The 989717-nt window shown below is 37.9% G+C and overlaps 2 protein-coding genes, 1 non-coding gene and 1 pseudogene across 10 annotated transcripts; 2 read left to right on the forward strand and 2 right to left on the reverse strand.

Annotated features, from left to right (window-relative positions):
• Window positions 1–6091: 6091 nt before the first annotated feature.
• On the reverse strand, window positions 6092–152714 carry YIPF6 (Yip1 domain family member 6). 5 transcript variants are annotated; one of them, XR_015550489.1, is made up of 8 exons: window positions 152608–152711; window positions 142025–142153; window positions 140913–140991; window positions 137568–137610; window positions 135142–135267; window positions 134349–134506; window positions 83212–83283; window positions 80059–82329 (listed from the first exon to the last, which is right to left on the reverse strand). XR_015550489.1 is itself a non-coding variant. In XM_087426889.1 (7 exons), exons 1-7 carry the CDS (start codon window positions 152662–152664, stop codon window positions 6155–6157), a joined length of 597 nt encoding a protein of 198 aa, XP_087283015.1. In that variant the 5' UTR covers window positions 152665–152711; the 3' UTR covers window positions 6092–6154. The 5 variants fall into 5 exon arrangements, 4 of the variants coding, with proteins under 4 accessions (XP_087283015.1, XP_087283014.1, XP_004439950.1 ...); XM_087426889.1 differs by lacking the exons at window positions 80059–82329; window positions 83212–83283 and adding an exon at window positions 6092–6159; XM_087426888.1 differs by lacking the exons at window positions 80059–82329; window positions 83212–83283 and adding an exon at window positions 129118–129833 and having other exon boundaries at window positions 152608–152714.
• LOC101391115 (signal peptidase complex subunit 2 pseudogene) lies at window positions 51578–52280 on the forward strand (annotated as a pseudogene).
• Window positions 152715–180646: 27932 nt separating the features above from the next.
• Window positions 180647–762403, forward strand: OPHN1 (oligophrenin 1). Of its 4 annotated transcripts, none has more exons than XM_004439895.3 (25): window positions 180647–181350; window positions 181492–181649; window positions 356669–356764; window positions 393184–393245; window positions 399967–400038; window positions 414454–414555; window positions 442372–442482; window positions 445157–445261; window positions 446946–447075; window positions 449642–449742; window positions 453724–453815; window positions 457380–457458; window positions 460067–460100; window positions 460618–460680; window positions 461648–461722; window positions 591889–591973; window positions 596806–596864; window positions 598011–598116; window positions 626158–626317; window positions 667685–667832; window positions 675420–675743; window positions 693434–693599; window positions 694889–694939; window positions 698315–698356; window positions 699599–701264. In XM_004439895.3, exons 2-24 carry the CDS (start codon window positions 181496–181498, stop codon window positions 698346–698348), a joined length of 2409 nt encoding a protein of 802 aa, XP_004439952.1. In that variant the 5' UTR covers window positions 180647–181350; window positions 181492–181495; the 3' UTR covers window positions 698349–698356; window positions 699599–701264. The 4 variants fall into 4 exon arrangements, with proteins under 4 accessions (XP_004439952.1, XP_087283246.1, XP_087283247.1 ...); XM_087427120.1 differs by having other exon boundaries at window positions 699800–701264; XM_087427121.1 differs by lacking the exons at window positions 698315–698356; window positions 699599–701264 and adding an exon at window positions 762198–762403.
• Window positions 588055–588161, reverse strand: LOC147911896 (U6 spliceosomal RNA). The gene has a single exon (XR_015550791.1). It is a non-coding gene; the product is annotated as a U6 spliceosomal RNA (small nuclear RNA).
• Window positions 762404–989717: the final 227314 nt, after the last annotated feature.

Below are 989717 nucleotides of genomic sequence, written 5' to 3' on the forward strand. Positions count from 1 at the left end.
AAGTGGTCCTCTTCTTCTTCACTGGATGTTGTTGTACCTGCATGTGATGCAATAACCATCTTGCAATCCAGAAGAGAGATGTTGTTGACAAACCAAGGATGATACAGCAGATGCATAAGAAAACTTCTGGGTCCTTGTTGACAACATCAAACCACTGACCCTACCTGGGAACCACCTTCCTTTGGACTTCTTGTCGCGTGACATAATAAACCAGTTATTGTTCATGTGTTCGTGATACTTTTAGTTGGATATCCACTTACTCGCAATTGAAAACATCTTAACTAATACACCATATTCAACAACTTATTTTTGCCTGAACACACTAGTATATGCCTTTGTGCAACCTGGTTCTTCTGTCTGGAATGCATTCTCCACCGTATCTGCATGACAAACACTTATACGCCAAGTCCTTTCTTAACCGTCACCTTCTTCCCTATGAAGCCTTTTTAACCATCAGCTTATACCCAGAAATGGCAAACATCCCTCCTTCATGAATCTATTTCATCTTGCTCGTATTTTATCATAAAATGTATCACACTGAATTGCAATTTATTTATGTGTCTATCTCTCCCATTAGACTGTGAGCCCCTTGAGGAATGAGGCTATATCCGATTTATTTATGAATAAATGTGCTCATCACAAGGCTTGGCACAGAGCAGGGACTTAGTTTACTGAGTGAATGGGTGCTTAGATGGATTAGTGAATGAATGAGGAAACGAATGAACTAACCAAGCCAGCTGGTGGGTGAGATGGTAAATTATTCATTTCTCTGAATGCCCTGCTTTAGCCCATGCTCATTGAGACCCTCAAAAATCAGGAAAGGGGAGGGTTCTATGGATAGGAGAGGTCATTACAGGACTTCAGTCCACTCATGCTGTACCTCTGCCACCAATTCCTTGGCCAGAGTAGGTCCCTCTCCCTTTTCTCCTCATCACCATGTTCTGACTTGGAATCAAAGTAGAGAAACAAAGTATAGCAGTCAGCCCCTTGTTCCAGAGAGAACTAATCATCTTAGGGCACATGATCCCAATGAGGTCATCTAGCCAATTGTTCCTTGAATAGTCTAGGGGCTTGTTAGAAATGCAGAGTCTCAGGCTCCATCACAGACCTTTGAATCAGAACCTGCATTTTAACATGATCCCCAGGTGATTCCTATGCACAGTTAAGTTTGAGGAGCATGGCAGTCCCTCTCTCCATGGAAGGAACATGGCATTTGCTCAAGTACAAGTAAGTGGGACTTCTATTCACCAAGACTTCTATGGAAAACCATTCCATAATTTGTCTTCATCACACTCTTAGATGTCTTTTCAACTTGTCTGTTCAGGATGTTCATCATAGCTCACCTATGACCATGGTTTGCCATGCTCCAACCTAGCTCTGTTAGGAACCGCCTGATAACTGCAGAACTCAAAGGAGCACACATGCCCCACAATTGCTCTTCACTTATATCTGAACAAGCCACCTAGAAAGGAACAAGGACTAGCTGAGGTGTGACTCTCCAGGGCCTGGGGAGGAGAGTCTTCCAGATTTTTCTAAGAGGACTGGCCTTCTAGAAACCCTGGGTAATAATAATAATAATAACCACCAAGGAGTAATACTCAAAATACTTCACAACTGCTGTGGCATAAGCTCCGGCCAATCAGAATGGACCCTATACCAGTGTGAACTCGCTGACTATCAGGCTGGACCATAAGTGATATTTGTAGAGCAATATAACACTGTTTTAAGCCCTTTCACATATCTTCTTTCACTTGATCTTTACAACATCCCACAAGGTAGAAGATATTATCCACGTTTTGACAGTAAGTAAAGTAAGGCTCAAAAAGGTTATGTAACTTGCTTAAAATCACAACAGTTGGGAAGTGGTAGAGCTGAAATTTGAACCCATCTCTCTTCCTCTCGATTCTGCATTTCCCCTACCCTGCCATAATTCCTCCTCCCTTCTTTGCCTGGACACTCACACACACCATTCTTCTGGGATACTCCCTCAGCTTTAAGGACAGAGTATCCAGTGTGGGGCCTAATGTGGGGAGCTAGAGAAGGGGACAGGTGAGCCAGGAGTGTCTTCTCATCTCAGATACCAAATGGGAGAACTGGAAGAGCCCTTCCAGGTAATGTAGCCCTATGCTCCCATTTTGTAACAAGGAGACTACACTCCTGAGAGGAGAGAGACAAGACTGAGCATGGTCCACAGAACCAGGAAGGAGTTTAACATCGTCCCCTGTCACTCCCATTTTATAAATAAGAAAATGATGGCCCAGAGAGAACTGACCTGGCTGAAAAAGCAGGTTAATGGAGGAGCTGGGGCTCAAATCCAGGTCTTATGGATTCAAGACATGGCTCATTCTATAATTCTATTCTGGTCTCCTAGACATTCCTTTTGCATAACAAAACAGGCAACACCTTTTAAAGTAGTCTTTCTCATTGCTCAGTGTTAACTAGAAGAGAAGATTGCTGGAAAGCTCCTGGTAGGGGGAGAAAAAGAAAGAGAAACATGCTTCACAGAGTCTTCCACTTTCTAACCTTTTGGAATTTTGAATCCATTTGAGACTGTCTTGTTTTTATTCCTCATCTGGAATTTTTCAAAATGGCATTTCACATTGCGGTCAATTATTTTACACTTAATGCCATCTTGTGTAACCATCAGACCATTCCATTTTGTTTACCCATAAAGGAATGCTGACTTTTGGACAGTTTTTAGCTTTTTTCCATGATTTGTTTCCCATTCCAAGTTTTCTACCCTGCTTTCAATTTCAGAGTGTAAGAGCCAGACCCAGAGCTGATCAACAGGAAAGAGAGGAAAGGAGGAGGGATACAGACCCACAGCCCCAGCCTGGAGCCATCTCCACAGACCCAAGCTCCCTAATTTACACCATAGGATGAGAATTCTCATATGGAGGGAGTGGCAGTGGCTCACAGACAGCTCCAGCAAACCATATAGTAAGAATCTCTCTCTGTCCTTGGAACCTGGAATCAAGTTCGTGTGGCCTTGGGCGTATTATCCCAGCTCTGCCGCTCACCTCTCTGAGCTTCAGTTTCCTCATGTATAAAATAAGGGTAAAAATACACACCATGTTGCCATGTTGAGACATAGTGATAATGTATGTGAAAAGTATGTGGTGAATAGTATAAAGGAGTCACTTTTGTGAGATGTGGCACATCTTTTGGTATATACGTGTGTCTACTCGCAGGGAGGTGGGACAGAACTGGGGCAAGGTCCAATGAATCTCTTAGCCCTGCTCCTGGCTGACATACAAAAGGAGAAGTACCCTGAAGACTCACCTTACTGGGCCCTGCTGCTGCCCCCAGGGGCCCACTCTTAGTCTCCTGAACCAGCCCTCCAGGGGGTGCATTTATATTTGGAGGGATGAAGGAGGAAGGGAGAGTCTGGTCATGAATCCCAGGACCCATTCTGAAACAAACATGCTGAGGAAATGGAGAGGGTCTTTCCCTTGGCTAAGCTGAAAGACCAAGTGACTTGCCTGAGCTTTTTCAAATCTTTTTGCAGGCTTCTTGTTCCAGGAATTCTGTACCACCATTCTCCCTTCCCCAAGTTAAGCAGGAAGGAAACAGCACAGGAGACAAGTGTACATTTAGAACAAAGTAGAAATGGTATAAATATTATCAATATAAAAATTATCAATGTAGGGGCCGGCCCTGTGGCTTAGCGGTTAAGTGCACGCGCTCCGCTGCTGGCGGCCGGGTTGGGATCCCGGGCGCCCACCGACACACCACTTGTCCCGCCATGTTGAGGCCGCGTCCCACATGCAGCAACTAGAAGGATGTGCAACTATGACATACAACTGTCTACTGGGGCTTTGGGGGAAAAACAAAAAAATAAAATTATAAAAAAAAATTATCAATGTAAAAATTAAAGTACAGATGGCAAAAGTTGGGAGTAAATCTGAAGGAAAGGGTAAGGGAGGATCATTTTTGACACCTCTCGCCCTTATTTAAAAATTTTTCACTAAAAATTATGATAATAATGGCCAGAAAGGAAATGCAGAGTGGAAATTTTCTTTGGCCGAAGCTTTATTAATAATCACAGCATGGATGGACATTGAGGGTATTATGCAAAGTGAAATAAGTCAGAGGGAGAATGTCAAATACAGTATGATCTCACTCATTAAGTAGTAGATAATAACAACAACAAACAAACACATAGAGACAGATTGGATTGGTGGTTACCAGAGGGGAAGAGGGGAGGGAGGAGGGCGAAAGGGATAATTAGGCACATGTGTGTGGTTATGGGTTGTAATTAATATTTGGGTGGTGAACATGATGTAATCTATGCAGAAATAGAAGTAGAATGATGTACACCTGAAATTTATACAATGTTATAAACCAATGTTACTGCAATAAACAAAAAATTAAAAAAAAAAAAAAAACCTAAAACAACATGGTCATTAAAAGGAATGAATGAATGGATGAATAAATAAACAGACTAGAAAGGAAAAAAAATAATCACAGTGATATTGTTGTTTATTTCAAACATACAGTATGAATTTAGGAATAAACTGCAGGAGTTAGAAACACAAACTTCACCTGAAGTGAGCTCAAAGAATTCTGAATGATTCTGAACCATTACAAATTTACTCTAAAAAAAGAATGCGTCTTGCTGAAGCTGCATGTTGTTGAGGGCTGTCTATATAAGTGGGAATTCTCAAACTTAACTTTCATGTACAACACAATGTTTACTAAAGGATAGGTAACAAAATCATGCTAATTTGAAAAGTTGAAAAGCAATAAACTTAACATCATTGTTTCTTTATAAATATTGTTCACTGAAGAGCCAAGTAGTATACTATAATTACATTTTCTTTCTTGTATAAATTTTTGTTTTATCCTGGTGTTTGTAATTGACTTTATCTTCCTTTCATTTTTTAACTTATTTTCATCATATTCTCAATAATTTTCTTCAAACTCTGCATCATATTAGGTATTCTAACCAGTTACTTTTTTTTCAGAGTTCTTCCTCCTGGAATCAGAGGTCATCTTCCTGCTTCTATGTGGATTGGTTGGTCAGTAGGCCAGATACACAGTTTTCATCATCCTGGAACTTCAAGGTTTTCCTAGGTATGTTCTACTGTTTACACTTTCTTGGGGTAGTCCCACATTTGGTGGAGCACATCCTCAAGGAATTTCCCAATAAAAAAGTGTGTGGGAGCTTAATTTTATGAGTCCTTGACAGTCTGAATATGTCTTTTTTTTTTTCTACTATCATACTTGTAGTTTTGTTGGTATAGAATTATTGGTTGAAAACATTGTCTCATGATTATTTCACGGTATTGCTTCATTGTCTTCTAAAATGCAAAGCTTTTTGATAAGAAGTCTAAGGTTAATCTGATTCTTATTCCTTTGTATGTGACCTGATTTTTACTCTGAAAGCTTTTAGGATCTCCTCTTTCTCTTTAATGTTTTAAGATTTTATCATACTGTGATTAGGCATGGGGCTCCTTTTCAGTCCTTGGGAGAACATTTATTGTACTCTTTCAATTTAGAGACTCATCAGACAGAGAAAGACAAGTAACATATGATTTCACTCATATGTGGAAGATAAATAAACAAATACATAGATAAGGAGACCAGATTGGTGGTTACTAGAGGGGAAGGGAGTAGGGGAGGGCTAAAGGGGTAAAAGGGTACATTTGTATGGTGACGGATGGAAACTAGACTTTTGATGGTGAAGACGATGCAGTCTATACAGAAGCCAAAATTTAATGATGTACACCTGAAATTTACACAATGTTATAAACCAATGTGACCTCAATAAAATTAAAAAATAAATAAAAATTAAAAAACAAAAAAACAATTTAGAGACTCATGTCCTTTGGCTCTGGGAAAAATCTTTTGAATTATTTCTCTGATAATTTTCTGCCTCTACACTTTCTCTCCTCTTATGTTATCCTTATTATTTGGACGATGTGTCTCTTGGATTGATTCTTTTATGCCTCTTATTTTTTTTCTCCTATGTTTTCTTTACCTTTGTCTTTTCATTCTCCTGTCTGGGAGATTTTCTTGACTTGTCCACCAATTCCTCCATTGATTTTTTTTTTTAATTTGAGAATATATTTTTAAATTCCAGGAGCTCTCTCATTCTCTGATTTTTTTCCTTATTAATCTGCTTTTATTTTCTAAATCCATTCTTCTTGAATCACTCTGAAAAGACAAATCAGAGTTTAAGTTCACTTCCAATTCCCTGAATTTTTACTGTTTCTTCCAAAATGATCTTTTTTTTTTCCTGTTTATCTGTTCTCTATATTTAGTGTTGGAAACATTCATCATGTGTCTGGGGTTCCTTGATTTTCCATTCATATTTTATTATAGGGCATTAAGAATCTGGTTAAGAATAAATAAAATCAACAAGGATGAAGGAAAGCCAAAAATGAAATACAAACAGAAACAAATAAACTATATTTCAAATGAATAACATAACTTCACTGAAGAGGAAAATAAAGAACCAACCTAAGTAACTTTTAAACACAGCATTTTGACTTGTATACCCTCAAGCTAAAGACAAAAAGGAAATATAAGCAAATTTCAAACTCTAGTTAGCTGGTTTGATTTTGCAGTGGTATGATTTATCATCTCCAAAACTACTTTACGTGGGTTCTAGGATTGAGTACATAAGTAAATATATTGTGGAAAATGGGAGCCAAGATTTTCACTGTTAAAGAAGGGAGTTACAAATATGAAAAGAAAGATGGTTAGAATGAACCACGTGGTGCTGGATTGGAATTGGAGGTATCAGTATGGTTTTTAATGTACCTCTATATGTCTATATCTGCATTTAGTCTAGCTCCATCCTCTGAGAGCTATGTGTGTATTGGTTTTGTACCATCGTCCATTAAAAATGAAGAAACGGCCAGTTTCCGGGCTGGAGCAAAGAGAATACAAGATGAGCCTGGAACATCTTGGTATGCCAAAAAGTAAGGACATGCTCAAAGAATGTTGGGGACATGTCCAAAAGACACAGGAGCCACTTTGAAGGGGCTCCTACTGGTCAAATCCGGGACAATTTGAGTATCAAAATAAATAATGCAAGTAACAGAATATAACCCACAAAATAAATAAGAATTCAAGTGTCTATGCTGATATAAATAAATTAATGCATAAATGGAGACAGAAAAGCTCTTCCTTATAGTAGAACACCAACTAATAAATGTAGAAGAAATGTTGGAATTAGAAAATTGCTGTTGGGCAACCACCATAGTAATGATTGTTTCAGGCAAGAATCATCAATGAATGCTAAAACTAGTGGGTAAAAGTTTGATGAGAAACAGGATATTTACATAGTCTCAAAGTATCTCCTCACAAGACAGTTATTAATACAAAGGGAAATGTAGCAACTTTACAGTGGACAGACTTGGCAAACGCCACTTTACCCAGGTGATTAAAGTGAACATTATCAGTAATGGGACAAATAGACATCACACACCTGATGATATGAGGCAGTGAGAAGGATAAAACATCACCTCTGTAGTATGTTTGATAAGAATGCATAACTCAAATCTAATCCTGAGGAAACATCAGGCAAATTAAAAGTAAGGAGTATTCATTCTACAAAATAAATGGTCTGTCCTCTCCAAAAATGTCAAGGCCATGTCAAGAAAGAGAAAGAAAGATGAGGGAACTGACCCAGATTAAAGGAGATTGGATTGGATCCTGGACCCGCAAATAATTTATTTTGCTATAAATATATTAGTGAGTCAATTGGTGAATTCTGAATCAGGCTTATAGATTTGACAATAGCATTATACCAATGTTAATTTCATGATTTTGATGAGTATACTGTGGTTATGTAAGGGAATGTCTTTGTTCTTAAGAAATTGACACTTAAGTATTTAAGAGAAGAGCTGGCCCCATGGCTTAGCCGTTAACAGCGTGTGCTCTGCTACTGGCAGCCCGGATTTGGATCGCAGGGGCACACCAACGCACCGCTTGTCCGGCCATGCTGAGGCTGCGTCCCACATACAGCAACTAGAAGGATGTGCAACTATGACATACAACTATCTACTGGGGCTTTGGGGAGAAAAAGGGAAAAAAAGGAGGAGGATTGGCAATAGATGTTACCTCAGGGCAGTCTTCCTCAGCGAAAAAAAAAAAGAGGAGGATTGGCATGGATATTAGCTCAGGGTTGATCTTCCTCACAAAAAAAAAAAGTATTTAAGAGAAAAGGGGCATCATGCCTGCAACTTCTTCTCAAATCGTTTAAAAATTATGTATAGATAGATAGATAGATAGATAGATAGATAGATAGATAGACAGAGACAGATAAGTAGATATAGACAGGTAGATAAGATGAGACAAAGCAAATATGATAAAATGTTAACACTTTTGGGAATGTGAGTGAAGGGTATACAGGAATTCTTTTAGTATTTCTGCAACTTTTCTGTAAATCTGAAGTAATTCAAAAATAAAAATTTTAAAAATCTGGTTGGGAGCTGGTGAAAGGGGATTGTTGGCTGGCAGGCTTCAGTTTAGGATGACTGAGTGATAAGCTGGACAATATACTAGGAAACCCCAAAATGTCAGAATATGAAGGTATTTTTTTCTGGAGTTTATCAATTTCTTTAGAGAAAAATGCTCCAATTTTTTGGTCAAAGGGTAGACTGACTGCCGAGAATGAGAGTGAAGAAGTTGTTGGAGGGTGACAGGGTAGTAGAGCTCAAATACTGGTACATGTCTTCCCTGCCTAAGTTCTAAACCAACTGATAAATGAGACAAAGGAGAAAGGCATATGGACAGCAAAATATCATCTTTATACCCACAAAGCTGAAATTAGAACATGGCATACATTAAGGCCAAATTTGTTTCCTAATACTGAAGCCCAGAATTAGAGACGTTTACCTACTCAGTTGTCTGCAGTGCTGGACCATCCCAGGCCTCACCATAAGGGCAGGGCCTGTTCTTCTAAGGTGGCTGCATGGTGGAGACCCATTGAGAGTATACCTCCTCTGTGGGCAGGCCCCTCCCAAGAAAAGGAGGAGAGGAAGGGGCTAGACTTACTTGCCTGGTTTCTCCTTCCAAAATCACCAATTAGAGTTGTGAGAAGAGGACAGTAGTGGTTAGGAAATTCCTTCTCCTAGAAACCAGGAGTGGAGAGTTACTTCCTACAGAGAGGGGTTAGCTCTTCTGTATACAAACTTTCAACACCCCTGTCTTCAGCCTCACTTTCCACATCTACCCAGCATCAAAACTGACATATTTTAACAACAATATTGAGGGACAGCAAGAGAAGATCCCAAAGAGTACAGAGAAGGCATAAGCAAAGAAGTGGGAGGAAAACTCAGTCACATGAAGCTGTATCATATAGCTCACAGAGTAATCAAGTGTCAAGAAAGAAGGGATTGTCAGCAATGTGAGAGGCTGCTGGAAGATGAATGTTGGAAAAAAGCCTTTGGATTGTGAGTCTAAACTGGGGTATCAGGATTACTGGGAAGATGGTGGCATAGGAAGGCTCTGAACTCACCTCTTCCCATGGACACAAAAATTTACAACTACACTTGGAACAATTACCCCAGAGAGAGAACCGGAAACTGGATAAAAAGAACCCCCATAACAAGGGACAGTGCTGACTGAGGTGGAAGAGGCAGAAATACCTTTTTGGAGAGGAAAAAACCACATTCCAGCCACAGTGCTTCATGGCTGGGAGCAATCTTAAGGTACAAAGCTTTTCCTGGAGGAGCAGGGGGTCTGATGGGAGAGATTTGCCACAATAAGCAGCTTTTGAACTCAGCATGACTGAGACAACTGCCATAATATCTGGCTTTGCTGGCTGTTAAAAACAACAGGGAATACCCGCAGAAAAGCTATCGAACATAAGAGAAAGAAAAGCCTGCTCTTAAAGGGCCCATGCACAAATCCACCCATTTCAGACAGCAACACAAACTCACCAGAAAGAAAGGTGCACAGTCCTTTGGTGAAAGAGACTCACTCGATAGGCTCTTGGCACATCTCAGTGAGGCAGGAGGTGGCTGGGCCCACCTCCCCAGGCAGTGAAACATTGGCAGCAGCCATTATTGTGACCTAGTACAGGTATGTTGACACTGACACTGGCAGCTGCCATGGGAGTTCCTCCTCTGGCATGTTAGCACAGGGGTTTGCCCTGCCTGCTAGAGCACTGATTTAATCCAGCTCAGCCAAGACAGCCAGTCTGCACTAGGGACTGGCCACGCCCACCAGCAAGCCTTCAGGCAACTTGTGGACCCACATATGTGGGGTGTGTGGGACATCTGCAGTGGGGCAACTGGGTCCCACGTCGCTGGGGTGGAGTGTGCACACAGGGCAGGATTGCATTGAAGGGGTGTGTAGGCCGACAAATGGCGGAGCTTGTCAACTGCAGCAGACTTGTGCTTCTCAAACAGCCACATAGGGGATCTGCCACACCTTCCAACACCTGAAACAATTGTGTGCTGCCATGCCTGTGGCTGGCCCCACCCAGCTGCACTCCTAAGAGAGCTGACAACTGCAGAAGTTGTGTGGCCCTGAGGCCAGCAACCAGACATACTGGGGGCCTACTCACTTAACAGCAAAACAGCAGCAGGTATGCGCTATTAGACCTTGCAGCCAACTGTGATGGGGCTCCCCCCTGCCCAATACAGTGACTAAAGGGACTGTAGCAGCCACACACAGCTGAAGCTTACAACCAGCCAGCCAAGGGGACAGCTTAGCCTTCCCATGCACCTGCAGCAAAAGCAACCCTGCCACAACAGAAGGACACACATAGCCCACACAGGGGACACTCCTGGAACATTTGGAACTGGTGACGAGAGGGAAGCACATTGCTGGGCCTCATAAGGCATCTCCAAGATCAGGAGATGTAGCTGACCTACATAATACATAGATATAAGCACAGAAAAAGAGGAAAAATGAGGAGACAAAGGAATATGTTCCAAATAAGGGAACAGAACAAATCTTCAGAAAAAGAACTAAATGAAACAGAGGTAAACAATCTACCTGATAAAGAGTACAAACTAATAGGCATAAGGATGCTACTGATCTTGGGAGAAGAATAGATAAACACAGTGAGAACTTCAGCAAAGAATTGGAAAATAAAAAGGCCAATCAGAAATGAAGAATACAATAAAGGAAATGAAAAATTCACTAGAGGGAGTCAATAGCAGAGTAGATGATACAGAAGAGTGGATCAGTGAGCAGGATGAAAGACTAAAAGAAATCACCCAAGCTGAACAGAAAAAAGAATTAAAAAGAACAAGGACAGTCTAAGGGACCTCTGGGATAACAACAAGCACATTAACATCCATATTATATTATGTATCATATATTATATAATATATATTATCTAGTGTCCCAGAAGGAGAAGAGAGACACAACGAGCAGAGAATCTATCTGAAGAATAATAGCTGAAAACTTCCTAACCTAAGGAAGCAAACAGACATCCAGGTACAGGAAGCACAGAGAGCACCAAACAAGATAAACCCAAAGATGCCCACACCAAGACACGTTATGATTAAAATGTCAAGAATTAAAGATAAAGAGAGAATCCAAAAAGCTGCAAGAGAAAGGCCACAAGTTACATACAGAGGAAACCCCATAAGGCTATCAGTTGACTTCTCAGCAGAAACCTTACAGGCTAGAAGGGAGTGGCATGATATATTTGAAGTGCTGAAAGGAAAAAAACCTAAAGCCAAGAATACTCTACTCGGCAGGTTATCATTCAGAATGGAAGGAGAGATAAAGAATCTTCCAGACAAGTAAAAATTTAAGCAGTTCACCACCACTAAACTGGCCTTATAAGAAATGCTAAAGGGACTTTTTTAAGTGGAAAAGAAAGGACCACAAATAGGAATAAGACAATTATCAAAGAAAAAAAAATCACTGGTAAAGGCAAACATACAGTAAAGGTAGCAGATCAGCCAGCTATGAAGCTAATATGAAGTTCAAAGTACAAAAGTACTAAAATTATCTATTTCCATGATGAGAAGTTAAGGGATACACAGACACAAAAATGAGGTTACATATGATATCAAAAACATAACATGTGGGTGGAGGGGTGTAAAAGAGTAGGGCTTTCAGTAAGGGGTCAAACGTGAGAGACCATCAACTTAATATAGATTGCTATTTATATAGATTTCTATATATGAACCTCATGATAACCACAAAGCAGAAGCCTATAATAAATACATAAAAAATTAACAGAAAGGAACCCAAACATAATACTAAAGAAAGTCATCAAACTACAAGGTAAGAGAGCAAGAGAGGAAGAAAGGAACAGAGAACTATTAAAACACCCAGAAAAAACATAACAAAATGGCAATAAGTACATTCTTATCAATAGCTACTTAAAATGTCAGTGGACTAAATGCCCCAATCAAAAGACGTATGGTGGCTGAATGGATAAAAAACAAGACTCATATGTATGCTGCATACAAGAGACACACTTCAGACCTAAAGACACTCACAAGCTGAAAGTGAAAGGATGGAAATAGATACTCCATGCAAATGGCAATGAAAAGAAAGCTGGGGTAGCAATACTCATATCAGACAAAATAGACTTTAAAACAAAAACTGTAACAAGAGACAAAGAAGGGCACTACATAATGATAAAGGGATCAATCCAATAAGAGGACATAACACTTGTAAATATATGTACACCCAACATAGGAGCACCTAAATATATAAAGCAATTATTAACAGGCATGAAAGGAGAAATTGACAGTAACATAATAATAGTAGAGGACTTTAAGACTCCACTTACATTGATGGATAGATCATCCAAAGACAAGATCAATAAGGAATCATTGGCTGTAAATGATACATTAGACCAGATGGACTTAGCAGATATATACAGAACATTCCATCCAAAAACTGCAGAATACATATTCTTTTTGAATGGACATGGAACATTCTCCAGGATAGATCACATATTAGGCCACAAAACAAGTCTCAATAAATTTAAGAATATTGAAATAATACCAAGCATCTTTTCTGACCACAATGGCGTAAAACTAGAAATCAACTACAAGAAGAAAACTGGAAAAGCCACAAACATGTGGAGATTACACAAAATGCTACTGAACAACTATCGGGTAAATGAAGAAATCAAAGGAGAAATCAAAAAATACCTGGAGACAAATGAAAATACGACATGGCAGAATTTATGGAATACAGCAAAAGCGGTCCTAAGAGGGAAGTTTATATTAATACAGGCCTACCTCAATAAACAAGAAAAACAAGAAAAACGTCAACTAACAATCTAATAGTGCACCTAAAGGAACTAGGAAAAAAAGAACAAAAAAGACCAAAATCAGTAGAAGGAAGGAAATGATAAAAATGAAATGAATGAAATAGAGACCAAAAAAAAAAAAAAAAGAAAAAAATCAATGAAACTAAGAGCTGATTCTTTGAAAGATAAACAAAATTGACAAACCTTTAGCTAGACTCACTAAGAAAAAAGAGAGAAGGCTCAAATAAATAAAATCAGAAGGAAAGAGGAGAAATTACAACAGACACCTCAAAAATACAAAAGATTATACGAGAATACTATGAAAAGCTGTGTGTCAATAAATTGGATAACCTAGAAGAAATGGATAAATTCATAGAATCATACAACCTTCCAAAACTGAATCAAGAAGAAATAGAGATTTTGAATAGAACAATCATCAGTAAGGAGATCTAAACAGTAATCAAAAGCCTCCCAAAAAATAAATGTCCAGGACTAGACAGCTTCCCTGGTGAATTCTACCAAAGACTCTAAGACTTAATACCTATCCATCTCAAACTCTTTCAAAAAGTTGAGAAGGAGGGGAAGCCTCCTATTTCATTCTAGGAGGCCAACATTACCCTGATACCAAAACCAGACAAGGACAACATAAAAGGAGAAAATTACAGGCCAATATGATTGATCAATATTGATGCAAAATTCCTCAACAAAATACTAGCAAATCAAATACAACAGTACATTAAAAAGATCATACAACATGATCAAGTGGGATTTATCCCAGGGATACAGGGATGGTTCAACATCCACAAATCAATCAACGTGATACACTACATTAACAAAGTGAAGAATAAAAATCACATGATCATCTCATTAGAAGCAGAGAAAACATTTGACAAGATACAGCATCCATTTATGACAAAAACTCTGAATAAAATGGGTCTAGAAGGAAAGTACCTCAACATAATAAAGCCCATATATGACAAACCCACTGCTAATATCATACTCATGGAAAAAAACTGAAAGCTATCCCTCTAAGAACAGGAACCTGGGAAGGATGCCCACTTTCACCACTCTTAATTAACATAGTATTGGAAGTCCTGGCCAGAGCAATCAGGCAAGAAAAAGAAATAAAAGGGATCCAAATTGGAAAGGAAGAAGTGAAACTCTCACTGTTTGCAGATGACATGATTTTATATATAGAAAACCCTAAAGAATCTACAAAAAATGATTAGATATAATCAACGAATACATAAAGTTGCAGGATAAAAATCAACATACAAAAATCAGTTGTGTTTCTACACACAACAAAGTAGCAGAAAAAGAAATTAAGAATACAATCCCATTTACAATGGCAACAAAAAGAATAACATACCTAGGAATAGATTTAACCAAAGAGGTGAAAGACCTGTACCCTGAAACCTATAAACCATTGTTGAGGGGCCTACCCATTGGTGTAGTGGTTAAGTTAGTGGGCTCCACTTCAGCAGCTCAGTGTTCACAAGTTTGAATCCCAAGCAAGGACCTAAACTTATCAAGACAGGCTGTGGCAGCATCCCATATACAAAATAGAGGAAGATGGGCACAGATGTTAGCTCAGGGCTAATCTTCCTCAGCAAAAAAGAGGGAGATTGGCAACAGATGTTAGCTCAGGGCGGATCTTCCTCACCAAGGGAAAAAGAAAACATTGTTGAAAGAAATTGAAGAAGACACAAAGAAATGGAAAGATAATCCGTGCTCATGGATTAGGGATACTCCCTAAAGCAATCTACAGATTCAATGCAATTTCTATCAAATTTCCAATGACATTTTTCACACAAATAGAACAAGGAATCCTAAAGTTTATATAGAACAACGAAAGACCTCAAATAGTCAAAGGAATTCTGAGAAAAAAGAATAAAGCTGGAAGTATCACAGTTCCTGGTTTCAAAATCTACTACAAAGCTATAGTTATCAAAACAGCATGGTACTGGCACAAAAACAGACACACAGATCAATGGAACAGAATCAAGAGCCCAGAAATAAAACCAGACATCTATGGACAGCTAATTTTCAACAAGGGAGCCAAGAACATACAATGGAGAAAGGAAAGTTTCTTCAACAAATGGTTTTGGGAAAACTGGTCAGCCGCATGCAAAAAAATGAAAGTAGACCATTGTCTTACACCATATGCAAAAGTTAACTCAAAATGGATTAAAGACTTGAATGTAAGACCTGAAACCATAAAACTTCTAGAAGAAAACACAGGAAGTACGCTCTTCGACGTCGGTCTTAGCAGCATGTTTTCAAATACCATGTCTGACCAGGCAAGGGAAACAATAGAAAAAATAAACAAATGGGACTACATCAAACTAAAAAGCTTCTGCACAGCAAAGGAAACCATCAACAAAATGAAAAGACAACTTAACAATTGGGAGAAAGTATTTCCAAACCATATATCTGATAAGGGATTAGTGTCCCAAAAATATAAAGAACTCATACATTTCAAGAACAAAAAAACTAACAACCCAATTAAAAAATTGACAGGGGCTGGCCCCGTGGCTTAGTGGTTAAGTGCGCACGCTCCGCTACTGGGGGCCCGGGTTCAGATCCCGGGCGCGCACTGACGCACTGCTTGTCCGGCCATGCTGAGGCTGCGTCCCACATACAGCAACTAGAAGGATGTGCAACTATTACATTTGGGGAGAAAAAGGAGAGGATTGGCAATAGATGTTAGCTCATGGCTGGTCATCCTCAGCAAAAAGAGGAGGATTGGCATGCATGTTAGCTCAGGGCTGATCCTCCTCACACACATACAAAAAAGGACAAAAAATCTGAATGGAAATTTCTCCAAAGAAGATATACAGATGACCAACAGGCACATGAAAAGATGTTCAATATCACTAATTATTCGGGAAATACAAATCAAAACTACAATGAGATATCACCTCACGCCCATCAGAATGGCTATAATTAACATGACAGGAAATAACCAGTGTTGGAGAGGATGTGGTGAAAAGGGAACTATCATACGCTGCTGGTGGGAATGCAAACTGGTGCAGCCACTATGGAAAATAGTATGGAGATTTCTCAAAGAATTAAGAATAGAACTACCATATGATCCAGCTATTCCATTACTGAATATTTATCCAAAGAACATGAAAACATGAATGTGTAAAGATATATGCACCCCTATGCTAATTGCAGCATTATTCACAATAGCCAAGACTTGGAAACAACCTAGGTGTCCATCAAAAGACGAATGGATAAAGAAGATGTGGTATATATACACAATGGAATACCACTCAGCTATAAAAAAAGATGAAATCCTGCCATTTGTGACAACATGGATGGGCCTTGAGGATATTATGCTAAACAAAATAAGTCAGAGGGGGAAAGCCAAATACCATATGATCTCACTTATAAATAGAAGATAAAAACAACAACAAACAAACACATAGAGACAGAGATTGGATTGTTGGTTCCCAGAGGGGAAGGGGGAGGGATAAGGGCAAAAAAGGGTGATTCTCACACGTGGTATGGTGATGGACCGTAATTAGTCTTTGGGTCGTGAACATGATGTAATCTATACAGAAATTGAAATATAATGATGTATACCTGAAATTTATATAATGTTATAGACCAATGTTACCACAATAAAAAAAAGAAAAAAGAAAGTAAAAGAAAAAATAATAAACTAGGGCATCAGTCTTATATGTGGAGAGAGGTGATGGCAGAAGCCCCACTGAAGGGGTCAAAGGGGATTGATTTCCCTCCTTGTGTCTTCCTCCTTTACCCTCAAAAGCATCCTACACATGCCCTGCCTCCTCCCACTAAAGGTACAGGCTTCCTTATCCTCGCCACCACGCACTTTTTAGCTCTTCTCTCAGTTCTAGCTCTGGATCTGTTCAGCATTGTGATGATGCAAAGGAAGGATGTAGTAAGGGTCTCTTGTGCTAGCAGGCCAGCTCTCACCTCAGCACTGGTCACATGCCAGCTTTGCCCAGGCAGAACTTTTCCCATGCTGGGTACTGAGAAAAACTGAGAACTGCTTTACCTAGGCCAGAATAGGGTTGTCCCCACTCCCAAAGAGTTGGGTTTGAGTTCATATGGACCTTCAGTACACCCACCTGGCAGAGGCTGTGTAGAAGCAGCATGGCAGAGAGGAAAGAGCATTGGCTCTGAAATCATATGTGGGTTCAAACATACCTCTGCTATTTACCACATGAATGACATTGGGCAAGTTACTTAACTTTAACTTTTAAATTTTCTGAGCTTTAGTTTCCCCAACTATATAGTGGGAATAGCATCTATTCATTCACTAACATTTACTGAGTATCTACTAAATGACTAGAACTGTAAACAACACAGGCATGTCCTCCCAGAGCTTATAGTCTAATAGGAAAGCAGACATTGCCAAAACAATCACAACATATGTTAAATGCTAAGGGAATGCACAGAAGGAGGACTTAACCTTGTACAGATGGAATGGACTTATTAAGCTCTTTGGAGTTAACCAGTTAAAAATGAGAGTAAAGGAAGAGTATCCCAGTAGGCGCGGAGTGGGGGTGGGGGGAGTCAATGTACAGAAGCTCAGAAATGAGAGAGAATATGATTCTTTAAAGAAGGTGAAATAACTTAAGCATCATTTGAGAATAGAGTGTAAAGGGGAGAGAGATAAAGGTGGAGAGATAGGAAGGGGCTAGATCTTAGTGGGCCTTGAGGTAAAGTTAAAGATTTTGAACTTTTTTCACAGTGCAGAGAGCAAGGTAAGAATTTTTTTTAAGCAGAGGTACTGAAAGTAATGTCATCAAAAAAAGACAGAGTAAGGAATACCAGAAATTCTTTCCTCCATAAAATCAACAAGAACACTAGCAGAAATTATCAGAATTAACTTTTTTAGAACTTCAGAAATTAACTGAAACTTTTTAGCAATTAAAAGATTGTTTATTCAAGAAAAAGGCTTAATCTCAGTAACGACAGCATACTTTGTGGCATTTTAAATTGCTGCATTACCATACTCTCTTCCCAGCTCATCAGTAGCTTCAAAAACTGATAGGCCACAATCACAGTGAAACCAGAAGTCTGGCAGGTATTGGAAAGATCAGAACAGAGTTGGAGCTCTATTCTCTAAAATATAACATTTTTCTATACTATTGAAATTAAGTAGATATTAATCTGAAGTAGATTGTTTTATATTAACTTGTGAATTATAATCCCCAGGGCAAAAAGTAAGACAATAACCCAAAACTATAGTAAAAGAGATGATGAGGGAATTAAAATCGTACACTGAAAATATCTGTTTAATATAAAAGAAGGCAGTAATGGAGGACTAGATGAACACAAATGACATAAGATGCATGTGGAACAAATAGCAAAATGGCAGGTATAAATCCTACCTTATTAGTACATACATTGAATGCAAATGGTTTAAACACTTCAAAGACAGAGATTTGCAGAACGGATAAAAAGAAACAGGATGCGACTATGCTCTGTTTATAAGAGACACACTTTACATTCAAAAACACAAATAAGTTGAAAGTAAATTGATGGAAAAAGATATACCATGCAAAGAGTAAACAAAAGAGATCTGGAGTGGCTATGTCAATATCACACACAATAGATAAGACAAAAATTGTTACTAACGACAAAGAGGGATATTTTATAATGATAAAAGAGTCAATCCATCAAGAAGATAGAACCATTATAAACATACACACCTAAAAATAAAGCCCCAAAATACATGAGCAAAAACTGACAGAACTGAAGAAACAGACAATTCAACAATACTAGCTGGAGACTTCAATACCCCACTTTCAATTATGTATAGAACAACTATATAGAAGATGAAAAAGGAAATAGAAGACTTGAACAATACTATGCACCAACTACAGCTTATAGAACATTCCACACAACAAGAAGAGCAGAATACACATTTATCTCAAGTGAACACAGAATATTCACCAGGATAGACCATAATGTTATAATGTAAAAAAATCTCAATAAATTTAAAAGTATAGAAATAATACATTATATGTTCTACAACCACAAAAGAATGAAGTTAGTAATTAATAACAGAAAGAACTTTGGTAAATTCACAAATATGTGCAAATTAAATAACACAGTTCTAAATAACCAATGGGCCAAAGAATAAGTCATAAGAGAAATGAAAAAAACTTTGAGATGCCTGAAAACAAAAACACAAAACACAAAACTTATGATATGTCCTCTCTGGGGTCTCTTTTTTAAGGGCACAATCCCTTTCATGAGGGCTCCACTTAATTACTTAATCACCTCCCAAAGGCCTTACATCCTAATACTAATACATTGGGGGTTAGACTTCAACATATGCATTTTGTGGAACACAAATATTGAGTCCATAGCATGGAAGGAAGCTAAAGCAATGCTTAGAGGGAAACTTATAGCTATACAAGTCTATATTTAAAAAATAAACAACTCAAATCAATAATCTAAATTTCCACCTTAGGAAACTGTAAAAAGAACAGCAAACTAACTCCTAGCAAGCAGAGGGAAGGAAATAATAAAGATTAGATTGAAAATAAATGAAATAGAGAATAGTAAAACAATAGAGAAAATAAATGAAACCAAAAGTTGGTTTATTGAAAACACCAAAAATATTGACAGACATTTAACTAGACAGATGAGAGAGAGAGACACACACAGAGAGGGAACTGAAATTACTAGAATCAGAAATAAAAGAGGGTACTCTACTACCAATCTTACAGAAATAAAAAGGATTATAAGGGAATACTTATGAACAACTGTATGCCAAAAAAATAGATAACTTAGATGAAATTGAAAAATTCCTAAAAAGACACAAAGTGCCAAAAAAACACTGAAGAAGAAAGACCTACAACAAGCAAATTGACTGAATTAGTAATCAGAAACTTCCTATGAAGAAAATCCCAGGACCGAAATGGTTTCACTGATTAATTCTATCAAATACTTAATAAGGAATTAACACCAATTCTTAAAAAAATATTCCCAGTAAATCAAAGAAGGAATGCTTCTCAACTTATTCTATGAGGCCAGCATTACCCTGAAACCCAAACCAGAAAAAAGACATTACAAGAAATAAATTACAAACCAATATTCCTTCTGAATATACACACAAAAATCTTTAACACATTATTATCGTAAAAAAAGAAGAAAATTATTTGACAAAATCCAGGACCCTCAACAAATTAGGATTAGAGAGGAAACTTCCTCCACCTGATAAAGGATATCTATGAAAATTCCATAGCTAACATCATGATTAAAGAGGAAAGACTGAAAATTTTTTACCAAAGAGCAGGATGAAAACAAGGTGTCTGCTCTTGTCACTTCCATTTAACATTGTAATTGTGGTATTAGCCAAGGAAATTAAGCAGGAAAAATATATTAAAATGCATTCAGTTCAGACGGAAAGAGTAAAACAATCTCTATTTGCAGAGGACATGATCTTGTATATATAAAACCATAAGGAATCTACAAAAAGCTATTTGAGCTAATAAATGAGTTCAGCAAGTTTGCATAAGATCAATATACGAAATCAATTGTATTTCTACATAATAGCAATTAACAATCTCAAAGTGAAATTAAGAAAACAGTTCCACTTACATTACCTTCAAAAACAATAAAATATTTAGGAATACATTTTAAAAAGAAGTACAAGATTTATACACTGAAAACTGCAAAATATTGTTTAAAGAAATTAAATATCTAATAAATAAAAAAGACAACCTGTGTTTATGGATTGGAAGATATAATATTTTTAAGATGGCAATATTCTGTATTGATCTATGGCTTCAATGTAATCCCTATCAAAGTCCTGGCCTCCTTTTTGCAGAAATTGACAAGCTGATTCTAAAATTCATATGAAAATTGGAAGAGACTCAGAAGAGCCAAAACAATCTTGAAAAAGAAAAAGCAAGTTGCAGAAATCAGATTTACTGATTTCAAAACTTACTACAAAGCTACAGTAATCAAGACAGTATAATACTGGAATATATACAACAACGGAACAGAATTGAGATAGTAGGAATGAAGCCTTACATTTATGGTCGGTTGATTTTTATTTTTTTATTTAAAAAATCTTTATTGTTCTGAGAATCTTTTTGTTTTATTATTGCAGTAACTTTGGCTTATAACTAACATAAATTTCAGGTATACATCATTATATTTCAATTTCTGTATCGATTATGTCATGTTCACCACCCAAATGCTAATTAAAATCCATCACCACACACATGTGCCTAATTGTCCCTTTTGCCTTCCTCCCTCCCCCCTTTCCCTCTGGTAACCACCAATCCAGTCTCTGTCTCTATGTGATTGTTTGTTGTTGTTTTTATCTTCTACTTATGAGTGAGATCATACAGTATTTGACTTTATCCCTCTGACTTATTTCGTTTAGCATAATACCCTCAAGGTCCATCCATGTTGTCACAAATGGCAAGATTTCGTCCTTTTTTATGGCTGAGTGGTATTTCATTGTGTATATATATGACATCTTCTTTATCCTTTCTTCCCTTGATGGGCACCTAGGTTGCTTCCAAGTCTTGGCTATTGTGAATAATGCTGCAATGAAAGTAGGGGTGCGTGTATCTTGATGCATTCATATTTTCATGTTCTTTGGATAAACACTCAGCAGTGGAATAGCTGGATTTTATGGTAGTTCTATTCTTAAGTTTTTGAGGTATCTCCATACTGTTTTCCATAGTGCCTGCATCAGTTTGCACTCCCACCGGCAGTGTATGAGAGTTCCCTTCTCTCAAAATGCTCTCCAACACTTGTTATTTCCTGTCTTGGTAATTATAGCCATTCTGACGGGCATGAGGTGATATCGTTAAAGTTTTTATTTGCATTTCCCAGATAGTGAATGATGTTGAACATTTTTTCATATGCCTGTTGGTCATCTGTATATCTTCCTTAGAGGAAAGTCTGTTCAGGTCTTTTGCTCATTTTTTAATTGGGTTGTTCATTTTTTTGTTGTTGAGATGTATGAGTTCTTCATATATTTTGGATATATGAAACCCCTTATCAGGTATATGGTTTGCAAATATCTTCTCCCAGTTGTTACATTGTCTTTTCATTTTGTTGATGGTTTCCTTTGCTGTGCAGAAGGTTTTTAGTTTGATGTGGTCCCATTTGTTTACTTTTTCTATTGTTTCCCTTGCCCGGTCAGACTTGGGACTTGAAAATATGCCGCTAAGACGAACGTCAAAGAGCATACTGCTTATGTTTTCTTCCAGAAGTTTCATGGTTTCAGGTCTTACATTCAAGTCTTTAATCCATTTTGAGTTCATTTTTGTGTGTGGTGTAAGATAATGGTCTACTTTCATTTTTTTTGCATGCTGCTGATCAGTTTTCCAAACACCGTTTATTGAAGAGACTTTCCTTTCTCCATTGTATGTTCTTGGCTCCCTTGTTGAAAATTAGCTGTTGATAGATGTCTGGTTTTATTTCTGGGCTCTTGATTCTGTTCCATTGATCTGTGTGTCTGTTTTTATGCCAGTACCATGCTGTTTTGGTTACTATAGCTTTGTAGTATATTTTGAAACCAGGAAGTGTGATAACTCCAGCTTTATTCTTTTTTCTCAGGATTCCTTTGACTATTCGTGGTCTTCCATTGTTCTATATAAACTTTAGGATTCTTTGTTCTATTTCTGTGCAAAATGTCATTAGAATTTTGGTAGAGATTGCATCGAATCTGTAGATTGCTTTAGGAAGCATGGGCAGCTTAACTATGTTAATTCTTCCAATCCAAGGGCACAGTATATCTTTCCATATCTTTGTGTCTTCAATTTCATTCAACAATGTTTTATAGTTTTCAGTGTACAGGTCTTTTACCTCTTTGGTTAAGTTTATTCCTAGGTATTTTATTCTTTTTGTTGCAATTTTAAATGGGATTATATTATTAATTTCTCTTTCTGCTACTTCATTGTTAGTGTATAGAAACGCAAGTGATTTTTGCACGTTGATTTTGTATCTTGCAGCTTTATCGTATTTGTTTATTATTTCTAAAAGTTTTTTGGTGGATTCTTTAGGGTTTTCTATATATAAAATCATGTCATCTGCAAATAGTGACAGTTTCACTTCTTCCTTTCCAATTTGGATCCCTTTTATTTATTTCACTTGCCTGATTGCTCTTGCTAGGACTTCCAATGCCACGTTAAATAGGAGTGGTGAAATTGGGCATCCTTGTCTGGCTCCTGTTCTTAGAGGGACAGCTTTCAGTTTTTCTGCATTGAGAAAGATATTAGCTGTGGCTTTGTCATAGATGGCCTTTATTATGTTGAGGTACTTTCCTTCTAGACCTATTTTGTTCAGTATTTTTATCATAAATGGATGTTGAATCTCATCAAATGCTTTCTCTGCATCTATTGAAATGATCATGTGATTTTTATTCTTCATTGTGTTAATGTGGTGTATCATGTTGATTGTTTTGTGGATGTTGAACCATCCCTGCATCCCTGGAATAAATACCACTTGATCATGATGTATGATCTTTTTAATGTATTGTATTCTATTTGCTAGTATTTTGTTGAGGATTTTTGCATCGATGTTCATCCATCATATTGGCCTGTAATTTTCTTTTTTTGTATTTTCCTTGTGTGCTTTTGATATCAGGGTAATGTTGACTTCAACAAAATTTTTGGAAGAGTTTGAGAAGGGTAGCTATTAAGACTTCTTTGAATGTTTGGTAGAATTCACCAGGGAAACTGTCTGGTCCTGGACATTTATTTCTGGGGAGGTATTTGATTACTGTTTCAATCTCCTTACTGTCGATTGGTCTATTCATATTGTCTGTTTCTTCTTGATTCAGTTTTGGAAGGTTGTATGATTCTATGAATTTATCCATTTCTTCTAGATTATCCAATTTGTTGGCATATAGCTTTTTTTTTTTTTTTTTTGAGGATATCAGCCCTGTGCTAACATCTGCCAATCCTCCTCTTTTTTTGCTGAGGAAGACAGCCCTGGGCTAACATCCATGCCCATCTTCCTCCACTTTATATGGGATGCCGCCACCAGCATGGCTTGCCAAGTAGTGCGTCGGTGCGCGCCCGGGATCCGAACCGGTGAACCCGGGGCCACTGCGGTGGAGCGCGCACATTTAACCGCTTGCACCAGAGGGCCCGCCCCAGCATATAGCTTTTCATGGTATTCTCTTATAATCTTTTGTATTTCTGAGGTGTCTGTTGTAATTTTTCCTCTTTCCTTTCTGATTTTATTTATTTGAACCTTCTCTCTTTTTTTCTAGGTGAGTCTAGCCAAAGGTTTGTCAAGTTTGTTTACCTTTTCAGAAAAGCAGCTCTTGGTTTCATTGATTTTTTTCTTTTTTTTTAGTCGCTACTTGATTTAGTTCTGCTCTGATTTTTATTATTTCCCTCCTTCTACTGATTTGGGGCTTTGTTTGTTCTTCATTTTCCAGTTCCTTTAGCTGCACTGTTAGATTGTTTATTTGAGATTTTTCTTGTTTGTTGAGGTAGGCGTGTATTGCTACAAAGTTCCCTCTTAGAACCACTTTTACTGTATCCTATAAATTCTGGCATGTCGTTTTTCATTTTCATTTGTCTTCAAGTTTTTTTTGATTTCTCCTTTGATTTCTTCATTGACCCAATCATTGTTCAGTAGTGTTTTGTTTAATCTCCACATATTTGTGGCTTTTATGATTTTCTTCCTGTAATTGATTTCTAGTTTCATACTAGAAATGTGGTCAGAAAAGATGCTTGGTGTTATTTCAATCTTCTTAAATTTATTGAGCCTTTTTTGTGACCTAAAACGTGATCAATCCTGGAGAATGTTCCGTGTGCATTTGAAAACAATGTGTTTTCTTTCATTTTTGGATGGAATGTTCTGTATATATCTACTAAGTCCATCTGGTCTGATGTGTCGGTTAAGGCCAACGTTTCCTCACTGATCTTCTGTTTCGATAATCTATCCATTGGTGTAAAAGGAGCATTAAAGTCCCCTACTGTTATTGTGTTACTGTCCATTTCTCCTTTTATGTCTGTTTTTTTTTTTTTTTTTTTTTGTGAGGAGGACCAGCCCTGAGCTAACATCTGATGCCAATCCTCCCCTTTTTTCCTTGAGGAAGATGGGCCCTGAGCTAAAAACCGTGGCCATCTTCCTCTACTTTATATGGGACGCCGCCACAGCATGGCTTAACAAGCGATGCGTCTGTGCGTGCCCGGGATCCGAACCTGCGAACCACGGGCTGCCACAGCTGAGCACGTGCACTTAACCGCTTGCGCCACCGGGCTGGCCCCTCTCCTTTTACGTCTGTTACTAACTGCTTTATATATTTAGGTGCTCCTTCATTGGGTACATAGATATTTACAACTGTTATGTCCTCTTGTTGGATTGTTCCCTTGATCATTATGTAGTACCCCTCTGTCTCTTTTTACAGTTTTTGTTTTAGAGTCTATTTTGTCTGATATGAGTATTGTTACCCAAGCTTTCTTTTCATTGCCATTTGCATGGAGTATCTTTTTCCATCCCTTCACTTTCAGTTTGTGAGTGTCTTTAGGTCTGAAGTGTGTCTCTTGTATGCTGTATATATATATGGATCTTGGTTTTTTATCCAATCCGCCACCCTGTGCCTTTTGATTGGAGCATTTATTCCATTGACATTTAAAGTAACTGTTGATAAATACGAACTTATTGCCATTTTTTAACCTTTTCTCTGGGTGTTTTAGTAGTTCTTCTCTCTTCCTTTCTTCTTCTCTTGCTCTCCTCCCTTGTGGTTTGATGGCTTTCTTTAGTATTACGTTTGGGTTCATTTCTCTTGGTTTTTTGTTTATTTATCACAGATTTCTGGTTTCTGATTACCATGAAGTTCATATATAATAACCTACATATATAGCAATCTGTATTAAGTTGATGGCCTCTTTAGTTTGACATCTATCTGAAAGCTCTACTCTTTAACTCCCCTCCTCCCACATTTTATGTTTTTGACATCATATCTAACCTCTTTTTTGTGCGTTTGTATTCATTACCCTCTTATCATGGAAATAGATAACTTTTCCCTATTTGTGGTCTTCTCTTTCCCACTTCAATACATCCCTTAAGCATTTCTCATAAGGCTGATTTCTTGGTGATAAACTCCTTTAGGTTTTGCTTGTCTGGGAAATTCTTTATCTCTCCTTCCATTCTGAATGATAACCTTGTCAGGAAGAGTATTCTTGGCTGTTGGTTTTTTCCTTTCATCACTTTAAATATATCATGCCACTATCTTCTAGCCTGTAAGGTTTCTGCTGAGAAGTCAGCTGATAGCCTTATAGGGTTTCCTTTGTATATGACTTGTTGCCTTTCTCTTGTGGCTTTTAGGATTCTCTGTCTCTAATTCTGGGCATTTTAATTATGATGTGCCTTGGTGCAGGCCTCTTTGGGTTTATCTTGTTTGGTGCTCTCTGTGCTTCCTGTACCTGGATGTCTGTTTCCTTCCTTAGGTTAGGGAAGTTTTCATCTATTATTTCTTGAAATAGACTCTCTGCCCCTTTGTCTCGCTCTTCTCCTTCTGGGACACCTATAACATGAATGTTACTCCACTTGATGTTGTCCCAGAGGTCCCTTAGACTGTCCTCACTCTTTTTAATTCTTTTTTCTTTCTTCTGTTCAGCTTGGGTGATTTCCTCTTGTTTTTCATCCCACTCGCTGATCCATTCTTCTGTATCCTCTACTCTGCTTTTGAGTCCCTCTAGTGAATTTTTCATTTCCAGTATGGTATTCTTCATTTCTGATTGGTTCTTTTTTATATTTTCCATTTCTTTGTTGACGTTCTCACTGAGTTCATCCATTCTTCTCCCAAGATCAGTGAGCATCCTTATGACTCTTTGAATTCTTTGTCAGATAGATTGCTCATTTCTGTTTCACTTAGTTCTTTTCTGGGGTTTTTTCCTGTTCCCTTACTTGGAACATATTCTTTTGTCTCCTTTTTTTCCCCTTTCTCTGTGCTTGTATCTATGTATTTGGTAGGTCAGCTTACTCTCCTGATCTTGGATAGGTGACCTTATGTAAGAGATGCCTTATGAGGCCCAGCAGTGTGCTTCCCTCTCATCACCAGTTCCAAATGTTCCAGCAGTGACCCTTGTGTGGGCTACATGTGTCCTTCTGTTGTGGCAGGGTTGCTCTTGCTGTAGATTCCCAGGGAGGCTGACTGTTCCCCTGGCTGGCTGATTGTAATGCTCAGCTCTGTGTGGCTGTTATGGACCCTTCAGTCTCTTTATATGGTGTGGGGAGCCCCAGCAAAATTGGCTGCATGGTCTAATAGCACATTCCTGTTGAAGTTTTTCTGTTACATGGGTAGGCTCCCAGTGCGGCTGGATGTTAGGCTCAGGGGCTTATAATTGCTTTAGGCCTCTGGCCTATAAGCCTCTTGTCAGCTCTTTCAGGATTGCAGCTAGGTGGGGCTGGCCCCAGGCAGGGGAGAACTCAATTGTTTCAGGCTTTGGAAGGTGGGGCTGAGCCCCTATGTAGCTGTTTGAGAAGCACAAGTCTTCTGCAGCTGACAAGCCCCACACACTGTGAACATGGTCCTGCCTCATGCATGCACCCTGACCCCCTGAAGTGGATCCAGTTGCCCTATGGCTGTGGCCCCGTACACTCCCCCAATTCCCTGGACACTCCACCTGGTCCTTATGCACACCCTGCCCCACAGAGGTGGACCCACTTGCCTGGCTGCAGAGAATGCAGGCACCTAGCCTATGCAGGCCTGCAAGTTGCCTGAAGGCTTGTTGTTGGGTGGGGCCAGTCTCTAGGGTGGGCCACTTGCCCTGGCGGAGCTGGATTAAACCAGTGCTCTAGTGGGTGGGGAAGACCCTGGGCAGAGAGGCCAGGGGGCAAACTCCAATGTCGTCTGCCAGCATCTATGTCAGCATGCCTGCACCAGGTCACAACAATGGCTTCCACCAATGTTTCAGTCCCTAGAGAGGTCTCACTTCTCACCAAGATGGACCCAGGGCTTATCAGATGAGTCTCTTTTCACCAAAGGACTGTGCACTTTTCTTTCTGGTGATTTTAGGTTGTTTTCCAAAATGGGTGAATTTGTGTGTGGGCCCTTTAAGAGCTGGCTTGTTTTTCTTTCTCATGTCCAATAGCTTGTTTGGGGGTATACACTGTTGTTGTTAGTAGCCAGCAAAACCAGATATTATGACACTCATCTCCGTTGTGCTGGGTCCAAAAAATGCTTATAGTGGCAACAGTCCCTGCTCAGGTCCCCCACTCCTCCAGGGAAGGCTGCGTACCTTTGGATTGCTCCCAGGTAGCCATGAGGCACTGCAACTTGCGCAGGTGAATATTTTTCTCTCCAGAAGGGAATTTCTGTCTCTTCCACCTCAGTCAGGACTGTCGCATGTTGCAGGGGTTCCTCTTATCCAGTTTTCAGTTCTCTCTCAGGGGTAATTGTTCCAAGATTAGTTGTAAGTCTGTTGTGTCCATGGGAGGAGGTGAGTTCAGAGTTTGCCTATGTTTCCATCTTGACACTAATGGTCAGTTGATTTTAGATAAGTGTGCTAAGACCACTTGGTGGGGAAAGAATAGTCTTTTCAATAAATGGTGCTATTACAAATGGATATCCACATGCAAAAGAATGAAGTCAGACCTTTACTTCACACCATATACAAAAATTAGCTAAAAATGGATCAAAAATCTTAATGTGAGAGCCAAAACTATAAAACTCTTAGAATAAAAGTTGTAAATATGTGTGCCCTTGAGTTAGGCAATGGTAGATATGATATTAAAAGCACAAGCAATCAAAGGAAAAAAATAGACAAATTGGACTTCATCAAAGTTAAAAACTTTTGTGCATCAAAAGACACTATTAAGACAGTGACAAGACAACATATGGAATGGGAGAAAATATTTCCAAAGCATATATCTGACAAGGGTCTAGTATCCAGAATATGTCAGGAACTCTTACAACTCGACAACAAAAAGACAAATAATCCAATATAACAATGGACAAAAGACTTGAATAGACATTTCTCAAAAAAAGATACACAACTGGCAATAAGCACATAGAAAGATGCTCAACTTCATTAGTCTTTAGGGAAATGCAAATCAAAATCATTATGAGCTATCACTTCACACCCACTAGGGTGACTAGAATAAAAGAGATAGACAATAGCAGGTTTTGGGAAGGATGTGGAAAAATTGGAACTCTCATACATTGCTGATGGGAATGTAAAATGATGTAGCTGCTTTGGAAAACAAGTTGACAGTTCCTCAAAAAGTTAAACATAGAGTTAACATATGATCCAGTAATTCCCTTTCTAGGTATATACCCAAGCGAATTGAAACATATGTCCACCCAAAAACTTGTACATAAATGTTGACAGCAGCATTATTCACAAGGGCCAAAAAGTGGAAACAACCCAAAAGTCCATCAACTTATGAGTGGATAAACAAAAAGTGGTATATTGATAGAATAGAATATTATTCAGCAATTTAAAAAATGAAGCATTGACTGATACATGCTACAACATGGATGAAACTTGAAAACATTATGCCAAGTGAAAGAAATCAGACACAAAAGGCCACATATTATATGATTCTGTTTATGTGCAATATCCAGAATAGGCAAATCCTTAGTGACAGAAAGCAGATTAGTGGTTGCCAGGGCGTGTGGCGAGGGAGTAATGGGTAGCAATTACTGAAGGGCATGAGGTGTCTTTTAGGGATGATGAAGCTATTTTGGAATTAGATTGTAGTGCTGGTTGCACAACTTTGTGTATACACTAAAACCCACTGAACTGTACACTTAAAAGGGTGAATTTTATGGTATGTGAATTATATCTCAATTAACAAAAGTGTTTTAAGCATAAGTGACATGATCATCTTTGTTTAGAAAGATAACTCTGCAGTCATTACAGAGAATGGATTAGAAAGGTGGCAAGATTGGCAGCAAGAAGACCAGTTAGAAAGCTGTTGTAGTAGTCAAGGTGAAAGATAATGTGGCCTAAATGGGGATCACAAGATATGGATGGATTCCAGAGCTATTTAAGCAGTAGAACGGGCAAGATTTGATGACATATGAGATACAGAGGGCTGTTGTAAGAACAAAGGCTGTAAGTGCATCTGGCACCACCATACATTGCTCACATTGGGTGTATTCAACAAATGCTTGTTTACCAGTCTCCTACCCTCCTCCCTCCCTTTCTTCCAGTAACCAGTTCTTCTACCTTGCTCCCTTAACATAGGATCAAGTGTGTCAGACTGTGCCCAAATTGTAGCTTTTAAAGGTATCCTACTGGCTATCACATATTGGGAGATGGAATACGAGAGGGTAGGAGCTGGCTGTTGCCAGCCAATGTTACACAAAATGATATAATTCCATTTCTTTTTAAAGTTCAATTTGTTAGGCTTCCGGTTCCAGACAAGATGGATTAGATGCATTTATTCCTATTTCTCCACTAAGTATAGCCAAAACCCTTGCCATTATATATAAAACAAACATGAAAAAAAAGAGACAAATATGTGAGGTAATGGATGCGTTAATTAACCAGATGGGGGAGATATTTTCACAATGTATAATTGTAACAAATCACCACAATGTACAAGCAAGACTGACAAAGGAAAAAAACAAGACACAAATTACCAATATCAGGAATAAAACAGAGGATATCACTACAAACCCTGTGGACAATGAAAGGATGATAAGGGAATACTACAAACAACTCTGCACACATCAATTTGACACCTTAGGTGAAACTGATCAATTCCTTGGAAAAGAAATTACCCCAACTCACCTAATATGAAACAGATCATTCGAATCACTCTATAGCTATTAAAGTAACTGAATTCATAATTATGAAATTCCCCAAAATGAAATCTCCAAGCCCAGATTGTTTCACTTGAGAATCTACCAAACATTTAAAGAATTGACACAAATTCTACACAATCTCTTCCAGTAAATAATAGAAAACAGTTTCCAATTCATTTTATTAGGCCAGTATTATCCTGAATACAAAACCAGACAAAGATGGTACAAAAAAAAGAAAACTATAGACCAATGTTTCTCATGAATATAGACACAAAAATCCTTAATAACATATTAGCAAATAGAATTCAGTGACATATAAAAGAAATTATATACCATGGCTATGTGGGGTTTAGTTATGCACCACAGGGATATAAGGCTGGTTCAATATTTGAAAATCCAATAATTTAATTCACTTCTTTAACACGCTAATGAAGAAAATCACATGATCATAACAATTCATGCATAAAAATCATTAGACAAAATTCAACACCCATTCATGACAAAAACTTTCAGAAAGCAGGAATCTATGGGAACTTCCACATTTTCATACAGATCATCTATTTAAAAAAAACCCTATAGCTAACATTGTACTTAATAGTGAGAGACTGAATGTTTTCCCCCTAAGATCAAGAACAATTCTTACCACTGATTCAACATAGTACTGGAAGTCCCATCGATAAGGCAAGAAGGGAAGTAAAAGACATATGGATTACAAAGGAGAAATGAATGTGTCTCTACTTTTAGATGACATGATTGTCTACATAGAAAATCTTGTTGAATCAAAAAATTCCTAGAACTAATGAGTGAGTTCAGCATGGTCATAGGATATAAGATAAACATAAAAATAAAAATAAGTTGTATTTCTATATACTAACAATGAATATGTGGAAACCAAAATTGAAAATACAATACCATTTACAATCACTCAAGAAATGAAATACCTAAGTGTAAATCCAACAATACATGTATAGGATTTGTATGCTGAAAACTACAAAACTCTGATGAAAGAAATCAAAGAAAATATAAATAAATGGAGAGAAATACTGTGTTCATGGATCTGAATAAACAACATAGTAAAGATATCAATTCTTCCTAAATAGATCAATAGAATTAAAATAATTCCTATCATATCCCAGTGAAGTTTTTTGTAGACATAGACAAGCTTATGCCAAAATTTATGCAGAAAGGTACAAGCCCTAGAAGAGCTAAAACAATCTTGACAAAGAAGAAGAAAGTGGGATGAATTACTCTACCCAATATTAAGGCTTACAATATAGCTAGAGGAATCAAGAAAATATGGTATTCGTGGAGGGATAGACACATAGATCAATGGAACAGCACAGAGAAAGTATAAGAAGATCCATAAAAATACGCCCAAGAGATTTTTGACAAAGGTGCAAAAATGAATTTAATGGAGGAAGGAGAGCATTTTCAATAAATGGTGCTGGAGCAGTTGCATATCAATAGGCAAAAAAATAAATCAATAAACCTCTACCTAAACCTCACACTTAATAAAAACTAGATCAAAATAGATCATAGATTTAAATGTAAAATGTAAAACTATAAATAGTTTAGAATGAAACATAGAAGAAAATCTTGGAGACCTAGGGATTGGTACTATCAATTATAAAAATTAAAAACTTTTGCTCTGTGAGAGACCCTGTTAAGAGATTGAAAAGACAAGTTACAGATTGGGAGAAAATATCTGCAAGCCATATATCTCACAAAGGACTCACATCTAGAATATATAAAGAACTCTCAAATCTGAACAGTAAAAACCAAATATCTAATTAGAAAATGGGCAAAAGACATGAACAGATACTTTACTGAAGAGGCAAACAGATGGCAAAAAATCACATGAAAATATATTTAACCTCACTAGCCATTAGGAAAATGCAAATTAAGACCATTACAAGACATCACTACATACCCTATTGGAATGGACAAAATAAAAAAATAGTGACAGTAACAAATTTTGGAGAGGATGCAGAGAAATTAGATCACTCAAACACTGTTGGTGGGAATCTAATATGGTACAGCTACTCTGGAAAATAGTTTGGCAGTTTTTCAAAAACCTTAGCATGCAATTACCATATGACCCAGCTATTGCACTCCTGGAGATCTATCCTAGAGAAATGAAAATTTACATCCACGTAAAAACCTGTACATGCATTTTCATAGCAGCTTTATTTGTAATAGCCAAAAACTGGAAAAAAAACAAAATTTCCTTTTAATAGGAGAAAGGTTAAACAAGTATATCTATACATGGAATAATATTCAGCAGTAAAAAGGGATGAACTATTGATACACATAAAAACTTGGATAGATCTCATGGGCATTATGCTGAATATAAAAAGCCCATTTCAAAAGGTCACATACTGTATGATTCCACTCATATAACATTCTCAAAATAACAAAATTATTGAGATGGAGAAAAGTTCACTGGTGGCCAGAGTTTAGGAATGTACAAGAGAGAGGGTGGATGTAACTCTAAAGGGCAGTATGACAGAGAATTTGTGGTGATGAAATAGTTTTCTCCCTCTTTTTTTTTAACTTCATACTGCTAATTTATGTAGAAATATGTTGCAATATTATAAAGCATGCAAATAAATAATATGTATTATATACTTTCATTTTTCTCAACTATTTTTTGAAATATAGCTATGTTTATATATGCAGTTGTAATTCACTTATTTTAACCATTTTATTTTCATCATATGACTATACCCCAATTTATTCATCCAGTTTTTTCATTGACTATTCAGATTGTTTCCAGTTGTTTATTTTAATCAGCATACAAATTAATTTATTTTTTATTTATTTTATTGAGGTCACATTGGTTTATAAGATTATATAAATTTTAGGTGTGCATCATTATATTTCAACTTCTGTATAGACTCCATCGTGTTCACCACCAAAAGTCTAGGTTTCATCCCTCACAATACACATGTGCCCCTTTACCCTTTTTGTCCTCCCTCCACCCCGTCGCCTCTGGTAACCACTAATCTGTTTTCCGTATCTATGTGTTTGTTTGTTTGTTTGTTTGTTTATCTTCCACATATGAGTGAAATTATATGGTAATTGTCTTTATGTATCTGACTTATTTCACTTAGCATAATACCCTCAAGGTCCATCCATGTTGTTGCAAATGGTATGATTCCATCTATTTTTATGGCTGAGTAGTATTCCATTGTATATATATACCATGTCTTCTTTATCCATTCATCCATTGATGGGCACTTAGGTCACTTCCAAGTCTTGGCTATTGTGAATATTGCTGCAATGAACATAGGGGTACATAAATCTTTTCCAGTCAGTGTCTTCATGTTCTTTGGGTAAATACCCAAAGCAGAATAGCGGCATCCTATGGTATTTCTCGTTTTAATTTTTTGGGAAATCTCCATTCTGTTTTTCATAGTGGCTGCACCATTTTCCATTCCCACAAACAGTATATGAGGGTTCCCTTTTCTCCACATCCTCTCCAACACTTGTTATCTCTTGTCTTATTAATATTAGCCATTCTGATGGGTGTGAGGTAATCTCATTGCAGTTTTGATTTGAATTTCCCTAATAATTAGTGATGTTGAACATCGTTTCATGTGCCTGTTGGTCATCTGTATATCTTCTTATGAAAAATGTCTGTTCATAGCCTCTGCCCACTTTTTGATCAAGTTGTTCATTTTTTTGTTGTTGGGTTGCATGAGTTCTTTATATACTTTGGAAATTAACCCCTTGTTGGATATAGGATTTGCAAATATTTTCTCCCATTTGGTCTGTTGCCTTTTCATTTTGTTGATGGTTGCCTTTGCCTTGCAGAAGCTTTTTACTTTGATATAGTCTCATTTCTTTATTTTTTCTTTTGTTTCCCTTGCTTGTGGAGACATAGTATTAAAAAAGATACTGCTAAGACCAATATCAAGGAGTATTCTGCCTATGTTTACTTCTAGGAGTTTTATGGTTTCAGGTCTTACATTCAAGTCTTTAATCCATCTTGAGTTAATTGTTGTGTATGGTGTTGCAGAAGCTTTTTACTTTGATATAGTCTCATTTATTTATTTTTTTCTTTTGCTTCCCTTGCTTGTGGAGACATGGTATTCAGAAGATATTGCTAAGATCAATATCAAGGAGTATTCTGCCTATGTTTTCCTCCAGGAGTTTTATGGTTTTAGGTCTTACATTCAAGTTTTGAATCCATCTTGAGTTAATTGTTGTGTATGGTGTAAGATAATAATCTACTTTCATTCTTTTCTGCGTGGCTGTCCAGTTTTCCAAACACCACTTATTGAAGAGCCTTTACTTTCTCCATTGTATGTTCTTGGCTCATTTTAAAAAATTAACTGTCGATAGATGTGTGGTTTTATTTCTGGGCTCTCAATTCTGTTCCATTGATCTGTGTGTCTGTGGTTTTTCTGCCAGTACCATGCTGTTTTGATTACTATAGCTTTGTAGTATATTTTGAAATCAGGGAGTGTGATACCTCCAGCTTTGTTCTTTTCTCTGGATTGCTTTGGCTATTGTGGGGCATTTTGTTGTTCCATATAAATTTTAGGACTCTGTTCCACTTTTTTTTTTTTTTTTGTGAGGAGACCAGCCCTCTGCTAACATCTGCCAATCCTCCTCTTTTTCTGCTGAGGAAGACTGGCCCTGGGCTAACGTCCATGCCCATCTTCTTCCACTTTATATGGGATGCCGCCACAGCATGGCTTGCCAAGCAGTGCATCAGTGTGCGCCCAGGATCCGAACCGGCGAACCCCAGGCCGCTGCAGCAGAGTGCGCACACTTAACCGCTTGTGCCACTGGGCTGGCCCCAGGACTCTGTTCTATTCTGTGAAAAATGTCATTCGGATTCTATTTGGACCTGCAGTGAATCTATAAATGGCTTTAGGTAATATGGATATTTTAACTATGTATATTCATCCAGTTCATGAGCACAGAATATCTTTCCATTTCTTTATGTCTTCTTCTTCAATGTCTTTCAAAAATGTCTTACAGTTTTCAGTGTATAAGTCTTTCACCTCCTTGATTAAATTTATTCCTAGGACTTTTATTCTTTGTGTTGCTATTGCAAGTGGGATTGTATTCTTGATTTCTTTTTCTGCTAGTTTGTTGTTAGTGTATAGAAATGCAACTAATTTTTGTATGTTAATTTTTTACCTTGCAACTTGACTGTTTTCACGAATTATTGCCAATAGTTTTTTTGGCAGATTCTTTAGGGTTTTCTATATATGGAATCACCCACAAATAGTCACAGTTTCCCTTCTTCCTTTCCAATTTGGATCCCTTTTATTTCTTTTTTTTTTTTGCCTAATTTCTTTGGCTAGGACTTCCAATTCTATGTTGAATAAGAGTGGTTAGAGTGGGCATCCTTGTCTTGTTCCTGTTGTTAGAGAGATAGTTTTGAGTTTTTTGAGTATGATGTTGACTGTGGGTTTGCCATATATGACCTTTATTATGTTGAGATACTTTCCTTCTATACCCATTTTATTGAGAGTTTTTTTCATAAATGAATGCTGGATCTTGTAAAATGTTTTTTCTGCATCTAATGAGATGATCATGTGATTTTTATTTTTCATTTTGTTAATGTGGTGTGTCACGTTGATTGATTTGCAGATGTTGAATATCCCTGCATCCCTGGAGTAAATCCCACTTGATCATAGTGGATGGTCCTTTTAATGTATTACTGTATTTGATTTGCTAATATTTTATTGAAGATTTTTGCATCTGTGTTCATCAGTGATATTGGTCTGTAATTTTCTTTTTCTGTGTTGTCCTTGTCTGGTTTTGGTATTAGGATAATCTTGGCCTCATAAAATCAGTTAGGAAGCGTCCTGTTTTCTTCAATTTTTTGGAAGATTTTGAGAAGGATAGGTATTAAGTCTTCGTTGGATGTTTGGTAGAATTCATCAGAGAAGTCATCTGGTCCTGGACTTTTGCTTTTTTGGAAGTTTTTGATTACTGTTTCAATCTCTTTACTTGTGATTGGTTTATTCAGATTCTCTATTTCTTCTTGAGTTAATTTTGGGAGGTTTTATGATTCTAAGAATTTATCTGTTTCTTCCCGGTTATCCAATTTGTTGGCATATAGCTTTTCATAGTATTCTCTTACAATTCTTTGTATTTCTGTGGTATCTGTTGCAATTTCTCCTCTTTCATTTCTGATATTATTTATTTGAAGCATTTCCCTTTCTTTTTTTTTATTGACTCTGGCTAGGGGTTTGTCAGTTTTGTTTATCTTCTCAAAGAAGCAGCTCTTAGTTTCATTGATCCTTTAAATTGTCTTCTTAGTCTCTATTTCATTTATTTCTGCTCTGATCTTTATTATTTCCATCCTTCTACTGACTTTGGGCTTTGTTTTTCTTTTTCTAGTTTGTTTAGGTATAGTGTTAGATTGTTTATTTTAGATTTTTCATTTGTTTGTTTCTAAAGGTAGGCCTGTGTTGCTATACACTTCCCTCTTAGTACCACTTTTGCTGCATCCTGTTAGTTTTGGTATGTTGTGTTTTCATTTTCATTTGTCTCCAGGTGTTTTTTGGTTTCTTCTTTGATTTTTTCATTGATCCAATAGTTGTTCAGTAGCACGTTGTTTAGTCTCCACATATTTGTGACTTTTCCAGCTTTCTTCTTGTAGTTGATTTCTAGTTTTCTTCATTTTGGTCAGAAAAGATGCTTGATATGATTTAAATCTTCTTAAATTTATTGAGGCTTTATTTTTGCCAACATATGGTCTATCTTTGAGAATGTCCCATTTGCTCAGAATGTTCCATGTGTACTTGAGAAAAATTTGTTTTCATCTGCTTTTGGATGGAATGTTCTATATAGATCTATTAAGTCTATGTGATCTAGTGTTTCATTTAAGGCCAATGTTCCCTTGTTGGCTTTCTGTCTGGATGACCTATCCATTGATGTAAGTGGGGTGTTAAAGTCCCCTACTATTATTGTGTTGCTGTCAGTTTCTATCTTTATGGTCTGTTAATAGTTGCTTTATATACTTTGGTGATCCTATGTTAGGAGCATATATATTAATGCATTATATCTTCTTGGTAGACTGTCCCTCTTTCCACCATATAATGTCCATCTTTGTCTCTTGTTATCTTTTTTGGCTTGAAGTCTATTTTGTCTGACATAAGTAGGACTACACCTGCTTTCTTTTGGTTGTCATTTGCTTGGAGTATCATCTTCCATCTCTTCCCTATGAGCCTATGTTTGTCCTTAGAGCTGATACTGGTCTCCTGGAAGCAGTACAGTCGGGTCTTCTTTTTTTTTTTTTTAATTATTTTACTGTGGTCATATTGGTATAACATTGTGTAAATTTCAGGTGAACATTATTATATTTCAGCTTCTGCATAGACTGCATTGTGTTCACCACCAATAGTCTACTTTTTATCAGTCACCATACATATGTGTCCCTTTCCCCCTTTCCCCCTTCCTCCACCCACCTTCCCTCTGGTAACCACCAATCTGTTCTCCTTACCTATGTGTTTGTTTATTTGTTTATCTTCCACATATGAGTGAAATCATACAGTATTTGTCTTGCTCTGTCTCACTTTTTTTGCTTAGCATAATATCCTCAAGCTCCATCCATGTTGTCTCAAATGGCACAATTTTGTCTTTTTTATGGCTGAGTAGTATTCCATTGTGTATACATACCGCATCTTCTTTATCCATTCATCTTTTGATCATCACTTGTGTTTCTTCCAAGTCTTGGCTACTGTGAATAATGCTGCAATGAACATAAGGGTGCACATATCTTTTTGAATTAAGGTTGTGTTTTTTAATCCATCCAGTCACTCGGTGTATTTTGATTGGTGAATTCAATCCATTTACATTTGGAGTGATTATTGTTATATGAAATCTTAATACTGCCATTTTATCTTTTGTCTTCTGGTTGTTCTATAGTACCATTGTTTCTTTTTCCTTGTGTTACTGTCTGCCATTTCAGTTTGGTGGTTTTCTGTGATGGTTTTCTCAGTCTCCTCTTTTTTTATGTTCTGTGACTCTGCTCTGATTTTTTGTTTTGTGGTTACCATGAGGTTTGTATAAAAGATCTCATAGATGAGATAGTCCTTTTTCTGCTGATAGCGTCTTATCTCCATTAGCCTTGGCAGGATCTGTCTTTTTCCTCTTCCCCTTCTATGTTTTTGTTGTCACAAATTATCTTTTTTTGTGTTGTGATTTTGTTACCAAATTGAAGTGTTTATAGTTATTTTTCTTTCTTTCCCTTTAGCCTTTATGTTATAATTAAGAGTTTACTAACCTATTCTGATACAGTTGCAATTTTATGATTCTGCCTATTTATCACCTTGCTCAAAGCATTGTAAACCTTTGCCTTTTTGTTTCAGGTTGGAGGGACCTTTTCAACATTTCTTGTAAAGCACTTCTAGTGGTGATGAACTCTCAGTTTTTTTTTTTTTTGTGAGGAAGATCAATGCTGAGCTAACATCCGATGCCAATCCTTCTCTCCTTCTCTGTCTTTTTTTTTTTTTGCTGAGGAAGATTGGCCCTGGGCTAACATCCGTGCCCATCTTCCTCTACTTTATACGGGACACTGCCACAGCATGGCTTGACAAGTGGTGAGTCAGTGCGCACCCAGGATCAGACTCTGTGAACCCTGGGGCTGCCGAAGCAGAGCGCATGCACCTAACCACTGTGCCACCGAGCTGACCCTGAACTCTCTCAGTTTTTTATGTCTGGGCAAGTTTTATTTCTCTTTCATATCTGAAGGATAACTTTACTGATAGAGTATTCTTGGCTTATAGTTTTTGTCTTTCAACATTTTGAATATATCACTCCACTCTCTCCTAGCATGTAGAGTTTCTGCTGAGAAATCCACTGATAGCATCATGAGCGTTCCTTTGTAAGTTATTTTCTTTCTGGCTGCCCTTCATATTCTTTATTTGTCATTGGACTTTTGAAGTTTTAATATAATGTGTCTTGGAGAAGGTCTTTTTGCGTTGCGATAAGTAGGAGTTCTATTAGTTTCATGTACTTGTATACCCAATTCCTTCCTCAGGTTTGGGAAGTTCTCAGCAATTGTTTCTTTGAATAGGCTCTCTGTTCCTTTCTCCCTCTCCCCTCCATCTGGGATATCTATTATCCTTATGTTGCTTTTCCTAATTGAGTTGGATATTTCTCATAGCATTTCTTCATTTTCTGAAAATCTTAGTTCTCTCTCCTCTTCCACCTTACCACTTCTTGATTTCTATTTTCCAGTCACTAATTCTTTCTTCCATATGGTCTGCTGTATTTCCAATGCTTTCTTACTTTATTTTTCATCTCCTTGTGTTCATCATCTCCAGAATTTCTGTTTGTTTCATTTTAAAGTTTCAATCTCTTTGGTGAAATACCCCTTCCGTTCATTAATTTTATTCCTGAGCTCATTGAACTGTCTTTCTGAGTTTTTTTTTTTGTGACTCACTGAGTTTCTTCATGACAGATATTTTGAATTCTCTGTCAGCTAGATTGTAATCTTCTATGACTTAAAGTTTGTTTTCTGGAGAGTTATTTTCTTTCTGTTCTACCATGTTATTGTAATTCTTCATTGTGCTTGATGAGTTGATCATATACAGGACATTTCTGGTAGTAGCCACCTTTCTTATTTAGATAAGGCTTTTGTTACTTTTATTCTGAGCTGCTTCTGGTTGTATTTGAGAGCCTGCGCTTTTCACCCTCTACTGCCTCTGCCAGAGGCATTATGAATGCCTTCCTTGTGCTGCTTGCACCTCCAAGGTTGCAGTTGCCTTGCTGCTTACAATGTCACTACAGTTGCAGGTGTCACCACTGGGGTCACCAGGCTGCAAGCACCTCTGCTGCTTCTGGGGTCACTTGGGTCTTGTGTTCCCCCACTGGCTCTCTGCAGGCTCTCCACAGGGTCAGGTGCTGCTGTCCCACTTGCACTGCTGCTCCCAGGTTATCTGGTGGGGGGGTGGCAGTGGCAGCACTGCTGCCAGGGTCACTGGGTTCATGGGCATTGCTGCCACTGCCAGGGGCCTGTGGTCTTGTATGTTGTCCCCACTACTGTCAGAACTGGTGTTGGGGTGTTGCCACTAGGGCTGTGTCATAGGTTCTGCTGTGGCTCCTGAAGCCTCAATCACAGGTGCCACCTGCCACTGTTGGGAGAGGGGTAGGGGCTGAGCTGTGAGTCCTGCTGTTGCTCCTGAAGCCTCTGGTCTCCTGCTCCAGTGTGCTTTTTGAAACCTCAGGTCAGGGCACCCCCACCCCTGCTGGAGGTATCTGTGTTTCAGTTGCTGTTCCCTTTACTGGAAAGACCAGTGCTGCTGCTGTGGGAGAGGGAGGGGACTGGGTTACCAGCATCACTGTTTTTCCTGAAGCCTCAGGTCATGGGCACCACCCGCCACTGCTCGGGGGGGGCAGGGGCTGAGCTGCTAGTGCTGTTGTTGCTTATGCAGTCTGTGGTTTCCAGTACCGATGTGATTTTGAAACCTCAGGTCAGGCCCACTGCCACTGTCAGGGGTATCTGTGTTTTGAATCACTGCTACCAGGGGAGGGTGAAGGGGCTGCTCCCCTAGTTCCACTGCCTCCCAGAGGTTTAGCCCACCACCCTTCAGATGTGTAGTGGTATGGATCTCGCAGGTGTTCTGGTGTGTCATGAAGCTAGCCTTTTATTGGTCAATGGATGTTGTACTGGTTGTAACTTAGAGGGGAGAGACAAAGGCAACAACTCACTCTGCCACGGTGCTGACATCCTTGACCTCTAGTTTTATCTCTTGATTGCTATGGCAGTTACACATATCTACAAATGAGATAAAATGACATAGAACTACACACACACATTGAACAAATGTCAATTTCCTGGTCTTGACATTGTTCTATAGTTATGTAAAATGAAACCAGGGTATGTGGAGACTTCTCTGTACTATCTTTGCATCTAAATCCATATTTATTTCAAAATAAAATGTTTTAAAAAATGGAAAAAATTCAATTCAGTACCCACTGCCTAACAGGAGAGTCAGATTCTTGGACAGCAGCTATTTTATTAGATTAGATTTTTTGATTAATAATACATGTACGTGGTGAAAACTTTAAAAACAGAACAGAGGACATGAAATTAAAAGTAAAATCTTCTGCTTTTCTTCTAGCTCACATCCCAGTATTAGCTACTTTTAACCAATTTTAGATTTAATTCTTCAGGTGGTTTACTCTGTAACCCTAAATAATATGCTTATTTATCTATTTCTTTGATTTAATAACTTATACCCATTGACTCCCCACAATATAACCAGTGAGAAATTAGCTCATTTATGCTACTTTCATCTCCCATATTTTTCGAGTTAATATTATTATTTTAAATTCTCCTATTGATTACTTTTATAATACTTAAACCATTGTTTCTGGATAGGTAGCAGCAATAATGTCTATATTTATCGAACACTTACTACATGAAAATACTCTCTTAAGCCTTTTCCACATAAAGTCACGCACCACAATACCAATGTTTTGGTCAATGAGGGACTGCATATACAACGGTGGTCACATAAGATTAGTACCGGATAGCCTAGGTGCATAGTAGGCTATACCATTTCAGTTTGTGCAAGTACACTCTATGATGTTCACACAATGACAAAATCACCTAATGACATGTTTCTCAGAATGTATCTCTGTTGCTAAGCTGTGCATGACTGTATTGATTTACTTAATCCTAACAGCAATATTATGATGTAGATACTACTATTTTCCTTATTTTATAGATAAGGAAACTGAGGTACAGAAAAGTTTAAGTAGTTTGCCCCAGGTCATAAAGCAAATAAGTGGTAGAACCAGTATCAGGACCCAGGCAGTCCTCACCTTAGATGTTATCTTTTGACTCCCTTTACATAAGGTAATTTGAATCCCTCAGTTTCCCTCAGGCCCAATCCCTCTCCACCTTCAGAATCTATGTCAGATAAAATTTTATAACTCTCCAGATTTATAGCACTTACATTTTTTCTATAAATATATTTATGTTGTCAAAGCTTTGTTTATATGTTTATTATAAAATACTAAAAACAATTAACAGAATTTACACTATTACAATTATATAATTATTATTTACTGCAGAATCAAGTAGTATAATTGAGCCCATAGAGAAGGAAATCTAATTGTATGTCTCTAAAGCTATGTCATTTGAAGAAGGTTCTAATCATTAAGACCAAATAGATTCTCTTTTCTTACCGCCCATCAATTGCTCCAAATCATGCCACATTATAATTTGCTTCATGTTTAGCTCATGACTTTGTTGTACACCTTTTTTTTTTATTTCCTGAAGTTACTCGTTTACTTTCTTTCTTTTTTTCCAGGGAAAGATTCACCTTGAGCTAATGTCTGTTGCCAATCTTCCTCATTTTTTTTCCTCCCCAAAGCCCCAGTGCATGGGTGTGTACCCTAGTTGTAAATCCTTGTAGTTCTTTATATGAACCACCTCCACAGCATGGCAACTGACAGACAGGTGATGTGGTTCCGTGACTGGGAAATGAACCCGGGCCCCTGAAGCAGTGAGAGCACCAAACTTTAACCGCTAGGCCATAAGGGTTGGCTCTCATTTACTTTCTTTTTGACAAAGTAATGTATGTTTTCTGCATCAGATAGGATGCTTTGGGCTCCAAGCAACAAAGAGCTTAACTCAAGTTGATTTAAACAACGAGGAAGTATATTAGCTTGCATAAGAGGAAGTAAGAGGAAATCCATAGGGAAGGCTGGCTTAAAGATTGGTTCATCCTGTGATTCCGTGATGTCATCAAAGTCTTGGGTTCTTTCTGTTTTCTCATAAGTATCAACTTCATCCCAAGGCTGTGTTCTCCCATGGTGATGGGATGGCTGGCCTCTCAGGGCTACATGCTTCCTTTGTTGTCAAAAAGTTGGAGACAGGGGCTTAGAAATTTTTCTAAAAATCCCTCATCAAACCTCTCTTCATGTCTCATTGGCCCCAATTGGCTTAGGCTTGCCTATCTTTGAATTTATCACTGACAAGAGCTATAGAATTACTTACCACAATGGATTAAAATAATCAGCTAAGGAGCAAAATGCTACCACATCTGCTTCATCATACCACTATGGTGATTCAGTTTCTATATCATCTATTTGTTAAAGCAAATTCACTTTCTTCTTGAAGACATTTTGCTGCATACTCTCTGACTTCTTGTTCTATTTTCCACTAATGAGTTACTAAGCCTGCTGTACAGCTATCTGTTTTTTAGGCCCTGTGTTTTTCTTTCTATAGTGTATAAGCTTTTGTGTAAGGCCTTTTTCCCTTCATTATATTTCATACATTAATCCATGTTGTTGCATGTATAATTTTATTCTTTTTTATTGCTGAGTAGTACGCTATTGTATATCACAGTTTGTAAATCAATTTTCATGTTATGGACATACAAATTATTCCCAGATTGGGGCTACTATGGATAGAGCTTCTGTGAGTATTCAAGCACAAGTCTTTGTGTGGACACATGTTTAAATTCTTCTTGAATACATACTTAAGCATGAAATTGCTGGGTCATGTAGACCCAGAATATGTTTAACTGTATAAGAACTGCCAAACTTTTTAAAATAGTTGTACCATTTTACACTCCTACCAGTTTATGAGACTTCCAGTTGCTCCACATCCTTCATAAGATTTGACGTTGTAGTGTTTTTAATATTAACCATTCTGATGGTTGTGTAAAGGTATCTCACTGTGTTTTCTAAACGGAGATATAATTGACATAACATAAAATTCACAATTTTAAAGTTTTTACTTCAGTGATTTTTAGTATATTTATTATGTGCAACCACCATCACCACCATATTATCCCAGAACATTTCTATCACCCTAAAAAGAATCCCCATACCTACTGTCAGCTAGTTCCAATTCCTCCTCCCTCATCCCCTGGAAACCACTAATCTACTTTCTGTCTCTATGGATTTGCCCATTCTAGATATTTCATATGAATGAAATCATACAATATGTGGCCTTTTGCCTGGCTTCTTTCACTTAGCATAATGTTTTCAAGATTCATTTATGTTGTAACATATACAATACTTCATTTCTTTTTATGGCTGAATAATATTACATTATGTGTATATAATACATTTTGTTTCTCCATTCATCAGTTTACAGACATTTGGATTGTTTCTACCTTTTTTTTAAACTATAGCCACCATGCTGTATATTACATCCTCAGGACTTATTTTATAACTGCAAGTTTGTACCTTTTGACCACCTTCACCCATTTCTCCCACCTGCCTCCACAACCACCAATCTGTTCTCTGTTTCTATGAGTTCAGTTTTTTTGTTTGTTTGTTTAGACTCCACATATGTGAGATCATACAGTACTTGTCTTTCCATCTGACTTATTTCACTTGGCATATTGCCCTCAAGATCCATCCATGTTGTTGCAAATGGCAAGATTTCATTCTTATGGGTGAATAATATTCTAATAGATAGATAGATGATAGATAGATAATTAGATAGATAGATAGATAGATAGATAGATAGATAGATAGATAGATAGATATGTATTTCACATCTTCTTTATCCACTCATCCATCAATGGATACTTACATTGCTTCCATGTCTTGGCTATTGTGAATAATGCTGCAATGAACATGGGGGTGCTTATATCTTTCTGAGTTAGTGTTGTCATTTCCTTTGAATAAATACCCAGAAATGGAATTGCTGGATCATATTGTAGTTCTATTTTTAATTTTCTGAAGAATCTCCATACTGTTTTCCATAGTGGCTCCATAAATTTACATTCCCACCAACAGTGCACAAGGGTTCTGTTTTCTCCACATCTTCCCCAAAACTTATCTCTTGTCTTTTTGATAATAGCCATTCTAACAGATGTGAAGTAATATCTCATTGTGGTTTTGATTTGCATTTTCTTGATGATTAGTAATGTTGAGCACCTTTTCAAGAACCTGTTGACCATTTGTATGTCTTCTTTGGAAAACTGTGTATTCAGTTTCTATGCCATTTTTTAATCGGGTTATTAGCTTTGCTATTGAGTTGTACGAGTTCTTTATATATGTTGGATATTAACCCCTTGTCAGATGAATGGTTTGTAAATATTTTCTCCCATTTGATAGGTTGGCTTTTTATTTTCTTGATGGTTTCCTTTGCTCTGCAGAAGCTTTTTAGTTTGGTGTAGTCCCACTTGTTTATTTTTGCTTCTGTTGCCTTTGCTTTGGGTGTCATATCCAAAAAATCATTGCCAAGATCAATGTTGAGGAGCTTACCACCTATATTTTCTTCTAAGAGTTTTATGGATTCAGGTCTTATGTTCAAATCTAATCCATTTTGAGTTTTGACTTTTGTGTATGGTGTAAGACAGTGGTCCAGTTTCATTCTTTTGCATGTGGCTGTCCAGTTTTTCCAACACCATTTATTTAAGAGACTATCCTTTCTCCATTGTATATTCTTGACTGCTTTGTTGTAAATTAATTGACCACATACGTGTGGATTTATTTCTGGAGTGTCTATTCCATTCCATTGATTTGTGTGTCTGTTTTTATGCCAATACCATACTGTTTTGATTACTATAGCTTTATAATATAGTTTGAAATCAGGAAGTGTGATGCCTCCAGCTCTGTTCTTCTTTCTCAGGATTGCTTTGGCTATTGAGGGTCCTTCATGGTTCCATACAAATTTTAGGTTTTTTTTTTTCTATTTCTGTGAAAAATGCCATTGGAATTTTGATAGGGATTGCATTGAATCTGTAGATTGCTTTGGATAGTATGGACATTTTAACAATATTAATTCTTCCACTCCATGAGCACAGAATATCTTTCCATTTATTGTGTCTTCAATCTCTTTCCTCGATGTCTTATAGTTTTCAGTGTACAGGACTTCCACCTCCTTGGTTAAATTTATTCCTAGATATTTTATTCTTTTTGGTGCAATTGTATAATTTTACTTTTTGCTGTTATAAATATTTCTGCTATGAACATTTGTGTAATTATTTTGCTTGAACATATGTTTTAAATTCTCTTCATATATGCCTAGAAGTGGAGTTGTCAGGTCATAGGGTAATTCTATGTTTAATTTTTGAGGAACTGCCAAATTGTTTTACATAGCAACTGCATTATTTTACATTCCCATCAGCAATGTATGAGGGCTCCAATTTCTCAACATCCTCAATAACACTTGTTATTGTCTATCTTTTAGATTATAGCTATCCTAATGGATGTGAAGTGGTATCTCAATGTGGTTTTTATCTGCATTTGTCTAATGATTAATGATATTGAGCCTTTTTCATGTGCTTATTGGCCACTTGTGTATCATCTTTGGAGAAATGTCTATTCAAATCCTTTACCCATTTTTATGTTTGGTTCTTTGTCTTTTTGTTGTAGAATTGTAAGTGTTCTTTATATATTCTGGTCACTTGATCTTTACCAGATATATCATTTGTAAATATTTTCTCCCATTCTGTTGACTGTCTTTTTACTTTCTTAATAGTGTGCTTTGACACACAAAAGGTTTTAATTTTTATGAAGTCTAATTTCTCTATTTTTTCTTGGATTACTTTTACTTTTGGTGGCATATCTAAGAAACTGTTGCCTAACCCAAAGTCACTCAGATTTGCACCTATGTTTTAAGAGCTTTATAGTTTTAGCTCTTACACTTATGTCTTTGATCCATTATGAGTTAAATTTTGCATATGGTGTGAAGTAGGGGTACAAATTCCTTCTATTACATGTGAATGGTCCATTTGTGTCAGCATCGTTTGTTGAAAATACCATTCTTTCCCATTGAATGATCTTGGCACTCATAAAAAATCAAAATTCATACATTAAAGTCCTAACCCCCAGTACCTCAGAATGTGACTGTATTTGGAGATAGGGTCTTTAAAGAGGTAATTAAGTTAAAATGAGGTCTTAAGGTGGGCCTTAATCCAATATGACCAGTGTCTTTATGAGAAGATATTTGGATACAGACATACACAAAGGGTAGACCACGTGAAGACACAGGGAGATGTCCATCTACAAGCCAAGAAGAGCAGCCTCAGAAGAAATCAACCCTGCCAACACCTTGATCTCAGACTTCTAGCATCCACAATCATGAGAAAATAAAGTTTGGTTGTTTATGCCATCCAGTCTGTGGTACTTTGTCATGGCACTTTTGACATGGCAAACTAATACAACTATAAATAAATGTATAGCTTATTTCTGGACTCTCAGTTCAGTTCCATTGGTCTATATATCTTTCCTTCTTCCAGTACCACACTGTTTTGATTACTGTAACTGTGTATTAAGTGTTGAGACTGGCAAGTCTGAGTCCCCCAACTTTGTTCTCCTATTTCAAGAATGTCTATTTGAGATCCTTTGCTATTCCACACAAATTTTAGCTTTTACAATATTCTATTGCATTTATATACCACATTTTGTTTCCCCATTCATCTGTAAATGAACATTTAGACTGTTTCCATCTCTCAGCTATTGTGAATAATGCTGCAATGAACATGGGAGAACAATATCTCTATGAGATCTTGTTTTCATTTCTTTTGGATGTATACCCAGAAGTTGGATTGCTAAATCATACGGTAGTTCTATTTTTAATTTTTTTGAGGAACTGCATATTTTTTTCCATAGCAGTGGCACCATTTTCATTCCCACCAACCAACTTCTCCACCTCTTCACCCACACTCATTATTTTTTGTTTTTTGATAATGCCCATCCTAATAGGTGTGAGATGATAGCTCATTGTGGTTTTAATTTGCATTTCCCTGATGATTAGTGATAGTGAACATTTTTTCATATACTTATTGGCCATTTTTATGTTTTCTTTGGAGAAATGTCTACTCAAGTCCCTTGCCCATTTTTTAATTGGCTTATTTGGTTTTTGTTGCTATTTAATTGTAGGAGTTCTTTATATATCTTAGGTACTAACCCCTTATCAGATATACGGTTTGCAAATATTTCCTCCCACTCCATAGGTTACCACTCTGTTGATTGTTTCCTTTGCTGTGCAGAAGCTTTTTAGTTCGACGTAGTAACACGTCTATTTTTACTTTTGTTGCCTGTGCTTTTGCTGTCATATCCAAGAAATCATTGCTAAGATCAATACTATGAAGGTTTTCCCCTTTGTTTCAGGATTTTACAGTTTTAGGACTTACGTTTCAGTCTTTAATCCATTTTGAGTTGCATCTTAGTCCATTTGGGCTGCTATAACAAAACACCATAGGATGGGTGGCTTATAAACAATAAAAACTTATTTCTCACAGTTCTGGAGACTGGAAGTCCAAGAGCAGGGTGCCAACATGGTGGGGTGAGAGCTTTTTCTGGGTCATAGACTTCTTGTATACTCACATGGTGGAAGGGGGCAAGGGAGCTCTCTCAGGCCTCTTTTATAATGGCAATAATCCTATTCCTGAGGGTTCCACCCTCACAACCTAAGCACTTCCCAAGACCCAACCTCTTAATACCATCATATTGGCTATTAGAATTTCAACATACGGATTTTGGGGAGACACTTTCAGTCCATGGCATTCTGCCCCTGGCTCCCTCACCCCCAAATTCATGTCCCTCTCACATGTCATCAACTCAAAAGTCTAAATCCAAAGATTCATCTAATGAGATATGGGTGAGACTCAAGGTAAAATTCATTCTGAGGGAAATTCCTCTCCATCTGTGAAGGTGTCAAATCAAACGAGTTATGTGCTTTCAAAATATAATGGTGAGATGGGCATAGGATAGACATTTCTATTCTAAGAGGGAGACACAGGAAAGAAGAAAGGGGAAACAGGTCCAAAGCAATTCCAAAACCTTAAGGCCCATTGGGGCAGAGGTGCCTTCTGGATACGTTGAGGTAGTGGTCCCGCCCCCACAGTTTTGGGCAGTGCTGCACCCACAGCTTTGCTGGTCACAGCTCACTCCACAAATCTCATGGTTTGGAGTCACATGCCTGCCACTCTCCCAAGCTGGAATCACACACACAGGTGGCCCCACCAGTCTGCAGTTGCAGGTATGGCCTGGCCCCATAGCTCCATTAGGCATTGCCTTAGTGGGGGCTGTCTGCAACAACCCTCTGATTGGGTCATGCACCCGTGGCTCCAGGTCACTCCATCCTTCAAAATCTAGGTGGAGGTAGCCACACTCCTATGGCTCATGCACTCTGTGCACTGGCAGAGATGGTGCTGCACCTAAGCAGCCAAGGTATGCTACCTATACCTTCCAAATGGGCAGCAGATCTCAGCACAGGAATGTGGGGTGGAGAGTCTTGAAATTATTCTGCCTCCCAGGCCCTTTCACTATGGGCCTATGATGGTAAGGACAGCCTGAATGACCTCTGAAATGCCTTTGGGGGTCATTTTACTATTGTCTTGGGCAATAGGTCCTGACTTTTGTTTATATGGCTGATTAATCATATGGTGATTGATGAATAGCACCTGGCTTCCACTGAGATGGTGGTGCATACTAATCTTATCAAATTTGGCCACAACCTTTGTGTTACCTCCTGAACAAGCTTTCTAAGTTCTTTAACATGGATAGGGAGATCAGTTTGGGGAGAACCAGTATCTTAACAATATTGAGTCTTCCAATCCATAAACATGGTATATGTCTCCATTTATTTAGGTCTTCTTTAAGTTTTCTTAGCCATATTTTGTAGTTTTAGGTGTAGAGGTCTTGTATGTCTCTTGTTAAATTTATTCCCAAGGATTTTATGTTTTTGATACTATTGTAAATTAAATGGTTTTGTATTTAATTTTCAAATTTTATACAACTAGTATATAAAAGTACATTTGATGTTTGTACCTTGTATCCTCCAAACTTGCTAAATTCATTTAATAGTGCTAGTAGTTCTTTTGTAGATTCCTTAGGATTTTCTATGGAAATAATTACATAATCTGCAAATAGAAACAGTTTAACTTCTCTCTTTCTAATCTTCATTCTCTTTATTTTTTCTGCCCCATTTCACTATCTAGGATCTCTAGTAAAATGTTTAAAGGTAGCGGAAGAGTGGGCATTGTTGCTTTGTTCCCAATACTGGGGGGAATCATTCACTGATTTTGTTTTTGCTATTAAGTGTTTTGTTTTCACTACTGTCAGGTTCACCGTAGATTTCTCATAGATGCCCTTTATCAGCTTGAGGAAGTTCCCTTCTACTGATAGTTTGCCAGAGATTTTTATCATATATGGATGATGAATTTTGTAAAATTCTTTTCTGCATTTATTGAAATGAGCATGTGCTTTTTCTGCTTTATTCTGCTAATATGGTGAATAAAATTTGTTGATATTCTAACATTCAGCCAATGTGGTATTCCTGTGATAAACTCTACTTGGTCACAATGTAAATCCTTTTGATATATTGCTGTATTTGATTTGCTAATACTTAAAGTATTTTTGCATTTATGATCATGAGTGAGATTGACATCTAATTTTCTTGCAATACTTTTGCCTGGTTTTGATACTAGGGTCATGCAGGCCTCCTAAGACGACTTGAGAAGTGTTCCCACCTTCCCTATTTTCTGAAAGAGTTTGTGTAAGATTGATGTTTTTTCTGAAATATTTGATAGAATTCAAAAACATCTAGGCTTGTAGTTTTTTTTTTTCTGGGATAAGCGTTGATCTTTTATTCATTCAACTTATTCTAAATTGGCAATATCTTTCTATTTAAATATTCATATCTTTCTTCATTTCTGATAAATTCTTTTCTTTTTAGAAGTTATTGCAGAGATGCAGAGGCAGTCAAGATGGCGGCAGTGGCTGCACAGGGTGGGAGAACTGAGGTGGCGAAGGCAGTAGTGGGGCTGGTGGTGGCTCCAGCTGCGGGATAAGTAGTAGCCACAGCAGGTTGTTGGATAAGTGGAAGATTGATTATAAGACTGTGAAAATTGACAAATGGGATGGATCAGCTGTGAAAACTTCTTTGGATGATTCTGCCAAAAAGGTACTTCTGGAAAAGTACAAGTATGTGGAGAATTTTGGTCTCATTGACGGTCACCTCACCATCTGTATCATCTCCTGTTTCTTTGCCATAGTGGCTTTGATTTGGGATAACATGCACTCCTTTCCAGAGTCCAAGCCTGCTTTAGCTTTGTGCATCATATCCTATTTTGTGATGATGGGTATTCTGATCATTTATACCTCATATAAGGAGAAGAGCATCTTTCTCGTGGCCCACAGGAAAGATCCTACAGGAATGGATCCTGATGATATTTGGCAGCTGTCCTCCAGTTTGAAAAGGTTGGATGACAAATACACTCTGAAGCTGACCTTCATCAGTGGGAGAACAAAACAGCAGCGGGAAGCCGAGTTCACCAATCAATTGCTACGTTTTTTGACCACAGCGGGACACTGGTCATGGATGCATACGAGCCTGAAATATGCAGGCCCCATGACAGTCTCGCCACAGAAAGAAAAATAAAATAGACAATTTTAAAAGCAGCCATCTTTCTGCAGGATCATGCAGAATTACTGCGTGAGGGGAAAAGAAACAGAGAACTTAAGATGGATAAAGAAAGAAATGTTCAAATTGTCCCTGTTTTGTCTTGAAATTTTAGTCCAATCTGGATAAATAGGATATTCTAGCTCAGATATGAGAAGTTGTAGCTCTGATATCTAGCTGTAGCCTCCTTGGTCTGTTGATTGCATTGTTTTGATTTGCTTTTCTGTAAAAACATTTCTGCTAAAAGCAGTACAGACTTCCTCCTTCATACCTAGCAGTACTTTATATAGTATAGCTTCATGCCAGGCAGCATTTGAAGACTCAGTTTTTAAAATTGTTAACCTGTTGCTGACTTGTTTGTGTTAATTCCTGTTTCAACAGCTGTTTCTCTTTATTCGGGATACAACTTCTTATGTACAACAGCTTTCCACACAATTTTTGTGGGTGTGTATAAATCTGACTTGGCGAGAACTGGAAAAAAACACAGCTTTTTAATTTGTTTAAAACAGACCTTCTGCCTGTTACATTTTGTGCTATTAACCAATTAAAGAAGCCAATGACATTTTTAATTTTATGTTGTCTATGTTTTCCACTAGTATATCCCTGTTGATTTTTTTGTGCCCTTGATTAATTGCCATTTTCTAAATTTTTTTTCAATAAAAGGAAAGAAAATGTGAAAAAAAAAGAAATTATTGCATCACCTCCATTTTATCTGTCTTCCTTTTTAGGAACCACTATTAAAGTTGAACCTACTGGATTGATTCTCCATGTCTCAATTTTTTCTCTTATTTTTCAACTTTTTGTGTTTTTACTCTATGCTTCTTGACTTTTACTATAAATTTATAATAAAAAATTATAAATGTTTGTTTATGTAATTATCTTTTTAATTTCCAAGAAGTTTTTCCCATCCATGATTGCTCTTTGGTTGTGGAAACTTGTTCTTGCTTCGTCAATTTAACATATTCCTGAATCTCTGAGTCTACAAATTAGAAGTTTATAAAGGTTATGTTCCTTGAATTCTCATTCTCATTCTCTCTCTCTCCTTCCATTTGTTCTGTTTTCTCATTTGTGAACTTCTATTTTGTGCTGTTTGTTTCTGTTAAATATCAGGTAATCCTTGGTATCCATTCATATTTCTGACTGAAGGTCTAAGGTAATTAATATAAGGAGCAGAGATTGGCAGGTATATAATCCCCAACAGGCCTCTGACTTGAATGGGAGGGAAATCTAAGACCTATGTATATGTGTGAGGTGTGTTGCCTAGCAGGTTTCACCTTTTGCAGGTAAGGAGCAAGCAAGCACACCAAGGTCCTCCCAGCTGCCATCATAAGGAAGTCTTTGGGCCACCCCGTGGCTTAGCGGTTAAGAGCACATGCTCCACTACTGGTTGCCAGGGTTCGGATCCTGGGCGCACACCAACGCACCGCTTCTCCGGCCATGCTGAGGCCACGTCCCACATACAGCAACTAGAAGGATGTACAACTATGACATACAACTATCTACTGGGACTTTGGGGAAAAAAAGGAGGAGGATTGGCAATAGATATTAGCTCAGAGCTGGTCTTCCTCAGCAAAAAGAGGAGGATTAGCATGGATGTTAGCTCAGGGCTGATCTTCCTCACAAAAAAAAAAAAAAAGAGTTTAAGTTCTAAAAAAAAAAGGAAGTCTTTATTCTCATGTTCCAGTTGCCACAATAGAAACCCTGGCTCTATTTAGAAAGTTCAATATCTTTAGAAAACAAGCCTCTGGTTTTAGCCCAGGCACTGGCTCTGCAGCTACCAGTATGTCTGTATGGATGGGGGCAGTTGGTGGTGGTGGGGTAGCCCAGCTGGCCCATATATACTTATTTAATTAATTAATTTAATGATTGGCTTATAAAATACTCCTGTTCTCTGTTATGACTGAATGTTTGTGCCCACCCCCAAATTCATATGTTGAAGCCCTAAGTCCCAATGTGATATTATTTGGAGGTGGGGTCTTTGGGAAGTAATTAGGTTTAGATGAGGTCATGAGGGTGGGGTCCTCATGATTGAATTAGTGCCCTTATAAGAAGACACCAGGGAGCTTGCTCTCTCTCTTTCCCCCATGTGAGAACACAGGGAGAAGATGGCCCTCTGGAAACCAGGAAGAGGGTTCTCACTAGGAACCAAATCTGCCAACACCTTGATCTTTGAGTTTCCAGCATCCAGAACTGTGAGAAACAAATGTCTGTTGTTTAAGCCACCCAGTCTCTGGTATTTTGTTATAGCAGTATGAGCAGACTTAATACATTATCCATACATGCTGAATAAATTACAATAGGCTAGGTTATTCTGCTATAAAAAACTCCAAGATCTCAGTAGTTTAATACAACAAAGGTTCACTTCTCACTGACACTACATATCCATCATAGATTGATGGGGAGTGGGCAGCTCTACTCCTCTTAGCCACTCAGAGATCCAGTCTGAGGAAGTAGTCATCATCTCAAATGATGCTAGTTGCCATGCAAGAACGAAAGAGAGCTTTGCAGGTTCTCAATCCTTGGGCTTCAAAGTAATACATGTCACTTCCATTCACAAATCATTTGCCAAAAATAATCCTATGGTCCCATCTAATCACATAGAAGCAAAGAAGTTCAATTCTACCATATGTTTGGAATGTGGAGAGATGAAAATATTTGATGAACAATACTCATGACTACCATGTCTTCCAATTCAGAGATTGGGACTTGAAAAGAACTGCTCCCACCTATATTAAGATTTTTCCTGGCTATCTTTTGGGCCATGGCTCTTCTACTCAGCGCCATGATGGATTACTTCCTTTTTATATCTTTATTGCTATTTCAGTGGGATTTGGGGAGAGAATGTACCTGTGTGTCTGATCAGTCTGCCATGTCAAACCAGAAACCCTGAATCTGCTTTATAATAGGAGCAAGAGAATCTTCAAATGGGTGGTAACCACTTGAGATTTCAGAAATAGGGGTCTGACCAAGATATATTTAATGTATCTCATCTTGGGGTTGCTGAGTCAAGGACCAGGGTCATATAGGAATTAGTAAATCCATTCCACTTTCCTCATTCAGTAGTGGCCTCTGAGTGCTAACCAAGGCAACTTTTGATGTTAGGGAGAGCTCTCATCCCCCAAAATAAACTTTCCTAACTCTTACACAATTTTCTACTACGAAAAATTTTAAACATATACAAACATAGTATAGTGTAATGAACCTCCATGTAACCACTATCCAGCTTTAACAATTATCAACTTATGCCCAATTTTGTTTACTCTATAACCCCACTCCCCACATGGATTATTTTGAAGCAAATCACAAACATCACAGAATTTCACTCATACTTAATTTAGGATTTTAAAATCACAACACCATTATTACATCTTAAAAATGAACTATAATTTTAATATCATCAAATATCTTGCCAGTATTCAAATAAAATTCAAAATATATATTTTTAAGTTTGTTTGAAATAAGATTGAAATTAAATCCACACATTGCAATTCATTAACATGTATCTTGAAACTCTTTTAATCAATAGATTTCCCCTCTCCTCCCATCTCTCTCTTCCCTTTCTTTGAAGTTTATTTGTTGAAGAACCTGAGTTAGTTGCCCTGTAGAATTTCCACAGCCTGGAGTTTGCTCATTGCCTCCCTGTCATTTAAAATATTTCTTTGATCCTGTATTTCTCATAAATTGATAGCTGATCTAAGGTCTTGATAAGATTCAGGTTCAAATTTCTGTCAAGAATACTTCACTGGTAATGTTGAAGTCTTCAACAGAAGGCACATAATGTCTAGTGTATTGTTTGTGATGTAATCAACTAGTGATGCTCACTGCCTAAATCCATTGATTTATTAGGGTTTACATTAGAATGGTTATATCTAATTCTATCATTACTTTTTCATGTACTAGCTGGAATACAAAGAAACTTCAAATATTTTCTATTGGGTCACCCTTTCCATATTAAGAAAAGCAGGACAAATGCTTGAATCTTTCCCTTTAGTTTCCAGTTTTCAAAAAATGAGTTGCTTTCATTGGCATTCTCTAGTGTTGACTAACTATTTTCAGTGTCATTACATAATCTCATGTATTTAAACATATTTTTATGCCCTTACTCTTTTATGTTCCTTTTTGTTTTATACTGCTTCTGCCACACCTGTGTATGCTCTCCTCTTCTCTACTCCAGGTAAGATGCTGGCTTATTCCTGCATTGTGATTGGTCTGGCCTGTTACCTATGAGGTTGTCTGACTCAGCTAGCAGATGATCTCTTCCTGTTTTCTCTCTCTTTCTCCCTTTGCCTCTGACCTTTGCCTTCTGTCTCTCCTATGAACAGGACTCACAAGCAATCAGCACTTAAAAACCATGACAGTGCAAGATTTAGACAGAAGCTTATGCTTTTCTTCAATCAGAAGGGACCAAAACTTTTACGAGTCACTGCCATCAACCCCTGTCCCTGTTGTTTATTGTCAAAGGACACAGTAACATCGAGCTTCCTTTGAGTTTGAGAATTGTGTGTAAGCCTCTGGTACCTATGGAAAGAGGTTGAAACAGAGGAGTTGAAAGCATGGCTGTAGGCCAACTAGAATACATGGGAGAAACTTTATTGAGCTACGATTTTCCAAGCAATTTCTCAGTACTTTACATTTACGCCTCACAATAACTCTCAGAAGTAGAGATTGTAATTCCCATTTTGTACATAAGAAAGCCAAAATTCAAAGTTCCCCACAACTATGTAAGAGCAAACACCAGAATAGGAGAGCAACCATCATTGAAACAAAAAACAAAGAGGGAGAAAATGAGACAATCAACAGTGTTTGACCACATTCTCCTGACAAGTGGAGTTTTGGAGCCATTGAAATGCAGCTTGCAGTGTGAAGTAGGAGAACTCTGGGGTATCTTGACAGCCTGAGGGCTCAAATTCCTAATCTAGAAGTTGGAACAAACAGCCATCATTTGCTCCCATCCAATCCTATTTTGGCAGTTAACAGTGAACACTCAAGTGTCTGTGATCTGTTTTCCCTGCAGCCAATAAGAGAGGAGTGGCTCCATACATTCAGGACTCCCTTCCTCGGGGAGAGAAGTCAAGATGGCAGCATAGGCAGACTCTGAACTCACCTCCTCCCATGGACACAGCCAATTTACAACTACTCATGGAAAAATTACCCCTGAGGCCAGCCCCACACAGCTGCAATCCTCAGAGAGCTGACAAGAGACCTAAAAGCTGGAGGTTTATAGCAATTGTAAGCCCCTGAACCTAACAACCTGCCACACTGGGGGCCAACTCACTTAGTAGAAATACTGTAACATGAATGAGCTAAGAACTTGCAGCCAACTGTGCTGGGGCTCCCCACACCCGATAAAGAGACTGAAGGGCCCACAACAACTACAAGCAGCTGAGCATTACAACAGCTGGCCAGGGGCATAGCTCAGCCTCCCTGGGCACCTACGGGAAGAGCAACCATGCCACGACAGAAAGACACACGTAGCCCACATAGGGGTCACTACTGGAATATTTGGAACTGGTGACGAGAGGGAAGCACACTGCTGGGCCTCATAAGCATCACTTATATAAGGTCACCTCTCTAAGAACAGGAGATGTAGCTGACCTACCTAATACATAGACACAAGCACAGGGAAAGAGGCAAAATGAGGAGGCAAAGGAATATGTTCCAAGTAATGGAACAGGACAAAACCCCAGAAAAGGAACTAAGTGAAACAGAAATGAGCAACCTACCCAACAGAGAGTTCAAACAAAGAGTGTTAGGATGCTCACTGATCTTGGGAGAAGAATGGATGAACTCAGTGAGAACATCAATAAAGAAATGGAAGATATAAAGAAGAACCAATCAGAAATGAAGAATACAATACTGGAAATGAAAAATTCACTAGAGGGACTCAAAAGCAGAGTAGAATATACAGAGGAACGGATCCACGAGCTGGATGAAAGACTAGAAGAAATCACCCAAGCTGAACAGGTAAAAGTAAAAAGAATTAAAAAACGTGAGGACAGTCTAAGGGACCTCTGGGACAACATAAAGTGGACTAACATTCATGTTATGTGTCCCAGAAGGAGAAGAGTGAGACAAAGGGGCAGAGAATCTATTTCAAGAAATAATAGATGAAAACTTCCCTAACCGAAGGAAGGAAGCAGACATCCAGGTACAGGAAGCACAGAGAGCACCAAACAAGATAAACCCAAAGAGGCCCACACCAAGACACATGATAATTAAAATGTCCAGAATTAAAGATAAAGAGAGAATCCTAAAAGCCACAAGAGAAAGACAAGTTACATACAAAGGAAACCCCATAAGGCTATCAGCTGACTTCTCAGCAGAAACCTTACAGGCTAGAAGAGAGTGGCACGATATATTTAAAGTGCTAAAAGGAAAAAACCTACAGCCAAGACTACTCTACCCAGGAAGGTTATCATTCAAAATGGAAGGAGAGATAAAAAGTTTCCCACACAAAAAAAAATTAAAGGAGTTTTTCACCAAGAAACTGGTACTACAAGAATGCTAAAGAGAATTATTTAAGGGGAAAAGAGAAGACCACAAATAGGAAAGATTATCTATTTCCATGATAAGAGCGTAATGGATACAAATGCACAAAAAAGAGGTTAGATATGATATCAAAAATGTAAAATGTGGGAGGAGGGGAATTAAAGAGTAGAGCTTCCAGAGGTCAAACTAAAGAGACCATCAATATAGATTGCTATATACTTAGGTTACTGTATATGAACCCCATGGTAATCACAAACCAGAAACCTATAACAAATACACAAAATACTAAGAGAAAGCAGTCCAAACATAATACTAAAGAAAGCCATCCAACCACAAGGGAAGAGAGCAAGAGAAGAAAAAAGAAACAGAGAGGAACTCCTAAAACAACAAGAAAAAAAAGTTAAAAAATGGCAGTAAGTACATACTTAAAAATAGCTATTTTAAAGGTCAATGGAGGGGGCGGAGTCAAGATGGCGGCGTAGGCAGACTCTGAACTCACCTCCTCCCGTGGACACAGCCAATTTACAACTACTCGTGGAAAAATTACCCCTGAGACAGAACTGAAAACTGGATAAGAGGAACTCCTGCAACAACGGACAATCCTAACTGGGGTAGAAGAGGCAGAGACTCCCTTCTGGAGAGGAAAAACGCCGCCTTCACAAGCCGCCAGCTTCACAGCCGCCGGGAGCAGCTCACAGGTACGCAGCCTCCCTGGAGGCGCGGGGCCCTGAGCCGGGGAGCGCCCCCGCTGTGGGCATTTTGTGGACCCAGCACAATTGAGACCAGCAGCATAATATCTGACTTTGCCTGCTACTAAAGCATTGGGTAGCACCCCCAGAAAACCCGGTTCACAAAGAAACTAAACCTGGCTCTTAAAGGGCCCACGCACAAACTCACCCGTTCCAGAAAGCATCCTAAAATCACCAGAAAGAAAGGTGCACAGTGCTTCGGTGACAAGAGACTCACCTAATAGGCCCTGAGTCGATCTTGGTGAGGGGGGAGAGCTCTGCAGGGACTGGGACATTGGCGGCGGCCATTGTTGTGGCCTGGTGTGAGCGTGCTGACACAGACGCCATTGGAGTTCTCCCTGAGACCTGCTAGCCCAGGGTCTGCTCCACCCGCTAGAGCACCGATTTAATCCAGCTCAGCCAGGGCAGGCAGCCCACCCTACAGACTAGCCCCACCCAACAACAAGCCCTCAGGCAACGTGTGGGCCTGCATAGATTGGTGACTGGATTCTCTGCAGTCTGGCAACTGAGCTGACTTGAGCGGGGCAGGGTGTGCACAAGGAGCGGGTGGAGAGTGTGGGGCGGTGGCAGAGTGTGTGGGGCTCCCGCCGTGGAGAGACTGGGTCCACTTGGGGAGGTCGGGGCACTCACACGGGGCAGGACTGTGTTGACTGTGTGTGTGGACCTGTGGGCGGCAGGGCTTCTCAGCCACAGAAGACTTGTACTTCTCAAAGACCCACATAGGAGGTTTGCTCCACCTTCCAAAACCTGAAACAATTGGGTGCTCCTGTGCCTGAGGCCAGCCCCAACCAGCTGCAATCCTCAGAGAGCTGACAAGAGACCTAATAGGCTAGAGGCTTACAGCAATTGTAAGGCCCTGAGCCTAACAACCTGCCACCCTGGGGGCCTACTCACTTAAAAGAAATACTGCAACACAAATGTGGTATTAGAACTTGCAGCCAACTGTGCTGGGACTCCCCACACCTGATAAAGAGACTGAAGGGCCCACAACAACTACAAGCAGCTGAGCATTACAACAGCTGGCCAGGAGCATAACTCAGCCTCCCTGGGCGCCTACAGGGAGAGCAAACAGACCACAGCAGAAGGATACACGTAGCCCACATAGGGGTCACCCCTGGAACATTGAGAACTGAGGGAAGCACACTGGAAGCCTCCTAAGGCATCACTTACATAAGGTCACCTATCCAAGAGCAGGAGACGTAGCTGACCTACCTAATACGTAGACACAAGCACAGGAAAAGAGGCAAAATGAGGAGGCAAAAGAATACATTCCAAGTAAGGGAACAGGACAAAACCCCAGAAAAGGAACTTAGTGAAACAGAAATGAGCAACCTACCCGACAGAGAGTTCAAACTAAGAGTGTTAAGGATGCTCACTGATCTGGGGAGAAGAATAGATGGACTCAGTGAGAATGTCAACAAAGAAATGGAAGATATAAAAAAAGAACCAATCAGAAATGAAGAATACAATACTGGAAATGAAAAACTCATTAGAAGGACTCAAAAGCAGAGTAGAGGATACAGAAGAACGGATCTGTGAGCTGGAAGAAAGACTAGAAGAAATTACCCAAGGTGAACAGGTAAAAGAGAAAAGAATTAAAAAGAGTGAGGACAGTCTAAGGGACCTCTGGGACAACATCAAGCACACTAACATCCGTGTTATAGGTGTCCCGGAAGGAGAAGAGCGAGACAAGGGGGCAGAGAATCTATTTCAAGAAATAATAGATGAAAACTTCCCTAACCTAAGGAAGGAAACAGACATCCAGGTACAGGAGCCACAGAGAGCCCCAAACAAGATAAACCCAAAGAGGCCCACACCAAGACACATCATAATCAAAATGTCCAGAATTAAAGATAAAGAGAGAATCCTAAAAGCCGCAAGAGAATGTCAAGTTACATACAAAGGAAACCCCATAAGGCTATCAGCTGACTTCTCAGCAGAAACCTTACAGGCTAGAAGAGAATGGCATGATATATTTAAAGTGCTAAAAGGAAAAAACTTACAGCCAAGAATACTCTACCCGGCAAGGTTATCGTTCAAAACGGAAGGAGAGATCAAAATTTTCCCAGATAAGCAAAAATTAAAGGAGTTTGTCACCAAGAAACCAGTGTTACAAGAAATGTTAAAGGGACTGATTTAAGGGGAAAAGAGAAGACCACAAATAGGAAAAATTATCTATTTCCACGATTAGAACGTAATGGATACAAATGCACAAAAAAGAGGTTGGATATGATATCAAAAACATAAAAGGAGGGAGGAGGGTAGTTAAAGAGTACAGCTTTCATACAGAGGTCAAACTAAAGTGACCATCAATTCTGTATAGAAGAAGTAAGGAACAGAGAAGGACTACTAAAACACTGAGGGAAAAAAAAAAAAGTTAAAAAATGGCAGTAAGTACATACTTATCAATAGCTACTTTAAATGTCAATGGACTAAATGCTTCAATTAAAAGGCATAGAGTGGCTGACTGGATAAAAAAACAAGACCCATATATATGCTGCATACAAGAGACACACTTCAGACCTAAAGACACTCACAAACTGAAAGTGAAGGGATGGAAAAAGATACTCCACGCAAATGGCAATGAAAAGAAAGCTGGGGTAGCAGTACTCATATCAGACAAAATAGACTTTAAAACAAAAACTGTAAAACGAGACAAAGAAGGGCATTACATAATGATCAAGGGAACAATCCAACAAGAGGATATAACACTTGTAAATATCTACGCACCCAATGTAGGTGCACCTAAATATATAAAGCAATTATTAACAGACATAAAAACAGAAATAGACAGTAACACAATAATAGTAGGGGACTTTAACACTCCACTTACACCAACGGATAGATCATCCAAACAGAAGATCAATAAGGAAACATTGGCCTTAAACGACACACTAGAACAGATGGACCTAGTAGATATATACAGAGCATTCCATCCAAAAACCGAAGAATACGAGTTCTTTTCAAATGCACATGGAACATTCTCCAGGATTGATCACATATTAGGCCACAAAACAAGTCTCCATAAATTTAAGAAGATTGAAATAATACCAAGCATCTTTTCTGACCACAAAGGTATGAAACTAGAAATCAACTATAGGAAGAAAATCAGAAAAGCCACAAATACATGGAGATCAAACAAAATGCTACTGAACAACGACTGGGTTAATGAAGAAATCAAAGAAGAAATCAAAAAATACCTGGAGACAAATGAAAATGAAAACACGACATGCCAGAATTTATGGGATACAGCAAAAGCGGTTCTAAGAGGGAAGTTTATAGCAATACAGGCCTATCTCAACAAACAAGAAAAATCTCAAATAAACAATCTAACAATGCACCTAAAGTAACTGGAAAAAGAAGAACAAACAAAGCCCAAAATCGGTAGAAGAAGGGAAATAATAAAAATCAGAGCAGAAATAAATGAAATAGAGACCAAAAACAATAGGAAAATTAATAAAACCAAGAGCTGGTTCTTTGAAAAGATCAACAAAATAGACAAACCTTTAGCTAGACTCACCAAGAAAAAAAGAGAGAAGGCACAAATAAGTAAAATCAGAAATGAAAGAGGAGAGGTTACAACAGACACCTCAGAAATACAAAAGATTATAAGAGAATACTATGAAAAGCTATATGCCAACCAATTCGACAATCTGGAAGAAATGGATAAATTCTTAGAATCATACAACCTTCCAAAACTGGATCAAGAAGAAGTAGAGAATTTGAATAGACCAATCACCAGTAAGGAGATCGAAACAGTAATCACAAACCTCCCCAAAATAAAAGTCCAGGACCAGACGGCTTCCCTGGTGAATTCTACCAAACATTCAAAGAAGACTTAATACCTATCCTTCTCAAACTCTTCCAAAAAATTGAGGAGGGGGGTAAGCTCCCTAACTCATTCTACGAAGCTGACATTACCCTGATACCAAAACCAGAAAAGGACAACACAAAAAAAGAAAATTACAGGCCAATATCACTGATGAACATCGATGCGAAAATCCTCAACAAAATACTAGCAAATCGCATACAACAATACATTAAAAAGATTATACACCATGATCAAGTGGGATTTATTCCAGGTATGCAGGGATGGTTTAACATTCGCAAATCAATCAACGTAATACACCACATTAATAAAATGAAGAATAAAAATCACATGATCATCTCAATAGACGCAGAGAAAGCATTTGACAAGATCCAGCATCCATTTATGATAAAAACTCTGAATAAAATGGGTATAGAAGGAAAGTACCTCAACATAATAAAGACCATATATGAGAAACCCACAGCTAATATCATCCTCAATGGTGAAAAACTGAAAGCTATCCCTCTAAGAACAGGAACCAGACAAGGATGCCCACTGTCACCACTCCTATTTAACATAGTATTGGAAGTCCTAGCCAGAGCAATCAGGCAAGAGAAAGAAATAAAAGGGATCCAAATTGGAAAGGAAGAAGTGAAACTGTCACTATTTGCAGATGACATGATTTTATATATAGAAAACCCTAAAGAATCCACCAGAAAACTTTTAGAAGTAATAAACGAATATGGTAAAGTTGCAGGATACAAAATCAACATACAAAAATCAGTTGCATTTCTGTACACTAACAACGAAGTAGCAGAAAGAGAAATTAAGAATACCATCCCATTTACAATTGCAACAAAAAGAATAAAATACCTAGGAATAAACTTAACCAAAGAGGTGAAAGATCTGTACACCGAAAACTATAAAACATTTCTGAAAGAAATTGAAGAAGACACAAAGAAATGGAAAGATATTCCGTGCTCTTGGATTGGAAGAATTAACATAGTTAAGATGTCCATACTTCCTAAAGCCATCTATAGATTCAATGCAATCCCTCTCAAAGTTCCAACAACATTTTTCACAGAAATAGAACAAAGAATCCTAAAATTTATATGGAACAACAAAAGACCCCGAATAGCTAAAGGAATCCTGAGAAAAAAGAACAAAGCTGGAGGTATCACACTCCCTGATTTCAAAATATACTACAAAGCTATAGTAACCAAAACAGCATGGTACTGGCACAAAAACAGACACACAGATCAATGGAATAGAATCGAAAGCCTAGAAATAAACCCACACATCTATGGACAGCTAATCTTTGACAAAGGAGCCAAGAACATACAATGGGGAAAAGAAGGTCTCTTCAACAAATGGTGTTGGGAAAACTGGATAGCCATATGCAAAAAAATGAAAGTAGACTCTTACCTTACACCATACACAAAAATTAACTCCAAATGGATTAAAGACTTGAATGTAAGACCTGAAACTGTGAAAGTTCTAGAAGAAAACATAGGCAGTACGCTCTTCGACATCAGTCTTAGCAACATCTTTTCAAACACCACATCTGACCGGGCAAGAGAAACAATAGAAAAAATAAACAAATGGGACTACATCAAACTAAAAGCTTCTGCACAGCAAAGGAAACCATCAACAAAACGAAAAGACAACCTAACAATTGGGAGAAGATATTTGCAAACCATACATCTGATAAGGGCTTAATCTCCAAAATATATAAAGAACTCATGCAACTCAACAAAAAAACTACCAACCCAATTAAAAAATGGGCAAAAGACCTGAACAGACATTTCTCCAAAGAAGATATACAGATGGCCAAAAGACACATGAAAAGATGTTCAAAATCACTAACTATCAGGGAAATGCAAATCAAAACTACAATGAGATATCACCTCACGCCCATCAGAATGGCTATAATTAACAAGACAGGAAACAACATGTGTTGGAGAGGTTGTGGAGAGAAGGGAACTCTCATACACTGCTGGTGGGAGTGCAAACTGGTGCAGCCACTATGGAAAACAGTATGGAGATTCCTCAAAAAATCAACGATAGAACTACCATATGATCCAGCTATTCCACTGTTGGGTATTTATCCAAAGAACTTGAAAACACCAATTTGCAAAGGTACATGCACCCCTGTGTTCATTGCAGCCTTATTCACGATAGCCAAGACTTGGAAGCAACCTAAGTGCCCATCAAGAGACAAACGGATAAAGAAGTTGTGGTATATATACACAATGGAATACTACTCAGCCATAAGAAACGATGAAATCCAGCCATTTGTGACAACATGGATGGACATTGAGGGCATGATGCAAAGTGAAATAAGTCAGAGGGAGAAGGTCTAATACCGTATGATTTCCTTCATTAAGTAGTAGATAATAACAACAATAAACAAACACATAGGGACAGAGATTGGATTGGTGGTTACCAGAGGGGAAGGGGGGAGGGAGGTGGGTGAAAGGGATAATTCGGTACATGTGTGTGGTGATGGGTTGTAATTAGTATTTTGGTGGTGAACATGATGTAATCTATGCAGAAATAGAAGTACAATGATGTACACCTGAAATTTTTACAATGTTAGAGACCAATGTTACTGCAATAAACAAAAATTTAAAAAAAAAAAAAGGAAAAAAATCAGAGCAGAAAGAAATGAAATAGAGACTAAAAAAACAATAGAAAAAAACTAATAAAACCAAGAGCTGGTTCTTTGAAAGGATCCACAAAACTGACAAACCTTTAGCTAGACTCACCAAGAAAAAAGAGAGAAGGCTCAAATAAGTAAAATCAGAAATGAAAGAGGAGAAATTACAACGGACATCTCAGAAATAGAAAAGATTATAAGAGAATACTATGAAAAGCTATGTGCCAACAAATTGGACAATCTAGAAGAAATGGATAAATTCTTAGAATCATATAACCTTCCAAAACTGAATCAAGAAGAAATAGAGAATTTGAATAGACCAATCACCAGTAAGGAGATCGAAACAATAATTAAAAACCTCCCCAAAAATAAAAGTCCAGGACCAGATGGCTTCCCCAACGAATTCTACGAAACATTCAAAGAAGGCTTAATACCTATCCTTCTCAAACTCTTCCAAAACATTGAAGAGGAGGGGAAGCTCCCTAACTCATTCTATGAAGCCAACAGTACCCTGATATCAAAACCAGACAAGGATAACACAAAAAAACAAAATTACAGGCCAATATCACTGATGAACATCAATGCAAAAATCCTTATCACAATACTAGCAAATCGTGTACAACAATACATTAAAAAGATTATACACCATGATCAAGTGGGATTTATTACAGGGATGCAGGGATGGTTCAACATTTGCAAATCAATCAACGTGATACACCACATTAGTATAATGAAGAATAAAAATCACATGATCATCTCAATAGATGCAAAGAAAGCATTTGACAAGATACAGCATCCATTTATGATAAAAACTCTGAATAAAATGGGTATAGAAGGAAAGTACCTCAACATAATAAAGGCCGTATATGACAAACCCACAGCTAATATCATCCTCAATGGTGAAAAACTGAAAGCTATCCCTCTAAGAACAAGAACCAGACAAGGATGCCCACTCTCACCACTCCTATTTAACATAGTACTGGAAGTCCTAGCCAGAGCAATCAGGCAAGAAAAAGATATAAAAGAGATCCAAATTGGAAAGGAAGAAGTGAAACTGTCACTATTTGCAGATGACATGATTTTATATATAGAATACCCTAAAGAATCCACCAGAAAAATTTATAAGTAATAAATGAATATGCTAAAGTTGCAGGATACAAAATCAACATACAAAAATCAGTTGCGTTTCTATACACTAACAATGAAGTATCAGAAAGAGAAATTAAGAATACAATCCCATTTACAATTGCAACAAAAAGAATAAAATACCTAGGAATAAACTTAACCAAAGAGGTGAAAGATCTGTATGCTGAAAACTATAAAACATTGCTGAAAGATATTGAAGAAGACACAAAGAAATAGAAAGATATTCTGTTCTCTTGGATTAGAAGAATTAAGATAGTTAAGATGTCCATACTTCCTAAAGCAATCTATAGATTCACTGCAATCCCTATCAAAGTTCCAACAACATTTTTCACAGAAATAAAACAAAGAATCCTAAAATTTATATGGAACAACAAAAGACCCTGAATAGCCAAAAGAATCCTGAGAAAAAAGAACAAAGCTGGAGGTATCACACTCCCTGATTTCAAAATATACTGCAAAGCTATAGTAACCAAAACAGCATGGCACTGGCACAAAAACAGACACACAGATTAATGGAATAGAATCAAGAGCCCAGAAATAAACCCACACATATTGGACAGCTAATTTTTGACAAAGGAGCCAAGAACATACAATGGAGAAAGGAAAGTCTCTTCAATAAATGGTGTTGTGGGGCCGGCCCAGTGGTGCAAGTGGTTGGGTGCGCGTGCTCTGCTGCGGCGGCCTGGGGTTCACCCGTTCAGATCCCGGGCATGGACTGACGCACTTCTTGTCAAGCCATGCTGTGGCGGCGTCCCATATAAAGTGGAGGAAGATGGGCATGGATGTTGGCCCAAGGCTAGTCTTCTGCAGCAAAAAGAGGAGGATTGGCAGATGTTAGCTCAGGGCCAAACTTCCTCACAAAAAAATAAATAAATAAAAATAAATGGTGTTGGGAAAACTGGATAACCACAGGCAAAAAAACCAAAGTAGACCGTTATCTTACACCATACACAAAAATTAACTCAAAATGGATTAAAGACTTGAATGTAAGACCTGAAACTTCTAGAAGAAAACATAGGCAGTACACTCTTCGACATCAGTCTTAGCAACATATTCTCAAGCACCATATCTAACCAGGCAAGAGAAACAATAGAAAAAATAAACAAATGGGACTACATCAAACTAAAAAGCTTCTGCACAACAAAGGAAACCATCAACAAAACAAAAAGACAACCTAACAATTGGGAGAAGATATTTGCAAACCAATATCTGATAAGGGCTTAATCTCCAAAATATATAAAGAACTCATACATCTCAACAATAAAAAATACTAACAACTCACTTAAAAAATTGACAAAAGACCTGAACAGACATTTCTCCAAAGAAGATATACAGATGGCCAAGAGGGACATGAAAAGATGCTCAACATCACTAACTATCAGGGAAATGCAAATCAAAACTACAATGAGATATCACCTCACACCCGTCAGAATGGCTATAATTCACGAGACAAGAAACAAGTGTTGGAGAGGATGTGGAGAGAAGGGAACTCTCATACACTGCTGGTGGGAATGCAAACTGATGCAGCCACTATGGAAAACAGTATGGAGATTCCTCAAAATATTAAGGATAGAACTACCATACAGGGCCGGCCCCGTGGCTTAACGGTTGAGTGCGTGCGCTCCGCTGCTGGTGGCCCGGGTTCAGATCCCGGGCGCACACCAACGCGTCGCTTCTCTGGCCATGCTAAGGCCGCGTCCCACATACAGCAACTAGAAGGATGTGCAGCTATGACATACAACTATCTACTGGGGCTTTGGAGGGAAAAAATAAAAAAAAAAAAAAGAACTACCATACAATCCAGCCATTCCACTGCTGGGTATTTATCCAAAGAACATAAAACGCCAATTCATAAAGATACATGCACCCCTGTGTTCATTGCAGCGTTATTCACAATAGCCAAGACTTGGAAGCAACCTAAATGCCCATCAAGGGATGAATGGATGAAGAAGATGTGGTATATATACACAACGGAATACTACTCAGCCATAAGAAACAATGAAATCCAGCCATTTGTGACAACATGGATGGACATTGAGAGTATTATGCCAAGTGAAATAAGTCAGAGGGAGAAGGTCAAATACTGTATAATCTCACTCATAAGTAGTAGATAAAAACAACAACAAACAAACATGTAGAGACAGAGATTGGATTGGTGGTTACCAGAGGGGAAGAGCAGAGGGAAGAGAGCGAAAAGGATGATTAGGCACATGTGTGTGGTGATGGATTGTAATTAGTATTTGGGTGGTGAACATGAGAACATGATGTAATCTATGCAGAAATAGAAGTATAATGATGTACACCTGAAATTTATACAATGTTGTAAACCAATGTTACCATAATGAAAAAAAATTGATATCTTAAAAAAAATAAATAAATAAAGGTCAATGGACTAAATGCTCCAATTAAAAGGCATAGGGTGGCTGATTGGATGAAAAAACAAGACCTATACATATGCTGCACACAAGAGACACACTGCAGACCTAAAGACACTCACAAACTGAAACTGAAGGGATGGAAAAAGATACTCCACGCAAATGGCAAAGAAAAGAAAGTGGGGGTAGCAATACTCATATCAGACAAAATAGACTTTAAAACAAAAACTGTAACAAGAGACAAAGAAGGGCACTAAATAATGATCAAGGGAACAATCCAAGAAGAGGATATAACACTTGCAAATATCTGTGTACCCAATGTAGGAGCACCTAAATATATAAAGCACTTATTAACAGACATATAAAGACAAATATACAGTAACAAATAATAGTAGGGGACTTTAACACTCCACTTATACCAACGGATAGATCATCCAAACATAAGATAAATAAGGAAACATTGGCCTTAAAGGACACACTAGAACAGATGGACCCTGTAGATATATACAGAACCTTCCATCCAAAAACTGAAGAATACACATTCTTTTCAAATGCACATGCAACATTCTCCAGGATTGATCACATATTAGGCCACAAAACAAGTCTCCGTAAATTTAAGAAGATTGAAATAATACCAAGCATCTTTTCTGACCACAACGATATGAAACTAGAAATCAACTATAGGAAGAAAATCAGAAAAGTCACAAATATGTGGAGCTTGAACAAAATGCTACTGAACAACGATTGGGTCAATGAAGAAATCAAAGGAGAAATCAAAAAATACCTGGAGACAAATGAAAATGAAAATGCATGTCAGAATTTATGGGATACAGCAAAAGAGGTCCTAAGAGGAAAGTTTATAGCAATACAGGCCTATCTCAACAAACCAGAAAAATCTCAAATAAACAAACAATGCACCTAAAGGAACTGGAAAAATATGAACAGACAAAGCCTAAAATCAGTAGAAGAAGGGAAATTATAAAAATCAGAGCAGAAATAAATGAAATAGAGACTAAAAAAAATAGAAAAATTAATGAAACAAAGAGCTGGTTCTTGAAAGATAAACAAGACTGACAAACCTTTAACTAGACTCACGAAGAAAAAAAGAGAGAAGGCTCAAATAAGCAAAGTTCAGAAATGAAAGACAAGAAATTACAACAGACACCTCTGAAATACAAAAAATTATAAGAGAATACTATGAAAAGCTATATGCCAACAAATTGGACCATCTGGAAGAAATGGATACATTCGTAGAATCATACAACCTTCCAAAACTGGATCAAGAAAAAATAGAGAATTTGAATAGACCAATCACCAGTAAGGAGATCGAAAGAGTAATCACAAACCTCCCCCAAAATAAAAGTCCAGGACCAGACGCCTTCCCTGGTGAATTCTACCAAACATTCAAAGAAGACTTAATACCTATCCTTCTCAAGCTCTTCCAAAAAATTGAGCAGTGGGGGGAGGAAGGTCCCTAACTCATTCTATGGAGCCGACATTACCCTGAAACCAAAACCAGACAAAGAAAACACAAAAAAAAAGAAAATTACAGGACAATATCACTGAGAACATTCACGCCAAAATCCTCAACAAAATGCTAGCAAAATGAATACAACAATATATTAGAAAGATTATATACCATGATCAGGTGGGATTTATTCCAGGTATGCAGGGATGGTTCAACATTCCCAAATCAATCAACGTGATACACCACATTAATAAAATGAAGACTAAAAATCACATGATCATCTCAATAGACACAGAGAAAGCATTTGACAAGATACAGCATCCATTTATGATAAAAACTCTGAAAATGGTTGGGTATAGAAGGAAAGTACCTCAACATAATAAAGCCCATATAGGACACACCCACAGCTAATATCATCCTCTATGGTGAAAAACTGAAAGCTATCCCTCTAAGAACAGGAATCAGACAAGGATGCCCACTCTCACCACTCCTATTTAACATAGTATTGGAAGTCCTAGCCAGAGCAATCAGTCAAGAAAAAGAAATAAAAGGGATCCAAATCAGAAAGGAAGACGTGAAACTGTCACTATTTGCAGATGACATGATTTTATATATAGAAAACCCTAAAGAATCCACCAAAAAAATTTTAGAAGTAATAAACAAATATGTTAAAGTTGCAGGATACCAACTCAACATACAAAAATCAGTTGCATTTCTATACACTAACAATGAACTAGCAGAAAGAGAAATTAATAATACAATCCCATTTACAATTGCAACAAAAAGAATAAAATACCTAGGAATAAACTTAACCAAACAGGTGAAAGATGTGTACACTGAAAACTATGAAACATTGCTGAAAGAAATTGAAGAAGACACAAAGAAATGGAAAGATATTCCGTGCTCTCGGATTGGAAGAATTAACATACTTAAGATGTCCATGCTTCCTAAAGCAATCTAAAGATTCAACGCAACCCCTATCAAATTTCCAACAACACTTTTCACAGAAATACAACAAAGAGGCCTAAAATTTATATGAAACAACAAAAGACCCTGAATAGCTAAAGGAATCCTGAGAAAAAAGAACAAAGCTGGAGCTATCACACTCCCTGATTTCAAAATATACTACAAACCTATAGTAACCAAAACAGCATGGTACTGGCACAAAAACAGACACACAGATCAATGGAACAGAATCGAAAGCCCGGAAATAAACCCAAACATCTATGGACAACTAATCTTTGACAAAGGAGCCAAGAACATACAATGGAGAAAGGAAAGTCTCTTCAACAAATGGTTTTGGGAAAACTGGACAGCCACATGCAAAAAAATGAAAGTAGACCCTTACCTTACACCATATACACAAATGAACTCAAAATGGATTAAAGACTTTAATGTAAGACCTGAAACCATGAACTTATAGAAGAAAACATAGGCAGTACACACTTTGACATCGGTCTTAGATGCATATTTTCAAGCACCATCAGGCAAGAGAAACAATAGAAAAAATAAACAAATGGGACTACATCAAACTAAAAAGCTTCTGCACAGCAAAGGAAACCATCAATAAAAAGAAAAGACAATCTAACAATTGGGAGAAGATATTTGCAAACCATACATCTGATAAGGGGTTAATCTCCAAAATATATAAAGAACACATGCATCTCAACAACAAAAAATCTAACAACCCGATTAAAAAATGGGCAAAAGACCTGAACAGACATTTCTCCAAAGAAGATATACAGATGGCCAACAGGCTTATGAAAAGTTGTTCAACGTCATTAGCCATCAGGGAAATGCAAATCAAAACTTCAATGAGATATCACCTCACGCCTGTCAGAATGGCTATAATTAACAAGACAGGAAACAACAAGTGTTGGAGAGGATGTGGAGAGAAGGGAACTCTCATACACTGCTGGTGGGAGTGCAAACTGGTGCAGTCACTATGGAAAACAGTATGGAGAGTCCCCCCAAAATTAAGAATAGCACTACCATATGATCCAGCTATTCCACTGCTGGGTATTTATCCAAAGAACTTGAAAACACCAATGCATAAAGAAACATGCACCCCTGTGTTCGTTGCAGCATTGTCACAATAGCCAAGACTTGGAAGCAGCCTAAGTGCCCATCCAGAGACAAACGGATAAAGAAGTTGTGGTATATATACACAATGGAATACTACTCAGCCATAAGAAACGATAAAATCCAGCCATTTGTGACAACATGGATGGACATGGAGGGTATTAGACAAAGTGAAATAAGTCAGAGGGAGAAGGTCAAATACCACATGATCTCACTCATTAAGTAGTAGATAAAAACAACAACAAACACATGGAGACAGAGATTGGATTGGTGGTTACCAGAGTGGAAGAGGGGAGGGAGGACGGCAAAAGGGATGATTAGGCACATGTGTGTGGTGATGGATTGTAATTTGTATTTGGGTGGTGAACATGAGAACATGATGTAATCCATGCAGAAATAGAAGTATAATGATGTACACCTGAAATTTATGCAATGTTATAAACCAATGTTACCACAATAAACAAAAAAATTAAAAAATAAAAAAAAGACTCCCTTCCTTACATATCCCTGGATTTGAAAGGGGTGGAGCTTTCTTCTATTCAAGAGCAGAGGTGCCCTAGGCTTCCTCAAGGCTATAGGTTGACCATAAATTACCTGCTCATGAGGTCAGAGTCAGCCCAGTGGAGTCATTTTCCAAAGGGTCCAGAGGCAATACAGCTATAGCAGATAACCACAAATATAGTCTCGAACAATCAGTGCCATTACTAGGAAAAACAAGTTTGAAGTATGAGATAAGGACAAAAATGAAAGTATTGAAAAGTCAGAAGTGTCCAGAATGAGATATGAAGTATGAGCAAGGTGAGGAAAGTGGTCCAGAACTAACTCTGTCAATGGTATGTGCTGATGTTCCCCTTTCATATGGTGCATAGGATATGTTGCAAAGATAGATATGAGAGCTCAAGAGAACCACCAAGCTCAAATCCCTTTTGGAGTGAGATGGAGTCTAGAAAATAAGTAGAGCCTACTTAAACACATTCGTTACTTCACTCTCAGGCTTTTGCTTGGCTAGCTGGGGCTGGAGCTGGTTTGGTTCCTTGGAAGTTTGCAAGGCATTGTGAGGGGTGCTTAAGAGGAGATCTGGGCTCTTATGACCATCCCTCTGTCCCATATACCTCCACTGGAGTCTATTCAATAAACGTGGAAGTCCAGAGTCCCCGGTAACCATATACTTTGGCTCTCAATTCCTGAGGGTTTGGAGTGTACAGGGGTCTAAGTGGACTGGGCCTAGTAAAGACTAGTGAAAGACTGGATGGATGTACACAGAATGAGGGCTGAAGGCAGAAAACAATGGGATTTATTCAGTCACTCAACAAATATTGAGTATCCTCTGTGTGCCAAGCACTGTTGAGGTGTTAGGGATATTGAGAAAGAAGGACAGTAAACAAATAGACAAATAAACAGATATATAAAGTTATGTATGTAACATAACTAAATAAAAATAGAATAGGGCAACGTAACTGAGATCGATGGCAGGGAAACTATTTCAGATTGGGTCATTCCTAGAGGAAGTGGTATTTGATCAGAGGCCTAAATTAAGTGAGGGAGGAAGCCATGTGAACATCTTGGGGAAGTTTGTTCCAGTCCAAGTAAACAGCAATTGCAAAGGCACTGAGGCAGAAAAATGAGCTTGATCCTTTCAAGGAAAGTAAGACAAAGCTGACTGAGCAAGAGAGAGAGAGAGAGAGGATTGGAGAATTAGGCAGGGTCCAGATCGCAAAGGGCCCTGTGGGCCATGGGAGAACTTGAGTTTTATTTTAAATGTAATTTTAAGAAGCCATAACATGCAGGGTATTAACTAAGAAAGTGACATAATAAGGTTAAAAAATTTTAAAAGAGCATTCTGGCTGCTGTGGGAGAAAGTATTATAGGGGGCCAAGAGTAAAAGAAGGGAGCTCAGTTAAGAGACTACTACTGGTGAGAGATAATGGTGGCCTGTACTAGGGTGGTAGCAGTGGAGATGGTGAGAAGTGGTCAGATTCAGGACATATTCTGAAGTAAAGCTGATAGGTGTTGCTGTTGGATTGGATTAGGAGCTTGAGGGAAAGAGAGAATTCAAAGATGTCTCTGGTCTGAGAAACTGAGTGAATAGTGGCATCACTTATCATTGGGATAGGCTGGGGGAGAAACATGTTTAAGGTTGGAGAAATAGGAGCTGTTTTTTTTAACACAGTTGTGATGCCTACTAGATATCCAAATGGAGCTATCAAGTGTACAGTTAGATATCCAACTCTGGAGCTTAGTGGAGAGGGTCAGAGCTAGAGACATAAATCTGGGAGTCATCAGTGCATAGATATTGAAAGACATGAAACTAGATGAGATCAGCCAGGGAGTGAATGTAGAAAAAAGAAGTCTGAAAACTGAATCCTGAGTCACTCTAACATTTTGAGATCAGAAAGAGAATTTGGAGCAATCAAAGGGGACTGAGAAAAGGTGGGCAGTGAGAAGGGAAGAAAACCAAGAGAGTGTGATTTCTCATAAGCCAAGCAAAGCAAGTGTTTCAAGGGAGACAAAGTACTGAACTGTGTCAAATGTTTCTAAATCCATTGGATTTAGCAAGATGGTCTTGTGGACCTTAACAAAAGCCTGAGAAAAGGGTTAAAGAAAGAATTAGAGATGAGAAAGTGGAGCCAGAAATTACAGACAGTTCTTTGTTGTGCTTCACCACAGAGGATAGCAGCGAATTGGGGAGCAGTTGGCAGTGGACATGGAGTACAGAGAAGCATATTGATAAGCTGATGGGACTGATCCAGAAGACAGGAAAATATTGATGAATTCAAGAGAAAGAGAGGGTCTATTTACAGAAGCAAGGTCCTTGAATAGGCAGGAGGGACTGAGGTCCAGTTCACAGTGGAGGGATAGACTTGTGAGAGTGGCATAGTGAGTACATCCTTTGTATTCAAAGGAAAGGCAGAGAGTATGAGCACAGATGTCAGGAAAGTGATTGATCTGGTTGTTGGAAGGTGAGCTACTTCTCTTCTGATTGCTTCTCTTTAGCCAAAAAATAAGAAGTGAGGTTATCGCTAAGAGTAGGGAGAGGGAAAGGCGTTGGAGTTTTGAGGAGAGAGGAAAAGGTGTGAAATGGTGATCTAGAAGAATCAGAGAGTGAATGGCTAGGAACATGTTGTTTGATTGTCAGGAAACTTAAGGGGCTCAAGTATTGTGGTCATGAATTTAAAGTGAGACCATTCAACATAGCTTTATTTTCCCTCCAGCCATGTTTAGCTATTTGAGTGCAAGCATGGAGAAAGGGGAGAGTTTGGTTGAATTAGGGCACAGTGGAGGTTTTGGGGGGTCAGAGAGGTGTGGGAGCTGGAGTTGTGTTAGAGAATGTACAAAGCCAAGCAAATAGTGACAGTTTCACTTCTTCCTTTCCAATTTGGATCCCTTTTATTTCTTTCTCTTGCCTGATTGGAAGGGGCGGGGGAGGAGGGTGAAAGGGATAATTCGGTACATGTGTGTGGTGATGGGTTGTAATTACTATTTTGGTGGTGAACATGATGTAGTCCATGCAGAAATAGAAGTACAATGATGTACACCTGAAAAAAATAAATAAATAAAAGACGAGTAAAAAAAAAAAAAAAAAGCCAAGCAAAGAGAATGGTCCAGGTGATAATGGCCGGCTTGAATTTCCTTCTTGTGGTAACTCAGATAAGCAGAAAAGTAAGGCATGAGGGGTAGCTAATTCTGATGGTCTTTTAAAGAGTAGGTGGTCTCTCTGGCCTTCTTCCTATTCCTCAACCACAGCACACTTATTCAGATCTCAGGTTGTTTGGCACTTGCTGTCCTCTCTCCTGGAAGACTCTTCTCCCATGGCTTGCCACGTCGCTGCATTCAGGACGTCATTCAAATGTCAGCATCTCAGAGAAGCCTTCTCTGACCACTGTTTCCAAAATAGCACCCCCCTTCAAGTCATAATCTATCTCTTTACTCTGCTTTATTTTTCTTCCCAGCACTTATGCCCATCTGACACATCTTTACTTAATTATTCATTTATTGTGTCTCTCCCATTACCAGAGTGTCCTGCTACATGAGAAATGAGAGAGGGACTTTGTTTTGTTTACTGTTGTATCCCCAGTGCCTAGCACAGCATCTGCCACATATTTAGTGCTCAATTAACATTTGTGGAATAAATAAATGAATGATCAGTTCTTATTATAGCCTCCTTCTTTGGATTGGTCTCTTGAGGTGGGTGGTATTGTGACAGCCTGAAGCCAGGTATCTACAAGGAGCTGAAGGAACCCTGTGGACCCCCTTATACACTGCTGTGAGTAGAGCTGAGGCAGCAGTGAGAGTGGCTAATGATTTCAGAGATCTGGAATGGTGCCAGAAACAGGTCCTCCTAGTTTGCATGAGGGTTGCTTTTGGAAAGGTGAGGTAGAATGTGGGGCAGGAGGAAAAAAATATCAGCTTCCCAGCATACCCACCTCCCCATTCCACTAAGCAGTATTCAATGGTAGATGAGCATCTTGCATGGTGTCATGGGCAACCTGGAGTTCTCACAGGCTATTGACCTGGCAGTACTGAGTGTGCAGGCAAATAGCAGAGATAGCATCTTTCCTCACTGAAATGGTTAGGGGTTCTAGGTAGAGGTGTTTAAGATGTCAAACTTGGTCATCAGGGAGGTCAGAGGGCTCAAGAGTCCTGTGTGTGGCAGGTAGAATGCCAGGGCATTTGAGGGCCTGGTTCAACATACTTCATCTGACGATTTATCTGAAGGAGATAAGCAGTGGACAGTAGAATGGTAGTTGGAGACCCTGGAAAAGGTACTAGATGGATGGGTTATTGATTTAACACAGTGCGGCAGTGCTAGTCAAGGAGTTGGAGTGTCTCCTGCAGGCACCAGACAGTGGGGCAGCAGATAATGGAACTGAAGTGGCAGGGCAGGAAGTAGACTATTTTAGTCAGGTCATCTGCCCCACAGCAAATGTGGCATTGTAGCCCTGGGAAAGGAGGGATAAAAGTATAAGACAAAGTCTCATGTTACTGTTTCCAAGGGATTTTCCCCAGTCTATCCTTGTTCCTGCATGTTTTTTGTGTCCCTCAGAACACTGGGCCAGATGCACCCCTTCCAGAAACCTCAACAAGCAGTTTGATTGTCAAGCTGTCAGGGTGGCAGTGAGGCCTGGGCAGAACACCCTTGCTGGGATCTCGAATGCTGTGCTGGTGTAGGAGTGTGCCATGAAATCTGCCAAAGCAGAGTAATCCTGAGGCTCTGCCAGACCCTGATCATCCTGGGTGTTGAGTTGTTGCTGCCTCCTAACAGGGCCTGTCAGTTCGATATGAGGCAGGGGATTCAAAATATCACCAAATGAAGAATTTCCTAAGGTGGGAGGGACAGTATCTGATTTCTCTCAGTTTTTGGTTGGTACCAGGATTACTCAGACCAGGGGCTCATTCGAGCCAGGTTCTGAGTGAAACAGAGTACCTTAGAAATAGACAATCACTCCTCGGTCCAGAGGGCCACAAAGGATAATAGTCACAAGGCCCTAGAATTTGACTGGAGTACTGCATAGGTTAGAGGACATGTATTAATCAGAGTAACACTAGCTACTGTAACAAACAACTCCTACATCCCAGGGGCTTAGTACAATAGAAGTTTATTTGTCCCTCAAGTCAGTCTGTTGAAGAGTCTGCGACTCTTCTCCAAGTGGTGACTCAAGAACCCAGCTGTTTCCATCTTGTGGCTCTACCACCTTATGCTTTTAAGGCCACTCTAGTGTTCCAGCAGCAGATGGAGACCTGAGAGTGTGAAGAATCACATACACATTACTCAAACATGTTGGCCCTGAAATGATACACATCACATCCAGTCATACTGGCAAGAACTAGTCAAATGACCTTGCCTAGATGTGGGTAGGGCTGGGAAATGGCTGGGAAGCCCCTTCTCAAAAACAACTCTACGCTATGGAAGAAAAGCCTGAACCTGTGGTCGCCAGCTAGCGCTCTCTGCAACAAGATAGCCCAAGGTATATGAACTGTCCCAGTCCAACTTGAAATGCTGCCTTTCACTAGCTCTTCTCTTGCATACAAAGATAAATGGCCCACTGAGTTCAAATTTTGCAAATTCCTGGATCTACTGGAACTGTACAGTAGGATGCAATTGAGCAGAAGCAGGTAGTGATCCCACTCTGCCACTGAATCAAAGTGCTTCTTGTCTTCTTTTTCATAAATAATAAGAATGTCAACAGGAGGATCTGAGTGCCAGATAACCTCACACACAAGTTTTGCTTGAGATACTCCCTGAATCTCAAGATTCTGATTTTGAAATGGTACCTCTTTTGCAAGAGCTCAAGACCCTCAGGTGAGATTAATGGGGTAGTTGTAGTTACTTTGTAGAGCAGCTAGTCTCCTTCCCTCTCAGATAATTCTTTTCTAAGATGCCTATTTGCCTAGTGAGGAAGACTGGACAGCCACTGATGTTACCCACAGGTTGCCCTAGGTGAAGGACACTGCAGGAATCTTCTGAGTCGTGGATGCTTGAATTATTGACAGCACCCACGGCTCTGTATGGTTCCTATCTTGACATTCAAGGGTAAGCATGGTTTCATGGGCTCCTTCCAGCAGGAGATGTCTGTTTATCTTATCCGTTCAGATTTGCTGTAGTTTCAGGAAGGTTGCCTAGCTAAGTCTCTTGAAACGGTTTGGTTTAAAAAGTGAAATGTGGAATGCCAGAGTTCACCCTGGCCTGTATCTACAGGTGGGGCCCAGACAGTGGGGTGCTAGTAAATGCAGAACAGATGGCTCTCCTGAAAAATAGACTTGATGATTTCCATAGTGCAAATACTCCCACTATGGCTGACTCCAAGCTATCAATGTTATGCCACTGAACGCAGAGTTGAGGAGAGATGCACAGTAATACACAATTATATACGTTTAGTATTTCCAACATACAGAGTATGGGGACAAAATAACTTCAAGAGTGTAGATATGAGTAAAAGGTAGTAAAATAATTAGGAAGTGTGTAGTTTTGAGCATTTATTACCTATATTTTAACATAATGTATTTAATAGTAAGTTTATATAATTTAATTTTTAATAATGACCGTAATTAATAACCAGCAAGCAAAATTATTGAAAATTTAGCAGTCAGATCTTGTGAGCTGCTACAAGCTGGCTCTAACACACCACTGCTCTCAGCCCTCTCACCCCTGTACCATGGTTAGCCAATCGGGGTAGAGAGAGGAAAAGAAGAGTGAGCCTGGAAATGAACCATTTCCTTTTCCCAGTGGACTAAGAAATTTCCCAGCAGGGATAACAGCGTTCCCAGGACAAAGCACAAAACCTGTCCCAGGGATAAGCACAATTGTGCATGCTGGTGGCATGTATGCCCAAAAGCAGACTTTAGGGGGACACAGCCTAAATAGCGTTGTGAACTCATTCTCAGCCTCGAGAGTGATTCATGTAAGAGCCTGAGTCATGAGTTGTACTGGATGGCCCACACACACACACTGAGTCCCCAGTTTAGCCAGGCTTTCATACTAATGGTGGAGTGGCTTGGAAACTCCTAGAATTGTCCTCCCTTGGTATCATCATTCTAAGACAGGACCTATCCTATCTTAGAATCCTATGCTGGTTAATCCATTCCATTGGAAAAGGTAGAAAACAGATGTGTTGATGTCTCCTGCCCAAGGCAGCAGAAGTTTGGACATCACCTCTCTGTTCCCTACCACCCTCACACACAAAGAGCTGCCAGAAACCACACAGAATATTTTAAGAAAATGGTTGTCAGCCTGCCTAGACAGAAGTCTAATATATCAAATATGTCACTTGTTCATCCTCTCTGAGAACTGTGAGACCTAGTTGTCCATGAAGCTTTTCAATTGCACGAGGAAGCATATTTCACCTAAAACCACTTGGGCAGAAGCAGTAAGAGCACAGTGATAGTGCGGGAGTGGGGACGCAAGGAGGGAGGAGGGAACCTTCCCTCAATACCATCTTAACCAGGTGTAAGAACTCTCTCATACTGCAAGTTCTTCTATGGTTATATAGAAGGTACCCCTGGGGTCAAGGGCTCATGGCCTGGCACTTACTTCCTGCTTCTCTACATTCTTGATAGTCTCCCACTATACCCCACCTCCTCAACTCAGTCCCTGTATCAGTTATCTATTACTGGGTAATAAATTACCACCAAAACTTAGTAGCTTAAAACAACAAATATATTATCTCATAGTTTCTGTGGGTCAGAAATTAAGGAGCAGCTTACCTGGGAGGTTCTGACTCAGGGTCTCTAATGTGACTGCAGTCAGGATATTGGCAGGGGCTGCTGTCACCTGAAATGCTTGCGTGGGGTTGGAGGATCCACTTTCAGGATGGCTCAGTCACGTGGCTGTTGGCAGGAGTCCTCAGTTCCTCACTACATGGGCCTCTCCATAGGCTACTTGAGTGCCATCATGACATGGCAACTGACTTACCCCAGAGTGAGTGATCCAATACAGAGGAAAGTGTACTGATTTTTTATGACCTAGTCTCTGAAATCACAGAGTCACCTCTGCTTTATTCTATGCATTAGAAGCAAGTCATAAATGAATATCTCTACCTTATTCATTAGAAGAAAGACATTACAAGCATCTCACCCTCAAGGGGAGGCGAATTAGGCTCTTTAAAGAAATGAGTGGCAAAGAATTTGTAGACATATTTCAAAACTACCACAGCTCTCCCACTGCCCACAAATTATTGATATTCCTCTCAGATGCAAATTACACTCACCCCTCCCAAGGCACCCAAAAGTCTTATCCAATTATAGCCCCAACTTGAAGTCCCAAATCTCATCATCTAAATCAGGTCCAGGCATACTTGAGGCTCCCCGATTGTAGTTCATTAGCTATAGCTACTTAAGTACATTTCCTCTCAACTTGATTATCTGTGAAATAAAGAGACAAGTTATCTGTCCCACACACACCTAACATACAATGGTGAGAAAGCACAGGATAACCTCTACAGATGTTACTCTACAAAAAAAGGGGGAAATAGGAGGCACAAAGGAGTCACTGCTTCATAAACAATTCTGAAATCTACCTGGGAAAATTATGGAAGTTCCTTGATTAGGACTCAGTGCTACTCCTGTCGGGGAATAATTCTCCATAGCTCTTGGCTCTGCCCCCTTGGGCTCTTGGTTCCACCTTCTGGGTCATCTTTCTTTTTCCATGAAACATAGTTTGTGTTTGCAGCTGAAGAGTTTTCACAGATTTCATGCTGACATTAGAGTTTTGGGGCTCCAAAAGTCTCTTCATTTTGCAGTGACTGTGTCCCTTTCAGTCCAAGCTGAAAGTGTTTCTGTAAATATAATTATCTTTAAAACTTTGTGAGGCTTGCATGAATCTTATTAATGTTTACTCTATTACACCAAAGACTCACCCCAAAATATCTTTAAGCCTTTCCTAAAATTGGGCTTCTGCTGAGACTACTAAGGGAGGGTACCCTTAAGCTTCTTAGAAGTCCTATTGCCTGACTGAACATCTCTCTAAGACATGATCTTGGATCTTTCTGAGGTGTTAATAAAGGATTTTACAGTCACATCTTCGGCTTTACCTTTAGCCCATGCTTTCCTGAGAGTACCCTGGATGTGATCTTTGCTCCAAAGCCACTTCTTAATTTTAGCGTTAGCAACCATTTGGAGGATATAAGAATCTTCAAAACCAGCACATCCAGACTCCTTTTTGTTTAACCGTCCTTCTTTTAGCTTATATCTCTCCTTTCACATTATACTATAAGCAGCAAGAAGAAATCAGGCAGTACCTTCAACATTTTAGCTGGACATTATCTTAGCTAGATCATCCAGTTCATTGGATACATTTTTCTACTTTCCAAATAATTTAAGGTGACAGTGTTGCTAGACTTTCTGCCACTACATAACAAAGATCTCCCTTCCTTCATTTTCCAATAACATATTTCTTACTTCTATTTAAACCCTCACTGGCAGCATCCTCAAAGTTCAGACTTCTACTAACAATCTGTTCAAGAAATATTAGCCTTTCATGAACACTCTCCTCAAATTCCCTCCAGTTTTTGCCTGATTCTCAAGCTGCTTCCACATTTTTGGATAATTATTATGATAGCATCCCACTTCCAGGTACAAAAATCTGTATTAGTTATCTATTGCTGCATAACAAATTATCCCCCCAAACTCAATGGCTTAAAACAAAAAACATTTATTACCTCAAAATTTCTGCAGGTCAGGAATTTGGGAGTGGCTCTTCTGGGAACATTGACTCAGGGTCTCTCACATGGCTGTAGACAGGATATAAGCAAGGCTGCAGTCATCTGAAGGCTTGAATAGTGATAAAGGATCTACTACTAAAATGGCTCGCTCACATGGCTGTTGGCAGAGCCGTCAGTTACTCACATGGGCCTCTCCTTAGGCTGTTTGAGTGTCCTGATGACATGGCAACTAACTTCTCCCAGAATAACTGATCCATAAGAGAAAGCTCAGAAGAAGCCATAGTGCCTTTTATGATTTAGTTTCTGAAACTGCACACTGTTACTATTGATTTATGCTATTCATTAGAAGCAAGTCCTACAGGGGAGGGGATTTAGGTTCCACCTTTTGGAGGGAAGAGTATCAAAGAATTTGTGGACATATTTTTAAATTATCATACTCCTCCTTTGCTCCCAGCATGTCATGGTTGGGGCAGGTGGGCAGAGTACTCTAACTTAAGCAAGAAAAAAGGAAGGCTCAGAGAAATTAAGTGGCTTGACTGATACTCCAAAATAGTTCTCATGAATTAGCAGGGCCTTCAACCTAGGAATGGCCAGAGATGGCCAAAATAGAGGTGAAGACAAAGGAGTCAGACAATTCTATGTCTTTGGAAAATGATGCTGTACAACACCTTCTATCTTCTCACCCAGAAAATAACTCATCTTTACTATATGCCAGCTTTTACTACATGCCAGTCACCACGATAAGTGCTTTACATGCATTAGCTAAAGTAAGATTCACAAAACCCTATGAAGTAAACACTTTATCATATCCAGTTTACAGGTATGGAATCTGTGGCTCAGAATAAGGAAGAAGGAAGTAATATGATCACAGAGCTACTGGCAGAAAAGCCAAGATTCAAACCAAGGTTTGTCTAACAACTAGACTGCTTTAAACAACACACAAGGTGAAAAGTTTCCATCTTATAGATCCAAGAGAAGTTTGAGTAAAGATGTAGGATATCTGTGCTTAGCCTAACCAGCAGTAATATTATCTATGTATTTTAAGAAAATATTGCTTTAAAAGAGCAAAAACTATCATTTATTGAGCACCTGTTATTTTCTAGATGCCTAACTCATGAAAGTTCATTTCATCTTCACAACAGATATGTGAGGTAAGTATAATTAGCCCATTTTACAGATGTAGAAACACATTTTACAGATGAGGTAGCACAGAGAGAGGAAATGACTTGTTCAAAATGGCACAAATAACATAGTCATGTGTGTTTCCCAAGCCTGGGTACATGTCAGTGATTTTTACGAGCTCCATATAGCCCTACGGCTTACTGAGGCATTGGAAGGTGCTTAACCTCACCTCAGACAGAGGTGATCCTCACGTTTTTCTCCAGTTGACATAGTGAGCTTCTACACAACATTTCATTTGAATCAAGGGCATCTTGGTTTAAAAAGAGGAAAAAACATAATGCTATTGTCAAGTACAACATAAGGCTTTCTTTGAGTCTTCAGGCTTATGAAAACTTTGCATTTACAGTTCATTCATTCTCTTCTTTTCATTTCTAACATCATCTTTAGGTAGAAATGTGACAAATATTCTAAAGTAAAGACATTAAACATGAGATTAAGGAAGCCCAGGTCTTCAGTGAGTAATCCAGATGGTATTTTATCAGTAATATAAGAATTTTTAGTCTGTGCTTATGACACTGGAATAACATCATTGTGTCTCTTTCAAAAATATAATAATCATTTGAAGTAATAATTTTAAAAATAATAATTAGGAATTCTGGTTCTGGGTAAGTAAGCACACTTTACACTGTCTCTCCTATTAAATGCAGCTATAAAACATGGTGGAATGAATGGAGCAGATAACTGAGGGCTCTGAAAAGTAAATAGCAGCAGAAGGCTTGAGAAAGAAAATTGGAACTTGAAGTACCACTACCAGTGGCAATGAGTTTACTATTTTCTTCCCTCCAATATCCCCTAGTCTGAATTCAATACAGCACAAAACCCAGAAATAAGCATTAGTGTAGATAGAATTCCAGGAAAAGCCCTCTAGTTCTGGTGCAAGGAGGTGAAAAGGGGTCCCCTAATGCTCAGAAACAGTGCAGGATTGCTGGGAAGATGGTGGCATAGGAAGACTCTGAACTCACCTCCTCCTATGGACACAAGAAATTTACACCTACCCTTGGAACAATTACCCTTGAGAACCGAAAATTGGATAAAAAGAACCCCCAGAACAAGGGACAGTGCTGATTGAGGTAGAAGAGGTAGAAATTCCTTCCAGGAGAGGAAAAAGCCACATTCTAGCTGTGGTGCTTCACAGACAGGAGCAATCTTAAGGTACAAAGCATTCCCTGGAGGAGTGGGGGATCTGAGCAGGAGAGGTTTGTCACAATAAGCAGCTTTTGGACTCTGAACTACTGAGATGAGTGTCATAATATCTGGCTTTCCTGGCTATTAAAAACAGGGAATACCCCCAGAAAAGCTATGGCACATAAGGGGGAAAAAAGCCTGATCTTAAAGGGCCCACACACAAAATCACTGGTTTTTGAAAGCAACCTAAAATCACCAAAAGAAAGATACACAGTTCTTTGGTGAAAAGATACATGTGATAGGCTCTGGGCACATCTCAGTGAGAGGATAGATCTCCCCAGGATGGGACCACCTCCCCAAGGACTGAGACACTGGTGGCAGCCATTACAGTGACCTAGTACAGGCATACTGACACAGAAGCTGGCAGACATCACTGGGGTTCTTTCCCTGGCCTTTTAGCACAGGGATCTGCCCCACCCACTAGAGCACTAATTTAATCCAGCTCAGCCAGGGCTGGCAGCCTGCCTAGAGACTGGACCCACCCAACAGCAAGTCCTCAGGCAGCTTGTGGGCCTACATAGGTGGGGCCTGTGGATCCTTGCAGTAGGGTAAGGGTGGCCACTTCAGTGGGTTGGGGGCATACACAAGGGGGAGGACTGCACTGACAGGGTGTGTGGGCCTGCAGGCAGTGGGGCTTGTCAGCTGCAGCAGACTTGTGCTATCAAACAGCCACATAGGGGATTGACTCCATCTTCTAATGCCCAAAAGAATTGTGTGCTGCCATGTGCGGGGCTGGACCCACCCAGATGCATTACTGAGAGAGCAGACAACAGCCTTGCAGCCCAGAGGCCTACAGCAATTGTAAGCCCCTGAGCCTAGCAACCAGCCACGCTAGGGGCCTACTCACTTGACAGAAAAACTGCAGCAGGAATGTCCTATTAGACCTTGAAGCCAACTGTGCTGGGGCTCCACACGCCCAATAAAGTGACGGAAGGAACCACAGCAGCCGCATGCAGCTAAGAATTACAAATCAGTTGGCCAGGGGGACAGCCTAGCCTACCCATGCACCTGCAGCAAGAGCAACCCTACCACAACACAAGGACACATGTAGCCCACACAGGGGACACTCCTGGAACAGTTGGAACTGGTGACAAGAGGGAAGCACACTGCTGGGCATCATAAGGCATCTCTTACATAACACCACCTCTCCAAGATCAGGAGATATAGCTGATCTACCTAATACAAAGATATAAGCACAGATAAAGAGGAAAAATGAGGAGACAAAGGAATATGTTTCAAAAAGGGGAACAGGACAAATTGTCACAAAAAGAACAAAATGAAACAGAGATAAACAATTGAACTGATAAAAAGTTCAAACTAACAGTCATATGGATGCTCATTGATCTTGGGAGAAGAATCAATGCATTCAGTGAGAACTTCAACAAACAACTGGAAAATATAAAAAAAAATCAGAAATGAAGAATAAAATAATGGTAATGAAAAATTCACTAGAGGGAATCAATAGCAAATTAGATGATACAGAAGAATGGATCACGGAGCTAGATGAAAGACTAGAAGAAATCACCCAAGCTGAAAAAATGAAAGAAAAAGAATTGAAAAGAATGAGGGCAGTCTAAGGAACCTCTGGGACAACATCAAGTGCACTAACATCCATATTATAGGTGTCCCAGAAGGAGAAAAGAGAGACAAAGGGGCAGAGAATCTATCTGAAGAAATAATAGCTGAAAACTTTCCTAACCTAAGGAAGGAAACAGACATCCAGGTACAGGAAGCACAGAGACCACTAAACAAGATAAACCCAAAGAGGACCACATCAAGGCACATTATAATTAAAATGTCCAGAATTAAAGATAAAGAGAGAATCCAAAAAGCTACAAGAGAAAGGCAACAAGTTACATACAAAAGAAACCCCATAAGGCTATCAGCTGACTTCTCAGCAGAAACATTACAGGATAGAAGGGAGTGGCATAATATATTTGAAGTGCTAAAATGAAAAAACCTACAGCCAAGAATACTCTACCCAGTAAGATTATCTATCAGAATGGATGGAGAGATAAAGAGTTTCCCAGACAAGCAAAAACCAAAGGAGTTTTCCACCAATAAATAAGTCTTACAAGAAATGCTAAAGGGACTTATTTGAGTGGAAAAGAAAAGGCCACAAATAGGAATAAGAAAATTCCCCCAAAAAACACAAGAACAACAATGAAATCACTGGTAAAGGCAAATATACAGTAAAGGTAGCAGATCAACAACCTATGAAACTAATAGGAAGGTCAAAAGACAAAAGTACTAAAGCTACCTATTTCCATGATAAGAGGGTAACAGATACATATTCACAAAAAAGAGGTTAAATATGATCTCAAAAACATAAAATGTGGGAGGAGAGGAGTAAAACAGTAGAGCATTTAGAAAGACGTCAAACTTAAGAGACCATCAACTTAATATAGATTGCTATATTTATAGGTTATTATATACGAACATCATGGTAATCACAAACCAGAAACCTATAATAAATACACAAAAAATTATGAGAAAGGAACCCAAGCATAATACTAAAGAAAGCATTCAAACCACAAGGGAAGAGAGCAAGAGAAGAAGAAAGAAACAGAGAAGTACTACTAAAACACCCAGAAAAAAAGAAACAAAATCACAATAAGTACATACTTATCAATAGCTACTTTACACATCAATGAACTAAATGCTCCAATCAAAAGGAATAGGGTAGCTGACTGGATTAAAAAAAAAAAACAAGACTTACATATGTGCTGCATACAAGAGACACACTTAAACCTAAAGACACTCACAAACTGAAAGTGAAGAGGTGGAAAATGATACTCCATGCAAATGGCAATGAAAAGAAAGTTGGAGTAGCAATATTTATATCAGAAAAAATAGACTTTAAAACAATAACTGTAACAAGAGACAAAGAAGGGCACTACATAATGATAAAGGGATCAATCCAACAAGAGGATAAAACCCTTGTAAATATCTATGCACCCAACATAGGATCACCTAAATATATAAAGCAACCATTAACAGGCATGAAAGAAGAAATAGACAGTAACACAATAATAGTAGGTGACAGTACGTTCCCCTTACACCAACGGTTAGATCATCCAAAGAGAAGAACCTTGAAGGAAACGTTGGCCTTAAATGACACATTAGACCAGATAGACTTAGTAGATATTTAGAGAACATTCCATCCGAAAACTGCAGAATACACATTCTTTTCAAATGCACATGGAACGTTGTCCAGGATAGATCACATGTTAGGCCACAAAACAAGTCTCCATAAATTTAAGAAGATTGAAATACTACCAAACACCTTTTCTGACCACAGCAGTATGAAACTAGAAATTAACTACAGGAATAAAATCAGAAAAGTCACAAATATGTGGAGATTAAACAAAATGCCACTGAACGACGATTGGGTCAATGAAGAAATCAAAAGTGAAATCAAAAAATTTTCTGGAAGCAAATGAAAATGAAAACATGACATACCAAAATTTATGGGATACAGCAAAAGCAGTATTAAGAGAGACGTTAATAGCAATACAGGCATACCTCAACAAACAAGAAAAATCTCAAATAAACAATCTAACAGTGTACCTAAAGGATCTGGAAAAAGAAGAACAAACAAAGCCCCAAATCAGCAGAAGGAAAGAAATGATAAAAATCAGAGCATAAATAAATGAAATAGAGATTTCAAAAAAAGAAAGAAAAAGAAAAAAAATCAATGAAACTAAGAGCTGGTTCTTTGAAAAGATAAACAAAATTGAAAAACCTTTAGCTAGACTCATCAGGAAAAAAAGAGAAAATGTTCAAATAAATACAGTCAGAAAATAAAAGAGAAGAAATTACAATGGTTACCTCAGAAATACAAAAGATTATAAGAGAATACTATGAAAAGCTATACTCCAAAAAATTGGATAATCTAGAAGAAATGGATAAATTCTTAGAATCATACAACCTTCCAAAACAGAATCAAGAAGAAATAGAGAATCTGAATAGATCAATCACCAGTAAAGATATCAAAACAGTAATCAAACCCCCAGAAATAAAACTACAGGACCAGACAGCTTCCCTGGTGAATTCTTCCAAACAATCAAAGACTTAATACCTATCCTTCTCAAACTATTCCGAAAAATTGAGGAGGGAGGGAAGCTTCCTAACTCATTGTACAAGGCCAATATCACCCTGATACCAAAACCACAGAAGGAAAACACAAAAAAAGAAAATTATAGGCCAATATCACTGATGAATGTTGATGCAAAAACCCTCAACAAAATACTAGCAAATCAAATACAATACATTAAAAAGATCATACACCATGTTGAAGTGGGGTTTATTCCAGGGATGCAGGGATGGTTCAACATTCACAAATCAATCAACACGATACACCCTATTAACAAAATGAAGAATAAAAATCACATGATCATCTCAATAGATGCAGACAAAGCATTTGACAAGATACAGCATCCATTTACAATAAAACTCTGAATAAAATGGGTATAGAGGGAAAGTACCTCAACATAATAAAGGTCATATATGACAAACCCATAGCTAATATCATACTCAATGGAGAAAAGCTGAAAGCTATCCCTATAAGAACAGGAACAAGACAAGGATGCCACTTTTGCCACTCTTAACTAACATAGTATTGGAAGTCTTAGCCAGAGCGATCAGGCAAGAAAAAGAAATAAAAGGGATCCAAATTGGAAAGGAAGAAGTGAAACTGTCATAGTTGCAGGTGACTTGATTTTATATATAGACAACCCTAAGGAATCCAAGCTTTTAGAAATAATGAATACAGTAAAGTTGCAGGATAGAAAATCAACATACAAAAGTAAATTGCATTTCTATACACTAACAACGAAGTAGCAGAAAAACAAATTAAGAATCCAATACCATTTACATCTGCAACAAAAAATAAAATACCTAGGAATAAATGTAACCAAAGACGTGAAAGACCAGTACACTGAAAACTATAAAACATTGTTGAAAGAAATTGATGAGCATACAAAGAAATGGAAAGATATTCTGTGCTCTTGGATTGGAAGAATTAACATAGTTAAAATGTCCATACTTCCTAAAGCAATCTACAGATTCAATGTAATCCCTATCAAAGTTCCAACATTTTTCAAATAAATAGAACAAAGGATCCTAAAATTTATATAGAACAACAAAAGATGCCAAATAGCCAAAGGAATCCTGAGAAAAAGAACAAAGCTGGAGGTATCACACTGCCTGGCTTCAAAATATATGACAGAGCTATTGTAATCAAAACAGCATGGTACTGGCAGAAAAACATTCACACAGATGAATGGAACAGAATTGAGAGCCCATAAATAAAACCAGACATCCTTCAACAGCTAATTTTTCACAACTGAGCCAAGAGCATACAATGGAGAAAGGAAAGTCTCTTCAATAAACGGTTTTGGGAAAACTGGACAGCCACATGCAAAAGAATGAAAGTAGACCATTATCTTACACCATATGCAAAAATTAACTCAAAATGGATTAGATTTGAATGTAAGACCTGAAGCCATGAAACTTCTAGAAGAAAACATAGGCAGTATGCTGTTCAAAAACATCGGTCTTAGCAGCATATTTTGAAATACAATATCTGACCAGGCAAGGGAAACAATAGAAAAAATAAACAAATGGGACTACATCAGACTAGAAAGCTTCTGCACAGCAAAGGAAACCATTAACAAAATGAAAAGATAATGTAACAATTTGGAGAGGATATTTGCAAATTATATATCTGATAAGGGGTTAATATCCAAAATATATAGAGAACTCATACATCTCAATGACAAAAAAATGAACAACCCAATTAAAAAATGGACAAAAGATCTGAACAGACACTTTTCCAAAGAATATATACAGGTTACCAACAGGCACATGAAAAGATGTTCAACATCACTAATTATTAGGGAAATGCAAATCAAAACTACAATGAGATATCACCTCACGCCTGTCAGAATGGCTATAATTGACAGGAAATAACAAATGTTGGAGAGGATGTGGAGAAAAGGGAAATCCCATACACTGCTGGTGGGAATGCAAACTGGTGCAGTCACAATGGAAAACACTATGGAGATTTCTCAAAGAATTAAGAATAGAGGTACCATGTGATCCAGCTATTCCACTGCTGGGTATTTATCCAAAGAATATGAAAACATGAATGTGTAAAGATATACGCACCCTTACGTTCATTGCAGCATTATTTGCAATAGTCAAGTCTTGGAAACAACTTAGGTGCCCATCAAGGGATGAATGGATAAAAAAGATGTGGTATATATACACAATAGAATACTACTCAGCTATAAAAAAGATTAAATCTTGCCATTTGCAACAACATGGATGGAACTTGAGGGTATTATGCTAAGCAAAATAAGTCAGAGGGAGAAAGTCAAATACCATATGATCTTACTCATAAATAGAAGATAAAAACAACAACAACAAACACATAGAGACAGAGATTAGATTGGTGGTTACCAAAGGGGAAGGGAGAAGGAAGGAGAGCAAAAGGGGTGACTGGGCATATGTGTATGATGATGGACGGGAATTAGTCTTCGGGTGATGAACATGATGCAATCTAATAGAAATCAAAATATAATGATGTACACCTGAAATTTATATGTTATAAACCAATGTTACCTCAATAAAAAAAAAAAAAAAATATATATATATATATATATATATATATATATATATAAAAGAGACAGTACAAAAATCCCCCATTTCCTTTTTCTTCCTTCATTCTCATGTGCCCTAACCTCCTGTGCAGCTGTGGCAGTGGTGGCCACTGAAGCCAATAGGAGGCAAAATACCGAGGGAGGGAAATATTCCTCTCTAATCAGATGTATGGCAGTCCCAAACATATGAGGTGAACCCCTTTTGCATTTTTTCTCTCTGTCCTCCTGCCACTTGGCCTCAAATGTGGGCACAGTTACAGGAAGTGCCTGGCAGAGTAAAGTACCTAAAGTCTCAGCTTTCCAGCTGAAGGACCAAAAAGTAGAGCTACATAAAAGCAGAAAGTACCAGGGAGGATCATGGAGAGGAAGTAATTCAGAAAAGTGATCTTTAAAGCTGTTTATGAACTCCTGGGCTTTCACTTCATGTTGTATATGCATGGATCTGATCCAAAATAGCACACATAGATTTTGAGAACTGAAATAAGAGAGAGAACACTACCAATGTCCCAGATTGGCCACTAGGTGGAGCACACTTGGGCAGATCTGAATAGGATTGCAAAGCCTTTGAAAACTGAATGGACACTGAAACTGCAACCCATAGAAGGCTGGCCAGAATCCAACCAGTCAATTGTGTGCTAAAGCAAAAACTGTCAACATTTTCCTTAGGGTTTAAACAGAACGTAGAGTCTCATGAAATAATATTTAAAATGTCCAGGATACAATCCAAAATTACTTGGCATATGAAGAACTAGGAAAATCTCAACTTTCAAGGGAAAAGAATTAACAGACATCAACACTGAGATGACATAGATATTGGAAGTATCTGACAAATCATTTAAAGCAGCTATTATAAAACTCCTTTATAATAAGTCAATGCTAATACTCTGGAAACTAATTGAAAGCTAGAAATTTCAGCAAAGAAATAGAAGATATAAGTAAAACCAAATGGAAATTATTAGAACTGAAAAATAAAATAACTAAAATTTGAAACTTTTGGAATAGGCTCAATAGCAGAATAAAGATAACAGAGGAAAGCCTAAGTAAACTTGAAGACAGCATAGATTGATATAAATTATCCAATAGGACCAGGACACAAGTGAGGCAATCACTTCAGGCACAAAATTTAAAGGTGTACCAAAACACTCAGTAATAAAGATAAATAATATTTTGATGTAATAATTTTTAAAAATCAAATTTAAAGCAAAAACTCCATGATGAAAAAAATATCAAAGTTTTAAGCAAAGACGGGATTAGCAGAGTGCTATGCTGAGCCATATTGGAGCCTGAGGTGAAAGGCAAAACAGACAAAACTGATCCAATCTAAACCACACAGAAAAAAAATTGGAAAAAAATGAACAGAGTCTGAGGAAACTGTGGGATAATACCAAAAGGCCTAACGTTCCTGTCATCAGAATCTCAGAAGGAAAGAAGAAAGAGTAAAATGCAGAAAAATTTTTGAAAAAAATAATTGCTGCTCCAGTTCCACATGTAAGGAGCTTGGAAGTTGCCATTCCATCTTAACAACAAGTAAAAAGTTGAACAGATTGAAAAATTAACAAATCTTCTTGGACCCATAAGGGAGAGAAGGACACAGGGCAAACTGCTACCTCCAAGATTGGCGAGACAGACAAGCAAATACTGGGAGGCGTGGCTTACCAGAGCAGAGACTCAAGCAAAACTGCAGAGGGAACCAGTGCCATGGTATGAAAACCTGAACTGTTATTGATGGATTGCTGGAGGCTTAGTGCAGGCCACTCAGAGAGTTAAAAACTCCAGGGGGACCCAGTCATATGGAGGCCCCCACAATATTCTAAGATTTACCTCCAGGTGATCCACCAGATTACCACAGTAAATATTGCAGAAAAAATCCCCTCAGGCTTCCATCAGGGGGAAGGGGTAAGGAATCATTTTGAAATAGCCAGAATACTCTATTCTTAACAAGGCCTGCCCTCAGGGGAAACTAGTTAACCAGAGCCTAGCCTGCTAATGTATTACCAGGGCCCAACTGTCAGGGGAAGGGAAATACCTAAATCCAGCCCACTCTAACCATCCCATCCCACCTAAGGGGGTAGAAAAAACTGAGAAACACTTGTGGAGTTCATAGTCCAGAGGCATAGGCTCATTAAAAGACTGACACCTAATCATAGGACTATAGAATTCTTCCCCTCTCCTCATACCTCACCATACTACTAAAAGCCTATTTACAGTAATTTCTTTTACCAGGCACATCATGTCTGGCTATCAAGAAAAAATTACAAGGCATACCAAAAGGCAAAAAACACAATTTGAAGAGACAAAGCAAGCATCAGAACCATACATGGCAAGAATGTTGGAATTATCAGACCAGGAATGTAAAACAACTATGATTAATATGCTAAGGGCTCTAATGCATAAAATAGATAGCACGAAAGAACATATTGGCAATGTGAGGAGAGAGATGGAAATCCTAAAAAAGAGCCAAAAAGAAATCCTACAGATAAAAAACACTAACAGAAATGAAGAATGCCTTTAATGGGTTTATTATTACACTGGGCATGGCTGAGGAAAGAATTTCTGAGCTAAAGAATATATCAATAGAATCCTCAAATACAGAAAAGCAAAGAGAACAAAGACTAAAAAAAAAACAGAAAAGAATATCCAAGGACTATGGGATAGCTACATATGTGTAACATATGTGTAATAGGAATACCAGAGGGAGATAAAAGAGAAAGGAACAGAATAAATATTTGAAACAATAATGACAGAATTTCTACAAATTAATGTCAGCTACCAAACCACCAATCTAAGAAGCTCAGAGTACACCAAGCATGAGAAATGCTAAAGAAAACTTACACCTAGGCATGTCATTTTCAAATTACAGAAAATCAAAGACAAAGAAAAAATCCCCAGAGGAAAATAACACCCTGCCTATAGAAGAACAAAGGTAAGAATTACATCCAACTTTTCCTCAGAGACCATGCAAGCAAGAAGAGAGTGGAATGAAATATTTAAAGTGTTGAGAGAAAAGAACCACCAACCTAGAATTCTGTACCCTGGAAAATTATCTTTCAGAAGTGAAAGTGAAATAAAGACATTCTCAGACAAAAAAAAAATTGAGGGAAATTGTTGCCATTAGAGTTGACTTGAAAGAAATGTTAAAAGAAGATCTTTAGAGAAAAAGAAAATAATATAGGTCAAAAATTCAGATCCACCTAAGGAAAGGAAGTATCAAAGAAGAAATAAGTGAAAGTTAAATAAAAAGTTTTATTTTTCTTATTTTTAACTGATCTAACAGATAACATCAATATAATAATAGTAACAATGTATTCAATTATATATACTGAAATATGTCATATATGTGTGTGTATATACATATATACGCTTTTGTATGTTTCTAGACAACTGAAATGAATGACAGCAATGATATAAGGGTTGGGGGAAAAATACAATTATTTTGTTATTATAAGGTACTCACACTACATATGAAGTGGTATAGTGTTTTATTTGAAAGTGGTCTTGGAAGTGGTCTTGGATTACTTGTAAATGTATATTGCAAACTCTAAGGAAACCACTAAACAAGTTAAAAAAATAAGTATAACTGATATGTTAAGAAAGGATAGGAAATAGAATCATATAAATCACACAATTCAATTAAACCAACAAACCAAATGAATCAATTAAAACAACACACACAAAAAAAAACAGAAAAAGAGTGGAAGATAAAAATAGGAACAAAGAATAAGGGCAACAAATAGAAAAGAGTAATGAATATGGTAGATATTAATCCAACTATATAAATAATCACTTTGAATATTAATTGTCTAAATGCACCAATTAAAAGACAGAGATTATCAGAATGGATCAAAAAATACAACTCAACTATACATTGTCTACAGGAAACCTGATTTAAATATAAAGACACATATACATTAAAAGTAAATGGATGGGGCCGGCCTCGTGGCTTAGCGGTTAAGTGTGCGTACTCCACTGCTGGCGGCCCGGGTTCGGATCCCCGGCGCGCACCGAGGAACTGCTTCTCTGGCCATGCTGAGGCCGTGTCCCACATACAGCAACTAGAAGGATGTGCAACCACGACATACAACTATCTACTGGGGCTTTGGGGGAAAAATAAATTAAAAAAAATTTTTTTTAAAAGTAAATGGATGGAGAGAAATATGCCATACTAACACTAATCAAATGAAAGCAGGAATAGCTCTATTAATTTCAGACAGAGTGGATTTTGAAGTAAGGAAAGTTATCAGAGATAAAGAGGGGCATTACATAAAGATAAAGTGGTCAATTCTCCAAGAACACATAACAATTCTTAACATGTATTCACCTAACATCAGAGTGTCAAACTATTGAGGCAAAAACTGATAGAACTGTAAGGAGAAATAGATCCACTCTCATAGTTGGAGACTCCAACACGCTTCTCTCAGAAATAGACAGATTCAACGGGCAAAAATCAGTTAGCAGGTAGTTGAACTCAACAAAACCATCAATCAACTGGATATAATTGACACTTCATCCAGTAATAGAAGAATACACATAATTCTCAAGCTCACATGGAATGTTCATCAAGATAGGCCACATTCGGGGCCATAAAACACACCTTAAAAATTTAAAAGAATTGAAATCATACAATGCCTGCTCTCTGACTACAATGGAATTAAACTAGAAATTAATAACAGAAAGATAACTATAAAATCTCAAAGTAGAGATTAAACAACACATTTCTAAATAACACATGAGTCAAAAAAGAAATCTCAAGAGAAATTTAAAAATATTTTAACAAAATGAAAATACAACTTAAAATTTGACAGATGTAGTAAAAGCAGTGCTTAAAAGGAAATTTATAGTATTGAATGCATATATTAGAAAAGAAGAAAGATCTAAAATCAATAATCTAAGTTTTCATCTCAGAAAACTAGAAAAAGAGAAAATTAAATCCAAGGTATGCAGAAGAAAATAAATTAATAAGAATTAGAGCAGAAATCAATGAAATTGAAAACAGGAAATTAATAGAGAAACAAACCCAAAAGCTGGTTCTTTGAAAAAATCAATAAAATTTATAAGCCTGTAGCCAGGCTAATAAAAAAGAGAGAGGACACAAATAACTAATACCAGAAATGAAAGAGAGGACATCACTACAGATTCCATGGAAATTAAAAGGATAATAAAGGAATACTATGAACAACTCTATGACCACAAATTTGATAACCTAGATGAAATGGACCAATTTCTTCAAAGATACAATCTTCCAAAACTCACACAAGAAGAAATAGATGATCTGAACAGGACTATATCTATTAAATAAATTGAATCAATAATTAATAACCTTCCAAAACAGGAAGTGCCAGGCCCAGATGGGTTCACTGGTGAATTCTATCAAACATTTAAGGAACAAATTATACCAATTCTCTACAATGTCTTTCAGAGGGTAGAAGGAGAGGAAATGCTTCCTAACTCATTCTATGAGGCCAGCATTACACTAATACCAAAACCAGACAAAGATATTATAGGGAAAAAAACCTACAGACTATATCTATCATGAACATAGATATAAAAATCCTCAACAAAATATTAGCAAATCAAATCCAAAAAAGTATAAAAAGAATCATACACCATGACCAAGTGGAATTTATCCCAGTTTGCAAGGCAAGTTCAACATTTGAAAATCAATTAATGTAATCCATCACATCAACAGACAAAACAAAAAAATCACATGATCATATCAATAGATGCAGAAAAAGCATTTGTCAAAATCCAACACCCGTTCATGATTTAAAAAAAAACCTCTCAGTAAACTAGGAATAGAGGGGAACTTTCTCAACTTTATAAAAACTATCCACAAAAAACCTACAGCTCATATTATACATAATGGTGAGTAGCAAAGCTTTCCCACTAAGATCAGGCACAAGGCAAGGATATTCCCTCTCACCACACCTTTTCAGCATCATACTGAAAGTCCTTGCTAATGTAATAAGGTAACAAAAGGAAATAAAAGGTATACAGATTGGGAAGAAAGATATAAATTTTTTTGTTTTTTTGTTTTTTGTTTTTGTTTGCAGATGACATGATCATCTATGTAGAAAATTCAAAAGAATTAACAGAAAAACTACTGGAACTAATAAGCAATTTTAGCATGGATGCAGGATACAAGGTTATACATGAGTCACTTGCTTTCCTATACACCAATAATGAACAAGTGCAATTTGAAATTAAAAACACAATACCATTTACATTAGCACCAACAAAAATGAAATACTTAGGTATAAAGCTAACAAAATATGTACAAGATCTACATGAGGAAAACTATAAAATTCTGATAAATGAAATCAAAGAAGAACTAAGTAAATGGAAAGATATACCATGTTCATAGATAGGAAGACTGAGTATGGTCAAGATATCAGTTCTTCTCAATTTGATCTATAGATTTAATTCAATCCCAATCAAAATCCCAGTAAGTTATTTTATGGATATCAACAAACTGATTCTAAAGTTTGTACATAGAAGCAAAAGACCCAGAATAGCAAACACAATATACAAGAACAAAGTTGGAGGACTGATGCTTGAATTCTTGACTGACTTGAAGACTTACCATAAAGAAATTGTGATCAAGAAAGTGTGCTATTGGCAAAGAAACAGACAAATAGATGAATGGAACAAAATAAAGAGCCCCAAAATAGACCTCCATAAATATAGTCACCAATCTTTGACAAAGAAGCAAAGGCAATAACATGGAGCAAAGGTTGTCTATTCAACAATTGGTGCTGGCATAACTGGACATCCACATGCAGAAAAACGAATCTAGAAAAAGACTTTATACACTTTACAAAAATTAACTCAAATTGGATCACAGACCTAAAGGTAAAATGCAAGACTATAAAACTCCTAGAAGCTAACAGGAGAAAACCCAGATGACCTTGGGTTTGGTGATGCCTTTTTAGATACAACACCAAAGACACAATTGATCAAAGAAATAATTTTAAGCTGGACTTCATTAAAATTAAAAACTTCTGCTCTGTGAAAGACAATATCAAGAGAATTAGAATATAAGCCACAGACTTGGAGAAAATATTTGCAAAAGACACCTCTAATCAAGGACTGTTATCAAAAACATACAAAGAACTCTTAAAACTCAACAATAAGAAAACAAACAACCAGATTTAAAAATGTGACAAAGATATTAACAGACACCTCACCAAAGAAGATATACAGATGACATATAAGCATATGAAAAGATGCTCCACATCATATGTCATCAGGGAAATGCAAATTAAAACAACAACCAGATACCACTATACATCTATTAGAATGGCCAAAAATCTGGAACACTGACAACACCAAATACTGACGTAGATGCAGAGCAACAGACACTCTCATGTATTGCTGGTGGGAATGCAAAATGGCACAGCCACTTTGGAAGATAGTTTCACAGTATCTTCGAAAACTAAACATACCCTTACCATACACTCCAGTGATCGTGCTCCTAGGTATTTACCCAAAGGAGTCGAAAATTAATGTCCACACACAAACCTGCACACAGATGTTTATAGCAGCTTTGTTCATAATTGCCAAAACCTGGAAGCAACCAAGATGTTCTTCAGTAGGTGAATGGATACATAAACTGTGATACATCCAGACAATGCAATACTATTTTTCAGCACTAAAAAGGAATGATCTATCAAGCTATGAAAATGCATGGAGGAAACTTAAATGCATATTACTGAGTGAAAGAAGCCCATCTGAAAAAGCTGCATACGGTATGATTCCAACTATATGACTTTAATTACATTAACTTTAAAACGATCAGTGGTTACCAGGGGTTGGTGGTTGGGGGATAGATGAATAGGTGAAGCACAGAGGATTTTTAGGGCACTGAAAATACTCTATAGGATACCATAATGATGGATACAGGTCATTATAGATTTGTCCAAACCTACAGAATGTACAACATCAAGAGTGAACCGTTATGCAAACTGTGGACTTTGAGTGATTATGATGTGTCAATGTAGGTTCATCAATGGTAACAAATGTACCATTCTGTTGAGTGATGTTGATAATGTGGGAAGCTATGCATGTGAGGGGGCAGGGGGTACATGGAAAATCTCTATACCTTCCTCTCAATTTTGTTGTAAACCTAAAACTGCTCTAAAAAGTAAAATCTTTTTAAAAATGTAAAAAAAAGTAGCTGAAAGTTTCCCAAATTTTGTGAAATACATCAATCTACAAATTCAAGAGTTCATCAAACCCAAAATAAGATAAGCACAAAGAAATATATGCCCAGACACATAATAATCAAACTTCTGAAAACTAACAACAAAGAAAAAATCTTGAAAGCAACCAGAGAAAAGTGATGTGTTACATATAGGGGTGTAATGATCAGAATGACTGAATTTCTTATTGGAAACCAGGGAGGCCAGAAGGAAGTGGAACACCATTTTTAAAGTGATGAAAGAAAATAACTGTCATTCAAAATTGCTATACTCAGTGGAAATATCCTTCAGGAATAAAAGTGAAATAAGAATATTATCAGATTAAAAAAAAAAACTAAGAGAATTCACTACCAGCAGATGTGCTCTCGACCTAAAGAAATTTCTTCACACAGAAGTGAAATTATACCAGAAAGAAACTTAGAACACCAATAATGAAGGAAGAGAAACAGTTGTAAATATCTGGGTAAAGATAATAGATCATTCTCTTATTGCGTTCTTTAAAATACATTTGACACTTGAAAGAAAAATTAGAACATTATCTAATGGAGTTTTCAATTTATGTAGACATTAATAAGGCAACTACAATATAAATGAGGGAAGGTAAAGGGACCTATAAGATTATAAGGTTTCTAAATTCCACTTAATGTGGTAAATATTACTTAAAAAAAACTTAAAAGTTGGGTATGTATATTGTAATCACTAGAGCAATCTCTGAAAAATGCAAAGAAATAGTCAAAAACATCATAAATAAGTTAAAATGTAATACTAAAAATATTAAAAGAAGGCAGGAAAGGAAAAGCAGAGAAATAGAAAAATAGTAAATAAATAATTAAATAGTACCACTAAACACAAACAAGTCAATAATTACACCAAAATAAGCACACCAATTAAAAGATGGAGATTGTCAGATGGATAAAATTGATAATAACATGACCCAATTACATGGTTAGTAGGAGAAACTCAGTTTAAATATAATAATATAGTAGACTTAAAAGTAAAAAGATACACCATGAAAACAATAATCATAATAAAATTGGAGTGGTTATATTATTATCAAAGTACACTTCAGAGCAAAGAAAATTACCAAGGTAAAAGAGAGGCATTACATAATGATAAAAGGGTCAATTCACCCAGAAAGCATAACAATTCTAAATATGTATGGACCTAAAATCACGGTTTCAAAGTACATGAAACAAAAACTGACAGATCTAAAATGAAAAATAGACAAATCCACAATTAGAGTTGGAGACTTCAACACTTTTCCCTCAGTAAAAGATAAGACTAGTAAGCAGAAAATCCTCAAGGATATAAAGGAACTGAACAACATCATCAATCTGAAATTGTTTATTAGCTCAAATAGATTTTTGCTGATTCTTTATAGTTTTAGCTCTTTGATTTCAATCTGGATTCCTTTTATTTCTTTTTTTTGCCTAGATTTCCTGGATAGAACCTCCAGTACAACGTTGAGTAGAAGTGGCAAGAGCAGATATCTTTGCCTTGTTCCTGATCTCTGGGCAGAGTGGAGGGTGAGGAGGCACTCAGCCTTTAATCATCAAGTCAGACGTTAGCTGTGGATTTTTTGTAGATGATCTTTATCAGTTTGGGACATTCCCTTCTATTCCTTATCTGTTGGGTTTTCTTTTTATCACAGAGTATTGGGTATTTTCCCCCTTTTATGCATCTATTTTGGTGATCATTTACCCTTTATTCTATTAATATGGCATATTATGTTGATTTTTGTATGTTGGACTAACTTCACTGGATAAATCCCACTTGGTCGTGGTCACTCAAAATTTCAGGGTTACAGTCATAAGGATTGTGTTGTATCAGCAAAAGGATAGACACATAAATCAATGAACTGAACTGACTCTAAAAATAGATGACATAAATATGGCTGATTAATTTTCGATAAAATTATAACAGCAATTCAACAGAGAAAGGGTAGTCCTTGTAACAAATATATTGGAACAATTGGACATTCATATGCAAAAAATAAAATTTGACCTAAAACTGACACCTTAAACAAAATTAATTTATCATTTATATCTCAATAAATCTGGGGGAAAAAACAGAACTAATTCAAAGTCTATCATAGATCTAAATCAGAGTTTTGGGGGGGGGGTTTTGTTGTTGTTGTTGTTTTTTTTGGTGAGGAAGATTATCCCTGAGCTAACATCTGTTGCCAAACCTCCTCTTTTTGCTGAGGAAGATTGGCCCTGGGCTAACATCTGTGCCCATCTTCCTCTACTTTATATGTGGGACACCTGCCACAGATTGGCTTGATAAGAGGCATGTAGGTCCGTGCCCAGGATCTGAACCCGCGAACTCTGGGCCACCAAAGTAGAGCATGTAAACTTAACCACTATGCCAGCAGGCTGGCCCTAAATCAGAGTTTCTTGACCCAGGCAAAATTGCCCCTGGTTAAGAACCACTGATCTAAATATAAAATGTAAAACTATACAACTTTTAGCAGAAAATGTAAGGGTAAATATTCATGATGTGGGGTTAGGCAAATCGTTCTTAGACGTGTCACCAAAAGCACAATCCAATCCATAAAAGTAAAAATTGATAATTTGGACTTCATAAAAATTAAAAACCTTCGTTCTGTGAAAGATACTGTTAATAGGATAAAAAACAGGCTAGAGACTAGGAGATAATATTTACAAATCACACATCGGACAATTGACTTTTGTCCAGAACATATAAAGAAGTCTCAAAACTGAACAGAAAAAAATATAAGCAATCCTGTTAGAAAATAGTCTAAGGACATAGACATTTCACAGAAGATATATGGATGGCAAATAACCACATGAAAAGATGTTAAACATCATTAGGTATAATGAAGTACAAAGTCATCATGAGATGCCACTACAAACCTATTAGAATGGCTGAAATAAAAAAAAATACTGACAATACAGAGTGCTGGTAAGCATGCAAAGTGACTAGAATTCTCCTATATTGCTGGACAAAATGCAAAATTTTATAGCCATTTTGGAAAATAGGTTGGCAGTTTCTTATAAAGTAAATCATACATTTACCACATGACTCAGCAATCCCACTCCTAGATAATTACGCTAGAGAGATTAAAACTTACGTTCACACAGGGACTTGTACAGGGCTATTCATAGAAGCTCTATTTGTAATAGCACAAAACCGGAAACAACACAAATGTCCTTCAACTGGTGGATGGATAAACTGTGGTACATCCATACAATGGGGTGGTACTCAGCAATAAAAAGGAAAGAACTACACATTCACACAACAATTTGGATGAATCTAAAATGTATTATGTTAAGTGATAGAAGCCAGTTTCAAAAGGTGATGGACTATATGATCCCATTTATACCATTCCTTGAAATACAAACTATAGTGGTGGAGAACAGATAAGTGGTTGCCAGTGTATCGAGGGGCGTGGGGAGAGGGTATGACTATAAATGGATAGCAGTATGGATATTTTTTTGGTTGATGGAACTATTCTGCATTCTGATTATACAAATTTATTCCTATGTTAAAACTCATAGAACTATATGCCCTCTCCAAAAAAAGTCAATTTTACTGTATGTGAATTTAAAAAATAAAACTGACAACTATAAAATATCTGTCCCCATTGTCAAACACGCTGGAAAAATAATACATTCTCCTTTTGGGTGTGTAATCTGGGGCAAGTCACTTCACCTTTCTGAGCCTCAGTGTCTTAATTTGTAAAATGGGGATGACAATGCTACCTGACAAAGATGTAGTGATATCTGTTATGTTTTTGATGCCTCATGTCTCTTCCTATCGGGACCTGTCCCTCCTCCACTGTGTGATTCCTGCCAGTTATCAGTCAGCAGGAGTCTACTTCCACCACCACAGAGGAAGGCACTTGACTCAAAACAATCAATCAGATTGCTCCATTCCCCTGGACACAGTTAGTGATCCAAGGGAGTACAAATTACCCAGGTAGGGTTCATCAGAGACCATAGGAGAGGACTGTTCTTGTAAGAGAGAAGGTCCCTGTTTTTTCTTTTTATTGATGTTTTAATAGTTTATAACATTGTGAAATTTTTGGTTGTACATTTTTGTTTGTCCATCACCATATACATGTCTCCTTTCACCCCTTGGGCCCACCCCCTACCCCCATTGCCGCTGGTAACCACACTACAGTTTTCTCTGTCCATGTGTTGGTTTATATTCCACATATGAGTGAGATCATACAGTGTTTGTCTTTCTCTTTCTGGTTTATTTTGCTTAATATAATACCCTCCAGGTCCACCCATGTTGTTGCAAATAAAGGTCCCTGTTTTTAAAAGAGATTTATTTGAACTCCAAGGACCATGTACACTTTGAATAGCTGGAGACCATATTTACAACTATAGGAAGAGAGTCTATCTGAGAATGAAGCCAAACCCCAGAGCTGATAGAAGGAGAGAAGACACACAAAGTCTTAAAGACATTGTTTGAGCATGTGAATTCAGTTGTGTCTGAAGTTAGCCCAGTCCTTCAGACTTCCAGTTAAGTGAATAATATATATACATATTGCTTAAGCTTGTTGATTTTCTGTTACTTACACTCAAAAGCTTGCAGACGTAAAATTAAAGAGATTATATATGTAAAATGTCTAGTCCAGTGTCTGCAACATAGCTGACACTAGATAAATATTAGTTATTTTTGGCCTCCACCCATCCCAACTACCTTCCCTAAATATACTAAATTAACAAATATAGATCAACACTATAGAATTTTTTTCTATTGCTATTTACCTCATCTGCAGACCATATGTAGCTTCTTTCAACAGCATTTCTGCATAGATTCAGATGCAAGCTTCAACATAAAGGGACAAAGCAGAGCAGGGTAGGTCTCCATATTCTGGTCCTATCAGGAATCCATTTCCTATAAAAAGTTATCAGCTGTTCACTTCTTAGATAGCCGGGGATTTATATATTCTGGATATTTCATGTAAATGAAATTACAATATATTACCTTTTGCGTCTGGCTCCCTTCATTTAGCACAACGTTTTAATGTTCATCCACATTGCAGCATGTATCAGTACTTCATTCCTTTTTGTGGCTGAGTAATGTTCCTGTTTATTTTTACTTTGAGAGCTTTATCTTAGTTATACATTTGTTCATTTATATCCCCACTTAGCATTCATTCATACACAAGCCTATTCCTCACAGTGTTAATTCCATCCATTTTTCTACCTAATGCCTTAATATCATTCCTCACCTCTCCCATTCTTAGGCTAGGGGTCTCAGTGAAAAGAGCACAGGTTTTGTACTCAGACAAGCCTAGGGTCAAATTCTGGCTTTGTAAGGGTTAAGAATTATGGCAAACACTGGGCCCCTGGCAGCAACAACAACACCAATGAATTCAACGCCCCTGGCAGCAGTAGTACCAGCAGCCCCAGGTAACCTAGGAGCAGGACTGCAGGTGGTGCACAGGGCAGCAGCACCTGAGTCCATAGAGAGCCTGCAGAGAGCCAGTGGGGGAACAAGAGACCCAGGCAACCTCTGAAGCAGCAGAAGTTCTCACAGCCTGGTGACACTGGTGGTGACACCTGAGACTACAGCAACATTATAAGCAGCAAGGCACCAGCAACCTCAGAGACACAAGGATCACAAGGAAGGCACTGACAATGCCTCTAGCAGAGGCAGTGGAAGGTAGAGAGGGCAGGCTCTCAAATACAACCAGAAGCAGACCAGAACCAAAGTAACTAAAGTTTTACCCAAATAAGAAAGGTGTTTACTACCACAAATGCACTGGAAGAGGATCAACTCATCAAGTACCATGAAGAACTAGAGCAGCATGGCAGAGCAGAAAGAGAAAGACAACTCTCCAGAAACCAAACTTGAAGTCACAGAAGATTACAATCTAACTGACAGAGAATTCAAAATAGCTGTCATGAAGAAACTCAACAAGCTACAATAAGACTCAGAAAGACAGTTCAATGAACTCAGGAATAAAATTAATGAACAGAAGAAGTACTTCTTGAAAGAAATTGAAACTCTAAAAAGAAAAAATGAATAGAAATTCTAGAAATGAAGAACACAATTAATGAGATAAATAATAAAGTAGAAAGCACTGGAAATAGAGCAGACCATATGGAAGAGAGAATTAATGAGCTTAAAGAGAGAAATCTAGAAATGATTCAATTGGAGGAGAAGAGAGAACTAAGATGTTTTCAAAATGAAGAAAATCTATAAGAAATACCCAGCTCAATTAGAAAAAGCAACATAGGGATAATGGGTATTCCAGAAGGAGAAGAGAGGGAGAAAGGAGCAGAGAGCTTATTCAAAGGAATAATAGCTGTGACTTTCTCAAACCTGGGGAAGGAAGCAGATATAAAAGTACATGAAGCTAATAGAACTCCTAATTATCTCAACAAAAAAGACCTCATCCAAGGCATATTATATTAAAAATGTCAAAAGTAAATGACAAAGAAAGAATATTAAGGGTGGAGAGAAAAGAAAATAACTTACAAAGGAACTACATCAAGATATCAGCATATTTCTCAGCAGAAACTCTACAGGCTGGGAAAGAGTGGAATGATATATTCAAAATATTGAAAGACAAAAGCAAAAACTGTCAACCAAGAATACACTATCAAACAAAGTTATCTTTCAGATACGGAGAAATAAAAGCTTTCCCAGACAAACAAAGCAGAGGGAGTTCATCACCACAGGGCGTGCCTTACGAGAAATATAGAAATGAGCCCTTCTACCTGAAACAAAAAGGCAAAGGTTTACAAAGCTTTAAGAAAGGTAAGAAATAGACAGACAGAATCAGAAAATTGCAACTCTATATCAGAATATGTTAGTAAACACTTAATCATAACATAAAGGCTAAAAGGAAAGAAAGCATCAAAAATAACAATAACCCCTTCAATATGGTAACAAACTCACAACAGAAAAGGATAATTTGTGACAATAAAATCATAGAAGGGGAAGAGGAAAAGGACAGACCCTGCGTAGGCTAATGGAGATAAGATGCTATCAATAGAAAAAGGACTATCTCATCTATGAGATCTCTTATACAAACCTCATGGTAACCACCAAACAAAAAATTAGAGCAGAGTCACAAAACATCAAAAAAGAGGAAACTGAGAAACACCTCACAGAAAACCACCAAACTGAAATGGCAGACAGAAACACAAGGGAAAAGAAACAATGGAAATAAAGACCAACCAGAAAAAAAAAGATAAAATGGCAGTATCAAGCCCTCATATATCAATAATCACTCTAAATGTAACTGGATTGAATTCACCAATCAAAAGACACAGAGTGGCTGGATAGATGAAAAAACAAGACCAAACAATATGCTGCCTCCAGGAAAATAATTTCAGCTCTAAAGACAAACCTATGCTCAGAGTGAAGGGATGGAAGATGATACTCTAAGTAAGTGGCAAGCAAAAGAAAGTGGGTGTAGCCATACTTATATCAGACAAAACAGACTTCAAGCCAAAAAAGATAACAAGAGACAAAGATGGACATTATATAATGATAAAAGAAACATTCCACCAAGAAGACATAACACTTATTAATACATATGCACATAATGTAGGAGCACCAAAGTACATAAAGCAACTACTAACAGACCTAAAGGGAGAAACTGACAGTAACACAATAATAGTAGGGGACCTTAACACCCCACTTACATCAATGGATATATCCTCCAGATAGAAAGTCAACAAAGAAACAATGGCCTTAAACAAAACACTAGCCGAGATGGACTTATTAGATGTACATAGAACATTCCATCCAAAGCAGGAGAATACAAATTTTTCTCAAGTACACACGGAACATTCTCAAAGATAGACTATATGTTGGGAAACAAGGCAAGCCTCAACTAATTTAAGAAGATTGAAATCATATCAAGCATCTTTTCCAACCACAATGGTATGAAACTAGAAATCAACTACAGAAAGAAAGCTGTAAAGTCACAAACATGTGGAGACTAAAAACATTCTACTGAACAACTATTGGATCAATGAAAAACTCAAAGGACAAATCAAAAAGTACCTGGAGACAAATGAAAATGAAAACACAACATGCCAAAACTTATAGGATGTAGCAAAAGTGATACTAAGAGTGAAATTTATAGCAATACAGGCCTACCTGAAAAAACAAGAAAATTCTCAAATAACTAACCAATATTATAGCTAAAACAAGTACAAAAAGAAGAACAAACAAAAGCCCAAAGTCAGTAGAAGGAAGGAAATAATAAAAATCAGAGTAGAAATAAATGAAAGAGACTAAAAAAACAGTACAGAGCATCAATGAAACTAAGAGCTGGTTCTCTGAAAAGATACAATTGACAAGCCCTTAGCTAGACTCACTAAGAAAAAAGAGAGAAGGCTCAAATAAATAAAATCAGAAAAGAAAGAGGAGAAATTACAACAGATATCACAGAAATACAAAGGATTATAAGAGAATACTACGAAAAACTATACACCAACAAATTGGATAACCTAGAAAAAATGGATAAATTCTTAGAATCATACAACCTCCAAAAACTGGCTCAAGAAGAAATAGAGAATCTGAATAGACAAATCACAAGTAAAGAGATTGAAATAGTAATCAAAACTCTCCCAAAGAACAAGTCCAGAACCAGACAGCTTCTCTGGTGAATTCTACCAAACATTCAAAGATGACTTAATACCTATCCTTCTCAAACTCTTCCAAAAATTTGAAGATGTCAGGATGCTTCCTAATTCATTTTACAGAGCCAACTATACTCCAATACCAAAACCAGACAAGGACAACACAGAAAAGGAAAATTACAGGCCAATATCACTGATGTACACAGATGGAAAAATCCTCAACAAAATATTGGCAAATCAAATACAACAATACATTAAAAGGACCATCCACCACAATCAAGTGGGATTAAATCCAGGAATGCAGGGATGGTTCAACATCTGAAAATCAACCAATGTGATACACCACGTTAACAAAATGAATAATAAAAATCACATGATCATCTCAATAGATGCAGAGAAAACTGTTGACAATATCCAACATCCATTTATGATAAAAACTCTCAATAAAATGGTTATAGACAACACACGGACAGATAGAATTGTTTGGTGGTTACCAGGGGCAAGGAGGGTTGGAGCTGGGCAGAAAGGGTGGAGGGATGCATTTATATAGTGACTGACAAACAATAATTTACAACCAAAATTTCACAGTAAAAAATGGGTACAGAAGAAAAGTACCTCAACATAATAAAGGCCATATATGACAAACCCACAGTCAACACCATACTGAATGGTAAAAAACTGAAAGCTATTCCTCTGAGAACAGGAACAAGACAAGGATGCCCAATCTCACCACTCTTATTCAACATAGTATTGGAAGTCCTAGACAGAGAAACTAGGCAACCAAAAGAAATAAAAGGGATCCAAATTGGAAAGGAAGATGTGAAACTGTCACTGTTTGCAGATGACATGATTCTACACATAGAAAACCCTAAAGAATCTGCCAAAAAGCTACTAGACATAATTAACGAATACGGTAAAGTTGCAGGGTATGAAATCAACATACAAAAATCAGTTGCATTTCTATACACTAACAACAAACTAGCAGAGGTATCAATAATACAATCCCATTGACAAACGCAACTAAAGAACAAATACCTAGAAAAAAATTTAACCAAGGAGGTGAAAGACGTATAAAGTGAAAACTATAAGACACTGTTGAAAGAAATTGAAGAAGACATAAAGAAATGGAAAGATATCTCATGCTCAAGGATTGGAAGAATTAACATAGTTAAAATGTCCATATTATGTAAAGCAATATACAGATTCAATGCAGTCCCAATCAGAATCTCAATGACATTTTTCCCAGAAATAGAATGAGTAATCCTAAAATTTATATGGAACAACAGTAGATCCTGAAGAGCCAAAGCAATTCTGAGAAAATAGAACAGAGCTGGAGTTATTATACTCCCTGATTCCAAAATAGACTACAAAGTTATAGTAATCAAAACAGCATGGTACTGGCAGAAAGACAGACAGATCAATGGAACAGATCTGAGGGTCCAGAAATAAAACCGCACATCTATGGACAGCTAATCTTCAACATCAGAGCCAAAAACATATAATGGAGAAAGGAAAGTCTCTTCAGTAAACGATGTTGGGAAAACTGGACAGCCACATGCAAAAGAATGAATGTAGACCATTATCTTACACCACACACAAAAACTTACTCAAAATGAATTAAACACTTGAAAGTAAGATCTGAAACCATAAAACTCCTAGAAGAAAGCATAGGCAGTATACTCTTTGACATCGGTCTTAGCAGTATCTTCTTGAATACCATATCTGCTCAGGCAAGGGAAACAAAAGAAATAATAAACATATGGAACTACATCAAACTAAAAACCTTCTGCACAGCAAAGGAAATCATCAACAAAATGAAATGACAGCCCACCAACTGGGAGAAAATATTTGCAAATCATATATACAATAAGGGTTTAATTTCCAAAATATATAAAGAACTCATACAACTTAACAACAAAAAATTGAGCAACTCAATCAAAAAATGGGCAGAGGATATGAACAGATATCTTTCAAAGGAAGATATACAGATGGCCAACAGGCACATGAAAAGATGTTCAACATCACTAATTATCAGGGAAATGCAAATCGAAACTACAATGAGATATCACCTCACACCCGCCAGAATGGGTATCATTAAAAAGACAAGAAGGGGCTGGCCTCATGGTGTAATGGTTAAGTTCACATGCTCTGCTTCCATGGCCCAGAGTTCACAGGTTTGGATCCCGGGTGTGGACCATTGCACTGCTTGTCAAGCCATGCTGTGGCGGCGTCCCATATAAAGTACAGGAAAATGGCCATGGATGTTAGCCCAGGGCCAATGTTCCTCAGCAAAAAGAGGAGGACTGGCAACGGATGTTAGCTCAGGGCTAGTCTTCCTCATAAAAAAATTTAAAAAATAAAAATTAGTAAATAAATAAAAAGACAAGAAATAACAAGTGTTGGAGAGGATGTGGAGAAAAGGGAACCCTCATATACTCTTGGTGGGAATGGAAACTGGCGCAGCCACTATGGAAAACAGTATGGAGATTTCTCAAAAAATTAAAAATTGAAATACCATATGACCTAGTTATTTCACTTCTGGGTATTTGTCCAAAGAACAGGAAAACACTAATTTGAAAAGATATGTGCACCTCTATGTTCAATGCAGCATTATTCACAATAGCCAAGACTTGGAAGAAATACAAGTGCCCATCAATGGATGAACGGATAAAGAAGATGTGGTGTGTATACACACACACACACACACACACAATGGAATACTACTCAGCCATAAAAAAGAAGAAATCGTGCCATTTGCAACAACATGGATGGATCTTGAGAGTATTATGCTAAGCAAAATAAGTCAGACAGAGAAAGACAAATACTGTATGATTTCACTTTCACACAAACACACACATAGATACAGAGAACAGATTAGTGGTTACCAGAGGGGAAGGGGGTGGAGGGAAAGAGGTAAAGGGGCACATGTGTATGGTGACAGATGGAAACTAGACTTTTGGTGGTGAACACAATGCAGTCTATTCAGAAGCTGAAATATAATGACGTACACCTGAAATTTACAGTGTTATAAACCAATGTGACCTAAATAAAATAATTTTTAAAAAAGAATTATGATAATCAATGAGATACCACTACACATGTCCTAGAATGGCTAAAATTATAAACATCAAGTTTGTAAAATTAGAAATACCGATTATTGGGGAGGATGTGGAACAATGGATCTCTCCAACACTGGTGGTGGAGTGTAAGTTGGTAGAACCACTTGGAAAAACTATTTGGCAATTTTTAATAAAGTGAAACATACACTTACCGTGTAACTTAACAATCCCCTTCCTAGGTATTTGCCCAAGAGAAATAAATCCAAAGCCCATAAAAAGATTTGAATAAAAATGTTCATAGTTGCTTTATTCAAAATAGCCAAATGCTGGAAATAATCTGTGTGAGTCTGAGTCCTCTGAGAAGCAGATGTCAAAACTGGATTAAATGTGCATGAAATATATTAGGGAAAATCTTGTGAGAGAAAATCAGGAGTGAGCTAAGAGAGACTGGGAGAGCCATCAGACCATCATGCAGGTCTGATCCCCACTGAAGAAAAGAGGGAAGAAGGAATGTTGGGTGGAAGCATATTTGACTGCAGTGCAGTTCTAAGAAAAGTTCATCAAGGCTGTCTGGGAGTCCTTAAATCAAAATCACCCATCAGAAAAGTCCCCTGTCTTTCAGGAATGGGCCTACTTTAGTATCCCTATCACACTCTCATTGCAGGAATCAGCCTATGGGAAGGGTGGCTTTGGTGAAGAATTTTAGAGCACACACAAAACGTCCATTAATGGGTGAATGGATAAATAAAACTGTGGGATATTTATCCAATGCAATACTACTCAGCAATAAAAAGGAACAGACTACAGATACATACAAGATCAACCTAACAAACATGCAGAGTGAAAGAAATCAGACACAAAAGACCACATGAAATTGTAGAACAGGAAAAACTAATCTGAAGTGACAGAAATCAGATCAGTGATTGTCTGGTACCAGGGATTGGAAGAGGTTGAAAAAGGGACACAAAGGAACTTTTATAGATGATGAAAATATTCAATATCTTGATTGTGGTGGTGATTACATGACTGTTTACATTTGTCAAAACTCATCAGCCTGCACATTTAAAATGAGTACTTTATTATATGTAAATTATCCTTAAAAATTATTTAAACAAATATCTATGACAGAGATTGCTTACTGCACTCAATATCCAGTCCTTCTTCTTCTCTAATAACAATACTCCAACTTTATTTGGGGCAGCAATCACTTAGCTGAAAGAGTACATTTCTCAGCCTCTCCTGCAGCTAGATATGCCCATGTGACTAAGCTCCCTAGCAAGGAGATGTAAGCAGAAGTGCTGTGTTTAACTTCTAAGAAGGTAGCTTAAAGTGAGCTGACTTGCCTGGGAAAAACTTCTCTTTTGTCTTCCCCTATTTCTAACTTGCTGCCTGGTATGCAGATATAATGGATTGGGCTCCAGCGACCATCTTGGACCATGAGGTAACTTTCTGGAAGGAAACTAATACTAAGGATGGTGGCATCAAGAATTTGAAGCTTAGGTCCCAGGTGATGCCAGAGAACCACCATACCAGCCCTGGACCTCTCACCTTTAGACTTTTTAATATGAGAGAGAAATAAGCCTCTATCTTATTTGAATCCTTCTTGTTTTAGATTTTTCTGTTATATGCAATTGAACCTTATTCTAACTGAATATATTCTTTAGAATCAGACCTGGCTCAAGTACCAGCTCTGTCACTTACTAGCTGTGTGGCCTTGGGTAAATAATTTCACCTCAGAGTCTCTGCTTTCTCATTTGTAAAATGGTGCTAGTGATACATAGCTTGCAGGGCTAATATGAGGGAAGACTCAGTGAAAGCATATACTAAATGTCTAGCACATAGTCTCTCCCTTACAGCAAAGGAGCAGGCTTCCTCCGTCCCAGAGAAGACTGCTAACATACAGAGTGAATGGCCTCATGGGCCACCATCTTCACCTCAACACATTAGACAAAAATACCCCATCCTAGGACTCCTATAGCCTTTGTTCAGACATCTATTAATGTGCTTTCCACATTGTAGTTAAATTTATCTCTTTACCTAGCTCTCTTTCCCTCCTCCTCAGGGATCAGATCTAGCCCTACTCCTGACTCCCTCCTAACCTGGTATTCTGGAATTACCCTCCTGAGTCTAATTAATTCAACAAATATTGAGTGCCTACTATGTACCAGGTTCCAGGCTAGATTCTGAGAATAAAAAGGTAAATTAGTCATGGTTTATGTCCTTTTATATCTCATGGTCTAGCAGGATAGACAGACAAACAGGTGAGTATAATTCAACTTAATTCAATGTAATATGCAGTTACAGATGTGAACTTAACCACAAGAGGCCAGAAAATGACAGTTCCATGAAGGCAGAGACTCTGTCTCATTCACTTTAATAGGCACTCAATAAATATTTATTGAAGGAATGAATGGTAATATGGTAGCACAGAAAAGAATACCTAAACCAGGTGGAATAGGGCAGGGGTTAGGAATTAGGGAGGGCAGTTGGCTTCCTGGATGAGGTGAGGCCTGGCTGATTTTTTTTTTCTTTATTGTGAAATTTTTGTTGCACGTTATTGTTTGTCAGTCACCATATAAATGCACCCCATCATCCTTTGTGCCCACCTCTCTCCCTCCTTGCCCCTGGTAACCACCAAACAGTTCTATCTGTCCATGTGTTGGTTTACCTTCCACATATGAGTGAAATCATGAAGTGTTTATCTTTCTCATTCTGGCTTATTTTGCTTAACAGAACACCATCCAGGTCCATCCATGTTGTTGCAAATGGGACGATTTTGTCTTTTTTTATGGCTGAGTAGTATTTCATTGTATATATATATATATATATATATATATATATATATATATACCACATCTTCTTTATCCACTCATCAGCCGAGGGACACTTGGGTTGCTTCCACATCTTGGCTATAGTGAATATAGTGAATAAAGCTGCAATGAACATAGGGGTGCATAAGCCTCTTTGGATTGTTGATTTCAGGTTCATCGGGTAGATACCCAGTAGTGGGATAGCTGGGTCAAAAGGTATTTCTATTTTTAATTTTTTGAAGAATCTCCATACTATTTTCCAGAGTGGCTGAGCCAGTTTGCATTCCCACCAGCAGTGAATTAGGGTTCTTGTTTCTCCACAGCCTCTCCAGCACTTGTTGTTTTTTGTCTTGGTGATTATAGACATTCTAACTGGTGTAAGATGATATCTTAGTGTGGTTTTGATTTGCATTTCCCTGATGATTAGTGATGTTGAACATCTTTTCATGTGCCTATCGGCCATCTGTATATCTTCTTTGGAGAAGTGTCTGTTCATTTCCTCTGCCCATTTTTTGATTGGTTTATTTGATTTTTGTTGTTCAGTTGTGTGAGTTCTTTATATATTATGGAGATTAATCCCTTGTCAGATATATGGCTTGCAAATATTTTTTACCAGGTGGTGGGTTGCCTATTCATTTTCATCCTGGTTTCATTTGCCTTGTAGAAGCTCTTTAATGTGATGAAGTCCCACTTTAATTTTTCTTTGGTTTCCCTTGTCTGAGTAGACATGGAATTCAAAAATATCCCTTTATGGCCAATGACAAATAGTGTACTGCCTATATTTTCCTCCAGGAGTTTTATAGTTTCAGATCTCACTTTCAGGTCTTTGACCTATTTTGAGTTACTTTTTGTGTTTGGTGAAAGAAGACGGTCTACTTGCCTTCTTTTGCATGTGGCTGTCCAGTTTTCCCAGCACCATTTATTGAAAAGATTTTCCTTTCTCAATTCTATGTTCTTAGCTCCTTTGTGGAGGATTAGCTATCCGTAGATGTGAGGTTTTATTTCTGGGCTTTCAATTCTGTTCCATTGATCTGTGTGTCTGTTTTTGTACCAGTACTATGCTGTTTTGATTACTATCGCTTTGTAGTATGTTTTGAAGTCAGGGATTGTGAGGCCTCCAAGCTTTGTTCTTTTTTCTCAGGATTGCTTTAGCAATCGGGGCCTTTTGTTGTCCCATATGAATTTTAGGATTCTTTGTTCTATTTCCATGAAGAATGTAATTGGGATTCTGATTCGGATTGCACTGAATCTGTAAATTGCTTTAGGTAGTATGGACATTTTAACTATGTTTATTCTTCCAATCCAAGTGCATGGAATATTTTTCCATTTCTTTATGTCTTCATTGATTTCACTCAATAATGTCTTATAGTTTTCATTGTATATGTCTTTCACTTCCTTGGTTAAATTTACTCCTAGATATTTTATTCTTTTTGTTGCAATTGTAAATGGGATTGTCTTCTTGAGCTCTCTTTCTGTTAGTTTGTTGTTGGTATATAGAAATGCAACTGATTTCTGTAAGTTGATTTTGTATCCTGCAACTTTGCTGTAGTTGTTGATTATTTCTAATAGTTTTCCAATGGATTCTTTAGGGTTTTCTATATATAAGATCATGTCATCTGCCAACAGCGAGAGTTTCGCTTCTTCGTTGCCTATTTGGATTTCTTTTATTCCTTTTTCTTGCCTAATTGCTCTGGCCAGAACCTCTAGTACTGTGTTGAATAAGAGTGGTGAGAGTGGGCACCCTTGTCTTGTTCCTGTTTTCAGAGGGATGGCTTTCAGTTTTTCCCCATCGAATATGATGTTGGCTGCGGGTTTGTCATATAAGGCCTTTATTATGTTAAGGTACTTTCCTTCTATACCCATTTTTCAATAGTTTTTATCATAAATGAATGTTGGATCTTGTCAAATGCCTTCTCTGCATCTATTGAGATCATCATATGGTTTTTATTCCTCGTTTTGTTAATGTGGTGTATCGCATTGATTGACTTGCGGATGTTGAACCTTCCCTGCATCCCTGGTATAAATCCCACTTGATCATGGTATATCATCTTTTTAATGTATTGCTGTATTTGGTTCGCCAATATTTTGTTGAGGATTTTTGCATCTATGTTAATCAGGGATATTGGTCTGTAGTTTTCCTTCTTAGTATTGTCTTTGTCTGGCTTTGGTATCAGGGTGATGTTGGCCTTGTAGAATGTGTTGGGATGTGTTCCATCTTCCTCTAATTTTTGGAACAGTTTGAGAAGGATAGGTAGTAAATCTTCTTTGAATGTTTGGTAAAATTCTCCAGAGAAGCCATCTTGTCCTTGACTTTTATTTTTTGGAAGGTTATTGATTACTATTTCAATCTCTTTACTTGTGATTGGTCTATTCAGGTTCTCTATTTCTTCTTGATTTAGTTTTTGGAGGTTGTATGAGTCTAGGAATTTAGCCATTTCTTCTAGATTGTCCAATTTGTTGGCATATAGTTTTTCATAGTAGTCTCTTATAATCTTTTGTATTTCTGTGGCATCCATTGTAATTTCTCCTTTTTAATTTCTAATTTTATTTATTTGAGCCTTCCCTCTTTTTGTCTTGGTGAGTCTGGCTAAGGGTTTGTCAATTTTTTTTATCTTCTCAAAGATCCACATCTTTGTTTCATTGATCCTTTCTACTGTTTTTTATTTCAATTTCATTTATTTCTGCTCTGATTTTTATTGTTTCCCTCCTTCTTCTGACTTTAGGCTTTGTTTTTTCTTCTTTTTCTAATTGGGTTAGGCATAGTTTGAGGTTGCTTATTTGGGTTTTTTCTTGTTTGTTAAGGTTGACCTGTATTGCTATGAGTTTCCCTCTTAGGATCGCTTTTGCTGCATCCCATATGAGTTGGTACAGTGTATTTTCATTTTCCTTTGTCTCCAAATATGATTCTATCTCTCCTTTAATTTCATCAATGATCCATTGGTTGTTTAGTAGCATGTTTTTGAGTCTCCACATCTTTGTCACTTTTCCAGTTTTTTTCTTGTAGTTGATTTCTAGCTTCATGGCATTATGGTCGGAAAAGACGCTTGTTATGATTTCAATCTTCTTAAATTTATAGAAGCATGTCTTGTTTCCCAACATGTGGCCTATTCTTGGGAATGTTCCATGTGCACTTGAGAAGAATGTGTAATTTGCTGTGTTTGGATGGAGTGCTCTCAATATATCTATTAAGTCCATTTCATCAAGTTTTTCATTTTAGTCCATTATTTACTAATTGACTTTCTGTCTGGATGATCTATCCATTGATGAACGTGAGGTGTTAGGATCCCATACTATTATTATGTTGTTGATAATTTCTCCTTTTAGGTTTGTTAGTAGTTGCTTTATGTACCTTGGTGCTCCAGTATTGGGTGCATATATATTTAAAAGTGATATGTCTTCTTGGTGGTGTGTCCTTTTTATCATTATATATTGCCCCTTTTTGTCTCTCATTACCTGTTTTATCTTGAAGTCAACTTTGTCTAATATAAGTATGGAAACACCTGCTTTCTTTTGTTTGCCATTAGCTTGGAGTATTGTCTTCCATCCTTTCACTCTGAGCCTATGTTTGTCTTTAGAGCTGAGATGTGTTTCCTGGAGGCAGCAGATTGTTAGGTCTTGTTTTTTAATCCACACCACCAGTCTGTGTCTTTTGATTTGAGAGTTCAGTCCATTTACATTTAGGGTAATTATTGATATATGGGGGCTTGTTGTTGTTATTTTATCGCTCTTTTTCCAGTTCTTTTGCATTTCTTTTGTTTCTCATCCTGTGTGTTTTGGACTACCAATTTAGTTTGGTAGTTCTGTATGGGAGTTTTCTCTTTATCGTGTGTGATTCTGTTCTGATTATTTGGTTAGCGGTTACCATGAAGTTTGTATAAAAAATCTCATGGATGTGATAGTCCATTTTTTGATGGACTCTTATTCCCTTAGACTAAGTCGATTCGATCCCTTTCCTCTTCCCCTTCTAAGTTATTGTTGTCACATCTTATTCCATCTTGTGTTGTGAGTTCACGTTTAACATGATGAAGTTATATTTATGCTTGTTGCTTACCTTCCCTTGATCTTTGGTTTAATAATTAAGTATTTGCTAATCTATTTTGATAGATTACTGCAATTTTTCTAGTTTTGTCGACATATTTTCCTCCTTGTTCAAAACTTTGTATCCCCTTTCTCTTGTCCTCAGGGATGATGGCCTTCTTGAGCACTACTTGTAGTGGGGGTCTTGTGGCAATGAACTCCCTTAGCTTTTGTTTATCTGGGATCGTTATTATTTCTCCATCATATCTGAAGGATATTTTTGCTGGATAGAGTATTCTTAGCTGAAAGTTTTTGTCCTTCAGAATTTTGAATATATCATTCCGCTCTCTCCTAGCCTGTAAAGTTTCTGCTGAGAAATCAGCTGAGAGCCTGATAGGAATTCCTTTGTATGTTATTATTTTTTTGTCTAGCTGTCCTTAATTTTTTTTTTTTTTTTTTTGGCATTGACTTTTGCCAGCTTTACTACTATATGCCTTGGAGAGGGTCCTTTCGTGTTGATATATTTAGGAGATCTATTGATTTCATTCACTGGTATTTCCAGCTCCTTCCCCAGGTTTGGGAAGTTCTCAGATATCATTTCTTTGAACAAGTTCTCTGCTCCTTTTTCCCTCTCTTTTCCCTCTGGAATACCTATAATCCTTATATTGGATTTCCTAATTGAGTCGGATATTTCTCAGAGAGTTTCTTCATTTCTTTTTAGTCTTAGTTCTCTTTCCTCCTCCATCTGGAGCATTTCTGCATTGCTGTCTTCAATATTGTTAATTCTTTGCCCCATATTGTCAGCCCTGATGCTTAAAGCTTCCAGATTTGCCTTTATCTTCTCTATTGTGTTTTTCATCTCTAAAATTTCTGATTGGTTTTTCTTTATAGTTTCAGTCTCTTTTGTGAAGAAATTCCTGATTTCATTGAATTGTCTATCTGTGTTTTCTTGTATTTCATTGAGTTTTTTTATGATGGCTATTTTGAATTCTCTGTCATTAAGGTTATACATTTCTGTGCTTTCAGGGTTGATTTCTGGGTGCTTGTCATTTTCCTTTTGGTCTGGAGATTTAATATATTTTTGCATGGTGCCTGTCAGTGTTGGCTTATTTTCCCTCATAGTGAAAATTTCTGGTCACAATTTCCTCTTGCCGCCGCTGGGTGGGGGTCAAGGTCTGTGTGTTCTGTGCCTGCCTCAATCCGTGGGTGATCTGGTCGGCCCCCAGCTGAGCTGAGGCATGGAGGATCTGAAGCATGGCTGATCTGAAGCATGGCTGAGCAGAGGCTGCTTGTGTTGGAGCGTGGGAACAGCTGGAGCTGAAGCATGGGAACAGCTGGGACTGGAATGCAGCTAGGCTGAAGCAGGGGGTTCTTGGGTGCAGGTGGGTTGAAGCAGCTGCAGCTGAAGTGGGGCTGGGCTGAAGAAGCAGGAGCTGGAGTTGCAGCACTGCTGGGCCAAAGAAGGTGGAACTGGAGTGCTGCTGGGCTGAAGTTGCTGGTGCCAAGTCAGCTGGAGCCTGAGTGCAACCAAGCTAAAGCAGCTGGAACCGGGGGGCGTTCGAGCCAAGGGAGCTGCAGCCATGGTGCAGTCGAGCTGGAGCAGCTGGGGCCGTGGTGCAGTCAAGCCAGAGAATCTGGGGCTGTGGTATGGTCAGGCCTGAGCTGCTGGTGCCAAGGCTCCAAGGAGCTGCTGCCTCTGGTGTGGGGGCGCAGGCACAGCCCGTCGCTGGTGGGGCCGGGGCACTGGGGGGTCACTGCCACCGGTGCCCGGGCACCGGGGGGTTGCTGCTTCTAGCGCCTGGGCATGGGTGCACTGCCACCACTGGTGGGGCCCAGGTGCTTGGGGATCACTGCCACTGGTGCCTAGGTGCCAGGGGGCCACTGCCTCTGGTGTCAGGGTGCTGGGAGGTCACCGCGGCTGGTGCTCAGGTGCCTGGGGGCTGCTGCCTCTGGGGCCAGGACTTGGACAGGCTGCTGCCGCCGCTGGTGCCCAGGTGCGTGGGGGTCGCTGCCTCTGGGGGCAGGGTGTGGGCACACTGCTGCTGCTGGTGGGGCCTGTGCACTGGGGGGTCACTCTCTGGGGCCTGGGCACCTTGGGGCCACTACCTCTGGGGGCAGGGCATGGGCACTCCACCGCTGCTGGTGGGGCCAGGGCACTGGGAGGTCACTGCTGCTGAGGCCTGGGTGCCTGGGGACGCCTGGCTAATTTTTAAAGGAAAAGGGGGGTATGGAGGGCATTGCAAAGGAGAGAGCTTGAGCAAGGGCATGGAAGTGAGAAATAGTGTGCTTGGGAACAAGTAATTCATTGTTGCTAGAGCACAGAATTCAAGGCCCCGTGGTCATGTGAGATGAGGTGAGAGAGGAAAGCTTGAGTCAGGTCACAGAAGGCCTTGTATTCCATGTTATAGAGAGCTTCAGCCCTGTCCTAGAGGAGATGGGGAAGCAGTGGAGAGATTTAAACTGAGGAGAGATGTGGTCAAATCTATACTTAAAGTAGGTTACTCTGGCAACAGTGTGACAAATAGATTTGAACAGGGCAATATGGAAGCAGGAGATTACTTAGGTGATTTGTTGCTTAAGTCCAACCAAGAGAAGATGAGGATCTGAACCAAACTGTGGCAGTGAGGATAGAGAAGAAGAGATGGAGTTGAGATATGCTTAGTGAGTAAAATTAGCAGGAGTGGTGACAGAATAAATATACGGAAGTGAGGGGGGAGTTTAGGGCAATTCTTAGATTTCTAACTTGGGTAACTGGGTATAATGGTGATGCTGTTTTCTAAAATAAGGAACATAGGGGGAGGAGCAGGCTTTGGGTGACCTGTCAAGTCCAGTTGAGACATGACAAGTTTGAAGAGCATATGGGACTTTCAAGTGACTGTCTAGCAGGCAATTCTTTCTATATCATGCTAGAAATAATATGTCAAAGTTCTAGACAGGAGATTTCAGAGTTATCAGAATTCCTCAAACTAATTTATTGTCCCATCCATCTAGGAAGAGTGGAGCTTGCTGCCTTCAGGCACAGCTGGATTCAGGGCTCAAAGCTCCTGAAGTTTCCCTCAGCTGTTAGCTTCTCTTTCTGTGAGAGACTTATTCTCTTCTGCCGTCTTCCTCCAGGTGGTGGAAAAGTTGGCCACTGACCACCCCAGGTCTGCATCTTTACAACTCATGATCCAAAAGGAAGACAGTCTTCCTTACTAGCTCTAGCAGCAAAGGCCTAGTAAGGCCTCAGATTGGCCCAACTTGGCTCAGGTACTCATCCCTTAATCAATCGCTGTGTTCAAAAAAAGAAGATAACATGATTGGTTGAGTCTAGGCCACATGTCTACTCCTGTGGCAGGGAGGGTGTAGAGCACCATGAATGACATTTTCACCAGGACCATATGGAGTAAGGGAGAAATTCTCCAAAGGAACCAGAAAAAGGATGAGAATGCATGCTGGACAGGCAAAAACAATAGTTTGAATAGCCTACTGTTGTAGCTGAAATTATGAGAGTGGATTTCACTATCTAGGGAGGGTTTGTAGATTGAGAAGTGCAGCAGACAGAGAGAACACCCACTTTTGAGGGGCAGGTGGAGGATCCCAGTAAGAAAAAATAGACTATTATGAGAACCAGGAGAGTTTGATGTCATGGATGACAAGAAAGGAAAATGTTTCCTGGAGGAATGGGAATGATCAAGTGTCAGTGCAGTCGAGTAAGATAAGGACTTAAAATTAGGAGTAAGAACAGTGTCACGGAAGTGGGCATAGAAGCAAGACTGCAGTTGGTTGAGGAGTGAACGTGAGTGTAGACAAGTTTTTTTGAGAAGTTTGGATGAGAACAGGGTAGCATTTGGATGATAGCTAGAGAGTAACACATTCCCACTCTTGGTTCTGAAGCTATAGCTACTATCCTGGATCAGATTTCTTAATGGAGTCTAAGGTGCTTGCCAAGACTAGATTAGCTGAGCTCTTGATCGTGATTTTCAGTCCCTCTTCCACTCCTGCCTACTGCAACCACTCAACATATTACCCATGCCTGTGGCTACCATTGCTGCCCATTAACTTCCTATTATTTCCTTGGCCCAATTTCTCCTTCATTCTCAGCATGCCATGTGATTGGTACTATAAAAACTGTATTCCATTGGGAGCTAGTACTGATAGCAAGGGCCAGTGTCAGCTATTTTTGAATCCTCAATATCTAGCATAATGTAATGATCAACCAGCTTTTTGAATGTGTGAACATTTAATCATCCATGCATCTAACCACTCATTCTCCCCTTCTACCTCACAAGAGGTTTCTCTACTTTCTCTAAAGCTAAATCTACCAACTATATTCTGAATCACAGTCCTTTCCACCTCCTTTGGGGAGTTTTGCTCCCTCAATAAACTGCTTTCCTTGGAGCCTATCACTCTTTCTCATGAGCTCCTTCTTTTTTCACTGTTAAATATGGACATATCCACTGACAAAAAAACTGTTGGTTTTTTTGTTTTGTTTTGCTTTTTGCATTAGGTTTTAGCTAAACTACTTTCTCATGTTATAGAAAGACCAGTGGACTGGAAAATAAGAAAACTAGGTTTTATTCTGGCTGCTTCAAATAACATTGAGTAAGTAGCTTTTCCTCTCTGGGCCTCAGCTTTTCATTGGTAAAATGAGCAAACTGAGTCAATTATCTCTAAAATTCCTTTCATCTCTAATGTTCTGTGCCTGATATGACTCTACAAATAAGGAACCAATACTCAGTGCCTCCATCTCCTACCTTTGGAAACTTCTTTAAAAATGAAAAAACAAAAAAAAAGGTCTTTGTATCCAGTTATCTATTGCCACTATAATGCTGCATATCAAACCACTCAAAATTCAGTAAGTTAAAATAATAAGCATTTATTTAGTTCTTGAGTCTGTGGGTTAGCAGCTTAGGTTGGGTACAGCTGAGCAGTTCTTCTAGTCTCAGAGGGCTCACTCATTTGTCTGGCAGTCAGTTGGCAGTAGGCTAATCTAGGACGGCTATGGCTGGGATGACTGGGCTCTGTGCGATATGTCCAGTAGGCTAACTCAGGCATGTTCTCACAGAGATGGCAGAGAAACAAGAGAGACAAATGGAAACACACAAAGCCTAAAGTTTCAGAGTCAGAACTGGCACACCATTACTTTTGACAAATTTTATTATGCAAAGCAAGCCACAGGTCCACCTAGAAACAAGGGGTGGGGGAACAGGTTCTGCCTTTTACTAAGAAGAACTCCAAAGTCACATGGCAAAGGGCAGGGCTTCAGAGAGGGGTAAAATATTGGGACCACTAATGCAATCAGTGTAATTGATTGCAGCCTTCTAGCCAAATACATTTTTCTCAATTTGTATTTCTCATCATGCCCCCACACTCAGCATGCAATACTTATTTACCACCCACTTTTCTTTTAACTAACTCAACACATTTCCTGAACACCTACTTTATGCAAGGCACTTGTCCCCAGGCTTTCAGAGTATAAAACTTTCTGTAAGGGTAGCACAGCATAGCAGGAAGTACATAGGCTTTGGAGTTAAGACAGAGCTATGTTCACATTCCAGCTGCCACTTACTGAATCCAAACTGCTTCCTCTTCTGTAAAAATTAGGGTAACTACAGTAGTCCCCCCTTATCTGTGAGGGATACATTCGAAGACCCCCAGTGTATGCCTGAAACCATGGATAGTACCAAACCCTATATATACTATGTTTTTTCCTATGCATACATACCTATGATAAAGTTTAATTTATAAATTAGGCACAGTAAGAGATTAACAACAACTAATAATAAAATAGAACAATTGTAACAATATACTATAATAAAAGTTACTGTAGATCTTAGCAACCTCAGCATACGATTTTTTTCTTTCTTTATTAAGTCGAGAACTTTCACCTTTTCATTTATTTATTTATTTTTTTGTGTGTGGTAAGTCTTTTATTTATTTATTTTTTTTTAATTTTTTGTTTATTGCAGTAACATTGGTTTATAACATTGTAAAAATTTCAGGTGTACATCATTGTACTTCTATTTCTGCACGGACTACATCATGTTCACCACCAAAATACTAATTACAACCCATCACCACACACATGTCCCGAATTATCCCTTTCACCCACCTCCCTCCCCCCTTCCCCTCTGGTAACCACCAATCCAATCTCTGTCCCTATGTATTTGTTTATTGTTGTTATTATCTACTACTTAATGAAGGAAATCATACGGTATTTGACCTTCTCCCTCTGACTTATTTCACTTTGCATTATACCCTCAATGTCCATCCATGTTGTCACAAATGGCTGGATTTCGTCGTTTCTTATGGCTGAGTAGTATTCCATTGTGTATATATACCACAGCTTCTTTATCCATTCGTCCCTTGATGGGCACTTAGGTTGCTTCCAAGTCTTGGCTATCGTGAATAAGGCTGCAATGAACACAGGGGTGCATGTACCTTTGGAAATTGGTGTTTTCAAGTTCTTTGGATAAATACCCAACAGTGGAATAGCTGGATCATATGGTAGTTCTATCGTTGATTTTTTGAGGAATCTCCATACTGTTTTCCATAGTGGCTGCACCAGTTTGCACTCCCACCAGCAGTGTATGAGAGTTCCTTTTTCTCCACATCCTCTCCAACACATGTTGTTTCCTGTCTTGTTAATTATAGCCATTCTGACGGGCGTGAGGTGATATCTTATTGTAATTTTGATTTGCATTTCCCTGATAATTAGTGATTTTTTCACCTTTTCATTTAAAGGAAGCACTTTACAGCTTCTCTTTGGCATATCTGAATTGCCAGCATCACTACTCTTGCACTTTGGGGCTATTATTAAGTAAAATATGGGTTACTTAAACACAAGCACTGTGATACTCCACAGTAGGTCTGATAACCAAGAGGGCTACTAAATGACTAGTGGGTGGGTAGCATATACAGCTTGGATATGTTGGACAAATGGATGATTCACACCCCAGGCAGGACAGGCTACACAGCATGAGATTTCATCATTTACTCAGAACGGTGCACAATTTAAAACTCATGAATTTTTTTATTTCTGGAATTTTCCATTTAATATTTTCAGACCACAGTTGGCTGCATGTAACTGAAATCGCAGATAAAGGGGGCTAGTACCTCATAGTGTTAGTATAAGATTAAGGTAGCATGTGGAAATCCATGACATGTTTTAGCTTCATTCCTTGCTTCTCATGCTTCTGGTTCCTTTTCATAGTCCTATCACCTACCAACTACAGTTGTCATCAAGACTGTCTGAAACAACACATTCTCTCAACATGCATCACATTTGTAAGCTCAAATTTACATTTTTTTTATAATTTTTATTTCTTTTCCCCCAAAGTCCCAGTAGATAGTTGTATGTCATAGTTGCACATTCTTCTAGTTGCTGTATGTGGGACGTGGCCTCAGCATGGCTGGAGAAGCGGTGCGTCAGTGCGCGCCCAGAATCCGAACCCGGGCCGCCAGCATCGGAGCACACGCACTTAACCGCTAAGCCACGGGGCCAGCCCTCAAATTTACATTTTTAGCTATGACTTTACTACTTTCCAGACTCATTGTCTGTAGGATATGACCATGTTGATAGCCAAACTCAGCACCTCCACAACTGTTCTCAGAAACACACCATTCTTCCAGGCCTACAGGTTAGAAATATATTGGCACTCCTTTCTTCCCTCTACCCCCCTCCCAATCCAATTTCTCAACATGCCCTCATTTATTCTTTTGATGTCACTTGATATTCCTCTGCTCCAGAACTTTTGAAGATGCCCTATTTCCTACCACAGTAGGACCTTAATTCACCATTTCCTAGTTTTCAATACCTACCCTCAATAATTTGGTCTCATCTTATCCAACTAACTTTATTTTCCCAATTCAGTTGAATTCACTTTAATATTGAGTTACCATTAGAAAAGGATCGTACTAACACGAAGAACAACTTTCCAATTGTGTTCTTGAGACTGGCTTTGTAACCCAAGTCATATTACTTCACATCTCTGAGCCTATTTCCTTAGCTATAAAATAAGCTTAGAGGCTTTACCACCTGGCAGAGTGAAATAAAATATATAAAGGTAGCTAGAAAAATAAGTATCACAAAGCATTGTGACTATGTACAGGACAATGTGCCACACTCTCACATATGCACACAGATGGCTTTACTGACTTGCTTGTTCCCTCTAACCTTTGCTCATAAGTATTCTCTCCCATCTAGAATGCTCTTCCTCCTCCTCTCTTGGATGATATAAATTCTCCCAATACTTCAAAGATTTTCTCCTGTTCTTATTGATTTCTCTGGTATCTTATGTGGTACCAAAAATAAGAACCATGACATATTTCAACTATTATGTGCATAGGGGGCTGGGGAATTTGGTTTCTCCAAATAGACTGTAAACCGAGAGCAGGAACAGGCAGTCTCCAGCAGAAGGCTGAAAACCCAGTTTCTCATCACGCTCTAAGCTGCCTGATTGACCTGATTTAGTTTCATGTAAGTGGGTAGGTATGATTTTAGTTTGGCAAGGAACTGATATAGAAAAGAGACTATGGAGTCATAAAACCTGAGTTTGAATCCTGGTTGCACCACTATGTGACTTTGGGCAATTTACTTAACCTCCCTGAGTTCCCAGGTTCCTCAACTTTGAGATTAGGATAATACCACCAACCTCAAAAGGCTGCTGTGATTAGAGGAGATACTGTTTATAAAGCAGCTAATATAGTGACTGGTATATGTTATTTACTCAGTAAATGTGACTTCCCTTTCTAACTTGCCACCTGTGCAATTCTACACAGAATTCAATATTGTCTGATGACAAAATATTATATCTGAAAACAGTATGCAGCAAATATTTCCATGCCTTTCAGCTCAGGAATAGGCACACACAAATTCTCCTTTTCCAGTGTTTTTTATTTTCACATTTAATATTCACAAATCATTTGACAGATTTATTCTTTTCACAGGTTCATTATTTATAGGAAAGATCAGAATTAAAATGAACTATCGAAGAGGACCAAGAATGGCACAGAGCACAAAGGCTCTGAAAAAGACAAGAGAGTGAACAAGAGCAGCGTGTGGCCACTTCCTACCAAGGAACACTGACTTCATTAAGGCAAAGCCTTTACTCTGTTTTTTCTCCCCCCCACTTAGTTTAACCCAAATAAAAAGGTATTCTATTCTCACACTACTGCTCTCTGAGGTCTTAGGAATGTAGTTGGTACTATAAGCGACCAGATACATCCCTTGAATATAAACACCTAAATAGACAAGTTAGATTTTGATGCATTAACCATCCCTCCGGGAGAATTAAAACGAAAGAGGCAGAAGTTGTTTGATTCTTAAGACTGAGAAAAAGTGAGAGGGGTATACGTGTGTGGTGGTGGGGAGAGGGGAGGGGAGAAAAGAGGCTCAAGAAGGGATGAGGGCAGCAAACCTAACCCTTCCCAATGTACAACTGCTCTTGTGTTTTTCTCAGATGCTAATAATATTGTTCTATTACTCAGAAGAAAAGAACAAGAGTTATCTACCTCCAGTCAGTTGTAGGATGTAACAGTTAATAAGAGGGAACATGCCCTGGGTATAGGGTGTATTCATTTCATATACATAACAATGCAATTCAAAACTTCAAAACTGTGTCCTACTATGCTCTCATCTAATGTGTTTTCCTTTTTTAAATCAATTTACTGTGTGACCTTGGGCAATTTGCTTAACCTTTCTTTGCCTCTATTGTCTACCTGTAAAATAAGAACTGTAGCACTTTAGGTTGAGGATTAGAGGAGATGCATGAAAAGCATTTAAGAATAGTGCCTGGCCAAATCAACAGAAACAGAAAGCAGACTGGTGATTGCCAGGGGCTGGGGAGAACAGGGAAAAAAGAAAGTGATTGCTAATGGCTATGGGGTTTCTTTGTGGAGTCATGAAAATATTCTAAAATGAGATAGTGGTGATAGTTGCACAACTATGTGAATATACTGGAAAAAAATCACTGAATTGTACATCACTTTAAAAGGGTGAATTTTATGGTAAAGTGTATCTCAATAAAGCTGTTATAAAAATTTTTTTTAAAAATAGAATAGTTCCTGGCACACAGTAAGTGCCCAATAAATGTTAGCTATTATTAGTAGTAATGTTATTGTCATTATTATTATTTGACCATCCTATGGCCTAAGTAAATTCCTAGAAATTCTTTATTTTTAATAAAAGCCCACAGAATCTATAAAAGTATTTCTAATTTACATACAGGGATTAACATTCACACATTTATTTCTATCCAAATTGTCTCAGAAATTAACAGTCTAGTTAAGAATCACAATTTTAGTATTTCACTCTGGAATAAAACAGCTGCATTCAATGGACATCTGATCATATCATGATAGGCTTTAGATCAATTCCAACGACTTGATGTTACTCAAGAATTTGAAATGACAGGAGATTTTTATTTTCATCTCCAGGAATAAACAGGAAGTCCAAATACAGGAAGTAGTTACATATATAAAGTACACAATTAAATCTTCAAATACAGGCTTGCTAGCCTTCTAACCACATTTTGGAGGATACTTTATAAAAAGACAAATATAGTAGACAGTAAAATGCTTACCAGTCTGATGCCCTGTGACCCCACCTTGCCCAACAACAGAAAAACCCCACCACAATGAAAAGATCTAATTCAACTTATGTAATAAGACTCTTAAGAGGCAAAAGACTTGATGATTAATGATTGACTTTTAAGATTACACTGCACATTCAAATATGTTCGCATCAATTGAGTTTTTATAATCTGGACAGTGATTAATTCCAGTCTTCACCTTTCCTATTGCTAACGAATATGACAACGAAGTCTCAGTCTCAGAAGTAGGAGCAGCAAGTGATAAGCTATGATGGCAGCGATTTACCACATTCGGGAACGATGCTCACACGCTTGAATTTCATCTGAAGCATGAAACTTCCCAATTCCTGCAACAGGGTTTCCTTTGTTAGAGGTCCCCCCCTTCTAGTCCTCTTTTCTATAATTAGCCATGTGCCTTTGCAGCAAATCAGGGAAAGCTGTGTTGAGGGTTACAACTTTCAGATACTCAGGTCTTCTGTCACAGAAAGCAATGTACTTTTTTGCATATATTAAGAAAATATTTATTTATACCTTCAAACTAACCACTCATTTTCAGAAAGATAATTAAATCTCCATTTTACCCACCTTCATTTAAATCAAATAAAACCATTCTCTAAGTCACCCAAGAGCAACAGATTAATACACAGAACAAGCTGCCTTAACACCCAATATGTATATCAGGCTCCCATACACACACACACACCCTCCATCCCCACCCCAAAGTTGTGGCCTTAGGAATTTCTGACCAAATATTTAGCCTGAGTAAAATTCGGTGAAGACTTAATTCCCTTTTGAGAAGCATAATTATTTCTTTAATTTTAAATTATAATCATTGGGACAGATTATGAAACAACTTTGGAACAGAGATATTTCTAGTGGGAAGTTAGAAAATTTCAGACAATGGAAATGGATGATAATTTAGGACCAATTTCAAAATTAGAACCAGTTTCAAAATATTTTCTTTACCAATTCAAGACTGAAACATTGGCTTTGACTTCATAGGGTTTATTTTAAAATCTTAAAGGGAAATTGAAATAAATACAAAAATATAACCAAAAACTTTGGACAAGGTTGGGACAGAGAGGACCAACTTTGTAATGATTTGTAATCGAGCATCATTCCAAGAACCAATTTGTCCTGGTATTGTTCACTTAGTTAATCTGGATATGAAGAAAATAGGTTTTTAAAATTATATATCTATGTGTAGGTAGTCTTTAAATACAGAAATGAATAAATATTTAAATTTTACGATAAAGAAAAAATGTGGAATAAGAAATTCCTATCTTGGGCCAGCCCAGTGGCGTAGCAGTTAAGTTCATGCGCTCCGCTTCGGCAGCCCGGGGTTCTCAGGTTCGGATCCCGGGCACGGACTGACGCACTGCTTGTCAAGCCATGCTGTGGCAGCGTCCCATATAAAGCAGAGGAAGATGGGCACAGATGTTAGCCCAGGGCCAATCTTCCTCAGCAAAAAGAGGAGGATTGGCAATGGATGTTAGCTCAGGGCTAATCTTCCTCACACACACACAAAAAAGAAATTCCTATCTTTATAGGTAACTGTATATTTACAATGAATGTTTTCTGCCTGACTCCTAATCTTTGTCTATTAAGAGTTCTTCCAATGTGTAATTTATAGAAGGCAGCAGCTCATATTACCTTAAAGGAGCCCTGTTTAGCTCAGAATCAGCCTGTCTCAGATACTCTGCTCCCTGAAAAGTCTTCACACTTGTGTGCATAAATAGGTGAGAATACAAGTAGGTTGCACATGTGCAAAAAAAGTACTTGTCTAAAGGAAAGCTAATTAGCTTTACAAATAAAGTCTAAAATCAAGAAAATAAATTGCTATTCCCCAACCCAAAAACACATCTCATGGAAAAAACCGCTAAGCCCACTATGAAAAGGCAGCAGCTGTAAACCCAACTTATCTTACGTCATGTGTCTAGTTGTTCTGTGAATCAGCCATCAGAACATTAAATCCCTCCATGTTCACATGAAGGCTAAATGCAGGCTTCTGATTTAGCTTTACTCTCTAATTAAAAGCCAGGCTACAACACAGAATAACGAAGAATTCCTTATAGCTATGCTGTATCTAAATTGCCTCGTTCTACCCTTAAGAGAAGGTGCCCACATGATAATATGAATTAGGGACCTACCGATCTAAATTTCTGAGGTCTTCTACTTGGATAAGCTCAAGCGTTGGCCCACTGAGAGCTTCAGTCAAAGGAAAACGACATATTGACTACTAACACCTTAGCCTGCATATTCAGAGCTAGGGAGTAAGATTAAAAACTAAAGTGTCACTGAGGTGCTGTTAGGCATGGCAGAAAGGTGACTACACAGAAAGACTCAAGAAGCTGATTCTTTAGATGTCCTTTGCTTCTTTTTAAAGCAACAAGTGCAGAACTTTCTCTGATCAAAATCTGAATATTGGTTAATGCATGTTTTCTCCTCTCACATCTATGAATCCCCCTCCCAACCTCTGTCATTGCCTTTTTAAGCTGAAGAGAGTAATAAAAGAAAATGGATACAGATTATCCATTCTTATTCATAAGAGAGGCATATTCTAACAGTCATAAGGCAATGTGTTTAAGAGCTGCACCTGAACTGGTATTCTCAAAACTGAAAATATAGCTACCAACTCTATTCAACTTATAGGATGCATCCATGTGCTTTCGAGTCATTGGTTGTCACCCAAATGGACCATGGTGACTCCATCATGCCTTAAGAAGACATTATACTGTGTGTACTATGCACATGTATCTTAAAGAAATAACATTAAGAGGAAAAGAACAACCTTTCAAACATCAGTTCCTTACATAAGTGGCAACGGTGCTTCATGGCTCCCTTTTAATCTCCTCAGATACCCAGTTACCAAATACTTCCAAAACTAGACAAAAGAGGGCCAGAGGCAAAGCTCCATTGCATTTTTCAGATGAGCCTTCAATTCACTGGTTTTTAATTTCCACTCTCTGATTTACTAAGGAGTGAAGGTGAGAATCATCCAACTGATAACAAAATAGAACAAGAAAACAGGATAAACGGCAAGGGCTTTGCGATTTGGAGGCTGGCTGTCAGCAAGAAAAGCTGTAGAGGCTAAACAAAACAGAACAGAACAAGAAGGAATATTTAATACAATAAGATTGTCACAACCACTAACATTTACTAAACTTAAATGTGCTTGGCATAGTTTGGAACACAGAATTATACTAAAAGTTCAGTTATATTTGTGATCTTCAGAGAAAAAGGCATTCTACAGCATAGTTTTCCAGACAGCTAAGGGCTGCTCGTTTCAAGTACTAAAGCTTTGCAAGTTTTCAACCATTTTAGATGGAAATATTTCTAAAAGACGTTTCTTACTCTTTTCTGAGAAGTTATTGAACTGTGCTGAATAGGCTTACAAAGATCTTTGTGTAAGGTTATTTGATCCTATGGCAAATGGCCTCATACTGCTGTGCTTTGTGAGTAATTGTTCTTATTAAGTTATCAGCTCTTTTAGATGCCATTCCTCTTGTCCACCCAGGAAGTACCTACTCATCTTTTTACTCATCAGTGATCACCCTTCAGGGAAATCTTTCCTTAACAACCATCTGGTATCCTGCCACCACAGGCAGAACAGCCCACTTATCTCCTCTGTGTCCCCACTATAACCTGCAGAGATTTCCATCTCACCCCTGCAACATTTTATTGCCCTTAAGTGTTTACATGCCTGGCTGCTCCGCTAGATTGTGAACTCTGAGGATAGAGACCATGCTTAGCACAATGCCTGACACATAGTTTGCACTTAATAAATATTTGCTGAATTAAAGAAAGAATGCTTAAGGAGCCTCTCTCTCTTCTTCTAAGATTCTACTTTCTGAACTGCTATGGGCCTGGACACTGGATAACTAAGCTATTTAGAACCACATGTATGGTAAATTATTAGACTCTAAGTGAGGGAATGAGGGGCTTACCCATGGGAAAATCGTCCAAGCTTAATATACAATCTTTGGAATATCAATTCTGGCACTCTCAGACCTTATTTTTGGATTACGTTTTGGCTTTTAACATGTTCCAGAGCAAAGTGATGTTACTGCACTTAAAAATATTAGGCAGTCTGTCTATCCCATTAAATAAGAAGCTAGTGAACACTTCCAGTTCAAGGTGGAATTTTAAGAGAATTTTAGGAATGTAAAAACAATGAGCACATAGCATTCATTGCCAATGCTATAGGTTCTCCCTAATCTTTAGAATTTTCTACTGAAACAGAACAGTACTATATAATAATACTTAACAACCTGGGATACCTTAACTTACTGGTAGCAGAGTATGATCAGGTGAATGATCTGCTTGGGTTTGAAACTTGATTACCCTATTCACTAGTTATGTGTCCTAGGGCAATTTCCTCAACTTCTCTGTGTCTCTTCCTCATCTATAATAACAATAGTTTTTATTTATTAAAGTTGTTGTAAGGGTTAAATGAGATAATACACATAAAGCACTTATAACAGTGCTTGGCCTATAATAAGCAATCTGTACATGCTAGTTATTATTTCTATTATGATTAATTTGTCAGCAAAAGGCCCAAATCATTTCTCAAGTCACCTATGCCTCCTATATGCCAGGACTGAGCTAGGTCTAGTGTAATCTCCTTTCCCAACCCTATCCATTATTGAAGGATTAAATCTTAGAAGTCCAGATATCTAACTCAGATAAGATGGACATCATCCCTATCAATGCCTACTTAGAGCAGTGGGTTCTACAGATGACACTGGCAAGAATCACATCACTCACATGTGACTTAGGAGTTACACTGCTCCTCATCTGGTCTTCATCTCTAACTCATGTTTTTGTGTGTTCTGTCATTGTAGAGATAAGTACATTCTTACCTACGATAGACCAGGCAAACATCACGATCACCACAAAAAGCCGGACCATGAAGTTTATTGGTCCTGGCTCGGCCAAAAGTACCAGCCGGCAAACCAGCATTGCCACTGTCAAGGGAAGTATACAGTAACCCAGCACACAGAGGCTCTGAAAAAAAGATCTAAAAAACACACATCCATAAAGAACATAAATATAGCTGATCTGTATCATGATACAGTTTATTACACAGATTTTTATGTATCACAGATTGTTACCTTCCTCCAGATACATAATACCTATACCCTAACACTTATTTTATGAGGATAGGCCTCTGTATTAAGCACATGTTGTAATTTTTCTCTCTCCATACTATTCCTCCTCTCCTCTTAAACCCCTTAAGAGTCAACCATCTAGGACACCAGAAGATACTCTAATTCCTAGAGACCTCCTTCTCCCACTGAACCTCTGAGACAGTGGTTCTTAATCTTTTCCAGTCTATAGAACTATTTGAGAATTTGTTGAAAGCTATAGACCATCTGTTCCCAAAAATGGACATAATCTTCTAATCCAAAAAATTCTGCCTATGATTTTAGGGGCTGGAGGGAGCATCTGAAGCTTATCAAAGGAGCCCAGATAATTTAAGATAATTTAATTCAACTAGGTTATCTCCGTTCAGTAGTTTTAAGAGAACTGTCTCTTTGGCCCTCATTTATCTTCAGTTTTCCTTTTAAAAAATATCTAACTAGCCAGACTTCCTTAAAAAGCTAAGATATGCTACACAGCAAGAGAAAAATGATGCATTTTAATAATACTCACATGTTTCCTCCAAGAAGTTTTGAGTTGAGGGTGATGGTAACTGCACCAAACCAGACAATGACAAACACTTCTGCAAACTGGGGCCCTCCATCTTTTTCGCTATCTACAGAGCCTCTTTGAAGCATTCTGTGACAAGGAAACGACATGAGAATTGCCTAATCTTCTATTTAGAGCAACAAAGTTAAGGCATGGGTTCTCGAACTTGGAATCAAGAGCTACCCTATACCTCACCTGCAGATCTGTAATATGTAGGTTGTACGAAAGGAAAATGCCACAAGTATTTGGCAAGCCTCCCTTACTTCAAATTCCCAATGCCTCAGGACTATATGGAGTGCTCCATCTGGCCTTGGTGGAATGTTTAAATGGATTACTGGAGACCTTTTTTGGTTAAGCAGAGGTTATAAATTGAAGGGCCAAATGAGGCTCACAGACATGAGGTTGTTGGTCCATACAATCCTTAGAATGGTTTTAAATTCAGGTTGACATTATTTTAAAATTGGGAGGTTTCACATAAAAATATGTATTTCTGGATTTTCTTGAAAAATCAGAAGAGTTTCTAATACTGGGCCTGCATTCCTACACGGCAACAATCAGCGGCATTTGACATAGTAGCAGGTTCCTTTACAAGAGACTTCTCGTCACCAGTTTAACCTAATACATGCATTTAGGTTACCTCTCTAGCCCTTAGATACATTTGAATTTGTAATCCTTGGATTAAGGTTTTTGGTTCTGACATTTAAAAATGGACACAGTCTATAAACCTATTTAGTTGTTGATTTTAAAAAATCAAAACATACAGATTATTACTAAAAGACTGCTTTGAAACTGAGTGGTTGAACAGTCATTTAAACATCCTCTCTTTGTCTAAGAACTTTACAGACGTAAACTGTTTAGAATTTTAGCCTTAGAACACTTGGACTTGGTGTTATTTTTTCAGACAAATAATAAGTAACATCAAGCTCACAATCTCTTCTTATTACATAGTATAGAGAAGTCACACAGTAAGTCTTGCCCTGCTATGCTGTTTGCCAGTACAGGCTTTTGTATTCTATGGTTGTGCATACTCCATCCCAAGTCCTGACAATCCAATGCAAAGAATGCCAACACTCATCATTTGTTGTATGGAATCTGTATTGCTTCAGCATGGTATGATGGAAAGAACATTAACTGGCCTAGAAGGCAGAAGACCCAGATACTGATCGTAGTTCTGTCACTAGATATGTAAACTAGAGCAAATCACTTGATGTCTTGGGACTTCAGTTTTCTTCTTGGCAAGTAAGTGGGGTTAAACTACATAATCTCTAAGGTTAATCCTTCAAAACAAAAAGCATATGCTCAGAGCTTCTAATATAAACCCTTCCATCAAGGCACTGGATTATTTCCCTTGATATCGTCATTAAAGGCATAAAAAATAGCACTCTACGTTATCACCTAAATTAGCATATGCTCGACTTAACGTTAAAAAATGGGTAGAGAAGCCAGCAAGAAACTTACTGAATTTAGAATCATAAAAGCTTAGACCTGGAAAGGACCCTGAACCAACTCCTTTTGTAGATATGGAAGAGGAGACCCAGAGAGGTTACGTAGGAAGAGATGTGTAATTATCACAGAAGTAGAGAATGGGCAGTCAAGGAAACCTGAGGTTGAATGCCAGCTCTACCACTGACTATGTGATCTTGGTTCAGTCCTCAATCTCTTTGAACCTGAGCTGGTTTGTCAAAAAAGGAAAATAATATTCACTTCTTGCTATGAGAATAAAATAAGAGAAGGTATTTAAAAGTTTTCTCTAAACTGGGAAAAATCATTACACAAACTTTGTATAATGCCCAAAGTCACTCTGCTGATAGCAGAGTCAGGATGAGAACCCAGAACTGAATCCTAGTGTAGTATTTTTTTCCACTCTACCAGTGGTTATATTCCCCTTCCAATGGAACTTTGCTTTCCTTCTTCTGTCTTCTCCCTTTACATATAATGCATATGGAAAGCATAATACTTTGAAATATAATCTTGCTTTAAACTCTACCACTTGTATTCTCTCTAATTTACTCATTCTCATTCATATTTTTAATAAGACTTAAAAAGAATTATGTTTTCAAATAAACAGAGCTCAAACCTACAGATATTTAACTCAGTTTAATGATGGGGAAGTGCATGAGACTAAACAAATGTCTGTTGAACAGAAATGGCTAAAAAAGGCTAAGAAGTCATTGGTAAACAGAGGTGGGTATAATTTTCACATCTTTAATTCTATCACTCTTTGAATTGATCTGGAAAGATGATTGAATTTTTAGATTTAAATACATAAGGAGTACAATATGTCATAGAAGTCCTAAATGAAATATTCAGTCAAAATTCCCCTCAATTTTGAAACTCCACAAAAAAATATAGTCTCTCAAATAACAAAGAAAAGAAATATAAGTACTTACAATGCAAGTGTCACACAAAGGATCAAAGGGCCCCATAAATCCCCTACAAGGCAAGAAAAGGCAGAAGATTATTAAGAAACAACAATGTAGTATTTTCTATCTTTATTCCAATATCTCCCTCTCCTACTCTTGGAATTCAGACATCAAGGCTCTCTGTCTGCCCAAGCCTTCCCACCTCTACTACCCCTCTACTTTCCCTCCCTGCTCCCCAATTCTGAATGCCCTTCTTCACATATCCTTTAAATTTTGCTCACTTATATCCCACAAATCACCCCTCTCCCCACCTGAGCCACATTCCAGCATGCTATAGACCAATGGGCAAGGAGTCAAAAGACTCAGGTACTTCACCCAGCACCCTCAGAAAGACTACAGCCAAGTCACTTCACCAATCTGAGACTACATTAGACAAGGGAAGTATAATCAGGCTCATCTCGCAAATATGAAAAATTAAGCTGAGAAGAAAGTGACTTGCCCAAGTTTATATAAGCAGTTAGGTGTGGAGGTGGGACCAGAACCTAGGTCTTCTGATTCCTACTCCAAAGTTCTTTCCACTCTGCCACACTGCTTCACTTTTATAATTATTACATTTAACTAGTATGTAATTGCTGTTCTTATAGGTGAGAAAACAGCCCAATATTGGTAATTTCATAAGGTTAAACTTTAACAAATAACATGAAAGCTTTCTGAAAACTGTAAAAGCCTCTGCCAACATCAGGTCTAAGCATAGTGGTTCTCAATCAATAGCTGTTGGGTGATTAATATGCCAACACTTCAGTAACATACAGCTTAGAGCACAACTACCTTCCTCAGCTAATACAAAAGAAAGGTACTTATACCACTTCTAACTTTAACTTTACAAGAACATAACTTTACCTATAAGAGGTATGCATATGTACATACTTACATTGTTTTTTTAAAAATTATATAAGTAACTGACATTACTGTGGAAAGTTTGGAAAAGATGTAAAAAAATCAGTCCTACCATTCTAATAAAATTATTGATGTTCTTGTTAAATTTTTTAACTTATCAACTGAAAAACTGATTCCAAGTACAACTGACATTAACACACTTGCTTTTTTTAATGCACTGAAGATTTTTTTTAATTTGTAAAAAATTTGTAATAGTATTTTAAAACTATTTTCTTATTGTTGTAAAATATATAACACAAAATTTACCATTTTAGACACTTTTAAGTGTACAGGTATTGAGTATATTCATTGTTGTGCAAGCATCACACCATCCATCTCCAGAACTTTTTCATTTTCCCAAACTGAAACTCCAACCCATTAAACAATAACTCCCTATTACCCCCTCAGCTCCTGGCAACTACCATTTTAGTTTCTATCAATTTGACTACTCTAGGTACGTAATACAAGTGGAATCATATAATATACGTCCTTTTGTGTCTGGTTTATTTTACTTAGCATAATGTCTTCAAGATTCATCCACATTGTAGCATGTGTCAGAATTTCACTCCTTTTTAAGGCTGACTAATATTCCATACATATATGGTGTATATACCACATATTGTTTATCCATCCATCTGTCGATGGACATTCGAGTTGTTTCTACCTTTTGGCTGTTGTGAATAATGCTGCTATGAACATGGGTGCACAAATATCTATTCGAGTCCCTGCTTTCAATTCTTTTGGGCATATACAAGTGGAAATGCTGGATTATATAGTAATTCTATGCTTAATTTTTTGAGGAACCACCACATTGTTTTCCACACTGGCTACACCATTTTACATTCCCACCAGCAATGCACAAGGGTTCCAATTTCTCCACATCCTCACCAACACTTGTTATTTTCTGTTTCTTTGATAAAAGCCATCCTAATGGGTGCGAAGTGGTACCTCATGGGTTTTTTTTTTAATTATTTTTAAGTCATGAATTTTTTCCTTGCCACTTTGCCAAGGGCTATGATAATAGGGCAGAGCAGAAGTGCAAATTTTGGCCATGACTTGCTCATCCTTTGTGCCAGTCTATCTACTTATCCCCACAAGGTTTGGGAATGGACCTTAATATATGACATAGCTAATATTCATCATTAATCAGCAAATTAACACACTGGTTCTGTGTTGTGACTGAAGCAACCTTGCAGCAGTTGAAAGGATATCTTCACATTTGGGGTAGCAGTGGTAGAGTGGAAAAGGGCATTGAACTTGAAAATTAGGTTCTATTCCCGCCTTTGTGATCCTGAGAAGACACTCAGCTTCTCTGAGACTCATTTTCTTCATCTGTAAAACAGGCACAATAACGCCTACTTTACAAGGTTGTTTTAATGATTAAACAAGATAATGTGTGGGGGGTGGAGAGAAGGCACTAGAATAATAGCTACCATTTATGGTGTGCCTACTAAATGCCAGATGCTGTGCAAGGTGGTTGATATTCAGTGTTATCTCTAATCCTCACCAACAAGTACATGTTATTATCTCCACTTTAACAGAGGAAGAAACTTTAGCATCAGAAAAGTTAACCTGTCTTATCCAAGATCACACAGCTAGTGATGGAACCACTATTCAAACTCAGATTTGCCCATGCTCTTTCCACTCTATACCAGTGGTAGCAAATCATGTGTCAGCTCCAACCCACAGTGTACTATATTGAAAAAGATTCTGATGCTGCATCTAGTATCCACACAGAGTAATGGCACATTTGCCACATATCTGACATCTTTATCTTACAGCTGAAATGCTGCCAAAATAGAAGGTATGTTCATGTACCACATCATTGTTACTATTCTCAAACAACTGATTCAATTTTTCTGATAAAGAGTATTAAGATAACCAAGAATGCTTGAAAATAAAAGGTCTCACAATTTTTAAGAATAAATTCTAAATAAGAGCATAATTTATTGCAAACAGTTTTGATAGAACTCTTGAACAAAGAAAGAAGTCATCAGACTAAATGACAGTTCTGAAAACAGAAATGTCAATAAAGGTACTATTAATTTGTTAATCCTTAATGGGTATTAGCTATTATTCTAATTTAACATTTAAACATTTTGCCTTTCCCTTGGAGATTGTTAGCTCTTTGGCTGAACAAAGTCGCTATGTGTTTGCAGCTTCCAGAAACATTTTTTACAGTGTCTATTATAGCAGGTGAGGATATCCAGTCTATATTTATTGATAAAGACAATACATTATGCAAAATCTTCCACTCTCTGAAATTCCCTTCTAAATTTTTAACTTCTTCCAAAATTTTCATTTACATATTCATTTACATATTTTTTCATCCTGCAAATGATGTCAGTTTTATTACCACAGAGCCTTTGCCTTATAAAGTACTTATGATAAGGTACAGTGAGAAGCAGCAAATCCTCAAAAACCTCATATACTTACAATCTCTCAAAAGAGTATTACTTTTCCTTGGGTATAAAACATGCATGAATTTTTTCCCAACAGCTTTTAGATCACGCATCTGAAAGACATAAACAACTTGTACTGTGATTACCAAGGTTGCCAGGCAGCCCCCTCACTTAATTTGCTAAAATTTCTTTTATTTCAATCTCCTGGGAACCTTTCATTGAATTTTAGAGCTATAATTACAGTTTAACTCCTTCACTATACAAACAAACCAGAGAGGTAAGGTTTTTCTATTAACTTTTTTTTTTACTAACTTCCTAAGCCAACACATAACTCTTCACCACATCCACCAGCTCTGTTTTGATTTTTAAAACTCTGTAAAAGAGAAATATGGCCCTCCTAATATGTTATTTAAAGAAACTAAAATAGTAACGCTACTAAAATCTGCTCTGCAAAACACAGCATCTGACTTTCAGTTCATACATGATGAGGTCCCAAGGACCAATTAGCCTGCTCCCTAGCTACCACATTCTTCCCAAAATAAAAAAAATTAATTTCCAACATTCCCAATTTAACTGGTAAGTAAATCCTAGAAGCCAGACTAAAAAAATCAAGACATTTGAGAAAGGGTATGGTAATACAAATATAACCTCTCAAAATATAGTTGAGATAATTCTGTCCTAATCTTTTCACCTAGAAATTTCTTCATGTCTTTAATAGCTCTTTGTAAACACGACTTTTAATGGTTGTTTAGCATTCCACCACATAGATGTAACATAATTTAACGATTATCCCTTCGTTGTTCAACTTTCCCATTATAAAGAATGCTGTAATGAACGTCTTTTTACATTTACATTTTTCTGTATTTTTAAAAATAATTTTTTACTTGAAATTTTTCCTTATACTATATCTGGAGAAGCAGAATTATCAGCTTAAAAAAATTTGAACATTTTAAGGTTCTTAATACGCATTATAACCAAACTGCTTTCCAAAAAGGCTGTACCAAATTATTATCTAGGGGAGAATCTGAAATTTCAATAAATAAAATATATTGAAAATCAGTGAACCAAACAAAAATTAACAAAGTGCTATTAGCTAATTTAGTCCCATGACACTGAACAGAAGTTCTCTCAACTAGTCTAACTTACCACGGTATTCTGAACAGATTCATTTAATGTGGAGCTGTCAAATTCCCGAATGCGAGATCTCATAGGAATGGTGATTTCTCCTTCCACGGGGATGTCTTGTGAGATGGATATATCTGAAAGGCCTGCAAACTGAGAAGAGTTAGAAAAAAATTTAAAGCCTTTAATCAACTGCAGCATTCCTCAAAAACATCATCATTTCCTAGAGAGTAGGAACTATGTTTTTTTGTAGAGTTTATACAGTTTATAAAGTAAGGTGTGAGCTCACCAGACATTAAACAATGCAGTTAACTAAAATTCTCAAATGCTTATTTCTTTTCATTTAAGGAAAGAGATGGCATATGATGGAAAAAATGATAAAGTAAATGGCATAGACACATTCTTGCCCTCAAATATTTGGTTTCATTCAAGCATGAAATCTTCACGTGACACAAACTAGCAAGATTGCAGAGCTATTAAAAAGTGACCTTTCAGCAATCCTATCATAGCACAGCCACAATTCTGTTGCACTTCTGGTCCTTAGTTGGCTCTAGTGGCCTCTGCTGGCTAAAAAGGAACATTAGGTGAAGCCTAAAGGGAAAGGGAAGAACAGGGAAATAGCAAAATACATCCTGAACTACAATCTTTTTACCAGGTTACCTGGCAACCACAGATCAATAACATTTCCAAAGTGAAGTGCAAACTTTTAAACTCATGTTCACCTGCAAATTTGATTATTACAACTGAAACTCTGGAATCTTCAAATCCCTAAGAAAACAGAAGCAATCTCTTTTCATATGGTTTTTGGCCCAATGGGCACAATATTTAGTGGGCAACAGTTGCAGGGAAATGAAACACAAGACAGTACACTGAAATTTTAGGAATAAGGTTGTTCAAAGAACTTGCAAAAAATAACTTCTCAATCACACTCTTAATAAGAGAAATGCAAATTAAAACTACTTGAAATAAAAATTTTCAGCTATTAGACTGGCAAGAATCTAAAAGTTTGACAACATACTCTGCTGGTGAAGCTGAGGGGACAGAGCCCTCACACACTGCTGGTGGGGATGCAAAATGGTACTACACGATTGAAGGTGAATCTGGCAATATCTAGCAAATTTATATGTGGATCGCCCATTGATTCAGCAAAGCCACTTTTAGGAGTCTAAAGTGGCAAAAATACAAAAACACATATACACAAGGCTCTTCATTACAACACTATTTGTAAAAGCAAAAACCTGAGAATAACCCAAATGCACATCAACAGAGGACTAGTCGAATAAAGTATGATATGTCCACACAATGGAGTACTATGCAGCTGTAAGAAGGAATGGGAATATCCCTAAGAACTATTACAGAGTATTAAAAAAGCAATGTGGAGAAAAGTTTGTATATATACTAACATTTATCTAGAAAAAAAGGGAATACAAATATATATACATGTCTGAATGTTATCTTTTAAATGTAAGAAATGTATAAGAAATAGGTCATATAATGTGACTTCAGTCATATGTAATGTAAGAAACAAGTCGTATGATTTTTTTTTTAAAAAAAGAGGCTTCCTATTGAGGAAAGGAGGGAATAAAGTAGAGGAGACAGGCAGAGAAGCTAGGCTTCTTTGAATACACATTGTTCTGTATATATGACTTGAAATCACATAAATAGTTCACATAATTATGAAACAAAGTTAAAATTTAAAAGCAGTCCCTAAAACTGAAAGAAAAATGAAACAAATGAACCTACTGTATGTTGAATTAAATACACAACCACACAGAGAGCAACTATGTCAAGGTGATTTTACAACACGGTAATTTGACTTCCAATTAGGATGCAGAAAGCTAGAAAGAACATCTCTCCCACCAGAACGAGAAAAAGCTAGATAAACTACAAAATCTAACTTTCCTTGAACCCATCAGAGAGCTGAGGCTGTAGCACAACCAAGCAGCCTGCATGAAATCGAAGGCAAGACAGATGCTTCCAAAAAGAGACGGGACATGAGCACTGGCTCATTTGTAGCAAAAGCACAAGATAACCATGACACTAAGCACCACATAGATGGTTAAGAATTCAGCTAAAATTTGAAATGAATTGCTAAAGGCCAATTGTGGACTAGTATGAGAGTGCAGAGCCCCTGGAACCATCAGACACCAGGGAGTTCACACCCACTTGCAGGCTCTTCACTACAGACTTCCATTAGGTCCAGGTGTGGGGGAAGGGAGCAGCTGCCACTTCTGAGAAAAGCACAGAGGCCCGCTGAGACTTTTCTCCCCTACAGAAAAAGGGCTTTAAAGCTGCTGGGGGGGGGCCAGCCCCGTGGCTTGGTGGTTGAGTGAGCGCGCTCCACTGCTGGCGACCCGGGTTCGGATCCCGGGCTCGCACCGACGCGCTGCTTCTCCGGCCATGCTGAGGCCGCGTCCCACATACAGCAACTAGAAGGATGTGCAGCTATGACACACAACTATCTACTGGGGCTTTGGGGGGAAAAAATAAATAAATAAAATCTTTAAAAAAAAAAAAAAAAAAAAAAAAGCTGCTGGGGGAAGACCAGCAGACTCTGTTGTCTCCAGGGCACAGGTGAAGAACCATTGTAGCTGGGGAAAAAGAAAAGACAAATCTCTCTACTCCTGGGGGAGGTGTAGGAAACCATCCTGAGGACCATTAGTCTCCTTCAGCTGGGGAAGAGACAGGATCACTGAGAAAGTCACGCCCAGGAGACCCAGGGACCCACGGCCTACCTAAGGCCGAGGCTGGATCAAGACAACAAAGAATCCCCCCCACCCGGGGTCCCCACCACCAGGCTAGCAAATATGTAGTAACAAGCAATAGCAGTCTACTGCTAAGGGAGGGGCTAGAGCTTGGAGAGAGATCCACTATTTTATGCAAAGGCAAAGGGAAGGCAAAAGGCTGAGTGTGGAACAGGAACATTAAGAAAAACATTGGGACAACCTAGCATACACCCCAAGTACAAGGTAATAGGAGAAGAATTTGAAGCTGGTGAAAAAGAAAAAATATATGTATCACATCATTATTTATATACCTTGAACTTATAAAATGTTATATCTCAATTATATCTCAATAAAACTGGAAAAAAACAAAAAAATCCACAAAACAGAATAGAGTGTCCAAGAGCTGTGGATCAATACTAAATGGTCTAATATGTACATAACTGGAATCCCAAAGAAGAGAGAGATAATGGATCTGAAGAGATATTTGAAAAGATAATGGCTGAAAATTTTCCCAAAATAATGGAAGACATCAAATGACAGATTCAAGCCCAGAGGACCCCAATCAAGATAAATACCTAAAGACAAAACAAAATCCGAAATCCACAAACCTAGACACATTCAAACTACCGAAAACCAAAGATAAAGAGGAAAATCTTGAAGGCAGCCAGAGAAAAAAGACATTGCATTCAGAGGAACAGAGATAAGTAAGAGACATCTCACCCAAAACTAGATAAGCCAGAAGAAAAGGGAGACACCTTTAGAGTGCTGAAAGAATAAAACTGTCAACCCAGAATTCTAAATTCAGCAAAAATAGCCATCAAAAATGAAGGCAAAATAAAGACTTTTTTTTGAGACAAGCAAAAGCTGAGAAACGCACTACAAGAAATGTTAAAGGAAGATCTTCAGGAGGGAATATGATATTATAAGAAAAGTTGGATTTACACAAGGAAATGTTAAGATCTCTAGAAGGGGTTAAAATGAAGGTAAATAAAAAAAACATTTTTTCTTATTTTTCATTATTCTAAAAGATGACTGCCTAAATCAGGGGTCACTAAATTTTTTTCTACAAAGGACCCACATAGTAAATACTTTACGCTTTGAGAGCTATACAGTTTCTGTTGCAACTACCCAACTCTGCTGCTATAGCATGAAAGCAAAGACAATACATAATCAATTAAGTGTGACTGTGTCCCAATAAAACCTTATTTATAAAAATAGGTAGTAAGCCAAATTTTAAATCATAAAAGTATAACATTTAGGAGATAATTGGAAATTTGAACACTGACAAGATATTTGATATTAGGGAATTATTAATTTTTCAGATGTACTAATGATATTGTGGTTATGTTCTTTAAAAACAGAATCCTTATCTTTTAGAGACAGTTATTAAATATTTACTAAATCATTACTAATGATGCCTGGGATTTCCTTCAAATTAGTATAGAAGGGAAGTGGGTAGGGCTATAGAAGAAAGAAGACTGGCCGTAAATTGATAATTATTGAAGGCTGGGTACATGAGGGTCCATTTTACCAAACTACTTTTGAATATGTTTGAATTTTTTTTAATAAAAAGTTAAAAAACAAACACTCCTAATTTTAGGGGCCACCTAAGTTCTTTTCTATTCCTGCCCTCCCCAGCTAAAATGAACCAGAATATAGTCAAATCTCTAGATCTTAGAGTTTACAGAAAATATGTGGCTAGAGGAACATACTAAAAATACCACAAGGATATAATCAGCCAAATACAGAAAGTGGAGAATTCTGCAAAACAAATGACTGAATTTAAACAAATAAATTACATTAAAAAGAGGAGACCAGATATATAAAAAGAGACTTAAGAGACTTATTAACCAAATACAATTTGTTGACCTTGTTTGGATCCTGATTTGGACAACTGTAAAAACACTTTTTCTTTTAGAAAATTGTGAGAAGGTGAAGAGAGACTAGATGATATTAAGGAATTATTAACAAAGAAAACAAAGAAAAAGTCCTTACTTGTTAAGGAAACATACTGAAGTATTTACAGGTAAAGTGATATGTATGCGATTTGCTTTAAAACACTCAGAAAAAATCATGAAAGACAAGGAAAGACTGAAGAACCATTACAGATGGAAGGAAGCTAAGGAAAAATAACAACTAAATGCAATGTGAGATCCTGGGTAAGATCCTGGAAGAAAAAAGGACATTAGTGGAAAACCTGATAAAATTCAAATAAGGAAAGTAGTTTAGTCAACAGTGTTGTACCAATGTTAATTTCCTGGTTCTGATCACTGTACTATAGTTATGCACCATGGTAACATTAGAGGAAGCTGGGTGAGGGATATACAGAAACTGTACCATTTTTGCAACTTTTCTGTATGTCTAAAATTAGTTCAAAATAAAAAGGTCAAAATAATACTCCAGAAAAAAATGCAGTGGGGAGATAGATAAAATAAGAATAGCAGAATGTTGATAGGTATATGGAGTTCATTATACTACTCTTATTTTATTTATATATTTGAAAGCTTCCATAACAAAATTTAAAAATATATCTCTTCCTTATTTCTGCCATTCTCTCAAACTACTCTCCTTCCTCTTCTCTTCCATAGTCAAATCACTCTTCACTCCTCCATTCAATCCTTCGTACCCTGGCACTGGCCTCCTCACTTTACTGACACTCATCTCTAATAGGGACCTCATAATTAAGAAATACAAGGATCCTTTCTCAGTTTTACCCTCTGAATATCCTTCAGCACTTAACGTGTAAACCACCCCTTTCGGAAGCCGTATTCTCTCTTCACTACTATGACACTGTCCTTTCAAACTCCAGGATTGCTTGTTTCAAGTTTGCTATTGCTAGGGGAGGCAGGGCAGTGCAGAAGGAATGGGCTTTGAAGCCAAACGGAGCTCTGCCCTCACTTAAAAACAGCACTGCTAGGCACCAGCCCGGTGGCGCAAGCAGTTAAGTGCGCGCACTCTGCTTCGGCGGCCCGGGATTTGCAGCTTCGGATCCCGGGCGTGCACGGACGCACCGCCTGTCAAGCCATGCTGTGGCGGCATCCCATATAAAGTGGAAGAAGATGGGCACAGATGTTAGCCCAGGACCGATCTTCCTCAGCAAAAAGAGGAGGATTGGCAACGGATGTTAGCTCAGGGCTGATCTTCCTCACACACAAAAAAAAACAAAAACAAAAATCGCACTGCTATAAGAATTAGATAACACCTGCATAACACTAGCACATAGTCAATGCTCAACATACAGTATTTGGAGAGTACTGATCAAGAGTACAGGCTCCTGGGGCCAGAGAGCCAGAGTTCAAATCCCAACTCCATCATTTACTATGTGATATTGAGCAGGTTCCTTAACCTCTCTGTGCCTCAATTTCCTCATCTGTAAAATTGAGACAATGGTACCATCATCACAGGGTTGTTGTGAGGAAGAAATGTATTAATACACGTAAAGCACTTAGTAGCAGGCTCACAGCAGGGGCTAGATAAATGTTAGCTCAGGTTCAAGAGTCCCAGGGAGTCAATTCCAGTTCTGTCACTGTTGTATAATAAAGAATTTGGCTGGCCTTTGTCTCCTGTTCCTGGCAGGTAGCCTCTAAACCTTTGGAATTTCCCAAATGATAGTAGTATTTTTGTTATTCACAGTGGGCCCTGTAGTTTAGCTAACAGGTGAGTCATCATAGGTCCCTAGATAGTTTACGCTAATGAGATGACTCAGCATGGGGGCTAACCACCCCAGAAAGACCCAACACAAGATTGGAAGGTTGGGGCTTTGAGTCATGTGACATAAACCCAGCCTCTGGGGAGGGAAGGAGCCAATAATCCAGTCAATCATGCCTATATAATGATACTCCAATAAAAACTCTAGATACATGAGTGAGCTTCCCTGGTTGGCAATATTCTGCATATTGTCGCACACTGACGTATCAGGAGAGTAACAGGGTCCTGACTCCACTGGGAGAAGACAAGGAAGCTTTGTGTTAGGAACCCTCCTAGACCTCACCCTATGCATCTCCCCCTTTTGCAGGTTTGGATTATATCCTTTTGCTATAATAAAACTTTAAGTATAGTGCTGTCCTGAGTTCTGTGAGTCATTCTAATAAATTATGGAGCCTAAAGGGATCATGGGAACCCTTGAATTTATAGTCAGCAGGTCAGAAGTGAAGGTGGTCCTGGGAACCTCTAAATCTGTGGCTGGTGTGTGAAGTGGGGGCAATCTTGTGGCAGACTGTGCCCGTAACCTGTGAAGTTTGGCCTAACTGTAGCTAACTGGTTTTAGAAGTCATTGCAGTCACTAGCGTGCCATGTGACTCCCACCCTATCCTCCATCCCAATCCCTCCTCAATATCTCTTGTCAAGAGAGTTAGTGACATTGTTTAGTGAGCTGAGGCAGGATCTGTGGTCCTCCAGCCCCACATATGACAGGCAGGGCTTCCAGGCCCTCAGCTAGTAGATTCTGCTTTCGGACTAGCCCCTCAGTGGGGATGAAAGGTGACTTGGATCCCATGTCCCTCCCCTTCTCCCTGTGCAGGCAGGTTCGTGCACATATATGTACATGTGCCCACAGAAACACACATGCACACTTTGCTGCCTGACTTGGGCCAATGAGGGGAGCAGGTAGAGGCAGGGCCAAAAACATACAGCAAAAGCAAGGAGCCTTTAGAAGGTGGTTGGGATCAGATGGGTTATATATTAACCAAACTCCAGAAGAGAGAAAGGAGTCAACAAGGGCAAGGGCAAGGGCGGGGGTGGGGGTGGGGGTGGGGGGGCATCCATCAGGAACCAGCTCAGTCCAAGAGGCCTGTCTCCAAAAAGTGGGGAGGGGGTGGCTAGTGGCATGGTTTCTAACCAGCCCCTTCACCTGGGACCAGCTTCCTTCCAGATCCCAGGCTATAGCCATTACTATAGCTTTTTCCTGCTCCCTAAATAGATAGGCAATAGACAGGCATTACCCAAGATTCTGTCTTTTCAACTCTATGCAGATGACTCCTGAGTCAACATCTCTAGTCCTGACCTCTTCTGAGCCCTGAAGTCCAGGTTTTAGAGTCCAACTGCCTGCTGGGTATCTATTGGATGGCCTGCCAATATCTCAAACTAAGTATGTCCAAAAGTGAATTAATCAACTTTTAGGGCCCTCATCCTCCTCTTATGTATTTATGTCCAGGGTATCATTATCCCTCCATTTGTGTATATCCTTGTTTTTCAAAATGTGGTGTTGGGAGCAGGAGCAGCAAGACCTGGGAGCTTGTTAGAAATGCAGAATCTCAGGCTTCATCCTAGACCTACCAAATCAGAATCTGCAATTTAACAAGATTCCCCAGATGATTGCTATGCACGTTAAAGTTTGAAAAGCACTGATCTAAGACACATTCTCCCTAGCACTGCAAACCCTCAAGGATTCTGCCTTTCTCAAATCCTCCCATCTCTCACCACTGCTGTAGTCCAGGTAGCCATCACTTCTTCCTGGAACCTATAACAGTTTCACTGGTCTCCTAGATTCCAGACATTTCCCATGGTAACTCTTCCCCTATTAAGTTGTCAAATTCATGATTTTAAACCCGTTCCTCTTCAAAAATTTCCACTGACTCCTCATCGCCTATTAAACCTCCCAGCTTAGTAGTCAATATGAAGAAATAACACTTACTGCATGACTATTACGTGCCAGGCACTCTACCAAGTGTTTTACATGTGTTAACTCATTTAATGCACCTAACAACCCTATGAGCTAAGTATTACTGTACCTCCATTTTACAGATGGTGAAACTGAGGCATTGTGGGGTTTGGTAATTTCCCCAATAACCCACAGCTTGTTAAATGACAGAGCTTAGAATCAAAGCTAAGCTATTTGACCCCAGAGCACACATTCATAACCACTGTTCCACGCTGCCTCCGTAATTCAGTAGCCTTATCTTTTAAGGCTTAACTCCTAATACTTTCCTGTGCTTCAGCTAAAGTGATCTATCTCTTGTTCTATAAATACATTAGCACCTCCCAACCTCTGTACCTTCGCCAATGAGAGGCTGTGTAACATTAAGGGAAATAGTCTGGGTTTCAGAAGCAGACCTAGGTTCAAATTTCAGGCCTGGCCACCAACAGGTTGTGAGACTCTAGGGAAATCATCAAACCTTTCCAAGTCTCATCTCCTTATCTGAAAGTAAAACAGAGTTTAAAAACCACCTAACTGAAATGGTTGCTATGAAGTTTAGAAAATATGCAGAGGATGTCCAGCAAAATCCTGGCACATAGCAGGTGCCCAATCATTGATAGCTCTTATGCTCACCTAGAATTTCAAATCCTATCTACCCTTTGAGGACCTCTCGAATATAACTTCTACTTCGTAGCTTGCTTCGTTACCCCAACTACACACGATAGCATCTTCTAAATTTCATTAATATTTTATGTGTAACTTTCTATTATATACTCCCTTATCTCGGCATTGTACATTTGTCTTATCCCTACAAATCAGACCGTAAGCACCACAAGGGCAGGTCATTTGTACTCCCTAAAGCAACTGGCATAGTGCATTACACACTGTGGGAGTTCAATAAACATTGCTGAATACAAGTGGATTGGATACTGAGTAATGAATGACCAGAACCACTAAAATTAATTGGGGAAAGCTTCATAAAAGACGGATGGGGCAGTTGAGAGGAAAGCCAGTAACTAAAAACAGCTAAGCACCAGTAACTATGTCACACCAGGCTCCTTTAGTACTCTCACTAATTCTGTGATGAGTTACTACCCCATTTTCCAAATGAGGAAACTGGGGTTCAAAGTGTTTTCCTCAAGGTCACAACTGCTCCATGAGAAATTGGACCTACTCTCTCTCATTGCTGTATCTCCTAAAAGAGTGCCTGGAACACAACGAATGCTCAATAAAATTTGTTGAATGAATGAAGAGATGAATAGAGCTAGTAAACAGAACCAGGACTAGAATCAATTTCACCTGACTCCCAGTTCAGTCCTCTACTAAGTCAGCAATTTAAAACAGAAGAAAGAGATGTACCATTTTTTTGAGCAACTGCTATATAACTAAAGACTGTTTGGGAGATAACTAAACACTGTTCAGGAGGAGGGACTTGGGGGCAAAATGTTAATTATACTCCTCAGTTCACAGCACTGATTGTATTATACACTTTACATAAATTATGTCATTTCATCTTCCTAAAAACTCTTTGAGGCAGGTATTTTTCTCTCCATTTTACAGATGAAGAAACACTCTCCATGAAATGAGTTGCCTCAATTCACACAAGTGGCAGAGTGGGTGATTCCAGCCCAGATAAGTGTAACTCCAAAACCTGGACAAGTATTCCTAAATACTTGTCCAGGCTTTGGGCTTGTACTTGCAGTAGAAATTCTATCCCCCGTAAAGACAGGAGCAAGAGAGCCTCAAGAAGAGGTCTGCAAGGCGCTGAGACAGGAAGGGCAAGGATTAAACCAAGACTACTGTGGTCACTGAACGAATCAATAATCAAGTTCTAACGTCCAATGGGAAACAATCTCTCATTAATCCTAGAATGCTGCTACTCCAACAAACGCTAGTGACAGGTCTTGATAAGATGAGGGGACAGCAGGAGCAAAGATACTTAAAAAATAACCTAAAGCTTGGCACTTAACCCAATGTAGGGGACGAGGACAAGCCCAGACAGTAGGGGAAAGGAAAGTGAATGGCAGTTTCACAAGAACGTGTGGAAGGAATGAGGAGGGCAGGGGGGAAAGCTGTTAGCCCAAAGAACAAGTGCAGTGTTGGGATTGGTTCTGGCATCGGGTACAGGAAGGGCCTGCCGGGAGGAAGGGGATCCGGCTCTCTCACGCCACAAGCCCGTCACCCAACTTCCTTAAGGGGCACTCTGCCTCACCCTCGGTCCCTTTTGTCGCAGATCCCAAGCTCACCAGGGGCCTGGACGATGCTGTCACCGGGTCTCCTGGAGACTCCGCCGCTTCCGCCATCTTGGCCCTCCTTCTCCCCGGTCGCTCCCACAGGCCTTTGCGGAACCTGAGACGTGGAGGCCGCGGCCGGTCAGCGCGTCATCGCGTGGCGGCTGCGTCACCGAAAGGCGCCTAGCAACGGCTGGCGGCCCCGGCCCTTCCTTGTCCCTTGTCCTCCGGGTTTTAGGGAGAGATCCGTGTCGCCTCGCCTCGCTTCTTCGGGGCCACGGGTCCCACTAGACACGCTCCCCCTTTAACCCTCAACCCCGATTCTCAGATCGCTCCGTCGGTCTACGGACCACGGCTGCCTTCTCTACTCCACCGCCCCCACGCACCGGTTTCCCGCTCTCGGGAGTAGGCTCGGAGTGCCGGTCCCACGAGCACGGCACCTCATGGAAAAAGCCTGCTCCTCCCCCGGCCGCAGAGAAACTTCAAGTTTCCGTGCTCCTCAATAAAGAGATCGAGCCTTTCCTAATCAACTGCTCCCTTTGCCGTTGCCCCTGCCAGGCTGATTCCCTGCGCTTCTCATCCAGCTACCTAGCCCCTTCCCACTTCCTTGACCTTTATAAACTAATATACTGTCTCCACACCGACCTCCAAGATTACTTTTCTCCTTCACCCCCTTTGAGGAGGAGGGGAAGCTTCTCTATACACATTGGCCAAAATTTTAATCTCACTACAACTTTCAAAGTTGCTAAGCGATTTCGGGCAAGTACTGAAAATGTTCAAGGTCTAAAAATGGGTGATTATTTTAAGAATAACTTTAAAAAAAAAAAAAAAAACGCTGCTTGTCCCAACCTCTTTTCACTACCTCATCCCGGGACTTTTTCAGTGTTTCTGACTCCAGTTTACCTCTGCCCCACGCTAAAATGAGGTCAAGCAATACATCCATTGTTGATGCATGCAGTATTCAGGATACCGGAGTGCCCTTGGGGGATGTGAATACCAGTTTTCCCCTTTTAACAAACAGGGTAGGGGATGGATGTGAAATAAATTGCTTTATATGTGTGGATAGGCAATCCAGGAAAGCACCCAAGTAGTGAAGTTAAGGAGAGAGAATGTGGAATGTGGTGGGACAAAATTCCCAAACTCATGGAGTGTGCGTGTGGTTGTTGTCTTGTTTTGTTTCAATATTCGTATAATTCTCCTTCAGACCAAGCACATTTTCAGTACTTACACAAATACTGATGAAAGTGATAATAAAATTTAAGCCAGTGGATATGAAAACTTTTTTTTTTTTATTTCAAGAGAATATTATATACAATTCCCCAGCCCAGGCCTCAGCCTCCCACACCCACTCCACCCCTCCTCCTCCAAACCCTGTTCTGATTTCCAGCACTTATTATTGGATTACCAAATCCCTTCTGGCTTCCCTGAGGTCGTTGAAAACCTCTTCTATTTCCTTGCCACTCTCCAAAATTAGTTTCTCTCTCCCTAACTGCAAGCCCCAACTTTTCCACCACCTAACCTCATCTCTTGGCCTGTTTGCCACCCGTTTCAAGATAGCCTCGATGCTGGGTTAAGAGGACGACAGGCCATAAAATTGTTGAGGCAGTCCATGTTCAGGTTACTTAGGCATTATTTCAGACTAAAAATGCCAGTTTTCCTCATTTAACTAATAGGGTATGGGTTGGGTGTGAGATAATATGCTATGAAGAAACTCAAGAAGGAATGTTGTGGAGGAAGGGGGTGTCATAGGGACAAGCTCCTAAAGTAGAAATTATTTTATGTTTTTAGTTGCAAATATATGTCACAAAATTGCCAAACTAATTCAGTATTCTTTAATACACTTAGAGTCATTACCCTCTTGAGCAGGATTTACATGACTTGCCCAAAATTGCTTAGAAACTTTGTAAATTATGGAATTGCGATTAACAGTTGGGCCAATAGGTATGGAGAACTTTTGTTAGTTGTTCTAAATTACAGGACAATATAACGTACAACTCTAGGAAAACAACTGAAAATTTTAAGGAATCAGGCAGTTTCCTAGAAAAATGGTAACAATTAACTCAAAAAGGAAGTAGGGAATTTCATTAGGACAAAATTTTGGAAGAAAAAATTTTAAATATATGAAAAGCAAGGTGCAGAACAGTTTGTATGGTGTGCTACCATCTGGGTAAAAAAAAGTAAGAGTAAAGGAATATATATCCATATGTTTGAATATTCACAGACTATGTACTAATGGCTACACAGAAACTGGTAATGGTGGTTGCCTCTGAGGAGAGAACCTGAGGGACTGGCAATAAGAGGTGGGAGGGACTATTAACTGACTTTCAAGGGAGGACTGTTCAGTGTATGACCTTTCATGCAGCGTGAAATTTTTACCATATCCATGTGTTACTTAAAAAAAGTTGCCAAAGATCTATCCTCTCCTCCCACCCCCTAAGTGCTGGATGGTTTTGGCTTCAAGGAGCAGATAATTCCTACGCTACATAAATTTTTCCAGAGAGAGGAAAAAGGAAAATTTACAAATTTAATCTAGGGACTTAGTGTAAACATGGTATCAAACCTGACAAAGATAGTACTAAAAAAGAAAACTGTCAGTCTCACTTATTAATATAGGTACAAACATCTTAAACTGTTAGTAAATCAAATCTGGCAAAATAATAATAATACCATGATCGAGTACAGTTTTTCTCAGAAATATAAAGTTCTTTCAGAAGCAGGAAATGCAGTTATGATAATTGATCATTTGGACAGATCAAAGAAAAACCATCATCTTGATGCTGAAAATTCAACTTCATTCCTGAGAATAAATACATTAATAAAGTAGGAATAGGAGGATACTGACTTAATGTGTTAAAGAAATCTGTCTCAAATCCAAAGCCAACATCTTTCTATACATGGCATTCCCATTAAGCCCAGGAACAAGAGAAGAATGCTTATTATCACCACTATTATTTGACTCTGTTCTGGAAGTGCTGGACAGTGCAAGTAGACTCTTCCTCCTCTTGGGGCCAGGGCCATCGCGTTGCTCATTCTCTCTGAGGCCATTGGTCCCCCTGGGTATTCTCACCCATTAACCCCAGCTTAACCCTCTCTAATACGCAAGCAGCCTTCCAGCGCTATAAACTCCAGGCACGTTTCCCACTTTCTTTTATTTTTTTATTTATTTTATTTTATTTTATTTTATTTTTTTGTGTGTGTGTGAGGAGATCAGCCCTGTGCTAACATCCGCCAATCCTCCTCTTTTTTTGCTGAGGAAGACGGCCCTGGGCTAACATCTGTGCCCATCTTCCTCCACTTTATTTTTTTTATTTTTTTTTTTTAAAGATTTTATTTTTTCCCCCCAAAGCCCCAGTGGATAGTTGTATGTCGTAGCTGCACATCCTTCTAGTTGCTGTATGCGGGACCCGGCCCCAGGATGAACGGAGAAGTGGTGCCTCGATGCGCACCCGGGATCCGAACCCGGGCCACCAGCACCGCAGCGCGCGCACTTAACCACCAAGCCACAGGGCCGGCCCAATCTTCCTCCACTTTATATGGGACGCCGCCACAGCATGGCTTGCCAAGCAGTGCGTCGGTCTTGGCGCTCGGGATCGAACCAGCGAACCCGGGCGCCGCCAGCGGAGCAAGCGCACTTAACCACTTGCGCCACCGGGCCGGCCCCTCGTTTCCCACTTTCAGTACTGTATTTCCCGTTCTTGGCATTTGCCTCTCCCAAAGTATAGCACTTCTCTGTATAAACACTCCACCCATCTTTGTGTAAACATAGTTTCTCTTCCCTCTTGTTGTAAAGAATTAGTGATAAACACCCTCCTAACCTCTCTATTTGCCTCCACCTCTCTATTTGCTGCCCTGGCCCAGCCCTAGCCTTACCCTATTCTCCAATCCTTTCCCACTTCCCTGAGGGTTTTATAACTTTTATTTCCACACCAATTTCCAAACTAAGTTATCTGTCTGACTCCTCTACCATGTACCTCATCCCTGGGCTTTCTCAGCACTTCTGACTCAAGATTGCCTTGTCACTGGGCTAGTAGGAAGTCAGGTTATAAAGCAATTGTGGATTCAGTCAGTATTCAGGTTATCTGGGTGCCCTTTCAGGCTACACATACCTGTTCCCTGGATAAGGGATTAGTATAAGATGAAGTAGAGTGTTCTGTATCCTTTGGATAGGCAATCCACAAAAACTCCAAAGTCGCTCTAAAAGTAAAAAAATGTGAAGGACGTGAACAAATTCACAGAATAGGAATTGTCATGATTTTTTTTTCAGTTACAAGTATACCCAGCAACATTTCTAATCATATACACCTACATTAATTATTCTCTTTCAAACCATGGATATTTTCAGTAGAGCAGTTGACATTTGCTTTTTTAATCCGTAAAATTACATTCACACACTTAGCCTGTGTCCTAATTGTAATTTTATAGCAAAAGAGACCATTTTCCAATTTATTTTTTCATACTTACACATTTGTATGTATTATTCAATTTGATTAATACTTTCCCTAACATTTTACTATGAAAACGTTCAAATAGATAGAAAAGTTGAAAGGGTAGTAGAATAAAATGTGAAAGAACAGTACAATGAGCACCCATATATGTACCACCTGGATTCTACAATTCACATTTTGCTTTTTCTGCTTTATCACATTTCTATCCATCTGTCCATTCATCAATCCACTGATGTGTCGATTTGTCTCATTTTTTATACATTTCAAAGTAAGTTGCAGACATTAGTATACTTCATATGAGCCTAAACATTTCTGCGTGCATTGTTTTGAATGGATAAGGTAGATCTTTGTGTATTAACATATAAAGATGTCCACGATATATTAAATGAAAAAGGCAGCTTATAAAAAACACTATTTGTGTTAAATATAAGGATTAATGTAGACATAAGAATTTAATTGGCCAAACAATATCCATTTCCCCTTATTCCTTCTTAACAGAACCCCACTTTTGTTCAGTGTAGCAATGTGTCCAGGCCCAAGTATTGAATCATGATTGATTCAAGTCAATCATGGCAATCTTGCTCTCCACTTTCCCAGCTTCCTTTGCCAACAGGGATGGCCGTATGATCCAGTTCTGGCTAATGAGAACAAAACAGAAGTCATCCAGGGAGGCTTCTGGGAAAGCGTTTGCTTTGTTAGATAGAAGAGACAGATTCAGCTTATATGGCTTGCCCCTTCCCCCAGTCTTCTTGCCTTGAATGCAGACATGATGTCTGGAGATGCAACAACCATTTTGCAACCAAGAGAAGACTAAGATGAGGACAAAAGCCCTTGTGCTAAGGATGGTCTTTTCATGTTCTGTGTAATATTTTTTTAACAGTCATCACATATATTATTGTAATATATGAATAATAATGTCTTCATTAAAAATGAGGATATAATATCAACACTAACAATTCAAAGTAAAATTGGAGGCTTAAATGAGAAAGTAAGCAAAGTGTGAAAAATAAAGTTAAATATATCTTAGTGTAGTAGTTCTGTCTTAGCCTGGATTTCCTCCAGAAAGCAGAGCCTGAGGCGAGGACTTTCATACACATATTGATGTTGGGAAGTGATCCCAAGCAACAGGAATAGGGAACTGAGAAGAGTGAAGCATAAATGAAAGGAAAGTCGTTAGAAGGGTATGTTTTCAAGCTGCGAGACTGAGGGTAGATCCCACTAAGGAACGGTGTAGAGTGCACTTCAGAATTGTCTGCTGGAGGAGCAGAAGAGGGGAACGTTTTTCTACAGCTTCCATATCCTATTGGTCAAAGGTTGCTACATGGAGTGTTAAATCCCTTGCACCTCCAAACTTGTGCATACTTAGGAATGGCAGAACAGATTCCCACAGGCCTACAACAGAAAGTAACATACAGCACAGCGTAGACAAGTACTGCCACGTTCAACCTGCTTACAGAATGGTGGGCTGAGAGGATGTGAGGCAGAGCATGAGAGGTGTATGATGCTTAGTCTAAACACAAGATGATAGACATCTGAAAAATAATGGTGGCAGTAGAAGTGCCAAAGAAGCAATTTTCCTTTCATTTTTTCTTTACTTTTTATATTTATGTTTATAAAAAGAGAGGCAACTTAGTGAAGTGAATAAGCACACAAACTCTGAAACCAAATACCTGGATATGAAACTCAACTCCACCATTTACTTTTTACTCAAGTTTTGTCAAGTTACTAAACCTCTCTGTGCCTCAGTTTTATCATCTGTAAAATAGCTACCTTACAGAGTTGAGAGGACTACAAAAGTTAAATGTTAGCTATTAATGGCTACTATAGAAATACAACTTTATTATAAAGAATCAGAATACATAAGTATATAAAATACAAAGTTAAGTGTCCTGTATCTGCCGGAATGCTTTTATTTTCAAGTAAAAGAAAATCAACCCATGTTCCCAGTGAGGGGTTGGAGAGAGCAAGGGCCATGAATGGGTTATTGAGATAAGCCTTGGGATCAGGCAGTTGGAAGGTGACGTAAAGCTATTCTGTCAGCAAAGTCAGGTTGAGGGGTTGAGGGAAGCTGAGGACTGGAACGGAACTTGGATAACTTGGGAATGTTATCTAGCTAGCCAAGGGGAGGTGTTTCTTCTCTTATCTCCTTCAGTTATTCCGTCTGCCTCTTTTTCTGGTCCTTCACTATCTTGCTTCTTAACAGCAGTGCCCACCCCTTCTGCAACTAGGAAAAAGAAGGACATGGGGCTACTGTGGAAGAATTTTTTGGCTCAGTTGGCAAAAGAATTAAAAAATAGAATGTCTAGGGGCCAGCCCAGTGGCGTAGTGGTTAAGTTCGTGTGCTCCACTTCAGCAGTCCAGGGCTCACAGGTTCGGATCCCGGGCGTGGACCTATGCACCACTCATCAAGCCATGCTGTGGTGGCATCCCATATACAAAGTGGAGGAGGATGGTCACAGATGTTAGCTCAGGTCTAATCTTCCTCAACAAAAAGAGGAAGATTGGCAACAGGTGTTAGCTCAGGGCCAATCTTCCTCACAAAAAAAAAAAAAGTAGAATGTCTAGTCAATGTTCTGAACAAGTTCATCTGAAAAATGCACTTTTGAAAAGCAAACAAAACCTATGCTATTCGATTGTCATTAAAATTACATACAGAGCAAAGAGAAATGTGTCTTTTAGACTACACATTTCTTCTTCCCACTCTTCCCCAGCATCTTTTTCAAAAAGGAAGATTGTGAATAAGGAAAGAAGGAGGAAGGATAGAAAAGGAGAGGACACCCTGAGGAGTATGGAACAGCATCTCTTCCCATACTTTGTTTTAAGTAAACTGCAATATGAAAAACACCATATAGGAATCATTTTAAAGTAGATTTCCTCTATAATAAGGTTGGGAGAGGAGAATGGTGTGAGTGGACATGACAAAGGGGGGCAGAGGCCACTGATTGTCCTAGATCTTGCAGTACCTTAGGATGAGTACATGATTCACTAATATCTGAGCTACTTGTATGCAAATTATTTTAATAGTTAATTCTTCAGTCCAGCCCTCCAAATTATTTCCTACATCTGTTTATGTATGAATTCTTAGAAAAGCCCACTGCTTTAATGCATGTGAGACAAGCAAGAAATTAAAGCTCAGGGAGAAATAAGACCACTTCACTCCTTCTATCCTTTGATCTCGTTGGGACCTACAATTCATTGACCTACCAATATTTTACTGTCCCTCATCTCAATGATGTCCTCTCTTCCCTCCTTATTCACCTTAAACTCCATTGATAATCACTACAATTATTCCTTTGCAACAGTCTCAACTCCCTTGCCTCTCTTTTGCTTTATCATACTTGGCAAAAATCCAACCCTAGTTAAACTAAACACCTTATCTACATGGTGCCTGCACAGTCAGCTAAATGTGATTGGAGTGAAGCACACAACTATGCTGAGTGATCTCACTTTAAATGACCACAAAGCTTCATGGACCCTTTTTTTTTTTGTGGGGAAGATCAGCCCTGAGCTAACATCTGATGCCGATCCTCCTCTTTTTTTTGCCGAGGAGGATTGGCCCTAAGCTAACATCTGTGCCCATCTTCCTCTACTTTATATGGGACACCGCCTCAGCATGGCGTGACAAGCAGTGCGTCGCTGCACGCCCGGGATCTGAACTCGAGAACCCCAGGCCGCCGAAGCAGAGCGCGTGCACTTAACTGCTTGAGCCACTGGGCCGGCCCTCATGGACCCTTAATGTTGCCTGGTGATCACATATATTTATTAAGTCCATACACTCACTCATTCACCTAGAAGATTATTTCATACTTTCTTTCTCCTCAAAACTTCAACATTTCCTCTCCAGTCCTGAATTTCAGATGACGACTTTGCCTTCTACTTCACTGAGAACATAAAAGCAATCAAAAGAGAACTTCTACAGACTTCCACCACCACGTCTACCCACTTGTGAGCATCTGTAACTACATTCTCTGCCTTTGTTCCTTAGAACTGTTTTACTATGTAAGGCTAGCTCCTTCGCTTGTGTGCTAGATCCCATCCCCTATCTTCCCACTCAAGGATATATGTCAATGTTAAAAGGAAAAGTCCACATAAATGAGATGACTTGATTAAAATAACCTAGCAGGTTAAAAATAACAACTAACATCTGCATAGGCTCTACTATTTCACATATATTATTGCATCTGATCCTCACAAAAATTCTATGTAATAGGTTTTATTATTATTCCCATTTTATAAGAAAATGAGACTCAAATGAGATAAGCAATTTGCTCCAAATTGCTCAGAAATTTTGTTAGTGGTAAAGGTGAGATTAAAATTTAAGCTAAGAGTAATAATGAAGTTTTTAAAAATTTACATGAGCATACCATGTACAAATATATGTAAACAAGTTTGAAAACATAAAGGAGATGATCAGATTCTTAGGAAAATATAAATGATCAAAATTGACCAAGAAGGATTTAGAAAACCTCATCAGAACAATAATGATGTAAAAACATATTTTAAACTGTCAGAGAATCAGTCCTCTAAATCAGAGATTTAGAAATGTTTTCTGTAAAAAGCCAGCTAGTAAATGTTTTAGGCTTTGCAGGCCACCTCTTGTCCCTATTGCATATTCTTTTTGTTTTGTTTTGATTTTTTACGGCCCTTTAAAATGTAGTGTCTTAGTTCTGTTCAGGCTGCTATAACAAAATACCACAGCTTATAAAAAGCAGAAGACTATTTCTCACAATTCTGGAGGCCAGAACTCCAAGATCTAGGTGCCAGCCTGGTTGCATTCTCTGGTGAGGATCCTCTTTCTGGTTCATAGCTGGCGCCTTCTTGCTGTATCCTCAACAGTGGAAGGAGATAGAGAGTTCTGTGGGATCTCTTTTATAAGAGCACTAATCCCATTATGAAGGCTCTACCCTCGTGACCTAATCACCTCCCAAAGGCCCCACCTACTAATACCATCACGTTTGGGGTTAGGATTTCAACATATGAATTTGGCGGGGGACACAAACATTCAGACCACGGCATGTAAAAACCATTCTTAATGTGGGGGCAGTACGAAAACAGGCTGCAGGCTGGGTTTTGCTTGCAGGCTGTAGTTTGCCATTCCCTGCTGTAGATTTGGCTACCAGTGTACAAGAAATACAGGAGGCAGAGGAACATGTTCAACGACACCACAGGGATGCAATCACCAAATTCCAAACTGAGGGAAACTCTAATCTACAAACAACCCTCTTTGTGGTTTCCACTTGTTAGATACCAGTATATATATTGACCTTTTATACTGCAATCCTGCTAAACTCACTTAGGATTTCTGGGTGAACAATCATGTCATCTGTGAATAAAAACAATTTTACTTCTTCCTTTCCAATCTCAATGCTTCATTTCTTTTTCTTGTCTTTTTGCACATGGTAGAACTTCCAGTAAGATGTCAAACAGGAGTGGCGAGAGAGGACATCCTTGTTTTGTGCTTAATCAAATTAAGTACTATGTTAGTCGTAGATTTTTCACTGATGCTCTTTATTAGGTTAAGAATGTTCCTTTCTATTTCTAGTTTGCTGAGAGTTTTTACCAGGAATGGATGTTGAATTTTGTTGAATATAATTTTTGCATCAATTGACATGATCATGTGGTTTTTCTTATTTAGTCTGTTAAAATGGTGAATTACATTGATTGAGTTTCAAATGTTGAACCAGTCTTGCTACCCTAGGATGAACCCCACCTGATGGTATTGTATTATCCTTTTTATATATTGCCAGATTTGATTTGCTAATATGTTGTTGAGGATTTTTATGTGTATGTTCAGAAAGGATTTTGGTCTGTAGTTTTCTTTTAATATCTTTGTTTTGTTTTGGTATTAGAGGAATGCTGGCCTCATAGAATGAGATAAGCATGCAGTCTTCTATTTTATGGAAGGAAGTGCATAGAATTGGTATTATTTTTGCTTAAATCTTGGGTAGAATTCACCAGTGAAACAATTTGGGCCTGCATTTTTCTTTTTTGGAAGGTTTTCTTAAACTGCAAATTCAATTTCTTTAATAGATATAGACTATTCAGGTTATTTATTTCTTCTTCAGTGATTTTTGATAGTTGATCTCTTCTAAGGAATTGGTCCATTTCATCTAAATTGTTTAACTATGGGCATAGAGTTGTTTGTAGTAATTCTTTATTATTCTTTTAATATCTGTGCAGTCAGTAGAGATTTCTTTCATTTCTGATGTCGGTAATCTGTGTCTTCTATTTTTTTTCTTGGTCAGACTTGCTTGAGGTTTATTGATTGCATTGATCTTTTCAAAGAACCATCTTTGGCTTCATTTATTTTTCTCTATTATTTTTCTGTTATCAATTTCATTCATTTCTCCTCTAATCTATGTATTTTCTTCCTTCTGCTTGCTTTAGGTTCAGTTTTCTGCTCTTTTTTCCTCCAGCCTCTTAATTTGGAAGCTTAAGTTACCAATTTAAGATCTTTCATTTTTTCTTTTTTTTTTCTTTCCCCCCAAAGCCCCAGTAGATAGTTGTATGTCATAGCTGCATATCCTTCTAGTTGCTGTATGTGGGACACGGCCTCAGCATGGCCAGAGAAGCGGTGCGTCGGCGCGCACCCGGGATCCGAACCCGGGCCGCCAGTAGCGGAGCACGCGCACTTAACCGCTAAGCCACAGGGCCGGCCCATGATCTTTCATTTTTTCTAACGTAAGAATTTAATCCTATAATTTTCCAAGCACTGTTATAGCTGCATCCTACAAAATTTGATATGTTTTATTTTCATGTTCATTTAGTTCGAAATAATTTTAAATTTCTCTTGATACTTCCTCTTTGATGCATGGGCTATTTAGAAATGTGCTGTTTAATTTCCACATATTTGGGAATTTTTCAAGATATTATTTTGTTAATAATTTCTTATTTAATTCCACTATGGTTTGAGAACATATTTTATATGATTTGTATTCTTTTAAATTTGTTAAAGTTTGTTTTATGACTTATAATACAGTCTAAGTCAGTGAATGTTTCAAGTGCACTTGGAAAGCATGTCTATTCTGCTGTTGTTGAGTGGAGTGTTCTATAAATATCAGTTAGGTCAAGTTGATTGATTGTGTTGTTCATGTCATCTATATTCTTTGTAGATTTTATGCCTACTTGTTCTATCAATTACTAAGAAAGGAGTGTCGAAGTCTCCAACTATACCCATGGATTTATCTATTGTTTCTTTCAGATCTATCAGTTTTTGCCTTATATATTTTGAAGGTACATGCACATTTAGGACTTTTATGCCTTCTTGGAAAACTCACCCTTTTATCATTATGTAATATCTGTCTTTATTCCTGATAATATTCCTTGTTGTGTAGTCTACTTTTTCTGAAGTTAATACAGGTACTCTAGCTTTCTTTTGGTTAACAGTTGAATGATATTTCTTTTGCTATCTTTTTTTTTCCCCCCAAAGCCCCAGTAGATAGTTATATGTCATAGTTGCACATCCTTCTAGTTGCTGTATGTGGGACACGGCCTCAGCATGGCCAGAGAAGCGGTGCCGTGGTGCGCGCCCAGGATCCAAACCCCGGGCCGCCAGCAGAGGAGCGCGTGCATTCAACCGCTAAGCCACGGGGCCGGCCCTCTTTTGCTATCTTTTTACTTTTAACATAAAAAAATTTTTGTATTTAAAGTAAGTTTCTTGTAGACAGCATGTAGTTGGATCTTACTATTTCATCCAATCAATCTTTGTATTTTAATGGATGTACTTAGACCATTCACATATAAAGTGATTATTATATGGTTGGGTTTATATATATCATCTTGCAATTTGTTTTATATTTCTTCCACCTGATTATTGTTTCCCTTTTCCTCTTTTTCTGACTTCTTTCTGATTGAATTATTTTTATCATTCCATTTTTTATCCTTTTTTGACTTACTAGCTATAACTCTTTGTTGTGTTATCTTAGTGGTTGGTTTAGGGTTTATATTAAATATCTTTAATATATCGTGGTCTACCTTCAAGCAATTTATACTGCTTCATATACAGTATGAAAACCTTATAACAGCATGCTTCCATTTCTCCCTTCCTGGCCTTTGTGCCCTTGTTTTCATATTTTTACTTCTACATATGTATTCAATTCTGTCATACATTGTTATTGTTTTTCTGTAAACAGCTAATTATCTTTTAAAGATATTTAAATAATAAGAAAGAAAAGTCTTTATATTTACACATGCAGTTACCCTTTCTGGTGCTCTTCATTCATTTGGGTAGACCCGGGTTTCCAATTGGCATCATTTGTCTACCATTTGAAGGAATTCCTTTAATATTTCTTGTAGTGTAGTCTACTGGTGATGAATTAATTCAGTTGTTTTATGTCTGAAAATATTTTTATTAAAACTTCAGGGTTTTTTTGTAACAGCTTTATTGAAATATAATTCATATATCATATAATTCAGTCATTTGAAGTATATAATTCAATGGCTTTTAGTATATTAACAGAGTTATGCGTCCACCACCACAGATGATTTTATAACATTTTCATCACCCCAAACAGAAACCTTGCACCTCTTAGCCATCACCAGTTAATCTCTCATTGCCCACTCCCAGCTCTTGGCAACCACTAATCTATTTTCTGTCTCTATAGATTCTCCTATTCTGCACATTTCATATAAACAGAATCATACAATATGTGGGCTTCTTTCACTTAGCATAATGTTTTCAAGATTCATCCATGTTGAAGCAAGTATCAGTATTTCATTCCTATTTATCGCTGAATAATATTCCATTGTACAGACATACTACATTTTGTTTATCCACTCATTAGTTCATGGACATTGGGGTTGTTTCCATTTTTTGACTATTATGACTAATGCTGCTGTGAACTTTTGCATGCAAGTCTGTATGTATACATAAGTTTTCATTTCTCTTGGATATATACCTAAGAGTGGAATTGCTGGGTCATACGGTAACTCTATGTTTAATCTTTTGAGGAACTACCAGGCTGTTTACCAAAATGGCTGCACCATTTTACATTCCCACCAGCCACTTAAGAGGGTTTGAATTTTTCCACATCCTTACAGACACTTTATGATTTTTTAAATTTTAATATGGTTTACAAATCAACATTTATATGTTTCCAAATTTAATGTATATATAAAAGGTGTATACATATATATACATAAAACTTTATATTAAAAAGATATGTATATAAAATTTATTTTTTTTAATAATTTTATTTATTTTTTTTTTCCCCCAAAGCCCCAGTAGATAGTTGTATGTCATAGCTGCACATCCCTCTAGTTGCTGTATGTGGGATGTGGCCCCAGCATGGCCGGAGAAGCGGTGTGTCGGTGTGCGCCCGGGATCCGAACCTGGGCTGCCAGCAACGGAGCGCGTGCACTTAACCGCTAAGCCACGAGGCTGGCCCTAAAATTTATGTTTTATGTTTAATAATAACCATGTATATATTATATACTTATTTGTATAGGTATATATTTTTATATTTATATATACAAATATATAGAGATGTATATAATAAATATATGTTGATCACCATATTGAATATTTCTGCAACAAAAATATGTTCATAAGTAGAAATTGTGACCATAAGACTCCAAGTATATATATAGAAACACATACATATATCTTTTTAACTTTGTATGTATAAGAATATATATACCTTATAAATATAAGCTTTATATATATAAGAATAAATACATCTTTCTAATATAAACTTTATATACATATATATATACACATATATATTTATTTATTTACCCCATTTTGGAGTAGTAGTAGTACTTTTTTTTTTTTTTTTTGGTGAGGAATATTGGCCCTAAGCTAACATCCAGTGCCACTCTTCCTCTTTTTGGTGAGGAAGATTAGCCCTGAGCTAACATCTGTGCCCATCTTCCTCTGTTTTGTATGTGGCCACTGCCACAGCATGGCTTGATGAGCTGTGCAAACGTCTGCTCCCGGGATCCGAACCTGCAAACCCGGGGCCACCAAAGTGGAGTGTATGAAATTAACCACTACTCCAGTAGTACTTTCTTTAAGGTGGTTTTGAAGAATAGAAGTTCTTGTTTTTAATGTAAATTAATTTTTCTACATTTTCTTAATCATTATGCTTTTTTGGACTTGTGTAAGAAATCCTTCCCTGACCCGGAATCAGAAAAATGTTGACCTGTTATTTCTTCTAAAAGAGTTAAAGTTCTGCTTTTGGTATTTGAATTTTTAATCAATTTGGAGTTGAGTTTTGTGTATGGGATGAGGTGGAAATCCATTTTCATTTTTTGCAATTCAGATAGCCATTTTTTTCAGCCCTGTTGGTTGAACAGTCCTTCTAATCAGCTATGTTTAACAGTGATCTACACGACTTCTGTGAATTATCAAAGTTCACTATATGAATGGGTCTGTTTCAGGCTCTATGATCTGCTGCATTGATCAACTTATCTATCCTTGTGCTTTCTTATACACATTGTTCTGATAGCTGTAGTTTTACTAATAGTCTTTATATCCAGTAGGGCAAGTCTTCTTGCTCTTCTTCAGAAGTGTCTTGGCTATTCTTGGCTCTGTATTCTTGTCTTCTTTCTTTTTTTTTTTTTTTTTTTAAAGATTTTATTTATTTATTTTTCCCCCCAAAGCCCCAGTAGATAGTTGTATGTCATAGCTGCACATCCTTCTAGTTGCTGTATGTGGGACTCGGCCTCAGGATGGACGGAGAAGTGGTGCCTCGGTGCGCGCCCGGGATCCGAACCCGGGCCACCAGCATCGGAGCGCGCGCACTTAACCACCAAGCCACAGGGCCGGCCCCTCTTGTCTTCTTTCATATAATTTTAGAATCAATTTGTCAAGTTCCACAAAAATTCTGTTGGGATTATTACTGCTATTGCATTAAATTATCTGGTTACCAGAGGGGAAGTGTGGGGGGGAGGAGGGCAAAAGGGATATTTGGGCACGTGTGTGTGGTGATGGATTGTAATTAGTATTTGGGTGGTGGACATGAGAACATGATGTAATCCATGCAGAAATAGAAGTACAATGATGTACACCTGAAATTTATACAATGTTATAAACCAATAAAAATAAATAAAAAATTATCTGATCAATTGAGATCTTCGTCACCAGTTTCCTTGAATATGACATTTTCTCCATTTATTTAGGTCTCCTTCAGTGTTTTTCAGTAAAGTTTAGATTATGCACATTGTTTTCTAATTGCAAACATAGCCTTTTAAAAATCAGGTTTTCTAATTATCTTTTACCAATTTGTGAAAATTTATTTGATTTGAGTTTATATTCTGATATCTTACAAAATTCTCCTAGTAAATTTTCAAACTTATCTGTAGTTAATCTTCTTTCTCATCCATGTTATTTCTTCATGTCTTCTTTTATTTTCTTTATTTTTCTAGAAGTTTATATTTTTTGTTAGTTTGTTTAAAAAACAAACTTTGGCTTTGTGTTTTTCTCTTCTCCTCCTTGTCTGCTGACAGTTATTTAAATCAAAATTACTGTAGAAATTTATCAAATGTATTGTTAGCATCATATGAGTTAACTCATTTAGACTATTAATATGTTAAATTACATAGGTAGTTTTCATGATATTGAATCATCCCTCTATTCTTGGGAAAACCCATACTTGATCATAATATAAGGTTTAAAAAAATATACTCGGGTTGGTTAGGTAATAATTTATTTAGGAATTTTGTGTCTACACTCAGTGAATTAGGCCTACACTTTTCCTTTCTTCTGTTATTCTTTATAGTTTTGGAATCAAGACTGCTAGTGCCTTATAAAATGAACTGGACAGATTTTGCTCCTTTTAGTGGAACAACTTATATCTGATAGGAATTTAGAGATCTACAAAGCTTGGTAGAACTCACTTGTAAAACAATGTGGACCTGGAGATTTATGAGGGGGAAAGTCTTTGACTACTACTTCAGCTTTGTCTTTTTAAGTTCTTTTTCTTTTTGTGCCAATTTGGGGATTTTGTGTATTTCTATGAACTTATCTATTTCATCTGTGTTTTCAAATTTATTAGCATATACTTGTTCATAGTACATTTTTATTATTTTTAATCTTTTTTGTGTCTTAGGTAATCTTCATTTTGTTTACCTGCATCTTAATTCTTTCAAAAATTAATTAGTTTTGCTAAAGTTCTATCTCATCAATCTTTCAAGAACCGATTATATTTTTGTAAATGTTCTCTGTTGTTTTTTCTCTTCTCTATTTAATTAGTTTCTCTTATCCTTATTATTCCTTTTTTATATTTTATCTATGAACTTTTTTCCAATTTAGGAGTTGGACGTTCAACTTTCTTTTGTTTTTTTGCTTGTTTGTTTGTTTGAGGAAGATTGGCCCTGAGCTTATATCTGTTGCCAATCTTCCTCTTTTCCTTTTTTCTTCCCAAAGCCCCAGTACATAGTTGTGTATCATAGTTGTAGCTCTTCTATATGAGACGCTGCCTCAGCATGGCCTGATGAGTGGTGAGTAGGTCCGTGCCCAGGATCCGAACCAGCGAACCCCTGGCAGCCCAAGCTGAATGCGAGAACTTAACAGCTACACCACCGGGTCAGACCTGGCTTTTTTTTGTTTTTAGCCTTTGTTATTTCCTGATCAAGTTATTTAATGCCATAAATTTTGCCCTGTTTTCCTGTATAGCGCCCATATTTTGACATGTAGAGTTTTATTATCATTCTATTCTAGCATTTCTTACTTTTCTTTATGCTTTCTTTTGTTAGCTAAGGGGTTGTTTATTAATATGTAATTTCATTTCCAAGTATATGTGATTTTGTTACCTATCCTTTGTTACCATTTCTAATTTTATTGCATGAATTTTCATAGCAGCATTATTCATAATAGCTCCAAAGTGGAAACAATCCAATGACCATCAACTGATTAATGGAGAAAGAAAATGTGATACATCTATACAACGGATTTTTATTTGGCAATAAAAGGGAATGAAGTACTGATTCCATACTATAAAATGGGTGAACCTTGAAAACATTATGCTAAGTGAAATAAGGCAGACACAAAGGTCACATGTTATATGATTCCATTTATATGAAATGTCCAGGATAGGCAAATCTAGAGATACAGAAAGTAGATTAATGATTGCCAGAGGCTGGGAGGTGGTGGGTTTGGGGGGAAATGGGGAGTGACTGCTAATGAGTACAGGGTATTTTTCTTGCGGTGATGAAAATACTCTAAACTTTATTGTGGTGATGGTCACTCAGTTTTGTGAATATACTAAAAATCATTGAATTGTACATTTTATTTATTTATTTTTAATTTTTAAAAATTTATCTTTCCCCCCAAAGCCCCAGTAGATAGTTGTATGTCATAGTTGCACAGCCTTCTAGTTGCTGTATGTGGGACACAGCCTCAGCATGGCCGGAGAAGCAGTGCGTCGGTGCGCGCCCGGGATCCGAACCCAGGCCACCAGCAGCGGAGCGTTAGCACTTAACCGCTACCCACGGGGCCGGCCCGAATTGTACATTTTAAATGGGTGAATTTTATGGTATGTGAACTATGTATCAATAAAGTTGCTACATTAAAAAAGCCTAGGATTGTTGCAGCAAAGTATTGGTTAAACATGAGTGACATGATAGAAGTTTTCAGTTCTCCCAAAACGGTTATTTAAAGAGCTGTAGAATGCGCTGTTTCATATTTGTTTAAAGTTACATAGTTCCAATTTACTATTTATTGATAAAAGCAGGATAAAAATGTAAAATATTTTTTATTTTCTCCTCAACGTTCTATTGATTTTTCTTTGTTTTACTAAGGCAGTTTTACAAAAGCTCACATCAACAACAAAAAATAAGAAATTTTCTTAACCACATGATGTAAAATTTTAAATTTTATTCCACCTCGAATAGTCTAATGCTTCTTCCTAAATTTCCTGTTCAATCAAACTCTCCCCACATCTTTGGGTTCAGTGGGTTTTTTTTTTAATGTTATTGCTGGCTACAAGGAAGCTTAGCTTTGCTTTGCAAAATTTCAAAATAAGTAAATCAGGGATATGAAAACCTTTATATGAATGGGGCAAATAAGAATTTGATTATGTGGATCGTTAGTACATCGGGAAAAAAATGGAAAAGTTGTGTTAAAACAAATGAGCAACAGAACCAACTTTTTTTTCAGTTCCCTAGTGAATGACTAGATCAGTGTTTATCAAACTACAGGTTGCAAGTCATTAGTGGGTTGTTAAATTAAAAAATAAAGAGCAACAATTGAGTACGGAGTGAAAAAGTTTTACTGCCAAGCAGGGAGCCCAATTCAGTATGGAGTCTAGGTAGGTAATGTGATATGAGCCTGAGAATAGGAGGAATGGGATAAGTCTTTTAAAGTCAAAGGATCTTAGACTGTGTCTGTCCTATTTTAGGAACGCAGTCTCTGAGTGGTGTTGATTGGCTAGGAATATCTGGGTTTGTGGGTTAGGTAAACACTGGGCTGCCTGGAGACGGTCTGTTGTGTAAGTTAGGGCCCCCTCTGGATTATGGTGTCTAGTCAGGGCTGCACTCATATCAGCAGGACAGATCAAGATTTACTCTGGGATATAAAATCATTTTAGTGGGTAGTGACCAAAGTTTTAAAAAATGAAATAGAGTAGAGTAGAATAGAATAGGAAATAGTAGAGCACATTCTATGTAATATGTTGTGAAACTTGTTTTAGTTATATATATGTATGTTCTGGTCTTTGATGTAAAATGTATTTCTTACTATGTTCACGGTCAAAAAAGTTCAAATGGTACTGAAATAAATGATGCTCCTTGAGTTTTTGTTTTTGTCTTAATTTTGTTATTGTTTTTTAATTTTTTTTTTGAGGAAGGTTGACCCTGAGCTAACATCTGTTGCCAATCTTCCTTTATTTTCCTTTTTTTCTCCCCAAAGCCCCAGTAGATAGTTGTATGTCATAGTTGTACATTGTTCTAGTTGCTCTCTGTAGGACGCTGCCACAGCATGGCTTGATGAGTGGTACGTAGGTCGGCGCCCAGGACCCCTAACCAGCAAACCCCGGGTCACTGAAGCAGAGCGTGCAAACTTAACTGCTACACCACCGGGCCAGCCGGTGTTCTTAATAAGATATGCTCATAGTAAAACTTCAAACTGTTCAGGAGGGTGAAAATGAAAAGTCCCCCTTCTCTCTATTCCATTTCCACTCCCCCAAATCAAGACTATTAAAATTATTTGTGAATAAATACATACACACAAGTAAACAGTCCCATTTTTATTGAGATACAATTTACATGTATTTTATAAATTATATAATATAAAACACAAAATGTGATCATACTCTAGATACTAATGTGAAACTAGTTTTCAGCTAGTTTTGTTCACTTACATACCTTGGACGTATTTTCATACTAAATCATTCTCTTTATGTGTGCATAATCTCTCATTGCATGGATGTACATCATTTATATATGCAGTCTCTAATAGCCATTTCAAGAGGTTCCAGTTTGGCTACTGCAGAAAAATGCTGTAGTGAATATACTTGTCCATATCTTTGCAAGCTCCTGTGGTGAAATCTATAGCACAAATTCCTAAAAGTAGAACTATTGGGTCAAGGGGAATATGCATTTAAAATTTTGTTAGATATTAGCAAACTGCCTTCCAAAATATTCATTCCAGTTTACATACCCACAGTCTATCTATGAGGGTTCTTGTTTCTCCTTGTCAACATCAGTTTTTAGCATGCTTTTAAAGCCTGTCCAATATGATGAAAATATCTCCGTGCACAGGCAGGCTAACACAGTAGTTAAGAGTGAGTACCTGGGATCCTAGCAGCTAGATTTGATTCCCAGCTCAACCACTCCTAAGCTGAATGACTTTGGACAAATTACTTCATTTTTCTAAGCTTCAGTTTCCTCATCTGGGGAATTGGAATGACGTTCCTACCTCAGAGGGTGCTTGTTGTAAAGATGAAGTACACGCCTTGAATGTAGTCAATGTTGATGTTAGCGTTTTGTTTACCTTTCAGTATTTAACATTATTAACTTAAAATTCAAAGTTGTTCTTAAGAATAGTAAGTAGAGTAACTTAGTGGTCTAATATAGTGTTTTGAAGGTTGAAATGTGAATTCACCCACAATTCATTCTTAGTAAGTTTCTGAAACCAGTTTCCTTCCTGTGGTAATGTTGGTTTAACAAGGAGAAAGAGAAAGCATGATTGGCATGTACTGGGTCCTTGCCACAGCATTGCCACTATACCGTTGCCTTCTCTAGACAACTGTCTCAGTGTTCATTTTGTGATATGTCTATTTATAAAATTACTAGCATGAAATTATTGCAATTTTGTGAAAAACGAACCAATTTATATTGTTCTAGAATACTTTATTAAAATGCTTTACTTTATATCTTAATATTTTACTGTACTCTAAGTATAAACGCATATCCATTTGCAGTCAGTGGCATGTTATTCTGAACATTTGTCTACTGCTTGTTTTATTGATGGAAAAAAGGCAGGGATTTAAAAATTGGAAAGAATTGCATGTTTTATCTCATGTCATTTTACTTTAAGAGAAACTAAAAGAATTTGCTAGGCTCAGTTGTCTGAAGGCTTCTTTACGTCTTATCAAACCCAGGGCCAGAAAGCTGTTGGAAAATATTTCAGTAGTTTTATTTTTCTCTAGTTATTATTCTAGTAATTCTTTTAAAAAGTATGTAATGCAGGGCCAGCCCGGTGGCGTGTAGTGGTTATGTGCGCATGCTGTGTTTCGAACCAGGGTTCACAGGTTCGGATCCCAGGTGCGCACCGATGCACAGCTTGTCAAGCCATGCTGTGGCGGCGTCTCATATAAAGTAGAGGAAGATGGGCACGGATGTTAACCCAGGGCCAATCTTCCTCAGCAAAAACAAAAAAATATGTAATGCGCTGTGATATGAGTAAAAATGACCACATATAAAATGGTACACAAATACCCAGTTATTTAATCACATTTATTTAATTATTGGCTTAGAATCAGATGTAAGATGAACTAGTATGGAAGCCAGAAAGCCTAACTGTTGCCAAGTGAGGAGTGGAAACTTCCACTCATTATTAATCATAACCATTGTTGTACGAGGACTGTCGTGTCTCAACCAGTTTTTAATAGGTAAAACCCCATACCAATGGGTAAGACTCGTTAACTAGATTGTGGACCCCCTTCATCAGAATCATGTGTGGTACTTGTTTAAAATTAGATTTCCCAAGGACTCACCTAGGTACCCCCTCCCCTCATTTTCTGATTCCTTGTTATTTCCAGGCCACAGTCCATATTATCTTGGCTCAGCCCAGACCTGAATCCATATCATACTATCAGACTCTGGGGGAGGGGTCCAGGAAAATTTACATTTTAACAAGCACCCTAGGTGATTCTTATACAAACCAAAGTTCAAGATTCATTAGTAAAAACATTATGATTTAGGTTCCACTATTCAGTAGGAGCCCCTAGGAACTCTTGGAAAGTTTCTGGCCCCTCAATAAATCATACTACCTTTTAAGATCCTAGAAAATGAGGTAGGCCAGCAGGATGTACTGGGATGGTGGGCATTGATACATTTCTGGAAGTTTAAAAGTAAACAGCCATGCCTTCATCACCCTGACAAAGTCTCTCAGAATTGAAGTAGGTTCTGTTTGGACATTTTTTTTTTTTTTTGAGACTGTGGCTAATAGTTAGGAATCAAAATGGACACAGAAAATGGCCACAAGGAGAAAATCCCTAGGATCTTACCAATAAACAGATTTGATATGGTCCTGCTGATATGAAAGTGTAATGAAAACGGTGAATCCTGTGTATAATGAATTTTGGTGGATAGTTAATCACATAGATTAAAATAGATGACATTTTAAAGGCTATAAATTGATGGCTTTTTTCACCAAGAAACATCGTAAGGGGTAACTCACAGAGGGAGGGCAAGTGGAGAGTTGAATGTAGAGAGAACTAGGGAGAAGGACTTTCCCTTCCTTCAACTATTCGCCACTTATACGTCTTAAAATCTTGGCTTAGGCTAAGGAAAGAAACTATGCCAAATCCAGTCAAAGCAAGGAACGGGCCAGTGCCAAGACTGGGGCTGGGAATGGTGCCAACAGTAGTACAGGATTTAGGCGAGGCTAGAGACAGGGTCAAGGGTAGCCAGGTGGTGGGGCTGGGAAGCTGTTATGTACTTTTTCTTATGTTCCATGCAGTGCAAGGCTGGAAATTTTAGAGGGTTGGACATATGTAGCATGAGAGCCAGATCTGTCAGCTAGCTCTTCAGAGAAGTTCAACATAAAGCCTTTGTTAATACTAAACCTGGGATAATTTCAAATCATTTGCTACAATTACCAACGAATGACCCTAAACTATTTTTTCCATATTACGGTACTAAGTACATCCAGTCATGTAAGCAGGATGGAATGGAGATTCGATATTGATGTATTAGACTGGATGGCATTGTAACGCAATGGCAAAAAAAAGGCTTTCAGATTCAGACCTGGATTTAAATCTCTGTTACATCATTTACTTTCTTGGTGACCTTGGCCAAGTAGCTTAACTTTCTCTGAGTTTCAGTTGCCTTATCTGTAAAATGAAAGTGACAGTAGAACCTTCCTCACAGAGTTGTCATACAAAGTAAATGAGATCATTTATGTAAAGTGCCTGGCATAAGAGAAGTCATTAACCTATGCTGCCCCCTCTCCCTCCACTTCTTCACCCCTACTTCTCCTCCAATTTCTCTTTTTGTTACTGATATAGGCCAGTTCACTTCTATATCTTCTCTACCCTCTTGTGAAAGAAGGATTGTCACATTTTAGGACAAACCTTTAGGATTCTCTATAAGAAGCACAGGGGTTATAAAATATTACTTTATATGTTTAGGATAAAACTCTTTTTAAACACATCTCATAAATGACTGAAGCCTAAAAAATGTCATTTGGAAAATTACTTTTCTTTCCAGGCTCCCAGACCATTTTTAAGAGAACTCTCTCTCTATTTTTTTTCGTATGTAGAGAAGAGCAAATGATTAACAGGCACTGTAAAGAAATATTTTAATGAAGCTAACTGTGGTCCCAGATGGGAGAGATGAAGCAGACGCTGGCATATTAAGTTAATGTTGGATATTTATTGGGTTTTCTTTTCTTCTTACATTGCCTTTCCTAAAAATCTATAACATTTTTCTGGTTTCTTTGCTTTCCATCTCTTTATATCTTTCAAGTTGTGAAAGCAATTTGAAATTTATAGGGGGCTGATCTGCTTCTTTAGATTAAAGGGTTATGGTTCTGATTCCAGCGTGAAGGACAGACAGACACATCAAGCTGATAAGCTCCTATCCTGGATAACCTGAGCTGAATAGTGTTGAGACTTACAGCTGTCCTGCAACTCCACCTTGGAATAATCCAATAAAATGATTAACTCCAGGATTTCAGCTTCTGGTTCTTAAACCCCAAAAAAGAGTCTTGGCTGTGTTGCTATGCCGCAGACCCTGTGAGTGTCCTGAAAGTTGAGATAGCATATTAACCAGACCACAAATCAGGCTAGCATTTCTATGTAAGTTGAAATGTAAATTACTCAGAGTATGGTTTTTTATTTTCATATGATGATGAAGAACAGGAATCAAGTTGTATTGTTATATAAATAGTAATGTTTTTCTAGGAATATCATTGTGAGTGATCTGACTCCTCTCTGCCTCTGATTCTGTCCATCAGACCAAGAACAATGACAAAGCATTGGATTCAACCAACATTTATTGAGGAGTTATTATGTGCCAGGCACTCCACATACATTATCTACAGTTAAGCCTTAGAAAAATTTGTGAATAAGACATTATTCCAAGGAGATATTATTCCAAGGTGAGTTTACATGTGACTTGCTTAAGGTCATAGAGCTTCTAAGGGGTGGAGCTAGACTCGACTTCAGGTCTGTATTACCTGTATTGCTCCAATCTTAGTGTTCATTCCACAACATCACAGCTGAAATGGAGTGATTGCCTAGGAAAGAGATAGTGTCTGTATTAAGACTGTGGAGGTGATGTTACTTTGACATACAAGAAACAGGGGAAAATGGGGTTTATCTCCCCCAATATTTTTTAAAAACTTTATTTTTTAGAGCAGTTTTAGGGTCACAGCAAAATTGAGAGGGAGATACAGGATTTCCCATATACTTCTGCCCCTACACAGGCATAGCTTCTCTTATTATCAACATCCCCCACCAGAGTGGCACATTTATTACAGTTGATGAACCTACATTGACACATCCTCATCACCCAAAGTCCATAGTTTACATTAGGATTCACTCTTGGTGTGTACATTCTGTGGGTTTGGACAAAATGTTGTATGATGACATGTATCCACCATTATAGTATCATACAGAGCATTTCCACTGCCCTAAAAATCCTCTTGTACTCCACCTATTCATCTCTCTCCCTCCACCCCCCACCCCCTGGCAACCACTGATCTTTTTGCCATCTCCATAATTTTGCCTTTTCCAGAATGTCATATGGTTGGAATCATACAGTATGTAGTCTTTTCAAATTGGCTTCTTTCACTTAGCAATATGTGTATTTAAGGTTCCCTCATGTCTTTTCACGGCTTGATATCTCATTTCTTTTTTAGCACTGAATGATATTCCATTGTCTGGATGTACCACTGTTTATTTTTCCATTTCCCTACTGAAGGACATCTTGGTTCCTTATAAGTTTTGGTAATTCTGAGTAAAACTGAAAGGGAACCAATTTCCAAATCCTCAACTTCCTTTTGTACTATTTCCTAAAGGCTATTTGCCTGAGAATTCACCTCCTGTTTGCCTTTCCCATCTCCCTTCCCCAGTATCTCAAAAGGAAAGCATTCATTTTAAAGGTCACAAATCTTACTATGGTACTTTGACTCAGGATGTAAAAACCCTTGGGACTAAACAAAGCAACAGTTTCAAATATTGATGTCTAGGAATCTTCTTTAACTCAAGGCTCTACAACTTACTCCTTCTCCACCCATCTCTCTAAATGATGCATTTCTGATAAAATTTTATGTTTTACAATAATAATCACAATGTATAATATCTTCATGCTATTTTTATCATTTGTTTATGCACAATAATTGCAGTTATAACTCAATCCAGAAGCCTTTTTATACTTGGAGCCTTATGGTCACAAGGAAATAAAAATAATTTAATTTCTACTTATGGACATAATTTTGTTGCAAATAAATTTAACATGGTGATCAATAGAGGACTTTCAAGTACCAAAATATATTATGATAGAATACAATTCTGTGGGGAGAATGCAATGGATATTTTATTTCAAGGAGAAAAAAGGAACAATGTACATTTTCTGAAGGTTAAAGAAAAGTTTACACTTTTGTTTTGTTTTGTGTTAATGTTTGATGGTGAGCATCAAATTGCCCTGGTATTTAGAATCCAATGAAAATCTTTAAAAGAGTAGTATAACAGCTTTATTTTAAATTTTCAACATGTATAGTATGCTAGAAATTATGCCTTTTGCAACTATTTAAACATGATGAAAAAATTTAGCTGTCAACCTAAAGATGTGTGAGGGAGTACATAGCCTCTCAAAATTCTTTTAGGGGTTATGTGAATAAAAATTTGAAGACCCCAATCCTATTGAGTTTTTTTGAGGGTTAGGTATGATGCGTGCAAAGCATCTAGGATAATGCTCAATTAATGCAGCTATTATCTGAAAGACTGAGTTATAATTTCCACCATCTTTCTTCTTCGGTATTTGGTCCAAGGCCTTTGCATTTTAGTTTCATTGCCTAGACAAAGGATAACACAGATGACTGTAAAACACTTGAGTATAGGAAGTTAGATGAACATACTTGGACTTAACATAAATAGTGTCAATGGTAATATTCATAGTGATGAAAATATGGGTGTAGGCTCTATAAGTCAAGGCATATAGCAGGTGTTGAACAAATGCTTGTCAAATGAATGAATGAATGCTATAGGGAACCTTGCTAGAATGAAAGACCATACATTCATTCATTCATACCTGCCCTTAGTGCTTGCTTTGGTGCTTTTAAAGCCCATTTTGGACATTTTCTCATAAAGATAAAAAGAGTAGGAAATGAAGATAAAATAAGGTAAAATAAAAATAAAAAGATAAAGGTAAAAAGAGTAGGAAATAAAATCTTTCTCTGGGATGTGGCTGCTTATTAATTTTCAGAGGGTGTTTCCTCAGTGGACTCTTTACCATACTGTGATATAGTGTAGGGGTTAAGAGCAGTGCCTCTAGAACCAGCCAGGCTAGGCTCAAGTTTAAGCACTAGCTGTGTGTCCTTGGGCAAGTCACTTAACCTCTCTTCAACTCACCTATCTAATCTTTAAATGGGTATAATAATAATACCAATCTTGTATGATTGTTTTGAGGATTAGTGAGGTGGTTTATAGGATAATAGGTTGTGTGGAAGGTAGAAGAATGTTCCTCCCCTGGAAACTGAATATGTTACCTTACATGGTAAAAGGGACTTTGTAGATGTGATTAAGTTAAGGATCTTGAGATGGGGAGATTATCCTGGGTATTCGGTGGGTCCTTAAACGTGAAAGAGGGAGGCAGGAGAGTCAGTGTCAGAGTGATGCAGTGGCAGAGAGACTTAATCAGCCATTGTTGGCTTTGAAGATGCAGGAAGGGGGCTATGAGCCAAAGGATGTGGATAGCTTCTAGAAGCTGGAAAAGGCAAGAAAATGGATTCTCCCCTAGAGCTTCCAGAAAGGAACACAGCCCTTCTGACAACTTGATTTTGGCCTAGTGAGGTCCATTTCTCACTTCCAGAACTGTAAGATAATACATTTGTGTTGTTTTAAGTCATCAAGTTTGTGGTAATTTATTACAACAGCAATAGGACACTAGTACAGGTGGGTTAGCCATTGTTACTCTATTTATAACTCCCTTCAGTTCTGGCTTTTCTTGGCTTTCTTCACAGGGCAATGTAATCTAAACACTTCTCTAAAATCAGCATGGATCCTTTTGCTCATGTACACAGTATTCTCCTGCCCCTAGCTACTCTTAATCTCAAAGCAGCTGCTTGTAAGAGTAACCCCAGTTCTCCTACAATGGACAATGGACAAGAGGCCTCTTAGATAAGCTGCAAGACAATTTATAACATCCTCTTCTTAGGTTTTCCACTTACACATGGAAAATCATGTGCTTAATCAATGGCCTCTTCAATGAGCTGGGTCACAAAAACCATGAGGTATGATAGTCTGAGGTCCTATTCAGGAAAAAGTGAACTCCTAATTACAGCCTCCCTTTCTTTGGCTGGGGGCTCTGAGCTTAACATAGAGACCCTAGAGTAGGAATCAACCCTTCAGGTCGAAGGCCCATGGGAATTAGAGCGCTAGGATCAGGAGAAATGGGAAAGGGAAGAGGAAAACAAGTTGGTCGGTCAAAGGGAGGCTGGAAAGAGAAAAAGGAAAAAGAATAAACAATCCAGCCGAATAGTAATGCGAAGTGAGAGATGGCCTCTCACAATCGATCACTCTTGGGTTCTTGCTCCAGTTTCAGAAACTTTCCACGTCAACTTCAGTGTGGCGCACCTACCCCTCGAGGCTGGGCCAGCTGGCGAGCCTGGGGCAGGCTGGGAAGGCCTTTCTGGGAGAGTAGCCGCCCTTGCTGGGTGGTGGGGAGATCGCAGGGAGGAGTCATGGGGCGTGAAACGGAAAGACTACATCTCCCAGGCCGCCACGCTTTCCAGCTGGAGTCCTAGGGCGCTGACTGCTCCCCAGTTTCCGTAGGAAAGCGCCGGGCTACCGCAGCTATTGTGCGTCGCGCTGTCGCCCTCCTCTTCCCGCTCGGGTGATTATGGAGGAAGGCTACGTTTCATTGCTGCCACTGCTTAACTCCTCCAGCGCCTAACAGAACGGCAGGCCGGCTCTCTTGGACCAGGAAGAACTCGTGGGAGCCGGAAGACTCTGGTAACAAAACCCTGGAGTGCAAGGAAGACAGTTGAAGGAGCCCGAGCGCTCCGGCTCGGCACAAGGGCTTCGCTGGGGCGGGGCAGAGGCGCTGGCTTTAAGCCGGGGGAGGGGACAGTGCAATCAGCGTTGCCCGTGGATTTCGGCAAAAGGAAACCTTCAGCTAGCTCGCCAGCGAGGAGTGAGGAGAGGCGGCTCCCACCCCCAGCGCTCACCCCCGCCTACACCCTGGGCGGGCCGAAGTGTCACGTTTGCAATTGCTCAGGAAGGATCTGGCCGGTCTCCGGAGGCGAGCCCGGCTGCGGTTTCTGCTGCCTGTCAGGGGAGGCGATGCCTAGGGGGCATGCTGCTTGCTAGGCAGCACCCCGCCGGGATCCGACTGCGTTAGCTCTCCTTGTCACCTGAAGCAATCGCCGGGCCTCCCGTTTCCGGTACAGACCAGCCAGCTCTCCCCAGGAGTCTCATCGGAACAGGTACCTGTCCTCCAAAGGGAGGGAGGCTAGGAGTTTCCTAAGCGGGTCCTGCACGCAATCTATGCCATCTACGCCCCCTAATTTGCCACTGATGCTCTTGGTCTTTGTGTCTTTCTCTCTCCTTCCACTCTCCGCCGTCAGAACCATGGGACATCCCCCGCTGGAGTTCAGCGACTGCTACCTGGACAGCCCCGATTTCCGTGAGAGGCTCAAGTGTTATGAACAGGAGCTGGAGAGGACCAATAAATTCATCAAAGATGTGATCAAAGATGGCAACGCGCTTATCAGCGCAATGAGAAGTAAGTGGAAGGCTTCGATGAACTGTTTCCCTGAGCCAGTGGCTCTGGCCTTTAAACTTTTCCATACTGCAGGGGGAAGGAAGGATTCAGGGTGATTCCCAGCCCAGGTCTCTGAGGTGAATGGGTTTCCGGACACTTCGGAAGTGGGGTCAGTAGAAGTGGAAGGTGGTGGCTACAACTAGAACTTTGGGCCTTTCCCTTTAGTGGCCTTGATCTTTTTTTTGAGGAAGATCAGCCCTGAGCTAACATCCGTTGCCAATCCTCCTCTTTTTGCTGAGGAAGATTGGCCCTGGGCTAACATCCGTGCCCATCCTCCTCTACTTTATATGTGGAACGCCTGCCACAGCATGACTTGATAAGTGCTGTGTAGGTCCGCGCCCAGGATCCAAACCTACAAATCCCTGGCCACTGAAGCAGAGTGCAGAAACTTTAACCACTGCAGGCAGGCCCCATAGCCTTGATCTTTTTTTTCTTTTTTTCTTTTGTTTTTGTGAGGAGATCAGCCGTGTGCTAACATCTGCCAATCCTCCTCTTTTTTTGCTGAGGAAGACTGGCCCTGGGCTAACATCCATGCCCATCTTCCTCCACTTTACATGGGACTCCACCACAGCATGGCTTGCCAAGCTGTGCGTTGGTGCGCTCCCGGGATGCCGGCAGGCGAACCCTGGGCGGCCGCAGCGGAGCGTGCGCACTTAACTGCTTGCGCCACCGGGCGGGCCCCCAGCCTTGATCCTTTAATACAGGATGTGTATCTGTGCCAGGGACCCTCTTGCTCTGCAACTGTCTTTACTCGGCAGATTGTTGTTCTGAAGGGACAATCTGCCTGTGCCGTTGGACATGCTTAGCACCCATGTCTTGGGCAAGGGGATATCTAAGCTGACCAAGGAACTGCTGCAGCACCTCCTAAATAATTGACAATTAAGGCCAGCAGTTATGGTTTTGTCCTGGCCTCTGGTTGCTACAGATAAGTGTGGGGGCAGTAAAAAATTCTCCATGGCAAGTTATTTTCTAAGGAAAGCACCTTTGCCTCACTGATTTTTTCCTTTAAGTTACTGAGCTATGGTTGTGGTCAAGGTTAGTCTAAGCTCAGTGTTATTGGATGGCCTCACATGCCACTGAATTCTGCTTAAGGGTGGAACAAAGACCTGCCTAGTCCCTGGCACAAGGAGCTCAGCCCCCAGGGGGCGAATTATAGGGCTAGGATTGGGAGCCACCGGGCTGAAGGAACCTCATCTAGCTTGGCATTCCCAGGGGTCACAGCTGACAGCTGTACGACCCTCCCCCTGCTTCCCTACTGTGTGTGGAGTTTTTATTTCTGCTAGTTGGCAGAAGGCTTGGAGTAAGAGAAAGAATAATAAACATCTTCAACAAGAGTGCAGGCAAGCCAACCCTTTGTGCCAAATATATACTTAGAAAAATGGAGGATAGTGATTGGGTGGAGTGATAATTTTTTCTCTTCTTGACTGAAAGATAATTGTGAAAAATAAAGTAAAATTCACTGGCAAATATGTCCTGTATACTTATAACTTTGTTCAGAATGGATTTATCCCAAAAATACTGTGGGTAGGTCCAGTGTGGGGACCTTCTTAAGGCAGATGCAGCCAGTCAAGAGCAGGGAGAAATGCTTGGGAGTGGCAGTGCAACGGTAACTGCTATCAGCTGGTGTTTGTTCTGCAGCTCTTCTGATTTGCCCCTTGGAGCCTGTGCTTTCCCTGCACATGTTGTCTGTCCACTTTGAGCAGAATATATAGATTGTCCAAGTTCCTGCTGGTCATTTGATTGAGTTTGATCATTTAATGGTTTGTCTTATTGTGGCCTGAACAAGAATAAACTCTTGGCAGCACCTTAAAGATGGGGTATTTGAATTGCTGATCCTTAGAGACTTATAGGCCAGGATTTGGAGTGTGTTGCCACTTAATAGAGTTCATTGAGAGGTTAAAGATATGCAGGTTGTGCCACAAAAGTAGTTAGAAGGGTGAAGGTTCACTCAAAGGAAAAGGGGGAATGTTTGGATTTTCTTTTTATTTACTTATTACAGTAAATCGCTTGGTGCAGTATCTACAGTCAAATGAAGCTCATCATAAGCCCTGGGAAGGGAGTGGCTTTGTGAAGTGTATTATGTGTTTGTGCTAAAAAATGACCAGCTAAGGCACATCAGAGAGGTTAAGATTCTTTTTTGTTTTTCTTAAGCGTTTTGGAGTGAAGGTAACCTGCTGAGAGACCAGTGCATTTGTTTTTTAATTTTTTTTTGCTGGGAAAGATTTCTAACATCTGTTACCAATCTTCCTCTCTTTTCTTCCCCTCTCCCCTCCCCAAAGCCCCAGTACATAGTTGTATATTCTAGTTGTAAGTCCTTCTAGTTCTTCTATGTGAGCTGCCGCCACAGCATGGCTACTGACAGACGAGTGGTGTGGCTCCGCGCCTGGGAACTGAACCCGGGCTGCTGAAGTGGAGCATGAACTTTAGCTGCTATGCCATCAGGGTTGGCTCTAAGATTCTTAAGAAAAATAAACAGTTAAATAAAAAATTTGAGGAAGGGCAAAAGTTTTGTAAGCTAGGGGCAAGTAGTGGTTTTTATTCTTTCCTTTTCTGAGACTGAAAGTGGTAAGAATCAACAATTATGCAGGCCTCAACCTTTGCATATGGGCAAAAGATCCGAGAGATACTTTGGCCCGGAAGGGCTTCTTTATATTTATGGTGGTTTTTCTGTTTCTAAGTATACATAGAAAGTCAAAAATATGAGAGGTAGGAAATAAAACCCAGCAGCTAACCGACACTTCATTTTTTTCCTTAATGTTGCATGATTCTAAAAACATGATTAGCTAGAGGCAAAGGTGAGATGTTTCCCACTGTCTTGACCATAGTAATGTTTATACTCCCACTCTGCTTCCTCACACTATGCTAGCTGGGTGACTTTTTGAGAGTAAGTGGGGTGGAAGCAAAACAGAGGTATGTTCTTGCTTTGTGTGTATGAAAAAGGAAACGGGAATGCTGGAATTGGACTTAGAAGACCTGGGTTACAATCTTGGCTTTACCATCTGGGGATAAGATGGCACAAATCACTTAATTCATCTGTAAAATGGGGGTAATTATACCCACCTCACAGGGTTGTTGTGAGGATCAAAGAAGTTAATGTATTATGAAAGCGCTTTGTAAATGGAAATGGCTAAACATTTTAAGTTGTTGATAATACATCTTCAAGTTAATATATCTGCTGGTGAATGTGTACTTTTCAGTAGGTTTCTGAAGAGAAATGCATAAGCAGAAGTAGTTGGAAACAGATATTTTTTGCTGTCATCTTGTTGGAAAATGTCACTCCTTACATTGGCATTTCTCGGCAATTAATTTTATATTCATGTATGTGGATTCATTTTGGCATTTGGAGTCTGGCATTGAAATTCAGGAAGAATGATTGATATCTTTTTATTTAACTTATTAAATTGACCATCAAATCAAAAGGCTAGTGTTTCTAGGAACCAATGAAACTTGGTGCATCATGCTACAAAAACCAGCTGCAGTTTTTGTTAAAGATGTTAACCTAGGTGGAACTTGATTTCTAAATTTACCCTGCTTGTGTCTGATTTTGTACAGAGCTCTAGATAAGGTTTTAGTCACAACTGTGTGTGATGATTGGTTCATTAAATGTAGGACTTATTTCAATATTTCAATTTACTTAGATCTGTGCTCAGAGGTAACTGATGTTATGAATGATATTCAACATGTCTCCCTTGGGGAAGAAGTTGATTCCCTCCTTTTAAATGTGATCTATTTATAATTGTTAGAGTAAAAGATGAGGATTATAACTTAAACTAATGGAAAATAAAAACACCATCACTCTGAAAGTTGAATATATTGCCCACTTTTCTGTTTGTCCTTTGTTTTTATGTTGGCAGTTTTGGTCTCTGATGTTTTTTGAATATTTTCTAAGCGCTCAGGCTAGGTATTATTCAGAACAAGTGATGTGGCCCTTACTTATATCCCAACGCAACATGATACACCTAATAAGTGTTATATGTAGTTCAGTGAACACATACCATTCATTCAGTAAATACTTGTGCACAAACTGTATTCAAGCCATTGTTCTCAGGGCTGTCACAGATGTAAGAGTGAGTCACAGATGGATCCTGCCCCCAAGGAGTTCCCAGACTAGTATGGGAGACAAGACGTTGATCACTATCATTAAGGTAGTAGGTATGGATCAGAGCCTGAAGAGTGGACAGGTGGATACTATGATACATGACATTAGAGGAAGAGCTCATTGCCTGGTGGGAGGATAAGGAAAAGCAAAGGAGGAAGTAGCATTGGAATTGGACAGAATTAATAACACTAATCGCTTGTTTAGCTGTTTCCATGTGCCAGGCATTAAAATATTGTAACAGCCTTATGAGGTAAGGATTATTATTCTGATTTTATAGATGAGAAAATTGAAGTTCATAGGTGCTAAGTAACTTTCTCAGCTAATAAGGGCAAGGGTCTGAATTAGAACCCAGACCTGACTCTAAAGGCCCTGCTTATTTTACTGCATTGCACTGTATTCAGGACAGGGCATTTCATATAGTGGGAATACACAGAGAATGTGAAGGGACAGCAAATAAGTCATCTGGAATATAGGGTACAGGAAGGGAGGTTTGAGAGATGAGGTTGGAATGGAAGGTAGAGGCCTTGACTGTGCGGGACCTAAGTATTTCAGTCTTTTCTTTATAGGCAGAGTATTCAAAATGTTTTTGGTAGGAGAGAGGCATGATTTGAGTTGTGTTTTAGGAAGATTCATCTGAGAGTGATGTGTAACATGTTAACAATTCCACACAAATATTTGTGACTTTTCAGCAGTTAGTTGGAAGCTTTAAATTTTCTTTGATATAGCTCAGGGTCAGCAAACCTTTTCTGTCAAGGGCCATATTTTAGGCTTTGAGATCCATGCAGTTTCTGTGGCAATTACTTAACTGCCGTTGTTGCGAGAAAGCAGCCATACATAATATGTACATGAAATGAGAGTGGCTGTGTTATAATAAAACTTTATTTATTGACATTGAAATGTGAATTTCACGTAATTTTCACATGTCATGAAATATTATTCTTTCGTTGAATTTTTTCAACAGTTTATAAAAACCATTCTCAGCTCAGCCAGGAGAGAGGGGGCATACAGAAATAGGTGGTGGGCTGGATTTGTCTCACTGGTTGTAGTTAGCAGTTAACCTAAAACTAGTTAACCTGAAAAACCTAAATGAATTTTTATTGGTAAGGTGGTGAATATAGCTATTGGTAAAACATAATGCCACATGTCACATTTTCCGTCAACTAGTTTTACTTTGGTGTGTGGTTAATTATGCCTGCTCTAGATTCGGGGATCGTAACCTCAAATGCTGTCAGAGGCCAAGGAGAAAACAGAAAAGTAGAAGCTGTTGGAAGTGGGTTAATAGGGCTGGAGTGATTGGGGTAAAATACAGCACCCTTACCTTATTCAAAAGGCCTTTACTTTTTTTTTCGCTTGAGGAACATTAGCCCTGAGCTAACATCTGTGCCAGTATTTCTCTATTTTGTATGTGGGTTGCTGCCACAGCATGGCTGACGAGTGGTGTAGGCCTGCACCCAGGATCCAAACCCATGAACCTGGGCTGCTAAAGTGGAGTGCGCCAAACTCAACCACCAGGCCACGGGGTCAGCCCTTCTTCCTTTTTTTTTTGTTTTTTTAAATGTGCCAGCTAAATAACATATATTCACAGCCTAGATTCAGTCAGGCTGCAACTCCTGAGCTAGATGATCTAGCTTTATTGGTCTATGAGTCTTGGACTCTAATGGGCTAGAAAAATGGAAGGCGACTGTCTCCAGATAGAGATTTCTCTGGGGAAGCTCCACTGGACACTTTTTGCGAATGAACAGAGGTGGAATGATGGTATAATGGGAAAAAACCCTAGACATGATGTTTAGATACCTGGGTATGGTGCTGGTTCTGCTACTGATGCGATCTGTGACCTTGGTAAGTCATTTCACTGGGGCCCCAGGTCCTCAGCTTTACAAAGGTGGAGGGGGGTAGGGGATCTACAAGCTCACTTTTTTTTTTGCATTGCATATTGTACTTTAATCTTTTGCGAAAGGAATGAGTAACTTAATGATAGGATCTTATTTTATGCCTACATAAATTTTCACATGATTTTAGTGTACATGACAGTATTTAATTAAACACAAGAATTTAAACAAAAATTTTAAATAGCCTTTCAAAAACCAAGGATAACATACTTTACATATGTTTGTATATATAAAACAGATGTCAGAAAAAAGAATTATATCATGAACCCCACACATATACCTGCACAACCACACATACATAGGTTGTCTTGAACTAATGAAAATTTATGTTTTAAATGAATACAAAAGATGCATTCTGTACTAAAAAAGTACGTAAAGTTGATAAAGTAGAAATAATATAATTTGTATAGCTTTTATAACCTAGTCTTAAATTTTTAAAAAATGTCACTTTCTTGCATTCTATACTTTTAAAGACAAGAGTTTTAGAAGTTTATATTAAGGTATCTTTTTGGGGTACCTGTTCAGCTCCTGCTTTGGCAACTGGAGCAGCTATCTGATAAGTAATTGCTTTCCTGGAAAGATGGATGGATTCCATCTTTGAGGAAAATTTGATATTGAATATACTTAGTGGAGCCATCTCTAGCTTGGCACACAGAGAACATGGATGCTATTTCCAACTCTGCCACTAGCTAGCTCTATGACGTCGAGTAAGTCTTTAGTTTCGTGAGCCTGAGTTTTCCCATTTGTAAAATTAGAGGTTTGGTCATTGAGTTTTAGGGTTCTTCCTGGCTTTGTCACTCTGTTTTCTGGGCTGCCACTGTCTTACTCAAGTAGTCAAGCAACCTGAATTGATTCTGTCATTAACTTTATAGCCAATTCATCCTCACTCTGGGAGAGTGGGCAAAGGGAAATTCCAACTGATATGTCCGGCATGAGTAGATGACTTGAATCATGCTAGCCTATCTGATTATCCTTTTGATGAATGCTTCTTAAAAGGTGTCAGCCTGATGCCCTTCACTTCTGTCCTGAATAGTTCTAGAGTGAGGGAGACCAAAGCTTTTAATCCCTCTGGGATGGATGTAGTACCATGGTTTGTAGGGAGGAGTTGGTAATGTAATATATATTCTTAGTCAGCAGATATCCTGTCATAATCCCAGTGATATTTAATCAGTGCCTTGGAGCACATGGAGTTATTTTAGATATTCTCCAAAGTAACTCAGATCAATGAAATGAGTGTGTCATATGGCACTGCTGTAAGTAGACGTGAAGCAGTGTCGAATGAAAATTTGGTGGAGGTGATATTGCCGTATTCGTTGAAGGTCCTCAGAAGACCAGATTCCTAAGTAGCTGGACTGGGAGTGCTGTGGAAACTAGGGTGGAAAAGTGAACCAAGACAGCATTTCAGTGTGACCATTTGTAAGAAGATTTTTTTTTAAGGATGAGGGATGGTGTTGGGATGGGGTAGGGAAGATTATGGCTTGACCTGCTTGTTAAGAAAAGTTTTTCAATCCGAGTTAAGAGTGATAAAGGAAAATTACTTTTCAGCTTCATTTTTGTAGCCTCATTTTTAAAAGCATAGCCAAATACTTTTGTTTAATCTGACATCTGTTTCTCTAATCAGTTACTATAGAAATTTCCTAAAAGCCCATGAGTATCTGGAAAGATACATGCTTTTCCAGGGGAGTACCCTGGAAATCTTGAGCTGATTTTTTTTCTAGTGGGGTGAAGGGCACTCATGATGCTTTATTGGGCTTGCATCAAGTGCTAAAGCCTTGCACAATGTAAAGGGAATTCAGCTTAATTCAACAAGGATTTACTAAGCACCTACTATGTGTCAGGCACTATCCTGGAAATTGGGGATATAATGTTGAATAAGGCTGCTACGGGCTCTGCCTTCTTGGAGCATGAATTAAATATCTGATTACCCACTTAAATAACTTAATTACAATTGTGAGAAGAGCTATAAAGAAGAAGTTCAGGATATGATATATATTCTATCATGTGTTACAAAGTGGAGCTTTGTGGGGGAAAAAAGGAACTAGACCATGGGAATGCAACTGTCTGTAGGAAAAAACAATAAACTGAGGAGGAAGAGTTCCTAAGTCAAAGCTACCTGTTTTACCACCTTGGTAGTTAATGGCCCTGGTAATGAACAAGACACTTCAAGTGAATGGAGAGTTTCTCAGAAACAGACAGGGTGTAGTATGTGTCATGGGGTCTTCAGGGAAGACCTAAAGTACTTACTGCCTCCTTCTTCTTTTATAAGTATATTAACATGTTTTTTGGATAGGTAACACATGAACATGCTACAAAATTCAAAAGGTACAGAAGGGCAAAGGTTTTCCCTCCTCCAATGTTCTAGTTCCCCAGTTCTCCACCCTAGAGGCAACAACTGGCAACTGTTTATCCTTTAAAAAGACTTTACCCCAGTGCTTCTATCAACTTCTGCTCCCTCAGGAGTGTGTTGCATTGTAGGCAAATTCCCAGCCTGGGCAAGATTTCTTTAAGATTGTACTTGGAGGGGCCAACCTGATGGCATAGTGGTTAAGTTTGCGTGTTCTGCTTCAGTGGCCTGGGGTTCACTGGTTTGGATCCTGGGCGTGGACCTACTCACCGCTCATCAAGTCATGCTGAGGTGGTGTCCCATACAGAAGAGCTACAACTCCACAACTATGATACACAACTATGTACTGGGGCTTTGGGGAGAAGAAAGAAATAAGAGGAAGATTGGCAACAGATGTTAGCACAGGGCCAATCTTCCTCAAAAAAAAATTGATTGTACTTGGAAAGAATGGTAGATTAAAGACCTCAGAAAATAAACTCCTCCATAAAAGTAAAAAGGGAACTGGCAAAAATGGTCAAAATCAACTTTTTCAGAACTCTGGATATTAACCAAAAGACTTGCAATAATCTGAAGAGTATTTATTGATGAAAACATGTTGAACCTCTGTAGCAGCAGGGTTTGTGGCATTTTAACTTACCCTGCTTCCCATTCCCTTCTTCAGAGCTGTGGGGTAGCCTTGAAAACCAACAGCCTTGTAACCACAGTAGCTGTGGAAACCAGTAGCCTTCCAGCACCTGAGAGGGAAGACAGGGTTTGTAGACCCTCAAAAAATTGCATACCCAGTGTCTTGTCACTATTTAACCTGTCTCAAAGCTACCTAGAAAAGCCCCATTCACAGGGCTTCTTATAATTTCACCGGACTTAGAGCTAGCTCAATGGGAAAAGTTCTATTCCCAGGGTGTTTAAAATCACAGCTGCCTGAGGCTGCAATACCAGTCAGGGCAAGCAAGAGTCTGGTCAAAAACAGAAAAGAAAGAAATGGGGAATGAGATATCCAAAGGGGGCTTTGAAAAGCTCAAACATATTCCTGGGGATCTAGAAGGACATGTGCATGCCTAGGGCTGTGCATGTGCCTGGAAAAGACCTGAGAGGGCTCCAATTTCTCTCCTATGGCTGAACTTGAGGCAGAGTTGTAAACTGCCTGGCTGAGTGTTGAAGGAATGCCCCAACATGCACACAGAGCCCCTCAGCAAGAGGTGGAAGACTTAATAGTTCAAGACATTCAAAGAGATCTCTGAACAATCACTAGCTGGCCACTAAGCTAACCAAGCAGAGACTTCAGTGGCCACACCCTACAAGGAATACAGGCATTACAGAATTAGTCCAAGAAATATACTAAACAAACAAACAGCAACAATAACAAAAACAACAATAGAAACAAAACCTGGGGGTCAGGATCTGATTTCCAGAAGTATCATATTATATTGTCTAAAATGTCCAATTTTTGACAAAAAATGATCAGACATGCTAAGAAACAGGAAAGTATACATAAGACACAGGTCCATACACAAGAAAAAGTAGTCAGTAGAAACCGTCCCTGATGGGGCCTAAATGTTGGAATTTAGACAAAAAAATTTAAAACAGACAATACAAATATATTCAAAGAACTAAGGGAAACCATGTCTAAAGATTTAAAGGAAAGGACATGAGGACAATGTCTCATCAAAGAGACAATATAAAGAGATAAAAATTATAAAAAAGAACCAGATAGGAATTCTGAAGTTGAAAAGTAAAATAACTGAAATGAGAAACTCACTAGAGAGGCTTACCAGCAGATTTGAGCTAGCAGAAGAAAGAATCATAGAACTTGAAGATAAATTAATTGAGATTATCCAGTCTGAGCAAAAGAAAGAAAAAAATGAATAAAAATGAACTGAGCCCCAGAAACTGTGGGATACCATCAAATGTATCAACATATGCATAATGGGAGTCCCAGAAGGAGAAGAAAGATATAAAGGAGCAGAAAGAATATTTGAAGAACTAATGGCCAAAAACTTCCCAAATTTAAGGAACAACATTAATCCCCAAATCCAAGAAGCTCAACAAACTCCAAGTAGGACAAACTCAATGCCATCCATACCTAGATACATTATTGTCAAACTGATGAAAGAGAAATAGAGAATCTCGAAAGAAGCAAGAGAAAAACAACTCATCAGGTGAATGGGATCCTCAATAAGATGAAGAGCTGACTTCTCATCAGAAATCATGGAGACCAGAAGGCAGTAGGCTGACATAGTCAAAGTGCTGAAAAAAAGAATATCAACCAAGAATTCTATATTCATCAAAACCATTCTTAAAAACAAGAGAGAAATTAAGACATTCTCAGATAAACAAAAACAAAAACTGAGAATTTGTCACTAGCAGACCTGCCCTGCAAGAAATAATAAAGGGAGTCCTTCAGGATGAAATGAAAGAATGATGGATGGTAACTCAAATCTGCACAAAATATGAAGAGCACCAGTAAATGTAACTAGATAGGTGGATATAAAAGACAGTATAATTGTCTTTTTTAAGTAACTCTTTTCTTTCCTATCTGATTTAAATGACAACTGCATAATGCAATAGTTATAAAACTATGTTGATGAGCTTATGATATATAAAGATGCAATATGTATGACAATATAGCACAAAGGAGGGGAAGGAAACAATTATATTGGAGCAACGTTTCTGTTTGCTTTCTAAGGTAAAATTAATCTGAACTGGATTGTTTTAAGTTAAGATGGTAATTAATCCTGAGGTCAGTGACTAAGAAAATAACTAAAAATATAAAATAAAAGAAACAACCAGGGAATTAAAATAGTTCATTAGAAACAATATCTATTTAACACAAAAGAATGTAATAATGGAGGAATAGAGGAAAAAAGATAAGACATATACAAAATAAAGTAAATGGCAGACATAAATCCTACCTTATCAGTAATTATATTAAATGTGGATGAATACACACTGCAGTAGAAAGGCAGACATTGGCAAAATAGATAAATTGGTCAAAAATGGATAAATTGATTGAAATATTTGCTGTCTTTAAAAGACACATTTTGGATTCAAAGGCACAAATAGGTTGAAAGTGAAAGGACAAAATAATATACCAAGCAAACAGTAACCAAAGGCAGTTGGGGTGGCTATACTAATATCAGACAAAATATATTCTAAGATAAAATTTTTAAGACATACAAAGAAAAACATTTTATAATGCTTAGACAGTCAATATATCAAGAAGATATAAAATTATAACCATATGCTCCTAACAACAGAGCTCCCAAAATACATGAATCAAAAGTGGACAGAGCTGAAGGGAGAAATAGATAGTCAAAGATTTTAATACTCCACATTCAATAATGGATAGAACAACTAGATAGGGATCAACAAGGAAATAGGAGACTTGAACAACACTATAAACCAAATAGACCTTTTACAGACATGTGTAGAACACTCTGTACAGTAATAGCAGAATACACATTCTTCTCAATGCACATGGAACATTTTCCAGGACAGACCCTTTTCTAGGCCACAAAACATTTCTGAATATATTTATTCATGCAAAGTATGTTTTCCAGCCACAGTGGAATGAAATTACAAATCAATAGCAGAAGGATATTTAGGCAGTTCACAAATATGTGGAAATTAAATATCACACTCCTAAGTAACCAGTGGGTGAAAGAAGAAATCACAAGGGAAATTAGAAAATACTTTGGAATGAATAAAAATTAAAACACAACATGCCAAAACTTTTGGGATGCAGCAAAAGCAGTGCTTAGGGGAAAATTTATAGCTTTAAAATACCTACATTAGAGAAAAAAGAAAGGTCACAATTCAGTAACCTAACTTTCCACATTAAGAAATTAGAAAAAGAAGAACAAACTAATCCCAAAGCAAGTAGATGGAAAGAAATGACAAAGACTAGAGTGGAATTAAATGAAATAGAGAATAGGAAAACCATAGAGAAAATTTTTTAAAAATCAAATCAAATTTTGATTTTTAAAAAGGTCAACAATATTGAGAAACTATTAGCTAGACTGACAATGACAAAACAGTAGACTCAAATTATTAAAAGCAAGAATGAAGGAGGGGACACTACTACCAACCTTAGCAAAATAAAAAAATAATAAAAGGGAATACTGTGAATAACTGTATGCCAATAAATTATATAATTTAGATGAAATGGACAAATTTCTAGGAAGACATAAACTACTGAAATTGACTCCACAATAAATGGAAAATCTGTATAGACCTATAAAAAGTAAAAGCATTGAATTGGTAATCAAAAACTACCCACAAAGAAAAGCCCAGGCCTAGATAGCCTCACTGGTGAATTCTTCCAAATATTTAAAGAAAAATTAATACCCATCCTTTGCAAACTCTTCCAAAAATTAGAAGAGAACACTTTTTAACACATTCTCTGAGACCAGTAGCAGTCTGATACCAAAACTAGGGACATCACAAGAAAAGAAAACTATAGACCAAGTTCCCTTGAGAATATAAATGCAAAAATCCTCAATAAAATACCAGCAAACCAAATCGAGCAACATATAAAAAGGATGATACACCATAACGAAGTGGAATTTATTCCAGAAATGCAAGGTTAGTTTAACATCTGAAAGTCAATCATGTAATAATGTAATACACCAAATAATTAGAATAAGGAAAAAAACATATTATTATCTCAAAAGATGCAGATTGTTTAAAAAGTCCACTACATTATTATGCTAAAATCACTATGCAAACTAGGTATATCAGGTTAGTGGTTGTCTAGGACTAGGGGAGAGGGTTGGGATGTGTATGACTGCTAATGGGTAAAGGATTTCTTTTTGGGATTGTGAAAATTTTCTAAAATTAGATTGTGATGATTGTTGCACAACTCTGTGAGTATAATAAAACCCACTTAATTGTACACTTTAATGAGTGAATTTTATGGTATCCGAGTTACATCTCAAAGCCATTTTAAAGATTGTTCTTGGAGAAACAGAGGTGCTTGGCTTATTTACCTACATCTTCTTTATAGAACATCAGACCTGGAAGCTTGTTTAGAAAGCTTCACATCCACTCTGTTGGGTTTATATCTAGGGAAAAGGAAGCCAAGAGAGAGAACTGACTCCTCTAGGGACCTAGAGCTAGAGTTTGAATTGGGACCAGAATCAGATTTCGTGATTTCCCATTACAAGGATCTTTCTGCACTGTACTCTAAAGCAGGTATGTTTCATTAAAACTGTCTGGATGTTCTTTATTAGGGCTGGAGGTGCTTTTGTTTGAAATGACCCAGGTGACAGTGAATAACTGTGCTAGTGGAAAGTTTCCCATTCTCCCCTACCCCTACTATCATGGCTGGCATCAGGTCGTTTCCCTGCTGAGCAATCTAGCCCCAATTCAATTAGGGTCTGGTTGTGTTTTCTTACCTTTATCATAGAAAAGAAGCAATACGTCTTGGTGGTGTGACACCTGTCCTCTTTGTTTCCTGCCCCAAGAGCCTACACTAGCTGGTTGGGTAGTTCCAGAGGCCTCCTCTCTTCTCTATTCATCTGTTGACTTCTTATGGCAAATGCAGCTGCTTTTCATGTAGCAGATAGTGTATATTGGGAAATGTGTGGCATTACTAAAGGGTGACAAAGTCCTCTCCCCATATTATTTTTATCCTAAAGCAGCATGGAATATCTCACAAGTCGCAAGCAATAGGCCCAGCATTCTAGTACCATATTAGGAATTTCAAGGCAGTTCTTTGCAAAAGGTTTTCATTAAGGACTTCCCAGAAGCAGGAGGGCCACATTTCGGCTTTCAACTCTATTTCCAGAGCCAGGCTGTCGTGGAAAAGCCTTTCCCGGTGATTGGCAAAGTATGTATTATGTATGTGGCAACCGACAGCTGGAGACTAATCCTGAATTCATTAGGTGGGGGGAGGAGGGTGGGGCAATATGCCGTCAAGGTGTTTTATAGGTGCCCCTTACAACTTTTGTTTAGAGCAGGAAAATAAACTGAAAGCAAGTTGTAAAGATGTCCCTGACACCATCATCGCCATGCTGAATTTCTCTTGCTCTTTTTTTTTTTTTTTTTTTTTTTTGTGAGGGGGACTAGTCCTGAGCTAACATCGGATGCCAATCCTCCCTTTTTTCTTGAGGAAGATAGGCCCTGGGCTGACATCCGTGCCCATCTTCCTCTACTTTATATGGGACGCCACCACAGCATGGCTTGACAAGCGGTGCATCCGTGCGCGCCTGGGATCCGAACCGGCAAACCCCGGGCCGCCGAAGCAGAGTGCGCTCGCTTAACCACTTGCGCCACCGGGCCAGCCCCTCTCTTTCTCTTAACATGGGAAATATTGATGTCTCTCCCTATTTGGTTTATCTGGAGAGATTTGTCTTCTAGAATCCATGGCCAGTGTTTCAGGGTTTATGGAAATGATTATTCTGTTATTCTACTAAATGGGAAAGCAAGGGGTACTAGTGTGCTAATTGGGTAACAGCTCAGCGAGGGATTGTATGGCTGCACTAGCAGCATGGAAGGGAAAGGAAAGCTGGGGCTTCTTGGCATTTTGTTTGCTTTTCCTTTGTGAAAAGCAGATGCTGTTTATTCCCTTTTCTTTTGACTAATGGGCAGTATCTTGCTGGAAATGGACTCAGAGAGTTCTAAGAGCCCTTAAGAGAACAATTTCATTTAACTCTTTCGTATTTCAGATGAGGAAACAAACCTAAGAGGGGATGTTCCTTGTCCAAGGTCACAGAGCCAGTTAATTACAGAGTCAGTACCGGAACCCAATAATCAGCCCCACTCCTGGTCTCTGTGGAGTGTCATCATGCCTCAGGAAAACAGTCTCTACCTTTCACTAACCTCTTTTTGCTGAGCCTGTGATTTTTTTCAGAATCACTTTCAGCTTGTGAAAGAAAAGAATTGTTTTCTCTTCACTGCCCCTTGCCAATTATGTACCTCCAGTGTTGGCCTGAAGGCAGTCAGACGTTTCACAGACCTGCAAGAATGGAGTAGGGGAAGGTTCAGGGAGTCTGAAGTTACTGCTGTACTTTTTCTGATTGGCCCTTGCCTAGTAGGAGCTTGATGAAATAGAAGATCAAGAGACAGACCTTCTATAATAGAAACCCCTCTCCTCTAGAGGAGGAGGTTCTAAATGAGGGGTTCTAAACGTGAAATTTAGAGAATCCAATTATGAATGAGAATGAAGCAACTCTAATACAAAATTGGGTTGGGTTTTAGGTATGGTAATGTTTGTGCTGGGCATCAGCATAGCTGGGATCTGTGAATGTGATCTCACTCAGGCTGACTGATTACCTGCATGTGGATATAGATATAGATATGGATATAAACCAACATTTGCAAAGCACTTTATAGTATACAAGGCACTTTCACATACATTATATAACTTAATCTGGGAAGGAAAGTGTTATTATCTCCATTTTATAGTTGAGGAAACAAAGGCTTAGAGAGCTTAAGTACTTTCGCACTGCTTGTCAGTAGTAGAGCTAAGACTTAGATTCTCTGAGTATTCTTTCCACTGTTCCACATTGTTTTTATTCCCTTTAATGATCAAAGAGAATATAAGTGCTGTTCAGAGGAACAGGTAGTTCAGAAAGTAGAAGTATCAAGAAGAGATATGGGGCCTTCTGTAGAGAAATGGAAGCAGCCACCAGTACACATGTCCACAGGAAGTGGCCATTAGGAAAGGTTTGAAAGCTGGAGAACAGCAGTAGAGAAGTGAGTAGCTGACAGGGCTGATAGACCAGAGCTTGTGGTAGAGTTTCTGGCATCATCCACCAACTGTGTGCTATTCTGTGAAGGCTGCTGCAGAGAAGGCAGTCCAGACAAAGGTAGAGGTCTTTAAAGGAGAATTCTCTGAAGCCAATGGAGGTGGTTAAAAAAAATTGGGGAAGCTTCATATTAGTGATGGGGGAGAAGGTGACCCTGGGCCTTTTTCATTGCATCTTTAGGATGGAAAATAAGCCTAAAAATTGTCTATTCATTAATAATGAAGAAAAATAGGGACATATTTTAATAGGCCACTTGTTTTTCTATTTTAGAAGTTTCATAGGTGGTGCAGACGTTATTTAGCCCAAGTTATCTGTGAACGCTGAGTTTTGAGGCTAATACACATGTTGTTTGAAACCAGTTTCATCCTTAGATAGAGTTGTGTGTTTGCACTGATACCATAAATAATAACGCTTCATAAAAATAATGAAAGTATAACATCTTTCTTAGTGCTTTTCAGTTCACCAAACAGTTTGGCATATGATCTCAACTTGATCTTTACAACAACCCTATGAGCTAATCAGGGTATTATTAGTGTTCCTCTTATACAAGTGAAGTAACCAAGGGCAGATGATGGTCTCCCAGTTTTACAGATGAAGAAATTGAAATTCAGAGAAGTTAAGTGATTTGCTCGGTTACTAAGCTAGTGAGTGGCAAATTGTGGTCCAAACCCAGATCTTCTGGCTCTGAAAGGCTGCAAATTTTCTACTGTATTCTGATGTATTCTCTGTAGAATGGGTCAGTGCTCGTACCTTACAGGGTGGGTTTGGGAAGTCTGTGTCTCTGAGCGTTCCTGTATGGTCCCTTCCCATGGTAGTTACCTGATTCTCCCTGATGTCTGTCCCAGCTCTGGCCTGGCTTTGCATTCAGCCCTCTTCTGCTCCTTGAGCCTGTCCTCCTAACACCATCTCCTTATGCAGCTCACTCTGTAAAGCCCTATCATTTACTCTCCTCAATGTTTCCCATTACCAGCTGCCACCTCCTCCTCCCTCCAGGATCCTAGGAAGCCCTCTCAGAGACTTCGTCTTACTCTCTTGTTTTTATGCCTAGCCACTTGTCCCTGCTCTGGTGACTCACCTGCCACCCTCCAAATTTGTGATTTAAAGTCTTTTGGACCCCCTCATGCCACATGTTAGGCAGCCCCCATTCAAAGGAACTGATAAATATAGGTGTGCCATGGTGATATTTAGGTCCAATCCTTTTGCCTCTCTCTTGCTCCTGTGCCTTTAATCAGCTTCTGCTCCCCTGGCAATATGAGGATAATTGGCATGTTTCTTGGGGAGAGCCCTTTATATAGATTTCCTTGCAGCAAGCAATTTTGCCCTGACCCATGTCTGGCATTATTATCAAAGCTGTTGCTGTTGTTTTGACAGGTCTAACAAGTCCAGCAGGATCTGGCTGATTGAAGCATTGAACCGGCCACTAGGAAAGGAGACACTTGCTTGGCAAGTCTTCTCTCCAGGGAGAATTCTTTTCTTTTGGTATCAGTCTCACCCTCAAGGAGTTAGTAGCCCCTTTTAGGACTGGCTTCCCCCAAATGTGGCCCTACAGGAGCTTCTGGGTGTTCTGAAAGCTACTGGCCAATTGTGGCTTTGATCTTTCTTATGGGATACTGTCTGAGTTTCTGCACCAGGCAGGAGTTAATAACATGATGTTTAATAAAAAACATATGTCATATGTCATCCCATTGCCACACCAGAGAAGGTAGCTCTGGTCTCTCCATTGGACCAGCAAAGATTTTTATTTTCTAATGTTGACAAATAGAAGTAAGTTGAATAGATACTCACAGGCATCGTTTACTTTGAAGGGTTTTGTAGCCTTTAACTTTGAGAATAACTGATTGAGGGAAACTTTCTAGCCTTGCACCTTTGCTCTTTGCTATTTCTCAGGAGTCCTGGGCAGAAGGGAGAGGGCATAAGGAGTAGTAATGATTTCTCCTTGCTCTATTTGCACTAAAGCAGGAGTCAGCATACTATGGCCCATGGGCCAAATCCTGCCCACCACCTATTTACGTAAATAATGTCTGTTTTTGTAAATAACATTCTATGGGCAGATAGCCATGCCCACTTGTTTACATATCGTCTATGGCTGCTTTTGCGCTAAAAGAGCAGGGTTGAGTAGTTTTGAAAGAGACAGTGTGGTCCTCAAAGACCATAGGCTGTGCAACATTAATTGGCTATTGTTGGGTAGGACAGGGCATTGAGTTTCTTGTGCATTCCTTGGACCTTCTTGTTTTTTTCCAGCTTCAGCTGGGTTTGTGTAGAGAGATATGCAAGGAAGTGGTTTTGGAAATAGCCTGCTTCCTCATGCATAATGAAGACTCAGAATCTATATGGTGCTACTAGGTGTTTTCCTGTATGAATGGGTAAAGTCCCCATCATCAGTGATGCATTCCTAGGGCCTAGCCCAGGGCCTGACACAATCTCAGTTCTGTTCTCAAGAGGCTCTCATCCAGGGGTTCTGCTTTCTTCAATGACCAATCAGAAACACATTGCTTCTCCAGGGCAGAAACAATTCGCCCTTTTTGATTGTCTTTTGGTATTTGGTCATAAACTCCTGTTTCCTCTTTCCCATTATAGTCAGTCATTGGGGTCTTTTACAAAGCCCCTGAGTAGTTTGTATGCATTTGTTGATTTTTGAATTTTGAACTGGTATATTAAGCCCTAAGGTGTATGATACAACTAAGTAATGCATAAGTAATCCATGGCTCTGCTGGAAGGGAAACCCATGATTTCTGATATATTATTTGTCATAAGATAACAGGAGTCTTTTTTCTCCTTAACAGATTTGGGAACTTCTCATTCATTAAAGGGATCAGACAGCAGTTCCCTTTATAGTTAACAATGATGTAATATACCAAGTAGTGAAGGCAACAGGACAGGAACCACAAAAGTCACAACAGGGCATGTTTCCCAGTCAGGCTCTCTCCATCTTGTCAGATAATATTTCACTGAGGTCTAAAGAAATGAAATGTTATGAATAGGAGTACCTCTCAGCTTCCCTGGTTCTTATTTATTCCTTGTGATTGATTGGTATGATTTTGGTATTTTTCTATGATTATTTTGGTATGATTTAATAGGAATTTTAAAAGTGTGACAGTTGCTAGATGCAATTTCATGTTATTTGTGGTACCTTTACTAAAATGGAGCAATCTGGCCTCTAAAACATAGTTTTAGAGAGTAACCACAGGTTCTCCTATGTAAGTAGGACAAAGAGAATCAGAATTATAGTGTTAGAAGGGATCTGGGAGGTCATGGAGTCAACTCTGTTTTCCAGCCACCTATTTAGCCTGATTTCGGCAGAGATAGATGAGAGCTAGAGAAGGAATGGAATTAGATTGTTGCCTTGGGGATGTTTTCCATCATTAACTTCTGTCCTTTTGGGAACACTAGAAACTAGTTTGTTAGGAAAAGTATAACTTTTGGACCCCAGGGCTTTAAGTCGTCTATTTTTTTTTCAATCTTACCTAAAGGACAGTTGGGGCTCAAGTAGTTAAAGATATAGTCTTTGTTGAAGTTATGTTACTGAGCTTAGGTTTCAGCATATTCTCTATCTAGGAAATAGAGCTCATCAGCAAGGAATGGCATGGCGTGGCTTAGTACAGTGGCATGATGTTATGGGAACGAGCACTGGCATTGGAGGCACACACACCTGGGTTTGAATTCCATATCTGGCATCGACTAGTTGGATGGCATTTGGCAAGCTATGAGCCTCTTAAAGTCTCAGTTTCCTTAACCATAAATGGAGACAGTAATACCAACCTTGGTCATTGAGTGTATTAATGAAATAATATATTTAAAAGTAACATGCTCTTAATAAATGTTAGTCTCTGCTGTCTAAGTATATTTTTTATTTATTTTATTTTATTTTTTTGTGAGGAAGATCAGCCCTGAGCTAACATCCATGCTAATCCTCCTCTTTTTGCTGAGGAAGACCAGCTCTGAGCTAACATCCATTGCCAATCCTCCTCCTTTTTTTCCCCCAAAGCCCCAGTACATAGTTGTATGTCATAGTTGCACATCCTTCTAGTTGCTGTATGTGGGACGCTGCCTCAGCATGGCCAGAGAGGTGGTGCATCGGTGCGCCCCGGGGGATCCGAACCCGGGCTGCCAGTATCGGAGTGGGCGCACTTAACCGCTAAGCCACAGGGCCGGCCCATAAGTATATTTTTTAAAAACATATTTGTGGCAATACTTGTGCCATAAATAAACTTAAATTGTAGTAATCAATAACTTGGTTGGAGTTTGGATGTGGGTCATTCCTTGAGAATTCAAGAATACATTTTACAAAAAGAAGAGCAAAGCAATGTGGGTCATGTTGCTTTCTGCCGTATAGCCTGCAGACACTCCAATGAGAGTAAAGCAGATACTGATCAGAAAGCCTCTGGGATAGCATGTAAAAGCAACTTCACTCACAAAGAAGGTGTCGATGTGCTTGGTCTTGGTCTCCTTTTCTATAATAACCATTTGAGAAAGATTAGCATTGTTATTTGTAGTGCCCTTGGGTGTGATGTTATATCTTTGGTGTGGTTTTACTGGCACTGAGAAAGGGAACACTTTTTAAGTCTGGTCAAATTGCCTGACATAGTGCCTGGACCTCAGTGTTCTCTAAGCATTTTATTTGAATGAATTATGAGACCCTAATTTATAGCAGATAAATTGAGACACAAAACAGTTAAGTGGCTTACCCAAGGATTAACACAGAGAGACTGTGGCCTTGTCCGTAATGGGACCTGGTCTCCTGCCTTGGTTTCCTAACACAAATGCTTCCCTTCCCAGCATGTCTTTCCTCTTGCCCCATGCATATTGTGCAGTGTAATGTAATGAGACTTCCTTCCCCCTTTACCAGCTGGTGATTTGCTTCTAGCTAAATTAGGAGAGTGAGTTAAAAATGCAATGAGAGTGCCATATGGCAATTTGATGTACAATGTTTCATTTAGGATTTCATAGTTGTCGAAATTGGAACAAATAGGGAGGACCCTTTTTTTTTTTCTGTTTCATCAGAGCTGAGGTTGAACAAAAGGGCCTGGGTGGGGATGTGGGGAAGGATGGGTGGTCATGGCATGGATTTTATAGGCAAATGGTGTTGGCGTGGAAGAAAAACACAGCAACAGTGATGTGTGGGTGTGGGTGTAGGCAGTGTGTCTACTTCTATAGCACCGAGTCCTTGAATCTGCCTACATTCCTGAGAGACTTGACATTGATTAACTTAAAATTGGTTATTCTGATAGACAAACCCACAAGGCGGGGCTAATGTACATTAATAGAGCTGTGTGTAGAAATCCTCTACCTGAATATGCAGACATCCTCTGTCTCTAGAAAGCTGGCCCTTTTTTTGAACTTCTCACTATGCCCCAGTTGTTGCAGAAGTAATTTGGAAACCCCAGAAGAAATACGTAAACCGAGTCTATTACTCACTGGGCCTAAACAAGTTGGAGAGGGATAATTTCACATTTGATGGCAGGCTATTTGGCTTATTTGTCTTTCCTCTCTCTTTGCTTCCTGTCTGGCTTTGAGTCACTGCAGCAGCTCTTTATGATTGTAGGGATCACTGGCCAAGGTGGCAATCGGACCCAGGAATTCTGATTCCTCATCTAACATCTGGACTACCTTCAGAATGCTTCTGGAACTTGTATAAATAAATAAATGCTTTAAAAGATTAATACTGGACAATAAAAGAAACACTTTCACATGAAAAGCCAGCCTAGTTTCTTTCTTCCCCTTTTTCAGGTCCCAAGTGCTCTGCTGAGATGTGCCTAGTATCTTTCTTTCTCTGTACTGTTTTAGACAAGTTCTTCTCGGTTTATAAAATTGCCTTCTCATTGTCAGCCCTCCTTATGGAGTCGGGAAAGATGTATGTTTAATAGGGTCTGATAAATAATTTTAAAATGATTTTCAATTGTGGTAAAATATACATAACATAAAATTTACCATAATAACCATTTTTAAATGTACAGCTCAATGGTATTAAATATATTCATATTGTTGGGCAACCATCCATCCATCTCCAGAACTCTTTTCATCTTGCATAACTAAAACTCTGTACCTATTAAACAATAACTCCCATTCCCCTCTCCTCTCAGCCCCTGGCAATCACCATTCTACTTTCTGTCTCTATAAATTCGATTATTCTAGATATCTCATATAATGGAATAATATCATATTTGTCTTTTTGTGACTGACTTATTTCACTTACTATACCGTCCTCAAAGTTTATGCATATTGTCACATGTGTCAGAATTTCCTTTCCTTTTAAGACTGAATAATACTCCACTATGTGCATATGCCACATTTTGTTTATCCACTTCTCTGTCTATGGGCATTCGTGTTGCTTCCACCTTAAAAAAAATCAATTAATTAATTTTTCATTGAGGTATATTTGACATATAACATTATATTAGTTTCAGGTGTACAAGATAATGATTCAATACATTGCAAAATATATACATTGCAAATTGATATATACATTGTATATATTGCAAAATGATCACCGAAAAAGTCTAGTTACCATCTGTCACCATACATAGTTACAAAAAATTTTTTTCTTGTGATGAGGACTTTCAAGATTTACTCTGTTAGTGACATTCAAATATGCAATATACTGTTATTAACTATAGGTACCATGCTGTATGTTACATCCCCCTGGATGTATTTATTTATTTTATAACTGGAAGTTTGTGCCTTTTGACCTCCTGAACCCATTTTGCCTGGCCACCTCCCCACATACTCTCTGGCAACTACCAATCTGTTCTTTGTGTCTATGAGCTTGTTTTTTTGTTTTGTTTCTCAGATTCTACATATAAGCGGGATCTTATGGTATTTGTATTTCTCTGTCTAACTTATTTCACTTTACATAATGCCCTCAAGATCCATCCATATTGTCACAAATAGCAAGATTTCATTCTTTTTTATGGCTGAATAATATTCCATTGTATATATATACAGTACATCGTTTTTATCCATTCATCCACCGATGGATACTTAGGTTGTTTCCATATCTTGGCTATTGTAAATAATGCTGCAATGAACATGGTGGTGCAGATATCTTTTTGAATTAGTGTTTTTGTTTTCTTTGAATAAATACCAAGAAGTGGAATTGCTGAATCATATGGTAGTTCTATTTTTAATTTTTTGAGGAGCCTCCATAATGTTTTCCATACTGGCTGCACCAGTTTATATTCCCATGAACAGTGTATGAGGGTTCTCTTTTCCATATCCTCACCAACACTTGTTATTTCTTATCTTTTAGATAGTAGCCATTGTAACAGGTTGAGGTGATATCTCATTGTGGTTTTGATTTGCATTTCCCTGATGATTAGTGATGTTGAGTATCTTTTCATGTACCTCTTGGCCATCTGTATGTCTCTTTTGAAAAACATGTCTATTTAGATCCTCTGCCCAATTTTTAATCAGATGGTTTATTTTTTTTGCTATTGAGTTGTATGAGTTCTTTGTATATTTTGGATATTAAACCCTTATCAGATATATGATTTGCAACTATTTTCTCCCATTCAATAGGTTTCCTTTTCATTCTGTTGATGATTCCCTTTGCTGTGCAGAAGCTTTTTAGTTTGATATAGTCCCATTTGTTTATTTTTACTTTTGTTACCATTGCATTTAGAGTCAGATCCAAAAAATCATTGCTAAGACTGAGGTCAAGGAGCTTAACTGCTTATGTTTTCTTCTAGGAGTTTTATTGTTTCAGGTCTTACATTCAAGTCTTTAATCCATTTTGAGTTAGTTTTTGTGTATGGTGTAAGATAGTGGTCCATTTTCATTCTTTTGCACGTGGCTGTCCAGTTTTCCCAACAGCATTTATTGAAGAGGCTGTCCTTTCCCCATTGTATATTCTTGTTTCCTTTGTTGTAAATTAATTACCATATGTGCATGGGTTTTTTTCTGGGCTCTCTATTCTGTTCCATTGATCTATGTGTCTGTTTTTATGCCAATACCATCCTGTTTTGATTACTATAGCTTTGTAATATAGTTTGAAATCAGAGAGCATGATGCCTCCAGCTTTGTTCTTCTTTCTCAAGATTGCTTTGGCTATTTGGAGTCATTTGTGTTTCCATACAAGTTTTTGGATTGTTTGTTCTATTTCTGTGAAAAATGCCATTGGAATTTTGATAGAGATCGCTTTGAATCTGTAGACTGCTTTGGGTAGTATGGACATTTTAACAATATTAATTCTTCCAATCCATGAACACAGAATATCTTTCCATTTATTTGTGTCTTTAATTTTTTTCATCAATGTCTTATAGTTTTCAGTGTACAAGTCTTTTACCTCCTTGGTTAAGTTTGTCCCTAGGTATTTTATTCTTTTTGATGCACTTATAAATGTGATTGTTTTCTTACTTTCTCTCTCTGATGGTTCTTTGTTAGTCTATAGAAGTGCAACAGACTTTTGTATATTGATTTTGTATCCTGTAACTTTACTGAATTCGTTGATTACTTCTAATAGTTTTTTGGTGGAGTCTTTAGGGTTTTCAATATATAAAATTATGTCATCTGCAAGTAGTGACAGTTTTACTTCTTCCTTTCTAATTTGGATGCCTTTTATTTCTTTTTCTTGCCTAATTGCTCTGGCTAGGACTTCCAACACTATGTCGAATAAAAGTGGCAAGGGTGAGCATCCTTGTCTTGTTCCTGATCTTAGAGGAAAAGCTTTCAGCTTTTCATCCTTGAGTATGGTGTTAGCTGTGGGCTTATCATATATGATCTTTATTATGTTTAGGTATGTTCCATCCATACCTACCTTGTTGAGAGTTTTTATCATAAATGGATGTTGAATTTTGTTAAATGCTTTTTCTGCGTCTATTGAAATTATATGATTTTTATCTTTCATTTTGTTAATGTGGTGTATCACATTGATTGATTTGCAGATATTAAACCATCCTTGCATTCCTGGAATAAATCCTACTTGATCATGGTATATGATCCTTTTAATGTATTGTTGAATTCGGGTTGTTATTATTTTTTTTGAGTATTTTTGCATCTATGTTCATCAGGGATATTGACCTGTAATTTTCTTTTCTTTTGGTGTCCTTGTCTGGTTTTGGTGTTAGGTTAATACTGGCCTTGTAAAATGAGTTTGGAAGTGTTCCTTCCTCCTCAATTTTTGCAAGAGCTTGAGAAGGATTGGTATTAATTCTTTTTTGAATGTTTGGTAGAATTCGCCAGTGAAGGTGTCTGGTCCTGGACTTTCGTTTATTGGGAGGTTTTTGATTACTGATTCAATCTCCTTACTAGTAATCAGTCTACTCAGATTTTCTATTTCTTTATGATTCAGTCTTGGAAGGTTATATGTTTCTAGGAATTTATCCATTTCTTCTAGGTTATGCTACTTGTTGGTGTATAATTATTCATAGTAGTCTCTTATGTTCCTTTGTATTTCTGTGGTATCAGTTGTAATGTCTCCTCTTTCATTTCTGATTTTATTTGAGCCCTCTCTCTTTTTTTCTTTGTGACTCTAGCTAAAGATTTCTCAATTATTTTTATCTTTTCAAAGAACCAGATCATAGTTTCATTGATCTTTTATATTGTGTTTTTAGTCTCTATTTCGTTTATTTCTGCTCTGATCTTTGTTATTTCCTTCCTTCTACTAACTTTGGGCTTTGTTTGTTCTTCTTTTTCTAGTTCCTTGAGGTGTAAAGTTAAGTTGTTTATTTGAGAGTTTTCTTGTTTTTTAAGGTAGGCCTGTATTGCTATGAACTTCCCTCTTAGAACTGCTTTTGCTGCATCCCATAAATATTGATATGTTTTATTTTCATTTTCTTTTGTCTCAAGGTATTTTTTGATTTTTCCGTTGACCCATTGATTGTTCAGTAGCATGTTGTTTAGTGTCCACATATTTTTTGAATTTTTCAGTTTTATTCTTGTAATTGATTTCTAGTTTCATACCATTGTGGTCAGAAAAGATACTTGGTATGACTTCAGTCATCTAAAATTTATTAAGACTTGTTTTGTAGCCTAACATATGATCTATCCTGGAAAATGCATGTGCACTTGAGAAGAATGTGTATTCTGCTGCTTTTGAATGGAATTTCTGTATATATCTATTAAGTCCATCTGGCCTAATGTGGTATTTAAGGCCAATGTTTTCTTATTGATTTTCTGTCTTGATGATCTATCCATTGACGTAAGTAGAATATTAAAGTCCCCTACTATTATTATATTGCTGTCTTTTTCTCCCTTTAGGTTTGTTAATATTTGCTTTATATATTTAGGTACTGCTATGTTGGGTGCATAAGTATTTACAAATGTTGTATCCTCTTATTGGATTCACCCCTTTTTCATTATGTGATGCCTGTCTTTGTCTTTTATTACAATCTTTGTTTTAAAGCCTATCTTGTCTGATATAAGCATAGCTACCTCAGCTTTCTTTTGGTTTCCATTTGCATGGAATATCTTTTTTTGTCCCTTCATTTTCAGTCTGTGTATCTCCTTACATCTGAAGTCAGTCTCTTATAGGCAGTACATGGATGGGTCTTGTTTTTTCCTCCATTCAGACAGTCTATGTATTTTGATTGGAGAATTTAGTCCATTTACATTTAAAGTAATTATTGGTAGGTGTGTACTTATTGCCATTTTAATTGTTTTCTGGCTGTTTTCTAGTTCCTCTCTGTTCCTTTCTTCATCTCTTGCTCTCTTCCTTTGTGGTTTGATGACTTTCTTTAGTGGTATGCTTAGATTCCTTTCTCATTATCTTTTGCGTAGCTACTATAGGTTTTTGCTTTGTGTTTACAGATAACATATACAAAAAACATTACATATTTACATATGCAAAGGCTTATATATAGCAACCTACATTTATAACAGTCTATTTTAAGTTGATAACAACTTAACTTTGAAACCATTCTAAAACTCTGCATTTTTACTTCCCCCCATGTTTTGTTTTTGATGTCAAATTTTACATCTTTTTATCTTGTGTATCCTTTAACTAATTATTGTAGTTATAGTTATTTTTACCACTTTTGTCTTTTAACCTTCATAATAACTTTATAAGTGATTAATCCCCTATCTTTATTGTATATTTACCTTTATCAGTGAGATTTGTACTTTCGTATGTTTTCTTGTTACTAATTAGTGTCCCTTCTTTTCAGTTTAAAGAAGTCCCTTTAACATTTCTTATAAGGCTGGTTTAGTGGTGATGAACTCTTTTAGCTTGCTTCCATGTTTTAGCTATTGTGAATAATGCTGCTATGAACATAGTTGTACAAATATCTCTTTGAAATCCTGCTTTCAATTCTTTTGGATATATACACAGTAGTGGTATTGCAGAATCATAGGGTAATTTTATTTTTAATTTTTTGAGGAACCTGATAAATAATTTTAAAGTTTTATTCAGGATCCATAATATTTACATGCACTGACTATGACTCATAAAAGCATTAGATATACCACTTTGATTCAGACCCATGATCCATTCAGCCAGGGATTTTGTTTTGGACAGTGGCATTAAGAGACGGTTTATGGGAGGAATGACATCACCTCACAGAGTGTTTAGACACTAAAAAAATCCTAATTTCTCTATATCTTGATATCATATTAATTTTTCTAAATCCTTCTTAAAGCTAGTTATAATTCCAACCCATATAACTTGGAGTGAAGAGTTCCCTAAGACTACCACATGAAAATATGACATTCTTTAATTTGTCCTTAAACTGATTCTTTGAAACTTCAGGAGGATACCTCTTTAAGTTTTGGTTTTTTAGACTTGCTAAGAAAACCATGTATTAACATCTCCTTACCTTGTGTGACTCTAAAGCTGTTTTCAGCTATCAGCCCTTATCTTTTCAGACAAATAATTGTAATTTTTCTATTAGCACCTTATTTTAAAACACATCAGTTGCTTGGCAAGTTTTTTGTCCTCTTTCTAGATCGTCTCCAGCTCTCATAGGGCATTCTGAACATTGTCATCAGCATTTCAGGGCATTGCTGAAACCTAGGGAAGAGATTTTGGTCTCCAAAGTTTATAATCCCCCACCTGGTGATGATCACTATTTTGTTGGGCTTGTATTCTTTGGAAACAGTCCACATCTCCTTCCCTCCAGGATTGTAGCTGATAAAATGGTCTTCAGAGATACTGTACTTACAGAGATTCCCCAGTGTGTTCATGAAATTTAGTGTGGCCCAGCAGCTCGAGCATTGGCCTGGGATATCTGGAACCAGGATTCACGTCCCAAATCTTTGCTAACCAGATCTTAGGTACAATTCATCTTTTAGAGCCTCAGTTTCTTTATATATGAAATGGGATCAAGAGCACCTATCCTGTTCACCCCACAAGATTATTCAGAGACTCAAGTGAGATCATAGAAGTTAAAGTACTTTCTTATTGAGTGTTGTATGCCTGTAGGAAGTTGATTAATTGAGACTTAAAGACTATAGAATATATCAAGTAATTTTCCTTCCCTGGCTTAATTTATCACTAATTATAAGCTTAATTTATTGTTATTTAGACCCAGTTGCTATTTAAAATGACTAATTTAACATGTATAACACTGCTCTCATTGCCTTATTACAGTAATAGCACTATACATTTGAAGGTCAGTTTTGTAATCTCAACATCTAGGATAAAACTGGAAGTCTATTTTATTTTATTTTATTTTAATTTTTGTGAGGAAGACCAGCTCTGAGCTAACATCCATTGCCAATCCTCCTCCTTTTTTTCCCCCAAAGCCCCAGTAGATAGTTGTATGTCATAGTTGCACATCCTTCTAGTTGCTGTATGTGGGAGGCGGCCTCATCATGGCCGGAGAAGTGGTGCTTCGGTGCGCGCCCGGGATCCGAACCCGGGCTGCCAATAGCAGAGCATGGGCTCTTAACTGCTAAGCCACGAGGCTGGCCCAAAGCTGGGAGTCTAGAGGTTGGCCAAAATGGTCTCACATAGCTAAAGTGGTTTTCACTGGGCACTCTACTCCGTGGGAGAGGATGTGGTTTCCTACCCTTCAGAAATTTAGAAGCAGAAACTAGGGATATGGAGATGAAATGGGAAGGAGTCTAGAAACAGATCCTTAATATGAAAAATAAGTGACAATTGAATTGAATTTAAGTTAGGGCAGAGACTGAAAATGTCTGAAAAACAGATATAAAGTCTATAAGTCATTGTGCTTTTGGCCCCTTTTGTGTAGGATTCAATAATTGTACATCCTAGAACGTTCATCAAATATATGACAACCTCAGATTAATTGATGGTGTCATGATAATGAAATTGAGTTCCAAAATCATTTAAGAAGACAGGAAAGTATTAAATGTTAGCTTTCCATTAAAATGGTTAAAATAAAAAATTCTCAGTGCTTAAAGGGATAAATTTTATTTAAATTGAAAATTAACTTTCTTTAATGGTTTATTATCTGATAATGCTGAATAAATAGGACATTACTGTATTAATACCTTATTGATTATTATATTATAAAACTATTTTTGTTTCTCCCAGTTGGATAGTTTTGTATCCTTATACCTAATTTATAGGTAGAGGACACTGGCAAGGTACTGTTATGCCAAATTTGTGGCATCATTTGGAGAAGAACACATGGTTCTTATCTCTTCTGGTATGTTACCAAGCTCTATAAATTATATAGGGCTTTCCTATAGGCATTGTGTCATTTTACCTCCACAGTAATCCATTAAGGTACATATTGTTACTCCCATTTTACAGGTAGGAATACTGACGCTTAAGATAGGATCCATGCAATCTATTCATATAAGTGGTAGAGCACTGGATTTAAACCTTGTCTTTTGACTCTAAAGCTTTTGTTTTTTCCAAGTCTTCCACATTGGTATCATCATTATGCTTTACATTTTAGAACAGTTCTGGAAAGGAGGTAGGGCATATAGGCATCATTATGCCCATTTTACCGTCTGAGGAAATTGAACTGAAAGATGCCAAGTGACTTGTCCAAGGGTCACATGATGTCTGGAACCCAGGTCTATTGATTTCTGAGCCACTAACTATTTTTTAAAATAGTTTATTTTGAGGTACTTTCAAACCTACAGGGAAGCTTCAAAAATAGTACAAAGAACTTCAGTTTATCCTTCACTCACATTCACTGATTGTTAACATTTGCTATATTTGCCTTATTCTCTCTGAATATTTAAATATTATTATTTTTTCTCAACTTATGAGAGTAAGTTGCATACATCAAGTCTTTCCCTTAAATCATTCAGTGTGTGTTTCCCAATAACAAGGATATTTATTTCATACCAGTAATACACCTATTAAAATCAGGACATTTAACACTGATATAATACTGTTATCTAATCTAAAATCCATATTCAAATTTCTCTAATTGTGCTAATCATATCCTTTACAGCTATTTTTTTTTCTTGTCCAGAAACAGTTCAGGGTTATGAATAGCATTTAGTTGTCATTGGATCATTACTCTTTATATAATACCTTGTTGCTTCCCTCAGCCTACTATGTCCTAAGTTTAGGAAAAATCTCTTGGATGAAAGATGTACATAAAATGAATTAAAGAATAGAAATGGGAATGTGGACACTCTCTTTCCTTTGCATTCACCTCGGTTTGCTTGCACCCTCTGTGAAACCTCACTTACCACCCAGACCTGATGAAGATAGCAGCAGGCTATCTTCTGCAGCAGCTTCTGTCTCCAACAAGGTAGGGATTTGGGCTCCTCCCAGCTCTTCTGCTGACGTCTAGGAAATCCCAGGCATGCACAGGTCTGATCTCAGCTGTAATACAGGAGTGTGGCTGTACCAAGATAGAAAAGAAAGAAAGTAATCTCAGTGACTGTAATGAGTAGAATAGGCGGATAGATGATGGACGAGCAACTGTTGTACATTTATGTAGGACTTTATTATTTCAAAGTAAATAATATGCATCACTTTTATGATTGTGTTTCCAGCTAATACCAGTTCTTTGAAATAGGTGGGATTGTTGTCATTAACCCTGTTGTACAGATAAAGAAGCAAAATGACTTAAATATGCAGTTACCAGTGGGAAAGCTGAAACTTGAATCCAGGTCTTTTGACTTTACATTCAGTATCTCATTTCCTCCTTTATTACTCCCTTGCTTGTGCCATCCCTCCAGATCTCCTTAGACGTGATTGTGGCACTTCTATTTTAGAATTTTCCCTGAGCCTGTGTGGTATAGCTATCCCCTTTGCTCAAAAATTACCCTACCCATCAAGCGGTGTGTTGGGTATAGTACCTGAATTCTTCAGAAGGCAGCCTGAGTTGAGATTCCTCACTGCCCCTTTGCCTTGTTCTTTTGAGCCTAGGATCACACACAGGGCATATATAAGGAAGCAGCCAACTGGCACAGCTCTGTGAGTCTCTACAGCACTAGGTCATGATAGGAAATTTTCCTTTTCAGAGTTGAAAGGCACATTTGGTCTTTGATTTTGCTGAGCACTGGGGCCCCCTTAGATTTCTGGAGATTTAAAGCAGATATCATTTCAACATCAACACCTCCAAAAACAACACACCCCTGCACACATGTGAAAAGATTGCTGATCTGTAGGAAAGAATAGCAGTTCCAAAAAGAAAAGGCATATGATTTTTTATATATCAGTTGTAATAAACACTACCCTTCTCTCTAGGAATGCTTCCTCCCAGGAATTGTAGCGCCCTGATTTGAGTTTTTTAGATTTAGTTTTCAATTTATTTGGTGTCTTTTTGGTCCTTCCATAAGGATCATCTCAGTATTCTTTTCCGCTAAAGTTAAAGGCATTTGACACTGGTTCTGTATCTGGGCTTGGAGCTAGTGGTATGAAAGCTTCTAAGCCAAGCTCCCAAAGCCATAGAGTTCTGAATAAACAGTGTCCTATTGGAGTCTGCAGACTTGAAACACTTGGTGACTGGGCTCCTTTTCCTATTCAGCACACAGGAACAGTTGGCAGCTGGGATTGTATCTTAATTCTATGTCTTTAGCTTTGTTTTCTTCATCATCTTCCCACCTCACCCACTTGTGATTTAGTGCTTACTCGTTCAAGTTCCAGTCTTCTAGGACTCTGTCATTCTTTCTAAGCAGGCTAACACAATGTTGAATCTTTACTTCAAATACTCCTGTATAATTATAACTCTCTATTAGGAGTTTTGTGGAAACACCCTCTCCCACAAAGTTTATATTTTAATGTGTGAGTATGTGCTAATGTATGTTTTTCTCAGGGAGTGAGTCCATAGAGTGCAATCAATTTCTGAAGTTTAAATACTGCTGGCCATATGTGGAACCTATCTTGGCCCTTTTTATTATGAAAATGTGTGGAATAATTTGCAAACCTGATCTTATAAGCACTCCTCTGAATATCTTACCAGGGCTTATTTCTTTGGTTTTTAGTTCTTGGTGTAGCACTATCTATAACTCTTACTGGGCTGTATGAAGAGAACAGATGATGAGGCCTGTCAACATAAGGTATGCACCAGGATTTATTTACACCTGGGGTTTAGTAATTTGATTTATACTGACATTTAGTCATCATTTACTTTGTCTTTGTTTTGAGTCAAAATCTAGCTGAGCATTTTCCTCACATCCTGCTAACTTCCTTATTTTGGTTCATGGCATCCCCAACCTGCCAGTTGGCCAGACTTGAAACTTTAAAAAGAGCTTTTCATTCTTTCTTTCTCCCATGACCCTCACATCTAATAAATGGCCAAGTCTGTTAGGTTTACCTCCAGCAGTGTCTTTTGCATTTATCTGCACCTTTCTCTTGCCCTTGCCCCTGCTGCATTTCAAACCCTTGTTAACTTTTTGCCTGAGAAAAACTTGTCCTCAACTGTTTATCTCTTTTCCCTTTAGTTCATCCTATACTGATTCCAGATGAACTGTTCCAAACCAAAGCAGCCGTCATGCCACTTCCTGTTCAGAAACATTAAGTGGCTTCTTATATTTTGAATTTCTTATAAAAAAAGAAAGAATATTCAGTCAGACCCTCAATGTTTTCTCAATTATGTGCCAAAGTGTCTTTTCCAGCCTCATCTCCTGCTACCTCCATTTGTATTCTTTGCTTTCAAGCTAAATTGGACTCTTCACTGTTCTCCAAACCTAAGCTAAACTCTGTTTCACCTCAGTCCTTTTTGCTCCTGCCATCCTTTTTTCCTAGAATACTCTTGCCTCTATCCATCTCTGTTTGTTGTAATCCTTCCATCTTGCAAGACCCATCTCAAATCTCACCTTCTTCTTGCGTTCTTCACAGATCCTCCCACTTGAATGTGATTTCTTCCTCATTTGAACTCTCATGCGACTATCTATGTCTCATGATGCTTGTATGACCCTTGATATTTGTGTACTCATCTTCACTGCTACATTGAATGCTGTCTTTGGAAGACAACAGTGGTTTCTTAATAATCTTTATATTACTGAACAATATGAGGCCTAGAGCCTTGACTATATCTGGCTTTTAGAAAGTATTTGTGAAATTGAGTAGAGTTTTCTTTATTGTTCTAGTAGTCTATCTGGAATCTTTCTAGGCCAAGCCCAAATGCCACCTTATCAGAGTTACCGCTCCTCACCTTGATGGTCACTTATATGTTGTTTATATGGTACTTACAGCCACCTATCTTGTTATTAAGTTAGCCATATTTGTGAATATCTTCCTTCCCTTTCTGGAAGAGGGATTGGTTCTGATTCATCTTTGCATATCTCTTCCCATTTAGCACAGTGCCTGGCTCATAGTAAACGTTCAGTGACTATTAGTTGAACTGAGTAACTCTCTCAGTATAATTATCCTAAAGTTTCTATTTTTTTCTCACCTTTCCAAGAAAGGTATTCTGTGACCAATCAGCCACATTCATAGGGTAATTAGTATATAAAACAACTTTTCTCCAAAATATTTTAGACCCATTCTGAGAACCTTTCTTTGTCATAGTCATGAATGGTGACATTCCACTATTCACTGGAAAGTAGGGGCTGTATAAACACATTTGGGGAGGAGGTTGTGTGCAAGAGTGGAAAGTTATGGCATTAAAAAATCTGTTTATGAATCTAGTACTAACAGTCAATGATAATATATATCAGTGAGGATGGTCTACGTTATACTGCAGAACCAAACAACCTTCAAAATATCAATGGCTTATAACAAGAAAGATTTATTTCTTTATCATGATGCATGTCAATGGAGGTTTGTCTGGGTGCTCTGCTTATCATAGATACTCAGGGACTGAGGCTGATGGAGCTCCATTTTCATACATGCTTTCATGATCACTAGGTCAGAAGAAAAAGAACATGAAGGTTTGCTCCATGGCTCTTAAAGCTTCTACTAGAAATGACACACATAACTTCTGCTCATATTACATTGGCCAAATTAAGTAACATGGCCATAGCTGCCTTCAGAGGAGGTGGAGAAGTGCAACCCTACCAGGTACCTTGAAGGAAGAATCAGCAATATTTAGTGAACAGTGGTAATACCTACCACACATGGTAAAGAATTTATGAAAAGAATATCACAGAAACCTAATTCACAATGCTTGGGAAGGGCAGGGGAGAGGGAAAAAGAAGTGTTCAGCTCAATCAGAACTTAAGTCCTTAAGAGGTACTTATTGAGCACCTTTTATGTCCTAGGCATAGGGATACTGTGGTGAAGAAGACCAACATGGTCTCTGCTTTCAGGGAACTTATATTTCAGAGGCAGGCAAAAAACAAGTAAGCAGACAAGTAAAATAATGATAAGTTGTGATAAAAATTGTGACAGGACTAAACAAAGGGTGAACGAATGACAGTAGGGGACTTTCTTTTGGTAGTGTGGTCAGGGAAGGCTTCTTAGAAAAGGTGACATTTAATTTGTTTTTTAATTTGATGATACTGCTTGAATCAGTGACACAGTATTATGTAATCTGATCCATATGTGGAAGAGGAAACTTTTAGTAAGATTGTCCATATCTTGCTCACATTTCCAAGGTCTGGAAGTCTATAAGGCCTGGAGCTGAGATTTCTGTGTGATTAAAGCCTCTAGAAATCTCTGTAGCAAAAATATAAATTAGTAAGAGTAGATGTGTGCCAAGGGAAGTTTCTCTATTTGTCCTTCAACAAATCAGTTTGAAATCCTAGGAGAAGGGAATAAAATTCATTCTGTTGTGGGCTCCAGGATAGTCTGAAGAGCAGGAGTTTGATCAGAATACAATATTTCACATTGCTGGCAAAGCTGAAGCTGCCTTGAGAGATCATAGAAATCATAGGATCTCAGCACTGGGTACCACCTGGATGTTCTCACCTGATGCAGGCTTCCTTACAGAGCATCCGTGCAGGCCTGGTGATGAATGGAGAGCTCAGATCTTTGGGAAAAGTCATTCTTTGTTGGTTCTAATTTTAAAATAGGTCTTCCTTAATTTGAGCCTATATCTGTATCACTCTGACTTCTACACATTTATCTTAGTTCTTACCTCTAAAGCAATAGATATAAGATAATCCTTCTTCTGGCCATTTCATATCCTTTATAGAAGTAAATAGAGTTAATTTGTAAGTTTAAAAATGAAAGACTCTGGGGCCGGCCCTGTGGCTTAGCGGTTAAGTGTGCGCGCTCCACTGCTGGCGGCCCGGGTTCGGATCCCGGGCGCGCACAGACACACCGCTTCTCCGGCCATGCTGAGGCCGCGTCCCACATACAGCAACTAGAAGGATGTGCAGCCATGGCGTACAACTATCTACTGGGGCTTTGGGGGAAACATAAATGAATAAATAAAATTAAAAAAAAAATGAAAGACTCCTTCCAAACAATAATCTTTTGGAAAATTAACAAAGATTTTAAGACCTGTCTTACTTAATGTTCTCTTCTACATTTGGAATGTAAATGATTGTTTTCTTCAATTATTTTATTGAGGTCATATTGGCTTATAACATTGTATAAATTTCAGGTGTACATTATTATATTTCACTTTCTGAATAGACTACATTGTGTTCACAGCCAACAGTCTAGTTTTTATCCATCACTATACATACATATGTACCTTTTTATGCCTTTTGTCCTCCCCCCCTTTCCCTCTGGTAACCACTAATCTGTTCTCCTTATATATGTGTTTATCTTCCACATATGAGTGAAATCATACGATATTTGTCTTTCTATGTCTGAATTATTTTGCTTAGCATAATACCCCCAAGGTCCATCCATGTTGTCACAAATGGCACGATTTTGTCTTTTTTATGGCTGAGTTGTATTCCATTGTATATATATATACCACGTCTTCTTTATCTATTCATCCATTAATGGACACTTGGGTTGCTTCCATGTCTTGGCTATTGTGAATAATGCTGTGATGAACATAGGGGTGCATAAATATTTTTGAATTATTAATTTCATGTTGTTTGTATAAATACCCAGTAATGGAATAGCTGGATCATATGGTATTTCAATTTTTAATGTTTTGAGAAATCTCCATACTGTTTTTCATGGTGGCTGCACCAGTTTCCATTTCCACCAGCAGTATACCAGTGTTCCATTTTCTCCACATCCTCTCCAACACTTCTTGTTTCCTGTCTTGTTAATTATAGCCATTCTGACAGGTGTGAGGTGATATCTCATTGTAGTTTTGATTTGCATTTCTCTAATAGTTAGTGATGTTGAACATCTTTTCATGTGCCTGTTGGCCATCTGTAAATCTTCTTTGGAAAAGTGTCTGTTCATATCCTCTGCCCATTTTTTGGTCAGGTTGTTTGTTTTTTGTTGTTGACTTGTATCAGTTGTTTATATACTTTGGAAGTTAACCCCTTGTTGGATATATGATTTGCAGTTATTTTCCCCCAGTTGATGTTTTGTTGATGTTTTTCTTTGCTGTGCAGAAGGTTCTTAGTCTGATATAGTCCCATTTGTTTATTTTTTCTTTTGTTTTCCTTGCTTGAGTAGACATAGTATTTGAAAAGATACTGCTAAGATCGATGTAAAAGAGTGTACTGTGTATATTTTCTTCTAAGTGTTTTTATGGTTTCAGGTCTTGCAGTCAAATCTTTGATCAGTTTTGAGTAAATTTTTGTGTATGACTTAACATAATGGTCTACTTTCATTCTTTTGCATGTGGCTGTCTAGTTTTTCCAACACCACTTATTGAAGAGACTTTCCTTTCTCCATTGTGTGTTCTTGGCTCCTTTGTTGAAGATTACCTGTCCATAGATGTGTGGTTTTATTTCTGGGCTTTTGGTTCTGTTCCACTGATCTGTGAGTCTGTTTTTCTGCCAGTACCAGGCTGTTTTGATTACTATAACTTTGCAGTACAATTTGAATTCAAGGAGTGTGATACCTGCAATTTTGTCCTTTTTTCTCAGGATTGTTTTACCTATTTGGGATCTTTTGTTGTTCCATATAAATTTTGAGATTATTTGTTCTATTTCTGTGAAGAATTTCATCGGTATTCTGATTGGGATTGCATTGACTCTGCAGATTGCTTTAGGTGATATGGACATTTTAACTATGTTGATTCTTGCAATCCATGAGCATGGAATATCTTTCCATTTCTTTATGTTTTCTTCAATTTCCTTCAATAATATCTTATAATTTTCAGTGTATAGGTGTTTCACCTCCTTGCTTAAATTTGTATTTAGGGGGGCCGGCCCTGTGGCTTAGCGGTTAAGTGCGCGCACTCTGCTACTGGCGGTCCGGGTTCGGGTCCCGGGCGTGCACCGATAGACTGCTTGTCCAGCCATGCTGAGGCCGCGTCCCACATACAGCAACTAGAAGGATGTGCATTTATGACATACAACTATCTACTGGGGCTTTGGGGAAAAAAAAGGAGGAGGATTGGCAATAGATGTTAGCTCAGAGCTGGTCTTCCTCTGCAAAAAGAGGAGGATTAGCATGGATGTTAGCTCAGGGCTGATCTTCCTCACACACACAAAAAATTCATATTTATGTATTTTATTCTTTTTGTTGAAATTGTAAATGGATTGTATTCTTGATTTCTCTTTCCACTAGTTTGTTGTTAGTGTATAGAAATGCAACTGATTTTTGTATGTTGATTTTGTACCCTACAACTATACTGTATTCATTGATTATTTCTAATATTTTTTGTGGATTCTTTAGGGTTTTCTATGTATAGAATCATGTCATCCACAAATAGTGATAGTGTCACTTCTTCCTTTCCAATTTGGATCCCTTTTATTTCTTTTTCCTGTGTTATAGCACTGGCTATAATTTCCAGTACTATGTTGAATAAGAGTGGCAAGAGTGGGCATCCTTGTCTTGTTCTTGTTCTCAGAGAAATGGCTTTCAGTTTTTCTCCATTGAGTATGATGTTGACTGTGGGTTTGTCATCTATGGCCTTTATTATATTGAGGTGCTTTCCTTCTATACCCACTTTATTGAGAGTTTTCATCATAAATGGATGTTGAATCTTGTCAAATGCTTTCTCTGCATCTATTGAGATGATCATGTGATTTTTCTTCTTCATTTTGTTAATGTGGTGTATCACATTGATTGATTTGCAAATATTGAACCATCCTTGCATCCCTGGAATAAATCCCACTTGGTCATGTTGTATGATCCTTTTAATGTATTGTTGTATTCGACTTGCTAATATTTTGTTGAAGATTTTTGCATCTATTTTCATCAGCAATATTGGCCTGTAATTTTCTTTTTCTTTGTTGCCCTTGTCTAGTTTTGGTATCAGGGTGATGTTGGCCTCATAAAATGAGTTAGGAGGCATCCTGTCCTCTTCAATTTTTTGGAAGAGTTTGAAAAGAATAGTTATTAAGTCTTCTTTGAATGTTTCTTAAAATTCACTGGGGAAGCTGCCTGGTCCTGCATTTTGTTTTTTGGGAAGTTTTTTTCATTACTGTTTCAATCTCTTTACTTATGGTTGGTCTATTCAGATTCTCTATTTCTTCTTGATTCTGTCTTGGGAAGTTGTGTGATTCTAAGAATTTATCCATTTTTTCTAGGTTATCCAATTTGATGGTGTATAGCTTTTCATAGTATTCTCTTGTAATCCTTTGTATTTCTGTGGTGTCCATTGTAATTTTTCCTCTTTCCTTTCTGATTTTATTTGAGTCTTCTCTCTATTTTTCTTAGTGAGTCTCACTAAGAGTGTGTCAATTTTGTTTATCGTTTCAAAGAACCAGCTCTTAGTTTCACTGATCCTTTCTGTTGTTTCTTTAGTCTCTATTTCTTTAATTATTGCTTTGATTTTTATTATTTCCTTCCTTCTATTGTCTTTGGGCTTGTTCTTCATTTTCTAGCTCTTTTAGGTACAATGTAATCTTATTTATTTTAGATTTTTCTCTTTAATTGAGGTAGGCCTGTAGTGCTATAAACTTCCATCTTAGTGCCACTTTTGCTGCCTCTGATACGTTTTGGTACATTTTGTTTTCATTTTTATTTTTCCAGGTATTTTTTTATTTCTCTTTTGATTTCTTCATTGACCCAATGGTTGTTCAGTAGCATGTTGTTTAGTCTCCACATATTTGTGACTTTCCCAGCTTTTTTCTTGTAATTGATCTGTTTTCATACCATTGTGCTTGAAAAAGATGCTTTATATGATTTAAATCTTCTTAAATTTATTGAGGCTTGTTTCCCAAGATGTGGTCCATCTTTGAGAATGTTTCATGTGCAGTTAGAAGAACGTGTATTCTGCTGTTTTTGGATGGATTGTTCTATATATATATATATTATGTCCATCTGGTCTCGTGTTTCCTTTAAGGTCAACATTTCCTGGTTGACTTTCTGTCTGGACGATATATCCATTGATGTAAGTGGAGTGTTCAAGTCCCCTACTATTATTGTGTTGCTGTCAGTTTCTCTCTTTAGGTCTGTTAATAGTTGCTTTATATACTTTGGTGCTCCTACATTAGGTGCATATATATTAATAAGTTATGTCTTCTTGGTGGAATGTCCCTTTTATCATTATATAGTGCCCATCTTTGTCTCTTGTTATCTTTTTTTGGCTTGAAGTCTGTTTTGTCTGACTTAATTATGACCATCCCCTCTTTCTTTTGCTTGTCGTTTGCTTGGAATATCATCTTTCATCCCTTCACCCTGAACCTATGTTTGTCTTTAGAGCTGAGATTTGTTTCCTGGAGGCAGCATATTGTTGGGTCTTGCTTTTTCACCTATCCAGCCACTCTGTGTCTTTTGATTTGTGAATTCAATCCATTTATATTACAATCAAATTTAGAGTGATTACTGGTATAAGAGGGCTTGATACTGCCATTTTATCTTTAGTTTTCTGGTAGTTGTATATTTCTGTTGTTTCTTTTTCCTTGTATTTCTGTCTGCCATTTCAGTTTGGTGTTTTCTGTGATGTTTTTCTCAGTTTTCTCTTTATTTATGATTTGTGACTCTGCTCTGATTTTTTGTTTAGTGGTTACCATGAGGTTTATATAAAAAATCTCACAGATGACATAGTCCTTTTTCTGATAGCCTCTTATCTCCATTAGCCTGTGCAGGTTCCATCCCGTTCCTCTTCCCCTTCTGTGTTTTTGTTGTCACAAATTATTCTTTTTTGTGTTGTGAGTTTGTGACCAAATTGAAATATTTATAGTTATTTTTGATATTTTCTTTCCCTTTATCCTTTATGTTATAATTAAGTGTTTGCTAACCTATTCTGATATAGAGCTACAACATTCTCAATTTGTCTGTTTATTCATCTCTTTGCTCAAAGCTTTGTAAACCTTTCCCTTTATGTTTCAGGTAGGATGGCTCCGTTCAACATTTCTTCCAAGGCAAGTCTAGTTCCAATGAACATCCTCAGCTTCTGTTTGTCTGGGAAAGCTTTAATTTCGCCATTATATCTGCAGTATCATTTGCTGGATAGAGTGTTCTTGGCTAATAGTGTTTGTCTTTCATTATTTTGAATCTGTCATTCCACTCTCTCCTAGCCTGTAGGTTTTCTGCTGAGAAATCCACTGAAATTGGGGGTTGGGATTTCTTTGTTGTAGGTTATTCTCTTTTCTCTTGCTGCCCGTAATATTTTTTCACTGTCATTGACTTTTGACAGTTTTAATATTATATGCCTTGGAGAAGGTCTTTTTGCATTGAGGTAATTAAGAGTTCTATTAGCTTCATGTACTTGCATGTCCAGTTTCTTCCCCTCGTTTGGGAAGTTTTATTTCATTTGGGAAGTATTATTTTGTTGAATAATCTCTCTGCTCCTTTCTCCTTCTCCTCTCCTCCTGGGCTATTTTTAATCCTTATGTTACTTTTCCTAATTGAGTCAGATATTTCTTGAAGAATTTCTTCATTTTCTAAAAGTCTAGTTCTCTCTCCTCTTCCACCTGAATCATTTCTTGGTTTCTATCTTTGAGCTCACTAATTCTCTCCTCTATAGATTCTGCTCTGTTTTTAATGGTTTCTGTATTATTTTTTATCTCATTAATTGTGTTCTTCATCTCCATAATTTCTATTTGTTTTTTTTTTTTTTAGAGTTTCAGTGTCTTTTGTGAAGTACTCCTTCTGTTCATTAATTTTATTCCTGAGCTCATTGTACTGTCATTCTGAGTTTTCTTGTAACTTGTTGAGTTTCTTTATGATGGCTATTTTGAATTCTCTGTCCATTAGATTGTAGTCTTCTGTGAATTCAAGTTTGTTTTCTGGAGAATTGTCATTCTCTTTATCTTCCGTGTTACTGTAGTTTTCTCCATGGTGTTTGATGAATTTATCCTCTGCTAGCGCATTTCTGGTAGTAACCCCCTTTCTTATTTGGGTACGGCTTTGGCTACTTTGGTTCTGGTCTGCTTCTGGTTGTATTTGAGAGTCTGTGCTAGCCACCCTCCACTGCCTCTGCCAGAGGTGTCATTGGTTCCCTCCTTGTGCTTCTTGTGCCTCTGAGGTTGCTGGTGCTGCGCTGCTTACAATGTCACTGCAGTCTCCGGTGTTGCTACTGGGGTCACCTGGTTGCGGTCACTTCTGCTGCTTCCAGGGTCACCTGGGTCTCATCTTCCTCCACTGGCTCTCCGTTGGCTCAGATGTTGCCACCTCGTGCACCAGCTGTACTTCTGCTCCCATGTTGTCTGTGGGTGCTGGCAGCACCGCTGCCAGTGCAGCCTCTCCTGCTGATGGAGCTGGTGTTGAGGGTGCCAGCACTGGGGGCTGAGTCACTGGTTCTGCTGTGGTTACTGAAGCCTCTGGTCACAGGTTCCCCTTGCCACCACTTGGGGGAGGCAGGGTCTAAGCAGGCAGAGGTTGTTGTTGCTGCCCACTCTGCAGCCTCTGGTCTCTGGCACTAGCCAGTGTGTTTTTAAAACTCAGTTCAGGGTGCCCTGCCCCTGCCGGGTAAATCCAAGTTTTGTATAGTGTGTCTGCTGTTGGAAAGACCTGACCAACACCAGGGGAGGGGAAGGTGGTGCACACACTGGATCTGCTAGGAGATGGGCAGGGAGCAAGTTCCACCTGTTTTTTGTGTCCTGCTGCATCTCCTCACAGTTGTGTGAGCCGTGGCACCTACTTGTTCTGCTCTGCTTGCAGCCGTGCAAGTTGCAGTGCCTGCTGTTTCTGTTCCTGCAGTGACTGCTCGCAGGCATGTGCACTGGCGTGAGGATTGGTGTCGTGAGTCATTGCTGCTGGGTGAGTAGGAGGAGGATGCTCCCCTAGTTCCACTGCCTCTTGGGGCTCCAGTCCACCCACCTTTATGTGTATAGATGCTTGGATCTCTTATGAATACTGTTGTGCTGTGTAGGGAATCCTCTGTTGGTCAGCGGATGTCTGATTGCTTGTAACTCAGAGGAGAGAGGAGAGACAAAGGGAACAACTCACTCCACCATGATGCTTACATTACTCTGTGACATTTAACTTGAGAACCGAATGAAAAGAAGGCACCAATCACACTAAGATCTGGACAGGGGATTAGGAAGAACATTCCAGGCAGAGGAAACAGTGTATACAAAGACTCTGAAGTTGCAAAGAGCTTGTTTTTTTTCCCCTTCTAGACACTAAATAAAGAGCAATGTGGTTGGAAGGTATTGAATAGTTGCCTGATCACTCAGGACCTGTAGTCCATGTAGGGAGATAGAGTGTCAACCCATCAGACTGTTTAAAGAAGCAAGATTCAAGTGATGTGATTTATATTCCGAGCTTATCTGGCTGCACTGTGGAGAATGAATTCAAGATGGGCAAGAATGGACAAGGGGAGACTGGTTAGGTGGTAATTGCAATAGTACATGCAAGATGATAGCTTACATTAGGGTGGAGATGGAGAAAAGTGTATTAGAGAGATATTTAGGAGTTTAAATTAATGGGATTTGGTGATGGATTGGATGTGGAAGGTGAGGGAGAGGGAGATATCATGGATGACTAACTGGTTTCTAGATGGTTGGTGGGGCCATTCTCTGAGATGGGGAATCCTCGTGAGGACTAGTTTTGTGGGGAAGATTGGGCGTTAGATTTTATATATTTTGAGGAGCCTTCCTGACTCACAGTCTGAGACAGTATGCTGCCTCTAGGTTAAGGCTTTATCTCTGATACTGTGTACATGTGATCTTTATTCAAGGCAGGGGTCCAGAGCAAGTGACTTCTTTACAAGCCTGACGGCCCTTTGTTCCTATGTGGTTTCTTTTGCACCATCAAATGCATTGTCACAACAGGAATGGAACACATTGATGGGGTTGGAGAACATTTTTGTGGGTTTGAAAATTTCAAGTGAAAAATGTGTTGGCTTGAAATCTTTGGAAACAATTCCTTAGGGTTATTATGGCTGCAGCTGAAATCAATTAATGGAGCAGCAGATGAAAATCCAAAACATCCCAAGATCATTGAAGCACTGGGGCACCGTGGAAGAGAATGATCTTTAGGTGGACTTTTCTCCCATTGGATAGAGCCTAAGTTGAGGAAAATGCACACACATGCAATCATGAGTAACTATAAAAATGTCCCCTAAAAATATTAGCAAATAAAAGCTAGTAAATAGAGGTTGAGGGAAAAGGCAGGAGGCAACATAACATCAAAATCAGCTCCAGTTTCTTTGCAGTACTTTGGGCTCCAATCTGGTAGTTTTCCTGCAAATGCTCTGGTCTGGAAACAACTGGCCTCTCAGTCTTTCTTTGAAACCCCTCACCTCTGCAACCTCAAGCAATATCATTAAATTATCTTTTTGTTAATGTTGAGGATAGAAAGAGCCTGATCTGAGAAGAAGAAAAAGTAGCAAGGAACAGCAATATTTAGATATGCTAGTGCTAAAAGGAAGGTGGTGGTGATAAAGAAAAAAAAAAGCCCAGAGCATTAAGAAAATGTTAACTAGTTAACCTAACAGAGGAAAAACCAGCCAAAGGAAACAGGCGCTCAGTCTGTGTTGAGGCCACAGTGTGGAAATGAATTCAGCTACCTGGAAAATTGCAGGCTTGCAGTGAATTGTAATTGGCTTCACTGATAAGAGGCCTGGGGCACAGGGGGAGGCGTGTTTTGTAAACTTGCTGAGCATCCTTTAGCAAATGCCTGTGGTCCCTAGTTTACAGCCAATGAGAAGTTAGAAGCAAAAAACCAAAAAAGGAAAAGGTTGTTAACCTTGCTATGATTTTATCTAAATAGAACTTACAGTACAGGCTGAGAGAAGATTAAAGAAATCTGGATGGGGGAGGGTGAAAGGGGTGAAAGGGCACGTGTATATGGTGACTGATGGCAATTAGACTGGGTGGTGAACATGATGTAGTCTACACAGAAATCAAAATATAATGATGTACACCTGAAATTTATATAATGTTATAAACCAGTGTTACCTCAATAATAAATAAATAAATAAACAAACAAATAAATAATAAATAAAAAAGATTAAAGAAATCTGGGTGAACTGTTCTGGAGGCTGTTCCAACACAGCTCTTTCTAAGCAGTCCTGGTATTTCTCCCAAGGCAAGAGCTGCTCACAGTGGGGTGGTAGTTTTTGCTAGCCACTGAGAAGATTAACCACAGGATCCAGTTATTTGCAGTTTCCATGAGCTCCTCAGTCCAAAGAGAGTCACATGCCTCTGGGGGCAAATTCCCCTGGGAAAGCGGGGAATGATGGGTAACCTTCTAGCCAGTTACTACTGACCAGGGGCTCAACCTGCGAGACAAGGGTACTCATTAGTATTCAGAGTCGGGAACTCCCTGTTTGTCCCTCACACAAGTCCTCAAGCCCTAGACATGGGTAGAAGCATGTGGATTCACCTAGCCTCCACAGCCTTGATGCTTACTGGCCATACAGGGAAGTCCTGCCTTGTTCTGTCTCAGAGAGGAATGGTTGAGGGTCTTGCCAGCCAGCCTTCACCCTCAGTAATCTATTGGTCTGAATCCTTGATATACCTTCAAAGAAGGATCCTAGACTCCTCAAGTATCCTGAAATCACTTTCATATAATAGTAGTAACAATGAGAATATACACTAGTAGGAAAGAGCCCATTTAAATAGCAACAGAAAAGAGAAAATACATAAGAATAAACTTAATATGTAAGTCTACATGAAGGAAAAAATAAATATTACTGAGGAACACAAAAGAAGACTTAGACTAATATGAAGGCATGCCATACTCTTAAATGTAAAGATAATATAAAAAGTATCAATTCACTTAAGTAGATAGTAGGATAAATTAAACTCAGTTCAAATAAAGATACTTTTTTTTAAGCTGGTTGTAAAATTCATATGTAAAAACAAGCAAGCATGAAAACCCAGAGAAATTTGGAAAAGAGGAGTAGTTAGTGGCAATTAGTTTTAACAGACTAAAAATAACATATTATTAAGCTATAGTAGTTAAAACATTGTGGTACTGGTACATGATTTTAAGGACAAGTCAATGAAACCCACCAGAAAGTCTAGGACTAGATTGAAATCAGATAGAAATTTCATATCCGATAAACATGGCATTGAGATTAGTGGGAAAGAGATGAATTATTTAACAAAGGTTGTTGGGTCACCTTGGTAGCCATTTGAGAAAAAAGAATTGCATCCATACCTCATACTTAACACTCAAGTAAATTACAGATAGATCAAATATTTAAATGTAAAAAATAGGGCCATGAAACTTCTAGGAAAAATGGGAGTGTTTAAAAATTAATTTTAGAGTGGGGAAGGATTTTTAAAATATGATACAAATTTAGGAAGCAATAAAAGGAAAAGATGATATCTTTGAGAGCATGAAATTCAAACTTCCCTATGGAAAAAGAGCATCATGAATAAAGTCAAAAGTCAAATAACTGAGTGCCACTCATACAGTGCCACAGTAGAAATTGGCACAACCTCTGTGGAGGGAGTTTGGCAATTTAAATCAAGATTAAAAATGCACATGCTTTAACCCAGGAATTCTACTTCTTTGAGTTTATTCTATAGATATACCCAATATATCCATCATGTGCAAAAAGATGTATGTACAAAGATGAACTACATGGCCAATGTAATGAATCACTACAAATTTAGTGGCTTAAAACAACTCAGATTTATTCGCTTATACTTCTGGAGGTCATAAGTCCAAAATCAGTTTCACTGGGGGTAAAGTCAAAGCATGAGCAGGTCTGGTTCCTTCTGGAGGCTGTGAGGGGGGAATCTGTTTCCTTGCCTTATTCAGTTTTTAATGACTGCCTGTATTGCTTGGCTTGTGGGCTCTTCTTCCATCTTTAAAGTGCATCACTCCAATCTCTGCTTCTGTTGTCACATCACTGCCATTTTCCCCATTAACCCTCCTGCCTCCATCTTATAGGACTGTTTTGATTATATTGGACCCATCTAGATAATTGGTGATAATTGCCCCATCTCAAGATCCTTAATCCCATCTGCAAAGTCCCTTTTGATAAGTAAGGTAATATATTAACAGCTTCTGGGGATTAGGAAATGAACATTTTTGAGGGACTACTATTCAGCCTACCATAGACATGTTCTTGTATATCCTGTCTCTGGAAGAAGAAGAAACTGCTACTGGTAATTTGCCTCTGGAGAGAGGAACCTGGGGGCTGAGGGATAAGGGTGAGACAAAGATACTTTACTGTATGCCCCTTTGTACCTTTTGTGTTTGTATTCTCTATTTTCAAAAAAGTGGCCTATACTCATTGTAGAGATTTTAGATATGGCAAAGAAGAGAAGAGCATAAAAATGTGACTCATAATCCAACCATCTAGACTCAACCACTGTTAATATTTTTGGTTTATTTCCTTCTATTTTTTTTCTATTCAGAATTAGATCAGTGGTAGACACAATAATGGCTTCCCAAAGATGTCCAAACCCTAATTCCAAGAAGCTGTGAATCTGCTACTACACATGGCAAAAGGAACTTTGTAGATGTGATTAAGGATTGTAAAATAAGGAGATAATCCTGGATTATCTGGATGGGTTCAAAGTAATCACAAAGATCCTTATAAGAGGGAGGCAGAAGTGAAACTGTCACTATTTGCAGATGACATGATTTTATATTTAGAAAATCCTAAAGAATCCACCAAAAAACTTTTAGAAATAATAAATGAATATGGTAAAGTTGCAGGATACAAAATCAACATACAAAAATCAGTTGCATTTCTATGCACTAACAATGAAGTAGCAGAAAGAGAAATGAAGAATACAATCCCATTTACAATTGCAACAAAAAGAATAAAATACCTAGGAATAAACTTAACCAAACAGGTGAAAGATCTGTACGCTGAAAAGTATAAAACATTGTTGAAAGAAATTGAAGAAGACACAGAGAAATAGAAAGATATTCCATGCTCTTGATTGGAAGAATTAACACAGTTAAAATGTCCATACTTCCTAAAGCAATCTACAGATTCAGTGCAATCCCTATCAAAGTTCCAACAACATTCTTCACAGAAATAAAACAAAGAATCCTAAAATTTGTATGGAACAACAAAAGACCCCGAATAACCAAAGGAATCGTGAGAAAAAAGAACAAAGCTGGAGGCATCACACTCCCTGATTTCAAAATATACTACAAAGCTGTAGTAACCAAAACAGCACAGTACTAGCACAAAAACAGACACACAGATCAATGGAATAAAATCGAGAGCCCAGAAATAAACCCCCACATCTATGGACAGCTAATTTTCGACAAGGGAGCCAAGAAAATACAATGGAGGAAGCAAAGTCTCTTCAATAAGTGGTGTTTGGAAAACTGGACAGCCACATGCAGGAGAATGAAAGTAGACCAGTATCTTATACCATACACAAAAACTAACTCAAAATGGGTTAAAGATTTGAATGTAAGACCTGAAACCATGAAACATCTAGAAGAAAACATAGAAAGTACAATCTATGACATCAGTTTTAGCAGCATATTTTCAAGTACCATGTCTGACCGGGCAAGGGGAATAATTGAAAAAAATGAACAAATGGGACTACATCAAACTAAAAAGCTTCTGCACAGCAAAGGAAACCATCAACAAAATGAAAAGACAATGTAACAATTGGGAGAAGCTATTTGCAAACCATATACCTGATAAGGGGTTAATATCCAAAATATATAAAGAACACATACATCTCAACAGCAAAAAACCTAACAACCCAATTAAAAAATGGGCAAAAGACCTGAACAGACATTTCTCCAAAGAAGATACACAGATGGCCAACAGGCACATGAAAAAATGTTCAACATCATTAACTATCAGGGAAATGCAAATCAAAACTACAGTGAGATATCACCTCACACCTGTGAGAATGGCTATAATTAACAAGACAGGAAACAACAAGTGTTGGAGAGGGTGTAGAGGAAGGGAACTCTCATACAGTGCTGGTGGGAGTGCAAACTGGCGCAGCCACTATGGAAAACAGTAAGGAAATGCCTCAAAAAATTAAGAATAGAACTACTATATGATCCAGCTATTCCTCTGCTGGGTTTTTATCCGAAGAACACGAAAACATGAGTGCATAAAGATACACGCACCCCTATGTTCATTGCAGCGTTATTCACAATAGCCAAGACTTGGAAGCAACCTAGGTGCCCATCAAGGGATGAATGGATAAAGAAGATATGGTACATATACACAATGGAATACTACTTAGCCATAAAAAATGATGAAATCTGGACATTTGTGACAACATAGGTGAACCTTGAGGGTATTATGCTAAGTGAAATAAGTCACAGGGAGAAAGTCAAATACTGTATGATCTCACTCATAAGTATAAGATAAAAACAACAAACAGTCACATAGAGACAGAGATTGGATTGGTGGTTACCAGAGGGGAAGGGAGGAGGGAGGAGGGCAAAAGGGGTGATTAGGCACATGTGTGTGGTGATGGATTGTAATTAGTATTTGGGTGGTGAACATGATGTAATCTACACAGAAATCGAAATATAATGATGTACAACTGAAATTTATATAATGTTATAAAGCAATGTTACCACAATAAATAAAAAAGAGCGAGGCAGGAGGGTCTAAGAGAGAGAAGGTGATGTGAAAACGAAAACAGTGGTTGTGTAATGCATCCTGGAGCCAAAGAATGTACACAAACTTTAGTTGTTGGAAAAGAGAAGCTGAAAAACTGAATTCTTGGACTTCTGACCTCTAGAACTGTAAGAGAATAAATATGTATTGTGTTAAAATACTGAATTGTGGTGATTTGTTAGAGTGGCATTAGGAAACTAATACAGTGTCTTTCTCTCTCTCTCTCTCTCCCTCTCTCTCTCTCTCTCTCTTTCTTTCTTTGAGGAAGATCAGCCCTGAGCTAACATCCGTGCTAATCCTCCTCTTTTTGCTGAGGAAGATCAGCTCTGAGCTAACATCTATTGCCAATCCTCCTATTTTTTTCCCCCAAAGCCCCAGTAGATAGTTGTATGTCATAGTTGCACATCCTTCTAGTTGCTGTATGTGGGACACGGCCTCAGCATGGCTGGAGAAGCAGTGCCTCGGTGCTCGCCCAGGATCCGAACCCCGGGCCGCCAGTAGCGGAGCGCGCGCACTTAACCGCTAAGCCACGGGGCTGGCCACAACAGTGTCTTTAAATGATAAAGCATCTCCCCACATGCTTTAACATTTTTTGTGAACACTGTAATGACTCTTTACTGTAATACTATTGCTCGTTTATTTATTTGCCTTATTTTCTAGACTATAAATTATACAAAGGCAGGGACCATTTATGTCTTTTTCCCCCCAACTTTTTTGAGATATTATTGACATCTATGTACGTTTAAAGTGTACCACTTGATGATTTGATACATGTATCTATTGTGATATGATTACCACAATAATGTTAGTTAGCACCTCCATCTTCTAACATAATTATCTTTTTTTGGTGTGTGGTTATAACATTTAAGATCTACTCTCTTAACAACTTTCAAGTATATACTCCAGTACTGTTATTTATAGTCACCATGCTGTACATTGGATCCCCAGAACTTATTCATCTTATAGCTGGAAGTTTGTAGCCTTTGAACAACATTTCCTCATTTCCCCCAACCTCTGACCTCTGGCAACCACCAATCTACTCTCTATTTCTTAGTTCAGCTTTTTTAGATTCCACGTATAAGTGAGAGCATACAGTATTTGTCTTTCTGTGTCTGACTTATTTCACTTAGCATAATTCCATAAAGGTCCATCCATATTGTTGCAAAAAGCAGGATTTCTTCTTTTTATGGCTGAAAAATATTCTCTTGTGTGTGTGTGGTGGTGTGTATGTGTGTTATATTTTCTTTGTTCATGGAACACTTAGTTTGTTTCCATGTCTTGCTGTTGTGAATGCAGTGAACTTGAGGGTGCAGATATGTCTTCAAGATAGTTATTTTATTTCCTTTGGATATATACCCAGATGTAGGATTGCTGGACCATATGGTAGTTCTATTTTTCATTTTTTGAAGAACCTCCATACTGTTTTACATAGTGGCTGAGCCAATTTACATTTCTACCAAAAGTGCACAAGGGTTCCCTTTTTTCCACATCCTCACCAACACTTGTTATCTCTTATCTTTTTGGTAACAGCCATCTTAAGAGGTGTGAGGTGATATCTTATTGTGGTTTTGATTTGCATTTTCCTGATGATAAATGATACTGAGCATTTTTTTTCATGAACATGTTGGCATTTGTATGTCTTTCTTTGGAAAAAATGTCTATTCGGGGTCCTTTGCCTATTTTTTATTCAGGTTACTTATTTTTTTGCTATTGAGTTATTTGCATTCCTTATATATTTTGGATATTAGCTTATCAGGTGTATGGTTTGCAAATATTTTCTCCCATTCTGTAGGTTGTCTCTTCACTCTGTTGATTGTTTCCATTGCTGTGCAGAAGCTTTTGAGTTTGATGCAATCACATTTGTCTATTTTGCATTTGTTGCTTGCACTTTTGGTGTGATATCCAAAATATCATTACCAAGATCAATGTCAAGAAGCTTTTTCCCTATGTTTTCTTCTAGTAGTTTTACAGTTTAGAGTCTTACATTTAAGTCTTTAATCCATTTTGAGTTAATTTTTGTGAGTGGTGTAAGATAAGGGTCCAGTTTCATTCTTTTGCATGTATATATTCAGTTTTTCTGAGACCGTTTATTGAGGAGACTATCCTTTACCCATTGAGTATTCTTGGCTCTATTGTCAAATATCAGTTGATCATATATATGCGTGGGTTTATTTCTGGGCTCTCAACTCTGTTCCCTTCGTCTATATGTCTGTTTTTATATCAGTACTATACTGTTTTGATTACTGTAGCTTTCTAATAAAGTTTGAAATTGGGTATTGTGATGCCTCCAGCATTGTTCTTCTATCTCAGGATTGCTTTGGCTATTTGGGGTCTTTTGTTGTTCCATATGAATTTTAGGATTGTTTTTTCTATTTCTGTAAAAATGTCATTGGAATTTTGATAGGGATTGCATTGACTCTATAAACGGCTTTGGGTAGTATGGACATTTTATTTTAACAATGTTAATTCTTCCAGTCCATGAACATGGGATATCTTTCCATTTGTTTGTGTGTTCGTCAACTTTTTTCATAAATTTCTATACTTTTCAGTGTATAGGTCTTTCATCCTCTTGGTTAAATTTATTCCTAAATATTTTATTATTTTTGATGCTATCATAAATGGTATTGTTTTATTTCTTTTTCACATAGTTCATTGTTAGTGTATAGAACTGAAACTGATTTTTGTATAGTGGTGAGCATAGCTGCCTTCTGTGTATGTCTTCATTACCATTATCTTTCCAATGTCTTTTCCACAGTGGGGCCTTAATAACTATTCATTTAATAAATCAATGAATATACCATAATTTATCTTACCATTATTTTATTTTAGATATTAATATTTTTTACAGTGTTTTGCTTTTTAAGTAGCTCTTGTCATATATAGCTGATGATAATAGTAATCTGTTAAGTGCTTTACATACATAATCTCAATTTAATCCTTCCAAAAAGCTCATGAGGGGTAGATGCTATTATTATCTCCCGTGCCCTAGGTCACACAGTTAGTAAGTGGCAGAAACCTACATCTGTCAGACTCCAGATCTAACACTCTTAACTGCTACATTCTACAGCTTGCTTAAAACTTGGCTCATACTGTATATGCTGATTTTGACAACTTGCTTTTTAAATAAATCACACATCCATCATAAACATCTACCCATATCATTGCAATTTTTTTACTCTCATTTAATATGTTGCTTAAAATTCTATTGTATATATCTATTATAATGTATAGGACCAAGATCTTGTTACTAAATATTTTAGATTATTTCCATTGTAAACTTAATTAAATTTGTTTCCAGTTTTAATATGGAAAATTTCAAATTTACATAAAAGTAAAGAGGATACTATAAGGAACACCTATGTACCCATCACATAGCTTCAACAATTATTAACATATGGCCTATCTGTTTTATCTATAACCCTCACCCAATACCTTCGCCCCTGGGACTGGATTACTTGGAAGCAAATTCACAGATGTATCGTTTCATCTGTAAATATTTTTGCATTAAACAGTTTTTATACTATACAATTGTATAGTATAGTATCCTAGTATCCTAATTATTGTATCCTAGTAGTGTACTAATTCAAGTTACTGCAGAAATGAGTATTCAGAGACAACCTGGAAAAATGAGTAGAGGTAATGACCTTGCTTGGGCTGGGAAAAAGCACAGTTGAGTGTCCATCATCAGTGATCTGCAACTGATAATTGAGTGTACTCCAAAAGGGGAAAAATGTTCAGAGGTAGAACCATACCTCTTGGCTGAACATTGGAATTACCTGAGGTACTTTAAAAATACTGACGCCTGGACCACTCCCAGATATTCTGATTTAGTTAGTCTGGGATGGGAACCTGGCACTGAGATATTTTTCTTTATTGTGGTAAAATATACATAACAAAATTTATCATTTTGACCATACTTAAGTGTACAGTTCAGTGGCATTTAGTATATTCACAATGTCATGCAACCATTGCCACTATACATTTCCAGAACTTTTTCATTCTGTCAAACAGAAACTCTATACCTATTAAATAATAACTCCTGTTTCCCTATCCCCTCAGCCCCTGGCAATCACCGTTCTACTTTTTGTCTCTATGAATTTGTCTATTCTAGTGGAATCATACATTATTTGGCCTTTTGTGTCAGGCTTATTTCACTTAGCATAATATTTTCAATGTTCATCCACATTGTAGCATGTATCAGAATTTCATTCCTTTTTAAGGTTGAATAATATTCCATTGTATGTATTACCACATTTTGTATATATCTGTTCATCTGTTGATGAACATTTGGGTTGTTTCTGCCTTTTGGCTATTGTGAATAATGCTGCAGTGAACATTGGTGTAGAATTATCTGCTTGAGTCCCTGCTTTCAATTCTTTTGGGTATAAACCTAGAGGTAGAATTGCTGGATCATACAGTAATTCTATGTTTAATTTTTTGAGGAACTGCCATACTGTTTTCAACAGTGGCTGTGCCATTTTATTTTCCCACCCGCAATGCACAAGGGTTCTAATTTCTCTACATCCCACCAACACTTGTCATTTTCTGTTTTTTTGATGGTAGCCATCTTAATGGGTGTGAGGTGGTATCTCATTGTGGTTTTGATTTGCATTTCCCTAAATGGCTAGTGATTTGAGAATCTTTTCATGTGGTTATTGGCTATTTCTATATCATTTTTGGAGACATATCTATTCAAGCCCTGTGTCCATTTTTGAATTGGATTTTTTTTTGTTAAGTTGTAGGAGTTCTTTATATATTCTGGATATTAATCACTTATTAGATGTATGATTTGCAAATAGTTTCATTCTGTGGGTTGCCTTTTCAAACTAAAGGCAAATTAAAATTGCCTTTTCTTGATAATGTCTTTTAATGTACAAAAGTTTTAAATTTTGATGAAGTCTATTTTATCTATTTTTTCTTTTGTTGCCTGTACTTTGGTGTCACATCCAAGAAATCATTGCCAAATCCAATATCATAAAGATTTCCCCCTATGTTTTCTTCTAAAAGTTTTACAGTTTATGCTCTTACATTTAGATCTTTGATCCATTTTGAGTTAATTTTTGTATACTGTGTAAGGTAAGGGTTCATCTTTATTCTTTTGTATGTGGATATGCAGTTTACCCAGCACCATATGTTAAAAAGACTGTTCTTTCCCCATTGAATGATCTTGGCATCCCTATTAAAAATAAATTGACCAGGGCCGGCCCTGTGGCTTAGCGGTTAAGTGCGCGCGCTCCGCTACTGGTGGCCCGGGTTCGGATCCCGGGCGCTCACTGACGCACGGCTACTCCGGCCATGCTGAGGCCGCGTCCCACATACAGCAACTAGAAGGATGTACAACTATGACATACAACTATCTATTGGGGCTTTGGGGAGAAAAAGGAGGAGGGTGGGCAATAGATATTAGCTCAGAGCCAGTCTTCCTCAGCAAAAGGAGGAGAATTGGTATGGATGTTAGCTCAGGGCTGATCTTCCTCACACACAAAAAAAATCAATTGACCATATATGCAAGGGTTTATTTCTGGGACCTCTGTTCTATTTCATTGGTCTATATGTTTGTCCTTATGCCAGTACCACACGGTTTTGACTGTACCTTTGTAGTAAGTTTTGAAATCAGAAAGTATGAGTCCTCCAATTTTGTTCTTCTTTTTCAAGAATTGCTTTGGCCATTCAGGGTCCCTTGAGATTCCATATGAATTTTAGGATGGGTTTTTCTATTTCTGCAAAAAAAGCTTTTGGGATTATGATAGGGCTTGCATTGAATCTGTAGATTGCTTTGGGTAGTATTGTCATCTTAGCAATATTAAGTCTCCCAATCCATGAACACAGGATGTCTTTCCATTTTTTGGTGTCGTCTTTAATTTCTTTCAGCAATGTTTTATATTCAGTGTAGAAGTCTTTTACCTTCTTGGTTAGGTTTATTCCTAAGTATTTTATTCTTTTTGATGCTATTGTAAATGGAATTGTTTTCTTAATTTCATTGTTGTATGGTTCATCACTGGTTTTTAGAAATGCAACTGATTTTTGTGTATAGATTTTGTATCCTGCCACCTTGATTAATCTGTTTATTAACTGTAACATTTTCTTGTGGAATCTTTAGGATTTTCTAGATATGAGATCATGTCATCTGTGAACAGAGATAATTTTACTTCTTCTTTTCCAACTTGAATGCTTTTTATTTCTTTTTATTTTCTAATTGCTCTGGCTAGAACATTCAGTATTATGTTGAAAGGAAGTGGTGAAAGCAGACATCGTGGTCTTGTTCCTGATCTTAGAGGAAACGCTATCAGTGTTTCACCAATGAGTATGATGTTAGCTGTGAGTTTATATATATATGGCCTTTATCATGTTGAAAGTGTTTCCTTCTATTACTAGTTCATTGAGTATTTTTTCATGAAAGGGTGTTGAATTTTGTCCCATGCTTTTTCTGCATTGATTGAGATGATCATGTGTTTATTTCTTCAATCTGTTAATGTGGTGCATTGCATTGATTGATTTTTGTATGTTGAGACATCCTTGCATTCCAGGAATAAAACCTATTTGGTCATGGTGTATAATCCTTTTAATATGCTGTTGAATTCAGTTTGCCAGTATTTTGTTGAGGATTTTTGCACCAATATTCATAAAGGCTATTGGCCTATAGTTTTCTTGTAGTGTTTTTATCTGGTTTTGGTATCAGGATAATGTTGGCCTCATAAAATCAGTTAGAAAGTGTTATCTCTTTTCCTGTTTTTTGGAAGAGTTTGAAAAAAGATTGGTCACTGAGAGTTTTAAAAGCTCCCCAGGTAATTCTAATAGGCAGTCAGGGTTGAGAGCCTGGCTCAGCAAAATGTGATCCCTGTGCAAGCTGCATTGGCAACACATGGGAACTTGTTAGAACTCTAGACTATTGAGACCCACCCCACACCTTCTGAATCAGAATTAGCATTTTTAACAAGATCTCCAGGTGACTCCTGTGCATATTAATGTGTGGGATATACTGGTATATATTAGGATTCTGACAGATGTCACAATTGCCTGATAAGATGCATCTAGGGCCAGCTGAGTTTCATTGAATCAGAATCTGGAGGGGAGGAGCCTGGTAAGCTCTCTTTAAAAAAACAAAGTACCTCAGGCAATTCTTATTATCAGTGAAATTTTGGAATAACTGCCTAAGGTGATAGAGCTGGTAGTGCAGTGATTCTCAACCTTGGGCACTCCGGAGCAATGGGACCTAGCTGAGGGCAGGTTGGTGGGGGGTAGTGGGAAGAATGGTTGTAGTTGTTGATGTAGTAAGTGGGAAGGGAGATGTGTTTTCAACTCATACCCTTCTGTACAGGTTGAGTATTTTTTTCCATGAACATGTATTGCTTTCAAAAAAAATTAAAAGATGTAGTATTGATTTCCATCCTGAGAGATTGAGAGTCAGTGGTGCTCAGGTGGGGCTAGAAATCTATGGCGTGTAAAAAAATCGCCCAGCTGAATTGGTAGCAGCTTTCTAATCGTTCTGCCTCACTCCAGTTTCTTCCCCGCTTTGGTGCACTCTTACTCCTGTTGCCTGGATTATTTTCCTAAAAAACAAATCTGATCAGACACTCAGTAAATATTTGTTGAATGGATGAATCTCTTTTACTCTTTGCTTGCAGTTGACTGCCCACTGTCTACAAGAATTAATACTACCTAACAAGACCTGTAAGACCGTTTATAATCTGACTGTACCCCACCTCTTCAAGCTTCCTTTCCTATCATTTTTTCCCATGTATATCCTCCACTCCACCCACCAAACTACTTGTTGTTTCCTTAACATAGTAGGCATTCTTGTGCCCCATATCCTTGCTTAAGACTCCATTCTTTGCCTGTGCTGTTCCCTTTGCCTGCCATGCCCATCACACATTTTCTCAGTATGGAAAATGTACTCATTCTTCATGTTGTAGCTCAAATTTATTCTCTTCTGTGAAGCTTTCTGCATGTCACTCAAACACAGTTAGTTCACCCCTCTTCTATTCTTCAGTGCCTTTGATTTAGACTTTTGTTATTGCATTCACAACACTGTATTGTAATTATTTAATGTCTATGTCCCTTCTTTGAGCTCCTCCAGGTCAAGGACCATGTCTTCTTTGTCTTCATCACCCATAGAACGTAGCACAGTTTTGTCAGATAAGTGTTCACTAAAAGTTTGTCAAATAATTATTCATTCATTCTGCAAATATTTATTGAACATCTCCCATATGCCAGGCACTGTTCTAGGTGTTGCAGATACAGTGGTGAAAGAGACATACCGAGTCCTTTCTCGTATGGAGCTTGAATTTTAACAGGGAGAGGCATAAAATACACTAATACACAATTAAATAAGATATTTGCTGATAGTTATTAGTTCTATGAAGAAAATATAACAGGATAATGGGATAGAGAGTATCATATGTTTGATATTTTAAAAAGATACTTCTGGCTTATGTGAGTTGAATGGATTTTAGGAGTAAGAGTGGAAGCAGGGAAATCAGTTAGGAGGCTATTGCAATAATCTAGGCAAAGGATGATGGTGACCGGACTAAAGTGGTGGTGGAGATGGTGAGAAGTGCATAGCGATTCATGTTATACTTAGAAAGTGGAACCATCATTACTTATTACTTGTCAATGGATTGGATGAGAGAGAGAAAATGGGGAAGGGAGTGGGAGAGGAAGAGGAGGAGAGAAAGGGAAGAAGAGGGAGGGAAAATGAGGGAGGGAGAGGGATGGAGAGATCAAAGATTAGTCACAAGTTTTTTTGGCTCGAGCACCTGGATGAGATGCCTGTTTGAAATGAATAAAACAAGGGTAGCTTTTGTCAGTCTAAAATTTTTATCAGCTGCATAGCATGAGCAAAACTTCATTCCCCTTTGTTTATTGTTCTCTGATTTGTGAGAGCAGAGGTGAGAGAAGGAAGCATTTCGGCAGTTAAAAATCAGTTCGCTGGGGGCCAGCCTGGTGGCATAGTGGTTACGTGCGCTCCGCTGCGGTGGCCCAGGGTTCGGATCCTGGGCACGCACCGACGCACCGCTTGTCAAGCCATGCTGTGGCGGTGTCCCATATAAAGTGGAGGAAGATGGGCACGGATGTTAGCCCAGGGCCAGTCTTCCTCAGCAAAAAGAGGAGGATTGGCGACAGATGTTAGCTCAGGGCTGATCTTCCTCACACACACACACACAAAATCAGTTTGCTTAGGCATTAGAGTTGCTAGAGTTTACCTAGGTTTTTCTTATATTCCACCCTTTGCAAATGTGAGATGGAGACAAGCTGTTGTTTGCCCCTCCCCTTCCTTATTCAGTTTACAAAATGAACTGACCCACACAACTGGCCCTTAACAAGGGCTGTGTAGGTCTGTGAAGGTTAATGACTGTTGTGGATGGATTGGCTAGAAGTCAACTGGTGGGTGGCAGGGAAAATAATTGATTTGTCAGAGCCAAATATGGATATTAGTTCCCCCAGTATAGATGAGAATTTGTTGGTAACAAAATATTCTTAGAAGTAACACACTGCTAAACAGTATAGATGATTGTTCAGTATTGGGTTTGGCCTTATTTTGAAGCATTAGACCCTAGAGTTTGTATATCAGCCCAGTGAGGCTACTGGCAAAAACTACTAGCGCAGATTCAGGATTTTTAAATTTCTGGAACTCTAGGCTATATTCTAGGAGACTGCTGCCAAGGTGGGGCTGGCCACAGAGTTCTGCCTTTGCTGCCACAGAAAATAACTGCTTTTTGAAATACATCTTTGAAAGGAAAAGGTTTATTCACTGTAATCTCTTGGCTGGTTTCGGGAAGAGGTTAAATTTGGCTTTGATAAGCAATGGGTTCAGATGGAGTTACTATAATTTGTGTTTAGAAAAATCAGAAAAGCTATAAAGCCATCTTCTCAGAAGATTCTATTTAACTGTTGGCCCTTCTGTTGGGATGCTGGAGGCTTTGATATTCTCTCTCTGGCTTCTGGTATTGTTTCAGTGAGTTAATTGACAGCTTGCAACAGTTTGTGGCTAAGACCCTAGAATTAGAATTTTTCTTCCAATCGATTTACCTTCAGATTGATAAATAGCAAACACAAAGAGTTCGTTGTTTCCGATCCATAAGGCAGAGTACACCACGCAGATTTGTGGGAAGAATTTCTGAGCAAGCATTAAAAATAGTAAATTATATTAATAAGCAAAGCCTCTTCAACTCCACCCTCTTGACTTTTAGGATGCAGCTGATAAACAACCACCCATTTTTTTTTTTTATTGGCCCGAAACACATGGATCCAGCAGAGTGAGTATTTTGCTGTTCTGCGAACACTTTCCCAACCTTTTCTAACTTGCCCCTAACTCAGACTCAATTGGATTTCAAATGTGAACAACAGAGTCTAATGGAATTTACTGTTTGTGGTTTTTTTAAACAAATGGTTGTTAAGGAACATCTGGCCGCAGTTAATCAAGTTCCTCCTCTGTGTGTGTGTGTGTGTGTGTGTGTGCACGCGCGTGCAATATGTCTTCAGTTGTAAGGTTCATTGCCAGATTCAGATCTTCTTATTGCACTGGGTTCTAAAAGAGGTTTTGTTAATTACACATTTTAGAGCATGAAACGGAGAGCAATTTCTTTTCTCCTCATTTACCAAGCAAAAGGTGACTGATGTTTCCCCACTGTTCAGACTTAATAGGACAGTCACAGTGTAGCAGTATTCTTTGTTACATTGGCCTATGGCAAAGGATTTTAGGGGTTGACAAGATCTTAATTATTTTGTCCAGTTATTTCTAGGAGGTGGCAAGTAATATACTCCTGGCATTTTGGACAGGATAGTTCTTCATTGTGTTTGTCTGTTCTGGGCATTGCTAGCTATGTACTGTTCTAGCTGTCCCACCCTGCAATAAATGCCAGTAGTGCTCCCGAGTCATTGTGCCAACCAAAATCACCTCCACACCTTTCCAAATGCACCCTGGGAGTGGTACTGCCTTGAGATTGAGAACTACTGATCTAGTTTAAACCCGTCATATTTCAGAGGAGGAAACTGAGGACCAGAGAGACTTGCTCAAGGTTACACAACTATTGACAAAACTGAACTGAAACCCAGTTCTTCTGAATCCTTGACTAGTGTTTTTTCTTGCAATATATTTTGGAGGGCTCATTTAAATACTTTTATGCTGATGTCTTTTGTACTTTTAGGGATTTTTGACTGGTGGGAAGGTATTCCTAGGCACACATATGGTCAAAAGGTAGTAGAATCTGGAATTTAATTAAAGAAGAGTATGCTCCAATTTTTATTCATCCAAGAAATTTAGTGCATGTCTGCTGTGTGACAGTTTGGAAAAATGGTACCTCTCATGAGCCTCTACTTTTCAAATAATATAAATGGGAAGGGGTGGTGATATGAAGAAAATTACTTAAGGATCTAGAGAGTGATCTTTTATTTGAGTTGAAATGCAATAAAATGCTTATAATCCATTCTCTCCATAACTCCTTCCTTCATTGCTAGTATTCACTAGCAATCAACTATAATCACTGGCTTCTTTGTTTTTTATTCAATCACTCCTCCCCCATAAGTTGTAAGATGATGTATATTTCTCCTCATTTTCTAATTATTTAGCCCAGGTCAGAGTGTGGACTGATCAGGTACTTGGCAGAAGTTCCTGCTTGGGGAAATGATTCTGAACTCATTCCCAGATCAAGTGGTGGCTTCTAGGTCTTGGCTTTGTCACCAGTAACATGAAGGCAAAGAAGTAAACACAGAACAGTTTTTTTTGCCATGGGGTTTCTGACTGAGATTATCAAATGTGATTAGATCTCTCATGGATGAAAGATAGAATTGAAAGAACAAGTTGGTGCTCTCTGAGCATCCCTGGGGGATTGTCCTCTTCTGGACAGTATGTTGTTTTCCATGTGTTTTTTTCCTTGTTTTCCATGTTGAGCTTCCCTTTGGAGGATTTTCCTCCATCACTGCCTGTGTCATTCCTTTTTGATCATGCCAGAACGTTTTCTGAGTGGACTTAGGCAGTCTGCATTTGGTCTGAGATGAGAGGTGATCTATTTTTCTCCCCCTTAATCTCTGATCCTATTCAGTAGCATTTTCAATGTAAGCTCCATGCTTATCATGATGACCCTCACCCCTCTTCCTAGGTGGACCAAACACTACAAAGATGTTGCCTGTCACCAGAAAGGAAAGTGAACCCCATGGATTCTACAGGCTTTGGGCAAATAGTATTAATAACTTGCTTTTGTGGAGAGACTCTTTTATGTTCTACCTTCTCTTCCAACTCATCAATAGATCCAAAGGCCTATTCTCTTTTGGGGATTATTATTATTTTGTTTTGTGAGGAAGATCAGCCCTGAGCTAACATCCATGCTAATCCTCCTCTTTTTGCTGAGGAAGACCAGCTCTGAGCTAACATCTATTGCCAATCCTCCTCCTTTTTTTTCTCCCCAAAGCCCCAGTAGATAGTTGTATGTCATAGTTGCACATCCTTCTAGTTGCTGTATGTGGGACGCGGCCTCAGCATGGCTGGAGAAGTAGTGCATCGGTGTGCGCCCGGGATCCGAACCCCGGCCGCCAGTAGCGGAGCGTGCACACTTAACCGCTAAGCCATGGGGCTGGCCCAGGGGATTATTTTTAATATAGCTTTATTGATATATAATTCACATACCACACAACTCACTCATTTATAGTGTACCATTCAATGGTTTTTAGTGTATTCATAGAGTTGTGCAACCATCACCACAGTCAATGTTAGAATATTTTCATACCTCCAAAAAGAAACCCTGTACCCCTTACGAAGGCCTACTCTTTTTTTTTTATTGAGGTCATATTGGCTTATAAGACTGTGTAAATTTCAGGTGTACATTATTATATTTCAGTTTCTGTATAGACTGCATCATGTTCACCACTAATAGTCTAGTTTTTATCTGTCACCATACATGTGTGCCCCTTTAAACCTTTTGCCCTCTCTCCCACCCTCTTGTCCTCTGGTAACCACAAATCTATTCTTCTTATCTATGTATATGTTTATTTTCCACATATGAGTGAAATCATATGGTATTTGTCTCTTTCTTTCTGACTTATTTTGCTTAACATAAGGCCCTCAGGGTCCATCCATGTTGTCGCAAATGGCATGATTTTGTCTTTTTTTTGGCTGAGTAGTATTCTATTGTGTGTGTGTGTGTGTATATATATATACACATACATACATACATATACCACATCATCTGTATCCATTCATCCATTGATGGGCACTTGGGTTGCTTCCATGTCTTGACTATCGTGAATAATGCTGTGACAGACATAGGAGTGCATAAATCTCTTTGAATTGTTGATTTCATGTTCTTTGGATAAATACCCAGAAGTAGGATAGCTGGATCATATGGTATTTCAATTTTTAACTTTTTGAGAAATCTTCTTACTGTTTTTCATAGTGGCTGCACTAGTTTGCATTCCCACCAGCAGTGTATGAGAGTTTCTTTTCCTCCACATCCTGTCCAACACTTATTTCTTGTCTTGTTAATTATAGTCATTCTGACAGGTGTAAGTTTGATTTGCATTTCCCTAATAATTAGTGATGTTGAACATCTTTTCATGTACCTGTTGATCATCTGTATATCTTATTTGGAAAAATGTCTGTTCATATCCTCTGCCCATTTTTTGATTAGGTTGTTCATTCTTTTGTCATTGAGTTGTATGAGTTCTTTATATATTTTGGAAATTAACCCCTTGTCAGATATGTGATTTACAAATATTTTCTCCCAGTTAGTGGGTTGTCTATAGTTTCACTTGAGTTAAAGACTCAAGTCTTTAATCCATTTTGTATTAATTTTTGTGTATGGTGTAAGATAATGGTCTACTTTAATTCTTTTGTACATGGCTGCCAATTGTCCCAGCACTACTTACTGAAGAGACTTTCCTTTCTCCTTTGTATATTCTTGGCTCATTTGTTGAAGATTAACTGTCCATAGATATGTGGTTTTATTTCTGGGCTCTCAATTCTGTTCCATTGTTTGGAAGAGAATTCTGTCCAATTCTGTTTTTCCGCCAGTACCATGCTGTTTTTATTACTATACCTTTGTAGCATAATTTGAATTCAGGGAATGTGATACCTCCAAATTTGTTATTTTTTCTCAGGAATTTTTGGCTATTCAGGGTCTTTTGTTGTTCCATGTAAATTTTAGGATTCTTTGTTCTATTTCCATGAAGAATGTCTTTGGTATTCTGATTCAGATTGCATTGAATCTGTAGATTGCTTTAGGTAATATGGACATTTGAAGTATGTTTATTCTTCCAATCCATGAGCATGGAATATCTTTCCATTTCTTTATGTCTTCTTCAATTTCTTTCAATAATATCTTATAGTTTTCATTGTATAGATCTTTCACCTCCTTGGTTAAATTTATTCCTAGATATTTTCTTTTTCTTTTTCTTGTGATTGTAAATGGGATTGTATTCTTGACTTCACTTTCTGCTAGTTTGATGTTAGTGTATAGAAATGCAACTGATCGTATGTTGGTTTTTATATCCTGCAACTTTACTGTATTATTTCTAGTAGTTTTTTGGTGGATTCTTTAAGGTTTTCTATATATAGAATCATGTCATCCACAAATAGTGAGAGTTTCACTTCTTCCTTTCCAATTTGGATCCCTTTTTCTTGCCTAATTGGTCCAGGCTAAAACTCCCAGTACTATGTTCAATAAGAGTGGCGAGAGTCGGCAACCTTGTCTTGTTCTCAGAGGAATGGCTATCAGTTTTTCTCCATTGTGTACGATGTTGGCTGTGGGCTTTTCATATGTGGCTTTTATTATGTTGAGGTACTTTCCATCTATACGCATTTTATTAAGCATTTTTATCATAAATGGATGGTGGATCTTGTCAGATGCTTTCTCTGTATATGTTGAGATGATCATGTGATTTTTATTTTTCATTTTGTTAATGGATGTATCTCATTGATTTGTGGATGCTGAACCATTGCTACATCCCTGGAGTAAATCCCACTTGATCGTGGTGTATGATCCTTTTAATGTGTTGTTGTATTTAATTTGCTAATATTTTGTTCATGATTTTTGCATCTATGTTCATCAGTGATATTGGCCTGTAATTTTCTTTTTTGTTGTTGTTGTCCTTGTCTGGTTTTGGCATCAGGGTAACGTTGGCCTCGTAGAATGAGTTAGGAAACTTCCCCTCATCTTATTTTTTTGGAAGAGTTTGAGAAGGATACATATTAAGTCTTCTTTGCATGTTTGGTAGAATTCACTGGGGAAGCTTTCTGGTCCTGGACTTTTGTTTTTTGGAAGGTTTTTGATTAGTCTTTCAATCTCTTTACTTGTGATCAGTCTATTCAGATTCTCTATTTCCTCTTGATTCAGTTTTGTGAGTCTAATAATTTATCCATCTCTTCTAGATTGCCCAGTTTTTTGGCATATAGTTTTTCATAGTATTCTCTAATAATCCTTTGTATTTCTGTGGTGTCCATTGTAATTTCTCCTCTTTCATTTCTAATTTTATTTATTTGAGCCTTCTGTCTTTTTTTCTTAGTGAGTCTGGCTACTGGTTTGTCAATTTTGTTTATCTTCTCAGAGAACCAGCTCTTAGACTCATTTATCCTCTCTACTGTTTTTTTAGTCTCTTTTTTTGTTATTTCTGTTGTGATTTTTATCATTTCTTTCCTTCTACTGACTTTGGGCTTTCTTTGTTTTTCTTTTTCTAGTCCTTTTAGGTATAGGGTAAGCTTGTTTATTTGAGATTCTTTTCTCTTTGTTGATGTAGGCTTGTATTGTTATAAATTTCCATCTTAGTACTGCTTTTGCTGCGTCCCATAAGAGTTGGTATGTTGTGTTTTTATTTTCATTTGTCTCTAGGTACTTTTTTTAAACATTTATTTTGGCTGGGAAAGATTCACCCTGAGCTATCATGTTGTCAATCTTCCTCTCTCTCTCTTTTTTGTTCCTCCCCAAAGCCACAGTACATAGTTGTAGAATCTAGTTATAAGTCCTAGTTCTTCTATGTGAGCCACCACCATAGTGTGGCTACTGACAGATGAGTGGTATGGTTCTGTGCCTGGGAACTGATCCCAGGCCACCAATGCAGAGTGCGCCAAACTTTATTTATTTACTTATTTTTATTTATTTATTTTTGCTGAGGAAGATTCACCCTGAGCTAACATCTCTTGCCAATCTTCTTCTTCTTTGCTTGGGGAAGATTTGCCCTGAGCTAACATCTGTGCCAGTCTTCCTCTATTATGTGGGTCGCTACCACAGCATGGCTGCCAATGAGTCATGTAGGTCTGTGCCTAGGAACTGAACCTGGGCCACTGAAGCCCAGTACGCTGAACTTAACCACTAGGTCATGGGGCCAGCCCCTGAACTTTAACCACCAGACCATCAGAGCTGGTTCGGTATTTTTTTTTTCTCTTTTAATTTCTTCATTGATCCAATAGTTGTTCAGTAGCATGTTGTTTAGTCTCCACATATTTGTGACTTTCCCAGCTTTTTTCTTGTAGTTGATTTCAAGTTTCATAGCATTGTGGTCAGAAAAGTTGCCTGATACATTTCAATCTTCTTAAATTTATTGAGGCTTGCTTTGTTTCCCAACATATGATCTATCTTCAAGAATGTTCCGTGTGCACTTGAGAAGAATGTGTGTTCTGCTGTTTTTGGATGAAATGTTCTAAATATCTATTAAGTCCATCTGATCTAGTGTTTCATTTAAGGCCATTGTTTCCTTGTTGACTTTCTGTCTGGATGACCTATCCATAGATGTAAGTGGGGTGTTGAGGTCCCCTACTATGATTGTGTTCCTGTCAATTTCTCCCTTTAGGTCTGTTAATAGTTGCTTTATATACTCAGGTGCTCCTGTGTTAGATGCATATATATATTAATGAATGCTACATCTTCTTGGTGGAATGTCCCTTTTATCATTATATAATGCTCATGTTTGTCTCTTGTTGTCTTTTTTATCTTGAAATCTGCTTTGTCTGATATAAATAAGACTACACCTTCTTTCTTTTGCTTGCCATTTGCTTGGGGTATCATCTTCCATCCCTTTACTCTGAGGCTATATTTGTCTTTAGACATGAGATGTGTTTCCTGGAGACAGCATATTGTTGGGTCTTGTTTTTTCATCCATCCAGCCACTTGGTGCCTTTTGATTGGTGAATTCAATCTATTTACAATTTAGAGTGATTATTGATATATGAAGGCTTAATACTGCCATTTTATCTTTTATTTTCCAGTTCTATATTTCCATTGTTTCTTTTCCCTTGTATGTCTGTCTGCCATTTCAGTTTGGTGTTTTCTATGATGGTTCTCTATTTATGATTTGTGACTCTGCTCTGATTTTTTGTTTAGTGGTTGCCATGAAGTTTGTATAAAAGATCTCATAGATGAGACAGCCCTTTTTCTGATAGCCTCTTATGTCCATTAGCCTATGCACGTTCCATCCCTTTCCTCTTGCCCTTCTAGGTTTTTGTGGTCACAATTATTCTTTTATGTGTTGTGAGTTTGTCACTAAGTTGCAGTGTTTATAGTTATTTGATACTCTCTTCCCCTTTATCTTTTATGTTATAAGTAAGTGTTTGCTAACCTATTCTGATATAGAGCTGCAATTTTCTGATTTTGTCTGTCTATTTGTCTCCTTGCTCAAAGCTTTGTAAACCTTTGCTTTTTTGTTTCTGGTAGGAGGGCCTTCATCATTTATTGTAAGACAGGTCTAGTGGCAATGAACTCCCTTAGCCTTTGCTTGTCTGGGAAAGCTTTATTTCTCTGTCATATCTAAAGGATCATTTCGCTGGATAGAGTATTCTTGGCTAATTTTTTTTTTTGTCTATCAGTACTTTGAATATATCATTTCATACTCTCTTAGCCTGTAAGGTTTCTGCTGAGAAATCCACTGAAAGCCTGATGGGAGTTCCTTTGTAAGTTATTTTCTTCTGCCTTGCTGCCCTTAATATTTTTTCTTTGTCATTGACTTTTGCCAGTTTGAATATTATATGCCTTGGAGAAGGTCTTTTTGCATTGATGTTATTAGGAGTTCTATTGGCTTCATGTACTTGTAAGTCCAGTTCATTCCCCAGGTTTGGGAAGTTCTCAGCTATTGTTTCTTTGAACAAGCTCTCCATTCTTTTCCCCCTCACTTCTCCCTCTGGGATGCCTATAGTCTTTATGTTACTTTTCGTAAGTGAGTCAGATATTCTTGATGAATGTCTTCATTTTTTAAAAAAATCTTAGTTCTCTCTCCTCCTCCACCTGAATCATTTTTATGTTTCTTGAGCTCACAAATTCTCTCCTCCATAAGGTGTGCTCTATTTTTTATGCTTTCTTCATTATTTTTTATCTCATTAATTGTGTCCTTCCTATCCAGAATTTCTGTTTGGCTTTTTCTTAGAGCTTTGATCTCTTTGGTGAAGTGTTCCTTCTTTTCATTAATTTTATTCCTGAGCTCATTGAACTGTCTTTCTGAGTTTTCTTGTAACTCGTTGAGTTTCTTTGTGACAGCTATTTTGAATTCATTGGCATTTAGATTGTAATCTTCTTTGACTTCAAGTTTGGTTTCTGGAGAGTGGTCATTTTCTCCCTGTTTTGCCACGTTACTGTCGTTCTTCATGGTGTTTGATGAATTCATTCTTTGCCGGTGCATTTGTGGTAGGAATCACCTTTTCTTATTTGGGTATGGCTTTGGTTACTTTGGTTCTGGTCACCTGGGTCTTCTGTTCCTCCATTGGCTCTCCGCAGGCTCAAACATGCTATCCTGTGCACCACCTGCACTGCTGTTCCTGGGTTGTCTTGAAGTGCTGGTTGCACTGCTGCCAGGGGTGCTGGTTTCACTGGTATCACCGTCACTGGTGGTTGTCTGGGGACCCAAGGACTTGCAGTCCCCACTGCTGGTCAAGCTGGTATCGAGGTTGCTGCCAATAGGTGCAGTGTCACCTATTCTGCTGTGGTTTCTGTTGCTTCTGGTTGCAGATTCCACTTGCCACTGCCAGGGGGTGGCGCAGGGACTATTTTTTTCTATTTTCGCCCCATCTGCTTGTAATTGTGCCAGTCGGGCTGCTCTGCACTTGCTTTGATGGGCTGTAGGCTCTCGGCAGGGTGATGAAGGCCCACTCTTAATCCTAGTTAGATGTCAATAATAATAGCTAATATTTGGTGAGAGCTTATTCTGTGCACTGGGCTGAGTACTTGCACATGTTATCTCATTTAATATGTGTTACAACCCTGTGAGGTAGGGACTGATATTATCCTCATTTTACGGATGAGTAAACTGAGGCATAAAGACATTTAAACTTGTTCAGAATCAAACAGGTTATAAGTGGTGAAACCTGGATTCAAACCCTGTCCATCTGACTCCATTGCTTTTAACAAATCATCACATTGTCACATTTTGTTCATGTAATAGGACCAAGCACACTTTTTCCTCCATATTATCAATATGAACTATGATTTAACATGTTCTATCATAAACAGGTGAGTGAATCAGTATTTATTGATCACTTGTTACATCTAGGCACTGGAACAGAAGCGTTGTGGCATGCAGAAAGGACCAAGACAGAAATCATATCCTCAAGAAGCTTCCAATCTAGTTGGTGGCTGGTTTATAATGTAGGGCCACACTTGAGAGATGCCATACACATGTCACAGATGGTTTATAATCTTAAGTTCGGTAGAAGAAAAGATTAATGTGGGCTGGGGTGATTAAAGAAGGCATCCAGAAGGAAGTAGCTTCTAGGTGAGCCTAGATGGGAATAAGATCAAAGGCATAGGGATGGGAATGCCAGGAAGCATGTTGGGAGGACCTTGAAATAGGTTGGAGATGGGTTCAGGGAGACCATTGTGCAAGTCGGACTGCAAAGGGCCTTGCATGTCAGACAAAAGAGTTCATTCATTAATTTAACAGATATTTATTGAGCACTTACTCTTTGCCAAGTAACTGGGGGTAGAGCAGTGGGCAAAAGACAAAAATACCTGTCCTCAAAGAACTTGAATTCTATTTAGGGGAGTAGTTGAAAAACAAGTGAGTATATGATCAGATGGTGTGATCAATCAAAGAAGAGGGGATAGGGAGTGTCAGGTATAGGAGTTAGTGCTGCAAATTTAGAGAGTTTGAACTTTTTCCCTTAGATAGCAGACAGCCATTGCCAAATGTCTCATATTATGTTTTGGCATAGCGTTTATCCTTGGGATTGCCTAAGAGAAGAAGTGCTTTAGAAGTGAGAAGTAAGGTGTGGAGAGGCCTAGAGGCAGGTAAGAAGATCAAGGGCAAGTGGGAGCTGAGCCTGGCTTCTCTGAGTCTAGCAGCTGTGGTATAGTGGAAAAAGCACTAGATTTGGATCCATACAGTTTGGACTCTGCCAATAACCTTAGGTCACTTCACTTCTCTAATCTTTGTTTCCTCTTCTGTATAGTATGAATAGAAATACCTAACTAACAAGAGTATTATCAGGATTACTTGAGATAATATGAATGAAAATGTTTTTAGTTGTGTAATACTGTACAAATGTGGAGTTACTATTATGGACAGTGCCTGTGAAAATTGCATTTCTGTTCTTTTCAGTCTTTCCAGGATTCTGATAGTAGCAATTTAATTTTTTGTGTCAACTAAGTCATAAATTAGAATTTTAAATTGCAAAGTACAATTGGTGCAATGCACTCTATAAGAGGTACTATGCTAGACACTGGGAGTGCAATAGTGACCAAGGCTGCTTTTACCCCAGGAAGTTTTCTTTCTGCCTTGTTCAAGGCTGCCAGCATGAAAGAAGGGAAACCTCATTGTGGAGTAGGTACTACATACAGTGCTGGCCACACTCCTTCTGCAGCCTTACCCTGTATAGCAACTAGCCCTCCTACCACACTGAACCACATATCACTGAACCCTGATATCTCTCTCTGTCTCTGTCAGTCAATGTCTCTCTCCATCTGTCTCATTCATTCATTGCACCTACAGTTCCTTCTGCCTGAAGCACCCTTCCCTGCCATATTTTCCTGACAAACTCTAATTCCACATCCTCAACTCATGTCCCCTTTCCTCTAGGAAGCCTTCGCTGATATCTTTCTCACTGTCAGTTATTGCACTGAATTACAGTTGTTCCTTGTGAGTCTCTATCACCACAATGAGCTCCTTGAGGACAGGATTGTGCTTTGTCTGGTTACCTTGTGCTTAGTGCCAGGATTGGCATAAAGGAAATGCTTGCTGACTGAATGAATCAGAACTATACAGATACCTAAGTCATATCTAGGAAATTCTTCAAGAGTTCTATATTATACGTCTTTAATGAACTTAGACGTAAACCACAGCCCAGTGACTGAAGATTGTATCAGAAAGAGGCTGTAGAATGTAGTAATAAGGCTATATAAAGTGGTGAGAACATCATTCTAGAGCCAGACTATGTTGTAGCTCCTTCACTTCCTAGAGGTGGGACCTGGAAGCAAGTCCTTTAATATCTGTGCCTCAGTTTTCTCATCTGTAAAATGAAGATCATAATAGTCCCTACCTCATAGGTTTGTTCTGAGGATTACATGAATTAATATATATAAAATACTTAAGATAGTTCCTGGCACATGTTAAGCACTCTGTAAATGTTAGCTCTTCTTGCCTAGTCAAAATAGAGTAACCGGGCATATTCATGGATGAGACAGTTTGGGAGAAGTCTAGTGATCTCTTTAAATTTCAATGTTACTGAAAACACACGTTTCCTGAGTGCCTGCTATGAGCTAGGTACTGAGACAGAATTGGATAAAACTTGGTGTCTGCTGCCTTCAGGGGCCTTTCCTTCTTGTTTTAAAAGATTTTCCTGGTGAAAGTCCTTGGCATTTTAAGATTTTAGTCATACATCATATTAGCATCTCTCCTAAGAGTTCCTTGTAAAAATATCAGTAGTTGCCCATGTGATTACTCAGTAAAGAATTCCTGTTATCTCTGCACATATAGCTGCTGGCATATTTCTTGAAGACTTCTGCAGGCTTTCCTTAGATAAGTCTCAATTTCAAGCTCTTTCACCTCAGGCAACCACTGATTTTTTCTCTATCTCTATAATTTTGTCATTTCCAGAATGTTATGTAAATGGAATCATATACAGTAGTCTCCCATTATTCATGGGAGATACGTTCCAAGACCTCCATTGGATGCCTGAAACCATTGATACCACCAAACCCTATATATACTGTTTTTTCCTATACATATCTATGATAGAGTTCAATTTATAAATTAGGCACAGTAAGAGATTAACAACAATAACTACTAATAAAATAGAAAAATTATAACAGTATACTGTGTAATAAAAGTTAGTGGAGATCTTAGCAACCTCAGCATACTATTTTTTTCTTTCCTTTTTAAGTGGAGAACTGTCACCTTTTCACTTAAAGGAAGCATTTTATGGCTTCTCTTTGGCATATCCGAATTGGCAGCATCACTAGTCTTGTGCTTTGGGGCCATTGTTAGGTAAAATAAGGGTTACTTGAACACAAGGACTGTGATACCATGACAGTAGATCTGATAACCAAGACGGCTGCTAAGTGACTAATGGGTGGGTAGCATATACAGCATGGATAAGCTGGACAAAGGGATGATTCATGTCCTGGGCAGGAGAGAGCAGGACAGCAGGAGATTTCATCATGCTACTCAGAGTGGTGTGTAATTTAAAACCTATGAATTGTTTATTTCTGGAATTTTCCATTTACTATTTCTTGAGTGCAGTTGATCGTGGGTGACTGAAACCACAGAAAGCAAAATGTGAATAAGGAGGGACTACTGTAGTATGTGATGTTTTGAGACTGGCTTTTTTCACTCCCATAATGCCCTTGTCATCCATCCAAGTGTATTAATAGTTTATTTCTTTTAATTGCTGAGTGGTGTTCCATTGTATGAATGTACCAGTTTGTTTATTCATTCTCCAGCTGAGGGGCATTTGGATTGTTTCTAGTTTTTAATGATTACAAATACAGCTGCTATAAGTATTGTCATACAGGTTTTTGTGTGAATGTAAGTTTTCATTTCTCAAGGTAAATGCCCAGGAATGGGATTGTGGGCTCATATATGTATGTGTTTAATTTTATAGGAAACTGCCTAGCCATTTTCCAGAGTGGCTATACCAATTTATATTCTCATGAGCAATGTATGATAATTCCAGTTTCTCTGTATCCTTGTCAGCACTTGGTATTGTCACTATATTTTATTGTAGCCATGCTAATAGGTGTGTAGTAGTATCTCACCTGGGCCTTAATTTTCTTTTCCTTAATGGCTAATGATGTTGTCCATCTTTTCATGTGCTTATTTGCCATCTGTATATTTTCTTTGGTCAAGTATCTGGTCAAGTATTTTTTCCAATTATCTAATTGGGTTGTTTGATTTCTTACTTTTGGGTTTAGTGAGTCCTTTGTGTATTCTGGATATGAGTCCTTTGTCAGATATGTAATTTGCAAATATTTTTCTTCCAGACTGTGGCTTATCTTTTTGAAAATCCGCTTATTATAGTCTTTCATGGAGCAAAAGGTTTTACTTTTGATGAAATCCAATTTATTTACTTTTTCTTTATGGGTTATGCTTATGGAGTCATGTCTAAGAACATGTCACATAACCCTAGTTCACTAAGACTTTATCTTATGTTTTCTTGTAGAGGTTTTATAGTTTTGGGTTTTACATTTAGATCTACGGTCTACTTTGAGTTTATTTTCATATAAAGTGTGAGGTTTAGGTTGAGGTGTGTTTTTGCCTATGGACGTCCAATTTCTCCGCACCATTTGTTGAAAAACCTCTGCCACTTCTTAACTGTGAGAAATTACTTAAACTCTCATGGTCTTGCTTTTCTTTTCTCAAAAATGAGGATAATAACAGGACCTACCTCCTAAGGTTGAAGTGAGGATTCCAGACTATATGTCTAAATGTCTGCACATAGTAGATAGTAGTAGCCATTATTATTACTTATTTTATAGAGTTTCAAATTTTGAGATTTTACTTTATGATTTATAAGAGTTGGTCACATATAGTATGTTGTGCTTTTTAATCCCTTCTAAGGTTGTTGGGGCACATGGGTCAGTGCTCAGGTAGGGTTTTGGCAGATGGGTTCTATTGAGATGATGACTGAAATCACTTATAGTCAAGAAGTGATAGTTTCTAGTTGGGAGGAGAGCAGAGGCCAAGGCCAGTTCAATACAGGGCAAGAGTGTGTAGCCAAAAATAGGAAATAAAAAATGAAGTCAGATGTTATGGAAGTCAGGAGGAATTCAATAAATTCTTCCTGATTAAATGGGTAAGGGCAAAGGGGTCCTGGACCCTGAGTGTGAATAAAGCAGAGTATTGAGGTACCCTCTTACTAAGTGCTGGAGTCATAGCCCTGTTTAAGGGTGTTGGCCTTGGTTTTTCACTTCAGGATGCCCTTTACTAGCTGTGTGGGGAGCCTTTTGCCCTCTGTTCTCCAAACGAATCGAGTCCAAGACCATGTTTTCTTGTGAGCACTGCTGCTTCAGTGCCAATAGCCAATAGCCTGGTGATGTGCCAGGTCCCCTTTGGGGAGTCTTTCTGAAATATACTGCTTAGCAGAGCTGACAAGGCTGAATAACCTTCTCAGGAAGCTCATTGTGTCTGTGGTGGGTCTTTGTCTGGGAGCCATTTCAGTTGTGTTTTTTTTTTTTTTTGTGAGGAAGATTAGCCCTGAGCTAACATCCGTTGCCAATCCTCCTCTTTTTGCTGAGGAAGACTGGCCCTGAGCTAACATCCGTACCCATCTTCCTCTGCTTTATATGGGACGCCGCCACAGCACGGCTTGATAAGCGGTTCGTAGGTCCACACCTGGGATCTGAACCGGTGAACCCCGGGACACCGAAGTGGAGTGTGCAAACTTAACCGCTACGCCACCAGGCCAGCCCCTGGAAGCCATTTCAAAAGCTAGATCCCACTGCCACTTTGTCAATCTTCACGATGCTCTCTGGCATTTCATGCCATGTTGGCTTGCCAGGAACTCTCCTTAGTCTCTCTGAGAAAGAGCTGGCAGCTTCCATGTTTGTTTGTTTTGTTTGTTTTTTACTTCCCCTTTGATCAGTGTTCTGAGATCCTAGGTAAAGTAATCTTTTGTGACAAGCACGTGCACGATACCCTGAAAAGAAGTATGCTATTAAATGGAAAAGTTGTATCACAACCAGTCTGACTAGAGATCGCTATGTCTGGTCAAGTGTAAAGTTTTACCTGCTTGCAGTAGTCATTTGAAACTGACAGTGCAATTGAAATTGCCTCTGAGCTGCCGCATATGGCAAAACAAATATATTTTATTGCACAGTATTGAAGACCAACTTAATGTGGTGGTTTATATGTAAATCTCCAAGATAATAATGGCACCTGACTTCGCCCTTTGCTGTTTAGAAAGCCCTGTGCTATTCCCTGTTTAATTTGATTCTTACAGCAAGGATGAGAGAGGTAGGGCAGGGATTATTATTCATATTTTACAGATAGTGAAGCTGTCAGGGAGTTGGAGCTGGAGGGGATTGGGATATCATCCACAGTGGTCAAGAGCATAGGCTCTGAGGCAGATTGCTTACTTTGTTTGAATTTTTAAAAAATATATATAACATAAAATTTGTGACTTTAAAGATTTGTACGTGTACAATTCAGTGGCATTAGTTACATTCATAATGTTGTATAACCATCACCACTGTCTGTTTCCAAAATTTTTTCATCACTCCAAACACAAACTCTGTAACCATTAAACAACTCCTCATTACCCCCTCCCCTTAGCCGCTAGTAACGTCTAATCTATTTACTGTCTGAATGAATTTACCTATTCTAGATATTTAATATAAGTGAAATATAAGTGGAATCATATAATATTTGTCCTTTTATATCTGGCTTATTTCACTTAGCATAATGTTTTCAAGGTTCATCCATGTTATAGCACGTATCAGTATATCATTTCTTCTTACTCATAAATAATAAATATTATATATTATTATGCATATATATGTGTATATATATATACCCACCACATATTGTTTATCTGTTCATCCATTGATAGGCATTTGTGTTGTTTCCACATATTAACTATTGTGAATAGTGCTGCTATGAAATTCGTGTACAAGTTTTTGTTTGAATACCCTTTTGCAATTCTTTGGGGTATATACCTAAGAGCAAATTTTCTGGGTCATATAGTAATTCTATGTTTAGCTTTTTGAGGAACTTTCAAACTGTTTTCTACAGTAGCTGCACCATTTTACATTCCCACCAGCAATGTACAAGGGTTCTAACTTCTCCATATCCTCACCAACACTTGGTATTTATTTTTTATCATAACCATCCTAGTAGGTGTGAAGGGGATATGTGGTTATAGTTTTTATTGTCATTTCCCTAATGACTAAGGATGAGCATCTTTTCATGTGCTTATTGGCCATTTGTATATCTTCTTTGGAGAGCTGTCTATTCAAGTCCTTTGCCCATTTTGAAATTGGGTGATCTTTTTGTTGTTGAGTTGTAGGAGTTTTTTTACATATTCTGAATATTAACCCTTACCAGATATATGATTTCCAAATATTTTCTCCCATTCTAAGTTGTCTTTTCACTTTCTTGATGATGTCTTTTGATGCACAGGAGTTTAAAATTTTGATGAAGTCCAGTTTATCTATTTTTATTTTTTGCTCAAGATTTTGTTATCATATCTAAGAATTCATTGCCAAGTCCAAGGTCATGAAGATTTACCCCTATATTTCTTTTAGAAGTTTTATGCTTTTAGCTCTTAATTTAGGTTTTATCATATACAGTAAATTTTTTGTATATGATGTGAGGTAGGGATCCAAATTCATTCTTTTGCATTTGGAAATACAGTTGTTCCAGCTCCATTTGTTGAGCAGACTGTTCTTTCTTCATTGAGTGGATTTGGTCATTGAGTGGATCCTTGTTGGTTTCTGACGTAAAGTCTGTTTTGTCTGATATTAGTATATCCACCTCAACTCTCTTTTGGTTATTATTTGCATGGAATAGCTGTTTCTATCCTGTACTTCTTTGGATCTATTTCTGTGTTTGGATCTAAATGAGTTTGTTGTAGATAGCATATAGTTGGATCCTGTTTTTTCTTTATTGAGGTATAATTGACATATAACATTATATTAGTTTAAAGTGTACAACATAATGATTTGATAATAGTATGTATTGCAAAATGGTTACCACAACACGTCTAGTTAACATCCATCACCACACATAGTTACAAAAACATTTTTTTGTGTGTGATGGTGACTTTTAAGGTCTACTTTCTTAGCAACTTTCAAATATGCAATACAGTATTATTAACTATAGTCGCCATGCTGCACATTACATTCCCGTGACTTAATTATTTTATAACTGGAAGTTTGTACTTTTTGACCCCCTTCACGAACCATTTCTCCCACCCTCCACCCCCCACCTCTGGCAACCACCAATCTGTTCTCGGTATCTATGAGCTTGGTTTGTTGTTGTTGTTTAAATTCCAAATGTAAGTGAGATCATATGGTATTTGCCTTTTTCTGTCTGACTGACTTCTCTTAGCATAATGCCTTCGAAGTCCATCTATGTTGTTGCAAATGGCAAGATTTCATTCATTTTTATGGCTGCATAGTATTCCATTGTGTGTGTATATATATGAAACATCTTTATCCATTCATCCATAAATGGATACTTAGGTTATTTTCATATCTTGGCTATTGTAAATAATGCTGCAATGAACATGGGGTTGCAGATATCTGTTCAAATCAGTGTTTTCATTATCTTTGGATAAATACCCTGAAGTGGAATTGCTGAATCATACTGTAGTTCTATTTTTAATTTTTTGAGAAGCCTCCATACTGTTTTCCATAGTGTCTGCACCAATTGACATTCCTGCCAACAAGGTATGAGCGTTCCCTTTTCTCCGCATCCTTGGAACACTTGTTATTTCTTGTCTTTTTGATAATAGGCATTCTAACAGGTGTGAGGTGCTATCACATTATGGTTTTGATTTGCGTTTCCCTGGTGATTAGTGATCATGATGTTGAGCACTTTTTCATGTATCTGTTGGCCATCTGTATGTCTTCTTTGAAAAAATATTTATTCAGATCCTCTGCCCAATTTTTAATTGGATGGTTTATTTTTTTGCTATAGAGTTGTATGAGTTGTTTGTGTATTTTGGATATTAAATCCTTATCAGATATATGATTTGAAACTATTTTCTCTCATTAAGTTGCCTTTTCATTCTGTTGATGATTTCCTCTGCTGTGCAGAGGCTTTTTCGTTTGATGTAGTCCTGCTTGTTTATTTTTGCTTTTGTTGCCTTTGCTTTTGGAGTCAGATCCAAAAAATCATTGCTAAGACCAATGTCAAGGAGCTTACTGGCTATGTTTTCTTCTAGGAGTTTTATGCTTTCAGTTCTTACATTCAAGTCTTCAATTCATTTTGAGTTAATTTTTGTGTATGGTGTATGATAGTAGTGTAGTTTCATTCTTTTGCATGTGGCTGTCCAGTCTTCCCAACACCATTTACTGAAGAGACTGTCCTTTTCCCATTGTATATTCTTGCCTCCTTGGTTGTAAATTAATTGACCATAGATGCATGGGTTTATTTCTGGGCTCTCTATTCTGTTCCATTGATCTATGTGTCTGTTTTTATGCCAATAACATACTGTTTTGATTACTAGTTACATAGAATAGCTTTTTCCATCCTTTACTTCTTTGGATCTATTTCTGTTTTTGGATCTAAAATGAGTTTGTTGTAGATAGCATACAGTTGGATCCTGTTTTTTAATACATTTTATGAGGCTCTCCATTTACATTTAAAGTAATTATTGATAGGTAAGGACTTAATTCTGCCATTTTGCTATTTGTTTTCTGAATGTCTTATACTGTTTTGTCTCTCATTTCCTCCACTAATGCCTTCTTTTGCATTTATTTGATTTTTCATAGTGAACCATTTTGATCCCCTTCTCGTTTCCTTTTATGTATATTTTTTAGGTATTTTATTTGTGGATACAATAGGGATTACATTTAACATCTTTAATTTGTAACAAATGAGTTTGAATTGATACCAACTTAATTCTTTTAGCACACAAATCTCTACTTCTTTAAAGCTCTCTTCTGTGTATTGTTGTCACAAATTATATCTGTATAGACCATGTGTTTGATAACATAGATTTATAATTTTTTTTATGTATTTGTCTTTTAGATCATATAGGAAGTAAAAAAGTGGAGTTACAAACCAAAAATACAGTAATGCTAGCTTTTATATTTGCATATATACTTACATTTATGGGAGGTCTTTACATCCTCATATGGTTTTGAGTTGTTGTATAATGTCCTTTTATTTCAACCTAAAGGACTCCCTTTAGCATTTCTTATAGCAGAGGTATACTAGTAATGAACTCCCTCAGCTTTTGTTTATCTGGGAATGCCTTAATTTCTCCCTCAATTTTGAAGGATAATTTTGCCAAATATAGAATTCTTTGTTGGCAGTTTTCTTTTTATTTTAACATTTTATGCCATCCCACTGTCTTCTGGCCTCCATGGTTTCTGATGGGAAATTGGCTGTTAGTTGTAATGAGGATTCCTTCTACATGACAAGTCACTTTTCTCTTGCTGCTTTCAAGATTCTCTTTTTATCTTTGGCTTTTGGCAATTTGATTATAATCTGTCTCAGTTAGTCTCTTTATCTTCCTTGAAATTTGTTGAACTTCCTGGATGTATACAGTTATGTCTTTCATCAAATTTGGCATGTTTTTGGCTATTACTTCTTCAAATGTTCTTTCTGACCCTTTCTATTGTCACTTTCTAGCAGTTGCATAATGTGTATTGTTGTCTGCTTGATAGTCTCCCACAGGTCTTGACTCTGTTCACTCTTTAATTTATGTATCTTTAATGATATTCTCATTTTGTTCATTCATTACATTCCTGATTTTCCTCAGTTCTGTATGTTTTCCTTTAGCTCTTTTAGCATATTTAAGATAGTTGTTTTTTAAAGTCATTGTCTGGTAAATCTGATACGTGGACATCCTCAGGGACAGTTACTGTCAATTTATTTTGTTCCTTTGAATGTGCAATACTTTCCTGTTTCTTTGTATGCCTTGTGTTTTTTTTTGAAAACTGAACATTTTAATATTATAAGGTGATAACTCTGGAAATCAGATTCTCTCCCTTCCATGGGATTTTTTTTCACTATTTTGGCAAAGACTATATCCTTTGTCTTTGTCATGTGTGGTCACTGAAGTCTCTGTTCCTTAGCTCGTGTTCAACTAACATTTTGACACAGATTTTCTTGAATGCCTGGAGCTAAAAACAAATACAGAAGTACCTCTACCAGTCTTTCCAGATTGGCTGTGTGCCCTGAATATCCTTCAACAATTATCCAGGCTAGCACTGAGACTAAGGATTAGCCCAAGGTGGAAGCTTAGGGTATTCTCAGGTCTTTTCTGAGTATATGTTTTGCCCTGGGCACGCATATGTTTTTGTAAATTCCGCATATACACAGTTGCTTTTGAATATACCTAATTTTCCAAGGAAACTCTCCCTTAGCATTTGCTCCCATGCCTTAGGCAGTATATTGTATATTTCAACTGTAATCTTTTGCCTCAGGCATCTGAGGGTTGTTAGTTCAGGTTACAGTATTTTTGACCCTTGCCCACCACTTTTCCAGACTGAGTTCTGAGTTAGGCTAAAGAAACAGAAATACTTGACCTCAGTCTTTCAGGTGACCCTCAGACATGTTAGAACAGAAATACACAATGATTTTTGAATAAGATCTTCTCTGCTTCTTCTGGGGCCAGGGACCAGGGTCCCACACTGGGAACACAGGCTGACACCACTGTAAGACCCAAAATGCCATCGTGCCAGAGAATAGTGGGTAAAAGGCCAGCAAGAATGCCGCAAAACTTTCCTACTATTTCGAGGTCACCTTGATCTTAATTCGGCATTTGCTTGGTTGCTGTAAACTTTTGGTTGTTTTCCAGAGTTCTGATAAAGTTGGTTCTGACCTTTTCTGCTTGTTTTTGATGTTTCTGGGTGGGGGAGTAGGGAGAGAGTTTAGAGCTGCCATTTTGTTCATGTCACTCTCTGACTACACTTTTAAATCCAGACTGCCTAATTTTGAATCCTGGCTCCACTACTTACTAACTCTATAATCTTGGGCTATTTACTTAACTTCTCTGTTTTCTCTAGAGCAAAACTGGGTATAATAATAGTACCTATCTCAGAGGGTGGTTGTAAGAATTAAATAAAAATATCCGTGGAAAGCCCTTAGAACATTGTGTGGCACATGTTAAATGCTCAATAATTGTTACCTGTCTTTTAAAATTGCATCATAATTTTATGTACCACTAAGAAAGAAAAATACGTTGTTGATTAAAATATGATGAGCCATTGTTAGTAAGGTGTACCTTGATTTTAGAGATATCAAAATATAAAAATATGTCTTAGAACTGATGAAGTATGGTGTCATCATCATCATCATCATTGTGATCACCAGTCATCATCTGGTTCAGTCTTCACATTTGGTAGCCAGAGCAACTGAGGCCCAGAGAGTGTAAGTGACTTGCTCATGCATATGTAGGAAGTTATGTCTTAACCAAATCTAAAATCCAGGTCCCCTGATTCCTATTCCAGTTGCCATGTTGTCAGGGGCCCAGCTGTCTCTTGCAGCTAGCAGTTTGCCTTTTGAATAACGACCTGCTAATCTCGCTGTGTAATAGGTGTGTTAGATGTTGTCAGCAATGTGCTCCAAGTAGAAAGAAAAGAAGGAAGTAGGATATTGTGAACATTTTCTTTATTTAGAAAAATTTGCTAAAAGCTAGCAGCATGATTTGGGGTCTCTTCTAACAGCATAAGTTGTGGGACTCAAAATCAGCTGTCATTTTCTAGTCATGAGGTCTTAGGTGGCCATTTAACCTCTTTGAGCCTAATAGTTTTAGAAATATCAAAAATGGGGAAAATTACTACTCCATAGAGTTGTTTAGAGGGTGAAATGATATCACTTCTAAGTATAGTGATTGGTACATGGTAAATAACCACTAAATGCTAGTTCTCTTTTCTACTTCTTGGAGAGAACTTGATTCACTGACTTTCTCCCTTCTCAGCTCAAACCTTATTTGTGATTATGATTGTGTGGAATTAGATCAGCATTATTCTCTTTGGTGAATTTGTTTGTGGCTGAGAGAAAAGGTAGCAGCTGTAAGCTGTAATTGTCTAGAGAGACATTCCTAATGCTGAGTGAGGAGGTGAGCAGAGCTGTTTATGGAAAATGAACAGAATGAAAATTGCTTCATGTCAGCTGGCACACTGTGAGATTTTTGCTTCCTGTTGATGTTTTCTTCAGAGGCTGTGTTACATTCAACATGCCCCCTACCCTTTTGGTACACTGATCTTTTCCTGGCTTCCCCAACATGCTAGATCCTTTTGTGCTTTGCTCACATTTTTTCTTTCTGCCTGGAATGCTTTCTCATTTTCTGTACCTGGAAAACTCCTTCATATTCTTTAAGCCTCTGATCAAGTGTCACCTTTTTTGTAAAGCCTTGTTAGATGACCCTTTCAGAGGAATAGCATTATTCCTATACCTGAAATAGCATATTATGATTTATTTGTGCATTTCTCCTCTATTAGAGAGTATGCTCATTTGAGGGCAGTGACCATGACTATTTCTTCTTTGTGTTATAAGAGCCCAGGACATGGAGCAGTGATGCTAGCTAAAGTTTATTGTTATATATATATATATATATATATATATATGTACACTCACTAATCCTTACACTCACCCTGTGAAGTAGGTACTGTTGCCATTCCCATTTCACAGATCAGGAGGAGTGAGGATTTAGGTAAATCACTCAAAATTACAAAACTGGGTGGTTGAGGAACATGTAGTGGAATTTTGTTCGGACTCCAAAGCTCGTGCTGTTAACCACTATGCTCTAGCATGGGATAGTCCAACAGAATTTTCTGTGATAATGGAAATGTTCTCTGTGATTTCCAATACAGTAGCCACTAGCCACGCGTGGCTGTTGAGTACTTGAAATGTGGCTAGTATGACCAAGGAACTGCATTTTTAATTTAATTTAATTTTAATGAATGTAAATTTAAATAGCCACATACAGAAATCTGAACTCAGATCCCTTAATGGCTGCCTGGGATTTTTTCTTGGGTTCTTTCAACTGTTCTTATTTGACCAATTATTCTATTAAAGAATCTGAATTCCATCCTGATAGAAACAGAGAACTCACCTTTTCTTAAGACAGTTATATATTTTTTAGCACTCTATCATTATTAGTTAGACTTGGTGTTAAGGCTGTATAAATTGGAAAAATTGTTATTGGGAATAAATGTTCTTTGCCATCACTTTAAAATCCAGTTTTCCACTATATTCACTATAAAGGACGAAGATGAAACAGATTGCAGTAGATTGTTGGGGGAAAAATGTTATTGCTGTGGCTAAAACACAAACGTATAGAAGTAATTATTCCAATGAAGTTTAAAATTATGGAGATACTATAGCCTAGAAGCATCCCATCAAAGACACTTGCTGTTGTGCTGAAGGAACAGGAGATTATGAAAAGCACCCAGTGACCAAAGTCACTGCTGACATCTCAAGAGGTCCCAGAAAAGAATCCACGATAGGCTCTTCTTGTGAGTGGATATTAGAGATTGAAGAAGAATGCGTTTTTATTAATTATTTTGAAAACCCCGCTTCCCACACAGCACATGCATTGAGTAAGGGTGAGAATATTCCAGGATATAGAATCAAAGAAACTTAGGGCTAGAAGGAAACTTTAAGCTCTTTTCATATTTCAATCCATACATATTTAAAGAAATTTTTATTATGGAAAATTTCAAATATACACAAAACCAGAGTGTGGTATAAGGAACCTTATGTATCCATCACTCAAGCTTTTTTTCCAGTCTGATATCATTTATCTCCCCCTCACCCCGCCAACACAAATGCACGCGTGCATGCGCACACACCCACACAATTTTGTTCTGGAGTATTTTAATGCAAATTCCAAGTATGTCATTTACACCCATAAATATTTCAGTATGCATCTATGATAAGGACTTTTTAAGAATACATAACCACTGCAAATCATCACACTCAATACAAATTGCCAGTAATTTCTTAATATCACTCACTACCCAGTCTATATTTACATTCTCCTCAAACTATCTCTTTTTTTAAAGTAATGGATTTTATTTTTTAGAGCAGTTTTAATTTTACAGAAAAATTGAGTGGAAAGTACAGAGAGTTCTCACATGCTCCCTCTCTAACTACCCCTTCACCACTATTTCCCCTATTATTAACATCTTGCATAGTTTATATAAGGGTTCACTCTATATTCTACATGCTATGGGTTTTAAACAAATGTATAATGACATATATCTCCCATTACAGCAGCATACAGAATAGTTTTACTACCCTAAAAATCTCTTCTGCACCACTTATTCATCTCTCCTTCCCTCCCTCAAGTCCCTGGCAACCACTGATCTTCTTACTATCTCCATAGTTTTGCCTTTTCTAGAATGTCATATAGTTAGAATCACATAGTAGTAACCTTTTCAGATTTTCCACTTTCACTTGGCAATATGCATTTAGGGTTCCTCAAAGTCTTTTTGTGGCTTGACAGCTCATTTTTTATCACTGAATAATATTTCATTGTGTGGATATACCATAGTTTATTTATGCATCACCTACTGAAGGACATTGCTTCTAAGTTTTGGCAATCGTAAATAAAGCTGCTATAAACATCTGCATGCAGGTTTTTGTGTGGCCATAAGTTTTCAACTCATTTGGGTAAATACCAAGGAGGGCAATTGCCAGATCATATGATAAAAGTATGTTTAGTTTTATAAGAAACTGTCAAATTGTATTCCAAAGTGGCTGTCCTGTTTTGCATTCCTATTAGCAATAAATAAGAGTTCCTGTTGTTATAGATCTTCACCAGCATTTGAGGTTGTCAGTGTTTGGATTTTAGCCTTTTTAATAGGTGTGTAGTGGTATCACATAGTTGTTTTAATTTGCAATTCCCTAATGATATATGATGTTGAACATCTTTTCATATGCTTATTTCCCATCTGTTGATCTTCTTTGGTAAGGTATCTGTTCAAATCTTTTGCCCACTTTTTAGTTGGCTTGTTTGTTTTCTTATTACTGAATTTTAAGAGTTCTTTGGATATTTTGTATATCCATTATCAGATATATGTTTTGTAAAGATTTTCTCCCAGTCTGTGGCTTGCCTTTTCATTCTGCTATCAGCGTCTTTCACAGAGCAGAAGTTGTTAATTTTAATAAAGTCCAGCTTATCAATTTTTTCTTTCATGGATTGTGCTTTTGCTGTTATATCTAAAAAGTTGTTGCCAAATCCAAGGCCACCTAGATTTTCTTCTACATTATCTTCTAAGAGTTTTATAGTTTTGTATCTTACATTTATGTCTGCAATCCATTTTGAGTTAATTTTTGTGAAAGGTGCAAGGTGTTGGTCTAGATTTCTTTTTTCTTTGCAAATGGATGTCCAGTTGTTCCAGCACCATTGTTTGAAAAGACTATCCTTTCTCTATTGAATTTCCTTTGATCCTTTGTCAGAGATTAGTTGACCATGTTTATGTGGGTCTAATTGTGGGATCTTTATTCTGTTTCATTGATCTATTTTTTCTATTCTTCCATCAATACCACACTGTCTTGATACTGTAGCTCTGTAGTCAGTCTTTTTAAGTCAGGTAGTGTCAGTCCTCTGACTTCGTTGTTCTCCTTCAACACTGTGTTTGCTATTGTGGATTTTTTGCCTTTTCATATAAACTTTAGAATCACTTTGTGTTGAATGTATAGATCAAGTTGGGAAGAACTGGCATATTGACAATATTGAGGTTTCCTATGAATGTACCTGTAATATCTCTTTATTTATTCAGATCTTCTTTAATTTCTTTCATTAGAATGTTATAATTTTACTCATATAGATCTTGTACATATTTTGTTATATTTATACCTAAATATTTCATTTTTTGGGGTGCTAATGGAAATGTTTTAAATTTCAAATTCCAGTTGTTCATTGCTGGTATATAAAAAAGCAGTTGACTTTTGTATATTAACCTGTATCTGTCAATTTTCCTATAATTGCTTATTAGTTCCAGAAGGTTTTTGTTGATTCTTTGGGATTTTCTATATAGATACATACAATATATACAATAATATCATCTGCGTACAAAGGCGGTTTTATTTCTTCCTTCCCCATCTGCATGCCTTTTATTTCCTTTTCTTGTCTCATTGTGTTATATAGGACATCTAGATGAAAATGAGTGGTGAGAGGGGACATCCTTAACTTGTTCCTGTTCTTAGTGGGAAAGGTTCTAGCTTCTTACTGTTAAGTCTGATGTTAACTGTATGGTCTTATTTTTTTTGTGAGGAAGATCAGCCCTGAGCTAACATCCATGCTAATCCTCCTCTTTTTGCTGAGGAAGACCGGCCCTGAGCTAACATCTATTGCCAATCCTCCTCCTTTTTTTTTTTTTTCCCTTTTTCTCCCCAAAGCCCCAGTAGATAGTTGTATGTCATAGTTGTACATCCTGCTAGTTGCTGTATGTGGGACGCCGCCTCAGCATGGCCGGACAAGTGGTGCGTCGGTGCGCACACGGATCCAAACCCGGGCTGCCAGCAGTGGAGTGCGCACACTTAACTGCTAAGCTAAGAGTTGATAACGTCCCCCTCTATTCCTAGTTTGTTGAGAATTTTTGTCACGAATAGGAGTTGGATTTTGTCAAATGCTTTTTCGGCATCTATTGACATGATCATATCGTTTTTCTTCTTTAGTCTATTGATGTGATGGATTACATTAATTGATTTTCAAATGTTGACTCAGCCTTGCATACCTAGAATATATACTACTTGGTCGTTGTATATAATTATTTTTATACATTGCTGGATTAAATTTGCAAATATTTTGCTGAGGATTTTTGCATATATGTTTGTGAGAGATATTGGTCTGTATTTTTTAATTTCTTGTAATGTCTTTTTCTGATTTTAATATTAGGGTAATATCAGCCTCATAGAATGAGTTAAGAAGTATTCCCTATGCTTCTATTTTCTGGAAGAGATTATAGAGAATTTGTATAATTTCGTCCTTAAATGACTGGTAGAATTTACCAGTGTATCCATCTCAGCCTGGTACTTTTAGAAGTTTATTAATTATTAATTCAATTTCTTTGAATTTGCATTTGTCTATTTCTCCTTACAGTTCTATCATTTTTTCGCTCCCGTATTTTGACACTCTTGTTAGGTGCTACACATTAAGGATTGTTAATGTCTTCTTGGAGAATTGACCTCTTTGTTATTATGTAGTGCCCCTCTTTATCCCAGATAATTTTCCTTGTTTTTGAAGTCTGCTTTGTCTGAAATTAATATAGCTAACCCAGCTGTCTGTTCATTATTGTTAGCATGGCATATCTTTCTCGACACTTTTACTTTTAATCTATCTGTATCTTTATATTTAAAGTGTATTTCTTATAGACAACACGTGTTTGGGTCTTGGTTTTTGTTTATCCACTCTGACAGTCTCTGTCTTTTAGTTGGGGTATTTAGACCATTGATGTTCAGTGTGATTATTGATATAGTTTGACTAATATCTACCATATTTCTTGCTGTTTTCTATTCATTGCCCTTGTTCTTTGTTTCTTTTTTTGTATTGCTCTTTTTCTGCCTTCTCTGGTTATAATTGAGCATTTTGTATGATTCCATTTTCTCTCCTCTCTTAGCACATCAATTATAGTTCTTTTAAAACTTTATTTTAGTGGTTTCCTTAGAGTTTGCAATATGTATTTATAAATAATCCAAGTCCACTTTCAAATAACACTATAGTTTCACATATAGTACTTTGTACCAGAGTGTTCCTAATTCCTTCCTTTAGTCCCTTATAACATTGCTGTCATTCATTTCACTCACCCAAACACTATAATCACTGAATACGTTGTCCTGATTATTATTTTGAGCAAACAGTTATGTTGCATCAACTGAGGATAAGAAAAATAAAAGGCTTTATTTTAACATCATGTATTTGTTCTCTAGTGCTTTTACTTTCTTTTTATAGATCCATATTTCTGACCTATGTCATTTTCTTTCTCCAAAGAACTTCTTTTAACGTTTCTTGGAAGGCAGATCTACTGGCAACAAATTTCCTCAATTTTTGTTTTTATGAGAAATTATTTCTTCTTCACTTTGGAAGTAAAATTTTGCAGGGTACAGAATTCTAGGTTGGTGGGTTTTTTACCCCCTCAACTCATTAAATATTTCACTCTACTCTCTTCTTGCTTGCATGGTTTCTGAGGAGAATTTGAATATAATTCTTATTTTTGCTCCTCCATTAGTAAGATGTTTTTTTTCCTCTGGCTTCTTTCTTGCTTTTTTTCCCTTTATTTTGATTTTCTGCAATTTGAATATGATATGCCTAGGTGTAGTGTTTTTTGCCATTTATCCTTCTTGGTGTTCATTGAGCTTTTTGGATCTGTGGTTTGGTGTCTGACAATAATTTGGGGGAATTCTCAGTCATTATAGCTTCAAATATTTCTTCTGTTCCTTTCTCTCATTCTTCTTCTGGTACTCTCATTATGCATATGTCATATGCATATGCATATTTTTTCTCTTTGCATTTCAGTTTTAAAAGTTTCTGTTGACATATCTTGAAGCTCACTGATATTTCCTTGTTCTATTGCAGTCTACTGATGAACCCATCAAAGGCATTCTTTATTTTTGTATTTGATTTCTAGCATTCTCTTTTGATTCTTTCTGTAGTTTACATCTCTCTGTTTACATTACTCATCTGTTCTTGCATGTGTTCCTCTTTTTCCATTAGAGCCCTTAGCATATTAATCATACTTGTTTTAAATTCCTGGTCTAATAATTCCAACATCTCTGCCATATGTGAGTCTGGTTCTGATGCTTGCTGTGTCTCTTCAGTTTTTTGTCTTTCAGTATGTCTTGTAATTTTTTGTTGAAAGCCAGGCATGATGTACTGGATAAAAGGAACTAAGGTAAATATACCTTTAGTGTAAGGCTTTATGTTTATATGGCTAAGAGTTAGGTTGTATTACTATTTGCTGTTTCTATAGGTGTCAGAGGCTAAAATTTTTTCTGGTGTCCTTGTTTTTGTCTCCTTTTTTGTCTTTGGGTTTCCCTAGATACTTCTTAAATAAGGTTTGAAAGGTGCAGTACTTTCAGTTGTATTTTCCTGGTATTATGCGTGAGTGCTTTTGATGTGGTGCTAAGTTTTGGGGGGAGAGGAAGCTGAGAAACATTTAATAGTCATATGATTAAGTCTTCATGTTTTTGTGAGCCTGTGCCCCTGGACTGTGACCTTTGCAAGTGCTTCTCAGTTACCCTACATTAGGTTGGACAGGAAAGCTAGTAGGGGATGGAATTGGGTATTTACCTTACCCCATGTGGAAAGCTAGAGGTGGCTGGAGTTGAGGACTTTCATTCCCCCAAGTAGAAAGCTAAAGGGGGCTGGAGTTGGCAATTTAACTTTCTCCATATTAGTTGGGCTTTGATAAAACTCTAGTAAGTTAGGCTCTGATAAAATAGTTTTCCTTAAGTGCAGGTCTTGTTAAGAAGAACAGAATACTCTGTGTGTGTGTATTTCAAAATGGCTATTTTCCCCCTTTCCCTACTGGAAACATGAGGGGGTTTTACTCTGATCTTCACTGTGAGAACTTGGTAGGGCTCCTGGTAGTAAAACTCACAGAAGTGTTGGGGGGCTCCCTAAGACTGCCCCCCTCCCAGAGCTTTTAAATCTAAAACTTATCCACACTCATCCTCCAGAAATTCATGAATTATAAGTTTTCTTACCCTGGTACTGGTTCCAATGAGAATTTATGATCCTGGGCTTTTGCTCTACTAAGTTGTGATTCTTTGTGTTTGCCTGTCTGTCTCTCCAAGTTTACCCTGTGACCTCAATTTTCTGATGGATCTAAGAAGAGTTGTTGGTTTTCAGTTTGCTCAGATTTTTTCTTGTTGTGAGAATTGTAGTGATGACTTCCATGCTCCTTACATGCCTGACTGGAAACTAGGAAGTCCTCTCAGTCTCTTTATAGCTTGAGCCATTCTTTTTAAAAGAATTGAGATGATTTACCTCGTATCACCCAAGTAGTTTGTATATTACAAGCAATTATTATATGCTGGGCACTGTTTTAAGTACTTTACACATATTAACTCATTTAGTCCTCATAAGAAAACCTATAAGGTTAGTGCTAATATGATTCTCATTTTACAGAAGAAAAAGCTAAGGAATGGAGAAGTTAAATAACTTGCCGAAGGCCACGCAGCTATTACCTTTCAGAGGAGGATTTGAATTTAGGCAGTCTGGCTCTTCTTTTCTTCTAGATGATTCCTAGCCAGTGGTAAAATATTACTACTGAATGTGGGATGGGGGTAGATGTGCCGTTTCTTAGACCTGTCTGTTAACTATTCCAGGAGACTCACGACTCAGGGGAATTTCCTTTCCAGTCATCTCTTATATTTCCCTTGTATGATCTCTTGTGCTTCCTCAAAAAAACAGAAAACTACTCATTTCCCCTTCCAGCCACCCTGTTTCATAAAAGCCATAGGACCTATGGGTATGAGACCCCTGGAGGCTTGCATTTATTGTGAAGAATCTACATATCCATATGTACCCCAGACCTTATCTGCAGAATAATAGTATGAGTGCTGTTTTTACAGTTTGTGTAAATAATAAAATAACAATGTACTCGTGTTCCTTACTTGGTGGATATTATAAATTATGACTGCAATCACGTGAAAAGGTCCAAAATTTGGGGGGGGAGTATCAAAAATGGTTTCTCATACTTAAAGGGGGGTAACTGTTGCTGAAGAGAGAGGGTGAGTATGATTGAAATAATAAAGCAGAGATAAGTAGAAAATAAAACTTTATGTTAAAAAGGGAAACCCTAGCCTCATTGTCTCTTCCAGATGAGAAAATGCCTTCTAAACTGTAGACCAAGGGTGCCATTTTGGGGGAATAGAAAAAGAAGACAGATGTGAGGTGGTAATCAGAGCATTATTCCTGGGGGTTTTGCGAGTTGGTATTCTTGGTTTTGAATCATACTTCCATTACTTAATAGTTGTATAATTTGGAACAAGTTACTCAATCTCTCTGCGTCTCAGCTTCCTTATCTGAAAAATATGATTCTTAACCTACAAAGTAAATCACAGAATAGATAAGGCAGCAATAAGGTGGCTAAAAGCACATATTTTGATAGCATGAAGTCAAATGGACTGGAATTCAAATCCTGGTTCTGCCACTTCCCATTTGTTTGACCTTGAGGAAGTTACTTAAACTCTATGAGCTCCAGTTTCCTCAAATGGAACTAACAATGGCTTCTACCACAAGGTGGTTGTGAGGATTAATTTAGAGAATCCCTGTAAGCTGCTTATTTCAGTGCTTGATACATAATAAGTGCTCAGGAAAATGATGGCTCTAGTCTTGATGATAATTATTATATTATTAACATGGATGAAACCTGCCTAACATGTATTTGTAATTCAGTAAATATTTATATAAAGTTGGGAAGAGATGGTTGTTTGTGGTTTCTTTATACTAAACTTATATACCTCAATCATGACCTCCTTTGACTCTGGGCTACCTCCAGCATGGGTTTTGGACTTCTCTTTGCTTTTACCTCCAGCCTAGGATTTGATGGTGGAGAGCACCACTTGTCTTCACTAAACTCTGTCTATAGCAGACTTTTTGTTTAGGGTCATACCCTGGAAGAGATATATCTTTTTCCCTTCAACTGGTCTCCCTGCCAAGGGAGAGATGGCTGTTTGAGTAAGCTTCCTGAAAGCAGTAGTTCTTAACCTTGGCTGTACCTTGCAAACATCAAGGAAATTAAACAAATACTGATGCCTGGGCTCCACAACTAGAAAGTCTAATTTAATTGGTCAGGGGTGCAGCCTAGGCATTGGAAATTTTAAAGTTCCCCAAGTGATTCTAATGTGCAGCCAGGGTTCAGAACCATTGCCCTAAAGCATCCTTCCCCTCTGTCAAAACCTTCAGTAGCTCCATTACCTACTCAATAAATGTGGACACCTGAGCCTGGTGTTCAAGCACCTCCATGAACTGGCCTGTCCTGGTCAGCTTTGCTGAGCATTATCTTCCGTTACTTTCCAACGTGAGCCTGCTGTCGTTAATCTAGAAGACACACTGCTCTTTGAAAGTTGGACTTTCCCACATCCTTTCTTTAGCAACTATATTTCCATCTGCTGGGGAAACCCTCCCCATTCTTTAGCTGTTGAAATTCTACAGATTTTTGAAGCCCAACTTAAAAGCCACGTCTTCCAAGAAGCCTCTTGTGATTACCCCAGTGGAAACTCCCTCTTTTCTCTGCCTGCACTTTGGCAGCATGCATATTGCATTTACCCTAACTGCCTGGTATTTTGGACTATATTTAATAGAATTTTGCAATAAAATTATACAGTATAATAAAATGCAATCTAGTTTATTTTATAAGGCTTAGAGAGTATAGAATAGTAATAATAATTAATATTATTATAATTATAATATTAAAAACTCAATAAGTGTTAGGTGCTATTATTGCATTGTAGGTCTTATATTAAGTATTTTCCATAATATTTAATGACTTAATCCTCAAAACAATTGTATGAGGCCTAGTAGGTGTAATTATCCCCATTTTCTGCATGAGGAAACTGAGGCAAAGAGAAGTTAAGGAGCTTGGTTTGAAGTCAAAAAGCCTGTAATGGGTAAAGCTGGAACCTAGGCAGGCTGTTTCCAGAGTCTATGCTCTTAAGCACTACAATCTACTACCTTTCTAAAGAAAGCCTAAAGATTGTTTAAGGGTAGTCCACTAAGTGACGATTCAGTCTTTGGCATAAGTGGTAGACTGGGATTTGTACCCAAGCAGTCCTACAAAGTATTGTTTGTCTAGATCTGCCCTGTGTACTGTGATAGTCACTGGCCACATGTGGCTATTGAGCAGTTGAAATGTGGCTAGTTGGAATGGAAATGTGCTGTATGTGTAAAATATACAGTAGATTTCAAAGACTTAGTATGATAAAATTAAAAGAGAATATCTCATTTTTATATCTATAGATATAGAATATCACCTTTTTATATTGATTACATGTTGAAATAATAATATTTTGGATAAATTGGGTTAAATAGAGTGTACTAAAATCAATTTACCTGTTTTTACTTTTTTAATGTGGCTACTAGAAAATTTAAAATTACATAGTGGCTCGCATTTGTAGCACACATCATATTCTTAATGGACAGCACTGATCTAGAAAATGTTTTCATGGAAGAGCTCATTTTAATCCTTATGACAGAATCATAAAGCAACAAGGCAGATGCTTCTATCCCCATTTTAAATTTTTTATAGATGAGGAAACTGAGTCTTATAAGGGTTAATGATTTGCCTAAGGTCACACATCTGGAAGGTGTTGGTGATGGGGCTTGAATGAACGTCGTCTTTCCAATCCTGAGTACACTAAATGATGTTTGAATTCCACTTTTTTGTTATATTTATTTATTTATGCAACTATTTAGTGTATTATGGGATGTATACATTTGGAACTTGTGAACTTGGTTACTGATCACAATTTTAAATGGCTTTCAAAAGCCTAACAAATTACTGTTGTATTTGGTAGGTAGAGATGTTTTAACCTGAAGTTTTAGTCTTTCTTGTATCTCCACCATCTTATCAAACCAGAGTATGATTAAGAATGAGTTTTCCAGATCTATTTTTCAGTTGTGTCCAGCAAAGCAATAAGCTTCTACTAAAAACTTGAATCCGGATCTTTGGTGTGTGTAAACTTTATTCCAGTGATGAGAACTCATGTCTGAGCCTCAGTTTCCTCATTTGTAAAATAAGATGATATCAAATTTCACACAGCATTGTTAGGGTGATATGAATTGATGATAAAAAGTACCCAGGACAGTACCTATTATATAATAGGAAATCAGTTAACAGTAGTTTCTTTCCTCCTTTCAGATGGGCCACCTCCAACAGGAAACCTTTTATGAGCTCCCCAGGCCAAGTTCCTTATTCCTTCCTAGTTGCTACCACAAAACAACTCTTTTATAGCCCTGATTTCATTGAGAATTATGGTGGTCTCTGCTCTACTTTCTCCCACTCTCTATATTGTAAACTTCCAAATGGCCAGAATCACATTTTATTCATCTTGTATCACTACAGCCCCTGGCACTGTGCTATGCCTAGAGTAGGTACTCATGACCAACCTAGAAGTTAGGAATGGAGCTTATGACCTGTGGTTAGAATGGGGGCCTGGGTTGACTCTTAGTCTGTGAGGATTATTATAATAGGTGCCTGCTTGAAAATAAAAATGTTAAAATATTTACCATATATAAAGTCTTGAAAAGATTATGAAGCACTTAAAATGCAAATATTAACAATATATATATTGTAGGACACTTCCCCTTCTGGAAAGATGGAATAGATATAATTTTCCCTATTCCTCTTTCTGAGTACAACTAAGAACCCTGGACATTATATATAAAAAAAATATAAGACTATAAAAGGAAAGACAAGTAGACAGACTGGTTAGAAACCTTGACCTGAGGAACTACTTGATGGTGAGTTCCCTTCGTGTTCTTTTGGCCTCATATATCCCAGTCTGGGAGCTGTAGAAGCTCACAACCTGATAATGCCAATGGGCACAGACAAAAATCCCCAAGAAAAGTCTGCTCTCTTTAGGGGCAGCCTAGCCAGACAGAAAACTTTTGGAAAATAACTGTTCTACTCAAGTCAAACATCACAGAAAAAGCTATGGCGCCACATCCATCACTGCCAGCAAAGGCAAAGTAAGAGAATCTAGACCACCCTTGCCAGAATGTAATGACCACCTCTTCCAGCTAGGGTGGTGTCAGTAGAGGCCTAGTGAGGTGCTGAGGAACCTGAACTTCCACCTCTATGTAGCAGTAAGGAGGAACCTTTCCTCTACTGGGTGTCAATCATTGCCAAGTAGGGATCCTCAGTTTCTCCCTGCACCTGGCAGTAATAGCACTTCCCTTCACCCATCAGACAGGTCTCAGAGGAGGCCTGGTAAAACACAAGATTTGAATGAGATCAAGGGTCTCATAACAGAATAGCCAAAATGTCCAGGATATAATAGAAAATCATGTTATATCAAGAATCATTAAAATCTTGCTTTAGTTTGCTAGGACTGCCATAACAAAATACCAGAGAATGGCTGGCTTAAACAATAGAAATTAATTTTCTCACTATTCTGTAGGCTAGAAGTCTAAGATCAAAGTGTCAACAGATTTGGTTTCTCCTGAGGCCTCTCTCATTGGCTTGCAGATAGCCACCTTCTTGCTTTGTCCTCATATGGCCTTTTCCTCTGTGTACAGGCATACGTCATGTCTCTCTGTATGTTCTAATCTCCTCTTCTTATAAGGACATGAGTCTGATTGGAATAGGGCCCATGCTAATAGCCTCATTTTAACTTAAATACTTCTTGAAAGGCCCTATCTCCAAATACAGGCACATTATGAGGTACTGGGAATTAGGGCTTCAACATATGAATTTTGGGGGGACACAATTCAGTTCATAACAAATCTCAATTTATTAAATGAGAAAACATTTAATAAACAATTTATTAAATGAGAAACAACAAATGTTACCACCCAAATAAGATATTAGATTATCTGAGGACTTTAAAGCAGCCATGATAAAAGTGTTTTAACAAACAATTATGAAGAGTCTCTTTAAAATTTATTTATTTATTTATTTAATTTATTTATTTATTTATTTATTCATTTATTTATTTTATTGTGGTAACATTGGTTTATAACAGTGTATAAATTTCAGGTGTACATCATTATACTTCTATTTCTGCATAGATTAAATCATTGTCTCATGTTCACCACCCACAGACTAATTACAATCCATCACCAAACACATGTGCCTAATTATCCCTTTCACCCTCCTTCCTCCCCCAGTCCCCTCTGGTAACCACCAGTCCGATCTCTGTCTCTATGTGTTTGTTGTTGTTTTTATCTACTACTTAATGAGTGAGATCATATGGTATTTGACCTTCTCCCTCTGACTTATTTCTCTTAGCATAATACCGTCAATGTCCTTCCAAGTTGTCACAAATGGCTGGATTTCATCACGTCTTATGGCTGGGTAGTATTCCATTGTGTATATATACCACTTCTTCTTCATCCATTCATCCCTGGATGGTCACTTAGATTGCTTCCAAGTCTTGGCTATTATGAACAATGCTGCAACGAACAGAGGGATGCATGTATCTTTACGCATTGGTGTTTTCATGTTCTTTGGAAAACACCTAGCAGTAGAATAGCTGGATCATATGGTAGTTCTATCCTCACCTTTTTGAGGAATCTCCATACTGTTTTCCATAGTGGCTGCACCAGTTTGCACTCCCACCAGCAGTGTATGAGAGTCACCTTCTCTCCACATACTCTCCAACACTTGTTGTTTCCCGTCTTGTTAATTATAGCCATTCTGACGGGCTGGAGGTGATATCTCATTGTAGTTTTGATTTGCATTTCCCTGATTGTTAATGATGTTGAACAACTTTTCATGTGCCTCTTGGCGATCTGTATATCTTCTTTGGAGAAATGTCTGCTCAGGTCTTTTGCCCGTTTTTTAATCGAGTTGTTAGTTTTTTTGTTGTTCAGATGTATAAGTTCTTTATATATTTTGGAGATTAACCCCTTATCAGATATATGGTTTGCAAATATCTTCTTCCAATTGTTAGGTTGTCTTTTTGTTTTGTTGATGGCTTCCTTTGCTGTGCAGAAGCTTTTTAATTTGATGTAGTCCCATTTGTTTATTCTTTCTATTGTTTCTCTTGCCTGGTCAGACATGGTGCTTGAAAATATGTTGCTAAGACGAATGTCGAAGAGCATACTACCTATGTTTTCTTCCAGAAGTTTCATGGTTTCAGGTCTTACATTCAAGTCTTTAATCCATTTTGAGTTAATTTTTGTGTATGGTGTAAGGTAAGGGTCTACTTTCATTTTTTTGCATGTGGATCTCCAGTTTTCCCAGCATCATTTGTTGAAGAGACTTTCTTTTCTCCATTGTATGTTCTTGGCTCCTTTGTCGAAGATAAGTTGTCCATAGATGTGTGGGTTTATTTCTGGGCTTTCGATTCTGTTCCATTGATCTGTGTGTCTGTTTTTGTGCCAGTACCATGCTGTTTTGGTTACTATAGCTTTGTAGTATATTTTGAAATCAGGGAGTGTGATACCTCCAGCTTTGTTCTTTTTTCTCAGGATTCCTTTAGCTATTTGGTGTCCAGGGAGGCTGAGCTGTCCCCTTGGACAGTTGTTGTAATGCTCAGCTGCTTGTAGTTGTTGTGGGACCTTCAGTCTCTTTATTGGGTTTGGGGAGCCCCAGCACAGTTGGCTGCAAGGTCTAATAGCACATTCCCATTGCAATATTTCTGTAAGTGAATAGGTCCCCAGTGCTGAAGGTTGTTAGGCTCAGGGGGCTTACAACTGCTATACACCTCCAACCTTTAAGTCTCTTGTCAGCTCCCTGAGGATTGCAGCTGTGTGGGGCTGGCCTCAGGTACAGGAGCACCCAATTGTTTCAGGCTGTGGAAGGTGATCCCAATCCCATATGTGGCTCTTTGAGAAGCACAAGTCTTCTGCAGCTGACAAGCCCCACCACCCGCAGCTCCACACACACTATCAACCATGTCCTGCCCCGCGTGTGCGCCTTGACCTCCTGAAGTGGACCCAGTCTCTCCAAGGCGGGAGCCCCACATACGCCACCACACTGTCCACTAGCTCCTTGTGCATGCCTTGCCCCAGAGAGGTGGAGCCACTCACCAGGCTGCAGAGTATTCAGGCAGTTCACTTAGCAGGTCCACAAGTGCCCAAGGTCTTGTTGTTGGTTGCTACCATTCCCTGGGGTGGGCTGCCCACCCTGGCTGAGCTGGATTAAATCAGTGCTCTAGTGGGTGGGGCAGACCCTGGCCTAGTAGGCTGGGGGAAGAATTCCAAAGGTGCCTGCCCCCGTCTGTGTCAGCACGCCCACACCAGGTCACAACAGTGGCCACTGCCAATGTCCCAGTCCCTGGAGAGGTCTCACCTCTCACCGAGATGCACTCAGAGCCTATCAGGTGAGTCTCCTTTCACCAAAGGACTGTGCACCTTTCTTTCTGGTGATTTTAGGTTGCTTTCTGAAATGGGTGAGTCTTTTCATGGGCCCTTTAAGAGCCGGCTTTAATTTCTTTGTGACCCAGCTTTTCTGGGGGTATTCCCCAATGTTCTTAGTAGCAAAGTCAGATATTATTCCCCTCATCTCGCTTGTGCTGGGTCCAAAAAATGCCAGGCATGCTCCCTGGCTTACCTCCCCCACTCCTCCAGGGAGGGCTGCGTACCTTTGGGTTGCTCCCGGGAGGCTGTGAAGTATTGTGTCTTGTTAAGGTGGCATTTTTTTCTCTCCAGAAGGGTGTTTCTGCCTCTTCCACCTCAATTAGGATTGTCGTTTGTTGCAGGGGTTCCTCTGATCCACTTTTCAGTTCTCTCTCAGGGGTAAATTTTCCCCTAGTAGTTGTAAATAGGCTGTGTCCATGGGAGGAGGTGAGTTCAGAGTGCCTACGCTGCCATCTTGACTTCTCTGTCTGAACATTCTTGAATCAAATGAAGAAATAGAAATTCTCTGCAGAAAATAGATAATATAATAAAATATCAAATGGAAATTTTAAAATTAAAAATAAAATGACTGAAATTAAAAACTCAATGGATAGAGCCAACAACAGAATGGAAAGGATAGAGGAAAGAATTAGTGAATTTGAAGATAGAACAATAGAAATTAGACAATCTGAACAACATACAGAAAAAATAGACTGAAAAAAAATCAACTGAGCCTAGGGGACCTTTGTAATTACAACAAAATGTCTAATATTTGTGTTATTAGAGTAGAGAGGGAAAAAAGGAAAAGGAGGATGGAGCTGAAAAGTGGAATATAGACCAATAAAATCTGAACATGGTCCTGACATTTGAATATTTGAGTTTCCAGCTGATAAATGTGGCTTAATGCTTCCCTTCCCCTGCATCCTGCCTTCCCCCGCATCCTCCCTTCCCCCTCATCCTCCCTTCCACCCTCCCTTGCTTCCTTCCTTCCTTCTTCCCTCCCTTCCTTTTCACTTAGCATAAATAGAAAGAGATTTTTTTTAAGGAATTGGCTGACATAATTGTGGGAGTTTGGCAAGTCTATAATCTGATGGGGGAAGCCAGCAGGCTGGAGACTCAGGAATGAATTGCAGTTTGAGTACAAAGGTAATCTGCAATAGAACAAGTGTCGTAGTCCATTCAGGCTGCTATAACAAAAATACCATAAACTGGGTATCTTATAAACAGCAGAAATTTATTTCTCCCAGTTTTGGAGGCTGGGTAGACCAAAATCATGGTGCCAGCAGGTTCAGTGACTGGTGAGGGCTGATTTCTGGTTCGTAGATGGTGTCTTCTTTCTTTAACCTCATATAGCAGAAGAGGGCAAGGGAGCTCTGTAGGACTTCTTTTATAAAGGCACTAATCCCATTCATGATGGCTCTGCGCTCTGACCTAAGCTACTCCCAAATGCCCCGTCTCCTAACACCATTAAACTGGGCTTTAGGTTTCAACATATGAATTTTGGAGGGACACAAATATCCAATCTATACAACCAGGAAGAGACAATGTTGAAAATAAAATCTGAAGGTTGTCTCCTGGAGAATTCCCTCTTGCTGGAGGGAGGGTCAGCCTTTTGTTCTATCCAGACTTTCAGCTGATTGGATGAGACTCACTCACATTATGGAGGGCAATCTGCTTTACTCAGAGTCTATTGATGTAAATGTAAATATCATCCAAAAACACCCTCACAGAAACATCTAGAAAAATGTTTGACCAAATATCTGGGCCCAGCCAAGTTGATATATAAATTTAACTATTCACTTGGTCTATTTTTATTTGGTAAATAAGGTAAACAAATGTAACATCAAGGCTTGTCTTCATTTAAAGCATATACAATTTAAACTTAGCACCAGAAATTGCTGTATTTTGAATCTCTTTCTGTAACCAAATTCTCTGAGCTAAAACATGATTTTTGAAATGACCCGGAAAGGAGAATATTGATCTTGCACAGCAACCTCAAACCTTAGCTAAGAAAGGACTTTTTTTTCCATCTTTTTGAAACAGGAAAATATTTCATCTTGAAAGCATCTGGTCCTTTCTTCCTGCCATGGATAGCCTACATCCAAATAAAACTGGAGTGGGAGAGATTAAGCCACATTTATCAGCTGGAAACTCAAATTATCAAATGTCAGGACCATGTTTGGGTTTTGGTCTAGATTCCACAGAAGACGTTAATCCTCTCCATTGGACAAATGTAATGTTATATGTACTTCCGTGTTTTATCCATGCCTCTGTCTTATGCAATTTCCTTTATTGATTTCTTAAAATGAATCCATTTTCTTGCAGATTCTAGATGCAGTTACCAAGTTTTCTGACACAGCTAGAAAGATTTTCCTTTGTCTCTGCATTTCAAGGGGAATCTTCTCTGGTCACGGTCATGTTTAAATATAAAACTCTTCAGAGTCTATAAGTAAAGGAGTTTTGTGGAGTTTTAATAAATATAGGCTGAATAATATGTAGGGAAATTAGTCAACTCCCTCAAATTCTCCAGTCTGATGCTGCCGATTTATGAGTGCACTCCTGGGACCAACAGTTGTGCGTGTGGAGAAAGGGTCTGGTTGTCCATGCCAGCCCCCCAAAATGTGCCTAGGATATGTGTGCCCATGACATTTGAGGGAGTGCTTGGCCTAGAAATAGGAAATATTAGGGATGAGGACAGCCTTGAGGTCACACAGACAGTAAGAGATATGGCCAAAATTTGAACAACAAAGCCAGTGTTCTTTTTGCCTCATCATGGCTTTTCAGACAATGCTCAATAATGCCTTGTGCAGAGACTTTATTTTTTTATTATTTTTATTTTTTTTTTTTTGTGAGGAAGAATAGCCCTGAGCTAACATCCGATGCCAATCCTCCTCTTTTTGCTGAGGAAGATTGGCCCTGGGCTAACATCCGCGCCCATCTTCCTCTACTTTATATGGGACACTGCCACAGCATGGCTTGAAAAGCGGCACGTCGGTATGCGCCGGGATCCAAACCCATGAACCCTGGGCCGCCAAAGCAGAGCATGCACACTTAACCAGGCTGGCCCCCAGAGACATTATTAATGGCTAAGATCAATATTGTTTCATCAAAATAGATGTACTGAGTTTGTATAAATAATTATGGATTCAACATGTATATCTATGAATCAGAAGCCTCATTCTTTGAAATGTACTTTCTCTAACTTTTTGGATTTGAACATCCATTTTGCTGAGTCTTCAGCACTATGATCTGGGATGTTGCATTGATAGCATTGAAAGATATGGCTGCCTATTTTGCTTCAGTGCTAACTTTTTTTATTTTTTTTGTGAAGAAGATTAACATCCATGCCAATCCTCCTCTTTTTGCTGAGGAAGACCGGCCCTGAGCTAACATCTATTGCCAATCCTCCTCCTTTTTTCTTTTCCCTTTTTCTCCCCAAAGCCCCAGTAGATAGTTGTATGTCATAGTTGCACATCCTTCTAGTTGCTGTATGTGGGACACCACCTCAGCATGGCTGGACAAGCAGTGCATCGGTGCGCGCCTGGGATCCGAACCTGGGCCGCCAGTAGTGGAGCACGTGCACTTAACCGCTAAGCCACGGGGCCGGCCCCCAGTGCTAACTCTTTAAAAGATGATATCTTAGGAAGAAGAAAAGCATTGCTGCATGCCTTGTGGTATAGATAAGTTGAGTGTATGTTAAAACAATTATGGATATTGCAATGAAGAAGTTGTACAATGAAAATTATTAGAGTAGAATGGAATTTTACAAATAATTTAGTTTGAGGGGGAATTAGGAAGGATTATCATTTTTTGACATTATTCGATGATGTCATGCTGCAATGTTTTAAAAAAGAGTGTAATTTGGGGCCCAGTCCAGTGGCGTGGTGGTTGGGTCCGTGTGCTCCACTTTGGTGGCCTAGGGTTCGCAGTTTCAGATCCCAAGCATGGACCTACACACTGCTCATCAAGCCATGCTGTGGCGGCGTCCCATATATAAAATAGAGGAGGATGGGCACAGATGTTAGCTCAGGGCCAATCTTCCTCAGCAAAAAGAGGAAGATTGGCAACGGATGTTAGCTCATGGCCAATCTCCCTCACCAAAAAAAAAAAAGAATGTAATTTGTTTTTAAGTAGGAAACAAAAACAACATAGATTTACTTTTTATGCTTTAAATGGGTGAATTTTATGGTATATAAAGTGTATCTCAATAAAGATCTTTACAAAATCTTACACTTAATCTCCCTGTTATTCTGATTTTTCTTTATGTCCCTTTCTCATGCATAAACTTTTCTTTCCCTCTATCAACAACCTTCTCCCTCCTTATCCCAAAGCATTGAGAAGCTCCTCCTTCTCTTGGATGATGCTCTTCTCTATAACTAGTTTTAAAATATACTCTCTCTCTCTAATTTGTATTAAAACCCCGTCTAATTCTGACATGGAAAGGACTTTATGAAGGATTTTGTGCTTTAGTGTCATCAAAGTTCCCCAATGAAACCTAAGTTGTTTTCCATTCTGGGCCTTGTGTTTATTTTAATACATGACTGTTTTCACATAGCTGGGAGAAATGTCTAGGCCTCATCCTCATCCTTCTGCCAGTAAATATGTTGTAATGGTAGCCCTGGTGATATTTTTTCTTTACATAGAGGTTAAAGCTTATGACAAATGTGTGCATAGCAAGTCAGTGGGCTCTGGGAACAAAGCACTGTTGGGCTGATAATCTAGTTTCTATCATATGGTGATGTGGTTTGGAGAGGGCTTGATTTTATTTCCATTTCTTTTGTTAATTAATATGAAATAAAAACTTCTAAAAGTGTTTTTCCAGGGACAAACTACTAAAGCTTCTTAACAGGGAAACTTTTAGGAATGAAATAAATACTCTTTGGGAAATTTTACAAAGTTTAAGCCTCTTAAGAGGGTTTTACCCACTGGGTACCATGAAGCTACCATGAGGTCCTGTGCTAGGCCCAAGGGATAGAGAGATGAAGTGGACACATTTCTAGCCTACAGGTAGCACCTGGCCTAATGGGAGAGAGAGGCACATTCACAACCAACCGTGCTATGGTGACTATGCTTAGTGAACCAAAATTTGGAATGTATGCTCTTTATTAATAGGAACGTACTTGTGTGCTTATGGTAACAACAGGATGGAATATTTTAAATTGGTGCTGTTCCATATTTTCTGGGACATATAGTACTATATACAGATAAGTTGGAGTTTTATAATTCTTTTTTGAGAGCACCCCTGAACTTATAGTCAGTGGTAAGAAGAGAAGAAATAATGCTATTGACTTCCTTGTTTCTTTCTTCCCCTTCCCCTTACATTTTCATGTAGTTGAAATCTGCTTGAGGGAACACCATAAGAACCTCTGCTAAATAAAGAAGTCACTAAAAGCTAATACTCTGTGGGCTAAGGGATATGAAATTATGGTAGAGGTAGTCTTACACCTCGGTAACACTTGGCATATTAAACGCTCTTCCTACCATGAAAATATGATTTGGTTATTCTTTGGTTCATAACAGCTTTCATAGGTTGAAATTTAAACTTCTTTGTGTGGCATTCAAGGCTCTTCACGGTTTGTCTTCTACTTATAATACTTCTCCAGTTTTGTCTCCTACTACTCCTCCCCACATCCCGCACTTGACAACTGCTTGAGGTTCTCAGAATATTTCTAATTTTTTTTCCAGATTCATTGTCTCTTTATCTGCTGTTTCCTCTGCCTGGAATAAGTCACAGCCAAATATATATCACTCTTTTGTAAAGTCTTTCCTATGCCAAAACAGCTGCTCTCTTGATTGTCTTTTTAGCCCTTGTGCCTATTACAGTTCCTGACACAAAGTAGATGCTGAGTAAACATTTTCCGTGAGGTTTATTCTTTTACCCTCTATAATAGTAATATTAGTATATGCTCACTAAGAAAATTTGGAAAATACAGAAGAGTATAAATAAGAAAGTAAAAATTGCACGCAGTACCAATAACAACCACTCTTTTGACATATTTTCTTCCAGTCTTTTTCTCTAAGCATATCATATATTTTGTAGATAGTTGTGATTATTTTGGTAAATGTTTAATAAACTGCTCCCTTTATTATTTCTTTTCAATTTAATGTTTCATTATTTCCCTAATGGGTTTCTTGCTCTGGTCATGTTCATATAGCTACTACCTTCTCGCTCTTCTCCATCTTCCACTTCCACACTTGCTAGTTCCTTCCTTAAAACTTAATTAGATGCTCTTCTCTCTGCCAGCTATGCCCTCTACCCTCACTAACCTTGTTTTTCTTTAAAACCTGTTATAAAACCAACATTAAGAATAAGTTTTGCATGATTGAATCCATCTGCCTCTCTACCTTGTTCTTTAAACACTGATGGAGATTAAACTTGGATGTTTTAGCTGGGAGAGATCTTGGGGAAGATAGTCCTCACCTATCGTTTTCAGATAACTCGTGTTCCTGGCACATAGTAGGTGCTCAGTGAATGTTAGTGCCCTCCCTGCTTCCAGCCTCTTGTTACTACTAAGGTCACACAGCTGGTAACTGGCAGCATCAGGACTAGATTCCAGGTGTACCGATTCCCAGGCCAACATGTATTTCTTGACAGATTACTTTGTTAAAGTGTTGTTTGATTGTTGAAGATACCTTTTATCTCCAAAATCCATGTGTCTTTTCTCTCTCACAAAAATTCCTTGCAAAATTAGTGTTCCTCACATGTTAGCCTGACTGGCTGACTGACCCACAGTAGAATGGTTCCTTGCTTTGGAACTTCTCCCATATTCACCCAGAGAATTTCTTAGCAGAGCTAGGAATAGAATTCATAAGTTTAGACTCCTAGATTTTGAATTTAGGCCATGAATGGTTTCTCTGAGGAGGGTTCCTAATTTTCTCATAAGGGAATATACATTAGAATATGGAAGTGTTGAAAGTTTGATTATAGCAGTGTTAATTTAGGGTTCACGGAATAGGATGTTATAAGTGGGAGAGACCTTTGAAGTCATCTAGTGCGGCCCCCTCTTTTACTGATGAAGGAAATGGGGCCCAAGGTCACTTAGCTGTAAAAGGTAGAGACAGTACAAGGAGTTCAGGCGTCCTGCCATTTGTACTAAAAGACACTGGAGAATAAGGCTAGGCAGGAGCCAGAGGGTAGGTGAAGGAGACGGGCTTCGGATATTTGTCCTTTCTCTGACATATAGCAGCTGTTGTATTTACATATGTGAAGCAATCCACAAAAATGCATTTGCTTCTTACACCCTAGTCCTGTGTTGTATATACACAGAAGATATTATCGCAAGGTAGTTAAAGAAATTGGATTGTTTTCCCAGAAGAATTCTCTGGAGAGAAATTGAGATTACTTTGCCAACTTTTTACCGTGAACACCATTTGGAGTATAATGGTTTGGGGGCTTTGGATTCCCCTTGTAAAAATAGTAACAGTCTCAGAATCCAGCACTTTGGAGAAAGCAGCTGGTGTTGAGCGAAAGAGTTCTGGCCTGAGATTAAGTCCTAGCACTGCCAGAACTTATTGTGGACTTTTCATAAGGCCCCAGCCCCTGTCTGAGCCTCGGTTTCCCCTTACGTAAAATTGGAGGTTACATTGGTTCTTCTCGCAGGTCTCCCTGTGCTGATATCCTAGGTTCTAAGGGCACTTTTAGCATTCTGCTGAAGCAGCCATTCTTCCCAGCCATCTGCTGCATTCCAGGAGAGATTCTCTCATTGCCTAATTAGATTGTTTTATCCTGCAGACTAATGGACATGCTGTGCTTGTCATTTCTCCACATCCCTTTGTTTTCTCTTGAATTTCACAGTTGTTTCTTTGCTTGTTCATTTCTCATCAGACTCTATTGTTTTCCTATTAATAGAGGTTTGTCTTCTTGGTCCTCTCTCTCCTCAGCTCATCAGTTTTGATAACTATGCCTTTCATTCAGTGCTCAGAGGACTCCACTCCTATTTTATTACAGCTGGGATACCTCCAAATATGACAGTGTGTGTATTTCAAGGCCATGTAGTTTGCACCTCTGCTGATAATGGTCTCTGTGGCTTCTTTAAAGATGATATTTATTTACTATTAAAATATTATTGTAATAACATTGAAAATATTTTTACCCATAAGCTTAGCTTTTTAATTTTTTTATTTTCTTGTCCAATTTCATCCATATGTGTTTTATATGTTTGCTTTATTTTTCTAGGTTTTTTTTTGAGCTAACATTGGTTTATAAAGTTATATAAATTTCAGGTGTGCATTGTTACATTTAGACTTCTATATAGACTACATTGTGTTCACCACCAAAAGTCTAATTCCCATCCGTCACTGTACAATTGTGCCCCTTTGCCACTTTTGCCCTCCTCCCACCTCTCTTCCCCTCTGGTAACCATCAGTCTGTACTCTGTAGCTATGTTTGTCTCTTGTTTTATCTTCCACGTATGAATGAAATCATACAGTCTTTGTGTCTCTCTGTCTGACTTATTTTGCTTACCCTAATGCCCTCAAGGTCCATCTATGTTGTTGCAAATGGCAAGATTTCATCTTTTTTATGGCTGAGTAGCATTCCATTGACATATATATATAATATATATATATAATATATACGTATATATCTCACATCTTCTTTATCCATTCATGCTTTTATGGGCACTTAGTTTGCTTCCAAGTCTTGGCTATTGTGAATAATGATGCAGTGAACATAAAGGGGCATATAACTTTTCAAATTAGTGTTTTCCTGTTCTTTGGATAAATACCCAAATGTGGAATAGCTGGATCATATGGTATTTCTATTTTTAATTTTTTGCGAAATCTCCATACTGTTTTCCATAGCGGCTGCACCAGTTAGCATTCCCACCAGCAGTATACCAGGGTTCACTTTTCTCCACATCCTCTCTAACACTTATTTCTTGTCTTTTTAATACTACCCATTCTGAAAGATATGAGGTGATATATCTTGTAGATTTGATTTGCGTTTCCCTACTAATTAGTGATATTGAACATCTTTTCATGTGCCTGTTGGCCATCTGTATATCTTCTTTGGAAAAAATATCTGTTTAGATCCTCTGCCCATTTTTTGATCAGGTTCTTCGTTTTTTTTTGTTGTTGAGTTGTATGAATTCTTTGTATATTTTGGATATTAACACTTTATCAGATATATGATTTGCAAATATTTTCTCCCATTTGGTGAGTTTCTTTTCATTTTATTGATGGTTTCCTTTGCTGTGCAGAAGCTTTTTAGTTTTTTTTTTTGTGAGGAAGATCGGCCTTGAGCTAACATCTGCCAATCCTCCTCTTTTTTTTTTTTTTTTTTGCCGAGAAAGACTGGCCCTGAGCTAACATCCATGCCCATCTTCCTCCACTTTATATGGGACGCCGCCACAGCATGGCTTGACAAGTGGTGCGTGGGTGCGCGCCCGGGATCTGAACCGGCGAACCCAGGGCCACTGCAGCGGAGTGCGCGCACTTAACCGATTGCGCCACTGGGCCGGCCCCAAGCTTTTTAGTTTGATGTAGTCCCATTTATTTTTTCTTTTGTTTCCCTTGCTTGAGGAGACATGATATTGAAAAAGATATTGCTGAGACCGATGTAAAGAGTGTATTGTCTATGTTTTCTGCTAGGAGTTTTATGGTTCCAGGTCTTACATTCAAGCCTTTAATCCATTTTGAGTTAACTTTTGTGTATGGTATAAGATAATAGTCTACTTACATTCTTTTGCTTGTGGCTGTCCAGTTTTCCCAGCACCATTTATTGAAGAGACTTTCCTTTCTCCATTGTATGTTCTTGGCTCCTTTGTCGAAAATTAGCTGTCCGTACATGTGTGGGTTTATTTCCGGCCTCTCAATTTTGTTCCATGGATCTGTGTGTCTGTTTTTATGCCAGTACCATGCTGTTTTGGTTACTATAGCTTTGTAGTATATTTTGAAATCAGGAAGTGTGATACCTCCAGCTTTTTTCTTTTTTTTCAGGATTGCTTTGGCTATTCAGGGTCTTTAGTTGTTCCATGTAAATTTTAGGATTCTTTGTTCTATTTCTGTGAAAAATATCATTGGGATTGCATTGAATCTGTAGATTGCTTTAGGTAATATGGACATTCTTTTTTAACTGTTAATTCTTCCAATCCATGAGTACAGAATATCCTTTGATTTCTTTATGTCTTCTTCATTTTCTTTCAATAATATCTTATAGTTTTCAATGTATGGGTCTTTCATCTCCTTGGTTAAATTTATATCTAGGTGTTTTATTCTTTTGGTTGTGATTATAAATGGGGATGTATTCTTGATTTCTCTTTCTGCTAGTTCATTGTTAGTATATAGAAATGCAACTGATTTTTGTTTGTTGATTTTGTACCCTGCAACTTTACTGTATTTGGTAATTATTGTTAATAGTTTTTTGGTGGATTTAGCGTTTTCTATATATAGAATCATGTCATCCACAAATAGCGAGAGTTTCACTTCTTCCTTTCCAATTTGGATCCCTTTTATTTCTTTTTCTTGCCTGATTGCTCTGGCTAGGACTTGCAATACTGTGTTGAATAAGAGTGATGACAGTAGGCATCCTTGTCTTTTTCCTGTTCTTAGAGGGATAGCTTTCAGTTTTTTACCATTGAGTATGATGTTATCTGTGGGTTTGTCATATATGGCCTTTATTATGTTGAGGTACTTTCCTTCTATACTCATTTTATTGAGGATTTTTATCGTAAATGGATGTTGGATCTTGTCAAATGCTTTTTTTGCATCTATTGAGATGATGATGTGACTTTTATTCTTCATTTTGTTAATGTGGTGTATCACGTTGATTGATTTGCTGATGTTGAACCATCACTGCATCCCTGGAATAAATCCCGCTTGATCATACTGTATGATCCTTTTAATGTATTGTCGTATTTGATTTGCTAGTATTTTGTTCAGGATTTTTGCATCTATGTTCATCAGCAATATTGGTCTTTAAATTTCTTTTTTTGTGTCATCCTTGTTTGGTTTTGGTATAAGGGTGATGTTGGCCTTGTAAAATGAGTTAGGTCCTTTTCAATCTTTTTGGAAGAGTTTGAGAAAGATAGGTATTAAATCTTCTATGAATTTTTGGTAGATGGGTTCACTAGAGAAGCCTTCTGGTCCTGGACTTTTGTTTTTTGGGTGATTTTTGATTACTGTTTTAATTTCTTTACTTGTTTTTTTTTTTTTTTGCTTTGCATCAGTCTTACTCTTTATTTTTATTTTTTTTTAATTTTTTGTTTATTGCAGTAACATTGGTTTATAACATTGTATAAATTTCAGGTGTACATCATTATACTTCTATTTCTGCATAGATTACATCATGTTCACCACCCAAATATTAATTACAACCCATCACCACACACATGTGCTGAATTATCCCTTTCGCCCTCCACCCTCCCCCCTTCCCCTCTGGTAACCACCAATCCAATCTCTGTCTCTATGTGTTTGTTTATTGTTGTTGTTATCTACTACTTAATGAAGGAAATCATACAGTATTTGACCTTCTCCCTCTGATTTATTTCACTTTGCATAATATCCTCAATGTCCATCCATATTGTCACAAATGGCTGATTTCATCGTTTCTTATGGCTGAGTAGTATTCCATTGTGTATATATACCACATCTTCTTTATCCATTCGTCCCTTGATGGGCACTTAGGTTGCTTCCAAGACTTGGCTATTGTGAATAAGGCTGCAATGAACACAGTGGTGCATGTATCTTTATGCATTCATGTTTTCAAGTTCTTTGGATAAATACCCAGCAGTGGAATAGCTGGATCATATGGTAGTTCTATCCTTGATAATTTAAGGAATCTCCATACTGTTTTCCATAGTGGCTGTACCAGTTTGCACTCCCACCAGCAGTGTATGCGAGTTCCCTTCTCTCCACATCCTCTCCAACACTTCTTGTTTCCTGTCTTGTTAATTATAGCCATTCTGACGGGCGTGAGGTGATATCTCATTGTAGTTTTGATTTGCAATTCCCTGATAGTTAATGATTTTGAACATCTTTTCATGTGCCTGTTGGCCATCTGTATATCTTCTTTGGAGAAATGTCTGTTCAGGTCTTTTGCCCATTTTTTAATTGGGTTGTTAGTTTTTTTGTTGTTGAGATGCATCAGTTCTTTATATATTTTGGAGATTAAGCCCTTATCAGATGTATGGTTTGCAAATATCTTCTCCCAATTGTTAGGTTGTCTTTTCGTTTTGTTGATGGTTTCCTTTGCTGTGCAGAAGCTTTTTAGTTTGATGTAGTCCCATTTGTTTATTTTTTCTATTGTTTCTCTTGCCCGGTCAGACATGGTGTTTGAAAAGATGTTGCTAAGACCAATGTTGAAGAGCGTACTGCCTATGTTTTCTTCTAGAAGTTTCATAGTTTCAGGTCTTACATTCAAGTCTTTAATCCATTTTTAATTAATTTTTGTGTATGGTGTAAGGTAAGGGTTTACTTTCATTTTTTTGCATGTGGCTGTCCAGTTTTCCCAACCATTTGTTGAAGAGACTTTCTTTTCTCCATTGTATGTTCTTGGCTCCTTTGTCAAAGATTAGCTGTCCATAGATGTGTGGGTTTATTTCTGGGCTTTCGATTCTATTCCATTGACCTGTGTGTCTGTTTTTGTGCCAGTACCATGCTGTTTTGGTTACTATAGCTTTGTAGTATAGTGTGATACCTCCAGCTTTGTTCTCAGGATTCCTTTACTTATTCGGGGTCTTTTGTTGTTCCAAATAAATTTTAGGATTCTTTGTTCTATTTCTGTGAAAAATGTTGTTGGAACTTTGATAGGGATTGCATTGAATCTATAGATGGCTTTAGGAAGTATGGACATCTTCACTATATTAGTTCTTCCAATCCAAGAGCACAGAATATCTTTCCATTTCTTTGTGTCTTCTTCAATTTCTTTCAGCAATAATTTATAGTTTTCCGTGTACAGCTCTTTCACCTCTTTGGTTCAGTTTATTACTAGGTATTTTATTCTTTTTGTTGCAATTGTAAATGGGGTGGTATTCTTAATTTCTCTTTCTGCTACTTCGTTGTTAGTGTAAAGAAATGCAACTGATTTTTGTATGTTGATTTTGTATCCTGCAACTTTACCATATTCGTTTATTACTTCTAAAAGTTTTCTGGTGGATTCTTTAGGGTTTTCTATATATAAAATCATGTCATTTGCAAATAGTGACAGTTTCACTTCTTCCTTTCCAATTTGGATCCCTTTTATTTCTTTCTCTTGCCTGATTGCTCTGGCTAGGACTTCCAGTACTATGTTAAATAGGAGTGGTGACAGTGGGCATCCTTGTCTGGTTCCTGTTCTTATCCGGATAGCTTTCAGTTTTTCACCATTGAGGATGATATTAGCTGTGGGTTTCTCATATATGGCCTTTATTATGTTGAGGTACTTTCCTTCTATACCCATTTTATTCAGAGTTTTTATCATAAACGCATGCTGTATCTTGTCAGATGCTTTCTCTGCATCTATTGAGACGATCATGTGATTTTTATTCTTCATTTTATTAACGTGGTTTATCACGTTGATTGATTTGCGAATGTTAAACCATCCCTGCATACCTAGAATAAACCCCACTTGATCATGGTGTATAATCTTTTTAACGTATTGTTGTATGCGATTTGCTAGTATTTTGTTGAGGATTTTTGCATCAATGTTCATCAGTGATATTGGCCTCTAGTTTTCTTTTTATGTGTTGTCCTTGTCTGGTTTTGGTATTAGGGTAATGTGGGCTTCATAGAATGAGTTCGGGAGCTTGCCCCCCTCCTCAATTTTTTGGAAGAATTTGAGAAGGATAGGTATTTAGTCTTCTTTGAATGTTTGGTAGAATTCACCAGGGAAGCCGTCTGGTCCTGGACTTTTCTTTTTGGGGAGGTTTTTGATTACTGTTTTGATCTCCTTACTGGCGATTGGTCTTTTCAAATTCTCTACTTCTTCTTGATCCAGTTTTGGAAGGTTGTATGATTCTAAGAATTTATCCATTTCTTCCAGATTGTCAAATTGGTTGGCATATAGCTTTTCATAGTATTCTCTTATAATCTTTTGTATTTCTGAGGTGTCATAATTTCTCCTCTTTCCTTTCTGATTTTACTTATGTGCACCTTCTCTCTTTTTTTCTTGTGAGTCTAGCTAAAAGTTTGTCAATTTTGGTTATCTTTTCAATAAAACTTGTTTTTATTAATTTTTTCTATTGTTTTTTGGTCTCTATTTCATATATTTCTGCTCTGATTTTTATTATTTCCCTTCTTCTACTGATTTTGGGCTTGGTTTGTTCTTCTTTTTCCAGTTCCTTTAGGTGCATTGTTAGATAGTTTATTTGAGATTTTTCCAGTATTGTATTCTTCATTTGTGATTGGTTCTTTTTTATATCTTCCATTTCTTTGTTGACATTCTCACTGAGTTCATGTATTCTTCTCCCCACATTAGTGAGCATCCTTAACACTCTTTGTTTGAACTCTCTGTCAGGTATGTTGCTCATTTCTGTTTCACTTAGTTCCTTTTCTGGGGTTTTGTCCTGTTCACTTACTTGGAATGTATTCCTTTGCCTCCTCATTTGCCTCTTTCCCTGTGCTTGTGTCTACGTATTAGGTAGCTCAGCTACGTCTCCTGCTCTTGGATAGGTGACCTTATGTAAGTGATGGCTTAGGAGGCCTGCCGTGCTTCCCTCAGTTCTCAGTGTTCCAGGGGTGACCCCTATGTGGGCTACGTGTGTCCTTCTGTTGTGGCCTGTTTGCTCTCCCTGTAGGCGCCCAGGGAGGCTGAGTTATGCTCCTGGCCAGCTGTTGTAATGCTCAGCTGCTTGTAGTTGTTGTGGGCCCTTCAGTCTCTTTATCAGGTGTGGGGAGCCCCAGCACAGTTGGCTACAAGTTCTAATACCACATTTGTGTTGCAGTATTTCTTTTAAGTGAGTAGGCCCCCAGCGTGGCAGGTTGTTAGGCTCAGGGCCTTACAATTGCTATAAGCCTCCAGCGTTTAGGTCTCTTTTCTGTTCTCTGAGGATTGCAGCTGGGTGGGCCTAGCCTCAGGCATGGAGCACCCAATTGTTTCAGGCCTTGGACGGTGGGGCAAACCCTCTATGTGGGTCTTTGAGAAGCACAAGTCTCCTGCAGCTGACAAGCCCTGCCCCCCCACAGGTCCACACACACAGTCAACACAGTCCTGCCAGGTGTGTGTGAGTGTGCCCCGACCTCCTGAAGCTGACCCAGTCTCTCCATGGTGGGAGCCCCACACACTCCACCAATGCCCCACATTCTCCACCCGCTCCTTGTGCACACAGGGCATATTAGGTGAGTCTCTTTTCACCAAAGCACTGTGCACCTTTCTTTCTGGTGATTTTAGGTTGCTTTCTGAAATGGGTGAGTTTGCGTGTGGGCCCTTGAAGATCCGGTTTTAGTGTCTTTGTGAACCAACTTTTCTGGGGGTATTCCCCAATGTTTTAGTAGCAGGCAAAGTCAGATATTATGCCACTCGTCTCAGTTGTGCTGGGTCCACAAAATGCCCACAGCGGGGGCGCTCCCCGGCTCAGGGCCCCGCTCCTCCAGGGAGTGCTGCGTACCTGTGGGCTGCTCCCCGGCGGCCGTGAGGCGCTGCGGCTTGTGAAGGCGGCGTTTTTCCTCTCCAGAAGGGAGTTTCTGCCTCTTCTACCTCAGTTAGGATTGTCCATTGTTGCAAAAGTTCCTCTTATCCAGTTTTCAGTTCTGTCTCAGGGGTAATTTTTCCACGAGTAGTTGTAAATTGGCTGTGTCCACGGGAGGAGGTGAGTTCAGAGTCTGCCTACACCGCCATCTTGACTTCTCTAAGAGAGTATTCTGATTACTTGTGATTGGTGTATTCAGATTCTCTATCTCTTCTCGATTCAGTTTGGGGAGGTTGTATGCTTCTAAGAATTTGTCCATTTCTTCTAGATTATCCAATTTTTTGACGTATAGTTTTTCATAGTATTATAATCCTTTGTATTTCTGTGATATCTGTTGTAATTTCTGCTCTTTCATTTCTGAATTTATTTATTTGACCCTTCTCTCTTTTTTTCTTAGTGAATGTACCTAAAGGTTTGTCAATTTTGTTTCTCTTTTCAAAGAACCAGCTTTTGGTTTCATTGGTCCTCTCTATTATTTTAGTGTCTATTTAATTTATTTTTGTTCCGATTTTTATTGTTGCCTTCCTTCTACTAGCTTCGGGCTTTGGTTGTTCTTTTTGTTATAGTGTTAGATTATTTATTTGAGATTTTTCTTGTTTCTTAAGGTAGGCCTGTATCAGTATAAACTTCCTTTTTAGTACTTTTGCTGCATCCCATAGATTTTGGTATGTTATGTTTTCATTTTCATTTGTCTCCAGGTATTTTCTGATTTCTCCTGTCATTTCTTCCTTCATCCAATAGTTTTTCAGCAGCACGTTCTTTTTTTTTTACTTTTTCAAATTTTTTATTTTTTTGTTTATTGTGGTAACATTGGTTTGTAATATTGTATAAATTTCAGGTGTACATCATTATGCTTCTATTTCTGCATGGATTACATCATGTTCTCATGTTCACCACCCACCGACTAATTACAATCCATCACCACACACATGTGCCTAATTATCCCTTTTGCCCTCCTCCCCCCCTTCCCCTCTGGTAACCACAAATCCAATCTCTGTCTCTATGTGTTTGTTTGTTATTGCTATTATCTACTACTTAATAAGTGAGATCATACGGTATTTGACCTTCTCCCGCTGACTTATTTCACTTTGCATAATACCCTCGATGTCCATCCATGTTGTCACAAATGGCTGGATTTCATCGTGTCTTATGGCTGAGTAGTATTCCATTGTGTATATATATCACATCTTCTTTATCCATTCATCCCTTGATGGGCACTTAGGTTGCTTCCAAGTCTTGGCTATTGTGAACAATGCTGCAATGAACACAGGGGTGCATGTAGCCTTACACATTGGTGTTTTGATGTTCTTTGGATAAATACCCAACAGTGGAATAGCTGGATTGTATGATAGTTCTATCCTTAATTTTTTGAGGAATCTCCATACTGTTTTCCATAGTGGCTGCACCAGTTTACACTCCCACCAGCAGTGTATGAGAGTCTCCTTCTCTCCACATCCTCTCCAACACTTGTTGTTTCCTGTCTTGTTAATTATAGCCATTCTGATGGGCGTGAGGTGATATGCCACGGGGCCGACCCTCTTCCTTTGTGGTTTGATGGCTTTCTTTAGTAGTATTATGTTTGGGATACTTTTATTAATGTTTTGTGTATTTATTATAGGTTTCTGGTTTATGATTACCATGACGTTCATATAATAACCTACATATATAGCAATCTGTATTAAGTTGATTGTCTCAGAAGTTTGACCTCTTTGTAAAAGCTCTACTCTTTTACTCTCCTCCTCCTGCATTTTATGTTTTTGATATCATATCTAACCTCTTTTTTGTGCGTTCACATCCGTTACTATCTTATCATGGAAATAGATGTTTTTTCCTACTTGTGGTATTCTGTCCCCCCCTCCTTTTTTTTTTGGTGAGGAAGATCGGCCCTGCGCTAACATCTGCCAATCCTCCTCATTTTGCTGAGGAAGACTGGCCCTGGGCTAACATCCATGCCCATCTTCCTCCACTTTATATGGGACGCTGCCACAGCGTGGCTTAGCTAAGTGGTGCGTCAGTGCGTGCCCAGCATCCGAACCGGCGAACCCTGGGCCGCTGCAGCAGAGCGTGCACACTTAACTGCTTGTGCCACCGGGCTGCCCCCACTTTGCCCCTTAAATAAGTCCCTTTAGCATTTCTTGGAGGACTGGTTTATTGCTGTTAATCTCCTTTAATTTTTGCTTGTCTGGGAAACTCTTTATCTCTCCTTCCATTCTGAATGATAACCTTGCCAGGTAGAGTATTATCGGGTATAGTTTTTTTCCTTTTAGCACTTTAAATATATCATGCCACTCTCTTCTAGCCTGTAAGGTTTCTGCTGAGGAGTCAGCTGATAGTCTTATGGGATTTCCTTTGTATGTAACTTGCTGCCTTTATCTTGCAGCATTTAGCATTCTCTCTTTATCTTTAATTCTGGACATTTTAATTATGATGTGTCTTGGTTTGAGCCTCTTTGGGTTTATCTTTTTTGGTGTTCTCTGTGCTTCCTCTACTAGGATGTCTCTTTCTTTCCTTAGGTTAGGAAAGTTTTCAGCTGTTATTTCTTCAAACAGATTCTCTATCCCTTTGTCTTGCTCTTCTCATTCTGGGACATCTGTGACACGGATGTTAGTGCAGTTGATGTTGTCCCAGAGGTCCCTTAGACTGTCCTCGTTCTTTTTAATTTATTTTCCTTTACCTGTTCAGCTTGGGTGATTTCCTCTAATCTTTTGGCCAGCCCGCTGATCCATTCTTCTGTAACATCTTCTCTGGTTTTGAGTCCCTCTAGTGAGTTTTTTATTTCCAGTTTTGTATTCTTCATTCCTGATTGGTTCTTTTTTATATTTTCCAATTCTTTGTTGACTCTCTCCCTGAGTTCATCCATTCTTCTCCCAAGATCAGTGAGCATCCTTTTGACAGTCTGTTTGAATTATTTGTCAGTTAGCTTGCTCATTTCTGTTCCATTAATTCTTTTTCTGGGTTTTTGCCCTGTTTCTTTACTTGGAATGTATTCCTTTGCCTCCTCATTTTTCCTCTTTCTCTGTGTGTATATCTATGCATTAGGTATGTCAGCTATGTCTCCTGATCTTGGTGAAGTGGCCTTATGTAAGAGGTGCCTTATGAGGCCCAGCAGTGTGCTTCCCACTTGTCACCAGTTCCAAATATTCCAGGCGTGACCCCTGTGCATGCTATGTGTGTCCTTCTGTTGTATCAGGGTTGTTCTTGCTGTAGGTACCCAGGGAGTCTGGGATGTCCCTCTGGCTGGCTGTTTGTAACGCTCACTGGTGTGTGGCTGCTATGGACCCTTCAGTCTCTTTATCAGGTGTGGGGCCTGCACAGTTGGCTGCAAGGTCTAATAGCACATTCCTATTGCAGTTTTTCTGTTAAGCGAGTAGGCCTCCAGCATGGCTGGTCGTTAGGCTCAAGGGCTGGTCGTTAGGCTCAAGGGCTTACAATTGCTGTAGGCCTCTGGCCTACAAGGCTGTTGTCAGCTCTCTCGGGATTGCAGCTGGGTGAGGCTGGTGCTGGACAAGGGAGCACCCCATTGTTTCAGGCTTTGGAAGGTGGGGCCAATCCCTTATGTGGCTGTTTGTGAAGCGTAAGTCATCTTCAGCTGACAAGCCCCACCGTTCACAGGGTCACACACACTGTTAACACAGTCCTGGTGCATGCATGTGCCCTGACCCCCTGAAGTGGACCCAGTCATCCCACTGTAAAGGCCCTGCACACCCCACCCGTTACTTGTGCACGTCTTGCCCTGCTGAGGTGGACCCACTTGCCTGGCTGCAGTGAATCCAGTAACCTAGCCTATGCAGGCCCACAAGTTGCTGGAGGGCCTCCTGTTGGGTTTCGCCCAGTCTCTAGGGGGGCTGCCTTCCCTGACTGAGCCGGATTAAATCAGTGCTATAGTGGGTGGGGTAGACCCTGAGAGGCCAGGGGAAGAACTCCAATGGCATCTGCCAGCGTCTGTGTCAGCACACCTACAGCAGGTCACAGCAGTCACTGCCACCAACATCTCAGTCCCTGGGAAGGTCTCACCTCTCACTGAGATGCACCCAGAGTCTATCAGGTGAGTCTCTTTTCACCAAAGGACTGTACACCTTTCTTTCTGGTGATTTTAGCTTGCTTTCCAAAATGGGTGAATTTGTGCATGGGCGCTTTAAGAGCTGTTTTTTTTCCCCTTATGTCTGCTAGCTTTTCTGGGGGTATTCCATGTTGTTGTTAGTAGCGAGCAAGGTCGGATATTATGATACTCATCTCGATTGTGCTGGGTCCAAAAAATGCTTATAGCAGTAACGCTCCACTGCTCAGGTCCCTCACTCCTCCAGGGAAGGCTCCATACCTTTGGATTGCTCCTGGATGGCCGTGAAGCACTGCAGCTTGCTAAGGTGGCTTTTTCCTCTCCAGAAGGGAATTTCTGCCTCTTCCACTTCAGTCAGGAGTGTGGCTTGTTGCAGGGGTTCCTCTTAGCCAGTTTTCCATTCTCTCTCAGGGTAGTTGTTCCAAGAGTAGTTGTAGATCTGTTGTGTCTGTGGGAGGAGACGAGTTCAAAATCTGCCTGTGCCAACATCTTTACACCAACCTCTGTATGTTTTTTTATAGATGCCTTTTATCAGGTTGAGGAAGTTTCCTCTATTCCTAGTTTGTTGAGTGTTTTAATAAGGAAAATTGTTGAATTTTGTCAAATATTTTATCTGTATCAACTGAGGTGATCATGTGATTTATCTCCTTTATTCTGTTGGTGTGATGTATTACGTTGATTTTCATATGTTGAACCAACCTTGCATTTTTAGGGTAAATCCCACTTGGTCATGATATATAATCCATTTTATGTGTTGCTGGAATCAGTTTGCTGTTTGTTGTTGTTGTTGTTGTTATTGAGGGTTTAGCTTTTATATTTATAAGGGTTTCTTTTCTGGTGCCTTTATATTTATAAGAGTTTCTTTTCTGTTGATGACTTTCTTTTTATATCAGGGTAATATTGGCCTTATAGAATGAGTTGGGAAGTGTTCTTTTTTCTTCAATATTTTTAGACTAGTTTTACTTAAGAAGTTTTATTAATTCTTATTAAATGTTTGGTAGAATTCACCAGTGAAGCTATCTGGGCCTGAGCTTTTCTTTACGGGATGTTTTAAAATTACAAATTTCATCTCATAAGAATTATAAATTTAATCTCCAAATATACCTGTTATAGGTAAAATTAGATTTTCTGTTTTTTCTTGAGTTAATTTTGGCAGTTTGTATTTTTCGAAGAGTTTGTGCATTCCATGTAAGTTATCTAATTTTTGGCATACATAGTACTCTCTAATAATTACTTTTATTTCTATAAGATTGTAGTAATATTCTTTCTTTTGGTCCTGATTTTGGTTATTTGAGCTTTCTATCTTTTTTCTTGGTTTGTCTAGCTAAAGATTTGTCAATCTTGTTAATTTCTTTAAAAAAGTAACTTTTTTTTCTGTATTTCATTTATACCCTCTCTAATCTTTACTATTTCCTTGCTAATACTTGCTTTAGGTTTATTTTGTTCTTCTCTTTCCAGTGTCTTAAGAGAGAATATTAGGTTAATAATTTGAGATCTTTCTTTTTTTTCATATAAGCATTTGTATCTATAAATGTCACTGTAAGCACTGCTTATGTACATGCCCCAAGTTTTTGTGTGTTGTGTCTTCATTTTCATTCATCTCAAGATATTTTCTAATTTCCTGTTTTACCCATTTACTACTTAGTAGTGTGTTTATTTTCCATGTATTTGTAAATTTCTCAACTTTATTTCCATAATTAATTTCTAATATCACTCCATGTGTACATAGAACACACTTTCTATGGTATCAATTCTTTCAAACCTATTGAGGCTTTTTTTATGGACTAGCATATAGTCTATCTTGGAGAATATTGTAAGTGCACTTGAGAAGAATGTGTATTCTGCTGTTGTTGGATGCACTGTTCTCTAGATATATGTTAGGTCTAATTAGTTTATGCTGTTCTCCAAGTCTATTTTTTTTTTTTTTGGTGAGGAAGATCAGCCCTGAGCTAACATCCCTGCTAATCCTCCTTTATTTGCTGAGAAAGACCGGCTCTGACCTAACATCTATTGCCAATCCTCCTTTTTTCCCCCCAAAGCCCCAGTAGATAGTTGTATGTCATAGTTGCACATCCTTCTAGTTACTGTATGTGGGACGTGGCCTCAGCATGGCTGGAGAAGCAATGTGTCGGTGCGCGCCCGGGATCCGAACCCGGGCTGCCAGTAGCGGAGCACACGCACTTAACCGCTAAGCCACAGGGCCGGCCCTGTTGTCCAAGTCTTATATTTCTTTATTGATTCATATATTTTGGGGGTTTCATTTTTGTTAGGTGCATATATGTTTATAATTGTTAAACCTTCCTGATGGATTGGCCCTTTTATCATTATAAAATGTCCTTTATTTCCAGTATCACTTTTTGCTTTGGAATCTGTTTTGTCTGATGCTTATACAGCCACTAAAGCTTTCTCATATCTTTTTCATCTTTTTACTTTCGACTTATTTGTATCTTTGAATGTAATATTATTTCCTGTAGACAGTATACAGTTGGATTTTTAAAAAAAAGTCTATTTTGTCACTCACTGTCTTTTGATTGGGTAATTTAATCAATTAATATTTAATGTTATTATTGATATAGTTGGATTTATGACTGCCGTCTTAGTTTTTTTATGTCTCATGTCTTTTTGTTCATATATTCATTTACTGATTTCTTTTGTTTTAAATATTATTATTTTTATTATTGTTATACATATTACATCTATATATGTAGGAATCCCAGAATACATTGTTCTATTAATTACTTTAGAAGATTTTATGTCCTTTAGAGAAGTTGAGAGAGGAATGAAGAATAGGTGTAGATTTATAGAGTTTGTTATATTAACCGTCTTGGGTGCAATTTCTGGTTCCCTTCATTTCATTTTGTGGATTTAGTTACCATTTTGTGTCATTTTCTTACTCCATTATAGCTTTGCTTTCACCAACGTCCTTTGTGATTTTATTGTAAAATATATTATGTTTCTGGGGCCAGCCTGGTGGCCTAGCGGTTAAGTTTGCACGCTCCACTTCAGTGGCCCGGGGTTCCCAGGTTTGGATCCTGGGCATGGACCTACACACCGCTCATCAAGCCATGCTGTGGCGGCATCCCACATACAAAATGAAGGAAGATGGGCACCGATGTTAGCTCAGGGCTAATCTTCGTCAGCAACAAGAGGAAGATTGGCAACAGTTGTTAACTCAGGGCCAATCTTTATCACCAAAAAATATATATATAATGTTTCTTTATGTTACAGACCTCAAAATACAACTATGTACATATGGTTTTACACAATTGCTTTCTATGTCAGTTAAGAGAAGAAAGGAGAAGTATGCATTTATACTCTCTTTTATAGTTACATAATTACTTTTGTAAGAGATCTCAGTTTTTCATGTGAATTTGAATTACTGTCTATCACCATTGCTTTTAGCCTGAAGAAGTCCTTTAATATTTCTTGTAAAATGAGTCTGCTGGCAAAGGCTTCTCTCAGTAGAACTGGATCTCATCCTATGCAATTAAAACCAGCATCTCTGAGGGTGGAGCCCGGCAAAGGTATGGCATAGACCGGTAGTTCTCAAACTGTGGTCCCTAGACCAGCAGCATTAACATCAACTGGCAAAATATTAGAAATGCAAGTTCTTAGACACCTCCCCACAACTACTGAATCAGAAACTGTGTGGATCCGGGCACAGTAGATTGTGTTTTAAGAAGCTCCATCTCTCCATTGATTCTGATGCACTTTGAAGTTTGAGAACCACTGGCATAGGGAAAGAGCACTGTTGACTTTGGGATCTGAGGACTTCCTGTGAATCTTGGAGCTATCACTGGCTAGCTCTGGGGTGATGCTGAGTAACTTTCTTATCTCTTCTGAGCACCCTTTACCTTTTTTTTTAAAGGAGAAGAAGTATATTAGTTCTAACTCACACTAATCAGAGAGTTTATGTCAAAGCCCCTTTGTAAACTATTATGCCTGTATGCACATGTAAGGCATCATCATGAGCAGGGGAAACTACAATTGATTGAGCATCTGTTCTGGGCCAGGAACTCTGTATACAGTCATGCATCCTTTAATGATGGGGATATATTCTTAGAAATGTATCATTAGGTGATTTTGTCGTGTAAACATCATAAGTATACATATACAAACCTAGATGGCATAGCCTACTACACATCTAGGCTCTATGGTACTAATCTTATGGGACCACCATCGTATATACAGTCCATCACTGAGTAAAACTTTGTCATTATGCAGTGAATGACTGTATGTTATCTCATTTAGTCCTTAACCACTTTATAAGTAGTGGTAGAATTATTTAGCAGTCCCATCTATTTTCCAACTATATTGGAATCCAAACATTGAAATTCAGTTACATAAAAGCTAACTACCTCAAATCCATCTATATCAAAATCTAACTATATAAATATCCATTTATATCAAAATCCGACAGGAAAGCTAGACAGGAATGGTGTCTATTAAAATACTAAGAGCATTTTGTTGCACTCTCTCACCTCCTCACCAAGAAAAGCACACAATCAGGTCTTGTCCTATCAGTGGCTAGAGCCTGTTAACACTTATCTCTGACACTACACTAGTTACTACTGTGATGTAGGGGAAATCATGCTTGCTCCCTGGACTTCAATCTTTTCATTTTAAAATAGACAGTACTGCCAAAAAATCTTTAAAATATCCTTTCCACTTTAATGTGTTAGTTTAAGATGTGCTGGTAGCTGAAATTTAGTGATTGTTCAAAGCTATAAGAACTGCTTTCCTAGTGAACTTTAAGAAGTAGAGAAGCAGCTCTCTTTCTGGATTGGATTAACTATTAGCATCAATATCAGATTAGGACTGATTGGATTGTATTGGACTGGATTAGAAAATGCTGGTTGAATTAGAGAAAATTTCCGTGTCAATATTGGTCCTTAGGAGTGTGATTAGAGGCTCTTAAAAGTCAGGCCAGGGTGTTATTCTCAAATTAATGGCGTTTATGGTAATTTCCCCTTATCCTCAGTTTTGCTTTCCATGGTTTCAGTTGCCCGGAAGCGGATGCTCCTCCTTCTGACATATCGTCAGGTCAATAGTACCCTAACACTAGGTCACAATACCTACCTCATTCACTCCACTTCATCTCAAAATGTAGGCATTTTATTTTCTCACATCATCACAGGAAGAAGGAGGGTGAGTAGAGTACAATAAGATATTTTGAGAGAGAGACCACATTCACATAACTTTTATTACAGTATATTGTTACAATTGTTCTATTTTTTATTAGTTATTTTTATTAATCTCTTACTGTGCTTAATTTATGAATTAAACTTTATCATGCATATCTATGTATAAGAAAAAACATAGTATATATAGAGTTTGGTACTATCCGCAGTTTCAGACATCCACTTGGGGTCTTGGAATGTATCCCTGTGGATATGGGGGGACTAATGTATTTGTTTTCTGAGAGAGAGGTACTCTGTGAATGTGAACATTATACGTATTTTTTTATAGCACTTTCATATGTGGGGGGGTGAGTGTGTGTATGTGTGTGTGTACACGTGTATATGCTTTAAAGTACCAATTTTATTGGCTGCATATTATTACATTATACCACACTTACATGCATTTATTGGCCACCATTATATGTAATGTAATTGTGATTTAACAGGGGCTAGAATGTGAACTTGAAGTTGCAGCATTTTCATTCCTTTCTCTGTAAGTTTGAATGGACCTAGAAGCTAGCCAGTGATGGAGTAGTCAGTCTCTGAAGAATATTGCCTTCCTGTGCTAAAGAAACAAATTTGCTCCCAAGGGACATTTGCTATTATTCCTGTATCCAGGCAGCAGAATCTGTTTGCTTCACCTCCTATAGGTCTGTGTACAGGCATAGCAGCAGCCTAAGTTCTTAATGCTTTGAGGACTTTAAGCTCTCTGCTTTTTAAAAAAAGAAATTTTCACAAATGACCAATTAGAGTAGGAGAAATGGTGGGGAGGTTATAAAGATTCCCTCTGTCCTTTTTGGCTCAGAAATCTCCTGCCTTGTTCTCTCAAAGGCTGTCTTTTACCGAGGCTCTGCCAAGGAGAACTGGAGTTTTTCCTTGGGAATCAGAGAAAGGCTCAGTACTCAGTAAATCTGAAAAAGACAAGCTTTTCAGATGTTAATAAGGCTACCCAGGACCCAGGAAACTCTGCAGTCTGGGGGGCAGATTACATACCCAAGCAGTATAACCTTTCACTGGGCTGTAGCCAGATTCTTACTAATGGTGACAATTTTAAGAAAGGATCACAAAGGTAGAATTCCCCCAGAGGGCATCATTCTGAACTTGGAATTCAATACAACTTCCAAAAGTCACAGCAAGCAAAAAAACACTGGCAACATCAGGCGCCTATTTGGGTGCCAAGTTTTCCCATTTTCTTTGGGTTTCTCTATGTCTCTAACCTCAGCAGCTAGTAAGTGCTGAGCTGCTAATTGCTGCCACAAACGTCGTGTAGCAAACTTGGGGAAAAAGAAGTTCTCTGCTTTGAAAAGAGCACAGGAGCCACAGGGAAAAGCCAATTACTTATTTTCATTATTATTATTACTGCTACTATTAATGCAAATTTTAAAAGTACAGAGAGTCATATAATAAACATCATTGTACCTACCCCCAAAGATGAAGATTTTGTCATGTTTGCTTCATTGCTTTCTTTCTCTACAAAATCATTATAGAGGTAGTGAAGTTGGCTTTTACCCCTCTCTCTAATCCTCAACAGAGGCTACTATAATCCTGAATTGGGTGTGTATCCTTGGCCATATTCTAGGAGATCTATATCTATATCTATATCTAAATCTAAATCTATAGATATAGATACAGATACCAATATATACGTATACATATATATCTATATATATATGAGAGATATAGAATTGTTTTATATATTTAAAATTTTTCCACAAGTGGAATCATGCCATGTGTACCATTGAACTTAATTTTTTTCACTCGGTATTATTTCTTTTAGATGTTTCCATGTTGATATACATGGATGTAATTTATTCACTTTTAATACTGAATAGTATTTCTGTTATGAATATTGTTGGGGAAAATTAAAAGTAAAATCTCCTGCTAACTTAGGAAATCCTTTTCATAAATGTAGAAGAGAAAGAAAACCGTTTATTGAATAAGCATTAAACCAAACTGGGATGTAAATGACAGACAATCCACTACTGAGATTGCAAAGACAGAAATCTCACACTTTTATATAGCCAAGTAGATGCAATTCCTTGTGTACATGTTCCAAGATATCTTATCCTCAAGTAAAATGACTTGAGAGCGCTACTTGCTACACATAGTTCACCCAAAATGCACCTGGTAATTGAGGTGGCCATGCGATAGTAATTGCCTTTACCCAAAGGAAAAAATAAAACTTTTCTTATCTCTATGACAAGCAGGCAATTAAGACTTGAAATAAGGCACCTAGGCTAAACTAAGCAGGGCAACAGGGAGGTAGGACCTATCTTTCTTGATGTTAATATTTCAAAGAGGTGGCTCCCAGACCCTTAAGAAAAATATTCCTGGGTAGTAATACTGGCAAGAGGCTGATTTAGCTTTTACAAAGATTTGCATACATATCAAAGGGACAGAAGGCAGCTTTACAATTACAAATTTTCTCAAGGAAATAACTAAGAAAAGGGAGAGGTGAAAAGGTCTTTCCCTTGTAGCAACCAGGAACATTCAATCCTTCAATATATCACATATTTATCTATTCATTTCCTTATTAATGGGCATGTAGGCTGCTTCTGATTTTTCATTATTGCCAAAAATATGCCAATGAACGTCTTCATATATGCTTTCCTGGGAAATGTGCAAGAGTTTCTTAGGTAATGAGCATTTTTAACATTACCAGAAATTTCTAAATTGCATTCCTAAATGGCTATGCCCATTTATACTTTCACCAACAAATATGAGATTCTCCATTTATCCACATCATCATTAACATTTGATACTGTCATACCTTAAAAGTTTTACCAATCTGTTGGGTATGAAATGGAATCTTATTATTGCTTAATTTTTGTTTTCCTGTTTTTTTTTTTTTTTCATGAGGAAGATCAGCCCTGTGCTAACATCTGCCAATCCTCCTCTTTTTTTGCTGAGGAACACTGGCCCTGGGCTAACATCTGTGCCCATCTTCGTCCATTTTACATGGGACGCCACCACAGCATGGCTTGCCAAGCGGTGCGTCGGTGCGTGCCGGGGATCCGAACCGGCGAACCCCAGGCCACTGCACCGGAGCACGTGCACTTAACGGCTTGCGCCACCCGGCCGGCCCCAATTTTCCTAACTGTTAAGTGAGCATTTTACAATATGTTTATTGGCCATTCGTATTTCCCCTTTTTTGAATTGTCTTTTTTTGTGTGTATTTGCCCATTTTTCTTTTGAGTTGTTGCCCTTTATTATTGATTTATAAGTGTTATTTGTATATTCCAGAAATTAATCCTTTATCTGTTAAATATGTTACAAATAATTTCCCCCTATTCTTTGACTCCTTCATTGCACAACCACTTTGTTGACTTTCTCTCCTTTTTCATTTTGTTTATCATATCTTCTGTCATAGATGTTTTTAACTGTTAAATATATCATATTTTCCTTTATTATTTGTGCTTTTTGCATATTATTTAAAAATTATTTCCTACACTGAAATTAGAAAGATATTTTCTTGTTTCTTCTACATATTTCAAAGGTTTGCTTTTCACGTTTAGGTCATAATCCATCTAGTTTTCTTTTTTGTGTATGGTGTGAGGTAGGTATCTAAATTTTTATATGGGTAGCCAATTGTCAAAACTTTTTTTTTTAATTGAGGTAACATTGGTTTTTAACATTGTGTAAGTTCCAGGTGTACAACTTTATAGTTAGACATCTGTATATACTACAACACGATCACCCCCAAAATTCTAGTTTCCATCCATCACCACATAATTGACCCCCTTTACACATTTCGCCCACCCCCCACCCCCCTTCCCTTCTGGTAACCACCAGTTTGTTCTCTCTGTCTATGAGTTTGTTTTTGTTTTGTTTGTTTGTTTGTTTTTGTATTCCACATATGAATGAAATCATACGGTATTTGTCTTTTCGTGTTGTCATAAATGGTAAGATTTCATTCTTTTTATGGCTGGGTAGTATTTCATTGTATATATATATACCACATCATCTTTATCCATTCATCCGTTGATGGACTTTTAGGTTGTTTCCATATCTTAGCTATTGTCCAACATCTTTTATGTAATAAAATATATCCTTGTTGTGCTGGATTTTTGATGTCTCCTCTGTCATATACTAATTTTGTATATGTATATGGATCTGTTTCTGGGCTTTCTGTTTCTCTTCCATCTGACTATTTGTCTCTCCCTGCACCTATACTGTCTTAATTATTATAGCTCATGACAAGTCTAGCCTATTGATAGGGAGGGTCTGATCAAATTGTTTTTCAATACTTTCCTAACTATTGTTGGACTGGTACTTCTGTATGGAATGACTGAGTTTATCAAGTTCCATAAAAAATCCTACTGATTAGAATTGCATTGAATTTATAGATTGAGAGAATTGACCCCTTATGATACTGAGTTTTTTCATGTCTGGAAATAGGTGATTGTTTCATTAATCAGGGGCTATTTGTGTCTTTCAGTATTGTTTAAAAAATTTTTATATAAAATACATGCACTTTTTTCTTAATTTCAAGGTAGCTTATTCTTTTAGTTGCTTTAATTAATTCCTTTAAACTATATTTTATAATTGTTTATTTTTGACATATAGGAATTCTATTGATTTTTATATGTTGATCTTGTATCCAGTAACTTTGATGAACTTAATAGTTCCAATGGTTTGCCTATAGATTTGCTTGGATTTTCAAAGTAGTAAACCATGTCACCTGTAAACATTCACAATTTTAAGACTTTTTTCCCCAACCTTTATACTTAATATTCCTTTTTGTCTAACTGCAGTGGGTAGGATCACCATACAATGTTTATTAGTAAGAGGGGCACCCTGGACTTGATCCATACTTTAATGGGAATGCTTCCAAAATTACACCATTAAGTCTGATGTTTGATGCTTTTGGTAGATAGTAGTTGTCAGGTTAAGAAAGTTCCTTTCTAGTATGAGGCTGCCTTTTTTTTTCTTTTTGGTAATAATGATCATGAATGAGTGTTGCATGTTTGTCAAATGCTTTTGTGTATCCTCAGTCTGTAAATATGGTAAATTACACTAATAGATTTTATAATGTAGAATTATCCTTGAAGTCTTAGAATAAACCTTATTTGAACATGATGTATAGTGACCTTTGTTTTTTTCTTTCAGTTTTATTGAAACATAATTGACATATGGCAGTGTATAAGTTTAAAGTGTACAGCATAATAACTTGACTTACATATATTGAAAAATGAATACCACAAGAAGTTTAGTTAACATCCATCCCTATATATATAGTGATGTATATATATACACCCACAAAAAAAAGAGAGAAAAAATATTTTTTTCTCTGTGATAAGAACTTTTAGGATCTATTCTCTTAGCAACTTACAACTTTCAAATAGACCATACAGCAGTGTTAATTATAGACATCATGTTGTACATTACATCCCTAGTACTTATTTATCTTATAACTGGAAGTTCGTACCTTTTGACCACCTTCATCCAATTCCCCCTCCCTCAACCCCCTGCCTTTGGTAACCACAAATCTGATCTCTTATTCTATGAGTTTGGGTTTGTTTGTTTGTTTATTTGTTTTTAGATTTCACATATGGGAACATACAGTATTTGTCTTTCTCTGTCTAACTTATTTCACTTAGCATAATGCCCTCAAGGTCTATCCATGTTGTTGCAAGTAGCAGGATATCCTTCTTATAGTGACTTTCTTACGCATTGCTTATTCGCCAATATTTCGTTTAGGATTTTTGTATCTATCTTCATGAATGAGATTAGTCAAAAATTTTCTTTCCTTGTATGTTTTATCACTCATTCATTCAACAAGTATTTATTGAGTCCATACTGTGTTCCATGTACTGTTCTAGTAAATGGGGATATAGTAGTGAATAAAATAGATAAAAATCTTTGCTCTCATGAAGCTTATATTCTACTAGGGAGAAGATAGACCATAAACAAGATAATTAATTAAATATATAGTTTGTTAGATGTGCTGTGCTAACGTGTGCTGTGTTTTGATGTGCAATGTGTTTATGCTAATGATAAAAAATAAGCAGGAATGGGGATAGGGTGTGTATATGTGTGTATCTAGGGGATATGAAATCTTAGATAAGGATTTATAAAGAAGGCTCTCTGAAAAGGTGACATTTCAGTAAAGACATCCAGAGGAAGGGAAGTTATAATGGCCCCGAAGTGGGCATGTTTCTGGTGGATTTAAGGAACAAAAGGAAGCCATTGTGGCTAGAACTGGTTTTGCTATTAGGCCAATAAATAATTGGATAGCTTTCCATTTTTTTGTCTGTTTAGTTTTTTTTTTTTTAAATAGACGTCATAATAGTTTATAACATTGTGAAATTTTAGTTTTACATTATTGTTTGTCACACACCATATAAATGCATCCCATCACCCCTTGTGCCCACCCCTCACCCTCTTCCCCCTGGTAACCACCAAACTGTTTTCTCTCTCTGTGTGTGGGTTTATCTTCCACATATGAGTGAAATCGTGAGGTGTTTATCTTTCTCTGTCTGGCTTATTTCACTTAACATAATACCCTCCAGGTCCATCCACGTTGTTGCAAATGGGACAATTTTGTCTTTTTTATGGCTGAGTAGTATTCCATTGTGTGTGTATGTGTGTGTGTGTGTGTGTGTGTGTGTGTATATACACACACACAATGGAATATATATAGATAGATAGATAGATAGATAGATATAGATATATATATATACACACACACCATGTCTTCTTTATCCATTCATCAGTCGAGGGACACTAGGGTTGCTTGCACTTCTTGGCTATTGTGAATAATGCTGCAATGAACGTAGGGGTGCATAAGCCTCTTTGGATTGTTGATTTCAGGTTCTTTGGATAAATACCCAGCAGTGGGATAGCTGGATCATAAGGTATTTCTATTTTTAATTTTTTGCAGTATCTCCATACCATTTTCCACAGTGGCTGCACCAGTTTGCATTCCCACCAGCAGTGATTTAGGGTTCCCATTTCTCCACAACCTCTCCAACATTTGTTTTTTTTTGTCTTGGTGATTATAGCCATTCTAACGGGTATAAGGTGATATCTTGGTTTAGTTTTGATTTGCATTTCCATGATGAGTACTGATGTTGAACATCTTTTCATATGTCTATTCGCCATCTGTATATCTTCCTTGGAAAAATGTCTGTTCATATCCTCTGCCCATATTTTGATCAGGTTGTTTGTTTTTCCGTTGTTCAGTTGTGTGAGTTCTTTATATATTATAGAGATTAACTCCTTGTTGGATATATGATTTGCAAATGCTTTCTCCCAGCTGGTGGGTTGTCTTTTCGTTTTGATCCTGGTTTCATTTGCCTTGCAGAAGCTCTTTAGTCTGATGAAGTCCCACTTGTTTATTTTTTCTTTTCTTTCCCTTGTCCGAGTAGACATGGAATTGGAAATGATCCCTCTATGACTGATGCCAAAGAGTGTACTGCCTGTATTTTCTTCCAGGAGTTTTATAGTTTCAGTTCAAGTCTTTGATCCATTTTGAGTTAATTTTTGTGTATGGTGAAAGAAAATGGTCTACTGTCATTCTTTTGCATGTGGCTGTCCAGTTTTCCCAGCACCATTTATTGAAGAGACTTCCTTTCTCCATTTTATGTTCTTAGCTCCTTTGTCAAAGATTAGCTATCCATAGATGTGTGGTTTTGTTTCTGGGCTTTCCATTCTGTTCCATTGATCTGTGTGTCTATTTTTGTACCAATACCATGCTGTTTTAATTATTATAGCTTTGTAGTGTGTTTTGAAGTCAGAGATTGTGATGCCTCCAGCTTTGTTCCTTTTTCTCAGGATTCATTTATCTTCAAGATCTTTTTTTGACCCATATGAATTTTAGTATTCTTTGTTCTATTTCCGTGAAGAATGTCATTGGGATTCTGATTCAGATTGCATTGAATCTGTAGATTGCTATAGGTAGAATGGACATTTTAACTATGTGTATGCTTCCAATCCATGTGCATGGGATGTCTTTCCATTTCTTTATAACATCATCAATTTCTTTCAATAATGTCTTATAGTTTTCATTGTATAGGTCCTTCACCTTCTTGGTTAAATTCATTCCTAGATATTTTATTCTTTTTGTTGTGATTGTAAATGGGATTGTATTCTTGAGTTCTCTTTCTGTTAGTTTGTTATTAGAGTATAGAAATACAACTGAGTTTTGCAAGTTGAGTTTGTACCCTGAAACTTTGCTGTAGTTGTTGATTATTTCTAATAGTTTTCCAGTGGATTCTTTAGGGTTTTCTATATATAAAATCATGTCATCTGCAAACAGCAAGAGTTTCACTTCTTCACTGCCTACTTGGATTCCTTTTTCTTGCCTAATTGTTCTGGCTAAAACCTCCAGTACTATGCTGCATAAGAGTGGTGAGAGTGGGCACCTTTGTCTTGTTCCTTTTCTCAGAAGAATGGTTTTCAGTTTTTCCCTCTTGAGTATGATGTTGGTTGTGGGTATGTCATATATGGCCTTTATTATGTTGAGGTACTTTCCTTCTATACCCATTTTTTTTTTTTTTTGGTTAGGAAGATCGGCCCTGAGCTAACATCTGTTGCCAATCTTCTTCTTTTTGATGAGGAATATTGGCTCTGAGCTCACGTGTGCCCATTTTCCTCTATTCTGTATGTGGGATGCCGCCACAGCATGGCTTGATGAGTGGTGCATCTGTCCATGCCTGGGATTCAAACCTGTGAATCCCGGGCTGCCTAAGCGGAGCATGCAAACTTAACCACTATGCCACCAGGTGAGACCCTCTTCTATACCCATTTTGTTGAGATTCTTTTTATCATAAATGGATGTTGGAACTTGTCAAATGCTTTCTCTGCATCTATTGAGATGATCATCTGGTTTTTATTCTTTGTTTTGTTGATGTGGTGTATCACATTGATTGATTTGTGGATGTGGAACCATCCCTGTGTCCCTGGTATAAATCCCACTTGATCATGGTATAGGATCTTTTTAATGTATTGCTGTACTTGATTTGCCAATATTTTGTTGAGGATTTTTGCATCTATGTTCATCAATGATATTTGGCTTGTAATTTTCCTTCTTTGTATTGTCTTCGCCTGGCTTTGGTATCAGGGTGATGTTGGCCTTGTAGAATGTGTTAGGAAGTGTTCCATCTTCCTCTGTTTTTTGGAATAGTTTGAGAAAGATAGGTATTAATTCTTCTTTGAATGTTCGATAAAATTCTCCAGAGAAGCCATCTGGTCCTGGACTTTTATTTTTTGGGAGGTTTTTGATTACTGTTTCAATCTCTTTATTTGTGATTGGTCTATTCAGGTTCTCTATTTCTTCTTGATTCAGTTTTAGGAGGTTGTATGAGTCTAAGACTTTATCCATTTCTTTTAGATTGTCCAATTTGTTCGCATATAGCTTTTCATAGTATTCTCTTATAATCCTTTGTATTTCTGTGATATCCATTGTAATTTCTCCTCTTTCATTTCTAATTTTATTTATTTGAGCCTTCTGTCTTTTTGTCTTAAGTAGTCTGGCTAAGGATTTCTCAATTTTGTTTATCTTCTTATAGAACAATCTCTTTGTTTCATTGATCCTTTCTATTGTTTTTTTTTGGTTTCAATTTCATTTATTTCTGCTTTAGTTTTTATTATTTCCCTCCTTCTGCTGACTTTGGATTTTGTTTGTTCTTCTTTTTCTAATTCTGTTAGGTATAGTTTAAGGTTGCTTATTTGTGATTTTTCTTGTTTGTTAAGGTGGGCCTGTATTGCTAGTTTCCCTCTTAGGACCACATTTGCTGCATTCCATATGATTTGGTATGGTGTATTTTCATTTTCAATGTCTCCAGATATTTTTTGATTCCTCCTTTAATTTCTTCAGTGATCCAGTGGTTGTTCAGTAGCATGTTGTTTAGTCTCCAGATGTTTAGCACTTTTCCAGTGGTTTTCTTGTAGTTGATTTCCAGTTTCATAGCATTATGGTTGGAAAAGATGCTTGTTATGATTTCAATCTTCTTAAATTTATAGAGGCTTGCCTTGTTTCCCAACATATGGTCTATCCTTGAGAATGTTCCATGTGCACTTGAGAAGAATGTGTAATCTGCTGTGTTTGGATGGAGTGCTCTATATATAACTATTAAGTCCATTTCGTCTAGTTTTTCATTTAAGTCCACTGTTTCCTTAATGACTTTCTGTCTGGATGATCTATCCATTGATGTAAGTGGGGTGTGAAGATCCCCTACTATCATTGTCTTGTTAATATCTTCTTTTACGTTTGTTAATAGTTGCTTTATGTACTAGCTTTCCATTTTTTAAAAAAACTTATTAATTTGAAATAATTATAGATTAACAGGAAATTGCAAAGATAGTACAGAAATGTCCATTGTACCTTTCATTCATTTTATCCCAATGTTTATATCTTACATAATTATAATAGCAAAACCAGGAAACTGGCATTGGTACAATGTGCATGTATAGTTCTATGTATTTTATCACATGTGTAGATTTGTGTGACTATAACCTCAATCAAATTATATAACTAGTCCATTGCCACAAAGATCTCTTTACTCCTTTATATTCACACCCACCCACCTCCCTGCCACCATCCTTATCCCCTGGCAACCAAGAATATGTTCTCCATCTTTATATTTATGTCATTTTGCGAATGCTATATGAATGGAATTGTACAATATATGACCTTTGGAGATTGACTTTTTTTTTTTTTACTCAGCATAATTCTTTGGATATTCTTTGAAGTTGTTCCATGTATCAATAGTTCATCCGTTTTCATTTCTGAGCATTATTCTGTAGTATGGATGTACCACAGTTTGTTTAACCAATCACCTGATGAAAGATATCTGGGTGGTTTTCAAGTTTTGACTCCTAATAAAGCTGCTATGAATTCACGTACAGAATTTTGGGCAGGCGTATGTTTTCATTTCTCTGGGGTAATTGCCCAGGAATACAATTGCTAGGTTGTATGGTAAGTGTTTTTTAAGAAACCATCAAACTATTTTCCAGAGTAGTTTTACAATTTTACATTTGCAACAAAAATGTATGAGAGATTTCGTTTTTCTGCATCCTCACCAACATTTGGTATTGTCACTATTTTTTATTTTAGCCTTTCTGATAGGTATGTAGTGATATCTCATTGAGGTCTTAATTTGCATTTCTCAAATAGCTAATGATGTTGAGAATCCTTTCTTGTGCTGATTTGCCATCCATATATCCTCCTCAGTGAAATATCTCTTCATATCTGTTGCCATTTTCTTATTGGATTGTTTGTATTTAATTTTCAATTTGGGGTATTCTTTATATATTCTAGATGTGAGTCCTTTGTGAGCTATGTGGTTTGTAAATATTTTTTCCCAGTCTATAGCTTGTCTTTTTATTCTCTCAAAAGGGTCTTTTTTTTTTTTTGTGAGGAAGATCAGCCCTGAGCTAACATCCGTGCCAATCCTCCTCTTTGTGCTGAGGAAGACTGGCCCTGGGCTGACATCCGTGCCCATCTTCCTCCACTTTATATGGGACGCCGCCACAGCATGGCTTGACAAGTGGTGCATTGGTGTGCACCCAGGATCCAAACCCCGGGCTGCCGCAGTGGAGCGTGCACACTTAACTGCTACACCACTGGGCTGGCCCTCAACAGGGTCTTTTGAAGAGAAAAATTTACAATTTTGATGAAGTTCAGTTTATAGAGTTTTTTTTATATCATGCTTTTGGTATCACATCTAAGAACTCTTCAGCAAGGACTAGGACCTAACGATTTTCTCCTAAAAAACTTATTGTTTTAGGTTTAAGTCTGTGATCCATTTTGAGTTAATTTTTGTATAAGATGTGAGGTTTTGGTTGAGGTTAATTTTTATGCTTCATGTTCCATGGCACTATTTGTTGAAAAAGCTATCCTTTCATTCAATTGCTTTTACACTTTTGATAAAAAGTAGTTGCAATAATTTATGTAGATACTCTAGCCTTAATGAGGTGGAGCATAACTGTCCTCTTCTTAAATTTGGGTGGCACATAGGGATTTCCTTCAAAAGATACAGTATGGAATGGAGGAAAGGAAGAGTAATTTTAGAGTGGAGAATTCTGACAAACACTGTCTCTTCCAGGTGATCAATGTCAACATCAATGTCAATGTTAACGATAAGTCATGTTGATAGTATGTACCTGTGATATGACATGATGAGAATGACACTTTACTTTTGTATTTTCCTCCCGAAAACATATAACCCTAGTCTAATCATGAGAAAAACATCAGAAAAGTACTCCTTAAAACTTCATGGTCATAAAAAACAAGGAAATAATGGGAAACTGTCATAGCTAAGAGGGACCTAAGGAAACATAATTACTAAAGGTAATGTGATATCATGTCTGGGACCTTGGAAAATAAAAAGGACATTAGGTAAAAAACTAAGGAAATCTGAATAAAGTATGGACTTTAATAATAATCTGTCAATGTAGATTCATTAATTGTAACTCATGTACCATATTAATGTACAATGTTAATAATAGGGGAATTAAGTATGAGGTATATGGGAAATCTGTGCTATCTTTGCAATTTTTCTGTAAATCTAAAACTGTTCTAAAGAAGTTTATTTAAAAAAATCAGTTCAGCATATTCGTTAGGATCTGTTTCTGGGTTTTCTTTTATGTGCTATTGATCTATGAACACCACCACTCCTTCTTGGTTACTGTTGCTATATAATATGTTCTGAAATCAGGCAAAGTGATTCCTCCCACTTTATTCTTTCCAAAATTGTTTTAGCTATTTTAGTCCCTTTGTCCTTCCATATAAATTTTAGAATTATTTTGTCTATCTCTCCAAGAAGTCTTGATGGGATTTTAATAGGAATTGCCTTAAACCTGTATATCAATTTGGGAAAAATTGACATCTTTACACTGTTGTGTCTTCCAATTCATGAACGTGATAAGTTTCTGAATTTAATATAACTTTGATTTATTTTGTCAGCATTTTGTTGTTTTCAGCATACAAATCCTGTATATGTTTTGTTAAATTTATGCCTAGGTGTTTCTTTTTTTATTTTTTTGAGTGATTGTAAATAAAATTAGTATTTTTCCACATATTCATTGCTTAGTATATGGAAATGCAACTGATGTTTGTATGTTGATCTTGTATTGGCCAACCTTGCTGAACTTGCTTAATTAGTTCTAGGGGTTTTATTTTAGAGTACTTGGTGTTTTCTACATAGACCATCAGTCATCTGCAAATAGGAACAGTTTTGATATGGTGTAATTTCACTTTCATTCAGTTTAATGTATTTTTAATTTCCCATGAGATTTCCTTTTTGACCCATAAATTATTTAAGAGTTTGTTGTTTACTTTCTAAGTGTTTGGGAAATTTACTGGTATCTTTCTCTTATTAATTTCTAGTTTGATTCTTTTGTGACCAGAGAACACTCTTTGTCAAATTGCAATTTGATTAAATTTTCTGAAGTTGGTTTTATGACCCAGAATATGGTTGTTGTCAGTAGAATAATAGCCCTCCAAAGATGTCCACATCCTAATCCCTGAAATTTGTCAATATGTTATATTACATGGAAAAGGGGAATTATGTTGTAAATGGAGGTAAGTTTGCCCATGGGTTGACCTTGAGATGGGAGAGTATCCTGGATTATTCAGGTGTGTCCAATGTTTTCACAAGTATCCTTATAAATTAAAGAAGAGACGGAAAAAAGAGAAGCAGAGATATGGCAGTGTCAGAAAGTCTTGACCTGACATTGCTGACTTTGAAGTTGGAGAAATTTGGCCACAAGTGAAGGAATGTTGGTAGGTGGAAGAGGCAAGGAAAGGGATTTTCCCCTAGAGCCTCCACTGGGAGAGCAGCCCTGCCAACACTTTGATTCTAGCCCAGTGAGACCCATTTTGAACTTTTGGATTCCAAAAATGTAAGATGATACATCTGTGTTGTTTTAAGCTGCTAAATTTGCGGTAATTTGTTATGGTAGTGAAGAGAAAATGAATACAGTGGTCTATATCAGTATATGTTTCATGGATGCTAGAAAAGAAATTGTATTCTGCTGGTGTTAGGTGGAGTGTTCTCTAACTGTTGATCAGATATTGTTGATTGATGGTATTATTCAATTCTTCTATACCCTTGCTGATTTTCTGTCCAGTTCTATCAATTGTTGAGAGAGGAGTGATTTGTCTCTTTCTTCTTGAGGTTCTATCAGTTTTTGCTTCATGTATGTTGGACGACTTGTGCATACACATTTAGGAATGCTATGTCTTTTTGGTGGATTCTTTTATCATTATGTAATGTCCTTCTCTGTCCTTGGTTATTTTATTTGCTCTGATGTCTACTTTATCTGATATTAATGTATCCACTCCTGCTTTTTTAAAGTTAATGTTTGCCTAGTATATCTTTTTGCACCCCTTACTTTCAACCTACTTATATGTTTCAAGTGAATTTTTTGTAGATATCATATAGTTGCATTGTGTTTTTTTCTTATTCTACTCTGCCAGTCTCTGTCTTTTCATTGGTGTATCTAGATCATTTAAATTTAATATAATTACTTATATATTAGCAGTTAAGTCTGTCATTTTGTTGTTTTCTATTTGTTCTCTCTGTTTCTGTTTCTTTCTTTCTTTTGTATTTTTGTGAGGAAGATCAGCTCTGAGCTAACATCCGTGCTAATCCTCCTCTTTTTTTGCTGAGTAAGACCGGCTCTGAGCTAACATCTATTGCCAATCCTCCCCTTTTTTTTCCCCCCAAAGCCCCAGTAGATAGTTGTATGTCATAGTTGCACATCCTTCTAATTGCTGTATGTGGGATGGGGCCTCAGCATGGCCGGAGAAGCGGTGCGTCGCTGCGTGCCTGGGATCCGAACCCGGGCCACCAGTAGCAGAGCGCGCGCACTTAACCGCTAAGCCGTGGGACCGGCCCTCTCTGTTTCTGTTTCTATGTTTTCTTTTGCCTGCAATTCTCTGGGTTACTTGAATTTATTTTAGAATTCCATTTTGATTTATCTGTAATGTTTTTGAGTGTATCTCTTTTTTAAAAAATTTAATTGCGATAAAATACACATAATATAAAATTTACCTCCTTAACAATTTTTAAGTGTACAATTCAGTTATGTTAAGTATATTCACATTGTTGTGTAACCAATCTTGATAACTTTCATCTTGCAAAAGTGAAACTTTATGCCCATTACACAACAAATCACCATTTCCCCCTTCCCACAGCCCCTGGAAGCTACTATTCTACTTTCTGTTTCTATGAGTTTGACTACTCTTGATAGCTGATATAAGTGAAATCAAACATTGTCTTTTTTGTGACTGGCTTATTTCACTTAACACAATATCCTCAAAGTTCATTCATGTTGTAACGTGTCAGAATTTCCTTCCTTTTTAAGGCTGAATAATATTCCATTGCATGTATATACCACATTTTCTTTATACATTAATCTGTTGATGGACATTGGGCTGCTTCCACCTTTTGGCTATTGTGAATAATGCTTCTATGAACATGGGTCTACAGATATCTCTTTGAGACCCTGCTTGAGTGTATCTCTGCATAGATTTTTTTTAAAGATTCTCCCTGAGCTAACATCTGTTGCCAATCTTCCTTCTTTTTTTTTCCTCCCTAAAGGCCCAGTGTATGGTTGTATATCCTAGTTGAAAGTCCTTCTAGTTCTTCTATGTGAGCCACTGCCCCAGCATGGCAACTGACAGACGAGTGGTAGGGTTCCACAACTGGGAAATGAACCCAGACCGCCAGAGCGATGAGAGTGCCGAACTTTAACTACTAGGCCATCAGTCAGGGCTGGCTCTAGATTTTTTAGTGGTAGCTCTAGGTTTTATATTTGTAAATATATTTATATATTATATTTGCATGTATGCATATATGTTTGTATAAATATAGTGTACATATAGTATATTTGTATATGTATGCACATACTTTCTCACACTCCACTGGTGTCACCATTTTACCATTCCTAGTGAAGTATAGAAACATTACCTCTTTTACATCCCTTCTACCTTCCCCATTTATAATATAATATTTACTAAATGTTTCCTCTACATACATTGAGAACTATACCAGATGATGTTATAATTTTTGCTTCAACAGTCAAAATAATTTAGAAAACATAAGAGAAGTAAATCTATTGTATTTACCCATATTTTTGCTATTACCACTATTCTTTCTTTCTTCATGTTCAAAAATTTCTTCCTTTAGCGTTTCCTTTCTGTTTATAGAACTCCTTTTACCCATTCTTTTAGTTTAGGTCTGGTGACAAAATCTCTTAGTTTTATTTCATCTGCAAATGTCTTGATTTTGTTTTCATTCTTGAGGGATATTTTCAGTTGATATAGAATTCTGATTTTACAGATCTTTTCTTTCAGTGCTCCCAAAATGTTGTGCCACTGTCTTCTGGCCTTCATTTTTGTGATGAGAAATCTGTCATTAGAATTTTTTCTCTTATAGGTTAGGGATCATTACTCTTTCCCTGCTTTCAAGATTTTTTCATAGTCTTTTGTTTTTATTAATTTGACTGTGATATGTCTTGGGATGTATTTTTTCAGGTTTATCTGGTTTGGGGTTCACTTAATTTCTTGAATCTGTAGGGTTTTGTCTGTTGCCAAATTTGTGAATTTTTCAGCTATTATTTCTTTGAGTACTTTTTCATTGCTGTCCTCTTTCTCTTCTCTTTCCAGGACTCTGGAAATCATGAAAGTAAGATCTTTTGTTACAATCCCACAGGTCTCTGAGGCTTTGTCTCTCTGTTTTTGTTCCCAGTCTATATTCTGTTTTTCAAATTGAGTAATGTTTAGCATTCTGTTTTCAAGTTCACTGATTCTTTTCTTTATCCTCTCTATTTTGCTGTTGAGCTCATCCATTGTGGTTTTTATTTCAGTTGTTGTATTTTTCCACTTTTTAAAAATATTTTTTATTTCTTTATTGGTACTTTCTGTTCTTTGCGGAGACTTTCTATTTTTTTATTTGTTTCAAGCACATTTGTAATTGTTTATTTTTATGATTGCTGCTTTACAATCATTGTCACATAATTCTAGCATCTGTATGATCTCCGTGTGTCTCTTGATTGTCTTTTCTCATGAATCTTGAGATCTTCCCAGTTTTTGATATTACTTTCAGGTGGAGGCAGAAGTCCAGGTTTCCTACTCTTCCTCTTTTGTGGCCCAGGGGTACCCTCCTTTCTGCTGAGGCAGGGATAGGTATTCAGGTGCCCATGAAGCCTCCACTAGTGCCGTTATTTCTGGGAGGGGTAGGAGTGCCTCAGGACCGCTTCCTATGGGCTTCCATTTATATTGTGGGATGGAATGGCTTAGTTATCATTGGGTGAGTGTGAAAGTGCAGTCTTGGCTCTCCATTGGGCCTCCTATCACACCGCCCTAGCGAGGAGGGTGATGGACACATTACTGCTAGGTGATAGTGCAAGTATAGGCACCCTCTGTGGTCTACAATGGCACCTTGGGGAGTAGGTGGCTTGTTACTGCCCTACAGTGATGAGAGTCCCACTAGGCATTCTCTGACAGCACCATGGTTATGTGATGGGGGCTGGGGCACCATGTTACAGGCTCCCAATTCAGCCTTTGTTGGCAGGGGTGGGTGTGAGTATTTTTCTGTAATGCTTCCTGGTATAGAGCGGTTATTGTCTAAATGTTTTCTGTGTTACTAGACTGGTTCTTTTCTGGTCTTTGGGCTAGAGAGAGTGGGCTTTTCATGGCCCATTTTTTGTATATGTCCTTTACCTTTTCCAGATTGTGGGCTTCTTCAGCACCCAGTCTGGGATATATGAAGCTAAAATGTAACCCAGGGGATTCACCACAGTGTCCTTTGTTGGAGCTGATACAGTTTCCTAATAGGCTTTCTATCCGGGTTTCTTGTTCTATCCTTGTCTCTCTCTTTTTTTTAAGTATATATTTTCTAGCTGTTTTTCTCTCTGTTGTACTCTGGGTGATTTCCTCAGGTCTGTTTTCCAATTTGCTGCTGGTAGGTTTATAGCTTTTTTGTCTCAGCACTTTCAAGTTAATATTACTTTTTCTCTCTACTTTTCAGAGTCTTATGTTTGTTTCATATGTAATGTCTATGGTTGTTAGTTTTACTTAGTGGGAGGAATAGGGAAAAGTATTACTACTTTATCTTTCTGGAAACAGAAATATTTTCCTCTTTTTTTTTTTTAATTCTCTGAAACACCTTGTAAAACATTTGGATTATTTGATTCTTAAAGTTCTGTTAACATTCACCTGTAAAACTGCCTGAACTTACTGCCTTTGTTATGGATAAAATGGTGTAGGTGTCAATGGGTGGATTGTAGTTTTACCATTTTAACCATTTCTAAGGGTACAACTGAGTCATGTTAAGTACATTCACAATGCTGTGCAATTATCACCATTATTCATTTACAGAACATCTTCATCATACCAATTGGAAACTCTGTATCCATTAAGTAATAACTCCTCACTGCCCTCTCTCCTCAACGCTTGGTAACCTATATTCAATTTTCTGTCTCTATGAATTTGCCTCTTCTAGATACTTCATATAAGTGGAATCATACAATATTTGTCCTTTTGTGTCTGGCTTATTTCACTTAACATTATGTTTTCAAGGTTTATCCATTTTGTAGCATGTATCAGAATTTAATTCTGGGTTGTCAGGAATAATTATGTTACTTAAAATGGATTTTTTTTTTATATCTGTCAGGTGCACACCATGAGCAGTTGTATGAAAGTGCGAGATTTATTATACTCACAGGTCCTAAAATAGGGAGGCAGTGCCCTCCATTCAGGGGCCGTATAGGAGGAGCACCAAGGGAGTGGGCTCAACCAAGTATATGGGGAACTGAGAGAGAGACAGAGAGAAAGAGAGAAAGAGAGAAGGGAAGAGATAGAAGAGATAAAGAAGAGTAAAAGAGAGAACCCATGGGAAGTGCCTTTATTAGGGTCAATGTGGAGTACTCAAGCAAAAGGCATGAGGGGACTTCATTGGTGTGTTTGAATGGTACTAGGTCACAGTTAGGGGAGAGAAAAAAGGGGAACTTGTGGCAGGGACCAGCTTTATCACATTGGGGCACCTAGTCACCTGGGGAGGGGGCTCACAGCCTGTTTGTGGGGATATTGAGACAGCAAGAAAATGTGAAGTTTTAAAATTTACAATATACATGCCTTTTCATTTAATTTAATTTTTATTTATTGCTTATTATTTTTTAAGGTTGAATAAGATTTCACTGTATGTATACAATACATTTTGTTTATCTGTTCATCTGTTGATGGATATTTGGGTTGTTTTCACCTTTTGGCTTGTGTGAATAATGCTGCTATAAATGTTGGTGTATGTATCTGTTTGAGTCTTGCTTTAAATTTGTTTGGATATATACCTAAAAATGGAATTGCTGGATCATATGGTCATTTTATGTTTAACTTTTTAAGGAACTGCCAAACTGTTTCCCACAGTGGCTGCACCTTTTACATCCCCACCAACAATGCACAACAGTGGCAATTTCTTCACATCCTCATCAACACTTGTTATTTTCCGTTTTTATGATAATAGTTATCTTAATGGGTGTTAAGTAATATCTCATTGTGGTTTTCATTTACATTTCAGCTTTTCACGTGCTTATTGACTATTTGTATATCTTCTTTGGAGAAAGGTCTATTCAAATACTTTGCCCATTTTTGAATTGGGTTTTTTGATTTTTGTCTTTGAGTTGTAGGAATGCCTTATCTATTCTTGTTGTTAATCCCGTATCACATATATGATTAGCAGATATTTTCTCCCATTCTGTGGGTTGTCTTTTCAGTCTCTTGATAGTGCCCTTTGATGCACAAAATTTTTTTAATTTTGATAAAGTCCAGTTTATCTGTTTTTTCCTTTGTAACCTATGCTTTTGGTGGTATATTTAACAAATCATTGTCAAATCCAATGTCATGAAGATATCCCCTATGTTTTCTTCCAAGAGTTTCATAGTTTTAGCTCTTGACATTTAGGGCTTTAATCTCTTTTGAGTTAATGTTTCTATATGGCAAATGTAAGGTTCCAACTTCATTCTTCTGCATGTGGATATCCAGTTTACTCAGGCTCATTTGTTGAAAAGACCTTTCCACACTCTATAGCCTTAGCTCCATTGTTGAAAATCATTTGATCACCTGTGCTAGGGTTTATTTCTGGGCCCTCTATTATATTTCATTTGTCTAAATGTCTGTCCCTGTTCCAGTACCACAGTCTTTTGATTACTGTACCTTTGTAGCAAGTTTGGAAATCAGGAAGTGTGAGTCCTACAGCTTTTTTCTACTTTTTCAGGATTGTGTTGGCTATTTGGGTTCCCTTGAGATTTATCCATATATTTTTCAGGATGGATTTTGCTTTCTGTAAACAACGCCATGTGATTTTGATAGGGATTGCATTGAATCTGTAGATCATTTTGGATATTATTGTCATCTTAACAATATTAAGTCTTCCAATCCATCAACATGGATGTCTTTCCATTTGTTTATGTCTTTTTTTTTCCCTGAGGAAGATTCGCCCTGAGCTAGCATCTGTTGCCAATCTTCCTTTTTTTTGTCTTTTTTACTTGAAGAAGATTTGTCCTGAGCTAACATCTGTGCCAATCTCCCACTATTTTGTATGTGGGTTGCCACCACAGCATGGCTGACGAGTGGTATAGGTCCATGCCCGGGATCTGAACCCCTGAACCTGGGCCGCCGAAGCAGAGCACACCAAACTTAACCACTAGACCATGGGGCTGGCCCCTGTTTATGTCTTCTTTAATTTCTATCATCAATGTTTTGTAGTTTTCAGTGTAACATCTTTTGGCTCCTTGGTTAAATTTATTCAGAAATATTTTATTCTTTTTAATGTTATTATAAATGGAATTATTTTTATAATTTAGTTTTCAAATTATTCACTATTAGTATATAGAAATACAGCTGTTTTTTGTATGTTGATTTTGCATCCTGTGACTTTGCTGAATTTATTAGCTCTAATAGTGTTTTTTTGTGTGGAATCTTAGGATTTTCTACATATAAGATCGTGTCATCAAAGAATAGAGATAATTTGACTTGTTCCTTTCCAATTTGAATGTCTTTTATTTCTTTTTCTTGCCTAATTGCTCTGGCTAGAACTTCCAATACTATGTTAAATAGAAGTGGAGAAGGCAAGCATCCTTGTTTAATTCTTGACTTTAAGGGAAAAGATTTCAGATTTTCGTCATTGAGTGTGATGTTACCTGTGGATTTTTCAGATATGGCCTTTATCACATTCAGGAAACTGTCTTCTATTCCAAGTTTATTGAGTGTTTTTATCATGAAAAGGTGTTGAATTTTGTTGAATGCTTTTTTTTTGCATCGATTGAGATTATCATGTAATTTTTCCCCTTAATTCTCTTAATATGATGTATTACATTGATTTTCATATATTAAACCATTTTTCCATTCTAGGGACAAATACCACTTATTCATGACATATAATCCTTTTAATATGTTGCTGGATTCTGTTTGCTATTATTTTGTTGAGATTTTTTGTATCAGTATTCATAAGGGATATTTGTCTATAGTTTTCCTTCCTTATAGTGCTTTTATATAGCTTTGGCATCTGAGGAATTCTGGCTTCATAGAATGAGTTAGGACGTGTTCCCTTCTCTTTAGTATTTTGGAAGAGTTTGAGAAGGATTGGTGTGAATTCTTTCAATGTTTGGTAAAATTAACTAGTGAAACCATGTCATCCAGGTTTTTTCTTGTTGGGATGTATTTGATTACTGATTCAATCTCCTTACTAGTATTCATCCATTCAGATTTTCTGTTTCTTCCTGGGTCAGATTAAATAGATAATGTGTTTCTAGGAATTTCTCCATTTCATCTAGGTGATCCAAGTTGTTGGTATACAATTGTTCATAGTATTTTCAACTTAGAACAAAGAGACAACTTCAAAACAAAAGGAGAGCTTTTATTTGGAGTCTTAGAATTGCAACTTGGGGTACAGAGGTTCCTACAGCAGCCAGGAAAGTGTCCCCCTGAGGAGTAAAAGTCAGGCGTTTTTATTAGTAACAAGGAGAGCCTAGAATAATTACCTCTGTTTGTTAGGGAGGGTCAATTTATCGTAGAGTTCATTAGCTTACTTTAGGACATCTTACTGTTACTAGAAAGGGTATATTTTTGTATAGTCATTCAGAAAGTCCTTTCTCAGCAAACAACTCCCTTTTGGCAAGTCAGCAAGGCCAGCAGTTTCATATTTTTAACAAGATGGAGTCCAGCGTACAAAATGGAGTCACTGCTGTCAACTCATTTTACATTTCCCTGTTTTGCTCATGATTTTTCCAGAAGAAAACATCGACAGAGCAGCATTAGTTCCTAGAGGCCATAGACTCTTGATTACCTGCTCCAGTTCCTTCCAGTCCCTCTGTGCATATGTGTGTGGGGCGTCTTGTGAAAGAGTCAACAGCAATTTCCTCCAAACCTTCTGATCCATAAAATCCATCTCGATGAAGAGCGTCTAACGTGGTCATCTGGGCAAACATAAGCTACATAGTTGAGTGATTTACAGTGGAGGTTGCAATTTTTAGTAAGCACTTGATTAACATAATGATGCATATTACTAAGATTAACAACAATATTCTGGTTTATAATAACGTTCTTAATCATGATGCATTTCTGCTGGTAACCAGATAAAGAGATTAAAATAATTCCCAAGTCCTCGTGTGTGTCCTATTTTAACCAATAAATTGATATTATCCTTCATTGTTTTTAGTTCTTGTATTATCTTGCCAGATTGGGTAACATAAAAACAACATTCTTCTCCTAGTAGAGAACAGGTGCTTCCCTGTTGGGCCGTTAAGATATCTAGTGCCCTTCTATTTTGTAGGAAAAACTCTACCAGGCCATCAATTTGGGTTTGTGGATTTTCAAATGCTTGAACAGAAGTATTGAAAGTAGTAGTCATGACAAGAGAAAGGTTGTGGATTGCTTTCAGTACATAGAAGAATAGACAAAAGACTTCTCCCAATAGGATGATTAAGAGAAAAGTATGAAGGGAATAAAAGAAATGTTCAGTGAGAAAGGACATAAAAATAGACAAGCCTGGTCCAGAATCTTGGGAAAGCTGTCTGCACAGGTGTTGTCTGCTTCAGTTCCTGGAAATTTTACTTTCAGGCCACCAGTGGGTGTGCAGGTCCAGTCAGGGTTTGGTGCCTTCTTTAGATATGACACATGAATCCTAGAGTCTATTCCTTGGATTTTGGCTATGCAAGGGTGGGTAAACGGTACTTGATAAGATCGCTTCCAGTGAGGTTGGAGGGAGGCTTCCTAAAGTGTTTTTTCCAGTAGACAAAAGCTCTGGGCTGCAGATTATGATATCTGGTGTTTTTGTCTTCCAGGAGTGCGCTGTGGAAAGATTATTCTACCAAAGTATGATTATTCTCTATAAATTTGCTTAGGCCTTTTCAAAACTGAAGTATATCCCCTTTTATCAGCTGTGGATCAAAGGAAGCAGGGACTAGGTGCATTGGGCATCCTGTTATAAGGAGAACAGATTCTTATTGAACTTATGCAAATACATATATTGTCATGAAAATAAGAATATTTAAGGGTTTTAGAATTCTGGAGGGATCAAGTAGGGAGAAAAAGATAAGTACTTGAACCTTTGTTGTAAAGATACACTTTACCAAATTGCTGTAAGTTATAGATAGCTTAGAGAGAAGAAAAAGCGGCCCTTTAAATCTGGAAAACAAAATATCAAAGCAATCAGTTTCCCATTAGGATTTTAGAAATTCCCGCCCAGTACAGTGTTATGATCCTAAAGTTATCAAAAACCCATATTCTAGAGTACTTATCAAGTCTTTTCTGTGAATCTCCTTGAAGGTGAAGCACTTTTGCAAGCACAATTTTTGTCAAAGCATCAGAGTAAAACAATAACTGTCTATAAATGCCAAAAGACTTAAAGATGTCCATTATTAAAGATCTGAGGAGAGTTCATTATAATGCAATTGACAAGAGAATTTGGTTATTTTTGTGACATAGAACATTTTAGGATAATAAGTGGAGTTATGATTGATAATATTATATTAGGCCATATCAGATTTCCAGGAATTTTACATAATTTTTGAACACTTATAACATATACCTATATAGACATAATGTAAAGAAGGCTTAGTATTCTTATTTGACAATGCTTCTCATGTAATTTAATATATCAAATAATCCTAAGTAGTTTAATATCTCTCAAGTCAAAAAGACTTTATTTAGAATCTGATTTTTGGGAAGTTTGTCAAACAATATCAGAAAAGTTTTAAGACATTTGATCAAAAAAGATCATAGGTTTTTTTGAAACAATAATTAATTATCCATTTAACAAAAGTGACAAAGAGATTTTTAAAGGCAAAAACAGGAAGTTACATAGTTCTGAGCAAAACCCAGCTTTTCTAAGTAATCCAAGATTTGATGAAGACGAAACACAGAATCTTTGTTTTGTAGGCAGATTACATTAAAGGTAAAGAAAGTTTGTTGATAATTTCTTATTAAGAGCAGACCAATAATCTGGGAAGACTTTGTCCTTTAATAGAGAGAAAAACCAAATTTTAATTTTGCACCAGTGTACTTTTGATATTAAAATTCATTTTTTAATAAATTCATTTTAATCTTAGCCAGCTTGACCACACATTATAATTTCTTTTTAAAGATTCCTTTTTCACAAACCTTCTGCAACTTTCTATGTCTATTTAGGTTTTTTCCTTTTTCTTTCTTATTTTGGAACTATCATTTTATTTTAGGACAAAATTACTTTCTTGTTTTCCTTTAATGAACATGCATCTTCGTTCTTCATACCTTCTCTTACTGAAAACACGTATCCCACTTTCCTTGTCTACTTTTCATATACAGTCATTTTCTCAATTTCAAAAACTTACGAAGTTTATATAGAAAAGAAATAATGCAAGGCAATTGTTACAGAATAATTATAGATTTTACCTTAGAGGATAGCGTAATTGCCTATGCATTACATTAAATGAATATAAACTCCTTCTACATAGTATAGTTAAAATAAACCATATGCTTTTTGGAAGTTACAGTATGAGATTCACTTGTGTCTATAGGTTCATCCTGACATTGCTCTGCTAAAATGAGAATGATAGAACAGGCAGAGGCAACAGGATCCCCACATTATTGCTGAAGATGATTGCTCTAGGTTGAGTAGGTAGATAAAGATGTGAAAGATGGAACAACAACTTCTAGACTGGTAGCAGAGCTATAAATATCTGGGAAGCCACCACCAGAATTCTCAGCCTTGTGAGTAGTTATAATGGGAGAAGTTCTTTTAAACAAAGACTGTTTCCTGGCTGTAAATCTGAAAAGACAAGGCAACAAAGTATGAGCCTATCAGAAAGTGATTACAGCCTGGCTTTGAGGAGTTATCATTGTGTGTGCATAGGCCAGAAAGGATAGTTATCCTTGTATTGACCTCTCCATCTAGCCACATAGACCTTCTGTTGCTCAATTTACTGTGGTATAAGAGCAGTGGCTTTCAAACCACTGCTGGATTGGATTGTTCCACAGTAAGAAATATAGTGTACATTATGGTCCAGCCTATACATAACATATATAAAACCAAAATGTAACTAAAATAAAAATTTAATAAACTGACATGTATTTCCTATTTTTAGTATATGCCATACATGCATTAGATTTTGCATTTTATGAAATTTCTAAATTTTATATATAATTTTATAATAAATTTTGTCTATGTTAAACTTTTGTTCAATTTATAGATAAAATTGAACATATTCATTTATCTATATTGGTAAATGTAGATACCATGTATATTTTTTATTTAAATAAATGTTAATCATAATTTATCAATGGTCTGTGACCATAGTTTGAAAAATAAGAAGTTACAGTAAATCCTTCCATAGTTAGAGAAAGCTCTACATGAGAGTTCCTTGCTTCCAGTCTTTCAAAGGGGCACCTGCTGCTTTGCATGCATTCTCTCAGCATCAGTGCACACAGTTTGCATAGAGTTAATTTACGTTTATTACTCTAAGTGTTCTGACATTTTCTCTTTGGTTCATTTTTTTTTTTTTTTGTGAGGAAGATCAGCCCTGAGCTAACATCCATGCTAATCCTCTTCATTTTGCTGAGGAAGACCGGCTCTGAGCTAACATCTATTGCCAATCCTCCTCCTTTTTTTTTTCCCCAAAGCCCCAGTAGATAGTTGTATGTCATAGTTGCACATCCTTCTAGTTGCTGTATGTGGGACACAGCCTCAGCATGGCCGGAGAAGCAGTGTGTTGGTGCGCGCCCGGGATCCGAACCCGCGCCGCCAGTAGCGGAGTGCGTGCACTTAACCGCTAAGCCACAGGGCCGGCCCTGGTTCATTTTTTATTCTCAGCTCTTCTTCCAATTTTTTTTTAACTATCTATAATCTTTGCTTTCCAGTGAAAATTAGGAAGCAGGCAGTTGTGAACTATCATATATTAGCATCCTGTAGTATATTAGCAAGCCCATAAACACATTTTATAATTTCTAGAAGCATATTTCTCTTTACAGCATACTTTTCAATGTGGCACAAAACATGTCTATTGATAGATCCAAATATTATTTGTCTCTCTGTAAAAAATTAGAAAGCCAAAACTAGACAAACTTATGTTTAGCAATCAATGTCTCTCAGTATACCATCCTATCTGGAAATGATTTAGATATTTAATGAATATCCAGTATTTAGTTTAACTTAGTATACATTTTTATCTTATTTACATTTATTTAAACACTTGTTTTTAACAATTACGTTTGGATTTGACATTAAATAGTTAACCATCATCCCAAGTCATTCTCCCTGAAGACAAATTCTGCAACAGAAACAGCCCGAGCCCATCCAACCAGTAAGCTTAGGTAGAAAAAGTTGTATGTTTGCAATACATTCAATATTGATAAATCTGAAGACATACCTGTTTTTATTAAACAAACTTAAACTATCTTTTATTTATCGAAGATTATCTCAGATCACATGAGCTTGAAAAACATTTGGGTTAGTTTCTATATTTCTGAGAGTTTTAGGAATACTTCATTTATATAAATGTTTAATTTTGGCAATACCATCCGGAGGTAGAAAAATATCATATATATATGTATAGTTTATATATGTATACTTACGTAGACATACAGACAGATACAGAGATCTTTAAAAATTTTAGCCACGTCTCAGGTACAAAACTCAAAAGAATAGTTGGATCCAAATTGTGTTTCTGGCAGATAGACTCAGTTAAGGTTACCTGCTCAGATGGCCAAAGATTTTTACTAAAGATTTTTTTTTTATTTGCATGCTATAAGAATCCTTTTTAGAGCTGTTTTTGAAGTCATTTTGTCTTTTAGAAGCTTCTGCATACCAAGCAAAGAATGCGTTCCATTGTTTCTGAGAAGTTTGGAATCCTCTCTTTTAAGAGTGCCCATTAAGGTGGACTTATCTGAAACAAAGGTTCCCCAGAATGGGCATTACAATTGCAAATTGTTTCAAAACTTCACCCATTTTTACTTGCTTAGTTTTAGATCTCTTATTTTCTAACTGTGCATGCAAATAAACTAATTTAGGTATTTCAAATGAGCATCATTGGGGTCAACCAAGTTTTAAATCATCCTTGGTATACCAGTGCCATTTCTCTAAAAATTTACACACAGCAGGTCCATAATTCTTACACGTAAAACCAGTGGAAGCCCCAAATGGGGGTTGAGTCCCCATTTTAATTTTAGTGGAAACCTCAAAAGGGGGTTTGTCCCCATAGCAACCCTAGACTGCATACTTCCCACTGCAAGTACATATTCCCCAAAAGAGAAAGTTAATTTTCTTAAACCAATTTCGACAAATACCCAGAATAAAAGCCAGAACTTCAACCAAATCAAGAGGTTTGAGACTGAGAAACTCACCACCTCGGCCCAGGGCAGTTGGGGAGACTACAGAGTACAAAGGGCTCATGCACTTAGCTTGCTCAAAACAAACATCGCCAGAAACAGGTGGAAAATCGCTTCAGAACCCACATTTCTGGCACCAAATACGTCAACGTAGAAAAAAGAGGCAACTGCAACACAAAAGGAGAGCTTTTATTTGAGGTTTTAGAATTGCAATTTGGGGAACACAGTTTCTGGCAGTAGCCAGAAAAGCGTCCCTCTGAGGAGTAAGTCAGGAGGCTTTTTTTTTGTGAGGAAGATCGGCCCTGAGCTAACATCTGCCAATCCTCCTCTTTTTTCTGCTGAGGAAGACTGGCCCTGGGCTAACATCTGTGCCCATCTTCCTCCACTTTATATGGGATGCCGCCACAGCATGGCCCGCCAAGCAGTGTGCTGGTGCGCGCCCAGGATCTGTACTGGCGAACCCCGGGGTTTGCGCGCCCAGGATCCGAACTGGGCAGAACCCCGGGCCGCCGCAGCGGAGCGCGCGTGCTTAACCGCTTGTGCCACTGGGCAGGCCCCAAAAGTCAGCAGTTTTTATTAGCAACAATGAGAGCCCAGAACAATCATGTCAATTGTTTGTTAGGGAGGATAAATTTATGTTACAGTTCATTAGCTTACTTAAGGATGTCTTGTTACCAGAAAAAGTATATTTTTGCACAGACCTTCTGAAAGTACTTTCTCAGTAAGTCCCTTTTGCCAAGTCAGCAAGGTCAACAGTTTTGTATTTTTAACAAGATGGAGTCCAGGGTACAAAATGGAGTCACTGTTGTCAACTTATTTCACAGTATTCTCTTATAATCCTTTTTGTTTCTGTAAAATTGCGAGTAATGTTCTCACTTTCATTTCTGAGTTTTTTAACTTGAATCTTCTCTATTTTTTCTCATTCATTCTGGCTTAAGGCTTGTCAATTTTGTTGATCTTTTTGAAAAATAAACTTCTGGTGTCATTTATTTTTTATTTTGTTTTTCTATTCTTTATTCAGTTATATTTAGGTTTCGTTTTCTCTTCTTTTTCTGGTTCCTTAAGGTGTAAAGTTAGGTTATTGATTTGAGATATTTCTTCTTTTTTAATGTATGCACTTACAGTTATAAATTTCCCTCTTAGCACTGCTTTCACTGCATGCCGTGAGTTTTGGTATGTTGTGTTTTTGTTTTCATTTCTCTCAAAGTATTTTCTGATTTCTTTTTTGATTCATTGATTGTTTGAGAGTACGTTTTTTAATTTCCACCTATTAGTGAGTTTTCCAGTTTTCCTCCTATTATTAATTTCTAGTTTCATTCCATTTTGATCAGCAAAGATACTTTGTATGATGTCAACCTTTTAAAATTTATTAAGATTTGTTTTGTGGCCTAACACATTGTCTATCCTGTAGAATGTTCAATGTGCACTTCAAAACATATGTATTCTGTTGTTGTGTGGAGTGTTCTTTATATATCATGTATGTCCAATTGGTTTATAGTGTTTTTGAAGTACTCTGTTTCCTTACTAATCTTGTGTCTGGTTGTTCTATCCACTATTGAAAATATTATTGCAGAACTATCTATTCGTCCCTTTAATCTTGTCAATTGTTGTTCACATATTTTAGGACTCTTATATTTGCTCCATATATGTTTATAATTTTTATATCTTCTTGGTGAATTGACCCTTTTATTAATATATAATGTCTTCTTTTGTTTCCATTTTATAATTTCTAATTCTTTGTTGATATTCTCATTTTATTCATATATTGTTTTCCTGATTCCATTTAGTTCTTTTTCCATGTTTTCCCTTAAGTTTTTGAACATACTTAAGATAGGTTTAAAGTCTTTGTCTACTAAGTCCAATGTCTGTTGGATGGTTTCTGCCAATTATCTTATTCCTTTGAATGAACTTTGATTTCCTTTTTCTTTGTATCCCTTATGATTTTTTTGTTGTTTTTGAAAATTGGGCATTTGACTCTTATAATGTGGCAACTCAGGAAATCAGATCAGATTCTCTCACTTCACTAGGGTTTGCTGCTTTTTTTTTTTTTGACTGTCAAATATTGTGTAGTCCATTTGTTTTGAGACTTACAAACTATTTTTGCAGTGACTATTCCTTGTCATGTCTGATCACTGAAGACTGTTCCTTTAGCTCTTGTTCAGCTCATGTTTGGACAGAGATTTCCTTGAGTGCCAGGAGCTCAAACAAACAAAGAAAAAAGAATATAAGGAAAAAAAAAAGACAGAACAGCTTTCTTTCCTAGTCTTTGCAGATTGGCTGTGTGCTAGGTCACTCTACCATTTAGTTCGGTTTTCTCAGAGCCTAGGGAACAGCCTGAAGTAAAAGCTTAAGGTCTTCTCAGGTCTTTTTTGAGCATACATCTTGCTTTGGCATGTGTGGGGCTTTCTAAAGTTACCATATACGTGGCAACTCTTGAATGTCATAATTTGCAAAAAGTCTCACCCTAGCTTCTCCTGTGGGCCTTAAGTGGTCTGTTGTATGTCTTACCCATTATCTCTTGCCCCAGTAATCTCTGGGTTTTATGGGCTGAATTGTGTCCCTCAAAATTCATATGTTGAAGTCCTAACCCCCAGCACTTCATGATGTAACTGTATTTGGAGATAGGGCCTTTAAAGTGGTAATTAAGGTAAAATGAGGTCATATAGATGTGCCCAAATCTAACATGACTGGTGTCCTATAAGAACAATTGATTAGGACACAGACATTCACAGATGGAAGACCATGTGAAGACACAGGAGGTAGACGGCTGCCTACAAGCCAAGGAGAGAGGCCGTAGAAGAAACCAACCCTGCTAACACCTTAATCTTGGATTTTTGGTGTCCAGAATTGTGAGCAAATATATTTCTGTTGTAAGCCACCCAATCTATGCTACTTTGTTATGACAGTCCTTAGCAAACCTATATAGTAGGTTTGTAGTCACTTTGTATCTTTTATGAACAGTGCCTGCTGCATTTCCTGCCTGCCTTCTGAGTTATGTGAAACTGAGATGACCACCTTGTATCAGCCCTTTAGATATCTTCCAGACATAATAATTTGAAAATGAGGTCTGCTCTGCTTCCTATGGTTTGAGGTGGGGAATTGGGAACCCGGCTGCCACTTGCTTACGACCAAGACCACTACCCTACTGGGGAGGCAAGGGCTGGTGAAAACACCACAAAACTTTCCTGCCATTTTGAAGATGGGTTTTTCTTGATTGAGCCTTTGGTTGGTTGCAGTAAACCTTTGACTGTTTTCCAGGGCTCCTACAAAGTTGGTTTAGACAGCTTCTGTTTTTTTTTTTTTTAATATATATTTTGGTGGGGAATTAGAGCTTGGAGCTTCCTAGCCTGCCATTTTGCTGACTTCTGCCCCCATGCCTTTTGTTCCCATCTGTTAGTATTCCTATTAGGGCTTCTTGTCCTATCTCTATCTCTTTATTTTTCTTTTATATTTTCCAGCTGTTTATTTCTCTGTGCTGTGCTCTGGGTTATATCCTCAGATCTGTTTTCCAATTCACTACTAGTAGGTTGATCATTATTTTCTCTCAGCGTGTTAAAACTAATTCTCTGTTTCTTGTGGCATTAGTTATTGCTGATGAGAAAATGGCCATCAGTCTCATTATTGTCCCTTTTGAGATGATCCTTTATTGGCATATGAATTCTGTTTTTTCCTTTTTATCTCTTTGAATATTTTAAATATACTTATTTTAAAAATACCTTTTTTATTGCACTGTAATCCTAGTTCTCATAGAAGGGAGTTTACTCATTTACCTTGGCTCTCATGTTAGTTTCCTAACATGGTTTGTAATTTTGGACTATGATGTTCTCCTGGGTGGGAGTTGTTTCTTTGGATTCCCTCATGTGCCCTGGGTTGTGAAGGCATCCTCATGGGGCAGTTTTTCTTTTACTTCTTTTTGGAGCTTGCTGGTGCTGGTTTAGGATCAGTTTTAAAGTGAATTTCTTATAACCCGTGTGGGCAATACAAATTTGATCTCCAATCAGCAAAAGCTTGTGGTTCTGGGTAACTGTTTATTTTACCTCAACGTAAGACTGTCTGTTATGTTTCCTGCAACATCCTAGGCCAGTGGGCTTCATGCAGGAACCTCATTCCAGCTCCCAGCTCTTACAGAATATTCCCCTGCCTGTCGATAAAATCCCAGCTTCCACATATAGTCACTTCTTTTTATTCATGGTAGTTATGGTATATAAAGTCTTTAGAAACTTTGAATTAGTGAATATTGAGCCATTGTTCCTCAAGGAAATACAGAGGTTCCTTTACGCCTCTCGTCACAACATTTTCATCAGCTGATTACTATATAACCTTGCTTTTTGTGTGTTTCTTTTTAAAGACATTTTATATATATTGTTGATTCATTAACGTTGAACTCATGACCAACAGCACTATAACTTGTGACTGATCGAAGCTTATCTAACATACGAATTTCCTCTGTAAGGCGCATCACAACTCGCTTAGTCTTAGGAATGTGAGACAGCACTTCAGCGCTGTGCTTAGGGGCAATATTAAATAGCTAAATCCCCAACAAAAAGCAGAAAAAGTGAAAAGCATGGTACTAAATAGACCACAAAAAGGACACTTGTTTATGGTATGAGAGCTGAAATAAGAAAGCAGCATTGCTTTTTTTAACATCTGTTGGGAAAGTGTATGTCAGTGACTCAAATTTTTCATGGCTCTTTGTATGTCCACAAGTGACCACAAAAGGACCAGGAGTATTGATTTTGGAGTTACAAATAAGTTCTAGTTAGTAGGCGAATTCACAGATACAGAATCTGCAGATAATGAGGATCAACTGGATCTAGTTTTCATACCACTCCACTGGCTATTTGCCCTTAGCCACTGCTCCCTGCTCTAGTTTTGAATTTCCTCTTCATTTCTGGTACTTGGGAGCTTCTTTTTCTTGTTTTCCAGGTTTGCTGTGTGTTTTAAAAAGACACACACACATACACACACTTGTTGCATTTTACCCAACATTTCTATGTGTTTGGATTAGGAGGAAGATGTTTTTGTCGAGTCAATCTGACTTATTGAGTGGGTACTTTATTATTTAAAAGGGACAAAAACATACACTCAAGGCTGTGAGAGCTAGAAGAGACTTTAATGATTATCTTGATGAAGAGTTCTTAAGTTGGACTTCAGAGTATCTGGGAACAGGAGATTGTACAGAAGTTTGTATATATACATTTTCCTGGGAAGTAAGTCCATATCTTTAATCATACCCTCAAAGGGTCCATAATCCTTCCTAATGCAAGAGCCACTGTTCTAGTCTAGTTCCATTTTAATTTTATAGGACAATTGCAGATATTCTCATTAGATCTTCATAGCATTCTGGTTAATAATAACATTAGCCCAATTTTAAAATAAAAATAACTAATTACATTTATACAGTGATCTCTAGTTTTTAAATTATGTCATCTTATTTTAGTCCCCCCAGCAACCCTCTGAGGTAGATGATGTTATCATCATTTTACAATTATAGAAACTGGAGGCAAATCACAGTAGCTAGTAAGTAGTAAGGATTTTTTTCTAAATTGAGGCCCAGAGAGATAAGGTTACTTGCCCAAACCCACAAAGCTGATTAGTTCCAGAATCAAGACTAGAACTCCAGTCTCAGTGATCTTTCCACTACCTCATTCTGCCATGGAAAAACACACAGCCCTACCAGGTAGCAACATGAGGATTCATTTAAGCTAACAAATTTCTAAGTGTAAAGGGTGCATGTATTTAGATAACAACTTTTTTTTTTAACTGAGAGCAGCCAAAACCACCAAGCCTAGCAATGCCTTGGACATTCCATTGTGTAATATGCTTTAGAAGTAGGATTGCATTCATCAAGTTTTGAGTCATAATGAAGCTCAGCTACTTAAATTTCATCCCAATTAAAAACTAGCAAATGAAGATGCTATACACAATGTAGGTAAAATATATACCTATACCTGTAGTTAATATTCTATACATGTTTTCCTGTTAGTTGTCTTCTTTGTAATTGGAGGCTAATTAGGACTTGGGTTCCATTATTTCTTTTGCCTTACACACCCCTCTTCCACCTGCTAGGTTGAATCTGTCCCTTTGGCACTAATATCTCAGAACAATTTTCTATAGGTTCTCCTTATGCGGCTTTTAGGATGAAATATATTCTCAGCAGAATTCACATGGAGTTTCCTATATCTTCTCTCTGTAAATTCCTAATGGGGTACCAGCAGAGCACCGCAACTTTTAGCACTGCTGAATTTTTGCAATATTGAGTTAGTATTATTGGGACCACTGAAATGGGAGTAACTTGCCTATACAGTCATGCAACGCATAGCGAAGTTTTGGACAACAATGGACCACATGTATGACAATGGTCTTATAAGATTGGTACCACACACCCTAGGTGTCTAGTAGGCTATACCATCTAGGTTTGTGTAAGTATACTCTACGATGTTCACACAACAACAAAATTGCCTAATGACGCATTTTTTAGAACGTATTCCCATCGTTAAGAGATGCGTGAATGTATTTAAAAATGCATTTAGGGGAAAAAGTAGATTTAACTTTTCAGATAACTTGAATCTGATTAAGTAAATGAGACATTTGAAAAAATAGATTTAGAGTTTCAAAGCCACGCATTCATTCAACTAACTGAGGGCCTACTTTGTACCAGATATTGTACTATTTGATATATGGATAAGAAAAGATTCTCATCTAGAGAAGCTCGCATTTTTTACTCTTCCCTCATGTTTGCTCCCCTTCTTTAATCTTCCCACTTCCCTTTCCAGTCTGGGAAATCTGACTTCTACCAAATGTTTTGGTAAAGTTTCTTATAACCTGATACCTGAATCTTTTTTCCAACATTTCCAAGTATAGTCAAGCACCATGAATGGGGAGATAACTATCTTAACCTAGGTTCCCTCTAAAAGGAGAACCTGAGACAGAGGCTTGTGAGCAGGTACTTTATGTGAGAGCAGGAGTGAGGGACAAAGCTGTGAAATGGGAAAGGAGAGAAGGCATTGTTAGGATGCATTATCAAGTTGGCCAATACTGGAGCATCTAGTTTAATCATGCTGAAACCTTCTGAGGAGCATAATGAAATATGACTCAGAACTATTGTTCTGGGCACTGAAAGAGGGAAAAAATTGTCCATTGGCTCCAGTACCACCTATAGGTGGCCACAGGGTGTTATGTCCTCTGCACTTCCAAGCTGTATTTGTGTGAGCGTCAAGTGGGGTGACACCACAGCATCAGTGAAACCACAGGGTGGGAAGTGAGAAGTATATGGTATGGGTTTAGATGAGATTTGGTCCATTAGGCTGCTCAAAGTCTGTCCAGAACTTGTCACTGCAGCAAATGCAAGAGGAGGAGCCAAGAGGATTGCTCTGGTGTAAAAGAGGAGTACAGTGCACTCAATAATTTATTATATAGTCAATTCAAATTTTGGAACAATTCTAATTTTTACCTCCCATTGGACTGTTCTGTCTCTCAGAGTGAGAAATCAGGATTATTTATGGTTCAAATTTATGTTTAGGTTTTTAGGACTGAACTTCTCACTTACCTTGAGTTCAATGACACCACTCTTTCCTGGTTTTCCACCTACCTTTTGGCCTCCTATGCCAGGCTCCTTCATAGACTTATCTTTTATCTAAGCCTGAAATGTTGTTCCTGAGTTCTATCCTCAGTCTTCTCACTGTAAGTCTTGGATGACCAGATCTACTCCCGTAGCTTCAACTAACATCTTTACACTAATGACTCCAGAGTCTCTGATTCCTCCAGCTCAGGTCCCTTTTCTGAACTCCAGACCCCTAAATCTATCATTGTACTGAACATCATCTGGGTGGTCCATTGTACATCAAATTTAGTAATTACTAGACCTGTTCTTCTTCCTGTTTTCTCTGTCTTGGTTAATAGCTAGATCATCCATCTATTTGCTGAAAGTTATCCTTCTTCTTCCCCTCTTCCTCATCCACTCTGCAAGTTAGTCACTGTCCTCTTTCTTTTACCTAAATATCTCTCCTTGCCATTGAAATAGCAAAGGTATAAATATGTTTGAATATATACTGTAATGTTATTGCAGTAACTTCCTGAGAACTGTCAGAGTGATTTTCTACTCCATACATCATGTTTTTTCATCCTTTTCTTTAAAAGCTTTTGATGTCTCATTACCTATATGATAATGTTCTAATATCTTACTATTTATTCAAGGCCTCTTACAGCCTGGCCCAGATTTAGCTTTCCAGCTTCATCCTCTACGATACCCACCCTGGTTCAGCTACAGTGAACTTGCAGTTTCCTAAATGTACAGTGCTCTTGTGTGTGTGCGTGCGTGTGTGTGTGCGTTTGTGCTGTTTTGTGTAATTTGCTCCCTCTCCAAACTGCGGAACTCCTGCTTAGTCCTTCAGAGCCCAGCTTAAATGTCAATGAGGCTTTCTCTGAAATCCCTCCCCTATTCCCAGAGTTAATCATTCATTCTACTGTGCTCTCCTGAGACTTGACTCTTCCCTCTGTTATATATCACACTGGATTGCAATGATTTGTGTCATGTATGTCTTTTCTTCTATACCCTAATATCTCTGAGGGCATGATGTGTGTCTTACCTATTTTGCCTTCCTAGCACCCAAGCACAGTAACTGACACAGAGTCTGCATTTTTAGTGAATTTGTTCATTCATACATTTAATCAGTATTTGATGATATCTACTCTGTGCCAGGCATTATTTTAGGCCCTTGAGATACAGGGTCCTGGCTGTCATTAAACATATAGTCTAGTTTTGGAGTAGGTCAAGGTGGCTCATTCACGTGGTGGGCAAGTTGTTGTTGATTAGTGCAGTCAAACCAATTCCCTCTTGAATTGAAATGAATCTCTCACTTCAAGGAAAATAACTAACAGTATTTGTTGTCAATAATAAAATTCAAGTTTTCAAGCAAAAATTAGAATTGTGGAAAACATGTATCCACCACTGTGTGCTTCACAGCTTTCTAGTATCTAGACTTTTTAAATAAGATTTGTGGTGATTTTGACAACGTCATTTTTTTTTTTTTGCTAGTTGCATTCCTAGGTAGCTAATATTTTTGTGGAAATTACAAACGTTTTCTGTTTTTTTTTTTTAATTTTTTGTTTATTGCAGTAACATTGGTTTGTTACAATGTGATTTTTTAATTGATTTTTTATATTGGATAATGAAATGTATCAACGTTTGGAAGATTTGCATAACTCAGTGAACCAGTATTTTCCAAATGACCAGTGCATGATGTTACAAAGTCACACATAGGTAAAATATCCATGCATGGGTAAAGATCTATTCAAAGTACAAGATGGACCAATGGATATTACTGGATAACTTGGTATGATTTCTGAATTTGCACTGCAACTAACCATTAAGAAACTACTACAATTATCTGATGGGCTTTGCTCCTTTCTTTTCCAACTACATGTCTGTATGAGGACAAAATTTCGTTATATCCTTCAACGAAAGAACAACAATTTGAATGAAGAAGCAGATATGATGATACAGCTATTTTCTATTAAGTCAGACATGATAAAGATTTGCAAAATGTAAAATAGTGCCAATACATATTTTTAGGAAATACAGTTGTTTTCCATAACATATATTATTTACTTATGTTAACATGTAATTGTTTTATTGTGGTTATTTTAAATAAATTAATAAATATTTAAAACAAGTCTCAGTTTTAATTTCTAATATAGCAAATATTGATAGATATAATACACGTTAAACAATAGCTGTTTGTAGTCTTCAATAATTATTAAGATGATAAAAGGGGTCCCAAGACCAAAACATTTGAGAACTGCTGCCTTATAAAATACCAGTTTCTCTCAGATGCCCTCCTCTCATCTTCCACCAAAAGTATCCTATCTAGTTTATTACAATAGCTTTGTTTGCTGAAAACAAATCCTCTCAAACTTTAGAAGGTTTGAGTCTCCTAGAAGTAACTTCAGATCATCTTATACTAGGCCACCTACATCTTGGTTGGCATAAGGATTTACAGTCATACCCAAGTGGAACAGTTTGATTTCTAACAGACTAGAAAAGAGGTGAATTTCTTTCTGATGTCCAGGTTTGGCAATGGCAATGTTTGAATATACTAAATTTGCAGTTTTTATTAAGAAAGGAAAGAATGAGGACTAGGCATTTTTCATATGTTGTATAATTTAATCCTTACAACAAGTCTATGGGCTAAGTATTATTACTAATCTATTTTTCATCGGAGGAAGCTAAAGGCCAGTACAAAGATTAAGATGATGCCAGTCTTTATTTTTAGAAAGCTTAGTACACACTTTGACAAATGAGATATCCAAATGACATTTTATAAATTTTTAATTTTGGAATAATTATAGGTTCACAAAAATTTGCAAAAATAGATAGAGAGTCCTGTGTACTCGTCGCTCAATTTCTCCCAAATGTTACATCTTATATAAGTATAGAATAATATTAAAAGCAGGAAATTAATATTTGTACAATGGGTATGTATAGTTCTGTGCCATTTTATTACACGTGTAGATTTGCATAATCACCATTGCAATCAGGATACCGAATTTCTCTAATCTTGAGCCCCTGTAGTAAATTCTTCATTTTAGTTAATGTGCTTTTTTTTGTGTGAGGAAGATTAGCCCTGAGCTAACATCCATTGCCAATCTTCCTCTTTTTGCTGAGGAAGATTGGCCCTGGGCTAACATCCACGCCCATCTTCCTCTACTTTATATGGGACGCCGCCACAGCATGGCTCAACAAGCGGTGCATCAGTCCATGCCCAGGATCTGAACCTGTGAACCCCAGGCCACCAAAGCAGAGTGTGTGAACTTAACTGCTATGTCACCAGGGTGGCCCTTAGTTAATATGCTCTTTAACTACACAAATTTTAGTTGATTGTTTTAAAATTATCTCCACCTCTTTATTGATGTTCTCTATTTAGTGAGACATTGTTCTCATTCTTTCTTTTAGTTCTTTAGTCATGATTTCCTTGAATTCTTTTAACATGTTTAAAATAACTGGTTTAAAATATTTATTCAGTAAGTCCAATGTTTGGGTTTCCTCATGGGCAGTTTCTATTGACTACATTTTTTCTTGAGTATGGGCCAATATTTCCTGTGTCTTTGTGTGTCTCATAATTTCTTGTTGAAAGGTGTACATTTAAAATAATATGATGTGACAACTCTGGAGGGCCGGCCCCGTGGCTTAGCGGTTAAGTGCACGCGCTCCGCTGCTGGCAGCCCGGGTTCGGAACCCCGGGCGCGCACCAACGCGCCACTTCTACGGCCATGCTGAGGCCGTGTCCCACATGCAGCAACTAGAAGGATGTGCAGCTATGGCATACAACTATCTACTGGGGCTTTGGGTGAAAAAATAAATAAAATTATTAAAAAAAAATATGATGTGACATCTCTGGAAATTAGATCTTCCCTCTTTCGCTAGGGTTTGTTTTAAGTGTCTGTTATTGTTGTTTGCTTGTTTTTTTGACCTCTTGCACTAACTGTATTAAAGTCTGTATTTTTTGTTGTGTGAAGCCACTGAATTATTTGGTAGGTTAGCTTAGTGTTCAGGTAACGATTGGACGGGGGGATTTCATAAGATATTTTGAAGCAGTAACTCTCCCAGCCTTTGCTGAAGGATGTTGTGTGAGTGTTATGGCATGCCTTCAACAGTCATTTATAACTCTGCCTTGTCATTCTCTCCCTACTTGTGCAGGGCCTCCAGGTCAGCCAGAAGTGAGAGATAAGGGCCTTCTCAAATATTTCATGGGCGTACACGTTGCCTGGGTGTGTACACATTCCTTTGCATGTATGTGTCTTTCTAGATGTCTAGAAATAGGGTGCAGCTTTGCAAAGCCACCTATGGGTATGTCATTGTCCAATTTGTCATTCTCTAATTTTTTGTGTGTGTGAGGAAGATCAGCCCTGAGCTAACATCCATGCTAATCCTCCTCTTTTTGCTGAGGAAGACTGGCTCTGAGCTAACATCTATTGCCAATCCTCCTCCTGTTTTTCTCCCTAAAGCCCCAGTAGATAGTTGCATGTCATAGTTGCACATCCTTCTAGTTGCTGTACGTGGGACGTGGCCTCAGCATGGCTGGAGAAGCGGTACGTCGGTGCGCGCCCGGGATCCGAACCCGGGCCACCAGTAGCGGAGTGCATGCACCCAACCGCTAAGCCACGGGGCCGGCCCCTCTAATTTTTTTTTACCAAGTGTTTTGGTCAACCTCTTGGAAACTCCAACTTGTACATTGCCTCAGGCCAACACATTTTTAAGCAGTTTCAGATGATTGTTTTTGACAAATGCCCCAATGGCAGCACTGTTTACACAGAATGAGCTTTGGGTCAGGACAAACATGTCAAACTGGGCAAATAGTGATAATTTTCTAAGAGTGGGGCCTTGTGAAACTACAACCCCATCCTGTCCCCCCAGGTGGCTGATAAACTGTTGGTTTTCACAGGTAATATAGTTGTAAGGCAGTTGGTTTTCAGTGCCCCTGCAGAGCTGGGGAGAAGGTGATTTCATGAGCGTAACTTAATGCACCACAAAGTTCATTGTTCTTATCAAGATTCAGTCTTTTGTCTTGAATAGACACCCCTCAGATTGTTAAGCTTTACTTAATTTAGAGAATATTTGCAATACACATATATGACAGAAGACTTGTATCCAGAATACATAAAAACATCTTACAGCTCAATAATAAGAAGACAGACAACTCAATTATAAAACAGGCAAGAATTTGAACAGACCCTTCATGAAAGAAAAATATTACAAATGTCCAATAAGTACATGATAAGATACTCAGCACCGTTAGCCATCAGGAAACTGCAAACTAAGAGATACTACTACACATCCATTAGAATGGCTAAAATTAAAATAAAAAAGTAAATAACCAGATGTTGGAAGGTATGTAGATCAAGTGAAATTCTTGTACATTATTGATTACAAAATAGTACTATTGAATTGCACTATTGAATATAAAATAGTACAATCACTTGGGAAAATAGTTTGACCTTTTTGATTTTTTCAAGATTATTGCTTTATTCCATTTATTAATGTATCCTATTGTTCATGTTGTTATATTTTAAGCTGTACAGATATGTTAAGTATTGTCCTGTGCATATGATCTATTTCTCTAAAATAAAATAAAAAGAGACTATCTGAAAACATGTACTCTGTACTTTAACAGTACTTTCCATGAGTATCACCTATAGTTCTTAATAAAACTAGCTCAGATTTCAATACAAAAAATAAAAATAAAAAATAAAATTACAAGGAAAAAATTTACCCTCTGTAAAACACCCAACATATTTAAAGAATTATTATGATTATTTTAGTGCTTTGTCCAATAGCTTGCATTAGGCACTGTTTGCCACTAGGGTAATAGAAGAAAGGTGGAGTTCTTTCACTGCAGATACCCTCCACACAGCATGTGGCAAAAAATTAACACTCCCATGTATGGAAAAGATACCATGATATTTGACAAATCATGAATGGTAATCTAATCTCCTTGTGACAAACTAAAAGCTGTGACCTTGCTGAGCCTTTATTTATTTAGTTAGTTTACTTTTTTTTCAGGTGTACATCATTATATTTCAGTTTTTGTATAGATTACATCATGTTCAACACCCTGAGACTAATTACAATCCATCACCACACACATGTGCCTAATCACCCCTTTTGCCCTCCTCTCTCTCCTCTTCCCGTGTGGTAACCACTAATACAATCTCTGTGTCCATGTGATTGTTGTTGTTTTTTATCTTCTACTTATGAGTGAGATCATACGGTATTTGACTTTCTCCTTCTGACTTATTTTGCTTAGCATAATACTCTCAAGGTCTATCCGTGTTGTCACAAATAGCTGGATTTCATCGTTTCTCACGGGTGAGTAGTATTCCATTGTGTATATATACCACATCTTCTTTAATCCATTCGTCCCTTGATGGGCACTTAGTTTGCTTCCAAGTCTTGGCTATTGTGAATAATGCTGCAATGAACATGGGGTGCATGTATCTTTACGCATTTGTGTTGTCATGTTCTTTGGATAAGTGCCCAGCAGTGGAATAGCAGGATCGTATGGTAGTTCTATTCTTAATTTTTTGAGTAATCTCGGTACTATTTTCCATAGTGGCTGCACCAGTTTGCACTCCCCCCAGCAGTATATGAGGGTTCCCTTCTCTCCACATCCTCTGCAGCACTTGTTGTTTCCTGTCTTGTTAATTATAGCCATTCTGACGGGCTATGTGACTGTTGCCCATCTGTATATCTTCCTTGGAAAAATGTCTGTTCAGATCTTTTGCCCATTTTTTAATTGGGTTGTTAGTTTTTTTGTTGTTGAGATGTATGAGTTCTTTATATATTTTGGAGATTAACCCCTTATCAGATATATGGTTCACAAATATCTTCTCCAAATTGTTAGGTTGTCTTTTCATTGTGTTGATGGTTTCCTTTGCTGTGCAGAAGCTTCTTAGTTTGATGTAGTCCCATTTGTTTATTTTTTCTATTGTTTCCCTTGCCCAGTCAGACATGGTACTTGAAAATATGTTGCAAAGACTGATGTCGAAGAGTGTACTGCCTATGTTTCCTTCTTGAAGTTTCATGGCTTCAGGTTTTACATTCAAGTGTTTAATCCATTTTGAGTTAGTTTTTGTGTATGGTGTAAGATAATAGTCTACTTTCATTCTTTTGCATGTGGCTATCCAGTTTTCCCAGCACCATTTATTGAAGAGACTCCCCTTTCTCACTGTATGTTCTTAGCTCCCTTGTCGAAAATTAGCTGTCTATAGGTGTGTGGTTTTATTTCTGGGCTCTCGATTCTTTTCCATTGATCTGTGTGTCTGTTTTTCTGCCAGTACCCTGCTGTTTTGGTTACTATAGCTTTGTAGTATATTTTGAAATCAGGGAGTGTGTTGGGGCCGGCCCGGTGGCACAGGCAATTAAGTGCCTACACTCTGCTGCAGCATCCCAGGGTTCGCTGGTTTGGATCCCGGGCATGCAGGGACACACCACTTGTCAAGCCATGCTGTGGTGGCGTCCCATATAAAGTAGAGGAAGATGGGCATGGATGTTAGCCCAGGGCCAGTCTTCCTCAGCCAAAAAAGGGGAAGATTGGTAGATGTTAGCTCAGGGCCAATCTTCCTCACACATACACACAAAAAATCAGGGAGTGTGATACCTCCAGCTTTGTCCTATTTTCTCAGGATTCCTTTGGCTACTCTGGGTCTTTTGTTGTTCCATTTAATTTTAGGATTCTTTCTTCTATTTTTGTGAAAAATGTCGTTGGGTCTTTGATAGAGATTGCATTTAATCTATAGATTGCTTTAGGATGTATGGACATTTTAACTATGTTAATTCTTCTAATCCAAGAGCACAAAATATCTTTCCATTTATTTGTGTCTTCTTCTATTTCTTTCAACAATGTGTTATAGTTTCCAGTGTACAGATCTTGGACCTCTTTGGTTAAGTTTATTCCTTGGTGTTTTGTTCTTTTTGTTGCAATTGTAAATGGGATTGTATTCTTAATTTCTCTTTCTGCTACTTTGTGGTTAGTTTATTGAAACACAACTGATTTTGTATGTTGATTTTGTGTCCTGGCATTTTGCCATATTCATTTATTATTTCTCAAAGTTTTTGGTGGATTCTTTAGAGTTTTCTATATATAAAATCATGGCATCTGCAAATAGTGACACTTTCACTTCTTCCTTCCCAATTTGGATCTCTTTTATTTATTTTCTTGCCTGATTGCTCTGGCTAGGACTTCCAATACTATGTTAAATGAGAGTGGTGAAACTGGGTATCCTTGGCTGATTCCTGTTCTTAGAGGGATAGCTTTCTGTTTTTCACCATTGTGAATTATATTAGCTGTGGATTTGTCATATGGCCTTTATTATGTTGAGGTGCTTTCCTTCTATACCCATTTTCTTCAGGGTTCTTACCAGAAATAGATGTTGGATCTTGTCAAATGCTTTCCCTGCATCTATTGACATGAGCATGTGATTTTTATTTTTCATTTTGTTAATGTGGTATATAAGGTTGATTGATTTGTGAATGTTGGGCCATCCTTCCATCCCTGGAATAAATCCCACTTCATCATGATGTATGCTCTTTTTAATGTATTGTTGTATTTGATTTGCTAGTATTTTGTTTAGGATTTTTGCATCAATATTCATCAGTGATCTTGGCCTGTAATTTTCTTTTTTCGTGTTATTCTTGTCTGCTTTTGGTATCAGGGTGATGTTGTCTTCATAGAATGAGTTAGGAATCTTCCCCTCCTCTTCAAATTTTTGGAAGAGTTTGAGAAGTATAGGTATGAAGTCTTCTTTGAATGTTTGGTAGAATTCACCAGTGAAGCCATCTGGTCCTGGACTTTTATTTTGGGGGAGGTTTTTGATTACTGTTTTGATCTCCTTACTGATGATTGGTCTATTCAACTTCTCTATTTCTTCTTGATTCAGTTTTGAAAGGTTGTATGATTCTAAGATGTATCCATTTCTTCTAGATTATCCAATTTGTTGGCATGTAGCTTTTCATAGTATTCTCTTATATTCTTTTGTATTTCTGAGGTGTCCATTGAAATTTCTCCTCTTTCATTTCTGATTTTATTTGAGCCTTCTTTATTTTTTTATTGGTGAGTCTAGCTAAAGGTTTGTCAATTTTGTTTATGTTTTCAAAGAACTAGCTCTTAGTTTCATTGATTTTTTTCTATTGTTCTTTTAGTCTCTATTTCATTTATTTTTACTCTGATTTTTCTTATTTCGTTCCTTCTACTGATTTTGGGCTTTGTTTGTTCTTCTTTTTCCAGTTCCTCTAGGTACATTGTTAGATTATATTGCTTAACACACACTTACCAACTAACCATATCTTCCATTCATTGGACTCCTAGGTATTTACTTGGGAGAAGTGAAAACTTATATCCAAGAAAGGATTAAGCCTTAATGTTTATAGCAGCTTTATTCACAATAGTGAAAAACTAGAAACATCACAGATGTCCATGAATAGGTAAATGAATGAATTATGGCATATTTACACAATGGAATACTACTCATCAACCAAAAGAATTAATTGCTGAATAGATGAATTTGCAAGGCATTTTGCAGACCTACATATTTTAGACATAAAAGAGTATATTCTATATGATTCCATTGAAGAGTATAGTGATAAAGAACAAATTTGTGTGTATATGACATTAATTAATTAACTAAATAACCAAGTTATCCTATTTATATTCTACCTCATTTCCAGAAAGCCTCAATTGCCTAAAAAGCACTATCTAGCTCCATTCTAGAATGAGTAAGGAAAATGTGAGAAAAAAAGTCATAGAAAACACATGAATAAATAAGAAGGTGATGGAGAGTGAACCCTCAAAGTTAGTTTGAAATATGAGATAGTGGCTTGATGGGCAGAGATGAGGAAATATTGGGGAAGATAAAATGATGAGTTTACATGGTTTGCAGTGATGCAGTGAATTTTAGCATGATAAGGAAATAAATGTCCCATACATGACAAGCATTTCTAAGTTATCTGTTGATTCTTTGGAGTCCAGAAGTCACCAACTCATTTATCTCAAACATTTGTGTATTTCCTGGCACTTTCTTCAGTACAGAGGCCACATAAATAAGACCTTCTCTCCATGAAGTGCTGTTAATTTATGCCTCTTCATATTTGTGAATGCGATTTGTCTGCGTTGTCTCATTGTTTTGTTTGTTTATAAGGTGAGGCTAGTAACACCTACCTGTGGATAGTTGGGAAGAGTAAATGAAAGTGTTTGTGGAAAGTTCTTCATAAACTTTTTCAATCTCTGTGCAGATGTAAGGTAAAAGTTTTGAAGCCAAGAAGTCTGGAGAAGAGAAGTTGGTGCAAATAATGAAAAAGGGAACGAATGCAATTCCTTTTTTGCTCCATGCATACAAAATAATATAAACGTTGAAAATCATAATATTTGTGGTTTCTGAAATTTTCAGATAATTCTAAAAGAGGAGTGATTAATATCTATCTTACTTGACTCAAGTAAAATTTAAGAAATCCTGGTATGTGTGAAAGGGCAATATAATGAATATTTTTATTTAATGTCACTGAGTGAAACAGAGAGCACATAGGGAATTCTAGGCTTACCTTTTTCTGCTGCTTGCCAAGGAGGCCAGAGAAAAGTGACCGTTTTGCAGACATGGAGCCAGTTTTGTGTTCTCTTTGCTGATGAAATGTGGAAAGCAGGGAATGCATGCTCCTCTCACATTTATGTGGCCCAGATTTGAAGTGGCAAGTGTGATTCTAAAGTGTGGAAATTTGGCAAGGCATGGTAACCTGGTCTGCAGTCCCCAATCTCTGTTAAATCTTGATTATCATTTTTATTATTATCACCAATGATATGTTCAAAGGATCAAGGCTCTACATGCCGAAAATAAGTACTTCTGAAAATGAGACATAGACAAGCTGGTAATAAAATTCTTGGTTGGTTAATCTGTTCCAGCCAAATGCCTGAACATGTTTTATTGTGTTTACACATGATAGCTTATTGTTTCCCTTTCTGTTAGCCTGAGGGCAAAACTCTCAGTAAGTCTGTGTGTCTGATAGATGTGAAGGTGGAGGATGATGAAACTAGGAAGTGAAAGAAGAAATAGGAAAAGGGAACCAAAAATAACCAACAAGCTTGAGCTTCTTAGAAGATGGTCTAATGGGTTCTTTAGTTTGTGAAAGCAGTGCACCTCAAACTTTAAAGAGCATACTAATCCCCTAAGGATCATATAAAAATGGAGTTTCTAATTCAGCAGGTCTGGGGTGTGACCTGGGAATGTGTATTTCCATCAAGCTCCCAGGTGATGATGATGCTACTGGCCTGAGAACAACTCTTGGGTTAGCAAGGATGGAGAGTTTGACTGGACCTCTTGGTGAAGGTCATAATTTAAAAATTTCCATAAAGATAACTGTCAAAATAGTAGCTACTTGTGATATTTTTTTTATTTGATTGAGGTCAGATTGGCTTATAACATTGTGTAAATTTCAGGTCAACATTATTATATTTCAGTTTCTGTATAGACTGCATCGTGCTCACCACCAATAGTCTAGATTTTATCCATCACCATACATGTGTGCCCTTTTTCCCCTTTTACACTCCCCCAACCCCCTTCCCCTCTGGTAATCACTAATCTGTTCTCCTTATCTATGTATGAGTGAAATCATACGGTATTTGTCTTTCTCTGTCTGACTTATTTCACTTCACTAATACCCTCAAGGTCCATCTATGTTGTCACAAATGATGTGATTTTGTCATTTTTATGGCTGAGTAGTATTCTATTGAATATATATATCACATCTTCTTTATGCATTCATACATTGATGGGAACTTGGGTTCCTTCCACATATTGGCTATCGTGAATAATGCTGCGATGAACATAGTGATGCATAAATCTTTTTGAATTCAAAAAGGTTTCATGTTCTTTGGATAAATACCCAGTAGTGGAATACCTGGATGATATGGTATTTCAATTTTTAATTTTTTGAGAAATCTCCATACTGTTTCCCATAGTGGCCACACCAGTTTGCACCAGCAGTGTTTGAGAGTTTCCTTTTCTCCACATTCTCTCCAACACTTGTTGTTTCTTGATTTGTTAACTATAGCCATTTTTGTTTGTTTTTGTTTTTTGGTGAGGAAGATTGGCCTGGAGCTAACATCCATTGCCAATCTTCTTCTTTCTTTTTGCTGAGGAAGATTAGCCCTGAGCTACCATCTGTGCCAATCTTCCTCTATTTTTCATGTGGGATGCCACCACAGCATGGTGGTGCATGGGTCTGCACCCGGGATCCAAACCCATGAACCCCAGGCCACCAAAGCAGAGCACATGAACTTAACCACTACACCACCAGACTGGCCCCAATTATAGCCATTTCGATGGGTATGAGGTGATATCTCATTGTAGTTTTGATTTGCAATTCCCTAATTCATGATGTTGAACATCTTTTCATGAGCCTGTTGCCCATCTGTATATCTTCTTTGGAAAAATGTCTGTTCAGATCCTCTGTGCATTTTTTAACTGGGTTGTTCAGTTTTTTCTTGTGAGTTGTATGAGTTCTTGATATGTTTTTGAAATCAACCCCTTGTCGCATATATGATTTGTAATTATTTTCTCCCGGTTGGTGGGTTTTCTTTTCCTTTTGTTGATGGTTTCCTTTGCTGTGCAGAAGCTTTTTAGTTTGATGTAGTCCCATTTGTTTATTTTTTTCTTTTGTTTTCTTTTCTTGAGTAGACATGGTATTCAGAAAGATACTGCTAAGACTGATGTGAAAGAGCGTACTGCCTCTATTTTCTTCTAAGAGTTTTATTGTTTCAGGTCTTACAGTCAAGTCTTTAATCCATTTTGAGTTAACTTTTGTGTATGGTGTATGGTAATGGTCTACTTTCATTCTTTTGCACTTGGCTGTCTAGTTTTCCCAGCACCATTTAGTGAAGAGACTTTCCTTTGTCCATTGTATGTTCTTGGCTCCTTTATCAAGGATTAGCTGTCTACAGATGTGTGGTTTTATTTCTGGGCTCTTAATTCTGTTCCATTGATCTGTGTTTCTATTTTTCTGCCAGTACCATACTGTTTTGATTATTATAGCTTTGTACTATAATTTGAATTCAGAAAATATGATACCTTCATCTTTGTTCTTGCTTTTCCAGGATTGTTTTGGTTATTCAGGTTCTTTTCTTGTTCCATATAAATTTTAGGATTTTTTGTTCCATTTCCATGAAGATTGTCATTGGGATTCTGATTTGGATTGCATTGAACCTGTAGATTGCTTTAGGTAATATGGACATTTTAATTATGTCAATTCTTCCAATCCATGAGCCTGGAATATCTTTCCATTTCTTTATGTCTTTGATTTCTTTCAATAATTTCTTATAGTTTTTGGTGTATAGGTCTTGCACCTCCTTGGTTAAATTTATACTTAAGTATTTTACTCTTTTTGTTGTGATTATAAATGGGATTGTATTCTTGATTTCTGTTTCTACTAGTTCATTATTATTGTATAGAAATGCAACTGACTTTTGTATGTTGATTTTGGGCCCTGCAAATTCACTGTATTCATTAATTATTTCTAATAGTTTTTTGGTGGATTCTTTAGAGTTTTCTATATATAGAATCATGTCATCCACACATAATGAGAGTTTTACTTCTTCCTTTCCAATTTGGATCCCTTTTATTTCTTTTTCTTGCCTAATTTCTCTGGCTAAAACTTTCAGTAGTATGTCGTATAAGAGTGGTGAGAGTGGACATTCTTGTTTTGTTCCTATTCTCAGAGGGATGACTTTCAGTTTTTCACTGTTGAGTATGATGTTGACTGTGGGTATGTCATATATGGCCTTTATTATGTTGAAGTACTTTCCTTCCATATCCATTTTATTCAGAGTTTTTATTGTAAGTGGATGTGGGATCTTGTCAAATGTTTTCTCTGCATCTATTGAGATGATCACATGATTTTTATTCATTATTTTGTTAATGTGGTGTATCGCTTTCACTGATTTGCTGATGTTGAACCATCCCCAATCCCTGGAATAAGTCCCAGTTGATCGTGGTGTATGATCCTTTTAACGTATTGTTGTATTTGATTTGCTAATATTTTGTTAAGAATATTTGCATCTATATTCATTAGTGATATTGGCCTGTAAGTTTCCTTTTTTGTTTTGTCCTTTTCTGGTTTTAGTATCAGGGTAATGTTGGCCTCATAAAATGAGTTAGGAAGTGTCTCATCCTCTTCAATTTTCTGGAAAAGTTTGAGAAGGATAGGAATTGAGTCTTCTTTGAATGTTTGGTAGAATTCACCTGAGAGCCTTCTGGTCCTGGACTTTTGTTTTTTGGGAGATTTTTGATTACTGTTTCAATCTCTTTGCTTGTGATTGGTCTATTTGGATTCTATGTTTCTTCTTGAAACATAGAGGTTTGGGAGGTTGTATGATTCTATGAATTTATGCATTTTTTTCTAGATTATCCAGTTTGTTTGCATATAGCTTTTCATAGTATTCTCTTATAATCCTTTGTATTTCTGTGGTGTCTGTTGTAATTTTTCCGCTTTCATTTCTGATTTTATTTATTTGATTCTTCTCTCTTTTTTTCTTAGTGAGTCTGGCTAAGGGTTTGTCCATTTTGTTTATCATCTCAGAGAACCAGCCCTCAATCTTTTCTATTTTTTTGTCTCTATTGTGTTTATTTCTGCTGTGATTTTTATTATTTCTTGCCTTCTACTGACTTTGGGCTTTACTTGTTATCCTTTTTCTAGTCCTTTTATTTATATAGTAAGCTTGTTTATTTGAGATTCTTCTTCTTTGTTGAGGTAGGCTTGTATTGCTATAAATTTTCCTCTTAGTATCACATTTGCTACATCCCATATGAGTTGGTATTTTATCTTTTCATTTTAATTGGTCTCTAGGTATTTTTTTGATTTCTCCATTGACCCAATATTTGTTCAGTAGGATGTTGTTTCGTCTCCACACATTTGTGGCTTTCCCAGCTATTTTCTTGGAGTTGATTTCTAGTTTCATAGCATTATGGTAGGAAAAGCTGCCTGATATATTTCAATCTTCTTAAATGTATTGAGGCTTGCTTTGTTTCCCAACATAAGTTCTATCTTTGTGAGTGTTACACATGCATTTGAGAAGAATGTGTGTTCTGCTGTTTTTGGATGGAGTGTTCTATATATATCTATTAAGTCCATCTGGTCTAATTTTTTGTTTAATTCCACTATTTCCTTGTTGGCTTTCTGTCTGGATGATCTATCCATTGATGTAAGTGGGGTGTTGAGGTCCCCTACTATTTTGTGTTGCTGTTAATTTCTCCCTTTAGGTCTGTTATTAGTTGCTTTATATACTCTGGTGCTCCTATGTTAGATGCATATATATTAATGAATAGTATGTCTTCTTGGTGGAATGTCCCTTTTATCATTATGTAATGCTCTTCTTTGTCTCTTGTGTCCACTCTTTCTTAGCCTGTAGATTTTCTGCTGAGAAATCTGCTTAAAGCTTGATCAGGATTCCTTTGTAGGTAATTTTCTTCTCTCTTGCTACTCTTAATATTTTTTCTTTGTCATTTTCTTTTGACAGTTTTAATATTATATGCATTCGAGGAAGTATTTTTGCATTGAGATAATTAGGAGTTCTTTAGCTTCATTTGCTTGCATGTCCAGTTCCTTCCTGGTTTGGGCGGTTCTCAGCTATTATTTCTTTGAATAAGCTCTCGTCTCCTTTCCCCCTCTTTTCTCCCTCTGGGATTTGTTTAATCCTTATGTCACTTTTTGTAATTGAGTGATATTTCTTGAAGAATTTCTTCATTTTTTTAAAAATCTTTGTTCTCTCTCCTCCTCCACCTGAATCATTTGTAGGTTTCTATCTTCAAGCTCACTAATTCTCTCTTTCATAAGATCTGCTCTATTTTTAATGATTTGTTTGTTATTTTTTATCTCATTGTGTTTTTCATTTCCAGAATTTCTGGTTTTTTTTTTTTTTTTTTTTTTTTTTTTTAGAGTTTCAGTCTCTTTGGTGAAGTACTCCTTCTGTTCATTAATTTTTTTTCTGGAGCTCATTGAACTGCTTTCTGAGTTTTCTTGTAACTCGTTGAGTTTCTTCATGATAGCTATTTTGAATTCTCTGTCAGTTAGATTGTAATCTTCTGTAACTTCAAGTTAGTTTTCTGGAGAGTTTTCATCCTCTTTCTGTTCTTCTGTGTCATTGTAGTTCTTCATGGTTCTTGATGAGTTGATCCTCTGCCAGCACATTTGTTATAGTAACCACCTTTCTTATTTGGATAAGGCTTTGGTTACTTTGGTTCTGAACTGCTTCTGGTTGTATTTGAGAGCTTGCACTTTCCACCCTCCACTGCCTCTTCTAGAGGCATCATCAGTACCCTCCTTGTGCTGCCTGTGCCTTGCTGCTTACAATGTCACTGTACTCAGTTGACACAACTGAGGTCACCAGGCTGTGAGCACTTCTGCTGCTTCTGAGTTCGCCTGGATATTATGTTCCTCCACTGGCTCCGTGGACTCAGATGCTGCTGCCCCATGCACCAGCTCTCCTGGTGCGCCCAGTTTGTCTGGGGCTGCTTGTTGCACCATGCCAAGTTTTCTGGGTTCGTGGATGTTGCTGTTGCTGCTGGGGGCCCAGAGACCCAGGGACTTGTATTCATTCCCCTATTACGTAAAGTTGGTGTGGGGGTGCCACCACTGGGGGCTGGGTCACCAGTTCTGCAGCTGTTCCCAATGCCTTTGGTCACTGGTTCAACCTGCCTCTGTCCACCATGATGCTGATGTAACTCAATTGTCATATAATTTTATAACATCATTGAAACTTTGTATAATAAATTTAAAAATCATTGACCAAAATTAAATACATTTTTCTGGCCATAGCACCATCAGTTTTTTCATTCATTTTCTCCTTAGTTTAGGTTCCTAGGTGAATACTCTGTGAGCAAGTTAAATTTGTTTCTTTGTCAGATAGTATCCTAACCCAGGCTGCCATCTGGTTAATGCGTAAAATGTTCAGGTGTTGCCTATGTTGTCATGGAAAGGGCCCTCCAGAGGCAGACAGACCACCTGCCTTCTAATTTCAGCTCTTCCAGGTAGCTCTGGGACATGGAGCTAAATTTTTCTTTGTAGAATGATTGTAAATATTTGTTTGATGAGAGGTGAGAAAGCATCTCGTTCATTGCCCATAGTAGCGCTCATTGCTTAAGGAGACTCTCTTAGGTGTACAACTAAGTAACTTTAAGTCTTACAGGCCTTGGGTAGAACAGGTCAGAGTGTTCAGGGATTGAAGATAAAACATATCCCATGTCTTAAAGTAAGATTGCACTAAGGTTCACTCCTTCCTCTTTAATATGTGGTTTTACTTGCTCAAATCTTCTACTGAAGGTCTGATCTTTTGTTTGGCTTCATTAAGTGCAAGTTGTTACCTGCCAGAAGCACTTCCCTATGCTTTTCTTCAATCTGCCCTAACAGAGACGAAGAAATCAATCAAAGGGCAGCAGTGTTGACCATTTCTCCTGTTTCCCTTCCGTTGCAGATTATTCCTCAGCTGTTCAGAAATTTTCCCAGACGCTTCAGTCCTTTCAGTTTGATTTCATTGGAGACACTCTGACTGATGACGAGATTAACATTGGTAAGTCTTCAGCTACGTATGAGCATGTGCCTCTCATTGCAGGTCTGAGATGATGTAGCCTCCTTGGTTGTGGATACAGAGAACTTGGGCATCTTTATCCCCTGTAGTCCAGTGCCAAGCTCCTGGGAGACTGCTTAAGCAGGATAAAGAAACATTCCCTTACAGTCCCAATTCCTCCTCACACAAAAGCAATCCAAAGATATCCCTTAAACTTCTGTTGAGGCCTTTGACTCAGTCAATCTGCAAGGCAATTTTTCTCTAAATAATCTAATACATGAACATTTTTTGCAAAGTATAAATTAAAGAGTGATTTTGTTTAGTTTCCAGAATGATTCAGAGTAATATTTTTCTAAGGAACAAATTCCCCCAGAAAGTTTAAAATTGGATTTATGTATGTACAGTTTTTCAGGCAACAGGAGATTTGGCATTTCCCTTGGGAACTGAATTTAACAACTCACTCTATGGGCTGTGTGATCTTGAACAAGATATTTCCTCTCTCTGAGCCTTAGTCTTGTTTCTGTAAAATGTGGTTAGTATCTATCTCTCAAGGATGTTACAAAGAGGAGATTGAACAGCATACTTAAGTAAAAAGAACTTTGTGTTAGTTGTTACAAAGTTGATGTGGTGTCAGCAAACTATGACCCTTTGGCCAAATCTTGCCCATACCATTTTTGTAAATAAAATTTTGTTGGAATATAGCCACACTTATTTAATAAAGCACACTTAGGTGCTTTAGTGGTACAACAGTAGCATTGAGTAGTGGCGGAGACTGGATAGCTTGCATAGCCTAAAGTATTTGCCTTCTGGCCATTTAAGAAAAAAGCTTGGTGATCACTGAGTTAAAGAGTTAGTGCAAAGCATTTGCTAGATGAGAACACTGAACCACAGAACTATTGTGAATGATCTAATTTCACTGAAACAAGTTAGTGACAGAATCATATTTATGAACTCAAGAACTAAAATATAAAAATGTATTATTATATATTCATTGTAGTAAATATAAATAATATATAAAAGAATAAAATTACCTATGATAATAAGATATCCTGGCACAGAAGCAATATATTGGAAGTATTGGCATATTATCTTTTAATCTCTTTTTAACATGTATCTGTTTCATGTGTGTGCAATTTAGTTCAGACTAAATACATAATTTTATCTTTTTAACCTAACATTTTACTGTAAGGATTTTCTCATGCCATTTAAAATTCTTTGTAAATTTCATGAGGGGCAAGGACATTGTTTTGTTCACTGCTGTTTCCCTAGCAGATAGAGGAGTGCCTAGCATGTAGTTGATGCTCAATACATGTTTGCTGAATGGATGAATAATGGAAGCATTCGAATTTCATTATTATGGGAGCCATACTTTATATAATATTCAACTCTTGTTGGAAATTTAGCTTATTTCCAATTTTTTATTATTATAAATAATACTGCAATGAAAACTTTTTTGGAATTAAGATTGGTAACTATTTATTTTGGTTAAATGTGGTGGTATAACTAGTGAGGCAGACATTTGCATTTGGATTATTTCTTTATTCACTCCATTCTACTTCTGCAAATCTATTTTAGTCTAAGGGCATGACTTATTTGAAAGTTAATATTATGGGTTCTGAAGTCAGACAGCCCAAGTTTGGACACTAGCTTTGCAACTTATTGGCTGTATAATCTAAGCAAGTGACTTCACCTCTCTGAGTGTTCATTTTTCTAATCTGTAAAATGGAGATGAGGTGATCAATGCCAAGTGTGCTCAGTGCCTGAATAAATGTTAGCTATTTAATAATTATTGTTTCTTTTGTAGACCAGAGCCTGCTGTTTATTTTCAATGAGTGTATTCATTTTCCTTATTCCCTTCTCAGTTGACATTTTGTTTCCTTTTTAGTACATGCTGGTGCTATTTCCACCTGTCTTTTAGTGTCCTCTCTCTTCCTTTTGTTTTTCTAGCACTAATTTTTTTTTTTTTGAGGAAGACTAGCCCTGAGCTAACATCCGTTGCCAGTCTTCCTCTTTTTGCTGAGGAAGATTGGCTCTGGGCTAGCATCCGTGCCCATCTTCTTCTACTTTATGTGTGGGACCCCTGCCACAGGATGACTTGATAAGTGGTGCCAGGTCCATGCCTGGGATCCAAACCCGCGAACCCCAGGCCACCAAAGTGGAGTGTGCAAACTTAAGCACTATGCCAGTGGGCCGGCCCCTATCTTCCTTTTTTTTAAGATTTTTTTTATTGTGGTCACATTGGTTTATAACATTATATAAATTTCAGTTATACATGATTATATTTCCATTTCTGTGTAGATGACATTATGTTCACTACCCAAAGACTAATTACAATCTGTCACCACACACATATGCCTAATCATCCCTTTTGCCCTCCTACCCCCTCCCTTCCCCTCTGGTAACTACCAATCCAATCTCTGTCTCTCTGTGATTGTTTGTTGCTGGTTTTATCTTGTACTTATGAGTGAGATCATATGGTATTTGACTTTCTCCCTCTGACTTATTTCATTTAGCATAATACTCTCAAGGTCCATCCATGTTGTCACAAGTGGCTGGATTTCATAGTTTCTTATGGCTAAGTAGTATTCCATTGTGTATATATACCACATCTTCTTCATCCATTCGTCTCTTGATGAGCACCTAGGTTGCTTCCAAGTCTTGGCTATTGTGAAGAATGCTGCAATGAACATAAGGGTGCATGTATCTTTACGCATTGGTGTTTTCATGTTCTTTGGATAAATACCCAGCAGTGGAATAGCGGGATCATATGGTAGTTCTATTCTTAATTTTTTGAGGGATCTCCATACTATTTTGCATAGTGGCTGCACCAGTCTGCACTCCCATCAGCAGTGTATGAGAGTTATCTTCTCTCTACATCCTCTCCAACACTTGTTTCCTGTCTTATTTATTATAGCCATTCTGATGGGCATGAAGTGATATCTCATTGTAGTTTGGATTTGCCTTTTCCAGGTAGTTAATGATGTTGAACAACTTTTCGTGTGCCTGTTGGCCATCTGTATATCTTCTTTGGAGAAATGTCTGTTCAGATGTTTTGCCCATTTTTTAATTGGGTTATTAGTTTTTTTGTTGTTGAGATGTATGAGTTCTTTATATATTTTGGAGATTAACCCCTTATCAGATATATGGTTTGCAAATATCTTCTCCCAACGTTAGGTGTTTTCATTTTCTTGATAGTTTCTTTTGCTGTGCAGAAACATTTTAGTTGATGTAGTCTCATTTGATTATTTCTTCTTTTGTTTGCTTTGCCTGAGGAGACATTCAAAAAGATACTGCTATGACCAGTGTCCAAGAGCATACTGCCTAAGTTTTCTTTTAGGACTTTTATGGTTTCAGGTGTTACATTCAAATCTTTAATCCATTTTCAGTTAATATTTGTGTATGGTGTAAGATAATGGTCCACTTTCGTCCTTTTGCACATGGCTGTCCAGTTTTCCCAGCACCACATATTGAAGAGAATTTCTTTTCTCCATTGTATGTTCTTGGCTTCCTTGTCGAAAATTAGCTGTCCATAGATGTGGGGGTTTATTTTTGGGCTCTTGATTCTGTTCCATTGATCTGTGTGTCTGTTTTTGTGCCAGTACCATGCTGTTTTGGTTACTATAGCTTTGTAGTATATTTTGAAGTCAGGGAGTGTGATACCTCCACCTGTGTTCTTCTTTCTCATGATCTTTGGCTATTTGGGTCTTTTGTTGTTCCATATAAATTTTAGGATTCTTTGTTCGATTTCAGTGAAAAATCTCATTGTAACTTTTATAGTGATTGCATTGAATCTGTAGATTGATTTAGGAGGTATGGATATTTTAACTATGTTAATTCTTCCAGTCCAAGAGCATGCAATATCTTTCCCTTTGATTGTGTCTTCCTCTATTTCTTTCAACAATGTTTTATATTTTCTAGGTTACAGGTCTTTCACCTCTGTGATTAGATTTATTTCTAGGTATTTTATTCTTTTTGTTACAATTGTTAATGGGATTGTATTCTTAACTTCTCTTTCTGCTACTTCATTGTTAGTGTATAGAAACACACCTGATTTGTATCTGATTTGTATATTGATTTTTTTATCCTGGAAATTTGTCATATACATTTATTATTTCTAAAAGTTTTTTGGTGGATTCTTTAGGGTTTTCTATATGTAAAATAATGTCATCTGCAAATAGTGACAGTTTCACTTCTTCCTTTCCAATTTGGATCCCTTTTATTTCTTTTTCTTGCCTGATTGCTCTGGCTAGGACTTCCAATACTATGTTAAATAGGAGGGATGAGAGTGGACAGCCTTGTCTGGTTCCTGTTCTTAGAGGGATAACTTTCAGTTATTCTCCATTGAGAATGATGTGAGCTGTGGGTTTGCCATATATGGCCTTCGTTGTGTTGAGGTACTTTCCTTCTATACCCATTTTATTCAGAGCTTTTATCATAATTGGATGCTGTATCTTGTCAAATGCTTTCTCTGCATCTATTGAGATGAGCATGTGATTTTTACCCTTCATTTTGTTAATGTGGTGCATCACGTTGAATGATTTGTGGATGTTGAACCATCCGTGCATCCCTGGAATAAATCCCACTTGATCGTGGTATATGATCTTTTTAATGTATTGTTGCATTTGATTGCTAGTATTTTGTTGAGGATTTTTGCATTGATGTTCATGAGTGATATTGGCATGTAATTTTCTTTTTTTGTATTGTCCTTGTCTGGTTTTTGTATCAGGGTAAGATTGAGTTCGCAGAATGAGTTTGGAAGCTTCCCCTCCTCTTCGACTTTTTGGAAGAGTTTGAGAAGGATAGTTATTAAGTTTTCTTTGAATGTTTGGTAGAATTTACCAGGGAAGCCCTCTAGTCCTGGACTTTTTTTGGGGGGAGGGTTTTGATTACTGTTTCCGTCTTCTTACTTGTTATTGGTCTATCAACTTCTCTATTTCTTCTTGATTCTGTTTTGGAAGGTTGTATGATTCTAAGAATTTTTCCATTTCTCTAGATTATCCCATTTGTCGGCCTATACCTTTCCATGGTGTTTGCTCATTGTCTTTGTATTTCTGATGTGTCCGTTGTAATTGCTCCTCTTTCATTTCTGATTTTATTTATTTGAGCCTTCTTTTTTTCTTGGTGAATCTAGCTAAGGGTTTGTCAATTTTGTTTATCTTTTCAAAGAACCAGCTCTTAGTTTCATTGATTTTTTTCTATTGTTATTTAGTCTCTATATCATTTATTCCTGCACTGATTTTTTATTATTTACTTCCTTCTTCTGATTTGGGGCTTTGTTTGTTCCTTTTTTTTCCTCTTCCTTAACGTGTACTGTTGGATTGTTTATTTGAGGTTTTTCTTGTGATTTGTGGTAGGTTTGTATTACTGTAAACTTCTCTCTTAGAACTGCTTTTGCTGGATCCCATAAATTTTGCCATATCATATTTTCATTTTCATTTGTCTCCAGGTATTTTTTTTATTTCTCCTTTGATTCCTTCATTGAGCCAATCGTTGTTCAGTAGCATTTTGTTCAATTGCCTCGTATTTGTGACTTTTCTGATTTTCTTCCTGTAGTTGATTTCTAGTTTTATACCGTTGTGGTCAGAAAAGATGCTTGGTATTATTTCACTCTTCTTAAATTTATTGAGACTTGTTTTGTGACCTAATATGTGATCAATCCTAGAGAATGTTCCATGTTCATTTGAAAAGAATGTGTATTCTGCGGTTTGGGATGGAATGTTCTGTATATATCAACTAAGTTCATCTCCTCTAGTATGTTGTTTAAGGCCAATGTTTCTTTATTGATCTTCTGTTTGGATGATGTATCCATTGCTTTCAGTGGAGTGTTCAAGTTCCCTACTGTTGTGTTACTGTCTATTTCTCCTTTTATCTCTGTTAATAATTGCTTTATATATTTAGCTGCTCCTTTGTTGGGTGCACAGAGATTTACGAGTGTTATATCCTCTTGTTGGATTGTTCCTTTTATCATTATGTAATGCCCTTCTTTGTCTCTTGTTACAGTTTCTGTTTTAAAGTCTATTTTGTCTGAGATAAGTATTACTACCTCAGCTTTCTTTTCATTGCAATTTGCATGGTGTATCTTTTTCCATCCCCTCAACTTCAAATTGAGAGTGTCTTTGGATCTGAAGCATGTCTCTTGTACACAGGATGTATATGGGTCTTCTTTTTTATCCAGTCAGCCACCCAGTGTCTTTTGATTGGAGCATTTAGTCCATTGACATTTAAAGTAGTTATTGATAAGAATGTACTTACTGCCATGTTGTTGCTTTTTTTCAGGGTGTTTTAGTAGTTGTTCTCTGTTCCTTTCTTCTTCTCTTGTGGTTTGATGACTTTCTTTACTCTCATGTTTAGGTCCCTTTCTCTCTGTTTTTTGTGTATTTATTCTAGGTTTGTGGTTTGTGATTATCATGAGCTTCATATATATTAACTTACATATATAGCAATCTATATTATGCTGATGGTCTCTTTAGTTTGACCTCTTTCTAAAAGTTCTGCTCTTTTACTCCCCTCACCCCACATTTTATGTTTTTGATATCATATCTAACCTCTTTTTTGTGCATTTGGATCCATTACTATCTTATCATGGAAATAGATATTTTTTTCCTATTTGTGGTTTTCTCTTCCCCCTCAAATATGTCCCTTTAGCATTTCTTGGAGGACTGGTTTTTGGTGATCAACTCCTTTAATTTTTGCTTGTCTGGGAAAATTGTAATCTCTGTTCCATTCTGAATGATACCTTTGCCAGGTATAGTATTCTTGGTTGTAGGTTTTTTCCTTTTAGGACTTTAAATATATCTCCTCACTCTCTTCTAGCCTGTAAGGTTTCTGCTTAGAAGTCAGCTGATAGCCTTAGAGGGTTTCCTTTGTTTGTAACTTGCTGTCTTTCTCTTGTGTATTTTAGGATTCTCCCTTTATTTTTAATTCTTGACATTTTAATTATTATGCGTCTTGGTGTGGCCCTCTTTGGGTTTATCTTTTTTGGTGCTCTCTGTGTTTCCTGTACCTGGATGTCTGTTAACTTAGGTTAGGAAAGTTTTCAGCTATTGTTTCTTCAAATAGTTTCTCTGCCATTTTGTCTCACTCTTCTCCTTCTGGGACACCTATAATACGAATGTTAGTGCACTTGATGTTGTTTGAGAGTTCCCTTACACTCTTTTTATTCTTTTCATTTTTTTTTTCTTTTATCTGTTCAGCTTGGGTGATTTCCTCTAGTCTTTTGTCCAGCTCGCTGATCCATTCTTCTGTATCATCTACTGTGCTATTGATTCCCCCAGTGAGTTTTTCATTTCCAGTATTATATTCTTCAATTCTGATTGGTTCGCTTTTATATTTTCCAGTTCTTTGTTGAAGTTCTCACTGTGTTCATCTGTTCTGCTCCCAAGATCAGTAAGCCTCCCTATGACTTTTTGTTTGAATTCTTTTTCAGGCAGATTGTTTATTTCTCTTTTGTATAGTTCTTTTTCTTGTGTTTTGTCCTCTCCCCTTACTCGGTACGTATTCTTTTGTCTCCCCGTTTTGCCTCTTTCTCTGTGCTTATTTTTGTATATTAGTTAGGTCAGCTACACTCCCGATCTTGGAGAGGTGGCCTTTTGTAAGAAATGCCTTATGAGGGCCCACTGTGTGCTTACCTCTCATCTCCAGTTCCAAATATTTCAGGCATGACCCCTATGTGGGCTACGTGTGTTGTCCTTCTGTTGTGGCAGGGTTGCTCTTGCTGCAAGTGCCTGGAGAGGCTAGTCTGTCCCCTTGGCTGAGTGGTCGTGATTCTCAGCTGCATGTGGCTGCTGCAGGTGCCCGGAGAGGCTAGTCTGTCCCGTTGGCTGAGTGGTCGTGATTCTCAGCTGCATGTGGCTGCTGTAGTTCCTTCAGTCACTTTATCAGGTGTGGGGAACCCAAGCGTAGTTGGCTGCAAGGCCTAATAGCTCCTTCCTATTGCAGTTTTTCTGTTAAGTGAGTAGGCCCCCAGCATGGCTGGTTGCTACGCTCAAGGGCTTACAATTGCTGTATGCCTCCGGCCTGCAAGGCTGTTGTCAGCTCTCTCAGAATTGCAGCTTTATGGGGCTGGCCTTTGGCATGGGAGTACCCAGTTTTTTCAGGCTTTGGAAGGTGGGGCCAATCCCCTGTGTGGCACCTTGTGAGAAGCACGAGTCTTCTGCAGCTGACAAGCCCCACCACCCACAGGGCCACACACACAGTCCTGCCCCATGCGTGTGCCCCAACCCCCTGAGGCAGACCAAGTCACCCCACTGCTGAGGCCCCCCACACTCCACCATTGCTGTCATACTCCAACCTCTCCTCACACATGCTCTGCCCCACAGAGGTGGACCCATTCACCTGGCTGCAGAGGATCCAGGCATCCCGCCTATGCAGGTCCACAAGTTGCCCGAGGGCTTGCTGTTGGGTGGGGCCAGTCCCTAAGGTGGGGTACCTGCCCTGGCTGAGCTGTATTAAATCAATGCTCTGGTGCATGGGGCAGCCCCTGGGCTAACGGGGCAGCCCCTGGGGTAACAGGCCAGGGGAAAATCTCCATTGGCGTCTGACAGCATCTGTGTCATCACGCCTGTACTAGGTTACGATAATGACTGCCACCAATGTCTCAGTCCCTGGAGAGGTCTCACCTCTCACCAAGATGCTTCCAGAGCCTATCAAGTGAGTCTCTTTTCACCAAAGGACTGTGTAAATTTCTTTCTGCTGATTTTATGTTTCTTTCTGAAATGGGTAAATTTGTGCTTGGACCCTTTAAGAGCAGGCTTTTTTTTTTTCCCTTTAAGTCTGATAGCTTTTCTGGGGGTATTCCGCATTGAAGTTAATAGACAGCAAATCCAGGTATTATGACTCTTGTCTCAGTGTGCTGAGTCCAAAAGCTGCTTATAGCAGTAATGCTCCCCCTGTCAGATCCGCCACTCCTCCAGGGAAGGCTGCATACCTTAGGATTGCTCCTGGCCAGCCATGAAGTGCTACGGCTTGTTAAGGTGGCTCTTTTTCTCTACAGAAATGAATTTCTGCCTCTTCCACCTCAGTCGGCACTGTCTCTTGTTGCAGCGGTTCTTTTTATCCAGTTTTCAGTTCTCTCTCAGGGGTAATTTTTCTAAGAGTAGTTGTAAATTTGTGGTGTCCATGGGAGGAGGTGAGTTCAGAGTCCACCTACACCACCATCTTGACACCAAACTCTAATCATTATTGTTAAGATAAGATTTGATTTATTTGTACTTTGTAATGGACTGAATGTTTTTTCCCCCCTAAAATTCATATGTTGAAATTCTAGCCCATGATGTGATGGTATTATGAGGTGGGGCTTTGGGAGGTGATTAGGTCGTGAAAGTGGAGCCATCGTGAGTGGAATTAGTGCCCTTATAAAAGAGACTCCAGAGAGCTCTTTCACCTTCTTTCCATCATGTGAGAATACAATGAAAAGTCAGCAGTATGCAACCTGGAAGAGGGCTCTCACCAGAACCTGACCATGCTGATGCCCTGATCTCAGACTTCCAGCCTTTGGAACTGTGAGAAATAAATTTCTGTTGTTTATAAGCCACCCAGTGTATGGTATTTTGTTATAGCAGGCCAAACTCAGTAAGACAGAAATTGGTACTGAGAAGTGGGGGTGCTGCTGTAACAAATGCGTAAAAATGTAGAAGTGGCTTTGGACCTTAGTAATGGGCAGAGGCTCAGAGAGTTTCGAGGTGCATATCAGAAAAAGCCTAGATTGTTATGAATGGAATTTTAAAGGCAATTCTGGTAATAGCTCAGAAGGAAAAGAGAACAGTAGAAAAAGCTTCAGTCTTCTTGGAGAATACTTAAGCAGTCATGGACAGAATATTGGTAGAAATATAGATGGTAGGGGCCATTCTGAGATGAGATCTCAGACAGAAATGAGGAACATGTTATTGGACAATGGAGAATAGGTGATCCTTGTTATAAAGAGGCAAAGAACTTGGCTGAACTGTATTCATGTTCTAGTGTTTTGTGGAAGGTAAAACTTGCAAGAAATAAAGTTGGATATTTGGCTGAGGAAATATCTAAGCAAAGTGTTAAAAGAGTGGCTTAGTTCCTCCTGACTGCTTATAGTAAAATATAAAGGAGACAAATGAATTGAAGACAGAATTGTTAAGCAAACAGGAACCAGAACTTAAAGATTTGGACAATCCTCTGCCTGTCCATATTACAAAAATGAGGAAGTGTGTTTGGAAGAGAACACTAAGTGTGAGGTGGATCTACTGTTTGATAAGGAGATTAGTGTGAGTGTGAACCAGGGATTTAATCAATCATCTCAAGAAAAGCCAGGAATAGAGATGGGATTCTACCAGCAGAAATACTGCCAGCTAGGTCTAAAGGAAACAGAGAAATTGGGATTAAATGAAGAAAGACCGTTCAACTTCTTAGACTCTACAGGACCAGACCATAGAGTAATTTTGCTGTGAACACGCACTATTCTTCAAGACAAGGGGAAAAGGACCCTGAAGGTGATTCAGAGATCATCAAGGCTGCTATTCCCACCATAGGCCTAGAGTGCATAGGCCCTGGGAAGCAGGGCTGCCTCCACCTAAGATTTCAAAAGGCAAGACCAATACCTAGGAAGCCATAGTGGTGGGGCCACCCTGCAGAGCCCTGAGGGTGCAACCCCCCACTCCAGAGAACCAAGACATGAGTGCGTCCACTGCAGAAAGACACCATGGTGGATGGTAGGCAGCCCTCCACCAAACTGTGGGGGTGATGTTGCCACCTTAGTGGGCCCAGAAGGCAGGACTGCTGCCTCAGTGGGTCTGGAAGGCAGAACATCAAGCTAAAGAGCATTATTCTCAAGTCTTAAGATCACATGGAACTTGCCTTGCTAGATTTTGGATTTGCTTGGGACCCATCATCCCTTCCTTCTTTCCTTTCTCCCTTTTGGAATGGGAACGTCTAGTATATTCCTCTCCCACCATTGTATTTTGGAAGCACATAACTTGTTTGTTTTCACAGGTTCACAGCTAGAGAGGAATTTTGCCTCAAGATAATTCATACTTTGAGTCTCACCCATATTTGATTTAGATATTTAGATAAGACTTTGTACTTTAGACTTAAGAGTTGATGTTGGAATGAGGTAAGAGTTTTGGGGCTGTTGAGATGGGAATTAATGTATTTTGCATGTGAGAAGAACATAAATGTTGTGGGGCAAGGGGCAGAATGCAATGGACTGAATGTTTGTATCTCTCCAAAATTCGTGTTGAAAGCCTAACCCCTAATGTGATGGTACCAGGAGGTGGAGGCTTTGGGAGGTAATTAGATTGTGAGGGTGGAGCCCTCATGAATGGGATTAGTGCCTTCATAAAAGGGACTTCAGAGAGCTCTCTAGCCCTCTTTCCATCATGTGAGGATACAATGAGATGTCAGCAGTCTACAACCCAGAAGAAGGCTCTCACCAGAACCTGACCATGCTGGCACCCTGATCTTGGACTTCCAGCCTCCAGAACTATAAGAAATATCTGTTGTTTATATGCCACCCAGTCTATGGTATTTTGTTATAGCAGCTCAAACTGACTAAAACATACTTCTTTGTTAAAATAACTACTACTTGCCTATCAATTGGTAACCTTGGAGATTGGAGATATGTGGTATGTGTATTTCCCTAATTGTCTCTTTTTTATGCTAGAAGAGTCTGACTTTGAACAGGTGCCCATTATCCCCAAAGCCAATCAATAGATCTGAGATGTGTTCTCTATCATCTTTTATGCTGAACTTTTTGTTTTAACTCTCTCACCTCCCTGAACTATACCGTAAATGTCAACTAATGCCATGCAGGAAAAAAAGGTGTGTTGAGCTTGAGCATAATGGCTTATAAACAAAAGTAAAAATGACCCCCTGGTGCTGCCAGGTTCTTGTGGGTATCTGTGGGCTCCATGTGAGTTGCTTCCTGTGACACATTTGCTTCTTAATGTATGCTTTACACTTACACTTTAACTTGGTTACCATTTGCCTGCCAGTTCCAGAAACAAGGAGTTATCATCTTACCATGCTTTTAGGGGTGTTGACTCATGAACTGACCTTTATTGATGGAGACTGAAAAGAGATTTTGAGAATTTCATTGGTCTTCATAGTCATTGTCCCTGTTGAGTTTGCCATTTTGAAAGCTGGGATTTGTGGTGGTAGTGAGAACAACAACTAATGCTCCCACAGCAAAGGCTGAGGATCTTTGGAGGCTTTGAGAAGAAATCTTAGAGACCCTACTGGGAGACTGTTGTTGGGAAAAAACAGTTGCTTTGGAAGGTGAAACAGCAGAGTGTGCTATGCCGGCTAATTGCCAACACTACTGGCCCTGAGTCAGTACATTTTCTGTTTCACTGGAAATATTCATACAAGTACAGTTAGGATGGAATTTTGAGTTGAGCTTTTAGATTTCACATTACATGTGAAGAAAGTCTTGTGGTTCTTCCTATAATGGGTTTTTCTTGATGGCTGCAAGAGATAACTCAGTAGCATTAAAGCCATTGTAGATAGCAGTTGTCTAACAGAGATGGTAGTGATTTCTAGAGAATGTGAGGGAAAGCCTGAGGCCTCTCTGAAGAGATCCTTCCCGTGATGATCAGCTCTAGGACCTAACCTGAGCAGTCTGTTTAGAACAGGGACAAGTGGGAGGAAGTGTCTCACTGCCCTAACCATGACATTTGTCACTGCTCTAGAGCAAGACATCTATGCCTTTAATTGACATTGCCTTGCCTTTTCTTTACCTTTATGGCTAGGTAACCAAAGCAAATCCCAAGTGTTTAGGTAGTCTTGTGTCTGCTTCAGATTTGAGTTTTATTTATTAGCTATAGGATCTTGGCAACATTACTTGAGCTTCTTGGGCCTCTGTTTTCCTCATCTGTAAAGTAGGGGGTATAGTCTACTTCACAAAATTGTGAGGAGTCAATCAGAGAAATACATATATCAGAGAGTATATGTAAATCCTTTGGATTAGTGTCTCGCATATGGTTGGTGCTGAATAACTCATAGTTGTTACTGATCCTACTAGGAAGGTGGTAGAACCTAACTTTTGCAAAAAGATGTCAGTTTGAAATTATACTTCCTGAGTTAACTACAAAAGGAAAATGTAAAATCAAATGTTAGTGTTCACAGGGACCTTAGAGAATATCTAGTTCAGTTATTCCTAATATAGCATCATATCAGAATCACCTGGAGATCTTTTTGATCCAGAGTCTCAGGACCCATCTTAGATCAAATGAATCAGAATATCTATAGTGGAGCTTAGGGCCCTGATTTCTACACAGTCATCATAACATCAGTGAGCATTTTAGAATTCCAGGTCAGGTCTCAGGGTTTTTCTAACTGTGTTCTTTGGATCCTCAGTGTCTTCCATCTACCCGAGCTCAAATGAAGCATGTAAGAATTTGCTTAAAGAATTGAATTTGCAGATTAAAAGAAAAAAGAAGCCATACTTTCAGAGTGGTTACCAAGCACCAGATTTTTATTATTCTAAGCACTTTACATAAACTAATGAGAGAGAGATAATATTAACCTAGTTCACCAACCCTCTCCCCCAACCACCAATTCTATAGATAGGGAAAGCGAGATCCATAGATAAATTAGTGATTATTGAAGGTCTCACACAGCTAGGTAGTGCCAGATTTACTATTAGAACTGAAGACTCCTAAAGCCCAATTGATTTATTCAACAAATTTTTGTTTAGCACCTGCTATGAACCCTGTCCTCATGGAGCTTCCATTCAGGTAAGTTTAAGGAGGTATAGGCAGATGACTTCCTATCTCATCATAGTACCAGGAGGTAAAAAGAAGATTGTTTCCCACATAGGCTTGAGAGTACCTCCTTGCTCTTTTCGGAGGATCCTTGATATATATTTGTTCATTAGTAAATAAGTAGAGCGTGTCCACTAAGTGCCATAGACTCGGGATTCAGAGACACAGAACACATATCCCTGCCCTCAAGGATGTCATAGTCTGTTAAAGGAAGCATATGAGTAAACCGACAACTGCGATACAATATAAGTACTATAGTAGAGGTAAGCACATGGAAGCCCCTATTCCAGACTGGTGTGTGTTTTTGTGTGTGTGTGCACACGTGTATGTATGTGGAAGGGTAATGGGGAGAATAAATAAGGAAGAGTTTTCAGAGAAGTGATATCTAAGTTATATCCAGAGCTAGGGTGAGGCAAGTGAGGCTACTAGAGCTCAAATTTAAGGAGGCACTTATTCTGAGGTTCATACAAAGTGCAGATGGGCACCACAGTGTGAGTGCCTCCTTAAATTTTGCACCCTAAGTGCCTCACTTGCCTCACCCCTGTCCTAGTCCTGATCTGAGTTGAATTTTTGAAGAATTAGTAATATTTAGGAAAAGATAGGCAGAGAAAACAAATAAACGCAGGCACAGTTGAGGAGACTGAGATTATCTTTCTTGAAACTGGAAGTCATTAAATATGACTGGTAAGAGTGGGGAGGAGTCAGAAATAAGACCAGAGAGGTGTGTAGGGATGAATTTAGAATCTTGACAGGGGATGAAAATGAGCCAAACAGGCTGGATATAGGAAGGAAATTGATATTCTGTCTCTGTGACTTGGTAATAGGGGGTGGGGCTTGTGGCAAACCATCTAACAGCAGCATCCTTGAATGGGCTCCAGTAATTGTTGCCATCTAAAGATGATGGCCCTATGTTGCCAGAATATCTGATTTTTTACCAGAAAGCGATATCCGGATATTTTATGCATAATATCCCTATTTTTTAAGTGTCAGCAATTAAGTTAAATTTAAAACACTGTGCAAACCAAACAAAACATATCTGTTAGCCAAATACAGCCCACAGCTTTGTGATGCCAATGCCTGGGTAAGATAGTGAAGGGCCTGCGTTACCTCATATAAGAGTTTGGGTTGTATCCTGAAGCTTATGGGGAAAAATACACAGATGGGAAAGGATCAGGAAGGAGGACCTGGGCAGATTCCCAAAAGTTTTGCCTTAACCTTAAAAACTCTGAGAATTATCTGGTAGATTGCACTGAAGAACCTCATTTTTTTTTTTAAATTTTTTGTTAATTGCAGTAACATTGGTTTATAGCATTGTATAAATTTCAGGTGTACATCATTATACTTCTATTTCTGCATAGATTACATCATGTTCACCACTCACAGACTAATTACAACCCATCATCACACACATGTGCCAAATTATCCCTTTCGGCCTCCTCCCTCCCCCCTTCCCCTCTGGTAACCACCAATCCAATCTCTGTCTCTATGTGATTGTTTGTTGTTGTTATTATCTACTACTTTATGAGGGAAATCATACGGTATTCGACATCCTCCCTCTGACTTATTTCACTTTGCATATTACCCTCAAGGTCCATTCATGTTGTCACAAATGGCTGGATTTCATCATTTCTTATGGCTGAGCAGTATTCCATTGTGTATATATACCACATCTTCTTTATCCATTCGTCCCTGGATGGGCACTTAGGTTGCTTCCAAGTCTTGGCTATTGTGAATAACGCTGCAGTGAACACAGGGGTGCATGTGTCTTTACACATGGGTGTTTTCAAGTTCTTTGGATAAATACCCAGCAGTGGAATATCTGGATCATAGGGTAGTTCTATCCTTAATTTTTTGAGGAATCTCCATACTGTTTTCCATAGTCGCTGCACCAGTTTGCACTCCCACCAGCAGTGTATGAGAGTTCCCTTCTCTCCACGTCCTCTGCAACACATGTTGTTTCCTGTCTTGTTAATTATAGCCATTCTGACGGGCGTGAGGTGATATCCTATTGTAGTTTTGATTTGCATTTCCCTGATAGTTAATGATTTTGAACATCTTTTCATGTGTCTGTTGGCCATCTGTGTATCTTCTTTGGAGAAATGTCTGTTCAGGTCTTTTGCCCATTTTTTAATTGGGTTGATAGTTTTTTTGTTGTTGAGATGCAGGAGTTCTTTGTATATTTTGGAGATTAACCCCTTATCCGATGTATGGTTTGGAAATAACTTCTCCCAATTGTTAGGTTGTCGTTTCATTTTGTTGATGGTTTCCTTTGCTGTGCAAAAGGTTTTTAGTTTGATGTAGTCCCATTTGTTTATTTTTTCTATTGTTTCTCTTGCGCGGTCAGACATGGTGCTTGAAAATATGTTGCTAAGGCCAATGTCAAAGAGCGTACTGCCTATGTTTTCTTCTAGAAGTTTCATAGTTTCAGGTCTTACATTCAAGTCTTTAATCTATTTGGAGTTAATTTTTGTGTATGGTGTAAGGTAAGGGCCTACTTTCATTTGTTTGCATGTGGCTATCCAGTTTTCCCAACACCATTCGTTGAAGAGACTTGCTTTTCTCCACTGTATGTTCTTGGCTCCTTTGTCAAAGATTAGCTGTCCATAGATGTGTGGGATTATTTCTGGGATTTCGATTCTATTCCATTGACCAGTGTGTCTGTTTTTGTGTCAGTACCATGCTGTTTTGGTTACTATAACTTTGTAGTGTATTTTGAAACCAGGGAGTGTGATACGTCCAGCTATGTTCTTTTTTCTCAGGATTCCTTTAGCTATTCGGGGTCTTTTGTTGTTCCATATAAATTTTAGGATTCTTTATTCTATTCCTGTGAAACATGTTGTTGGAACTTTGATAGGGATTGCATTGAATCTATAGATGGCTTTAGGAATTATGGACATCTTAACTATGTTAATTCTTCCAATCCAAGAGCACAGAATATCTTTCCATTTCTTTGTGTCTACTTCAATTTCTTTCACCAATGTTTTACAGTTTTCGGTGTAAAGATCTTTCACCTCTTTGGTTAAGTTTATTCCTAGGTATTTTATCCTTTTTGTTGCAGTTGTAAATGGGATGGTATTCTTAATTTCTCTTTCTGCTACTTCTTTGTTAGTGTATAGAAGTGCAACTGATTTTTGTATGTTGATTTTGTATCCTGCAACTTTACCATATTGGTTTATTACTTCTAAAAGTTTTCTGGTGGATTCTTTAGGGTTTTCTATATATAAAATCATGTCATCTGCAAATAGTGACAGTTTCACTTCTTCCTTTCCAATTTGTATCCCTTTTATTTCTTTTACTTGCCTGATTGCTCTGGCTAGGACTTCCAGTACTATGTTAAATAGGAGTGGTGAGAGTGGGCATCCTTGTATGGTTCCTGTTCTTAGAGGGATAACTTTCAGTCTTTCACCATTGAGGATGACATTAGCTGTGGGTTTGTCATATATGGCCTTTATTATGTTGAGGTATTTTCCTTCTACACCCATTTTATTCAGAGTTTTTATAATAAATGGATGCTGTATCTTATCAAATGCTTTCTCTGCGTCTATTGAGATGATCATGTGATTTTTATTCTTCATTTTATTAATGTGGTGTATTACATTGATTTACTTGCGAATGTTGAACCATCCCTGCATACCTGGAATAAATCCCACTTGATCAAGGTGTATAATCTTTTTAACGTATTGTTGTATACGATTTGTTATTTTGTTGAGGATTTTTGCATCGATGTTCATCAGTGATATTGGCCTGTAATTTTCTTTTTTTGTGTTGTCCTTCTCTGGTTTTGGCATCAAGGTAATGTGGGCTTTGTAGAATGAGGTAGGCAGCTTCCCCCCCTCCTCAATTTTTTGGAAGAGGTTGAGAAGCATAGGTTTTAAGTCTTCTTTGAATGTTTGGTAGAATTCACCAGGGAAGGCGTCTGGCCCTCGACTTTTATTTTGTGGGAGGTTTTTGATTACTGTTTGGATCTCCTTACTGGTGATTGGTCTATTCAACTTCTCTATTTCTTCTTGATCCAGTTTTGGAAGGTTGTATGATTCTAAGAATTTATCCATTTCTTCCAGACTGTCAAATTTGTTGGCATATAGGTTTTCTTAGTATTCTCTTATAATCTTTTGTATTTCTGAGGTGTCTGTTCTAATTTCTCCTCTTTCATTTCTGATTTTACTTATTTGTGCCTTCTCTCTTTTTTTCTTGGTGAGTCTAACTAAAGGTTTGTCAATTTTGTTTATCTTTTCAAAGAACCAGCTCTTGGTTTTATTATTTTTTTCTACTGTTTTTTTAGTCTCTATTTCATTTATTTCTGCTCTGATTTTTATTATTTCCCTTCTTCTACTGATTTAGGGCTTGGTTTGTTCTTCTTTTTCCCGTTCTGTTTGGTGCATTGTTAATTGTTTATTTGAGATTTTTCTTGTTTGTTGAGATAGGCCTGAATAACTGCCCTTTTAGAACCGCTTTTGCTGTATCCCATAAATTCTGGCATGTCGTATTTTCATTTTCATTTGTCTCCAGGCATTTTTTGATTTCTCCTTTGATTTCTTCATTGACCCAATCGTTGTTCAGTAGCATTTTGTTTAATCTCCACGTATTTGTGGCTTTTCTGATTTTATTCCTATAGTTGATTTCTAGTATCATACCGTTGTGGTCAGAAAAGATGCTTGATATTATTTCAATCTACTTAAATTTATTGAGACTTGTTTTGTGGCCTAATATGTGATCAGTCCTGGAGAACGTTCCATGTGCATTTGAAAAGAACATGTATTCTTTGGTTTTTGGATAGAATGCTCTGTATATATCTACTAGGTCCATCTGTTCTAGTGTGTCATTTAAGGCCAATGTTTCCTTATTGATCTTCCGTTTGGATGATCTATCCATTGGTGTAAGTGGAGTGTTAAAGACCCCTACTATTATTGTGTTACTGTCTATTTCTCTTTTTATGTCTTTTAATAATTGCTTTACATATTTAGGTGCACCTACATTGGGTGTGTAGATATTTACAAGTCTTGTATCCTCTTGTTGGATTGTTCCCTTGATCATTATGTAACGCCCTTCTTTGTCTCTTTTTACAGGTTTTGTTTTAAAGTCTATTTTGTCTGATATGAGTACTGCTACCCCAGATTTCTTTTCATTGCCATTTGCGTGGAGTATCTTTTTCCATCCCTTCACTTTCAGTTTGTGAGTGTCTTTAGGTCTGAAGTGTGTCTCTTCTATGCAGCATATATATGGGTCTTGTTGTTTTATCCAGTCAGGCATCCAATGCCTTTTGATTGGAGCATTTAGTCCATTGACGTTTAAAGTAGCTATTGATAAGTATGTACTTACTGCCATGTTTTAACTTTTTTTTCTCAGTGTTTTAGTAGTCCTTCTCTGTTCCTTTCTCCTTCTATACAGAATTGATGGTCTCTTTATTTTGACCTCTGTGTGAAAGCTCTACTCTTGAACTCCCCTCCTCCCTCATTTTTGGTTTTGTTATCATATCTAACCTCTTTTTTGTGCATTTGTATCCATTTCCCTCTTATCATGGAAATAGATAATTTTTCCTATTTGCGGTCTTCTTTTTTCCCTTAAATCAGTCCCTTTGACATTTCTTCTAGCACCGGTTTCTTGTTGACAATCTCCTTTAATTTTTCTTTTCTGGGAAATTTTTGAACTCTCCTTCCATTTTAAATGATAACCTTGCTGGATAGAGTATTCTTGGTTGTAAGTGTTTTCCTTTTAGCACTTTAAATATATCGTACCACTCTCTTCTAGCCTGTAAGGTTTTCTCTGAGAAGTCAGCTGATAGCCTTATGGTGTTTCCCTTGTACGTAACTTGTCTTTCTCTTGCGGCTTTTAGGGTTCTCTCTTTATCTTTAATTCTGGACATTTTGATTATGATGTGTCTTGGTGTGGGCCTCTTTGTGTTTATCTTGTTTGGGGCTCTCTGTGCCTCCTGTACCTGGATGTCCGTTTCCTTCCTTAGGTTAGGGAAGTTTTCATCTATTATTTCTTGAAATAGATTTTCTGCCCCTTTGTCTCGCTCTTCTCCTTCTGGGACACCTATAACACGGATGTTAGTGTGCTTGATGGTGTCCCAGTGGTCCCTTAGACTGTCCTCACTCTTTTAATTCTTTTTTCTTTTACCTGTTCAGCTTGGGTAATTTCTTCTAGTCTTTCGTCCAGCTTGCAGATCTGTTCTTCTGTATCCTCTACTCTGCTTTTGAGTCCCTCTGGTGAATTTTTCCGTTCCAGTGTTATATTCTTCATTTTTGATTGGTTCTTTTTTATATCTTCCATTTCTTTGTTGACATTCTCCCTGAGTTCATATATTCTTCTCCCCGGATCAGTCAGCATCCTTAAAACTCTCTGTTTGAACTCTGTGTCAGGTAGGTTGCTCATTTCTTTTTCACTTAGTTCCTTTTCTGGGGTTTTGTCCTGTTCCCTTACTTGGAATGTATTCCTTTGCCTCCTCATTTTACCTCTTTCCCTGTGCTTGTGTCTACGTTTTGTGGAGGTCAGCTACGTCTCCTGCTCTTGGATAGGTGACCTTATATAAGTGAAGCAGTGTGCTTCCCTGAGTTCTCAATGTTCCAGGAGTGACCCCCATGTGGGCTGTGTCCTTCTGTTGTGGCGTGTTTGCTCTTCCTGTACGTGCCCAGGGAGGCTTAGTTATGCTCCTGGCCAGCTGTTGTAATGCTCAGCTGCTTGTAGTTTTCGTGGGCCCTTCAGTTTCTTTATCAGGTTTCGGGCACCCCAGCACATTTGGCTGCAAGTTCTAATACCACATTTGTGTTGCAGTATTTCTTTTAAGTGAGTAGCCTCCCAGCGTGGCAGGTTGTTAGGCTCAGGGCCTTACAATTGCTATAAGCCTCCAGCCTTTAGGTCTCTTGTCAGCTCTCTGAGGATTGCAGCTGTGTGGGGCTTGGCTCAGACATGGGAGCACCCAATTGTTTCAGTCTTTGGAAGGTGGGGTGAACCCCCATGTGGGTCTTTGAGAAGCACAATTCTTCTGCAGCTGACAAGCCCTGCCACCCACAGGTCCACACACACAGTCAACACAGTCGTGACCCGTGTGCACGCCCCAATCTCCTGAAGTGGACCCAGTCTCTCCACGTCAGGAGCCCCACACACTCCACCACTGCCCCACGCTCTCCACCCACTCCTTGTGCACACCCTGACCCAATGAAGTGGGTTGTTGCCAGGCTGCAGAGAATCCAGTCACCAATCTATGCAGGCCCACAAATTGCCTGAGGGCTTGTTGTTGGTTGTGGCCTGTCTCTAGGGTGGGCTGCATGCCCTGGCTGAGCTGAATTAAATCAGTGCTCTAGTGGGTGGGGCAGACCTGGGCTAGCAGGCCTCAGGGCAAACTCCAATGGAGTCTGTATCAGCACGCCCACACCACAGGCCACAACAATGGCCGCCGCCAATGTCCCAGTCCCTGGAGAGGTCTCACCTCTCACTGCAATGCACTTAGAGCCTATCATGTGAGTCTCTTTTCACCGAAGCACTGTGCACCTTTCTTTCTGGTGATTTTTGGTTGCTTACCGAAATGGGTGAGTTTGTGCGTGGGCCCTTGAAGAGCCGGTTTTGATGTCTTTGTGAACCAGCTTTTCTGGGGGAGCTCCCCAATATTTTAGTAGCAGGCAAAGTCAGATGTTATGCCACTCGTCTCGATTGTGCTGGGTCCACAAAATGACCCCAGTGGGGCTGTTCCCCGACTCAGGGCCCCGCTCCTCCAGGGAGTGCTGTGTGCCTTTGGGCTGCTCCCGGGTGGCCGTTAAGCTGGCGGCTTGTGAAGGCGGGGTTTTTTCTCTCCAGAAGGGAGTTTCTGCCTCTTCCACCTCAATTACGATCGTCCTTTGTTGCAGGAGTTCCTCTTATCCAGTTTTCAGTTCTGTCTCAGGGGTAATTTTTCCACGAGTTGTTGTAAATTGGCTGTGTCCACGGGAGGAGGTGAGTTCAGATTCTGCTGATGCCGCCATCTTGACTTCTCTCCTCAGAACCTCATATTTTAACCCTGAATTTCAGTCTTGTTATCACTAAGCATGGTGTCCATTGGGTGAACCCTGGTAGCGTAGTCCTTCTCCTCTGTGCATCTAGCTTGCTACATCTTCCCTAGAAGGTGGCACCCATTGGGTTTTAGCAGGTTGTTTGCTTATACCTGGAGAAAGAAAAAGAAATGTTTTTAAATCTCAGACTGCAAATCACATGTCCACTCCAGTCATCCTAACGTATTTCAAGAAACTCATTTATGGACCAAGCAGATTGATTTAAGGTTAAACTTACAGGTCGAAACTTCCATCACCCACCCATTACTGCTTCCTGGGAGCAGAGGGCTTAGATAAAGTTCAATATTGTCAGCTCCCCGCAACCCCCACAATTTTGTTCAACATGAATATTATTTGTTTTTGAAAACTCATAGCAGATCATAAACCTATTGATTGTGATGAAATGGGACTTAAGAAATTGTCTCTCGAGTACTTTTCTTGGTGTGTTTTCTGTAAAACCAGTTGGACCATCCTTTGAGAGGTGGTGGCAAAGCTATATTGTTTTAGGGTCCTGGAGATCAGGCATCTTAAAAGAAGAGGGATACCTAAAATGAAAACGAGAAATATCAGTATAAAAGTTTCTAGTAAAGTAAAAAGGCAGGAGTTGAACCCTGAGGGTCCAGTGATTTCGAAGAGGTCAGTGGGGGAAAATCTTTTGATTATGTAGTGCCACTCATGGAGTTTCTTGAAACTTTCAAGATGGGATGTCAGTGCAGTTGGTGACATTGTCCACAGTCTTGGCTATCTTTCACATAGGGCCATACATGAGCTCAGCATTTCACCAGACTTCCTTAGTCCAGACAATGACTTGTCTAGGGAGAATTCTAGCCCAATGCATGGTCTGCTGTGGTGACGAGCCCCTAGATGTTTATATCAAGTTATCGGGCTTCAGCTCACAGGTCTTCTTCAGATACTGGGGAAGGGGCCAGTTACAATGCAACCTGGAATCCCTATAGGGATCTGGGCTATCAGATTTTAGTTCTCCATGACCCCAAGTCAGATGAGAGGGGGAAAGTTGGAATTGTTAGTTTGGAGGATTATAACTAGATATTGAAGGAAATGGGAAGCATTGAATATTTGGTAAGTATTTACAAATTAGGCAAGGTAGCAGGATCCAGTTTGATTTACAGATAGGTACCAAAACTGTTTTTTTGATAGAGAAGGAGAGAAAGTCAATTAAATCTCAACTAGACAAGACAGTTTGCATGCTTCTAAGTTACTCACAATTAACAACAGCTGTAAAAGCTCAACTAGCTCAGAGACAAAGAACAGGGCAAAACTCTGATAATCCAGATGGGTGTGCTATAGACAGTGCATCATTTTCCATGGAAACACAACATTTCTCTGGTTTGATCAAAGTTAATCTCAAAGAAAAATTATTCTTGATCAAAATATAAGGCTGTTATCATTAGATAAAAAGAGGAGGATTGGCATGGATGTTAGCTCTGGGCTGATCTTCCTTACAAAAAAATTTAAAAAAAAATTAGGTCTCACTGACTCTTGTAATTGCATACTCTGAGCTCTCCTCTCTATCCTGTCTCTGCCACTATCTTATGCCTGTAGTAATGACCCTTCTAATACCTTGGCTCACTGGTTATTTATGGAGATGGTAGGAGTTAGGCACACGGTTTTGTAGTTGGCTGGATCTGGTTTCCAATTCTGGCCTATCCATTTATTAGCTATATGATCTGAAGCAGTTTTCTTTTTGAGTTTATTGGTATTTTTGCATTGTAATGTAAACATACTTTATTATAAAAATATGGAAATAGAGAAAACAGAATATAAATAGCTGTCATTTGCTGAGCACCTGCTATATGCAAAATGCTTTGCATGCATTATTTAGTTTTCAGAGCAATTCTACGGAGGTAGACTGAGACTAAGGGAGGTTAAGAAACCTGCCCAGGATAATGTAGCTAGTGAATAGCTTAAGTGAGATTTTAAGTCAGTTCTTCTTTACTCTAATGTTTGTACATATATGGTTTCCCGTCAAAGAACCACAATTATTTTGGTGTATTTCCTTCCAGTCTTTTTTTTGTCTGAGCATAATTTTCTATACGTAGTTGTAATCATATTTTATGGACACCTTTTATGTACAATTTTTTGTATTCTTCTTTTTTCATATAATATTTTACTGTAGGCGTTTTGCTGTGTTTATAAAATTTTGTGTACTGATTCTTTTTAATGGCTGTAATAATAATCCATTAAGTGGACGTATTTAATCATTTCCCAATCACTGGACATTTTATTTGTTTTCAATTATTCATTATCATTAATAATATTGAATACCTACATTTGGGCATGAATTTTTCTCCTCCTGTGTTCAGGATTCTTTTTTAGGCATGGTTTCCCAGAAGTGAATTTACTGGCTAAAAGAGTATAAATAATTTTAAGCTTTTTGATTCATATTGTCAGTCTTCATTGGAAATTTATGACTTTTAGAAGACAGTGTATAATAGTGTTAGGAAATTTACTTGACTTTGCTGAACCTCAGTTTTCTCATTAATAAAATGATAATGACAAATAATATAAGACTTGAGTAGCATCTAGCATAGTGTCTTTTCCTTCCTCTCCCTTTTCTTAACTTTTTGATCTTTCTCACTTGACATATTCTAGGAATAGTTAATTCTTGCTGAACTCTCCTTCTAATGCTCTGGAACTGCTAGACATTATTGAAGAGTAGTGCAGTCAGTTTTCTAAGCCATACTTTATAGTGGTGGTGGGGCAGGGAATGTTGTTGTTGTTGATGGTGGTGGTGGTGAACAGTGGTAGTTATGCAGCCCTGTTTTATTCCTTTTCTAGCCAGTTTTCTTAATACCAGTTCTCTTATCTGAAGAGAGGGCAAGAGTTCAACTCTTCCCTGCTCTTTAGGGACTATTATCTCCCATAGTACTCTAATGGATAGTCTGATATTACTAAAGCTTTTGTTTTCTTTCCATTAACTATAGAGAGTCATTTGCAGCATTAGCTCTCAGAAGGTGCTATAATGATCCATAACATTTGTTTAAAAATATACCAGTAATAGGCCTTACAGGACTTCATGACTCTAAGCCAGAAATAACCATGGTCCAAACCTCCTGCTCTAACCCTTGAAGCATTTGTCAACTCACTATATACAAGAGCAAAGAAGAGTGAATATGAGACCTTTTGGGGAACCAAAACATCGTTTGGGGGGCAATTAGATAGGCAGAGAAAAGGATATGACATAGGTACTTTGGCTGTGACTGGAGACACATTGTTGTCTTAACATGGTTAGGTAGAGCATTGAATTGGGGTTTCCTTTTGACTGTTCAGCTAGCTGTGTGACCTTGAAAAAGTCAGTTCCCATCTCTGGACCCCAGTCTCCTTATCAATAAAATGAAGTAGTTGGGCTAAGACAGAAGATCTGTAAAAGTCTGAGCCTTTTAGACAGTAAGTGACCAAAATGCAGAAACTCTCTTGACTTTACTAATACTTCTTGCCTGTTGCCATATACCTCAATAGGCTTTTAAAGTCTTCTTATCACCAAATAAATAAACTTATAAGGCCTTCCAGAGAACAGACCTTGAACAATGAGGTTTTCCTTGACTCAGTAACTTAAGTTTAAATTGATTTTGCAATTACTGAAGCTCTTGTTAATTGAAAGGAAGGATCAAAAAAGCTCTGACCAAGTAAGTTACCTCTGCGGGAAGGGTCAAGAAATGACCTCTGAAAAGCTTCTCTCCCATAAAAGCAATGAAAACAATGGCAAAAATTGCCAAAATCAACTTTTTAAGAACTCTGGAAATTAACCAAAATTTTCAACAATATAAGGTATATTTATTCAAGAAAAATAGCTGAATAATTGAAAGAACAATGAGCTCTGTGCTATTTTGACTTGCCCTATTCATACCCTTCTCTGTCCAGCTCCACAGTACCCTTGAAAACTAATAGCTGCACACTCAGGGAAGGTGTGAAAACCACCATTCTAGAGCCATTGGAGAGGGCAGAATGGGTTTGAAGCTAAAAAGTATTACTTATAGGGCTTATCTTATTTGAATGGACTCAGAGTTGACTTACTGCAAATAGATATTTTCTCAGGAATTTGTCAAAAACAATTAGTGGTAATTGTGTAGCACTGCAGCTGCCTCAGGCAGCAAAAAGAGTAGTAGTAAACAAGAAGCTGAACAATAAACCTGACAGGAAAAACTAGAGAATGAGATGTACATAGAGAGCTTTGAACAGTTGCAACATCTTCCTGGAAATCTATAAGGTCATGCGCATATGTAAGGCTTTGCTCATGTCCAAGGTTTGTGCCTGTCCAGAAAAGACTTGAGAAGGCTCTAATCTCTTCCTTCCGATTGACCTTGAAGATCTATGCCAGCATGAAGTTAAGACTAAGGCAGAGTTATAAACCGCCTGGGTGCGTGTTGAAGGCATACACCAATGCACACACAGAGCCCTTCAACAAAGGCTGGGAGATTTATTGGTTCAAAGCATTTAAATAAATCTCTATCCAATCATTAGCTGACCACTAAGCTAACTCACCAGAGACTTCAGTGGCTTCAGATGACAAAGAATAGAGACTGTACAGAATTAGTCCACAAAGTCTCTAAACAGCAACAAGAACAACAAACCCTGAGAAAGGAGGGTTCTAATTTCCAAAGTTGTGACATTGCATTATTTAAAATGTTCTCTTTTCAACAAAAAATTACGAGACGTGCAAAAAAATAAGAAAATAATGGCTCATGAACAAGTGAAAAAAAAATCAATGGAAACTGTCCCTGAGGAAGCCCTCAGGGATTTCATTTATGTAAAAATAAAGTTGTAATTTATTTAATTAATAAAAAAGAACCCCTTAAAAATGTGCACTTGGAAAGTACAATAACTGAGATAAAAAATTCACTGTAGGGGCTTAACATCAGATTTGTACTTGGAGAAGATAGAATCAGCAACCTTAAAGACAGATGAATTGAGATTATTCAATCTGAGGAAAAGGAAGAAAAAAATAATTAAGGAAAAGAGCAGAACCTCAGAGACCATGGGATACCATTAAGCATAATAGTACATGCATAGTGGGAGTCCCAGAAGAAGAGAAGAGAGAAGAAAGGACAGAAATAATGTATGAAGAAATGATGGCCAAAAACTTGCCAAATTTGGTGAAGAACATTAATCTGCTCATCCAACAAGTTCGACAAACTCAAAGAGATACGTGCTTAAACACACCACAGTCAAACCGTTGTAAGACAGCAACAGAGAGAGACTCTTGTAAAAAAAAATTAGGGAAAAATTACTTACATTGTACAAGAGATTCTCAAAAAAATTAACAGTTGACTTCTTGTGAGAAACCATGAAGGCCAGAGGCAGGCAGTGGAGTGACATATTCAAAGCACTGAAAAAAAAAAAAAAGAAGACTATCAAATATTCTATATGAAACAAAACTATCTATTTAAAAAACAAGGAGAAATTAAGACAAACTGAGGTAAACAAAAATTTAAAGAATTAATTACTAACAGATCTGCCCTGGAAGAAATAGTAAAGGAAGTCCTTCAGGGTGAAGTGAAAGGACATTAGAGAATAACTAGAATCCACATGAGGAAATAAAGATCACCAATAAAAGCAACTACATGGTTAATATAAGAGACAGTACATATGTATCTTTGTTTTTAACTCCTTTATTCTCTGATTAGATTTTAAAAGCTACTGCATAAAGCAATAATTATAAAACTATGCTGATGGACTTGTATAGAGATATAATTTATGTAACGGTAATAGCACAAAAGAGGAGGAGGGAATGGAGCTATATAAGGCAAAAGTTATTTTATACTATTGAAATTAAATTGATATTAGTCTGAACTGGATCACTCTAAGTTGTTAATTGTAGTCCCCAGGACGACAACTAAGAAAATAACTATAAATATATATCATAAAAGAAACGACAAGGGAATTAAAGTTGAAAGTAAAAAGATGAGATAAGATATATCATGCAAACAGTATAAAATAGAGCTGGAGCAGTTGTATTAATATCAGACAAGATACTTTAAGACAAAAAATGTTAATAGAGATAAGAAGGACGTTTTATTGTGATAGTAGAGTCAACCGATCAAGAAGACATAACAATTACAAATATATAGCCATCTAAAATTAGAACTCCAAAATACATGAAGCAAAACTTAAAGTATCGAATTAGAGAACTCAACAATAGTAGTTGGAGACTTCAACACTCTATTTTCAATGAGGGTAATGCTGGCCTCACAGAATGAATTGGGAAGTATTCCCTCCTCTTTAATTTTTTGGAAGAGTTTGTGATGGGGTAGTGTTAATTCTTTAAATATTTGGTAGAATATTTAGGAAATAGAAGAAACAAGGAAACAGAAGACTTGAACAAGACCATAAATCAACTATATCTAACAGACATTTTCAGAAAACTCTACCCAAGAACAGTAGAGTATATTCTTTTCATGGGCACATGCAATAGTCTCCAGGGGAGGCCATACATTAGACCCCCAAACAAGCCTCAATAAATTTCAAAGAATTGAAATCATACAGAATATGTTTGCTGAACACAATGGAATGAAGTTAGAAATCAATAAGAGAAAGCTGAATAATACATAAATATGTAAAACTTAAACAGCATACTCCCAAATAATCAATGGATTAAAGAGGGAGGGAATCGTAAGGGAAATGAGAAAATACTTTGCGATGAATGAAAACAAAAACACAGTATACCATACCTTATGGAAGGCAGCTAAAATGGTAGGGAAATTAATAGCTTCAAATTCCTATATTAAGAAACAGCAAAGATCTCAAATCCATAACCTAATGTTCAACCTTAAGACTTTGGAAAAAGAAGAGCAAACTAAATCCAACACAAACAGAACAAGAAAATAAGATTACAGAGGAAATAATTGAAATAGAGAATAGAAAAATAATAAAGATAATCAATAAAATAAAAAATTTGTTTGCTGAATAAACAAAATTGACAAACCATTAGCTAGACTGACCAGGAGCATACTTAAATTACTAAAATCAGGAATGAAATAGGGGTCATGAGTACCGACATTACAGAAATAAAACTGATTAGAAGAAAACAGTATAAACAATTCTATGCCAACAAATTAGATAACCTTGATGAAATCGACAAATTCAAATAGAAAAATACCAACTACTGAAACTGACTCATGAAATAGGGAATGCAAATGGACCTGTAACAAATAAAGAGGTTGAATTTGTAACTTAAAAAATATCCCACAAAAAAAATGACCAGGTATGGTTGACTTCACTGGTGAATTCTACCAAATATTTAAAGAATTAACACTATTCCATCACAAACTCTTCTAAAAAATTAAAGAGGAAGGAATACTTTCCAACTCATTCTGTGAGGCCAGCGTTACCCTGATAGAAAAATGAAGGCATCCCATGTTGATGTGTCACAAAACTTAATATTAAGTTGGCAATAATCCCCAAATTGATCTACACGTTCAATTCAATAACGATCAAAATCTCAGCTGCCATTTTTTTCAGAAATTGTCAAGTTGATACTAAAATTCATATGGAAATTCAAGGGACCTAGAATAGCCAGATGGTCTTGAAAAAGAACAATGTTGGAGGACTCACACTTTCCCATTTCAAAACTCATTACAAGGGTATTGTTATCATAACTGTGTGGTACTGGTGTAAAGACAGACATAGAGATCAATGGAATAGAATTAAGAGTCTAGAAATAATCTCTTATTTTATGGTCAAGTTTGTTTTGATAAGAGTGCCAAGACAATGCAATGGAGAAAGAATAGTCTTTTCCATAAATGATGCTGGAATAACTGGATAGACACATGGGAAAGAATGAAGTTGGACCTTTACCTCACAGCATATACAAAAATTTACTCAAAATGGATCAAGGAGCTAAATGTAGGAGCTAAAACTATAAATCTCTCAGAAGAAAAAATAAAGGTATAAACTTCATAACCTTGACTAAGCAGTGGTTTCTTAGATATGACAACAAAAGTACAAACAACAAAAGAAAAGGTAGATAAATTGGATTTCAACAAAATTTTAAACCTTTGTTCTTCAAAGGACACTATAATGGAGGTGAAAAGACAACCCACAGAACGCAAGACAATTTTGCAAATCATCTATCTGATAAGGGACTTTTGTCCAGAGTATATAAAGTACTCTTACAACTCAGCGATAAAGCCAACCCTATTATAAAATGGGCAAAATAATTGAATAGACACTTATCCAAAGAAGATCTATAAATGGCCAATAAGCACAGGTAAAGATTCTAAATATCCTTAGTAATTATGGTAAAACAAAACCACAATGAGATACCACTTCAAACCCACTAGGATTGTGAGTGGTAGCAAGACAGACAATAGGAAATATTGGCGAGGAGGTGGAGAAATTGGAACACTCCTACATTGCTTTTGGTAATATAAAATTGCATAGATGATTTGGAAAACAGTTTTGGCAGTTCCTCAAAAAGTTAAACATAGAGTTCATCCAGCAATTCCATGCCTAGGTATATACCCAAAAGAACTGAAAACAGGTATCCACGCAAAAACTTGTACACAAGTGTTCCTGATTGCATTATTCATGATAGCAAATAAATAGAAACAGTACAGATGCACGGTTAAAATCAATTTGATGAATGGTTAAAAAAATGTGAAATGGCTATACAATGGAACATTATGTGGCAATAAAAAGAAGGATTGATACTCAGTACAACATGGACTAACCTTGAAAACATTATGCTAAGTGAAAGAAGTAAGTCACTGAAGACCACATATTGTGTGATCTTATTTGTATGAAATGTCTAGAGTAGGTAAACCCGTAGAGACAGGAAGTAGATTAGTGGTTGCTTGAATGTAGATAATGGGGAGTGATGCTAATGGGTTTGTGATTTCTTTTGGGGGTGATGAAAATGATCTGGAATTATATAGTGGTGATGATTGCACAACTTTGTGAATATACTAAAAACCACTGAGTTGTACACTTTAAAATGGTGCATTTTATAATATGTAAATAATATTTCAGTTTTAAACATGATGTAATCTTTTAGCCAAAGCTTACTTTGAGGCATCCTTAATACTGTCAAATTTTGAATTTCTTTCTTCATGGATGATGAAGCCTGACTCATTTTAAAAGCCTAGCTGCTGGTAGTAGTAGCTTCCCCCATCTCTGTTTGATAATCTATTCAGATGGTAGTTACTAACCTAATATTTGGTTACCTCTACCTGGAGAAGTGTGAGCAGTGTGACAGTGGCAAGAACTTAGCTGTGGCAGCAAGACAGGTCTGAAGTTGAAACCTAGCTCAGCCATTTACTTCCTGTGTGACCTTGAACAAGTTGCTTAACCTCTGTGAGCATTAGTTTTCTCTCGTTCAAATTAGGGATAATTACATGCACCTAATAAAGTTATTGTGAGGATTAAGCTGTCAGCTAAAGGGCTTGGCACATTTACGTTTCGGGAAATTAATTTTTTCCTTTAAATGTTCCAATATGATAGTTGTCATATTTCCTTTAGAGGCAAACTGATCTTGCCTGGAAAAATTGCCAGAATAATAAAAAATCTCTCTGATTCTTTTTGTAGCAAAAAGTATTTGGGGACAGGAGGTCAGTGAACATATCCATTTTTTCTTATTTATTCTTTTTGATTAGGATATTTTTATTCTCTATGCTGATGTTGAGCTTTTAATTTGCAGTGTTTGCAAAAGTGACTTCCTTAGGCGTGTGCAGTAACTTAATCCTCAGAGGAAAGAAATGCTGTTGTCTGGTGTCCTGTATTGACCCTGAATTTAGTGTCTTTGGTACCAGAAATGCTGGATTAGTTATCCAGTTCTCTTAGGAAGGGGAATGTATTTTTAACTAAAAAATATTAATATGGGTGCATTTGTTTTTCCAGGCTTTCAATATGTTCTCTTTAATTCAGATATCATTTGAGGATATTCTTCCAGTTTCTGGTGAGAAGTTGGGAACTTTAAAATAGTAGTTATTAGAATTTGAAGGAACAGTAAAGGCTATTTAGCTTAATTTACCTTTCTTTGGTATATGAAGAAATTGAAATCCAGGGAGGAGAAGTGACTTGCCCAGTCACCTCCCCAGTAAGTGGCAGAACTGGCACTAGAACAGTAGAAAGTTGGGATGGGGAAGAAGGGGTAATGTTTATTATCTACTGTGTGTTGGCACTCTACATTTACTTTGTAATTTAGTCCTTACAATAACACTCTCGGGTATATCATCATGCCTATTTGACAAGTTAGGCAACTGAAGCTCAAAGGGGTCAAGTCACTTATCAAAAGTCACATAGCAAGAAGATGATAGAATGAAGCTGCAAATCCAGGTCTCTCTCTCTCTAAAGATCATGCTCCTTCTATTTTTCTTTCTTGTCCCCTAAACTAGAATCCTCCTTATCTATTACTCCATCTAATGTTCTTTTAAACATATCACATGCCGTTCTTATCTACAGTCCCACAAAAGCTCTTCAGGTACCTGAGGAAAAACAAAACTAGAATGCAGAGAGATAGATTTAGGCTTAGTATTAGGGACAGAGTTTTTAATAGAGACATTCTGAAAGTGAGGTATGGCCTGCTCCAGGAGAGAGTGAGCCCCTGTCATTTAAGGTGACTACCATTTCTGAGCATATGGGGACTGAGGGGTTTCCTGGAATGTGGGCTTTCAGTTTTATAACTGTGATAGTCCTTGGCACACCAAGACAAGTTGGTTACTACTACTATCACTAGAGATGTGTGAGCTGGAGCTGGATGGCTGCTAATGGTGGATGTCGCCCAGGGTTTGAAGCATCGCGTGAAGATTTGGATAAGACCATCTGAGTCTCTTCTGTTACTGTGGAACAAGGTGTTTATCTTGTTGTTTTTGTTTTTGGACTTAACGTGTAAATTCTGATAAAATTGGGTCAGAGAGCTGGTGGTTAAATATAATAAGAATAAAACAAAAAGGAACAAGAGAGTAGCTGGGTCTTACTGCTTTCTGTGCTACTAGAACATAGTTTTATTGTTATTGTCATTTTGTTTTGTTCATTTATTTTTATTTTATTTCAATATAAGAACATACTTTCAGGGAATTAAGCTATATTTCCTAATTCAACCTCTGGGTATTCACCCCTGCAATTGTATTGTGTTACACCAACCAAGTTTTCTGACACTTAGCAGGTTAATTGGGTTTAATTGGTCTGGGAAGGGATGTAGCATTGATATTTAAGCTCCTCAGATGATTCTAATGTGTAGCCAGTGTTGAGTATCACTGCCTTAGACCCAAAAAGGAGCAGAACTAACATTTATTGAATGGCTACCATGTGTACTGGGAGCTGTGCATGTATTATCTTATTTAATCATCAAACAACCCTGTGAGATAGGAATTATTATTTGTAGGTAGGCAAAGTGGGTCTCAGTGAGTTTGAGTAACTTGCCAAAGGTAGAGAGTTAGTAAGTCAAATGTGCTTTTTACTCAACCACAGTGCTTCTAAAACCAAGAAAAATGACACTTAACATTTTACAAAACCTATGGGTAACCTATTATTTCATTCTATCTCCATAACCACTCTGAAGTAACAATTAGTAATATCCTTATTTTACAGATGAGGAAATTGAGGCATGGAAGGGCTAAATTGAGAGAAATTTGTGTAGGTTGTTGAATTGTGTGGAGCAGGGATCGAAACTTAGGTCTTAGGATTCTAGTGCTGCTTTTCTTTACACAGCAAAGCCATTGCCCTTCCCATAATCTTTTTGCTTGTCTATGAAATGAGAGAAATCCCAGATACTCCTAAGGGTGACTGTGATGACTAAATGAAATATTAGCTATGAAAGAACTCTTACACAACTACAGGACAACTCCCCTGATGAATATAGATGCATAAATTCTCAAAAAAATACTAGCAAACAGAATTAAGCAGCATATTAAATGGATCATCCACAGTGATCAAGTGGGATTCATCCCTGGGATGCCAGGATAGTTCAACATATGCAAATCAATAAATGTGAAACATTACATTAATAGAATAAAAGATAAAAATCATATGATTCTCTCAATAGATACAGAAAAAGCATTTGACAAAATTTAACATCTATTCATGATAAAAACTCTCAGCAAATTAGTTATAGAAGGAATGTACCTCAACATGATCAAGGCCATATATGAGAAGCCCACAGCTAGTATCATACTCAATGGTGAGCGGTTGAAAACTTTTCCTCTAAGATCAGGAAGAAGACATGGGTGCCTACTCTCACCACTCCTATTCAACAAAGTACTGAAAGTCCTAGACAGAACAATCAGGCAAGAAAAAGAAATAAAAGGCATCAGAATTGGAAAGGCAGAAGTAAAATTGTTTCTATTTGCAGATGACATGATTTTATATGTAAAAAAATTCTAAAGACTCCACCAAAAACTGTTAGATTTAATCAATGAATTCAGTAAAGTTACAGGGTACAAAATCAACATACAAAAATCAGCGTTTCTAGTGTTTCTATACACTAACAATGAATTATCTGAAAAAAATAAAGAAAATTATCCCATTTACAATAACATCAAATACGACAGAATGCTTAGGAATAAATTTAACAAGGAGATGAAAGAGCTCTACAGTGAAAATTACAAGGCATTATGAAATAAATTGAAGAAGACACAAATAAATGGAAAGATATCCCGTGTTCACGGATTGGAAGAATTAATATTGTTAAAATGTCCATACCACGTAAAGCCCCCTATAGATTAAATGCAATCCCTATCAAGACAATATAAGAACATACTTTTGGGTAATTAAGCTCTATTTCCTGATATGTCATTTTTACAGAAGTAGAAAAAACAATCCAAAAGTTCATAGAAGCACAAAAGACCCCAAACAGCCAAAGCAATCCTGAGAAAAAAGAACAAAGCTGAAGGCATCACACTTCCTGATTTCAAACTATATTATAAGGCTACAGTAATCAAAAGAGTATGATCCTGGCATAAAAGCAGACACATAGACCAGTGGAACCAAATGGAGAGCCCAGAAATAAACCCATGCATATACAGTCAACTAATATTTGACAAGGGAGCCAAGAATACTCAATGGAGAAAAGATAGTCTCTTCAATAAATGGTGCTGAGAAAATTGGATATTCACATGTGAAAGAATGAAACTCGATTCCTATCTTACACCACTTACAAAAAGTAAATCAACGTGGATTAAAGACTTAAATGTAAGACCTGAAACCATAAGACTCCTCGAAGAAAACAACGGGAAAAAGCTTCTTGACATGGGTCTTGCAGTGATAGTTTGGATGTGACACCCAAACACAAGCAACAAAGTAAAAAATCCACAAGTGGGTCTACATCAAACTAAAAAGCTTCTGCACAGTGAAATAAATGATCAATAAAATGAAAAGACAACCTATAGAACAGGAGAAAATATTTGCAAATAATATATGTGATTAGGGTTAATATCCAAAATTTATAAAGAGCTCATACGAGTCAATAGCAAAAAAACAAATAATCCAATTAAAAAATGGACAAAAGGCCTGAATAAACATTTTTTCAAAAAAGATATTGAGTTAGCCAACAGGTACATGACAAGGTACTCAGCATCACTAATCGTCAGGGAAATGCAAATAAAAACCATGATGAGACATCACCTCACGCCTGTTAGAATGGCTATCATCAAAAGGACAGGATATAAATGTTGGTGAGGATGTGGAGAAAAGGGAACCCTTGTGCACTGTTAATAGGAATGTAAATTGGTACAGTTACTGTGGAAAACAGTATGGAGGTTCCTCAAAAAATTAAAACTAGAAAACTACCTTAAGATCCATTTCCTGGTATATATCTGAAGGAAACAAAATCACTGTGTTGAAGAGATATCCACACCCCCATATTCATGGAAGCATTGTCTATACTATTCAACACATGGAAACAGCCTAAGTGTTCATTGACAGATGAATGGATAAAGAGAATGTGGTGTGTGTGTGTGTGTGTGTGTGTATGCAATGGAATACTATTCAGGCATAAAAAGAAGGAAATCCTGCCATTTGTGACAAAGTGGATGGACCTTGAGGGCATTATGCTAAGTGAAATAAGTCAGAGAAGGACAAATACTGTATAATCTCACTCTATGTGGAATCAAAAAAACAAACTCATAGAAAAATAAATCAGATTTGTGATTGCCAGAGGCAGGAGTAGGGGGTGGGGCAATTGGGTGAAGGTAGTCAGAAGATACAAGCTTCCAGTTAGAAGATAAATAAGTACTGGGGATGTAATGTACAACATGATGACTATCGTTAACACTGCTGTATGGTATATTTGAAAGTTGCTAAGAGAGGAGATCCTAAAAGTTCTCATCACAAAGGAAACAAAAATTGGTAACTATATGAGGTGATGGATGATAACTAAACTTATGGTGGTATTCATTTTGCAATATATATAAGTCAAGTCATTATGCTGTACACCTTAAACTTATACAGTGCTGTATGTCATTTATATCTGAATAAAACTGGAGGGGGAAAAAAAACCTCTTGGGTAGACGGATTGGCCAAAAAAAAAAAAAAAGAAAAGGAAACATTCAACAGGCACTGAACACATTATCTTGTTGGCCTTAGATTTGATGCTTTCCTCTAGTGGCCATGCGGGCTTGGGGCACTGGTCCCTACCTCCTGTCGCATAGACATCTGCCCTCTTGCCTTTCAAGTATATGATTAATTTGGTTTATCTTTTATTCTATTTTTCCAGCTGAATCCTTCAAGGAATTTGCCGAATTGCTCAATGAAGTAGAAAATGAGAGGATGATGATGGTAGGTCACTGACACTGGGCCTGGAGCCGAGATCAAGGCTGATATTGGGGATTTTTCCTGTCCTCATTGGTTGGATTGATGCTCTGCTGTTTTGGTTTCTGTTTCATTGCTGCCTGGTACTGTAAAGACAGGAAATAGATCTGGTTATTGTATCTGAAGCTCCCACCCTGAGAATTTAGCATTAAATGGAGAGAAATTAGTGTGAAATCCTATCCCTGTTCATTTCAGTGAGAAAGGATTTCACAGGACGTTAAACTGGGCTGTAACATGTTGACAAAAATTGTGGTCTTTTAGTGTTCTTAAACTAATTATCTATTTATTTATGTGTTTCTCTGCTTCCAGAAATAATAATATGGGCTTTATTTTTATTTATATTTGACATATGATTGTTTTATTTAAAATCTATATGAAGACTTTTTTCCTTACATTTAAAGTCTAATTTAAAAATTAATAGACTTTAATATTTAGAACAGTTTTAGTTTTACAGAAAAATTGAGTGGAAAGGACAGAGAGATTTCATATACTCCCTCTCTTCCTCGCCCCTCTCCATACACAGTTTCTCCTGTTATTAACATCTTGCAAATGTGATACATTTGTTCCAATTAATGAGCATTGGCACAATATTGACACAATATTAATTAAAGTCCATAATTTACATTAGGGTTTACTCTTTATGTTGAACATTCTATGGATTTTGACAAACATATAATGACATGTCTGCACCGTTATAGTATCATCACACAGAGTATTTTCACAGCCCTAAGCAGCCTCTGTTCTCAATTTATTCATCCCTCCCTCCCTCCCCTACATCTGAACCCCTGGCAAGCACCGATCTTTCTTTTTACTGTGTTTTGCCTCTTCTAGAATGTCATATAGTTGGAGCCATACAGTATGTAGCCTTTTTTGATTGGCTTCTTTGTGTTAGCAATATGCATTTAAAGTTCCTTCATGTCTTTTCATGGCTTGATAGCTCATTTCTTTTTATCATTGAATAATATACATATTTGTTATATATATCATATATAATATGTATTATAATACATATATTCCATTATATGGATGTATCATGGTTTGTTTGTCCATTCACTTATTGAAGGACACCTTGGTTGCTCCCACATTTTGGCAATTATGAATAAAACTGCTATAAACATTAGTGTGCAGATTTTTGTGTAGATGTAAGTTTTCAACTCTTTTGAGTAAATTCCAAGGAGTACAATTACTGGGCTGTATGATAAGAGTATGTCTAGTTTTGTAAGAAACTGCCAAACTGTCTTCCAAAGTGACTGTACCATTTTGCGTTCCTACCAGCAGTGAATGAGAGTTCTTGTTGCTCCACATCCTCACCAGCATTTGTAGTTGTCTGCGTTTTGGATTTTACTAATTTTAACAGGTGTGTAGTGGTATCTTATTGCTGTTGTTATTTGCATTTTCCTGATGACATATGATGTGGAACATCTTCTCATATGCTTATTTGCCATCTGTAGATCATTTTCGGTGAGGTGTCAGCTCAGATCTTTTGCCCACTTTTTAATTGGGTGGTTTGTTTTCTTATTGTTGAGCTTTAAGAGTTCTTTGTATATTTTGGATGCAAAGTCCTTTATTGGAAATGTATTTTGCAAAGATTTTCTCCCAGTCCGTGGTTTGTCTTTTCATTTTTTAACAGTGTCTTTTGCAGAGCAGAAGTTTTTAATTTTAATGAAGTCCAGTTTATCAATTATTTCTTTCATGAATCATGGATTTGTTGCTGTATCTAAAAAGTCATCACCAAACCCAAGGTCACCTAGACTTTCTCCTATGTTATCTTCTAGGAGTTTTATAATTTTGTGTTATATATTTAGGTCTATGACCTCTTTTGAGCTAATTCTTGAGAAAAGTGTAAAGTCTGTGTCTAGTCTCATTTTTTGCATGTGGATGTCCATTTGTTGAAAAGACTGTCCTTTCTCCATTGAATTACCTTTGCTCCTTTGTCAGAGATCAATTGGCTATATTTGTGTGGATCTATTATCTGGACTCTCTATTCTGTTCCATTGATCTATTTGTCTCTTCTTTCACTAATACTACACTGTCTTGATTACAGTAGCTTTGTAGTAAGTCTTGAAGTTAGGTATGAACTTTAGAATCAGTTTGTCAATATTCGCAAAATAAATTGTGGGGATTTTGATTGGGATTGCATTGAATCTATTGAGCAAGTTGGGACAAACTGACTTAAAAATATTGAGTCTTCTTATTTGTGAACATGGGTTATCTCTCTATTTATTTAAATCTTCTTTGATTTCTTTCATCAGAGTTTTATAGTTTCCTCATATAGATCTTATACATATTTTATTAGATTTATTCCTAAGTATTTCACTTTTTTGTGAACTTTATTTTAACAGTTCAAGAAATAATCTTTTTGTGTGGTCCCTAGACCTGCAGCACCAGTGTCACCTGGGAAATTGTTAGAAATACAGGTCCTTGGCCCCACCCCAGACATATTTGGGACTTAAATGTGAAAGTACATATGTTGGTCAATATTTATTTTTATTAGGAGCGTGAGGGTAAAGTGGGAACTTTGTAGAGGACAACAAAGAGGTCTATCTTCACTTTCTCTTATAGGATGACTTCCTATTGGCAGCTCAGTTTTGTTAAGCTCATTTCTTCCAATAGTAAGAGTTCTTTAATCTGTAATCACTCTTCCTTTTCAACAATGTGGTACTGGCTTCTCAGAATACTGCTACCATTTCATCTAGGGCCCTAGAAAAGCAGGATTGAAGGCAGGGCTTAGAGGTCAGGAAATTAGAGATTTAGGCTTTAGTAATTGCTGTGCCACTAACTTACTTGGCTTCAGACTAATCACTTTATTTTGCTGTCTCTCTTTCTTTATATGTAAAATGAGGAAAGTAATCCCCATCTCCCAAGGTGGTTGTAACTACTCCAAATGATATAATGATCATGGAAGTGTTTTATAAATAACAAAACCACTGATTATATGTGTTGTTTCTAGTTATCTTTTGTTGCCCCCAAGATTCTGCTTGTGGAAATTTGACTTGAGAATTTCCTTAGTTTAAGAGATTTGCTTCTAAGGATTCTAAGGAGAGACCAGTATGGGTAGTTTCCCTGGAGCCTGGTAGATGGCCCACTAGCTAATCCACACTCTACTAAATGTTTTCTTCTGCCCAAAGAGTTTGTGGACGGACTGCTGCCAATGTTGATCTCAAAGGCATTTGCCCCCATTTCGTTCACATACCATTAGAAAGCTCAGCTGTACTTCTCTTCAGCCTTAGTTGTTTCTTGATCTCCTTTACTTACCCAATTACAAGCTCTAAAATATTGAAGTAGGATTCATCTTTTGAGATGTTGTTTTTCTCATCCTTCTCGCTGGCAGTTTTCCATGGGACTGACTCATTTTCTTCTGTCTTTAATTATGTTATGCCCTTTTGTCCCCACAACTCTTCAAACAAGTATTGAATGTTGGCTCCCCATTTACTATTTAATTACAGGAATGCTGTGAAGGTTAGGATCAATGAGGGCCTTTCACAACATGCCAGGAATTCATTGCTTGACTGCACTTCTCCCATTTCCTGGAACTGTGGTAAAAGGACTCCTGTACCCCAATATGGGTAATCTGGGAGGTGTTAAACAGCTTTTTATCCTTTCTATAAGAAGCCAAAAGAAGCTTTAGAAGAACGGGAAAGAAGTTCACAGCCCTAGCATTGTGGCATGTGCAAATGTCTAGTCATTCTCATAAATGAATTTAAATTGTGGAAGAAACTATGGAGGGAAGAAATTAAGAGTAGCATCCCAGCTGTGATTTCTTAAACAGTACCCTGGGGGAGGTTGTAGTACCTCGGAAGGTCGCCTTTAAAAGTCTGGGTAACAGGCTTCCTGTATAGTTAAGGATAAGAGGCTTGCCTAGATACCTTTCTGACTCTGAAGGGGACCTATACTGGCAATGTTCAAGGTCTGTCTTTGAGGACTGTCAAGGATGACCTAAAGAGGCCCATAACATTTCGAACAGTACATCCTCAATGCCTGCTTTTGGTAATTGATTAACCATCAAAGATTCCTGAGCAATCCTGTACTACTGGATTGAATACCATCTCTATTCTGCTAAATGCCCTATCTAGTATTATTATGGGTTTCATTCAAAAGGAACCTGAATAGATAAACTCACTAATGTCTTTAGAATGTCACTTATCATGCTGGGGATTGTACCCTGAGATAGCAGGTAGGAGCTTTTCTCCTAGAAAGCTCACAATATGGATGCAGTGATCAGAAAGGTGAATAAAGGCCAAATTTTAGTGAAGTCTAGTTACTAGACTTCTAAGGGGTTTAAGGATAAAACAGCATGAAAAAGAAAAAAAAATGCCAAGCTTCGGTGTGACCTTTTCTTACATCTCTAGCTCTATGTTCTCTCAGAAAGTAGTATAATAATCAATGAGTGTTAAAGAGAGGAAAAGGTTCAGAGTATCTATTTGTGTTGTAGGCGATTAGGAGCAGTATTGCCAATACAATTAAGGGAAAACTATGGATTCCAATTTCAATGAATCATATACTACTTTCCTAGACTGAGACAGGGCCAAACATATAAAAAGCAGTGGTCTTATGGACCCTGTGTGAGAAGTTGCTGGCACACCTGCTTGTGCAATAAATCTCCCTTGGAACATGAAAAACTGTCAACTCTGCCATCCTTGGGGTGCCTGCATATTCAAGGGCTCAGCTGAATATTCATACAGAGGCTTGACACATACTACTATCTTTAGAAGGATGTGACATGTTCACTTCTTATTCAAAGGCAAAGTTCCTCAACGTTTCCAGGTAGTCACTTTTTATGTGTTACCTTTGTGAAACTGAAATAGTTTTTCTAATTATCTATTGCTGCCTGACAACGTATTCTGTTACTTAGTGGCTTAAACTAAAACAACTTAATTTTATGTCGTTATTTTGTGGGTCAGGAATTTAAGCAGGGGTCAACTGAGTGATTCTTCTGCTCCATTTGGTGGTATTCACCTGGGAGGTGGGTTGATATGGAGGGTCCAAAACGGCTTTACTTACATACCTGGCACCTTGGTGGGATGGCTGGAAGGCTGGGCTCAGCTGGACCTTTGACCAGAATATCTACATTTGGCCTCTCCAGCTTGGTAGTCTCAGGTAGTCCAACTTCTTATAGTGGCTCAGGGCTCCCAGGGGGAGTATTCCAAGAGCACCAGGTGGAAGTTGCTGGCCTTTTATGACCTAGTCTGAGAAGTCACATAATGTCACTTCTACTATGCTCTATTGGTTCAAAGCAGTAAAAAACCCACTCATTTTCAAGGTAGAGGGGGCAGAGACCTTACCTCTCAATGGGAAGAGTGTCACAGAATTTGTGGCCATGTTTTAAAACTTCCACGATAGTAAAGAAGAAAAATGACTCCCTGTACTGAATCTTTGACACTGATGACTTAATTTGTTTCCAGGTAGGTACACAAAGTTGATATCACATAATTTTCAATCCATGGAAATGTAGTGTTTTGGGCAAGAGAGATGGGCTGGTACTTTTAGTAGAAAAATTCTTGTTTGCAGTTAAGGAGAGTCCCTGGTGTCTTTATTTTTAATACCAGGGCTGCTAGTGGAGCTTTGATTGGATGAGAGTTTGCCCATTTAGTTGAACCTTGAATCGTACCTGAACACAAAACAGGAAGCCCAAAGTGCCTGCAGGATTTGGATAAAATATGTACTAATGCTCCAACTTGCCATGCTTTTTGGTGGAAGTTCAAAAATTGATTCTTAGTCTGGAAAATACAGGACTGGTCAAAACTGGCTTTCTACTCTGTCTTCTATTTTTGTTATGAAGATATATCATGTATTACTGACATTTTATGTCTCATCTGACAAGGAAGCCAGTCCCTCATTTCCCTGTCTTGTAATAGATCAAAATTAATGGAATGGGTCCTAAAATCCAGTCCTTCAGATGTGTTCTCTAAGGTCCTCCATTAAAGTACAGCTAATTCACATGGCTGAAGAAACAAACCCCACTTGTTGCCTTGGACAGATGCAGTCCCCCAAAAGGTGGTGGGAGACAAAGCTTTGTATATTTCTACCTGCCCACTGAGCAAGGGGTCTGGTTTGGATATGATGTTTTTATATCTCCAGAACCATATCAATGTCGATATTTTTAGTACCTAGACAAGCTGTTCATATCAGCTTCTGAGCAGCTATAGTTAGGTAATTTGAAGACCTGGTCCAGTGTTCTCTGTGATGCTGTAATGCACTCCAAGTTCTGAAGGAACTGTTTTGGTTTTATGACACACCAGGGCAGGACTGGAAATGATTTATCCTGGGATTTATCCTGATCCTCTTACTTCTAATTCATTTGCCTCCCATGAAATGGTTTGCACTTGGTGCAATTGGCCTTTTCATGTATTTTCCATTTCCTTTCTCTTCTCTTTTCCACATATACTTCAGGGCACCTGTGTCTGTTTCTGGACATAACTCTGGATATTTTTCGATTAAAACTCAGATCCAACTACCAGTAAAGTTATGGAGAAATGCTCCTAATGTTCCTTCTCTCATTTCTTCTTAAAGCATTTGATTCTAAGAGACCAATATGGGAAGAAAGACAGTAAGAAAACCCAACAAACCAGCAAACTAGTTTACATTTTGTAGGATGGCGTATTACAAGGAAATGCCCTAGTAACAATGAACCTTGAATCTGAACCTTGCTAATCTAAAAGTTGTTTTTTGTTTTTTTCTTTTTTTCTAGGTACATAATGCTAGTGATTTGCTGATCAAACCCCTGGAAAATTTCCGGAAGGAGCAAATAGGCTTCACCAAGGTACATTTTCTCTACGTGTATAAGATATTTTTTATAGCAGTTGAGTAGGCTAACACTCTTCACTCTTCAGGGACAAGGAGGGTTCATCTTTATAAGAAAACTCATCATCAAAAAAGGTGAGATAATTTGGAATTGGCTCCTGGCTGTGCTTCCGACTAGCTCTGTAACTGTGGACAATATACTCCTTTTGGAGCTTCAGTTTCTCTATCTGGAAAATGAGGAGCTTGATAATAATAGCTATTATTTAAAGACTACTTACTATGTGCTGAGCACTAGGCTGGATGCTTTACATTCATTCTCTAATTACAACAACCCTGTGAGGGTCTGGTATGATCCCTATTTCACAAATGAGGCAGCTGAGGTTTGGACAAGATAAAGGGCATGACCAAAGTTATATAGTTAGTAAGTGACAGAAGCCAGGATTTAGACCTGAGGATCTTTTTAGCTTCAAATCCCATGTTCTTTCCATTAAGCCATACTATTTAGATCTGTACTGTCCAATATGGTAGCTAATAGCTATACAAATAAAGTAAAATTAACAACTCAGTTTCTCAGGCATGCTAGTCACATTTTAAGTGCTCAGTAACCACATGTGGCTAGTAGCTACTCTATTGGACAGTACAGATATAGAACATTTCCGTCACTATAAAAATTTCTCTTGGACAGCACTGTGCCAGATATTCTCAGATTCCTTCCAGCTTGAGCACCCATGGATCTCTCTGATATTTCAGTGTCTCATAAATGGGTACGAATAATTGTCAAATTTATTCTTTTCAGCTAGGTGTGGGCCTATTTTGTGACTTCTAATATGTATGCAGCCTGCGACCAAGATAGTCTACCAGAACTAAATGTAGCATCTTGACCAAGCATCTGGCCCTTTTAGGACTTAGAACACACCATCCAGTGGTTATCATCTGGAATATCATGACAAGTATCAATATCATCCTTGATCCAAACTGATAAGAGAGAGCAGAATAGTGGATGTGCTCTCAATGCCTGATATCATCAGTCAGGTTGACATAGGTGTTATTTGAGTGACTGGCATTCAAGGAAAGTGAGTTTTCTGGAAAGCTCAGTAGTGCTGGATTTCACTTGTTTCATCTGGAGTCTCATTAACATAAATACTTAATTGGGAAAGTATATAGTTGGAGGAGAGAAGAACCTTTAAAATCGCGAGGGTGCTATGAAAATAATTAACTACTTAAGTGACATGACAGTTGTTACATAACACTGAATAAAAAGGATGAAGAAGGACAGATAATGTGAAAACTCTCACACCTGGTTTTCTTTCATTCATGGATGAGACTAGGAAAAAGGAAAGTAAGAATATGCTGCAGTGGTTGACGTTATCTGAGGGAAACGAAACAAATTTCTATTGTATATTTCCTATGTCTCAGGCCTGGGCTGAGGATTTTACATATGCTGTCTTCTTTAATTCTTACAGCAAACTTGTGAGGTATCCATTATCCCAACAAAGAAACTGAGACTCAGAAAGGTGAAATTCCTATCAGTCTTTTTTTTTCCTTCTTCTTTACCAGTGGGGCCAGCCTGCACACCTACAAGGAACGTAACCAACTCTCAGTGTGAGAGTCATTTTCAAGAAACTATCTAGGGCCGGCCCCGTGGCTTAGCGGTTAAGTGCGCGCTCAGCTGCTGGCGGCCTGGGTTCGGATCCCGGGCGCGCACCAACGCACTGCTTCTCCAGCCATGCTGAGGCCGTGTCCCACATACAGCAACTAGAAGGATATGCAGCTATGACATACAACTATCTACTGGTGCTTTGGGGGAAAAAATAAATAAATAAAAAAATTAAAAAAAAAAGAAACTATCTAGAATTATGCTAGTAGTAAAATTTAGGGTAGTTCAAAGAGAACTGAACTATGGACTAGAAAATGTAGCTTCCAGTCTACCCCTGTGTTTTATCAATTTATTGCTTCTCAGTTCCAACACTCCTCAATACCCATTGTATGAAAATGGACAAAATTCCCTTAAGCATCTCTCCTTTTACAGCGAGCAAGATGTTAAGCTTTCTCAGTAGAGGGTGCTGGAGGGATATTGCAGGAAGAAGGGGCTCTCCTGAAGTTTCTGGCTGCTGCTGCACAGTGGGTCAGTAGAATGGGACTGAGATATCCGATGGAGCTCTGACCCAGCAACATACCCAGACTACGTGGTCCCTCAATGACCTTGAAGCCTCTGCCTGGCTTGGTGATAACCTTCCTTCAGGTCTCTTGGTATAGGTCTCTTCCTGAAGGCCTCCCTGCCCGTGTTGTCCCCTAGCTTCCCTCTGTTGGCCCCCCCATGCAGCCCGCCTGCTGACTGAAGGTTTATAACAGAGCTGCTGCTCCCTCCTTCCTCTACCAGCCCCCATACAGCCTGCTTGTGCCATAGGAGGTTCCCACTGAGGAAGGCTGGGCCTGTGAAGCTCACCTGCAACCTAGTGTTCCCGTCCTCTCTCTATACCTCCTGCACTAGTTGCTGATTATTTGCTCCCCATCTGCGCTCTGGAGAGTTGCTTCCTGCTTACTTAGTGACTGCAGACCACCAGGCCAAACCAGTAAACTTATCTGCTCTTCGTGCCTTAAATTATACCTTTTCCAATGAGATCTGAACTTCTTCCAAATTTGTCCTTCCTTGGGGTACCTTCCCTTACCCTTAGAGTACCATATAGAATTTCCTTATATCTTATAGTTACTTTTTTTTAGTTTAATAAGTTTATAGTTTAATAATTCTTTTTTTATTGTGGTAGCATTGGTTTATAACATTATATAAGTTTCTGATGTACATCATTATATTTCAATTTCAGTGTAGATTACATCACGTTCACCACCCAAAGACTAATTACAATCCACCTCCACACACATGTGCCTAATCACCCCTTTCACCCTCCTCCCTCCCCCCTTCCCCTCTGGTAACCACCAATCTAATCTCTGTCTCTATGTGTTTGTTTGTTGTTATCTTTATCTTCTATTAATGAGTGAGATCACATTGTATTTGACTTTCCCCCTCTTACTTATTTCACTTAGAATAATGCCCTCAAGGTCCATCTATGTTATCACAAATGGCTGGATTTTATCCTTTTTTTATGGCTGAGTAGTATTGCATTGTGTATATATACCACATCTTCTTTATCCATTCACCCCTTGATGGGCACCTAGGTTGCTTCCAAGTCTTGGCTATTGTGAATAATGCTGCAATAAACATAAGGGTGCATATATCTTTACACATTGGTGTTTTCACGTTCTTTGGGTAAATACCCCCCAGCACTGGAATAGCAGGATCATATGGTATAGTTCTATTCTTAATTTTTTGAAGGAATCTCCATACTGTTTTCCAATAGTGGCTGCACCAGTTTGCACTCCCACCAGCAGTGTATGAGAGTTCCCTTCTCTCTACATCCTCTCCAACACTTGTTGTTTCCTCTCTTGTTAATTATAGCCATTCTGACGGGCGTGAGGTGATATCTCATTGTAGTTTTGATTTGCATTTCCCTGATAATTACTGATGTTGAACATCATTTCATGTGCCTGTTGGCCATCTGTATATCTTCTTTGGAGAAATGTCTCTTCAGACCTTTTGCCCACTTTTTTAAAAACTGAATTTATTTATTTATTTATTTATTATTATTATTACTATTATTATCTATCTGTCTATCTGTCTATCTATCTATCTATCTATCTATCTATCTATCTATCTATCTATCTATCTATCTATCTATCTATTTATTGAGGAAGACCAGCCCTGAGCTAACATCCGATGCCAATCCTTCTCTTTTTGCTGAGGAACATTGGCCCTGGGCTGACATCCATGCCAATCTTCCTCTACTTTATATGAGACGCCACCACAACGTTGCTTGATGAGCGGTGCCTTGGTGCACGCCTGGGATCCTAACCTGCAAACCCCAGGCTGCCGAAGCAGAGCGTGCACACTTAACCGCTGCTCCACCAGGCTGACCCCCCATTTTTTAATTGGGTTGTTAGCTTTTTTTTTGTTGTTGAGATGTATGAGTTCTTTATATATTTTGGAGATTAACCCCTTATCAGGTATATGGTTTGCAAATATCTCCTCCCAATTGTTAGGGTGTCTTTTCATTTTTTTGATGGGTTCCTTTGCTGTGAAGAAGGTTTTACTGTGATGTAGTCCCATTAGTTTATTTTTTCTGTTGTTTCCCTTGTCCAGTCAGACATGGTTTTTGAAAATGTGCTGCTAAGACTGATGTCGAACAGTGTACTGCCTATGTTTTCTTCTAGAAGTTTCATGGTTTCAGGTCTTACATTCAAGCCTTAATCCATTATGAGTTAATTTTTGTGTATGGTGTAAGATAATGGTCTACTTTCATTCTTTTGCAAGTAGCTGTCCAGTTTACGCAACACCATTTGTTGAAGAAGCTCTCCTTTCTCCATTGTATGTTCTTGGCTCACTTGTTGAAAATTAGCTGTTCATAGATGTGTGGGTTTATTTCTGGGCTCTTGATTCTGTTCCATTGATCTTTGTGTCTGTTTTTATGCCAATACCATGCTGTTTTGATTACTATAGCTTTGTAGTATATTTTGACGTCAGGGAGTGTGATACCTCCAGCTCTGTCCTTTTTCTCAGGATTCCTTTGGCTATTTGGGATATTTTGTGGTTCCATAAAAATTTTAGGATTCTTTCTTCTCTTTCTGTAGAAAATGTCATTGGAACTTTGATAGGGATTACATTGAATTGGTAGATTGCTTTAGGAAGTATTGACATTTTCACTATGTTAGTTCTTCCAATCCAAGAGCATGGAATATCTTTCCATGTCTTTGAGTCTTCATCTATTTCAACAATGTTTTATAGTTTTCAGTGCACAGGTCTTTCAACTGTTTGGTTAAGTTTATTAATAGGTATTTTATTCTTTTTCTTGCAATTGTAAATGGGATTGTATTTTTAATTTCTCTTTCTGCTCCTTCATTGTTAATGTATAGAAACGCAACTGATTTTGTATGTTGATTTTGTATCCTGGAAATTTGCCATTTTCATTTATTATTTCTAAAAGCTTTTGGTGGTTTCTTTAGGGTTTTCTATATCTAAAATCATGTCATCTGCAAATAGTGACAGTTTCACTACTTCCTTTCCAATTTGAATCCCTTTTATTTCTTTTTCTTGCCTGATTGCTCTGGCTAGGACTTCCAATACAATGTTAAATGAAAGTGGTGAAACTGGGCATCCTTGTCTGGTTCCTGTTCTTAGGTGGATAGCTTTCAGTTTTTCTCCATTGAGAATGATGTGAGCTGTGGGTTTGTCATATGTGGCCTTTATTATGTTGAGGTACTTTCCTTCTATGCCCATTTTCTTTAGGGTTTTTATCATAAATGGATACTGTATCTTGTCAAATGCTTTCTCTGTGTCTATTGAGATGTTCATGAGATTTTTATTCTGCATTTTGTTAATGTGGTGTATCACATTGATTGATTTGTGGATGTTGAACCATCCCTGCATCCCTGGAATAAATCCCACTTGATCATGGTATATGATCTTTTTTATGTATTGTTGCATTCAATTTGCTAGTATTTTGTTGAGGATTTTTGCATCATTGTTCATCAGTGATAGTGGCATCGTTTTGATATCAGGGTTATGTTGGCTTCATAGAATGAGATAGAAAGCTTCCTCTCCTCTTCACTTTTTGGAAAAGTTTGAGAACGATAGGTATTAAGTCTTCTTTGAATGTTTGGTAGAATTCACCAGGGAAGCCATCTGGTCCTGGACATTTATTTTTTGGGATGTTTTTAATTACTGTTTTGATCTGATTGCTGGTGATTGGTCTATTCAAATTCTTTATTTCTTCTTGATTCAGTTTTAGAAGGTTGTATGATTCTATGAATTTATCCATTTCTTCTAGATTATCTAGTTTGTTGGTGTATAGCTTTTCATAGTATTCTCGAATAATCTTTTGTATTTCTGAGGTGCTGGTGTAATTTCTCCTCTTTCATTTCTGATTTTATTTATTCAAGCTGTCTCTCTTTTTTTCTTGGTGTGTCTAGCTAAAGTTTTGTCAATTTTGTTTATTTTTTCAAACAACTAGCTCTTAGTTTCATTGATCTTTTTCTGTTGTTGTTTTATTCTCTATTTCATTTATTTCTGCTTTGATTTTTGTTATTTCCTTCCTTCTTCTGATTTTGGGCTTTGTTTGTTCTTCATTTTCCAGTTCCTTTAGGTGTACTGTTAGATTGTTTATTTGAAGTTTTTCTTGTTTGTTGAGGTAGGCCTGTATTGCTATAAACTTCCCTCTTAGAACTGCTTTTGCCATATCCCATAAATGTCGGCATGTCGTATTTTCATTTTCATTTTTCTTCAGGCATTTTTTTATTTCCCCTTTTATTTCTTCATTGACTCAATCGTTGCTCAGTAGCATTTTGTTTAATCTCCACATGTTGGGGGCTTTTCTGATTTTCTTCCTGTAGTTGATTTCTAGTTTCATACCATTGTGATCAGAAGGCATGCTTGGTATTATTTCAGTCTTCTTAAATTTATGGAGACTTGTTTTGTGGCCTAATATGTGATCTATCCTGGAGAATGTTCCATGTGCATTTGAGAAGAATGTGTATTCTTCGTGTTTTGAATGGAAGGTTCTGTACATCTCTACTAAGTCCAACTGGTCTAATGTGTCAGTTAAGGCCAATGTTTCCTTATTGATCTTCTGTTTGGATGATCTACCCATTGATGTAAGTGGAGTGTTAAAAGTGCTGTCCATTTCTATTTTTTGTTCTCTATTTCTCCTTTTATGTCTGTTAATAAATGCTTTATACATTTAACTGCTCCAATATTGGGTGCTTCGATATTTACAAGTGTCATGTCCTCTTGTTGGATTATTCCTTTTATCATTATGTAATTCCCTTCTTTTTTTTAATAATTTTATTTATTTATTTCTTTTTCCACAAAGCCCCAGTAGATAGTTGTATGTCATAGTTGCACATCCTTCTAGTTGCTGTATGTGGCATGTGGCCTCAGCATGGCCAGAGAAGCGGTGCGATGGTGGGAGCCCGGGATCCGAACCTGGGCCGCCAGCAGTGGAGCACGTGCACTTAACCGCTAAGCCACGGGGCCAGCCCTGTAATTCCCTTCTTTGTCTCTTGTTACAGCTTCTTTATTAAAGTCTATTTCGTCTGAGGTAAGTACTACCTCAGCTTCCTTTTCATTGTCATTTGCATGGAGTATCTTTTTCATCCCTTCACTTTCAGTTTGTGAATGTCTTTAGGTCTGAAGTGTGTCTCTTGTATGCAGCCTATATATGTGTCTTGCTTTTTTATCTAATCGGCTACCCTATGTCTTTTGATTGGAGCATTTAGTCCATTAACATTTAAAGTAACTATTGATAAGACTGTACTTATTGCCATTTTTAAATTTTTTTCTCAGTGTTTTGGTGGTTGTTCGCTGTTCCTTTCTTATTCTCTTGCTCTTTTCCCTTGCGGTTTGATGGCTTTCTTTAGTGTTATGTTTGGGTTACTTTCTCTTAATTTTTTGTGCATTTATTATAGGTTTCTCGTTTGAGATTACCATGAGGTTCATATATAATAACCTCTGTATATAGCAGTCTATGTTAAGTTGATGGTCTTTTTAGTTTGACCTCTTTCTAAAAGCTCTGCTCTTTTACTCCCCTCCTCCCACATTTTATGTTTTTGATATCATATCTAATCTCTGTTTTGTGTGTTTGCATCCATTACCCTCTTATCATGGAAATAGATAATTTTAGTACTTTTGTCTTTTGACCTTGATATTACCTTCACAGGTGGTTGATCTGCTACCCCTATTGTATATTTGCCTTTACCAGTGATTTTATTGTTTTTTTTTCATAATTTTCTTATTCCTATTTGAGGTCTTCTCTTTTCCACTTAAATAATCCCATTAGCATTTCTTGTAAAGCTGGTTTTTTGGTGATAAACTCGTTTAGTTTTTGCTTGTCTAGGAAACTCTTTACCTCTCCTTGCATTCTGAATAAAAAGCTTGCCAGATAGAGTATTCTTCTCTGTAGGTTTCTTCCTTTCAGTACTTTAAATATATTGTGGCTTCTACCCTGTAAGGTTTCTGCTGGTAAGTCAGCTGATAGCCTTATGGAGTTTCCTTTATACATAACTTGTTTTTCTCTTGTGGCTTGTAGGATTCTCTGTCTTTTATTCTGGACATTTTAATTATGATGTGTCTTGGTGTGGGCCTCTTTGGATTTATCTTTTTTGGTGCTCTCTGTGCTCCCTGTACCTGGATGTCTGTTTACTTCCTTAGGTTAGGGAAGTTTTTACCTATTATTTCTTCAGATAGATTCTCTTCTCCTTTGTCTCTATCTTCTCCTTCTGGGATGCCTATAACATGGATGTTAGTGTGCTTGATGTTGTCCCAGAGGTCCCTTAGACTGTCCTAACTCTTTTATTTCTTTTTTCTGTTCAGCTTGAGTGATTTGCTCCAGTCTTTTGTACAGCTCACTGATCCATTCTTCTCTATCCTTTGCTCTGCTTTTGAGTCCCTCTAGTGAATTTTTCATTTCCAGTCTTGTATTCTTCATTTCTGATTGGTTCTTTTTTATATTTTCCAATTATTTGTTCATGTTTTCCCTGATTTCATCCATTCTTCTCCCAGGATCAGTGAGCCTCCTTATGACTTTTCATTTGAATTCTTTGTCAGGTGGGTTGCTTATTTCTGTTTCCTTTAGTTGTTTTTCTGGGATTTTGCCTGTGGCCCTGCTTGGAACATATTCCTTTGTCTCCTCATTTTGTGTCTTTCTCTGTGCTCATCTTTGTATTAGGTAGGTCAGCTGTGTCTCCCTATCTTGGAGAGGTGGCCTTATGTAAGGATGCCTTATGAGGCCCAGCAGTGTACTTCCCTCTTGTCACTACTTCCAAATGTTCCAAGGGTGTCCCCTGTGTGGGCTACATGTGTCCTTCTGTTGTGGCATGGTTGCTCTTGCTGCAGGTCCCCTGGGAGGGTATGTTCTCCCCTTGGCCGGATGTTTGTAGTGCTCTGCTGCATGTGTCTGCTATGGTCCTTTCAGTCACTTTATTGGGCATGGGAGCCCCAGCACAGTCTGATGCAAGGCCTAATAGCCCATTCCTATTGCACTTTTTCTATTAAGTGAGTAAGACCCCCAGCATGGCTGGTTGCTAGGCTTAGGGGCTTACAATTGCTGTAGGCCTCCGGCCTGCAAGTCTGCTGACAGCTCTGTCAGGGTTGCAGCTGAGTGGGGCTGGCCTCAGGCATGGGAGCACCCAATTGTTTCAGGCTTTGGATGATGGGGCCGATCCTCTATGTGCCTATTTGAGAAGCACAAGTCTGCTGCAGCTGACAGGCCCCACTGCCTGCAGGGCCACACACCCAGTCAACACTGTTCTGCCCCGTTCTTGCACCCTGACCAACTGAAGCAGACTCAGTTGCTCCACTGCAGAAGCCCGGCACTCTGCACCAATGCAGTCCTGCCCCTTGCGCACACCCTGCTCCACAGAGGCAGACCCAATAACCCGGTTGCGGGGATTCCAGGCACCCCCTCTATGCTGGCCCACAAGTTGCCCAAGGGCTTGCTGTTGGGTGGGGTCACTCCCTCAGGTGGGCTGCCTGCCCTGGAGCTCGATTAAATCAGTGCTCTTGTTGGTGGGGCAGACTACTGTGCTAACAGGCCAGGGGGAGAACTCCCATGACGTCTGCCAACATCTGTGTCAGCATGCCTGTACTAGGTCACAGTAATGCCTGCCGCCAATGTCTCAGTCCCTGGAGAGGTCTCACCTCCCACCAAGATTCTCCAAGAGCCTATCAGGGTAGTCTCTTTTCACCAAAGGACTGTGCACCTCTCTTTCTGGTGATTTCAGTTTGTTTTCTGAAATGGGTGAATTTGTGTGTTGTCCCTTTACGAGCAGGCTGTTTTTCCCTTACGTGTGATAGCTTTTCTTGGGTTATTTCCCATTGTAGTTAACAGCCAGCAAAGCCAGGTATTGTGGCACTTGTCTCAGTTGTTCTGAGTCCAAAAGTTGCTTATTGTGGTAACGCTCCCCTGGTCAGATTCCCCCCTCCTCCTGGGAAGGCTTTGTACCTTAATGTTGCTCCCAGCCAGCTGTGAAGCGTTGCGGCTAGAAGATGGCTTTTTTCTCTCCACAAAAAAATTTCTGCCTCTTCCACCTCAATCAGAACTGTCCTTTTTTGTAGGGGTTGTTTTTAGTTCTCTCTTAGGGGGTAATTGTTTCAAGAGTAGTTGTAAATTCCTTGTGTCCATTGGAGGAGATGAGTTCAGAGTCTGCCCACGCTGCCATCTTGACACTGTCCTCCTATAATTTTGTTGTTTTGTGATGTGTTTATCTGACTTTGATATTCTGATAATGGTGACCTCAGAGAATGAATTAGAATTCACCAGTGAAGCCATCTGTTCCTGGACTTTTTTTTGTTAGGAGATTTCTGATTACTGATTCAATGTTTTTACTTATAGATTTGTTAAAAATTTCTATTTCTTCCTGAGGCAGTCTAGGTAATTTGAGTGTGTCTTGGAACTTGTCCACACACACACGCACACACACACAATATTAGAACTATTAAAGAAGTGCAACAAGGTTGCAGAATACAAGATCAATATATAAAAATAAATTGTATTTCTATACAATCAGAAAATTAAAGCAATCCCATTTGCAGTAGTATCTAAAAGATTAAATTACTTGGGCATAAATTTAACAAAAGAAGAGCAGGACTTGTACATTGAAAATTACAAAACATCGTTGGAAGAAATTAAGGAAGACCTAAATAAATAGAAAGACATCCCATGTTCATAAATTGGAAGACTTATTATTAAGATCATAGCACTCACAAAATTGATCTACAGAATCAGTGCAATCTCTAGCAAAATCACAGCTGACCATTTTGCACAAATTGATAAGGTGACCCTGAAATCCACATAAAAAGGACCAGAATAGAAAATGAAATATTGAAAAAGACTTAAAATTTTTAATTTCAAAAGTTATTACAAAACTATAGTAATCAAAGCAGTGTGGTGCTGGCATAAAGATAGACATGTAGATCAATTGAATAGAACTGAGAGTCCAGAAGTAAACTTATACATTTATAGTTAATTGATATTTTACAAGAATGCCAAAACAATTCAATGGGGAAATAGTCTTTTGAAAAAATGATGCTGGGACTATTGGATATCCACAAGCAAAAGAATGAAGTTGGAGTCATATATCACATCATGTTCAAAATTAAGACTTAAAAATATAAAATCTCTTAGAACAAAGCATAGTTGTAAATCTGAGATTAGGCAACAGTTTCTGAGATAAGACACCAAAAAAACACAAGCAACCAAAGAAAACATAGGTGAATTAGACTTCACAAAATTAAATATGTTTGTGCTTCAAGGGACACTACCAAGAAAGTGCCAAGACAACCCAAAGAATCGGAGAAAAATACTTGCACATGTAGTATTCAGAGTATATAATGAATTCTTGTAACTCAAAAATGTAAATATAAAAAAACCCAATTTGAAAAAAGGCAAAATAATTCAATAAACATTTCTCCAAAGAACATATATACAAAGGGTCAATAAACACATGAAAAGACATTTAACATCATTAATCATTAGGGAAATGCAAATCAAACCACAGTGAATGCAACTTCACACCCACAGGGTTGGTTATAATCAACAAGACAGATAAGGGTTGGTGAAGATGTGGAGAAATTGGAATTCTCACTCATTGCTGTAAGTAATGTAAAATGATACACTTGCTTTGGAAAATAGTTTGGTGGTTCCTCAAAAAGTTAAACAGAGTTACCATATGACTCAGCAATTCCACTCCTATGTGTATGCTGAAAAGAATTGAAAACATGACCACAGAAAATCTTTTACATGAATATTCATAGCAGCAATATTCATAACAGCCAAAAAAGTGGAAATAACCCAAATGTCCATCAACTGATGAATTCACAAAGAAAATGTGACATATCCATACAATCAAATATTATTCAGCCCTAGAAAGGAATGAAGTGCTGACACATGCTACCACATGATGAACCTTGTGTGGGAGATCAAAATTGGCCACACTGAAATATATCTCTTTACCTTGATTATTTTCTCTGACAGACATTTGACCTCCCCCAAACTGCCTAAAGAATTTAACATAGAAGACCTGTTCCAGGAAGGAGTTACTATCATATGATGGCTGTAATAGAATGTAAAAGAGATGTTGCAATAGGAAAGGCACCAACAAGCCCATCTTATCAAAAATTCTGTCTCTCCCAGGCCACATTCTCTAGGTGGCCCTGCAAAGAGTCACCAGACAAACATTTACATTTATAAGGGAAATCTCCATTTGTAAAAGTATCTCCCTCTCTGTATTGGGAAGTGGGGGTGGCCTTATCTCTGGAAACTCTTTTTAGTATGGAAGGAGAGGACTTAAATCTGCATACCCTTGATTACTGTGATTTCTGTCTCCCTTCTGTCTTCCTCCCCACCCCCAACATCCTCCTTTGTCTTTAGCTGAAGAGAGTAATTAGGATGAGAATCTCTGCCATTTTGTTGAGAAAATCAGTTTCCCTGGTTTCTCCCATGTATACATGTTATTAAACTTGGTATTATTTTCTCCTGCTAATCTGTCTTTTAATTATCTGGCCAGCCATAAGAACCTTAAGGGAAAGTGCGAAGGGGGATTCTCCCTCTTCCCTGACACTTGAAAACGTGCTAAATGTAAGAATACGGTCACAAAAAGCCACATATTGTATGATTTAAGTTATATGAGATGTCTAGAATAGACAAATCTATAGAGACAGAAAGTAAATTGTGATTTTTTTAGGGAGGGTGAATGGGGAATGACTGCTAATAGGTGTGGGGTTTCTTTTTGAGACGATGGAAATATTCTGGAATTAGATAGCAGTGATGGTTGCACAAATTTGTGAATATACTAAAAACCAATTAATTGTCTACTTTAAAAGTTAAATTTTATGATATGTGAATTATATCTCATAGTTTTTATTTAAAAAAACAGAAGTGGAGGAGAAAGTGACCTGCAGAACTTTTTCTGTTTCTAGAGAAGTCGTTTTCTGGCTCCCGTGCTTTCTTCAAACAACTGCTACTCTAAATAGATTCAGCAGCTGGAGGAACAGTTTGCTCTACCTATCTTTTGTGTGAAAATCTCTATCTCCTATGTTTTGGTGTCTGAGTTGGAGTAGGGCTATAGACCTACTTGAGTTTTATTCACAAGCCTCCTGAATTATTTGTAAGCCTCTTGAGTTTAATTTCTCCCACGATCATCTGGGCTCTATTTGACTGTGTGGAATAAATCAGATAGAGCTTTATATTATGTCACCTTGGATATGTTAGTTCACCTTTTTTAAACCTTAATTTCCTTTACAATATCTACTTCTCAGGGTTGTAAAGACTAAATTAGATAATGTATTTTGAGTACCTAGCACTCTGCTGGCCAGATGTAGGCCTCAGTTAATGTTAGCTTCCTGTCTACTTCTTTCCCTCTGGTAAAAAGCACATTCCTTACAGGTCGGTGGTCACTCAGCTCTGTCTTGGCTTCCTGCCCAGCTATAAATTGCCTCTAGAAATAAACCATGGTGAGGTGTTTATTTTTCTTTTTATCTGTGTGTCCCTTGCTGTGCCTCTTCTAGTACCTGGCACACTGTAGGTGCTCAGTGAGTTTGGATTTCCTATGAGGCAACAGAAATCTTGCACATGGATTTCCCAGCATGGTGCTGAGAGGATTGCAGAGTGTCAGCATTAGTCTGGGACAAAGGAGCATTGTTAGTGCTCCTTTGGAGGCTGTGTGACTTACAGTTGTACTGAGAGGCAGAGAGATTAATTAAATTTCATACTTGAGGAGAGTGATGGCTGAGTCTTCCATCCCCCATAAAGCTTTTCAGCTCTTGCTTTCTGGCTAAACCTTCCAGGATTTTTTCCTCATCTTTAAATATGCAGTAATGAAATTCTTAAACGATACCAGAGAACTCATCATTCACAGAGGCAGTCCTGAGTTCCTATTACCTTGGAAATGTTTTACTTATTATTAGGCTGTCTAAATGCATTGTAGATTAACCTTTTAAAGGCATATATTTAGTTCACTACTGTTTTTCTTATTCCTCCTTTAAAAAAATGAATGAATAGTTAGTGTATGCCAGTAATATTGGGGAGAAGAAAAATTACCAGCATACAGGCCCATTTTAGGTGTCATTCTTTGAGCTGCAGCTCCCAGAGCCTTCAGCTGTACCAGTAGGAACTGCCCTTTGTGTAGGTAGAATGGTTCAGGGTATATTTTAGGAAGTTGAAACTGCTGAGACCAATGTAAAAGCAAATTCTCTCTTGCTTTTATTTTTCTTCCCAGGAGCTAGAGAGATTGGTCACATGAAACCTGATGCTGCATCCTTCATTCTCAGTTCTGAGCAGACTGAATTAAAACTAGACATCTTAATCTGTGCCTTCTCTCCCATGTCTAGGAGCGGAAAAAGAAATTTGAAAAGGATGGCGAGAGGTTTTATTCCTTGCTGGATCGGCATCTACATCTGTCTTCCAAAAAGAAAGAATCTCAGTTACAAGAGGTATGTTCAAAAAGCCTGTCCCCGCCTTCCATTGCCAGCTATGCCTTGATAACAGTAGCAGCTTCCTATTGCAAGGCTTTCCTCATACCCTGCTGAGGCAGGAACCATGTATGATAGTAGTGATTGCAGGTTAAACCCTGGCCTGGGACTCAAGAGCCCTGAGTTCTCAAGCCAGCTCCTCCACTCACTCATGGTGTGATTTTCAATAAGATATTTCCTTTTGGCCTCAGTTCCCCTATCTGTTGAGGGAGGAGTGGTACTCAGTGATCTCTAGAGTCCCTCTCAGTTCTAAGTTTCTGGTTCCAGATTCTACACAAGGATAGAGTTAAACTAGTGTTGTGAGGATAAAGTTAAACTAGTGTTGTATTTGATAGATCAGGAACAGATCTTCTACTTTTTTCCCCTGAGGTATTCCAGCATTAGCTTTTTTTTTTGGTCCTGCACTGGGACTACAGCTTACATGGGACTTGCAGTGACTTCAGGTCAAATAAGGCACGATTTGGTGAATGCCTACTAAGTACCAGGCACTATGCTGGGTGCAACAGGACTACAGAGACAATAAGACATGCTTCTGTCCCTCCTGCAGTTTACAGTTGGGATGCTAAAATAAGAATACATGTGACTCTTATACAAGTAGAATTTTTCACATACTTTAATGTGTATGTGTATGTGGTGTCCTTATAGGTGTGGGAAAGTGTTTGGAGAATAAAAAGTTACATTTGGATATGGAGAATTGGCTTTGTGGAATAATGTTGCCCTTCCAAGTTGAGGTGGTCATTCAATAGTAGGTAAACTTTTTGACAGATAGAAATGGAGAAATGAACCTTTTAAGTGAAGGACAATGGTTCCACGGATGAAAAACATAGAGTATGTTTGGTAAAAGATTTGACCAGAATTTACATTACTATTAGAGGGTAATGAAAGACAAGATAGGATCAGGCAAGTTGAGGCCATATTGTGGAGTAATAGGCTCAAGAGTTTGTATTGAATTCTGGGAGAATCATTGAAGGCCTTTTGTTGTACAAGCAATCTGAGTAGAATTCTATTTTAGGAATCTTAAAGTGGCTGAGGTTATAGGATGAATTCGATCAGGGAGAGACTGGAAGCCAGAAAGCCAGTTTAGGAAACTATTGCAATGATCTAGGGGAGAGGGTCTGAGTCAGAAGAGTGGCACTGGGGAAGGGAAGGAAGGAAGTAATTGATTAAGACTATTTTAAACGTAAGAATGAATCTGTGTGTTGGATAAAAGATCCAGTAAATATGGAGATATTGAAGATCCAAGTATGAAAAGAGATACCTGATTGAATAAGGTCATAGACATGAGCTAAGAATGTTGTGTGAAATCATCTTGTCCAAGGTCACACAGATTGTGGCGAAGCTGAAGCTCATCTCCTGACACCTGATTTAGTGAGTATCCGTCACATCATGTGAGGTGTTTAAAGGTGATGAGTGGTGGATGGAGTTAGTGTGGAAAAGGCGAAGGACTACTTCTCTTCCAGAAACTGAAATGAAGTACTAGTCTGGGGTCTTCTGCCATTTTCATTTTGCACACTTTTGTTTTCTTCCTTTTCCATCTATTCTGTGCCAGGTTCCTATGCAGAAAAGAGTTAACATAACAGGCCTGAGACTACTGTGCTTAGAAATGTCTGCTTACAGGATTAGCTTTAGGCTGGTGTCTGGGAACTTGGCTGGTAAAAAGTCCCTACACTGATATAAAAGTTTCCCTAAATGGTAAGAATGACTCACTATGCCTAAAATGCCTGTACAAACAATGTGGTTTATGCTTAACACCTTATTTTCTTCTGGGAGTCTGGAGTTTTAGTACATGCTCAGCAGAGGGTGCCTATGTACAGCCCCCAGTAAAAACTTAGGACGCTCAGTCTCTAATGATGTTCAACATCAACATCATTCCCTGGTAGAAAACATTTCATGTATGTTGTCATAACTTTTTGTTGGAGGAATCAAGTGTGTCCTCTATAACTGCACTAAGAGAGAACTCTGGGAAGCTTGAACCTAGTTTCCTCTGGACTTCACCCCATGTATCTTTTCCCTTTACCGATTTTGCTTTGTAGTCTTCTACTCAAATAAATCTTGGCCATGAGTATGACTATATGCTGACTCCTGTGAGTCCTCCTCGATGATTACCAAACCTGGGGGTTTGGAACCTTGGTCACAATCCAAACTTTTCTCTTTTGGAGGCTTTTGCAGTGAAAGCTTCTGGAGCATCCTAGCAGTTTGATACTGTATGGAGATGTCCCAGGTGACTTTTCCTAATGAGCAAGGATGCAGCCTTTGTATCTGTTCAATGAAAAATAAGCAGGAGGACCTTGGTTCAGTCACTGTTTTTAATGTTGAGACTTTATTTTTTGGAGCAGTTTTAGGTTTATAGAAAAATTGAATGGTAAATACAGAGAGTTCCCATATATACCTAATCCCCTGCATATAGTTTCCTCTATTATTAGCATTTGCATTAGTGAGGTACATTTGATAAGCCAATGTGTTGTACATTCTATGGGTTATGACAAATGTATAATGACATGGATCTAACATTATGCTATCATACAGAGTAGTTTCACTGGCCTAAATAATCCTGGGGCACTACTTATTCATCCCCTCCTTTCCACACCTCCCAAAACCCTTGCAACTAGTGACCTCTTAACGGTTTCCATATTTTTGCCTTTTCCAGAATGTCATATAGTTGGAATTACACAGTATATAGCTTTTTCAGATTGGCTTCTTTCACTTAGCAATATGCATTTAAGGTTCCTCTGTGTCTTTTCATGGCTTGATAGCTCACTTCTTTTTAGCACTGAATAATATTCCGTTGTGTGAATACCACAGTTTGTTTATCCACTCACCTATTGAAGGACATCTTGGCTTCCTCCAAATTTTGTCAATTATTAATAAAGCTGCTATAAACATTTGTGTCTAGATTTTTGTGTACATAACTTTTGAAATCATTTGAGTAAATACCAAAGAGCACAATTGCTGGATTGCATGGTGACAGTATATTTAGTTTTGTAAGAAACTGCCAAATTATCTTTCAAAATGGCTGTACTGTTTTTTATTCCTATCATCAATGAATGAGAGTTCCTGTTGCTCCTCATCCTTGTCAGCATTTGATGTTATCCATGTTTTGGATTTTAGCCATTCTAATAAGTGGGTAGTGATGTCTCATTGCTGTTGTAATTTGCATTCCTCTAATGACATATGATGTTGAACATTTTCTGATATTTTTATTATTTGCTATCTGTAGATCTTTGGTGAGGTGTCTGTTCAAATCTTTTACTCATTTTTTAATTGGGTTGTTTGTTTTCCTATTGTTATGCTTTAAGTGTTGTTTGTATATTTTAGATACCAGTCCTTTATCAGGTATCAGTTTTACAAAGATTTTCTCCCACTCTCTGGCTTGTCTTTTCATTATTTTAACAAAGTTTTTTACAGAGCAGAAGTTTATAATTTTAATGAAATCCAACTTATCAATTTTTTCTTTCATGTACCATACTTTTGAAGTTAGATCTAAAAAAGTCATTGCTAAATTTTCTCTTATGTTATCTTCTAGAGGTTTTATTTTTTTTATTTTTTTTTATTTTTATTTTTTTAAATTTTTTGTTTATTGCAGTAACATTGCTTTATAACATTGTAAAAATTTCAGGTGTACATCATTGTACTTCTATTTCTGCATAGATTACATCATGTTCACCACCAAAATACTAATTATAACCCAGCATCAGACACATGTACCGAATTATCCCTTTCACCCTCCTCCCTCCCCCCTTCCCCTCTGGTAACCACCAATCCAATCTCTGTCCTTATGTGTTTGTTTATTGTTGTTATTATCTACTACTTAATGAAGGAAATCATGCGGTATTTGACCTTCTCTCTCTGACTTATTTCACTTTGCATTATATCCTCAATGTCCATCCATGATGTCACAAATGGCTGGATTTCATCGTTTCTTATGGCTGAGTAGTATTCTATTGTGTATATATACCACAGCTTCTTTATCCATTCGTCCCTTGATGGGCACTTAGGTTGCTTCCAAGTCTTGGCTATCGTGAATAACGCTGCAATGAACACAGGGGTGCATGTACCTTTACAAATTGGTGTTTTCAAGTTCTTTGGATAAATACCCAGCAGTGGGATGGCTGGATCATATGGTAGTTCTATCGTTGATTTTTTGAGGAATCTCCATACTGTTTTCCATAGTGGCTGCACCAGTTTGCACTCCCACCAGCAGTGTATGAGAGTTCCCTTCTCTCCACATCCTCTCCAACACATGTTGTTTCCTGTCTTGTTAATTATAGCCATTCTGACGGGCGTGAGGTGATATCTCATTGTAGTTTTGATTTGCATTTCCCTGATAGTTAATGATTTTGAACATCTTTTCATGTGTCTGTTGGCCATCTGTATATCTTCTATGGAGAAATGTCTGTTCAGGTCCTTTGCCCATTTTTTAATTGGGTTGGTAGTTTTTTTGTTGTTGAGATGCATGAGTTCTTTATATATTTTGGAGATTAAGCCCTTATCAGAAGTATGGTTTGCAAATATCTTCTCCCAATTGTTAGGTTGTCTTTTCGTTTTGTTGATGGTTTCCTTTGCTGTGCAGAAGCTTTTTAGTTTGATGTAGTCCCATTTGTTTATTTTTTCTATTGTTTCTCTTGCCCAGTCAGACGTGGTGTTTGAGAAGATGTTGCTAAGACCGATGTCAAAGAGCGTACTGCCTATGTTTTCTTTTAGAAGTTTCACAGTTTCACGTCTTACATTCAAGTCTTTAATCCATTTGGAGTTAATTTTTGTGTATGGTGTAAGGTAAGGGTCTACTTTCATTTTTTTGCATACGGCTATCCAGTTTTCCCAACACCATTTGTTGAAGAGACTTTCTTTTCCCCATTGTATGTTCTTGGCTCCTTTGTCAAAGATTAGCTGTCCATAGATGTGTGGGTTTATTTCTGGGCTTTCGATTCTATTCCATTGACCTGTGTGTCTGTTTTTGTGCCAGTACCATGCTGTTTTGGTTACTATAGCTTTGTAGTATATTTTGAAATCAGGGAGTGTGATACCTCCAGCTTTGTTCTTTTTTCTCAGGATTCCTTTAGCTATTCGGGGTCTTTTGTTGTTCCATATAAATTTTAGGATTCTTTGTTCTATTTCTGTGAAAAATGTTGTTGGAACTTTGAGAGGGATTGCATTGAATCTATAGATGGCTTTAGGAAGTATGGACATCTTAACTATGTTAATTCTTCCAATCCAAGAGCACGGAATATCTTTCCATTTCTTTGTGTCTTCTTCAATTTCTTTCAGAAATGTTTTATAGTTTTAGGTGTACAGATCTTTCACCTCTTTGGTTAAGTTTATTCCTAGGTATTTTATTCTTTTTGTTGCAATTGTAAATGGGATGGTATTCTTAATTTCTCTTTCTGCTACTTCGTTGTTAGTGTAGAGAAATGCAACTGATTTTTGTATGTTGATTTTGTATCCTGCAACTTTACCATATTCGTTTATTACTTCTAAAAGTTTTCTGGTGGATTCTTTAGGGTTTTCTATATATAAAATCATGTCATCTGCAAATAGTGACAGTTTCACTTCTTCCTTTCCAATTTGGATCCCTTTTATTTCTTTCTCTTGCCTGATTGCTCTGGCTAGGACTTCCAGTACTATGTTCAATAGGAGTGGTGACAGTGGGCATCCTTGTCTGGTTCCTGTTCTTAGAGGGATGGCTTTCAGTTTTTCACCATTGAGGATGATATTAGCTGTGGGTTTCTCATATATGGTCTTTATTATGTTGAGGTACTTTCCTTCTATACCCATTTTATTCAGAGTTTTTATCATAAATGGATGCTGTATCTTGTCAAATGCTTTCTCTGCATCTATTGAGATGATCATGTGATTTTTATTCTTCATTTTATTAATGTGGTGTATTACGTTGATTGATTTGCGAATGTTAAACCATCCCTGCATCCCTGGAATAAATCCCACTTGATCATGATGTATAATCTTTTTAACGTATTGTTGTATGCGATTTGCTAGTATTTTATTGAGGATTTTTGCATCGATGTTCATCAGTGATATTGGCCTGTAATTTTCTTTTTTTGTGTTGTCCTTTTCTGGTTTTGGTATCAGGGTAATGTCAGCTTCGTAGAATGAGTTAGGGAGCTTACCCCCCTCCTCAATTTTTTGGAAAAGTTTGAGAAGGATAGGTATTAAGTCTTCTTTGAATGTTTGGTAGAATTCACCAGGAAAGCCATCTGGTCCTGGACTTTTATTTTGGGGAGGTTTGTGATTACTGTTTCGATCTCCTTACTGGTGATTGGTCTATTCAAATTCTCTACTTCTTCTTGATCCAGTTTTGGAAGGTTGTATGATTCTAAGAATTTATCCATTTCTTCCAGATTGTCGAATTGGTTGGCATATAGCTTTTCATAGTATTCTCTTATAATCTTTTGTATTTCTGAGGTGTCTGTTGTAACCTCTTTCATTTCTGATTTTACTTATTTGTGCCTTCTCTCTTTTTTTCTTGGTGAGTCTAGCTAAAGGCTTGTCTATTTTGTTGATCTTTTCAAAGAACCAGCTCTTGGTTTTATTAATTTTTTCTATTGTTTTTGGTCTCTATTTCATTTATTTCTGCTCTGATTTTTATTATTTCCCTTCTTCTACTGATTTTGGGCTTTGTTTGTTCTTCTTTTTCCAGTTCCTTTAGGTGCATTGTTAGATTGTTTATTTGAGATTTTTCTTGTTTGTTGAGATAGGCCTGTATTACTATAAACTTCCCTCTTAGAACCGCTTTTGCTGTATCCCATAAATTCTGGCATGTCGTATTTTCATTTTCATTTGTCTCCAGGTATTTTTTGATTTCTTCTTTGATTTCTTCATTAACCCAGTCGTTGTTCAGTAGCATTTTGTTTGATCTCCATGTATTTGTGGCTTTTCTGATTTTCTTCCTATAGTTGATTTCTAGTTTCATACCTTTGTGGTCAGAAAAGATGCTTGGTATTATTTCAATCTTCTTAAATTTATGGAGACTTGTTTTGTGGCCTAATATGTGATCAATCCTGGAGAATGTTCCATGTGCATTTGAAAAGAACGCGTATTCTTCGGTTTTTGGATGGAATGCTCTGTATATATCTACTAGGTCCTTCTGTTCTAGTGTGTCGTTTAAGGCCAATGTTTCCTTATTGATCTTCTGTTTGGATGATCTATCCGTTGGTGTAAGTGGAGTGTTAAAGTCCCCTACTATTATTGTGTTACTGTCTATTTCTGTTTTTATGTCTGTTAATAATTGCTTTATATATTTAGGTGCACCTACATTGGGTGCGTAGATATTTACAAGTGTTATATCCTCTTGTTGGATTGTTCCCTTGATCATTATGTAATGCCCTTCTTTGTCTCGTTTTACAGTTTTTGTTTTAAAGTCTATTTTGTCTGATATGAGTACTGCTACCCCAGCTTTCTTTTCATTGCCATTTGCGTGGAGTATCTTTTTCCATCCCTTCACTTTCAGTTTGTGAGTGTCTTTAGGTCTGAAGTGTGTCTCTTGTATGCAGCATATATATGGGTCTTGTTTTTTTATCCAGTCAGCCACTCTATGCCTTTCAATTGGAGCATTTAGTCCATTGACGTTTAAAGTAGCTATTGATAAGTATGTACTTACTGCCATTTTTTAACTTTTTTTTTTTCTCACTTTTAGTAGTCCTCTGTTCCTTTCTTCTTCTATACAGAATTGATGGTCACTTTAGTTTGAACTCTGTCTGAAAGCTGTACTCTTTAACTACCCTCCTCCCTCATGTTTTTGATATCATATCTAACCTCTTTGTTGTGCATTTGTATCCATTATGTTCTAATCATGGAAATAGATAATTTTTCCTATTTGTGGACTTTTCTTTTCCCCTTAAATCAGTCCCTTTAACATTTCTTGTAGCACTGGTTTCTTGGTGACAAACTCCTTTAATTTTTGCTTATCTGGGAAAATTTTGATCTCTCCTTCCATTTTGAATGATAACCTTGCTGGGTAGAGTATTCTTGGCTGTAACTTTTTTCCTTTTAGCACTTTAAATATATCGTGCCATTCTCTTCTCGCCTGTAAGGTTTCTGCAGAGAAGTCAGCTGATAGCCTTATGGGGTTTCCTTTGTACGTAACTTGACATTCTCTTGCGGCTTTTAGGATTTTCTCTTTATTTTTATTCTGGACATTTTGATTATGATGTGTCTTGGTGTGGGCCTCTTTGGCTTTATCTTGTTTGGGGCTCTCTGTGATTCCTGTACCTGGATGTCTGTTTCCTTCCTTAGGTTAGGGAAGTTTTCATCTATTATTTCTTGAAATAGATTCTCTGACCCCTTGTCTCGCTCTTCTCCTTCCGGGACACCTATAACACGGATGTTGGTGCGCTTGATGTTGTCCCAGAGGTCCCTTAGACTGTCCTCAGTCTTTTAATTCTTTTCTCTTTTACCTGTTCACCTCAGGTAATTTCTTCTAGTCTTTCGTCCAGCTCACAGATCCGTTCTTCTGTATCCTCTACTCTGCTATTGAGTCCCTCTAATGAATTTTTCATTTCCAGTATTGTATTCTTCATTTGTGATTGGTTATTTTTTATATCTTCCATTTCTTTGTTGACATTCTCACTGAGTTCATCTATTCTTCTCCCCAGATCAGTGAGCATCCTTAACACTCTTAGTTTGAACTCTCTGTCAGGTAGGTTGCTCATTTCTGTTTCACTTAGTTCCTTTTCTGGGGTTTTGTCCTGTTCCCTTACTTGGAATGTATTCTTTTGCCTCTTCATTTTGCCTCTTTCCCTGTGCTTGTGTCTACGTATTAGGTAGGTCAGGTACGTCTCCTGCTCTTGGATAGGTGACCTTATGTAAGTGATGGCTTAGGAGGCTTCCTGTGTGCTTCCCTCAGTTCTCAATGTTCCAGGGTTGACCGCTATGTGGGCTATGTGTGTCCTTCTGTTGTGGCCTGTTTGCTCTCCCTGTAGGCGCCCAGGGAGGCTGAGTTATGCTCCTGGCCAGCTGTTGTAATGCTCAGCTGCTTGTAGTTGTTGTGGGTCCTTCGGTCTCTTTATCAGGTGTGGGGAGCCCCAGCACAGTTGGCTGCAAGTTCTAATACCACATTTGTGTTGCAGTATTTCTTTTAAGTGAGTAGTCCCCCAGCGTGTCAGGTTGTTAGGCTCAGGGCCTTACAATTGCTGTAAGCCTCTAGCCTATTAGGTCTCTTGTCAGCTCTCTGAGGATTGCAGCTGGGTGGGGCTGGCCTCAGGCACAGGAGCACCCAATTGTTTCAGGTTTTGGAAGGTGGAGCAAACCTCCTATGTGGGTCTTTGAGCCGCAGTCTTCTGCGGCTGAGAAGCCCTGCCGCCCACAGGTCCACACACACAGTCAACACAGTCCTGCCCCGTGTGAGTGCCCCGACCTCCCGAAGCCGACCCAGTCTCCCAGTCTCTCCACGGCGGGAGCCCCACACACTCTGCCACCGCCCCACACTCTCCACCCGCTCCTTGTGCACACCCTGCCCTGCTCAAGTCGGCTCAGTTGCCAGGCTGCAGAGAATTCAGTCACCAATCTATGCAGGCCCACAAGTTGCCTGAGGGCTTGTTGTTGGGTGGGGCCAGTCTCTAGGGTGGGCTGCCTGCCCTGGCTGAGCTGGTTTAAATCGGTGCTCTAGCGGGTGGGGCAGACCCTGGGCTAGCAGGCCTCAGGGAGAACTCCAATGGCGTCTGTGTCAGCACGCCCACACCAGGCACAACAATGGCCGCCGCCAATGTCCCAGTCCCTGGAGAGGTCTCACCCCTCACCGAGATGCACTCAGGGCCTATTAGGTGAGTGTCTTGTCACCAAAGCCCTGTACACCTTTCTTTCTGGTGATTTTAGGGTGCTTCCTGAAACGGGTGAGTTTACGCGCGGGCCCTTTCAGAGCCAGTTTTAGTTTCTTTGTGAACCAGCTTTTCTGGGGGTGCTCCCCGGTGTTTTAGTAGCAGGCACAGTCAGATATTATGCCGCTGGTCTCTATTGTGCTGGGTCCACAAAATGCCCACAGCGGGGGTGCTCCCCGGCTCAGGACCCCGTGTCTCCAGGGAGGCTGCGTACCTGTGAGCTGCTGCCGGCGGCTGTGACGCTGGCGGCTTGTGAAGGCGGCGTTTTTCCTCTCCGGAAGGGAGTCTCTGCCTCTTCTACCCCAGTTAGGATTGTCTGTTGTTGCAGGAGTTCCTCTTATCCAGTTTTCAGTTCTGTCTCAGGGGTAATTTTTCCACGAGTCGTTGTTTATTGGCTGTGTCCACGGGAGGAGGTGAGTTCAGAGTCTGCCCACGCCGCCATCTTGACTCCCTCTCCTTCTAGGAGTTTTATCGTTTTGAGCTTTACATTTAGGTATATAATCCATTTTGAGTTAATTGTGAAAGATGTAAGCAGGTCTGTCTATATTTTTTTTTTGCATGAAGATGTACAGTTGTTCCAACACCATTCATTGAAAAGACTATCTTTGTTCCATTGTATTGCCTTTGCTTCTTTGTCAAAGATCAATTGACTATATTTATGTGGATCTATTTCAGGCTCTCTATTCTGTTCCATTGATCTATTTGCCTATTCATTCACCAGTACCAAACTGTTTTGATTACTATAGCTTTATAGTAATTTCAAAATCAGACAATGTCACTACTTCAATTTGTTCTTCTCACCTAATATTGTGTTGGCTATTCTGGATTTTTTTTTTTTACCTCTCCATACAAACTTTAGAATCACTTTGTTGATATCCAGAAAATAGCTTGCAGGGATTTTGGATTAGGTTCCATTCAATCTATAGGTTAATTTGTGGAGTACTGACATCTTGATAATACTGTCTTCCTATCCATATACATGGAATATCTCTCCATATATTTAGATCTTTGATTTATTTCAGTAGAGTTTTATGATTTGCATCATATGGATCTTACACATATTTTGTTTGATTTATACCTAAGTACTTCAATTTTTTTATTCTAATGTAAATGGTGTTGTTTTTAATTTTAAATTCCAATTGTTCACTGTTAGCATATAAGAAAACAATTGACCTTTGTTTGTTAACCTTGTATCCTACAATTGTGCTATAGTTGCTTATTATTTCCAGGAGATTTATGTTGATTCTTTGGAAATTTTCTACCTACAAAATAATGTCATGTGCAAAAAAAGACGGTTTTATTTCTTCCTTCCAATTGTATATACGCTTTGTTTCCTTTTCTTGTCTTATTGCATTAGCTTGGAATTCTAATGATTGAATAGGAGTTGTCCTGATCTTAGAGGGAAAGCATCGGGATTCTCACCATTAAGTATGATGTTAGCTGTAGGTTTTTTGCAGCTGTGCGTTATCAAGTTGAGGAAGTTCCCTTATATTCCTAGTTTACTGAGAGTTTTTTTTTATCATGAATGGATGGATGTTAGGTTTTGTCAAATGCTTTTTCTATATCTGTTGGAATGATCCTATGATTTTTCTTCTTTAGTTGTTTTTTTTTTCCAATTATTTTATTGAGGTCATAATGGTTTACAACATTTTGTAATTGCAGGTGCACATTATTATTTATCAGATTCTGTATAGACTGCTTCATGCTCACCACCATTAGTCTAATTTTTATTAGTCATCATACATATGTGCCCATTTACCCCTTTTGCCTACCCACCAACCTCCTTGCCCTCTGGTAATCACTAATCTGTTCTATGTATCCATGTGTATCTTCCACATATGAGTGAAATCATGCAGTGTTTGTCTTTCTCTGGTCTGTCTTATTTCGCTTAACATTATACCATCAAGGTGCATATATGTTGTTGCAAATGGGATAATGTTGTCTTTTTTTATGGCTGAGTAGTATTCCATTATATATATATATATATATATACCACATCATCTTTATCCATTCGTCAGCTGAAGCGGACTTTTGTTGCTTCCATGTCTTGGCTATTGTGAATATTGCTGCAATGATCATATGGGTGCATGAATTTCTTTGAATTGTTGATTTCAAATTCTTTGGATAAATACCCAGTAGTGGGATAGCTGGATTGTATGGTATTTCTATTTTTAATTTTTTAAGAAATCTCTACACTGCTTTCTATAATGGCTGCACCAGTTTGCATTCCCACCAGCAGTGTATGAGGGTTCCCTTTTCTCCACATCCTCTCCAACATTTATTGTTTTTTGTCTTGTTTTTTATAGCCATTCTGAGGGGTGTAAGGTGATATCTCATTGTAGTTTTGATTTGCATTTCCCTAATAATTAGTGATGTTGAACATCTTTTCGTGTGCCTGTTGACAATCTGTATATCTTCTTTGGAAAAATGTCTGTTTGTATCGTCTGCCCATTTTTTGATCGGATTGTTTTTTTTGTTGTTGTTGAGATGTATGAGTTCTTTATATATTGGATATTAACCTGTTGTCAGATATATGATTTGAAAATATTTCTTTTGTTTCTCTTGCCTGAGTAGACATAGTATTCAAACGATGCTGTTAAGACCAATGTCAAAGAGTGTATTGCCTGTGTTTTCTTCTAGGAGTTTTATGGTTTCAGGTCTTACATTCAATCTTTAATCCATTTTAAGTTAATTTTCATGTATGGTATAAGATAATTGTCTACTTTCATTCTTTTGCATGTGGCTATCCAGTTTTCCCAGCACCATTTATGGAAGAGTCTTCCCTTTCTCAATTGTATGTTCTTGGCTCCTTTGCCAAAGATTAGCTGTCCATAGATGTGTGGTTTCATTTCTGGGCTTTCAATTCTGTTCCATTGATCTGTGTGTCTGTTTTTGTGCCAGTACCAAGCTGTTTTGATTACTAGCTTTGTAGTATATTTTGAAGTTAGGGATTGTGATGCCTCCAGCTGTGTTCTTTTTTCTCAGGATTGCTTTGGCTATTCAGGGTCGTTTGTTGTTCCATATAAATTTTAGGGTTCTTTGTTCTATTTCCATGAAGAATGTCATTGGGATTCTGATTGGGATTGCATTGAATCTGTAGATTGCTTTAGGTAATATGGACATTTTAACTATGTTTATTCTTCCAATCCATGAACGTGGAATATCTTTCCAATTCTTTATGTCTTCTTCAGTTTTTTTCAATAATGGCTTATAGTTTTCTGTGTATAAATTTACTGTTTTTAAAATTTATTCCTAGATATTTTATTCTTTTTTTGCAATTGTAAATGGGATTGAATTCTTGACTTCTCCTTCTACTAGTTTGTTGTTAATGTATAGAAATGCAACTGATTTTGTATGTTTATTTTTGGATTACAACTTTGCTGTAGTTGTTGATTATTTATAATAATTTCCTGGTGGATTCTTGAGGGTTTTCTATATATTGAATCATGTCATCTGCAAACAGTGAGAGTTTTACTTCTTCCTTTCCATTTTGGATACCTTTTATTTCTTTTTCTTGCCTAATTGCTCTGGCCAAAACCTCCAGTACTATGTTGAATAATAGTCATGAGAGTAGGCACCCTTGTCTTATTCCTGTTCTCAGAGGGATGGTGTTCAGTTTTTCCCTGTTGAGTATTATGTTGGCTGTGGTTTTGTCATATATGACCTTTATTATGTTGAGGTACTTTCCTTCTATACCCATTTTATTGAGTGTTTGTATCATAAATGGATGTTGGATCTTGTCAATTACTTTCTCTGCGTCTATTGAGATGACCTTGTGGTTTTATTCTTCATTTTGTTAATGTGGTGTATCACATTGATTGATTTGCAGATGTTGAGCCATCCCTGTGTCCCTGGTATGAATCCCCTCGATCGTGATCCTTTTAATGTATTGCTGTATTTGGTTTGCCAATATTTTGTTGAGGATTTTTGCATCTATGTTCATCAGCCGTGTTGGCCTGTAATTTTCCTTCCATGTGTTGTCCTTGTGTGGCTTTGGGATCATACTGATGTTGACCTTATAAAATGTGTTAGGAAGTGTTCCATCTTCTTCAATTTTTTGGAGTAGTTTGAGAAGGATAGGTATTAAATCTTCTTTGAATGTTTGAGTGAATTCTCCAGAGAAGCCATCTGGTCCTGGACTTTTATTTTTTGGGAGGTTTTGATTACTGTTTCAATCTCTTTACTTATGACTAGTCTATTTAGATTCTCTATTTCTTCTTGATTCAGTTTTGGGAGGTTGTATGTGTCTAAGAATTTATCCATTTCATCTAGATTGCTGGATTTTTTGGCATATAGTTTTTCACGGTATTCTCTTTTAATCCTTTGTATTTCTGTGGTATACCTTTTAATTTCTCCTCTTTCATTTCTGATTTTATTATTTGAGCCTTCTCTCTTTTTTTGTTAGTGAGTCTGGCTAAGGGTTTGTCAGTTTTGTTTATCTTCTCAAAGAACTGACTCTTAGTTTCATTGATCCTTTCTACTGTTTTTATGGTTTCAATTTCTTTTATTTCTTCTCTTTTTTTATTTTGCTCCTTTTGTTGACTTTGGGCTTTGTTTGTTCTTCTTTTTCTAGTTCTGTTAGGTATAGTTTACGATTGCTTATTTGAGACTTTTCTTGTTTGTTAAGATGGGCTTGTATTTCTGTGAATTTCCCTCTTAGGACTGCTTTTTCTGCATCCCATATGAGTTGGTATAGTGTATTTTCATTTTCATTTGTCTCCAGACAGTTTTTGATTTCTCCTTTAATTTCTTTAGTGATCCCTTGGTTGTTCAATAGCATGTTGTTTGCTCTCCACATATGTGTCACTTTCCCAGCTTTTTTCTTGTAGTTCATTTCTAGTTTCATAGCATTATGGTCGGAGAAGTATTATGAAGCATCGAGCATCATAGCTCGATGTCATTTCAGTCTTCTTAAATTTATCGAGGCTTAGCTTGTTTCCCAACTTGTGATCTATCTTTGAGAATGTTCTATGTACACCTGAGAAGAATGTATATTCTGCTGTTTTTGGGTGTAGTCTTCTGTATATATCTATTAAGTCCATCTCGTCTAGTTTTTTGTTTAATTCCACTATTTCCTTGTTGACTTTCTGTCTGGATAATCTATCCATTGATGTAAGTGGGATGTAGAGGTCCCCTACTATTTTTGTGTTGCTGTTAATTTCTCCCTTCAGGTCTCTTAATAGTCACTTTACATACTTTGATGCACCTGTGTTAGGGGCATATCTATTCATAAATGTTATGTCCTGTTGGTGGAAAGTCCCTTTTATTATTATATATTGCCCCTCTTTGTCTCTCATTGTCTTTTTTATCTTGAAGTCTGCTTTGTCTGATATAAGTATGGCAGTACCTACTTTCTTTTGTTTACCATTTGCTTGGACTATTGTCTTCTATCCCTTCACTCTGAGCCTATGTTTGTCTTTAAAGCTGAGATGTGTTTCCTGGAGGCAGCACACTGTTGGGTCTTGTTTTTTATTCTATCAAGATACTCTGTGTCTTTTGATTGGAGAATTCAGTACATTTAAATTTACAGTGATTATTGATATATGATGACTTAATACTGGCATTTTATCTCTTGTTTTCTGGTTGTGCTGTATTTCCCTTATTTCTCTTCCCTTTTATTTCTGACTGCCTTTTCAGTTTGGTGGTTTTCTATTGTGGTTTTCTCAGTTTTCTCTTGATTTATTAATTGTGGATCTGCTCTGAATTTTTGTTTAGTGGTTACCATGAAATTTGTCTAAAAGATCTTGTAGATCATATAGCCCATTTTCTGAAAGCTTCTTATCTCTGTTAGCCTCTGTAGGTTCCGTCCCTTTCCTCATCCCCTTTTGAGTTATTGTTGTCACAAATTATTGTGTTATGTATTGTGAGTTTGTGATGAAATTGAAGTGTTTATAGTTACTTTTCTTCCTTCCTTCCCTTTATCTTTTGTGTTATAATTGTTTGATAACCTGTTCTGATAGAGCTGCAGTTTTCTGATTTTGTCCATTTTTCTCCTTGCTCAAAGCTTTGTAGACCTTCACCTTTTTGTTGCAGGTATGAGAGCTTCCTTCATCATTTCTTGTAAGGGATATCTAATGGTGATGAACTCCCTCAGGTTTTGTTATCTGGGAAAGCTTTTATTTCTCCATCATATCTGAAGGATAGTTTCGCTGGATAGAGTATTCTTGGATGAAAGTTTTTGTCTTTTGTTATTTTGAATATATCACTTCATTCTCTCCTAGCCTGTAGGGTTTGTGGTGAAATCCACTGAAAGCCTGGTAGGGTTTTCTTTGTAAATTATTTTCTTCTGCCTTGCTGCCCTTAATATTTTTTCTTTGTCATTGACTTTTGCCAGTTTTACTATTATATGTATTGGAGAAGGTCTTTTTGCATTGATGTAATAGGAGTTCTGTTGGCTTCATATACTTCTGAGTCCAGTTCTTTCTCCAACTTTGGGAAGTTCTCAGCTGTTATTTCTTTGAACAAGCTCTCTGCTCCTTTCTCCCTCTCTTCTCCCTCTGGAATGCCTATAATGCTTATGTTACTTTTCCTAATTTAGTCAGATATTTCTTGAAGAATTCCTTCTTTTTTAAAAAAAAATCTTAGTTCTCTCTCCTTCTACACCTGAAGCATTTCTATATTTCTATTCTCTAAATCACTAATTCTGTCCTCCTTAATGTCAACTCTATTTTTTAAGGATTCTAGATTATTTATCTCATTAATTGTGTTCTTTGTATCCAGAATTTCACTTTGGTTGTGTTTTTATAGTTTCAGTCTCTTTCGTGAAGTATTCCTTCTGATTCTCAATTTTAATACTGAGCTCATTGAACTGTCTTTCTGAGTTTTCTTGTAACTCGATGAGTGTCTTTATGACAGCTATTTTGAATTCTCTGTCATTTAGATTGTAAATTTCTGTGACGTCAGGGGTGGTTTCTAGAGAGTTGTCATTTTCCTTCTGCTCTAAATTGTTCCTGTAGTTTTTCATGATATTTGATGAACTAATCCTGTGCAGGTGCATTTGTGGTAGTATCAGGTCACAGATTACACCTGCTCCTGCTTGGGGTAAGCAAGAGCTGTGTTTTTAATCCCACCCCATCTGTTGAAAGTTGTTCAAGTACAATGGGTGCTCCTGCAGGCTGGGAAAGCATTTGCATGTGCATGCAGGGCTGCCGTCACCTCTCCTTACAGTTGCACCTAGGTGCATTCCTTCTGGGGGGACCCAGCAGCACAGTGGGCCCTCCCAGAGGGCGGGAATGTATTTGTGCACATGTGCAGGGCTGTCACTTCTTCTTCTTACAGTCATGGTGCAGCGTGTTCCCACTGGCAGGGCTGTGGTGGCATGGGGTGTTTTCCTGTGGACTAGGATAGCATTCACCCAGAGTCCTGGCTGACCCCTCCTCCTCTTAGAGTAGCACCTACCACTGTGAGAGGACCCACGACCTGGCTCACTGCTGCTGGGGATGGGTAGGGGGTTGCTCACATATTTCCACTGCTTCTCAGGGACCCAGTCCATCCACCTGCAGATGTAAAGCTGCATGGGTCTCTCATGCATCCTGTTTTGCTGTGTGGGTGTCCTCTGTTGTTCAATGAGAGTCTGTTTAGTTGTGCTTCAGAGGGGAAGAGACAAAGGGAACAGCTCACTCCACCATGTTGCTGATGTCACTCTTCTTTAGCTTGTTGAAGTGATGATTACATCAATTGATTTTTGAATGTTGAAGCAGACTTGCATACCTGGAATTAATCCCACATGGTCCTGATGTATAATTTTTTTCATACCTTATTGGATTTGATTTGCTAATATTTTGTTGAGAATTTTTGCATTCATGTTCATGAGAGCTATTCGTCTGTTCTTTTACTGTAATTTCTTTGTCTCGTTTTAGTAGCATAATATTTATGGCCTCTGGGAATGAGTTTTCTGGAATAGTGTAGAAATTTGGTGTCATTTCTTCTTTAAAATGTCTAGTAGAATCAACCAGTCAACCCATCTGGGCCTAGTGCTTTCTCTTTTGGAAGGCTATTGATTATTGATTAAATTCCCTTAGTAGATATGTCTACTCAGATTGTCTATTTTACATTGTGTGACTTTTGGAAGATTGTGTCTTTTGGGGAACTGGTCCATTTCATCTAGGTTATCAAATTTGTGGACATAAAGTTGTTAATCACATTCCTCTCTTATTTTTTTTTAATGTCCATGAGATCAGTAGTGATGTCCCCTGTTTCATTTCTGACATTTTAAATTTATATCTTCTCTCTTTCTTTCTTAGTTAACCTGTCTGTAGTCTTAGCAGTTTTCCTGATCTTTTGAATGAACCAGCTTTTTATTTTTTTTGATTTTTCTCTATTGATTTCCTGTTGTCAATTTCATTGGTTTCTTCTTTAATTTTTATTATTTATTTTCCTGTGCTTCCTTCATGTATAATTTGCTGTTATTTTTCTAGTTTCTTAAGGTAGAATCTTAAATTATTGATTTTAGATCTTTCCTCTATTCTAATATTTGTATTTAATGCTTTAAATATTCCTCTAAACACTGCCTTCACTGCATCCCACAAATATTAAGTTGTATTTTCATTTTCATTAGTTGAAAATATTTTTTAATTTTTCTTAGGAATTCCTATTTGACCCATGTGTCATTTAGAAATATGCTGTTTAATCTTGAACTATTTTGGTGTATTCCAACTATTTTTTTGTTATTAATTTCTAGTGTAATTTAATTGTGGTCTGAGAGTATACTTTATATGATTCCTGTTCTTTTAAATTTGTTCAAATGTATTGTATGTCCCAGTATGTGATTGATCTTGGTTATTGTTCCATGTGAGCTTGAAAATAAGATGTATTCTGCTGTTGTTTGATAGCATTCTATAGATGTTATTTAGATAGAGTTGACTGGTGGTGCTGTTCAGTTCAATTATGTCTTTATTGATTTTCTGCCTCCTGGATCGGTCAATTACTGACAGAGGAAGTCTCCAACTCTAATAGTGGATTCATCTATTTCTCTTTGTAGTTCTGTCAGTTTTTGCCTCATGTGTTTTGATGTTCTGTCATACATAATAAGGGCTATTATATCTTCTTGGAGAATTGACCCATTTATCATTATGTTGTGTCCATCTTTTTTCCTAATAGCTTTCCTTCCTCTGAAGTCTCCCTTTTCTGAAATTAATATAGCTTCTCTAGCTTTTGTTTCTGATTAAATGTTGGCATGGAATATCTTTCTCCATACCTCTAATTTTAATCTATCTATGCCTTTTATATTTAAAGTGATGTCTTGTACATAACATTTAGTTGGCTCTTATTTTTTATGCACTATGACAGTCTCTGCCTTTTAATCGGCGTGTTTAGACCATTGACCTTTAAAGTGATTATTGATATAGTTGGATAAATATCTACCATATCTGTTACAGTTTTCCATTCATTACCTTTGTTCTTTGTTTTCTTTCTTTTTTTTTTTGTTTGGCTTTCAGTCTTTTTTTTTGCCATCTCTTTTTTTAATTGAAAATTATATATGATTCCATTTTCTATCGTCTCTTAGCATATCAATTATAATGTTTTTTTTTTTCCTTTTTTAGTGGTTATCCTAGAGTTTGCAGTATGCATTTACAATTAATCCACGTCCACTTTCAAATAACACTATGCTGCTTTGTTGGTATTACAGGAACCTTATAACACAGTATTGTCAATTTCTCCCTTTAGTCCCTTAAAATATTATTGTCATTCATTTCACTTTTTATAATCTATAATCACCCAATACATATTTGCAATTATTATTTTGAACAAACTCTTATCTTTAAGATCAGTTAAGAATAAGAAAAATATAAGATTTTATTTTACCTTCATCCATTCATTCACTAGTGGTCTTCTTTTCTCTATGTTGGTACATATTTCTGACCTATATCATTTTCCTTCTGTATGAAGAATTTCTTGAAACATTTCTTGTATTCTAACTCTAGGGGGAGCAGACTCCTTCAATTTTTGTTTGTTTGAGACATTCTTTAATTTTCCTTCACTTTTGAACGATAATTTCACTGGACAGAGAATTCTAAGTTTGTGATTTTTTTCTTTCTACACCTTAAATATTTCACTCTACTCTCTTCCTTTTGCATGGTTTCATAAGAAATGTCTTATCCTTGCTCCTCTTCAGTTAAGGTGTTTTTGCTCTTCCTTATTTTACGATTTTTCTCTGTGTCTTTGACTTTCTGTAGTTTGAATTGATATGCCTACATGTAGATTTTTTTCCTATTTATCCTGCTGTTGTTCTCTGAGCTTTCTCAATCTGTAGTTTGGTATCCAATTTGGAAAATTTTCAGTGATCATTACTTTTGTTTTTTAATTTTTTGTTTATTGGAGTAGCATTGGTTTATAACATTGTGTAAATTTCAGGTGTACATCATTCTACTTCTATTTCTGCATAGATTACATCATGTTCACCACCCAAATACTAATTACAACCCCTCACCACACACATGTGCTGAATTATCCCTTTCGCCCTCCTCCCTCCCTGCTTCTCCTCTGGTAACCACGAATCCAATCTCTGTCTCTATGTGTCTGTTTATTGTTGTTATTGTCTACTACTTAATGAAGGAAATCATACTGTATTTGACCTTCTCCCTGTGACTTATTTTACTTTGCATAATGCCCTCAGTGTCCATCCATGTTGTCACAAATGGCTGGATTTCATTGTTTCTTATGGCTGAGTAGTATTCCATTGTGTATATATACCACAGCTTCTTTATCCATTCACCCCTTGATGGCCACTTAGGTTGCTTCCAAGTCTTGGCTATTGTGAATAACGCTGCAATGAACACAGGGGTGCATGTATCTTTATGCATTGGTGTTTTCAAGTTCTTTGGATAAATACCCAGCAGTGGAATAGCTGGATCATATGGTGGTTCTATCCTTGATTTTTTGAGGAATCTCCAAACTGTTTTCCATATTGGCTGCACCAGTTTGCGCTCCCACCAGCAGTGTATGAGAGTTCCCTTCTCTCCACATCCTCTCCAACACATGTTGTTTCCTGACTTGTTAATTATAGCCATTCTGACGGACGTGAGTTGATATCTCATTGTAGTTTTGATTTGCATTTCTCTGATAGTTAATGATGTTGAACATCTTTTCATGTGTCTGTTGGCCATCTGTATATCTTCTTTGGAGAAATGTTTGTTCAGGTCTTTTGCCCATTTTTTAATGGGGTTGGTAGTTTTTTTGTTGTTGAGATGCATGAGTTCTTTAAATATTTTGGAGATTAAGCCCTTATCAGATGTATGGTTTGCAAATATCTTCTCCCAATTGTTAGGTTGTCTTTTCGTTTTGTTGATGGTTTCCTTTGCTGTGCAGAAGCTTTTTAGTTTGATGTAGTCCCATTTGTTTGTTTCTTCTGTTGTTTCTCTTGCCCGGTCAGACATGATGTTTGAAAAGATGTTGCTAAGACCGATGTCGAAGAGCATACTGCCTATGTTTTCTTCTAGAAGTTTCATAGTTTCAGGTCTTAAATTCAAGTCTTTAATCCATTTGGAGTTAATTTTTGTGTATGGTGTAAGGTAAGGGCCTACTTTCATTTCTTTGCATGTGGCTATCCAGTTTTCCCAACACCATTTGTTGAGGAGACTTTCTTTCTCCATTGTATGTTCTTGGCTCCTTTGTCAAAGATTAGCTGTCCATGATGTGTGGGTTTATTTCTGGGCTTTTGATTCTGTTCCATTGATCTGTGTCTCTGTTTTTGTGCTAGAACCATGCTGTTTTGGTTACTATAGCTTTGTAGTATATTTTGAAATCAGGGAGTGTGATACCTCCAGCTTTGTTCTTTTTTCTCAGGATTCCTTTACCTATATGTGGTCTTTTGTTGTTCCATATAAATTTTTGTATTCTTTGTTCTATTTCTGTGAAAAATGTTGTTGGATCTTTGGTAGGGATTGCATTGACTCTATAGATTGCTTTAGGATGTATGGACATCTGAACTATGTTAATTCTTCCAATCCAAGAGCACGGAATATCTTTCCATTTCTTTGTGTCTTCTTCAATTGCTTTCAGCAGTGTTTTATAGTTTTCCGTGTACAGCTCTTTCACCTCTTTGGTTAAGTTTATCCCTATGTATTTTATCCTATTCTTGCAATGGTAAATGGAATGGTATTCTTAATTTGTCTTTTTGCTACTTTGTTGTTAGTGTATAGAGATGCAACATATTTTTGTATGTTGATTTTGTATCCTGCAACTTTACCATATTCGTTTATTACTTATAAAAGTTTTCTGGTGGATTCTTTAATGTTTTCTATATATAAATCATGTCATCTGCAAATAGTGACAGTTTCAGTTCTTCCTTTCCAATTTGGATCGCTTTTTTTTCTTTTTCTTGCCTTATTGCTCTGGCAAGGACGTCCAGTACTATGTTAAATAGGAGTGGTCACAGTGGGCATCCTTGTCTGGTTCCTGTTCTTAGAGGGATATCTTTCAGTTTTTCACCATAGAGGATGATATTAGCTGTGGGTTTGTCCTATATGGGCTTTATTATGTTGAGGTGCTTTCCTTTTTTCCCCATTTTATTGAGAGTTTTTGTCATAAATGGATGCTGTATCTTGTCAAATGCTTTCTCTGCATCTATTGAGACGATCATGTTATTTTTCTTCTTCATTTTATTCATGTGGTATATCACGTTGATTGATTTGTGAATGTTAAACTATCCCCGCATACGTGGAATAATTCCCACTTGATCGTGGTGTATAATCTTTTTAACATATTGTTGTATGCGATTTGCTAGTATTTTGTTGAGGATTTTTGCATCGATGTTCATCAGTGATATTGGCCTGTAATTTTCTTTTTTTGTGTCGTCCTGCTCTGGTTTTGGTATCATGCTTATGTCAGCTTCATAGAATGAGTTAGGGAGCTTCCCACCTCCTCAATTTTTTGGAAGAGTTTGAGAAGGATAGGTATTAAGTCTTCTTTGAATGTTTGGTAGAATTCACCAAGGAAGGTGTCTGGTCCTGGACTTTTATTTTTGGGGAGGTTTTTTTGATTACTGTTTCGATCTCCTTACTGGTGATTGGTCTATTCAAATTCTCTACTTCTTCTTGATCCAGTTTTGGAAGGTTGTATGATTCTAAGAATTTATCCATTTCTTTCAGATGTTGAATTGGTTGGCATATAGCTTTTCACAGTATTCTCCTATAATCTTTTGTATTTCTGAGGTGTCTGTTGTAATTTATCCTCTTTCATTTCTGATTTTACTTATTTGTGCCTTCTCTCTTTTTTTTTTGGTGAGTCTAGCTAAAGTTTGTCAATTTTGTTTATCTTTTCAAAGAACCAGCTCTTGGTTCTATTAATTTTTTCCATTGTTTATTTGGCCTATATTTCATTTATTTCTGCTCTGGTTTTTATTATTTCCCTTCTTCTACTGATTTTGGGCACTGTTTGTTCTTCTTTTTCCAGTTCGTTTAGGTGCATGGTTAAATTGTTTATTTGAGTTTTTTCTTGTTTTGTTGAGATAGGCCTGTATTGCTATAAACTTCCCTCTTAGAAACACTTTTGCTGTAATCCATAAATTCTGGCATGTCGTATTTTCATTTTCATTTGTCTCCAGGTATTTTTTGATTTCTTCTTTGACTTCTTCGTTGACCCAGTCGTTGTTCAGTACCATTTTGTTTAATCTCCACGTATTTGTGGCTTTTCTAATTTTCTACCTATGGTAGATTTCTAGTTTTATACCGGTGTGATCAGAAAAGATGCTTGGTATTATTTCAATCTTCTTAAATTTATGGAGACTTGTTTTGTCACCTAATATGTGATCAATCCTGGAGAATGTTCCATGTGCATTTGAAAAGAACGTGTATTCTTCGGTGTTTGGATGGATTGCTCTGTATATATCTACTAGGTTCATCTGTTCTAGTGTGTCATTTAAGGCCAATGTTTCCTTATTGATCTTCTGTCTGGATGATCTATCCATTGGTGTAAGTGGAGTGTTACAGTCCCCTACTAATATTGTGTTACTGTCCATTTCTGTTTTTATGTCTGTTAATAATTGCTTTATATATTTAGGTGCACCTACATTGGGTGTGTAGATGTTTACAAGTGTTATATCCTCTTGTTGGATTGTTCCCTTGACCATTATGTAATGCCCTTCTTTGCCTCCTTTTCCAGTTTTTGTTTTAAAGTCTATTTTGTCTGATATGAGTACTGCTACCCCAGCTTTCTTTTCATTGCCATTTGCGTGGAGTATCTTTTTCCATCCCTTCACTTTCAGTTTGTGAGTGTCTTTAGGTCTGAAATGTGTCTTTTGTATGCAGCCTATATATGGGTCTTGTTTTTTTATCCAATCAGCCACCCTATGCCTTTTTACTGGAGCACTTAGTCCATTGACTTTTAAAGTAGCTATTTATAAGTATGTACTTACTGCCATTTTTTAACTTTTTTTTTTCTCAGTGTTTTTGTAGTCCTTCTCTGTTCCTTTCTTCTTCTATACAGAATTGATGGTCACTTTAGTTTGACCTCTGTCTGAAAGATGTACTCTTTAACTCCCCTCTGCCCTCCTTTTATGTTTTTGATATCATATCTAACCTCTTTTTTGTGCATTTGTATCCATTACGTTCTTATCATGGAAATAGATAATTTTTCCTGTTTATGGTCTTCTCTTTTCCCCTTAAATCAGTCCCTTTAACATTTCTTGTAGCACTGGTTTATTGGTGGCAAACTCCTTTAATTTTTGCTTGTCCTGGAAAATTTTGATCTCTCCTTCCATTTTGAATCATAACCTTGCTGAGTAGAGTATTCTTGGCTGTAAGATTTTTCCTTTTAGCACTTTAATAAATTGTGCCATTCTCTTCTAGCCTGTAAGGTTTCTGCTCAGAAGTCAGCTGGTAGCCTTATGGGGTTTCCTTTGTATGTAACTTGACATTCTCTTGCGGCTTTTAGGATTGTCTCTTTATCTTTAATTCTGGACATTTTGATTATGATGTGTCTTGGTGTGGGCCTCTTTGGGTTTATCTTGTTTGGGGCTCTCTGTGATTCCTGTACCTGGATGTCTGTTTCCTTCCTTAGCTTAGGGAAGTTTTCATCTCTTATTTCTTGAAATAGATTCTCTGCCCCCTTGTCTCGCTCTACTCCTTACAGGACAACTATAACACAGATGTTAGTGCTCTTGATGTTCTCCCAGAGGTCCCTTAGACTTTCCTCACTCTTTTTAATTCTTTTCTGTTTTACCTGTTCACCTTGGGTAATTTCTTCTAGTCTTTCGTCCAGCTCACAGATCCGTTCTTCTGTATCCTCTACTCTGCTTTTGAGTCCCTCTAGTTTATTTTTCATTTCCAGTATTGTATTCTTCATTTGTGATTGGTTATTTTTTATATCTTCCATTTCTTTGTTGACATTCTCACTGAGTTCATCTATTCTTCTCCCCAGATCAGTCAGCATCCTTAACACTCTTAGTTTGAACTCTCTGTCAGGTAGCTTGCTCATTTCTGTTTCACTTAGTTCCTTTTCTGGGGTTTTGTCCTGTTCCCTTACTTGGAATATATTCCTTTGCCTCCTCATTTTGCCTCTTTCCCTGTGCTTGTGTCTATGTATTAGGTAGGTCAGGTACGTCTCCTGCTCTTGGATAGGTGACCTTATGTGAGTGATGCCTTAGGAGGCTTCCAGTGTGCTTCCCTCAGTTCTCAATGTTCCAGGGGTGGCCCCTATGTGGGCTACATGTGTCCTTCTATTGTGGCCTGTTTGCTCTCCCTGTAGGCACCCAGGGAGGCCGAGTTATGCTCCTGGTGATCTGTTGTAATGCTCAGCTGCTTGTAGTTGTTGTGGGTCCTTCAGTCTCTTTATCGGGTGTGGGGAGCCCCAGCACAGTTGGCTGCAAGTTCTAATACCACATTTGTGTTTCAGTATTTCTTTTAAGTGAGTAGTCCCCCAGCGTGTCAGGTTGTTAGGCTCAGGGCCTTGCAATTGCTGTAAGCCTCTAGCCTATTAGGTCTCTTGTCAGCTCTCTGAGGATTGCAGCTGGGTGGGGCTGGCCTCAGGCACAGTAGCACCCAATTGTTTCAGGCTTTGGAAGGTGGGGCAAACCCCCTATGTGGCTCTTTGAGAAGTATAAGTCTTCTGCAGCTGACAAGCCCTGCTGCCCACAGGTCCACACACACAGTCAACACAGTCCTGCCCTGTGTGCGCGCCCCGACTTCCTCAAGCAGACCCAGTCTCTCCACGGCAGGAGCCCCACACACTTCGCCACCGCCCCACACTCTCCACCCGCTCCTTCTGCACACCCTGCCCCGCTAAAGTCGGCTCAGTTGCCAGGCTGCAGAGAATCCAGTCACCAATCTATGCAGGCCCACAAGTTGCCTGAGGGCTTGTTGTTGGGTGGGGCCAGTCTCTAGGGTGGGCTGCCTGCCCTGGCTTAGCTGCATTCAATGGGTGCTCTAGCGGGTTTGGCAGACCCTGGGCTAGCAGGCCTCAGGGAGAACTCCAATGGCGTCTGTGTCAGCACGCCCACACCAGGCCACAACAATGGCCGCCACCAATGTCCCAGTCCCTGGAGAGGTCTCACCCCTCACCGAGATGCACTCAGGGCCTATTAGGTGAGTCTCTTCACCACAGCACTGTGCACCTTTCTTTCTGGTGATTTTAGGATGCTTTCTGAAACGGGTGAGTTTGCGCACGGGCCCTTTAAGAGCTGGTTTTAGTTTCTTTGTGAACCAGGTTTTCTGGGGGTACTCCCCAATGTTTTAGTAGCAGGCAAACTCAGATATTATGCCGCTGGTCTCGACTGTGCTGGGTCCACAAAATGGCAACAGTGGGGGCGCTCCCCGGCTCAGGGCCCCGCGCCTCCAGGGAGAGCTGCATACCTGTGAGCTGCTCCCGGCGTATGCCGCCATCTTGACTTCTCTCTGATCATTACTTTAAATATTTCTTTTGTTCATCTTCTCCTTTTGGCATTCCTAGTATATGTATCTTACACCTTTTGTAACTGTTCAACAGATATTGAAAATTCTACTCCATCTTTTTCATTTCTTTTTCTCTTTGCATTTCATTTTTTGAAGTTTTTATTGACATATGTTCAAGTTCACTGATTCCTTTCCTAGCCTTGTCCAGTCTGTTGATAAGCCCATGAAAGTTGTTCTTCGTTTATGCTAATATTTTAGATTTCTAGAATTTCCTTTTGATTATTTCTTCAAGTTTTCATATCTCTGCTTATATAACCCATCTGGTCTTGTGTATTGTCCTCTTTTTCTGTTACAGCCCTTAGCTGTAATTCCTGGGTCTTATAATTCTACCATTCTCCATGTCTGCCTTATCTGAGTTTGGTTCTGATGCTTGTTCTTTATCTTCAGACTGTGTTTTTTGGTGTTTTGGGGTTTTTTTTTTTGCCTTTTTTCATGCCCTGTAATCTTTGGATGAAAGTTGGACATGATGTTCCAGGTAAAAGGAACTGAAGTAAATAGGCCTTTAGTATGAGGTTTTTTGTTTATCCTGCTAGGAATTCATCAGTACTTAGTTTGCTGTAGCTGATGTTGTTAGAGGCTAAAATTCTTGTCGTCGTTTTTGTCTTCCCTGCCGTCTTTGGATTTCCTTAGAGAGTTTTCTTTTAAATAAAGTCTGATTCTAGCTACAGCAACAGGCTTCTGCTTCTGGGCTTCTGCTCTGGTAAGCTCTGATTCTCCATATTCAAGTGTCTATCCAATATTTGAGGCAATGGTTTTCCCTCTGACTTCAATTCTCTGTTGGATGTAAGAGGAGTTGTTGATTTTCAACTTCTTCAGCTTTTTACTTTTGTGAGGATGGGCGTGATAACGTCCAAGCTTCTACCTTTTTGGACCAGAAACCTGAAGTCTTGCATCAGTCACTTTCTTTCTCTTGGCTTCATGTTCCCTATCTGTAAAATAAAGAGATAAGATCAATACTTGATAGCTAACTTCTCATCTAGCTCTAGCATTATGTTGAGTCCTTAAGCACTGATTTCCATGAATGACTATGGCAATTTGTGTCATTTGTTACCCTTCTTCTACAGGCAGACCTTCAGGTGGACAAGGAGAGGCACAATTTCTTCGAGTCCTCCCTTGATTATGTTTATCAAATCCAGGAAGTTCAGGAGTCCAAGAAGTTCAATATTGTGGAGCCAGTAAGTTCTATCTGTTGATGAATGGTCTAAAAATATTTACCAAATGCCAGGTAAATGTGGAGAACTTTGATCATAAAATTGGAATCTCAAAGAATGTAAATAATAATCAATGCTTAATAATGAGTCAATAAAGTAGACACACTGGCTTGTATTGTTCTTGCTCTCTCACTAATATTCTCTCTCTCTTCAGCACCCTTCCCCCCTCTCTCCTTCCTCGCACATTTTCTCTCTCTACCTCTGGTGTTTTCTTTCTTTTTCTTTTCTTCCTCTCTCCTTCCTTCTCTCCTTCAATTTCTCTGTCACCTTTCCTATTACCTTGTTCTCCTCCCTTCCTTCCTGTCATACGTTCATAAAGCCTCTGAAATTACCCATCATATACCAGGCACTTTGCTAGGAACTCATGTCCCTGCACTCAATGAATTCTCATTCTACTACTTTTACTTCTATCTACTTTAATTTTTTCTACTTAAATCTCCTTAATTTATTGTAAAAGATAATGTGCTCTGATTTGAAAGCCATGTTGAATTTTAAAAACTTTCTTTTTCATTATAAAAACAATGTACTTTTATTGCAGAGAAGCTATAAAAAATTATAGGAAATACAAAACAAAAACAACAAACACCTCCTACAGAGATAATCACTGTTAATATTGTAGCATTTTCCATTCTAAATTCTCTGTGTATCGATTATATTTCTTTTTCTATCTATGTGTGCATGTATACTTGTAGATCTGGGTGTGTGTAAACATGTGTACATGTGTGTGTACATATGTGTATATGCATTGCACATGAGCATGTATATCTGTGTACATGTGCATCTGTCCTCACATTTGTATATATCAGTATATGTATGTGTGCAAACAGATATTTACTAATTTATCCAATAAACATTTATTGATCTTGTCTTATGTGCCAGACACTGTGTTAAACACTGTGTATCCTATAGTGAACAAGACAGACTCAGTTTCTGTCTTTATGAAGACTACACTCTCATGGGGTAGACAGAAGGGAAAGAAGGATACACATAAAAAAATAACTGTAAGTTGTGATAAGGACTAAAACAAAGAACAAGAATAGGCAGCTACTTTAGATCAAGTGGCCAAGGAGGACTTCTGGAAGTGTCATTTAAGATAAGATCTAAAGAAAGAGAAGATGAGGCCATGTGAATAATGGGGAAAGAACATTCCAGGCACAGAAAAACACATGCACACTGTCCTTAAGTTAGGAAAGAAAGGTGTGTTCAAGGCATGAAAAGATTTTTGCTTTTAGATACTGGTAAGAGAAAAGGGGAGTGGCAGGAAATAATGTCTGACAGGAAGGCATAGGTCCTGTAGGCATGGTAAGGGGTTTGGATTTTAGTCTAAGTGTAGTGGAAAACCACTGACAGGTGTTAAATAGGATATGAAATGAGCTGATTTTGTTGTGTGGAGAATGGCTTGGAAGAGGCCAACAGTGAAAGTGAGGAAACCAGTTAGGACTCTACTGCAGAGAAGGCAAGAGAAGATGTTGGCTTTGGTTAGGGTGGTGGTAGTGTAAATAAAAAAGAATGGCTGGATTAGAGATTGATTTTGGAGGCAAAACTGACAGGAATTACTGATGGATTGGATTGAGATGTGAGTGACAGAGAAAGCAGGGATGATTCTTTAGTTTCTGGCTTGATTGACTGAGAGGGTGGTGGTGTCATTTCCTGAGCTGGGAAAGCTTGGGAGAGAAACAGGAGATTGTCTATATGACTGTGTGTGTGGCACACACACCCATATACATTTATATATATATATATATGCATATACACACATGTGTTTAGTACATACATGTATGTATGCACACACGCATATACACACATGTGTTTAGTACATGTATATATCTGAATATATATGTTTATATATTCATATCTGTATAGTTTCTGTTTATATATATACATATATGTGTATATGTATATGGTGTGTGTGTGTATGTGTGTGTGTGCATATTTATATGTATTTGCCTGTTTACTTTCTGAAAAGAATAGAACAAGTTTTACTACTTCCTATTACACTTTACTATTGCCAGCATTGAGCATTATTTTTAAAATGTTTGTATTTGATAGATGAAAATCGTATTTTTTATTTTTTATTTATGTGTATTGGATTTTTAATGGGGTTGAACATTTTGAACATTAAAAAAATATTTTGTTGATCATTTGTATGTCTTCTTCTGCAACCCCTCTGAAACATTTCTAATTTGAAAATGGGTTAAGACTCCTTGGATCTTTTAGCGTTATGATATTCTTCATTAAGGTACAGAATCTTACTTCATTATTTATCCTTTTACTTATCTATTCATTCAACAAATATTTATTGAGTAACTACTCTGTGCTGGTTCTGAGGATATAGATAGAAAAGATACAGTCTATTCCCATACTGTCCAAATTATGAATGTTTTTATATGCTATCTGAAAAGGATCCAAATGAATCAATTTGTTAGTAGTTCGTATTTTCTGAAACTGAGTTCAGTGTAAATGTTTAACCTAACAAGAGAATAGCTATGTGTAGACCTGTTTGTGTTTGCGTGACTGCTTTTAACACTATACTGGGTAAACATTGTGTAGAGTTTCTTTTCTGTGCTTTTGTTTTCTTTATTTGATTAATGAGAAGGTGCTTGTGATTGATAAAGTTATTTTTACATGTTTTCCCTAGGTCTTGGCCTTTCTTCATAGCCTCTTCATTTCCAACAGCTTGACCGTGGAGCTCACACAGGATTTTCTCCCATACAAACAACAACTCCAGCTCAGTTTGCAGAATGTGAGTTTGCATGTGTGTTTTTTTTTACCTGTCTCCACATTCTAGTTGAATTTCAGCCCCAATTACCTTGACCTTAGAATTCTAGATTATTGCATCCCAGCCAATTTGTCAGGATACACTGGTATGAATCACAAATATTTTAGTGAACTAGACTGTTCTTGCTCTTCCAGTTTCAGGCCCTCCCTGTCTTTGTGGCTGACTGTTGTTCAAACCCACCCTTCCACCCAGTGACACCTCTATCTATCCAATATTAAGTGTCGCTAATTTGCTCCATCTCTCCCAGATCAGAACCCAGCTATGGGCTTGTTTAAGCACAGGTCTTATGCTACTTCCTGGCTGGTCAGTCAAGACACTCTCATTGTGGGTTTTATTATCATGAATGCCCATTTTTCCCTCTCTTCTTTTTTTTTTACTACTTATTACTAGAGTTAAATAAATTTCTCTTAAGGGTTCTCTGCACCTTCTTTCCCATGCTGTTTCTTGTAGGTGGGCATAGGCATAGCTTTCCCATCCTTGTCACATATATTCTTTTTCTCATTCATTTATTTAACCCACATTTAATGAATGCTTGTAGATATAGTGAATATATATTCTGTGCTAGGCTTTGTAAAAGGCACATAAGTAAGGCATGTCAGTTTTTTCTATTTTTAAGGAATATACAGTTCTTGGAGGAGAGAGCCTAAACACAGATAAATCATAATTCCTTATGATAAGTGCTACAATAAAGACCAAAAATTTTAAAGAAACATGGAGAGTGGAACAATTGACTGCCTGGTACAGTCAGAGAAGGTATCACTGAGGTAGTGACTTTGGAGTAGTTGTTATATTGTATGAAATTTATAGATGTATTTTTAGGTGAGAAAGAATGGTAAGTTGCAGTGGAAATAAGCCACTTGATTGTTTAGATGGATCCTGACTTATGACAAGTATGAATTTAACAACAAGCCTTTGCGCATATATATATGGCAAACTCATTTACAGGATAATCAGTAGAGTGGGCCCAACTTGATTGGGCAGCCAAGATCACCTTTTTTGCAGACGTCATGTGACAATCTTGAGACTGAACACTAAGGACTTATCTCTAGTGATTTTCATACCCACATTTCAAACTGTGTTTGCCACTGTGTTTTAGTTATGTAGTTTTAAATATATTACTTCTTACCATTAACTTTTGTTATTCGTGAGTTTGAAAGTGTAAGTTTTCTGTTGAACTATCTTCGAGGAGAGCACCCTTTCATATATTTTATCCTAATGGCCAGAATTTGATTCAGAGTCAAGTAGGCAGTAACTTTACATGAGGCAAAACTTAGAAGTTGCCGTGAAAGTGTTATCCTTTGAACCTTCTTTACAGTCTCCCTTTTGGTAAAGCAAGTGTCAGTCTGTTGCTCAATTCTAAGAGCTCTTATTTATTGGCATCTTATGTGATTCCCATTAGAAAAAAAAGTCTCCCAGATGTGGTTTTATGGGTACATTGCTATTTATGTTTCTTTTTCCTTTTAGCCTTTAGTCCTTTACACTTCATACAATTGTTTTCTAGTCACTATACCATTCAACATTTGTTTGTTTGCTATGTTGTAGCACATGATGAAAGCTGAGAAAACTCTGCACTGGGTCTCTGACCAATAAATGCTTATTCATGATGATGGTGATGATGATAATGATTATGATGGTAATGTCTTGACAGACAAGAAATCATTTCTCCAGTACGCGGGAAGAGATGGAAGAACTTAAGAAAAGGATGAAAGAAGCTCCCCAGACATGCAAACTTCCAGGACAGCCTACCATTGAAGGCTATCTCTATACGCAAGAGAAATGTGTGTGGGAATACAGGGATACTCACTGAGTTTCCATTGGCTGGCACCTACTGCCATTTGGCCTCTCCAAATTCCAGGCACCCGTATTTTTCATAGACCCCTGACAGCTACATCTCTTTGGAGAGCAGCCTTGGAATAGTGAAAATAAAAAGGAAAGAGAAATTGGAGGGAGAGGTTAAGGATTTGTCTTACAAAGGCTCTGGGATGATAAGACCTAAGGTTTCCTCTGATTTTCAGAATGGGGATTGTTAATCATTTAATCCTTCCAATGACTCTTTGACTGGGGCAAAAAGGGAGGCACAGAAAAGGAGGCAGAAAAATAATATTTATTATACGTATTGTGCCAGGCATGGTGCTAAGTGCTTTAAATACACTATCTCATTTAATCTTTGAAACTACCTTGTCATTCCCATTTTACACATGAGGCCACTGAGATTTAGAAAGATTGCTAGTTGAAAGTCACCCAGCTATCAAGTAGTAGGCCTAAGAGTAAACTCAGGTCTGTGAAATGCCAAAACCTATGCTCCTACCACTATACCCTATACCTTCCACTGCCTTAGGATCACGTGGTTGCTCTTAAAGCACTAAACGACCATCATGATTTCAGTGGGCGAGACAGTTGTTCATTGCTAACCGAGGAAAATGGGTTAACTTATCCATTCACTGAATATTGCAGAGGATTTAAGCTTTCCTACTTCCTAAAAAACGTTATGCAAACGTGTATGTGCTATTTGATTTTCCTTGTGAACTATGACTCAATGCCCCCAAAGCCTGTGATTTCAATTCCTGCTCAGAATTATTCCACCTGGGGAGTAGGCAGAAGAGGCTACCCAGAGGTTATCAATGGCAAAAACCACTGCAATCCACAAAGCATGGCATTTCAGCAGTGATATTATCATGCTTTTCCTCCCTTAAAACAATTAACTTTTGATGGTTTTCAAAGATGTGTTCTTCCACTTGTCAGATTCGTCTTTTCAACTCTGCATTGCAGGATTTCTCCAAGTCAACACTATTGACATTTCAGGCTGGGTAATTCTTTGTTTTAGGGGGGGGCATCCTGTGCATTATAGGGTTTCACAGCATCTATGGCTTCTCCCTACTTTATTCTAATAGCATTCCCCAGGTGTGACAACCCAAAATGTCTCCAGACACTGACAGATATCCCCTGGGAGGCAAAATTGCCCCTGGTTGAGAACCACTGCTATATGTTAAAGAGGTGCAGACTAATGGGTTTATAATCTTGGCTCTAATATCAAGTAGCTATGTGATCCTTCTATGTCCCAGTTTTCTAGTTTGTCAAATGAATATAACGTTGCTACTCAGTTGAATGTATGCTTACTGAGCATCCTTTTTGCCAGACAATATGCAATACATTAGGGATACAAAAAAATGAATCAACCTTGGTTTTTGCCCTCAAGAAGTTCACAGTCTGAGGAGGAAGACAGACAAGTATATCAAGAATTATAATGAAATATGCTGAGCACTGCTTTTGGGGCATATATCTAAGGGCTTCACTGAAGAAGTGATGTTTGAATTGGAACTTAAATTATGAATGAGAGTTTGATAGGTAAAGAAAAGGGAAAAGAAAATTCCAAGTGTATACCACTGCATGAGTAAAGGCATAGAGGTGTGTGAGAACATAATTTATTTGTAGGGTCTTTGTTTGCCAAGAACAGCCTTGGTTTATACGCATTGTCCTGATGTAATTATTAATAGTACATCATTCACTCTTAAATATGTCTTCAATTTGAACTGTAAATTATATGACCACCTATTTATTTGGTAACTGAAAGCAATTAAATGAGACAGGAGCATAGAGGTGAGGATGGCAAAACACAAAGTTGGAAAGGTACAGATGATCACATTATGAAGGAGTTTGTGGGCCAATGTAAGGAGTTTGGAGATAGTGGGAAATCCATGGATGGTTTATAATAAGAAGAATGACATGAGTAGAGATATATGTTTTAAAAATATTCCTCTAGCAAAAGAGTAGAAAATAAACTAAAAAGGAGTGATCAGAGATGGAGGAAACCACAGAGAAGGCCACTGAAGTAATTGATTGGAGAAATAGTGAATTTTTGTTTTGTTTGAACTATCTCATAAAACATTAAAAAAAAAAAGACATCAGCAATAGACTCCTCAACTAATTAAGTTCTAAAAGGGATAGAGAGAAGAAGACAGCTGAAGGAGAGACATGGAGGTAATAGAATGGGCAGAACCCAACCACCAATCAAGCTGGGCAGGTTACAAGGAAGGAGGAGCAGAACATTACAGATGTTTCCAGCTTATAACATAGGATGTTTAGTGGTAGCATTCATAGGCAATATGGCAATGAGAGTGGTTTGGAGCAAGCCAGAGCAGATGTGGAAAGCAATTGATGAGGGTTAGGATCTCCATATATTCAGTGGGCAGGTGGCACTGCAGGACTGGAGCTCAGGGGAAGAGTAGGGCTTGTTCTAGAGTATGACCATGAAGAGCAAGCTGTACATAGCTTCGATCTTAGGGGTGGCCTGACCATGCAGCCAAAAATTTTATTCTGTCAGCTCACTTTTGCCTATCTTTGTAGGGGCTTTGGGAATATCCTGGGTGAAATACTACTGCCAGTATGAGAAAGAGACCAAAACACTCACCATGACGCCTATGGAGCAGAAGCCAGGTGCTAAGCAGGTCAGTTCTTTTGTGAGCCACATTTTTTGAAATCCATCTGTGACTGTGTCTCAGAAAAGAGTATATGTTGACTTACTATCAAAGTATCAAGTCTATCACTGTCATGTGAAACCATGACTTCATATATTCTCCTTGGCCTAAGTTTGCATTGGGCCAGATACTACTCAGTTGAGTGAAAAATCTATTTGTGTCAGGCCTTCTGAAAGTGCCTGTACTCTTTCAGGCAATTTATTAAATTATTACAAGTGCATGTCACATTGTACAAAGAAAATTTGCAAAAATATGGATGAATTGGAGGAGGACAGTATTACTTGCTTTTCAGAAGGCTCTACTATAGGGTTCCTTTAAATAACAAGTGTTTAAAATATAAATCATTTTCCCAAATTCCTTTTTTTAAAGCAGTATGTCTGTTGCCTAAAGTTGGGATAACCTATACCCCACATTCTATGTAATGTTCAAATGTCATTAAGCAGTTAATGCCTCCTCTTCTGCCCTCCAAACCTTGCCCTACTTCCCAAAATGGCAAGATGAGTTTAACACACTGAGAAGACAGTTTACTCACCTGGAAGAACCTGATCTTATATATATAATATGACATGACATGACATGATATATGATATATGACCATGCAGCCAAAAAATTTATTCTGTCATCTTACTTTTGCCTATCTTTTTAGGGGCTTTGGGAATACATACACATACACACACACACACCCTCTTTCTCTCTCTCTCCCTTGACAGTTTCTTAAGATAAAAACAGATAGACAGACTATTCATACTCTAAAAATAGTTCAATGAGTCGCTTAAACTGTCTCTAAGACAGGGTCTTAGGGCATAATTTTTTAAAGATTTCCGTTCTTTACAAATTGTTTACAAGCTAAAACAAGGTTCACTTGTTAGCACTGAAAGTTGTGGTGCATGGCGACCCAATTTAGCTAGGCAGGAATTTGGAGAAAAATTGGGCCAATTTCTCTCCATTGCTGGTGCTTTCCATGGAAGATCTCTCTTGTGTGGCTTGTTCATGGGAAATAAAAGAAGACTGAGATTTGGTGGCAGGCTGTTGACAAACTGCTTTTTCTCTGTCTTTAACCACAAGCTGTACTTCTCTGCTTTGAGTGTGGATTGGAGATGGCCTGCATCTCTAACGAAGCAAACCAGACGGGGTTTCCAGAACCCTCATCTGTGCTTCTATGTGGGCCAGTCGCTCATTCATGACTCCAAAACTCTCCTTAGTTTCCAGTCTGCCAATTGCCAAAGCACATTTTAATGTGGTTCCAATAAATTCATTTTGTGCTGCGGCACAGAATTCGTTCCAGTTCTGTCAGAACTTAGCTAATGTATCTGACTGGCAAGTGCTTATGAGCAACACTGTCTTGTAGTCTCTTCCTTTTCTTTTTCTACACATATTGCTTTCCAAATCCTAGACTTTAAAGTTCCTTTCTTAGATAGTAAGCTCATTTAGGCCCCTTTTCTCTTGCTCAGAGGTGCCTAATGCAAAGCTCAGGACAGAGGCAGCAGATACCACTTTCATATTCTCCTAGCAGATGAGAGCCAAGTGCTCACTTTAGTTTTTCTTTCCCTCTTCCCTTTTCATTGAGTGGCTGCTTGCAAAACTGCAATAGTGTCATCCTAAGCAGTTTTATATGGGATTCCTTATGGAATATAAAGAGGAACTTGGTTCTTCATTTAGAAGGAATTTCCCTAAATTGGAGTTGGAAATAATTTCTTCTTGTCAGTTCTCTGACTCAGTTCCTATTTCTAGTTTGTGTTTTAGAAAGGCAAATAATACAAATAAATGAGACTATAATAATAATACCACCATAAAAAGCCACTATTTATTGAATGTCTGCTGTGGTCCAGGCTCTGAGCTAGATACTTTCTGTCATGTGCCTCATTTACTCTCCCAGCAGCACTGTGAAGTATCATTAATGCAATTTGAAGATGGAGGAATTAGCCCTCTTTCTGTTGGTGGTACTTACCAGTGTTTCCTACTAGTTCAGCCTGTTAACTTCCATTTGTATTGTGCTACTCACTTTATAGATCACCTTTCTAAATACCATTTTATAAGATTCTCATCCCTTCCCTGTGAGGCAGCTGTGGTAAGAGGAAAGAGTGCTACATTTTATGTCTCAAGAATTGGTTTTAAATCCTAGCTCTGTGGCCTAGTAGCTTCTTGATCTTGGCTAAGAATTGTCCAATTATTTGATGTTGCCCAGTATCATTTTCCTCATCAGAAAAATGGCATAAATGATAATGTAGTCCGTAAATATTTATTGAGCACTAACTCTTTACTAGGTACTAAATATGTAAAGATAAATGAGACACTGCCCATGTCCTTGAGGAGTTCTTAGTCAAATGAGGAAATCAAACATGAAAACAGGAAGCTTTAATATAATGCAGAAAAAAACATAGTGGGCAATGTATGGGATTGGGGAAGGATTTTGGAGGAAATGAAAGCTGAACTGCAGTTTGTAGAACAAGTAAGAGTTTAGCCAGGCAAAGAATATAGATAAAGTCATTTTGGGTGGAGGAAACAGTATATGCAAGGTTATGGATTCATGAAAGAGCATGATATATGTGTGAAATAAGACTACTTTTGCACTGATGGGGCATAAAACATATGGGGGTGGCTGGAGGTGAACCTGGAGTGCTGGGCAGAGCCTAGGCCCCTGAGCCGTGATGCCACCAAATCTAATGGAGTTGAGAATTTAAAGAGATAGGGTGAGTACATGATACTGTTAATCACTCTCATGTTGAAAGACTAACAATGCTTGATATCCTAAGTGTTGGGGTAGGGAAGGCAGATTGAAGGATGAATTTAGCGTTGAGTTTTTATAGTGTAGGAGCAGCAAAAGGATAGGCCTGCAAGGGGATTGAGTGTGCCAATGAGAGAAGTACTGAATGATTGTCTGTATGGGCCAGTTTGGATGGCATAGTGCTTATGCACAGACCTGGCACTTGGGCACTGTTTCTAAATTGAGGCAGCAACGTGGGTAGTATTATTCCCATTTAATAGATTGTGAAGTTAAGATGCAGAGAGGAAAAATGATTTGCCACGGGTCACATAGCTAGTAAATGGCATAACTGAGAGAAGACCCCAGGTTTTAAGCTTCCTAGTTTATTGCTATTTCCACTATACTGACTTGGGTGACTTTGGGTAAGCCATTTTACCTTTCTGAGCTTCACTTCTTTCTAACAGTTGTTATGGAGAAAGTTGGTTTTAAAATACCTAGTGTAATATGTGGCACATAGTAGGTGATCAATAAATGTTACTTCTCTTTCCTATACCACATTATCTCTGTTGAGATAATAGAGAGAAACTGAACAATGTGGGACTGGGGAATTTTAATCTGTAGACACAGATTCAATGGCCTTGTTAAGTGCCCACAAGACTAAGGTGGGCCACACTATGCTGCACATAGGAAATAACAAATGCCACCTTGAGTAATACACAAATTTGCTTATTTTCCCTACTTCTGCCCTATCTTTGGAGAGATTGCTTTTGCAATTCCTGTCGTCCTTGAGTCTGGAGTTGGGTAACAGACATGTTTGTCTCCGCTCCTCCATCTGCCACTTTAATGGAAGGAGGGTTGCAGAAAGCCACTTACCGATTGCAACCTCCCTACCTAAAGGTCTCATGCAAATTTTATTCTGTACGTATAGTGCCATTTGGGCAGCACATTTCTCCTACACTTTCCTTACATGATGTGTAACGAGCTTCCTATTTAATCTTGGAAAAGAGTGCTGGCCTACCCTGAGCATTTTCTCCTCTTCTCAGCCATTGCTTCTTGGATCAGGGAGAAACCATCTGCCATCTTGCTACAACTACCATTTGAAGGGACAAGGTTCTCAGTGAGGCTACACATTGCTCCTGCTTCCCTGACAGATGCCTTCCAGGTGGCACTGAGGACACTGCAGGAGGCAGAAGAATCTTCTGTGCATTTTGTTTTCAAATTGGCTATTAATACTTCTTTTATATCAGGGTCCCTTGGACTTAACCCTGAAGTACTGCGTGAGAAGGAAGACAGAGTCTATCGACAAGAGGTTCTGTTTTGATATAGAAACTAATGAAAGGTAAGCTGTGCTGGTGTGAATTGGCAATGTCCCCATGTGCCAGGTGCTGGGCCTGGGTAGGTCTTTTATTTTCCTCTGTCATCTCTTGTTGATGAAAATGATCAAATACATTCATGACGGTGTTGTCTTTGCTCTTCTGGCCGCCCTTCACAGGGATCCCTGTTAGACCTGGCCCAGAGCTCTCTATGCAAGCTTCAGTCAGCTTTGCTTCACCTCCTCTAGGCAGAAAAAGTCACTCCTAGGATTTAATTTGCTATCAGATATGCAAAAGGTCAGCATTTGGTGATGCTGCATAAAAGACGGGATAACAAACTCATTCTTTTTTTTTTAATCTCCAAGTAAATTGGAACACATTTTTAAGGGAAGATAGATGAGATGAAGGGTGGTAGTGGTATTGGGGAGTCTATTTTCCCCCACTTGGTGCAAACATGATACAGACTTTCCTACTTTGCAGACGTTTATGTACAGTGGAAATTGGTTATCAGCTTTCTGACTTTAGCTAAGGCTTACGAACTTTGGACTTGGTTGTTTGTGAATTCGTATGATTACTTTGTTAAAAATGGATGGTCCCAATCAAAGATGGCTGTGATGGTAAACATTGTTATCTATAACCATGAGGCTGTCACTCATTTTTCTGACAGCTTCAGGCCAAGTAGGAAGGGGAAAATTACTGTTGGCTCTGCCTTCCCTTTCATGAACCTTTAGTGTCTCTGGCAGCATGGTGCTTAAAATACATTAAAATTTTTATCTCTAGTTCTGATTCCCTTTTCAGCTTAAGTTTGCAAGCTAATGAAAAATAGTATTTTCATAGTCTCAAATCAGTTGCAGTTTGGCCCTGAAGTTAAGGGCTGGGACCAATTCATCTTTATATATCTTGTACCTAGTGCTATGCATGGCTCCTGGTAGATGATAGTAAATTTGGTGTTCATTTTTAAATGTAGTTTTTCCTACCTCGAATGCTGAGGAATTTTGACACTAGAACCCAAGAATCAAAGTTTTGATGTGTCTATGACTTTAGTTACCACATATTGGGCACTTTAAAAAACATTCCCTCATTTAATCCCCTCCCCCATTTTACAGGTGAGGGGACTGAGACTTGAATATATTTAACTGACTTGCCCAATCAAAGTGACGTAGCAGCAAGGCTGAGCTCAAACCCTGGTCTTTAGGTCCCCTAAGCCCTTGTTCTTTGTAATTTTGTTTCATGTCTACTATAAGCAGAATAAATATGCTGTGAAATAGAGGGTCAAATATAATAATGAACAGGTGCTGAGGCAGAGTTTTCTGAGGGATGTGACATCTGCTTTCCTGGCTAGTCAATCTGATATAAGGAACAGAGTCAGGCTTCCCAGCAGGCATCAGGCACCTGTACTTATGTTCCCTGCAGCATAGAACAAAGGACTTTTTGAGTCCCTTTTTCTATTTCAGGAGTAGAAGATAACTTCTTTATTAGTATTCCGACCAGTATTTGAAGCCACAGGCTCATAGCCCATCAGAGCTTGAAGGACAATAACAATAACAATAACAACAACAACTGCTAACAATTATTGAGTACCTCCTATGTGCCAGGCACCATTCTCAGCCCTTTAAGTGTATAATTTCCTTTAGTCTTCACCACAGCCACATGAGGTGAGGGTATTATTATCCCAATTTCACAAAGGAAGACAAGAAGACAGAGAGGAGTTAAGCAACTTAGGTTACACAGCCAATAAACAATAGAGCCAGGATCCAAATCCAGGCATTCTAGTCTCCAAGCCCACACTCTTACCCTACACTCTACTTCAGATATGCTATATATGCCTTTTTGCTCCAGATGGGTGACTGAGACCTCAGGGAGGGCAAAGTATTTGTCTAAGGTCATAATGGAAGAGCCTGGACTAGAAGGCAGTACTCCTTCTACTTTGTCATCTTGTTCTTAACAATGTTGTTCTTTGAATTTGACTTTCTGTAGCACACAAGAATCGCCAAATGCTTTCTGAGTGGTCACTTATTTATTCTTTCAGCTTCTCTGTAAGGTCAAGAGAGAACATAAACCAGCTTTTCGATTTCCCATATAGGGAACCTGAGTTCCAGAATGGGTTTAATATCATATCTGGTCTGCAGTGTCTGCTTTTATGTCTGTTGCCCACATGCTTGCTCTCCTTCCTTCTGGCTTCAGGATTCAGCTGAGTAGCTGTCTTTACAAAGATTTCTAAACTTTCTAGCCCCATAAGACATATCCAAAAGGTTGGGTGTTTCTTAGAGAATGGTAAACTTGAAAGAATCCAGTGCCCAAAGCCAAGTCCTGGTTTCCAATTGATTCTGGCTTAAAGATCATTTGAGGGCTTTCCTTTTTAAGGAGTACTTTGATGAAGTAAGAGATGGAAAAGCAGGTAGAACAGGAATCCTGTGATATCAGAAGTGGAAAGGACTTCCCAGTTCATCTGTTCCAACACCCTTATGGATAAAGAAACAGGCCAGAGAGGCCCAGTGACTTTTCCAGAGTCTCTGAATTCTCTTGTCATTGCTCTTATCATTTTGTGACTCTGAGAGAGGTCTCATCTTAACATAGAAGGAGTGAGAGGAATAAGCTTCGGATAATGACGCAGCTAGGCAGAGAATGCAAGGGGACTTTATGCCTGCAATAATATGGTCAGTCCCAAATGTCCAATTTGGTTGTGAACGTCTAAAAAGACTATATAGATTATGCCAACTTGGGGTATCTCTGGATATAGGTAGCCTGCAAGTAAATAGAATAAAATTGGGTTTGAGGCCATCTGCCATGCAGAAGAGGCCTTATAGTGTAGTGGTTAAGAAAGAACATGGCTGCTGGACCAGAATTCCTAAATTCAAATCCTGGCTTTATACTTAGCCACTATGTGAACTTAGGTAACCTCTTTGTGCCTCAATTTTCCCTTCTGTAAAAGAGGGATTACTATAGTACCTGCTTTATAGGCTTCCTGGGTAGATTAAATGAATTAATACCTATAAAGTACTTAGAACAGAACCTGGCACCTAGTGAGCATTCAGTAACTATTAGTTTTTATTATTAGTTGTAAGATTTCTTATGTTAGCCAAAAGGCCTCCTCCCTATGGGTGAGCCAAGGTACACGTTGTTGAATTCTTTCCAACTGGAAATGCTTCTTGGACATCCTAGGTGATGGAAGTAGCAAAGCCATTTTCCTGATAGATGAATGTGCCCGTGATGAACATGCTTACCCCTAGAGCCCAGACTAAATGTCTAGCTTCCAAGAGAGAGAGGCAGGGAGAGCCTCAGTTTTGCTCAAGCACAATAGGGCCAATTTAAGTGTGTATTGTGGTGAGGTGTCTTGGCATCTGCCTTCCTGTTTCCTTGCCCGACTCTGGCATGAGGCCACCAAGATACCACCTGCCCCAGGGTTCCCAAAGTTACTGTTCTATAAATGTACCATTGTTTTTCTGGCTAAAAAAGATTTTGAAAAATTGGAATTCTGTATGCCTGTGCCTGCTGAGTGTGACCCCTCCCAGGGCTAAGAGGGACCCTAGATTACAAGAGTCCATTCTCTCGGGTGAGTTTTCTGCTTTCAACTTGTCATTTTTCCTTAGGCCCGGAACCATCACTCTGCAGGCCCTTTCAGAAGCTAACAGAAGGCTATGGATGGAGGCCATGGATGGGAAAGAACCTGTAAGTTTACCTCAGACACTGGGGGAACCTTAGCAAAATAGTCCAGTGTATGAGTGCCCTCTAGTGGTACCAGTGGGTCTAGGACAATTAAATGATAATAGACCCTTCAGACTCAATTTAGAGCTAGAAGGAATTGTTGATTTGATATCTCTTTTTTAACAAGTAAGGCAACTTGAGTTCTAGAGAGGGTGTGGGATTTCTCAAGGATCACCCTCAGAGAAGGCATCAAAGCTGAGCCTAGAATCCAGGTCTCTCAGCTTCTTGCTCCAGTGTTAGATTGTGCAGCTGTGCCCACAAGATCTTCTTAAGAAAGAAAATAAAGCCTTTTTTTCAGTTTATAAAATTGATGTGTTCATATAGAAGGATGGAAAATAATTGCCGTGGCTGTGAACAAACATTTATTAAGATTTTATTCAAAATGGTCTTGCTGCCCCACTCTTACATCCCCAAGTCAACTTTTTCTCTTTAAGGGTACAGCTGGTGGAGATGGCAGTGCCATCCTGTACCACACCATCTAGAACACTGTTACACAGGAGGACAAGCAATAGCTTAAAAGGGTTACTGATCGTCATAGAAAGACCAATGTGAACAGTCAGAAATTGAAAAGCATTTTCTCTCTTCAGTATCTTCCAAGTAGGTTTCTTCTAGTGGCATGTGAAATAATATCAGCTTCCTAGTGTGGGAATCCCAAAAGCCTAGATTTGGATTTTGGTTCTGCTATTCAATGGTTGTGTGACCTTGAAAAAGTTATTTTATTTCTCTGAGACTCAGATTTCTTCTCTTCAGTAATATGGTTTTAATAATCTCTGTTCTACCTACCTCACAGGATTGCTTTAAAAAATCAAATTAAAGCCAGTCTGTCAACCATCATGTGCTATATTGGTTTTAGGTGCTTCTAACTGGTCTGAAGGATGGGTGCAAAGCTACAAGATTCAACAGTATTTGGATACAGTCTAATCTCCTTGCTTTATTCAAGGCAAAAACTTGATAAGAGGGGAAATATATTCCAGGGTTTTCTTTCTGTGTGTCCTCAGTGCCCTGGAGACTAAAGAGGAGTGTACAGATCCCTCATTACATTTATAGCAACCAAGATGGTAGCAGGAGAGAAGTGGTGTTGTGAAGACTGCCATCCAGAAAGTAGGCCAGGACCTGTCTCCCCTCCCTCTCCTCCCAGAAACCTGGAGCTTAAACATTTCATGCCTGTGATGTTTCTCTGGGAGGATGCTAGGAGGCTCAGCAAGGCATTTTACTCTTGATTCCCTCTCCTGAACTTGCTCTCCCTTTAGGTTTTAAAGATTGAAGGATGCAGGTGGCTTTTTGTGCAGAATGATGTTAGAACATGGGCCCACTGAATGTGGATCCTTACCAAATTGATTATGGCAGACCCTTATTATTTATTTATTTTTTTTGGTGAGGGAGATTGGCCCTGAGCTAATATATGTTGCCAATCTTCCTCTTTTTGCTGAGGAAGATTGGCTCAGAGCTAACATCTGTGCCCATCTTTCTCTATTTTTGTATGTGGGATGCCACCACAGCAGGGCTTGATGAGTGGTGCATCAGTCTGCGCCTGGGATTCGAACCTGTGAACCCCGGGCTGCCAAAACAGAGCACGTAAACTTAACCACTATGCCACCAGGCCAGCCCCTATGTCAGACTTTTCACAAATATCTTGTTTATAAAGGTGGCAGCAAGGGCTGGCTAGCATAGAAACCTCTGTCCTGTAAATTTCCATGGGGATACACACATATGCAGAAAATTTTCTTTTAAAAGGAGAGATTGTTAAAGGAGACTCTAACAGATGGCATATAAAGGGCTTATTTTCTGCAGCCTCACATTGCTGATGTTGTTGCTGCTCTACCAAACACTCCAATCTACTAATCTTACACATTTTATTCATGCCTTTGGTTGAAGTGTCAAAGAAGATCAGGACTTGAAGGAACATCTACTCCAACCCTGGTCATTTTAGAGATATGAATTTTGAAGTCAAGAACAACAAGAACAAAAAGGACATGCCCAAGATTTCATAATGAGGTAGAAGCAGAGCCAGGACTAGATTTCAAAAGTCAAGGATCTCCTTTTTGGTCTCTCAAATAGCTATCACAATGCATACTTCAAGATGACTCAGAGAAATCTTGGTCAGTGCCATGATGGACACTGTTTCAGATGGACACTTGCCTTTCCACAGAGAAACACCCATTAACTAATCTTTGGGGTAGAAGGTTGGTATTGGGAACATTTAAATTTTACCATCAATGCCCCTTACCATGGTATCCTTGAAAAACCACTTCCTTTCTCTCATGTTCTCTTGCTCCATCAGAAAAATTCTCCAAGCTTTACATAAGTTAATGTCTAAGATGGCAGGCTACAATTTCAGCTGCAATGAGCTGTATGAAATCCAGGGTAATCTTCAGGGATTGTTAATCCAACTATTTTCTAGGGACCTGGGCAAACATGATTCTGTTTATCTCACTTTTCCTTCTTGTGAAATCCTTAGAGTCGCTAATGGTTTTGATGGCCTATTGAGGGAAAGAAATTTAGTATTATTTGCCATACTTACCTATAGTGATTCAAAATAACCACCGCTCTTTCTGTTTGTCTTCTTTTGTAGATCTACCACAGCCCCATAACAAAACAGGAAGAAAGTGAGTAAAATTTCTGATCTACTGACATTATAAACTGCCAGCTGTCCTAATCACAGTAAATGCTATCATCAATGATATGTAATGTTGATGCAAGTGTTTTTATGGATGCCTCTGTGTGGAATGAAATTCAAATCTATTTTTTTAATGTGTCTGTTGATTAACTACAGAAGTCACTTTATCTTAGGTAGTAGTAGTAATATAGATAAACACATCATATCCTTTTGTTCTAGACACATGATAGAAATTGGGTGCATTTCCAACCTAACATTTCACATTTGATGTTGCTCATGCCTAAAGCAGACATAATGCAAAGGGCTAACTAAAAGCATTTTGTGTTATAAGAGTAAAACCTCTAAACTCCACCTGAATAAAAGGATCTTTCCATTTAAGGGTGATTGGAGATGAGCAACCAAACCCCTAGTTCTTTCACTACAGTCTCTTAGCATGATCACTGAATGTTTGATAGATGAGGCTTGTTACAGCAGGATCTAACTCTGCTTTCCTTTGCTTGAAACAGTGGAGCTGAATGAAGTGGGGTTCAAGTTTGTTAGGAAGTGCATCAATGTCATTGAGACCAAAGGTAAGGTATGAACACCATAGCCTTAGAAGTGTTTGAATCTAGTCAGTCTGAATTTATCCTGGGCAATTTCTCTAGAGTAGCAATGATGTCATCTAGTGGTCAGGACCCATTTTAGGAATGAAGTCTGTTTATAAACCTTGAGCATTAGACACAATTTGTAAAATTTCAGCAAATTCCAAAGCAGTGGTATCCAAGCCAATCATATTTAGATAATTTGTGGTTTACTGCTTTTAAAGAAAAAGAGCTTCAAATGGCTTATAAAGTATTCTGAAATACTACCTGGCACTCCTCAAATAGTGTTATGATGGTTACATTCTAAATAAATAAGAGCTCAGTTTCTGCCACAGTACATATTGGTTTAAAAATTGATGAAGGCAAAGCTAAACTCAGACAAATATGGAAGCGGCATATATCCAGGCTAACGATAGTCTCTAGTTTCTCTCTGAGAATATTTAGAATGTGGGCAGATGTAGTGTATGAGCCAAGCCTCTTTTTTTCTTTGAAATGTTACTTCAGTCTTTTTCCATGTACAGAATGGCCTTTTGTTACATATCGACCATACTCCAGACTTCTCGTCTTTTCTATCACTGCTCAGGGGCAACTTGAAGGTTGATATTTCTTCACTTTCAATTAAACCCTGGCTCCTTTCCAAGATGGCAATACCATTCTAAGCCATCTGCTGTTACCCACCTAAGCATATTTTTCTATTTACTATAGAGTGTATTCTTTTCTGTTCAGATTAATGAGGGCTTGGTACAATCCAAATGAAAGTATGGAGAGAATAATTTGGAGAGATGCTTCAGGACTGTTCCCCTTTTGCAAGGGAGAGCTGGAGAACTTGGAGAGAGTAGGGAGACCCTTTCCTGTTGGAACTGACTCTAGCGTGTAGGTACCTACTTTCTCTACCCTGAGGGAGATGAAGGCTCTAGCTATATAAACAAAACTGACCTGATTTTTTTTTCCCTAGGGATCAAGACAGAGGGATTGTACCGTACTGTGGGCAGCAATATTCAGGTTCAGAAGCTGCTGAATGCCTTTTTTGGTAAGAGTTTTAATTTTATAATTCTTATTGGGGGTTGGTTGTGTATTAGGAAGAAATGTGACTGTAAGAGAAAGGAGGCATTGCTAAAGAAAGTTGTAGGCTATTTTTTAAAAACTATTTTCAAAGGTAAAATGTATACCTATTTGCCTACCCTGTGTCAGAAAGTCTTGCCTTGAAGAAATGACTAGCATCTCTCCTTCCTCACATCTTATTCTTTCCTCAAACCCTTTGCAATCTGGCTTCTACCTCAACCTCTCCATTGGAACTACTCTGGCCAGGCTTGGAAGGTATCTTTTTGTGAAATCCAGTGTTCAGTCTCTATCTTGCTTCATCTCCTTTTGACCACTCCCTCCTTTTTGAAACTTTCTCCCTATATGACTTCTATGACTCAACAGTCTCCCGATTTTTCTAACATCTTGTATTATTCCTTTCAAGTGACTCTTGTCAGGTCCTGTTTCTTCTTTCCATCTTGTAAATCTTATCTGGGTATTTCCCAGCATTCTGTCTTTACCCCCCTTTGCTTCTTTCTCTACGTGTTTTCCTAATGATTGATTTTTATCCTAGTAATGGGTCACATTTTTCTTGTTTTTATATGACTAGTAATTTTTATTGGATGCTGGGCATCATGACTTACTGAGTGTATCGATTTTGTTGACTTTTTTAAACAGTGTTAAATTTTGTTTTGTAGGCAGTTATTTGTGGATCAGCTTAATGCATTTGATACTTCTTTTTAAGCTTGTTAGGACAGATATAAAGTGTCTTTTACTGGCTAGTTTAGCCCTACCACTAAGTTCTGACTTCTTTTGTCTCTTCATTCTTACCGATTGGAACTTAAACATCTCCCAGCTTTATGTGAATTCTAGGAATTGTTCAGCTTAAAGCTCCGTGATGTTTCTTTGCCTAGTCTCATGGATTTTCATCCTAGGCACTCATGGCTTAGTATTCAATGACAGACTCAAGGGGACCCGTAGGTAAGAGATTTTTTAGTTCTTTCTCTACATGATTCCCTCATCTCTGGTACTCTGCCTTGCAAATTCTAGCTGCCTCAGCCTCTCTGAACTTTGATCTTTATCTCTTCAACTGCTACCATCCAGAAAGTGCTTTCAGGTAGCTAGCTGTGGTCATGGTAGGGCTTATCTTGTTTGTTTCCCCTTTTTCAGTCATAGTCCTGTGCTGTTCATTGTTCAATGACTACAAACAATTCTTTAATATATTTTGTCCAGGGTTCTAATTGTTACAACAGGAGGGCAAGTCTAGTACCAGTTACTCCAACAAGGCCAGGAATGGAAGTCCCTCTGTGTGTTTTCTACTAGTACCTCTGTGCTGACAGCACCCAAAAATCTCTAGTCCAGACATCATCTCATGAATTCTAAACTGATGTATCCAGTTGCCCACTGGACCTGTGCTTCTCAAACATATTTAGGTCATGGTACACATTGGAATGATCATATCTGAATAGGACATTCTGATAAATGGAAAAAACAGACTCTGGTTGAGGCAATAAGCTCCAAACGCTGAGGAAATCAATACTGGAATCATTTCACAAGCTCTCTGTGTATAGATGTTCCACAGGTACCTACATTTGACATGTCTAAAACTAAACTCATTGTTTTTTTCTTCCTGCAAACCTGCTCTTCCTTTTGTGAATGGTGGTGAACTATCTGGTAAGCTCAGTTTTCATAAAGTGTCAGAGAACAAATTGAGTGTAGACAGCTGAAGTTTGGATAAAGCACATATTTTTGGTCTTTTCTTCGATGATGCATGCTTACCTTCTGTAACCCTGCAGGCCTGACAACCGAACCCTATTAGTATTTGAGGGTGCTGCAGCATCCAATGATAGCAGGTGTGGAGTTTTTGCATTACAAATTACATCATTAGTACTTCAATATCTGTTTTCACTTATCACTTTACATTCTTGCCTTTTAAAAATTTAAGTTTTCTTATTCCTGTACAATTTACATCCCATCTTATAAGCTAAAGGACACTTTTTCATATATAAAATGGCTGACAGTATAGCCCAGGATATTTAGTCTCTGAAAAATTATTGAACTCAGATCAACTATTTAGAATTCTGTTTCCAGTATCACTACATTCTTCTGCCTGATGTATAATAAGCTTAAAAAAAATGCCATGCTAGGCATTCTACTGATTCTCTTACAGACTTCAATAGGACTGAAATGGTTCCCTCAAATCACACATGGCGGTACAATTTGATTCAGATATCACGGAAAGTGGCAGAGTTGGCATATTGCATCTATTCAACATCAACTTCCAAATATCAGTACTCATAGGAATATCTGAAAAATAGACCAGGAATTTCTGGATATAAATATTTATAAGTATAATATAAAACAGTGTTAATTTGCTTATTTATACATAAAACTCGTAACCCCTGATCCCTTACCCAAATCTAAGAAATTCTAGATTTGGTGATGATCTTCATTCATTTAACAAACATTTGAGTATATATTAAGGGTCAGGCATTATACTCAGGGCTGTGGATTAAACAGTGAACACACCACTTGCATTTCCGACCTTTGTGGGGTTTATATTCTATGGAGAAGACTGTCTTTCAGCTAGCTCACAATGTATAATTATGTGGGGAGACCTCACTTCTAAACTTCTTTCATGTTATGCCTTCTCGGGATTCTCACTGGGATTCTCAAAGTTGTCTTGCTTCTTTTCCCCTTACCCTGATCTATTCCTACCTCTAGGGGCTGGCTGCCTTGGCTTCATGTAGGCTCACCATGATTTTTCCAGGAGGAAGAGCATTCGTTTCCTTTTGCTGGCACATCATCTTTTCCTCTCTTCTTTCCTTATGTCTCTGGCTCTACGACAGTCAAAAGGACACTTCCAGCTTTTTTTTTTTTAACCCAAACAACCTGCAGACTACTTTCTCTATGACATCTACAACACATGACTGTGGGCTTTCTTCTATTGTTTACTAGAGACTTCGTTCTTCCGCTACCTGAAAATCTGTCTTTTTGGCTAATAAAATATAAAGTCAAAGGGACACATCCAGAATCAATAATCATTTTTCAATCAGTCTGTTGGTTGGTTAGTCACATTGCTCCCCATCCCCGGATTGTTGCATGATGCACTATGTTAATAGATCCTATAAACTCTGAGGAATAGAGTGTTCACTTGTGCTGAATCCATCATAAACTACCTTGGTCACAGAGGTAGGATCTGTGGGATCCTACCGATCCTACTGTAGGATCACCTCAGAGACAGCTTGGTACCACATTTAAGAGTTCTGCTTCTCTACCCTTTACCAAGTCATAGTCATCTAATTAATGATAATGCCTTCCATTATCATTATAATCTTCATAATCATGCTCATGATAATGCCAGTACATCTAGCACATGTGGGTGCTCAGTAGCTATTCCTTCAATGGAACTCTGAGATCATGTTGTGCTCCAGAGACTGAGTATTTTACAATGACTGGAGCAGAGGGGTGAGATGGGGCATGGAGAACAAGGACACTGGGTGTACAGACAGGGGTCCTGGATGAAGTTGAGCCTAGAAACCATACACGGAAAAGCATTGTTCCTACAATACTGTTACCATGCCAGAGGCCTAATGAGCTAAACAGAGGAGAAATTGGCATGGTGAGTAAAGTAACAAATCACTGCTAAGATGTTACTTACTGAGGTATTTAAATTTCTTCTTTCACTTTTACACTATTAGAAGAAAATGCATTTAATTTTCAGAAACCAAGTGGAACATCTAATGTAATGATATACAAACAGTTAAATAGAGTAGAACTGTGCACATATGGGTGATATTAGACATTTTTTATTTCCATACTCAGTACAAAGTATTCGATACCTGAAGACTTAATTTTAGTATTAAACTCACATGTATCTAGACAAATAAATAATAAATATGTATTAAACAGAGGCAACTTCAAATTATATGAGATCTTTGACTGAAGGAGAAATAAGTCCCCTAGCGAATAAAATAAAACCATATCACACTCCACTTCAGGAGCTGCAGAACTTGAACTCCATGCATTAATCTTTAAAGTGACTCTATATGTTAATAATCTTTATTATGCTATAGTATAGTGGGGAGCTTTAACTTTCAATAAATATCAAAATACTTTTATTCCTAAGGCAAGATCTATGTGTGTGCGCATATATTTTTTAAAATTTTCATTTGGTTCAATGCATTAATCACAACTATACTTACTAACCTTAGATACTTTGATTATTCTCAGACCATGCTTGCTTTGAACTAGTATTACTGGAGGCCAAAATAATTTGTCAATAGATATTTAATGTTGTTTAATATTTAATGTTTTTGTTTGATATTATTTAATGTTTTTAAAATTATTTCTTATTTGCCTTTAGTTTTGAAGCTGACTTCAAAAGCTTTTAGAAATAAAGTTTGTGGTCTGAGCTCTTGTTCTTTTTCCGTTGTTTTCTCAAGATCTGAATAACTGATACCAAATTCATCTTTAGGTCCCAACTGACATATTGTCCTTTCCTAGCATTCTTGTCAATATGTGAAAGGTGGGATAGGGATTTTTGTTTCAGGGGTATTTTAACTTACAAAAAATAAATTGCTGGTCTATGAATCTGGCAACCTCCTTACCCCACTTGCTCTCTGCTCCTGGGTTTCTGATCTGGGGACAGTCTACCAGCTATCTCACCATGAATAAGAAACTAGGGAATTGTTTGCATTAGTGTCTTCTTGCTGCTGTAACAAATTGCCACAGACACAGTGGGTTAAAACAATACAAATTTATTCAGGAGGTCAAAGGTCTAAAATCAGTCTTATGGGGCTAAAATCAAGGTATTGGTAGGGTTGCATTTCTTCTGGAGGCTCTAGAGTAGAATTTGTTTCCTTGCCTTTTGCAGCTTCTAGAGGCTGCCCACTTTCCTTGCCTCCTACGTACCAGGCACTGTATCAGGTGTTTGGTATATAGCAGTGAACAAGGCAGACAAAAATCCCTCTCCTCATGGAGATTAGACTCTAGCAGCAGGTATAGTTCATGGATATAGTCATATATTTTCTTCCCAGAGTAAACTTTTAAGTATCTCAGATTCAGGGTCCTGTTGAGCTCCCCTGGCAACACCAGGACATAAAACAGTATAGGCAACTGGAAAAGGGAAATCATAGTATTCCCTTTGGAAAAAACAGCCTGCTTCTTGAACCAAGATCTTTTGTACTATTTTTCTGAAGCATATAAGAAAAATATATTAACTTTGGGATAATGAGAAAGTGTTCTTTTTCCTGATGTGAAGTATATACCTTGTCTGAATCCCATTGGTTCTCATTTTCTTCCAGGTCTTATTGCTTGTCTTCTGCCTCCTCCTGTCTTGACTAATGAACCCCTTCCCCCTTTTCTTTAGACCAGTCTTAACAGCTTGCTCCATCTCATTCATTGATTCATCCAGTGTTTATTGAATGCCTACTATATGATAGACACTAGTGTTTATGGCTACTGCTTACCTCCCTTTACCTTTATTTGTTTTTTTCTCTCGTTCTTCACATATCCCTTGCCTTCCATTCTGATACACTGTGACTATTAATTCACTTCCATAAAATCTCTCCCATTAGCTCACATTGGAAACCCTTCCAGATGCAAGTAGCTAGTCAAGGTAATCAGAAATGAAAGACTAGTCTTCCCTGGATCAAACCTAGCTGTCATATGGTAAAATTGCATTTACAGAATTCTCAGGTAGGTAGTACATGCTCTAGCATTTCTCTGTTTCTTCACCAGATGCCTGGATCTCTAGGAATCTAGTACCCAGCACAGTGGCTGACACAAGAAATATTTCTGGAATGAATGAGTGTTTTAATAAATTAACTAATGATATCCCAAAATCACAAAACTTATGACACAGTGCTGACCACAGAAAAATCTAGCTATAGTTACATATTTGTATATTTCCCATGTATCCCTAATAATGGTATAAGTAATTAATTGCCAGTTACCTTTAGCAAAGTTCCACATACTTTTTCAGATAAAAACAAAGTAAAAATTAGAAACCATCAAAATTTGTAGAATAAGAATCCTGAGTGAATCCCACTATAGTGTGAGTACACATTCTAAATTGACTTCATGGGTTGATCAGTCTGTACTTGCATTCACAATTTTACATTCTATGGTAGGTATATCTACTGTTAAAAGATAAACTGAGACATATTAAAAATTTTAAGAGTTTATTTAAGCAAAACTCAATTCAAATCGGGCAGCATTCAATCTAGCTGAAAGGAGCTCCAAGGAGCTGTACAAAATGAAAGACTTTAATAGGCAGAAGGGAGCAGGAACAAGGAAGTTATACTAGGCAAAAAAGCAGGTTTATTATTGTAAGGTCACTTTCTTTTAGGGGATGGCTGGGGTCTGTCAGGCAGATTACCTAATGGTACTGATCTGGTGATTCCTGATTGACTGGTTAAAGGTTCCATTTCTGGGAGAACCAAAACTGTAATTAAGTTAAATCTTGGTTTGGTGATGTGGGGCTTAGCGTATAAGCAACTCCATTTTGGGTCTGTTGTCTAGTTTTTTAACAATACAAAATACTGTAGAATACTGAGATGAGAACAAATAAATCATGACTGAAAGCATGAAACTCACAAATAATGGACAAATTTAACAATGAAGATTTCTATACCTTAAAATAAGAGCCAGCCCTGGTGGTCTAGTGGTTAAGATTTGGCACTCTCACCACCACAGCCCGGGTTCATTTCCTAGTCAGGGAACCATACCACCCATCTGTTGGTCGTCATATTGTGGTGGCTGGATGTTACTGTGATGCTTAAAGCTATGCCAGGGGTATTTAAAACAGCAGCAGGGTCACCCATGGTGGACAGGTTTCAGCGGAGCTTCCAGATTGAGACAGACTAGGAAGAAGGACCTGGCCACCCACTTCTGAAAAAATTGGCCATGAAAACGCTGTGAATAGCAGCAGAGCATTGTTTGCAATGGCGTCGGAAGGTGAGAGGATGGTGCAAAAAAGACCGGTCATGGTTCTGCTCTGCTGTACACGGGGTCACTAGGAGTTAGAATAGACTCTATGGCACTAACAACAATGAATTAAAGTAAAGCGATAAATGTTTTACTCTTCTGTACTAACTCCATATCTTTAACACTTTTTTTTTGTTGCACCTGTCACTGATTGTGTATTGAAATTATTTTTTAATGCATATCTCTCCTAGGAGAATTTTTTTTTTCTCAAAAACAGGAACCATTCCATACATGGCTGTACTTCATACTATTGCACAAAGTTCCTCCTATATAAAGTTTCACAAAATATAGCTGCTGTGAATCTCTACAGATAGCATTAGTATGACCAAGTTATCTGAACTGACATGTCATTAATATTTGGAAATAACATTAAATAACAAGTCCATAGTATTTTCACATGAGAAGCCAGAATTCTTAAAAATGCCTAAATCCCAGTTCTTCGTTTAAACTACGTAGACGAGAATGGGCAAAAGGAAATTGCAGCTCCTTTCCTCTGTTGGAGGGCATCCTTTATTTATTCTACCTATTGCCTTCATCTTTCCCTCATTGTTGTTCCTTTGCTGGCCAGATGATCACATCCAGCTTTCCTATAGGCACTTCTTACCTGGTTAGTTAGTTTAGTTTTGATCCTTCTTCCCACCTCATTCATCTTCTTGATTCATTCTTTTTTTAGAGCATGTCATGTTGTGGTCTCCCTGTAGTGGAAAAACTGTCATCTCAGAAAAAGGAAAAACAATGCAGAGTTTAAAGTCAGGCTGTTTGGTCGTGCCTCCATTTCTTTCCACTTTGTGAATTCTTGTTCATCAATCAGATTTCTGTGTAGGTATTGTATCCTCTGAAGCCAAACCTCATCTTACTCAAACAATTAATCACTTCCTCTTCTCTACCAGTTGTGTACTTTGCACTATTTTTATTGTGCATTTCCTGCTGTGATGTAATTACTTCTGGGATTGTCTGACCTGCTTCACCATATGTATCTTCAGGTGAAGGACGGTTTCTTAATCTTGGTTGAAAAGCATGTATATACACATATCCAGAGTTTCTAGAATCTTAATTTAATGGAATATGACTGGACCTTCAATATCCTCCATTTCCCTCTGCAATTCCTGGGAATGTCTAAAATTTGGGACAGACACTGTTACCACCAAATTACCTGAATAATATTTAGAAATGGTATATATGCAGAAGGGGTGGAAAAGCTTCTTGGACAGGGCCTCTCCTTTCAACATCAACTTCAGTCCTTCCAAGGACCCCTCAGGCTAGTCTATTATCTGTTGCATAGTCCCAGCTGTGTGCTTGTATCTGCGGGTACTTTTTGGATATCAAAAAGTGCTCACACCTCCTAGATTTCCAAAAAGGACAAAGAGGATCCTGCTGTTTCTCTTCTCTTCTCCTTATGAGTCCCTCCCTCTCCACTTCTCCCTCCCCTTCCTTACCTCTCCACTCCCCCCTTTTCCTCCTCCTCCTCTTCTTCTTTTCCTTCCTCCTCCCTTCTCTCTTTCTCTTTCTCTCTTTTATCCTTTTCCTCTCTTTCTCTTTCTCTCTTTTATCCTTTTCCTATGTGAGTCCTTCTGTCCTCAGAAGCCTCTGTTCCCCAAGCAGTCAGTTGCCCCAGGACCCTTCATGTCCCTGGGAGTTCTCAGGTTAGTGCCCTAGGTGTATATCGGTTATTGCACACATGGAGACTCCCCTAGTCTGTTCTTCACTCTGGTGCCCAAGGTGCAGCCACTACACTCTATCTATGTGCACTCACCAGTGTTCTGGGAGATGTCCCATCCTTGAGCCCAAATGTTCAGTTAGTTAATTGCCTCCTGCAGAGACTAATTACCTGCTTTCATGGCTCTAGCCATCCAGCCTCTGGCCAGGGTTGTAGACAAGGTATCTGTGCACCCCATGGACTTAAACTCAGAATGACATGAAAGTGGAAAGTGACCCTAAGATAAGGATGGAGTAGAGTTACCAAATTTAGCAAGTAAAAATACAGAATGTCCAGTGAAATTTTAATTTCAGATAAACAGATTTGGGACATACATATACTAAAAAACACCCTAACTATTGTTTATATGACGTTCAAATTGTACTGAGCATCTTGTATTTTACCTGGCAACCTTAATCTGGGGCCCGATTCTATCAGTCATGTTAAGGATTTTATTCCTTAGCATAAGAACAGTGAGAAACCATAGGACGGTTTTAAACAAGGAGTTTTCTGATTGCATTTTGTTGGTTGAGGATTCCAAGAAGCCATCGAAATAGCCTACTGATGAAGCAAATCCAAGTTTGTTGCTTGCTGCAGTAAGGAAGGCCACTACCAAGACAACGTTGTCTTAGTATCCTCTCAGAAGAGGAAAATCAAAGTGAGCGGAGTGCAATTTATAAGGTTTTTGAGATCCAGTTTAAGGCAGGTCTTTCATTGTTGGAGCCTATGTGATTGAGATTGGGCAAAGTTCATGATATAACTTCTTTTTTTTATTTTATTGAGGTCGTATTGGCTTATAACATTGTGTAAATTTCAGGTGTACATTATTATATTTCAGTTTCTGTATAGTCTACATTGTATTCACCACCAATAGTCTAGTTTTTATCTGTCACCATACCTATGTGCCCCTTTACACCTTTTGACCTCCCCCCACCCACTTTCCCTATGGTAACCACCAATCTGTTCTCCTTATCTATGTGATTTTTTGTTTATCTTCCACACATGAGTGAAATCATATGGTATTCATCTTTCTCTGTCTGACTTATTTCACTTAGCATAATACCATCAAGGTGCATCCATGTTGTCGTGAATGGCACAATTTTATCTTTTTTATGGCTGAGTAGTATACCATTGTATATATATACCACATCTTCTTTATCCATTCATCCGTTGATGGGCACTTATGGTGCTTCCCACATTTTGGCTATTGTAAATAATGCTGCAATGAACATAGAGATGCATAAATCCCTTTGAATTGTTTAGTTCATGTTCTTTGGATAAATACCCAGTAGTGGGGTAGATGGATCATATGGTATTTCTATTTTTGAGGAATCTCCATACTGTTTTCCATTGTGGCTGCAGCATTTTGCATTCCCACCAGCAGTGTATGAGGGTTCCCTTTTCTTCACATCCTCTCCAACACTTGTTATTTCTTGTCTTTTTAACAATAGCCATTCTGACAGGTGTGAGGTGATATCTCGTTGTTTGGATTTGTATTTTACTAATAATCAGTAATGCACATCTTTTCCTGTGCCTGTTGGCCATCTGTATATCTTTTTTGGAAAAATGTCTGTTCATATCTTCTGCCTATTTTTTGATTGAATTGTTCATTTTTTTGTTGTTGTTGAGTTATAGGAGTTCTTTATATATTTTGGAAATTAACCACTTGTCGGATATATGATTTGCAAATATTTTCTCCCAGTTGGTGGGTTGTCATTTCATTTTCTTGATGGTTTCCTTTGCTGTACAGAAGCTTTTTAGTCTCATGTAGTCCCGTTTTTTTATTGTTTCTTTTGTTTCCCTTGCCTGAGCAGATATGGTATTCAAGAAGATGTTGCTAAAACCCATGTCAAAGAGCGTACTGCCTATGCTTTCTTCTAGGAGTTTTATGGTTGCAGGTTGTACATTCAAGTTTTTGAGCCATTTTGAGTTAATTTTTGTGTATAGTGTAAGATAATGGTCTACTTTCATTGTTTTGCACGTGGCCATCCGATTTTCCTAACACCATTTATTGAAGAGACTTCCCTTTCTCCATTGTATCTTCCTGGCTACTTTGTTGAAGATTGGCTGTCCAAAGATGTATAGTTTTATTTCTGGGCTCTCAGTTCTGTTGCATTGATCTGCGTGTCTGTTTTTGTACCAGTACCATGCTGTTTTGATTACTATAGCTTTGTAGTATATTTTGAAGTCAGGGAGTGTGATAACCTCCAGCAATCTTCTTTCCTCTGGATTCCTTTGGCTATTCGTGGTCTTTTGTTGTTCCATATAAATTTTAGGATTCTTTGTTCTATTTCCATGAAGAATGTCATTGGGATTCTGATTAGGATTGCATTAAATCTTTAGATTGCTTTAGGTAATATGGACATTTTAATTTTGTCAATTCTTCCAATCCATGAGCATGGGATATCTTTCCATTTCTTTCTGTCATCAACGATTTTTTTTCAATAATGTCTTATAGTTTTCAGCATATAGGTCTTTCACCTCCTTGGTTAAATTTATTCCTAGGTATTTTATTCTTTTTGTTGTGATTGTAAATGGGATTATATTCTTGCCTTCTCGTTCTGCTAGTTCATTATTATTGTATAGAAATCCAACTTATTTTCATGTGTCAATTTTGTACCCTGCAACTCTACTGTATTTGTTGATTATTTCTAATAGTTTTTGGGGGATTCTTTAGGGTTTTCTATATATAGACCATGTCACCCACAAATAATGAGAGTTTTACTTCTTCCTTTCCAATTTGGATCTCGTTTATTTCTTTTTCTTCTCTAATTGTTCTGGCTAAAACTTTCAGTACTCTGTTGTATAAGAGTGGTGAGAGTGGACATCCTTGTCTTGTTCCTGTTCTCAGAGAAATGGCTTTCAGTTTTTCCGTATTGAGTATGATGTTGGCTGTGGGTTTGTCATATATGGCCTTTATTATGTTGAGGTATTTTCCTTCTATACCCCTTTTTATTGAGAGTTATTTTTATCATAATTGGATGTTGGATCTTGTGAAATGCTTTCTCTGCATCTATTGAGATGATCATGTTATTTTTACTCTTCATTTTGTTAATGTGGAGTATCACGTTGATTGACATGTGAATTTTGAATCATCCTTGCATCCCTGGAGTAAATTCCACTTGATCGTGGTGTATTTTTTTTAATATCTTGTTGCATTCAATTTGCTCATATTTTGTTTGGACTTATGCATCTGTGTTCATCGGCGTTATTGGCCTGTAATTTTCCTTTTTTATTATGTCCTTCTCTGGTTTTGGATCAGGGTAATGTTGGCCTCGTAAAATGATTTAGGAAGCGTCCCATCCTTTTCAATTTTTTGGAAGAATTTTAGAAGGATAGGAATTAAATCTTCTTCAAATGTTTAGTAGAATTCACCAGAGAAGCTACTTGGTCCTGAACTTTTTTGGGGGGGAAGGTTTTTAATTACTGTTTATCTCTTTGCTTGCAATTGATCTCTTCAGAGTCTCTATTTCTTCTTGATTCAGTTTTGCGAAGTTGTAAGATTATAAGAATTTATCCATTTTTTCAGGGTTATCCAATTTGGTGGATAGCTTTTCATAGCGTTCTCTTATAATCCTTTGTATTTCTGTGGTGTCTGTTGTAATTTCTGCTCTTTCATTTCTGATTTTCTTTGAGTCTTCTCTCTATTTTTCTTAGTGAGTCTGGCTAAGTGTTTGTCAACTTTGTTTATCTTCTCAAAGAACCAGCTCTTAGTTTCATTGATCCTTTCTGTTGTTTTTTACGTCTTTATTTCTGCTTTGATTTTCATTGCTTTCCTTCTACTGACCTTGGGGTTTGTTTATTTCTCTTTTTCTAGTCCTTCTTGGTATAGGGTAAGCTTGCTTATTTGAGATTTTTCTTCTTTGTTGAAGTAGGCTTGTATTGCTATAACCTTCCCTCTTAGTACTGCTTTTGCCTTCCCATTTCAGTTTGCTGGTTTTCTGTGATATTTTTCTCAGTTTTCTCTCTATTTATGATTTGTGGCTCTGCTCTGATTTTTCTTTTGTGGTTACCATGAGGTTTGTATAAAAGATCTCATAGATGACATAGTCCTTTTTCTGATAGCTTCTTATCTCCATTAGCCTGTACAGGTTCTATCCCTTTCCTCTTTCCCTTCTCTGTTTTTGTAATCACAAATTATCATTTTTTGTGTTTTGAGTTTGTGACTGAATTGAAGTATTTATAGTTATTTTTCATGTTTTCTTTCTCTTTATCCTTTATGTTATTGTTTCCTGACCTATTCTGACATAGAGCTGCAATTTTATGATTTTGTCTATTTATCTCCTTTCGCAAAGCTTTTTAAGCCTTTCCCTTTTTGTTTCAGGTAAGATGGCTCCCTTTAACATTTCTTCTAAGGCAAGTCTAGTTATGATGGACTCCCTTTTGTTTGTCTGGGAAAGCTTTTATTTCTCCATCGTATCTGAAGGATCATTTTGCTGGATAGAGTATTCCTGGATGATAGTTTTTGTCTTTCAGTATTTTGAATATATCACTCCACTCTCTCCTAGCCTTTCAGGTTTCTGCTGAGAAATCTGCTGAAAACCTGATAGGGCTTCCCTTGTAGGTTATTTTATTCTACCTTGCTGCCCTTAATATTTTTTCTTTGTCATTGACTTTTGACAGTTTTAATATTATTTGCCTTGGAGAAGGTATTTCTGCGTTGAGGTAATTAGGAATTCTATTAGCTTCATGTACTTGAATGTCCATTTCTTTCCCCAGGTTTGGGAAGTTCTCAGCTATGATTTCTTTGAATAAGCTCTCTGCTCCTTTCCCTCTCTTCTTCCTCTTGGATTCCTATAATCCTTAAGTTACTTTTCCTAATTGAGTTGGATATTTCTTGAGGAATTTCTTCATTTTTTAAAAATCTTAGTTCTCTCTCTTCTTTCACCTGTATCATTTCTAGGTTTCTTTCTTCAAGCTCACTAATTCTCTCTTCCATATCATCACCTCTATTTTCAGTGCTTTCTCCATTATTTTTCCTGTCATTAGTGGTGTTCTTGATCTCCAAAATTGCTTTTTTTTAAATTTTTGTATATTGCAGTAACATTGGTTTATAATATTTTATAAATTTCAGGTGTACATAGTTATACTTCTATTTCTGCATAGATTACATCATGTTCACCACTCAAATACCAATTACAACCCATCACCACACACATGTAATGAATTATCCCTTTCGCCCTCCTCCCTCCCTCGGTCCCCTCTGGTAACCACCAATCCAATCTCTGTCTCTATGTGTTTGTTTATTATTGTTATTATCTACTACTTAATGAAGGAAATCATATGGTATTTGACCTTCTCCCTCTGACGTATTTCACTTTGCATAATACCCTCAATGTCCATCCATGTTGTCACAAATGGCTGATTTCATCGTCTCTTATGGCTGAGTAGTATTCCATTGTGTATATATACCACGTCTTCTTTATCCATTCGTCCCTGGATGGGCACTTAGGTTGCTGCCAAGTCTTGGCTATTGTGAATATCGCTGCAGTGAACACAGGGGTGCATGTATATTTACGCATTGGTGTTTTCAAGTTCTTTGGATAAATACCCAGCAGTGGAATAGCTGGATCATATGGTAGTTCTATCCTTGACTTTTTGAGGAATCTCCACACTGTTTTCCATAGTGGCTGCACCAGTTTGCACTCCCACCAGCAGTGTATGAGAGTTCCCTTCTCTCCACATCCTCTCCAACACGTGTTGTTTCCTGTCTTGTTAATTATAGCCATTCTGACGGGCATGAGGTGATATCTCATCATAGTTTTGATATGCATTTCCCTGATAGTTAATGATTTTGAACATCTTTTCATGTGTCTGTTGGCCATCTGTATATCTTCTTTGGAGAAATGTCTGTTCAGGTCTTTTGCCGATTTTTTAATTGGGTTGTTTCTTTTTTTGTTGTTGAGATGCATGAGTTCTTTATATATTTTGGAGATTAACCCCTTATCAGATGTATGCTTTGCAAATATCTTCTCCCAATTGTTAGGTTGTCTTTTCGTTTTGTTGATGGTTTCCTTTGCTGTGCAGAAGCTTTTTAGTTTGATGTAGTCCCATTTGTTGATTTTTTCTATTGTTTCTCTTGCTTGGTCAGACATGGTGCTTGAAAATATGTTGCTAAGACCGAGGTCGAAGAGCACACTGCCTATGTTTTCTTCTAGAAGTTTCATAGTTTCAGGTCTTACATTCAAGTCTTTAATCCATTTGGAGTTCATTTTTGTGTATGGTGTAAAGTAAGGGTCTACTTTCATTTTTTTGCACGTGGCTATCCAGTTTTCCCAACACCATTTGTTGAAGAGACTTTCTTTTCTCCATTGTATGTTCTTGGCTCCTTTGTCAAAGATTAGCTGTCCATAGATATGTGGGTTTATTTCTGGGCTTTCAATTCTATTCCATTGTTCTGTGTGTCTGTTTTTGTGCCAGTACCATGCTGTTTTGGTTACTATAGCTTTGTAGTATATTTTGAAATCAGGGAGTGTGATACCTCCGGCTTTGTTCTTTTTTCTCAGGATTCCTTTAGCTATTTGGGGTCTTTTGTTGTTCCATATAAATTTTAGGATTCTTTGTTCTATTTCTGTGAATAATGTTGTTGGAACTTTGATGGGGATTGCATTGAATCTATAGATGGCTTTAGGAAGTATGGACATCTGAACTATGTTAATTCTTCCAATCCAAGAGCACGGAATATCTTTCCATTTCTTTGTGTCTTCTTCAATTTGTTTCAGCAATGTTTTATAGTTTTCGGTGTACAAATCTTTCACCTCTTTCATTATGTTTATTCCTAGGTATTTTATTCTTTTTGTTGCAATTGTTATGGGGTTGTATTCTTAATTTCTGTTTCTGCTAGTTCATTGTTAGTGTATAGAAATGCAACTGATATTTGTATGTTGATTTTGTATCCTGCGACTTTACCGTATTCGTTTACTACTTCTAAAAGTTTTTTGGATGATTCATTAGGGTTTTCTATATATAAAATCATATCATCAACAAATAGTGACAGTGTCACTTCTTCCTTTCCAATTTGGATCCCTTTTATTTCTTTTTCTTGCCTGATTGCTCTGGCTAGGACTTCCAGTACTATGTTAAATAGGAGTGGTGACAGTGGGCTTCCTTGTATGGTTCCTGTTCTTAGAGGGATGTGTTTCAGTTTTTCACCCTTCAGGATGATATTAGCTGTGGGTTTGTCATATATGGCCTTTATTATGTTGAGGTACTTTCCTTCTAGACCCATTTTATTCAGTGTTTTTATCATAAATGGATGCTGTATCTTGTTAAAGGCTTTGTCTGCATCTATTGAGATGATCATGTGATTTTTATTCTTCATTTTATTAATGTGGTGTATTATGTTGATTGATTTGCGAATGTTGAACCACCCCTCCATACCTGGAATAAATCCCACTTGATTGTGGTGTATAATCTTTTTAATGTATTGTTGTATGCGATTTGCTAGTATTTCGTTGAGGATTTTTGCATTGATGTTCATCAGTGATATTGGCCTGTAATTTTCTTTGTTTGTGTTGTCCTGGTCTTGTTTTGGTATCAGGGTAATGTCGGCTTGGTAGAATTAGTTAGGCAGCTTCCCCCCCTCCTCAATTTTTTGGAAGAGTTTGAGAAGGATAGGTATTAAGTCTTCTTTGAATGTTTGGTAGAATTCAGCATGGAAGCCGTCTGCTCCTGGACTTTTATTTTTGGGGAGGTTTTTGATTACTGTTTGGATCTCCTTACTGGTGATTGATCTATTCAAATTCTCTACTTCTTCTTGATCCAGTTTTGGAAGGTTGTATGATTCTAAGAATTTATCCATTTCTTCCAGATTGTTGAATTGGTTGGCATATAGCTTTTCATAGTATTCTCTTATAATCTTTTGTATTTCTGAAGTGTCTGTTGTAACTTCTCCTCTTTCATTTCTGATTTTACATATTTGTGCCTTCTCTCTTTTTTTATTGGTGAGTTTAGCTAAAGGTTTGTCAATTTTGTTTATCTTTTCAAAGAATCAGCTCTTGGTTTTATTATTTTTTTCTATTATTTTTTTAGTCTCTATTTCGTTTATTTCTGCTCTAATTTTTATTATTTCCCTTCTTCTACTGATTTTGGGCACTGTTTGTTCTTCTTTCTCCAGTTCCTTTAGGTGCATGGTTAGATTGTTTATTTGAGATTTTCCTTGTTTGTTGAGATAGGCTTGTATTGCAATAAACTTCCCTCTCAGAACCGCTTTCACTATATCCCATAAATTCTGGCATGTCATATTTTCATTTTCATTTGTCTCCAGGTAATTTTTGATTTTTTCTTTGACTTCTTCGTTGACCCAGTCGTCGTTCAGTAGCATTTTGTTTAATCTCCACGTATTTGTGGCTTTTCTGATTTTCTTCCTATCGTTGATTTCCAGTTTCATACCGTTGTGGTCAGAAAAGATGCTTGGTATTAATTCAGTCTTCTTAAATTTACGGAGACTTCTTTTGTGGCCTAATATGTGATCAATCCTGGAGAATGTTCCATGTGCATTTGAAAAGAACGTGTATCCTTTGTTTTTGGATGGAATGCTCTGTATGTATCTACTAGGTCTATCTGTTCTAGTGTGTCATTTAAGGCCAATGTTTCCTTATTGATCTTCTGTCTGGATGATCTATCCGGTGGTGTAAGTGGAGTGTTAAAGTCCCCTACTATTATTGTGTTACTGTCTATTTCTGTTTTTATGTCTGTTAATAATGGCTTTAGATATTTAGGTGTACCTACATTGAGTGTGTAGATATTTACAAGTTTGTATCCTCTTGTTAGATTGTTCTCTTGATCATTATGTAATGCCCTTCTTTGTCTCTTTTTACAGTTTTTGTTTTAAAGTCTATTTTGTCTGATATGCGTACTGCTACCCCAGCTGTCTTTTCATTGCCATTTGCATGGAGTATCTTTTTCCATCCCTTCACTTTCAGTTTGTGAGTGTCTTTAGGTCTGAAGTGTGTCTCTTGTATGAAGCCTATATATGGGACTTGGTGTTTTATCCAATCAGCCACCCTATGCCTTTTAATTTGAGCATTTAGTCCATTGACGTTTAAAGTAGCTATTGATAAGTATGTACTTACTGCCAATTTTTAACTTTTTTTTTTCTCAGTGTTTTAGTAGTCCTTCTCTGTTCCTTTCTCCTTTTATACAGAATTGATGGTCTCTTTAGATTGACCTCTGTCTGAAAGCTCTACTCTTTAACTCCTCTCCTCCCTCATTTTATGTTTTTGATACATATCTAAGCTCTTTTTTTGGCATTTGTATCCATTACCCTCTTATCATGGAAATAGATAATTTTTCCTATTGGTGGTCTTCTCTTTTCCCCTTAAATCAGTCCCTTTAACATTTCTTGTAGCACTGGTTTCTTGGTGACAAACTCCTTTAATTTTCACTTGTCTGGGAAATTTTTTATCTCTCCTTCTATTTTGAATGATAACCTTGCTGGGTAGAGTATTCTTGGCTGTAAGTTTTTTCCTTTTAGCACTTTTAATATATCGTGCCACTCTCTTCTAGCCTGTAAGATTTCTGCTGAGAAGTCATCTGATAGCCTTATGGGGTTTCCTTTGTATGTAACTTGACTTTCTCTTGTGGCTTTTAGGATTCCCTCTTTATCTTTAATTCTGGACATTTTGATTATGATGTGTCTTGGTGTGGGCCTCTTTGGGTTTATCTTGTTTGGGGCTCTCTGTGCTTCCTGTACCTGGATGTCTGTTTCCTTCCATAGGTTAGGGAATTTTTCATCTATTATATCTTGAAATAGATTCTCTGCCCCTTTGTCTCGCTCTTCTCCTTCCAGGACACCTATAACATGGATGTTAGTGCGCTTGATGTTGTCCCAGAGGTCCCTTAGACTGTCCTCACTCTTTTTAATTCTTTTCTCTTTTACCTGTTCAGCTTGGGTAATTTCTTCTAGTCTTTCGTCCAACTCGCAGATCCATTCTTCTGTATCCTCTCCTCTGGTTTTGTGTCCCTCTAGTGACTTTTTCATTTCCAGTATTGTATTCTTCATTTCTGATTGGTTCTTCTTTATATCTTCCATTTCTTTGTCGAAATTCTCACTGAGTTCATCTATTCTTCTCCCCAGATCAGTCAGCATCCTTAACACTCTTAGTTTGAACTCTCTGTCAGGTAGGTTGCTCATTTCTGTTTCACTTAGTTCGATTTCTGGGGTTTTGTCCTGTTCCCTTACTTGGAATGTATTCCTTTGCCTCATTTTGCCTCTTTCCCTGTGCTTGTGTCTACGTACTAGGTAGGTCAGCCAGGTCTCCTGCTCTTGGATAGGTGACCTTATACAAGTGATGCCTTAGGAGTCCTGCAGTGTGCTTCCCTCAGTTCTCCGTGTTCCAGTGGTCACCCCTATGTGGGCTATTTGTGTCCTTCTGTTGTGGCCTGTTTGCTCTCCCTGTATGCGCCCAGGTAGGCCGAGTTATGTTGCTGGTCATCTCTTGTAATGCTCAGCTGCTTGTAGTTGTTGTGGGCCCTTCAGTCTCTTTATCAGGTGTGGGGAGCCCCAGCACAGTTGGCTGCAAGTTCTAATACCACATTTGTGTTGCAGTATTTCTTTTAAGTGAGTAGGCACCCAGCGTGGCAGGTTGTTAGGCTCAGGGCCTTATAATTGATGTAAGCCTCCAGCCTTTTCGTCTGTTGTCAGCTCTCTGAGGATTGCAGCTGGGTGGGGCTGGCCTCAGGCACAGGAACACCCAATTGTTTCAGGCTTTGGAAGGTGGGGCAAACCCCCTATGTGGGTCTTTGAGAAGCACAATTCTTCTGCAGCTGAAAAGCCCTGCCGCCCACAGGTCCACACACACAATCAACAAAGTCCTACCCCATGTATGTGCCCTGACCTCCCAAAGAGGACCCAGTCTCTCCACGGCGGGAGCCCCACACACTCCACCACTGCCCCACACTCTCTACTCGCTCCTTGTGCACGCCCTGCCCCACTGAAGTTGGCTCAGTTGCCAGGTTGCAGAGAATCCAGTCACCAGTCTATGCAGGCCCACAAGTTGCCTGAGGGCTTGTGGTTAGGTGGAGTCAGTCTCTAGGGTGGGCTGCCTGCCCTGGCTGAGCTGGATTAAATTGGTGCTCTAGTCGGTGGGGAGACCTGGGCTAGCAGGCCTCAGGGAGAACTCCAATGGCGTCTGTGTCAGCATGCCCACCCCAGGCCACAACAATGACCGCCGCCAATCTCCCAGTTCCTGGAGAGGTCTCACCCCTCACTGAGGTGCACTCAGTGCCTATCAGGAGAGTCTCTTTTCACCAAAGCTCTATGCACCTTTCTTTCTGGTGATTTTCAGTTGCTTTCTGAAATGGGTGAGTTTGCGTGTGGGCCCTTTAAGAGCCAGTTTTAATTTCTTTGTGAACCAGCTTTTCTGGGGGTATTCCCCAATGTTTTAGTAGCAGGCAAAGTCAGTTATTCTGCCACTCATCTCGGTTTTGCTGGGTCCACAAAATACCCACAGCGGGGGCGCTCCCCAGCTCAGTGCCCCACTCCTCCAGGGAGGCTGCGTACCTGTGGGCTGCTCCCAGGCAGCCGTGCAGCTGGTGGCTTGTGAAGGTGGCGTTTTTTCTCTCCTGAAGGGAGTTTCAGCCTCTTCCACCTCAATTAGGGTTGTCCTTTGTTGCAAGAGTTCCTCTTATCCATTTTTCAGTTCTCTAACAGGGGTAATTTTTCCACAAGTAGTTGTAAATTGGCTGTGTCTGCGGGAGGAGGTGAGTTCAGAGTCTGCTTACGCTGCCATCTTGACTTCCGTCTCCTCCAAAATTTCTCTTGGGTTTTTTTTGGAGCTTCAATCTCTTTGGTGAAGTATTCTTTCTATTTATTTATTTTATTCCGAGCTCATTGAACTCTTTCGGAGTTTTCTTGTAACTTGTTCAGTTTCTTTATGACAGCTATTTTGAATTGTTTGTCAGTTAGGTTGTAATCTTCTGTGACTTCAAGTTTGATTTCTGGAGACTTGTCATTTCCTTCTGTTCTTCCATGTTACTGTAGTTCTTCATGGTGTTTGATGAATTGATCCTCTGCCAACACATTTGTGGTACTACAACATTTGTGGTAGTAACCACCTTTTCTTATTTGGGTAAGGCTTTGGTTACTTTTGTTCTGGGCTGCTTCTGGTTTTATTTGAGAGCCTACACTTTCCACCCTCCGCTGTCTCTGCAAGAGGCATCATTGGTCCCTTCCTTGTGCCTCTTGTACTTCTGGGGTTGCTGGTGCCTTGTTGCTTATGATGTCGCTGCAGTCTCTGGTTTCACCACTGTGGTCACCAGACTGTGAGCTGTTCCGTTACTTCTGTGGTTGCCTAGGTCTCGTATTCCTCCACTGGTTCTCTGCAGGCTCAGATGCTGCTGCCCCGTGCACCATTGCACTGCTGTTCCTGGTTTGTCTGGGAGGTACTGGTTGCACTGCTGCCAGTGGTGCTGGGTTCATGGGTGTTGCTGTCACTGGTCAGGGCCTGGGGACCTACGGACTTACATGTAGCCCCTGCTGCCAGTGGAGATAATGTTGGGGGTGCCACCACTGCAGGCTGGGTCACCGGGTCTGCTGTGGTCCCTGATGCCTCTGGTCACAGGTCACACCTGCCACCATTAGGGGGTCTGGGGACTGTTTTTTTCCATTCCTGTCCCATTTGCTCATAGCCACATGGGCGGGGCTGCTGCCACCACTCCATGGGCAGTTGCACACAGGCCAGGCCACCCTCACCTCCACTCACATGCATGGGCTGCTGCATGAGGATCTGCACACTGGATTGCTGCTGCCAGAGAAAGGATAGGGGGAGGGGGCTGCTCCCATAGTTCCACTGCTTCCAGGGTGTTCAGTCCACCTACCTTCATATGTATAGCTGCATGGATCTCTTAGGCATTCTATTTTGCAATGTAGGGAATCCTTTATCGTTAATGGATGTCCATTTGGTTGTAACTTAGAGAGGAGAGAAAATGGCAAAAACTCACTCTGTCATGATGCTGATGTCACTCCCCATGATATAATTTTTATATCAAAATTGTATAAAATTTCAAGATATGATTTTTTCAAGAGGTTTGAAGTGAGATTTTGAAGAGTAAACAGTCATTTGATAAGCATTTTTGAGAGATGTTCAGAGAAGTGACTATTTACCCAGGTGAAAGCTACTTAACTTAAGTCATTGTTCAGATAAATGGACTTCCAGGAAGTTTCTGAAACAGAGAAAACTATTTGCAACTGTCTTTTACTGGCAAGAATTTCCTGGAATAGTAGTTCATGTTAATGAAGTGTGTTGACTAAGAGTCATGTTAATATGGACTGCAAACTGTGGCTGCATTTGGTTTCCATTCTCCCTACCTTCTGGTATGATTCTTCAGTCTGAAGTGAGCTTCCCAACCTTTCTGTGCTCATGGCATCCTTAGTGTTTCCATAATTTTCCACAGTGTCTCTAGTCCAAAAGAAGTACCTAACATCTCCATTTATCATGTAAAGTCCAATCAACTTAATTAAGTATGCATGTCTTACAAACTTAATAGCCATTAAAAAATAATGCACATAAATTGAAAGAAAATATTTTTATTTTTATCGAAAATATTTTTATTTTATGGGTAAATGACCGCATGATAACATTTTTTTCTGCTGAATATGCTTTAGGAACATTAATATTTTTAAAAGAATAATGATTTTGATTTAAATAAAAAGGATATATGCTCATCCTAAAAAATTTCCAGCATTAAAAATTATGTACAGAAGTAACTAAAAACTCACTATCTCCTACTCCCCAGAAATAATTATTTTAATATGTGATGATCATTATTCTGAGTATCTTTCTCTCAGTGTATATATAAACCACTTTAGAGAAATGAGGTCACAATATAAATGCTATGTAATTTCAGCAATGTCAGAAAGCTGGACAAGGATGTACATAATTATCACTATTAGGGAACACTATTCCTTAAGTACTAGTCAATGAAACACAAGAAAAAAAAAGTAGAAGCATAAAAGTTGGAAGAAAGAGGCAATATCTATATATTACAGAGAATATCATTATATAGCTAGAAAAATCAAGGGCCTCACCTGAAAAGTTTCTTAGAAAGAGAATTTAATAAGGTAGCTGATTACAAATCTAATGTACAGAATTTTTTTATTTATTATATTTATATTTATTATATAAATTATATAATAAAATGGAAGAAAAGATCCCTTTTATGAAAGGAACCAAACGTAAAATACTTAGGAGTAAACTTAACAAGAAATGTGTAAGATCAACGTAAAAAACACTTGGAAATGCTAAATAGGGACTGGATAGAAGGCTTCAATACATAGAAACACAGAGCCACTTTTTGGATAAGGATACTCAGTATGGTAAAGATTTCAATTGTCGGTCTGGCCCAGTGGCATAGTGGTTAAGTTTGATGTGCTCCATTTCGGCGGCCCAGGTTCACAGGTTCAGATCCTGGGTGCAGACCTACACCACTTGTTAAACCATGCTGTGGCGGTGACCCACATACAAAATAGAGGAAAGATTGGCACAGATTTAGCTCAAGGCCACTCTTCCTCAAGTAAAACGAAGAACATTGGCAACAGATGTTAGCTCAGCCCCAATCTCCCTCACCAAAAAAAAAAAAAAGATTTCAATTGTTTAGTGTAAAAATGTGATGCAGTCCCAATGAAAAGACAACTGGAAATTGTTTTGGAACTAAACAATTCTGCTTCTAAAGTTTATTTGGATGACTCAGCTTGTGAGGAGAGTCACGAAATATTTGGAGTAGAAGAATCATACTAGATAGTATCATATAGAGAAGGCTGCCATTGACAAAAACAATTTGGAATTGGTGCATGATTAGGCAGTCAGAACAGCAGAACAGTATAGTGAGCTCGAAAGCAGATCCAAATATATGTGGGAATTTAGTGCATGATAAAAGTGGGATTTCATTGGGGAAATGGTAGGCTTTTTAAAATTTTTTTCTGTGGATAGAAAAATCTGTGTAGAAAACTCTGGGCCCTTTTCACAATATCTTAATTTTTTATAATCAACATAAATGTTTAGCCTGTAAGAGAAATTCACAATCACAATTAAACTATAGTATATACGAGTATATTATGGAGCATTTCCCTTCAAAAATAGTTATCACATGTTTCCATTTCTTGGTAGTATAGCACATTAAGGAATGTTATTAATTTTTCATTCTGTATGAGAATGAATTACTTATGTTGGATGTTATTTTTTAAAATTTTTTATGTCTTAGACCATCTTGTGAGGTTATTTGCTTACCTCATAATACAGTTTCATGCAAAAATGTTAAAACTATGTAAATAGTTTTTGTGGAAATGATCAGTAGCATTGTTTTAAAAGGGTGGAATGGCATCTTTGTTTATAAGAGAGTAATTGAAATAATGTTGGATTTCCAAGTTAAAAAATTTGTTATGGTGCTGTCTTCTCTGGACAAATCACAATATATAAGCTATTTTCATAATTGTATTATCATTACTGGGAGGTTTAACATTAAACACAAATAACTAGAATTAAACATCTCACTAAATATGGGTTAACATTGTTTGGCTTGGCTTGACCTCTATAATAACTTCTCTGTGCAAAATGGAAAAGATTCCCAAATACTTTCCTATCTCACCTCTATCCCTCACACTCATGCCTAATCATTCATTACCTTGGTTATTAAAAGTGTTTGAGCTCTCAAGAAATTTCTGGGATGAAAGTGGCAAGAAGCATTGAATTGAATAGAACTTGGGAACATGGTTCCCTTAGGTTTGAAACTGAGCAATTGTTATGTTTAACCATCTAAAGTGAGATTTCATTGGGGAAATGGTGGTTTTAAAGAAAAAAATATTCTAACACTTGTTAAAAACGATAAAGAACACTTTATTCAAGACTATTACAATAGGTGTCAAAACTATCCCAATAGGGGAAAGAGATTGGGCTCAACCATAAATACAAAAAGAATAAGTGGGGATTTATAGCAAAGAGCAGATTAGGGGCCGGGGGCAGTCAGTGGATGAAAAATTACTAAGAGGAGATATGAAGGATAGGGGGAATTTTTGCTAAACTGAGCAAAGAGGATTCTTGCTGAGGGCAGGCCAGGCTGATAAGATATCAAGGGTCTGGGATAAGAAATTTGATTAGTATCAAGAGTGATCAGATATCAAGGGTGGGAGGATTCTCTCTAAAATGACTTAGCAGGATTGTTGCTAAAACTGGATTTTGCAAGGATGGACACTGAAGCCCAAGGTTGAAGCTTAGTTGAGAAAAGGGCTCATAAGAGCCTGACTCAAGTTTTGGTCAAGGAGAGGATCTTTGTCAGTCCTTTCTCTTGATCAAGAAAAGAATAGACATTCTTTTCTCCTTTGAACTATATAAGTCCATTTCTCATTTGATCACCTTTTGTTCATTAAGGGCCAGCCGAACCATCTGTTGAGACTTGGTAGTAGGGAAGCCAGTTGAGAGGATTTCTAGATATTGGGCTCAAGGCATCCTGAGTGGCCCAAACAGCAGCAACACCAGGCATGAAGGTTGCCCATACATGATCTGTTGTGGTGATTTATTTGAAGTATTTGTCAAGTTATCCAGCTTCAGCTTGCAGGGCTTTGGAAAGAGGGCAGTTTTAGTCCTCAGTGATGCCAAGTCAAGAGGGTGGGAAAAAATTGGAAACATTAATTTGGAGAGTTGTAGCCAGATATTGAAGGAAACTAGAAGAATTGAGAATTTAGTGGGTGCTGGCAAAATGTGCAAGATGGTAGAATCCAGTCCAATTTACAGGCTGATAAAAATAGAAAGTAAAATGTAGTTTACCAAGAGGTGAAAAAACAGCTCAAAGACAATGAACAGGACTAGAATCTAATAACCCACAAGGGTGTGCTATATTTTTCCATCAAAACATAAAATGTCTCTTTGGAATCACCACCATTTTTGATTCATTTACAAAATAAGTCTGGTCTCATTAGATTTGGCCTGATTATTTACTTAAATACGGCAAGAATGGTAATTGAGTACATAGGCCTTTTTAAGTTTGCTTTGCTGAAACTTTCCATAAGTAATCTCAGATTATGTGGATATCCAGTTTTCCTAGCACCATTTGTTGAAAAGGCTGTCCTTTCCCCATTGAATGGTCTTGGTACCCTTGTCACAAATCATTTCACCATATATGGGAAGATTTATTTCTGGGCTCTCTATTCTGTTCCATTGGTCTATGTCTGTCTTTATGGCAGTACCAAACTGTTTTTTTTCCCCATAAGTACAATTTTTTTCTTGTGATGAGAACTTTTAAGATCTTTCCTCTTAGTACCACACTGTTTTGATTACGGTAGCTTTGTCAAAGACAAAATACACCAGACAATTAAGGGGATGATTTTATTCAAGTTATTGCTATAGGGAGAACCTTTATTAATGAGGAACATCTCAAATACATTTCGCGGAAAAGGAAGGACATTTGGAATTTTATAAAAGCAGGTAAGCAAGGGAGTCATCATGAGTTTTACATGAGTCATGTGGAAGGATGGGTATGTGTCTTATATGGGAGGGTAGGGTGGTCCTTTGAAGTTTGTTGTTTCTTAGCACACAAATGGATGGGGGGATTTCTTAACCATCCCTGATTCCTTGGAGTGCAGGGTTCAGATAAAGTTCAACATTGTCACTATGGTTAAGTAAACTCCTTTTCTTTGTCAGGATTAGGGATAAAATATTATCCTGGATTTTGAACAGAAAATGATTTAGTTTTTTTCCTATTTAGATATTTAAACAGAAAAAACCTGCTTTGGCTTAAATAGTTATATTTCTTTTTTAGTCATTCTGTAATTTATTTTTCCAACAAAATGCATGAAACGTGTAACCAATTGTGTACTCAAATTACTCTCTGTCTTCCAAAATAATACTTTGTGTGTGACTCAGAAGACAGCTTTTGTTTTATGTACTTACGCAGCATAATTATCAGGTTTATAGTATAAAATTTGTTCCTAAAACTGTCTCCATTTTTATTGTTCAAACAATCTAACACATAATGATGCTTATATCCAAACTATGCATGGCAAAATTTCTAATTTTTTCACATAATTCTGAATATTTTACAGTTTCTTATGGTTTTAGATGAACCACTCCTAGCAAGACTGGCCTTAAATTTTCCTCATCTTAAATATTAAAGTTCTGTTTTTTTTTCCTATTCTTGAATCGTTGAAACCACTTTCTTACTCTCCGAAGTAGCTGACTCTTTTTTTCCTATGAAAGACATACTTTCTAACTATGCAGTCATATTTTGTTGTTATAGTCCTGTCATTTGAATTGTTCTTGAATTTTGCCTCGTGCTATGAAGATTACTTTTGAGCTGATCTCAATTAGTTTTGTGATTTTCTTTCAGAGCAAAGTAGAGCAACTTGTGTATGTTGGCTTTTTTTCACCGCTTTTTTAATTGAGCTACAATTAATGGACAGAGAAATACACAGATCTTAAATGTACATTTTTAGTGGACACTTCTAAAACTTTACATTCATGCACTAAAATGCACAGATCTTGATGAGTTTTTACAAAGTGAACAAACCTGTGTAATCAATACTCAGATCAAGACATAGAACATTACCTGCATACAGAAGTCCCCTTCTGACTCCTTCTAGTCACAACCCCATAACAGAGATTAACCATTGTTATGACTTCTAACATTATGGACTAGTTTTATTATTGTTTTTTATATAAATAGAATCATACATTATACACTTTTTTGTGCCTGGCTTCTTTCACTCAACATTAAGTTTGTAAGATTCATCTTTGTCGTTGTGTGTGATTGTAGTTTGCTCATTCTCAATTTTGTATAGTATTCCGAGGTATTAACATACCATAATATATTTATCTATCCTGTGTTGATAGACATTAGGGTTGTTTCCAGTTTGGAGTTATTACAAATGGCACTGCTATGAACATTCTTGTACAAGCCTTTAGATGAACATACACATGCAGTGCTGTTACAGATACATCTAGGAGTGGAATTGCTGGGTCATAGAGTATGTATATATGGAGGTTTTTTTAAACTTCATTGACCTTTTTTTCATATCATAAAATCACTGATTTCAAGTGTACGATTCAATGGTTTTTACTAACTTTAGTGAGTGGTGCACTCGTACCATAAATCAGTTGTAGAACATTTTTATTCCTCCCAATAAGATCCCACAGGTGCATTTACAGGCAATCCCTGTTCCTACCCTCAGCCCCAGGCAACCAATAAACTACTTTCTATCTCTATAAATTTGCCTTTTCTGGACATTTGTTAAAAATTGAATCATACAATATGTGGTCTGTGGTGTCTGGCTTCTTTTACCTAGCATGATGTTTTTGAAATTCATCCATGATGTACCTACGCATCAGTTGTTCATTTGTTTTTATTGCTGAATAGTATTCTATTGTATGGATATACCTCATTTTTCCATTCTTCAGTTGATGAACTTTTGAGTTGTTTCTAGTTTTTGGTTAGTTTGAATAATGCTGCTATGAATATGTGTCCAAGTCTTTGTGTGAACATACGTTTTCATTTCTCTTGGGTAGGTAACTGGGAGAAGAATTGCTGGGTCATATAGTAAATTTATATTTAACTTTTTGAAAACGTTCAAAACTATCTCCAAAGTGACTGCACCATTTTACATTCCCACCAGGAATGCATGAGGGTTCTTTTTTCTCCATATCCTCACCAACATATATTATTGTTTGTCTTATTTTTATTATAGCCATTTCAGAAAGTTTGAAATGGTATTTCATTATGGTTTTAATTTGCATTTATCTAATGACTAATGGTGTTGAGCATTTTTTCATGCACTTATTAGCTATTTGTTTATCTTCTTTTTTGAAATGTCTATTCATATCTTTTGCCCATTTTTTGATTGCGTGGTTTTTTTTGTCATGAATGAGTTCTAATGGTTCTTTCTAAATTCTGGGTGTAAGTCCTTTATCAGATATGTGTTTTTCAAATATTTTCTTTCAGTCTGTTGCTAGTCTTTTTATTTTCTTAATGATGTCTTCTGAAGTGCAAAAGTTTTGAATTTTGATTAAGTCTAATTTATCAGTTTTTTCTCTCGTGGACTGTGCTTTTTGTGTCATATCTAAGGAATCTCTGCCTAACTGAAGGTCTGCAATATTTTCTTCTATGTTTTCTCGCAAAAAAATGTTTAGCATTTTAGCTCTTACATTTAGGTCTTCAATGCATTTTGAGTTAAATTTTGTGTATGGCATGAGGTGAAGATTTAAGTTCATCTTTTTTACAATTGTATATCCAATTGTCCCAACATTCCTTGAACAGATTTCCTTTCCACAATGAATTCCATTGGCTCATTTGCCAAAAATCAGTTAGCTATAAGTGTAAGGATTTATTTCTGGACTCTCACTTCAGCTCTACTGATCCATATATCTATCCTTATGCTGGTTCTCTGTTGTCTTGATAACTGTAGCTTTATGAAATCAGAAACTGAAAGTCTTCCATCTTTTTTCTGCCTTTTCAAAATTGTTTTGCCTATTCTAGGTATTTTGCATTTCCATTTAAATTTAAGGTTCTTCTTGTCAATTATTACAAAAAAGGTTGTTAGACTTTTGATGGGGATTGCACTGAATCTATAAATCAATTGGGGAGAGTTGCTATCTTAACATTATGTGTCTTTATCTTAGTCAGTTCAAGCTCCTATAATAAAAATACTTTGGACTGGGTGGCTTGAACAACAAACATTTATCTCTCATAGTTCTGGAGGGTGAGAAGTCCAACATAAAGATGCCTATAGATTCAGTGTCCAGTAATGGCACACTTCATAGTTCATAGACAGCTGTCTTCTTGCTGTATTCTCACATGCTGGGAAGAGAGCGAGAGAATTCTCACGGGTCCCTTTCTTTAGTAATTATTTTATTGATGTCATATTGGTTTATAACATTTGGTTATTTCAGGTGTACATTATTATATATCAGTTTCTGTCTAGACTACATCATCCTCACTACCAATAGTCCAGTTTTTATCCATCACTATACATATGTGCTCCTTTACTCCCTTTGCCCCCTCAATCCCCTTCCCTTCTGGTAACCACTAATCTCTTCTCTTTATGCATGTGTTTATCTTCCACATATGAGTAATATCATACGGTGTTTATCTTTCGTTGTCTGGCTTATTTCACTTAATGTAATACCCTCAAGCTCCATCCATGTTGTTGCAAATGGGGCGATTTTGTCTTTTTTTTTAATGGCTGAGTAGTATTCCATTGTATATATATACCACATCTTCTTTATCCATTCGTCAGCTGATGGGCACTTTGATTACTTCCACATCTTGGCTATTGTGAATAATGCTCCAATGAACATAGGGGTGCATAAGTCTCTTTGAATTGTTGATTTCATGTTCTTTGGATAAAGACCCAGTAGTGGGATAGCTGGATCATATGGTATTTCTATTTTTAGTTTTTTGAGAAATATCCATACTGTTTTGCATAGTGGCTGCACCAGTTTGCATTCCAATCAGCCGTGTATGAGGGTTTCCTTTTCTCCACATCCTCACCAACATTTGTTTTTTGTCTTGTTAATTATAGCCATTCTGACAGGTATAAGGTGATATCTCATTATAGCTTTGTTTTGCATTTCCATAATAATAAGTGATGTTGAACATCTTGTCATGTACCTTTTGGCCATCTGTGTATCTTCTTTGGAAATGTTCATATTCTCTGCCCACTTTTTAATCGGGTTGTTTGTTTTTTTGTTGTTGAGTTGTATGAGTTCTTTATATATTTCAGAAATTAACCCTCGTCAGATATATGATTTGCAAATATTTTCTCCCAGTTGGTAGGTTATCTTTTCATTTTGTTCATGGTTTCCTTTGCTCTGTGGAAGATTTTTAGTCAGACGTAGTCCCATTTGTTTATTTTTTCTTTTGTTTCCCTTGCCTGAGTAGGCATGGTATTTGAAAAGATGCTGCTCACACTGATGTCAAAGAGTGTACTGCCTATATTTTCTCCTAGGAATTTTAAGATTTCAAGTCTTACATTCAAGTCTTTAATCCATTTTGAGTAAATTTTTCTGTATTGTGTAAGATAATGGTCAACTTTCATTCTTTTGCAAGTGGCTGTCCAATTTTCCCAACACCATTCATTGAAGGGACTTTCCTTTCTGAATTGTATGTTCTTGGCTCCTTTGTCAAAGATTAGCTGTCCAGAGATGTGTGATTTTATTTCTGGGCTTTCAATTCTGTTCTATTGATCTGTGTCTCTGTTTTTGTGCCAGTACCATGCTCTTTTGATTACTATAGCTTAAATATACTATAGTAGTATATTTTGAAGTCAGGGATTGTGATGCCTCCAGCTTTGTTCTTTTTTTCTAAGGATTGCTTTGGCTATTCGAGGTCTGTTGTTCCATATAAATTTTGGGATTCTTTGTTCTCTTTCTGTGAAGAATGTCATTGGGATCCTGATTGGGATTGCATTGAATCTATCGATTGCTTTAAGTAATATGGACATTTTAACTATGTTTATTCTTCCAATCCATGAGTATGGAATATCTTTCCATTTCTTTATGTCTTTGATTTCTTTCAATAATATCTTATAGTTTTCAGTGTATATGTCTTTCACCTCCTTGGTTACATGTAATCCTAGATATTATATTCTATTTGTTGTGATTATAAAGGGGATTGTATTCTTGACCACTTTTTCTTGTAGTCATTATCAGTGTATAGAAATGCAACTGATTTTTGTAGGTTGATTTTATGCCCTGCAACTTTGCTGTAATTGTTTATCATTTCTAATAGTTTTCTGGTGGATTCTTTAGGGTTTTCTATGTATTGAATCATGCCATCCTCAAACAGCGAGAGTATTACTTCTTCCTTTCCAATTTTGATACTTTTTATTTCTTTTTCTTGTCTAATTGCTCTGGCCAAAATCTCCAGTACTATGTTGAATAGGAGTGGTGAGAGTGGGCACACTTGTCTTGTTCCTGTTCTCAGAGGGATGGCTTTCAGTTTTTCACCATTAAGTATGATGTTGACTGTGAGTGTATCATATATGGCCTTTATTATGTTGAGGTACTTTCCTTCTATACCCATTTTATTGAGAATTTTTATCATAGATGAATGTTGGCTCTTTCTCTGCATCTATTGAAATGATCGTGTGGTTTTTGTTACTCATTTAGTTAAGTAGTATGTCACATTTGCGCATGTTGAACCATCCCTGGAACAAATCCCACTTGATCATGGTGGATGATCCTTTTAATGTATTGCTGTATTCGGTTTGTCAATATGTTGTTGAGCAGTTTTGCATCTGCCTTCATCAGCGATATTGGCCTGTAATTTTCCATCTTTGTGTTGTCCTTCTCTGGTTTTGCTATCAGGGTAATGTTGGCCTCATAGAGTGGGTTAGGAAGTGTTCCAACTTCTTCAATTTTTTGGAATAGTTTGAGAAGTATAGGTATTAAATCTTTTTTCAATGTTTGGTAGAATTCTCCAAAGAAGCCATTTGGTTCTGGACTTTTGGTTTTTTGGAGGTTTTTGTTTACTGTTTCCATGTCTTTACCTGTGACTAGTCTATTCAGATTCTCTATTTCTTCTTGATTCAGTTTTGGGAAATTGTATGAGTCTAAGAATTTATCCATTTCTTCTAGGTTATTCAATTTGTTGGCATATAGTTTTTCATAGTATCCTCTTACAATCTTTTGTATTTCTGTGGTATCTGTTGTAATTCCTCCTCTTTCATTTTCAATTTTGTTTATTTGATTTTTCTCTCTGTTTTTCTTAGTGAGTCTGGCTAAGGGCTTGTCAATTTTGTTTATCTTCTCAAAAAACCAGCCATTAGTTTTGTTGATCCCTTCTACCATTTTTTTAGTCTCCATTTCATTTATTGCTGCTCTAATTTTTATTATTTCCCTCCTTCTGCTGACTTTGGGCTTTGTTTGTTCTTGTTTTCCTAGTTCTTTTAGAGTTCTTAAGATTACTTATTTGAGATGTTTTGTTTGTTGAGGTAGGCCTGTATTGCTATAAATTTCCCTCTTAGTACCACTTTTGCTGCATCCCAGCAAAGTGTTTTCATTTCAAAGTTTATGTTTTCATTTGTCTCCAGGTATTTTTAATTTTTATTTATTTTTTGCTGAGGAAGTTTTACCCTGAGCTAACATCTGTTGCCAATCTTCCTTGGTTTTGCTGAGGAAGATTCGCCCTGAGATAACATCTGTTGCTAATCTTCCTCTTTTTGTATGTGAGCCACTGCCACGGCATGGCCACTGACAAGTGGTGTAGGCCCACAGCTGAGAAACAACTCCTGGCTTCTGAAGTGGAACACGCAGGACTTAACCACTAGGCTGCTGGGCCTCGCCTTCCAAGTATTTTTTGATTTCTTCATTGATCCAATAGTTGTTCAGTAGCATGTTGTTTACTCTCCACATATTTGTGTCTTTCTCAGCTTTTTTCTTGTAGTTGATTTCTAGTTTCATAGCATTTTGGTGGGAAAAGATGCTTGATATGATTTCAATCTTCTTAAATTTATTGAGGCTTGTCTTGTTTCCCAACATATGGTCTATCTTTGAGAATGTTCCATGGGTATTTGAGAAGAATGTGTATTCTGCTGTTTTGGATGGAATGTTCTATATATATCTGTTATGTCCATCTGGTCTAATGTCTCATTTAAAGCCACTGTTTCTTTGTTGACTTTCTGTCTGGATGATCTATCCATTGATGTAAGTGGGGTGTTGAGGTCCCCTACTATTATTGTGTTGGTGTCAATTTCTCCCTTTAGGTCTATTAGTAGTTGCTTTATATACTTTGGTGCTCCTCTGTTAGTTGCATATGTATTCATAAGTGTTATTTCCTCTTTGTGAAATGTCCCTTTTGTCATTATGTACTGTCCCTCTTTGTCTCTCATTGTCCTTTTTAATCTTAAAGTCTGCCTTGTCTGATATAAGTATGGCCACACCCACTTTCTTTTGTTTGCTATTTGCTTGACTGTCATCTTCCATCCCTTCACTCTTAGCCTATGTTTGTATTTAGAACTGAGTTGTGTTTCCTGGAGGCAACATATTGTTGGGTCTTGTTTTTCAGTCCCTCCAGCCACTCTGTCTTTTGATTGGAGAATTCAATCCATTTAAATGTAGAGTGATTATTGATATATGAGGGCTTAATACAGCCATTTTATCTTTTGTTTCCTGGTTGTTCTGTATTTCATTGTTTCCTTTTCCTTGTATTTCTATCTGCCATTTAGTTTGGTGGTTTTCTATGATGTTTTTCTCAGTTTTCTCTTTATTTATGGTTTGTGGGTCTGCTCTGATTTTTTGTTTAGTGGTTACTGTGTGGTTTGTATAAAAAATCTTGTAGATGAGAGTCCACTTTCTGATAGCGTCTTATTTCCATTATCCTAAGCAGGTTCCATCCCTTTCCTCTTGTCCTTTGAGTTATTGTTGCCACAAATTATTATTATTTTTTTTGAGATTGAATTTTTTTACATATTTTTTAATTTATTTTTTTTTATGTTTTAATAGTTTTTAACATTGTGAAATTTGGGGTTGTACATTTTTGTTTGTCCATCACCATATATATGTCTCCCTTCACCCCTTGTGCCACCACCCACCCCCACCCCCATTGCCCCAGGTAACCACAATACAGTTTTCTCTGTCCATGTGTTGGTTTATATTCCACATATGAGTGAGATCATACAGTGTTTGTCTTTCTCTTTCTGGCTTACTTCACTTAACATAATACCCTCCAGGCCCATCCATTTTGTTGCAAATGGGACGATTTTGTCTTTTTTTATGGCTGAGTAGTATTCCATTGTATATATATACAACATTTTCTGGATCCAATCGTCAGTCGAGGGACACTTAGGTTGCTTCCACTTCTTGGCTATAGTGAATAATGCTGCAATGAATATAGGGGTGCATAAGCCTCTTTGGGTTGTTAATTTCAGGTTCCTTGGATAGATTCCCAGTAGTGGGATAACTGGATCATATGACATGTCTGTTTTTAATTCTTTGAGGAATCTCCATACCGCTTTCCATAGAGGCTGCACCAGTTTGCATTCCTACCAGCTGTGTATGAGGGTTCCTGTTTCTCCACATCCTCTCCAACGTTTGTTGTTTTTTGTCTTGGTGATTATAGCCATTCTAACGGGCATGAGGTGATATCTTAGTGTTGTTTTGATTTGCATTTCTCTGATGATTAATGATGTTGAACAGCTTTTCATGTGCTTATTGCCCATCTGTATATCTTCTTTGGAGAAGTGTCTGTTCATTTCCTCTGCCCATTTTTTGATCGGGTTGTTTGTTTTCTTGATGTTCAGTTGTGTGAGTTCCTTATATATTATGGAGATCAACCCCTTGTCAAATGTAAGTTTTGCAAATATTTTCTCCCAGCTGGTGGGTTGTCTGTTCATCTTGATTCTGGTTTCGTTTGTCTTGTAGAAGCTCTTTAATCTGATAAAGTCCCACTTGTTTATTTTTTCTTTACTTTCCCTAGTCTGGGTAGGCATGTCATCTGAAACGATTCCTTTATGACCAATGTCAAATAGTGTGTTGCCTATATTTTCTTCTATGAGTTTTATAGTTTCAGGTCTCACCTTCAGGTCTTTGATCAATTTTGAGTTAATTTTTGTGCATGGCAATAGCAGATGGTCCACTTTCATTGTTTTGCATGTGGCTGTCCAGTTTTCCCAACACCATTTATTGAAGAGACTTTCCTTTCTCCATTGTATGTTCTTAGCTCCTTTGCCGAAAATTAGCTGTCTCTATATGTGTGGTTTTATTTCTGGGCTTTCAATTCTGTTCCTTGATCTGTGTGTCTGTTTTTGTACCTACCATGCTGTTTTGATTACTATTGCTTTGTAGTATGTTTTGAAGTCAAGGATTGTGATGCCTCCTGCTTTGTTCTTATTTCTTAGGATTGCTTTAGCTATTCAGGGTCTTTTGTTGCCCAATATGAATTTTAGTATTCTTTTTTTGATTTCCATGAAGAATGTCATTGGGATTCTGATTGGGATTGCATTGAATCTGTAGATTGCTTTAGGTAATATAGACATTTTAACTATGTTTATTCTTCCAATCCATGTGCATGGGATGTCTTTCCATTTCTTTCTGTCATCATCAATTTCTTTAAATAAAGTCTTGTAGTTTTCATTGTATAGGTCTTTCACCTCCTTGGTAAGATTTATTCCTATATATTTTGTTATTTTTGATGCAATTGTAAATGGTATTATCTTTTTGAGCTCTCTTTCTGTTAGTTCGTTATTAGCATACAGAAATGCAACTGATTTTTGTAGATTGATTTTGTACCCTGCGACTTTGCTGTAGTTGTTGATTATTTCTAATAGTTTTCCAACTGATTCTTTAGTGTTTTCTATATATAAAATCATGTCATCTGCAAATAGTGAGAGTTTCACTTCCTCGTTACCTATTTGGATTCCTTTTATTCCTTAATATTGCCTAATTGCTCTGGCCAAAACCTACAGTACTATGTTGAATAAGAGTGGTGAGAGTGGGCAGCCCTGCCTTGTTCCTGTTCTCAGAGGAATGGCTTTCAGTCTTTCCCCATTGAGTATGATGTTGTCTGTGTGTTTGTCATAAATAGCCTTTATTATGTTGAGGTACTTTCCTTCTATTCCCATTTTGTTGAGAGTTTTTTATCATAAATGGATGTTGTATCTTGTCAAATGCCTTCTATGCATCTATTCAGATGACCATGTGGTTTTTATTCTTTGTTTTGATGATGTGGTGTTATCACGTTGATTGATTTGGGAATGTTGAGCCATCCCTGAGTCCCTGGTATAAATTCCACTTGATCATGGTGTATGATCTTTTTAATGTATTGCTGTATTCAGTTTGCCAATATTTTGTTGAGGATTTTTGCATCTAGGTTCATCAGTGATATTGGCCTGTAATTTTCTTTCTTTGTGTTGTCTTTGTCTGGCTTTGGTATCAGGGTTATGTTGGCCTCGTAGAATGATTTAGGAAGTGTTCCATCTTGCTCAATTTTTTGGAATAGTTTGAGAAGGATAGGTATTAAATCTTCTTTGAAAGTTTGGTAAAATTCACCGGAGAAGCCATCTGGTCCTGGACTTTTATTTTTTGGGAGGTTTTTGATTACTATTTCAATCTCTTTACTTGTGATTGGTCTATTCAGATTCTCCATTTCGTCTTGGTTCAGTTTTGGGAGGTTGTATGAGTCTAAGAGTTTCTCCATTTCTTCCAGATTGTCCAATTTGTTGGCATATAATTTCACATAGCATTCTCTTGTAATCCTCTGTATTTCCGTGGTATCCATTGTAATTTCTCCTCTTTCATTTCTAATTTTATTTACTTGAGCCTTTTCTCTTTTTTTCTTAGTAAGCCTGGCCAAGGGTTTGTCGATTTTGTTTATCTTCTCAAAGAACCAACTCTTTGTTTCATTAATCCTTTCTACTGTTTTTTTTGGTCTCAATTTCATTTATTTCTGTTCTGATTTTTATTATTTCTCTCCTTCTGCTGACTTTGGGCTTTGTTTGTTCTTCTTTTTCTAGTTCTGTTAGGTGTAATTTGAGGATGCTTATTTGGGCTTTTTCTTGTTTGTTAAGGTGGGCTTGTATGTCTATGAGTTTCCCTATCAGGACCGCTTTTGCTGCATCCCATATGATTTGGTATGGCATATTTTCATTTTCATTTGTTTCCACATATTTTTTGATTTCTCCTTTAATTTCATCAATGATCCATTGGTTGTTCAGTAGCATGTTGTTTAATCTCCACATTTTTGTCACTGTCCCAGGTTTTTTTTCCTAGTTGTTTTCCAGTTTCATAGCATTATGGTCTGAAAAAATGCTTTTTATGATTTCAATCTTCTTAAATTTATTGAGGCTTGCTTTGTTTCCCAACATATGGTCTATCCTAGAGAATGTTCCATGCGCGCTTGAGAAGAATGTGTAGTCAGCTGTTTTTGGATGGAGTGCTCTGTATATGTCTACTAGGTCCATCACGTCCAGTTTTTCATTTAAGTCTACTATTTCTTTATTGACTTTTTGTCTGGATGATCTATCCTTTGATGTAAGTGGGGTATTAAGATCCCCTACTATTATTGTGTTGTTGTTAATGTCTCCTTTTAGGTTTGTTAATAGTTGCTTTATGTACTTTTGCGCTCATATGTTGGGTGCATATATATTTATAAGTGATATGTCTTCTTGGTGGAGTGTCCCTTTTATCATTATATATTTCCCTTCTTTGTCTCTCTTAACATGTTTTATCTTGAATCTACTTTGTCTGATGTGAGTATGGCAACACCTGCTTTCTTTTGTTTGCCATTAGCTTGGAGTATTGTCTTCCATCCTTTCACTCTGAGCCTGTGCTTGTCTTTAGAGCTGAGATGTGTTTCCTGGAGGCAGCAGTTTTCCATGCTGCCACTCTGTATCTTTAGATTGGAGAGTTCAATCCATTTACATTTAGGGTAATTATTGATATATGAGGGCTTAATGTTGCTGTTTTGTCACTTATTTTCTGGTTCTTTTGCATTTCCTTTGTTTCTTGTCCCATTTGTTTCAGACTGCCAATTCAGTTTGGTTGTTCTGTCTTGTGACTCTTCTAGTTTTCTCTTTGTTTATCATATGTGATTTTGTTTTGATTATTTGTTTAGTGGTTACCTTGAGGTTTCTGTAAAAATTCTTGTGTTTGAGATAGTCCATTATCTGATGGCCTCCTATTTCTTATACTAAGTCAATTCAATCACTTTCCTCTTCCCCTTCTAAGTCGTTCTTGTTATACCTTATTTTATCTTGTGTTGTGGCTGTGTGTTTACAGTGATAAGGTTAAATTTATTTTTGGTGAATTCCTTCCTTTGATCTTTGATTTTGGTATTTAAGTGGTTGCTAACCTATTCCGGTAAAGAGCTACTATTTTTCTGAGTTTGTCTACCTATTTTTCTCCTTGCTCCAAGCTTTTTATGCCCTTTCTCTTCTTTTTTTCAGGCCTGAGGCCCTTCTTGAGTATTTCTTGTAGTGGAGGTCTCGTGGCCATCAACTCCCTTAGCTTTTTTTTTATCTGGGAAAGTTACTATTTCTCCATCATATTTGAAGAATATTTTTGCTGGATAGAGTATTCTTGGCTGAAAGTTTTTGACTTTCAGTATTTTGAATATATCATTCCAGTCTCTCCTAGCCTGTAAAGTTTTTGTTGAGAAATCCGCTGAGAGCCTGATGGGAGTTGCTTTGTACGTTATTGTTTGTATTTGTCTAGCTGCCCTTAATATTGTTTCTTTGTCACTGACTTTGGCCAGCCTTACCACTAGATGTCGTGGTGTGGGCCTTTGCCTGTTGACATATTTAAGTGATCTGTTGGCTTCCCTTACTGGTATTTCCTGCACTTCCCCAGATTTGTGAAGTTCTCAGCTATTATTTCCTTGAATAGGCTCTCTGTTCCTCTTTCCCTCTCTTCTCCCTCAGGAATACCTATAATTCTTATGTTACATTTCCTAATAGAGTCAGATATTTCTTGGAGACTTTCTTCATTTCTTTTTAGTCTTAGTTCTCTCTCCTCTTCCATCTGGAGCATATCTGTATTCCTGTTCTCTATAATGCTAATTCTTTCCTCCATATTGTCAGCTCTGTTCTTTAAAGATTCCAGATTCTCCTTTATCTCCTCCATTCTGTTCTTCATCAGCGCTGATTGTTTTTTTTTATGCTTTCAATCTCTTTTGTGAAGAAACTCCTAATCTCATTGAATTGTTTATCTGTGTTGTCTCGTATTTCATTGAGTTTTTTTTTATGATAGCTATTTTGAAATCTCTGTCTTTTAAGTTATGGATTTCTGTGTTCAGGATTGTTTTCTGGGTGCTTGTCATTTTCCTTCTGGTCTGGTGATTTCATGTATCTTTGCATTGTGGTTCCTGTATTGGCTTTGTTTTTCCTCATCCTGGAAATATCTGGTTGCAATTTCCACCCGCCGCCACTGTGTGGGGGTAAAGAGCTGTGTAATCTGAGCCCCCTGTGCTCTGCCCCGGCTGTTCGCTGCATCCGCTGGTTGCTTGGTGTGGTCTGGTCAGCTACGTGGTCCGGCTTGCGGGGGGAGGGTGCTCTCTGTTTTGCCGGCTGGGTCCCTGGCATGGGGTCTTCTCGCTTGCCCCTCATTATCTGCTCTCCTGGGGTGGTCAGATGTTAATGGTACCCTGTAGCATTTCTGAGTCCTCTGTGTGGGAGTTTCCTACTGGCTGAGAGAGCCCAAAGAGCTACGGTTTCCCCACAGAGGGCCGCCCCTCCCCCCTCTCTGGGAGCCACAGGGACCGGGGTTTCTGATCTGATGGGGAGGGAGAGGAGTTCTCCTTACCTCTCCCCACTTCCTCCGGGGGCCCAGCAAGTTCCACTCTCAGATGTGCGGCAGTGTGGATATTTCCCACCTTGCTTTTCACTGTCTAGGATTCAGTTATTGATCTTTGACTGTTCCTTTTGTTGTATCTTATCGGGGGAGGAGTTTACGAGTTTAGGGGAAAGCACACTCCGCCATGATGCTGACATCACCTGCTTTTTTTTTTTTGTGAGTAAAATCGGCCCTGAGCTAACATCTGCCAATCCTCCTCTTTTTGCTGAGGAAGACTGGCCCTGGGCTAACATCCATGCCCATCTTCCTCCACTTTATATGGGACGCTGCCACAGCATGGCTTGCCAAGCGGTGCATCGGTGTGTGCCCGGGATACGAACAGGCGAACCCTGGGCCACCGCAGTGGAGCACGCACACTTAACTGTTTGCGCCACCAGGCTGGCCCCAAATTATTCTTTTTTTGTTGTGAGTTTGTGACTAAATTGAAGTGTTTATAGTTATTTTTGATGCTTTCTTTCTCTTTATTGTTTATTTTGTAATTAAGTGTTCACTAACCTATTCTGATATAGAGCTGCAGTTTTCTGATTTTGTATGTATATTTATCTCCTGGCTCAAGGTTTTGTAAACCTTTGCTTTTCATTTCAGATGGGTGGGCTTCTTCTAACGTTTCTTGTAAGGCAAGACTAGTGGCAATGAGCTCCCTCAGCTTTTGTTTATCCGGGAAAGCATTTATTTCTCCATTGTATCTGAAGGATAGTTTCTCTGGATAGAGTATTATTGGCTGAAAGTTTTTTTGTTTCAATATTTTAATATATCGTTCCCTTCTCTCCTAGCCTGTAAGTTTTCTGCTCAGAAATTGCTGAAAGCCTTATGTGGCTTCCTTTGTAGGTTATTTTCTTCTGCCTTGCTTCCCTTAATATTATTTCTTTGTCTTTGACTTTTGCCAGTTTTAGTGTTATATGCCTTGGGGAAGGTCTTTTTGCATTGATGTAGTTAGTTAGGAGTTCTGTTGGCTTCACGTACTTGTAAATCCAGTTCCTTCCCCAGGTTTGGGACTTTCTCAGCTATTGTTTCTTTGAATAAGCTCTCTGCTCCTTTCCCTCTCTCTTCCAGCTCTGGAATACCTATAATCTTTGTGTTGCTTTTCCTAATTGAGTTGGATATTTCTCAAAGAATTTCCTCATTTTTAAAAATTCTTAGTTCTCTCTCCTCCTCCACCTGAAGCATTTCTGTATTTCTATCCTCTAATTCACTAATTTTGTCCTACATAACATCCACTCTATTTTTTATGGATTCTGTATTATTTTTTATCTCATTGTTAATTGTGTCCTTCACATCCAGAATTTCTGTTTGGTTTTGTTTTAGAGCTCCAATATCTTTGGTGAAGTATTTCTGCTGCTCATTAATTTTATTCATGAGCTCAGTGAACTGTCTTTCTGAGTTTTCTTGTAACTCGTTGAGTTTCTTTATGACAAATATTTTGAATTCTCTGTCATTTAGATTGTAAATTTCTGTGACTTCAGGTTTGGTTTCTGGAGACTTGTCATTTTTATTCTTCTCTGAAGTGTTACTCTAGATCTGTATGGTGTTTGAGGAATTGTTCCTTTGCCGGCAGATTTGTGGTAGTATCAGGTCACAGATTCCACCTGCCACCAGTGGGAGGTGGGTAGGTGCTGTGTTTTCTGATCCCACCCTGTCTGCAGGAAGTTGTGCTCGTAGGGCTGCTCTGCATTTGCTCATGCTGGCCACAGCCACTTGGCAGGTCACACAATCACGTGCAGGCAGGGCCTCTGTGCTCTGCTGGCAGGTCACTCTCATCTGGGCAGGGCTGCTGCACTCAGCAGGCAACCAGCTGAGCTGCTGCACTAGGTGAGAGGTGAGGGTTACTTTTGCATGCAGGCCAGCTCTGCACTCATGGGTGGTTTGGCTGAGCTGCTGAGCTTCGTGGGTGGGGCTCCTTCACAGGGGCTGAGCTGCCGCCACTTGGTGGGGAACGTTACCATGGGCCGGGCTGCTGCAGCATGGTGGGCTCTTCCACAGGCTAGGCTACAACTCCAAATGTGTTTGAGTGTGGCCAGGCCGCCCCTGCCTCTTCTTAGAATCATGCTAGCCACTGTGTGAGCACCTGCAACCCAGGTCGCTGCTGCCAGAGAAGGGGAGGGATCCACTCACCTAGTTCTGCTGCTTCCCGGTGATCCCGTCCACCCACCTTCAGATGGATGGCTGCATGGATCACTCAGGCATCCTGTTGCGCTGTGTAGGGAATCTTCTGTTGGTTAATGAATGTCTGTTTAGTTGTAACTTAGAGGGGAGAGACAAAGGGAACAACTCACTCTGCTATGATGCTGACATCACTCAGGAGTCCCTTTTATAAGGGCACTAATCATGTTCATGATGCCTCCACCCTCATGACCTAATTACCTCCCAAATACCCCACCTCCTAATACTATCACCTTTGGAGTTAGGATTTCACAATATGAATTTTGGGGGAATACAAACATTCAGTCCATAATATTCTGCCCCTGACCCCCCCCAAATTCATGTCCTTCTCACATGCCAAATACATTCATTCCATCTCAATGACCTCAAAAGTCTTAACTCATTCCAGCATCAAGTCTAAAGTCTAAAGTCCAAAGTCTCATTTTTATATCATCAAAATCAGATATAGGTGAGACTCAAGGTATGACTTATCCTACAGAAAAATTACTCTCCAACTGTGAACCTATGAAAGCAAACAAGTTATATGCTTCTAAAATGCAGTGGTAGGACAGGCGTTGGGATAGACATTCCCATTCCAAAAGGGTTAAATAGGAAATAGTAAAGGGGTAATGGATTCCAAGTAAGTCCAAAACTAATAGGACAAACTCCACTAAACCTTAAGATTTGAGAATAATCCTTTTTGACTCGATGGTCTGCCTTCCAAATCCAGTGACCTTTCTGAGGTGGCGACTTTACCTAGACAGCTCAACAGGACATTGCCCATGAAGATGCCTTTCTGTGGTGGTCCTGCCCATGCCACAATTCTCTGTGGGAGAAATAGTTGCATCCCCAGGGCTTACAACCCTGTCCCCATGGTTCTGCTGGGTGTTGGTCATGCCTGTTGAAATCAAGGTAGAGGCAGCTCTGCCCCCAGGCCCATCTACTCTGGGCCTGGGTTGGCAAGGCAGCTCTAATGATCTTTGAGCCACCTTCAGGGTCCTTCCTATGGCTTGAAAAATAGTGCATGTTCACGGCCAAATAGCTCTATGGTCCAGTCCTATAGGGTCTAAGAAGTTCAACAGTGTTCCTTCATTTTGTTGCATTTTCTGTTTCATTTGGTCCCAGATGGCAATGTTTCCATTGGTATAATCTCATCTCTATTCTCGGCTTTTGTTGAGATAGTTGATTAAGTCTGTGGTTCACACCCACACTAATCTCCTTATCCAATGGTCAGTCCACTACACCCTTGGTGTTCTCTTCCAAACATGCTTCTCATTTTTTTGTATGTACAGCCCGAGAATTTTCCAAATCTTTAAGTTATGTTTCCTTTTTGTTTAACAATTTTGTCTTAAGTACATTTATCTCCTCTCACCTTTTACTATAAACGGTTAGGAGGAATCAAGCCACTCTTTCAACACTTTGCTTTGAAATCTCCTCAGCCAAATATCCAGTTTCATCACTCACAAAACACTAACTTCCACAAAATACTAGAACACAAACACAATTCAGCCAAGTTGTCATTTTATAACAAGGATCACTTTTTTCCATTGTCTAATAACATGTTATTTATAGAAACTTTCCCTACCATTCTTGTCTTTTCTTTCTGGGCTCTCACCAGAATCACCTTTAAAATTCTCTTCATGGCAATGTAGGCTTTTTAGAGCATGCACTTCAAAACTCTTCTAGCCTGTACCCATTACCCAGTTCCAAAGCCACTTCCACATTTTTAGATATTTCTTACAACAGTACCTCACTCCTGGTACCAATTTCTGTCTTAGTTTAGGCTGCTGTAATGAAAATAGCATATACTGGGTGGCTTAAACAACAAACATTTATTTCTCACAGTTCTGGGGGCTGGGAAGTCCAACATCAAATTACTGGTAGATTGAGTGTCTCATGAAGACCCACTTTCTGGTTCCTAGCCAGCCATCTTCTCACTGTATCCTCATATGGTCAAAAGGGAGTGAGAGAGTTCTCCGGGGTCTCTTTAATAAGGGCACTAATTCCATTCATGAGGGCTCCACCCTCATGACCTAATTATCTCCCGAAGGCCCCACCCTGTAATACTGTCACACTGGGCGTTAGGATTGGAACATATGAATTTTGGGGGAACACAAAACTTTAGTCCTCAATAACAGTCTGGAGTATCTCTCTATTTATTTAGATCTTCTTAATTTCTTTTAACAAAGTTTTATTATTTTCACTGTACAAGTCTTACACTCTTTTTGTTAAATTTATTTCTGATTATTTCATTGTTTTTGATGCTATTGTAAATGCACTTGTATTACTAATTTCATTTTCATATTGTTCATTATTCACATATAGAAATAAAAATTGATTTTTGCATATTGATCTTGTTTCCTGTGGCCTTGCTGTACTCATTGAAGAGTTCTAATAGTTTTTGTATGTGTAGATTTCTTGTATGTGTACAGGACCATGCAATTGGTGAATAAAATGGTTTTACTTCTTCCTTTCCAATCTAGATAACTTTTTATTTATATGTCTTGTTGGATTATACTGACTAGAACCTACTATACTATAGTAAATAAAAGAGGAAAGAGTAGACATCTTTGTCTTGTTCCCAATCTGAGAAGGAAAGCATTTAGTCTATCATCATTATGTCCTTTATTAGGTTGAGAGAGTTCCCTTCTAATCTGTTAATAGCTTTTATTATAAATGGATTTTGGTTTACGTCAAATACAGAGAGGATCATGCATTTTTTGTCCTTTATTCTATGAATGGGGTTTATTACATTAATCAGTTTTCAAATGTTAAACCAACCTTGCATTCCTGGGATAAATCCCACTTGGTCATGATGTGTAATCTTTTTTTTTATGTTTTGAATTTATTTTGCTAATATTTTGCTGAATATGTTTGCATCCATATTTATAAGATATATTGGTATATAGTTTTTCTTTCTTCTGATATCTTTTTCTGGCTTCGCTATGATACTGTCTTTATAGGATAAGTTGGTAAGTTTTCTATCCTTTTCTATTTTCTGCAACAATTTATGTAGTACTGGCATTAATTCTTCATTACATCTTTGATAATATTCACCAGTGAAGCCATCTGGGCCTGAGTTTTTCTTTGTGCAAAATTTTGAATTGTTAGTTAAATTTTATAACCTTTTTAATTTCTGAGGAATCAGTGGCAATGTCTCCTCTTTTTTTTTCTTATTTTTGTGATCTGTGTCTTCTCTCATTTTTTCTTATGTAATATAGCCAAAGATTTGTTGATCTTTTCAGGAACCAACCTTTAGTTTCATGGATTTTTGTCTATAATTTTTCTGCTTTTTCTATTTCATTAATTTAGTCTTCAATTTTTATTTTCTTCCCTCAGCTTGATTCAGTTTGGTTTGATGTTCTTTTACTAGTTTTTTAGGGTAAATGCTTAGATTAATAATTTGAGATTTTAAAAATTTTCTAATATAAGTATTCCAAACTATAAATATCCCTCTTAGCACCAATTTAGCAGCATCCCATAAATATTGATATGTTGTGTTTTTATTTTCATTCGGATCACTATACTTTTTAATTTTCTTTCAATTTCTTTTTTGACCTACAAGTTACTTAGGGCTGTATTGTTTGATTTCCAAATACTTGTGGATTTCCAGAATTTCCTTCTTTGTTTTCCTGTGATGTAACTCTATTGTAGTCATATAATACACTTTGTACGATTTAAATTTTATTGAATTTATTAATACTGTCTTATGATCTGAGATATGGTCCCAATTGGAAAATATTCCATCTGCTCTTGAAAAGAATAGCTAATCTGCTGTTATTGGGTTAATTGTTCTATAGATGTCTGTTAGGTCAAGTTGGTTGATAGTCCTGCTGAAGTCTTCCATATCTTCATTGATGTTTTGTCTAGTTAATCTATCAATTATTGAGAGTGTAGTATTGACGTCTCTGTTATTATTGAATTGTCTATTTTTCCCTTTAAATAAGTCAGGAATTTAAAATTTTTCATGTATTTTGAGGCTCTGTGCTTAGACGCACCTGTCTTTATAATTGTTATCTCTTCCTGTTAATCTTTTTATCATTATAAAATATCCTTTTTTGTCTCTAGTGACAATTTTTGTCTTAAAGTCACTTTTGTATGATATTATTATAGGCATTATAGCTCTCTATGATTGCTATTTGCATGGTACTTTTTTCTATCCTTTTACTTTTAACCTATTTTTACCTTGGCATCTAACGTATTTCTCCTCTAGATAGCATATTGTTGGATCATGTCTTTTTGTAGTCCATTCTGCCAGTTTCTGTTTTTTTGTATTTAATTCATTTACATTTAATGTAATTACTGATAAGGTAGGATTTATGTCTATAATTCTCTATCAATAAAAGGTAACACCAGAACTTAGTGTCTGTCTGACTTTGAACATAGCATTCCTCAATGAATTTTATTATGCTCTGAGTGCTTTTCACTGAATTATCTCGCAGTATAACCTTGGACACATTTCTAGCATTTCTGAGCCTGATCTCCATCCATAAAATGAGAATCAAAGTAGTACCCACTTCATAGGGCTGTTGTGAGGATTAAATGACATTTTACATGGAAAACATATGAGTAAATATTCAGTAAATGGAAGGAGGAAGGGTATTTTTTTTATGTTGATATCACTACCATCATCATCTTTATGATTGTATGCTTCATCTCATTTTCCAATTTTACCCTGTGATTTTACCTCACAACTACAGAAATAAGTGCCAGATTTGATCACCTTTTGTAGAACATAGCCCCATTTTTTCTCAATGCCCATGCCATTAATTATTAAAATTCTCTAAATATATATTTGTTTATTATACTTTATCCTATGAAGATTGTACTAATTTTCAATCACATTCACCTAGCCCTGATTTAAGATGGGTTATTAACTGAGAATTTATAACTAAGGATACTCAGTAATGACCATATTCAAAGGCATAATTAATTCCCGTTTCAACCTTTTTCTGGTTTTAATATTGGTCAATGCTCTTAGAGTTCTTCTGTGGTTTATAAAATGGTCAAAAATTGCTTCTTCAAAATAAGTGGTCAAAAACGTTGAGTTAAACCCAACTTCCAGTTTGCCAGTATACTTTCAGGAATCATTACCTTGGGCCCATCAAGCCTTCATCCATCCCAGGAGTATTGTGAACCTCATTTATATGTTCTGGTCAGAGCTTAATTCATAGATTGACAACTGTAACTGTACCTCTGTATTTCAGTACCTAAATTCAGTGCATTTTGATTCAATCAGTACAGTAGAAGACCTCAAGTATCGAACTTTAAATTTATCTGTAACTATGCATTTTAAAAAACATTTCTATTTTTTCTTCAGTTTGGAATCAGAAACTTTAGACATCAAAATACAGTTTAGAAGTTAATTTTTATCCTTTTTTGAGAGGGAGAAGTGAGTGTCTCTTAAGTTCATTTACTTGTTATTGGATATATCTGTAGTTGACTAAAGTCTATTATTTTGGCAAACTCCTTTTGCAAAGGTTTAGGTTAAAATTCTAGCAGTTTTTAAAAAACACATGATTTATTGTCTTTTCTAGTTGGATGTCTATAAATCAAGAAGTAAAATATCCTTTTAGCTTAAAAAATAAATTTTATTTATTATTTATTTATTTATTTTAAATTTCTTGTTAATTGCAGTAACATTGGTTTATAACATTGTATAAATTTCAGGTGTACATCATTACACTTCTATTTCTGCATAGATTACATCATGTTCACCACCCAAATACTAATTACCACCCATCACAACACACATGTGCCGAATTATCCCTTTTGCCCTACTCCCTATCACCTTCCCCTCTGGTAACCACCAATCCAATCTCTGTCTCTATGTGTTTGTTTATTGTTGTTATTATCTACTACTTAATGAAGGAAATCATATGGTATTTGACCTTCTCCCTCTGATTATTTCACTTTGCATAATACCCTCAATGTCCATCCATGTTGTCACAAATGGCTGGATTTCATCATTTCTTACGGCTGAGTAGTATTCCATTGTGTATATATACCACATCTTCTTTATCCATTCGTCCCTTGATGGGCACTTAGGTTGCTTCCAAGTCTTGGCTATTGTGAATAACGCTGCAGTGAACACAGGGGTGCATGTATCTTTATGCAATGGTGTTTTCAAGTTCTTTGGATAAATACCCAGCAGTGGAATAGCTGGATCATATGGTAGTTCTATCCTTGATTTTTTGATGAATCTCCACACTGTTTTCCCTAGTGACTGCACCAGTTTGCACTCCGACCAGCATTGTATGAGAGTTCCCTTCTCTCCACATCCTCTCCAACACTTGTTGTTTCCTGTCTTGTTAATTAAAGCCATTTTGATGGGCGTGAGGTGATATCTCATTGTATTTTTGATTGGCATTTCCCTGATAGTTAATGATTTTGAACATCTTCTCATGTGTCTGTTGGCCATCTGTATATCTTCTTTGGAGAATTGTCTGTTCAGGTCTTTTGCCCATTTTTTAATTGGGTTGTTAGTTTTTTTGTTGTTGAGATCTATGAGTTCTTTATATATTTTGGAGATTAAGCCCTTATCAGATGTAAGGTTTGCAAATATCTTCTCCCAATTGTTAGGTTGCTTTTTCGTTTTGTTGATGGTTTCCCTTGATGTGAAGAAGCTTTTTAGTTTGATGTAGTCCCATTGGTTTATTTTTTCTATTGTTTCTCTTGCCCAGTCAGACATGGTGCTTGAAAATGTGTTGCTAAGACCAATGTCGAAGAGCGTACTGCCTATGTTTTCTTCTAGAAGTTTCATAGTTTCAGGTCTTACATTCAAGTCTTTAATCCATTTGGAGTTAATTTTGTGTATGTTGTAAGGGTCTACTTTCATTTTTTTGCATGTGGCTATCCAGTTTTCCCAACACCATTTGTTGAAGAGACTTTCTTTTCTCCATTGTATGTTCTTGGCTCCTTTGTCAAAAATTAGGTGTCCATAGACGTGTGGGTTTATTTCTGGGCTTTCAATTCTATTCCATTGATCTGTGTGCCTGTTTTTGTGCCAGTACCATGCTGTTTTGGTTACTGTAGCTTTGTAGTATATTTTGAAATCAGGGAGTGTGATACCTCCAGCTTTGTTCTTTTTTCTCAGGATTCCTTTACCTATTCAGGGTCTTTTGTTGTTCTATATAAATTTTAGAATTTTTTGTTCTATTTCTGTGAAAAATGTTGTTGGAACTTTGATAGGGATCGCATTGAATCTATAGATGGCTTTAGGAAGTATGGACATCTTAACTATGTTAATTCTTCCAATCCAAGAACACGGAATATCTTTCCATTTCTTTGTGTCTTCTTCAATTTCTTTAAGCAATGTTTTATAGTTTTCTGTGTACAGCTCTTTCACCTCTTTGGTTAAGTTTATCCCTAGGTATTTTTTTCTTTTTGTTGCAATTGTAAATGGGATAGTATTCTTAATTTCTCTAGCTGCTACTTCGTTGTTAGTGTAAAGAAATGCAACTGGTTTTTGTATGTTGATTTTGTATCCTGCAACTTTACCGTATTCGTGTATTACCTTTAAAAGTTTTCTGGTGGATTCTTTGGCGTTTTCTATATATAAAATCATGTCATCTGCAAATAGTGATAGTTTTACTTCTTACTTTCCAATTTGGATCCCTTTTATTTCTTTCTCTTGCCTGATTGCTCTGGCTGGGACTTCCAGTACTATATTAAATAGGAGTGGTGACAGTGGGCATCCTTGTCTGGTTCCTGTTCTTAGAGGGCTAGCTTTCAGTTTTTCATCATTGAGGATGATATTAGCTGTGGGTTTCTCATATATGGTCTTTATTATGTTCAGGTACTTTCCTTCTATACCCATTTTATTCAGAGTTTTTATCATAAATGGATGCTGTATCTTGTCAAATGCTTTCTCTGCATCTATTGAGATGACCATGTGATTTTTATTCTTCATTTTATTAATGTGGTTTATCACGTTGATTGATTTGCGAATGTTAAACCATCCCTGCATCCCTGGAATAAATCCCACTTGATCATGGTGTATAATCTTTTTAACATATTGCTGTATGCAATTTGCTAGTATTTTGTTGAGGATTTTTGCATCAATGTTCATCAGTGATAGTGGCCTGTAATTTTCTTTTTTTGTGTTGTCCTGGTCTGGTTTTGGTATCAGGCTTATGTCAGCTTTGTAGAGTGAGTTAGGGAGCTTCCCCCCTCCTCAATTTTTTGGAAGAGCTTGAGAAGGGTCGGTATTAACTCTTCTTTGAATGTTTGGTAGAATTTTCCGGGGAAGCCGTCTGGTCCTGGAGTTTTCTTTTTGGGGAGGTTTTTGTTTACTGTTTGGATCTCCTTACTGGTGATTGGTGTATTCAAATTCTCTACTTCTTCTTGATCCACTTTTGGAAAGTTGTATGATTCTAAGAATTTATCCATTTCTTCCAGATTGTTGAATTGGTTGGCATATAGCTTTTCATAGTATTCTCTTATAATCTTTTGTATTTCTGAGGTGTCTGTTGTAAGTTCTCATCTTTCATTTCTGATTTTACTTATTTGTGTCTTCTCTCTTTTTTTCTTAGTGAGTCTAGCTAAAGGTTTGTCAATTTTGTTTATCTTTTCAGAGAAGCAGCTCTTGGTTTTATTAATTTTTTCTATTGTTTTTTTGGTATCTGTTTCATTTCTTTCTGCTCTGATTTTTATTATTTCCCTTCTTCTACTTATTTGGGGCTTTGTTTGTTCTTCTTTTTCCACTTACTTTACGTCCATTGTCAGATTGTTTATTTGAGATTTTTCTTGTTTGTTGAGATAGGCCTGTATTGCTATAAACTTCCCTCTTAGAACCGCTTTTGCTGTATCCGATAAATTCTGGCATGTTGTATTTTAATTTTCATTTGTCTCCAGGTATTTTTTGATTTCTTCTTTGATTCCTTCGTTGACCCAGTGATTCTTCAGTAATATTTTGTTTAATCTCCACGTATTTGTGGCTTTTCTGATTTTCTTCCTATAGTTGATTCCCAGTTTCATACCGTTGTGGTCAGAAAAGATGCTTGGTATTACTTCAATCTTCTTAAATTTATGGAGACTTGTTTTGTGGCCTAATATGTGATCAATCCTGGAGAATGTTCCATGTGCATTTGAAAAGAACGTGTATTCTTCATTTTTTGGATGGAATGCTCTGTATATATCTACTAGGTCCGTCTGTTCTAGTGTGTCATTTAAGGCCAATATTTCCTTATTGATCTTCTGTTTGGATGATCTATCTGTTGGTGTAAGTGGAGAGTTAAAGTCCCCTACTATTATTGTGTTACTGTCTATTTCTGTTTTTATGTCTGTTAATAATTGCTTTATATATTTAGGTGCACCTACATTTGGTGCGTAGATATTTACAAGTGTTATATCCACTTGTTGGATTGTTCCTTTGGTCACTATGTAATACCCTTCTTTGTCTCTTTTTACAGTTTTTGTTTTAAAGTCTATTTTGTCTGATATGAGTACTGCTACCCCAGCTTTCTTTTCATTGCCATTTGCGTGGAGTATCTTTTTCCATCCCTTCATTTTCAGTTTGTGAGTGTCTTTAGGTCTGAAGTGTGTCTCTTGTATGCAGCATATGTATGGGTCTTGTGTTTTTATCCATTCAGCCACCCTATGCCTTTTAATTGGAGCATTCAATCCATTGACGTTTAAAGTAGCTATTGATAAGTATGTACTTACTGCCAATTTTTAACTTTTTTTTCCTCCATGTTTTAGTAGTCATTCTCTCTTCCTTCTTCTTCTATACAGAATTGATGGTCTCTTTAGTTTGACCTCTGTCTGAAAGCTCTACTTTTTGACTCCCCTCCTCCCTCCTTTTATGTTTTTGACATCATATCTAACCTTTTTTGTGCATTTGTATCCATTACCTTCTTATCATGGAAATAGATAATTTTTCCTATTTGTGGTCTTCCCTTTTTCCCTTAAATCAGTCCCTTTAACATTTCTTGTAGCACTGGTTTCTTGGTGACAATCTCCTTTCATTTTTGCTTGTCTTGGAAATTTTTGATCTCTCCTTCCATTTTGAACGATAACCTTGCTGGGTAGAGTATTCTTGGCTGTAAGTTTTTTCCTTTTAGCACTTTAAATATATCGTGCCACTCTCTTCTAGCCTGTAAGGTTTTTGCTGAGAAGTCAACTGATAGCCTTATGGGGTTTCCTTTGTATGTAACTTGACTTTCTCTTGTGGCTTTTAGGATTCTCTCTTTATCTTTAATTCTGGACGTTTTGATTATGATGTGTCTTGATGTGGGCCTCTTTGGGTTTATCTTGTTTGGGGCTCTCTGTGCTTCCTGTACCTGGATGTCTGTTACCTTCCGTAGATCAGGGAAGTTTTCATCTATTATTTCTTGAAATAGATTCTCTGCCCCTTTGTCTCGCTCTTCTCCTTCCGGGACACCTCTAACACGGATGGTAGTGCACTTGATGTTGTCCCAGATGTCCCTTAAACTGTCCTCACTCTTTTTAATTCTTTTCTCTTTTACCTGTTCAGCTTGGGTAATTTCTTCTAGTCTTTCGTCCAACTCGCAGATCCATTCTTCTGTATCCTCTACTCTGCTTTTGAGTCCCTCTAGTGAATTTTTAATTTCCAGTATTGTATTCTTCATTTGTGATTGGTCCTTTTTTATATCTTCCATTTCTTTGTTGACATTCTCACTGAGTTCATCTATTCTTCTCCCCAGATCAGTCAGCATCCTTAACACTCTTAGTTTGAACTCTGTGTCGGGTAGCTTGCTCATTTCTGTTTCAATTAGTTCCTTTTCTGGGGTTTTGTCCTGTTCCCCTACTTGGAATATATTCCTTTGCCTCCTCATTTTACCTCTTTCCCTGTGCTTGTGTCTACATATTAGGTAGGTCAGCTACGTCTCCTGCTCTTGGATAGTTGACCTTATGTAAGTGATGGCTTAGAAGGCCTGCAGTGTGCTTCCCTCAGTTCTCAATGTTCCAGGGGTGACACCTATGTGGGCTACATGTGTCCTTCTGTTGTGGCCTGTTTGCTCTCCCTGTAGGCGCCCAGGGAGGCCGAGTTATGCTCCTGGCCAGCTGTTGTAATGCTCAGCTGCTTGTAGTTGTTGTGGGCCCTTCAGTCTCTTTATCAGGTGTGGGGAGCCCCAGCACAGTTGGCTGCAAGTTCTAATACCACATTTGTGTTGCAGTATTTCTTTTAAGTGAGTAGCCTCCCAGCGTGTCAGGTTGTTAGGCTCAGGGGCTTACAATTGCTGTAAGCCTCCAGCCTTTAGGTCTCTTGTCAGTTCTCTGAGGATTGCAGCTGGGTGGGGCTGGGCTCAGACATGGGAGCACCCAATTGTTTCAGTCTTGGAAGGTGGGGCAAACCCCCTTTGTGTGTCTTTGAGAAGCACAAGTGTTTTGCAGCTGTCAAGCCCTGCCACCCACAGGTCCACACACACAGTCAACACAGTCGTTCCCCGTGTTCACACCCCGTCCTCCTGAAGCAGACCCAGTCTCTCCACGGTGGGAGCCCCACACACTCCACCACCCCCCCACACTCTCCACTGGCTCCTTGTGCACGCCCTGCCCCACTGAAGTGGGTTCAGTGGCCAGGCTGCAGAGAATCCAGTCACCAGTCTATGCAAGCCCACAAGTTGCCTGAGGGCTTGTTGTTGGGTGGGGCCAGTCTCTAGGGTGGGCTGCCTGCCCTGGCTGAGCTGGATTAAATCGATGCTCTAGGAGCTGGGGCAGACCCTGGGCTAGCCAGCCTCAGGGAGAACTCCAATGGCGTCTGTGTCAGCATGCCCACACCACAGGTGACAACAATGGCCACCGTCAATGTCCCAGTCCCTGGAGAGGTCTCACCTCTCACTGAGATGCACACAGGGCCTATTAGGTGAGTCTCTTTTCACCAAAGCACTGTGCACCTTTCTTTCTGGTGATTTTAGGTTGCTTTCTGAAACGGGTGTGTTTGCGCGTGGGCCCTTTAAGAGCCTGTTTTAATTTCTTTGTGAACCGGGTTTTCTGGGGGTACTCCCCAATGTTTTAGTAGCAGGCAAAGTCAGATATTATGCCATTCGTCTCCATTGTGCTGGGTCCACAAAATGCCCACAGCGGGTGCCCTCCCCGGCTCAGGGTCCCACTCCTCCAGGGAGGGTTTCATACCTTTCGGCTGCTCACGGGTGGCCGTGACACTGGCGGCTTGTGAAGGTGGCGTTTTTCCTCTCCAGAAGGGAGTTTCTGCCTCTTCTACCTCAGTTAGGATTGTCCGTTGTTGCAAAAGTTCCTCTTATCCAGTTTTCAGTTCTGTCTCAGGGCTAATTTTTCCACGAGTAGTTGTAAATTGGCTGTGTCGGCGGGAGGAGGTGAGTTCAAAGTCTGCCTACGCCACCATCTTGACTTTCTCTTTAAAAATAAATTTTATCATTTAGTAACCACACAAGTTGTTTTTTCAAGGGAAATGCCTCATAAATACAATTATGTGACCAACTCCTTCTTATTCTAAAGTAATAGTTTATGACGCAGATGAGCCCAGTTCTTCATTTTGTTAAAGAACTTAATTATCAGGTTCACAGTATAAAATACATTCCTAAAACCATTTTCCCTGTGAAAAATTGACAGCCACTATTTCCCATACAATGACACTTGAATTTACATTTTTGAAGGTATAATTTTAAATTATATAGCTATATTTTAAAGTTTCTCAGCAATTTAAGTGCATTAATTTCCATACAAAGAAAAACCTTCTATTCTGCTCAGCCTACATGCTAAAGTGGTATTATTACGTTTTTCTTCTGTTTTAGCAGTCCTGTCTACACCTTTTATACCATCGAGAAGTTTTGGCTGTTTGGCCTTTAAACACATGCATACTGAGTGCTCATATTCTTTTTAAAAATAACCTCTTCATTTAATTTTATTTGATTATTAATTATAAATAATTTATTATGAAATTTGGTTTATATAAAGGACTTTAAAAATCATATACAATTTATAATGAATAATATAATGAACATATAAGAACTCAGGTTAAAAATAGAACATTACCAATATCTTGAAAGCTTCCTACATATACCTCCCAGATCACATTCTTTTTCTTCTTCCCAGTAGATAACCAGTATCTGGAATTTAATATTTAACATTCTCTTACTATTTTTTATAGGTATATTAAGTGTTTTAGGTGGTACCTACTGAAATGGCCACTGCTGAACCATTTTTGACCTACGATATAGCAGTTTCATGTGGTTCAAATGAATACACATACATGCAAACACACACACATACACTGACCTGTTTTTGAACATTACATTAACGATATTTTAGTGTAGTGTTCCCTCACCAGTTGCTTTGTTCACTCAATTATATGATCTTGAGATTCATCCATATTGCTATGCAAAGTCCTATTTAATTCATTTTTCTGCTGTATAGTATTCCATTATGTTAATATTTCACCATTAATTTATCCGTTCTCTTGTTAATGGACATTTGTTTTTGCTTCTAGATTTTTGACTTTTTTTTTTAACTTTTATAAGTAATCCTGCTATACACTTTCTTGTACATGTCCCCACAAGTTTCTCTAGGTGCACACATTCAATTTTTGTAGACAGTAGTAACTTTTCTAAAGTAATAGACCAGTAGTTTATTCTCACTAGCAGTATAAAGAGTGTTCCTTTGAACTATATCCTTACCAACATTTTTTTGGTTTCAGATTTTTAATTTTTCCCCATCAAGTGGATATAATGTGGTATCTAATTGAGGTTTTAATATTCGTGTCCCTAATTATTAACAGAGTTATGAAGTGAAACATTTTTAAATGCATTTATTTTCCATTCATTTTTCCTCCATTGTGAAGTGCCTGCTTATGTCTTTGTCTGCTTATGGTATTAGGGTGATACTGGCTTTATAAAATTAATTGTGAAGTATTCCTTCTTTTTCAATGTTTTAGAAGAGTTTGTAAAGGATTGTATTAATTCTTCTTGAAATGTTTGGTAAAATTCACCAAATTTTAATTAACAATTTAGTCTTTTTACTGATTATGGAACTATTCAGATTTTCTATTTCATTTTGAGTCAGTTTTGGTAGTTTCTATCCTCTCCATTTCATCTAGGTTATCAAATTCGGTGTCATACAATTGTTCATAGTATCCCTTTATAATCCTTTTTACTTTTCCAGTCAGTAGTAATGACCCCTATTTCATTCCTCATTTTACTAACTTGAGTCATTCTTTTTTCTTGATCACAGCAGCTGAAGATTTCTCAATTTTATTGGACTTATCAAAGAACAAACTTTTGGTTTTGTTGATTGTCTCTACTGTTTTCCTATTCTCTATTTTCTATTTTATTAATTTACTCTCTAATCTTTATTATTTCCTTCCATCTGCTTGCATTTGAGTTTAATTTTCTCCTCTTTCTCCAGTGTCTTATGGTGACAGGTTAGATTATTGATTTCAGATCTTTCTTCTTTTGTAATATAGGCATTTACATCTATAAATTTCCCTCTAAGCACTGCTTTAGCTGTACCCCAGAAGTTTTGGTGTGTTGTGATATTATCTTTATTCATCTTAAAGAATTTTCCAATTTTTCTGTGATTTATTCTTTGATGCGTTGGTTGTTTAGGAGTGTGTTGTTTAATTTTCACATGTTTTTGAAGTTCCAAAATTACCCTGTTATTGATTTCTATTTTTATTCCATTATGGACAGAGAACATTCATTGTTTGATCCCAGTCCCTTGAAGTTTATTGAGGTTTATTTTAGGACCTGGCTTGTGGTCTACTCTGGAGAATGTTCCATGTGTGTTTGTGAAAAATGTGTATTTTGCTGCTTTTGAGTGGAATGCTCTATAGATGTCTGTTATGTTTGTTTAATTTATATTGTTATTTGTCTTCTTTTTCCTCCTTGATCTTCTGCTTAGTTATTGTATCCATTATTTAAAGTGGGATATTGAAGTATACAACTATTATTATTGAATTGTCTATTTTTTCTTTCAGTTCGGTCAGTTTTGCTTCATATATTTTGTTACTCTGTTGTCAGATGTATATATGTTTATAAATGTTATCTCCATGATGGATTGACCTTTTATTATTATAAAATGTCCCCGTTTATCTCTAGAAATATTTTTTCTTTTGAAATCTATTTTATCTGATATTGGTATAGCACTCAGCTTTCTTACAGATGCTATTTGCATGATACATTTATTTACATCTTTTTATATATTTTAATTGAGTTATATTTAATATACAACATTATATGTTTCCATTCTTTTACATTCAACCTAATTATATCTTTGAGTCTAAAGTGTGGCTTTTGTAGAATACATTTGTTGCATCCTGTTTTCTTATCCAGTCTGAAAATCTCTGCTTTTTGATTAATTTATTTAATCAATTCTCCTTTAATGTTATTACTTCTGTGGTTGGGTTTACATCTGTCATTTTGCCTTTTGTTTTCTATATGCCTCTTATTTCTTTGTTCTTCTGTTACTCTTACTGCTTTCTTTTCCTTAATTGAATAGTTTCTAGTGTAACATTTTAATCCTTTAATGATTTTTTCACAATATGTTTTATTATTTTTTTAGTTGTTGCACCAGGGCTTCCAATATACATCTGAATTTACCAGAATCTGTTTGAGATTTATAATAACTTAATACCAGTGACATATAGAAATGGCCAATCCTCTCTATTCCTTTCTCTTCCTTTTTTGTGCTATTGTTATTATACCTGTAGGACTAAATATCTTACAAATCCAAAAATACATTGTTATAATTATTTTTTATGTAAATGTATGTCTTTTACACAAGTGGAGAGAATAATGGAGAACAAATATATATTTATAAAATATGAGATATTAAACTTCATATTTACTATTTCTAATTTTCTTCATTTGTTCCTGTGGATTCTAGTTACCACTGGGGTAATTCTCTTGCTTTAATACAGCTTTGTACCAAGTACACCCTTAGTGCTGTTATTGTGAAGTAAATTATATTTCTATACATTATAGATGTAACAATACAATCTCATAGATATTTTATGCAATTGTATTTTAAATCAGTTAAGAGAAAAACCAGTTAAGAAACAATTAAATCAATTAAGAGAAAAACAAGAAAGATGCAATTATACTCCTTTTTATAATTACCTAATTATCTTTTTTCATGCTCTTTAGGGATTTGTGTGTGTGTGTGGATTCAGGTTACTGTCTGGTATCACTTGCTTTCAGCCTTAAGAACATCCATTACTGTTTCTTATAAATTGGGTCTGCTAGCAATGAATTCTTTCAGTTTTTAAAAAAAATCTTGGAGTGTCTTTATTCTGTCTTCATTTTCGTAAGATAGTTTTGCTCAATATAAGATTTGTGACTGAGAGTTTTTTTTCTTTTCGCGCTTAGAATATATCACCTCATTGCCTTCTGGCCTCCATTCTTCCTAAGCAGATATCAGCTATTGGTCTTTTTAGGGTCCCTTTGTATGTGATGAGTCATTTTTCTCTTGCTGCTTTCAAGATTCTCATTGCCTTTGTCTTTCAGCATTTTTGCTATAATGTTTCTGGTTTTAGATCACTTTGAGTTATCCTACTTGAAGCTCATTTTATTTCTTGGATATGTAGATTAATGTTTTTCATCAACTATGGAATGTTTAGAGTCATTATTTTTTCATATATTTTTTCTACTCCTGTCTGTCTCCTGTCTTTCTGATACTGCCATTTCATTTATGTTGGTGTGCTTAATGGTGTCTCACATTTCTCTGGATCTTTGTTTATTTTTCTTCATTATTTTTTCTTTCTCTTCTTCAGATTGCATAATTTCTATCAATCTATCTTCAGATGTGCTAATTGTCTCTTCTGCCAACTTAAATCTACTGTTGACCCCTCTAGTGAATTTTTATTTCATTGTTTTTTACTTTTCACCTGCCAAATTTCCATTTAATTAATTTTAAAATAATTTCTATTGCTTTATTGACATTCGCTATTTGAGGAGACATTGTCATAATACTATTCTTTGCCTTTTTTAAAGCATGGTTTACTTTAGTTCTTTGAACATATTTAAAATAGCTGATTTAAAATATTTTTATGCAAATTACAATATCTGGGCCTTCTCAAAGGAAGTTTCTTGCTTGCTATTTCTCCCTGGGAATGAGTCACACTTTCTTTTTCCTCTATATATCTTGTAATTATTTTGTCTATAACTGGGCATTTTAGATAATATATTATAGCAACTCTGAGTATGGATTTACTGCCCCCTCCCTACACACTTTGTTTAATTGTTTGCTTGTTTGTTTAGTAGCTTGTCTGGAATATATCAGTGAAGGCCGTTTCCCCTGCAGTGTGCAGTCGCTGATGTTGCTCCTCAAAGGGCACTGTCTTGGATATGTGCTCAGTCACCATGGCATGACAATATTTTTACCAAGGCTCTCTTCGACTGTCTCTTTCTCTGATTTCTCTGTTAAATTATCTGCCTCTTTTGGTATCACACTAAGCTGTTAGCCCTGAGTAATTGTTGGCTGATTGCTATATTGACTTTGACAATACCCTTATGCATAAGTTGCTTCACAGTGATCCAAAAAAATTTTGGCCCCTTTGCAGGGGTAGTCTTTGAAGCCAGTGTTTCAGGCTTGCTCCATCCCTAGGTGGGCTCTTCTTAGCTATTTCTTTTCTTCATTCTCTCTGTTAAACTGGCTGTTATATGGTTTAGAGAGCTCATGAAGCCATCACCCTTCTCTTAATTGCTTACCGTCAAAAACTCCATTATTTTTTAGAATACCCTTAGACTTGAACTTCCTCACACTCTATTTCAAATAAAGTCAGTTCCTTTGGGGAGAGATTTGGACCTCTGTTCTTATGGCCTGCAGCTCTCCCTGGGTAGAACCTCTGCACAAATGATCTGGGAGCTGCGGGTAGCGACAGTGGCATGCTGAGAGATGCACAACACCCATGCTCTATGAACAGGGCATTGAGTGGAAGCAGAATCCTCTGGTCTTCTCAGTTTCTCCCTCCCTGCATGAGACCTCTGCCTTATGAGTGAGCTGGCACAAAGATGGTTTGGGTCCATTATTTTAGTCCTCTTGTTTCCAGGTTCAAGATTCTGCCCTATGAGTGGGGACTGGATTGAGGAAGGAGCTCCATAACTCTCAAACATGCTTTCCTGGATAGAGCTTCTGCAATCTGGGGCTGGAGGTGGGATTATAAATGCTGAAAACCTTCTTGGGGGAGAGAGAGCCCTGTGTTTGTGACTGCATCTGGCAGGAGTAGGGCTTCTATCTTGCTCAAGTGGCAAGAGGAAATGGGAGGGAGCAAATTGTTTCTCAAATGCCACAGAATCTCACTGTTCTTACTGATATTTAATAGATTTTACTAAAAATGTTTTTCCATTTGATGTATGCCATCAGGACAGTTTCTAGAGATTCTAAATGGTTGTGTTTTTGTCTATATAATTTTCTCTATTTATGGTTGTTTTGCTGGGGAGAGGATCCATGGAGTGTCTCATGTTCCCATGTCAGATGTATCTCTCCTAACTTAGAGAATGATTTGACATATAAAAAATGTACTCTGTTAATAGCAACCTAACCAAACTTTCTAAACAACGTTATGGTGGTTTTTTTCCCCAAAATCTGTATTTCCTACACATTTGCTTATATGTTGGTTTTACTCTTTCATGTGTCACTATCCTCTAGCCACAGTAGGTGCCATGCTGTATTTGGAAGCATGCCCAGCCTCTACGTGCCTCAGGCCTTTGCTCTAGCTATTTGCTCTTTCTGTAATGATTTTATGTCTTATATCCATAAGACTCACTTCTCGTTTTCTTCTGATCTCTATACAAACATCACTTCATCATTGAGACTTTCTCAGACCATTGTATCTAAAATAGCATCTCACCTTTCTTTTTTTTATATATATGTAATTTTTTCTGTGTGTGTGTGAGGAAGATCTGCCCTGAGCTAACGTCTGTCAGCCATCCTCCTCTTTTTGCTGAGGAAGATTGGCCCCGGGCTAACATCTGTGCCCATCTTCCTCTACTTTATATGGGATGCTGCCACAGCATGGCTTGACAAGTGGTGTGTCGGTGTGCGCCCAGGATCCAAACCTGCAAACCCCGGGCTGCCAAAGTGGAGTGCACACACTTAACTGCTATGCCACTGGGCCAGTCCCCATCTCACCTTTCTTGTTCCCTAACATTTTTCCATCTTATCATGATTTATCGTATTCTGATATAGTTTATTTATTTGTTTATCTTCTGTTTCCCATCATTAGCATTTAAGCTCCACAGTGGTAGGAATTTTGTCTGATTTATGTATTATGATATCCCTAGTACTTAGAACACTGCCTTGCACATAGTAAACTTTTAATTAATATTTTTTGAAAGAACAAATGGGTGATACTATGACAATTTTATCTATCTCTACAGCAGCACTGTCCAATAGAATCTTCTGCAATGATGGCAATGTTCTCTGCCTGCATTATCCAATATGGTAGCTGCTAGCTACATTTGGCCATTGAGGATTTGAAATGTGGCTAGTACAACTGAAGAAGTACATTAAATTTTAGTTAATTTAAATTTAGATTAATATACCTATATGTGGCTATGACTAACTTAACAGTACAGATCCAGAGAGTCTTATGCCTTGCCATGGGATCTTTTCAAGACTTATTTTTTACATTTTATTTATATTTATAGAGTTAATTCTAATACTCCTGGCACTGTTATCATTTATCCTACATACTATGTGTGCTTTAAGTTTCTTGGGTCCTTACAGAAACTCCCTTTGGTTATAATTGCTGTCAATAAACAAGGGTAAAAATTCTGAAGAATTGTTTACAAATGAGATGAAGTCCTAAATTCTGTTTGATTTTGGAAACAAGCATCTAATTGTCTCTTCATTCCTTCTTTCATATGAGAAACTTGTTTAATATATATATTTTTTTATATCCATTCAATGCAATATTTTCTGCAATTAAGTAGGATGAAGTGCTCATACATGTGACAGCATGGATGAATCTTGAAAACATTATAATAATTGAATGAGGGCAATAATAAAAGACTATATGTTGTATGATTGCATTTATACAAATTTTCCATAATTGACCAATCTATAGAGAAGGAAGTAGATTGGTGGTTTCTTAGCATGGTGGGGGGAAGAGAAAAGAAGGAAATGGGGGGTGACTGATAATAGATATGAGGTTTCTTACTGGAATGATGAAAATATTCTATAATTAATTTTGGTGATGGTTTTACAACTTTGTGAATATAGTAAAAGCTTCTGAATTGTACGGTTAAATGTTTATCTGTGTATCTGCATGCATCTGCTTGTGTGTCTGTTTTTTTCTTGACCTTTTCCCTCAGAAATTTTGATTTAGTAGAATGAAGTTGGGAATCTGCATTTTAAACCAGCAACCAAAGTGAGTCTGATACAAGTGCACAAAAGATTAGTGTTTGAGAAACACTGCCTTAGGCAAGGATGTCATATCCCTTCTTTACTTTTGTTAAGAAATTTGTGCAGAGTCACAAAACATAAAAAAGAGGAAACTGAGAAACACATCACAGAAAACCACCAAGCTGAAATGGCAGACAGAAACACAAGGAAAAAGAAACATTGGAAATATAGAACAACCAGAAAACAAAGATAAATTGGCAGTATTAATTCCTTATATATCAATAATCACCCTAAATTTAGATGCATTGAATTCACCGATCAAAAGACATGAAATGACTGGGTGAATGACAAAACAAGACCCAACAACATGCTGCCTCAAGAGACCCATCTCAGCTCTAAAGAAAAACATAGGCTCAAAGTCAAGGAATGGAAAATGATACTCCAAGCAAATGGCAACCAAAAGAAAGTGGGTGTAGCTATAGTTATGTCAGACAAAATAAACTTCAAGCCAAAAAAGTTAACAAGGGACAAAGATGGACATTATATAATGATAAAAGGGACATTCCACCAAGAAGACATAAAACTTATTGATATATAAGCACCTAATGTAGAAGCACCAAAGTATATGAAGCAACTATTAACAGACCTAAAGGGAAAAATTGACAGCAACACAATAACAACAGTAGGGGATGTCTACACCCTACATCAATGGATAAGTCATCCAGACTGAGAGTCAACAAAGAAACAGTGGCCTTAAATGAAACACAAGACTAGATGGACTTAATAGATATACATATATAGAACATTCCATCTAAAAGTAGCAAAATACATGTTCTTCTCAAGTGCACATGGAACATTCTCAAAGATAGACCATATGTTGAGAAAAAAACAAGTCTCTATAGATTTAAGAAAATTGAAATTGTATCACACATCTTATCTGATCAAAATGGTGTGAAACTAGAAATCAACTATAAGAAGAAAGCTGGAAATGTCACAATTATGTGAAAACTAAAGAACATGCTACTGAACACCGAATGGATCAATGCAGAAATCAAAAAATACCTGGAGACAAATGGAAATGAGAACACAACATACCAAAATCTGTGGGATGCAGCAAAAGCGGTACTAAGAGAGAAGCTTATAGCAATATAGGCTTACCTCAAGTAAAAAGAAAAATCTCAAATAAATATTTTAACACTACACCTAAAAGAACTAGAAAAACAAGAACAAACAAAGCCAAAGTCATTAGAAGGAAGGAAATAATAAAGGTAGGAGTGGAAATAAGTGAATTAGAGAATTAAAAGACAGTAGAAGAAATCAATGAAATTAAGAGCTAGTTCTTTGAAAAGAAAAACAAAATTGACAAGCCTTTAGCTAGACTCACTAAGAAAAAAGAGAGAAGGCTGACATAAATAAAATAAGAATTGAAAGAGGAGAAATTACAATGGATACCACAGAAATACAAAGAATTATAAGAGAATACTATGAAAAGCTATACACCAACAAATTGGATAACGTAGAAGAAAGGAATAAATACTTAGAATCATACAACCTCCCAAAACTGAATCAAGAAGAAATAGAGAATCTGAATAGATGAATCACAAGTAAATGGATTGAAACAGTAATCAAAAACATCCCAAAAACAAAACTCCAGAACCAGATGACTTCTCTGGTGAATTCTACCAAACATTCAAAGAAGATTTAATATCTATTCTTCTCAAACTCTCCCAGAAAATTGAAGAGGAAGGATGCTTCCTTACTGATTTTATGAGGCCAACATTACCATGATACCAAAATCAGACAACACAAAAAAGGACAATTACAGGCCAATATCACTGATGAACATAGATTCAAAAATCCTTAACAAAATATTAGCAAATCAAATACAAGAATACATTAAAAGGATCATACACCACGATTTGTGGGATTTATTCCAGGGATGCAGGGATGGTTCAACATCCATGAATTAATCAATGTGATATACCATATTAACAAAATGAAGAATAAAAATCACCTGGTCATCTCAATAGATGCAGAGAAAGCATTTGACAAGATTCAGCATCGATTCATGAAAAAAAACTCTCAATAAAATGGGTATAGAAGGAAAGTACCTCACATAATAAAGGCCTTGTATGACAAACCCCCAAGTAACATCATGCTCAATGGTGAAAACTGAAAGCTATCCTTTAAGAACAGGAACAAGACCAGGATGTCCACTCTCACCACTCTCATTCAACATAGTATTGGAAGTCATAGGCAGAGCAAGTAGGCAAGAGAAAGAAATAAAAGGGATCCAAATTGGAAAGGAAGAAGTAAAACTGTCACTATTTGCAGATGACATGATTTTATATATACAAAAACTTAAAGAATCCACTGAAAAGCTATTAGAAATAATCAATAAATACAGTAGTTGCAGGATACAAAATCAACAAGCAAAAGTCAGTTGCATTTCTGTGTACTAACAATGAACTACCAGAGAAATCCGGATTACAATTGCGTTTATAATCACAACAGAAAGAATAAAATACCTAGGAATAAATTTAATCAAGGAGGCGAAAGACCTATACACTGAAAACTATAAAACATGATTGAAATAAATTGAAGAAGACACAGGAAATGGAAAGATAGTCCATGCTCATGGATTGGAAGAATTGATATAGTTAAAATGTCCATATTATCTAAAGTAATCTACAGATTCAATGCAATCCCAATCAAATATCCAATGACATTTTTCTCAGCAATAGAACAAGGAATCCTAAAATGTTATGGAAGCACAAAAGACCCCAAATAGCCAAAGCAATCCTGAAAAAAAAGAACAAAACTAGAGGTGTCACCCTCCCTTATTTCAAAATATTCTGCCAAGCTATAGTAATCAAAACATCATGGTACTTGCAGAAAAACAGACACATAGATAATTGGATCAGAATTGAGACCGCAGAATTAAAACCACACATCTATGGACAGCTAATTTTCAACAAAGGAGTCAAGAACATACAATGGAGAAAGGAAAGTCTCTTCAATGGTGTTGGGAAAACTGGACAGCCACATGCAAAAGAATGAAAGTAGTCCATTACCTTATGCCATACACTGAAATTAACTGAAAATAGATTAAAAACTTGAGTGTAAAGCCTGAATCCGTGAAAATCCTAGAAGAAAACATAGGCAGTAGGTACTTTGACATCTGTCTTAGCAGTATTCTTTTGGATATATCTCCTCAGGCAAGGGAAACAAAGGAAAAACTAAACAATGGGACTATATCAAACTATAAAGCTCCTGCATGGCAAAGGAAACCATCAACAAAATGAAAACACAGTCTAACAGTTGGGAGAAGATCTTTGCAAATTATTTATCTTACAAGGTGTTAATATCCAAAATATATAAGGAACTCATACAACTTAACAACAACAGCAAAAAAACCAGTTGAAAAATGGGCAGAGGTTAGGAACAGACATTTTTCCAATGAAGATATACAGATGTTTGACAGGCATATGAAAAGATGTTCAACATCACTAATTAATTATTAGGGAAATATAAATCATAACTAAAATGAGAAATCACCTTACGCCCGTCAGAATGGATATTATTAAAAAGATAAGAAATAAGTGGTGGAAAGGATGTGGAAAAAAAGGAACCCTTGTACCCCGCTTGTAGGAATGTAAATTCGTGCAGCCACTACAGAAAACAGTATGGCGATTCCTCAAAAATAGAAATACCATATGATCCAGCTATTGCACTTCTGGGTATTTATCCAAAGAACATGAAAATACTAGTTACAAAAGTTATGTGCACTCCTATATTCATTACAACATTATTCACAATAGCTAAGAGTTGGAAACAACCTAATTGCCCATCAACAGAGGAATGTATAAAGAAGATACGGTATATATATATACAGTGGAATACTACTGAGCCACAAAAAAGATGAAATCTTGCCATAATACCCTCATGGATAGACGTTGAGGGTACTATGCTAAGCAAAATAACTCAGACCGAGAAAGACAGTTACCATATGACTTCACTCATGTGTGGAAGATAATAAACAAACAAATAAATGCATAGATATGGAGATAACATTGGTAGTTACCTGAGGGGAAGGTGGTGGCGGGAGGGTGAAAGGAGTAAATGGGCATATGTGTACAGTGACGGATGGCAATTAATCTTTTGGTGGTGAGCCCAATGTAGTCTATATAGAAGTCAAAATTGGATGTACACCTGAAATTTATATGTTATAAACCAATGTTACCTCCATAAAAAGAAAAAGGAAAGCGTGTGAATAAAATGATTGAAGATGTCCAAGAGGAAGTAACACCAGCAAGAAATTTCACATTAATGGAACTCTTGGGGGTATTTCATGACATTTGAAACACAAAGGATCAAATGTTTGAAGCTGATCCAAACTTAGAAAGAAGTATGACAATTCGCCAAAGCATAGAAAAGATGCTCACTCCTTGTCAGTTATGCCATGAGAAGAAGGCAATCATTGTTAAAACTACTCTTGATAAATTTTTTACAAAGAAAAAAAGCACTTTAATTCTCAAAGAAAAAAAAAAGAAATTTGTGATAAACTAGGGGGATGCATATCTTTACCATAAGTATATACCAGTATCCTGGCCTCCTTTATACCATGGTTGAATTTTGAACTAAAATTTTCAGATCTGGGTAATACTGACACATTTTCTCTATATGTGATAGGCCATGGCTACTATAGGCAGATAATGACAATTCCTGTATGGTACTCAGATGGCTTCATCTTCTCAGCTGAAATCTCTTATTCTTTGTATTTTTCTTTCAAAAATAGAATTGGTATTTGCCATAGTATACCCTCTGTGATAGGTTTCAAAATAATGCCAAAAACTTTCTCTACATTATCCTAGTCTTCCTATTTTGTGATGTGTTTCTCAGAAGGTAGGTTGGGTTTTGTAGTAAGATGTCAGAGTCACAGTCTACACAGGGCAGTGTATGTCCACATCTGGTGCTGGATAATCTGTGTCTGAATCACCTGCAATATTTGTTAAACATCCAGGGATCCAAGATTCAAAGTCTCTGAAGGTAGAGCCTGAGAATCTGGGTGAACATTATTTATACTGAAGTTTTTGGACCACTGACTTAGGTAGTGATCCTTGTCATTGAATTTTCTAATATACAACTTGAGAACAATTTTAAAATTTCTTCTAATTTTTCTTATATTGTTTATTATATTTGGGTTTTTTAGGGAAGGGTAGAATTTTGCTGCCTCACTTGAAACACTTTTGTTGCTTTTTCTCAGCTTGATCTTGCTGTTTTAATAAAAACTATACTTTTGCACTCTAGCTATGCTTTTGGGCTTTCCTTCTGAGCCCCCACCTCCGCCCTGATTTTCACATGAATTAACTTGGTCAGCATGGAATTCATCCTGTTCTGTGGACAAAAAGTCTGTAGTGTGTGTGAGTATATGTATGTGTCTGTGTGTACTATTGTTGCTGCTAAGTTTCTACTCATCTTTGCTTGTTCTTGGGAAGCCATAAAACTATAGGGATAGCAATATTAGAATTTTAAGCATCTTGTAATCTCTGGCCTTACATAGAATATATGCAACTTATAGAAACACTGACTTGAACTTATCTAAAGTGCTACACATTCTAACCTTTCTTAAGAATCTGAAAAGGTACAGAACTTTTTATTGCACTTGTGTAGGAATGACTAAGAACTGTGCTTTCAAAATAAGAATTGTAGTAGACTGATTACAAAAAGTACAGTCTGAAAAACTAGGCTTCATAATTATGGTCATGAGATTTACCTTCTATATCAAATGTTAAATATGAGAAAGTTGTTCTGAGAGATGAGAAAGAATTGATATAATTTTAACTGGCAGAGTTTACTAAAATAATTGTTTATTGCTTCTAACAAATTATGTACTGTCCTTCAGTTGTTATATTTACTTAGATGCTGCCATTTTGTTTTGACGAGCAACTTCATGTATGAATAGATGAAGGGAGGCAGCACAGTTCAGGCTCTGAAATCAGACTGCCTCCCTTTCAATCTGGATACTGCCATTTGCTAGTCATGCTGCCCGTTGAGTTGCCTAACCAATCTGAGCCTCTATTTATTCATAGGTAAAAGGGGAAAAATAACGGTGCCTACTTTATAGAGTTATGTTGGGGAATATGTGAGATAATCCACAGAAAGCCTGTAGCACAATGCCCAGCATATAATAAGCACTCAGTAAATGTTAGCTATTTTTTAAAATGAGAATGTTTTATTCACATTTTGAACTGTGTACAATGCATCACATAAATGTATTACTATTAAAATGACAATAACAATAATCATTTATGAAGTGATTCTATGAGTAAAGTGCTTTTGTAACTACCTTACATATAGCATCTCATTTAATTCTCACAAATTCACTAATCATATCCATTTTATAGACAAGGACTCTGAGCTTCAGAATGGTTACATAACTTGCCCATGATTAGTAGGTAGTAAATGGCAGTGCAGCATTAGCACCTGATCTTCCTCAGAGAAGATCTTGTGCTTTTAAACAATATTGTAAGTAGATACCAGGTTAAATGAATAAACCTGTGGTGTGTGAATAAACACTTACTTAGTAACATATTTCATTTATAACATTATAACATTAGAAATTAGCTGGTAAAGATATAAAAGCTATTGTCTCTAATTATCTGCATGAATTTAGAAATGACAAAACATTAGGCAAAGGAGGATTGTGCCCTGGAATTTCAGGAATTATTATTTCATTGTGAGCTGGATTACCAGCCAGCACAATGAAATAATAAAATTAAATAAAAAGTAAAAATACTGACAATGAAACATTTTGACATAATTTACACACATAATTACTATTATGAGATCCAATTATTTTTTATTTTTTATTATAGTGAGAACACTAAAAATGAGACTTATCTACTTAAATTTTTAAGTATACAATGCAGTATTGTTAATGATAAGTACTATGTTGTGTAGCAGATCTCTAGAACTTATCTTGCATAATTGAAACTTTATTCCTGTTGAACAACAACTCCCCATATCCTCTTGTTCCCAGCTCCTGGTAGCCACCATTCTGCTTCTGAGTTTGACTATTTTAGATACCTATAAGAGGGGTCATGCAGTGTTTATCCTTTTGTGACTGGCTTATTTCACTGAGCAAAAAGTCCACTAGGTTCATCCATGTTGTCACATATGGCAGGATTTCCTTCTTTTTAAAGGCTGAATAATATTCCATTGTGTGCATATACCACATTTTCTTAGTCCATTCATTCAATGAGGTACATATAAGTTGTTTTCATATCCTGGAAACTGTGAATAATGCAGCAATGAACATGAGTGCAAATATCTCTTTGAGATTGCAATTTCAATACTTTTGGATATATACCCAGAAGTGGGATTGCTGGATCATATGGTAGTTCTATTTTTTAATTTTTTAAGGAACCTCCATACTCTTTTCCAAAGTGGCTGCATCATTTTACATTCTACCAATAGTATATAGGGGTTCCAATTTTTCCACATCCTTGCCAACATTTGTGGTCTTCTTTCTATCATAGTCATCCCAACAGAGGTGAGATAATAACTCATTATGGTTTTGATTTGCATTTTCCTGAGGACTAGTGATATTGAGCACTTTTTCATAAACCTGTTGGTCATTTGCATGTATTTGGAAAAATGTCTACTCAATCCTTTTGCCTATTTTTTAATCAGGTTATTTGTTTTTTTGCTGTGGATTTATAGGAGTTACTTATATATTTTGGATATTAACCCCTAATTAGATGTAGAGTTTGCAAATATTTTCTCCCATTGCGTAGGTTCCCTTTTCAATTTGTTGATTATTTCCCTGATGTACAGAAACGTCTTAGTTTGCTATACTCCCACTTATTCATTTTTGCTTTTATTGCCTGTGCTTTTGGTGTCATATCCAAACAATCATTGCCAATACCAGTGTCAAGAAGCTTTTCCCCTGTTTTCTTCTGTAAGTTTTAAAATTTCTGGTCTTTTGTTCAAGTATCTAATCTATTTTGAGTTGATTTTTGTTTATGATGTAAGAAAGGGTCTAGTTTTTTTCTTTCTTTCTTTCTTTTTTGTGAGGAAGATCAGCCCTGAGCTAACATCCATTGCCAATCCTCCTCTTTTTGCTGAGGAAGATTGGCCCTGGGCTAACATCCGTGCCCATCTTCCTCTACTTTATATGGGACGCTGCCACAACATGGCTTGACAAGCAGTGTGTCGGTGCGCCCCCGGGATCCAAACCTGCGAACCCCGGGCCACTGAAGCGGAGTGCACACACTTAACCGCCACGCCACTGGGCTGGCCCCCTAATTTCTTTCTTTTGCATGTGGATATTCAGTTTTCCCAGAACCATTTGTTGAAGAGACTACCCTTTCCCCGTTGTGTATTCTTGACTCCTTTATTGAAGATCAATTGGCCATATATGTGTGGGTTTACTTCTAAGCTCTGTATTTTGTACTGTTAGTCTACAGGTCTGTCTTTCTTTAAAAAAATTATTTTAATGAGCTCACATTGGTTTACTAACATTGTATAAATTTCAGGTGTACACCATTATATTTCAGCTTCTGTATAGACTACATCATGTTCGCCACCAAAAGTCCAGTTTCAATCCATCACCATACATATATGCCTTTTTATCCCTTTTGCCCTCCTCCTACTTCCCTTCCCCTCTGGTAACCACCAATCTATTTCCCTTATCTATGTGTTTGTTTATGTTCCACATATGACTGAAATCATACGGTACTTGTCATTCTCTGTCTGACTCATTTTGCTTAGCATAATACCCTCAAGGACAATCCATGTTGTTGTAAATGACATGATTTTGTCGTTTTTATGGTTGAGGAGTACTCTATTGTATATATGTACCACATCTTCTTTATTCATTCATCCGTTGATGGGCTCTTGGGTTGCTTCCAAGTCTTGGCTATTGTTAATAATGCTGCAATGAACATAGGGGTGTATATCTTTTCAAATTAGTGTTTTCGTGTGCTTTGGATAATTACCTGGAAGTGAAATACCTGGATCATATGGTATTCAATTTTTAATTTTTTGAGAAATCTCCACACTGTTTTCCATAGTGGCTGCACCAGTTTGCATTCCCACCATCAGTGTATGAGGGTTCCCTTTTCTCCACATCCTCCCCAGTGCTTGGTATTTCTTTTTAACAGTAGCCATTCTGGTGGGTGTGAGGTGATATCTCATTGTAGTTTTGATTTGCACGTTGCTAATAATTAGTGATGTTGAACATCTTTTAATGTGCTTGTTGGCCCTCTGTATATCTTTTTTGGAAAAATGTCTGATCACCTCTGATTTTTTAATTGGGTTGTTTGTTTTTTGTTGTTGAGTTGTATGAGTTCTTTATATATTTTTGATATTAGCCCTTTGTCGGATATATGATTTGCAAAGACCTTCTCCCAATTGGTAGGTTGTCTTTTCATCTTGTTGATGGTTTCCTTTTCCGTGCAGACGCTTTTTAGTTTGATATAGTCCCATTTGTTTAGTTTTTCTTTTGTTTCCCTTGCCTCAGGAGACGTGGTATTCAAAACGATACTGCTAAGACCTGTGTCAAAGAGTGTGCTGCCAACGTTTTCTTGGCATTTTGTGGATTCAGTTCTTACATTCAAGTCTTTAATCCATTTTGAGTTAATATTCACGTATGGTGTAAGATAATGGTCTACATTCATTCTTTTGCACCTAGCTGTCCAGTTTTCCCTACACCATTTATTGAAGAGACTTTCCTTCTCTATTGTATGTTCTTGCCTCCTTTGTTGAAGATTAGCTGTCCACAGCTGTGTGGTTTTATTTCCAGGCTCTCAATTCTGTTCCATTGTTCTCTGTGTCTGTTTTTCTGCCAGTACCATGCTGTTTTGATTACTGTAGATTTGGTAGTATATTCTGAAGTCAAGGAATGTGATACCTCCAGCTTTATTCCTTTTTCTCAGGATTGCTTTGGCTATTTGAGCTCTTTAGTGATTTCATATAAATTTTGGGATTCTTTGTTCAATTTCCATGAAAAATGGCATTTGGATTTTTGATTGGGATTGCATAGAGTCTGTAGATTGCTTTAGGTAATGTGGATATATTACCTATGTTTATTCTTCCAATCCTTGAACATAGAATATCTTCTCATTTCTTTATGTCTTCTTCAATTTGTTTCAATAATGTCTTATAGTTTTCACTGTATGAGTCTTTCACCTCTTTGGTTAAATTTACTCCTAGGTATTTTATTCTTTTTGTTGCAATTGTAAATGGGATTGTATTCTTGATTTCTCTTTCTGCTTGTTCTTTGTTAATGTATAGAAATGCAACTGATGTTTTATGTTGATTTTGTACCCTGCAACTTTTCTATATTTGTTAATTATTTCTAACAGTTTTTTTGTGGATTCTTTAGGGTTTTTTAATAAATACAATCATCACATCTGCAAAGAGTGAGAGTTTTACTTCTTCCTTTCCAATATGAATCCTTTTTATTTGTTTTTCTTGCCTAATTGCTCTGGCTATGACTCCCAGTAATATGTTGAAAAAGAGTGGTCAGAGGGGCATACTTGTCTTGTTCCTATTCTTAGAGTAATAGCTTTAAGTTTTTCACTGTTCAATATGATGATGGCTGTGGGTTTGTCATATATGGCCTTTATTGTGTTGAGGTACTTTCCTTCTATACACATTTTATTGAGAGTTTTTATCATAAGTGGATGTTGGATCTTCTCAGTGGTTTCTCACCGTCTATTTAGATGATCATGTGAATTTTATTCTTCATTTTGGTATTGTGGTTTATCACATTGATTGACTTGTGGATGTTGAACCATCCCTGTATCCCTGGAATAAATACCACTTGATTGTGGTGTATTATCCTTTTAATGTATTGTTGTATTCAATTTGCTAACATTTTGTTGAGGATTTTTGCATTATGTTCATCAGTGATATCGGCCTGTAATTTTCTTTTTTTATATTATCCTTGGCTAGTTTTGGTATCAGGGTAATGTGGGCCTCATAAAATGAGATAGGAAGTGTCCCATCATCTTCAATTTTTTGAAAGAGTTTAAGGATAGGTATTAAATCTTTGAATGTATTGTAGAATTCATGAGAGAGGCATTCTGGTCCTGGACTTTTGTTTTTTGGGAGGATTTTGATAACTCTTTCAACCTCTTGTGATGGGTCTACTCAGATCCTCTATTTCTTTTGATTCAGTTTTGGGACGTTGTATAAGAATTTGTCCATTTCTTCTAAGTTATCCAATTTGTTGGCATAAAGCTTTTTACAGTATTCTCTTGTAATCCTTTGTATTTCTGTGGTATCTGTTGTAATTTCTCCTCTTTCATTTCTGATTTTATGTATATGAACCTTCTCTCTTTTTTTCTTATTGAGTCTAGCTAGTGGATTGTCAATTTTGTTTATCTTTTCAAAGAACCAGATCTTAGTTTCATAGATCCTTTCTATTTTTTTTGTCTCTCTTTCATTTATTTCTGTTTTGATTTTTATTATGCTCTCTTTATACTAACTTTGGGCTTTGTTTGTTCTTTTTCTAATTCTTTTAGGTATAGTGTTAGATTGTTTATGAGATTTTTCTTGTTTTTTGAGATAGGCCTGTATTGCTATAAACTTCCTTCTTAGTACTGCTTTTGCTGTATCTCATAGATTGTGGTATGTTGTGTTTTCATTTTCATTTGTTTCCAGATATTTTTTATTTCTCCTGTGATTCTTCATTGATTCAGTAGTTGTTCAGTAGTGTGGTGTTTAGCCTCCATGTATTTGTGACTTTTCCAGCTTTCTTGTAGTTGATTTCTAGTTTCATCCCATGGTGGTCAGAAAAGATGCTTGATCGGATTTCAATCTTCTTAAATTTATTAATGTTTGTTTTCTTTCTCAACTTATGGCCTATCTTTGAAAATTTCCCATGTGTACTTGAGAAGAATGTGTATTCCACTGATTTTGGATGCAATGTTCTATATATATCTATTAAGTCCATCTAGTCTAGTGTTTCACTTAAAGCCACTGTTTCCTTGTTGACTTTCTATCTGGATGATCTATCCATTGATGTTAGTGGGGTGTGAAATTGTTGCAGTCAGTTTCTCCCTTTACATCTGTTAATTGTTGCTTTACAAACTTTGGTGCTCCTGTGTTAGGTGCATATATATTAATAAGTGTTATGTATTTTTGGTGGAATATCCCTTTTATTATTATATAATGTCCATTTTTGTCTCTTGATATCTTTTTTGGCTTGAAATCTGTTTTTTATGATATAAGTATCGTTATACCCACTTTCTTTTGGTGCTATTTGCTTGGAGTATCATCTTCCATCCCTTCACTCTGAGCCTATGTTTATCTTTAGATCAATGAGATGGGTCTCCTGGAGGCAGCATAATGTTGGGTCTTGTTTCTACATCCATCCTGCCACTCTGTGTCTTTTGATTGATGAATTCAATCAATTTACCTGTAGAGTGACTATTGATATTAGAGAGCTTAATACTGCCATTTTATCTTTTGTTTTCTGGTTGTTCTATATTTCCATTGTTTCTTTTTCCTTGTATTTCTGTCATTTCGGTTTGATGGTTTTCTGTGATATGTCTCTCTGTTTCCTCTTTTTTTATATTTTGTGACTCTTCTGCAACTTTTTGTTTTGTTGTTGCCATGAAGTTTGTATACACATTCTCATAGATGAGATAGTCCTTTTTCTGCTCATAGCATTTTATCCCCACTAGCCTATGCAGGTTACATCCTTTTCCTCTTCCCCTTCTATGTTTTTCTTTTCAGAAATTATCCCTTTTTGTATTGTAAATTCATTACCAAATTGAAGTGGTTATAGTTATTTTTAATACTTTTTTCCCTTTAACTTTATGTCATAATTAAGTGTATACTATCCTATTCTGGTATAGTGTTGCAATATTCTGTTTCTATCTGTCTATTTATCATCTCGCTTAAAGGTTTCTATACCTTTACCTTTTTGTTTCAGGTTAAGAGATCTTTTGTAAGGAAGGTTTAGTGGTGATGAACTCCCTCAGCTTTTGTTTGTCTGGGAAAACCTTTATTTCTCCTTCATATTTGAGAGGAATCTTTGCTGTATAGAGTATTCTTAAGCTTATAGTTTTTGTCTTTCAATATTTTGAATATATCATTCCACTCTTTCCTGGCCTGTTGAGTTTCTGCTGAGAAATCCACTGATAGCCTGATGCGAGTTCCTTTGTAAGTTATTTTCTTCTCTCTAGTCACCCTTATTATTCTTTATTTTTCATTAACCTTTGACAGTTTTAATATAATATGCTTTGGAGAAGGTCTTTTTGCATTGAGACAATTAAGAGTTTTATTCACTTCATGTACTTGTATATCCAGTTCCTTCCCCAGGTTTGGGAAGTTTGCAGCAATTGTTTCTTTGCATAAGCTCTCTGCTCCTTTCTCCCTGTCTTGTCTTTCTGGGATACCTATTATCCTTATGTTGCTTTCTGTAATTGAGTTGGATATTTCTCATAGAATTTCTTCATTTTTAAAAAAAATCTCAGTTCTCTTTCGTCTTCCACCTGAATCATTTCCATATTTCTTTCTTCAAGCTTACTAATTCTCTCTTCCATATCGTCACTTCTATTTTCGGTGCTTTCTCCTTTATTTTTCATCTCATTAATTGTGTTATTCAGCTCCAGAATTTCTGCTTGGTGTTTTTTTAGAGTTTCAATCTCTGTGGTGAAGTACTCTTTCTGTTCATTAATTTTATTCTTGAGCTTATTGAACTGTCTTTCTGAGTTTTCTTGTAATTCATTGAGTTTCTTCATGACAACTATTTTGAATTCTCTGTTGGTTAGAATGTAATATTCTGTGAGTTCTAGTTTGGTTTCTGAACAATTCTCATTTTATTTCTGTGATACTGTGTTACTGTAGTTTTTAATGGTGCTTGATAAGTTATTCCTCTGCTGGCACATTTCTGGTAGTAAACACCTTTCTTATTTGGGTAAGGCTTTGGTTACTTTGGTTCTGAGCTATCATGTTTGAGAACCTGCACTTTTCACCCTTCACTGTCTCTGCTAGAGGCGTTGTTAGTGCCCTCCTTTTGCTGCTTTTTCCTCTGAGGGTGCTGCTGCCTTGCTGCTTATGATGTCACTGCAGTCTCAGATGTTAGTACGAAGGTCACTAAGCTGTGAGCACTTCTATTGCTTCCAGGGTCACCTGGGTCTCGTGTTTCTCCACTGGCTCTCTGGGCTCTCCATGGGCTGGGGTGCTGCTGCTCCAGGTTGTCTTTGGGTGCATGCAGCACCACTGCAAGGGGCATTGGATTCACAGGTGTTGTTCTCACTGCTGGGGTTCTGGGGTCTCTTATGCATTCCCCGCTGCTGGTAGAGCTGGTGTCAGGCGGTGCTGCTACTGGGGTCTTATTCATGGATTCTGCTGTGGTTCCTGAAGCATTAGTCACAGACACCAACTGCCACCACTTGGGAGGGCAGGAGCTAAGCTGTGAGTGATTGTCATTGTTTCTCATGCAGCCTCTGGTCACTAGCATGTGCCAGTGTACTTGAAACCTCAGGTCAGGGTACCCCTCCAGAGCCAGGAAAATCTGCATTTTTGGTACGGTTCCCACTGCTGGAAAAACCAATGCCACTGCTGGGTGAGGGGACAGGGGCTGGGGCACTGGCTCTGCTCTGTGTCCTGAATCCTCAGGACGTGTGCACCAACTGCCACTTCTGGGGGGAGGCGGGGCAGGGACTATGATGTGAGTGCTGTGTTTGCACTTGCAGCCAGCAGACATGCCAGTGTGAGGATACGTGTTTTGGATCACTGCTGCTGGGGGAGAGGGAGGGGACTGCTCCTCTAGTTCCACTGCCTCCTGGAGGTCCAGTCCACCCACCTTCAGATGTATAGATGCATGATCTCTCTGGCATTCTGGTGTGCTGTGGAGGGAGTCCTTTGTTGATCAATGGATGTCCTACTTGTTGTAACTTAGAGAGGAGGGACAAAGTGAACAACTCCATCCACCATGATGCTGATGTCACTCTATATGTCTGTCTTTATGCCAGTACCCTACTGTTTTAGTTACTGTAGATTCATAATATATTTTGAAATTAGGAAGTGTGATGCTTTGTTCTTTCTCAAGATTGCTTTGGCTATTTGGGATCTTTTGTGGTTCCATATGAATTTTAAGATTGTTTTTTCTATTTCTGTAAGAAAGAAACACCACTGGGACTTTGATGAGGATCACATTGAATCTGTAGATTGCTTTGGGTTGTATGGACATTTTAACAATATTAAGTCTTCCAATCCATGAACACAAGATGTCTTTCCATGTATCTGGGGCTTCTTTAATTTTTTTCATCAGTGTTTTGTAATTTTTGATGTACAATATTTCACTTCATTGGTTAAATTTATTCCTAAATACTTTATTATTTTTGATGGTATCATAAAGGAGATTGTTTTCTTAGTTTCCTTTCCAGACGGTTCATTGTTAGTGTAGAGAAATGCAACTGATTTTTGCATCTTGATTTTGTATCTTGCAACTTTGCTGAATTAGCTTATCAGTTCTAACAGTTTTTTGGTGACATCTTTATGGTTTTCCGCATATAAGATCAAGTCATCTGCAAACAGAGACAATTTTCCTACTTCCTTTCTGATTTTGATGCGTTTTATTTCTTTTTCTTGCCTAATTGCTCTGGCTAGGACTTCCAGTACTATGTTGAATAGAACTAGTGAGAGATAGCATCCTCGTCTTGTTACGGATCTTAATGAAAAAGTTTTCAGTTTTTCAGCTTTGAGTATGATGTTAACTATGGGCTTTCCCTGTATGGAGTTTATTATGTTGAGTTACTTTCCATACCTAGTTTATTGAGAGTTTATCGTAAAAGAGTGTTGAATTTTGTCAATTTTTTTTTTGCATCTATTGAGATAATCATATGATTTTTTTCTTTTATTTTGTTAATATGGTGTATCACATCTATTGATTTGTGTATGTTGAATCATCCTTGCATCCCAAGGATAAATCTCACTTTATCATGCTGTATGGTCCTTTGAATATGCTGTTTGAATTAGGTTTGCTAGTATTTTGTTGAATATTTTTGCATTTGTGTTCATCATCTTTTCTTATAGTGTCTTTATGTGCCTTTGGTATCAAGATAATACTGGTCTCCTAAAATGAGCTTGGAAGTATTCTCTCTTCAATTTTTTTTGAAAATATTCAGAAGAATTGCTGTTAATTCTTCTTTAAATGTTTGGCAGATTTCTTCAGTAAAGCCTTTTGGTTCTGGGCTTTTCTGTGTTGGGAGGTTTTCGATTACTACTTCATTCACCTTGCTCATTATTAATTTGGTCAGATTTTCTGTTTCTTCATGATTCATTCTTAACAGGTTGTATGTTTCTAGGAGTTTTTCTGTTTCTTCCATGTTATCCAATGTATTGGCATGTAATTTTTCATAGTAGTCTTTTATGATCCTTTTTATTTCTGTGGCATTCATTGTGATATCTCCTCTTTCATTTCTGATTTCATTTTTTGAGTCTTCTCCCTTATTTTCTTACTTAGTCTAGCTAAAGTTTTGTCACTTTTGTTTGTCTTTTCAAAAACCATCTCTTAGTTTCACTTATTTTCTTTCTATTGATTTTCTGATGTCTGTTTCATTTATTTCTGCTCTAATCTTTATTTCCTTCCCTTTGTTAAATTTAGTCTTAGTTTGTTCTCCTTTTTCTAGTTCCTTTAGGTGTATAGTTAGATTGTTTATTTGATGCCTTTCTTCTTTTCTAATGTAGGCATTTATTGCTATAAACTTCTTTCTCAGTACTGCTTTTTTATATCCCATATTTTGGTATGTTTTGCTTTCATTTTCATTTGTCTGGATATTTTCTTATCTCCCTTTTCATTTATTCTTTGACCCATTGGTTTTTCAGAACTGTGTTGTTTAATTTTAATGTATATGTGAATTTTCCTTCTATCTTTGATTTCTAGTTTCATTCCATTGTGTTTGGAAAAAGATACTTGGTATGATTTCTGTCTTCTTAAATTAACTGAGACTTGTTTTGTGACATAACATGTGATCTATCCTGGAGAATATTTCATATAGGCTTGAAAAATTATGTATTCTGCTGCTTTTGAGTGGAATGGGTGGAATATTCTGTATATGTCTGTTATGTCCATTTGGTGTATTGTTTTGTTCAAGTTGAAGGTTTCCATATATATTTTCTGTGTGAATGTTCTACCTTTTGTTGAATGTTGGTTATTGAATTCTCTTACTATTATTGTATCACTGTTTCTCACTTCAATTCTATCAATGTTTGCTTTATGTCTTTGGGTTGTCTGATATTGGATGCATATCTTCCTGATTAATTGATTCTTTCATTAGTATATAATGCCCTTTGTTGCCTTTATGATAGTTTTTGACTTAAAATCTACTTTTTTCTGATATAAATGTAGCCTCCTTTGCTCTCTTTTGGTTACCATTTGCATGGAATATCTTTTTCCATCGCTTAACTTTTAATGTAAATTTGTCTTTAAGTCTAAAGTGAGTGTCTTGTAGGCATCACACAGTTGGGTCTTATTTTCTTATCCATTCTGCTACTGTATGTTTTTTTCATTGAGGAGTTTAATCCATTTAAGTGCAAAGAAATTATTGATAGAGATGGACTTGCTATTGCCATGTTGTTGTTTCTTTTCTGACTGTCTGTCGTGTAGCTATTTTGGTCCTGTTTTCCTCTCTTGCTTTCTTCCTTTGTGCTTCCTTAATTTTTTGTAGTGATATGCTTATATTCCTTTCTCTTTTTCTTTTGTTTACTTCTATATGTATTTTCTTTGTGGTTTCTATGAGGCTTATGTGAAACATCTTGTAGTTATAAATGTCTACTTTAAGCTGAAAATGTAATTTCAATCCATAAAAAAGCTTTATAATTTTGCTTTTCTCCCCTGCACTGTATGTTATTGATTTCACAGTTGCATCTTTTTATATCATATATCCATGAACAAAGTTTTTTAGTTACAATTATTCTTAATACTTTCGTCTTTTAACATTTATACTAAAATTAAAGATGATTTATACACTGCCATTACAGTATTACACTGTTCTGAATTTGCCTATATATTTACCTGTACTAATGAGTTTCATACTTTAATATACTTTCTTGTTATTGTTTAGGGTCCTTTTGTTTCAACTTGAAGAACTCTTTTTAGTATTTTTGGAAGGCAAGTCTACTGGTGATGAACTCCCTCAGCTTGTGTTTGTTGGGAAAGACTTTATCTCTCCTTCATTTTTGAATGAATATATCATCCCACTCCCTTCTGGTCCACAAGATTTTTGATGAGAAATCTGTTCCTAGTCTAATGAGGGATCCTTTGTACATGACAATTTGCTTTTCTCTTGGTACTTTCAAAATTGTCTTTGTCTTTGAGTTTTTTTTTTTTTTAATTTTTTGTTTATTGCAGTAACATTGGTTTATAACATTGTAAAAATTTCAGGTGTGCATCATTATAGTTCTATTTCTGCATAGATTACATCATGTTCACCACCAAAATACTAATTACAACCCATCACCACACACGTGTACAGAATTATCCCTTTCACCCTCCCTCCTCCCCCCTTCCCCTCTGGTAACCACCAATCCAATCTCTGTCCCTATGTGTTTGTTTATTGTTGTTATTATCGATTACTTAATGAAGGAAATCATACGGTATTTGACCTTCTCCCTCTGACTTATTTCACTTTGCATTATACCCTCAATGTCCATCCATGTTGTCACAAATGGCTGGATTTCATGTGTTGGAGAGGATGTGGAGAGAAGGGAACTCTCATACATTGCTGGTGGGAGTGCAAACTGGTGCAGCCACTATGGAAAACAGTATGGAGATTCCTCAAAAAAACAAGGATTGAACTACCGTATGATCCAGCTATTCCACTGTTGGGTATTTATCCAAAGAACTTGAAAACACCAATTTGTAAAGGTACATGCATCCCTGTGTTCATTGCAGCGTTATTCACAATAGCCAAGACTTGGAAGCAACCTAAGTGCCCATCAAGGGACGAATGGATAAAGAAGATGTGGTATATATACACAGTGGAATACTACTCAGCCATAAGAAACGATTAAATCCAGCCATTTGTGTCTTTGAGTTTTGACAATTTGATTTTAATGTATTTCATTGTAGACCTTGTTGGTTTTTCCTTTTTGGATGCTTTTGGACCCCATGAATATGGATGTCCATTTTCTTCCCCAGATTTTGGGATTTTTTGACCATTATTTTTTTAAATAGGCTTCCTGTCATTTCCTTCTGGGACATATTGTGTATATTGGTTCACAATATTGTGTATATTGGTTTCTATCTTGTTGAATTTCTCATTTTGATTAAGAATTGTTTTCCTGATTTCATTTAGTTGTCTGTTGTCTTGTAACTCACTGAGTTCTTTAGGATGAATATTTTGATTTCTTTGTCAGGCAATTCATAGATCTGCATGTCTTTAGGGTCAGTTACTGGTGCTTTATTTCGTTCCTTTAGTTGTGTCGTATTTCCTGATTCTTCATGTTCCTTGTAGTTTTGCTTTAGTTTCTGCACATTTGAAGAAACAGCCACTTTTCCCAGTATTTTTGACTGGTTTCAACAGGAAGAGACCTTCACCAATAAGCCTGCTAGAGATCCTAGGAGCCTTTCAACGATTTCCTATGGATCTGCATGCTCCATTTCTTTCCCTCCCTCCTAGGGGAAAAGCCTCTGGGTTGAGTACCTTTTCCCAATCTTGCAAAGCCAAGCCAGCTGCAGCCAAGCCATCCCTTTTCTTTGTTCTTAGCTGTCCCCAGATGTCTCAGTTATGCTGGTTCCCTCATCACTACAAGTGAGGCAGTACAGCTGTTCCAATGCAGGGCTGGGTAATGCTAGGTTCACCTCACCCAATAAGCCCTGTTACTATTAGTCTTTCCCCATTGTGGTGTCCACAAAACAGCATAGAATCATGAGAGTATGAATGTCACTGCCTAAAGAGTTTATGGTCTCCTTCAGAATCATTTTATTTTCATGATAGTTTGATGGAGAATGAGTTTCAATATGAGTCTTTAAGCCTCGGCCTACTTAGAGACTGGAAAGATATATTTTCCAGCTAGCTGTCCTCTTAGGTGGGTTTAGCAAACTATGGTCTGCTTCCTATTTTTGTAAATAAAATTTTATTAAAATAAAGCTGCACTCATTTTTTTACTTATTGTCTATGGCTTCTTTTGTCCTACAATGGCAGAGTTGAAGAGTTGTAGCATTAACTGTATGGCTGGCAAAATATAAAGTATTTGCTATCTGATCCTTTATAGAAAAAGTTTGCCAACACCTGGCTTCAAAGCAAGTGTTTGAATCCTGAAGCCATAGCTACACTTTAGGCTACTTGCTGCCATTCTTTTACTCAGGTGGTGTAATTCTTTTATGCAGGTGGTCCTGCATTTCTGGTTTATAATCCAGTTCCTTACTTAGATGTAATTCATGTGCTTCCAATTCCTCTATTAAATTATGTATATATGGGGAGGAGTATGGGAGCACACAGTCCATTTCAGTATAAGTTCTACCAATGTGAAGTCATAAATAGGAGGTGTTAGAATAATAATAGAATTCCAATTTTGAAGTGATTTCTTATCACAAAATTTTATTTACAGGTGAATATATAGCTACTCTTCTATACAGACTTTTCTCAGTTACTTCATTTTCTTCAGAGTGTCAACTTGTTGTTTCACCTTTGGGGGGGTGATTTAGATGAAATAGCCTTAAAAAGCTCTATTTTCACAACCATTCCTTCAAAGTCCTAGAATCTTTTTACTTAGCTGACTCTACTCTACTTAATTATCTTTGCTAATCCATTTCATCAATTGATCCCTGGCAAGTCCAAGAGACATCATCAGTCTATTGACTTTTCATCTACTTTAGTCTTAGATAAACAAATGCCAATTCAAGTTCTCAGGCAGTCTTTTGTAAGTTCTTTATCCTTTCCTGTAAATCTCCCTGCTGTAGATTCAGTTGTTAATGCCTAGGGTTACATGGGCTCACTATTGGTGAATTTAAAACATAAGAATGGGAATTTAAAGTGCAGGAAGAGAAAAAAAAAAGTGGCCCAAATGGTCAGTTATTGAAATTAACCAAGATCTCTAAAACAAAGGGGCCTCAGTAGTGGGAGGTGGCCAAGCTGTTTATCAAGTAGTGTGGCTGGCAATGTGTTTATTTGAGAAAGCCATCTTTGAACTGGATGCCTCTTTGAAGTGGATGCCTGAGCAATCAAAGCTTAAGTCAGACGCTTGCATTACAAAAAAGAAAAAAAAACAACTGTCAGGGCTTACACTACAATAAAATTAGCCATTTTAAAGTAAACAGTTCAGTGGCATTTAGTAACTTTTCATTGTTGTGAAACCACCACCTTTATCTAATCCCAAAAGTTTTTCATTACCCCAAGAGGAAACCCCATACCTATTAAGCAATTGCTCCCCATTTCCCCCTTCCCCTGTCCCTGGTAACCACTGATCTGACTTATATCTCTATGGATTTGCATATTCTGGATATTACATATTCAGATGATTCCATGTAGATAGAATTTTACAATATGTAATTTTTTGTCTGATTTCTTTCGCTTAGCATAATGTTTTTGAGTTTTATCCACGTTGTAGCATGTATGAATTTTTCATGCATTTTTATGGCTAAATAATATTCTATTGTATGGATATACCATATTTTGTTTATCTGTTCATCTATTGATGGATATTTGGGCTGTTTCCCCCTTTTAGCTATTGTGAATAGTGCTGCTATGAACATGCATGTACATGTACTTGTTTGAGTACCTGTTTTCAATTCTACAGTTATGTAACTAGGAGTAGAATTTCTGGGTCACATGATACTTTTATAACTTTTTAAGAAACTGCCAAACCATTTTCCGCAGCAGCTGAAAAATTTTACATTTCTACCAGCAATGTGCAAGCGTTTCAATTTTTCCACATCCTCACCAACACTTGTAATTTTCTGATTTTTTGATTATAGCCATCATTGTGTGTGTGAAATGGCGTTTCATTGTGGTTTTAATTTGTATTTCTCTAATTATTAATGATTTGTGCATCTTTTCATGTGCTTGTTAGCCATTCTGTATATTTTCCTTGCTGATGCATTCTTTTATGCATTTCTACTTTTCCATCACAACTGAAGGGAACAGGGTTCATATAAATATAGTGATTATAAGAAAAATCATACTGGTGGGAAATTCTGAGCCTTTAGGTCAGCAGCTTCATACTGGCCATGAACAACATTCCTGGAGGTTAATTTAATGCACATTGGCTGAAACTTTGGCAAAATTTCTCATAAATTGGTTACTTCCACATTCATTAGAGCTTGCCACTCCAAGATGTAATAATACAGTCATGTGTTGCTTAATGATGGGGATACGTTCTGAGAAATGTGTCATTAGGTGATTTTATTGTTGTACGAACATTATAGAGAATACTTACACAAACCTAGATCATAAGCCTACTACACACCTAGGCTATATGGTACTAATCTTATGGGACCACCATCGTGTATGTGATCCATCGTTGACTAAAACATTATTATGCGGTGCATGACTAGTTATTTTGACTATTTGCAAGGGACTTGGAAAGATAAGTGTATGTGGTGATTTTTCATTTGGCTAAATCAATTATTTCAGTAGTATAGGTTTCAAGGCTAAAGCTACAAGTGCAAGGAATTATTTAGTGGAGTGAGTTTGGTAGAGTCTTAAGTATCCAAATATCAACTGTAGCTTTGTTATTCTTCGTAGTGATATTCCTGAATTTGAGCATTTCTCACAAGGTATCTGCAAGGCCACGTTATAGTTTCCATGCACCCTAGGCACTTTTGTTTTCATAAGCCACTTCTTCCATAAAAATATTAAAAGTTCTGTTTTGTGACTGTTTTGGTATAAAGACAAATATTATACAAACTGGACTATATTAATATTTTCTTTTGATTTAAAAAATATTAAAACATTTTGTGAGCCTCTAAAAGTATCATGGGCCCTAGGCACTGTGCTTACTGTGTGTAGTGGATGTCTGCCCTGTATATTTAGACACATCCCTCATGATATTATATAGCTCTTTGTGATTTTTATTGTCATTGACATATGAATTCTTAACACAGTGATTACTTCCTAATAATTTACTCTTTACAACTACTTTGAAATGTCTAGCTTATATAACACAGATCATATTAAACTTGCCTTTTTTTCTCAGTTTCATCATGGACTCAAAACTCTCTTACAGTCTCAGCTTGTTCCATTTCATTTTTATTTTTCCCTTCATATCCTGCTTGTTACCGTTTGAGCTCTCAGCTGTCAGAAAGCCCTTCTCAGATCAGGCCTTTGGTTTGGCATAGAATTTTTTGGCTAAATATCTTTCAGAGGGTTAAGTTAAGTGTCCATTTTATTTCCACTGGCAGCACTGAGGAGGCATTACAACACAGGTAGGCTGGAAAGGAAAAAGTCACACAAATGAGGTTTTAAATGAAAAAATGGAAGGAATAAAAATGTCTGTCATCATGTTCTAAATTCACACAATGAAATACTACACAGCAATTACAATGAATGAACTATTACAAGAGTTGGCAAACTCCGTCTGTAAACGGCCAGATAGTAAATAGTTTAGGCATCGAGGGCCATATGGTCTCTGTCTCAACTACTCAACTCTGCTGCTATAGTGAGAAACGAACCATAGACAATATGTCAACTAATGAAAGTGTCTATGTTCCAATAAATCTTTCTTTACAAAAACAGGCAGCAGGCTGGTTTTGACCCAAGAATGATAATTTTCTGACTCTTAAACTAAAGTAGGATATATAAACATGTATAAATATCAGGAACATAATTTGAGTAAACAAAGTAAGTTGTAGAAGGATTCATACATTTTATTACCATTTGGATAAAGTTCAAAGACCTGCAAAACATTATGTTTACAGGTGTGTGTGTGTGTGTGTGTGTGTGCACATGCACACGCTTGGGAATGATAAATATTGTATTCATGATAATGCTTATCTCTGGAGAGGAAGGAATAGGTACGCTGAGTGAATCAATTTAAATACAGTGTTTAATTTGTTTATAAAACTGATCTGATAGAAATACAGCATAATATTAAGATATGATTAGTACATGTTTGCTATATTTTTTTCTCTTTGTTTCTCTATGTTTGAAATATTTTACAATTGACCAAAAAAGCACTGCACAAGCCAATCAAAACATGTCTGCTGGCTGAATTTGACTCAGACACCATCACTTTGCCACCTCTACTGTTTATGCATGCAAGCATTCTAAGAAATATCAGCATGGTGGAAAATAATGTCTTTATGTCAACAGGTTGAAATCTACTCTATATATATCTGGAGGCTGTTAATGCAATAGCAGTTCATGGTAGGTGATCTGGATATTAACCAAGATATAAGCTGGTTTTCATCAACATATACTACTTCTTTCTTTCTCTTTACAAAATCATTGCATAACTTCTTGGCAACATATACACATTACAGTTACTTTTTTGTGACTTGATTCTTTAGTGTAGTTCATATAGGCTTTCCTTTCCTCTGTGGCTTTGTGGACTCAAACAGACTCAGCATTTTCCAATTGGATCTAATTATTTTATAATCCAATTGACCACCTCTCTTCATCATGGAAGCCTTTTTTCAGACTTGCCTCTGGCCATCCCAGCACTATCCTAGAAAACCTGGAAAGCATTGTGCCTTTCTAGTAATATAATGTTCTATAACCATTGTATTTCTTGTTCCAAGATCAAGGCTGGAATGCTTTTCTGTTGACCTTGAACTCATTTAGTTAAGAATCATGAAATGATCCATATACTGAGCTCCTCAAGAACAGAGATTTTGTTTTATTTACTGCTATATTCTTATCATCTTGAAACAGCGTTTGGCACAGAACAGCTACTCAACAAACATGTATTGAATGAATAAATGAATGACGTTATTCCTTTCAGAGGACATAGTTCTACACAGTTTCTGGTGGGAAGTGAGGTTATTCCAAAGGCAGCTTTAGATACCACAGTGAGAGAGGGAAATTTTCAAAGTTTTGAGTTTGTGATAGAATAACTTGGAGTTTTACCCTGGTTTGCTAACTTTTTCTCTTACTTTAGTATAATTTTATTCCTAAGATCCCAATATTTCCTTTTAACTTTTTTCATATACAACATGCATATGTCAGATTGTATGTAATATGCTATATATTTCCTCACCCGATTTCATGTGTTGCATATGTTTTATAAACCTTAACATTTAAATGCCAACTTGTGGTTTCTTTACTTAACTGAAACTTGTGTGACTCTTTGCAAACTTTCTTTATGCTTAATGCTTATATCTGTTATTACTTCAGTGTCATTTTAGTACAACACTTTATAATCGCCGCCCTTTATGGTACAGTGCTCCTAGTCAGTGTCAGTTGAGTTACTGAAAGACTAAAAAGGAAATTATATATCTTCCTGCACAAATTCTGAAAAATGTATAACCCCTATGTGTCAGAGGTCACCAAGACCACCCCCCAGGTGTGGTCATTTGCTAGAAGGACTCACAGGACTCAGCATATAGTCATACTCATGGTTATGATTTCTTATAGTCAAAGGATACAAAGCAAAATTAGCAAAGGGAAAAGGCACATGGAGTGAAGGCTGGAAGAAACCAGGTGCAAGCTTCCAAGAGTCCTTTCCCAGTAGAGTCACACAGGATGCACTTAATTCCTCCAGTACTGAATTGTGAAAACACATGTGAAGTGTTGTCTACCTGGGAGCTCATCAGAGACTGAGTGCCTAAGGTGTTATTGAAGGCAACTTCTGCCCAGTGTGTACCAAAATTCTAGACTCCCAGAAGAAAGCAAGTGTTCAGCATAAACTACAGTGTTTGTACAGGCAGTCTAGGCATCATAAGCCACTCTTATCAGTTTGGGGATTGATGAGAACTCTTCTAAACTTTCAAGTTCCAACAACAGCCAAAGGAATACCTTGTGAGCAGGCTTTTCTAAGGATGGCAGTCTCAGGCCTGCTGTGTTAACTTCTTCCTGGATACCATGTGAGTACAGTTCTACATGGGTTTCCACAGGTGTTTAAGCTAATGGAATAAGGCTATTTTGGCATACTACCTATCCCAGCACTCTTGGGACTATCAGTGACAGGGAGAAGATAGAAACTCGTAACACACCAAATTGTTCATAAAGTAAATATTAAATAACATTAATGCATATGTTGGATTATGAATCTTTGCAGGCCGTTTTTTCCATGTTGTCATATTTCAGAACTAATGATTAGCTACCTGCCAGCTTCCAGTGGCTGAAGATATAGGTGATACTTTCATTTAGACTACCTTGACTCTCACTTTTAGATACTCTCAGTATGATTCCAGCAATCACCCGTCTACTGACCTTTCTAGTATTTACTGTCTCCTCATTTAGCCTCTCTATCTAAGCTGCAGATGGGTCCTTGTCATCGCCAAGCACCAATTTACCAATAATGAAGAAATTCAGTTTCATTTTCATTTTCATTTTTCTTTCCTCTTGGACATCTTCAGCTCTATGCTTTTACCGCTTCAAACTTCAAACTTCCTCTAATAAGCTTCTCTCTTTAAATAGTGTGAAGATTCATTTTCTACCTCGTATCCCACATTGCAGCTTGTTGGTTTTATCTTTAGTAAATCATTACACATAAAATATATATTTTTTTTAAGTTTCTACTGAGGCCCAGCATTGGGCAATTTCTCTCTGCAGTCTGGTTATGTGCCAGAGATAGGGTATGATTCCAAAAAGTATTAACATATCTTCTTGTTTTCTGTAAGTACCCTTGGGCCTTCCAGAATCCTCACTGAGAGCCTAGATTTCCTTAGCAAAAGAGGAGGTTTTCAAGTCTGAATCCAGAGTAAAGAGACTCACAGACAAGGCTTGTTCTATAGAGGTCTTAACAGAAAATAAGAGACCAAAAACCACATCCATTTACTAACATGGAGAAGCTAATCAATTGAAATCAGACATAACAAAAAGATCCTTGCAGGAGAGCATATAGCAAGAACAATGCCTAATTCTCATGTAGGTTTTTTAAGCTATGTAATTTCCATTTGACAATTTATTCTTTATGGAGTGAATCTGATCATAGATTTTCATTAAGGAAAAAGAAGCATAGCCACAATTCAAATGCTGACCATAATCCATTCAAAAAACCTTCACACACATATTACATCTCAGATATACTCGTTATTGTTACAAATAATTCCTAGTCACTTTTGTCAACATCCAAGAGGTGAAGTCACAAAAGCAGAGATTAGGAAAATGTATAAAATAAAAAATTTGACTTGATGAATCCTATTGATAGTAGTTGCCAGGTCCATATTTTTACATAATTTCACCACTCCGTAATTGTTCTACACTTTTATATTCTTCACCACAAATTATCAAGCAGAAAATGGATAATTTATCACAATTTTTTTCATAAATTTCTAAAATAATGATGCTGTTTACCAATAAAATATCCATCCTTGCCCAAATTAAAGCCATCTGGGAAAAAAGTTTCATTTCTTTTATCTACTAATTGCATACTTGTTCCTATCCCACTGTATTATATTACTTTATTTTCATGTCTGACTCCTACACTACACTATATGTTCTTTAAGACTCTGAATAATACTTTCTCATCTACATTTGTGTAACACCTATGTCAGCATGCTCTTATAAGTATTCCCCAGGGTATTAGTGGCCTGGACTATTGCTGTTTGTGTCCTAAGTCCTGTGTCAGCACCATCTAAAACATGGACTAGGCACTCTTAGATTTCAGTTAGCTGAATAGATGTTTAATCAACATTCAGGAAACCATGTAAGAGAATTAGGTAAGGGGAGAATGTCAAGACTGAGGGGTTGTTTGCCAAGGGCCCAGTTGTGGGCATCGTCTCCAAGACTGTCAAGACCCATAAGCAACTCTCTTTCATTTGTAACTCTTCCAAGCTGGGCCCTTGCCTCTCCAATTCCTTTTCTTTTAGCAACACCATGTTTTCTGCTATTAAATTGTCACCATCTTCATCTTTTCTCCCTCTTTCGGCTTTTCCTCTCCTGGCCAGAGTACACTTCTAGTTTCTTTTGGGGCCTGTCTTCTTCGTAAGTCTCAGCCTCTTAGCCCCTTTATGAGGTCCTGTACCCCCAGTGGGAAAGAGCCAGTCCAAGCAAACATAAAATCATATATGATTGATTATACGAATTACACTTTTTTCACATTTTAACATCTATTAAATTGGGATTCATCTCATAATTGGTATGTCACAGTATAATTGGCAGAGTTGTTTTCTTTCTTTATAGTACAAAAATAATGGTGGAAATTACAATTAAAGGCATCTTAGATTTGAAGTAGCACTAACTTAAGAAAGCATACAAAGTCACACTGGTAAGCTTCACACACAGAAATTTTGTTTGCATATAGTCCTTCTTTTCTTCTCTGACCTTACCACATTGCTTCATGTTGGTCTGTTAAATCAGCATAACAAAGATCCTTCATGTTGGCCTCTGAATGTTTCCTGTTATATAGGCCTCTCTTGAGTCTTTCAGTTAAATGTTTATTGAATATCTACTATGTGCCAAGCTTGGTGGTAAGTGATAAGGATAGAAAAATGAGAAAAACCAACCTTGTCTTTGCTTTTTTGATTATAGAGTCTTTTAAGATACTGTTATCCATTAGCATTATAAATTGGTCTGATCATAGGCCAGATCATTCATTTGTTCCTGTGGTGTCTAGACTCCTCAATCTTTGTATCTTCCATAAGGAGGGAACTATCCTGGGTGATCATTTTGGACTCTGTGTCCAATGACCCTATAAAGATATGGCAACAATTTGGGTTGACTGCTTCAAGCTGATTCATCTTCTTCATGGCCTCATCGGTTACCTCTCTAAGGTTTTCTTCCTAGTGTGTAGACCCGATATGTTACATCTGCCTTTGTCAAACTTCCAAAGGAACTATAGCAAGCCCAAATGGCATTGCCTCAGGGTTTAGTTTTTCTACTTACCCAGAGTAATTATTTTAAAGAGCTCCAAGGAAGATCCCACTGAGAATGTGTCAGCTGACACTTGCTCAGACCTACAGGGAAGCTTTTATTTCTTCTGTTGTAGTTAAGTTATCCTCAAGAAGTTGGTGTCTGGATTGACATTTCTGAGTGCCCTGTTTTCTTAATGTTCTCTACTTGAATCTATAAGCACCTCCCCTTGGGGCAGCAAATAGCCAGCATGCATGCTCTTGGTAGGGCCTTGCCCACGATGAGATTTTGTTTGTCTTTTTTTTTTCTTTTGTATTTTTTATTGAGATATAATTGACATATAACATTGTGTAAGTTTAAGGTGTACAACGGTTGGTTTGATACATTTATATGTTATAATATGATTACTACAGTAGTATTAGCTAACACCTTTATCATGTCATATATTTATCATTTCTTTTTTGTGTTGAGAACAGTTAAGATTCAGTCTCTTTGCAACTTTGAAGTTTATGATACAGTATTATTGACTATAATCACTATGTTGTTTATTAGAGCTCCAGAACTTATTTATCTACTACCTGTAAGTTTGTACCCTTAAACAACATCTCCCTGATTCCCCCACCCCCCAGCTCCTGGTAACTACCATTCTATTCTCTGTTTTTACAAATTCAGTTTCTTTATATTCCTGTTAGGATGGCTTTTATAAAAAAGACAAGAGATAATAAGTGTTGGTGAGGATGTGGAGAAAAGAGAACACTCATACACTGTTGGTGGAAATGTAAACTGGTACAGACATTATGGAAAAGAGTATGGCGGTTCCTCAAAATATTAAAAATTGAGCTACCGTATGATTCAGCAATCCCACTCCTGGGTATATATCCGAAGGAATTGAAATCAATATCTCAAAGGGATATCTGCACACCCATATTCATTGCAGCATTATTTACTATAGCCAAGACATGTAAACAACCTAAGTATCCATCAATGGATGAATGGATAAAGAAGATGTGGTATATATACACCATGAAATATTATTAAGCCACAAGAAAGAAGGAAATCTTGCTATTTGTGACAACACGGGTGGACCTTGAAGGTATTATGCTAAGTGAATATAAGTCAGATGGAGAAGGACAAATACTGTAGGTATCACTTATGTGTGGAATTTAAAAAAACTGAACTTGTTTTTCTTCAATTTAATTTAATTTCGTATAGGTTATACATATACTTGGTACAAAATTTAAGAAGTACAAAAGGAAAACGATATAAAGGAAGTCTCCTTTTCACCCCTGGTCCCCAACCACCCAGTTTCCATCCCGGGAAGCAACCACAGCTACCAGTTTCTCTATTTTCTTGTTCTTTTTAAGAAATAACCTTTTATTATGGAAAATTTTAAACATATATAGAAGTAAAGATAATAGTATAATGAACCTCCCTGTATCCAGCACCCTGCTTCAACCAGTATCAACAAGTAGCCAATCTTGTTTCAGCTATACCCTCACCTGCTTTCTCTTCCACCCACTGGATTATTTTGAAGCAGATTTCAGATGTCATATCATTTCATTCATAAATATGTATATATCAGTAAAAGGTAAGGACTCTCTTTTTTTAACATAGCACAATACCATTTTCACACCTAAAAAGCAACAATTTCTTAATATCATCACATTTAAAAATTTCCCAATTGTCTCAATTTTTTTTTTTTACAGTTTGTTTAAATCAAGATCCACACAAGGTCCACACGTTGTATCATTGCATTTGGTTAAATCTCAAGTCTCTTTTCATCTGTAGTTCCCCCTCGCTTTTTTTTCTTTCTTTCCATTTATTTCTGGAAATAACTGGGTTGTTTATCCTGTACAATTTCCCACATTCTCCTGATTCCATCACTAAATATAGTCTGTCTATCACGAAATACAGTCTGAAGCCTATAAACTGCTATTTTGATTTAGAGGTTTTGTCAGTGGTAGGTTCAATTTATGACAAAAATACTTTATAGGTGGTATTATGCGTCTACATTCAGTTTTAATTTTATAGATAAACCAGGTAAATCCCCTGTTTTTGTTTTGTACAACATATTGGTTAAATACATGGGCTCTGTAGTCAAACTGCTTGGGTTTGTATCCCAATGCCACAATTTAGTAGCTGTATAATCTTGGCCAAGTCATTTCACCTCTTATTGCCCCTTTCCTCATTTGTAGATTGGGGATAGTAATAGCACCTAATTCAGTGTTATCGTGAGGAATAACTAAGTGAAATATGTATAATGCATTTAGAACAGTGCTTGGCACAGAGTAGAAGTTCAATACACATTAACTATTATGTTATTATATTTTTATTTCTCTATCATCTGGTATGATATACGAGAACTTCCATATTACCCAACTCCAGGGGTCACCATTTATGTTGTAGGCCTTGTGAATGATGCTTCTCCTGGTGGTGTACAATGCAGTCTGTGTGTACATATGTAGCAGCCCTGAGTGTAACCTTGCATCTTTCAGCTATTTTATGTTTTTCAATAACAGCAAGATTTTTGTAAACAGGATTTTGTCTCCATCTGGATTTCTCATTAGCAAACTCATGTATCACACTGCATCTTTGTTTCTATCACCCTCTTCCCTGAAATGTGCATATGTATGCACCCATAGATATACACCACATATACCTTTGTGTATATATATACACACCACATATACCTTTAAAGTCCTCACTAAACAGTAGTCCTCATACAACCTCTCCCCCAACCTAGTGATGTGAAGATCAGGTGTCTTTTGGTGTTTGTTTGCCACTTAGACTCCAAAGTATACATCTATGGAGAGTTGAGGTACTCAGCCAGATACCAACAAACAGGAAGTAAATCAAATAGCATTATTCCTGGGGACCGTGTAGGCATGTTCAGCAATCTCTTGATCCTTTCTGGGTCTGTCCTTGGAATCTGGCCAAGGATCCTAAGTATTTTAAGCAATGTGAGATAGATACCTTCAGAATGAGGACCCTGCGGAGTGGCCTATAAAAATCTGGACTTCTTACTTGTTGCTAAGCTTAATAATTTCTCTGTGTATGATTTCCTTTTTTCTTTTTCCTCGTATGTGGCATGGAAGCCATTAATGGAAAAGCACATCTTTCTAGGCTACGCTCAAGAGGGGTAGGCCTGGGCAGAGGGGAAAAGGAATTAGTTTAATAAAATGTTACTCATATCCTTTCTAATTTAATAAAACGTCAATATAATTTCCATAGATGAGACACCAAAGAATTAAAGAATACAGAATCCTGACTTTTGAAGTTTTCTTATTCACAGCTAATTCACTCAAATACACACATATATATACACATATGCCCAACTACTCAAATAATACGTAGTTACAATCATCCTTTCGCAAGAAGTTAGCTGTAATCTTAGTTGAACCAGTAACAAGTTTACCTCGTGGGATAGTTTAGATGGAATGTGCCCAGGAAGGTCCAGTTTCACAGAGCCTTTAGTAAGAGCCCAAGAAACTTTCTCAGACCTCTTTGATGATTTAATTATCCTATCTTGGCTAATTAATTTTATCCATCAATTAGTGTCAGGTTGGGCCAGAATATGCTTGATCTTGAGGTAGGGGTTGTATTTATTAATCTATATCCTCTGAGGTCACCATACTGTTGACTAGGATCTGCTCACAAGTCATGAGCTCATCAACTCTTTACCCAGGCTTATCCAAGTAAACAAATGCAAATTCAGATTCTAAGATGCTTCTTATAAATTAGCCCCTCTTGTCTTCCTTTCCCATGATTTAACTCATTTTTTAGTGATATAGGCTCAGTTGGTGTTACCCAAAACCATTCAATCTACCAAAGATTTGCTGTTGTGCTTTACCAGTGCAATGGAAATTGACAGAGTTAGCCCTGGCAAATATGGAAGTCACTGTAATATCTTGGCCCATCCTGCCTCATATTATATCAACCCCCTCCACACACACACCTTCTCATATTCATAGTAGATATATTATTCAAGAATTTTAGATACAGCAGGAATATTTTTTACATGTATTTACTTCTCCATCATAGCAATGGCACCAGTACACATATGGACAAGAATAAAAAGAACAATAATCTTGATGAAAAATTCAGAGCCTTATTCAGGATATTAGCTTGGAATCTTCCAAGTACATGGTTCTCAGACACTTTTTGTAAAACATTTATTTCTTTTTATTTATTCTCACTCTTTTCCCTGATTCAGGTTCACTTGTTGGCATCTAGTTACTTATTCAAAATATAATAACCAATTTGCCACTGTGATTTAACAACACAAAGAAACAACACTGATTTAGCACTTACTGTATATAATGCTCTATGATAAGCACTTTGCAAATGTCAACTCATTTAAACCTCACATCATGTCTATGAGTTAGGTTTTATCATTCCATTTTATAGCTGAAGTAACCAAGGCATGAAATTTAAGTAGCTTCCGGAAGTTAGAGCCAGGATTTGAACTCAGGCTTTCTGAGTCTAGTGTCCATGTTTTTAACACTACATTATATATTATACTACCACTTTTACTTCTAAGATTGTGACTTGTTAGGCTTGCCTATTATATCTTGGCCAATAAGATATAGCACAGCATGGTCCAAAAGATCTTTCTGTGCTGGTGGAAATGTTCTCTATCTGTGCTGTCCAGTATGGAAGCCACTAGGCACATGTGGCTGTTGAGCATTTGAGATTTGGCTAATGAGAATAAGAAACTGAATATTTAATATTATTTCATTTAAATTAATTTAATTGCCATATATGGCTAGTGGTGACCATATGGGACAGCACAGTTTCTAGCACAATACCTGACATAGGAATGACACTCAATAAGCATTTGTTGAATGAAGGAATGACTCCAAGATTTATTTCTCTAGCTCAGATCTCTCCCCTGAACTTCAGGCTCATGTATGCAATTTCCTATTTGGCATCTTCTTCTGAGTTTCTATTTGTCTCCAAACTTATCGTGTCCAAAATGAACTACTGATCTACCCCTCCAAACCTACTCTTTCCACAGGCTTCTCCATTTCAATTTCTTCTACTTGCTCAAGCTAAAAACTTTAGAGTTATCTTTGATTTCTCTCTTTTTCTTCTTCTCACATCTAATCCATTAACAAATTCTGTAGCTCTCACTTCAAAATATGTCCATAATCTTAGCACTTCTAACCACCTCCACCTTTATATGGCTGAATAATAATTCCATCATGTGGATATACCCACATTTTAGTTATCTACTCATCAGTTGATGGACATTTGGTTTGTTTCCACATTTTAGCTATTGGGAATAGTGCTGCTATGAACATATATGTACTAGTTTTTGTGTGAACATGTCTTCACTTATCTTGGGTATATATACCTAGAAGTGAAATGGCTGGGTTGTGTGGCAACTCTATGTTTAACTATGTGAGTAACTACCAATCTGTTTTCCAAAGTAGCTACACCATTTTTACGTTCTCACCAGTAGTGTATGAGAGTTCCAATTTCTCTATCTCCTTTCCGAAATTTGTTATTATCTGTCTATGTGGTGATCGCCATCCTAGTGAGTATAAAGTGGTGTTTCATTGTGGTTTAGATTTGCAACACCCTAATAACTAATGATGTTGAACATCCTTTCATGTTTTTATTGGCCATTTGTATATCTTCTTTGGAGGAATGTGTTTTCAAGTCATTTTCCCACTTTTAAATTGGGTTATTTGTCTTTTTATTATTGAGCTGTAGTAGTTCTTTATGTATTCTATATACAAGTCCCCTATCAGATACATGATTTTTAAATATTTTTTACAATTTTGTCAATGTCTTATCATTTTCTTGATGGTATCCTTTGAAGCACAAAAGGTTTTAATTTTTATCAAGTTCAACTTATCTATTTTTTGGTTTTTTTTTTTTGCTTTTGCTGTCGTATCTAAGAAACCATTTCCAAATTCAATGTCATGAAGATTACCTCTATGTTTTCTTCTAAGAGTTTTAAAATTTTAGCTCTTACAGTTAAATCTTTGATGCATTTTCAGTTACTTTTTGTATATATTGTGAGATAGGAATCCAACTTCATTCTTTTGCATGTGGCTATCCAGTTGTCCCTATAGGTTTATTGAAGAGACTATTTTTCCCCCATTGAGTTGTCTTAGCACCGTTATTGAAAATCAATTGACCATAAATGTATAGATTTATTTTTGGATTTTTTATTCTATGCCATTGAGCTCTTTGTCTATTCCTATGCTAGTACCATATTACATGATTATTGTAACTTTGTGGAAAGTCTTGAAATCAGGAAGTGTAAGTCCTCCAAATTTGTTCTTGTTTTTCAACATTATTTTGGCTATTTGGAGTCCTTTGCAATTCTATATGAAATTTAGGATCAGTTTGTCATTTTAAAGAAAAAGAAAAAAGCTAGCTTGGAAGGGATCAGATTGAGTCTGTAGACCAATATGGGAAATGTTGTCATCTTAACAATATTAACTTTTCCAATTGACAAAAATGGCCTGGCTTTCCATTTATTTGTGTCTTCTCTTTTGACAATCTTTTGTAGTTTTCAGAGTATACGTTTCAGAGTTAAGTTTTCATATTAAATTTATTCCTAAGTATTTTATTCTTTTTGATGCTACTGTGAATGAAATAGTTTTCTTAATTTTATTTCAGATTGTTGTTAACAGTCATTTTTTACTTTAAATTATTTACATTTTCTTTCAATCTTGAAAAAGACTGGATTTCAAAATCAATCTATATACTCTCTTGAAAATTGGTACATTATTCTCTTATATGTTTTAAAAGAGATCCTTAGTTTAATAATCTTACTTGCTTAAGTAATTTCTACCTGATTTTGTAAAAATATATATACTGGGTTAAAATATTTGGCTTAATTTTGAACAATAAACATATCACTTTTCAGTAGGTAAATTTAGTCCATTCACATGTATTGTTATTACTGAAAATTCCTGCCATCTTATTTTATTTTTTCAAGAAAATGCTTTTTTGTATTCTTTTTCTTCTTTCTTGCCATTTGTTGGATTCGTTGTCTTCTTTGTTCCATTATTTTTTCCACTAAAGGTTTAAAAATTTTACACAATATTCTGTTCTATTAGTGGTTACACTTATGTTTTTCCAAAATTTTAATTATATTGGTTGACATTTGGACACATTTGCAAGTTCTCTCTTTGTCTCTGTCTCTGTTGTGCTATTTATATCTACTATATTATTTATATATATATCTATATATCTATCTTTCTATGTTATATATCTTATTTTCTATTAGAGAGAGGGAGAGAGAACATATATACACACACATACACACACACACACACTTCACTCTCAAATACTTCAGCATGCAACTCCTAAGAATGATTCTCTTATATAACCACAATACCATTAATCTAAAAAAATTAATTCCATGAGATAATCTGACATCAAGTCCATAGTCAGATTTCCCCAATTGTACACAATTTCTATGTGTCTTTAATCTCTTTTAATCTAGAACAGTACCTCCATCTTTTTTTCTAAGACACTGTCTTTTTGAAGAGCCCTAGCTAGTTTTCTTGGAGAATGTCCCACATTCTAGATTTGTCCGATAACTTCCTCATCATTTTATATAACTTGTTCTTCTATCCCCATGTTTCCTGTAAATTGGAAGCTGGGTTTAGAAGACTGAGTATATCAGCATAAACATTTTTGGCAAGAATGCTTCATAGATGAGATTGTGTACTTCTCATTGTATCACATCAGGAGAAATCTTCTTTTACCATTATTAGTGATACAGTTTGAACACCTGCCTGAGATAGTGATTGCCAGATATCCGCATTGTAAAGGTATATTTCTCCTTTGTATTAGTTAATTAATTTATCAAGTAATTCTCTGGCGTGATATGAATATGTTGCTTCCCGACAACATTATCTCCAATGGCCTTACTACCATTCATGATCCTGGCGTAAATCACTTATTTTATTTGGAATTGTGCCCTTATATTCTTAACCCACATACTTTAACTCATATTTTTTGATAAATTTCAAAGAATATTTAACTCCTTTTCTCTAAATTACTCTATTGCTCATATATTAAGATTAACTTCTTCCTACAGAGTTGGTAAGCTTCACCTGGGAGATATTGGTTACTTGGCTACATGGAGATATGTTTTTTCCTCCTACTTTTCTACTAGGTATTTTTTGACTCAGCAGTATACCATAATGGTTAAGAGCACAGGCTTATATTCAAATCTTAGCTCCATTACTTACTAATTGTGTGTCCTTGGGAAGTAACATAATTTCTCTGAGCTCCGGTTTTCTTATGTGTAAAATGGGGCAAATACGATTACCTAGTTCACAGGGTTTCAAGGATTTACTAAGGTAATGTATGTAAAATACTGAGCAAAGTTCCTATATATAGTTAAACATTCAATACCTGTTAGCTATGAAAAATAAATGGTGGGTAACATTATGATTTGTATTATAATGAACACTTTAACTTCCTCCTGATCTTCTCCGGCTTGTTCATAATCTTTGCCCCTCCTAGAACAGGTAGAACTTTACTTTTTCTTTTTTTCCTGTAAACTCACTTATCTTTTCTTTCTGTTCTAGGTCGTAGAGATGTCTATTAGAAATTTTGAGCTTCTTTAACCTCTGATTCTTTCTAGTGATCCAGAATGTAATATAAATATTGAAATTTTAGGATTCTGTTGTTAAGTCCAGTGCTAACTGTGATGGCCTCCCTGGGGTCCTGGGCCATGTAGGCAAGACCAGTCTGCTTTTTAGTTTCTAAGAAAAATTTACTGACTTCCCTCATGTCTTTCAGAAGGGTTTATAGAGCTTATAACTCTGCCTTCATTACAATATATTTTTCAATTCCCTCCCAATTCAGCCCCATCTGGCATCAAAAGCAGTATCAAAATAAATGAGGGTCAGGAGAGGTTCACTTTTTCCTTGAGGTTCCTCTTATCTTCTTGTAGACTTCTGATATCTTGTGATATAAATCATCTGCTGGTTAACACTAACAGAGCTGAATGCTCCCCAATCTAAGATGCTAAGGACATTACCTAAATCCATATGTGTCCTGCATTTAGATATCGGGATGAAAAGAGTGCCAATGTGACAGAAATTCTACTAAGCAATTAGTGAAAGAAGTCCCCTAGGTCTGATTATCTAAGTAGAATCAAACAGGAGCCTGTAAAAATATGCTAAGGCAAGAGAGGATGTAAAATGCCACCAACTAGCCTCATCTGGAGAGAAGGGACTATCCATCAAAAGGCACTAATCAGAAAAACAAAAAGAAAAGATTATTAAGACCAAGTTTTCTCTTCACTAGATGTTCAGTACAGCTCATTTCAGTTCTCTTCTGTTTTTTTTTTAGGTTTCCTTCTCAGATATCATTTTTGGGGTGAGGCAGAACAGTAGAGTGTGCACATTCTGGTGCCAGCCTGCTTCTCTTTAAATCCTGATCCCATTACTCATTAGTGGTGCCTCTTTGAGCATTTTTCTTAACCTCTCTGGGCCTGTGTTTTCCCACTTGCAAGATAAGGAAGGTAATAAACAGAAATTCATAGGGCTGTGGTGATGCTTAAATGAGGTAATGCAAGTAGAGTGTTTCAATAGGACTAGCACATAGTAGCCGGCAAACTTCACTAAAATATTAATACAAACCTTTATTGACACCTTTTAACTATGAATGTTACCCACATTTCCTCCGATGTTATTGTCTACAGGCAGGGTATATGGCTGGATGGACAACTCCATGTATGAGGAAATGAAGCCTCTTAGCTGCTTCATCTTCTTATAGAGTTACCATTTCTTCTGCTTTCCTTAAGGAAGTTCTCCCTTCCTTGACCTTTTATGTAACCTGGTTTTGTGATGATTCTAGCACATCTATCTTCTTGGAGTTAATGTAGTGAGATACAATCTCTAGAATGGAATTCTTGTTTTAATTCTTATCTTTCAGTAGACTGGATGTCCAACATTTTTTTCCTCTCTCTCTCAGTCAACTGGTTCCCACCTCAAGAATGATGGGCAACTGGAAGGTGTTGAAAATCAGTGATTGCTAAACTGGATTGTGTGTTAGAAAAATCTAGGGAGTGCTGTAAAAATAGATTTCCTGGTCCCATCTTTAGAGATTCTGATTCAGTCTCTCTGAGGCAGAGTCTCGGAATCTATAGATTTTAAAGTTCTCCAGATGATTTCGATGGCTTGATATGTAGTCATTCTTTTGGGAACTGCTGTTTAAAATGATGATTAGATTATTGTTCAGATAATCCTGGGAGATACTGGTTTGTGTTTGTTTTCAGGTCACTGCTTCAGCCAACTTCAACCACTTTGGCAGTCTACATTACACATATGTATATGCCCACATTTTGGTAACCTACATACACATACTCATACATACTCACATGTGTGAGTATTTGTGGTTATAGTAGTGCCAAAGGGTGCCAAGAGATTCAGAACAGGCTAGATATCTTTGCCTAGGGTTTCCCATGCTTCAGCATTTGTTATCTTCAATCAGAGGGACTGCAACAAAAATTAAAATTAAAACCAATAAATAAGTTTTAAAGGAATTTATAAACTTTATAATAATGCTTTTTGCACATATGTAACATTTTAAACTTCTGAGGATATTCAGGCTTAAAAAGGCACTAAGACTTTAGGGACATACTGTATATGTATTTTTCTGAAGCATTTGAGAGTAAGTTTCAGATGCGATGCCTCTTTACCTTAAATACATCGGTATGTATTTTCCTAAAAACAAGGAAATTATCTTGCATAACGACAGTACAATTATTAAGACAAGGAAGTTAACATTAATACAATACCATTTTCTAACATTCAGACCTTATTATTAATTCACCACCTGTCCCAATAATGTCCTTTAATAGCAAAAGGGAATCTTAGATCATGTATTGGCTTTGATTGTCATATTGCTTTAGTTTTCTTTACTCTTAAACAGATCCTCAACCTTCCTTTATCTTTTTATGACCTTGTCATTTTTGAAGAATACAGGCCAGTGATTTTGTAGAACACCCCTCATTTTGGGTTTGTCTGATGTTTCCTTGTGATTAGATTCAGGTTTTGCATTTTGGGCAGGAATACCACAGAAGTGATTTGTGTCTTTCTCAGCACAACTTATTCTCAAACGTTTCAGAAAAATATGTATACATTATGTCCCAAAAGTCTTAGTGCATTTTTAAGCCTGAATATCCTGTTTAAATGTTACAAATGTCCAAAAAGCATTATTTGAAAGTTTATTTAAACTCTTTTAAAACTTATTCGTTTTAATTTTACTTTTAATTTTTGTTGCAGTCCCTCTGATTGAAGATACCAAGATACACACGTGCCATTAACTGGTGATGTTAATTTTGATCAGTTGATTAAACTAGGCTCTGCCAGATTTCTCTGCTGTAAAGTTACTATTCTTCTCTTTGCAATGAATAAGGAATTCGTGGGAGAGCATTTTAAGACTATCCTTTTTCTCATCAAATTCACCCACTTGTTTTAGCATCTATTCATGGTGCTTGGTTGAATTAATTATTACAATGTTACTGTGATAGGTTCCAAAAGGTGATTTTATAATTCCACCTCTCCTTCTACATTTATTAGTTGGCATTCTACTATAAGACAGAGCTTTCCCTTATCATCCATTCATTTCCTGATAGCAGTATGGATCCATGGGTTCTTATTTTATTCAATGGATTACAATCCATTACTATCATTATTTTGATGCTCAGATCATCATATATTTGGCCAGTCAGAACCTCTACAAGCTGGTTTCTCTGTCCTTTTGACATTTCCCTTCATTTTTTGAGCACTTCTTTACTTTCTGGCACAAGAAATTCCAGTCTTATCTTATATTTTGCCAGCCCCAGCTCTGGATCCAGCCATTTCTCCGAGGATCCCTGATTCATTTTAGTGGAGAAAAGTTTTTAGAAACCAAGATCTCGGCACTAGATGTACTCATTGCTACTGGGGTTTCATTGCTTCTAGGTCCTCTCAGCACTCAGTATATATAGACACACACACATACTTTTACGTATCTATCTATCTGTATATTAAAATTGTGAATTCAGGGCCGGCCCCGTGGCTTGGCGGTTAAGTGCGCGCGCTGTGCTGCTGGCAGCCCGGGGTTCGGATCCCGAGTGCGCACCGACGCACCGCTTCTCCGGCCATGCTGAGGCCGTGTCCCACATACAGCAACTAGAAGGATGTGCAGCTATGACTTACGACTATCTACTGGGGCTTAGGGGGAAAAAAATAAAATTAAAAAAAAAAATTGTGAATTCATTCTGATGCTTTTAATTCTAATCCAACACTATGAGGTTCATTAAAGCCTTCCTCTTTTCCATATTTGTAATTCGCTTCTCAGACAATGAGAAACCTGGCTCCCATTATTGAAAATGTATTTACAGTTTTGCTTAGTCCTAGAATACACAAAGTAATTTCAGAATTGCTATTTAATACCTCTTAAAAAATCTTACTAAATATGCTTCAATATTTGTTTATATTTCTTTTGACCTTTAGCCTGAAGGTATAGAGTCAAAATGCTTTGTTCAAAAATTACTTGGATTTTCCACCCTCCCTCACACTGGCCTTGGCCTTGGTGTATTTTATTATTCATTAGAAATACGGTTAGTTTCATTTCTGTTTCTCTTCCATTGTGGGGTTTCCCCCATTCCTTTGCTTTTATTTTATTTTTTGAGCATATGCAACTTTAAAATGGTTGCAAAAGTCAGAATTATACAAAAAGGTTTATCCAAGAGAAGTGTCACTTCTCCCCAGTTCTTTCTACTCCATTCCTATCCCTCCTCATCTTTTCTACCAGTTCCCACTCAAACTCTGAAGGTAACAAATCTCATTAGTGTGTGTTTTATCCTACCTGTGTTGCTTTTTTGTGCAAATGAGAAAATGTGTATATATTTTCTCATCCCCCTCCTTCTTTCTTACACAAAATGGAGTATATACTTAGCTTTTAAAACTTAACAATATGTTCTGGAAACTACCCCATATAAGTTCATAGAGGTCTCCCTCATTCTTTTTTATAGCCACAAGTACTCCATTATGTGGATGTACCACAGTTTATTCAACCATTGTCCTATATAGGGGCATTTAGTTTATTTCTGATATTTTATACCTGTAACCAATACTGTAATGAATAATGTTGTATATATATTTATATATACATATATTTTAGTGAGGTCACATTGGTTTATAACATTATATAAATTTCAGGTGTACATCATTATGTATTGACTTCTGTATAGACTGCATTGAGTTCACCAAAAAAAGTCTAGTTTCCATCTGCCACCATGCACATGTGCCCCTTTACCTCTTTTGCCCTGTCCTCTCCCCTATTCCATTCAGGTAACCAGCAATCTGTTCTCCATATCTGTGCATTTGTTTGTTTATCTTCCACACATGAATGAAGTCAAATGGTAATTGTCATTCTCTGTCTGACTTACTTCGCTTAGCAAAATACCTCAAGGTTCTTCCGTGTTGTCACAAATGGCAAGATTTCATCTTTTTTATCGCTCAGTAGTATTCCGTTGTGTATATATACCACATCTTCTTTGTCCATTCGTCCATTGATGGCCACTTAGGTTGCTTCCAAGTCTTGACTATTGTGAATAATGCTGCAATGAACACAGGAGTGCATAATATCTTTTCGAATTAGTGTTTTCATCTTCTTTGGATAAATACCCAGAAGTGGAATACCTGCATCATATGGTATTTCTGTTTTTAATTTTTTGAGGCATCTCCATACTGTTTTACATAGTGGCTGCACCAATTTACATTCCCACTAGCAGTGTAGAAGGGTTCCCTTTTTGTCACATCTTCTCCAACACTTGTTATTTCTTGTCTTTTTAATAACAGCCATTCTGACAGGAGTGAGGTGATAGCTCAATGTGGTTTTGATTTGCATATTGCTAATAATTAGAGGTGCTGAACATCTTTTCATGTGCTTGTTGGACATCTGTATATCTTCTTGGAAAAATGTCCGTTCATATCCTCTGCCCATTTTTTAATCAGGTTGTTTCTTTTTTGTTAGTGAGTTTTATGAGTGCTTTGTATATTTTGGATATTAACCCCTTATCAGATATATGAGTTGCAAATCTCTTCTCCCAGTTGATAGGTTGTCTTTTCATTTTGTTGATGGTTTCCTTTGCCTTGCAGAAGCTTTTTAGTTTGATGTAGTCCCATTTGTTTACTTTTTCTTTTGTTTCCCTTTGCCTGAGTAGACATGGTATTCGAAAAGATACTGCTAAGACCAATGTCAAAGAGTGTACTGCCCATGTTTTCCTCTAGAAGTTTTATAGTTTCAGGTCTTACATTCAAGTCTTTAATCCATTTTGAGTTAATTTTTCTGTATGGTATAAGATAATGTAGTTTCATTCTTTTGCATGTGACTGTCCAGTTTTCCCAACACTATTTATTAAAGAGACTTTCTTTTCTCCATTGTATGTTCTTGGCTCCTTTGTCAAAGATTAGCTGTCCATAGATGTATGTGTTTATTTCTGGGCTTTCGATTCTATTCCATTGATCTGTGTGTCTGTTTTTGTGCCAGTACCATGCTGTTTTGGTTACTATAGCTTTGTAGTATATTTTGAAATCAGGGAGTGTGATACCTTCAGCTTTGTTCTTTTTTCTCAGGAGTCCTTTAGCTATTCAGGGTCTTTTGTTGTTCCACATAAATTTTAGGATTCTTGGTTCTATTTCTGTGAAAAATGTTGTTGGAACTTTGATAGGGATTGCATCGAATCTATAGATTGCTTTAGGAAGTATGGAAATCTTAACTATGTTAATTCTTCCAATCCAAGAGCACGGAATATCTTTCCAATTCTTTGTGTCTTCTTCAATTTCTTACAGCAATGTTTTATAGTTTTCGGTGTACAGATCTTTCACCTCTTTCGTTAAGTTTATTCCTAGGTATTTTATTCTTGTTGTTGCAATTGTAAATGGGATGGTATTCTTAATTTCTCTTTCTGCTACTTCATTGTTAGTGTATAGAAATGCAACTGATTTTTGTATGTTGATTTTGTATCCTGCAACTTTACCATATTGGTTTATTGCTTCTAAAATTTTCTGGTGGATTCTTTAGGGTTTTCTATATATAAAATCATGTCATCTGCAAATAGTGACAGTTTCACTTCTTCCTTTCAAATTTGGATCCCTTTTATTTCTTTCTCTTGCCTGATTGCTCTGGCTAGGACTTCCAGTACTATGTTAAATAGGAGTGGTGACAGTGGGCATCCTGTCTGGTTCCTGTTCTTAGTGGGATAGCTTTCAGTTTTTCACCATTCAGGATGATATTAGCTCTGGGTTGGTCATATTTGGTCTTTATTATGTTGAGGTACTTTCCTGCTATACCCATTTTCTTCAGAGTTTTTGTCATAAATGGATGCTGTATCTTGTCAAATGCTTTCTCTGCATCTATTGAGATGATCTTGTGATTTTTATTCTTCATTTTATTAGAGTGGTGTATCACGTTGATTGATTTGCGAATGTTAAACCATCCCTGCATCCCTGGAATAAATCCCACTTGATCATGGTGTATAATCTTTTTAACGTATTGTTGTATGCGATTTGCTACTATTTTGTTGAGGATTTTTGCATCGATGTTCATCAGTGATATTGGCCTCTATTTTTCTTTTTTTACGTTGTCCTTGTCTGGTTTTGGTATCAGGGTAATGTTGGCTTCATAGAATGAGTTAGGTAGCTTCTGCCCCTCCTCAATTTTCTGGAAGAGTTTGGGAAGGATAGGTATTAAGTCTTCTTTGAATGTTTGGTAGAATTCACCAGGGAAGCCGTCTGGTCCTGGACTTTTATTTTTGGGGAGGTTTTGATTACTGTTTCGATCTCCTTACTGGTGATTGGTCTATTCAAATTCTCTATTTCTTCTAGATCCAGTTTTGGAAGGGTGTATGATTCTAAGAATTTATCCATTTCTTCCAGATTGTCGAATTGGTTGGCATATAGCTTTTCATAGTATTCTCTTATAATCTTTTGTATTTCTGAGGTGTCTGTTGTAATTTCTCCTCTTTCATTTCTGAGTTTACTTATTTGTGCCTTCTCTCGTTTTTTTTTTGGTGAGTCTAGCTAAAGGTTTGTCAATTTTGTTGATCTTTTCAGAGAACCAGCTCTTGGTTTTACTAATTTTTTCTATTTTTTTTTTGGTCTCTATTTCATTTATTTCTGCTCTAATTTTTATTATTTCCCTTCTTCTACTGATTTGGGGCTTTGTTTGCTCTTCTTTTTCCAGTTCCTTCAGGTGCCTTTTTAAATTATTTATTTGAGATTTTTCTTGTTTGTTGAGATAGGCCTGTATTGCTATAAACTTCCCTCTGAGAACTGCTTTCACTGTATCCCATGAATTCTGGCATGTCATATTTTCATTTTCATTTGTCTCCAGGTATTTTTTGATTCCTTCTTTGATTTCTTCGTTGACCCAGTGATTCTTCAGTAGCATTTTGTTTAATCTCCACGTATTTGTGGCTTTTCTGATTTTCTTCCTATAGATGATTTCCAGTTTCATACCGTTGTGGTCAGAAAAGATGCTTGGTATTAATTCAGTCTTCTTAAATTTACGGAGACTTCTTTTGTGGCCTAATATGTGATCAATCCTGGAGAATGTTCCATGTGCATTTGAAAAGAACGTGTATCCTTTGTTTTTGGATGGAATGCTCTGTATGTATCTACTAGGTCTATCTGTTCTAGTGTGTCATTTAAGGCCAATGTTTCCTTATTGATCTTCTGTCTGGATGATCTATCCGGTGGTGTAAGTGGAGTGTTAAAGTCCCCTACTATTATTGTGTTACTGTCTATTTCTGTTTTTATGTCTGTTAATAATGGCTTTAGATATTTAGGTGTACCTACATTGAGTGTGTAGATATTTACAAGTTTGTATCCTCTTGTTAGATTGTTCTCTTGATCATTATGTAATGCCCTTCTTTGTCTCTTTTTACAGTTTTTGTTTTAAAGTCTATTTTGTCTGATATGCGTACTGCTACCCCAGCTGTCTTTTCATTGCCATTTGCATGGAGTATCTTTTTCCATCCCTTCACTTTCAGTTTGTGAGTGTCTTTAGGTCTGAAGTGTATCTCTTGTATGAAGCCTATATATGGGACTTGGTGTTTTATCCAATCAGCCACCCTATGCCTTTTAATTTGAGCATTTAGTCCATTGACGTTTAAAGTAGCTATTGATAAGTATGTACTTACTGCCAATTTTTAACTTTTTTTTTTCTCAGTGTTTTAGTAGTCCTTCTCTGTTCCTTTCTCCTTTTATACAGAATTGATGGTCTCTTTAGATTGACCTCTGTCTGAAAGCTCTACTCTTTAACTCCTCTCCTCCCTCATTTTATGTTTTTGATACATATCTAAGCTCTTTTTTTGGCATTTGTATCCATTACCCTCTTATCATGGAAATAGATAATTTTTCCTATTGGTGGTCTTCTCTTTTCCCCTTAAATCAGTCCCTTTAACATTTCTTGTAGCACTGGTTTCTTGGTGACAAACTCCTTTAATTTTCACTTGTCTGGGAAAATTTTTATCTCTCCTTCTATTTTGAATGATAACCTTGCTGGGTAGAGTATTCTTGGCTGTAAGTTTTTTCCTTTTAGCACTTTTAATATATCGTGCCACTCTCTTCTAGCCTGTAAGATTTCTGCTGAGAAGTCATCTGATAGCCTTATGGGGTTTCCTTTGTATGTAACTTGACTTTCTCTTGTGGCTTTTAGGATTCCCTCTTTATCTTTAATTCTGGACATTTTGATTATGATGTGTCTTGGTGTGGGCCTCTTTGGGTTTATCTTGTTTGGGGCTCTCTGTGCTTCCTGTACCTGGATGTCTGTTTCCTTCCATAGGTTAGGGAATTTTTCATCTATTATATCTTGAAATAGATTCTCTGCCCCTTTGTCTCGCTCTTCTCCTTCCAGGACACCTATAACATGGATGTTAGTGCGCTTGATGTTGTCCCAGAGGTCCCTTAGACTGTCCTCACTCTTTTTAATTCTTTTCTCTTTTACCTGTTCAGCTTGGGTAATTTCTTCTAGTCTTTCGTCCAACTCGCAGATCCATTCTTCTGTATCCTCTCCTCTGGTTTTGTGTCCCTCTAGTGACTTTTTCATTTCCAGTATTGTATTCTTCATTTCTGATTGGTTCTTCTTTATATCTTCCATTTCTTTGTCGAAATTCTCACTGAGTTCATCTATTCTTCTCCCCAGATCAGTCAGCATCCTTAACACTCTTAGTTTGAACTCTCTGTCAGGTAGGTTGCTCATTTCTGTTTCACTTAGTTCGATTTCTGGGGTTTTGTCCTGTTCCCTTACTTGGAATGTATTCCTTTGCCTCATTTTGCCTCTTTCCCTGTGCTTGTGTCTACGTATTAGGTAGGTCAGCTACATCTCCTGCTCTTGGATAGGTGACCTTATGTAAGTGATGGCTTAGGATGCCTGCAGTGTGCTTCCCTGATTTCTCAATGTTCCAGGGGTGACCCTTATGTGGGCTATGTGTGTCCTTCTGTTGTGGCCTGTTTGCTCTCCCTGTAGGTGCCCAGGGAGGCTGAGTTATGCTCCTGGCCAGCTGTTGTTATGCTCAGCTGCTTGTAGTTGTTGTGGGCCCTTCAGTCTCTTTATCAGGTGTGGGGAGCCCCAGCACAGTTGGCTGCAAGTTCTAATACCACATTTGTGTTGCAGTATTTCTTTTAAGTGAGTAGGCCCCCAACGTGGCAGGTTGTTAGGCTCAGGGCCTTACAATTGCTATAAGCCTCCAGCCTTTAGGTCTCTTGTCAGCTCTCTGAGGATTTCAGCTTGGTGTGGCTGGCCTCAGGCACAGGAGCACCCAATTGTTTCAGGCTTTGGAACGTGGGGCCAACCCCCTATCAGGGCCTTTGAGAAGCACAAGTCTTCTGCAGCTGCCAAGCCCTGCCGCCCACACCGGGCCACAGCAATGGCCGCCGCCAATGTCCCAGTCCCTGGAGAGGTCTCACCCCTCACTGAGATGCACTCAGGGCCTATTAGGTGAGTCTCTTTTCACCACAACACTGTGCTTCTTTCTTTCTGGTGATTTTAGGTTGCTTTCTGAAATGAGTGAGTTTGTGCATGGGCCCTTTAAGAGCCAGTTTTAATTTCTTTGTGAACCAGCTTTTCTGGGGGTACTCCCCGATGTTTTACTAGCAGGCAAAGTCAGATATTATGCCATTCGTCTCGATTGTGCTGGGTCCACAAAATGCCCTCAGTGGGGGCACTCCCCAGCTCAGGGCCTCATGCCTCCAGGAAGGGCTGCATACCTGTGCGCTGCTCCAGGGCAGCCATGAAGCGCTGTGGCTTGTGAAGGCAGTGTTTTTCCTCTCCAGAAGGGAGTTTCTGCCTCTTCCACCTCAATTAGGATTGTCCATTGTTGCAGGAGTTCCTCTTATCCAGTTTTCAGTTCTGTCTCAGGGGTAATTTTTCCATGAGTAGTTGTAAATTGGCTGTGTCTGCGGGAGGAGGTGTATTCAGAGTCTGCCTATGCCGCCATCTTGACTTCCCTCCTCCCTCAGCTTTTATTTGCCTGGGAAAGCCTTTATTTCTCTTTCATATTTGAGGGATAACTTGTTGAATAGAGTATTCTTGGCTGGTAGTTTTTGTCTCTCAATATTTTGAATATATCCTTCTACTCTCTCCTAGTCTGTAGAATTTCTGCTGAGAATTCCACTGATAGGCTGATGAGGGTTCCTTTGTAATTAATTTTATTCTCTCTAGCTGCCCTTCATATTCTTTCTTTGTCATTGACTTTTGACAGTTTTAATATAGTGTGCCTTGGAGAAGGTCTTTTTGCATTAGATGATTAGGAGTTCTGTTAGTTTCATGTACTTGCATATCCAGTTCCTTCCTCAGGTTTGGGAAGTTCTCAGGTATTATTTCTTTAAAAAGATCTCTGCTCCTTTCTTCCTCTCGTCAATATACATTATCCTTATGTTGCTTTTCCTAAATGAGTTGGATATTTCTCATAGAATTTCTCCATTTTTAAAAAATCTTAGTTCTTTCTCCTTTTCTGCCTGAATCCTTTCTAGATTTCTATTTAGAGCTTGGTAATTCTCTCTTCTTTATGGTGTACTCTATTTCCAATGTTTTCTACTTTATTTTTCATCTCATTGTGTCTTCATCTCCAGAATGATTGTTTATTTTTAGAGTTTCAATCTCTTTGTTAAAGTATCCCTTCTGTTCATTAATTTTATTCCTGAGCTTATTGAACTGCCTTACTGAGGTTTCTTGTGACTCATTGAGTTTCTTCATGACAGCTATTTCGAATTCTCTGTCAGTTAGATCGTAATCTTCCATGGCTTCAAGTATGGTTTCTGGACAGTTCTCATTTTCTTTCTGTGCTACTGTATTATGTAGTTTTTAATGGTGCTTGATGAGTTGTTCCTCTTCCGGTGCATTCGTGGTAGTAAACACCTTCCTTTGTTTGAGTAAGGCTTTGGTTACTTTGATTCTGAACTGCTTCTGGTTGTATTTAAGAGCCTGTGCTTTCCACCCTTCACTGCCTCTGCCAGTGGCATCATCAGTGCCCTTATTGTGCTGCTTGTACCCCTCAGGTTGCTGGTACCTCTGAGGTTGCTGGTGTCTTGCTGCTTGTGATCTTGCTGCAGTTGTGCATGTTGCCACCAGGGTCACCAGGCTGCGACCACCTCTGTTGCTTCCTGGGTCTCCTGGGTCTTGTGTTCCCCCACTGGATCTCCACAGGCTTTGGTGCTGTTGCCATGTCCACCACCTGTGCTGCTGCACTCGGGTTATCTGGGATGCTGGCACCACCACTGCTGGGAGTGCTGGGTTCACAGGTGTCACCACTGTTGCCAGGGCTCAGGGGACTTGTATGTAACACTGCTGGTAGGGCCAGTGTTGGGGGTGGCAACCCTAGGGTCTGGGTCACAGGTACTGCTGTGGCTCCTGAAGCCCCAGGGCACAGGAACCACCTGCTGGGGGAGAAGTAGAGGCTAAGCTTGAGTACTTCTGTGTTTTCTCAAGCCTCAACTCACAGGCACCCTCTGCCACTGCTGAGTTAGGGTTAGTGGCTAAGTTGTGATTGCCACTGCTGCTCCTGAAGCCTCTGGTCTCTGGCGCCATTGTGCTTTTTGAAACCTCAGGTCATGGGCACTGTTGCCGCTGCTGGTGGTATCTGTGTCTTGGGTACAGCCCCTGCTGCTGGAAAGGCTGGTGTCAGAGTTGCCACCACCAGTGGAGAGTAAGGAGGCTGGGTCACCAGTACCGTGCTGCATTTCCTGAAGTGTCAGTTGTGGGCGCCAACCGTCACTGCTGGGGGAGGGGTAAGAGCTGAGTCGTGAGTGTGGTTGTGGCTCCTACAGTCTCTGGTCTCTGGCACCGGTGCGCTTTTTAAAACCTCAGGTCATGGGCGCCACTGCCACTGCCAGTGGTATCCACTACTATTATAATTTCTGACTGGTTTTTGTTTGTGTATATGAAGGCTATTGATTTCTGTACGTTAATTTTACATTTTGATGCCTTAGTCATTGCTTCAATTGTTTTTTATTAATTTTATCATTTGTTCTCTAAGTTTTCTGGGTGTACTTTCATATCATCTGCAAATAGAGAGTGTTCCTTCTTTTTTCCAATTCCTAAGCACTTCTTTTTCTTTATGCATGTGTGTATGTGTGTATATGTGTTTTATCATGTTAAGAATGCTAATCTGGGGGCCGGCCCTGTGGCGCAAGCAGTTAAGTGCATGCGCTCTGCTGCGGCGGCCTGGGGTTCGCCAGTTCAGATCCCCGGCGCACACTGACGTGCTGCTTGGCAAGCCACGCTCTGGCGGCGTCCCATATAAAGTGGAGGAGGATGGGCACGGATGTTAGCCTAGGGCCAGACTTCGTCAGCAAAAAAAGAGGAGGATTGGCAGATGTTAGCACAGGGCTGATCTTCCTCACAAAAAAAGAAAAAAAGAATGCTAATCTATCAATGCCTAATTTTAATTTTCTTAAAAGTCAGGAATGGGTGTTGAATTTTGTTGAAGGCTTTTTCAACGTCTTTGGACATAATCATGATTTTTTTTATATCTATGAAAATGGTATATTATATAAGTATATTTCTTAATATTGCACCACTGTTTCATTCTTGCATTTCTGGATTAAATCCAATTTAGCCAGGGTATATTATTTTCTTAATATGGTATTGGGTCCTGTTCACTAATATTTTATTTTGAATTTTTGCATCTTTATTCATAGATGATATTGTTCCATAATTTTGGGGTACTACATTTATCAGGTTTTGTTATCAGTATTACACTTGTTTATACAGTCATGCACCACAAAACAATGTTTGGGTCAATGACGGACTGCATATATGATGGTGGCCCCATAAGGTTCGTACCATATAGCCTAGGTGTGTAGTAGGCTATGCATTCTAGGTTTGTGTAAGTACACTCTACGTTTGCACAACAATGAAATTGCCTAACAATGTATTTCTCAGAACATAACCCCATCGTTAAGTGACACACGACTGTACAAAGAGTTGCAACCTTTCCCATTGTTTTCAATGTCCCAGAAAAATTTATGGATCATTGAGACTCTGTTCTTTGAATGTTTGGTAGAATTCCCTCTGTGTGTTAGGGTATGTATGTGTGTATGTGTGTGCGTGCTTACTCAGGCACGCATGTGATTTAGTTCAGTAATAACTTTCTCTATTTCTACTATAGAAAATTATTTAAGCTTTCTATATCTGATGGGATCAATCTTGGTAAAATTTCATGTAGGCTTTAAAATTTATTATCACTGAGGTCTGCGAATTAGTTTCTCATGATTTTTAAAATTTCTTCTGTTTCAATGGTTGTTCTTTTCATATATTTCTGCTTTCTTGTATATCTCTTCTTTTTTTGATAAAGTTAGCTTGTAGTTTGTCTATTTTGTTAATTTTTCCAAAAAAATAAAATTTCAATTTTTTAATGAGATCTCCTGTTTTTCTCTTCTCTGCTTTATTAATTTGTGCTCTTTTTGTTATTTCATTTGTTGGTCTTTCCCTTGGTTGGCTTTGTTGCTCTTTCTTTAGCTTTTTGAGCTGAGAATTTAATTTATTTTAATTCTTTTATTTTATTGATGAATGTGTTTATGTTAGTGTATTTTCCCCCTTATCATTTCATTAAATGTATCCCATAGGTTTTCATTTGTAGTATTTTTATTATCTTGGTTTGTATTTTTAGAATTTTTGTGATTTTAGTTTGTATTTCTTCCTTTACTCAAGAATTATTTAATAGAAAGTTTAAAATTTTTAGGTAGAATGGACTTTAAAATGATGTTTTAGTTTTATTGCATTGTGATTAGAGAATGTTTTAATATTTCAACTTTATGGAACTTATTGATGTTATCTTTGTGACCTAATATGTGATCACTTTTTACGAGTCTTAAATGTGCACTTGAGAAGATGTGTAGTCTCTATTATCGGGCTGTATAATTTCATATATATCTATAGGAATGACCTTATTGATTATGTTATTTAGGTCTTCTATATCCTTACTTGTTGTTTGTCCATTTGATCTGTTGTGTAATGAAAATGGTATGTTAAAGTCTCTTATTATTAGTGTTTCTATTGACATCTCCTTGTATCTCCTGTATTTTTGCTTTATAAAGTTGGTTGCTCTTATATTTGATGCACAGATATTCATTGCTGTTCTATTTTCATTTTGAGTATGGCTTTTTGCATTAAAAAGTGTCCTTTGTCTCATTTAATTAAAGCTTTTTGGCTTTAAATGTGCTTTCTCTGATATTGATTCCATTTGCCTGGTAGAACTTTGCTCATTCTTATATTTTCCTCTTTTGCTTTACTTCCCTTTGCCCACTCAATCTTCAGAGTATCTCTCCCCTACGTTTTGCGTTCTTCTTTCCTAGAAGCAATACTTTTCAAAGAGTGCCTTTTGAAAACTGCTTAACTGCTTTAACATCCTTCCCTATGTGCTCTGATCTCCCCTGACTGTTTTTCAGTATTTTTACACTTTGTGTAGACTTTGTCTTTCTGGTGCTGGTTTTTTATTAACTTAAGTCTCTAGCCCCCTTCTGTACGCGTAAATGAACTTTTCCCAGCATTGCCCTTGCTCCCTGTGAAGATTTGTGAAGGGGGAATATGAGTGATAGCACTCCGGGATTTTGTGTTTATTCTCCTACTTACAAGTAATTTGGAGTTTGAGTGTTCTTTGTGTTTTTGTTATGTGGATGGCATGGCTTTGTGTACTTTTATGTTTTTATGGTGTTTCTATGTTGCTTTATGGAGGATGTGTCGGGAGATTTAGATTTACATGGCCACTGTTACCGTGACATAAGCATATCCCATATAATTAAAAATGCTGTGCAAATATTTTAATGGCTACATAATATTACAATAGATAAAAGAGCCAAAATTTGTCAGATCATTTCCTCCTTGTTGAGCATTTAACTTGTTTCCTTTTTTGTGTGTGTGAGGAAGATCAGCCCTGAGCTAACATCTGCCAATCCTCCTCTTTTTGCTGAGGAAGACTGGCCCTGGGCTAACATCCATGCCCATCTTCCTCCACTTTATATGGGACCCTACCACAGCATGGCTTGACAAGCAGTGCGGCTGTGCGCGCCCGGGATCCGAACTGGCAAACCCCAGGCCGCCGCAGCAGAGCATGTGCACTTAACCGCTTGTACCACTGGGCCGGCTCACTTGTTTCCTTTTTTGTGATGGCGTATTTGTGGATGAGTTAATTCCGATCTATACTTTGGGTAGATTTGCCAAAGTAGAATTACTGCCACAAGGTTGTAAATATTATTAATAATCTTGATAATTTGAATCCAGGGAAAACCAATAGGCCACAGATGGATTTATTTTAAGCTGCTAACTAAGGTAGCCTCCACCCTTTTTTCAGGTAGCACTCCTCTCTCCTGCATATATAGCATGAACCAGGTCTGAAGTAGTTAGGAGGCACCAATGTGGTTATTTCTGTTGTTTACAAACAGCATCTCTTGCTGGTTGATGGAACCATGTGCCATTACTAGTTATTAAATATTTGACGATCTTCCACCACCATAGTTTATAACATTTGTTATTCTATGGATGGATTGTTTTTTATCACTGTACTTGGGGCACACACATCTTATATACAACAACAACAAAAGAACAAGTGACCTTTCTTTCAGCTGTCCTTTAGACTGACATCCCTGGGTTTTATAACTGAACAAGGAGGATGAGCAGGAGCCTAAAATACAGTGTCAAGACTGTAACTTCCTGAAACTGATCAATCTTTACATTAGTAATTACTACTTTCATGACTTGTGTCAGAGCCTGATGGGCTCATTTCTGCCTACACTTTCTGTGAGTCACTTCTTTATTCCTCTTACTTGATCAGTTTTGTCAACTGCAAGTAATCAAAGCTGACCTTACTATTCTTGCAACCAGAATTTTCACAGTAATATCATATTACTAACATTTCCTTGATTAATTGGGACACTCTGACATGACTCGTATGTTTTAGAGGAGCCACTTTAACTTTCTTGCTATTGTGTGTGTGTTTTTTTTAACCTCTAAATGTAAGGAAAAAAAACATTGTGCCCTCATTTGGAGTGGTAGTTAGAACTTTGACCAAGACATTTCCTTGATTATTTTTACTCCCAATCTCATTATCTATCACATTACATGACAGGAAATCAGCCTCACCCTAGAATCACCTTTGAGAAGTTGTTATTTAAAAAAACAAAAAACTCCCAGGCATAATACTGGACCCAATGAATCAATCTCTTGTCTTGAAATCCAGGGATTTGCATTTCACAAAGCTTCTCAAATGACTCTGATGCAGTTTGGCCCCTGACTATAGGCTCATTTTGATTATGCCTAGTTTTAGTGCATGCTGTACATTAAATCATAACCCCAGTACAGCCCTCACGTGGTCATCTCTGTGCCAGTTTATAGAATTTGTCACCCTTGCAATATATCCATGGCATGTTCCAGGGTGCATTCAAAGTTTCAAATGCTCAGAAAGTTATTCCCTAACCAAGAGCCTATAAAAATTCACTTGCATTTTCTGTGAATTGTTTAATGGTTATTTTTTTACATTTTAACTCTTTCGTTCATTTGAAGTTGTATATATTATTTGATTGTGAGATAGAGATCTAACTTTTTTCTCAAATATGTAATTTTCTAAATTCCATTTATTGAACACTTCTTTTTTTCACTAATTTATAATGCTGATTTTATTGTATATTAAGTTTTTATATTTACATCATATTTTTTTCCTTAACTTTTCATTTTTTCCACTGGTCTGACTATTCTTCTACTAGTATGATCTTGTTACTGTTGTAGCATCATTAATCATTTTCCTATCAAGTAGCACAAATTCTCCCCAATTATTCTTCTTTTAAAAAATTGTTTCAGTCATTTTTGCTAGTTCATTATCCCATGTAAATTTTAGAATTATTATCATCTTCCAGAAAACATAAGCTTATTGGCATTTTGATTTGAATTGTGTTAATTGTATAACTTAATTGAAATCAAGTTGACAACTTTTCAGTATTTAGTGTTTCCAGAATCACAGTATTTTTTTCATTTATGCAAGTTTTCTATGTTTTATACTTTTCTTTAGATAAGTCCTAAATACTTATGTATATTTCTTCCTAGGTTTGATTATATGACTAACACGTGTGTGCACATACACACACGGAGTGCTATTGTTTTTTTTGTTTGTTTTTTTTTTTTTGTGAGGAAGATCAGCCCTGAGCTAACATCCATGCCAATCCTCCTCTTTTTGCTGAGGAAGACCAGCCCTGAGCTAACATCTATTGCCAGTCCTCCTCCTTTTTTTCCCTTTTTCTCCCCAAAGCCCCAGTAGATAGTTGTATGTCGTAGTTGCACATCCTGCTAGTTGCTATATGTGGGATGCTGCCTCAGCATGGCCGAACAAGCAGTGTGTCGGTGCGCGCCTGGGATGCAAACCTAGGCCGCCAGTAGCGGAGCACACGCACTTAACCACTAAGCCACGGTGCCAGCCCCATCATTGTTTTTTTCCTATTAAATTTTTGAACTGGTTACTGGTAGTATAGAGGATGCTTATGATTTTTGTATCTTTATTTTCTCACCATGGATTTTAATAAACTTTCTTGTGAATTTTAGAAATTTTTCAATTGTTTATCTTGGGTGTTGCAGGTAGACAGTTACGTCATAGATTAATATTGATTACTCTATCTCCTTTCCCATAGTTTTGACTTTTCTGTTTCTATTTCTTAGTTAATTACATTAGATAGCCCAGTGGTTTACCACCCTTGCCATTCATTAAAATCACCTGCAGAGTTTAAAAAAACAACTAAGATTCACCTCCAGAGATTCTGATTTAATTCATATCCAGGGTGGAACCTGGGCACTGTCATTTTGAAAAGCTTCTCAGATGTTTCTAGAAGCTAGCTTTGAGAACCATTGTTCTAGACACTCTGGCCCAATGATAAGTAATAGTTGTGAAAGCAGGATTCCTTTCTGGCCTCTGATCTTATGCTTCTGGTTTTTCACCAATAATTGTGATATCAACTGATCATTTGAGACATGGTGGTGTGCTGAAGGCAGCACATACTGGCTCGTAAGACCTGATTGTGCATATCTTTTCCCAACTTCAAGTTCATTGACATAATGTTGATAGCTTGAAATCGGCCCCATACCACAGAAATTGGGAAATGCTACAAATCAAGGCTTCCCTCCTCCCCTAGAAAATCTGATCATTAATCATTTACCAGCACACCACTGTATGTGTTTATTGGATTAAAGAAGTATCCTATTCCTAGGCTAAGAATAATTTTTATCTTCATTACTATTTGAATTTCATCACAGCTACCTTTAGTCATATTGACACCTTATAATCAGTAAAGTTTTAAAACTTTCTATTTCTCACAGTAAATTTTTTTTCAGAGGGGTGCCTGTATATTGATTCTTCAGAGTGTCTCCCTTCTTTTGAACTACATAGCTTTTCAGTTTGTTCTTTCTGTTACATTATAGATGAGAAGGAGTCAAATTTGAGTTTGTAAGATGTCAGTGTGAATTCTTGCCCAAAACTCTCAGGTCCAAATGAATAAAAAAGGAAAACATTATTCCAACAATCACTGCTGTGGGGAACTACAGATTCAGAGGGTAATGTGTTTGGGTGGAAAAGAACAGTTCAGTTACCAACTTAGTGGAATAGATGGACTGCATGTTCTTCAGATAATGCTCTATAAAAACTATCTTGTCACACAGATGTGTATAAGAATTAGGCAGTATAAAGCTGAAATTGGCATTTTCTGAGAGGTAATTGGAATGCAGAAATAATAATCTTATCAGTTACATGTAGGCCTGTATGCTTTACAATTAAGTGAGCTGAAATTGGGGTAGACAGCCTCTTAAGAAAATTAAGGAGCCTAAATATGACATATGGCTAAATTGATGGCCACTCTATTTTCACTGAGGATTGAATAGGCCTTGGGCAAGGCCAAGATTTTACACAAATAAGCCTGCAGTATTCTTCAGAATATACCAATTACCAGTTTATATATGAGGATTCCTTTTTCATTCCAGCAATTGAAATCTTGATTCCTGTAGCCAGGATTCCTTTGCCTTTCCCTATTGCAAAAGGATGGAGCCTACCTACTATGTGCCAGATACTCTTCTGGAAGAAAAAGATTATATCAAGTGCACTGGCAAAGCACAGGCTGAAGGGGCTGCTCCTCTGGAGGGCACAAGCAGTAAACCTTGGTGGCATCATCACTGTGCCTTTTCTACCAGCAAGCAGAGTCTAAGAGCTATGGGGATGTGGCTACCTCCGCATATATTTAGATGGGTGGAGACAAAGAGCCATTGAGAGGGCAGGGTCATCACAGAGAGCTCCCACTAGGGCAGTGCCCAGTTGAGCTAGGGGACAGGGCTGCCTCCATAACCCCAAACTAGTAGAACCACCTGTATGCAGTTCCAGCCCGGGAGAGCCACAGGCACTGAACTCTAACCCGGGAGAGCTGCAGAGTGGGCTGTACCTAAAAAAGCCATGGGAGTGGGACCAAGCAAAGCCTTGGGAACAGCACCACCACCCCAATACGTCCAGAAGGCAGGATACCCACTCCAGCAGGCCTTAAAAGGTTTGGACTTGCTTAGGACCTGTTATCCCTTTCTTCTTTCCTATTTCTCCCTTTTGGAATGGAAGTGTTTGTCCTGTGCCTGTCCCACCACTGTATTTTGGAAGCACCTAACTTGTTTTATTTCACAGGTTCACAGCTGGAGAGCAGTTTGCCTCAGGATGAATTATCTCAGCCGTATCTGATTTAGATGATATTTAGATGAGACATTCAATTTAGACTTCTGAGTTGATGTTGGAAAGAGTTAACTTTTGGGGTTGTAGGGATGGAATGAATGTATTTTACATGTGAAAAGGACATGAATTTCCCCAGACCAGAGGTGAAATGCTATGATCTGAATGTGTCTCCCTAAAATTCATATGTTGAATCTTAGCCCCCAAAGGTGATTGTATTAAGAGGCGGGGCCTTAAGGAGGTGATTAGGTCATGAGGGCTCCGCCCTTACGGGATTAGTGCTCTTATGAAGAGACCTAGAGAGATCCCTTGCCCCTTCTACCATGTGAGGACACAAAGAGAAGTGAGAAGTCTGCAGGCTGCAACACAAAGGAAGGCCTTCACCAGAACCCGACCATGCTGGCACCCTGATCTTGGACTTCTAGCATCTAGAACTGTGAAAAATAAATTTCTGTTTATAAGCTACCCAATCTCTGGTATTTTGTTATAGTAGCCTGAACCAAGGCACTCACTCACTGTCTTGATTACTGTAGCTTTATAGTAAGTCTTGAAATTGGATAATGTCAGTCCTGAGACTTTATTCTTCTCCCCCAATATTGTATTTCCTATTTTGTGTCTGTTGCCTTTCCATGTTAACTTCCAGGTCAGTTTTTGATATCCATAAAATAACTGGCTGGAATTTTGATTGGGATTGCATTAATACATAGCTCAAGTTGGGAAGAACTGACATATTGAGTCTTCCTATCCATGTATATGGAATATCTCTCCATTTATTTAGATCTATGATTGATTTTACCAAGATTTTTTAGTTTTCCTCATATACATCTTATATATATTTTGCTAGATCTATACCTAAGTATTTAAATTTTTTGTGCTAATGTAAGTGGTATGTTTTTAATTTCATATTCCAATTGTTCATTGCTGGTATATAAGAAAGCAATTGACTTTTGTTTATTAACCTTGTATCCTGCAGCCTTGCTAAAATTAAAATTGCTCATTAGTTCCAGGATTTTTGTTGTAGTTGTTGATTCTTTGGGATGTTCTACATAGACATTATATCTGCGAACAAAGGCAGTTTTAACTTTTCCTTCCCAATCTGTATACTTTTTACTTCCTTTTCTTTTCTTATTTCATCAACTGGGATTTCCAGTCATGTTGAATAGGAGTGGTGAGAAAGGACATCTTTGCTTTGCTCCTGATCTTAGGGTCAAAACATTCTATCTTCACTATGAAGTATAATGTTAACTGTATGTTTTTTATAGATGCTCTTTACCAAGTTGAGGAAGTTTCACTCTGTCCTTGGTTTAATGAGAGTTTTTATTGTGAATGGGTATTAGATTTGTCAAATGCTTTTTCTCCATGTATTGATGTGATCATATGCTTTTTCTTCTATAGCCTATTGATTTGATGGGTTACATTAATTGATTTTCGAAAATTGAATCAGCCTCACATACCTGCAATAAATCCCACTTGTGTGGGGCTTATACAATGTTGTGTTCTATTTGCTAATATTTTGTTCATGATTTTTGTATTTATATTCATGAGAGATATTTCATCTGTACTTTTCCTGTATCGTATGTCTTTGTGTGGTTTTGGTATTAGAGTAATGCTGGCCTCACAGAATAAGTTAGGAAATATTCCCTTTGCTTCTATTTTCTAGAAGACATTGTAGAGAATTGGTATAATTTCTTCCTTAAATGTTTGGTAGGATTTACCGGTGAATCCATCTGGGCCTGTTTGGGCAGGTTATTAATTATTGATTCAATTCTTGAATAGATACCGACCTATTCAGATTGTCTATTTCTTTTTGTATGAACTTTGGTAGATTGTGTCTTTGGAAGAATTGGTCCATTTCATCAACATTATCAAATTTATAGACATAGAGCTGTTCATAATATTCCTTTATTTTCTTTTTTTTTTAATTTTTTGTTTATTGCAGTAACATTGATTTATAACATTGTAAAAATTTCAGGTGTACATCATTGTACTTCTATTTCTGCATGGACTACATCATGTTCACCACCAAAATACTAATTACAACCCATCACCACACACATGTACCGAATTATCCCTTTCACCCTCCTCCCTCCCCACTTCCCCTCTGGTAACCACCAATCCAATCTCTGTCCCTATGTGTTTGTTTATTGTTGTTATTATCTACTACTTAATGAAGGAAATCATACGGTATTTGACCTTCTCCCTCTGACTTATTTCACTTTGCATTATACCCTCAATGTCCATCCATGTTGTCACAAATGGCTGGATTTCATCTTTTCTTATGGCTGAGTAGTATTCCATTGTGTATATATACCAAAGCTTCTTTATCCATTCGTCCCTTGATGGGCACTTAGGTTGCTTCCAAGTCTTGGCTATCGTGAATAAGGCTGCAATGAACACAGGGGTGCATGTACCTTTGGAAATTGGTGTTTTCAAGTTCTTTGGATAAATACCCAACAGTGGAATATCTGGATCATATGGTAGTTCTATCGTTGATTTTTTGAGGAATCTCCATACTGTTTTCCATAGTGGCTGCACCAGTTTGCACTCCCACCAGCAGTGTATGAGAGTTCCCTTCTCTCCACAACCTCTCCAACACATGTTGTTTCCTGTCTTGTTAATTATAGCCATTCTGACGGGCGTGAGGTGATATCTCATTGTAGTTTTGATTTGCATTTCCCTGATAGTTAGTGATTTTGAACATCTTTTCATGTGTCTGTTGGCCATCTGTATATCTTCTTTGGAGAAATGTCTGTTCAGGTCTTTTGCCCATTTTTAATTGGGTTGGTAGTTTTTGTTGTTGAGATGCATGAGTTCTTTATATATTTTGGAGATTAAGCCCTTATCAGATGTATGGTTTGCAAATATCTTCTCCCAATTGTCAGGTTGTCTTTTCGTTTTGTTGATGGTTTCCTTTGCTGTGCAGAAGCTTTTTAGTTTGATGTAGTCCCATTTGTTTATTTTTTCTATTGTTTCTCTTGCCCGGTCAGATGTGGTGTTTGAAAAGATGTTGCTAAGACCGATGTCGAAGAGCGTACTGCCTATGTTTTCTTCTAGAACTTTCACAGTTTCAGGTCTTACATTCAAGTCTTTAATCCATTTGGAGTTAATTTTTGTGTATGGTGTAAGTTAAGGGTCTACTTTCATTTTTTTGCATATGGCTATCCAGTTTTCCCAACACCATTTGTTGAAGAGACTTTCTTTTCCCCATTGTATGTTCTTGGCTCCTTTGTCAAAGATTAGCTGTCCATAGATGTGTGGGTTTATTTCTGGGCTTTCGATTCTATTCCATTGATCTGTGTGTCTGTTTTTGTGCCAGTACCATGCTGTTTTGGTTACTATAGCTTTGTAGTATATTTTGAAATCAGGGAGTGTGATACCTCCAGCTTTGTTCTTTTTTCTCAGGATTCCTTTAGCTATTCGGGGTCTTTTGTTGTTCCATATAAATTTTAGGATTCTTTGTTCTATTTCTGTGAAAAATGTTGTTGGAACTTTGAGAGGGATTGCATTGAATCTATAGATGGCTTTAGGAAGTATGGACATCTTAACTAAGTTAATTCTTCCAATCCAAGAGCACGGAATATCTTTCCATTTCTTTGTGTCTTCTTCAATTTCTTTCAGAAATGTTTTATAGTTTTCGGTGTACAGATCTTTCACCTCTTTGGTTAAGTTTATTCCTAGGTATTTTATTCTTTTTGTTGCAATTGTAAATGGGATGGTATTCTTAATTTCTCTTTCTGCTACTTCGTTGTTAGTGTACAGAAATGCAACTGATTTTTGTATGTTGATTTTGTATCCTGCAACTTTACCATATTCGTTTATTACTTCTAAAAGTTTTCTGGTGGATTCTTTAGGGTTTTCTATATATAAAATCATGTCATCTGCAAATAGTGACAGTTTCACTTCTTCCTTTCAAATTTGGATCCCTTTTATTTCTTTCTCTTGCCTGATTGCTCTGGCTAGGACTTCCAATACTATGTTAAATAGGAGTGGTGACAGTGGGCATCCTTGTCTGGTTCCTGTTCTTAGAGGGATAGCTTTCAGTTTTTCACCATTGAGGATGATATTAGCTGTGGGTTTCTCATATATGGTCTTTATTATGTTGAGGTACTTTCCTTCTATACCCATTTTATTCAGAGTTTTTATCATAAATGGATGCTGGATCTTGTCAAATGCTTTCTCTGCATCTATTGAGATTATCATGTGATTTTTGTTCTTCATTTTATTAATGTGGTGTATTACGTTGATTGATTTGCGAATGTTAAACCATCCCTGCATACCTGGAATAAATCCCACTTGATCATGGTGTATAATCTTTTTAACGTATTGTTGTATGCGATTTGCTAGTATTTTGTTGAGGATTTTCGCATCGATGTTCATCAGTGATATCGGCCTGTAATTTTCTTTTTTTGTGTTGTCCTTGTCTGGTTTTGGTACCAGGGTAATGTCAACTTCGTAGAATGAGTTAGGGAGCTTCCCCCACTCCTCAATTTGTTGGAAGAGTTTGAGAAGGATAGGTATTAAGTCTTCTTTGAATGTTTGGTAGAATTCACCAGGGAAGCCGTCTGGTCCTGGACTTTTATTTTTGGGGAGGTTTTTGATTACTGTTTCGATCTCCTTACTGGTGATTGGTCTATTCAAATTCTCTACTTCTTCTTGATCCAGTTTTGGAAAGTTGTATGATTCTAAGAATTTATCCATTTCTTCCAGATTGTCGAATTGGTTGGCATATAGTTTTTCATAGTATTCTCTTATAATCTTTTGTATTTCTGAGGTGTCTGTTGTAACCTCTCCTCTTTCATTTCTGATTTTACTTATTTGTGTCTTCTCTCTTTTTTCTTGGTGAGTCTAGCTAAAGGTTTGTCTATTTTGTTGATCTTTTCAAAGAACCAGCTCTTGGTTTTATTAATTTTTTCTTTTGTTTTTTTGTGCTCTTTTTCATTTATTTCTTCTCTGATTTTTATTATTTCCCTTCTTCTACTGATTTTGGGCTTTGTTTGTTCTTCTTTTTCCAGTTCCTTTAGGTGCATTGTTAGATTGTTTATTTGAGATTTTTCTTGTTTGTTGAGATAGGCCTGTATTGCTATAAACTTCCCTCTTAGAACCGCTTTTGCTGTATCCCATAAATTCTGGCATGTCGTATTTTCATTTTCATTTGTCTCCAGGTATTTTTTGATTTCTTCTTTGATTTCTTCTTTAACCCAATCGTTGTTCAGTAGCATTTTGTTTAATCTCCATGTATTTGTGGCTTTTCTGATTTTCTTCCTATAGTTGATTACTAGTTTCATACCTTTGTGGTCAGAAAAGATGCTTGGTATTATTTCAATCTTCTTAAATTTATGGAGACTTGTTTTGTGGCCTAATATGTGATCAATCCTGGAGAATGTTCCATGTGCATTTGAAAAGAACGTGTATTCTTTGGTTTTTGGATGGAATGCTCTGTATATATCTACTAGGTCCATCTGTTCTAGTGTGTCGTTTAAGGCCAATGTTTCCTTATTGATCTTCTGTTTGGATGATCTATCCGTTGGTGTAAGTGGAGTGTTAAAGTCCCCTACTATTATTGTGTTACTGTCTATTTCTGTTTTTATGTCTGTTAATAATTGCTTTATATATTTAGGTGCACCTACATTGGGTGCGTAGATATTTACAAGTGTTATATCCTCTTGTTGGATTGTTCCCTTGATCATTATGTAATGCCCTTGTCTCGTTTTACAGTTTTTGTTTTAAAGTCTATTTTGTCTGATATGAGTACTGCTACCCCAGCTTTCTTTTCATTGCCATTTGCGTGGAGTATCTTTTTCCATCCCTTCACTTTCAGTTTGTAAAAATATGGAACGCTTCACGAATTTGCTTGTCATCCTTGCGCAGGGGCCATGCTAATCTTCTCTGTATCGTTCCAATTTTAGTATATGTGCTGCCGAAGCGAGCACCCTTTATTTTCTTTTCAGTGTCCATGGAATCAGTAGTGATTTGTCCCTTTTTCATTTCTGCTATTAGTAATTTGTGTCTTTTCTTTTTCCTTCTCAATTAACTTTGCCAGAGGTTCACCAATTTTCTTGATCTGTTCAAAAAAAACATCTTTTGGTTTTGTTGATTTTTCTCTGTTGATTTCCTGTTTTCAATGTCATGGATTTCTGCTCTAATTTTTATTATTTCTTTACTTCTGCTTCCTTTGGGTTTAATTTGTTCCTCTTTTAGTAGTTTCATAAGGTAGAAGTTAGATTATTGATTTTAGCTCTTCCTTCTTTTCCAATATATGCATTCAATGCTATATATTTTCTTCTAACCATTGCTTTTGCTATACCCCACAAATTTGTATAAGTTATATTTTTATTTTCCTTTGGTTTGAAATATTTTTAAATTTCTCTTAAGATTTCTTTTTTGAATCACATGTTATTCAGAAGTGTGTTATTTAATCTCCAAATATTTTGGGATTTTTCAGATATCTTACTGTTATTGCTTTCTAGTTTAATTTCATTGTGGTCTGAGAGCAGATTTTGCATGATTTCTATTCTTCTAAATTTATTAAGTTATGCCCTATGGCCCAAAATGTGTTCTATTTTAGTGAATGTTCTGTATGAGCTTGAGAAGAATGTGTATCCTGCTGTTGTCGGATGAAGTAGTCTATAAATGTCAATTAGATCCAGTTGATTAATGGTCCTGTTCAGTTCAATTATATCCTTACTGATTTTTGCCCGTTGCCTCTGTCAATTACTGATAGAAGGATGTTGAGGTCTCCAGCAAGAATAGTGGATTCATCTCCTTGCAGTTCTGTCAATTTTTGCCTCACCTATTTTTGATGCTTTTTTGTTGGATGCATATCTGTGAAACACTGTGGTATCTTCTTGAAGAATTAATCCTTCTGTGTAATGGAACTCATTATCTCTGATAATTTTCCTTGATCTGAAGTCTGCTTTGTTTGAAATGAATAGAGCTACTCCAGCTTTTTTAAAATTCATTTTAGCATAGTATATCTTTCCCTATTCCTTTATTTTTAATCTGTATCTGTCTTTATGTTTAAAGTGGATTTCTTGTAGACAATATATAATTGAGTCTCATTTTTCAATACACTCTAACAGTCTATGTCTTTTAATTGGTATATTTATACCATTGATATTTAATGTGGTTATTAATATAGTTGGATTAATATCTACCATATTTGTTAACTGTTCTGTATTCATTTCCTTGTTCTTTGTTTCTCTTTTTGTCTTCTACTATTTTTCTGCCTTCTCTGAGTTTAACTGAGTGTATTGTATGATTCCATTTTTTTCTCTTCTGTTAGCATATCAATTATACTTTTTTTAAAACATTTTTTAGTGGTTACCTTTGCATTTGCAACATACATTTACAACTTATACAAGTCCCCTTTCAAATAACACTATACCACTACACAGGTAGTGCGAGTACCTTATAACAGAGTACCTTATAACATTGTTGTCATGTCATTCATTTCAATTATCCATAAGCTATATCACTGAATACATTGTTGCTGTTATTCTGAACTTTTACCTATTGGATCAATTAAGAATAAGTCCTTTAATACTCTTCCTTTCTTTATGTAGATCTGAGTTATTGACCTATAACTTTCTCTATGAAGAACTTCTTTTAACGTCTCTTGCAAGGCAAGTCTACTAGTGACAATTTTCCTTGATGTTTCTTTATCTGAGAAAGTCTTTATTTCTCCCTCACTTTTGAAAGATAATTTTGACTGGTATACTTTTATTTTAACACTTAAAATATTTCACTTCACTCTCTTCTTGTTTGCATGGTTTCTGAAGAGAAGTGTGATGTAATTCTTATCCTTGCTCCTCCTATGGTAAGGTGTTTTTTTCTTCTGGCCTCTATCAAGATTTTTCTCTTTGTCTTTTATTATGTTTAGTTTGAATATGATATGCCTTGGTGTAGATCTTTTTGATATGTATCCTGCTTTGTGTTTTCTGAGCTTCTTGGATCTGTGGATTGGTGTTTGTCATTAGTTTTGGGAAATTCTCAGTCATTGCTTCAGACATTTCTGCTGTTCCTTTTTCTCTTTCTTTTCCTTCTGGTATTTCCATTACATGTATGTTACACCTTTTGTTATTGGTCCCACAGTTCTTGAATATTCTGTTCTGTCTTTTTCATTCTTCTTCTTTTTGCATTTCACTTTTGGATGTTTCTGTTGACATTTCTTCAAGCTCACTGATTATTTTCTCAGCTATAACCAGTCCATTGATGAAGCCATCAAAGGAATTCTTCATTTCTGTGATGGTGTTTTTGATTTCTAGAATTTCCTTTTGGTTCTTTCTTAAGGCTTCTCTTTGCTTACATTATCCATCTTCTCTTTTATGTTGTCCACTTTATCCATTACAATCCTTAGTGTATTAATCATAGTTGTTTTAAATTCCCAGTCTGATTATTCCAAGATCTCTGCCATATCTGAGTCTGGTTCTGATGCTTACTATGTCTCTTCAAACTGTGTTTCTTGTACTTTAGTATGTCTTGTAAATTTTTGTTGCAAGCCAGACATGATGTAATGAGTAAAAGGAACTGCAGTAAATAGGCCTTTAGTGTGAGATTTTCTTTATCTGGCTGGGGGTTAGCCTGTGTTTATTGTTTGCTGTGACTGTTAAGTGACAGAGGCTAAACTTACCTCTGGTGTCCCTGTTTTTATTTCTCCTGTTGTCTTTGGTTTTCCCTAGAGACTTCTTAAGTATTGTCTGAGAAGCATGGTTCTTTTAGTCATATCCCACTGTTGTTATCCAGGAGGCCTTGATGTGGTGGTAAGGTGTGAGGGAAGAGATAGCATTCTACAGTCCTATAATTATGTCTCAGTCTTTTAGTGAGCCTGTACCCCTGGCCTGTGACCTTAACAAGTGCTTCTCAGTTTTATTTTGGTTTCCCCCTTAGAAGAGACAGAAAGTCAAGCCAGGTCTGAAGTTGGGTATTTCCTTTTCCTAGATCAGTTAAGCTCGGGTAAAACCCCAGTACATTAGGGTCTGGTAAAATAGTTTCTCTTGAGGGCAGGCCTTGTTAAGAAGAATGAAATGTTCCGTGCATATTTTTTAAAAGGCTACATTTCTGCTCTCCCTCTCTAAAGGATGGAAACCTGAGGGAATTTTTCTCAGATCTTCTTTGTGAGAACCTGATAAAGTGCTTGGAAGTAGAACTCACAAAAGTGTGAGGGTCCCCCTAGGCCTGGGCCCTCTTAGAATTTTTAACTCTCAAACTTGTCCACACTGAGCCTCTAGCAATTGTCAATTACAGATTAGGTTTTCCTAACCTTATACTGGTTCCCAAGGAGTTTTCTGCTCCTGGGCTTCTGCTCTAGTTAGTTTTGATTCTCTGTATCTTCCTGTCTATCTCTTCCATTTTGGGGACCGTAGTTTGCCCTATGACCTCAGTTTTTTGAAGGATTTAAGAGGAGTAGATTTTCAGTTTGTTCCACTTTTTTCTTGTTGTGCGGATGGAAGAGATGACTTTCAACCTCCTTATGTGCTTGACTGGAATGCAAGGGAATTTTTGAGACATTGAAGACATGTTTGTTATAAAGTTTTCATCTCTTAAAAACTGGTTAGAGTAATTATCTTTTCATTAATACACTTTATTTATCTTTTAAAAGGGTAAAAAGTAAGATGTTTTGGGACATTAACTTTTTTCTTATTTTCTTTTCTCAAATAGATCCTAAATGCCCAGGAGATGTTGATTTTCATAATAGTGATTGGGACATTAAGACAATCACCAGCTCCTTGAAATTCTACCTCAGGTATGCCTGATATGATTTGGGACTTTACTTTTCATAGTCAATGAAATGTGTCTAGGTGGAGATTGAAGTTATTGTGGTCCCAGTTTCAGGAAGTAGGATAGAAAGAAAAAAAAAGAATGAAAAGGATTTCTGTCAAAGAAGAATGTACATTAGGAGACTTTTAAAAAAAATCTGGGAATTTAAGCAAGGGAAGCATCAAAATAATAGAATTATTATTGAAAAATGACTCTTTTTGGAAAAAAAAGATTATTTTAAAAATCATACCCTTAAAATAATTGAAGTTTTGACATTGTGCACAGATAGAGTGATGTCACAATGGGCTCACTAGTAAAATCAGAAGTTGTGACAGTTCAAGGTTGTTAACATGTTTTGGTGGATAATAACCATTTTGAAACATTAAATTGCATTTATGCAAACATAATGTGTTTGTGTGATGTGTTACATCTTATGCCTTAGTCAATATAATGGAAATAAAAACCAAGAAAATACAACCATAAAAATATTGGAACTGAATAAAGTGGCAGAGTAGGAAAAAAAAATTAACTTAGCAAAATTTAGGGATGCACAATGCTGATGAATATATCATTCAGTTTACTGGCATAAGTTTATATTATGTAAAAATATTTGTGACATATATACATTTTAAACTCATTAATTTCTTACCATTCTTTATGTCCCATAGTATGCACCATACTTTATTGTGCTAAAATGTCTTCTTTTCCGTTATCATACTCTTTAGAAATTAAGATAGCTACTTAAGCTCTGGGAAATATCATTAATCCAAAATAGTTTGGGTCCCAAATATTGCTGTTAAATGACCTTCTGCTGTTGTATCATCATAGAACTTTATATAAACATGAATGCTCTTTTCAGGGGCATTTCTCTTGTATCTGCCAAGGAAGAAAGGTAGTGTTGGTAGAGGGTTTATTCTGTGCTAGACAGTGTTCTAGTTGCTTACATTGACAATATCATTGTTTTTTTCTCACAATAACCCTGTAAGGTGGGTGGTGCTATACTCATTTCACAGATGAGGAACTTGAAGTGCGCCCCTCCCCCATTAGGTAATATCCATGGTCTTAGCTCATATTATTTAAATCTAAGTATCTGACTTGTAAGGCCACTGATATTGGAGCATCTTCTTCCCCTATTCCCCACCCCCAGGGACTGTGGCCTTTTTGGAGTTGCTTGGGTAATGTAGTAAAGACAGCAATCTGCTATGCATACTTTCAGAAGACTTGAGATGATAAGAGTAGTGAGAGTAAATGATTCTATATCTCAGCCTCTTTCAAAAGAGTCAATTTTTTCAGAGATTTATATAGGTTAAGTTCCTCTCCACATTACATTTTTCCCAGGTTATCCCATAATAAGCAGTGTGGCCCTTTTGAAATTTGGGAATATCGAGCCTGAAAGTGTGAGTGGACAGCACACCCAATAAAAGATATTTATCCTCAAGACTCTTACCCATGAGCCTTTAATATGTACCAGCCAGTCAACACCCTTTAGATTTCTCAAAGATATCACTATTTTCAGAGTGGGCCTCCTCCACTTGTGTTCTAGGACCTAACTCAACCCTTATTTCCAACATTTCCAGAAAAGTACTCTAAAAACCATCCCTTCTCTCTCCTGTATCTCTCATTCAACTGGCTCTTTTGGTTTAGCATATAAATATGCATCAGCAATGCACATCTCCTTGACCTTGTGTCTTCTTTCATTCATTTATTCCACCATTCACTAAGTCATTCAATAAACATTTCCTGAGTGCCTACTCTATGCCGAGCATGATGCTAGGTAGTAGGCATACATGTGTGAGTAGATATGATCTCTGACCTTAAAAAGGTTATAGTCCAGTGAGGAGGACAGAGAAAATACAAATAATCATACAAAGATAACAAACAGTAATAAGTGCTCTGAAGGAAAGGTACAAGGTGCTATGAAGGCATATAACAGGAAGACCTGATTTATTCTGGTTGTTTGTTTGAACTGAGGTTTGAATTGTAACCTGGAGTCAACTGGGTCAGGGGGAGAAACAGTTCCAGACAGAGAGAACTGCATATGCAAAGGCCTTGAAGCAAGAGGAAGGAAGACCTCTTCAAGAAAATACATGTACCAGTATAGATGGAGTATTGAGTTTAGAGAAGGAGGGAGAGATATGTAGGGGCCAAATTATGCAAGGCCTTATAGGACATTTTAAAATTGGAGTCTGGATTTACCTTATAAGGAAAGGGAATATATTGAAAGGTTTTAAGCAGAAGGTTATATGATATTTGCATTTTGAAAAAATGTAGAGAGATAAAATTAGAGGGAGGCAAAATAAGTAGAGGTGGAAACCAATTAGCTGGCTATTGTTGTAGTCCAGGAAAAAGATGATGCTCCTGCTTGGGCTAGGGAGTAGCAGTGGAGATCAGCAGAAATAAGCATATTCAAGAGATTTAGGGAGTAAAATTGGATATGAGAATGAGGGAGAGGAATATAAAAGAATGATTTCCAAGTTTCTGGCCTATACAACCAAATGATGGTCATGTTTTTACTGATTTGGGAAACACAAGAAAAAGACTAGATTTGAGGGAGATGACGAGTTAGGTTTTGGATATGTCCAATTTGGGTGTCTTTGAAGAAATTAGGGCAAGTTGTTAAGTAGGCAATTGGATATGTAGGAAATATATAGGAATGAAACTCAGAGGAGAGTTCTGGGCTGGAGCTAAAAATTGAGAATCATTGACAATATAGATGATAACTGGAGGCAGGAGCTTAGATGAGATTGCCTAATGAGAGTGATACTTCACCCCTTCCCAACCAAGCTTCAGTATATGAAGTAATATACACTCCCTGTCTCTACTTCTTAACCTCCCAGTTTACTCTTTAACCCACTGCAGTATGACTCTCACCCCTTCTGCTCCACTGAAGCTGCTCTTGCCAAGGTCACCAGTGACTCCCTCAATGCTGTATACAACCAACAGTCGTCAGTCTTTACCTTACTTGACCTCTTTGTAGCATTTGAAGCTGTTAACAAGTCCTCCTTGAAACTTTCTGATCTTGTGGGTTCTTCTGCCTCACTTGCTTTTGGATTTCTCTCACCTCTTTGATCATTTTTAGCAGTCCCATTTATGGACTTTCTACCTGGTACTTCCCAGGGCTCTCCTCTCTTTTTGTTACACGGGAGGTATGGAAGATTCAAATATCCACAGGGGCCAGGACATGAAAATTAGTGAAGTAGACTACTTTCATATTAAACATGTTGCATATTACACCTTTATTTGCATAGCAATGCCTTTGTTTATTTATAAACAGCAATATTCTTTACTTCCACAAATAACCATATGGGCCCAATATAGCTAGGTCTTTCAATTTTTCAATAGAGGTGGAAAATACAGATTTTTGAGTGAAATATCTCAATTTTTCATATTCTGATGACTGATTCAATTCCATTTCTTTTTTTATACACTATTCTGGACAAATAAGAAATGTTGGAAGGCCTCATGTAGCTATTGGCTGCCAGTTTGCCATCTCTCCTTGAGCAGTGGTATCTGTATTCATGATTTTAACTACCTTCCTAAATTCGTGATTTCAGTATCTACTTCTCAGATCTAGAAGGTCACTCCACCCATCTTTCTTTTTTTTTTTTAATTTTTTTGTATATATAAAGCAATTATTAACAGACATAAAAACAGAAATCCACCCATCTTTCTACTAGACATTTCCATTTGGCTATCCCAGCAGCCCCTCTGACTTAGCATCTCCACTTCCTTTTGAATCAATTTCTATTCTATCTAGTCACCCAAACCAGATTACTCTCTCCCTCACCAACTTACCCAATCATTAGAGGAGTTCTCTTTTTATTCTCTTTCAAATAACTTTCCTCACCTTTGTTTTTCTAACCCTAATGTCACTATTTTTGTTTAGGCCTTTATTATCTCTCACCTGGGTTACTACGATAATAACACTGGTGAGCAGTATAGCATGGTGATTAATAGCATGGACTTGTGACAGACTGCCTAGTTCTGCCACTTACTAGATGTGTGGTCTTTGATGAATTATTTAATTTCTCTGAACCTCAGTTTCCTCATTACAAAATGAAGATAATAACAATATCTACCTTACAGGGTTGTCCTGAAGATTAAATGAGTAAATATATGTAAATGACATAGAACACTGAAGAGTTTGCTATTATTATTAGTGGATTACTTCCTTCCTCTGAGCCACCCATCAGCTACCTTTATTTTATCATCACATTTGTCCCTTGCATTGCAAATTTTGTACATGGCACTCTCCTCAACTAGACTATTTAGCTCCTTGGAGGTTTGGGCTATGTCTTATTAATCTCTGGATCCCCAATACCTGGCATAATGTCAGGCACAAGTAGGTGCTCAGCAAATATTTTTTGAATAAATAAAGAAAACTATTTGAGCCTCAGTTTCTTCCTCCATTAAACAGAGGTTTTAATAACTGCTCCAGCTCACAGGATCATTGGAAGGATCAAATGGGAGAACAGATGTGAAAGCACTTCAGAAACTCAGGAGTTATCAGACTGTAAGGACTTCATAATAGCATTCAGACTGGGTCCACTTTGGAATTAGGACTGGTTTGTGCCTCTTTTCACATTGGGGAACTAATTGGAGACCTTGCTTGAGGTCTCCGCCCATACCTTTGTAGGTCTTCTGTTGAATTACTAGCAACCAGGATTCCTCTGACAAAGTTTCAGGTGAAGAGATAAATGTATGTAGTCACACTAAGCTGTGGGGCTCAGAAACTTTGGTTTTGCTACCCACAGAACTGAGAATCTAAGGCCTGGCTATTCCCTCACCAAAGGAACTTACAGTCTTCATTAATTTCAGGAATCTTTCTGAACCTGTCATGACTTATAGACTTCACAAAGAGCTGGTCTCTGCTGCCAGTAAGTATTTATGTTACTAGGTAATTGTGTTGTCCTGGCTTCTTAATAATATTTACAGCAATAAGCCTAGAAAACTGCTTGTGGGAAAGTAATTGAGGGAAAAAACAAAACACATATGCAGATTTTGTCCATTGCCAAATAAGTATATTCTTGCTTACTGTCTAACTCAAGTGTTGTATTATTTTTCATAAATCAATGTTAGTTGAGTGGGTTGGAGAAAACTGGGTAACTTGAGGGATTTGACAGGTGTGCTGACTTTATTGATTGAGTGTACTTCTTCCATCAGAACAAGAGCATAGGCTCACATTACAAGGGAACAGGAAAATGGTTCCATTACAGTTGCTGTTTCAGCTTTTTTTTTTTACCACTTTGCCTTTTCAAATGCTTTTCAATTGTGTTGTGAATCATTACTGCTAATCTGTTAGTAGTAGCGTCACATTTTCTAGATTATAAAACTAAATGTGAGGGTGGAGGGGTGCATGGGAAATAAGTCATATAGAATCACCCCAAAAGTTGGCAGCTGAAGAATTATTAAAAGTTTTGGCTGAGGCCGCTGTATGATATCCCTCCCTACCTCGATGTGATCCTTCTCCTTTATCATGCCCTATGTGGTATGTGAGAAAAAGATTCAGGGGACTTGTCCTCATAATGAATCTTTGTTGAGGCAGGTGACCTTTGATCTTTACTCTGAGCTCTCGCAGTGATTTTCACAGGAACGCAGAAGCAGCGGGATACCTCCCAGTACCACAAGGAAGGTGGGTGGGCAAGGGTTTCCAGCTGGAATTATACATGTGGAACTTGAGGAGCAGCCCACCGCACCCAGAATTTGACTTCCTCTGAGACAGTCTTGTCTTCTCATCTTTCTCTTCTCTTCTCTCTTCTGTTTTCTTCATCTTTCTATTGTTTTCATCTGTCTTTTTCCTTTTCGTCTCTCTTTCTCTCTCTTTATCTCTGTCTTTGTTTCTTGGTCTCTACCACTGTGTCTCTGTACTTATTTATCTCCCTGTCTCTTTTTATCTCTCTGACTCTCTGTGTCTCTGATTGTCTATTTCTGTGTGTGTGTGCGTGTGTGTGTGTGTGTGTATGAGAGTTTGCTTGATCCAATTGCCCAGAAGGCAAACTGTCTCTCTCTCTGTTCTCTCTCAGAGTCTGATAACCTGGATTACCGGCTGGGAGCTATTCACTCCCTGGTATATAAGCTACCAGAAAAGAACCGAGAGATGCTGGAACTTCTTATAAGACACTTGGTCAAGTAAGTAATTTCTGGGTTTTCAGGAATAGTTCCTATTAGAGGACTGTCCCATGTGGTGGCACTGAAGAGAAACTGCCTGTCAGCTCGTTAAGTCCCAGCCCCTAACTGCTTCATTCTGGGCAGGCTGAATACTCTGTGAGGAAGATAATTTTGCCTTGACCCTTGTGTAAATCCTCACAGAGTCATTACATATCTCATTTGAGAGGTTGTCTCAGTTGAGGGGTAACACCAGGTAGAGTGGGCTGAACACAGGCTTTGCTGTCAGATAAACATGGTTTTTAATCCCAGCTCTACCACATATTTAGCTGTATAATCTTACAAAAACCTCTCTTAGCCTCTGTTTTGTCATCTGTAAAATGATAATAGTATTGCCTATCACACAGAACTGTTGTATGGATTTGAATGAACACAGATAAAGTGCATGGATATAGGAGGTTCTAAAGAAATGGGAGTTATTGTTAAGGTTATGGTCAACTTCCCCCTTGGGTGTGGAAAGCAGGAACAGACAGCAGCATTCCAGGGAGTAGGCCTGGTGAGGGGCTCCAAGATGTGTGGGTGTAAAGGGCATGTGTGTCCCACTGTAGTGCTTCCTGGCCAGAGGGTTCAATGTTGTGAATAAAGATGAATTTATTTGACTTATAAAAGACCAGATCTGCTTCTTAGGAAGCAGTATGGTGCAGCAGACACCACTTTGCCCTGGAGTCAGCAAACCTGGGTTCTAGTTTCAGTTCTTTTACTAGCTTTCTTGATGACCATGGGCAGGCCACTCCTGGTATACAAAAAAGTAAAGAAATGAAACGACAAGCTTAGAAAAATTGTGATGCATTTTAAGTGTTTCTATTTAACAAAATAAATCTATCAGCACCCTCACAAAAATGCAGTTATGATATATTTTAACCTCATTCGGAGAGGATCTCAAACACCTAAAATTGAGGCTCTTAGTGAAGGTGAGGCTCCAGGCTAATTGGCCCTCTTGCTCTCCCCCTGTGATAAATCCTGATCACTCTGCATCTCTGGACCTCAGGTTCCCCTATGATATAATGAGATATCTCCAAGATCTGATCCAGCTCTGACATTCTAAGTTTTTAAAATATGTTTTTACACTTTTCTAGCAAATGAGCATTATAGACACTAATGTAGATAAATAGGCAGAATTAACAAGAGGATGGCTTTTATATTTATTGCCAATGTTTGCAATTTGGGCTAATAGAGAACATTAAGAGACATTTTTCTTCCCAAATATTTGTTTGTGATCCAACTCTATTACTAATTTGCTGTGTGACCTAAAGTCAGTCCCTCCCACTCTCTGTGCCTCAGTTTGTTCATCTATAATATGAAGGGAATGGACTGGATAATCTCGAAAGGTTCTTCTTCCAGCTATGATTTTCTAAGTCTCAATATGTGAAAGGAGCCAAGGACTCAGTTGAAGATTTTCCTTCTAGTAGTTAGTGAGAGACACCTGCTTCCATCCACCGGAAGGCTGGCCACCTGCCTTAGTTCAAGAATCTTCATCCTCAAAATCCCTAGAACAAAAAGGAGGAAGAGACATGAACACACAGGACACAGAAATAGAAAGGTGAATAGCCTTAAATACATGAAAAACTGCTCAAGTTCACTCATAATAAGAAAAAAAGCAAATTAAACCTACACTGAGATACCATTTATTGGGAAATCCTAAGGCTTGACAACATTCTCTGTTGATGAGCCTTTGGGGCAACAGGTACTCTGATACACTGCTGGGGTTAATGTAGTACAGACCAAGAGGAGGGGAATTTGGCAATATCTAATAAATCTGCATATTCAGTTACCTTTTGACCCAGCAATTTCACTTTTAAGCATCTACTCTGAAGACACATCTCCACAAATACGAAACAACATATGCATGAGATTTGTCACTGCAGCATAATTTTTAATATCAAAATATTGGAAACAACACAAATGTCCAACAATAGGGAACTAGTTGAGTAAATAATGGTATATTCCAACAATATAGTATTATACCATCATCAAAAAGAGTGAGGAAAATATCTATGAACTTTGTTTTCGTAGTGATTTCTAGGATGCATTACAAATTTCCAGGATGTAAAACAGACAGCAACAACAACAAAAATCCAAGTGTAAAACAAGGTACATAATATGCTCCCTTTTTTTAAAAAAGAAAAAAGAGGGAAATAATATATAAGAATATAAACACATATTTTCTTACTTTTGTCAAATGAGGCACAGTAAGATAAATAAAAAACTGATGATTCAAAAAGTTAAACGTAGGGACCTGCCTGGTGGCATAGTGGTTAAGTTCGCGTGCTCTGCTTCGGCGGCCCAGGGTTCGCAGGTTTGGATCCCGGGCGTGGACCAATGCACTGCTTGTCAAGCCATGCTGTGGTGGCGTCCCATGTAAAGTAGAGGAAGATGGGCATGGATGTTAGCCCAGGGCCGGTCTTCCTCAGCAAAAAGAGGAGGATTGGCATCGGGTGTTAGCTCAGGGCTAATCTTCCTCACAAAAACAAACGAAAAAATTAAACATAGAGTTACCACATGACCCAGGAATTCCCCTCCTAGATATATACTGAAGATAAATGAAAACATATGTCCATACAAAAACTTGTACACAAATATTCATAGCAGCATTATTCATAGTTGCCTAAAGGTGGAAACAACCCAAATGACCATCAACTGATGAATGGAAAATTAAAATGTGGTATAAACATACAATGGAACATTATTCAGTCATAAAAAGGGATGAAGTACTGATACATGGATGCACCTCAAAAGTATTATGCTGAGTGAAAGAAGCTAGACATGAAGGCCTCATATTATATGACTCCACTTATATGAAATGTCCAGAATAGACAAATCTATAGAGACAGAAATTAGATTAGTGATTGTCTAGGGCTGGGACGTGGGGACATGGGAGGGAATAGGGAGTGACTGCTAATGGTTAAAGGGTTTCTTTATGGAGTGGTGAAAATGTTCTGGAATTAGTGATGATGGTTGTACAACTCTGTGAATATACTAAAAACCATTGAATTGTACCGTTTAAAGGGGTGAATTTTATGGTATGTGAAATATATCTCAATAAAGCTATTATAAAAACTAACTAATGAAAATGGTTACTAAAAGGGATAGGTGGTAAATAGGGTGGAAGGGATAGACATGAAAGCTAGATTCCTCTAAGTCTACCTCCTTCTATGGTTTTGACTTTTGAGCCATTTAATGTTTTAGATATCAAAAAAGTAAAATTAAATCAAAAGGAAAACAATTACAAACCTTAAAATTAAACAGAAAAAAGCAAATGAAGCTAAACATTTATCAAATTGATAATGTAGTCACACAGTTATTTCAACTAACTTATGAAAGCAGTCCTCTGACTCATTCTTAATGAGATATATTCAAAGACAGGAAGAGCAGCAAAAAAGTCATAAGCCTCACCCAGTAGGTTTATCAGTACTAGTAATATTATAGTTACAATTTGAGGGCCGGACTGGTGGCATAGTGGTTAAATTCTCACACTCTGCTTTGGCGGCCCAGGGTTCGCAGTTTTGGATCCGGGGCACAGGGCAATGCACTGCTCATCAAGCCATGCTGTGGAGGCATCCCATATACAAAATAGAGGATGATAGGCACAGATGTTAGCTTAAGGCCAGTCTTCCTCAGCAAAAAGAGGAAGATTGGCAATGGATGTGAGCTCATGGCCAGGCTTCCTCACAAAAAAAAATTATTATTATTAAAATTTGAAACTATTTTATGTATATCTATCTCATAAAGATAAAGCAAAAGAGTAAATATACTAATATTATCAGAAAAAAAGATTTATTGTGTAAGAAAAAGAGATATGGATACAAAATTCAAGACATAAAGCAAAGCTATAATGGTAAAGTTGAATTGAGAATGCCAATTTGAACTCATGATTTAAAAACAAAACAGAAAAATAAGAGTCATCATCATGGTGGCATGAGATGATCCTTTTGTCTCTCCCCTTCAATCTACAGTGAGTAAAACATCCATAACCCAAGAAAGGCTACATTGCACAACATACCAGGATGCCAGAGAGATCCACACATTTGTACATACAAAGGTGGGTGGATTGGAGCATGTAGAGGAGGCTAAACAGGGGAACAGCAGAGGCAATGCCTAGGATCCTTGATCCCCAGCTGCTGCAGCTGAGTCAGCCACCCCAGCCCCAGAGAACTAGGTGGGCAACAGCAGAGGTGCACATGTGACTCGATCCAGCCAGCTATGGGAGCACCTGTGGCCATGGGAAGCTCAAGGCTGGTAGCAGCGGTGGAGGTACCCACAGGACTCCTACATACCAATTGCAGTGGCACCTGCAGCCACAAGGTAACAGACAACAGCTGAGATGCTGCCCTGCGATCCCAGTTCCCTCCCCATTCTTCCCCTCCCCCTGCCATGGGGGCAGAGCTTCCAACCCAGGTGATCCCAGGTGTGGCTAAGGCGTCAGCCATCCCTGTGTCCCTGGTGGCAAAGCCAGGAACTGCAACACTGCAAGCAACAGCAAGGCATTGGTGACTCCCAGAAGTGCAAGTGGCAACAATGAGAGTACTGGCAACACCCAAATACAGGCAATGGAGGGAGGAAAGTGCAAATCCTCAAATATTACCAGAAGCAGCTCAAGTAAGAGAAACCAAAAACTAGCACTATAGCACCACCTACTGAAAAATGAAAGAAAGACTTCTAATCTCCAAGCAGTTGAAAAGTTTGAATCAAAGCAAACAAAAGCTATACCTAAATTTAAAACGTGTTTGCTACAACAAATGCACTGGCAGAGGGATAACTCAGCAAGCACCACAAAAAGCCACAGTACCATGACATCACAAAAAAGAAAACATTTCTCCAGAAACCAAATATAAAGTCATGGAAGATTGTGATGTAACTGATAAAGAATCCAAAATAGCTGTCATGAAGAAACTTAATGAGCTACAAGAAAGCTCAGAAAGGCAGTTCAATGAGCTCAAGAATAAAATCAATAAACAGAAGGAATACTTTATCAAAGTGATTTAAACTCCAAAAAAAAACTGAACAGAAATTATGGAGCTGAAGAACTCAATAAATGTGGTGAAAAATGCAATAGAAAGCATTGGGAAAAGAGCAGATCATGTGGAAGAGAGAATTAGTGAGCTTGAAGATAGAAACCTAGAAATGATGCAGGTAGAAGAGGAAAGAGAACAAAGACTTTAAAAAATGTAGAAATTTTACAAGAATTATCTGACACCATTAGAAAGGGCAGCATAAGGATAATGGGTATCCAAGAAGGAGAAGAGAGAGAGGAGACCAGAGAGCTTATTTAAAGACATAATAGCTGAGAACTTCCCAAACCTAGGGAAGGAACTGGATGTAAAAATCCATGAAGATAAATAGAACACCCAATCATCTCAAGGCAAAAAGACCTACTCCAAGACACTTGATGATAAAATTGTCAAAAATCAATGACAAAGAAAGAATATTAAAAACAGATAGGGAGTAAAAGACAATAACCTACAAAGGAATTCCCATTGGGTAATCAGCAGTTTCTCAGCAGAACCCTACAGGCCAGGAGAGAGTGGAAAGATATATTCAAAATATTGAAAGATAGGGGCCGGCCCGGTGGCGCAAGCGGTTAAGTGCGCGCGCTCCACTGTGGCGGCCCGGGGTTCGCTGGTTCGGATCCCGGGCGTGCACCGATGCACTGCTTGGCAAGCCATGCTGTGGTGGTGTCCCATATAAAGTGGAGGAAGATGGGCACAGATGTTAGCCCAGGGCCGTCTTCCTCAGCAAAAAAAGAGGAGGATTGGCGGATGTTAGCACAGGGCTGATCTCCTCACAAAAAAAAAAAAAAAACATTGAAAGATAAAAACTGTCAGTCAAGAATACTCTATCTAGCAAAGTTATCTTTCAAATATGAAGGAGAAATAAAGGCTTTTCCAGACAACAATAGCAGAGGAAGTTCATTTCCAGAAGACCTGCCTTACAAGAAATGTTGAAAGGAGCTCTCCTACTTGAAACAAAAAGGCAAAGGTATACAAAGCTTTGAGCAAAGTGAAAAAATAGATAGAATCAAAAAATTGCAACTCTGTATCAGAATAGGATAGTTTATACCTAATTATAATGTAAAAGTTAATGGGAAAGGAAGCATGAAAAGTAACTATAACCACTTCAATTTGGTCACAAACTCACAACACATAAAAGGATAATTTGTCACAACAAAAACTGGAAGGAGGAGAGGAAAAGGATGAAACTTGCATAGGCAAATGAAGATAAGATGCTATCAGCAGAAAAAGGACTATCTTATCTGTGAAACCTTTTATACAAACCACGTGTTAAAAACAGAACAAAAAATCAGAACAGAGTCACAAAACAAAAAAAAACATGAAACTGAGAAACACATCACAGAAAACCACTAAGCTGAAATGGCAGACAGAAACACAAAGGAAGAAGGAACAGGGGAAATATAGAGCAACCAGAAAACAAAAGACAAAATGGAGTATTAAGTCCTTATATATCAATAATCACCCTAAATGTAAATGGATTGAATTCACCAATCAAAGGACACAAAGTGGCTGGATGGATTGAAAAACAAGACCTAGCCATATGTTACCTCCAGGAGACACATCTCAGTTCTAAAGACAAACATAGGCTCAAAGTGAAGGTATGGAATATGATAATCCATGCAAATGGTAACCAAAAGAAAGTGAGTATAGTCATACTTATTTCAGACAAAATAGACTTCAAGTCAAAAAAAAAAATAACAAGAGACAAAGATGGACATTATATAATAATAAAGGGGACAATTCATCAAGAAGACATAGCATTCATTAATATGTATGCACCTAGCATAGGAGCAGGAATGTATGTAAAGCAATATTAACAGATCTAAAGGGAGAAATTGACAGCAACACAGTAATAGTAGGGGACTTTAATACCCCACTTACGTCAATGGATAGATCATTCAGACATAAAGTCAACAAGGGACCGTTGGCTTTAAATGAAACATTAGACCAGATGGACTTAATAGATATATATAGAACATTCCATCCAAAAATAGCGGAATATATTTTTCTCAAGTACACATGGAAAATTCTCAAAGATAGACCATATGTTGGGAAACAAAACTAGTCTCAATAAATTTAAGAGGACTGAAATCATATGAAGCATATTTTCTGACCACAGTGGTATGAAACTAGAAATGAACTACAAGATGAAAGCTGGAAAAGTCACAAATATGTGCATACTAAAGAACATGCTACTCAACAACTGTTGCATCAATGAAGAAATCAAAGGACAAATCAAAAAATGCCTGCAGACAAATGAAAATTAAAACACATCATATCAAAATCTGTAGGGTGCAGCAAAAGCAGAACTAAGAGGAAACGTTATAGCAATACAGGCCTACCTTAAGAAACAAGAAAAATCTCAATCTAACATTACACCTAAAGGAACTAAAGAAAGAAAATCAAATAAGTCCAAAATCAGTAGAAGGAAGGAAATAAATGAAATAGAGACTAAAAAGACAATAGAAAGGATCCATGAAACTAAGAGCTGGTTCTTTGAAAACATAAACAAAATTGACAATGCTTTAGCTAGATTAACAATGAAAAAAGAGAGAAGCCTCAAATTAATAAAATCAGAAATGAGAGAAGAGAAAGTACAACAGCTACCACAGAAATACAAAGGAATATAAGAGAATACTATGAAGAGTTATATACCAACAAATTGGATAACCTAGAAGTAGATAAATTCCTAGAATCATACAACCTCCCAAAATTGAATCAAGAAGAAATAGAGAATCTGAATAGACCAATTACTAGTAAGGGGATTGAAACAGTAATCAAAAACCACTCAAAAAACAAAAGCCCAGGACCAGATGGCTTATCTGGTGAATTCTACCAAACATTCAAAGATTTAATACCAACCCTTCTCAAACTCTTCCAAAATATTGAAGAGGAAGGGAGGCTTCCTGACTCATTTTACAAGGACCAAAAAAAAGATAATTACAGGCCAGTGTCGCTGATGAACATAGATGCAAAAATTCTCAATAAAATATTAGTAAATCAAATACAATGATAGATTAAAAGGATCATACATCATGATCAAGTGGAATTTATTCCAGGGATGCAAGGATCATTCAACATCCACAAATCAATCAATGTGATACACCACATTAACAAAATGAAGTATAAAAATCACATGGTCATCTCAATAGATGCAGAGAAAACATTTAACAAGATTCAACATCCATTCATGATAAAAGCTCTCAATAAAATGGATATGGAAGGAATGTACCTCAACATAATAAAGGCCATATATGATAAACCCACAGCTAACACCATACTCAATAGTTAAAAACTGAAAGCTATCCCTCTAGGAACAGGAACAAGAGAGGGATGCCCTCTCTCCCCACTCTTATTGAACATGGTATTGGAAGTCATAGCCAAAGCAATTAGGCAAGAAAAAGAAACAAAGGTATCCAAATTGGAAAGGAAGAGTTAAAACTGTCACCATTTTCAGATGACATTTTATGTATAAAAAACCTTTAGGCACCTACTAAAAAAACTATTAGAAATAGTAAACAAATACAGTAAATTTGCAGGGTACAAAATCAACATTCAAAAATCAGTCGTGTTTCTATACACTAACAATGAACTTACAGAAAGAGAAATCAAGACTACAGTCCCATTTACAATCGTAACAAAAAGAATAAAATATCTAGAAATAGATTTAACCAAGGAGGTGAAAAACCTGTAGACTGGAAACTATAAGACATTTTTGAAAGAAATCAAAGAAGTCACAAAGAAATGGAAAGATATTTCATGCTCATGGGTTGGAGGATAACATAGTTAAAATGTCCATTTTACCTAAATCAATCTACAGATTCTGGGCAGTCTCAGTCAGAATCGCAATGAGATTTTTCATGGAAATAGAACAAAGAATTCTAAAATTTTTATGAAACAATAAAAGACCCTGCAATAGCCAGAGCAATCCTGAGAAAAAAAGAACAAAGCTAGTGATATCACACTCCCTGATTTTAAAATAGACTACAAAGCTATAGTAATCAAAACAGCATGGTATTGGCAGAAAATCAGACACCTATATCAATGGAACAGAATTGAGAACTCAAAAATAAACCCACACATCTATGGACAGCCAATTTTTGACAAGGGAGGCAAGAACATACAATGGAGAAAGGAAAGTCTCTTCCAATAAATGGTGTTGGGAAAACTGCACAGGCACTTGTGAAGATACCACATGGTATCTTATACCATACACAAAAATTAACTCAAAATGGATTTAAGACTTGAATATAAGACCTGAACCCATAAAACTCTTAGAAGAAAACATAGGCGGTTCGCTCTTTGACATTGGTCTTAGCAGTATCTTTTTGAATGTGTCTCCTCAGGCAGGGAAAACAAGAGAAAAAATGCACAAATGGGACTACATCACACTAAAACGTTTCTGCACGGCAAAGGAAACCATCAACAAAATGAAAAGACAATCTACCAATTGAGAGAAATATTTGCAAATCCTATATCTGATAAGGAGTTAATTTCCAAAATATGTAGAGAACTCATACAGTTTACCAACAAAAAAACAAACAACCCAATTAAAAAATACACAGAGGATCTGAACAGACATTTTTCCAAAGAGGATATACAGATGGCCAACAGGCACATAAAAAGATGTTCAACATTACTAATTATTGGTGAAATGCAAATCAAAATCACAGTGACATATCACCTCATGCCTGTCCAAATGGCTATAATTAACAAGACAAGAAATAACAAGGGTTGGAGAGGTTGTGAAGAAAAGTGAACCCTTGTACAGTGCTAGTGGGAAGGGAAACTGGTGCAGCCACTATGGAAAACATTATGGAGATTTCTCAAAAAATTAAAAATAGAAATACCATATGATCCAGCTATCCCACTACTGAGTATTTATCCAAAGAACATGAAATCAACAATTCAAAGAGATTTATGTATCCCTATGTTCATTGCAGCATTACTCACAGTAGCCAAGACTTGGAAACAACCTAAGTGCCTGTCAATGGATGAATGGGTAAAGAAGATGTTGTGTATATATACATATATATACGTATACTTCTCAGCCATAGAAAAGATGAAATCTTACCATTTGGGAGAACATGGATGGACCTCGAGGGTATTATGCTAAGCGAAATAAGTCAGATAGAGAAAGACAAGTACTATATGATTTCGCTCATGTGAAGATAAACAAACAAATGCATAGATACAGAGAACAGATTGGTGGTTACCAGAGGAGAAGGAAGGTGGGAGGAGGGTGAAATGGGTAAAGGAGCATATGTCTATTGTAATGGATGGCAACTTGGCTTTTAGTGGGGAACACGATGCAGTCTGTTATGAAGTCGAAATATAATGATGTAGACCTGAAATTTATACAATGTTATAAATCAATGTTACCTTAATAAAAAAAAAAGAATAGAGTAAAAATAAAAATGAAACAAAATAACAAAAACTTCCATTCACTGAATCAGTCTTGAAGTGATTCTACCTCCCCCCCCAAAAAAAAAAAACAATGAACACACATAATGCCCAAATCTTTGTTTCTAAATAACATTTCCCTCTCGGAAGTACCCAGGCTTATTATAGAATTGGCTGATCCCAAGTCTAGGGGCAATACAAGGTGAGTCTTGAATAAAGTGTACCTTTGTAAGCAAAGAAGAGCTCAAGTACTAATAGGTTCATGTCACAAGAACACAGGAAGCTACTTGAAAAGCCTGATACTTATTACCTCTGGGGGCAGCCCATCAAAAAGAATAAATACCATATTTGATTAAAACACTTTGAATAAATGAAAATTCATGGGAGGTAGGTAGAATAAGAAAAGCTCTTTATTACAGAAGAATGCCAACTAATAAATATGGAAGGGATGATAGAATTAGAAAAACCACTAGTTTTCAACTTCAGCGCCCTGTTTCATGCATGGATCAAAACCACTGGGTAAAGGATTGTTCACGAACAAGATATTCACATGGTTTCAATGTATTACCCATGGATCACTTACTACTTACAAATGGAAAAATGTATCTTTACAATGAAGCTATCTGGGAAACACCACCTTAATTAATTGATAAAAGTTAGCATCACTATTAATGGTACAAACTGACCTTTTGTGCCTCCTGATGGGATACACTAAAAAGTACACAACATAAACTGAAATATTTTTGTCAAAAATGTTTAACCTGAATCAAATTAAGTCTCTCCAGTTTGCAGGAAATACAGGGTATAGAGAAATACAGAATGTTTGACATTCTATATGACAACTGTCTTGGACTTTTCAAAAAAGTCAATATCCTTGGAAAAAGAGGTGGGGTACTGTTTTATATTAAGAAACTAAAGAAACATGAACAAATGCAGCGCATGAACTTTGATTGGCTTAGATTTGGAGAACCCAACTATAAAAGAATTTTTTGCATGACATTTGAGAAAATTTGAATATGGACTAGATATTGGATGATATGGAATTATTGTAAATTTTCTTAGCTGTGAAAATGTTATTGTGGTTTTGTAAGACAGCATGCTTGTTCTTTGGAGATAATGCTGAGTTATTTAGGGTTGAAGAAATTTACTTTTAAAAAGTTCAGAGGGAGAAGGTCAAATACCGTATGATTTCCTTCATTAAGTAGTAGATAATAACAACAATAAACAAACACATAGGGACAGAGATTGGATTGGTGGTTACCAGAGGGGAAGGGGGGAGGGAGGAGGGTGAAAGGGATAATTCGGTACATGTGTGTGGTGATGGGTTGTAATTAGTATTTTGGTGGTGAACATGATGTAGTCCATGCAGAAATAGAAGTACAATGATGTACACCTGAAATTTTTACAATGTTATAAACCAATGTTACTGCAATAAACAAAAAATTAAAAAAAAAAAAAAAAAAAAAAAGTTCAGAAAAAATATACAGAGAAAGGAAGCAAATACAGTAAAATGTTAATTCTTGAATCTAGGTATAGACAGTATGAGTGTTCATGGTACCATTCTTTCAACTTTTTTGTATGTTTGAAAACCTTTATAACCAAAAGTTGTGGGGAAAATGCAAATAAAAAATAGGCTTGGTTCCAACAGGGAAATTTACACAGGAGAAGAAAATCTATTTGCTTTTAGAATTCACATAATTATCCTGTCTGCCAACCACAGCTTTCATAATCTATATGATAATTATATCTATGTCTTTGTAATGTGTCCCCACTGCCAGCCCATTTTCTAGGCCGATAACAAGCAGACACAAACTGACCTCAGCCAATTTGGGGTTCCCAATTATCCAGTTCTTTTTGGTTGGTACCTATGGCTTCCATTAATCAGAAGTGGGAGAATGCTACAGGTCACTTCCCCCACAATCTCACAACCAGTGGAATATTACAATGGAAGCAAGCCTCAGGCCTAGTTCTGCCACTCATACAGGTGTTTCTCAACAAGCAAATACAAAAACAGTTGTACAACCTGTTATGTAAACTCAATGAAGTCTCAGCTGTCTTTCCTTTTAGATGCTCTGACTGCATCTTGTGTGAAAGGGTCACTCAAGGCAGATGAGATAGTATTATAGCAACACAATTGGAGTAGGCAATAAAATCCTATGATCCAATGCTCAAATGCAAGACCCCTTTGCAATCCTAGGCCTAGGCTACCATTCTAAAGGGCTATTAGGCTCCCTGGAGTCTTCTTATTTTTGTAATAACCCTTCTGTTATTTCCTAAGCAATACCATGCAATGTAGAGATTAGAAAAGAAAAAAAAAAGTAAAAGATTTCTGTTCCCAGCATCCCAAAATCACTACTATTAATATATTAGTGCATTTTCTTCCAAATCTTTCTCTGTGTGTGTTTATGTAAACACACACTCCCCCCACACACATTTGCATTTTTTTTACCAAAATGAGTTTATGGTGTTCTGCAACCTCCTTTTCTCAGTTCAATAATTTCTACCTTTCTAAACCATATTAACATTTCTGCAGTTGACCCCCAAATGCCCTTTATAGGTGGTTCATCCAAAGTAGTACTCAATATAGGGTCATGCATCATATCTACTTCTTATATCCTTTTCATTTTCTTAATCTAGCAGAGTCCCTTTTTTTTTTATGACTTTGGCTTGTTGATGAGACTACACCAGTTGTCCTGCAGAGTCTTACTAGTTTTGTCTGACTTTCTTCACTGTCGTATTTTTCAGCTTGTTCTCCCATTTCCTGTATTTCTTGTAAAGTAGAGGGTATATTTAAAGACCAGATGAATTCAAGTTAACTATTTTTTGGCCAGAACACATCATGGGTGATGTTATGTACCTTATGCTACATCACATCTGAAGATGCATAACATTGGTTGATGTACCTTACTGATGTTAAGATTGACCATTTCTCTACTCTTATAACTTGTCTATGGAAGTTTTCGAGCGTCTATACAATATTTCTAGCCAATCCATGTATCTTGACACATCTAAGCAAAGAGAAATCATTTTACCATCAATCATGCTAATTAACAAAGTCACTGGTGTTGATTGAAGATGAAGTTAGCTAAACCTTATAGTAACCTCTCTGGCTTCTGATTAGAGTCTTTTAAATACTAATTAATCACTCCTAGACTATGTAAGTATGTATTTATGATTAGAATATTATAACTAACCTGTCCTAGACTATGCATGAAAACTAACAAACACATATATCAAATTTCATCAATTCTAAGGGGGAGTTTTCTTTTTCAAATTGTAACCTGAATCCTGGATGCATGTTAGAATCAATGGTTTCTTAAAATGACTGTTGTCAGGCAGTGGTTTTGATGTAATTATCACAAACTCTACATGCATAAACTTGGTCACAGCTGCTCATATTGTAGTCATTTTGGTTAAATTATGTTCATTTTCAAGTTTATTTTCTATTTAAAGTGTCTTCAAAAATATTCCATAATGATTTGACAATGAAATTATTTTTTTTTTCCTGGTGGCACATAAAATAATGATGTGGCTGCAATTGATGGCATTGATGATATTCAGGTCATTGCACTGCCTGTGTTGAAGTATTTAAAGTAAATTGCAGATAATATAACACCAGTGGAGGAAACCAAAGCTGTCTGCCCTTAAGGACACCATCCTCAGGGATGAGGACTGCTCACTTCATGACAGACATTGACTTACTCTCCACCTCCATTAGTGTCTTGTCCTTTTAAAAAACTGTTTATGGGGCCGGCACAGTGGCATGGCAGTTAAGTTCACGTGCTCCGCTTAGGCAGCCCAGGCTTCACCGGTTCGGATCCTGGGCACGGACCTACTCACCACTCATCAAGCCATGCTGAGGCGGTGTCCCATATAGAAGAGCTACAACTCTACAACTATGATACACAACTATGTACTGGGGCTTTGGGGAGGAAAAAAAAAAGAAAAAAAAACTGTTTATTATGCAAGGTTTCAAGTATATACAGAAGTAGAAGGAATAGTATAAGGAACTCTCATGTGCCCGTTACCCAGCTTCAACAATTAGCAACATGTGGCCAATCTTGCTTCATCTGTATCCCCACACATTTCGCCTCCTCCCATATTATTTTGAAGCAAATCCAAGACATCGTATTATTTCATTCACAAATATTTCAGTATGTATATTGAAAAAATGAAAATTCTTTGTACACATAAACGCAATGCAATTATCACATCTAAAATAAATAATAATTACTTAATATCATCAAATATTTTGTGTTCAAATTTCCAGTAGTGTCAAATATGTCATATGCTTTTTTCTTTGATTCAGGATCCAAATAAATCCACACGGAGCAATCTGCTGAAATGTTTTTTAGGCCTCTTTTACTGTCCAGCAGAGGTCAACAAATGTTTTCCATAAAGGATTAGATAGTACATAGTTTAGGCTTTGTGAGCTATATGGACTCTGTGACAACTACTCAGTTCTACCTTTGTAGTGCAAAAGCAGCCATTGATAATATGTGAATGAATGGGCATAGCTATGCTCCAATAAAACTTTATTTATAAAAATACATTGTAGGTTGGGTTTGGCCCAATGGCCATAGTTTGGTGACCCCTGATCTATAGTAGTAGTTCTCAAACTTGTATGTATATCAGAATCACTTGGAGGGCTAATAAAAAACACAGGGGCCAAGGCTTGATACAATTTATGATGGGGCCTCTATGTTTTTACCATGTTCCCAATCTATGGTTTTCCCCTTCGTCTCTTTCTTTTTTCTTGTAATTTATTTGTTAATGAAAACAGGTCATTTTGTTACTGCCCAACGTGGGGCCTTCTGCTCGCCGCAAGATATGCCAATAGTCAAGAGGCAAAGTGGTAGGAGAGAAAGGGCTTTTTTTATTACAGCTTGCTAGAAAGAGGGAAGATGGCCGACTCACGTCCAAAAGAACCATCTTAAGGGGGTACAAATCTTACAGCAGTTATATAGGCCATTGGGTTTATTGGGGAGAGGGATAGGAATGTTGACCTTCTGGTGTCACAGACTGGGAGTGCCACACCAGATCTTTCAGTTTTCACTGACGATGGCTATCAGCATAGATTCTCTGTTTGGGGGTCATCACATTCCTAAAGAACTCAAAAAAATGAAGTTATTGTCTTATCACAGCTGGGAGGTACATGCACAAGCTGGGGTCGTAAAATCTACAGAGCAGTTAGACCTCCTGGAGGATGCATATCCAGCTGGGTTAGTTTGTCAAAGGTCATTCAAAGTTACAATAGTTTTTCTTTTTTGCAATGGCTTCCTTCATGTCAACCTTGTCTTGAGCCAGTATCAATTTCCCCCCTTTGCTGTTTAGCCCCTCAATCTTGAGGGATGTCCTGTTGTTCGATCTTACTGAACCAGTCACTTAGTAAGACAGTGACGCAGGTGGGCTCCCAAAGTTAGGCCTACACTGTGGAAGCAAGCAACCAGGTAATTAATAAGACAAAAAGAAAAACAAAGTTAATGGTGGGAGCAAATTATCAACCAGTTTCTAAGTCCAGGGGACAGCCAGTCAAGATTTCTAGATGTCAGTGCCAAAGCATCTTTTGCAGCTTAAATGTCCCTGATGATGTCATCGGGTATTCAGGTACCTTTCTGAGTGGCTTACATTAGCAACAGACATGAATCTGTCTTATGTTTATATAAAGTCCACCAGCTTCAGTTTGTAAGACTTCAGGAAAAAGGTCAGGTTCAGTTCTCAGTGATTCCAAATGAAAGTGATGGAAAAAAAAAAATTGAAAACATTAGTTTGGAGATTTGTAGCCAGATATTTCAAGAGACTAGAAGAATTCAGGATCCAGTCCAGTTAACACATAAAACAGAAACCTCACAGACAATTATCAGAACTAGAACCTAATATCCATGAATGTGTACTATAGTTTCTATTGAAACATATATTTTTTCTCTCTAAAATCACCCTCATTTTATCAAAGATAGCCAAATTAAGAGTAACTGGTTTGCAAAATAAAATAAACTTGGCTCAATTATTTACATAAGTACAGCAAGAATAGCCATTAATCATTTAGGATCTTTTAAATCTGCTTTGCTGGAACTGTTTATAAGGAATCTCAGATTGAACTTCAAAGGCCTCTTGAGGCCAGGAAAGCCAAGCCAAAGACTTTGTCATCAGCCTTTGCCTGCAATACCTACAGATTTGGGTGAATTCCTCTCTTCTCGAGGTCCCCCAAAATATTTCGAGGTTCCTCGCACCTGCCAGATAAGTGACATTCCTTACTTATCCAGTAAATGCTGCTTGGAACACTGAACATAAGGTACCAAGCCAATACTTCCATGTGGCTTTATTCCATAAAGTCCAATCTTTGTCTCTCAGGAGCTGTCTTGTCACATTCCAGTCAGAACTTGGTAATATAACCAATGTTTTCAATTGTGTCCTGTTATAAGGAGAACAGATTCTTTTTGAACTTATGCAAATAACTATATTGCCATGAAAACAACAGTACTCCCTTAATGAAGAGTTTCCAAATCCTGGAGGGATCAGGGAGGGAGAAAAAGATAAATGTTTCAATTCCGCTTACAAAGGTATAATATACCAAATTGCCATAAGTCATAGCTATCTCAGGAGAAAATAGAAAAAGTTTTCCTTAAATCTAAAAAAACAAAACAATAAAAAATTCAGCAATATTTCAAAAAAAGTTATAAAAATCATAATCATCCCCACCAGTTCATTCAGTCCAGCGTAATTGATTCTTGATCTTAATCTTCTGTTAGCAGTTTCATGAAGTCCGCAGTTTCTCTGTTAGAATTCTGTCATTTCTTACCCAGCTCAGTTCTATAATCTGAAAGTTTACCAGAAACCTGTATTCTAGAGTAAGTGCCAGAGTCCTTTCCATGAATTTTTCTGAAGATAAAACATATTTTGAAAAAGCATCAAACAATAACTGTCTGTAAACAAGACCCCAAAATGGCAATTGACAAAGAAATTTGGTTAATTTTGTGACATACAATACTTTAAAATAATAACCAGAACCAGACTGATAACCAGGACAGATCAGAATTTCAGTAGTGTTATACAATTTTTTTTATATTGTCTTTATTTATTTATTTTTTTGTTTATTGCAGTAACATTGGTTTATAACATTGTAAAAATTTCAGGTGTACATCATTGTACTTCTATTTCTGCATAGATTACATCATGTTCACCACCAAAATACTAATTACAACCCATCACCACACACATGTACCGATTTATCCCTTTCACCCTCCCCCCTCCCCTTCCTCTGGTAACCACCAATCCAATCTCTGTCCCTATGTGTTTGTTTATTGTTGTTATTATCTACTACTTAATGAAGGAAATCATACGGTATTTGACCTTCTCCCTCTGACTTATTTCACTTTGCATTATACCCTCAGTGTCCATCCATGTTGTCACAAATGGCTGGATTTCATCGTTTCTTATGGCTGAGTAGTATTCCATTGTGTATATATACCACAGCTTCTTTATCCATTCGTCCCTTGATGGGCACTTACGTTGCTTCCAAGTCTTGGCTATTGTGAATAACGCTGCAATGAACACAGGGGTGCATGTACCTTTGCAAATTGGTGTTTTCAAGTTCTTTGGATAAATACCCAACAGTGGAATAGCTGGATCATATGGTAGTTCTATCCTTGCTTTTTTGAGGAATCTCCATACTGTTTTCCATAGTGGCTGCACCAGTTTGCACTCCCACCAGCAGTGTATGAGAGTTCCCTTCTCTCCACATCCTCTCCAACACATGTTGTTTCCTGTCTTGTTAATTATAGCCATTCTGACGGGCGTGAGGTGATATCTCATTGTAGTTTTGATTTGCATTTCCCTGATAGTTAGTGATTTTGAACATCTTTTCATGTGTCTGTTGGCCATCTGTATATCTTCTTTGGAGAAATGTCTGTTCAGGTCTTTTGCCCATTTTTTAATTGGGTTGTTAGTTTTTTTGTTGTTGAGATGCATGAGTTCTTTATATATTTTGCAAACCATACATCTGATAAGGGCTTAATCTCCAAAATATATAAAGTGTTATACAATTTTAAAGCACCTATATCAATAACATTCACCCACACAATATCACCTAAGAAGGTTGATTGTCATTTATCTGACAATGCTTCCCATGTAATTTAACATACTGAATAAACCTAATAAGTTTAGTATCTTCCTCCTTATAGGAAGAGAACAAATTTCTTTGAGAAGTTCCAGGGGCCCTTTGAAAATTCTCAAAGAAAAAAAGTCAAAAGAAAGACTTTATTTAAGATATGAATTTTGGGGAGCTTGTCAAGAATATAAACAGTCAAGGGCAAACAGAGCATTAACTATCCAAAAAGCCTTAATAGAGAGACCTCAGTCTTTTGAACATAGGAAATTATTTTAACAGTTTTTCTGTCTTTTGGGTAGACTTACTCAAAGGTAAAGAAAAACCTTTTATAGCCTCTTTATCAAGTTCAAGAAAATTATCCTTTTAAGAGAAAGAAGACCGAATTTTAATTTTGTACCAGCTTACTTCTGATATTAAAACTCATTTACTTAATTAAATTCATTTTAATCTTAGCCAGCTTGACCATGCATAAAACTCTTTTTTCCAGAATTCCTCTTCCACAAACCTTCTGTAACTTTCTTTTTACATTCAGAATTTGTCCCATGTCTTCCTTTCTTCCCTTCTAGTACTTTAAGGGACAAATTTATCTTTCTTAACCAACCAAACAAAACATTTACATTCTTTGCACCTTCTTTACTATACACATCTTACTTTCCTTGTATACAGAGTTATTTTCCTTATTAATTTTTAGTAGCTTTAATTACATATTAGAATTTTTTAACCCTTTTAAACTTTGACTTCTAATTAAAAACTAAGTAAGCAGTTATAAACTTTCTTTTATATTAGCATTGGCAAGTTTATTTCTTGGCAAATTATTGGCACTTTTCATAATTTCTGGAAACATGTTACTTTATAGTACAATCTTTTAATAAAACACAAGACATGTTTACTAATAGACCCAAAACACCTTTTAGTTTTCTGTAATAAGCCGAAAGTAGATAAACTTAGATATGTTTAGCAATAATGTTTCAGTATTTTATCTTATTTGAAAATAACCCATATACTCAATTAACTTTTATCAAAAACTCTAAAGTTTTAAGTTATCAAAAGGAATTTTGGAAGCTGTTTTTCCCGAGTACACAGACCACAAAACATAATTATTGTACCCAAAAACTCTTACTTAGTTTTATCTATATAAAGCATTTGTTTTCAGCAATTGTCAATCAAACCAACAAACTTAAACCAGCTTTCATTTACCAAAGATTAATTTATATCATGTTAACTTGAAAGAAATTTGGGTTAACTGCATTTAGAAATAATTTTGTACGTGCTTACTTCAAGTTAATTGAATAGAGCTCTTAATTTTGACCATACCATCTGGAGGTAAAATATCACACATAGGTAATATACATATAGACACATACACAGAGACTGCACAGCTATTACTGCCATGAATCAGGTGCAAGGCTCCCCAATTATGAATCCAAATTTTTGTTTTAAGCCTTTTTTTACTAATATTTGTGGAGAAGACACTCAAGATGCTAGTTTTATGGCCAGGTGTGGTCCTATGGCCATTTTTTGGCCTTTTTACTTTTTTTTTTCCTTCAGTCTTAGAAATTGGTGATGAGCCAGATAACACTTCTCAGAGAGGGGCAAGGCGATAATCCTTTTTGAGATAAAGGAACTGGGTGGAATCTGAACTGCCTCTAGAGCTGCTTTTCCAGTTTTACAAGGATTTTTTTTAAGGACACTTGCTCTTAATTTCTCAGAAATTGGGTTGTAACTGAAAAGACATAGGTTGATCTCCCTATCCCACTACATCATAAAGGCCCAGAGAAACCACTCAAGTTTTCCCCAAGATGGAGTTTCTGGAAGATATCTGCCTTGTCAGTTTTTAATATCCCAATATCTACAAGCATTTATGGCTTAACTATGGGCACAAGGCGTCCCCAAAAGAGAGTGCAAAAGGAGTAGCCCTCACAAGATCCAGAAAGTTCACTCCAAAAAAAAACAGCCCAAGAAAGCAAAGGGCTTCGCTGCACAGGCGGTAGTGCACCAACAAACAAAGGTCCCTGATTGAGTGAGACCCCTCATGACCAAAGAGATGACAAAGCCAAGTTCTCAAGACATAGAACAAGACAAAAAGAGGAAAAAAAAAAAACCTCGTCTTATATGCACATTAACAGCTTTAGCTATGCTTTGGGTCTCTTGGATCCAGACTAATACCTAGGGGGGTGGTGCCGCAGGGATGGGGACTGTGTGTGCTTTACAGAGTGCCTTGTCATTGCATGGACATTTTCTTGACGTTGGCTAGGGACCTGTGTCACCTACCCCGATCTGTGACCCAACTTATCCTTTCATGGGAGACTTCTGAAGGTGGTGAGCACCCTAATGGCTTTTAACTGCTCGACCTGCACCCACCAATATTGCAGCTTTTTTGGCTTCCAAGATGCCCTGTTAGCAATAGCTTCCACCTTATGCACACACTCCACAGGAGGGGCCCTATGGCAAAGCTACTGTGGGCCCGCCCAGACAAAAGGCTTGTGGAGATGCCTGCATCTTGCTCTAAGGGTTTTCCTTTATGACAAATGACACAAAAAAACAGAAACAAAGGAAAATAGCGACCATCTCTGGGAGGAGAATGATCAATAAACCAGTGAATATTCAGTAGCTCTTACTGCTTATCTGTAGCTGAAAGTCGCCCAATTCAGGAGAATGCAGCCTAAGGAGTTTCAGGTGGGGATCAAATTAGTGTTTCCCATTGTTTCAGAATTTAGACACGACTGTCAAAAGTATGTTTATGCTGCAGCTAGAATCAGATTGCAAAAATTTAAAGCATCCCTAAAATCAACACCCTTACAATGAAGGCCCAGCCAAGGCTTCCTTTAAATAGCCAATGTAATTCCCCTAAAGCTGACGGCAGTTTGGTAGGACTCTTAGCCACAAACAGGAGTGCAACTTGCATTTTTGTCTGACTATCTCCGACCACAAAATGAGGTGCACCATATTTTCATCCGACCATCTTTTGAGATCCCCTCACAACCTGACAATTATCAAGCCAAGCCCTCAGGACACAAAACAAGCTTGGTAAGATTCTGCTGTTCTCTGTAAACATTTACACCTTTCGGAAACTTTTGGTCGAATGGTGGAGTCCTGGACTCTTTAAAGATTAGAGATTTTCCCTTTTTCCTTGGTTTGGAGGCTCAAAAAGAGCCCAAAATGGCCACTGTAATTTTAAATTATCCCAAGTTATCTTGCCAGCTGTTTACAGTTATCTCCCTTTTAGGAGCTTCTATCAAGGTGGCTGCAACAAACAAGGTCTGATAGTGAGCTAGTGGGAGCAGCTCCCCCAAGAATAATCAAGGGGTCGGCTCTTTCCCTTATGTGTCCCAGCACCCACAAAGTTCAGGTGATTTAAGCCCCGGATGAGCTGCCACTGTCGATTGCCTCACCATGAACAATGAGGGCCCAGTCAGATATGTTCTTCAGGAAGGGTCCCTATGAGGCCGTTGCACGTCATGGGCAGACACCCTGACACCTCTGTAAAGTCCCCAGTCACCTGGGAACGTCCCGAAGGACCAGAGGGAACAGTGCCTCTTTTCTTTGAAGTCAGAAGACTCTCATAAGATTAGTCTAAAAGGCAGTTTGTTATGGTCACCGAGAAACTCAGTCCCCAAGCAGCCAATTTTAATAAATAACACAGTCAAACATAGAAAAACATGAACAGGTACAGAAATCCAATCTCTGGGACTCTAACCCAGGGTACTCTGGGACCCTACCCCAGAGTTCATGACTTGAACCCGATCCTTTTGAGTTCCCCAGTGGCTGTAATCTTTATATTGTCTCCCACAATCCTAGCCTTGAGACTTTAACCCAGCAACTAAATCTCGCCAGTAGGGCCTCTAACCCACAATCCTGACAAGATATTAAACAATTTTAGGCACAAGCGCATTTTAACAAGGTCACTCACCCAAATCCAAAAGATGTCTGATCTTGGAGCTCTTTACAGACACAGACAGACACAGACAAACTAGACACTGGTTCCTAGATTCTGGATGAAGTCCTATTCTTCCCACTCTGGCAGGACACCCTATTTACCAGATGGTCCCCCTTCTCAAAGAGGAGACACCAGATGGAGGGGAAGGAAAGTTCTCGGTGGTGGACCCCCGAGGTGACTTACCCTACTCCAGATGTTTGAGCCCATCGACCCACCAGATGTAACCATTTCTCTTCATACCACATCAGCGTTAGGAGGCAGCCGGCGTCAGCACAGGAGAGCAGGTAGGGCAGATCCCCCAAGACAAAGAGAGCCTCGGTGGCCACTAGGGACTTACCCAACAGGCCGCCCGTCCAAGGTCAGCTGGCCACGAGCAGGACTTAATGTCCCATCTGGGTCGCCAAATTGTTACTGCGCAATGTGGGGCCTTCTGCTCACCGCAAGACATGCCAATAGTCAAGAGGCAAGGTGGTAGGAGAAAAAGGACTTTTTTTATTACAGCTTGCTAGCAAGAGGGAAGATGGCCAACTCACGTCCAAAAGAACCATCTTAAGGGGGTACAAATCTTACAGCAGTTATATAGGCCATTGGGTTATTGGGGAGGGGGTTAGGAATGTTGACCTTCTGGTGTTACAGACTGGGAGTGCCACACCAGATCTTTCAGTTTTCACTGACGATGGCTATCAGCATAGATTCTCAGTTCAGGGGTCATCACATTCCTAAGGAACTCAAAAAAACGAAGTTATCATCTTATCACAGCTGGGAGGTACATGCACAAGCGGGGGTCGTAAAATCTACAGAGCAGTTAGACCTCCTGGAGGGTGCATATCCAGCTGGGTTAGTTTGTCAGAGGTCATTCAAAGTCACAATAGAGTTTTTCTTTTCTACAATGGCTTACCTCATGTCAAACTTGCCTTGAGCCAGTATCAATTTGTCTGTTAAAGTTTCCAATAGGATCAAGGGGCTTACTCTGATTCTAGTTCTTTTTTTTTTTTTTTGAGGGATTTTTGTGTTTTGTGTTTTCTTTTGGTGGATAGAGTGGGGAGGGCAAGCATACTTAATAGATGGTTCTGTGTTCTTCCAACAGTAGATACATAATGTGTGGCTGTCTTTTTTCCCTGTTATTTTCAAGAGAAGGGCTTTCTTAGATTCATTGAATAGCAGAGCTGGCAGGTGCTTTAGATTACCTAATAACCTCATTTTATAGATGAGGGAACAGATACCTAGGGGTGGAAAAAGATAGGCTCAAAGTCACACAGCACATTATTGATGGAACCAGTTTTAATTAACTTATTCAGTTTTTGTTTTTTTCTGTTTATTGAGATATAATTGACACATAAAATTTGTATATATTTAAGATGTGTGACTTAATGTTTGGTGTATGTATACATTATGCAATAATTGCCGCAATAAAGCTAATTAACATATCTATCACCTCACATAGTTACCATTTTCTTTCTTTCTTTTTTTTTTGGTGGTAAGAACACTTAATATCTACCCTCTTAGCAAATTTCAAGTATACAATATTGTTCACTATATTCACATTGCTGTACATTAGATCTCAAGAACTTGTTTATTTTGCATATCTGAAACTTTGTACTTCTTGACTAACATCTCCCCATTTCCCCCTCCCTCAACCCTTGGCAACCACCATTCTACTCTCTGCCTCTGAGTTTGACTATTTTGGATTCCACATATAAGTGAGATCATGCAGTATTTGTCTTTCTGTGTCTGGTTTATTTCTCTTAACATAATGTCCTCCAGGTTTATCCATGTTGTTACAAATGGCAGGATTTCCTTATTTTTTAAGGGTGATTAATATTCCATTGTGTGTATATATTTATCTATAAGTGTCTGTGGACACTTAGGTTGTTTCCATGTCTTGGCTATTGTGAATAATGCTGCAGTGAACAGGGGAGTGCAGATATCTCTTTGAGATCCTGATTTCATTTCCTTTGGATATATACCCAGAAGTGGGATTGCTAGATCATAAGGTAGTTCTATTTTTATAGGCATTTTAATTTATGATCTCTGATCTAAACCACGTAATCAAATTATATTTTTCCCAAATTGGAGGTTTTTTACAACCTCCCTCTGATACCCATTCCTTTGTTTTAAATTTTGATGTTAAAGAAATTGTACCCATTTTCTCTAGTCCATGTGCACTAGAGAACTTAAGATTTCTTTGCTGTCAAATCATATCACAAACTCCTACTTAATTCACAACTAACAATGCCCTTATTTTTGGTTTCATTCATCGTATTGTCGATGCAAATAAACAATAATCAACCTATAGATTAAACATGAGGTAAGTTTAATATATGAGTTAGTCTGAGGACTATAGCCTGGAAGTGCTATCTCCACCAGGGAAGAAAGCACTCCAGAGAAGTGAGGTGTACAGCATGGTTATATACTGTTTTGGAACGTACATCAAACATGGCAGGAATACTTTTTTTTTTTTTTACTACAGTCACAAGATGTTTTGCTGTGTACACAGCAGGTCAATCTGACCCTGGTTTCTGGGGAAGAATGCTTATCTTCAAAGAAATGCTGATATGGGAGAGAGGCATTCATTCCTATCTTTAAAAGCAACATTCTTTGCTTTGGGATACTGTTTAATGTTTAAAGCAGATGTACAATGCATGCTTGACAGACCATAAGTCAGGCCATTCTGGAAAAACAAGTTCAGGCAAAATCAGTTTTAAACCAAAATGGCTTCCTGATATACTCCAATATATTAACTTTCATATTAATTTTATTGGTTGTCATTTATTCCATCATTAATCTACAATTTGGGGTGTGACTTTTGTCTCTTAATGGTTTTCAAAATGTATAATAAAGGGAGAGATGTCAAATGGAAAGAAATCTCCTCAAAGAATAGGTTGTCTTCCAAATCTCACAAGAAAGGAAGGAAAAGAGTGTCCTAAACGGGATACCAGGAACCTCCCTCTGAGAAATAAACGTTGGCTCTAGCCTAAAGGGGCTCGCACAGGGGCTTTGATTTCTTGAAAGGAACTAGACAAGCAAGCAGTAAGATGCAATGGGATGAAAGACTTGGAGCCCAACAGATATGGGTTTGAATCCCTGTATTGCCATGTATTCACAAACTGTGTGACCTTGACTAAGTGATTTACCGTCTGTGAACCTAGGATTAAGAGATAAAATACTCTGCCTTTTGGTGTTATAAGGATTAAGTGAGCTCTGGCATATTCAACCAAAGTCATTTCCTTTCAAAGCTCACAAAAGGAGACAAGCATTCACACATGCTGGAGGCTGTTGTCTCACAAGTGTCATTCCTTACCTTGTTACTAGTGGTTTAGCCATTCTGGATCACTTGGTGGCAGCATGGAGTTGCTTTTCTATTTTAACATCTTAAAAAATTCTATCACTAAAGAATAAGGGTTAATTGCAGAAGTATTTAAACTGTTAAAAGGGACCCATCACCAGCCCAGCAATACCAAAAGCCTGTAAATGGTTGCTGTTCCTTATCATCTGAATGGCACCCAGCCTTTGTCATGGGCTTAACAGACTTCATTAGGATTTGTCTAAAGATTCTGTTCCTGTCAATTACCTACTTAGTGACAAGAGCCTGTCTGTCGATGGGGTCAGTCTCTCAGGGGATTTGACCTGGGCAGGTTTTGAAAATTAGTGTTTGTAATGGGCTGTCCCATCTCCTCACCTCCCTATCCTCACAGCCAAACTGACCAAAGGGCTGCATACCTTTTACTTGGCTGCCTCCAGTGCTATTTGAAAGAGCACTAGAGGTATTCAGTTCCGTTAAAAATCATTAATTGGTACTTGCTGCCTGCAAGACGCACACACACTTGGAAGTTGTTTACCACCTAGTAGGAAAGGTAGGCAAGAAACAGAAAATTCCATCATACTTTGCTTGCCAGTGGTGTCAATCAAGATGAGGACAGTGGGCTGTGATTGTCCTGAAGGAGATGTCACCTAAAGTGAATCTCAAAGGATAAATAGACATTCTTTATATTTAGGAAGAGGGAGACAGTCTAAATTTTATTTATTTATTTATTTTTCCCCCAAAGCCCCAGTAGATAGTTGTATATCATAGTTGCACATCCTTCTAGTTGCTGTATGTGGGACGCGGCCTCAGCATGGCCGGAGAAACGGTGCGTCGGCGCGTGCCCGGGATCCGAACCCAGGCCGCCAGCAGCGGAGTGCGCGCACTTAACTGCTAAGCCAGGGGGCCGGCCCCAAGAAGAGGGAGACATTCTAAGCAGAGGGAATGGCGTGAGCAAAAATATGCAGATCTGAAACAACATCGTGTAGCCAGAAAACTTAATCTATGTAGTGTATTGTATCAAAAGTCTCAGGGGCCGGCTCGGTGGTGCAGCGGTTAAGTGCACGCGGTCCGCTGCAGCAGCCCGGGGTTCGCAGGTTCGGATCCTGGGCACGCACCAATGCACCACTTGTCAAGCCATGCTGTGGCGGCGTCCCATATAAAGTAGAAGAAGATGGGCACGGATGTTAGCCCAGGGCCAGTCTTCCTCAGCAAAAAAGAGGAGGATTGGCATCCCATAGCTCAGGTTAGCTCAGGGCTGATCTTCCTCACAGAAAAAAAAAAAAAGTGTCAGAGGTCAGCAGTGCCTAGATGGAGGCATCTGGAGAGGTAACAATAACAAAAGATACTTCTAATGGAATATTTCCAGGATATCATGCTAAAGCAATTTAGCTCTATTTATTCAACAACCTTCTGAGGTGCCTACTATTTTTACAAGTGGGAAAACTGAAGCTCAGAGAGGCTAGGTCACTAACACTCACTGTTGCACAGCTAATGAGTGGCAGTGTTGGATTCAAACCCAGTTCAGCTTCAGAGCCCAAGCTGAGCATTGAGATTAGACATAGGTGTCAAATTACAGAAGGCCTTAATTGCTACTTTGAAGAAAGTTGGCCCTGTCCTATAAGTGATAGGAAGCCACTAAAAGGAATTTAAGCAAGGAGAGTGACTAAGGGTCAGAAAATTTGAGATTACAGGCCCTACTCTAATCAGGCTGATTGTCACTTCAGGCAAATCCCTTTCCTTCTCTGTTTTTTTAATCTGTAGAATTAGGATAATGATAAAGGGCTAATCCTAAAGATCCCTTTCAGCTCTTTGAGTTTTTTGCTTCTTTAACTGGGGATGGGGAAGGGGCTAGATTCCTGACTGGTGAGACTGGTAGGCACTTTCTCTGTGTGCTTTGTTCTTCTTTGTATATGCTTTAAACGTGGTGTACCTTTTGCCTGGAATGTCATCTTGCTTCCCTCCTGTCTTTCCAAATACTTTCTAACTATAGCCTCCCAAACCCCTTGTCTTAACTCCTACAGTGCTACTAAGTAAGTTAGCTGTATCTCACTTTGGACCCTAATTATATACTATCTTGTATTCTTTGCTAGTTGTTTCCTTTGCAATCTTTTCTTCCCATGTATATTTTGGGCCTCTCTTCTTCTACTTTTTAGTTTCTCTTACCCCCTATGGCACCTAACACAGTCTTGGTTACAAGGGGGTCTTGGAGAAAATCTTGTTAATCATTTTCTTTCTCTTCTGACAGTGTGTGTGAGTACAGCAAAGAAAATCTTATGACTCCCTCCAACATGGGAGTGATCTTTGGGCCCACTCTGATGAGAGCTCAGGAGGACACTGTGGCTGCCATGATGAACATCAAATTCCAGAACATTGTGGTAGAAATCCTAATCGAGCACTTCATCAAGGTATGTTTTTCCTGTCCTCACCATCACTCCTCCAAACATGTGACACTTTCCCCTAGCCACCTTTTAGAGTTGTGTCTCCCTCCCTGGCTCAAGTTGATAATGGAAAGAAATTCCATTATAATATAATGACATTTAATAGCATTTCTGACCCTGTGAAATGCATTCATTTAGCAAATATTGCTTGATCATGTAACTGCTTTATTTTCAGGCATCATGTTAGATGATATAGAAGAAGAAAAAGTCACTGCCCATGCCTTTAAGAAGTTCACAGTGTAATATGGAAATAGCAATGTAAACAAAGGAAAATAAATGATAGGTATGAAAGTACGCAAAAGTGTATGTACAGTGAAACCATAAAGAAAACAATACCTATACATTTAAGCTTCATCTCATTCTGAAAGAATTTAAGGTGGTATGTTTTATATGGTATATAAAATATGAGGTAGTGTACATTATAATTAAGTCAAATGAAAAAGGAAAAGTAAGGATAGAGACAGGAAATGAACCCAGGAATGAGGCTAGACAAGAAACATTGACAAGTGCTGTACACTTGCTACAGATGGCCCTACATTTGACTCTAAGCTTTCTAGCAGCTGGTGCCATCTAGCAGAGTATAATTCAATAAAACTTTTCTGTAGGGGATTGGGGGCTGATGATATAGTCCAAGTGGTATCCACAGTTCAATTTACAGCTCTGCCACTTACTAGATGTATTAGATGGGGTACATGTTAGGCTGCTAAGACTCCACATACAAAAACACAGTGGCTCCAACAGAAGAGATATTTATTTCTTGTTTGTGGAATAGTCCAACAAGGTGGTCCAGGGCTGGTATGGTGACTTGACAGGGGCAGGAACCCATGTTCCTTCTTTCTTGTTGTTCTGCCATCTCTAAGGTGCTGCTCCATCTGTATGACCAAGTACCTTCTACATTATATCAATTGAGAAGATGAAAGAAAGGGAAATGGAGGATACAACCATTTCCTTTAAGGCCATGAACTGGAAGTCACACATATCACTTTCATTTACATACCATTTGTGAGAATTTAATCTTATAGTCACATCTAGCTATAAGAGAGGCAGAGAAGTATAGTTATTATTTGGGGCAGCCGTGTGCCCAGCTAAGACTTTGGTTCTTTTAGTAAAAGAAGAAAGAGAGAATGGATATTGGAGAACAACTGGCATTCTCTGCCATATTATCTGTGTTACATCAAACAACTTAGCTTCTCTGATACTCATTTTTTTAGTTAAAACATTAAAATGATAATAAACACATGCTATGTGACAGTCACATGTCCAAGGCCATTTAGCTAGTGACAGAGCTGGGATTTAAATCCAAGTAGCCTGGCTCAGAGTTGAAGTACTTAATCACTATGCAGTGCTGTCTCACCAATCATTTTGGTACAGTGATATTATTAGGTATATACAGGGTACTTTGGGATTATCAAGGATGGGTACTTGCAGAGAAGTACAACCTATGTCAATATTGAAGGTGGAAATAAAGGGAAATAGGGAAAGAGAATTTCAAGGAGATGGCTCAGAATGAACAAAGGCTGAAGGGCCTAAAACCCCAAACCATTTGGTATTGTTGGAACATGAAATAGGAATAGGAGTGGCAGCAGATTTTATTGGAGGAAGACAGGGGCCAGGTACTAAAAGGACTAGACTTTGCCTAGTTGAGGAGTTTAGAATGTTTGGAATTGTTCCTGCAGGCTTGAGAAAGCATTGTTTGAAAGTAGAGTAGTATGATGGATAGACTTATATTCAGGAGACATTATCTTGGCTGTGATATGAAGGATAGATCACAGAGTTAGAGGGTAGTGCCATAGTGTGAGCAATAAATAATTGTAGTCTGTGTCAGGGTAGCGGGAAGAACAGGGAGGCAAAAGCAGTAGGATTTGGTGATTGGAAGTGGAAAATGTGAGAGAGGGAGATATCTGAATCCTGGATTTCTGATTTGGCTGTCTGGATGAATGGGGCTGTTCTTTATATATATAAGAAATACAGAATGGAAAGGTTTTGGGGAGATGGAGAAAAGCTCAGTTTGGGGGAGGTTGGATTTGAGATTCCTGAGAGATATCCAGAGAGCAATATCTAGGAAGGAACTTAGTTGACTGTGAATCTGAAGCAGAGATTGGCAAACTTTTGCTTAAAGAACTATATAGTAAATATTTTTGGCTTTGCAGGTCATAGATCTCTGTCACAACTACTCATCCTCACCTCTGTACTGGGAAAGCAGTCATAGACAACACATAAACAAATGAATGTTCCAACAGAACTATTTACAAAATAGGCAACAGGCCCGTGAGCTGTAATTTCCTGAGCCTTGGTCTAAAGCCCAGATATCATTTATTGATTAATTGGCTGATTCATTCCCTCTAACAAATATGTATTGAATACCCACTCTTTGCCAGGTACTGTTTTAGGCACCAGAGGTACAGCCCTTGTGATGTTGGTTGGAATTTATATTCTAAAGAAAGTAGAAAAACAGTATTCAAAATGAAGTAAAATATATAATGTGTTAGATGGTAATGAGCATTAAGAAGAAAAATAAAGCAGAGAAGCGGAATAGGAAGAGTTGGGAAGTGGTTTTGCAATTTTAAATACTGTGACCAGGAAGGCCTCATTGAGAAGATAACCTTTGAGCAGAGACCCATAGGAAATAAAGGAGTGATTCATTCAGATATCTGGGGGAAAAGCATTCTAGGCTGAGGAAATGGTAAGCGCAAAATCCCTGAGGCAGAAGTGTGCCTGTCATGTTCAAGGAACCACAAGGAGGCCAGATTGGCTAGAATGGATTAAGCAAAAGAAGAAATAGAAGAAGATGGATTCAGAGAGGAAATGGAGAAGGAAAGCTAAGTAGATCCTATAGGGCCTTAGAATCCATTGGAAGAATTTTTACTTTGCTATCTGAGTTAGATAAATTTCTCTGGTTTTTGACCAGAGAAATGACATGATTTGGCTTATGTTTAAAAGGACTATTCTGGATACTGTGTGGAGAATAGCTGTAGGGGAACAAAGGTAGAAACAAGGAGACTAATTAGGAGGCTCTTTGAATAATGCAATCAAGAAATGATTGTACCTTGGATGAGGGTGGTAACAGTGGAGATCTGAGAAGTGCTCAGATTCCAAATATATTTTGAAGGCAGAGCCAACATGATTTGCTGACAAATCATGTGGAATGTGGGAAAAAGAGAAGAATCATGGGTAATTTAAAGGCTTTTTATCTGAGCAACTGCAAGGATGAAGTTGCCATTTACTGAGATGGATAAGGCTGGGGGAGGAGCAGATGTGAAAAAAAAAGAGCAAGAGTTCAGTTTGGGACAAGTTAAGGTAGATATGACTATGAGACGTCTGAGGTCAGAGAAGGGAATAGGATTAGAGAAATAGAGTTAGCCTTCAATGGCATAGAGGTGTTGTTTAAAACCATGTGAGTGAATATTCTTGCCTAAGAAATACTTGTACCAAAAGGGTAAATGTTAGACCAAGGATTGAAATCTAGGGAGTGCCTATGTTTGAAAGGCTAATAGAAGAGACTACAAAACAGACTGGGAAAGAATAGTCAGTGACAGGAGAACTAGGAGATAGGGGAGCCCTGGACTCCTGGAAAGGAGAGTTTTAGGAAGGGAAGAGTGGACAGTAGTTCCAATTTCCCAAGCCATGTCATGGAGGACAAGCACTGAAAAGTATCTACTGCTTTAAATATTTTTAAATTTTTAAAATATAAGCAATACGTGTACATGGTAAAAATTTCAAACCATGGAGAAAGTATAGAATGAAAAACAATTCTACCTTTTACCTATGATTAACCCCTAGTTCCAATCCTCATTTCAATAAATTCTCATTTGTCATTTTGGCAAAGACAAAAGGTGTATATGTATTATATATATACATATATATATTATATATTAGACATATATTATAATATATATTATATATTATATATATTATAATATATATATTATAATACACACACATATACATTAATACATTTGATAGATCTCAATATGCATATATTATTCCTCTACACGGTACAGCTAGAAACCCTAGACATTATATATAAAAACAACACAAGAAGACTCTGAAATAGAGAGGGAAGAAGGCATACCAGACCAGCTAGGGACCTTGGGACCTGAGGAATGACATAGCCATGAGTCACCTATGTTTTGTTTTTGCCTCATATCTCCCAGGTTGGGTAGTGTAGAAGCTGACAACCTAAGAACACCAGCAGGTGCAGTCAAAAAAGATCCCAACAAAAGCCCGCTCTCTCTAGTCAAAGGACCTGGAAAGCAACAGCCTAACAACACAGAAAAATTTTAGATAATAACCTCTCTACTCCTGAAAAACATCACAGAAAAAATTGCTCCCCCACCTCCATCCCTGCCAGCTAAGGCTGAGTGGAGGGCCTAGACTTCTACCTTTGCCAGTCTGTAACAAGGCACGTGGGTCCCCCTCCCCCTGCCCCATGTGGTGGTATCAAGAAGGCCAAGTGGGGAACCAGACTTTCATCCTCACCTGGTGATAATGAGACACCCTTCCCTACTCCCTTTGGTGTCACTGGAGACGACATGAAGCACCTGGACTCCCATGCCTGTTTAGCACTGGAGTAGTGTCAGACAAGACCTGGTAGGAAAACAGGGATTTCACCACCACTCAGTATTAATAAGACTACCACACTGTGGTGTCAGTGGAGAGGAGACCATGTAAAGAACAGCATTCCTCTCATTAGACACCCTTCCCCCTCCAACCAGAGTGGTATCAACAGAGGCCTAGTGAGGAGCCTAAACTCCTACTCCTGCCTAGCAATAACAAAGAATCCTTCCTCCCACTGGGATGTTAGTGGAGGCCAAGTAGAAAACCTGGACTTCTACTCCATCCTGACAGTAATGAGGCAGTGCTCCTCCTCCCCTGCAGAGTCAGTATCAGAGGAGGCCTGCTATTACAAAAGATGTAAGTAAGAACAAGACTCTCATAATACCCAAAATGTGCAGGCTTCCATTGAAAATCATTTGTCATACCAAGAACCAGGAAGATCTCAACATGAATGAAAAAAGACTATCAACAGATATTAACACTAAGATGACACAGATGTTAATTATCAGACCAGAATTGTAAAGTAGCCATCATAAAAATGCTTTAATGGGCAATTAGGAATACATTGGAAACAAATGAAAAAATAAAATCTCAGCAAAGTAATATAGAAAATTTCTGCAAAGAAATACAAAGACTCAGCAAAGAAATAAAAGACATAAAGAAGAACCAAGTGAAAATTATAGAACTGAAAAATGCAATAAGTGAAATTTAAAAATCCAATGGATGGCCTGAATAATAGTATGGAGAGAACAGGGGAAAGAGACAGTGAACTTTTAGAATAACAGAAATTATGCAATCCAAGCATCAGAAGACTAAGAGAATTTGTTACCAGCAGACCTATCCTAAAAGAATGGCTAAAGGAAGCTCTTTAAACAGAAAGGACGCAATAAAAAAAGGAATCATGGAATATCAGGAAGGAAGAGAGAACAACAGAAAGAACAAAATTATGGGTAAATTCAATAGATTTTCCTTCTTTTGAGTTTTCTCAATTATGTTTGATGGCTAAAGCAAAAAAAAATGTTTTCACCTTACTGAGATAAAGCAAAAATTGTAATATGATCTGATGTGGTTCTCAATGTATGTGGAGGAAATGGTTAAGACAATTGTATTATAAAAGATGGAGCACAAAGAGCATCAAGGGAGGTAAGGTTTGTACATTTCACCAAACAGGTGAAACACCAGTAGCCTGTGATAAGTTATGTATGTACAATGTAATATCTAAAGCAACCACTAAATATCTATACAGAGAGATGCACACAGAAACATTATAGATAAATCAAACTGAAATTCTAAAAAATGTTCAAGAAGACATAGAAATCCTACATGTTTATGCAGCAAACAACAAAGCTTCAAATTATGTGAAGCAAAAACTTATAGAGCTAAAAGGAGAAATAGAAAGACCCACAATTATACTTGGAGACTTTAACACCCCTCTCTCAACAACTGAAAGAGCAACTAGACAGAAAATTAGCAATGATTTAGAAAAATTCAAGAGCACCATGAACCAACAGAATCTTATCAACATTTATAGAACATTCCACCCAAGGACAGTAGAATACACATTATTTTCAAATGGCCATGGAATACATACCAAGACAGACTATATCCTGGGCTATAAAATAAACCTTGAAAATTTTTGAAAAATTGAAATCATGCAGGGTTTTTTTCCTGACCACGATGGACTCAAACTAGAAATCAGTGACAGAAAGGCAACATGAGGCTTGGAGGAAAAAAAGATGATGTTGGAGAACCTAGTTTCCCTGTCCCCCCACAAAGATCAATGATTGGACAGCTATCCTTGAACATAAACAGCTCTGAGAGACCTCTAGAATCCACTTAGGAAGTTTTAGCAACACAATGGAACAAAAAAGCTGAGAATCATTGCACAAGAAGAAATGGACGATTAACTTCATTTTGCCTGCATCGTCCCATCCCCCAAGTCGGCATTGTTCAATGCCAAGACAGAACTTCCCATCTCAGAAGAGTTCCTCTTGCAAAGAAAAGAAGAGTGGGGTGAGTGACCAGCTTCTTCAGTATCTTGGGGTACTATGTGAAGTTACCACTTCAGTTTCACCTCACCCAGACCAGCAAAGCTGAGGTGTATACAGCTGGCTAGGAACAAGGAAGAAAAGTAGAGGCTATTATTAGCAGATATGCAGTGAGAGTGATCAAAGTTCACAGAGACCTGCTCTGCAGACAAACTTAGCAGATTTCACCACTGATGAAGCCAATGGTCAGCACAGCCACTGTGAACTCCCTGTAGATCTTGCCAGCGCTCTCTCCACAGGTATTCGTGTTCCCTAATGCCAGCCACCTGAGTCACTCTCCACTTCCTCTACCCCCTCACCCTGATAGAGCCCAGGAACCACACTGGCAGCCATCCAAGGTCTCTCCAGCTGCACAAGTGTAAAATACCAGCTGCCTGAGAAGCTCCCTGTCCCTAGCAGAGCCCGGGAGCCATGCCTGCAGCCAGCATGGGCGTCTGCAGCTGTGTGAATGCAAGACATCAGTCTCAGCCTCCTAGGCTGACCACCACCACCATACTTACATTTGGGGCTAGCCCACCCAGCTGTGCACCTGGACACCACCAGCCTGACACCTATCTTTGGCCTCCACCACAGCACATACATCCTGGGAGGAGGACATTCAGCCATGGGTGAGCATGACAACAGCTAGGGCCACCATTGGTGCTTGTGGACCTGAATCAGGCCTTGCATTCTGTCATTGACCAGCACCATGATGCCCACCTATAGATAGAAACTCCAGCTGTGCATCTGCACCCCCCAGCCCAACTCCTGTCACCAGCTACCACTGCAGTGTACATGCCCAGAGGGAGAGTGTGCAGCCACAGGAGAGCACACTGGCAGCCAGGGCCCCCACAGATGCTTGTGGGCCCAGATCAGGCCCTGCCTTCTGTCACTGGCCAACCCAACTGTCCCCACATTTAGCTAGCCCTTCCAGCCGTGCACCTGCACACTCCCAGCCTGAACCCTGTCACCAGCCTCTACTGAAGAGTGCATGCCTGGGGGGAGAGTGTGTGGCCATAGGAGATCACTCTGACACCAGGGCCTCTGCAGCTGCCAGTGAACCCATAGTTGGCCCTGGCCTTTGCTACCTGACCTGGTTCCCATCACATGTGTGTACACAATGGGTACCTGCCTATCCATAGGCATCTGCAGCTGGTCCCTGCAGCTGACTATATACACCACCAGCTCTGGCCACCATCACTTCTTGCCCTGGTCCCTAGCTACTGAACCTGGGGGTGCCACTTAGGACCCCAACAGCCCTTGCAGCCACTGTGGACTCCCTACAGTGCTCACCAAGGACCACACAGTTGATGATATTGTGGACCTGAGGGGCCTGAGCCAAAGACACACCATGCCTTCCTCTACCTGGTGCCACCATGTGCTCCCACAATGGAACCCTACACTACTAGACTAAGAGTCATAGCACAACTCAGCATGCCCCCAGTCACAGGTGAAAAGCTTCCCTTACCAAGTCAATTCATAAAGTCTGAAAGAGGTGACTGCTTATTCAAATGAGCAGACACCTATACAAGGCTACAAAGATCACTAAGAATTCAGGAAACATGTCTCCACCAAAAGACTACTGTAAACCTCCAATAACTGGCCCCAAAGAAATGGAGAACCAGGAATTACCTGACAAAGAATTCAAAATAATTGTTCTACGTGCGCCCAAAGAGCTACACGAGAACACAGGTAAATAATTTAACAATATCAAGAAAACAATACAAGAACAAAATGAGAAGGTCAACAAAGAGATAGAAAACAAAAAAAATTTGGAGCTGAAGAGTACAATGACTGAACTGAAGAATTCAATAAAGAGCTTCAGCAAACTTGCACAAGCAGAAGAGAGAATCAGTGAGGTAGAAGAAAGATTAATTGAAATTATCCAGTCAGACGAGCAAAAAATGAAAAGAATGAAAAGGAATGAAGAAAGCCTACAGGACTTATGAAACAACATCAAACAAAATAATGTACTCATCGTTGGAGTCCCAGAAGGAGAAGAAAGGGAGAAATGGATTGAAAGCTTATTTAAAGAATGCTGAGAACATCCAAAACCTGGGGAGAGATTTGGACATCCAAGTTCATGAAGCTGATAAATAACTGCAAAATTTCAACCCAAAATAATCTTCTCCAAGGCACATAATAATAAAACTGTCAAAAACCAAAGATAAAGAGAGAATTTTAAAAGCAGCAAGAGAAAAAATTCTCTCATACAAAGGAACCCCCATAAGGCTATCAGTGGAATTCTCAGCAGAGACTTGTAGGCCAGGAGATAATGGGATGATATACTGACAGTGCTAAAAGAAAGAAACTGCCAACCAAGAATACTTTATCCAACAAAGTTGTACTTCAGAATTGACAGCAAAATAAAGAATTTTCCTAATAAATAAAAGCTGAGGGAATTCATCACCACTAGACATGCCTTGCAAGAAATACTGAAAAGAGTTCTTCAAGCTGAGACAAAAAGATGCTATGCTAATTAGTAACATGAAAACATATGAATAACATGAAAACATATAACACGCTAATAAAGGTGAGCATATAGTCAGATTCAGAATATCCTAATACTGTAATATAGTGATGTGTTAACTACTTAACTCTAGTATAAAGGTTAAAGGACAAAAGTATTAAAAAATAGCTATAGCTTCAAAAATGTGTTAATGGATACACAATATAAAAAGGTATAAATGGTGACATCAAAACCATACAGAGGGGAGTAAAAAAGTAGAGTATTTGCACGATATTGAAGTTAAATTGTTAGTGTAAAATAGGCTGTTATATATAAGATGTTTTATGTAAGCTTCACAGTAAGCACAAAACAAAAACTTCCAGTAGACTCACAACAGATAAAGAGAAGGGAATCAAAGCATACCACTATGGAAAATCATTAGTTTACAAAGGAAGGCAGCAAGAAAGGAAGAAAAGAGAAGCAGAATTAGAAAAGAGCCAGAAAATAAGTAAGATGGCATTAGTAAGTCCTTGCCTATCAGTAATTACTCTAAATGATAATGAATTGAATTCTCCCATCAAAAAGTGTAGAGTGGCTGGATGGATATAAAAACAAACCCAACTATATGCTGACTAAAAGAAACTCACTTCAGCTTTAAGAACACAGATAGGCTCAAAGTGAAAGGAAGGCAAAATATTTCATACAAGTGGAAACCAAAAGAGAGCAGGAGTAGCTATACTTATATCAGACAAAATAGACTTTAAGCCAAAAAATGGTAACAAAAACAAAAGTGGTCATTATATAACTTTAAGGAGGTCAATTCATAAGATATGTAACAATCATAAATATATCTGCACCCAACTTTGGAGCACCTAAGTATATTAAGCAAACACTAACAGATCTGAAGACAGAAACAGACAAAAATACAATAATAATAGAGGACTTCGATACCCTACTTCTAACAGAATCAACAAGGAGACATTAGATTTGAACCATACTTTAGAGCAAACGGAACTAACTGATATATATAGATCATTTCTTCCAACATCAGCAGAATGCATATTCTTCTCAAGTGCACATGGAACATTCCCCAGGATAGATCACATGATAGGTCACAAAACAAGGCTTAGCAAATTTAAGCAGAATGAAATCATACCAAGTATCTTTTCTAACCACAATAGTATGAAACTAGAAATGAGTAACAGGAAGAAAGCTGGAAATTTTGCAAATATGTGGAGATTAAACAACATGTTCGTGAATAACCAATAGATCAAAGAAGAAATCCAAATGGAAATCCAAAAATATCTTGAAACAAATGAAAATGAAAGCATAACAGCACATTAAAAGGATCATTCTACATGATCAAGTGGAATTTATCCCTGGGATGCAAGGATGGCTCGACATATACAAATAAGTAAATGTGATACATCACATTAATGAATGAAAGATAAAAATCATATGGGCATCTCAATTGAGGCAAAAAGAGCATTTTACAAAATACAGCATCCCTTCATGATAAAAATGTTCAACAAATTGGGTATAAAAGGAACATACCTCAACACAATAAAGGATATATGTGACAAACCTACAGCTAACACTGTACTCAGTGGTGGAAGGTTGAAAGCCTTTCCTGTAAGATCAGGGACAAGATAAGGGTGCCCACTCTCACCACTCTTATTCAACATAGTACTGGAAGTTCTAGCCAGAGCAATCAGGCAAAGAAAATAAATTAAAGGCATCTAAATAGGAAAGGAAGAAGTAAAATTGTCTTTGTTTGCAAATGATATGATCATACATTTAGAAAATCCTAAAGATCTACCAAAAAACTGCTAGAACTAATCAACAAATTCAGTAAAGTTGCATTAAATAAACATACAGAATACAATTGTATTTCTATACACTAACAAGAAAACATGTGAAACAGAAATAAAGGGAACAGTTTCATTCACAATAGCATCAAAAACATAAAATACTTAAGAATAAATTTAACCAAGGTGGTTTAATATCTGTATGCTGAAAACTATAAGACTTTGATGAAGGAAGATGCAAACAAATGGAAAGATATCCTGTGTTCATGGTTTGGAAGAATTAATATTGTTAAAATATCTATATTACCCAAAGCCATCCATAGATTCAATGCAATCCTTATCACAATGCCAATGACATTTTCCACAGAAATAGAAAAAGCAATCTCAAAATTTGTATGGAGTTCCAAAAGGCCTCAAATAGCCAAAGCAATCCTGAGAAAGAACTGAGCCAGAGTCATCATACTACCTTTTTTCAAACTATACTATACGGCTATAGTAATCAAAACTGTAAGGTACTGGCATAAAAATAGAAACATAGACCAATGGAACTAATTCAAGAGCCCACAAATAAGCCCCTGCATATACATTCAACTAGTATTTGACAAAGGAGCTAAGAATACTCACTGGGGATAGGTTAGTCTCTTCCATAAATAGTGTTGGGAAAACTGGATAACAATATGCAGAACAGTGAAATTGGAACCCTATCTTACACTACTCACAAAAATTAACTCAAAATGCATTAAAGACTTAAAGAAAATCATGAAATCATAAATCTCCTAGAAGAAAACATAGGGAAAATACTCCTTGACATTTATCTTTGCAGTGATTTCATGGATATGACACCAAAAGCACAAGTGACAAAACGAAAAATAAATAAGTGAGACTACATCAAACTACAAAGCTTCTGCACAGCAAAAGAAACAATAAAATGAAAAGGCAACATACAGAATGGGAGAAAATATTTGCAAACCATACATTGGATAAGGGGTTAATATACAAAATGTATAAAGAACTCATACAACTCAATATTAAGAAACCAAACAACCAGATTAAAAAATGGGCAGAGGAACTGAATAGACAGTTTTCCAAAGAAGACATACAAATGATCAACAGGTACATGAAAAGGTATTTGACATCTCTAATCATCAGGGAAATGCAAATCAAAATCACATTGAGATAGCACCTCACACCAGTTAGAATGACTGTCATCAAAAAGACAAGAGATAACAAGTGCTGGCAAGGGTGTGTGGAAAAGGGAACACTTGTGCACTGTTGGTGGGAATGTAAATTGGTGCAGCCACTGTGGAAAACAGTACAGAGATTCCTCAAAAAATTTAAAAAAAAACTACTATATGATCCACCAATCCCACTTCTGGGTATATATCCAAAGGAAATGACAACCAAATCTTGAACAGATATCTGCACCCTCATGTTCATTGCAGCATTATTCACAATAGTCAAGATAGTATGGGGGAAGAGGGAGAATCCCCCTCTGCCCTTTCCCTTAAGGTTCTTATGGCTGGCCAAATAATTAACAAGACAGGTTAGCAGGAGAAAATAATACCAAGTTTAGTAACATGTATACATGGGAGAAACCAGGGAAACTAAGTTTCTCAACACAATAGCAGAGATTCATGTCTTAAATACCATCTTCAGCTAAAGACAAATGAGGATGTTGGGGGTGGGGGGAGTCAGTTACAAGAGATTACCACTAAAGCACAGTAAACAAGATTAAGTTTATTATGCAGATTTAAGGCCTCACCTTCCACATTGATAAGTTTTTAGAAATGAGGTCATGCCCCCTCTTCCCAATACAGAGAGAGAGATACCTTTACAAATGGAGATTTCCCTTATAAATGTAAATGTTTGTCTGGCAACTCCTTGCAGGGCCATCTAGAGAATGTGGCCAGAAGACAGAATTTTTGATAAGATGAGCTTGTTGGTGCCTTTCCTATTGCAACATCTATTTTACATTATATTACAGCCATCAGATAGTAACTCCTTCCTGGAACAGATCTTTTATGTCAAATTCTTTAGACAGTTAGTGAGGGAGGTCAAATGTCCATCAGAGAAAACAATCAAGGTAAAGAGATATATTTCAGGGTGGCCAAATCTTGATCTCCCACAATAGGGAAACAACCTAAGTGTCCATCACAGATTAACGAATAAAGAAGTTGTGTTATGAGAGACATGCAGACAGACAAAGAAAAACAAGTACTATGTGATATCACTCATTTCTGAAAACTAAAAAAGCTGAACTGAGAGAAAAAGAGAGTAGAGTGGTGGTTACCAGGAACTGGGAGATGGGGGAAATGGGGAAATACTGGTCAAGGGGTAAAAACTTCCAGTTATAAGATTAACAAGTTCTGGAGAACTGATGTACAGCATGGTGATTATAGCTAATAATACTGTATTATATACTGGAAAGTTGCTAAGAGAGTAGATCTTATATGTGCTAACCAGAAAAAGGAAATGGTAATTATGTGATGGGATGAAAGTGTTAGCTAATGCTATGGTGGTAATCATTTTGCAGTATATAAATGTATCAAATCAACAAACTATACTCCTTAAACTTATACAATATTATACATCAATTAAAGCTCAATCAAACTGAGGAAAAAAAGAAGGAAAACATGAAAATCTATAAATACTTCAATATTAAACACACTTCCCAATAATCCATGAGTAGATAAGGAAGTCTCAAGAGAAATAAGAAATTACATTTAACTGAATGACAACATAAATACAACATATCAAAATTTATGGAAAGCAGTTCTAGCAGTTCTGAGAAGAATATTCATAGATTTGGATGGTTATCTTAGAAAAGTGGCAAAGTCTAAAGTCAATAATCTAAAATCCAACCTCAGGAACTTAGAAAAAGTAGAGCAACATAAATCCAAAGCAAATAGAAAGAAGGAAATAATAAATATAAATAATAAAGATAAGATCAGAAATGCCTGGAAATGAAACCAGAAAAACAATAGAGAAATTCAATGAAAGAGTTGGTTATAAAGAATCAATATCCAAAGAACAATGAAATTAACAGTCCTTTAAAAGACTGAGAAAGAAAAAAAGAAAGCAGACACAAATTGCCAATATCAGAAACAAAATGGAGGATAACATACTAATCTTGTGGATCTGAAAAGGATAAGGGAATAATATGAACAATTCTATGCACATAAATTTGATAACTTAGATGAAATGGACCAGTTCCTTAAAAAGTACAAACTACCAGAGTGACGTCAGCATCATGGTGGAGTGAGCTCTTCCCTTAGTTTCTCGCCCCTAAGATACAATGAAAAGGACGTCCCTAAACCAACACAGGACATTCACACAACACAATAGACATCTGAGAGATCCACACAGCCATACTTCTGAAGGTTGGGGTGCTGGACCCACCCCCCCGGGAGGCAGTGGAGGGAGGTAAGGACATCTCCTCTCCCTCCCCAATTGGCAGTGATCTAGGGCACAGGACCTCACATGGCAGCCAACACACAACACTGAGAAGAAAAGGGGAAAAAGGCAGCCCTCTGTGGGACTGCTTGCACTCTCCGAGTTGCCTCCCAGCCTGTGGGAACACTCTACAGCAAGGCAGCTAAGCTATCACACTGGCATCCACACCAAGCCAAGCAGCCCAAGCCAGCAGACAGTGAGTACAGAGCAGGGGCAGGCATGATGGTACATGTGAAAGAAAGCACCCCTCCCCACTGCCTGTTGCACCAGCCAGGCAGTTGGCCAGAACAGGGGATGCCCACCAGAGTGCATGCACATATGTGTGTAAAGCAGCAGTGACCAGCAGGCAAACGCAGATGGGCCCAGTCAGCACAGCTTCCAACGGACAGACACATCTGCCAGGGGTCGCAGAGGGCTCAGAAGACACAGCTCCTGCCCCCACCCCAGCAGTGGTGGCAGGTGGAATCTGCGACCAGATACTAGCAATATGTGATGGCGAAAGTCAGGAATTTACAGTCTAAATGACAGAGAATTCAAAATAGTTATCATAAAGAAAGTCAACAAGTTACAAGAAAACTCAGAAGACAGTTTAATGATCTCAGGAATAAAATTAATGAACAAAGTGAATTCTTCACAAAAAATATTGAAACTATATGAATAAAAACAATCAGGAATTTTGTAGATGAAAAACACAGTGAATGAGATAAAGGAAAATCTGGAGTCCTTAAAAAATAGAACTGATGTTATGGAGGACAGAATCAGTAATTTAGAGGACAGAAATAAAGAAATACTACAGATGTAGGAGGAGAGAGAACAAAGACTAAAAAGAAATGAAGAAATTCTCTGATAAATATCCAACTCAATTAGGAAATACAATATAAGGATTATAGGTATTCCAGACATAGAAGAGAAGGAGGAAGGAGCAGAGAGCTTGTACAAAGAAATAATAGCTGAGAACTTCCAAAACCTGGGGAAGGAGATGGAATTACATGTAAATGAAGCTAATAGAAATCCTAAGTACATCAATGTAAAAAGACCTTCTCCAAGGCATATATTAGTAAAACTGGCAAAAGTCAATGATAAAGAAAAAATAGTAAGGGCAGCAAGGCAGAAGAAAATAGCCTACAAAGGAACCCCTATCAGGCATTCAACAGTTTTCTCAGCAGAAACCCTAGAGGCTAAGAGAGTATGGAATGGTATATTCAAAATTCTGAAAGACAAAAACTTTCAGCCAAGAATACTCTATCCAGCAAAATTATCCTTCAGATGTGATGGAGAAATAAAAACTCTGCCAGATAAACAAAAGCTGAGGGAGTTCATTGCCACAAGACCTCCCCACTACAAGAAATGATCAAGAAAGCCCTCATATCTGGAAAAAAATATAAAGAAATGGTTTACAAAGCCTTGAGCAAGGAGATAGACAGACAAAATCAGAAAAATGCAGCTATCTATTAGAACAGGGCAGCAAACACTTAATTATAACATTAAAGATAAAGGGAAAGAAAGCATCGACAATAGCTATAATCACTTCATTTTAATCACAAGCTTACAACACAAAATGGAATAACAACAATAAGTGACAACAATAACTTAGGAAAGAGGAAAGAGATGAAAACTGCTTAGACTAAGGTTAGAGGAGACTATCAGAAAATGGATTATCTTGTCTATGAGATCTTTTATACAAACCTCATGATAACCACTCAACAAAAAAATCATAAAAGAGACACAAATGGTAAATAAAGAGAAAACTGGGAAAACCATCATAGAGAAACACAAAACTCAACTGGCAGTTGGAAATACATGTGACGAGAAACAATGGAAATACAGAATAACTGAAAAACAAGTGATAAAACAGCAACATTAAGCCCTCATATATCAATAATCACTCTAAATATAAATGAATTGAATTCTCCAATCAAAAGACACAGAGTGGCTGAATGGATTAAAAGAAGACCCAACATTAGGTTGCCTCCTGGAAATACATCTCAGCTCTAAAGAGTAACACAGGCTCTGAGTGAAGGGGTGGAAGACAATATTCCAAGCTAATGGCAAACAAAAGAAAGCAGGTGTTGCCATACTTATATCAAACAGTGTAGACTTCGAGATAAAAAAGGCAATGAGAGACAAAGAGCATCAGTAAACAATGATAAAAGGGACACTCCACCAAGAGGACATAACACTTATAAATGTATAAGAACCTAACATGGGAGCACCAAAGTACATAAAGCAACTATTAACAGACCTAAAAGGAGAAATTAACAGCAACACAATAATAGTAGGAGAACTCAACACCCCATTTACATCAAAGGATAGATCATCCAGGCAAAAGTTCAAAAAGGAAATAGTGGAATTAAATGAAAAACTAGACAAGTTGGACTTAACTTATATAGAGAGACCTTTGCATACAGAAACAGAATACACATTCTTCTCAAGTGCACATGGGACATTCTTAATGATAGACCATATGTTGGGAAACAAGACAAGCTTCAATAAATTTAAGAAGATTGAAATCATATCAAGCATCTTTTCTAAGCATAATGCTATGAAACTAGAAATCAAGCACAAGACAAAGCTGGGAAAGTAACAAATATGTGGAGACTAAACAACATGCTACTGAACAACAGTGGATCAATGAAGAAATTAAAGAAGAAATCAAAAAATATCTGGAAACAAATGAAAATGAAAATACATCATACCAACTCATGTGGGATGCAGCAAAAGTGGTCCTAAGAGGGAACTTCATAGAAATACAGGCCCACCTAAACAAACAAGAAAAATTTCAAATAAATAATCTTAAACTACACCTAACAGAACTAGAAAAAGAACAAATAAAGCCCAAAGTCTGCAGAAGGAGGGAAATAATAAAAAATTAGAGCAGAAATAAATGAAATAGAAACCCCCCAAAAAGGTAGAAAGGATCAATAAAACAAAGAGCTGGTTCTTTGGGAAGATAAACAAAATTGACAAAGCCTTAGCCAGACTCACTACAAAAAAGGAGGAAAGGGCTCAAATAAATAAAATTAGAAATGAAAGAGGAGAAATTATGACAGATATCACAGAAACACAAAGGATTATAAGAGAATACTATGAAAAACTATATGCCAACAAATTTGACAATCTAGGAGGAATGGCTAAATTCTTAGACTCATACAACCTCCCAAAACTGAATCAAGAAGAAATAGAGAGTCTGAATAAACCAATCCCAAGTAAAGAGATTAAAACAGTAATCAAAAACCTCCCAAGAAACAAAAGTCCAGGACCAGATGGCTTCTCTGGAGAATTGTACCAAACATTCAAAGAAGATTTAATACCTATCCTTCTCAAAATGTTACAAAAATTGAAGATGGGACACTTCCTAACCCATTCTATGAAGCCAACATCACCCTGAACCCAAAGCCAGACAAGGACAACACAAAAAAGGAGAATTACAGGCCAATATTGCTGATGAACATAGATGCAAAAATCCTCAACAAAATATTGGCAAACTGAATACAGCAATATGTATGTTAAAAGGGTCATACACCATGATGAAGTGGGATTTATACCAGGGACACAGGGATGCTTCAACATCTGCAAATCAATCAATTGGTACAGCACATTAATAAAATGAGGAATAAAAATCACATGGTCATCTAAATAGATGCAGAGAAAGCATTTGACAAGGTCTAAGATCCATTTATGATACAAACTCACAACAAAATGAGTATAGAAGGAAAGTTCCTCAACATAATAAAGGCCAGATATTACAAACCTACAGCCAAAATCATACTCAACATGAAAAATTAAAAGCCATCCCTCTGAGAACAGGAACAAGACAAGAGTGCCCCCTTTCACCATTCTTATTCAACATAGTACTGGAGGTTTGGGCCAGAGCAATTAGGCAAGAAAAAGAAATAAAAGATATCCAAATTGGCAAGGAAGAAGTGAAACTCTCACTGTTTGCAGGCGACATGATTCTATATATAGCAAACCCTAAAGAATCCATTGGAAAATTATTAGAAATAATCAACAACTAATGCAATGTTGCAGGGTACAAAATCAACTGACAAAAATTGGTTGGATTCTGTACTCTAATAACTAACTAATGCAAAGAGAACTCAAGAATACAATACCATTTACAATCTCAACAAAAAGAATAAAATATCTAGGAATAAATTGAACCAAGGAGGTGAAAGCCCTAAACACTGAAAACTATAAGACATTATTGAAAGAAATTAAAGAAGACATAAAGAAAGAAATGAAATGATATTCCATGTACATGGATTGGAAGAATAAACATAGTTAAAATGTCCATACTACCTAAAGCAATCTACAGATTGAGTGCAATGCCAAGCAGAATCCCAATGACATTCTTCATGGAAATAGCACAAAGAATCCTAAAATTCATATGGAGCAACAAAAGACCCTGAATAATTACAGCAATCCTGTGAAAAAAGTACAAAGCTGGAGGTATCACAATCCCTGACTTCAAAATATACTACAAAGCTATGGTAATCAAAACAGCATGGTACTTGTACAAAAACAGACACACAAATCAATGGAACCAAATGGTAGCCTTTTCTCTGTGTGTGTGCCTCCCTGGTGTCTCTTCCTCATCTTATAAGTACACCAGCTATATTGGCTTAGGGCTCCACCTTTATGACCACATTAAACCCTTATTACCTTTTAAAGGCTCCATCTCCAAATACAGTCACATTGGGAGTAGTCTTCAAAATGTGAATTTTAGGGGGACACATTTTTAGTCTATAACAGCTGTCCATTTCAGTTGAGAGATGGAGGTAGTAGGTTGTTTTTATTGGGTTGACATTTGAATGTGTGTCTATTATTTTGTGCACCCATTTAATCTTCAGTCACTGAAAACTCTACTTCAGGATAATGGTTACGTCTGTGAGAGGAAAGGGAGTGCAATTGGTGAAGGTTATTGATCTTAAAGTAAGTCATGGTTACACAGGTTTTTTGTTATAATATTTTTAATCTCCTTTATCTGAAATATTTCATAATAAATTATTTAAAAATATTTAATGGGAGGTGAGGAAATGAACATCAAGTAGTTTGGTTGTAAAGGGAACGAAAAATTGTAGGCAGTGGTTATTGAAACATTGAATCAAGGAAGAAACTTTTTAAGGCTGGGAAACTTGTGCATCTTTATAAATCAGGGGGAGTAGAGCTTGTATGGAGGAAGAGATTGAAGATCCAAGTGAGAGAGAGGATAATTGATGGAGGGAGGTCCCCAAGGAGATTTGAGCAGATGGCCTTAAGATTACTTAAGTAAGGATTGGCTTTGGATGAACTTTTAGAGAAGGAGGGGAAAATAGGAATAGATGCATATAAGTTTGCAAGCTGGGGGCGTAAGGAGGCAGTGTCTGTGAAAACTGAGGAAGATAGTGATCGCTGTACTCCATTTTCTCAAGTAGAATGTAAGTCTACCTTATCTGCTGAGAATTAGGGAAAATGAGTGTAGGGCTGGAGACTTGAGGAAGGTAAGAGAAGGTTTAGAACAGTCTGTGAAGGGAATGGAGAGAGAGCTGACCAAGGACATGTGAAAAGGTTGTTGTTAAAGGAAAATGCACATAATAAATCTAGAGTGGTACCATCCCTGGTGGGGCTTCACCCCCTACAACATTGCTCAAAAGCCAGTGTTTAGAATTAGAAAAGACAGATTATGTGCTGCTTTCAGCATTGGTGTTTTTAGGGAAGTGCAGAAAATGAACAGAGACCAAAAATGCTGAGGGTGTTGGTAGTTGTTTATTGTCCACCATTTAGAACAAACTTAGAAGGAGGGGAAGGAAGTGAGGGAATTGGTAGACTGAAAGAAAGTAGAAGAATCAAGGGAATAGAGGTCTCAGTGTTAAAGACCAGGAATAGGGAGAGTGAAGGATTGCTAGAAGGATAGGAAGTTGTCATCAGAGTTGGATACTAGTATTTTGAATTTCAAAGAGAAAGCAAATTTTCAGGTGATGACAAGAAAATATTAGCTAACATTATAAAGCTCTTACTATGTGCCAAACACTGTTTGAAACACTTTACACATATTAGGACATTTACATCTAATTTCACATAAGAAAAATCCAAGACACAAAGAAGTTGTGACTTGTCCAGAGTCACTGAGTGAATAAGTGTTGGAGCTCAGATTTGGAACCAGGCAGTTCCATACTATACCACCTCAAGTTCTTTGTTATGTTCATGAAAATGGGTACCTGAAGTGGAGGTGAAGGTCATTGGTGATGAGAAGGCTAAGGAACTTTGAGGCAAGAGTTGCTGAAGAGTCATCCATATAGACCATGAAGATTTGTGTTACGTAATATCCTTCTAATCCTAGCATTTGGTGGTCAAATCATTCATCTTGTATGCTTGACTGAGTAGTTTGGTCTTTTTTTTTAATTGAGATATGAGATAGGATTGGTTTCTAACATTATATAAGGTTCAGGTGTATAACATTATAATTCAACATCTGTGTACAGTACAGCATGCTCACCACCAAAATCTAGTTGCCATCCATAACCATCCTGAAGGCAGTAGGGAGCCTTGGAAACTCATTGCATGATTCATTGCATTTTAAGTGTTCTAATTAATTTACAAGTGGATACAAGACTGACACCAACATGTTTAGTCTCTCATCATTAATCTAACGAAATAGGGGCTTTTTTGTTGTTATTCTATACAATATTTAGGGGAAATGCTAACTTCAATTTTATCAGAAAATCCATTTTTCAATGAATGACCTCAATCCCTACTGAGTTCATAAAAAAAGTGTGATTTTGCTAAGCTTTTGGGGTGATTTGAAGAGCAATTAAAGTGCTGGTTATCTGTTATCCCCATGATCCAATAGGAGGTTATTTCTAGTAACCAGTGGTCAGCTTTTGAGTGAGGTTGTTAGACCCTTGTAACTTGTAAATATGTGTTAAATGATTGAAGTTCTGACCTTTGTGTGATACCAGAGATGTACTCTGACCATGTTTTCCAAACAAAGACATAGTAACCAAGGATCTTTTCTGAATTATGAATTTATTCATATTAACCATCTTATATGAAGATATGAAATAAAGTCCCAGTTTATTATACATTTATCAAATTGACTTTTTTGAAAAAGAGCAAGATGATATGTAGGTGAGATTATTCCAGAAATTCTGGACGTTATGTAGATGTATCTTCATAGGATGCTTGTGGGGATTAAAAGAGATAATATATATGAGAGCTGAATCTGCTCTACAAGTATCAGGGATTATATGTTCCTGCCAAGTTGTTCGGTTAATGGAATATGATTTTTCAGTTGACGGGTATTATAATTTCAGTAATGTATTTTTTCCATTTACACTTGCTCTTTAATAGAAAAGGGCTTAAACACATTGGTTTTAAGTTTCTCTGTCATTCTCTTTCTTCAGCCTCTCTTTTAAGAACATTCAGGGTCTGTAAATAAAATTTAAATGCATCAAAAGAATTGATACTTAAAGGAGAGTCCATTCCTAAGTCTTTTTTGAAGAATTTTAAAAAACAATTTGGATCATCTTTTCTAAATTATTTATTTTATAAGTTGGTAAGTAGGTAAGTGATGAGGGAAGAAGATATACTTCTACACCGATCCCTAGAACAGTGTCAACCATTCTTAAATTCTCTCTCTTTCCATCTCACTGAACAGTGTGTATCAGGGTGCCTGAACCTGAGGCTGCTACCATGAGACAAAGATGCAATTGGACTGACAGAGGAAGGTTGACTTCTGTTTTCTGAACATTTTGTTTTGGGGAACTATCAGGAATTACAGGAGAAGAATGAGGTCAGCTCTGAAGTTAGTTCTTTGCAATTTAGTTTTGAGGATACCAAGTGATTTCACTTAAGGGGACAAAATATGGGAAGAATCCATTTAAATTTAAGAACTGGAAAGGGACTTTGAAGACCTCCTGGTCCAGGCTGTTCATTTTACATGTAGTTTCTTTTTGCATGCCACAGTAGTGGTAACAAATTTGCATTTCTCCAACTCTGTTCCCACTCATCTACTCTTTGGAACTTTAGCCCACCCCCACTCACCTACTCCCACTGTTCTTCCCAACTAGTTTATAAAAGAACTCAGGTACCAGCCCTAAAGTCTTACCAGTTGTCTCACTTGTGCTTTGCAAACTCATATCAGTTACACAATCTGGCCCTGGGCATTTTTTTCCCTTACTACTACTGAGATCATTATAATGGAGCTAGGAGCCAGCTGGTCTGCCTCTTTAGATTTAGATTTGTATTTAGGGAACATGGAATCAGGCTATATGCCCAGTGTGGGGCAATGTACTTTTATCTCATTTACACCTTATTCTAACTTTATGAATGATGGATATTATTATCCCCATTTTTTGGATTAGGAAATAGAGACACTGAGTGTGGTGAGTAGCAAAGCTGAGACTTAAATCTAGGTCTGTTGGGTTAAGGCTGCTCCTCAGGGAATGGGGACCTGTTTTATTTAGGATGTTAAAGATAACAGCAAATTGTTTTACTGTCTTTGCATCACTGATGTTGACTTAGCCCTTCCAACCTCCCTTGAGTTCCCTCCTTAGTGCCAATATTTCCCTTTTACTGGGTAAGAAGCTGCTTTTTAATTCTACAGGATCTTGCCTGCCTTAAGTACAGTTTTCTGGGAGAATAATTATTTTCAAGATAGAAAATCTATTACTGGTATATGAGAGAATGGATTTTATTCTTATCTCTAAAGATGTATGGTTAGAAACCATGGTTGAGGGAACTGAATGGTACAGTCTTTGCTGCCAACATAGATGGTTGAGGGCAGTTCTTCCTGTAAATTAGCCAGAGAAAGTTGGGTTGTTCTCACTGTGGAGTTTGTGGGAACTCAAATGCTGCCCATGTTCCCAGTGGGACCTCATCTAGGAAAAACCCAATATCATAGCAATGTAATGGATTTATGGAGGCAAACAAGAATACTTTTTTTTTATAATTTTATTTATTCCCCCCCCCCAAAGCCCCAGCAGATAGTTGTATGTCATAGTTGCACATACTGCTAGTTGCTGCATGTGGGACGCGGCCTCAGCATGTCCGGAGAAGCGGTACGTCGGTGCTCGCCCGGGGTTCCGAAACCCGGGCCGCCAGCAGCGGAGCGCACGCACTTAACTGCTAAGCCACCAGGCCGGCCCAAGAATACTTTTTAAGAAACAATTCTCATTTATGTATTTTTCAGACACCCAATCTTGCAACCCAGAGGAAACAGACCCTTCTAGTCCTTGTCTGTTCCTCCTTTTTCTCTGAAATGTGGCTTCTGTGAATTTTGGTCTGCCATCAGAGGGCAGCAAGAGAATAGATGAATGTTTCCCTCTACCTCTGCTTTCTGGAATGATAGATAGATAAATAGATATTTTAAAATATTAGTGAATATAAATATAGATTTACACTTTACAGATTTATATTTTATATATTTAAAACTATATCTCTGTATCTATCTACATATATGCATATACGTATATACACACACACACATACATACACGGAGAATCTAATTAAGCCAGGTCTCTACTTAATTACCTTTAATTTCTGAAATGATAAAATTAAGCTAAAAGTTATTAAAAATAACATTCTTATTAGCCTGTACGTTTGAGGAAGTTTTCAGAGTCTAATATGTAGTTAGCTGGGGATTTGGCAAACATTTTCAAATGAATATTCAGAAAAAAATATCTTTAAGTAGTGAATGTTAAGAACAAAATGTAACCTGAAGAAAAATATCTTTGAGTGGAGATTTATTAAGATTGAGAAATTTCTGATGTGTTCTTTAGTCATAGTGAATCTTTGAAAACATAGCTTCAAGTTTTCAATTCTGGCTAAATCAAGATCTTCACACATTTTCCAAAAGCCTAGTTCCCTTAGCTTTGAAGTGAAGTCAGGACCTGTTGGAAGTGAATAAGCATGTCTAAGCCTGATGAGATAGTGTGATAAGTGTAGGATGTAGCTGTGAGCTGGGGTTTACTCTCCAACGTTCAGAGAGCTGAAACATTCCCCATGAGTCACCCTTTTGAATATCATAACCCTAAGAATTATCCTCAAGATTCCGCAAAAGGTAGGAATCCCCTCTTCTTCCTTTTCCTCTCTCCAGCTGGCACTGAAATAATAATTACAACAGTAAAAATAGTAGCTAGCATTTCCTGAGATCTTGCTATGTGCCATGTACTGTGCTAAACATTTGACATTCAACATCTCATTGAACCCTCACAACTTTTATGAGGTATTCTCTCATTTTACTTATAGGTAAACTGAGGCCTAGAGGCATTAAATTTGTTAAAGACTATCAAAATCAAATATGTGTTTTTATTGTATTTTTGGAGGCTTCTAATTTGTTTGTGTGTGTTTGTGTGTGTGTGTGTGTGTGTGAGAGAGAGAGAGAGAGAATAGGGAGAGATTTTTGAGAATTTAAAAAGATTTCCAAGATCATATAGTTCATTCCCCTCAATGGCCAGTGATTTTTCTCATATCATATACTTTTTCTATTGCTATTCTCCTTTGAGTGGTCTGAGTCTCAGGTTTTAACATTAGAGATCAGAGTCTGAATAATACAGTAAGACTGGGGCCAGTGTGCTAGAGGGCCAGATAGGTGTGCTTTGGCAGCTAGACTTGAAGCAGACTGAGATTCCTCAGTTTGGTGATACTGCCTATGGGAATTTCAGAAACCAGGAATTAGTGGACGAGCATTGAGATTGAGTGGACTTTTTCTTTGCTCTGAGATTTTGGGGCTGATGTCTGGGTCACTGCTACTTTCTTAGATTAAGACTTCTTTAAATAAGCCTGAAAATCCCCAGGCCACCTCTGTAGGCTTTCAAAATATCCCTAGAGGTGAGAATATTAAGGAAAGAATGGAAAAATAGCTTTGGAATCAGATGGCCCTGAGGTTCTATCCCAGCTCCATCCTTTGCTAGTAGGGTAGTCTTCAACAAGCCAGTCTACCTCCCTGAGCCTTGTTTCCCTCATTTTTAAAGTGGGGCTAATAATTAGACCTACCTCACTTGGTTGTTGGGAGGATTCAATGAGATACATATGTCAAGTACTCTGTATGTAGTATTGCCCACCAAATTTTAATACCTCCTCATGGCCTATAATACCACCCCTTTACTGTATTGACAGCAGATTAACTTTATTTTAGTGATAGCATTCTTCCATAATCCTTTTAGCTTGGTATCTATTAAGTCTTTGTAGTCAAAGTGACTTTTCTTAGAAATCCTTAGACCATTGTTAATTCATGGTTGTTAAATGAATCAGAAACTCTTCACTTCCCCAGCCTTAAAGCATCCTAAATAGGTCTAAAAGGAAAACTCCACTTGAAACCTGCCATCTCATACTTAGTAGAAAACATAATCCATGCCAAGTGGATGGAGATGTCCTTAGCAGGATCTGACTTCATTCTTTCTCTCCCTCAGTATTCTTTTCTCAAAACAACTGACCAGGAGAATGGACCAACAGACATAGTGTGAATTATAAACCTATTAGATATAATCAGTGGGAGTATAAAACTGTTTCATATTGGAGGTACTATGTTTTAAGGGGATAGGGCACCAGATTAGGGATTAGAATTCTTGGGTTCTAGTCTCAGTTCTATCATGTACTAGCTTTGGAGACTTGGGCAAGTCAATTCCCCTCTTTGGACATCAGTTTCCCCATAAGTATAATGTATGGGTAGAACTAGATAGGATCTAGAATGTTACATCTAAAAGGGCCTTAAAAACTATGTGTTGCAGAGACCAAAGACAGACCTGGTGACAGCCCTCTTTAAAAAAAGTTGGCTCTTGGTAACAATAGACATGACATTTTCAAAGTTCTGTGCATACTCTAAGAAAACTTGGTGACACACTTAATGTTTAAAGTGGTCTCTGCCAAATGCTAAGAGCTCATTATTTTTGACCTCATCATCATCTTTGGTTCTAATAAAGTTCAGAGTGAAGTTTTTGCTAATATAACCAGACCCCAGAAAGCTCAACACAGCCTCAGCCAGAGTGTAAGTGGAGACCCAGTGGAAAGCTGGGATTCATCAGGGCCAACTCTTGTAGCTTTGAATTATAGAAAGGCGAGATGCTTTTTGTATAATCTGATATTTGCAGCCCTGAAGCATCTGGAGAAAATCTGGATAGTTGCTCAGTTCTGCCAAAATTTCCAAGAGTTTGAATGAATTTGGATCTTATGTCTTTTGGCAATTGAAAAATGATTGTCTTATGTTAAATTTCTTCTCTATTTCATACCTAAAGACATGACAGAGAAGAAAACAGAAGAGGGTTAATATGTGACAAAACTCAGGCAAGCAGTTTACGAACCCCCTTCCCAGTGATGGCAATACCTCTCCTGGCTGTGCCTCAAAGCTCAACAAATGTTATTATCCAGCTTTAGTCCTCAGGAGCCTTCATAAGAAGGATTTCTAGGAGATGGCTTCCTGACTACAACCCCAGGCAATGCCCAAGGCCCAACAGAGTGAAATAATATTCCTTGGATATTGAGTTCTCTTAGACCAGTCCTTTAGAATTCAACTCAGCTAATATTCACTCAGTGCCAACCATGTGCCCAGAGAACAAAGAGCATTGGTTTGCTCCCAAACTCTGCTGTAGCTACCTCTGGGATTTTTCCTAAAGTCACTATCAAACACCACAAAACCCGAAGTGTTCTTAACCAGTCTACAGAAAGCCAAATCATTCTGTCCTTTTTCTGGAGTTTTGGAGGATGGGAAAATAAGTTTTGCCTGATACTGTTTCCACCCACGAAATTATTTTTTAAACTTAAAATGTTTCCTTCTATGTTATATAGTGGAAAGAGTGTTAACTCTGAAATCAGACACATCTGAGTTCATATTATAGCCCTGCCACTTACTATCAGGTTGAGCTAGGACAATGCACACTTTATCCCTAGCCAACCCTTTGGCCTCAAATCCCCTCTCTACTCTTATTCCTAGTGAATTGAATTAGTCTATCTATGAGTTAAGAATTCCTGCTTGATTTTTCAGCTATAGAAGAGCCACTCCAATGTCCAGAGGAAGGAAAGTGAGGGCTTAAACCCTGTCAAGTTTTAGTGATAATTTCCTCAACTTTCCATTTGTTTCCAATTATTCTCTCCTCCTTCAGTCCTATGAAAAGGACGCATGGTTTGAACTTGGAAACAGTTTGTTCCATCTAAGCCATGTTTTAGTCAGTCTTCTAGGTCTGCAGCTGGTACCACCATTTGTGCCTTCTTCTGCCACTGCTTTCACTTCCCCTTTAAAATGATTACATGAGTTGCAGAGGAGGTAGTTTTGTATCCTGTGCCACGTGGCATTTGGCCCCATCCGTCCCTACAAGAAAGCCACATACTATGAGTTTCCCATTCCTTTAGGATTTGTTTCTTCTATCTTCAGAGTGTATATTGATATTCCTTTCTCAGAAGTCTTTTCATGGATACTCAAGAAGTCTGTAGGGAATTGAGTAGAACAGGTGAATTTTCTTTTCTTGGGCCTCTCTTAACTCCCTTTTCATGTCTAAAAATTTTCCCCTCATTAAAATTGGGCTGTCAAAATTAAGTCCAGAGATCATTGGCCCATCATCTCTCCTTTCTCCTCTCTTAAGAGAAACTGGGGAGATTTTCCCAGGTTTTCCTTCCCAAGACCACTAGTTATACCTGTAGTTTGTAGTCTTGTTTTAAAAGAACTAATGATATCCATTAATTTATTAAGTACTAACTAAATTCTTTTTTTAATTTATTAAACTTTTATTTTTTATTACATCTTAGTACAGAAAGTAGATACAGGTAAGCAATGGTATTTTTTAATAATTATTTTTAACTTATTTTATTTTTTTATATTATTTATTATTGAGGTCACATTGGTTTATAACGTTATATAAATATCAGGGGTATATCATTATATTTCAACTTTTGTATAGACTGCATCATGTTCACCACCAACAGTCCAGTTCTTATCCATCACCGTACACATGTGCCACTTTACTCCTTTCACCCTCCCATCACCCCCTTCCCCTCTGGTAATCACCAATCTGTTCTCTATATCTATGTCTTTGTTTGTCTATCTTCCATATATGAATGAAATCATACAACAATTGTCTTTCTCTGTCTTATTTCGCTTAGAATAATACCCTGAAGGTCCATCTATGTTGTCGCAAATGGCATGATTTCATCTTTTTTGTGGCTGAATAGTATTCCATTGTATTTATATACCACATCTTCTTTACCTGTTCATCCATTGATGGGCACTTAGGTTGCTTCCAAGTCTTGGCTATTGTTAATAGTGCCGCAGTGAACATAGGGTGTATATATCTTTTGAATTAGTATTTTCATGTTCTTTGGATAAATATCCAGTAGTGGAATAGCTGGATCATAGGGTATTTCTATTTTTAATTTTTTAAGGAATCTCCATATTGTTTCCCCTAGTGGCTGCACCAGTTTGCATTCCCACCAGCAGTGTATGAGGGTTCCCTTTTCTCCACTTGTTATTTCTTGTCTTGTTAGTTATAGCCATTCTGACTGGTGTGAGGTGATACCTAATTGTAGTTTTGATTTACATTTCCCTAAAGCAAGTACCTCTGTTGCTTCTGGGGTCCCCTGGGTTTGTGTTCCCACACTGAAGTGGGAGGGAGGGGAAGAGTGGAACAGGAGCCTGGGTCACAGGCATCTCTGGCATGTCCAGGTTTGTTGGGTCTGCAGGCACCATTGCTACAGGTGGGAGGGGGCCAAAGTTGCAGGTGCTACTGCAGCTGTGGGGGACTGGGGTCATGGGCTCCGCTGTTGCTATTAACTGTCTCTCTATGGGCTCTCCATGGGCTCAGGTGCTCCTGCCATGTGTGTCACCTGCACTGCTGCTCCTGGGTTTTCCTGGGAGTGCTGGCACCACCACTACTGGGAGCATTAGGTTCATGGGTGTCACCACACTTCTGGGTGGACCGGGATCATAGGCAACACGCCAACCATGACGTGGTGCAGGGTACCTGGGTTGCGAGCACCACTGGGGTTCCTGAAGCCTCTGGTCTCAGGCACCAGCATGGTTCCTGGAACCTCATGGCATGGGCGCTGCCACTGCTGCCAGGGGCCCCGGGTCTTGTATGCAGCCTCTGTTGCTGGAAGGGCTGGTGTTGGAGGCACCGCCACTGGGGGAGTGTGTGGGGGCTGTATTGCAGGTATCATATCTGTTCCCAGAACCTCTGGTCATGGGCCCTGCAGCAGTTCCTGGTGCCTCCAGAAGGGTGGGCTGCCTGCAGTTCCTGGGGCCTTTGGTCACAGGCAAGGCTGCAGTTCTTAGAGCCTTTAGTCTTGGGAGCTGCCACTGCTGCTCCTCTGGTTCCACCACCTCCAGGAAGTCCAGTGCACCTACCTTCAGATGCATAGATATGGGTATTTCTCGGGCATTCTGGTGTGCTGTGCAGAGAATCCTTTGTTGGTCTATGGATGTCCTACTGGTTGTAACTTAGAGGGGAAAAACAAAGGGAACAACTTAGTCTGCTGTGATGCTGACATCACTCCCCAAATTCTTGTTACATACCAGGCAAATTTCTAGGCACTGGGGATAGACCTGTAAACAAAACAAAGGCCCTTGTTTCATGGATCCTATATTCTACTGGGGAGAGACAGATGATAAACAATTTGATATATCTGTCAGGTGGTGATAAGTGCCCTAAAGAAAAATAAAGCAATGTAAAGGATTGTCTTCTTATAGAAGGTGGCGTTAATATGATATTTAGGCAGAGAACTGAATAAAGTACAAGTACAAGCCATGGTGGGTATCTTGAAGCAGAGCAGTTCCAGGAATAGTGAACAGCAACTGCAAAGGCCCTGAAGTAGAAGTGTACTTGGCATGTTGAATAGCAAAGAGGCCAAAGTGGCTAGCACAAAGGAGCAAGGAGGACCATTTACTCCATTTCTCTTCCCAAAGGGAATAGCAATAACACATAGGTTAATTCTCATCATTTAAAAAAAGATGTGAAGTGAGGCCTTTGGAGGGCCCATAGAAGAGAGAGGTAAGTAGATTCTTCCTACCACAACAATTGCCAATATTTCCACATTAAACCTTGGCTCCAAGATTTACATCTGTAGGCCAGGTTTGGGGAGGATATTACAATACATTTGACTGTGGAGTTATCCAGGCCATGTTTTAATTTTAGAGAGGACACACAACAGGAAGTTTCCCCTGTTTTTCTAGACTTTTCTCATTTAGAGAGAGTGTGGTTTTAAGCCTACCTAGCATCTTCTCTGAGCCCTGCCCACAGCACATTGGCAGAACTGGTAGCAAAAGTCTCCTCCTTTGGAGGAGATGGACACTGTAGACAGCACCCTGTCCAGGTAGATTTGGCAGCTGTCATTACAAACCCTAGAAGTTAGTGAGCCCATATTCATCTTGGGGCCTGGGTAGCTCCTTGAAGGAGAGCAGGCTGTGAGGAAGGAGTTTTGTCAATGAGAAGCAAATAATTTGTGTAACTGGAGGAGGGAAATAAAATCATTTAATCTGGTAGAGACCTTGAAGAGCCGTTAAGTCCACAACCCCTGATTTGCATGGCAAATAATCACTTCACCCCTTATTGCTCTAATCTCAACCTTCTTCCCTCCCTCATTTCTTCCCCTCTCTCCCTCCATCTCCCCTCTCCCTCCCCCTTCTCTCCCAGGAAACATGAGTTTAAGTCCTTTTTAGTGTTGCTAATAGTTAGAATAGTTACCATTTATTGAGTGCTTAATGTGTTCCAGACTAGGCTTTTTACATATATTTTCTCATTCAATCATCACAACAACCCTGTTAGGTAGATGGTATTATTACACTCATTTTGCATCTGAGGTTTGCAAAATGCAAACTGAGCCTCAAGTTTGAGTCTCATGTAGTTTAAATACCTTGCCCAAGGTTGCATAGCTAATAAGTGGAAAAGCCTCGACACAACTGATTCTAACTCAAAGCTGACTCTTTATGTTATACTCTCTTTTCCCAATTCCAATTGGAGAAGGAATAAGTGAGAAGAATCTCTATTATTTAATAAGCCTTGAGAGGCCAGGAAGCCCTCAGTCATCCATTCATTCTAAAAACTGTCATTGAGCTGCTGTCTTCTGTCTGGTGCCCTAGTAGGGCCCTATCTTCTACAGACGAATGAGACAAAAATCTCTACTGTCAGGAAGCTCCTGATACTGGCAGGGAATTTGGAGCAACTAATACTCAGAATACAGAGCGATAACTAGTGTGATAAAGATGTACATCAGATGATATGGGAGCACATGGAAGAGGAACATATCTCCGTCTTGGGAGTCAGAGAAGGCGTCATACAGTGGATAATGCATGAATTGAGTCTTTAAAGTTAAAGAGGCATGGATTAATTAAGATACAGGCTAACCTCCTATAACAAAGAGAACTACAAATTCAGTGGCTTAAATAACATAGAGAGAAGTTCATTTCTGTCTCATGTAAAAGTCCATAGGTGAACAGTTCAAAATTGGTGGGGCAGCTCTCCCATCCTTACCACTTGATCTCAATCCCTGGGTCTTAGATACCTGTTTCAGTGGCCTCTATTTGCTGCCCAAAGAGAAGGGGGAAAGAGACAGAATGGAATGCAGACAATTTCCTTATTAAAACATGATCCATAAGTTTGTGTACATCGCTTCCACTTGTATTGTGTTGTCTAAAACTTAAGTACATGGCCTTACCTAGATGCAAAGGAGGCTAGGAAATGTATACAGGGGTATGCAACTAAAGCTCAGTGACTTCTATTAGTAAAAGAAAGAAGTGAGGAAGGATACTGGGAAGCAATTAGCAGCCTCTGTCATAAGAGGGAAAGATGTTCTAAGCATAGAGAACTCTGTATACACAAAGGAATGAGAAAACATGGCTTGTAAAGAACTATAATTCAGTATGGTTGTAGTATAGGGTGAATGTAGAATAGTGGAAGATGAGACTGGAGATTGTGGGCAGTGGCCAGATAATGGAGCACTTTGTGTGCTAACTAAGGAATTTGGAGTTTGTCTCAAAGATAGTGAGGAGTCACTGAAATATTCTAAGCAGAAGAGTAACATAGTTATATTTTGAGTTTAGAAAGGTCACTCTATTCCGTAATTTGGTAGACAGATTAAAGGAAGGAATGACAGGTGGCATAGAGAACAGTTAGGAGAACACTCTAGTAATATTAGAGAGACATAATGAGGCTCTGAACTAAGTAAGGCAATGACAATGAGCAGAGAGCATAGATTAGAAAGATATTAAGGAAGTATAATTGATAGAACTTGGTGACTAAATGGATGTAGGATGTGAGAGAAAGGGAAGATGCTAGGATAATAATGTCCAGATTTCTGTCTTGGAGACTAGCATTGTTTTCAGTTATAAACATTTATAAGGAAACAATTAAATGTGTTTAGTTTTAGAAATGTTGAGGTCGAGATGCATCTAGGGTATTCAGATGGTGATATTGAGTAGGCAATTAGATATATTGGTATAGAAATCATTAGAGAAAACTGGTAATGCAAGTCATGAGAGTGGATGAAACTGTTGAGAGAGAGAATGAGTCTAGATTAGTGAGATCATTACAGGACTTAGAATACAATCCTGGGGAAGATCAACATTTAGGAAGAGCCAGTGAAAGAGAGTGGATAGTGTTCAGAGAGGAAGGAATATGGCTATTCAGAAAAGTAAAGGATAAGGCATTTTTAGAACAGGAATGTCAACTGTGTCAAGTGCTGGAATAAAGTCAAAATAATGATTGAAAAATACCAATTGGATTTGGCAATTAGGAAGTTACTGGTGATCATTGTGAAAACAGTTATAGAAGAGTGATGAGGGCAGAGACCAGATTGAGAAGCAAATGGAATATGAAGAAATGGAGGCCAGGGGATTGTGAAATGGCATCAGCAAGGTAGCAGTATAGGAATTTCTAGCACCAGTCTCCTCCCCAAAATATTAGTTTGAACAACTGTCTGCACACAAAAATATCTTCACAAGAGCTAAGGAATCCAGGTGAAGGATTACAACATCTGGGTGAAGCACAGAAATAAGAAAAGACAGATTGAGGAGGAAAGATAGAGTCACGTTACCCCTATCACCTCTCCCCCAAGCCCTGGCAGCCCAGTATGGAGAGAAACACTCCCCATGGGAGAAGGAGAGTAAAGTGAGCCCCTGACTTCACCAAGGACCTCAGTGCTGATGTGCCCCAGCACCTAGCCAATGGCTGCAGACCTAGGTGTCTCCCATTGCCCCAGGCTCCTGGTGGACTCCTGCAAACCCAAGCCCCTTGCCCACCCAGGAGTCTACCAGCTTCTGTGGCCAGACGGTTCCTGCAGCCCTAGACAGCTCCTGTGGCACCAGGTTCCCAGAAGGTTTTTGTGAACCCAAGCCCCCAAACCACATTGACATCACCCAGATCTCACATCCACAGGGAACTCCCAAGGCACCAGGCAGTTGGTGGGCTCCCACAAACCCAGGCTCCTGGCCCACCCCACTGCCAGCCTGTTCCCATATCACCAGGCTCCCAGTGGTGTCCTGTGAACCCAGACTCCTGGCCCATTCCAGAACCAGCCAGATCCCACAGACCTAGCCTCTAGACTGGCTCTTACAGACCCAAGTTCCTGGCCCACTTCCAAGCCAGGAGTGCCCCTGCAGTTCAGGCTCCAGCTGGGTTGCTGTGGAGCCAGGCTCCTGGCCCACCTCAGTGCCAAGCTACACCTGCAGCCCCAGCCTTTTGACTGGCTCCCCCAGACCCAGGTTCCTGGCCTACCCTAGCATCAGGCTAGGCCCTGTAGACCCAATCTCCAGGTTGGCTGCCAAGGCCCCAGGTTACAGACCAATTTCCATGGCCCTAGGCTCCAGACTTGCATTAGTGGCAGGCCAGCCCCCATGGTCCCAGCCTTCAGGCCAGTTCCTGTGAAACTAGGCTTCTGGCCTGTCCAGCACAAGAACAGTCCCTATGGACCCAGGTGAAAGGCCCACACCAGTAATCCCCTGAGCCTGGTCTGCCCTGTGGACCCAGATCTAGGTTCAGCTGCATGGACCCAGACCACAGGCCCATCACTGCAGACTCAAGGACCAGGATCACTGCCAGTGAACCAAAATTCCAGGCCTACCCCCTTGGACCCAGGTACCAGGCTTGTCCCTGTGGACCCAAGCACCAGGCCTGCCTACCTGCTGACCCAGGCACCAGACCTGATTGCCTAAGGACTCCAGCAGCAAGCCTCCTCACAGACACCACCATATGGCCCACCCCGAATCCCATGATGGGCTGACTGCTGAAGGGCTTTGCCTGCTGAAGCCAGTCTGTGAAGACTGGCAGAGATGTCTGCTTTGTCAAAAGTGTGGAAACCAATGCAAGGCCACAAGAATCATGAATAAAGGGTACATGATACCACCAAAGGAAACTAATAAAGCTCCAATAACTGACCCTAAAGCAAAGAAGACCTAGAAATGGTCTGACAAAGAATTTAGAATAATTCTCTTAAAGAAATTCAGGGAACTACAAGAAAACACAGATAGACAACTAAATGAAATTAGAAAAACAATGCATGAACAAAATGAGAAGTTCAGCAAGCAAACAGAAACCATTAAAAAAGAAACGAAAATCCTAACATTCAAGAAACAGTGACTGAACTGAAGAATTCAGTAGCAAGCTTCAACATCACATTCAACTAACCAAAAGGAAGAATTAGTGAATTAGAATACAGGTCATTTGAAATCATCCAGTCAGAGGAGCAAAAAGAAAAAAGAAGGAAAAAGAGTGAAGATAGTCTGCATGAATTATGGGATCCATTAAAAGAAACAATCTATGCATTATTGGAGTCCCAGAAGTCCCAGAAGGAGAAGAATGGGAGAAAGCTTATTTAAAGAAATAATGGCTGAGAACTTCTCAAATCGGGGGAGAGAATTATGAAGCTAACAAATCACCTCAAAATTTCAAACCAAAACAATATTCTCCAAGGCACATTATAATGAAACTGTCTAAAATCAAAGGCAAAGAGATTATTTTAAAAGAAGCAAGAGAAAAAAAATCCTCACATATAAAGGAACCCCTATAGGGTTATCAACACATTTCTCAGAAGACACCTTGCAGGCCAGGAGAGAGTTGGATGATATATGCAAAATGGTGAAAGAAAAAAACTACCAACCAAGAATACTTTAGTCAGCAAAGTTGTCTTTCAGAAGTGAAGGAGAGATAAAGACTTTACCAAACAAAAGCTGAGGGAGTTTATCAACACTAGACCTGCCTTATAAGAAATATTGAAAGGAGTTCTTCAAGCTGAAATGAAAGTATGCTAATTAGTATTACAAAAATATATGAAAATATAAAACCTACTGGTAAAGGTAGGTATATAGTCGAATTAATAATACTCTAATACTGTAATATGGTGGTGTGTTAATCATATAACTCTAATATAAAGGTAAAAGAATAAAAGCATTAAAGATACCTTTAGCTACAATAATTTGTTAATGGATACACAATATAAAAAGAGGCAAATTGTGACATCAAAAACATAAAATGTGGGGCGGGCCCCATGGCTTAGTGGTTAAGTGCACGCCCTCCACTACTCGCGGCCCGGGTTTGGATCCCGGGCACGCACTGATGCACTGCTTTTCTGGCCATGCTGAGGCTGTGTCCCAAATACAGCAACTAGAAGGATCTGCAACTGTGACATACAACTGTGTACTGGGGCTTTGGGGGGAAAAAAAAGGAGGAGGATTGGCAGTAGATGTTAGTTCAGAGCCGGTCTTCCTCAGCAAAAAGAGGATTAGCATGGATGTTAGCTCAGGGCTGATCTTCCTCACAAAAAAAAAAAAAAACATAAAATATGCGGGGAGGTGTAAAATAGTAGAGATTTTGTATGTGATTGAAGATAAATTATCAGCTTTAAATAGACTCTTAAACCTATATTTTTGTTTATGTAAGCCTCGTGGTAAGCACAAAGCAATATCCTACAGTAGATACACAAAAGGTAAAGAGAAGGTAATCAAAACATACCATTACAGAAAATCATCAATTAACAAGAAGAAAGATGGCAAGAGAGGAGGAAAGGAACAAGGGAATTACAAAACATCCAGAAACAATTACTAAGATAGAATTAGTAAATCCTTACCTATCAATAATTACTTTAAATGTAACTGGATTAAATTCTTCAATCAAAAGGCATACAGTAGCTGAATGGATTAAAAATAAGAGTCAACAATATGCTGCCTAAAAGAGACTCACTTCAACTTCAATGATATACATAGAATCAAAGTGGAGTGATGGAAAAAGTTATTCCATGCAAATGGAAACCAAAAGAAAGCAGGGATAGCTATACTTATATCAGACAAAGTAAACTTTAAGCCAAAGACTGTAACAAGAGACAAAGAATGTCATTATGTAATGACAAAGTGGTCTATTCATCAAGAGGATATAACAATTGTAAATGTATAGGTACCCAACACTGGAGCATCTAAATATATTAAGCAAATATTAACAGATCTGAAGGGAGAAATAAACAATAAAATAATAGTAGGGGACTTCAATACCCAACTTTCAACAGTGCATAGATCATCCAGACAGAAAATCAATAAACAAACATTGGACTTTAACTATACCTTATAACAAAGGAACCTAACAAATATATATGGTACATTCCACCCAACAGCAGCACAATACACATTCTTCTCAAGTGCACATGAAACATTCTCAAGGATAGATAATATGTTAGGTCACAAAACAAGCCTTAGCAGATGTAAGAAGATTGAAATCATACTAAGTATCTTTTCTGACCACAATAGTATGAAACTAGAAATCAATAACAAGAAGAAAACTGGAAGATTCACAAATACGTGGTAATTAAACAACACAATCCTGAACAAACAAAGGGTCAAGGAAGAAATCAAAAGGGAAGTCAAAAAGCATCTTGAAACAAATGACAGTGGAAAAACAATGTAACAATATTTAAGGGATGCAGGAAAGCAGTTCTAAGAGGGAGTTTTATAGTGATAAACACCTACATTAAGAAAAAAGAAAGGTCACAAATAAACAACATAACTTTACACCTCAAGAAACTACAAAAAGAAGAACAAACTAAGCCCAAAGTTTGCAGGAGGAAGGAAATAACAAAGATTAGAGCAGAAATAAATGAAATAAAGACCAGAAAAAGGTAGAAAAGGTCAATGAAACTAAGAGCTGGTTTTTAAAAAGATAAAACTGGCAAACCTTTAGCTAGACTAAGAAATAAAGAGAAGACTCAACTGTATAAAATTGGAAATGAAAGAGGAGATACCACAGAAATACAAAGGATAATAAGAAACTACTATGATTAATTGTATGCCAACAAATTGGATAGCCCAGAAAAACTGGGTAAATTCTTAGAAATATACAACTTACCAAGACTGAATCATGAAGAAATAGAGAATCTGAGCAGACTAATAACAAGCGAAAAGATTGAATCAGTAATCAAAAATCTCCCAACAAGGAAAAGCCCAGGACCAGATATTTCATTGGTGAATTCTACCAAACATTAAAAGAATTAATGCCAATCCTTCTTAAACTTCAGAAAAATTGAAAAGGAGGGAATGCCCCAAACTCATTTATAAGGCCAACATTACCCAGATACCAAAGCCAGATAAGGACTATCCAAAAAAAAAAACCACAAGAACTATAAAGTATACCTGATGAATATAGATGCAAAAATTCTCAAAAAATACTAGCATTCCAAATTCAACAGCACATTAAAAGGATCATACACCATGATCAAGTGGGATTTACCCCTGAGATGCAACAACATCTTTGTTGGGATGCAACAAGGATGGTTCAACATATGCAAATCAATGTGTGATATAGCACATTAATAATATGAAAAATAAAAATCATATGATTATCTCAATAGATGCAGAAAATGCATTTACCAAAATTCAACATCCTTTCATGATAAAAACTCTCAACAAATTGGCTTTAGAAGGAACATACCTTAACAGAAAAAAAGCGACATATGACAAGCCCACAGCTAGCATCATACTCAATGGTCAAAGGTGGACAGCTTTCCCATTAAAATCAGGAGCAAAGGTGGGGCCGGCCTGGTGGAATAGTGGTTAAGTTCACACGCTCTGCTTCGGCGGCCCGGGGTTCGTGGGTTTGGATCCCAGGTGCAGACCTATGCCCCACTTATCAAGCCATGCTTTGGCAGGCACCCCACATATGAAATAGAGGAAGATGGGCACAGATGTTAGCCCAGGGCCAATCTTCCTCAGCAAAAAGAGGAGGATTGGCAACAGATGTTAGCTCAGGGCTAATCTCCCTCACTAAAAAGAAAAAAAAATCAGGAACAAGGGGCCAGCCTGGTGGTGCAGTGGTTAAGTTTGCATGTCCCACTTTGGCAGCCTGGGGTTCGCCAATTTGGATCCTGGGCGCAGACCTACTCACCGCTCATCAAGCCATTTTGAGGTGGCGTCCAACATAGAAGAGCTAGAAGAACCTACAACTAAGATATACAACTATGTATGGGGGGCTTTGGGGAGAAAAAAGAAGAAAAAGAGGAACATTGGCAACAGATGTTAGCTCAGGGCCAATCTTCCTCAAAAATAAAAAAAAACATCAATAACAATATAAGGATGCTCCCTCTCACCATTCCTGTTCAACATAGTATTGGAGTGCTAGCCAGAGCAATTAGGCAAGAAAAAGAAATTAAAAACATCAAAATTGGAAAGAGCTATGTGTAAGTTATTTCTGGTAATTTTTTATTGGATGCAAGACTGTTAATTTTACCTTCTTGGATGTTGGCCATTTTTGTATTCCTATAAATAATATTCTTGAGGTTTTTTCTGGGATGCAGTTAAGTTACTTGAAAACAGCTTGATGCTTTCGAGTATTTCTTTTAGGTTTTTTTAGGCAGAAAAAGAATAGTGTTTAGTCTAGGTTTAATTTTTTTTCACTAATGAGTCAAAACTTGTCTGTGTACTCTACCCAGTGTCCTATGAGTTATTCGATTTTCCACTGTGGCTGGTGAGAACAGGAAGTCTTTCAGGCACTGTGTGATCTTAGGTAGTTGTTCCCTCCAATTCTATCATGTGGTTCTTACCTCACACATATGTACTGATCACTACTCAGCTAAAGTCTTAAAGAGCTGCAGATCTCCAGAGCTCTCTGTGCAGCTATCTCCTCTCTGGACCTATTCCCTGAAAACTCTAACTTCCTTGCCCTCCCCATACTTCCACCTCAACGTCTTCAACTTAGGGAGACTGCTGGGTTCACCCTGGGTTCCCCTCCTTGCATTATGGCCTGCACATTCTCTCCAGGCTGTAAACTGGGACAATCATGAGGCTCACTTCCTTTGTTTTTCCTATCTCTCATGGATCACTGTTCTTCATTGCCAGATTTCCAATGCCTTGAAAACCATTGTTACATATATTTTTCCTAGTTTTTAAATTGTTTCAGGCTGGCAATGTAAATCTAGTCCCTTTTGTCCTATCTTGGCTGGAAATGGAAGTACCCATTATGGTCTTTTCAGAGGACAATTTGGCCTTTTATATCAAAATTTTAAATGTGTTTGTCTTTTGGCCCAGGGATTCCAGTCAGTCTTCTAGTTGCTGGAGATATAGCAGTGAACATGATGATATACTTCCATATAGCTTACAATTGAGTGAGGAGACAGACAACAAAAAAAATAAGTACAATATACTATGTTAGAGAGTGGTAAGAAATGCTAAGGAGAAAAAAACTTAAACAGGGAAGGGGGAGAGGAAGCATTGGGTAGAGGGAGGCATGTCAAAATTTTAGATACATTCACCTCAGTGAGTTAAAGACTCACTGAGAGGAGTATGTTTGATCACAATCCTACTGGAATTGAGAGAGCAAGCTCTATGGATATCTGGAGGAAGAGCACTCAGGTAAAAAAAACACTCGGTTCAAAGGCCCTGGTGTGTTTGATGAATAGCAAGGACTATTTGTAACAACTACTACAGTGCCTAAGCAGATGCTCACAAAATATTAGCTATTTAGAATATTATTACTAGTGGTGGTAGAACCAGAAATATGGCCTAAAATCATATGGTCTCAAAGCTCATCTGCTTGCTATTATGTCATATTCTTTCTTCGCTACTCCATGAGACGTTGAGACATGTACTGATTTGTGATTGTTCTTTCGTTTTTCTCTATCATTTTCCAGCTTTTACACAGGCTTTCCTTGTGTTCTGAATCATGTAAGCTTGTGACTTTGCAGCCTATGTTAACTCTTGCCTGATAGAATTTGGGGCTCTGACATTTCTCTTTGCACTAATCATTGGGGTTGATTTCATTATTGCTCTGGACGTTGGTCCCCTTCCTCCCTGGTCCCCTTCCTCCCTCATCGCATATGTGTGTCCTCCCAAAGTGTGTGCACTCTGGCCCAAAAGGTCAATCTCCCCATAGACAGGAAGACCCTAAAGTACATATGAGACTCTATATAGAAATTATAATCACAGGTCCTCTCTCATTCATCCAGCACTTTTTACATCTTCCAAGGCATTTCGTTTTTACCCTTTCTTTTTTGAATAAGTAATGCATACGTGGTATGAAATTTTAAAATATGAAAATGATATAGGAATGAAAAATAACTTTTCCTCCATCCTTTCCTCAGCCACTCATTATTCCTGTCTTGAGGCAAACAGTGTAACCAATTTCTTTGGTATCCTTTCGGAAACATTGAATTCATATGGATGTTTTTAGCCACTTTCCACACCCCACCCCTACCCATACAATGTACCTTGAGTACACTTTTCACTTGATTCTCACCACACCCTGTAAAGTAGGTGATTCTCTCCCCATGTTACAGATGAGGAAGCTAAGGCTCAGACACGGGAGGTGACCTGCCTAAGGTTTCCCAGACTGTAAGTGGAAAATCCAGGGCTGATGTTGCAGTTTTTGTCTGCATTATTTCCTCCACACTGGGAAGCGTCAGGTCCTGTGCCTTGAATGTGGTAGAAGATCTCTAAACACTTGCTGGTAGCTAGAGTGATTAAGAAAATCCCCCCAATTCCTTGAGTCATATTAAAATTGCTATGGCAGACTCTAGATGTAATGCTGGTGCGCATCAACTGGTAGTTAGCATTAGGGAGACAAAAACTTGATCTTTCTTACTGTTTCCTGGAAATATTCCCCCTCTACAGATCTATTCAGGTCCACCTGAGGAAAGTGCTGCACCCCCAGTGCCTCCACCTCGAGTGACAGCAAGAAGGCACAAACCAATCACGATTTCAAAGCGCTTGCTGCGGGAAAGGACAGTGTTCTATACTTCTCCCCTGGATGAAAGTGAAGGTCAGTACTGAGGTTCACCCTTAGCTTCTAAATGGTTATGAGACGCAAAGAGGATATTAAAGGGCAGAAGTGGAGACGTAACTATTTTTCTCCATGTAAAGGTAGATGTTTCCTGGCTCCTGGGCCAGGCAAAGCAAGGTTTGTAAAATTTGTGCCTAGAGAGCAAATTAGTCTTTTGGCAGTGGATAGGACAAGGATGAACCTATAAATCTAGCTACCATGATCCCTTAGGAGGCCAGTGGAGGATCCAAAATGTTCTTAGATCTGTACTTCAATACACTGACATGGGTGAGCAATGTGTTTTATGAATGTTCTGAGATTTTAAATTCAAATGCAGCTAACATGGAGGAGTGACATCAGCAAAATGGCTGAATAGGAGTTTCCAGTGCCTGTCCCTTTATAGTAACATCAATTTGAACAACCATCCATGCATGAAAATCCCTTCCCAAGAGCTATGGAATCCAGCTGAGAGATTACAGCACCTGAGTGGAGCACAGAAATAAGAAAAAGTGCACTGCAGATGGTAGGAAGGACATTTTCATATTATCCATGTCACCCTTCCTCTAAGCTCACACAGCACAATGCAGAGAGAGATACCCTTCCCATGGGGGAAGGAGAGTGAAGTGAGCACCCAACTTCACCTTGGAGCCCAGTACCAGGCCTACCCCAATGAACCTCAGCACCAACTCATCCCCTCATTGACCCAGGCTCTAGGCCTTCCCCTGTAGACTCAGAATCCAAGCCTACCACAGCACCAGACTGGCCCCATGGCCCCAGACTGCAGGCTGGCCCCTGAAGCCCTAGTCTCCAAGATGCAATCACTGACCCAGCCTCCAGGCCAGCCCTCTGTGGACCCAGCCTCCATGTCTGTCCCAGTGCCAAGCCAGCGATGTGGCCCCAGGCTACAAGCTCATTCTTTCAGATCCAGGCTGCAGGCTTGCCCACCCACTAACTCAGGCACCAGACCAGCCTCTCCAAGGACTCCAGCAGCAAGCCCACCTGTGGATCCTACCTGCTGGCCTGCCAAGAATCTCTGGTTGTGTTGACTGGTAAAGGGCTTTCTTTGCCAAAGCCAGTCTGTAAAGACTGGAAGATGTGCCAAATTATTTAAATAGGCCACAAGGATCAAGAATAATAAGGGAAACAAGACACCACCAAAGGAACAAAATAAAGCACCGGGAACCAACCCTAATGAAATGGAGACCTATAAACTGTCTGACAAGGAATTCCAAATAATTGTCTTAAAGATGCTCAGTGAGCTACAAGAGAGCATAGATAGACAATTAAACAAAATCAGGAAAACAATACATGAGGAGTTCAATAAAGTGATAGAAACCATAAAGAACCAAATAGAAATTCTGGAGCTGAAGAACATGATGACTGCACTGAAAAAATCAGTAGAGAGTTTCAACTTCAGACTCAACCAAGCAGAAGAAAGAATTAGTAAGCTCAAAGACAAGTCACTTGAAACTATCCAGTCAGAGGAATGAAAAGAAAAAATATTTAAAAAGAGTGTAGACAATCTGAGACTTATGGGACATTACCTACTGAATCAATATACACATTATTGGAGTCCCAGAAGGAGTAGAGAAGGAGAAAGGAGCAGAAAGCCTATTTAAAGAAATAATGACAGAACACTTCCTAAATCTGAAGAGGGAAGTGAACATCTAGATGCATGAAGCCCAAAGAAACCCAAATAGATTAAAAATAGAGATTTTCACCAAGACACATTATACTAAAATTCTCAAAATTCCAAGACAAACAGAGAATTTCGAAAGCAGCAAGAGAAAAGTGAGTCATCACATACAAAGAAACCCCCATAAAACTATGAACAGATTTCTCAGCAGAAACCTTGCAGGCCAGGAGAGAGTGGGATAATATATTCAAAGTACTGAAAGGAAAAAACTGCCAACCAAGAATACTATACTGGACAAAGCAGTCCTTCAGAAATGAGGGAGAAATAAAACTTTTCCAGACAAACAAAAGCTAAGGGAGTTCATCACCCCTGAAACTGGTTTATAAGAAATGATAAAAGAGGTTCTTCAAGTTGAAACAAATGGACACTAACAACATGAAAACATAAGAAAGTATAAAACTCATTGGTAAAGATAAGAATGTAGTCCAATTCAGAATATTCTAATACTGTTACAGTGGTTTGTAATTCACTTTTAACTCTAGTATAAAAGTTAAAATACAAAGTATTAAAAATAACTATAGCTACAGTAATTTCTTAATGGATGCACAATCTAAAAAGAGATAAATTATGACATCACCTCCTCTGTGAAGGAGAAAGTGGAAGGGAATATTGAATGCCTACTCTGTTGTTCCATAATCTCATTTTTATTAGCTAAATTCATTTATTTGTTTATTCACAATCTCCCCAAATACATACCAGAGAATATAATCTCTATGCCAGCAGAAATTATTTTTTCACTCTGTATTCCTAGTACCGGCACAGCACACAGCATATTGTAAATCCTCAATAAATGTATGTAATAAATGAACTGGGTGTTAGTAGACCCAAGGTATAATTTCATCTTGGCCACTAGCTTATTGAGTGACTTGGGCTAGTCATTTCCCCATTCTGGGTCTTGGATTGCCCCTCTGTGTGATGAGGGCTTTGTGCCAGATCACCAATGGGATTACCCAGTCTAGACATTTATTTTCTTTGACTTTTTTTTACTCTGAGATATAATTCATATGCCATAAAATTCACCCTTTTGAAGTGTATGTCAGTAGTTTTCAATATATTCACAAGCTTGTGCAACCATCTAATTCTAGAACATCTTCATCTCCCCAAAATCCCTGTACCTCCCAATACCCCCCTCCCCGCAATCCCTAGCATTCACTAATTTACTTTCTGTATCTATGGATTTGCCTATTCTGGACATTATTCATATATATAGAATAATACAATATGTTGTCTTTTTGTGGCTGGCTTCTTAGCATGATTTCAAGGTTCATCCATGATGTAGCATATATCAATACTTCATTCCTTTTTATGGATAAGTAATATTGTGGTATATAAATATACAACATTTTGTTTATCCATTCATCAGTTGACAGACACTGGTTGTTTCCACTTTTTGGCTATAATCCTGCTGTGAACATTTGTTGACAGATTTTTGTGTGATGTATATTTTCAATGATCTTGAGTATATACCTAGCAGTGGAATTGCTGGGTCATATGTTCACTTTATGTTTAAACTTTTGAGGAAGTATTTTGAGGCTATTTTCTAAAGCAGCTCCGCCACTTCACTTTCCCACCAATAATGGATGAGAGTTCCAATTTCTCCATATCTTTTCCAACACTTGACACTTCATTTTGGAGTTTTTTAAGTAAAAATTATATATTTTTAAGGTGTAGAACATGATGATTTTATACACATATTACATAGTGAAATGATTACTACAGTCAAGCTAATTAACGTCATCTCCTCACAAGTTACTACTTTTTTTTTTGGATGAGAGCACCTGAAATCTACTGTCTTAGAAGATTTCCAGTATTCATTACAGTGTTATTAACTATAGTCATCATATTGTACATTAGATCTCTAGACTTATTCATCCTACATAACTGCAACTTTGTATCATTTGAGCGACATCTCCCCATTTCCCTCTCCTCCTCACCCCTGGTAACCACTGTTCTACTCTGCTTCTATGTATTCGACTTTTTTAGATTCAACATGTAAATGCAGTTTACAGTTTTTTTCTTTTCATGTCTGGCTTATTTCACTTAGCACAATGTCTTCCAGGTTCATCCATATTGTTGCAAATGACAAGATATCCTTATATGAGTCTGAATAATATTTGCATATATACATACATCACATTTTCTTCATCCATTTATCTGTCAACAGACACTTAGGTTGTTCCCATATCTTATCTTTTTAATTCTAGCCATCCTAAGTGGCTGTGAATCTGTACTCATTTAATCCTCTTCACTTCCCACATAAGGTGGGTATATTGAGATCTCTTATATACGGAAGGCATTGGAGGCTTAAAGAGGATGAATAGTTTGCCCAATTCACACAGCTACTGAATGAAAGAGCAGCAATTTGCATCCATCTTTTTCCAGAGCTCATTTGTCTACTATAATATGTAGTTCCTATAACCTGTCTGACCACTGTTTTGAGAAGGAAAAAATCCTTCTATTCATCACCATTCTTTACCAGTAACATTTCATTATCTTACCCCAAATTTGTTATTCCCCTGTATATAGTATTTCAGTGAGTCCTCCACCATCATCATGGACTCCTTCATACTCCCATAACTAACCCTGTCCATTCCACCCCCTTAACATCTCTTGAATCTGTTTCTCCTTGCTGCTACTGCTCCACTTTAGATCTTTCTCATCAGCAGTCCGCTATCTTGTCTCTTTACCTCCAGCCTCTCTGGTTCAGTCTACTTTTCATAATGAACCTAAAAGGATATTCTAAAAATACATGTGATAATGCCACTTCCCTGCCAAAAGAAGTTATAGTCCTCTGCAGCCCAGTGATAAAGTTCATATTCCTGAACATGGCATTCATGTCTTCATGATATAGCCCCAATCCACCTTAACAACCTCATCTCCAACTCCCCACACTTTTCATCTAAAATTCATTCCTATGCTCAAGTCACACTAAAGTTTTATTTTTATTTTACATTTTCTTATACAAACCACGATCTTTCACTTCTCCAAGTTGCTGTCTGTCTGAAATTCCCTTTTCACTTTTTTCCACCCAGCTCAAATGTTACCTCTTTTACAGGGTCTTCTCCAGCCCCTCTAGACAGAATTAGCATTGTCCTCCTCATAGCACTTATTTGCATGATTCTACTTGTATTATAATAATTGATCTATTTCTCCTGCTGGACTAGTGTGCAAACTCTCAAAGCTCCTCCCTATGACTTACCCACACATAAAAGAGAGACCCCCAGTTGACCACTTGCCTATTTATGAGTCCTCCTTGTATGATACTAATTCCCTCCCAGTTCTCTGCAGTTTCTGAAGCTGGTCTGTGTGTTTTCCTGTGGAAATGGATGGCTGGTTGGAGAAAGGCGATGATACTGAACTCTTATTACCTGATAGGAGCAATGAACTCTCTCTTCAGAAAGAGTATAGACTCTGCAAACAGACTTCAAGCTTTTAAAATTTGATCTGCCACATTAGTTTTGTGACACTGAACCTCTGAGTGCCTTAAAGTCCTTATCTGTAAAATGGGACTAATAAGAGTTTACTACTTTTTAGAGTAGTTTTGAAGATTACCTGAGATAATCCAGGTAAAACACTCAGAACAGGACTGGGCACGGAGCAAGCGCTCAAATAATAGTATCTGTTATCATTATCATTATTATCACTGTTATTATTATTATCATTACTATTTTGTCATTATTATTCAGCATATCCAAGAACCTGAAAATGGTTTCACTGGCAGAAGGGCCTAGTTCCAAAGTCCCCATTGCTGCTATCACTCCATCCCCTAGTTCTCCAAGCCAGGAAAAGATCCTTTCCCATGTAGAAGGTAGTGGCCTTTCTGAGACTGTGTATGTGGATTATCTTTATGAGATTGGACCTATTATATTATATTGATATGATGATGATAATACTGTTATCGCCTCTAGGGCAAAGCCAGCCCCTGTTGTCTCCTGTAAAGGAGAGCAGGGATAGAATTCCTATGGTTTCTCCTCCATAAGAAGAAAGTATTCAGATAGAAACATGTAACTGAGATATTGGGCCTAAAGTATGTGAGAGAAGGAATTAATGTCACTGTTAATTTCATTGTTTTGAGAGGGTAAATGTGGTTGAGGTTACTCCTGAGTGCTGGAGGTTTAAAGGTGGCCTTTGCCATAAGGCATGTCCTGGAAGCATGTGATCTAGTTACATGGCACTCCTGTGCTTATGTCCCTCCTATTATTTATAAGCCTTTGGTAATTTTTTTGTTTGACTGCTCTAGTCTGATGGCAATTGTGCTAGGGTTAAAAAAAAAGCAGGGCCATATATCTACCCTGGGACCAGAGTTGGGGAACTATAGAGGAATTCCTCTTGGCCCTGACCCCTGTGGTGGTGGCAGCAGTGATTGGTGATAGATTCCCAAGAAGAAAACTCTCTGGGAGAAAAAGTCTTTGCAGCAAGACTTAACCCTTCCTTCCCACATGGAAACTTTTGCCTCATTGCCCAGTTGGAGCATAATAGTATAAATAGTAACTAACAATTAATGAGTGTTTATTATGTACCAGGCACTGAAATAAGTATACCATCTCATGTAATCCTCACCACAACCTCATGAGGTAGGTACTATTATTATACCCATTTTGCTGAGGAGAAAATTTGATGGACAGAGAGATTATGAACTTGCCCAAGGGCCCACAGTTGGTAAGAAGCAGAACTAAGATTCAGACCTGGCCACAAAGTCTGCATTTCTTTTAACATTTTATTATGAAGAGTTTCAAACATAAACAGAAGTCGAAAAAATAAGTATAGCATACTCCCCATGAACCTATCACTCAGGTTCAACATTTACCACCACACACCCCATCTTGTTTCATCTGTGCCCCTACCCACTCCCCAAACCCAGACATCATGCCATTTCATCCATAAATGTTTCAGTATGTATCTCTAAAAGATAAGGACTTTTTTTAACCAAAATTGACATACCATCATCATACCTAAAAGAACAGAAAACAAAATAAACCAGTAATTCCTTAATATCACTATCTAGTCAGTGTTTAAATTCTCCTATTGTTTCATTTTTTTTAAATCAGGATTCAAATAAGATCCATGTATTACAATGGGTTGACATGTCTCTCCTGTCTCATTTAGCCAACCAGAACCTCTGTTCTTAACGTACACTCTGATCTAGGTTTTCTATTAACGAGGAAGGTGACATTTTCCTTATAGCAGTAGTTCTCGATCAGGGGTTCATTGACAGTTTCAGGCGGCTTCATGAATCTCTTAAAATTAGTTTTCAAACTTTTGCATGTATTTGTGTAGGTTAATTTTTCTAGGGAGAGTATCCCTGGCTCTCATTAGAGTCTCAAAGCTTTAAGTAAGACTCAGAACAACTGAAAAGCATGTACTATTGTCACAGGAAATTGTAGACCACAAAAGCTAGAGGAAGAACATAAAGTGGTTAGTTGGAGATTTCTTTATGAGGGTGGAGAAAGAAGTTACATTCTGTTAAGTTTATTAACTTGAAATTTGAGAGATCTTTACAAATTACTTTTGAGAGAAATAGAAATAGTTAAGGATTAACTGATGTTTTTATTTTAAAAGAATAGAATATACAATTGATTGGAGACCCTTAAGTCCCTTTTGAATTACATAATCCTTTGAATAAAGCATCTTGATGTATTGTGGTTTTACTGAATTGTGGTCATGAAAATCATACTCAGATCTTGAACTCAATTCCCTATTTGATGGGACCTGTGAATCCACATGAATTGGAGTAGGTAGAGACTGATTTTGTGGGATATTGTTGATTTTTTCCATAATAATAGCTCCTTTGAAAATGTGTATAATTTTTCAATATTATGTATGCATGTATAAAAATGAACAGGTGATAAATGTTGTCATTAATCTTCTTTCTTTGCACCAACTTTTCCTAGCTGAAATCCAACATCAAACACCCAATGGTACCATCACAAGCGGTATAGAACCCCCCAAGCCACCACAATACCCAAAGCTGCCTATTCAGAGGAGTGGGGAAGCTGATCCTGGGAGGAAATCCCCAAGCAGGCCTGTTTCAGATGGCAAGTTGGAGTCATGCCCTGAGGTGGACATCGGGAAGTTGGTGCCTAGGCTGCAAGATGGAGGGACCAAGGCCACACCAAAGGCCACCAATGGACCTGTGCCAGGCTTTGGGCCCACCAAAGCTCCCTCTTTCCACATAAAGAGACCAGCTCCTCGGCCCGTGGTTCACCACAAGGAGGGTAAGTACTTGGGAATCCCATGGGACCCAGAACTGAACCCAACTACTTTGCACCTTGAGATCTTTCTGAGGTTGGTATATTTAAGTAGAAATCTGTTCCAGCATACTACCCCTAATATTGGAATGGTGGGCAAGAACATAAAAACCATTCACAATGATCACTAGAATGTAAACTCCATGAAAGCAGGGATTTTTGGCCTGTTTTATTTACCTCTATATCCCAAGTGCTCAGAATAATGCCTAACTGTGACATACTAGGCACTCATTATTTGTGGAATAAGTTAATAATAATGATATTATTTATTAATACTATTATTGATGCTGTTGCCATTTATCTGCTATGTGCCTGGCACTGTACTAGGGACTGACATACTATTTCTGATCCTCACAGCCTTACTATGAAGAATATATTATTATTGTTTTTTTCTACTACAAAACTGAGGCTCCTAGAGGCAAGTGACTTGCCAAATGTTCACAGCTAAAAGTAACTGACAGCTAGGATCTAAATCTTACCAAGTCTGGCAGGCACCAAAGCCTGTGTTCTTTCCAATAAGACAGAACTATCACTTTACCTTCGTACAAGAAGCTTTGAATCTGTGAACTGTTGTTTTCTGATTCTCACATTTTAGTTTAGTAGAAACAGGGACAAAGAGGCACAACTTCTGTAAAACTCTGGACTTTTAAATTACAAATTCAAGATGTGACTAACCTCTGCAAATTTAATTGGCTACTACATGTGGAGACTCATGTTGGGAGGTTGGGGCTAATCCGGAGAGGATTTGGTTGGGGGGATATAATTCTTTATTTTTTTAACGTCTATTGCCAATCCTCCTCCTTTTCTTTTTCCCTTTTTCTCCCCAAAGCCCCAGTAGATAGTTGTATGTCATAGTTGCACATCCTTCTAGTTGCTGTATGTGGGGCACCGCCTCAGCATGGCCAGACAAGTGGTGTGTCAGTGCGTGCCCGGGCTATGAACCCGGGCTACCAGTAGCAGGGCGTGTGCACTTAACCACTAAGCCACAGGGCCGGCCCCGGGGGGGATATAATTCTATGAAGATAGTATGGTATAATGGAAAGAATATGGACTTTGATATCACAAAATCTTAGATCCAAATCCTGGCTTTTTTACTTGCTAGTTAAATGAACTTCTAAAAATGTGCCTTATGTTTTATATCCTTTCCTGTTCCAAAAAGGATTTAAGGCATTTCACAATACAGGAAAAATGTAAGAACTTAAAAATAGTAAGAATAATCTATTCAACAAGTATTTATTGAGTACTTACTGTGTGCCGGGCCCCATTCTAGGTGTTGAAGACATAAGAGTGAATAAGACATACAAGGTGCCTGCCCTCTTGAAGCTTATATCAGGGCTTAGCAAACTATGGCCTTAAAAGGTAGAGTCAGAGGGAGAAGGTCAAATACCGTATGATTTCCTTCATTAAGTAGTAGATAATAACAACAATAAACAAACACATAGGGACAGAGATTGGATTGGTGGTTACCAGAGGGGAAGGGGGGAGGGAGGAGGGCAAAAGGGATAATTTGGCACATATGTGTGGTGATGGGTTGTAATTAGTATTTGGGTGGTGAACATGACATAATCTATGCAGAAATAGAAGTATAATGATGTACACCTGAAATTTATACAATGTTATAAACCAATGTTACTGCAATAAACAAAAAATTAAAAAAATAAAATTTAACAAGGACAAAAAAAAAAGATAGAGAAAAAACAAAGGAAAAATAATGTGTCATGATGTGAAAATTATATGTAATTTAAATTTCCATGTTCATAAACAGAAACATGCTCTTTCATTTACATATTGTCTAGAGCTGCTTTCACACTACAACAGCAGAATTGAGTAGTGGCAACAGAGACCTTATGGCTTGCAAAGCCTAAAATATTGACTATCATACTTTACAGAAAAAGTTTGCTGACTTCTGCCTTAGATTCTAGAATACAGGTAAGAAAAAATAAGGCCAAGAGGGGGAAAAATGGTAGGATAGTAGGGAGATGTAAAGAATGGAGTTAGTACACAAAATGTTTCCTGTGAAGCCTTACACACTTGCTGGAACAGTGTCACAGATTTGGCTCCAAACTTTCTAGAGAAAACGAAAAGAGAAAGAACTCAACAATTATATAATTCCAAGTTTTTAAAGTAACAACAAGCCAGTTGTTCAAGTAAAGCACAACTCTTCTGCTTTCGGGCTGATGGAATTGTCTCATAGCACAATTCAGTAAAAGCTATTCTATGGGGGTCTAATAAGATTTCCACTAAGTAACTGACTCTGTGAATTCTCTGGCTTGACCCACTGATGCATCTGTATGGTTACAGTTAAGTTATTTAACCTCTTTGCACCTTGGTTTCTATATCTGTAAATGGGAGAAACAGCTCACCTCACAGAATTATTGCTAGGGTTAAAAGGAATAACAAATAAAATATTTAACATATGTTAATTTCCTCCCCCTGCCCTTCCCCTCCCTAACATTTGCCTCTTCTGGGAAGTAGCCAAGTAAAGCCAGACTTCTATGTAGACATCTGCCAGATCCTATCAGCTCAGCACACACAGTAACTTAGTCCTCGCTATCAGTTCTACCTTCACCATCTTCTGCTGCAAAGTTAAATCCCAGCGGCATTCCCCTCTTCCCCTTCCTCCACAGTCTTGCCCCAGGCTGCTGGCTGCAGATGCCCTGATTGAATGGTTTCAGTTAAGTACTGATCTGACTGTCCAGTATCAGCCAGACAATCTAAATCTGCACCACAGCATTACCTGGCTTTGCTTTTTGCCTTAAATCAGTTAGCAACAGGCTAGTGTGATGCAGCTTCTTTCAAAGCCCCATGCCTCCAGCCTTGGCTACAGAATGCAAAACTAAGATAGTAGTCCTAGCCTTGGTGAAGAATTAGCCAAAACTCTGCTGTAGTTGCCTCTTTGAGCCTTGCCCATTCCCACCTCCTTACCTCTTATTCCCTCCCTTCCTCCTCATTTTGGCTGCCACTCCAGTGATAGATTCCAGGCATTAGCACAGATATCAATTGAGCAAAAACTACAAACAGCTCTGACCCTGAGCTATAAACTGATAGTTGTTAGTCCCAGGTGGTGGCCAGCAGCCTGAATGACAGTGTCACAGGGAGGGAGCTGTTACATCCACTGACCCACTCTGCACCTTGCAGTTGTCATTCCACTTCAGCTCTGTTGATCAGAGCTTTGCCTGCCATCCTGAGGGTCAATGCACAGCAACCTCATTGCTTTAGTAATCCAACTATACCATTGTCCTGTCCCGCATCTTCACCCCTTACATTGATCCAACATTTGAGTACACTTGATATTCTCCACATTTTTTCTTAGCAATTAAAAACAGCAAAAGCAAGGTACAGGTTAAATTGCTTTGTTTCCTGACAGTGAACTTTACAATAAAATAAATATTGTTTGCTGATATAATTTTGTCAAGGACCATTTTCTGTTCCAGACATGGAAATGGATACTTTCTCTTCTTCAATTGCATCTAATCATTGTGATAGGCCTGTGAGATAGGTTTTATTCTCCCTATTTCACAGATGGAGAAAGTGAAGCTCAGAGAAGTGAAACAAGTGAAACTCAGAGAAGTGAAACAACTTGCCCAAAGTCACCCAGGTTATGAGATATTGAAATGGGACTTGAACCTAGGCTTCTTGGGTACCACATTCTTATTTTTTAAGCAGCTTTAGCTACCTGCCCTCTTCTGTTTTCAAAGAAGTGTTCACTTTGTGGGGAGCAAGGTTATACAAGCCCAATTTCCTGCCTTCCTTTGATGTTACTGCCTCTTACAAGGCCTGGCTTTGGAAAGGGCATTTGTGTAGCTTCTACAAAGGTACTTTCCTTTGGGGAATGGAGGTGGAGGACGTCTGCTTACGTGTATTTGCTCATTTATTCAGGCATAGTGCTATGCAACGGGAGAGACAAAGATGAAAGGCCACAGTCCCTGCCCTCCAAAGGTTCATGTTGAGGCTGACATGTAAGCAACCAGTCCCAGTCAAGTGTGATTCGTGTTCTAGCAGAGGTGAGAATAAATTCCACTAGGAGCATGAGGCAAGGAGACCTTCACTCTGCTTGAGGATCTGAGAATACATACACACTGGGACCCTATGACATATGAGTTTAGGAGCCCTTCTTAACTCTTCCTCTATCTTGACTGAAGAGAAAGACTTCATGCTGGTGGCATGCTTTTGGGCTTTTAGAAAGGGTACTTGTAAGGCCTTGCTCAACCACAAGGCCATCAATTCTCCACTGGGGTGACTAATGCTATGAGTGGCATTTGCATCTGCTCTAGAAGTATCAGGAACAGATTTGTTCTTGCAGTAGTGGGCTGTGCTGATCATTACTTACATTTTCTTGTTAGGACTTATTATGCTTGAATAATCTACTGTGTTTGGTTTTAATTCTCTGCTTTTCCTGGAGCCTAACTCCAGATTGATCCACAAGGGTGATTCGTGGCTAAAGAAGAAGAGAGGCTTTAGGGTGAGCATGGGAGAGTGTCATAGAAAGAAAGAGATAATTCTAGAAGACTGGGGGAATCTACAAGGGCAAACAACCTCTCCTTTGTGCCCTCAGGTTGGGTGCAGATGGATAAAAGGAAAGGTGGCAAAAAGTTGCTTAAGGTTGAAGACTGATGGCCATCAGGTCCTAAGAAATCTACAGATGCTAATATTCTTTGGTTATGGTCATTCGACAGAGAATGGAGAGGGAGGGAACCGGTTGGGCTAAAGAGAGAGATCAAATTTGTGGTAAAAGTCAGATTGTGGACCAAGGTTAAAAGAAATTAAGAGGGGAGGGATGTCAGCCACATGGCAGTGTAAGCTGTTCCCCTAGGCTCTCCCTCCTGATATACAATGAAAAAGACGTTCATTAACTGATAGAGGACATCCACATAACACAATGGATGTCTGAGAGATCCACACAGCCATACCTCTGAAGGTGGATGTGCTGGATCCCCCGGGAGGCAGTGGAACAAGGTAAGTGGATCTCCTCTCCCTCCCCAGCAGCAACAATCTAGGGCATGGGACCTCGCATGGTGGATAATGTGTGACTCTGAGTAGAGAAGGGGGAAAAGGCAGCCCTCTGCAGGGAACGCTTTCACTCAAAGAGTTGCTTCCTAGCCCATGGGAACACTCCACACTGGGGTAGCTGACCCACCACGGGGGTGCCCCCACCAAGCCAAGCAGTCCAGGTGGGCAGCCGGTGAGTGCAGAGTGGGAGCACAGGCAGGAAAGAAGGCACCTCCTTCCTCCCCATCCAGTCTGGTGCATCAGCTTGGCTGGTCGGCCAGGACAGGGGATCCCTGCCATAGTGCCTGCACCTGTGTCTGTGTAGAAAGCAGCGGCAGCCAGACACAGAGAGTCCTATCAGCACAACTTCCAGTGGACAGGCACAACTGCCAGGGGTTGCTGCAGGCTCAGAAAACACAGCTCCTGCCACTCCGCCGGTGGTGGCAGGTGGAATCTGCGACCAGATACTACCACTATGAGACAGCACAGGTCCACCCCATCAAACAACATGAGGAAATACATTAACACACCAGACCAGAAGGAAAATGACAAGTATCCAGAAACCAATCCTGAAGTCACAAAAATTTACAATCTAAATGACAGAGAATGCAAACTTGTTATCATAAAGAAACTCAACGCGTTACAAGAAAACTCAGAAAGACAGTTCAATGAACTCAGGAATAAAATTAATGAGGAGAGGGAATTCTTCACAAGAGATTGAACTATAAAAATAACAAATGTTGGAGATGAAGAACACAATGAATGAGACAAAAAAAATCTAGCATCCTTAAAAAACAGAGCTGATATTATGGAGGACAGAATTAGTAATTTAGAAGACAGCAATATAAAAATGCTTCAGGTGGAGGAGGAGAGAGAACTGAGACTAAGAAGAAATTTTCCAAGAAATATCCAACTCAATTAAGAAATGCAACATAATGATTGTAGGTATTCCAGAGGTAGAAGAGAATGAGAAAGGAGTAGAGAGCTTGTTCAAAAAAATAATAGATGAGAACTTCCCAAACCTGGGGAAGGAGATTAAATTACATGTAAATGAAGCTAGTATAACTCCTAAGTGCATCAATGTAAAAAGACCTTCTCCAAGGCATATATTAGTAAAACTGGCAAAAGTCAATGACAAAGAAAAATATTAAGGTCAGGTCAGCAAGGCAGAAGAGAACAACCTACAAAGGAACCTCTATCAGGCTTTCAGCAGATTGCTCAGCAGAAACCTTATAGGCAAGGAGAGAGTGGAATGATATATTGACAATACTGAAATACAAAAACTTTCAGCCAAGAATGCTCTATCCAGCAAAATTATCCTTCAGAAACAATGGAGAAATAAAAACTTTCCCAGCTAAACAAAAGCTGAGGGAGTTCATCGCCACAAGACTCCCCCTACAAGAAATGATCAAGAAAGCCCTCATACCTGAAAAAAAGAAGAAAGGGTTTACAAAGACTTGAGCAAGGAGATGAATAGACAGACAAAGTCAGAAAATTCCAGCTCTATATCAAAACAGGTTAGCAAACAATTATAACATTAAAGATAAAGGGAAAGAAAGCATCAAAAATAACTATAATCACTTCATTTTAATCACAAACTCACAACACAAAACAGGATAAATTGTGACAACAATTACTTAGACAGGGAAGAGGAAATGGATGGAAACTGCTTGGGCTAAGGAGATAAGAGGCTATCAGTAAGTGGACTATTTCATCTATGAGCTCTTTTATACAAACCTCATGGTAATCACTAAACAAAGAATCATAACAGAGACACAAATCATAAATACTGAGAAAACCATCATAGAAAATCACTAAACTGAAATGGCAGTCAAAAATACACAGGAGAAGAAACAAGAGAAATACAGCACAACCAGAAAACAAGGGATAAAATGGCAGTATTAAGCCCTCATATATCAATAATCACTCTAAATATAAATGGATTGAATTCTCCAATCAAAAGACACAGAGTGGCTGCCTGGATTAAAAAACAAGACTCAACAATATGCTGCCTCCAGGAAACACATCTCAGCTCTAAAGACAAAAACAGGGTCAGAGTGAAGGGATGGAAGACAATACTCCAAGCAAATGGCAAAGAAAAGAAAGCAGGTATTGCCATACTCATATCAGACAAAGTGGACTTCAAGATAAAAAAAGGCACTTAAAGACAAACCGCGGCAGTAAATAATCATAAAAGGGACACTACACCAAGAGGACATAACACTGATAAATATATATGCACCTAACACAGGAGCACCAAAGTACATAAAGCAACTATTAACAGACCTGAAAGGAGAAATTAACAGCAACACAATAATAGTAGGGGGCCTCAACACCCCATTTACATCAAAGGATAGATCAAATAGAAATTCAACAAAGAAATAGTGGAATTAAATGAAAAACTAGAGCAGATGGACTTAATAGATATATATAGAACACTCCATCCAAAAACAGCAAAATACACATTCTTCTCAAGTGCACATGGAACATTCTCAAAGATAAACCATATGTTGGGAAACAACGCAATCCTCAATAAATTTAAGAAGGTTGAAATCATATCAAGCATGTTTTCCGACCATAATGTTATGAAACTAGAAATGAAGCACAAAAAAAAGGCTGGGAAAGTGACAAATATGTGGACACTACACAACATGCTATGGAACAACCAATGGATCAATGAAGAAATTAAAGGGGAAATCCAAAAATGTCTGGAGACAAATGAAAATGAAAATACATCATACCAACTCATAGGAGATGCAGCAAAAGTGATCCTAATAGGGAAATTCATAGAAATACAGGCGCAACTTGACAAACAAGAAAAATGTCAAATAAGCAATCTTAAACTACACCTAACAGAACCAAAAAGAAGAACAAAGTGCAAAATCAGCAGAAGGAGGAAAGTAAGAAAAATTAGAGCAGAAATAAATGAAATTGAAACCAAAAAAAACAGTAGAAAGGATCAATGAAACTAAGAGCTGGTTCTTTGAGAAGATAAACAAAATTGACAAACCCTTAGCCAGACTCATTAAGAAAAAAAGAGAGAAGGCTCAAATAAATAAAATTAAAAATGAAAGAGGAGAAATTACAACAGATACCGCAGAAATACAAAAGATTATAAGAGAATAGTATGAAAAACTATATGCCAACAAATTGGACAATCTGGAAGAAATGAATCAATTCTTAGACTCATACAACCTCACAAAACCAAATCAAGAAGAAATAGAGAATCTGAATACACCAATCACAAGTAAAGAGATTGAAACAGTAATCAAAAACCTCTCAAAAAACAAAAGTCCAGTACCAGATGGCTTCTCTAGAGAATTCTACCAAACACACAAAGAAGTTTTAAGACCAATCCTTCTCAAACTTTTGCAAAAAATTGAAGAAGACGGAACACTTCCTAACTCATTCTATGAAGGCAACATCACCCTGATCCCCAAGCCAGAAAAGGACAACACAAAGAAGAAAAATTACAGGCCAATATCGCTGATGAACATAGATGCAAAAATCCTCAATAAAATATTGGCAAACCAAATACATCAGTACATTAAAAGGCTCATACACCATGATGAAGTGGGATTTATACCAGGGACACAGGGATGGTTCAACATCTGCAATCAATCAATGTGATACACCACATCAATAAAATGAGGAATAAAAATCACATGATCATCTCAATAGATGCAGAGAAAGCATTTCACAAGATCCAACATCTTTTTATGATAAAAACTCTCCAAAAAATGGGTCTAGAAGGAAAGTACCTCAAAATAATAAAAGCCATATATGACAAACCCACAGCCAACATCATACTCAACGGTAAAAAACTAAAAGCCATCCCTCTGAGAATAGGAACGAGACAAGGGTGCCCACTCTCACCATGCTTATTCAACATAGTACTGGAGGTTTTGGCCAGAGCAATTAGGCAAAAAAAAAGAAATAAAAGGTATCCAAATTGGCAAGGAAGAAGTGAAACTCACGCTTTTTGCCGACGACATGATGCTATATATAGAAAACCCTAAAGAATCCATTGGAAAACTATTAGAAATAATCAACAACTACAGCAAAGTTGCAGGGTACAAAATCAGCATACAAAAATCAGTTGCATTTCTATACTCTAATAACGAACTAACAGAAAGAGAGCTCAAGAAGACAATCCCATTTACAATTGCAGCAAAAAGAATATAATATCTAGGAGTAAATTTAACCAAGGAGGTGAAAGACCTATACAATGAAAACTATAAGATATTATTGAAAGAGGGGGCCGGCCCAGTGGCGCAGGAGTTAAGTGCGTGCACTCCGCCTCCGTGGCCCGGAGGTTGTAGGTTGAGATCCTGGATGTGCACCGACGCACTGCTTGTTAAGCCATGCTGTGGCGGCATCACATATAAAGTAGAGGAAGATGAGCATGGATGTTAGCCCAGGGCAAATCTTCCTCAGCAAAAAAGAGGAGGATTGGCATCAGATGTTAGCTCAGGGCTAGTCCTCTTCACAAAAATATATATATATATAATTGAAATGAATCGATGATGATGTAAAGAAATAGAATGATATTCCATGCACATGGATTGGAAGAATAAACATAGTTAAAATATCCATATTACCTAAAGCAATCTACAGATTCAGTACAATCCCAGTTAGAATCCCAATGACATTCTTCACGGAAATAGAACAAAGAATCCTAAAATTCATATGGAGCAACAAAAGACCCCAAATAGCTAAAACAATCCTGAGAACAAAGAACAAAGCTGGAGGCATCACAATCCCTGACTTCAAAATATACCACAAAGCGATAGTAATCAAAACAGCACGGTACTGGTACAAAAACAGACACACAGATCAATGGAACAGAATTGAAAGCCCAGAAATAAAACCACACATCTCTAGACAGCTAAACTTTGTCAAAGGAACCAAGAACATACAATGGAGAAAGGAAAATCTCTTCAATAAATGGTGTTGGGAAAACTGGACAGCCACGTGCAAAAGAATTAAAGTAGACCATTATCTTATGCCATACACAAATATTAACTAAAAATGGATTAAAGATTTGAAGGTAAGACATGAAACCAAAAAACTCCTGGAAGAAAATATAGGCAATACTCTCTTTGACAAAGCTCCTAGAAGCATCTTTTCTAGTACCATTCCTACTCAGGCAAGGGAAACAAAAGAAAAAATAAACAAATGAGATTACATCAGACTAACAAGCTTCTGAAAGGCAAAGGAAACTAGGAACAAAACAAAAGGCCACCCACCAACTGGGAGAAGATATTTGCAAATTATATATCTGACAAGAGGTTAATGTCCAAAATATATAAAGAACTCATACAACTCAACAACAAAAATTCAAACAATCCGATCAAAAAATGGGCAGAGTAGGAGCCGGCCCGGTGGCGCAAGTGGTTGGGTGTGCGTGCTCTGCTGCAGCGGCCTGTGGTTCACCCGTTTGGATCCTGGGCATGCACTGATGCACTGCTTGGCGGGCCATGCTGTGGCAGCGTCCCATAAAGGGTGGAAGAAGATGGGTGTGGATGTTGGCCCAGGGCTGGTCTTCCTCAGCAAAAAAAAAAAAGGGAGGAGGATTGGCGGATGTTAGCACAAGGCTGATCTCCTCACACACAAAAAAAATGGGCAGAGGATCTGAACCGACAGTTTTCCAAAGAAAATTTACAGATGGCCAATAGGCACATGAAAAGATGTTCAACATCACTAATCATTTGGGAAATGCAAATCAAAACTACAATGAGATATCACCTTACACCTGTTACAATGGTTATAATTACCAAGACAAAAAATAACAAATGTTGGAAAGGATGTGGAGAAAAGGGAACCCTCATACACTGCTGGTGGGAATGCAAACTGGTGCAGTCACTGTGGAAAACAGTATGCAGATTTTTTCAAAAAGTTAAAATAGAAATACCATACAATCCAGCTATCCCACTACTGGGTATTTATCTAAAGAACTTGAAATCAACAATTCAAAGGGACCTATGCACCCCTATGTTCATCGCAGCATTATTCACAATAGCCAACATGCGGAAGCAAACCAAGTGCCCGTCAACTTATGAATGGATAAAGAAGATGTGGTATATATATACAATGGAGTACTACTCAGCCATAAAAAAGGCAAAATTGTCCCATTTGCAATGACATGGATGGTCCTTGAGAGTATTATGTTAAGCAAAATAAGCCAGACAGAGAAAGACAAACACCACATGATTTCACTCATATGTGGTGGATAAAGAAACACATAGACAAAGAGAACAGATTAGTGGTTAACAGAGGGGAAGGGGGTTGGGGGGTAGGCATAAGGGGTAAAAAGGGACACATATATATGGTGACTGACAAATAATAATGTACACCTGAAATTACACAATGTTATAAACTATTATGACCTCAATAAAATAATAATAAAAAAAACACAAATGTGATCCATATATATTTAAAAATCTCGGTGAATTATAAGTAATCTTTATTTTTCTCCTTAAAGTATTCTAGACTTCTTGAAGTTTTGTGTTGAGCATTATTATAAACAAGAAGCTATAAAAGAAAAAAACATTCTTTAATGTTTGATTGAAAAAGGCTTATGGAAATTATTATTATGAATAATAATATGGATAACTTCAGATTTCATATGAATAATTTTATGAAGTTAAGTAACTTCTATTTCCAAAGAGTCTGATATATTATAGGATAAAAATTTCCAGAAATAGTAATAAGAAAGTTTGATTCAGTGAAAAAAATATAGCATTTGGTTAAATTAGCAGCAAGAGCTACCATGTCTGAAATAATTCTCACAGTAAAGTTTACTATAAATAGAAAAAAACAGAAATTAAGAGGAAGTACAGTTTGGTAGAAAGATCATAGGCTCAAAAGACTTTGTGGAGTCTCAGATGTGACTTAGGCTCCAGAGTCTCCCAGATGTGAAGTTGAATCTTGGCTCTGCCTCATCCTAGCTGTGAGACCTTAGGCAAATCACAACCACTCTGAGCTTTAGTTTTCTCATTTGTAAAATGAAGGTAATAATTGTGCCCATTAGGATCACTGTAACAATGAAATAAGATATCTATGTGCTTTGCACTTAATGAATACTCAGTAAATGGTAGCAGTTGTTTTGCTTTTATAGAGGCTAATTACTAGCCACATGATCTTAGTTAGGTAAACTTCACTTTTTTGAGCCAGTTTTCTCAACTGTAAGTGGGGACAATGCCTACATTGCGGGCAAGTTTTTTGTGGGGATCAAGTAAGATTTGGTATACAAAGCGTCTGGTAATACAATAGAAGTTCAAAAAATGATAGTGCTACTGGGTGGGTAACAACCTCTCAGTAAATGGCAGGCATGGAAGATGGTAGATGTCTACTATTCTAGATTCTCCAGCCTATGAGAAGCTTTAAACCTCAAATGTATATGTCATAAAAAAAGCTCAGAGCTACTTTTTCTATCCTCAACCTGTCTCTGACCATACCAAACACCCAGAAAGAGGAGGACCATTGTTGAGCGGAAGGGGCAAGGAAGGAATCTTAGCCATCCCTCAAGGTCCGGCTTAAGTTCTATTCCCTCCACAAAGCCTTCTGACAATCCTGCTCCAGGGAAGTCTCCCTTACCTTACTTCTTTCGCCCCCGCACCCCCCAACTTTTGGCTCTCTAATGTGAATGCTAAGTTACGGTACTCATACTTATTTCCTTTGAGTATGACTTAATTTTCCAACTAGTTTTAAGCCCCTGGAGGATGAAGTCTATGTCAGATCATCTGTGTGCATTTCTTGTGAGAGCATAAGGCTGGGCACAAAAGCTCTCAAAAAACACCCAGTATATTGAACACCTTTCGCTTAGGTTTCAGAATAGCCCTGAAATTTGGGTATATCATGTTTGTGTGTGTTACAGATGGCACAGCTGGAGACTTAAAAAGGGAAAGCTTTTTCCATTGTCCTTCTAATGGACTGAACTACATTTTTCTCTATTCAATAAATATTTGTTGAATACCAGTTACATGCAAAGCCATTTACTTGGGCCTCTGGTGAATACAAAGATGGATCCCAACTGGATCTTGCTCTCAAGTTGCTCCCATTCTAATAGGGGAGATAGAGCCACCAAAACAAAGAGCCCTGATTCAAAGTACAAGACAATTAATGCCTTAAGAGCCATAGAAAGGAACTTGGAGCATCTTAGGCTTCCTAACAGATATGGCACTTAAGCTGAGTCTTGATGGATGATGCAAATTTGGGCATGTGGGAATAGGGTAAATGGCATCTGGGAAAGAGATGATTCATTGTAAGACATGTACAGGGAACAACAAATAATACTGTTTGTTGGGACTGTAGGATATGTGAAGAGAGGAATAGTGGAAAGATAGATCAGAAAGACCATTTGAAGCCAAATAGAGGAGGATAGTGAATTCCAGGTTAAAAGTGTGTGCGTTTATTTTACAGGCAACAGGGAGCTAAATCTAAATCCAAATCTAACTCTAAATCTATCTATCGTCTATCGAGAGATTTTTTTCAAGCTAGTTAAGTACATGATGAGAACTGACTTCCAGAGTCAAAATCAGCATATAAAAGTCAGCAGGAAGAGATATAGGTCTATAGACTATATCATGGACCCATTGATCTGGAAAACAGTCCAAGTCTACATTGTACAGGTAGGGAAGTGATCTGCTCAAGGTCACACAGCAAGTTAGTTTTAGTCTTAAGACTGGAACTAGGTCTCTTGACTCCCAGTTATGTTACTCTTCTATCCCTGCCTCCTCAGTTTGACATTGTGGCAAATTAGAGGCAGGAGAGAACAAGATTGGGGTCTTTCAACCAAGAAAGCCCTTTGCTGCTACTTCAAAGTTTGACTTGTAATGAATCATCAAGTTGGAGCTCCCAAGAAAGAGCCTAGGAACACACAAGGCTAGTGATGTTTGTTTTGCAAGGCCTTGGGTTGATGTCCATTTGGATGTGGCTGTAACTTGGGAAGGAAGGGGGTTCATATTTCAGGGAGTGTCATCTAGTTCTCTCATCAAGGGAAGTGGTAGCCCTAGGATGGACACAGCTTCAGGTAGAAATATTTTCTGGCTCTGACTGTAGCATATGCTTCCTGTCCAATACTCCCTCCAGTAACCAGTAGAAATGGAACAGCATTGTCAGCTCTTGTAATCTGTGATCTGCAGTGAGCACAGTGGTTCTCAACTCTGGCTACGCATTGTATCACCTTGGAAGCTTTTAAAAATACCCATACCCAGCTACTGCCCCATTCAATCAAACTAGGATCTATGGGGATAGGGCCCAGGTTCTGTACGACTTGAATGTTCCCAATGTGTACCCAGGGTTGAAAACCACCGGTACTTGGGACTACATGGGATTCGGAAATCAGATGGACCTGAATCTATTGCCAATTAACTGTGAGGTTAATTCTCATCTCTGCATCTCTGTTTCCTCAACTATAGAACAGGGATAACACTTTCTACCTTGCAGAGTTATGGCCAATGTTAAATGAGAATATATGCATAAAGTACTGAGTATAGTATCACAGTACCTGGAACAGAGCAGGTATTCAATAAAAAGGTAGCTGAAATTTTTTACCAGTTACTTTATTACCATTATTATTATCATTTATAATTTTTTTATATTACTACTAATAACAACAAAACAGCAGACACTGGGAAGAACAGTGGATGCAGAAATGGGAGATATGGGTTTCAATCCTCACTCTACCACTTACCTAACTATGTGGTTGTGGGTGAGTCAGTTCACCTTTCTGAACCTCGGTTTCCTTTTATGTAAAATGGAGAAGATAAAACCCATCTATTCTTTCCTCCCAAACTTATTGTAAACATCAAATAGTTATCTGGGAGAGTGCTTTGAATGGTATAAAGTATGTTAGAAAAATCAGATTATTATAATAATTTTGGTCTTTTTTTCAGCTGCAATTCTGTGTTCCCAGCCTGGTGCTAAGGGGAATGGCATGTCTAGAAATATAAGATATAGTCTAGATGGGGAGATGGAATTTATATGTGTGTACATGGATAGTACTTGGTTTATTCCTCCATTAGAACACCAATCACAATGTATTATCATTATCTCTTTTCATATCTGTCTTCCTCACCAGAATGGCTAGCTGGAGGAATTAAAAAAACCCATCAACAATATATAAGCAATTCATGAGCATTTACATGGATGGAAATTACCTGTGCCAGCTGGGGTGTTCAGAAGGATGAGATTTGAGCTGAGTGTTGAGGGATGGTTACAATACAGATAAGGCATGAGAACAGAGGCATATATCAGGCAAGAAGCAGGACAGAGTCTAACACTTATTTACCCCTGCTGTATGCTAGGCACTCTCTATAGGCCATCTAATTTAGTCCTTACAACTACCTTGTGAGGAATGGTTATTATATCCATTACCCAGATGAAGAATTTCATAGTCAAAGAGGTGAAATAACTGCCCAGGGTCCCACAGCTTGGAAGTAACAGAACAAGGCCTCAAAACCAGGTCTACCCAACTCCAGACTCTCTGTACTCTCCACTATGCCATGCTGTCTCACCTAGAAATAAGAATCAAGGGCTTGCTTTGATAGGGGAGAGGGGAGACCAATTTGACTAGAGTAGAGCTGGTAATTAAAGTCCAGAGTTAGTGTCTGGGATGATAATTTGGGACCACCTCACAGAGGGCCTTGAATTTATGTTTAGGAGTTTGAACTTTATCCTGTACATTTTATAGCCACTGGAAAGATCTTTAAGGAGAAGAAAAACTGTAAAAATACTTAGGGTAAATATTACAACAGTATTATATGGATTAAAGTTAATATTTTTAACATTTACCTTAAAAATTTTGTAGAAGAAAACTTAATGAATATCAAGATTTGCTAACAAAAATTGAATGACTATCAAGATCTAACACCCTTGCATAGTTGCACATAAGTCTGTTTCCTTATGGTGCTCATCAGGCCATGAGAACTTTTGGTGGACTTTTTTTTATTTATTTATTGATGTTTTAATAGTTTTTAACATTGTGAAATTTGGGGTTGTACATTTTTGTTTGTCCATCACCATATATATGGCTCCCTTCACCCCTTGTGCCCACCCTCCACCACCATTGCCCCTGGTAACCACAATACAGTTTTCTCTGTCCATGTGTTGGTTTATATTCCACATATGAGTGACATCATACAGTGTTTGTCTTTCTACTTCTGGCTTACTTCACTTAACATTATACCCTCCAGGCCCATCCATGTTGTTGCAAATGGGACCATGTTGTCTTTTTTTATGGCTGAGTAGTATTCCATTGCATATATATACCACATTTTCTTGATCCACTCGTCAGTCGAGGGACACTTAGGTTGCTTCCACTTCTTGGCTATGGTGAATAATGCTGCAATGAACATAGGAGTGCATAAGCCTCTTTGGATTGTTGATTTCAAGTTCATTGGATAGATTCCCAGTAGTGGGATGGCTGGATCATTGGGCATCTCTATTTTTAATTCTTTGAGGAATCTCCATACCATTTTCCATAGAGGCTGCACCAGTTTGCATTCCCACCAGCTGTGTATGAGGGTTCCTGTTTCTCCACATCCTCTCCAACATTTGTTGTTTTTTGTCTTGGTGATTATAGCCATTCTAACGGGCATGAGGTGATATCTTAGTGTTGTTTTGATTTGAATTTCCCTGATGATTAATGATGTTGAACATCTTTTCACGTGCCTATTGGCCATCTGTATATCTTCTTTGGAGAAGTGTCTGTTCATTATGGTGGACTTTATTTCACTTGACATTATTTTATATGCATATGTTTTTTTGACCTGGCCCAAATCCTTGTCAGTTCATACATAATATGTATTGGTTAAATGCTTATAAGAATTGAATCGTTTGCTTAGCCTTTGTGATTGGGTCTGACTTTTTGCTGTTAAGAAGCATGTTTTTGTGCCAATTGTTTTTATTTTTTCTTTTGGGTTAATTCCTTTGGGCCTGTTCCATAAAATGGATCAACTGGATCAATGAGTATGAACTATCTCATATGTATGACTTTGCATTTAATCCACATTGTTCCAGAATTCTTGATGGCTATATAGATAGAATAAGCCCAGTGTACAGTGCCACCAGCAACGTGTAAATTCATCTCTTTCACCATACTACTGCCAGAATCATTTTATAAAAAATTATGTATATTTATTTTGTATTGACTGATCTAGAAACTGGAGACATAGAGGCAGGAAGACTAGTTAGCAGACTGCTATGATAGTCAAGGCCTAAGTGAAAAGGCCTGAGTTTTGGTGATGATGAATTTAACAAATTGAAATTCATCGTCAAACATTGACTAAGTACCTACTATGTGCCAGGCACTGTACTAAACATATTAGTACCTGATTAAATCCTCTCAATATGTCTGTAAGATAATGTATTATTGGTCTTGATTATATACATGAGGAAACTGAGCCTTAGCAAACTGATGTGACATACCCTAGGTCACACAAAGATGAAGTTCTAGAGCGGGGGTTCAAACATAGACTTTCGAAGGGGCAGCTGTTGGAAGAATTACAAAACAAAAAAATAATTCAGAGTTTTAGTGACCAAAAAGAAATGGGGGCAAATGGAGGTGGCACAGGTAACTCTGATATTGGGTGCCTGCTCCTCAGTAGTGTTCCGTTGGCTAGTTGGCTAACCATCCAAGTTCTTGGTGGTGTTCTCTCTTCCAGGAGACTTTGATAGTTTCAGCAAAGTGCGGCCTCCAGGAGAAAAGCCAACCATCATCCGTCCCCCAGTGAGGCCTCCAGACCCTCCCTGCCGGGCAGCTACTCCTCAGAAGCCAGAACCAAAGCCCGATATTGTGGCTGGCAATGCAGGGGAAATCCCATCATCTGTGTAAGTAGGGTTGTTCCTCAACCTTGACCTAAGGCCCATCTTAGGTTACCAGGAATGCTTTCAGGATCACCATTATGGTTGTGAAGAGTGTACAGTGCACAACCCTGGGTCCTAGGGGAATGTCACAGACCCAGCCCTGTTTGGAGTGTTCCATGCAACACTGAGAGATTCCCTAAAGCTGAAGAGTTTGAGCCTCAGTCCTGATAGGAGACCCATTTTTCCTAGCTGCCCTGATCTCTGTAGGGTGATAAGATTACTTTCTGTTTTCATATACCCTTGACTCTGGAAATTTTTCTTGTTTTCTTGTTATTGCTACTGGTTTTCAAAGTAATTTCGTGAACAGATTTGTTCATTGTACTTGTGCCTTGAGGCTTTTTTTTAAAAGCAAGGATATGATTTTTTTTTTTAAAGATTTTATGTATTTATTTTTTCCCCCCAAAGCCCCAGTAGATAGTCGTATGTCATAGCTGCACATCCCTCCAGCTGCTGCATGTGGGACGCGGCCCCAGCATGGCCAGAGAAGCGGTGCGCCGGTGCGCGCCCGGGATCCAAACCCGGGCCGCCAGCAGCGGAGCGCGCGCACCCAACCGCTAAGCCACGGGGCCGGCCCAAGGATATGATTTTTAATAATCTTCCAAAATGACTCAGATTCTCCAGAGAGCCTCTTGTAGGGTAGGAGCTGAGGTGACATTCAGCAGGCCTTCCTGAAGCTGGGCCACAAGCCAAGGAACTAGGGATAAAGTGGCTAAGGTGGGGGCCACATAGCAGTTCTTAGGGACCATCCTTCTTTGCCCAGAACTAGCTTGGTTGGCCTCTCCTCAGCCAGTGCCTGGGACCCCTCGTGGTATACTGCCTCCTAGTGTTTCTTTTTCTTGTGTCTCCTGTTTTCCATAATTGTAAAATGAGGAAAATAGGAAAAACAAAGCCTCCACCATTTTGACTAGTTAACTAAGTGTATTTACAAAATGCCAAAAATTATACTTTGAAACCAAAGACTTGTTTTACTTATTTCTCCCAGGAATAGCCTGAATTGGACAACATACTTAGACCATTCTGAACCAACAGGGAACAAGGGGTATCAGCCGTAGCCTTGGGGGGGCCTATAGTTTCTGAGTCACCTTACATTCTGATACTTTGGTTTCTCCTCAGATCCAGGTCCTTTGCAAGCTAAGGCAGGGCCTGGTATTGATGGCCCATCTGATTCATATTCTCTTGTGCTTTCCATTGGCAATTGGTTCTCACACATATTCCAGAGCAACTCATGGGACTTGCTTGGCTTCCATTTGCAGGGTGGCTTCCAGGACCAGGTTCTTTGAAACAGCTTCCCGGAAAACAGGAAGGTAAGAGACAGAGGTGACAGAAGAGAAACCAAATCACTTTTTAGTAAATGCGTCATGAACATCTCATTTGCTCTCATGCAATCTCTTCTTCTATTTCTCTCTAGCTCTGTCTCTGTCTCTGTTTATCTCTTCTCTCCCCCAACTCTCTCTCTGTCTTTCACCCTGTGTCTTTGTCTCTGTACCTGTGTGTCTCTCTGTCTTTGTCACTCTATCTCTCTATTTGTCTCTCTCACACTCTGTTTCTTTCTGTGTCTCTGTCATTCTTAGTCTCTTTCTGTCTCTGTGTTTTTCTACTTATGTCTCTGTTTCTGTCTGTCTATCTCCCTATGTCTTTGTTTTACCCTTTTTCTGTTTCTCTCTCCCCATGTCTCTCTTTCTTTGTCTATCTCTGTATCTGTTGTCTCTTTGCCTTTCTGTTTTTCTATCTCTTTCTCTGCTCCTCTCTCTCTCTCTCTCTCTCATACACACACATAGGCACACACACACAGTACTCACATACTATGTAGTATTGCAAAAACTTTACACTCAATGTAGGAGTCTTTTGTTAGGTTACTTATTTAGACCCTATTATATTCTAAAAGGGCAACTGACAGGCATATATAGAATGCAACACTCTAACGTAAACAGCCTTAGAATAAGTATAGCTCTCATTTCAGAGGTAAATGTTAGACTTAGGTGGTTGTTCTCAAACTGGCTGCACATATAAATCACCTGGAAAAATTTGAGGGAAAAAAAAAACAAACACAGGTGCATGCCTTCCACTCTAGACCCACTAAAAGAGAATCTCCAGGAGTAGGGCCTGGAAATTTGTTTTTTGTTGTCGTTGTTTTATTTCCTTCCTTCCTCCCTCCCTCCCTCCCTTCCTCCCTCCCTTCCTTCCTCCCTTCCTTCCTGTTAGTTTATTTTTAAAATTCCTCAGGTGCTGGTACAGACAGACTGTCCAAGGCCTGGCATTTGGGACCCTTTAGCCTATAACAGCTGGAGGAACGGTTGCCTAGCCTTTAGGGACTTCTGTGAGTCCATGTTGCTTATCAGAGAGTTTGAAATTGTGCTTCTTGATGAGTGACAGGAGTGTGACTCTTCTAGGTGGTCAGTTAAAAGCAGAACAATTTGCCTTTACCAGCAGTGGAGCTGGGGTAGGTTTGACATCATCTAGTCAAAACTGTGAGACCTGACTCACCAGGACATGCTTCTGCAGGACACTGTAGTTGTGCTTGGAAGTCAGCCACAGGGAACCTTAGGCTGAGCCAAATTCTCCTTAGACAATAATTTACCATTTATTTTACCATAACAGGCAAAAGTAAGATCAAGGCCCCAGATATGTCTTACTGATAGAATGAAGATAAAGTTTTCACATAGGACTTTTTTAAAGCAGACTTAATCAAATGTCCACCTTGAGAAAAAAAAAAAAGAAAAATAGAGAGAAAGAGAGACACCTTAATACTTTTAATAAAGTACCCACCTCTGAGGAGGACTACTTCCTGCTTTCTGGTGCTCCTTTCTCCTTACTAGGATAAGCCACATGAGAAATAAGTACCAAGAAAATAGAATGAAGTAAACTAGAATTAACAGAATGAACTGGGTGTATCTAAAGGAGAGCTTTTTAGAGGAGATGATGTCTGAGCTGGGGCCTCAGGGATGAGTGGAAATACAATGAAAAATATGAGGAAATGATCTGTAGCCTTGGACAGGGAACCAAGGCATTGAAAGGGAATATGTAAGAGGCATGAACAAAGTCCAATAGAATCTTTACGGCAGGCTGACTTCCAATAAGGGCAACAATAGCCAAACTGGTGTTGAGAGTGTAGAAAGATTGGTAACCACTATCGGATTTGTCAGCTAGTGCTCAGGGAAGTCTTGGACCAACCACAATATAAAGGGGCTATGGCCAAAGCAGGCACTTCAGGCTGGAGCACCATTCTACATACCCTATATCCAGGCCTCTAGAACCTAGATTAAATCCTGTTCCTTATCCCCAGATTCCATCTTGGCCGGAGTATGAGTAAGACCAAGGTGGGTACACCTGTCCTCCAGTATGTCATGAGCCGCCATCCTAGGTACCCACAGATTCCTCCCACCCAGCTGCCACATAGGGAAAACACCCCTTCTGTCTAGGCCCCGACTTTGTAACCACCTCTTGCATCAGTGCATTTGTATGCTGGTCACTGGTCAAGATCCTCATACTAGCCACAGTCAATCCTATTTGTGGACATTATTGTCAAGCTCTTCTCTCATCTCTAATGAAAATGATGATCTATTTAACTTTTTTGCTTCCCATTTGTACACCTGACTGTAGCCTGACATTTGAATGACCTTATTCCCTCATTCATCTCCCTTCCACAATAATTAAAAAAAATTAAAAACTCAAAAGAAAATAAGAAATGGTACATCAAGAAGAGAAGGGATGAGGGCTGCCCAGTGGTGTAGTGGTTAAGTTCAGCGTGCTCTGCTTCGGCAGCCTGGTTCGCAGGTTCAGACCCTGGGCACAGACCTATACGACTCATCAAGCCATGCTGTGGCAGCATCCCACATACAAAATAGAGGAAGATTGGCACAGATGTTAGCTCAGGGCCACTCTTCCTCAAGAAAAAAGAGGAAGATTGGCAACAGGTGTTAGCTCAGGGCTAATCTTCCTCATCAAGAAAAAAAAAAAAGAAGAAGAGAAGGGAGTGGCATTCACATATACTACAATGTGAATAGTAGCCCTTTGGGAGCGTCCTCAGTATTTGGTGGTGATTGAAACCATGGATGAGAATAAGATCACTCAGGGAGTAGCTGTAAATAGATTTAAGAGAGAAGAGAAAAACAATGCTGAGGATATAGCCCTGGGACCAGCTGTTGTCTGGGATGTTCTGACCATACCCTATGAGGCTTGATTCTCCAGGATTGTCTCTTCCCTCCAGCTGTCCCCAGACAAGGCTGATTTGGGACTGATCTAAGCACATCAAGAGGCTGAGCAAAGCTGGTTTGGTCTTCAAGGCAAAGGAAGATTCATGTTTCACATGGCATTTCCCCTCCTCCTTGTCCTTCTCCCTATTAAAGATAATCACAGAATGTAGTCTTTGGTCTTGGGCCAACTTCTCTGGGCTCCCATAGCCTCCCATAGTCTCCCATAGTCTGGCACTCAAAGGATTGTTCTGTCACCTGAAAGATGTCTTTGTGTCTGGGAGACTGGACTCTCTAATTCTGCCAGAGAGGTAGCCGAACCAATAAGCATGGAGCTAGATGCTTCAAAACATCTGGATGGAATCACTTCCCCATTTTTCATATGACCTCTTTGGCACTGGTCTGGAAGGGTCACCTGTCCCATTGCTTTGCCTTTTCTGTTCTAATTTCTAGAGTCTTAGTGAAATGTCTTTCCTCCTTTACCCACAGTTCTCAAGGCAGACTTCCTGGAGATGAGAGTTGAGGCCTCAGGTATGTAGTCTCCAACCCTGAGTACAGAACCTTGTTACAAATAAGCCTTCTTTATGGGATCTGAGTTTTTGAGGAATGGAAGACCATGTAGGTCCAGAGAGTGGGAACTCACGTCCATGCCTCAGTTCATTATCCTATAATTACATGACCCTTAAAATTACTGCCTTCCGATTCTGAGATTCTCTGTGTTTTTAAGTCTCCTTCCTCTTTCTTTTCTTTCTCTCCCAACCAAACTACAGTGTAGTTTTACAAACTGCCTTTGAATCCAGTTCATTAGGAATCCTAGGCTGTGACATTTTGGGCAAGTACATTTCCTTCTCTGAACCTCAATTTCCCAATCTGTAAAATGAAAAGCTTGGTACCGTCTAACTCTGACATCCTTTGAGTCTATAAGAAGGTCAATAACCTTTCTTTTGGTATTGTAGCAGGTACCAAGAGTCCATTTTAGTATCTATAAAGGGACTTCATTCCTTCAGACTAAATCACTATTTCAGTGTTACCCCCCTGAACCTTCATCCTTAGTCCTTTATATTTGTCTAAGGCAAAGCATTTTCACATCCGTCATCTTATTTGATCCATGTGAAATGCCAGAAATAGGGAGGATAATATGTATTTTAACTCAACAGATTAAGGAACTGAGGTTCAGAGGGGATAATAAGTAACTTGCTAAGGTCACAAGAGTCATGGAGATCATAGAAATTTCTTTCTCTACCTGGGAGTTCTGAATGACTATCAGATTGCTGGCATGACATGAACCAATATATTCATAAATGAGATCCAAGTATCTGGAGCAGAGCTTTCCATGTGCTCCCCAGCCTTCCCTTTCTTCCTGTCACTGCCAGTACTCAGAGGTCTATGGGTAGATAAGCTTTTCCTTATCAGCTCTCATGGAGGTGAAGTCCCAGTAAAAGGAAGTTTGGAGTTATTGTAGGGCCATAAAGGTAGTGGCCATGCTGCAGAGGGTTAATCTCAGAGATCAAGCTTCTGCATCCTCTGCAGGATTTTGGGGGATTAGAGTTGAGGCCAAAGGCACGCAGTTTCCAGCCCTGATTGTAGCACTGTCTTAGGACTGTTTCATGGGATCTGAGTTGTAAGGGGCTTTTCCTGGCCAACCCATGTTGCTCAGAAAATTAGCTCTCAATTATATGGTTAGCTACCTACGAAGAGAGGCCTCACTGCTCAGTGGCTGTTAAGGGCTTGACCACTCCTAGCTAATTCCCTATTCTCTTCTTTCCCTTTCAGGTTTTAAAGCCTTGGCCTCAGGGAACCCTTTCCAGGTTCTGAAAGGGCCTTCTTCAAACCTTTGTGTGCTGAGTCATTTTGTGCTGAAGAGCAGCTCCTTCCTGGCCCTGCACCTTCAAGCTCTGGGATGCTATAAAATAAGGGGTGCATGTCCTAGACACAGGTTTATTTTTCCTTTGTATTCTGTCTTCATTCCCTCAGCTCCTGTTAAGACTGTGAATGGCTGAATTCCCTCAAGCCAGCAGAAACCAGGCTATCCACTGACCTGAGTCGAAGAGGGGAGCTCAGTTTTCAACTCTACTCTGAACTTACTGCCTCCTCAAAAGGCCATCGAACTCTGAAAGATTTGGGGCTGAAGACTAATCTCAGAGGTCTTACCCTGAACTAAAAGCTACTGGAGTTGGGGCCACTGCTTACTCCGGAAGTAGGGGAGTAGGAATGTTTGCTGAACATTGGAGACTCTTAATATGTCTTTTACTGAGGATATGGACCCTGCTGCCATATTGGAGGTGCGGCACTGCAATATATTGCCAATAACCTGTCTACTCCTATGAGAATAGACAGAATGGGTGATGCCCCCACAACCCCTCCATATGGACTCAGGAATGTGGCCTTCCTACTCTTGCATATAGCCCACAAAGCATGTTTTGCATGTCAAAGCCTAGGTCTGTTTGAATTATTCTTCTTCCTGTTTTCTCCTGACAACTTCCCTTTCCAAGTAATCAAGAAAGAAACAAAGCTGAAAACAGTACTTTAAAAAAGGCAGACTGTGTTTGTCCTGCAGGAGTTCCATTTTTGGGTCAAATGGTGGGAAAAATTGTTAAGATGGATTGAGGCCAGGCAGCTGTCACTGTTGCATCCTGCTTGCCTTCTACGGATAAGCTCTTTTATCTCCTGAAAGAAGCAGTTCTTAACCCAGTGTCCATGGATTCAGGAAATTCATGAAGCCTCTGAAATGGTATGCAGAATTCCATGACAATGTGCCTTTTCTGGGGAGATGGTCCATAACATTCTACTGAATTTCAAATGGGCCTATGACCCAATAAAGATTAAGAACCACAGCCCTCAAGATAAAAAACTCTTTTTACACCCCATAATGTGTTTGATTGGAAGGGCCTTTCAAAATCACTTAGTCTACCTACCTAGTTTACCATTGGGGAAACTAAGGCAGAACAAGTTAGCAGCCATGCCTAAACAAGATCTCAGGTCCCTGGGCTCCTATACAAGGTTCTCTCCATTACACCACACTTATTTAGCAAGGGGCCTTATAGTTGCTGGCTCTAGTGGTCATCATTTTGGGGGTTTGGCTTTTACCCTCTTTCTTGAACCTCACGTATTTGCCACCAAATGGAAAATTTCCAGACATAAACTCCTGGTCTTCCTCATTTGCTATCTCATCATTGGAAAGAAACTACAACACAATTGGTGTAGTGAGTCAGAAATCTGAGTAAACATTTCTGATTCTCGTTTGTTGAAGGGAAGCTACTGAAGAAAGTGGCATTGCTTGTATTCCCACGCAGAGGCCTGGGCCACTGCCTGTCTTTAGGGTCTGTGTAACTATAATATGGCCCAGTTTGAGAGAAAGGGCTTTCCTACTTGGACCCTTCTAGCAAGGCCCTGCTAGTGCACTGACTATAGTACTGAGAGAGAGGTGCAGACATAGAGGGGGGAGGTGAGGGGGATGGAGAGGGAGATGGAAGAAGGGGAAGATAAAGAAAGAGAGAGAATGCACGTATGTCTAAACCAACTCTGAGATGCCTTTGGAATAGTGTTACTGAAAGGCAATAGTCACTTTCAAGACTGAACTCTAAACATGGTTTAATGGTGAGTTAGTAACATCTAGGTTAAAAACACTGAGAGCCTTGTGGTAGTAATTGAGTGGAAACTTGATGCCATTCCCAATGAACACATGCCCAGGTGGCCACATTGAACTCTCTCAGCTCTACTCAGTCTCAAAGGCAAAGTTGCTAAGAAACCAGGAGCAAAAGAGCCAAGTGGCCACCATTCTACCTGCTGCTCACCCCAAAAGAGAGTCTCTGTGAGGCCTCCTGGCTTCACCCAGGAAGTGTTCATTGAGCCATGGTCTCGGAGCTGTGGCCTCTCTGCTCTGTCCCATTAGATAACTAGCTAAAGCAAACAGGTGTGCAGATTTTGGCCACAGAAGCAGTGGCCAATGGGGCTTGAGTACCTTTGAAGATGGCAGAATAATAGTTTCACTCTGGCTTTCTTGGGGGGAAATACAACAACCACCACTACAAATATTGAAAAATTATTGAGAACCAGAGAAAGCCACTGCAATCCCAGTGGGATAGGTGTCCCAGAAATGTTACTATGAGTTTGCTTTGTGTTTCCTGGCCTAGGAATCACAGATCAAGAGCCTGGCCTAGAGAGTTGAGACTACCAGTCTGGCTGGAGGCCAGGGAGCAGTGGCTGGCTAGCTCTGCCCCTGCTTTAGTCTATACCCAAAGAATGCCAAAGAATGCACCTCAGTGCCTCCCCTTTCACACTCTGATTTAAAGAGCAAAAGCTTCTGTGGTGAGGCACACTGTCATGGAATGAGACTGGCTTGACCCAGGCTTGATGGATGGATAGTCATTCAGAAGAGGCTGTGGGAAGGGGGTGATAATTGAAGAGTGGCAACTATAGGAAATTATCAGCAGGTTAGAGAAATTCGCAATGGATGAACTGTAAATCTTGAACTGACAGTAATAACATTCATTAAGCATCTACTAAGTGCTAGGTTCTTCATATATATTATCTCATTTAGTCCTTACAACAATCATGCAGGTAGATGCTATTCTCCTCATTTTATAGATAAAGGATTTATGGCCTAGGGGGCTAAAGTAACTGGCTCAAGGTCACACAGAAAGTAACAGAACTGTGATTCAAATCCAGGCCTTTCTGACTCTGCACCCCATGCTGTTTTCCCTTTGTCACACAGAGGCCACATTACTGGAGCTGGCATGACTCTTTGACTCTTGCCTGCCTAACAAAATATTAAAAGGCAAGCATTTGAGGGGAAGGAGGAAGATACAGGTCCAGTCTACAGGAGAACAAAAACTGGGCTGGAAGAGATTTCTAAATTGGGCTTTCTCCTCACCTTCAGTGTACCAATTTGGTAATGTTTTAAAAAGGATCATTTAATTTTACCTTGTGAAATGAAGGATTTATTTTTTAGTTGGTAGTTGTTAAGTCCTTGACTTGTCTGTTTTTCAAAGATAAAAAGGTCCTTGTACGTGTCTGTGTACTTCACCAAGGTTGTAGCATGTGCAGTTTCAGCCCAAGAAACTGGCAACATTCACAAGCAGTTTCAGAAGCAGAAAAGGTCTTCTTGCCTCTGTGGTACTTGATACCTTGGGGTCAAATCCCTACAAAGTTTTTCAGTGGTGATAGTAAAAGTTAAAGACATGATTTAGAATAAGAAATATTATTGAAGTTTTTGTTTAAAAAAAGGTTGGGGGAGTGGCTGGCCCCATGGCTAAGGTTCCGCACACTCTGCTTTGGTGGCCTGGGTTCTCGGAGTTCTTGGATCCCAGGTGCAGACCTACTCCACTCATAAGCCATGCTGTGGAGGCATCCCACATACAAAGTGGAGAAATATTGGCACAGATGTTAGCTCAGGGCAAATCTTCCTCACCAAAAAAAAAAAAAAGATGGGGAGAGTTGTCCAGCCACTCAGGGGTGAAACTTAGCATCTGATATCAATAATAAAAAAAGTGTCATGTAGAGCATTTCTAAAATAATTGGCTAAAATCATGGGGAAGTATCTTTCCCTTTTCAAGAAGTTCTTTGGTTCTGTAATAACTAGAACAAATAAAGTAGTAGAGGAAGAAGTATTTCCATGACTAGAAAAAAAATTGCTTTTGAGAGAATGTAGATCGATGATACTATTTTTAATGTAGCTGCAGACAAATGGCCTTGCCACATTACAAGCTTAGAAAAAGCTTTAGAAACATTTAAAAATTGCAGAGAAGCAAGATACCTTGAAGAGATGTTGATGAAGAAAACCCTTCATTTTCATAAGGAAAAGGAGCACTTGATACCGAGGACATAAATAGATGCTGGAAAGACTGCCTGTGTGAACTATATATGTAACATCAAAACAAAAAAGTATGAGATCTTGGGGTCCATTCATGTGATTTGCAATAAAGTATGCAGATTGTCTGGTATTAATGAGTTCCATCTGCAGTTTTGTCATGGAAACAATCTTTGAGCGTATTAGGCATGATGGTGCAGCCACCACGCAATGCTCACATTGCCTTCTGCAATTCTAAGGAAACCTAGGCACAGAATCTTTTTGCACCTAGGAATCTCAATCTACAGTGTACTTTGCACCAAGACGTTGTCATTCCCTCAGGCCTCACAACATTACTCCATGATAGGTGATGGCCCTATTTTATAGATAGATAAGGAAACTTTAGGCGCAGGGAGATGAGAAAGGATTTGCCAAAATCACACAGCTAGGGATTGGTAAAAATCCAGTACTGGAAGCTACAGAGGCCTTCCTGCTTCTAATACACCTCACTACCCCCAGTAGTAAAGGAATCCCAACGATAAATGGAGAAGATGCTTAGAAATGAGATTGGTGGAAACAACATCTGCAAGTCTTGCTACTCCAAACATGGTCCATTGTCAGCCTCAGCATCAGCGTTACCTGGGAGCTTGTTAGAAATGAAGATTCTTGGGCCCCATTGCAGACATCTGAAATCAGAATCTGTATTTTAATAAGATCTCCAGGAGATCTCTGTGCACATTAAAGTTTGAGAAGCACTGATATAAGTCATTTGAGATGACAAAGCAGGTTGAGGAAGGAGACCTCTCAGTGAGGCAAAGACCAAAAATGGTGAATGAGGCCAATTTGGTATGTTGGGAGTGTTTGCAAAGATTGTGTCCATAGCTACCTGCTTCTTACACTGCTCTGTACATGGCCTTGTATTTTGATGACATATAAATGAGGTTTCTCCACTTCAAAGAATAGTGAAACCAGCCTAGAGAATGAGAAGACTGAAAGTGACTTGACTTGCAAATCTCTGAGCATCAAAGGCAGTGGGAAGGCAACATGGGGCAGTGAAAAGAGCTCCTTTCAGGAGCCCTGGGGGTCCAGATTCACCTCTGTCACTGCCTTTCTGTAATACTGAGTACATCCCTCCCCACTCTAAGTCTCAAATTGTCTGTCTTCAAACCAGGTAGTCTCAAAGGGCCTTTTCAGCTTTGACGTTCTGTTATTCTCAGCTGTGAATTTTACTACAGCCTACATTGTAGTGAAAACATGGACAACTCTACTGGGTTTTGTCTGACCATAGTTTAGCAACTTCAGTTCACATAAGAAGGAATGTTCTGGGAGGAAATCTCACAATCATGACAAAACAACATTAATGGGAACTGCAAGAAACTGGGAGAGGCATGACTTTAGTTAACCAGGTTAAAATTGTCCAGTATTTTAATTAAAGTATAGCAAGGCATCCAGACTGCTTTGAGAACCAGCTGCTTCAAACCACATACTTTGGAATCAACTCTTGTATCTTGAATAGGGCTTACTTTGCACAATTTAATAAAATAAACTCTTTTTGGGGCCAGCCTGGTGGCGTAGTGGTTAAGTTCCCGTGCTCTGCTTTGGTGGCCCAGGGTTCACAGGTTTGGATCCTGGTGCCAACCTACACATTGCTCATCAAGCCATGCTGTGGTGGCATCCCATATACAAAGTAGAGGAAGATTGGCGTAGATGTTAGCTCAGGGACAATCTTCCTCACCAAATAAATAAATAAAAATTTTAAAAAGTTTAAAATAAAATAAGTCCTTCTGACTTGGGCTTTTGGGAGATAGTTTATTGGGGGTAGAAGGGGCTTATAAAAATGAGAAAACTCCTGCTCACCCCCCATCTGCCACTCATCTCCCCGTGTGATTCTGATGCCCATTAGAGGAAGACATCTAACCTCTTAAAATGGAGAAACAGATGCAGAGAGGAGAAGGGACTTGTCTAAGGCCACACACCAGAGCCAATGGCATAAAACAGTTGCTGAGAGTACCATACCAAGGCAACTCTACTTTCTTTGAGTGACTAGTTTACCAGAATCAAGATATCTGCTCCCAGCACACACTGGGAAGGATTAATAGGCCTTCCATCTGAGTACTTTGTTTCTATCACATATTCACATTCATTGCTTCAGTTGAACCTCACACAACTATGTCATCTAGGCAGAGAAAGGATGATTACCCTCATTGTATTGAGGCTCATAGAGGTGACATAACTTGCCCAAGATCACACAGGTGGGAAATAGACTTAGACCCTAGTTTTCTGACTTCACCTATACTGTACTGCTTCCCTTGGAGAGGAGAAGCAGCCCTCCAAACCCTCAACACTTCTGGGAAATATCAGGAGCTCTAAGCTCTTAATTGCTTCAATCCAAATGCTTCAAAATAGATTGATTTTTTTCCCTGTTGAAGAATATCCTAACAGTTTTATGACTTGAAATTCTGCAGAGCACTCTTATGTCCCTTCTTCCATAATTTGTCCTCATAACAGCCCCATAAGGTAGGTAAGACAAGGTATTTTGCCCACATTTGACAGATATATAAATTGAGGCCCAGGATCATTGTATTAGTTTTCTATTGCTGCTGTAACAAATGACTACAAACTTAGTAGCTTAAAACAACATCCATTTCTTCTCTCATGGTTTCTGTAGATCAGAAGCTCATCAGAGTGTAGCCGGATTCTCTTCTTAGGGTCTCACTGAACTAAAATCAAAGTGTCAGCTGGGGATGTGGTTGTCATCTGGAGCTCAAGATCCTCTTCCAAGCTTATGGTTGTTGGCAGAATTCAGTTCCATGTTGTTATAGGACTGAGGTCCCTATATTTTTTGATATGTGGACCCCTCCATCTTCAAGCTAACAATGACATGTCAGATCCTTTTGCTTCCCTTTCTACATCTCTTTGACTTCCTCTTTTGCCTCTGCTGTTAAGGGCTTGCCCTTTCATTGGGGTGATTTCATTGAGCCCACACAGATAATCCGGGATAGTCTCCCTGTTTTAAAGTCGCTAGTAACCTTAATCACATCTTCAGCATCTCTTTTGCCGTGTAATCACAGTCTTGGAGATTAGGACATGGGGTCTTAGGGGCCATAATGCTGCTTACACCAGGCATGAAGCAGCTGCCTACCGAAGTCCTGTCTTTCAGCCTAAAGACACATGGTTGTCAACACCTTAATCCTGGGCAAGAAAAAATGATCATTTACATGCCACCTATGTGGACAGTTAGAAACCCTGGTGTTGTTCAACTTCTCCCATCTCTCAAATACACATAGATACAATTGGGCAGCACACCCAAGAACGTTGTAGCTGGAGTGCAAAAGGGGCTCTTTGGAAGCTGATGGCATTTCTTTTTTTTTGGTGGGGGGTCTTTTATTTATTTTATTTTTATCTTTTTATTGCAGTAACATTGGTTTAGAACATTGTATAAATTTCCGGTGTACATCATTATACTTCTAGTTCTGCATAGATTACACTATGTTCTCGTGTTCACCACCCAAACTACAAGCCATCACCACACACATGTGGCTAGTTATCACTTTTGCCCTCCTCCCTCCCCTCTTACCTCTGGTAACCATGAATCCATTCTCTGTCTCTATGTGTTTGTTTGTTGTTGGTTTATCTACTACTTAATGAGTTCTCAAGAGATCATACGGTATTTGACCTTCTCCCTCTGACTTATTTCACTTTGTGTAATACCCTCAATGTCCATCCATATTGTCACAAATGGCTGGATTTCATTGTTTCTTATGGCTAAGTAGTATTCATTGTGTATGTATACCACATCTTCTTCATTCTTTTGTCCCTTGCTGGGCACTTAGTTGCTCCCAAGTCTTGGCTATTGTGAATAATGCTGCAATGAACACAGAGGTGCATGTATCTTTACAAATTGGTGTTTTCACGTTCTTTGGATAAATACCCAGCAGTGGAATAGATGGATCATATGGTAGTTCTGTCATTAATTTTGAGGAATCTCCATACTGTTCTCCATAGCGGCTGCACCACTTTCCACTCTCACCAGCAGTGTATGAGAGTTGCCTTCTCTCCACATCCTCTCCAACACTTGTTTCCTGTCTTGTTAATTATAGCCATTCTGATGGGCGTGAGGTGATATCTCACTGTAGTTTTGATTAGCATTTCCCTGATAGTTAATGATGTTGAACATCTTTTCATGTGCTTGTTGGCCATATGTATACCTTATTTGGAGAAATGTCTGTTGAGGTCTTTTACACATTTTTTTAATCGGGTTGTTAGTTTTTTTGTTGTTGAGATGTATGAGTGCTTTATATATTTTGGAGATTAACCCCTTATCAGATATATGGTTTGCAAATATCTTCTCCCAATTGTTAGGTTGTCTTTTCATTTTGTTGATGGTTTCCTTTGTTGTGCAGAAGATTTTTAGTTTGATATAGTCCCATTTGTTTATTCTTTCTATTGTTTATCTTCCCTGGTCAGACATGGTGCTTGAAAATATGTTGCTAAGACCGATGTAGAAGAGCGTACTGCCTATGTTTTCTTCTATAATTTTCAAGGTTTCAGGTCTTACATTCAAGTCTTTAATACATTTTGAGTTAATTTTTGTGTATGGTGTAAGGTAATGGTCTACTTTCACATTTTTGCATGTGGCAGTGCAGTTTTTGTTGAAAAGACTTTCTTTTCTCCATTGTATGTTCTTGGCTCCTTTGTCGAAGATTAGCTGTCCAGAGATATGTGGGTTTATTTCTGTGCTTTCACTTCTATTCCATTGATCTGTGTGTCTGTTTTTATGCCAGTACCATGCTGTTTTGGTTACCATAGCTTTGTAGTATATTGTGAAATCAGGGAGTGTGATACCTGCAGCTTTGTTCTTTTTTCTCAGGATTCCTTTGGCTATTCGGGGCTTTTTGTTGTTACATATAAATTTTATGATTCTTTTCTCTATTTCTGTGAAAACTGTTGTTGGAACTTTGATAGGGATTGCACTGAATCTACAGATTGCTTTAGGAAGTATGGACATCTTAACTTTGTTACTTCTTCCGTTCCAAGAGCAAGGACTATCTTTCCATTTCTTTGTGTCTTCTTCAATTTCTTTCAGCAATGTTTTATAATTTTCAGTGTACAGATCTTTCACCTCTTTGGTTAAGTTTATTCCTAGGTATTTTATTCTTTTTGTTGCAATTGTAGATGGAATTGTATTCTTAATTTCTTTTTGTTAGTGTATAGAAATGCAACTGATTTTTGTATGTTGATTTTCTATCCTGCAAATTTACCATATTCATTTATTACTTCTAAAAGTTTTTGGTGGATTTTTAGGGTTCTCTATATATAAAATCATGTCACCTGCAAATTGTGACAGTTTCATGTCTTCTTTTCCAATTTGGATCCCTTATATTTCTTTTTCTTGCCTGATTGCTCTGGCTATGACTTCCAATACTACGTTAAATAGCAGTGGTGAGAGTGGGCATCCTTGTCTGGCTTTTGTTCTTAGAGGGACAGGTTTCAGTTTTTCACCATTGAGGGTGATATTAGCTGTGGGTTTGTCATATATGGCCTTATTATGTTGAGGTAGTTTCCTTCTATACCCATTTTATTCAGAGTTTTTATCATAAATAGATGCTGTATCTTGTCAAATGCTTTCTCTGCATCTATTGAGATGATCATGTGATTTTTATTCTTCATTTTGTTAATGTGGTGTATGACGTTGATTGATTTGCAGATGTTGAACCACCCTGCATCCCTGGATTAAATCCCACCTGATCATGGTGTATAATCTTTTTAATGTATTGTTGTATGCGATTTGGTAGTATTTTGTTGAGGATATTTGCATCAATGTTCATCAGTGATATGGGCCTGTAATTTTCTTTTTTTGTGTTGTCCTTCTCTGGTTTTGGCATCAGAGTAATGTTGGCTTTGTAGAATGAGTTAGGCAGCTTCTCCTCCTCTTCAATTTTTTGGAAGAGTTTGAGAAGGATATGTATTAAGTCTTCTTTGAATGTTGGGTAGAATTCACCAGGTAAGCCGTCTCATGCTGGACTTTTATTTTTGGGGAGGCTTTGATTACTGTTTCAATCTCCTTACTGGTGATTGGTGTATTCAAATTCTCTATTTCTTCTTGATTCAGTTTTGTAAGGTTGTATGATTCTAAGAATTTATCCATTTCTTTCAGATTGTCCAATTTGTTGGCATATAGCTTTTCATAGTATTCTCTTATAATCTTTTGTATTTCTGAGGTGTCCATTGTTATTTCTCCTCTTTCATTTCTGATTATACTTATTTGAGCTTTCTCGCTTTTTTCTTGGTGAGTCTAGCTAAAGGTTTGTCAATTTTGTTTATGTTTCCTAAGAATCAGCTCTTGGTTTTATGCATTTTTTCTATTGTTTTTTAATTCTCTATTTCATTTATTTCTGCTCTGATTTTTATTATTTCCCTTCTTCTACTGATTTTGGACTTTGTTTGTTCTTCTTTTTCCAGTTCCTTTAGGTGCATTGTTAGATTGTTTATTTGAGATTTTTCTTGTTTGTTGAGATAGGCCTGTATTGCTATAAACTTCCCTTTTGGAACCGCTTTTGTTGTATCCCATAAATTCTGGCATGTCGTATTTCCATTTTCATTTGTCTCCAGGTGTTTTTTATTTCTCCTCTCATTTCTTTGTTGACCCAATTGTTGTTCAGTAGCACATTGTTTAATCTCCAAATACTTGTGGATTTTCTGATTTCTTTCTATAGTTGATTTCTATTTTCATACCATTGTGGTCAGAAAAGATGCTTGCTATTATTTCAATGTCCTTAAGTTTATGGAGACTTGTTTTGTGGCCTAATATGTGATCAATCCTGGAGAATGTTCCATGTGCATTTGAAAAGAATGTGTATTCTTCAGTTTTTGGATGGAATGTTCTGTATATATCCACTAGGTCCATCTGTTCTAGTTTGTCATTTAAGGCCAATGTTTCCTTATTGATCTTCTGTTTGGATGATCTATCTGTTGGTGTAAGTGGAGTGTTAAAGTCCCCTACTATTATTGTGTTACTGTCTATGTCTCCTTTTATGTCTGTCAATAATTGTTTTATATATTTATGTGCTCCTACATTGGATGCATAGATATTTATAAGTGTTATATCCTCTTGTTGAATTGTTCCTTTGATCATTATGTAGTGTCCTTCTTTGTCTCTTCTTACAGTTTTTGTTTTAAATTCTATTTTGTGTTATATGAGTATTGCTACCCCAGCTTTCTTTTCATTGCCATTTGCATGGAGTATCTTTTTCCATCCCATCACTTTCAGTTTGTGAGTGTCAATGTCTTTAGGTCTGAAGTGTGTCTCTTGTATGCAGCATATATAGGCGTCTTGTTTTTTTTTATTCAGTCAGCCACCCTATGCCTTTCAATTGGAGCATTTAATCCATTGATGTTTAAAGTAGCTATTGATAAGTATATACTTACTGCCATTTTTTAACTTTTTTTTTCTCGGTGTTTTAGTAGTTCTTCTCTGTTCCTTTCTTCTTCTCTTGCTCTCTTCCCTTGTGGTTGGATGGCTTGATTTAGTATTTTATTTGTGTTCCTTTCTCTTAGCTTGTTGTGTATTTATTATAAGTTTCTGGTTTGTGATTACCATGGGGATCACATATGGTAACCTACGTATATAGCAATCTATGTTAAGTTGATGGTCTCTTTAGTTTGACCTCTATCTGAAAACTCTAGTCTTTAACTCCCCTCCTCTCACATTTTATATTTTTGATATCATATCTAACTTATTTTTGTGCTTTTGTATCCATTATCCATTACCTTCTTATCATAGAAATAGATAATTTTTCCTATTGGTGGTCTTCTCTTTTCCCTCTAAATGAGTCCCTTTAGCATTTCTTATAGTACTGGTTTCTTGGTGACAAATTCTTTTAATATTTGCTTGTCTGGGAAACTTTTTATCTCTCCTTCCATTTTGAATGATAGCCTTGCTGGGTAGAGTATTCTTGGCTGTAGGTTTTTTCCTTTTAGCACTTTGAATATATCATGTCACTCTCTTCTAGCCTGTAAGATTTCTGCTGAGAAGTCAGCTGATAGCTTTATGGGGTTTCCTTTGTATGTAACTTGTCTGTCTCTTGTGGCTTTTAGGATTCTCTCTTTATGTTTAATTCTGGACATTTTAATTATGATGTGTCTTGGTGTGGGCCTCTTTGGGTTTACCTTGTTTGGTGCTCTCTGTGCGTCCTATACCTGGATGTCTGATTCCTTCCTTAGGTTAGGGAAGTTTTCAGCTATTATTTCTTCAGATAGATTCTCTGCCCCTTTGTCTCGTTCTTCTCCTTCTGGGGCACCTATAACACAGATGTTAGTGTGCTTGATGTTGTCCCAGAGGTCCCTTACACTGTCCTCAGTCTTTTTAATTCTTTTTTATTTTACCTGTTCAGCATGGGTGATTTCTTCTAGTCTTTCATCCAGCCTGCAGATCCGTTCTTCTGTATCCTCTACTCTGTTTTTGAGTCCCTCTAGTGAATTTTTCATTTCCAGCATTATATTCTTCATTTGTGATTGGTTCTTTTTTATATCTTCCATTTCTTTGTTGATGTTCTCACTGAGTTCATCCATTCTTCTCCCAAGATCAGTGAGCATCCTTAACACTCTTTGTTTGAACTATCTTTCGGGTAGGTTGCTCATTTCTGTTTCATTTAGTTCCTTTTCTGGGATTTTGTCCTGCTCCCTTGCTTGGAATGTATTCTTTTGCCTCCTCATTTTGCCTCTTTCCCTGTGCTCATGTCTATTTATTAGGTAGGTCTGCTACATCTCCTGCTCTTAGAGAAGATACTTTTTATTATTTTTTGTGTGTGTGTGTGTGTGATGAGATCAGCCCTGGGCTAACATCTGCCAATCCTCCTCTTTTTTATTTTTTTTACTGAGGAAGACTGGCCCTGGGCTAACATCCGTGCCCATCTTCCTCCACTTTATGTGGGACACCGCCACAGCATGGCCTGCCAAGCAGTGTGTCGGTGTGCGCCCGGGATCCGAACCGGCGAACCCTGGGCCGCCGCAGCGGAGCACACACACTTAACCACTTGCGCCACCAGGCCAGCCCTGAGAAGTTACTTTTTATAAGTCATGCCTTTTGAGGCCTGGCAGTGTGCTTACCTCAGTTCTAAATGTTCTAGGAGTGACCCCTGTGAGGGCTACATGTGTCCTTCTGTTGTGGCGGGTTTGCTCTTCCTGTAGGGTCCCAGGGAGTCTGAGCTGTCCCCCTTGCCAGCTGTTGTAATGCTCAGCTGCTTGTAGTTGTTGTGGGCCCTTCAGTTTCTTTATCGAGTGTGGGGATCCCCAGCACAGTTGACTGCAAGGTCTAATAGCACATTCTTGTTGCATTATTTCTATTTAGTGAGTAGGCCCCCAGTGTGGCAGGTGGTTAGGCTCAGGGGCTTACAATTGCTATAAGCCTCCAGCCTTTAAGTCTCTTGTCAACTCTCTGAGGATTGCAGCTGTGTGGGGCTGGCCTCAGGCATGGGAGCACCCAATTGTTTCAGGCTTTGGAAGGTGGGGCCAACCCCCTATGTGGCTCTTTGAGAAGCACAAGTCTTCTGCAGCTGATGAGAGCCACCACCCACAGGTCCACACACACAGTCTTGCTCCATATGTGCACCCCAACCTCCTGAAGTGGACCCAGTCCCACCAAGGCAGGATCCCCACACACCCAACCACTGTGCCATACTCTCCACCCACTCCTTGCACACGCCATGCCACACAGATGTGGACCCACTCTCCAGGCTGCAGAGCATACAGGCAGTGGACTTAGCAGGTCTACTAGTTCCCAAGGGCTTGTTGTTGGGTGGGGCCAGGCCCTAGGGTAGGCTGCCTGCCCTGGCTGAGCTGGATTAAATTGGTGCTCTAGTGGGTGGGGCAGGCCCTGGGCTAGCAGGCCAGGTGAAGAACTCCAATGGTGTCTGCCAGTGTCTGTGTCAGCACGCCCACACCAGATCACAACAATGGCCACCACCAATGTCCCAGTCCCTCAAGAGGTCTCACCTCTCACTGAGATGCACTCAGAGCCTACCCTGTGAGTCACTTTTCACTAAAGGACTGCACAATTTTCTTTCTGGTGATTTTAGGTTGCTTTCTGAAACAGGTGAATTTGTGCATGGGCCCTTTAAGAGCTGGCTTTAATGTCTTTGTGACCCAGCTTTTCTGGAAGTATTCCCCATTGTTGTTAGCAGCCAGCTAAGTCAGGTATTATGCCACTCCTCTCAGTTGTGCTGGGTCCAAAAAATGCCTGTAGCGAGCATGCTCCCCAGCTCAGGTCCCCTACTCCTCCAGGGAGGGCTGTATACCTGTGGGTTACTCCTGGGTAGCTGTGAAGTGTTGAGGCCTGTGAAGGTGGAATTTTTTCTCTCCAGAAGGGAATTTCTGCCTTTTCCACTTCAATTAGGACTGTTGTTTGTTGCAGGGATTCCTCTTATGCAGTTTTCAGTTCTCTCTCAGGGGTAATTTTTCCAAGAGTAGTTGTAAATTGGCTGTGTCTGTGGGAGGAGGTGAATTCAGAGGCTGTCTAGACTGCCATCTTGACTTCTCCAACAGAAAGTGATAGTATTTCTAGATGGCACCTTTATGCTGGTGACTAATCCCTTAACTAGTCTCATTCTATGTAGGAGGGGGGGCCGAAACAGTTTTCCTAGAGGCTCAAGGTGAGATATATATTCCCTGTATCGCTTTACCAGTAGAGCTAATACTTATATTAACGTTGACTACATGCCAAATGTGTCCTCTAAGTGCTTTGCATGGGTTTACTGAATTTGTCCTGATAATATTCCTATGAGGTAAGTACTAGTATTAGCCCCACTTTACAGATTAGAAAACTGAGGCACAGAATGGTTACATGATTTGCCCAAGTTCCCACAACCAGGAAACGTTGAATTCAGGATTCAAACCAAGACCATTCCCTTAACTAATCCCCTGTGGCTTCCACCAGACTGAGGAAATTCTCCTAGAGGAGAGATTGAAAGCCAAGTTGATTTCCAAGTCTCTTGCACCTTTGATCCTCTAAGGTCCACTCAGGTTCCTGGAATTCTGGTAACCAAAGTCAGCACAGCTGAGCTTTCTGAAGGAATGTGCTAAATTTAGAGACTTGCTGAGTTTTATGGCACCAATGAAATGCAAAGGTGCCAAACCTTTTCTCAGAGGCTGGAGGAAAAGGAGACTGTAAGTCCAGGGGGATTTGGTCAATATTGGTCAGCCCCAGGAATGCCCTCTTCAGAGCAGTATTTCCACTTGGGAACCTCCCCGTGAGATAGGGGATCTCCCTATTTTGGTGTGCATTCAAGTTGTATCACATCTTCTGAACCTCTATGAACCTCATTTCCTGAAGACCCAGGCCTCTAGAATGTCCGAAAAAGGTGCCTGAAATTAAGACTGCGAAAGAGGGCTTTCCTGGTCCTGAAGAGCAGAGCTAGGCAGTGGCCTTCTCTATGCCTGCCCTCTCCCAGCATTTGGCAAGCTTGTGGGAACTGAGTTTCCACTAGTATTGTCAGCTCTGGATTTATTTCTCTGGCTTCTGCTTCCTAAGCTACTCCCATCTAGGTCCCATGATGCTGGCAGGTGCCATCCTACTGTAGTTCCCAGAGTCATCAGGATGTGAGGTAGGTGGGGTATGGACAACCTCAGTCTTAACTGTCCCTCACCTCTTCTCCACTCCTCCTACTATCCTGCAAGACTCAGAATTCTGTCTCCCTTCTGGGGCCAAGATCTAGAGGGACTCAGTAGAGACTGAGTTCCTCTGTTGCTCCCTATGCCTTCTTTGCTAGCCATTGCCAATTGGACCCTGGCCTCAAACCCCCTTGGAAGGAACTTGAACACCATTATCTATATTCATGCGTCAATCACCATGGGCAAGTTACTTTGCCCAAATAACCATGGTTGGCCCTTAATAAGTACTCAACTAATATTAACCAGTAGTAGTAGTAGAAGTTGTAGTAGTAGTAGTGATGGTGGTGGTGGTGGTGGTAGTGGTAGTGGCTGCATCAGTTGCTATCCAGGAATGGAATCTTCTTTACACCCATTCAGGGCTGGTGGATCATGTTCTGCCATTTAGGATCTTCCCAAATGTTATCTGCAACCTGATTTTTGCATTCTTCAATGCAGTGTAATGTGCTTGGCCTGTAACTGGCATGTTCCTTGGCCCTGTAACTAGCCACCCTGACCCCCACCACCCTATCTAAGCTGTTCCCATACCTAGCTCAGTTCACCCCATACTTCTTCTCTCATGCAGAAGTTTCATGCCAATAACCCAGGCCCAGCTACTCTGCCCTGTACAGTTGTCAACAGTCAGGTCAGGAGGATTCCTATACCTTGAGGTCTGACAGGGGCTCCTTCTTCCTATGACAATTCAGCTCCTGGTGATATGGCTTGGTACCTTCACCCTCCTGAGGACCCCTTATGCTATTCTGGAGAGCACCTGTTTTTCCCACACTCCCTTACTCTCTTTTCCTCCTACCTTTTGAACTCCTACTGTCATTACAATTGTGCTTATTGTGTTTCTTCAAAGGCACTTAGTGAGGGGGTGGGTAGGTCCTGGAGGAGAGAGAGGAGGGAAGCACTATCCTGCTACTGTCTGATTTCACACTTAATTGGAAATTAACCCCCTGGGATCATGGCTGTCCAGGATGTATTTATATCTAGCAAGAAATCATGTTATTTTCCCTGAAGCGAATAAGACATCACAAAATGCCTTTGGAAAATGGCTCTAAAGATCCTTTAAATGAATTTGAAGAGCTCTAGGAAAGAAGCATAGGCAGCCAAGTAGCCAGGCCAGTCCCATTGTGACAAAGGAGGAAAGGAACTCAGCCCTAACCACAAGAGGACAGCTTATGAGAATCAGATCCAGAGTCTTGGCATGATTTGTGCTTCTAGAATTCAGGGCTTTGGGAGTTTAAATAAGGCCCACAATGGAACTGGGAAGGAAACAAACATTGTTGAGCATCTATCATGTGCCAGGCATGAAGTGAGAGAGGCCTGAATCCTTGAGCCTTCCCAGGAGATCTGGCATAAGAATTACGGTGATAACTGCGTGAAACAAAAAGTTCTACCACCTGGTACGCATGTTACATATATTCTATATATGTTGTCTCATTTGAGCCTCTCAACCACCTCATTTTAGTCCCATTTTACAGGTAAAGAGACTGAGATCCAGAAAGATTGTTACTTTCCCAAAGTCACATAAAGAGCAAATGGTGAAAGCCAAGATAAGAATGGAGTCCTGTGAGACTCCTTAGCCTGTACAAAGATGGCATATTTTCATTACTGAAACTTCTCTAACACAGAAGGCCCCAAAACCCAGTATTGAACTGACATTTGGGAAAGAAACTTATCATTGTTTATGCTGTGCTGTTGGAGGTGGGACAAAGGGGCGAGTAAATAAGGGTGTGGCCAGTGCCTGAAGCAAGTTGGGGATAGAGAAGGTGTGGAGGCACTTTTTCACTGAATTTCTCATTTATTCCTCACAACAGCCTTGAGAGAGTGTTATCCTAATTTTAGATATGAGGAAACTGAAGCTCTACAAGGTTAAATAACTTACTTCAGATTACACAGATAATTGATGATGCTGGGATTTGACCCCAGGTGTGTCTAACACCAAAGATAGTGCTTTTTTCCCTTTACAACATACTGTTGGGCATTTGGGTGTGTGTTCAGTCAGTCAGAAGCATTAGGCTGGTGGCAATCTTGGCGAATAGAGAAGCTGCACAAATCATGTTCAAGGGCCCATGATCCCTGGTGGGGCAAAGGATAATAGCTAATACCCAGGCCACGGTGATGGAAGGCATACCTGTGCAGCCAGGGTCTCCCTGGTGAGCATCAGCTTTTCCTCACTTGCACAATTGTCTTCAGTGGGAAGTGGAGACCATATTTTCCTCCCTCCCCACCCCAGACTTCCAGGAAATACTAAGGCATCTATAGACATACACACATCTATACATGATATATATCTTCCTCAGTTCTGGGTCAGGAAGGTTTGGCCATGGAGCCACCTTCTTGCCCTTTCTAACTAGATACTAATGGGAAGGAATCTGAAACCCCTATGTAGCTTGTTTTTTTTTTTTTTTTTTTTTTGAGCCAGACAGTGCTATGATCCTCAAGCCCAGCTTCCATAACCTATGGTCAAGGTTCCAGTCCTCCAAATGACTATCTCCATTCTTGCTGTCATCTCAGCAGCCATCTCCAGATCTGAAGGTAGAAACGAGGTCAGAGAGAGCTGGCCAAGCAACATCCAGCTGCAGTGAAGGAGCAAGGGGGAGTGGGCACAGGAATTCACCACAAGACTCAGACACTGTGTACTTTCTCTGTCAGCCCTCCCAAGCGTTGCAGGTTGGGTCTCTCCAGGTCAGTCAATAACCTTAGCCTTTCTCCACCTTCAGGAGAAGATGATTTCCTTCTAAGAGAGTCTTCCTCCTGAGCTATCTCCTTTCTTTTCCTCTCCAGGTCTGAGAATGGAAGAATTAAGAGATTTAGAAGGGGTAGAAAAGGCTCTACATTTATTTAACAAATGTATGACATTGACTCTCTGTCAGGCACTGTTCTCAGTGCTTTACAAATATGAATGTATTTAATCCTTACAACCACCCTATGAGGTAGATATCATTATTTAAAGATGAAGAAACTGAGACACAGAGAGGTTAAGTGACTTGTCCACAGTCATATAGCTAAGAAGTGATAGAGTCAGGATTCAAAATGAAGTTTCTAATTCTGAGGTTTTACCTACTATGTTATGCTGCCCACGTGATACAGTAGCATAGAATATGGGCTTTGGGAGTCAGGCAGAGTCTGGATTCCAATGCCAATTCTGACACTTGCTGGCTATCTTACACCCTGGCAAGTTACTTCCCCTCACTAAGCCTTAGTTTCCTCACCTGTAACACGAGGGTGATGACACATGCCTCTCAGGGTTGTAGTGAGGAATCAATGGAAAGTGCCTAGCCTGGAGTAGGTATTCAAAGTTGGTTCTTTTCTTTTTCCTAAAGCTTGGTACCAGATTACGATTTGGTATCCAGACTCACTAGCTAAGTCAACTTAGCCTGTACCAGTGCTAAGCAAGCACTGGTTGGCACTATGTGTGGCATTCACTCCTACTGGAGTGCCAGATTTCCACCAGAAGAGCTGATGTAGCTGGCATTTTTAAACTTGCAATCCTACCAGAGTTAATTACCCATATGGTTCTTTCTCGGCCCAGACATTGGGAAGATACAGCCAGCAGGAGGGACATTTGCAGGAAATGAAGGCATTTCCCCCAACCGAAAAGTCTCATTCACATCCCTGCATGTATCCCACAAGTCTGCCACCCACATCTTTAGTTAATGGATGGGCCAGTGGGCTTAGTTGCAGATGTTTGATCACCCCATAGTCGTTTGAAGTCCTAGGGCTGAAAGACACTCTTAAGGTCATGTAGACCAATTCACTATCCAACTGGGTGTAGTGAAGCAGCCAAACTCTAGACTCAGGCATGGGTTCAAATCCTTCCTCTTCTATTTATTAGCAATTGAGTGGGCAAGTTACTTTTCTTCTCTGAGCCTTAGATTTTTCACTTGTAAAATTGAGATTGATAAGTGCTGACCTTTGAGGGTTGTTTTGAGGATTCAATGAGATAATGAAAGCAAAGTGTCTGACACACACAAAGTGTTCAATAAATGGTAGCTATTAATTCTGGCATCATCTGTGCCACAGATCAACAATACTCATGTGTTCCCAATTGCCAACAAAATTGGTTTATAAAGACTCTTCATGACCTACTCACACAAGATCTTTCATAAAAAGGGTCATACAAAACTCTGCCATGTGGACCCTATCTCATCTTCTTCCTGTCCCCCCTCACCTCACTTATAGCCACACACTTTACATTCTGTGAAAACTGTACCCATGAATGTTCTCCCTTATATTTGAAGGACTCTGGTAGGAAATAAAATCAACAACTTTCAGTAGTGTGGGCAGGGTTAGCCGTACCAACAAGAGATGGTGAAGCACTCAGGGTCTAGGAATAGCAAAAAGCCATTAGATCTTTGGCCTGGAGAGGCAAAGTGATGGAACAGTGTTACCAGGGCCTAGTGAGAGCTGGAGCTGTGGAGAAGAAGTCCCTACTAGGAGCTGTAAGCAGGGAAGATTCTAGTCAGTGCTATAAATGAGACCCAAAGCAGGGAAGGAGTGGGGAAGAAATACCAAGACCTTCCTATCCTCCCACGCTTGATCTGACAGTGCCTCCTATTAGCCAAACCAGCCAGATACCACCATGTAAGTTGATATAGTCCATAAGGTCAGTCTCTTTGGACACATAGGAGGGGAAAAAAGGGCAGACACTGGATCTGGGGGTGGCAGATGATAGCCAGAGAAAAACTAATAAACTCAGCTTTCCTACCTCCACGCCTTTCACGTTTGGTTCCCTAAAACTGTAATGACCTTCTCTGAATAGATGAACACTTGTTCATCTTAAAGCCCTGCTCGAATATCACCTCCCTAAAAAAGCCTTCTCCATTTCATTATAGTCACTCCTTCTCCAGTCATACTTATTCTGGCACTGATAACACTACATTATTACCATGTGTATTTTTGCCTGGCTTCCTGAAGAGACAATGAACTTCTCAGGGGCAGAGACCTAGTTTTATTCAACTCTGCATTCCAAGCTCTTGGCACAGGATCTGGCTCAGTTGTGCCCCAGTAGTATGTGTTAAACTGAACTGATCACCTCCACCCTAAAAGCTTTACCATGAGACAGTGTTTTCAAAACATCTAGATACCAAGTTAATTTTCATTAACATCATTTAGGCCCTTGTTCTTGGGAGCAGTCTTTCCTAACCAGCCAGATGCTGTGGAACAAGCAGCATTCCTCGAGGTTAGCTTCATTTGGAGGCCTCACAGAGACTATCTCTTGACATTTACCAAAAGCTTTTAAAACCAACTTTCTCCAAAGAGAAAATCCCCAATACCCACCATTTGACAAATTATAGGAAAAGCAAAGTGCTCTGAAACAGGCAGCTACATTTTCCACCAATTCCTGAATGTTGTTTTAGGCCTCACCTAGAGTTCTTATCCCTGCCTAGGGAACCAACGAAGGGCATGAGTGTAGCGGACAGTGGTGACAGAAAAAAATCAGCTCAAGTAGTCTTCTTCAGATGTGAGCAGTCTTCTTCAGGTGGCCTGAAGAGTGCCTGCAGGCTGCTCATCAATTCCATTTAAGGATAGTGACCCTGGCTGCTGTGGAATAGAATTGAAGAAGCAAAAAAGGACAAGGATATTTCCCATGAATTGCTTTTCATCTGTTGTCAACATGGGTAAAGACTGACTGACTGCTCTTAGACCATGCCAAAGCCAAGGGTTGCTTCCTTTAAGAATGTTCCAACTCAGAACTTGTTTTTAGCTCAGCTTAACTTAATTCCCCTTCCCTCCAGTGCCTCCAACACTTTCTGAGTCTCTGCAGCAGCTTCCATGAAGAGAAGTGTGAAAAGAATGCTAGAAATTTAGGCTCTAGCTCTGCCACTCGCTTGCTATGAGACTTAGTCAAGTCCCTTTCTTTCTCTGGACCTGTTTCTTTATTTGTAAAAAAGGGGAAAATGGCGGTTCTGAAATCAACCTCATAAAGTGCATTGGAGAAAGTAAGAAGAAATCAATAAATCTGCCAAGCAAGAAGGAAGTCTCCAGAGACGCTGTGATGTTTGAATTGGGCTAGATGTGCTAGGCAGGGCGGTGAGGATGGGCCTGGTAGGTTGAAGGACTAACAAGTTACCTGATGCAGATGCAGCTTACATGTTGGTTGCACAGATGGGAATGACAGGAAATCAGGCTTGAAAGGAAGCTTTAGGCATGTCTATGAAGAGCCTTGAATGCTTGTAGGTGATTGAAGCTTAAAAACCAGGGAAATGACATGGTTAGTGTGGAGGATCTGTTCTCAGATGTTTTGATCTCAGGACCACTTTGTACTCTTAAAAATTATTGAAGACTTCAAAGAGCCTTTTTTTTGTGGCTGTTATTTATTGATGTTTACCATATTGCAAATTAAAACTGGGTAATTTTTAAAAATTTTATTAATTCATCTAAAAATAACAATAAACCAATTATATATTAACATAAATAACATTTTAATGAAAAGCTATATATATTTTTCAAAACAGAACATATAGTGAGAGGAATGGTATCATTTTAGATTTTTACAAAACTCTTTATTGTCTGGTTTAATAGAAGACAGCCATATACTTGTGGCTGTTTCTGCATTCAATCTATTATGATGTGTTGTTTTGTTTGAAAGAAATGAAGAAAATAAGACCTCACTCAGGTATGTAGATAGTCTCCTTTGAGACTACACCAAAACTCAACATGTGTAGTTTTTTAAAGGTTAGTTGCAGTGTGGAACCTGAAACCATATCAATGAACTTTGCATATCCTATTACATTAAAATCCATTGGTCTAGCTTGCACTTTGAATGAATCATTTACCTGGGCATGATTTTGTAGCATTATGCATTGGTCATTTGGAAAATATTAGTGCACTTAGTCATGCAAATCCTGCATGTACATTTCAATATACAATAGTTTAAAAATCATGTGTTAATATTATCATCAATCTTATAAAAAAGTTATAAGAAACTGTAAAGCTCATAGTGGCAGATACAAATTTTCTAAAGTTCTAATTTTCACTTGAAATCTCAAATTTTATCATTGGCGACAAATATTGTCCGTTGTTTTCCTTGAAGTGACAGGCTGACATCATTCATTTTCAAGAAAATGTCTGCCAAATACCCAAACCTGAATAACCATAGTTCATCTGTCAGTTGTCTGTCAACTGAAAATGGTGTTTCATGAAAAAAGCAACTAAATGAGCCCACAAGTCAAAGTGCTTTTCCCTGAGACAACTATCATACTTTGTTGTGCAGCAGAGGTGTTTTATGAGTACTTCTCATTTTGTCGCATAGAATATTAGAAAGGTATGTACTCTAGGGTTGAGATTTAACAAAATTAATAATTTCTACTGCTTAATCAAGGACATTTTTTAAGTGAAACTGGCATTTATTTTTCTGAGAGTTAGTGGTGGTGAAGAATCCAATGACTACTAGTACAATTTGGTTTCACCCTATTGATTCGTGCCGAGGTGCCACACACGCAAATGTCCACCTGGTATCAAAAGCAAACTACTTTAATACTAAACTACTAAAATATTAGTATTACTATGAAAACAGTTTTGACCTTATGGATACCCTGAAAGTACTTCAGGGACCACAGAGACCATGGACCATTCTTTGAGAACTGCTGGTATAGAGAAGTTTTGAAGGGAGAGATGATTAAAGATGAGAAGACCAGCTAGGAGATGGTTATAGATAATCCAAGTGAGAAATGATGAGGACTTGAACTAAGGCAATCCCAATGTGAATGGGGTAGCAGGTACTGATGTGAAAAAGAGCCCCCATGCTCCCTTAAAGTAACTCAATCCTCCTCTAATGGAAACTATTATCCCTCACTTCTAACACCATAAATTAATTTTGCCTCTTTTTGTAATTTATATAAACGGAATCATACTCTATCTACTCTTTTGTCTCCAGCTTCTTTTGCTCAATGTTATGTTTGTGATATTCAACCATATTGTTCTAACAGTTGTAGTTGGTTCACTTTCATTGCTGTATATTATTCCATTGTGTGAATGTACCACAATATATTTATATAGTCCATTCTGCTGTTGATGGCCATTAAGTAGTTTCCAATTATTGGCAATTATGAATAGTGCTGCTATGAACATTTCTTTGCATGCCTTTTGGTGAACATATGTGCATTTCTGTTGAGTATATCCCTAGGAATGGAATGACGGAGTCAAAGTGTGTACATATATTCAGCTTTAGTAGATGTTGCCAAATACTTTTCCAAAATGGTTGTACCATTTTGCATTTCCATCAGCAGTGTGTGAGAGTTCTAGTTGCTCTAATCCTCACCAACTCTTGAGACTTTTATATTTTTTATTTTAGCCATTCTGGTTATTGTGGTGTGGCATCTCATTATGGTTTCCTTTTGTACTACCCTGATGACTAATGAAGTTGAGCACCTTTTCTATATGTTTATTGGCTATTATATATCTTCTTTCCTATAGTGCCTGTTTAAGTCTTTTGCTCATTTTTTTATTGGTCTGTCTTTTGTCATTGATTTGTAGGGGTTCTATTTCTATTCTGGATACACATCCTTTGTCAAATATGTGCATTGCAAATATCTTCCTCCAATATGTAGCTTTTTTTTTTCCTTTCTTGCTTTTGTCTTTTGATGAACAGAAGTCCTTAATCTTAATATATTATTAAGTATATTTTTTAAATGGTTAACACTTTTTGTATACTGTTTAAAAAATCATTGCATCCTCCAAAAATGCTTGGGTTTGACTACTGGCTCCACTACTTTCTACCTATATGACGTTTGGCAAGTTACTTAACATCTCTAGCCTTCAGTTTTTTCATTAGAAAATTGTTTTGTAGAGTTGTTACAAAGATTAAAGGAGATGATGCATATAAAATAGTTTAACACCACACAAGGTACACAGCAAGTAATCAATGGATGTTTATTAATTTTCATTTTATATTTTATTCTTTATTAGTATTTATAATTTGGAAGTTCATAAAGATTTTGGGGCATTTCTCTCTCAAATGTCAAGGTCTACTTTCCTTACATTACATAGCAGTATAGAAGTTAGACTCTTACCACTACAGGTAATATTTGCTTTTTAGTATTCCAATTTTTCAGAATTAAGATGATAAGACAGAAAATCTTGAGCCAAAATAATTTTCAGACTATAGCACACCATGTTTTAGACAGTAACTGATATTTAGAAAGTAACTGATATCTCACTGATCTGGGTTGTAAGAGGTGGGGATGTGCCAGCACAGAGGCATGGGATTCCTAAGAAAAGATTTGCAAGCAAGGAGTCTAAAGAATAGTGGAGAAGGTAGTGGCTTGGCAGTTGTTGATTTAATATATTTAGATGGAGTTAATTAGCAGGCAGGAAAAAAGTCTTGCCAGGAAATAAGAAATTTTGAAATCATTCACATATTGATGGTAGTTGAAGCCCTAGGAGTAAACGAAATCTCTCTGGGAGAATGTGTAGAGTCTTGTGGATCTCCACTATTTAAGAATGGACTGAAAAGAGAAGGGAGTGAATAAATCAGAAAGGTGGGAGGAGAACCAGGAGAGGTTACCCTCAATATTGGTGGTAAGGAGGGTGACAGAGAGCAGTCAAGTGTGTGAAGGGCTACAATGGGTTGAAGAGGATTTAATCTGAGAAAAAAACACTGGATTTAGTAATTCCAAGATCATTTTGCATAGAGCAAGTGGGAAAAGGTGGCAAATTGTATGAGTCATTCATTTAACAAATATTCATTGAGCATCTACTATGTGATGTTAATGACCTTTAGCCAAAGGCCACTAGGAACACACCTGTAGTTAAACAAGTTGGGTTTTATTACTCCTTGGAGTTAGGGAGGATGCACACTGTGGGGAACTATGGAGCTCCCTCTCAGTAAGAGGGTGCTTGAAATAACCTACTATAGGTTTTGGGCTTTGCTGGGTGATTTTGGAGAGGGTTGAAGGAAGTGGGAGTTTGCTCTAGATTAGTTGCTGTGAGAAAGTGGGGCAATTTTATGACCTTATTTTATTCTGTGCTTAGATAAAATTATGAAGTAGCCTTGTTTTGTTTCATTTTATTGTAGTCGCAAAGTAACCTTGTCTGAGGTTGTATTGTTTGAGATTGTTTATATCCAAAAGGAGGACAAAATGGCCTTGTTATGATGTCAGACCAGTTTGTAACAATATTGGGTTCTAGCTGTGAATGCCAGATCAGTTCTGGATGTCAGGGGCTGGTTATTTTCTTTCTCAGTCTCCTCCTTATGGCCGAAAACATATGATGTCAGGCTGCAGTACATTAATCCATGGTATCCAGATTTTCACCATTACCAATATTTTCTTGACTGAGATCAGAAGAGTGTCCAATGAATGTCATCTGTAGTTGACAGATGGAGAAGAAAGATTAACACTCCATCTGTTAAAGGATAAGTTTTTGAACCATCAAATATGACTATGGCTGCTTAGTAGCATTTAAGACTCTAGACAGGATATATCAGCCAAGTATAACACAGTCAGTTGTCCAAAACAAAATGGCTGTTAGTCCTTGTAACAGATCTTGAGGCTAAGGGCCTAGATTATGAAACCCAGGCAATGAACACATGTCCGAGAACTCAGCAGGACCTGTTTTAGAGAGCCAAGTGCTTTTTCTTTTAGCCTGGTCACAGACTGTTCTACTTGCCCTTAGTATTTATACAAATAGAAAAAGAAATATTTGCTATAGTACAAACACAAACTCTCCCTTGGCTAGCTAAGAGAAAATCAAAGACTACCACTGGCCATGATAACTCTAGCTAATGGATTTAGAATAGAATTTGTTGGACTTCCAGAGCACAAAAACTACCATTTACTGACTTCTGCTCAAGTCAGAGACAAGTTTTGAACCACCTTTACTAGTTGTATTATTCTCATTGTGGAAATTATAGCTTACATGAGGAGGAAATAAATTATCTCTCCTGGAAGTTTCCTAGAATAATCTGTGCTTGTTTTATTTTGGAGGCTTCTTGCCAAAATATTAAGGGAAACATGATTTACTGGAGGGTGGTAGTTTTAAATACCTGGAAATCTCTAACAGTTAGTCCTAATACACAGAATAAATTAGTGTGCAGCAGACAGGTATAAGCCTGATGTCCATGTAAGAAATAGTATCCTAGTGGAGCACAGTTTGTATTGAGAGCATAAGTATTTATTATAATAGGAGTGAAGTAATTTTGTGTCCCTTAAGGTGCACAGATTCCTTGAGTGGAATCAAACCATTTCTGTAAAGCAAGCTGAAGTGTCTCTGAAGAGAACAAACTTACTATTATAGCCAGGATAGCCCCCAATATGTGAGCCTATTTCTGATTGACTTGGCCTTGTTGATAGGACTGTAATGACCTCAGCATTTTATTGATGTGAGGTCAAAGTTTAATTTTTACAAGACTGAAAGTTGTGATTAATGATGTGAGGGAAACTTAAGGACCAGAGAGGCTTGTTAAAGGGAAATTATCTTTTGAAAGATTTAAAGGATTAGCTATTAAATTTTTGTCAGGTGAGGGGAGACGAGACCAGCAACCTGTTAGATTTACAGCAGTAGATATAATCTGAGGAAAATGTATAAGAGAGTTATGCTTTCTCTTAAATGATAGGAGACCATAAGGGTCAGAAATAATAGGATGAAGATAAGGGAGATCATTTTAGTATTTTAGAGGATATCAAAGTAGAATAGTAGGCCAGATTAGTAGTAAAGGGACAGGAAAGAATGTTGAAGAATCAGAAAATTGTTCCACTGTCTTGGACAGAAACTGTCTCTCTCTGAAATCAATGGATTCTGGGATATTTTTAAGAATCCTGTTTATGGTTTCTAGATAGAATGGATGTTTAGTAGTCAGGAGGAAAGGATGTAGATATTTTGAGCTGAGAAACATGAATGTAAGAATCTGTACCTTAGAGATTTATTGCTATGTCAGTTGTTAACAATATCTGATAAGGTCTCTTTCATTAAGGCTCAAGGGCAGTTTTTTTCTGGTGTCTTTTCCAAAAGATTAAATTGCAAGGTTGCAGATCATGCAGAGGCTGTTAGGTGCTTGTTTTGGAAATAGAGTTCATACTTGATGATAAAGCTAGACGTATCACATGAGTCCCTTGAAGTAATTAATACTATCTGCTTGTAATATCAAATGCATGGAGTGGCCTATTATTATTTTATAAGGAAATAACCTGCAGATTTCACAGGAAGTTGATCTTCTGTATATTAAAGCTAGTGGTAATACTTTGGGACATGAGAGTTCAAAGGTTTCTGAGAGTGTTTCTAATTTTAGTTTTTGAATTCCATTAGTCCTCTCTATTTTTTCTAAGGACTGTGGGTGAAAAAGCCAGTGACATTTCTGGGTAAAAGGTAAAAATTGACAGAGTTCTCTAATAAGAGTACTGTGAAATGAATTGAATATCTCTGTTGTTAGAGAGATAAATGGTAATTCTCCAGGTTGGAAAAAGGAAATCAAGCAGTTTTGTTGTGTGTATGTGTATGTGTTTGGGGGTGGCAATTCACAGTGTCGTAGCTCTTCAGTAAGGGAAAGCTTTAACCCACCCTGAGAATAAACAAACAGTAACCAGAACATATCCATAGCCTATTGCAAAAACATTTGTATGAAGTTTGTTTGGAAGTGTTTAAAGGGCCTTTGAGGCTTTGGTTTCTGTCAATGTCCCACCTTTCCAGCTTTACCAGGATTGAGTTGTTGGCAAGTAGGACGCATTTTGGGTCATCCTCAGCAATACCTCTAACATTGCCCCACCAATGATGATTTAATAGTGTTGCCAGTTTATCTCTGCTATTTTAGGTAATGACATGAAACATTTTTACTAAATTCCATTTTCAATTATTTGGTGCTGTCAGCCATCATGAGAGTGCCAAATATTATCTTTATGCAATGAGCACCCTAACTTTTCCCCTTTCCTTTTCTTTGAATTAGGGACTTGTCTCTAACCATTAATAAATAGCCTCTTTGAATTTCTCCAAGGTATCTTCTTTCTGTCTGATTACAGGAGCAATTATCTTGGTTAATGCTCCTTGTTTAGCATAGTGGTCCTCTGAAGCATTACCACGAGATTCTGGGTCTTTGTACTTGGAGTGACATTTTATTTTTACTATAGCTATGTCCTTAGGTAATAGCAAAGCATCTAAAAGTTCTTCAATTTGTCATCCTCTTTTTCTTCCCTTACATTTTTATCAAGGTTAAAAACCTCTCTGTTACCAAAGCATTCCAAATTAGTGCACCACCCTGAAAGTACATCTATTGTCAATATAGATATTTGCTTTTACTTTCTTTCTTCTAGGTGGCAGGCCCAGGTAAGGGCAATTATTTTAGTCATCTGAGATGATTTAATTTCTTGGAGTGGTTTATATTTTGAGTGAATTTATGTCTGTGATAGCATTTCTAAAAATGAACAAATAAAACTAGGTCAGGGCTATTCAAGGGAATCTTTAACAAAATGATTTAAAATCACTAGAAGTGCTGAGAGTTAACAGAATAATTTGGTGACAAAAAGGAACCTCTACTAATTTGGGCGTTATAGGAAAAACCCAAATTCTAATTTTCTTCGCTGGATACATTATTTAACAAATTGTAGTAAAGGGTCTATGAATATAACTTTATTTATATGCATTTAGGAATACACAGATATAAAACATACAAATAGATAATAATGTAAAGGTTTAAGTGTAGCTTTAAAACATAACTAATTAGTTGGTATATTTATTTTTTTTTTGCACTGTTTCTCTCTGTAGTTAGCCTATTTTCTTTCTTTTTTTATTTTTTTGTTTGTTTGTATATTGCAGTAAAATTGGTTTATAACATTGTATAAATTTGAGGTGTACATCATTATACTTCTATTTCTGCATAGATTATATCATGTTCTCGTGATCACCACCCAAATACTAATTACAATCCATCACCACACACATGACTAATTATCCCCCTTGCCCTCCCCACTCCCCAGTTCTGATAACCACCAATCCAATCTCCATCTCTATGTATTTGTTTGTTGTTGTTATTATCTACTACTTAATGAGTGAAATCATACAGTATTTGACCTTCTCCATCTGACTTATTTCACTTTGTATAATACCCTCAATGTCCATACATGTTGTCACAAATGGCTGGATTTCATTGTTTCTTATGGCTGAGTAATATTCCATTGTGTATATATACCACATCTTCTTTATCCATTCGTCCCTTGATGGGCACTTAGGTTGCTTCTGCATCTTGGCTATTGTGAATAATGCTACGATGAACACAGGGATGCATGTATCTTTACGCATTGGTGTTTTCACGTTCTTTGGATAAATACCCAGCAGTAGAATAGCTGGATCGTATGGTAGTTCTATCCTTAATTATCTGAGGAATCTCCATACTGTTTTCCATAGTGGCTGCACCAGTTTGCACTCCCACCAGCAGTGTATGAGTGTTCCCATCTCTCCACATCCTCTCCAACAATTCTTGTTTCCTGTCTTGTTAATTATAGCCATTCTGATGGGAGTGAGGTGATATCCCATTGTAGTTTGGATTTGCATTTCCCTGATAGTTAATGATTTTGAACATCTTTTCACATCTATGTTGGCCATCAGTATATCTTCTTTGGAGAAATGTCTGTTCAGGTCTTTTGCCCGTTTTTTAATTGGGTTGTTAGTTTTTTGTTGTTGAGATGCATGCGTCCTTTATATATTTTGGAGATTAAGCCCTTATCAGATGTATGGTTTGCAAATATCTTCTCCCAATCGTTAGGTTGTCTATTCGTTTTGTTGATGGTTTCCTTTGCTATGCAGAAGGTTTTTATTTTGATATAGTCCCATTTCTTTATTTTTTCTATTGTTTCTCTTCCCCGGTCAGACATGGTGCTTGAAAATATGGTGCTAAGACTGATGTCGAGAGCGTACTGTCTATGTTTTTTTCTAGAAGATTCATGGTTACAGGTCTCACAAGTCTTTAATCCATTTTGAGTTAATTTTTGTGTATGGTGTAAGGTAATGGTCTACTTTCATTTTTTTGCATGTGGCTGTCCAGTTTTCCCAACACCATTTGGTGAAAAGACTTTCCTTTCTCCAATGTATGTTCTTGGCTCCTTTGTTGAAGATTAGCTGTCCATAGACGTGTGGGTTTATTTCTGTGCTTTCAATTCTAGTCCATTGATCTGTGTGTCTGTTTTTGTGCCAGTACTGTGCTGTTTGGTTACTATAGCTTTGTAGTATATTTTGAAGTCAAGGAGTGTGTTACCTCCAGCTTTGTTCTTTTTTCTCAGGATTCCTTTGGCTGTTCGGGATCTTTTGTTGTTGCATATAAATTTTAGGATTCTTTGCTCTATTTCTGTGAACACTGTTCTTGGAACTTTGATTGGGATGGTATTGAATCTACAGATAGCTTTAGGAAGCATGTACATCTTAACTATGTTAATTATTCCAGTCCAAGAGCACAGAATATCATTCCATTTCTTTGTGTCTTCTTCAATTTCTTTCAACAATGTTTTATAGCTTTTGGTGTACAGATCTTTCACCATTTTTGTTAAGTTTATTTCTGCAATTGTAAATGGGATTGTATTCTTAATTTCTCTTTGTTAGTGTATAGAAATGCAACTGATTTTTGTATGTTGATTTTCTATCCTGCAACTTTACCATATTCATTTATGACTTCTAAAAGTTTTTCGGTGGGTTCTTTAGAGTTTTCTATATATAAAATCATGTCATCTGCAAATAGTGACAGTGTCACATCTTCCTTTCCAATTTGGATCCCCTATATTTCTTTTTCTTGCCTGATTTCTCTGGCTAGGACTTCCAATACTACGTTAAATGGGAGTGGTGAGAGTGGGCATCCTTCTCTGGTTCCTGTTCTTAGAGGGATAGCTTTCAGTTTTTCACCATTGAGGATGATGTTAGCTGTGGGTTTGTCATATATGGCCTTTATTATGTTGAGATACTTTCCTTCTATAACCATTTTATTCAGTTTCTATCATAAATGGATGCTGTATCTTGTCAAATGCTTTCTCTGCATCTATTGAGATGATCATGTGATTTTTATTCTTCATTTTGGTAATGTGGTGTATCATGTTGATTGATTTGCAGATGTTGAACCATCCCTGGATCCCTGGATTAAATCCCACCTGGTCATGGTGTATAATCTTTTTAATGTATTGTTGTATGTGATTTGCTAGTATTTCGTTGAGAATTTTTGCATAATGTTCTTCAGTGATGTTGGCCTGTAGTTTTCTTTTTTTGTATTGTCCTTCTCTGCTTTTGATATCACGGTAATGTTGGCTTCATAGAATGAGTTAGGGAACTTCTCCTCTTAAATTTTTTGGAAGAGTTTCAGAAATATAGGTATTAAGTCTTCTTTGAACGTGTGGTAGAATTCACCAGGAAAGCCACCTGGTCCTGGACTTTTATTTTTGGGGAGGATTTTGATTACTGTTTCAATCTCCTTACTGGTGATTGGTCTATTCAAATTCTCTGTTTCTTTTATCCAGTTTTGAAAGGTTGTATGATTCTAAGAATTTGTCCATTTCTTCCAGATTGTCCAATTTGTTGGCATATAGTTTTTCATAGTAGTCTCTTATTCTCCTTTGTATTTCTGAGGTGTCACTTGTAATTTCTCCTCTTTCATTTCTGATTTTACTTATTTGAGACTTTTTTTCTTGGTGAGTCTAGCTGAAGCTTTGTCAGTTTTGTTTATCTTTTCAAAGTACTAACTCTTGGTTTTATTAATTTTTCTATTTTTTTAGTCTCTATTTCATTTTTTTCTGCTCTGATTTTTATTATTTCCCTTCTTCTACTGATTTTGGGCTTTGTTTGTTCTTCTTTTTCCACTTCCTTCAGGTACACTGTTAGATTGTTGATTTGAGATTTTTCTTGTTTGTTCAGGCAGGCCTGTATTGCTATAAACTTCCCTCTTAGAACCGCTTTTGCTGTATCCCATAGATTCTGGCATGTCGTCCTTTCATTTTCATTTGTCTCCTGGTATTTTTTGATTTCTCCTTTGATTTCTTCATTGACCCAATTGTTGTTCAGTAGCATTTTGTTTAATCTCCAAATACTTGTGGCTTTTCTGATTTCTTTCTATAGTTGATTTCTAGTTTCATACCGTTGTGGTCAGAAAAGATGCTTGGTATTACTTCAATCTTCATAAATTTATGGAGATCTGTTTTGTGGCCTAATTCGTGATCAATACTGGAGAATGTTCCACGTGCATTTGAAAAGAATGTGTATTCTTCAGTTTTTGGATGGAATGTTCTGTATATATCCACTAGGTCCATCTGTTCTAGTGTGTCATTTAAGGCCACTGTTTCCTTATTGATCTTCTGTTTGGATGATCTATCCGTTGGTGTAAGTGGAGTATTAAAGTCGCCTACTATTATTTTGTTACTGTCTATTTCTCTTTTTATGTCTGTTAATAATTTCTTTATATATTTAGGTGCTCCTGTGTTGGGTGCATAGATATTTACAAGTGTTATATCCTCTTTTGGATTGTTCCCTTGATCATTATATCATTCCCTTCTTTGTCTCTTTTACAGTTTTTTTTTAAAGTCTATTTAGTCTGACATGAGTATTGCTACCCCAGCTTTCTTTTCATTGCCATTTGCCTGGAGTATCTTTTTCCATCCCTTCACTTTCAGTTTATGAGTGCCTTTAGGTCTAAAGTGTGTCTCTTGTATGCAGCATATACATGGGTCTTATTTTTTTATCCAGTCAGCCACCCTATGCCTTTTAATTGGAGCATTTAATCCATTGATGTTTAAAGTAGCTATTGATATGTGTGTACTTACTGCCATTTTTTTAACTTTTTTCCTTGGTGTTTTAGTAGTTCTTCTCTGTTCCTTTCTTCTTGTCTTGCTCTCTTCCCTTGTGGTTAGATGACTTTCTTTAGTATTATGTTTGGGTTACTTTCTTTTAGTTTTTTGTGTATTTATTGTAGGTTTCTGGTTTGTGATTACCATGGGGTTCATATACAGTAACCTGCGTCTATAGAAATCTATATTAAGTTGATTTTTTCTTTAGTTTGACCTCTGTCTGAAAGCTCTAGTCTTTACCTCCCCTCCTCCCACATTTTATATTTTTGATAACATATCTAACCTCTTTTTTGGTGCATTTGTACCCATTACCTTCCTATCATGATAATAGATCATTTTTGCTATTTGTGGTCTTCTCTTTTCCCCTTAAATAAGTCCCTTTAGCATTTCTTGTGATACTGGTTTCTTGGTGACAAACTCCTTTAATTTTGTCTGGGAAACTTTTTATCTCTCCTTCCATTTTGAATGATAGCCTTGCCAGGTAGAGTATTCTTGGCTGTACGTTTTTTCCTTTTAGCACTTTAAATGTATCGTCTCACTCTCTTCTAGCCTGTAAGATTTCTGCTGAGAAGTCAGCTGATAGCTTTATGGGGTTTCCTTTGTATGTAACTTGTCTGTCTCTTGTGGCTTTTAGGATTCTCTCTTTATGTTTAATTCTGGACATTTTAATTATGATGTGTCTTGGTGTGGGCCTCTTTGGGTTTACCTTGTTTGGTGCTCTCTGTGCTTCCTGTACCTGGATGTCTGATTCCTTCCTTAGGTTAGGGAAGTTTTCAACTATTATTTCCTGACATAGATTCTCTGCCCCTTTGTCTCATTCTTCTCCTTATGGGACACCTATAACACAGATGTTAGTGTGCTTGATGTTGTCCCAGATGTACCTTAGACTGTCTTCATTCTTTTTAATTCTTTTTTCATTTACCTGTTCAGCTTGGGTGATTTCTTCTTGTCTTTGGTCCAGCTCACAGATCCGTTCTTCTGTATCCTTTACTCTGCTTTTCAGTCCCTCTAGTGAATTTTTCATTTCCAGCATTATATTCTTCATTTGTGATTGGTTCTTTTTTATATCTTCCATTTCTTTGTTGATGTTCTCACTGAGTTCATCCATTCTTCTCCCAAGATCAGTGAGCATCCTTAACACTCTTTGAACTATCTTTCGGGTAGGTTGCTCATTTACGTTTCATTTAGTTCCTTTTCTGGGGTTTTGTCTTGTTCCCTTACTTGAAACATATTCCTTTGCTTCCTCATTTTGTCTCTTTCCCTGTGCTTATGTCTATGCATTAGGTATGTCAGCTACATCTCCTGCTCTTGAAGAAGTGACCTTACATAAGTGATTCCTTATGAGGCCCAGCAGTGTGCTTCCCTCAGTTCTGAATGTTCCAGGAGTGACCCCTATGTGGGCTATGTGTTGTCCTTCTGTTGTGGCATGGTTGCTTTTCCCATAGGTGCCCAGGGAGGCTGTGCTATGCCCCTGGCCACTTGTTGTAATGCTCAGCTGCTTGTAGTTGTTGTGGACCCTTCAGTCTCTTTATCAGGTGTCGGGAGCCCCAGCACCATTTTCTGCAAGTTCTAATATCATATTCGTGTTGCAGTGTTTCTATTTAGTGAGTAGGCCCCCAGCATGGCAGGTTGTTAGGCTCAGGGGCTTACAATTGCTATAAGCCTCTAGCCTTCAGGTCTCTTGTCAGCTCTCTGAGGATTGCAGCTGGGAGGGGCTCGCCTCAGGCACGGGATCACCCACTTCTTTCAGGCTTTGGAAGGTGTGGCCAACCCCCTTTGTGGGTCTTTGAGAAGCACAAGTCTTTTGCAGCTGGCAAGCCCCACTGCCCACAGCTCCACACACACTTTCAACACAGTTCTGTCCCGTGTGAGTGCCCCAACCTCCAGAAGTGGACCCAGTCTCTCCAAGGCAGGAACCTCACACACTCCACCACCGCACCACACTCTCCACCCACTTCTTGTGCACGCCCTGCCCCACAGAGGTGGACCTACTCACCAGGCTGTGGAGAATCCAGGCAGCTGACTTAGCAGGCCCACAAGTTGCCTGAGGGCTTGTTGTTGGTTAGGGCCATTCCACAGGGTGAGCTGTCTGCCCTGGCTGAGCTGTATTAAGTCAGTGCTCTAGTGGGTGGGGCTGACCCTGGGCTAGCAGACCCCTGGGAGAACTCCAATAGTGCCTGCCAGGGTCTGTGTCAGCACACCCACACCAGGCCACAACAACGGCTGCCACCAATGTCCCAGTCCATGGAGAGGTCTCACCTCTCACTGAGATGCACTCAGAGCCTACCAAGTGAGTCTCTTTTCACCAAAGGACTGTGCACTTTTCTTTCCGGTGATTTTAGGTTGATTTTTCAAATGGGTGAGTTTGTGCGTGGGCCCTTTAAGAGCCGGTTTTCATTTCTTTGTCATCCAGCTTTTCTGGGGGTACTCCCCAGTATTTTAGTAACAATCAAAGTCAGATATTATGCCAATCATCTCAATTGTGCTGGGTCCAAAAAATGTCTATAGCAGGGGCGCTCCCCGGCTCAGGTTCCCACTCCTCCAGGGAAGGCTGCGTACCTTTGGGCTGCTCCTGGGTGGCCATGAAGCACTGTGGCTTGTGAAGGTGGCGTTTTTTCTCTCCAGAAGGGAGTTCCTGCCTCCAACTCAATTAGGATTGTCATTTGTTGCAGGAGTTCCTCTTATCTGGTTTTCAGTTCTCTCTCAGGGGTAATTTTTCCAAGAGTAGTCGTAAATTGGCTGTGTCCGTGGGAGGAGGTGAGTTCAGAGTCTGCCTATGCCACCATCTTGACTTCTCTCCTGCCTACTCTCATTGGTATATTTAAAGAAGTATCATGTATCATTTTAAATTTATCATTTGAATGAACTGTAAGAACTTTTAAAAAACAAACAGAAAATCACATCTCTTGTTCTGTTCACGTACCTGTAACTCTCTGCAATTATTGTACCTAGTATAATCAGTTGTCTACATTAATACTGTCTTTAATTAAAGTAACCAATCTGTTCTTTTTTTCTCAAGACACAAAAAACCCCAGAGGATAGAAAGTTAAAAATCATCCAGCTGCTTTCTCCAGCTACATTTATCTTATTGTAAAAATTTGAGAGGGCAAAAACAGACATACATGCATTATTATCCAAAAGCATTTGCATATTTCGTTAATCTACTGACGTTTAAGAAAGATCAAATAAAAATTATATTTAGTAACAAATGTTTTTGTATATATATGTTATTCTTTTTAGAAACTGTACAGGCATTTAACGATTGCTTATTAATTAACTTAGGTCTAAGTAAAGTTAGTTAATCTACAAATTACAATTTGATTAACACATTAAATCTTTACAAATTGTAGTACTTAAAAAAATGAAACCCTTAAAAAGACGTCGATTGAAATTATTTTATTTAGTGCTAAAATTTTATAATATAATACAATATAATGTTTACAATTTTATAAATATAATTTTTAATTTTAAAGAAGTTATGGAAATAATAGTGAAAACTCATAAAACTTAAAATGCAGGCTATTTAGGAAGTTTGAATCATGAGCAATTTAAAATTAGTCTTGAACAAACCAAAATATTATAGTAACATTTTTTCTTGGTAAACTACTTGTTAATGGATGAATCATGTGAAAACATGTCTTTTATCTTGAAATTGAAGCCTTTTCTTATTACTTCATAGCTATAGTTATAAAGGGTATTATATAAATATACTTTTTAATATGAATAACTCTGTATAATCAGTAAATGAATTTCCTCAGTGAATAAATAAATATACTTTTTAGTGCCCACATAAAAGCATAGTTTAATAACTTTTCTTTCTTTCTTTTGACAAGTTTTACTGTTTATCTAAACTAAATATTCCTAGAGTATGTACATAACAATTAAATGATTTTTTAAACAATCTTTAAATTCTTATAAGAGAGAGAGAAAGAAGAGAAAATGGTACAGAAAGATGAGGAGGAGCCAACTTAAGACAAATAGCTAATTATGTTCTCTGTAAGGAGAGAAAAGAAAATTTAGATGTAGAAAAAGATATTTTGACATATACACATAAAAGAGAAAATATCATACAAATTTTGATATAATATGGGTTATTGACATTTTTATCAAGCTATGTAATTAAAAAACCTACACTACTTATCCCCAATATGGAAATGAAGGAGGGGATATTTCTCTTGTTAAACAAAATGATCTCTCTTTTAGACAAACACTTTTCTCATGAATTTTTTTTTTCTGGTATATAAGTTCTCTTTAAAATGTTAAGCCAAATGTTGGAGTTCATGTAACCAGATGACTTGTCAGTCCAGTTTTTGTTTACATACCACACCTACAATTGCAGGCTTTAAATAATCAACAAAAAAGCAGGAAGGACATTGGGAATATCAACAGCAGAAGCTAAAATTCTAAGTACTGTCTAGGAGACAGTTTCTCATATTTTGCAATAGCATTAGCTAAAGAATACTTTCTAAAGAGTAGCTTTAGCTAAAGAATTTTTTATTCTGATTTACATTTAGAAGCCTCCTCATATCAATTAAAGAAAGCAGACTATTGGACAGTCCGAGTTTGTTTCCTTTTTGTTTTAAGGCATATTTCAAAGAACATTTGTCTGTATCAAAGTTCCCCCAAAGTGGTCACTAATTCCAAATTTTCCTTGGTGAAATTTTACCAGTTTGAAAGATGTGCACAGGAGGTATCATTATAGTGAGAAAACATAAAGGAAGCAGGTGTTTGGCCTGAAGGAGGTGCAGTTTTAGATGGAACCATGAGAACTACACAACATCAATAAGAATGGTGCTTGTATGACCTGTGTATCCAGAGCTTGGTCAATGGCCAGTAGTCACTGATCAAGGGCTGGAAAAAACTTCCTGATTCTGGGCACATGAAACTAAAATACCAGAAATTCTCAAGGACACAAAACAAGACTGAATAAGAAGTCCTTATAAGGTTTTGAAATGGTGACCTGGTGCAAAGCTTGTCCAAAGGACACCAGTCTGAGAAGAAATTTTCTGAATATCTCAGTCCCTAAGGCTTGATTGAGGACAGACTTATTGGGCCAGTGTCCATCCTCTCCCTATAGACATTTTCTCTTATAAACAAACAACATTCAAGACATTAGATGAGAATATAGACAAAAGTCATTAGACAAGCAGGTGTTAGATGCTAGAAAAAATTTCACTGAAGAACAATACAAATCTGATTAGATAACCAAAATCCCAAAGAGGAACTTATTCATAGGAGAACAAAGTAAACGCAGTGCTGAAAGGCTTCAGTGAAATAGTGGAGCTCAATATACCAAGAATTTGTTGCTCAGTCAAGGGCATGTGGAACCTCAATCAAATAGAGACACAAGGGATCTCAAATGTGCACACTGTTACTTACTAAGGGTCTCAGTCCAAGGCAATGAGGATCTCAGTTGAATCTTTAGTGGCACTTCCAAATTTGTCAATGCCCTTCAACCAAAGACCACCAGGGACACCAGTTAAACAAGTTGGGTTTATTACTTGTTGCAGCAAGAGAGAACATGCACTGTGTGAAACTATGTGGTGAGATACTGAAATATTAAGAGGATGTCAGAAAGAAACTATTATAGAATTTGGGCTTTCTATCTGATTTTGGAGAGGGTCAAAGAAAGTTGATGTTTGTTTTAGGTTTAATGATGTTGGAAATGGGGGCAGAATTTTATTTTTATTTTTTGTATTAGTAGTTATTTATTTATTTTTGGAAATTTCAAGATCAGTTTATTAAGTTCAATGATGAAAGCTATCAGAAGAATATTCTCCTGAAAATTATTTTTTCTTAGAAAAAAAAGAAAGAGAAATCAACACCCTCTCAGCATAGCCACAGATGCTGTGACAGTCAAGCCTCTCTACAGATGGGGATAGTCCATTAGTTGCTCAAGTCACTCTCTGGGTCAGCAGGATTATAGTCTGGATCATCCTCAGCAGCCTCCCATTCCAAGTCATCCACTTCCTAGAACAAAGACTTATCTACCTCCACATTGCTTCCAGCATCCTCCAAGAACTGGATATCAGATGTGTCAAGATTATGATCTGTTTCAAATAGCTGTTTCCCACTTAGTTTATTTTTTTCTTGCTTGTTCTTCTTTCATTCATTTCTCTCTCTCTCTCTTTTTTTGTTTTCTATTATAATTGTTATTATTTTGTTGATGTCATATTGGTTTATACCATTGTGTAATTTCAGGTGTACATTATTATATATCACCTGTTTCTGTACAGACTGCATCATGCTCACCACGAATAGTCTAGTTTTTATCAATCACCATACATATGTGCCCCTTTACCCCTTTCGTCCACCCTGGGAGTGCAATTTTATGCTTGGATATATTACAGGTGACACAGTGACCTTGATTTTTGTCTCTACTTAGACAAAATTATGAAGGAGCCTTGTTTTGTTTCATTTTGTTATGGTCTCAGAATAACCTTGTCTGAGGTTGTATTCTGTGAGATGATTGTTGTATTCTGTGAGATGATTGTTTATGTCCAACAAGAGAACAAAATGACCTGGCTGTGAGTGTCAGACCAGCATGTGAGATTTAACTGTGAATATCAGATCAGTTTGGGACATCAGGGGCCATATTTTTCTTGATCAATGCCAAGTATTATTCAATGTGCTGGCACACAGAGGTAAAAAACCAAAGTCCCCATCTTCAGGGAGCCCAAATTGTAGTGGGGGTGATAGGAAGAGAAATAATGCTGGATAAGGAAGAGAGAGAATGATGAGGGTGGGGTACTTTGTTAAATAGGGTAGTCAGGGAAGAAGGCCTATATGATAAGGTTACATTTGAGCAGAGGTGTGAAGAAATTGGAAGAGTGAGATATGTATATTGAAGCTGGTTCCAGGAAGAAGGAACCTGGAATGATCCAGGCAGAGGCCCTGGTGGGGGGCACATGCTTGGTGAGGAACAGCTAGCAGGCCAGTGCGGTTGGAGTAGGGTGAGGGGGAAAATAATAAAAGATGAGGTCAAAGAGTTTCTATGGACATTATAATGAGTTTGGCTTTTCTCCTCAGTGAGTTGAGAGGCCATTCGTCTTTCTGAGCAGATGAGTGACATGACATTTGTGTTTAAAGGAATGTAAGGCACTTGATTTTGTTTATAGGCTGAGGGAAAGGAGTAAGTGGAGAGAAAGGTTAGGATAGGAGGAGAGAGAGAAAGAGACTGTGGAATTTTCAGATGCCCTTTATCTGAGGTATGGTCTTTTATAGTCCTAGTTTATTGAGTGTTTCTATCGTGAAAAGGTGATAGATTTTTGCCAAATGCTTTCCCTGCATGTATGGAGATGATTATGTGGTTTTTGTTTATTATTCTATTGATATGTATTACATTAATTGATTTTTTTTGCATGTTGAACAAACCTTGCATTACTAAGATAGATCCTACTTGGTCATGTTGGATAGTTTTTTAATATGTTTCTGGATTTGATTTCTTAGTATTTAGTTGAGGATTTTTACATTTATATTCAGAGATATTGGTCTTAGTTTTCTTATCTCATGATGTCTTTGCTTTTGGTGTTAGAATAATACTGGCCTTATAGAATGAGATGGGAAGTGTTCCTGATCTATTTTTTGGGAAACTTTTATGAAAATTGGTATTAATTATTCTTTAAAAATTTGATAGAATAGAATGGTGAAGCCATCTGGGCTTGGGCTTTCCTTTGTGGGTAGTTTTTTGATTACTAATTCAATCTCCTCACTTTTTATAGGTCTGTTCAGATTTTCTATTTCTCCTTGAATCAATGTTGCTAGTTTGTGTCTTCCTAGGAATTTATCCATTTCATTTAAGTTTTCTAATTGATTGGGATATGATTGTTCATGGTATCCCTTTATACTCCTTTTAATTTCTGTAAGGCCATTAGTAATCTCCCCTCCTTCATTTCTGGTTCCAGTAATTTGAGTCTTCTCACTTTTTTTCTTTGTGAATCTCACTAAAGATTTGTCAATTTTGTTGATCTTTTCAAAGGACAAGTTTTTGATTTCATTAATTTTCTCTATTATTTTTGCATGTTCTATTTCATTAATTTCTTCTCTAATCTTTATTATTTGGTCCATATCCTTACTTTAGGTTTAATTTTTTACCTCTTCTTTTTCCAGTGTTTTATTGTGGAAAATTAGGTTATTGATTTAAAATAATTCTCCTTTCTTTTTTTTTTTTTGTGAGGAGATCAGCCCTGTGCTAACATCCGCCAATCCTCCTCTTTTTTTTTTTTTTTTTTTTTGCTGAGGAAGACGGCCCTGGGCTAACATCTGTGCCCATCTTCCTCCACTTTATATGGGACGCCGCCATATAGGCATTGGCAGCTATAAATTTCCCTCTAAGCTCTGCTTTAGCTCTATCCTATAAGTTTAAGTATGTTGTGTCTTCATTTTCATTCGTCTGAAAGTATTTTCTAATTTCCCCTTTGATTTCTTCTTTGACCCATTGGTTATTTAGGAGAGTGTTAATATCCACATTTCTGTTTCCCATATTTTTTTCTGCTATTGATTTCTAATTTCACACCATTGTGGTTGGAGAACATACTTTGTGTTATTTCTGTTCTTTTCTATTTATTGAGGTATGTTTTATGGCCTTGCATACGGTCTATCATGGATAATGTTCCATGTGCACTTGAGAGAATATATAGTCTATTGTTGTTGGTTGGAGTGTTCCAAAGGTATGGGTTAGGTCTAGTTGGTTTAGAGTATTATTCAAGTCTTCTATTTCCTTCTTGATCTTCTGCCTAGTTGCTCTATACATTAATGAAAGTGAAGTATTGAAATCTCTAACTATTATTGTTGGATTATCTATTTATCACTTTACTTCTATCAGTTTTTTGTTCAGGCATTTTGGTATTCTATTGTTAGATGCATATATATTTATAATTGTTATATATTCTTGATGGATTAACCCCTTTATCACTATGTCTAGTAACCCTTTTTGTCTAGTACCCTTTATGTCTAGTAACACTTTTTGTTTTAAAATCTATTTTCTCTGATGTTAGTGTAGTCACTCCAGTGTTCTTGTAGTTGCTTTGTGTGATATATCTTTTTCCATTCTTTTACTTTCAGTATATTTGATCTTTGAATCTGTAGCATGTCTCCTGTAGACAGCATATAGTTGGATCTTTTCTTAATCCATTCTGATAATTTCTGTCTTTTGATTGTATTATTTAATCTATTTATATTTAATGTTATTACTGATCTAGCTGGATTTACATCTGCCATTTTACTTTTTGTTTCTATGTGTTGCATGTCCTTTTTGTTTCTCTATCCTGCCTTTACTGCTTTCTTTTGAATTAAGTGAATATTTTCTAATTTAATATTTAATTTCTTTAGTATTTTTACTATATGTTTTTGAATTATTTCCCTAATGGCTACTCCAGAGCTTACCATACATATTTACACTTATCAGAATCAGCTTAAGATTTATATGAACTTAATTAATTAATTAACACCATTCAGCTGCTGATCTTACTGAGATTCCCTACACATCCAGGATACTCAACAATTCCAAGTAGGATAAACACAAAGATATCCACAAATAGACACACCATAGTAAAAATGCTGAAAGCAAAAGACAAGTAGAAAATCTTAAGAACAGCAAGAGAAAAAGGTAAGAAACAAAAAAACAGCAGAGTTGTCACATCATGTACAAGGGACCCTCAGTTAAGCCCATCAAATTTATTCTTACATTTAGGTATTATATTTTGCCATTTTAAAATTTCCTTATGATCCTTTTTTTTTAACATATTTCAAATATGTGAGAAAATTTTCCTTCTCTTACCTATTTCATTCACCTATTCCTCTCTTTTCTTGACCATATTAATTGTAATCATTTTAATGTTCTTGTCAGCTACCTCTAATATTTGGATCATCTTCAGGCATATTTTTAATGTCTGTTTTTTCTCTTCACTTTTGGTCATGTGGTTCTATGTTTTAGTTCAACATGATTCTTTTTTAGTGAATTCTGGATATGGTGTAAAGTATTGCTGAAGGTACAGTTGAGATTATCTTCCTCTAGAAGGGCCTCAACCTTCACTCTACTGGGTAGATAGCATTGTGGCTGATGACCCTAATCCAATCAAGGACTGTGCTAAGTTTCTTCTGTGCTCCATTCCTTGTAAAGCTCAAGATTCATCTAGTTTGCTGAGGACTTCAAGGGCTTTCAACTTAGTGCCTGGTGCATTTCATATGGACACGCTCCTAGTGGATTCTGAACTCTAATTTTTGACTCACAATAGTGTCACAAAGCCCAACTCTACTTTTCAGGATCTTTCCTCATAGGATTTTGCCTCCTACTCCAAGTATCCCTGGTATTTATCAATGATATGAGGGAATACAGGCTATGTACCTGAGGTCTCTCAAGTCTCCACTAAAAGCTCTGCTGCTTTCTTTGTTTCCCAGCAGCAGCTCCACACTAGTGAAAATACTGGATTCACAGTTTCCTGCCCATGCCCAGAACAGGTGAATACTACCAAGATAAAAGTGGCTATGGAATTTTTCTCACCTCTCCAAAGTACTTTTCTCTCTGTATTGTTAGCCCCTCTAGTTCTTGTTGCTTCTGTAATTCTCTGTTGCATTCATATAGAGGATTTTGTTTTATCTAGCTTTTCTGGTCATTCTAGATAGAAGTACTAGATTCTATGATCTGCTGCGTGCAGCTATGAATATGACTCAGTATCCACTCCATTCTTTTCTCTATATCTTTTCTTTATCACTAGCTTTTGCTTCCTCATACACTCTATTCCTCCTAACTCCGGCTTGTGCTTGTCCTGGCATGGCCTTTCATGGTTCTTCCAATCTCTCTACATCATGACCTTTCAGCTTTAGTTCCTGTAGCTAACTGCTTTCTTCTCTTGGGACTTCCCAATTCAAATTCTTGTGAGAGAACTTAATTGGCTTGCATCATCTTTTGATGCCAGATTACATCCTTAATGCCTCATCATTGACTAGCCTATTTATGGATTGTCTTCCCTTAGTTAGGAGGTCAACTTGGTCCAATCAGTTGTGGCTGAGGTGGGGAGGGGGCACATCATGTGGTCCAAAGCATGGCTGCTGAAGGATGCCCCTAATAGGACTTTGGGCAGGGAAGTTTCCCTTAGAAAATGCTGTGTGTGTGACAGACATCACAAATGACATATCTAGGACAGAGCCCTAGCCTGCCAGTTTCTCCTAGCTCCTAGTATCAAGGTAAAGGGAAACACAGAGTTTTTCTTTTGAAATCTCCTGATACCAAGACAAAAGGGCATCTGCCACATCAACAAGAGGATCTAGTGCAGGAATGTTGACAGCTGTGTGTAGATTGGAAGAAGGGCTAGGGATTAAGCTGCCTTCTGTAGCTCTAAACTGTCATATCACTAGTCTTTGTCAAATACTAATACCCAGTCACCAGACTTGTGGGGGTAAGGAGAGTAGGTGAATATCATTCACTCATTCAACAAATGCATACTAAGCACATACAATGTTCTAGGTACTGTTCAGGTGCCAGGAAACAGCAGTGAATAAAGCAGACCAAAATTCCCTACACTTATGGAATTTATATTCTATTAGGAGAATGATACTAGTAACAATTATTGAGTATTTACTGTGCACTTGCTACCATTCTAAGCATTTACTCATATTAATTAATTTAATTCTCACATGGGATAGCTACTAGTATTATCATCATCCTAGTTTTTTTTTAATTTTTTGTTTATTGCAGTAACATTGGTTTATAACATCCTATAAATTTCAGGTGTACATCATTCTACTTCTATTTCTGCATAGATTACATCATGTTCACCACCCAAATACTAATTACAACCCATCACCACACACTTGTGCTGAATTATCCCTTTTGCCCTCCTCCCTCCCCCCTTCCCCTCTGGTAACCATCAATCCAATCTTTGTCTCTATGTGTTTGTTTGTTGTTGTTATTATCTACTACTTAATGAGGGAAATCTTATGGTATTTGACCTTCTCCCTCTGACTTATTTCACTTTGCATAATACCCTCAACATCCATCCATGTTGTCACAAATGGCTGGATTTTATCGTTTCTTATGGCTGAGTAGTATTCCATTGTGTATATATACCACATCTTCTTTATCCATTCGTCCCTTGGTGGGCATTTAGGTTGCTTCCAAGTCTTGGTTATTGTGAATATTGCTGCAATGTACACAGGGGTGCATGTATCTTTATGCATTGGTGTTTTCAAGTTCTTTGGATAAATACCGAGCAGTGGAATATCTGGATCATATGGTAGTTCTATCCTTAATTTTTTGAAGAATCTCCATACTGTTTTCCATAGTGGCTGCACCAGTTTGCACTCCCACCAACAGTGTATGAGACTTCCCTTCTCTCCACATCCTCTCCAACACATGTTATTTCCTGTCTTGTTAATTATAGCCATTCTGACGGGCATGAGGTGATATCTCATTGTAGTTTTGATTTGCATTTCCCTGATAGTTAATGATTTTGAACATCTTTTCATGTGTCTGTTGGCCATCTGTATATCTTCTTTGGAGAAAGATCTGTTCATGTCTTTTGCCCATTTTTTAATTGGGTTGTTAGTTTTTTTGTTGTTGAGATGCATGAGTTCTTCATATATTTTGGAGATTAACCCCTTATCATCCTAGTTTTAGAGTTGAAAATACTAGTAAGCACCAGGGTTGGGATTCAAACTCAGGCATGCTGGCTGCAGAGGCTCTGCCTTAAGCACAAATATCAACTGACTGAATCATAAACTACAATAACCTGTACCTAGAAGTGCCCTAACTTGTCTGTGATGCAGAGGTAAATAAGATATATTCATTCAGTCAGTCATTATTTGCCAAATTCTTTATAAGCCACATTTCATTCAGCCCTCACAACAACTCATGAGTAATATACTATAATTCCAGCTTTATAAACCTAGAAATGGAGGCTTAAGGTCTGACCCAAGTTCACACAGCTGGAAAGTGGCAGAGTTTAGATTTGAACTGAAATCCTATTGTTCAAAACCCAATCATTGTCTTTTTACTAAAGAGTGCTGCCTTCTATAACTGTCATATTGCCCGCGAGAGATTGAGAATTAAAGCTTTCTTTCTAAATTGAATTGCAGTAGGGAAAAAGTCTTGGGACTTGGTTGAGCTATCAGCAGGAGAGGTGGGAAAGGGACATGTGCTTACTAGGCCAACAACAATAAGGATGAGATGTGTTGTGGAGTGGTTTTGCATCATAAATGTGCTTAAGCCATGATTTCAGGCCAAAGAGAGGAGTATCATTTGGTCTTTTGTTCTGTGGCTACAGCATGTGGGTAGGGAGAACACAATGTGTTCTAAATCACATTGACTGCCCTCAGCCACCAAGTTCCCTTTCTCTTCCTTGACACAAGCCCTAAGGACTTGGCTTGTGTTTCTCTCCTCTAAACTTCCCCTACCATTCTGTCCATCAAGACATCATCCCAGCAGAGATGGGAGTGAAGTGAGCTTTCCCTCCTTTGCTGCTTTCTCCTAGAGAAGTCCTTTGTACTTGTAGGATTTTATAATTATTCATTCCAAGTCTATGTATGTGTGTGGAGGATGGTGAGTGGAGGGGGATTGGGAAACATAGGGTCAGAGTGGGAGAACACCATGAGGTGAGGAAAGAAGGAACACTGCAAGGAAATCAAAAAGAAACTATACAAAGAGGGCAACAGCTTCAGGAGTCTAATTATCTTGTTTTAACCTGGACCTCTGCTTTATTCTCCCTGACTCCTTTTGTAATACTCGTGGCAGCCTCTTTGCATCCTAGCCCTTCCCTTTATATCTCTGAGGGAAAGTTCACCAACCACCCCCTATCACCCATCTTCCAAAATTTAGATTAAGGTCAACCTTTTTCTCCATGAAACAGAAGGAGAAGAGGTGAGGGTAGGACTAGTATTTATTGAGGACATTTTATGTGCTAGGTCATTTGATTCTTATATTAGAGGAAACTAATGCTCAAAGAATTAAAATTGCCTCATATGCTATAGCTAGTAAGTGATATAGCCAGGATTTTAATCCATGACTTTCTTACTCTAAAGTTTCTACTGTATGCCTAGTGTACCATGGGGCCTCTCAAATGCTTGAGTTTCAGCATTTACACTTACAAATACATACAGGCCAGAAGAGTGATTCTCAATTAGATGATAGAAATGGTCGTCTTAGAGTATTTCCTCACACTGTGTGTGAGATGTGAGCATCCTTGCCCGGCCTTTTGAGAGAGTGAGGGAACAACCCTCTAGCCCCTGTAACTTAGGGTTATTGTCGTCAGAAGTCAGAGTTAACATATCTGATTGTGGGGGGATAGGGAAGGTAGATGGGGTACAGTAAGCTAGAATCTGTTTGAGACTAGCTTCCTGGGGCAGAACAAGAGTTGCAATAACTAATATCAGCCACAGATATTAAGTACAGAGGTGCTGTCACGCCAATGGTTAGCAATGAGGGGAAGGAAGGCTTATAATACATATCAACAATACTAGTTAAACTTTGTTTTTCTATTAACATTCACATTTTATATATGAGTAAACTGAGGGTCAGAGAGGTTAAGTCACTTGCCCACAGGCACACAGCTTGTTAGTGGTAGATCCAGGATTTGAACTCAGTTCTTTCTGACCATATGGTTATATAGCCACTGCTATACTATGCCAGGGAATGTGAGGTGGGAAACATTCAGAAGTCCAGTCAATTATACAGATCACTGATCACTTTATAGGTGGCCAATCCTCAGTTATAAGTTATCTAAAGTTAACCCTGTACCACCCAATGCATCTGAAAAGTAAAAGGGAGCTAGCCTGGCAGGAAGTATGGTTTCTTAGGTTCTAGAAATTGATTGCCAATGGTAGAGAAGGCCGGAGCAGCTGCTGGAGTTATCATAATATGGAACTGAGTAAGAAGTAGTGGAGAGGAGGCATTGAGTGATTCTTTAGAACCAAATCAGGCTGGTTGTTTGCCTGATGACCCTGTAGGGGTATATAATGGGTTGGTAGGCTGGCCCAGATTAAAGGGCTCAGGGCAGAAAAGACACCTTCCCCTACTACCACACCACTCTCACTCCATTCCTCTGGAGGATCTGTGCCCCTGAATTTGCCTACTAGGAAGTCTTAACATCTTTTGGGTGTTGTTGAGTTGGGAGTGGGCAACTTTCCATGACCACTCAACTACACATATCCATTGAACTGGAGACTAGTGCTGACCACAATGTTCATGGAAGTCCAGAAGTCCTTCTGAAGTGTTGTCTAGTGACTCATATTATGTTTATGGGGCTGAGCATGGTAATATGGAGTAAAAAGCAAGTCCTTTGTGGGCTAGGCAAAGGAGGAAATGATGGAAGATGGGCTGAATCTATGTAGTCAGTTGGATATTTGGATCTGGGATCTACAGGTTTGAGAACTTCTGTTGACTTTATACAACCATTAATAGTGAGTTTCCATGATTCTTGGAAGAAGGAATTCTGGTTTGAGGAGAATAGTCAACTACCTTAGGCAAATTCTGCAGTAAGAAAGTAGATGAATTCATGATTATGTCTGTATCAAGTGTTGCAAATACTCATCTCCGTGCATCTAGCTGTCAATTTCCACATGGTGGGCTATGGATAGGTGGAACTAGATGTGGTAGGGGTGGGTGCATGTGAAGAAAAATCCCAAACACCAGGATATGTATTGAGAGTTGAATCCTTCTTAGAGGAAAAGAATGATGCTGGCACAAGCAGACGGGAGTTTACTGCAGGAGCTAAAAAGAATAATTAGGGTAAGATGTCCGCTGCCATCAGGATGGCATCATGACCTTTGGTGGGTTGTGGGTCCATGATTAAGTTCATCTTAAGGTTTCCAAAAGTTTGAGTTTCAGGGGCCAGAGTAATAATCCTTCAAGTGCCAGGCATTGCCAGTGCTGAGTGAATGAGAAGCCACCAATAGTCCCTTTAAACTATAGTCAAGGCTTTTAAAGGGTGAACTAGAACATTTATTTATCCCAACTTCGTTAATAGAGAGGAATAATGGGATGAAACCTAATCACATTTAATAGAACTAAAAGTAAAGAACAGCATTTAAATTGTAATAATCAACTGCACAAGGACCAGGATGGGTGAGATCTGGCTTAGCAGCAAATGTGAAAGAGACAGGAGTTTTCTTTGACTATAGTTATAGTTTATAGTTATAGTTTCTTTAACTTATAAGCTCATTGAGTGTTCTGGGCAAGGTTGTCAAAAGCTTGCCAACTTAAGCTGCATTAATAGAAAAATATAGTCCAGAGCCAAGGAGGAGATAGTTCTGTTTCCCGTGCCATGCTGAGACCAAAGTAGAGTATATGTTAAGTTCTGGGCTGTCCAAATTTTCCCAATTCACTTGTGTTTTCTTTTGAGGTAACAAAGGAATGCCAAAACCAAGGCAAAGGGCAGAAGAAAAATTTGTGTGGGAAAACCGAAGTCCAGAAAGCCAGAAGGGTTCCCAAACTGGAAGTAGACATGGGAGCCAAGATCTGGAGCTGGGAAATCAGGGCTGGTGAGATAAAAGCACGCACAAGGGAGTCAGGAGCAATGCCCATTGCCGTTTTTTATTGACTGACTGAGGCATAGCAAGTGGTTGTTGGACCTACTTAACTGACCAAAAATATATGGTCACTAATATGAGCTCTATCTTCAGAGGGTAGGTTGGAATACAAGTAAAGATGAGCAGGCAGAAATTCACAGTAAGGATAAAAGCAGAAGACTGAGCTCATGGGGCCAGCCCAGTAGCATAACTGTTAAGTTTGTGCGTTCTGCTTTGTCAGCTTGGGGTTTGCCAGTTCGGATCTTGGACGCAGACCTACTCACCACTTATCAAGCCATGCTGAGGTGGCATCCCACATAGAAGAACTAGAAGGACCTACAACCAGGACATACAACTATGTACTGGGGCTTTGTGGAGAAAAAAGCAAAAGAGGAATATTGGCAACAGATGTTAGCTCAGGACTAATCTTCCTCAAAAAAAACTTTTTTAATAAAAAAAAGAAGACGGACCTCATAGATTCACTGAATTGAGAAAAAGGGAAGATCCTGATATAGGCACCCGTGGTTGGCTTTGGGAGACATCCTGTTAGCTCCAGGTATAAATGAAGATTAAAATTTGGAGTCTATGTAGGAGTCCAGTGCCTACCATTGTACCAGAAGATCCCAGCCCAAGAGGGGAACTTGGCAAACCAGGTAGGGTTGAACCCAAAGATGGAATTATCAGTGAGCCCAGATGTTTGGAATCTGGAAAGGTCTGCCTTTATGCAGGGATAGTGATATCAATGTGAAGTTAACTCAGGGCTCCTTTCTGTACAAGCAGCAAGTGGATATTTGCAAACCCAACACAGACTATCAGATCTCATACAACTGAGAGTCCTGAGTCCATTACTCTGAAAAACACATACTCCAGGAGGCTGAGATCATAGACCTAGGACCTTTTGCACATATTTTTTTGGATCCTGGGAGAGTGAGGAGCCTGTTTGAGAGCATTTGGGGCTCAGAAAAAGAATTGGGACTTTACCACCTCTGACCACATGCATGGAATCAGGAAGCTAAGAGGAGATAAATGCACCTGCCAAGGGCATGTCCTGAATCCTCTGATTCACTCAGTTGCATGGAAGATGAAAGTGTGTGTTTGTGTGTATACGGAGAGGAGGGCTTGAGTAGAACAGAGACCACAATGACAGATAATCACAATGATGACAACAGAGATATATGCACACTAAGGGCTAGTTTTGTCCTATAAAAGCAGGCTTGCATGGAATGCAAGAGAAAGATGAGGCTGCATAGAGATGCGCATGACCTTCTTTTGCATAGTGACCACTCCCACAAGTAAATATGACCTAGTCAATGTCATAGGCTTTTGTCAATAATATTAGCATTACCTCCTCTTAGAGGAAGAGAGTGGGCAGAGGGATAAGACAAGGGTGGAAGCAACTTTTCCTCTACATAAGTACTCTTATCATCTCTATTCAATGCTTGAGGACACCAGTGTTCAGAGAGATTACATAAGTTTCGTAAGATCACAAAGATAGTAGGCACAGTTAGTAGTCAAACACAGGTCTGTCTTATTCTAGACCCTTAAACACAATGCTATATTTCTCTCATTAGGTCTGGGAGTGTTAGCTAACAAAGGGAAGTCTAAGAAAGGGAAGTTCTGAGAAATCCTGGGGAAGGCCAAGATTTAAAGTTAGATCAGTAAGAGGAAGGGTAGAGAAGGATGTCAGAAAGATCAGATAAAACTTAGAGGTACTAAGTGCTTCACATAGGTTATTTCTGAGTTTCATTGCAACACAACAAGGTAGGTGTTAGCTAGGATAGCTAACTCTTCTGATGTGCCTGGGACTTACCTGCTTTTAACACTGAAATTCCTGTGTCCAGGAAACCCCTCACTCTTAGGCAAATCAAGACTGTTGGTCACCCTTGTTAGCCAACTTTACAAATGAAGATCCTGAGTTTTATAGAGGTGCATGACTTGTCCAAGGCCATGCAGTTACTAAGAAACATAGAAAAGACTGTCTGACTCCAAAGGCTAAGTCTTTCAGATCCAAAATTCTGTAGCCACACTGTCTCACCAACAGCTCAAGAGGGCTAAGGAGGTGGTCTGGTAGAGTATGGAGAGCTTTGGCTTTTATATCATTTATTCATTCAGCAAACATTCATTAAATGCCAATCACTATGCAAAGTACTGGGAATGGCTTCAGAGGGGGAGATGGACAATATACTGATTATAGTAAATAAAAACATTGTATAATGACTATATGGAAAAGGCACCCTAACAACACAGAGGTGAAGTCTATATTCTTTCTAGAGGGATCTGAAAAAGGTTTCTCAGAGGAAGTAATATTTGAAGTGAATCTTGAAGGATAACTAGGAATTTTCCAGGAAGATAATTCAGTCTAAGGGCATCCTAGAAAGAGGAAACAAAGGCAAAAAAGAACATGAAATTTTCAGGCATTTTCACAAAACTGCAAGGAATTCTTGAGAGCAGGGTGGGAACGGGAGTGGTAAGAGAATAAATTTGAAATAAAGGAAGGGATAATTTATTCATTCTACAAATATTTATGGAGCATTTATTGTTTTTCACACACTATTGTAGACAATAGAAATAGAGTAGTACAAAGTTTTTACTCTCATTGAGCTTAATCTCTAGTGTAGGAAGACAAACAATAAACAAGCAAGGAAATAACAGATAGTTATAAGTGCTGTGCAAAGAATAAAATCAGGTGATATGATAGATTGACTGGGTGGATCTTAACTTAGGTGGTCCAGGAAGGCCTCTTTGAGGAGGTGACATTTAAGCTGAGACCTAAATGATGAGAAGAAACCAGGCATGAGACATTAGGAAGGAAGAGCTTTCTGGGCAGAGAAAACTACTTAGGGAAAATCCTAAGACGGGAATGAACTTGCTGTGTTTGAGGAATAGCAAAGAGAGGTAGTAGGGAGAGGGGGTAGCAGAGAGTAAGGGCAGATTATTTAGAGTTTTATAAGCCATTTTCTTTGAATGAGATAGGCATTCATTGGAGGTATTGAACAGGTGAATAGCATGGTCTAATTTGCATTTTAAAAAGACTACTTTAGCTGTTGTGTGGAGAATAGGCTGTAGAGGGTCAAGAGTGAAGCAGTTAAGAGGCTATTGCAACGTCCAAGTGACAGAGATAATAGTGGCTCTGCCAAGGGTGGTAGCTATGAATGTGGTGGGAATGTGGTGTGAAGTGCAAAGATTTAGAACATGTTTTAGAGGTCCTGTAGATAGAATTTACTGATGGATATAGGGGAGAAAGAAATAAAGGATGACTCCAAGGCTTTGGCTTAAGTAGTGGGGTGGTAAGTGCTTCATGTCTCATGATGAGTTTGGGCTTCATTCTAAAAACAGTGGGAGTTTTGAAGACATTTGAGAAAGGAAGCAATATGGTTAGATTTGTGTTACATAAAGAATACTGCAACTAGGTGAAGAATGGATTGGGGAGGCAAGAGACAAGAAGCCAGGAGCTCTTGTCTGGCATTTGCAATAGGCAATTGCAATAATCCAGAAGATAAATTATGAGTCTTAAGTAAAATGCTGGCTATAGGAATGCAGATTGGATATCTCCTAGGCCAGTGGAAACCAGAGGACTAATTGTTACCGCACCAGGTCCGATTTTGCCCGCCTCCCAGAAAGCCAATCACCGAGACGACGAGATTGCAGAGAGAGAGGGTTTAATCACAAGGCAGCCAAGTGAGGAAAATGGGAGAACAAGTCTCAAACCCACCTCCCCGAAAATAGGGACTCAAGGGTATTTATGGGGAAGGGGGCAAGGTGGTGTGAAATTATTGGAGGTGAGGAGAGATGAGGTAATTGATGATCTGCACATGTGTAGTCAGCCTTCATGACTCTTCGTAGGACACATGTTCACAGAATGGCGGCATTAGCATGCCCTGAGGGTGGAGTTCCAACCTCTTGCCGTCAAAAGGGCCCAGTTGACGTGTTGTTGGTCTCAATCCAGCCCAAAGTGGACAAACGGTTCAGTTCCTGAAAAAAATAGCTCAAACATCCATTACCATGGTGACCCCAACTCCAGAGGGATGTTACCTATAGGAACCTAGTGGGAGTCAGATAGCATATTATCTAAACAGCACAGTTAACAATGGGTAAGTTTATCATGCAGATTTAAGTCCTCATCTTCTGTTCTGATAAGTTTCTAGGTAAGGCCATCCCCCGCTTCTTCCTGATACAAGGAAGAAGATAGATACATTACAGATGGATATTTTCCTTTCAAATGTAAATGTCTCTATAAAGGGTCACCAGAACTAAGAATGGGCTTAGCACAGACCCACCCAGACACCGGACATGTCTATGGTGATGGCCTATTTTGGGGGCAGGCCTCCCATCCCAAACTCCTTTGGTTAGTTAGTGGGGGTGGGAGCCAAAATGTCATTCGGGCAGAGACATATTCTGAGCTGGCAAATTCCAATCCCCCATAATTACTAGCTGCTTAATTATCAACGGCTGTTTGTCGGTTTCATTATCAACTAATGAAATGAGGTTGCTGAGCAAGGCAGAAAAATTTGTGTCCCAGAACTGCCACTTACCAGCTGTGTGAAAAAATAATGAAGGAATAATTGTGATTTTAGGCAAACTTCTTCATCTCTGAGCCTTAGCTGTCTTACCTGTAAAGTGAGGATGTGATACATCAAAGTGTTGTCATGAGAATTGAGTCAATCTATGAACTTTTTGTAATGCCACCTCTGTCCCCACTCATGAGCCTCATCCATAGCAGGCACTCATTAATATCTATCCAGTGTGAAGCAGAATTATGCATACAATTTATGATAAGCTCAGTATCTATGGGAAACATGCCACAGGGTAGGGCTGGTCACGCACTTGGGGTGATTTTTTAATGACCGTGAAGTGGCCCTTAAATATCTCCCTCACCAACCTTTCATGGTATTACTTCACTGGATCATCCTGACTGAAATCCTCACCTATTAAATTTATCCTTTGGATAAGCCAACTACCAATGTCTCCACTTGTCTGAGATGGTTACAGAGAGCTTCCATTGCCTGATAAAAACATGTTCAGATTGGATTGACCCTAAAAAACTCTTTGGATAAGTGGTTAAAAATGTTTTTAGTTGTTAAACCCTTTGTTCCAATGTATTTTACATGGGGCCTCCTTATACTCGAGATAAAAACAGAGCTTCTCTGGTTGAAGTGAAATGTGATGGACCTAGAGTACTGTAGATACAGTTAGAAAACCACTTACTTAGAGCTTGTTGCTAAATCCCCCTTCTCTATTTATCATGTAGAGAAAGTAAGTTCCAGAGAAGTTAAGTGACTTAGCTAAGGTCAAAGATATAGAAAGTGACATAGTCAATTCTGTTCATTTGCTCCTCTACCAGCTGACCATTCCCCATTAATGTAAAGCTTAGCTTGGCCATCAGTTTAGCCAGCTGCCTCCTTAAGCACCAGAGACCAGGTATCTGCCACTAGAAGATTTAGTTTTAGGGGTTTGGAAAGATATGGAGGTTAGGGTGCTGAGTAGGAAGTAAGTGAGAGATGGATCTTAGCATCTGTACTAATCCTTGGAGATGGCCTCAGAAAGACAGGAACCTCTAGTCAAGACAAGGGTGTGTTAACGTGTCTCTGTTGTGATTAGAATAAATGGAAGAGAGAGACAGAGAGTGAAAGAGAGGAGAGGAGAGAAAAAGAAAAGACAGGAGAGAGTCTGGAGATAAGATCCTAAAATCCTGTGCTCAGTCAGCCTGTGAGGTCCCGGAAGGAAATATATGCAGAGGGGACAGTGTGAGGAAAAGGATGATTTGATGACCAAATCTAACTGTTGAGCTCTAGTCCTGGTGAGCTAGGCTAGACCTTACAGAGCCAGGAAGACTATTTTTTTCTAGGCGAGGCAGGACTAAGTGGCCTCCTTACTCATAGTCCCCCTACTAGTTCCCGCTTGGTTTTCTAAAAGGATAGGCAGAGCAATTGGTCCCCCAAGTAGATGACTATATGTTTCCTGAAAGAGAAAACTGTAAAGTTGGAAGAGCCAAGCTTGAAGGACACTTCAAGCAGTATTTCTCAAGAGCTGATCGGCAGATTGTCCTTAAATGATGGCAGGTATTCTAACTCTCCTTCGTTTTTTGGATCCATGGGAGGAAATGGAAAGTTTCCTAGATTACTAGGGAAATAAAGGCCTTGGATCGTACAACACTAGTCGGCTGCAATACCTATCGCATTTGGAGAGAATATCACTTTCACATTGGGTCAAAAAAAGACACAACAACATGAGTTACCTGGGACTCACTAAAAAAATGAGTTGAAAATAATCACAAAGGTTGAGGGTTCATGTAAGTGAAGTTCCAGAAATAAAAGTGTGTAGGAACTATAGCCAAATACCAGAGATTATCGTTCAGCCTATCATGATTCCCCAGCTGAAGTGGCCCATATAAAGGAGTGTGAGCTTTTAAAAAATGATGTAATTCAAAAGCCTAGGACCACACGAACATGTTTCCAGGATATTTCCAGCACTGTACATGGGAGAGGAGGCACTAACTGGTTAACCTTGATAGGTAGACAGGGTATTACGCAGTATTTGCCATTTTGCCTGTTTATAAGAAACACCTGGGAGGCCCTTTAAAGACCCTTTAAAGAATTCCTCCCTGGGGATTCTGATAAAAGAAGGTGGGGCTTAGGAATTCGCATTATAAATGGCATCTTGGGTGAAACACTATTGTAGAGAAAAGAGTTTGAGACTGAAAAGTAAGAGACAAGCATCCCAATTCTGGCTTCATTGCAAACTAGCTGCACATGTCTGAGTAAATAAATTTTCTGGACTTCAGATTTCTCACCTATAAAGTGGAGATAATTATACCCACCTTTCCTACCTCACAGAGGTATTAGGATGATAGCATGAGATCATGTAAGTAAAAGCCACTTTACTGGAATTGCTAGAATGAAAGCCTGCTGCTGCTGCTGCTGCTGCTGCTGATGGTGAATATGACAGTGTAAAAAGCTGACTCAATAGATTTATAGTATGATTTGTTTAGGCTCAGTTGGTGAGGGGGTGGTTGGCAGTAGTGACAGCCCAGGTTGCAGACAGATCATATCCTCAAGGCTCTACCTGGATGGAGTGGGGTAAAGAATAGTAGAGAGCAGCCCTAGAGGAGGGCATGACTAGATAGAATGGGGGTCAGTCAGAACAGAGTCTCAGATTCAACAAATACCTGGATTAAAAGCTGTCAAAACCAAAATGGAAAGAAAGACTAATCCCACACCCAACCTGCTTTGTTGAATTTTCCTCTCTAGTTCTAGAATTGGGTGAGGCAGGCAGAAGAAATTCATGACTTTGGCTAGAAGTGGCTAGGGAGGGCAGAAGCTCGTAGATCTCAAGTTTTGATGTTCTCCTTCAAAATATTCTCTCTCTGTGCCCTGACTGCATTCACTCAGGGACTTTTGATCTTGATTTGCTTTCCCAAGTGTGTTTCACTACTGAGAGGAGAATAAGCTGACATGAGTTCTCAGCTTGCTCAGGAGTGATATTGCTCATTGAAAATTAATAAATAGACTCTGATTTGTAAATTAGTCTCTGATGGCTCAGTGAACATAAACCAATTCCTCAGAGTCCAATTCATCCCCAGGGAAGCTGATGCAATGGTGTTTATGAATCTGTACGTCTCAAAGGTGAACTCTCAGAATTGAATGGGCTATCCAAAGTTAAAGTAACTTAGGGGCAGTTCAGCCATGGCTTGACCACCGTACTGTGCTCAGTGATAGGCATTGTCCCAGAAGCACCTGAGAAGGCATCTGAGAAATTCTGTCAAGCTAGAAGCATCATAAAAATTCATTGTGAAACTCATTTTCATATCAATGGTGTATATTCTTTTTTGTAAGTATTGTTTGAAAATTATTGTGCAGTAGGAAGAAAACCTGGTTTTGAGGGCAGACTGTACCATGTAATATCTACATGTCCTTGGACATAGCCTTTGTTTATAACCATAAATATTCATTTTAAATTTATACAGTACTGTTTTCTGTATGGAGGAATAAGTTTCTAACAAATCAGCCCTCCTAAAGTAACAACAATAAACTCTGGGCTAAATACAATAAAACAACTACCCAAGGTCTCTGGGGAACAAACAAAAGCAGTTATATTTTGTAGGGGAATCTAAACTTGGAGGACATGACCAAATTGGATAAGTTTCCCATTTTTATTGCTTTGTCCTGAGGGAAGCCACAATTGTGACACAGCATGGAATAGAGAAAATTCAGATAGAAAGCCTGCTGTCTTTTTGGCTAGAAGGACTAAGGGAAGGAGCTCAGGGTAACTAGGGCTTCCAGAGACTGAGGGGGGAACCAAGAAAGAGAAATGCAGAGAAGGAGAATCCTACATTCTGTGTAAAAACTCTGCCAATCACTGGCTGAACCATGCATATATGGAGCAGTTTGAAAGCAGTCTAACTGAGATCTGAGCTGCCTCTCAGAGCAGGCATAACAGAGCTGGAAATTTGAATCTAACCAAATTTGAGTAATCTTTTGACAATTAATAGTAATAATTTGAATCTAGCTAAGTTAATTGGCAGCTAAAAAAAATCAACACTCTTAGAAGGCATGTAAGAGAGTCCAAAGCTCTACAATATAACATTTACCATGTCCAAGAAACAATCCAATGTTATTCTACATATAAAGAGCTGGAAAAGTGTGAGCCACTCTTAAGAATAAAGATGGCAATTCCAAGATCTCCCAGATGTTAGAATTACAGGCAAAGACTTCAAAGCAGCTGATGAAACTAGGCTTGGTGAGTTAAAGGAAAAATATGCTCATAATGAATGAAAATGTAGGTGATATTAGCAGAGAAATAGAAAATGTGAAAAAGAACTAAATGATAACTTCAATACAAGAACACAATTTTGGAAATAAAAGTTACTGTGGAGACTTAATAAGCAAAAAGGAGATGATATAAGAAAGAGTGAGTAAACTTGAAGAAAGATCAATGGAAATTATCAAATCTAAAAAATAAGAAAAAAATAGATCAAAAAAAAATGAACAGAGCCTCGGTGACCTGTGGAACAATATAAATTTTTTAAGAGATGCGTAATGAGAGTCCTAGAAGGAGAAGAGAGAAAACAATGGGACAGAAAACAAAGTTATCTGAAGAAAACATAGCTGAGAACTTACTTACAAAATTGGGAAAGGATAGCAAGTTACAGATTCATTCACCACATCAGACCCCAAAGAAGATAAATATGAAGAAAACCCTGCCTGTGTACATCACAGTCAAACTGGTAGTAACCAAAGGTAAAGAGAAATCTTGAAAATAGCCAGTGCAAAATGACACCTTATATATAGGGGAATAATTCAAATCATAATACATTTCCATCAGAATCCATGGAGACCAGAAGAGAGTGAACAACTGTCAGTTTAGAGTTCTATATCCAGTGAAAATAACCTTCAAGAATGGAGGTAAAATAAAGATTCTCAGACTAAGGAATTCTAAAATAATTCACTGTCACTAGACCTGAACTACACAAAATCCCAAATAGGCTTATTCAGGCTGTAGGAAAATGATGCTAGAGGGAAACTCAGATCTTCAGGATTTAATGAAGGGCATCAGAAATATAAATATTTGGGTGAATATCAAAAATTATTTTTCCTCTTAATTTCTTTAAAATACACCTTAGTGTATGTGTGTAACACTGTCTTAAGTTTACAATGTATTTAGATATAATATATGTGTTTATATGTATTAAATATGGTGTAAAAAATTGAGGATTGCTGGGGGGATGGATGTATATGGTTGCAAGGTTTATATTTTATATGAAGTGGAAAAATGTTAACTCTAAGTACATGATGAAAAGTTAGGTATGCATATCACAATCCTTAAAACAATCACTAGAAGAATAATGCAAATAAGAATAGCTAAAAAGCCAATAGATAAAATAAAATTAATCATCTCTAAAAGATATTTACATTGAAAAAAATTCACGTAATCTAGAAAATAAAAAAAACAGGAAAAGGGAACAGTGGAACAAAAACTAGAGGGAACAAATAGAAAAGAAATAATATAATAGTTTATCTAAATCCAAGTATTTCAATAATTACATTAAATATTAATGGGTTAAATGCTCCAATTAGAAGACAGGGATTATTAAAACACATTTAAAAAGCAAGCCAAACTATATGTTATCTTCAAGAGGCACACTATAAATGTAAAGACACAGAAAGGTTGAAAGTAAATGGTTGGAAAAGATACATGAGGCAAATAATAAGCATAAGAAGGCTGAAAGGCCTACATCAATTGCTGATAAAATAGACTTAAGAATAAGAAATATTATCCAAAAAAATAGCTGTTTCATAGAGATAAAAGGGTCCATTCCTCAGGAATACATAATAATTATAAACATGTATGTGATTAATAAAAAAGCCTCAAGTACATAAAGCAAAAACTGACAGAGTTGAAGTGATAAATAGGCAATTGCATCATTGTTGTAAAAGGTTTTAACACCTTTTTCTCAGCAATTGATAGAAAAGAGAAACAAAAAATCAGTAAAGACATAGAGGATCTGAACAACACTATCAACCACCTTGGCATTTATATTTATATACAATCATTCACTACATAATGATATTTCAGTCAATGATGATTGCATATACTACAGTGGTGCCGTAAGATTAGTACCATACAGCCTATGTGTGTAGTAGGTTATACCATCTATGTTTGTGTAAATACACTCTATGATGTTCGCACAATGACAAAATCACCCAATGATACATTTTTCAGAATGTATCCCTGTCATTAAGTGATGCATGACTACAATAGAATACCTAACAACTTCTGAATATATATGTTTTTCAAGTGATCATTGTGCGTTCACCAAGTGAGACCATATACTAGTCCATAAAATAAATCTCAATAAATTGAAAGGGATTGAAATTATACAGAGAATATTTTCTGACCATAGTAGGGTTAAACTAGAAATAAATTATGATATCTAGAAAAATAACATATTTAGAAATTAATCAACATGATTCTAAATAAAGAAGATATCAAAAAGGAAGTTAGAAAATAGTTTGAATGAAACAATAAAAATACAACTTATCAAAATTTGTGGGATGCAGCTAAAGCAGTGCTTATATGGAAATTTATAACTTTATATGCTTATATTTAAAAATGAGAAATGCATTAAATTAATAAACTAAAGTTTCATCTTGAGAATCTAGAAAGAGAGGAACAAAGCAAACCTAAACTAAGAGAAAGAAAGAAAATAATAAAAATAAGAGCAGAAATAAATGAAATACAAAACAGACAAATGATAGAACAAATTAAGAAAACCACAATTTAGTTCCTTCAAAACACTGAGTCAATTGATAATTTCCTAGCTAGAAACAAAAAGAAAAAGAAGTCACAAATCATCAATATCAGCAGGATTACCACTATATTTCTTGCAAACATTAATATGTAATGATATTATGAATAAATTTATTCCAAGAATACATGAATTTAGATTAAATAGACAAATTTATTGAAAAATGCAACTCACCAAAATTGATGCAACATTACACAGAAAATCTGAATAGTCATAGGTATTAAAGAAATTGGATTTATTATTAAAAACTCTTGCACAAAGAAAATTCCAGGGCCATTTATATATTTTTTTCTGATGAATTCTCTCAAACATTTAAGGAAGAAATAATACCAACTTTACACAAAAGCTTTCAGAGAACAGAAGAGAAGGAAGTTTTCCCAACTCATTTTATGAGACTGGTATAACCCTAATGCCAAAACCTGACAAAGACATTACAAAAAAGAAAAAGGAGAAGGAGGAGGAGGAGGAAAGAAAAGATAGAAAGAGGAAGAGAGGAAGGAAAGGAAATTACAGATGAATATTATTCATGACCATAGATGCAAACATTCTTAACAAAAGATTAGCAAATCAAATCCAACAATATACACAAAGGTAATACACCATGACCAAGGGGGGCTTACCTCAGGAATTCAAGGTTGGTTTTACATTTGAAAAATCAATCAATATAATTAATCATATTAACAGAATAAGAAGAAAAATAATAAAAATCATTTAAATAGATGCAAGAAAAGCATTTGACAAAATTCAGGACCCATTCATGATTCAAATCCCTCAGGAAAATAGGAATAGAAGGTAACTTCCTCAATCTTAGGAAACTATGAGTGAAACTGCAGCTTACATTACTCATAATGATGAAATATTGAAGATTTCCCTTCTAATATCAGAAAAAGTAAAGGATTCCTGCTCTAACCACTTCTATTCAAGATTATACTAGAGATACTGTTCATTATAACAGTGCAGGGGGAAAATGGCACAAACTTTAGAAGGGAAGAAATAAAACTTTCTCTCTTTGCAGATGACATGTGTGCTTACATAGAAAATCCTAAAGGATCTACATTAGGAAACTCTAGTAGAACTCGTAAGATTTAGCAAAGTCACTGGATAAAAAGTTAATATACAAAAATCAATTCCATTTTTATATAATTGCATTAAATAATTTGAAAATGAATTATTTTTAAGAGATACAATTTAAAATAACACCAAAACCAAAACATACTTAGGACTACACTTAACGGAAGATGTGCATGATCTCTTACTACAACTACAGAATATTGCTAATAGTGATAAATGAAAGACTAAATAAATGCAGGGATATACCATGTTTATGAATTGAAAAAGTGTCAATACTGTTAATAAGTTAATTCTTGCCAAATTGTTTTACAGATTCAATGTCATTTGAATAAGAATTGCAGCAAAGCGGCTGGCCCCGTGGCTTAGCGGTTAAGTGCGCGCGCTCTGCTGCTGGCGGCCTGGGTTCGGATCCCAGGCGAGCACCGACACACCGCTTCTCTGGCCATGCTGAGGCCGCGTCCCACATACAGCAACAAGAAGGATGTCCAACTATAACATACAACTATCTACTGGGGCTTTGGGGGAAAAAAGTAAATAAATAAAATTATAAAAAAAAAAAGAATTGCAGCAAATTTTTTGAAGAAATTGGCAAGCTGATTCTAAAATTTATATGACAATGCAAACAACCTAAACCAACCAAAGCAATTTCAAAAAAAGAAAAGCAAAAAACAAAGTTGGAGAACTTACATTACCTGATTTCAAGACTTACTCTAAAGCTAAATAATTAAGGCAGTGTGGTATTGGTGAAAGGATGGGCGTATAGATCAATGTAACAGAACAAAGTGTCCAGAAATACATACATACATACACAGATGAACACAGAGACACACAGATACACTTTTTTTTCCCACAAAGGTGCAAAGGCAATTTAATTGGTAAAGTCTTACCAACAAATAATTCTGGATATCTGTATGGGAAAATAAACCTTAGCCCTCACCTCACATTATACAAAAAAGTTAACTCAAAATGGATCATAGATCTAAATGTAATCACTAAAACTATAAATCTTTTAAAAGGAAACATAGCAAAAATCTTTGTCACTTTAGGCTAGGCAAAATTTTCTTTGATACAACACCAAATGTATGAAGAAAAAAACTGATAAAATGATCTTTATTAAAATTTAAAATCTCTGGTCTTTTATGACACTGTTAAAATGAAAAGACAGACAGTTTTACAAAAGATATGTGAAAGTCCAATAAACACATAAAAGGATGCTCATCATCACTGCCCATCAGGAAAATGAGATTAAAACTACAATTAGAGACAGCTTACCCATTAGAATGATCAAAATTAAAAAGACTAAGTATACCAAGTGTTGGTGATGATGTAGAGGAACTGAAACTCCTGTATACTGCTAGTGGGAATTAAAATAGTATAACCACTTTATTATTTTTTTTTAATTTTTTGTTTATTGCAGTAACATTGGTTTATAACATCCTATAAATTTCAGGTGTACATCATTCTACTTCTATTTCTGCATAGATTACATCATGTTCACCCAAATACTAATTACAACCCATCACCACACACAAGTACCTAATTATCCCTTTTGCCCTCCTCCCTCCTCCTTTACCCTCTGGTAACCACCAATCCAATCTCTGTCTCTATGTGTTTGTTTGTTGTTGTTATTATCTACTACTTAATGAGGGAAATCATACGGTATTTGACCTTGTCCCTCTGACTTATTTCACTTTGCATAATACCCTCAATGTCCATCCATGTTGTCACAAATGTCTGGATTTCATCGTTTCTTATGGCTGAGTAGTATTCCGTTGTGGATATATACCACATCTTCTTTATCCATTCGTCCCTTCATGGGCATTTACGTTGCTTCCAAGTCTTGGCTATTGTGAATAATGCTGCAATGAACACAGGGGTGCATGTTTCTTTATTCATTGGAGTTTTCAAGTTCTTTGGATAAATACTCAGCAGTGGAATAGCTGGATCATATGGTAGTTCTATCCTTAATTTTTTGAGGAATCAATAGTGGCTGCACCATTTTGTACTCCCACCAGCAGTGTATGAGAGTTCCCTTCTCTCCACATTCTCTCCAACACATGTTGTTTCCTGTCTTGTTAATTATAGCCATTCTGATGGGCATGAGGTGATATCACATTGTAGTTTTGTTTTGCATTTCCCTGATAGTTAAAGATGTTGAACAACTTTTCATGTGCCTGTTGGACATCTGTATATCTTCTTTGGAGAAATGTCTGTTCATGTCTTTTGGCCCTTTTTTAATTGGGTTGTTAGTTTTTTTGTTGTTGAGATGCATCAGTTCTTTATATATTTTGGAGATTAACCCATTAACAGATGTATGGTTTTCAAATGTCATCTCCCAATTGTTAGGTTGTCTTTTTGTTTTCTTGATGGTTTCCTTTAATGTGCATAAGATTTTTAGTTTGATGTAGTCCCATTTGTTTATTTTTTCTATTGTTTCTCTTGCCCGGTCAGACATGGTGCTTGAAAATATGTTGCTGAGACCAATGTCGAAGAGCATACTGCCTATGTTTTCTTCTAGAAGTTTCATAGTTTCAGGTCTTACATTCAAGTCTTTAATGCATTTTGAGTAAATTTTTGTGTATGGTGTAAGGTAAGGGTCTACTTTCATTTTTTTTGCGTGTGGCTGTCCAGTTTTCCCAACATCGTTTGTTGAAGACTTTCTTTTCTCCATTGTATGTTCTTCGCTCCTTTGTCGAAGATTAGCTGTCCATAGATGTGTGGGTTTATTTCCGGGCTTTCGATTCTGTTCCATTGATCTGTGTGTCTGTTTTTGTGCCAGTACCATGCTGTTTTGGTTACTATAGCTTTGTAGTGTATTTTGAAATCAGGGAGTGTGATACCTCCAGCTTTGTTCTTTTTTCGCAGGTTTCCTTTAGCTATGTGGGGTCTTTTGTTGTTCTATATAAATTTTAGGATTCTTTGTTCTATTTCTGTGAAAAATGTTGTTGGAACTTTGATAGGGATTGCATTGAATCTGTAGATTGCTTTAGTAAGCATGGACATCTTAACTATGTTAATTCTTCCAATCCAAGAGCATGGGATATCTTTCCATTTCTTTGTGTCTTCTTCAATTTCTTTCAGAAATGTTTTATAATTTTCAGTGTACAGATCTTTCACATCTTTGGTTAAGTTTACTCCTAGGTATTTTATTCTTTTTGTTGTAATTGTAAATGGGGTTGTATTCTTAATTTCTCTTTCTGCTACTTCGTTGTTATTGTAGAGCAATGCAACTGCTTTTCGTATGTAGATTTTGTATCCTGCAACTTTATCCTATTCGTTTATTACTTCTAAAAGTATTTTGGTGGATTCTTTAGAGTTTTCTATATATAAAATCATGTCATCTGCAAATAGTGACAGTTTCACTTCTTCCTTTCCAGTTTGGATCCCTTTTATTTCTTTTTCTTGCCTGATTGCTCTGGCTAGGACTTCCAATACTATGTTAAATAGGAGTGGTGAGAGTGGGCATCCTTGTCTGGTTCCTGTTCTTAGAGCGATAGCTTTCAGTTTTTCACCATTGATGATGATATTCGCTGTAGGTTTGTCATATATGGCATTTATTATGTTGAGGTACTTTCCTTCTATACCCATTTTATTCAGAGTTTTTATCATAAGTGGATGCTCTATCTTGTCAAATGATTTCTCTGCATCTATTGAGATGATCATGTAATTTTTATTTTTCATTTTATTAATGTGGTGTATCACGTTGATTGATTTGCGTATGTTGAGCCATCCCTGCATACCTGGAATAAATGCCACCTGATCATGGTGTATAATCTTTTTAATGTATTGTTGTATGCAATTTGCTACTGTTGAGGATTTTTGCATCTATGATCATCAGTGATATTGGCCACTAATTTTCTTTATTTGTGTTGTCCTTATCTGGTTTTGGTATCAGGGTAATGTCAGCTTCGTAGAATGAGTTAGGGAGCTTCCCCCCTCCTCAATTTTTTGGAAGAGTTTGAGAAGGATAGGTAGTAATTCTTCTTTGAATGTTTGGTAGAATGCACCAGGGAAGCCCTCTGGTCCTGGACTTTTATTTTTGGGGAGGTTTGTAATTACTGTTTTGATCTCCTTACTGGTGATTGGTCTATTCAAATTCTCTATTTCTTCTTGATCCAGTTTTGGAAGGTTGTGTGATTCTAAGAATTTATCCATTTCTTCCAGATTGTTGAATTTATTGGCATATAGCTTTTCATAGTATTCTCTTATAATCTTTTGTATTTCTGAGGTGTCTGTTCTAATTTCTCCTCTTTCGCTTCTGATTTTACTTATTTGTGCCTTCTCTCTTTTTTTCTTGGTGAGTTTAGCTAAAGGTTTGTCAGTTTTGTTTATCTTTTCAAAGAACCAGCTCTTGGTTTTATTAATTATTTCTATTGTTTTTTTAGTCTCTATTTCATTTATTTCTGCTCTGATTTTTATTATTTCCTTTCTTCTACTGATTTTGGGCTTTGTTTGTTCTTCTTTTTCCAGTTCCTTTAGGTGCATTGTTAGCTTGTTTATTTGAGATTTTTCTTGTTTGTTGATAGACTGTATTGCTATAAACTTCCCTGTTAGAACCTCTTTTGCTGTATCCCATAAATTCTGGGGTGTCGTATTTTCATTTTCATTTGTCTCCAGGTGTTTTTTGATTTTTCCTTTGATCCAATCATTGTTCAGTAGCATTTTGTTTAATCTTCACGTATTTGTGGCTTTTCTGATTTTCTTCCTATAGTTGATTTCTAGTTTCATACCGTTGTGGTCAGAAAAGATGCTTGGTATTATTTCAATCCTCTTAAATTTATGTAGACTTGTTTTGTGCCCTAATATGTGATCAGTCCTGCAGAATGTTCCATGTGCATTTGAAAAGAACGTGTATTCTTCAGTTTTTGGATAGAATGCTCTGTATGTATCCACTAGGTCCATCTGTTCAAGTGTGTCATTTAAGGCCAATGTTTCCTTATTGATCTTGTTTGGATGATCTATCCGTTGGTGTAAGTGGAATGTTAAAGTCCCCTACTATTATTGTGTTACTGTCTATTTCTCTTTTTATGTCTGTTAATAATTGCTTTATATAGTTAGGTGCACCTACATTGTGTGCGTAGATATTTACAAGTGTTATATCCTCTTGTTGGATTGTTCCCTTGATCATTATGTAATGCCCTCCTTTGTCTCTTTTAACAGTTTTTGTTTTAAAGTCTATTTTGTCTGATATGAGTTTTGCTACTCCAGCTTTCTTTTCATTGCCATTTGCGTGGAGTATCTTTTTCCATCCCTTCACTTTCAGTTTGTGAGTGTCTTTAGGTCTGAAGTGTGTCTCTTGTATGCAGTGTATACATGGGTCTTGTTATTTTATCACATCAGCCACCCTATGCCTTTTAATTGCAACATTTAGTCCATTGACATTTAAAGTAGGTATTGATAAGTATGTACTTACTGCCATATTTTTAACTTTTTTTTCTCAGTGTTTTAGTAATACTTCTCTGTTCCTTTCTCCTTCTATACAGAATTGATGGTCTCTTTAGTTTGACCTCTGTCTGAAAGCTCTACTCTTTAACGCCCCTCCTCCCTCATTTTATGTTTTTGATATCATATCTAACCTCTTTTTGTGCATTTGTATCCATTATCCTCTTATCATGGAAACAAATAATTTTTCCTATTTGTGTTCGTCTTTTTCCCCTTAAATCAGTCCCTTTAACATTTCTTGTGGCACTGGTTTCTTAGTGAAAAACTCCTTTAATTTTTGCTTGTCTGGATAATTTTGGATCTCTCCTTTCATTTTGAATGATAACCTTGACGGGTAGAGTATTCTTTGCTGTAAATTTTTTTCTTTTAGCACTTCAAATTTTTCATTCCACTCTCTTCTAGCCTGTAAGATTTCTGCTGAGAAGTCAGCTCATAGACTTATGTGGTTTCCTTTGTATGTAACTTGTCTTTCTCCCGTGGCTTTTAGGAGTTTCTCTTTTTCTTTAATTGTGGACATTTTGATTATGATGTATCTTGGTCTGGGCCTCTTTGTGTTTATCTTGTTTGGGGCTGTCTGTGCTTTCTGTACCTGGATGTCTGTTTCCTTCCTTAGGTTAGGGAAGCTTTCATCTATTACTTCTTGAAATAGATTCTCTGCCCCTTTGTCTTGCTCTTCTCCTTCTGGAACACTTATAACATGGATGTTAGTGTGCTTGATGTTGTCCCAGAGGTCCCTTAGATTGTCCTCACTCTTTTTAATTCTTTTCTCTTTTACCTGTTCAGCTTGGCTATTTCTTCTAGTCTTTGTCCAGATCGCAGATCCCTTCTTCTGTATCCTCTACTCTGTTTTTTAGTCCCTCTAATGAATTTTTCATTTCCAGTATTGTACTCTTCATTTCTGATTGGTTCTTTTTTATATCTTCCATTTCTTTGTTGACATTCTCCCTGAGTTCATCTATTCTTCTCCCCAGATCAGTGATCATCCTTAACACTCTTTGTTTGAACTCTCTGTCAGGTAGGTTTCTCATTTCCGTTTCACTTAGTTCCTTTTCTGGGGTTTTGTCCTGTTCCCTTACTTGGAATGTATTCCTTTGCCTCCTCATTTTGCCTCTTTCCCTGTGCTTGTGTCTACATATTAGGTAGGTCAGCTATGTCTCCTGCTCTTGGATAGGTGACCTTATATAAGTGATTCCTTAGGAGGCCTGCTGTGTGCTTCCCTCTGTTCTCCATATTCCAGGGGTGACCCCTCTGTGGTCTACGTGTGTCCTTCTGTTGTGGCCTGTTTGCTTTCCCTGTAGGTGCTCAGGGAGGCTGAGTTATGCTCCTGGCCAGCTGTTGTAATGCTCAGCTGCCTGTAGTTGTTGTGGGCCCTTCAGTCTCTTGATCAGGTGTGGGGAGCCCCAGCACAGTTGGCTGCAAGTTCTAATACCACATTTGTGTTGCAGTATTTCTTTTAAGTGAGTAGGCTCCCAGTGTGGCAGGTTGTTAGGCTCAGGGGCTTACAAATGCTATAAGCCTCCAGCATTAGGTCTCTTGTCAGCACTCTGAGGATTGCAGCTGGCTGGGGCTGGCCTCAAGCACAGGAGCACCCAGTTGTTTCAGGCTTTGGAAGGTGTGGTATACCCCTATGTGGGTCTTTGAGAAGCACAACTCTTCTGCAGCTGACAAGCCCTGCAGCCTACATGTCCACACACACAGTCAACACAGTCCTGACCCATGTGTGCGCCCCAACCTCCTGAAGTGGACCCAGTCTCTCCACAGCGGGAGCCCCACACACTCCACCACTGCCCCACACTCTCCACCCACTCCTTGTGTATGCCCTGCTCCACTGAAATGGGCTTAGTTGCCAGGCTGCAGAGAATCCAGTAACCAATCTATGCAGGCCCTCAAGTTGCCTGAGGGCTTGTTGTTGGGTGGGGCCAGTCTCTAGGGTGGGCTGCCTGCCCTGGCTGAGCTGGATTAAATTGGTGCTCTAGTGGCTGGGGCCGACCCTGGGCTAGCAGGCCCCAGGGAGAACTTCAGTGGTGTCTGTGTCAGCACGCACACACCAGGCCACAACAATGGCCACCGCCAATGTCCCAGTCCCTGCACATGTCTCACCTCTCACTGCAATGCACTCAGAGCCTATTAGGTGAGTTTCTTTTCACCAAAGCACTGTGCATCTTTCTTTCTGCTGATTTTAGGTTGCTTTCTGAAAAGGGTGATTTTGCATCTGGGCCCTTTAAGAGCTGGTTTTAATTTCTTTATGAACCAGATGTTCTGGGGGTAATCCCCAATGTTTTAGTAGCAGGCAAAGTCAGATATTATGCCACTAGTCTCGATTGTGCTGGATCCCAAAAATGCCTAGAGCAAGGGCGCTCCCTGGCTCAGGGCCCCACTCCTCCAGGGAGGGCTGCGTACCTTTGGGCTGCTCCCTGGCAGCCGTGAGGTGCTGCAGCTTGTGAAGGCGGTGTTTTTTCTCTCCAGAAGGAAGTTTCTGCCTCTTCCACCTCAATTAAGATTGTCTTTTTTGCAGGAGTTCCTCTTATCCAGTTTTCAGTTCTCTCTCAGGGGTAATTTTTCCATGAGTATTTGTAAATTGGCTGTGTCTGTGGGAGGAGGTGAGTTCAGAGTCTGCTTATGCCGCCATCTTGACTTCTGCCCTATAACCACTTCAAAAAACTAGAACATTTAACTGAAAACTATAAGACATTATTGAAAGAAATTAAAGAAGACATAAAGAAATGGAAAGATATTCCATGTTCATGGATTGGAAGAATAACCATAGTTTAAATGTCCATATCACCTAAAGCAATCTATAGGTTCCACACAGTCCCAATCAGAATCCCAATGACATTTTTCATGGAAATAGAGCAAAGAATCCTAAAATTTATATGCAACAACAAAATACCTCAAATAGCCCAATCCTGAGAAAAAAGAACAAAGATGGTGGTATCACACTCCCTGAATTCAAAATATACTACATAGCTATAGTAATCAAAACAGCATGGTACTGGTACAAAAACAGACACACAGATCAATGGAACAGAATGGAAAGCCCAGAAATAAAACCACACATCTGTGGACAGCTAATCTTTGACAAAGGAGACAAGAACATACAATGGAGAAAGGAAAGTCTCTTCAATAAATGGTGTTGGGAAACCTGGACAGCCACTTAGAAAAGAATGAAAGTAGACCACTATCTTACACCACACACAAATATTAACTCAAAATGGATTAAAGACTTGAATTTAAGACCTGAAACCATGAAACTCCTAGAAGAAAACATAGGCAGTATGTTCTTTGGCATCGTTCTCAGCACTATTTTTCTGAATATCATGCCTCCTCAGGCAAGGGGAACAAAAGAAAAAATTAAAAAATGGGACTACATCAAACTAAAACCTTCTGCACAGCAAAGGAAATCATCAACAAAATGAAAAGACAACCCACTAAATGGGAGAAAATATTTTCAAATCATATATCTGATAAGGGATTAATTTCCAAATTATATAAAGAAATCATACAACTCAACAGCGAAAAATGAACAAGCCAATCAAAAAAATGGGCAGAGGATATGGACAGACATTTTTTCAAAGAAGATTTACAGATGGTCCACAAGCAAATGAAAAGATGTTCAACATCACTAATTATTAGGGAACAGCAAATTAAAACTACAGTGAGCTATCACCTCACATCCATCAGAATGACTCTTATTAAAGAGACAAGGGGGGCCACCCCAGTGGCATATCAGTTAAGTTCGCACATTCCATTTCAGCAGCATGGGGTTCTCTGGTTCAGATCCTGGGTGAGGACCTACTCCCCACTCATCAAGCTATACTAAAGCAGAGTGCCACAGAAAAGAGTTACAACTCTACAACTATGATACACAACTATGTACCGGGGCTTTGGGGAGAAAAAAGAAAAAGAAGATTGGCAACAGATGTTAGCACAGAGCAAATCATCCTCAAAAAGAAAAGCATTGTTTTAAAAAGACAAGGAATAACGAGTATTGGAGAGGGTGTGGAGAAAAGGGAACACTCATACACTGCTGGTAGGAATGCAAACTGGTGCAGCCAATATGGAAAGCAGTATGGAGATTTCTAAAAAAATTAAAAATATAACTACAATATGATCCAGCTATTCCAATTCTGGGTGTTTATCCAAAGAACATGAAAGCACTAATTTGAGAAGATATATGTGCCCCTATATTCATAGCAGCATTATTCACAATAACCAAGACTTGGAAGAAACCCAAGTGCTCACCAACTGATGGACGGATAAAGAAGAGGTGGTATATATATATATATACACAGTGGAATACTACTCAGCCATCAAAAAAGACAAAATTGTGCCATTTGCAACAACATGGTTGGTCCTTGGGGTATTATGCTAAGCAAAATAAGTTAGAGAAAGACAAGTATGGTATGATTTCAGTAATATGTGAAAGATAAACAAACAAACAGATAAGGAGAACAGATTGGTGGTTACCAGAGGGGAAGTTTTGGTTGGGGGAAGGAAAAGGAGTAAAGGGGCACATTTGTGTGGTGATGGACGGAAACTAGACTTTTGGTGGTTCACACGATGTAGTCTATACAGAAGCTGAAATATAATGATGTACACCTTGAATTTACACAGTGTTATAAACCAATGTGACCTCAATAAAAAAAACTAAAACTTTTAAAAACTTTTTATTTTAAAATAATTTTATGCTCACATGGAAGTTGCAAAAATAGTACTAAGGATTTTCATATATCCTTTACCCAACTTCTCCACAGTATATAATTATCAAGGCCAAGAATTGACATTGGCACAATACTATTAACTAAACTATAGACCTTATTTGGATTTCACCAGTGTTTCCTCCAGTTGTGTGTGTGTAATAACATGAATTTTCATCACATGTATAGATTCATGTAATTAACACCATGATGAGGAACAGAATTTTCTATAATCCCCAAAATCCCTCCTCATACTGTCACTTTATAGTTATCCCTTTCCCTCATTTCAACTCATGGCAGCCACCTATCTGTTCTTCATCACTACAACTCTGCCATTTAGAGAATGTTATATAAATGTAATGATACAGAATGTAATTTTTTGATACTAGCTTCTTTCACTCAGCATAACTCCTTTGAGATCCATCCAAGTTGCTTGTATCAATAGTATATTCCTTTTTACTGTTGAGTATTATTACATAGAATAGATGTACTACAGTTTGTTTATCAGTAAATGTTAGATGTTATCGTTCCAGACCATTTCCATGCATTTATAGACATGTATATTTACATGTATGTGGCAGACATGGAGATTTATCATTCAGATGTTCCTTTAAGAAAACTTGCTGTGGGGAGCACAGTTGACTGACAGTCCCAGCTGTGGCACCTTTGGATCCACTGCAGCATAAAAACTGAAGCCGTGCTTCTTCCAGGCTACTTTGAGCCAAGACTGAACATGGTGCAGACACTAGAGGTGGGCCGGGCCTGTTTGATTTGTGATTTACCTAACAGAAAAATTTGCTCAGGGACTCCTCATTGGCCTGGCCAAGACTTCCTCAGATTTCCATTCCCTCTCTTCTTTTACATGTGCCAGACCTGCATAAAGTCTGAAGGTTGTCCCTGACAACTGGTTCCTCTCCCTATATCCTTCACAGGTGTTTTCCTCAATGAATCTCTTATACATCTAATCCTGCCTCGACATTTGCTTCTATGAGGAGCCGTACTAACACAATGTACAAATATATTCTTTTGTTCTGTGGGAGTTAAAAAACATAAATGGTGTCATAGTGTACATATTGTTCTACAACTTGTTTTTTCAATCAAAAATATGTTTTCAATTTTTTCAAGTTAGTATCTCTTCCTTTTTAACTCTTGCATTATATTCCACAGTATAGAAATGATACATACATTTTTAATTTTAATGGACACTACCAAATTGCCTTCTAAAAAAGTCTGTACCAATTTATATTTTCATCAACAGTGTATGAGAGTATTTTTCCCTACACCTTCATCAATATTTGATATTATCAGCACTTAAAATGTCTGCTATTTTGATAGGCAAAAATATCTCATTTTTATTAAATTAGAGTTGAGATTATAAGCAACATTCAAGCATTATTGCATATGTTTATTGGCCATTTGGATTCTCTGTTCTGTGAATTGCTTATTTTCTTTGTCCATTTTCCAATTGGATTGTTTCTCTTTTTCTTTTTGGTTTGTAAGCGTTCTTTTTATAGTCCAGATAGTGATTCCATGAAAGTATTTTCTCCAAGTCTGTCAGTTGTTTTATTCTGTTTATGTTGTTTTATGCTGTAAAAGTTTTTGCAATTTGATGTTGTCAAATTCATAAATCTCTTCCTTTAAAGTATTACATTTTATGTCTTATACAAGAAGACCTTTTACACTCCAAATTTATAAATATTTGCATATAAAAATATTTAATAATTGTTTCCACATTAAACTATTTAATTAATGAGGAATTTATTTTTGTAACTAGTGTTAGATAGAGATCTAACTTTTTCTTTTTTCCAAAAATATAACCAATTATTTCCAATCTATGTATTAAATTCAGCCATCCTTTACACACTAATATGAAATACCAACTTTGTCACATATCAGTTCACATCTATATCTATATGTATATCTGTATATCTATAGTCTGTTCCTGGGCTCCATTTTGTTCTGTTGATTTGTCTATTCTTGTTCCAATTCTGCACTTTCAATAATTATAGCTTCATAAAATGTTTTGATATCTGGTAGGGAAAATCTTTCTTTGTTATTTTTATTTCCAAAAATATTTTCACAGCGCCCGTCCATTGGCATAGTGGTTAAGTTTGCTCATTCTACTTCAGCGGCCCGGGGTTTGCCGGTTTGGATCCTGGGCATGGACCTACTCACCGCTTATCAAGCCATGCTGTGGTGGTGGCCCATATAGAAGAGCTACAATTCTACAACTACGATGCACAACTATGTACTAGGGCTTTGGGGAGAAAAAAGAAAAAGAGGAAGATTGGCAACAGATGTTAGCACAGGGCCAATCTTCTACAAAGAAAAAATAAAATAAAATAAATACACAAACAAACAAATAAATAAATAAATAATATAAAAATATTTTCACTAAATTAGGTTCATATTCTCTTCCAAATTTAAAAATGAACTTGTTAATTTCTGTTTAAATGAAACATATTAGATTTTATTGAGACCCCTTTAAATTTATAGAGCAATTTGAAGAGAATTGTCATCTCTTTAATATTGAGTCTTTCTGTCCATGTCAATAGCATATTTCTCCACTTATTTGGATTTTTTATATCCTTAAGTAATGTTTTATAGATTTTTATTCCATATAAGTCTTATACATTTTTATCAGGTTTATTCCTAGATATTTTGTAGTTTTGATTGACATAAACGTTATCTTTTTTTTCTGTAACATTTTCTAATTGGTAACTGCTGATATATGTTGATTTTGTATCTGTACTTTCTTATTTCACACTGACTGACCGGGCCTATGTTACTTAGTTTCTTAAACCCTCACATACTTGGCCAAGCCACAGGAATGCATGACGTTCTATCAGTCAGTTGGTGGGCCAAAATCCTGTTTCAGATCCTTTTAGCCCTCTTCTGTAGTAGGATGGATGCAATTCTCTTTCCTGTGGAAAGAAAACTGGACTTCAGCTGATTCTCAGAATGATAAATGACCAACAGCATCCTCTTCCTTCCCCCATTCATGCAGTACTTTACCCCTACTGGATCTGTTTAGATCCCTGTGTCTATTGTGTTTACACAGAAGCTCACTTCCTTGGATTTTCAATGCTAGTCCTTTTCTGGGAGGAAGAAGATGCCCACTGCTGCTGTTTTACGTATCTCTGTCTCATGCCTATTTAGAATACTCTCAGCTCATTCCTGGCATGCTATATGTCTAAAGTTTTTGACACAAAGTACATGCTATGGAAATGTTGGTTCTCGTTTCTACATCTTATGTCGCCATTTAAAAAAATAAAGTAAGATATAATCCTAGAGAGCACTCAAATACCCAAATGAAGCAGGCTGCAAGTTCCTTGTCCTGTAGGAGCTTTGCTTAGTAGTGGCATTCTCTAACCCCTAGGGGGAGCCCAAAACTTCTCCTATTCCTGACTTTTTCACCAAAGAGACAAGAACATTTACGACACAAAAAGGGGTCACTAGGTTCAGGAAATCAAGGACATATGAATTAGCCAGAGGCTCTTTTGGCTAAGCTTTTAGGGGCCCTGCTGGCAATTGGAGCAATAAGATCCAGAGGACCACAATCTCTATAAGATTCTGAGGCCCTTCTGAGGGAGGAGGGCATAGGACAGGATGCTTATAACCCTGTCTCTAGTCCCTAACAGCCCAACCTGATCCAGCCTGATCTTGGTGGTAGGAAGCAACACTGGGGTGTGAGTCTAAATCCCTGACATGGGGCCGGCCCTGTAGCTTATCGGTTAAGTGTACATGCTCCACTACTGGTGCCTGGGTTCAGATCCCGGGTGCGCACCGACGCACCACTTGTCCGCCCATGCTGAGGCCGCGTCACACATACAGCAACTAGAAGGATGTGCAACTATGACATACAACTATCTACTGGGGCTTTGGGGAAAAAAAAAAGGAGGAGGATTGGCAATGGATGTTAGCTCAGAGCCGGTCTTCCTCAGCAAAAAGAGGAGGATTAGCATGGATGTTAGCTCAGGGCTGATCTTCCTCACACACAAAAAAATAAAATAACAAGGTACTAAATCCCTGACATGGAATAAAAACTCTGTGTTGGCCTGGAGTGTCTGTTTGTCCTCTGAGCAGTATGTTCTTTGAGGACCTAGTACGATTGTCTACAGCTGGTCAAGGAGTCAGAATTTTGGGGTCTCAGCCAATATCTCTTCCCATCACAGACACAACTACAGTCAGATCCAATATCTCTTCTAATTGTTGGCAGATATGGGCAGACATCCATTTTATTTTTAATGTTTAACTCAAAGTTCTTAAATGTGAAGTGTGTTTACTGTAGCTTGGAAAGGGTCACGGATATTGAAAGCCCAGCTCTTCAGATCCCAGCCCAGTATCTAATAGGCTCCCCAGCCCCTACACTCACTCTCACCTGTGATTCCCCGTTGCCTGTGGACAGACCTCCAAGTTTCTGCCCTGATCTGTGGGTAAACCCAATTTCAGGTCTCTCCATCATTGTGCTCTATATGTGCAGTAATCCCTCCATTACTAACTGTTAGACCTTTTAGAATCAATTGACCACTTAGATCATCACTTGTTGCTATTTTCTATATCTTTGGGGCATCACATACTCTCTGAAGAACTAGACTTTCTGTTATCACCTGCCACAGAGAGAAAAGCAAAAAGAACACACTTTGAGTTTTTAGATTGACCTCAGTTTATTTCTTTGTTCTGTTATTTTTAAAATACATCTTTTATGCTTTTTGCACATATTTACTTTATGGGAAATTTTAAATAGTACAGAAAAGTACAATAAAAATAGAACAAACACCTCTCTATCAATCACGTAGAATTGGCAATTAATATTTTAATTAATTAATATTTTCAATTTTATCATATTTGCTTCAAGTATTTTTTATTTAAAGAAATACATTATTATAGGTAAAATTAAACCTTCTGTTCTTCCTATCCTCATTCTCATTTCACTCCTTTCCTCCCTAAAAGCAGCTACAATCATTAATTTAATATGTATGTTTTCCTGTTTTTTTACATTCATATATATTCATAGCTATGTAGCCATGAACAATATATAGTAATGTTTTGTGTGTGCTTTAGAAAAGTGTAGATCAATGGTATTATTTGATATTATATTATAGAGATCTATTGAAGAGATCTATCTTCAATTTCTATGTTGACTGGTTATATGTGTTTATGAATATATGCCGCATTTCTTTTTCTACGTAGTCTATCATATAAATATACCACATCTGTAGATAAACATTTAGGTTGTTTCCAAATTTACCCCAATACAAAGGTCACTGCAATAAACATCTTTGTACATGTGTTCCTGAGCACAAGAGTTTAGCTAGAGAATAAAGAAATACAATTGCTGGATCCTAGGGTATGTTAATTTTCAATTTTTCCAGTTACAGTTGAATTGATTTCCCAAGTGGTTATAGCAATTTACATCTCCACCAGCAGCATATGAATGTTTCTATTTTCCCACATTCTTTCCATCACCTGAACTAATAGGCTTTGTAATATTTGCCTATCTAATGGGTGAGAAGTAAAAAATTATTGTTTTAATTTGCATTAAAATTGACCACTAATGAGGTTGAATATTTTCCCATATGTTCATTAGACACTTTTCTGTCAATTGCTTATTCATTTCTTTTGATGACTTTTTTCCTATTTGGATTCTTTTGCTCTATTTTACTTATTTATGGAGTTTTTAAATTTAAATTTATTTCACTTTTTGAGCAATTAATAAATGCACAGACTAAAACAAGTCATGTGGTATAAAATTATATACAGTTAAAAGTAATTCTGTCTTCTTACTGATGCTAGTCATCCATCTCCCCTTTCCTAATGCAACTGTTACCAGATTTTATGTATCCTTCCAGAGATCTTTTACGTATTTATATACATATGCAAAATATATTTTTTCACAAGTGTTAACTGATTTTATACACTTTTCTCCACCTCTTTTTGTGTGTGTGTGAGGAAGATCAGCCCTGTGCTAACATCTGTCAATCTTTCTCTTTTTGCTGAGGAAGACTGGCCCTGGGCTAACATCCGTGCCCATCTTCCTCTACTTTATATGGGATGCCGCCACAGCATGGCTTGACAAGCAGTGCGTCAGTGCACACCTGGGATCCAAACCCGCAAACCCCAGGCCGACAAAGTGGAGCTCATGCGCTTAACTGCTACACCACCAGGCTGGCCCCTACACCTTGTATTTTTAACTTAATATATCTTGGAACACTTTCCATATCAGTACATGTAGACCTCCTTTTTTTTTTAAGCTGTTGCATAGTATTTTACTGTGTAGCATGAGGGCATTTTTAACTGATTATCCTACTAAAAGATAAACATATAACTATCATGTATGTTTATGTGCTAATTAATAATGTACTTGAATACATAAAACAAAATTTCTGTAGAGGTAGAAACTTCCAGAAATTCAATTGTAGGGTGAAATTTTAATATAATTCAGTTTTTGACAGATCAAGTAGCCAAATGTAATTAAAGATACAAGGCCTTTAAACCACATAATTATTAACAACTATATATTAAACTTTTTACCCTATAAACAGAGACTAAATCTAATTTTCTATCATTCATCAAAGATTTATGAAACTTGTACAAATATCAAGTTTTAAAATTTTCAGAGCAAGTAGTCCAAATATATACAGCATGAAAGTGTTTGAAACAATTAACAAATTTGATTTAATGTAAATATAGAATAATTTTACAATATTAGTTTTCCATTCATGAATATGGTCTATCTCTCCGTTAATTTAGGTCATCTTTATGTCTATCAGTAAAAATTTCATAGTTTTCTCTATAAAGGACATGAGTATTTCTTCTTATGCTTATTTCTAAGTACTTTATCTTTATGTTGTTATTGTGATTATAACTTACGTTGTTAAATTTTTAATTGGTGATGAATGATTTGTAGGAAAGCTATTAATTTTTATATTTTGTGGCTCAGTCATTTCTTAATGTGATAGTTGTTTCTTTTAGAACACATCTTTCTTCTTTTATAAACTTTTTATCTCTTATTTTGTTATCTTGTGTTATTTTGCTGGCTAAAACCTTCAGATTAATGTTGTGTAGAAGTGGTGATAGTGGGTGTCTTGGTCTTCTTCATGACATTGATGGATATGCATCTAATGTTTCATCACTAAGATTTGTCTTTGCTGTAGTTTTGTTTAGATATTCTTCCCTGACTTTAATGAAATTAATTTCATTATTTCAACTTTATGCTTTATATGTCCTTCAAGTTACTTAAGGACGTTTTTTCAACCTAAGGAAGTTCTGTGATCATACTAGATTGCCAAAAGTTTTTCCGTGAAATAATGGATGTGAGATTTTTACCAACCACTTTTTCCACATCTTTTGAGATGATTATATGATATTTTGTCTTTAATTTGTTAATGATAGGCTTTCTACTGTGCCATCCTTGCATTGCTGAGATAAACCCCACTTAGGTTATGCTGTTATTCTTTTAATATGCTCCTGTACTTAATTTGCCAATATTTTATTTAGATTTTTTCCATTTGTGTTCATAAGCAGCAGGATAACATATTGGCTAGGAATATGGACTCTGGAGTCAAAGTATCTGAATTTGAATTATGGTTTGGTCACTTACTAACACTGTGATCTTGGACAAATCACTTATCATTTCCTTTTCTCATTTGTAAAATAGGGATAGTAATAGTACTTATTCCATATGGTTAACAGGATTAAATGTATTCATATATGTTCTAGTTATCTATTGCTGTATTTAACAAATTCAATAGGCATATGTTTGCATTGGTTAAAACCCACTTCAAGGACAATTTCTATTCCTGTTATCTGTTGCATAACAAATCACAAAATTTAGTGGCTTAACACAAGAATTATTCTTATAATGTCTTGTAATTCTGCAGGATCAGCTGAGTAGTTCTCCTCCTACAGGTGCTATCGGCTGGAGTGTCAATCAGCTGGGAGCTCAGTGAGACTAGAATGTCCAAGATGACTTACTTGTATGACTGGTAGTTGATGCTGGAACAGCGGAGGCTGTCATCAAGAGTGCCTACAAGTGGTTTATCTATGTGGCTTGGACTTCTCACAGCCTGGAGGCTGGGTTTGAAAAAAGAGTCACAAAAGAGAGCATTGCAAAAAAGCCAGATGGAAGCTGCAAGGCTTCTTATAACTTAGCTTTTGAAGTCCCAGAATATCACTTCCACTGGAGCTCAGGGTCTTCTTCCAAGCTCATGGAGGTTATTGACAGAATTCATTTCCTTGTGGTTGTAGAACTGAGTACCCATTTTCTTGCTGACTGTCAACTGGGGAGGGGTCTCTCTCTGCTCCTAGAGGCCACCGTCAGGTGCAAGCCTTGTGGCCCTCTCACAACATGGTAGTTAACTTCTTCAAAGCCAGAAGGAGAATTCCTTTCCAGTATGCTATGTCAGTCTTACATAGCATAACATAATCATGGGATTGACTATCTCATCACCTTTGCCATATAGCATAACCTAATCAAGAGTGACTATCCCGTCATATTCACAGGTTCTGCCCACACTCTAGGGGAGGGCATGTACACCAAAGTTGAGAATATTGGAGGTCATTTTAGAATTTTGTCTATCACAATGGGCAAAGTTCAGGAACAGGGAAACCAAAAGAAATACAAATGGCCACTAATACATGAGAAATGATATTAATAAATGCAATTAAAATGAGTTGCCATTTATAGATGTTAGCTCAGAGCCAGTCTTCCTCAGCAAAAAGAGGAGGATTAGCATGGATGTTAGCTCAGGGCTGATATTCCTCACACACAAAAAAATGAGTTGCCATTTTTCTCTTTGTCAGATTGGTAAAGAGTAAAAAAGATTAATAGCCCAGTATTGGGCAGAATGTGGGAAATTCATCATTTTTACATGCTTTCCATGACAGTATAAATCAGTACAATCTTTCAAAAGGACAATTTGGAGCTTAAAAATATTCTCACCATTTGTATTTTTATAGTTTGCTTTTCTACCTAAAAAAGTTTTCACTAAGAAATTATCTTAGACGTTGGCAAAAATTCAACTGAAAGGATGTTCATTGAAGCCCTGTTTTGTAATAGCAAAACAATTGCAAACCATCTAGGCTTATAATAATTTGAGATTAGTTAATTAAATCAGAGTTATAAATGGGTAGACTCTGCAGCCATATTTAATTACTTAGGGAAATACTCATAAAAAGCAGATAAAAATGTCCAGAATTATTCTATTTTTAAAACAAGTTTCCCATGTTCTGATATTAAGGGCTCTTTGGGGTTGGGAGTGGTCAGACACAAGCATATTTCACTTCGCTTAAGAAGCAACCCCTCTACATTTCTCCAATCATTCTCTGAGTCTAGGGTTATATGGGGTGTATGTGAAGAAGTTTGAATGTAATAGTAGTGGTAAGCTTTATGCCATGGAGAACCAGATATGTGTGATGCTTAGAGGGAATTCAGAACTATACTAGCCTTCTACATTAAGAAGTATTGTGGAATACTAGAAAAAGTATGGGATTAGGAATAAGAAGACCTATATTCTAGCTTCTTTCACTTGCTTGCTATGACATCTTTGATAATTCTTTTCACCTCTGTGAGCCTCGGTTTGCCCATCTATACGATGAAAAGATTGGACCACATCAGTGCTTCTCAACCCTGCCTGCACATTAGAATTACCTGGGGATTTTTTTTATAAATACATAATACATGCATAACCAATTAAATGTGAATTTCTGAAGCTAGGGCCAAAGAGACTTTTAAAGGTTCACCCCTCTTCCAGGAGATTCTGATATTAAGTCAGGGTTGAGAAACACTGAACCAGTTCATCGCTACAAACCCTCCCAAGTCTGATATTTGAGATCCCATAATTCTTTGAGAGCCCAAGACCTGACATTGAGGTGGTTCTGCCAAATACTCCCTAAAGGGACACACAAGATGTATGTGGACCATGGGGCCCAGGGAGTGAGCTATACAAACCAGCTCCCAAGGACCCAGGTGGGAAGGTAAATACTGAACAGGATGAAATTGATGTTCACAGCTATCTATCTCCAGCTGTACCTGTCCTGGATTTGTGCCTTCCTCTGTGCCCAAGATCACTAGCTTTTTTCAACCTGCTGAACCTAGAAAGCTTTGGCCACATCTGATCTCTCCTCTCTCTTAGGTCAGTTGAAATGTGGCCAAATCCTTTCCCCTTAGCTCAGCTACAACAGAGTTGAAATTTTTCAAAAGGGACACTTAAGAGGAAACAATTACAAAAATAGAGAACATAGTTTTTGTTTCTCATCTAGCCACTACATGTAGCCAAGCTCACAGCTTATAGGGCATCTAGCCCCAATTTTCATTCTTTACCACAAAATTGAAATTGATTTGTATTGTTGCCCAAGATGTTCAGACTTTAGCCCAAGGTGAATTCAGGCCAGCTGTCGTTCTGGATCTTGAGGTTATCAGCCCCAATTCCCAGGCAGTTCCCTTAGTCTGAGGCATGTGACACCTTCTGGTCCTGCAACTGTGCTGGCTCCAAGACTACTCCTTCCTCTAGCAGAGAAGCTCCTCTCATTTGGGGACTGGCTAGATGGCCTTCACTGACTGGGCATCCATCTTCTGCTACACTTACTTTGGGAGGCCTCAAGGGATCCATTTCCCAGAAGTCTGATTTTGTACCTGGGGCCAGATCTTTCAAGGAATTTTCATTTTCCTGATGTAGATTCTCTTCCCTGTGTTAAGGCTCTGCTGTCCCTTTGTGAAACTGGATTCCACCTGTTGATTGTAGCTGATGGATCTGCTCTTTATAGCCTTTTAATCAAGACAGCCTTGGATGGAAATCTCCAAATGTTGGTCTGGAGTCCCCAGAGAAGAGATAGCTTGCCCAAGGTGGCTCTAGAACTGCCACAGGGAGAAAAATCACAGAAAAGGCAGCACAAGGTTCATCTTGGGGATGGTCAGCAGTCAAATCTGGGAAGACATTCTTTCATCAAATTCAATGAATGAGAGTGACATCACCAAGACGGCAACATAGGTAATTCCTGACTTTGCTCCCCCTCACAAGAAGAACTAACAACTATTCATGGGCAAGATACCACTAAGAAAATCCTAGAACATGGAGGTGAGGCTGAGGCACCCTGGAGACCAAGAAAGACCACATTAAAAGGGTAAGAGGAGTGGCTACATGCTGACCATGTTGCCCCCCCCAGGCCAGGGCAGCACCTTGCTGGTTCCTTCAGTGGAAAAAGAGAGTCCAGGGTGGACACCAAGCTCCCCCAGCATTGTAAGTCATTTCTTGGGATCCCCTACTCTGGTCTTGCCCCATGGGGATTGCAGAGGAATCTGTGGGACTTGACCACTGAGAATCTGATTGTGACAGAGAACAGGGGAGAGGTTTGCAAAAACCAGCAGTTGGATCTTGGCAGGGAACATGGTGGTGTATAGATCTGCCTGATTCAAGTCTTCAAGAGTCTTGCCAGCTCTGTAGCCTAGTCTGCCCCCAGTCCACTGCTGAGTGTAGCTCCTGGTGCCACCCAACCAGAAAGCCTGGTTGGAATACCTGGAAAGCTGCATAGCCCATAAATGCATGAGCAGAGTCCAGCAAGCAGAGCTGATCATCAGCAGAGCAAATTCAGTGGCCCTATTTGGCCACGGAACTTGAGGCATGGGTAACCTTGAGTTAAGACTGCAAACAAAGAGCCTTGCTGGACTTGGAGCCAGTTCTACTGCTCTGCCTATGCAAGGAAACTATTTCTTACCCCCATAATTTCTGAATATAGCCTTCAGCCTGCCTCACCAGGGGACCTAACCAGAGCACGTGGGTAGCTATATACTCCATCCAACAGCTCTGCTTACAGGGGCACTTGAACAGAGTGCATAGCCCATAGCTTTCCCCAAGTGCAGAGCAAAACCAGTGGGCCTGTCTGGCCAGGGAATTCAGTGCACAGTCTTGTCTTATTTTGGTCTCCAAACAATGAGCTGTGTAGGCCCTGAAGCCCATTCTGCTTCTCAGCCAGAGAAGGGAAGCTAATTCATATCCCTGCATACTAGTGAGTATGGTACTCAGTCCCAACCATCTGGTAAGCCTGACCAGAGAACCCCGGCAACCACAGAGCCCATCCTACAGCTTCATTTGTGTAGGGAACCAAGCCAGCCAGCAGTCCTACGCAACTATCCTCAGCCAGTGGCATGTCCCCCAAACTCAGAACTCAGGCAGTGGCCTCACCCAAAAATAGACTCTGTTAGCAAGTCCCACCTGCTCAAGGATATTATCCGTGGACACATCCAGAAATCCAAATTTAGCTAATTGGTAAAGAAGTGTCTCTGCCAAAGTAAATTTGTGAAGTCTGGTAGAGGAGACCACTTACTCAATGTGCAGATACCAATGTAAGGAATCAAAGATCATGAAAAATAAGGTAAACATGATACCATCAAAGGAAACTAAAAAAGCTCCAATAGTTGACTCTAAAACAATGGAGATCTATAAACTGTCAGACAAAGAATTCAGAATAATTTTCATAAAGAAGTTTAGTGAAGTACAAGAATACACAGATAGACAACTAAATGAAATTGGGAAAACAATGCATGAACAAAATGAGAAGCTCAACAAAGAAATAGAAATCATCATTAAAAAAACCCAAACAGAAATCTGGGACTTGAAAAATACAATGACTGAACTGAAGAACTCAATAGACCAGTTTCAAAAGCAGACTTGACCTTGCAGAGAAAGAATCAGTGACCTAGCCACAGGATATTAGAAATTTATCCAGTCAGAGGAGCAACAATAAAAAATAACGAAAAAAGAGTGAAGAAATCCTGTGAGACATAAGGGACACAATAAAAAGAAACAATATCCATGTTCTAGGAATTCAAGAAGGAGAAAAGAAAGAGAAAGGGACAGAAAGTATATTTAAAACAATAATAGCTGAAATTTTCCCTAACCTGGGGAGATAAATGGACATCCAGATCCATGAGGCCCAAAACACCCCAAATAGTTTGAATGTGAAAAGGCTACACTGAGACACATTATAATTAAATTGTCAACAGTCAAAGACAAAGAAAGAATTTTGAAAGCAGCATGAGAAAAGAGAGGAGTTACATACAAGGGAACCCCTATAAGACCAAAGGTGGATTTCTCAACAAACTTTTCATGCCAGGAGATAATGGAATGATACATTCAAAATATTGAAAGAAAAAAGTATCAACTATGAATTCTATACCCAGCAAATCTGGCCTTCAGAAATGAAGGAGTGATAAATACTTTCCTAAACAAACAAAAGCTGAAGGAGTTCATTACCACTAGACCTGCCTTACAAGAAGTGCTAAAGGGAGTTCTTTGAGTGGAACTAAACAAATGCTAATTAATATCATAAAAACATAAAAAGGTGGCATAAAACTCACTAGTAATGGTAAATATATAGTCAAAGTTAGATTCTGTAATATGGTAATGGTGTGTAATTCACTTACAACTCTAGTTTAAAAGTTAAAAAATAAATGTAGTAAAAATAAAAATAACTACAATAATCTGTTATTGGCTACACAATAAAAATATGTAAATCATAACATCTATAACCTAAAAGTGAGGGGGCAAAGAAATAAAAGTGTAAACTGTAGGAATGCTTTGAATTAGTGTTGTTATCAATTTAAAATAGGGTGTTATATTTTAAGATATTTTATGTAAGCCTCATGGTGGCCATAAGGGAAAAACCAGTAGTAAGAACACAAAAGATCATGATAAAGAAATCAAAGAAAAAGACATCAAATCACAAACAAGAAAGACAGCAGGATAAAACAAGGAACAAGGGATCTAGAAAACAGCCAGAAAACAATTAACAAAATGACAATAGTAAGTTCTTACTTATCAATAATTACTTTAAATGTGAATAGATTAAATTCTCCAATCAAAAGACATAGAACTGTTGAATGGGTTAAAAAGAAAAACAAGATCCAATGATATGTTCCTTAAAGCAGATTCACTTTAGCCTTAAAGACACATATAGACTGAGAATAAAGAAATGGAAAAAGATATTTCAAGCAAATGGTAACAAAAAAAGGCAGGGTAGCTGTACTTATACTAGAGAAAATAGATTTTAAAAATGATAAAAAAGACAAAGAAGGTCATTATATAATGAGAATGGGGTCAATCCATCAAGAATATATAATAATTGTAAACATTTATGCACCCAACATTGGAATATGTAAATATATAAAGAAAAAACTAACAGAGCTAATAGGAGGAATAAACAACAATACAATAACAGTTTGGGACTTTAATACTGCACTCTCAACAATTGATAGATCATCCAGACAGAGAATCAATAAGGAAACAGCAGATTTGGACAACACTGTAGACCAAATGGACCTAACAGATAGATACAGAACATTCTATTTGACAATAGCAGAATACATATTCTTCTCAAGCACAAATGGATCATTTTCTAGGATAGATCATATGTTAGGCCATAAAACAAGCCTTAGCAAATTCAAGAAGATTGAATCATAACAAGTATCTTCTCTAACCACAATAGTATGAAACTAGCAATCAATAATGGGGAAAACTGGAAAACTCGTGAATACATGGAAATTAAATAGCACTCTCCTGGACAACCAATGGACCAACGAAGAAATTTAAGAGGAAATGAAAAAGTATCTTGAGACAAATAAAAATGAAAACACAGCATACCAAAACTTATGGGATGCAGCAAACGCAGTCTTAAGTGGAAAGTTCATAGCAATAAATGCCTATATAAGGAAATAAGAAAGGTTTCAAATAAACAACCTCCGTCCACAACTCAACATACTAGAAAAAGTGAAAACTGAGCCTAAAGTTAGCAGAAGGAAGGGAATAATAAAGATTAGAGCAGAGTTAAATAGGAAAATGATAGAAAAGATTAACAAAACTAAGATTTGTTTCTTTGAGAAGGTAGACAAAATTGACAAACCTTTACCTAGACTAACCAAAGAAAACAGAGAGAGGACTCAAATCAACAAAATTGTAAATGACAAAGGAGACATTACAACTGACACCACAGAAATACAAAGGATCATAAGAGGCTACTATGAATGACTACATGCCAAAAAACTGGACAGCCTAGACGAAATGGAAAAATTTTAGAAACATACAATCTACCAAGACTGAATCAGGAAAAAATAGAAAATCTGAATAGACTGATTATTAGTAAGGAGATTGAATCAGTAATCAAAAATCTCCCAATGAAGAAAAGCCCAGGACCAGATGGCTTCACTGGTGAATTTTACCAAACATTAAAAGAATAATTAACACTAATCCTTCTCAAACTCTTCAAAATTTGAAGATGAGGGAATACTTCCAAACTCATTTTGCAAGACTAGCATTAACCTGATACCAAAGTCAAAAGAGGACACTACAAGAAAAGAAAATTATAGGCCAATATCCCTGATGAATATAGATGTAAAAATTCTCTATAAAATACTAGCAAATCTAATTCAGTAGCACATTAAAAGGATCATGCACCATGATCAAGTAGGATTCATCCCTGGGATGAAAGGATTGTTCAACATATGCAAATCAGTAAATATGATACATCACATTAATAGAATGGAAGAAAAAATTATATGATCATCTCAATAGACACAGAAAAAGCATTTGACAAGGTTCAATATTTGTTCATGAGAAAAACTCTTAACAGATTAGATCTATAAGAAACATATCTCAACATAATAAAGGCCATATATTACAAGCCCACAGCTAACGCCATACTCTATGGTGAAAGGTTGATAGCTTTTCTTTTAAGATCAGGCACAAGACAAGGATGCCCACTCACACCACTCCTATTAAACATAGTGCTTTTTTTTTTTTCCTAAATCTGTAAGCGTGACTGCTTCTTTTTTTTTTTTTTTTGTGAGGAAGATCAGCCCTGAGCTAACATCTGTGCTAATCCTCCTCTTTTTGCTGAGGAAGACCGGCTCTGAGCTAACATCCATTGCCTAATCCTCCTCCTTTTTTCCCCCCAAAGCCCCCCAGTAGATAGTTGTATGTCATAGTTGCACATCCTTCTAGTTGCTGTATGTGGGACGCGGCCTCAGCATGGCCAGAGAAGCGGTGCGTCGGTGCTCACCCAGAATGCGAACCCGGGCCACCAGTAGCGGAGTGCGCACACTTAACCGCCAAGCCACGGGGCCGGCCCTAAACATAGTTCTTGAAGTTGTAGCCAGAGCAATCTGGCAAGAAAAAGAACTAAAAGGCATCAGAATTGGAAAGGAGGAAGTAAAATTAGCTCTATTTGCAGATGACATGATTTTATATATAGAAAATCTTAAAGACTCCACAAAAAAACTGTTAGATCTAATCAACAAATTTAGTAGTTGCAGAATACAAAATTAACATACAAAAATCAGTAGTGTTTCTATATGCTAACAACAAATTATCAGGAAAATAATGAAAACAATCCAATTTACAATAACATCAAAAACAATAAAATACTTAGGAATAAATTTAATCAAAGAGGTGAAAGATCTTTACACTAAATACTACAAGACATTGATGAAAGAAATCCAAGAAGATACAAATAAATGGAAAGGTATTCCATGTTCATGGATTGGAAAATTAATATTGTTAAAATGTCCATGCTACCCAAAGCCATCTATAGGTTCAATTCAATGCAATCTTTATCTAGATTTCAATGGCATTTTTTACAGAAGTAGAAAAGAAAAATCCTAAAATTTATGTGGAAAGACAAAAGACCCCAAATAGCCAAAGCAATTCTGAGAAAGGAGAACTAAGTGGGAGGCATCACACTTCCTGATTTCAAACCATACTATAGAGCTGTAGTAATCAAAACAGTATGGTACTGGCATAAAAACAGACATATAAATGAATGGAACAGAATTGACAGCTCAGAAATAAACCCATGTGTATATAGTGAACTAATATTTGAGAGAGATAAAAATGATCAATGCAGAAAAGACAGTCTTATCAGTAAATCATAATGGGAAAATGGGATATTCACATGTAAAGAATGAAACTAGAACCCTATCTTATACCACTCACAATATTTAACTCGAAATGGTTTAAGATGTAAATGTAATAGCGGAAACAATAAAACTCCTATAAGAAAACACAAGGGAGCCAGCCCTGATGGCCTAGCAGTTAAAGTTTGACACACTCCACTTTGGTGGCTTGGGTTGGGTTCCCAGGTGCAAAACCACACCTCTCATCTGTCAGTAGCCATGCTGTGGTGGCAGCTCAGATAGAAGAAATAGAAGGACTTACAACTAGAATATACAACTATGTACTGGGGTTTTGGGGAGGGAAGAAAATGAAGAAGATTGGCATGGGTATTAGCTCAGGGAAAATCTTTCCTAGCAAAAAAAGAAAAGAAAACACAGGAAACAGTCTCTTTGACATGGGTCTTGACAATGACTTTTTGTATATGACACCTAAAGCACAAGAAACAAAATAAAAAACAAACAAGTGGTACTTCAACAAACTAAAAAGCTTTTGCACAGCAAAAGACATAATCAATGAAATGAAAAGATAACCTACAGATGGGAAAAATATTTGGAGACTATATATCTGATAACGGGTTAATATCCAAAATATACAAAGAACTCATACAACTCAGCAAAAAAATAATTATAATAATAATCCAATTAAAAAATGGATAAAGGACCCAAATAGACACTTTTCCAAAAAACACATACAAATGGCCAACAGGTACACGAAAAAGTGTTCAACATCACTAATCATAAGGGAAATGCAAATCAAAACCACAATGAAATATCACTTCACACCTGTCAGAATGGCTATTATCAAAATGACAAGAGGTAACAAATGCTGGCGAGCATGTGGAGGAAAGGGAACCTGGTGAAATTGTAAATTGGCACAGCAAATATGGAAAACAGTATGGAGACACCTCAAAAAATTAAAAATAAAACTACCATAAGATCCACCAACTCCATTTCTGGGTATATAGTCTAAGGAAATGAAAGCACTATGTTAAAGAGATATCTACACCCCTATGTTCATAGCAGTATTATTTATAACGGAAACAACCTAAGTGTCCACCAATAAATGAATGGATAAAGAAGTTTTCATATATGTATAATGGAATATTATTCAGCTATATAAAAAAGGAAATCTTGCCATTTTCAGCAACATGGATGGACATTGAGGATATTGTGCTAAATGAAGTAAGTCAGACAGAGAAGAGCAAACACTCTATGATCTCACTTGTATGTGGAGTTGAAAAAAACTAAACTCTTATAAAAAGAGGTCAGAGTTGTAGTTGCTGGCAGTGGTGGGTAGAGGTAGGGAGAATTGGATGAAGGCATTCAAAAGGTACACTTTTCAGTTACAAGATAAATAAGTACTAGGGATGTAATCACAACACAATGAGTATAGTTAGCACTGCTGTATGGTATATTTGAAAGTTAAGAGAGTAGGTCTTAAGAATTCTCATCACAAGGAAAAAAGCTTTTTTTCTATTCTTTTTTTTGTATCAATATGAGTTAACAGATGTTAACTAAACCTATTGTGATAAACATTTCACAATATATGTAAGTCAGACCATTGTGCTGTATACCTTAAACTTATACAGTGATGTATGTCAATTATATCGCAATAAAACTGGAAAAAATTCGATAAATGAGCATAGGCCAGGGACTAGAGGAAAAGCCAAATGATCAGAAGCTGGTAGTCTCCGTAAGGGAGTCAGGAAAAAAGATGGAAAGAGTGAAGTGGGAGGGTGAAATAATTGTCTTGAATGGGATTGTGTAGAGTCCAAGACTCATTTTATTGACTGCTTTGTTGGTGGGTTGGCCTTGTTTTTCTTTTTCTTGGTAGGATGACCTGATCCAGTCTGACTTTAAATCTTCTTCCTCCTAATCTCTATGTCTGCCCCAGAGTTTGAAAGCTCTTGCTCTCCTGCCTGAGGGCCACTGCCTTTCTGGTCCAGTGAATGGTCCTGAATGATCCTATGTCCTCCGTATTGTTACCAGCTCCCCACACCTCTCCCTGAGACTGACCATTCAGAAGCTTAAGATCAAAGGCTCATAACTGAAAAATATTTTACACTCCCAGCAACAAAATAAAGAATTGGCAACAATATGAAGAAGAGATCACTCCCCCCTACTTGCAAGTGGAGGGCAACAGATGAGCTCGTGAGTGGGAGAGAAATAATAGAAAGCTGGCCCTGCACTTCCTCTGGAATGGGGATAAAGCGACCGGTATAGTATGAGAGGAAAGGTTGAGCACTGGATTTGGCAGGATGGAAATCTGAATTCCAATCTTAACCTCTATAATAGCAGAGTGATTTTAATAGCATGAGACTTAGAGTTAGGCACACCTTGATGTCCTGGCTTAGCAGCTTAGTAGCTGTGTGACCTTGGGAAAGTTACTTCATTTTTCAGAGCCTCAGTTTTCCAATCCGTAGAATGGAGATGCTAATAGTACCCATCTTCTAGGATTGTTGTGAGGCTCAAATGAGGTAATGTACATAAAGTGTCTAACAGAGTGCATGACTTAACAAATGGGAGTTATTATCACTTGTTGGAGTCCCTTATGATTCCTAGGCCTCAATTCCTTTTACTGCAAAATGGGATGATAAGGCCCAGCCTGCCTACCTCAGAAGACTGTGGTGAGAACTACAGATAAAAGCATTCTAGTTCCAATGTGCTGCTATAGCTTTATCTTAACCAGGCATGGTCACAGACTGCTGGAATAAGTCACCATCCAGTTTATCTGTCTCTATGAAGAACCAATACATAAAGAATTTTATTCCCCATGTCTTTTCCCTGAGAAACTGGATCCATAAATTTCTGAGTGGGACTCTATCCAGAGGATAATTAACTGATTAGGGGAAGCTAGAGATAAAACTCCATTTTGCAGAGAATAGAAAACATTTGAGGAGTAAAAGAGATTCTAGATGTGAGTACAGCCAGTACATGGCTAGAAAAATGGTAGGTGATTATCTTTTTGGGGGCTTTCTTCTTGTTTTTTAAAAGAGAAGGTAAAGTAATATCAATTATTCTAGCTTGTGTGTTGACGTCTAATAGCAGGGAAGCTCTAGCTGTGTACCCAGTAGCCATATTTCTGCAGCTACAGTTCCTGGGTCAGTTCTTTTTTGAATAAATAAAACTACATAGATTCACACCAAAGAGCCTGTAAAACTTAACAGAATGTAATAATGGAATTACAAAGTTTTAACATGTCAGGGTAGGAAAGGCACTTAGACTACAAAGTTAGAAATTTCTCTCTCTCACCTGGGTATATGGGCCATGATGACATTTGAACTGATCTTTTAGTTCAATTCTTCAAGAAGCATTTGTTGTGTCCCTACAATGTGGCAGAAGGTTTACAAAAGTTGTGGTATATTTGTGAGTGGCAAAATATCCTGCCCTTGTGGAGTTTATAGTCTAGTAGTGGAGACAGAGAATATACAAGTAAATAAATGAATAAGTAAAAACATATGTACAAAGTTTGAGATTCTATAAAAATAAACAAGTACTGAGAGAATAATGGTGTGGTGGAGGAGAGGAAATTTGTTAAGATTGCAGATTGTGTGTTCAGGAGAAACCTCGGAGAGGATTTAACTTTTAAGCTGAGACCTGAAGGACAAAAAGGGGCAAAGATTTTGAGAAATAGCATTCCAAGAAAGAGTAAACAGTGTGTTCAAAATTCCTAAAGCTGGAAAGAGTTCAAAGAGCTGAAGACCAGTGGAGCAGAATAAATTAGAGGGAGATTGGTATGAAATTAAGCTGGAAGGGTAAGCATGGGTTAGATCATGAAGGACATTGTAAATCAAGGTATAGAATTTGGATTTTATTCCAAGTGCAATGGAAAATTATTATGGGGTTAAGGCAGAGGAATAATATCCGATGTATATTTGTAAAAGTTTATTCAGCCTATAGTGTGGCAATTAAATACAGGGAGCAGTAGAGGAAACAAGACCAATTAGTTCAGGCAAGAGGTGATGGTAGCTTAGAATAAGATGGTGGTGGTGGAAATGGAGACAAGAGCACGGATATGGCATACATTTTGTAAGCAGGATCAAAAGAAATTACTAAGGAAAATGAGGACACAGAGAGGGAGAGATCAAGGAGGTTTCCCAAATTTCTACCTTGAGCAACTAGTGGATAGTGGTACCATTTATTGAGATTCAGAAGATAACAGAGTTTGGGGGGGTAGTGGTAATCAAGAGTTCAGCTTGGAACATGTTAAGACTAAGACATTTGCAAGACATTCAAGAGGAGGTGTCAAGTAAGCAATTGGATATACAAATGTCTGAAAAGAAGTCTGGGCTAGAGATTTAAATATAGGAGTTTTTTACCTACAGATGGCATTTATAAGGCCACTGAATGAATGAGAGCACCTAGGGAGAACATGTAAAAAGAGAAGAGAAGGAGCCATACTAGGAAATCAAGCCCTTAAGAACCCAGGGAAGAGATGGAGAAGTCAGAAAATGTTGAGAATGAGTGACCAGAGTGATGGGGGTGAAGCCAAGGGAGGAGTGTTTCAGAAGACAAGAGAAGAAACTATTTCCAAGAAGGAAGGGGGTAGCCACCTGTGCTAAACGCTGCTGAGATGTCAAGTCAGATGAGGATAGCAAAGTGTCCATTGAACTTATCGACTTGAAAATCATTAGTGACCTTGACAAGAGTAGTATCAGTGGGTGATAGGGGTAGAAATATGATTGGAGCAGGGGTAAACAACCCTTTCAAGAAGTTTGGCTTTGACTTGGAGCAAAGAAATGAGATAGGTATCTAAAGAGGTATAAGATGAAGGTTTTTTTTTTTTGGTTCTGTTTTGTTTTTAATATGGGAGATACCAAATAATGTTATGCTTATAGGAATAATCAATGATCAAGTAGAGTGGGAGAGGTTGATAATGTAGGCAAATGAGTGAATAACCAAATATATGGAGTCTTGAATGAGTTGGAAGGATGTGGGGTCCAACAGGAATTGCAAAGGGATTGACCTTTAAGACAAGGTATACTTCATCTGTTGTGATATACGGGGAAAAGGAGAAGGTAGAAGGTGGTTGCATGATGAAGATAGATTTGCGGATTTCATAATTATAAGATGTAGGAACTCCCATAGGATTATTTCTATTTTCCCAATGAAGTATGAAGCTAAATCAACTTGCTGAAAGTTGGAGGGGTTGGGTAGGGTGAGAAGAGGACTTGAAGGCTAAATAGAAATTCACCAGGAGGAGAAGGTGGAGAAGGGCATTCCAAGAAGAGAAGAGTAGACATTTGTTGTACTTGCTGCCCAAAAAACACTGCCCTTTCTTCTAGTGAGAATACCCCAACTTTACTTGTGGGGGAGATACGCAGCTCCCATTGGATACAATTTGGTGGGGTTGTCAAAAAATGTGCCCTGCCCTTTTCCAGTTAAGGAACGGGAAAATGACCTAAGCTAGGTAGATTGCATGCATGTTCTCTGAATTTTGAATAATGAATATCTGAAGCAAGGACATAAGAGTTGGAGCTGATTCATCACAGAATAAACAGCCTTCAACTATTCCTTCATTTTTGTGAGCTATCTCATACCATTCAAGGGAATTCCTTTTTTGTTTAAGCTAGATAAAATCTGTTTCAGCAGTACATTCAACAAACATTTATTGAGAGTCTGGTATGTGCCAGTCACTATTCCAAGAGCTCAAAATATGTCAATGAACAAAACATAAAGATATCTCTGCCTTTATAGTGCTTATATTCTAGTGTATGGAGAAGACAAAAACAATAAACTGAATCATGTATGCTAGAAGGTGATATGTGCAATGAAAAACATAGAGCAGGGTAAATGGGATCAGGAGCTCTGAGAGAAAGGCAGGTTGCAATTTAAATAAGGTGTTTAAGGCATAGGGAATAGTCCATGCAAGAGCCTTAAGTCAGCAGTATGCCTGATGTGTTTGAGAAATAGCAAGGAGACCAGTGTGGCTAAAACAAAGTGAGCAAGGGAGAGAGGAACAAGATCATGTAGACCCTTAAAAGATTTGGGGATCCACCGGAGAGTTTTGAGCAGAAGAATGACCTGATTTGACTTGTATGTTAATAGGATTAGTCTGGCTGCTGTGTTGTGAATAGGCTGTAGCTTACTTTGGCTGCTTACAATCAAAGAACACTAACTAATATATAAAGGACATAAAAAGAATATATAAAGGCATAGAAATTGGAAATATCATGCGGTGTTCGGGGAACACTTTGGGGAAGTAGCAGGGTCAGATGATAGGCAATTTTGTATTCTATGTTAAGGAGGTTGGTCTTTACTCTGTGGGCAATTGGGAGCCATAGCAGGTTTTAAGTCAGACCATAAAATGGTGTAATTTGTATCTTTAAAATGATGCTACTCTAGTGGATGGACTGGAGTGGGGAGATCAGAGTGAAAAACTAAGAATCCTCCTTGGTTCTCTCATTTACCGCTTGGGGTGCTTCCCCCAAAGCAAATATTTCCATGTGCCTGACCTCTATCTTAGCAGTTGCTTTAGTCTATTCCCTCTGTGTCTTGCTCTGTGGAAATGGAGAGCAGCTGGTTGTCCTCAGCTGTATAACCAGCCTTCAGCTCCTCCAAGTACTGTGGGATGCAGGAGAAACCTTCTGAGAGAGGTAATAAAAGGGGATTTAAGCCCCTCTTGTTTTTTTTTTATGACCTAGTTTGGGCCTTGTAACTGGACCTGTTAACAGTTCTGTTGTGTTTTGAGTTTCCTAAGAGACACAATCCCTCCCCTTGGAAATGTCTGCTGGCCCCATGCATTCCAGAAGCTCTCCTCATTCTGAAGTGTATGAATCTTATACCACATATTTAGCTGTACAAAAACTGTCATATACTCTTTTTTTTAATTTTATTTATTTTATTTTTTCCCCCAAAGCCCCAGTAGATAGTTGTATGGCATAGCTGCACATCCTTCTAGTTGCTGTATGTGGCACGCGGCCTCAGCATGGCCTGACAAGCGGTGCTTCGGTGCGGGCCCGGGGATCCGAACCCGGGCCGCCAGCAGCGGAGTGCGCGCACTTAACTGCTAAGCCACGGGCCGGCCCGGTCATATACTCTTGAAATCGAATCCTTCTGGAGTGATGGAAAATTCATCCTCAGTGCTGGAAAGATCCTTCCTCCTCCCTAAGGTATCACAAGAATCCAGGAGGTTTTCATGGTATTTATAAAAGGGGTTAAAGCATTTCAGTCTTCAGTCCATCATTGCTGGCAAAACTTCAAGCTCCAAGCTCACAAAGTCCCTGTGCCAGGCTGAGCATGGAAAACCTTACAAGGGCTGGGCATCTTTATATATAGGATCCAGCCTGCCAAAGTGCCCATGCCCCTATTTCCCTATGATTTTCTGCAACAATCCTAAGGCTCAGCCAGTGAGCAAGGTGTGGATCCTCTCTATGTAAGTGAACACACACTTACGTCTCTTTCCTAGCCTAAGAGGGTTTCTCTCTATCTTCCAGCTTTTACCTTTCTCGGAATAAGCCACTCGTCTCACTCCCCACCTCCCCTAAGAAAATCCTTTCCCACCTCAAAGCATAGAGAATGATGAAAACCAGGAAGGTAAGTTCTCTGCAGATAACTTCTCTTTTTGCCCAGGAACACAAACTTCCCTTGACACAAGAGAGAAAACAGGATCTTGATACTTCGTGAAGTGTATGCAGACTGCTAGTTATCTTCCAATATCAATTCTCCCCTTTCTCCTTTATTAATAGAACCTCCAAATTTTAGCTGGGCAAGTGGCTGCCCAATATAAAGGCTACATTTCTCAGCCTTCTTTTCAGCTGGATGTAGCTCTCTGACTACATTCTGGCCAATAGGCTGTGAGCCAAAGCAATATGTGCAATGACCAGATCCTCTTTTAAAGGAAAGGGTATTCCCCTCCTTCTTCCTCTTTCCTCCTCCTGATGGCTGAAATGCAGGAGTGATGATAGGAGCTGGATCAACCATTGTAACCATAATATGAATATTTGGGCATTTTTAAGAATGGAAGAATATATAGAAAGAGCCTGGGTCTTCAAATTGTTCATAATTAAAGTGCCCAGCACTATTAAGTGTCCATACTAGCCCTGGACCACTGACCTAATTTTATAAGAAATAAGCTTCTATTTTTTAAGACATTATGTTTTGGGGGTCTTTTTGTTACATCAGCCAATCGTGTGTATTAAATAATACAGAATTTGGTACCAGAATTGAGGCATTGCAACAGTATTTAGCATACGAGTGGCGTGCAGAGAGAGCACAAATAGAAAGCTGGTAACCCTAGTTATACCATGGCAAAACATTTGTTAATTATATTACTGGTGATTCCTTGTAAGCCAGATCATGTTCTAACAGAGTCTCTAAGTATAGTGGTATTGGTTGTAAAACATCTCATTGGTATGTGTTAGCTGCTTCTTGTCACATTTAGCAAAATGTCCAATGAAAGAGAAAAACTTAAGCTTATTTAAGTGGTGACTCTGAAGAGACAGCCACAGTAGGAGATAAGCATGTGTCCCCCAAACCTTTCTCAAGAAAATCCTCTTAAGAATTTTCAGTCAGACAATGGTAGCCAGCCTAGCACCAAAGATCAAGTTGTTTCAGAGGGCTTCAAGATAACTGCCATTAAGATAAGAAGGAGGGAGGATAAATATAATATAGATGCCAATACATAAATAATTAGAGTTTTAAAGTATAAAAACTATTTCTTGGATGTTCAGAAAAATTACAGATTATGTACCTCTGAAATTTCTCTCCTCCAAAAAATCAATGAGAAAACTGGCAAAATTGTCAGCTTCAACTTTTCCAGAACTCTGGAAATTAACTAAAGACTTGCAGCAGTCTGGGGAGCATTTATTCAAGAAAAATAGATGAGTCTCAGTAAGAACAGTGAGCTTTGCAGCAGTTTGAGTTGGCCTATTCCCATTCCTCTCTTTCCAGCTCTGTGGTAGCCTTAAAAACCAACAGCCTGCAATAACAGTGAAAGCCAACAGGCTTCCAGCCACTGGAGGGGGAATGGGGTATGAGCTCCTTCAAAGCCTCATTCCCAGAGAACTGTCATTATTTGACCTGTCTTGTGGTTCCCTGAAAGATCCCACTTGCAAGGATATCTTTACCTGAACTGACTCAAACTTGCCCAGTGTGAAAAGACTTTTCCCTGGGGGCATTAGTCAAAAATATTTAGAGACAATTTAATTTCTCTGCTGCCTGAGGAGATGGATAATACTTGAGGCCAACAATAGGCTAACCAAAAATCTTCAAGGAAAAGCTGGTGAATGAATCACCCATAAGGGCTTTTAAAAGCTATGACATATTCCTTGCACTCTAGAAGGCCACACACATGTCTAGGGCTGTGTGTATGTCCAGGGCTGTGTGCATGCTTAGGGAAACCAGAGAAGGCCCCAGTCTCTCACCTCTGGCTAACATTGAGTCTTTGCTCAAACAAGAAGTGAAGGCTAAGGTACAATTGTCAACTGCCTGGCTGAGTGTTGAAGGCATATTCCAACACATATGTAGAGCCTCTTGGCAAAGACTTGGAGACTCATTGATTCTACACATTTAAGGAAGTCTTTGTTCAATAACTAGCTGACCGCTAATCTAACCAAACAGAGACTTCAGTGGCCCAAGAACAAAGAATACAAAATTAGTTCAAAAAAGTCACTAAACAAACAACCACCACAACAAACAAGAACAAGAACAAATCCTGAGTAGGGAAAATCTGATTTCTAGAGTTGCCACGATATATTTAAAATGTCATTTTTCACAATAAAAATTATAAGACATACAAAGAAAAAAGAAAATATGGCCTATATACAGGGAACAAAATCAGTGAGAACTGTCCATGTGGAGGCCCAGACACTGAACTTACTGGAAAAAAACTTTCAATCATCTATCTTAAGTATGTTAAAAGAACCAGAGAACACCATGTCTGTCAGACCCATCTCCTTTCCTCTACTCCTCTTACAAGGCTCCCTTCCAAGGCTCAGAGAAGTTTAGTAATTTCCTGAAGTTACACATCTAGGGAAACACAGAGGCAGAATTGGAAGTCAGGTCTGGCTGATTCCAAAGCCTCTTCTCTTAATTACCATGCTTTATTACCTTGTGTCTGCAGCCCGCCACTCACTGACAGGCTTCCTGGATGGTGAATGGCTCTCACCAAGTAATAGGCACTGCCCTGCTTCCTTTCTGTTGGGTTGTCTGCCTGGCTGAATTTTGACTGAACCATGATTATGTTCCACCCCTCTACCATTGTGCTTGACCTTCCTGACTGCACCTCTGGAATTGGCCTCTTTTCCCCCAGCAGGTAGGAATCATGTTAGTCAACTCTTTGCAGACAGGCATCATGCCTTGTACTCTAATATCAAGCAACCCCTACATTCTCCTATGCCCCGAGCTGTCTGGGCATAGAGGGACAAGCAGTGCTTATCTTATGGAAACATATGTGGATTGATATGAGGGCTGTGAGGAAGGCCTTCTGCTCTGAGCTATCAGTTCTCCTTTCTTCTTATACTGAAGTATGGAAATCTGCTGTGAAAGCACCATTCCTTTGGTTTAAGAATACCATTTTCTTACATCATGTTTTCTTTTTTTTTTTTCAGTTTTTAGGGTTTATTTATTTATTTATTTTTTGTGAGGAAGATCAGCCCTGAGCTAACATCCATGCCAATCTCCTCTTTTTGCCGAGGAAGACTGGCCCTGCGCTAACATCCGTGCCCATCTTCCTCCACTTTATATGGGACGTTGCCACAGCATGGCCTGGCAAGCGGTGCGTTGGTAGGCACCCGGGATTGGAACCCGGGCCATCAGCAGCGGAGCGGGCACACTTAACCGCTACGCCATGGGGCCGGCCCCTCTTACATCTTGTTTTAAAGTAAACATTTTAAGAAATTAACATTGAGTAATTCTTATGTGCCCAGCCCTGTGCTTGGGACATTACATGTGTTACCCAGATAGCTGCCCTATTGTAGCCAAGATTGCTGACTGTCTCTCCACTAGCAATTCCCTCCTCCTTCTTGCTGTCAGAGCCCTAATGGGTTCAGTGGTAGGTCCTGATTTGTCTAAACCAAAAATGGTGTTTCATTGTTCTTGCCAGTGAGTGGCAAGGATGGAGCTATAACCCAATTTTGACCAATGAGACCTGAGAAGTCTGTTCAGAAGCATAAAGGAAGGTATAGCTCCTTTTCTTCTGCTTGATCAGGGTTCCTCAACAGCTGGGTTACACACTGACATTTGAGACTAGATAATTCTTTGTTGGCGGGAGCTGTCTAGTGTATTAGAGAATGTTTAGCAGCATCCATGGCCTATAACAGCTAGATGCCAGTAACAAACCCCCTACATGGTAACAATTAAATAATGTCTCCAAGCATTGCCAAATGTCCCCTGGGGGGCAGAGTCACCACTGGGTGAGAGCTAGATGTTGTTGGTTCTAAACCTGATGCCTGAAACAGTGGCACCAACTTGATTAATGAAGGGAGCTAACGCAGAGAAGAACTGACATACTGGGAATGGGATAGTGGGAAGGTGGAAAGAACCTGGGATTTTGTATTTGTAGAGCCACTGAATTACCAAACTTTGGATTGCCTTACCTAGGACTTCTTTTTATGAAAAGTTGTACAATACTTACTATTTAACATCAGTTGGGTTGAGATTTTATGCTTACTTGCAGATATACATCTCATCTTCCTCTTTAAGCTCCACCTTTCCCCATAGAATCCTCTTAGAAAAAAAAATCATTGACAAATACAAAATTTTACTGAAAATTTTGTAGGAGAGATGAAAGAATGAGTTTATATCACACACACCTCAGCAAAGGACTTAAAAAGTCACCAACAATGACAACATTTAATCTCTCATATTCATTTTTCTCTCTGCTTAGCCATAAGTTTCTCCCTCACCTCTCTCCCTTTTTTTCCTTTCCCAGCACAGTGCTCAGTGCTCATATGCTCTTTTATTGTGTAATATGCAAAGTAATTCTGTTCTACCCCTAAACCTGAACACTCTACTCATCTCAAAGCTCAGAAAAAAGACTCTGAGGTTAATAGAACCTATCATCCCTGTATGGATGGATCATGTATTTTCACTTCAGCACACACTTAGGAGGCTCAGACTCCACTCCACCAAGCATATTATCAAAGTATTTCTCCCAAACACATGATATTAGAATTACATATCAGCATGTCACAAAAAAACACAAAATATAATGTTGGCTTACACAAGACAAGGAGTTGTTTTTCTCCTGCATAAAATTAGTCCAAGAGAAGTCAGGCTAGGGCTGGTATGTCAGCTTCACAATATTATCAGGACCCAAGCAACTTCTAGCTTTGCATTCTGCTTCCTTAAGGAACATTCCTTGCTCTGACATTCTCAATATGTTTGCCAGAGTGCCGGCCATAACATCTGTGTTCTGGGAAGGGAGAAAAAAGGGGGAGAAGACAAAAGTCTATGTATTAACTCCTTTTAAGGAGCCTTCAGGGATGCCTCACTCAACAATTTCTGCTTATATCGTATTGGACAGAACTGTGTCACATGGCCACCCTTAACTTAAAGGGAGATTGAGAAATGTAGTGTTATTTTAAGCGGACAGATTGCAGCCCCAAATAAAACCATCACTGTGTTGGTAAGGATGAAGAAGAGAAATGGCTCCTGAATAGCAAACTAGCAATCTGTGCTAGTTGCTACAATGTCCTCTATGAGAGGAGTTCTGGCGACTTCAATTTTCTCTGTCTTATTATATGTATATTACTTCACTTTATCTTTACAGAAGACCTATAAGGAAAAGAAAGCTCAGAGCTCTCAATATCATTCATCTCATGAGTAGTGGAACCAAGAAGTGAACTCGATTTATCTGACTTCATAGATCGTACTCTACACATATTAACCCTCCCAACTAGTTGGAAATGGAGAACCAAAGAGATAATCCACCCAGATCTCCTTATTTTACAGATGGGTAAGTTGAGTTCCACAGAGAAGAAGAGAGTGGCTTAAAGTCACATAAGAAGTTAGTTGCAGAGCCAGAACCCCAGAAGTCTTTCCACTACACCATATGATATAATCAGATAGTGGGTAGGGTCCAAGACACTTTGGAAGGGAAGTGTTGAAAGGAAAGGCGAATTCTCATGAGAAGGGGGATTGATCACAGGCAGGCTCCCATTCTGTCTCTAAATTCCCTATTTTAGTCCTCCATTTCCTTCCCCACATGGTTTAGTGGAAAATAGAAAGAGCAATAGGTTTAGAGCTAGGAGACTTGTGTTGCAGTTCCAGGTCTGCCACCTTTTCATTGTTTGCCTTCATGAAACCTACTTGACTGCTCTAGAATCTCAGTTTCCCAACCTATAAAATGATCAGGATGAATGTTAAGGACTATAGCACTGACATTCTGTGATCTTGTAATGCAAGATCAAGTTGCATGCTTGGCTAAAGGCCAAGATACAGTTCTGTAATTTGGAAAGTGAAGGGAGAAAGCGAGAACTAGAAGGAAAGAGTGAGAAAGTAGATGTGCTTAGCAACAGGCTGAGAAGTTGAGGAGGAGGCACACAGAGCAGCAAATGAAACCTCTTTGGAGAAAACAAAGCCAGCATATTCTTGGGATTCCAAGAAGAGCCTATTACCAGAAGTCCAGCCCAAGGCCCTTGTCGAGACTGACAGTTCAACTGAAGTACCCATGAATTATTTAGCCTCCTCTTCCCATCAACAGAGTTTTTACATTGCTGAAATATTTTTACGCAATTGAGGCAACAGAATGTATGAGGGTCATCATAAAAGTAAAGCTTGCATAAAGGACTCTGGGTAGTGTGCTGGGGAGAGTTCTACTGCTCAGGCTGTTTATATAATTTCTCCAGAACCCTTGAGAGACCGTTATCCTTTTTCCCTGTGCATATTCATTCCATTTGATTGTTCCTCAGCATCAATTGGCCTTTAATAAGTTGTATTTTGTCACTTTGCCATTGTAAAATCCAACTACTCCACTGGAAATAAGAACGTTTACATTCTAGCAGTGAGGATTCTTGGAAATGGATGAAGACTGAATCAGAGCTTAGGGATAGAGGCAGAGAAAGGAGAAGAAAGGAGTTAGAAAGGATTAGGAACTAGGCCTGACTCTGTCATTGAATCTCTGAGGAACCCTGGCTGGTCAAGACGTTGCCCTCCCTGAGTCCCGGTTCCATTAACAATGAGATGAGCATGCTGGCCTAGATCAGTGGATTTCAAAGTGTACTCGTAGGATCCTATCGTTCTGTGGAGTGCTTCAGGGAACACCTGAATATAGATACACACACACACACACACACACACATATCGGTGCATGTCTGTCTCTGTGTCTGTATTCTTTGTGAGACTTCATTTTTTAAATTAATTTTTTGTTTATAGCAGGAACATTGGTTTATAACATTGCATAAATTTCAGGTGTACATCATTATACTTCTATTTCTGCATAGATTACATCATGTTCACCACCAAAATATTAATTACAACCCATCACCACACACATGTGCCGAATTATCCCTTTCACCCTCCGCCCTCCCTCCTCCCCCTCTGGTAACCACCAATCCAATCTCTGTCTCTATGTGGTTGTTTGTTGTTGTTATTATCTACTACTTAATGAGTGAGATCATACGGTATTTGACCTTCTCCTTCTGACTTATTTCACTTTGCATAATACCCTCAATGTCCATCCATGTTGTCACAAATGGCTGGATTTCATCGTTTCTTATGGCTGAGTAGTATCCCATTGTGTATATATACCACATCTTCTTTATCCATTTGTCCCTTGATGGGCACTTAGGTTGCTTCCAAGTCTTAGCTATTGTGAATAACGCTGCAATGAACACAGGGGTGCATGCATCTTTATGCATTGGTGTTTTCAAATTCTTTGGATAAATACCCAGCAGTGGAATAGCTGGATCATATGGCAGTTCTATCCTTAATTTTTTGAGGAATCTCCAAACTGTTTTCCATAGTGGCTGCACCAGTTTGCACTACCACAAGCAGTTTATGAGAGTTCCCTTCTCTCCATATCATCTCCAACACATGTTGTTTCCTGTCTTGTTAATTATAGCCATTCTGATGGGTATGAGGGGATATCTCATTGTAGTTTTGATTTGCATTTCCCTGATAGTTAATGATGTTGAACATCTTTTCACGTGCCTGTTCGCCATCTGTATATCTTCTTTGGAGAAATGTCTGTTCAGGTCTTTTGCCCATTTTTTAATTGGGTTGTTAGTTTTTTTGTTGTTGAGATACATGAGTTCTTTATATATTTTGGAGATTAAGCTCTTATCAGATGTATGGTTTGCAAATATCTTCTCCCATTGTTAGGTTGTTTTTTCGTTTTGTTGATGGTTTCCTTTGCTGTACAGAAGCATTTTAGTTTGATGTAGTCCCATTTCTTTATTTTTCCTATTGTTTCTCTTGTCTGGTCAGACATGGTGCTTGAAAATATGTTGCTAAGACCGATGCTGAAGAGCATACTGCCTATGTTTTCTTCTAGAAGTTTCATAGTTTCAGGTCTTAAATTCAAGTTTTTAATCCATTTTGAGTTAATTTTTGTGTGTGGTGTAAGTACCAGTACCATGTACTGGTACATGGTACCATGTGCCAGTACCATGCTGTTTTGGTTACTATAGCTTTGTAGTACATTTTGAAATCAGGGAGTGTGATACCTCTGGCTTTGTTCTTTTTTCTCAGGATTCCTTTAGCTATTCGGGGTCTTTTGTTGTTACAATTAAATTTTAGGATTCTTTGTTCTATTTCTGTGAAAACTGTTGCTGGAACTTTGATAGGGATTGCATTGAATCTATAGATTGCTTTAGGAAGTATGGACATCTTAACTATGTTAATTCTTCCAATCCAAGAGCACGGGATATCTTTCCATTTCTTTGTGTCTTCTTCAATTTCTTTCGGCAATGTTTTATAGTTTTCGGTGTACAGATCTTTCACCTCTTTGGTTAAGTTTATTCCTAGGTATTTTATTCCTTTTGTTTTAGTTGTAAATGAGGTTGTATTTTTAATTTCTCTCTGCTACTTTGTTGCTCATGTATAGAAATGCAACTGATTTTTGTATGTTGATTTTGTATCCTGCAAATTTACCATGTTCGTTTATTACTTCTAAAATGTTTTGGTGGATTCTTTAGGGTTTTCTATATATAAAATCATGTCATCTGCAAATAGTGAGAGTTTCACTTCTTCCTTTCCAATTTGGATCTCTTTTATTTCTTTTTCTTGCCTGATTCCTCAGGCTAGGAATTCCAGTACTACGTTAAATAGGAGTGGTGAGAATGGGCATCCTTGTCTGGTTCCTTTTCTTAGAGGGATAGCTTTCAGGTTTTCACCATAGAGGATGACATTAGCTGTGGGTTTGTCATATACGGCCTTTATTTTGTTGAGATACTTTCCTTCTATACTCATTTTATTCAGAGTTTTTATCATAAATGGATGCTGTATCTTGTCAAATGCTTTCTCTGCATGTATTGAGATGATCATGTGATTTTTTTCCTCATTTTATTGATGTGGTGTATCATGTTGACTGTTTTCCGAATGTTGAACAATACCTGCATACCTGGAATAAATCCCAATTGATCATGGTGTATAATCTTGTTAACGTATTGTTGTATGCAATTTCCTAGTATTTTTTTGAGGATTTTTGAATCGATGTTCATCAGTGATATTATCCTGTAGTTTTCTTTTTTTGTGTTGTCCTTGTCTGGTTTTGGTATCAGGTAATGCTGGCTTCGTAGAATGAGTTAGGGAGCTTCCCCTCCTCCTCAATTTTTTGGAAGAGTTTTATAAGGCTAGATATTAAGTCTTCTTTGAATGTTTGGTAGAATTCAACAGGGAAGCCGTCTGGTCCTGGATTTTTTTGGGGGGGGAGATTTTTGATTACTGTTTTGATTTCCTTACTGGTGATTGGTCTATTCAAATTCTCTATTTCTTCTTGATCCAGTTTTGGAAGGTTGTATGATTCTAGGAATTTATCCATTTCTTCCAGATTGTCGAATTTGTTGGCATATAGCTTTTCATAGTATTCTCTTATAATCTTTTGTATTTCTGAGGTGTCTGTTGTAATTTCTCCTCTTTCATTTCTGATTTTACTTATATGAGCCTTCTCTCTTTTTTTCTTGGTGAGTCCAGGTAAAGGATGTTCAGTTTTGTTTATCTTTTCAAAGAACCAGCTCTTGATTTTATTAATTTTTTCAATTGTTTTTTTATTCTGTATTTCATTTATTTCTGCTATGATTTTTATTATTTCCCTTCTTCTACTGATTTTGGGCTTTGTTTGTTCTTCTTTTTCCAGTTCCTTTAGGTGCATTGTTAGCTTGTTTATTTGAGATTTTTCTTGGTTGTTCATAGGCCTGTATTGCTATAAACTTCCCTCCTAGAACTGCTTTTGCTGTATCCCATAAATTCTGGCATGTCGTATTTTATTTTCATTTGTCTCCAGGTATTTTTTGATTTCTCCTTTGATTTATTCATTGACCCAATCATTGTTCAGTAGCATTTTGTTTAATCTTCACGTATTTGTGGCTTTTCTGATTTTCTTCCTATAGTTGATTTCTAGTTTCATACCGTTGTGGTCAGAAAAGATGCTTGGTATTATTTCAAACCTCTTAAATTTATGTAGACTTGTTTTGTGGCCTAATACGTGATCAGTCCTCGAGAAAGTTCCACGTGCATTTGAAGAGAATGTGTATTCTTCAGTTTTTGGATGGAATGCTCTGTAAATATCAACAAGGTCCGCCTGTTCTAGTGTGTCATTTAAGGCCACTGTTTCCTTATTGATCTTCTGTTTGGATGATCTATCCGTTGGTGTAAGTGGAGTGTTAAAGTCCCCTACTGTTATTGTGTTACTGTCTATTTCTCTTTTTATGTCTGTTAATAATTGCTTTATATATTTAGGTGCTTCTACATTGGGTGCATAGATATTTAGAAGTGTTATATCCACTTGTTGGATTGTTCCTTTGATCATTATGTAGTGCCCTTCTTTGTCTCCTTTTACAGTTTTTGTTTTAAAGTCTATTTTGTCTGATATGAGTACTGCTACCCCAGATTTCTTTTCATTGCCATTGGCGTGGAGTATCTTTTTCCATCCCTTCGCTTTCAGTTTGTGAGTGTCTTTAGATCTGAAGTGTGTCTCTTGTATGCAGCATATATATGGGTCTTGTTGTTTTATGCAATCAGCGACCCTATGCCTTTTAATTGGAGCATTTAGTCCATTGACGTTTAAAGTAGCTATTGGTAAGTATGTACTTACTGCCATTTTTTAACTTTTTTCTTTTTCTCAGTTTTTTAGTAGTTCTCTGTTCCTTTCTCCTTCAATACAGAAGTGATGGCCTCTTTAGTTTGACCTCTGTCAGAAAGCTCTACTCTTTAGCTCCCCTCCTCCCTCATTTTATGTTTTTGATATCATATCTAAACTCTTTTTGGTGCATTTGTATCCATTACCCTCTTATCATGGAAATAGATAATTTTTCCTATTTGTGGTCTTCTGTTCTCCCCTTACATCACTCCCTTTAACGTTTCTTGTAGCACTGGTTTCTTGGTGACAAACTCCTTTAATTTTTGCTTGTCTGGGAAACTTGTGATCTTTCCTTCCATTTTGAATGATAACCTTGCTGGGTAGAGTATTCTTGGCTATAAGTTTTTTCCATTTAGCACTTTAAATACATCGTGCCACTCTCTTCTAGCCTGTAAGGTTTCTGCTGAGAAGTCAGCTGATAGCATTATGGGGTTTCCTTTGTATGTAACTTGTCTTTCTCCTGCAGCTTTCAGGAGTCTCTCTTTATCTTTAATTCTGGACATTTTGATTATGATGTGTCTTGGTGTGGGCCTCTTTGGGTTTATCTTGTTTGGGGCTCTCTGTGCTTCCTGTACATGGATGTCTGTTTCCTTCCTTAGGTTAGGGAAGTTTTCATCTATTATTTCTTGAAATAGATTCTCTGCCCCTTTGTCTCCCTCTTCTCCTTCTGGGACACCTATAACATGGATGTTTGTGTGCTTGATGTTGTCCCAAAGGTCCCTTAGACTGTCCTCACTCTTTTTAATTCTTTTTTCTTTTACCTGTTCAGCTTGTGTAATTTCTTCTAGTCTTTGGTCCATCTCGCAGATCCGTTCTTGGGTATCTTCTACTCTGCTTTTGAGTCACTCTAGTGAATTTTTCATTTCCAGTATTGTATTCTTCATTTGTGATTGGTTCTTTTTTATATCTTCCATTTCTTTGTTGACATTCTCCCTGAGTTCATCTATTCTTCTTTCCAGATCAGTGAGCATCCTTAACACTCTTTGTTTGAACTCTCTGTCATGTAGGTTTCTCATTTCTGTTTCACTTAGTTTCTTTTCTGGGATTTTGTCCTGTTCCCTTACTTGGAATGTATTCCTTTGCCTCCTCATTTTGCCTCCTTCCCTGTGCTTGTGTCTATGTGTTAGGTAGGTCAGCTACGTCTTCTGCTCTTAGGTAGGTGACCTTATATAAGTGACGCCTTAGGAGGCCTGCAGTGTGCTTCCCTTGGTTCTCAATGGTCCAGGGGTGCCCCCTATGTGTGCTACATGTGTCCCACTGTTGTGGCCTGTTTGCTTTCCCTGTAGGCACCCAGGGAGGCTGAGTTATGCTCCTGGCCACCTATTGTAATGCTCAGCTGCTTGCAGGTGTTGTGGGCCCTTCAGTCTCTTTATCTGGTGTGGAGCAGCCCCAGCACAGTTGGCTGCATGTTCTAACACCACATTTTGTTTCAGTATTTCTTTTAAGTGAATAGGCCCCCAGTGTGGCAGGTTGTTAGGCTCAGGGTCTTACAAATGCTATAAGCCTCCAGCATTAGGTCTCTTGTCAGCTCTCTGAGGATTGCAGCTGGATGGGGCTGGCCTCAGGCACGGGAGCACCCAATTGTTTCAGGCTTTGGAAGGTGGGCAAAACCCACTATGTGGGTCTTTGAGAAGCACAACTCTTCTGCAGCTGATGAGCCCTGCTGCCCACAGGTCCACACACACACTCAACACAGTCCTGCCCTGTGTGCGTGCCCCGACCTCCTGAAGTGGACCCAGTCTCTCTACGGCGGGAGCCCCACTCACTCCACCACTGTCCCACACTTTCCACCCACTCCTTGTGCACACCCTGCCTTACTGAAATGGGCTCAGCTGCCAGGCTGTAAAGAATCCAGTCACCAATCTATGCAGGCCCACAAGTTGCCTGAGGGTTTGTTGTTGGGTGTGGCCAGTCTAGGGTGGGCTGCCTGCCCCGGCTGAGCTGGATTAAATTGGTGCTCTAGGTGGTGGGGCAGACTCTGGTCTAGCAGGCCCCAGGGAGAACTCCAATGGAGTCTGTGTCAGCACACCCACACCAGGCCACAACAATGGCCGCCACCAATGTCCCAGTCCCTGGAGAGGTGTCACCTCTCACTGCAATGCACTCAGAGCCTATCAAGTGAGTCTCTTTTCACCAAAGCACTGTGTACGTTTCTTTCTGGTGATTTAGGTTGCTTTCTGAAATGGGTGAGTTTGCATGCGGACCCTTTAAGAGCTGGTTTTAATTTCTTTGTGAACCAGCTTTTCTAGGGGTACTCCCCAATGTTTTAGTAGCAGGGAAAGTCAGATATTATGCCACTCATCTTGGTTGTGCTAGGTCCACAAAATGTCCACAGTAGGAGCGCTCCCCGGCTCAGGGGCCCGCTCCTCCAGGGAGGGCTGTGTACCTTTGGGTTGCTCCCTGGCAGCCGTGAAGCTGGCAGCTTGTGAAGACGGTGTTTTTCTCTCCAGAAGGGAGTTTCTTTCTCTTCCCCCTCAATTAGGATTGTCGTTTTTTGCAGGAGTTCCTCTTATCCAGTTTTCAGTTCTCTCTCAGGGGTAATTTTTCCATGAGTAGTTGTACATGGGCTGTGTCTGCGGGAGGAGGTGAGTTCAGAGTCTGCTTACGCTGCCATCTTGAAAACTATCCTCCAAGACTTCATGTTTTAAAAAAATAATTGTCTTCAAAAGTTAGAAAACAAGTCAGCCAGATTATGTCTAAGAGATTTGACTGCTTTGACATTCTAGGATCATCATGTTCTAGAACTGAGTCTCATCTCTCTTTCCCAGAATCCACTTGTCCTCAGAAATGTATCATTAATGGAGTGGTTGGTAGTGGTGGAGGAGAGAGAGAAATTTGTGCAACACATTGGATTATATTGTAATTAAGGGAAAAACATTTCCAAATTCAAGACAGAAGAAAATGAAAAGGGAGAAGGAGAAGCTGGAGAGACAGGGATATTTCCATAACAGTGCATAATATGTTGAGAGATTATCTATTAGGCTGTCTCACCAAACTAAAAGTGACCTCTTTCCTTCTACCCCCAGTGTCCTCCCTACCTTCCCTCTTTCTGATAGAGCTTGTACTACTCAAGAAAAATTCCTTAAGAGGTACTCTATCAGGCTATCCCGTTGCCCAAGTTTTTTTTTTTTGTACAAACTAGAAAGAATTAAATATTTTTCTTATTATAAAAGTAATTCAGAGAAGTGATATCAGCAAAAATGGCAGAGCTGGGAAATCCCTGAGCTTGTCCTTCCACAGAAACACTGGAAAAACTGTCATAATCAACTTATTGACCGAAACCTAGAATTCTTTGTGGTTTACCTTACACTTACCATATCACTTGGCTTGGTGGCAGTCTTGAAGACAACATCCTGCATTTCTGCCAGAGGGACCAGAGCCAATATTATTCTCAAAGGACTGTGGTTCCCTGTTTTGACCTTAAGGGTGGCTCCCTGAAGGAAAAATGAACAGGACTTGCTTTTATTTCACCTGACTTGGAACTCCCTTGGGGTGACAAAGACAAAAGGTGTTTGTCAAATATATTTAAAGACAAATGAATCAGCAATAACTGCTTGAGACAAAGGATATCAATTGTGGCAAAGTGTACACACACAAACAGCCTGAGAGAAAAATATAGGGAGCAAGATGCTATGGGGAATAAGGGCTTTGAAAGCTTCCACATATTCCTGAGAGTCTAGAAGTCCATATGAATGCCCAGGGCAGGGCATATGCTCAGGAAAGACCTGAGAAAGCCCTAAGCTCTCACTTCTGGATGACCTTCAAACTCTGCAAAAATAGGAAGTGAAGGTGAAGGAAGGGTTGTAAACTATTCAGCTGAATGTTGAGGACATGCCTTAAAACACAAGTAGAGCCTAGCTACAATACCTGGGAGACTTATTTTGCTTTGGACCTCTAAGAAAATCTTTGTCAACTCACTAGCTGACCACCAAGCTCAGTAACCTCAGTGACAATACATGAAAAAGAGTACAGTCTGTAAAATCAATTTAGAAAAGTCATTAAATAAACAACTGCAATGTACAAGAAGCAGCAAAAACAAACCTTGGGGAGGGAGGAGATTCTGATTTCATGTGTTACCATATTACAATACTCAAAAGGTACAGTTTCAAAAAGAATTAGGAGTCATGCAATGAAGCAAGAAATTACAGTCCACTAAGAGGATAAAAAAAGAAAAATTAAGAGAAATTACCCCCGAGGAGACCCAGACATTGAACTTAGTAGGGGAAGACTGTAAATCAATTATCTTAAATCGGTTCAAAGAGATATAGAAAGCCATGTACAAAGAAAGTAACAGAAACCAGGAGAATGATGTCTCATATCTCACCAAATAGAGAATATAAACAAAGAGATAGAAATTAGAAAAAGGAACCAATTAGAAATTCTGGAGCTGAAAAATACCATTACTGAAATGAAAATTTCACTAGAAGGGTTCATCAGTATACTTCAGCAGACAGAAAAAAGACTCAATTAACTTGAATATAAAATCAATTAAAATTATCCAGTCTGAGAAGCAGAAAGAAAAATGAATGAAGATAAATGAACAGATCCTGAGGGACCTGTGAGACACCATCAAGTGTACCAACATGTACATAATGGGAATCTCAAAAGGGGGGAAAGATAGAAAGGGGCAGAAAGAATATTTGGAGAAACAATGATCCTGAAACTGAACTTCCCAGGTTTGGTTAAAAACATTAATCTACACCTCCAAAAAGCTCAATCTACTCTACACAGGAAAATTCGAAGAAATTTGCTCTGCGACAAAGTATAATCAAATTATTTAAAGCCAATGACAAAGAGAGAATCTTGAAAGCATCAAGAAGTGACTCATCATGTATAAAGGAACCTCAATAAGATTAACAGCTGATTTCCCTTTAGAAACAATGGAGGCTAGAAGGCAAATATATGAAATATTGCAAGTGCTGAATGAAAAGATTGTCAGCCAAGAATTTTACATCTTGCAAAACTATATTTCAAAAATGAATCAGAAATTAAGACAATCCTTGATAAGCAAAAGCTGAGGGAATTTATAACAAGTAGTCATGCATTACAAAACATGCTAAAGGTAGTGCTTCTGGCTGGAATAAAAGAACACAAGATAGGAATGTGAAGCCATACAAAGAAATGAAGAACACCGGTATATGACAGCTAGTATTCGTGTATTTTTTCTTTTTTCTTTTTAACTCCCTTTTTCTCTATGTGATTTAAAATAAGGTACATAATACAAAAATTTTAAATGTATGTAATAGGCACACAACTATAAAGATGTAATTTGTGATGACAACAACATAAGGCGATGGATGAAGCTGAATAGGAGCAGAGATTGTGTAGACTATTCAAACTAGATTGTTATAAACTTAAGATGTTAGTTGTAATCCCTAGGGTAACCACAAAGAAAATAACTAAAAAATATATAGAAAAATATTTCAGAAAGGAATTGAATAATACACTATGAAAACCAACTAAATTAAAAAGAAGGCAGTAATGAAGGAATTGAAGAACCAAAAAGTATGAAACATAGAGAAAGCAAATAGCAAAATGGCAGAAATCAGTTCCTCTTTATTAGTAATTACTTTAAACTATAAATGGATTAAAGTCTCAAAATAAAAGACAGAGACTGGAAAAATGGATGAGAAAAACATGATTAGTATATGTAGTCTAAAGAGACTAATTTTAGATCCAAAGAAGCAGAGAAGTTTTAAAGTCAAAGGATGGAAAAAGCTATTCTGTGCAAACAGCAACCAAAAGAGAGCTGAGGTGACTATCTGACAAAATAGACTTTAAGTCAAAAAATGTTACAAAAGACAAAAAAGGACATAATATATTGATAAAAGAATCAAACCATCATGAAAATAACAATTATAAACATATACACACCTAACAAAGAGCTCCTAAATATGGACAAATTGAAGGAAGAAATAGACAGTTTTACAATAATAGCAAGATTGCAGCACTCCATTGGAGCAAAGTAAAATATGAGTCTGGATGTATTAGAGAGGGTAAGAACAATGTTGCCAGTACTGCCTCTCCCCCAAGGTGGCACAGCATAAGGCTGAACTAGCCAGTAACTACCACTATTGGTAATGCTATTTACCTTGAAATCAATAACAAAAAGATAATTAGGAAATCTCAAACTTCCTGAAAATTAAGGAGTACACTTCTGAATAATCCATAGGTCAAAGAAGAAATTATCAGGGAAACTAGAAAAATACATTGAACTGAGTGATAATGAAAATATGACATACCAAATGTTGTATGAAGCACCTAATGCCATACTTTTCATCTCCTCAAACTTTACTATATCATTCCTGGAGGGAAAGGAAGAATTGTGAGTGAGTGCCTGGCTTCCCCAGCTGTGTGGAACACTGCTGAGGAAACCTGCTTCTCTCCCACAGCACCCAGAGTATTGAGCTAGGTCCTTCATGACTGGTAAGAAGGAAGAGATCAAGCAAGAGGCAGATAAGTATATCAGTGGGCATTAAAGAGATACAATTTCAACTGAATTAATTTAGGACTCCAGCAGGTAGCCCCCCCATGAGCTTCTAGGAAAATATCACCCGGGGATTCCCCCACTTGGTCTTTAGTCACTCCAATACCCAGAGTGTTAAACATATACCTCCCCTACTCTGTGACTAGCTGCTTGTGCACACTTCCAAGTGTGACCTCTGGTAGACAGGGAGTGCATGTAGAAAACAGTCCAGGGTCTGTAGGCAAGGGAGACAACACAAACTTGAGCTGTAATGCCACCTTCTGAAAACAAAAGAGAGGCTATCAGCAGCTGGTCTGGTAACTTGTTAGATTGAGAGAAGACATACAAGTTTAAGAATTCTGCCACAAGAGAGAGCAAGAAACATGGAACAGGTGTGTCCATACAAGTTCAGAGAAAGCCCCAGAAATAAGTGGGAGCAGTGAGCAGTATCTCCCATCTGAAGGCAACTAGAAAGAGTGGAGGAGGTGACTGCAATGTCAAATGTGGAAAAAGCAATGCAAAACTTCAAGAAGTATGCAGAATCAAGGAAAAACCAAAAAATCTCAATAATCCTCCAGTAACTGAACTCAAATACATGGAATTCTGTGATTTACTCAGTAAATAATTCAAAATAGTTATTTTGAGGAAACTCAATAAGTTACAAGAAAACACAGAAAGACAATTCAACAAACTCAGGAAACAATACATGAACAAAATGAGAAATTTAACAAAGAGATAGAATTCATAAAAAAAGAACCAAAGAGAAATTCTGGAGCTGAAGAATTCAATGAATGAAAGAAAAAAACACAACAGAGAGCACCAACAGCAGAATAGACCAAACAGAATATAGAATCTGTGATCTAGAGGATAAGCACTTTGAAATAACCCAGTCAGAATAGAACAAAGAAAAAAGAATCAAAGATAGAGAAGAAACCCTACATGATCTTGGGACACCATCAAATTAACAAATATCAGAATAATTGGAGTTCCAGAGGAGAATGGAGGAAGAAGGGGGCAGAAAGTTTATTTGAAGAAATAGTGGTGAGGGGCTGGCCTGGTGGTGTAGTGGTTAAGTGTACACGCTCTGCTTTGGTGGACCAGGGTTAACAGGTTTGTATCTCAGGCATGGACCTATGCACCACTTATCAGCCCATGCTGTGGTGACGTTCCACATATTAAGTAGAGGAAGATTGGCACAGATGTTACCCAGGACCAATCTTCCTCATCAAATAGAGGATTGGCAATGGATGTTATCTCAGGGCTAATCTTCCTCACAAAAAAAAAAAAGAAAGAAAGATATAGTGGTGAGAACTTCCCAAACCTGGGGAGATACTTGGACATTCAAGTTCATGAAGCTAATAGATCACTCCATTATCACAATTCAGAACAACCTTCTCCAAGACATATTATAATGGAATTTTCAAAATTCAAAGACAGAGAGAATCCTAAAAGAAACACTAGAAAAAAGATTGTAACCTATAAAGGAATCCCCATTAAGCTATCAACAGATTTCTCAGCAGAAACTCTATAGGCCGAGAGAGTGGAAAGATATATTCAAAGTTTTGAAATAAAAAATTTCCAGCCAAGAGTACTCTATCAGGCAAAGTCATAATTCAGAAATGATGGAGAAATAAAGACTTTCCCAAACAAACAAAAGTTGAGAGAGTTCGTCACCACTATACTTACCTTACAAGAAATGTTGAAAGTACTTCTTCAAGCTGAAATAAAAAGATGCTAATTTGTAACATGAAAACATTTGAAAATGTACAACACATTGGTAAAGGTAAATATCCAGTCAGATTTAGAAGACACTAATCATATAATATGATGGTGTGTTAACCACTTACATCTATATATTAATGTTAAAGGAAAAGGGTATTAAAATAACCATAGCTACTATAATTTGTAAATGAATACGCAATGTACAAAGAGATAAATTTGACATCAAAAACATGAAAGGGGAGAGTAAAAGGGTAGAGTTTTTGTATGCAATCAAAGTTAAGTTGCTCCCAGCTTAAAATGGACTGTTTTATCTATGAAATGTTTTATGTAAACCCTGTGGTAACCACAAAACAAAAACATATAGCAGATTTGCAAAAAATAAAGAGAGGTGAATCAGAGCGTACCATCACGGTTAATAATCAATTCACAACGTTAGGAAGAAAGAGAGGAAAAAGGAACAATGAAACTACAAAACAGGCAGAAAGCAATTAATAAGATGGCATTAGCAAGTCCTTACATATTAATAATTACTCTAAATGTAAACGGATTGAATTCACTAATCAAGAGGCACAGAGTGGCTGGATGGATTAAAAAAACAAGACCCAACTATATGCTGTCTACAACAGACACACTTCAACTTTGAGGACACACACAGGCTCAAAGTGAAGGGAAGGAAAATAATATTCCATGAAAGTGGAAACCAAAAGAAAGTAGGAGTAGCAATACTTATATTAGACAAAATAGACTTTAAGCCCAAAATGATAACAACAAACAGAAAGGTCATTATATAGTGATAAAGGAATCACTTCATCATGAAGATATAGCAATCATAAATATATACACACCCAACATCACAGCAGCTGAATATATTAAGTAAATATCAACAGACCTGAAAAGAGAAATAGATAATACAATAATACTAGGGGACTTCAATACGTTCATTTCAGCAATGGACAGGTCATCCAGACAGAAAATTACAATGAAACTTTGGTCTTGGGCCATACATTACACTAAATGGACCTAACAGACATATATAGAACATTCCACCCAAAAGCAGCAGAATAGATATTCTTTTCAAGTGCACAAAGAACATTCTCCAGAATAGATCATACAGTAGACCATAAAGCAAGTCTTAGCAAATTTAAGAATATTGAAATCCTGCCAAGTATCTTTTCTGATCACAAAGATATGAAATTAGATATCAACAAGAAGAAAGCTGGAAAATCTACAAACATGTGGAAACTAAACAACACACTACTGAACAACCAATGGGTCAAAGAAAAAATCAAAAGGGAAATAAAGGGCCAGCTCTGGTGGCCTAGTGGTTAAGTTCAGCATGCTCTGCTTTGGTGGCCTGGGTTCAGTTCCCAGGCGTGGACCTATACCACTCGTCTGTCAGTGGCCATACTGTGGCACCAACTCAAATACAAAAAGAGGAAGATTGGCAACAGATGTTAGCTCAGGGCGAATCTTCCTCAGGGGAAAAAAAAAAACAATTAAAAAGGGAAATAAAAAAAATAACCTGAAACAAATATAAATGGAAACACAACACACAAAAAACTATGGGATGCTGCAAGGCAGTTCTTAGAGGGAAGTTTATAGCAATAAATGCATATATTAAGAAAGAAGAAAGATCTCAAATAAACCATCTAACTTTACACCTCAAGGAAATAGAAAAGGAAGAACAAACTAATCCCAGAATTAACAGAAGGAAGGAAATAACAAAGTTCAGAGCAGAAACAAATAAAATAGAGACCAGAAAAACAGTAGAAAAGAACAAGAGAACTAACAACTGGCTTTTTGGAAAAGACAAACTGACAAACCTTTAGCTGGACTAACAAAGAAAAAACAGATAGAAGACATAAAAAATAAAACCAGAAATGAAAGAAGAGACGTTGCAAATGATACCACAGAAACAAATAGGCTAATGAGACCACTATGAACAAATATATACCAACAAATTGGATAACCTAGAAAAAATGGATAAATTCCTAGAAAAAATATAACCCACCAAGACTGAATCAGGAAGAAACAGAAACTCTGAATAGACCCATAGCAAGTAAGGAGACTAAATTAGTAATCAAAAACCTCCCAACACAGAAAAGCCCAGGACTAGATGGTTTCACTGGTGAATTTTACCAAACATTTCAAGAATTAATGCCAATCCTTCTCAAACTCTTCAAAAACTTGAAGAGGAGGGTACACTCCTGAACTCATTTTATGAGGCCAGCATTGCCCTGATACCAAAGCAAGATCAAGACAGTACAAGAAAACAGAACTATAGACAAATATCCCTGATGAATATGCACGTAAAAATTCTCAACAAAATATTATCAAACCAAATTCAACAACATGTTAAAAGGATCATGCAGTATGATCAAGTGGGATTTATCCCTGAGATGCAAGGATAGTTTAACGTAAGCAAATTGATAAATGTGATACAACAGGTTAATAGAATAAATTACAAAAATCATGTAATCACCTCAATACATGCAGAAATAGCATTTGCCTTGGGCCAGTCCCTGTGGCCTAGTGTTTAAGTTCAGTGTGCTCTGCTTTGGCAGCCCAGGTTTTTTTCCTGGGCGTGGACCTACATCTTTTGTCTGTCATTGGCCATGCTGTGGTGCTGGCTCACAAATAAAAAGAGGAAGATTGGCCGCAGATGTTACCTCAGGGAGAATCTTCCTCAGCAAACAAAAAAACAAAAAGAAAAAAGAAAAAACATTTGACAAAATATAACATCCTTTCATGAGAAAAACCCTCAACAAGTTGTTACTTTTAGGAATATACCTCAATTTACTAAAGGTCGTATATGCCAAAACCACAGCTAACATTATATCCATGGTGAAAAATTGAAAGATTTTCCTCTAAGATCAAGAACAAGACAAGAAAGACCACTCTTACCATTCTTATTCAACATAGTACTGAAAATCCTTGCTAAAGCAATCAAGCAGAACAAAAAAATAAAATGCATCCAAATTGGAAAGAAAGAAGTAAAATTGTTGTCATTTGCAGATGATATAATCTTATAGAGATAAAATCCCAAAGATTCATCAAAAAATGTTGGAAGTAATCAATAAATTCAGTAAAGTTGCAGAAAATAAAATCAACCTTCAGAAATCAGTTTCATTTCTATGCACTAACAATGAAATATCTGAAAAAAAAATACAGAAAACTATCCCATTCACAATAGCATGAAAAACAATAAAATACTTAGAAATAAATTTATATGGGCCGGCCCCGTGGCTTGGTGGTTAAGTGAGCGCGCTCCACTGCTGGCGACCCGGGTTCGGATCCCGGGCTCGCACCGACGCGCTGCTTCTCCGGCCATGCTGAGGGCGCGTCCCACATACAGCAACTAGAAGGATGTGCAGCTATGACATACAACTATCTACTGGGGCTTTGGGGGGAAAAATAAATAAAAATAAAATCTTTAAAAAAAAAAAAAAGAAATAAATTTATAATTTAACCAATGAAGTGAAAGATCTGTAAAATAAAAACTATAATACTTTGATGAAAAAAATTGAAAAAGGCAAAAACGTATGGTAAGATATCCCATGTTCATGGATTGAAAGAATTAATATTGTTAAAATGTTCATACTACCCGAAGTCATCTATAGATTCAATGCAATCCCTATCAAAGTTTTAATGGAATTTTCTGCAGATATAAAAAAAGCACTCCTAAAATTTGTGTGGAACCACAAAAGACCCCAAATAGCCAAAGCAATCTTGAGAAAGAAGAGCAAAGTGGGAGGCATCACACTTTCTGATTTCAAACCATACTGCAAACCTATAGTAATTAAAGAGGAATTTGTACCAATTCTACATGGAATATGGAAGGCATCATTTTTGCTCTCTTGGAGTTTACAGTAAAGTATGGAAAATAAATAGTAAACAAATAACTATAAGTGTAGTAAGTATTAGGAATTCTCTATACAGTACCATCATGCCTTGTACTTCTAAATACTCATCCATCTATACTATAGAGGGATCAAACCTTCTTTGGGTAGGAATGGGAGCAGCATGGGGCTAGGGAGTAAGTATAGGGAAGGTGTTCCTAAAGAATGGTATTAAATTGGTATCTTAAGGATGAATAGGAGTTGACCAGGTAAAGAAGGAGGGGAGAATATTCAGATGGTAAAGAATATCATATTCACAGCTGTGAGATGGAAGAGGGTATGGCACGTTCAAGGAACTGAGAGAGTTCTAACGTGGCTCGAGTGGAAACAGGGAGGATGCGAGTGGAGATAGATAAAACTGGGAAGCTAAACTTGACCTTGTAGGTCAAGTCGAGGTTTTGGGGCATTCTCAATGGGGATTTGGAAGTCACTGAAGCAAGGAAGATATATAATCAAATGTTCATTTAAAAAAGATCTCTTAGGCTAATGTGTGGAAAAGGATTGCAGGGGCATAAGAAGAGTTATAAGGAGATTGGATAAGAGACTATTTCATTAGGCCAGACTAGAGTTGATAGTGGACTGGCCTGGATTCATAACTGAATGTATGGAGGGAAAAAGATGGAATAAAAATATTTTTGAGATAGAATAAGGGGATTTGTTGATAGGCTGTCTGCAGAGAGTGATGGAGAGGGAGGAAGCCAGAAAGACTTTTACATTCCTCTCTTTGCCTGGGAGGGTGGTGTTGCCATCAATAAGAACAATTCCAGTATATGTAAAATGTGTGAAGTAGCATTGGATATGTAGGAGGTGCTTTGTAAATGCGAGTTACCTTATCCTTTAGTAGTAACATAAACGAAACAAAACCTAAAGCCCAACTCTTCCATTCCTTGGACAGTAATTGCGTCACTGAAGGGAACCTTGGGAGACAATCAACCTCTGAGACCGCCTCATTCTACTTACCTTAAATTGCACTTCCATTTCTCTTTTCCCTGGGATAATCAGTGGTCTTATTTATGAGGGCTACCCCTGAATATACTGAATCCTTGATCGGGGATGAGAAGGTATAGCCTTTCCTCAGGAGGAGGGTTGTCCTGATTCAGGTGGTAAGTTGATGACAATGCTATGATGAAGCCTTTAGCGGCATCTGGAATACTCTGACATTTGCATAACTTTAGACTTGGGTCAAAGGAAGTGGCCCCAGTACCCAGTCTTGACTGTCTCTATTGATCTCCTCAGTCAAAAGGTCCCTATTCCTGGTGAGGAATATTTGGCCAGAGGCTTGCCCTATGCCAGGGTGAAAACCACCCTTTTCCTCTTGGACTGCTGCCCCCACACATAGAGAGAAATGGCTTGGAAGGGGTCAGGAGTAGAGAAAGCTGAGAGAGGAATGCATGAAGAAGTGATGTCTGGAAAGAAAGATGAAAGCAAAGAATTTGGTGGCCTACCTGAGGGGCAGGGAAGGAAGCTGAGTAACAGAATAAAGAGACTTGAAGGAGAACAAGGGTGAGAGTAAACACAGATGGGGAAGAAATATAACTTATCTATAAAGATTCATTATTGGCTGGTCTAAATTGGAGCCCTGAGAGGAACAGCCAAAAGGGACCTATGAAACCTAACGATAAGCATTTTATCTTGTGTGAGAGATATATTGGCTATCTGTGTGATCTTGTAAACATTCCTTCCTCTCTCTAGATTTCAGGTTGCCCAAAAGTAACATCAGAGGTTGGGACTAGAATACATTTAAACTCTGGCAGCTTATGATGCTAGATAAAGTTAAAGAATCAAGTGGGCCATATAGGATAAATGAAGTGCCTTAGTTATTAGATAGTTGTCTCTGGCAGAGGAGAGAGTGAAGAGTAGAGGGATGCAGAAGACTGAGACCTCTCTCAAAAGATAGCATGCATAAAGCAGATGCCACAAACTCTAGCAAGTAAAAGTAAGACTTGGGCACCCACCAGTGGACTCCTGGGTTTTTCTCTGAGTATACCCCAAACCTGAGTTTTTGCTCTGGCTACAGAGTGCCTGTCCTGATGCCTTGTAATGCATTTATCATCTCTGGCTGGTCTGGAAGCTTTGCTTACTTAAATGACAACTAATGTCCTCATTAGAGGGATACACAAAAAAGGCAATTTTGAAAATCTCAATAATTTGTCCTAGACAACCAAAAAGGAAAATGTTAGCTTAATACATCACTTTAACAGCATCATTTACTTAGAAGAGGGACAGGATGTGTGGGTGGGAGCTTGGTAAAACAGATCTGAGTTTAATATAAGAGAGAACATTGTAGCTCCCTTGTGGTGAGTATGGGGCCCATCACCACAGGTGACCACGGAATGAGTTTTAGAAGCTAAGTTTATACCTTTCATGGTACTTACTCTCATTTCATGTTATATTTATTAGGCAGTTTTAAGTTACGAGGAAAATGAGTACCTGGATTAGCTTAGGTCAGATCTTGTTATGTAGAGGTGCCTTGGGGGATATGGAGAGTATGGTGGTAAGACAGAATTGTGTGACCTCAAAAAGAATGAAAACAATGAGTCAGCATTATTCAAGATATAACCACAGTTCCAATGACCCAGATATCTGTTTGATTTCCCTAAAGAATATCAGCATTTTTCCCTAGGGCATTCTCTATGTACAAGTCACGGTTAGACTTCCAAAGTGAGGAGGAGGCTCTGATTAGTTTGATTTGTCACTGGGCATCACATAGGCTTTCTCACATAGATTTCTTACTCCTTACCATAAAGCCTTTGGATTACAGTGATCTTGAGGCCCAAGGACATCTTCAAGATGTCCACAGACTCCCTAAAATCCTTGGCAAAGTATAATCAATGTGCAGTTTTCTCAGGAGGAAGGAATTTCATTATCCCCAATAGCTTATGGAACCATGTTCTAGAAGAATTTGGCTTTGGCATAGATCCCTGATTCAATCACTTGTGGCCAGGCTATCAAGGTCCCATATCACATGGCATGACAATCTTATACAGAAACAACTGCTTAAGGCTGCTTGTCCAGAAGGAGTCAGCGTAAGAAGCAAGTAGGTAGAGCTTCTTGTACTATACATCTGCTAAACAGGTCCTATATAATCCTCAAATTCTAAAATTATAAATCATCATCATCATTGCTATTTATTGGGTATTTACTATGGAACAAATACACTGACACTCTCTGAGACAGGCACTATTAATTTTCATTGTATGTGTAAGGAAACAGGCTTGAAGAGGTTAAATAACTTACTTAAGGTCACACAGCTAGGCATTAGTAGACCTATGCAGAATCTATGCAGTTTCTGACTTCAGAGCTAAGCCTCTTAACTACTAAATTGTAAGTGTCTACAATCCATGTCTATAAACATCATTTACGTGCATAACAATTCCTATTGAAAACAGGACTATCAATCAAAATAACAGCTCATTAAATTGAAGCAAGGCATGCCCAGGAACCTGAGATGACATACTCCCCACTTCTTGCCCCCAGGGCAACTCTCTGATGGAAGGTACTCCAGTTGGGTTCATTGTCTGGAAAAATATACCATCATATCAAAGATCTTAAAATGTGCATAACATTTGTTCAGCAAACATATCTAGGAATATTTTTAGGCAAATATTAAGGATGACCACAAAGACTTGGCTATGGTAGCTCTTCCTAAAGTTATATTTTAAATTATTATTTAAACAATTTGATACATTAAAATTTATTTTTTTCTTTTTTGGTGAGGAAGATGGGCCCTGAGCTAACATCTGTGCCCATCTTCCTCTACTTTGTATGTGGGATGCCACCACAGCCTGACATGATGTGTGGCATGTAGGTCTGCACTCAGGATCCAAACCTGCGAGCCCTGGGCCGCTGAAGTGGAGTCTATGAAATTAACCACTACACCACCAGGCCTGCCCCTAAAATTTACTTTTTTGGTATACGGTTCTATGAGCCTTGTAATCATCAGCACAATCAAGATGTAGTTCTTTGACTGAAAAAATTTTGTATTGCCACTTTATGGTCAAGCCTTCTACCCACCTCCAACCCCTGGAAAACATTTCTATAGTTTTACCTTTTCCAGAATGTTATATAAATGGAATTATACAGTACGTAGTCTTTTGTGTATGGCTCATTTTGCTTAGCATAATATATTTGAAATTAATCTACATTTTTGCATGTTTTATTGATGAGTAGTATCACATTGTATGAATGTACCAGTTTGTTTATCCATCATCACCAGTTGAAGTGCATTTGGATCATGTGAAGTTTTTGGTGGTTACAATTATTTAGCTTTATAGCTACTATAAATATCCACTGTACAGTTAGGTGTGTGAATGTAAGTTTTTATTTCTCTTAGGCAAGTGCATAGGAATGGAATTACTTGGGTCATACGGTGAGAGTATGTTTAATTTTATAAGAAACAACTTTTTCCCAAAGTAGCTCTACCAACTTGCATTCCCGTCAGCAATGTATGAGCATTCCAGTTGCTCCTACTTCTCCTCGGTGTGTGAGATGGCTACTTTAAAAATTTTTTTTCACCATTCTAGTATGTGTACAATGGTATCTCACTGTGGTTTTAATTGCATTTCTCTAATGACTACAGATATTTAATATTTTAATTTTTTTTTTTTTTTTTTTTTTTTGGTGAGGAATATCGGCTCTGAGCTAACACCTGTTGCCAATCCTCCTCTTTCTTCTTGAGGAAGATTGGCCCTGAGTTAACATCTGTGACAATCTTCCCCTATTTTGTATGTGAGTCACTGCCACAGCATGGTTTTATGAGTGGTGTATGTCCATGCCCAGGATCTGAATCTGCGAACCCGGGCCACAAAAGCAGAATGTACCGAATTTAACAACTATGCCACCAGGCCAGCCCCAATAGCTTAATTTTTAATGGTGAATAAATTCAAGTATGAAATAGTAAACCTTAATATTAACAGGGCTTTTGAAAATTATGTTGAGATGTAATTCATATACAAGTTGCACATATTTAAGGTATATAATTTAATATGTATGCATCTGTGAATTTATAAATTTTTATCTTTCACCAAATTTGAGCAGTTTTTAGACATAATTCCTTCAAATTTTTTTTCTACACCAGTGTCTTTTTTCTCCCCTTCTAGGACTCTAATGAAATGAATGTTACACCTTCTGATATTATTGGATAGACCTCTGAATCTCAGTTCATTTTTTAAATCTTATTTCTCTCTGTTCTGCAGATTGGATAATTTTTATTGACCCATTCCTCTGTCATTTCTGTAATGATATTGATCCCATCCAATAATTCATTTTTCTAAATTTGATACATTTATATATTGTAATATGATGCCATTGTAGAGACCTATCTCATGGTACATAAATATCATTTCTTTTGAGTAGTTGGAATAATTAAATTCTAGTCTTTTAGCACGTTTGATGATTATAATACAGTATTGTTGTCTATATTTAGTATACTGTGTATTAGATTTCTAGGACTTATTAACATTGCAAGTTTGCACCCTTAAAAAACATCTCTCTTATCCTCCCATCCCCTCTCTGTTTTTACAGGTTTGGCTTTTTTAGATTCCATATCTAAGTGACATTATACTGTATTTGTCTTTCACTGTCTGGATTATCTGACTTAACATAATGCCCTCAAAGTCCATCCATGTTGTTGCAAATGGCAGGGTGTCATTCTTTCTCATGGCTGAATAATATTCCATTGTATATATATATACCACATCTTCTTTATCCATTCATCCATTTATGGACACTTAGGTTGTTCCCATATCTTAGCTACTGTGAATAATTCTACAATAAATGTGGAATTGAATATATTGCTTTGTTATCATGTTTTCATTTCCTTTGTATATATGCCCAGAAGTGAAATTGCTGGATCATATAGACTTATTTTTAATTTTTTGAGGAGGCTTCATATTATTTTCCATAGTGGTTGAACCAATTTACATTCCAACCCACAGCATACAAGGGTTATTTTTTCTCCATATCCTCTCCAACATTTGTTATCTCTTATCTTCTTGGTGATAACCCTTCTAACAGGTGTGAGGTGATATCTCCTTCTAACCTTCACACCTTCTAACAGGTGTGAGGTGATTTCCATTTTCCTGATGATTAGTGATGTTGACCATCTTTTTATGTACCTGTTGGCCCTTTGGTTGTCTTCTTTGGACAAAATGTCTAATTCTTCTGCTCATCTTTTAATCAAACTGATTTTTTGTTATTGAGTTGTATAAGTTATTTCTATATTTTGGCTATTAACTCCTTATCCATTATAGGGTATTCATGAATTTTCTCCCATTCTTTAGGTTGTTTTTTTCATTTTGCTAATTGTTTCTTTTGCTCTGCAGAAGTTTTTAAGTTTGATTTAGTCCCATTTTTTGATTTTTGCTTTTCTTGTTTGTGCTTTTGGTATTGAAATCATTGCCAAGACCAATGTCAAGAAGCTTCTTCCCTATATTTTTCTTTTAAGAATTTTATGTTATCAGGTCTTATGTTTAAATCTTTGATCCATTTTGAGTTAATTTTTGTGAGTGGTGTAAGATAGAGTCTAATTTCATTGTTCTGCAGGTGTTTGTTTTCCAAACACTATTTGTTGAAGAGATGATCCTTTCCCTATTAGGTGTCCTTGGCTCCCTTGTCTAATATTAGTTGAACATATATGCAAGGGTTTAATTTTGGCCTCTCTATTCTCTTCCATTTGTCTATGTGTCTATTTTTATGCCAATATTGTACTGTTTTTATTACTACAGCTTTGTATTATAGTTTGAAATCAGGAAGTGTGATACTTCTGGCTTTGTTCTTTTTCCTCAGGGTTGCTTTGGCTATTCTTGGTCTTTTGTGGTTCCATACAAATTTTAGGATTGTTTATTATATTTCTCTGAAAAATGCCATGGGAAATTTTTGGGGGGTTGCACTGAATCTGTATATGACTTTGGGTGGTATGGACATGGGATGTCTTTCCATTTGTTTGTGTCTTCTTTGATTTCTTTCAACAAAGTCTTCTAGTTTTGAAAGTACAGATTTTTCACCTCCTTGGTTTAATTTACTCCTAGATATTTTATTTTTTTAATGATACTGGGAACAGGATAGTTTTCTTTATTTTTTCCCATATATTTCATTGTTAGTACATAGAAATGCAGCTGAATTCTGTATGTTGATTTTATATCCTGCAACTTTACTGGAATTGGTTGATTAGTTTCAATAGTTTTTTGGTTGAGTGTTTTGGATTTTCTATATACAAAATCATACAATCTGCAAACAGTGACAATTTTACTTCTTCCTTTCTGAATGGGTGCATTTTATTTCTTTGTCTTTGCCTACTTGCTCTAGCTGGGACTTCCAGTACTATATTGAATAAGAGTTGTAAGAGTCAGCATCCTTGTCTTGTTCCTGATCTTACAGGAAAAACTTTCAGTTTTTCACCATTTCGTATAATGTTAGCTGTGAGTTTGTCATATATGGCCTTTACTATGTTGAGGTATCTTTCTTCTCTACTCAATCTATTGAAGGTTTTTGTCATGAAAGGAAGTTGTATTTTTTCAAATGCTTTTTCTGTGTCCATTGCAACGATCATGTGATTTTTTTTCTTTCATTCTAGTAATGTGATATATTACATTCATTGATTTTCATATGTTTAACCATCCTTCCATCCCAGAGATAAATTGTACATGGTCATGGTGTGTAAGCCTTTTAATGTGTTCTTGAATTTTGTTAGTTATATTTTGTTCATAATTTTTATATCTATATTCATCAGGGTAGTGGTCTATAGTATTATTTCCTTGTATTGTCCTTATCTGTCTTTGGTATCAGGATAATTTTGACCTTGCAAGAATGATTTTGGGAGTGTTCCTTCCTCTTCAATTTTTTGGAAGAGTTTGAGAAATGTTGGCATTATTTATTCTTTAAATTTTTGGTGTAATTCACCAATGAAGCCATCTGGTCCTGGAATTTTCTGCGTTGGGAGGTTTTAGATTACTGATTTAGTCTCCATACACATTATTCGTCTTTTTATATTTTCTATTTCTTCCTGATTCAGTATTAGTAGGTTGTGTGTTTCTAGGAATTCATCTATTTCTTCTAGGTTATCTAATTTTGTTGTCATATAATTCTTCATAGTAGGCTCTTATGATCCTGTGTATTTCTGTAATATCAGTTATAATGTCTCCTCTTTCCTATAAGTTTTATTGATTTGAGTCTTTTCTCTTTTTTCTTAGATAATCTAGCTAAAGTTTTGTCAACTGCATTTGTATCTTTGAAAAACCAGCTCTTAGTTTTGTTGATCCTTTCTGTTTTTCTTTCTGGTCTCTATTTCATTTATTTCTGCTCTGATGTTTTTATTTTATTCCTTCAGCTAACTTTGGGCTTAATTTGTACTTCTTTTTCTAGTTCCTTGAGGTGTAATGTTGGGTTGTTTATTTTAGACATTTCTAATTTCTTAATATATATGAAGCCAGCCATGGTGGTCTAGTGGTTGAGATTTGGCACTTTCACCACTGCAGTCTGAGTTTGTTTCCTGGTCAGAAAACCACACCAGCCATCTGTCAGTTGTCATATGGTGGCAGCTGGTTTGTTGCAGTGATGCTGAAAGCAATGCCATTGATATTTCAAATACCAGTAGGGTTACCCATGGTGGAGAGGTTTCAGTGGAGCTTCCAGACTAAGACAGACTAGGAAGAAGGACCTGGCCACCCACCTCTGAAAAATTTGGCCAAGAAAACCCTATGTGTAGCAGAAGAGCATTGTCTGATATAGCACCAGAAAATGAGAGGATGGCACAAAAAGACCAGACAGGGTTCCACTCTGCTGTACACAGGGTCACTAGGAGTCAGATTGACTCAATGGCAATAACAACAACAAATTTCTGAACCTATACATTTATTGCTATAAACTTTCCTCTTAGATCTGCTTTGCAGAATCCCAAAGGATTTGATATGTGTTTTCATTTTCATTGTTTCGAGATAAGTTTTTATTTCCCTTTTGATTTCCTCTTTTACTCATAGATTATTCAAAAGTGTGTTGTTTATTTATTTATATTAATTTTATTTTTTATTGTAGTGACATTGGTTTATAACATTATATAAATTTCGGGTGTACATCATTATATTTCTATTTCAGTGTAGATTACATCGTGTTCACCACCTGAAGACTGATTACAATGCATCAACATACACATGTGTCTAATCATCCCTTTTGTCCTTCTCCCTCCCTGCTTTCCCTCTGGTAACCACCAATCTAATCTCTGTCTCTATGTGTTAGTTTGTTGTTGTTATCTTCTATTTCTGAGTGAGATCATATGGTATTTGACTTTTTCCCTCTGACTTATTTTGCTTAGCATAATACCCTCAAGGTCCATACATGTTGTCAAAAATGGCCAGATTTAATCATTTTTTATGGCTGAGTAGTATTCCATTTTGTATATTTACCACATCTTCTTTATGAATTCGTCCCTTGATGGGCACCTGGGTTGCTTCCAAGTCTTGGCTATTGTGAATAGTGCTGCAAGGAACATGGGGGTGCATATATCTTTATGCCTTCATGTTTTCATGTTCTTTGGATAAATACCCAGCAGTGTAATAGCTGGATCATATGGTAGTTCTATTCCTAATTTTTTGAGGAGCCTCCATACTGTTTTCCATAGTGACTGCACCAGTTTGCAGTCCCACCAGCAGTGTATGAGACCTCCCTTTTCTCCTCATCCTCTCCAACACTTATTTCCTGTCTTGTTAATTATAGCCATTCTGATGGATGTAAGGTGATATCTCATTTGATTTGCATTTCCCTGATAATTAGTGATGTTAAAATCTTTTCATGCGCCTGTTGGCCATCTGTATATCTTCTTTGGAGAAATGTCTGATCTTTTGCCCATTTTTTAATTGGGTTATTAGTTTTGTTGTTGTTGAGATGTATGAGTTCTTTATACATTTTGGATATTAAACCCTTGTCAGATATATGGTTTGCAAATATCTTCTCCCAATTGTTAGGTTGTCTTTTCATTTTGTTGATGGTTTCCTTTGCTACACAGAAGCTTTTCATTTTGATGTAGTCCCATTTGTTTATTGTCAAGTACTATGTCTGAGTGGGCAAGGGAAACAATAGAAAAAAGTGTGTTGTTTAATATTGAAGTGTTTGTAGATTTTCTAGCTTTTGTCTTTTTGTTAATTTCTAGTTTCATACCATTTTGGTCAGAAAAGATAGTTGGTATGATTTCAATCTTCTGAAATTTGCTATGACTTGGTTTGTGTCCTATCATATGATCTATCCTAGAAAATGTTCCATGTGCACTTGAGAAGAATGTGTATTCTGCTACTGTTGGATGGAATGTTCTATATATGTCTAGTAAGTCCATTTGATCCAAAGTATCGTTCAATTCTAGCATTTCATTCTTGATTTTCTATCTGGATAGCTACCCATTGCAGAAAGTGGGGTATTGAAGTCTATTATTATTCTATTATCTATTTCTCCCTTCAGATCTGTTAGTATTTGCTTAATATATTTAGGTGCTCTGATGATGGGTGCTTATATATTTATGATTGTGATGTCTTCTTGAAGAAGTGACCTTTTATATTTATATATAATGACCTTCTTTGTCTCTTGTTACCATTTTTGCCTTGAAGTCTATTTTGTCTGATATAAGTATGGTTACTCCCACTTTCTTTTTGTTTCTTCTTGCTTATAATATATTCCTCTATCCCTTAACTTTGAGCCTCTGTGTGTCTTACAGCTGAAATGAGTCTCTTGCAGGCAGCATATAGTTGGGTCTTGTTTTGTTTGTTTGTTTTTTTTTTGATCATTTCTGCTACTATGTGCCTTTTCATTTGTGAATTCAATCCATTTACATTTAGAGTGATTATTGATATGTAACGACTTACTACTGCTTCTTATTGTTTACCTTCTGGTGGTTTTGTGTCTCCATTGTTTCTTTTTCTGTTTGTTTCTGCCTCCGTTTGTAAATTGGTGGTTTTCCGTGTTTGTATGCTCTGTCTCCCCTTTTCTTTATGTTTCCTGAATCTACTCTCGATTTTTGCTTTATGGTTACCATGAAGCTTACATAAAACATCTTATAGATAAAACAGTACATTTTATGCTGATAGCGAGATATCTTTGTTCATCTATAAAGGCTCCACCCTTTTACTTATCCTATTTTATATTTTTGATATGACAAGTTAACTCTTTTTATGCTGCATATTTTTTAACAAATTATAGTCGCTATGGTTATTTTTTTATAATTTTTATTGATGTCATAATAGTTTATAACATTGTGAGATTCCAGTTGTATATTATTATTTGCCAGGCACCATATAAATGCACCCCTTTACCCCTTGTGCCCACCCCCCAACTCCTGTTTCCCTGCTAACCATCAAACTCTTCTTTCTGTCTATGTGTTAGTTTATATTCCACATATGAGTGAAGTCACACAGTGCTTGTCTTTCTCTATTTGGCTTATTTCACTTAACATAATACCCTCCAGGTCCATCCATGTTGTTGCAAATGGGATGATTTTGTCTCTTTTTATGGCTGGGTAGTATTCCATTGTGTGTGTGTGTGTATATATATATATATATATATATATATATATATATATATATATAGCACATCTTTATCCAGTCATCTGTCAATGGACATTTGGATTGCTTCCACTTCTTGGCTATGGTGAATAATGCTGCAATGAACATAGGGGTGCTAAGCCTCATTGGATTGTTGATTTCAAGTTCTTTAGATAAATACCCAGAAGTGGGATAGCTGGATAGTAAGGTATTTCTATTTTTAATTTTTTGAGGAATCTCTATACTGTTTTCCATAGAGGCTGCCCCAGTTTGCATTCCCACCAGCAGTGAATGAGGATTCCTTTTTCTCCACATCCTCTCCAACATTTGTTATTTTTTGTCTTGGTGATTATAGCCATTCTCACGGGTGTAAGGTGGTATCCTAGTGTAGTTTTGATTTGCATTTCCCTGATGATTACTGACGTTGAACATTTTTTCATGTGCCTATTGGCCATCTGTATATCTTACTTGGAAAAATATCTGTTCATATCCTCTGCCCATTTTTTGATCAGGTTATTTTGTTGTTGCTGTTCAGTTGTGTGAGTTCTTTGTGTATTATGAAAATTAACCCCTTGTCAGATATATGACTTCCAAATATCTTCTCCCAGCTGGTGGGTTGTCTTTTCATTTCTATCCTGGTTTCCTTTGCCTTGCAAAAGCTCTTTAGTCTGATGAAGTACCCCTTGTTTATTTTTTTCTTTTGTTTCCCTTATCCGAGTAGACATGGAATTCGAAGAGATCTGTCTAAGACCGATGTCAAAGAATGTTCTGCATATATTTTCTTATGGGAGTTTTATAACTTCAGGTCTTACCTTCCAGTCTTTGATTCATTTTGAGTTAATTTTTGTGTATGGTGAAAGATAATGGTCTACTTTCATCCTTTTGCATATGGCAGTCCAGTTTTCCCAACACCATTTACTGAAGAGACTTTGCTTTCTCCATCTATGTTCTTAGCTCCTTTGTCAAAGATTAGCTATCCATAGATGTGTGGTTTTGTTTATGGACTTTCAATTCTGTTCCATTGATCTGTATGTCTGTTTTTGTACCAGTACCATGCTGTTTTGATTGTTAAAGCTTTGTAGTATATTTTGAAGTCAAGGATTGTGAAGACTGCATGTTTGTTCTTTTTTCTCAGGATTGCTTTAGCTATTTGGTGGCTTTTCTTGCCTCATATGAATTTTAGTATTCTTTGTTCTATTTCCATGAAGAATGTCATTGGGAATCTGATTGGGATTGCATTGAATATGTAGATTGCTTTAGGTAGTATGGACATTTTAACTATGTTTATTCTTCCAATCCATGTGCATGGGATATCTTTCCATTTCTTTATGTCGTCATCGATTTCTTTCAATAATGTCTTCTGGTTTTCATTGTATAGATTTATCACCTCCTTGGTTAAATTTATTCCTAGATATTTTAATCTTCTTGTTGCCATTGTAAATGAGATTGTATTCTTGAGTTCTCTTTCTGTTAGTTTGTTATTAGAGTAGTGAAATGCAACTGACTTTTATAAGTTGAATTTTTACCCTGCAACTTTGCTGTAGTTGTTGATTATTTCTAATAGTTTTATGATGGACTATTTAGTGTTTTATATATACAAGATCATGTCATCTGCAAACATCGAGAGTTTCACTTCTTCATTGCCTATTTGGATTGCTTTTATTCCTTTTTCTTGCCTAATTGCTCTGGCCGGAACTTCCAGTACTATGTGGAATAAGAGTGTTCCTGTTCTCAGAGGGATGGCTTTCAGTTTTCCTCGTTAAGTATAATGTTGGCTATCGGTTTGTCGTATATCACCTTTATTATGCTGAGGTACTTTCCTTTAATATACATTTTCTTGAGAGTTTTTATCCTAAATGGATGTTGGATCTTGTCAAATACTTTCTCTGCATCTATTGAGATAATCATGTGGTTTTTATTCCTCGTTTTGTTGATGTGGTGTATCACATTGATTGACTTGTGGATGTTGCACCTTCCCTGTGTCCCTGGTATAAATCCCACTTCATCATGGTGTATGATCTTTCTAATGCATTGCTGTAATCTGTTTGCAGATATTTTGTTGAGGATTTTTGCATTTATGTTCATCAGCAATATTGGCCTGTAATTTTCCTTCTTTGTGTTGTCCTTTTCTGGCTTTGGTATGAGAGCAATGTTGGCCTCATAGAATGTGCTAGGAAGTGTTCCATCTTCCTCTATTTTTTGGAATAGTTTGAGAAGGATAGGTATTAAATCTTCTTTGAATGTTTGGTAAAATTCTCCAGAGAAGACATCTGGTCCTGGACTTTTATTTTTTGGGAGGTTTTTGATTACTTTTTCAATCTCTTTACTTGTGATTGGTCTGTTCAGATTCTCGAATTCTTCTTGATTCAGTTTTGGGAGGTTGTATGAGTCTAAGAATTTATCCATTTCTTGTAGATTGCCCAATTTGTTGGTATATAGTTTTTCATAATATTTTTTTATAATCCTGTGTATTTCTGTGGTATCCATTGTAATTTCTCCTCTTTCATTTCTAATTTTATTTATTTGACCCTTCTCTCTTTTTTTTTTCTTTTTTGGTGAGTCTGGGTAAGAATATGTCAATTTTGTTTATCTTCTCAAAGAACCAGCTTTTTGTTTCATTGATCCTTTCTACTGTTTTTCTTTTTTGGTTTCAATTTCATTTATTTCTGCTCTAATTTTTATTATTTCCCTCCTTCTGAATTTCGGCTTTGTTTGTTCTTCTTTTTCTAATTCTGTTAGGTGTAGTTTAAGATTATTTGAGATTTTTCTTGTTTGTTATGATGGGCCTGTATCGCTATGAATTTCCCTCTCAGGACTGCTTTTGCTGCATCCCATATGAGTTGGTATGGTGTATTTTCATTTTAATTTATTGCCAGATGTTCTGTGAGTTCTCCTTTTATTTTTTCAATGATCCATTGCTTGTTCAGTAGCAAGTTATTTAGTCTCCACATCTTTGCCACTTTCCCAGATTTTTCTTGTAGTTAATTTCTAGTTTCATAGCATTATGGTTGGAAAAGATGCTTGTTATGATTTCAATCTTCTTAAATTTATAGAAGCATGCCTTTTTTCCCAATGTATGGTCTATCCTTGAGAATGTTCCATGCATGCTTGAGAAAAATGTGTAATCTGCTGTTTTTGGATGGAGTGTCCTCTGTATATCTATTAAGTCCATCTGGAAGAGTTTTTCATTTAAGTCCGCTATTTTGTTATTGACTTTCTGTCTGGATGATCTATCATCTATTGAGGTAAGTGGGGTGTTAATCTCCCCTACTATTGTTGTGTTGTTGTTGATATCTCCTTTTAGGTTTGTTAATAGTTGCTTTATGTACTTTGATGCTCCTGTGTTGGGTGCATATCTATTTATAAAAGTGATATGTCTTCTTGGTGGAGTGTTCCTTTTATCATTTTATATTGCCCCTCTTTGCGTCTCATTGCCTTTTTTATCTTGATGTCTACTTTGTCTGATATAAGTATGATAACACTAGCTTTCTTTTGTTTGCCATTAGCTTGGAGTATCATCTTCCATCCCTTCACTCTAAGCCTGTGCTTGTCTTTAGAGCTGAGATGTGTTTCCTGGAGGCAACATACTGTTGGGTCTTGTTTTTTAATCCACCCAGTCACTCTGTGTCTTTTGATTGGGGAATTCAATCCATTTACACTTAGAGTGATTATTGATATATGAGGGCTTAATGCTGCCATTTTATCACCTGTTTCTAAGTTATTATATACTTCCCTTCTTTCTTGTCCCGTGTATTTTGGACTGCTAATTCAGTTTGGTAGCTCTCTATGATGGTATTTTCAGTTTTCTCTTTATTTATCATTTGTGTGTTTGTTCTGATTTTTATTTAGTGCTTACCATGCAGTTTGTATAAAAGATCTCATAGATGAGATAGTCCATTCCCTGATAGTGTCTTGTTCCCTTGGTCTAAGCAGGTTTCATCCCTTTTTCTCTTCTTTTTCTAAGTTGTTGTTGTCACAACTTATTCCCTTATGTGCTGTGAATTTGTGGTTAAAATGAAGTGATAATATTTATTTTTGATGTTTTCCTTCCCTTTGTCTTTATTTTTATTATTTTTTTGTGAGGAAGATCAGCCCTGAGCTAACATCCATGCTAATCTTCCTCTTTTTGCCCAGGAAGACGAGCTCTGAGTTAACATCTATTGCCAATCCTCCTCCTTTTTTTGTCCCCAAAGCCCCAGTAGATAGTTGTATGTCATAGTTGCACATCCTTCTGTTGCTGTATGTGGGACGTGGCCTTAGCATGGCTGAAGAAGGGGTGCCTTGGTGCACACCCAGGATCCGAATCCAGGCCACCAGTAGTAGAGCACGCACACTTAATCATTAAGCCATGGGGCCGGCCCCTTCCCTCTATCTTTAGAGTTATAATTAAGTGTTTGCTAATCTGTTCTGATAGAGAGTTGCAATTTTCTGATTTTGTCTGCCTATTTATCCCCTTGCTCAAGGCTTTGTTAACCCTTTCTTTCTTTTTTTTTCCAGGTATGATATCCTTCTTGATAAAATCTTGTAGGGGAGTTCTTGTGGCAATGATCTCCCTCAGATTTTATTTATCTGGGAAAATTTTTATTTCTCCATCATATCTGAAGGATATTTTTTCTGGGTAGAGTATGTTTGGCTGAAAGATTTTGTCTTTCATAATTTTGTATATATCATTCCACTCTCTCCTAGCCTGTAAGGTTTCTGCTGAAAAATCCACTGAAAGCCTTATAGGGCTTCCTTTGTAAGTTATTCTCTTCTGCCTTGCTGCCCTTAATATTTTTTCTTTATTGTTGACATTTGCCAGCTTTACTAATATATGCCTTGGAGAAGGTCTTTTTACATTGATGTAATTAGGAGTTCTGTTGGCTTCTTTTACATGTGATTCCAGCTCCTTCTCCAGGTTTGGGAACTTCTCAGTTATTATTTCTTTGAACAAGCTCTCTGCTCCTTGTTCCCTCTCTTCTCCCTCTGGAATGCCTATAATCCTTATGTTGCATTTCCTAATTGAGTTGTATATTTCTTGGAGAATTTCTTCATTTCTTTTTAGTCTAAGTTCTCTCTCCTCATCCATCTGAAGTATTTGTGTGTTCCTATCCTCCAGATTGCTAATTCTATCCTCCATTTTGTCAGCTCTGTTGTTTAAGGACTCCAGATTTTTCTTTATCTCATCCATTGTGTTTTCCATCTCTAACAATTCTGTTTGGTTTTTCTTTATAGTTTTGATCTCTTTTGTGAAGAATTCCCTCTGTTCAGTAATTTGGTTCCTGATTTCATTGAACTGTCTTTCAGAATTCTCTCGTAGCTCATTGAGTTTTCTTATCATGGCTGTCTTGAATTCTTTGTCATTTATATTGTAGATTTCCGTGCCTTCAGGATTGATTTCTGGGTGCTTGTCTTTTTCCTTCTGGTCTGGGGTATTAATATATTTCTTTTTTTGTGTGTGTGAGGAAGATCAGCCTTGAGCTAATATCTGTTGCCAATCCTCCTCTTTTTTGCCAAGGAAGATTGGCCCTGAGCTAAAATCCATGCTCATCTTCCTCTACTTTATATGGGATGCTGCCATAACATGGCTTGACAAGCGGTGCATTGGTGTGCAACCAGGATCCGAACCTGTGAACCCCAGGCTGCCGCAGTGAAGTGTGCGCACTCAACCACTATGCCACTGGGCAGGCCCCTAATATATTTCCTTATACCATTTGATGGATTGGATTTGTGCCGGTGCATAGTGCTAGTTTCTGGATGCAGGTTCCACCTGCTGCCACTTGTGGGGCAGAAGCTGTGTAATCTGAGCCTGCTGCCGTGATCCCTGTCAGCTGTGCCTGTCCGACTCTAGGTCACTCCTTGGGATCACAGCAGCCCTGTGTGGTCTCCCACCAAATGGGAAAGTAGTCATGTGGGGGGCTCAGGGCTGCTGTCACCTGCTTCCACAGTCTTGTCAAGTTGTTCTCCCCCCTTCAGGGCTGCAGCAGTACTATGGGCATTCACGACAGCCAGGGGCTTGTTCAGTTTCTGCAGCCCTCTGTTCCTAGGTTGCACTGGCCATGGTGCTTGATGAGTGGGACCTCTCCTCTGGGTCTGAGCCAAAACTACTCCCTAGGTCCCTGGTGGGATTGTGGATTCTCCCACTGGACAAGAGAGTGATTACACAGGAGCTCAGGTCTACTGCTGCCTTCTCCCACAGACCCACAGAGTTGTGCCCCTCACTTCAGGGCCACTGCAGTACTATGGGCATTCATGGCAGCCAGGGGCTTATTCACTGGCACTTAGCCTGCTAGGTTGCATCAGCCTTTGTGCTTGGAGGGCGGGGCTTCCCCACTGGGTCAAAACCTGTGTCACTCTCTGTGGGCTGTGTGGCCCTGAAGGCTCTCCCACTAGAGGGGGAAGTGATCACACAGGGGGCTCAGGGCTGCCATCACCTGTTTCCACAGTCATGCTGAGGCACTCTCCCGCTCTCCAGTCTGCCGTGGTGCTATGGTCGCTTCAGCTGGGAAAGTAGTTGCATGTGTGCGCTGGGCTGCCTGGGGTCCAGATGGTGCTCAACTATCTCCACAACCTCCTCGGGGGGTAGTCCATCAACCTTCAGATGTATATGTGCTCAGGTCTCTCAGACGTCCTGATGTGCTGTGTGGGTATCCTCTGCTGATCAATGAATGTCCTTTTAGTTGTAGATCAAAGGGGGAGAGACACAGGGAACAGCTCACTCCATCATGTTGCTGACATCACCTGTAGTTATTTTTAATAGTCTTTTCCTTTAGTCTTTATACTATAGTTAAGTGGTTAACACACCACTTATATATAAGAGTTACAGTTTTCTAATTCTGTCTATTTTTCACCTTTGCCAGATTGTTGTGTGCTTTCATATGTTTTCATATGTTTTCATGTCACTGAGTAGCATCTTTTCATTGCAGCTTGAAGAAATCCCTTCAGCTTTTCTTGTAAGGCAAAGCTAGTGGTGCTGAGCTCCCTCAGGTTTTGTCTGTCTGGAAAAACCTTTATTTCTCCTTCATATCTGAAGAATAACTTTGCCAGATAAAGTATTCTTGGTTTAAATACTTTTGTTTAAAAGACAAAATAATTTTGTCTTTCAGCACTTTGAATATGTCATTCTATTCTTTCCTGGCTTGTAGAATTTCTGCTGAGAAATCCACTGATAGCCTAATGGGGGTTCATTTGTAGGTTACTTTCTTTTTTTCCTTGGCTGCCTTTAATATTCTTTCTTTATCATTGATTTTTGACAGTTTCATTATAATGTGTCTTGGAGAAGGTCCTTTTGCATTGAGATAATAGGGTCTTCTATTAGCATCATGGACTTGTATGTCCAAGTCCTTCCCCAGGTTTGGAAATTCTCAGGTTTTATTTATTTAAATAAACTTTCTGCCCTCTTTTCCCTCTCTTCTCCTTCTAGAACACCAAATATTCTAATATTTGCCTTTCTGATAGAAAACAATAGCTCTCATAGGGTTTCTTCACTTTTTAAAAATCTTAGTTTGTTCTCCTCTTCTAACTGAATTATTTCTATATTCCTACCCTCCAAGTCATTATTCTTTCTTCCATCTGGTTTGCTCTATTACTGGTACTCTCTATTGCATTCTTATTCTCATTTTGAATTCTTTAGCTCCAGAATTTCTATTTTTTTATATAATTTCAATCTCTTTGGTAAAGAACTCCTTCTTTTAATTAATTTTATTCCTGAGGTCATTGAATTGTGGTATGAGGTTTCCTGTAGCTCACTGAATTTCTTCATAACAGCTATTTTGTATTCTTTATTAGTTAAATCACAATGTTCTATACCTTTGAGCTTAGTTGTTAGAGAATTGTTTTCTTTTTGTTATACTATATTTCCTTGGTTTTTAATAGTGCTTGTAGGTATGTGCTTCTGCTTTCACATATGAAGTAGCAGATGTCTCCTTAACTAATGTTTTATGTCTTCTTTGGTTCTTTCAACTCAACAGGCTGGCTATCTGAAACCTTTCCTTTGTATTCCAGAAGGTGGTGCTATAGCTCAAGTTTATGGTTTCTCCCTTTCCTATTGACCTTGGCCAATTTTCTGAACACCCTCCGTGTCTACCAGAGCTCCTGCTTACAAATGCACCGGGGAGCATGCACAAGGAGCTGGTTGCAGAGTGGGGGAGGTGTGGATTTAGCACTTGGGGCTTTGAGGGTGCCCATGGGCCCAGTGGGGGCATGCTTGAGTGAGGTACTCTCAGAGGTTTGTGGGTAGACTTCCTGCTGAAGTCCTGAAGCAGATAGCAGGAAAAGGAAACGTGTTCCTTTAATGCCCTTTGATACTCCTATCTGCCTCCTCCTCTTTCTCTACCCTCCCCCTAATCATGGAGGTCTTTCCTCAGCAATCTGGATGCTTCTAGAGAGAAATGGGTTTCTACAGCTGCAACCTGCACAACTGGGATAGCTTGGCAGTCACTTGCCACTTTTACTTTCCACCTCCTGGGTGGGAGAGGACACCACTTTCCACCCACTCTGCTAGAGAGGTTGCCTCTGCTGCTGCCAAAAGCCCAGCCCCTTGAAGTGTCACTCTGGGGAGGAGAGCAACCTTGGCTTGTTCCTCCCTTTCCTCTGCATACAAACTGGTCTTTATCCTACTCCTATGGTGTGCTGGACTCTCCCTTAAGGCAGGCTGGACTTCCACAAATTATCTCTTGCTCATGGGTATCTGCTTAGTTTTGCACTTTCTACCTTCTTCCCCTGCCCTTGCATCAGGTAGCGGTGGGGCAGATATGCTGACTCCCTTGGATCTACAGTCCTTACTGAGGTATTATTTGTTTATTTCAGATGCACAGGTGGGCTAGAAACCTCCCAGGTCCCTTGGTGTAATGTGAAGAAGAGCTTTTGTTTGGTTATGGATGTCTAATTAGTTGTTTAGAAAAGGAGGGAGCAAAGAGGAACAACTTATGTGATGCTGATGTCCCCAATGATTCGTTTTTATCAGATATTGTATTTGTATTTTTGTTCTAAAATATTCATTTAGTTCATTTTATTATTTCCACTTATCTACTGAAAATATTTATCCTTGTATTAATTTCGGTTTTTACCTGTACTACATAAAGTATGGTTATAATAATCTCTCTAATTTCTTTTTTGATAATTCCTAGAGCATCTTGTGGTTGGCATCTGTAGATTTTCTTTTTTCTTGAGAACTGTTCATAGTTTTTCCTGTTTCTTTGTATATTGAATCACTTTGCATTGTGTTTTGGACATTTTGAATATTATGTTGTAAGACTCTAGGTCTTGTTAAAATCCTCTTGATAATGCTGATTTGTTTCCTTGTTTTAGCAGGAGATCAACCATGGTAGGTTCAGACTAGAAATTGTCTTGTCTTTTGTTGCTGATTTTTCCAGTGGCAGTTTTCAAATCTTTAGTATACTGTTTTTGGTCTGTCCCATCCATGTGCCACTGAGCAGTTAGTCTGGGACTTGGGTGGTGGTTCATATCTGTAATGATAGACTTTGCTATGCTGCTTTGAGTCTCTCTATCACATGCACAACACAGGAGTGCACCTAGAACTTTTGTTAATTCATACACAGAATTAGGGGCTTACCTAACTGGATCTCTCTTCTGTGATTTCTCTCACACTGTCTTGATCCTAGGGGCCTCTTTTCCCTGTACTCTATTTAGAAAGATGGGTTTTCAAAGTTTTAGCCACTCATGGTATCATGCAGTTATATACATCTGAGGCCATCCTCAGAGGGAAGCGATGAGAGAAATAGATGTAAAAAAAATAAGAGAAAGTTATATAGACATTCTTTGAATCACACGGTCCACTTTTCCCTGTTCCTCAATAAGCAAGGTGGGTTTTCTCCTGTGGTTTTAGGTAACGTACCATGCTACATATGGCTCCATAACTGGTGCCCCTCTTAAGGCAGGGCCTAGAAAGAAAAAGAGAAAAAATGGAAAAAAAAAAGAGTATTACTCCCACATTCTCTGGCTTAGAATGGTCTTCTTTCCCAATGCTCTTTCCAGCAACAGGGTTTCTCTCCGAGTTTTCACTGTCCCTGCCTGCTGTGCAGTTCTGCACTAGGACTGCCCTAAGGTCAAAGCCAAGAAACAAAAAGGGGGAAAAAACCCAGTCAGCTCACTCCATTGGAATCGTTCTTCAGGTTTTGATTCCCTCCTGAAAAGTTTACTATTGTTAACTTTTCAGAGTCCTCAGATAGTTGCTTTTTGAATTTTTGTCTAGAGCTTTTAGTTGAAATCAATAGCTGAGATAGACTGTAGTGGGCCCACCAGAAGTTTTGCAAGGATTATTTTTTAATTGAAATTTCAATTGAGATATTTTTAGATTGAGCTACAGTTGTAAGAAATGATACAGTAAGATCCCTTCTGCACTTTGCCTAGGTACCCCTAATGGTAACATTTTGCAAAACTATAGCATATTGGAACAAGGATATGACATTGATACAATCCATTGATCTTATCCAGATTTCCCCAGATTTTTACTCATTTGTGTGTGTCTTTGAGTGTGTATATTGAGTTTAATAAAATTGTATCACCTGTATAGATTCCTGTATCCACACCACGGTCAAGTTACTGATCCAGTTCCAAGGTTCTATCATGCTTCCTTTTTACAACCACACCTATCATCCTCCTGCTTCCCTCCTCCATTCCTAACCCCGGACACCATTAATCTGTCCTGTATTTCTAAAATTTTGTTATTTCAAAAATATTATATAAATGGAATCATACAGTATGTATCTTTTTTGTGATGGGCTTTTTTCACTCAACATAATTCCTTGGAGATTCATCCATTGGTTGCATATATCACTAATTTGTTCCATTATATTTCTGAGTAGTACTGCATAGTGTGTATTTATCATGGATTATTTAGCCATTTACCAGTTGAGGCAAATCTGGGCTGATTCTAATTTTCAGCTATTACAAATAAATCTGCTGTGATCATTACTGTACAGGCTTGTGTGGGAAAGTAAGTTTTCATTTTCTTCTGGAATAAATGCCCAGGAGCCCAATAGCTGGCTTGAACTGTAGCTGCATTTTAGCTTTTTAAGAAACTGTCAAAATATTTTCTAGAGTGGCTGTAACATTTCATATTCCAATCAGCATTGTATAGTGATTGACACATCCATGTCAGCATTTGGTGTTGAAACTGTTTTTTAATTTTTTGTGAGGAAGATTAGCCCTGAGCTAACATCCATGCCAACCCTCCTTTATTTATTTATTTTTTTTTTGCTGAGGAAGACCGGCCCAGAGCTAACATCTATTGCCAATCCTCCTCCTTTTTATTTTTCCCTTTTTCTCCCCAAAGCCCCAGTAGATATTTGTATGTAATAGTTGCACATCTTTCTGGTTGCTGCATGTGGGACGTGGCCTCAGCATGGCCCGACAAGCGGTGCATTGGTGCGCGCCTGGGATGCGAACCCAGGCCACCAGTAGCGGAGCGCACGCACTTAACAACTAAGCCATGGGGCAGGCCCCGAAACTATTTTTTATTTTAGCCATTCTGGTATCGTGATATGACATTGTGGTTTTAATTTGCATTTTCCTGACAGCGAATGATATTAAACATCTTTTCATGTGCTTATTTGCGATCTGTATATCATCTTTGGGAAAATTTCTCTTTATATCTTTGGCCCATTTTCTAGTTGGAGTTTTTTTTTTGCTGTTCAGTTTTTAAAAACAGCTTCATTGAGATAAATCACATATTATACAATTTACTCATGTAAAGTATATAATTCAATGGCTTTTCTTATGTTCACAGATATGTGCGACCACCCCCATGGTCAATTTTAGAACATTTTCATCAATTAAAGAAAAAAAAACCCACATCCTGTAACTATTATCCATTCATCTTTCTATTCACTTACTACTCTCCCCAGCTCAGCCATAAGCAACCACTCTCCTACTTTCTGTCTCTATAAATTTCTCTGCTGTGCAATTCATATAAATGGAATCACACCTTATGTGGTCTTTTGTGACTGGTTTCTTTCATTGAGCATAATCTCGAGTAAAACTTTTTAATTTAATGTCCGCTTGTCTGAGATTAGTATACCCAATTCAGTTGTCTTGTTTTTGTGGTTTGCATGATATATCTTTTTCAATCCTTTTGCTTTCAATCTATCTGTGTCTTTGAATCAAAAGTGTGTCTCCTATAGACAACATATAGTTGGGTCATGTTTTGTTATTCAGTCTGACAATCTCTATCTTTCATTTGGATTATTTGTTCCATTCACATTTAGTGTTATTTTAGATATAGCTGAATTTACTTCTGCCATCTTTTTGATTTCCATATGTCTCATATCTTTCTTGTTCCTCTATTCCTCCTTTACTGACTTACTTGCATTGAGTGAACATTCTCTAATATAGCATGTTAATCTCATTAAATATTTTTTCTCTTTTTTCCCTTTTTTTATTGTGGTAACATTGGTTTATAACATTGTATAAATTTCAGGTGTACATCATTATACTTCTATTTCTGCATGGATTACATCATGTTCTCATATTCACCACCCAAACACTAATAACAATCCATCACCACACACATGTGCCTAATTATCCCCTTTGCCTTCCTGCCTCCCATCCTCCACTCTGGTAACCACCAATCGAATCTCTGTCTCTATGTGTTTGTTTGATGTTGTTATTATCTACTACTTAATGAGTGAGATCATACGGTATTTGACCTTCTCCCTCTGACTTATTTCACTTTGCATAATACTCTCAATGTCCATCAATGTTGTGACAAATGGCTGGATTTCATCATTTCTTATGGCTGAGTAGTATTCCACTGTGTATATATACCACATCTTCTTTACCCATTCATCCATTGATAGGTACTTAGGTTGCTTCCAAGTCTGGGCTATTGTGAATAATGCTGCAATGAACACAGAGGTGCATGTATCTTTATGCATTGGTGTTTTCAAGTTCTTTGGATAAAACCCAGCAGTGGAATAGCTTGATCATATGGTAGTTATACCTTGATTTTTTGAGGAATCTCTGTACTGTTTTCCATAGTGGCTGCACCAGTTTGCACTCCCACCAGCAGTGTATGAAAGTCACCTTCTCTCCACATACTCTCCAACACATGTTGTTTCCTGTCTTGTTAATTATAGCCATTCTGACAGGCGTGAGGTGATATCTCATTGTAGTTTTGATTTGCATTTCCCTGATAGTTAATGATGTTCAACATCTTTTCATGTGCCTGTTGGCCATCTGTATATCTTCTTTGGAGAAATGTCTGTTCAGGTCTTTTGCCCATATTTTAATTGGGTTGTTAGTTTTTTTGTTGTCGAAATGCATGAGTTCTTTATATATTTTGGAGATTAACCCCTTATCAGATGTATGATTTGCATATATCCCAATTGTTAGGTTGTCTTTTCGTTTTGTTGATGGTTTCCTTTGCTCTACAGAAGCTTTTTAGTTTGATGTAGTCCCATTTGTTTATTTCTTCTATTGTTTCTCTTGCCCGGTCAGACATGGTGCTTGAAAATATGTTTCTAAGACTGATGTCAAGGAGCGTGCTTCTTATGTTTTCTTCTGGAAGTTTCAAGGTTTCAGGTCTTACATTCAAGTCTTTAATCCATTTGGAGTTAAATTTGTGTATGGTGTAAAGTAATGGTCTACTTTCATTTTTTGCCTGTGGCTGTCCAGTTTTCCCAACACCATTTGTTGGAGAGATTTTCCTTTCTCCATTGTACGTTCTTGGCTCCTTTGTCAAAGATTAGCTCTTCATAGATGTGTGGGTTTATTCCTGGGCTTTTGATTCTATTCCATTGATCTGTGTGTCTGTTTTTGTGCCAGTACCATGCTGTTTTGGTTACTATAGATTTGTGGTATACTTTGAATCAGGGAGTGTGATATCACCATCTTTGTTCTTTGTTCTCAGAATTCCTTTAGCAATTTGGGGTCTTTTGTTGTTCCATATAAATTTTAGCATTCTTTGTTCTATTTCTATGAAAAATATTGTTGGAACTTTGATAGGGATTGCATTGAATCTATAGATTGCTTTAGGAAGTATGGACATCTTAACTATGTTAACTCTTCCAATCCAAGTGCACGGAATATCTTTCCATTTCTTTGTTTCTTCTTCCATTTTTTCAGCAATGTTTTATGGTTTTCAGTGTACAGATATTTCACCTCTTTGGTTAAGTTTATTCCTAGGTATTTTATTCTTTTTGTGGCAATCATAAATGGGATTCTATTCTTAATTTCTCTTTCTGCTACTTCGTTGTTAGTGTAGAGAAATGCAACTGATTTTTGTATGTTGATTTTGTATCCTGCAACTTTAGCATATTCGTTTATTACTTCTAAAAGGTTTTTGCTGGATTCTTTAGGGTTTTCTATATATATATATAATCATGACATCTGAAAATAGTGACTGTTTCACTTCTTCATTTCAAATTCAGATTCCATTTATTTCAATTTCTTGCCTGATTGCTCTGGCTAGGACTTCCAGTACTATGTTAAATAGGAGTGGTGAGAGTAGGCATTCTTTTCTGATTCCTGTTCTTACAGGGATAGCTTTCAGTTTTTCACCATTGAGGATGATATTAGCTGTGGGTTTGTCATATACGGTCTTTATTATGTTGAGGTACTTTCCTTCTATACCCATTTTATTCGGAGTTTTTATCATAAATGGATGCTCTATCTTGTTAAATGCTTTCTCTCCATCTATTGATATGATCATGCAATTTTTATTCTTCATTTTATTAATGTGGTGTACCACGTTGATTGATTTGCGAATGTGGAACCATCTCTGCATCCCTGGAATAAATCCCACCTGATCATGTTGTATAATCTTTTTAATGTATTGTTGTATTCTATTTGCTAGTATTTTGTTGAGGATATTTGCATCAACGTTCATCAGTGATATTGGCCTGTAGTTTTCTTTTTTTGTGTTGTCCTTGTCAGGTTTTGGTGTCAGGGTAATGTCAGCTTTGTAGAGTGAGTTGGGGAGCTTCCCCCCTCCTCAATTTTTTGGAAGAGTTTGAGAAGAATAGATATTAAGTCTTCTTTGAATGTTTGGTAGAATTCACCAGGGAGTCCATCTTGTCCTGGATTTTTATTTTTGGGGAGGTTTTTGATTACTGTTTCGATCTCCTTACTCATGATTGGTCTATTCAAATTTTCTATTTCTTCTTGATTCAGTTTTGGAAGGTTGGATGATTATAAGAATTTGTCCATGTATTCCAGATTGTCAAATTTGTTGGCATATAGCTTTTCATAGTATTCACTTATAATCTTTTGTATGTCCTGGTGTCCGTTGTAATTTCTCCTCTTTCATATATGATTATACTTATTTGAGCTTTCTCTCTTTTTTTCATGGTGAGTCTAGCTAAATGTTTGTCAGTTTTGTTTATCTTTTCAAATAACCAGCTCTTGGTTTTATTAATTTTTTCCTTTTTTTTTTCAGTCTCTATTTCATTTATTTCTGCTCTGATTTTTATTATTTCCTTTCTTCTACTGATTTGGGGCTTTGTTTATTCTTCTTTTTTCAGTTCTTTTAGGCGCATTGTTTGAGTGTTTATTTGAAATTTTTCTAGTTTGTTGAGATAGGCCTGAATTGCTATAAAATTCCCTCTTAGAAATGCTTTTGGGTGTCGGCCTTGTGGCTTAGCAGTTAAGTGTGCACGCTCTGCTACTGGTGGCCTGGGTTCAGATCTGGGCACGCACCGACTCACCGATTCTCCGGCCATGCTGAGGTGGTGTCCCACATACAGCAACCAGAAGGATGTGCAACTTTGACATACAACTATCTACTGGGGCTTTGGGGGAAAAAAGGAGGAGGATTGGCAATAGATGTTAGCTCAGAGCCAGTCTCCCTCAGCAAAAAGGCAGGATTAGCATGGATGTTAGCTCACGGCTGATCTTCCTCACCAAAAAAAAAAAAAAAAAAAAAGAAATGCTTTTGCTGTATCCCATAAATTCTGGCATGTCATATTTTCATTTTCATTTTTCTCCCGGTATTTTTTGATTTCTCCTTTGATTTCTTCATTGACCCAGTCGTTATTCAGTAGCATTTTGTTTAATCTCCACGTATTTGTGGCTTTTCTGATTTTCCTCCTATAGTTGATTTCTAGTTTCATACCGTTGTGGTGAGAAAAGATGCTTGGTATTATTTTAGTCTTCTTAAATTTATGGAGACTTGTTTTGTGGCCTAATACGTGATCAATCCTGGAGAATGTTCCATGTGCATTTGAAAATAACGTGTGCTCTTTGGTTTTTGGATGGAATGTTCTGTATATATCCACTAGGTTCATCTGTTCCAGTGTCTCTTAATGCCAATGTTTCCTTATTGATCTTCTGTTTGGATGATCTATCTGTTGGTGTAAGTGAAGTGTTAAAGTCCCCTAGTATTATTGTGTTACTGTCTATTTCTCTTTTTATGGCTGTTAATAATTGCTTTATATATTTAGGTGCTCCTACGTTGGGTGCATAGATATTTACAAGTGTTATATCGTCTTGTTGGATTATTCCCTTGATCATTGTGTGTTTCCCTTCTTTGTCTCTTGTTACAGTTTTTGTTTTAAATTCTATTTTGTGTGATATGAGTATTGCTACCCCAGCTTTCTTTTCATTGCCGTTTGCATGGAGTATCTTTTTCCATCCCTTCACTTTCAGTTTCTGAGTGTCCTTAGGTCTGAAGTGTGTCTCTTGTATGCAGAATATATATGGGTCTTGTTTTCTTATCCAATCAGTTACCCTATGCCTTTTTATTGGCGCATTTAGTCAATTGACGTTTAAAGTAGCTATTGATAAGTGTTTACTTACTGCCATTTTTTAACTTTTTTCTCTCGGTGTTTTAGTAGTCCTTCTCTGTTTCTTTCTTTCTTCTCTTGCTCTCTTCACTTGTGGTTTGATGGCATTCTTTAGTATTATGTTTGGGTTCCTTTCTCTTAGTTTTTTGTGTATTTATTATAGGTTTCTGGTTTGCGATTACCATGGGGTCCACATACTGTAACCTACGGATATAGGAATCTATATTAAGTTGATGGTCTCTTTAGTTTGACCTCTGTCTGAAAACTCTGCTCTTTTTTTTTGTTGTTTATTGCAGTAACATTGGTTTATAACATTGTATAAATTTCAGGTGTACATCATTATACTTCTATTTCTGCATTGATTACATCGTGTTCACCACCCAAATACTAATTACAACCCATCACCACACACATGTGCTGAATTATCCCTTTCCCCCCACCTCCATCCCTGCTTCCCCTCTGGGAGCCACCAATCCAATCTCTGTCTCTATGTGTTTGTTTGTTATTGTTATTATCTACTACTTAACGAAGGAAATCATACGGTATTTGACCTTCTCTCTCTGACTTATTTCACTTTGCATAATATCCTCAATGTCCTGTGGAAAACAGTATGGAGATTCCTCAAAAAATCAAGGATAGAACTACCATATGATCCAGCTATTCCACTGTTGGGTATTTATCCAAAGATCTTGAAAACACCAATGCATAAAGATACATGCACCCCTGTGTTCATTGCAGCATTACTCACAATAGCCATGACTTGAAAGCTCTGCTCTTTAACTCCCCTCCTGCCACATTTTATGTTCTTGGTATCATATCTAATCTCTTTTTCGTGCATTTGTGTCCATTACCCTCTTATCATGGAAATAGATAATCTTTCCTATTTGTGGTCTTCTCTTTTCCCCTTAAATAAGTCTCTAGCATTTCTTGTAGTACTGGTTTTTGGTAACAAACTCCTTTTATTTTCACTTGTCTGGGAAACTTTTTATCTCTCCTTCCATTTTGAATGATAACCTTGCTGGGTACAGTATTCTTGGCTGTAGGTTTTTTTCTTTTAACACTTGAAATATATCGTGCCACTCTCTTCTAGCCTGTATGGTTTCTCCTGAGAAGTCAGGTGATAGCCTTATGGGGTTACTTTTGTATGTAACTTGTCTTTCTCTTGCGTCTTTTAGGATTCTCTCTTTATCATTAATTTTGGACATTTTAGTTATGATGCGTCTTGGTGTAGGCCTTTTTGGGTTTCTCTTGTTTGGTGCTTTCTGTGTTTCCTGTACATGGATGTCTGTTTCCTTCCTTAGGTAAGGGAAGTTTTCAGCTATTATTTCTTCAAATAGATTCTCTGCCCCGTTGTCTCGCTCTTCTCCTTCTGAGACACCTATAACATGAATGTTAGTGTGCTTGCTGTTGTCCCAGAGGTCCCTTAGACTGTCCTCACTCTTTATAATTCTTTTTTCTTTTACCTGTTCAACTTGGGTGATTTCTTCTAGTCTTTCATCCAGCTCGCAGATCCGTTCTTCTGTATCCTCTGCTCTGCTTTTGAGTCCCTCTAGTGAATTTTTCATTTCCAGTATTGTATTCTTCATTTCTGATTGGTTCTTTTTTATATCTTCCATTACTTTGTTGACGTTCTCACTGAGTTCATCCATTCTTCTCCCAAGATAAGTGAGCATCCTTAACTCTCTTTGTTTGAACTCTCTGTGGGGTAGGTTGCTCATTTCTCTTTCATTTAGTTCCTTTTCTGGGGTTTTGTCTTGTTCCCTTATTTGGAATGTATTCCTTTACCTCCTTATTTTGCCTCTTTCTCTGTGCTTGTGTCTGTGTATTAGGTCAGTCAGCTACATCTCCTGCTCTTGGAGAAGTGATCTTATATAAGTGATGCCTTATGAGGCCCAGCAGTGTGCTTCCCTCAGTTTTGAATGTTCCAGGACTGACCCCTATGTGGGCTGTGTGTGTCTTTCTGTGGTGGCATGGTTGCTCTTCCCGTAGGTGCCCAGGGATGCTGAGCTATGCCCCTCGACAGCTGTTGTAATGCTCAGCTGCTTGTAGTTGTTGTGGGCCCTTCAGTCTCTTTATCAGGTGTTGGGAGCCCCAGCACAGTTGGCTGCAAGTTCTAATAACACATTTGTGTTGCAGTATTTCTGTTTAGTGAGTAGGCCCACAATGTGGCGGGTTGTTAGGCTCAGGGGCTTACAATTGCTATAAGCCTCTAGCCTTCAGGTCTCTTGTCAGCTCTCTGAGGATTGCAGCTTTGTGGGGCTTGCCTCGGGCATGGGAGCACCCAATTGTTTCAGGCTTTGGAAGGTGGGGCAAACCCCTATGAAGCTCTTTGTTAAGCACAAGACTTCTGGAGCTGGCAAGCCCCACTGCCCACAGCTCCATACACACTGTCAACACAGTTCTGTCCCTTGTGAGTGCCCCAACCTCCAGAAGTGGACCCAGTCTTTCCAAGGCAGGAGCCCCACACATTCCCCCACTGCGCCACACTGTCCACCCACTCCTTGCACATGCCCTGCCCCAAAGAGGTGGACCCACTTGCCAGGCTGTGGAGAATGTAGGCAGCTCACCTAGCAGGCCCACAAGTTGCTCAAGGGCTTGTTGTAGGGTGGGGCCATTCCCTACAGTGGGCTGCCTGCCCTGGCTGAGCCAGATTAAGTCAGTGCTCTAGTGGGTGGGGCAGACCCTGGACTAGCAGGGCCCAGGGAGAACTCCAATGGCGTCTGCCAGGCTCTGTGTCAGCACACCCACACCAGGCCACAACAATGGCCGCTGCCAGTGTCCCAGTCCCTGGAGAGGTCTCATCTCTCTCCGATATGCACTTGGAGCCTATCAGGTGAGTCTCTTTTCACCAAAGGTCTGTGCACCTTTCTTTCTGGTGATTTTAGGTTGCTTCCTGCAATGGGTGAATTTGTGCATGGACCCTTTAAGAGCCCATTTTAATTTCTTTGTGTACCAGCTTTTCTGGGGGTACTCCCCCATGTTTTAGTAGCAAGAAAAGTCAGATATTATGCCACTCAACTCGATTGTGCTGAATCCAAAAAATGCTTATAGCAGGAGCACTCTCAGGCTTAGGTCCCCACTCCTCCAGGGAGGGCTGTGTACATTTGGGCTGCCTCTGAGCAGCTGTGAAGCACTGCAGCTTGTGGAGGTGTCATTTTTTCTCTCCAGAAGGGAATTTCTGCATCTTCTACCTCAATTAGGATTGTCGTTTGCTGCACAACTTCCTCTTATCAAGTTTTCAGTTCTCTCTCATGGGTAATTTTTCCACGAGTAGTTGTAAATGGGCTGTGTCCATGGGAGAAGGTGAGTTCAGAGTCTGCCTATGCTGCCATCTTGAGTACTCTCTCTCCTAAATATTTTTTCTTTATATTTTTTAATTTTATAATTATTATTTTTTATTTATTTATTTATTTATTTGTGAGGAAGAGCAGCCCTGAGCTAACATCCATGCCAATCTTCCTCTTTTTCTGAGGAGGACCGGCCCTGAGCTAACATCTATTGTCATTCCTCCTCCTTTTTATTCCTTTTTCTCCCCAAAGCCTCAGTAGATAGCTGTATGTCATAGTTGCACAACCTTCTAGTTGCTGTATGTGGGGTGCCGCCTCAGCATGGCTGGACAAGTGGTGCGTTGCTGAGCACCTGGGATCCAAACCTGGGCCGCCAATAGTGGAGTGTATGCACTTAACCGCTAAGCCACGGGGCCGGCCCCTTGTTATTATTATTTTTAATTGAGGTAACATTGTATTATAAGATTATATAAATTTCAGGTGTATATCATTATTTTCAATTTCTGTATAGTTTATGTCATGTTCACCACCAGAAGACTAATTACCATCCATCATCATGCACGCATGCAAATCATCACTTTCACCCTCCTCCCTCCTGCCTTCCACTCTGGTAACTACCAATCCAATCTCTGTCTCTATGTGATTATGTGTTGTTGTTCTTATCTTATATTTATGAGTGAGATCATAGGGTATTTGACTTTCTCTTTCTGACTTATTTCGCTTACCATGGTAACATCAAGATCCATCCATGTTGTCACAAATGGCAAGATTTCATCTTTTTTATGGCAGAGCAGTATTCCATTGTGTATATATACCACGTTTCTTTAGCCATTCATCCCTCTATGGGCACCTAGGTTACTTCCAAGTCTTGGCTATTATGAATAATGCTGCAGTGAACATAGGGGTGTATATATCTTTACACCTTAGTATTTTCGTGTTCTTTGGATAAACACCCAATAGTGGAACAGCTAGATAGTATGGTAGTACTATTCTTAATTTACTGAGGAAGCTCTATACTGTTTCCCATAGTGGCTGTACCGGTTTGCACACCTAGCTGCAGTGTACGAGAGTATCCTTTTCTCCACGTCCTCTCCAACACTTGTTATTTCCTCTCTTGTTAATTATAGACATTCTGACTGGCATGAGGTGATATGTCATTGTAGATTTGATTTGCATTTCCATGATAATTGGTAATGTTGAACATCTTTTAATATACCTATTGGTCATCTGTATATCTCCTCTGGAGAAATGTCTGTTCAGATCATTTGCCCATTTTTCAATTGGGTTGTTAGCTTTTTTGTTGTTGTCATTGAGATGTATGAGTTTTTGTATATTTTGAATATTAACGCCTTATCAGATATATGGTTTGCAAATATCTTATCCTAATTGTTAGGTTGTCTCTTCATTTTGTTGATGGCTTCATTTGCTGTACAGAAGCTTTTTAGTTTGATGTAGTCCCATTTGCTTATTTTTCACTATTGCTTCCCTTGCGTGGTCCGATATGGTATTTGAAAATATGTTCCTAAGACTGATGTCGAAGAGTGTACAGCCTATGTTTTCTTCTAGAAGTTTCAAGGTTTCAGGTCTTACATTCAAGTCTTTAACCCATTTCGAGTTACTTTTTGTGTAAGGTGTAAGATAATGGTCTACTTTCATTCTTTTGCATGTGGTTGTCCAGTTTTCCCAACACCATGTATTGAAGACACTTTCCTTTCTCCATTGTAGGTTCTTGGCTCCCTTGTTGAAAATTAGCTGTCCATAGATGTGTGGGTTTATTTCTGGGCTTTTGATTCTGTTCCATTGCTCTGTGTGTCTGTTTTTCTGCCAGTACTATGTTGTTTTAATTACTATAGTTTTGTCATTTATTTTGAAATCAGGGAGTGTGATACCTCCAGCTTTGTTCTTTTTTTCTCAGGATTCCTTTAGCTAATCTGGATATTTTCTTGTTCCATGCAAATTTTGGATTCTTTGTTCTATTTCTGTGAAAAATGTCATTGGAACTTCGATAGGGAGTGCAGTGAATCTGAATATTGCTTTAGGAACTATGCACATTTTTACTACGTTAATTCTTCCAATCCAAGAGCATGGAATATCTTTCTATTTCTCTGTGTCGGCTTCAACTTCTTTCAACAATGTTTTATAGTTTTCAGTGTACAGATCTTTCACTTCTTTGGTTAAAAATATTCCCAGGTACTTTATTATTTTTGTTGCCATTATAAATGGGATTGTATTCTTAATTTCTCTTTCTGCTACTTCGTTGTTAGTGTTTACAAATGCATCTGATTTTTTTTAAAGATTTTATTTATTTATCTTTCCCCCCAAAGCCCCAGTAGATAGTTGTATGTCATAGCTGCACAACCTTCTAGTTGCTGTATGTGGGACGCGGCCTCAGCATGGGCGGAGAAGCGGTGCATCGGTGCACGCCCGGGATCCGAACCCGGGCCACCAGCAGCGGAGCACGCACACTTAACCACTAAGCCACAGGGCCGGCCCCAAATGCATCTGATTTTTATGTTGATTTTGTATCCTGCAATTTTATCGTATTCATTTATTATTTTTAAGGTTTTTTTTGGTGGATTCTTTATGGTTTTCTATATATAAAATCATGTCATCTGCAAATAGTGACAGTTTCACTTCTTCCTTTCCAATCTGGATCCCTTTTATTTCTTTTGCTTGCCTAATTGCTCTGGCTAAGAATTCCAATACTATGTTAAATAGGAGTGGTGAAAGTGAGCATCCTTGTCTGGTACCTATTCTTAGAGGGATAGCTTTCAGTTTTTCTCCATTTAGACTGATGTTTCCTGTGGGTTTGTCATATATAGCCTTTATTATGTTGAGTTATTGTCCTTCTATACCCATTTTATTCAGAGTTTTTATCATAAATGGATGCTGTTTCTTGTCAAATGTTTTCTCTGCATCTATTGAGATGATCCTGTGATTTTTATTATTCATTTTATTTATGTGGTGTATCACGTTGATTGATTTGTGGCTGTTGAACCATACCTGCCTCCCTGGAGTAAATCTTGTTTGATCATGGTGTATGATCTTTTTATTGTATTGTTGTATTCAATTTGCTAGTATTTTGTTGAGGATTTTTGTATCGATGTTCCTCAGTGATATTGGCCTGTAATTTTCTTTTTTTGTGCAGTACTTGTCTGGTTTTGGTAACAGGGTAAGGTTGGCATCATAGAAGGAATTAGGTAGCTTCCCCTTCTCTTCAATTTTTTGTAAGAGTTTGAGAAGGATAGGTATTAAGTCTTCATTGAATGTTTGGTAGAATTCACCAGGGAAGCCATTTGGTCCTTGACTTTTATCTTTTGGGATGTTTTTGAATTCTATTTTGATCTCCTTACTGGTGATTGGTCTATTCAACTTCTCTATTTTTTCTTGATTCAGTTTTGGAAGATTCTATGATTCTAAGAATTCATCCCTTTCTTCTAGATAATCCAGTTTGTTGGCACATAGCTCTTCATAGTAATGTCTTATAATCTTTTGTCTTTCTGAGATTTCTATTCTAATTTTTCCTCTTTCATTTCTAAGTTTATTTATTAGAGCTTTCTCTCTTTTTTTCTTCGTGAGTCTAGCTAAAGGTTTGCCAACTTTGTTTATCTTTTCAAGGAACCAGCTATTCATTTCATTGATTTTTTCTATCTTTTTTTAGTCTCTATTTTATTTATTTCTGCTCTGAGTTTTATTATTTCCTTCAGGTTTTGTTTGTTCTTCTTTTTCTGGCTTTTTAGGTACAGCATTAGATTCTTTATTTGAGATATTTTTTGTTTGTTTAGGTAAGCCTGTGTTGCTATAAACTTCCCTCGTAGAATTGCTTTTGCTCTATCCCATAAATTTTGATGTCATAATTTCATTTTCATTTTGTCCAGGTATTTTTTGACTTTGCCTTTGATTTATTCATTGACCCAATGGTTTTTCAGTAGCATTTTGTTTAATCTCCATATATTTTGGGTTTTTCCAATTCTCTTCTTGTACTTGTTTTCTAGTTTCATACCCCTGTGGTCAGAAAGATGTTTGGTATGATTTAAGTCTTCTTCAATTTATTGAGACTTGTTTTGTTGCCTAATATGTGATCTATTCTGGAGAATGTTCCTTGTGCATTTGAAAAGCATGTGTATTCTGTGGTTTTGGATGGAATGTTCTATATATATCTACTAAGTCCATCTGGTCTAATGTGTCATTTAAGGCCAATGTTTCCTTGTTGTTATCCTGTTTAGATGATCTATACATTGGTGTAATTGGAGTGTTAAAGTCCACTACAATTATTGTGTTACTGTCTATTTCAACTTTTATGTCTGTTAATAATTTGCTTTATATAGTTGGGTGCTCCTATGTTGGGTGTAGGTGTTTATGAGTGGTATATCCTCTTGTTGGATTGTTCCCTTTATCATTATATAGTGCCCTTCTTTGTCTCTTGTTACAGTTTTTGTATTAAAGTCTATTTTTTCTGATAAAAGTATTGATACCCCAGATTTCTTTTCTTTATTTGGTGAGGAAGATTGGCCACGTGTTAATACCTGTTGCCAATCTTCTCTTTCCACTTGAGAAAGATTGGCCCTGAGCTAACATCTGTACCAATCTTCCTCTATTTTCTATGAGGGACTCCACTACAGCATTGCTTGATGAGCAGTTTGTAGGTCCACTCCCAGGTTATGAACCCATGAACCCCAGGCCTCTAAAGTGGAGCCTGTGGACTTAACCACTATGCCACCAGGCTGGCCCCCCAGCTTTCTTTTCACTGCTATTTGCATGGAGTATCTTTTTATATCCCTTCACTTTCAGTTTGTGAGTGTCTATAGGTCTGAAGTGTGCTTCTTGTATGCAGCATATACATGGGTTTTGATTTTTGATACAGTCAGCCACCCTATGTCTTTTGATTGGAGCATTTAGTCCATTGACATTTAAAGTTGCCATTGATAAGTATGTACTTATTGCATTTTGTTACTTTTTTTCTGGATTTTTACTAGTTCTTCTCTGTTCTTTTCTTCTTTTGCTCTCTTCCCTTGTGGTTTGATGACTTTCTTTAATTTTATGTTTGGGTTCCTTTCTCTTAATTTTTTGTATATTTATTATAGGTTTCTGGTTTGTGATTACCATGAGGTTCATATATAATAACCTACATATATAGAAATCTATATGAAGGTGATGGTCTCTTAAGTTTTACCTCTTTCTAAAAGCTCTACTCTTTTACTCCCCTCCTCCCACATTTTATGTTTTTGGTATCATGTCTAACCTCTCTTTATGTGTGTGTGTATCCATTAACCTCTTATCATGAAAATAGATAATTTTAGTACTTTTGTCTTTTGACATTCATATTAGCTTCATAGGTGGTTAATCTGGTACTTTTATTGTATATTTGCCTTTACCAGTGATTTTATTGTTTTTTAAAAAATAATTTTCTTATTCCTAATTGTGGCCTTTTATTTTCTACTTAGATAAGACCATCAAGCATTTCTTCTAAGGCTGGCTTGTTGGTGATAAACTGCTTTAGGTTTTGCTTGTCTGGAAAACTCTTTATCTCTCCTTCTATGCTGAATGATAACCTTGCCAGATAGAGTATTATTGGCTATAGGTTTTTTCTTTTCAGTACTTTAAATATATCATGCCACTCCCTTATAGTCTGTAAGGTTTCTGCTGAGAATCAGCTGATAGCCTTATGTAGTTTCCTTTATATGTAACTTGTTTCATTTCTCTTGCAGCTTTTAGGAGTCTCTCTTTATCTTTAACCCTTGAAATTTTAATTATAATGTATCTCGGTGTGGACCTCTTTGGGTTTACCTTGTTTGGTGTACTCTGTGCTTCCTGTGCCTGGATGTCTGTTTCTCTCCTTAGGTTGGGAAAGTTTTCAGCTATTATTTCTGCAAATATAGATTCTCTTCTCCTTTGTCTCTCTCTTCTCATTCTGGGACCCCTATAATATGGATGTTAGTGCACTTGATGTTGTCCCAGAGTTCCCTTAGACTGTCCTCATTCTTTTTAATTCTTTTTTTCTTTTATCTGTTCAGCTTGGGCCATTTTTGGTAGTCTTTTGTCCAACTTGCTGATCCATTCTTCTGTATCATTTACTCTGCTATTGAGTCCCTCTAGTGAATTTTTTATTTCCATTATTGTATCCTACATTTCTTTCTTTTATCTTTTGCATCCTTCATTTCTGATTGGTTCTTATTTATATTTTCCAATTCTTTGTTGAAGTTCTCCCTGAATTCATCCATTCTTCTCCGAAGATCAGTGACGATACTTATGCCTTTTTTGTTTGAACTCTTCGTCAGGTAGATCGCTCATTTCTGTTTAATTTAGTTCTTTTTCTGGAGTTTTGTCCTGATCCTTTGTTTGGAACATATTCCTTTTTCTCCTCAATTTGCCTCTTTCTCTGTGCTTATATCTATGTATTAGGTAGATCAGCTATATCTCTCAATCTTGGAGAGGTGGCCTCACGTAAGAGATGCCTTATGAGGCACAGCAGTGCTTCCCTTTCATCACCAGTTCCAAATGTTCCAGGAGTGTCCCCTGTGTGGGCTACATGTGTCCTTCTGTTGTGGCAGGGTTGTTCTTGGTGCAGGTGCATGGGCAGGCTAGGCTGTCCACCTGGCCATCTGATTGTAGTGCTCAGTTGCATGTGGCTGCTATCGTCCTTTCAGTCACTTTATTGGGTGTGGGGAGCCCCAGCACAGTTGGCTGGAGGTCTAATAGCACACTCCTGTTGCAGTTGTTCTGTTAATTTAGTAGGCCCCAAGTGTGGCTGATTGCTAGTCTCAGGGGCTTACAGTTGCTGGAAGCTTCTGGCTTGCAAAGCTGTTTTCAGCTCTTTAAGGAGTGCAGCTGGCTGCGGCCAGCCCCAGACATGGCAGCAGACAATTTTTTAGGTGTTGGAAGGTGAGGCCAATCACCTATGTGGCTGTTGGAGAAGCACAAGTCTTCTGTAGCTGACAAGCCTTACGGCCCAGACCATCAACCCAGTCCTGCACCATGTGCACACCCCAACCCACTGAAGTGGACCCACTAGCCCCACTGCAGAGGGCCCACACACCCTGCCAATGCAGGCCCACCCCTCATGCACGCCCTGCCCCACAGAGGCAGACCCACTCACCCTGCTGCAGAGGTCCCACACATCCCACATATGTGGGCCCACAAGTTGCCTGAAGGCTTGCTGTTGGTTGGGGCCAGTCCCTAGGGCAGGCTGCCTGCCCTGGCTAGGCTGGATTAAATCAGTGCTCTGGTGGGTGGGGCAGACCCCTGTGCTAACAGGCCGGGGGAAGAACTCCAATGGTGTCTGTCAGTGTGTGTGTCAGCATGCTTGTACTATGTCACAATAATAATTGCTGCCAATGTCTCAGTCCCTGGTGAGGTAGTCCCAGCCTGGGGAGGTCTCACCTCTCACCAAGATGCACCCAGAGCCTATCAAGTGAATCTTGAAAGGATTGTGCACCTTTCTTTCTGGTGATTTTAGGTTGCTTTCCAAAATGAGTGAATTTGTGTGTGGGACCTTTAAAAGTAGGCTTTTCATTCCCCTTACGTCTGATAGTTTTTCTGGGGGTATACCCTGTTGTTATTAATAGCCAGCAAAGACAGATACTGTGACACTTGTCCCTGTTGTGGTGAGTCCAAAGCTGCTTATTGTTGCAAACTCTCCTGCTCAGATGCCCCATTCTTCCAAGAAAAGCTTTGTACCTTAAGATTGCTCCCAGCTGAAGCTCCGTGGCTGAAATGTGGCTTTTTCCTCTTCAGAAAGGAATTTCTGCCACTTCTACCTCAGTCAGCACTGTCCTTTTTTGTGGGGGTTCTTTCCATCCAGGTTTCAGTTCTCTCTCAGGGGTAATTATTCCAAGAGTAGTCATAAATTTGTTGAGTCCATGGGAGGAGGTGAGTTCAGAGACTTTGTATGCCACCATCTTCCCAGCAATCATCCTCTTTATATTTTTGAGTTATTTTTTAGTGGTTGCTCTTGGGTTTACTATGTATCTTAACTTATGAGAATTGGCTTCATATTTATATTAGTTTAATTCCATTTATATATGTAAATGTTACCCCTGCCTAGCTATATTCCACTTTTTCCTTTTTTTGTGATATTTTGTTACACATATTACTTCTATCGACATTACAAACTCAACAATACATTGTTATAATTATTAATTTAACATCTTTCATCATTTCCTTAACCCATTGCAGATTTACTCCGACTCACTTATTTTTTGCTGTTATTGGCAAATTTATTACACATATATTACCTTCTCTATATTAAAGGCCTAGGAAAAATTATATATATTATATATAATATAAATTTTATATATTTATATATAAGGTAAATTGTATATACTTATTCCTATATTTTAACCTTTCTTCTCAACTCATTTAAATGGCAATTGTTTAAAATACATATATAATTTGTATGTAATTTTAGACTATATATAGTATACATCATTTTAAACAATTGCTGTTTAAATGAGTTAAGAGAAGAAAGGAATAAAATATGCATTAATGGTGTCTACTATAATTACATAAGTACACTTACAGGCATCTTTTCTTTGCTCATTTGGATTCAAATTACCAAATTACCATCTGGGGTCACCTCTTTACTACCTGAAAAACTTTTTAAAATGTTTCTTGTAAGGCAGGTCTGCTAGTAATGAATTATCTCAATTTTTGTTTATCCGTAAAGTATTTTGTCATAGTGTTTTTTTTTTTTTTTTGCTGATGAAGATTCACCTTGAGCTAAAATCCATTGCCAAGCCTCCTCTTTTTGCTTGAGGAAGATTCACCCTGAGCTAACATTTGTTGCAAATCTTCCTCTATTTTGTATGTGGGCTGCTGCCACAGCATGGCCACTGACCAGCAGTGTAGGTTGTCACCTGGGAACTGAACCCAGGCCGCCAAAGGGGAGCATACCGAACTTAACCACTATACCACCAGGGCTGGTACTTTGCCTTAATTTTTTAACATTATCTTTGTTGGACATAGGATTCTTGGCTGACAGCGTTTTTCCTTCATCACTTTGAATATGTTATCCCACTGCCTTCTGGACTCCATTGTTTCTGCTGAGACATCAGCTATTAATCTTATTATGATTCCTTTATAAGTGACATGTCACTTTTTCTTGCAGCTTTCAAGATTTTCTCCTTGTTGATTTTCAGCATTTTTACGATGACGTGTCTGTATGTGAGTCTCTTTGAGTTCATCCTACTTGGACTTCATTGAGCTTTCTGGATATGTATGCTATCATTTTAAAAATAGATTTGACAAGTTATTGGCTATTATTTCTTTGAATATTTTTTTCCACTTCTTTCCTCTCCTTTTGGTACTCTCATTATGTGCATGTTGGTGTTCTCAATGGTGTCCCACATTTCCCTGAAGCCCTGTTAATTTTTCTTCATTCTTTTTGTCTCTCTGTTCTTCAGCTCACATAATCTCTATCAATTTATGTTCAGGTTTGCTAATTCTTTGTTCTGTCAGGCAAATCTACTGTTGAGCTAGTGAAAAAAAATTAAGGCAAGATGCTTTCCAGATAAACAAAAATTGAGATAAGGCACTACTAGCAGAACTGCCTTACAAATCTAGTAAGTATTTTACTTCAGTTATTGTACTTTTGAAGTCCAGAATTTACATGTGGTTCTTTTAAAAAAAATTATCTATTCATTATCTTTTGGGTCATCATTGTCATTATACCTTCCTTTATTTCTTTAATCAAGTTCTTCTTTAGTTCTGTGAACATATTTATAATGGCTACTTTGAAATAATTTTTTTCTAAATCTGGTCCCTCTTACAGTTAGTTTCTGTTGCTTTCTTATTTTCTGGTGTATGGGTCATACTTTCCCATTTCTTTGCATTTTTGTAATTTTTTTTTTTTAAAGACTGAAAGTATATACAACATGTTTATTTCGGTAGAAAGAAATAAACAATTTTCATTTGTCCTTTATGTGCATATTTTGCATTTTCTATAATGAATACATGTATTACATTTATCAGTTTTATTTATTTATTTATTTATTTATTTATTTATTTTTTGTATTTTTATTTTATTTATTTATTTTTTTAATTTTTGTTTATTCCAGTAACATTTGTTTATAACATTGTAAAAATTTCAGGTGTACATCATTGTACTTCTATTTCTGCATAATTTATTTTGTTGGTAACTGCATATTTTAGATAATATGTGGTAGCAATTCTGTGTACTGCTCCTTCCACCCCTGGAACTTGTTATTATTATTAACTTGTTTACTTATTTAGTGAATGGCTGGATTATTTTAGTGAAGTCTACTTCTTTTCAACCCTCCACAGTTTTAAATCTCTGATGTTGTTCCTCAGAGAGGTGAAATTTCGGGTATGTCCTAGTCACCAGAAATGACAATGGTACTGGTAGGGCTCTCTTCTACTCTTTCTCTAATCAAACCCAGCTTTTAAGCTCCATTAATTGCTCTCTTATTGCTCTATTGTTTACAACAATGCAATGGAGCGTAAAATTCACCTACGAATTATTCTAATCAAATTGTGGCTCCCTTTACAGAATAGTTTTAGTGGTCAGTGTTTGGTGTTTGTTCTGACCTCTGCAGAGCTCCACCTAGTTGTCTTATTTCCTAGGTCTCTCCTTCAAACTAGCCAATCTACAGTTTAGGCTGTATCTTCATTAGATATATAAATCTCTTCTCAATCCCCTTCCACAACCTCATTGGTTTTGAGAGCACTCTTAGTTTTAAACTTCATTCTTGAAAATGAAGTCAGTTCCTCTGGGAAGAGATTTGGAGCTATCTGTTTTATGTCCTGCTTCTCCATCCGGGCAAAAATTCTGAACTAGGGCTCTGGAGCTGGAGACAATGGCAAACATCCCTCTGAGTGACACTCCCATTGTGGGAGCTGAGTGCTCAGTGGTGGTGGGGAAGCTGGGCATAGCCTAAAGACCTTTCATTTTGCTTCTCCTGGAGTTGAACCACCATCTCACATGCTGAGGAAAAGCTATTGGTGCCCCAGTCTTCTCAACTTGTCATGCCCAAGGGAGACTCTTCATTCCATATGTGGAGGTTAGTCAGGAGAAGGAAGTCTCCACCTCCAGACTAAACTCCCCTCATATATAGCCTAAGCAACAAGCATCTGGGGGCAATATGAGAAATGCTGATGTTCTGTTCCTCCAGGGAAGAATGCCCTCTGACTTGTAACCAGAGGAAAAGGGAGCCCTGTGTTCTTGGCTGTAGCTGTTTGGAGTGGAGTCTTCACCATGTTATCTAGGAGCAGGATGTGAGGGAGTGGTCTTGGTTCAAATACCACAGACTCTTGACTTTCTTACCTAATTTTCGCATATGTTTTTGAATAGATGCTGTTTCATTTACTGTTTTCCCTTGGGAACATTTCTAGAGTCTTTGCTTTATTTTATTTTTTCCTTTCCCACCTGTTGCATTTTATTTATTTTTTTTCACTTTTTTATTGAAGCATAGTTGACATACAATATTTTATTAGTTTCAGGTGTATAACATAGTAATTTGACATTTATATACATTGCAAAATGATAACCATGATAGTCTGATAACTATCTTTCACCATTCAAAGTTATTACAATATTATTGACTACATTCCCTATGCTGTATATTACATCCCTGTGACTTAATTATCTTATAAATGGAATTTTGTACCTCTTAATTCTCTTCATTTATTTCACCCAACCCCCACCTCCCTCCTCTCTGGCAACCACCAGTTTGTTCTCTGTATCTATGAGTCTGTTTCTGTTTTGTTTTGTTTGTTTATTTCTTTTGTTTTTTAGATTCAAAATATAAGTGAAATCATATGGTATTTGTCTTTCTCTGTCTGACTTATTTCACTAAGCATAATATTCTCTAGGTCCATCCATGATGCTGCAAATGGCAATATTTCATTCTTTTTTATGGCTGAGTAATATTTAATCGTATGTATTTACCACTTCTTCTTAATCCATTCACCTATCAATGGACACTTAGGTTGCTTCCATATTTTGTCTATTGTAAATAGTGCTGCAATGAACATAGCATTAGATATGTTGATTCATATTAGTGTTTTTGTTTTCTTCAGGTAAATACCCAGGAGTGGAATACTGGATTGTATCATAGTTCTATTTTTAATTTTTTGAGACTCTTCCATACTGTTTTCCATAGTTGCTGTACCTATTTATATACTCACCAACAGTAGACAAGGGTTTTTTTTTCTCTACATCCTCACCACTTGTCATGTTGTCTTTTTGGTGATAGCGATTCTGACAGGTGTGAGGTGATAGCTCATTGTAGTTTTGATTTGTGTTTCTCTGATGATTAGCAAAGTTGAGGATCTTTTTATGTTTCTGTTGGTCATCTGTATATCTTCTTGGGAAATATCTATTTAGGTCTTCTGTCCACTTTTTTATCAAATTTTTTTTTATTGAGTTGTATGACATTTACATATTTTGGATATTAACCCCTTATCAGATATATCATTTGCAAATATGTTCTCCCATTCAGTAGGTTGCATTTTTGTTTTTTTGATGGTTTCCCTTGCTGTGCAAAAGCTTTTTAGTTTGATGTAGTCCCATTTGTTTTTGCTGTTGCTGCCCTTTCTTGAGGAGAGGATTCCAAAAAAAAAATTGCTAAGATCAATGTCAAAGAGTTTACTTCTTATGTTTTCCTGCAGGAATTTTATGGTTTCAGATTTTACATCCAAGTCTTTAGATCATTTTGAGTTTATTTTTGTATATGGTATAAGAAAGTGGTCTAGTTTTATTCTTTTGCATGTAGCTGTCCAGCTTTCCCAACACCATTTATTGAAGAGACTACCTTATCCCCATTGTATATTCTTGACTCCTTTGTCATAGATTAATTGACCATATAAGCATGGGTTTATTTCTAGGCTCTCTATTCTGTTCCATTCATCTATATGTCTGTTTTTGTGACAGTAACATACTGTTTTGATTACTATAGCCTTGTAGTAAAGTTTGAAATCAGGGAGTGTGACACCTCCAGCTTTGTTCCTCTTTCTCAAGATTGCTTTGGCTATTCAGGCTCTTTAATGGTTCCATAAAAATTTTAGGATTGTTTGTTCTTGTTCTGTGAAAAATGCCATTTGTATTTTGATAGGAATTACATTGAATCTTTAGATTGCTTTGGGTAGTATAGATATTTTAACAATATTAATTCTTCCAACCCATGGGCATGGTATATCTTTCTATTTATTTGTGTTTTCTTCAATTTTTTCATCAATGTCTTAGAGTTTTCAGAGTACAAGTCTTTCACCTCCTTGGTTAAATTTATTGCTAGGTATTTTATTGTTTTTGATGCAATTATAAATGGGATTGTTTTCTTAATTTCTCTTTCTGATAGGTCATTATTAGTGTATAGAAACACAACAGATTTCTGTATATTAAAATTTTATACTTTGCAACATTATTGATTTCATTTATTAGTTCTAATAGTTTTTTGGTAGAGTTTTTAGAGTTTTCTATATATGGTATCTTGTCATCTGCAAACAGTGATAGTTTTACTTCTTCATTTCCAATTTGGATGAGTTTAATTTCTTTTCCTTGTCTGATTGCTGTGGTTAGGACTTCTAATACCATGTTAAATAAATGTGGCAATAGTGGGCATCCTTGTCTCGTTCCTGATCTTAGAGGAAATGCTTTTAGCTTTTCACCATTGAGTGTGATATTAGGGTTGGGTTTGTCATACATGGTCTTTATTATATTGAGGTATGTCCCTTCTATATCCACTTTGTTGAGAGTTTCTACTGTATATAGATGTCAAATTTTGTCAAAAGCTTTTTCTGTATCTATTGAGATGATCACATAAATTTAATTCTTTGTTTTGTTAATGTGATGGTATCACATTGGTTGATTTGTGAATATCAAATCATCTTTGCATCCCTGGGGTAAATTCCAATTGATCACGGTGTATAATTCTTTCGTTGTATTCAACAAATTCATCGTTGAATTTGGTTAGCTAATATTTTGTTAAAGACTATTGCATCTATGTTCATTAGGGATATTGGCCTGTAATTTTCCTTTTTTGTAGTGTCTTTGTCTGGTTTTGGTATTATGGTAATGCTGACCTAGTAGAATGAATTTGGAAGCATTTCTTCCTCTTTAATTTTTTGGAACAGTTTGAGAAAAATAGCTATTATCTCTTCTTTAAATGTTTTGTAGAATTCATTTGTGAAGTCATCTGACCCTGGACTTTTGTTTGTTGGAGTTTTTTTTTATTATTATTGTTATTGATTCAATTTCATTATTAGTAATTGGTCTGTTCATATTTTCTATTTCTTCCTGACTCAGTCTTGGAAGATTGTATGTTTCTAGGAATTTATCCATTTCTTCTAGTTTGTCCAATTTGTTGGTGTATAATTGTTTGTAGTAATCTTGTATGATCCTTTGTATTTCTGTGGTCAGTTGTAACATTCCCTTCATTTCTCATTTTATTTATTTAGACCCTCTCTCTTTTTTCTTGGTGAGTGTGGCTTACGAATTTTGTTAATCTTTTCCAAGAACCAGCTCTTAGTTTCATTGATCTTTTCTATTTTTTTTTATCTCTATGTCATTGATTTCCACTCTGATCTTTGTTATTTTTTCTGTCTACAACTTTGGATTTTGTTCTTTTTTTCTAGTTTCTTTAGGTGTGAGGTTAGATTGTTTATTTGGGATTTTTCTTGTTTCCTGAGGAAGAGTGTATCAGTATAAGCTTCCATCTTAGAACTGCTTTTGTTGCATCCCATATATTTTGGAATGTTTTGTTTCCATTTTAATTTGTCTCAAGATACTTTTTAATTTCCTCTTTGATTTCTTCAGTGATGCATTGGTTGTTTAGTAGCAAGTTGTTTGCAAGTGTTTGTGTTTTATACAGTTTTTTTCTTGTAGTTGATTTCTAGTTTCATACCATTGTGCTTAGAAAAGATGCCTAACATGAGTTCAATCTTCTTAAATTTATTGAGACTTTTTTGGTGGCCTAAAATGTGATCTATCTTGGAGAATGTTTCACGTATATTTGAAAAGAATGTGTATTCTGCTGTCTTGGGATGGAATGGTCTGTATATATCTATTAAGTCCATTTGGTGTAATGTGCCATTTAAGGCTAATGTTTCCTTATTGATTTTCTGTCTGGATGATCTATCCTTTGATGCAAGTGGGATGTTAAAGGCCCACTTACATCAGTAATCATTGTATTACTGTCAGTTTCTCCCTTTGTCTGTTAATATTTGCTTTATATATTTAGGTGCTTCTATTTTCGGTGTGTACATATTTACAAGTGATTACAGTAATTACCTGTAGTAGGTGTTTCTATTTTGAGTGTGTATATATTTACAAGTGTTATATCTTTTTGTTGGATCACTCCCTTTATCATTATGTAATGCCCTCCTTTGCCTCTTGTTATAGTCTTTGTTTTAAATCTATTTTGTCCGATATAATTATTACTACCCTGGCTTTCTTTTTGTTTCCATTTGCATGGAATATCTTTTTCCATTCCCTCACTTTCGGTCTGTGTGTGGGTTTAGATCTAAAGTGAGTCTCTTGTAGACAGCATATAGATGAGTCTTTTTTTTAATCCATTCAGCCACCCTATGTCTTTTGATTGGAGCAATTAGTCCATTCACATTTAAAGTATTATTGACAGATATGTACTTATTGTCATTTATTTATTGTTCTTTGGTTGTTTTTGTAGTTCTCTACTTCTTCTCTTGTGATTTGATGACTTTCTTTAGTGCTATGTTTGTATTCCTTTCTCTTCATTTTTAATGGATCTGTTATTGGTTTTTGGTTTGTGGTTAACATCAAGTTCTTATATAACAACCTATATATAGGAGTCTATTTCAACTTGATGGCCACTTAAGTTTGGGCGTGTTCTAAAAGCAATACATTTTTACCGGCCCCATCTTTTATGTTTTTGATGTAATATTTTACATCTTTTTATTTGTGTATTCCTTAACTACTTATTGTATATATAGATTTTACTACTTTTGTCTTTTAACCAGCATACTAGCTATATAGGTGGTTTATCCACTACCTTTAATATGTTTGCCTTTTGCAGTGATATTTTTTTCTTTCATAATTTTTGTATTTCTACTTATGGTCTTTTCTTTTCCATTTAAAGAAGTCTCTCTAACATTTCTTGTAAGGTTGGCTCATAAGTAGTGATGAACTCAGCTTTTGCTTGTCTGGGAATCTCTTTATTTCTCCTTTAATGCTGAGTGATGACTTTGACATATTGAGTATTCTTGGTTGTACCTTTTATTCCTTTCAGCACTTTGAAAATATCGTGCCACTCCCTTCTGACCCATAAAGTTTCTGCTGTAAATTCATCTGGTAGTCTTATGGGGTCTCCCTTGTACATAATTACTTGTTTTTCTCTTGCTGCTTTTAAGATTCTCTCTTTATCTTTAACTTTTGACATTTTAATTGTGTGTCTTGGGGTGGGTCTCTTTGAGTTCATTGTGTTTGGGACTCTCTATGCTGCCTGAACTTGGATGTCTATTTTCTTCATGAGGTTAGGAAATTTTCAGCCTTTATTTCTTCAGGTAGGTTTTCTGTCCCTTTGTCTCTCTCTTCTCCTTCTGAGATCTCTATAATGTAAATGTTAGTATGTTTGATGTCATCCCAGAGGTCCCTTAAACTATCCTCATTCTTTTATTCTTTTTTTTCTGCTGTTCCAATTGGATGATTTTCACTACCCTGTCTTCCAGAATGTTGATATGTTCTTTTACATCATCTAATCTGCTATTGATTCCCTCTAGTGTACTTTTCATTTTAGTTATTGTATTCTTAAGCTCTTACTGGTTCTTTTTTATATTTTCTATCTCCTTTTTGAAGTTCTCACTGTGCTCCTCCATTCTGCTCCCAAATTTAGTAAGCATCTTGATGACTATTACTTTGAACTCTTTATTTGGTAGACTGCTTATCTCTGTTTTGTTTAGTTCTTCTTCTGAGGTTTTGTCTTATTCTTTTATTTGGAAGGTATCCCTTTGTCTCCTCATTTTGCCTAACTCTCTGTGTTTGTATCTATATCAGGTAGATCTGCTACATCTTCCAGTCTTGAAGGAGTGGTCTTATGTAGAAAGTGTCCTGTGGGGCCTAGTGGCATGTTCCCCCCTGGTTGCCAGAACCAGGTGCTCCAAGGTTGTTCCCTGTGTTTGCTGTGTACACCCTCCTGTTGTGGCTGGGCTGTGATTGCTGTGGGAGCACTGATGTGCACAGCTAGCCCCTAATGCAGCCGACCAAAAGACCTGGCATGACAGCTGCAGGCACACTCGTGTATGGGGTTGGCCCCCTGGGGTGGGAGCCACTTTGGGGGGATACTTATACCTTTTGAGGCCACCTTCCAAGTATGGTGGCAGGTGGCCATTTTGGAGGGGCTCTGGAGCCAGCTGAGTCTGCCCTCTGGGTGTGGTGTGACAGGAAAACACTTTGGAGGGGTTCCAGCGCTAGCTAAGGCTGGCCACTTGGTTTCTCAAGGAGGATGCTTTGGAGGGGCTTCAATGACAGCTGAGGCCACTTGTCAGGTGTGGTGGGGCTGAGGGCCTCTTTGGATGGGCTCTGGCCAGCCAAGGCCACCCACTGGGTGTTGCAGGGCGGGGGGCCACGTTGGGGATGTGCCAACTGGGACAGGTCCACAGGGGAATGCTAGGGTGGGGCAAGCGGTGCTAGTAAGGTAGATTGAGAGAGTCAGAAATGGTTCCTGCCAGCACTGGACCAGCTAGGTAGAAAGTGAGCCAAAAACATGGTTCCCACCAGCACCTCTGTCCCAGGAGAAAGTTCCAACAGATCCCTGTTCCTCTTGCACACACCCTAAAATTAGTCAATGAATATCCTTCACATATGAGCCAGGTGTTTTTCAAAATGCTGCCTCTGCACTGGGCCTCAGAATGAGTGAGTATTTGTGCATGCGCTTTAAGAGTGGAGCCTCAAAACTGGAGAGTGGAGAGTGCTATGGCTCTCCCGAACATAAGTCCTGCTTGTTTTCAAAGGTAGACATTATGGGGGCTTGTCTTCCTGGGACAGGTCCCCTGGGCTGGGTAGCTTGATGTGGGATTCAGATCCCTCACTCCTCAGGGAGGTCCTTTGCACCTGTGGTATTCCTCCCCACTTTGGGTCACCATACCAAGGGTGTGGGTCCCAAAAAGACCATGATTCTGCTCCTCCTATGTGTCTCAATGGGGCTTTTTCTTTATATCCTTAGTTGTGAAAAATCTATTCTGCTCATCTTCAGGTTGTTCTCAGAGATAGTTTTCTATATGTAGTTGTAGTTTTGGTGTGTCCATAGAAGGTGGTGAGCCCAGGATCTTCCTACTCTGACATCTTAATCCTGAGTCCATTTCCAGAGTCTTTAAATGGTTTTTTTCAAATAATGTTCATGAGTTTCACTGGACACGGGGTTAGCAGAGCTCCTCACACTGTAATGCCAAAAGTAAATGTTCTATTGTTGAATTTCGAGATTTTATATATATATATATATATATATATATATATATCCCCTTCTGTTGGATATCTGGTTTGCAAATATTTTGTCCTAGTCTGAAGTTTGTCTTTTCATCCTTCACATGAACAAAAGTTTTATAATTTTGATGAGGTCCAATTTATCAAATTTTCCTTTGGTGGATCACGTTTTAGTGTCAAATCTGAGAACTCTTTGCTTAGCCTTAGATCCAAAAGATTTTCTCCTATTTTTTTTCTAAAAGTTTTAGAGTTTTATGTTTTATTTTTAAGTCTGTGATATATTTGGAGCTAACTTTTGTATAAGGTATGAGTTTAGGTCAAAGTTCATTTTTTTTTTTTTTTGGCCCACAAATATCCAATTACTCCATCACCATTTGTTGAAAAGGCTATCCTTCTTCCATTGAATTCTTTTGTACCTTCGTCAAAAATCAGTTGAGCATATTTGTGTGAGTTTATTTCTGATTTCTCTATTCTGTTCCGTTCCTCTATATGTCTATCCCTCAGACAATACCAAACAGTCTTGATTACTGTGGCTATATAGGAAGACTTCATATCTGATGAAATGATTCTTCCAACTTCATATCTCTTTTTCAAAATTGCTTTAGCTATTCTAGCTTCTTTGGCTTTTCATCCACATTTTAGAATAATCTTTTTTGTATATAAAAAAATCTTGCTGGAATTTTACAGGAATTGTATTAAACCTGTATATCAATTTGGGGAGAATTGACATCTTTACTATGCTGATTCTTCTAACTCATGAACGTGGTATTTCTTTCTATTTATTTAGGTGTTCTTTGATTTCTTTTATCGGCATTTTGTAATTTTCAGCATTCAGATCCTATAGACTGGAGAAAAACAGAAATAGTTTAAATGTCCAATAATAGGAAATTGTTTAAATAAATATGGAACATCTGTACAATGAGATACCCTGTAGTCAGTTCAAATGACAATGTAGAAATGTAGCTATTGACATAGATCTTCACTGTCAAATATCAGATAGCATTCATCTTTTTCATTTCTCTGGATTTCTGACAAATGGTAAGCACACACAAAGATCACTCACCAAAGGAGAAACAAGCACTAACTGTATTCAATTGGGCAAGATTGTTATAACCTCCAATGTAGAGCTATGGTTTAGAGAAAGTAGTGTGGGTTTGAGGCTGAATTGCTGTATTTTCCCCTCTATTGAATATGCAAAATCAGCCTGGGTACTCTTGCTCAATCTGTTCTATGGATGAGAATGAAAGTCTGCCACATACATCAACTGCAGACAGAAAAAAGAAGTAGGAGGATAGCTGAAAGGCAGGTTCTGGGTTCTTTCCTAGTGTCCTTACATTATAGGGACAGGATATGGAGGAAAGCCAGAAGTGCCTAGGCACAGGAAATGAAAGGAAAGAGAGATACTACCTTTTTTTTTTTTGGTGAGGAAGATTAGCCCTGAGCTAACATCCATTGCCAATCCTCCTCTTTTTTTGCTGAGGGAGATTGGCCCTGGGCTAAGATCCGTGTCCATCTTCCTATACTTTATGTGTGGGATGCTGCCACAGCATGGCTTGATAAGCCAGCTGTATATCCACGCCTGGGATCTGAACCTGCGAACCCCAGGCCGCCCAAGCAGAGCATGCAAAGTTAACCACTGCACCACCAGGCAGGCCCCGAGAGATATTGCTTTTTAAGTATTGTAACCTTGTCCATCAATATGTATGGCCTCCCAAATTTTTCTAAATTAGCAACTACTCTAATGGGAAGGAACAAACAGGAAGTTAGTGAGATTGTGAAGAAAGGGGTGAAAAGTCCCTCTCTAGCATGAACCCACATGAGGAGAGAGAACAGAGATCTCCTGTGTTTCAAATCCACAGCATGAAGAGTGGCATAAATTTTCCATTTCTGCAAATATTCATGATGCATTGTAAAGTGAAAAACATATTACAAAATAGTCTGTATGGTAGGATTCTATTCTTAAAAATAAAAATTCTAACACAATATATAAGCATAGATAAATGTGCATAGAAAAATGTCCAGAAGGGTAGATGATAGCTTTCAATTTTAACAGTAGTTATCTCTAAGAGGTAAAATTCTAATTGATTTTTCTTTTCTTTTTGTTTTGTTTTTTACATTTTCTTATTGTTGTACAGTAAACTTGTAACACTTGTATAACTTTTAAAAATTATAATAAAGCATTTCAAAAAATTCTTAAATCTGTATGAGGGTACAATGGAGGCCCAAAGAAGTCTGTCAGAAATAGAAAGGCCCCCAGATATTAGTTAATCCACCTCTTCATGTTCTAATGTGGAAACCAAGGCCCAAAGAGAAGAGACTTGGCTAAGATTAGAATTTTGATGTCCTGGCTTCTAGCCCACTAATCTCTCTTATTACTACATTTAATCAAACAACTGAGTGTAAACCTAGTCAAGAAAGGACAGCAAACACTTGGAATGTCTATACTCATTAGTTTCAAGGAACAGGCTAGACATTTACATTGAATTGCAAAATCAATTGTAAACTAATACTCATCCCTCATAGCCTTGCACTGGAAGAATGGACAAGATCTCTTCCTCCTCAGAGACTTCAATGACTACCCAAAATTTACAAAGCAAGTAGGAGGCCTGTTAAGGGTCTGAATCCAGCCAGAACACCCTCCTCCAGACATTTAGCTACAATCAGTCATGAGGCTATCTAGCTTAGGCCTCATGTAGTGAACTTACCAAGAATAAGTTGTTCTTTATTTCACTTACAAAGTCAAGTTATTAGAAATCTCTTTCTTTGGGTGTTTGAGTCTGTTTCTTTGCTGTGAATTATTAAATGATTTAAAAGTGATCTAAAATAAGCAAATCTGAAAGCCACTAGGAACTCTTCCCTTCTTAGCATGCTGGAATCAGGAGCCTTCATCTTCTCTCATCATACATGCAAGGCAAACTAAAGTCATTTTACTACTGCTTCCAACTTCCTCCTCACCAAGTTTCTCTTGGGGACTTGAAAGTTCAGCACTCTAGGTCTTCCCCAGCACTCTAGGGAAGGAAAGAAGTGAACCAGAAAAGGAAACTTTCTTTTAATGGCACCTAACATGGCAGTGCAATACAGTGCAGAGAGTACCAGCTTTGGGGGCACACAGACTGAGTTCAAATCCCACCACTGTCAAGAACTGAGAGTAGAAACTTAACTAGGTCCTTTCATCTTTCTGAGACTCAGTGTTCCCTCATCTGGAAAATGGTATAAAGTGGGTTTCAATGAACCACTTTCCCAGTTGCTTATATCTCTTTAGTTTCTGTTTTAAATACATCCTCCCTGTCTTCTTCCAAAAATCTGGCACGGGAAATGTTGCCCTTTTTTGGAGTGTGGGCACATTCAAATATTGTCATGCTTCTTGAGCCCCAAACCAGTGCTATGATGTTTGCAGTCTGAAAACTGCAAATGCAAATAGGATTTCCACTGCATACTCACATAATGCAGAACTTTACATGTCTGCAGCGGTTCAGACAGAACACTCCTAATGGAGTGGATGGGAGGGTAGGTCTTTTTACCGATCACTGAAAGCTTCATCCATTGGGGACCAGATGGGCTTTAATGCCACCAGCTCCTTGGTTCTGGAAAAAGGGGCATGTCAGGAGACAGCTAATCCCACCGTAGATGTAAGATACCCTGATTCAGAGACCCACTGTAGAGCAGAAATGTATTCAAGCGGGAATTACATAGTCATGCAATGTGGCCTTGCACAAGTCATAACCCCTTTTTGGAACACTGTTTCTTCCTTTTCAAAATGAAGATAATAACCTCTGATCCACTTATTTTATAGGGAAGGATTAAAATAAACCATGAGCATGCATGTCTTAAAAGCTTTACTGCTCTATTTACACATGTGTTATTATTATTATTGAAGAGGACTTAATCTACATACTCACCTCTGGAATTTTTAGCTAGTAGAACTTAAGACCAGGAGAATTCATTAAAACAGGATCCAAGCCCTCCTGGGATATACAGTGAAGGTAGCTTTGTAACTGATGATAAACACTAGACTCTGGGAAAAAAGAGATGACAACAAATGAGCCAATTTAGGCAAGGAGGACACAATTGCTCCAAGAGGGTAGGATGCTCACCCTGAGGAAGTAGAATAAAACAAACAAATGTGTGCCCAATCTTAGAACCATGGGTTATTTATTTTTTGAAAGATGTTTTGGGGCACAACAAAGGATGGTGTTCTGTTTCTAAGGAGCTTCTATTAACAAGTTTCTGAAAAAACTTGGATGCTTTTTGGGGGCCTCCAAATAACTGTGGTCTCATAAAGAGGGGTTTTCCCAAGGCTAGCTTTGAGAACTGAAGTCCCTTCAGGGAGACATCCTTCTGAGGAGCAGTTGAGCAGTTTCTGTTTTGCAGAATCAGCCTCCAAGCTTGAAAATAGAATGAGAAATCAGCATCAGTAAGCCCCAGAAAAAATGAAGAAACAAAACATAAAACACCCTTATAGTAAGGGCCTAAGAGTACAGAACCCAGATCAGAGAGGTTTTAAGGAAACAAGAAAAAATTACATCATAATCCAGAGTCCAGTGAAGGCCGACTAAAGGCAAGGATGGGACATTTAAACTTTTAGAAACTGGACCAGACATAGGCTAGAAACCTATAGTCCTCTCCTCTTGCTTCCTTTCTCCTCTCCATAGTCTCAGTATCACAGTTCTCTGACTTGACCTTCAGCCCTGCATTCCCCAGGGGCCATGTATCCAGACAGTTTCTGTGAGACAGCACTGTTGAGGTACTCTTATTGGAGTACCTCCAGCAACCCTAATAGTTTCTTCCTTGTCCCCACCTAAGCCTTAGTTACCTTCCACAAAGCTTCTGTATATACTCTCTCCGGCTCAGTTGATTTCTGAAGGCTACATTTCTGCACTCCATTTTTAATCCTTTTGTTTTTGTCTTGATCCTCATTTACCACCTCACTGTCTCATGTCCAGATTCTCCCTTTCTACCCAGCCCCAGAGTGACACATAAGTAACATTTCATGTACTGACAAATTTATTAGTTGTGACTGCTGGGTGCACCATGTTGGAAAGAATTGTGTGGCTCTATCTGGGCTTGGTGGGAGAGAGTACTATGACTGATTAGTACTGTACATAGTGAGTGTGGGTTGACGGGTGATTGTGAGTGGCAGTATGTAGTCTCCACATTTGTCTACTGGGATGAGCCCCTTAGGATAAATGGTTTGAGAGAGTGCTTGGTTTTGATTTTGGCTTATTTGAAATACTGATTTTGGATCAAGCCCAACCCTCATCCTTACCGTTGCTTGTCCCATTCACCTGGGGACAACATGTAAGAAAGAGTTTGTGAATTCTGAATAAGCTCTCAGAACTCCATGGCCCAGTCGGTACCAGGACTTCGGGCTTCTGTCTAGGAGGCAGATGTTGGGAGAGCAGGGAGGAAGTGCAGGGTGCAGAGGATAGGAAAGCTATAACCACCATGTACTTTCTGACTTGTATGTGCTAAGTCAAGTGCCATAACAGGACTGATAAGATAAATGGAACACAAAGTTGCTGCCTTATGCAAACTCTCAGTTTGTGGAAGGCTCAAATACCTGTTGGGCCATTATCAGAGCTCATAATTCCAGGAATACTTTTTTTCTTGCTAAGCATTCTAGAGGGAAGTAAACTCCTCAGAAATGGAGAATTCATTTTACTTTTTCACAACTAGGCCTGACAACTCCCCCCTCCAATTTTCAAATAGGGACTTCACATTCCTCAGGAAAATAAACTTTTACCAAATGCTCAGAAAAAGATATGGATTTCTCCTTGCCCTGGCAATGATGGCTCTCTTCAAAGAGCTCTGTACATTGTGGTAAAAGTTAATCATTGTATTTACCTGTGAATAACAGAAAACATCAAAAAGTGGTTTATGTTAGGGATTTTATTTTTCTCACATAATGAGAAGTTCAGCAGTTGGTGACTCCTTGATGCCCTGAGAAGTCTAAGCTTCTTCTGGTCTTCCACTCAGCCTGGACTTCCACATATGGTTGTGACAATTTTCACTGTCCAGTAGTGCCTGATCTGGAGACTTCTGCTTACATCTCAATGACCTGAACTCTGTCACATGCCCACTCCTAATTGCATTGAAGGCTGGGAAATGTATATCTTTTTTAAACTGGAAAATTGCCAAAGAGAAAAATCAGAATTCTCTTACTAAGAAGGAAAGGTCTAATAATGCATGGATGAAATGAATTTTCCACAATAATCGTAAGAATCAATCATTCAAAAATATTTTGGGGGAGCTACTATGAGCCACGCACTATTCTAGACAATGGGGATATAGCAGTGAACAAGATAGGCATATTCTCTAATTTGGGCAACTCACCTAGACACTATGAACCTCATTTTCTTACCTAACAGGGATAATAATACCTACCTTGCATGATTGCTGTAAATATTTGAGATATTATAGGCAAAATGCCTAGCACATAGCATATGATCAAAAAATTATAGTCATATTACATATATTTAGATACAAACAATGAATAAATTGATTAGTACCATTTGTTCGGTAATCTATACTTTCCCTATTCATTTGAAAAGCTGCCTGAATTCCACACAAAATTACGATGTATTCTTTTTATTCCTAATTCCAATTGTATTGAAATACAATTGACATATAACATGGTATAAGTTTAAGGTGAAAAACATAATGATTTGATACATAAATATATTGCAAAATGATTATCACAATAATTTTGGTTAACATCTATCACCTCACATAGTTATAATTTTTTTTCTTTGATGAGAACTTTTAAGATCTACTCTCTTAGGAACTTTCAAATATACAATACAGTGTTGTTAACTATAGTCACCACGCTGTATAATATATTCCCATAACTTTATTTTATAACTGGAAATTTTTACTTTTTCGCCACCTTCACCGATTTCCCTCACTCCCATCCCCTGCCACTAGCAACCACAGTTTGTTCTCTGTTTTTATGAGCTCAGATTTTTAGTTCCACATGTAAGTCAGATCATACAGAATTTGCCTTTCTTTGTCTGGCTTATTTCACTTTGCATAATCCCCTCAAGATTCATTTGTGTTATCACAAATAGCAAGATGTCCTTATTTTTTATGGCTGAATAATATTCCATTCTCTATATATACACCACATTTTTTACTCATTCATCTGATTTGGACACTTACATTGTTTCCACATCTTCCAATAATGCTGCATGAACATGAGGATGCATATGTCTCTTCAAGATAGTGATTTCATTTCCTTCTGATATATACCCAGAAGTGGAATTACTGGATCATATGATAGTTCTATTTTTACTTTTTTGAGAAACCTCCATAATATTTTTCATAGTGACTGTACAAATTTACATTCCCACCACAAGCGTTCCCTTTTCTCCAGATACTTTCCAGTACTTGTTACTGCCTGTCTTTTTGATAACAGCTATTCTAACAGGTGTGAGGTGATATCTCATTGTGGTTTTGATTTGCATTTCCCTAGTGATTAGTGACCTTGAGCACCAGTTGGCCGTTTGAATACTTTCTTTGGAAAAATGACTATTTAGGCACTATTCCCCCTTTTAAATTAGATTATTTTATTTTTTTCTATTAATATGATTTCCTGATATATTTTGGATATTAACCCCTTATCAGATAGATGGTTTACAAATATTTTCTCCCATTACATATATTTCCTCTTCATTTTGTTGCTTGTTTCTTTTGTATGCAAAAGCTTTTCATTTTGACATAGTCCCACTTATTTATTTTTGCTTTTATTGCCTGAGTTTTAGGTGTCATATTCAAAAAATAACTGCCAAGATCAATATCAAGGAGCTCTTTCCCTATGTTTTTTTTCTGGGAGTTTTATGATTTCAAGTCATACATATAAGTCCTTAATCCATTCCAAGTTAATTTTTCTGAGTGATGTAAATAGTGGTCTCGTTTCATTCTTTTGCATGTAAATATCCAAGTTTCCCAGAACCATTTACTGAAGAAATGGTCTTTTCTCCATTGAACATTCTTGGCTCCCTTGTCAAATATTAGTTGAACATATATGCATGGATTTACTGCTGGGCCCTTAATTTTCTTCCATTGGACTATATGTGTATTTTTATGCCAATACTATACTGTTTTGATTACTACAGCTTGGAATATAGTTTAAAATCAGGAAGCACGATGCCTCCTGATTTGTTCTTCTTTCTCAAGATTGTTTTGGTTGTTCACGTTCTTCTGTGATTCCACACAAATTTTAGGATTATTTTTTCTTTTTCTACATAAATGCCACTGGTATCTTGATAGGGATTGCATTGAATCTATAGATGACTTTGGGTAGTATGGATATTTTAATATTGTTAATTCTCCTGGCCATGAACATGAGATATCTTTTCATTTATTTATGTCATTCAATTTCTTTCATCAATGTCATACTTTTCTGTGTAGAGATCTTACACCACCTCGGTTTATTTCTAAGAATTTTATTGTTTTTGATGCAATCGTAAATGGTATTATTTTCATTTCTTTTTCAGAAATTTTGTTGATAATATATAGGAATGCTACTGATTTTTGTATGCTAATTTTGTATCCTGCAACTTTACAGAATTCATTGATTAGATCTAAAAGCTTTTTGGTAGGATCTTTAGGATTTTCTGTATATAAAAATCATGTCATCTCAAAGACAATTTTACTTCTTCCTTTCTGATTCAGATGCTTTTTATTTCTTTTTCTTTTCTTATTGCTCTGGCTAGGATATCTAGTACTGTGTTGAATAGGAGTGGTGAAAGTGGGCATCCTTATCTTATTCCTGATCTTAAGAGGACGAGTTTTCATCCCTTCGCCATTAAGTGTAATGTTAATTTTGGGTTTGTTATATATGGCCTTTATTATGTTGAGGTTCATTCTTTCTATATCCAATTTGTTGAGAGTTTTTATTATGAATAGAAGTTGAATTTTGTCAAATGCTCTTTCTGTCTCTATAGAGATGATAATTTTATTTTTATCTTTCATTCTATTAATGTGATGTATTACATTTATTGATTTGTGTCTGTTGAATCATCCTTGGATCCCAGGTATGAAACTTACTTGATCAAGGTGTGTAATCCTTGTAATGTATTGTTGAATTCAGTTTGCTAGTATTTTGTTGGCAATTTTTCAATCTTTAGCATCAGAGATATTAGCATATAGTTTTCTGTTCTTGTATTGTCTTATCTGGCTTTGGTATCAGGATAATGCTGGCCTTGTGAAATTAGTTTGTGTGTGTTTTCTCCACTTCATATTTTGGAAGAGTTTAAGAAGTATGGGCACTAATTCTTCTTTAAATGTTTGTTAAAATTCACAAGTGAAACTACCTGCTCCTGGGGTTTTTGTGTTGGGAGATTTTTGATTACTGATTCAATATCCTCACTCTTTATTGGTCTCTTCAGAGTTTCTATTTCTTCATGATTCAATCTTAATAGGTTGTATGTTTCTAGGAATTTATCCATTTCTTCTAGGTTTTCCATTTTGTTGGCATATAATTGTTCAAAGTAATCTTATGATTCTTTGTATTTCTGTGGTATTAGTTGTAATCACACCTCTTTCATTTCTGTTTTTATTTACTTATGGTTATATTTTTCTTAGTTTAGCTAAAGGTTTTTCAATTTTGTCTTTCTTTTAAAAAATACAACTCTTACTTTCATTGATCTTTAGTACTGTTTTTCAGTCTCTGTTTCATTACTTCCAATCTGAACTATATTTTCTTGCTTCTGCTAACTGTGGGCTAAGTTTCTTCTTTTTCTTGTTCTGGAGGTGTCAAGTTAGATTGCTTGAGGTCTTTATTTTTTCTTGTTGCATGCATTTATCGCTATAAACTTCCCTCTTCCAGTACCTCCTGGAGGGGAGTTTGTACACGTGCTTTGTGCTCTGGTTTTTACATATGGCACTTTGTTTTTTGTGGCTGGTGCCCACGGGATGCTCCTTAATAACCTGCTCTGGTGGCCAGTGGAGCTTGTGTTTGTGGGTCACATGGGAGTGTAACAAATAGATAGGCAGTTCTTGGCCAACTACCCTCCCCCAGGCACAATGCAGACAACCAACTGAAGCACATCCCCTGTCTTTCTGTGAAAGAGGTCTATTTGATGGTCCTGGAGCTTCAGCCTGAAGGGCAGGCTATGAGTTTGGCACACATCTGGGGACCTGCTGAGGTGTTCTCTGGGGACAGAGGCTGGTGGATGCCATCTTTGGCTATCCTTTGGCTTTGCTCCAGGTCACTTATCTTTCAGAGAAAACCTTCTAAAATCATCTGGCACTCCAATTTTTGCAGCTACTGCCCAGGAGACAACTCTATATCTCCTAGATCTTGTGGCCAACAGGGCTTATGATTGCAGTCCCACAGAATTATATATATTTGCATACTCTAAAAGCTGCCTGAGGGTCTGGTTTCCAATCCATCTGAATCTAGGTGCAGAGTGAAATCCTCCCCATTGGACACTGACTGGTCTTGGCACACTCTCAACTACTGGGAGCCACCAAAAATAAAGTAGTATGCTTGTATAATCACTAAGGTTTGAGAGACAACCAAGAACTAGGGCAGGGTTGAAAAATAAGTTTCATCTCCTACATGAGGTCACTTCTTCAAGACTGGGAGAGGTGGCTGTTTTAGCTAATGCATAGAAACTAGCACAGAGAGTCAAGGAAAATGAAGAAATGGAGGAATATGTTCCAAAAAAGAAGAATATAAAACCTCAGGAAAAGAACTTAATGAAACAGAGATAAGTGATTTACTGGATAAAGACTTCCAAATAACAGTCAAAAATATGCTTACTGAGCTTGGAAGAAGAATGTATGAACAATGTGAGAATTTCAACAATGAGAAAATAGAAGAAAATACCAAATAGAAGTCACAGAGTTGAAGAATACAATGATTGAACTGAAAAATACAGTAGAAGGGTTCAACAGCAGACTAGATGAAGAAGAAGAAAACATCAGTGAACTCAAAGACAGGACAGAGGAACTCATCTAATCAGAACAACAAAAATAAAAAAGAATGAAAAAGAGTGAATAGAGCTTAAGGGACTTGTGGGACAACATCAAGCAGACCAACATTTGTGTGATAGAGATCCTAGAAGGAAAAAAGAGAGAGAAAAAGGCAGAAAACGTGTGAAGAAATAATGAATGAAAACTTCTCTAACCTAGGGAAGGAAACAAACATTTAGATCCAGGAATCCCAGAGAGTTCCAAATAAGATGAACCCAAAGAGACCCAGACCAAGACACTTTATAATTAAAGTGTCAAAATGTAATGACAAGGAGAGAATCTTAAAATCAGGAAAAGAATAACAAATTTTTATGTACAAGAGAGCCCCCATAAGACTATCAGCAGATTTTTCAGCAGAAACTTCGCAGGCCAGAATGGAGTGGCATGATATATTCAAAGTGCTGAAAGAAAAAAATTGCCAACCAGAATACTCTACATGGCAAAATTATCATTCAGAATTGAAGGAGAGATAAAAAATTTTCTGACAAGCACAAACTAAAGGAGTTCATCACCAACATTACAAGACGTGTTAAAGGGACTCTTTAAGCTGAAAAGAAAGGTACTTAGTAACAACAATATATACGAAGGTATAAGTCTCATTGGTAAATGTAAATATATATTAAAGCTCAGAGTAATCTAATGTCGTAATGGTGGTGAGTTAATCACTTATAAAGCTAGTATTGAAGGTTAAAAGATAAAAGTAGTAAAAATAACTATAAGTATAATAATTTATTAAGGGATATACAAGATAAAAAGATTTAAATTGTTACATCAAAAACACAAAAGACGTGGGGAGAGTAAAAATGTAGAGATTTAAAATGAATTTAAACTTGTTATCAACTTAGACTGTTATAAATATAAGTTGTTTTATGTAAACCTCATGGTAACCACAAAGCAAAAACCTATAGTAGATACATAAAAGATAAAAAGAAAGGAATCTAAGCATACCACTACAGAAAATTGTCAAATCACAAAGGAAGAGAACAAGAGAAGAGAATGGAACAGAGGAACTACAAGACAGCTGGAAAACAATGAACAAAATGGCAATAAGTACACGCCTATCAATAGTTACTTTAAATATAAAAGGACTAAATTTTCCAATCAGAACACTTAGAATGACTGAATGGATAAAAAAAACAGACCCATCTATATGATGCCTCCAAGAGACTAACTTCAGATGTAAGAACGTACACAGACTGAAAGTGAAGGGATGGAAAATGATATTCCATTCAAGTGGAAGCCAAAGGAAAGCTGGGGTATCTATACTTATATTAGACAAAATAGACTTTAAGACAAAGACTGTAATAAGAGACAAAGAAGATCACTACATAATGATAAAGGAGTCAATCCAACAAGAGAATATAACATTTGTAAATATTTATGTACCAACATAGGAGCAACTAAATATGTAAAGTGAATATTAACAAACCTAAAAGGAGAAATACAAAAACAATGATAGTAGACTTTAATACCTCATTTTCATCAATAGATATATGATCCAGACAGAAAAGCAATAAGGAAACATTGGTCTTATATGACATGTTAGACCAAATGGACTTAACAGACATATACAGAACATCCCATTAAAAAGCAACAGAATACATATTCTTCTCAAGTGCACATGGAACATTCCCCCAGATAGATCAAATCTTAGGCCACAAAACAAGTCTTAATACATTCAAGAAGATTGAAACCATATCAAGCAACTTTCCCAACTACAGTGGTGTGAAACTAGAAATCAATTACAAGAAGAAAACTGGAAAATTCACAAATATGTGAATATTAAATAACATGCTACTAAACAACCAATGAGTCAAAGAAGAAATCAAAAGAGAAATTTAAAAAATACCATAAGACAAATGAAAATGGAAATACTACATACAAAAAATTATGGGAAGCAGAAAAAGCAGTTCTAAGAGGAAAGCTCATAGTGATAAATGCCTACATCAAGAAATAAAGATCTCAAATAAACAACCTTAGTTAATATGAAAGGAGCTAGAAAAGGAAGAACACATGGAGTCCAAAGTTAGTAAAAGGAAGAGAATAACAAAGATCAGAGCAGAAATAAATGAAGTAGAGACTAAAAAGACAATAGAAAAGATCAATTAAAGTAAGACCTGGCATTTTTTTTTGAAAATATAAGCAAAATTGACTGACTGTTAGTTAGCCTCACCAAGAAAAAAGGAGAGAGAACTCAAATGAATAAAATCAGAAGTCGAAGAGATATTACAATTGATACCACAAAAATGCAAAGCATCAAAAGAGACTGTTATGAAATATCATACACCAACAAATTGGACAACTTAGAAGAAATGGACAAATTCCTAGAAACATACAGCCTACCAAGACTGAATCATGAAGAAATAGAAAATCTGAAAGGAGTAGAAGTAGGGAGATAGAATCAGTAATAAAAAACCACCCATCAAACAAAATTCAGGACCAGATGGCTTAACTAGTAAATTCTACTAAATACTAAAAGAAAAGTTAATACCAATCCTCCTTAAACTCTTCCAAAAATTAGAAGAGGAGAGAATACTTCCAAACTCATTTCATGGGGCCAGCATCACCTTGATACCAAAACCGAACACGAATACCACAAGAAAATACAATTACAGGCCAATATCTCTGATGAACATAGATGCAAATATCCTCACCAAAATATTAGCAAACAAAATTCAACAGTACATTAAAAGGATGATACACCATGATCAAGTGGGATTCATCCCTGGAAGCAAGGATGGTTCAATATCTATGAATCAATCAATGTGATTATACCACATTAACACAATGAAGGATAAAAATCATATGATCATCTCAGGAGATGCAGAAAAAGCATTTGACAAAATTTAACATCTATTTATGATAAAAACTCTCAACAAAGTGGGTATAGAGGGAACATACCTCAACATAATACAAGGCATATATGACAAGCCCAGCTAACATCATATCAATGGTGAAAAGCTGAACATTTTCCTCTAAGATCAGGAACAAGACAAGGATACTCACTCTCACCACTTTTAATCAACATAGAATTGGAAGTCCTACGTAGAGCAGTTAGGCAAGAAAAAGAAGTAAAACATCCAAACCATAAAGGAAGAAGTAAATGTTACCATTTTCAGATGACTTATACAGAAAACCCTAAACACCCCCCCGAAATGTTAGAACTAATAAAAGTTGCCAGTTATGAAATCAATATACAAAAATCTGTTGGTTTATTATACACTAATAATGAACGTTCAGAAATTAAGAAAACAATCCCATGTACAATTGCATCAAAGAGAATAAAATACATAAGAATAAATTTAGCCAAGGAGATGAATGTACACTGAAAACTATGAGACATTGAAGATAAAATTGAAGAAGACACAAATAAATGGAAAGCTATTCTGTGCTCATGGCTTGGAAGAATCAATATTGTTAAAATGTCCATATTATCCAAAGCAATCTACAGATTCAATATAATCTCTATCAAAATTCCAATGGCATTTTTTCACAGAAATAAGGCAAACAATCATAAAATTTGTATGGGACCACAAAGGATCCCAAATAGCCAAAAGAATCTTGAGAAAGAAGAACAAAGCAGAAGGCATCACGCTATAGTAATTTCAAACTATATCACTAAGCTTTAGTTATCAAAACAATATGGTGTTGGCATAAAAATAGACAAATAGTTGAATGAAACAAAATAGACAGCCTAGAAATAAACCCATACATATATGGTCAATTTAAATTATGACAAAGGAGCCAAGAATATACATTCAGGTAAAGACAGTCTCTTCAATAAATGGTGTTGGGAAAACTAGACAGCTGCATGCTAAAGAATGAAATTGGACCACTCTCCTACACAATATGGAAAACTTAACTGAAAATGGATTAAAGACTACCATGTAAGACCTGAAACCATAAGAATCCTAGAAGAAAACATATACAGTAAGCTCCTTGACATCAGTCTTGAAGATGAGTTTTTGGATTTGACACCAAAAGCAAAGGTAACAAAAGCAAAAATAAACAAGTAGGACCATGTCAAACTTAAAAGCTTCTGAACAGGAAAGGAAACCATCAACAAAATGAAAAGGAAACCTACAGAATAGGAGAAAATATTTGCAAATCATATACCTGATAAACAGCTAATATCCAAAATATATAAAGAACTCATACGACTTAATAGCAAAAACAAACAAACAAACATTTCAACTGAAAATTGCAGAGTATCTGAATAGAGAGTTTTCCAAAGAAGACATGAAGATGGCCAACAGGCACATGAAAAGATGCGCAACATCACCAATAATTACGGAAATGTGAATCAAAACCACCATGAGGTACCACCTCACACCTGTTAGAACGACTATTATCAAAAAGACAAGAAGTAACAAGTGTTGGTGAGGCTGTGGGGAAAATGGAACTCTTATGCACTGTTGGTGGTCATGTAAATTGGTGCAGCCACTATGGAAAACAGTATGGAGATTCCTCAAAAAATTAAAAATAGAACTACCATATGAGCCATCATTTCCACTTATGGGTATTTTTCTGAAGAAAAGGAAAACACTAACTCAAAAATATATATTCATCTCCACGTTCACTGCAGCTTTATTTATAATAATAGCAAATATTATTAAATAACAGCAAAGACTTGGAAGCAACCTAAGGGTCCATTGATGGATGAATGGATACAGAAAATGTGGTATATATATACAATGGGATATTATTTTACCACTAAGCAGAACGAAATCTCACTATTTATGACAACATGAATGGACCTTGAGGGCACTATGCTAAGTCAAATAAGTCAGATAAAGGCAAATACCATATGATCTCTCTTATATGTGGAATATAAATATAAAAAATTTTTAAAATTCCAAACTCATAGATACAGAGAACAGATTGATGATTTCCAGAGGCAGGGAGTAGGGGTGGGAGAAATGGGTGAAAGTGGTCGAAAGGCACAAACTTCCAGTTTTAAAATAAATAAGTCATGGTGATGTAATGTACAGCATGGTGACTATAGTTAATAATACTGAATTGTATATGTGAAAGTTAAGCTAAGAGTGTAAATCTTAGATGTTCTCATCAGAAGAAAAAAAATTGTAAGAGTGTATGGTGATGGATGTTAACTAGACTTATTCTGGTGATCGATTTGCAATATATACAAATATTGAATTGTTATGTTGTACACGTGGAACTACTATAATGTTATATGTCAATTATATATCTATTAAAAAAAGAATAAACAGAAAAAAGAAGTTCCTCTTAGAACTGCTTTTGCTGCGTCCCTCAAGTTATGGTATGTTTTGTTTCCATTTTCATTTGTCTCAAGATATTTTTCATTTGCCTTTTAATTTCTTCGTTGACCTGTTGGTTGGTCAGCATGTGTTTAATTTCCACATATTTTTGAATTTTCCAGCTTTCCTCCTGTTATTGATTCCTCGTTTCATACTAGTATAGTAGGAAAATATATTTGGTATGATTTCAGTGTTCTTAAATTTGCTCAGTCTAGTTTTGTGGTGTGTCGTATGATCTATCCTATAAAATGTTGTATGTGTGCTTGAGAAGAATGTGTTTTCTGGTGGTTTTGGATGGAATGTTCTGTATATGTCTGTTAGGTCCATATACTCTATAGTTTGGTTAATATCTGCTGTTTCCTTATTGATTCTCTGTCTGGATGAGAGTGTTGAGAGTGGGGTAGTAAAATCATCAACTATTATTTTATTGCTTCTTATCTCTGTTTTTAGTTCTTTTAATATTTGCTTTATATATTTAATTGCTCCTTTGTTACGTGCATAAATATGTCCAATGTTATTTCTTCCTGATGTTTGACTTCTTTATCATTATATAATGACCTTTGTCTCTTTTGACAATTTTTAGCTTAAAGTCTATTTTATCTGATATAAGAATAGCTATCCCTGCTTTCTTTTGGTTACCATTTGCTTAAAATATCTTTTCCCATCCCTCCACTCTCAGGCTACTTTTGTTTTGTAGGCAGTATATCATTGGATATTTTTTTTGATCCATCCAGCCATTCCATGTTGTTTAATTGGATATATTAATCCATTTAAGTGAAAATAATTATTGATATGCAGGAACTTACTGTTGCCATTTTCTTATTGTTTTCTGACTTTTTGTAGTTCCTTTCTTCTTTGATTCTTATCTTTCTATTTTCTTTTGTGATTTGATGACAATTTGTAATGGTATGCATTGACTCCTTTATCATAATCTTTTGTGTATCTTCTACAGATTTTTCCTTTGTGGTTACCATGATGCTTAGATAAAATATATATTTATAATATCCTAGTTCAAGCTAATAACTTCAGTAGCATACATAAACTTTATACTTTAAATTCTCCCTGCTCACATTTTGTTACTGATATTATAATTTGTACATTTTCTATAGTGTGTATCCAATAACCATTGTTATTATAGTTATTTTGAATACATTTTTTTAACTTTAAATTTAGAGTTGTTAGTGAATTATGCACTACCATTGAAATATTAGAGAATCTGATTTTAACTATATATTTACTATCATCAGTGAGTTTGACATATGTATTAATGTGGTTTTATGGTGGTAATTAGCATCCTTTTATTTCCACTTGAAGAATGTCCTGTAGCGTTTCTTGTAAGGTTGGTCTAGTGGTGATGAACTCCCTCAGCTTTTGTTTGTTTGGGAAAGTCTTTATCTATCCTTCATTTCTGAAGGACAGTTTTGCCAAGTATAATAACCTTGGTTGACAGTTTTTTCTTTCACCGTTTTGAATATATCACCCCACATTCTCCTTGCAGGCAATTTCTGTTAAGAAATATCCCTACAGTTTTCTGGGAGTTTCCTTGCTATGTGCCAAGTCACTTTTCTCTTGCTGCTTTCAAAATTCACTCTTTGTCTTTGACTTTTGACAATTTAGTTACAGTGTTTCTCAGTATATCTCTTTTTTTAATTCAACCTATTTGGGGTCCTTTGGGTCTTATGAATATGGATGTCAACTTCTCTGCCTATGTGTGGTAAGTTTTCAGCCAGTATTGCTTTAAATATATTTTCTGTCCTTTTCTCTTTCTCTTCTCCTTCTGGAATTCTATAATGCATTTATTTTTTCTTTTGATCATGTTCCATAAGTACTTTCAACTTTCTTCACTCTTTTTCATACATTTTGTTTTTCTTCTCTCACTGGATAATTTCAAGTGACCTATCTTCTAGTTCATTGAATCTTTCTTCTTGGTTGAGTCTGTTGTTGAAGCTTTCCACTGAATTCTTCAGTTCAGTTACTGTATTCTTCAGCTCTAGGATTTCTTTCTTTCTTTTTTTTTTTTTTTTGACAGTTTCTATTTCTTAATTGAGCTTTATGTTTTGTTCATGCATTGTTTTCCTAATTTCATTTGGTTGTCGGTCTGCAATCTTGTAGTTCACTAAACTCCTTTAAGAGGATTTTTCTGAATTCTTTGTCAAACATTTCATGGATCTCCATTTCTTTAGGGTCAGTTATTGTAACTTATTAGTTTCTTTTGATGTTGTCATGTTTACCTGAATTTTTATAATACTTGATTCCTTGCATTGGTATCTGTGCATTTAAGTAAGCAATCTCCTCTTCCAGACTTTACAGGTTTGCTTTGGCAGAGACACTCCTTCATCATTCAGCTCACCTTAGGGTTCTGGATGAGTTTGCTGGTAGCAACTTTGGGCAGATGGTGTCTATAGGTGTCTCTATTTTGGCAAAGCCACTGACAAAGCTCTGAGGTCAAGGGGGTGCTGTAGGCTGGGAACAGTTGGATAGGACTGCTGGCTTGGTTCCCTGCTCAAGCATGGCTGTAGGATTGACTCCACAGTTACCTGGAATCTCTGGTTAAGCTTCCTAGTCAGGAGGCACTGGATGCTATACTCAGCAGTTGGGCAGGTATATAAATTTGCTTCCCTACATGGCTGTGTGGTAGAATTAACTGCAAGGCTATTGTGGATTGATGGCTGTTTTTCCAAATTAGGCAGAACTGCCCACCATGGTCTCTGGCGAGGTGGGTCCACTGGCTCAACTCTGAAAATGGGTAGTACTACTAGCTGGGCTCTCTGCTTGGGTTCCATTTAAGTGTAATTGTAAGACGGGCTACACAGCTTCCCATGTGTTCTGATTTGGCTTCTTGGTCAGGTGTCATTGGAGGCTATATTTAGCCATAGACAGGGCTTCAAATTTGCTTTTCAGCCTGGATAGAGCTGTAGAACAGATTCTTTGGCTGGTATGGCTAGTTGGTTGTGGATCTGAATCATGCAGAACTTCCCTTTGAAAATGCAAATCAAAACTACAATGAGATGTCACCTCTTGCGCATCAGAATTACTATAATTAACAAGACAGGAAACAACAAGTGTTGGAGAGGATGTGGAAAGAAGGGAACCCTCATACACTGCTGCTGGGAATGTGAATTTGTGCAGCAACTATGGCAAAAAGAATGGAGATTCCTCAAAAAGTTAAAGATAGAACTACAGAACTACCATACAATCCAGCTATTCTACTGCTGGGTATTTATCCAAAGAACATGGAAACACCAATGCGTAAAGAAACATGCACCCCTGTGTTCATTTGAAGCATTATTCACAATAGCCAAGACTTGGAAGCAACCTAAGTGCCCATGAAGGGATGAATGGATGAAGAAAGTGTGGTATATACACACAATGGAATACTACTCAGCCATAAGAAATGATGAAATCCAGCCATTTGTGACAATGTGGATGGACATTGAGGGTATTATGCTAAGTGAAATAAATCAGAAGGAGAAGGTCAAATACCATATGATCTCACTAATAAGTAGAAGATAGAAAAAACAATAAACAAACACATAGAGACAGAGATTTGATTGGTCGTTACCAGAGGGGAAGGGGGGAGGAGGGCAAAAGGGATATTAAGCACGTGTGTGTGGTGATAGATTGTAGTTAGTATTGGGGTAGCAAACATGATGTAATCTATGCAGAAATAGAAGTATCATGATGTACACTTGAAATTTATACAATGTTATAAACCAATGTTACTGCAATTAAAAAAATAAAACAATATGTGACATGTCATTGTTAAAAATAAATAAATAAATAAATATCAAAGAAAAAAAAGGACCTTCCCACTGAGTTCCCTGGACAGACAAAGACCAGTGATTTGGCACTGCTGGTGGGTGGAGCTCCTGACTGGGCTCTCTGCTTGGGCACTGCTATAGCAGGGCTGGAGAATGGGTCACACGGCCTTCCTTGTTCTTTGGCCAGGGCACCTGGTCAAACTGAATTGGAAGCTATATTCAGCTGTAGATGGGGCTTTGAATCCACTTCCCTGCCTGGGCAAAGCCGCAGAACAGGTTCCACAGCTAGTATGGCTCATTGGTTGGGGACTTGATTGAAGTATAACTTCCCACTAATCTCCCTGGCCAGACAAGGTCACTGGTTTGGCTTTTCAGATGGGGAGAGCCACTGGCTGGGCTCCCTGCTTGATTGCTGCTGGTAAGTGGGGCTGTAGGATAAGCTATGTAGCTTCCCAGGTGCTCTGATTAGGCTACCTGTTGGAGGTTGGGGTGGCTCAATGTTGTATTCAGCAATAGGTGGGGCTATGAATTTGCTTTCCTGCTCAGCTGGGCAGTAGAACATGCTCCAAGTCATATACAGCTTATGAAATGAGGACCTGAATCAAGCAGAACTGTGCAAGAAGTTCCTTGGCCAAGTGGGGTCACTAGTGCAGCTCTGCAGATGGACAGAACTGCTGGCTGGGATTTCTACTCTGGTCTCTCTGTGAGGAGGAATGTGGTCTGCCAAAATCTAAACACTTATTTCTGTAAGTCCTGTCCCCCCTTCTCCATCCCAGTCCTATCTCCACTAGTCAAGTTCTATAGATTTCCCCCACGATTCCTGTGAGGCGAGACCCAAATGGACTTCCTGGGAAGCATTCCACAATACTGTAAGAGGTAGATGTCAACCTTGGGCTCTTTTTTTTTCCACTGGAGAAACTGTAGCCCTGGAGGGACCCTATTGGTGTAGTGCTGTGCTGGCTTAGGAGAGGGGTGATGCAGTGAAAGTGTTGCCATATCTCTTATCATTCTAATGTGGTCTTTCTCAGTCTCTGTGGTCCAGAGGAGTTCTTCATTCTCATCCTCATGTTCTGGGATTTTCACAATGGTGTATTATCTATGGATGGTTGCTAGTTGGTCTTCTTGTGAGGAGGACTGAAGTCAGCAACAACCTATGTTGCCATCCTGATGACGTCATTCCTCTACAATATAGTTTGTAACCTTACCTTGGGTTTTTTTTTTACCCCTTTGAGATTGTAGTATTACTACACACTCTTAACACTGTCACATTATATTTTCTTACCTCATAAGAAATACCCGTATTCTTTCATCCAAAAACATGGTGTGCACCTTTATTTATCCAATTTTTTTCTTTACGCCCTTCACAGAGTTTTGTAGCTTCGTGTGTGTGTGTGTGTGTGTCTGTGTGTGTGTGTGTGTGTGTGTGTGTGAGGAAGGTCAACCCTGAGCTAACATCCGATGACAATCCTCGTCTTTTTTGCTGAGGAAGATTGGCCCTGGTCTAACATCTGTGCCCATCTTCCTCTACTTTACATGGGATGCTGCCACAGCATGGCTTGACAAGTGGTGCATCAGTGCACACCCGGGATCTGAACCTGCAAACCCTGGGCCAGCAAAGCAGAGCACACACACTTAACCGCTGCGCCACTGGGCCGGCCCCAAGTTTTGTAGCTTTTTCATGTAGTTCCTACACATGTAGTTTTAAGTTTATGCCCTCATATTTTCTATTGTTCATTGATATTATGAATAGATCATTTTCTTGTTACTTTTTCTAATTGGTTATTGCTAGTGTGGAAAAAAAGCTACTGATTTGCTAAAATATTTGTTTTGTTAAACACTACACTATTAGACATATATGTTCTAATAACATTTCTGTTGTTTTGCTTTTCTGGTTAGAGAATTATGTTTTCTTTTTCTGTTCTTTTAATTGTATTAAAATAGCTTTGTGTTCTCCTTGTTAAGATTTATTGTTAATAAATCATGTTTTACAATAAATCTATATTTTTAATAAAACAATGTATAAATACGTAGAATGTAGAAATTCTTATAGACCACAAACTCTGGTTGCAGAGGATGACTTTCTTTTCAGTAACTGAAATTAATATCTAGATTGAAATTCCATTAAATCAGGGTTGCTTTTTTTTCGGTCAAGTTCAAGGTACTTGAGGGTTATTTTTTTCCACTTTCCCTGAGTTGGTTTTAAGTTCCAGGAGATTAACAAGGTGGGCCATTTCAGGTGGAAAGATTTACCTAGTCCCTAGTGGTTGAGTCTACCTCCACTGACTTCTACTAAGAAGTGTGGAACCCTAAGCAACCTGTTTTCATTGGTCTGAGCAAATTCTCTAGGGTTCTCAGCCTTATGATAATTCCTCTGTGCCCTCCCTCAGTTTTACTGTATCTCATACCAAAATTTTTAACTTTACCCCTTGAAAACAGAGAGTAGGGACTCTGTGAGGCTGATTTAGGCCCATTTTTCTAAGCACCCCATGCCACCAACACTACCCTTTCATGCACCTCCTAGGAAAGCAATGGGAAGAAAATGAAGATAGACTTTTCTCAGCTGCACAAACTCATCTGAAGGTTTCTATTGCCCCATGACTTAGAGGGATCAAGTTGCCTTTGGGAGACTTTTTTTTCAGTGACCCTCACCATATCGCTTGCTTACTTCTCTGGAACTCTATCTTTAGATAGATAATTCCCACCACTAGAGTGGGATAACTGGCTCTTGTGTCCTACTCTATTTTTTCTAATCTATAGACCATTGAATACACTTTGGTTCTTGATGTTCAAAAGACCCTTTTGAAAATATAAATCTAAAAATTAACTCATCATTTATTATTCTTCTGTGGCCTTTTTTTCAGACACTAAGCTAATATTTCATAAACACTGTCTGAAATGAGGGATGGGGTCCAGGATAACAGAAATTATAAGTACCAAAAAATGAGTTGTCTAATATTAAAATATTACCATAATATGAATAATTCAGATTAAAAAAGGAGAATCTCTCTTAGTACCCTCACTTCCACTTTATTCTTTATTCTATACCTCCTCACCAGAGGTAACCATTGTTAAAAAATTTAGTATATTTCTATTTGATCTTTTTTCTATCCCTTTTTACATGCATATGGATATGTGATTTTCTTACTATAAATGGAAAAATACAATACATAAGCCTCTGAAACTTATGCTTTTCATTTACTAGTATATCAGTAGTTTTTCCATGCTAGTTCATGTAGGTTGATATCATACTATTTAATGGCTGCATATGCATAATATGGATACATTTGTAATTTAGCCATTTGCATATTGAGGGGTATTTAATTAATTCCAGGTTTCTACAACCTAAACAATAGTGCTGTCTAATAGGGAACCTAGAAGATTGTAACCTCCCTTGTAATTCTTTCTCTGCAGTAGCACAACAACCAACTGGCATGATGGCTGGTCTTACAGTACACATTTGAGACTGCAAGTTCCTCAGAGATGTACAGAAGAGAGGGCTGGTGTGGGAGTTAATTGTCCATGCCACCAAGAGAGAGATAAGACTCTAGAAGTGGAGAAGAAAGGCATCCCCACCAATGCCCACCAAAGGATAATTGATAAAGGAGAACCTCCAAGATGGAAAAGCCAAGGGCCAAGAAAGACTATGGACAAGGGAATGAATGACTTCAAGATTGCAGAAACATGGGCTCACCAAGATTACTCCGCCAGTAGGGAAGACAATTTTTACAATTCCTATCCAGCAGGATCTTATCATTTTTATGGACCAGTGACTTCTATGTATCTCCTGTTCTTTTCTTTTCCACATTAGAGTTTTATTGAAGGCATATTGTTCTTTTTCCTCCATTGTATATTGTGTGTATACAGATAATTTGTCTATTAGTATATTGGTCACCACAACAGGAAGCTACAACCAGACATGATGAAGATAATTTCATATTACTCAGAGACTTTGAGCTTAATGCAGGTGTTTCTCTTGAGGACAGGAGTGAACATATTTGAGTTGTGAGAGGAGGGCTACAATAGGGTGGAATGTTGAAAAGACTACAAGTTCCCCCAATATCGATTTTAACCTTATTACATAGTAGTAAAACAGTAACAAAACTAAATTGTGACTAATGGGATGAGAATGGAGGTAACTTGTGAAAAATCTAGGTCATGTCCTTAAAGGGAAGAAACAAGCCCCTCTCCCTTTTCTATTCTGCCTTCCAGACTTTAAATTTGATACTGGATGCTGATGGTTCCAACTTGTACCATGAGATGTAAGCCATGTTTTGAGGATGGCAGAGCAATAAAATACAAGAAGCATGGGTCCCTTACACTGTTGAACTGTCTCACTTTTACATTAGATCACGTACCGTGACCTTTATACAAGAGAGAAATAAACTTACATCTTGTTTAGAGCACTTTTTGTATATTCTCTTTGTTATAGCAACCTAATCTGTTTCCTGATACACACAGAATGCCCAAAGACAGTGCAACAATATATTTAGAGGATTAAGAGAAAAGGAGCAATGGATCATAAAATAAGCTAAAATATTATTCATCTGATAGGGAAAATGAAAAAAATGTGTACATATATAGCATGAGATAGAGATCTACTTATATATCTATTTGAGGAAAATATTTAAGGAAGTGCCCTAAAAAAATGAAAATAGAATTTTAAGTGTTCTCAAGTTAGACTATGATGAAATGTATAAGAAACGAGTAGTTAGCAATTAATTTTGTAATATGTGTGTACATACATACATATATACATATTTATGTGTATATATATACATACATATACAATTAATGTTAAGTGGGTAATGATACTATATTGCTAAGAAATATTTGTATTAATTAAAGATTATTGAAACATGATCATGATATAGGAAAAACATAATGATTACCTGGAATTCAAATGTCTAAACATCTTTGCAGTAGTAGCAGTTATTTTTGTTGTTCTTGTTATTGGTGGTGATGGAGGTTGCTGATGGGAGTTTTTATCAGGGTGCAGAGGAAGATGAATCTTGGTGAGCAAAGGTCTCAATTTAGCCTAGGGGTAAGCAGAGGGTTGTGGGCAAGTAAAGCATCTTGGTAAGAATATGTAGTTATCTAATACCAATTAGTAGTCATAGGGAGATTTATGGTTTTGAGAGATGAGTATGAAACCATTATTAAAATTGAAAAGCCTAGTAGAACTTTCAAAATAACAATGGGGAATTGGGAATAAATGAAAGCTGACAAAACCAGAAAAATTAAGGAAAAGGGGAAAAAAGTGAATCAGTCAGAGAAAGTTAGGAAGTGGGAAGAGAGGAAATGACAATAAAATATAATAAATATTAAATAAGATAGAAGAATTAACCAAGTTTCAGTTATAAAAATAAATGTAAACAAACAATTCTCCAAGCAATGAGAATCTGTAATATTAAAGACACAAAACGTGCTCCTTATAAGAAACACATCTAAAAAATGGTTAAAAGTAAAATTTAAAAATAAATATGGTTAGACAAAAATACACCAGGTAAATCCACACTAAAGGAGAGGTAATATTATTGGGAAAAAACGGAGTTAAAGGACAAAAGCATTATATAGGACAAAAAGGGATAATATTGCTCTGGTTATCTATTGCTATATAACAAGCCACCCCCAAACTTAGTGGCTGTTTATAAAATAAAACAACTATTTTACTGTATCTCATGATTTTCTAGGTCAGGAATTTGGGAAAGACTTGGCTGGGTGATTAGTCTCTGATCTACCTGATGCCTGCTATGGTACCTGGGACTGTAAGACCCCTTCCAAGATGACTTCTTCACTTATGTGTGGCAACTCGGTATTCCTTGCCTTCTCTATTTCTGTTCATATAACATCTCATTCTCCAAGATCTCCCAGGAGCTTTGGCTTCTTACAACATGGTGGTCACAGGGTAGTATCACTTCTTACATGGCAGCTGGCTTCTGAGAGTTGGGTAGTGCAAACTGCCAATTCTTGTAAAGGCAAGATGTGATACTAACATAATGTCACTTTCACCATACCCTATTTAGTCAAAGTAGAGGAGGAAAATGTATCTCATTTCTTGAGAGAAGAAGTGTCTAAAAATTTACTGCCATCTTTAATATAGCATAATATGTAATGATAAATGATGAAATTCACGAAGAGGGTTTAATAATCATAAAAGTTGATACACCAAACAACATGGCAGTCAAACGCATACAGGAGACACTCAGACTTATAAGGAGAACTGAATAAAAACATATTTGTAGTATTGTATATGTTAATATACCTCTTTAATAATTTGTCTGATCGAGTAGATTAAAAATGCACAAGGACATACACAATTTAGATAAAATAAGTCACAAGCCCAAGTATATATATGTGTTTGTGTATATATGAAACTTTGTATTCTATGGTGTAATTTTTTCTCTTATGCCAAAGGAACGTTTACAAAGATTAACAATGTACTTGGCCACAAAGATAGCCTTAATAAATATTCCAAAGTAGAGATTTATATTTTATATTCACTAATGATAATCTAATAAATCCAGAAATCAACATTAAAAAATGACAAAGACAACATTTATTATTTGGAAATTACAAAACCCTCTTTAACACAGTTGTGGATCAAAAGGGAAATCAAAACTGAAGTTATGAGTTATTTAGAAAACAATACAAAAGAGAATACCTCATATCTATACCTACGGGACACAGATAGAGCTGGAGTCAGAGGGAAATGTATAGCCTTCAATGCTTAAATTATTATTTTAAAAAATACTAACTGAATAAAATTTGTATAACAAATTATTTTTTAAATCCTAAAAATAAGCAAAAATAAAATAGAAAGGAGTAATGAATAAATACAAAAACTGTACTCTATGAAATAAAAAATTAATAGAAAACACCAATATTAATAGATAAATACAAAAATTGATAGCTCCAAGTCAGCTATCTGTCCTATACCCAATCTGTTTTTTACTACATCTTGGAAGTGTTTGGGAGCTTATGCTGGCCTCGCATCTCCAGCAGAATGGTATGCCTCACCCACAGGGAGTAGTTTGCATCCCGGTCCAACTACTTAGGAGAATCAAAAAATTATGATCCTTCCATTTTGGCAACCTGACTCTGCTTTCAGAGAGCTAAAAATCTTCCTTCCTAGAGCTCCCATCTCCTTGTTCTTGCTCTGCCCCAAGAACCCATGCGGAATAGGTCTGCTACCTTTATTCCTTTAGAAATGTGAATTAAAAAATTGTGTCCTCCCAAGTCTCTTTTTTTATTTGACTTTTGATTTTTGTGCTTTGGTTGACTGGAAAAGAGCTGTCTGTAGGCATTTTGAGGCTAAAAGAGGGGTTCCCCATTGAAGACCTCCAGTAAAACCAATGGCTTGCCTAACTCGCCTATTAGACATCTGCTTTGGCTTCCCAGATGTCCTGGGTTACTATACACAGTTCCTATACATTGAACACTGGAAAGGGACCATTGTGCCTTCTCTCCCCTTAAGGAAGATATCCAGGAGTCAATGCCTGGAAAAGAAGTGATAGATAATCATCATCCAACTTGTGTGCAGGACTTGATGAATCACATAACCCTTTCAGGTCAATTAGTTCCAAAAGAGTAAGCTCATCACAAGGTATCTAGCACAGATTAGAAGCTCAATATGCAGCAGCTTCACGTCAAGAGCCATGCAAAACAGCTACTATTGTTGTAATTTTACAGATGAGACAATCAAATCTCAGAGAGTTGAAGACTTGCTCGAGGTCAAACTGTGATTAAATATATAACCAGCATTCACTCTCAAGTCTCCGGACACCAGTTCAATGTTCTTTCTTTAAAAAAGCAAAGCAAAACAAAACAAGCATGAAAAACAAAAAATAGTGACAAATTGAAACAGTAAAATTAATATTGATAAAACAGAACAAGGAAACATGATATACCAAATATCTGTATAACTACCATTCAGTTAAAAAAAATTTTACCACCTTTGAACTTTCCTACATGCCCCTCCCAAACTCATCCCTGCCCCTCCTCCTTCAATGGTAGCATCTAATGTGACTTTTTAAAAAATAATTCCTTTGTATTTCTTTAGCTTTACTCCATACCTTTGTTTCCATACAATACCATGTCTTATGTCTTAATATTTTAAAACTTATAGAAATGAAGTTTTAGTCTTATTTTTGAGAAATGATTTTTCAGTTATCTTCCTTATGGATTGTTGTCTTTTTCTTCTTATTCATAGGAGTTTTTTAGATCTTCTAGATGTGAGCTATGTACTGATTTTGTGTTACAAGTATCTTCTGCAGTCTATGGCTTGCCATACCACTCAATCAATGGTGTTTTTTGGCCTGAAATTTTATTTTTGTATACTGTCTTTTTCATATTTTGGAATTGAGGCTATGCAACCCATAATATGATTGGAGTGATATGAAGTGCTGTTTCTACTCTCACCAACATTTCTGACACAAAATGTGTGGGTTTTCCAAATCAAGCAATTCTCCAGTTGTCTGTAGACAACAACTGAGTGTCCTACAAGTCAATTAAATTCTGATACTAACTACTTGGAGTTAGTGCAGACCTCACAGGTTAAGAGATCAGTCCTGAAAGACTGTTCTCACCCATGCCAACCTCAGATGTCAATTGCAAGTAGTGGGTCCCTAGGTTACTCACATTTCTATCCAACTTGGCTACAAATGGGGTTCTCACAACCACCTCCTTAGGTTTGATAATTTGCTAGAAAGGCTCACAGAACTCAAGAAAACAGTTTACTATTACTGTTTTATTATGAAGGCTACAGCTCAGGAACAGCCAAATAGAAGAGATGATTAGGGCAAGGTATGGAGGAAGGGGCACAGAGCTTCCATGCCTTTTTTGAGCACATTACCCTCCTAGCACCTCATCAAATCTTGTTGTTGAAGAGTTTCTATAGAGCTTAACCTCCAGACCTCCTTCCCCTTCTTGGAGGTTGGTGGGTTGGGCTAAAAGTTCCACCTCTCTAATCACTTGGTCTTTCCAGTGACCAGCCCCATCTTGAGGCTATCTAGGGGCCCCATCCTGAGTCACCTTGTTAGCATAAACTCAGATGTGATAGAAAGGGGCTCATTATGAATAACAAAAGCTATTTCTATCACTTAGGAAATTCCAAGCATTTTAGGAGCTCTGTGCCAGGAACTGGGGATAAAGACCAAATATATTTCTTATTATACCACAAGAATATAGTTGTTTAAAATTATACTTATTTGTTCCTCAAATGTTTATTAGAACTCTCCAGTAAAATTGGCTGTGTTTAGGGTTTTCTTTGTGGGAACCATTTAAATGACAGATTCAACTTCTCTAATGCTTATAACAATATTCAGATATTCCGTTTCTAGTTGATTCCATTTCAGTAGGTTATATTTTTCTAAGAATTTGTCCATGTCATCTAAATTTTTTAATTTTAACCTACACTTAATAATTTTATCCTTTTAATGTTATTGCACCTGTAAGTATTACGCTTTTTTATTGTTATATTTGTTTATGTCATCTTTTTATGTATCTTGCCAGAGGTTTGTTAATATTATTAGTCTTTTCAACAATCTTTGACTTTATTGACACTATGTATTTATTTTGTTTTATTGATTTCAATTATTACCTTTATTATTTCTTTTCTTCTATTTTAGCTTTATTCTGTTACTCTTTTACTAACTTCTTAAATTGAATGGTTATTACATTAAATTTTAATCTTCCTTTTTTTCTAATATAAGTATTGACGGCTATAAAATTTGCTCTGATTATTGCTTTAAGTACATCTCACAATTTTTATGTGTAACATTGTTATCATTGTTCAGATCTAAAAATTTTATATTATCCATTATGCTATCTTCTTTTATGCATGACTTATTTAGAATTATGTTTCTTAATTTCTAAATTTATGGGGATTTCTAGTATACATGTTATTAAGATTTTTTAAAATATATTATGAAATTTTACTAAATTTTATTGGAGTTAGTAAATATGACCTGTATGATATCAATGCTTTAAAACTGACCAAGGTGTAGTTATTTTTAAGAAATATTCCATTTTGTCTTGAAAGGAATGCATATTCTGAATTATATATATGATTACATATATGTGTGTAAATATATACATATATACATTAAATATATTTTTATACATTCACATTTATATTGGTTGAAATATATATACATTGTTTTATATAGATAGATAGATAGATAGATAGATAGATATAGATATAAATAAATTGATATATATCCTTTTGCATACACTTGCCAATTGTGTTGCTCAAACCTTTCATATCATTACTAATATTTTGTCTACTTGTTCTACAAGTTATTGTGAGATATGATAAAATCATCCACAATGATTATGATTTTGTTTATTATTGCTTGTATTAGTCAATGTTTACTGTACATGTTTTGATACAATTTTAAATGTTTTACCTTTTCATCTATTCTAAGATGTCCAATCCTTCCTTATTTTCACATTTCTGAAATCAAGATATGTCTAATAATTGATGGCATCTTACAATAATAATTAGCAATAATCTTTTAAATTTTTAATTATCTGGCACATATTGATGTATCCAACAATTTATGTAATTTTTGATTTGATGAAATATGACGTATCATCATTGTGAACTGAAACTTCTACCAATATATAGTGATCTTTATGTTCAGTAATGCTTTTGTCTAATTTTTTTTTTTCTGGTATGACTATAGCTATGCCATATTGGTTATTATTTGTCTGGAATATATTTTTCCTTATGTTTTGTATATGTATCTTATAAACAGTTTATAATTAATCTTAAAATTTAGTCTGACATTTTTTGTCTTTTAAATTACATGGAGTATTAAGTCAAGTTATTTTATTGTGATTATTGATATTTTTAGATTTTTCCCCATCTTATTTTGTACTTTCTAATTGTTTGACTTTTTCAGTTTCTTTTTTCTCTTTTTTTTGTTTCTTTCACACTATTATACATTTTTCTTTTTGAATTTTTTTCACTCTACTAGGAAGTTAAATTCTCTATCTCTATTTCTTTGTTATCCTGGAAATTTTTAAAGCTAGTCTTAACTTTAAAAAGATTATTATCTTTACCATCCACTTGAAAAATAAAAGGACCTTAAAACACTGTAGTTGTATCCCCCGTTGCTGATATAATTTGATTTTTGTCATTTATGTTATATTTATATCTCTTTTAAATACATAAGATGTTGCTGTTGTTATGGTTGTTGTTGTATACAACTAGTGTTCCTTTTGATTTATCAATATATTTACAACTTCTTTCATCCTCATTCCTTATTTTTTCTCAGATTTTCTATCTGGGATCATTTCACTTAGGCCTCAGCAACATTCTTTACATTTTCCTTTAGTATAGGTCTATTGATGGCAAACACTTTTTGTTTGCTAAAAATTCTTTTTTCTGATTTTCAAAGATTTCTTTGCTCGATATACAATCCTGAATTGCTGGATTTTGTTTGTTTTATTGTGTTGTTGCTGTTGTTCTCTCAGCACAACAAGGAACTAAATCCACTGTCACCTGGCTTCATGGTTGCTGGTGAAAAGTTAGCTATCAATGAAGTTATAGTTTTTCTAAGAGCAATTGATATTTATTTTCTGGTTGCTTTTAATATTTTTCTATTTGTTTTATTTGCTAGAAGTCATATGACTTGGTGAAGATTTCATTGTATTTACCCAGCTTTATCTTCCTTGGGCTTTTAATATATAAATTTATGTCCTTTATCATTTTTGAAAATTCTTAGCTACTATCTCTTTATATATTGACTCTATTTTTTTTTTCTCCTCCTTTATGGGACCACAATTGGATACATATTAGTCCTTCTCAATTTGCCTCTTAACCTTTTAGAAAAATTTTCCATCTTTTTGTCTCCCTGTGCTGCATTCTGGATAATTTCTTCTGTTCTAGCATCCATGACAGTAATTTTCTCTTCAGCTCTGTTCAATTTGCTGCTAAACCTATCAAAGATTTTTAATTCAGTGATTAATTTTTTTCATTTCTAGAGATTCTAATTAAAAGTTTTAAAAACTGTATTCATTTAAAAATTTCTCTCTTGCACTTCGCTATATTCCTTTCCATCTTTAAAAATTATTTTAAAACATTATCAATTCTTATTTTGTATTGTGTGTGGGATAATTCCATTATCTGAAATCTTAATAACTCTAAGTCTGTTGCCTGTTATTTCTGCTGGTTGTACACAGGGTGTTTGTTTCCTTCTGTATTGCAATTTTCTAGTATGGAATCTTATTTTTAAGAATCTCATCTGTGAAAATTCTTTGAGCTTGTGATAACATTTTGTCTCTACTTCCATTCCATTATTATCAGAAGAGATATTTTGTATGATTTCAAACTTTTAAAATTTATTAAGACTTCTTTTTTGGCCTTAATATATGGTTGACCCTGGAGAATGTTCCATGTGCACATGAGAAAAATGTGTATTCTGCTTTCATTGGGTGGAGTGTTCTGCATATGCATTTTATATCCAATTGGTCTGTAGTGCTGTTCAAGGCCTCTTTTTCCTTAGTAGTCTTCTTTCTGGTTCTATCCCTTGTTGTAAGTGGGATATGGAAGTCTGCTTTTACTAATGTAGAATTGTCTATTTCTCCCTTCAATTCTTTCAATGTTTGCTTCATCCATTTAGGAGCTCTGATGTTTGTGCAAATAAATTTATAATATTGTATTTTCTCTATGAATTGATCCATTTGTCACTATATAATATCCTTTATCTCTTGACATAGTTTTTGACTTAAAGTCTATTTTGTCTGATATTAGTGTAGCTACCCTTCCTCTCTTTTGATTACAATTTTCATGGAATATAGTTTTCCATCTTTTCATTTTCAACATATGTGTCCTTAGATCTAAAGTAGGTCTCTTGTAAATGGTGTATAGTTAGATATAGTTTTTGTAAATTCATTCTGCCAATCTATGCCTTTCAGTTGGGAAGTTTAATACATGTATATTTAAATAATTACCGATTGGGGTGGACTTATTTTCACCATTTTACTACTGTTTTCTCTATGTCCAATAGCTTTTTTGTGTCTCATTTCTTCCATTACTTTCTTTGTGATTAGTTGATTTTTTTTATAGTGGCAGTTTTGATTCCCTTCATATTTCCTTTTGCGTATATTCTATAGATATTTACTTTTTGATTACCTTGGGGATTACATATCACATCCTAAAGTTATAATAATCTATTTTAAACTGATACCAACTTAACTTGTCACATACAAATACTCTACTCCTTTAATGCTCTACCCTTCTTCACATTGTTATTGGTGTCACAAAGTACTCCTTTATATATTGTGTACCTCTTAACATATATTTATAGTTATTTATCTTTCAAAACATGAAGAAAAATAAAAAGTGGCATTACAAGACAAAATTCAATCATACAGGTTTTTATATTTGTCCATGTATTTACCTTCACTGATGAGCTTTATATTTTTGTATGGCTCAAGTTATTGTCTCTTTCATTTCCCAAAACCATTATTGAAGAGCTTTTAAATAGTGTATTAGGCCATTTTCATTTAATGTAATTGTTGAGATATTAGGGCTTAAGCTTGGTTTTTATTTTTGTTTTCTGATTGTTCACTATGTAATTTCCTTCTCTGTATTCATTTTCATGCTTTCCTGTGGATTACTTGAACAGTTTTTAGGATTTCATTTAGATTCATCTGTATTATTTTTGTCTATATCACTTTGTATTGCTTTTTTAAGTGGTTGATCTAGGTATTACATATACATTTGTAGTATAAGTAATTTGTGTCTCATCTTTTTTCTTTGTCATTCTTGCTAGAGTGTGTGTGTATATATATATATACATGCTTTATATATATATATATATATATATATATATATATATATATATAAAATCTCACAATCTAAAGATAGTGCCTTTTATCAGTTCTAAGGAAGTATACAAACCTTACCTCCCTTTACTTTCCCTGGTTATAACACAATTGTTTAAAATATCTTGTCTACATACATTTAGAACCACACCAGATAGTGGTATAGTTTTTGCTTTAACTGTCATGCATTAGTCAGAAAACTCAAGGAAAGTAAAGCTTATTTTATTTACCCATGTGTTTTGTTTACTCTCTTCTTTATTCCTGACTGATGTTCCAATTATCCTTATTTTATTATTTTCTTTAGTTTTAGAGAATTTTCTTTATGTCAGATCTTCTGATGACAAATTCTCTTAGTTCCTTCATCTGAGAATGTCTTAATTTCCTCTCCTTCCCTGAATGATATGTTCACTGGGTATAAGTATCTGTGTTGTTTGCTTTCAGTGCTTAAAAAATATCATGCCACTTCTTCCTGTCTTCCATGGTTTCTGATGAGAAATCTGTTGTCTTTCTATTGTTTTTTCTCCATTTGGTAAGGTGTTATTTCTCACCACTTTTAAGAATTTTTCATTTGTCTTTACTTTTTAGAAGTTTGATTGTGATGTGTCTTGGCATGGGTTGCTTTGGGCTTGTCCTACTTGGGTGTTCTCAGCTTTTTGAATCTGTAGGTTTATGTCCTTTGCCAAATTTTTGAAAATTTTAGCTCTTATTTCTTCGAATACCTTTTCTACCTCACATTCTTTCTCCTCTCCTTTTGGGATTCCAAGGATATAAATGTTAGATCTGTTGTTATAGTCTCATATTTCCCAGGGACTTTCTTCACTATTTTGTTGGTATATTTTCTTTCTGTTATTCAAACTGGGTAATTTTTATTGTTCTATCTTCCAGATTACCGATTCTCTTCTCTGTCTCCTCCTATCCATTATGCAGTTGAGAATAACTTTGTAAACTTTTTTCCCTCTCCTTGTTTTTTCCTCAACTTTATTGAGGTATAATTCATATATAACATTGTGTAATTTTGAGGTATACAGTGTGATGATTTCATGCATGTATATATTGCAAAATATTTACCACAATAAGGTTAGTAAACACATACTTCACCTCACATAATTACAATTTTGTTATTGTTGTTGTTATGGTGAGAACAGTAATGATCTACTCTCTTAGCAACTTTCAAGTATATAAGAGAGTACTGATAAATAGAGTCACCATACTGTGTGTTAGATCCCCTGAGCTTGCTTCTCTTATAATTGGAAGTTTGAACACCAACATCTCTCCATTTACGCCAACACCCAGCCCATGGCAGACACTAATCTACTCTCTGCTTCTATGATTTTCGCTTTTTTATATTCCACATATAAGTGAGATCATACAGTGTTTGTCTTTCTATGTCTGACTTATTTCACTTAGCATAATGCCTTCAAGTTTCCTCTATTTTGTTGCAAATGGCAGGATTTCCCTCTTTTTTATGGCTGAATAATATTCCATTGTACATATATACCACATCTTCTTTATCCATTCATCTGTTGATGGACACTTAGGTTTTTTCCATGTTTTGGTCATTGTGAATAATGCTGTAATGAACATGGGGGTGCAGTTATCTTTTCAACGTAGTGATTTCATATCCTTCAGAATAATACCCCTAAGTGTGATTGCTGGATCAAATGGTAGTTTTATTTTTATTTTTTTGAGGAACCTCCATACTACTTCTCATAGTATCTGTACCAATTTACATTTTCACCAGCAGTTCAGAAGTGTTCCTTTTTCTCCACATTCTCATCAACATCTGTTATCTCTTGTCTTTTTCATGATAGCCATTCTAACATGCGTGACGTGGTATCTCATTGTGGTTCTGCTTTGCATTCCCCTGATTATTAGTGATGTTTAGTACCTTTTCATGTACATTTTGGCCATTTGTATATCTTCTTTGGACAAATGTATATTCAAGACCTTTGTCTACTTTAATCAGACAATTTGTTTTTTTATATTGAGTTTTTAGCTGTCAACCCCTTATCACATATATGGTTTGCAAATGTTTTCTCCCATTCCATAGGTTGCCTTTTAATTTTGTTAATTTTTTTTTTGTTGTGTAGAAGATTTTTAGTTGATTTAGCTCCATGTGTTGATTTTTGCCTTTGTTGATTGAGCTTTTGGTATATCCAAAAAATAATTGCCTAGACCAAGGTCAAGGAACTTTTCTCTATGTTTTCTTATGGCTTCTGGTCTTAGATTTAAGTCCTTAATCCATTTTGAGTTAATTTTTGTGAATGTTGTAAGATAGGGGTTCAATTTCATTCTTTTGCATGTGAATATCCAGTTTTTGCAGCACTATTTATTATAGAGGTTATCCTTTCCCAATTGAATGTTCTTGACTCCCTTATCAAATATTAGTTGACCATATATGCATGGGTTTATTTCTGGACTCTCAATTCTGTTGCATTTCTCTATATGTCTGTCTTTTTGCCAAACTTACTGTTTTGATTACTATACTTTTATAATATAGTTTGAAATCAGGAAGTGTGGTGCCTCCAGCTTTGTTCTTTCTCAAGATTATTTTGGATAATTGGGGTCTTTTGTGGTTCCATACACATTTTAGTATTGTTTTCTCTATTTCTGAGAAATTTTGAAACGAATTGCATTGAATCTGTGGAAGGTTGTATATAGTATGAACATTTTAAAATATTAACTCTTCTGATTCACAAACATGGACTATCTTTCCATTTGTTTGTGTCTTCTTCAATTTCTTTCATCAATAATTTAGTTTTTGGTGTATTGATCCTTCCCTTCCTAGGTTATATATATTCCTAAGGATTTTATTGTTTTTGATACTATTGTGAGATTATTTTCTTATTTTTCAGATAGCTCATTGTGAGTGTATAGAAATACAACTGATTTTCACATTGATTTTTTTTCTGAAACTTTACTGAATTCATTTATTAGTTCTAACAGTTTTTTTGTGTAGTCTTTAGGACTTTTTATGTACAAGATCATATCATCTTCTAACAGAAAAATTTCTACTTCTTCCTATCCAACTTGGATGTCTTTTATTTATTTTTCTTCCCTAATTGCTCTGGCTAGGACTTTCAGTACTATGTTGAATACGAGTTATAATAGTGGGCATCCTTGTCTTGTTCCTGATCATAGAGGGAAAGCTTTCAAACTTTCACCATTGAGTACTATATTAGCTGTGGGCTTGTTATATATGGCATTTATTCTGTCGAGGTAAGTTCCTCTCTACTCAATTTGTTGACAGTGTTTATCATGAAAGAATGTTGAAGTTTTTCAAATGTTTTTTCTGCATCTCTTTAGATGATCATATGTTTTTATCTTTCATTCTAAGATCGTGGTTTATCACATTTATTGATTTGTGTATGTTCTTTGCATCCCAGGGATAAGTCACCCTCAATCGTGGTGTATGACCCTTTTAATGTGCTGTTGAATTTAGTTCACTATTATTTTGTTGAGACTTTTTGCATCTATATTTTCAGGGATATTTGCCTATAGTTTTCTTTTTGGTAGTGTCCTCATCTGACTTTGGTATCAGGGTAATGCCAGCTTCATTAAATAAGTTTGGATGTGTTCCCTTTCTTCAATTTCTTGTAGGAGTTTGAGAAGTTTGATGTTAATCATTTTTGAAATGTTTGGTAGAATTCACCCTTGAAGCCATCTGTTCCTGGGCTTTTCTTCATAGGGAGATTTTTCATAACTGATTTGATCTCCTTACTCATTATTGGTCTATTCAGATTTTTTATTTTTTCATGATTCAGTCTTGGTAGGTTGTATGTTTCTAGGAATTTATCCATTTCTTCTAGGTTGTTAAATTTTTGGCATATAATTGATCATAGTAGTCTCTAATGATCTGTTTATTTCTGTGGTATGAGTTTTAGTGGTTCTTTCATATACAGTTTATTTACTTGAGTCATGTTTCCTTTTTCTTGCTATGTCTAGCTAAAGTTTATAAATTTTATCTTTTCAAAACACCAACTCTTAGTTTCATTGATTTTTTCTATTGTTTTTCTATTTCCTATCTCATGTATTTCTGCTGTGATATTTGTTATTTCCTTACTTCTGCTAACTTTTGACTTAGTTTTTTCTTCTTTTTCTAGTTCCTTGAGGTATATAGTTAGGTTGTTTACTTGAGGCCTTTCTTTTTTCTTTACGTAGAAAATTATCACTATAAACTTCCCACTTAGAACTGCTTTTATTGCATCTCATAAGTTTTTGTATCTTGTGTTTCCATTTTTATTTGTTTTAAGACATTTTTTAAATTTCCCTTTTAATTTCATCTTTCACCATTGGTTGTTCAGATATCTATCCTGGAGAATGTTCCGTTTCCACTTGAAAAGAACATGTATTCTATTTTTGGATGGAACATTCTATATAAGTCTATTAGGTCCATTTTGTCTAAAGTATATTTCAAGTCCATTGTTTCCTTATTGACTTTCTGTCTGAATGATCTATCCATGGTTGAAGTTGGGTTATTTAAGTCCCCTAGTATTATTGTACTGTTTTCTATTTCTCCCTTCAAATTGTTAGTATTTGTTTAATATGTTTAGGTGTCCAAAGTTGGGTGCATAAATTGACCCTTTTATCATTATATAATGACTTTGTCTCTTGTTACATTTTTCGACCTAAGTCCATTTTGTTTGATATAAATATAGCTACTCCTGCTCTCTTTTGCTTCATAAAACATCTTACAAGTCTATTTTGTACTGATGATAACAACTTAATTTTGATCACATATAAAAACTCTACCCTTTTACTTCTCCCCAAAGTTTTATGTTTTTGATGTCACAATTAACATAATTTTATATTGTTTCCATTAGCAAAGTATTGTAGCTATAGCTATTTTTTAATACTTTTGTTTTTGACCTTTATACCTGGGTTAAGTGACTAACACACGCCATATTACAGTTGGAGTATTCTGAATTTGATTCTATACTTACCTTTGCCAGTATGTTTTACATTTTCATGTTTCATGTTTCTCATTAGCATACTTTCATTTCAGCTTGAAGAACTCCTTTCAGTATTTCTCGTAAGACAAGTTTAGTGGTGCTGAACTCTCTCAGCTTTTTTCTTTGAAAGTATTTCTCTTTCATTTTGAAGGACAACTTGCTGAATAAAGCCTTCTTCATTGGCAGTTTTTCTTCTTTGAGCACTTTGAATATATCATCTCACTGTTTCCTGGCCTATAAGATTTCTGCTGAGAAATCTGCTCACAGCCTTTTGGGGGTTCTCATGTAAGTGACAAGCTTCTTTTCTCTTGCTGATTTTAAGATTCTCTCTTTGTCTTTGATCTTTTTTTTTACACTTTTAATATAAATGTGTTTTGGAGAAGATCTCTTTGAGTTTAATTTGTTTGAGTATCTATGAGCTTCATGAACTTGGATGTCCAAATCTTTCTTCTGATTTGGGAAGTTCCTAGCCATTATTTCTTTAAACAAGGTTTTCTGTTCCATTATCTCTCTCTTCTCCTTCTGGAACTTTAATAATATATAGATTGCTTCTCTTAATGATGCCCCATAGACTTTCTTCTTCTTCTTCTTCTTTTTTTTTTTTTTTGCTCCCTGGACTGGATAATTTCAATTGTCTGTATTTGAGTTCACAGATTCTTTCTTTTGCTTGGGTCCAGTCTGTTATTGATGCTCCCTATTGAATTCTTCAGTGCAGTCATTGTTTTCAACTCCAAAATTTCTGTTTGGTTCTTTTTTATGTTTTCTATTTCTTCTAATTTTGTTCTTGTATTATTTTTCTAAATTTTCTAATTAATTAATTTGTTTTATCTGTGTTCTCTGAGCATCTTTAGAATAAATATTTTGAACTCTTTGTCAGACAATTCATGTATCTCCATTTATTTGGTGTCAGTTACTGGAAGTTTACTGTGTTCCTTTGGTGGTATTATGTTTTCCTAATTCTTTCTTATCCTTGCAGCCTCATGTGTCTGCATATTAGAAGAAGCAGTCGCCTCTTCCAGACTTTATGGATTAACTTCAGTAAACAAAGACCTTTACCTGTGTTGGCAAACTTGAGCATGCTGTGACCCCAGATATAGTGGTGCAGGGCACCAAGTGCTGGGGCATGTCCAGAGGGCCTGATATCTCATTGGCTCAAAATTCTGGGGCCCAAGATGTTGACAACTGTGTGATCCTTGATGAGATCTGCAAGGACTCTGCAGTGGCTGCAAAGTCTGTTGGGGTCCTCAGTGGTGCCTCCAGATCCAGTGGTTAGGGACCAAGGCAGGTGGCAGTGATGGCCAAATCTGGTGGCATACTCACACTTGGCTGCAGAGGCCAGCTGCAGGTGTCTGTGTAGTGACAGGTGCCAATTGCAGTCACACACATAGTGGCAAGGGCCAGGGCCAGATCAGGGGCTGGGGTCAATTATGAGTACACTAGCAGCTCTGGGGGCTGTGCCTATCAGTGCACTCCTGTGGCTGCAGGGTCTCACCACAGGCATGCGCATGACAGTGGAGGCCAGTGATGGGAGTCAGGCTGGTGGCATACAGGTGCACAGCTGCAGGGGCTAGCCATGCATGCATGCACAGTGATGGTGATAAGCCTCAGATATCTTGGCTGGAGTCTTACATGCATGCACCACAGAGATGCACGCTGTTTGCTGGTGTGGATCCCAGGCTTTGGAAGGCAGTGGGGGAAGGGAGTGAGCAGATGGTTGAGGAGTGAGTACCTCAGGTGGCTATCACCTGTGAACACAAAAACCTATGGGGTAAAAATGTCATTGGTGAAATTTGCAGAGGGTCTGTGGAAGCTGTGCTGGCTATTGGTTTCTCCAGTGGTAAAAGCTGCTGGGGTCCTCTGCAGCGCAGGCTGCCAGGAACCATGGTTATTCCCACTGCATGGCTGATACAGCTATCCCCTGCCCCTCTTGTTCCTAGCTGTCTCTAGATGTCTTTGTTTTGTCTGTCTCTGGGTGCAGTGAAACCAAAGTGGATCCTTCATGCAGTGCCCTAAAAGGCTGGGGAAGCTGGTTGCTCACTCCATTTTCCCTTTCCTACTGAGGAGAACTCTTTCAAGCCAAGAATTTCCCTCTTGGCGCTGAGGAGTGCTGGCAGGGGATATTGGATGATCCAGGCAAAATGCAGCTGTTCTTCCTATTCTAATGTGTGGTTATTCTCAGGTTTTTTGTTTCACTGTGTTGCTTAAGTTTCTTAAGTGGACTCCTGAACTTTCCCAGAGCTATTTTTGTTAATGAATAGTTATCTAATGATATATCTTTGTGGGGGGATGAAGGCTGGTGTTTCCTACTCTGCCATCTTGGTGACTTCACTAGAACATTTTATTTCAATTATTGTACGTATCCGTCCTCATTTTCCATTTTCTTGTTCTTTGTATTTTCTCTTTCTTTCTTCCTTCCTTCCTTCCTTCCTTTCTTTTTTGCTGAGGGTTTCTATTTTTCATAGATTTTATGTGTTTGTAGTTGTGTTGAAACATTTTTATCATGGCTGCTTTAAAATATTTGTCAGATAATTCTAATGTCTCTATCATTTTGTTTTGCCATCTTTTTATTGTCTCTGTTCATTTTGCTTGACATCCTCCTGGTTTTTGGTTTGATGAGAGTTATTTTTATTAGGACCTGGGCATTTTCTATTATGTTAGGAGACTCTAGATGTTATTTAAACCTTATATAAATTATGTTTTAGGTGTCTTTTAAAAGAAAACCACTCCAGCATAGGAAATAAGGTGCAACCTCATTATTCCAGGTAGACGTAGAAGTCCAGATTCCCTATGCAGCCTCTGTTGACAGATGGGGAGATTCCTCATCACTACTAGGTGGGGTGGGATTTCTTACTCCCTACATGGAATGTCCACTGAGATCATGGTGGAGCAGGCCTCTTTATTGCTTGGTGATGGTGAAAGTCATGACTCTTCACTAGTCCAACTCTGACACCACTCCAGTAGAGATGACGAGGGGCACCTTATTACTGCCAAGTGGTAGGGAAAGTCTAGGCTCCTGAGTTGTCTCCACTAACATGTTTGGAGTGTGGGGACATGTTACTGGTCAACTGGTTGAAAGTTCTGTCTTCCTACTTGACCTTTTCTGACACTACTCCAGCGGAGATTTGGAGTGCCTCATTGCATCCTCATGGGTGGAAATTTGTATTTTCCACTCATTCTACATTCAACTCACCTATTTGGCCTGGGCAGAAAACAGGTGGATCTTGGAGAATTAAAGTGAGTTGTCATAAGCTTAACCAGGTGGTGACTCCAATTGCAGCTGCTGTATCAGATGTAGTTTCTTTGCTCAAGCAAATTAACACATCCTCTGGTACCTAGTATACAGCTATTGATCTGGCCAATGCTTCTTTATCCATACCTGCTAGTAAGGACCATCAGAAGCATTTTCCTTTCACTTGGAAAGACCATAAATACACCTTCCCTGCTCTAGGTCAACTATTCAGCCTTATAGCATAGCTTAGTTCACAGGGCTCTTGAGCACCTTACCCTTACACAAGACATCACACTGGTCCATTACTTTGATGGCATTATGATGATTTGATATAGTGAGCAAGGAGTAGCAACTACATTAGACTTATTGGTAAGACATTTGGGTGTCAGAGGGTGTGAAATAAATCTGACAAAAATTCATGGACCTTCCAACTCAGTGAAATTTCTAAGGGTCTCATGGTCTCAAGGTATGCTAAGATGTCCCTTCTAAAGTGAATGGTAAGTTTTTACATCTGGCCCCTCCTACAACCAAAAAAGTACAATGTCTAGTGGGCCTCTTTGGATTTTGGAGGCAACATATTCCATATTGGGGTGTACTACTCTGGCCCATTTACTAAGTGACTTGAAAAGCTGTTAATTTTGAGTGGGGCCCAGAAAAGAGAAGGATTTGTACAGGTCCAGGCTACCACACAGGAATTCTCTGTCACTTGAGGCATACAGATCCAATGCTGCTTGAAATGTCAGTGGCAGATAGAGATGCTATTTGGAGATTTTGGCAGGCCTCTAAAACTGAATCAAAGCTCAGAACCTTAGGATCTTTGATCAAAGCCTTACCATTCTCTGCAGATAACTGTTCTCCTTTTGAGAAATATCTGTGGCTTGCTACTGGACCTTAGTAAAGACTGAACACTTAACCAAGGGTTCTCAAGTTCATAAGCTTTCCATGATTAACTGGTGTTTTCTGACCCACCAAACTATAAAATTGGGTGCGCACAGCAGTACTCTATTATCAATGGAAGTGGTATATGAGATTGGTCTCAAGCAGGACTTGAAGGCACAAGTAAGTTGTATGGAGAAGTGGCCCAAATACCCATGGTCCCATTCCTGCTACATTACCTTCTTTATTGTAGCCTGAGCCTAAGCCTTATGGGGAGCTCCCTATGATTAGTTGACAAAGCAAGATAAAACTAGGGCCTGGTTTACAGATACTTCTTTACAATATGCAGGCACCACCCAAAAGTGGACAGCTTAAGCACTGTAACCCCTTTTTGGGACATCCATGAAGGACAGTGGTGAAGGGAAATCCTCCCAGCTGGCAGATTTTCTAGCACCTGGTTGTTCATTTTTTTTGGAAGGAGAAATGGCCAGATGTGCAACCGTATACCAGTTCATAGGCTGTGGCCAATGGTTTGCCTCTCTGGTCAGGTAATTGGAAGGAACACGATTGGAAAATTGGTACCAAGAAGGTCTGAGGAAGAGGGATGTGGATAGACCTTTCTAAATGTGTGAAAAACATGAAGATATTTATGTCCCATATGAATGCTCACCAGAGGGTGACCTCAGCAGAGGAATGTTTTAATAATCAAGTGGTAGGATGACCCATTATGTGGGTAACTGTTAGCTTCTTTCCCCAGCCACTCTTGTCATTGTCCAATGGGCTCATGAACAAAGTGGCCTTGGTGGCAGGGATAGAAGTTATACATGGCCTTAGCAACATGGACGTTCACTCACCAAGGCTGACTTGGTTACAGCCACTGCTGAGTACCCAATATGCCAACAATAGAAATCAACACTGAGTCTCCAATATGGCACCATTCCCTAGGGTCATCAGCTTGGTGGGAGGTTGATTACACTGGACCACTTCCATCATGTAAGGGGCAGCACTTTGATCTTACTCAAACGGACACTTACTCTGGATACAGATTTGCCTTCTCTGCATGCAATCCTCCTGCTAAAATTATCAACCATGATAATTTACCACATAAACTACCTTATCCACTGTTATGATATTTGTATTAGTCAGCTTGGGCTGCCTTAACAAAATATCATATACTGTGTGACTTAACAACAGAAATTTATTTTCTCACAGTTTTGTGGCTAGAAGTCGACAAGGTCCAGCAGGGTTGGTTTCTTGTGAGAGGTCTTCTATGGGCTTGTAGACAGCTGTCATCCCATCATGTTCTTTCACAACCTCTTGTTTGTGTGCAAGTGGGGGAGAGAGAGGCTAGTGTCTCTTCTTATAAGGACACTAATCCTATCACGTCAGGGTCCCATCCTTATGACCTCAACTAACCTTAATTACTTCCTTACTCCAAATACAGTCACATTGAGGGATAGGGCTTCAAAATATGAAGTTTAGGAGGGACACAATTCAGTGCATAGCATTACTCCACACAGCATTGCTTCTAATCAAGGAACTAACTTCCTAACAAATAAAGTGTGGCAATGGGCCCATGCTCATGGAATTTATTGGTCTTATCATTTTCCCCACCATCCTAAAGCAATGAATGGTAAAATGACCTTCTGAAGACTCAGTTACAACATCAGCTAAGTAGCCATACCTTGTAGGTCTGGGGCAAGGTTCTTCAGGAGGCTGTTGAAACCCTAAATCAGCATCCAATATATTATGCTGTGTCTCTTATAGCCAGTATTCATGAGTCCAGGAATCAAAGGGTATAAATAAGAGTGTTAGCAGTCACCATTACCACTAGTGATTCACTAGCAAAACTTGTGCTTCCTGTCCCTGCAACTTTTTGCTCTGATGGTCTAGAGGTCTTAAAGTGTTACAAAGGCAGAAATGCTTCCACCGGTAGACACAACAATGATTCCATTGAACTGGAAATTAAGACTGCTACCCTGCCACTTTGGGCTCCTCATGCTTCTGAATCAACAAGCAAGGAAGTGTGTTACTGTACTGGCTGGGATAATTTATCCTAATCACCATGGGAAATTGGACTAGTAGTCTACAATGGAAGTAAGAAAGAGTATTTCTGGAATACTGGAGATCCCTTAGGATGTCTCTTAATACTGCCATGCCCTGTGATTAAAGTGAATGGAAAACTACAACAACCCAATTCAGGCAGGGCTACTAATGGCCCAGGCCCTTCAGGAATGAAGGTTTGGGTCATGCCACCAGGTATGGAACCACTACCAGCTGAGGTGTTTACTGAAGGTAAAAGGAATACAGAATGAATAGTGTAAGAAGGTGGTTATATTAGAGCTGCTTAAATAGCTATGATAGATATGTAGTCACAGGTTAGCATAAGGGAAGCCATCTTGTAGAAGGGAACCATGTTGGAGCTATAAATAACCATGATCCACAAGGCACCCTTTTGTTGAGTCTGCAATGCTTTTGTTTACATGTAGCCTGGATAAGTCCACACTTGCTTCTGAGCAATATGCATGCTCTGCTACTTTCTCAGCCTTAGCTTACACATAAATCTCCCTATTGTGATAAGACAGTAACTTTTTGTTCTTTAAGTTTTCCCAGGAATGTAATGGCCTTCAGAAAGGAGCCCCTATGCTGGTATCCATCGCTGGTGACAAGAAAAAGGGATGATCCAGCGTCTCAAGGACTACAACAACAGATGGTCACATTCCGAACCCCTCCCCCCTTTTCAGCCCATTTGCCCTATATAATTGTTTCAAAAGTTCATAGTTTTATGATGGTTCTTTATGGACACTAGTCCGCCATCTTACCCCTTGCTAGCAAGCTATAATAATAATAAAAGACCCTTTCTCTCCTACCACCTTGCTTCTGGACTGTTAACTTGTCTTTGCGGTGAGTAGAGGACCCCTATTTGGTGGTGACAGTTATATATATAAATACCAGCTCTGACCTTGTGGCCAGTTGCAGAAATGAGGACTGTGATTGTTATGAATATTTCTTCCTTATTTTTTTATTTTCATCTCTCTTTTATTTCCTTTTCATATAACATAAGATGTATTGAATTTCCATCATAGTATTTAAGTTATGGGATATTGAGGAGAAGAGTGAACATCACCCAAGAAATTTGCTTCCTCTTCTTGGGAAAAGGCTGGTGCATTTTCTGTTGTATGTAGGATAGTTGTGTCATGTTATGCAGAAGTATGACCTTGCTATTTTATTTATTTGGAGATTATGTATGATTTAAAGAGATAATGGGTAGGTACCAAGTATACAAGAGGTGGACTGTGATGGTTAATTTTATGTAAGAGCTTCACTAGGCTATAGTATGCAGTTGTTTGGTCAAACGCCAGTTTAGATGCAGCTGTAAAGGTATTTTTTAGAAGTGACTAGCATTTAAATAATAAGAGTTTGAGTAAAGCAGATTAATCTCCATTATGTGAATGAACCTCATTCAATCAGTGGAAGGCCTTAAGAAAGAAGACTGAGATCCTCTGAGGAAGAAGGAATTCTGCCTCCAGACTGCCTTTGGGCTCAAGAATGCAACATCAACTTTTACCAGAATTTCCAGCATGTTGGCCTGACCTACAAATTTTGGACTTGCCAGGCCCTACAATCACATGAACCAATTCCTTAATATAAAATAAAAAAAATCTTTATATACATGTAAGTCCTAATGGTTCTGTTTTTCTGGAGAACTCTTACTAATACACATAGGTTAATATGGGGCCATCGTTTTTTTCTGTGTTGTTTGGTTAGAGTAAAGCGGTATTGTTTAAAATTTTCTGTCATGCTAGGTTGCTCATTTCCTGGTCTTTGGGCTAGAAAGAGCATTGGTTGCAGTGTTTTTCTTTTTTGTCTGTGCCCTTGGTGTTTCTAGGTTGCTGGTTTCTTCAGCTCTATGTCTTGGATGATGTGCAAAAGGAAACCTTGGGAACTCAATGCCATTTGTTCCTCAAATCTCAATATCCCTTGCCAGTCTACTTTCTTCTTTCTCCATTTCAAGTCTTGTTTTGTTTCTTTTATACATAATGTCCAGGGTTTTTAGCTATACTTAATATGAAGAGTAGGGAAAATTATGTCTGCTCCATCTGCCCAGAAGCAAAAGTCTATATAGAATTTTTAATTTTCTTCACTTGTCACATTATATTGTCTTGTGAATCCTCTGAGGTAGGCACACACCACTTTTCAGAACTCTGGTCCAAAGAACGACTCCTTAGGCAATAAGAACTGGAGGAAAAAATCCAGAACTGGAAGTCAGAAAAAGTGAATTCTAGTCCTAGTTTGACTTTTTATGACTGTAGACCAATCATTACTTTCTCTGAGTCTGTTACTACATCTCAAAGATGGGGATACCAAAAACTACCTTGGCCACCTCTCAGGGCTTTTGGAATACAAATTTTAAATGCAATGTGAAAATTCTGTACAAATATTAATAATTACTAGAAATCCAAGACTTGGGGCTTGGGTAACAGAATTACACATGTAAGCAAATAGTATCACATATGATAGTTTGCATAGGAGCTCCTGGGGATATAGAAGGGCTGGAGAAGAGGGAACACTTTGATAAAAGAACTAACTTATAAGGAAATCTAGATGGAGAGGGGAGGAAGAGGTTAGGAGTTTCTATATATAGACTTTATTCAGTTCTTTTGGTTATATGAAATTACAGGTTTCTTCAAGTATGAGGGGATTTATTTCAAGGACATGAGCCCAGGATCACAGAAAAGGCAAATCATCTGATATTAGTGAAAGAGAGAACTATTGAATGGGTCACAGAAGTTCTAGGCACTTCAGCAACTGGAAGTTCTGCCTCCTCACTCTAGTAGTCCTCTATGAATGGAACTCAGCTACTCCATGATTATTCCATGATTTCACATTTCAATTATGCCCAGTTTTATCACACTCTTCTTTGCCTCCTGGCTTCTGCTTACTTCTGATTCTGTTTCCACAGAACTTAGGCTTAAAATTGGCCATTATGGTTGACCTTGTCTCTAATTATCTCATAATCTTTCAGATTCTAGTCCAACTGCTGACTGCCTCCTTCTCTATACATTTCTATTTTTAAAATTATTTTATTGAGGTCATATTGGCTTACAACATTGTGTAGATTTCAGGTGTATGCTATTATATTTCAGTTTCTGTATAGACTGCACTGTGTTCACCACCAATAGTCTAGTTTTTATCTGTCACCATACATATGTGCCCCTTTTCCCCTTTGGCCCTCTCCCCACCCCCTTCCCCTCTGTTCTCCTTATCTATGTGTTTGCTTATCTTCCACATGTGAATGAAATCATATGGTATTTGTCTTTCTCTGTCTGACTTATTTCACTTAGCATAATACCCTCAAGGACCATCCATGTTGTTGCAAATGGCACCATTTCGTCTTATTTATAGCTGAGTGGAATCATTGTATGTATATAAAAACATCTTCTTTATCCATTCATCCATTGATGGGCACTTGGGTTGCTTCCATGTCTTGGCTATTGTGAATAATGCTGCAATGAACGTAAGGGTGCATTAATCTTTTTGAGTTATTGATTTCATGTTCTTTGGATAAATACCCAGTAGTGGAATAGCTGGATCATCTCAAATTTATACTTTTAAGTTTTTGAGAAATCTCCATACTATTTTCCATAGTGGCTGCACCAGTTTGCATTCCTACCAGCAGTGTATGAGAGTTCCCTTTTTTCTATATCCTCTCCAACACTTGTTATTTCTTGTGCTGTTAATTATAGCCATTCTGACAGGTGTGAGGTGATATCTCATTGAAGTTTTGATTTGCATTTACCTAATAATTAGTGATGTTGAACATCTTTTCATGTGCATGTTGGCCGTCTGTATATCTTCTTTGGAAAAATGTCTGTTCATATCCTCTGCCCATTTTTTGATCAGGTTGTTCATTTTTTTGCTGTTGAGTTGTATGAATTCTTTATATATTTTTCGAAATTAATCCCTTGTCGGATATACGATTTGCAAGTATTTTGTCCCAGTTGGTGGGTTGTCTTTTTGTTTTTTTGATGGATTCTTTTGCTGGTCAGGAGATTTTAAGTCTGATGTAGTCACATTTGTTTATTTTTTCTTTTATTACTCTTGCCTGAGGAGACATGGTATTCAAAAAGTTATTGCTGAGACCCATGTCAAAGAGCATACCGCTTATGTTTTTTTCTAGGAGTTTTATGGTTTCAGGTCTTACCTTCAAGTCTTTAATCCATTTTGAGTTAACTTTTGTATATGGTAGAAGATAATGGTCTACTTTCATTCTTTTGCATGTGGCTGTCCAGTTTTCCCAACACCATTTATTGAAGAGACTTTCCTTTCTTCACTGTATGTTCTTGGCGCCTTTGTCAAAGATTAGCTGTCCAAAGATGTGTGATTTTATTTCTGGACTCTCACTTCAGTTCCATTGAGCTGTGTGTCTGTTTTTCTGCTGGTACCATGCTGTTTTGATTTCTATGGCTTTGTAGTACATTTTGAAATTGGAGAGTGTGATATCACCACCTTTGTTCTTTTTTCTCAGAATTGCTTTGGCTATTTGGGGTCTTTTGTTATTCCATATAAATTTTAGGATTGTTTGTTCTATTTCCATGAAGAATGTCATTGCGATTCTGATTGGGATTGCATTGAATCTGTATATTGCTTTAGGTAATATAGACATTTTAAATATGTTTTTTCTTCCAATCCAAGAGCATGAAATATCTTTCTATTTATAGTATTCATTGTATAGGTTTTTCACCTCCTTGGCTAAATTTATTCCTGGGTATTTTATTCTTTTTGTTGTTGTTGTAAATGGGATTATATTCTTGGTTTATCTTTCTGCTAGTTCATTATTAGAGCATAGAAATGCAACTTATTTTTGCACGTTGATTTCATACCCTGCAACTTTATTATATTCATTGATTATATCTAATAGTTTTTTGCTGGATTCTTTAGGGTTTTCGATATAAAGAATCATGTCATCCACAAATAGTGACAGTTTTGCTTCTTCCTTTCCAATTTGGATCCCTTTTATTTTTTTTCTTTCTTAATTCTTCTGTAAAACTTCCATTACTATGTTCAATAAGAGTAGTGAGAGTGGGCATCCTTCTCTCCCTTGTTCTTCTTCTCAAAGGAATAGCTTTCATTCTTTCACCCCTGAGTATCATGTTGGCTGTAGGTTTGTCATATATGGCATTTATTATGTTCTGGTAGTTTACTTTTATTTGGAGTTTTTATCAGAATTGGATGTTGGATCTTATCAAATGCTTTCTCTCCATTTATTGAGAAGATAGTGTGACTTTTATTCTTCATTTTGTTAATGTGGTGTATCGCATTGATTGATTTGTGGATGTCAAACCATCCCTGCATCCCTGGAATAAATCCCACTTGACCATGGTGTATGATCCTTTTAACATATTCTTGTATTTGCTTTGCTAATATTTTGTTGAGGATTTTCGCATTTATGTTCATCAGTGATATTGTCCTGTAATTTTCATTTTTTTTTGTTTTGTTTTGTCCTTCTCTGGTTTCATATCAGGGTAACGTTGGCCTCATAAAATGAGTTAGGAAGAGTCCTGTCCTCTTCAATTTTTTGGAAGAGTTTGAGAAAGATAGGTACTAAGTATTTGAATTTTTGGTAGAATTCACTACTGAAGTCATCTCGTCCTGGACTTCTGTTTTTTGGGAGGTTTTTGATTATATTTTCAATCTCTTTACTAGTGACTGGTCTAATCAAATTCTCTATTTCTTCATGATTCAGTTTTGGGAGGTTGCATGATTCTAAGAATTTATCCATTTCTTCTAGGTTATCCAATTTGTTGGTGTATAGCTTTTCAGAGTATTCTCTTATAATACTTGTATTTCTGTGGCGTCTGTTGTCTTTTCTCCTCTTTCATTTCTGATATTATTTATTTGTGTCTTCTCTCTTTTTTTCTTAGTGAGTCTGGCTAGGGATTTGTCAGTTTTTTTTATCTTCTCAAAGAACCAACTCTTAGTTTCATTGATCTTTTCTATTGTTTTTTTAGTCTTTATTTCTGCTCTGATTTTTTTAATTCCTTTCCTTCTACTGACTTTTGGATTTGTTTGTTCTTCTTTTTCTAGTTCTTTTGGTTGAGTGTAAGATTGTTTGAGATTATGCTTGTTTCTTGAAGTAGGCCTGTATTGCTATAAACTTCCCTCTTAGTACCTTTTTCCTGCATCACATAAGTTTTGGGATGTTTTGTTTTCATTTTCATTTATCTCCAGGTATTTTTTGATTTCTCCTTTGATTACTTCCTTTATCCAAGAGTTGTTCAATAGCATGTTTTTTAGTTTCCACATATTTGTGACTTTTCCACCTTTTATCTTGTAATTGATTTCTAGTTTCACACCACTGTGGTTGGAAAAGATACTTGATATGATTTCAATCTTCCTAAGTTTATTGATGCTTGGCTTGTTTCCCAACATTTGGTCTATCTTTGAGAACGTTCCATGTGCACTTTAGAAGAATGTGTATTCTGCTGCTTTTGGATGGAATGTTCTATATGTATCTATTAAGTCCCTCTTGTCTAGTGTTTCATTTAAAGCTACTGTTTCCTTGCTGACTTTCTGTTTGAATGATCTATCCATTGACGTAAGTGAGGTGTTAAGGTTCCTTACTATTATTGTTTTGCTGTCAATTCCTATCTTTAGGTCTGTTAATAGTTGCTTTATATACTTTGTTTCTCCTGTGTTAGGGCATATATATTAATAAGTGTTACATCTTCTTAGTGGAATGTCCCTTTTATCATTATATAATGCCCATCTTTGTCTCTTATTATCTTGTTTGTCTTAAAGTCTGTTTTGTCTGATATAAGTATAGCTACACCTGGTTTCTTTTGCTTACCAGTTACTTAAAGTATCAATTTCCATCCCTTAACTCTGAGCCTATGTTTGTCTTTAGAGTTGACATGTGTTTCCTGGAGGCAGCATATTCTAGGGTCTTGTTTTTTAATCCATCCCGCCACTCTGTGTCTTTTGATGGGAAAATTCAATCTATTTACATTTAGGGTGATTATTGATATATGAGGGCTTAATACTGCCATTTTGTTATTTGTTTTCTGGTTTTTCTGTACTTCCATTGTTTCTTTTTCCTTGTATTTTTGTCTGCCATTTCAGTTTGGTGGTTTTCTGTGATGTTTTTCTCAGTGTTCTCTTTATTTACGATTTGTGACTCTGCCCTGGTTTTTTGTTTTGTGGTTACCACGAGGTTTGTATCAAATATCTCATAAATGAGATCTTTCTTTTTCTGATAGTCTCTTATCTCCATTAGCCTATGCAGATTCCATCTTTTTCCTCTTCTCCTTCTGTTTTTGTTTTCACAAATTGTTCTTTTTTGTGTTGTGAATTTGTGACCAAATTGAAGTGGTTATAGTTATTGTTGATGCTTTCTTTCCCTTTGTCCTTTATGTTATAATTAAGTGTTTACTAATCTATTCTGATATAAGGCTACAATTTTCAGATTCTGTCTGTCTATTTATCTCCTGCATAAAGCTTTGTAAACCTTTGCCTTTTTGTTTCAGGTAGGAGGGCCCTTTCAACATTTCTTGTAAGGCAGGTCTCATGGAGGTGAACTCCCTCAGCTTCTGTTTGTCTAGGAAAGCTTTTATTTCTCTGTAATATCTGAAGGATAATTTCACTGGATAGAGTATTCTTGGCTGATAGTTATTGTCTTTCAGTATTTTGAATATATCATTCCACTCTCTCCTAGCCTGTAGTGTTCCTGCTGATAAATCCACTGAAAGGCTGATGGGGGGTTCTTTTGTAGGGTATTTTATTCTCTCTTGCTGTCCTTAATATTTTTCCTTTGTTGTTGACTTTTGCCAGTTTTACTATTATATGACTTGGAGAAGGTCTTTTTGCATTGAGGCAATTACAAGTTCTATTAGCTTCATGTACTTGCACATCCAGTTCCTTTCCCAGGTTTGGGAAGTTCTCAGCTATTATTTCTTTGAATAAGCTCCCTGTTCCCTTCTCCCTCTCTTCTCTTTCTGGGATAACTATAATTTTTATGTTACTTTTCCCAAGTGAGTTGGATATTTCTCAAAAAATATCTTCATTTATTAAAAATCTTAGTTCTCTTTCTTTTCCACAAATCATTTCTAGGTTTCTATCTTCCTGCTCACTAATTCTATCCTCCGTATATCTGCTCTATTTTTAATGCTTTCTACATTGTTTTTCATCTCATAAATTATGCTCTTCACCTGCAGAATTTCAGTTTGTTTTTTTGGGGGGGGTCCCAGTCTCTTTAGTGAAGTAATCCTTCTCTTCATTAATTTTATTCTTGAGCTCGTTGAACAGTCTTTCTGAGTTTTCTTGTAACTCCTTGGGTTTCTTCTTTTTAAATTTTTTTTCATTTTTTATCATTTTGTTGAGGTCATAATAGTTTATAACATTGTGAAACTTCAGGTGTACAATATTGTTTGTCGGTCACCATATATCTGTCCCCTTTACCCCTGATATCCAACCCCCAACCCCCATCCCCTCTGGTAACAACTGATTAGTTCTCTTTGTCCATATGTTTATCTTCCACATATGAATGAAATCATACCATGTTTGTCTTTCTGTGTCTGGCTTATTTTGCTTAACATAATACCCTCAAAGTCTATCCATGTTGCAAATGGGACAATTTTGTCTTTTTTATGGCTGAGTAGTATTCCATTGTATATCTATCTATATAGATAGATAGATAGAGAGACAGATGTATATAAAGATAGATATCTATCTATAGATATCTATCTATCTATATCTATCTATCTATCTGTCTGTCTGTCTATCTATCTATCTATCTATCTATCTATCTATCTATGGTATATATATACCACAATTTCTTTGTCCATTCGTCAGTTGATGGGCACTTGGGTTGCTTCCATGTCTTGGCTATTGCAAATAATGCTGCAAAGAACATAGGTGTGCATAAGTCTCTTTGAATTGTTGATTTCAAGTTCTGTGGATAAATACCCAGTAGTAGTATAGCTTGGTCATATGGTATTTCTATTTTTAATTTTTTGAGAAATCTCCATATTTTTTCCTTAGTGGCTGCACCAGTTTGCATTCCCATCAGCAGTATATGAGGGTGCCCTTTTCTCCACATCCTCTCCAACATTTGTTATTTTCTGTCTTGGTAATTATAGTCATTCTAAGAGGTGTAAGTAATGCCTCATCATAGTCTTGATTTGCATTTCCCTAATAATTAGTGATGGGGAACATTTTTTCATGTGCCTGTTGGCCATCTGTATATCTTCTTTGGAAAAATATCTGTTCATATCCTCTGCCCATTTTTTAATCAGGTTGTGTTTTTGTTGTTGTTTTTTAGTTATATGAGATATGTATTTTCTAAATTAACCCCTTGCTGGATATATGATTTGCAAATATTTTCTCCCAGTTGGTGGGTTGTCTTTTCATTTTTTCCTGGTTTCCTTTGCCTTGCAGAACCTTTTAGTCTGAGGTAGTCCATTTGTTTATTTTTTCTTTTGTTTCCCTTGCCTGAATAAACATGGTAATCGAAAAGATGCTGCTAATACTGATGTCAAAGAGTGTACTGTCTATATTTTCTCCTAGGAGTTTTATGGTTTTACATTTTACCTTCAAGTTTTTAATCCATTTTGACTTAATTTTTGTGTATGGTGAAAGATAATGGTCTACTTTCATTCTTTTGCATGTGGCTATCTACTTTTCCCAACACCATTTCTCGAAGAGACTTTCCTTTTTCCATTGTATGTTCTTGGCTCTTTTGTTGAAGATTAGCTGTCCGTAGATGTGTGGTTTTATTTCTGGGCTTTCCATTCTGTTCAATTGATCTATGGATCTGTTTTTGTACCACTACCATGCTGTTCGATTACTATCGCTTTGTAGTATGTTTTGAAGTCAGGGATTGTGATGCCTCCAGCTTTGTTCTTTATTCTCAGGATTGTTTCGGCAATTCACGGTATTTAGTTGTTTCATATGAATTTTAGGATTCTTTGTTGTATTTCCTTGAAGAATCTCATTGGGATTCTGATTGGGATTACATTGAATCTGTAGATTACTTTAGTTGATATGGACATTTGAACTGTGTTTATTCTTCCAATAAGTGTGCTTGGAATATCTTTCCATTTTTTTATGTCTTCTTTAATTTCTTTCAATAATGTCTTATAGTTTTCATTGTAGAGATCTTTAACCTCTTTGGTTAAATTTATTCCTAGAAACTTTATTCTTTTCTTATCAGTTGTAAATAGGATTATATTCTTGACTTCTCTGTTAGTTCATTATTACAGTACAGACATGCAACTGGGTTTTGTAAGTTGATTTTGTACCCTGCAACTTTGCTGTAGTTGTTGATTATTTTTGAATCAGTAAAGTTGAATACTTTACTGATGGATTCTTTAGGGTTTTCTATATATAGAATCATGTTGCCTGCAAACAGTGAGATTTTCACTTCTTCCTGGCCAATTTGGATACCTTGTATTTCTTTTTCTTTCTTAATTGCTCTGGACAAAACCTCCGTTACTATGTTCAATAAGACTGGTGAGAGTGGGCACCCTCGTCTTGTTCCTGTTCTCAGAGGCATGGCTTTCAGATTTTCCCCATTAAGTAAGATGTTGGCTGTGCATTTGTCATATATGGCCTTTATCATGTTGAGGTACTTTCCTTCTATGTCCATTTTATTGACAGTTTTTATCACAAATTTTTGTTGGATCTTTTCAAATGCTTTCTCTGCATCTATTGAGATGATCATGTGGTTTTTATTCCTCATTTTCTTAATGTGGTGCACCACATTGATTGATTTGCAGATGTTGAACCATCCCCGTGTCCTGGTATAAATCCCACTTGATCACGTTGTATGATCCTTTTAATGTATTGCTGTATTCGGTTACTCAACAATATTTTGTTGAGTATTTTTGCATCTATGTTCATCAGCAATATTGGCCTGTAATTTCCTTCTATGTGTTGTCCTTGTCTGGTTTTGTGATCAAGGTAATGTTGGCCTCATAGAATGAGTTAGGAAGCACTCCATCTTCTTCAACATTTTAGGATTAGTTTGAGAAGGGTAGGTATTAAATCTTCTTTGAATGTTTGGTAGAGTTCTCCAGAGAAGCCATCTTGACCTGGAGTTTTGTTTTGGGGGAGGTTTTTTTTTTTTAATGGAGCATTATCTTTTTTTTTGTGAGGAAGATTGGCCCTGAGCTAACATCTGCCAATCCTCCTCCTTTTGCTGAGGATGACTGGCCCTGGGCCAACATCCATGCCCATCCTCCTCCACGCCATATGGGGCACTGCCACAGTGTGGTTTGACAAGTGGTGTTTCGGGCGTGCCTGGGATCCGAACTGGAGAACTCTGGGCTGCAGCAGTGGAGCGCACGCACCTAACCACTTGTGCCACAGGGCCGGCCCCCTGGGAGGTTTTCGATTAATGTTTCAATCTCTTTACTTGTGATTGGTCTCTTCAGATTCTCTATATATTCTTGATTCAGCTTTTGGAGGTCTATGATTCTAAGAATTTACCCATTTTCTAGGTTATCCAATTTGTTGGTATATAGTTTTTAATAGTATTTTCTTATAATCCTTTGTATTTCTGTAGTATCTGTTGTAATTTTTCCTCTTTCATTTCTAATTTTATTTATTTGAGCCTTCTCTCTTTTTTTCTTAGTGAGTCTGGCTAAGGATTTGTCTATTTTGTTTATCTTCTCAAAGATAAGCTCTTAGTTTCGTTGATTGTTTCTATGTTTTTTTGTGTGTGTGTCTATTTCATTTATTTTTGCTCTAATTTTTATTATTTCCCTCCTTCTGCTGTCTTTGGGCTTTGTTTGTTCTTCTTTTGTAGTTTTGTTAGGTGTAGTTTAAGGTTATGTATTTCAGATTTTTCTTTTTTGTTAAGGTGTACCTGTATTGCTATGTATTTCCCATTTATTACTGTTTTTGCTGCATCCCATATGAGTTGACACGATGTGTTTCATTTTCACTTGTCTCCAGATATTTTTTGATTTCTCCTTTAATTTCTTCATTGATCCATTGTTTGTTCAGTAGCATGTTGTTTAGTCTCCACATATTTGGAAATTTCCCAGCATTTTTCTTGTAGTTGATTTCTAGTTTCATAGCATTATAGTCAGAAAGGAGGCTTGATATGATTTCAATCTCCTTAAATTTACTGAGGCTTTCCTTGTTTCCCAACATATGGTCTATCTTTGAGAATGTTCCATGTGCACGTAAAAACAATGTGTATTCTGCTGTTTGTGGATGGGGTTTTCTATATATATCTATTAAGTCCATCTGGTCTCATTTTTGTTTAAGTCCACTATTTCCTTGTTGACACTCTTCTGGATGATCTCTCCACTGATGTAAATGGGGTGTTGGGGTCCACTACTATTATTGTGCTGCTATTAATTTCTCCCTTTAGGTCTGTTAATAGTTGCTTTAAATGCTTTTGTGCTCCTGTGTTAGGTGCATATATATTTCAAAGTATTATGTACTCTTGGTGGAATGCCCCTTTTGTCATTATATACTGTCACTGTTTGTCTCTCATTGCCTTTTTTATCTTTAAGTCTACTTTGTCTGATATAAGTATGCCAATATTTGCTTTCTTTTGTTTGCCATTTGCTTGGAGTGTCATCTTCCATTCCTTCACTCTGAGCCTCTGTTTGTCTTTAGAGTTGAGATTTGTTTCCTGGAGGCAGTATATTGTTGGGTCTTTTTTTTTATTCCATCCCATCACTCTGTTTCTTTTGATTGGAGAATTCAATACATTTACATTTAGAGTGATCATTGATATATGAGGGCTTAATACTGCCATTTTATCTTTTGTTTTCTGGTTGTTCTCTATTTCCCTTGTTTCTTGTCCCATGTATTTCCAACTGCCATTTCAGTTTATTGATTTTTTTATGATGGTTTTCTCAGTTTTCTCTTTATTAATGATTTATGTCTTTGTTCTGATTTTTCTTTAGTGATTACCATCAGGTTTGTATAAAAGATCTCATAAATGAGATAGTCCACTTACTGATAGCCTCTTATCTCCTTAGCCCAAGTAGCTTCCATCCCTTTCCTCTTCCCTGTCTAAGTAATTGTCACAACTTATTCTGTTTTGTGTTGTGAGTTTGTGATTAAAATGAAGTGATTATAGTTACTTTTGATGCTTTCCTGCCCTTTATCTTTAATGTTATAATTAAGTTTTTGCTAACTTGTTCTGATAGAGAGCTACTATTTTCTAATTTTGTCTGTCTATTTATCTCCTTGCTCAAGACTTTGTAATCCTTTTCTTTTTTTTCAGGTATGAGGGCCTTCTTGATCATTTCTTGTAGGGGAGTCCTTGTGGTGATGAACTCCCTCAGCTTTTGTTTATCTGGGAGAGTTTTTATTTCTCCATTGTATCTGAAGGATATTTCTGCTGGATAGAGTATACTTGGCTAAAAGTTTTTGTTTTTCAGTACTTTGAATATATCATTCCACTTTCTCCTAGCCTGTAAGGTTTCTGCTGAGAAATCCACTGAAAGCCTGATAGGGGTTCCTTTGTAGGTTATTTTCTTCTGCCTTGCTGCCCTTACTATTTTTCCTTTGTCATTGACTTTTGCCAGTTTTACTAATATATGACTTGGAGAAGGTCTTTTTACACTGAAGTAATAAGGAGTTCTATTGAATTCATTTATATGTAATTCCAGCTCCTTCTGCAGGTTTGGGAAGTTCTAAGCTATTATTTCTTCAAACAAGCTTTCTGCTCCTTTCTCCTACTCTTCTCCCTCTGGAAAACCTATAATCATGCTGCATTTCCCAATTGAGTTGGATATTTCTTGGAGAATTTCTTCATTTCTTTTTAGTCTTAGTTCTCTCCCCTCCTCCACCTGAAGCATTTCTATATTTCTGTCCTCTAAATTACTAATTTTGCCCTTTGTAATGTCAGCTGTGTTTTTTAAGGATTCTAGGTTGTTTTTTATCTCATTCATTGTGTTCTTCATCTAAAGCATTTCTGTTTGTCTTTGTTTTTTAGAGTTTCAATCACTTTTGTGAAGAATTCCCTTTGCTCATTAATTTCATTTCTGAATTCATTGAACTGTCTTTCTGAGTTTTCTTGTAACTCTTTGAATTTATTTATGATAACTATTTTGAATTCTCTGTTATTTAGATTATAAATTTCTGTTACTTCAGGACTGGTTTCTGGACACTTGGGATTTTCCTTCTGGTCTTGAGTGTTAATGTATTTCTTCATGCTGTTTGATGAGATGGACCTTTGCTGGCACATAGTGGAAGTGTCTGTTCACAGATTCCACCTGCCACCACGGCGGGGTGCAGAGCTGTGTTTTCTGAGCCTCCTGCATCCCTTGGCAGTTGTGCTTGTCTGTTGGAAGTTGTTCCAATAAGGGCTTTATGAGTTTGGCTGCTGCTGCTTCATAGATGCATGCACAGGTAATCTGGTGGTGATCCCCTGCTCGGGTTGACCGGCCAAGCTGGTGCACCAGGCAGGATGGAGGGCAGCAGGTGCTTTATTTCCCTCCATGCTTCTACTCTGCAGTCACTAGCAGCCTGCCTGGACTGCTTGGCTTGGTGGGGTGCCCCCATGGTAACTAGGCCACCTTTGTACAGAACATTCCCATGGGCTGGGAAGCAACTCTGAGAGTGAAAGCATTCCTGCAGAGAGCTGCCTTTCCCCCGTCTCAGAGTCACACACCAGCATCTGTGCAAAGTTCAGTGCCCTAGATCGCTGCCACTGGGGAGGGAGAGGAGATCTGCTTACTTCCTTCCACTGCTTCCCTGGGATTTCAGCACCCCCACCTTCAGACATATGGCTGCGTGGACCTCTCAGATGTCCATTGTGTTGTGTGGATGTCTTTTGTTGGTTAAGGAATGTCCTTTTCATTGTATCTTAGAAGGGAGAGACCAAGTGAACAGCTTACCCTACCATGATCATGATCTCACTGGCCTTGTTGAGTTTCTTTATGACAGCTATTTTGAATTGTTAGTTAGATTGTAATCTTCTGTGACTTCAAGTTTGATTTCTAGAGAGTTGTCATTTTCCTTCTGTTCTGCTGTGTTATGTAGTTCTTCATGTGTTTGATGATTTGATCCTCTGCTGGTGCATTTGTGGTAGTAACCACCTTTATTGTTTGGGTAAGCCTTTGGTTAGTTCGGTTCTGACTCACTCTGGTTGTATTTGAGAACCTGCAGTTTCCACCCTCCACTGCCTCTGCTGGATACATTGTCAGTGCCCTCCTTCTGTTGCTTGTGCCTCTGAGATTGCTCATGCCTTGCTGCTTATCATGTTACTGCAGTCTCAGGTGTTGCCACTGGGGTCACAAGGCTGTGAGCACTTCTGTTGCTTCCAGGGTTGTCTGGGCCTCATGTTCCTCCACTGGCTCTCCATGGGCTCTCCATGGGCTTGGATGCTGCTGCCCTGTGAACCACCTGTGCTGCTGCTCCTCTGTGTTGTCTGGGGGTTCTGGTTGCACCATTTCCAGGGGTGCTGGATTCATAGATGTTTCTGTTGCTGGCATGGGCCTGGGGACCTGGGGACTTGTATGCAGCCCCCCCACTGGTGGATCTGGTGTCTGGGGCCACTAGGGGCTGGGTCACCATTTCTGCAGTAGTTCCTGAAGCCTCTGGTTGCAGGTTCCACCTGTCACTGCTGAGGGTGCACATCAGCTAAGCACGGAGAGATTATTGTTGCTGTTCGCTCATGCAAGCTCTGGTCTTTGGTACTAGCCAGTGTGTTTTGAAAATTCAGGTCAGGGTGCGCCACCACAGCTCGGAAAATCTGAGTTTTTTATACTGTCCCCACTTTTGGAAAGACCTGTCCACTGCAGGTGGAGGGGGAGAGGGTTCACACCCTGGATATGCTGGGAGATGGGCAGGGAGCAAGTCACACCTATTTATTCTTCTCCTGCCATGTCTGCTTGCAGTCATGCAAGCCACAGGTCCTACTATTTCCACTCTGCTGACAGCAACTACTCACAGGCACATGCCAGGATGAGGATCCATGCCCTAGATAATTGCTGCTAGGGGAGGAGGAAGGGGCTGCTCCCTTAGTTCCACTGCCTCCAGGCGGGTCCAGTCCACCCACCTTCAGATATACAGATGCATGGATCTTTTATGCATCCTGTTGTGCAGTGTAGGGAATCCTCTGTTGGTCGATGGATGTCTAATTGGTTATAACTTAGAGGGGAGAGACAAAGGAAACAATTCACTCTGTCATGATGCTGACATCCTCTACATATTTCTTAGTTCAGCTTCTCAGGAATTAGAGACTGGCCCCAGCAAATCTTTTTGTAACACACAATGTCATAGGTCACAGGCAAGTCTATGGCTGGGCTAACATTTCATTCAGTTTGCACCCCTAGTTTAATAGCTATGACTATGAGATGATTTTATCATTTAGGATTGTCTTATTTTCCCATAACGGAAATTTAACTAAAGTGACTTAAATAAAGAAGGACTTTATTTGTGTCACTAACAAAAAGCCTGGAAGTAGACCACAGAGGAGTGGGACAGTGGTTCTACAAAGTCATTAAAAATGATGTTCTTGTGCTTTTTGTCTCCACCATCCCAAGCATATATCTTTCTGCCTTGTGCTCTCAAGTTGACATCACATTCTAAGGATAAAAAGAAGGACAAAAAGCAATGGGTGCATGCCAGCTGAGTCTATCCATTTTCATCAGAAAAAAAATATCTTTCCTCAAAGCCCCAACCAGGGTGCTTTTGCTTATATTTCATTGGCCACAACTGGGTCACATGGCCATTCCTAGCTGTAGGGAGTCTGGGGAGGAGAGCATGTTAAGTGGGTGAATTGTTGACCCAAGCAAATCATGATTCTGTAAGGAAGAAAGAAAGAATGGATAGAGGTTAGGCAACTTGCAGAGTCTATCACAATGATGTATGTGAAAGTTTTTAGACTATAGGGATAGTCTGGCACATAAGAGATGTTCAATAAATATAAGTCATTGATCTCTGAATCCGAGAAAATTTAAGGTGACATATGAAGACAAATTCATCCTAGCCCATTAGGGGGTATTCAAGAGCCACATTCCCAGAGTGGAGCTCCACACTGAGATGTCTGCCTATCTCATATCTTAAGGAATATGAAAGACGCTGGAAAATCCCTAAACATAAACAACAAAATATAACAAAACCTCACACATCAAGATCTTATCCACTGGCCTCAAGTAGTTCCTGAAATTTTACCATTCAGCTTTTTCTTTATAGCTAAGGCACTCTCTCGAGGTTAAAATATACACTCCAAGGTAAACATGTTGGTCTCTTAAGCACTTTGCATATCAGCATGACTAAAAGCATGAGCCACCAGGTGTGCCCTGAAAGAATGATGGGGTGGGCACTTATGGAAAGCTGGGGGTGAAGTTTAAGAAAGTCCAAACCATGGGGGAAGCCCAGGGAAGCTCTTTGGAGACAGGCAATCAGAGTTAGACCTAGATGGTAGGCATAAGGAACCCAGAGAGAAGACATAAACCCCCACCCAACTTATTATTTTCCTTTGCGATGGACCTGCTTAGTCCTCATGATCTTGTTTTTAAGCCAATTGTGGGATACAGAGGCCATCAACAAGTGTGTCAGACTCTGGTGTTTTACCCTGTTCTCCAATTAATGGCCAAAACTTTGCCTCACTCTTCTTCCTATTACCATGGTTGAAATTTATTTATGGATGAAGAAGAAAGGCTAGAATAGGAATAAGGAGGTCTGTGTTCAATTTCCATTTCTGATACTCACTTGTTGGTAACAGGGGAAATTTTTTTACAGTACGTGTTGCAGATTTTTACTTTTCCCACTTATTAAATGATGATAAGAATCCCCACCTAGTTCACAGGATGGTTGTGTGGATTAAATGAGATAATTGAAGGAAAGTACTTTGAAAAGAATAAATCCTGATGTGTTGTGCAAATGTAAGAAATTATTATCAGGGTTTATCTGTGACTAATTCAGTCATTCAATAACATTTATTGAGAGCTTATTATGTTGTGGGCTCTGCTCTAGTATAGCGGATACTGTACTAAAGAAAACAAACAAGGTGGTGGATTCTTTAGGGTTTCTACATATAAAAACATCAAAGAAATGGAAACAGGACAAGTACCATGTCTGACTGGGCAAGAGAAACAAAAGAAAAAATTAACAAATGGGACTACATCAAACTAAAATCTTCTACACAGCAAAGGAAACCATCAACAAAAGGAAAAGACAGCCTAACATTTGGGAGAAGATATTTGCAAACCATACACCTGACAAGGGGTTAATATCCCATATATGTAAAGAACGCATACATCTCAACAACAAAAAAACTAACAACCCAATTAAAAAATGGGCAAAAGATCTGAACAGACATTTCTACAAAGAAGATATACAGATAGCCAACAAGCATATGAAAAGTTGTTAAACATCATTAACTATCAGGGAAATGCAAATGAAACTACAACGAGTTATTACCTCAAGCCCATCAGAATGGCTATAATTAACAAGACAGGAAATAACAAGTGTTGGAGAGGATGTACAGAAAAAAGAACTCTCACACACTGCTGGTGGGAATGCAAACTGGTGCAGTCACTATGGAAAACAGTATGGAGATTCCTCAAAAAATTTGGAGAAGACTACCATACAATCCAGCTATTTCACTGCTGGGTATTTACCCAAAGAAGGTGAAAACATGAAACTATAAAGATATATGCACCCCTATGTTCGTTGCAGCATTATTCACAACAGCCAAGACTTGGAAGCAACCTAGGTGCTCATTAAGAGATGAATGGATGAAGAAGATGTGGTGTATATACACAATGGAATGCCACTCAACCATTAAAAATGATGAAATCTGGCCATTTGAGACAGCATGGATGGACCATGAGGGTATTAAGCTAAGTGAAATAGAGGAAGAAAGTCAGATAACATATGATCTCACGGATAAATAGAACATAAAAACAAGAAACAATCATATAGAGACAGAAATTGGATTGGTGGTTATCAGAGAGAAAGGGGGGAGGCAAGAGTGTTAAAGGGGTGATTAGGCACATGTGTATGGTGATGGATTATAATTAGTCTTTTGGTGGTGAACATGATGTAATCTGCACAGAAATTGAAATATAATGATGTACACCTGAAATTTATGTAATGTTATAAACCAATTTTGATGCAATAAAAAAAAGAAATTGGGGTTAGTAAAGAAAATTGCTGATAAAAAAAAAGGAGTGGTGAAAGTGGGCATCCTTGTCTTGTTCCTGTTATTAGAGGAATAGCTTTCAGTTTTTCTCCACACAGAACGATATTAACTGTGGGTTTGTCGTATATGGCCTTTATTATGTTGAGGTACTTTCCTTCTATACCCATTTTATTCAGAGTTTTTATCATAAATGGATGCTGTATCTTGTCAAATGCTTTCTCTGCAACTATTGAGATGATCATGTGATTTTTATTCTTCATTTTGTTATTGTGGTGTATCATGTTGATTGATTCGCAGATATTGAACCATCCCTGCATCCTTGGAATAAATTCCACTTGATCATGGTGTATGATCTTTTTAATGTATTGTTTTATTCGATTTGCTAGTATTTTGTTGAGGATTTTTGCATCGATGTTCATCAATGATATTGGTCTTTAATTCTGTTTTTTTGCATTGTCCTTGTCTGGTTTTGGTATCAGGGTAATGTTGGCTTCATAGAATGAGATAGGAAAGTTCCCCTCCTCTTCAATTTCTTGAAAGAGTTTGAGAAAGAGAGCTATTAAGTCTTCTTTGAATATTTGGTAGAATTCACCAGGGAAGCTGTCTGGTTCTGGACGTTTATTTTTGGGGAGGTTTTTGATTGCTGTTTCAATCTCTTTGCTGGTGATTGGTCTATTCAAATTGTCTATTTCTTTTGATTCAGTTTTGGAGGGCTCTATAATTCTAAGAATTTATCCATTTCTTCTAGATTGCCCAATTTGTTGACATATAGCTTTTCATAGTATTCTCTTATAATCTTTTGTATTTCTGAGGTGCCCATTGTAATTTCTCCTCTTTCATTTCTGGCTATTTATTTGAGCTTTCACTCTTTTTTCCTTGATGAGTCTAGCTAAAAGTTTGTCAATTTTGTTTATATTTTCAAAGAACCAGCTCTTAATTTCATTGATTTTTTTATCTTTTTAGTGTCTATTTCATTTATTTTTGCTCTGATATTTATTATTTCCTTCCTTCTACTGATTTTAGGCTTTGTTTGTTCTTCTTTTTCCATTTTCTTTAGGTACACTGTTAGATTGTTTATTTGAGATTCTTCTTGTTTGTTGAGGTAGGCTTGTATTGCTATAACTTTCCCTCTTAGAACCACTTTTGCTATATCCCATAAATTTTGGCATGTTATATTTTCATCTTTATTTGTCTCTGGATATTTTGTGATTTCGCCTTTGTTTTCTTCATTGACCCAATCGTTGTTCAGTAGTATTTTGTTTAATCTCCACATATTTGTGGCTTTGCCAGTTTTCTTCTTGTAATTGATTTCTAGTTTCATACCATTGTGGTCAGAAAAGATGCTTGGTATTATTTCAGTCTTCTTAAAGTTATTGAGACTTCTTTTGTGGCCTAATATCTGATCAATCCTGGAGAATGTTCCATGTGCATTTGAAAAGAATGCACATTCTGTGGTTTTTGGATGGAATCTTCTGTATATAACTTCTAAGTCCAACTGGTCTAATGTGTCATTTAAGGCCAATGTTTCCTTATTGATCTTTTGTTCAGATGATCAATCCATTGGTATAAGAGGAGTGTTAAAAGTGTTGTCTATGTCTATTTTGTTGCTCTCTATTCCTCCTTTTATGTCTATTAATAATTGCTTTATATATTTAAGTGCTCCAATGCTGGGTGCATAGATATTTACAATTGTTATATCCTCTTGTTGGATTGTTCCCTTTATCATTCTGTAGTGTCTTTATCTCTTGTTACAGTTTCTCTTTTAAAGTCTATTTTGTCTGAGATAAGTATTTCTACCTCAGCTTCCTTTTCATTGCCATTTGCGCGGAATATCTTTTTCATCCCTTCACTTTCAGTTTGTGAATGTCTTTTGCGTGTGTGTGTGAGGAAGATCAGCTCTGAGCTAGCATCTATGCCAATCCTCCTCTTTTTGCTGAGGAAGACTGGCCCTGGGCTAACATCCATGACGATCCTCCTCTACTTTATATGGGACACCGCTACAGCATGGCCTGACAAGTGGTGCATCGGTGTGCACCCGGCATCTGAACCCAGGTCACCAATAGCAGAGTGCGTGCACTTAACCACTACGCAATGGGGTGGGTCCAGTTTGTGAATGTCTTTAGGTCTGAAGTGTGTCTTTTGTATGCAGCATATATATGGGTCTTGTTTCTTTTATCCAATTGACCACTCTATGTCTTTTGGTTGGAGGATTTAGTCCATTGACATTTAAAGTAGCTATTGATTAGACTGTACTTTTTGCCATTTTGTTGCTTTTTTTCTGGGTGTGTTAGCAGTTCTTCTCTGTTCCTTTCTTCTTCTTTTACTCTCTTCCTTTGTTGTTTGATGGCTTTCTTTAGTATTATGTTTGGGTTCCTTTCTCTTAATTTTTTTTCTATTGATTATAGGTTTCTGTATGTGATTACTATGAGGTTCATATACAAAAACCTACTTATATAGCAATCTATATTAAGTTGGTGGTCTCTTTAGTTTGACCTCTTGCTAAAAGCTCTACTCTTTTACTCCCCTCCTCCCATATTTTATGTTTTTGATTTCATATCTAACCTGTTTTTTGTATGTTTGTATCTGTTACCATCTTATCATGGAAATAGACAATTTTAGTTCTTTTGTTTTGGGCCTTCATATTATCTTCAAAGATGGTTTATCTGCTACCTTTACTGTATAGTTTCCTTTACCAGTGATTTTATTGTTTTTTTTTTTTGATAATTTTCTTATTCATATTTGTGGTCTTGTCTTTCCCACTTAAATAAGTCCCTTTAGAATTTCTTGTAAAGCTGGTTTCTTGTGATAAACTCCTTTAGGTTTTGCTTGTCTATGAAACTCTTTAATTCTCCTTCCAATATGAATTATAACCTTGCCAGGTAGAGTATTCTTGGCTGTGGGTTTTTTCCTTTCAGCAGTTTAAATATATCATGCCACTCTCTTATAGCCTGTAAGGTTTCTGCTGAGAAGTCAGCTGATAGCCTTATGGGGTTTCCTTTGTGTGTAACTTGTTGCTTTTCTCTTGTGGTTTTTAGGATTCTCTCTTTATCTTCAATTGTTGACATTTTAATTATAATGTGTCTTGATGTGGGCCTCTTTGGGCTTATCTTGTTTGGCGCTGCCTGTGCTTCCTGTACCTGGATGTCTGTTTCCTTCCTTAAATTAGGTCAGTTTTCAGCTATTATTTCTGCAAATAGATTCTCTGCCCCTTTGTCTCTCTCTTCTCCTTCTGGGACACCTATAACATGGATGTTAGTGTACTTGATGTTGTCCCACATGTCCCTTAGGCTGTCCTCATTCTTTTTAAATCTTTTTTCTTTTACCTGTTCAGCTTGGGTGATTTCCTCTAGTCTTTCATCCAGCTCACTGATCCGTTCTTCTGAATCATCTACTGTGCTATTGAGTCCCTCTAGTGAATTTTTCATGTCCAGTACTATAGTCTTCATTTCTGATTAGCTCTTTTTTATATTTTCCAATTCTTTGTTGAAGTTCTTACTGAGTTCATCCATTCTTCTCCCAAGATCAGGGAGCATCTTTATGACTACTGGTTTGAACTCTTTGTCAGGTAGATTGTTTATTTCTGTTTTTTTTAGTTTTTTCTGGGGTTTTATCCTATTCCCTTACTTGCAATGTATTCCTTTGTATCCTCATTTTGCCTCTTTCTCTGTGCTTACATCTATGTATTAGGTAGGTCAGCTATGTCTCCCGATCTTGGAGAAGTGGCTTTGTTTTTTGTGAGGAAGATTAGCACTGAGCTAACATCTGTTGCCAATCCTCTTTTTGCTGAGGAATATTGGCCCTGCACTAACATCTGTGCTCATCTTCCTCTGCTTTATAGGTGGGATGCCTGCCACAGCATGGCTTGATAAGTGGTGTGTAGGTCTGTGCCAGGATCTGAACCTACAAACCCAAGGCTGCCAAAGCAGAGCATGCAAACTCAATCACTATGTCACTGGGCCAGCCCCAAGATGGCCTTTTTTAAAGAGATGCTTTATGAGACCCAGCAGTGTGCTTCCCTATTGTCACCAGTTCCAAATGTTCCAGAGTGTCCCTTGTATGGGCTGTGTGTGTCCTTCTGTTATGGCAGAGTTGCTCTTGCTGCAGGTGCCCAGGGAGGCTAGGCTGTCCCGCTGGCCAGCTGGTTGTAATGTTCAGCTGTGTGTAGCTGCTATCGACATTTCAGATACTTTATCAGGCATGGGGAACCCCAGTACAGTTGGATGCAAAGTTTAATCGCCCATTTCTTTTGTAATTTTTCTATTGAGTACACCCCCAGCATGGCTTGTTGTTAGGCTCAGGGTCTTTTAACTGCTGTAGGCCTCTGTCCTGCAAGGTTGTTGTCAGCTTCCTCAGGGTTGCAGCTGAGTGGGGCTGGCCCCAGGCATGGGAACACTCAATTGTTTGCAAGCTGGTGCCACTCCCCTATTTGGCTGTTTGAGAAGCACAAGCCTGCTGCAGCTGACCAGCCCCTCCACCTCTAGGGCCACATGCCCTGTCAACACAGTCACCCCACTTCAGAGTCCCCACACACTCCACCAATGCAGGCTCACCTGTCACGCACACCCTGCCCTGCAGAGGCAGACTCACTTGCCAGGCTGCAAAGGTCCCACACACCCCACATATGTGGGCCCACTTGTTCCCCGAGGGCTTGCTATTGGGTGTGGCCAGTCCCTAGGGTGGTCTGCTGGCCCTGGCTGAGTTGGGTTAAATCAGTTCTCTAGGGGGTGTGGCAGACCCCTGCACTAACACTACAGGGAAAGAACTCCAATGGTGTCTGCCAGCGTCTATGTCAGCACACATTTACTAGGTCACAATAATGGCTGCCACCAATGTCTCAGTCCCTGGAGAGGTCTCACCTCGCACCAACATGCACCCCGAGCCTATCAGGTGAGTGTCTTTTCATCAAAGGACTGTGTATCTTTCTTTCTGGTGTTTTTATGTTGCTTTCAAAAATGGGTGAATTTGTGCATGGGCCCTTTAAGAACAGGCTTTTTTCGCCCTTATGTCTGACAGTTTTTCTAGGGGTATTCCCTGTTGCAGTTAATAGCCAGCAAAGCCAGGTATTATGACACTTGTCTCAGTTGTGCTGAGTCCAAAAGCTGCTTATTGTGGTTACACTCCCTGCTCAGATCCCCCACTCCTCCAGGGAAGGCTTGGTACCTTAAGGTTGCTCCCACCCAGCCATGAAGTGTCACAGCTAGAAGGTGGCTTTTTTCTCTCCAGAAAGGAATTTCTGCCTCTTCCACTTCAGTCAGCACTGTCCCTTGTTGTGGGGGTTCTTTTTATCCAGTGTCCAGTTCTCTCTTAGGGGTAATTGTTCCAACAGTAGTTGTAAATTCATTGTGTATGTGGGAGGAGGTGTGTTCAGAGTCTGCCTATGCCACTACCTTGACATGGTCTCTCTTCATAATATATTTCTAATGTGAATATATAATTCTAAATTTAATTGATGCAATGAAGGACAACTTTTAACCAAGGAATATGGAAATACTGTATTATTTTCCTAAATTTTTCCTATTATGATGGAATTAATGTGCTTTTAAAATGCACATCAGTAAATATTGCTATAATGTAATTTTTAAAATAAAATGTGTAAATTTAAAAATACGCCAGCAAGTTTTTTGTTTTTTTAATTTTAATATGTGGCATAGCAGTATTTTCTAATGTGAGTTACTTTAACAGTTATAAACAATGGATATACCTTTCCATAATGTCTGAAAATATAAACTATTTATTGTGGTCTTCTACAGGGATTAATTTTTAAATACAGCAAACATGTTGAATTTAAAATATGAATAATTCCAACAATTTTCTATTTATGTTTTGCTTTGGTCGAACTTTGTGTGTATTCATCACCCATGAGTTATTTGTGAGGATGTTTATTCAATATGAATATTGTTTCAAGTTTGTATGGGAAAATTGTAGATAAAAATCTCTTTGTCACCAGTCCAGAAAAGAAGCACAATTCTATCACTTTGTCTTCCTTATAGTCATTAAATCATTATGTTTGAAAATTAAAAAAAAAATAAAAAAAACAGAACAAGGAACATCTAGATTTTGCCAGAGAAGAGTTCCAAAAGACAGAGGTGTAGGAGAAAAGGTACAGCTTGTATCGGATGTCCATATTTTATCTCCTGGGTTTCACTTTCCCTTGAAGGCTCTGGTTCTCACTGCCACCCCTTGTACGGGAGCAGCCTTCCTGATTTAATTAGAACAGGGAAATTCACAGGTTTGGACAAAGAGGAGCTTGGGAAGAAAGGCCTGTAGGAGGGAAGGAACAGCTGCCCATCGCTCGCCCCTCAGGATCACCTCTTCCTCAGTGGACCTCACTGTCCCACCACTCTTCAAATTCCAGCTTAAGAAGGTATGTAAACAATACCAGTTTGAGATTGCATTTGGCTACAGATAACAAAAGTAAACAAGCATACAAACAAACCCAGAGGTTTAAACAAGTAAGGGGTTTGGTTTTGTTGTATAACAAGAAATCAAGAGTTAGAGAGTCCAGGGCACATTGGGTATCCAGGCCCCTGTCTTTATTCTCCATCATTCTTACCTATGGTATCATCCTCAGGGTATAGGAGTCTAGATAGCTCCTGTAGCACCAGGCATCATGCCTGCATTGTAGGAAGAAAGGACAGGAAAAGGCAAAAGTTATGTGTCCACTGAGTGTACCCCATTTTAAAAAAACTTTCCTAGAGCCTCCATAGAGAGCCTTCTGCTTCCATCTCATTGATCAGAACTAAGTCATCTGGCCACCCTTCTGCGAGGTGAGGGAGGCTGAGAGGTGCAGTTTGTTTTGTTTTTAGCTGGGCCCACTTCCACCCCTAACAAAATCAGAATTCTGTTAGACAGGAAGAAGAGCAGAATGGATATTGGGTAAGGACAAGCAGTGTCTGCCACACACATTTTCGCTTCTCTGCAGCACAATTGACAGTGACTGCCATTTCACAAAAAAAGTTATTAACTACTAAAATAAGATTAAAGGCAGAAAGAGTGATTAAAAAAGAAAACTTTGTTAATATGGTTACATTTCAAAAGCAGGATTTTGTGGCCAGAAGACAAATATCCTCACTGAGGTACTTCGGTGGTGCCTCACTGGCACCACCTCACAAGAAACTACATCTCTGCCCTCCCAGCTTCCTTCCAAATATCAAATACTACTCATAAGCTGTTTCTAAACCAAGGCCAAATAACAGCGGCTTCCTGGGGCCCAATCTCCTCAGGTAGTTTTCAGTTTGCCTCGTTCATAGCCCATTGGCTGGGCTTAGATAACAAGGATGTCAGCAGTGGCCATGAGAAACTGGAGATCAGAGGCCCTTCTCTCACTTTTCTGGACACTGCATAAGCCTCCCGGATTCTGGTGCTAACCTGGAAAATGACAATAATGTCTTACATAGAGGTGAGCAAATGGTGTATTCTGCATAGACCTGAATTTGTGCCTGAGAGTCATACCTAATGCAGTTGCCTCCCCCATTCCAATGGCTCCTTGTTGTTTCTCCATCAGGCCTTTAGATTATGATGTCTCCAACCTGCTTCTTGCCATTTTCACCCTCTGTGTCTCCATCCCTCCAACCTTACATGCCTGTCAAGATGTTTCCTGCTGGCATCTGAAAGAGGCAACACCATGTAGTGGTTAAGATCTCCAGCTCTGAAGTCCAACTGCCTCAGTAGGAATAATGCCTCCCTGATTTCCTCGTTAAAATAGCCATGGGAAAGTCATTTAACCTTTCTGTGCCTCAGTTAGCCAGCTGTAAATGAGATAATAATATTACCTACTTCATAGGGTTATTGTCAGGATTAAATGAGTTAATGCACAAATTACCTGACACATAGTCGGTTCTCAACAAATGTTAGCTATTATAATTCAGGCATGGGCTTTTCACATGGTAGTCCCTCTGCTTGGAGCAGCCTTTCCCACTTCTGTCAGCAAACTCCCGTTTTTCCTTCCAAAATTACTCAAAAATTATCTCCTTTGTGAAGTGTTGCTTGAGTCCCCTAAGCAAAATTAGGGATTAACATCTGTTGACTCAACACTTTGTACATAATCCTGATCTGAAACTGATCACTGACTATTATAACATTGTCACATCTGTTCCCAATAATCTGGGAACTCCATGAGGGAAATGGTCTGTGCTATATTTTTTTTATCCCCAGCATCTTGCACAGGGCCTGACCCACAAGAGACACTTGGTGATTGTTTAGGAATGAATGAATGCATGAATGAATGAGTGATGAATGAGTAAGGAATGCAACAATGGGAACCATAATTTCCCTGTACGTACCCTAAACTTCCCAATGACAGAGTTTATAAGTTCCTCTTTCATGTTGTCCTAAAATATATCTCCAGGCTTCCTGTTTTGTTTATGGCAATGTATGGTGCTAGAACACACTGGGCTAGCTATCGGCGGAGGGGACTGGTGGTGAGGGTGGGTGCTGGGGAAGACAGGAGTTGGGATGGAAGAGGGCTAAGTCATCAAGATCTCCAGCAATGACACATTCCATTACATCTTTTTCCAAGGGCATGCTCTTAGAGGTGTTTCTTGGGGAGAGGTGCAGCTTTCAGGATCTACAGCAGCTCTTGTCTGTAGAAAGGATGGGGCAGCTGTCTCTGATTATGGATAAAGAGGGTGGGAACTCAGCCAGAGCAATCATAAGAAAATACCAGGCATTTGTAATAGGCTTATGCTGTCAGATAACCAAGATCCCAAGCAGAATCAAGTGTGGCTTGTCAGTGCTGTGAACCAGACTGAAGGAAGGGGTCCCTCTCTCTGATAGTTCACCGTGTATCCAAAAACTAGGTACTCACACAAAACAAAAAAACTCTGACAAGGATGACTTAGATTAGAGCGCAGAGTGATAAAGGGCAAATAATGAGGTGGGGAGAATTTGAAAAATCAAACTGCAATGTGGTTGTTGCTCTTCTTTAGGCTGGGAAGTCTCTAGCTTTGCCCCTGACTCACCATGTGACCTTGGGTAAGTCCTTTTTCTTCTCTAGGCCTCAGTCTCCCCATCTCTTCAACAAGGCAGTTAGATCTGATGATCTTTAAGAATCCTTACAGATCTTTAAATTGTGGCATAAATAGTGGATTGAGATATCCAAAGACTTTTACAAACAGGAGAGATCTCATCTGTCTGGCTTGGAAGAGAGGCTGCCCAGCTTGAGGGCTGTCTAGGATGATCCCCTTGAGGGCTCAATGGGCCCAGACTGTCTGTGTCCCCCAGGAGGGCTGGGGATAATTGAGAGCTCATTCCAGTCCTACAGCCATTGTATTTCTCTGAGTGCCACCCCCAGGGTGAGGTCCTTGCTTTGAAGAGTCTGAGAGAGGCCCTGGTTAATGAAGGCATTTCTTCCCCAGAGAGATTAGAGTGGTTTTCCTCGCTTGAGAGAGTGATACTTTTCTCACTTAAATCATATTTATTATAAACCTAAGTGGACTTTATTTGGAGAATAATTTAGTTTCTCAAGACAACTAGAAAAAAAACCTATTAGCAATGGGAGACAGCTCCAAGCAGCTGGCATTTTTATAGCTCTTTGGAGCTGAGAGTGGTTTGGCCAGAGGGGAACTCGGTTCCCCAGCTCTGGGGCAGGGCCTGGAAATCTTCATGTTCCTTTCTGGGAGTTGGAAGAAGGAACACATCCTTGGGCTACAATGAAAATGGATAGGAGGATAATAAAGATAGAAAAAGGAAAAGATAATGAGGAGTAGCCCTAGGATGTGACTTAGGGAAAAGGGCTTGGGGTCATCTGAACTGCAGAACTGTGGGATTATGACATTTAAAAACTAGAAAGGCCTTAAGAGATCATCTGGATCAAATATCCCCATTTTATAAGTTAACTGAAGCCCCAGGGGCAGAGACATGTCCAAATTTATACACATACATGTACACTCACAAACACACCTTACAATTATGGAATCATAGATACACAATGTCCTCAAGCTAAACCCTTATAAAACATCTTATCAAACCCCCTCATGCTATAAATGGGGACTCAGAGGCCTGGAGAGGAGAAAAGATCAACCCAAGGACACACAGGGAGTCAATGGTGAACTAGGGAATTAAGACACAGAGCAAGAGGTATTTGGAAACTCCTTGAAGCATAAAGTTGGGGATGGAGGCAAAGGCTGAGGATATTTGGCACCAGGGGCTTAATTAGGCAGACCACCCACAAAGTGTGTGTTTACTCTCTCTAAGGCAATCCTGTCCTGGATCATGATCTTCATGTCCTAAGATTGCTGGAAAATAAAGGCTCATAGACTAGAGGCACATGGAAAAATTGCTATGGCATCCAACCCTTGGTTTTCATCACTCCTCTCCTCCTCTCATCTCTCTTCACTTCTCCTCTCCTCTCTTGGCCTCCTCAGTACTCTCTGGTTGCTCTCTCTCCTGTTCCCTATGTTTCAGAGTCACTATCCCTAGCCCCCACCCCACCCCACCCCACCCCTAGCCTATCTGAGTGGCACCCGTTAGAGTTGCAGTGTGTGTCATGTACAACTCTACACAGCATCCTTGCTCTACTCCTATCCACTACAAAATGCTTATTACCTTATCTCAGGCAAATGTGTGGGAGTGGAGACCTAGGCTACACACTATTGAAGTCCTTCCCCCTCCCTGGTGTTATATCACTTTCAAAGGGAAAGCTTGTTACTCCCAATAACTTTCTTATTGATGGATAATTATGGTTGGAAATGTGAAGACAGAGAAGGGAGGATAATTTGGAGCAGGGGATTAACTTCCCCTAATATAACACCTTATAGATCTATCATTAAGGACTTAAAATTAGAGTAGTCTTTCTTTGCAACACATTACTGAGCACTTACTTTGTTCCAGGTTCTTTGTTAGGTATGGGGAGGGGTAGGAGTGAGGAAGGGGACTGGAAAAAATAACACAGGAAAGCTCACAGAGAGTGGAGCAGGTGACTGCTTAAGGAACTAATTATAAACCAAAGCTGAAGGAAGTGTGAGCTAAACAGCTCCTCATGGAAGCACAAAGCAAGGGCATGATATCTTCTATCTGAGGGGGAATGAAGGGAATCAGGGAAGGCTGCACAGAACAGCTGGTATTTGAGTTCCACCTAGACTGCTAAAAAAGGATTTTACCCAAATGAGGGGAGGGAAGGGAAGAGTAAAGATCTAGAGGCTTGAAAGTACAGCACACATTTGAGCCTTATGATCAGAGGATTCCAGGAAGGACAGGGTAAATAAGGTTTTACAGATAAAAGTAGCATAGAAAGGAAGCCTGAAATGCCAGGCTAAGGGGTTTTGATCTTATCCTGGAGGCAATGGAGAGCCCTCAAACAATTTTAAGCAGGGGAATAACATGATTATTATTTTTTTCTTTTCTTTTCTTTTGGATGATAATTATGGAAGCAGTGTGAAAAACTGGCTGGAGGAGGGGAGGCACAGGAATAGGGAAACCAGTTAGAACATTTTTAAGGTCAGAACTTAGTCAGTGGAACAGATAGGAACGAAATTTAGGCAATAGAATGGATAAAATCTGGGTAATATTAGATTGAGATGCTTATCAGTCAGTTTCCACCACACTAATACTTCATAACAATCACAGAATCTCAATGCCATATAACAACAAGCGTTTATTTCTCACTCAAATGTCCTCAGGTCACCTGGGTCCTGCTTACCTAGTCTGGGCTTGTCCTGGATTCACTACAGGGATAAGAAGACACACACAATGCTTCTTAATGCTTGGCTTCAGAATTGGCATACTGTCACTTATGCCAACCTTCCATTGACTAAAGCAAATCACAAAGCTGGGCCTAGAAGGGCACTACTATGTTATGTGCCAATGGGCATGGATAGTGAGAAAGGTGAGCAATTGAGACCATTAACGCTATCAGTCTACCTCAGTTGGATCTGAAGGATGAAGCAAAGGAGGAGAGATGGGAAAGGCTATAGCACATTTGAGAAACTGAAACAAAAGGCCAATAAGGCTGGACCACAGAGAGCAAGTGGGGAAAGTGGTGTGATATACAGTGGTAAGGACCAGACCATGTAGGTTCTCTGAGGTCGCATTAAGAGTTTTCATCTTTATCCTGAGAGCAATGAGAAGCCACTGTAGAGTTTTAACCAGAGGAAGGACAATTCCTAGAATTTTAGCCTGGGCAGTTGGATAGATTATGGTATCATTCACTGGGAAACCTAGAGGAACCTGGGCCCTTCTCCAGCCCGAGGGCCAAAGGTAGGTATAGTGGATCTTGATAAGTCTAAGCCAGGGGTTCTCAACCTCCACCACTATTGACATTTTAGGCTAGATCATTCTTTGTTGTGGGGGCCTGTCTTGTACATTGTACGATGTTTAGCAGAATCCCTGCCTCTACCACTAGGTACTAGTAGCAACACTTCCCCCAAGTTCTGATAACTGAAAATGGCTCCAGACATTGTCAAGTGTTCCCCGGGGGGCAAAATTGCCCCTGGTTGAGAACCACTGGTCTAAACTAATCATGGCAATTTCATTTCCTTTGCCAGTGATTGATTAGGAAGTAGTATGTTTTTCAGAGTGTTTGTTGATATCCAATATCCATTCTCCACTTCTTTCTTAGCAATAGAGTGCCAATTTTTACCTGGGCACATTGCTGCCAGATTTTGTTGCAGCTGGGTATCATGATGACACTAAGTTTTGGCTGATGAGATTTAAGTACAAGTGTTGTATGGGACTTCTGGGAAGACTCTTTAAAATAGAGAGGATATACTTTCACATTTATTTCTTCCATCTTCCTTCATGAATATGGATGTGATGACTGGATCTCTAACAGCCATTTGAGACCATGTAGATATGGGCTATTCCCCAAGGATGGCAGTATAGAAGGCTGGAAGGATCCTGTGTCTCTGATGAATTCATGAAGCTACCATACCAGCCTTGGACTGTCTGCTTCTGTCTTTCTACACAAAAATAAAATTTTATCATATTTAGGTCATCTGTTTTATTTTTATTTGTTTCTTTTTCAGCTGTGTTGCTGGGAATCTAATCCTAACTTCTAAAGCATAAAGCATATGGTGCAATTCTTACCAATGACATGTGAGGAGAAGTCTGTTGTGGAGCCTGTAGGAAAGATTTTCTCTTTCTAAAAGGGGTCAGAATGAAGAGTTGCACTGTCTTTCAGTCTTTGACATTATTGTATAAAAACTTGATGGCCAGCACTGCTGCAGCCATCATTTGACCACAAGAGGAGTAGCTGACATGCTGAGAATAATAGAGCAGACAGATGGAAAGGGCCTGGATCCTTGATATTATTGAGCCACTGAATTGACCAACATCGTAACTGACCATCTCCAAAGTATTTGTTAAAGGCAATAAATTTTTATACATTTTATCATAATTTAATCCATTTTACTTAAGTTTCTGTTACTTACACCTTAAAGCCTCCTAAGTGATACAAATAGGTTAGGAAAGAAAAGTGATGAGTTAAGTTGGAATATGTTGAATTTGGAAAAAAATCTGTTGCACATCTAGGTTTGTGATGCCCAACAGGCAGTTGGCTATATAGGTTTGAGCCCACAAGAAGACATGAGATTGGCCTTGATACTGGAGGAGGAGCCCTCATCCTCATTGTAGCTGGAGGCCTGGCTATCCATTGTGACCAGCCCTTCCTTTCTCATGCCTAATATATTGTCAGAGTCATAATAGGGGAGCTCTACTTCAGGGTCCCAGGGAAAGAACAGCAAGGAGCTACAAAAGAGGTGGCTCACTAGAATCAGTGATTATGCCTCCAAGGCTGAACGTTGGTAGTTGCTCAGGCTAACCTCAGAATGTGCTGGTAGTACAGTCCCCAACCCTCACTCCCCATAGCCCACATTCTGAGCTTGCCTTATAGCAGTAGCTCTGAACCAAATCCAAGCTCCTTGTGGGACTTCTCTTGTATTTACTACCAGCTGGTCCCTGTCCCTATATTGCCATTAAAGCTTGGGGCCTCTAGCTAGGGTCCTATATACGTTCACAGCCACCAGAGGACAGTATGATCTGGACAAGCCTTGCCAGCCAGCAATGCAAGCCAGTCTTCCTGGAGTCATTTATTGCCTGGACCAGAGGCCTTCTACTACTGCATTTAATTTTAGACTGGGACCCAAGAGGCCCTAGGAAGGGAGCTCTGAGGCATCAGGTTTTGAAGGGAGCTCTAGTACCTTGCTTTTGTCTTGTTACAAGTTTCAGGCCTTGTGGGGGGAAGTAAGCACTTCCTATAGTCCCATAGCATCATGGGTTAAAGCAAAAAGCAGCTGGAAGCACAGGCCAAGGGATATATTTGGAAGGTGGATTCCTCCTCCTCTTCCTCTGGAAGGGGCAGGCATATCTTGGCCTCATGCCCAGATCACAGAACCACAGACATGGAGCTGAAAGAGCCCTTAGCTATCAAGCAGGAATTTTTAGCCTAGGGGTCCATGAGTCGCCTCGAATTATACACAAAATTGTGGCATCTACATTCACAGATTTCATCATATTGTCAGAAGTCTGTGATCCCACAAAAAGTTAAGAAGCATTCCAAACCCTTTAAGTTACAGATGAGTCCCTGAGAAGGGAGGGAAGGGAACTTGCCCAAAGCCACAGAGTGTTAGGAGCAGAGCTGGGACTAGAACTCAGGCCTGGGATGCAAAAGCAGACACTCTTTGCACTATGAAATAATCTATTAAACCTTTCTCTTCAAACTGTAGTTCCCTGGGCATATAGAGGAAGAGGGACAGAAGGTGAGGACAGTGGTAAGCCAGAGCTGGGAGGCAAGTGCAGCCCGGACTGCATTTGTAGGTGGTAGGATGGGTTGGATGGGAGAATGTGAGGAGAATATGGATCAGGGAATCCAGGAGTCTGCTGGAGAAGGTACCAGAGTGCCTTATCCATGTCTGGCTGAGGCCTCCCCTTCCTCCTTCCTTCTGGCTCCAGGACTGTATCTGTTTACTTCTCCTTACATTATCACTGACTCAGTTTTCTTGGGTTCTACCCTGATATGCCCAGTTGGAGTTTAACTGGATTTGAACACAATCTCCTCAGCTTCTTCTCTTTTTTTTTGCCTTTCCCAAAAGTGAGCATCCAGGAATTTTGGGTGCTGGTGTCATTCACTTCTGGGCAATGGGAGAACCACAATAACTAAGGAAACCTACAGAATTTTCTGAGTAACTGGCGTGGTTCTGTTACTAAGCTCAGTTACTTATAGAACATCAGAGGGGGAAGAGATCTTAGAAAATTTATCAAGTCCAACTCCTTGATTACACGAATGGGGTTCTGTGACCCAGAGAGGAAAAAGGATGGACTTGTCATCACAAGAATTTAGGGAGCTAGAACTGTACTCCAAGTATATACGAATTCTAGCTCTCTCTAGCATGCTACAATTCTCTTGACTATCTTTTGGCCTCTCTGGGGTGGTGCTGGAAGTCTCATGTTGAAGCCCCGACTAGCAGGCAAAACTGTTAGCCTGGTGGGTTTCTTAGGCCCCACCAGAGTCTTCTTCCCAGTCTTGTGCCTAACACAGGATATCCCCCTCCTCTGCCGCCAGGTCAACCCTCTGGCTCTCAACTCCTTAGATATGTGTCCTCGGAGGCAGTATGGCAAAATGGCAAGAGTCACATAGACTGGATTTCAATACCAGATGCAACACTTGCCAGCTTGGTGACCTTAGGCATGTCACTTCTCTACCTCAATGCTCAGGTATTTTATCTGTAAAATAGGGACAGTACCTCACTAACTAGGCATTCTTAATTTCCTTTATCCACCTTTATATTTTTTCACAGCGTTTTTCACTTTCTTGAATAGCTTATAATTCCTTTTCTTATTGTTTTCCCAACTCCTCATTGGAATATTAGCTTTATGAGGGCAAGGATCTTTGGCTGCTTCATTCACTTCCGTATGCCCAGCACCTAGAACAGTGCTTGAAATGTAGTGTGTTTTCAATGAAAAGCTGTTGAATGAATGAATGAGGATTAAATAAGAGAACAAATGGGAGTGCTCAGTTTATAGGAAATTCTCACCTTGAGAATTCTCTTGGTCTTTCCATGTGCTGAGCCTGGCAAGTGTGTGGGGTAGCTGAATACCTGTCTCTCTCCTTGGCCTGCCTTCACAGCTGCTGCCCATTCCCTCCAAACCATGTCAAAGTGAGGTTGTGGCATTCCTAGTTGCAAGGTTGGTGACCATGTCCAAAGGACAGGTTGGGAGCTGGTATAGGAAGTCAGGAGGCTGTGTCAGTCTAGACCTCTATCTGCCTCCCCTGGATGGTGAGATCTTTGCATGAGTGGAGGTGGGGGGTGCTGTTGTGCTCTCTCCTTGTGTAAAACAAAGATCGAATCCTCAAAAAGCATACATGGCAGATTTACTGGCCGTGGAGCCCCCTTTGGTGGAATGAATTCAGACATAAATGGTACTTATGAAGCTCTTAGAAACCCAGAGGTTAACTGCTAAGCACACATAATAAGAACATTGTCATTGTAATGGGAGTCCAATGAATGCACAATTTAAGCAGCCTGGCCTTTTCTGTTCACTCCCCACTGTCCTCTCCTCATCTGCCTCACCCTCCAGCAAGTTGTGTGTGTGTTGTCTGTCTGTCTGCCTGTCTCTCAGCCCATCCCATGGGCCTCCTCTCAGCCTGCCCTTTCTGGGTGACCCGATCATAACTTTTGTCTGTATTGTTATCTCTGTCTATCTCTGGTTCTCAGCCCTCATGCTAAGAAACAGTTTGTAGAAGATGTTTTTGGTAATTAAGAATGACAAAACAATCAACAACAACACAATAATAGTAGGGGATCTTAACACCCCACTTACAGCAATGGATAGATCATCCAGACAAAAAGTCAATAAAGAAATAGTAGACTTAAATGAAAAACTGGACGAGATGGACCTAGTAGACATATACAGAGCACTCCATCCAAAAACAGCTGACTACACATTCTTCTCAAGCGCACATGGAACATTCTCTAGGATAGACCATATGTTGGGAAACAAAGCAAGCCTCAATAAATTTAAGAAGATTGAAATCACAACAAGCATCTTTTCAGACCATAATGCTATGAAACTGGAAATCAACCATGAAAACAAAACTGGGAAAGTGACAAAAATGTGGAAATTAAACAACATGCTACTGAACAACCAATGGATCATTGATGAAATTAAAGGAGAAATCAAAAACTATCTGGAAACAAACGAAAATGATAACATGCCATTATCAAACCATATGGGATGCAGCAAAAGCGGTCCTGAGAGGGAAACTCATAGCGATACAAGCCCACCTCAACAAACAAGAAAAAGCCCAAATAGGCAATCTCAAATTACACCTAACAGAACTAGAAAAAGAAGAACAAACAAAGCCCAAAGACAGCAGAAGGAGAGAAATAATAAAAATCAGAGCAGAAATAAATGAAATTGAGACCAAAAAAACAGTAGAAAGGATTAATGAAACAAAGAGTTGGTTCTTCGAGAAGATAAACAAAATCGACAAACCCTTAGCCAGGCTTACTAAGGAAAAAAGAGAAAAGGCTCAAGTAAATAAAATTAGAAATGAAAGAGGAGAAACTACAACGGATACCATGGAAATACAGAGGATTATAAGAGAATACTATGAGAAATTATATGCCAACAAATTGGACAATCTAGAAGAAATGGATAAATTCTTAGACTTATACAACCTCCCAAAATTGAACCAAGAAGAAATGGAGAATCTGAATAGACCAATAACAAGTAAAGAGATTGAAATAGTAATCAAAAACCTCCCAAAAATAAAAGTACAGGACCAGATGGCTTCTCCAGTGAATTTTACCAAACATTCGAGAAGATTTAATACCCATCCTTCTCAAACTATTCCAAAAAATAGAGGAAGATGGAACACTTCCTAAATCATTCTACGAGGCCAACATCACCCTGATACCAAAACCAGACAAAGACAATACAAAGAAAGAAAATTACAGGCCAATATCGCTGATGAACATTGATGCAAAAATCCTCAACAAAATATTGGCAAACCGAGTACAATACACTAAAAAGATCATACACCATGATCAAGTGGGATTTATACCAGGGACGCAGGGATGGTTCAACATCCGCAAATCAATCAACGTGATACATCACATCAACAAAACAAAGAATAAAAACCACATGATCATCTCAATAGACGCAGAGAAGGCATTTGACAAGATACAACATCCATTTATGATAAAAACTCTCCATAAAATGGGAATAGAAGGAAAGTACCTCAACATAATAAAGGCCATACATGACAAACCCACAGCCAACATCATACTCAATGGGGAAAGACTGAAAGCCATTCCTCTGAGAACAGGAACGAGGCAGGGCTGCCCACTCTCACCACTCCTGTTCAACATAGTACTGGAGGTTTTGGCCAGAGCAATTAGGCAAGAAAAAGGAATAAAAGGAATCCAAATAGGTAATGAAGAAGTGAAACTCTCACTATTTGCAGATGACATGATTGTATATATAGAAAACCCTAAAGAATCTGTTGGAAAACTATTAGAAACAATCAACAACTACAGCAAAGTTGCAGGGTACAAAATCAATCTACAAAAATCAGTTGCATTTCTATATGCTAATAATGAAGTAACAGAAAGAGAGCTCAAAAAGATAATATCATTTACAATTGCATCAAAAAGAATAAAATACCTAGGAATAAATCTTACCAAGGAGGTGAAGGACCTATACAATGAGAACTACAAGACATTATTGAGGGAAATCCATGATGACATAAAGAAATGGAAAGATATCCCATGCACGTGGATTGGAAGAATAAACATAGTTAAAATGTCTATATTACCTAAAGCAATCTACAGATTCAATGCAATCCCAATCAGAATCCCAATGACATTCTTCACAGAAATAGAAAAAAGAATACTAAAATTTATATGGGGCAACAAAAGACCCCGAATAGCTAAAGAAATCCTAAAGAAAAAGAACAAAGCAGGAGGCATCACAATCCCTGACTTCAAAACGTACTACAAAGCAATAGTAATCAAAACAGCATGGTGCTGGTACAAAAACAGACACACAGATCAATGGAACAGAATTGAAAGCCCAGAAATAAAACCACACATATACGGACAGCTAATTTTCGACAAAGGTGCTAAGAACATGCAATGGAGAAAGGAAAGTCTCTTCAATAAATGGTGTTCGGAAAACTGGACAGCCACATGCAAAAGAATGAAAGTGGACCACGTGCTATCACCATTCACAAAAATTAACTCAAAATGGATCAAAGACCTGAAGGTGAGACCTGAAACTATAAAACTCATAGAAGAAAATATAGGCAACACACTATTTGACATTGGTTTTAAAGGAATCTTTTCGGATGACATGCCTACCCAGACTAGGGAAACTAAAGAAAAAATAAACATGTGGGACTTTATCAGATTAAAGAGCTTTTATAAGACAAATGAAACCAGAATCAAGATGAAGAGACAACCAACCAGCTGGGAGAGAATATTTGCAAAACATACATCTGACAAGGGGTTGATCTCCATAATATATAAAGCACTCACACAATTGAACAACAAAAAAACAAACAACCCGATCAAAAAATGGGCAGAGGAAATGAAGAGACACTTCTCCAAGGAAGATATACAGATGGCCAATAGGCACATGAAAAGATGCTCAACATCACTAATCATCAGGGAAATGCAAATCAAAACAACACTAAGATACCACCTCACACCCGTTAGAATGGCTATAATCACCAAGACAAAAAACAACAAATGTTGGAGAGGATGTGGAGAAACAGGAACCCTCATACACAGCTGGTGGGAATGCAAATTGGTGCAGCCTCTATGGAAAACGGTATGGAGATTCCTCAAAGAATTAAAAATAGAGATGCCCTATGATCCAGCCATCCCACTACTGGGAATCTATCCAACGCACCTGAAATCAACAATCCAAAGAGGCTTATGCACCCCTATGTTCATTGCAGCATTATTCACCATAGCCAAGAAGTGGAAGCAACATAAGTGTCCCTCGACTGACGATTGGATTAAGAAAATGTGGTATATATATACAATGGAATACTACTCAGCCATAAAAAAAGACAAAATCGTCCCATTTGCAACAACATGGATGGGGCTGGAGTGTATTTTGTTAAGTGAAATAAGCCAGAAAGAGAAAGACAAACACTGTATGATCTCACTCATATGTGGAATATAAACCAACACATGGACAGAGAAAACTGGACCGTGGTTACCAGGGTCAGTGGGGGGTGGGCACAAGGGGTGAAGGGAGTCATCTATATGGTGATGGACAAACAAAAATGTACAACCCAAAATTTCACAATGTTAGAAACCATTAAAACATCAATAAAAAAAAAAATACTTGTTAAGACCTTTGCACATTCGAAAAAAAAAAAAAAGAATGGCAACACACTTTGTCAGTAGATAAGTCTGCACATAAGCTTCTGAACTCCTAGAGGAAAGGCTGTGGAGCATCCCACAGAATCTTCTGAGGTAGAAGTTGGTATCTAAGTCTCCATGAGCTGCTAGACACCACTAGACAGGCTATGCCTGGGCATGTATAGGGGGAATTCTCAGCTGCACAGAGCCCAGAAAACTAGACACACACAGCCAGGGAAAGGCTAAGAGGCTGCCTAGACTATCTCAATGCCGATTAGCTGATATATGATTCTTCCCTGCAACATCCTGAAGCAACATTTGTCTAGGGCTTTCCTGAACCTCTCCCATGACAATGAGTTCACTCCACGTAATGACAACTTGTTCCATCCATATCCCACTCAGTTAGAAAGTTCTTCTTTGTGTTGAACTGAAATCTTTCTCCTTGTGGCTTCCCTCCATGGGTATTACCTCTGCCCTCTGGGGCCTCCTCACCCCGTCTGCTCTCTCTGCCTATCACAGCTCCTTAGTGGTATGAAAGCAGAGACCACTTCCCTTAAGCCTTCTCTTCTCCAGCTTGAACAGCCACAGCTCTAACTCTTTCAACTCCCTCCTCTGACTGCTCACTTCCTTTTGGACACATCTCACATATGACTCCCTTAATATATGATACTCAGAGCTGGATACAGCCCTTCAGTAAGAGTCTAACCAGGGCAGAGTGGAAAGGGATTGTTACTTCTCTTGATCTGGACATTATACTTATATTACTGCAGCCTAAGTTCCCATTAGCTAGCCCTGATGGTCTAGTGGTTAAGACTCGGCACTCTCACGGCTGCAGCCTGGGTTCGTTTCCTGGTCAAGGATACACACCACCCATCTGTTTGTTGTTATACTGTGGCAGTTGTGTGTTGCTGTGATGCTACAAGCTATGCCACCAGTATTTCAAATACCAGCAGAGTCGCTCATGGTGGATAGATTTCCATGGAGCTTAGGAAGAAGGACCTGGCCACCCACTTCCAAAAAAATTGGCCATGAACACCCTATGAATAGCAGCAGAATATTATTGGATATAGTACTGGAAGGTGAGAGGATGGGGCAAAGAGACTGGGCAGAGTTCAGACTGTGTATAGGGTCACTAGGAGTCAGAATTGACTTGATGGCACTAACAGCAAAAGTTCCCATTAGATTTTTTGGCCTTAGCATCCCAATGGTGATGTGTGTACCGGGCAGTCTCTTCCATCTTGTGTATAGCCAGTTGGTTTTCTGCACCCAAGTGAGGACACTCTATTTGTAATGCTCAATCACATGGTCAGGTTTAACCAATTATTTCAGCCTATTGACACCTTTTGGGAGCCTAGCTCTGTGGCTTGAAATATACCCCCTCTCCCTTTCAGCTTTCAAATTTTAGTAGTAATCCCCTCTCTTCTCTCTATGTAAGCCTGTTTTGCTATTTTGTTGAGACATCCAGTCCTTCATTCATTCCTTCAGGAGGGTGGGAGCCTCCTTCTCCAGGTACTCCAGGGGACAGTTCTCAAGGCCTGTGGTATGGGAATGAGCTTGATCAGTGATCACCAGCACAACCTTAGCTGAGAAAGCAGCTCAAATGGCAACCTCTCCCCCAGCCTAGCTGGGTCTCTGTCAGGGAGAATTCCATGCATTAGCTGGCTCATTCAGCAGTGGATAGAGAAAGATTTCCAGCCGGCTGCCAGGGATCAGGCTCTGCAATGTCAGGTCAGGCAGGGGCAGACCAGCACACCAACATGACTCTTCTGATGGTTCAGGAGTTGTCAGATCCAATGGTCCTCCAGTCAGCTAAGTCTAGGACCCCTTCTGTATCCAAGAAGGGGCTGGCCTAACTCCAGTCTTGGGCCTGAGCACTCAGCTTTTTATTTTTCCTCTTTAAAACAAGCCCCATGAGGGCTGGCCCAGTGGCGTAGTGGTTAAGTTCGCGTGCTCTGCTTCGGCGGCCCAGGGTTCACAGTTTCAGATCCCAGGCATGGACCTAGGCACTGCTTATACAAGCCATGCTGTGGCAGGCATCTCACACATAAAGTAGAGGAAGATGGGCTCGGATGTTAGCCCAGGGCCAACCTTCTTCAACAAAAAGAGTATTGGCATTGTGTGTTAGCTTAGGGCTAATCTTCCTCACTAAAAATAATAAATAAAAATAAAAATAAAACCAGCCCCATCTATGACACTCTTAGACAAAAGACTGATTATAGCATGGAATTTCGTATCCCCACCACCACCTTCTTATCAGCCCCCTAAATAGCTTATTTCGTTATAGGTTAATATCTTATTTTATTTTGACTTTTTAAAATATATTTGAAATGTAATATTGTGTAAATTTAAGGTGTACAGCATGTTAATTTGATATATTCGTATATTGTAATATATAATTGCACCTCTATTACATTACCTAATTATCATTTCTTTTTAGTAGTTGGAATAATTAGGTTCCAGTCTTTTAGCAAGTTTGTTGATTATAATACAATATTGTTGCCTATATTCACTATACTGTGTATTAAATCTCTAGGACTGATTTACTACTTGTTGCATGTTTGTGCCCTTAAACAACATCTATTCTACCCCTCACCCCCGCATCTCATGGTAACCACCATTTTACTCTCTGTTTTTATGAGTTTGGCTTTTTTAGATTCCATGTGTAAGTGATATCATATAGTACTTATCATTCTCTGTCTGACATATCTCACTTAGCATAATGTGCTCAAGGTCCATCCATGTGTTGCAAATGGTAGGACGTCCTTGTTTCTCATGGCTAAATAATATTCCATTGTATATATGTACCACATCTTCTTTATCAGTTCATCCACTGATGGGCATTTAGGTTGATTCAATATCTTGACTATTGCGAATAATGCTGGAATGGAGTGCATATGTCTCTTTGATATTCTGTTTTCATTTCCTTTGGGTATATACCCAGAAGTGGAATTGCTGGATCATATGGTAGATCTATTTTTAATTTTTTAAGGACTCTCCATATTGTTTTTCATAGTGGCTGAACCAATTTACATTCCCATCAACAGTGTACAAAGGTTCCCTTTTCTCCACATCTTTGCCAACACCTGTTATCTTTTGTCTTCTTGATGATACCCAATTAAACAGGTATGAGGTGCTATCTCATTGTGGTTTTGATTTGCATTTCCCTGATGATCAGTGATGTTGAGCACACTTTCATGTACCTGTTGGTCCTTTGGATGTCTTCTTTGGAAAAATGTCTATTTAGTTCCTCATCCCAGTTTTTAATTGGACTGTTTGTTCTTTTGCTATTGAGTTTTATGAGTTATTTTTATATTTTGGATATTAACCCCTTAGCCAATATATGATTTGAAAAATTTTCTCCCATTCTGTAAGTTACCTTTTCATTTTGTTAACTGTTTCCATCGCTGTATAGAAGCTTTTATATTTGATGTAGTTCCATTTGTCGATTTTTGCTTTTGTTCTTTGTGCTTTGGTTATCAGATCCAGAAAATCATTGCCAAGACCAGTGTTGAGGAGCTTCTTCCCTATGTTTTATTCTAGGAGTTTTATGGTATCAGGTCTTATGTTTAAGTCTTTGATCCCTTTCAAGTTAATTTTTGTGAGTGGTGTAAGATAGGGGTCTAATTTCATTGTTCTGCAGGTGTTTATGCAGTTTTCCCAACACTATTTGTTAAAGAGACGATCCTTTTCCTATTGGGTGTTCTTGGTTCCCTTGCCAAATACTAGTTGAGCATATATGCAAGAGTTTAATTTTGGGCTCTCTATTCTCTTCTATTGGTTTATGTGTTTATTTTTATGCCAATATTGTACTACTTTTATTACTATAGCTTTGTATTATAGTTTGAAACCAGGAAGTGTGATACCTCTGGCTTTGTTCTTTTTCCTCAGGATTGCTTTGGCTGTTTGTGGTCTTTTGTGGTTCCATACAAATTTTAGGATTATTTTTTATATGTTTCTGAAGAATGCCATTGGTATTTCCATTAGGATTGCATTGAATTTATACATGGCTTTGGGTAGTATGAACATTTTAGTAATATTAATTCTTTCGATCCATGAACATGGGATGTCTTTCCATTTGTTTGTGCCTTCTTCAATTTCTTTCAACAAGTTCTTGTAGTTTTTGTTGTACAGATCTTTCACTTCCTTGGTTAAATTTATTCCTAGATATTTTACTGTTTTTGATGCTATTGTGAATGGGATAGTTTTCTTTATTTCTTTTTCAGATGTTTCATTATTAGTGTATATAAATGCAACTCATTTCCGTGTGTTGATTTTACATCCTGCAACTTTACTGGAATTCATTGATTAGTTCCAACAGTATTTTGTTAAGTCTTTGGGATTTTCTATATGCAAAATCATATCATTTGCAAATAGCAACACTTCTTCCCTTCTGATTTGGATGCCTTTTATGACTTTGTTTTGCCTAGCTAAGATTTCCAGCACTTTATTGAATAAGAGTGGCAAGAGTGGTCATCCTTGTCTTGTTCCTGATCTTAGAGGAAAAGCTTTAAATTTTTCACCATTTAGTATAATGTTAGCTGCAGGTAAATATCTTATTTCAAAAGAATACATATAGATTATAAAAGATTTAACAAGTAAAGTTCAAAATTCTTACAATCCCACCATCCAGACATAACCAACTATCTGACCTTTTGTTAGACATCACCTCAGACAGACACGTACACACAAATTTATATAAAATAGATCACATTATACATGCTCTTCTTTAGTCTACTCTTTTCAAGCAATATTATATTATTGAATATATATAATATATATAGAACCTATAGCTCTAAAGTGCCATTGCTACTGACTACATAGTATTCCACAGGTACTACTCTTGGGGGAATATTTAGGTTGCTTCTAATTTTTCAATAGTGTAGACATCATAATGAATATCCTTGTGCATAAAATACATGTTTTTTAACTTTTATTTTTTCAACAAATATTGATTGAATGCTTACAGGTACTTATCATGCTAAGCTCTAGGCAAATATGATGGACAAAATAGATGTAGTTCCTGCCATCCTGAAGCTTATAGTCTGATAGTCTGTTTGTCTCCTTAAGTTTAGATCCTGGAGATGGAACTGCTAAGACAAGACTGCTTTCCAGAAAGGATGTAGCAATTTACACTCTTCCCAGCAGAATACAGGAGCGCTCATTTTCCCATATTCTTATCAACATTAGGTTTCCTCTTGAGCTTTCAGTGGTTTCTTGATAATTTAATCAGGAAAATGGAAGTAGGTAACCAAGAAAACAAGAGTGAGGAAGGCACATGGTCTTTGGACTCCTACCATGGTTTTCTCATTTTGGTCCTTGGCCTCTAGCCCCTGATATTTTTTGCTAGATGGTTCTAACAAATAGTTTTATTTTCCCCTCTTGTATTCTAGACTGTGAGCCATTTCATTTATAGGTTTATTCATTCATTCATCCATTCATCATTCATCACTTGATAAGTGCCTATTTTGTGCAAAGCCTTCACCGGGTTTCAGGGATACAGTAATGGATAAGATAAGGTGCCTCTGCTTGAAAGCTCTCAGGCTACTCCTCACAGATCCTGGGACATAGTGAATCTCTGACACTATATGATGAGCTTAAGTGTTTTGGTGTTGTAGCTCCTCAGGCATCTGAGCATCCTGTGTGATTGGGGCATCAGTGTTGAAGCCCAGAGGGTGTGCATCTATGTGGGGAATGGTTCAAGATTCTTTGCCTTCCTGTGCACAATCTAAATATCAAAGACCAGTGTAAAAACTCGCTCAGGCAGGTTTGCCTGGAGTGACTGAATGAGTCCACTCATATAGCATTTAGGAAGAGAGTAGAGTCCTTCCAGATGATATCCTTGGTAATTTGCTAGGAGGCATTCTGTCCTCGACCCTGCCTTAATATCCTGCCCAATAATTTCACCAATTGCCTTGCTGAGGAAGTAGAGAACATGCCAATCAAAATCACAAATGCCAAGGGCCGGCTCCGTGGCTTAGCGGTTAAGTGCGCGCGCTCTGATGCTGGCGGCCTGGGTTCGGATCCCGGGAGCGCCCCGAGGCACCACTTCTCCGTCCAACGTGAGGCCGAGTCCCACGTACAGCAACTAAAAGGATGTGAACCTATGACATACAACTGTCTGCTGGGGCTTTGGGGGGAAAAAAACTGAATAAATAAAATCTTTAAAAAAAAAAAAAATCACAAATGCCAAGAAACTGGTAAAGATTGGGCATCCTCAGTCCAAGTGTATAGACTGGGTCCCTGTGCCACAGCTAACAAGATGCATTTATCTTATTCAAGTGCAAAGTCTTGCACCTCAGCTACAAAACCCACCTGTAAAAGTCAGTTAGACAATAGACATTGACACAATGCAAACCTTGCAAGGAGCTCCAGAACTAGTGGGAGAGAGAGACAGGAGAGAGAAAATTATAGTCCAGTGTGATAAGTGCTACCACAGGGATAAATACAGGGCACTGCACTGAGATGCGGGAAGACTACATCCAGATGGGAAGGTTGAGGATGTGTCCAGAGTATGGCAGTGAACAACAGACAAAAATCACTGCCTTCATGTAGCTTAAATTCCGGTAGAGGGAGACAGATAATAAAAACAAAAATAGTATATATTAAATGCTATGGTGGAAAATAAAACAAAGAAAAGGATGAGATGCATGGGGATGAGAGATGTAATTTTAAATAGGGTGTAATCACTGAGAAGGTAATATTTGAATAAAGATCTTAAAAAAGTTAGGGAGTGAGTCACGTTAATATCTGGGAGTAGAGAGTTCCAGGCAGAAGGAGTGACAAGTACAAAGATCCCAAGGTGGGGACATACTCATTATGTTCAAGGAATAAGTAGGGAGACTTTATGCCTAAAACAGAATGAGGTAGGTTAAATAGTTGGGCATGAGGTCAGAAAGGTTAGGGTTATGGGGCAGGGGTGGGGCAGAGCATGTAGGATCATATAGGCCACCATAAGGATTTTGACTTTTACACTGAATGAAGTAGGAAGCCACTAGTGGGTTTAACCAGATGCTAGAGGGACTTGAGTGCTGTGTTCAGGAGTTGGAACCTCTCAAGCATTTTGAGAAAGGGAGTGACGTGTAGATCTCTGTTACACAGATCACTGTGGTGGCTGGTGGAGTGTAGGTTGAAGGGGAGCACCTAGAAGCAAGAAAACCAGTTAGGAGAGCCTGTCCCTCCTCCATAAAATGCCTGGGATAGAGAAGTGATCATCTCTCATATCAGTACTTCCACTGTTATTCCTGCCTATTTTAGATCCCTGAGGGAGCTGGAGAACAGTTGGCCCTATTCTCAGACCCTGGAAACCTCAAATCCACCAGAATGGAGGTCTAGAACTGTGGCAGGGAGACCTGTTAAGAAACTATACAAGCATCTCAATGTGAAACGATGAAGACCTGAGTGAGGAGAGGTAGATTTGCTAGAGGATAAAAGTGCAGGTACCATCAGAAGATGCAAAGTCAGGACTTGGTAGCAGCACTTGTGAAAATGACATAGGGATTTTAATTGGCAGCAAGTTCCTTGGCTCAATAATGAGATGTGACTGCCACAAAAGCTAAGGCAGTATTAGGCTGTATTAATAAAAGCATTATACCTAGAACAATTAAGGTTATCAATCTGCTCTAGTTTATATTAGTTCAAACTTCCCTTTTACCATCTTGGGGTTCATGAACCTTCCTCTTAATAAGCTCCCACTATGTGCCAGGCACTTATACTTAGAGCTCTATCTGGGGTTATCTCATTGAATACTCATGACAACCCAATGTGATAGCTATCTTATCTCCATTTTATAGATGAAGAAACTGAAGCTCAGAGAGGTTAAGTGACTAGCCAAGATCACTGCATCTTCTTCATCTCCGATCTTGCCTGCCAGGGCCTTGCCCAAGCACTAGGAAGTGGTTGGGTAATAGTCTAAAAACACTCTAATGATGACCGCATTGGGGTTATGTTTAAATCATAATCCTTTTCTGTTAGAAATGCATTCTGCAATATTTATGGATTAAGTGATAGGATGTCTGGGGTTTTCTTTAAAATACTTCTGGAAGAAAATGCATGGAGAAGGGGTGGAGTATGGAAAATGAAACAAGATGAGCAAAAAACCAATGCATACATGGGAGCTTATTATTCTCTTCTCTCTACTTTTTCATATGTTAGAAATTTTTCATAATAACAAGTTAAAAATAAAAAGTAAGAATAAATAAATTAATTAGTATCTTAACACTGAGGTGTGATGACCACTGAAGCACTTGTGGGGAGAGAAAGAAGGGAGACAATTTAACAGCCAAATGAAGAAAGCTCTAAAGGCAGGCTTGCTAGCATCAGTGAGCCAAGGAAGGAGGCAGTAAAATCACCTTGATGTTCTAGACCTGCACTGTCTGATTAGGTAGCCACCAGCCATATGTGGCTATTGAACACTTAAATTGTGGCTATTCCAAATTGAGATGTGCTGTAAGTATAAAATATATACAGTCAGCCCTCCATGTCTGCAGGTTCCACATCTGCGGATTCAACCAATGGCAGATCAAAAGGCCTAGGATGTTTGCGTCTGTACTGAACACATACAGACTTTTTTCTTGTCATTATTCCCTAAAAAATACAGTATAACAAGTATTTATGTAGCATTTACATTATATTAGGTATTATAAGTAATCTAGAGAAGATTTAGAGTATACAGGAGGATGTGCATAGGTTATATGCAAACACTGTGCCATTTTATATAAGGGATTGAGCATCCATGGAGTTTGGTATCCACAGGGGGTCCTGGAACCAATCCCCCATGGATACCAAGGGATGACTGTACTGCATTCTCAGGGACTTAGTACGAAAAAAAGTATATAAATTACCTCACTAAAATTTTTTAAAAATTTACTACATGTTGAAATGATAACATTTTCGATATAGTAGATAAAATAAATACATTATTAAAATTAATTGCACTTTTTTAACTTTTTAAAAACGTGGTCACTAGAAAATTTAAAGTCATATATGAGGCTCACATATTCTATGGAATAGCAATAAAACGTCCTCAAACACTTTATTTAAAAGGCTGTCATTTACTATTACTCACTCACTCATTTTTTCATTTATTCCAGTGCTCAAGGTGATGTTGAGTGTCTACCCAATTCTTGAAGAGTTATAATGAGAAAGAGCATGAGTTTGAGTTGCAATGACCTGCTACTTGCCAGCTGTGTGACACTGAACAAATTACTTAACCTCTCTAAACCTTAGTTTTCTCATAAATAAAACCCCATGGTTTAAGGTTATTGAAGGCTTTGTACATAGTCTTTTGCTGTATTTCATCAAATCTAAGATGCCATTGATTGTAATCACATCATCATTTTATGTAACACAGAGGAAAAAAACATACTGTCAATTAAACTACAACACACTGCTAAGATACCATTGGTTTCAAGATGCCTCCCAATTTCAAAGGTGTCAAAATGTGAAAAAGTTACCACGCTTTCTTTTCATTATCGATTTACAGATAAATGTTTGTTGAAAGAGTGAAAGTCTGTCTTCTCCATTTAACTGTGAGCTACCCAGGGGCAGAATCTGGGTCTAAATCACTTCTCTCTTCCCCAAACAAGGCCTGGCACAGAGTAATCACTTAATGTGAATTGATTTGACTTCTCTTCCTCCTCACTTGCTCTGTGCCAGGTACTGGGGAGGCAGAGATGAAGCAGATTGGGCCCCAGCCCCCCAGGATCTCCAAGTTTGATAAAAACTACAACAGCAACAAAATAATCATAGCTACCATTCATTGAGTTCTTACTATGTGAAAGTATTTTACCGTTATATTCACGTAGATCTTTCTCCATCCCTTTACCTTTTACTCCATCCCTTTACTTTTAAACTGAGTCTTTATATTTAAGGTGGGTTTCTTATTTTTTTATCCATTCTGACCATCTCTGTCTTTTATTGGTCTATTTAGACCATTCACATTTAAAGTGATTATTGATATAGTTGAATTGATATCTATAATTTTTTTTATTGAGGTCACATTGGTTTATAACATTATGTAAGTTTCAGGTGTACATCGTTATATTTCAGCTTCTGTGTAGACTGCATTGTGTTCGCCACCATAAGTCTAGTTGCCATCCATCACCATACACGTGTGTTACTTTACCCCTTTTGCCCTCCCCCCACTCCTTTCCCCTCTGGTAACCACCAATCTGTTCTCAGTATCTATATGTTTGTTTATCTTCCACATATGATTGAAGTAATATGGTAATTGTCTTTCTCTGTCTGGCTTATTTCACTTAGCATAATATCCTCAAGGTCCATCCATGTTGTCACAAATGGCACAATTTTGTCTTTTTTATGGCTGAGCAGTATTCCATTGTATATATATATACCACATCTTTTTTATCCATTCATCCACTGATGGACACTTAGGTTGCTTCCAAGTCTTGGCTATTGTGAATAATGCAGCAATGAACATAGGGGTGCATATATCTTTTCAAATTAGTGTTTTCATGTTCTTTGGATAAATACCCATAAGTGGAATAGCTGGATCATATGATATTTCCATTTTTAATTTTTTGAGAAATCTCCTTTCTGTTTTCTACAGTGGCTGCACCAATTTACATTCCTACCAGCAGTGTAGAGGGTTACCTTTTCTCCACATCCTCTCCAAAACTTGTTATTTTTTGTCTTTTTAATAATAGCCATTCTGATGGGTGTGAGGTGATATCTCATTGTAGTTTTGATTTGCATTTCCCTAATAATTAGTGATGTTGAACATCTTTTCACGTGCCTGTTGGCCATCTGTACATCTTCTTTAGAAAAATGTCTGTTCACATCCTCTGCCCAGTTTTTGACCAGGTTGTTTTTTATTGTTGTCATTGAGTTGTATAAGTTCTTTATATAGTTTGGATATTAATCTTTGTTGGATATATGGTTTGTAACTGTTTTCTATTTGTTGCGCATGTTCTTTATTTCCTTGTTATTAATCCCCTTGTTTTCTGCATTCTCTGGTTGTAATTGAACATTTTACATTGAGTATTTTATATGTTTTAATTTTTCTCCTCTCAACACATTAATTATACTTTTTTAAAAAAATACTGATTCAGACTTTGAACAACTAATCTAAATTCAATTTCAACTAATCTAAGTTGAATTAACTTACAACTAATCTAAATCTAGAACTGGGATGGCTTTTACAACTAAGTCCACTTTCAAATAGCCCTATACCACTTTCATGTGTAGTGAAGGTAGCTTAGAGTACTCCCAATTCCTCCCTCCCATCCCTTATAACATTTTTGTCATTCATTTCACTTATCCATATGCTATAATCACACAATACATTGTTACTAGTATCACTTTAAAAGATAATTTTAGATCCATTAAGAGCAATAAAATATTGTATTTTACCTTAATTTATTCCTTCTATAATGCTCTTCCTTTCTTTATGTGCATCCAAGTTTCTGACCTATATTATTTTAATTCTACTTGAATAATTTCTTTCAGAATTTCTTGCAGGGCAGGTCTGCTGGCAATGAATTCCTTCAGTTCTTGTCTGTCTGAGAAAGTGTTTATTTCTCCTTTACTTTTGAAGGATAGTTTTGCTGGATGTAGAATTCTAGGTTCATGGATATTTTTTTCTCAGCACTCTAAATTATTCTCTCCACACTGTTCTTGCTTTCACGGTTTCTGATGTGAAGTCTGCTGTAATTCTTATCCTTGTTCCTCTGTAGATAAGGAATCCACCCTATCACACATACACCCACACCCACCCCCAGCTTCTTTCGATATTTTCTCTTTGTCTTTGGTTTTCCACATTTTGAATATGATATGTCTAGGTGTGCCATTTTGGGGCTACTTGTCCTGGTTGGATAAGATCTTTGTGCTTCCTGGATCTGTGGTTCAGTGTTTGTCATTAATTTTGGAAAGTTCTCAGCCATTAATATTTCAAATATTCCTTCTGTTCCATTCTTTCTTTCTTCTCCTTCTGGTATTCTAAGTAAGCATATCTTACATATTTTGATACTATCTCATAGTTCTTGGGTATTCTGTTTTCCTTTTTTCTCTTTGTGTTTCAGTCTGGGAAGTTTCTATTGACATATTTTCAAGCTCACTGATTCTTTTCTTAGCTGTGTCCATTCCACTAATTATTCATTTCTGTTACAGTGTTTTTTTATTTCTAGCATTTCCTCTTGATTCTCTCTTAGAGTTTCTATCTCTCTACCTTCAATACTGATCTGTTCTATAATGTCTACTTTTTCCATTAGAGTCTTTTACATATTAATCATAGTAATTTTAAATTCCCTTTATAATAATTCCAAAATCTGTGTCATATCTGAGTCTGGTTCTGAGACTTGCTTTCTCCCTTCAGACCATGTTTTTTTTTCCAGCCTTCTCTTCAGACCATGTTTTTTTCCCTGCCTTTTTGTTAGTGCACCTTGTAATATTTTGTTGAAAGCTGGAAATGATGTACCAGGTAGTAGCAACTGCGGTAAATAGTCCTTTGGTGTGATGTTTTATGTTTATCTGGCTAGGAGTTGGGCTATGTTTAATGTTTATTGTAGTACTAGGCACAGAGGCTTCAAATTCTTCTTATCCATGTTTACTCCTCCTGTCTTGTCTTTCAGTTTCTCTATGACTGCCTTCTTAAATAGACTCTGTGCCTTGCAGCTCTTTCTGCTGTAATCCACTGTTATTACACTAGAGCTCTGTTTATGATTAAATTTCAGTGTTTTAGTGGGCCTAAGTTACTGTGCTATGACCTTCACAAGTGTTTTTTAGCTTTTTTTTTCACTCCCTTACGTGAAACAGGAAGGTTTGAGAGGGGATAAAGCTCTGATAATGTCTTCCCCCCCCACCTCAAGAATAGGCCTTTGTTATGGAAAATGCTCTAGGTGCATTTAAAAAACATTACTTTTCCCCTACCCTGCCAGAGCAACAAGGGGATTTTTATTGACTCTTTACCATGATAAAACCATGGGATTCCTGGAGTTAAACTCCATAAAATTGTGGGCTCCTCCACTAAAACTGAGGCCCCAACTCACAGTAATCCACACTCAGCCTCCAGCAATTCATCAAAATTGCCATTTAAGTGTTCTTACCAGGTTATGGCTCTAATGACTTCTGCTCTAGATCTGGGCTGTGATTCTGTGGATTCACCTGTTTCTCCAGATTTTGGTATAACGGTTTACCCTGCAGCATCAGTTCTCTGATGGGTCCAAGAAAAGTCATTGATATTCTGTTTTTTCAGCTTTTTTCTTATTTTAGGATGGAAGTAATGTTGAATATGAAACTGGAAATCTGGGAAAGTGTTTTAAGTTTGCTTTTTTGGTCCATACAATAGCCTTATGAGGTGGAAATTATTGCCATGCCAATTTTCCAGAAGAAGAAATTGAGGCTCAGAGATGTTAAAGAATTTGCCCAAGATCATTCAATAAGTAGTGGAGTTTGGATTTGAACTCAGATCTGCCTGGCTTTGATGGCTAGGACATGGACGCATATAGCTAATACATGAGTCAGAAAGTGATGAGAATCATAAGGGAGCAGAGAAAGTATTATGGCACTATGGAGAATGGTGACGTCACTTCAGGATGGGGGAAAGATATTTTATCAGAAGAGGTAGCAGCTAGATGGGTCTTGAAGGATCTAAACACAGCAGAGACCAGGACAGAAGGCTAGAACCCTGGAGACAGGAATGAAGATATTCAGACATTAGGATTCCCTTACATGAATGTCCCATAATTCCTAGCCCAGACATTGCTTACCCTTCTCTGCTGTGATGAGAAACAAGTAAGGTCATTCAGAGACTGACAGGAATGAGAGTTTATTGGCTGGTTTCTTTCACTGGGTTAACATTACAAGTCAGGCATCTGGAATTTGATTAGTTTTATTCTCTTCAGGGGCTCCATCTTGGGAAATTGTCAGAGGGAGTGGGAGGCTCAGTGCCAGAAAGGCCCTGTCCTCCTAACAGTGTCCTTTCCACATGGGTAGGCCAAGAAGGAGAAATGGCTGCCAGTGAATCAGGCACTGTGGATTCACAGTGAATCCTTGAGAGGATTAGGAACTCCAACAACTGGTTGGCCACTTCTATATTCTCCCCTCAGGATAGCCTTCCATGCCACAACATTCTTCATTCTGCTTTCTAATCATGTCCATGGCACTCTCCAACCTGCAGAGGAGCTGATGACAATCCCATTGCATATAATACTGGGAACAGAGTTGATGTTTTATCCTCTTCTAGGACTGTAAGATCACCTAGCGCTGTTCAAAAAAGAATCCATGAAAGACCTGTACACTGAAATCCATAGGACACTGATGAAAGAAATTGAAGAATACACAAATAAATGGAAAGATATTCTGTGCTCATGGATTGGAAGAATTAATATTGTTAAAATGTCCATAGTACCCAAAGCAGTCTACATATTCAATGCAATCTCTAACAAAATTACAATGTCATTTTTCACAGAAATAGAACAAATAATCCTAAAATTTGTATGGAATCACAAAAGATCCTAAATAGCCAAAAGAAACTTTTCTCTTCTTGAGAAAGAAAAACAAAGCAGGAGGCATCATGCTCCCTGATTTCAAACTATATTACAAAGCTATAGTAATCAGAACAGTATGGTACTGGCATAAAAACAGACACATAGATCAATGGAACTGAATAGAGAGCTCAGAAATAAACCCATGCATATATAGTCAATTCATTTATGACAAAAGAGCCAAGAACATACAATGGGAAAAAGACAGTCCCTTTAATAAATGATGCTGGGAAAACTGGAAAGCCATATGCTAAAGAATGAAACTGGACTACTCTCCTATACCTTATGTGAAAATTAACTGAAAATGGACTAAAGCCTAGCATGTAAGACCTGAAACCATAAAAATCCTAGAAGAAAACATAGACTGTAACTCCTTGACATGGGTCTTGAAGATGATTTTTTAGATCTGACTCCAAAAGCAAAGACAATAAAAGCAAAAATAAACAAATGGTACTATATCAAACTAAAAAGCTTCTGCACAGAAAGAAAAATCATCAACAAAATTAAAAGGCATCCTACTAAATGGGAGAAAATATTTGTAAGTTATATATCTGATACGGGGTTAATGTCCAAAACATATAAAGAACTCATAAAACTCAATAGCAAAGAAAACAATCCAATTGAAAAATGGGCAGAAGATCTGAATAGACATTTTTCCAAAGAAGACATACAGATGGCCAACAGGCACATGAAAAGATGATCAACATCACTAATAATCACTAATAATCATGGAAATGTAAATCAAAACCACAATGAGATATCACATCACACCTGTTAGAATGGCTACTATCAAAAAGACAAGAAATAACAAGTGTTGGCAAAGATGTGGAGAAAAAGGAACCCTTGTGCACTGTTGGGGGGAATGTAAATTGGTGCAGCCACTATGGAAAACAATATGAAGGGTGCTTTAAAAATAGAACTAACATATGATCCAGCAATTCCACTTCTAGGTATTTATCTGAAGAAAACAAAAACACTAACTTGAAAACATATTCATCCCCATGTTAATTGCAGCATTATTTACAATAGCCAAGCTATGGAAACAACCTAAATGTCCATCAATGGATGAAAGGATAAAGAAGATTTGGTTAATATGTATAATGATATATTATTCAGCCATAAAAAAATAAAATCTTGCCATTCGCAACAACATGGATGGAACTTGAGGGCATTAGCTAAGTGAAATAAGTCAGACAGAGAAAGACAAATACTGTATAATCTCACTTATATGTGAAATTAAAAAAAAAAAAAACAAGCTCATAGATACAGAAAATAGATTTGTGGTTGCCACAGGTGGGGAGTGAGAGGTGGGAGAAATGGGTGAACGTGGTCAAAAGCTACAAACTTCCAGTTATACAATAAGTAAGCCATTGAGATGTAATGTACAGCATGGTGACTAGTTAATAATACCGTATTGTTATTTGAAAGTTGCTAAGGAAGGAGATCTTCAAAGTCCTCACCACAAGAAAAAAAACTTTGTAACTATGTGTGGTGATGGATGTTAACTAGACTTACTGTGGTAATCATTTCACAATACATACAAATATTTAATCATTATGTTGTACACCTGAAACTAATATGATGTTATATATATATATCAATTATACCTCAATTAAAAAAAAGAATCCATGCTCTGAGAGCCAGGCAGACACAGGAAGTGCTGTGGTGTTCTGTCTGGTGTATTCCCACTTGTAAGCAGCCCACCAGGGTGAGTGGGGCCTAGTAGCTCAGCAAACACTGAGGATCAAAGACGGAAGCCCCAGTTTACCAATCTTAGAAGGCCTAGTTGCTCTTTTCCCCTTTTAGGTATGGTTCTGCAGAAAAGTTCCCCTGAATACACTCCATTGTTTTGATTTGAAGACTGGGACTACCTAAGATGCACCAGAACTAGTGTACAAAAAGAATCAGAAGATTCTACAGATAACAAAGGTGCTGCCTTTATTTGAGAAGTGCTGAATTCCAAAAGACCTCTGCCCAAAGTTGTTTCCCCCTGTGGTCTACCTATAGCTCACCTCTGGCCATCTCCTCTGTTGAGGGCAGTAGCTTTAAACATTTTTTACTTTGACCCACAGTAAGGAACACATTTTACAGCATGAACCAGTAAATTCTTTCACTCATGTGTATATGTGTGTTTATAGTCATAGTATATATTTTCATGTACACATGATTTATAGTTTTTATATGTCAAAAATTGCTGAATATTGGCAATTTCATATTGTTCAACCAAATATAAAAACAAAAGTTTCACTAAATAATACTTATCCCTAGTATGTGCAATCACTGTGATATTTCCTATTTTATTTTATTTCTTTTTTAATAAGTGCAGTTGTTACCCATTAAATTGATTTCATAATTCGCTAGTTTGTTGTGACCCACAGTTTGAAAAACTTGGGCTTAAGGTGTTATCTCCTGAAACCCCTTCTAAAATACAGGAATTTTCCCTGGGATAAACAACGCCAAAAGTTAAGGTCAGAGGTTCCTACAGAGAATGTGCAGATGAAAGGAGGAGGGAGAGAGGAAGAAAAGAGAGAGAAAGGCCTGACACTAGACAGATAGGGCAGGTCAGAGTCTCTGGGAAGCCATAAAGTAATAGAACTAAAAGGGTCCAAATCTGTCATGCTATAGATGGAGAAACAGATACAAAGAATGAAGGGACTTGCTGAAGGCCCTATTCAAATGTGTGGCAGAGCCAGAGCTAAAACCTGAGGCTCTTGACATAGTCTGGGGCTCCTTCCTGCCAACAGAAATTTTGGTAACATAAGACTTATTCCCACAGGTATAGCAAGCCCCATAGGTCAGAGCTGACACTAAGTACTCATCAGCATTTGGGGCCTAGCACATGGGCCAATGCACAAGATTTAATGAGCCTTCTTCTGGATTGTGTACACGAAGATCAGTCCTAGCCTGTTTGACATGCTTTGTCATCAGCAGTCTATTCTGCTGTTGACAGCTTCTGTCGGCAGAGCCAGTGTCTGGTTACATGCTCATCCTAGCTAAAACCAGGGCAGGGAAGAGGAATGCAGCTGAGGTGCACAGCTGTCCCTCAAGCCAGCTCTCTGGTTTGGGCAGGGAAGAGGTGGCTCATGGACTGATGGGAGCAGTTAAACATAAGAAGCCTCCCTGGACTTTTCATATTGGATCCTACCTGGATTCCAGCCCCTGCCTCCATTCTCTAAGAACAGTTAGAATCCTTTGACCTGACCAGTAAGCCCAGCCCAGCTTGAACTGGGTCTTTAACAGCAGCCCCAAACAAGTACTACTTGTCTTCCTTTTGCTATTGCTATGGTACTATCTTGGGGCCCCAAATCTGGCATTTGATTTCCTGTCTGGGTCACCTACCTTGTACCTCCAGCCCAGGCAGGGTCACTCAGTGATTATGAGCCTGACCAGGGAGCTGTTGCTCAGTGATTATGACTCTGACAGGCCTGAATCCAGGAGATCTGAATTTATCTCTGAGTAGTTGGGCTCCTGGGCTGCTGTGAAGTCCTCTTGCCCAGCCACAAAAAGTTGTGGGAGATAGATAAGCATCTGCTGGGGGCTTGGTACTGGGACTTTCACAGAAGAGCAGCAGATCAGTCAGGGTTCTTTTGCTAGGTGGTTCTTAGACCAATATCCTAAACCCAACAGTTTTTGTTTAACTATTCTATGGTTGCCTCAGGAAAACTTCTCCCTGGTGAAGTATCTCAAATGCCAAAGCCCGTGGCCTTTCGATAAGAACCGTGAGATTCTGAGGAAATCCCCCATTTTAATTCCAGCTGAAACAAAGGACTTGAAGCCTTGTTCCTTGTGCGAGAATCTAGATAGCTCTCCTCCGGGGAAGGCCAGACTGGCACCTGATGACTTTCTCCACCTACACTCAACCTCCTGCTGGTGGTACTCAAGGCCATATTGCAGAGTTCCACTATTTATGCCTTACACAGCGAAAGTGCTCAACTGAGAGAGCGAGCAGACCCTGAAATGCATACTTGTCCTGCTTTTCAAATGGCTGCTTATAGTGCTGCACCCACCCAGAAAAGACACCTTTGTGTACTGGGTCTGCCCAAAGAGGATTTTTTTTTCCTAATTCATACTGTACAGGCTAGGGCAGCACTGATGAGATCCTAAGAACACCTCTTGAAAGCTTCTCCGGGCTGGTCATAGTTCCGAAAAGAGACCTCTGAGAACTAGGCCTTCCCTGCCCACTCACTTTATCCATCCGGCATCCTCTACTTCAAGGCTTCAAGTCTTACCTATATGTTGATCTGTCCTTAATCCAGCTCTTCAGCCCTAACTTCACTCCAGAACTTCCTACAGGTATTATTCAACTGTCTACCTATCATCTCTACCTGAAGAACACACAGGCACCTCATACTTAGGGTACTTTCCAAACCATCTCCCCTGCCAATATACTCCATCTGTGCTGAACGTTTTCTACTTGCCCCTCCAGATGCACTCTCCAGTCTTCTCCACACTGCTCTGTTCCCCGCAACTCTGACCTGCACCTCCTTACTACCTTCCCTGGTTCTCCTTCCTTCCCACAAGCAGGTCAGAATCCATGATCTCTCTCTCTCAACACCCACAGCACTCTGGGTATGAGATGAACAGGTTGTGTATGTGAATATCTCCTCTGCTAGAAAGTGATCCCTTTGACGGTAGGGACCATGTCAAGTTCTTCTCTGTAGCTCCAGTGCCTATCAGATGGTCTGCCACATGGTAAGTACTCAAGTAATTCTTAATTGAAATTGATTTTTTTGTTCTTTTTCTTTCATTCTTGGTATGTGTGTGTGTGCACACATGTGCTAATAAAGGTGGGGGAGTAGGGAATCAGTGTACTAGAGATCACAACAAATGCGAAGGAGTTTAAAGCCAAGGGTCCAGAATGGAAGAGGGTACTAAAGAAAGAAGGAAAGAGCAGAAGGGAATTGAGATCTAAGGAGCACCTATTGTATGCCAGACTTCTTAGTCTCAGAGAAGTTAAGTAAGGTCACAAGATTAATAAGTGGCTGGGAGAAACTTGAAGGGAGTAAAGGAGACCAACAGATTTGGGTGAGCTATGGAAATACAGAAAGGAAGGAGAGAAGTCAGTGGTTGGACTGGCAAAATGGTGCGGGTTCTGGAGTCCAAATAAGCCCAACAAGTGGGTAGGAGCAAGTTGGAGAAGCCAGGTAACTTGTTAAACATTCAGATTCCTGGTTACCATTCTCCAATGATTCTGATTCAGTAGGCATAGGGTGGGACCTGGGAACACAATATTTAACATGTGCTTCACATGATGCTAATGCAGAGGATTCATAAACCACATTTTGAGAAACACCGAGGTAGGCAGTGAGATCCACCGAAGATTTTTTGAGTTTTTTTAAATTATCAGATAATTGAATCTCAGAGATGGAAGGAGCAAGAATCCTCTCTCCAACATTCCTGCCAAAGGGCTTTTCAGGCCCTGTTCCCACACCACTAATGTGAAACCATCCCCACATTACAAGGCAGTCTACCCAGTCTATTGCTAGACTGACAACCCAAATTATAAGAAAACTCTTCCTTAAACTGAATTTAAACTGGTCTCTCCATAGCTGTCACTCATTGGCATTAGCTCTGCTTTCTGGAGTAGCATAGGTCAGCTTTCTCTGTCACGTGCTAGACAGGCAGGCAGCCCCAACAGACAGGTAGTGAAGGTACCTGTCTGAGAATAGCTACTGTGGGACTTCAGAGTAAAACTGAAATTCTCTGTAGGGGGCTCCATCCAAAGAGTGAGAATATATCAAGAGAGCCAAGCCATTGTGCACATTTCATGTGGTAGAAGAGCTCTGCAGATTCCATATGGTGGAAAGAAATCAGAGGTCATAGATAGATCTGTCTAGCCCAATAACTACTGTATGGAGGATAGTCTTCCAGGAAGGGGATGTGGTTTTTTGCTCCCACCTCCAATACCCTGGGCATTTCAGGATCTGGTTTACAGGGTTTCCTGGAGGTGGGTGGGCAGAGGTGCTTAAAGAGGAGTGTGGGAAGGGGGTTCTAAGAAGGAACTCTTGAGAAGAGTTCCTTCTTGAATTTTGGCCTTCTAATATTTCCCAATTTCCCCAAAGAGATATTTTTATCAGCTGTGATCACAACATATTGTGTTAGGCACTTCCATTTAAGATGAATTATAGCAATATAATAATATATATTATATATAATAGAAGCAATATAATAATAATACTATAATAATAGCCAATATTTATTAAGCATTTTTCTATGGGCCAGGAGTATTCTAAGCGCTAAACATGAACCTATTCAATTTAATCTTCACATTTGTCCAGTGAGCTACTATTACTGTACTCATTTTACATATGAAGAAACTGAGGCACAGAGAGAGGCCCGAGTTACCGCAGCTAAGAAGCAAGGCTTAAATTCATGATGACTGGTTCTCTGTAGCAGAAAGAGCTAAAGATCTGAGGATCTAAAGGATTAGAAGTAAGCCCTAGTTCTTCCCCTAAGTAACTGTGTCACCTTCCCCTTTCCTGATCCCAGGTTCTATATTTGTAATACAATGTGTAATAAAATATGGATGAGGGGCTTCAACTAGGTGACCCTTAAAGTTTCTTTCAGCTCATTCATTCAGTCAGTCCAAATGTGATTACTCAATAATCACCTCCTCAATGCCAGGCCCTGTGTGAGCAAGATACCGTCTCTTCCTCACAGAGCTCCCACTGTAATGAGGGCAGGGAGACCACATTACCCTACCCTGAGTCTCGGGCAAGTGAGAAATAATCACTTGGCATCTGCAAACCATAAGTGTTTCTGAATCAAGGCTCTTAAAAGAACCCAGGGTGGGGAAGGTGGACTGGAGACACACCCTGATGGCACAGAGGAGACACAGCTGGGGGTTTGGGCAGAAAGCAGCATAAAAGATGTCAAGGAGACAACTAGGGATGGGAGGGAAGAGGTAAGAAAGAAGGAAGGGAGAGAAAAAAGGAAGGAAGGAGGGAAGGAGCAAGGGAAAGAGGGAGGGAAGTATATAGAAACTTCTCTACAGTTTTTTGGTCCTTAAGAACCACAGGCATCAGGTACTTGCCTTAAAACACCGCGTGATTTAATGGACCAAAGTAAGAGTCAACACCAGCTCTATCACCTATGTGTAGTGGCTTCTAAAGAGTGTGGGAACCCCAGGAGGCCCAGGGAAGCAATGAACATAGCCTGCAGATAGGAAGATTCATTTCTCTTCCATGCCCTGAACTTTCAGCAGCCAGTCTTATCCTATGTGCCATTACCATCAGGTCCCAGCTTGCTGTCAAACAATTCTTGCTAGAGGCCTGCTAATACACCTCAGGTTGTTCCCTTGGCCCCTTCCAGAGGTATGAAACACCAATGGTGGAATTTCAGGCTTTGGGTCAGGTGGTGGGGAGATATATTACAAGATCTGGAATGATAATCATGCAGTAAATATGCCACTATTCCCCCATTCTATGCCTGTGCACAAATCACTAATTGATCGTACCACTTTCTTCTACAGAACTTAGATACTGTCAGTGGATAAACATTGGAATGAAACATGTTCCCAGCTTGGGGCTATTAAGAATAAAGCTGCTAGTGTATACTAATGTATATATGTGAACTAAAACTATGTCAACATAGTTTTAATTTGGGGAGTATAAATGCCCATAAGCACAATTTCTAGGTCGTATGGTAAGTACATATTTAGTGTGACTTTGTTTCTCCTAAACAACTCATTTTCTAAGATATTGCCAAGCACTTTTCCAGGGTGGTTGTGTCATTTCCATTCTCACCAGAAATGCTCAAGTTATCCAATTTGTCCATATCGTCACCAGCATTTGACGTTGCCACTGTTTAGTTTAGCTATTCTGGTAGGTGTGCAGTGATGTTTCATTGTGGTTTTAGTTTGCGTTTTCCAAATGTCTAATTATGTTGAACATCTTTTCATGTGCTTATTTGCCATCTGTATATTCTCTTCAGTGAAATGCCACCTCATGTCTTTTGCCCTTTTTCTAATTGGAATGTTTGTTTACTGCTGAGCTTTGAGAGTTCTTTATAGATACTAGTCTTTGTCAGATATATATATTAAATCATTTGGGTTGATTGTATTGCTCAGTTTTTTCTGTCTTGTGGCTCTATAAATCTCTGAGAGTAGGGTATTGAAGTCTTCTACCTACAGTTGTGGATTTGTCTATTTGTCCTTTCAGCTCTCTCATTTTTTGTGTCTTTGTGTTCTGATGCACAGTTGTTTGATTCATACACATTTAGGAGTATATGTCTTCCGAGTAGACTGATTCTTTCACCATTATGTAATGTGCTTTTTTGTCTCTAGCAATTCTTTTGCCCTGAAGTATACTTTATCTTATATTAATATAGCTATTCCTGATTTTTAAATTATTGTTTGCATGGCATACCTTTTCCATCCTTTTACTTTCAACTTAGTCATGTCATTGTATTTAAAGTGAGTTTCTTATAGAAAGCATTTCATTGAATCGGTTATTTTTTTCCACTCTGTGATTCTTTGCCTTTTAATTATATTTGGGCTATTTATATTTAAGGTAATTATTGATATGTTAGTCTGTGATTGTTTTTTTCTGTTTGATTTCTCTGTTTCCTGTTCCTCTGTTCTCTTTTCTTACATTCTTTTGGGTTATTTGAACATTTTTTAGGCTTCCATCTTGATTTATTTGTAGTGTTTGTTAGTATATCACTTTGTATCATTGTTAGTGGCTGCTCTAGATATTACAATATACCTACATAACTTATCACAGTTTCCTGGTATTGCCATTTTACTATTTCAATTTAAGTGTAGAAATGTTACTTTCTTTAGGTCCCTTTATCTCCTCACTTTTTAAATATAATTTGTTAATTATTTATTCTACATATATTGGGCACTATATCAGATTTTATAATTTTTGGTTCACTTAGAAAATATTGATTTAATCAACCCATGAGACATTAGATTGTCCATTATAGTCATCCCTATTTTTACCCATTCCAGTGTTCTTCTTTCCTTTTTATGGTTCCAAGCTTTCTTATGTTGTCATTTACTTTCTATTTAGAGAACTTCCTTTAGCCATTCTTTTAGAGTGGGTCTGCTGATGACAAATTCTCTCAATTTTCCTTTATATGAGAATGTCTTTATTTTCCCTGCATTATAAAGTATAATTTAGCTGGATACAGAAATCTAGGTTGACAGTTCTTTTCTTTCAGTACTTGAAAAATGTATCACTTTCTTTTGTTCTCCATTCCTTGGGCTCCAATGACACAAACAGTTGATCTTTTTTGGTCCCACGGGTCTCCAAAGCTCTGTTTATTTTTTTAAGTCTATTTTCTCTCTTTTATTCATATTGTGTCAATTCCATTGTTCTGTCCTCGAGTTTACTGGTTCTACTCTGTCATCTCCACTCTACTACTGAGCTCAACTAATGAGGTTTTGGTTTTTTTCTGCTGTTGTATTTTTTAACTCTATAATTTCCAATTAGTGCTTTGTTATAACTCTTTTACTTGGCTGAGTTTTTTAATTTTTTTTCATTTGATTCAAGGGAAATTTTATTTGATTGTTGAAGCATTTTTGGTTTTTTTTTTTTTTTGGCGAGGAAGATTAGCCCTGCACTAACATCTGTTGCCAATCTTCCTCTTTTTTCTTGAGGAAGATTGGCCCTGAGATGACATCGGTGCCAATCTTCCTCTATTTTGTATGTGGGATGCCGCCACAGCATGGCTTGATAAGCGGTGTGTAGGTCCACACCTGGGATCTGAACCTGAGCACACGCACCTAAACACTATGCCACTGGGCCAGCCCCAGCATTTTTTTTCTCCTCCCCAAAGCCCCAGTGCATGGTTGTACATCCTAGTTGTAAGTCCTTCTAGTTCTGTGTGAGCCACCACCACAGCATGGCAACTGACAGAACAGTGGTGTGGTTCTGCAACCGGGAAGCAAACTCGGGCCTCCAAAGCAGTGACATCACTGAACTTTAACCACTAGGCCAACAGGGCTGGCTTTGTTGAAGCATTTTTTGAAAAATGCCTTGTTACATAATTCCAACATCTGAGTCATCTCAATGTTAGTGTCATTTGATTGTTTTTTCTCATTCAAGTTGTGATTTTCTGGGTTGGTATGATGTGTGATTTTTTTTATTGGATTCTGGATGTTTGGGTCATCATATGATGATATTCTGAGTCTTATTTAAACATTTTATTTCATTTTATCTTTTTTTTTAAGCAGGCAGTCCCCCTATTGAGGTATAGTGCAAGGATCAGGTGGGTGTGTACGTTCAGCTTTTCCATGGGCCCTGCTGACACCACCTCTGCCAAAAGTGATGCACTGACTCATACTGTTTCATTACAGATGGATGGGGTTGAAGTTGAGCTCCCCCCTCCACCCCTCTGATATCTTCCCAGTGAAAGCAGGCACACCATTGTTGCCTCCAAGTGAGGTGTAAGATTAATCTCTCACTGGTTCCACTGCCCATAATTATAGAAGGCTGCTTCAAATTGCTCTGTTGCTGTAAGGTGGAAGTTGAAGCTCAGCTTCCACTAGAACCTGCTAACACAGAAGGAGGTGGGGGCAAGGGGCAGGAGTGCTACCTAGTTCTGCTTTGCATTGCCTCTTACAGAGTCATTGCTGCTAGCTGTATGTGGAAGCTCAGCCTCAGCCCCACTGGGGCTGCTCTATCTTGGCAGAACCAGAAGTATGTCTTTTTTAAATATAGTTTTACCATTTGCATATACATACATTCAAATATAGCTAGATTTGCCTTTTGACAACTATATTAATAGAATCATATAGTCTATGTTCTTCTTTGATTTCTTTTGCTCAGCATTATGCTTGTGAGATCAATACATGTTGTTGCATATAACTATAGTTCCTTTGTTTCCATTACCATATAGTATTCCATTGTACAAATACAATATACTCATTCTACTCTGCATCAACATTTAGATTGATGCAAAATTGGTGCTATTATTAACAATACTATTATGACCATTCTAGTATATGTATGAGGGTGCATAGGCACATTAGTTTTCAAGTCATACCAGTTGTTGTGGAATATCTGGGTCATAGGGTATGCGTATGTTCATCTTTAGTAAATAATTAAAAACATCTTCACAAAGTGGTTGTACCAATTTACACTGCCACCAGCAATATTTGAGAGCTCCCATTACTCTACATCTTCACCACCACTTGCTGTTGTCAGGCTTCTAAATGTTTTCTAATGTGAAGACATGTCAGATGTACACTTTTAAAACAATCTCCCAGCTACAATGTAAAGCATGCATTAAAAGGGAAAAATGGAACATATCTTCAATTCAATTTTATGGCTGATGTAGATATACTCTTCATCTTATATCAGATTGCTTTACAACAAAGGATGTGTTGGGGAAACAGAACTAAGGAAAGACATTTCAGCCTGTGGAGGAAAAAGGGAGGAAGTTATGCCTAAGAATGTCCAGGAATTTGTAACCCTGGGGTTCCTAAACTATGAGCTGAGGCTCTTTAGGGTACCACAGTGAATTCACAGGGGCATCATGGCATACTTTAATTTTTTGAGTGAAACATAGCAGTACTTGACATCTGTCACACATCCTGCAAGCTACTAGCTTGAGGTAGTTCACAGTTTCAACATTAGATTGTGCTACGTTCCTTTTGATGGCTGCCATGATAAAATTAAGTACTGAGTGAAAATCCATATGGAACAGGAAACAAGGGTGATGATATCCAATCTAATCCAAAGATCTGAGAAGTCGTGCATTGCCCAAAATGTGGCTTTTTAAGATTAAAAAATAATAGTTTTACTGTACATTAATTTTTTCTTTCAATTTATGTGTATTTTTTTATCTTTTTTTTTTTTTTTACTGTGGAAGATTAGCCTGGAGCTAACGTCTGTGCCAATCTTCCTCCACTTTATATGTGGGATGCCTCCACAGCATAGCTGATGAGTGGTTGAGTGGTGTAGGTCTGTGCCTGGGATCCAAACCCACGAACCTGGGCCACCAAAGCGGAGAGTGCCGAGGTTAACCACTATGCCATGGGGCTGGCCCCAGTTTGTGTTTTTTTGAAGCAGCTACTAAGTTATCAGGGCATAAATGCTTATTGAGTTGTTTGAACTTAACTACTTAAAAAATGGAACTATTAGATAATTCTTTTGGTTTAGAGATGCTGTGAAACAATGAGATGCTAAGGGCATTGGTAACCAAGAAAGTTTGGGAACTTCTGACATACCTGATAAACCAAGAGAAATAGATGGGAAGGTAACCTAAATGCTTCCTCTCTTGCCCATCTAACTGTTCTGTGACAGAGGCCACAAGACTGCCTGGAGCTTACTTCCACTTTCTTCTTTATATCTAACTCCTCACTGCTTGGGGGCAGGGGACGGGGCTTGAACAAGTGTTTCTATACCTGACCTGTCTGCAGAAGAAATACTGCCTTTGACTGGATCTCCAAGTATCTATTATAGTTTCTGAATTGTTTTTTTTTTCTATGGGCCATAATAAAATAGCTTTATCTACTCTACATTAGTAATAATTCCTTATTTGAAGGAGAGAAATGTTATCTATACATTTCCATTACCAATGGACAAAATTAACTCATTAACTTATATTTTGAGCTCATTTTATAAGAAAAAAGGCCCACAAAAAAGAGATTACAATCAGAAGAGGAACTGCCATCTAGTTAATTGATCTTATTTTCCACTGGCATAAGGAACTCATGTTCTAAATGTTGTGCTTAACACTGACAGGGAGGTAGGTAGGTAAGTACATAAGTAGATATATAGGTAGGTGCATAGATAGAGATAGAAGTTCTATAAATATATAGATTCATAATTATCCACAGGCAAAAATATTAAACTTTCAAATATTCTCATCAAGAAGGGCAGGGAAGAAAACTCAGAGGCTAGATAACAATAGGATGTTTGTTAGGGTGATGGGGCATCTAGAGACCCTCTGGCCACATTACAGATGGGGACACCAGAGACTTTTAGCCAGATTCTAAAGAGGAGTGGGCTACAGCAGCGGAGTCTAAGCCCTTGCTTGCTAAGGGAGCAAGCACGTAGCAAAAGTTCTAGAATTACCTTTCCTTTGTAATATGGTCTTCCTTTACATTGCTACCTCTAAGATCTCTTCATCAAAGTCTTAGCAAACAAAATGTCAACATATTATCTTTCTTAAAAAATTATAAAGTTTCCATTTTAAGAGAGTATGTTTAGGGGGCGTTGTTATGTTTCTGGGAGATTCTGAGAACAAGAGAGAGAAAGGACTTTTGAAGGACATACAGTTAGGACTAGAACCCATGGTTCCTGTCTGAAAGGCCAAGGCTCTTTCCAGGCAATCCTAGAGTCCTGCCCCTACCTCCCAGCACCATGGGTCAGGAAGGCTATAATCTGAACTGGTTTTCTGAATTTCTCTAGGCTAGGAAACTCCTTCATCTCAGGCAGCTTGGCTCCTGCATCTGGTTTCAGGCCCAGTTCCAAGCTTGTAGTGCTGGGAAACTTCCCAGACCTGTCTACAGCTCTTGGCTTCCCTACCTAAGAGCTCAGGGGAAGAGACTGGTGAATCCCTTGGGGTGGCTGGGATTTGCAGCCCATCTGGGAGGCCTGTTGGAATGCTTGTTCCTAGCTGGCCCTGGAAGAAACTAAGAAAGGAAAGAGGAAGAAAAGGGGGAAGGGAGGCAAGGAGTCAGATAAAAAGGGGGTGGGTTTCTCCAACTGCCCTTCCCAGCAGGCACTGGCCAGGACTATTAGGCCCAGCACTCGTGTCCTCAGGGAGGCAGGGATCTGACGATTGCTTGCTGGCTGGGTTTTCTTTCTTCCCCCCCTTTTTTCCCTCCTTCTGCTCCTTGGGTTATGGTGACCCAAGACGTCTCTCACAGTGAGTTCTGAGGCAGCAGTGTCTGAGAATAGCTCACAGATCAGCAGCGGTCTTCCTCACCCTCCGAAAAGACAGGCAGGGAGAAAACTATGGCACTTTCTGCCCACCCTGCCTCTAAGTGAGTTGGGGAGCTGAGCACTGGGGGTTGGGGGAATCATGACCTTGTGTTCCTTGATGTTATTTGATATTGGTTTTGGCTGCATTCAGGGAGTTAAAAAGCACATAAAAAATGAAGCTAATAAAAATGCAGGGCTAGGGAATGGGCCAGGCACAGGCTGTGGGCTCCCAGAGCAGCTGCGGCTGAGGTCTCAGGCCTGGCTGGCTCACCATCCTTCCAAAGTGCAGGTTTGTGGCAGGCCATAGCCAAATAGCAGAAATTAGTCAACTTTGGTGGCCTACCTTATTAGAAACCCTGACTAGCTTCATTCAGGGAAAATAATGAGAGTCACAAGAGGTGAAACTTTAGGCTTCATTTCCGGCATCCATGGGTACAGGACAGAGGTTTCTTCCCTTCCAGGCAGCATTTATTCCATCAAGGCTAGAACAATCAGGGTGCTTCTGCCAGTCTGCCTACCAGGGGACTCTAGGCTAAGAATAAGGGTGAGAGCCGGTCCTACCAGGGGGTAGTGGCACCAAGATGGGAGTAAAGAAGAGGGGAGTCTGATCCCTGGCATCTGATCCAAGCCAGGGAAGGCACCTTATTCAGGCAAATGCTGAGCAGCTGAGAGATCCAGGGTGTCAATGAAAACAGGAGTCATCAATACCTGCTCCCTGATTACCTGAGGTGAAGCATGATAACTAAAAGAATGCCCAGTGTAAGTGTGAGTGGAAGTCACTTGTAAATGTCTCCTTATCTCCACCACATATGGTGGTCTATGTATATACGAAACCAGAAGGGGACTGTTTGCCACATGAACCTGATTGAGGTGGAGGCAGAGGGTTTAGCTTTTCCAGAGGTACTCATAGTGGCAAGGGCATTGGATTTGGAGTCAGAAAGCCAAAATCCTGACTCTGTTGCTTCTTAACAATGTGACTTTGCATGAGTCTATCACCTTCCTCTCAGCCTTAGTTTTCTCATCTGTAAAATGGTTACAGGACCTTTGCACTGATTAAATTAAATAACAAATGTAATGTATTTGGCAGTGTGTCTAGCATATGCTCAGCACTCAGCAAATTCTAGTGCTCCCCCACATTTAGTAAAGTCTAGGCTAAAAGAACAAGTGGAGAGGTTTGAAGCCATGTATTCTCCCTAACATAGCCATAAATGTTGGTACAGAGAATGGAAATCTGGAGGCCTGGCAGAGCCCCAGAGGATGGTTCCCATAGCTATTCCGATGAGTGGGAGTAGAGGCAGGAAAGAGAAAAGGAGGGAGAAAGGGACAGTGGAGGGATTTAAGCCAAGTGTCAGGAAACCTAGATAACTCAGAGACAGATGGCTCCCACCTGATGGAGGTCAAGGGCACTTTCTATTTCAGTGTAGGAAGTGGTAAAGGTGGGGAGCTAGTGACAGGTGATCTCTCAGCTGCATTGGGCATTCTTGTGGAGAGGAGATCTGCCATCTCCTCTCCACTTCCACTTGAGAATAGCATTAACTCTGGTAATTTTTTCATTGCCTTAACATCCATACTATCTTCAACCTAGCAGGGGTCACCAGACCCTTGTTCCACTTGTCTAGTAGAGGAGACAGCTGGCGCAAGGCCCAGACCACCCAGCAGCAAAGGGCAAGTGGTGCTATAATCTTGGGATTTACCATATCTGCCCTCTCATGGCCAGCAGGAGAGAGTCAGAGCTGCATTAAATTCACTTAACAGTTATTGAGAAACCTCAATGACAATATAGTGATACTATCTTCAGTTTTCAGAAGGGGAAACTGAGGCTTATAGAGATATAGTGACTCATCTAGTGTCATCTGGTGATGGGACCAGGACTGTAACTCAGGTATGTCTGACTATGATGAAGACTTTTGGAGGAGTCCCCAAAGACAAGGTTCCATATGGAATTAAAAGGTGGGAAAGGCACTCCCACCTCTTTTCTCTTCAACACTTGGCTCTCTAAGCCTTTGTTCATAACCTCCCCCTTGGCCAGAGCTTTGGTGGGCAAAGCCAGGGCCTCTTGCACTGAGGACAAATTTTTTCCTTGTGGTGACCCACATGTTCTCACTCTGATGGAGACTTCAAGACAAACTTATGGCTCTAAAAACTTTAAAGCAAGTCTGCTTTCTCATTCCCCCTATCTCTAGTCCATTGTTGAGGTTGGCTCACTCCCTTTCATCTTCAAAGTAACATGGTTCCTTCTGGTAGGTTTGGATGCTACCACCAGTGTTCTGGCTACAACTGCCTCTCAGGTAGCTCTTCCACCTCTGATTTGTATACTGTGCTTTCCAGTCCCCATGCCCGGTGTTTCTCCCAACTCATGTCTTTCCCAGACATCTGCCTCACTCTATTTCCCATTCCATTCTCATCTCACTCCTGTTTTAACCAACACAGTCCTCTCCCCTAAGCTCACTTTCCAGCCTTTCTTGCTGGAGCTCTCTGTCCAGTGGCCCCCTTGGGATTCCAAATTATCTCCCCTCATCAATCTTAGTATCAAACTCTGTGTGCCCCACTGCTCGCTGGTTTATTTTCCTTCTAGGCAAATTTACTCTATCTGAGCTGGAATGATCAGGGTGCTTCTGCCAGCCGGTCCACCAGGGGACTCTAGGCTAGGAGTAAGGCTCAATGGCTCCATTATATTTGTAAGGACACTTTGTGTTTACACTGAATACACTGAAATACTAAATTTGCATCCAAAATTTAGTATGTGTCTATGTGTACACAGGGAAGATGACATTCTGTAAACCATCATGGGGGAAGAGGAAGACCACTTCTGCTGCCCTAGGACACCAAAAACAGACATAGCAGGGAGGTGGGCTCTCTTCTAACTGACTCTCAAGTCACAGTGCAAGTGGGTGGCTGGCAATTACTGCAGTAAGAGGTATGTCTTGGAATCATTATGCTTTGAAATGAAATATTTGTATGACATTTTTTCTCCCATTTCCAATAAAATTAAGAGCTTTGGGGTCTAAATGCTATAACCTTCAAAAGATACAGTCTGAGCATGGCAGTGTTTGTCTATGCACCAGAATAAAGCTTATAAATTAGAATCTGTCAGTCAGAGTTCCCCATGGAAAGGTTATGCTGTACCTGAAAAACGTGTACTACCTAATTAATTCCAGTCTGGGCTGTGGCTGTAGAAGCAAGATAATGTGATGGGGGAGGAGACCAGGCTCAGGCCTTCCTTTAAGGCTAAACTCTGATTTCTTCATGACTCAGTTACAAGAGTTCCTGGGTTCCCAGGACCTTGGTAATGTGGGCCTGGTAAGGAGCAAATAGCCTTGAGAAAACTATCCTGACTGAAATGTTAGGACACAGTAGATGCAGGTAGCCTGGTAGCAGGACAAGGTGGGGAAGAATTGCAGGCAACTTCACCACTCGCATGGTGAATGATGTGAGATCTGGCTGTGGGTAACAGATGGGAGGAGTGGGAGGCACAGGAGTGGAACCTGCCCTCAGAAGAGGAAGGCTGAGGTGGGAGGTGGCTATGAGCATGTGTTCAGAGCCCCAAGCCTAGAGCTGCATGAAGCAGGATAACCAGGCAAGAGGCCAAGCTAATACACTGGACAAGCATGAGGTAAGAGGACAGAATACTGAAATTTAAAGTCTACACGGATGCCTATGTCTCACTCTTCATCCACCAGTGTCAGATTCAATTAGCAGCAAAAGAGACTGGGGGAAATGGTAGACATAATATAGTACCCTAATATCAGGTCCCAGGTCTGAGGAGTATAACTACTTTTCAGGCTGCACTGACTAGAGGGGATAAAAATTCTACGATTCTCTCTGTCAGGATCTGGGGCAGGAAGAGGTCTGAGAATGAAATCAAGAGTGTGGCAAATTTGGATTAGAAAATAGGGCAGGGGGGAAGCTGGGGCTTATACCACTTGGCCATTCCTCTCCCTTCCAACCCCTCCTCACACCCATGCTTCACTTCTACTCTTGTTTTCAGCTCTAGGGGTAGGTATTAGTCATTCCTGGTCTGTTAGAGTGATAATAGCATGGACTTGGGAACCAGATACAAATCTTAATTCTGTATCTTCCTAGCATGCAATTTTAGTCATGCCCCTTTTCCTCCTTGAACCTCACCTTTCAGTTAAGTTTTCTTGTCTGTAAATTGGGAATAATAGCTCCTTCTTTCTTTGCAAGGTTGTTATGAAAGGTCAATGAAATTAGGTATAATAAAATCAAGCATAATGTCTGATACATGTAGTTGCTCTATAAATATTTGTTGAATTGGAATATTTGAGACCAAGTTTGGGATCTATTTGAGGTAAAGATTAGCCCAGTACAATTCAAAGCAAACTGCATTCTTTGGGTGGTTTTTCACAGTACCTAGCAGGAATTTGCCAGAGCACAAAAGACAGGACCTAGGAGAACTCAGAGCTGAAGATTAGGGGAAGGGAAAGAGAGAGACTGAGATTGGAGAGACAGTGAAAGAGACTTAACTGGGAGAGAGAAATGGGGCAGAAGAAATAAGAAAGAATAAGTGCATCAAGAGAAGAGAAAGGAACAGGGAGACAGAGAAAGAAAAGATGGATAGAAAGAATGAAAGGAGAAGAAAGAAATAGGAGGGAAAGAGAAAGGCAGAAAGAGCAACTGAAAAGGAAGGGGGCAGAGGTAGGAAGAAGAGAGAGACAAAAACAAAATGAGAGTAAAAATGAGAGAGAAAGAAGAATAAAGAAAATAAATGAAGGCTTGGAATCAACCAAATTAAGTTGCCATTTGCCTACAATCCTATATTGTAAGATTCCTGTCTGTCTGGTAATATAATGGGATGGCGGTAATCAAGAGAATGTGGTACTTGCATGCATAAGGACAGGCATACAGAGCAATGGAATAGAATTTAGACTCCAGAAATAAACTTTTATATTTAGTGTCAATTGACTTTTGACTCTGATGCTAAGAAAACTCAATGGGGAAAGAATAGTCTTTTTAGAAAATGGTGATCGGACAACCAGATATCCACATGCAAAAGAATGAAGCTGGAACCCCATCTTACACCATATATAAAAGTTAACTCAATCTCTGTCCCTATGTGTTTGTTTATTGTTGTTATTATCTACTACTTAATGAAGGAAATCAAACAAACACATAGGGACAGAGATTGGATTGGTGGTTGCCGGTGGGGGGGTGTGAAGGGGATGGTTCGGTACATGTGTGTGGTGAAGGGTTGTAGCTGGTGTTTTGGTGGTGAACATGATGTAATCTGTGCAGAAGTGGAGGTGTAGTGATGTACACCTTAAAATTTTACAATGTTGTAAACCAATGTTACTGCAATAAACAAAAAATTAAAAAAAAAAGTTAACTCAAAATGGATCAAAGACCTAGATATAACTTCTAAAACTGTAAAATTCTTAGAAGAAAATAGAGGCATAAATCTTTGTGATCTTGGATTAGGCAATGGTTTCTTAGACATGACTCCAAAGGCAAAAGCAACAAAAGAAGTAATAAATAAAGTGGACACTATCAAAATGAAGAACTTTTGCACTTCAAAGGACACCATCACGAAACTGAAAAGATGTTCTAGGGAATGGGGGGAAAATTTTGCAAATCATATATTTGATAAGGGCCTTACATCTATAATATATAAAGAATATTACAACACAATAATAGAAAGACAACCCAGTTTGAAATGGGCAAATGATCTGAATGGATATTTCTCCAAATAATTTATTCCAAAGAATATATACAAATGGCCAATAAGTGGATGAAAAGATGCTCAACATCATTAGTCATCAAGGAAATGCAAATCAAAACCACAATGAGATACTACTTCATACCCATCAAAATGGCAATAATCAAAAAGACAGATAATAATAACTGTTGGTGAAGATGTGGAGAAATTGGAATCCTCATACACTGTGGGAATGTAAACTGTTGCAGAAACTGTGGAAAATAGGCTGGCATTTCCTCAAAATGTTAAACAAAGAGCCACCATGTGACTCATCAATTCCACTCCTAGGTTATATATCCAAGAGAAATGAAAACAGATGTCCATGCAAAATCTTGTACATAAATGTTGATAGCAGTATTACTCATAGTAGCCAAAAAGCATAAACAGCCCAGTTGTCCATCAACTGATGAATGGATAAACAAAATGCAATATGTCTATACAATGAAATATTATTTGGCAATAAAAATAAATGACATACTAATACATGCTACAATATGGATGAACCTTGAAGACATTAGGCTAAGTGAAAGAAGCCAGTCAAAAACAACAAATACTTTATAATTTCATTTATATGGAATGTCCAGAATAGGTAAATCTATAAAGACAGAAAGTAGATTAATGGTTGCCTAGGGCTGGAGGGAGTGCGTATGGACAGATTGAAGGGTGATAGCTAAAAGGTGTGGGGTTTCCTTTTGGGGTAATGAGAATGTTCTATAATTGGCTGTATCAGTGGATGTACAACTCAGTGAATATACTAAACGCTACTGAATTATACTCTTTAAATGAGTGAGATGTGTAGTATATGAATTATTTCAATAAAGCTATTAAAGAAGGAAAACACTTTGCATCATGCCCTCAATGTCCATCCATGTTGTCACAAATGGCTGGATTTCATCGTTTCTTATGGCTGAGTAGTATTCCATTGTGTATATATACCACAGCTTTTTTATCCATTCGTCCCTTGATGGGCACTTAGGTACCGTATGATTTCCTTCAGTAAGTAGTAGATAATAACAACAATAAACAAACACATAGGGACAGAGATTGGATTGGTGGTTACCAGAGGGGAAGGGGGGAGGGAGGAGGGTGAAAGGGATAATTGGGTACATGTGTGTGGTGATGGGTTGTAATTAGTATTTTGGTGGTGAACATGATGTAATCTATGCAGAAATAGAGGTACAATGATGTACACCTGAAATTTTTACAATGTTATAAACCAATGTTACTGCAATAAACAAAAAATTAAAAAAAAAAAAAAAAAAAGAAGGAAAACAAAAATCAGGCAGCAGGCTGGATTTTGCCCAAGGGCTATAATTTTCTGGTCTCTGGCTTAGCACATGGACCATTTTCAAAAATATTCTACATGTGCTTGAAAAGAATATGCATTCTCCAGTGTTGAGTCTAAAGTTCTATATATGATAAAAAAAAATAAGCTTAGTTAACTTTGCTGTTTGAATCTTCTATATCCTTACCAATTTTTTTTGGTCTCTTTAGTCTATCAGTTCCTGAGTGAAATAATGTTAAACTCTTCCACTATAATGTCAATTCTGTTAACTTTTTCATATAGTTTCACATTTTGCTTTGTATATTTTTGAGACTTTGTTATGAGAGGCATACAAAGTTAAAGTGATGCTATTTTCCTGGTAAACTGGATTTTTTATCACCACAAACTTACCTATTTATAGTATGCTTTTGTCATAAAGTTTATTTTGTCTGTTATCAATATAAATAAAGAAGCTTTCTTTGGTTAGTATTTGCCTAATATATTTTTCCATTCTTTGACTTCAAACTTTCTGGTTATTTTAATAATATTATGTAGATACTTAACAAAGTCAAAAGTTAATGAGCAGAATTCAACATCCATTCATGATAAAACTCTTAACAAATTAGGTCTAGAAGGAACATACTTCAACATAATAGAGGCCATATATGACAAGCCCACAGCTAACATCATACTCAATGGTGAAAGGTTGAAAGCTATTCCTCTAAGATCAGGAATAAGACAAGCATACCCACTCTCAGTACTTCTATTTAACATAGCAATGGA

Source organism: Ceratotherium simum, chromosome X (assembly GCF_057802395.1).
Source record: "Ceratotherium simum simum isolate JZ-2026a chromosome X, ASM5780239v1, whole genome shotgun sequence".
NCBI lineage: Eukaryota > Metazoa > Chordata > Mammalia > Perissodactyla > Rhinocerotidae > Ceratotherium > Ceratotherium simum.

Coding starts and splice junctions, on each gene's coding strand:
- OPHN1 (XM_004439895.3), top strand. CDS start 181,496: ATGGGACATCCCCCGCTGGAGTTCAGCGACTGCTACCTGGACAGCCCC. Junction 598,117..626,157: donor CTTATAAGACACTTGGTCAA/GTAAGTAATTTC, acceptor CTCTTCTGACAG/TGTGTGTGAGTACAGCAAAG. Junction 694,940..698,314: donor GCTTCCCGGAAAACAGGAAG/GTAAGAGACAGA, acceptor CTTTACCCACAG/TTCTCAAGGCAGACTTCCTG.
- YIPF6 (XM_004439893.3), bottom strand. CDS start 152,664: ATGGCGGAAGCGGCGGAGTCTCCAGGAGACCCGGTGACAGCATCGTCC. Junction 137,611..140,912: donor TAATACTCTTTTGAGAGATT/GTAAGTATATGA, acceptor CTTGCCTTGTAG/GGGATTTATGGGGCCCTTTG. Junction 135,268..137,567: donor CTTTGTGTGACACTTGCATT/GTAAGTACTTAT, acceptor TCCTTGTCACAG/AATGCTTCAAAGAGGCTCTG.